The sequence below is a fragment of the Lissotriton helveticus genome, chromosome 7 (genome assembly GCF_964261635.1).
Source record: "Lissotriton helveticus chromosome 7, aLisHel1.1, whole genome shotgun sequence".
NCBI classification, from domain to species: Eukaryota; Metazoa; Chordata; class Amphibia; order Caudata; family Salamandridae; genus Lissotriton; species Lissotriton helveticus.
In genome coordinates, this window is record NC_136068.1 from 142,646,597 (window position 1) to 143,767,907 (window position 1,121,311).

Sequence of the window (1,121,311 nt, forward strand, 5' to 3'; positions counted from 1 at the left end):
AAGAGGATACAACGGAACTGACTTGGGCATGCATGGTAAGGTCATGGCTGACCTTGATTCCCAAGGTCCGAACAGAGGGGACCGGAGAAGGGGGGGAGCCAAAGGAGGGGGGCCAGTGAATCGAGGACCAAGGGTTGGAGGGACCACCCGTGAGGACAAGCTCCGTTTTGTCGGGATTGAGCTTTAAATGATTGGTGCTCATCCAATCAGAAATAAAGACTAAAGTGGAGCAGAATTTGGGAAGAGAGATCAAAGGAGAAGAAAGATCAAAGACGAGCTGGAGGTCATCCGCGTAATTGTACACAGAGACCCCCAGCTCGCGAAGGGAAATAATGAGAGGGTGGATATGAAGGTTGAAAAGAAGAGGGGAGAGGGAAGAGCCTTGAGGGACCCCACAGGTGACTGGACGAGGGGGAGCGGAGAAACCCGAGAGGTGAACCGCTTGAGACCTGCCCGAAAGAAAGGACGCCAGCCAGGAAAAGGCTACGCCACAAATGCCCGCTGCGCTGACACGGTCGAGAAGGGTGGCATGGTCGACCGTGTCAAACGCAGCGGACAGGTCGAGGATACCCGTGAGGGCCTCATTGAACGGCAGCAGGGGCTCTGAAGAGGCTGCTGCCTACTGAAGCACCTCAGTCAGGAGGTTAGTCCTGACTGTCACCGTAGGAAGCTCAAGGTTTAAGGCCTTGGCCGCCCTACACAACACCATTGCGTAAGATGCACCCTCCTCCGTAGCAACGGTAGGGGGAGAAAGCATGCCAAGGTCTGCGGAGGTGTCCAGACTACTGGCATCACCAAACTCCTCTCTCCAGTCCGGTTCCTCTAAATGGTCTGATAGAGGGTCCACAGACCCTCCCAGTCCTCCTCACCCTCCTCTGGTAGCCACTCAGGGCGATAGGAAACACCAAGGGAGAACAGTGGTACAAAAGTACAGGTCAGCGCCGGTCCGGGTCCGTGTCTAAATTGAGGGAGAGGCTGGGGACGACGTCGGCTGGGGACACAACCGGCGTCAGAGTGGGTAGAGGTGTCGTCACTGGATTCGGCACTGGTGGAGATGTCACAAGTTCTACCGGCGCCGATCCGGATCCAGGCCTGGATCCTTGGGAGCCCTGCGGCATCGAAGGCCTAGAGCCCCCAACGAAGTCTCCGGGGCTTGAGGGTGCGCCGGTGGAGTCGTGCAGCCCACAGATGGAATGTAAGGCTTCGTAAAAGTTGCGAAGCTGGGCAGGGGTCGCTCTGGCTCCCGGAAAGGGAGGGAAGGCCGGAGTAGACCCAACAGGCTCCGTGGGCAGAGCTGAGCGACTACTTTCCACTTCCCGTGTCGCGTCGGCCGACGGACGGGTAGAACGCGAAGAGCGACGATGCTTCTTCGCCTTCTCCTTGACTTACCCGAAGATGAAGTCTTCGATGATGAGTAGTGGTGGTGGCTCCGCGACCGGTCTGGACTTCCCTCTCAACCGGGACCTCAACCGGCACAAAGCGGACTGCCGGTCCTCGAGAAGATTTCAGGACCGCTTCCGCAAAGACTTCTGGTTAATGGCCCAGCAGTCAGAGCATGACTTCGGGTCGTAGTCGCACTCCATGCACCTAAAGTACACGAGGTGCGGGTCCGTGAGCAACATCAACTTACGACAGTAGTCGCAAGCCTTGAAGCGAATCAGACGTGACATCCCTCTGTACACCAGGAGTCGAACAACTCAAAAAAGATGTAAAAAAAAGTCACAAAAACGGAGACAAAAAGTGACTCGAGGTACCGCTCTCTAAGGATCTGCGCTGGCTGGTGTGGAAAAAGAAAGATCTGACGTCAGCGCATGAGGGCGACGTCCAAGTAGATACTGGAACGTCATTCCAGCGACCACGATATCAACGCCGAACGCTGAGTCGACCGATTTTTTGTAACACAATTTTTATTGCAATGAGAGCACAGAATTACAGGGCATGTGAATTATAGCATAAGCATGTGCCTCAGCCTACCCCCAGACCATTACACATTTCATGTCCATGGGCATCAGTGAAATTTGCATATACATATCTCTTGTACTCTGGGCCAATAAAAATGGCAGTGCAATCAATGACAACAGCTTGAACTAAAACCCCCCGGAAGTCCTCCCCCCCCCAACACCCATTACCTATTCCACCTAAAGTTTCTCCCCACCTTCCCCCCTTCCCCCTCTCCCCCTCTCCTACCTGCAACCCTCCCCCCCCAGGCGTGTCGTGGTGCAGCCCCCATCGGGCTGGAAAAGGGATGGCTGCCGTAGTCCTGTCTCGCTACTGGGTCCGTGGATATTATGTGGTAAGAGGTGCCTCCGTGCTCAGTATGGGGCATCTGTGTGCAATCAATTAGTGCTAGGCGACATACTTCCATCGTGGCCTGCTATGGCGGGTGCATCCCATGGCTATGTGCAGGGGACCCTCCATCCTAGTCTTCGGGCAGTGTGAGTTCCATTACCAATCTCTTCCAAGCCCTTGCCCTCTCTATTGCCAGTTCATTTCCTGTTCTATGCGCCACTTGTAGTCTGACCTCCCCCTCGCAACGGGCCCACTTACTAAATTCCTGCCTCCATTTATCAACGCTGAGTCGACCAATGCCACCTATTGTAGGGCAGGGGTACTGCTGAGGAAAATAATTTCCGGATCCATTCGAACACCTAAGGGTAATTCTAAGGTGAGGAATCCATAACTAAGTGTCTTTTTCAGATAGAGCGGATTCCTCGCACAGAGAGTCCTCACAAAAGGGCTTCTCCCTGGACCTTGCTCCTTCCAAGGCTCTCCTCTTTCTCATAGGGCACAGAGGGCAGGCAGGCACTGGTGCTTCAGTCTCCAGGACAGGTGGTCTTGGTTTCCCTGGGTGATGGCCCCTCACCCAGCACGGAGACTAGTGTGCTGCTTTTCCCCCTGGACCCACTTTGGTTCCCCTCTTAGTTATACATTTAAGACATTTTAGGCTAACGTCATTTTGTCGTGTATTTCTATAGGTTCTGATTCGATCCCCCTATTCCTGACCCTATTCTGGTTAAACTTACTAGCTAGTTAACTAACAGTCAGCCCATGAGGCAAGAAAACCCCCATGATGCAGATACCGTTATCTGACGCAGTCACACTACGGCACAGGAACGTGTTATCTGATTAGGTCATAACGCTTGAGATCTAATTAGACAAGCGACATTCCTCCAGCCCCTGATAAGGCATACGACGTTCTCATAACAAATCAAACCTATGACAACCTGGATAATCCGTGCGGCCATTGTTTTGATTTCACAGAGAACTTTAGTAAAGAATGTGCTAACGAGCAAGTCGTATGACATCTTTATTGACGTACCTATGTCCATCCTTACGTCAATCCCGGCACCTTTAAGGTATAAATATTGCCGACCTTGCCCTATGCAAAACACACGCGTGGTGACAAGACGGAGCAGCCATACTTGCCGAAGCCGAGAGCAGAAGCAGACCCCGCAGGCAGCAGCCCCGCCTTCCTGACGCGCTGAGAGACGCGCTGCTATCTCAAGCCGAGAGACCCAGCACCGGCGCTTCTGGGCAGCCCTCGCAGGCAGCCTGGAATATCGAGAGCAGAGAAAGAGATACCATTCCTCATTCATCCTAAATTCCAGGTACAGAACTGAATAACCCCTCCTAGAGAATTCTTTAGTTATTCACTTGGCAAAAACAAACTTAAACTAAACTGTAACTTTCTATTCCCGCCCACGCATTAGACTTAGGTCAGGTACACGGGGTAGGCGTATTTAGAAACACCAGTTGAGTACGTTTAGTCAAATGTATATGTGTATGTAAATATATTTTAATCATTTTAAACATCATATGGCTCAGAAACCATATCAATGTTTTTACAGTATTATTTTATACTATTGCTTCTAATGTATGCACTTTACTTAACTATAAGTATTGCAATAATATCGATCCATTTCTCTTGTACGAGAAAAGAGACTGATCAATAAATAACATCTTTTATTGAACACGCCCGTCTCTTCCTTTTCTCTACATTCTGATGAGACTAAGAATGCACGTACTGACTGAGTAAAATAATTGCCTTGTGCTCACACGACTCTCGAGATTGACTCTTGATTAGGGGAGAGCAAAGTTGTCATGTTCTATGGTTGTCAGAAACTAAATCCCTTCTTGTCTAATCAGGGGAGTTAATCCTTCCTTGAACATTCGAGAAAGTTTCTAGCGAACTCTGAGCTTAGCTGGCAAACCCAAAAATTAAGTCTAGTATCGACAGTAGTAGACCTAGTTAACGTCTGGCCTAGGCCTTTACTGCTGTAGGCACTATTCCAATGCGCAGAGCCTATTGGGAAAATAGGAGCTACACTACAATTTTAGCAAGGTTATATTTTACATGTTTTGCTTGCACAATATTATTATATGCAGTCCTTCATTTTCCAGTGGGAACCATATAGCCCAATCTGGCCTGGGTCCCCAGTCCTGGTCACAGGCAGAAGTCTTGCAGAGCTTCCCCTCCTCACGCAGCCCATCTTGCTGCTGATCGGTAGATGACAAAGTTTGGTGTCTGAAGCTACCCTACTTATAGTCCTTTTCCAGACACAAAATGTAATTTAGTATATGTCTTTCAAGTTTTATGTTGTGGTTTTTTAGGTCTCGCGACCTATCGATGCGCGCATGCGCATCGAGCGGAGCGAGAATTCAAGCGGCGAAAACATCATGAAACCACCAGCTTTTTGCTGGCGTTTTCATGGCGTTTTCCTGCAGTTCATGTGAACCACGTGTTCAAACATGAACGCGCATCAGCCTCCCTCCATTTGCCGCAGAGCACATCAAAGGGCTTCGCCCAGCGTGCGCTCTGCGGCTTCTCGGCTTCTCCTCCCCTAATTACGCCGCACACAGCCTTCCTTGCATTTCTCCTCCCCCTCCCCAGCCAGCTTCCCCCAGGCCGTGTTCCCTCATCCCTAGCACCCCCTCGGCTCCCTTTCTCCGATTCCTCTCCATTTGTTCTTCCTTCCTCTACCTTTTCACATCCTCTCTCTTTGCCTGTCCTACTTCCTCTTCATACCGCTACACCTAAATCCTTTTTTTTCTAAAGTTCATTCATCTTATATCTCTCACGTGCACAGAACAACTTCTCTCACAAACACGCTAACTTTTCCTTTATCTCGCACATATACACATGTGCACTTCATTAGTTAATTCCCGTCCCATAACCTTTGTACTCTCTCGGAGGCAAGCTCGCCCACCCCCTCTCATGAAAACCCACTCACTCTCGTGCACACATGCACACTGATTTGTCGTGCCATGATGTTTGTACGAATCCACTCACTGCCTCTCTCGCTCCCAAGTCTCCGACACACTCTCCCTCCCGGCATTGATGACCCTGACATTCCAATTAGCAGACTGTGAAATGCAGGGTTTCCTAATTAACACAGCCCTCCAACTACGCACTAGTCGTTAATAAAGGGCCATTAACAAGCTCGGATTCTGGCCGTCCTGGAACTACACTCGGGCTCCTGGTTTTAAATACTACCTGCCCGCAGTGGAGCTTGTTTGTTGAAGATGCATGCTGCTGTAACCGCCATCTGCACTGGCGCGCGACGCAGATCGATGCAATAGGCTCATCCCAGGGACCAGAGGCGCGAGCTCCCCTCGCACTCAATGGTGGGACAGAACAGCAGCAAGAGAGAGTAAGCACCGGTGGGAAGCAGAACTGGAAACTACCCACACACACCGAGCAGGGGCTCTCACGGGGGCAGCAGTGAACCACCACACACAAAGGATAGGGAGGGACATGTTGGGCGCCAGCAGGGAAAACGCGCCTCACACAAACAGGGAAAGAGGAGTCGGCAGCAGTGAAAACATACTTCACACAAACACGAATAAGGAAAGAAGAGTTAGCCACAGAGAAAACACCCCTCACACAAACAAGAACGGGATAGGAAGAGTTAGCATCTCTGAAAACGCCCCTAACTCAAACAGAATAGAGAAAGAAGAGTTACAAGCAGCGAAAAACCTCCTTACACAAACAGAATAGGGAAGGAAGAGTTAGAAGCAGTGAAAACGCCTTCACACAAAGGGAATATGGAAGGAAGAGTTAACAGCAGTGAAAAACGCCCCTCACACAAACACGAACAGGGAAGGAAATATGTTGGCAGCAATGAAAACACCCCTTACACAAACAACAATAAGGAAAGAAGAGATAGCAACAGTAAGTATTTAGTTTTGCAGCACAATATCCGATTATGCAACAAGGATATTGTGCTGCAAAACTAAATACTTATAAGGTCCCCAAGCGAGACCTATTGGCAATGCCAATGCTTGTCTTCTTTGAAATGGACATCTTTCTACTTTCTTCATCCTCCTCAAGGATTTCTGTCACAGCAGGCAGGTCTCTGAAACTGATAAACCTACAACAAGATTCTTGGGAGTGACCATAGGTCACTCCTGGATGTCAGCCACAGTGATATGTCCATCAAAAGTCTAATCCTGGGCTCCCAGCCCTACTCTTTATGATTCCCTTATCACCCACATCTCTCTCTTCCTGAGATGTGTCCAGCCCCCTTCCTTGTGATCTATCCTTGAATCAAAGAGACATTTGAAATGCATAGAGAGAGCCTGGCTCTCCTATCCCCCAGTGCATGTCCCTCCCAGCTTACAGGAATACACAAATCTGTTTGGGGGATTCCTCCATTCCTCATGTTTTCAGACAAGTGGGCCTGTGCGTCCCAAAATGCAACCCAAGGTCCTCCATTTAATGTACCAGTGCAGGCACACATGCACTCAGTGTACATTCACAGCACACTTACTGCACAGCACTGTTATACTCATGTATTATGCCGTCACAAGCATAACTACATGCAGCAAACGTATTCAAGCTGCATGCACTGTTCAGTACTGCAGCCTTTCTATATTGTACCAGTGTGTCATTTTAAAAACACACACTGCCAACATACAAACATTTACCATGTGCACACTGTACCACACTTCACCCCTTCTGTAGTGTACTTCTTGTAAGCACACATGCACTCAGCACGTTTCCACATCTACCTGATGTAGGCCAGGGATGTGTTAAGCAAACAGCAGCGGAACTTGTAAAAAGGGGAGTGAACCTGTAGGCCTCACTCCAGTGACACAGGGCAACAAGGGCCTGTTTGCTACTACTTATCACTACTTGATATGCTGCCACCACTACCACCCATGCGCTGCTTAGCTCCTGGTGAAGGCTTTAGCCTTCCACCACTATGAGTACAGCGCTTTGGGCACCCCTATTGGTCCAACAAGACTGCAGCGTGTGAGACAGGCCTGTGTCGTGGTACACACGCATGATACGTGTTCGCCTATGACAAAAGAATCTGCATTAGGGATCCAGTCAACAATGCAGTTGGGCACTCAGGGCAGGGTACACATCTCTATCCATGCAGAGGACTTTTCCGTCACAACAATATCTAGATACATATTGAGCACTGGCCCTTTGTGAGAAGCTTCATCATTACTAGCAGTGCACTCCTTAAACACAGATGGCACACTCTGGAACATTAGACAGGAGGCTCAGGAATAACAGAACTTGTTTTCTTAGATGGTTGCAGTTGTAGATTACTTTCTCCCTGCAGAAGTTGAAGAAACTACAAGAGAAAAGTAACGCATTTCATAAAGGGATTTTATAATAAAATATAGCGTCAATACTCCTGAAAAATCAAGGCTAAAACTAGAGCACATGTATGATTGAACGGATGTGTAATAAACAGACCAGAGAATGGACAGAGAAGGTAGAACTATTGATATTTTGGTGGGAAAAGGAATGAGCAATAGTAGGAAGAGAGCAAATGTAAAGCTTGAGACCATCTAAATGTTGTGTAGGTCCTTAATATACAAGTGATTAGAAAATATATTTTCTTCGTTTACCTTGGATGCATTTAAACAGCAGACATGAGGCTGACAGTTACTTAATAGAGAAATAGTACACATTTGCATTTTGCTGCTTTCAAAACAACTAAATGGTTTTGAGGTCTGCAACAAAGTAAAATAAAAAAACAAATCCTTCTTTTGCTGTGCTTGCCCACCCCTACTTTAATTTGGTTGTGTTCGGGTTTTGCTCTTGAAGAAAAGTATTCTTATGCCATACGTCTTTGTAAGGAACGTGATGGATGGAAGCATACTATAACATGCAGGGCAATTTTTTGGGGCTTTTGTACTGAAAGTATTGTGACAGAACTTGGCTTATACTAGTGCCACATATATGAAAACAGCAAAATCTATTTGACTGGATTCTGAGGCTTAACTCTATTCCTAAAGCATGGCATTTGTCAACCTGTAGCAGAGCCAGTTATTGCACACAGCACACAGAGTCCCCTTCTCCTCTATCTTCTCTATGGTTGAATGTATATATGGACTCCTTTGGCAATATCCATAAAGCCAGCCTTTCAAAAAGCAACATCTAAGAGCCTGGAAAGACATCGGACACACTTGTAGGTTTTGTATCATCTAATACACCGCATATCCATAATGTGACAATGCTTGTCTAACTTGTCATGCCCAAAAATGATTTTTGTATCACACTATTCTGTGTTGGTAGATCATGTGCAAACATGCTAGGGCTCCAAAGGATCTCAGGGAAAATTATGGACCAAAGGTTCAGAAATATATATAAAACAATACAATAACAGAGTTATACTCTAATAAAATGGGAAAATGGCGCTGGCCTACCTGCCATGAAGCCCCATGTCAGGTGTGAACGTTCTGTAACCATTCCCACCAACCTTCTTCGCACACTCTTGGCTCCATTTACAACAGGAAAAACAACGGGCCCGATTCACAGAACTAACTTAAGACAAAATCCCAAACTTACTACCATTTTGGTATTCACAGAAGGCACTTACTCATTTTGGTATTCAAAGAAGGCACTTACTCATTTCGGTATTCACAGAAGTTAGGAGTCCTAACTTTAGGACTCCTAAATGCCTTCTGTCAATACTGAAAGTCTTAAAATTAGGATTTTTCTCAGTTTAGGAGTAGTAAAGTTAGGACTCCTAACTTTAGGACTCCTAAATGCCTTCTGTGAATACCGAAAGTCTTAAAATTAGGATTTTTCTCACTTTAGTAGTAATAAAGTTAGGACTCCTAACTTTAGGACTCCTAAATGCCTTCTGTGAATTCCTAATGTCGTATAGTTAGGATTTTTCTCAGTTTAGGAGTAGTAAAGTTAGCTTTACTACTCCTAAACTGAGCAAACTCCTAATTTTAAGACTTTCGGTATTCACAGAAGGCATTTAGGAGTTCTAAAGTTAGGAGTCCTAACTTTACTACTAAACTGAGAAAAATCCTAATTTTAAGACTTTCGGTATTCACAGAAGGCATTTAGGAGTCCTAAAGTTAGGACTCCTAACTTTACTACTACTAAACTGAGATGGCGCCGGCCTGAATGGTCGCTATCAGAGGTGCTCCCTGAACCCTCCCTGCACGATGAGGACCAGCCCTTTGTAGCCCTGTTTATGCCCTGTGTAGCCCTGTTCAGCGTGACTAGATTAACGGAGCAAACGGAATCATTAAATGCCAGGTGAAAAAAGAGAAAATATAATATAATCTACTGAAGGGGACCCCTGGATCTCTGGACCCCTGGAAGGTCGGATTGGAACTCCACTAGCTCGTGAAGAAAAAACCCCGCTGCAACCCAGAGATCCATGACAGGCTGCAGTCTACTCTCTTCCCCTCTCGCTGACCCTGCAAGCAAAGCAAAGCAAAAGCAAAGCAAGCTGACATCCAGCATTCGACGACGATCTACTGTCTGCTCGAAGAGTGAGGTGAGGTGAAGTGAGGGGGGCAGAGAGCGAGGTGGATGGATGAGCGCAGCAAAAAGCACAGCATGCACAATGATTGAGGGGGAAAAAAAAGGGACTCCGAAAGTGCTTATTTATCTTTCTCGTGTTTTTCTCCGAGCTCCGTCCGGCAACTCTCTTCTACCTTTTACCTTGCTTTCAATTGCTCGGGACTGTCTGAAAACATAAAAAACATCAAACTACCGGCTCTTCGTGTATCTAAGACATCTGAGACATCTGAGCCGTCTGTGTTTGTATCATATGAGTCACTGACATTGACACTGAAGCCAGAGAGGAGCGGGGCACAGTATACATATGCACTCACAGCCTCTCATCTCTCCAGCCTCGAGGCATACAAACGTGTGGAAGAGAAAGCTTGGAAGCTCGGTGACTCTATGTCTACTGCTGCATTGAACTGTGAATGGTAAATCATGAACGTTTTACCAACTAACTAGCTAGATAAGCAATTTAGCAGAACGCTGAGAAAGTCTTTCTCTCACCTACACGTGGCAGTCTGCATCACGAATTAACTGCTCTCTCTACTCCCTCAACGTTCCGGGTCTGCTAGAAAGGTCTTGATCCCTTCGCCTCTCGGTCATCAATCACTCGCTCTTGGATCACAGAGGATATTTAAGACTGTCCTGGCAACTTCGTCTGCTCGGCTACTCGATGGCTTGACTCGGTCGGGTGGAAAAAAAACGGAGTTCTTCCTTAGAGCAGCAAAGTAAAAGTAACAGAGTATAATGAGAGTGGGGCCTTTATGGAAAGCCAGAGAGAGGTTTTTGCAGAAATTAAACAGGGGCTCAAGAAAGCTACTAGTGGTGGCCACGATTGAAATATATCTCTCATGTAACACATGTCTAACCACGTGTTCTACAAACATATCTACAAACATATCCAAGGCATCTAAAACCTCTAAGGCTGCAAGCAAGTGTCCAGACACGTGGCAGGAGGATACGGAGGAGACGGTGGCAAAAGGAGCTTTGGAAGGTGGTTTATATAATCCCATATATAGTCCCAAAGCATATGTACAAGCGCATGACCAACATACTGCATGGAATATAACTAAAGTAGCTTATCTAGGGAGCTACGCAGCCGCGCTACCACCAATACAGTTGATAATAGCAGAACAGAACGAGCAGAATAAACGACGAGAGGAGAAACAGAAGATGGATGAGAAGGATAACATGGATGACATGGGTACAGGGGGGGGGGCAGATTGATCAGATCGATCAGAATGGCCAAAATGAACTAATAGAGCAAAGTCAGGCACATGCCTTACTATTCCCCCAGCCAGACACCATGGACTCCATGGACTCCATGAATACCCTGAATGCAAAAAGTATCCAAGAAACCGGAATTAATGAAAGTGTACAAGACGCACAAGCAGTGTACAATGCTCAGAAAGTGAAACCAGCGCAACGGAAGCCGGAGACTAGAGGAGCCAAAGCCAAGGAAGAAAAAGGTAAAATTCAAGAACAAGAACCAGAACAAGAGCAAGTTAAAGAAAAAGGTAGAGAGAAAGACAAGGTGAAAGAGAAGGAGAAGGAGAAAAGCAACAAAAGGGATCAAGCAGGTATTATACAGGATCTTCTGACAAAGGTAGAGGACCAGGAGAACAGAGCGAGGAGGAACAACCTGCGCTTCCTGGGGCTCCCGGAAGGCGCCGAGGGCAATGACCCAAGGGGATACGTGACTAAACTCCTTAAATCAGCCCTCCCCGAATTGCAATCATGGGAACTAGATAGAGAAGTTCAGCGAGCCCACCGCTTTCCCCTAATGCAACCTAAACGAACACAGAACCAACCTAAATACCCTAGGGCAATGCTGGTGTATTTTGGGAACTTTCTACTGCGGGAAACTATCTACGATCTTGCCAGAAAAAGAAAAAGGGGAAAAAATTAAACGTAAAAATAAAGATAAAGATAAAATCATGAGTAATTGTGATAAAATTGAAGTCTATGAAAAAAGTAAGAAGGATTCACAAAAATACAAAAATATAGTAAAAGTTAAAGGTATGGCACAAGAGAAAAGGAAGGAAAAAGGCAAGGAGACGGAGAAGGATTTTGAAGATACCGAAGAGATGGAATTAATGTTAAAAAAAGCAAAACGGCTACAAACCATCAAAAACTTGAAAGCAAATGTAAAAGCAACAGGTCCGATATCTACATTACAGCCTAGTATCTGCAATATTTTTAGCCCACTACCCAAAGAGCCCAAAGAACAGGTGTATGAAGATACAAACAGTCTGGGGGCTGTACAGGACCTAATGACACAGACACAGAGTGAGGCTGACATAGGACTAGGACTAGGAGGTCCTGAAACCAGCGCCCATGTAAGTCAAAACCCCATACAGGGAAAAACACCACAGTGGGGAAATGACTCACGCTCTGAGGAATCAGATGCAGACATATACGAAACTGGCATCTCAACTTCTAGCGAGTCAAGCAATGCTAGCAAAAGCCAAGACCAAGTTGCATCTGCCCCGGAAATATCAGACCCTTCAGATGTAAGGAAGACTAGCAACCCCGGACAAGGGATTACCCCAAAGAAAAGACTTGAGAAAAGAAGGATAAGGAATAAAAGGATAAACAAATTAGCATTTGAAGAAACCACTGATCAAGGGAGTAACTCAGAAGGAATTAGCACAAGAAAAAACTCAACCACCCAAAAAACTAAGGTAACAGAACCTGATCAGGAAAGTGATGAAAGTGAAGAGGAGTTAAGGGGGGACGGCTCTCAACAAGAAGGAACAGGAAAATCAGCCGAGCCATCTCTGAAGGATATACTAAGCTCCATAAGTCAATTCCATAAAGATGTTAAATTGGATAGCCACAAGAACCACATCGCAATACAAAAATTACAAGGCGCGATTAATAAAGTGGGCAGCACTTGTCTGGAGATTTCAGAAAGGATGGTGTCAGTAGAAACAAGAACTGACCATCTAGAGAAAGATGTCACATGTCTTCAAAATAAAGAAAAAACTCAAGCAGGTATTATACAGGATCTTCTGACAAAGGTAGAGGACCAGGAGAACAGAGCGAGGAGGAACAACCTGCGCTTCCTGGGGCTCCCGGAAGGCGCCGAGGGCAATGACCCAAGGGGATACGTGACTAAACTCCTTAAATCAGCCCTCCCCGAATTGCAATCATGGGAACTAGATAGAGAAGTTCAGCGAGCCCACCGCTTTCCCCTAATGCAACCTAAACGAACACAGAACCAACCTAAATACCCTAGGGCAATGCTGGTGTATTTTGGGAACTTTCTACTGCGGGAAACTATCTACGATCTTGCCCGACCTACAAGCAAGAGAGAATATAACGGATCCATATTTTTTGTTAGACCAGACTTTGCCCACACGACCGTAGAAAGGAGGTGGAGAATGCGGCAGCTGTTTACTCCCTTTGAACAAATTGGCGCAAAAGTTTTTCTACAAAATCCTGCGCGATTGAAAATAATTTTTAGGGGAAATACCCGCAGCTTCACAAGTGAAATTCAGGCGGAAAATTATCTGAAAGAAATCACAGGGACGGAAAAAAGAAATACATGAGAATGATCGAGTAACTGCAGATAAAACTTTGACCACGATGGGGATCGGACAATAAGTATATATTAAAAAACGTTATGGGGCTATAAAACATAGAAGGGGAAAAAAAAAAAAACATTGGATAAACACAAAGAAAAAGACTAAAGATGGGGGGAATATTCACAATTATATATCACATATAATGTAATATATGATAATCTGTATAACTGTATGAAACTACTCGTTTTCATAGACTTTCTCCTTACTCAGATTCAATACTCACGCAGGGATGGGGAGGGGGGTTACACTGAGGGGCACTAATCAGGCGGACGCCCACACCTGGATCTCACAGGACCCAGGATGCCTCATTGGGTGGTAAGGGGGGGTTTGGGGGGGGGGGGGTGCAGGGCGGTGGAACAGGACGCATTACCTCTACGAAGGATACATTAATTTTATAGAGAGTGGAAAGAAGGAAAAAATTAGAAGGACAGGGTGTTTTTGGAGATGGAACATAACTCACCTAGAGGATACGAGAAATCTTGATGGCTAAGATTAATATACTGTCAATGAATATTTGTGGCCTCAATGACTTAAAAAAGAGACAGAAAGTTGCGGAGGGACTTAAGGTATCTGGAGCAAACATTGTTTGCCTTCAGGAGACGCACATTGAGGGGTCTGAGCAATACCTACTAAAAACATTAGGATACCGACTCATAGTGGCCTCAACGCAAGGGACACGTACCAGGGGAGTTGCTATCTTAACAAAGGGTGGGGGGCTACAATTTCCAAGGGCTATAGCGGATAAAACAGGACGATTTGCAATAGCAGAATGCCATTACAACAATGGGGAAGGCAAGTTAACATTATGCACTATATATGGTAATGTTAGTGATGATCCCGATGTTTTGAACAAAGTTTCTAACGAATTAACACATTGGCCTCTTCCCTTGATTTTATGTGGAGACTTAAATATACATCTGCCTAGCGAATGGTCCATAGATCCAGGGTTTACATATCAGGGTAGAAAACGAAAAGTTTTCCAAGCTTTAAAAGATATATGTATGCTACATGGTTTAATTGACGGCTGGTCAATGAAACATCCAGGGGATCCTGGTTACACCTATTATTCACACCCACACTCAAGGCACGTAAGATTAGATTATATGTTAATGTCTAACTCCCTGAGAACAACATGTCAAATTGACAGACTCCCTAGAATTTTATCAGACCATAACCCGTTGGAGCTTAGCCTCATGGCTGGCCCAGAGAAACCCAACATAAACACCTGGACATTTGAAAGGGCATTATTGAACAATGAAGTATATTGTCAACATATGAGAACCTGGATCTCGGCCTTTTTAGAGGTTAATGTGGGATCTACCACGATCGACATGGTGTGGGATGCACTGAAGGCCTGTGTCAGAGGTGAAACAATGAAATTCTCCTTTAAATATAATAAAGCAGAAAAACAAAAAATGGCACTATTAGAACAAGACTTAAGACGAGCAGAGGTGGAACTCATTAAAGCGGTACAGGAAGGAAGGCCGACAGACAACGAGGTATGTAGGGTAGCAGTCGCTAAAAACTACATTTCTGAAATATTAATTGGAAGAGCCGTTGCTAGAGCCCGCATTCACAGGGAAAAAACATATGAGCTAAGTGAAAAAGTGGGACACCAATTAGCCATTAGAACTCGAGAAGAGATATCATTTGCATTAATAAAAGAAATTAGAGATCCAGACTTGGGTTTAAGATTTGAACCCGCAGAAATAAGATTGGCCTTCCAAGGGTTTTATAGGAAACTATATCACGAAGAAGCTATAGAATGTGGAGAACCCCAAACATATCTGGTTCCACTCACTCCCGACCACCTGGGAATAGAAGATCAAGAGCTCTTGGATGGTCCAATCTCCTGGGAGGAAATATTACTAGCATTAAAATCCCTGGCTAACGGGAAAGCAGCGGGTATGGATGGGATCCCCACCGAATTTTATATTAAATTTGCTCCCCAACTTAGAACCATCATGACAGCATTGTTTCAGTATATTTTTCAAGGGGGGACCCCTCCAAGGTCCTGGTCACTGGCTAAAATAATTGTTTTCCCTAAAAAAAACAAGGATGTCAAGGAATTGGGTTCTTATCGTCCCATTACCTTGATCAATGGGGACTCGAAAGTCTACTCAAAACTACTGGCAGCACGGCTGGCACCCATTATACATAAAATAATTTCGGAACGACAACATGGGTTCGTTCCCGGACGATCAACAATCGATCACATACAAAGAGTTATTTCTCTTTTTGATTACACGGGAGTGACAGGAGACCCTATGGCGCTTATATTGCTAGATGCAGAGAAGGCGTTCGATAGGGTCTCCTGGAAATTTCTGTGGGCAGCCATGTCAAATTGTGGGATTGGAGAGAAATATATAACAGCAATCAAACAGCTTTATGTAAAACCCAGTGCCTGTGTTTTGATCAATGGGGTACTCTCTGAAAGCTTCGCCATCACTAGGGGTACAAGACAGGGGTGTCCCTGTTCACCCCTATTGTTTGCAATTTACATTGACACATTTATACATAGAAAATAATGCCTTAATCCCCCCAATCCAAGTACGAGATTTAGAAACAAAATGCCTGGCATATGCGGATGATATAGCCATTATTACAGGAGACCCTAACAATGCTATAAAATGGATAGAAAGAGAAGCCCATGACTTTGGTAGAGTGTCAGGTTATAAACTGAACTCTAACAAAACTCAGATAGTGCTCAATAATAAAATCACAATGAGGGATCCAAGGGTAACTGACAAGGCAACATACTTAGGCGTGAGTATTAGCGCTAAAATTGAAAATATCGTTGATGACAATATTGAGCCCCTCATACAACATACCAAGAAAGAACTGCTTCGGCTACATAATTTACATCTGACTATTGGGGGTAGAACCAATGTTGTAAAGATGCTATTTTTTCCTAAATTTTTATATTTCTTCCGCTCAATATGATTAGAATTTTCCCCACTAGTTTTTAAAAAAATTGACACTATGTTTTCACGTTTTGTGTGGGGATATAATAGACCACGTAGAGCACTTAGATGGATCACATTACCTAGAGAACGAGGTGGATGGTCTCTCCCCAATTTTAAACTATATTATTGGGCTACAGTGCTAAAATATAGTGTAAATTTATTAATCAACAACTCGGATGGCCGCAACATACCCTCTCCTCAAGAACTGATCCTGGGGGATGGGAGCGCTGGCTGTCTGTGGCGACATGTAAATGATGACTATTTAAAAAAGGTGAAATTCAAGACCATTTGTAATGTTGTTAAAGTATGGGGTAACGTTAAAAAACTAGTAGGCTTAGGCCGGTATTCCTTCTACACCCCAGTGTCACAAAATATGGACCTCCCAGAAATATTCCGGGACGCATGTATGCAGAGATGGATTGAATCAGGGGTTAGACAACTCAGGTGTTTCTTTACAGTAAACAGATTTAAATCATTTGATGAATTAAAATCAGATTTTAGCATGACGAATAGGGATTTCTTTAAATTTCTTCAGGTATGAGACTTTGTATTAAGGAAAGCGGGTGGTCGTATCAGATTTCAACCTTGCCTAATTATAGATAAATTAATTTTAGCAAAAACACCAAGAATTGGTGAAATATATGCAGGGCTGAACTCATGTTTACCAGATGATATGGACAAACATGTGGCGGCATGGCAGATTAGGCTTAATGTGATTCCCCAAACAGCGTTCGATGCCTACGAAATGTCACGCACCTACTTAATGTCGATGAAATTGCAGGCACAGTTCTATAAGACATTTTTTTCACTCTACTATACCCCTTACAAAATATCAAAATGGGGGCCTGGGAAAGGTAGAATCTGTCCACGTTGCGCACACCCCGCGGCGGACTTAGTTCATATGTTCGCCTCATGCCCTATATTAGCAAATGTATTAGCAGAAATTTCTGACTTTCTCTCGGATATTGTACAGTATAGGGTTTCCATTACAACTGAAGAAGTCATGCTGGGTACATCTAACATCACTCGACCAATACAAAGTCAAGGACTGATTTTTGTAGCAATGGCCGTCTTTAGGCTATGCGTAGCATCAGCATGGATAGACCCGATACCACCGTCATTCCTACAATGGAGAGCAAGGCTGCTGGCGACCTGCAGCTTGGAGGTTGCAATCTATAGAAATAAAGGGAGGGATAAGAGGATCCAGGGTATGAAGATATGGGCGCCATTGCTAGCCTGGATTCAAAAAGAATGACTGTAGGGGGTATAGAGGCAGGCTGTTTGATGTAAGCAAGATATATCTTTACCGGTTCGCTTCCTCTTTCCTGAAATTGAATATGTTAACAAATATTCTCTCCATACCTTAAATGATGAGTACATGTTCTTCTTTCTTTAAACTGAGTATGCTCAGAAATATTTTTTTCCATATTGAAAATGATGGGTACCTGTTCACCGGGGGAAGGGTGGGGTTGGGGATGTGTGTAATAAATGTGAAACTCAAATAAAAACTGTTAAAAAAAAAAACTAAACTGAGAAAAATCCTAATTTTAAGACTTTCGGTATTCACAGAAGGCATTTAGGAGCCCTAAAGTTAGGACTCCTAACTTCTGTGAATACCGAAATGAGTAAGTGTCTTCTGTGAATACCAGAATGAGTAAGTGCCTTCTGTGACTACCAAAATGAGTAAGTGCCTTCTGTGAATACCAAAATGGTAGTAAGTTTAGGATTTCGTCTTAAGTTAGTTCTGTGAATTGGGCCCAACATGCCCAGAAAGAAAAAAACACTCACAACTGAAAAGCCTGGCTGGCTGATCGTGTGTAGCGTCAGGTAGGCTCCATTTCTAGTATGATAAAGCATATAAGGGAACATTTGCAACTTCAAACAAAAGTGCATACATGTGTACATACTTAATCATCTGAGTTCTGAGACAGAGTGGTAGAGTTGGCATGACACATCACCCCTCCCTGATAGCCTTTGTTCCATACCTCTTTAACCACCATATTGTTTAGTGACAGGTCTAGTTATTGTTGCATCATCTAGGGTACTTTATTTGTGAAAATATAATTTAATAGTAGTAGAAGGAAGTGATCTCTTGGATCGAGAGGATCACTTTAAAGAACCTGCCACTGAAGTCTGTCATCTACTAAAACTGGGCTATCTACTGCCCAAGGGTGTAAATCCTTGTATCACTCATTGGCTACTTACAGGTTGTGGAAAAAAGGATTGTACTTCTTTAATTAAAAATATAAAGACGCCTCAAGAGATACTATGACTAAGTGGCCTCAATGTGCAACAAAAAAGCTAATTTCTTTTCAAAGGGAAAAGTCTTCAATGCATGATAATCTGGTACCCCAATCTAAGAAAACAGTGGCTCCAAGTCAGTTCAAGACTCTCTGATCTCTTAATTGATGTAAATAAAAGATGTAATTGTATTTATATAGCTCTTACTACAACTGACGAGGCATTGAAGCGCTTTACAGCAAGTAGCACACTACTCCGGAATCCAAGGTTAGCGGTTAATCTAGTGGTTATTGCAATTAGTCATTTGCTCTCAAGAAAAAAATGGCATGTATTTACTCTAGTTATTTAGTGATAGGTTATATTAAAACAAGTTAGTTGTGATCATTAGTGGGGGCTAAGTGGTTTCAGGTGAATGGCTGGTGAGATGGATAGACTGGTGCAGATTAGGTAATCTTAGATTACAGGGACCGCGTTTTAAAGAGGAGAGGTGTGATATATGAAATGAGGTATCAGCCAATTGCAGAACTACAATAAGAAGGATTAAGGCAGTCAGGCATGAACTGAGATGGGGCTATACTCATAAATAGAAGGCATGCATAAAATGGAAGGTAAGAAAAGGGTCATTCTGGAAAAAGAAAGGAGGGAAATCTAGCAGATGTAGGTCAACCTCAATTTTTCATGCAGTGTTTTAGGAGTATAGTAGAAGAATGATTTTTGAGATAGCAAGCAATTGGAGGACATAAGCTGTAGAAAGAAACACCATAATACATAATGCTCCATACCTAGGGCAGACAACTTAAACATTCAGTCGTGCACATCATTCAATCATTAAGAGCCCGAACCTGGTGTGTGCCAATACTAGTGCAGCACTTTTAAACATGGTCTGGAGTACCCCAATCTTGGTACAGGGTCTGTGCGCTGCGCAATTGGAGTTGGCGCTGAAAAAAGGGAAGTGTTCATTTAAAGATTTACCCTCTCAATTTGGTAATTTAAGTTTTTTTTTACTCACCCACAAAAATGAGTTACTTGCACTGGCTGAGAGCCTCTCGCCGATGCACAGTCAAATTTATTCTCTGTCACCGAATCTCATCGAGCTGTATGTTGTGCATGTTTGTGTATGTGGCCATTGTAGTATACGCATTGTACGTATAAGTGGAGCAGAGTGATGCAGGCACATGGGTTCCATTTTGAAAGCCCCAGGCCCATTCCTGTGCACAAGATGGCAAAGATGTTATTTTCCCTGACAGTGGAAGTGTATCACAAGTGACGGAAGAGGGAGGAGACCTAGACAGAGGAGTGAGGGCAAAAGAGACAAGGCTCTTATAGACATTCGCTTAGGTCCTTTTTGCCTTATTTTTTTCTTAACAGTTTTATTGTAGCACTGCCACTTTGTGGATGGTGAGGGTAAAGGGGACTGCAGTCCACTGTTCAGAGTGAGAAGGGCCTTTTAGCTATAACTATCCTTTTGTCTCGTTTCCCGATCACTGTCTTTGTGGCTGTTGATAGCCAGGTGCAGACAATTCCTCTGTTAAGAGTGCTCCAGGCTGGAGACTACCCGGCTATGAGAAGCATCACCCCACACAAAGGTTGTGTCTGCAGAACAGGGTAGAGAGGCAACTATACTCAGTCTAAGAAATAGCATGGGTAACAATTTTAAGTCATGCACTTTAAAGTACCAGTAATTATTCCTTTGACTTTTATCACCGTTTTATATTGTTGCCACTTAAAGAGGCGAAATAACCAGGCGCATGATTCCACTCATAATCTCTGAGAAGAAAGCAGAAAAATATGAAAGAGAATCTCAAAAGCATACAAAGCTAAGCTCATAACGTATCATAAAAATACTGTCAGTGCCTAATAGAAATATTAGCAAGATTAATATTGTCATTACCAACGTAGATCCCTGTATTATGTGTGAAGATGAGTTTAATGTGTAAGGTGGTTACTTTTCAGCGTATTTAAACAATTCCACTTTGTTTCATGCTCTCTTTAAGACTTTTCTTAGACCATGCTCTTTGTCAGTCTGTTAAAATGTATAATCTCATCCTCTCATTTTTTGATTAAGCTATGCCTCATCCATTTTTCACCCCTGCCATACTTCCAGCCCGGCACTATCCTTGACACAGCATTTGCATAAACATGAGTAAAGAATCTAGATTGGGGCATTGGAGGCTGTGTATACATGCAGAGTCAGCGCAAAAGAACAGCTGGCGTCTGCTCTGGGTTTTTCAGACAATGGTAAAGCATCAAGTAACATTTACTCAGATAGCATATCTTGTTGTGCAGCCTTAGGACGTGACAATTGCACAAGACACCAAGGCTGCCAATTCTTACCATTACCTCATTTGCGTGTTCGTCCCAAAGCTCTATTTACCTCTGGGCGTCCCCTGTTTGTGATCTTTTGTTATAAAAACCCATGTAACCATTGTTCGGTGTGCTTCCTCCTAGAGTATCTCAATGGTGCTTGTCGGCTGAGCCCCCATTCATGAATGCTAATAAATGACCCTTAGTTTGTACTTCACTCCAGTGTTCATTCCTCCTTACTTGTTAAGAACCCGTGGACTAAGGGTGACCCTGCACCAGTGGGTTCTCAATAATCCGCTCCCACAAACCGGGGACCAACGTGGGGCCCTATCAAAGGCTTGCAGTCGGACCGGGGAAGGAGATCGTGTCGGTAAGACGAACTTCACTAAGGAGCGCGCCACCTGAAGAGACTAGTTCTCGTGTCCAAGGTGATTTTTCAGCTCTCCGACTCTGATCTTCCTGGCGGCTGCTAACCTTGACTGGGGCCATCGGACGGTCATTCTTTTGGATCAGGGAGGATCAACACGTGGGAGTTGAAGACTACGAATAAGGTAGATTTGTATTGAACATGTTCTTGTTGTTACTTGGTATTTGTCTGGAATTTGTTTGGAATTGTGTTTGGAATCTGTTTGGAATTTGCTTGGAATTTGTTTTTAACCTTCTTTGGAACTTGCTATTTGATATTGATTAACATTTTTTTTACTGGTAATGTGAGAATATTTTTTTTCATTTCTCTCTGTTTATAAGTTTGTATATCTTATATAACATGCCTATATTTAGCACACTTTGAAAGTTTTGTTGCCGCTGCTGCAATAAGCAGAGCATCTTGGAAGCAAGTCAGCCGGCGCCACCAGAAGGTATGCCGAATTTTGAGATGTACATTAAATATGGTATTTGTCCCATCATGTATAATGCATTGTGGAACAGATATACAAAAGGGGATTCTCAGTTGCAATGGCCATTAGAGGGGGCAATCGACCCTCACAAACTCGAGTATTTAGAGAAACAATTGTTTTTAAAGAAAGTTAGGCCAGCTATGTTTGACAGTTTAAGTATGTGGAGGAAAGAAGGAAAGAAGTAAAGAAGCGGCAGCTCAAGGCGGAGAAAGTACAAAGGAAACAAGAAAGGAAGACTGAGTATCAGAAGTATAAGGAATTGAAGGATAAGGAAGTTCAGGAGAAGAAGGAATGTTTAGATCAAGAGCATAGATTGCTAATATCTAAGGAATATATAGTCAGACCGACAGTAACAGCACAAATCCACCAAGAAGATGTGGATTCAGATATTGATGGATTATTGATTGAACGACCCCCACCCCCATATGTACCTTTAACACCTCTTCCCCATGGACCACCAAATGTCGTCCCCCCTGTACCTCCGGTTCCACCTCCTTTGCCCGCGGTTTTCCAACTCCCTATTTTCCAACCAGTACCGGGACATCCCTTACCCCCTCCATCCCAGGCCACTGCGCCCCATCCCAGGCCACTGCACCTGAAAGGACTGATGATCCCGTACTTTCTGTATCTGTCTCGACCCCTCAAATTCTTTGTTCTACTGTACCTCAGATGCGTCAGGACGCAATGAGGTTGATGGTATTAAAATGGTTAAGTAATTATAAAATGGAGGTAGGAGAAATGATAGATCAGATACAGGATTTTACAGAGGGCGAGCTTCTTTGTCTGGTAAATAAGTGTTCTGATCAACTTATAGTTCAATGGGAGATGACTACAGGACAAAATGGTCCTGATGAAGTTAGAGCTTTAAATCGACAGTGTCAGAAAGGAGCCTTGCCTGTAACTAGAGTTAACACTGCCATAGCAACAATAATTGGATATCGTAATGAATTTTCTTCCTCTCCTTGAATAAGACCCATGAGGGAAGCCGTGCCACAGTTCATTCCTGGAAGAGGGAACATAGATAATGATTATTATTATTATTATTAAGTAGGATTTGCACATGCGCGACTTAGCCCAATGGGCGTCAAGGCGCCTGATGACCCTAATAGTCCCAAAGCTAAACCCCATATTTTGTACAATTGGATATATACGGCCAGGAAAAGGACGGATGTCCTCACTTTAAAAGCCTCGTTACCAGACATACAGAAAAACCCTAGAGGATTTTAATGATGATGTACAGGCAGCCATTGATTCCTGTGTCATGACCTTAGCTGATATTGATATGTTTTTTGGTATGATCCTGCCACCCGATATGTGGCGACTTACTCGGAAACAGGATCATGCTGCTGATATAAGAGGAGACTGGACAGCCGTCATAGCAGCCAACAGGGATATAAACCTGGTCAGAAAGCTAGTCAGTTCATACTGGATCTTCCTGGTAACATAGTTATTTATATAAAAACAATGGTTCCGGCAAAGAAAATAGATTGGGCACTTCTCACTGCTTGTAAACAAAAACAGAGAGAGGCCGTCCCTGATTTCTTTTCTCGCTTTGAGGAAGTGTTCCACGATTTTAGTGGGCAAGATACTTCTACACCTACGGGTGCACATTTATTTGTAGATCGATGTGTGGGAAAGTTACTTCCCGAGATATGAGTTTGCTTAAAAAATTCTGAGAGTACCTGGGCTTTAGTAACCCCAAAAGCTATATTAGATATGGCTCAGTATTATCAGAATCAGGTGACCGCTGAACAAGAATGGAAAAAAGGAAAACTAAAAGAATTGAAAACTAAGGTAATGATGGTCCAGGCCTATGGACACCAAGGTCGAGGTTGTAGTCAAACCTATGGTCAGAATTTCAGACAAACACCTCCAGTGGGACCACCTCGTAGATAAACTCCACCAGGGCCAGATCAATGTGTTTATTGTAAGGAGAAACGACATTGGCGTTCCGAATGTCCTGTTTTAGCTGCTGGTGGGAGAGGAAGGGGACAAGTGAATGGTAGCCGGGGGACTCCAGTTCCTCGACTGCAGCTACAAGCTCAAGCTCCAGAGTAAAATAGGTCAGAAAATTATTTTGATCAACAAAATAATCAATATTCTATGGAGGATTGGGAATCAGAGGAAACTGTGGAAACGCACTTTGCCTAGGATAGCGTAGGACAAGGAGGACCAGTTGAGATACCTGTAAACCAGTCAGGACCCTTTATAACAGCCCCCATACTTTGGCAGGATCAGAAATCTTTAGTGGATACAGGGGCGACACGCAGTGCAATATCTCAAAAACTGGTCCCTGGGACATCCTTGTCTGGCCAAGTAATTACATGGATAGGGTTTGATGGAACACCAACTCCTAGCCCTGTGTCCCAAAAATTGCCTTTAAAGGATGAGAATTTTATTGCTTCAGTCCCCTTTTTACTTCCCCCACAAGCTCCTGATAATTTGATGGGACTTGATTTTTGGAAATATTTCCATGCTACTATAAATTGTTCCCCGTCTCGAGTGCGTGTCATTTTTGGGAAAAAGACATTGCCTAAACAATACAATTTCCCTTTATGTTCGGATCTTGATTCTGTTCCTCCATGTGTTTGGGCTACTGCTGACACAGATGTGGGACATTTCCCCAGCACACATACAGGTTCAGGAGGAGGGTGCTTCCTTACCCAAGGTCCCGCAATATAAAATATCGAAAGAAGGTGAGGATGCGCTAATATCTATCATTGACGACATGATACGTACAGTAGTTGTTGAAGACGTTTCCTCTAATGTATACAATAGCCCCATTCTCCCCATCCTAAAACGGGGCGATGGAACAGGGGACAAGATTTACAGATTTGTGATCGATTTAAGAGAAGTAAACAAAATAGTGATTCCTCAATATTCTGTTGTCTCCGATATTACGACCTTGTTGACGTTAATCCCACCTACAGCCACTGTATTTTCTGTCATTGACCTCAAGAACACTTTTTTCTCTATTCCTATACATGAGGATAGTAGATATTTGTTTGGATTCTCATTAAGGGGCCGTTCATTTAGATTTTGTAGAGCTCCACAAGGTTATACAGAAAGTCCTAGCATTTACTGTCAGGCACTTAAACAACAGTTGGATGAACTTCTTTTGCCATCAGGAGTTACACTTGTGCAATATCTCGATTACATTTTGCTGGGAGCAGACACAGTTAAGCATTATAAAGAGGCCACTCTTTCCCTGTTGCATCATCTTGCTGTTAAGGGACATAAAGTCTCTAAGAATAAGTTGCAATATTGTCAGTCTGATGTCACTTATTTGGGTCACCTCTTGTCTAAGGAAGGCCGCACTCTGACCAAAGGCAGGATTCAAACCATCCTCAAAAAATTCCCATTCCAAGTACTCAAAAAGAAGTCAGGCCACTTATTGGTATTACTTCCTATTGCAAACAGTGGATCCCCAACGTTTCACTTATCATCAACCTTTTTTGTCCCTTGTTACTAAAGACACTCCCTTTCCTCTACCATGGACATCTGAATGTCAACAAGCATATCAGCAGCTTCGTGCATCCCTTAGTTCTGCTTCAGTATTATGCACTCCAGACTATGCTAAGCCTTTCATATTATATGTACACAAGAGAGAAGGATGTGCATTGTCAGTTTTGACACAACGATATGGTAGTAAGCATCGTCCATGTGCTTATTTTTCGGCTGTATTAGACCAAGTGGCCAGAGGACTTCCAGGCTGTCTTAGAGCGGTTGCTGCCATAGCCAACTGCATACGACAATCGGAGGGGATAGTGTTGAGTAGCAAGCTTATGGTTATGGTACCACATTCTGTAGATGCACTCCTTAATCAGACCAAGACACAACACCTGACTAGCGCTAGACTCACAGGATTGGAACTTACGCTCTTGCCACCTCATATCACACTCAAGAGATGTTTGACATTAAACCCAGCTACATTGTTACCTTTGCCAGCTGAACAAACTCATGATTTGCACGACTGTATTTTTTTGACAGAAGAGAAAAGTAAGGGAAGAATAGTTCTTAAAGATATACCTTTGTTAGATCCTGAGGGGGGAATTATGGATGGATAGTTCCTTCTTAAAGATACCTGATGGCACCACCTCTGCATCATATGCCATAACCACATTACAAACCGTGGTTAGAAACAGCCTGTATTCTGCAAAAATCTGCCCAAGCAGCTGAACTCATTGCGCTTTTAAGGGTCTGTGAACTTAGTGAAGGATTATCAATGAACATTTACACAGACTGTCTATATGCATTTGGTGTGGCACACAATTTTGGCAAGCTTTGAAAGGAAAGGGGATTCCTAACCTCCCATAGTTCAAAAATACAGCACAGTGAATTTGTAAATAGTATTCTTACCGCCTTGACATTGCCAAAGAGTGTAGCCATTATCAAATGTAGTGCCCACAAGAGAATCACAGACAAAGTGGGACAAGGAAATGCCTTCGCAGATGAAGTCACAAGAAATACTGCAAGTATACACACGAGTAGGATGTATATATTACGATCCCAAGCTGAAAGATGGGAAAATAGGTTTACGGAGATCAAAGAAATACAGCAGTTAGCTACGGAACAAGAAAAGGCAGAATGGAAAAAGGAAGGAGAATTGGATGATGAGGGATGTTGGAGGTCCAAAGATATGCTGAAATGGAAGGTTGCCTTATACTTATTTACTGCCCTTTGTAACCATGGCTCATGGACCTGCACACGTTAGTGCCAAAAACACTATCTCCCAACTAAAACAGGTTTGGGAAAATCAGCACATTCGGAAAACAGCTAAGTATTTGGTTAAACATTGCATGATATGTCTACAGCACAATCCCGGGAAGGGAGTATCAACCCCTACTGGTGGATTTTCTCCACCCCAGGCTCCCTTCGAAGCACTTCAAATGAATTATATTCAGTTAGAGCGTTGTAATAAATTGAAGTATGTATTAGTAGTGGTTTGTTCCTTTAGTAAGTGGGTAGAAGCTTATCCAACCAAAGACAACACAGCCTTGATAACAGCTAAAATTCTGTTAAAGGTGTTCTTCCCCCGTTTTGGGATTTGTAGAGTCCTATGGAGTGACAATGGCCCCCACTTTGCTGGCCAGATATTAGAGTACCTAATGAAGGGTTTAGGGGTAAAACAAAAGTTTCATGCTGCTAATTACCCCGAGGCAGGGGCCTGCTAATCGAGAGGTACAATGCCAAACTGAAGTTGAAACTAGCAAAGATGCAGGCAACAACGGGCCTTAATTGGCCAGACGATTTGCCCCTAACATTGTTATCTGTTTGCTCCATCCCACAAAGTAAGTTTGGACTTTCTCCCTACAAAATAGTTTTTGGCTGGCCTATGATTGTAGGGGGACCCCCAAGGCCAAATGTGATAAAGGAAATACAGTACCCTATTTTGAGTGATTACCTGAAAAATATGACTGAAAACTTGTCTCTGATTTACCAGCAGGTGCATGAAGGTATACCAGACAAATCAGAGGCTGCGGCTCATGGTCTCCAACCTGGTGAATTTGTCCTGATAAAGAATTTTCAATGCTCTAAGAATCTGGAAGCTCGTTGGAAGAACGCAGAGCAAGTCTTGCTGGCAACCCGAACTGCTGTCCGTGTCACTAACAGATGCAATTGGTTCAACACTGCACACGGTAAACAAATCCCAGCAACTGTTCTCCAACCTGTGTTCTTAGCACCTGCATCCTATCACAGAGACCAAAAACTATTTAATGACATTTTCTTGAATAGATTTAAAAGAACTATAAATAATGAAGTAGATCAAACTGATACAGCATAAAAGCAATACGTTGATTTTAACTTGGGGATTCTTTTTCTTTGTTGGTGCAGCCTTAATAGTAGAAAGATTAGACCCCTGACCCGAGTGGTAGAAGCAGTAAATAATCAAACAGCAATGGCTCTTGGAAATATTATGGAAGAGCTCCAAATTACGAAAATTGTAACATTACAAAATAGGATGGTATTAGACATGATACTAGCTGATCGTGGTGGAGCATGTCGCATTATCGGTAGTAGCTGTTGCGTATTTATCCCTGACCACGCCCCATCTGTTTATGACGCCATTTCCAAATTGCATAAAATAGCTGCGGAAATACACCAAGACCGAGGAACATGGACTTGGTCTGAGTGGTTATGGGGAATCATTTCTACTTGGGGCTGGAAATTGTTAATGGGAATAGCAACCATAGGAATCATCTTTCTCACCTGCTGTTGCTGCATTCAATGTGCCCCCACAAGATGTACAGTTTGTATAGCCACTTGTAATAATATTAAACCACCTTAATGTTCATGAATCAAATCAAGAAATGATGATGCAAACTGAAATTTACGAACTTATGAACATCGATATATGAGATTAATATATGTACTTTTAAAATGGATTCAGCATAGGCTGAAAAGGAAGTACTGTTAAAATGTAAAATCTGATTCTCTCGTTTTTAGGTCTCGCCTGGCGTTAGCAGCGCACAGCGCTGCTCTCGCCATGTGAGGGCTTTTTGTGATTGATTCTACATGTGCACGCCTACGGAGGGACAAATATGGCGTCAGACTGTCCACATGGATGTGCATTTTTAGGTCTCGCTTGGCGTTAGCAGCACGCAGGGAGAAAAAAATGCACGCGCATGTGGACAGTCCGACGCCATCTTTGTTTTACTTTAAATGGACTTGCGCGCTCTCGTCCACTTTTCCGACAGCTTTTGTTTTGTAGACGGGTTATTTTTTTGTTGTTGTAGGAAGCGAGTCAGCTTGCTCCTTATTGCCGTCGCCATTTTTCCTTCAACGCTACACCTTCCACAGACCATAATAACTTAATTAACAATCTAGAATGTTCAGAATTGAAACGTTTCCAATTCAAATTTTTCACTACAATCTTGTGGATATTCATTTACCTGATACAGCTACCAAGCATCGGCAAAGCCAATACACAGGTCTGGCTTGTATACGTGCTGAGTGCTGTAACATGTCTGGATGAGGTGACAAAAAAAACAATAACAGGCACACTAAAACTAGTCAGGGGGTATATGTAATGGGAAGGACAGGTTTTTAGTTTACATATATTATCGCACGCCCTTCATTACATAGGCCACACCTTTTGGCCAGGATACCGAATTGCACCTCTTTGGCCATGCCACTACAAGCCACCTTTTTATCCCACTCAAAGCAATTACTATAGCTCACGCACACTGGTGTGCGAGACCTCAAAATAAATTAGCTCACTGATTATAACCTTTCACATACTGATCGAAGGTCAAATAACTAAAAAAAATGCTTGATCCTAAAGAATATGCATTTAATTAAAGAAATATCAGCATTGTTCAGGTTACCGTACATGAGAGGCCGCTTAACTAATATTGAATAGGAGAGATGGCATCATATTTTGACTTTAAAACATTAGGGGCAATTCACTGTTTCAAAACAACTATACATTGCAAAACCTCCATTTAAAAGTTGTCTGAAAAGAATAACCAATAAACACAGAAACGGGCAGAAGGTTCAACAAAGCTAAACACACGTATGCTAAAAAGAGGGTGCAGTCGACATGCCATTGCCCAGTTTTCTCAGTAGTGCGGCATGGAAAGCTTATAGAATCTGAAACAGAATGAAAGAACAGATGAGGGCAGCAGCTAGAACAATTCAAAGTTGCGGAGAAAGAGCTGACACTACACATTAATCTGGTATTCACACATGGCACACCCCTTTCAATCTCACTGGCTAAGAGCAGATTGTTGGAGCAATTTCGCCGATCTTTGGGTTTGGTTCTCACCGTTCCACTAACAGCTGCTGATGAGACAGCGAGCGACACGGGTGCAGAAAAAAGTAACATTTTCATACAGTGGCTTTAAGTTTTTCGTGCCACAAATCATGGGCATGCCATTTAACAACTAGAACGAGTGCTTGCTTAGATAGCGACAGACTGCCAGGAAAGTACAAGCTAATCCACCTTTAGCAGCGGGCCCCGACTCTCCAGTGCCATATGCACACAATTACACCAAAATCAACAAGCATTTGCAATGCAATAGGTCTCGCATTTACACGAGTTTCAGTTATTGACCTTGCTAATAACAATGCCTTTTATTTTTGTTTTAGTTTTTAAAACACAAATGAAAGGCATTGTAATTTACAATGCCAATACCTTAAACTCACGTAAATGCGAGACCTATCGCATTGCAAATGCTTGTGTGATTAATCAATCAATCAATCAGATTTATAAAGCGCGCTACTCACCCGCTAGGGTCTCAAGGCGCTGGGAGGGGAGGGGCCCGTTACTGCTCGAAAAGCCAGGTCTTGAGTTGCTTCCTGAAGGAGAGATGGTCTTGGGTCAGCCGTAGGTGGGAGGGGAGGGAGTTCCAAGTCTTGGCCACCAGGTAGGAGAAGGATCGTCCTCCGGTGGTGGTTCTGCGAATGCGTGGGACGGTGGCGAGGGCGAGGCTGGTCGAGCGGAGCTGGCGGGTGGGCGTGTAGAAAGAGAGGCGGCCGTTGAGGTACTTGGGGCCCAGGTCGTGGAGAGCCTTGTGTGCGTAGGTGAGGAGTCTGTACGTGATCCTCTTGCTGACGGGGAGCCAGTGCAGGGACAGCAACGGGCAGGACCATGTCTTATGTGGCGGGGGATGTCCAGGATGAGTCGTGCGGAGGCGTTCTGTATGCGTTGGAGTCTTTTCTGTAGTTTGGCTGTGGTTCCCGCGTAGAGGGTGTTCCCGTAGTCCAGTCGGCTGGTGACGAGTGCCTGGGTGACCGTCTTCCTGGTTTCGGTGGGGATCCATCGGAAGATCTTTCGGAGCATGCGCAGGGTGTTGAAACAGGATGATGAGACGGCGTTGGCTTGTTTGGTTAAGCTATGCCTCATCCATTTTTCACCCCTGCCCTACTTCCAGCCCGGCTCTATCCTTGACACCGCATATGTATAAACACGAGTAAAGAATCTAGATTGGGGCATTGTAGGCTGTGCATACATGCAGAGTCAGAGCAAAAGAACAGCTGGAGTCTGCTCAGGATTTTCCAGACAATGGTAAAGCCTCAAGTAAAGTTAACTCAGATAGCATATCTTGTTGTGCAGCCTTAAGACGCGACAATTGCACAAGACACCATGGCAGTCAATTCTTACCGTTACCTCATTTGTGTGTTCTTCCCAAAGCTCTATTTACCTGTGGGCGTCCCTTGTTAGTGATATTTTGCTATAAACACCCATGTAACCATTCTTCGCTGTGCTTCCTCCTAGAGTATCTCTATGGTGCTTGTCGGATGAGCCCCCATTCATGAATGCTAATAAATGACCCTTGGTTTGTACTTCACTCCAGTGTTGATTCCTCCTTACTTGTTAAGAACCCGTGGACCAAGGGTGACCCTGCACCAGTGGGTTTTCAATAATCCACTTCCACATATCTGGCTTGGTAGCTCATTGTGGTCAACCCTTTTTCCACTAATGTATACACATACAGCTGGCCTATGAGGAGTAAACATCTCTCACGTCATACTTTTTTTTTGTTTTACTTGTTTTTATTAATCACTGCTTCCAGCGTATCCAGAACAAGGACATACATTTACATTTTCATGATCTATAGCCAATATACATCCAGTGCTATTAACATGACATCCCATGGTTGTGCACGGACTCCCTACTCGTGAGCCATTACTCTCATTCATAGCAGCAGTACAATTTTGTTAACGATAGGACCAGCATCCTAAACGACATAGGAACAACAATAATCACAACAGGGAATTTAGATTCCCCCCCTGAATCCACCCCCTACCCTCCTCCCTCCACCTTCACGGCAGCGACAGACAGGTGGCATGGTACCTCTGACCTAGGTAGAAAACTAGCGGTGCACTCATAACTTGTTTGTGAGTCAATCGTTCATGGTGTAAGAGGGTGCATGTGACAGCATTGCTTCTCACCTCATACTTATGGCTGGTTAATGTCTCACTCCCCTCCTTCAAATAGCTTCCACTGTAAGGTTTGAGGGACTAATTTACATCTAAAAACTAAAGAATCGTTATACTTTTATTACAATCAAGTATTTGTGCACATGGATTCTAAACACAAAACGTGTTTTACATTAGACACCAAACAAATGCACTTTTAATGATTTTGTCAGGATCGAGTTCAAATTGTTTTTTTTCTTTCCACATTGAGATGGCCAAGATGGCTGTTAGACCTGGCCCTCTCTGCAGGGCCACCCCCAAATGTTTTGCTTTAGAGCCTCCTGTTTTGTAGAGTTCACTTTAGTTGGCTGTAGGACTCTGTGCAATTTACCACTGCTGACCAGTCCTAAAGTGTGTGCACTTTCGCCTTTTTAAACATCGTAAAATTAGCTTACACCCAATTGGCACACTTAATTTACTTGTAAGACTCTAGTAAAGTGGTATTACATCTACCCAGGGCTTGTAAATTAAATCTTACTGGTGGGCTTGTAGCACTCATTTCGCCACCCACTAAAGTAGCCATTTTAGTATTAAATCTGTTTTTGAGGAACGACAGCAGTGATACAACCGCTAACTGCCTACAACCCTGTGGGCCGGCGTGGTGCGCAATAGATATAACAGAATTGTGCCACTAGACCAACAGCTAAGCAGGTATAGCCTATTTAACACAGCATGCCGCCTACAACCCAGTTGGGATGGCCGCGTCTGAAAAGGGAGAAGGCAGGAATGGGAACTATGACTCGAGTCAAGGGTAAGTATGCGCACAAGCTGGATAGAGAGAGTCTAGCCCCTGGGAGAGAGGCCTACTATGGTCCATAGGCTCTGAGATATAACCCATATTAAAACAGTAAACAGAAGAATGACAAAAACCAAGGAAACCCCACAAAAATCCCAACCCCCCTCCACCCCTTCCCCTTGGTGAGTGTTGATATAAGGAGTTGAAAGGCGCGACAGCCCCTGAGTTATAGTACTGAAGGAGGGGCCCGCAAAGTAAGAAGGGACAGCAACGGGCAGGACCATGTCTTATGTGGTGAGTGCAGCAGTGTCGGGCACCAACCTCAAGAGGCATATATATTGTGGGCATGTCAACTCACGAAATTCCGCAGAGAGGATAGTTAGGAAAGGCGCCCAAAGTTTAGAATAGTCCTTGTCCTTCCCCACCGCTACCACGGAGAGCCTATCCATCGCTAACAAATTCCACAGTTGATGGAGCCAACGTGTGTGGTCAGGGACTTTATCGGTTTTCCACCGTGCTAAGAGCACTCTGTGCGCAGCATTCAATGCTAATGCCATCTGCCGTCCCTTAAGCGAGCGCAGGGGGAAAGTAAGCGCATTGGGAAGGCTAAGGAGTGTGTATGCAGGGAGCCGGGGTATGGAAGTGTTGAAAGCTGAGTCAATGTCATCCAAGATGCGTTCCCAGTATCGGGTAAGTTTGGGGCAATGCCAAAGTAGGTGAACCAGTGACCCGGGATTCCCACACCCATGCCAGCAGAGACCCATGCATTTAGACTACCACTTAGCAAGCCGTTCAGGGGTATAGTACCAGTAAGTAGCAATTTTATAAGCTGTCTGGGTGTGACTGGAGGAGTATGTTGTGTTGTGCGCACGGTAGAACATGTCTTCCCTTTCCTTGTCCTACAATGCGTGCCCCAGCTCAAGGTCCCAATGTTTCTGGCCAGCTGTGCGCGCCCTCGGGGTTGCGACGTTAAGGAAGGAGTAGAGATCAGAGATACGGCTCTTATCATCTTTCTTAGTTAGTAACCACTTCTCAAATGGTTTCATGGGCCAATGAGCTACGGGGCGCGTCTCGGAGGCCGTGAGCCAATGGATCATCTGGGAGTTTAAATAAATGTCCGAGTCAGGTAGATTGTAATCCTTCGGCAGTTCCTTGAAGGGAATTAGGCCCTTAATGTCTTATAAGTGGCCTATGCGCTTACAACATTCCGCCACCCAATGTGTCGCCGCTTTACTGCTCATCCTTGGAGGTAAAGCAGGGTTCGAAAATATCGGAGTTAGGGGAGAGGGGAAAGTGGTCAAGTCTGCTCCCCTTGCGACCCTGTCCCATGCTAGCATCGTGGATCGTGTGTCCGTAGAGGAATAAAGCCCCCAGGCGCGAGCTGACCTCAGCAGCCAGGCGTCACTCCAGATATGGTGACCAGCCACAGTTTGGTCCATGAAGACCCAGTATTTCTCCGTCAAGGAACGGTTCCATTTGTCGATATAGCGGATGAGGGATGCAAGGTAGTATCAGATAATATTAGGGAGAGCTAAGCCTCCATGTTTCTTTGCCCTGTAGAGTTGGGAGCGTGACAGTCGCGGAGAAATCGGGCCCCAAACAAAGCTCTCAATCGCCTTCTGTATTTGACAAAGGTCAGTCAGCGTGGGCACCAACAGCAGAATGGAACAGGAAGAGCGCACACAGTACAAGATTCATTTAGATCGCGGCTAACCTGCCGAACCACGTCAGGGGCAAGCGCCCTCACAGTTGTAGGTCCGCACGGATGCGGGAAAGCAGGGTAGAGTAATTCACCTCCGCCGTTTTCAACAGACTCTTGTGGAGAGTCAGGCCTAGGTAGGGAAGCCCTTCAGCCACCCACTCAAAAGGAAAACGAGCCCGGAGAGCCTCCGCCGTGTGACGGCTGGCAGTGACGTTGAGGACCTGGGACTTTTGCGTGTTGATTTTAAAGCCTGAGAAACGACTGAACGTCTGCAGATCCTACATGATAGCCAGAAGGGTGGTTAGGGGATGAGCAATTGAAAAAATAATGTCATCTGCGTACAGACTAATGAGATGGTGATCCCGACCGAAAGGAATACCCTGCGCAAGAGGGTTGTCCCGGAGGCGCTAGGCCAGAGGATCCTTGTATAACGCGAGGAGCAGGGGGGAGCGGGGGCACCCCTGCCTCGTCCCCCGCCCTACTTCAAAGTACTCCAAGAGCGTACCATTGACTCACACCGCGGCTTGCGGGGGATTGTATATACTCATTATCCAACTTTGGAATCTAGGCCCCAGTCCGAAACGTTCTAGAGCGGCAAAGAGATACGCCCAATGCACGCGATCGTAGGCCTTTTCTGCGTCGATCACCATCAAAAGGCCCTCCTCTTTAGATCGTTGGACCTTATCAATCAGGTGACAAAGGTGCTTAGTATTATCTCCGCATTGCCTCCCCGGAATAAAGCCGGACTGCCCGGATCAACCAAGCCAGGCATATGGGGTTTTAGTCGGTGTGCTAAGATACTAGAGAACAGCATCGCATCGACATTCAATAACAAAATCGACCGGTAAGAGCTGCATGATTCCGGGTCTTTGCCTGGCATGTGAATGATGGTGATAGTCGCTTGTAGCATGGAGGGGGCGAGGGATCCCATGTCCGAAAAAGAATAAAAAAGTCGGGTGAGCAGGTGGGCGAGTTTTGCGCAAAAAGTTTTGTAAAAAAGGGCGCCGAAGCCATCTGGCCCTGGAGCCTTTTGCAACTTCAGCCTAGAAATCGCGGAGATGACTTCCTCGACACGTACAGGCGCGTCTAGAGCTGAGGCTTCATCCTTGGGCAGTGCGTCACGGCAACATCACCCAAATACTCAGAAGGATCAGGGCTCAGGGAGGGATCCACCGCATACTGTGTTAGATAAAAAGAAAGGAAGGACGATACTATCCGAGCGTCGTCCACAGCGAGACATCCAGCCTCATACCGATCCGATTTCACAGCATGCGCTTCCTGCTGGCTGCGCAGACAGTACGCCAACATGCGGCCCCCTTTGTTGGAACCGACAAAATATTGGTGTTTGAGGCGAATCACAGAGTGCTCAGCTCGGTCAAGGTCCTCCCGACGCAGCTGAAGGCTTGCTTTCTCCAACTGCTTCCAGACGTGATGCGCACCAGTCAGCTTATGTATGGCCTCCAGTTCCTGGACGGTTGCCTCGAGTTCTGCACGCTTCGCTCGTCGAGTTTTGCTATCAAAAGCAGCCTTAGTGATGAAGGCGCCGTGCACCACCAATTTCAATGCTTCCCATACTGAGGAAAGTAGGGCATCTACACCCTCATTATTCGCTATGTAGTCTGTGATACACCGCTTAATATCCGCAACCACACTCGGGGAGCGGAGCAGGGAATCTCGCAGGCGCCAGCGCAGGGCAGGGGAGGATGCCGCAGGGGGGAAGCGTAATGCTAAGGTAATGTGTGCGTGATCCGAGAGGGACCTAATTTCAATCGTGGAGTCTGTGACCATGGCCCATGCAGCTGGGGTGACAAGGAAGTGGTCAAGGTGAGCATATGTCTTGTGGGTGGCTAAGAAGTAGGAGTAGTCGGTCTCATTAGGGTGCAAGCAGTGCCAGGTGTCCTTCATCTCAACCTCCCGGAGCCATTCCCCACCCGCTGCAGTTAGGGCGCCGGTATTACTAATGCGCGAGTCAGATCGGTTGAGGTCCCCATTCATCACAAGGTTGAGGTCACCCCCAAAGACAACTGCATGATCCAGGGAGTGCAGTACTGCCGCGCAAGCCTCCAACAAAAACTTCTCAGGGCAATCATTAGGGGAGTAGATGGAAGCCACAGTACAAGATGCGGTCCCGACCCGCAATTGTAGCGCAAGAAGTAGCCCATTAATTTCAGAAACCGTCCCCACCACAGTACCCCTGAAGTGTTTGGCCACAAAAGATGGCTACTCCTCCCTTCTTGCTAAAGGCCGAGGATCAACATTGGTGTGGGAAGTGCCTGTGCCGCATACAGTGTGTTTCTGTTTGCAAGAGGTGAGTCTCCTGGATAAGACATACATCGCCCCCCGAGTGCTCCAATAGGGACAGAACTGCCCTCCGCTTGACTTGGTTATTTAGGCCCTGGGCATTAAGACTGACTATTTTAAGATCCAGAGGGAAAGGTGGAACGCCGGGAAGAAAAGCAAGGGCACGCGCCGGGTGCTACTAGAGAAAGGGACAAGGGAGCCCAAGTGCGCAGACAGCGGGTGCAGCAGCAGTGGAAGAGCTCACCGAGGAGAAAACCCACCAAACCCAACAAGTACGAAAAATAATAGAAAAAGAACATGACGAAAGTCCGTCAGCATGTAACAGAAAGAACAGGGCCAAGGCCGCAAACATAACTAACGTATGCCCCAGCAGTCCACGTTCAGGGGGGCGTGGTAAGAAAGTCGCCCACACAGCAGGGTAGATCCCACCTACTCACTGCGCCACAGGGAGAAAGACAATAATCCAGGTAGAGCCGGCCATTCCGCCTCTCCGGCGACCAGCGTTAAGTACACTTGGGAGCCATCACCAAGGAATGTCACGGAGTGACTGGGCCGTCCGTGACCTGTGACAGTGAGGCAAGGACCGCCTCTCGCTACTGGATGCCTACAGCCCAGTCAGGGTTCGGGTTTGGTGAAGACTTGCCTACTCGTTGCCACTCCAAAGTGCGGGGGCGACGCCTGGTGTCTGGTTGGTCCGCCCCTGGCGCAGATGGGGTAGTGTCAATGCCTAAGGTCCTCAGTGCCTCCTCCAGTGCTCTAAGCTGTAGGAGCTTCCCTTGGTGTTTGAATATCAGGCGGAATGGGTGACCCCAAGAGTAAGGAATGCTCTTGTCCCGCAGGTAGTTGGTGACAGGCTTAAATGCTCTACGTTTATGAAGAGTGGAGACTGCAAGGTCCTGAAATAGCGCTGGGCGATGGCCTCTGAACTGTACGGGATGCTGCTCTCTGGCCTTCCAGAGGATGCTTTCCTTTGTTTGGAAGTCGTGGACACACACGAGAATATCGGGAGGAGGGGCTTTATTACCGCGGGGAAGACCCACCCGATGAACACGGTCCATTTGGATGGCTGAGCCCAAAGATCGTCACCTTCCTCCTTCCATGGGACGGCCCGATCTGGAACGGTTCTCCAGATCCTCCGCTTGGGTCTGAAGATCAAGATTTTGGTCACGGAGGCTCAGCATCTCCTGTTGCAGGTGGTGGAGTTCTTCTTCCCTGTCAACATCATGCTCCTCTAAAGTTGCTACCCGCTCGCCGATGTCATCCACTTCACGTCTAACCTCCTTGAGATCAGCAGCCAACTAGGATTTGAGCTCCTGAATGTCCTCCTTGATAGCCGTAAATAGCTCCACCATAAACGCTTTGGTCGCTGGAGCATCCCCAACTTCCAGTTGCTCAGCATTCTTCCCACCTTGAGAGGGCGACGGACCAGCCTGTTTCTGGAGGAGTTCTTTCAGCGACTTTTCCCTGCGGGCTCTAGCCTTAGCCATGGCGAGCCCTCCGCGCCGCAGGGCTCCCAGGGCCTGCCCCCTCCCTAGGCCCTAGCGTTGGGACAGCCCCCTTAAGCCTCCGTCTGGGTCGCCGCCGTCTACTCGTAGGCGAGCACCACCAGCCATTGTGCAGCCTGCTCTATGCGCCGCCCGGGGACCGGCCGCTACCAGGATCCACGGGGGCTAAGGCCGCCACGTATGCTACATCAGACTGCCGCCACCACCGGGCGCTGCTCTAACTTGCACCGTCCGCCGACTTGTAGACCGAGCGTGGCCACCATAGGCCCTCTGCTCTGTAAGGTCCCCTGCCGCGCTGCTCCCCATCGAGGGTCCCAGTAGGGCGCGCACAACACGGGACCTCAACACATTCCTAGCACTCAGGCCGACCAGAGGTCCTCAAAGCGCTGCCCATGAAGGCGCGCTGTCAGCACTGAAGGGGGAGGAGGGAGGGGGGACCTAGGGCTATATACCTCATGGGCCTGCGGAGATGCCACACTATGCTACCAGCCTCATAGCGCTATCACCCCTGCCGGCCTGCAAACAGTCCTCCGGACGGGAGGGCAGGGCATCCCCCAGGGCGTCGACAGACCCAGCGAACAGACGGGCACTTCACGGCCCTCCAAACCCCAAACACAGCTGGAGGGCCTCGCCAGGGGAGATCCGCTCTATTCACCGCCCACAGGGGGTAAAGGCAGGCCTGGCCCTTCACACACGCCGTCATCTGATCTGCGGACCGGGGTTGGCTCCCAGCGTCGTCCCTGAGAGCCTCGGCCAGCAACAGCGCCTGGATCTTTCGCCCTGCACAGTGGATGGGCCGGGCCCAGACAACCACACTGCACCGTCCGGCCAGAGCCCCGCAGGTAAGCCGGTCTTTTCCACCAGTGTACCAGGCCTCAGCAAGGGAGACGCGAAACAGCGCCGGAGCAGACCCCCACTCCAATGCAGCCACACCTGCAGACTCGCCCTCTCCTTACGCCCGGGCCCTGCTCCGGAGGGCGCTGCTATGAGTCTCGCCACATCTCCCAGCTACTGGATTGCTCCCAAGGGCCGCGCGTTGCACCAGGCCCGACAGGCCGCGATCCCAGTAGTGAGGCTCAAACACTGCAAGCAGGAGACTGCGGTCGGTCAGAAGCGTGTCACCGGTACCGGACCGCTTGCAAAGAGCTCCCTGCCTGCGTGGGAATGTTGATGGCCGCCGAGCTTACACTTCAAGAGAGCTGCCTCAGCAAACAGACGACAAACTTCACTCTAGCCTTTTGTGACTCCAGACATCCTTGGGCCAGTGTTGGGGAAGGAAGGAAATTCCAAAAACAGATGTGGGGATGGAGTCTATATGGTTCTCCCACTTCAATCCTGGCACCAAGTATAAATACTGGCCCTTCAGATCAACTATTCAAATCCATTCTGGGCCAGGGGAAGACTCAGATGAAGGACTGCTCTGCTGATGGAAAGACTGCCTTGCTGCCTAAGGAAGGAAGACTGGGCCTGCTCCTTGAACATAGAACAATCAGAGTGACTTCAGGGGCTAGCTGACTGGCCTTCATTTCTGAGCTACAGATGGCCTCTGCTGGAATGAGTCCTGATCCCCAAGTGGGAAATCCTGTTCCTATACCCTTTGGTGGCATCATAGTGTACCAATCCTTGCCCAACTGTGGGTGGTCTCAGAACTAACACAGCGTGATGCGACTCGATGCAGCATGGCTCAGTACCTCGCATCACAGCACCTGATCGGCAGCCGCATTGATACCGACGTAGCATGACTCATTTCAACACAGGACCTCACATTGTAGCACCTCACAACTCCTGATCGGCAGCCTTATCAGAACCTACGCAGCTTGATGAAACTCGACACAACAACTCGCAGATCATGATGAGCTTTCCCATATGAACAAACACAACTTAAAGTAGCAGACGCATGACCTCGCATCTCTGTCCAAGTACAACCACGTACATTGCCCAGCGGGACAAACTCAGTCCTGTACCCGGCCTGTGCACCATCACAATCGGCTTGAACTTGTGACTTTGTCCCGGTTTGGCACGACCAGATAAACCCAGTTGTCGCTTTGTGCTTCTTGGCGCTACTTATACCTAAGACTTTGAAATTGCTTATCCTCACTTATACTGATTGGATTTTTGTTATGCTATCATTTATTTACTAAATTGTTGTGGAATTTTTCTTGTGTTGTATTTTTTACTTTATTACTGTTTGAGTGCTGCGTAAATACTTTACACATTGCCTCTAAGGTAAACCTGACTGCTTTTTTCTGCCATTCTACCAGAGACTAAAGCACAGGTTCATTTAGTGACTTTTTGTACTTCACCTTGATGAAGATTGTGGTTGTTGCCTGAGAAGGGGTTCACCCCCTTTCCCCAACTAATAACCCCATTTTGTCACATTGGCTGTCTTGTAGTCATGTGAAATTGAAGTTTAGTTTTTTTTCAAATCCTGGCAGCTTCTCTTCACTGCCACCGAGGTCTAATACTTTTTTTTTTAGATTATGCTCCTTGTGGCTTCGCTACACCATATCCGGGGCGGAGTATTTTTTAGGCACTATCTTTTAAAATGTGGCAGACCGGTTCAGGAGAAAAAGAGCAGTGATGCCATTCCTTTCCACTGTGGTCTTCTGATTGTCCTAGTTAGAGATCAGGGACGATTCAGTCATCTACCAGGGCATTACCCAGTTTATGAGTGGTTGCTTGCATACCATGAATTCCTTGGGGAAGGTATCTAATCATAGGGAGTTGTTGACTGTCCTCATTGCTGAAATTACGGCAGCCATTGACAGGGGGTGTTCTTTTAGGTTTGTTGTGGACAGGAGTCTTAAGATGAACATGCATGTCAACCATCCTTGTCCAGATTGTGGAATTATGAGGTTGAGAGTTGCTTGAATGGGGCAATTGTTAGATGTCTTTTGTCTTGGCCTCAGATTGCTGCGAGCCTGCTGCCTTGTTAGCATGATAAAGCTCTAGTGTCTTAGCTTTGGCTATGAAGGCATCTGTGATGGAGTTACAGAGGACTTGAGGCTGAGGAATCTTGGAGGTGGTGCTCACTGTATTAAAGAAATCTGTGAGGACCCTGTGAATTCCCTTGTGTGGCACTTGGCTTTGGAGATCTGGTTTGAATAGTGAGCATTTTCTTCTTTCTTGATAGAAAACTTGTAGGTCCTGTTGAGTCTCTGGATTCAGATTTTGTCGAGTTGAGGGTGGAAGAGATGAGGTAGAAGTCAGAAAGTAGGTTCATTCCCTGTGATGACTTCAGGCAGGATGAAGACTGAGTAGGGTGTGTTGATGACTGTGTTCATAGGCCCAGAGACTAGAGGAGAGAAATTGGAAGCTTCTAGGTTTATTGTAATAGTTCTTGGCTGTGGCATGGAAAGATGGTCAAGCATAATTTTCAGGATGCATGGATCAGTATTGTGTCATAAGATTCCCAAGATAATGTTGAAGGAGGCATATGTGAAAGCGCTGTTGTTCGGCTGTGTTCTGTAGGTAACCACATGAAAAAGTAGGGTATGGCTGGGTGAAATGGCAGAGATTCACAATATGTGAAGATTATGCTTTCAATATTAGTGCGTTGTAATTATTCTTCGAGGTTCATCGTAAAACCTCTTTCAGCCTTTCCACAGTGATGATGGATAACAATTTGGCATCATACTTAAGTAATGAAGACTAGTTCTGATTTCTAGACTGATACCAGGTCGAAAATGTATTGTTGGTTCTTGTTTATTGTACGACCATTGTTCACCAGGCAGCACAGGTGAGTAGGTAGGCAGAAGGTGGAGAGAAAAAAGGCATTATTAGAAGAAATGTCTGTAGAAGGGAAGAGGAAAAATATGGGCCAAGATTCACAAAGGTAACTTACACTTTTGAGTAAGTTGATTACTTTTTGGCTATTGACAAAATTAGAGTACATTTACTCCAAAAGTGTTACTTACATGTCTCCGCCAAAATGAAGGGTCTGAGGGCTATTCAAAAACTGATGGGCTTATTCACAATGGTAAATTCCACTTGTAAGTAAATCTACATGTGTCATTTACTCTGACACTTTTGAGTGACTTTAGTTCTTTTGATATTTTCAAAATCGGAGTGCAAATTACTCAAAAGAGTAGAATCAGTCCCAATATTTGTGATTAGGCACCAGGCTCTTTAATTTGGTGGAGATATTTAAGTTACACTTCTGGAGTGTAAATTACTCAAAAGTGTACGTTATCTTTGTGAGTCAGGCCCATGAAGAGGATGGCGAGATGGGAGTTGTTAGAGGTAGGAGAATTGTTATATCACATATCCCTGAAAAGTAGGCCAGACGTCAGGGAAAAGGCACGCTCAGCATGGGAACGAGATTTGGAGGCACCATTGACAGACACACTATAGGCATATTGCTCCGCGCAGACACGCTATGTATCAGGTAACCATCGCCATAAACTGCTGCACTTTAAATACCTCCACCGTGCATATATTACGCTATATTTATTAGCCAAAATTTACCCCAACACTTCTCATGTATGTGCTAGATGCGCTGCAGACCGTGCTGACTTCCCACACTTAGCCTGGAGTTGCAGACCAATACTGGCATATTGAGGGGAGGTTTTCAGACATTTATCATTAATGGTAGAACACACGATACTCCCCAACACCACTAATGGTTCTACTGGGGTATGTGAAACCCCTAAAGAAGAACATCTGATGCTTCACTGCAATAGCTCTGCTGACAGCAAAGCGACAGGTTTCCCTACACTGGGGTAGAACGCAGACCCCAAAGGTGACAGCCTGGATAAGAGATCTAGTATATAGCGATACCATGAGTGAAAAATATGACTCACTACAACCCTCCACCTCACGTCCCAGAGACATCTGTCAGGCACTAAAAACCTACTTACAGATGCACCCCTAGATGAACACTGAAATGTCCACCATTGATATTGCATCATACAAACAGAATACTATGTCTAGAGCAGACTGGCGCTGAGGACGATTGCATATGGAAAATGTATTACAGTGGGCGGAATATAACCCCCGATCGAATCTGCTATCATGTCTTCATACTGTTTAGTAGAAACTGTGCATTACTATACATAAAGAACTGTGGAATGAGAAGATTGGCCAATTTAGGCCGCAATGCCATTTATTACAAAACGATGGACTCATGCTCTGTACCAGTTGTTGGGGTTTCGAGTTGAACTTTAAAAATATTAGTGCATATTTTTTGAAAGATTGAAAGAATATTTATCAATGATTGTTTCATATAGCCTTATATACTGCAAATCTCAATAAAGAAATGCTTTAAAAAAAAAAGGTTGGAGAATTGAACGTTAAAGACAAATAGGAGGAGATGGGTGGCTGCGGTTCTTCCTGCTCAGAGGTTGAGTAGAGACGTAACCATTTGGTGAGACCTGCAAGGGTAAAGTTGGTTATTGGGTGAAAATGTAGTATGTGAATTAACTGGTGTAGTAAGCACAGGTTGTCCAGGGTCAGGAAGAAGAATGGGGGAAGAACATGTTGGTAAGAAACAGCTTATGGGCATTGGCGTTGTTATTGGTGCAGCAGGTGCAGTGGCACCAAGACCCAGAGCCCTAACATTTATTTATTTTTATTTATTTTATTTATTTATAGAGCGCTTCAAATACCTATAAATGTGTCTTGGTGCTAAGAACGGACTGAAGTGCACTAGACCCAATAGCATTACTGAGGGAACTGGTTGTAAATTAGCCGGATGCAAGTTGGCAATGAATTCCAGAGACAACTAGCTGGAAATGAAAAAGGTCTTCTTCCAACATAAATTTGTTTGAATTTGGGGACAGTAACCTTGAGTTGGTAGAGCATAACAGACAAGTGGGTTGGTAGTGAATACATTTCTGTCAGAGGAAAAGAGGGCCCTTCTTGTGAAATACCCTTTGAGCAAAGAGACTTGAAAATGATTCACTTATTTGGGCCAATGCTACGGCATCCAAGAAGATGAATGAAAGCTTTGCAGCTGCATATTGAATGTGAGAAAGTGGTTGTATGGTATAGTTAGGAGCACCCAGATACAGCGAGTTGCAATAGTTCTGTGGACTCATAATTGTCAACTGAACAGTTTAGTCTTCTTGACTCCAAGGGTAGCAGTGGGAGATTTTCCTTAAGCAAGGAAAGGCAAGAAGCTGAGCAAGGAAAAGCAAGAAGCCAAAAGTGTATTAACTTTTGGCTAGTTAAAGAGTAATTACTCTCGAATTGAAAGCCCAGATTTCGGACAGCAGTCGTTGGTGGGAGGTCCGGTTGGTAGCAGAGTACCTGACGTCTACCGGAAGGCAGTAATGTGCTGGTCCGGTAAAGCAGCATAGAATTTCTGTTTTATTTGCATTCAATTTTAATGCATTCTTACTGAGCCAGATCTTAATCTCCCTTATGCCTGGATGGAATCTTTCAAACAGGGATGACAAGTTAATATCAGCCGAGATGATATGCTGTGTGTCATCTGCATAGTTCTTGAAGGATAGGTCATGGCTGCAGATGAGTTGAGCAAGCGGTTTTAGGTTAATATTGAAGAGAGTGGGACTCAGTGACCAACCTTGAAAAACTTCTTGTCCCATCTCTCTGAAGTCAGACTGGAAAGGGAGCAGCCAGACTGCTTGCTGCCTACCGGAGAGATAGGAGGTGCACCACTCCAATGCAGATACTTTTATTCCAATTTCCTGTAACCTTCTCAACAAAATGTAGTTGGTCACACTATCAAATGCGGCAGATAGATCAGGGAGGATCAAGGCCACAAAATTACCCCGGCTAACTGCTATCCGCAGAACATCCATCAGTATACCCAGAGTGGATTTGGTACCCTGAACTGGCCAAAACCCGGACTGTCTTTTACATCTGCAACCAGTGCTTTCAACATTAAACACATATGTTTAGTTACATTTGTGACGGGTCAACTATATTCTTTAGGGGTATTTTGTTCCAGGTTTTGTCTCCCAACCCTTCTACTTCTCCTTTTTCTGGGGGTGGGGTTACACTGTATATCGTCTGGTGGTTGTAATATGCTCTTATTAATTCTTATATGTTAATGTATGACTTTCATCAAACAAATGAGTTTTTATGATATTTAATCATGTGTATATTTTTTTGATTTTGGATAAAACTCTTTGATCATATAACAAATGAAGCAATAAAATAAAAAGATAAAATATTTCTTCAATATATATATGTTATACAGGTCTTCTTTACTATTTGTGGTCCAAATATATGAGTGTGTGTAGTGTTTTATATGTGTACTGAACCCGGTACAAAACTTTTTCCCAATTAAGTTATTTCCCTGTGAGGGTTTTATCCAATTATACAGGGGCCCCTTTTTTTCCCAAAAACAAAAATCAAAACCCGGACTAGGCAAGATGAAGTAGGTGGTAGTCTTCTAAATTGTCAGATATGAAACAGTTGACATATTTTCCCAAGATTTTTGTGGCGTAAGGTAGCAGGGAAATTAGTCGAAAATTACCAAGAACTTCTGGGTCAGCAGATGTTTTCTTGAGCAAGGGCACCACCAGCGCATTTTCTACTCAGTGGGTACCTTCCCCATAGAAAGTGACAGATTACACAATGATGGCTTAAATACTAAATCAGCTGCCTGCCTCCAGACCTTAGGTGGTAAAGGGTCCAGTAGGGAGCTGAGCTTACAGCCAGCATAAGTACCGCAAAATTCTCATTGTTAAAGGGTGGAAATATGGTTATTTCAGGATTGCTGCTTGATGGTCTCATAGCAGGATCGGATGCAGCCATGCTGCCTGGCGTTCCTACAGAACGTTCCTTTGGAACGTTCCTATGGAATTCAGAAGATATGGTCCTACATGCTGTCTGGCGTTCTTACGAATTCAGAATATCCGAGATTTTGTCTTCAAAAATTTGAGACAAAGCCACACAAAGTTTGTGAGTAGGGGTAATTGATTGAGATATACAAACCAGTTTGGCTAAGTTACAAGCAATGGAAAATACAGTCCTTGCCGGGTTGGAACTATCCAGGATATTGGCAGCAAAAAAAAGTGTTGTTAGCAGACTGGGCTGTCTTTTTGTAATTTCTAAGAGCACATTTTAGAGCTAATTCTATCCAATTATTGTACTTAGCTATGTGGGCCTTTGTTGAGGAATTGGGTAGAGGAGCCGGGCAAGGTCTGGCTGAGTAATGAAAGGTTTGAGCATTAAATGTATTCCAGGGTCTTACTGGCCTTTTAGACTGTCCAGATGTCAGGTGGGACCCTATAGGCTAGGGTATATAGACGGGAAATATGATTAAATGGTGATCACTCCAACTCTGAGGTAAGACAGTGGGAAAGGTCACCAGGCTAGCTTGCCTGAAAATGAGATCCAACCTATGGCCATTCTCATGGGTAATTTCTTGCACCGATTGGTTAAGGCTGATTACGTCCAGTGAATCGACAGGATTGACTGCATTAGAACAGAACACAACTCTCATGAAACATTAAAATCTCCAAGAACAAAAAGATGAGAGTGTGATAGTGTTAATGCAGAAACAAAATTAACAAATAGTCCACAAAACAAGTGGCTGGGCCCTGGTGGCTGATAACATGCCACACCAAAAAGTATATTTGCTCCTGCCTTTTTGAGTGAGAACTCCAAAGGTTCAGCCACCTCATATACCTGAAAGTGTAGCTGCAGTCATAGGGCCCATTTTATTGATTGCCGTAGGGCTCATGGCATTCTTGCTAGGCTACTGCTTGAGGGGGAAAAGTGAGGAGGGAGATGCGACGATGTATCATTGTCTGTTCCATTTCTGTTGTGTCTCAATAGCTGGTGTGCATTTTAGAGTGGGAAGAAAGGGGTTAGAAGGGGGCTTCGAAGTGGCGGCCGGGCAAGCACCCAGGCTCCCCTGACCTATCACAATGCTGCAGTGCAAGCGTTGTGATTGGTCTGAGCGACCTGGTTGGACCCTCAGCCAGGGAATGGGGGCCTGGGCATGTTCTCCATGCAGGCTGTATTGCAGCCTGTATGGAGAACAGGGAAAGTGCGCATGACTGTTTTGGACGACACGAGAGGGCCGACCAAACAGTCATTGCGCACTTAGGAGTGGGCAAACCACTCCTCCCCTGCCCTGCTTCGAGAGCAAAGCAGCCCTGCCCACCCACCTACTCGCAAAGCAGCACGAAGCATAAAATGATAATAACTCAAAGTTAATATCATTTTATGTTTCTTCTTCGCACTGCTTAAAAGCAGTGGGGCGACGCCAGGGGCTTTGGAGCCCGAAAGGCAGCAATGTGTGTGATGCTTGAGCTGAGCATTTTGCTGATGGCGCAAATAAATGATCATTCATGAAGAGCGAACAATAATTTCATCACAGTTTCCTGACGCAAGATAATTCTACTGATGAGGCAAGAGCTAAGATGAGTGGAAAGAAAAACCCAGAGGGACCAAGATTTGTCAGAAATGCTGAGAAGCCAAGTGTTAAGGCTTTTCTAAATGTAATCTCTGATGGAATAAGCATAATAGGTCAGGTAAGCTATTCGAGGATTTAGCAGCAAGGTAAGATAAGAGCGTGTGCTGCATATGCAATGTTTAATGCTGGGATGAAGAAGAAGTTTGGAGGAGGACCAAAGCGCTTCCACTGGGCAGTGGCGGCTGCTAGCGAACGAGGGTGGTGAGGTGGGGGGAGGAATGAAAACATATTATAATTACCTGGGTACTGCCGCCGCTGCTCCTCCAGCCTTCTTACAAAGATGCAGGAAGCACAGAGGCTTCCAGACTCCCCTAGCCAATCACAACACTACTGTCACCAGCATGACAACAGTGTTGTCATTGGTTTAAGTGCTGCGTTTCGGCACTCAAGACAGGGACTGGGAGCCTGTACATATTCTCGAACCAGGCTGTGCAACACAGCCGGGTGGAGAACATGCTAACTGCCCATGACGGTTTCGCTGGCCCAAGACTGCAGGCCAAACTGTCATGTGCACTTAAGAGAGGGCCCACTACTCCTCCCCATGCTCTGGAGAACACAGGCCTGCCCCATCCCTTGAACTGAGCCAGTACTGAAAAATAAAATGATAACATTGCGTTATCATTTTATTTATTTTTCCTTTTTTAATTGCTCTGAGAGCAGTGGGGTGACGCTCCTCCACCTATGGGGAGGAGCCGCAGCTGCCACTGGGAGTAAGTTTTGAAAAGTGAGGTGTAACAGATTTGTGAACAACACAGAGGGATTTGAACTGAATATGAACATGTACTGGAAGCTAGTGCAGAACTTTTGGATTCGAAATTATTTCACGGCCTTTAAAGACCTAGTAAAAGAAGATCTGCAAGATTTTAGAGATGGTCAATGCGATTAAGCCTGAACTTGGGGAGAACTAGGTAGGCAGCACTGCCGTAGTCAAGTTTTAAAGAGATTAAAGTTTGAACAAGGGAGTCTCAGATGAGTGGGTAGGTGGGAGGAACATATTGGTCTGAGGTATCTACAGTTGTGCAGTGTTTCAGTCAGTGCCTGGCACATCCAAGTGCTTCCAGCAGAGCCTGTAAGGAAGCCTCCATGACATCACCTTGAAGGGGCTGTACTTGCTTGAAACAAAGTACATTAGTGGAAGGTACTGGTTTTATGTTAACATCATGAATTACCCATTGGTCACCAGACATAAATTAGAGACCCCACATTGGCTTCTCCTGTTCTCTACTGTTGGGGGGGTCTTCACTGTGTGTTGTAGGACTGATATGCGTTCCTCCACATGTTGAAGTATGACAGTGAGTAATATCTGGACAAGATTGTAGAGAAGTAGTAACATGGTATTGGAGAGTTAATCTTTTAGAACACTACTAGTGTAATGAAAGCCGTCAGGCCATCATAAGCGTGATCCGGTTAGTCTTGGGTTAATGCTGAAGACCAGTCCGATGTTGTGAAAACAGCACTGGTGAGACAGCGGCGCTTTTGACGATGTCTTCGCAAACTGAATACAACAGGAAGTGCTGCGCTACATCATGCACAATCGAGTGGACCAGTACTCCTCTGCTGGTGAGTCACTTGTTTGAGCAAGAAGCACCCTGAGCCTCTCAAGGCATCAAGCATGTGCCGGGAACAGTGAAACCTGAGCAGACTACACTTTTGGTGTGGTGAGGACCAGAGCTGGCCTTTGCTAAGATAGCGCCCTGGACAAGGACAGGGCTGGAGCAAGATGAGAAGGGCGCAGCTGTTGGCATAACCTTACTGCACACATGCACAGCCCCATGCGCCCCTCAGAAAATGGGTACCCAGGGCCACGGCCCAGCTCGCCCATGCTAAAGGCCTGCCCTGGTAAGGACAAACAGGTACACTGCCCTCCCAATGGACACATACCATAGTTCTACTTTGCCACTGGTAAGAGCACAGACATAAGTGTAGCAATGTTCTCTCGGAAATGGTGCGTCCACGCAAATAACTACATTCACTCAGTTTCAACAGCTTCTACATACCCAAGACTTGGCCTGAAGGCTGGACTTCTGGCCACCAAATGACAGCCAGGACTCCAGTAGTTCTTGAACCTCCATTGGCAAAAAAACTCACCCATTGCAACATTACCTCTTGTATTGTAGAAATTATATAACGTGTAGAACACCTGACAAGGTCACAAAGCGCTCGTCATCGAGTAACTAACGTCCTTTCGGAAGGCATGATTGGTTGAATCTGAATTGCAAGTTTATCAGTATGCAGGTGTTTGGGTGACGTACACAAACAGTCGCAGGTGTGCTCGACGCATGGAACAGCTAGTAGCAGAAAAGTATGATAAGCAGTTGTGAATGCGGGGTTTGAAAGGACCTGATGGAATGAAAGTCCGTGTGCTGATGCCTCTGAAAAACCAGGAGGGCTGGGGTAGCGCTGGTCACAGGCAGTAAGTAGTTCTTCTGAAAGGGCAAATGCACACCCATGGCAAGCACCACAAGTGTCTCTCAAGAGCAGAGAAAGACACATCAGGTGCCAGTGCCTCTAAACGAATTGCTAAGACTGCTGTGAGACTTGGCAAGAATACCACGGGCCCTGGTACAAACAAGGTAAATGCCCCCCTGTCTTGTCTGGTGGCTGGGTAGTAAAATACGGCCATCATGGAGATTCAGTGGAGCTCTAATATCTCTGTGCCTCTGCACCTGCATCGCTATTTACTGCTAGGCCCCAGAATAACCGTTGCTGAGCCCTTTACGTCAGCTGTTATTAAATTTAAAAATACATCTGTGAACGAGAGAAAATGGGTAGTGAAAAAACATAGTACCCGCGATAAAATCTTCGCGAGGCTGAGGAGTCGTGAGTAAAGACCGTGAGGGTTGCAGTCTTCTCCGACTGGACAGCGGTTGATGCACAATGAGACACCCGGCCGCTGAAACGGCCGCTGAAACCGCCGCTAGGCCCCAGCAGTGAGGGCCTTCTTCCTCCGAGCCTGCTGTCCTGTGGAGATTAGCGCGGCGTCGGCTGCCTCTGACTGGCAAACCGGAAGCGCGGGCCCCCACAGCCGGAAGTGAGCTGACAGCGGTGCAAAGAAGGATGACCACCACATAGGGGTGCAAGACATTCTTTACTGCCACAGTCCACCGGGCTCGACCGCGTCCGGCAGCAGAGACGCCCCATCTCCTGGCCACCGAGGCCTTGAGTCTGCACCCCGCTTCGAGTGGCAGCGCCGCCGCCAAGCTGAGCACTCCGTGTGATATGTAACACAGGGTAAATGTATTATTATTAATGATCTCACACACAGGCCGCGATTCCGCCTTACAGAGTTAAGGGTTTCATTTTTCTCGGAGTCACGGGGTACACAGAGGAAGATCTCAATGACACAATTACAGAAGAGGAAGTAAGAATATTCCATCGAGGCCATGTAGTAGGATCTGTGGTGCTCAGGAGTAACAGTATAAATACATTTTTGGTCTGGCAGTATGCGCTGAGGCTGGATTATCAGATTTGTTTGTGCAACTGAACATTAACTGAAGCATGAACAAGAAGACAGAGCCTAAAGGTAGTTCCACTAGAATTTATTCAGCAACGGAGGGCCAAATGAAACTGAAGGGATAAATTAATTAAGCTGCAAGAAAGTCAAATTGTCCTGCCTACAGAAGAACATTTTGAGACCGTATTATTTCACCATTATGACATTGTAACACGCTAAGAGTATCTGGGCAAAATTTCCACTTCATTAGTACTAGTATAATCTTTGACTAGAGCAATCAGCAACTGAAAGATGACCAGTTAACCTTTGCACAGGGCTAGCACTTTATTTAAAATCTGCAAATTATGCTGCAGATGATGGTTTACGCGGCAAGTACATTAAAATCATATTAATGCCAAAAACACAGTCTAATCCTTACACATAATTCAAGTGGCCTTGCTTGAGTGTGTCCAATACCATAATGTGACTACAAATTGTGACTAGACAGAGATGGATTTGAATTGTAAATAATGAACAGTTTCAACTTCGCTTTCAGAATGCCCTATAGTAAAATTGCCATAGCGAAACAGGAGTATGCTGTATCATGGCATTCCAAACAACACATTTACTGCATTATATCTCTCAAATTAATGTATAGCGGTCTTCACCATTAAAAAAAATTTAAAAAATTGACCTAGTAGTGAGCAGCTCACTTACTGGTACAACAGAAAACAGATTAAAAATAAAATAAAAACTAAAGCTAATTTGATGCAACTTGTACAAATACAAATGTTGACCTTTCAATTTATTCTGAGCAGCTTACATGGTTTACTTATTGGTACAACAGGAAATGGAGTAAAAAAATAGACTAAAAAAAATGAAAGCAAAATGGATGCAACTTGTGCATGTGGAGATGCTCTCTTCTTGTTCGCTTCACAGGGAGGAGTGGCAGGAACATGTAGCTTTGGAATGTTTTCTGTTTTTGAGGAAACAGGTGCTGGACTGAGGTGAGATTTCTTTCTTGCGCCTCCAGAACAGGGAAGCATCACTCGAGTTGTATTTTTCTTCATGCGCGAAAGGACCAGCAACACAGCTGCTAGGCCTGAAATCCGTAGAGCAGTAAATAGCCCTTGGACATTCCTCTCCTTGCCTCAACCTTTATGGTGCATCTGGCACCGGATACTCAGGTCCTCGGTTCCCGGGCAGGTGCTGAAGATATTTTAGAGCGAGCAAGAGGACAGAACTCTGGTTGATAAATGTCCTCACTTCCATGCCATTACAGGAATCCTTTGTGACAACTGATTAATAGTCTTGGGGTTCAGGTCTGATTAATTACCTGCCTCCCCCTCCCCCCCCCCCGGTTGGAGAGGCTGTATGCTGCCTTCCTTGGTAATTATTATTACAAGAAGCGACAAGCCCCAATATGGGGGAGCGGGCAGGAAAGGCTAACTTGCCAACTAAGGAGAATTAATCCAACATACTGTACTGTCCATAACAATGACAACAGCTACTCTTGGGGAACGACCCATGGCCCTGCTCCAGGCAGGTCGCTCCCCATGCCACACAGCTCCACCTGCCTGTGCCCGTGTCCCACACCTCGCTGCTGCCGCAAGTTCGAGGCCCTCCATAGGTACCTGTGGTTCGCTCTGCCCCGTTTTGCATACTAACTTGTCTGAGGGTGTATCTCACCCTGTTGTAATCTTGCTGCTGTAGTCTGCTCCACTGTTGATTTTCATTTCTCTTTTGTTTTCTGCTTTTATATTCTGTGGTTTGTATTCTGTTCTTTTATTCAGTTTTTTGTATTCTGGTTTCCGCCAGTTTTTTTGCGCTGTAAATTCTTCCAGCGTTCCGGCCTTCCTTCCCTGCCGCTGCGCCCCACCCCCGCTCGCCCATTCGTTCACGCTCCCCGCCTCCCAGCTGCTTCTCCCTCCCACCTCCCCTTCTTATGGCGGCAGATGCGCGGTGAAGAGAGCGACCCTTGACCCTGCTCCAGGCAGGTCGCTCCCCACGCCGCACAGCTCCACCTGCCTGTGCCATATCCCTGACCTCGCTGCTGCCACGAGTTTGAGGCCCTCCGCACGTATCTGTTGTTCGCTCTGCCCCGTTTCGCACATTAACTTGACTGAGGGTGTATCTCACCCTTTTGTAATCTTGCTGCTGTATTCTGCTCCACTGTTGATTGTCAACCAGGCTGAGACCAAGATAGTGGATATACTGCCTCAAAGTTGGTCTGATCACTCTCTAATCCACTTCAATATATTAATACCACGGCTAGAGGATAATAACAATCGCTCGACAACTTACCGAAAGGGAAGAGAGTGGGCTAAGTTAGTAAAAAATAAGATACACCTGACACTCCCGAATCGGAACCTTTTTTTCCCTTCTGACTCCGTTGGGCAAAACTATCAAACATATTGCAATTATATAGTCAGTTCCTTGGACAATTTAGTTCCAGTAAAAAGAAACAAAGCCTCAGCTCTTTGGTATAATGAGGAGCTGAAATCATTGCGATCAATTTGTAAGAAGGCTGAGAGAAAATGGAGAAGGGCCTATTCGGAGACGGACAGGAAGGAATTTAAACTATCACAGGCCAGATATAAGGAGTCTATTGCCAGGTCAAAAGCAGGCTTTTATGCTAAATCTATTCTGCATGCCCGAACAGTACGAAAACACTTTTTAATATTGTTAGGGATCTCTCTCGCCCAGCTTGCACAAGCAGCAAGGTGGTTGCATCGCAGAAACTTTGTGATGAGATTGCTTCACGTTTTGAAGAAAAAAATCACTAAAATTGTCGGTGATCTTCATCCCAATAAAATCAATGATCAAGATGACTTGCCTGGGAAGCCAGGGGAAGAGCCAGGGTAGATACTTCTCTGGAATATTTTCAAACTCCCACAGAGGATTTCTTTAACAACCTAGCCCAAAGCATCACCTCGGGCTCTCCTCTGGACCCTCTTCCACACACAATCTGGAAAGAATTTGGGCAAGAAACCCTTCCTTGGCTGCGGTAAATTTGCTGCCAGTCCTTGGAAGAAGGGGTGGTTCCGGAGGCATGGAAGCAGGCAGTAGTGACTCCTCTGCTTAAAAAAATCTTCCTTGAACCCCACAATCCCGGCATATTTCAGACCCATCTCTCTCTTGCCATATCCGATTAAAATCCTACAAAAAGTAGTTAGCAAGACTCTGTCATGCTACCTGGAAAATAACCATCTGCTAGATAGGGATCAATTTGGCTTCCGTCCAGGCCACAGTACTGAGACTGCCCTTGCAACCTTAATGGCCAATCTACGAATGCCTGCCGACAATGGAGATTCTACTGTCCTAGTGTTACTGGACATGTCGGCCGCATTCGATATGGTGAGCCACACAGTACTGGTGGAAAGACTGAAAAATATGGGGGTGACAGGACGGGCCTGGCAGGGGTTACACTCCTATTTATCAGGGAGGAAACAGGCTGTGACTATGATGCTGTTCACATCCAGTAAGTCTCCAGTACACCACGGGGTACCGCAGAGGTCTATGATAATCCCCATACTTTTTAATATCTATTTGCGCCACCTGCTCCCCATAATTAAGTCCTATGGAATTGACCTGGTCAACTATGCGGGCGACACCCAATTGGTGTTCTCCATGGAAGGGAAACAAGCGGTGTCTTAAATACGTTCCAGGAGCCTAGCTGTTTGTGTTTGTGAGTCCCTCCTGAGGCGGAAGCCGGGAGGTTGTGGTTGTGGTGCATTATTTTACTTTTTCTGCTTGAATTTCGAAGCACTTTGATTTCCTGCTGCTAATTTTTTAATATTCATTTAAAAAAATCGGAAATCGTTTTTTACTTGAAACGAGTCAATCAGTGACTCTTGCTCACTTACCCCCGCACTGCCCTGCTTCCTAATTCCATTGCAGCCGATTTTGGGGCTGGGGAGATCCTCTCCCGGGCAGGCAGAAGTGCGGCGGCCATCTTGGGTGGGGAAAGCATCTCCACTCATTCGAGTGGCCAGTACATAAGGGGATGGACTCTTCTCCGCATAGCGGACGCACCGGACCTGCGCCGGAGTCGCGCCAGAGTCCTGCCCGTCTGCGCCCGTCCGCGACCTGAACGCGACCGCGGCTGCACACTTTGATGGACTTTCTTCTCCTGAGGTCATCATTCTTAGTAAGGAGACTTTACTTTCATTGAAGCCTACCTTCTGTGCCCTCTCCCTCCCTATGCAAGCAGATCTCTCTGCCTTTCCCAACCTTTGCAGTCCGTGTTGTCAGGATCATGATATTGTTAATCAGCAAACTCCCTGCCCCTTCCTACACTCCCGTCCTCGGCCTCGACAAAGTTTAAGAAATCCTAATAATTTAACTCTCAAAGCGGGCCTAATTAATTGCCGCTCTTTGGTGAAACATTCTTTAGATATTTTTCAATCACTGGTGGATAATAAATGGGACCTCCTTTTTTTGACGGAAACGTGGCTGGGAGATGAATCTAATCCTGCTATATCTTTAGCCATTCCTCCAAATTATAAAATTTTATGTGTTAATAGACAGAGCCTTAATCCCGGTGGTGGCATTGCGATTATTTTTAGGTCACACTGGACCATTTTCTCTTACCCTTATTCACAAATTGAACTTATTGAAGGACTCCCCTTTTGCATCCAGCTTTCGGCGAATACATAGTTTTCAGGATTCCTAGTTTATCGCCCCCCTAAGTCGAAGGTCTCTTATTTATCTACTTTCCTGGACTTTATTCTTCAGGCTAGCCTCCGCTATGCAAATTTGACTTTATTGGGGGATCTTAACCTCCATGCGGAGGACGCATTAGACACTACCTGCCTTAATTTCCTTGCTATGCTCAAGGACGGAGGGTTAAGTCAGCTGATTTCTCATCCCACCCATAGAGCTGGCCACACTTTGGACCTCATTTGCTCAAACCTTAATGAAATTATCATAGGGGATTCTTATCCGGTAGTTTGGTCGGACCATTTTTTTATTCCTTTTACTTTTTCCTTTGACCGCCAGGATAAACCTCCCGTTCCGGCCAAGACTACGGGCCGTAACTGGAGTAAGGTCACCGTTGACAGTATGTCCGCATGCCTTTCGGCTGCTGCCCCATGGGATGCCCCGGATTTAGATTCCCGATTAACTTCTTTTAACAATTGGGTATCCTCCGCTATTGACTCCCTCGCCCCTATCAGGCCCATAAAAACACACCGAGCTGCCCCCTCATCACCCTGGTATTCGGATGAGCTACGCAAATGTAAATCTGCCTGCAAAATTTTAGAGCGGCGCTGGAGATTGTCCTACTCTCCTGACTGTAAGCTGAAATATAACACATCCCTTAAGGACTACCGTAAGAACATTATAAATCATAAAAGAATCTTCTTAGAAGAAAAAATTAATGAGGCCCATGGATCATCTAGAGAGATTTTCAATACAGTTAAGTCTTTTTCAGACCCAGTAGCCCTTAAACGTGTTCAGCAGGCATCTCAGGCCCTCTGTCATCGCCTCTCTGACTATTTTGAGGAAAAAATTGCTACAATCTACGACTCTTTCCCGAGTAGCTCTAACTCTGTCACTGTTGAAAAATCAGATATCCCCTCAGACCTTACACCGGTCTTTTCAGCCTTTGAGGAACTTTCCTTAGATCGTTCTTTAACAGAGTTGTCTAAATGCAGATCAGGCTCTCCACTCGATCCGTGGCCTGCTAAACAATACAAAAAATTGGCTCCCCTTTTAAACCCTCTACTTAATGATATTTGGAACGAGTCCCTGAGATCCGGACTCTTTCCGGATGCGTGGAAACATGCCCTTCTCGTCCCCATCCTCAAAACGTCAATGCAGACCTTGATGAACCTGCTAACTACAGGCCTATATCATTACTACCTGCCCCTGCCAAGGTGCTAGAAAAACTCGCACACCAACAACTTGCTGGTTTTCTTGAGACCCATGGCCTTCTCCATACTTCCCAGCATGGATTCAGGACGGGCCATAGTACCAAGTCGGCACTGATTGAAATGGCCGATTCCGTACGGTGGAAACTGGACGGGGGTTCTAGAGCGGTGTTGGTGCTGCTCGATTTATCGGCAGCTTTTGACACCGTCTCTCACCCCGTCCTGATTGACCGCCTTAGGTCTAAGGGCATTCAAGGAAAGGCTCTGGATTGGTTGTCTTCCTTTCTTACCAATCGGACACAGGCAGTGTCTACACCCCCTTTTATGTCCAATCATCGCCCATTAAAATGGGGAGTCCCCCAGGGCTCGGCACTGAGTCCTTTATTATTTAACGTGTACTTTTCCCCACTTGCAGAACTTATCTCGGAGCTGGGAATTAAGGTAATCTCATATGCAGACGATATTCAACTCCCGTTTGCCTATGATGATATCCCTATTGCAACCACCTTTGACCCATTAAAAAACTGTCTCCGTAAGATTGCTCAGTGGATGGATGATAATTTCCTCCGACTTAATGCGGGAAAAACTGAGGTCTTATTCTTTCATCAGCCATCACCATTGGATTCTAACCTCTGGTGGCCACTCGATCTAAGCTCTGCCCCCCTCCCGAAGGAATCAGTTAGAAACTTGGGGGTTAGATGGGACACCACCCTTTCTTTTTAAAATCAAGTTCAATCAGTGTCCTTCTCCTGCTTTTTGAAGATTAGGATGATTAAGAAATGTATTAATTTTCTCCCCTCCAACACCAGGAAAACGATTGTTCAGGCCCTTATCACCTCGCATTTGGATTATGCGAATGGTCTTTACTTGGGGCTGGCTTCTGGCCTCTTAGATAGGCTTCAGATAGTCCAAAACGCAGCAGTTCGGTTAGTTTGTGGTATCTCTCTGCGAGAGCACATTTCTTCCCACCGACGGGCACTGCATTGGCTACCGATTCAAAGAAGAGCCAAATTTAAGGCTCTTACCCTAGCCCATCGTTCACTCAGGGGTAAAGGATGCGTCTATCTATCCTCCTGTCTCCAGCCCTATAGCAATGCTAGGAGTCTCCGTTCTAGCTCTCAACACTTGCTGTCTACTCCTAGATACAAAAGAGCTCGTTCAGGGGGCAAAACTTTTCAGGTCAACGCTTCTGCCCTATGGAACAAACTGCCTGTTTCTGTTCGTATAATAAAAGATGAAATACCCTTCCGTAGAGCTCTAAAAACTCTCCTCTTCTGTTAACGTTCCCCTCAATCGAGTAAGATCCTGCACAGCTGCTGAAGCGCCGGGACACCCCGCTGGTGTAGCTGCACGCTATATAAAACACACTAAATAAATAAATAAATAAATATGCACCAGACTGTGGGCTGGCTTATGAAAAATTCCCTGCAATTTAATGGGGGAAAAACAGAGGTGGTATTCTGCTCGCACACCAGCCTGTCTCAACATCCAACGCTGGAGTTTAAGCTCACCCCAGAGGATGATCCCCTGACCCACGCTAAAACGGTGCGTAATTTGGGAGTTCTGGTGGATGATAACCTCCAAATGGAGTCCCAGGCCAACAAAACTGCCAGCGTCTGCTTTTCCCTACTCAGTATGGTACGGCAGATCCTCCCGTTGCTGCCCAAGGATACCCGCTCTCTCGTAGTAAGGAGAGTAATTCTAAGCAGACTGGACTACTGCAACGCCCTGTATTTGAAATATTTGAAATATTCAATGAGTCTCCTTATTTTCTGTTCTGATAATGTTTGTTGCATATCCATTCTAATTGTCTTTCAATAATACCAGTTGGGATACTTTATGTTTATTCTGATTATCTACCCCAATCCCAACGTGGTTGACGGATTTTTGCTCCTGTGTTTTTTACAAGATTATGAGCAGCTGCCGAGCTGCGAGAGTTAGTGCCCACTCGGGCCTTACTTTCGGATCAGCTTTGTGATCCTTTTCTCTTAGTGACACTCTCAGGTCACTTAGAATGTCTAAGGAGACTCTATCCTATTCCGAAGAATACATTCAAAACCTTATGGGTGGCCCATCTCTCCTTTCTGGACCATCCATCACTCCTTCTACCAATCCGACCCCTAACACCTCCCGTGCACTTCTTGATAAACTCAAGAAACTAAAGAAAAAACAAATTAGAACCGAACTCCACGCCCGCATGCTGACAGATTATTTGAAATCAGGCGTCATTCCTGTTGGCCTCCAAATCCGTAATACCCCGGCTATTTTCACTCAAGACCCCAAATTTCGAACTGGCTTTAGTCATCTAGCCACAACCTGCTCTTGCCATTGGATGGTGCTTGGAATCGACACAGCTATCGAACACAGCTACCAAGAACTCGAGGAAATTGCCAAAATGGAGAAACTGATTCTGGCAGACTCCACCATCCCGGATGCTAAAAACCTTCTAGAGAAAGTCAACGCCACCATCTCAACATTCAATACCTTTGAATAGAACAAAAAGGTTACCAAAATTCAGAAGGACATCAAATACTACAAGGTTGAACAAACCTACCTAAACCTTTGTGACAAGTTCTATAACACCCCATACATTCTGCCCAGAACAAGAAATTTGGGCAGATACCGTAACAACCAGAGAATCACCTTCACGGACTCTTCAAATACCTCAGTGGAGGACACCGATCCTGCTGAAGGACCAAGTACATCACGAGCTATCAACAGACCGCAACCATTACTACCGCAAGGTTTTTTAGGAGGAGGCCGCGGAAGCGGCCAACCACAAACACGACCAATAAGAAACCGTCAATACCAACCGCAATTTGCGGGCAAGAGACAAACACGCAACATATTTTATCAACGGGGCCCTAAACAGTAAATCCTGGAGACATCAACTCTATCCACTCCACCACGCCTACTTCCCCCACTCTTGATGACAATACCATACCCATCGTCAACCTTTCTGATCACACCCTGACCCACGATGAAACTAAAATCCTGTCACGTGGACTCAGTTTTGTTCCTACGGAACGAACAAACTTCTTGGAACTGCAATCTAGTTTACTGGGGTTCTTCCGACGAATACGACTCAAACAATTCTTCATCAATAAACCAGAACCTACTGAACCTGTTACACAATGGTTCCAACCAGCTTCTACTTCTACTTTCAATCCCCCTTCGGCTACCATGCCCCCAGAAATCCTGGCCTTCGAACGTTTGGTGCTGCAGGACATTGCCGGCCTTAAAACACAATTCCAATACATACCTTGCAATATCTCTCACGTGGAAAAACAAGCCTTGTTGACTCTAAAAAAACAATCCAGGCATCATAATAAAACCGGCTAACAAGGGGGGTGGTATAGTGGTCATGGGTATTATCAGGAGATCAAACGCGAGCTTAACAACGCTAACCATTACCGCCCCCTGACTAAAGACCCACTTCAGGATATTAGGCAGAAATTCAATATGTCACAGAACAAGGCAAAGACATCAACATCATATCACAAAAGGAATATCTTTTTCTCAACAATCCACACCCTCGTACACCAGTACTGTACATACTTCCGAAGATCCGTAAGGACAACACCAACCCACCAGGCCGTCCCATAATTTCTGGTTGTGGGTCCATCTTGGAACCACTTGGCAAATATATCGATGCCATCATCAAGAGGTTTGCACCCATTACAGACACATTCATCCGGGACACTACCGATCTGATTAACACCATCGAGGACAGACCTTTCAACACAGAGACTGACCTTATGGTTGAACTGGACATAGAATCAGTATACACGAACATCCCACACCATGAAGGCCTTGAGGTGATCAAATCCCTTCTTCTTACCAGACCCAGACTAACCCTGATCCCTACTGACTTCATCATGGACCTTCTACGGATTGCCCTTGAGAATAACTACTTTCTGTACCGAGATGCATTCTATCTACAAGTCAAAGGGGTCTCCATGGGCGCTTATTTTGCCCCAAATTTTGCTATTCTTTTTGTAGATCATATGGAGAAAGCACATATCCTTCATACCAACAACCCCTTTTGGTACAACATCAATCTATGGCGTCACTACATAGATGACATCCTTGTACTCTGGAATGGAACAAGAGACACTTTGACTCCTTTCATTGATTGGCTAAACCAATCCCCAAAACATCTGAGATTTACTAGTGACTGTAAAAACAACGATCTGCCTTTCCTGGATGTAATCATACACGCAGAAGATGGGAAACTAGGTACTTGCTTATTCCTTAAACCTACGGAGAGAAACACCCTCCTACAATACTCGAGCTACCATCCACGAGGGTTGAGAGATGGCCTCCCCTACGGCCAATTCTTATGGATCAGAAGAAATTGTAAATGGTGCAAAGATTACTTTTGAGAATCCGATATCCTAGTCAACAAACTTATCACGAGAGGATATCCTAAATGCCTTGTCTCAAGAGCTCGCAAAAGGGCATGGTATTGCCACAGAGAACATCTCCTAACCCCCTCAACTCAAACAAAACGATGAAAAGAATTTTTTGTATCCAAGTTTAGCCCTAGCAGTAACCAAGTCTCCAAGATCATAAAGAAAAACTGGACAATACTACGCCCTTTCGAACCCTTCAAAGAATAACCGCTCTTCTCTTACCCACGAAGAGATAACCTAGCTTCACACCTGGTACATGCCATCACATGGCCCGAGGAACCTACGGACAAACACACCATCACTGCTTCTTGGGGGCACTCACCAGTAATTGGAAATTACAAATGCCAGAACTGTTGTGTGTGTGACCTCACCATAAACACCAAAGACTTTATCTACAACAACAGAACATACAAGCTGAGACACCACACAACTGTAGATCACAAAATGTTGTCTACACATTCCAATGTCCCTGCAATTTCATCTATGTCGGCCAGATGATCAAGAACAGAATTATCCAACATAAGAGTCGCATCAATTGCAAAGTCGTCACTGCTCCACTAGTCTCGCACTATTTGGAGAAGAACCCTCAAGACATTGACATCATCTGGCAGGTGATAGAACAAGTCACACTACCCACAAGAGGCGGAGACACCAAAAACCCTCCTGAACAGATGCAAGTGCAAATGGATGACGTTATGTGACTCAGTCAATCAGGGCCTTAACACCATAGATGAATGGAACAGCACCATCACCATCTAACCTGCCCCGGATCACATAGACTCTGTCTACCTTGCAATTATGCTTTTGAACTCAGTCTGCCTTTCTCTCACGATATTTCTATCTATGCTCGCCTCAATGATACATGTCTAATTCTTTTCTCCCCTATATACATGCCTCTTAATACGTCTCGTTCCATTCCAATGTATTGTATTACCATACATGCCTATTTCTGTCAATATATGAGTATGCATACATACATGTCTTTTGTCCCTCCCCCGAAACTATTTGAATATAAGTCACCGCTCCTTTCATTCTACTTATTCACAGTATTTACATGTTCCCTGTACCACTGTAATTACTTGCCCCTGTTGTGCCTTTGGCAATTCATTTCCACATGGGCTCGCTATATTAAATGTCTATTACTCTGGTTGATGTCTACCTTAGATAGCACTACATCAAATTCCTTTGGCACCTCTATAAACTTCAACCAGTTTAATTATCTGCCCGTGGCTATCTTATCAACTAACAATCCTAAACAGTCACGCGTTTCATGACTAGCATTACTCTACTTGTGATAGGGACACATCGCAATACCCTTACATACTTGCGATTAAGTAAAAATTGATTGCCCATTTATTGCTCACTTTGCCTTGTGTTAATTATTGGTACTGTATTGTTATTTACTCCTTTGTTTTTCCGTTGTCAACCCTCTTCACGCCACTTCACGTCTGGTACCTCCGCCCTCTCACCGCGCTAATTGACGCACTACCATGATTCAGCCCTTGCCCCTCCCATCCAAGGCTTTCGCCCAATCCGGCCTAGCCACCTCATTAGACACTCATCCTTGCCTCCCACGTGACGCTGCCACTCCCCCTCCATTCTTATTTTCACTTCCCGAGTCCGAGGAGTCTCCTTGACTACGCCTGATTTGATCGGACCCGTACTCGCTGCTTGCTTCAGCAAGAGGTATGTTCTCTTCATCCCCTTGCCCCACGCCAATTCTATCACTCAGGATATTCCTCGTAATTGACCCTTTCCTTGTTCCATCCAGATTGACTCTCCATTCCCCGATCACTTAACGGAGCGGATGTCTCATCGTGACCCACGGGCCCCCGGTTCTGAACTACCCAGCGTACAGGTCAGTCCGGGCCTTTGCTTATTCCTGCCGCGTTTTCTCACTCGCCAGCCCCCGTTACCAACCACCCCTTTCTTCTTATTACGGGCCTGCTTGACTCACACCCTCGGGATTTAGTTTTGTTCTCTCCCCCCGGATGACCGCTGACTTTATAAGTTCCTACAGGTACTCCCTCTGCTGCTTCAATTGGTGCCCGCTTTGTCACTTGCTCTAGAACCACGCGCCGCGCTTGGTCCCTTGCCGCAGGCCCCTTCCTCCACCCAGGCCTTTCCGACAGCACGCCTCTCCTTCCTCATTTAGTGCCTTCTCTATCATCGGCTCTGGACACACGCGCCACGCTCTGCCCCTAGTCTCAGGCCCCTTCCTCCACCTAGCTGCTTCGGACAGCTCGCCAGCCGCCACCACCTACAGTGCGCCAATGGTCATCTTTACGTATCGTCCTACGCAAGTTTGCCCAATACGCCTTATCCTCCACATTGGTCCATACTGGCTCCAATTCGTTTACCTCCCATTACTCTGTATCAGACCGGCTTTGCTCCGCATGAGATCCTCAAATGCCCCCATGTCAGGCTCCACCCTGACTTCTAATTAGAGCTACTCCCTCACCGCGCTCCACCACCTCCCCTGAGCGCTTGCGCTTTTCCTTCCCCTTTCTCCACCCCTTACCATCTTTCTCCCCCCTGTACAGCACCGTTTCCCCTTCAACCCAGTCCTGAAGATGATCCCAAATAATGAGGATCGAAACGTCGTCGACCGCTCAGCGCAATTAGAGGCGCAGCCCACAATGTGGTTCAACCTTACTACAATCAGCCTAATTTAGAACTCAAGCTTCACGATTCAGCTGGAGCCACATTGTGTTTCATTTCCTCACTGTATATATCCAAGCACCATTCACTATGCGCCGTTTATGCTGATCACAATTGTCACTTGCGTCGCCACCCTGTTCATCACTTGCACACCTTGAGCACCAAGTACAATTTGGGTTGTATTGTTATTTGTTTACCTACAGTGATGCTACAACTGTATTTTGCCCAACCACTTCTAGATAAATATGATGCCATGAGCACATTTGAAATATTCAATGAGTCTCCTTATTTTCTGTTCTGATAATGTTAGTTGGATATCCATTCTAATTGTCTTTAAATATTACCAGTTGGGATACTATATGTTTATTCTGTATTTGGGAGCACCACAATATATTTTGCAGGGGTTGCAGAGAGTCCAGTCCATGGCAGCAAAACTGGCACTGAATAGGCAACGCAGGTCTTCTGCGAACCTAGCCCTGCGAGAATTACACTGGTTGCCTATCAAGGAGAGAATTTGTTTTAAATCTCTCTGTATCGTGTACAGAGCAGCACATAACTAGGGCCCAGTCCCATTGCAGGAGAAGTTTATCTGGTATAACCCTAGAAGGCAGCTTCGCTCTTCCAATGCAAATCTGATGACTACCAGATTCAAGTAAACCAGTATGGGGAGCAGAGCTTTTGGCGTGGCCGCCACACGTCTATGGAATGAGTTGCCCCAGGCCATTAGACAGGCCAACTCTTTGACCTGTTTCAGAAAGAATCTGAAAACTTGGTTGTTCCCAAGGGCGGAAAACTAGACCCTCCACGGTTACCTTAGGTCTGCTCATGTGACGACTACTCTTAAGTCTAAGCGCCAGGATACCCGTAAGGTGACAGTCTGCGCTATATAGATCTTCAATACAATACAATTTCTCTTTTGTATTCTGCTTTTATCTTCTGAGGTTTGTATTCTGTTCTTTTATTCTGGTTTCTGCCCGTTTTTTCATGCCGTAAACCCTTCCAGCGTTCCAGCCTTCCTTCCCCGCCCCTGCGGCCCCGCCCCGCTTGCCCATACGTTCACGCTCCCCACCTCCCAGCTGCTCCTCCCTCCCACCTCCCCTTCTTATGGCGGCCGCTGCACGGCCGCACCGCTGGCACGCCAAAGGCAAGCCCATCTGCGCCCGTCCGCACCCTGCGCCAGACCCCCTGGCCCCAGCGAACACCCGATGCTGCTACAACACCAACTTCGTCCACGCACTTAACACCGACTGTTCATCCTCCTGCTTCCAGGCCACCCCAAAGCGCACTCACAGACCCTTCTCCTGCCGGCCTCCAAGCCACCGCTGCACCCACAAGGGCAGGACGCAATCCCCTCAGATGCATACCTCTCAACACCGGCTCCGCACACAAGCACTCTATCAAACTCTGGGACCTACTCGACTCATCCTCCCCTGACGTCGCCTTCTTGACAGAGACCTCGATGAACCCCTCCTCGGCGCCCGCCATCGCTATCGCCATCCCGGATGGTTACAAAATCACCCCCTGGGACTGCACCAACTGAGGAGGAATCACCATCGTCCACAGGAACACCCTCAGAATCTCGACCAGCCCCGAAGACACCCTCAGCGCCGCCGAACACCTGCACTTCCAGATCCACACCAATCCCAACACCACCCTCAGAGGAACCCTCATCTACAGACCTTCCGGGCCCTGGTCACATTTCTGCGACTCCATCGCCAACCTAGTAAGCACGCACGCCCTTGCATCCACGGACTACATTCTCCCCGGAGACCTGAACTTTCACCGTGAGAACACCAACAGCAACTCCACCACCCTGGTCGCCAACCTTGGGCTCAAAACAGCTCGTCACGACTCCCACCCACTCCGCCGGACACACGCTCGACCCAATCTTTTCCACCAGCAACGACGTCACCTTCAGCCACACCACCGAACTCCACTGGGCCGACCACCGCTGCGTCCACTTCAGCTTCGAGAAACCCACCACGCATCACCACACACAAAGGACCCCCCACCACAGCTGGAACAAGGTCACCGAAGACCAGCTAATCGCCACCCTCGCCCGAAACCCATCACCGACACTGCCGCCCGCAACCTCAGGCAATGGATCAACGACTGAGCCAACACTCTCGCCCTGATCAAGAAACCCTCAAACAGACGCACTGACAGAAAAGCCACCTGGTTCACCGCCGACCTCCAGGCATCCAAACAGACCTGACGAAGACTTGAGAAGAAGTGGCACCACAAACAGACACCAGATAACACAGCCCACAAGAACGCCATCCGCAGGCACCAACAACTCATCCAAACCGCCAAAAGGACCTCCTTCAAGGAACGTATTGACAACAAAGCACACAACAGCAAAGAGCTCTTCAACATCGTGAAGGAACTCTCCAACCCCAGCTCCAACTCCAACGACATCCCGCCATCGCAAGACATCTGCAACTCCCTAGCAACCTTCTTCCACTGCAGGATCGCAGACATCAACGACAGCTTCAACAACCAGACCCCCACCGCCCCCCCCCCCCCCCCGACAGCCACCGACACCGACCTCCTGCTCTCCTGGATCCACGTCAACAATGACAACACCATAAAAATCATGAACACCATCCACTCCGGCTCACCGTCTGACCCCTGCGCCTGCACCACATCTTCAACAAAGCAAGCTCCATCATCGCACCCCACCTACGGAAGATAGTCAACACCTCCTTCGAGACCGCCACCTTCCTGGAGAGCTGGAAGCAAGCAGAGATCAATGCCTTAGTCAAGAAACCCAAGACGGACCTTAATGACCTCGAGAACTTCAGGCCCATCTCCCTGCTACCGTTCCCGGCAAAAGTCATCGAGAAGATTGTTAACAGGCAAATGACACGCTTCCTTAAAGAGAACAATGCTCTGGACTCGTCCCAATCTGAATTCCGCACCAAATACAGCACCGAAACTGCCCTCATCGCCGCCACCGACGACATCAGGACCCTGTTGGACAACGGCAAAACCGCAGCCCTCATCCTCCTGGAACTGTCGGCCGCCTTCGACACCGTCTACCACCACACCCTAACCACACGCCTCTACAACGCAGGGATCAGAGACAAAGCCCTGGACTGGACCACCCCCTTCCTCGCCGGCAGAACACAGAGTGTCTGCCTCCCCCCCTTCCGCTCGGAAGCCACCAAGATCATCTGTGGTGTATCCCAAGGAGCATCCACACTCTTCAACGTCTACATGGCACAGCTCGCCAACATCGTCCGATTGCACGACCTTAACATCATCTTTACACCGACGACACCTAACTGATCCTCTTCATCACCAAATACAAATGGATGAAGAACAGCAGTCTGAAACGGAACTCAGACAAGACAGAGGTCCACATCCTTGGCCCCACCCCCTCCGCCTGGCTTGACTCCTGGTGGCCGGCCCCCTGGGAGCCGCACCGACCACGCACGCAACCTGTGATTCATCCTAGACCCACAGCTATCAATGACCCAGCAAGTAAACGCCATCTCATCCTCCTGCTTCAACACCCTCCGCATGCTCCGCAAGATCTACAGATGGATCCCCACCGGAACCAGAAGGACGGTCACCCAGACCCTCGTCAGCAGCAGACTGGACTATGGCAACGCCCTCTATGCGGGAACCACGGCCAAACTCCACTAACGAGTCCAACACATACAGAACGCCTCTGCACGCCTCATCCTAGACATCCCTCGCCACAGCCACATCACAGATTACCTGAGAGACCTGCACTGGCTCCCCGTCAACAAGAGGATCACCTTCAAGCTCCTCACCCACGCTCGTAAGGCACTCCACAACACCGGACCTGCATACCTCAACAAACGACTCACCTTCTACACCCCGAACCGCCAGCTCCACTGACCTTGCCCTCGCCACTGTCCCACGCATCCAGAGAACGACCGCTGGCGGCAGATCATTCTCCCACCTCACCGCCAAGACCTCAACTCTCTCCCCATCCACCTACGGCAGACCCAAGACCTGCTGACCTTCAGGAGACACCTCAAGACCTGGCTGTTCGAGCAGTAGCAGCCTCCCCCTTCCCAGCGCCTCGAGACCCTCACGGGTAAGTAGTGCGCTTTACAAATGTTTTGATTGATTGATTACTCTGGCTGCATAAGCAGACCACACCTGGTAAATCCTGGGGAATGGGCCCGCCAGTGGCGTGTGCCACTTTAAAGTTGTCCTGTTCAACCCTAGGTTCACGAGGGTCATGTCCCATCCACTAGAAAGGCCCTTAGAGGCCTCGCAACAAATACTCTTGCACCACCGCTGACTCTACCCTTGTGGGTACATGTGCAGGGCCCAGCACCCTAGCTCTTCTTAACAAAACCATTCTCTCTGTACACTCGGCCACTACCTGTAGGCTCATAAGGAGACTGTCACCAGGGGGCGCTTTCAGACTTACTAGGCAGTGCTCTTACACATTAAAGATGCTCCATGTCATTCAGCAATGACCACTGCCCCACCCCCCCACCCAGTGTCAGGTCTAAAGGGCTACCAGGAGCATAATTTTATATATATATATATATATATATATATATATATATATATGTATATATATATATATATATATATAAATATGTATGTATGTATATATATATATATATATATATATATATATATATATTATTCACAGCTCCTTGTCGCGTACAAACCTGAGCCTCTTGCAGCGGTGGGCTGCGGCGGGGTCGCGGACACCTATTATCCACCACAATCGTCCCTTCGTCGTTAGTAAAAAACTACGCGTTTTGGAGGAAACTCGTGAGAAAGGAGGGTTCCTCCGAAACGCGTCGAGTGATTTGGCTAAAACCAACTTGAATAAACATGCTGTGTAAAAGGATTCAGTGGCTGTGGCATAGTTTTTTTACTAACGACGAAGGAATGATTGTGGTGGATATATATGTGATCAAGACCGGGTTTACCCAGTTGAAACGCGTCATGCTGCTATCAATGGAGGAATAAAGCACAACTATTTTTCACCTCACTCAAGTGGTCTGTACCCGATTTGCGTGATCTGCATTTCTTCAGGATCTTTGTTTTTATATATATATATATATATATTTCAAAACCCTCTCCAAGGCGTAAAGCACGAGTCGCACACGTCATATATATTATATATATATATATATATATATATATATATACACATATACATATACACACACACACACACACACGTTTTGACTTAAACTGGGTGCTTCCTTGTGTCTGGACAAAGCGATGCCTCTCTGAAAAGCTGTAATGAGAGCGAAACACGTGTCAGGAGTTGCTTTTATTCATTTCAGGTTGGCTTGGATGGTATTTTACCAATCCAAATCTGTAATACTGTGTCTGGAGTGGTAAAAGGCTTTGGTTATTTTACAGCTCTGCATGGATAGCACTGTGCTAATCCTATGCTTAAAGACTTCGCTGTAGCAATGGCAAATACTTTGTCCCTTTCTATCTCTGCGTGGATGGCGCTTTTCTAATCCTATGCTTAAAGACTTTTGTTGGAGAGTAGGATTTGCTTCCTATGGTTACCCCCACTTTTTGCTGTGTTTCACTGGTTTATCAACTTTAGTCTGGCTGTGGCCCTGCTAATCAGGACCAGAGCCTAGCTGTTCTGATTGGTTACTGGGTTACCCTTGTGAGTCCCTAGTATATGGTAACTTAGGTACCAAGGGCATAGGTACCCAGAGGCCTACCAGGGGCTGAAGCATGTATTATGCCACCTGGGAAGCCTTCCAAAATGGCACCACAGGTCTGCATTTGCAGCCTGGGTAAGATGGTGTAAGCACCCTTTACTTAGATATAGTATACCTTTATCTACCTATAAATATAGACACATATAAACCTATAAGTCACACCTATGGTAGGCCTTGACGATCCTGAAGGCAAAGTGCTTGGTTTTGTGTGAGAGGGTGTCCTAGCATGAGCTGAGCCCCTCTGCAGATTTCGGAATCCCTTCCTTATAGCTGTTCTATGATATAGCCATACCATATACTCTTAAGTGCATTATAATCCTCGCAAAAATGCTAACTTTGGAATGGCTTTATCAAAACATGTTTGGTATCAAACGCTTTGGAATCCTACCCCCCTACCCCGGCCAGTTTTGGCGGCGTGGGTAGAATTCCACCCTTCTAGCGAGAGAAGACATGTACACACTTACATACCCGGTAAATGTTTAAAAGAGCCTCAGCATCACAAAATGGATGCTGCTGCCCCTCCTGCTGCTGGACGAAACTCCGGCAGGGGAGGCCTGGACAATAGGTTTCCTGTCCAGGGAGGTGCCAGCACCTCCCCAGACAGGCTTTAGTGTATTGGGGCAGGGTGGGTTGCATTCAGTGAATGCTTTTCAGACACTGCCTGGGGCACATAAGGTGTCCCATGCATTTCCCAGTTCAAACTGGTTGCTGGGGCACCCAGCCCCAGCTCTGGCATGAAACTGGACAAAGGGGAAGGGGTGTAACCACCCACTCCCCAGGTCCTCCCATAGGTGGGACCCTAGAGTAAGTCCAACCCCTAAACTTAGTATAAGTATAGGAACCCAGTCACTGAGACTTTAGATTACCCTGGACGAAACTCTGATACAGAAATCTTGGACCTTCGACATTCCATATCGACTGGAAGACAGAAGAAATCTCCCTTGGGGTCAAGGAGTGACTTCCCTATTCAAACAGGCACCAAAGAAGCATCTTGCCGGTCTGCATTTTCAAGGCTCCCGACGGATCCCGAAGAATCTGCTACACAGGACACGGACTTCCAGACATCTCTGATGCTGACACGAGTCCCCAACAAAGCTGAGACCTGTAGCGATCACGAGAGACGTGGGACCGGAACTCCTGGACATCCTGCATATTTGCTAGTGCACCAACTGCCTGAGCTTTCCAGAAGTTGTGTATTGGGCTTCTTGTAGTCCAAGCCCTGAGCACCTTTTGCCTCGAAGTTCGTGGGCCTACACTCCACGAGTGTTCCGTGGGCCCGCTGTCAGCATTTCCGTTCAAGGCGCCTTCGCGATCCCTAGTCCATCGACTGGTGGGTCCCCACGAAGGACAATTCTTTGTTTCTAGGGCTTCCCTGGTTGCTCCAGACGGGCCCTGACTCCCCTCCAAAGGGTAAGTCCCTTAGACCTTGCTGGTCGGCACCAAAGCCAATCTTGTAATCTTGCGTGGGTTGCTGTTGGCAAGGCTTGTTGGGTCAAATCTGGATACTTACGCTGCAGCACTCGACATCCGACGTGGGACAGCTCGAATCCAGCTCCTGGTTGTCGTCGACGCCTCCTGGACCTCGTGGCTGAAGTCAAGTTTCACCTACTTCACTTGAAAGCAGCAGACATCGGCTGGCATCTTCTTGTCGCCATTCTGGTCACTGGCTAGTGACCCAGACTCTGTCCCCTCTGCTTTTAGGTTCTTCAGATCTCCGATCCACCCTTGGATTCATCCGGACACCCTTCACCTGGACGCCTGCAGCACTTCTTTGCAGCTCTCCATTGGAATCGACGACGAAACCCGACACGAAAAGACATCTGTGCACCAGGCTTCCCTGGGTGAGGTAACACAAGTACTTTGGTGCTCCCGTGGGTCTTGACTCTCGAAGTGTCCAATACTGAAAGGATTGCACGTGTCTTACTCCTTAGGCTACAATCATGGATGGAAGAGAGGGGGGTACTGTCCTCCATGCAGGCGGGGTTCAGGGAAAAGTTGTCGACCCTGGATTAAGTACTAAGATTGCAATTGCTGTACTGGAAGACCGTAAGCCTGGAGGGGGGCAGTCTCTACTTAATCTTTGTAGACCTTAGGTCTGCATTTGATTTAGTTCCTAGGGAGAAATTGTGGCTGGTTGTTGGTGAGATGGGGGTTCCTGAATATTTAATCCGACTTTTTAAACAATTACATGAGTGTAACTATGCGCAAATTAGGCATGGTAAGGATGGTAATCTCACACTATATCCATTAAACGTGGCGTACGCCAGGGTTGTGTGCTTGCGCCAACCTTATTTAGCCTCTATATTAATGGCTTGATCGATGCCCTGCAAGGAGAAAAAGATCTAGATGCCCCTAAGTTAGCTTCCCGTAAAAGATCGGCAATGATGTTTGCGGACGACACTCTATTGGTAGCTAAATCGCCCATGGGGTTACAAAGGGTCTTGGATAAATTTGAGATTTTCTGTAGGGAAAGAGGTCTAGAAATAAATCTACAGAAAACCAAATTTATGGCGTTCAATTGCCGAAAAAGTACACACCCAAACCCGTCTTTAAATGGTAAACCTCTTGAGAGAGTGTCATCTTTTGTGTATTTAGGTATCACAATTTCCGAGTCTATGAAATGGGGTGCCCATATTACGAAATCTACGCTAAAACTAGCGCAATCTTCAGGTGGCATCATGAAGGTTTTTAATAAGTCTAGCAAAAGAGTAGTTAGCCCGGCGTTAGAAATCTATAGGGCACAGGCTAGAGTCGGGGCTCTATATGGTGCAGAGTTATGGGGACATTTAAAGCTTGAGAATCTAACGCAGGTGAACAACCAATACTTAAGACAGCTATTTAGATTGCCACGCGGCACTCCTTTAATCCCACTACGACTGGATATGGGAATAACATCGATTGCCGAAGTGGCGAGCCTTAAACCTATAATGTATTGGCGCCGCCTGTGGACCACTCCCGAACTTTTACCCTATAGGGAAGAATTGTCAGAGGTGATAAGGGCACGGGGTGCTGCAAAGTTCCCGTGGTTCGATCACATCAAAAACTTGCCGATTAGCATGGGTTTAGGGGATTGTTGGTCTGAACCTGAGTTAGCCTGTTCTTTAACATCTAGGAATCAAATGAAGGTACTCTAACAAAGAGCATAGACTGGCTCAACTCCATACTTCTTCCAGAACAGGGAAACTCACTAGAGCCTTTTTTGAAATAAAAGACATTCCTTGCTTTGAGACGGTAATAGATCTCATTAACCCGCCGGCGTCAAGGAAGCTCTATTTACAGTTTAGATATGGGGTGCTTCCTCTCCGCTGCTTTACATCTAAGTGGAGAGACCAGCAAATGATTCAGTGCCCGGCGTGCGACCACCCCGAAGAAACAGAGCTTCATGTTTTCTTTAGCTGCCCAGGCTATTATAAAGCAAGAAAATGCTGGCTGGTCCAGATTTGCAGAAATCTCGGTAATAGGCACTGTCTTGAAGTATTCAGGATACTGAAGTCTGATTCCAGTATCCCAATAGTCTATTCAGTGCCATGATTCCTGTTCTCCGTGTGGTGCACCAGAAGGGTTTTTTGGAAATCATGAAATGCTGTATCGATCTTCCCATAGTGAATGTATAGTGTTAGCAGAGTAACTTGGCTCAATCATTTTGTATGGTTTTGTATAGTTTTATATGTAAGTGCTCCCGTTTTTTTTAATAAGTACCTTTTTAGCTAATTTATGTATTTATTACTGCACTATGCACTTTCCGAAATTAATTGTGTAACCTTCGCCTAGAAACAACACACTAAAAATTGAATGTATTTTAATATGAATAACGTGTATATTTAATTCCATTGTTTTTAATTTTGATTGTTTGTATGATGCAATTCTAGAAATGATTGACTGCAGTGTCTCGTACTTTTTAGGTCATTCTGACCAAAATAATGTCTTTTTGAACTGAACTGAAAGAGTTTTACCGTAGTCCACTCCTAAGTGTCCTTATTCTTTAAAATGGTAACTCTAACTTTCTCCATAGAAGTCAATGGTGATTCGCGGCTGTGTTGAGTTACTGCACGAGTCCCCCTTGGGTCTCCTGCGTCCCTACCTTGGGTGGTTCCTGGTTGCCCCAGCGGTTCTACAGGCTCTAGGCCTGGTCTCTGTGTGGAGAGCGCTAATTATACCACTTTCTTAGAATATGGCTTGTGAGGCCCCTAGGGCAAAACGTATACTGTGCTAATTTACTGTGTGCTATTTAAGTTCTTGTATTGTACTTTTGCCTCTAGCCTCATAAAGAGACTAGAGGGGTTGTGTTTAGAATAAATAAATATATTTTAGGTTTAAAGCATTTTATTGAGACATTTACCAAAACAAGAAACAATAGTCGCAAAAAGGTTCGTGGAATGTTATCACCATGCTGGGGTGCATTGGTGCATAAAGTCTTTGCAAACGAAGTAATCAGCCGGCTCCGTCTTTGATACTCATACAGCGACAACAATACATTTATAAACAATCCCCATTACCAACTCCCCTCCTCCCTCCTCCCACTTCCGTTCCCTCCCTTCCCTCCCCCGTCCAGTGCCTAGTATGCGTCTCTGTTGCACTCCTCTCCCGCCGCCCTCTCCTTTCATCCACCCAACCTACACTCCATCAATCAGTTGCATCTGCAGGTGACGTTAGTCTCAACAGTCTTAGATATCGTGGACACGTGAGTTCCTTAAATTCCGTAACCAACAGTGAATGGAACGGTTGCCACAGTTAGTTAAATTGCTCCACATCACCTGCCACTGTAAGCGACACCTTCTCCATGCCCTGGACATGCCATAACCTATGTAGCCAGCCCGTGATAGAGGGGAGTGTGGTTGTGCGCCAGAGTATTAGAATGTTTTGAACGGCTGACCCCAGCGCAATTGCAATCTGTCTGCCTCTGCGGGACTTTAGGGGGTACATCAACCGGTTGGGCAGACCTAGCAGTACATACGCAGGGAAGCGCGGCAATTCAATACTAAAGTGCGTGTCTATCTCGTCTAAGATCTCTTTCCAGTAAGGGCGTAGTAAAGGGCAATCCCATAACACGTGTCAGTGTGCCTACCTGCCCACAAGCCCGCCAGCATGTGTCCTAAATACTATGATTCATCTCGTGCAATCTCTCTGGGGTGTAGTACCAGTAGGTGGTCACCTTAGTGAATGTTTCGGTAAGTCTGGTGTGGTATGCAGAGTGTCGTGCCCGGTATGAGATCTGGTCCCACTCTGCAGGACTCAATGTCCTCCCTAGCTCCCGCTCCCAACGCTCCCTGCTCGGATTATAAAAGTGAGAGGAAGGGGGCTGCAAAAGTTGGTAAAGATCCGAGATCAACTTCGCATCTGAAGTGCGTGTCACAAGACACTTCTCGTAAGATGAAAGCCTCCTGTTCGCCGAATCACGCACCTGTGGTTGAAGCGCCCAGTGTAGCACCTGCAAATATCGCATTCTCCCCGTTTCGGGTAAGTGATATTCGCGTTTGAAATCATGAAATGAGATAACGCCCTCTGGAGCATGCATGTGGAACAGCCCTCTGAGATAACGCCCTCTGGAGCATACATGTGGAACAGCGCCCTGCACCCCGCGGTCCGCCAACTCTGAAAGGCACCCTGTTCCATCCCAGGGGTAAAATCCGGGTTCTCAACCAGTGGTGTAAACGGTGAGGGGAACGTGGTGAGGTCATGAACAAGATTAGTGGCATCCCATACCTGCAGTGGGACTAGTGTGACGAAAGACGCGTATAGATTGGGGGGGCGGTGTGTTCTGCGCAAGAAGGGCACCTCCTGTAGAGGCCTACCCGCTACCGCTTGGTCCTGGAAGAGCCAGTGTTTATCCGACTCTCATCTGCTCCACTCAACGAGATAGCGCAGTTGTGCCGCTTGAAAATACTTGCGCAGATCCGGCATACCCAGACCCCCTGCTTCCGGGGCCAGCGTGGTTCGGGCACTCTTCAGCCTGGGCTTGCGGCCCTGCCATATAAAGCGCGCGAGGTCCGCCTGCGTCTGTTGAATCCACCCCTTGGGGGGCCTGAGCGGCAGGGTGCCTTTGTCCCAGCGTCCCAGTTCCTTCCTAATTTTCTTCCAGAGGGCTGTATAATTGGCGGTCACCATAGCGGGCAAGGTGGGCGCCAATAGGATGCCCAAATAGGGTATCAGATCCGAAGACCAACGCATGGGGAAGAGGTTCTGAAGCTCAGTTCTCGTGTCCGCGTTCAGTGAGACATCAAGAGCTGCGGATTTCCCCATATTCATTTTGAATCCCGCAACCGCTGAGAAAGCTTCCAGCTCTGCAATACACGCCGGAAGCGCTCCCCTCGGGTTAGCTAGTGTCAGTATAACGTCATCCGCGTAGAGGCTAATCGTGTGTGTATATCTCCCCATCCTCACTCCCGTCGCAGTCGGGTTCTGACGTATCCTTTGAGCCAGAGGCTCCATGTATAGGGCAAAGAGCAGCGGTGATAATGGGCACCCCTGCCTGGTGCCCCTTTCTATGGTAAACCGTCGGGAGCTGCAGCCATTCACCCGCACCACTGCTGATGGGAGTCGGTAGCAGTTGAACACGGGGCGCGGAACTTCTCCCCGATCCCCACCTTTGCCAGAACCCGCTCTAGATAAGGCCAGTGGACCCGGTCGAACGCCTTCTCTGCGTCCACGGCTAACAGCATTCTTTCCCCAGGAATCCGGGAGGCTTTCGACAGGAGGTGAACTACTCTCTTGGTGTTGTCCACTGTCTGTCGTCCCGGAATAAATCCTGCCTAGTCCGGTTCATTCAGTCCAGGCAGGTGAAGTGCCAGCCGAGCTGCAAGGATCCCGGTGTATAGCTTGAGGTCGACATTCAGGAGGGAGATTGGTCTATACGAGCCGCAGTGAGTTCGGTCCTTCCCCGGTTTGGAGATAACCGACACAGTCGCCTGAAGTAAATCCGGCGGAAGAGCTCCAGGAGCGGAAAATGAGTTGAAAAGCCGGGTGAGGACAGGGGCCAGCACAGAGCAGAACGTTTTATAAAAAAGCGAAGTATATCCGTCCGGACCCGGGGCTTTCCCGTGCCTGAGTTTAGAGATGGCTGTGACCACCTCTTCAATCCGAATGTCCCTTTCGAGGTACTCCGCCTGCTCCGGAGCCAAGGAAGGGAGAGCAACCGAGTCCAGATAGTTCGCTTCCGCATATGGGGACGGGGGTTCACCGGCGTATAGGTCTGCGTAGTATCGGCGGAAAGTCTCCGCTATCTGGTCGCTTTCTGTGACCGTCTCGTCGTCTGAGACCCGGAGCTCCTTCACCAAGTGCCGTTGGTGCACCACGCAGAGCCTGTTCGCCAGCAGCCGGCCATACCTGTCTCCCCCGGTGTAGTACGCATGCTTCAAACGCAGCGCCGCATACTCCGCTCTGTCCATGTCCAAAGCCGATAGGAGTTTCCTCGCTGCCTTAAGTTGCTTCCACACCCTAGGGGCTCCCGTGCGCTGATGTACCTGTTCCAGCTCGCGTACTTTGTTCGTGAGTTCGTCCCGCTTGAGCTGTCGTTCCCTATTCTCCGCTGACGAAATTGCTATAAATTCGCCTCTGAGCACTGCCTTCAAGGCCGCCCATTGCGTTGCTGATGAAGTGTCGGCATTATCATTGTGGGTCTGATAATCACGGATTGAATCCGTGATATGCTTCACTACTGTCGTTGTATGCAGCAGTGTATCTCTGAGGCGCCAAACCCCGCGTGATGACGACACCGGTGGAAAGCGAAAGGTGCCCGTGACGGGCGCATGATCTGATAAGGAGAGAACCCCTATTTCAGATGCCATAGCTAGGTCACGTAACCAAGAGGTGATCCAACCTCGCATATGTCTTATGCGCATGTGAGTAATAGTAGTAGTCCCCGTCGGTGGGGTGTAGGCGGCGCCAGAGATCGTGGAGATCTAGGTCCTCTAATTGGGACTTGCCCCCTTGTGAAATCTCACCCGTTTGGGGGTGCCTCTGGGCCGACCTATCTAGAGATGAATCGAATACCATGTTTAGGTCCCCTCCTATGATGATGTGTTTATCTGCGGTGGCTGTGACATCCACTAAGGCTGAACGAAAAAAACGTTCTTGATGCTCGTTTGGGCTATATATCGACCCTATGGTAAACACTAGACCTCCTGACTTAACCCTGTACACCAGAAGCCTCCCTTTCTGTTCTGCAAACTTATGTAAAACCTCCCCCCGAATGATCGGGAAAGTAGGATTGCCAACCCCGCTGTCTTGGTGGTGTTGGATGAAAAAAATTGTGTAGGAAACTTGTGAGAACGCATCCTATGGCAATCACGGGCTAGCAAATGGGTCTCTTGTAAGAGACAAATATCCGCCTGGGTGTTTTCAAGCAAAGACAAGACCGCCCTTCTCTTTACTGGATTGTTCATCCCTTTTACATTAAGGGTCACTACCTTAAGGGCTGCCATGACTGTAGGGGCAACTGTTGTGCAAGCAGTGAATCGGGGCCCAGGCGGGCGGCTCAGTGCCGAATAGCGTACGGAAGCTCTGTCTGGCCAGAGTAGGTGCCACAAAAGCACTGGACGATCCCCACCCCTTCCCCCCCAACCTCTACTGAACTCCCCTTGCATAGTCCCCACCCGTCCTCCCCTCCATCCGTCCGTTAACAACCCCTAAACTCCAGAGCAACAGAAACATCCCCAACATGTCCCACCTCCCTCCTCCCCTTCCCCGCAACAAGTCCCAAGTTTTCATAGTCCCAGTCCGGTCCCTCAAGGACAAGACAGTGGTCGGTTACTGTAGTGGACGTCCGGCCACTGCACTCCCGTCCGCCCCCCTCCCCCCCGTACCTCCAAACCTGCATCATAGAAAGGCTGTGTCACTCTCCCCCCCAGAGGCATCTTAAGCTGTAAGCGCTGCGGCAATGGTAGCTGTGCCCCTGGCTGCTTCCTGTACCGCTCTGTCCATACCGGACCGGATAGTAGGTGAATCTGGGCGGGTGGATGAGGCAGAAGACCAGCGGTTCGGGACCCGCTGCCAGCCGTCTCTGGTGTTGCGTCTGCGACGCGGTGTAGGTGGGTCCTCGTCAGATGCGGTGATGCCCAGTACCTCGCACGTGTCCTGGAGGGAGCGTAGTTGGTGCAGGGTCCCGTTCCATCGGAAGATAAGCCGGAAAGGGTGCCCCCATGAGTACTGCGTCTCATGGCTTCTCAGAAAGTCAGTCGCAATCTTAAATGTCCTGCGTTTTTGAAGCGTAATCGCTGACAAGTCCTGGAAGAGTGTGATCGAGTGTCCCCGGAAGCAGAACGACTGTTGCTTCCTAGCTTCACAGAGGATTCGCTCCTTAAGCGGGTAGTCCGGCAGGAAGGCCAGGATGTCCGGCGGAGGCGCAGAAGTCCGCCTCGCCAGGCCCACTCTGTGCGCCCTGTCTATTCTGATGAGAAAGTCCTCCAATTCTCCCAGTACTTCCCTGAACATGCACTGTAGATAAGTGGCAACGTCCTCTCCTTCCTCCTTGGATGGCACTCCCCGGACCCGAATGTTGTTCCGACGGGACCGGTTCTCAAGGTCTTCATTGTGTGCTTGGAGGTCCAGTTGCTGGTCCCTGAGACGGAGCACTTCCTGCTGCAAGTGTTCGATCTCCTCGTCTCTGGAGTGACCCGCTCCCTCCATGGTAGCCACCCTTTCACCCAGGCTATCCACTTCTCTCCACACTTCTCTGACTTCCCCGGCCACCTCCTGTTTCAGCGTCTGGAAGTCGTCCCGCAGGGAGCTGAATGGAGATTCCAGGAAAGATCTGGTGACCGGCGGCTCTTTGTCTTCCGCGTCTAGCGGGTTTCTCGAGGGGCCTGGTGAGTGTTGTACTTTGTCCGGTTTCGAAGATCCCCTGTTCAACATCTCGGGCAGTGTTCGGTCCCCCTTCTTAGGCCCTCTGTTGCCCGCCGTTCGTGGAGGGTGGTGGTGCGCGGGTGAGGCCGCCCGGACAGCAGGACCAGGACGAGGGGCAGCCGCGTGTTGGGATGAGCTCGATCCTCGTGCTGCCGGCCACCTCTCTCGTTCGGGGTGGAAGACCGACTCCTTACTCTGCAGGGTCACCAATCCCCTTCGGTTGCCGTCTGCCGTTCGGAGAGACTATGTCGTCGTAGTTGGTACCCTCGAGTTCTCCTTCCCCACAGACCGAGGCTTCTGATCGATGCCTCGTGTCCCCCCCACGTCTCAGCAGCACCCTCTCAGCAATGCGCAGTGAGTCCCTCCACTTCGTCGAGGTCGTTGGTCCCTGCTCGCTAAGCCCTTTCTGAGGCCCGCGTCGGGGCCAGCCCAGAGCCCCGGTAGGCCCCCCCGGGGCGCAGACAATGTTTTCCCAGGCGCTCGTTGTGTCTCTTCCCCACTGATTCGCCGATCGGTCACACTTCCAGCTGCATCCCAGCGCTCCGGGCAGGCCCGGACCCGGACCCACTCCCTCGTCGTTCGCTGCGGGTCAATGCTCCGGGGAGCCCGGTCCCAGTAGCTCTCCCCGCTGCTGCAGGCCCTCCACCTGTCCTCCTCCGGGGCGGTGTCCGCTCAGGTCAGGGTGGGGGTTCGTCCCGCTCCAGATGTAGGCCGCGTCCCCGGCCTCGCGTGAGAGCCCCACACCGGCTGCGTCGGGTCGCACCTCCGCCGGCCCTCTCCGGTCGTCTCTCGGGCCCAGGGACCCTCAATTCGCTTATTCCCCCACCACTGCCACCGGGGTCGAGCTGGGGCCGCTGTGTCCTGCCTTCCATTGGCTCTCAGGTCGATTAAGCGCCCTGGCACATCACTGCGAGGCCCCGGACTCTGTGCGGGTCGGATCCCGGGCCCACTTCGTCCGCCAGTCGCTGCCGCTGGGCAACCCACCGTGTCCTTCTCGAGGGACACCCACTGCGTTGCTTCACACCTCCTCCGGTGTTGCGCTGTGTGGCCGCTCCGTGACAGCCTGGTCCGCGGTAGTGGGCTGGGATGCTCCGGCAGTAGGCCGCGTCCCCGGCCTCGCGTGAGGGTTTCCGGTCAGGCGGGACCCCTCGTCGTCGTCGCTGCCAATCGCCCCCGGGCGTCAGTCCTCCCCCGGCCCAGCTCGGGAGTCCGCCGGTGCCTGTTACCAGGTGTCGGGCTGCGTGGGGCGGCTGTTGCCTCTCTGTGCCGGACTCAGCTCCGCCCGCTCCTCCGGGAGTCGCCGCTCCGCCGGGTCCTCTGGTCGCAAATCGCCTGTAGGATAGCCGTCCAGCGATGGACCGTCGGTGGTTGTGTAATGCTGCCTCCGCACCGCCACTAACCGGGGGGAGATTAGTGCGATTTTACGGCTGAGGGGCCTGGGGTCGGAGGAGCTCGCGGAGAGTGCGTCCGCTCACCTCGCCATCTTGGCCACGCCCCCTCATAAATATATTTTATATATATATACCTGGTGTGGTGCTCTTTCATTTGATCATTGAAAAGATTATAGACTGGTAAAACAAGCTGCTTTACATTCCTTCAAGACTTAGCCTGAAGGCTGCTCTCCACAGCTACCACTAGGATAGCTTTCTATAAAGATCTTCTTAAACCTACCATCAATAAGGGTCGTTTGGACTGGTGTAAGGTGCCAACTAGAATAGTGGACATCATATGCCAGGCCAACTTCTCACAACTTTGATAAAAAAGCAGACATTTGTGGTGAGCAAATTTAGAGTGTCACTGGTGTTGAGAATAGCTTTCATTGGGGAGTCATCGCCCGTATCTCCAAGGAGGACCAAAAAAGGATCACGTGGCAATGAGATACTAGTGATGGAGTGTATCATGTGGAGGACCTCATACCAAAATGCTTGAATCTTTGGGCATGTCCATCATGTGTGTAGAAAGGTGCCACTTTCCCGACACCCTTTTCCGGTACAGCTCGGAACCACAAAATATCTTGTGAAGTTGCACGAGTGTGAGGTACCATCATGTTAGTATTTTATACGATTTCTCTTTATAGAGGAGGCAGATAGAGGACATTATTGATTTGAATAAAAAATAAATAAATACAGAAATTCACCAATTACAGTTAGCAGCGCTAACTATAACTTGCACCCCAGCCATGCACTGCTTATGACCTCACATATGGCATCCTTCATGACATGTTTTATTACATCATTGATACCATCACTGACTACATCATCCAAGGAGTGTGCTTTTTAATTTTTTTTATTGTTTACATGGGGGTAGGCAGTTAAGTACCATATTACTTGCCTACCTAATTTTGTACAGCCTGTGTCCAGCTAATTGGTGTAAGTGTTTTCAAAACGCATGTGCTCCTAATGCACCACAGAAGTGTAGAGGTGTTGGACACAATCTAAATCTTTGTACTGAAGACTAACTCTGTGTACCGGTAACAGTTGACCTGCGTTCATTATATTCCACACAAGGTTTTCACACTGCAAAAAAATTTCCAACAGGGGAAAGATTCTATATACTACATACAAAGTATTGTAAGCAGCCTTAAGTTATTGGACAGAATTGTCTCAGCATGACAATTTCTATTGCAACGGTTTTAGTTAACAATGCAAATAAAGATTTACTTACTTACTACTTAACATAGAAGACTGGGTACACTAGGTACTAACCTATGTACATGAGTGTGTGTTGCTTCAGAAGATGGGCTATCTGTAAAGTTTTCATCACAGTATGAAGGCTGCAGGTAGTATGATCGTTAGCACCTTCAGAACTTGGTTATTTTAAGTGAATAGTCACTCTTTGGTCAAGATTTGCATAGAGTGTACACAGTTCTTAGTATATACTTTTTAAGACTCTGTGGGGTATTTCTCATGAGAGTTTCACTGTCTGCATACCGTGTGGTACAGAGTAAACTATCCATAGAGTAAAGAGTGTTAACAGGCAGGGTCTGATACAGGTAAAGACTGTACATCGTAGGGCAGTAACTATGTTGCACGGCTTGAATATCTGTGGTTGTCCCTTACCAGTTATATACAGATTGAATACTGTGTGCAGGATAGGTTACTCTTTCATCTATGGTTAATAGTCAACATGAACTCGCCTACCCATGAAATGTATGGTATAGGGTTAATGTTGCAAATAACACAAGCTTGCTTTACCTAAGTTGTATGTATGATAGCAGTTTAGACGCTTCATTTTCTTCTAAGCAATTTTGTACTTACCATAATTATGTGGTAACTGCTGCATTTATAGAATCTCAAAAATCTACAGACTTCACACCTGGCCACTGGTTTAACAATTTATTCAAGTACGGTAAAAAAAAGAAAAAAGAAATATCGAATACCAAGCTCTGTTCATTGTTAGTTGCACTTAGAAGAAAACAGTTCTCTCAAACTACTACCCCAAAATAAACATGAAATACAAAAGTACATAAAAGATAGCTTGTATCGTGATCCTATATTGCCAGCTTGGGGTCCTGGCGATATTTACAAACACTGAGTCTTACATCTCACCAGAAACAGTTCTTGGCAATATTGGACCATATAACACAGTTATCCATCAAGTATCTCTGTCTCTCTCACACACACGCACGCACAGTCTGCTGACAATATCTCATCATATTAAAAAAAAATGTAATCTACAGGAAGTTAGTAGAATTGATTAAACAACTAACTTTAATGAATAAAATAACACTGATTCAGAACGGAGCAGCACAGACGATTAGATCGGTTGTCATGGCCCGACATCACAAATGGTGGCCCTTTTTCAGCTGAGGCACTCCATACTGGTCTTCACACGCTCCATCTCATGCAGAAAGTTGTAGAACTGGGGCAAAGTTAGCTCTAAGGAAGAGGAAAACTTGCAGTTAAGTTACATGGCCAAAAAGTACAAAACCACACACAATCTAAACGTGGATCCAACCTCCTGCCCCACAATTTATCCACACCACCCGCTCTGGAAAAGGATGCCATTTAGCGCTTTCCTTTCTTACATCAAAGCCATCAGCATGGCTTAAAATGTTCACCCTATAAACTTTCAATGGCAGGTTTCAAGGATGGGGTATGGCTATCAAGTCTAAAAGAAAGGAGAAGCTGTTCTCCTGCTACTGGCACTCTGTCTGGGTCCTGGAACACATTAGTGGCAAAGCTGTAGTTTACATTCATTTGCACTCTCTTACACTAGCTGGTTGATGATGAGATCCAGTCTGTGTATTTTAATACCCTTCAGGTCCTCCACCTCGGTGATGCTGAGGTGAATTGCTCCTCCTAGAAGAAGCCCTTAAACAGAGGCCCATGCTGGCATAGATTAAATATTAGACACCTGTCGTAGAGACAGCATTCCTATGTTATTTGTGGATGGGTAGGCCTGAAAAAGGATCTCCCCTTTATCCTGTTCCTATAAGTCCATTCATTGACTTCACCCAGAACCCTCAAGATCTGAGGCACTGTCACCATCCCCCGCCCCAAAACATTGACTCATACACAGGGACCTCTACTCACCAATGTACACGTTTTCATTTTTGTTTCCTTTTTTAACCACCAACTTCAACTGCAAAGAAATCACAAAGTTATAGAGAGGGCTATGGGGACTTTTAGGTATTCTTGTACAGGGCACTTTTCAATGGGGCCCAGACTCCAGAGTCATTTTAGGTCATCGAGTTAAAAAGGCATTTATCTGCTGCTGCATTTTTACTATAAACTTGCCATGGTTTTTAATTTACAGTATTGTTATATTTTACCTTGAACAATGTACTGCACAACAGTTCTTTTTGGAAAGTTTACACTCTAATAACTACCCTTAAAATAAAATAAATAATAAACAACATCAATGACTTACAATGAAACTGTGCATGTGGGCCAGTACTCTTGCAACCATGGAAAGGCTGGGTGCTGGATTTCTTTATACATTCCTCAGATCCCCCAAAATTAAGCAGTTTCTTACTTGCTATCTTCGTCACCACTGGGAAATACGCTGCAGGTCCAACAATGGTTGAATTATAAAAAAAAAAACATGTTCCCTCCTCTCTTTTCTTCCTTTTTCCTGTACCAATCTCCTCCAATAATTGTACCACACAGTATCCTCTGCAAATGCACCGCAAGATATTCAAATGGCTTCATACTAACACCAGACGCAAGTTCACCCAGGCCCTCATCACCAGCAGACTGGACTACGGCAAAGCACTCTACGTTGGTATTTCGGACCAACTCATTCAAAGACTTCAGATTACCCAGAACGCTGGTGCCAAACTCAGCCTCGACATCCCGCAGCGCACACACCATGCCCCACCTCAGAGAACTATATTTGTTGACCATCCAGAAGCACTGCCAATTCAAAATGCTCATCGACGCTTACAAAGCCCATCATAACACCGGACCTGCCTACCTAAGCCACCGCCTTAACTTCCACCATCAGAGACAACTGCGCTCAGCCACACTCTGCCTCGCACAGATACCAAGCATCCCCAAAAGCAAAACAGGACAACGCTCTATTTACTACATTGCTGCCAAAACCTGAAACAACCTTTCCCACCACATCAGGACCTCCCCATCTCTACTTGAGTTCCGCAATGAAACTGAAGACCTGACTGTTCAACTAGGAGCTTCGATTGGCTACACATCTGCTCTAAGGCCTGGATACCCCCTTGGGAGATAATTGCGCTATAGAAATCCTCATAACATACCAAGCAAAAACATGGCACAGTATCAAGACTGCCCTACTGTATTATGTCCTACTCCAGCCTATCTTCCAAAACCATTACAAAGGCTCAAAACCCATATGCCTGACATATAATGAAAATCTGAACAGGCCACCTTTACACTTCTTACCACTGCCGGTTATATGCAAAACAGTGGCTACAACCCATGATCCTGTGCATCACCCACCAGGCATTGAACAGGAGAGCCCTAATCTACATAACTAAAATCATCCAAAGTTACCACTCAAGGCCGGCGTCCATCAACCTGCCTACCATTAAATGCACCAATTACAAACAGTTTAGGGGAAGACTTCTTCATTGCCAAGGTTCTACTCCCTGGCTTGTAAGCGACTTCCTTAAATTTAGGAAACGTCTGAAAACCTACCTCCTGAAATTTTTTTACAGCCTCAACAAATCTTGACGGATATAAACACGGCTCACGCTTTATAAGGAAAATGTTACCTACCTAATAGGCATCTGTTCGTAGCGAGTGTCGTAGATTCACATGTTGTCCATAAACTTGCCATCTAGTGTTGGGCTCTGTGGGTGCAAGTTGTTTTTCTTTGAAGAAAGTCTTTTGGGTCAGGAGGTACTGTGACTCCTCCTCTTGCAGGTAATGTGCATGGTCATCAACTCCATTAATTGTTTTCCCGTACAGAGGGTGAGGATGAAATGTGGAGTGAAGCATTGTAAAGAGAGATGTCCATGCAAAGAAAGAGGAAAGGTGACTGCAACATTTACAGGCATCCACGGAGGAGGGTGGGCACATGTGAATCTACAGCACTACATGTCACAAACAGATGCTTACTGGGTAAGTAACATTTTCCGTTCAAAGCATTTATGGCTGTAGATAGATATGCTGTACACAGACTGTAAGTGGTACAAAAGGGGGTGGTGATGGACGGAGCATCTGAACCAATCAAACACTCACACCCAGTCAAAAGATCTGGGTTTGATCCATCACCGTTCTTTAGCCCACTCTGCCACCCCAGTTCAGACATGGCTATATGCAAATCAGTCTGACCCTGTGCCTCATGGGAACAGTCCAGCCCGAACTGCTAAGCCATGCCTTCCCTGGACCAGAAACAAGCTTCCGAGGACCGGTTTCTGGCATTACAGCCGTCTTCAGCCCGGCTTGCTTGAATCCAGTGTCAAAGTGAGCAAGGGACTCACGTCTGAGCATACCCTGCCACACTTATGGCGGCCAAAGTGGTACAAAAGAAACCGGTCCTCGGAAGCTTGTTTCCGGTCCAGGGAAGGCATGGCTTGGCAGTTCGGGGTGGCAGAGTGGGCTAAAGAACGGTGATGGAACAAACCCAGATCTTTTGACTGGGTGTGAGTGTTTGATTGGTTCAGATGCTCCGTCCATCCCCACCCCCTTTTGTACACAGACTGTAAAGCAGTCCCCCAGAAAAAGTGATGGGTACCCTGTGGAAGTTGCAGTGGTTCGAAAAAGTGTACGTAGAATTGCCTGGCCAATAATGGCTTGTTGGTGGGCTAGTGTATCTATAAAATAATGCTTTGTAAAAGCCTGTGGTGTGGACCATGAAGCTGCTTTACAGAAGTCAGCTATAGGAATGTTCCTCATGAAAGCCACAGAGGGCCCCCCCCACCCCAGTGGAGGGGGCTCTAGGAGGAATGGGCAGGGTCCTTTAAGCTTTAACATAGCATGTCTGGATGCATTTAACAATCTATCTTGTAATGCCTGCCATGGTTTTGCTTGAGAAGGAATCCAGCCTTTTGGAGAGTCTCTTGTGCTGAACCACTGAGTTCAAGGAGAGTGGTGAACCATGGTTGGTGTGCCCAGGTGGGAGGCACTGAAAGGAGGGTGAGCAGTGTCCGCTGAAGTCTCTGAACGGAAGTAGTGATAGAGGAGGACAAGTGTAAGCAAATATCCCTGACCAACTCATCCATAGTTCATTGCTCCTGGACTCTGGATGTGGGAACCTGGAGTTGAAGCCTGGGCATGTGGCATGTTCCGTTGTGGTGAAGAGGTCTATCTCTGGTAGACCTCAACGCTGGAAGTGCTGGAGGAGGTGGAGTTCCGGCTCGTGAACATGTTGCTGCATCCTGCTGAGGATGCCTGCAAAGTCATTGTCCACTCCCGGCACATAATCCACTAACAGATGAATCTTGTGTCAGAGGGCCCACCTCCAGATGCTCCGGGCAAAGTGAGAAAGCTGAAGGGATCTGCTGCCCCCTTGCTCCTGAAGAAAATACATGGCTGTTATGTCGCCGTCTTGATGAGGACCGCTTTGCCAATCAAGTGGGGAAGGAAAGCTTCCAATACTTTATGTGGAGACCTTGTTGTCTGGGTTCCCACTGGCCTTGGACAGTTAGATGCTGTAAAAGCACACCACAACCCGTAAGGGAACCGTCTATGGTTTTCTGCAGAACTGTGTCGCGAAAAGGCCACCCCTGTAACAGATTGTTGGTGTTCCACCACTGCGGAGAGCGATATGTAGGGCAGCTGTTCAACAATAGATCGTCCCAATGACCCTCCACTTGAGACCACTGATGCGCCAAGCACTCCTGCAGTGGAAGCATGTGTTATCTGGCATGGGGTACTATGGCAGTACAAGAGAACATCATTCTAAAGAGGCCCATAACTGTCCTGACTGTGACTTGGTGGCTAGGTTGAAAAAGAGGGATTAGTGCCTGAAAGGACTATATCCTGGCATCATTTGGATAAACTATGCCAACTTCTGAGTTGAGTATTGCCCCCAGAAAGAGTTGTATCTGGGGGGGTTGGAGGTGGGATTTTGTAGCGTTGATGGTAAACCCTAGTTGGTGAAGGTTTATTGTGACCCGAGTGTGTTCACGACAAGTTTGATGGGTGGCACTTTTGACAAGACAGGCGTACTGATAGGGGAACCCATGAACGCTGTGGGCAGATGAGCAGCTACCACCGCGAGGCACTTGGTGAATATCCTGGGTGCAGTGGTGATCCTGAAATAGAGTATCTTGAACTAGAAATGTTTTCCACTGACTAAGAGCCTGAGATAGCGGCGATGTGCCTGGTGTATTGTTAAGTGGAAATAAGCATCTTTCAGGTCAAGAGCAGCCATGAAGTCACTTTGCTGTAGGAGCTGGATGAATTCCTGAAGAGTAACCATATGGAAGTGCCCTGAAAGGATGGGTTTGTTTAGGGGCCTGGGGTCCGGAATGGGCTGGAGATAATCGTCCTTTTTGGGAAAGTACAGAGAAAATACTCATGTGCTCTGCTGATGGTAGGGGACGAGTTCTATGGCTCCGTTGAGAAGGAGCACTTGGACCTCTTGTGTGAGAAGCCTTTGATGTTAAGGGGCAATTTGTGTTTGCGAGGTAGGATGGTGGGAGGCATGGAAGTGAGCTCCAGAAAATAACCATTTTGGATACTATCCAACACCTACTGGTCAGAGGTGATGTGCTGCCAAATGGGAAAGAACCTTTAAAGACACCCCAGCAGGTGTTATTTGATAGGGAGCGGTGAGGCACGTCAGAGTTTCATAGTGGTAGCAGCTCTTTTTAGGTCGAGCCTGTCCCATTCCGCAGGAATGGATAGGATCGAATTCATGTCGGCAAAATCCTCTTCAAACTAAGGGGTTTCAGCCCGGCGTTTTCTTGCAGTTCACGTGAACATGCACGAGCATTCACGGCCAGGGCTTCTCCTCCCCTAGCAGCACTCCTCCCACACCAGCAACTCCCCACTCCCACACCAGCACCTCCCCTCTCTCTCCCCGCAAACACAGCCTTGCCGTAGCAGCACTCCTCCCACACCAGCACCTCCCCCCGCCCACACCAGCACCTCCCCTCTCTCTCCCCGCAAACACAGCCTTCCTTTCATTTCTCCTCCCCCTCCCCAGCCAGCTTCCCCCAGGCCGTGTTCCCTCTGATATGCTATTGCATATCGTTTGCTACCTCTTGTATTTTGTTGCTCTTGATACTTGCACAACTGTCACTATTGTCTCATGTAACGTAACGTTTGCTTTTGTAACATGCTCACTTGTAATTTTGGCTTCATGTATCTAAAAACGCCTCCCTCGCGCTCCTTTCTCCCTCTCTCCCGCTGCCTAGTCCTCCCACCCCCTCCCTCTCCAGCGCGCGCTCCACTCGCATCTGCCTGCTGCTCCCCCGCCCACCCACCCCACTCCCCAACCAGCAATGCCGAGAAGCTTGTTTCCTCTAAGAACATATCGTTTGCTACCTCCAGGCCGTGTTCCCTCAGATATGCTATTGCATATCGTTTGCTACCTCTTGTATTTTGTTGCTCTTGATACTTGCACAACTGTCACTATTGTCTCATGTAACGTAACGTTTGCTTTTGTAACATGCTCACTTGTAATTTTGGCTTCATGTATCTAAAAACGCCTCCCTCGCGCTCCTTTCTCCCTCTCTCCCGCTGCCTAGTCCTCCCACCCCCTCCCTCTCCAGCGCGCGCTCCACTGGCATCTGCCTGCTGCTCCCCCGCCCACCCCCCCACTCCCCCAACCAGCAATTCACACACAGCAACGCCACTCACACACGCAACGCAACTCATCCACGCAACGCAACTCATCCACGCAACCCCACTCATCGACGCAACCCCACTCACCCACGCAACGCCACTCACACACGCAACGCCACTCACACACGCAACGCCACTCACACACGCAACCCCACTCACCCACGCAACCCCACTCACCCACGCAACCCCACTCACCCACGCAACGCCACTCACACACGCAACGCCACGCAACGCCACTCACCCACGCAACGCCACTCACACACGCAACGCCACTCACACACGCAACGCCACTCACACACGCAACGCCACTCACACGCAACGCCACTCACACGCAACGCCACTCACACGCAACGCCACTCACACACGCAACCCCACTCACACACGCAACCCCACTCACACACGCAACCCCACTCACACACGCAACGCCATTCACCCACGCAACGCCACTCACCCACGCAACGCCACTCACCCACGCAACGCCACTCACCCACGCAACGCCACTCACACACGCAACGCCACTCACACACGCAACGCCACTCACACAGGCAACGCCACTCACACACGCAACCCCACTCACCCACCCAACCCCACTCACACACGCAACGCCACTCACACACGCAACGCCACTCACACACGCAACGCCACTCACACACGCAACGCCACTCACACACGCACCACCACTCACACACGCACCGCCACTCACACACACAACGCCACTCACACATGCAACGCCACTCACACACGCAACGCCACTCATCATATTGTGCTGCAAAACTAAATACTTATAAGGTCCCACAAGCGAGACCTATTGGCAATGCCAATGCTTGTTGGGCAAGCCACTTTTACCTCTACTTTTTGAGTGGTTGCCTTTGTGGACCATCAAAAATTGCCTCAAAGTGAGTACTATAGGGCATGTGGCCATCGGTACGAGGGGGAGGCAGTCTTTGAACCTCCATGTTTATGGACAATCAGCTCAATGGTCCCCAAGCCGTGTCCAGACTTACTGGTGAGTGCAGATGGTCTGTCGTCAGGGAAGAACGCCAACTCATCCTCATCCACAGACAACAGTGGTGGATGGTGTTCCCTCTCAATGTCCTTGGGCCGAAAAGGTCTGGTGTGCTACAGCCGCTCCTACGTGACATCTCAAAACCAGCCAGGTGGTTATGGAGTGTTTTTTCTTTAGAATGGAAGGAGCGTCAACAGTTGCATGCAACGTTGTTGTGTTCAGGAGACTGATACAAATTACAGACATGATGAAGATCAGTACATGGATATTTTGCGTGGCAGTGAAGACAATAGCAACAACTGCGTCCGTTCCATCACCGCGAGGATATGATGGGGGAATGCTGTTGGCGATGGTAGAAAGCTCAGAAGGGCGAAGGCCCACATGGGCCCATGGTCGAAGGAGAGCCACCCGGTCGAAACAGGAATCTTCGACCCGAAATGAAGGGAAAAGAGAACGCAATCGAAAACAATACTGAAGGAAGGAGCCCTGTCTAAACTAAAACAGTGCACCACAACGGTGTTGAATCGTAACACACGTCCAATCCCAATGGCGGAAAGAAAACAAACTAACAATTTAGTCGATGACCATGCACATTACCAGCAAGTGGAGGAGGCACAGTAGCTCGTGACTCAAAATACTTTTTTCAAAGATCAACTCACACAGATCTGGGACCAACACTAGATAGCAGGATTAAGCAAAGCATTTGTATCTACAGCCACACATGCCTTGAACCCAATGTTACTAATGGGCTCTAATACTCCTTCCTGCTGGAATAACCCCACTTTCAGCACTTCGAAAAGACTGCAAATTGATATTAAGTGTTTTACAAATAACATCTCAAAGTGCATGTTTCCTGCTCTGTGCCCTCCTTCATTTTTTTCCTTGCCTTCCTTTCCACTTCTCTTCCCTATCAGTGCCTTGAGGAAGCCTAAGCGGCAGGAATGCTGAAGAAGCAAGGACATAAAGCCTGCATTGCCATCCAACAGCCGTCTAATCGCTTTGTTCACTAAATGAGGCTCAATGAAGTGGAAACAAAAGGCAGCGGACAGAAGACGGCCGTCTTAGATACGGCCACCAGCATGCAAGCGTATGTTCACTATTGATAAATATGACAGAGGGTATAGGACATTCCCTCCCTCACCTTCCTATCACTTCCTGATGAGAATCAAAAGCGGAAATGAGGTATATTACGTTATGAGGGAGGGTATGGTGACCCCTTTACAAGGTTAATTGAATATGAATCCCTTCCTCAGATTTGCAGTGGTCAGTCCTAACAGAATAAGCCACACCTACCACCACAGTCAGAAGGTAATAGAGAATGTAAAAAACGGGGGTCCCTTCATTATGGTGGGGAGTCGAAAAGAACCTGAATGTGGTCCAACAGTATATGCACAGTTGAAGGACACAGAACAACTACAGGACTAGCTAAGAAACAAAGTGCATATTAGCTAAGGAAGTAAAGGCAGACCCAGAAGGGACTATGTAAAATTCAAGGTAATTTGACATGGAAGGATTTGGAACGGTATGGGATGTCTTCCACCCTGAAAGAATGAAGTTCTGTGGAACTATTCAATTTTAATTTGAGCTTTAAATGCTAATGGGTGGATCACTGGAAGAACTCAAACTGTGTAATAAACATGCAGCCATACATGTAAGTGTGTGTGGTGTGCTCCTTACGGACAACCAGACAGTGATCTAGCTTTGGATGTTGACAAAAGTTGGTATTTGTCAGAAACTATTTGTTTTATAATCCTAACTCTATTCTAAACCATTAAGACTTCTCAGTGAGTTAAATGTTCACTCTTGATAGCTCCTGCAGTCTGTGTATCACAGCATTTCGACTTTGGGCAAGCCACATTAGGCTCGCTATCTTCCCAAGGTTAATAAATTCAATGCCATTAAATTGGTTAATCATAACATCTGTTGATTTTAGCAATTAGAAATGGCAAGATGCCTTATGAAGCACTACATAAAAAGTTGTTAATATTATTGTCGAAAAAAATAGTAGTAATCTGTGGTAGCTGAAATAGAAAAAAATCTTGAAAAGTTTTTTTCAAAATAATTTTCATCTAGAGATTAACAATAGAATAGAGTTTTCACAGGATTTATATTCCACGGTAATGGGTCCAGTGACTTCCAAGCATCCCTAATGTGTTGTAATAGCCAGAACACTCTATGGCCGGCAAGAGTACAGGACCTTACGGGAAGAGGTACATCAGGGCTCGAGTCGGGGTACCACTTATTTTACCGGGTGGACGCAGTCCCCCCTGCAAAGATGCCCTTGCTGAGGAATAAAGTGTATTCTTGCCATTAACTGCATGCAAAAAGATACCCAGAGTAGCAGAGCTCTCTGCTAAAACATCCGGTGCCAAATTACAGTGCTTAAGCAGAAATAAAGCAGACGCGCACAAGCGTGTGCATGGACTCAGGCATCCCACCAGGGCCGGCTCTAGGCTCACGGATGCCCTGAGCAGGGAGTGTAGGTAGGGGGCCCGAGGCCGCCAAATCCCTGCCAGGGGCCGCCACGCAAATATGTATCTAAGGATATATATTGGCGTGGCGGCCCCTGGGGTTTGGCGGCCCTGTGCAGGTGCATAGCTTGCACATGCCTTAGGCCGGCCCTGATCCCACACACATAAACACATCCTCCCCACTCTTAAAAAGCGTACGTCGCAAATGTCTTGGCCAGGAACTACCAGCCCCAATGCACCTCCATTAATAGAAGACTATATTTTTTTACCTCTCGTGACGTCACTTCTGGTCGTGACCTCACTCCATGCCTTTGAGCGTCGCCCCACTTCAATGTTTTTACCTTTCGTGACGTCACTTCCTGTCGTGATGTCACTTCCTGTCTTTAAGCGTCCCCCCACTTCTTTATTTAGAACTTGTGCCCTGAGGTACACGCCTGTGATGCAGTACCTCCTTTGAGGACCCCAATGCAAGGCAAATGCCAAGGCTGCGCCGTTAGGTTTGTGTGACTGGCACTCTACTTGAACCTTTATGCATAAAGTATAAGGGAGAGGAATGAGAGATGGAACACAAACATTCTACATCAACTGACTCAGGTTTCTCCAAAGTCAGTCCTGGAGGGTGGGATCCATGCCAGATTTTTAAGATAACTACATTTATCTAAATGGGTATATGCTAAAAATCTGCCATGGATCCGGCCCTCCAGGACCGAATTTGGAGAACCCCGATGAATGAACAGGCCCCTTAGGATTTTGCGGCCTGGGAAGGCAAACTTCACAGCAATAAGAAAAACAAAATGGCTCGCAGCATTGTGCCTAAGCACCCCCCATTCCAAAAGTGCATAGGGCAGCAGCGGGGTGAGATTGAAGGAAACAGGGGTGCTGCAGGGCGAGTCACGTGCCCTTGGATGGAGGCACGGGGCGGTGGGTTTCGTCTACATGAGTCATGGGAGCAGAACAAGAACAAGAGGCTGTGGTGGCGAGTGCACGAGTCAAAGGGCAGCAGGGGATGGTGGGGGCAGGGGAGACACTAGGCGGTGTGTCCCATATGACAAATGACCATGGGGAGGGAGAGTACCTAGGGAGACAGTGAGTAAAGCTGCAGCCTTTTAGCACAGGAGGAGGGCTCTGTGCATTTTCAAACTGTTGACAGGCATTTAGCACCTCTGCCGCAATGTGGCCCGTTGCTCACCCTCCTTTTATCGGCTCAGCAGCAGGTTTTGCGGGCACTTTTGTAAAAATTGTAGGATTTTCACATAAATGCTGCCTTTGTGTTTTTTTTGCAAATCGCAAAACTGCGAACTCCTGGAGAGTCTGACTGAAGTGGATGAATGAGCTGGGACTGCATTGAACCAGACTATGGCCTAGACTGAATACATGCAATCATGGCATAAGCTCTATATAATCCCCAGTCACAGGTGCAGACACGGACTGGGCTGTACACAGCCGACTATGGCAAAAGATTTCCAGATATCATCTAGGAACGATGAGGGTAGTAACACAAGAGAATCCCAGACACAGTAAAGGTGCTTTAGGAACTACCCAGGAACCAACTGAGAACCAAGGGAGTGCATTAGTTATAGGCATACAGAGAAAAAGCTATATAGGGTCCACCAGGAGCACCCAGAGTTTCACCCACAGGAATGAACAGGATACAGACATCTGAAGTGCCCTTGCGGGTTCAGCACATGAGCAGCCCACGGCATACACACAATTCAGGCTATCGTATATTATCTGAAGAGTCAGTTCAGAATGAAAGATGAGCGACTTACAGGATAGCACAAGAGAAATGCATTGCATAGTTAATGCTCTTTAGAGTTGACTCGATAGTGATATAGAGCAATTTACAAGCATGCACTCATTACAAGCAGCCAGAGGCACAAGGTCCCCACTGGGCCAGCAGACCAGCAACAAAGAATACTCACTGATTTAAAGGAACTGGTCCAGACAGCAGACTGTAATTACAGGTCTAACCTCACATAACCTAACCAACATAACCTCACTCATCTGCATCATAGACAGATCCAACTTAATACAGCCCACACAATGTAGTTCATTGAATGTAACAGACTACGACCAGGGTGACAAAACCAATTCACTGGTTGTGACTCACTGGTTGGCCAACAGAGTAGACAAGGCTAGCAACATCCTACAAATAATGGGTGATGACAGAACCCTCCACATGCTCCCTTAAGATTTAAAGAACACCTCTGCCCAATATTTCATGACTTTATACCGAGCCCCTGCTTTGGGACAGTCCCCTAACCTGTCAAAATATATAACTCATATAGAGCGGACAAACTTATGTGGCCCAGTAACTACCAATTAATTAAATGAAGCGATCCAACAACCGGCCTTCGGCAGGACTCCATGTCCAATTGGCCTTCCTATCGAATTTTATAAATGTCTTAGTTCCCTCTTGACACAAGCACTCTCAGACATATTTGAGGAGGCTAGAACTTGAGCAGCCCTCCCCCTAGAGATGTATGAAAGTCATGACCAGACAGTCACAGTCCCATTCACAGTCTCTCTCTCTCGCGAATGCTTGCAATAACTAACCACTGGCAATCGCTCTGGGCAACCCATTGTTCTTTTGCCCAGCACCCCACGTCATATCAGAAGGCCTTCGACAGAGTCTTATGAGGGTTATCTCTTTGAATCCTACGATATATAGGTTTCGGAACAAACTTTGTAGCTTATACTGAATAGCTTTAACGTGGACTCACAACAGAGTTTGATGGGAGAGGAGACGTCCAGCCTTTTTTACTTTAGAGTGGTTGAGAGAGGGTTGTCTGCTGTTGTCTTACAGGCGCAGACAAATGTAATCTCTAGTACCAATATCGTAAAAAGTAGATACATTTCTACTACAGTGCTAATAAGATGAATAAAAGCATATTACATAAAACAATCGCATTGCGTACTCCTACGATGCGTAGCCTACCTAGCAGTGCATAGCCTAGATGTGTGGGTGAAGCATGTATGTGTAAGTGCTAGGATAAGTCCTAATGAAACCTAATGCAGCCAATAATCCCCAGGGGAAATGCTAACCCCTCACCTGATGGTTCTGAATGAAGGACCCAGTCTCTGCGTAGAGGATGGCACCCCGCAAGGGATGTCGGATCTCTGCTTGTCGAAGGATCAGCTTGAAGGGTCTCGGTCCAGCTTGGAAGGAATTTCTCCTCTGCTTGGTAGGGTGGAGGGAGAGTCTTTTATACTAAAGTGGTCACTCCAGGGTTTTTCTACAATCGATACATTTTGAAAAACATTCGCTAATCCCCTGCGAATCCTTTTCTAAATGAACATGAGCATATGCAGTTGGCCATGCATGAAAAAAGTGGTGACCCTTGTACAGAATAAATCTACATGCCTGGGGACATGTTTTGTGTACGTCAGGTACAGGGATTAAGATATGGTACCAAGAGCCTAATGTAGGAGAGACAGAAGTCAGCTACTGGGTAAAAGGTCCCCTATGTAAGACTGTTATGTTGTGTGGATGGGACGCAATGTACGTAATCTGTATGTACATGATGGAACTAACCTAAGGGACATGACAAAACTCTGCCATGCTCTTAATCCATGCATGGCAACACTGTAGAATCTACTTGAATTTGCTCCTCTTGAAGAAAAACTGACCATTTCTCAGCTCCCTAACAGGGGGAAAGTATCTACCTTGTAGAGGACTCTAGTTTTGAACTCTCCAAACACCTCACTTGGACTACTTGAGGATTAGAAGGGGTATTATTGCTCAGCTTGACAAAGATGACCAGACATCGGTGCTCATGGTCCCTAGAGAGGGAGCCATCTTAAACAGATGCAGACTGATCTAATGGAAATATCTTCATCGAGTTACCTAACCCCGGCCAGACTCTGGTGTATGCATCAAGGCCAGGGGCTGGTGTATGCATCAAGGCCAGGGGCTGGAGTGTCTCAGGTGTCGAGAGACGGTGGGTGACCTTCCTTCATTTGGTCTTGTCCAGTTAATAGACTGTTCTAGGAGGGCATGGCTCGCACGATCCAATGGGTGCTCGGCCACCCAACAGACTTGAATCCCAAATGCACACTTTTAAGTATACTTGACAAGAGATTCAAAAGAGCTGGAAAAATCTTCAATACTATGGAGTCTCAAGCTGGATAAATGAGACATTGCTCATGACAGGAGGAAACAAATATCTCATGGCGTGACTCATTGGAAAATAGGCATGGATAAAAGCGGAATACTAGAAATCCCTATATATGAATCTAGAGGTTGTCCCAATAAACGTAATGGTGATGGTGACAGTTGATGCAGATAACCTAGTTATAGGTATATGCATACGAGTATCTGCATTCTGAAGAAGGGGCTTCCTATGAAGTGATTTACTTGTGGGACTGGGGGTGTATAAATTCAATAACCACTCTGATTTTGTTTGGTTAGGAATCAATGGTGGGAATCTCTGGGTACCTGGGCCAGTGAACTGTAGTGAATGACTGTGTTCATAAAGTGTCGCCTAAAGAAGCAGTCAGGATGACACACTGACACGCAACCTTAGTTCCTGCACCCGAAGGCAACATTTTCTTCTTGTCATAACACTGATTCCAATACAAACAAGCTCCTTTCTCTCTCAGCCCAAACCAAATCAAAGCCACAATCAGTGAACATGACTTCTTAACCAAGCATTTCCATTAAGAAGTCCACATTCATTCTAATTCCACTCATCTGGTTATCTTTGTTGGCTTCAACAATTTCTTCCTAATTGTATTTAAAAAATAGGGAAGAGTCTTTTCTCTTAATATATGCGGCCAGCTTTTTGCATAAAATACTGCAATAAGCTATGTATACTTTTTGAGCTGGCTTGACACCTCTGCTATCCCCAGACCTATTGTTTGCAATATACACACAGTGGACTATGGTCGAGATCCAGTCCACCGATGGCTGGTTTCGTCAGCCCCCACCAGTAATTGCTTTGGGACCAGCTTGGGAGATCTTTTTTCCTGTTGGCTGTGATTGTGCTAAACGAAGCAGGGCTCTTGAAGCAGCAGAGCGAGCCGAGAAGAAAAAGCGCCGAAGCCGCCCCAGCGCTTTTCATCTGTTAGCGCATTTGGCAGCGCTTGATTGAGACTACTGCTCGCGTTTCCCGCTTCGCGGGAAACACTCGCCAGGAACTGCCTACTGACCGCTGGGTCTAAAGAGACCACATTGACCAGAAGCCTCTGGTAACACGAACTGTACCGGACACGCCCCCCCTCACCTGCCTTCATTAGCGCCTGAGGTGCGCTGAGGTGTGGAGATCTTTTTTCCTGTTGGCTGTGATTGTGCTAAACGAAGCAGGGCTCTTGAAGCAGCAGAGCGAGCCGAGAAGAAAAAGCGCCGAAGCCGCCCCAGCGCTTTTCATCTGTTAGCGCATTTGGCAGCGCTTGATTGAGACTACTGCTCGCGTTTCCCGCTTCGCGGGAAACACTCGCCAGGAACTGCCTACTGACCGCTGGGTCTAAAGAGACCACATTGACCAGAAGCCTCTGGTAACACGAACTGTACCGGACACGCCCCCCCTCACCTGCCTTCATTAGCGCCTGAGGTGCGCTGAGGTGTGGAGATCTTTTTTCCTGTTGGCTGTGATTGTGCTAAACGAAGCAGGGCTCTTGAAGCAGCAGAGCGAGCCGAGAAGAAAAAGCGCCGAAGCCGCCCCAGCGCTTTTCATCTGTTAGCGCATTTGGCAGCGCTTGATTGAGACTACTGCTCGCGTTTCCCGCTTCGCGGGAAACACTCGCCAGGAACTGCCTACTGACCGCTGGGTCTAAAGAGACCACATTGACCAGAAGCCTCTGGTAACACGAACTGTACCGGACACACCCCCCCTCACCTGCCTTCATTAGCGCCTGAGGTGCGCGCACCGCGGAACGCGCGCGGGCGGCGCCGGGCTAAGCCCGGGCAAAGGGCGGGCCCTCTGTGGCCCTCAGTGGCCGAGGTAGGCCGGGCTGGGCCACGTTATTTGGATTTTGTGTTTTCTTAGTGATTTTGCGTGCCGTACCATATATATTTATTTAAGGTATGTAAATACGCCGATAGGACCTTTGTCACAAAATTCTCTTCTGCAGGTTTGTCTCACGCCCTCATCTCCTGTGGCTATTTATTATTTTAAATTTTCGCTCTAGTTTTATGTTGGGAATTTTGTTGTAGGACCTGATACTTTTACCTCTAATAGCTTTATGGAGGCAAAGAAATTACGCTCTGGGAAAGTCGTAATGGAGAAACCTGGTACATTACCGGGTTCTACTCATTTGAGGAAAAAACAAGCTACTATTGATCTCATGAAGGGCCAGAAGCAATTGGTTCAAATTTGGGAGAAAAGTATGAATAAATCCTTAGAAAGTTCTAGGATAAGTGTTAAAGATAAATCTTTTAAACTAGATCTTTGTCCAAATGTGGAGGGAGTTTGTTTGTTGGAACCTATGGTAGAAATAAAAGGGTCCGTGAGTCAGACAAATGAGGGAAATCTCCCCCTATGTCCAGTATATGTGGCTGACGTTGATCCTTTGATGATATCTCAAACTTTGGGCCATAATGATCTTAAGGGAAATGATATCTTGGATGAAGCTAAGGGTGATGTCTCAATAGCTACTAGCATTGACTTAGAACTCTGTGGCCGATATGTAGATAAGACATCTTTATCACATATAGCGGCTAACAAAACACCCTGTGGAGAAACACCCTCTGGTCTGCTATTATATAGCAGTACCCCCTCTGTTAAATCTAGCGATAATCTGTCTACACAGAGTGGTATGCAATCCCCGCATCTTAATCTATCGGGGATTTGTGCTTTAACATCATCCAGCTATCCAAACAATGACAAACCTATCTCTGAGTCACTTATTGCCCTAGAGCAAATTCTGTCTTCAATACTACTTTTAATGGGTAAATTTGCTGTAAATTCTGATTGTATTTTGTCTTCGGTTACTGAGATATTGCAGGCATTATTGGCACAAAATGTGAAAACTGTTGAAAATGTGATTAATCCTTTGATTAAATCTGCTAACCTTGATCTTTCTGTACAAAAAGATTCCGTTAAAAATACTGAGGTGAGGGGAAATGTCCCATCGGGAGGTATCATAGAGGCAGATATTCATAAGGCCCTCGATCAATCCTCCTCATCCCTCTTGCTCCAGAGTACAGAACCAATACTGGCTGCTCAGGAAGAAAATGTGACTGAAGAGCTACATATGGGGGCTCATGATCTTTTTCCTATTTTTGTGCTGGATAAAAAGGAGCCTGAGGGACCCACTGGGACTCCTCGGGCTGCTAAAACAAAATCAAGAGGGAAAAATAGGAAACAGATACGTAAATATAAAAAGAAAAGACCTAGACAAATTATCTTTCAAAAACAAATAATAACGGAAACACCTGTTCACATAGAAAGAGAGTATACCCCTCCTCCAGACATTTCTGATAAGGTGGAAGTTGAAAGTACTATTAAGGAAGAATGTGGGAATACCCCGGTTGAACCAACTATGAAGAGGGAGGCCCCATGCCCAATGGTAAATGTTCTGGCTCATCATCACTCAACAAGTACCGATGATAATATACACGTGCTGTCAACAACAACAGTATTTAATCCAGCTGCCCCCACCTTTTGCTCTCAGAAGGAGGTAGTCAGGAATGTAATACCTCAGATTGCAAAAAGCCCTATTTTATATGTGGATACTCTAACACTGGATTTTCTCCCATTATTTGACTTTGATCTAAAAATGAATAGATCCTGGCTACTTAATTGTTTTAAAGAAATAGATAGCTTAAAGTTGATTTCAACAAACGATATTGATTTAGTTCTCCCAATAAGATCTATAAATGGGCAAAGAACAAGGGTAAAATTTTACTCGAAAATAATTGCTAACTTAGTTCTTCAGCAAGCCGAAGCCTTTCAATGTAGAGGAATTGACGTGCTACCCATTGTTAATAACAATTTGTGTTCATCCTCGATTGAACGAAACACAAAATTGACCTCTGGACATGATGATTTTTCACTGGGTAATAATGACCTAAAGATCTGGCTTTCCAGGGGTAAACGAATGGTCTCCCAGGTACTTCCCGTACCTGGTAGCACAGATAATCCCCTAAAGGAAGACATTTCGATGTGGAACTGGTTACCCGGAGTTCTTTCAAATTCCTCTTCGGGAATTCAAAAACCAGCTTCGCATCTTTAACACTGGTATAAAAATTGTCTCTTGGAATGCCGCCGGTTTGTCTAATTGCCCCGAGAAATTTGATTTTCTTCTTTCCTTGAATGCAGATGTGGTATGTATTCAAGAGACATGGTGTAAAAATCTTCCATATGGAGGGAATGATTACTTCGTCTTAGAGGCCCCTGCCACTCCTTCAAAAAAAGGTCATGCTAAAGGTGGAATTGCTTGCCTATTATCAAATGCATTGCAATGGCACTTCTCACATTACAAAGACGAGAGTAACCTATTCCAAGCCATAACCATTACCAATTTAGACTCCATTGCTCAACGGTCCTCGCTTATAATATTAAATGCTTATATTCCCCCTGAAGATAATTTTACCATAATTTTAAAACGTATGTTTTCCTATGTACAACAACAAATAGAGGTCGATCACCCTCCATACTTATTATTGGTGGGGGACTTAAATTGTAAAGTGTCTAATACCTCTTTAGATGTGTTTAGAAATAAAGTAAAAGAAGAAGTATATAACATACCCCAAGCTCTTCTGCCCACTAAAATAAAAACTAATAAAAGAGGCAAGATTCTACTTGGGGAACTAAGCTCTGTGGAGGGAATTATTATAAATGGCAGAATGCCATCAGATACTCCAGCTAATTATACACATGGCTCCACTAAGGGAGAATCCATTTTAGACTATGTAATAACAGACTTCGATATGTTCTCTTTTCTTAAAGATTTAGTGATCTCGCATACCCCCCTGAGTGACCATAAAGTCATCAACTTAACTGTCTCTCTAACTCCCCCTGTATCCAGCCTCTGGTCTTTAAAGAATAGAGGTTTTTCTATTAATTATAAGAAAGATAGATGCTATTGGGGATCTACTAACAATAAGAACGTACAAAGCATCCTCACCCAATTACTAATGGAGCTTGACCACTGGCAAGGAAGGGAATTCCTGTTTCTCGAATTTCTCATTAAAAAAGTCACTGCAATGGCTAGAATAACAGGAAATCACAAAAAGAAATATTATTCTCCTAGCCCCTTACTAAAATTAAATATTGAGATTAATAAACTTGTCAGAAAGCAATATCTTAATAGATCAGGGGAAAATGAGTCTCAGCTAGCTACACTAAAAAGAAGGAGGGTAAGATTGAGATCCAAGTTAAAAAGAGAAAAAGAAGACAATTTATGGATCAAGTTAAGAGAGGTATCAATCCGCAAAAACTCTAGAGAGTTTTGGTCCGTAATAAGGCAAGGATGTGGATCTGTAAAAACGTCCACTCCTATAGCTATTTCGGAAGATGCCTGGACCCAATTCGTAACCACCTTATACGCGCCAAATGGGGCAGGGGTGGACCTATGGGATCCAAGGCTTAATAGTGATCTTAAAATGGAACTCCCTACTGAGTTCTCCATTGCTTCCGTAATAAAGAGCATGCGCTCTTCTGGGGCTATGGGACCCGATGAATTACCCATGTCTATAATTAAGCAGGATATAATTTCTTGGAGCAGGATTCTCCTCCCAGTATTTTTAGCGTGTTTTAAGACACAAACAGTCCCCGAATCGTGGCGGGGGAGTATCCTAATCCCAATTTTTAAAAAAGGTGACCGGGATAATCCCTCTAATTATCGTCTAATAGCCTTATTAGACTCAATAGGGAAAATTTTTGCTAAACTCTTATTGGTTTTAATAACAGATTGGGCAAATTTAAACAATATTATACCTATGGAACAGACAGGTTTTCGAAAAGAACATGGAACGTTAGATAATTTAACATCGTTACAGGTAATAATGGATAAATATGCTCGTGTACGGGGGGGAGGCGTATACGTAGCATTTATAGATTTCTCCACAGCGTTTGACAAGGTGGATCGTCCTACGTTGTGGAGAAAGTTGGCGGCATTGGGTATGCCGGAATATTTATTGAATTTAATCAAGGCTCTACATTCGAACACATGGTGTAAGGTGTTACAAGGCGGTGAAAGGGGTCTTTCCCAATCGATCCCTTCCCGGAATGGATTAAAACAAGGCTGTATTTTGGCACCCACTTTGTTTTCCTTGTATATGGCTGATTTACCAACAACAGTTGCAGATTGTGAGGGAATAGCTCCGAAAATCGGAGGAACAGGTATATCGATTCTAATGTATGCGGACGACATACTGGTTTTAGACCTGACCCCTAAAGGTCTCGCTAATCGTCTTCATGCATTGAATCAATTCGCTGATGCACACTTTATGAAAATTAATAGCTCTAAAAGTAAAATTATGTGCATCTTTGGAAAGAAGAAGTGCAGATCTAGTAGCTATAACTGGTTAATTAACGGAGAAAAACTTGAGGTAGTTAAATCCTACATGTTTTTAGGCAAATTAATCTCTGCTAATCTTAGTGAGAAGCCTCACATTGAACATAGCTCACGAAAAGCAATGGCCCATGGAAGGGGACTATGTTCTCTGTATAAAGCTACTGGGAAGAGGCATTTCTCTTTATGCCTGGATGTGTTTAGAGCGAAAATTCCTGCAACCCTCCTTTATGGAATAGAATTAGTGGATTTGAAACAATGGGGTTTCATGCATAAAATGGAAGGAAAGGTACTAAGGAAAATCTCCTCATTTAATTCTGCCTGCTCTACCACATCATGCAGGCTGGAATTCGGACTTCGAAGCTGTTGGGCTCAGGGGTTGGCTGCCCTTGTAAGATGGGTAGCCTGTTTAGCTAGAGGTAAACCAGGCACCTTACGAGCAATCTTAAAAAAGGAATTATTGGGCAACTTTAATGAGTTCTCGCAGCTGGTAAAGAATTTTAGAAAAGCGATCTTGCTGCTTGAATTGGATGAAAGCACGTTATTCTTGCTCTCTCCATTAGAGTTAAAGCTAAAGTTAAAAAGTATGTCCTGGGAACTTTGTTATAAGTCGGATATACTTGCCCAAAGAAAGCTTAAAGAAAAGGAAACCCTGGTTACAACCTACACACCAAAATTAGCCCAACAATACTTAACTTGGAATATTCCGCATGGAGTCCGTAGAATGTGGTACCTTTTACGTCATAATTTACTTCCACTTAATCCACTTTTAGCAAAATGGTATGGAGTTTCTCCCATATGCAATCATTGTAATAATGCTATTCAAGATCTTAACCATGTTTTGTTCATTTGTCCGGTATTGTTCCCTTTGCGTCAAAAATGGATAAAACCAATTTGTTTACAATTGGGAATTGTAAATGTAAACATGTTTTTCCTTGCACTTTATTGTCCCCCTAACGAAATGTTCTGTTCCAGAATTTTTAAGTATTTTAAAGAGTTCTTAGATATTTATTAATGAATTTACAGGAGATGCTGATGTTTGGATTACTTGTAGATAATTTGTGCCTGGTCCTGTTGGCGTGTGATGTTTTTAACTCTTATTAATATACTAATGTGTATGTATTTTTATGTGGCCCTCATTGAGAGCCAAATCATAATAAACTTTGAACTTGAACTTGACCAGCTTGCTTCAATTTTGAACCAGTTCTGAGAAGTATAAATCTCTCACTGCTTAATAGCGGACTGGTACATCAGTCCACCTGCAAAAAAGTGCTTCCATTACAATATATGGGGGACTATTTTACATAAAAAAGTAACCTCAATCACACTTTTCAACATATTCAGCTCAAGCACTCTAACATCCCAAGCAACTACATTCACCTATTGGGTCACAGAGTTTTCAGTCCAGGAAGTATACATCTCTCGCCTTTCATTGGCTGATTGGTGCAGCACTTCACCCCCTAGGAGTGGTTCTATTAGAATGCATGAAGGGCTTTTTTAAATATAAGAAAGTACTCTCAATACACGTTTTGTCACATTCAATTCTTTATCTGATACACTTTTTGTCCTCTAATGGTTGACAGTAGAAGAGAACGCTCGGACATCCCTAGCATCTACATATAATTACTGGGCACTATTGAGTTTTAACACACCCAGTAGCTATACTACTTCTGCTACTGGGCTGTAGCTTCAGTACAATTTCAGCATACCAAAAGCATATTAATCTGGCTTATAACTGAAAAACAATACTTGTATTTATTTGTGTCCTACATTTTCTTGCAATAAGAAAGTAAAGAAGGGCATACCAAGTGTAAAATGACTGTATTAACGGAAAATCAAACTGTTATCTACTATGTTCAATCAAATATTATTGGGCCTCACCCCTCCTCTATGGTTCTTCTGCAATTCAGGCGGTGGACCAGGAAAAGGAGCAGGAGCCATTATATTACCCACACTGATGTGCCTACCAGGTAAGCTTTCTATGCCAGTGATGGTAAGTCCATCTGCTCGGAGCAACAGAATCCAACCACAAGTGTGGTGTCCCCAGCCTCTTCTGGTGGTTCTAGCAAGCCCTATTGGGATGGTGGGAGTGGGACAGGGGAACAGAGTGCTACGTCCTTCTGCACGTAAGTCAGGTGTTCGTGCATGGTGCACTCACCCAACTGGCTACACCATCTTACAAGCATGAAATGCTGGTTTGCAGAAAGAAGGCACTTCTTGCCTGGCTCTCCTAGACCATAATACGAAATCAGGGGTGCAGGGCACCTACTTCCATCTCCTGGGGCATTTCTGTTTCAGGGGCACGGTATGACAGGCTTGCAAGAACGTTAAGCAACATGAGGATTTGGAATTAAAATTCTTCAATGTCTGGAGAAAACATTACATAAAGAGTAGAATCCAGCTACCTATGTCCTCCAGAAAACTATGCCTATGATGAGGGACATATGGTTGGTTACAATCAAATCCTTAATCAAGCTCTTAGTGCCAAACATTTGGGCGGTATTTGCCAATCCCAACCAGCTGTCTGAAGCCTAGTAGGAAAACTTTGCACCTAAAGTACTGACTAACTCAACAAGTTATTTCTTCCAATTTACCTTGTACATAGGTATAATAAAAAGCAATAAGTTACGGCAAGCACAAGGCTTGCATGGTGCCTATGTAATCTGTTTTCAGTCTTTGAAAGGATAGGATAGGATACTTGGATGCAGACATAACCTATAAAGCATTGGAAAATTATGAGAAAAAGATAAGCTCATATGTTCAGAAGATAGAACATGCTGCCTGGCAAAAGACAGATTGGAAAAATGACTTACTTGCAAAAAAATGCTTCCAACTTTCTGCAGTTCACTGCTCCCTGCAGTCACTATAAAAGAAAGACAAACGTTCATGAATAGCTTTGCAGCAGTACAGGACAGAACAAACCCCAGCTGCAGTGTACAAGGACAGAAGTAATCTTGAATTGGTCTCTTGCAGCGTACTATTGATATCTGTCCTGGACCACCCTGCGTCAACATGTCATATTACTCTCTGTAACACGGCGATGTGAGCATCCTTTAAGTGATGAATATTGGGGTAATGTAGCCCCTATTCCCTGCATGTGCCAAAAATCTGTAAACTAGCCATAGTACAATTGGCGAACTGCCAGATATGATAGGCTCTACCTCCAGCATTCGCTAAGTTCACGTGTACAATCTGCTTGATGGATTGTAAGAGTATGAACGCTATTCGTCCCTTCAAAATTCAGCAAGTCTGCATGATGTAACTGGGGGATTGTGGGATACTGCCTGGCCAACAATCAGTATATCCTGAACAGTCTCTTAATGTAAAACTGTGGGACTGTGGAGCAACCAAGCCCGTCTTCCATGCACATTTAGCAGATCTGTATGGCATACCTGATGTCACCGGCCCACCTCCCTGCACATGCAGCACGCCTTCTGCATTGTACGATACCACAAGCCCAACTTGCAGCAAATCCCAATAGGTCTGTATGGTATCACTTGTGAGATAGTGCAGACAACTCACCATGCACACTGCAATAGGTTCACCCAGAATAATCACAAAAAGTTACCTCCAAACTTCCATTCCATATCCACCAGCTGATTAATCATCAATGTTTGTCCAAGTGCCAGGCGAGTGAGGGCAGGAGTGTTTATTTTCCACTGTTAAAAGAAAAGTTTAATTGGGTAACTTAAAAAAACACATTAATAAAGAGCTTGGTAGAAAATGTGAATAATAAAAAGAGAAAGAATACAAGAACCTGAAAGCAATGGAAGTCGTTATGTATGCAACTATGTGACATGGCTGCAAAATCATCATAAATGACCTTCTGTATAGTGCACTTGTAAAAAATACAGTAGTGAAAAAATGTCTAAAAAGTAGTAAAGATACAAGTCATGTGATCAGAAAAAATGATAACGCATGTTTAGGAAGTATTTGCAGCCCAATATGCATCCCATGGAAATTAGATAAAGTTGCACTGTTTTGGATGGACTGTAGAGAGAATGCTAACGAGATGTGAAAGAGTAGCAAGACTAGGAAACTACCAATGACCACGAATGGAGTGTCTCTCCCCAGCCAGCTGCTGTACGTTCTGAGGTTGTTTCGCCTGTCAGACCACAGGCAACTTTCAGAAGGTACCTATGCTTCCTGAGCAGGAGTATATTTCCAGAATCCATGCATGCTCTATAAGGCGAAGACACGTTTCGGTACACACACGCTCAAGCTGGCTTTGGTTTCAGGTGTACAGCCATCATGGCAGACTGAAAGGGAGGACACGTTTAGCCGCGCAAATCAGTCAGCGGAATGGTTTCAGGCGTGAGCAGTGCAGGGCTCTTCTCTCCATACATGAAAGCCACCTACATGAATTGTGAGGAGGTCCATCTTTCTGGAGTCTTGCCCCATCTTCTTCCTTCTCGCCATCAGATTTTCACACTTCTCGGTGGCTAAAGACCACTAACTAGGTTTCGGGCACAAGTACTCAACAAGAATGTTATACATTCTATTTCCCGGTTGCCGTAACTGGCCCTCTTGGAAGACATCTCTTTTTGTTCGTGCTCTGGTATAGCCACTAAAAGGTAGATATGTAAAACGCGTGGTAACAGGTAAACCCTCCCACCCGCCTTTAAAACATGTCATGTAGCTTAAAAGCTGCATGTATTATAACAGCTCTGCTGCAGGACGCATGTACTGTCGTAAATAAACGTGACATTTACTTTGTAAGTTTTGATTTACTAGTGAGTGTAGAACCAAATTCACAGTGTATATGTAACCTGGGATAAAAGTCAGATTTTATTTACCCATACAGTAGTTTTCAGATATGGCATTTTGTCTACCTAACCTCAGACATGGAGTATTTATATGGGATACACATTCTGGGTGTTGACCATTTCACACTTCCAAATCATTCTGCCCTCCCGAAGTCCAAAAGGATGTTCACTCAATATAAAGAATGTTAGGGAAGGGCTGATTTTAGCCTATATGTGGAATAATTGATCCCCAATAGGACCAGTAACAAGGTGAACGGTGTGATGGAGGCCATAAAAAATTGCACTGTGAAGAGAAAATAAATGTTCTCTTAACCGAGTTCTGCATCAGTTTAAATCACCAACAAATAGCATTCTGTAAAGTTCCTTTGTCTGATGATGTCTGCTTGGTGAGAGACATAATGTCACACTGTTTGCGGGATGGCCCCTTTAAGGGGCTGAATTAGAAGGGATGGAAGTAAAAGGAGCGTTCCATATGGACCACTCCATGTTGGACCATTAGAGCAGATGGTTCTGCTGAATGTTTTGTACCACAAGGCTGATGCCCAGAGGAGAGAACACCCCACTGCATCAAAACACAGAACTGGGAAGTGTGAGAGAATTACCAGGATTAGTTAATGCATGATAATGACCAATTATAAAATAAATCTACCATTTAAAAACACATGTTTCAACCACCGGAAGAAGAAAAACTACTTTATAAAAGAAATCGTCCCTGTTTTGAGAAGTAGAATGGACGAGAAAGATTTCTGGAAAGAGAAAGATGACATGAAAAAGAGAATGAAATATGAAGAAACAAGAGAAAGAAATCAAGACATGGGACATTAGAATAAGAATTACATTGTGAAGAATAGTTTGACTAGGAGAAAGAAAAAAGAAAATAGAACCAAAAATGAATGGTTAACTGAAAAAAAATTGAAAAGAAAGAGGACTCTCAGAAAAAGGAAGGAGGAAAAACATCTAAAAGAAAAGCTTACAGAACAAAAGAGTTCCAGAAAAAAAGGCTTCACATAGAAGAAATACTTCCAAGAGTAAAATGAGGGGGAAGATTCCACTGTGCCTATTACAGACCCTTCAAAGAAGTATCCCGCTACTGTGACTTGAGTTTCTTCCTCTAGCACGCTACTACAGAGTTGAGAGGGACGATAACCGTGGGATTCATACTCACATTTGGAGGATCCTGAATAATGACCACTGAGGGGTCTCGCTCTTGTATTCTACCACTCCCTGCATCCAGGTGGAGGTATCTGTCTATATTTATAAGAGACAGTTTACCACCCTGGATCCACATGGATAGTCGGTGATGGTGTGACTATCATGTGAGATCATGCACAGGAGGCAAGTGAATAGAGACTCAGTGTGCAAATAGAGAGTCAGTGAGTCAATAGATGATTGAGACTGTACGAGGGAGAGCTGACTGGTGGCGAGATGGAGGAGGGGCTCAAGAGGAGGTGCTGAGAGCAAAGAAGTCGGTCTTTATGTTTAATTGTCTGAAAGTCAGCTGAGCCGATTGCAAATGAATGCATCAAAAATGCATGCAGGCTCATTTTGGTTGGTGTGCAATAGTTAAAGTAGTTTGCTTGATTTCACAAGTTATTTATACTCCTAGCGCCTTATACTGATGCCTATTGGGTTCCTCCAGCAAACATATTGCTGGGGCCATCCAAACTCCATTTCTCTACCCGAGAATTAGTGAACAGTGCTCCGGCACCCATCACAACTTGCCAGTTCTTCCATTCTGCCCAATTCTCACTCCGGTGTCTGGAAATGAAAGAAACTTTGTGGAAATATTAGAAACTTTAACAGCCGTAAACCAAGAGCATCATGTCGGAATGGTAATTTATTCTTGACTAGATAGCTGATCACATACAAAGTGGTGGGTGGGTCATGCTCAGAGTACACCACCTACCACAGACTGCTGGAGTGACCTAAAGATATAGAGGTGACATGCAACTCTCACCTTCAATGTGGTAAGGTGTGGTGCAGCGGCCAGGGCAACTGACTTCGGAGCACAGGGCTCACGGTTCGATCCCCAGCTCCGGAGGTAGATCAGCTCAGCACCATGTGACTCTGGGCAATAGCTCACTTAATTACCACAACGGCCCCCAGCGTCTTGAGACCCGTAAGGGTGAGTAGTTTGCGCTTTACAAATACAGATTTACATTTAATGTCCCTCTCAGAGTAAAAACTTATATGAAATGAAGCACTGTGGGACATTTAGAAAGATGAAAATAATTTACCATTTACTCTGCCTTCAATCATACTTTTCACCAAGACCCTCAGTAAGGTCAAGACACACTCTGTTTGTGATACTAATTACAAACAGAGTTTGAGCCAAAGGTTGAGTACAGTCTAAAAGCAGAGACTTAAAGTGTTGACAAGATTATTCACTTGAGGTTTGCAGACAAAATTAAATGTAAGAGTGCCAATCAATATCTAAAAAGGCCATCATCTATCTTCCATCTAGCAGATGGTCTAGTGTTTGACATTATCGAACAATAAGCCTCTTCTTTGGTCAGCCTTTGTCAAAAATTAGCTCTAATTATAAAAAAGGTATTACCTGCTCTGCAAAATAACTTGCTTTCTCTCCGCTGAGTCCTAAAAACAGGAATACAGTATTCAATTCACTTTTAATATATCAGATGCAATTCAACACTAAACGCGAAAGATTTAATTAAAAAAAATCTTAACTTAATTAGGCGTTATTAAACAAGTAGACCAGATACATAAGAGACAATCCACTATTTTATTTGTAAATTTCACTGCCACAACGTACAGCGTAATTTTACAAAATGGTAGCCAGGGTACAATCTAAGGAGGCGAAGTACTGCAGTCATTATTTCACATTGCTGTGTGGGACTTCTTTCGTGTTACCGCGATGACTGGATACTACCGATCTTGGGGCCTTGTGCCTGGACATCACGGCTCAGCCCCGGGCTCCCCTTATAAATCCCACTGTCCTTTTCAACCTACATCCAGACTTACCCAATGTAATAAAATCTGCCTTCACTTGTTCGCTAGTCAGATTCCTCTTCATGGCACCTGCAAGAAACAGCACATCGTGTGACGGTGCAGTGAGAAACAACAATTCTACTGTGCCTTTGGAAATGGTGGCTTGCGCTTTCTCAACCCCCCTGCAATTCCCTGCCTCTTTACAATTAAGGCGAGTGCTTTTAAAGCTATGATGCTCCTATCTCCATAGCAACAGCAGGCCTTGGCCTCTCTCGCACTCAGTAAAAACAGGTTCCACAGCAGCATAATTGCCTGTTCCACTATTCCAGGGCAGATGGTGGGTCATCTCTAAAGTTACACCTGCCCTAGAAGGACCCATGTGATGTGATGGAACAGTTCAATACAAAAGTCTTACAATACATGTGCTGCACCTGGGTGGGAGGGGGCACATTATTTATGGCACCCAGTTGCTATGCTGGTATTTTATAAATGAATCATATATAAAGTTGTCTCTCGAAAAAAAAAAACAAGTATCAAAGAAATTGAATTTTTCCTTCATGCTGTGTAACGTGTAGGATTAATTTTACTTATTACCAATAGGATTTGCAATCAAATCAGAGCAGTGGGACCCCAACATTGCATATTTATGTGGGTCAGTTTGCAAACCGCAGATTTTTATAAAAAATGTGCTTGGTGGTATTGTTGTATGCAGGAAATACTATTGGAAATTAATTATTTGAAGACACCTACATTTGGGTTGGCACCCATTGTGGTATACGCTATATCTAACACCAAGGATTAACCAAAAGGCAGACGGGTGAGACAACTTTTTTTAAGGATCCATACCATTGTGGATGTAAATAAGGAAGGAATGAGACTTCAGTTTATTTTGAAGCACCAGGTCAAGTGGTTGACATTTTGCATATTTTCACGATATGAAGGTTCCTGAGATAAAACAAGACTGGACACCGGCTCAGTACAATATAAATGACTAAGGAGGCTGGTAAAGTTTATACATGATGTCATATTACAATAATTGTTAAATGGGATGAGAAAGCTGACCAATGAGAAAGTAGTAGGCAACTGGAAGCAGGAGAGTGGGAGAGAAATCTGAGATCTATTTTGGGGAAGTTACATAAACTAGTAATTGTCTCAAATTTGAAAAAGACAACAACTTTTATTTTAGGATACACTACTGTTTGGTGTGGATAAGGTTTAAGGAATCAGGAAATAGTCAATGGTCAGGACACATTAGTACAAATGTAACAGACTAGCAATGTCCCAGGGGGCTGTTGCTAAGCCATTTTTGCATCACATGCGGGGAAATACAGTAGATGAACAGGAGAATGTAATTTATGCAATGAAAAATACTTTTGTCTCCTTTTACCTTATTTATAGTTAGATAGAGATAACCCACATTGGATCATAAAGATTAAGGAAGAGAGGGAAGACAAGGGAAATTTTGTAATTGACACTTACCATTCTGTACGGGAAACATCCTTTACAACGCAACTTTTACCACGCAGTGCCTTTACGATGCAACTTTTACAACGCAAACCATTACAACGCATTGCGCTGGGGGGCGCTCTAGGATAGGGAATAGATTTAATTTACTATCCAACACCTTCCCTAGTGTCCACGGGGACTGGAGTTGGAATAGTAAATTAAACTATTCACTATCCAGCACCCCAAAGAGCTATGCGTTGTAATGGTATGCGTTGTAAAAACTGCGATGTAAAAACTGCGATGTAAAAGCATGCGATGTAAAAGCATGCGATGTAATGTCATACATCTTTCTGTACTGGTCAGTAATTGCCATTTAACAATAGAAAATGATTGGAAAGCAATGATTTTATGTTTTCTCTTCACAAGCGACAGTTCTAAATGAAAGCAGAAATCGTTATTTAAGGGTCTTTCTTACCCAATGAAGTTGTCTCTTCACTAGTGCAAACAAGAAAAAACAATACAAAACAGGATTGAGGATGTGAAACATACAAACATGGGAGAAATATACCTGAAAGCCACATATTCCAGCTTATCAAAAGTTTTGCATTTGTAACACGTATTCAGGAATGCAATCAAAATATCACGCAAGGCTACATTTTAGTGGTATCAGACGATTGGCCCATAGGAAGAGGCACTGAACAGGAATGTGGCCTTTGTTCTTTGCACTCCAGATGAAACCACTACATGGTAGATAAAAGCAAAAGAGGTGTGCAAGGGAATTACAATTAACAGTGATAGCCATAAGAAATTTCTGAATGGCGATGACATACGTGCATACTTGTCGGAGCCCTTGTCAAAATGGAAATAATCATTACGCTTTTGGACCATTCAAGGCAACACAAGAGTCTGGCCTTTAAGGAAATAAATCACACCTTTCCACCTGCATAATAAGTGGAAAAGAAAAAAGTGGAAACAGGATGGGGAGTAGAATGGAATTCGGATACTATCAAGTATCTCGGTTTCAGAGTTTACAAATCGCACAGTGACTGACGCACAGTGACCCCATTGACAGTAACTGTACCCGAATTATGTCAGAGTTGCAAAACTGCATATCCTTTGGGTACCACCTCCTGTGATGGGATGAGTAGCCATAAAGAAAACAGTGACACAGAAACTTTTTAGGGAGCTGAATTCCTGGACTACAGAACTAGTAGGGAATAACAGCAGATGGAGGGTAGCCATGGAACAGCTTAAGCTTCCAATGGAAGGAGGACTTTGCCGTCCCAGATCTAGCGCTGTATCATGTAGCAGCACATTTCTAATCCGCGACAAGGTGATTCACGGAGCTTAAAATACCCGAGGCCACCCTGGATGACTAACATGAAGTCCAGCCTCAATGACATTTGTCTCGTGGGCACTAAAGAGTATGAAAAACAATCTACCCATCGATAGATTTGTACTGACCCACCTTAGATTGGACATATTACATCGCTTGGTAAGCTTTCCGACAATGAATGATTGGGCAAAAATGCTACCTAATTGCCCTTGCGATGCAGTATCACCCCAAACATCAATGCATGTTTTACTGTTCTGTAAGTTTTACAAAGAGCATAGGAAAAAGTGGATTTTACCTATTTTGAAATTACGGGGGTTAAGACAATGCCGCTCAGCTTACCTCGCTTTGCAGTATATGGACTCAGATTGTGTTACAAGAAATATTGCACACTTTTTGAAAAGCTCTTTTAGACACAGAAAGCACCCTTGAATAATGTCCTATACAAGAGTGTACTTTTAGGCCTACGCGTAGTAACAATTTTTCTGGCTGTAATAACTTTGTTTTTATCCTGTAAATAGTTTTATCAATTTTAGTCTATAATTGTGATGAATTAGAATAATCATGTGTATTGGTGCTTAAAATTAACTGTTTTATGATTATTGAATACGTTTTAAAGGATGATTTAAACTGTGCTTTTATGCTTTTTAAAGTGTCAAATGAAACCCGAATAAAGCAGACTTGATTGATTGATCTACCCATCCTTGTTGACATGACATGGCCAGAAAATGTTGGCTTATGTACATTAAAAGAGCGAAAAAATACATTGGTCTGTGCACAGGAGATTCTCTCTGGGATGTGGGAGAATTGAGTAAAATCAAAGAGAATTCCTCATGAAGGAGATGTTCTCCTTTGGGGTGTTAAGGTCATTTGAAGAACCGGATAGCAAATTTTGACTACCAGCGGGTCGATCGATTTCGTACCACAGAATTGTACAGACAATGAGACAACTACGGGGGTGAACAAGGAGGAACTCATAGTGGATAAAACACTACAACTGCTCCTCACACGGAGCACAGGCCACAAAGTAATGAACTAAATGTGTCCGACAATCAGAGCAAATTCAATGACAGACAATGGCCACACAAGACTTTAACCTCATCGATGCGGCGGCTATTCCGCCGCAGCGCTAAGGGGGTGGGGGGACCGCGTGGCACGTCCATGCTGGTGACGGAACCGCTCAGTCACCAGCCGCTGTTGAGCTGTGCTCATGACGGAGCGGTTCCGTCATGGCCCCGCCCGCTTAATAGAACGCGCCGCGCAGGCGCGAAATCAGCGCCGCGCAGGCCATGACAGAACCGCTCCGTCATCAGCACAGCGCCACCGCGGCTGATGACTGAGCGGTTCCGTCATCAGCACGGAAAGGGTTAATAGTAGGAGTGTTATATATATCATTCACAGAAGCAAAATGGGATAGAATAAGACAATTCCCGAAGAGTATGAATGAATGTTAATTTCAGGTACATACAGTTTATTATCCTCGACCAAGCTTACATGACACCTGTGAAACTACACCGCCTTCAGCCGGACACCCGTGCTTCAACACCCCATCAGGGGTAACATGCGGTATATAAATGCAAACCTTTTTTCCTCCTCTATCCTTCTGCTATCATTCCAAATCCAAATAACTGACTAACCTATCCACCACTTAAAATGTACTTGCATGTTTCACTATACTATTTCAACACTAATCCTCTATGGGTCCCGGTGTAGCGTGCTACTCGCCGAAAAAGCGCTTTGACGCCTCGTATAGGGTAGTAAGCGCTATATAAATGCAATTACAGTAAAATACAATACTCCAGCTCCGGCGAAGCAGAGGCAACCTTCCATCATATGGTATGGCCATGCAGTAAGTTGGAAAAATACCGGACCCCTTTATCTCCCCAGACAAAACTCCCAATCTTACTCTGTACCTTCATTAAACTTTTTTTCGAGAATGTCAATGGTATGGAAGAAAAAAGGTAAGACAGCTTGGGGAGAATGACCATCTTTACCAAGTTGGTTTTTCCGTAAATAGTTAAGGGGAGGTTCCTCCATCTACTGAAGAGGCCATCGATTTCCTTTATGACCCTGTTAAGATTAAGCTCAGGTATCTTTTCCAAATCCTTTACTACGTAAATCCCCAGATATCTCAGCTCAATGCTGACTCTCCCCGACCACTCCAGATTCCAACACATCACCTCTGTCTTGGTTTTATTGACTAGATACCCGGATAGGGACCCAAACTCGCACATAAGCTCCTCCACCCTCGGGATTGCTGCCTCTGGGTCACTTGTATACAGTATTAAATAATCGGCGTAGAGAGCTATTTTGGAACTGTATTGATCAGATCTAAAAGGATAGATTGAATCACCCAGTCTCAACGCCTGTGCCAATGGTTCCATATATATATTAAATAAGAGGGGCGAGATCGGGCACCCCTGCCTGGTTCCTCTCTGGATGTTAAAACTCGGCGTAAGGAGTCCATTTAGCAGGATTCGGGCAGATGCACCCTGATAGCAGTTCTGTAAGGTTCGAATAAAAATTTAACCAAACCCCACTGCCCTCAGGACCTCCCAGAGGTACACCCAGCAGACTCTGTCAAAAGCCTTAGCCGCGTCTAAAGCGACCACGGCCAAGGGTTCTGTCCTCTGGATGGCCAGATATATGTTGCCAATTAAGAGCTGCGACTGCTCCTGAATGTGTCTCCCTGCGACAAACCCTTTCTGATCCGGGTGTATTAACTTCGGGATCAGTTTTGCCAGTCTCCCTGCCAAAATACCCATAAAGATCTTGTAATCGGCATTCAGCAGGGAGATTGGACGATAGGAGTCCGCCTTTTTCGGGTCCTTGCCAGTTTTTAAGATCAGGACTATTGTTGCCTCCTACCAGGTCTTAGGGACCTTCCCAGTTAGACTGTAAACGGAGTTGAAGGTGACTCCCAGGGTCCATCTGGCGTGGAAAAAACGTAGGCGTAGACTAAAGAAAGGCGGGCTTGCCCTTCCCGACGTGAGGCTGTATGCTGCAGCATTCCAGTTTAAAAGCATACGGATGCTACTTGTGAAACCAGGGGAGTCAGCTTGGGGAAGGCTGTTAGGAGAAATGGCGAGAGTAGAGGGAGGAGGCGACGGTGAGGCTTTTCTATATAAGTTTGGGTCACCAAAATTCTTCAGGCGGGTACGCCTGAAGGTTCGGAGGGCGGCCTTGGAACTATGGTATAGGCTCAGACGTACCTGGGGCATGGGATACTATTCGGACAGTGCCCCTGTGTGGGATACACCGGGAATACCGGATTGCCTAAAGGACAGTTTGGCGTTGCCCATGAGAAGGGCAGGCATTACCATCTGGGCCGAACTTGTAGACTCCGGGGGGATATATCCATGGGAGTACCGGAGGGCAAAGATCGGGCCAGGGCTCTCCAGATTCAAACATCTACAGTTAGTATCATGGTATGATGCAGAAAAGGGGGAGGTCAGTGGGAATAGAGAGATTGAAGAGTTGTGGCAATCTATCCTCCCATTCAATAAGAAAATCTCGACATGGTATAACAGCTTGTTGGAAACTGAGGATCACGAGACCCCGCCTTTAGCTACAGTATGGATGGAAACTCCCCTCGGGCCATTAATAAAGTCCCTGTATGAGCCCTCTTTAAAGATTTTGTATAAATATGTTAAGCCCGCTTGTCTAAAAAAAAAAAAATCACCTTTTTATCATTAATAGGCTCTATTACACTCCCGCAAAAATCGCCAAGTTCGCCCCTGAACCAGCCCCTAAATGCCCCAGATGTTCACTGCCTCTAGCGTATGACTTACATATCTTCCTTGAGTGTCCAGCACTTGAAAAGTTTTGGACTGAGGTGAGTGACAACATTCGAGATATCTTTAACACCACAATAGAGATTAACATGTCATTAGTGTTTTTGGGAGATGATGGCTGTTTGAGTCAGACCCTCTCTCAGAAGGATAGAGGCCTATTAATTTATTTGATTTTGCTGGCCAGAAGGGAAATTTGCAGGAGGTGGAAAGATCCCTTACCCCACAAAGGGAAGATTGGCTTAAAGCCTCTTTTTCTATGGCTTGTCTAGACTATGAGGGTGTAGAAGATAAGACAATAAACATCTGGCACCCTTTTATGAGATGGGGCCAAAATGTAAGCTTAATATAACTGGTCTAATGATTACACCAGGTCCCCTCACAAATAAGGGACCGATCGGACGACCCAAGCGAGTGCGGTAAGCCGTAGGGGCCACAGATCACAAAGGCGGCTTCATAAGACCCGCAGAGGCTTGACAGGTGAGATGAGGACCAAAAAAAAAGGAAAAAAAGGAAAAATACCGGAGACAGTGACAACAATATTGACCGAGACGACAAGCAGACCTGGCCTGTGCCATCCCAAAATATCCTTATTAGCGGGCATGTCTAGACCCAAGAAAGGCCAAGACAGACGCTAATTCATAGATCGAGAACTACTAATGGCCAAGAGGGAAATCTCTAGGAACTGGATATAAATAAGACCCCCCTCACAATAGAAGGGTGGGAAATCGAAACAAGAAAAGGGTGGAAGCTGAGAAACGCCTTGTGAAACATAAATCGCAAGAGTGGCACCATGTGAGGAACCCTAGCATGGGATAAAATGTTAGTACAGTTTCCCAAAGGGATTAATGCCCACCTAGATGATGAATAATTTAACTATAAACAGAAATAAAGGCGGAGAATCGGGAAGCACTCACTGATGCGAGGAAATTATGTAAGTGAGAAGCAGTAGAGGGCAGAACAAGTTCATATGACGCACTACCACTTGTCTTGCCCTCCCATCCTATGAGATGTGGGTAAAATATGCACGAGTTGGACACTAAAAATTAACAAAAGGAAAAAATATAAACTAGAAAGAATGAAGTGTGTAACGTAGAAGAGAAAGGTGGTGGCACAGTTAAATATAAAGTTGGTAAAGCGCGCTAACTCTGGAGCAATGACACAAGTTCGTTTATTTTTGTCAGTCAAGATATGCATCGATACTATGCAAGGATGCGTCACGTACGCTGGTTGAAATGTTAAGAAAGAAATGATGTTTAAAAGCCTGAATTTTGCTAAGCATGCTCACATTTTAAGCGGCCCGAAAGGCATGCAATCAGATTTGCCTAATGAAATCCTACAGTCTTGCTCTAATTTTAACCGCCTGGGAACTATCGCCACCAAGTGGCCAAGACTGGTACCACATAACAGCAACAATGCCTATCTACCAAGTGCTATAAATTAAACTAAGCAGCTCCACACTTTTATTTTTCTAAGCCAGAATCCACCGTCCACATACTTTCAAATGTTTAATTGTACTTTATTATAATTGCATTTATATCGCCATGACGAGGCGCTAGAGAGCTTTGCGGAAAGGAGCATACAACTCCAGACCTTGGGTGAAACAGTGTGTGTGACTCTAAAATGGCCAATCTAAGTAGTGTAGATGTCAAGCCTGAGGACCAGAGTTGTGCTCTTATTTTGCATCATCGCTGCGCTTGTGCATGAGCTTGAAGTAAAAAGGAGTGAGAGATGACACACAGGCATTTATCTGGGAACAGTGGTACAACACAGTACTATGCAGCGGTTGACGTGTATAAAGCAAGCATGGGCACTGTGATCCGGAGTACAATGGGGTTGGGTTTAGGATGATTCTAAAAAGAACAAAATATTTCTGCAAATACTTTGTTGCCTTTCACCAGCAGACAACTGCACATATACTCTAAATATTCACATCTTAAATGAAAAATAATTTTAAGTTAATCAAATCTCTGGGAAATGATTGCTCTGGTAGGAAAGCTCAGTTGGTTAATGAGGTCACTTCAGATGTCTGTGGGTGTAACTAGAGGGTCACGGATTTAAAACCCTGGTTAGTGCACTGGACAATAGTGCCAAGGGCATATATGGTGCGATGGGGCCCAGCCTCTAATAAAAAAGCACTGCCAATATGCAAGTCATTACATGCACTATACGATACACTAATGCAGTTTAAAAAACATATACACAGTCTAAGACAGGCTTCTCCAGCTAGTAGCTCATGATCTACTGGTAGTTCTCCAGCTACTTGTAAGTAGCTCTCCTGCGTGCAGCCAGAGAACTAAATTAGAAGCTTTTGCTTAGCCGAATGTATTCCAGAATTTAAAAGCATGTATTTGAGACGAAAATGTGTGTATTTTCAGAACTCATAAATTGATGTGTTGGGAAAATGGTGGAATTTCTAAAATATATATTTAAAGCGGATATTTGAGTGATTAAAATCAAATTGTGATGGAGAGATGTATTACTTCTATCATTAACTTGGTGCTAAGGGGATTGCAGCTATGGTTGTTGTGTTATCCTTGCAGAGGGATTCCGAATTGACAAAGTATTTTTTCATTTACTGCTGGCAACCATGCAGGATGCATGGATATAATGACCGATGGTAACCTTGCATATGGTGGCCACTAACCTAATCTTGTTTTATGTGGTTATCATTTAATCTCTAATAATATCAGTAGTTGAGGAGGATTTTCACTGAACATAAGAAACTCTTATTAGGGAAAAGGTTGAAGTCGCCTCATCTAAGATATGCTGTCGTAGTTCACAAAATTTCGATCTGACCGCCCTTCGGGCAGAGGTGGTGGGACTGCGGTTGTCTTTAGAGAACTGTGGACTTTTTCTTATGATTCCCAAGTACAGCTGGCGGAAGCAGAGATGCTCCACTTTTCTCTAATATTCAATGCTCATTCCTCCATAGGTGGCACGCTGGTTTACCGCCCCCCAGGTTATATCGGCAACTTTGTGCAGGTCTTAGAAGAGACCATAGTCCCCCGGATTCTACGTCATTCCCGGTATCTTCTCCTGGGTGACTTCAATATCCATGTAGATAGCTCGGACCTTCCAGAGGCGGTTCGCCTTGACGAAGCTCTTTCCATGGCCCAGCTAGAACAATGGGTGGTTGCCCCAACCCATCAAGGAGGTCATATTTTAGACCTGGTATGTTCGAACTTTGATATCAGTATGGCCTATCCAGAGACAGTGAGCTGGTCGGACCATAAGCTTATTAGATTTTCCTGGCCTTTATTGACTTCTGCTGTGCCCCATCCTCATAGCGCCCATACGCAGAAGATTAACCTAGATACTCTCTCTGACGGCCTTGCTGCTTCTCGTCCAGTGTTTCCACCTGATATTGAGGCCGCAGCCAGCACATTCAATCAATGGGTGGAAGGTGCGACGGCGGCAGCAATCAAAAATAGCCGAGTCTGTAGACTTCGTGCTACCCCCTCCAAACCATGGTTTTCCCAAGCCCTCCGTACCCTTAAATCAGGCTGTAAAAAGCTGGAGCGGGTGTGGAGACAAGCGTATCTTCCTGAAGCAAAGAAAGATCTGCGGACTGCGCAAAAAAAGTACTACGCAGCCATCAGATCGGCCAAAAGTAGCTATTTTGCTGGTCGCATTAATAAAGCAAACAACAACAGTAGAGAAGTTTTTGCGATTGTAAAAAGTTTTGTATCTCCTTGTGCGTCACAACCTCTGCTGCGTGCATCAGAGGAATGGTGTGAAGAACTATCTGAATTTTTTGTTGACAAAATTGTTAGAATTCAGGTGGATTTGCAAAACGTTTGCAACGGCCTTTCACCCTCCCTAATAACTCCACTTCCTTTAATGCCCCCTCGCACTGAGAAATTGGCCACCTTCACCCCTCAATCTAATTCTGACATCATTGCTATTGTTGCTGCCTTAAAATCCGGATCTCCTTCTGATCCATGCCCGGCTAGAGTTCTTGCGGGCTTAGCGGAAAGAGTGGGAAATGAGGTTACCCAGATTATTAACCTCTCGCTTCTCACGGCTACTGTTCCCGCCTGCTGGAAACGAGCTAAACTGCTCCCATTATTAAAAAAAAATGGATTAGATCCAGCCACTCCGTCTAATTTCCGCCCAATATCTTTGCTTCCTGCGCTAGCAAAAATATGCGAAAAGACTGTCTTCAATCAGCTAGATAAATTTGTTGAATCCACGGAAGCACTACATCCAGCTCAGTCCGGTTTTAGGGCCGCTTACAGTACCGAGACGGCCTTAGTCGAAATATCGGAGGCTATTCGGGAGTGTTTGGACGAGGGCGGCAGAGCGGCTCTGATTTTACTAGACCTCTCTGCTGCCTTCGATACGGTGCCTCACTCCCTTCTACTCTCCAGGCTGGCCGACATAGGTGTTGTGGGACCTGCTTTTGACTGGCTGACCTCATTTTTGAGTCATCGCACTCAACAAGTCTGGTTGCCTCCTTTTGCTTCCACCCCCAAATTACTTTCCACTGGTGTTCCGCAGGGGTCTACCTTAAGCCCTCTGCTTTTTAATATTTATCTCACCCCTTTGATTTATCTCGCAGAACAGTTGGGGGCTAAAATTATGGCATACGCCGATGATACACAACTTTTGTTTACCTGGTCCAAAGATGATTCAGATACGTCGGCGGCCCAACTCTGTCTGTCCTCTATTTTTCAATGGCTAGCAAGTGCCCAGCTAAAATGTAACGAAAGCAAATCCGAGATTTTGCTGTATGGCTCTTTTCCCGAGGATTTTAGCGAACGTCTCTGGCCTGCGGACTTTCCCCCACCAAAAGCATCATCTGGCCCGGTGAAAAACTTAGGGGTTTGGTTCGGTCAGAACCTTAAGTTTGAGGACCATCTAAAGAAACTCACTGGCGTCTGTTTTTCTACCTTAAAAACTTTACGCAGGTTCTTTCCCCTCCTTACAAAAGAAGCTAAAGAGACTGTTATCCGTGCCTTAATACTTTCTAGGCTAGACTACGCGAATGGACTATTCTGCGGATTGCCGGCATATCTGATCCATCGCCTTCAGGTTATTCAGAATGCCGCCGTTAGACTTCTGTTTAATGTCCCCAGGCGTTCTAGTGCTCGCCCTCTTCTCCGTGCTCTTCACTGGTTACCAGTTGCTCAGAGGATTCTATTCAAAATTTTAGTGCTTGCCTACCGAGCTATTCATCAAACTGGCCCTGTTTACTTGAGAAAAAGATTTTCCTTGTATGTCCCTAACCGCCCACTACGATCGGCTAATCTGTGCCAAATGTCCATCCCCAAATTTAAATACTGTAGACTTGGCGGCCAATCTATTTCAGTAAGAGCAGCTAAATCTTGGAATACTCTACCCCTCCATTTGAAAACTGCATCCACTCTTAGTGCATTTAAGAAGGGTCTAAAAACCCATCTCTTCAATACTATAGTTTAAACCTCCCCCATGCAGTGTCTGCAGGTATCTGCTCTCTCCCAATCTGCTCCGCCCTCAACGCGCCAGGATACTATTTTTTTAGTAATAGAGCGCGCTATAAAAGCCTTTAATAATAATAATAATAAAATGTATTGGACACAGCATTAAGAGAGGCCACCACAAAATGTGCAAAAAGAGTCAGTGTTACAGTGTTTATGGTGCTTTCAAAAATATTATTTTTAGTAATACACAATCATACTGTAGCTAATGCAAACCTTTTTTTCATAACAGTTACACTACCTCTCAAAAAGAATAACTCAAGTTTCATAGGATTCTATAAATTAAAGGTTGGACTGCCTCCCAAACAGCCTTTAGTGCTATTGATTAATCAATTTGACATATTTACATTTCTTGCAGGCAATACGCACACTGGGTAGAAGAGAAAGAAAGAGAGAGAGAGAAGAGAGAGAGAGAGAGAAAGAGAGAGAGAAAGAAAGAAAGAAAGAAAGAGAAAGGGAGAGAAAGGGAGAGAAAGGGAGAGAAAGAGAGAGAGAGAGAGAGAGAGAGAAAGAGAGAGAGAAAGAGAGAGAAAGAGAGAAAGAAAGAGAGAGAAAGAGAGAGAGAGAGAGAGAAAGAGAGAGAAAGAGAGAGAAAGAGAGAGAAAGAGAGAGAAAGAGAGAGAGAGAAAGAGAGAAAAAGAGAGAAAGAAAGAGAGAGAAAGAGAGAGAGAGAGAGAGAAAGAGAGAGAGAGAGAAAGAGAGAGAGAGAGGGAGGTGTCACTTAAGAGTGCTTGTAGAAAGAAGTTAAAACAAGAGAAAAGAGATTAAGAGGTGAAAGGACAGGGGTCAGAGTACAAGGGCAGCTATTCTGGCCAAGGCCCTTTCCAGGTGCTAACAGGTCCAAACAGTTCATTGTGCTGCTTCTCATCACCTTCCTGCCACCCAGTTTAATTTTACAGCTATGGTGCAGCTTCTATGTTCATATTGTGCCAGGGGCCTAGGAAGGGGGGTGCGGTGGATGCCAGCCGCCCCTGGTCTCATCACTGAGTGGGGTGACAAAATGGCAAAAATATGTTTTTTAAACACATATTTTTGTCATTCTGTCACCCCCTCAGTGATGACACTGGTCACCCCCGGCTTGACAAAATGGCAAAAATATGTGTTTTAAACACATTTTTGACATTTTGTCAAGCCGGGGGAGACAAGAAATTTTCCGCACCGGGTACCACCTAACCTTGCTACGCCACTGTATTGTGCCGTATGAGGTGAGATAAAACGTTTATCAGCACCTTATCAAAACTCAAACAGCACAATGAGACCCACCCTCAAAGTGTCATAGCTAAATTAGCATGAATATGGGTTCTTTTTTACAGCACGAGCTATAAAATAATGAATAGGCTTCTGGACAGACTGCAGAATTTAAAGTGGGACCTTAGGGTCGTTGTACAAAGAATTGGAAGGGAGGATGACCAGCGCTCTCCCCTCCAGTCTCCACCAGCCGAGATAGCTTCATGGCCCATCTGTGGGCTTGCCCCTCTGCAGAGGTAGCCAATAGAAATGCGACCACAAAGACACCCGAGGGAAATTAAACGATAGCAAGGGGCTCTTTCAACCTAAATGAAATGGTTTACTGTGAAAACATAACTAAAACAAGTATTGGCAAAGCCAATACATCTACCCTTTCAGATCAATAGCGTTGATTCTGGCCATGCTGTATAGCGCCCAATGCTGTAAAGTAAATTGTAAATTGATACTTGTATAGAGCACTACTCACCCGCAAGGGTCTCAAGGCGCTTGTACGAATACCGCTGTGGAACCCATCCTGGCTTTCCCTGTGAGGTGTCCACTCCTGGGCACCCCCAAGGTGGAGGTCAGGCATCCTTAGCGTTGTGGGGGCCGTTGTGGAGATTAAGCAAGCTAAACAGAAACAAGCTGTACAGCAGGGCTTTTAAAAAAGAAAAAAAAGGTCATGCACGGCCAGCTGCATCATCTTGTAGGCGCCCGCACCAAACATGTTTTGCCATTTCACGAACCAAGTTGGATTGGTGAACAGAAAAACAAGCATTTGCAATGCAATAGGTCGGACAGTTGCACGATTTTGAGCTATTGTGAATGACAATGCCTTCTATTTGTGTTTAAAAAACCTGCAATAATAAAAGGCATTGTCATTTACAATACCAATAGGTTAAAGTTTCTAAAATCGAGACCTATTGCATTGCAAATGTTTGTTGTTTACAAGCACCCCATGCTGCCATTCCATGTTAAAAGAGGCCAGCTCCTTTCTTTAGACGAGCTGTGTCTAAAGAAAGGTCAGCGGCCACCGTTAAAGGGAAAACATGGTATGGGGTGCTTTTATCAAACAAAGCATTGGTTTGTTAAGTTGACAAACAAATACTTTTTTTTGTAAAAGCAGCTCGTGAAAGTGTGCATGGCGCGCTGAATATTGCAGGAAAGCATTTTCTGTCTGCAGTAGGAAAAACTCATTAAAAAAATAGTGCTTACAGACTATATACGACGTATGGTGTAACAACCGAAGTAAAAGGGCTAGTCCTCATGGGAGGTTACAAATGAAGACAAGGGAGTACTAAGGAGGGACTAACAAGCCTATTAACGAGTCAGAAGTCAGCTTTTACGAAGGACAATGACACAAGCCAATGACAAATATGGACAGAGCGTGGGCAGTGCTTCAAGTCCATACTCCAATACAGCATGCCTTGCAGAGCAGCGCATGCGCTGCCCAGGCTCGACCTAAAAAGCAGTGCTAGGGAAAGCAACTGCGGAGGAAGCAACAAGGGTTACTGGGAAACAACAACGGTGAGGAACCACACCAAGAGGGATAAGCTAAATGGAGGGGTGGGAAGCAATTGGAAGGGATGTGTGAAGCTACGCTGGGGTAGTGGGGTGGAAGCAACATATAGTGCGTAGGAAGAAATACAGAGGGGGAGCAAATAATTAGAGGGGAATCTAGGAGGAGCAAACATGCAAGCAAACGTGCAACACAAAGGGGGGGAAGCACACAAAAGAAAAAGCAAAACATGGTTGCTTAAATATACGAGGGAAGGGGCAAGCACAAGGGCAGTGAGTGTAGAAGAGGGGAGATATACAGGAGGGAAACAGCAGGAAAACATATTCACTCTCGTAGAGTAATAAAACAAAAAGAAAAACCAGTAGCGCCTGAAAACAGAGCAGTGGAAGGACACACGTAATGTGCCCATGCTCCTGAGGAGGCACAAACCTAAGAGTACGTGAAGCCCACAAGTGCTGGCGAATTAGAAGCAAGCAAATGTGAGTGACAAGGAAGCAAACCACAGGTAAATAATGGGCGGGCTTCAAGCCCATTTCAACTTAACAATATGTCTAGCAAAAGAGATGTTGCAAAGTACTAGGGGGAAAGTACGACACCACAGATCGAGGAATGGAGTAGGGGTATGGACCTATATATGACGGCAGAAGGGGTCACAGATAAGGCGAGAGGCTGCCCTAAGAAATTTGGAAGAGTCTGGAATAAATGGAGGAAGTACCATGGCCTTGATGGGGGACTGTAGAGGGTACCGGGGATAGGACACTCCTGGTGCACAGAAGTGTTGTGGAGACACAAGACACTGCAATGTGGACAGTGATGGAGTTTGAAGCATTGAGCTGGACAAAAGATTGGACTGCATTATTGCTGTTTTTTTACAGGCATAAGGCGGGGGGTGGAGGTGTGGGGGAAGGGAGATGTTGATGGATGATGACGTAATTGTACCATTGTTTCTGAAAAAAACTGCGAATAAAAATATTTATAAAAAAAAAAAAACAATATGTCTAGCAACAGATGGTGCATGAGCTAACCTAGTAGACGAGACCTAAAAATAGACAGCAAAAATAGCATATCAACCATATATAAATATTCTTATGCTACTACTGAAAACAAGTGAGCCACAAGGATGCATCATGAATGTACTGCAACTGCCCTACAGTAAGGTGCCACTCCATCAAAGACTTCTTTCATATGCTTATCGCTTATCGTACAGACGTGATGGCAGATATCCCTCATCAAGGCCCTCAAAAGCCGTGGCATTTTTTTTAAACCAAAGAAACACTACCTGTTCGTACTTCCCATTCTATGCAAGTCTGGTCGCTCATGTATGGGCTGTTAGCAAAAGTTCTTTATCCCAAAATAGATCTTCTTTCAAGAATTGCGCCTCTCAAACACCTGACAGATTAAGACCACTTCCTTCTCTTAGTCTTCATGTTCATTTACACATCTGGTTAGGGAAACACAGGGGCACAGGCCCAAACAGCAGCCAAGAGGCTACTTCTAGGTCTTACAAGCAGACATCACATTTCTGATGTCATTCTAAAAAGCCACATTGCACATGTATCTCAACGCTGCATGACTGATAACTAAAACTTAATGTCTTGACCCTTCCACTCCACCTCTAGTGCGTGGCTCTCGGGTTCTCAGAGCCTGAACTGGTAGACCTAACCAGAGTCGATTCATCATACAGAGTTTGTGAGTGTTTCATTATTAGGAACAACAATAGCCTGATATTATATCAACAACAGAATGACCTTCTTCTAGGAGGAGACAACTTGTTAGAGCTTCTTTTATTATTCCAAATAACTAACGTGTTTCTTCAGAAAGGTTTCAAGGCTTGTTGCTAAAGGAAAAGGAAGGCTTTGGGCCTTCATAACTGTGCAGATAGAGGTCTTTCTCAGACTGCTCCTCTACCCTGTTCTGCAGAACCCCTTGATACTGCTGCCTCATGACCACAAGCTGCCAGCCGGCACGGTGGCCGTGGGAGACCACTCAAACAACGCGTTAGCTTGTAGCTAAATTTCCCCAGAAAGCTGGGTTCCTTTTATTAACTCTATGACATTATAGGACTCTCCCATAATTGCTCCTCAATTGGGGTATGCAAAAAGAACAAATGGACAGAATGCAGAACAAGGTCATACATTCACCCCAGTACAGAGCTCTGGGCCTAAATCCATAGTTTTTTTGCTCACCATGCCATTCCAGTTTGGACCCAGCCATAAGCAAATCAGTCTTGACCCTGCGCCCAATGGGAATAGTCCAGCCCGAACTGCCAGGCGGCAACAAGCATCCTAGGACCGGTTTCGGGCTTTCCGCCCTTATCAGCCAGGATAGCTTGACTCCAGTGGCATGGAGAGCACGGGACTCACGTCTGAGCATACCTGTCCCACTCGGGGTGACAAATACAAAAAGAACCGGTCCTAGGATGCTTGTTTCCGGTCCAGGAAAGACATGGCTTGGCAGTTCGGGCTGGACTGTTCCCATGAGGCAAAGGGTCAGAATGATTTGCATATGGCCATGTCTGAATTGGGGTGGCGGAGTGAGCTAAAATTATGATGGTGGATTCAACCCAGATCTGTTGACTTGGGGTGAGTGCTTGCATTGTTCACCAACCACAGAGCTGCATAGGCTTGCACCAGAAGCCACCAAGACACACGGAGTTATCTAACTGGAATGCAACTGCACTGGAGAACACAGGACACTAGTGGTAAACAACAGAATCAACATGGGCTTCCACCAAAAATCAATGCCTGCTCCAGGACTCCAAGAAAAAACTTCACGCCAACTTTACCCTTCCCTGAACTTCTTAGAGTATTGCTTCAAACCACTCATTGGAATTGCCCTTTACCTAAACCATGTGCACCTACTCAAACGCACACATTCACTGAACTGGTTCAGAGTCATAAGACTAATTCCAAAGGCACACACAGTTAGAGACAGTTACCTTGTTGCCAAGCCGTTTGCTGCAGCTTCATGGAATACCTTCCATTGCTTTTTATCTTCTTATAGCCACACAGTTTTTAATGCACACAAAATACAAAGCAAATTATTATATGATAGTGTTAAGCTACTACGGCTTTACATATTATGAATAAGGTGTATGCATTCTTCCAAGAAGAGTAGACAGGCATTCAAGGCAAAATAGCCCTACAATGGTAATTAATATCATTTATAGATCAGTCAATATCACAATTCCCTGTAACGCACCCCAAACCCCATTACTTAGTACCTCTATCTAAACCTCATCCGGTTACTAGGTAGGAAAATATGTATTCCAGAAGGCTTGAAAAAACAGCTGCAGCTTGTGTCTACTAATGCCCACATGCCTCAATTTGAATGGAAATATATACAAATATGTGGTCACAGAGCAAGGGTGTCCAGCATTGACTCAAAGGGGCCTGAATTACACCAGGTATTCAAAATAACAATAAGAGATAGAGCCTCAATGGTCGTTTTGCAACTCTGTGGACGAGGTTTAAACCGCTGGATTATAGTGTGAATCGGAGTAACTCCTGCACAACTTATCTAAACACCTGCATGCCACCTGTTTGCTAAAACAGAGCCACTGAAATTATGCAATTTTGTGGCCGCTGTGATTTCACTGCAAGAGTGTTTTTACCGCATTTCGCACATAATCCCTTATTTTCTTCATAAATTCCATATTTTAACAAACCAAATTTTTTTTCCAGTTATAACGAATCAAAAGTTACTACAAAAGTGGTGACCGGTTGCTGCACAGTGGAAGGTCATTCACAACGGTTGACTTGTCACCTTTCTGTTACTTATTTGTGCATTTAGGTGTCAAACTGCGACGAATGTGGTAATAATGGACCATATGTATCATTCCAAATTGCAATCACAAACGCTGAAATTCGCAGAATTTCAGCGTTTGCCATCGCAATTGGGCTAAGTGGGATGTATGAATGGAAAACAGCCTTGCAAAATAAGGAATCGCAAAATTTGCGATTCCCTATTTTGCGATTGCATTTAAGGAATCGCAAATCGCGATTCCTGAAATGCAATGTAGGAAGCACAGAAAAAGTGCAATTTGGCCATAAGGAATCGCAAATTACCACCAACTTCAAGTTGGTGGCAATTTGCCATTTATTTGAAAAATGCACCTTTTTGCATTTTTAAGAGTGCCATGTGGCGTACATACATGCCCTTAGGGCATGTATGTGTGCCACATCTGCACACATGCACATTTCAGGGGTGCAGCTTGTGTCTACTAATGCCCACATGCCTCAATTTGAATGGAAATATATACAAATATGTGGTCACAGAGCAAGGGTGTCCAGCATTGACTCAAAGGGGCCTGAATTACACCAGGTATTCAAAATAACAATAAGAGATAGAGCCTCAATGGTCGTTTTGCAACTCTGTGGACGAGGTTTAAACCGCTGATTATAGTGTGAATCGGAGTAACTCCTGCACAACTTATCTAAACACCTGCATGCCACCTGTTTGCTAAAACAGAGCCACTGAAATTATGCAATTTTGTGGCCGCTGTGATTTCACTGCAAGAGTGTTTTTACCGCATTTCGCACATAATCCCTTATTTTCTTCATAAATTCCATATTTTAACAAACCAAATTTTTTTTCCAGTTATAACGAATCAAAAGTTACTACAAAAGTGGTGACCGGTTGCTGCACAGTGGAAGGTCATTCACAACGGTTGACTTGTCACCTTTCTGTTACTTATTTGTGCATTTAGGTGTCAAACTGCGACGAATGTGGTAATAATGGACCATATGTATCATTCCAAATTGCAATCACAAACGCTGAAATTCGCAGAATTTCAGCGTTTGCCATCGCAATTGGGCTAAGTGGGATGTATGAATGGAAAACAGCCTTGCAAAATAAGGAATCGCAAAATTTGCGATTCCCTATTTTGCGATTGCATTTAAGGAATCGCAAATCGCGATTCCTGAAATGCAATGTAGGAAGCACAGAAAAAGTGCAATTTGGCCATAAGGAATCGCAAATTACCACCAACTTCAAGTTGGTGGCAATTTGCCATTTATTTGAAAAATGCACCTTTTTGCATTTTTAAGAGTGCCATGTGGCGTACATACATGCCCTTAGGGCATGTATGTGTGCCACATCTGCACACATGCACATTTCAGGGGTGCAACAGGGTGTCCTTTTGACACTCTGACACCCTTGAAATTGCATTCTCGGCCTTTAGGCCCGTAGGAATGAATGGGGAGGTATTTCTTAATTGCGAATATGTAGGATTCGCAAAATTATTTACAAATCCTGCATTCATAGCGTTTTGCAATTCTCAAATAGCGATTCGCAAAAAAACGCTACTTGAGAATCGCAAAATAACTTTTTGATACATATGGCCCAATATCACAAAATGTGCTGCAGAATTTGCCTTTTCTTGCGACATAATTTAAACCCTGCAGCATAATTTGGTCCGCCACTCCTGAATAATTCCAGTGACCTCGAGTAAACGTTATGATGTGGCTTTTACTAAAAGTGACTTTTTCTATGTAGCTGATGTGAGACTCTCGCATTAACCGAATGGACCAGGCGGCAAATAAAGAATGACCTTTGTGCACGAAGGATGCTTCCTTCTTAGAACACTGGCGGGCACAGCTGTGAAACAGGATGCGCGCGCTCACCTGCCATCCGCAGCAGACACTCACCATTGGGCACCAACAGGACACTTTTCACGATGTTCTTCAAAGGACCCAAGCTGATTCCATTAGCCGTGGCAAATTCTGCAAGCTGAGCCAGAAGCCGTTCCCCCTGCAGGGGAGAAAACAAAGGGCGTCCTAAGAGGAGCACTAAAAGCCTCCATTTTAAACCTCCGTCTGTTATAACACGTTATTTACCGCTTTCGGCTCGGTCAGAAACTGGAAGATTACTTCTGTCAGCGCGGAGAACTGCTGCAGAGAAAAATGGACACATTTCAGCAAGCTGGCTGTCTCGATTCTAGTTAATTTTTTTTGTGATTTTGATTATTTTAAGAATGATTATTTAGAACAGTGGTATTCATTCTTATTTTTCACTATATTTTGCCATTTAATTCAGAATTTAGTTTTTTGATTTTACCATTGATAATACCAGAATTAATTTTATGCTGGTTACATTACACCGTATATTAGTTTTAGCGAAATAATTTTGAGGTTTGACTCATCCCAAGCATCATTATATTACCATGTTCTCCAAAATAACCCTTTCTAGGCTATTCACTCCTCTATCCCTCATTGGATCACCCCAAACCTCATTTTAATACTATGATCTCCCAAACAACACTTCTTAATTCTTCCCTCACGTATCCCTCCTTTGAGGCACCCCAAAACTCATTTTACTACTATGATCTCCCTAATCCATTTCAAGAGATTCTTCCCTCCTCCATCTTTCCTTATACTTATCCCAAACCTCATCTACTATGATCTCCCAATCAACACTTTCTAGACTCTTCTCTCTTCTATCCCCCCATTATCCTTTTCAATATAACTGACTGACTCCCATATCCACCACTCAAATTAACTCAAATTTCACTATACTAATCCACCACTAATCCTTTTTGGAGTCAGAGTAGCGTGCAACTCGCTGAAAAGCGCTTCAACGCCTCGTAAGGGGTAGTAAGCGCTATATAAATACAATTACAATTATTGAATTCTTTATCATATACGTAGAATCAGAGAACTATGTATCAGATAACAGACCTATTAACATTAAAGGGTTTGGTTAGGGCCATATCAAATGGGATAACAATGGAAACCACATCAGAAAAGGACGAATGAGGAGAAGGTTGTCTTGGCTAGGCATGAAGATATAGCTACTGGGACTGTGTTGGTTATGTATGTATCCATGTTCAATGAATGGTTGAAATGTATCGCTATGTTTCTGGCCGAAGATGTTTTAGTCATGATGTCAGGGAGGAAATACATAGGGGAGAAAGGCAAGTGCCAAGTTGGCAGAAAAGTAATTCTTTCCTTTTTGCGTGGCCAGCATTCTTTAACTACCGAAAAGCAGATTTGGATGGCAGACCCACTTAATGGGCTAATTTCTCTGCTGACTGCGGCGCCATGGACTCTACACCATTTATATTCCCTCTCTCACTCCTTAAACAATTTCAGTTCTGTTACCTCCAGAAGTGACTGCATTGCACTTACCACAGTTTTTGGGGAAGATCAGCTTTATTCAGGAGCATGGCCAGCATTTCATCAGAGGCGATATCACTCTTCTGATGCCCTTTTCCCCAGAACCTCCAATCCTACATCCACAGACATTGTTAAAGGCAATAGGTCTCGCCTAAACGAGATCTATTGGCTTAGTCAATTTTTTCTAGCCATGTTGTACAACTTTTGTACAAAAGGATTATGATAATATATCATAACAGAATATGTACACACACACACATTATATATATATGTTGGCATCTGACGAAGGCATTGTGCCGAAATGCATAGTGCCTTGCAGCAAAGTCCTTAAAGAAGCTCCCAATGGTTCCCCGCTGTGTCCCCTGGGTTTCTTTTATGGAGGAATCGTTTTGGTGATATTTTCACGCGGCTTGCCTGCAACGCGTGTAAGGGGACCCGCTCTACAATAGAGTCCTGCGGATTGCAAGCAACGTGGCAAACTCTCTATGTCCGAGGTATCGGAACTGCAGGATAGCCTCTTGATCAGGCCAAGCTAACGGCTGTTGTCCATGACAATTCGTGACTGCACGAAGGAGTAGGATGTATGAAACACCTCTCCATGGCCCGGTTTGAACTGCTAATTGAGGAAGAGCGTAAGGGGACCCAAGGGGGTTCGTACTTTTATTCAAGAAGCCTTTGAAATACAAACACCCTCCTTTGCATGGTATAACAGCGCGCAATTGAGCAAAGAATTTGTGCCCCACACAGTACTCACCGCAACACGGGATGCTGGGAGCTGCAGTCCTAGACATTGGCAAGCAGCGGATATTGTTTTGGGTGGAGTCTGCTGACCTCCTACTACTGGGAGGGCCTAAGGAGTACAAAGGAGGGTGGAGAAGGAACTTCATTTTGGGTGGCGGCATCTGACGAAGGCATTGCGCCGAAATGCATTGTGCCTTGCAGCAAAGTAACTAAAGAAGCTCCCAATGGTTCCCCGCTGTGTCCCCTGGGTTTCTTTTACGGAGGAATCGTTTCGGTGATATTTTCACGCCGCTTGCCTGCAACGCGTGTAAGGGGACCCGCTCTACAATAGAGTCCTGCGGATTGCAAGCAACGTGGCAAACTCACTATGTCCGAGGTATCGGAACTGCAGGATCGCCTCTTGATCAGGCCAAGCTAACGGCTGTTGTCCATGACAATTCGTGACTGCACGAAGGAGTAGGATGTATGAAACCCCTCTCCATGGCCCGGTTTGAACTGCTAATTGAGGAAGAGCGTAAGGAGACCCAGGGGGGTTCATACTTTTATTCAAGAAGCCTTTGAAATACAAACACCCTCCTTTGCATGGTATAACAGCGCGCAATTGAGCAAAGAATTTGTGCCCCACACAGTACTCACCGCAACACGGGATGCTGGGAGCTGTAGTCCTGGACATTGGCAAGCAGCTGATATTGTTTTGGGTGGAGCCTGCTGACCTCCTACTACTGAGAGGGCCTAAGGAGTACAAAGGAGGGTGGAGAAGGAACTTCATTTTGGCTGGCGGCATCTGACGAAGGCATTGCGCCGAAATGCATTGTGCCTTGCAGCAAAGTAATTAAAGAAGCTCCCAATGGTTCCCCGCTGTGTCCCCTGGGTTTCTTTTACGGAGGAATCGTTTTGGTGATATTTTCACGCGGCTTGCCTGCAACGCGTGTAAGGGGACCCGCTCTACAATAGAGTCCTGCGGATTGCAAGCAACGTGGCAAACTCTCTATGTCCGAGGTATCGGAACCGCAGGATCGCCTCTTGATCAGGCCAAGCTAACAGCTGTTGTCCATGACAATTCGTGACTGCACGAAGGAGTAGGATGTATGAAACCCCTCTCCATGGCCCGGTTTGAACTGCTAATTGAGGAAGAGCGTAAGGGGACCAAAGGGGGTTCGTACTTTTATTCAAGAAGCCTTTGAAATACAAACACCCTCCTTTGCATGGTATAACAGCGCGCAATTGAGCAAAGAATTTGTGCCTCACAGAGTACTCACCGCAACACGGGATGCTGGGAGCTGTAGTCCTGAACATTGGCAAGCAGCTGATATTGTTTTGGGTGGAGCCTGCTGACCTCCTACTACTGGGAGGGCCTAAGGAGTACAAAGGAGGGTGGAGAAGGAACTTCATTTTGGCTGGCGGCATCTGACGAAGGCATTGCGCCGAAATGCATTGTGCCTTGCAGCAAAGTAATTAAAGAAGCTCCCAATGGTTCCCCGCTGTGTCCCCTGGGTTTCTTTTACGGAGGAATCGTTTTGGTGATATATAGATATATATATTATGGCTGACTGGTGTTGGGCATTGAAATAAAATAATTCACACCGAATAATTGGGTCTCGCTTCTTCCTTCTGCTCGGCTGAGTTTGGACGACTACGTACCATATATATATATATATGTAATTATGTAATCTTCCGGTGGTTTTCCTCTTTTGGTGCATCCTGAAGTGTTGGATATATATATATATATATATATATATATATATATCCCAACACTAAAGTTGAGCCCTCTGTGGGAAAAAGCAACAAGGTCGGAAATTTGGATCCATTTCATTCAGGATCAGATGCAGCATGAGACCACTCCGGCACAGGCATCTCTCTTGTTCCTTGCCAAACCGGTTTCGGGATCGTCCTTCCTTTGTCAATGGCAGCTGTTCACTCAGAGAGCCTAGCGTGCACTTTCATACTCAAGAGCCCGCCCATGTGGGCGTGTCCAAACTGAATTGTGGTTCTTGTAGTGCTTGCGATATGCCTCAAGTGAGTAGGTTCTGCATGGCAGCAAAGTCGAATAAAAGTTATAAAACCCCTGTGGGCTGATGCTTTGTGGCGTTGGGCATCCTGCTGTGTTTTATCATCTGGTCACAGGACTCTGACCTCCCGCAGAGATGACACCGCTTGGCGCCATCACAGGTCCGCCCTCGAGCGGCATACTTCATTCCCGCGGCTGGACTCAGGCCGCAAAACATCCCAACACTAAAGTTGAGCCCTCTGTGGGAAAAAGCAACAAGGTCGGAAATTTGGATCCATTTCATTCAGGATCAGATGCAGCATGAGACCACTCCGGCACAGGCATCTCTCTTGTTCCTTGCCAAACCGGTTTCGGGATCATCCTCCCTTTGTCAATGGCAGCTGTTCACTCAGAGAGCCTAGCGTGCACTTTCATACTCAAGAGCCCGCCCATGTGGGCGTGTCCAAACTGAATTGTGGTTCTTGTAGTGCTTGCGATATGCCTCAAGTGAGTAGGTTCTGCATGGCAGCAAAGTCGAATAAAAGTTATAAAACCCCTGTGGGCTGATGCTTTGTGGCGTTGGGCATCCTGCTGTGTTTTATCATCTGGTCACAGGACTCTGACCTCCCGCAGAGATGACACCGCTTGGCGCCATCACAGGTCCGCCCTCGAGCGGCATACTTCATTCCCGCGGCTGGACTCAGGCCGCAAAACATCCCAACACTAAAGTTGAGCCCTCTGTGGGAAAAAGCAACAAGGTCGGAAATTTTGATCCATTTCATTCAGGATCAGATGCAGCATGAGACCACTCCGGCACAGGCATCTCTCTTGTTCCTTGCCAAACCGGTTTCGGGATCGTCCTCCCTTTGTCAATGGCAGCTGTTCACTCTGAGAGCCTAGCGTGCACTTTCATACTCAAGAGCCCGCCCATGTGGGCGTGTCCAAACTGAATTGTGGTTCTTGTAGTGCTTGCGATATGCCTCAAGTGAGTAGGTTCTGCGTGGCAGCAAAGTCGACTGTGTTGCTGCTTCCCACAGAGGGCTCAACTAGAGTGTTGGGATGTTTGCGGCTCGAGTCCAGCCGCGGGAATCAAGCATGCCGCTTCAGGGCGGACCCGTGATGGCGCCACCCGGTGTCACCTTGACGGGAGGTCGGAGTCCTGTGATAAGATGACTAAACACAGCAGGATGCCCAACGCCACAGTGCATCAGCCCACAGGGGTTTTACTAACTTTTAATTTTGCTGCCACTCTGAACCTACTCACTTGAGGTATTATCATAAGCACTACAAGAACCAGAATGCCGTTTGGACACGCCCACAGGGGCAGGCTCTTTAATAAGGAAGTGCAGGCAAGGTTCCCAGAGTGAACAGCTGCCATTGATGAAGGGATGATGATCCCGAAACCGGTCTGGCAAGATGAAGGAGAGATGTCTGTGCCCGAGTGCGTCTCCTGCTGCATCTGATCCTGAATGAAATGGATGCAAATTTTCGACTTGTGTTGCTGCTTCCCACAAAGGGCTCAACTAGAGTGTTGGGATATATATAGATATATATATATATATATATATATAACTTTGCTATGGTATGTTATGTCAATGTATAGTATTGAATGGCCTGTCATTATATGGTTTAGCATGGCCTGCCGTATAGTATGGTATGATATGGCCAGTTATTGTATATGGCATGGTATGGACAGTCATTGTTTGGTAGGTAATTTTTGTTACAAGGTACACATTAAGCTACAACAGTAAAAGCAATAGGAGTGGCCAAACAAGCGCTTTACCATATAACGTTATTATCACATTACAATGTTCTATTCAATTCGTAATTGTGCAAACATAAAACATACACTGTTTTTTGCAAAAAACATTGTAATCATGCCCAAGACATTCTATAACTCATATAATACATACCCAAAAAGTACTTTTTAATTTTTTACAAACGAATCGAGTGATTACTTAATAGTGATGGCGCAAAGCCATTACTGCAGCAAGACCCAAAAATGCACTAGCTCACATGAGCTACTCCGAACTCGTGCTAAAGTAAGCACAGGTCTGAGCGAGAATTGGCTGTAACAGAAGATTATATCTAAACATCCATGTTTAAGACCTTGCCGACTGCTGAGTAAACCACACACAGACATACTGTATTGTAATTGCATTTGTATAGCGCTTACTGCCCCTGACGAGGCGTAGAAGTGCTTTTTCGGCGAGTATCACGCTACACCGCGACACATAGAGGATTAGTGTTGAATTAGTATAGTGAAACATGCATGTACATTTCAAGTGGTGGATAGGTTAGTCAGTTATTTGGATTCGGAAGGATAGAAGATGAAATAAGGTTTGTATTTATATAGCGCTGGTTACCCCTGATGGGGTGTTGAAGCACGCAACTCCGGAAACCCATAAAGGATTAGTGGTGAATTAGTATTGTGAAATATGAAAGTAATTAGAGTGGTGGATATTAGTCAGTTATTTGGAGTGAGAAGGATGGCGGAGGGATAGAAGGGGAAGAAATGTTTGCATTCATATAGCACCTGTTACCCCTGATGGGTGTTGAAGCGCTTTTCTGGCGAGTAGCACGCTACTACGGAACCCATAAAGGATTAGTGTTGAAAATTAGTATAGTGAAATATGAAGTAATTTGAGTGGTGGATATGTTATTCAGTTATTTGGATAGGGTAGGTGATGAGATAGAAGAGATATAGCGCTTGCTACCCCTGAAGGGGTTTTGATGCGCTTTTTTGGCGAGTAGCACGCTACTCTGGAACCCATAAGGATTAGTATGGTGAAACATGAAATTAATTTGAGTGGTGGATATGTTAGTCAGTTATTTAGACTGAGAAGGGTTGGGGAGGGGTAGAAAAGGGAAAACGGTTTGCATTTATATAGCGCTTGTAACTCTGATGGGATGTTGAAACACTTTATTGGAGAGTAGCATGCTACTCTGGAACCCTTAAAGGATCAGTGGTGAATTAGTATAGTGGAATATGGAATTTGAGAATTGAACAGGTTAGTCTGTTATTTTGATTGAAAAGGATAGTGGAGGGATAGAAGAGTGAAGGATTGGGTTTTTTTCTTATTTTTTTAGATCATAGCAGTAGGAGGAGGCTTTTGGATGAGTAAAGAGGGTTTTTGGAGGGGAAGAGTCAGAGGAGGAGTTTAGAAATCTCTGTTTTGGAGGCTTGGTATAGTAAAAGAGGGGTCAGATGATGCAAGGAGGGGTAGAGTAGGAGAGAGTCTAGAAAAGGGTTATTTTGGGAGTCATAGAGGTGGTATGGGGTTTGGGATAAAAGAGAGTGGATGTAGAGGATATATGGATAGATGTATAGGGTAGGAGATAGGGTACTACATTGGAAAGAGTAGTAGAAAGAAGTTTGAGATGAGTCAGAAAGTTGGGTTAGAAGATATATTGAGATAAGTATAGGCTGAGAAATAGGGTAGGGCATTGGAAATGCTATATTAGAAGAAAGTGATAAATACATAGATCCAAAAGTACACTGAAAGCATGTAGATGCATAAAGGAGGTAAGTATAAGTAGATTAAAGATATTGATAGAGGAACAGGATGAGAAATAGGGTAGTGCATTGAATATGGTTTTTCAGGAGAAAGGCAACAGACAACAGATCCAAATAGATGGAGGTACATAGATGCACAATGGAAGCAAGTACATGTAGACCAAAGTTTTTTTTTTTTTTTTTTTAACAACATAATTATTCTACATGTTTCTACAACGCAATACATAAAGATAGACACATATCTATAGTGAAAATAATAATGCTTATATACAGAGGGGTATGCTGTAAATTTCTGTTTGCATATGGTGCTTATGTGGGGAAGAGACAATTCTTGATTAGTTATCTGAAGATACGGTGGATCTTATGTTGGGGGGGTAAAGAGTTCATTAGCTTGTACAGAGAAGGATGTGCCACCCATGTTTTTTTTTCATGTATCTTGGGATTTTGAGGCCAGATGCCCCTTTAGAGCTGCGGTTCCTTTGTTGAAAGTGTTTGGTGATTTTATTCCTGATGAAGAGCGGTCCCATTCCATGTATTGCTTTGTGGGTGATACAAAGTAGCTTGAAAATGGATCTTCTGGCAACCGGTAACCAACGCAGGTGAGATGTGGTTTCGCGGTTTGATATGCAAGAGTAGTCTGGCAACCGAGTTCTGAATCCGTTGTAGTCTTTTCATGGTTGTTAAAGGTGATTCGGCCCGAACAGCCGATCCAGGTCCCCTATGAACAGGAACACTAGCAACCCCAGGTCAGTTTCTGCCTATTTGGGTCTCGTTCAATAGGGAACGGCTTGGTTCTAATGGTACTGTAAGCACAGGACCACGTCTGGACATACCGTCACACTTAAGACATCACAATGAGGAATATGAAAAAGAGATGTGTAGAATGTTTCAATTAATCTCAGCCATTGGTAAGCATTCCATCATCAACGTTTGGTTTTCAGTCTAGGGTTGCTTTTCATCCTGTTCAGAGAGGACCTAGTCTAGCAGTCTGGACTGGACTGTTCATAATGAAACAGCACAGGGGTGGTTCACAAATGGATGATTTCTGCAGCATGGTGTGTCTTGGTAGGCAATAAACTGATGGACGGGGTGCTGTCTCAAATAACTATCAGTGAGTGGCTGGAATCAATGCTGGCGTTCCACCCATCACATTTCTGTTTTAGTCAGTGTGACCCCGTAGGTTTGATGTGTATGGCCTAAGATGGGCACCCTGCTCACTGTGCCACACATCTCAAGCTACACTCTACTAGAGAGGACTAGATAGGGCAAAATCTGACTAGGATTGCTAGTGTTTCTATTCAGAGGGGACCCAATCTGGCAGTTTAGGCTGGACTGTTCCTTTTGGGGCAGGACCTAGGCTATATGGCTATTCGTATCTGAGGTGGCATGATGGGCACAAAAAGAAATGGACGGAGATGCTGGCTCGTGTAATTATCAGTGACTGAGATTAATTCAAGTAATCCATCCATCACTTTTTTGTTTTCTTCCTAAGAATTTGCGTGACCAATATTCAACAGCACAGTCCCTGTGTGTGGCCCTCTCTGCCCGCTTGAAACACTCCAGACTGTCATGCAGTTAACTGTGCAAAATAACATTATTTTCACTGTCATTCACACCCCTCTGCTTTATTTGGTAATTACAAGGGCCTCAATTTTCTTAAATATAACCGATTCAAACACGACTCAATTGAATCACAAGGACTGCGTTAAGGCGTCTCCCTTTCCAACACTTAATGGTATCTACCTGCTGACCAACTGACTAAATAAAGAACAAGAAACAAATGGAAAAATATCCTTCTGCTTTAGCTAACATCACTACTGACAACACTCCTATACTCACACACAGGGATCACTCAAGAGTGACTCCTACCCTCTCAATAGTCAAGGCATTAACTACCCTCATTCTTTACCCTGGAAGAAAACGTTTAAAACCCAACTCCTCAGTGAACACCCTAAAACCGTAATAATAGACATTGACTCCTGTGCCATTAAGGGCACCATCACTGCAGATCTTACTTTTCATATCATGACTCTCATACCTCATTATTCTGTCAGCTCTATATTTTTTTTATTTGTTTCTTGATTACTTTAGTATAACATAGGTCATATATTCTTCTGACATACAGGAATGCAATACCTAAGGGCAGGAACCCTTGGAGAGGTCTACCAGCCACAATGCTCATGACCATAAAATCAAATGAAAACATAGAAAATAGAAGAAGAAGCAACGCAACTTCAGCGTCATCATGCGTCCGCAGCAGGTGCGGGTAAAAGCACAGCAATGATAATAGTGGTCATTACATTCCCTATGTGTGGGGTACAAAGCAGAGGGAGGGGACGAAGAAAGGAGAAATAGGTCCGCATCCACTGAGAGGAGGAGGGGAGTCACATGAACCATTCAAATGTTAAATGTACAGTCTTTGCAGGTGTGTCATAGCTCATGAGCCACGGACCCCGGCACTTCCCACTTGGTCCTTCCAGTCATATACGACCACAGGGCAAGGGGGAACCAGTAGGCTCCATGAACTGATCAAGGGTCAGTTGAGTAGCAACCAGCATGGGCAGGTTCTCCCTCCGATAATCTGTCTTCGGAGCCAGTCTCCCTTTCAGTTACATGATTGTGTAATTTAGTAATCATACAGCCCCAGATCTCAAGGTCTCACTCTGCATGGTTATCAGCACAAACTCTCTGGGGTCTGCGTTCTTCAGCCACTGTCCACTCCAGAAGATCAGATACCCATTTGGTCGACATTAGAGGAGTTGGGCTCGCCCAATGTATAGATATGCGCCTAAGGGCTAATACCAACCCCAACTGGGCAAATTTGTACTGCATTTTTGTCCCCATCTTGGTAAGAGGTAACAACGCCAACAGACAATGACGATTGTCAAGTTTGCATTCAAATGTGTTACACTGCACACCTGGGTGGGGAGGGAGTTCCATGACTTGGCTGCCAGGTAGGAGAAGGATCTTCCTCCGATGGTGGATTTGCGAATTCGTGGGACGGAGGCGAGGGCGAGGCTGGCGGAACGGAGCTGGCAGGTGGGTGTGTAGAATGTGAGTCTGCTGTTGAGGTACTTCGGGCCCGTGTCGTGGAGAGCCTTGTGTGGGTGAGTGAGGAGTCTGAGCGTGATTCTATTGTTGACGGGGAGCCAGTGCAGGTCTTTCAGGTGGGCAGAGATGTGGCTGTGGCGAGGGATGTCCAGGATGAGTCGTGCTGAGGCGTTCTGAATCCGCTGGAGTCTTTTCTGAACTGTGGCTGTGGTTCCAGCATAGAGGGTGTTCCCGTAGTCCAGACGGCTAGTGACGAGGGCCTGGGTGACCGTCTTCCTGGTTTCGGTGGGGATCCATCGGAAGATCTTTCGGAGCATGCGCAGGGTGTTGAAGCAGGATGACGAGACGGCGTTGACTTGCTTGGTCATCATGAGGGAGGAGTCCAGGATGAATCCCAGGTTGCGTGCGTGGTCCCTTGGCCTGGGTGCGGTGCCCAGGTCAGGGGGCCACCAGGAGTCGTCGCAGGCGGAAGGAGATGGTCTGAGGATGAGGACTTCCACCTTGTCTGAGTTCAGTTTCAGATGGCTGATCTTCATCCATTCTGCAACGTCTTTCATTCCTTCTTGGAGGTTGACTTTGGCGGAGGCGGGGTCGTTGATGAGGGAGAGGATCAGCTGGGTGTCGTCGGCGTAGGAGATGATGTTGAGGTTGTTTTGGCGTGCGATGGCTGCGAGAGGGCTCATGTAGACGTTGAAGAGGGTGGGGCTGAGTGAGGATCCTTGCAAAACGCCGCAGATGACTTCGGTGGCCGAGGAGCGGAACAGGGGGAGGCGGACTCTCTGGGTTCTTCCATCGAGGAACGAGATGATCCACTCCAGGGCCGCTCCTTGGATTCCGGTGTTGCTGAGGCGCTGTATCAGGGTGCGGTGGCATACGGTGTCGAAGGCTGCTGAGAGGTCCAGGAGGATGAGGGCAGCAGTTTCTCCGTTGTCGAGCAGGGACCTGATGTCGTCGGTGGCTGCGATGAGGGCGGTCTCGGTGCTGTGGTTTGCTCGGAACCCGGACTGTGAGGGGTCGAGGGATCCGTTGGTCTCGAGGAAGGCGGAGAGTTGTCTGTTGACGGTCTTCTCGATGACTTTGGCTGGAAAGGGGAGGAGCGACATGGGGCGGAAGTTCTTGAGGTCCGTGGGGTCCGCGGTGGGTTCCCACAGGAGGGCGCTCAGCTCGGCATGTTTCCAACTCTCCGGAAAGGTGGCGGATGCGAAGGAGCTGTTGATGATGTTCTGGAGTTGGGGTGCGATGATGGAGTCGGCTTTGTTGAAGCTGTGGTGTGGGCAAGGGTCAGTAGGGGAGCCGGAGTGGATGGTGTTCATCAGGCGGGTGGTGTCTTCAGTGCTGACCGGGGTCCAGGTGCAGAGGGTGGTGGTGGGTGGCGTAGGTTCGGTGGTTGGGTCCGTGGTCTGCGCACCGAAGCTGTTATGTATGTCGGCGATCTTGCGGTGGGAGAACGAGGCGAGTGAGTCACAGAGGTCTTGCGAGGGTGTGATGTCGTTGTTGCAGGTGCTGGGGTTGGAGAGCTCTTTAACGATGCTGAAGAGTTCCTTGCTATTGTGGGTGTTGTTGTCCAGTCGTTCTTTGAATGTTGTCTTCTTGGTGGTGCGGATCAGCTGGTGGTGTTTGCGGGTGGCGTTCTTGAGGGCGGTCATGTTTTCTTCTGTCTGGTCGTGGCGCCAGGCTTTCTCGAGGGTGCGGCAGGTTTTCTTGGAGTTTTTGAGTTCGTTGGTAAACCACAAGGCTTTCCTGCTGCCGGTTCTGCTGGGAGGATTCTTCAGTGGTGCGAGTTCGTCGGCGCAGTTGATGAGCCACTGCGTGAGGTTGCGGGCTGCTTCGTTGGGGTCCGTCTTGATGGTGGGCGGGTTCCGGCTGAGGGTGGTGGTGAGCTGGTCGTGGTGATCTTGCTCCAGCTTCTGCGGGGAACCTGTTGTGGGTCGTGGTTTTCCTGAAGCTGAAGTGGACGCAGCTGTGGTCTGTCCAGTGTAGTCCGGTTGCGTGGCTGAAGGAGATGTGCTTGCTGGAGGAGAAGATGGGGTCGAGCGTGTGGCCGGCGTAGTGGGTGGGGGTGTTCACCAGTTGCTTGAGTCCGAGGTTGGCGAGATTATCCAGCAGGGCGGCGGTGTTGCGGTCCTTGCTGTTCTCCAGGTGGAAGTTGAGGTCCCCTAAGAGAATGTAGTCTGTGGAGGTGAGGGCGTGCGGACTGACGAAGTCAGCGATGGCTTCGCTGAATTGTGTGCGTGGTCCCGGGGGTCTGTAGATGAGGGTGCCTTTGAGGGTGGTCTTGGGGTCGGTGTGTATCTGGAAGTGAAGGTGCTCGGCGGCGGTGAGGGTGTCGTCGGAGTTGGTCGTGATGCGGATGGTGTTTCTGTGGACGATGGCGATGCCTCCTCCGGTTTGGTTGACGCGGTCCCTCCGGGTGATCTTGTAGCCATCCGGGATGGCTATGGCGATGTTGGGGGCTGATGAGGCGTTCATCCATGTTTCTGTGAGGAAGGCGACGTCTGGTGATGTTGAGTCGAGGAGGTTCCAGAGTTCGACGGCGTGCCTGTGGACGGAGCGGGTGTTGAGCAGGATGCACTTGAGGTGGTTGTTGCTGGGGTTCGGCTTGGCGGGTGCAGGTGAATTGGCAGGCTTGGCAGGTGAAGGGTCCGTGGGTGCGTTTCGGGGTGGCTCGGTAACAGGTGGGGTTCCGGCCGGCATTGAGTGCGTGGAGGGTTGCGGCTTCGTAAGTTTGTCGGGTGCGCTGGCATCGGCGAGGACCAGGGGTTCTGGCGCTGGGCGCGGTCCAGGCGCAGACGGGCTTGCCTTCGGCGCACAATCGACGCGCCCGCTGCGCGTATGCGCGGACTCTGCCATAAATGGCGAGTGGGAGGGAGGAGGAGGGAGGGAGGAGCAGCTGGGAGGCGGGAGCGGGGTGGCGAATGGGAAGGGGAGAGGGGACAAAAGAGAAAAGGGGGCAGGGCCGCAGGGGAGCAGCGGCAGGGAGCGGGGTGCAACAGCGGGAAAAGCGGAAAAACGACAATCACAAGTCAGGGACACCACACAGGGGAGAAACAATACACGAGCTGGCACAGAAATGCGAGAAAAACCGGAGAACCAGGAGTCACAGCCTATGGGGCGGCGGCAAGCAGGCGGCGGTAGCAGGGGAGACCGGGCGCACTCAGGAGGAGCCACGCGGCGGGTGGAGCGACCGGCTCTGATGAGGTCAGGTTAGGTCACCGCTCTCCGTCGCGTGGAAGCACCTTAAATGGCCAGTGGGAGGGAGGAGCAGCTGGGAGGCGGGAGCGGGGTGGCGAATGGGAAGCGGAGAGGGGACAAAAGAGAAAAGGGGCGGGCCGCAGGGGAGCTGCGGCAGGGAGCGGGGTGCAACAGCTGGAAAAGCGGAAAAACGACAATCACAAGTCAGGGGCACCACACAGGGGAGAAACAATACACGAGCTGGCACAGAAATGCGAGAAAAACCGGAGAACCAGGAGTCACAGCCTCAGGGGCGGCGGGGAGCAGGCGGCGGTAGCAGGGGAGACCGGGCGCACTCCGGAGGAGCCACGCGGCGGGTGGAGCAACCGGCTCTGACGAGGTCAGGTTAGGTCACCCTGGGTCTCCTGCTCACGTACATTCCCCGGTCAGTCACCACGAGACATTGACGTGTTAAGTTGCTGCTAAATTTGAAGTGTATGGGCCATTTTCTTTGTACTCTACTTCTCACCGGGCACCCTTCTGGAGCCGCAGCATGTGGACAAGAAACTGTACACAGTTCCGGCCGGTAACACTGTGCACCTGGAGGCAGTAAATTTCACATTGTGCAGCATATAAGTGTCTACAATACATGTTATCTATGTTGTGAACATATACTCTTGTAAAACGCTCCAACTCAGACACTCTGTATAGCCTTGTTATCTTTGATGTGATCATTTACTATTGTAAAGCGCTCAGATACCTTCTGGTCTAGCCTGCGTTATATAAAACTATCAAATAAATGAATCTATATCTTCCTTCCATATCATCAACCTCATTAAAACCTACTTTAGGCGATGTCACCCACAAACTCAAACAGATCCTCATTAGACCACTCTTAAAAAAAGAAATTCAGACTCTGAAATTCATTGTAACTACCACCCAACTCGATCTTTCCTGATTTGTAAGGGCATTTGAAACAGTGGTGCCTGATAAACGTTCACTGCATTTGAATACTAATACCTCTTAAGTGTCTACCAATGAGGTTTACGAACTCAATGGGAAAGCACTCCTTAACATCAGAGGGGAACTCCCTACAACTCTTGAACAGGGCCTTGAACTTTAGTTTTCTTGGTTTTATCAGCGTCTTTGGGCACCATTTTCTACAATGATCTGAAGAATCGGGCCGCACAGGACAAGCTTGGCTCCCAGTTTCTGAAATTAGGAATATTAACTGTGGGATCCTACAGGGGTTAACACTGTCAACCATCCTAATCATGAATTACCTTATCCAGTTAAGCCATATATTAAAATGACAATGACAACAGCCACATGTACGCAGACAATACCCAGATTTTTTCTGAAACTTGAATAAGAATCTGGCAATCTTTAAAGAGCTTTCCACTGCCATAGGGATGACTAATGAAAGTCATCTTTATTTGCCTTAGTGATCACAACACTGAGATTCTGATTTAGGGTAAAGTGAGTACTTCTCCCTTAACTAGTTTCATAGTGGTTACCTCACAGTTCGATTACTGCAACAAAATTCATCAATAGCATCAAAATAGATCTAATAAAATTACTCAGAGTCCAAAACCCCGAAGCCCATCTTTTCTTTAATCTAAAAATCATGATCATATGATGCCCTCCCTAAAATCATTTCACTGTTTGCCGATCGAAGAAAGGAATCCAATTCAAGTCATTGGGCATGTTGACAAACTTTGAAAATACCACATTTATGTCTGATAAGAATTCACAAAAGGACTCCTAGCAGGCATAAATTGATTTACTACAGCAGATTTCTCCACCACGAGTCCATTGCCATTACAAGACAAGGTTAGTCTTGAAAGTATGTGAACACCTACAAACATATACATTTGTGGGCATTCACAAAATCTGATCTAACCCTGCCCACCCCTGTAGTGTACAGAAGGTTTCTCCATCTAAGACAGGGGTCTCCAAACTGGGCGGCAGTTCCACCTAAGGGGCCTCAAGTGATCCCAGGGGGGCCCCAGGCTCTGGCCAAAAGAAGCATTATGCTGATAAAAGTACTTTGTTTTCAGCAGGGGGAAAAGGAGTAGCAATACGCTGCTCTGTAATATGCTATCCCTAACATCTTTTGGCATTTATATCTTGGCTGGGAGAAGCTGTCAAAAGGGAAGGGACTCCAAATATTCTTCAAATCCCTACCCCCATTTCTAATAATCACACTGTGGATTTTACTTGTTAGTAAGTCTTACCTGACCAGAATAGCATGTTTGGCAATCAAGTATTTGATTGCATTTTTAAAAGGGTACAGAACTTAACTGCAATGTTTAAATAAGTGTAGACATATTTAAACATTGGCAGGTTAATAGAATAATTGTGAAAAACGAGGGGGCCCAATGATTATTTTTTTCCACAGGACGCGGCATTAAAATGTTTAAAGACCACTGATCTAAGGACTAGAGTAATTCCCATTCCCTGATGGGAAGAGTACCCCCCACATTTGGTAGTAGTGTAGAGGAAGAACTTTTCTCACAAAAATAACATCCCTTTTTGGTGTGACCTAAAGACCTTCCCTTTCTTTTCAGCCTATGGCTGCCTTAAACATCCTATTGAGGCGTCTTGTCACTGCCCAAGACACCTTACCCCAGCCATATTCCTAAACCCAGACATTCCACTCTGGCTTTGAACTCTGTGGGTCAGATTCAAAGTCTTTCTTATGATGACAACTTTTGGAGAACACAATCTCAGGGCTGTGACTTCCACCACCGCAGTCAACTCTTTTTTATCAAATAGTGTTCAGATACAGATTATAATTTGTTCGACAGTCTGAAAAATATCCCCCGTGAACACAGAAATACAGTCACTCACGCCCTAGTCACCAGCAGACTCGACTACGGCAACTCACTCTGCGCCGGAATAAACAAAAACCTCACCCGCGAGCTACAGAACATCCAGAACGCCGCCGTAAGACTGGTCCTCAATCTGCCAAAACACTGCTACATCTCCCAGCACCTGCTTACACTGCACTGGCTCCCCATCGAGGCAAGAGTCACCTTCAAGATGCTCACCCACGCTCACAAGGCACTCCACGAAACTGGACCAGCATACCTGAACAGGCAACTCAATTTCCACGCACCCCAAAGGACCCTACGATCAGCCCAGCTCCCCTATGCCGTGGTCCCACGTACCAGAAAACCCAGATCGGGAGGCCGCTCCTTCAACTTCCCCGCGGCCAAGGCCTGGAACGCCCTTCCGCTCCACCTCAGACAGACATCGCTTCCCATCTTTATAAGAGACCTCAAGACATGGCTCTTCGACAGACCCCCTCATTGATGGACCAAAAATTGCACCCCTCACTGCCTTGAGTCCCTTACGTGTGAGTAGTCGCGCTCAACAACCGCCTTGATTGATTGAATCACACCATAACAAACTGCATCACAAAATTCTATTCCAAGACACAACATACAATCAAACACCATATATGACACGCTACTACATCGACACATCAGATAAGACCACAATATCAGACTTCATTACTACACACCACACTGAATCTCACATCATTACTGGACCCCATGAACAAGAGAATTAGTAAAAAAACTGATCAATTACAATTTAGTCACTTCAGGTTAACAAGTATAGTATTCTTCTTGAGGTGGACTTATAATTCTAGAAAGTCAAGATTTGTCCAGTGATTTGTTTAATCGTGCATGCTATTAGATCAGAATGACTAGTACCAACAACCTAACCTTATTTTTTTTGCAGATTATCACATCACACCTTAACTCACCCTACCACAAAATTACATTAAACTCCGCCCCTCTTCGCGCTGATTTGTCTTCCGTATTTCCCACGCCCACTTTGCTCCAAACCATCAATATTACACCCCTTGATTATTCTTCGCCCATATTTACACACGTCCCCCCACACCCTCACGCCCTCTCTTCCAGGGCCCTTTCCGGATGCCTCCTGCGCCTCACCTCGGCGGTGAGGAGGTTTAGATTCTGCATATCGGTGTTGACAGACTCGGGCACCGGGTCCCGGGTGTAGTTGAGATGCACCATGTCTGCAGACAGCGGGGCAACCCACTTCCGGACTCAGCCCTGCAAGAGGCACTGCACGAGCCACTGCACGAGCCTGCTCCTTCCTCGAGACTCTAGGGTAGCTCCTCCCACAAACCCTCCCTCTCTACCATCAGCAGCCCCCGCCCCGCCTGTCAACACTCCTCATTCGTTGTCACCGGCCTTGGCTCCTCCCCCTCCACTTTCATTGGTGCGTCATCTCACTACTGTGTTTTTCCCTCTCTCTTTACTGCCAGTCACTCCTGTTGAGGCCCACAGACTGCCTCTTCCCGGTCCCTCCTCTCTGTCTCTTTTCTTGCTCTTTTCTCTCCCCTTGTGGTCTTTTAACCGTCAACGAGTCCCCTCAGCTGCAGTTCTCTCTCCTGAGCCACAAAAACCGGTCTCAAGACCACGAGCCTGGGCCCAGTACCTTCAGCCAGAGCCTGGAGTCAAAGGGTAGTTAAGGATCAGACAGTGGTTTTGTGCAAGAGATGTCACAGAGAGAGAGAACATGAGTTCATAGGACGTAAGTAAGTTAAAGGTAGGCACGAGAAGGTTACACATTTAGACAGTTCTACTGTTAACTAGCAGCTCAGTGCATTCTGGAAGTTGTAGTTTTGCTCTTACTAATATATGGGTTTAAAAGTCCTCCCATGTAAAGTGCACTGCACTTGGATTAAAAAAAGAAACTGCGGAGAACGTCACAAATGGCGGCTATTTGGTTCGGGAATGTTTGGCAGAGGAACTGTTACGTATTGTTTACTTTATGGCCTCAGGTAGGGTTGCCATTTGCTAAAGGGACTGACTGCTCCATGCTCCTTTGAAAATATGATCTTTTTTCCTCATTATTTTATGTCCTGATGACTCTAAATCTTGATTATATTAAGCGTTTTCAAGGGACCTGAGAAGTGATATTGAGTGCGTGTGCATCTGTTATACTTATTTCCAGCTACAACTGTTGCGGAAAGTATACACAGTTTGTACATATTTCGGAAATGTACTGGATTTTACCAACGGCTGTGGTGCACATGGAGGTATCATGGGTCCAAGTCTTCACAGACATCTTGATATATCTGTTATGTTCAAGTTCAAGTTCAGAAATTTATATAGCGCTCTACTCACCCAGAGGGTCTCAAGGCGCTTGGGAGAGAGGGGTGCATTTACTTATCGAATATCCAAGTTTTAAGTTGTTTTCTGAAGGAGAGGTGGTTCTGAGTGAGGCGGATGTGGGTGGGGAGAGAGTTCCAGGTCTTGGCCGCTAGGTAGGAGAAGGATCTGCCTCCCATGGGGGATTTACGGATGCGTGGGATGGCGGCGAGGGCTTGATTGGATGATCGTAGTTGGCGGGTGGGGGTGTAGAAGGCTAGTCGTGTGTTGAGGCTTTCGGGTCCAAGGTTGTAGAGGGCTTTGTGTGCGTGGGTGAGGAGACGAAACGTTATTCTCTTGTTGACGGGGAGCCAGTGGAGGTCTTTCAGGTGACCGGAAATGTGAGCTTGACGAGGAATGTCTAGTATGAGTCTGGCTGAAGCATTTTGGATGCGTTGGAGTTTTTTCTGTAGTTTGGCTGTGGTTCCGGCGTAAAGGGTGTTTCCGTAATCTAGACGGCTGGTGACCAGGGCGTGGGTGACCGTCTTTCTTGTTTCGGTGGGGATCCAACGGAAGACTGTTTTGAGCATGCGTAGGATGTTGAAGCAGGATGATGAGACGGCGTTGACTTGTCTGGACATCGAGAGAGAGGAGTCCAGGATGAAGCCCAGGTTGCGTGCGTGATCCGTAGGTGTGGGTGCTGTTCCCAGGGCAGGTGGCCACCAAGAGTTGTCCCAGGCAGAGGGGGATGAACCTTAGATGAGGACTTCCGTTTTGTCCGAGTTTAGTTTTAAACAGCTGTTCTTCATCCACTCGGCTACATCTTTCATTCCTTCGTGTAGGTTGGTTTTGGCGGTGGTTGGGTCTTTGGTGAGAGAAAGGATCAGCTGGGTGTCGTCTGCGTAGGAGATGATGATGATGATGAGGTTGTGTTGACGCGCGATGGATGCGAGGGGACTCATGTATACGTTGAAGAGGGTGGGACTGAGTGAAGATCCTTGTGGTACGCCGCAGATGACTTTGGTGGCCTCTGATTTGAAGGGGGGGAGGCGGACTCTTTGTGTTCTTCCGGCGAGGAACGAGATGATCCAGTCTAATGCTTTTCCTTGTATTCCGACGTTGTTGAGGCGTTGTATGAGGGTGCTGTGACAGACTGTGCCGAAGGCTGCGGAGAGGTCAAGTAGGATGAGGGCAACCGTTTCTCCATTGTCCAGTAGTGTTCGAATGTCGTCTGTTGCTGTGATGAGGGCTGTTTCGGTGCTGTGTTTGGCTCGGAAGCCGGATTGTGAGGGGTCGAGGGATTTGTTGGAGTCAAGGAAGGCGGCGAGTTGACTGTTGACGGCTTTCTCTATGACTTTGGCGGGGAATGGCAGGAGCGAGATGGGGCGGTAGTTCTTAAGTTCAGTGGGGTCAGCTGTGGGTTTTTAGGTCTCGGCAACGAGAACTATTGTCACCGAGTAAGCGCGCAAGGGAGTACAGAGCGGTGCACGAGCCGACCAGGGTCTATGGACGCGCACACACAAAGGCAGGCAGGCAGGCAGGCACACACCAGACACACACAGACAGACACACGCACGCACACACACACACACACCCTCCCTCTCTGCCCACTCCCTCTCTGCCGCCCCCCCCCTCTACCCCCACTCACCGGGCTCTTTCCCTCTGCAGCGGGTCAGTCACGGCAGCAGGCAGACTCGGTGTCTTCTCCGGCGATCTTCAGCTGATGTGCACGCTCACGCTGCGTCTCCTGCGCGCCCACCACGCTGTTTCGCGCCCGTTGATCCTCAGCTTGTGATTACTACTCCTTCTAACCCGGATTCTAAATTACTATTTCTTGGTTCTCTAACTCCACTCTGTTGATTCGTAACAAACTGATATTCAGCTCATTTCACAGTCTCGCTTTTGCTTCTCATAAATACAATAAGATTATTTTAAGCAATGTCTACCCTTCTTTTGGTTCTGTGCCTATTATGCTTCGGACTATAGAGTTTTAGAAAGTGTGGTGGAAAATTCCATGATATCAGTGGTGTGCACAGTGCAGAGTGAGTGTGCAGAGTAGTGAGTGCAGAGTAGTGAGTGCAGAGTAGTGAGTGCAGAGTAGTGAGTGCAGAGTAGTGAGTGGGCAGAGTGAGTGGGCAGAGAGAGTGTGCAGAGAGTGTGCAGAGTAGTGAGTGCAGAGGAGTGAGTGCAGAGGAGTGAGTGCAGAGGAGTGAGTGCGCAGAGTAGTGAGTGCGCAGGGTAGTGAGTGCGCAGAGTAGTGAGTGCAGAGTAGTGAGTAGTGAGTGCAGAGTAGTGAGTAGTGAGTGCAGTGTAGTGAGTAGTGAGTGCAGAGTAGTGAGTAGTGAGTGCAGAGTAGTGAGTAGTGAGTGCAGAGTAGTGAGTGCAGAGTAGTGAGTAGTGAGTGCAGAGTAGTGAGTAGTGAGTGCAGAGTAGTGAGTGCAGAGTAGTGAGTAGTGAGTGCAGAGTGCAGAGTAGTGAGTGCAGAGTGCAGAGTAGTGAGTGCAGAGTGCAGAGTAGTGAGTGCAGAGTGCAGAGTAGTGAGTGCAGAGTGCAGAGTAGTGAGTGCAGAGTAGTGAGTGCGCAGAGTAGTGAGTGCAGAGTAGTGAGTAGTGAGTGCAGAGTAGTGAGTAGTGAGTGCAGAGTAGTGAGTAGTGAGTGCAGAGTAGTGAGTGCAGAGTGCAGAGTAGTGAGTGCAGAGTAGTGAGTAGTGAGTGCAGAGTAGTGAGTGCAGAGTAGTGAGTAGTGAGTAGTGAGTGCAGAGTGCAGAGTAGTGAGTGCAGAGTAGTGAGTGCAGAGTAGTGAGTAGTGAGTAGTGAGTGCAGAGTAGTGAGTGCAGAGTAGTGAGTAGTGAGTGCAGAGTAGTGAGTGCAGAGTAGTGAGTGCAGAGTAGTGAGTGCAGAGTAGTGAGTGCAGAGTAGTGAGTAGTGAGTAGTGAGTGCAGAGTGCAGAGTAGTGAGTGCAGAGTAGTGAGTAGTGAGTGCAGAGTAGTGAGTAGTGAGTAGTGAGTGCAGAGTAGTGAGTGCAGAGTAGTGAGTAGTGAGTGCAGAGTGCAGAGTAGTGAGTGCAGAGTAGTGAGTGCAGAGTGCAGAGTAGTGAGTGCAGAGTGCAGAGTAGTGAGTGCAGAGTGCAGAGTAGTGAGTGCAGAGTAGTGAGTGCAGAGTGGTGAGTAGTGAGTAGTGAGTGCAGAGTAGTGAGTGCAGAGTAGTGAGTAGTGAGTGCAGAGTAGTGAGTGCAGAGTAGTGAGTAGTGAGTGCAGAGTGCAGAGTAGTGAGTGCAGAGTAGTGAGTAGTGAGTGCAGAGTAGTGAGTGCAGAGTAGTGAGTAGTGAGTAGTGAGTGCAGAGTAGTGAGTAGTGAGTGCAGAGTGCAGAGTAGTGAGTGCAGAGTAGTGAGTGCAGAGTGCAGAGTAGTGAGTGCAGAGTGCAGAGTAGTGAGTGCAGAGTGCAGAGTAGTGAGTGCAGAGTAGTGAGTGCAGAGTAGTGAGTGCAGAGTAGTGAGTGCAGAGTAGTGAGTGCAGAGTGCAGTGCAGTGCAGGTATCTGCAGTGCAGTGCAGGTATCTGCAGTGCAGTGCAGGTATGTGGAGTGCAGGTGAGTGCAGTGCAGGTGAGTGCAGTGCAGTGCAGGTGAGTGCAGTGCAGTGCAGGTGAGTGCAGTGCAGTGCAGGTGAGTGCAGTGCAGTGCAGGTGAGTGCAGTGCAGGTGAGTGCAGTGGAGTGCAGGCGAGTGCAGTGCAGGTGAGTGCAATGCAGTGCAGGTGAGTGCAGTGCGTGCAGTGCAGGTGAGTGCAGTGCGTGCAGTGCAGGTGAGTGCAGTGAAGGTGAGTGCAGTGCAGGTGAGTGCAGTGCAGGTGAGTGCAGTGCAGGTGAGTGCAGTGCAGTGCAGGTGAGTGCAGTGCAGGTGAGTGCAGTGCAGTGCAGGTGACTGCAGTGCAGTGCAGGCGAGTGCAGTGCAGGCGAGTGCAGTGCGTGCAGTGCAGGCGAGTGCAATGCAGTGCAGGTGAGTGCAGGTGAGTGCAGTGCAGGTGAGTGCAGTGCAGTGCAGGTGAGTGCAGTGCAGTGCAGGTGAGTGCAGTGCAGTGCAGGTGAGTGCAGTGCAGGTCAGTGCAGTGCAGTGCAGGTGAGTGCAGTGCAGTGCAGTGCAGGTGAGTGCAGTGCAGTGCAGTGCAGGTGAGTGCAGTGCAGTGCAGTGCAGGTGAGTGCAGTGCAGGTGAGTGCAGTGCAGTGCAGGTGAGTGCAGTGGAGTGCAGGTGAGTGCAGTGGAGTGCAGGTGAGTGCAGTGCAGTGCAGGTGAGTGCAGTGCAGTGCAGGTGAGTGCAGTGCAGTGCAGGTGAGTGCAGTGCAGGTGAGTGCAGTGCAGGTGAGTGCAGTGCAGGTGAGTGCAGTGCAGTGCAGGTGAGTGCAGTGCAGGTGAGTGCAGTGCAGTGCAGGTGAGTGCAGTGCAGTGGAGTGCAGGCGAGTGCAGTGCAGGTGAGTGCAGTGCAGGTGAGTGCAGTGCAGTGCAGGTGAGTGCATGTGAGTGCATTGGAGTGCAGGTGAGTGCAGTGCAGGTGAGTGCAGGTGAGTGCAGTGCAGTGCAGGTGAGTGCAGTGCAGTGCAGTGCAGGTGAGTGCAGTGCAGGCGAGTGCAGTGCAGGTGAGTGCAGTGGAGTGCAGTGGAGTGCAGGTGAGTGCAGTGCAGGTGAGTGCAGTGCAGTGCAGGTGAGTGCAGTGCAGGTGAGTGCAGTGCAGTGCAGGTGAGTGCAGTTCAGGTGAGTGCAGTGCAGTGCAGGTGAGTGCAGTGCAGGTGAGTGCAGTGCAGGTGAGTGCAGTGCAGGTGTGTGCAGTGCAGGTGTGTGCAATGCAGTGCAGGTGAGTGCAGTGCAGTGCAGGTGAGTGTAGTGCAGTGCAGGTGAGTGTAGTGCAGGTGAGTGCAGTGCAGTGCAGTGCAGGTGAGTGCAGTGCAGGTGAGTGCAGTGCAGGTGAGTGCAGTGCAGGTGAGTGCAGTGCAGGTGAGTGCAGTGCAGGTGAGTGCAGTGCAGTGCGTGCAGTGCAGGCGAGTGCAGTGCAGGCGAGTGCAGTGCAGTGCAGTGCAGGTGAGTGCAGTGCAGGTGAGTGCAGTGCAGGTGAGTGCAGTGCAGTGCAGGTGAGTGCAGTGCAGGTGATTGCAGTGCAGGTGAGTGCAGTGCAGTGCAGTGCAGGTGAGTGCAGTGCAGTGCAGGTGAGTGCAGTGCAGTGCAGGTGAGTGCAGTGCAGTGCAGGTGAGTGCAGTGCAGGTGAGTGCAGGTGAGTGCAGTGCAGGTGAGTGCAGTGCAGTGCAGGTGAGTGCAGTGCAGGTGAGTGCAGGTGAGTGCAGTGCAGGTGAGTGCAGTGCAGGTGAGTGCAGTGCAGGTGAGTGCAGTGCAGGTGAGTGTAGTGCAGGTGAGTGCAGTGCAGGTGAGTGCAGTGCAGTGCAGGTGAGTGCAGTGCAGGTGAGTGCAGTTGAGTGCAGTGCAGTGCAGGTGAGTGCAGTAGAGTGCAGTGCAGGTGAGTGCAGTGCAGTGCTGGTGAGTGCAGTTGAGTGCAGTGCAGGTGAGTGCAGTTGAGTGCAGAGTGGTGTGTATTGACAATGTAAATGACAATGCCATTTATTTATGATTTAAAGAAAAAAAAAAATTCATGAGCAATGCCAATAGCTCTACCTTTAATGATGCCGAGACCATTGCATTGTAAATGCTTGTTTCAGAAGGGCGCTGAGTTCGGCATGTTTCCAGCTATCCGGGAAGGTGGCGGAGTTGAGGGAGCAGTTGATGACATCGCGGAGATGGGGTGCGATGATAGAGAAGGCTTTGTTGAAAATGTGGTGGGGGCAAGGGTCGGTAGGCGATCCTGAGTGGATGGAGTTCATCAGGCGGATGGTGTCTTCGGTGGTGATTGGGTTCCAGGCGTAGAGGTTGTTAGAGTGCGGTTTTGGTTCGGGGGTGGGTGAGGAGGGCTGGTGTTCGGATTGGTTTTTGAAGCTGTTATGTATGTCGGCAATTTTGTTGTGGAAGAATGAGGATAGAGAGTCGCAGAGGTCTTGGGAGGGGGTGATGTCGTTGGAGCCGGCGGTGGGGTTGGTAAATTCTTTGACGATGTTGAATAGTTCCTTGCTGTTTTGGGCGTTGTTGTCGAGTCGATTCTTGAATGCTGATTTCTTGGTGGATCGAATGAGTTGGTGGTGTTTGCGGGTGGCGTTCTTGAAGGAGGCTAGGTTGTCAGAGGTTGGGTTCTTTCTCCAGGCTTTCTCGAGGGTACGAAAGAGCTTCTTGGATTTCTTAATGTCGTCGTTGAACCAGGGGGCTTTATTGCTGCCTTGCTTGATTTGATGGTTTTTCAGGGGTGCTAGTTCGTTGGCGCTGTGGGTGATCCATTGTGTGAGGTTAGTGGTTGCTTGGTTTGGGTCCAATGATTTGGTAGGGGGGTTTTGGTGAAGCGATGTGAAGAGTTGGTCGGTGGTAATTTTGTTCCAGTTTCTTCGGGGAATAGGTTGTGGGGGGTTGTGGGTAGAGGTCTTTTTGTAGTTGAAGTGAACGCAGCTGTGGTCCGTCCAATGGAGAGAGTTGGTGTGATCGAAGGAGATGTGCTTGCTGGAGGTGAAGACTGGGTCGAGCGTGTGTCCGGCAAGGTGGGTGGGGGTGTCACAAGTTGTTTGAGTCCGAGATTGGCTAGGTTGTCTAGAAGGTTGGTGGTATTGCTGTCGTTCTTCTTTTCCAGGTGGAAGTTCAGGTCTCCCAGTAGGATGTAGTTTTCGGAGGGGAGGGCATGTGGGCTGATAAAGTCAGTGATGTCTTCGCTAAATTGTGTACGGGGTCCTGGTGGTCTGTAGATGAGGGTGCCTCTGAGTGTGGTCTTGGGGTCGGTGTGGATCTGGAAGTGAAGGTGTTCGGCGGCTGCGAGGTGATCGTCGGAACTGGTCGTGATGCGGATGGTGTTCTTATGGACGATGGCGATGCCTCCTCCTGTTTGGTTGGTGCGGTCCTTCCGGATGATCTTGTAGCCGTCCGGGATGGCTATGGCGATGTCGGGAGCTGAAGAGGCATTCATCCAGGTTTCTGTAAGGAAGGCGACGTCCGGAGATGTGGTGTCGAGTAGGTTCCAGAGTTCAATGGAGTGTTTGTGGATCGAGCGGGTGTTGAGGAGGATGCACTTCAGGTAGTTGTTATCGGGGCACTGTTTGGAGTTTGTGCGTGTGGTGTGGGTCCAGATGCAGTCGAACTTGCAGGAGTGGCAGATGAAGGGTCCATGGGTGTGTCCCGGGGCGGCCTGGTAGCATTGTGGTGAGCGGCCGGGCTTCAGGGCTGAGAGGGTTGCGGCGTCGTATGTAATGCGGGCGGAGTGGGAGTTGCGGGGGGCAGGGGGTCTGGCGCTGGGCGCGGTCCAGGCGCGGACGGGCGTAGACATATATGTGGATGTATATATGTAGTATTTCTATAGCACGAGCAGAACGCTGTACAGAGTCAAAGCGTGATAGTTGAGGTAGCTGGGCTGTGGACAGTTAAGTCATTATGATGTAGTATTCCTTAAAGAAGTGAGTATTAAACTCTTTCCTAAATTGGAGCCGCATTGCGGCAGTCATGATGTGTACGAGGATGTTGTTTCAGATCCGGGATGCATAGATGAAAAAGGCCTCGTGCCTTTCTTTTTTTCTATTTTAATTGTTTACACTTCTTAGTCTGCAGCTTGATGATGTCCTTCCTGCAGCTGTGCCTAGAATCACCAGAGACTGTGAGCTTGCTAACAGGATAGTTAGTGGTACTGGTCACAATGGCTTTATAAATGGCACAGGTGATTTTGAAGATGCAGCCTACTGGCAATGAAGTTTCGTTAGGATGGGGGTGATGTCATATTTCTTCAGGCCCTGAACGAGACATGCTGCTGCATATGGGATGCCCTTAGGGGTGAAGTCTGCAAAGCCGTGGAGCTGGGACCATCTAGATGCAAGAGTAATGAGGCTTGAACAGCAGTTCTGAAGTCACCTCTGGGAAGAAATGGTTTCACTTTTTATTTTAGAAGAGAAAGGGTACCAAGAAGTGTTTGTCATTTTTGGCAATTTGTTCCTTGAGGGTAAAGTTGGTGTTCAGGGTGAATAGAAGTGAGTTTGAAGCCGCCAGGATTCATGTCATTGAGCAAGGTTTGTTTTGTTTCTTGTTCTTGGCAAACAAAAATAATTCTGTCTTGGTTGGGTTGAGCTTCAGGTGGGCACCGGACATCCAGATCTGAATGATATGCAGGCAGTGTTTGAAGCATTGGATGTCAGAAGCAGTGGACACATTCAAGTAGACTTGTGTATCATCGGCATAATAGTGAGTCTAACTGCTGTTACCTATGAGTAGAGTACCAATAGGCTCAACGGAGAGGCTAAAGATGACACAAGGCAGTATGGAATCCTGGAGGTTTGCAATCCCGTTTCAATATTGGTAGCTTTCTGTACCATCCATTGCAGGCATAGAGGTCCTACAGAACAGTGACAGCTGTAAAATCTGCTATTTCAGCACATGATGCCAGTATTATTGTGCGGCGTTAGATTAATTCAGCTCCCAGGGGTCATATAGTCAAAACTTTAGATTATAAATAGGGCTCCCGGTTTTCCGTTTAAACAGAATTTTACATATAAATACAGACAGAAAACAAGTTTTCCTTTGTCTGTATTTATATGTAAAAACGGGAAAGTACTAGCACATTTGGCGGCGCTGCTGTGCTCCAGCAGAGAGTTACAAAACAATAGGATGGTATGGTGATTGCTCACCACAGAGTAAGTATCGCCTCTGGCGTTGTCACAACAAAGCCTGGTAAACAAGTGAATGGTCTTTTAAAGACCTGTGAAGTACTCGGGTGCGGCTGGCAGCACAAAAACTGTGTGCGCAGGGGAGGCTCACTCAGCCCGGACTTGGACTTTTGCATTAATTTAAGGCAAGGAGTGCATCCTCAACAATGTTTCATGCTTAGCAGTTTCTCTGTCCCGAAGTAGGGTTGCATGCAGTTGAAGACTTTCACAGGTGTTATTTCAATCAAGATTAACATATCAGTACGGAGACAGTGAAGAGTTGGATTGAACTCTCTGCAGTTACAAGTGCACATGTGACATCTTAAGGACCGTGGCTGATACAAGACTAGTTGAACTGATAGATGGGGTAGATGGGAGCTCGACACACAGATTGGAGGCATACGGGGAGAGATGAGAGGGGCACGATCGTGTCAGTTTGCATTGAGGAGGTGGCAAACTCATTAAGTATTATCAGGAGATGGGTAACATTTGAGATTTGTAGTCGGATGTCAGTGACTTGGAGAGAGAAAGGGGGGAACAAGTGGTGGAATGGGTTTGATTCACGAGGATAGCTAGAAAGCAGAACGGCATTGCGTAGTGCATTGTGGGAGTTGTGGTTTCCATGAAAGGACTGGAGTATGGGGTATAGTAGAGGGGTGAAAGGCTGAAAGCGTCATTAGTAAAATGAGAAGATGGACAAGATGAGAGTTTGGGAGGGAGATTGAAGTTATATGGAGAGATATGGGAGAGGTATGAGCGGCAGAATGGGTTTGATGCACGAGGATATATGGTGATTTTTGTTTTTTTGTTTTTTGGAATTATAAGGAAACAGTAAAGTGCAAGCCACCCTCACTGTGCAATCTGTGTCAGTTAGGGTATGGAAAATCCCAATATTTTTCCCAATTAAAAAATGATAACATGCAATTTAGAAAGCAGTGTTGGGCACAGATAGGCATGCTTTTTCAGGCCGCATATTACTCTTGTCTACTGCATAATTTGAATTGAGTTGCTTCCATGTGTTTATAGCTGGGCACAATTGGGTTGTAGCTGAAGGCAGTGTGACTTTTTCTCAGTGGGGCCCTATGGTGATCAGTGTGGGAGACGATGTGGCACTCTGTGCCGATGACAGGAACTGCAAGGCTCTGAGACAAATGGCTTTTGATAGCACTTTTAGGCGTATTTGGGACATTCTGCGAATGGCAAAGTTTTCAGATGAATGTATTGTGTTCACCAATAACAAACAAGTGCATGTGTGCATTGTCAATTTAAATAAATGTGGAAAAATACAAGCTGCAGCGTCGTCTTTTACTTATGGGAAAAATAAATATGGATAAATACAGATAAAATGCCCTAAAAATAAATATGGATAAATACAGATGGAAATTGCAAAAAAATAAATACCATAAAACCGGGAGCCCTAATTATAAATAAGGTCTTCAATCGGTTCTTGTTTTAGCCTGCAATGATGTTCTTTCAGGGAAGAAGGTTCAAGAAAGTTTTTAAAGCTCTTATGGATACTCTCTTGCCAGAGGGTTTCGTATGGCAAGTCACTGGACTTGGATGGTAGATTGTTTGCCTAATCGCGGTTTTATTCAACATCTCCAAGAGAACGAAGGCAAACACTGAGATGGAGGTTTTTCCAAGTTTTCCAGGAAATCTAATTATTTGTGTGGTCTTTTTCCTCAAGGCAATGCCTAGAGATGTCACATCTGAGAATTGCTTGAAAACTTGATCTCACTTATAAAAACATTTTCATTAGTTGCACTACCTTCAGATAGGAAAAATGGATAATTCAGCAGGCAGGTACAGACACATTCAAATTCGGAACTCGCTTCATAATGCCACAGGACTTTAAAGCTTTTTTGGCAGTGTTAAAATGGAAGATATTTGCAAGATTTCCAGTTAGCCAGGACGCTAAGCTACGGGCTTTGTATTCCCTACCTGGCAGCTTGAGGACTCTGGGTAATAGCAGGACGGCTGTGTCTCCCTCCAGCCGCCGCATCAGCCATCTCACCGCGGCCGCTGTGTGGAGGGAGTCTTGAACTACATATCCCGGCTTCCCCTGCTGGGACAGACTTTACCACCATCGCGCCATGCGACGCATAAAAGAGGCGTAGCCCCGGTGGAGCGGGCGACGCTAACCTACGGGCTTTGTATTCCCTACCTGGCAGCTTGAGGACTCTCTGGGCATAGCAGGACGGCTTTGTCTCCCTCTCGCAGCCGCATCAGCCATCTCACCGCGGCCGCTGTGTGGAGGGAGTCTTGAACTACATATCCCGGCTTCCCCTGCCGGGACAGACGTTACCACCATCGCGCCAGGTGGCGCATAAAAGAGGCGTAGCCCCCGCTTCGCGGGACGCGAGCGAATGCCGGGCAAAGGGTGGACCCTCTGTAGCCCTCAGGAGCCGAAGGGGGCCGGGCTTGGCCTATACTCTGTCACCTCACCCAGGACAGACTGTGCTGTACGATAGTAAGTTTATGTTTTTCACTCCGTGATCAGAGGTCTGTTAGAAACACTGGTCGTGCTCCTATTAGCCTGAAAATCACTTCTACGCTCAGGTGTGCCCAAATACTGCTGTAGATAAAATTGTCACGCACTATGAGCTCGAGCAGCACGAAAGGACCATTACCACCGGTAGGTGGTGCTAATAAAGGAACATTGGACAGCTATGTAATTAGGATTACTTCTGATACCGAAAGGGAAAGCATACTCTCAGAACGACGGGCTGAGCGACGACGCTCTGTCGAATCGATCAAAAATAAACGCTCTTCCCTGGGTCGGTCACAGCTAGACATCTCGCTACACACTAGTTGTCCAGCTGATAATGAGGACCTTGATATAACAAGCAGTAACAGCATTCCAATACTCTTGCGAGACATAACTTCTACTCCTGACACAGTGAATGTACTGCATAGAACAGTCTCATCTTCCCCTTGCAACTCGTTACCAGAAATAGAAGTTATACCTGATACGCTTCCACCAGTTGTAGCGGCTATGCAAAAAAAGTCTAAAAATTCAAAGCAAACTCGAGTACAAGGTTCACCGCCAAGAAAAAGAAGGAAAAGGGGAAGTGAATTACAGAGAAAAAAGATTAGCCACACTGACTTTGGTAAATCTTCCAAAGGCCTCTTACCAAATACAGCCACATTACCAGCCCCAGTAACTTTACCACAATGTCCGATATTAGAAACACCTGGTATGGACCTAATGGGAACTATGGAACAACTAATCAGATCCTTGACATTGTCGTTAATAGAGAGACTGAAAAGAATAGAACATCGGCTTGGAACTTTAGAGCAGACACTAGCTACAAACACAGGGCTAATTAAGAATATTGCGACGCCTGTACTGGCAATTCCATCCACCGTATCACCTTTAAATGTAACTGCTTAAAAAGAACCAAAAACTAATAAGTTACTAAATCCAAAATCCCCAAGGACAGTATCTTACAAGCCAACACACCAAATCGCACAAAACACTGCTAGAGAGGCCCAGATGGGAGAGAAATTACCCGACTCAGTAAACGCACAAAATAAGCAGGGCAAGAAAAGTCCAGTTAGGACCATAAAGCCTAAGGGGTGTCAAGTGGAACTGCCACCGGAAGCGGTTCCGTTGGTGGTTGTTCTCACGGGAGTCCCAACACTTGAGGATTGTAAGAGGGAAAACTATTCCCAGTTAAAAAATAAACTATGCACTGGCTTAGGCAGAACCGTCCACTTCCTCCAAATATAAACGGTTAGATTTTATATGTTCGCCGTCTTCCCTGGCTAGGAAGCAGAATAAAGGATAAAAAGGGAGACCTAATTGTCATTAACTTTAGAGACCACAGAGCAGTTAGTTATATCCTAAACTGGTTTCCAGAAAATGGTAACAATTCCATCACAGCTTGTGACTTGACCTACTTTTATCCTAGATCTTTATTGGTTCCTATAGCCAACCCCAGGGCTAAAATTCACTCTCAGGCTAATCATCATCTTATACCCCTCAAAAACCGTTATGCGGCTCTTTCGGGTCTGGAGGGAGTGGATTGACTTCACCACAAGACCATATTAAATGACACTGTCGACAGATTGTCAGACGTGTCTTCTAAAAATACAGAGTCAAATTTCATCCACAATTCCCTCGAGCCCCAGCTAAAACATACACAGCCCCAGGTTATACTCACTGATTTGGTGGCTAGAACTACTGGGCCTAATCAACCCCTTTCCGTTTTTGTTCCTGAACAGGATTCAAATTTTACACCAGCTATCACAAGCAATATAGGGACTGGGGGATCCAAAGAGAGGGGAATCAAGCCTTCTATTTCGGCTTTATTTTGGAACACAGCAGGGCAACGTTCAAAGGTAACAATTGAAGAGTGGATGGCCTTTATCCCTAACTTTGATGTTATAGCGCTTCAGGAGACATGGCTACTTGACGCAATACACATAGAAGGGTTTAAAACCTACTTTTCATCAGCCCAACCGTCGACCTCGGGCAGAGCTAAGGGAGGTCTAACCATCTATGTCTCTAACCTTCTGAAAGCAATGGAAGTAGTCACAATAAAACTAGACCCTAATTTCCAGATTCTTGGTCTAACTCTAAATAAAAGGGACAAGTTCCTTATAGTGAACTATTATAACAATCTCCCGGAGAAAGAGGCAGTAAACTTGGTATCTTCAATCCGCTCCATCCTTTTATCATACACAAGGAAGTCTACCAAAGAAGAAGTAATAATTTGGGGGGGGACATTCATTTGGGACCTTGCCTAGCTGGTAACAATAACATCTGCGGTATCCTCGATGAGAGGGATAATACAATCTCTCATTTTAGACATTCTACTCTTGGAAGCCATCTAAACGAAACCCTGTTTGAGTTAAATCTGGTCCAAGCAAATAACCTGGAAAATAAGGTGTCATCATTGGCCCCCATATTTCATGGACAAGGTCACCAAACAACAATAGATTACATCTTGGTTTCAAGCGGGGAGAGGATAAAGGAAACATCATTCTCTAGGCATACAATCGCGCTGAGTGACCACTATTCACTCAGCATTTCTTTTCCATTATCTTATAATCCAAAAAGTAATCTTGGTTCTATTTTAGATCAAAATAATTTGATGTTGAATAGATTAAACGGATATGCGCTGAAATGGGGGAAAGTCGATCCAACTGCAATAACAAAGGCAGTGATAACAGGGGCTCTCCCTTCTATCATGAAATGCCTCGACCTTGACACGCCAGAAGAGGAACTTATCTCTAATTTTGGCATGATCATTAAAACTATAAATGAAGCCCTGTGGATAGAAATTAAACACAAACACAAACCGAAGAAGTGATGGTTTAATCATGAATGTACGACTGCTTACCTAAATCTAAAATCTGCATTAAGGAAAGCGGTCAGGATTCCATTCAAAATCAGAACTCTTAGTAAAAAATATAATACTGCCTTAAAGAACAGGAAAAAAGAGTTAAAGACCTACCTTTGGGCCCAACTCCATGAAAGCTGTGCTTATAAAAACTCTGCCGCTTTCTGGCAAGTGGTCAAGTCTCCTTTTCTAGCAAATAACATCGACCACCCAAAATTAGACGTAGCGATTGAGGAAAAGGACTGGGTCCATCACTTTTCTAAGATCTTTATGGCCACCTCAGAGGATCCTATCTCTCATGACTATAACCCCCAGAATTCCACTTCCAGTGATCGATCTGAGGGCCATTTCCCCATTGACCTTCAGTTCTCACTGAAGCAAGTGGACCTGGCCCTGCGTGCAAGCAAAAGTGGTAAGGCACCGGGCCCAGACGGTGTCCCCATTGATCTTTTTAAAGCACAGATGGACATTTGGACTCCTCTTTTAACTAGAGTATTAAATGCAACATGCAATATAGGCCTACTGGATTCATGGTCCAAATCCATACTAGTACCAATCTTTAAAAAGGGGGACAGGGGGTCGGTAACCTGCTATCGCCCAATCTCACTCTTGGACTCGCTGGGAAAGGTGGCGGGTCGACTTATTCTTGAGCAACTGCAGGACTGGGTGGACGATGGCAGGATTATCTCAGATCTCCAGTGTGGGTTTCGTCAAGGGTTGGGGACCATTGAGCAGGCTTTATATTTGTCACTTTTAATAGACAAGTATGTGCACATTAAAAGAGGTGATTTGTATATGGTTTACGTGGACCTTTCGTCCGCATTAGATTGTGTCTCCCACTCAAAACTTTGGACCCTATTGGGGGACATGGGAGCACCATCGAATCTGGTTAAGTTTCTGAGGGAACTCTACTCCAATGCCACAGCCAGGGTTCGCTATGGGGTGGGGGGGGGGGGGGGGTAGCCGACGGGTGAATTTGCAGTGAAAAAAGGGGTTAGGCAAGGTTGTGTCCTGGCTCCCTTGCTCTTCACTCGATATACCAACGGTCTGGAGAAAGTGATGATCAAGGGATGCCAGGACCTCCCAATAGTAAACAATCAGCCAATACCCGCGCTGCTCTACGCAGATGACGCCGTCATACTAGCTCGTACCTCCCTAGAACTCCAAAAGAGTCTGAACAGATACTCCACATTTATGGCAGGTCTTGACCTGAAAATTAACACCAGTAAAACTTTTGTTATGAGGGCAGGCACTGGCCATAAACGAAGAATGAGGGATATCTATTTAGACGAGCAAAAATTAGCGACCACACAAAACTATTCTTATCTGGGCATAATGATAGACCATAAACTATCCTGGATACCGGCTGTAGAAATTAGAAAACTTCTTTTTATAAGAACTACTGCAGCTCTTGTTAATTTTTCCAGGAAGTTGGGTAAGAGAGCTCCCCTTGAACTTGTCAGGATTTATAATGCCAAATGTCTATCTGTGGCCCTGTATGGGGCAGGGCTTTGGGGTTTTGTGCCCACAGATGAAATACAGACAGTGGAAAATTCCTTTCTGAGGTACCTCCTGGCGGTCCCTAGGAGTACGGGTACCTTGGCCTGCCATACGGAGTTGGGTCTCCCATATGTAATGGATTTAGCGAAGGTTGAACCCATTTTATTATGGCGCAGAATTTAGAATTTGGACTTCGGATAAAGCTACTCTCACCCAGTCCATCCTTTCCGATTGCCTAGCTTTGGATAATGTTTACAATTCTAGGTGGTTGTGTTACATCAAAAAGTTTTTGTATGATCTGGGTTGGGAGAGATACTAATATGATCCCTCCCTAATTTGCGAAGTATCAAGGAAGGCACTAAAACTGAAATGCCTAGCCCATCTTGAGGAACTGAGACTAACGAACGAGGCTATGAAACCAACTGTAGTTCATAGTCTGTTAACACAGACGGTAGCTACTATCCAAACCTACCTTACATTTAACATCACAAGCTATGAGAGCTATCTCTTGGTAAGGTTTAGGATGAATTTTTTCCATCGTCTGGTCACATTCCCCACCCGAAACAATTGGGCTAAAGATCTTCCGTTCTGTCCTTGAGATGACTCTTCTTCGCAATCTACCCTACACACCATTCTTTTTTGTAAATTTTACCATGATTTTAGGAAAAAGTGGTTAGTTCCATTGTTACGGCAAACTGGATATAGACAATGTCGTCCAGCTTTTCTCTTCTTGCAGCTATTGGGGGAGAGAAGATAGTTTATCTAATAGCGAACTTTCTCAAATGCATTGTCCGACATCGAATGAATTTAGATTAAATATCCCATAAAAGGTAGCGATATTTTACATTTTATATTAAAATAATTATAGATAAACTCTGTTCAGCGTTCCTTATAATTTTATAAAAATGTTTTAACTAAGTAATATCAAGATGTAATAGGAAAGGTTTTCATGCCGATTTTAAAAGAAAAAAGAACTGTTTTCTATTTACAATTGAGCTAATACTTGTGAGGTTCGGTCCGCTATTTTTAATCTGTATATATCTTGACTTTTATCATAATGCAAGTTTGATGTAATTGATTTTTGTATGCTTTTTATGATTTATATTCTAAATCGAAATAAAGCTCAATTGACTTGACTCAGTTAGCCAGGAGAATCAACATGTACGATCATTAATGTGATGTCATTAATAGTAATTAAGTTTAAAATAAGCATAGTGCTTGCCTCTGGGTCCTGACGTAGAATGTTTTTTTTCATAGGTATCATGACAGAAGCATTTCATTCTGTCAGTGACATCGGGATAAGGAGTATTCCTTCTAATCACACATAGACATTGGTGCATTTTTGTACAATATGTAATGATAGGATAAATGTTTACGCTTTTATATGAGATGTTTAGGGAGCACTATAGCTATGTATTACCCTTGTGAGCCCCTGTATAGTGTACCATAGGTACCCAGGGCATAGGTGTACCTTGGGCCTACCAGGGACTGCAGCATGTATTGTGCCACCCCTGGTTTACCTTCCAAACTGACACCACAGGTCTGTTCACACAGCCTGGGTAAGGTGGTGTAATCACCCCTTACTTCGATATAGTATCCCTATATCTACCTATACATATATACACCTATAAGTCACTCCTATGGCAGGACTAGACAATCCTGGAGGCAGAGTGCTTGGTTTTATGTGAGAGGGTGCCCTAGCATGAGCTGAGCCCCTCTGCAGATTTCAGAACCATCTCCTTATAGCTGTTCTATGATATAGCCATACCATATACTCTTAAGTGCATTATAATCCTCGCGGTTAATGCTAACTTTAGTTTGGCTTTATCAAAACATGTTGTGTAAGGTGTCAAACACTTTGGAATACTACCCCCCCCCCCCCCCGCCAGTCCTGTTGGCGGGGTTAGCATTCCACCCTTCTAGAGGGAGAAGACATGTAGTTACTGCTTTACCCGGTTAAAGTTAAACAGAGCCTCAGCATCACAAAATGGATGCTGCTGCCACAGACATGAGTCTGACCTCCTGTTGCTGGATGAAACTGTGGCAGGGGAGGCCTGGATAATTGGTTTCCTGTCCAGGGAGGTGCGGGCACCTCCCCAGACAGGGTTTTGTGTATTGGGGCAGGGAGGGCTGCATTCAGTGAATGCTTTACAGACACTGAGTGGGGCACACAAGGTGCTCCATGCATAGCCCAGTTCAAACCGGTTGCTGGGGCACACCGCCCCAGCTCTGGCGCAAAACTAGACAAAGGGAAAGGGGTGTAACCACCCCCTTCTCAGGTCCACCCATCAGAGGGACCTAGCCAGGTAGTCCAGCCCCATCCTTAGTATAAGTAAAGGGGATCTGTGTCCCTAGGACTTTAGATTACCCTGGATGAATCTTTGAAAGACATATCCTGGACCTTCAACGTTCCATTCTGACTGGAAGACGGAAGATATCTCCCTTGTGGTCAAGGAGTGACCACCCTGTTCAAATAGGCACCAACAACAACTTTGCCGGTCTGCATTTTCGAGGCTCCCGCCGTATCCCGAAGAATCTGCGACACAGGACCTGGACTTCCAGACATCTCGGACCCCGACCCACATCCACAGCAAGGCTGAGGCACGTGGCGGACACGAGAGACGTGGGACTGGAACTCCTGGACATCCTGCATTTTGCAAGCTGTACTCCTTCAACAAGGTATCTCAAAGTTGTGCTTTGGGGTGCTTGAAGCCCCAGCCCCGAGCACCATTTGCACTGAAGCCCAGGCCCCCACACTCCGCGAGTGTTCCGTGGGCCCCGCTTTTGCATTTGAGCATGACGTGTCTTCCCTGTTCCTAGTTCGTTGGCTAGTGAGCCCCCCTGAAGACTCCATTTTTAAACTAACTCGCTTTCCTTGTTGCTCCAGCTTCCCTGCTAAGGAGAAGCGCCACAGACCTTGCTGGTCTGCAACAGAGCCAATCTCGACACGCTGCGTGGGTTGCGATTGCCAAGGCTTGTTGGGTCCAATCCGGATACCAACACCGCAGTCAACTAGATCCATCGTGGGACAGCTCGAATCCAGCGCCTGGTCATCGTCGATGCATCCTGGACCTCGTGGCTGAAGAGACAAGTTCGACTACTTCACCTGAAATCCCCGACATCGCCTGGTTCCTTCCTGGTCACTGGCTAGTGACCCAGACTCTTTCCTTTCTGCTTTCAGGTTCTTCAGATCTTTGATCCACCCTTGGATCCACCCGGACACTTGTCCTCTGGTCGCCTGCAGCACTTCTTTGCAGCTCTCCATAGAAAACGACGATGAAACCCGACACGAAAAGACACCTACGCACCCGGCTTCCCTGGGTGAGGTAACACGAGTACTTCGGTGCTCCCGTGGGTCTTGACTCTCGAAGTGTCGTAGTTTAAAAGGGTTCCATCCTAGTACATCCGGAAGTGTCCTTAAATTGTATATTTGTAACTTTTACGATCTCCATAGAAAGTCAATGGTAACCCGCGCCAGTGTTTAGACATTGCACGCGGCTCCCGTGGGCCTTCTACTTCCTAACCTTTGGTCGATTAGAGGAGCCCCAGCGATCCCAAAGGCCCCAGGCCTGCTTTCTAATTCTTTTGTGGTTCTTATACCACTTCCTTAGTATATAGTTTGTGAGACCCCTATGGCATAACGTATACTGTGCAACTTATCGTATATTAATTGTGTGACTTGTATTGTATTTTTACCTCTGACCTCATAAAGAGTGCAGAGGGGTTGTGTTTAGATTAAATACATATATATTTGATATATACCTTGTGTGGTGTCCTTTCATTTGGTACTCAAGGGATTATAATTGGTAAAAGAACTTGCTTAACTCGCCTACTGAATTCTTAGCCTGATGACTGCTGGCCATTGCTACCCCTATGATAGCGTTCTATAAGGTTGACTTTACAACCACCATCAATAAGGGTCGATTAGACTGGTACAAGGTGCCACTAGAACTAGTGGACATCATATGCCAGGCTAACTTCTCACATTGGTGTGTAGCGGATGGGATAAGAGCTTGCATTGTTTTACCAAATAATTTCGAGATATCATCTGAAAGATCATATCATGGTACCTGTAGGTACATATAAATCAAGTCTTATATACATAAGTTCTACTGAACTTAGCAGTTGTAGGTGGTAAGGGCTTAGCACACCCTGACTACAACTCCTAGAGAGGTTCTAGTAGGAAAACAAGCTGTGTAGGTAGGTGCACACACCACATCACACTAGCCATGTCCTTGGAAGCAGGGTCAAGTGGACCTCTGCAAGAAGACAACCAAAGGTTGCCTTCTAAGTATGACACATTCTCTTTTCAGGAACTGAGAAGGCTGTGTGTGGTCAGAAAGTTAAGACCAGGACAGAGTCCAACCTTTAACCACCTGGTAGATATCTTAGCGGCTCATGATGTAGAGAGTGCATCAGACCCAGGTAGCCAAGGTAGTAGAGAGGGGGCCATCCCTCAACAGAAGAGAATGCTACTGGGGAGGATCCAGTGGTCTCTGTAGATGTGGATGCTGAACAGGATGAGGTTGATGAACCTGACCTGGGCAACTCAGGACTATCTGGAGGTGGAAAGGGCCAAGATAGGCCCCCTCTAACCTTCCAAATAGGCCTAATGGTGGGAACAGAAGACACAGATCACTTTCCAGTGGTTCTGAGCATTCTGACTCGTCAGTAGGGTCCAATACCTCTGCTCAGAGGAGGATGACTTCCCCTCAGAGGAGAGAGCATACAGCTAGAATGAACGAGGTCAAGCTGAGGATCAAGAGGCAAGAAGTTACCCTTGCAAAAGAGACCCTAGCTCTTGAAAGAGAGGTGAAATTGTGTGGGCTAGAGCCCACTGGTGGCAGCAACAACCCAAGTGGTAGGGAACGGTCTCATGACCATAGAAACCTGAACAAGGTTGTCCCTCCTTATCAGATCGGGGTTGACATCCACAACTGGATAACTGCTTTGGAGAGGGCTTGCAAAGTACAACAAGTACCCCAATGTCAGTGGGCAGCAATCTTGTGGCTCTCCTTTGCAGACAAAGTAAGAGAGAAGCTCCTCAACGTAAGAGAAGAGGATGCGGACAACTACTATGTCCTGAAGGGTGCTCTGATAAATGGGTTTGGCCTAACCACTAAGCAGTACAGGTTGCGGTTTAGAGATACCCAAAAGAAACAGACTCAGGATTGGACTGATTTAGTAGATTGTGCTACTAAGGCTCTGGAAGGCTGGTTGCTGGGCAGTAAAGTAAGTGACTACACAGGATTGTATAACCTGATTATGAGAGAACAAATTCTTAACAACTGTCAAAACCAGTTATTGCATCAGCACTTGGTTGACTCTGATCTGACCTCTCCCCGAGAATTGGGAAAGAAGGCAGAGAAATGGGTGAGAACCAGGGTGAAGCAGAAGGTACAGAACCAAGGTGGTGACCAGAAGAAGCAAGACCAAAAGGGTGGGTAGAAAGCAAAAGACCAGAAGTCTTCTCAAAGTCCCCAAAAAGCTTCTAATGGTGGGGTTCCCAACAATCTAAGAAGAAATAAGGTCCAAAGAAACCATGGTGCAAGTTTTGTAAAGTAAATACTCACTGGACCAGTGATTGCACCAAAAAGGAGGCAGCTCCAGCCACCATTGCCCCTAAGGCAACTGTTCCCCCTAGTTCAGCTCCAAGTGGTGGTTTTCAACAGAAGGGTGTAGTAGGGTTAACCCTGGGAACTGAGATTGATTCTGGCCTAGTCAGAATACCAACTCAAGCTGTTTTGATCTGTGATGGGGACATAATTATGTCCTCTACTGTGAGTCCCAATAACTTGGGCAAGTACATTCAAACTCCTTTAATTATAAAGTGGCTCAGGCCTACAGGGACACATGTGCTAGTGTCACAATGGTGACACCCAGCTTTGTGGATCCTGGACAGATCATACTAGGTGAAAATTACCTAGTGACCAATGCTAGCAATGTCACTACCACTCACAGTATGGCAATTGTTAATTTCTCCTGGGGAGGGGTAACTGGTCTCAAGAAGGTTGTGGTTAGCTCAGACCTCCCTGTAGAATGTTTGCTTGGAAATGGAGACTTCAGCTTGGGCTGAAGTGGAGTATAGGACCCATGCAGAAATGTTAGGGATATCAGCACTTTTCCTTGCTGTGACTAGGTCACAGGTCAGAAATTGCAACACTGAACAGGCACTGGATTCTGGAACAATGGACCAGTTGACTACCAGGAGGAGAAGCAGTAGGGTTAAGGCAGTGCCTTCCTCCGTGCCTCAGGAAGAGGATCAGCCTTCTGAGGAAGCGGATTGTGAGACCCAGGAAGGAACTGTCCTGGAAGAACTTGAGCCTGATCAGGTTGAGTTTCTTGGGACAGGGGGACCTTCCAGGGCAGATCTGAGGCAGGCGCAGTTGGACTGCCCTTCTCTTGAACCCCTCAGACAGCAAGCTGCAGCTGAGGCTGCAGGGAATGCTAGTGGGACCCATAAGACTTCTTGAGATGAAGGGCTCCTGTATTCAGAGGCCAGGGACCCCAAGCCTAGTGCTACCAGGAGGTTGGTCATACCTTTTGCATTCAGGGGCTTCCTTCTCACACTAGCCCATGATATTCCCCTTGCTGGACATCTTGGACAGAACAAGACTTGGGACAGGCGTGTCCCTCACTTTCACTGGCCTCATATGTCAGAGGATACCAAGGAGTTTTGTCGCTCCTGTGTCACCTGCCAAGCCAGTGGCAAATCAGGTGGCACCACAAAGGCCCCCCTTATACTTCTACCTGTGGTGGGGGTTCCCTTTGAACGTGTAGGGATTGACATTGTTGGACCAATTGTTCCCCAAACAGCCTCTGGGCACATATTTATTCTGGTGGTAGTGGATCATGCCACCAGATACCCAGAAGCCATTTCCCTTAGGACCACAACAGCACCTGTTGTGGCAAGAGCCCTCCTGGGAGTTTTATCAAGAGTGGGCTTTCCGAAGGAGGTTGTCCTAGACAGAGGTGCAAACTTTATGTCTGGATACCTGACTGCAATGTGGAAGGAGTGTGGAGTGAACTACAAGTTCACCACACCCTATCATCCATGGTGCAATGGTTTAGTTGAGAGATTCAACAAGACCTTAAAGAGCATGATTAAGGGTCTTCCTGAAAAGCTCAGGCGGAGATGGGATATCCTGCTGCCCTGCCTTTTGTTTGCTTACAGAGAGGTCCCACAGAAGGGGGTTGGCTACAGCCCTTTTGAACTTCTGTTTGGGCATCCTGTAAGAGGACCCCTTTGTCTGGTGAAGGAGGGATGGGAGTTACCTCTCAAACCCCCCAAACAAGACATTGTGGACTGTTCTTGGTCTCCGCTCCAGGATGGCCGAGTACATGAAAAAGGCATCCAAAAACCTTGAGGCTAGTCAGGAATTGCAAAAGGCCTGGCATGACCAAAAGGCTATGCCAACTGTTTACCAGCCAGGACAGAAAGTGTGGGTGTTTGAGCCTGTGGCCCCAGCAGCTCTCCAAGACAAGTGGAGTGGACCCCACACTATTGTTGAACAGATGGGAGACGTCACCTATTTGGTTGACCTTGGAACTCCCAGGAGCCCCCACAGGGCGCTTCATGTCAACAGACTGAAACCATATGTTGACAAGGCAGACATGGGCTGGCTCATGGCTACTGATGAGGGACAGGAGGAAGAGAGTGACCCTCTCCCAGACCTGCTCTCTCAGAACCCTGATGATGGTTCAGTTGATGGTGTAGCCTTGGCAGGCAGCCTCACTGACCAACAGAAGCAGGACTGCAGACAAGTTCTACAGTCCTACAGACATATATTTTCATTGACTCCAAGTCGGACTACCTGGTGCACTCATGAAGTAGACACTGAGGACAGTCTGCCTGTTAAAAGTAAGATTTACAGGCAACCTGATCATGTCAGGGACTGTATCAAGACAGAGGTCCAAAAGATGTTGGAATTGGGAATCATTGAACCCTCATTGAGCCCTTGGGCCAGTCCAGTAGTCCTGGTGCCTAAACCTCACACCCAAGATGGTAAGAGAGAGATGAGGTTTTGCGTGGATTACAGCGGTCTCAATGCTGTCACTAGGACAGATGCCCATCCAATACCCAGGGCAGATGAACTCATTGACAGATTGGCATCTGCCAAGTTTGTGAGTACATTTGACCTGACAGCTGGCTACTGGCAGATCAGACTAGCTGATGATGCAAAGCCAAAGACAGAATTTTCAACCCCTGGTGGGCATTATCAGTTTGTGGTGATGCCCTTTCGTCTGGAAAATGCACCTGCCACTTTCCAAAGGTTGGTGAACCAAGTCCTCTCAGGTCTGGATGACTACTGTGCAGCTTATCTAGATGATATTGCTGTCTTTAGCTCCACTTGGGAAGATCACCTGATCCACCTGAGGAATGTTTTGGAGGCCCTGCAAAAGGCAGGCCTAACTATCAAGGCTACCAAGTGCCAGATAGGGCAGAGTCAGGTTGTATACCTGGGCCACCTTGTGGGTGGAGACAAGGTTCAACCATTGCAGAGCAAGATCCAGACCATAATGGACTGGACTGCTCTAACCACCCAGACTCAGGTCAGGGCTTTCTTGGGCCTCACTGGGTACTACAGGAAATGTATCAAGGGGTATGGTTCCATAGTGACACCCCTTAATGACTTAACTTCCAAGAAAATGCCTAAGAAAGTTCAGCGGACAGTCAGCTGTCAAAAGGCATTTGATGACCTGAAGCAGGCCAATGTGCACTGCACCAATTCTGCAAAGTCCAGACTACTCCAAATAATTCATTGTTCAAACAGATGCTTCGGAGTTGGGGGTAGGTGCTGTGCTTTCACAACTGAATAAAGATGGTCAAGAGCAGTCAGTGGCTATTATAAGCAGAAGGCTGACCCCTAGAGAGAAACGTTGGTCAGCTATTGAGAGGGAGGCCTTTGCTGTGGTTTGGGCACTGAAGAAGCTGAGGCCATACTTGTTTGGTACTCACTTCAAGGTTCAGACAGACCATAAGCCCCTCCTATGGCTAAAACAGTTGAAGGGTGAAAATCCCAAATTGCTCAGGTGGTCCATTTCCCTACAGGGTATGGACTTTACAGTGGAACATAGACCTGGGAGTAACCATGCCAATGCAGATGGACTCTCCAGATATTTCCACTTAGAACATGAAGACTCAACTGGTCAAGGTTAGTTTAATGTCCCTGCGTTTGGGGGGGTGGGTTGTGTAGGAGAGTATGGTCTGCTTCCTATGGTTAACCCCACTTTTCGCTGTTATTCTCTGGTTTTTCGACTTTAGTGTGGCTGTGGGCCTGCCAATCAGACCCACAGCCCAGCTGTTCTCTCTAAATTGATACCATGTACTTTAGGTACATACCAGATTGGTTACTGGGTCACCCTTGTGAGCCCCTGTATAGTGTACATAGGTACCCAGGACATAGGTGCACCTTAGGCCTACCAGGGGCTGCAGCATGTAGTGTGCCACCCCTGGTTTACCTTCCAAACTGACACCACAGGTCTGTTCACACAGCCGGGGTAAGGTGTGCAGTCACCCCTTACTTAGATATAGTATCCCTATATCTACCTATACATATAGACACATATACACCTATAAGTCACTCCTATGGCAGGACTAGACAATCCTGGAGGCAGAGTGCTTGGTTTTATGTGAGAGGGTGCCCTAGCATGAGCTGAGCCCCTCTGCAGCTTTCGGAACCATCTCCTTATAGCTGTTCTATGATATAGCCATACCATATACTCTTAAGTCCATTATAATCCTCACGGTTAATGCTAACTTTGGTTTGGCTTTATCAAAACATGTCGTGTATGGTGTCAAACACTTTGGAATACTCGCCCCCCCCGGTGGGGGTAGCATTCCACTCTTCAGGAGGGAGAAGACTTGTAGTTACTGCTTTACCCGGTTAAAGTTAAACAGAGCCTCAGCATCACAAAATGGATGGTGCTGCCACAGACACGAGTCTGACCTCCTGCTGCTAGACGAAACTCTGGCAGGGGAGGCCTAGACAATAGGTTTCCTGTCCAGGGAGGTTTTGGCACCTCCCCAGACAGGGTTTTGTGTATTGGGGCAGGGAGGGCTGCATTCAGTGAATGCTTTACAGACACTGCCTGGGGCACACAAGGTGCTCCATGCATAGACCAGTTCAAACCGGTTGCTGGGCACACAGTCCCAGCTCTGGCGCGAAACTGGACAAGGGGAAAGGGGAGTAACCACCCCCTTCTCAGGTCCACCCATAGGAAGGACCTAGCCATGTAGTCCAGCCCCCATCCTTAGTATAAGTATATTAGCTGTGTCCCTAGGACTTTAGATTACCCTGGACGAATCTTTCAAGGACATATCCTGGACCTTCGACGTTCCATTCTGACTGGAAGATGGAAGATATCTCCCTTGTGGTCAAGTAGTGATCACCCTGTTCAAACAGGCACCAACAGCAACTTTGCCGGTCTGCATTTTCGAGGCTCCCGCCGTATCCCGAAGAATCTGCAACACAGGACCTGGACTTCCAGACATCTCTGAACCCGACCCATATCCACAGCAAAGCTGAGACACGCGGCGGACACGAGAGACGTGGGATCTGAACTCCTGGACATCCTGCATTTTGCAAGCTGTACTCCTTCATTGAGGTATCTCAAAGTTGTGCTTTGGGGTGCTTGAAGCCCCAGCCCCGAGCACCATTTGCAGCGAAGCCCAGGCCCCCACACTCCGCGAGTGTTCCGTGGGCCCCGCTTTTGCATTTGAGCATGACGCGTCTTCCCAGTTCCTAGTCCGTTGGCTACTGAGCCCCCTGAAGACTCCATTTTGAAACTAACTCGCTTTCCTTGCTGTTACAGGCTTGCTCCAGCTTCCCTGCAAAGGAGAAGGGCCATAGACCTTGCTGGTCTGCAACAGAGCCAATCTAGACACCCTGCGTGGGTTGCGGTTGCCAAGGCTTGTTGGGTCCAATCCGGATACCGACACCGCAGTCAACTAGATCCATCGTGGGACAGCTCTAATCCAGCGCCTGATCATCGTCGATGCCTCCTGGACCTTGTGGCTGAAGAGACAAGTTCGACTACTTTACCTGAAATCACCCAACATCGCCTGGTTCCTTCCTGGTCACTGGCTAGTGACCCAGACTCTGTCCTTTCTGCTTTCAGGTTCTTCAGATCTTCAATCCACCCGGACACTTTTCCTCTGGTCGCCTGCAGCACTTCTTTGCAGCTCTCCATACTAAACGACGACGAAACCCGACACGAAGAGACACCTACGCACCCGGCTTCCCTGGGTGAGGTAACACGAGTACTTCGGTGCTCCCGTGGGTCTTGACTCTCGAAGTGTCCTAGTTTAAAAGGGTTCCATCCTAGTCCATCCGGAAGTGTCCTTAAATTGTATATTTGTAACTTTTACGATCTCCATAGAAAGTCAATGTTAACCCGCGCCTGTGTTTAGACACTGCACGGGGCTCCCGTGGGCCTCCTACCTCCAAACCTTTGGTCGATTAGAGTAGCCCCAGCGATGCCCCAGGCCTGCTTTCTAATTCTCTTGTGATTCTTATACCATTTCCTTAGTATATGGTTTGTGAGGCCCCTAGGGCATAACATATTCTGTGCAACTTATCGTATATTAATTGTGTGACTTGTATTGTATTTTTACCTCTGACCTCATAAAGAGTGCAGAGGGGTTGTGTTTAGATTACATACACATATATTTGATATATACCTTGTGTGGTGCCCTTTCGTTTGGTACTCAAGGGATTATAATCGGTAAAACAACTTGCTTAACTCGCCTACTGTAGTCTTAGCCTGATGACTGCTGGCCATTGCTACCCCTAGGATAGCTTTCTATAAGGTTGGCTTTACAACCACCATCAATAAGGGTCGATTAGACTGGTACAAGGTGCCCACTAGAACTAGTGGACATCATATGTAAATGTAGTTGAGCTTATATAGCGCACAGCTACCCGCAGTGGGTTTCCCGGCGCTTGCTTAGGGAACCCTTCCTGGTATTCCCCTGTGAGATAGCAGGGTATCCACAAGGTGAAAGTCAGGCATCCCGCCGCGAGGGGCCGTTGTGGAGATTAAGCAAGCTATTGCCCAGAGTTGCAGAGTGTGAACCCGTGAGTCGAGGAGGCACCGGGGCGAGAATTATCGAGTCCGTGGAATTTTTAGCCCATTGAACCCTAGTCCAGGACCGATCTCAGCTTCCGGGTCTGCTGCCTCTAACCCCTGAGCCACACTTCTCCACAACATATGCCAGGCTAACTTCTCACATTGGTGTGCAGTGGATGGGATAAGAGCTTGCATTGTTTTACCAAATAATCTCGAGATATCATCTGAAAGATCATGTCAAGGTACCTGTAGGTACATATAAATCAAGTCTTATATACATATACTCTAGGGGCAAACTCTACCCACTTTGGACATTTTGAAGATGGCAAAAGTCTTCGGCCACAAAAAACGTAGGCTCTGTGGGCTGGCGGTGTGTGTGGGTAGTTTACTATTTTAACCCTAGTGTCCTCCCACATCTATCACTAAAGTCCAGTTTGGGAAAGTCTCTGTACTCCCAAAAACACAGAGATAGAAGTCTGGTAGAATAAAACAGGGTTTTATTGCATCCTGAAATGTAGATGAGGGCTGTTTTCTAGAGGAGGTGTACTCAATGGTGGGTCTCAATAGCAGAACATTGTCCAGTATATAGTGAAGCCTGGAAGTATCAGGGGACTAGCAGGGTTAGTTTGGGACAAGACTGGATTATAGGGAGTGTGTGCTATCTGTAGAGGAAAAGGATGTCTAAAGAAGGGGTAAAACATATATGAAACATATACTAAAGTACATTAATGCTGGACAAGAAGGAAGGACAGAAGCTGAGAACTGGAGTAGGCAGGACAGGCTGTGATCAGGAAACAGTCTGTAAAGGAAAACTATAAGATAATACAAGCACTACAACGAGTAGGGTTGTAGGAGGTACAGGGGATACAACAGACAAACTATCGTAAATGATAGTTTCTATGCTCTTTGGATAGTGACCTCTGTGAAGTGAAAATATTTTACAAAAAAGCAAGGAGCAGATTCACCTCACAGAGTTTGGGAGACACCCAGCAGCTACTATGAAAAATAGTACAGAGTCACAAGCCTTGGCATCTACCCTCGGTAGCAAAGTCAAGATTCTAATATAAACAGACAGGAGGGCAACGTTAAATAGTAGAAGGAGCACAAACAGGAACTGAGCTCATGAAAAAGCAAGACTAGAATAAAGGTTAGGATTGGGGCTGGAATACATTGAACACAAGGCAAGGAGTTTACATGTAACCAGACTGATCTGGCAGAGTGCAGACAAGGCTAAAACAATGACTATCACAGAAACAGGGAGGCACAAAAACAAGAGATGGAAATAGAATCAAAAGGCAGGCAGCAGCAGAGTTGTGACAGAGCAAGTGGAGACATAACAAAGTCAGTTGCAAGCCACAGAAAAAGCTGCAAGCCCTGGAGAGGATCGCAGGTGTGGGGAGAGAGCCAGGTGTAAGGAATCAAAGAACCACCATTAAAGAGAAGGGTGAACTGAATATGTAAAGGGGAAGTCCAGCAAAACCAAAAGGCACAATACAGGAAAGCTTGAAACATAGTAACACATTGGAGACAAGAGAGTGAAAGGTCCAGAAGGCAGGTATAAATGGGTCAAATATGCCATCGGATCCTGCAATCAACAGAGACAGAGAATAGATCAGGACGTAATTAGGGAAGGCTTTGGAGACAGAAAAGACTACAAGGACTATGATGCATCACAAAGATGGTGCAGAAGCCTAGACTAGGATGTGATGTGAGGCTGGGAATGCCAGGCGTTGTAAAGAGTTCTTTTTATATTCTGGTCTAACATCTGAACTCTTAAGGAGCCTTGTCAGCGCCACCATATGACAGAACCTCACAGAGTGCATATACCATAAGTTCCACTTTTATGGTGTGAATGTGAGTTATGGAATGCATAATGTAACAGGCCACAAGTGGGGGCATGCATTAGAAGGGTGAGAGCAAGGAAGATTTTATTGGACTTGGAGGCACTTTTATGCAGTGATATTTATATCACTGCATGATTTTAAACCTTTCTGTTCATGGCTTACCACTATATACCGATTGAGCAGAATGTATTTTTATTTTACAGTAAACCTTTGATGAGAGTGCTCTGTATCCTTATTCACAGCCTGTACACAGGCTAGAAGGGGTCGGGATAAGTGCAGAATTATCACATAACAGCAGGGTGTCCGCGTGGGTGTGTCTGGCTGTCAGTATGTGTGAAGTATTTAAGTGATTGTCTGGGTAAATGGATGGAACAACCTGTAAACTGCCTGAAGAAACAGCATTTTAACTGGATGTCTTTGGTGCTGTTAAAAATTAGAGGCTACAGGAGAACGCAGAAGGGCACAGCAGCTCCTTTGGCATACCTACAGGGGTGTTCCCCAGGGTATCCTTCTTCGTAGGGAACTCTCCAAGGTGAGGCAGGTTCCATTGTATGTAGAGTAGGATAAGATAATAATAACAACTTAATATCAATCTTATGTAGAAACATTATGCTAAATGTTACACATTTGCAGTTACTAAGCACTGTAAATGTCAGGTGCTATGAATACCTAATTTATGGTACCTAATTTACCCTCCTCTGAATGAAGAAAGACTGAGGGCCTAATTTAGGTTTCAGCAGACTGGTTACTCTGTCACAGCGGTGAGGGATATTCCATCCGCCAAAATATAAATCCTACAGAATGTTACGGAATTTATATTTTGGAAGACGGGATATCTTTCACCTTTGTGAAGGAGTAACGCGTCCGCCAAAATCTAAATCAGGCCCTGAGTCTTGCTGGGCTTCAAAAACATGACTCCCAATATTGAGCATTACTGAGCATTACTGTGCTCCTGACAGATTAGCCCAGTGAAGGTTTATCTAATTGCCCCCTCTTCTGGTTGGAGTAAAGAGGCCCTGGATGAGAGCGTTGGACCAGGAAAGTGGACAGAAGTAGGCAGTACATCTGGTCCAACATATAGCCACTGACTCTCTGCATTGGATAGCGGCATTCATGGTAGCAATTACCTAGTTCTGTGATGATTGCTGGTCCTTAGCGATGGAGCTCACATCTGTATGAGTGCCTAGTGTCCTCGTGGCTGAGGTTCTTGCAGCCCACATTAGTTTAGGTAACCACATCTCTCAAACCATATTGCCTGAGAGCTTCATTCAGTTCACAATGACAAGACTTTGTTCATGTAGCTGGTTGGTCACTCTTCAGTAACATAGAATTTTGCACGTAGGATACACACGGGCAGATGTCCATATATTCGCTTAGTGAAATACACCCTGAAGCCCAGCTGTTTTTTGCCCCTGGAGCGGCCACTCATATAAAACGTATGTAAGATCTGGTATTTGAATATGTTATGTCATGTGGAAGGGTCTGTAATCTTCAAAAGGAACAAAGTCAAATGCCTCTCCGAAGAAAGCGATTCCTTGTATACAGGTCCGGATAATCCGTGTCAATAAATGTCACAGTATTAAGAAGAGTCTGTGCCTACTCAACTTAGGAGAAATTCTTTGCTTTCTAAAACAGCAGAAGCACTATGTACGAAACACGTTTGTTTGTTTAAAGGAGACATGGGTGGTTGTATGACGATCCATCGTATTCAAACTCCTCGCGGCCGTTCGCATCGCGGCCAATACATCGCAATGCCACTTACATCGGCCATTTTGTCATCGCACGTCGTTGCGACGCAAATGCGGCCGTGGCCTAGGATCGCGCATCACATCGGCGACATTACATCGGCGACATGACAACGCGATGTAAGGGGTGCTTCCTGCATGTCCTGGACACCCTCCACCCATGTAGCTACAGCTGGGAGGAGCTTCAGCTATGCCCCCTTGGTGTCATGCCCCAGCAGGAATTCTCTCACCTAAGAACATGGACAGGGCAACTGTTTTGCTCCTCCGAAAGCATTATGTTTTAATCTGGGTTATACTTTTCTATTCCAAATGCAGCAATCTCACTAATATTAAAAATGTTGAAACTCCGAACTCTCGAGTAGACATGGCAGTACAACAATCAAACATGGAGGAGATCGGAGTACCCTTAATCTTGCCGTACCAAGCTGCTTGTTTGTTACTTAGGAATTTTGGACCGTTAGAGGGACAGGGAGGGCGGGATGAATAGTACATTGCATGTTGGGGAAGCCGATGTAAGGGGCAACAAGCTTCACAATGAACACCGAGTAGAGCAGCATTTGAATTGAGATACACACTCAGACCAAGGAAAACCAGCCCCTGGTGGGGCAAGGACCCAGCTTGCATTAGTAGATCGTGAACAGATGAAAGGTAACAGGCAACAGACGGGCCTGAATTTGGTGACATGGAACGTACGGGGCTGAAAGGTTAGCGCAAGAGAAGAGATCTCTTGGCCTACTTAGCCAGGCATCACATAAACATACCACATACCCCAAGACGCCAGTTCTTTAAGAGCCTGAGTACCCAACTGATACATCTGGCTTGTGGGGGCAAGCAACCAGAAGCAAGTGGGATACCCTCAAAAAACCCTCTGGAGCCAGAACTATATTATTTAAGTGCCAATAACATTACGCAACATATTGGTACAATCCTCATCCCTTCTTGCCACACCTGGCAGTGGACCTGGGGTACATGGCACCTGTGCCACTTTCTGGTTTTCTCAGGAAGGAACGACAGACAGCTGTAGGGAGGGAATCAACCATTGTTTGTACGAAGGAGGCCTGAAAAAGCATTGCAAAAAAGCTACAGCCACCTTATGGTGTATTCACCGGCCTTGCCATTGAAATACCAATACAATCTTCGGGTAACGCATGAAGCGTAATGCCGTCGTATGCTATAACGCCACAATCTGCGCACCTGGTGGGCTCTGTATGTAGAGGGGAGATTCCAAATTAGGGAAGAATTTTTCACTGAAAATAACTCCACTCCCCTTGAGATCATTATGTACCTACGGCTAAGACAGGACTTTAAGACGACTACCCCTAGCTTCCCCGAGGAGCCACCAGTACTAATTCCATTGCATAATATGCTTCAAACTGAAGGCCCATCACACGTGGTTTTAAGACTACAGCGGATTAATTATAAAATATCTATGCTCTTGCTATGAGTGGATGGTAGGAGGTTTGAACCTTGTCTGACAGCACCAAAGTCTGTCTATGTTTCCGTCAGACTACATGTTGTTGCAGTGATTGACGCTGATGTTTCGCTGCTTTATATTGCGTTTTTAATTCAATTTTAAATTCCCATTTTCATTCCCATTTTATTACTTAAATAATGCTCGCATATGCGCTGCTTCCCATTTTATCTAAATTGTCATAAACACAATGTCAAAGAAACACAATTCCCATTTTATGACTTAAATACTTAAATAAACATATGCGCTTCCCATCTTATGTAAATTGTCATAAACACAGTAAAGGCAACGTGCTTTAGTTGAAGTCGCATATGCGCTAATGTACAATTCGCTGCTTTATAAACATACTTCCAAATTCGAATTGTGCTCGCATATGCGCTGCTTCCCATTTTATGTAAATTGTCATGTGCTCGCATATTGCAATACTTCAATAATGTCACGATGTCATCGTTTGCGCTGCTTTGCTTGTTTAGTTAAAGAAACACAATTTCCATTTTATGACGTAAATAAACATTGTGCGCTGCTTCCCATTTAATGTAAATTGTCATAAACACAGTAAAGGCAACGCGCTTTAGTTGAATATGCGCTACTTCAATAATTGTGCTCGCTGTCACGATGTCATTGTCATAAACACATTAAAGGCAACGCGCTGTAGTTTGAATGCTGTCAAGATGTCATCGTTAGCAAATGCGATGCACTTGCATGCGATGTAAATGTAAATGCGATGCACTTGCATGCGTTCTGATGACATGCGATGTGATGACGGCCATGATGTAATCGCCGCGTTGCAATGTCAGCGCGATGCGATGTATCCGATGTAAGGGGTGCTTCCCGACATGGGTGGGCACTTGCACACGATACGTCTTAACACATCCAAGGGAAAGAGAGGAAACCGTGCCTGTTGTAACATCCTTCTGATTTTATCACATCACAAAAAGTATAGTGAACCCTCTAGAGCAGAGGTCTTGAAACTGGAGGGGGGGCTTAATTGGGGGGGTGCAAGCCACTGCCTAAGAGAAGCATCACCCTGACAACAGTGCTTTGTTTTCAGTGGAAAAAAATGGGGCCACTAATCCACTCTGTAATGGGCCATCACTAGCATCTTTTTACACTCATATCCTGGTTGAAGTAGGCGTCAAAGGGGGAGGGTATCTAAATAATCCTCAACCTCGAGACCACTGCTCTAGAGACACTTATGGATCTCAGATAAATAAGGAATCAATTTTCTTGGGGCATTCTTCTTCATTGGGTCTTATCTTATTTAGCGAGTATCTCTCCAACATGGGCTCACCATTTAAAGGTTTAAAGGGAAGCTCTTGATATCACAGATAGGGAATTAAACAGAAAGCTAAATCTAAAAATGTGTAGAGGAATCGCCCATAAATTTAATTTGGGTTCTTCTGACAAAATTAAAAAACAAAGTGGATTTGTGGGGTTCTCCTTCATCCTATTCTCGTCAATATGTTTCAGCCAATCAGTAATCTAGTCAGTGGCTTTCGTCAGAACATCTTTATCCCTACTTTCAAGTCCCTACCATACGTTTAACATTGGGTCGGTTTGGGAGACACACAACAAAAATTTAAGAAATTGAATGAAGTGTGGAGGGCAACTATCACCTCTACGAATATTCACAACTCTTGTCAGGGTGATCTCTCAAAGTCACTAAATTAACCTGAGCTCAACCCAGGGGTTGCTATGGTACAGTGCAGACAGGTTTAATTGAGGGTATGTGTAAAATATAATGCAGTGCCAAAACAGTAATAAACTTGAAATGCAACACAAGAAACATGCAAAACCGAATAAGAATTGTAAGGTAACATTTAATAAACATAATGATACCAAAATGACAAACAAATCCAATACGGGAACCAGAGTGATGACTTTTTTACATTTTAAGTAGAAATAGTGCTAAGAAGCACAAAGTCACAAAGTACTAATGATAGTCAATGGTCGCGGTAGACCAGGACCGAGGCGCATTGTGACACTGACCTCTGTAGAGTGTCGGTCAGATACACCAACTAGGTTGGTCCTGGTCAAAGATTTTACTTTCTGACTTTAGTCTTTTAAGTCACAATCCACCGCACAAGTACTCTGCTAAAGTCACTTAGGACCTATGGGGAGGCTCTTGGAGACTCACAGGATGTCAGGCAGAGGCTAAACCGCTGGAGCCAGTCCAACTCCAGTTGCCACTGGTAAGTTGGGCAGTTAAATGCAAAGGCCTCTTGTAGCTTGTTGTGCCCCTGTAACCTTAACAGGAGGTCAGCCGTATGATCCATAGAGTGCACTTCTTTTTCCAAGGGTACACGAATAGGCAGGTTCAGTCCTTCTGGGCTCTTTTCTGGTCACATACATCAGTTCAATCCTCTTATGATCTTCCTCAGGACCAGGAGAGTTTTGTAGTGGATGCTTGGAGATGTCACTTTTATGCCTGGCACATGCTAGTGGGTAGGATTGACTCCTGGTCGCGCCCTAATCAATGAGGTAAAAGTTCCCGGTGAAAACTATACCCACTTTGGACATTTTGTAGATGGCAAAATTACTCAGCCACAAGAAACATAGGCTCTGTAGGCCGACGGTGTGTGTGGGTAATTTACTATGGTAACCCTAGTGTCCTCCCACATCTATCATCAAAGTCCAGTTTGGGGAAGTCTCTGTACTCCCAAAAAACACAGAGATAGAAGTCCAGTAGGGTTTTCCAGCAACTAGACAGTAGATATACAAGAATTGCTTTGGCATTCCGTTTCTCTTGCTTTCAAGGGTATCCCCCAGTGTTCTATGTAAACCCCAGCACTGTAAGGAAACAACATTAAATTCTTACATGACCTACTTTTAAATACCATGTGCCCTTCTTTATGGGTGACATACATATTTAAAAGGAAGGTTTTGTCTTGTCAAATGTGATTTTTTTTTTACATGTCGAATTTACAGTTGAAGACTGGAACAGTCAGGCTACAAATGGTGGGCCTGCAGTCACGTCATATTTTCTCTGTTACTGAAGTGGGTGGCACAATGGGTGCTGCAATCCACTGGTGACATTTAACTTTGTTGTAAATTGATGCCTGGAGCCTGGTATAATTTAGGTTGTTTTATTCAAGATAGATTTCAGGTCTTGTCATCAAGATGGTAATAATAAAAGACTCACTCCTGGTGGGTAAAAGAGGTGGGAAAAGAGACAGGCTAAATACAACAAACTTACAGGCCGAGGGTACACTTTGTACCATATACTAGAGTGGAATAGAGTGTTTCCCTTGGCACAGTTTAATCGTTAAGCCCACATGTTAACTTTGGATATTTAAACATTTAAACACTATAAAACAAACCAATACATATATAAAAAGGCTGGTATAAATGTATTATTCTTAAAAACAATGACAGTCACAAATTTAAAAAATATGGTGTTACCATATTACAACTGATAAAAACAGAGGGAAGAAAGCAAAAAACCTTTTCTTAAAAGGTTTTTTGCTTTCTTCCCTCTGTTTTTATCAGTTGTAATATGGTAACACCATATTTTTTAAATTTGTGACTGTCATTGTTTTTAAGAATAATACATTTATACCAGCCTTTTTATATATGTATTGGTTTGTTTTATAGTGTTTAAATGTTTAAATATCCAAAGTTAACATGTGGGCTTAACGATTAAACTGTGCCAAGGGAAACACTCTATTCCACTTTGAACAAGTACCTTATTCCCCTGGTGTAAGGGGTCTCTCTCTTTGAAATTAAAAACCATATACTAGAGACCTACAGGTAAATCAATTATGCCAATAAGGGTAGGTTAGTTTCTCCAGATTGAAAGGAGGAGCACAGGCAATGTATCACTGATTAGCAGTAGTAAAGTGCAGAGTGTTAAATCCAGCAAAAATATAGGCAGAAGTGAACATCACCAACATGCAGCACAAAGAGCCATCAGTAACTGACCCACTCTAGAATGCTTCACAGTGTACGCTCTTTATGGCATGTAAAAGTTCAATTGCACTCTTTCAGGAGCAGCAGTGTTCCATCAAGGGAAGGAAAAATAGTCTAAAAAATAAGGCGAACAGACAGCAACATTGTCTCCTATTTACATGTCTATGTTGCACCACCCTATGTTCTGCTTACAGGCATAGGTATCAAGTCGCATGTGCTTGAATGTGCATGGCCAACAACCTGAGCTGCTTTGCACCACTCCCCTTAATACTCTCCTCCCAGACTCAGTGACTCGCAGTCTTTAGATCTCGAAGGAGGCAACTAATATCATCTGCAAGAAATTATGGTAAGTGGTGTGCTAATCTTGGAGTATATAAAGTATGACATTTGACAAGTTTGATGAAGTGCTTCAGCATGGAAGTGTTAAGGAGTGTATGAGGGATACAGATTTGCAGTTTTATACTGACCGCTCCAGCGGATTCGGGTTAGCTGGATGTTTTTCAGATTGTGTGTATATACTAGGTGTATATACTAGGTTAGTTGAGTCGAGCTCTACTGCAGCGGAAATGCGCCGAGATGTGGCCAACGGCGACAGGTGCAGTTTTACACCATAAGAAACTGCTAGATAGTTCCTTGATGAGTGTTTACTAGAAAATAAGAATTGGAAAATGTCAAAAACACAGAAGGAAGCCCAGAGAATCGGAGATGCTATTAAATTGTGGCTTCAGCGAAGCTCACCTGGAAGCACAGGTTTAATACTCCAAAGTCTCCATTGTCTGTTGATTGAAATGACTAGCTATCCAAAACGAATCACCACCTTTGGTTTTGTTTTAGCTATCCAAGATTGACATGTGCTTTACCTCATAGCCATCTAATTCCTAAAGTCTACGGGCCAGATAGAAGTGTCATATGGAATAGATACATTTAAGGATTATGTGAGAACAAATATAGAGGCTTGTGCATTTTTGTTGCCACACCCAAGTTGGTCGGTGAGACAGACTTGTTTTAATATTATGTTTTGAAGGGGTGGTTAGTACTCAATTGCAAAGGGGAAGGCAGTAAGATCCAATATCAAGCAAAGACATGCCAGATTATTGGCGGAGTCAGTTATCCATATGGGCCTTTATGTTAGATGTCAGATAACAGCGCACACGTACTCAGAAACAGTGAGATATTACCAGGTAATGTGCTATTATTGATTGAGCACATCAACCCCTTATCAGTATGACCATTATTAGCAATTCAGATTAAAGCTCGAACTAGTGTGAGATAATAACAGGCCTAAGCTTGAACACACTTTTAACTTGTCTATTGTTTAGTTTGGTAGGCAAGGCTTCATCAGGTACATGATCTGCATCCCTAGTTTGTACATGCTAGATTGATTGATGCCAGAAAGATGCTCTATAAATAAAACCATTAGCCAGATGGTCAAGAATATTTTTTTCAAAATAATACTTTGAGTAATCCCTAAATAACTAACATTTTATTAACATACCTGGTCTTGCTTTTTATTTAGAAAAGTTCATAAACCAATGTTAAATGTAGATATATTTCTATAAGAACATCGTAAAGAACTGACCAGGAGAATGAGACACATGGGCTGATGTGTCTATATTGGATACTCCTGAGATAGCTTTAGGTTGGAAGGTGGTCTCAATGTATTTTCAATAGTGTACTTGGTCTCCCACCTGTAGCTGCAGCCTCCTTTTTTACCGTTGCATCCTTTCTGGTGCGGGAATGTGGGTCGTACCTTTTCTCCCTGATTTCTTCCATCTGTCTCTTTGTGACACCTACAGAATTAATCCCTTGTTGGATCCAGGACAGAGATGTTTTGCCAAAAAGCATGTCCTGTTGAAAAACGCATTCCTCTACTGGTATTGACGGCTCCTGATTGCTGAATTTGTGTTTTCTCTTTCTCGCCACCTGTGCATCCTGGCTTGACATAGTGCTTAGAGGTAGCCCTCTGTTGGTACAGAAGTTCTTTTCTGCTATGCAGCTGAAAGCAAATGTACTTACTGAAATAGGTGAGGTTGTCATTCGCTGACGGTGTAACAGTCACAATTAACAACCCATAACGATTTGCAAATTCTGAATAGGCATGTAAAAATAATGAAAACTTATGAATCGCTGTTTGCCAACAAGAAATGTACAGAAATCATATTTAGACATTCCTAATTTGCTATTCGGTATTTGCTACAATTTAGGAATCATTAAACATACTTTTCATAAATCAGGCCCTAAGGGGCACATGCATCAAGGTATGATTTTGCGAGTCCTTAATTGCAATTATTAAGAAATCGCAATTAAGGACTCGCAAAAGCCAATGCATGTAGGAATCGCTATAAAAATTGCGATTCCTAAACATTCCTTAATTGCAACCTCATTCCTTCCTATGGACCATTGCAATTTCAATAAAACTGGTTACTATATCATCAGGAATTTTTTTTTTCATTCATTAAAAGCAGGGAAAGTCTTTTCCAAAGCTATTGTCTCCCCCAACTTTGCATACTGCATATCCACTTTGGGGTCGGAAAAACTATTTTCCAATTTCTACCCATTACCATTCTCACTGCTAGTACCAACTGGAATATTAGTGTATAGATCCTACAGTTAATTTATTTCACAGCATCAGCCCGGATGCCCACCAATACTGTGTTTGGATCAGTCAGGGTATGAGCCAGGCTTTAATGATACATCAGAAGGCCTAATGGTCTGTTATCTAGCAGATGTGTACAAGTATTGATTTTCATATTGTAGATATTAGAATGAAGAATGAAATCCGTACCTGACATCGTTTTCTGTAGTTAGGAATAACAATTTTCCTAATTGATTTAGATCTGAGGTTTCTTATGGAGTGGTAAACATGGAATGTATTCGGCCGAAGGGAGGACCAGTGCCATTTATGGAATTTTGGGTGATACGAAAAGTTTTTTTTTAAATGTGAATCCATCTTGAGTATGCAAAACGATATGCATGTGGTTGCAGGAATATAGATATTTTTGAAATCTTGCAGCAGTACTTTGTGTTTTTTTAATTCTGTAGAAGGTGTGCAGGTGGCTCACGGTATAGTCGGTTTGCATAACATTGTTTAGATTTTGCAGTACCAATGGTAGCCTTTAAACATCTGAGAAATTCGATAAATGGGAATATGCTCCATAATAGTTTTAACTTAGAAGAAGGAATGTTGCTATGGTACCATGAGGGGTTGATGGCCAGTATAACTACCTGGTAATTTGAACTGTTACCTGGAGCATTGCTCTTCTCCAGTGGCAATAGCAAGCAATTTGGATATATAGTTTCTACATATGTGGGAATTTTAGTTTCAGGAGTGTTATGATCTACAAAAAGTGTAGCACAGTGGAAACTACATGCGGAAGGGTAGAAAATATAAAATTCTACAGATGAGGTGCAAGTATTTGTTTATTCAATTTATAAAGCACAATATCTCCCTTCCAGGGGTGCCTTGGTGCTGGGAGTTTCAAGGCATAAACACTAGCAGAGCACATTAAGCCAACCCTCAGACACTATAGACTTCTAACTAAAAACGTCTAGCTGCTTTTTGGAAAGGGCAAAGTCTTCATTCAGGCCCTTCTTGAATCTAAGAAGGTTGGTTTCCATCCTAAGGTACCCGGGAAGAGAGTGTTATCCTTTTGCAGTGGCTACTGAGAAGACTCCGCCACCCAGATATACCTGTTGAATGCAAGGGGCTACAAAGAGTGATTTATCATTACATCTCAGAGAGCATTACAGCTGGTACCACTCGAAACGGCTCTTCTCTGCAGCTTGTGTTGGGGAATAGACAGTTTTATGTATTAAAAATAAAAATAAATTAAAACAATATGATCTCTAACTGGAAGCCAGTGCAAGGTAATAAAAGCTTGTGAGACATAATAAATTGCCTTTAAACCAAGGACAGTCTTGGTGCATAATTGTGTATTACTTGCAGTTGCTGAAATAGAGGATGATCTAGGTAGATTGCATTACACTAATGTAATCTGGTGGAAATAAATACACTGTGAATCTGGTTTTTATGTGGAAAAGCAAAGAGACCGAACAGTCTTTTTCGTATTCGTAACTGAAATAAACAGGAATATATCACAGACTTATTCTGTTTCATCAAGAGAGTTCAATCTCAGACATTTTACCCAGGAGATTGGCGGTGGCTTAATAACGGGTGGACTAGGCCTAAAAGGCATATATTTGGGAATGAGGTAGGGTTTCAGGAACAGAGAAACTCAGTTATTTTCCCACAAAGTTTCAGGTGATGCTCCTTTGTGCATTTATTGACCTGGGATGGAAAATTGGAAAATTGCAAGGCCCTGGATTCAGGATCCTATGAGGTTTTTTGTATGTCCTTTGCAGACATGTACATTTTCAGACCATTAATGCAAGTCCACTCAGCCGATTGGGCTGTATAAAGGTTAAATAGAAGAGTAGACAATACCGATCCATTAAGAACTCCACTGCTTTTTGGCTGGGGTGAAGATGTAAACTCTTGTTTACCACCAAAGACCTGAGAAAAAAAAATCATGGATCCATTCTCAATACAAGACTTTGTTGCCATTGATACTTAAGTGATCTACTGAATCTGATGATTCGTGGTATCGAAGGCCACAGAAATATTTATTTAGCACTATGGTTGCGGCTGGTATATTGTCATCTGCATGCCCATACAGATCACTTAGAATGGCCACCATCACTGTGTCAGCAAATTCACCTGCTCTAAAATATGACTGACTGTGATTCCAAGAAAGTATTCCTATTTGTTTTTGCCTAGTGTTACAGACAGCACTTCTCTCTTTGGCAAGAGCTGTAATTAACGGATATTAATAGTGTCCATTTATGAGGTGGATTTTTGTATAGACGATAAAAGATCTAAACAGGAGAAACAAAAAAAGTGGAGCTTTCATAAGGCAGTATGGAAAAGTGTAACCAAGGGTATACCAGTGCAGGGTGTAGAAGAGGGTGGTCGACAACGGCCTCTATTTGTTCAGGGACAACTTTCATTCAGTACAGTCTTTCTAGCAAACTGTGTACTTGCAGGTTCTCTTTTCCTCGTATGTATGGTCTCTGGATCTCAGAAACCAAAGCGTTCTCGGCTGAAAAGCTGTGGGTTGCTGAAGGGGACCACTAGCATTGAGTCATTTGGTGGCTATGGTAAGACATTACAGCATGTGGTGTAAGAGAGTACCAGCCACGGAGAGGAAGATTCCAGATTCTACCAAGAGGTACTTGGAGAGCCTGGACTCAACAGAGAGCACAGAAGAGTCGAGATTCGCTCAGGAAACACAGTGTCGGCTATAGGGGAGAGGGCCGCAGCCAAATATCAACAGGAGTTCAGCTTCAGCCGGGGAGGGGCGGCGTCCAACAGGAAGTGTAGAACAGCCCGGTGCATATTTACATGGGGAGGTTCACATTCCAACCGGAAGGTGTCTGTAGAAGAGACCTACGCAGTTTCACTCGCGGCTGTTCGGAGTCGAACCGGAAACGTGGAGAACAAACCAGATTCACAGGGGGAGGGCAGCTGTGAACCGGAAACGTAGAACAGACCAGTACAGATTTATTTGGGAGTTCGAAGGCCAACCGGAAGTGCCGCCCTGATCTATACAGCTGAGGAAAAGGCAACTTCTATTCGGTACCTTTTAGGAGGAGGTGCACCGCGACCCTGCAGAGATAGCTGAATGCGCCAGAAGAAAGTTGCTGACTGCATGGGAAACAACCCGGCTCAGTCGAGCACGGCGCGTGTTTTCTTTTTCTAGAAGGACCGAAGCTCTTGAGTATGTTTTGATGCTAATGAAACTCTTAGGTGTTATACCTTTACCATTTCTTACAATACCCGACTGCGATGTACTGCTAGCAACATACTCCGGAAGTTGGTGTACAGATAGGCCTCTCGAGATACTGGCTCGATCAGTGCTTTAAATGGAAAAAAATAAGTGCAGGTACTCATCAAATTGAGTTAATGGTGTGGCTAGTGGGGTGGGGGGGGGGCTATGGGCGGGCTGTAGTACAACCTATGCCCATGTTACAAGTATACAAAATACAAAATAATGGCGTAATACAATCAAGAACTATTCTGCATACGCAGCATAAGTTGCCTTTTCTTGCGGCATAAATGAATCAACCCTGATGCATAATTACAGTGGCTCTGATTATTATTATTTGTTTGCGTTGTGCTTAGTACTCACATTCTCATGTGCAGACACACTCACAAAGGCCTGAGCACGCACTCACAAAGGCCTGAGCACACATGCATGTACAAAGCAGTCTGCACACATTCTTTAACCCCTTCGCTGCGGCGGCTATTCCGCCGCAGCGCTAAGGGGGCGGGGCAGCGGCGCGGCGGTCCCGTGCTCGTGACGGAACCGCTCCGTCACGGCACGTGGGTGAGCTGTGCTTGTGACGGAACGGTTCCGTCACGGCCCCGCCCGCTCAATAGAACGCGCCGCGCAGGTGCGGCGGCGGGGCCGTGACGGAACCGTTCCATCACCAGCACAGCCCACCCGAGGCTCGTGACGGAATGGTTCCGTCACGAGCATGGGAGGGGTTAAAACACATTGGACTACCCAGTTTCTATATCTCCCTCTTTCCCTTACACCTAAAGGCACACACACGCAGTTAAACACTCCGTCACACACTCGCACAAAAGGCTCACAGGATAAAGGACCCTTTTACCTCCTCACCTCCCGTGGCTTCCTTCATTGTCGCTCTCGGTGGGTCTCCTGGATTCCAGGGTGTGCACCAATGCACACCATAGTGTAAATGTGATTGACAGAGCAGTGTCTGAATGGTACAGACACTGCTCTGTCAAGCGCAGTGTGAAGGTGAAATTATCGACACCTACAAGACATAATGCAACTGAGCTGCTGATAAACGCTTTCGATTCCGCAGCTCAGCACAGGGCTACAGGGGCACTTTGGCTGTCAGAATATTAGAGGCTGGCGCCACCCTGCCTCCGCAGAATTAGCAGTGAGAAATGCATCAGACTATAGTACCGGTACTCTCCTTGGCGGGGGGAGAAGTGCCGGTAGTTGAAGGGATTAAAATAAGAAGTGCCGGTACTCAGTACCGGTGAGTACCGGCCCATTTAAAGCACTGGCTCGATAGAAAAAGTTGTAGGCCTCATGCTGTCGTAATTACTCGTTTCTTCGCACCTATATCCCTTGTTCAAAAAATGAAGTGTCTGTGACAGGTAATGTGTGTGCTTAAAGGTGCCTCCTAACTCCATGAGTGGAGCCAGTCATGAATATGTCCTTCGATTTATGATTGATCCCAAAACATTTAGGGTTTAGATTATAATTCAATGGCCCCATCAGGGCTAGAAGCTCATATTACATGTATTAATTAATGCACGTACGCAGCGCTATCCTCTTGCTACACGCCAACAGGAAATGGTGTTTCCAACTCAGGGCTTTCTTTATACAAATCATTTTCGGGAGTGTTACTCTTTAAATGGGTAAGTACTGATCCAGCGCCCCTAAGGAAAAACTGTCTCACCAACGCTACCCAACACCACAATACTCCCCATTAATCATAAATCACTCATGAAGGCCCATATATACCAACGAGACAATTTTTTGGGGCAACTGAATCATGTGTCCTAATTAAACAGAACTATTCACAATCTATTTACAACTTTTATATACACCTGCAGTTTATCATTTTTCTCCATGGTTTTAATCATTTATCATTTTAATTAAGTCACTTAGGTAAATGGATCAGCTAATGGTAACTAGACCATGAATAAACAAGACCAGCTTGTCATTTCAAAATCTAATTTTATTAACTTTATTATTCAAAGAAAGAGCATTTTCAATTAGTTATCTTTATTTTATTAGCAATAATGAAAGCAGCATTTATTAAGGGGAAAACATATTAGACCGACACCTCAAAGGCAAATCAATTAGCATGAATTAAAGAATGTAACAGTTTCCATTCCCTAAATTCTATTTCCCTGTTTAAAACTCGCTCCACCTAAAAAGAATAATCATTAAAGACTGCTATCCTTACGTGCGCCAAAGAGTCCAACAGCACGACACACCCTTCAGGAATCGGAAAGCGAGAAGCGCCCTCCTGCCCATGGGGCCAAGTTTTATACCTTTCTGACTAGCTAATCTTCTCAAAATTGTACACATTTCTTTGCCATCCAGTGTTTTCATTGGCTGACTTATGTCTGTTCATATTGTGTCATCACCGTTCTCCAAGCCTGGATCGGGCTTTTCTTAGAGTCCATTGTCCTTTACTTTCGAGTCGCGCAGCTTCCTTAAAAATTTTACTTTACTCTCGAGTTACAGTACATGACTTCCTTGGCTTGGCTATCTTGCCGCTTCCTGTCCTTGAATCTTTCTCTCCAAGAGCACGTTTAGCACAATTTATTAAATTTGCTTTCACTGACAAAACTTGTCAACATGGTAAAAGTTTCCACTTCCATGCTAGGCTCTTTTTGGACAGGATTCGAAAACACCATCTTTTCATAGGCCTTAAGCCTCTTTCAGAAACTATTATTCAAACAAACACAAAACATTAATTAATTAAAGAATTGAAACCCATTCTGTTACCCACCCCCTTTGCTAATTATTAACCCATTAATTTATGTTACCCAGCTGTGCACACAAAGCTGCATTTTATATCTACCTTCTTCTTTTAGGCCGTAGGATCCTCCACGAGCTTTTGCCACAGAAAAGACGTAAAGACATAACATAAGCACACAAATAAGCACATGTCATTAGTCAAACAGCCGTATTTAATACTGACAAAGACAATAGACAAGGTTAGTTTATTATTTTCTACGCACTTGCATTTGCAACATAGAGCACATAAGTTAGTCCCTCGTGTTTCTTGTAAATGCATTTTTAAAAACTAAGTTGATTAATACTTTTCATCACATACTAGTTAATACGGTTACAGTTTTTATGGAAGTTTAACTTTGCGAGTTTGAACGAAATTTCATTCAGCACCTCCCTCCATCAACTCCCTCATCTGGTGATTTCAAAATCACCAAACTACACCCAAAATTTTTTAGCACAAATTTAAACCTTTGCACATGTTTTGGACATTCACAGTATTAGTGTTTCTAAACTTTCGATTCAGCTGTTTGTAACTCTCATATTGTGACCTACGAAACTCTTCTAATTCTATTTCTTTTTCTTGTTCTTTTCTGAGCTTGTAAATTCTTTTCTTTTCCCTTAAATATTTCTTTCTTTTGTGTAACATGCAACTAATTTTTAACAAAGACTATAACTAATAAAGGACACAGTATTTTGCCTAAAATTGAACTACCAATCTCTTGAAACCAGTTTTTGATTGCTGCAAATCTTTTGCTCAAGCGTTCTGAAAAATCTTTATCTTCTAAAGGTTCAACTTCAGTATGTAATTCTGTAATATTCTTGATATACATCTCTATGTTTTGACTCATGTCTGGAATATATGTGCAGCAATGCTGGACATGTAAAATTCTACAAACTCCTCCTTCTTTAGCTAATAGAATGTCTAGAGCAAGACGGTACTGCATAACCATCGTTCTCATAGCAATAAGTTCCGTATTGACTAATTGGAATCCACTAGCAGTATCAGTAGACAATCTGTCAACAATTGTAGAAATTTTTCAGATTTTAACTGCATTCAGGGTTATACCCACCAAATGTATTACTGCACCAAAAATATCTCCCAAAATTTCTGAAAAACTTTCCCTTCTGAATCTACTCAGATGATTGCTAATTTCAAATGAACCCTTGACATTTCTATCTACATGAATAATCTTTGGAAAAACTGATCCGATATAGCAAGTACCATACCAGTGATCGGGAAGATTATAATAGGCTTTGTCTCCACATACAAAATAAATTCCAGGAAAAATTGAGTCTTTACCACCTTTAAATCCCCACCCACCTAAAATTTGATAAGTATCTTCACACTGACTAGCACCAACAAAATAATTATCAAATAGAGTATTATCCCTTCTAATACAAAGCTTTCAACTAACAGGTTTATCTATATGAATTGCAACATTCTCAGTTCTACCATTGAGCTTCTCATCCTCAATCTGCCAAAACTTAGATTTGGTTTGTTTCAGCATTTCATTTCGTTTATAAATTGCCCTTCTCTCTTCAACCATATTTAAGAAAGAGTTTTCTTCCGTCCTCAACTTACATGTTAAATTGTTTCTAAAAGCATACTCATAAGTAAGTTCATTAGTTACAATGAAAAATTCCCTCATCTGTTTAGCATGTTTATGTTTATTTAAGCTTATATCAACCTTTAAATTAGAGTAATAATACTCCAGATGACCTGTCTGATAAAATAAACTAGCTATTACGCTGCAAGTAATTCCATATGTAAGGGTAAGCATATTATAGGTGACCCCCTCAGAAACAGAAGCAGGTAATTTCCCACAAATATAACAATCTTTCAAATCCATTACTTTAACATATTCAGATAAAAGTCTTAAAAAGTATTACTAGAAAAATCACCAATCGATCTATCTTGGTGGATCTCTGGTTTGTGCTCAATAACTCTGTTAGACCTGCCTACAACATCATGGTTATCTTGTTTAGCCACAATTTTACTAGTCATATTAGTCTTATACTCTTCCTTGTCAATACCAAGAGGAAAAATGACAGCTAAAATTAACCAAACCAAAATTATTAGAATCACACATATAGAAGACATTTTACAACATCTTCTTATGATAGAACATCTCGAATTATTATTAGTAGAAAGCATCTTTTCTCTGAAACAAGAGCCTTACAAAAAAAATCAAAAATCAAAAATTATAATATACACCCCCTGTTTTTACTTTTTTTTTTAAAGAAAACCCTACTTTCTAACAACTTTTCTTCGACCTTGCGTCTTACATCAATGTGTTTTTACAGCTAGCACAATTTCTTCGACCTTGTGTCACCTAACACAATTTCTTCAGCCTTATGCCAAATACAGAATTCAATTTTATATGGAAACAAAATCAATCATTATCATCTAAATACTCCTGACTGCTGCTATTCACTTCCACTACTGGTGGGATAATGATGTATGTCCATTCAGGGGACTTGTACTTTTGATTAGGCCTAATCACCTTCTTTGCCCTGCTGCTAATCACTTCTATTTTCTTTCCTGCTTGATTTTTCTTATCTGAGTCTCCTTTTTGACTTGAGGCTTCATTAACCTGCTCCTTTGATCTGTTTACTAATTTGAATTTTAAACTTTCATTTTCATTTGGCCAATTATCTCCTTTTCTTGATAATTTCTTCTTTGGTTCAGTTAGATTACACTCTGCTCTCCAAGCTCTTTTCCTTGAACTTCTCTCTTTGGATTCATCGTCACTTTCATCTGTTTCGCTTTCTGAGATGTCAATTCTAGATTCAGGCACTTCTTTACTCGGCAGTTTCACTCTGTTAGGAACATCATCCTTACAGCTGGTACTCGGAATTTCGTCTTCTTCTTCTTCAATTACTTTCAACTTCCCAGTTTCAGAACTTCCGTTCCTGCCTTCAGAGCTTCCAATCTGCTTTTCAATACTCTCCTGATCTTGAAACACCACTTGATTAGACTCTTTTTCTGCTTCTTTTTCTAGAAGATCTTCATCATTTTCAGAGTCTTGTATCACAATTTCTTCAGTATCTTCATTCAATGCCTCATTCGCATTTGAATTTTCCAGATGTCGACCTTCTTGTCGATCTTCAGAATCTGGATCTCTTTCAGGTTCTTTTTCAGAATCTGAATCAGCTGTAGTATCACCTTCGTCCGGATTATCAGGTGGTGATACACGAATGGTGTGACTAGCATGAATCCATCTCTTCAATCCTCTACACTTTACTGCATTTGTTGTGCCAAGTATCACCTGTCTTGCCTTTTGCCACCTGGGTACTAGGCAGTTTCTTCTCCGGTGAACTTTTGTTCTCACCCAGTCTCCGGGTAACAGATCATGAGCTTGTTCCTTCTCTTTGGTTATCACTTCAGTTCCCACCTGATGGAACACAGAAGTCACCACGTCAGAAAGGTTCTTGCAGTATTCCAATATGACGCTATCATTAATGCTCATAAGTTTACCAACTGGTACAAATGCTTGTCTCATGACTCTGCCCATGAGAATCTCGTGAGGGCTTAATCCTGTCTTTTTATCTGGAGTACTTCTCAAAGACATCAAAACAAGTGGAAGTGCATCTGTCCACTTCATTCCTGTAGCTAAACACATTTTGGCTATCCTATTTTTGATAGTACCATTCACTTGCTCAATAACACCTGATTCTTCTGGTCTGTAAGCACAGTGCAGCTTCTGCTTTATGTTCAGTGCTTCACAAATCAATTTTAGCAATCTGTTTTCAAAATGTGTTCCACGATCAGTCTCGACCGTCACCGGAAATCCATACCTAGGTATGATTTCTCTTAAAATCAATTTTGACACAGTAACTGAATCATTGTGACGAGTTGGGAACGTTTCCACCCATCTTGAAAACAGACAGATTATCACCAGGACGTATCTCAATTTAATATGAGGTGGCATGTCAATAAAATCCATCTGCAACCTGGTAAAAGGACCACCCTCCCGTCCTATGGTTCCCAAGCTCACAACTGTTTTCCTGTTTGGGTTGATCTGCTGGCAGATCAGGCATCTCTGACAAAAAGATTCTGCAATCAATCTGAACTTTGGATTGTACCATGTTTGTCTAAATAATCTGATCATTGAATCCCTTCCAATATGTCCTGGACCATGATACATTCGAGCCATGTCAGCAATCATGCAATCTGGCATAACTGGTCTGTCATCTTTGTAAACCCAAATCTCATCTTCCTCTCGCTGTCTGCAACCTTCTTTTAACCATGTGTCTTTTTCTTCATTATCTGCCTCATCTTGTAAATCTTTAACTCCTTGCCATGTCTCAACTACAGATGTTAGTATAAGTGAGTTCAAAACATGTTCATTGTCTTTTTCCCGATTAATGGACATATTATTCTTTGCACAAAATCTTGCGATTTCATCAGCATAGGCATTTCCTTTTGTCATGTAATCGTCACCTTTTTTATGCGCTGTACATTTCACGACAGCAATTTTCTCTGGTAGCTGTATACCATCGATTAATCTTTTTATCAATTTTGCGTTCCTGATAGGAGTTCCCGCAGAAGTTAAATAACCTCTTTGAGCCCAGAGCTGGCCATAGTCATGGACTACGCCATATCCATACTGACTATCAGTCACTATGGTAACCTTTGATTCTTTTGCTCTTTCACATGCACGAATCAAAGCAATCAATTCTGCTACTTGAGCTGAACGAATTCCTTTGAGACAGGAAGCTTTAACTACATCAGCAACTGTACAGACAGAATATGCTGCACTCAGAACACCTTCATCTGTTCTTAAGCATGAACCATCAACAAAATAAACAAAATCTGATTCAGTTAACGGGACATCTTTTATATCCTGTCTAGGTTTAGTGCAATATTCTAAAACATCCAAGCATTCATGATCAATATCATTTTCATTTCTGTTACAGTACCATCAGGCAACAATGTGGAAGGATTTAAATTCACACATCTTGCAATCGAAACGTTATCTGATCCCAGAATAACGTTTTATTTATTTATTTATTTATTTTAAGGTTTTGTAGAGCGCGTAGTAACCCTAGAGCATCCCAGCGCTTGAACCTGAACTCAGGAGGGGTCAGCATCGGAAGGGGTTAAGGGTCAAGGAAAAAGAAGGGTCTTCAGTGCCTTCCTGAACTGAAAGAGATTAGGTTCAGTTCTCAGTCTCCGGGGGAGGTTGTTCCAGTGTTTGGCCGTGTGGACCGAGAAGCGGCGTCCTCCGGACCGGGCTTTTTTAACTCTGGGGACAGTGATGAAGTTCTCTCCGCTTGAACGGAGGGCCCTACTCTCTTTGTAAGGGATGATGAATTCCTTGAGGAGGGGTGGGCCTTTATTATGGAGAGTCTTATGGGCCAGACAAAGGGCCTTGAAAGCAACCCTTTCTCTGACTGGGAGCCAATGAAGGAGCTTCAAGGCTGGCTTTGCCGAGGATCTGGCGGGGGTGTCGGTAAGTAGGCGGGCCGCGGCGTTTTGAATTTTCTGCAGGGTATTGAGTGTAGCTTCAGGGGCACCCAGGTAGATTGCCTTGCTGTAGTCAAGCCTCGCCAGGATGAGGCCCTGAATAAGGAGTTTCTTGGAGGTGGCGGGAAGCAGGGGGAAGACCTTTCTGCAGGCCCTGAGAAGTCCGAAGCAGATTCCTGCCGTCTTTTTGGCCTGTGTTCTAAAGCTCAGGTCCTTTTCGAGCCATACGCCCAGGCTCTTGACCTCCTCCTTGGGTGCAGGGGGGTCACCTAGGCAGTCGGGCCAGATGTTAGGCGGCAGGGAGGGCCCTTTATGTCCGAGCAGCAGCATCTCGGTCTTGGACCCATTCAATTTCAGTGCTGAGGAGTTCATCCAGCTGTGGATTTCAGTGAGACAGCTGTGAAGGTCAGAGTGAGATTGGTGCGGATGTGAGAGGGTTACCACCAGCTGGGTATCGTCGGCGTAATTGATGATCGAGACGCCGAACGGGTTGACCAGTTTCTCCAGCGGGGACATATACACGTTGAATAACGTAGGGCTAAGAGATGAGCCCTGCGGTACTCCACAACGGAGGGGGATCGCGGGGGAGTGGCGGTCATTCTCCCAGACTTGAAAGGAGCGACCATCTAGGAAAGATTTCAGCCACTTCAAGGCCGTGCCCCTTACTCCGATGTCTCCCAGTCGTTGGATTAGGGTATGGTGGCTCACAGTGTCGAAGGCCGCACTGAGGTCCAGGAGGATCACTGCCACTGATCCTCCTGTGTCCAGAATGCTTCTGGCCTTCTCCACTGCTGCCAGGAGGGCGGTGTCGGTGCCCTGGCCTGGACGAAACCCTGTCTGGGAGACCCCGAGTAAGTTGTTGCTCTCAAGGAATAGTGATAGTTTTTTATTCACTAGCTTCTCCGTGATCTTACTGTTTCCTGGGAGGAGGGAGATAGGTCTATAGTTGGCTAGGTCCTGGGGGTCTAGAGAGGGTTTCTTTAGAAGGCCTTTAACCACTGCCGCTTTCCAGCTAGGAGGGACTAGACCCTGCGAAAGGGAGGAGTTAATGAGGGACGTAAGGGGGGGGATGATGGTGCTGGACACTTTTTCATATTTAGTCAACCTGTTACTTGTCAAATGCTGTGTTTTGCTTCTGGTAAGAAAAATTTCAACTGAATGGGGTACATATACTTTTAAAGCAAATCCAATTATTATTCCTTCACTTTGTTCAAGGCTTACACTTGTTGCAGCTACTGCTTTTAAACAGGCTGGTAATGCTTTTGCAACAGGATCTAGAACTGCTGAGAAATAAGCTATTGGCTTTCTCAGTCTTCCATGTCTTTGAATCAGAACTGATAATGCACATCCTTCCATTTCACTGCAATACAGCTCCAATTCCTTCTCGTAGTCTGGCATACCTAAAGCTGGTGCTTCACACAAACTTTTCTTCAATTGCTCAAAAGCTTCTAACTCAGTATCTGTTAGGGTAATCTGATCTTTTATGTCTGCTTTTGTCAGTCTCTGTAGTGGTTTTGCAATTACTGAAAATCCACTAATCAATTGGCGACAATAACCTACCATCCCTAGAAACATTCTGACTTGTCTCTGTGTTTTTGGAGGTTGCATTGCCTGAATCATTTTAATTCTCTCAATTGTCACTTGCCTGATTCCTTTTGCAATTCTGTGACCAAGATATTTTACTTCTTGTTTGCAAAACTGTAATTTTGCAGGAGACACTTTATGTCCCTCATCTGCCAGATGATTTAAGAGAGTAATGGTATCTGTTACACAGTTATCTCGTGTTTTTGCAGCCACAAGGAGATCATCAATATACTGCACTAATGTCGATTTTCCAGGTAAATCTAGATTTTCCAAGGATTTCTTTAGCAATTGATTAAAAATAGATGGACTTTCTGTATACCCTTGAGGGATACAACACCATGCTAGAATACGGTCTTGGAACCTGAACGCAAAAATTTGTTGGCTTTCTGGATGCAATGGAACAGTAAAGAATGCGTTACAAAGGTCTATAACTGTGTACCATTCTGCATCATGCGGAATCTGATATAAAATTACCGCTGGGTTTGTACAACTGGGCAACATGGAACAACTATTTGACTAACCTTTCTCAGGTCTTGAACTATCCTGAAAGTTCCGTTTGGCTTTTTAGTTCCCTTAATTGGTGAATTACATGGACTACTCTCAATTTCTTTTAGAACACCTTGTTTTATGAATTTGTTAATTACAGGTATAACACCTTTAATAGTTTCTGTCTTCATTTTATACTGAGGAATGTTTGGAAAATCTACTCCTTGCTTTACTGTTATTTTTACTGGGTCTACATTTTTCATCAAACCCATTTCGTCTCCAGTTAAATCCCAAATTTTAGCATTGACTGTCTCTTTTAATTCTTCAGGTAGATTATTTTTTATCAAATGCAGGAAATAATTTACATTCCTATGCTTCAACCATTAACATCGTTAATCTGTAAAGCCCATCTTCTTCTTGAGTTTGGAGCTCTATACCATCCGGTGAGCAATATATTTTACTATTCATCTTACAAAGTATGTCCCTTCCTAACAGATTTACAGGACTGCTGTTACAAACTACAAATCTATGCTTGTCTTTAAATTTGCCAATTTCAACTTTAACTGGTTCTGTTAAATCTGTTTTAATTTGTTGATTAGCTACACCAACTACTTGGATTTTCTCACCTGAGAGAGGCAGGTTTTCTATTTCCACTGATCTAACAGTAAAACGGGTAGCACCTGTGTCCACAAGAAAAGTGATTTCTACATCATTCACTTTACCATTTACAAATGGACCAGACTGATCTACCTCAAGAGTGGCTCCAAGCACACACTCTTCCTCCTCTCTCAGGCACCGTCATAAGTAATCCTCAGAATCACTCCCTCCATTTTCATTCAACAAATACTGTTGAGAAACATTTGACACATTCACTCTTGGCGATCTGTTTACCTGTTCACCTCCGCAGAATCCCGTTTCTGAATTGTACCTCTACACATTCACACAATTTAGAAGTGGCGGTTGTGGAATCTGACTCTGCTGATTCACTACCTGTCGCTGTACCTGTTGCTGCAGATTTATCTCATTCTGCATCTGTGGATTTAATGATGCATTTTTACAATTTCTGGGCGGATTCTTACACTCGCGCTTCCAGTGTCCAATTTCGCCACAATTAAAACATGGGAGTTTCTGCTTTAACAATTCAACATTTCCCATCAATTTTGGTTTATTAAAATTACCTTTAAATTTCCCTTGATTCTGATTAACATTTTTATTTTCTAGAGTTGCTATTTGCTGTTCAGCTATCTTCACCTGTGCCCACATAGCTTTTTCTTTTAGCTTTTTCTGTTTTGCATCTATTTCTTCACTACAGTATTTTGCTTTTCTCAAAATGTCATCAACCGAAAGTGATTGCCAGCCAACTATTCCAGATCTTATAATTTCACCAATTTCAGGTCTTAAGCCATAAACAAATCTGTAAATAAAGTGGCTCATATCTTTCTCACTCAATTTTTCATAACCACTGTATTGTTTAAATACCAGTAGTAATCTTTCATAAAATGAATGTACTGATTCTTTCGGCTCTTGATTTGTTCTATCTATTTTAACCCAATCAACTTTTTTTGGGGGAATCTTATTTTTCAACCATACAATTACCTTATCATACAGATTCATAACATCTGCTGAAGGAGCACCTGTTACTCTATCTCGGGTTGGTTCTTCTTTAGGCCAATCTATAGAAATTTTACATTCTGTCCAAAGATCCGATGGGACAACAATGTCAAAGAATCCATCAAGATCAATCCACAGAACTTTTGAAACCTTAACAAATCTGTCCACCTGTCGATACCATTCCACAGGTATTTCTCTCAGCCGAGGAAAATCATTTGTAAACAGTCAAATGTCCTGTCTTGACCAAGGAACATGCACATATCCACCTCCTGCTATTTCTCTCAAGGGAAATTCATTTGCTACGTCTCCTCTTTCTCGTCTGTCTTCCTCTCGTTTCTTTGTCCATTTTACTCTCCACTTACTTAATTCACCTAATCTTTTTAGAAACACAATTAATTCTTTTATATGAATAATTCTTCCTGTGGTATTCATGTTCTCAATGTCTTTTTCAGAGAAATCCACTCTGTAATGTTTCTGCAAATTTTTCTGCCTGCTTAAATCTATTTCTAATTCAGAAGCCATTTCTTCTAATTGATCATACTTGGTTTTTGTTTTCCATTGTATACTTTTGCAAATGAACAATAATTCATCATCCTGATATAGCTTTAAGCTGTCAGGTCCAATTGTGCCAATAATCAATTCCTCCAAATCTGCTTTCAATTTTGCAACATCAAGTAATTTAAATTCTAAGCTTTGTGGGGTATGCGTTAAATCTATTTTATTAGTGCTCTTTTCCGGTGTTCCAGAATCAGAATCTGCACCAGATGGAGTTTTATTCAAGAAGCTTTGATTAAAAGTTAAGTCAGGCATCATTGTTTTCTCTCGGTGAATTTCTGATAAATCTGAATAAAATTTTTCAGCCACTTTTTGAATTTCTGCATTTAATGGAACAGTTAAAGCTGAATGTCTAGCTTCCCTTTGATCAAATACTGGAAGAACAGGTCCAATCGTTACTGGTACAGTTACTGCTTCCATGCTTTTAGTTAACTGCTGTATTAATTCATCTTTTGATCGGAAATATTCTGAGGTATTTGGCATTTCCTCACATCTTTCTGTTCTCATTACATCTCTTGGGCTTTCATTCCTGTGAACTGGGGTTTCAGCATAATTTCTGTTTTCACCAGATATACTAGAATTAGATCTTGTTTCTATTCTTTCAGGAGTTTTTACATTATTTGGATTTAATCTGGGTGATGTCTCATCAATAATTTCTCTAGGAGGAGCACTTGGGGAAGTTCCTGGAGGAACTCTCTGGGAAGACCATGAACAAACTGGTTGATAAGGAGGAGGCCGTTTCGGTTTTGTAATATAAATCTCTTCTAAAACTGCATCTTCTAATTCACTTTCTTCAGCATTATTATTTTTCTTTTGGGCATTGTTTTGACTAGTTGCCTCACTAATTCTTGCTGGATACAGACCATCACACACATTACGTCTCCATCGACTCATTCTATCCTCATGAGTTTCCCTATTTATGTCCAATCTGGTACCTCTTGTTATACCTCTATTCTCTCGTTCCAATTCAAACATCTTATCCTCCCATTCAGCTAAAGCCTCAAATTGTGTAGGTCTAGGCTTTGGTTCAAGAGTCATAATTTTTTCTCTTAAGTTTTTCATAACCTTAAAGTTAAATGATCCATCTTCCGGCCATGCTAATACACCATCATTCTTTGTATATTCCATCCAATTCTCAATCCAAAGACAAGTATGATAACCATATTCACCTAACATATAAGCTGCAGGTGTTTTGTACTTATGAAGTAATCTTCCACCTCGCGTTTCAATTTTCTTGTCAGGTTTCAATTTATTTTTCAATTTCTGAAACCAAGAAAGCTTCTTTTTCTCTTTTATGTAATAATAATCCATGTTTTAAAACAATTCCGCTTACTTCGGAATGGATCGTAATTATTTCCTTGTTCCGTAAAATCAACCAATCCGTGCGCGAAATCACCAACAAGTCAATCAGGTTAAGCTACGTCACTACTTTGTTCAACCAATAGAATTACTGCTTTTCGGGATAAGCCAATCAGCTGCAAGCCTGCTTAGTCACATGAGCCAATCAGTGCTAACCAATCACAGCGTGACACTAGTGACGTATACTGCTGCTGCAGCTTCTCTGTCCTCGCTCCGCTGTGACACTGACACCTCCTTTACAAAATATTTTCACAGCGCCATTTTTAACAAAACTTTTAGATAGAATTCAGTTAGTAACTCCACAAAAACAAACCATTTGTCTATTTCCCTAAAATAAAGTGATAGCTTTCCCAATCATTCAGGTATTCTTTGCGAGGAATAGACAACGCTATTCTCACAGAATATTTATATTCGTTGATAAAGTAAGGCTACTCTACCCTTCTAGCAGGTAATAACAACTAGTTTCTCTCTGAATGTACATATAGTAACAATTCAAAGTTTCACTCGATCGTATATTACAAAATCATTTACGCACATTCAAACAGAAAAATCCCTAACCATACATACATGAATCTTAGTAGGACTTTAACCCACGCTAGAAAACCCAATACGTCAGTAAGATAGAAGACGCTTCCTTACCCTTCACTCAAGCTTGCATAAATCTACTACTCTTTTCACAGTTAGTTTTAAAACAGGCTCCAAATCCCTATACTCAAAAGCTACAATTTCATAGGCAATCCTCACTATACATTCTACCTTACACACCTAAAATCCCTAAACTTGTGCTGTACGTCCACAACACTAGTGATATATGACAATACCACTATTTTCAAACAGAACAAATGCACTGTGCAACTTCACCTGTTAGACTACTCTTGCCGGCACATCTAGGAATTTTCACACTGCTGGAAAAAATCTTTCAACTACATATAACAACTGAACAAAATCAACACATGTTACACATCGATCCTATGTAATTATCATGTAGCTTGACAGTTACCATAGCAACCGTAACTCTGCTACCAAGAAATTGATCCAGCGCCCCTAAGGAAAAACTGTCTCACCAACGCTACCCAACACCACAATACTCACCATTAATCATAAATCACTCATAAAGACCCATATATACCAACGAGACAATTTTTTTGGGCAACTGAATCATGTGACCTAATTAAACAGAACTATTCACAATCTATTTACAACTTTTATATACAACTGCAGTTTATCATTTCTCACCATGGTTTTAATCATTTATCATTTTAATTAAGTCACTTAGGATCAGCTAATGGTAACTAGACCATGAATAAACAAGACCAGCTTGTCATTTCAAAATCTAATTTTATTAACTTTATTATTCAAAGAAAGAGCATTTTCAATTAGTTATCTTTATTTTATTAGCAATAATGAAAGCAGCATTTATTAAGGGGAAAACATATTAGACCGACACCTCAAAGGCAAATCAATTAGCATGAATTAAAGAATTTAACAGTTTCTATTCCCTGAATTCTATTTCCCTGTCTAAAACTCGCTCCACCTAAAAAGAATAATCATTAAAGACTACTATCCTTACGTGCGCCAAAGAGTCCAACAGCACGACACGCCCTTCAGGAATCGGAAAGTGAGAAGCGCCCTCCTGCCCATGGGGCCAAGTTTTATACCTTTCTGACTAGCTAATCTTCTCAAAATTGTACACATTTCTTTGCCATCCAGTGTTTTCATTGGCTGACTTATGTCTGTTCATATTGTGTCATCACCGTTGTCCAAGCCTGGATTGGACTTTTCTTAGAGTCCATTGTCCTTTACTTTCGAGTCGCGCAGCTTCCTTAAAAATGTTACTTTACTCTCGAGTTACAGTACATGACTTCCTTGGCTTGGCTATCTTGCCGCTTCCTGTCCTTGAATCTTTCTCTCCAAGAGCACGTTTAGCACAATTTATTAAATTCGCTTTCACTGACAAAACTTGTCAACGTGCTAAAAGTTTCCACTTCCATGCAAGGCTCTTTCTGGACAGGATTCGAAAACGCCATCTTTTCACAGGCCTTAAGCCTCTTTCAGAAACTATTATTCAAATAAACACAAAACATTAATTAATTAAAGAATTGAAACCCATTCTGTTACCCACCCCCTTTGCTAATTATTAACCCATTAATTTATGTTACCTAGCTGTGCACACAAAGCTGCATTTTATATCTACCTTCTTCTTTTAGGCTGTAGGATCCTCCACAAGCTTTTGCCACAGAAAAGACGTAAAGACATAACATAAGCACACAAATAAGCACATGCCATAAGTTAAACAGCCGCATTTAATACTCACAAAGACAATAGACAAGGTTAGTTTATTATTTTCTGCGCACTTGCATTTGCAACATAGAGCACATAAGTTAGTCCCTCGTGTTTCTTGTAAATATGCATTTTTAAAAACTAAGTTGATTAATACTTTTCATCACATACTAGTTAATACGGTTACAGTTTTTATGGCACACTTGCATTTGCAACATAGAGCACATAAGTTAGTCCCTCGTGTTTCTTGTAAATATGCATTTTTAAAAACTAAGTTGATTAATACTTTTCATCACATACTAGTTAATACGGTTACAGTTTTTATGGAAGTTTAACTTTGCGTGTTTGAACGAAATTTCATTCAGCACCTCGCTCCATCAGTACTAAGGACGTTCACTTATTTAATTTGAATGTGAGAGTAACCGCACTTCTCAGCACGTTTACAGTACTTACGCAAGAGTCAGTATGGCGATTAACGAGGGCAGATTAGTACTCCTGCAATAAAGTTTATTCATGAACATAAAGCGAGCAGTGATGACTGAAGAATCTTCATCAAGGTTTGGAACAAGCCCAGATCGTGGAACAGGAAACCAAGCACTGTTCTGCTGTTCCATAACGATGTAACATATCTATCCGATTTCTCATTGTAAACGTTAACAAAACAAAAAAAATACCTCAATGTAAACAGATATCAGATAGAAAGCTAAACCAAGAAACGTGACAACCTTAAACGTTTTGTGAGACTTTGCAGATGGGAACCACACCCCATGCAACCTCTGACGTAATGGCCCGAGTACGTAATAGTAATCTTCATTACTAGGGGTGGGCGGAATTTGCGGAATCGCGTCACGTAAATCTCTGCAAAACGGTAAAAAATCTCCGCGAACATGCAGAAATTCCACGAACACGCGGAATTGCATGTTTGGGATGCTTATTTACTGTTCGCAATCGCGGTTTGTGTGCTCGCGGGGAAATATCTCGAGAACACTCATTTGAGAACACGAATAAGCAAAACATTTTGCGAAGTCGCGGAACGCAGAATTTTGGGCAATTTCGCGTTCTCCGCGGAACGCGAAATTACCCAAATTCCGCAAACGGAACGAATTCACCGCCCAGGTCTATTCATTACTCTTAGTACAACTCATCCTCATCCTTTTTTAGGTCAAGGCTGGGCAGCTCATGCGCTGCTGTGCGAGGCATGCCGTTTTGAGGTATGGCATAGAAGCCTCACCCATTTCCTGCCCATCTTTTCAATTGGCACCTGTTATTGTCCTTGAAAAATTGTTGCTTTTCATTTGTGAATAGGCTTAGTAGTCCTTCCTTGGTACTACCTTGTCTGCATTTGTAACCTCCCATAACAACTGGACTTTTTACTTGTGTTGGTACACTTTCTGCGTTATGTAGTCGATGAGCACTATTTTCTTTAAGTGGCCACCATTTATTTGCGGTCGCCGAATTTGCGTCACGTTTTTTTTTTTTTACTATTCACTTTTTGCTTGTTTTCTAGCGCCCCATGCTGCATTTTCACATTTATTAGAGGCCACAGCCCTTTCTTTAGAGGAGCATGTCTAAAGAGAGATCCAAACCTGCTATTAAAGTAAAATAGCCTCATGGGGCGCTTTTACCAAATAAAGCATTTGTTTGTCAACTTGGCAAACAAATCCTTTAGTTGGTAAAAGCGCCCCATGCCGTGCTTTAATTTTAATAGTGGCCACGGACCTTTCTTTAGACCCGGCTCGTCTAAATAAAGGGGCGTGGCGTCTACTAATGTGAAAGCGTGGCATTGGGTGCTTGTAAACCACAAGCATTTGCAATGTAATAGGTCTTGCATTTTCAAAACTTTAAACTATTGGTATTGTAAATGGCAATGCCTTTTATTATTGCAGGTTTTTAAGTCACATAAATAAACAGCATTATCATTTACAATAGCTCAAAATCTTGTAATTGCGAGACCTGTTGTATTGCAAATGCTTGTTTAGAACTGGACGCAAAACAGAAAATACTATTCTTAATTCCACGCACCCTCAGCTGGATGCTTTCAGTGGATTAGCCTCACAAAACACTACTGTAATCTAGAGCTCTGTCAAAGGCCTAGCCAGGGAAGGTGGTCTGTTTGTAATGACCCGAACGAGGACAAGTTGGACTCAAAGTAATGAAGATAACCAGTAAGTAATTGGGCCACTACCTTTACGCCCCTCATCCTAGTCATTACTTAGCGAGGTATACCAAAGCCATAAGGAATAGGCCTTGCATGAAAACCAAAGAACACAAAATAACCAGAAATATGCAACATCCCATGTATTTAATTGCTACTAAATTACATTGCATTGATTATATCCTAATCGACTGTAAGACCTCTACAACAAATTCTTCTGTACGTATTCAGGAATTCTATATTGTGTAATAAATGTATTGTCTAAGTCCCATGTTCTGGCCCGACATATATCTTCCACTGAAACTCCCTGAACCTCTGGTGAGGGTGCTGCCAAAGAACAGGTGGAATTACTTTGGAGAATCACAGGTATGATTTGTATAAGCAAATTGTATTGTCTCTTTAATCCATTTGCCTACTGTTCATTTTTCTGGTCTTTTTGCCCTCTCCAGAAGGGCCAAAGGTAACAAAAAGAGAGCCTGTCTTCCTGAAGGTACTGGATCTCTCAAGATATTGATTACAGCCTGGTAGCATTCCAGGGAAGTTAGCATTGTGGCTTGACAGAACCCAATTTAATTAGGCATATTTACCACTTTCCTCTTTCTGTAAGCCAATCACGCATTAGACTTTAATTTAACATCCAGTAGCCGTGACTAAAGTTGATGCTTCAATTTTTTGTTAATTGCCACAGGCTGACGAATGCCAGGGCATGCCTCTTAAGGCCACTATCTGGTCTGCTTTATCAACAACTCCAGCAAACTTTGCGTCCAGGTCAGGGTATTTTAACACAGCAAAGGACACACTGCAACTTGAATTCCTGTGGAACATGCAGCCTTCTACAGAGTGCTTTAACAAGTGCTCTAAAAGCAACTGAAAATGATATATTTTATAACGGATTAGGAAACTTTTAACCTAAAAAAACATTTAGCCAATAAAGCAAACACTTTTTTAGAAAATACTCCCCAAGCTACCTCATAGTCCCAATGTCTAAGACTGTTACATCACTTTCTTCACCGTCCCACTTTTGGAATTTTGACACACCCGGCAAGCATATAAACATCAAACAACAAGTTGTTTCAAGAGAAATCGCATTGGGATGGGCAACGCGGCAGGGATGCCCGCTGTCTCCGCTCCTTTTTGCGTTATTATTAGAACCCCTGGCAACGTGGATACGCACGACGCAGTTACTCCGTGGAATAACATGGGACGCAAACTGGGAGGACCGGATCTCCCTTTATGTGGACGATGTGCTAATATATCTAACGTCCCCGACAGAGTCCTTAACGGCCCTGCTAGACATCCTCATGACATATGGTAAAATGTCCAGATACACCATAAATTGGGCAAAGTCGTTGCTTTATTTGCTGCACGGCCCAGTGCCCACACTCCCACCTGACTGTCCCCTATAAATAGTGACCAGAGGGTTTAAATACTTAGGGATCTATATTACCCCACAAGCTAACGTGTTTATGGAAGAAAATCTGCTGAAACCCCTAAGGCGACTAAAATCCGACGTTACACACTGGAGAGCCCTCCCGTTTACGCTCCTGGGAAGGGCAGCTCTCTTTAAAATGCTTGCACTTCCTAGGTTCCTATATGCACTCCAGAATACTCCCTTCCCGGTCCCGACGTCCTATTTTAAGGCCATTGAAGCAGAAATTACCTCCTTGCTGTGGGATGGGAAACCAGCACGCATAGCACAATCTAAATTGACATGTAGCTGGTATGACGGGGGGATAGCCTTACCCAGTGTTCGATTATATTACAGGGCAGCACACCTGGCAATCATTAATCAATGGCTCCACACACCACAAGACGGACCGGCCTACAGACTAGACCGGAAGGTGCTACCGACAGAACGTGTGATGAAGGCCCTTTATACGAACAAACGACGGCATGCACTGACAGGCCCCACGGCCCACACGATAAAAATTTGGCACACAGCACAGAGGGCTCTGGGATGGGAAGGAGTACTAACACTGGCCACTCCACTATGGGAAACACGCAGCCTAGGCACCCTGGCAAACACTAAGGGATTCAGGCAATGGGACCTAATAGGTATTAAAAAAATTGGCGATCGGTGGGTGAAGGGGGAAATTATTACATTTGCAACCCTTAAAGAAAAATACGGCCTAGCAGACATGGAAGCCTACCGCTACGCCCAGATCAGACATGCCCTTCAAAGTATCATCCCCCTAGACACCGCACTAGTAGAATCATCGCCTCTTGAAGACAGAATCCTTACAGACCACATGGATAAAAAAGCCATATCACAAACATACCGTAAATTAATTAATAATCTCCCGGACCCGATGGTTGTATTGCATAGCAAATGGGAAGTAGAGTTAGGAGACATAGAGGACTCGGATTGGATGGACGTGCTAGCTTCAACCAGGGAGGCAGCGATCCCATTGCGCTTAAAACTAGTGCAACTGAAAGTGCTGCATCGTATATACTACCCCCGCACCACGATACATAAGCTCGGGCACGCGGCAGATTCGCTCTGCCTTAGAGGATGCGGTCAGATAGGAACATATTTCCAGATAATATGGGACTGTCCAAAAATACAACTCTACTGGGAACACGACCTAAATGGAAATTTCGGACGCGAGTGGGGTGGAGGTCCAGCGAGATCCTAGGTGTTGCCTATTAAATATATGGCCACCAACGGACCTAAATCTGGGGCTACAAACGGGCTACGCTTGGGCTGGCGACGGCAAAAAGGAATATAGCCAGGAACTGGGGATCCGAGGAGGTACCCACACGAACGCAATGGGAGAACGATATGGACGCAGGGATGGTAGCTAAAAAAGCAGTCTATGCACACCGGGGATGCCCCAAAAAATGGTCCAGAATATGGGGAAAATGGAACGAGTCAAGAGGGAACATTTGTGAATCGCCAGGTACATCATCTACCCCTGCAGACAGTCCATAACATCCAGTGAGGCCCACTGTCTCAACTGGAACAAGCATGCACGGAGGAGTGGGGGGGTGATATGGGGGAAGGCTGTCCTCGACACATGCCTAGAATGTGCTGATAACTTGTGAACCATGTATACTGAAATATGTACAGCATTGACTCGTCACTAATGGACATGATAGTTGTTTGTAAATGTATGTAAACTCCTGACACTGCAATGAAAATAAAAAAGTTTAATTAACAAAAAACCAACAAAAAAAAAACCAACAAGTTGTTGCCTAGAAGTTCAAATCACGAACTCACGTTGTATGTCAATTCCCCAACATATTAACGGGAAGAAGAAAATGGTTAAGACCATGTTTTCTTGAAAGAGGCTGTTGTCAAGGGAAAGAGAACTTGGGCTATGTACTAAGTGGCGAAAACACGCTAATGTCACACAACTCGGTTAAGTACAAGCTTGAAACTATTCATATGTTGGGAACTAAGGATGAGGGGCTCACCAAGATAGGTTTATCAGAGTGAATTGCTGTTTTGTATGTAAAGAAAGTTTCTAATGATATATTTGCATTTCTCATAATTTTTGTCCCATAATCAATAGAGTTTACAATATAAATTGTATGATATTAGTTAAGTGACATTAAAAAATATTTGATTATGTCAAGATAAACTTATGTAGCTCTTTTGACATACATAAACTCAAAAGCTTTTATTCTTCAGAGTTAGGGAAAATTAGAGTAATCTCTTGAGGAGAATGGAATTTAGACCTTTTAGAACGAAAAGAAAAATCGAGCCTCAGAATGACCGTATCACCCAGAAAACTAAGGGCCCGATTCACAGAACTAACTTAAGACAAAATCTTAAACGTACTACCATGTTGGTATTCACAGAAGGCACTTTCTTGGTCTTCACAGAAGGCACTTACTCATTTTGGTATTCACAGAAGGCACTTGCTCATTGATGAGTAAGTGCCTTCTGTGAATATCAAAATGAGTTAGTGTACCTACTCATTTTGGTATTCACAGAAGGCACTTACTCATCAATGAGCAAGTGCCTTCTGTGAATACCAAAATTAGTAAGTGCCTTCTGTGAATACCAAAATGAGTAAATGTTAGTAAGTTTAGGATTTTGTCTTAAGTTAGTTCTGTGAATCGGGCCCTAAGAAAAGGATGATGGCATAGCAAATCATAAAGTCACCCAATCTGTGTGTTGAAGTGATTGCTACCAATAAGCCGACTTTATAAGAAACAAAGTTCAGATCAGCAGTTTCCAGTGGTTCGAAAGTAAAGAATTGCAAAGACCTTAATACCAATGGAATATTCAAAGGAGGGGCAGAAGAACAACACAGCGGATGTGTGAAGCAAAACTCTTAAACATCCTTGATAACAAAGCCACATCCTCAAGAATAGAAGCATTGTCTTCATAAAAAGCCGTAATCGTAAACCATTATAACTTCAAAGTGTAAAGGCCACATTTTTGTTAAACTCATTTAATAAGAATTGCAGACTAGCAGATACAGGACAACAAGTAGAGGATAAATTACGTGAATAGAGAGTCAAAAACATGCCAGTGTCTTGAATAAGACTTCAAAGCTGATGACTTCCTTGAAGACTGAATCACTTCCACAAAATGAGGGGATACATCTTGGGTTGGAGTTAACTTCTCAACTTCCAAACTGGAGGGGTGAAACTTAAGGGAAGTTGGGGGCTGTAGGTTTTCAGTCCAGTCATGAAGCAAGGAAGGATCCAAGGAAGAAGTACTCCCATTTCCTTGACCCATGTTTTTCTTGGCCAGTATGGTGACACTAACACCACTTAAGCCTTTTGTTGTTTGATCATCAACAGCAACCTCTGAATCAGTGAAAACAGTGGGAAGGCATACAGTAAATCATTTGGTCAAGTCAAAAGAAGGGCAAGCTCACTCTTCTGGGAAACTCAAACAGACCTTCGGGAAGAGGGTTTTTCTTGAATGCAAAAAGGTCCATGAACGTCAAACTTTCAAGATTATCCATTGATACATTGTTCAGGACAGATTTTTTTTTAAAATCTGTTTTATTATTTTTTGTCAAAACATCGGCATGTATTTCAGAATACATACATTCACATGTTATGAGTACACTATAAAACCACTCAAGCAATTCTGCAGTAGATCGCACACTAGATTGGTTGACAGTATTCATAACATTGGGGAGTTCCTTTGGCACAACGCCCCTAGAGCTCCCGGAGTTCATCATCAGTGCTGTCATCGTCAATATCTGATCTTGGCTCACAGATTTCCCCTCGATATGCGTTCCATGCCGCCCATATTTTGGTCCATTTCTGGGGGCACTTCCGGCCTATATACACTGTTCTCTCCGTTGACATAATGAGGTCCATATCTTTACACCAGTTTGTTAGTGACGGTACATCTATCGCCCCCCATTTTGTCCAATGTTGCGTTTCGCTACTATGAGTCCCAGTGTGACCCAAGTCTGCCCGTGTCTTGTGCGGTTATTGGGCTCCCACACGTTCAGGAGACACCTGCGTGGCTCTGGTGTAAGCGATACATTCATTGCCTGTGATATCGTACGTAGTACCGTACGCCAGTAGTCTGCTATTCTGTTGCAGTCCCACAGTGTATGAAAGAATGACCCCTCCTCCCCGCATCCTCTAAGGCAATACGGGTGTTGTGCTCTTCCCATTTTGAATAATGTGCTTCTAGTGTAATATGTGCGGTGGAGGATTTTAAGTTGCACAAGCCGGAACCGTGAGGGTATACCTATTTCTTGGGGGGAAGCAGAGGCCTCCTGCCACTCTGTCGTCCATGTCGCCCACCTCGGCCGCCCATTTCTCTCAACGTGCCCATGGGGTCTGGTAGGTTATTGATGATTTTGCGGTAAGTGAGGGATGTGGCGCGTTTTGGCATGTATTCTGTAAGTAGGCGATCCTCTAGTGGAGAGGCCGCCGGCATGTCCGAGTCCAGTGTTAGTATCGTCAATAGCGCGTGTCTTATTTGAGTATACCGAAAAACCTCAGTGGGGGCCAGACCATACTGCTGCTGCAGTTAAGCAAACGGTATCACAGTCCCTTTGTCCCATATGTCTCCCACCGTAGAAATACCTATATCATCCTACTGATCAAATCCCGTGCTGTTCCTTAAGTGCCCCAACCGCTTTGTGTCCCAGAGTGGGGTAAGTCCAGTGATTACACCCCTCCATCCAAATCGCGTCTGTGCCGCGTGCCAGAGCAGGACTGTATGTTTTGTTGGGCCCACCAAGTTCGTGATCTGTCCCCTGTTGTACAGAACTGCCAGTATGTTTCCTGCCCCTAACTGTACCCTGTCCGCCCTGTATGCTGGGTCTGCCTGAGCGGCGTGTATCCATTGGTTAATGACCTTGAGATGTGCAGCCCAATAATACATGTGGATGTTAGGGAGTGCAATGCCTCCGTCGTACCATCCGCGGTGCAGTTTCGCCTGTGCTATGCGGGCCGTTTTCCCGCTCCAGAGTAATGTGAATACCTGAGCAGCTATCTGTTTAAAGTATTTTAGCGGTACAGGGAATGGGGTATTTTCCAGGGCGTATAAGAACCGCGGTAAAGCCATCATCTTAAACAAGGCGGCTTTCCCCAGTAGCGTGAGGGGAAGGGAATCCCAATGTGTCACGTCCCTTTTCAAACGTTCTAAGGGAGGCACTAAGGGCCCGATGTAGGTCGGTCGGTAACGGCCGAAAATCGGTATTTTCGGCCGTTACCGACCGGTATTCAGTAAATGGTATGTAGGGCCACAAATTTCACAGAATCGGTAAATTTACCGATCGGTAAATTTACCGATTCTGTGAAATACCGAATCGGTATTTATACCTATTCGGTAATTTTGTTATATAGGTGGGACTCTTCTGAGTCCCACAACCCTTACCGAAACTGTATTTTACCATCAAATATATTTGATGGTAAAATACCGATTCCGGTGTGCATGCACATGTGTGCATGCACACCTGTGCCATATGACAGGCAGACCTGCCCTTAGGGCAGGTATGCCTGCCACATTTACATGGCCCCCGACTCTTTTTTGGGGGTGCTAGAGGGTGTCAAAGTGACACCCCCTGCACCCTTGTCAAAATCTGTATTTACCGATTCGGTAAATACCGACCGGTAATGCCCCATTCATTCCTATGGGCTTCAAAGCCCATAGGAATGAATGGGGCTTTCCCGGTCGGTATTTACCGAATCGGTAAATACAGATATTTACCGATACATATCCACCCCTTAGATTTACCGATTTTTAATTACCGAATCGGTAAAATTCGGTAATTAAAAATCGGTAAATCTATTTTACCTACATCGGGGCCTAAATTCTTGGAGAAGAATGTTGCTGGATCCGCTGTAATGTGGATACCTAGGTATTTAAAGGAGTCCTGCGCAATCACCAGTGGGCAAGTCTCGGGGAGTCGCGGCGGGGGACCCTTCGGTACATATAACACCAATTTAGTCCAATTGATCGTATACCCTGATAATGTACCGAAGTTGTTACATATCTCACTGGAATGGAGTTTTCAGGGTCTGTCAGGTACACCAAAATGTTGTCGGCGTAGAGGGAGACGCGGTCCTCCCACCCCTCTACCCATTGAATGCCTCTGAGCAATGGATGTCCTCTAATTCGCATCGCAAAGGGTTCCAATACTAATGCAAAAAGGAGTGGCGACAGGGGGCATCCCAGGCGCGTCCCTCTCGCCAGAGGGATAGTATCTGAAATATGGCTATTTGCAGTCACACACGAGAGCGGGCTGGTGTACAGTAGACGACCCCCAGGAACAAAATTTTGGGCCAAAACCCAGGCTAGTAAGGACTGCAAAGAGGTAATTCCATTCCACCATGTCAAAGGCCATCCTCTCGTCTAGGGAGAGGACAACCGCTGGTTCAGACAGGGTCGACGCCTTTGCCAACGCGCCATGTAGGCGCCTAAGATTCAGAGCGGTGTTTCTGTTGGGCATGAAGCTGGATTGATCTAGGTGGATTAACTGTGGAAGGTGTGCCAGCAGCCTAGTTGCCAGAGCCTTGGCAAGAATTTTTGCCTCTGCATTGAGCAGGGAGATAGTGCGGTATGAGGTACATTCGGACGGAGGATTACCGGGTTTCGGTATAGCCACTATTGTAGCCAATCTCTGATCAGGAGGTAGCTCGCCTCTATCTAAACTATCAATGTAACATTCTCAGAAGGTGTGGGCTAATACTGTCCGCCAGCTGCTTATACAATTATATCGGGATCCCGTTGGGTCCGAACGCCTTACCCGACTGTAATGAGCGGATCGCAGCTTAAACCTCTTCCTCTGTGATATCCGTCTCAAGCTCTAAGGATGCCTCCCGCGTGAGTTTGGGCATGTCTGTAGCTTGTATGGAGGCCCCCCGTCTCCGCTTCCGACACGTCTGACGCTGAGGTATAAACCTCTCGGAAATAGCCCGCCAGTTCCTGCACTATAGCCCGTGGATCCGCCGTGAGCTGTCCCTCCGCCGTGCGCAATTGCGTTATTCCCCTAGCGCCCCGCTCTCGCCTGTCCAGCCACGCCAGGAGCCTTCCCGCCTTGTCCCCCACATCATATATCTTATGTCTAGTCGCTGTGATGTGGGATACCGTCTCCTGTCGTAAATAGTCCCTATATTGTTGTTGCCTGAGGTGTAAAGCATGTGCTGATTCGGGGGTGGGATTTGCTGAGTGTCCTGTGTCCGCTGAGTGTAATTCTAGCTCCAGCTCCGTAAGTTCTCTCTGTTTCTCTCGCTTGTGCCCCCTGATGGAGTCTATGGCTTGCCCCCTAATAACCGCCTTGTAAGCCTCCCCCAGGACTGATGGGGAGTCCACTGATGTAGCGTTTTCCGCAAAGACGTTTTTTGTGGCTTTGCGAATTTCCCTTCGAATGGCCGGGACTTGTAAATATCCAGGGTAGATTGGGTAAAGCCTCCTACGGGACCTATGATTGTAGGAGAAAGTTAGCACGGGTGAGTGGTCCGATATGCCCCTGGGTTTAATGGTAATGTTAGTAACATTCTGTAGGTTGGCCTCTGACGTCATGAAGTAGTCTATTCGAGAAAGACTGTTGTGAACATTAGAATGAAAAGTGTATTGTCTTTCTGTGTGGTGGATGTGTCTCCATACGTCTACCAGCCCCAGTGCCTCCGTGAAGCCCTGCAAGCGGGAAACCCCGCTGCCCACCCCTTCTCTGGATATCTGTCCAGGCCTGCATCCATTGTAGCATTAAAATCCCCTCCCATAATTAGGTCACCCTCTGGCAGAGTAAGTAAAAATTCACCAAGGGCTGGGAGCGCCACTGTGTGGAGCGCCGGGGGAATGTATACCGAAACTACATTGATAAGTTTACCTTCCCATTGTCCCTGTAGTGCTGCAAATCTACCCTAATCATCCGTACGACTCTGGAGTACTATGAAGGAAGAGTGTTTTCGCACTAGGATACCCGTTCCTCTAGAACCGGTCGAGAACTCAGAATGTACCATCATCTTGTACCCCCATCTATCTAATGCCTTACATTCTGTGCCCGTGAGGTGTGTTTCCTGCAGAAGTACTAATGTTGGAGCCTGACGTTTTAATGCTCGGAGTACCAAACCTCTCTTGATTTTGTCTCCCAATCCGTGCACATTCCAAGTAAGTAGTGTGAGAGGGGTCACTGTGGCCTCAGAGGCTGTGTCTCAGGTATGATCTGCCATAGCGTGTGTCGCCATAGTAGTGGTGATCAGTGGGCGTGTGCCCCAATCCAACTGTGTCATGTGAGATCCTGCCAATTTGAGTGTATTTCCTCGTGTTTCCACTGCCGTTGCAAACTAAAACAAAGAAACTCCGAACCCATGAACCCCAACTTCCCGCCCCATCCCCCCACCCTGCCTCCCTGTCCGACGGACTCTGAACTGCCCGCCACCCCAACTCAGCAGAGTGCTTCATCCCCACCTGAACCATTGTACTTGCGTGAAGGGGTTAGGAAATCCAAGGAGAAACGCAGACCCCTCCGTCCTTCCAGAGCCCACTCTGGCCCAGTGTCCTAAGTCGGAGCCGCCGCCGTCTTGATTCTGTGTGAAAGTCTCATGGTGAACCAGATTCCTGTGGTCATGATTTAGCCTTGTCCGAGGTCTTCTGTGTCAGGTCGCTGTTCGTCGTCCCCGTCCGTGTGTAGCCGATCCTGGCCGCCTTCGATCCCGTTTTCGGTTTGATTACGAAGTCCTGTGTGTCCGCGACGTGGTCCATCTACTCTTCGCCATCCTTCAAGCCAGTCATGGGCTTGCTCAGGAGTTTCGAAAAACCAAGTTTTTCCATCGGCTACAACTCGGAGCCTTGCTGGGAAGATCATCAAATAAGGCAGGTCCTTATCCCGCAGTGCTTTTTTAACTTCCAGGAAGGACCACTGCCTCCGTAAGACTGCTGCCGTGTAATCGGGGAAGAAGGATACCGCCGAGTTCAAAATGCGAATTGGGGGAGATATCCTTGCTGCTTGTAATATCGCATCTCGGTCTCGGAAATTGAATAGCCGTGCAAGCACTGGTCTTGGGGTTGCTCCCGGCTTCGGCCTACCTCCCGGGACTCTATGCGCCCGCTCTACGGAGAAGAAGTTGGAGAGGCCCTTCGGCTGCAACCTGGTCTTAATAAGGTACTCAACGTAGAGATCCATGGCCGGAGAGCCTTCACTCTCCGGAATTCTGATAATTCGGAAGTTGTTGCTGCGAGAGCGTCCTTCTTGGTCATCCAGTTTGTCCATTAGCAACTTGTTTTCCATTTTGAGCCTTGACACCGTCTTCTGCAGTGCTGCCGAATCCGCCACCAATGTTTTAGTGACCTGTTCAACCTCCGCAACTTTGCCCGTTATTTTTTTTAAATCAGCCCTCAATAACGACACGTCAGTTGATATTGTGCCTACTGTAGTCTGGACTTTTGTGAGGGCCGCCATTATGTCCTCCAGAGTCAATTTTCTGGCGCCATCGCCATCTGCGGCTTTGCCAGGGGGTTCTTGCCCTCGGGAAGCAGCGGAAAATCTTTTCCGTAGGCATATTCGTCGAGCTTGGCCTGGGTGTTCTGCGTTCGTGGGGCTCTGCCCGCCATGTTGACCTCCCGGGCCGGTAGTGAAGGGCCCCGTGTAGCAGCGTCTTTATCTCCGGAGTAGTTAGTCCTCGGGGCCCTCAGTTCAGTGAGGCGCTCCCCACAAGCGTGGTGGTCTAGGAGGTATGGCGGGGGGTGAAACACTCCAGTCCGGCACCCCCACTGTCTTGTCTCGATCTCAGCTACGGGGGCCCGGCACACTCCCGCCTTCTGGCACTTGCCCCCCCCCCGTCCTCCACTTCAGGCTGCTGGTTTCGGGAACCCCCTGTAGGGCGTGAGGTGGTCTATGTGGGCGCGACCCCCCCTCAACTCGGCATCAGCTCTACCAGACACTTCTCAGTCAGGACCCCCGAAAATCGAGTCCCCGGCTTCACTCCGGCGACTAGGCCTCACCCCTCTGCTACGTCGCCTCCGGAGCTCCTTCAGGCAGCTGCCATCTTTCACGGCCGCTAGCCACGCCCCGTTCAGGACAGATTTAATCCTGAGATGAAGCAAACACCCTACTGAACCGGTCTACTTTCATGTTTGTCCGAGATATATATATATATATATATATATATATATATATATATATATATATATATATATATATATATATATATATATATATATATATATATATATATATATCCAGGTATTCCGCTTCAATTGCGCTGAGTTTCACAAGCAAACGGACGTATACAGACCACAGTTTGGTGCTTAATTTTATTTCGTGCAAGAGGTCGCCATGATGCATTTCAGCCCTTCCCAAGGGCCTTGATCACATAACACAGTGTAATCTTATACTTTGGTTTAATTAGCATAAACATGCGGACGTTGTCATTGGACACAGAGGCATACAAATTCAATAGGCATAGAAAAAGGTGCTCATTTGAACTACGAGTTTGTTTTTCCATTTTCTTTTCTTTACATTAGAAGAACAAATGTGCAAAATATAGCAATAAAGCCTCTGTGTGAAACCAACTTTGTGTACAAATTGATAAATAAATAACAATCAATATTTTGGTTCAATCTAAAACCATAAATAATGTTTTTTTCAAGGAACGTCACCACAATTAAACCAATGTAAAAATGAGTAGTTAAAATTGTGCAAAGTTGTGCAAAATAGTGCAAAATAGAATTTAAAATATATTCAGAGAATATCTTTAGGCAGCAGATACACCAACGAGAACATTAATCTGGGTTAGATTTGACCAAATATACCTTTATGACTATATCGGATCATTGCTAGCCGAAAAAAGCGTGAGTAAAATTAAAGGTTGAATCAAACACTGGAGCCCCAATGAAATATGCTCAATGATCTAGTTAACTCACGAACTATATTAAAGTGTAAGTGCAGCCAATATATGGCGACTTAGCAAATGGTGGTCGTCTATTACAAATAAAGATGGAACTTCAAAAGATACCGTATGAATACCAGGGAGCTAAATATGAGACCCATTGTGTAATATAAATATTGATCATCACATATCAGGCTGGGGATAAAATATCCCTCTATTGGCCATGAGTAGACAGAGAAACCTACACATATATACAGCTAGATAAATACACAATAAATATTAAATAAGCAAACGTACTACAATCTATAATAGATGAGATAAGCTTAAATATTCACATGTGTAAACATTGTGTATAAAATGGATTAAAAGGTTACTAAAACACTCGTAAATATTCAATAAATATGTCTGTAAAATCCACAGATTTGTGGATAACATATCAATAACTCTCTAGGAGATGTAAAACAATCCTGATTAAAATCCTACAATAAAATCTGTTAGCAATTTGGAAAGTGCTCTTATAGCTTATACACATGTAAAAAGATCCTCGGTAACATTGAGACCAAAGGGCTGTTTTGTATTCAATTCTAGAATATATCTGGTCTCCAATTGACGCAATTTTTCTTCTGTTACCACCTCTTCTACTAGCAGAAATAGAATCGATAACAAAATATCTCAAGTCTCCGCTTTTGGAATCATGCTTAGACTTAAAATGCCTTGCCACTGGGTAAGTATTGTCTTGGTTACTTATTGCCCTAAGATGTTGCAATATTTTTTGGGGTACTTGGAGCTTTGTGCTCCTTACATAAAGTAGATTGCATGGGCAAGACAGTAGCATACTCTGTTTTGCATGTGAGTAATCTGCTGATCTTATGTTCTTTTTGGTCAAACGGGGTGAAGTATGTCGTTTTGTTCTCACCCTGCTGACATGCTTTGCATGATTTGCAATTGAAAAGCCAGTGTGGGTTTGTAACCAATTTACAGATTCAATGGCTTCAGGACTAGTTCTAACGAGTTCATCTCGCATAGAACGTCCTCTGCTGTAGGTTATAGAGGGCCTTTTGGGTAGTCTGGGGCCAATTATACGATCACTCAAGATCAAATGCCAATTCCCCATTATAATGGATTCGACCTTCTTACGTTGCTGACTATACTGAACAATAATTCTGAATTCCTTTTTGGTTTCCTCCCTGTTAGCCTCAGTTTCAGTTATATCAGTGTCAGTCATGTTACCTGCTTCACCCAGTAGCTCCAACCTGTTCCTACGCATGGAATTTTCAATGGCATTATCAATGATGTTGCCAGAGTATCCCCTTTCCTTAAATCTCTGCTTACTTTCTTGTTGGGCTGTTAGTAGATCACACTCTTTACTGTGGATCCGTCTGAGCCTCAACATCTCAACATAGGGGATACTATTCACCAGGTGCTTTACGTGGGAACTACTAGCGTGGAGTGTAGAATTGCCAGCAGTTAATTTGCGATGGAGTTTGGTTTCTAGTCTATTACTTTCAACATAGACCTCCATGTCCAAGAAGCTCACTGAAGTAGCACTAATATTGGCAGTGAAGTGCAGGTTTAAGTTACTTACATTGATTGCCTGCACAAATTCCTGAGCTGTATCCAAACTACCATCCCAAACAATAAACAGGTAGTCGATGAAGCGCAACCATGACTTAATATTGGTAGTCATAACCTTCTTGTGTTCAGTCATGAGGACCAGCTCCTCCCACCAGCCCACGTGTAAACATGCATAGCTTGGGGAGAAGCTGGCCCCCATTGCAACACGTCTTAACTGCCTGTAAAAAAGGTTATTGTACATAAAGATGTTATTTAAACAGAAATTGACCATTTCAAGTAACATATTTTTGTGGTTCACCATATTGCCCATAGATTTTTACCGAAAGAAATCAAGTGCCCTCAACCCATCTTCATGTTGAATACTCGTATAAAGTGAGCTGACATGAAGGGCAATATTTAAAAAGCTTAGTTCCCATACAAGATTCCTAATTTTGAGTAAAAAGTCACTTGTGTCACTCACATAGAGTGGAGGCGAAGGTGGCTTTTAAGAACATGGTCAAGGAGTATCACCGAGACATCCGCCTAGGTAAGAAAACCTACCTGGCACGGAGGATTGATGCTGCCTCCAACTCCTGCAAGGAGATCTTCTCTATAGTGAGGGAGTTTACATCGCCCCGGATAAACACTGCTGAGGAGAGGCCCTCTGATGCGTGGGCTGCGGATCTTGCTGATTTTTTTACCAGCAAGATCCAACTGATACAGGCTTCTTTCCCGGCGATTATCCCCGAGGAGCGGACTGTCAGTGAGGCCATTCGATCGCCCCTGGCGCTGCCGGGCCCCACATTAGGCGCATTTCCACCTATCTTGGCGCCCGTCTCCTTAGCACTTTTGAGTAACCTGAAGTCCGGCTCGCCCCTGGACCCCTGCCCTGCTAAGACTCTGGCGAAACTGGCTGAGGTTATTAATCCATTGGCCAATCCGTTGCTGAATCTCTCGTTGAGCCAGGGAGTGGTTCCGCAGGCTTGGAAGCAGGCAATGGTCATCCCGCTGCTTAAGAAGCCTGGCCTGGACCCTAAGGCCCCAGTTAACTATCGGCCTATCTCTCTGCTGCCGGCTCTTACGAAGGTTGTTGAGAAGCACGTGCAGACAGTGCTCTCCAACTTTCTAGAGTCGAATGAGATTCTGCATGCCACCCAGTCAGGTTTTCGTCCGGGTCTCAGCACGGAGACTGCGCTCCTTGAGGTCTCCGAAACAATCAAGGGGATCTTGGATTCAGGGGGCAAAGCCATGCTGGTGATGTTGGACTTGTCGGCGGCTTTTGACACCGTTCCCCATGAGGGTCTTCTCATAAGACTCCATGAGATAGGACTTCGGGGAACGGTGTTCAGCTGGTTTTCTTCTTTTCTAGCTGGCCGCCGGCAAACGGTCTGGGCCGCTCCAGATTCCGCCGTGATGCCGCCTTTGGGAGTCGGGGTCCCTCAGGGCTCTATCCTGAGCCCGACCCTCTTTAATATCTTTATGACCCCTTTGGCGGCATTGGCGGAGTCGGTCGGGGCCCGGATCGTATCTTATGCCGACGATACCCAGCTCCTCTTCTCTTGTAAGAGAGGAGAAGACTTTGAGGGGGAGAGTATCCGGGATTGCCTTGGGCCTGTGTTTCAATGGTTCCATCTACACAGCCTCAAGTGCAATCCCGATAAGTCTGAGGTACTCTTCTTCGGGTGCGATGTGGAACCAGAGTGGCAGGCCTGGTGGCCCATTAATATGTCCCCCCCTTTGTGTTCATCCCAACTGGCTAAGAACTTGGGTGTTAAGATGGACACGGGGTTAACAATGAAGGCCCAGATTCTCGGAGTGTCGGGTATGTGTTTCGGCCTCCTGAGGATGTTACGGAGGTTTCTTCCCCTACTATCGGAGGAGCACAGGAGGTTGACTGTGCAGGCCCTGATAGGCTCCAGGTTGGATTATTCTAACGTTCTATACCTGGGCCTGCCAGAGTACCTGCTACAGCGGCTGCAAGTTGTGCAGAACGCTGCGGCGCGAGCTATCTACGGATTGAACAGACGGGCCAGTGCCACGGCTCTGCTCCAGACCTTGCACTGGCTTCCAAACCGTAAGCGGATCGCCTTTAAGACCTTGACTCTGACTTACAAAGCTCTTCATGCGACGGGAGCTAAGTATCTCCAGAGGAGACTCGCCTTCTACCAACCGGCGCGTTCTCTGAGGTCAGAATCCTTACTTCTGGCGACCGTTCCACGAGTGAAGCGAGCACGCCTGGGAGGTCGCTCCTTTGGATTGCTGGCGCCCCAACTGTGGAACTCTCTGCCCCTGTCACTTCGGGGAGCCACTAGTTTATTAGCCTTCAGAAAGGACCTTAAAACGTGGTTATTCTCCCAGTAGGCCCCCTATGTGTGTTGTTTTTCTCTGTATCTGCAATTCTCTCTTTTTTAATGTGTTATGTTAGTTTTACTGCAGCCTTCGTTAATTAAAAGCGCCGGGACACTCTTTTTGAGTAGCCGTGCGCTCTACAAAAGCCATTTTAACATAACATAACATAACATAACATATGATGGAAGGGCTTTCACCAGACTCTGAAGGAAAAAGTCCACATATGTAAATGTAAATGCACCGGTATTTATAGAGCGCACAGCTACTTCCCTGAGGTAGTGTCCCGGCGCTGTCGTATACCGCTTAGGAACCCTTCCTGGTTTTCCCTGTGAGTGTCCACTCCTGGGCACCCCCCAGGGTGAAACCAGGCATCCCAGCGCTTTTGGGGCCGTTGTGGAGATTAAGCAAGCTATTGCCCAGAGTCGCAGAGTGGGACCCATGATTAGAATAGGCACCGAGGCGGGAAATGTCAGGTCCGAGGAAATTGAGCCCAACCCTTGTCCCAGGCCAGACCTCTGCATCAGGGTCTGCCGCTCTAACCATTTGAGCCACACTTCTCCACATATTGCAATGTGTGCAAGACACCCAGTCCTCGCCGAGATAATGGGTCTCCCTGGTGGATTTTCCGGGTCTTTGTGTATCTTGGGCAAGAAATAAATGGTTGGTACCACAGGAAAATTGTTCTTTAAAAATTTGAATTCCTGTCCAGTAATCAAATTGTCCGATTTTCAAGTTGACAGTTTCTTATGAAAGATTGTATACATAGCTTTCAAATCAGTTCCATTGCATCTAGTGTAGCACGCTCTGTCATTTAGCTGGTTGTAGGCTTCTTTATTATACTTGTCTTTAGTCATTAGAACAATGTTCCCACCCTTGTCAGAGGCCCGGATTATAATTTTCTTGTTTTTCTTCAATTTAGACATTAAAGCAATATAATCCGCTTTTTCTTTATTGTATTTGGGTTTGCCTCGGTGTGTCTTTATGTTAAGCTCCTTCAACTGCGCTGTTACCTGGTCATGGAACAAAACAATCGAGTCCTTTAACATGATCGGATTGAAGGTCGACTTGGGTTTAAAGTGGGTCAAAGGATATCCAGTTGGTATTGGCGTGGCATTAGATTCAGTAGTGGATTCATTTAGTTGTTGATGCGGCAGGCAGGACAGATTTATCTTTGACTTGTTGTGGGTCCCATAATTCCTTCATCTCGTTCAGGAAAGATTACTCGGTTTGTGAAATTTCCGTAGTGTTAGTACCTTCCGAATTTGCTGTTGAGACCGGGTCACTCTTACCAGTAGTACAGTTGAGTAGATGGTATTTTTGTAAGTTTAATTTTCGAGTACTTTTAAATATATCCACCCTTGTTCTTACATAGTTGAAGTTATTGGCAGAACAGTAGGTTAGGCCCAGATTCAATATTCTGATTTCATTATCGCTTAGTGCCATATCAGATAGGTTTACAATTGTTTTATTAGTCGCTGGTGGTGTGTCTACTTCCCTTTCCTCCACTCTCCTCTTTTCTTGCCATTTGTTCCTGTTGCGGTTTGCCTTCCAACGGTGTCCTCGCTTCCATTCTTATTTGGCCAGAATTTGTTTTCTGCGTGCGAGGACTGACAGTTAGGCATCTATCCTCGCATAAAAAAGATAACTCCTCATCTAGGGTGCGCTTTGGCATGCCTTGCAAGGACGCTGCTTCCCGATCCGAGTCACTATCTGGGGCCGAGCTCAAATCAGATTGCGATGTAGCTGATGAAATTCCATCTGTCCTGCCTGCTTTAGCCTTGATAATTCCTGTTTTTCTATTGTCTTTATTGGATCTGAATGCCTCATATTTTTGGGAGAAGGTAAAGATATATATATATTCCCCCCCAATAGTGAAGCAATTTCAGATGAATAGTTCTTATAAAAATTTACTAATTAATGCAGTGACCTATACACATTTTTAACATAGAAAAATATAACCATAAGTAATATGTACATTTGTTCAGCAGAATTAATGAAAATCTATATCTTTATAAATAAGATTATTAGAACACATTTATACAAAGGAATATACATATCTAGGTACACTTCTATAATCCAAATAACTGCTTATATATTCAGGGATATGCTTTATAATTATGTTTGAGCATGGTGGTTATGTGGGGAAGAGCCAACTCTTGAGTAGTCTTCTGAAGATAAAGTAGTTATCTGTGGATCTTATGTTTGGGGGTAAAGAGTTCCGAAGTTTGACTGCTTGAACAGAGAAGGATGCGCCACTTGTCCTTGTATAGTGGGATTTGGAGGTGAGGTGCCAATCTAGAGTGGAGGTATCTTTGTTGAATGTATTTGGTGATTTTATTCCTGATGATAAGTGGCCGTGTTCCATGTATCGCTTTGTGGGTGATGCAAAGCTGCTTGAATGTGGATCTTCTGCCAACTAGTAACCAATGTAGGGCCTTCAAAGCAGAAGACATGTGGGCTTGTGGCTTTATATGTAAGCGTAATCTGGCAGCAGAGTTCTGAATCTGTTGTAGTCTTTTCATCGTTACAGATGATCCATGGGAGAGGCTATTGGCATAATGAAGTTTTGACAGAAAAAGAGAGATAGTTGCCTGGACCGTGTGTGGAAATTCCAGGCGGGGGTAAAGGCATTGCAGAGTGTTTATAGTAATGAAGCTGAATCTTGCTAGTTTGTCCACTTGGGCATTCGTTGATAGCTTGGAGTCCAAGGTAATTCCGAGGTTTCTTACTTCCTTAGATACTTTAGGCGGTGTTCCCAGATCGTCAGGTTAGGCGACGAGTGGGTCCTCATTTTTCCAATCGCCACATGAGAGTATTTCCGTTTTGGAAGCATTCAATTTGAGTTGGCTTCATGTTATCCACTGATCAATCTTCTGAGGCAACTGAAACTTTGTGAGTTTCCAATGTCTTTGATGCTTTCCAGTTTAAGGAGTATTTGTGTGTCATCTGCATAGATCGAGCAGGTAAGGTGAATTTTTTTGATCAGTGCTGGTAATGACACTATGCAGATGTTGAAAAATATGGGTGCGAGGAAAGAGACTTGAAGGACTTCTGCTTTTATGAAGTACAGTTTGGATGAGAAAGCGGAGTATGGATGACGTTAGCTCTGCATTGAAGCGGTCCCCTCTATTCCAACTTCGTAGAGTCTTTGGATTAGAGTGTCATGGTCAACCTGTCAAAGGTGGCTGAGAGGTCCAAGAGAAGTAGTGCAGCAACCCTGTTCTGATCTACTGTGTTCCTAAGGTTCTCCCAGATGGCAGTGAGGGTAGCTTTAGTGCCTCTTCCTGGACAGAATCCTGTTTGGAAGTCTGAAAGTATGGAATTATATTCAATGAACTGTGACATCCGGGCGAATACTGCTCTTTCTGTCAGCCCAGGAAAGGTCCATTGTAATTGGTCTGTAGTTGTCGGGTTTAAGTGAGTCTAATTTTATTTTCTTTTGTAATGTGCTTATGTATGACTTTTTAGGTCTTCTGGAAATTTTCCTGTAGATAAGAAATTGTTGATGATTCATCTTACTGGTGTGGCAACAGAGGTAGTCAGAAGCATTTTCTTGAAGGTTTGTGGTGGACATGGGTCAGAAGGACTGCCAATGGGCCTGCTTGCTTTGACCAGGTCCAAAAATTCATTGTGTGATATTTGTTGTAAGGAATGCAGAGCCTGGGTTAGTCTACTCTAGGAGGGTTGTTTTGGAAAAAAGTCGGGCTGTTGGTTTTTCTTTGTTTTAAATAGGAGTCCAACATGTCTTCTTTGGTTGTGTAATAATTTGCCAGTTTGTCTGTGAAATCTTGAGTAATGAATTGAACTCCTTCTAGGCAATTTGGTTTACGAAATACTGTGAGAATTTTATAGAATTCTTTACTAGCATATTTTGCATTTTTAAGGTTGTGTGAATAGTATCTTTTTGTTTAAATCTTTTTATTGGCATTTATATTTCCACCATACATTACATCATAACGATCAAAAGATCAGTACAAGTGACTGGTTGATATGTATTAGTCTAACAAAAGCATTGTCAATAACCATTATGGCGAAAGCAGAATGAGGCTAATATGACATTGCATGGATAAAACCAGGTAAAACCACAAAGGTAAAAGAGTAGATGGTAGTGATACTGATGCGTTGTGGATGTGGCTGTTAATATGTGCTATATGAAGTAACAATGAACAGTGGGAGGAGGGTACAACAAAATATGGACAAAATAACTTGAATGAAGGATAGGGAGATTGCCCATGACCTAAGGCCCAGAAATGTGACTACAGATAAGTACCTGCTAGTGACGCGGGATAGGGTACTATGAACTGCCAGAACGGATGGGGTTTCAATTTGCTATCTCGCTTGTAGCAATCCATTAGTGGTAATGTATTGTCAATTTGGAGTTACTGAGATCATTGCCCCTTCCTGGGTGTCTTCGGTGTGCACAGCCAGTTTTTGTAATTCTTCCACTATAGCCCCCTAATCGCTAGCTAGGAGGAAATTACGAAGCCCCAGCAGATCCTCCCTCCGCAAGGCCATGCCCTCTGCCCTGGCCCAGTTGAGCGGCGCCAGGCTATTATGTGGGGTGCCGTGGGGATCTTCCACCTTTTAGTAATCCGGCGTTTCCTGCTCCCCGTGAAGAGATGCAAGATGTACACCACCCATTGAAAGAGGAATTCACGTTTAGTGCAGCAGGACAGAGTGGCTGCTACGCCCATCCAGTACTCCCCCAAGACAGGGCAATGCCATAACATATGTAGGAAGTTCGCATTGGGCGAGTGGCATCTAATGCATTCAGAATCATTTCGGTGGAAAAACGTATTTGTCAGTGCAGGAGAGAGATAGACGCAATGGAAAATAAAATATTGTATCTGTCTGACGCGCCGATTGCGAGGGATATGTGTCAGGCTTTCTAGTATTGTCACCCATTCCTTCTCTGACAGAGCCCTTCCTATGTCCTCTTCCCAGTGATGTCTCAGGGAAGTCAGTGGACTCGCTGTGCTCTGACGAAGGGAGGGGGAGGAACAGCGTATCAAGTGCCCTCCTGTGCCCATTATGTGAAGATATTGCAACAGGTGATGTGTGGGAGGCTTCTCTGTTAGATTACCGCACTTCGATGAAAGCGAGGCTATGAGTGCACGGTGTAGTAGGAAGTGTCCTGGGGGTAGGCCATCTTCTGAGATTAAATCTGTATAGGAGATCAGTGCTCCGTCTCTGAATAGGTCGCCTGTGTCATGAATGTCCGCCGCTTCCCAACCCCGCTACTCTGCTGCTGTGATGGATGAACCACCTTTTGGTGACCCTAGTAGTGGAATTACAGGGGCATATGGTGTGATAGTGCGAGTGATATACATAGTTCTACGGTACCACTTATATGCAATGGAGAGCTGCAAGGAATCTACTCTACTGGGCTTAAAACAGGGGTGGAACATACGAAGCAAAGCATGAAGGGTCAGGGGAGGTGTCTGGTAAGTGCCGCGAGGCCAACCATCTGGCAACCAATTGTAATTGGGCCGATAAGTAGTAATGTTCAAGATTAGGCACTGCTAATCCGTCCTGCCCCGCTGGCAGATACAGCTTCCTGAGGGATACCCTGTGTCTAGACGTGCCCCAGATGACATCCTTAACCTTAATTTCTAGTTTGCTGAAATAGGAGGGGGGAACGTAAATTGGCAGGGTGGCGAAATAGTAAAGCAGACGTGGAAGAACCACCATCTTCACCAGAGCCACTCTGCCCGAGATAGACAGAGAGAGAGCCCTCCAGAACGTCATCTGCGAGTAGATTGAGGAGGTGGTTCTAGTGACGTTGTCGTTAAATAGGTCGGTTTTGGTGCAATATATGTGGATACCCAAATAACGAAAGGTACCTGTGCACATAGACATAGTGTGAATAGTACCTTTTCTTAGCTATTTATATTGCTGACTTGTATAATCTGTGAAGTTTCTGTAGATGAAGTCTTGATTGGCGTTTGTTTTGAGCCAGGTGCGTTGCAGCTTTAATTTTTGCTGTTCAATCTCTTTTAGCTCTGTATTTCTCCTAGGTATTTGTTTTCTTTTGTTCTTTTGTGTTGTTCTGGATGTATTAAGATATCAAAAGCTTCCTGTAGCCATGCATACAGTTCTTGAACGGAATTTATTGTACCTAGATCTGTAGGAGGCAAGGTTAAACAATGTTCCTGCCCACTGGCAAGTAATGGCTGCAAAGCGGCCCTGGTCATCTACCCTCGTCTGGTGTATTATAAGTGGAAAGTTCCTTTTTATTAGGACACCTAACCCTCTAGACCCGGAGGAGAATTTAGCATGCCACCATTTTGTAACCCCATCTGTCCATGGCCTTGCAAGTGGATCCCATCAGGTGCATCTCCTGCAAAAGGGCTACCGCAGGTGTGCATCTTTTTAAATATTGCAGTACCAGACTTATTTTCACCTTGTCCCCCAACCCCCGCACATTCCAGGTCAACACGGTCAACGGGGTCCCCGGGGCTAGTTGAGTCAATGGGCGATTAGTGTCCTGTTGAGTGTGTGCAGATATAATTCACAAAAACAAAGCTCATCATTGCAAAATAACATCCAGTCATACAACTGCAGATCGGCCATAGCTATTAGTTTGACCATGTGTGCCCTGAAGAACTGCGTGAACCAAACAAGAAAAATGAAGCATACAATAGTTCGAACAGTCCCTCTCCACCTACCCACCCCCCACCCTGCCTCCCTGCCTAACGGACTCTGAACTGCCCGCCACCCCAACTCAGCAGACCGCTTAAACCCCGTTCCCATGTACAGTACTTGCGTGTAAGGGGGGAGAAGTTCAGAGGAGTCCGCATCATTCCCCTCCGCAAAGGCACAAATGAGTCAAGGGTTCAATGTTTTTGTTTTCCTGCGCTTGTGTGCTCAGGTGCACAGCTCCAATATAGGTATCAAGTCGGCCGCAGACCGCCTCACAGTCCCTCATTCTCCAGCCTCCTCTGTGAAGTTTCCGACGTCTTTTAGTTCGACCAGCGCCCTCCGCTCTCTGCCAGCCTTCCAACCAGTCATGTGCCTCCTCAGGCGTCTCAAACAAATTGGGTTTTTCCATCCGCCACCACCCGAAGTCTTGCCGGAAAGAGCATGGAGTAGGGCAAGTTTCTGGCTCGAAATTCCTTCTTGACCTCCATGAAACTCCTGCGCTGTGCCGACACCATCGCTGTGTAGTCCGGGAAGAAGGACACAGTTGAGTTTTGGATCCGCAATGGCGACGCAACCTGCGCCGTCTGTCAGATAGCGTCCCCGTCTCGATAATTAAAAATTTGGCAAGGATTGGTCATGGGGGAGCCCCGGGTCTGGGCCTTCCTCCCGGCACCCTGTGCACCCTTTCAACCGATAAGAATGTGGAAAGACCCCTGGGCTGGAGTCTTGTTTTTATTAGGTCCTCAACATACAAGTCCATTGCCGGGCCCCCTTCACTTTCCGTAACACCCGTGATCCTCACGTTGTTACAGCGGGTGTGCCCTTCCTGATCGTCCAGCCATGCCGCCAGTCGTTTGTTGTACAGTTCAAGTTGCAACACCTTTTTAAGTAATGTGGAAGTATCCTTTGTCAGAGATTGGGTTACGTGCTCTACCTCCGTGACCCTGGCGGTCATTTTCTGAAAATCAGCCCTTAGGAGACCAACGTCCGTAGATATAGATCCAACAGTGGACTGAACACTGGTGAGGGCCGCCATGATATCCTCCAGCGTTACCTTGGGAGCTTCGCCACTGTTCGGGGCCTTGTCTGTGAGGTCCTTACGCTGAGATAGCAGAGGGAAGTCTTTGTTGTGGGTGTATTTCTCCAGACTACTGTGCGAGGTTGTACGAGGGCCCCTGCCTCCCATGTTGCGCCTGGTGATGCACCTACCCCGATGAATATTAGAGCACCCGGCTCACCGTCAAGCCGCCTGCCACTCAGTTCGCCCAGGGGGGGGGGGGTCCCTTCGCTGAGACGTTCGTTGTATGTGCCGCACTCTGCAGTATGGTCGCTGTTCCGTTTACGTCTGCCCAGCATTAGAGGACGGTCCATAAGGCCCCAGCAGCAACAGTCCGGTCTCAAGTTTATATCCAGAGGGCCGCCTACAGTACCCGGGGACCCAGCAGCCGCGCTCCCACCTTGCGCCAATACAGATTTGCAGATTCTGGGGTTCTCCAGGCCCTCACGATATGGCACCTCGCCTCCACAAGTCCCGCGCTCCTCACCTTCTGCGCGCCATAACCAGCACGTCCACCGGGTCCGTGCGCTCCGCAATCTTCTACACTCCGGCGGCAATGTGGCCCCCCGCAGCACCAAATCCGGGCTCCGGCGACCAGAACAGGCCGCCCGCACTACCAGGCCAATGTCCAGACCATTAGTAGAGGTCTGTAATCAGCCGGCTGCGCCGCCACAGGGGGGAAGAGAGGGCGGTGGGGGGGTTATCGTTCCCACCTCACCGGGGGCCCCAGCAGTCTCAAGCCGTTGCTGCCTCGTCACTCTGCATCAACACAGCCCGGAGTCGCGCTGTCCTGCGGAGTGTTGCAGAGCACCGCAACTCGGTAGTCGGCGTGCGCCAAAATTGAGTCCCCGGCTCGAGCATGGACTGCAGGACGCCGGTGTCTCCGCTCTTCCACGCCTCACACCGACCCTGGAGCAGCACCGGACTTGTCTCGGAGGGTAGCGCTAGGGTTCCGCTACAAGTGTGTGCCTTTGGGCATACTGGGCTTGCGGATTTATGTGCAGATTAAGGGGGAAACAGGGCTCGTCCCGGAGCTCCTCTAAGCTGCGGCCATTTTGCTCGGCTGCAGGCCACCTACTCAGCAGTTTTGATGTATGAGAATGTGTAGCATAAAATATATTCACTAACATGGCTTACATCTCCATTCAGATTTCAAAGAGACACATTTGCCATAAAGTTCACAGCCACAAAATGTGTTGATAAAGTATGTGTACCTGGACATGATGCGCTGTGTCAGGCTGTGCATATCATGCGGAATGTGTGCCATCTTGTTGTAACAGCTGTCCAAGGGATGGTGTTTTCAACAAGCGCCTTAATGCTACATCTGTACTAACAAGGCGTTACCGGTCTGGTTATAAGTGCCCGTTAAATTGTGATCACTAAGCTAGCACCTATTTGCACAGGGATTGTAATTAGAATAGGAAGGATGATTATCGCACCAGGTAATTACCAGGTGCAGTAAAGTTTGCAACCCTGCTAACCGTGCTGTTAAATGTCAGTAGGTCAAACCTGCCGGACTGCATTAGGTAAAAATGTTCTACAAATAACAGAACATGGTGCTGTTGGTGCCATAAGCGGCAAAATCTGCATGGTATGCCCCATTTTCACAGCAAAACTCGGAATAGGTAAATAATGTGCGCGCCCTAAAAATAACGAACATCTCAGCTTTTTATCAGTTGCCGTATTTATTGCATTCGACGCCAGGGCACGTGTAATAAAGTCCTGTGTGTGAATGAAGAACTAAACCCTATTCATCAGTGATTACCACAGGGGAAGTCTTGAGTGGGATAGACAAAGGTGGTGCGCAACAGATATTTGTATCCGGATCCAAGCATTACATGTTTGCCCGCCGGAATGGAGAATAACATGTAGCCCTAGTAATACTGAGTCCAGTTGCACTTGCTTATCCCACCCCATTCAGTGAAAAAAATGACGGTCCGCCCCAAATCTGTAAACACTTGCTTGGAGCAGGGTGAGGTATCGCTCACCACAACTCGCAGTGAAGGAAGAGCTCGTAGCGACGGTCCAGAGCAGTGATTACTTCCTGTTCTGTCTCTGCCTTCATGACCTCTGAGACCAGGGTGAGCAAGGACCAAGCCAGGGTTTAAAAGGGCAAGCGAGTGGTGGCATGCACTGCCTTTCGTTATCCCTATATGACGCGCCTGTTTTTCATCCTCTCGAGTGTTAAAAAATACATGCCATTTGGCTGCTAGCAATAGCTTCCTTTCCGAGAGCATAGAGACACATTCAGTTTGTGGCAGTGAGAAAAAGCACAAATACTTTCAGTTGCGGCTCACTGAGGCGAGAACATCAAAGCGGCCGAAAGGGGAGAAAGGAGGGGTGAGTGCACGCCGCGGTGACGAGGACTGAGCGAGAAGGGAGGGGGGGAATGCCAGCAGGGAAAAGCAATCGCGGGGGGAAGCACGCGAGTGGTGCGCGCGCCCGCTCACATGCACTGCAAGCTGTAGACCGCGCATCTTTTGGGTAGCATTTCTTGAAGCCCTTCTTACTTAAGGTCTGGCCAGACTATCGCAAGTGATGGGTCAGGCGAGACCTAAAAAGTAGCATTATACACCACTGTAGCGAAAGAACATGTTCATTGACAAGTAGATACAAGGCCATCACCGGAAGTGATCCAACAATAGATACTGGCTATCTCATAGTGCATACAAAACATCAGTCCATATCTCAATACCACTTTCATTTAACTCTGCAGACATTGCACTTTCAATTCGAACCTGCTCCCATTTTAATGGGAATTCCGAGGTCACCGCCCTGGTGTTGTCGGTTAAGGGGAAGATCACGGATTTTGCTCAATTTATGTTCACCCCAGATAGCCCGCCGAATTTGATGAACTCCCGCAACACAATGTCAAGATTATGCTCAGGGTTGAGAATATATAATGTTATGTCGTCCGCATACAGAGAAATCAACAGACTACACGCGCTGAATCCTATCCCCTTATCAGTGTGGTGTTGCCGGATGCGTGCAGCCAACGGCTCCATCGCGATAGCAAACAACAAGGGCGACAGCGGGCAGCCCTGTCTCGTGCCATGCGTTATCCGGAAGGGGTCAGATACAATATTATTCACCCGCACCCTGGCCATTGGTTCAGTATATAATTTGATCCATTGAAGAAACATGGGGCGGAAACCCATCCGTTCCAAAATTGTTAATAAGTATGGCCACTCGAGCGAATCGAAGGCTTTTGTCGCATCTAGGAACACCACCGCCGCCTGCACATTGGGGTGTAAATAATGCAAGGCAGAAAATACCGTTCTGACGTTATGCAAGGTTGATCTCCCGGGAATGAATCCCGATTAATCTGGCAAAGCTATAATGGGAAGTAAAGGCTGCAATCTGTTCGCTATCAATTTAGCCAGAATCGTCACATCCACATTGATGAGCGATGAGGCCTATAAGAGTCTAGATCGGTTTCCAACTTATCAGGCTTTAGCAAGGTGACAATGATTGCTTCGCGCATGGAGCTTGGTAATATATCAGTATCATGCCCTTCCCCATATACCGCTAAAAGTCTGGGGGCCAGTTCCTCCACATATGTTTTATAAAAGGCGGTCGTCAGACCCAGGGGACCTTATCAAGGGGTAGGCTATTAATAACATCCGTGACATCCGCAACCGTGAAGGGTAAGTGCATGTATTCTCTATGGCAATCATTAAACCATACGAGAGCCAGGGAATCTAAAAACTCCTGCATGCCTTCCGGGCATTCAGTTTGTGTAGCTGTGTATAAGTGAGCATAAAAAGAAGAGAACTCCTGAAGTATAGCTAAGGGCCTCCTAACCATTTGTCCATCCTTACCCACTAGTTCAGGTACATATACCATAGAGCGCGAGGTCCAGAGCATGCCGGAGAGAGTACACCCAGGTCTGTCACCCTCGCCATACCTATGTGCCTCCGCGTACTTCCCCAAGAATTTCACCTCCCTCTGAGCCTCCTCTTCGTATTCTAGCAGTTTAACCTTCAGGTCAGCCAGTAGATCTGACTCGCCATCAATATTAATTCTCCCTTCCAGTTCTTTAATCTGTGCCTCCAAGTTAGAAAGGGTGTTTCTAATAGCTTTGAGTACGCCCGCCTGCCTGGATATGCACTGCCCCCTGATGACCACCTTAAACGCCTCCCACAACGAGGCCTCAGTGTCAACAGAGCCCGTGTTAAGCATGAAGTAATCCACTATATCAGAGCGTATCTCCTCCTTAAATGCCTCATCGAGAAGCGCATGCTGAGAGAGTCTCCAGGAGAATTGTCCGCTTGTGGTGCCAGGGAGAGACATTGTCAATAGACATGGCGAATGGTCAGAGATGGTCCTTGACAAATGCCTAGATTCCACCACCCAATTAGCCACGTCTCTAGACATTAGCCAATAATCTAAATGGGACCAGGCGCAATGGTGTTCAGAGATGCCTGTGCCTTCTTTGATCAGCGGGTTACGAAGGCGCCAGATGTCAACCATGTCCCCGTCGTCAAGGAAAGAGTTCAACACCTTGCTGAACGCTGGGGTGGTGCGTCCTCGCTGTGCCTTGTCTATCCAAGTCGTCATCAAGATGGCATTGAAGTCGCCCCCCCCCCCACAAAACCGTGGTGCAGCCAGTAGCCCTAACCTTGGCCCAGAGTTCCTGAAAAAAATCGGGGAAATCAGTGTTCGGTCCATATAACACCACAATGGTCATCAAGATACCACCCAGCTGACCCAACAAGATAATGTAACGCCGGTCTGGGTCCTTGTGAAGTTCCCTTTCCCTCCAATCTAGACCTCTTTTTATCAGCACCGCCACTCCTCTAGAGTAGTTCGAATAGGCGGATGCATATGCTGCACCCCAGCGTCTATGTTGGAGTTTTGCAGAGGACTGGGACCGAAGGTGCGTCTCCTGCAATAAGCAGAGATCAATATTTAGCTTTCCTACTGTCATTCAGACCACGTATGTTCCATGTCAGGCAGTTCACTTTTCTCGTGGATGACGGTAGTGTCACATATAAAACAGTGCTACAGCTAGGCCAGCGTACGTATGTCTTCGTCTCTACTGCAATCAGCACTTCTTTACTTGGCAATGCACAAAAAAAATAATAACCCCCCCCCCCCCCTTCCCACCCCTACCCACATCAACCCCCCAATCAGGTTGAAGCATGACCCCCCCCATAGAACACAACATAGCATCTTACAGGGAAATTTCCCATGGGGACGAGAGAGAACCGGCCTACTTCCCTACCGTAGCAGGGTGGCCAAGATACTGCAAGGGACAAAACCTGCAACATAGCAAAACTGGAGGATGGCGCAGCATACAAACCAGGGACCAGAGCATCATTACTTAACCTGCAGTTACAATCAAACAGATCACCCCCGCCACCGCAGGACCAACCTTAACAGATACATTACACAAACTGCGAACATGTAGTATCAGCAGTGCTTGTTTAGAAAAAGAACATCACCATTGACTGACATTCCGAAGCACCAGAAAGCATTATCATCAGTCATTATCACTTAGCTGTAGAGAGGTGGCAGCATGGGATCTGGGGCTGGATTTTACGTGCCTACTGCCAACATGCTTAGCGAATTTCAGGGCAGATTTGGCGTCCGTTAAGAAATGTGCGGAGCCATCATATGACACTTTACGTTTGGCTGGATAGAGAAGGGAATATTGGACCTGCGCCTGGATGAGGATCTTTTTCGCTGGTATAAATTCACAGCTGGCCGCTTGGACCACTGGGGTGAGGTTCCGTACATTGTAAGAGGGTCCCTTTGCCTCTGCCGCACGACCGGTGGGTCCAGGAGGGCATTCCTGATTCGGAAACTGACACTGTGCCTCGTTTTCTGCCTTTTAGCGATGCACGTTTAAATGGGATAAGTTCTGAGCGAGAAAGCGACGATCTTCTGCAAGAAGCTGTGCCACCGTCAGTTTGATTGGACACTGCTGAGCCTGAACTTTTATTCCACGACCAGACATTGCCTGATAAAGGCCGTTATAATTTGCGACCAAGAGTCATGGGACAAATAAATTAAAATTTTCCTTTTCCTTTTGCTATTTTTGAAATTCAGCTCTCCCATCTGAGAAACTGTTTTGACCGATTTTTTGTTTTTCGAACCGCCATCCGGGTTCAGCTGTAGGGTCGCGGTGCAAAGACTTGGGAGTGCAAGCCGAAGACACAAGGTCGACGGTTCTGGTTGGTCCTAGGGCGTTCCCTGAACTGACAGGCGCATTCCTTAGCACGGAACACCCAACCGCCGCGAGCAGCACGATTAGAGGATGGAGTTTTTCGAGATGGAGAGACCTGTTGAAGAAGCGAGTTTTAAAAGCAAAATCTGTAAAGTTATGAGCAGAAAATGTTTTTTAATATTGTGTCTTTTCATGTTGCTTAGCTTGATGATGTTTTTAACGGGATATATTATATTCTCTTTCTTCGCATTCTTTTCATCCTCTGCCTGAACATGAATACATTAGAAGATTGGAATTCGTTAATAACTGCTTTGTTCAGCTTCTGCACCAACACCAATTAGTAGTGAACACGACTAACTGTTGGGTGTGTGGCCTTATGCCTCATACTACTGATAAAGGTATTCCTTACCTGGTCCTGCCATTCAGCTGTAATGGTTCTGTGTGGGCATACAGAACGATGTTCATATATGCTCGTGAAGTCTACCCCCTACGTTCTATGAAGGACAATCCAAAGAATATTGCTCTAGTCAAGGGTATAGTCGATATGATTAGAGGAGTTAGTTCCTATGAGAGAATCCCGAGAGATGAGACACTAGCGTATATTGGATGGAACGTGACTGGATATGGATTTAGTCTGAGTGAGCACCAGCGAGCGAAAAGATCTTCTCCGATTTGGATCGTACCCCATCAGGGTCATCTTTGTCTGCAAGGTAATGGCAAGAATACGAGAGCTCAGTTAGGGAAGAGTATCTGCACTGAGACGTATGTTTTTGCATCCCAGACTTCCCCACCATTTCTAGCAGCTAAGGGTACCTATTTTGTCTGCCACCATAGAGCGTACACATGGTTGCCCCCTGATTTCTCTGGCACATGTTTTGTCTCGTTCCTGTTGCCTCCCACCTACACAGCTGCGGCAGATTACCACAAGACGAGAGTCGTTAGAGGTGTCTTCAGTGAGGAAGATACTGCAGGACAAGAATTAGGAGATTTCTTGAAGGGTTTTCTGCCATTTTGGGCACCGATGGTTAACAGCAGGAACATACGGCAATTGACGAGAGTGGTTGAGGCCACCGTGGTTGAAACTGCCGGTGCCCTTAGTAACTTGACTGCTGAGCTCCAGTCGGATCGCCTTATGATTCTCCAGAACAGAGTTGCTTTAGATGTCATACTTGCAGATAGAGGAGGGGTATGTAAATTGATTCAATCGAGCTGCTGCGTTTTCATTCCAGACAATGCTCCGACAGTATACCAGGCCATTTCCAAGTTACATAATATCTCTGAAACTATACATGTAGATAAAGGAGATTGGTCGTTGATGGGATGGTTCTGGGAACTGTTATCCACCTGGGGATGGAAGATTCTGATGGTCATTGGGATGGCTTTAGCGATTCTTTTCCTGTTCTGTCTTTGTGTGCAGTGTGCTCCTGCTATATGTGGCCTCTGTGCTACTACGTGTGCAAGGAGACCTGTCCCGAGAGAGGTACTAAGTAATAGGAGTATGCTTCAGCAACATCTTGATGATCTGATGAATATAGACCTGGACTCAGATTGACGTGAGTGTAGGTTATTGCCTATGTAAGGGCAAAAGGAGGGTCTGAGGTTCCGTGAATTCTGAACCCGTTTCATAAAGGTCATGGTTTCGTCACAAATTTGGTACTAGCGAACCGTAACCAGTTAGTACGGCAAGCATGAGTGTTTTCGTCACGTTACACCGATGAATTCACTACGTATTTAGGGATTCGTTCTGAACCCTTGGGTTCCATTTTGTGTATGACAGCCATTTTGTGGTTGCCCTCACATAGGCCGATGACTACGGCCGAACGGGTCTTTAGCACACGTACACTTTAGCTGACTTCTGAATGACCTGAGCGAGCGACCCTCTTGCCTGGAGCCAAACTTGTTAGACCAGTTCCTTTCCCAGTAGCTGATCAAGATTGAGGATCAAGGCACAAGACATCATAAACCCTTTATTGCACACAACTATGTCTTATCTTACTCACACCTGTCTCTGCTCCTTTCTTTATGTCCTGTTTACGATGGGGATGTGCCCGTTTTTATTATGGGTTCGATCGACCTGTCTGATGAAGAATGTTGGGTTTGACCAATGACCGATCATGGGCTGGGCAACTGAAAAGTGGGTTTTACCGTCATGTGATACCTCTGATCTGGATGCATGTGAATGGCCAGTTTGTAAATGTAAAGTATTTGCCTGGTATGTGATTTTTGGCATAAAAAGGATGGTTTGCTTTGTAAAAGAGAGCAGTCTCCTGAGAACTCATACCGTGTTGACTTCTAGGACTTCTGTTACTGGCTGCAGCCAATTAAATTCATTCTTTGACGTCACCAAGAAGATTCCATGTCTCTGTGTTTGAAGACAGGTGATACCCGAAGACTTTGGCCGTGTCCCCTGACACCGCTGGGTCTTAAATAACCCGGTTCTTCAGGGGTGAAGTCCGGATAGAAGGCGACCTGGTTTCCTTGGTGTGTTATTTGCCCTATAGTGCGGGCTTGACGTAATACCACATCTCGGTCTTGGTAATTTAGTAATCTGGCCGGTATAGGCCGTGGAGGGGCTCCGACAGGCGGTTTAGCTCCCAAAGTACGATGGGCCCTCTCCACCGCAAATACCGGCGAAAGGTGTGCAGCAAAGAGATCACGTAGTAAGTCCACTACAAATGCCTCCATCTTAGTAATCGCCGTCGTCTCCGGGATGCCTGTGATGCGTAGTTTGCTTCTACGTGATCTGGCCTCCAAATCCTTGTTTTTAGCCCTAATCACACATAAGAGACAATCCATTTGCGACAGCTGGTCTTTAGTTTCCACCTGGAAATCGTGGAAGTCGGACTGTTTATTCTCAAGGACATCCAGCCTGTGCTCGTGGACCCCTACTTGAGTTTCCACTGATTCCATCTGGGACGTCGAGGTATCTAACTTAGCATCAATGGTACACAGGCTTGACCTCATTTCTAACATGAGCGTACGGATGTCCTTTCCCTGATCGCCCTGGTGACATCCACCTGTCCCACCGGTGGACAATTCAGAGTCAGATTCCATATGCCTGGAGGATCGGTGCTGCTCAAAACTGATTTTAGGTTGTTTGGCGTCTGGATTGCCCATGACTAGGCATCTCTGCTGCTACACCCACAGACACTCAAGAGGGCCCGGCTGAACCATTACCACAGCAGGCAAACAGTTCCAAGCCTCTTCAGTTGCGCAGCCAACGCGTTCCTACTGCAGGTGTCAGCAGGACCGCCATGTGGCCAGTGGGTGCTTTAATGAGCGACACACAATCGCACCGACTGCTCTCCTGTCAAATCTTTGCCCCAACTGAGGCGGTGGGTGCTAGGGGAAACAACCAGATAATGTCACTCCACAGGGCACAATACAGGGATGTTGGTAAAGCAAGGCACCATCGCCGGTCACTCACGACCCTCCAACAATGCCACCGCAATGCACCAACATGAGCCAAGAAAGCATGGGTGGGCAGATCTATAATCGAGCGCGACACGGCCCCCAGGGTCAACCAGGCCTCCAAGACGTAGTGTGCCACACAAGCATATCTATGCCACTAAAATGGCGGACGGCCAGCAGTATAGGATGGTTTATAGGGCGCCATTGGGACACGCAGACCTCCGCGCCACGCCTGCACCCCGTCGCTACCTGGATAGCCAGTACTCACAGTTCAGGCGGTTGTGCAGCGGCGTAGAACGAGGCGGCCCAGGGACTTCAATTCAGCGGCGCAAGGCACAGGCCTCTGCAAAATGGCGGCCGACGGGCCGGAGCACACTCCCGCTCCACTAGGACCCTAAGGATCTTCACGGGGCCAGTCCTGAGTGATTCTCAAGACAGCCTTCCTTGCGCTGCAACCCCGCCTCACCTCCCAGTGCAGCCGATGCTTCAGGCTTCCGCGTCGGGTCTCCCATCCAGAACTGGACTAACACGGTCGCGGCAGCCCTGTCTGGCCGTCTAACCCCGGCCCCCTCCGCACCAACAGTGCCTCGATACAGCCCGTCCAGCGAACAGGCGATGGGTCCTCCCACGAGAGGCAAGGTCGGCGGCAGTTCCCAGACTCAGCAGACAACCACAGTTCAATGCTGCCGATAATGCAGGCAGCGGACCAAGGCCCCGAACGGAGCACCGCCCTCAAGTGAAGGGGGCAGCCTCGCCCGAGCTCGATGGCACAACCCCAGCAAACGATCGTGGTATGTCGGAGCAGATGGCTCGGCAGGTAGGCGATGGAAATGGCCAGGATTCTCTCTGCTGATGACCACAACTGTGGTGCACACTGGGCAGTGTAGATTGCAGCGTTTCGTCCCTTTAGAATGTATGGATCACGGCAGGATAGTGTCTCGGCCGGCGGAGCTCGCTCACAGAGCGACCATTCTGCAGAACGGCAAGCCACGCCCCCCAGATCTGTATTGGATGTTAGTTGGGTATCTAAGTATTCAAAATTGAGTTTGGTCCACGGTCGGGTGATAAAGAGCCATCTCTTCTCTTGACAATGACAATAGTGGTGCATTGTTATAAGGTTGGGCTACTACAAAGAAGATGGGAATGTAGATGGAAAGTCACAACTTAATGTTTCTTGCTCAGTAAACTGTATAAGCACCCTGCCAAGCTTTCTTAACATTTTTGTTTGGTGCCATTGCTGTGTGAATGGGGCACATTGTGTTCTGTCTGTTTTTAAAGGGCAAATATTTTCCGATTGGAGTGTTTTTTTTTTTACTCTGCATTGAAGAGTTCCATATATTTGATGTTCTTTCCACTGTACTGAGTCGCCTACTATTTAATCACATGTTCTAGACAATCAAGAAATTTCTTCGGGCCTCACAAGATGCAGATGACTCGGCTCCTAGCCTTTGTCATAGGCATAGCTTTACTACCATCAGTATTCCACACTTAAATATCCATTAGGCATTACCAAAAATTAAACAGGCTTTCTAAACAATTTAGAAGCAAACATTATCATAACTTAAAACTTTTCCTTTCACCTTGGGTATTTTTTTCCTGTTGGTTCTTTCCACAGTCTGTCGCTATTCAAGGCCAAAAAGAACCTCAGAAATAATCTTCTGAAGGCTTAATTATTTATATGCCTAATTGAAGGCTGGTTTGAACAGGCAAATCTATTGTTGATCTCGCCACCAATCACTAAAAATCCCACTGTGAATTATACGAAACATGTCAAATCCTCACTGCTTTATACCTCTCGTAATATGTGTGTTAAGTTCATTCATCCAAAATGTTTCTTTGTGCAACAAAAGCACATTAAGACACTTATCTCTCGGGTGTTTGCCTTCACTTTCAAGACCAGAAAATGTGATTGTGCCACATTGTGTGTGACAGTATTTCCCAGGTCCATGTATTAAATTGAGAACTGTGTGTTCGAGACGTATGAGCTGCAGATCACACACTATGCATAGATGGCCAACTGGTGTTGGGCCCGGATATTTGCAGTTTATTATTGTCTTGGAACAAGTCTTTGGAAGTCACGAGATAGGGGACACCTCCTTTGGACAATAGTGCACATGGGCACTGACTCCAACTTCAGATTGTTTTTTTCCGCCATCGGCTTGAATGTGTTCCACGCGTTTCAGTTTGGTATCATTACTGAGTTAACTTTCGGCGCGCAATCCTTACCCTCTCTTCGGTATTGTTTTCGATCGCATTTTTCCCTTTCGACGCGCATCTCTACAAAACTTCTACTTCGGTTTCGGTCGTCAAAGCAGACCTTCGGGCCTAGCGGTGCCATCAGGCCTTCTTGAGGACTCCCTTCAAAAAGTGTCCTCAATGTGGATCCAAGTTTCCACACGCCGATCTTCATGAGGTGTGTAAGCTCTGTCTTTCTCCTGAGCACCTTGCCAAAGACTGTCCGGCTTGTGCCTCTTTCCGCTCCAAGAAAACCAGCAGAGAACGTCGAGCTCGAAGAAGCATTGCTCGATCATCGACATCAATACTGGACGACATCTTCCAAGAAGGCATCGATGTGCCGGAGCAGGAGCGAATGGAAAAAGGAACCTTCAGTGTCTCCGAAGCCGATGAATCCGACGTCGAAGACATCACCCCCGGGGTAACGAGTCGTAAGTACTTACGTTGACCCCTCCCCCCACCCACCCATTCAAAGGCTTTGGTAACACCTTCAGGCCTAGGTGCACACCGGGATAAAACTTCCCACGCCCGCCTTAGGGCCCGGCAAAGAAGTCTACACATAAGCCTTCAGGCCACTCTGGATCGAACCAGCCTACTGTCGGTGCCAAAAACCCATCTTCGGCACCGACAAAAGAGAAACCGAAAGAGAAACCATTGTCTTCGTCCGCGCCGAATCCTGGTTCCACATCGACGCATTGAGCACCAAAATCAATGAACACTGAACCTTCCGATCCGAAAAAATCCTCGGAACCAAGGAAGCCATCGGTTCCGAAACCCACTAATCAACCTTTGGAGCCCAAAAAACCATTGGTACCGAAAAAACAACCGGTTCCAAAAACATCTAGCACACACACATCTGATCCGAAAAAGTCATCAGAGCCGACCAAGAAACCGGTTCCAAAGACTCCAACCAAACCTACGGAATCCACCAAAGCTCCTGATTCCAAACTAAAGGAGCATAAAACAACTCCAAAGACTGTGCCACACAAGCATTTGGACCTGAAAAAATCGGCACAAAACACCATACTTCAGAGGAGAAGCTTTTTCAACCCGATCCTACACAAAATAAATCTGGAAATAGACCCAGAAACAGGTCATTTTAGGATTAGTTCCTCCAAAAAAAGGAAAATGGACAAACCTACACCACCTCCAGTTCCTTCTAAAATAAGACATTGCTACTTCCCCTTAAAGGGTCCCTTCTACACCTCCTCCTCCACAATACATTTCTCCTGTTCCATCTCCAGTACCAACAGAATCTCCTCCACCTCCAGATGATGATAATACTACTGGGAACAAAGGGGATAATGAAGCTCCAGGGGAGCCTTTTCATTACATCCCAAATGATCCATGGGAAAATTATGGCACACCAGATGTCCCTAATGTACCACAAGAGGATGTCTACCCATCTAGACCATCCCCTCCAGAGGACACTACAGGTTTCTCTCAGCTAATACACAGGGCTGCAGAATACCATGGAGTAAATATACATACAGAACCCATAGAAGAAGAATTCCTCATGGACACTTTGGCAACATCCCTAAGGTCCACCTCCATTCTACCAATGTTAAAAGGGGTCATTAAACACGCTCCTGAAGTCTTTAAAGACCCAGTAAGGGCTAGAGTCATTGACCATAGAATAGAAAAAAGTACAAGGCAGTCACAACTGACCCTGCATACATTAAGGGAAGCTTCCCTTAGATTCCTTTGTTGATTCAAACGCCAGAAAAAGGGCCAACTCTCAAACCTCAGGCGATGCTCCACCACCTGACAAATAATCAAAACTCATGGACGAATCTGCCAAAAGAACGGCGTCACAAGCAGCCAACATATGGAGGATTGCCAACACACAGGCTTTACTGGCTAGGTACGATTGGGCACACTATGACGAGCTAGAGGCCCTACTACAACACCTTCCAGATCGAAACGAGACTAGAGCCCGTGATCTCATACAAGAAGGTAAACTGGTAACCAATACTTCCATTTGGTGTGCTCTAGATGCCGCAGATTCAGCCTCCCGAGCCATAAATACCAGTGTTCTTTTACGCAGACATTCCTGGCTAAGGATATCAGGGTTTAAACCTGAGGTTCAGACTACCATACTGAACCAACCCTTTGACCAAGAACACTTATTTGGACCTACGGTGGATTAATCTTTAGAGAAGATGAAAAAAGACACTGATACCGCCAAATCAATGGGAGCCTTGCAATCGCAAGCTCCCAGAAGTTCCTTTTGTTGCTCATCTTACAGGGGCGCCTCTAGAGGCTTTAACACCAATAAAGCCTCCACGTCCTATAAAAGTCCCACACAAACCTCCTCTACCAGTTATTACAGAGGAGGCTACAGAGGCAATAAAAGCATAAATAGAGGCAAAACTCCCAATACTCGTACTGCCACCACCTACAAACGCCGCTCCCCCTGGACTATCATACTACAGTTGGGGGAAGAGTAACCCAGTTCCTACCTGTCTGGAACAATATCACCACGGACAGGTGGGTGAGACAAATCATCCAATCCGGTTATTGCCTGGAGCTCACTGCCACTCCCCCCAACATACTACCCAAACAGCATCTAATGTCAACAGAACATTTAACGCTTCTAAAACAAGAGGTGCTTTCCCTACTGCACAAACATGCAATAGAACCAGTTCCCCTTCACCATCAAAACACAGGAGTTTACTCCCTGTACTTTCTGATCCCAAAGAAGGATGGAACCCTAAGGCCCATCTTAGACCTCAGATCATTAAACCTAAACATACAATCAGACCATTTTCACATGGTCACTCTTCAACAGGTCCTTCCTCTACTGAAACAAGGCGATTTCCTTGCCACTTTAGAGCTCAAGGACGCCTACTTCCACATTCCCATTCACCCTGCTCATAGGAAATATCTTCGGTTTGTAGTGGACAGTCAGCATTATCAATTCAAGGTTCTCCCGTTCGGAGTTACCAGAGCACCCAGAGTATTCACAAAATGTCTGGCAGTGGTAGTAGCCCACTTAAGAAGACAACAAGTTCATGTCTTCCCATACTTGGACGACTGGCTCATAAAAGCCAAGTCACATACCTAGTGTGTAAATCACACACACACCACAATCCAACTACTTCACGACTTAGGGTTTACATTAAATTTCCCAAAGTCTCACCTTCAACCATCCCGCATCCAACAAAATCTAGGTGCCACAATAGACACCTCAAAAGGGGCCTTGCATATCCCAATCCAGCCAAGATAGCAAGTATGGAGGCCCTGATAACAAAATTCCAACTGCAACACTTGCTGCCAGCTCGAGTGTTTATGCAACTAATAGGGATGATGGTCTCTTGCATATTCATAGTACCTCACGCAAGACTCTAGAAGTGCCCCTTACAGGAATGCCAAGCTCAAGGTCAGGTAACAGATCTGGTGTTGGTGGATGGCTGCACACATCGCTCTCTGCAGTGGTGGAATACCCAAACCTTTCCAAGGGGCGACCGTTTCTAGAGCTGGTTCCACAAATCGTGTTAACAGCAGACGCATCGCTCACCGGCTGTGGAGCTAATCTACAACATCACACCATACAGGGCAGGTGGACACCACAGCAAAAGCTACTCCACATCAATCATTTGGAGTTCAAATCAAATCAAATTCATTAAGCTTTATTCGATTTGTAAAAACAGAATCATAAAAGCATACATTTTAAAAACAACATGATAAAATGCCGTGGGCATATAAAAATTAATACTTTAAAAAGTAACTAAAAAATGATACAGTACTTGGGACACTTACTCACAAGAACAAAATAAATTGATGTAAAAACAGGTAATGACATTTGCTAATCTAGTTATTTACCAGTTGTTCTAAGATTACATCGAGGTCCTGAGCCTAACAACCGCTTTTAGGTAAGTAGATACGACTTTGATGACGTGTGCGTTTTCTAGGGTTTTCAATTTATTATAGGCCACTCTGCAGGTTCGTATGCCCCGAATCTACAGTAGACGTTTCAGGAAGCTTTCCCTCGGGAGCAAATAGAACCTGCAGAATAATATACAGTGAATGTTGGACTGGGGTGAGATGTTATCACGTGGACAGGTTTCTATATTTCTGATCCAATCGTTACATTGTGGGAAAGTAATTAATCTAAAAAAAGTATCAGTGCAAAAGCGGGTCAAGAGCATACGAGTGAAGGGGGATGGTTCTAAAATTAAATACTGTTGTACCCCTTCAACATTTATAGTCAATTGGTGCTCTACGACCGTGCGCTTACCCTTTTCTACAGACCATCTTTTACTATCTAGGTACTGTAAACCAGTTTTTTAAGAGTAGCTCTGGGCACGGTCTTCATGCTTACCGGGTTAGAAAAATATTCCGGGTGCCCAATATCATTGAACATTTTTCTCACATATTTAAACAATTTGATGTTATCAGCACCGGCCAAGCTGAGACAATCTTTTATAACTTCTCTGTTCAAACTTGTCTCCTGCTTTTCCCCAGACATTGTGCCACAGTAGAATAGGTGAGGATTTTATAGTGTCCGTGATGTGTGAAAGACCTAATTCACTTTGGACCACATATGTTGCTGTGCCCCTGGGGGCTGCCAGTAAATAACGAAGGAAAAAAAATTCAGAGCGTTGGAGAGTATCTACATGCTCAATCCCCCAGATCCCAGCTCTGTATGTGCCGGTTGATATGCATTTGGCTTTATAGATCTGTAAGAGGGCCCTAACCGGCCTTCCTCCCAGTTTTTTAGCAAAGTTAATCAGTGCACCCCTGGCCCTAGAGAATGCTAGGCCCCTTGCCGTTACAGCTGCCTGCCAAGTGCCCCTTCTATCAAGGTATGAGAACCTATCTGTATTCTCCACTTTTCTCCTGTCCAGGAAAATTGGGCGTTGTTTCATTCTAGTCCCAGTTCCACAGGACATGGTGAAGGTTTTGGAGACATTTACGTGTAGACCTCTATTTTTCATGAACTCGGTGAACTTCCCTACTGCCCTTTTCAGTCCTATCCTTGTTTGTGACATTATAGCGGCATCATCCGCATATAAAAGTATAGGTATTGGAATCCCGTTAATTGTGGAGTAGTCTTGGTATGCTTCATTGAGATGTTGACCAACTGAATATATGTATAGGGTAATGAGCAGAGGTGCTAAAATGCACCCCTGTCTTACTCCTCTGCGAATCTGGAACTTATCGGAGCACACACCCCCCTTCCATATCTGACTCGTGCTCCTGCCCCCATATAAAGTTCTTTTATGAACAAGAGGATTTGTTTATCTAAGCAGATCTCAGGGAGTATCGCCCAGAGCAGCTCATGGTCTACGCAATCAAATGCGGAACTTAAGTCCACGAAGGTCACAAAGAGGTTTCCTTTTTTTGCCTGGGTATATTTAGCTATTATTAGGGCTAGGTTTAAACCTTGTTCTATGGTGCCTTTGCCTGCTCTAAAACCATATTGTAAATTTGAGATAACATCGTGCTCTTCTGTCCACTCCTGAATTCTGTTTAAAATAATCCTCCCGGCAACCTTCATCAGGGCGTCGAGTAGTGAGATTGGGCGGTAACAGGAGGGGTCATTCCTGACACCTTTCTTGAAATTCGGCACTACAATAGCCTCAGGCCAGGTTGAAATAAATCCAGAGGTATTTAAAGAGTTGAGCACGTTGGTGAGCAGGGGTGCCCATAGATCAATCTCTGATTTGTATACGTCTATGGGGACAGAGTCCGGGCCGGGAGCCTTCCCCGAAGGGCTTTCCTTCAATGCCCTGAGGACTTCCTCGCATTCAAATATAATACCTAACGGGAATGCACTAGATATTTTATGCCCCACAGATGCACCGTAATCAGTTCTCTGTGTATGTCCAGAATCCACAGGTTCAGCTTTGTCATATAAGCTACTAAAGTGTATGACCCAAGTATCACCCGGAATTGCTACTTCTATTTGGGTAGCCTGCTTACTTCGCAGGAAAGGGGCATTTACTGCCTTCCAAAAAGCTATGTTGTCCCTCCTCTCGGATGCTTCCTGAAGGGCCAGCCATGCATCCTTCTTTAGTAGTTTTTTCCTGCTTGATAAAGCAGCACGATAAGAATGCCTAGCTATCTGGATTTTGTCCTGTGATCTTGGGATGATATGTAAGGCCTCTTTTAATGCAGCAAGTGCCTTAGTGGAGCTCTCGTTGAACCAGCCTTGTCTATTTTGTGGAGCGTGTCTAGGCACGTTTGTTAAAAGTCTTTTTATTTCTAATAAGATTTTAGGAAACGAGTCAATAACTCTCTGGTGCTCGTCATTATTCGAGAGGCATGTCTGGATGTTCTCATAGGTATTTGTAACTAGAGTTTGTAGAAAGTCCGCAGGCACCACTTTATCCCATTGAATGCAGTACCCATTGGTACTGGCTAGTTTTAGTGGTGGATTATGTAGAATGTTATTCATTTTATTTGATGCTGTGTCAGTAGATTTTAAGGTGACAAAAATAGGATAGTGGTCACTTAGGACGATATCTAGTGTATCCCAGTTAAGTATTGTCCCTGAGTACCTAGATGATAAAAGTATAAAATCAATAGTTGAATTACATCCTCTCCCATTAAAGGTGGGTCGGAAGGGCTTAATTGGAGAGCACAATTCATTGACATATGACAGAATAAAATGGGAGGTCAGAGTGTTCAGGAGATCCCCTAATTTGGAATGACAAAAATGGGTAGGAGCATCTTCCTTATTGTCTCCCAAACCACAAATGCCCGCCTCACCCCGGGGGCACAGAAGGCAGTTGAAATCCCCTGCCCATAAGAGGGCCATATCTCCGTCCATCTGCTCCTCTATTTTTAATAGGTTTAACCTAAGGTTATTAACAACTGTTTCAGTTAATGAGGTTGGAATATTATTATAAAAGTTTACCAGTGTCACATTTTTTAGAGCTCCCCAGGAGGTGACAATAATTTGGTAGAACTCTGTGGATGTGAACTTTACGTATGTGGGCCCTACATTGGTTGAAATCTATGTACTTAATCCCCCCTTGTTTCTGCCATGCGAAATAGGCGTGGCTGGTGTATGAAAAGTCTTGTAACCCAAGAGGTGTGACTCATTGACGGTCCACGTTTCTTGTATGCATACAATACTATATTTGGTCAGTTTCCAGCCATAGGGGATTAGAGATTTTGTCAGAGAGACCCGCCACATTCCAACATAAGATGTTGTTAATGGATTGAGCCTCTGTGATGGACACAAGACTATCAGCCCTTACTCTTGGACCCTCCAAGGTGCCCGGGGCTGATGTGGAGCTTAGGTGCAGTTGGTGCTCCTTGTGGTGTGTTAAGAGCTTGATTATGGGTGTATTAACTGGCTGTAATGTATTCGGATTGATAGACTCACAAATTATAGGGGAGATGTTAGTGACCATATTTATGTGCTGGGTATTTACAAAATCCTTTCCCTGTAACTTATGTGATTTATTCAGTGTTGGGTTAAGCTGTTTGTATTGTTGTTCCCTCTTACTGGTCTCCCTCAAATTGGTTTTTACCACAAGTTCGTCATGAGCGCCTAAAGTCACTGCCAAGTTGATGTTGGGCAATATGGCCTTATCTTTATGGCTTATGTGTTCTTCCCTAACCTGGCGCCCTCTCTTTAAGCAATCCTGTTCAATGGATTTTGTTTCCGCATGGGATTTGCTATGATCCATTGATTTGATCTGTTCACCTTCGTGCACTCCCTTAGGGGCCGCTAATGTTTCTGTATGTTTAGGTGCGTAGTGGTCCCTGGGCGCCTCATTAATAAGTCTGTCTACCCCTTCCAATCCAGAGAGCATGGCGAAACGATTAAAGGTAGGAATGTTAAAACTAGGGCCTGCTGTATTACACATATATGGATTCCGAGGTCTTAGAGGATTAGTCAGTAAGGATTGGGGATAGAAGTAACTTAAGTCACGTGTCGATATTCCTCCCCCACCTCGCTCAAGGTACCAGTCTCTAATATGGGCAGTTACCCTGCGATCCCTAAAGTTAATAATAATAACATCCCCCTGTATGTCTTTTGGTCTGTGTCCCACCCAACCTAATCTTCTTGCGTGCAAGATTTCACCATCTATATTAGGGGGTAATGGCCTGTTCTTTCTCAGCCAAAGGACTACTTTGTTTTTAAGTTCTAGGTATCCTTCTGTTTTCTCGGCTACCTGTTCCGGGACCCCGGTAAGTACTACAACGTAAGGTGCCGCCTCAGGTGACAGATCTATTTGTTGTGGGGTTCCTCTTAAGTTCTTATCAGAGGGGTGCACCCTAACAGTATTTCCATGAGTGTTGTCAGGTTTGCTGTCTTGTCCTCCAGCTCTTTCTCCCCTGGGTATCATATGGCCAGTATCTATTTTCGAGGGGGCCAGTGTATTCTCATGGGATGAGGGTAGTAGATCCACACTATTAAGTAAGTTAGTTGGTTTCAACCCTGTAGATATTAAACATGTGGTCTGGTTCTGCCTGTGGGCTATCAGTTCCCTGATTAATTCAGTGTTGTTTGCAGTTGCTTCCTCTATAGACCCCAATTGATCGGCCATTCTTTTCACCCTCTCCACAAGTGGTAATAGTAGAGATTTGACTAAATGTTCAATGTTTCCCATTAGATCTTGGGTAGAATAGGAATGTGGTGGAAAATGATTGGGCAAGGTCTTCCTTACAGCTATTCTTGGGCCTTTAAGGGGCTCAAGAGTATTTTAGGTGTTTTTGCGCGCCTACCTGTTTGGCTATTCCCCCCCCCCACGCTTTCTTTTTTTACAAGCCCTGACCCCAATGGTTTATTTTGTATATTCTTCTTGGGGGTGGGCTTAAGAGATGTTAGTGGTATAAGCTCCTCAGAAATAATTTCTAATGGTAGTTCTATGTTTGAGTCATTGATATTATGCTCCCTGCTTATCTCAGATGATACTATTAGGTCTTGTAACTGTAAAGGAATACTAGTGTCACTAGTTAAATCTTTTTCCGTACCTTGTTTTGGTGGGGTGATCGCTAGCTGGATGGGACCCAGGGACGAGCGTTTATTATACAGGATTTCTGAGGGCAGACGACGCTCAGTAATAGCTATCTCGCGTTCTAACACTGAGGCAGCCCTGGTTATAAACTGATCTAATGTCCCTCTAACAGTCCCTCCCACCAAGAATTTCCTACCTTTGCTGAGATGTGAATTCTTCTTTCTGTGACGTATATTTACAGGGCTAGAATCAGATACAAAAATAATAACGGGATCACGGGGAGTTTATAATGACAATATTGTTACACAGTTCAAACTGTTACAAGTCCAGTCATTGATGCCACTAATGAAGTGCTACGATCTTACTTTAAATGTCCCGAAGAGCAGATGTAAAGGGGGTGGCCCAGCCCGGCCCCCTCTGGCCCCGGACGGCCACAGACAGTCCCGCCCTTGTCCCAGGCTTAGCCCGGCGCAGCCCGCACACGTCCCGCGACGCGGAGGGAGCGCCGGTCTTTTGAGCGCCATCCGGGTGCGGAAGTGGGCGGGGTGGGCGGGGTAATGTGGCAAAGGTTTCTGGGGGCTGTAGTCCCCCCGCTCGGCGGCCGTGTGGTATTCCTGGGGCGGCAGCGGGGGGGACCAACAGCCGGAGATGACTTCAAGCGCTAACATCGCGATGCGGCAGGTAGGCTTTCCAAAAGCGAAGATTATGTCGCAAAGCGAGTGTCTGACAGAGTTACTAGCAATATTTTTGGCATTAAAAGCATTCCAGAAACACGTATCAAACAAAGCTGTTTTAGTCCGGACAGACAATATAACAGCGATGTATTATCTACAAAAACAAGGGGGGACGCACTCTCTGCAGCTCTCTCAACTAGCACAGAGCATATGGAGATGGACAATTCTTCAAAACATATTCCTTTTAGCCCAACATCTTCCAGGAATGAAGAATCTGATGGCAGATCTGTTAAGTCATCAGACCCAACAGATTCACGAGTGGGAACTTCATCCAGAAGTCCTCCAACCGTTTTTCCAAATGTGGGGACATCCAGAGATAGATCTCTTTGTCACACATTTAAACACAAAATGCACAAGCTTCGCCGCCAGATATCCACACCCATTGTCCAAAGGCAATGCAATATGGATGAATTGGTCAGGCAGATTTGCAAACGCTTTTCCGCCTCTCCCACTCATTCCACTAGTGGTACGTAAGCTGCAACAATAGTCACTAACACTGATCCTAGTTGCTCCAACATGGGCCAGACAACCCTGGTACACAACCTTGCTGGAACTATCAGTAGTCTTGCACCAAAAACTGCATCTCTCCCCACAACTATTAACAAAGAACCATGGAGCGATCAGACATCGAGATGCAGCACAGCTCAACCTGGTGATCTGGCTCCTGATGTCCTAGAATTTATTTATCTAAATCTTCCACCTGATTGTATGAATGTTATCAAAGAAGCTAGACATCCCACCACTAGAGCCTTCTATGCAGCCAAGTGGAAAAGGTTTGTAATATACTGTACCAATAACACAATCAATCCTCTAGATGCGTCTATTCAACACATCATATGTTGCCTACTACATCTTCAAAGATGTAATCTAGCATACACATCAATCAGATTACATCTTGCTGCCATAGCAGCCTATCTGCAAAATAGACAACATCTATAACTATTCAGGGTACCTGCCATTAAAGCATTTATGGAAGGCCTCATAAGATTAATTCCTCCCAGAGTACCGCCCTCTCCAGTGTGGAATCTAAACATCGTCCTCACTAGGTTAATGGGCCCTCCATTTGAACCTCTGCATAAATGTGAGCTACAATTTCTTACATGGAAAGTCGCTTTCCTTGTCACTATCGCATCTCTCAGAAAGTCAGTGAGCTACGGGCACTAACTATTCAAGAACCATTTTTAGAGCTTCATTAAAACAAAGCGGTTCACAGAACAAATCCCAAATTCCTTTCAAAAGTTATTACTCCCTTCCATCTCAACCAGTCTGTAGAGTAGCCAGTATTCTTCTTGCAACCACAAACAGTTGCAGATAGAGCTCTTCATACACTAGACGTAAAAAGAGCACTTCTCTACTACATTGATAGAACAAAACCTTTTTGCAAAACAACGTTTTGTTTCCTTCTCACCACCACATAAAGGCAATCCCATATCAAAGTCTAGAATTGCAAGGTGGATCGTTGAATGTATACAGATTTGCTATCACAAATCAAAACGTACACTTTCTATTCCCCCTAAAGCTCATTCCACTCGCAAAATAGGGGCTTCCATGGCTTTTCTAGGAAACATTCCTTTAGATGATATCTGCAAAGCAGCTACATGGTCTACACCGCACACATTCACAAAACACTATTGTATAGAAGTGCAAGCAAAACAACAAGCTAGTGTGGGCCAGGTTGTACTCAAAACACTATTTCAGACTACTGCAACAGATACTTGTGGTCGCTGCTAAAGGGACAGTACTGCTATGCAATCTATGCATAGTGTGTGATCTGTAGCTCATATCCCTCAAACGGAAAATGCTACTTACCAGTATGCATCTGTTCTTGGCATGTAGAGCTGCAGATTCACACACGCTCACCCACCTCCTTATCTGTTCCAGTATTATCTTAATTAGATACAACATACATGGACATCTCTTTCTGTTCTCACAAAACACCATCATTTTCCTTCTTGGCGAAAAAACAATCTGAAGGTGGAGTCGATGCCCATGTGCACTATTGTCCAAAGGAGGAGTCGCCTATCTTGTTACTTCCAAAGACTTGTTCCAATACAATAACAAACTGCAAACATCCGGGCCCAACACCAGATGGCGATCTATGCATAGTGTGTGAATCTGCAGCTCTACATGCCACGAACAGATGCATACTTGTAAGTAGCATTTTCCTTTGGCCTGCATACACTGTCTTGTTAATAGTATCTTATGTTGTGTAATTGCATGTTGCGTTAAATTTAATAATATATCTTTCTGGATTATTTCTCCTGATTTTGTTTTTCCGCAGGGACATTTTAATATGTATTGCATTCTTTGTGTCGTAGGTTGCAAAGTGGTTTATGCATATCTCTCAATCGTGGTATGCCACCGTAAGGTTGCCTTAAAGTGCTGATGGCAGGCTGACAGAGGAAAATAAGGAAACAGGATACAGAGAATGATGGAGGAACCCTTTGAAAAGAGTGGTATTCAACACACTAGTATATCTCCGTTCTGGATTAAGATTGCCACAAGAAGCTGGAGACTGGACAGAATGGAGCATGATACTGAGAAAGATGAGACAAACTTTTTAGATAGAGTGGTCTTCATCACAATACTAGTAGCTCTCCTGACGGGCCGTAAGGATTAGTCTATCCTTTGGATAGAGGTAAGTGTAGCTTGGGTTAAACGTATCTGGAATGGTGTTCTGGTAGCAAGCACCTCAGTTTACTGTTTTGGGACCTGATGTCTTGCTAGTTCCACTTTTATTTCTCCATATTTATCATTTTCTCTACATGCACTATTTCTGACATAACCTAATCTCAATAGTATGTTCTTCTCTGCTTTTTTCTATATGCCACTTATTGAATCCCTGTTTTTCAATATAATATTTCAGTACCTGAAACGTTATAACAATTTTAATTTTATTGCTCTGAAAAATCAGTTTTTGTTTTAAAAATCAGCAATAACTTCACTTTTTTCAAATTGCTATTTTAGGTTTCAGAAGTGATATTGCAATATACAGTAGGCTTTGTTTTTGTTATTTCTGAATGCATTTCAAGGTCTGACACAAAAGATGACAAAGTAAATCTTTTTTTGTAATTAAAATTCAGGATAATTAATTTTAAAATGTTTAGGTGCATTTGAGAAGAGGGATCCCCCTACGGAAACATTCAAATTACGAAAATTATTCAGAGAAAACGGCATACTGATATCTTTTCTGCACTTGTCTTATTTATAAAATATTTATTTGGAGGGTTTTGTTGTTTGCTTAATTTACATCGCGATATTGTGTTGCTAATTTGATTTTTTATATATGTTTAATAATATGAGGTGACACATTTTGTATATTTTCAATATCTGTTCATGATAACATTTTACGTATGCAGTTTGGTACAGTGAGTGGTTAAAGGGAAGAGGACTTTATTTTTATTAAAAATTCTACAATGCAAAAGTAACTTTTTTGATAGAAGCAATCCAGATGGGGAATTGATGAAGGAGAAAATTGTGAGATTATATTAAAACATGCAACTTTTATTTGTTTGTGTGAAAGTGTGGAGGCAATCCCATCAAGTTTTGAGAAAGCCTATTCATTCAGAAGCTCCTGCTGGCTGTAAGGGCTCGATATCAGTATCCATAAAATGTATTTAAGTCCCCTTAAGAGAGTCCTAAATGGCCAACATGAAGCTTTTAATCATTTTAAATATGTTTATATTGCCTCCATTCTAATCTTTGCATTGGGGGAATTAAAGAAACTCAGATAACAAATATCAGAAGCCATAATTCCAATCACAGAATTTCAAAAAGTGGTTACAATAAATAGTGCCCCTGCGCAATGGGTTTTTAACAAAGTGATACTCAAAGTACGGCCTTTACATGTGGCCCCCTGGTCAAAAGCAGCACTGGGCTGCTGTTTACTAGGGGTGGGCAGAATTTGCGTAAGTGCGTTACGCAAATCTCCACGAAACGGTAAAAAATGTCTGCGAACATGCAGAAATTCCGCAAACTCGCGAACACGCATTTTGAGAACGCGAACAAGCAAAAAATTTCGCGAAGTCGCGGAACGCAGAATTTTGGTCAATTTCGCGTTCTCCGCGGAACGCAAAATTACCCAAATTCGGTGAACGGAATTTACTGCCCAGGCCTACTGTTTACTCGACTTAGCACTAACAATAAAAAAAGTTAAATAAACAGGCAAGGATTTAGTCAATGGTTATTTGAAGTTAAAGAAAGTTAACACTTTAGGAACGCCATTTTTAAAGACATCTTACAGCAAAAGAGTAAAAATGTGATTGTCAGATCCCGTTTTTCCAAAGTCTACAGGATCGTGCTGATGCTCAAAGGATGAGTGAACCTCTCGACTGCCCCAAGTCCGGAATGATATAAACACGGACTAGTGAGATAGTCAAGCGAGGGAAGGAAAGGATAGGAACTGCATGGAGGGAGATCTGAGGATGACACACGTCCCCTATACCTGAATACATAAAACACACAGTTCCTTTACTATCGGTACACTGGATGGGAAGACTGACTGAATGAAACATGCTACCTGTAAAGGAAGAGAAGGAGCAGCACCAGGAGAGAGAAGAGAATGTCTAATTCAGTCTTCTAACGCAGGCATTATCATAAGCAATAACATTTGCACATGTAACTAGAATCACTAAGGCAGAGGAAGAAAAGAGAAAGGGTTATGAAAGACATCCACCTACCTCCACTTTTTTGTGGAATAGTTTGATATGCAAGAGGCTGAAATCCACTAGTACACCCTCTCTCTACCTCTCCTAGAAATTAAATGAACAACAAAACCATGTCAAGGGTAAATCCGCAGTACAATAACAAACTTGTACTATCCCTTAGGTGAAATGCCAAATCGTTGCACACAATACCAAAGAACACCTTTGCACAGGAAATGGGTTTTCTTTCAAGTGTTCAACCAACACAGCCTTGAAGGAAGCATGAGCAATACGATAAAGTTCTTTGTGTCATAACCCTTTATCATCAAGCATGCCGGGCAAGCTGTATCCTGGTTTATCCAAAAACATCGAAATGCAAAACAGAAAACGTATCCCTCATTACTCTAAAGGATACACACCAAATGTTTCAAGGAATTAATAAGGGTTCCTGTGAACAGAGTCTCATGCTTTTACTACAGGAAATGAGCATGCACCTACACCAGGCTGCTCGCTAACAAGTGTCTTGAGAATGTGGTTCCCACTAAATGTTTCCCCGCATGAGACCACTAGACACCGGTCCCACCAACAGGGAAACTAAACCTCCGATGCCCCAAAACAGCTCAAAAGTCCTCCTCCGCAAGAGACCACCGAAAACTCGGTCTTGCCAACGGAGAGACGAGAAAAGGAGCTTCCGCTGCAGGCACAAGGGAGGACAACGACTGAATCAAAGGAACGTGAATGTTGGTGCCATGGGCACCTTACGGCCTTCAGGAAATACAGGAACGCCACCAGCGCCTTGTTATCAGAATAATCGGAAGCTTGTAACAGCGCTGCATGTCCTGTATCTGGTTACCAGCAGTGGCTTCCAATCAAGTGGGGTGTCACTGCCGTCAGTTGTGGTTTTACAACTGTTTCCTGTAGCTCTCGACAAGTGGCAGTCAGTGTGCGCGAGTGCAATGCGCCCTGACAGTGATAAAGTCTCTTCAAACTTTAAAAACATTTATTTCATTAACATGCAGAACTGTTTGACCTTAGTTCATCAGATATCAGTACATAGAGAAGTATATTTATTTTTTTAAAAGATGGTTTAACAAAAATTATTTTAGAAACATTCATTCTCCCCACCCCCCAACCCTTCTGTGGGGTTACATACATAGGGGCATATTCTCAAGGGGCTATCGCCGAGTTATACGCACTTTAACGCAGCCAAAGTCTCGATAAATGTATCTCCCCATTCACAAGCAGGTGCTAACAGCCCATATCACCAGTTTACCTGTGATAGCAGCCGCAAAAGACATCGCCACAGATTACCCCAGCAACTATTGCTAATGAGATGCAGAGTAGACGTTCCCGTGCAAAAAGCTGCGACAACACCACGTCACAACATTCTCAACGACCAGCCAGATCTGCAATAAGATCACAAAACAGGCGATAAGGCACATTAGCAGCAGGAAATTAACACCTGCTCTGACCTGTTGTAAAGTTGTATTATTCAGATCAAGGAGAGAGAGAGGACTAGATATGCTAGCCCGTATCCCCTGGGTTTATATGTAAGTATCAATGGGGGCTAGCTAACTTTAAGGGGAAGGGAAGAAGTGACTCAGGTACGTCAGACAATACAAGGAAAGCGCGATGTTTTCCTTTGAAAGCCCTCACCCACCGACCTAGTCGGTGGCATGCTTCATCATCGGGCCCACCACAGTGGCACCGAATGTGCCCCGGGTGTGCTGCAACGCCAGGAGACTGCGGAGCTGGTATATTGCTGAGTGTGCAGTGTAGGGGTGAGAAGTGAAAGTTTAAAAAGCCATACGAGTGGTCCCAGCACCCGAGGGTTAACAAATGTTTAATAAACTGGGCCTCCGTTGGTTGTTTAAAAAGGCAAGAGGACAAAGTGGAGTGGTTAATGGTCTCCCATGTCCTGTGTGGTCTACATGTTTCTGCCAGTGCCTTTTCTATTATAAGCTGGCTTTCCTCAGGACCAAAGAGTTAAGTGAAAAAGTGCAATTAAATAATAAGCAAAAAAACTATATTAAGTGATTGTGTTTTTGTTGGCTATGTGTTGCGCTCGCTAAGGCGCTGTAGCTGTTAGAGGGGGATTCCCTCAGACTTGTCTACATAAAACACATAGGACAAAGACAGGACGTACAGGGGAGAGTCATGTTAGGTTGGCAGTTTTTAGAACTCATGGTGGCCGGCTCATAGGGTGGTGTTCGACATAAAACCGGCTAGGGTGAGCTCATAGCAATTGTATGAGGCTAGTGAGACTGTAAAAACAACCGTAGGTGGGTAGTGGTGGGCTAAAAGACGAAATTACAAGGTGAGGTACAGGAAAGTACTAGTTCTAGGTCCTCACTCTGTTATTTCACTGTAAAAAGCCTCGTGGGTCGCCTGGCAGAGAAAGAGACCCTGTGGAAATAAGTGAGATTCACAAGGCTGTCTAACCTGTTGGAAAGAAGAGTTTTGGCTTACCCCATGGTGTTGGACAAGCGGTATTACTCACGAGTAGTTCGGTCTGGTTCCTCCTTGGACCTATTCGTCCTTCCGCGGCGCCCGGTATGAGCTGGGTGGGCTGCCTCGTTTTCTATTTATGTGGTTTTGTAAACTCGGTACACCTGTTCAGGTTAGAAAGAGGGAGGGGTGCGCGGTAAACGCTGTCTCATGCCGAGACTTGTTGCGCATGTGCGCAGGAGTGGTGCGCGTTGGCAGCGCATGCGCGATGGACTGTTTTTGGCGCATGCGCGGTGAACTGCTATAGCGCATGCGCGGTGGACCGCGGTAGCGGTTTAGTATTTGGACATGCGCGATAGCGAGTAGTTCAGTGGTGCTAGGTCAATGATTTGCCAGTATTCTCTGAAAAGGCAAGATTAACTTATTAAGTTAAATTCGTATGACTCAGTCAGCAAAGGTCTGTTGCTGTCGGTTGAGACAGGCATTTGGGGAGAAGAATGGGATAGGGAGGGGGACGTTCATATGGGAATACTGGTACAACATGGGTTTTTTGCAAGAGTGTCTAAGAGGCCGGGCTATTCCACGGGATGGAATCATTGAGGCCTATGGTATGGGTGGAAAGACGATAAATCCAACGTTGTTCCTTATTTAGTAAGAGTTTCTCGTCCCTGAGGTTGTCAAATTTCTCAATGACAGTCCACGTGAAGTCATTTGGTGTGTGATTGTGGGTCAGAAAGTGGTCTGTAAGCTTACTGATGTTTTTCCCACACCTTATAGTGCTTCTGTGTTCTGTCATCCTGGTGCGCACTTTCCTGGTCGTCATGCCAACGTACCGGAGGCCACATCTGCAGGTAATGAGGTAAACTAGATTTGAAGAGTTACAGTTCGTAAACTGTCGCTGTGTCCAGGTCTTTCCTGGTTCCAAAGCCAATGTTTTAGAAGAGGATGTCAGGTGGCATACACTGCAGTTGTTGCAGGGTTGGTGACCAGTGATCTTAGGTAAACCCCATGCATTAGTGATGGTGTTGTCTTTATCTTGAAGTTTTGGGCGCGGTCTTGTACTCACAAGTTGGTCTCTCAGGTTGGTTGCTCTTTTATAAGCAAAACGAGGCTTTTCCCACTGCCTAGTGCCAGAGTTTATAATTTTCCAATTGCGGTGGATGATGTTAGACACTTGGTTAGATGCTGTATTGTACGTTGTTACACAGGTAAGTACAGGATCTTCTTCGGGTTTCTGGACGGTTTCTAGGAGAGCGTCCCTGTTTTGATTTCTTGCCCTTTTGCAAGTTCTGTTGATTATCCTAGACGGATAGCCGCGGTCCCTGAGTTTGTGTACTAAGTCACTGGATTGTTGCTTGTAGTCAGTTATGTTGCTGCAGTTGCGCCTGATGCGCAAAAACTGCCCATAAGGCAGGTTTTCCCTCAGGTGTCGGGGGTGAAAACTATCAAACCTGAGCAGGGAGTTTCTTGCTGTGGGCTTGTAGAAGGTGGTGGTTGAGAGTCCTCCATTCTCTGGTCTGATATTGAGGTCTAGGAAGGGTAACTCCAAGGGGCTACTAGTGCAAGTGAAGCGTAGGTACGGGTCTAGTTGGTTGACCCATAGCATGAATCTGTCAAGTGACTCCTGGTTGCCATTCCATATTATGAGGATGTCGTCAATGTAGCGACGCCATACTCTAATGTTGGTGGAAAAAGGGTTGGCTGGGTGTTGTATGTGTGTCTCCTCGAAGTGGGCCACGTACAGTCCGGCCACACTGGGAGCAAAGACACTGCCCATCGATGTACCATTCGTTTGGAGGTAGAAAGTGCCCTCATATTCAAAATAGTTCTCTTTGAGAGCTAGTGCTGCGCAGTCTAGAATGAAGCTGCGGGGCGTGTTGTAAGTCCAGGTAGTGTTCATGAGGACATCGTGCAGGACCTTGAGCGTTTCGTCCTGTGGGAGGCTGGTATATAGGGACTCTATATCTAATCCCACGAGTAGTTCAGTGCTGGGGTCAAAGCTGATCTCATTAATTACATTTAGTAGATGTTTAGTGTCCTTAAGGTAGGTAGGAGTCTTTTGAACTAGGGGGTTAAGGAAGAAGTCACAGAAGCGTGATAGCGGTTCTAGCAAAGACTTGATTCCGGACACAATGGGTCTCCCTGGTGGTGGTATGGTGCCTTTGTGCACCTTGGGGACCGTGTAGAAGTACGGAGTCCTGATGTCTTTAGGGCATAAGTAGTCCGACTCTTGTTGTGAGATGTGATCATGGTCTTTAGCATGTTTCACCATTTGCGTGATCGTGGTCTGTAGTTGCTCAGTGGGATCTCTTAGGAGACGCTTGTAATTCCTAGCATCGCTGAGAAGCCTCTTGCATTCCAGGTCATAGTCTGTCTTATTCATCAGGACTATCCCTCCACCTTTGTCCGCTGGTTTTATGACAAGGTTGGGATCTTGCTGGAGGCGTTGGATAGTACTTCTGTCTTTGTTGGACAGATTGTTGAAGGTGTCCCTCTGATGGAGATGTTCTACTTCTGTGTAGACTGCCTGTTCGAAGGTCAGGATTTCTACCGGGATACTGCCTGGTGGGGGGGTGAAGGTAGATTTTGTCCTCATACCCGTCTCATTAGGTGTGCCTTCCGCTCGTGTGGTTGTGTTGTCCTTCTTCTCAAAGAAGGCCTTTAGCTTGAGCTTTCTAAAGAATTCAGCCAATTCTACATGTAATTTAAACATGTCCAGTCTTGGCGTGGGGACAAATGAGAGGCCCTTGTTCAGTACCTCCACTTCATCTGGTGTGAGTTGTGTGTTGGATAGGTTAAACACCAGGGGGGTGGATGGTATCACCTGCTGGTTCCTGCTGTTGTAAAGTTGGACAACAACCTGCACCAGAAAAGGGAGCCCAGCCCAGAGCCACACTTGAAGATCAACAGATGCCATGCCCCCCCCCGGGCCCTACCCTGGTCACCCCCCACCTCCCCCGGACCAAGATATTGCACATCAACGTCACTAAATCATGAACAAAAGGAGTCGCCTGATGTCGCACCTTTACAACAATTAACATACATGCGAGTACAGAAAATCTGAATCATTCATTCACCATTGAAAGTCCAAACAAAATATCACAATCAAATTTGTCTGAAAACAACTATTTTGAAGAGTCATGGCGGGGCATCCTTGGACAATCTGAAAGACAATATCCAAGATAAGAAGGTGTGTCAGGCACCCATCAAAGGAGAGAGAGAAAGAAAGGGAGAGAGAGAGAGAGAGAGAGTGAAAGGAAGAGAGGGCGAGAGAGAAAGAGAGACTGAACAAGGAGAGCAAGGCCAATCGGGCCCTTGGCTCATTCATACATGCCAACTGGTGCGTGTGTTTCGCAATTGGTGCACCCCAAATCTAAGGCCTGGCATCAATGTCAGCGCGAAGGCCACATCACATTCAAGAAATGCAAGCAGTAGTCAGACTAAAATTAGGTATGAAAGCTCCTTTGTCTCAATACACATGGCAGAAGTACAACATAACCTCCGACCTTGGTCTTGAATGCGGTTGGCACACCCTGCTTGAGATACCATACCAGACTCCAACGACTCACACACCACAAACTATGCTAATGAAAGACCAACGTGTCCACACCCCACACATACTTGTCCCTGCTCGAGGTACACCTGCCAGGGCTGCCCTTGACACATTGGTAAAAAAACAACCCACACGTCCAAACGTTGCACACACATTCAACTAATTGCCCAGAGCTGTGGCATATCGTCCCCCGAACTGCCGCCGGTCTGAGGATTGCCTATGCTACGAGACCTAGAAACGCAATGGCAGGCCATCCCGGGTACATGCACAACCCCTGTCACGTGGAACTGTACCGTGCACGAATGCTGCATCTGTTGGGATCACTGCCAATGGCAGTGTTGCGAATCAGTTTCCGTCTGAGTTTCCGACTTGCCTACGTCACCTGCGTCCTGTCCTGGTTCCACTCTCGATCATTCACATTTGAGTGGCCCATGGAGGTCTGCCTTTCCAACGCAACAGTAGCTCAATTGGATTATTACTTGACGGTGCGCCCCCTGTTGGCCCACGAACAAGAGTGTCACCGGGATACCCGTGCATGGGATGCCTTTTTCTCGTATGTGCTGGCATTTGAGCAAGGGAGATTGCACAACTCCTGATATGCAGTGACCACATCGAGGCGCTCCCCTATTGGTCTGTGTTGCGGATTTGTGAAACGGCTTGGACGGAGCACATCTGCCCGGACCAGTTAATGGATTGGCTCTCCCTCGTGTTCCTTGAACTCGACAATGACGTACTCTTGGAACAGATTGCCCATGAAGCTGCGCTCGCATTCCTGGACGAGTAACTACGTTCCTGCTGCCACAACTGATTGTCACCCACAGCACAGGTCCCCACACCTTGTTGCATCTTGGGGAATGTTCACATAACCCACAACAATGGACATTTCTGCCTTCTCCTGGACTCAGAATATATGTGTGTGGAACTGCGCGTGTGTACACACACCAGTGCAAGGTGATGCAGTCCCATGGGTGTAGCTGCACAGTGTCGTTTGGCAACATTCCTAATTCGGACATACTGCTGGGGGGAGAGTATACACATGGCAATGTAGTACGACATATGACCTTGTAGGACCCTTTCACCTGCTCACTGTCAGCAGAGCCGACAGTCGGCGCAGTCCGGTGGTACAGCACCATGCAGATCCCATGGGCTGTGAGTCGTGTCCCTTGACATGGGGTACTAAGCATACGCCAAACAGCACATGACTCATCCAGCAAGGCATGGTGGGCTGAGCGCGTTGCCATCCGTAATGATTTGTGTTCATTTTTGCCTCCCCATTTCTTGCACCTCAACATGTTTCTTTGCTGCCTCTAAGTGTCTTAAGCATTGGTCTGCATGTTGTGGCCCTTGCCTTGCCCGTACTGACACGCACATGCTAATAAAGTCTACGCAACTTCACTAGTGTTCTACTGTGATGAGTGTTGATTAGAATGACAAATCGTGAGCCTCAATGAGCATTGTCCGTACACAGGGAGGGACTGACTGACGCCTTTACAATGTGGGTGAGTCCCTATTGACAGCTCCACCTCTATGAGCCAGATATTGTAGTTGGGAAAGTTGCTGGTAGACCTGTGCACTTACGTGTCTTCAGCAACGTGAGTATGGTGTCCAACTTCTGGCCAAGTAGAGCAATGTTATCCATCAAAACAGACTGTGTCCACACAGATGTGTGTGAGTAGGTATGCGAAGAGCTGTTCTGTTGTAACATGTGATGGGGGACACCACTTCTGGCCTGCTACAGAGTTTGTCATTACTCCAGTATTGGAACTTTCATAGATTCCCATGCTTGAAATATTCCCCGTCATCGAGATGGGAGTCCCCGGTAAATATAAAAATAGTAGTAAATATCACTACCAATCAGAAACTAGACCTAGGCCCATCCTAGGTTTGCAACATATCCACCTATTTTTGTTAAAGAGACCAAATAAAATCAGGAACCAATCAGATTAGCCTCACCCTGTAGAATTTTCCTGAGAGAGCCTCAGACCCTCAGATTTTCTACCGCACGTTGTGCTAGGGAGTCTCCACTGAGCTCTGCTCAGTTTTTTCTGTTACTTCTTTTACTAGAGTTTTCTAGATTTCTTTTTTCATTCTTGATCTTTAATCAACATGTCTGGCAAGGAGAAGAAAGGTCTTTTTAGAGCTTGTGCCACCTGCTCTAAAAAAAGGCTTTATGTATATGAACCTCTCAAGGACTGCATCTATTGCCTGTATACAGATCATAAGGCCAAGGATTGCAAGATATGCTGTACATTTTCAACGAAGACCTTGAGGGACCGTAAAGGTCGTCTTCTGACTTGGCTCCAGAAGTTGAAATCCAGGAGGGAGCCTGTTTCCAGTGACGACAGTGACGGATCATCTGCTGCGTCTTCTAGAAGATGTCAAAAGGGTGAGATAAGACCCCTCTTCTTCTGAAGACCACCCTGGGAAAGCCTCTAAAAAACCTCTCTGGGGTCGGACAGGCAAAGTCCAGTCAAATCTCCTCACCAAGGTGTAAAGGAGAGGGAAGGACTTCCTACTGGGGAAACTGCAGTGAGGAAATCGAGCTCTGTTCCTCCTTCTTCCCCTACTCACAGATAAAAGGATTTTAAAAAGCCCTCTTCTGTTCCATCTGAGGAAAAAGGTGTGATGAAAATTCCACCGTCGTCGACGCAGCAGACAACAGCGTCGACAAAGAAATCATCATCATCTTCATCGACACGTAATGAGAAGGTGCAGCCTCCTTCTTTGACTCCGACGATGGGATCGTCGATGGGAGTCTCTGTATCTTCATCGTCGAGGATATTGAAGTCTGATGCGGCAGCATCAGTCATGGGAAAAATGTCGTTGACAGTATCGTCGATGACTTTGACGAGGATGTCGACGATTGTGATTACGACGACGACGACGGCTTCGACGTCTACGGTCATGACTATAGTATCGTCGACGAGACCGTCGATGATTGCTTCTACATTGCCGGTGACACCGTCAACAACCCCGTCGATGGATATAATTTCTACTATTAACATCGGAAGGTGGCACATTACTCCGGAGATCACGTGTCCAAGCAAAGTGACTCCTCTTCTGCCTACCCACCTTCTAGAGGAGGAAGATTTGGAGGATGAAGGTTCGTATGGCTATGCTCATAGCACTTCTGATCTACACGTTAAGTGCCAGGACTTGGACTCTGAGGAAGGCTACGATGGCCAACAGGAGTAAGATCCTCCTCAAGACTATCATGGGGGTTATCAGGAGGAAATGATCTGTATGCCATCCTCCTTGATCTTGGACCTGCAGTGCATGCTTTCTGACTATAGAAAGAGATTTCCAACACCATCTCCGGTTCAGGAGCCTGTTTCAGTTCCTGCTCCTCCACCAGAGGACCCTTCCACGCCTCAGCTACCACCACCTCCACTGCAGTTAATAGTGGATCCACCACCTTCAGTTCCTCTGGTCCAGGATGACACCTCGGATGAGGACCAGGGTCAGGCTGACATTCCAGATCTGGATAGAGAATGGGATGACTACATTATCCCTACTCCTGCTTCCCCTTCACCGAAGCCAGTCGATTCTCCACCAGGGGATATTGGTGGTTTCCATAATTTGTTGGAAAGAGCGGCTAAAAGGTTCAAGTTACCTATGCCATTGGTACAGTTGGAATGTTTCCTGTACTATTTTAAAGAGCCTTTTAGGAGGTCAGTGAGGTCGATCCCTATTATTGGTCACGTTTGGGAAGAGGGGCTCAAGGTGATGAAGACCTACAGTAGTCCCAGTGCTTCCTTGTTTGGAAAAGAAATACAAGGCCCTGGAGGACAGCCCGGCTTGCCTGGTGAGTCAACCAAAACCGGACTCTGTTATTTCCCAGGCGGCACAGAGGAAATCAAGAAATCCTGCGGCACGTTTAACAACGCCTCCAGATAAAGAAAGCAGACGCTTGGACAATGCTGGCAAAAGGTTCTCTTCAATGTCCAGTCTGCTACGACCGCCAGATGTGGTGTGACCTTTCTCCCTATTTAGACCAACTGCCTGAAGACCGCAAGGCCGCAGCTCAGAAGATTCTCCAAGAGGGAGAGAAAGCCTCATCCTAGGTAATCGACTGTGCAGTGGATATTGCAACTACTGCGTTCCATTCCTTGGCTGGAGCGGCAGTACTGCCATGCCAAGGATGGCTCCGTGCCACCTCGTTCAGACCGGAAGTGCAAAACAAGATTTTACATCTTCCCTTTGATGGTGAGGCAGGCACTCTTCGGTAAACATATAGACGATGCGCTGCAGGACATTAGAAAAGACACAGACACTGCTCGTTAGTTAGGGACGCTGCAGTACCGCAAAGTCCCCTTTCGGGGTGGAAGAAGTAGAGGTCTTCCCTCGTATAGAGAAGGGTACCAGCATTACCGGTACTCCTTGTATACGCCTGCCTCGCTGTCCTATTGTCCGCAATATAACCAGCGGCAGGGTCAGTCCTCGTCTTACTCAAGATCCACAAATCGAGTAAGAGCAGGACGCCAGGGGAATGATTCCTCTAGATGCCAATAGCGGCTGCCTGGCTCTGTCTACTGTTCCTCCCGCTCATGTAACACCTGTGGGGGGCAGGATATCACAATACTTTCAGGAATGGCAACGAATAACATCGGATCGTTGGCTTCTCAGTGTCATCCAATTTGCCCACACATTGGAGTCTGTCCATCCTCCTCCAACCAAGCCCTGTTGCTCCACAACAACACAAAATCTCCATGTTCTACAGTTGGAAGTCCAACAGATGCTCCAGAAGGAGACAATAGAACCGGTTCCTATCTCGCAGAGGGGAAAGAGATTCTACTCCCGGTTATTACTGGTTCACAAGACTGTGGAAAAATGATGCCCTATTTTAGATCTTAGGGAGCTCAACACATATCTCATCAAACAATTGTTTTGAATGGTCTCCTTACAGGACATTCTTCATCTTTTAAATTCGGGAGATTTCATGGCCGCTTTAGATCTAGAGGATGGATATTTCCATTTTCCCATTCATCCATTCCACAGAAAGTGCCTTCGCTTCACAGTAGCCAAGAGCCACTTTCAATTCAAGGTCATTCCCTTCGGCCTCAGGTCGGCACCAAGGGTCTTTACAAAGATGCTAGCCCCGGTGGCAGCTTTTCTGAGAAAACAGAAGTACCAGGTTTTACCTTACCTGGACGACTGGCTGCTAAAGGCTCCTACCAGAGAAGCAGCAGAGGAGTCGGTCACAGCTTGTACGCAACTGTTCAAGAGCCTGGGTATTTCACTCAATGCAGACAAATCAAATTTGTACCCTTTAAGGAACGCCAAATTGTTAGGAGCCATATTGGACACGTCTCAGAACAAAGCTTTCCCTACAGTGGAAAGGCAAGCAAAGCTAAGATCAATTGCCCACCTGCTTCTAAAAAGGTCACTTTCAGTTCGCCTCTACAAGTCCCTCCTGGGCTCCATTTTATCCTGCATTCCTCTGATTCCTCACTGCAGGTTACGAATGCGCCCTCTTCAAGAACAGCTGGACTTACAGTGGCGGCAGGTGGATGAGGATGTGATCACGGTGACAGCTCCAATGAGAGAAGCCACCTCATGGTGGACTCGCGAGGAGAACATTTCCCAAGGTCTAGCATTTATGGTCTCCCCAGCTCCTCAAATTATAACAACGGACGCATTGCTAGAGGGCTGGGGAGCGTTCCTACAGGACCTCCAGATAAATGGGAGGTGGTTGGACCACCAACGTCATCTGCACACCAATTTGCTGGAACTCAGGGCGATTCGCCTGGCTTTGCAGGCTTTCCTCCCAAGGATAACGAATTCATCAGTCTTACTAAGGACAGAAAATACTACGGCCATGCATTACATCAACAAGCAGGGCGGCACAAGATCTCATCTGCGATCAAGGGAGGCCCTAGCTGTCTGGGAATGGGTGATCGTGCATGGGGTCGCACTGAAGGCGGAGCATCTCCCAGGGACACAAAACGAGACAGCAGACTCACTAAGCAGACTGAAATCAAGTCAGCCACGAGTGGAAATTGGACCAGCAGACTCTAGAGGAAATTTTTCATCTGTGGGGCAGACCAGCCATCGAAACAAGAAATGCTGGTTCTACACAAGCTGGCATCACCATCGGGGATCCTTGGGGAATGCATTTTCGATGGCTTGGTCAGGCGCCTTTGTTTACGCTTTTCACCCCATCCCACTGATCCCAAGACTGCTCAAGAAATTGAAGACGGAGCCGTGCAAGATGATTCTAATAGCACCGGCTTGGCCTCGCCAGTACTGGTTCACCGAGTTTCTTCTTCTATCCAGGGAGCATCCAGTGCCTTTGGAGCCGATACCAGCTCTATTGACAATATCCCAAGGCCAAGTGTTGCATCCGAATCCCTGATCCCTGCAATTATCGGCGTGGCTCCTGAGCACAGAGAATTTCTCGATGTAAGGCTCCCTCCGGAATGTAGAGACATTCTCTCTCTAGCTCGTGCTCCGAGTACAAACAAAACTTACAGGCTGAAATGGAAGAGGTTTTGCCACTGGTGCCATGTCTCGGGAATTCACACATTTTCTTCCTCGGCTCATGAGATCCTTCCATACATTCTTTATTTGGCTAAAGCAGGTCTGGCTCATTTATCTATTAAAGTTTATCTCGCAGTCATTTCTCGATTCAGGAGGACATCCTCTGGCCCTACGCTCTGGTCGGCAAAGATTGTTAAACAATTTATGAAAGACCTTTTTCGAGCTTTCACTCCAGTGAAACCTCCTCCACCACTATGGCACCTAAATCTGGTTTTGTCCCAGCTCATGAAGCATCCATTCGAACCGGGAAACATCCTTTACAACGCAACTTTTACCACGCAGTGCCTTTACGACGCAACTTTTACAACGCAAACCATTACAACGCATTGCGCTGGGGGGCGCTCTAGGATAGGGAATAGATTTAATTTACTATCCAACACCTTCCCTACTATCCACGGGGACTGGAGTTGGAATAGTAAATTAAACTATTAACTATCCAGCACCCCAAAGCGCTATGCGTTGTAATGGTATGCGTTGTAAAAACCGCGTTGTAAAGGCATGCGATGTAAAAGCATGCGTTGTAATGTCATACATTCATTCGAACCTATACATAAATCGGACTTGAAATTCCTCTCTGGAAGGTGGATCTTCTTCTAGCGTTGACTTCTGCAAGAAGGGTCAGCGAGTTACAGGCACTCACTATTCAAGTTCCCTTTCTTCAATTCTGGAATGAAATGGTCATATTGTGTACCAACCCCAAGTTTATCCCAAAGGTACCTTTGGACTTTCACTTAAATGAACCAGTAATTCTTAAGTCTTTTTTTTTCCCTCAGCCTACTACTCCGGCTGAAAGATCTCTTCGTTCGTTGGATATTCATCGTTGTCTGAAATTCTATCTTCAAAGAACTGACGACTTCAGAAAATCACCTCAACTCTTTGTAGCTTATAGTGCTCCTCGTAAAGGATTTCCCCTTTCCAAGCAGGGGATTTCACATTGGATTTTAAGCGCTATCAAATATTGTCATCAATCAGCAGGGAAGCCCCTTGAGGGTAAAGTCCAGGCTCACTCCACGAGGGCGATCTCTTCCTCTACGACCCTCTTTGCGGGGGTGCCTATCCGGGACATCTGCAGAGCAGCAACCTGGAAGAGACCTCATAGCTTTACAAAGCATTACTGCTTGGATTCTTCGATGCGCAGCGATGCAGCAGTGGGCCAAGCAATCTTGAGGAATCTATTTCAATAACGGTGAGCTTTCCCTTTCATCCCTCCTTCCTTTCTTTGCACATTCTTTGTTGAATTTTAATGAGTCCTTATTTATGAATTCATACAAATATGTTATTTACTCTTATTTTGAGACTATCTAAGACAATAGATAAAGTTTAACTGATATTTACTGGATATTTATTTGTTGTTTTACTCTTATTAATGTATTGTTGGCTCATGCTGAATTGTTTTTACACACAAAGAATTGTGCTAATGACTGCTAGCTACTCTGAGTCAAGCATGGGAATCTATGAAAGTTCCAATACTGGAGTAAGAAAACAAGTTACTTATTGGAATCTTTCATAGATTCACATGTGACCCACCCTCTGCCCCATGGAAATCTCGACCTTCTGCATTTTATAATTATAATGTGGCACTACGGCTACGAAAATCTGAAGATCTGAGGCTCTCTCAGGAAGGTTCTACAGGGGGAGGCTAATCTGATTCGTTGTTGATTTTATTTGGTCTCGAGGTGGATATGTTACAAAACTAGGATGGGCCTAGGCCTAGTTTCTGTTTGGTAGTGATTTGTACTACTATCTTTATATTTACTGGGGACTCCCATCTTGACGACGGGGAATGATTCAAGCATGGGAATCTATGGAAATTTCCAATACTGGAGAACTAAAGTTACAGGTAAGTAACTTGTTTTCTTTCTACACACAGCCCTATTTAATACATGGACGTGGGGCTACGTTGGGGGTTGCGAGATTGTTGTTCATGTGCAATGAGGCCACAGCTAGTTCACACCTTCACAGTCCTCTAATTGGCCATGTGGCTCAGCCTCAAACATGCGCATTGATATCATTTACCAGGGTGTACCTTTCAGTGCAATCAATGTTCCTACATTCATCCATACTTTTATACTTGAGTGAACATAAATGTAGGAGAGTAGGATCTGCTTCCTATGGTTGCCCCCACTTTTTGCTGTGTTTCACTTTTTTTTTTACTTTAGTCTGGCTGTGACCCTGCTAATCCGGACCACAGCCTAGCAGTTCTCTCTCTAAATTGATTGCATGTACTTTAGGTACACACAGGATTGGTTACTGGGTCACCCCTATGAGTCCCTAGTATATGGTACCTTAGGTACCAAGGGCATAGGTACCCAAGAGGCCTACCAGGGGCTGCAGCATGTATTATGCCACCCCTCGGAAGCCTTCCAAAATGGCACCACAGGTCTGCACTTGCAGCCTGGGTAAGGTGGTGTAAGCACCCCTTACTTAGATAAGATATATATATATATATATATATCTATACCTATACCTATACCTATACCTATACCTATACCTATAAGTCACTGCTATGGCAGGCCTTGACAATCCTGAAGGCAGAGTGCTTGGTTTTGTGTGAGAGGGTGCCCTAGCATGAGCTGAGCCCCTCTGCAGCTTTCGGAATCCATTCCTTATAGCTGTTCTATGATATAGCCATACCATATACTCTTAAGTGCATTATAATCCTCGCGGTTAATGCTAACTTTGGTTTGGCTTTATCAAAACATGTCGTGTTTGGTGTCAAACACTTTGGAATACTACACCCCTTCCCCCCTGCCAGTTCTGGCGGCGGGGATAGCATTCCACCCTTCCAGAGGGAGAAGACCTGTACACACTGGTATACCCAGTTGAAGTTTTTAAGAGTTTCAGCATCACAAAATGGATGCTGCTGCCACAGACACGAGTCTGACCTCCTGCTGCTGGACGAAACCCTGGCAGGGGAGGCCTGGACAATAGGTTTCCTGTCCAGGGAGGTGCCAGCACCTCCCCAGACAGGCTTTAGTGTATTGGGGCAGGGTGGGTTGCATTCAGTGAATGCTTTTCAGAGACTGCATGGGGCACACAAGGTGCTCCATGCATTTCCCAGTTCAAACCGGTTGCTGGGGCACTCAGCCCCAGCTCTGGCGCGAAACTGGACAAAGGGGAAGGGGTCTAACCACCCCCTCCCCTGGTCCTCCCATAGGTGGGACCCTAGAGTTAGTCCAACCCCTAAACTTGGAATAAGTATAGGAACCCAGTCACTAGGACTTTAGATTACCCTGGATGAAACTCTGATACAGAAATCTTGGACCTTCGACATTCCATATCGACTGGAAGATGGAAGAAATCTCCCTTGGGGTCAAGGAGTGACCTCCCTTTTCAAACAGGTACCAAAGAAGCATCTTACCGGTCTGCATTTTCGAGGCTCCCGTCGGATCCCGAAGAATCTACCACACGGGACAACGACTTCCAGACATCTCTGAGGCCGACACGAGATCCCAGCAAAGCTGAGACCCGCAGCCAACACGAGAGACGTGGGACTCCTGGACATCCTGCAATTTTGCAACTGCACCTACTTCCTGAAGTTGTGCATTGGGCTATTCGTTGCCCTCGCCCTCGCACCTTTTGCACCAAAGCTTAGAGGCCTACACTCCACGAGTGTTCCGTGGGCCCGCTTTTTGCATCGCAGCTCGAGGCTCCTTCGCGATCTCTAGTCCGTTGGCTAGTGGGTCCCCACGAACGACAATCCTTTGTTTCTTGGGCTTTCCTGGTTGCTCCAAACGTGCCCTGACTCGCCTCCAAAGGGTGAGTTTCTCAGACCTTGCTGGTCTGCACCGAAGCCAATCTTGTCATCTTGCATGGGTTGCTGTTACCAAGGCTTGTTGGGTCCAATCCGGATACCGATGCTGCAGCACACGACATCCGACGTGGGCCAGCTCGAATCCAGCTCCTGGTTGTCGTCGACGCCTCCTGGACCACGTGGCTGAAGAGTCAAGCTTCACCTGCATCACTTGAAAGCACCCGACATCGGCTGGCATCTTCCTGTCTCCATCCTGGTCACTGGCCATTGACCCAGACTCTGTTCCCTTTGCCTTCAGGTTCTTCTGATCTCCGATCTACCCTTGGATCCATCCGAACACTTTGCTCCTGGTCACCTGCAGCACTTCTTTGCAGCTCTCCATAGGAATCGACGACGAAACCCGACACGAAAAGACACCTATGCACCCGGCTTCCCTGGGTGAGGTAACACGAGTACTTCGGTGCTCCCGTGGGTCTTGACTCTCGAAGTGTCCAGTACTGAAGGGGTTCCCTCGCATTCCACTTCTAAGTGTCCTAAATCTTTAACTCTGTAACTTTAACTTTCGCTATAGAAGTCAATGGTGATTCACCGCTGTGTTTAGACACTGCACGCGTCCCCCGCGGGTCTCCTGCGTCCCTACCTTGGGTGGTTCCTGGTTGCCCCAGCGGTTCTACAGGCCCTAGGCCTAACTTCTATCCCGCACGCGGTTCTTATTCCACTATTTTAGTATATGGTTTGTGAGGCCCCTAGGGCAAAACGTATACTGTGCTAGTTTACTGTGTGCTATTTAAGTTCTTGTATTGTTCTTTTGCCTCTAGCCTCATAAAGAGACTAGAGGGGTTGTGTTTAGAATAAATACATATATTTTATATATATACCTTGTGTGGTGTACTTTCATTTGGTCATTCAAGAGATTATAGACTGGTAAAACAAGCTGCTTTACATTCCTTCAAGACTTAGCCTGAAGGCTGCTCTCCACAGCTACCACTAGGATAGCTTTCTATAAAGGTTGTCTTAAACCTACCATCAATAAGGGTCGTTTGGACTGGTGCAAGGTGCCCACTAGATTAGTGGACATCATATGCCAGGCCAACTTCTCACAATCGACATGACACGTCTGTGTGATTCTGAATGTTTAATTCACATTCTGGGGAATTCCGGAGCTGGAGCAGTACATGGCCATTCCAAGCCCACATTACATGGTTGCCCAGTGGTGGGCCAACCTGAGTCCTTTGGGGAATGAAAAGTGAATTGGAAGAGGAAGTGTTCAGTCCGCAGGCGGATTGCTGTGTCATTGGTAACCAGAGCACATATGGTAGTTCATGTCGGGGTCCAGGTGAATGTCGCAGAGTGTTCTGAGGGACAGTGGGAGGTGTTGTCCCAGGGCATGATGCATAGGCCTGAACCAGGCAGGGACAGGCCATATGGCGGGGATTGATGCTACTACCTCCTTCCTCACACAGTCATTACCATCCACATCTTACTCCTCTGATACGTCTTCTGTGTCCGGTGTGTCAGGTGTATGTGGTGGTGTTGCGGCTGCATCACTGTGTGCCTCTGGCATATCAGGGGGTGGAGGTGATAGGGCTACATCACTGTGTGCTACTGACACATCAGGGGTCGGAGATGTGTGTGTCGAAGTTCCCGCAGCACTTATCTGGGACAGGCTAAGTGGCAGCAATGGCAAGATGAGGAACTGCAAGGCATGGAAGATCCCAGCTACATCTCGCTGGTGTTCAGCCGTGGCAGCCATACTTCCAGCCTGCATCGGCTCCATTGTCTCCATTGTCCTGCGCATCTGTGCCAACTCTGTATTATCATCGCTGGTGCCTGTCTGACTAGACAGTTCTTGTATCCGAGTAATGGACCCAGCGATGTCAGTCAAGTGCATGGTGCGAACAGTGGGTGTCCGTTAGGGAATGTAAGTGGTCCCTGATGGGACTCAGATACCCACGTATGGCATCGAGTTTGGCTGCCACTAGGTCGAAACCCACCCGCAGCTGATCAGCCATCTCCTCCTGGCAATCCAACACACGGCGTTGAAATTCCATGTGTTAGTTGTGGGGGTCCTGAGAGACTGCTGTGTTGGTGTGTGCTTCCTCCTGTGTGGGCCGTGCAGGAGGTGGAGTCACCTCGAGGCAGCTGGGCTACCCTGCTCCTGGGGGTGGGGTGCGGAGGGTGTCCATTAGCTGTTGGAGGGTATCTGAGCATATGTGCAGGGTGTCCTCTTCATCACCACTGATGAGATGTGTGGTCTGCTCTGCAGGAGGTGTTGATTGTCCCTCTGCAATGTAAAGGGGAGATGCAGGTTAACAGAGTGTCCCTTGTATGTTGACGCTTTGTAGATGTTTACATACAGACTGCATGACAATGTACATTGTGACTGTTTTGGTGGAGCTGGCTATTTGACGGGAGACAGTGTATATTTCGACTACATGACTGATGTGTGGTTGTACTCGTACCTTATCATCTCACATTGTCATGTAATGCCAGATGTGAGTGTCCAGTTACTACGCACAAGCGGCACCAGATGGGTCCTCTGTCGTGTAAGTGTTGCACTTTGTACCACATTGCCGTCAATGTTGATGTGCTGTGATTGCTAGGTGTGTGTGCTGCATTGTGGGAGAGTCGCCCCTGCAGGTCTGATTTAGAGGACTCTTATCCCTTTGAGGCGGTGTGCCTTTGACTTATTTGTTTATAAAATTTTATATATCGCACTTTTCGGGTACTGGGGTACTGGGATGTTTGCAACTGGGCCAACTCAATGTCAGCTTGTGCACCATGTCCATTATTTTGACTAAAGCCATGTTATCGGTCATGCAGTGTCACTTGCATTGTCAGTGTGGCTCACGGAGCCGCTGCTTTTCTGGATTCTGCACATGTGCTTGGGTAGGTTGTGGCATTGGTGATATGGAGGGGGCCCATTTGTGCACATTGTGGACGGGGCCTACTTGGTGTTTCTATGTGTGCTGCAGTGTGCCATGGGTATCGGGGACATGTTCCACTATCATTGGGCGTGTGCAGTGTGCTACACATGATAGTGCATGTGTGTCATTGTGCCCATCTCCCTCCGACCACCCAGTCCCTGGTGGTTACTCATCCTATTGCTGTTGGGTCAGGTAATTTCGAGCTGTGTCCAGGCCCCCAACTCCTTGCACCTTCTCCACACTGATGACTGTGGCCACCATTTCCTCCATCTCATCCAGCTCCTCCTGTGGCACTGGACTCTGTAATAATCCAAGTAGAGAGGCGGATACCAATGTAATTGTAGTAAATTGTATTTATTCAATGCTACAGAGAAGAACTGGTGTTCCCACCAGAAAGCCAGGGAGCTAACTGACAAGCCAGAATCAAGACAGTCCAAAGCACTATATGACATCAGCTATTATGGAATGTACATCTTAAAGAGATAGGATAAAATACAAGTAAAGGGAATACAACATATCCTCTCCCTTTCCCATAAAAAAACAAAAAATAAACAAATTATGTCCATGCTCACTGCTGCTGAGATTACTGTCCAGCAGAATTTTAGATGTCTGTCCTGTCTATTACACTCACTCACAAACGAAATCTTGCAAGTATCTCGGTGGTCTCCTTTCTCTCTGTTCTCTACCTGCTCTAATTCCACTTCCACCACTCTCTCTCAATTCTACCTTGCGGTTAGATTGAGGACAAATAACGTCTTCTTCTGCTTTCTTGTATAGAGCCACCCGCCTCAAATTCCAATGCTCCCCATTAAACAAGGTTACAAACCTCTTATGCACAGCTTTGACCTTAAACTGGCCCCTGAACTTAGTTAACCCTACACCAACACGTCCTGGTTTCACTTTCACCCAATCATTCACCGCAAAACTACACTTACTCTTCGCCTCCCCATCGTCCTCTTTCTTCTTCAAAACACCAGAACTTAAACATTCCTTCATCCATGCTGTAACAAGTTTGGTACCAGCCGAACGCCCCCTCATCACACGAAAAGGAATCATCCCAGTCACACCATTCTCAGTGGTTCTATAAGCCCAAACTAAATCATTAACCAACTCTTTCACATTCTCTCTAGATGACAGGGCCATCTGGATAGCGCCTTTAACCATACGGTTCGCCCTCTCAACCATGCCATTACCCTGTGGGTTGTACAGCGACGTCCTTGAATGCACAATCCCACATTTCTCTAAGAAACTGACCATCTCCGCTGAGGTTAATTGCGTCCCATTATCAGTGATGATCTTTACAGGAAATCCTTCCTCCCTAAAAATGTCTTTCAATATCTCAATCGTGCATCTGGTAGTGATCTCTTTCATAAACTTGACCACCAACCACTTTGATGAGACGTCTACAACCACCAAACCAAACCTCATATTATGCTCCAGTTGGTAAAAGGGACCAATGAAATCAAGGCATATAGTGTGCCATGGTACTCCAGGGTCTTCAATTGTTCCACATCCTCCCTGAACACCAACTTTAAGTCTCTTCTCACTCTCCAAACAGTCCGTACATCTCTCCACCCACTCAGAGATCTCCCGATCCATACTTGGCCACCAGAAATGCTCTCGTACTCTCCTCTTAGTAAGAGACTGTCCCAGGTGACCTTCGTGAGCTATTTTGAATAGAGTGAACCTCACTTCTTGTGGAGGGATAAACTTGTCTTCTTTTAAAATGATAAAACCTTCCTTGTCCAATATCGATAAATGTTCCAAAACTTTCAGATATGGGCGAAGAGCAGGAGATACACAACTCTCTCTCCTCGAACCTCTCACAATCATTTCCTTTACCTCTCTCAGTACTACATCGTTTCCCATACAACTATTCCACCAACTCTTACTCACTGCCCCTGTGCACATATCCACCACTTCATCCACAGCCGCCACAGACCCCTCAGAATTGAGTGATTCCACTCCCGACTTATCTACCAACTCCCAAGGTAGTGGTAGTCTAGAAAGACCATCAGCTTGGTTGTTCTTCCATCCAGGAATGTATTCCACACAATACAAATACTCCTGAATCCTCGCAGCCAGTCTGGCTAATCTCGCCGACCCCTTTCCAGCCCCACCAGGTGACAGAATCTTTACCAATGGCTTGTGGTCCGTTAACAGTCTAAACTTGAACCCCCACAAATACATCCTATAGTATTCACACCCCCACGCTGCAGCTAAAGCCTCCCGTTCAATTATAGAATAATTCCTCTCCGCAGCTGTGAGAGTTCTCGATGCAAAGGCCACTGTCTTCAGCTCAGAATCATGTACCTGAGCTAACACCGCACCAATCCCCACAGCGCTCGCATCCACTGTCAAAACAGATTTGCGTTTTGTATCAAAAGGCGTTAATATACTAGCTTCACATATTTCCACCTTAATCTTCTGAAAGCAATCTTCCTGTTCTGCATCCCACACAAACTTGCATCCTTTCCTCAACAGCACCTTGATTTTCTCCGTCTTCCTTGCAAAATTCCTTACGAACTTTGCATAGTATTCTATGAGACCGAGGAAAGACCGCAACTGGTCCTTGTCGCATGGAGCTGGTGCGTTTCTAATGGACTCTAACAGATCCCTCTTTGGTTTCACCCCATTTACTGACAACGTGTAACCAAGGTACTCCACCTCCTCCACCGCAAACCTACATTTCTCTTTCTTCAACGTCAACCCAGCCTGTTCCATCCTCTCCAAAACAGTCTTCAAAATTACATTGTGTTCTTCCACAGTTTCTCCAAAAATCAAAACATCGTCTTGGAAATATACTACATTGCCCACCCCTTTCAATACTGCACTCATCATTCGTTGAAAGACTCCCGCCGCAGATGCAAGCCCAAAGGGCATGCGTGTGAACTGATAGATCCCCTCAGTTGTTATGAACGCAGTCAATGCCTTGGAGTCTTTGTGCAGTTTAATTTGGTGATGTGCACTACGGAGGTCGAGCTTCGAAAAATACTTCCCACCCTTCAGTGACAACACCAACTCATTGATATTCGGAAGTGGGAAGTTGTCTACCACAATGTTCTGATTTAAGGTGCGAAGGTCCACACAAAACCTAAACTTTCCGTCAGATTTGGTCGTGATGACGACTGGCGAAATCCATGGTGATGTCTCGATCTGTTCAATCACCCCCTGATCTAACATCTCTTTCAGCATCTTCTTGACCTCTTCTCTTGCAATAAACGGAACCTTCCTGACCCTGTGTTGCACAGGTACAGCATCCTCACGTAACATGATCTTATGAACATATCCTCTCAACTCCCCGATATGCTCTTCAAACAGACTTGTCATTCCTTCAACTATTGACTCCACAGTTATACTGTCTACCACCATCACTTGTTGTTCAGCTCTCGGGTTGATGATGATATGAAGGTCATATTGTTGTTCCCATCCCAAGATGGCAGGTCCTGACTTTGCTACGTAGACCTTCCCTATAGTAGAGCGACCCTTAAACAAAATTTCACAGGACATGTAGCCAATCAACTCTATGCTGCCTCCCTGATAACCACATGGACTAATGTCACTGGGTAACAAGCGCACTTCTTTCCAATTATCCATGTACATTTCATTTGGAATTATTGTCCAAAATGACCCGGGATCAACCATTAACTCTACTTCTTTCTTGTCAATAACAAACTTTGCTTTAGGTCTTTCCCTCCTACCTTGTTCACTTTGACAGGTACTATCGCTACCCACACTCAATACTTTACTAGAACCTTCAACACTAACCTCACTTTTGCATATTTCTTTTCTTCCTACAACTGCCACTTTCTCACTATTCACTCCTTTGCACATTCTGAAGAAATGACCTTTCCTCCCACATTTTCTACACATCTTGTCCAAAGCAAAGCATTTTTTATATTCTGAAGTATGAAATGTACTCCCACATCTAGTACACATCCTTCCTTGATGTCTACTCCTCTCTCCACTGGCATATCCGGGACTAAACCTTTTCACATCCTTCTCCCCAGAATCCACACCTTTCTTACTTACAGCAGCGACTTCTTCTTGTTCTATACAAGAGACTCCATTCCTATGACTACCCTCTTTTATACCATCTTTTTTTTCCATCTCTCTCATGCACGCATTTGACTCTTCTACTACTTTCGCTATATCTATGGCTGTTTGTAAGGTGGGATTTTTTGCTGCCCATAGTTTCTCCTGCATTTTCTTATCTCTACATTGTACTATTAACTGGTCTCTTATCATTTCTTCTCTTATTTCCCCGAAACTGCATTTTATGGACAATTCACGTAATCTCGTTACAAACTGGTCAATAGATTCCTCTGCTCTTTGCGGTTGGGTATAAAATTTATGCCTTGCCATAACAATGTTTACTTCTTTCGAATATTGTTTCTTCATTCGTGCTTTTGCCTCTGTGTAAACATTTGTTATCGTTCTCCCATCTTGACTCAACCCCACCGGTAAATACTTGAAAGAGTGCTGACCCTCTTTCCCAAGTGCACTCAATAGTAGAGCTTTCTTCCTATTGGCACTAAAGTCTTTCCCATCCAGTGCCTCGATGTAGTTCTCAAAAATGTCTATCCACTCATCCCACGCGATGGGTGGATCTCCGCTCATTTGTAAAAACATGGGCGGCATGATAACATTTTGGTTTTCCATCATTTTTTCTTCTCTTTTCGACTTGTTCACTTTTCTTATCTCTCTTCAAGAAATCCCTGTGCACTTCACTCAGTATCTCATATGCTACCATTCATTTGGTTGTACACACAATAAAACTTCTAATTAATAAATGGTATTGTCCCTCTGTTGTCTCTCTTTTTTGTAAGTATATGGTACCACATAAAGTACAGGTCAATCCTTCCTCTTCACTGCTACTACGCTTTTTTTTTTTTTTTAAGTCTCTTCTTTCTTCTCTTTAAGTTTACAAAACGGCACTTACTCTTTTTACGAGATACTTCCCTTCTTTTACCGCTTGTGTGCCTCGCTTCGACTCTTCTCCGCTCTATTCCCCTTGCTCAGCAACGTTGAATTCCTAATTCTCTCTCGTTTCAGTCACGGAAGAGGTTGCTTAGTAACCCAATGTTATTTTCAAAATGGCCGTCACGCTTTTTCCTTACGTGGCTACGTCACTACCGTTTCCGCAGTGACACACTCTGAAGGCGGCTGTGTTACTCTCCGCGTCGTTCTCCGGGTTCGAACACAGCGCTGAGATTCCAGGTGAGACTGTAGCTTGCTCGCGCTTGACTGACTGCTCGAGCCCTGGTACTTTCAAATAATGCCACTGCTCACCGTGTATGTCTGTGTCTCAATTCCTTTCCAGACCACGAGGGTTATTCCTCTCGCGTAATCCTTACGCAGTACACAAACTGGATAATGTTTTCTCGTCTTGTTTCTCACGCATTGCACACTTTTGATAGCGTTCGCTGTCTTCCACACCAAATATATCGTTGTCTCACTGTTCTCACACGCAGAGTCTCTTTTCTTTTCTTTTGTTTCTTCACAGACTCACCAGCTATACATCTCGTTAGTTGCTGGATCTTGTAATGTGGTTTCTGTTCCTGCTTCTTCTTCAAGCAGATTTCTTCTTCCTCTTGCGTGGTTCTTCTTACACCAGTGGGGTTCTCCTCCCTCTGTAGCTGTTTAGCTCCACTAGCTCCTCGTCGCCATGTGTAATAATCCATGTAGAGAGGCGGATACCAATGTAATTGTAGTAAATTGTATTTATTCAATGCTACAGAGAAGAACTGGTGTTCCCATCAGAAAGCCAGGGAGCTAACTGACAAGCCAGAATCAAGACAGTCCAAAGCACTATATGACATCAGCTATTATGGAATGTACATCTTAAAGAGATAGGATAAAATACAAGTAAAGGGAATACAACAGACTCCCACCTCCAGTCGCCTTTGCTGCCTTCCTGTTGGCAGCGAGTTTCTGTTTGGTCTGGCTTTGCACATCATGCTAGCGCCTCTTGACCTCCTCCAATGACCACCTCAACACTCCGACTGCAATAACGTTGTGATGATGGACTGCCCTATTTCCGTTTGTGTTGCCAATGATGCAGTGGAGGTTACGAACAGTTGTTTATTTTTTTTTTTTAATTTTTTTTTTTTGAAAACCTTTATTGTACAGAAAGAGCTCACAAATACGGGCCTACAACCCACCGGGCTGGCCACCACAGAGCTGAATGTCAGGAGCAATGCACAGAGTATCACAACATACAAAGGCAAAGAAACAGGAGAAAAAACAAGCATCTTAGAGCAATCACAGGAGATAAGAATTAGAAAGGTAGTTTTCTCATTTTTAAAGGACGGGTTAGGGAGTACAGGAGCATGACGGGCCGGGAGACAAACCAAAGGGGCGGGGCCGCGGCGGGCAGCAATACAATGATCATAAAAAACACAGGAGAAACAAATACGAAATAGGCAGAACAATAAGCACCGGTCAAAACAACAGACATGAGGAAAGGCCATCGCACACATCGTCCAATGCCCGCCCACCGCAGCCACCACCTGTACCACCGAACAACACAGAAAAAGACCCAAATACAAAAACAATACGAAACGGACCCCCAATAAAAGAAAAGAACCCCGCATAAGGGGGGGGGGGGGAAGGAAGGGGGAAGAAGGAAAGGAAGGGACTCTTATTCAAACACCCGCCCCCGGGCGACGAAACAGGAAAACAATAACCCGGTACAAAATAGACATTGAAAATACAGAAAACACACCCAACAAATCAGAATCAACGTGGTACCGGAAAAATACCCCAGAAAGACACCAGGGGGACAGACGACGAGACAGAGCCCCGAAAGAAGGGATACACAAGGGCCATAGAACCAAAAAGGGAGAAGAAAGGAGGAAAAAGATCCCCCAAAAACAGCAACAGACCCCCCCACCCACCCCACAAGCCCACCCTACACCCCTGCAGAAGGCTACGGCCAACCCCCCAGCAGCGTGCCTGTCGCCCTAAATAGAACCCGAAATATAGGAGAAAGAAACAAGGTAGAAACAAAGGCAAAAAAGAAGGGCCAGGGAAAGGAAGGAACATTACACACGGGAGAGGGCAAAAAACAGGATAATCCGCAACCATCCCACCACCTGTGAAAAGAGGAGAGGCAGAGCCCACGGGAAGTTAAACGACATCAGGATAAGTTTCAGGAGTCCCACGAAGTTACGCAACATCACAACAGCACATGTCGGTTATAGATCAAAAACAGGACTACCGCATAAAATAAGTCATTTCAGCCCTGTCCGCTTTTGTCCAAGGTTGTAATCATCCAAACAAACAAAGTCCAAACGACGAGGGACACAGGGTTCAGGAGGAAATCCAGCGGCAATCCTGAGGAGAAACGTGAAAGAAAATACGGAGAATATAAAAAAGTTACGGTACAATCTTCGCACCGCAGGCACAGTTCTATGGACAAGTCCAACGAGGCAAGCCCAGCTGGGTCGGCACAGGCGCCCCGGCCGGGGAGCCGACGCGATGAGAAACAGAAAGGATCATCGAGGCCTGGACAGGATGCAGACGGACCGCAGACCAGCGGCCGAGGCAACAGAGCAGGACGACGAAGGGCGTCGGAGAGTCTCCAATTCAAGGATGCGGTCTCCGCCGGAGGCACAGAGATCAGGAGCACACCAGCCGTACCCTGCAACAAGGAAGCAAAATCCAACGATGGGGGCCCGCCTAAATCAAAAAGTGGGTCCGCCTCCACAGGGGAAACAGGCACAGCCACGGAAGTCCGCCAGGAGTATAGTGCATCCAGGACAACTTGAAGTGCAGGAAACCCTTCACAAGATCCGACATCCGGGCCGTGTGGCGGGCCCCCAGTGCTCGCCCAGGCCCGGCAGAGACTCCCAGGGTCGGCCGCCATCTTAGGAGCCCAGCAAGCCCTCGGTCGTCGGGGGCCCCGGCCGGAGCAACACCAAAGCAAAAGGAGGTCAGCCGAACTGCGGCGGGGCGCCCCAAGGCAGGAAGGAGACCCACCAGAAGAAGGATGTTCGGCGGCCCCCTCGTGCCGCCGGCCCCGTTCTCCGAGCCCGGGCGGAAAATCCAAAATGGCCGGGCCGGGGAACAAAGGGGGGAACCAAGCCGGATAAATGAGGAGGCTCTCCCGCAGGAGGCAGTGTCCGCACCCCTAGGCTCAGGTCAGTCGGGTCCGCCAACGGGCACAGCCGGCTTATTCGCACATCAGCCCCCGCAACCAGATCCACAGCGCCAGCAAGGGCCGACCATCGCGCTCCGTCACGTCCCGTCGCTGCCAGGAGGTCCAGGCCAGTCCGCCCCGAAGGCTCCGAGCGGGACCACCGCACAGGATCGACAGCACCCAGGATCACCGGAGCAACGGGTAAGTGTCCGCAAAGTGCCCGCGGTACCGAAACACCGCAAGGAGGGCTTCCCGGGGCAGGAGAAGTACAGGATAATCGAAGAAAACAGGTGGTTGAACGGAGCCGAGCTAAAACGCGGCCATCTCGGTCGCGAGCTAGGCTCCTCCCCCCTACGAACAGTTGTTGGTAGTGTTCTATCACCTCTGTGACGGTGAACTGGTCTTCCTGCGGACTGAACCCTGTCTTCCTCTTCTCCTTGCCCTTCCCCGTTCACGGGGCTCCTGGCTGGTTCTCCGTGGGGCTTGTGGGGTTCAGGTTGTCCTCTGCACTCGGTCCGGGTGCATCCATGGTGCTACGCAGTTAGCTTTGGTTTTGGTGTGTTTTTTTGTTGTTGCTTTTATAGTGCATTTTCCCGCATGACGTGTGGGAATTGCAGGCCTGATTTTTGTATCGCGATTTGGGGCATCGCATCTTTTTTTGCGTTTCACATTTTTTCGGGGTCGTGTTCATTTTTAGGCGGTCATTTGGCGCGTTATCCTGCTACTATCGCATGGTGCCGCCGGGTTGGTAATAAAACGTTATCACTGTGTTATTTTGTCGTGATAGACTGCAATGTGAAGAGTTGCGTTAAGTTAATTTGGCGATGATTATCACACGTTCTTGAGAATATCCCCCAAATTCTCCTAATTTCTTGTTTCATGTTGAAGGTTACCTTGGACCTTTCTCTAGTTTCCTCTACTTCATCTGATATTAACTTCCTCCCTGTTACTGATTTATAGGCTAGTCAGAGTGTTTGTGAACTGTCTACTTAGCCTGTATTGTCAGCAAATAAATTCTTGAATAGAACTTATGAGATCCTGAAGAATAGAAACATTGTTCATTCTATGTCTGGACCGGAGGCGAGGATTATGCCTTCTCTCTTCACTTTATTGACAGCAGCCTATTTTAAAACAACAAGACTACATTTCCCATAAACCCTTGGGAAAATTTCCAGTTAGGAACAGTCCTGGATCCTCCAATCAGGTCACTCCATCTTCAACATAGTGTGTCCTCACTGGCCCGTCAACCTCTCTCTTCGCTGCTGCCCAGCCGAGATAAGTGTCTTTTTCTACTCTGTGTAATTCTAACCATATTCTTTGTGAAGTTTTCATTAATTGCCCTTAATGGATCTTATCACGTGTGCTTCTCGACGTGTGTTAATGCTTTAATTGCTTCGTTGCTTATGACTGTTCAGGGCTCGAAAAATCCACTCGCCCGCTCACATTTGCGAGCCAGATTTAATTAGGGCAAGCTATTTTTAGGTCCTACTCGCCCTTTCTGGTGAGTAGGAATAGAAACTGCCTTTTGACCTCTGTCTCTGAAAGCAGAGCAAATGTGACAAGATAGCTAGATTTAAAGGCATCTTTATGCTCACAAAGTGAATGAGCAATAAAAATGTCTTTAAATCTTGTTAACTTGTCACATTGGCTTACAGAGGTCAAGTGCATTACAGTTAGGTCAAGAATTTTTTTTTAAGTTACTAGTCCTGCCGGTATAGTAACAATTTTTACATTTTTCGAGCCCTGCTGTTGTTTTTGCATGGTGATAAGATTGTTACTTTTACTTCTGTTACCAGTTGGGACTTCACCGCCGCCTTTGCTTAGCTTATTTAGCTGGGTTTTCTGTTTTAGGACGGAGTGCCACGTCCTTAATTGAGAAGAGCCGCTGGAACGTTTTTTGTCCCTATGCGGCTGTTTCTGGTGCGCTCGCGGTCCTCCCGCCGCCAGGGGGCGTGTGAGGCATAGAATACAATAGAATAACTTTATTATACAGTTAATTAAAACTCACAATATTAAAAACTTCCATAATTAAAAATCATTTAAGCCTTGTTTTACATTTATGTTGTAAGAATAAGAAGAAAAAGGTATTTTATACTCTATAAAAATCATAAAAGTCTCAATTACAATATTGGTATAGTCCTTTTCTAAGTTTGTAAAGTGAATGTGCCTCAGTATGCCAAGGCGTAATTGTGACTTGACAAGTGTCTTAGCGGACTGTTCCTTTATTAGATTGAAATGCTGTTGCTTGCTGTACTTCAGATTAACCGTATGGCTAGCTCATGAGTCTTCTGGCCACTATATCAAAATACTATTTTAGTCTGCAATTTAGCTGGATCTCTTCAGGTTTAGAGCACAGCATCACAGCCTGCCTACAACTTGTTATGCCCTTTTGGTTCCATAATTCTCAGAGTAAGGAGCGCCTTATGTCCAACAGGTTTGGGCAGATGCAGATTATATGTATTAGGTCCTCTTTCCCTGTTCTGCAAAGATGGCAAAGGTGTTCTTCTGCTCCCCTTTTCTAGGTGCCAAGTGGGGTAGTATTGGTAGGATGCCGAAGCGCAGATTTAAATATGTGTTTTTTGTCATCTGCGTGAGACCCGTTTTCAGGTATTCCTGCGGCTTAAGAGCTTTATAATCTCTCAGGTTGACAGTTCGGTCCAGAGGTGGGCATTTAAAGATCCTTGCTCAGTGCCTCTGATTTTGCGCCAGCTTTTTATGTTGGCACCTCTTCTCTCCATGTTTGTCTCTGGAGACCAAATTTGAGGCGGATTTGGGCAGGGGAGACGTAGTTCGGCAGATGGAAGATTGCGCTATATGCTCTACTGATTATTTTGTCTAGAGCCGTAGCGTCTTTCCCTTGCATGGGTTCACAGCCATATGTGAGCATTGGCTGTAAACGTGCTCTGATGACATGTAAGAGGGGATCCAATGACCGGTCGGGGATAACTTTCTTCAGGGGTTTCATTGAGAAGTAGAATGTTGTGCCCTTTCGACGGATTGCCTCTAGTTAAGGTTTAAACAAAGCTCTGCTGTCTAAAAGAACACCTAGATATTTGTAAGTGGCTTTGTGGTCTAGCCTCTGTCCGTCCAGGAACCATGCAAGTTTCTTGTTTTTATTGTAATTCACTGACATAACCTTTGATTTGTTTAAGTTAATCTTTAATGCATAGTTTATTGAGAATTTGTTGGTGGTGTCCAGGAGATGTTGTAGTCCAATAGGGGACCGACTAATTAAGATCAGGTCATCTGCATAGAGAAGATTTGATAGCGAGATGTCTCCCAGCCGCGGGGCATGTGATTTGGTGTTGTCCAGTTCTCCAGGAAGATCTGCGAGAAAAAGGTTAAACCGCATGGGGGCTAGAACGCATCCTTGTTTTAGACCTTCAGTGGTATTGATTTGCCTTGAAAGGTGCGTTCCAGATCCCAGTTTGATCTTGACCCAAGTGATGGTATGTAGTAGTATCAGCTGTTTTAGAAGTGGCCCGGGTGTCCCCCATTTTTCCAGCTTCTGCCAGAGTTTGCTGCGGTCTACATGGTCAAACGAAGCACTGTAATTTATGAAGCATAGAAATAGCGAGCTCTTGGCTGTCTTTACCGCGTCTATCAGTAGAGTTAGCACCATGATATTAGTTATTGTGCCCTGACCTCTACTGAATCCGGTTTGGTTTGCTGGGATGATGTGTTTTAAGGTTGCTCAGGATGTTAATTCCTCCAAGAGGAGTCCCGCATAGTACTTTGCCTCTGTGTCAATTAGGGCAATAAGTCGATGGTTACTTGGATTGCTCCTTTCACCCTGTTTATAGATCTGACTTATTATTGATCCTCTCCAGGATGATGGACATATCGCTGTTTCCCTAATTTCCTGGAAGACTGGCGCCAGTGTGTCGCTCCAGAAGTCTGCGCCCTGCTTGTACATTATTGGCTGGATTCCGTTGGGGCCAGGAGCACCTTCTAGTTTCCCTTTTGATATTAGTGGCTTGATCCTAACCGCTGTTGCTTCGTCATTTTTTCCCTTCCTGTTTGAGGTTAGTTTGGAGCGTGTTGCTACTTCCTCCTCCAGATTTGCAGTCTTGCGCGGGGGCTCGGTCTTGTTGGAGTCGTCATATACTTCATGCTTATGTATTCCTGTTTTATTAGTGCTTGGATACATCTTATTTGTCCGAGTTTTTCCTCTGGGGATTCCCCCTCTGGGTTTTTATCATTGAAGTATGTTGTAATGTGGTATTTCCCTCTCCCTGTTCCGCCTCCCTTTTCCCCACCTATTGGTACACTCTGTGATAGAACGTTGGTGTGAAGCTCACCTTAGAATGTTGATGAGCCCACTCTGGTAGTTGGCACTGAAGGATCTGGATGCTAATAAACTTCTTTGTGCCTCACTCTCTGTGTACGTTACATCTTTACAAATTGGCGACGATTACCGTGCTGGGGACGGTCGGATCCTTTCCCCAGTTTATATTGCCTTCTACAGCGGCGGACAGTGGTGCTTCATTAATGGTGCTTATTGAAATTTTCGTCGGAAGTTTCCTTGCCTGAACTCTCTGTTTCAGAGTACGGCACTGTTGTGTCTTGCCTTCTCCTCGGAAAAGCATTGTGTCTCCCGACTCCTGTGCCACACGCAGCCGATTTACTGGTTCTTGAAGTGCGGCCGGAGTAGCGGTTGACATGATTCGAGCACCGCCTGTCCGACCTCTTCACTGAAGCGGCGTCAGCGTGGTAGGAGTGCCTGATTCATTTTCCGCCCCCCTCGTAACGTCAGTTTCCTTCTGAGGAGTTTCCACGTTTCCTCAACTCCGGTGTTAATTCCTGACTGACATTTGTTTATTTAACTCTGTTCCTCAACACCGGCGTCAGTTCCCGACTGACATTTACCAATTAATTCTGTGAAACTTGTAACTGTCGTCCTTCGCACGACCTAACCTCACTATCCTTCCGCGTTATCACTTCACTTTCAGCTCTCATCTGCGGAATTAGTGGTGAAGCGAAGTGCTTACTTCAAGCTAGAGGAAACACCGTTTTTACTTCAGGTGACATTTGTTGTTCTTGTCGTCTTTCGCTGACAGGCACAGCATTATTTTGGTGCTTACTTCAAGCTACGGGGAAACACCATTTTTTTTCTTCAGGTGACATTATTATGCTTGTCGCTTTTCGCTGACAGGCACAGCATTATTTTGGTTCAGTCTGTAACAATTATTCTGTGGGATATTTACCTCCTGACCCTTCGTTATTTCATGTTATTTTCTCTGCCATCTCCTTGGGTTTATTGATGAAGATTATTTCAACCGCTGCATACAGTTTTTCCTTCGCTTATTGGCACATTTGGACTTTGTTCCATCTACTCTCAGTAACACTACTATCTTGGTAATATCTACACTGCCAATTTCCTCATTGATTTTTTATTTTTATTTTTGCCAGCAGATTAATTCTTCGCTGATTGGCACAGCTATTGACATTTTTTTTTTTAGGTGCAAATTTAGATTTTTTTTTTTTACAAAGTAATTTTCGTATTTAGTATACTGGCCATTTCATTTGGACTGTTTCATGTATGGTCGTGTTTCAACTGTTGCCAACAGCTCATTCCTGCACGAATCTGCATAGCTTTTATTTCTCTTGATTGTATCTTTCTATTCGATATTTTTTTTTCTGCTCCCTATGTTCTTTTTCTTTCTTCCTCTCTCTCGTATTTTTTTATCTTCATTATTCTCCTTCTGCACTCCTTTTCTTTCTCATTTTCCGCTGAAATGTTCATATCTTCTGGTTATTCTTTCTTTCTATCATGTCTGCATGTTCCATGTCCCAACCACCACCATTTCTTGATGATGCAGGTGACCCCCTTATCCCCTGGAAGAAATGGTTGCAATTATTTGAATCCTACTTGATTGCAATTGGCGGAGACAGATTCTCTGCAGTACGCAAACAACACATTTTACTTCACAATCTTGGTAAACAAGGGAGAAATGTGTTTGAAGATTTGCCTGAGGTGGTTGAAGGTGTTGTAAATCCTGATGCGGGTGGTGAGGGACCTGTTCAACTTGATGTATATGAAAAGACTGTAAAGAAATTGGAAGAACAATTTGGAGAAAGAATTAATATAGTTCTTGAACGCCATAAGTTTTTTTTACGCACTCAAGGAAAGAATGAAAAAGTAAAAAATTATATTGCTGTGTTAAGAGGGTTAGCGTCTACCTGTGAATTTGGTTTACTTACTGAATCTTTTATCAGGGATCAATTAGTCAGGTGTATGTGTGAAAAGAAAATTCAAGAGAGGCTTTTAGCTGAAGCTCCTGACTTGCAGAAGGCTATTGATATTGCTATTAGTATAGAGCACACAAACTACTGTATGAATGAAATTAAGGAAGCAACAGATGTTAAGCAGGTTTCTGTTAGTGGTGTGTATAAAGTAATTAACAAAGACACCAGACCTAAACCATTTCCACTAGACTCAGACAGGCAGGGTGCTCAAAATAGCAAACGGAAATGTTTTAGATGTGGCAACCCAAACCACCTAGCCAACAATGTCAAGTGTCCTGCAAGGTCGTCATTTGCAGCAACTGTAAAAAAAAGGGGCCATTTTTCAAAGGTTTGCCTTGAAAAGAGAAACACTACTCACATGGTAATCCAAGATCCTATACCACAACAGAGAGAAGACATTGTTTTCCAAGTTCTGAATGTAGGGGAGAATGACACTAATTCTTATCCTAGTTGTGAAATTTTTATGGACAATGTTTCTTATGAAGTTTTTGCTGACTCATGTTCCCCCTACATCCTTATAAATGAGGCCTCTTTTCATGCCAATTCCGGTCACAAAGATTACAATCTTTTACCTCCTGATGTTAAACCAGGTGGATACAATCGGGGTTTAATACCCCTAGTAGGCATGTTATTGATGCATATCAACTTTAAAGACAGGTCTACTCTGGGGAAAGTATATATTACTAAATCAGGGTCTAACCTGTTAGGGTGGAAACACCAAAAAGACCTTGGTATTAAATTAGACCCCAATGCTCCTGAACCTGTACTCGTGTGTGGGTAAAGAAGTGTGTGAAAAATTTCCCGAGGTATTCACAGATAAGTTGGGGAAGCTTAATGGGTGTTCTTCCATAAAATCAAACTAAAATCCAATTGCAAACCGGTTGTACACAAGGCTAGATCGGTTCCCTTACTGTTAAGAGAACCTCTACAAAAAGAATTGGACAATCTGGAAATCAATAAGATTATAGAGCGCATTGAAAAATCAGAATGGTTGGCCCCCATTGTGATAGCTGCAAAAGGGGGGGAAGAGGCATCCGTCTCTGTGTTGACCTCAGGGATTTAAACGCGAATATATGGGTGGATAGACACCCCCTCCCAAACATCAACGAATTGCTGACGGTCATTCAAGGAGCCAAATATTTCACGGTTTTAGACCTATCCTCGGCTTACCACCAGGTGGTCCTCCATCCTGATTCAAAGCACCTGACTTCTTTTATAACTCCTTTTAGGGTGTATCAATTCTCAAGACTACCTTTCGGACTTGCTTCTGCAGCCGCTGTGTTTCAGCGTGTAATGCAACACATTCTTCAAGGTCTTGAAAAAGTAATTTGTTTCCAAGACGATATACTTTTGTATGGAGCATCGGAAGATGAACACAACATGATCCTGGAAAAGGTGTTGACTAAACTCAGCAACGCTGGTTTCACGACCCAAAAAGAGAAGTGTAAAGTAGGTGTGGAGTCCGTGGTATATCTAGGACACATGATATCCAGTGAAGGCATTAGACCCAAAGAAAGTTTAGTGGATGCTGTCAAATTGGCGCCACCTCCTGCAAATAAAGATGAATTGAAATCCTTTTTGGGCTTGGTGGAGTATATGTCGAAATTTGTTAAGAACTTCGCAGATCAAGTCCAACCCCTCAGGGAGCCACTCAAGTTAGGATCTAAATTTGAATGGAACTCAGAACATCAACAGGCATTCCAACATGTCAAAGATGCCATCTGTGATGCCCCGATCTTGCACACTTTTGATCCCAATGCCAAGACGACTCTCTCAACTGAAGCCAGTAACAAAGGACTAGGCGCTTCTTTAACCCAAATTGTGAATGGTGAAGAAAAGGTGATAGCTTTTGCCTCCAGGACCCTGAAAGCTGCGGAGATCAATTAATCCACGATTGAGATAGAAGCCCTAGCCTGTTATTGGGCTGTTCGTCATTTCAAGTATTTCCTATGGGGGATTCCTTTTCATTTGATAACGGATCACAAACCTCTACTCCCCTCATTTTCCTCCAAGCTTCTTGAAAATACCACGCCACGCATTGCTAAATGGATTCTAGGGCTCCAAGGATTCAATTACTCCATGGTGCATATCCCTGGTTAAAAAAATTCAGTGGCAGATTGCCTGTCGAGATTGCCTTTGGTGGATGTTGATCCCAGTATGGATTCTTTGGAAGAAACCATTCTCTCGATTGAAATTCCTGCTATCAAAAAAGACGAGTGGGAAAAGTCACTGTTGGAAGATAACACACTCGCCAAGTTAAAAGAGGTTATATCCAGTGGTTGGCCTAAAACCAGAAATGAGGTACCTGAAGACATCCAGAATTTTTGGATTGTGAAGGATGAATTATCAGTGGTAGATGACCTGGTTTGCAGAGGCAACAAAATAGTTCCCCCTGTGGGAATGAGAGATCGTATCATCCAAATCGGCCATGAAGGTCACCCAGGGCGAAACCTGACTAAGAGCAAGATCCGGCAAAGTTATTGGTTCCCAAATATGGATTCTATGATTGAAAACCAAGTCAAGAATTGTTTGGCATGTGGAGCTAGTAATAAATCCAAGGTTGTCCGCAAGGCCCCTCTCATTCCTGTCTCCATACCCTCCAAACCTTGGGACAAACTTGGGATGGATATAATAGGGCCATTAAATCACTTACAGTTTTCCCAAAGATTTATGTTTGTTCTCATCGATTACCACTCGCGTTGGATAACAACGAAAATGGTTTCCACCATCACCACCACTTCTTTGATTGAATTCCTTAAAGAGATTTTTTCTAGAGAAGGTATTCCCAGCGAATTTATTACAGACAATGGGGTACAATTCATTTCTGATGAGATGAGAGAATTACTGACTGAATTGTCCATTGTTCACATCAAATCTCCACTTTACTCCCCGAAATCCAATGGGTTAGTTGAAAGAGCAAACAGAATGCTTAAAGAGACTATCCAACTTGCACGGTCGGCTCAAGAGCCGGTTGAAGAGAGCATCAGGAAAATGTTGTGGTCATATCACATTACCCCTAATTCAGTGTCTGGAGTTTCCCCGTTCATTTCACTCAAGGGGAGGAACCCTGGTTCTAAACTTACGCCCAATTGGTTGAATGGAGGATCCCCGGTTTGGGTAGACAGGAACGCTGTGTCAGAAAAGGTAGAAGAACATCAAGTGAAATACAAAGACAGCTATGATGCGAAATGGGGCACTTCTGACAGAGATTGGAGGGTAGGGGATTGGGTGGTAGTCAAAAAACCCACACTGCTCAAGTCCAAAGCTTCATCCTTCTCGAGACCCCTTAGAATTAGGAAGGTTCATAATAACTCTCTGGTGTTGGAAGATGGAAATTTATGGAGCATGGATAACTTGGCTTGCTGCACTAAGGTTCATGCCTCAAAGCCACTTGACAACAGTGACTTTGGGGACATGCCCAGAGCCCAATGTAAAGAGAGATGCACACGCCAACGCAGATGCCCTGTATGGCAAGCCGATTACAGTATGTAATGTAATTATTGTAACTCCTCTCTTCGCTTTTTTCCTACAGGTTCTGGGACATTTGTAATCACTGTATTTTTTTCTCTTTGCTCCCCTATAAAGGGAGGTGTGTTGTAATGTGGTATTTCCCTCTCCCTGTTCCCCCTCCCTTTTCCCCACCTATTGGTACACTCTGTGATAGAACGTTGGTGTGAAGCTCACCTTAGAATGTTGGTGAGCCCACTCTGGTAGTTGGCACTGAAGGATCTGGATGCTAATAAACTTCTTCGTGCCTCACTCTCTGTGTACGTAGCATCTTTACAAAGTGATTTCATAAATAGTGTGCCCATTCGGATTCAGATATATGTTAATTCCTTTGTGACCTGGCCGTTGGAGGCTATGAATTGTTTTCCAGAATCTCGCGCTGTTCTTCTGTTTTAAGTCATACACGATTGTCACCCAGAGTTCCTCATTCATTTGCCTTTTCCTTTCCCAGGTCTTCTTCTTTTGCTGAGCCTTTAGGGTTCGCAACTCTTTTTGCAGGACTTCATTGTTCGATTGTTTACGGAGCTGCTTTAGGATCTGGTTTATTTTCTGTTTTAGTTTTTTTTATCTCTGGTGTAATTACCTTACCAAATATGTTACATGATGTGTTCGCTTTGCGGGTTGTTTGCTCTGTGGCATATGTTGTTACAAGTTCCATTACAAATTCTTCCCAAGCCTCTAATGGATTCTTTGTCAAATTTGTTATCTGGTGGAAGATTATTTTTGCGTTGATTGTTAATTCTTCTGCTTTATTGTTCTTGCACCTTATCCGTCTAAAGTTGGAGGTATACTCTGTCCCGATGCTTTTCCTTGCTTCCATGTCGTTCCTACTAGTGACACCTAGTTTCACTTCTAGTGGCAGGTGGTCGCTTTGACCCTTTTATCCAATCTTGAACAAACTTATTATTTCAAACAGTGGTAGTGTTGCAAGGGTGAAGTCGAGGTGAGAAGAAGTGTTTGAGGAAAAATATGTTAATGCTGGTGGTGTGTCCTCTTTGAATCAACCATTTAGTACTCTCAGGTTTAACTGCTCCAGATCTTTCAGTAGTTGATTTGAGCATCTTGTTTGCTTGTTTGGAGAGGCTGGGGATTGGTTTGGTATTCCCCGCGCAATGTTCAGTACCTGTACTATTTTATCACCTGATTTCTTTCCAAAAAGGTGAATATTGAAGTCGCTTGCCAGAAGTAAGTTCTCCATTTCCCTTTCTTCCATGAGTCTTACCAATTCGCTAACAAGTTCTCTTGCCCCTTTTAGTCTGTGCTTCGGGTGTATGTTTGTGTTTATTATATATAGTGGTTGAGCCACCTGATTTTTTTCAATTGTTATTACTATTGCCTGTATGGCACTAGGGGGATTTATTTTTACGTTGATTTCTTCCATTGTTCCTATTGTTAGTATTGAGGCGAGTGACGCCAAGCCTCCTGAGCTGTGACCATAGGAAGAACCTCTAATTGCTGGGTGGATTTGAGTTGTATATCCTTGTAGGGGTATCTCTTTCTCTTCCCAGGTTTCTTGGAGTAAAATCAGATCGAATGAGTTTAAGTAGTTAGATGTTTCTGGGTCTTCCAGTTTGCTTGACAGACCGTTAATGTTCCAAACGCATATTTTAATATTAGAGGTGTCAGCTTTCGTGAAAGTCTGGCCTGTTGCCCTTTGTCACTTTGTATCTTCTGTGATTATTGTCCGCCGGATGGTTGCCCAGTTTAAATCAGGTTGCTGAGTTGTTAAATGTTTTAAGTGTGGTAGATTACTGTCGGGTCCTGGGGAGTAACTACGTGCTCCTTTTAAAATTGATTTGACTATTTGTAGAAATTCTTTTTTACTTTCTTCTAGGAGCGGGTGGGGTAGGCTGGTCTTTTTCCTGCTTCAAGCTTTATTCCCTATTGAGAGAATCTGAGCGTTTCCCCCAGGATTTGATCTGCTAAGTTGTTTGTTTTCCATGTTGACTTTGTCTTTTCGTGTCCATGTTGATCTGGGGAAGAATGAAGTTCAATTGCGAGCAGGTCTGTTGTGTTAATGGGTTTTAAATTTTCAATTGAGTGGATGAGTCTTAGTATATTACCCCTATTTAGGGTGTCCACTCTTCCTCTGGATTTGAATTCTGGGATAAATAGGATATTGTCTGTCTCTTTTTTTCCAGGGGTCGGTATTCGCTGATGTGTAGTTAGCTCGTATTGTTTGACCCCGTATGGGGGTGGTATTTTATTTGTTATGTTGTTGCTTTCTGAGCTGACTCCGTGGTGGTCTTCTTTTACCTGTTCAATGGCTAGCTTATTCGTGCTTTGTGTGCTTACCTTCGTCTTTTGTTCCTGGATGGTGATTTCCTTGCAATAATTAACACTGTTTGTGGGTGGGTCAGTGTTTATTACTTCTGTGTTGATTTGGACGAACTCCTCTAGGGCCTGCTCTGTGACTTGTGTACCGGGTTGTATTTTTACTATTGGCAGATTTTCTGCGATAGTCCTTCCATTGCTTCGTGTGTCATTTGCCGGTTCAGGTATGTTACTAGGTTGCTTGTGTTTGGCTTGGCCGATGTGCTTCTGCTCTATCTGTTCGCTTGTTTTCTCTTTGGAAAATATCGGTATAGGGGTCTTTGCTGCTTTTAATATCTTTGTGTCTAATGAATTTTTATCTTGAGGTGATTACTTTTTTTCTTCGATGTACTTCATGATTTCTCCTGTTTGCTCCTTATCCGTAGATGTGGTCAATTGCTGGTTCTCGTCAATGTAATCTACTCCTGTTGTCTTTCTATTCCTACCCTTCCTTTTTTGTTTTGGCAGGCTAGCGCATTCGTAGATGTCTCTGCGCCGGCCCTTTCATTGATTGAGATGTTCGAAAAGGACACTTCTAGTGTGCATTTGGATTTTGGAGATGAGTCCCCTTGCTTGATAGTAATGTGATAGTCGTTGCTGGTTCCTGATGGTTTTTCACAGAGGCTAGTTCTTTCGGACCTGACCTCCGTTGTAGGGTGCGTTATTGTGTTTAGTTTTAAACCCCCCAGGAGGTTCCCTAACATCGTGGGTAGTGTAGATAGCTTGTCGACTATTGGAGAACAGACGCAGTCAGTTCTTACTGTTTGAGATAGTTTTGCTGCTTCTTGTCCTCTTTTTATGAGGCCATTAAGATTCGCAAGTTTTCTTTCTATCCCGGAAGTAGCTTCTGCTAGCATTTGCAGGACGATCAACTGCATGTCTAGTTTATCGCATTGGTACTCCAGTGCTGTTGCCGACAGCTGGATTGTAATAAGTAAAGTTGCCTAAAATGTATCGGTAGGGCCTCTACTCCCCTCGATGTGCGGGTTAGTGCGCTCATCAGTGGAGCTATTAAAGGTTGGTTTAACATTATATGATGTCACTAGGTTCTCCCATTCTTGTGACGCCAGAAAGGTCATATCGCTATCTGTGGTACACGAGTCCTCGTATAACAAGTGTGGGGGGAGATTTGCAGGATCAATATTCCTTTGCTGTTTCTCAACTGTTCGAGTGTCGCCTTGTATGGTCAATTGCTTATATGGGGAGCTATTTTTTGCATGAGATGTTGCAATCGTTCCATCATGTTTGCTCAATGTGTTCTGATGGGATGGAGAGATGTAGATGGAGGATGACTGTCCTCTTGAGTCATTGGGACTCTGGTGCTCCGTGAGCCCTTCTAGTTATGCGGCTCATTTGCTCTCATTCTCCTTATCGGGCACGAGCCCCCTAGAGTTTTTTTTCCTGGTCACCTGAGTCTTTTGGTGAGTTGTTTTGGCTGATGGCCCCTCAGTTGCTTCAGTGGTGTCGTCAACGTACCCCCATTGAGCTCCATCCCCCATTATACTTCTCAAGTGGGCTGTGGTCTCCATATGGCTTGTGAACGTATGTATTTCTACGGCTGTAGTTTTTGATGTTTGAGGCAAGGAACTATATACTCTGGCGTGTCGCAGTGGGGATTGTAGACCGATTATGGTGTCATTGTTTGAGTAGATTGCTTTGCCTGGATCTTTTAGAAAAGTGAATTTCGTATGGATTTTTGGCTGGTAGTAGTTTGTAATCTTCCTTGGAGGTTGTCCTTCTATGTTTACAAGTTTGTGCGGGTTTTTTCTTTTGTCACTTTTGAGTGTAACATTTAGCTGATTTACATTTTTTAGCTCTCATGGATGATGAACTGTTTTCTTTGTTAGTTATCGGACATTCAGTTGAGCAGGTTTTTGTGTCCTTGGTGTTCCCTTTGCTGGTGCTTTTGCTGCTGTTTTCACTTGAATCATCATTTTCTGGAGTCATTTTACATCCGTGGTTCTCACGTACGACTTCCTTTCTTTTTCGTTTGGGTGAAGGCTTTGTTATAGATTGATTTGATTTGATTGATTTGAATATAATTTATATTGCGCGACTAAAACCCTAAGGTGTCTATTGAAAAGATGAAGGTGGGGTTAATATTTTCGTGTATCCTTGATTCCATTGATTCCTTGTTTCAACGCTCAGATTTATATTGTGATTGTAATTACAATGCCTGGTGGTGTCGTCCTGAATGTGGGATGCCACTCTGATTCATATGCTCATCTTTATCAATAAAATTGTTGTGAAAAAAACCCTAAGGTGTCAAGGCGCCTAGCAAAATAGATCGAAAAGGCAGATCACAACTACAGATATGCGCGCACAAAAAGACGGGTCTTCAGGGCCTTTCTGAATAGCTGCAGGGTGGGAAGGGACCTTAATTCCATAGGGGGAGTATTCCACCACTTGGGTGCCAAATTGGAAAAGGCTTTGCCACCCCATCTGGTTCTTCGGATACGCGGGACTGATAAAAGGAATCTGTTTGAGGAACGTAAGTTCCTACAAGGGCTGTAACGGGACAAAATAGATCCAATTCCAGTAGGGCTACTTTTTGCTAAGGCCCTATAGATCAGGCACATGGTTTTAAATAGGATACGATCCTCTATAGGAAGCCAGTGAAGCCGTTTTCTGGCCGAGGTAGCCGAAGTGCGCCGGGGTAAATCCAAAGCAAACCTAGCCGCTGCATTCTGGACTACCTGCAAGCGCTGCAGCAGACTTTTATTCAGTCCCGCATACAGCGCATTGCAGTAGTCCAGGCGAGAGCCAATGAGGCAACTGCCAGTTGTTTCCTAGCCTGCTGTGTAAGATAGTGCCTGATCTTCCTCAGTATGTGAATGATGCCCCAACATGTAGAGATAGTCCTGTTTACCTGTTGACGCATACTGAGGTTGGGATCGATCACGACCCCAAGGTTTTTGGCAGACGAAGCAGGGGCAGGACAGGCTCCCAGTGAGTCTGGCCACCAATCGGCTGACCATACCTCCTCCTTTCCTCCAAACACCATCACCTCAGTCTTCTCCCCATTCAGTTTCAATGAATTGTGAATCATCCATTGTCCGACTGCCTCCATACAAGATCTAAAATTGGAGGCAGTCGAAATAACTGAATGGGAGAGAGAGACGAGGATCTGTGTGTCATCCGCATAGGAAACTACCTCCATCCCAAAAGATCTAATTAGTCTGGCAAGTGGAGTCACGTAAATGTTAAAAAGGGTCGGACTTAACGCCGACCCCTGAGGGACCCCCACATTGCACAGACAGGGATGGAGATAGAAATTTAGCCAGCTTCACTCTTTGCTCTCGTTGATCGAGGAAAGAGGTAAGTAGAGCCAGTGCCTCCCCCTGAACCCCGATCTCCCTCAGGCGAGATGTTAGGACTGAGGGAGAAAGGGTATCGAAGGCGGCTGTAAGGTCTAAGAGGATCAGGAGGGAGGTCTGTCCCCCATCCACACACGTGCGGATATTATCTAGTACTATGGTGAGGGCAGACTCGGTGCTATGGTCCCTCCTAAATCCATGCTGGGAGAGATCCAAACAGCCCGAGTTTTCCACGAAGGCAGCGAGATGTTTATTCAGATGTGTTTCTAACATCTTCGGCGGGGCTGGAAGCAGTGAGATGGGGCGGAAATTCTTTAGTACCCCAGGGTCAAGAGAGGGTTTCTTGAGTAAAGGTTTTACTACTGCATTTTTCCACTGCTGTGGAAAAGTACCCTCCCTCATGGCCCTATTCATGATGTCTACAAGAGGGGGCAGGAGGGAATTCCTACACTGCTTAAGGATCCTAAGCGGGCAGACATCTAAAGGGGAACCAGATTTAGTTTTATTAAGGAGCAGCTCTGCATCCTGTAGAGAAAGAGGAGGGAAGGAATCCAGACATCCCGCCGATGGTTTCTCCGAAAGAGCAAGGTCCAGGTCAACAGGGACAGCGGGCTTGGTGGTAACGGGTCTCTGTAACTCCAAGGCGGTATAGATGTCCGAGATCTTAGTCTGAAAGAAGGAAGCTATATTATCACAGAGCTCCTGTGACGCAATAACCGGATCCGGGGTCTGAAGGGTAGTAAGGGAATCTACTATCCTAAAGAGCTCTTTAGGGGAGGAGAGTGAGGTGGTAAGGGCCGTAAAGTATTCTTGTTTTATCCTAATTACTTCCAGCTTGTACTTCCTTATCAGGTTCTTATGGGCTTCCTTGTCCCTTAGATCCCAGCTGGTGTGCCATAAACGCTCCTGTCTCCTAGCTTCCTGTCGAAGTAGTCTTAAGTGCTCCGAAAACCACGGGGCTGATGGTCTTTTTCTGGCTGAATAGCACAACCGTGTGGGAGCCAGTACATCCAGAGCCTCTATAACGGTCTTTTCATAATGTAGGACCGCCGACTGGACATTGTCCCCCTGGAAAGTAGACATGCTGGATATCCAGGGTATAAAGGAACTTTCCGTAATGTTGTTCAGGTTCCTACGTAATTCCCTTTTACTCGGGACATTTCTAAATCCATCCAAGGTCGGACGGGACACTTTGAATGGTACGGCCAGGTGATCTGACCATGAAAGAAAAAAGGGGTCTTTTACCGTCAGCCTCCGATCGTTGGAAAAGATCCCATCGAGCGTATGACCTGCTCGATGGGTGGCCCCTTTCACCAGTTGAGAGAGTCCACAAGCTGACATAACATCCAACAGGGAAAGAGTATCATGGGTCTCCAGCAACTCCAGATGGAAATTAAAATCTCCCAGAACAGTTAAATTTTCACAACCAAAATAAGGTTCTAGGATATGGAGCAGCTGCTGTCCAAAGTCGGCTCTAGGGCCTGGTGGACGGTAGACCAAAATCCCATTGAATGCAAATTTATGGAGGCCTGTCAGAGAGAAATACAGTACTTGAAAGGTGTCCTTGGGGTCAGTGACTGGTGTAATAAGGCAATGGAAGCAATCCTTATAGAGAATCGCTAACCCACCTCCTACACGGCCTATTCTGTCCTGCCGTGCCAAGCAGTACCCTTCAGGGACTGCTTCAACAAGGTCAGGACCAGAGGAGTCCTTTGCCCATGTCTCCGTAACAAAGACCAACAAAGGTTTCCTGTCGAGTACAAGCTCCTTGAACGCAATGTTGTTTTTAATAAGTGAGTGAGCATTGATGAGAATGCAATCTTCTTGCAATGCATTGACTCCTGAATCAGCCAGAGATTCTGATAAAAGAGTAAAAGGAGGTAGACTAGAGCCTCCAGAGCCTGCCAAAAAACAGCCGCAACATGGAAATGAAAGGAGGTCGTCCGGGGAACTTTTATGAAGACACGAAAGTCCCAAAGGCTTAAGCCTTAGCATCTCCTGTAACGAGTACCTGCAGGGCGGGGGGTCAGCCTTATCGTGACCGGCCGTCCACCCGTCCTGCCCGTCCTCGGCGCAGACGGGCTGGACTCTGGCGTGACTCCGGCGTGGTTACGGCGCACACGCTGCGCGCACACGCTGCGCGCCATGGGTCCGGTTTATGTAGGGCTCTAGCGAGTCCACCTGACTGCTAGAGCGCGGAGTAGTGCAGCGCTTCTCCAAACCCACCCAAGATGGCGCCCATCAATTTCCAAACGCGAGGGTCAGGGCCGCCTGAATAGCGGTGAAGGCACAATTACAGTGCGGCAATGCGGACGGTGAGTAAAACCAGGGGATAACTGTGCGCTAAAATAATACTAAAAGAAAAGACAAAAACGGGAAGTTAAAAAGCGCTAATGCGTCTTAGTGCGAGCGCAAAGCAAAGTTGTACAAAGCCACAAGATACGCTCCTACCTCAAGCCTGTTTTATAGAAGATGCCAGGAACTGCCTCTAGCCAGTCCACCTGACTGCTAGAGCGCGGAGTAGTGCAGCGCTTCCCCAAACCCACCCAAGATGGCGCCCACCAATTTCCAAACGCGAGGGTCAGGGCCGCCTGAATAGCGGTGAAGGCACAATTACAGTGCGGCAATGCGGACGGTGAGTAAAACCAGGGGATAACTGTGCGCTAAAATAATACTAAAAGAAAAGACAAAAACGGGAAGTTAAAAAGCACTAATGCATCTTAGTGCGAGCGCAAAGCAAAGTTGTACAAAGCCACAAGATACGCTCCTACCTCAAGCCTGTTTTATAGAAGATGCCAGGAACTGCCTCTAGCCAGTCCACCTGACTGCTAGAGCGCGGAGTAGTGCAGCGCTTCCCCAAACCCACCCAAGATGGCGCCCACCAATTTCCAAACGCGATGGTCAGGGCCGCCTGAATAGCGGTGAAGGCACAATTACAGTGCGGCAATGCGGACGGTGAGTAAAACCAGGGGATAACTGTGCGCTAAAATAATACTAAAGGAAAAGACAAAAACGGGAAGTTAAAAAGCGCTAATGCGTCTTAGTGCGAGCGCAAAGCAAAGTTGTACAAAGCCACCTAGATCTTCTTACTCTTCCAGACCTCATAACGATCCCCCTTGCCGCTTTTCCTGACACACTCCAAGGAGATCCGCAGGGGGCCACAAGGGTGGGAGAGGAAGTTGATAGTTGAGTGTACTGGCTGTTGGCTGCTGACTGTCGGCTGTTGGTTGCTTGCCTATGTTACCTTAATTAGGTGCTGGGGTGGGTAGATTCAGAATCAGCAGAGTGGTGTGAGCAGCTGTTGCAGGGTGAGTACAGAAAGAGGAACACCTCCTCTCTCGGCCCCCGAGGTGAGGGCGAGGCACAATAGACGAAGTCCTCTGGCTCTCATGGTCTCGGGGTCTCTGTCCGGCAAGGCGTAGCAAGGCTAAGCAGGCAAACAGAGCAGAGCAGGCCGTGTCCGCCTTGTTTGCCTCACCTGATTGCCTGTGTTCATCTGCCAATTCCTCTTATCACCCTGTGCCTCCCTTAATGGTAAAGTGCTGAGATCTGGGGAGTAGGGCTGACTCGGCGTTGGAAAAGTTGATATACAGCTCCTGCTGTGTTTAGAGCCAACTCGGTTGAGTGGCTGAGTACTGACTCTAGAGGAGGCCAGGGGGAGAGCCGGGGGAGACCAGATTGAGGACTGGGCTAGTCCCTGTTGTTGCTTTCCTTGGGCAGCCGGCGGCCGCTGACAACCCTCTCTCCCCCGCACAACACGCTCCTTACAGATGAGCAAACGTGCGTGTGTGCTCTAACCGCTGCGGTGCAGCTAGACCAAGGGCTTACCACTGATGCTGGTGCTGCTAAAGGGGGCCCGGTCCCTGGCTCTCCGGAATAGCGGCTGATGTGTGACTGGGGGTCGGCGGCTTTTGGCGGCTTCTACGGTTACAGCTTCAGCTTCAGCTCGGTAGATTTTCCAGCCGGATTACAGCCGCTTAGCCGCTCTCCTCACGCCGCTCGCACACTTCCTCCGCCTCGCTGCTGCGGCTGCTGGAAAAACATGGACTGGATCGAGCACAACAATTCGTGTGAGGCAGAGAGAAACAGCGCGCATTCAAATCCTGAGGGGTTTGAACGGCGTGCCGTAGTTCCCCGTGAGCACCTGCCTGAAGAGCACGCCTCGCTGAGGTTGTATCAGATCGAACCGCTTCAGCTTAATTAACGGCTGATCCTTGTAGTACATGCTGTGCTGCCTTCAGGCACATTTAGTTAGCATGGCAGAGTCTGTATTAGGTTTTCAGTCACCACGCCCCCTGTGGGTCTGTATTAGGGCATCTTAATGCCTGTTGGGCACTTACCCAGGCCGGCAACCTTATTGTACCCTTTGCACCAGACTCTTCGCGCCCAGGGCTTGACCCTTACTTATCAGTGCGCTTTCTCACGCATGAGTATAGGCTGACACCCAGTCCCCCAAAATAATAACGCCTGACGCTTAAGGTGCACAAGTCTGATTCCCAGACCCTGACAAGCCCCACCTGCGCTGTTTGCTCCTCTCTTTGTCCAAACATGGAAATGGACTACGAGGAAGACTTCCAGGGAGGGGAAAACACCATGGCTGACCTCCCTTGGGACGATGACTTCTGTGATGCTGTTGACGCTTCAATTTACAAGGCAGTGGGTGAGACCATGTCACCCCATGAAGAGAGGTTATCGCGCAAGATTGACCAGGCGCTAGCACGACTGACTAATCTTCCTATGGCCACCTTGCCCCAAACTGGGCCCCCAGCACCTCCCCTGATGACAAACCCTGCACCCCCCACTTACAAACGCGCACGCGATACAGAGGCGGACCTCTTTGCCTTTGAGAGGCTGAAACAGGCTTTCGTAGCTACACAACCAAGTTTGCCACCTGCAGGGGACAATTTGTCAAATCAACATAACGATGCAGGAGACGCTAGCGCTGCGCCCGGCCCTTCCAGACCCTGGCCCCCGGCCCAACCTCAGGACTCCTCTGACATGTTCGACCCTGACGGGATTATCCATCCTCGCTCTTCAGCCTGGGCCCCAGCGGAAAAAGTGGCCAGTTATGTGGCAGTGTACATCAGGAAGCCCTTAGAAAAAGAGGCCCGTAACTGCCTCCAGGCAGAATGCCCGCGACCTTCCCTAGACGACAGTCGCACTCACCCCAGAAATTAATGCACGCATGGCTACATTTTTGCAAAAATTCATGAGGGATCCCAAAAAAGGGATCGATAGGTCCTGGCGTATGTGCCAGGATAGACGTTTTAGGGCCACTCACCAAGATCTTGGACGTGGCCAAAGAGGCCAAGACATCTGGCTCCTTAATATCCCCAGAGTCCCTTTCCAGGTGAGCACGGAGAGCTATTGTGTTCTTGGGCAACGCTAATTGTGCCCTTTCCAGGGAGTGTCGCCGCTCCTTGTTCATCAAAGTTGATCCCAACCTCAGAGATCTTGCAGATTCATAAGCCGGGGCAGTGGCACAAGGAGGTCTCTTTGGGGAACCTTTTATCAAGGAGTTAGGCAAATTTGTCAACACCTTTACCTCCCTTGACAAGGCGCAATCAAATATTAAAAAGGTTTTTCCCTGGGTTTTCCGAGGGGCAGGTCGAGGTAGGGGCAGCCCGAACGGCTGCGCTTCTAACCAATACCCAAGAGGGCAAGGCTCCAGACAGGGACAGTACCAAGACCAGTCCCGTTTCTGCAACTTCTACCCTGCAAGAAGCCGATGTGGCAAGGGCAGAGGGTTTTGAGGAGTTGCAGCCTCGTCCAGTGTTGATGAGTGTTCTCCCTTCTTCCTGGTTAAAAGTAAGGGGGAGACTGGAGAATTTTTTCCAGACCTGGGTTTCTATCACCGGGGATCCATTAGTATTGCAGACAGTTCAGGGTTTCCACATAGAAGTACGTGGGCGAACCCATCCAGCAGAGCAGACCCCACCCCATCCAGTTCTCCTTTCAGGAATCCCTCTCTGCTCTCGAACGCAGGCATTACGTCAGCAACATCTTTCTGGTGGACAAAACAGACGGAGGCAAGCGACCTGTCATCAATCTCAGCGGGTTCAACAAGTGGCTAGTCTACCGCCACTTCAAGATGGAGGGAAACCATCTTCTCCCCACTGGCGCTTCCTTCACTTCATATGGCAGGAGCAGACGTACACGTTTGTGTTCCTCCCTTTTGGTCTATCTTCGGCCCCTTAGTGCTTCACCAAGGTCCTCAAGTCGGTAGGGCAATGTTTGAGAGCCCAGGGCATTCAAATGATTGTTTACCTGATTGATCTGCTCTTGATGGTGGCGTGCCCTCTTCAGCTTCTACGTCGTCTTCGGATGGCAGTGGATCTTCCCCAGAGTCTGGGGTTTGTTGTCAACGAGACAAAGTTGATTTTCACGCCCTCCCAATCTTTACGTTTCTGGGATTCGTGATAGACTCCACGCCCTCCACGCTCAGTTTACCGGCCAGAAAGGTCTCAAAGATCAGTCACGCATTGAGACGGGCCCTAGCCAAAGTGGCAGGTGTCTCTCAGAGATTTATCCTGGATAGTAGGTCTACTCTCAGCTTCCATCCAGGCTTTCCTCCCGGGGCCCCTCCACTACTGTGCCCTGCAGCATCTCAAAGCGTTGCATTTGCACAGAGGGTGTCCCTACTCGCAAAAGGTAAGCCTCTCCTAGGAAGCCCGGCAAGAGATCCAGTGGTGGTTACAACCCAAGGAAGCCTGGAACGGGCAAGCAATCTTCTGGTCCGCTCCAGATTTGATAATAGAATCCGACGCCAGCACAAAAGGCTGGGGAGCCAGGTGCGGCGATTTTCCTACAGGGAGGTTATGGTCGCCAGAAGAACGGAGGTTACATATCAACTGTCTGGCACTACTGGCAGGTTCCTTCGCCATTCCCTGTTGGATGAGAGAGTCTATTCAGTCTTCGGTTCTGCTGAAAATGGACAACATATCGGCAGTCCGATATCTATCAACCATTTAGGGGGCACGAGGTCCAAAGCCCTCTCCGACCTAGCCGCCGGTTTTGGCTGTACTGTTTGGACAACCAAGTATCAGTCATGGCACAATATCCTCCCGGGCGGGAGAACCTGGTGGTGAATATTGGATGTACGTTGTTACAACGCATGCTTTTACCACACATGCTGTTACAACGCAAGTTTTACAACGCAAGCCTTTACAACGCATTGCTTTGGGGGGTGCTGGATAGTGAATAGTTTAATTTACTATTCCAACTCCAGTCCCCGTGGATAGTAGGGAAAGTGTTGGATACTAAATTAAAACTATTCCCTATCCTAGAGCGCTCCCCAGTGCAATGCATTGTAATGGTTTTCGTTGTAAAACCTGCGTTGTAAAGACACTGCGTGGTAAAAGTTGCGTGGTAAAGGATGTTTCCCGTGAATATTCAATCCTGCAATTTCAATAATTCCAGTCTGAGGAAACTGGACCCAGACGTTTTTCAGAGGTTCAATGAACTTTGGGCTGCTTTTTTGATAGACCTTTTTGCCTCAACCCCAATCTTATTCAGCTGGAGACCGGACCCTTGGCCAGTGTCCACGGATGCCTTCCTCCAGGATTGGATTCAGGAGAAGGGATATACATTTCCCCCCTTTGCAATTATCATGAGGGTGACAGCCGAGATCAGAAGGCAGAGAGCGGAAGTGGTAATTCTCACCCCCTCTTGGAGACCTCAAGTCTGGTGTCTGGTTCTTCTGGAGCTTGCTTGGGATTCTCCAATCCTACTCCCCCTTTTTCCGAATCTTCTTCTGGACACCGACCGAGTTCCGCACCCACTGGTTCTGAGGAACTCATTGTGACTCATGGCGTGGAGGATTCCCGGGGACGATGGGAAGTCCCAGGACTTTCGGCAAAGGCTTAGGAACTCATGTTTAAGGCTTGGGCGGACAGCACAATCAAACACTATAGGTCTGCTTGGGGCAGATGCTCCTGCATGTGTGTGCGATAGGGTCTCAATCACCTGGAGGCATCAAACGCTACAGATCTGCTTGGGACAGATGGTCCCGCTGGTGTGTGCGACGGGGTCTCAATCCCCTGGAGGGAGATGTATTTCACATCCTAAATTTTTTGGCTCACCTAGCCTCTACCGGTTTGGCTTACAGGTCTATAAACACCTTTCGGTCAGTGGCCTGCCCATTTCGGCAGGCCACCTTTCGATTAAATACTGCAGTCGGAGAACACCCAATCGTGTGTACGCTGCTCCGAGGTGTTAGACTATCTCTGCCTCCGGAACCTCGGTACTCAGCGTTATTGGATGTGAACTAGGTTTTTAACTTGTTCTTTTTTTTTTTCACAACAGAATTTTATTGTTGACCACCAAAGCAAAAGGAATGCCTCACACGGCATCCACAGTACATGTATGTAGTAAGAAAGATGGACATCAACATTTTCAAAGTGATCATGACAATGGTCACACAAAGAAATAGTTACAAAAAAATAATAACAAAAGAACAAAGAACTGCGTCACGTTGTTTCCACCAGACAAAGAGAATTGTTGCATACATATGGAAAGTCCATGCCACTTGGAATCACATCTAACAGGTATATAGCACATAGACCAGTGTGCTGGATTCCCAGCAATAGGTTAGCGATGTCAGGCAGTGGGGGGGGGAGGCTCCATATATAGACCTCTATAGTCGGCCCACCGGTCCCAGACCTTATAATGTTTCTTGGGGCACCCCCTCGCTTCAAAGACAGGGATTTCTAGGACCATACAGAAGTCCAAACCCTTTTTCCATATCCCAAGTAAAGGCGTGTATTCCTCCTTCCTGGCTCGGGCAATGTCTCTCTTTGCCAATGTAAGGCCTAAAAATAGAAGGTGACGCTTGTACCTGTTGCTACCCAGGTCCTCTGTAATATGGAGCATGGCCAGCTTCGGGGAGGAGGGAACTTCCCACCCCAATACTTAAGACAGGCATGTAAGCACCCCCCTCCAGAACCTCGACAGGGTAGGGCAGAACCACACAGTGTGTAGGAAGGTACCCTCTAACGACCCACAGCGCAGATAATGTGGAGATACAATTTGCCCAGCACGCCATAATCTGTGTCTTGTAAAGTAAGCTCTATAGGGTTATTTAAACTGGATAAGGTGCAGGCAGGCAGCAATAATCTCACCACGCGGGGACTCCTGCGCTTCCACCCAGTCATCCTCTAAGGGGGCCAAATCTTGCTGCCACGCCTCTCTGGTTCTATGTAGGGTGGTAGGTGTATTGTTAATGATTGTACGGTATATTTTTGTGATCTTATGGTCTTCCAACTCCCCCATAAATACCTTGGCCTCAACAAATTCGGGTAGTTTCGTAAGACGGGATATATAGGGGGTGAAGGCATGTCTGAATTGTAAATAGAGGTAGATTTGTGTGCGGGGCATATCATATTCCGTTTGCATATCAAGGAAGGACTTGAAGGTACAGCCACTCATAACCGCCCCCACTGTGTCTATTCCAATGGCCCTCCAACCCCGAAAACCAGGCAGCCGTGCCATCTCTGGTAATTGCCCATTATTCCATAAGGGAGTTTCCCTGGTGAGCCTCCCCCACCAACCCATCTGGCGGAGCACAGATTTCCAGGTTCTGAATATGGCGACGGTGGCAGGCGGCAGTTCTTTCAGCAGTGCCGTCGAATAAAGTGCCATGTGCAACGCAGTATCTCCCAGCAGCCAGCGCTCCACTGCATACGCTGGTTCCCCACCATCACCATACCACCATTCATTAACCGCTTCAGCGCTACCGCGAATTCCCGCCGTGCGCTGAAATTTCAAAAATGGCTTGTTTGTGACAAAGCCAGCTCGTCATGCGCGCAGCGCAGGTAACGCCCATGACGAGCTGGCTTTGTCACCCGCGCTGAAGGGGTTAAGGACTAGAAGGTGCGAGGCCAGGTAATACGCATAAACATCCGGAATAGCCACTCCACCGGTATAGGTAGACTGGAAGCAGGTCCTCAGCGCAACTAGCAATGCACCACCCCTCCAAAGAAACCGGGCAAGAATAGCGTTCAGTTGGCAGAACCATGTCTGCTTGATCGGGTAGGGGTGGTTCTGCAACTGATAAAGAAGGTGGGGGATGGAAACCATTTTAAAAATAGCTGATCTGCCAAAAAGAGACAGGGGCATATGAGACCATACACGCGTCTGGGCGCCCCCCTGCATCCACAGGGGGGCGAGGTTTTTGGTCCATGCCACAGACTGGGAACCAGAGAGGAAGATAACTAGGTATTTGAAGCCATCTGGAACCGCAACGACTTCCTGCGACCAGCTGCCCAGCCAATCCCCGCCCCGCAGCGGCCAAGGAATGATTTCTCCTGATTCATGTACAAGCCCGAGGTCTCGCCAAATATTTGCATAATGCGAAGGAGGTGTGGGCCAGTCCGGTCAAGGTTTGTGAGAAAAAATAAAACATCATCTGCATACAATGCTATGCAATCAAAAAACCCCGTGCCCATTCAAACCCGCGCATCTGGGTGTCGACTCGAATCCAGGCCGCTAGTGGCTCCATAGCACGAAAAGGTACGGGGAAAGTGGACAGCCCTGGTGTGTCCACCATCTAAGGGAAGTGTCTGGAGGCCGAGTCAGCCACCCTAACCGAAGCAGTTATATCTGTATATAGTAGACGAGTAAGCTTCAAGAGCCAGGGGCCAAGATTTAGACGGCTATGTAGGGCAAAAGGATAGGTCCAACTAAGGGAGTCAAAGACTTTATTCATGTCTGCCAGAAGAAGCACAGCGGGGCACCCGAGTTTGGCAACCGGGGCTATAGCACTGTTCGCACATCTGATATTGTGTCGTGTGGCATGACCCGGCATAAAGCATGGATGGTCTGGATGAACCATCTCCATGATGTATGGGACCAAGCGATTGGAAATCACCTTGGCCAAAAGTTTGGCCTCCACATTGACCAATGAGATCGGTCGGTAGGACGAGAATTGTTCAGGTGGCGTCCAGGCTTCAAGAACACAACAATTTCGGCATGCTGCCAGTCAGGAGGGAGACTACCACTCTCTGCAGAAGCCTCAAGAGCTGCTAAGTATGGTTGTAGAAGTTGCGAATGGTGTTTCTGAAAGAATTCACAGGGAAAGCCACTCGGGCCTTGCGCCGTACCTGTTTGCATACTGGTCAGTGCAGTCAGCAGTTCCTCTAGTGACACAGGACCATCTAGCATGTCTCGCACCTCATTGGACAGGGCCGAGGTGGAAAGTCATCTATAAATATTTGGACAAGTGCCACAGGGAGGGCCTCATGGGGGGCATATAGATCCGTGAAATAATTAGCGAAGCAATCTGCAATAGCAGACGGGTCTGTAAGAGTGGTTTCATCAGGGCCACGTAAACACGGGAGCGTCTGAAGGCGCAGCGTCTGTTGACATAGACGATGCAACCAGGCACTAGACTTTTCTCCCAACTGATACATCCGGCTACGAGTAGTGAGCCAATCTAAACGGGCTTCATCAAGGAATTCTTTGGCGTACGTCTGCTGTATATTTACCAGGTATCTGTGTGCAACACTTCCCTCTGGGCCCCCACTTGCACGTAACTAGTTGAGCAACTGGACCTCAAGTCGTATTCAATTGTTGCGGCGCTGTCTGCGCCGCGCGGTACAAAAGGCAATATCAGCCCCCCTGAGGGTGGATTTTAACGCCTCCCTAGAATAACAGGGGAGGCTACCGAGCCCGTATTCAGGGAGAGGTATTCTGTAGTAGATGTATGGATATGTGCTCTATATTCAGCGTCTCGTAGCCGACAGTTGACACCGAAATTTGGAGCACCTGGGAACTAGGGAGGGAAGAAGGGAAACCGGAGAATGATCCAATAGACCCCGAGGGAGAATATCGGCTGCGAGCAATCTATGAGTGTACACCCCTGAGAGAAAAAGATAATCTAACCACGAGAAAAACTTGTGTGCGCCACAGAAAAATGTGTACCCACACTTAGTGGGGTGTAAGGTTCTTCATGAGTCAATCCATCCCAAGCTCTGCCCCAGGGGTAACAATTTAGAATCTTGGGCCCCGTCATGCGAGCAGTGGCTCGCCACCTATCCTGTGAGGGAGAGAGAACATTGTTCCAGTCTCCGCCCACCGTAGTCAACCCCGATGGGAGTTCAGTCCAGAGTGTCGTTAGCCTTTCAACAAAGGACCATGATAGGTGGGGCATAGATACTGCCCAAAACAATGGGTTCCCCATAAAGAGTCCCTTAGATCACAGCAAATCTGCCCTGGGAGTCTGACCACGTCTTATGATGAATAAAGGGGACACAACAGTGTAGAAGAATTGCAACCCCCCGGGAGCCTCTAGTAAATCCCGCCTGATAAATATGTGTGAAGCCAAACCTCCCCAAAGCAAGGTGTCTTGGTTCCCACTAAAATAGTCTCCTGGAGAAGGAGAATGCCCGCCCTATGGCGCTTAGCTTGGCGCAGTACAGCTCCTCGCCTGATCTTATCAAGTAGGCCATTTATGTTCCAGCTAAGGACCCGGAGCTCTCTACTCCCGCCCCTATCTAAACCTGTTGGCATGACTGGTAATAATGTAGAGGCACAGGAAGAGCGAAGTGAATGGCAATAACAACTAAGTCACACATGGCAGAGAGCATAGTGGCAGAAACAGAAAGCAGTAACAAAACCCACATAGAATTCCCAACCACCCCCAACCCCGATTTGCTGGAAGCCTTGGATCTTTTCCTAGATTGTGATCGACGTCGCTGTCCACCACCATCTCCCTGGGGGCCAAGCCAGGGGCCACTAGATGATGAGTCGGAGTCAATCCTTGGTGGAGTGTGGGGCTTAAGCCGAACCTTCTCCTCAAGCCACTGGAATACCTCCCCCGGGGACTCGAAGAAATGGGTGCGCAATTCATATATCTCCTGTAGGCGGGCCGGGTAGAGAAGGGAGTATGGGAGTTTAAGACCCCGAAGGCGAGCCTTAGCCTCCAAGAAGGACTGTTTGCGCTGCTGTATGAGTCTGGTGTAGTCTGGGAATATGAGAATGCACTGCGAATCATAGAGAAGAGAGTCCAGTGCCCTCGCCTGTTGAAGGATGACATCCCTGTCTCTATAGTTAAGCAGACGGGTTAAGCAGGTGGATCCCCACCCGAACAAGTAGAACGGTCACCCAGGCCCTCGTCAGTAGCAGGTTGGACTACGGAAACTCCCTCTACGCAGGAGCCCCGGCCAAACTACTGAAACGCCTACGACGCATTTAGAACGCCTCTGCAAGCCACAGCCACATCACACTCCACCTGAGAGACCTGCACTGGCTTCCTGTGAACAAGAGGATCACCTTCAAACTCCTCACCCACGCACACAAGGCACGCCACACCACCGGACCGGCATACCTCAACAGACGACTCACCCTCTACACCCCCAACCGCCAGCTCCGCTCCGCCAACTTCGCCCTCGCCACCGTCCCCCGCATCCGAAGTGCGACCTCCGGCGGCAATCGTTCTCCCACCTTGCCACCAAGACCTGGAACTCCCTCCCCATCCTTCTAAGGCAGACCCAGGACCTTCTGACCTTCAGAAGACTACTCAAGACTTGGCTATTCGACCAGTAGCAGCATACCTCCCCCCTCAGCACCTTGAGACCCTCACTGATATGTAGTGCGCTTTACAAATGTTCTGATTGATTGATTGATTGACGGGCGATGATAGGGCAGGGCGGGCGCCCGGGCGTGGTCTCTGCAGCAGCGCACGATGAACGTGCTCCAGGATGAAAAATGGAAAAAGTGATTTGAGCACGAGCCAGCCCCTGAACCACATGGTAAGAAAATCCACTGCATCTTTCCCTTTGCACCCTTCCAGGAATCCAATAAAGCGAAGATTATTACAACTGGCACGCCCCTCTGCATCTACAACTCGCGTAGACATCTTCGTCAGTGTGCCCACTGTGTCCTCCACATCTGATATGCGGGATTCTGCCTCCGTAACCTGCTGCACCGCATTGCGGAGTTCCTGCCGGAGCAGCATGACATCTGCGCCCATCGCACCTATCTTGGACTCCAATGTTTCCTGCAACTGTGTGATAGCCGCCAGCAGGGTTGCGTTGTCCGGCATTTGGGTCTCTTCGCCTCCCAACGACGGCACAGAGGCTGCAGCCCCAGCAAACTTGTCCATGGTACATTGCTTAGAGGATACGCCAGGCTGTTTGATCTTGGCCATTATGGTGACTCACAGTGCGGACCAGCCATCCGGGTGTTGCTATTTCTCCCAATATGCGCCAGGGATCATGGGCGTTGCGAGCCCAGCGTTCAGCCACGATGGAAGCAAAGGAGAGCCATACCAGGCAGGGCAACTGTACTCACGGGTCGCACCAGGCCTATGCCTGGCCGCTTCCACTTCACGCTGTAGCAGGAGCGTCAAAAGTGCGTGGTGACTCCCAATCACCGGTGCCAACTAACACATCTAGGAGAGGGCAGAGCAGCAGCGCAGTACATTAGGCAGTGATGAGGGGTACCAGGAAGAACAGCGTCTGTGGCCGGTACCACCAGCCGGGTAACTCTTCACGGGGGTGTCTGAGGTGGGCAGCAGCAGCAGCCTATGCAAATGGCAGCAACACAAAAGTTCCAGACAAGCGCGGATCTCGGCAGAAAGCCCTGATGACTCAGGGTTTGAAGTAGGTAGTAATTCCTCCGAAGCACAGACCTCAACAGTCCCAAGTGTACACATCCTCAGCATGAGGGCCGAGGTCAGCCCTGACCCCAGAGCTCGCAGCCTGAGCCCCCATTAACTCTTCGCCCGCCCTGCACCCCAGCAGGCCACCAGGCGAGAGCGCCACGCAGGCACTGCCGCAGGGCCAAAAAACGGCTATACCGCTACAGCACCCAACCGCCACCTACCGGGTCAGCTGCTTTGTCACAGCAGGACCGGACTCCACAGGCGCGAGTTGCTCACCAGGGCGGATCTCCCAGCACAACATCCGCAACACCGGCTCAGCAGGCGTCGGCCGTCTCAGGGCATCTCTAGTAGGTAGGCCCTTAGGCAGGGAGGCTAGCGCCTGTCCGCATCCGGATTCAACCCGGAGGTGGCCCGATGCCTCAGTTTCAACCCCGCAGCGTCCAACATTGTTTGTTAGACCACAGCCGCCCACCTCCACAGCTGCGGCGTCGCCGTCCCAGGCTTTGTGTAGGGTGTAGTGGCAGAAACCCACGGGGCAAGGGCGTAGTCTGTCGCTGTCGAGGCACCTTCTGGTCTGTCCCCGCCTCAAATCACCGGCCAGACGGGCGCAAGGGAGCGCCACTCTCCGCCAGTTCAGCGCAGTCACAGGCCTCGCGGGGAAGGGCACACAGGATAAGGAAGCGGTGTCGGCAGGCAGCAGCGCAGCCCGTATGCACTAGGCCACCACGCCGCCGCCACACAGCAATCCGGGGAGAACGGACCTGAAAATTGCATCACAGCTGTAGCAGGTACTCCTCGACCTCATGTGCGCTCCGAGATGGTAGATTAGGCACTTAAAGGCAGGATACATAGAGGATTAATGTCAGGTTGCCAGAGCTATGCCACAGCATGTCCGCCATGCTAGATGACTGAGCCACGCCCCCCTTTTAACTTGTTCTTATTTTGGCAACCTGTGTTTGATGTGAGAGCCTTGGACGTCACATCCAGGATGTTTACTCCTAGTGGAGTGACCTTTACTTTTCATCGAAGGACTAAATGGCACACAAAAGTGATCTCATACCCGGAATTTTCAGATTCACCTAAATTGGGCATAGTTCGTGAAGAAATTACCGAGGAATACCGTCCGCCAGGAGAACGCCAACTCCTTATTGCATTACGGAAACCGTTTATGGCGGTGTCTTCTCCCACCATAGCCAGATGGGTTAGGTGGGCGATGCAAGAGGCAGGTATAAGCCTCAGAGACTTTGGAGCTCACTCAGCTCGAGGAGCTATGGCCTCAAAAGCATTTGGCTTGGGTGCACTTTCAGAGGATATCCTCAACGTGGCGGATTGGTCTTCGGACTGTACCTTTAAAAGGTTCTACTTCAAGCAAGTGCTGGACATGGCTCACCTCGTGGTGAGTAGGCTTTAAACTAGCATAAGCCTCGCCTTCGGTCCTGACATAGAATGAAAAATTACCTAGCTATTGTAATGGAAAGTTTTAATTCTATTAAGGACTCAGAGAGGAAGATTATCCTGTCCTCGGGTTTTTGGATGAAGATTTCCCACCCCGTATTGGAGTAAGTAGCTCAGTTTGAGTATACACTGGTGAGAATTCTGATTGGTGTGCCTCACTGCTTTTGGTTTATAGGTTTGACTTATACCTGTTCGTTGAATGACCGTGTACCTTTGTCCTCATAGGTTCTGATGCGAATAAACAGGACACATGAATGTAATCTAACGGCTGACTTCACGCGACGAAAGCGGATGAAGGGCCAGTGAGGACAAACTATGTCGAAGATAGAGTGACTTGATTGGAGGATCCAGGACTGTTCCGAATTGGACATTTTCTTTAACTACAATTTTCCCAAGGGTCTATGGGAAATGTAGTCTTGTTTTAAACTTGGGTGCTAATAATAAAAGTGAAGGGAGAAGGCATAATCCTCGCCTCCGAGTTCTTAATAGAATTGAAACTTTCTGTTACGATAGCTAGGACATTTTTCATTATTGTGCATTTACTGCCATATATATCAGACCCAAAGCTTTTGTAAAGTGTACCTAATTTGGTATATATATTTTCTGGTGTTTGTTGAGTCTTAAGTGTATCGTGTTTCAGGTCCATAAATAAGTCAAAGTCGCCTCCTGGTATTGTTAATGCATGTGGAAATTTCACAAACAGTTGTCCTACTGCTTGTATTGTATAATTCTGTAAGCCTGGTGACAGATATACGTTTATTAGAAGTATTTCTTCCTCCTCATACTCTGTGCATTGTCCTGCATTATCTGCCCATTTTTGTTTCTGCTAAACTGAGTGTGTTTTTCTTACTGACATCAAATCACACAGGGACTTTTAGTTTTTTTGTACCCATTTATACTTACGCTCTTACAATTACAAGCATGCATAATGTTTTAGCTAAAGAAATCAGTATAGGGTAAAGGTGTGACACATGGCACGGGCAATGACAGCTATGTGATGGTGTGACAGCACCACATCATGGACATTTACAAGCACATACATTGTTAGCATCTTGCTTCTTTGAAAATGCCTGATGTGTGTTCTTTTTAATTGTGCCATGCATTGACAAGGGAGGAATTGAAAGCAGTATTCACTACTTGGCTGCACTATCAAAGAGGCCTTTTTATTGTCAAAGGAAGTGTATAGCCAGAGTGCACTCACATAAATTCAGCTGGTCACTGCTGGTGCGTGGGCTCCTTGAAATGCCTATGTACACCCCTATGAGTGCAAGCAGGGAGCTAAACTGATCCCTGGCAGAAATTCACGCGTGTGGCTGGATGAGCTGAAACCAGTATCTGCAGCATCTCAATGAAGTGCAGTCAGAAGTCCAAATGGAGGTAGGCTTGTCAAACCTAACGTGGCCATCCTCCAAAAGTGTCTGACAACAAGACCAGAGAGAGAACAACTAAGTATATTTAAGCTTTAGCACGTAATCAGTTGTCCCATTTCTATTATGCTGTTCCCAGGATGTGGTTCAGCGATCAGAGCTGCCGACTCGGGAGCTGGGGACAAGTGTTCGAGCCTCGGCATCGTCTCAGCATTCTGTAGTTATTAGCAAATCACTTAATCTCCTACCCGGGATCTAGCAATTTAAATTCAAAATAAATAAATAAACAGCGATCTCGGAGTGGCACATTTTTTAAAAAACACAAGGTTGGGGCTGGCAAGCAGTGAAGGATCTGAAACAAATGGTGCCGGAGCAATGTAAAGTAATCAAGCTGGCCACAAAGTAAACATAACACAGGATGGGGAAGTGCACGAACAGACGCCCTTGGAAGGCGTCTGATGAGTAGGAAAAGAAGAAATGCAAATGCCAATTCTGTTAGGAGGGAAGCGGCACCCATTGCTGAAGCTGTCATCCCATGAGTGCTGTGTACCTTAATTAAGTAAATAGTTCTCCAAACTGCTAATAAAATAAGCCTATAACAAATCAGAAGCCAACATTTACAAAGGACATTAACACAAGCCAATAAAAAATATGGGCGAAGAGTGGGTGGAGCTTCAAGTCCATACCTGAATACACCATGTCTCGAAGAGACAGCGCATGCGCTGCCTAGGCAAGACCTAAAAAGTGCTACACATAGTATCACGGAGTGGCAGACAATTTACAAAACTTAATTGGTCACCTTTCAGTGGCAGAGTTCGTTCTATGTTTGAGTATTAAACTGATACGGAGTTGAAACGTTTGCTCGGACTAAGGTCTGTTAAAGTGTCACAATAGAGAAGTAATACATCCACAGAATGACACATCATTTGCCTTTTCTTGCTGCATAGTTGAGTCAACCTTGCCGCAAATTTAGGTCCTAGCTTGTTGCATAATTTCAGTGACACTGAGGTTAATTTTAGGACTGCCATGAACCGTTTTTCTGCACAGAACGTTTGGGAGTTTTCTACTTTTATTTCCTATTACAGCCCCTCCCCTCCCCCATGTCGAATACCTGCTACCTGCTTTCTGCCAATGGTCCCAATTGATTTACTTGCCTTTGGGTAAAATAATACCTTTTAGGAGGTTGGATGTCAACTGTATGGTACAATTTCTCGAGCCCATAGTGCTCAACTGCGTAGGCATTTGGTATGCTTTTTATTTTAACCCTAGATACTAATCATGATAATCTTGCTTGTGCATAGAGGTCTATAAGTCCTGTTTTTTGTAAAGTGCGAACACATAACCCTTTTTTGGGGGGTAATCAGTTTTATTGTTTTTTTAAAACGACATCACAATTAGACAAATAGACCCGCTTATTCTCCTGAGTCGGAAGCCGGGGGATGCACACTCTACATTCAAATCTGAACATTAATTCTGTATTACAGCACTGTTTTTAAAAGTTGTTTAATTTGTGTTAAATCGTTACTTTGGCCTTTGTGGCATCTTTTTAAAAACTCATTCCTCACTCGCGTGACTTAGCCGATTCAGGGCTCAGTCCGGCCTCGATCTTAGGAGGCGAAGTGGAAGGAACGCAGCCATCTTAGGGAGGTATCTCCCAGGTTGGGTGCAGTCTAGCTGCTCATGCACAAGGCACTCGGCGCTAGTACTTAAGCAGGGAATTACAGCTATTTGCGAGACTCGCTTATTCTCCTGAGGCAAAAGCCGGGAGATGCACACACACTCTGCATTCAAATCTGCACATTAATTCTGTATTACAGCACTGTTGTTAAAAGTTGTTTAATTTGTGTTAAATCGTTACTTTGGCCTTTGTGGCATCTTTTTAAAAACTCATTCCTCACGCGCGTGACTTAGCCGATTCAGGGCTCAGTCCGGCCTCGATCTTAGGAGGCGAAGTGGAAGGAACGCGGCCATCTTAGGGAGGTATCTCCCAGGTTGGGTGCAGTCTAGCTGCTCAGGCGCAACGCACTCAGCGCTAGTACTTAAGCAGGGAAGTAAAGCTATTCGCGAGACCCGCTTATTCTCCTGAGGCAAAAGCCGGGAGATGCACACACACTCTGCATTCAAATCTGCACATTAATTCTGTATTACAGCACTGTTGTTAAAAGTTGTTTAATTTGTGTTAAATCGTTACTTTGGCCTTTGTGGCATCTTTTTAAAAACTCATTCCTCACGCGCGTGACTTAGCCGATTCAGGGCTCAGTCCGGCCTCGATCTTAGGAGGCGAAGTGGAAGGAACGCGGCCATCTTAGGGAGGTATCTCCCAGGTTGGGTGCAGTCTAGCTGCTCAGGCGCAACGCACTCAGCGCTAGTACTTAAGCAGGGAAGTAAAGCTATTCGCGAGACCCGCTTATTCTCCTGAGGCGGAAGCCGGGAGATGCACACACACTCTGCATTTAAATCTGCACATTAATTCTGTATTATGTGGAAAAGTAAATTTTGCCATGTTCTGTGTCCCTACGTGTCATCCATCATATGTTATGTGTGCATGATTAATATGCATATGTTATTTCCCATGTTCGATTAAAAGACGCAATTACAGTTGTGTCCACCTCTAGTATGTCAGTTTCCAGTTCTCGTGAATAATACGAGTATTAGGCCTATGTAAAGTTATGTTGCCACGTTTCTCAGTGTGCACGTTATTTCATTGAAAGTCCCCGTTTCCAGGCCTCAAAAGGGCCCGGACACCAGATTCAGCTCCTGTCTCCTGAAGCCCTCGCTGAGGAGCGACACGGCCCCCACCTGTATCCTCGACCCTTCACTTACTTCCTGCCTCGCAGTGCCCGGTGCAGCCTGGCTCTGCCTCTGAGTCTGCCAAGACTATGTTATGATTCCAGTTATCAGTTCAGCCCTCCTTCCCTGCATTCCTAAAGCTACTGAATCGCATCAATAGTTTCCGTCATTGTCTAGCCTTCAGGGCTCCATGTTAGAGAATACTGTATTTAATGGTCATTTAATATTCTTCATCACGCACTACATGTAGAATAATGCATGCTCCAGTCTTAGAGTCTGTTAGCCTTTCCCCTCTTGACTTCTAGTTTATATCAACATGTTCCCTAAACATCAGATACTAGATAGGGTTTAGGTACATGTCGCTCCGACCCTCCAGACTTCAGTCTCTGCTCCTAGCACAGAGTTCATAGCCCCCAGCTTCTCCTAGTAATACGTCATTGCCAGTTTGCGCGCACCACTAGGTTAGAGGTCCCGGCTCCTCAGGTAGCCCCCTCCATGGTTTCCGCCCCATTCATGACATATTCTGTTACGTTTGCATCACATGTCTATGTATACGCCCTGTTACACCTTCTTCTCACCCTTATCTTTCGCGACTGCTACGCGTCACACCTACTGCTCCACCCACTGTTACGCCTATTGCAATGTAATGCTATGTGTTTGCGTTATGTATATATGCTCATGTTTTGTTATTAAAAGTTATCCTCCTTCCCTTGTCCAGATCCTGCCCCCGGCAGCGCTGCCATCCTATTCCTGTGCAGGTTGTCCTGATCCTGTCCTTATGCTATAATAAACCTGCAAAACTCCCACTACCTCGAATCTTGACTCTTATTTTATTGAGCTATCTGTTATTCATTCATGCACTCAAAAATAGGGTATTATTTATTTATTTACCACATAATGGCGCCCGAATAGGGACTTGCCCTTTCCCCACGCGTCGGTGAAGCCACGCCGACCCCCTGACCCTCTGCAGTCGTGACGGAACTCTTCTGCGCAGTGGCAGATATTTCTGCTCAAGTATCCCTCAGGCCCACGGAGGAGACGGAGGAGGCGGTCCAGCATCCAGACGAGACGGTGGAGGAACGCGGCGAGTCCCGACCAGAGCCCAAGCCAAGAGTCCGAGGTATCCGGAGGTCCACCCGTAACTGAAGTCCGAAGTTCGTCGTCCGTCGTCGTAGCAGTCCAGTCCAGTCTGAGGCTTTCCGTTCTTGCTGCCCGGTGAGTACCGTTACTGGGGTGGTATCTAGACAGGGTCAATTTAATTGACTCTGGTCTGTGGGTTGGTGGTACACAGTCCCACAAACGAAGTGTCCACTTCGGTGGATGCGGGTCCTGACGTGTCTCTTTACGAGACCGGTAAGTATCGTACTGTTCCAGCAGTGCATCTAGTTTCTGTTCTAGTCAGTTTCTGTTCTCGAGAAAATTCATGTGTTCTGTTCTCAGTATTTCCAGGTAGTATTCTGTTCGAACTGTTATTTTAAATGTTTTTCATGTATTTCAATGTCGTGGTATGAATGGGGAATAAGTATCGTGTTCATTGTGTATTGTATTGTGTCTAGATTACAGTTCAGTCATGCCCATATTTTCCAAGTTACGTCAGTTAAAAACTAGAAAGGGTCTGCTGGAAGCAGCAGTTCCCGTCCCGCCCAGGGACAGTCCAGGTCACTTTATGTATCAGAAACATGGCATAAGCGCCATATTGTATCTAGATTTATGGGTAGAGTATACCAAACAGTTAGAAGAAAAGTATAGATGGCCCGTATCGGGTACATGGGATGCTGAGTGCATCATGAGAGTAGAAGAGGCATTATGGAAAAAGAAAGCCAGACAGTCACAGAAAGATGCCATCGAGTTATGGCGCAAAGAAGCTCATAAAAGAACCGAAAAAGAAATCAGAAAATCAGAATTAAGTAGAGAATCCCAAGAGCGAGCCCAAGAAAAAGAATTAATCGAGATAGGTGAACAAGTCAAAACTGAACAGAGAGACAGACAGAGGAATGCCCTTATTAAGGGTATGTACCCTCTTCTTGCCGAGGGCTTGCCAAAAGCGACCCCGGAGGCATCCAGTAATTTTCCGTCACCATTAGTTCCGACCAAGCTACGTCACAAACCGACCGCAGCTGATATTTTTATTTCGTCCTATCTGGACGACACAGTCCCTGAATATGCAAATCCTGTTCGCGCTCCGCCAGTCCCAGTAAATCAGGCACATCCTGCTTCTCCAGACACCGGGGCACCCCATGCAGTACCTGCTACGGTACCCCCGGTCCAGCCAGCATTTCAATTTCCCGCTCCGCCACGAAGAATATCAGTCGACGATTCTAGTCTAGGGGCCGCAGGAGGAGGTCCTCCTCAAACCCCGCCGCCACGCAAGCGTTTATCAGCACTCGAATTACATGCTCAAGCATCACAGCGTACTCCCAAGAGTAATAAGTCTGTCGCAGAAATCAGGCAAGCCCTTGGCGAATGTGCCTATGACCCAGTCCCAGGCGAGAATAATATGGTTTTATATTCAGTACGCGTAAGGAGGGTGACCGAGTATCTAGTCACCCTACCCAATATGAAAGAAGATCTAGACAGAATATATCGTTTCATCCGTACAGGGGATGATCCAGAAAGTATTAGTGATGCCATGTCTCAAAGGAAAGCTGAGATCCAGCGTATGATATTAAAGTTTTTAATTAACTGTCTAATAAGAGAACAAGATTACCCGTCTAAAGATCAGGCCGAAATGAAAATCCTGACAAAGTGGAGTGATAATATAGCCGAGGGTAAGCACAATACCATTAGTGCCATGGAGAGTATGTACAAGAAAATCCGTAGAGAAATAATAAAGATACACGAACAACGTAAAGCAGCACAAGTAAGCGAGAAAGAAAGTAACTCTGATCCTGAAGAGGAAGACGACGAGAATACCGCCAGGATAGCGTATGTAGGAAAATCTAGATTTCCAGATCGCCATTTACGCCTAGAACACAAGTCAATTTTCCATCATTCAGCACCAGAACAAGGTTCCCTAGAACAAGTGTTCCAAGCTACCGATCACATTCTGAAATCACGAATCGGTTACAGTGAATTAAGTACCATGCATGAGCAGGAACTAGCCCGATCAGCAGTCCGATGGATTACTGATTCTACCACTTTTCCAGACGAAATAGTGGCACAAATGTTTCTGAAATTGCCCCCAGCCGAGCAACGACTGGTGGGTATGTATATGATCCAGCACCTCATTACTTTGTATGAGGGTCAGCACTCTGATCCAGGTCCGTTACATGATGTCCTGAACGAGTTACTCCAGTATAGATGGAGAGGTTTAGGTACCGATTTAATTAGTGTCATTCTAGAACAGCGTCACAAATATAGAACGTTTCTGAACCCGCATTTTGTTCATGTCTCACCCCCAGAAAGTAAACCATTTTACATGGAAAGACAGAACCCGTTACGAGAAGTGCATCCAGTTAAGACAGAGGACGGTGAAATGCAACGAGTGTTTGTTTACACCCCGATTACAAAGATGGAACTCCTCGAAATGAAGAAATGAATTCCCTGTCATGACAAAGATCCAGCAGGGTTCCATAGAGAATTAAAAGACATGCTCCGTATGGGAGAATACACTTACCCAGATATCATTAAAATGTTAAAGGTCCTGTTGCCCGCAGGGGTGTATGAAAAGCTAAAGGAAAAAGAATGGGAGGTGGGAGAGAAAAAGATAGATTGGACAGTTCTAGAAGCAGAAGATAAGTCACGTGTACCAGGTACCGGTCTAGGAGAGAAATGTAAAGAATTACCAGAATTATTGATTCAAGTTTTACCCAGATTATTAACAACGAAAAAGGAAGACTGGGATGCAATCTCAGCCTGTAAACAGAAACAAGAAGAAGACATTAGTGATTTTTATTCTAGGTTTGAAAAATGCTTTAGCATCAATAGTGGCCTCAAGACAAGTAGCGAGTCATACCCTCATCTCTTTGTTACTAAATTAGTCGAGAATTCAAGTCCACAAGTTAAAAATCGAGTTTTGAAAGTCGAAAGTACCTGGCAAGCTAATACCCCGTCCCAGATGCTCCAGATGCTCCAGTACCACCAGAATAGAATCAGGGAAGAGCAAGAACACGAGAGAAAACGTATGAAAGACACGAAAATGAAAGTATTAGTTGCACAATCCGTTCCTCAAGACAGTCAGAAGAGGGGTCCGAATCAAGTCAATCATCCTGCGGCTCCCGTTAAAGGGAACTGCAACTATTGTAAACAGCCAGGTCATTTTATAAACGAGTGTGCAGTTCTGAAACACAACATAGCTACCGGTAAAACAAAAGAAAGACCACGTCCGCCTAGACAAGAGCAAGTTTCACAGACTCCTCTGCCACAGAATGCACAACAGACAGTTACAGTACCGCAGCCTATTGCTGCAACCCAGCATGTCACACAGCAGATGTACCAGTATGCACAGTCTGAGTATCCAGAGTACCAGCAGTATTCATGAAACAGCCTGGAGAGGGAGGTAGGCTTGCCTCTCATCGAGATACCTGTAGATCAAGAAGGTCCCTATGTTCATAGTCAAGTATTAGGGAAAGACAGAAAGTTCTTAATTGATACAGGGGCAAGTAGGACCACAATTAGTCACGCCGAAGTTCCAGGGGCTCCGCTCTCAGGCTCAAGAAATGTTTCCCTTGGATTTTCAGGAAAACCTATCGTAAATGAGATTTCAAAGCCAGTTACTCTAGAAGTAGGTCCATTGTCCCGTACTACTGATCTGTTACTTACTAAGTCATGTCCAGAAAATCTATTAGGCATTAAAACACTGAAAGAGTTAGGTGCAGTTATATGTTGTTCCCCAGAGGGAATACGTCTGTTCCTACGTGACTTTAAGGGTCACTATGTTTTACGTGATTTTGATCCCAGATTGTCTAATGTTCCGCAGCATTTATGGGCGCAAGGTCCAACTGATGTAGGGTACATGCAAATCACACCCCATCGTGTGACCCTGAAACCAGGTGTAGTGTTACCACGAATCAGACAGTACAGATTGCCACCTGAGGCTGTAGCAGCCTTATCCAAAATTATTGACGAGCTCATCGCTCAAGGAGTAGTTGTAGAAACTGACTCCAATGTATGTAATTCTCCGATCATTCCAGTCATGAAACGTACTGATCCAAATGCACCCCCAGTATATCGATTAGTGATCGACCTACGAGAACTTAATAAATGTATTATTCCTCAGTACCCAGTTGTCCCAGACATCTCTTCCCTATTGACAGCCATTGATTCCGAAGCCACGTTCTTTACAGTAATCGACCTCAAGAATGCATTTTTTAGTGTTCCAATTCATCCAGACAGCCAGTTTCTTTTCGGATTCTGTTTAAATGGAAGGAGCTATATGTTCACACGCGCTCCTCAAGGTTTCACAGAAAGTCCTAGTATTTACAGTCAAGCACTTAAGAGACAACTTGATAATGTTCACATGCCAACTGACACTGCCCTGCTCCAGTATGTCGATGATCTACTGATCACAGCCCGTTCCGAACGTGACTGCGAGCGAGCGTCACTGACGGTTCTGTATTTCCTAGCCGAGATGGGGCACAAGGTGTCCCCTTCGAAGCTTCAATTCTGTGTCCAGCAAGTGGTCTACTTAGGACACTTACTGTCCAAGAGGGGTAGGCAGTTGACACCAGACCGTATCCAGTTAATAGCGAGTCTTCCTCAGCCCAAGACCCAGAAGGAGGTACGTGCCTTTATCGGCCTTACTTCTTATTGTAGACAATGGATTCCTCAGTATGCATTTCTAGCCAAACCACTGATACAGTTAAAGACACAGGAGGCAGCCGCATCGACGGTTCTCCCTTGGACATCTGAACATACACTGAGTCTCAACGAGTTAAAGAAAGCTTTATGCCAAGCTCCAGTTCTAGCCACACCGAACTACAGTAAGCCTTTTACACTTTTCGTCACAGAACGTGAAGGTACAGCATTATCTGTTCTCACACAAGATCAAGCAGGACAAAACAAGCCCTGTGCTTATTTTTCGAGCACATTAGATCCAGTCGCCCAGGCGTTGCCTGCGTGCCTCAAGTCAGTTGCAGCCACAGCACTAGCTATTAGGCAAAGTGATTCCATAGTTTTAGGACACTCCCTGACAGTACAAGTTCCACACTCCGTAGAAGTTCTTCTGAACCGAACACAGACTCAGCACTTGACAATTGCACGTCTAACAGGTTATGAATTGACACTGTTCCAGCCACACATAGAAATCAGACGCTGCAACGTCCTGAACCCTGCTACACTGTTACCATCAGCTAAATCAAATCCTGACCCACATGACTGTGTGGAAGTAGTTAACATTACGACAAAGCCAAGACAAGATCTGACAGATATTCCATTACCAGACCCTGACCTGACACTTTATGTGGATGGTTCATGTATGAGAACTAGTACAGGAGAACTAGTCGCCGCGTATGCAGTGACTACTGACACTGACGTTATTAAAACACACCGTATTGACACTCTGTCCGCTCAAGCAGCAGAGCTAGTTGCTCTGACACAAGCCTGCATACACGCCAAGAACCTGAAAGTTAATATTTACACAGATTCACACTACGCATTTGGAGTCGTACACGACTTTGGAGTGCTCTGGCAGGAGAGAGGTTTCATGACTTCTCATGGAACCAAGATTCAGCATGGTCTCCTTATCCAAGCTCTATTAGATGCAATACATTTACCGACATCCATTGCCATCATGAAGTGCAAGGCACACACGAAAGTCACTGACATTATTTCCCAGGGTAACGATCTAGCAGATCGCACAGCCAAGCTTACAGCCCAGACTCCAGACATTCCAGTTAACATGACACATACTCCAGATCCGATTACATGTATGACAGTTAAGGACCCTACTCAAGATGTCATAGATATCCAGTTACATGCTACTCCCGATGAAATCAAGAAATGGTCCGAACAAGGAGGGGTCCAGACAGATCAAGGATGGGTAACGAAGGGTAGAACCACATGGTTTCTCCCCGACTCTATGGTTCAAGTCATTATTAATACCGCACATAGTCCAGCACATTTAGGAGAAAAAGCTATGTTAGATAGTATCCAGAACATTTGGTTCAACAAGCATTTACGAGCTGCAGCTAAGCAGAAAGTCCGTACCTGTATGATATGTTGTCAGTTCAATCCAGGTAAAAGTGTCCCGGTGGAACAAGGTGGTTTCCAGCCCCCTGACCACCCTTTTGAAGTCCTCCAGATGGATTATATTCAGATGGAGCGATGTCGAGGTTTCACAGAAAGTCCTTGTAGTTGTATGCGCTTTGTCCAGGTGGACAGAAGCATATCCAGTCCCAGATTACACAGCCGCGACCACTGCCAAGCAGTTGGTTCGTGAATTCTTCCCTCGTTATGGACTCCCTAGAGTCGTATATTCTGATAACGGCCAGCCATTCTCCTCAGAGTTAATGAAGCACGTTTCCCTTTTGTTAGGGTACCAGTGGAAGTTCCATTGTGTACGCCATCCTGAAGCAGCCGGTCTCGTTGAGAGACATAATCAAACCCTGAAAATCCGCATCGCCAAAGTCTGTCAAGAAAAAGGTGTGGACTGGCTAGTAGCTCTGCCAGTTGCTCTATTTTACATGCGCATGGTCGCACATTCCAGATCAGGCCTGTCCCCGTACGAGGTCGTATTCGGCCGCCCCCCAAATATGTGGGGTACTCCTAGACCCCGAAGTATTACCGATGTTTCAAGTAATATGCTGACAGATTACCTAGCTTCCTTGATGTCTGCCCTCAACTCATGTCGTTCACAGGTTGCCGCCGCATTTCCAGACAATACCGAGGTGGCACCGCATGAAATCGTTCCAGGATCCATGGTGATGGTCCGCAACTTTGACAGATCAAGTCCGCTGGAGCCTCGCTGGAAGGAGCCCCGACAAGTCCTCCTCACCACCCGTACAGCCGTGAAGTTGGAAGGACGCAAAGGCTGGGTGCACCTTTCTCATATAAAACAATTTAATGGACTGAAACCCGTCTTTAAGAACATTTCCCAGGATGTGAAGGATTGCCAAAGCATTGTTCTCAAGGACTGTCCCGCAAATGACATTGATTCAAAACCCCCCCTGTTAGAGAAAACTCCGCAGCAGGAGTATAAACAGAAACTCCGGTCTAGTAAATTAAGTCAGCCAGTTTGATTGTCTAAGTCCTCCCCTAGGTGAAACGGTTAGACTGTTTCTGACATGTATAAAATAGACCCCCATAGTGAGAGAGTCAGTCAAAACTCAATCCGATGTATCGTTTTTCTATGTTTCATATTGTTTCTCAGCATTATGATTTCCTGCACCAGTTATGCATTTTATCTGTGTTTCCCAGTTCTTCATGTAAATAAGTCTTCTAATGTTACAGCAGAGCACACGTTTAGTGATCTGCCCCCTCATGAACTCTCTTACCGCCTCGCTATGCGTAATAACTCCTTTATCCGCATGTTACATTACTCACACCAGACCAGCAATGCCACTAATTGTTGGGTATGTGGTCGACTCCCCCCTTTCCAGACACCGAAGGGAGTTCTGCCACTCTTTCCTTATCCTTTTTCACATAATGGTTCGTGTGGGGCATGGTCCACGTTAACGTCATCCTCAACAGATATGTCTTTTCTTAACAGTACATGTTTCCCAGACAAGCAAGGTCTTCCCCACAGAACCGGGTTAGATCTAGAGAATGAAGTTTACAATTTAGGTAATTATTCTTCGAATTTTATGGTCCTGAATGTTCAGTCTGATACTACTCCAGACTTACCTGCTATTTCAGTACTACCAGTCAAAGGCGAATTATGTGTCCGAAATAATGGTTCCATACATGTAGGACATAGTGATTGTACTACTGTTGTCAAGTATAGTGACAGTGGGAAATCTATTTTCAAAGCTTCACGTCATTCATATTTTATTTGTGGTCAGACCGCATATGTTCGTCTGCCCCTCGATTGGGAGGGAACCTGTTACATTGCCTTCCTACTGCCACCAGTTTTTCTAGCCCCATCTGATTATCATAGAAACACACGTCTAGTACACATTAGACATAGAAGGGAGTCCCCGATTGTCGATTACACTGAAACTACTCTAGAACAATATACCGATTTCAATAAAGGTTTCTTCTTCTTTATAGGCCCTGTCCAGAATAGTAAGTTAATCCGTAGATTAACAAGAACCCTTGAAGCTGTAGTAAATGAGACTGCCTCTGCTCTAGGTAACCTAACCGAAGAGCAATCTGCTATGAGATTTGTCGTTTTGCAAAATCGTCTCGTCCTTGACGTCATACTGGCCGATAGGGGCGGGGCCTGTAGAGTCATCGGATCTAGTTGCTGCATTTTCATTCCAAATAACGCGCCGTCTGTTTATTCAGCTATAACCAGACTCCATAAAAGTGCCCATCTGTTACACCAAGATCCAGGCACCTGGACATGGTCCGGTTGGTTCTGGAATATAATTTCCGCATGGGGATGGAAAGTCTTGTCCTTTCTAGGTATAGCAGTAGCGATCATATTCAGCTGCTGCCTCTGTATACAATGTGGCCCTGCGATTTGCGGCATGTGTGCTACATCCTGTATTCCTAGTATAACTCCTAGTCCCAAGTCCTGTTCTAAATCCCGTTCTAAGAGAATTCGAGATGAGCAAATGATACTGTATGAAATGATAGATGGTATCATGAATATTGATGTTTCCTGATGGAAACGTAGTGACAAGGAGGGAATGTGGAAAAGTAAATTTTGCCATGTTCTGTGTCCCTACGTGTCATCCATCATATGTTATGTGTGCATGATTAATATGCATATGTTATTTCCCATGTTCGATTAAAAGACGCAATTACAGTTGTGTCCACCTCTAGTATGTCAGTTTCCAGTTCTCGTGAATAATACGAGTATTAGGCCTATGTAAAGTTATGTTGCCACGTTTCTCAGTGTGCACGTTATTTCATTGAAAGTCCCCGTTTCCAGGCCTCAAAAGGGCCCGGACACCAGATTCAGCTCCTGTCTCCTGAAGCCCTCGCTGAGGAGCGACACGGCCCCCACCTGTATCCTCGACCCTTCACTTACTTCCTGCCTCGCAGTGCCCGGTGCAGCCTGGCTCTGCCTCTGAGTCTGCCAAGACTATGTTATGATTCCAGTTATCAGTTCAGCCCTCCTTCCCTGCATTCCTAAAGCTACTGAATCGCATCAATAGTTTCCGTCATTGTCTAGCCTTCAGGGCTCCATGTTAGAGAATACTGTATTTAATGGTCATTTAATATTCTTCATCACGCACTACATGTAGAATAATGCATGCTCCAGTCTTAGAGTCTGTTAGCCTTTCCCCTCTTGACTTCTAGTTTATATCAACATGTTCCCTAAACATCAGATACTAGATAGGGTTTAGGTACATGTCGCTCCGACCCTCCAGACTTCAGTCTCTGCTCCTAGCACAGAGTTCATAGCCCCCAGCTTCTCCTAGTAATACGTCATTGCCAGTTTGCGCGCACCACTAGGTTAAAGGTCCCGGCTCCTCAGGTAGCCCCCTCCATGGTTTCCGCCCCATTCATGACATATTCTGTTACGTTTGCATCACATGTCTATGTATACGCCCTGTTACACCTTCTTCTCACCCTTATCTTTCGCGACTGCTACGCGTCACACCTACTGCTCCACCCACTGTTACGCCTATTGCAATGTAATGCTATGTGTTTGCGTTATGTATATATGCTCATGTTTTGTTATTAAAAGTTATCCTCCTTCCCTTGTCCAGATCCTGCCCCCGGCAGCGCTGCCATCCTATTCCTGTGCAGGTTGTCCTGATCCTGTCCTTATGCTATAATAAACCTGCAAAACTCCCACTACCTCGAATCTTGACTCTTATTTTATTGAGCTATCTGTTATTCATTCATGCACTCAAAAATAGGGTATTATTTATTTATTTACCACAATTACAGCACTGTTTTTAAAAGTTGTTTAATTTGTGTTAAATCGTTATTTCTGCCTTTGTGGCCTCTTTTATAAAACTCATTCCTCACTCGCGTGACTTAGCCGATTCAGGGCTCAGTCCGGCCTCGATCTTAGGAGGCGAAGTGGAAGGAACGCGGCCATCTTAGGGAGGTATCTCCCAGGTTGGGTGCAGTCTAGCTGCTCAGGCGCAAAGCACTCGGCGCTAGTACTTAAACATAGGGTCATGCCTCCGCGTAGCGGACGCGCTCTGCGGACGCGCCAAAGGAGCGCCTAAGGTAAGCCCGTCTGGGCCTGTCCGGGCCAGGCCGGGCCCAGGGACCATGGACCATATCATTTTAGATCAAGTTAGCCCCGTGATAAGGTACAGTCGTGATGACATACTTAAGCTAAGAAGGGGGGAAAGCTCCCACTGTATCAAATTGGGTATTCATACGAGCACCTCCAAATCCTGTACTGGCTGCAACTATAAACTTACCCCGGACAAGCTTAGTGGCGCAGGAGATACAATCTGTCTGTTTCGGCTCGCACTACTCAATTGTCGATCACTGCCAAAACACGCCATTGATCTCTCCTTGCTCCTTGAGGAACGAGACCTAGATGTACTCTTCCTGACAGAGAGAAGGACGAATGATAGCTCCCAGCCGGATATTGTCCATGCCTTACCCATCAATGATGCCATACTGAGACAAGACCGCTCTGACGGCCGGGGGGAGGGATTGCTATCATATATCAAAAAAACTTAGGATGCAGAACAGAAAAAACTTCAATAGCAGGGGCTGAAAGCCTTATGTTTGCTATCTCCTTCTCTTCAACTTGCACCCTCTCTGGACTCTTGCTCTGTAGACCCCCAGGCCCTTATGGCCAATTCTGTGAAGATCTCCCGATTAATGCAATAAACTATTCAAGTAATGCCCCCACCTTTACCATCTTAGGCGACTTTAACATCCACTTAGATGAGCCAGACTCTCCGGCCTGCCTCAATTTGACCGCCGGTCTGGAGGTCCTTCATTTGAAGCAGATAGTCACTGATCCAACACACATAGCGGGACATATTTTTGACCACTGTTATACCAATGTAAACACCCTTAGCTATGACAATGCTATTAGGGTTCCTTGGTCCGATCAATCACTACTGCTATTCTTACTGGCCCCACAGGAACAGGTCGGACCTGCTAACTTTACTAGGAGAGTAACCCGAGTCTGGTCCAAACTTTCAACGGAAACTTGGAACACTAACCTCAAAAATACTTTACCTAAGATCACCAATGACCCTCTGGAAGCTGGCGCGCGCTTTAACCAGTGGGTGGAGGCTTCTCTGGATCTCACCCTCCCAAAGACAGAATTATCCCATAGGAGTGGTGAGAACAAGAAAGCCTGGTATACGGCCGAGCTGAAAGCTCTTAAATTAGTGTGCAAACAACATGAGAGACAGTGGAGAAAAAACTACTCCGAAGCTGCCAAGGTCAGCTACAGGCTTGCCTTAAGGAAGTACAAACAGGAAATTAAATCCACCCAATCCAACTACTTTCAGGATAAAATTAGCTCGGCGGCTAATTCCCCTAGGGACATTTTTAACATTTTTAAATTCCTTGTCACTCCCCCTGCTCCTATTGGCAACCCCGGCCTAGCACATGTTCGGTGTGAGGAACTTGCAAAATTCTTCGCCACAAAGGTGGCTAATATATTCTTATCCTTCCAACATACACCCACTGAACTAAGCCTACCCCTCATATGGATGCAATTGGGCTTGAGGAATTCGTCCCACTAGACGTCCCGACAACCCAGGCTCTTTTAAAGAACCTAAAGACAGGTTCCCCAGCTGACCCTGCACCCCCTGCCATACTGAATCTGGTATCAGACACTGTGGCCCCAGTGATCCAGGAGGTGTGACAGGAGGCAGACACTGTGGCCTTAGGCATGGTCCCCTCTACGTGGAAGCAAGCAAGAGTTAAGGCATTGTTGAAGAAACCCAACCTCAACCCGGAAGACTGGGCAAATTATCGCCCCATCTACCTTTTGCCTACCATCAGCAAACTCGTGGAGAAACATGTAAATTCCCTACTTGCCGCCTTTCTGGAAGATAATAATTCCTTACATCCCACACAGACAGGCTTCAGAAGCAACCCGGGCACTGAAACTGCCCTTATCACAGTGGTTGAGGAAACAAGGAAGATCGTGGACAGTGGAAATTGTGCGGCCATACTACTTTTAGATCTTAGCGCGGCCTTTGACACCGTGAATCATTCCATTGTGATCCATAGGCTAAGAGAAGTTGGTGTCTCGGGCCGCGCACTAAGGTGGCTGCACTCTTTCCTGTCCGGCAGGATTTTTGTGGTCTTTGAGGACGATGCTTCTTCCTCCCAAATGTGTCTACATTGTGGTGTTCCCCAGGGCTCATCCCTCAGCCCAACCTTATTTAACATTTACATGAGGCCTTTGGCTGAGGTGGTGCTTCCCTGGGGAGTACAACTGGTAACGTACGCTGATGGCACATAGCTCATCATTTACCTGACTACTCAGGATGCCCCCTACGAAAACCTCTCTACCTGTCTCAATAAAGTACGTGAATGGATGGATGAATCTTTTTTAAAACTTAACGGAGCAAAAACAGAGGTGATGATGCTGGGATACAAGGCACCCACCACTGTGGAGGACTGGTGGCCGGACAGTCTTGGCCATCCGCCTAAGCCTAAGGAGCAAATCAAGAGTCTGGGGGTCTGGATGGACCCAGCTCTTAACTTTTCGGTGCAGGCCCGGAAGGTAGCAGCTACATGCTATGCTCTCATTAGACTACTTAGGAAAATTATTAGGCTCCTTCCATTCGAAGCTAGGAGTATCTTAGTGCAGGCGCTGATCTTGTCGCGCTTGGATTATTCTAACGCACTATATTTGGGCACTCCTCAGGGAACAATTAAGATCCTTCAGACCGTGCAGAACTGTGCAGCACGGATGCTGTTGAATGTCTCACGGAGGACCTCTGCCAAACCTGCACTTCGTCAGCTTCACTGGCTACCAGTGCAACAGAGAATTGAGTTCAAAGCCTTGATCACTGCCCATAAGGCAGTTAATAAAACAGAACCGACATTGATTCAATCAATGTTCTGCCCTTATCATACCGGTCGGAAGTTAAGATCTAACAATAAGAACTTTCTGGCAGTCCCCAAAACAAGGAGAGTGCGCATGGGTGGCCGACGCTTCTCCTTACAGGCCACAAAACTCTTGAATAATCTCCCAGACTCTGTCAGAATGGAAGTAAACCATCTTAGGTTCAGGAAGATGTTGAAAGCCCTCCTGTTTGCCTAGTTTCTGAGAATGAACGTGGTCCAAGCGCTGGGATGCCTCCGGGTAGCCATGCACTATACAAATACGTAATCATTAATTCAAAGGTGGTCAGTAGGTCCCTGTCAGGATATCTGGAAGACAACTGCCTATTCGACAGGGACCAATTTGGCTTCCGCCCAGGCCACGGAACAGAAACTGCATTGGCAACCATGCTGGACACCCTTCGAATGCGAGCCGACCATGGCAACTCCTCAGTCTTGGTGCTGTTGGACATGTCGGCCGCATTCGACACGGTTTGCCATGCAGTTCTGCTAAGTAGGCTGGAAAAACTAGGAGTGAAGGGTAGGGCCCTGAGGTGGATACAATCCTACCTGACAGGCAGACAACAGGTGGTGACCCTAGCACCCTTTTCATCTCCCAAGTCCCTGGTCTGTCATGGAGTACCTCAGGGCTCCTCGATTAGCCCTATTCTTTTTAATCTCTATCTGCAGCCTCTGATCCCCATGATTAAATCCTATGGAATAGATTTGATAAATTACGCCGACGACACCCAACTGGTGTTCTCCTTAGAAGGAAGACAGGCGGTGACCATGGAGACCTTTCAGAACTGCATGAGCAGGGTCTCCAGGTGGCTGAAAATAAACTCCCTCCAATTTAACGAGGGGAAGACAGAGGTAGTCTACTGCTCGTCGGCTAAACTGAGTCAGCAACCCTCCTACGAGATCAGGCTTGCGCCAGGAGCTGATCCTTGCATCCCAGTTAAGACCGTGCGCAATCTAGGGGTACTGTTTGATGCGGATCTCCAAATGACCTCTCAGACTAATAAAACCATCAGTATCTGCTTTGGACTGCTGAAAGCGCTCAGACAGATTTTGCCCCTTCTGCCTGATGAGTCTAGACCGCTAGTGGTTAGGAGTGTGATCCTGGCCAGACTGGATTACTGTAACTCTCTATATTTAGGGGCCCCCTTATACATCTTACAGGGGCTCCAGAGGGTCCAGTCTATAGCGGCCAAGCTGGCACTTAAAAGACCTCGCAGTTCCTCCACTACGTTGGCGCTTAGAGACCTACACTGGCTGCCAATCGGGAGTAGAGTCGCTTTTAAGTCACTATGTATTGTGTACAGAGCCCTGCACAACACGGGACCTATTCCTTTACAGGAAAGGCTCACCTGGTATACGATAGAGCTTAGAGGGACGACCGGTGCACCGACGGAGAGTGCGGTGCATCCATTTACCTGAGCTCGTGCCAGGTGAGGTGGAGTGGTTCCTTCTCATCAAGTGGGATGAGAAGATGTTTATACATACACTTTCAGGTGATATGGTTCTTGTTATTTAATATTTTTTCTAGCAGTAGCACTAATGGTCCCGAGGAAGCAGCAGGAGATCACTAGACTCCGGGTGTCTGCAGAAACATGTCGACCTTTCATCTTTAGTGGCTATTTGTTAAACCACTATTGCACTGTTTTTATTGATTTAGGAGTGTGAGGGTGTTTATTAAATTGTTTTCCCGACCACTACCTAATTTTAGAGCATTTTTTCTTTCTTTTCACAAACACACATCTTTTTCACGCACTGCTATTTAGTTCCCATTTAGATACGCCTTTCTGTTTCACATCTGTAAATATCACTGTGGTTTTTCCTGTGCCTGGTGTAGTCATCTACCAGCACAGGTTTTTTACCCGCTAATGTGACAGAAATTATGCACCAGAGATCCCAGATGATGAAGGGCGGTCTCGATGGTGGACTGATGGGAACTCGCATAGTTTAATAACTATTTCCTGTGTAACTTTATTTGGGTACATTGTTGGCTTGTTTTTTGACTCTCTGTTAATTTTAGGTTGGTGTCACTTCTATACAGGGGGCTTAACAGTAGGGTCTATAAACTTTCCCCTGGGACCTTCTCTGTGTGTAATTGTCACCTGGTATAAGCCCACCAGGTCCCTGCGCTCCTCTAGCCTGGGTTTGGCAGTAACTACCAGGATCAGGAGATCGAGGATGGGAGGCAGAGCCTTCTGCACTTCTGCACCTAGGCTGTGGAACGAGCTTCCCCAGAACGTCAGGCAAATTGACACCCTGTTGGGATTCAGAAAGAGCCTGAAAACATGGCTGTTCGCCAAAGTCTAATCCCCCTGATTCCATCTAAAAGTTCCGGCGGCTGTTTTATATGACATGACAGCTAGTGTATTGTTGTTCCACCTGACTACTTTCCTGTTTGGGCGCCAGGATACCCGTAGGGTGACAGTTGCGCGTTATAAATAATAAATACAATACAATACAATACAATTAATCATTACACTGAGTCATGTAATACAATCTCAGTCTTTTCCTGGTTTGGTGCCCTATGTTTACACATCTTAAGTCCTGAGGTTTACCCATGCTCTGCTGGGGTCCGTTTAGTTTGCCAGTCCCAGCCTTTTGCCCCATACATGATCGTATTTGGCAGGAGATCCTCTCGCCTCATGCACTGGCTTTTCTTGCATGGTGCACCAATCCAGTCTTTTGTGCCATCGAGCGATAGCAAGGGGACAGGGTCTTTCCTGGTGGCCTCTATGTCCCTTTTGGCCACCATGGTGGCTGTCCACAAGAATGTGTAGATGGCACGAGAACGTTTAGTCAGCACGAGAACCGTCCAGTCCCTTCATGACTTTTAGGATAAGGACTAAGGGATTATTTGGTTGGATTCAGGCACAGGCCTGACGTGACTTCAAATTGCTGGAGGATATGGAGGCATCGGGGACCAGAGTGTGTGCCGGGTCTGCAAGGAAGACTAGAACGTCATCTGCAAATAGGGCGATGCGGTCTTTGTCGGATCCCGGCCATTGCCATCCTTGTTTTTGTGCAATAGCGTGGATAAGTTGAGCGAGTGTCTCTATTGCAAGAGCGTTGGGGAGATAGAGGGCATCCCTGCCTAATTCCGTCGGATATGGAAGACTTTTCGAGAGTGCCCCGTTTATGAAGACCCTAGCCGATGGATTGGAGTAGAGTTCTCGTATCAGTTTCCGGAAGTGTGGGCCAAATCCCGGGTTCTTCAGCACACTCTCAAAGTACAGCAAATCGACCGTATCGAATGCTTTTTTGAAGTTGGTCTGTAATAAAGCCAGGTATGAGGAGAGGAGGTGTCTATGAGCCAGTGCCACATGCAGGCGTCGCAGGCAATACCTTGTGCTGCGATGTGGCATAAAGACACATTGGTCAGGGTGTATGAGACTGCTGAATATCTGTGTAAGGCGTGTGGCGAGAATAGTAGGGTAGATTTTGACTTCAGTATTGATGAGAGAGATCGGATGGTATTCCGAGCAGGAGTCTGATGGGGGGTGCGTTTTAGGGATGACCACGACAGTAGCCATATCAATTTCTGGTGGGAAGGCGCCTTTCTCTAACACTTCTTCCTAAAGGGTGTGAAGGCGTGGTTCCAAGATTTCCCTAAATGCAGCGTAATATTCAGCTCGGAATCTGACTGGGCCAGGCGTCTTCCCAGACGCGATTAGTGAGATCGCCTCCTCGATCACGTCTTGCGTGATGAGTTGTTTCAATTTTTGTGTTTCTGGACCCGACAGTCGTGGGAGGGGGACATCATGTAGAAAATGATGGTTGGACTCTGGTTCCCGAGAATGGTTTGCTGAAACATGCAGTCGTTTGCAAAGGCCTGCGCGACAGCTGCAGGGGTGTGGTGTGTGCACCCTTGCTTGTCTAGCATCTACGGAACTATCAGGTTAGCAAGGAGACACAAGGCCAACCAGTGGAGCAGCTTACTGTTTTTATCGCCCCATCCATAGACTTGGGTCTATCAGTTTAGCAGATTCGAGTGATATATGGCGTATTTCTTCCTGCCACATTTTTAGTTGTCGGCGCTCAGCGTCACAAGTGTTATGCTCCAGGCGAAGGGCCTGGGTTACCAACTGGGAAAGGTGGTTCTCTTGTGTCAGACGTTTGTGTTTCAGATACCCTTTGGTGTAGCCTCTGATCGTGGCCTTGCCTGCCGCCCACAGTGTACCATGGGAGTCTACTGTGCCCTCATTTAATTGGAAATACTGTTTGAGTTCCTCTCCAATGGCCTGCCTGTAGTCTCTGTTCTAGAGGAACCAGGCGATAAGTTTCCAGATGAGGTGTGGGGCACCAGTAGGACCTTCTATGTGGAGGAGGAGCGGAGAGTGATCGGATATACCACGAGCTAGGATTTGGATATTGGTGACCGTGCAGCATTGGGAGGCGGGCATAAAAATTAGGTCAGTGCAGGAGTGGGTATGGTGTGTAGCGGAGGTGTGTGTGTATTGGAGTGTCCTGGGATTCCATGTTTGCCACACATCGCATAGGCCTAGTCTGGATGCCCAATCTATAAGTCGTTTGACGCTCAGTTTTCTGTTGGGTGGAGGGTATCCCGATAGCATTGTTAGTGGGTTCCAAGACTGTGTGAAAGCCCCCCCGACCACTGTCAGGCCCTGGGGAAGGGAGGATATTAAGTCAGTGGTAGCATGGAGGGTGGGCTCGAGGGCTGCTGGAGGCACGTAGAACCGAGACCAGGTTGAGAGTGATCCCTCCCAGGCTCCCTGTGAGAGCCATGAAGTAGCTATGGGGATCCCTGACCTCTCAGACAGTGGTGAAGGGAAAGGAACAGTGCAGGAGAATTACCACACCCTGAGAGCCTCCCGAGAAGCCCGAGTGACAAACTCTGTCGTAACCCTGGCATGTAAGGAAGGGACAATGGTTTCCCATGAGGTGTGTTTCTTGCAGCAAGAGGACATCCGGGTTGGATCTCTGTGAGTAATTTAGTACCGCTGTGCGTTTCACCTAATCTAGGAGCCCATTTACGTTCCAGAAGAGGACCTGTATGGGTTCTCCCTCATAGTGGGGTTTAGCCATGTCGATCAGGTGTGTGGGGGCGTCTGTGTGGATTACCTATTGGACTTGAGTTTTCGGGGCCTGGGGGTTTCTCTGGGTACTTTGCCCTATCTCGAGGGCGGTGCATGTGTGTACCAAGAGTGGCATGCCAAGTGCCGCAACTGAGAAGAAGAACTACAGCAAGAACAGGGACCATGGTCCCTACACACGTCCCCAACCAACCCCCACCCTATACTTCTTTGGAGGAAGCATCTGTTGCTCAGGTAACAAGAACTCAAAACAAAATTAAACTACAACGCTTGATTCAGGAGCAGAGTGGTGTACCCCTCCACTTGACAGGATTTTTCATGCCTCCGGAGCAGGAGCATTGACGACGCTGGATTTATTGTTGGTTTCATGAACACATTCAATACAAAATATTGATGAAATTTTTCACAAGGAAAAGCTGAGAATTTACCATGTTTCATTGTTTACTACGAAGAAAGAAAAAGAAAAGGAAGAAAGAGGAGAGGTTGGAAATACAGAGGGCAGTTCATATGTGTACCCTGCACATGCATAGCTTGGGGTCGTGCATGGACCTTGGCTCACTTCTCTTAGAAGGAAATGTTGGCGATGCAAATGGCATATAGGCCGCTAAATATATATATCAGATGCAATGGAGGTATAGGATCCTAGTGGATCAGTGCTAAAGTTGGCTTGAGGGGGCCGTGTTTAGGGGCCCATCCAAGTTGGACAGGCGTGATGAAGACTGAGTTAATGGAATTTGATGCGTTGGTTGCAGATACTGGCGATGGATGTGCCAGCTGTCTTTGGGTCGCAAGGTGGGGGCGTTGAAGTGTGGCGTATGTATCGGTCTGCATATCGCAGTAAGTCATGCTGCAAAGCCATTCTTCCTTCTTGGGGTACCGTCTGGTGCCCCAGTGTAGTGCGATTTCTCTTTTTGCCAATAATAGTGCTAAAGCGAGGAATCTACGGTAGCATAACTGTATACTGTTGACTATTCCCAGCAGTGCGAGTTTAGGGGAGGGAGAAAGTGGACTGGCGATTACATCGGACAGTGTTTGAAACACTTCTGCCCAGTAGGTAGTAATGGGCGGGCATGACCAGGTCATGTGCGTGAAATCAGCGTCCAGGGCTTGGCATTTGGGACAGTTTGAGGATTTAGTGGGGTCGTATTTGGACAGCTGCCATGGCGTGAGGTAGATCCGACGGAAAAACTTGAAATGGAGTAATTGGTGCCAGTGATTGGGGGATACCCTCCTTATTTGCTTGTGGCTATGAGCCCATTCCTTATCGGTTAATTGCTGACCCAGGTCTTCTTCCCAGTGATGCCGTGCCCCTCTATCCAGGACCTGCTTGAGCATCATGCATGCCTGATATAGCTTGGTAATCAGATAGGCCCCACCCTGATCAGTTATAAGCATCATGAGAGGTGTAAACTCCTCCGGGGGACGCAGAAACGAAGGAGTGGCCAAACGGAGAGCACTGAGCAGTCTAGTTGCTATAAATATATCCATATAGGACATCTCGGACCGCTTGGCTAAACCTGCCATGGTTATCGCAAGTCCATAGGGGAATAGGGAACCGAAGGTGTGTAATTGTAACGACAACGCTGTATTCCTAATTAAATCTTTGAGTTCGCGAGAGGTCAGTGTCATCTGATTACGTTGCTGGAGATGTGGGGGATTTCTTGCTGAATAACTCAATAGCATTGTTAGGGCTCCACGGAAGGTTTGACGACCCCCTAGGTCCTGGTGACCCATTTAACCTTTTTGCTGTGCTGGTGGGCGGGGTGAAAACAACTCAACGGGCATTGCGCCCCCTACAGGAGCAGGTGCGTTGTCTGTAAGGTCTAGTGTCTTTAGTTGTTGCAGGCTGTGTCAGGGGGGCAGATAGAGAAGTGGTTGCCCGCTGATGGAGTGGACGCTCCTCGTCGCCCAGGTCCATGCCACTTCTGGGGTTTCGAAGAAGTGGGTTTTGTTCTGGAAGACCACCCGGAGGCAGGCCGGAAACAAGAGTCTATATTGGAGGTTGATGGCCCGTAGTTTCTGTTTGACAGGGTAATATGATCGCTTCTGCTCCTGCACTTCTCTGCTGTATTCCGGGAAGTTCATCACTTTATTGCTCTGATAGGTCAAGATGGGATCGGAGCTGGCTTCCTGCAGGATGGCATCCCTGTCTTAAAAGTTAAGGATTTTGACAATGATCGGCTGGTGCTAGGCTCCAGGTGATGGCCTGGGCGTAAGAGCACAGTGGGCAGCATAGAACCATGCCAAAAGAGCGTCTGATGGCATCCAGGATTTGAGCCAGGCCTTTACGAAAGTTGTTACCTGCACAGGTTCTGCCCCCCTGGGATGCCCACCAAGCAGAGATTGTTTTGGTGTGGGCGATTTTCAACATCTTCTGCCCACTTGTGAAGGTCATTTGTATGGGACAACAGCTGCGCAACCTGCTCTTTCAGATGTAGGGCATCATCTTCCGGGATTCGGCTTCTGTTATACGGGCAGTGGTGTTGTGGACGTCTTGCCATATAAGGGCCATGTCTGCACGCACCTCCCCAATTTTGATTTCAACAGAGTCTTGTGAAGATCTTATAGCCTGTAGAACCATTGCGAGGTCTCCTTCTGGGAGGGGGTCCTTGGTCGGAGCGGCTTCCCCCGGGGCTAGTCCCGCATGTAGTGTGTTTTTCCATGCTAGTTTGGGACGGGGTGGCTTCACCTCTTTATCTTTTCCCATTGTGAGACTACATTGGAGGGAGTGGTATGCCGGAGTTGTAGTATTTGGTTGCAGTCAGAGGCTAGCTGTGCCCGTGTCGTCTCAACAGTTCCCACTTGGGCTGCAGAAGCTGTCTCACGCCTTCTCTCACGGTTTCAGCTGCATCCTCGCTCAAATCCTTGGATCGCGCAGGGAGCACCCAGGAGCCTCGCAGACAGCGACACACCCATGGTCTGCTGGAGTGGTGGGCAGTCCAGCAACAGGCTTGGTAGGTTCGTGTGGCCCTTGGGGTCAGGTCTCATCCGTATGTTGCCTGCTGCTGGCACTCGCTTGGACTAGATCTGCCACTGTCAGGAGCGGGAGACCGATGGTGGTGCGGTTGACCCAGGTCCCCGGTCCAGATGTCTCCGTAAGGTGTCGACAGGGGAGCATTGATTTACTTCAGGGGGTCCATATGGCACCGCCTCAGCCCTCTTGGGGTCTCTCCTCAGACACAAGGTCAACTCCATGTTCCGCCTGCCGGGGTACATAAGGCAGGCGTTGCTGTTTCCCTGGTCTCTGATGGAGCTAAGCAGCATTTACCTGAGAGGCCGAGGCGAAGCCACCAGGGTCCGTGGGGTTCTCGGAGTCCCCCTCCAGGCCCCCCGGACCGATCTCCGCTCAATCACGGAAGGCGCTAGTCTCGCCACAGCTGTCACTGCTGTTTCGTTTCAAGATTCCGGTGGCCCTTCTCTCTTTGAGTCTAGAGACGCCCTGGGGATCGGTGGTCTAAGCTGGCTCCCCTCTGCTCCGTTAAGTCTGGGGAATCCTCCCTGGGGGATCCACTGTGCTGTCAAACCGCCAGCTGGTGGCCTGGTTCCCTTATGACTGCGGCCCGGGTGTTGACATGGCTTAGGGCAGGGCGGTGCTAAATCATGGCAGCCAGTCCGGCTGGGCCAGGCCTTCAGATTGGAATCCGTCTTTGGGAGGAGTCAAGGGTGTTGTGTTGTGACAGAGGAGTCCCCAGGGACCGAGGGCACTTCTGGTGCGTCCTTGAGGTCCAAAAGTCTCAGGGCACCCCTGCTCTGTCAGCAAAGATCTGGCCTTCAAGGTGTTGGGGGCGGGGAATTCAGCCTCGCCATGGGATTGTGTCAGGTGTCAGCAGGGTCTGTCACCGCCAAGGGCCCGTCTGACTGCCTGGTAATCCCTTTAGGCCACCCTTCGCTGCAACACAGTCAGTGAAGAGATCCTGCCAGGCGCCGCCCCTACCACCCTAGAGCTGCCGCGGGCTGTGTTGAAAACCCCAGGGAGTCTGCTGTTGTTGCTGCTGCACTTTTGATCAGCAGGCCGAGTGCATGCTCCTCTCCCCGCGCCACGACGAGCAGTCCAAACTGCGGTGTCACTAACCTTCTCGTGTCAAGTCTGCGGGGAAGGTCGCCAGGGTCCCGGTTTGTCCCCACTGCCTCCAGGGGTTGCAGCTTGCAGCGGGTGAACCTCGTGGGTCCCTGCTAGGTTGCCACCATCGGGTGAACCTCGTGGGTCCTTGCTAGGTTTCCACCATCTTGTCTCCTCCCCATCAGGGTTCGCTTCAGGGGCAACCTCCTTAGTGTATCGGAGTGCGTTACGGGCACAGTTTGAATCTCAGCAGGTCGCCCTTTACTTGACATCTGTTGGTAACGTTTCCTGCTCCTGGAGGGTTACTGAATTGTGAGCAAATGAGGGAGGGGTCTGGAGCACTCCTAGTGTGCGACCGCCATCTTGATGCTCATAGTCACGCCCCCCAACATATCACCCCTTAAGGTTTCAAGGCGCTGGGGGCCGTCGGGGAGATTAAGTGAGCTATTGCCCTGAGTAACATGATGCTGACCTGGCGCCGGTGTCGGCGATCGAACAATGGGCCCCTCGCTCCGGAGTTAGCAGCTCTGTCAGGTACGCCACACCTTTAGACCTGTCCCTGACTATGTAAGGTCCTGGACCTGTCCATGACCTGGAGGGGTACACCAAGTGTGCCCTCATTGTGGGCAGAGGACTACTGTCCCTGTCTTGAGTAGTGCATAAAGCAGTGGTGACAGCTTATTGTCTTTTAGAAGGATCAATAGTTTGACAAGATCTTTTTGACTGGATCTTTCTACCTGACTCACTGAAGTGAGGGCACCAGCCCCACTCCTATGGAGTTCCACTGTTAGATGTGTAACCAGAACATTGCGCTTGCATTGCTTATGTATGTAAGAATGCATACACTTGTGTAATGTGTGCAGCACATGTGTAGTTGTAAGGCACAATTACACAATTATTTAATTTAATTAATTTATACCTCAGCTGAGGTCAACAATTAAAATACACAGTAATATAGTTACATATTTACAATACATTTATACAAGTATATCTAAAACAATGGTATAAAAGATTTAAAAAATGTATATAGGTTATTCAGACAAATTTACTTGGACAAGAATTTATGATAGCCATAAGGTCATTCTTAGTAGATACCTTGTGTCTTGAACATATGGGGTTTAAAAATCGGAGATGGGCTTCTACTACCTCTTTATTTAGACAAATATATAGCATATGGAATAGGTCTTGATCCCTACCACCACTACACAGCTTACAGAATCCTGTGTTATCTATTGTTTTATCCCTATGTTTAGTAGAGTTCAAAGGCTAGATCCCCAATCAGGGCATGATAATACAGCGTCATATGCTGTGTGCAAGTGTAAATCTTAAATACTACTGGTAAATCTTATATTCGAGAGAGGCTGAGTAAGACCTGTAATGGGAAAACTGTGAGCAGTTGTCCGAGTCTAGGTCAAAACTGAGGTGCGGTGTCATATTTAAAAAAGTTAGCTTTAAATGGGCACATGTAAGAGTGGAATTGTACACTTGAAGTATGATAGAGCTACTTAAAGATTATTAATTATTGTTAGAGTGTTCGACCTTACCTCAAATGTCTTGAGCTTTAAAAGAAATCTCACAGTGTCTTTATCTGCATGTAGCATATTATGTGCCCATCTAATTAGGTTTGCCAGGCAATTGTGTAGGTGCTTGTAAGTGACAATTCTAATCGAAGCTCCTCGACTGGCGTAGCCTGGCTAGTGTTAGTTACTTTCCGCAGGAGTTTCCCTTCACACTTGTGCAGAAAGCGCCATTTATTTATTGGGATATATTCTAGGGCACACGTCCGAGTAGATTGGATTTTTATTTGATATGTTTTTCTAGAGTGATGAAAAGGCCTTTTTTCTCAAGTAAACCTAGAAGTTCTTTATAGCATTTGTGTGGGCCATAGCTTTTGATTCTAAGTGCAGAAGGTGCCAATTTTTTTCAAGTATCTGGGTAAATATTTTTCCTAAATATGTGTACTCCTTTACCACCTCTACGGGTTTCCCTCCCAGTTTCCAGTTAAAGTGGATATAACACTTCCTTCCTCTGAAGGGAAGTACTTTTGTCCTCAAGATATTTTTTTTCAGCAATTTGTTTTCAGTTTAGTTAAAAAGACCGTCTAAATTAAGTTGTAGGCCGGTCAGTAATAAGTCAAGTATGACAACATCATCAGCATACATTAAGATATGAATACCCTGAGAAGCTATTTTTGGAGGGAAGTTCTTTATACCTACTAGGCACTTTGGTAAATCACTTACAAACAGGGAGAACAGTAAGGGGGCTAGCCAATAGCCTTGCTTTAGGCTGTTCGAAGTAGGTATCCTGTGGGTTAAACCCTTTTCACCCCCCATCTGCACTCTACACCATATTGCAGAGTGTACGGCCATGAGTAACCTTAATAGGGCGCAAGGAATCCGATCATGATATACAATTGGATTTGATTCTCCGACTGGCCACTTATCCCTTGGTCTACTTCTAGACCTAACCTCGTTGTACAGGGAGATCTTTGATCCTGTTCATCTAGGTTTTCTTTATAGAGCTCTAGGAGATATTTTCCCCAGTCATTCTGAGAAACCGGGGATGCCTTTGGAGGTTTCCGGGCTCCGGTTGCTATTGTGATTAGATGCCAAAACTGTTGCTTTTTTTGTGAAATTGCCAGCTGGAGATCAATCCAAATTTTAATCCATGGTTTCTTTTTTCTTAATCAGTCTCATTCTCTTTCGTTTCTTCTGTATGATAGAAATTGTTGTCTGATTAAGCAGTTTATCCATCTTGAGATATCGTCTATAGGCTTACTTAAATTACTTAGCGATTTTAAATTACTACAGAGGGCAGCTGGTTTCTGGATAGCTTGAACTACCACCAGAAGGATCTGTTTGGAATTTAGGACTGGGTTATTTTCCTTTTTAGTTTGAAGCAGCTGTTGGGTGGTAATCAAAGTATTCAGCTTATTAAGACTGTAAGTATTCCATATTACTCTTCCCGCCTTATGGGATATAAGAGTGACTCCTTTCATATGGGATAGGAACCAAGAGTAGGGTGGTAGGATGTTTAACTCAATTTTTAGTTTCAGTAATAAGTTATCGCTACTTTGAGTTTAGTGAACACTTGGATACTGTGAATTTTTATATAGCCCGTGGCTACAAATAATGTAGTCTAGAATGGACAGACCAGTAGCTCCCCTCCTTGTGAATTATGCAGGAACATCTCCTTCTGTTTTGCCATTCAGGATTACTCCATTTATCCATCTGACCATTTGGAGAATCAATTCCCCTCGTTTATTTCCTTTTATGGACTTCGGAAAAATAAGATTTGGAAGAGACCAAAATTCTTCTAGGTCATTCCTCCTAGTTGCTGTCATCCTATTGTTGGAAATGTTCGCATCGAAGTCTCCCAATAGAAGGAAATACTGATTAATTTCAGAATCTAAGGGAGATTCGACCAACGCAAAGATGTGCACCAATATTGAGGTGTGCTCTTCACCGGGCAATATATATTGAACAGAAAGAGTGTCTGCTGAGGAGAGGTTTTCCTTCGGGGTTTTTAATTTAAGACATTGAATGTTTTTGCTGGGTAAGTAAACTATTTCGAAGTCCCACTTTATTTTCTCAGATAATAAGATGGCTACACCTCCTTTTGCATGTCCCCGTCTTACTCTTGCTGCCGGTATTTCAAAGACAAAGTAGTCTTTTGGTAAAATGTATTGCAGACCCAAGTTTCTTGAAGACAGGCAATTGCAGGGGATGATTCTAACAATTTAGATAGTTTAGATTTACCTGATTTACTAGGGGGAGGACAGTACCTTGGGAAGTTGGGGAAGCCTGGGCTCGATTTTCACTTCTGCCCGCCCTGGTCCGACGAGGTAGTTAGTACCTTTGTGCGGAGGGCGGGTCAGGGAGAGCCAGGCACTTCCTGTTGGTCGCTGGAGCGGTTAGCGCTCTAGTGCTTGCTTTTGCTGGTCTATTTAGGCTGAGCCTTCTCATCTGCGAGCTGCGGTAGGGTGACTGTGGCAGAGTCGTCCCAAGCCGCTTGCTCGCCAGAGGTGCCTGAATCGCGCTTCGCGCTGTGTGTAAACGCTGTGCTCAAATTATACAAAAGCTATTGTTAATCACTGCTGAATTTTAAAATTGATATAAGAATTTTAAAAATATTAGATTTACAAGCCCCTCTGCGCCAGTAAATATCTCGCGCTTCCTTGTTCCTTTTCACCTGATTTACTGGGGGGAGGACAGTACCTTGGGAAGTTGTGGAAGCCTGGGCTCGATTTTCACTCCCGCCCGCCCCGGTCCGACGAGGTAGCTAGTACCCTTAAGGGCGGGTCAGGGAGAGCCAGGCACTTCCTGTTGGTCGCTGGAGCGGTTAGCGCTCTAGTGCTTGCTTTTGCTGGGCTATTTAGCCCTCGCCCCCCCCTGAGCGCGCAGCGGTCGCACGCAGGGGAGCCGAAGACACGCCAAAGAGCAGCCAAAGAGTAGCCTGTCTGCGCCCGTCCGCGACTGGACGAGGCTAGGGGCTATGGACTCTGACCGATTCAATATGGATGCCACGAGGGACTGCCGCATCAGGTATTCAGCCCAGACTCTAAAAAGTTTCCAACTAAAGCCACTAGTAGGTTGTGCCGCGGCTCCTGGCCATGCCCAGAAGGCCCTTTCTCATGCATTCATTGTAGGCTCCAGGCCTCTTACACCGGCACATCAAGTGGATATAACAAGGTGGGGACTCCAGAATCAAAGGGTCTGAAATGTTTTCTTCTAAACATCCGCTCCTTACCAAAGCACCACTCCGAACTTTGGGATCTGATTAACACAGTCAAACCTGATATATGTTTCTTAACTGAAACTTTGCTAAAACCACACACCATCCCTACTATCACTTTAGGGATTCCCGCAGGATATAAAATCCTAAGACTCGATCGCCCAATTAAAATCGGAGGGGGCATTGCCATAATTTATGAAGAAGGGCTGAAGGTGTCCATAAAAGAAGAAAGATGTAGCCCCCTTATGGAAGCTATGATCTTCAGGATCAGCGCAGGCTCCAAAGATCACTGGAAGGGAGCACTAGTATACCGTCCGCGGGGTCTGATACAGGCTTTACTTTAACCCTAATCGAGCTACTGGCCCAATATTTTAAAGCCAAGGAAAACTTTCTTCTTCTAGGAGATTTTAACTTTCAAGTAGATTGCCCCAATCTTCCTGAAACGGTGTCCCTGCTGTCTGACCTCTCCTCACTAGGGTTGAAATTGCAGAATAGTGGCCCCACTCATATAGGAGGTCACATCTTGGACTTAATCTTTTCTAACTTCCCCAAGATACGGTGTCGTCCCTCTTCTCGAATAAGTTGGTCTGACCATCTTATGATTGAATTCTCCCTCCTTGGCCTGGAAAGACCTACTAAATGGCCCCCCTTGTGGCGCAGACAATGGCACAAGGTGACACTGAATGAACTACAGGAAGTATGGAGAGAACCCTCCATTCTAGACACAGATAGTACTGAGTCCGCCCTATCTAAGTTCAATACTGCCCTTTTGGAGGCGGTTGATCTACTGGCCCCCATGAAACTCCTTAAACAGTACCCCACGTCCAAACAGGAAGTTTGGTACACAGAACAACTCAGACTGGAAAAACAGGGATACAGGAAACGGGAAAAAACATGGAGGAAAAACCACTCAGAGGAAAGTAGGTAAGAATATCATAAAGCCTTGTCCTTCTATCATAAAAGCATCAGGTTGGCCAGGAACACCAGCCTCGCTTCACAACTAGTTGAGACAGGCAATTCTTCAAAGGAACTATATAAGATCTTGCAGACCTTTGTGAAACCTACTGCCTGCTAAAGCCCAGATGATTTCTCTGTCTCTTTGCAATGACATCTCCCTGTTTTTCGAAAAATAAAATAGAGGCTATTTACGAAAAAATTACCATAGCCACCAATCTAAAGGGTAATACTCTTAACCCCCCCTAAGCCCCCCTACCTGCAATAATGATACGTTAATTGCCTTTCCAGAAGCTAATCAGGGAGATATAATTTCTCTAATGAACCACATTAAAACAGGGTCCCCTCTGGATTTTCTTCCGGCCAAAATGGCTGCCTCTTTAAGCAGCCTACTCTGTCCTGTGGTGCAAACTATCATGAACCTCTCCCTTAAGGAGGGCCAGGTACCCCAAGAATGGAAAAGAGCGATAGTAAATCCAATCCGTAAAAGCTCGGCCATGCCATGGACAGACCTATCCAACCTCCGCCCCATCTCTCTTCTGCCGTATTTGAGTAAACTGACCGAGAAACATGTGAACACCCACTTGTCTAAATTCATCGAGGCTTCGGGAGGTCTTGACCACACTCAATCTGGGTTTAGACCCAACTACAGCACCGAATCGGCGCTCCTCTCTGTGTCAGATAACATCGGGATGGCACAGGACAGAGGGAGCTCCATGATTCTGGTGCTGTTGGACCTGTCCGCAGCCTTCGACGCGGTGTCACATGATATTCTACTGGGTCGTCTGCAGAAGGTGAGGATTGGAGGTTTGGCGCTGTCCTGGATTGAGAGCTTCCTCTATGGCCGCTCACAGAGCGTCAGCTTGGGCCCCTATTGTTCGACATCTAGGGAGCTCACTAAGGGGGTTCCACAGGGCTCATGCCTAAGCCCAACATTATTTAATGTGTATGTGGCCCCCCTAGCAGACATCTTGAGAACATATGGATTTACGCCAGTGTAGTATGCTGACGACACTCAGCTCTAGTTTCCATTCCATACCCTCACTCCAGCAATTAAACACTCTTTTGCTGAGGGTATGAGAGCGGTATCCAGCTGGATGGCCTCCAATTGCCTACAATGCATGTAGGCAAGACCGAGGTCATGCTCTTTGGAGAGGCCCCCCTCCTGTGGTCGCCGGACTGGTGGCCTTTGGATTTGGGACCCGTTCCCATCCCCAAACACACAGTAAAGAACTTCGGCGTACGAATGGATCAGGGACTGCTACTGAAGGAACATGCGAACCAGGTGACTGGTTCTTGCTTTCGGACAATCGGACTTCTGAGACGTGTATTTCCATTCCTGCCGGGCGACCATAGAAAAACCCTTGTCCAGGCCCTTGTAGTTAGTAGGTTGGATTATTGTAACGGCCTTTTTATACCTGCCAATGAAGAAGTACTTAGCAAACTACAAGTGGCTCAGAATACCGCAGCAAGACTGGTCCTAAATGTCCCGCCCAGAACACCCGCCCGTCCGCTCCTGGAGACGCTTCACTGGCTGCCTATCCGCCAGCGGACGAGATTCAAGATCTGTTGCACTATACACAAATGCCTTTATGGCTTAGGGCCACAATATCTGACTGAAAAATTCAAGTTCTACAAACCTGCGCGCGCTCTGCGCTCTAGCAACCAAGCTCTGTTAAAAATTCCATCTATCAGAAGAGCAAGGCAAGGTGGCCGAGCACTTTCTTACATAGGCCCCACTCTATGGAACAATCTCCCCCTCAATCTGAGACAAAACTCGAATCATTCCATTTTTAGGAAGACATTAAAAACACATCTGTTTCTTACAGCATAATCCTTCTTTCACACCACTAAGAGCTCTGTTCTAGATACCTATGGCGAACTAAGCGCAGAGATACCCCTACGGGGGTCGAGTCTGGCGCTATATAAGCATATAAATAAAATAAATAAATTAGAGTATTCTAACCCTGCCATATTTCAGGAAACGATATTGATAGTCTTGCTAAAAGGGGAAGTTTAGATCCTCTTTCCTGCCTGTTGCCATTTAAAGAACTTGCAATCCAAGACAAAGAATGATTTCTTAGTGCATTCCCAGACGGCAAATGATTATTGTTTCTGATTTTCCTATCCTCATCCTCGGGGAAGATTATTAGATTATCTGCTGGTGCAGAGCATGAAAATAGCATTGTTCCAGTGTGATTAGGAGTTAAATCAGTAAAAGTGGTTATTGTTGAATCGTGTTCCCATCAAGTGTGTGGCATGCATTAGCAAATCCTTGTTTTTCGAGCAGTTTTTGTTCGACTATCATTAGGAATTTTACTAGTCGGCAGTTTAACTGGATGTTTTCAGGGTTTAGACAAGCTAACACAGCTTGCCTCCTAGTGCGAATGCCCTTCAGATTGAACGTTTTTTTTAGGAATTGCCACCGTGCTTGAAGCATGCTTGAAGCATTTCTTTGCATAGGCAGATTAGATGTAGTATATCGCCTTGCTTTGCGTTGCACAGTCTGCAAGTGACTTGGACTGATGGCCTTTGCCATGGTGGAAGGTGCTGAACACAAGGCAGAATTCCCAATCTATGCCTCATGAATCTCATTTTTATTGCTTTAGGATACCCCTGGTTAAAGTATGTTTGGGGAACAAGGGTTTTGTATGTGTTAAGGGTCATCCATGCATTAGCTCTATTTGAGAAGGTTGCCTTGTCTTCTACCAGTGAGATTTGTTTAATAGCCTTCCAGACCAGTTTTTTGAAGTTATGATAGCCAATTTGGGCATCCCATAGCTCCTTGAGTTTGGTGTATTCCAAGGCTGACTGGAGATAAACTCTGGCTTGGGAGTTCTCCCTGTGCTGTAAATCATGCCACAGCAGATGGTTAAGCGTGTGAATGGGGGCGGTTCTAATCTTAAACCAGCAAATGATGTATACCCCATACCTTGCAAGGTCTTGTTGTAGGAGCCCAAACTCCAGCCTTATTTGTGCTGGAGAAGTGTAGTTCAGAAGACAAAACATGTAGGCTTTGACCTGTATGTTGTCCAGTTCCTTAGCGTCTCTGCCAGCATAGCTTTGCTGCCGTATGCAATTGATGGAAGTAGTTTGGCCTGAGCTACCTTTAATAGTGGGGTCAAAATCGGCCCCGTCAGTTTGTTAGCGAGGTTTTTCATTGTTAGCGCCATTAGCAGACCCTTTCTTCTTGATTCCTCCATCTGGGACTTAAACGACCCTCCTAGGTACTTGTATTCGTCAGCTGACTCAATTTTTGGATCCCCGAGGAACCATTTTCTCTGGCGCTTCTTTTTGTTGTTAAGTATTGACATCGTCCGGGTCTTTTGCAAGTTTATTCTTAAATTGTTTTCTGTGGCGTAGTTCTGCATTGCCGTCAGTAGATGCTGTAGGCCGACATAGGTATGACTAAGCAGAACTACGTCATCGGCGTACATAAGATTGGTCAGTGTATTCCCGCCTATCCTCGGTGAGTGTGAGTTGCAGGCATCGAGTGCTTTTGGCAGATCGGCCATGTACAGGTTAAACAGGGTTGGTGCAAGCACACAACCCTGTTTCAAGCCTTTTGTTGTAAGAATTTTCGTAGAGACATGGGTGCCACCTCCTAGTTTCACCTGCACCCAGGTATCTGTGTGTAGGAGCTTCAGCATGTTTAGGGTGGACTGTGGTATGCCCCATTGTGCCAGTTTCCCCCACAATCTGCTTCTCTCCACATTATCGAAAGCAGCACTAAAGTCAATATAGCATAGGTGTAAAGGTAGCTTAGAGGCTTTAGCTGCATCGATCATTAGGGACATTGTGAGGATGTTGGTAGTTGTACTGGTCGATTTGCGGAACCCAGTCTGGTTCCATGGTATAATAGAACTTGCCTCAGCCCAAGTTGTAAGATCTTCAAGTATGGTGACTGCAAAGTATTTTGCCTCGTTATCTATCAGAGCTATGAGGCGGTAGTTGTTGGGATCAGCTTTGTCCCCTTTTTTGTGGATTGGTGCTATTATTGACCCTTTCCAATACTCTGGTATTATGTTCAACCGCCTAACATCCATGAATAATGAGTGCAAAATTTCCGCCCAGTCTTCACTCTTTGCCTTATATAGTGCGGGAGGTATTCCATTTGGTCCCGGGGCCCCTTCGTTCCTCCCTTTTGCAATCTGTTTTTGACTGTTTTGGGCAAAAGGTGACTGGCGACGCCCAATGAACTGTTTTTGTTTGATAGAGGTTCCTAATCGCTCTTCTCAACTAGGCTTTGTCTGGCTTTTTCTTGCGGCGTTTGAGTACTGGCCTGTTGTAGGCCATGGCATCCGGTGTAATTGTTAAAATGATTTGAGAGGTATTTCACCCAGGTTGATTCTGAGATATTTGACCCAATTCCCGAGTGATGTGGACGGATGATCCTGTTGATTGTTTTCCAGAAACTACTGCTGTTATTGCTTTTTATGTCGATAAGCAATTTTGCCCAATGATCATTCGCAGATTCGCTGGTGATGTGCCATTTCAGTCTTTTTAATTTTGCCCTTTGCTCTTTCAAGGTTGCTTGCACGATGGCGTTCCCAGGGGAACCTCTTAGGTTGCGGAGAGCTAAATGTATTGTTTTTTTGAGAGACCTAATCTGTGCTCGATGTCCTTTCGAGATGTTGTTCTTTTTCCATGTTTTCTGTACCTTCTGTTTTTTGCCAATGATGACTGCATATTAGTGTGTCAGTGAATTTTTCCCAGATTTCGATGTTGTTTTCTAGGCTATCAGCCAAATTATAGAATAGTTGAATCGCGGCTTCAGCTCTAGTAGTTGTATTGTTTGGCGTGCATTTGATTCTCCTGAGATTTAGAGTGTAAGTAGTCCCCAGAGTTACGTCAGGCATGATCGTTCTGGCTGCCTTGGCTGTTATATGAAATTCTTGGGGACGGTGATCGCTGTCTCCTTTGTCCCCCATTTTATATCGGCCTATACATTGGAAGAGGCCAAGACTTACAAAGGTATAGTCCAAAATTGAGCTGGTTGTGGCAGAGTAGTGTGAGTCAACTGGTGGAATATCGTCCGGGAATCTTCCGTTCAGTGCTCGGAGATTTAGGTGTTCCAGTTCTTCTAGTAGTTGGTTGTTGCGGCATTTCTTCTTCCTGTGCTGTGGGGCATGCTGTGTGGGGATGTTGTAAATTCCCGTTTGGGCCGCTGCCTCTTCTCCTTGGGCCGAGCCTATGAGGTATTGGTTTAGGTCCCCTGTCAAAATTAACAGCGGGTTTTCCAACTCCATAGCTGTATTTGACACATAGTTGACAAGCTCTGTTGCATCTTTTATTTTTCGTTTGGGATGAATGTATGAGTTGAACAAGGATACCTCCGTTTCTTCGTCCTCGATAAAAATAGAGATTTTGACTGCTATTGATACATTTGATTTTGGGCCCATCAAAGTTGCTGCCGATATGCTTGTGATTGAAACGTAGGTAGCCAACCCCCCAGAACTATGGCCAAATCTACCAGTCCTTGAAGCCGATGTGGCGAAGCACGTGTATCCCTCAATTTGTATCGGAGCCGTGAGCCAGGTTTCCTGCAGAATGATTATGTCGTAGGCCGTGACGTAGTTTATGAAGTGTGGGTCGTCTATTTTGGCTGCTAGACCATTTATGTTCCATGAACAGACTCTAAGGAGGGGCTTTTTTGGTCTACCTTCAAATCTATTTGGTGGATCGGGTCAATCCTGCTCTATGCATCTGGTTATGGTAACGTGATATTGCTTCCTTGTTACATCCTTGATTTGTTATAACAGGTGGCCGGGCTGTTGATTCTTGTTGTTCCCAGTAGTTGTCAAGACTCCTTTGACGAGATCTCCCACGGGCTCCTTTAAGGACACAATTTAGAGGTATATGGTGCACTTTTTGTCCGATGTTTTCGTTAGTTAGTAATGGAGCTGGGTAAGCTGGATTTTGAAATGGGGATATTTCAATACCCCATTTTTGAAAAGTGCTCAGTTCTGCCAGGATTGTTTTTGCAATTCTACTAGAGCTCCATGTTGTTTTTGTAGCCTTTGGGGATTATTGGTGCATTTAAACTCTATAGATATGAGTTCCGTTGATCTTATCTCGGCGAGGTTTGGGATGGCTTTCAACAGTTTTAGGATGTTACCACGATTTAGTATATCCTGGGGGCCCCGGGAAACATATATTGGATGAAATTCCAGGACCGATGACTCTTGCTTTGTTATTTGTGTTCCCAAATGCCGTTGGTTTGTTGTGTCTGTTGGTTCTGTTGAGAACAGACCACTTGTTATTTCTTTGTGCTGTATATCCCTTTTGTAGCTTAGTGCGCTTCCTTGTGGTTTACTATAGTGGACTTAGGAGTTCTTTGCATAAGTGTGGTAAATAAATAATTAATTACCGGTACTATTTTTGAATACATTAATAAAACAGATAGCTCAATAAATAAGAGGCAAGATCCGATGTATCTGAGTCGAACGGGCTTTATTCAGGCATAAGGGAAGGGACAGGATCGGGACAGCCTGAAATAGAATGGCATAGAAGGCAGCTGCAACGTTTCATCAACAGTACATGATATATATAGTAAAACATCACAATTACATTACATACAGTAGGCGTAACTAGTGACAAGCGTACGATAAGAACACATGGGCGTGAAAAGAAGGCGTGCACAGGGCGTGCACGTAGACATGTGATGAAAACGTCACAGAAGTGTCATAAAGTGGGTGGATACATAGAGGGGGCTACCTGAGCAGCTGGAACCTTTAACCTAGTGGTGCGCGCAAACGGGCCATGACGTGTTACCGGGGAGAACTGGGGGCTATGACTTCTGCACTAGAAGAGGAGACGAAAGTCTGCGATGTCAGGACGACATGTACCTATAGCATATCTGGTATCTGGTGTTTTGGAGTACATGTCGATAGAATCTAAAAGTTATCAGGGCAAAGGCTACTTGACACTAAGGCTGGTGCATGCATATATTCTTCGTGTATTGTGTGTGCTATGAATCTTCTATGAATATTAATACAGTAATTCACTTGCATGGAGACAGAAAGACTAGACCATAGCTGAAGCTGTTTATGTGGTTCAGTAGCTTAGGAATGTGAAGACGGAGAGCTGAACTGATAACTAGAGGCATAACATATTCTTGGCAGACAGGCAGGCAGAGCCAGGCCGGGCACCGCGCTGCGCGGCAGGAAGTAAGTGAAGGGTCAGGGATGCAGGTGGGGGCTGCATCGCTCCTCGGAGTGGGTTCAGGAGACTGGAGCTTGAATCTGGTGTCCGGGCCCTTTTGAGGCCTAGAAACGGGGACAATTCAATGAATTAACGTGCATAATGTAAAACGTGGGCAACATAGGCCTAATACTCGTTGCTTTCACGAGAACTGGAAACTGGCATACTAACGTTGGACACAACTATATTTGCGTCTTTAATCGATCATAGGGGGATATATGCATATCGATCATGCACATATATCATAGGATGGGGAACACGTAGGCACACATGACAAGGCAAAATTCAATTTTCCTCATTCCCTCCTTGTGCCCTACGTTTCCATCAGGAAACATCAATATTCATGATACCATCTATCTGTTCATATAGCATCATTTGCTCGTCTCGAATTGTCTTGGAACGGGACTTAGGACTATGAATACAAGAGGTAGCACACAAGCCGCAAATCGCAGGGCCACATTGAAAACAGAGACAGCAACTGAATATGATCATTACTGCTATACCCAGGAATGACAATACTTTCCATCCCCAGGCAGATATGATACTCCAGAGCCAACCGGACCATGTCCAGGTGCCTGGATTCTGGTGTAACTGATGGGCTATTTTATGAAGTCTGGTTATAGCTGAATAAACAGACGGTGCGTTATTAGGAATGAAAATGCAGCAACTAGATCCGATGACTCTACAAGCTCCTCCCCTATCGGCCAGTATGACGTCAAGGACGAGACGATTTTGGAGCACGACAAATCTCATAGCAGATTGCTCTTCAGTTAAGTTACCTAGAGCGGAAGTAGTCTCATTCACTACTGCTTCAAGGGTTCTGGTTAGCCTACGTATTAACTTACTATTCTGAACAGGACCTATGAAGAAAAAGAAACCTTTATTGAAGTCTTGATACTGTTCTAAGGTAGTTTCAGTTTGATCGACAATTGGGGACTCAGTCTCCCTTCTATGTCTAACGTGTACTAGATGTGTGTTTCTGTGATAATCGGATGGTGCTAGAAAAACGGGTGGCAGTAGGAAGGCAATGTAACATGTTCCATCCCAATCGAGGGGCAGACGAACATATGCGGTCTGGCCACATACAAAATAAGAATGACGTGAGGCTTTGAAAATAGATTTCCCACTGTCACTATACTCGACCACAGTAGTACAATCACTATGACCTACATGTGCGGAACCATTCTTTCTGACACATAATTCACCTTTAACGGGTAGAACTGAAATAGCAGGCAAATCTGGAGTAGTCTCGGACTGAACATTCAAAACCATGAAATTCGAGGAATAATTACCTAGATCATATACTTCATTTTCTAGATCTAACCCTGTTCTATGGGAAGGACCTTCCTTGTCTGGGAAACATGTCTGATTCAGGAGAAACATATCATTTGAGGATGACGTTAACGTGGACCATGCTCCACACGAACCATTATGTGAAAATGGATAGGGAAAGAGTGGCAGAACTCCCTTCGGTGTCTGGAAAGGGGGGAGTCGACCACACACCCAACAATTAGTGGCATTGCTGGTCTGGTGTGAATAGTGTAACATTCGGATAAACGTATTATTGCGCATGGCAAGACGATAGGATAACTCGTGAGGAGGCAGGTCACTAAAAGTGTGCTCTACTGTAACATTAGAAAACATATGTACATGTGAATTAATAGGAAAACATAAATGTAAGGCATAACTTATGCAGGTAACCATAAGACTCAGAAATAGCATAAAAAATAAAGTAACAATACATCTACTTCGAAGATTCTTTTGATAACGTATTCTCTTAGAGTTTTGACTAACTCTCTCACTGTGTGGGTCTATCTCATACATGTCAGGAACCTGTCTAACCGTTTCACCCGAGAGGGACTTAGACAATTAAACTGGCTGACTTACTAGACCTTAATTTCTCTTTATACTCCTGCTGCGGAGTTTTCTCTAACAGGGGAAGTTTAGATTCAGTGTCTGGGCAGTCCTTGAGAACGGGGCAGTCCTTGAAAACAGTCTTTGGTTTGAGTCCATGGAATCTCTTTACATGACTGGAGTGCAACCACCCCTTCCTGCCTTCGATCTTCACGGCGGTCCTTGTTGTTAGTAGGACAAGTCGGGGCTCCGTCCAGCGGGGCTCCAGCGGACTTGAACGATCAAAATTACGAATCAAAACGAGGTCGCCTGGTATGACCTCATGCGGTTTCACTTCGGTGTTGTCTGGAAAAGCAGCGGCAACCTGTGAACGACAAGAGTGTAGTGCAGACATCAAGGAGGCCAGGTAATCTGTCAGCATATTACTGTCAACATCTGTAATTGTACGTGGTCTAGGTGTACCCCACATGTTTGGGGGACGACCGAACACTACCTCGAAAGGGGACAGACCTGAACGGGAGTGAGCGACCATTCTCATATAGAAAAGGGCGACTGGCAGTGCTACTATCCAATCTACGCCTTTCTCTGCGCATACTTTGGCAATGCGGATTTTCAGAGTCTGATTATGTCTCTCTACGAGACCGGCTGCTTCAGGATGTCGTACACAATGGAACTTCCACTGGTACCCTAACAGAAGGGATACTTGTTTCATGAGTTCGGATGAGAACGGCTGGCCGTTATCTGAATACACGACCCTAGGCAATCCATAGCGGGGGAAAAACTCACGAACCAACTGCCTGGCAGTGGTCGCAGCTGTGTAATCTGGGACTGGATATGCTTCTGTCCACCTGGACAAAGCGCATACAACTACGAGGACATACTTGAAACCTCGACATCGCTCCATCTGAATATAATCCATCTGGAGGACTTCAAAAGGGTGGTCAGGAGGATGGAATCCACCTTGTTCCACCGGGACACCTTTACCTGGATTGAACTGACAACAGATCATGCAGGTACGCACTTTCTGCTTGGCTGCTGCTCGTAAATGCTTGTTAAACCAAAGGTTCTGAATACTGTCTAACATGGCCTTTTCTCCTAAGTGTGCTGGACTATGTGCGGTGTTAATAATGACTTGAACCATAGAGTCGGGGAGAAACCATGTGGCTTTTCCCTTCGTCAACCATCCTTGATCTGTCTGGACCCCTCCTTGTTCGGACCATTTCTTGATTTCATCTGGGGTAGCATGTAACTGTATATCTAGTACGTCTTGTGTAGGGTCCTTAACTGTCATACAAGTAGTCTGATCTGGAATGTCTGTCTGTGTCATGTTAACTGGAATGTCTGGAGTCTGAGCTGTAAGCTTGGCTGTTCGATCTGCCAGGTCGTTACCCTGGGAAATGATGTCAGTGACTTTCGTATGTGCTTTGCACTTCATGATAGCGATAGCTGTCGGTAAATGTATTGCATCTAACAGAGCTTGAATGAGGGGGCCATGCTGAATCTTGGTTCCATGAGAAGTCATAAAACCTCTTTCTTGCCAGAGCACTCCAAAGTCGTGTACGACTCCGAATGCATAACGTGAATCTGTGTATATGTTTACTTTCAGGTTCTTCGCTCGTATGCAGGCTTGGGTCAGAGCGACAAGCTCTGCTGCTTGAGCAGACAGGGTGTCAATACGATGTGTTTCTATAACTTCAGTTTCAGTAGTCACTGCATACGCGGCTACTAGTTCTCCTGTACTTGTTCTCATACATGAACCATCCACATAAAGTGTCAGGTCGGGATTAGGTAATGCAATGTCTGTCAAGTCTTGTCTTGGTTTTGTCATGGTGTTAACAACTTCCACACAGTCATGTGTGGCAGGATTTGGGGTAACTGACGGTAACAGTGTGGCTGGATTTAAAATGTTGCAGCGTCTGATTTCTATATGTGGCTGAAACAGTGTCAGTTCATAACCTGTTAAACGTGCAATTGTCAAATGCTGAGTCTGTGTTCGGTTTAAAAGAACTTCCACGGAGTGTGGAACTTGTACTGTCAGGGAATGTCCTAACACTATGGAATCACTTTGTCTGATAGCTAGAGCTGTTGAGGCACGCAGGCAGCGCCTGGGCCACTGGATCTAATGTGCTAGAGAAACGGCTGCCTCCTGTGTCGTTAACTGTATCAGTGGCTTAGCTAGAAATGCATACTGAGGAATCCATTGTCTGCAATAAGAAGTGAGGCCGATAAAAGCTCGTACCTCCTTCTGAGTCTTGGGCTGTGGAAGATGTGCTATTAACTGGATACGGTCAGGTGTCAACTGCCTACCCCTCTTGGACAGTAAGTGTCCTAGGTAGACCACTTGCTGGACACAGAATTGCAATTTAGACGGGGACACCTTGTGCCCCATCTCGGCCAGGGAATACAAGACTGTAAGTGACGCACGCTCGCAGTCACGTTCAGAACGGGCTGTGATCAATAGATCATCGACATACTGGAGCAGGGCAGTGTCAGTTGGCATGTGAATATTGTCTAGTTGTCTTTTAAGCGCTTGACTGTAAATACTAGGACTTTCTGTGAAACCTTGAGGAGCTCGTGTGAATTTATAGCTCCTTCCATTTAAACAGAATCCGAAAAGGAATTGGCTGTCTGGATGAATGGGGACACTAAAGAATGTGTTCTTGAGATCAATAACAGTGAAGAACGTAGCTTCTGAATCAATAGCAGTTAATAGGGAAGAAATATCTGGAACCACTGGGTACTGGGGTATGATACATTTATTAAGTTCTCGAAGGTCAATCACTAATCGATAAACTGGAGGTGCATTTGGATCAGTACGTTTCAGAATCGGAATGATAGGAGAATTACATACATTGGAGTCAGTTTCTACAACTACTCCTTGAGCAATAAGCTCGTCAATAATTTTGGATAAGGCTGCTACAGCCTCAGGTGGCAATTTGTACTGTCGGATTCGTGGTAATACAACACCTTTCTTCAGAGTAACACGATGGGGTGTGATGTGCATACAGCCTACATCAGTTGGACCATGCGCCCATAAATGCTGTGGTACATTCAATAATCTTGGATCAAAATCACGTAATACATAATGACCTTTAAAATCTCGCAGAAACAGTCGCACCCCTTCTGGGGAGCAGCATATAACTGCTCCTAATTCTTTCAGAGTCTTTATACCAAGTAAGTTCTCTGGACAGGATTTCGTTAGTAACAAGTCTGTAGTTCGGGACAATGGACCAACTTCTAGAGTAACTGGTTTCGATATTTCATTAACAATAGGCTTTCCTGAAAATCCAAGGGAAACATTTCTAGAGCCTGAGAGCGGAGCCCCTGGAACCTCGTCATGACTGATGGTAGTCCTACTTGCCCCTGTATCAATCAGAAACTTTCTGTCTTTCCCTAATACTTGACTATGCACATAGGGACCCTCTTGATCTACAGGAATCTCGATGAGAGGCAAGCCAACCTCCCTCTCTAGGCTGTTTCATGAATACGGCTGATAATCTGGATACTCTGACTGTGCGTACTGGTACATCTGCTGTGTAACGTGCTGTGTGGCAGCTATAGGCTGCGGTACTGTAACTGTCTGTTGTGCATTCTGCGGTGGCTGGGAAGTCTGTGAAACTTGTTCTTGTCTAGGAGGACGTGGTCTCTCTTTTGTCTTACCAGTAGCTATGTTGTGTTTCAGAACTGCACATTCGTTTATATAATGACCTGGCTGTTTACAGTAATTGCATGTCCCTTTAACGGGAGCTGCAGGATGACTAGCTTGATTCGTACCCCTCTTCTGACTGTCTTGCGGAACAGACTGTGCAACTAGTACTTTCATTTTCGTGTCTTTCATACGTCTCCTTTCATGTTCCTGCTCCTCCCTAATTCTGTTCTGGTGATACTGTAACATCTGGAGCATCTGTGACGGAGTATTAGCTTGCCAGGTACTTTCGAATTTCAGTACTCGATTTTTAACTTGTGGACTTGAATTCTCGACTAGCTTGGTAACAAAAAGATGTGGATACGATTCACTACTTGTTTTCAGACCACTATTAATAATGAAACATTTCTCAAATCTAGAATAAAAATCACTAGTGTCTTCATCTTGTTTCTGTTTACAGGCTGAGATGGCATCCCAGTCTTCCTTTTTCGTGGCTAGTAATCTTGGCAAGACTTGTATCAATAACTCGGGCAATGCTTTAGCTTTTTCCCCAAGACCGGTACCTGGAACTCGTGTATTATCTTCAGTCTCTAATGCGGTCCAATCTATCTTTTTCTCTCCCACCTCCCATTCTTTTTCTTTAAGTTTTTCATATATGCCCGCAGGCAACAGGACCTTTAACATTTTAATGATATCAGGATACGTGTATTCTCCCATACGGAGCATGTTCTTTAATTCACGGTGGAACCCTGCTGGATCTTTATCGTGACAAGGTATTAACTTTTTCAATTCCAGAAGTTCTATTTTCGTGATAGGGGTGTAAACAAATACTCGTTCTAGACTACCCCCCTCTCCCTTAACTGGATGTACTTCTCGTAACGGATTCTGTCTGTCTATGTAGAATGATTTTCTTACTGGAGGTGGGACAGGAACAAAATGTGGATTCAAGAACTTTCTGTATTTGTGGCGTTGTTCTAGTATGACACTAATTAAATCGGTACCTAGACCTTTCCATCTGTATTGGAGTAACTCGTTCAGCACATCATGTAAAGGACCTGGATCAGAATGCTGACCCTCATACAATGTAATTAGGTGTTGGATCATATACGTACCCACCAGACGCTGCTCGGCTGGGGGCAGTTTCAGAAACATTTGGGCCACTATTTCATCTGGAAACGTGGTGGAATCACTAGTCCATCGTACTGCTGATCGGGCTAGTTCTTGTTCATGCATGGTACTAAGCTCGCTATAACCTATTCGTGATTTCAGAATTTGATCGGTGGCCTGGAATACTTGTTCAAGAGAACACTGTTCTGGTACTGGAGGAGGAAAAACTTTCTTGTAATCTAGACATGAATGTCGGTCGGAAAGTCTAGTTCTACCTACATACGCTATTCTGGAGGGATTCTCGCTGTCTACCTCTTCACTGGAAGAGTCATTCTCTTTCTCGGTTGCTCTTTTTGCTTCCTCCTTCTGGTGTATACTTATAATTTCCTTACGAATTTTCTTGTACATACTTTCTATACTACCTAGTGTCTTGTGTTTTCCCTCGGCTATATTGTCACTCCACCTAGTTAGGCCTTTCATCTCGTCTTGATCTTTATCAGGATAATCTTGTTCTCTTATTAAACAGTTAATCAAGAACTGTAAAATCATATGTTGAATCTCGGCTTTTCTGTGTCCCATAGCTTCGTGAATACTTCCTGGATTCTCTCCTGTACAGACAAAACGATATATTCTGTCTAGATGATCCTTCATGTCGGGCAGGGTGACCAAAAAGTTGGCAACCCGTCTTAAACGTACTGAATATAATACCATGTGATCTTCGCCTGGGACTGGATCATATATACAGTCGGTAAGAAGTCTCTTGAGGTCTGCGTATGTAGCCACTTTTGGCGTACGCTGTAACGCTGCGTCTCGCGGCGTCAGTCGTCTTACTTGAGGCGGGGTGATAGGAGCACCTCCCCCCGCACCTCCTGAACTGGAATCGTCAGTTAATACTGTACGTGCTGGTAGAGTGGCTGGCAAAACGGGTACACCTAATGTGGGCTGGTCCGGGGGCACTGGCACATTAATAGAGTCCCCGGGACCAGTGGCTGGAGGAACAGGAATTACATTATTTACAGGATGCTGAGCGTGAGCAGGCGGAATACGATTTACATATTCCGGGACTGTGTCGTCCAAATAGGACGAAAGAAAAATTTCAGCTGCGGTCGGTTTATGACGTAGCTTAATCGGGACCAATGGTGGCGGTAGATTACAGGGTGCCTCCGGGGTTGCCTTCGGCAAGCCCTCGGCAAGAAGAGGATACATGCCTTTAATAAGGGCATTTCTCTGTCTGTCTGACTGTTCTGCTCTAACTCGTTCACCTTCTTCAATGAATTCCCTTTCTTGGGCTTTTTCTGCGGATTCCCTACTTAACTCTGCTTTTCTGAATTCTTTTTCGGTTCTTTTATGAGATTCTTTGCGCCATAACTCGATGGCATCTTTCTGGGACTGTCTGGCTTTCTTTTTCCATAATGCTTCTTCTACTCGCATGATGCACTCGGCATCCCATGTACCTGATACAGGCCATCTATATTTCTCTTCAAGATGTTTGGTGTAATCCACCCATAAGTCTAGATATAATATGGCATTTAAACCATGCTTGTGATACATAAAATGTCCAGGACTGTCCCTAGGAGGGACAGGAACTGATTCTTCGAGTAACCCCTTTCTGGTTCTGATCTGACGTAATTTCGAGAACAGAGGCATGGCTGAATTATACTTGCGAACACAATACACAATAATCACAGTAATGAAATGGCAAACAAATCACTCATACCACGACATAGAAATACATTAATAACAGTTCGAACAGAATTCTACCTGATACGCTGAAAACATAACACTTGAATTTCTCGAGAACGGACTTACTAGAATTACTGGATGCACTGCTAAAACAGTACAGAACATACCGGTCTCATAAAGAGACACGTCATACCGTATCCACCTAGGTGGACACGTCAGACTGGATCTGTGTACCCAAACCCATCGGACCAGGAACAAACTAATGAACCTGTCTAGATACTTCCCCTGCAACGGTACTCACCGGGAAGCAGAAACTGAAGGCCTCGGACTGGACTGGACTGCTACGACGTCTGGTTACTACGCATGCGCTTCGGACCTCTGTCTTCGGTTACAGGTGGGCCTCCGGATACCGCGGACCTTGCTCTCTCGGCTTGGGCTCTAGTCGGGACGAACCGCATTCCACACCGCCTCGTCTGGATGCCGGACCGCAGTTTCCGTCTCCTCCGTGGGCCTGAGGGAGACTTGAAGCAGAAATATCTGCACGTGCACGGTAGAGTTCCGTCACGGCTGTAGATGGGTCAGGGGGCCTGCGTTACATCGCCGGCGCGTGGGGAAAGGGCTCGTCCCTGTTCGGGCGCCATTATGTGGTAAATAAATAATTAATTACCGGTACTATTTTTTAATACATTAATAAAACAGATAGCTCAATAAATAAGAGGCAAGATCCGATGTATCTGAGTCGAACGGGCTTTATTCAGGCATAAGGGAAGGGACAGGATCGGGACAGCCTGAAATAGAATGGCATAGAAGGCAGCTGCAACGTTTCATCAACAGTACATGATATATATAGTAAAACATCACAATTACATTACATACAGTAGGCGTAACTAGTGACAAGCGTACGATAAGAACACATGGGCGTGAAAAGAAGGCGTGCACAGGGCGTGCACGTAGACATGTGATGAAAACGTCACAGAAGTGTCATAAAGTGGGTGGATACATAGAGGGGGCTACCTGAGCAGCTGGAACCTTTAACCTAGTGGTGCGCGCAAACGGGCCATGACGTGTTACCGGGGAGAACTGGGGGCTATGACTTCTGCACTAGAAGAGGAGACGAAAGTCTGTGATGTCAGGACGACATGTACCTATAGCATATCTGGTATCTGGTGTTTTGGAGTACATGTCGATAGAATCTAAAAGTTATCAGGGCAAAGGCTACTTGACACTAAGGCTGGTGCATGCATATATTCTTTGTGTATTGCGTGTGCTATGAATCTTCTATGAATATTAATACAGTAATTCACTTGCATGGAGACAGAAAGACTAGACCATAGCTGAAGCTGTTTATGTGGTTCAGTAGCTTAGGAATGTGAAGACGGAGAGCTGAACTGATAACTAGAGGCATAACATATTCTTGGCAGACAGGCAGGCAGAGCCAGGCCGGGCACCGCGCTGCGCGGCAGGAAGTAAGTGAAGGGTCAGGGATGCAGGTGGGGGCTGCATCGCTCCTTGGAGTGGGTTCAGGAGACTGGAGCTTGAATCTGGTGTCCGGGCCCTTTTGAGGCCTAGAAACGGGGACAATTCAATGAATTAACGTGCATAATGTAAAACGTGGGCAACATAGGCCTAATACTCGTTGCTTTCACGAGAACTGGAAACTGGCATACTAACGTTGGACACAACTATAATTGCGTCTTTAATCGATCATAGGGGGATATATGCATATCGATCATGCACATATATCATAGGATGGGGAACACGTAGGCACACATGACAAGGCAAAATTCCATTTTCCTCATAAGGGTGGTCTGAATTGGTACTTGCCCCCCATGCTGTACCTTATTGTCCGGAGGCCTAGGGCTGATACTGTCGTTTGTTGGTGTATCAGAGCAATTAGGTTCTCTGGATGGTGACTCCTGGGTTGGCCTAACTGGCCTATCTACGGTTTCCCTTGCTTCCTTACTTTGCCCGTGATTTGGAGTTGTATTAGGGGTTTTTTGATTTGTGTTATCCTGCTTGTGTGCCCCAAAAGTGCATGTGTGTCCTTTCATATTGTTTGCATGGATAGATTTATTTAGTAGAGCCCGGGTTTTTTCCTTTGTTCATGGCTCAGTGTTTTTTATTGGTTTTGAGTAGTCACAAGATTTGTTGTTGTTGGTGTATCCGTTGTTTGTCTTTTCCCTTCTTCCTGTTGTGGTTTTGACATGGTTGAGTGTTTGTTTCGGTTTGTCTCTTCTTTCTCCTCGTGTGCCCTAGTTGGTGATATCTTGTTTTGGGCATGTTCTAGGTCCAGGCAGTATTTCGAAATTTTTGGTGGAGAGAGTTCTTGAATTGATGGAGAGCTTGCGTTGTCTGAGTTGATTTTCGCGTTTATTGTGAAAATCTGAGAAGATAGGGAAGTAAGACGTTGTGTTAATGTAAGGCTTTTGGTTGCGGCCTTTCCTTTTTTGTTGCCGGCGTTGCTTTGCATTTAATTTTAATGTTTCGCCGTTGCCGGGGACTCTCATATTCACTGTATCCTCGTTAGCACTGCCCATCTGAGGAATGAGTACAGGGAGATTATTTGCTGTTCCCTCAGCGGTGTATGGGTTGTCCTGCCTTTTTATTGTTGTAGCTGTTTTAGTCGTTACACTTTTTATCTCCTTGAGGGCAAGGTGGACAGTTTATCAACGACCTGATCGCAATTGCATTTAAGGTTAAAATTTGTTTGGGCTCTTGATATCAGGCCGTTCAAATTTCCCAGTTTTTCATCTATACCAGCAGTGAAAACTGCCAGAGTGTTCAATAATGTTAGCTGAATCTCCATCTTTTCAGATTGGAATTGCAGTGCGTTAACGGCCAGTTGGATTGTATTGAGGAGCGAGGACCAAACACCAGTGCTTTCTTCCTTTGTTGGCTCACTGTTATTAGAGCGATTGTTGGTCTGGTCTGTGAGGTTCGGTTTGTTGTAGGGTACTTGGTGGCTAGGCACCCTATGTTCTTGCGCCACTTTGAGATCTGTGTCTTGATCTTGTGGGTAGACTCTCAAATATAAAGAGAGGGGTCCAACACACCAAAAGGATAGGACACCACACAAGACATTGAAGTCTAGAAATAATCCCCTTTGGGGTTTTCTTTAAGCATACCAACTCTGCAACCAGCATCCAAACTTCACTCACACCTTGCTTGTATTCAATTCACAGTGGGTCAATCTATTAAGTTGCTAGAAAAAATATTCTCAATATAATTTTATAAAAAATTATTTCCTAAAGGAATTTATTAGATTGGTTTGCATCAGACGCAAGTATATCATTAAAAGAATGTCACATAAATATTGCACATTAAAAACAGTCAGCATAAAAATTACAATGTAAACAAAATCAGTTAATATCGCTGAATAACAAAACATTAGTCCATCATCAATAACATAACGTGATTGATTGTGGGTTTGATTGATTGTGGGTTTCTAAAGCGCTAGAATTGACTCCCGAAGGAGTATCTCTGCGCTGTAGACCGCTGGGGAACCCGTCCTGGCTTTCCCTGTGAGATGGTCCCTACTGGGTATCTCCAAGGTGAAACCAGCATCCCCGGCGTATGTGGGGGGCCGTTGTGGAGATGAGGCAAGCTAATGCCCAGAGTTGCCGAATGTGATCCCTAGTTAGAGTAGGTACCGAGGCGAGAATTATCGAGTCCGTTGACCCTGGTCCAAGACCAATACAATGAACAATAGATTTCATAGTAACATATTTGCTAAATGTAGGCCAAGGAGCAACGTGTTTCGGAGGGTTAACACAGGTCCAACCTCCTTCTTCAGGGTTGTTATAGTTGTGTTCCAACAATCATGATTTATACAGGTCAGTAACCTTGTGTAGAACTGTTTTTATGATTCTGGTAGTGACTCAACAGGTGTTCCAATCTTCCCAAACACAAAGTTAAAAAAATCCTTATTGTTATTGGTATGGTTCACAACTCTTTTATTTCCTTTTATTTATAATTGTATTATTTGCGGCATTTGAGTAACGTAGCCGGGATTAAGCAATCTCCTGCCAAGTATGCCGAAATCGTGGAGTTGTGAACCATACCAATAACAATAAGGATTTTTTTAACTTTGTGTTTGGGAAGATTGGAAAACGTGTTGAGTCGCTACCAGAATCATAAAAACAGTTCTGGACATGCAGTAATTCAAACTGTGCCATCACCGTAATCTCTGCAATAGCAGTGGTCCATGCGATCTAGCATTGAGAAGATTTCAAGATAATTCCCATACAAGGTTACTGACCTGTATAAATCATGATTGTTGGAACACACCTATAACAAGCCTGAAGAAGGAGGTTGGACCTGTGTTAACCCTCCGAAACGCGTCGCTCTTTGGCCTACGTTTAACAAATTTGTTCCTATGAAATATATTGTTCACTGTATCACTTTGTTATTGATGATGGACTAATGTTTTGTTATTCAGCGATATTAACTGATTTTGTTTACATTGTAATTTTTATGCTGACTGTTTTTAATGTGCAATATTTATATGATATTCTTTTAATTATATAATTGCGTCTGATGCAAACCAATCTAATAAATTTCTTTAAGAAATAATTTTTTATAAAATTATATTGAGAATATTTTTTCTGGCAACTTAATAGATTGACCCACTGTGAATTGAATACAAGCAAGGTGTGAGTGAAGTTTGGATGCTGGTTGCAGAGTTGGTATGCTAAAAGAAAACCCCAATGGGAATTATTTCTAGACTTCAACGTCTTGTAGGTAGACTTCCATCATGTCACCCCAATCTTGAGTGTCTAATTGAGATGTAGTCACCCTCCTTTCTCCTTTTTGGTCTACCTCTGTTGTCCCTGGGACCACTGGTTCAGCTCTTTGATGGGAGGGAAGGCTCCCTTGAGTATTTAATGAGAGGTTTTCTGTTGAATGTTTGTTTCTTAATTTGTTTCCCTTTTTGAGGTTGTTATTGTGGTTGTTATAATTGCCACTGTACTTACTATTGTTTGTACTGATGATATTGTCTGCACTGGTTGGTTCTTCGGCTGGAGACCTTACGTGTTCTTTGATAACGCTCTCTACCGTGCTATTATTGTTAAGGTGACCTCCATCGCTAGCATCATGTTGTAGTATTGATTCTAAGGTTTCTGAGAATTCTGAGGGTTCTTGTGACATGTGATCTGCGGGCGGGCTCCCTTGAGGCCTGCCTTGTTGACTGGTTTTCATCAAAGGGGATACTAAGTTCCCATGCGTAGCTGGAGTAGTTGTTCCGGTGGAGCCTGTCATAAAGCCACCTCGTAGTTGAGGCTTGGTTAGGGATTGGTGGTTCTCCTGATTCTCCTGGGGTTGGGCCCTTTTGGTGTCTCCAGATTCTGCAGTTAAAGTTGTTAAAGCTGATGCATGTGGCTGTAAAGGCAGCATTGGAGATTGTAGGCCTGTAAGGGCAGCTTTGCTTGAGTGAAGAGCCGACCCGATGTCCTTTAGAAAGTGGAACTTTGTGTATATCTTAGGATGGTTGGAACACATGGCGCCTACTGGTCCCGCCCGCACTACAGTCTCGCTTAGGCCCTGATCTGAAGTGATGAGTTCTAGTTCCTGGCTGTGCTGAGCACAAGGGGTTTGCTTTTTCGCTTTTCTCCGCTTTGGCCTCAGCGGCATGGGCGGCATTACTTCTCTTATTCTCCCTGATCTCATTCAGGTCTTTTGCCACTCTTGTGTGCTATCGGGTCGAGTCTATTAAGGGACTGAGGCACACTGGTAGCCTTGTTGTAAGCCGGAAGCTGCAACGTCACCTATTAAGTACACTCTTTGCTGCAGCTGAGACCATGTTGAACTCTGGTGGGAGGGGCGGTCCGATCCTGCCCTTAGCTTCAACATCCTGCTCCTATTCTTTATTTTGTAGGAAGTTCGCGGCTCCCACAAATAGTGTAGCTCGTCTCCTCTGGGTCCAGCACTCGCCCTCTGCTCACTCGCCGCCTCCTGGCGTCCGCTGCTGACCGCTGCCAAGAGACGACGAGGGTGAGCGTGGCTGTCAAGCCACCACGGCAGGAGCGGCAAGGGCAAAGAGTCCGGCAGTTATGTAATACAACCGGGCTATAGGAGACTGTGAGAGGCTAGAGGTGGAGGCCAAGGGAAAACAAAGTTATTGGAGATCTCTTGGAAGCTGCTGGGTCCAGTCGTGCCTCAGCCCACAGGCTCCGCTGCTCCTCCACCACTGCTGTAAACCCCAATGGGACAAGGGAGCAAGGGGGCAAAGGCAGGGCAAGGTCGCTCGGAGCTGTGCTCACCTCACCGACTCCTCTAACACCCCGCCCCAGCCGCTCCGGCAACGTCTCCTGCCAAGTCCACTGGTGTGGGAGGCACAGACACCCAGGCTCGACCGCGGCTCGACATCGGTGTCTCTCAGCGTCTCCTGACGCCCCTCAGCAGCGTCTCTCAGTAGCGGTAGCGTTTCCTTTTGCTCCGCTGGCGCTCTGCTCTGCACTGTGGCTGCGAAAATGCAAACCCGGACTGGAGTGAACATTATTTATTGGGTCTTGGGTAAAGTTAGTATTTTACTAGCCCACCTCCTGAATAATGTTATCAGGACAGGTTACTTCCCTGCTGCCTGGAAGAAAGCCTGTATTAGACCCATCCTAAAGCAACTTTACCTTTCCGCGAGCAGGGAACAAGCAGGGAACAAGAAACCTGCTTGTGGCCGCTTAAATAGGGGCAGGATCAACATACACTGCCTCGGAAGCACTAAAGTGCTTCCGGGGCAGCCGCCGTCTATAGCCAATTAGGTAAATCCCTCGCTGGCAGGGCAGGATGGCCAACTCTGTTCGTGCTGCTCCCCGCCATATCGATGGCTCTCCCGAGGAGAGAAGAGCCTCTGTTAAATGTAGAATCTTTCTGCATGTTTCTACACATTCTGAGTTACTGCAGCTTTTTATTTTTTAAACTGACTTGTATTGAACTGTTTCTAATATCTTTTTGCAACAAATATCTAAAAGTTTTTTGATGTGTTTTAATTTTGCACTAGAGGTTCTATTTTTATTCTTCATGTTTGCAAACATGCTCACTCTTTCTAAAAAATCTACGCACACAGGTTTTAAATGGTTTGTGGGAAAGGTGATGGTGTAACCATGTATTGTATGGGATAAAATACCCCATGCCATACATGATTAGGACATTGCAAGTCACTTTGGTGTTCCACTATATGGCAATGGAACTCCGCAGTGACTTGCAATATCCTTAAAATGTATGCCGGGGGTACTTTATCCCTTATATAATGTTGCTCTCTAATAATCTAGGTTACGTACAGTGTTTACATGACAATTGTCTTGCCTCTCAGTGCACATGGTTCAAACACTATCACTTTTAATAGGTACTTTTCAGTGTATGGCTATAATGTGATTTATTAATGTCAAAGCTTCACAGGTTAAGGAAATACATTTTTTTTATTTTGAAGCAGCTTTATCATATTTTATGTTATGTTTGTTTTGTGATGTACATAGCAAGCCTTTTTAGGGCTCGTCACATGCAGGGGCTCTAAGATCCGAGCCAGACCCTTGGCTCTGCTCTCCCTGTAAATCTGTTGACTCGACCTCCTCTAGTGAGCATACTCAGTGTTCTGGACTCAAAGGAGGAATTATGTCATTCATCTTGACGCAAATCAGTGTGTCCCATTTATCAGCAACAATGGTGCAAAAACGAATTTAGACACATTGTAATTTTAATATACTGGATAATTACGTCATACGCTGCAAGATATTCCAAAGTATATGCAGTAGACCTTTGTACTCTCTACCATTCCTATGTGACTCTTAGAGTATATCCATTTGTATCCCTTCCTTATGTAAATAGACATAACTCTAATGACTAGTATATGCATTAGACCTTTGTACTATCTACCATTTTTATGTGACTCTTAGAGTATATCCATTTGTATCCCTTCCTTATGTATATAGAGATAACTCTAATCACTAGTATATGCAGTAGACCTTTGTACTATCTACCATTCCTATGTGACTCTTAGAGTATATCCATTTGTATCCCTTCCCTATGTATATAGAGATAACTCTAATCACTAGTATATGCAGTAGACCTTTGTACTATCTACCATTCCTATGTGACTCTTAGAGTATATCCATTTGTATCCCTTCCCTATGTATATAGAGATAATTCTAATCACTAGTATATGCAGTAGACCTTTGTACTCGCTACCATTCCTATGTGACTCTTAGAGTATATCCATTTGTATCCCTTCCTTATGTATATAGAGATAACTCTAATCACTAGTATATGCAGTAGACCTTTGTACTATCTACCATTCCTATGTGACTCTTAGAGTATATCCATTTGTATCCCTTCCCTATGTATATAGAGATAACTCTAATCACTAGTATATGCAGTAGACCTTTGTACTCGCTACCATTCCTATGTGACTCTTAGAGTATATCCATTTGTATCCCTTCCTTATGTATATAGAGATAACTCTAATCACTAGTATATGCAGTAGACCTTTGTACTATCTACCATTCCTATGTGACTCTTAGAGTATATCCATTTGTATCCCTTCCCTATGTATACAGAGATAATTCTAATCACTAGTATATGCAGTAGACCTTTGTACTCGCTACCATTCCTATGTGACTCTTAGAGTATATCCATTTGTATCCCTTCCTTATGTATATAGACATAACTCTAATCACTAGTATATGCAGTAGACCTTTGTACTATCTACCATTTTTATGTGACTCTTAGAGTATATCCATTTGTATCCCTTCCTTATGTATATAGAGATAACTCTAATCACTAGTATATGCAGTAGACCTTTGTACTATCTACCATTCCTATGTGACTCTTAGAGCATATCCATTCGTATCTCTTCCTTGAGTGACTTTACTACTTGTACATTTGCAATTTTCCTTTCTGTTTGTATCTCCTCCTTGTGACTTTACATCTTGTACATTTGCAATTTTTTCTGTTTGTATCTTTTATGTAACGCATGTAATTCTAAGTCCTTATGTTTTGCAACTGGATCTTATGTAAAGCGCTCTGACACCTTCGGGTAAAGTTCGCGCTATAGAAAATCGCATTAAATAAAATAAATAAAAATAAATAAATGTCAAACTTCTAAGTTGCCCCATGTCGAGCATGCGTAGCTCACCCAGTCCCACATTGTTTTCATTGTATTTGTACTTTCCTTTGAAAGAATGAGCAATCAGCGTACAAACATAAAAGACATGATGATTAGGAATTTAGACAGCTAAAAACCTGTGACCTGTCACACCAGCGACCTAAAGGTGAAAGGCTCTGTAACCCTGTGCCAAGTCTGAGAGACACCCACTCCTCCCTAGAGCTAAGTAACCCTGCCCTGCCGTCCGAAAGACATCCACCCCCTCCCTCGGCTCGAGCGAACTCTGCCCTACCGCCCCCTCCCCCTCCTTTGCTGGTCTCTGATCCCACTGCAGGCAGGCCCTGCAGGCCCGGCTCCTTGCTCATCGAGCACTGGCAGGACCGGCAGCGCAAGAGTTAATCTCTCGGGTAAAGTCAGCCTTCTGCTTCCGAGACTGCGATTCGATACCCGGGAAAGACTTGCCCGGGAAGCCCGAGATCAGCGCAGCTTTTCGGAGGCAGCCCCGCAGGACACCTTCAATCTGGAGCACCCCGAACGCAGGAGAGGAGGTGAGTGAGTGGGTGTGTGAGTGACTGATTAACAACTTGTAAAAGTACATAGCACACAGGTAGGGAATGTGGAGGGAAACGGCAAGTTTCGAAGTACAAACAAAGACACAGGACCCAAAACATTTAGAGAGTTGGAGACGGTCAGGCTAGGAAATGCAGGGACGAACCAGGGAAGCGAAGAGACAGAGGTAGGAAAAGACAGAGGTAGAAAGAGACAGAGGTAGATAGGTAAAGAGCGAACAGCCAAAACTGGTGAGAGTGCACAAGCCAAACTGTAGAATAAACAGCGGGGACCGAAAAGTAAGGGTGAGACTAGCAGGGCTAGCGAGAGTACAGACAGTAGCACAGAGATAGCGAAACACTTGACAGCTGTCAGCTGGGTTTCCGTCTCTTTAAGCACTGCCAGAATAAGAGAGAATACACCTAGAATTAGTGTTTCAGAAGAGCAGAATCAGCCAGGAAAGAGGACATCCTGGATCAGTGCTTGAATTGTTATATAGGAGTGCTGGTACTCTGTACCTGAGTTCCTGCTTGTTTCTGAGAAGTGCCACCACTCTCCAATTAAAAGTATTACGTCTCTCTTGAGAAGTGCATGTGCTCCCCCTCTCAAAATAAAAAAGTGGCGGTACTCAGTACCGATCCATTTAAAGCACTGTCCTGGATCAGAGAGGGTAAGAACATCCAGGGCGAGAAGGCCCATGCAGGACCAGAGAAAGAACAAACAGAAGAGAGAGAACAGCAGGAACAGAAAGAGATAGCACAGTCCGGGTCAGAGACATACAGCGACACAGATCTTAGTGAGGACTGGAAATACTTAGAGAGATTTGACAGGCAGGACCAAAGAGACAGAGCGCAGCCTGAATAAGAACCATATAGAGAACACAGCAATTCTAAGAACATTAAAGAGACATCTTAAAGGCACATCCACAGACACCCAGAGAGAGACTGATGAGTGAGGGGAAAGCCCAACTATAGACAGTGAAACCACAACTAGACAGCCTTAGAGAGAGCACATTCAGGACAAGAGACACGTTGAGAAAGAAATAACGGGAGGACTAAAAAACTCCCAGTGCCGTCTTAACATATGGGCACACTGAGCTGCTGGCCAGGGGCCCCAAGAGCATAGGGGCCCCATTTTTTAATGTCAAAACACTTTTTTGTTGGAGGTACCAATAAATATGTTTCTTTTATCAATAACTTACATTTTATTCCTGTGAGCAGGGCCCAGTGCACCGCTTTGCCCGGGGCCCTATAATGCGGTTAAGATGGCCCGGGAAACTCCAAGCGAGCAAACAAAGCAAAGGCCAGCAAAAGAGAGAAAGAGTGCCCAAACAGAACTAGGGATACTGAGTGCAGACAGGATCAGTGCTACAGATGAAAGACTACACAGCTACAGATGAAACAACGATGACACAGATAGAATTAGAGTCCAAGGGAGATCCCTGCCAGAATTTTAAACACCTAGTTAAAGTAAGAGAGCCCGTTCAGAACAAGAGACATTGAGAAAGAGAACATCCAGAACCAGTAAAACAAAAAGTGTGACTTTGCACGACTACCGCACGAAAGTGAGAGGAGGAAATTGTATAATTAGGGCCAGAGTCAGTCGGAGAGAGCACAATCCAGGTCAGTCACCCTGTGATACAGAGGGGGCACTGCCAGAATCAGGGGTTTAAATAGTGAGAGAGTTAAAACACCATCTAGTCAAGGGATACCCACAGTTAGACTGCACAGAATGGGTCAGAATTGGAGATTTCAAAGAAAGCATGGCCATACCAAGACAAATAGACAGGACATATCCAACTAGTGATACTCAGAGGCAACACAGACAGATCCAGAGAGACAATAAATGCAGGACTTGCGTAAGGAACACAGGCAGGAGGACACTCCCCAGAGGGAGCACATAACAAATATGAGACCCAAAGAAAGAACATGAACGATCAGAGACGTAGAGCAAGAGATGGAACTCCCAGGATTAGTCGCCTAAAGAGACGCAGCAAAATATGGACCAGATACATGGAACAAACCAGACCAGAGCCAGAGAGAAAAAGGAAAAGATAACAGCCAAGGATAGACACACCCTTAGGTAGCACGGATGATACCAGTAGACTACATCACAGTCAGGATCAAAAACAGACAGCTAGAGGAAAACCTGGAATTGAACCAGACAGCGTACCAAAAGGAAGGGAGGGTGCAGGGCGGGAAACCGAGAGGGCACGGCACGTCCCTAGCCATATCACAAATATCCAGAGACCACGGATAGGACCAAAAAGTGCTGAGGACAGACTAGAGTACAGAGAAAGGCATGAGTATAAGCAAGCACAGACAGACTAATGCATCAGGAGAGCAAATGAGCACCAGCAGAATCAACAAGCATTGTCAAATCCAATATGTCTGGGTTTAATATCCTAATGCTTACAGTGTTAGCACATTAGAGCAAGACCCATGTAAGGGAGCCAACAGAACTCAGGAGAACTTAAGCTGTGAAGTAGTCCCTCATGCAGTTCAATGCAAGCTCTTGATTGGAGGTGGAAAGATACACCCAAACATTGGCATACGTTGAAAGAGAAGTACTTCACTGGGCTAAAAAATGATTAACAAAGTCTCAAGCTATTGACTGAAAGAAGCAGGTTGAAGAAAACCAATAGTTGAACGGGACTGACCCAAAACCCACTGTGTATATTATTTTCAGTACATCTGAGAGAAAGCTTCTCTGCAAAAAACAGACATAAGCCATCACCCATTGAGATAGAGCACTGACAGGTCCAGAGAGAATATGGGAACCCAGTGAGGGAGAACAAACTATGTACCAGCATAGACATGATAAGACACACCTAGGGAATGAGCCCCAGTAGGATGGAAGACAAAAATAGCATGAACAAATAGGACCTGAGAAACCCAAGCAGCACTGACTGGTCCATGAAGTGCACAGTGAGACCGCCAGAGAAAGAGAATGGAAAGTTGACGTGAGAGAGAGAGAGAGAGAGAGAGAGACAGCACAGAATCAAATCAGTGTGACATCACAGCTAGGAGAACAGGTAGAATAGGCGAGACCAGAAAAAGAGTTAAAGTGCAGACCAGATAGAGCGTGAGCTCCGCCAGGATAAAAAAAAAAGAGTACAACCAGGGCAAAATAAACTAAGAGAAAGAATTTACACTCAAGAGCTGAGACTCAAAAAGAAACAGCCAACATGGCATGCATAAAGAGAAAGGTAGAATTGAGAAAAGACACTAAGTGCGACAGCACCGGCAAGAGCAGAGACATCCAGAGAGTTGCAGCCCAGGCAAGACTAGATGCAGCCTGGCTAGAACCCAAGGCATCTAGAGACCTCATGGACAGGAGGTAATCAGTGATGGCTAGAGTAAGCCCAGAGCGAACTAGGACCTTAAACACCAAGACATCGATGTGGAGAATACACTGCCAGGCAAATATACAACAGACACCTGGGGCAGACACTGAGAGAAGTAAATGCGAGTGCCAGACACAACCTCTGCCCTTTCTGTGCCATGATGATGCCGGTCCTGGGTGTACTAGAGTTTTGTGGATGTCTTCTTTCCAAGGGCATGGGTGTACAGACCCTTCTTGCGTATCTACTGCTGGGTTCGTTTCCCATGTTGTGTGTGTCTCAGGTGTTAACAAGTGATTACAACCATGACAAGGAGCGCCTGGAGGAAGACTGTAATGAGAGAGGCTTCCCACAACACTTGAGTACGCCCACCACCACCAGGAATATACTGGGCACAGGAAGAACATAAGGCATCTAGACAGTGGGCGAGACCATGGCCAGGGCCGGAGAGAGGGCAATCGGATGGATTTAGCCAGGACCAGGCACATCCAGAAAGATACTGCTTGTCCAAATCATGAGCCATCCAAACAAACTGGATTAGATCAGAGAAAGGGATATGAAAGATGCAAATATCCAGAAACAATATTGTATTGCAATTGTATCTATATATTGCTTACTACCTCTGACGAGGCGTCTGAGCGCTTTACGCATGGCAGGAAGCTGCCCCAGAACCCAAGATTAATGGTTAGTTCAGAGTTATTGGTTACTGTTTATTGGGATTAGCTTTGTGCGCTCAAAGCAAACCATTCCATGCAGTCACTTTGTTTTTTCTGGTGGACTAAAGTAATAGTGGTTGGTTGCAATCATTAGGGGGGAGGTGAGCTCAAGCACATGGCTGTACACTCACAACGAGAGAGATGCAGAAAAAATGATAGCCAGGCCAAGAGAGCAGACTCAACAAACGAGATTACGGTACAGCCAGACCTAAAGACTGCATGGACAGAACAAGACAAGTGGGCCAGACATAACCAGACTCAAAACAAGAGATAGCCCAAAGGAAAGAAAGAGCTGAGAGTTGAGACAGAGAGCGCAGCCACTGTCACCATCATCCAGGCACTAGGAGAACGGTGTGACACCGAGGGAGAGACTAAACATATTGCACGAAAGACACCCAGAGGAACAGCACTGCCTGGTCCTGAGGCACCCGGCCAGCAGAGACCCGTAGCTCCCCAAGCCCGTGCGCAAGTAACTCAGCCAGTTCATGGTATTCATTGGCATTCTGGGACTTGTAGGCCTGGCTTTATATTCATAATGGGATCAAATAGACTACAAGTCCCAGAATGCAAAGAAAAAACCTGGACTGTCCAAGCTACTCACGCCGGGACCTGGGAAACGTGATAGTTCTGGATGTTAATCAATCAAAGAGAGGAGGCTAAAGGAAGAGCACAGCTCAATTAACTAACCAAGAGAAGAGGCGCAGAGTGAAAGTGTGTATATCCGGGACCAGAGACAGATAGAACTCGACAGAGTACGACCAGAGCCCGAGGTATCCAAAGAGACTGGGTCAGAGCATTGACAGTGACACCCAGAACGGCTGTAAAGGAAGGAGCTTAGAAAGGCTGAGAGAGAATAGGGCAGGGCCTAGATCAAAGACTCCCAGACACAGACCCACATCAACGCCGCAGAGAGGACCAGAGACACTAATATAGTGCAGCCAGGGGCAGAGGCATTCAGTTGAGATAAAGTACAGAGAGATACAACTTCGCTAGAGACGGCAGGGCCAAGATCAGAGACGCACATTGACGCTGCAGAGAGGACCAGAGACATCCATGATCCTAATGTGGGGCAGCCAGGGTCAGGGGGACCAGGGGTTCTCTGCATTGGCGCCCCAGGCGGGGGTGGCATGCGTGTTATTTGAATGAGGCCTCGTATCCCCTCCTCTTCTCCGGGGGGTTCGATCCTGCCGTATCCCCCCCGGGGCTGTTTGCAAGTAGAAACACCGCGAGCTGCCGCGCACACGCTGTCACTCCTGAGTGCCTGTTCACGCCCTGGCTGCGCTCGCCTTATCTCTGAGAATGGCTCAGGAGGGGGTGGGGGGTTTACTGGGAGCTCCTAATCGTATGCACGCCGCCCCTCCCCCATCTACCTTTGATTGCCCTGTTCAGGCCTTAACGAGCTGACAATACCTGGCTAGTGACCCGTATCTTTCATTGGAGGCCCCTGCTGGTTAACTGGTTAAGATGAGGACACCTACTGCGATGGGCGGTGCGAGGAGCTAATGCCTTGTCACAAATAAAACAATAAAAACATTCCAGCAGCAAACACAAACATCTCACGTTCACACCGCAGACAGCGAGGTACTCTTGAACCTCAATTTAAATTAGACTGTTACCAGATCGAGTCATACAGAAGTGTGCATATATGCTATTATTTTTGCCTAGTTAGCATTGCTAGTTTTTGTTATATAATTTTTTTTACCATGGAACGAGGAAGGCTCGTTGCCCAAACCATGATGTGCATGTCTGCATAAAATTGGTAGAGATTTGTGATTGGGTAATTTGTAGAGACTTATGATTGTGTAATAGATGGAGATTTGTGATTAGGCGACTTGCTCTCTCGCTGCTGAGATTGCAGGTTATCCAAATAATGTACACGCTGATGTCCACTCCCGGTCTTTTCTAAACTGAACCTTGATCTGTTGCGATCAGATACCGCACGGAACACCACGTTCCCGGACTTTGCTTTTACAGATCAGTGCATTCTGGGATTTGTAGTCTTTGTTCATTCTAAGTTGACCAACACACCTGATAACGATGTCATGTAAAATCAAAGTATAGCAATGGAAAAGTGGAGTCACAGTGACATACAGCTATCTGGCACCATGGTTGAGAAAGTACGTTGGCTACTAAATAGAATGGCCACCTCAAACCAATATCCTCATCAAGGGGTCTCTGTTTCCACTCCTTGGCTTTTCTTTGGTAACCTAATGCTTTCTGGGTGTTGTAGTCGTGTTTTGCTTCAGTTGAGCTAGTGTAATTAAAACATAAAGCCCCATACTAATAATGTGGTCTCCGTGACAACATTATTTATGCTGAATTTCCTATTTAGCACCAACTAGGCCCGAGAAGAGTGTGTTACATTAATTAAGAGAAATAAACCCTTATTATTTTGACTAGGGAAACTCCCTACATGTTTATCTCGTTTGATGGCGAGAAAGTGGCATCTATAGAAGGATTAGCAGATTTGGGTATGGTGAAGTTGTCACCCCACTGGTTAGTAGCCATAGTTGCTCAAGTAGAGTAGGGGCTGGGAATCAGGTTTATTTATGAGCACATGTCTACACTTTCAATAAGTACTAAGTAAGTACTGTTGTGGTGCAGGAAGCCATCAAATATGCTACAGACTGTAGAACCTCTGCCACTATATTTAATAAATCCGGGTTTGACTGGGAACAATGGAAAGAACGTTTTGAAGCATATCTATATGCTATTGAGCAGTTGGATTTCTTCAGGTAACTGATATTTGTGATTAAAAGCTATTGACAACGGAAGGAGTCCTTACCCTGTCAAATATGGCACCAAGACGTTTGAACAATTTCTTGGCTTGCTTGCAGGCAGGTCACCCCCATACCGCTACTCGTCACCTGTTGGCCGGATTGCCTGGTTCTTGCCTCCTTGTTCCTGGGCTCTTTTTCCCTCCCCTTCGCCCTGCGTGCCACTTCCCCCCGCCTCCCCACCGCTCAACCCAGCCCTTCCCGCCGCTGCCTCCCTGCGGCCCCGCACCCCTGCACACCCATTGGCCTCCCCAATCCCGCCTCCCAGCTGCTCCTCCCTCCCAAGCCTCCTTAAATGCAGGCCGAGAAGCGGTCGCGCCGAAGGCAAGCCCGTCTGCGCCCGTCCGCGCCTGGATCGCGCCCAGCGCCAGATTCCCTGAACACCGCGAACGCCCGACACCAGAATCCACTACGACGCCAGCACCCTCCACGCACTCAAGCCGCCCAAAAACACACTTGCTTCCAGGCCACCCCGAAACGGACCCACGGACCCTTCTCCTGCCACACCTGCAACTTCACCTGCGACAGAACCACCAAACCCCCAAGGACTGGACTCAACCACCTCCGCTGCATACTCCTGAACACCCGCTTCGCTACGCAAACACGCCGTCGAGCTCTGGGATCTGCTCGACACCTCCGCCCCAGATGTGGCCTTCCTGACCGAGACCTGTTGGAACGACTCCTCGGCGCCTGACATCGCCATAGCCATTCCGGATGGCTACAAGATCACCCGCAGGGATCGCGCCAACGAAATCGGAGGAGGAATAGCCATCGTCCACAAGTCCCCCCTCAAAGTCGCCACCCGCGCAGACAACACCCTTAACACCGCCGAACACCTGCACTTCCGGATACACACCGACCCCAACACCACCCTCAGAGGAACACTCATCTACAGACCCCCCCCTGGACCCTGGGCTCAGTTCAGCGACTCCATCGCCGACCTCGCCAGCACCCATGCACTCGCCTTCATGGACTACATCCTCCTCGGGGACCTGAACTTCCGCCTCGAGAACAACAATGACGCCAACACCGCAACCCTGATCGACAACCTCGCCTCAGACAACTCGTCACCGCACCCACCCACGCCGCCGGCCACATGCTGGACCCCATCTTCTCCACAGGCTCCCACGTCGCCTTCGACCACACCACCGAACTCCACTGGACCGACCACCGCTGCATCCTTTTCACCTTCAAGAAACCAACCACGCACCACCGCACCCAACAGCTGCCTCGTCGCTGCTGGAGCAAAGTCACCGAAGACCAGCTGATCACCTCCCTCGCCAAGAACCCACCCACCAACTCAGACGCCGCAGCCCGCAACCTCATGAAGTGGATCGACGAATGCGCCAACACCCTCGCCCCGCTCAAGAAACCCTCCAACAGCCACGCCAACAAGAGAGCCTCCTGGTTTACCAACGAGCTCCAGGCCTCCAAACGCGCTTGCCGGAAACTGGAGAAGACATGGCTCCACAAACGCACACCGGACAACCACGCAGCGCACAAGGACGCCACCCGCAGACACCACCACCTCATCAGACTAGCCAAGAGATCCTCCTTCAAAGACCACTTGGCCAACAACGCACACGACAGCAAAGAGCTCTTCAGCATCGTAAAGGAACTCTCCAACCCCAGCGCCAACGACATCCCGCCCTCACAAGAACTGTGCGACTCCCTAGTCATCTTCTTCCACCGCAAGATCGCTGACATCCACGACAGCTTCAACACCACGACCGCCCAGACTACGCCAGACTCCACCCCCCCTGTGAACACCACCAGTGCCAACTGCCTGACTTCCTGGTCCAACGTCAACGGCGACGAGACAGGCAAGGTCATGAACTCCATCCACTCAGGATCTTCGTCTGACCCGTGCCCTCACCACGTATTCAACAAAGCCGACGCAGCCACCGCACCCCAACTACGAAAGGTCATCAACATCTCCTTAGAAACAGTGACATTCCCGTAAAGCTGGAAGCACGCAGAAATCAACGCTCTTCTCAAGAAGCCCAAAGTGGACCATAAGGACCTCAAGAACTTCCGGCCCATCTCCCTGCTCCTCTTCCTGGCAAAGGTCATCGAGTAAATTGTCAACATGCAATTGGCCCTCCACCTGGAAGACAACAACATCTTGGACCCATCCCAGTCCGGATTCAGACAAAACCACAGCACCGAGACAGCCCTCATCACCACCACAGACGACATCAGGCGCCAACTAGACAACGGCGAAACGTCAGCCCTCATCCTCCTGGACCTGTCAGCCGCCTTCGACACGGTCTGCCATCGCACTCTAAAGACACACCTCCTAGAAGCCGGAATCCAAGAGAAGGCTCTCGACTGGACAACGTCCTTCCTCACCGGCAGAACCCAGAGCGTCCGCCTCCCACCCTTCCGATTCGAAGCCACCAACATCATCTGCGGCATTCCCCAGGGCTCATCCCTCAACCCGACGCTGTTCAACGTCTACAAGGCCCCCCTCGCACAAGTGGCCCGCCATCACAACCTCAACATCATCTCCTACGCCGACGACACCCAGCTCATCCTCTCCCTCACCAAGGACCCACACATCGCCAAAACCAACCTCCACGAGGGAATGAAGGCTGTCGCCGACTGGATGAGGAGCAGCCGCCTGAAGCTGAACTCGGACAAGACGGAGGTTCTCATCCTCGGACCCACTCCCTCAGCCTGGGACGACTCCTGGTGGCCAACCACACTGGGAACAGCACCAACACCCACCGACCACGCACGCAACCTAGGTTTCATCCTCGACTCCTCCCTCTCCATGTCTAAACAGGTCAACGCAGTATCCTCCTCCTGCTACAACACCCTCCGCATGCTCCGCAGGATCTACAAGTGTATCTCGACCGAAACAAGAAGAACGGTGACACAGGCCCTCGTCAGCAGCAGACTGGACGACGGCAATGCACTCTACGCAGTAATCCCAGCCAAACACCTACGACGACTACAACGCATCCAAAATGCCTCCGCCCAACTGATCGTCAACGTCCCTCGCCGCAACCATAACATCCCCCACCTGAGAGACCTACACTGGCTCCCCGTCGACAAGAGGATCACCTTCAAGCTCCTCACCCACGCACACAAAGCACTCCACAACGCCGGACCAGCCTACCTGAACAGCAGACTCCGCTTCCACACCCCCACCCGCCAGCTCCGCTCTGCCAGCCTCGCCCTCGCCACTGTCCCCCGCATCTAACGGACGACCTCCGGCGGCAGATCCTTCTCCTACCTCGCCGCCAAGACCTGGTACACCCTCCCTACCCACATACGGCTGACCCAAGACCTACTCACCTTCTGAAGGCTCCTCAAGACCTGGCTCTTCGAGCAGTAGCAGCACCCCCCCCCTCCCTTCAGCGCCTTGGGACCCTCACGGGTAAGTAGCGTGCTTTACAAGTACTCTGATTGATTGGCTCAGGAGCCATGCATCAGCGCTGTTTGTTGTATTGTGGGGGTGTCTTGAGAATATTTGCTGCACAGCCATTGTGAGATCCAGTGCCCCTCTTCGTGCCAGTTTATTCCTAAACTAGTAACTTTCAGCCTACCTACTTCTGCGCTGAGATGTGCCGGATGCAAGGTGAGACTGAGGTTATGGTTTTGTGAAGTTAATTTGTGTGTGTCTGGAAAGGTGGCTGCATATTTGTGTAACTAGACGTCATATCCTGCCTACAATTGGGGATGTGCAATGTGGTTGATAGTAGGTTATTGGTATAGATCAGACCAACAGTAGTGAAGTGTGAGCAGCAGGAGTAAAATTCTGGTATGTTGATCTAGACCTGGCCAAGAGTAATGTCTCAGAAAACTGTGATTGGGAGAAGTGTGAGTGACAGGTGGGGAATTTTTGTATGCCTGAAAGTGAGGCTGTGTATTTGTGTAGGTGGATGCTAGCTCCTGCCTACAAGTAGGATGTTAGATGAGGTTGTTGATTTAGACCTGGCCAGGCCAAGAGTAGTGTCTCTAAACGGTGTGAGTTAGAGTAGTCTGAGCATCAGGTGTTGAAGCCTTCTATGTCTGTAAGGGGGGCTGTGCATTTGTGTAGTTGGATAATTTCGCCTGCCTGCGAATAGGATGTGAGATGTGGTTATAAGTTATTGTGATTAGAACTGACCATGAGTTGTGTCTCTGAAAGCTGTGGTTGAGAATAGTGTGAGCAGCAGGTGTAAAAGTATTGTATGCCTCAAAGTAAGGCTGTTTATTAGTGTAGCTGGGCACAGCTCCTGTCTGCCCGTAGGGTGTGAGATGTGGGTATATATATGAAAGAAACAGGTTAGTGTTAGATTCCTTACCTTAGAATATCCCCAGGCGTCAGACTGGATCCGGAAAGTTTTGCGTAGCAGTACCTCTGCGCGTCGGTAGGCGTCGTCTGCGGCTCTGCGTCGGTCGTCGGCATTGTGGTCGCCGGAATGACGTAGTCGGAGTACTTAGACGCCGCCCTCGCGCGCTGACGTCAGTTCTTCTTTTTTCCGCGCCAGCATGTGCAGATCTGGGAAGAGCAGTACTCCTTAATCACTTTTTTGATCTGTTTTGGATCTTCTCGAGTCCTTTATCGACTCCGGTGCCGATTGGAATGGACGGGTTCAAAGTTACTGACCCCCACCGTTAGTGCCTTTATTGCCTTGGGGCCGACCATGATGACAAGTCGTGCCCTGACTGCCGGGCCTTGGCGTCGAAAGCTAGGCGGGAGCTGTCCCGTAAGCGTCACGAGATCCGGCAGTCGGCCCCGCGCCGCTCGAGGTCCCGGTCCAGGAGGAGGTCGAGGGACCGGTCACGGGGCCACAGTCCTCACAACTCAGCGAGTCGACACCACTCGTCGGGCTCGAAGTCCTCAGGTAAGTCGAGGCATGAGAAGTCGAAGACGTGACATCGCTCTTCTGACTCCCCCCCGAGGCTCGCGCGACGCGTCCGGGGGTTGGGCGACACCGCCCACGCGGCTCCGCCGGAGCCTCCAGCACCGCGTCCAGCTCCACACTCGCCAGTCCCTGGGCTGAATGCGGCGCCGGAGGGGATCAGCGCCTTCCTCATGGCCATGAGGTCGCGCTTCCCTCCGTCGTGTCCCGCCGAGGTGCCTACGGGCCCCGCGGACCCCACTGGGAGTTTCGGCCCCGATGCCGGCGGCGACTTCGGTCCCGATGCCACAGGGCTCCTCCGGATCCAGGCCTGGATCCGGGTCAATGCCGGTCGACCTCACAACCCCTCCGCCGGCGTCGTCACCAAGGGTGTCGCCCCCGACGCCGTCTTCGTCCCTGATCCCCTCCCCCTCCCGGATCCGGCATCGAACCGGCGCCGCACGGCGCCGTCTTTGATGCCGATAGGTGAGCCTTTCACCGACGATCCGGCTCCATCATTTCTTCCTGACCTCCAGCAGATGGATGACGAGGGGGATTGGGAGGGGTCTGAGGACCCTCTGGCACTGCAGTGTCAGTTGAGTCAGGACTGGGCGGACGAACTTAGGGATACCAGTGGTCTGGACACTTCGCCCAACACTGGTTTTGTCTCCCCTCCTACCGTGGCTACGGAGGAGGGGGCTGCGTACAGTGTGGTGTTGATTCGGGCAGCCAAGACCTTGGCTCTTGAACTCCCAGTCGCGGCCGTGAGGACTAACCTCCTCACTGAGGTCCTCAAACCGCAGGCCTGCCGTTCGACGAGGCCCTCACTGACGTTCTGTTGGGCACCTGGTCCAAGCCCTCCACAGGCCTCCCTGTGGATCTGAACGTGGCCCGACGCCACCGCCCAGCTCCGGGCGACCCGAGTTTCCTGTTCGTTCACCCCACCCCTGAGAGTCTGGTGATCCAGGCCTCAACTTCTCAGACCGCATTCCCGACCGACCCTCCGGATGGGGAATCCAAAAGGTATGACCAGTTCGGTAAGAAGCTGTTCTCATTAAGTTTGGGGTTGCGGTCTGTCAACACCGCCTCCGTTTTGGGCAGTTATTCCCACTCCTTGTGGGGTACGGTTGCGGAAGTGCTGCCGCAGTGCCCGGCGGAGTTCCAGGCAAAGCTAACCCAGGCCCTCGCGGAGGGAAGGGACGCAGCACGATACTCCATTCGGTGGGAACTGGATACCACGGACTCGCTAGGCAGGGCGATTGCAACGATGGTGGCGGTTCACCACCATGCCTGGCTGAGGTCCGCCAACTTTTCGGGCGATGTCCAAGCATCCCTTATGGACATGCCCTTTGATGGCCGTTGCCTTTTTGGCGACAAGGCGGATAGCGCACTGGAACGTTTTAAGGACTCCAGGGCCACGGCCAAGTCCTTAGGCCTCGGCAAACGCCAACAGACTTCCGCCTTTCGTCCCTTTCGTGGCCAAGGAAGGGGCGCCCCCTCACGTCCAGCCAGCCATAGGCCGCAGAATCCTCCTCAACGCGGTCGCGGACGTGGTAACCACCGTGGCGGTGCCGGGGGACACAGGCAAGGATAGTCCGCACCCACCCCCGCAGCATCTGCCTCAAAATCCTTCTAGTCCGAGCTTTCCGGCCCATTCAACGCCAGTGGGGGGCAGGGTTCGCCATCACCTCCTCCACTGGCGCTCTATCACGTCGGACAGGTGGGTGCTGCAAATCGTCCTAAGGGGCTGGTCCCTCCCCTTCGAGGCGACTCCTCCAGCCATGCCACCGCAGTACCACCGCATGTCGGGGGATCACTTGCAACTCCTGCAGGAGGAAGTTACAGCCCTCTTGGCCAAAGGGGCCATCGAGCGCGTTCCTGGGCCAGAAGTAGGGCGTGGTTGTTATTCCCACTACTTTCTGGTACCCAAGCAGGGCAAAGGGGGCCTACGCCCTATCTTGGATCTAAGGAGCGTCAACGGCTTCCTCCGGAAGGAGAAGTTCAAGATGCTGATTTTGGCTCAGGTCCTAGCTGCCCTGAACCCAGAAGACTGGATGGTAGGGTTGGACTTGCAGGACGCGTATTTTCACATCCCCGTCCTGCCTGCCCACCGGCGTTACCTGCGCTTCACGGTAGGTCACAAGCACTTTCAGTTTACCGTGCTCCCCTTCGGCCTTACCAGCGCCCCATGGGTGTTCACGAAAGGGATGGCGGTAGTTGCAGCTCATCTGCACAGATTAGGGATTTCAGTCTTCCCCTATCTCGACGATTGTTTCTTGAAGGCGGGCTCGCCCCAAACAGTCGTCTCCCACCTCCAGACTACGGCCGACCTCCTGCACTTGCTGGGGTTCTCCATCAACGTGCCGAAGTCACACCTGTGCCCCTCCCAGAAGCTCCTCTTCATCGGAGCGGTTCTGGACTCAGCGCAGTTTCGGACTTATCCCCCCGAACAGCGGGTTCGGGATATTCAGGCTCTGATTCCGGTCTTTCAGCCTTTATCCCGAGTTTCGGTCAGGTTGACGCTGCGGCTCCTGGGGCTGATGGCCTCCTGCATCCTTCTGGTGCATCACGCCCTGTGGCGGATGCGGGCTCTGCAGTGGGACCTGAAGTTTCAGTGGACACAGCATCAGGGCAACCTGTCCGACTACGTCCGGATCTCGGAGGGCACTCCGAAACAGTTGCAGTGGTGGTTCACGAACCGCGATTGGGTCAGCGGCAGATCTCTCTCCCCCTTTCCCCAACCGGAGCACGTGGTAGTGACAGATGCGTCCCTCTTGGGTTGGGGGGGCCACATGGGAGAGAAGGAGATCAGAGACCTCTGGTCTCCGGCGGAGTCCCGGCTCCACATCAACCTTCTGGAGCTGCGGGCGATCCGGCTTGCACTGAAGGCATTCCTTCTCTCTGTCTGGGGAAGTGTAGGGCAGTTGTTCACGGACAACACCACCGCCATGTGGTACTGCAACAAACAGGGCGGGGTGGGGTCGTGGACCCTTTTTCAGGAGGCTCTGCACCTCTGGACATGGCTGGAACACCAGGGCGTCACCCTGGTGGTTCAACACCTGGCAGGTTCCTTGAACGCCAGGGCGGACGAACTCAGCCGCCGGTGCATGATGGATCACGAATGGCGTCTGAATTCGAACGTGGCGCAAGGCCTCTTTTGGCTGTGGGGAGAGCCTTGGTTAGATCTATTCGTCACCGAAGAGAACGCGCAATGTCATCAGTTCTGCGTGTTGGAATTTTCAAGGCGGCACTTGCTCAGAGACGCTTTTCGTCGCCAGTGGAGTTGCGGTCTGTTGTACGACTTTCTGCCTATACCACTTCTGCCCACGGTGCTGAAGAAGATCAGGAAAGACCGGGCCCAAGTCATCCTTGTGGCTCCGGACTGGGCACGAAGATACTGGTATCCTGAGCTGCTCAGCATGTCAGTTGATCCTCCGATTCGTCTGCCTTTTCAAGAGGACCTTCTGTCGCAGCAGCAGGGGACGGTCCTCCACACGAACCTGTCCAGCCTCCACCTCTATGCGTGGAGATTGAGCGGCGACAGTTGAGGCCATTTGACTTGCCTCCTGAATTATGTGATGTGATTCTGGCAGCCAGGCGTCCCTCCACAAAAACGGTATACGCCTGCAGGTGGAACAAATTTGTGGCATGGTGCACAGCAAAGGCTATTGATCCTCTTTCTGCCCCTCTTTCAGAGGTTCTCCTCTTCCTTCTTTTTCTTGCCCAGCAGGGCTCTGCTCTGGGCACTCTTAAGGGCTACCTCTCTGCCATTTCCGCCGTCTTGAGGCTTCCTTATCAGCCTTCTCTTTTCAAGTCCCTATTGTAAATAGATTCTTGAAGGGCATCACGCACATGTTCCCTCCTGTTCCTTTCGTGATGCCTCAGTGGGACTTGAACCTTGTTCTTACTTATCTGATGTGCGCTCCTTTTGAGCCACTTCACAATTGTCCTCTCCGTCTTCTGACTCTTAAGACTGCATTCCTGGTGGCTATCACCTCTGCCAGGAGAGTGAGTGAGGTCCAGGCTCTTTCTTCTAAACCTCCTTTCCTTTCTGTCCATCCGGACAAAGTTGTGTTGAAAACACGTCCTTCTTTCCTGCCCAAGGTAGTTACAGCCTTTCACATTGGGCAGTCTATCACGTTGCCCACCTTCTTTCTAACTCCTTCTAAGGAGGAAGAGAGGCTCCACCGTCTGGACCCAAAACGTGCGCTCTCCTTCTACCTTGATCGGACACGCCAGTTCCGGGTGGATGACCAGCTCTTTGTTGGTTACGGGAGCGCTAATAAGGGACGGGCGGTACACAAACGGACCATCTCTCGGTGGGTCGTATTGTGTATCAAAGTATGATACTCTTTGGCTCGGAAGGAGCCCCCTGTTGGGCTGAGGGCCCATTCCACTCGGGCCACGGCGGCTACTACTGCCCTGGCTCGGGGAGTCCCCTTTGCAGGACATCTGTCAGGCAGCTATGAGGGCCTCGCTGCACACGTTTGCTAGACACTACTGCCTGGACAGCCAAGTCCGGAGAGATGGCTTTTTCGGCCGTTCCGTTCTCCAGGACTTTCTGGTGTGATCTTGGTCCGCAGACCCACCACCAGGGTTGGTATTGCTGGGGTATCTATTCTAAGGTAAGGAATCTAACACTAACCTGTTTCTTTCAGATGCACAAGTTACTTACCTTCGGTAACGATATATCTGTAAGAAACAGTAGTTAGTGTTAGATTTCTTACCGCCCCACCCATCCTCCCCGTTCTGTGGACCGATATCTAGGGTTAAGGTTTTTCCTTTTGAGGGGCCCTAGTTTTATGGCACCAGTGTCGGTCTCTGGCATGACTCTGCATTCCTGGCGCGGAAAGCTATGGTCAAGAACTGACGTCAGCGTGCGAGGGCGGCGTCTACGTACGCCGCCGACGTCATCCCGGCAACCACGACACCGACGTCTGACGCCGAGCCGCAGACGCTATCGACGCGCAGGGGTACTGTTACGCAAAACTTTCCGGATCCAGTCTGACGCCTGGGGATATTCTAAGGTAAGGAATCTAACACTAACTACTGTTTCTTACAGATATATCGTTACCGAAGGTAAGTAACTTGTGCGTTAGGTTGATTTAGACCTGACCAAGAGTAGTGTCTCCGATAGCTATGACTGTGAGTAGTATGAGCAGCAGGTGTGAACTGTTTGTATGTCTGAAAGCAAGTCTGTGTATTTATGTAGTTGGATGCCATCTCCTGCCTACGAGCAGGGTGTGAGATGTGGCTGGAGATTGTTGATCTAGACCTGATCAAGAGTAGTGTCTCTAAATGGCGTGAATGAGAGTAGTGTGAGCAGCAGGTGTTAAATTCTTGTATGCCTCAAAGTAAGGCTGTTTATTTGTGCAGATGGACACATCTCCTGTATGCCAGTAGGGTGTGAAATGTGGGTATATGTTAAATGTGGGTATATGTTATATTGATCTAAACCTGACCAAGAGTAGCTCTCTGATACCTGTGATTGTGAGTAGTGTGAGTGGCAGGTGTGAATTGTTTGAATGTCTGAAAGCAAGGCTGTGTATTTGTGTAGTTAGAAGCCATCTCCTGCCTACGAACAGGGTGTGAGATGTGGCTTAGGGTTGTTGATCTAGACCTGATCAAGAGTAGCTTCTCGAAAAGGTGGGAATGACAGTAGTGTGAGCAGAAAGTGTAGAATTCTTGTATGTATGAAAGTGAGGCTATGGATTAGTTTAGCGGGATGCCATCTACTGCTTGCTACTAGGATGTGACATTTGGTTGGAGGTTGTTGATCTAGACCAGTAGCAGTAGAGTGAAAGGCAAGCTCCTATCTTTGAGTAGGTCTTGGACCTGTTGCTCCAGATATGACTGAAAGGGTCGACAGTGGAGGCTTTATCAAGATTCTCTGCGCGGTAATAACGACTGGACAGCTGCCAGCGTTCCTTTTTGGCATGTTTGGCAGCTTCTACCGAGGTCCAGCTTTTTAACAAACACGTTGCATTATGGGACTTGTATTTTCAATTATAACTTTGCTAATATGGGCTAAACAATTCGGAGAATGTAAAGCGCTGCTTGGATAAAAGAAAGTACTTGAGAGTGATACGTGACAGAAAGCTGCTTGGCAGCTATGCATTGAGAGACTGGTACTTACAGCTGGATGTCAACTTTTAGCACACCTGTGTAAACATGGAAGACTTCCAGGGGTAGCTCGCAGTACTGGGTATCAACACAGACATTTCTGTTGGTGTCAGTTCTTAAAACGGCCAAAATGAATATTAGACTTTAATATCAAAGAATGCATTCCAGCTGCCCACTTCTGGCTGCTCAAAAACTAGCAGCCCTTCTCACCTCAGCACCCCCTCCCTCCCCGTTAAGCAACTCAGATATGCAGACATTTAACAGATCCCTTCATTCACAGCCCCGAGCCCCATCCCTACACAGCTGGAACCTCGCCCACACGGGAAAGTAAGAGTACCCTCCCTTGTTTGGGGCAGAAGTCACTTATTTAAGAGGCATGGAGTGACTTGAAAACTTTAAGCTCACTGCCTGTTGGAGTTTTTTTTTGCTTACCTTAAACATTTGCAAAAACTTCCAAAAATAAGAAGCAAACAGACTCATTTGGAAAAATGTTAAGTGAAGATGACAGGCTTGTAAGTGCTGAAGGGTAGGTGGTAAGTTGTGCAGTACGAGTACTGTCAAAAAGACTGCTCGCCCGGAAAGGCAGGGATGGCTGTGGCAGTCAGTCATTCACCTGCCAGATTCACCTCTGGAAAGCTGGTCACCTCTGGAAGGACAGGGATGGCTGGCAGTCAGTCATTCACATGCCAGATTCACCTCTGGAAGGCTGTTCACCTCTGGAAGGACAGGGATGGCTCTGGCAGTCAGTCATTCACATGCCAGATTCACCTCTGGAAGGCTGTTCACCTCTGGAAGGACAGGGATGGCATGTGCCAGTCTGTCATTCACATGCCAAACTCACCTCGGGAAGGCTGTTCACCTCTGGAAGGACAGGGATGGCTGTGGCAGCCAGTCATTCACATGCCAGATTCACCTCTGAAAGGATGTAATTCCTGGAAGAGCAGAGGTGGCTGTGGTAGAGCCAGTCACCTGCCAAACACTCCCCGGAAAGGCTCGTCGCCCTGAAAGCGTGTTCCAGCTGTGGCAGTCAGTCAGTCACATGTCAGACTCGCCTCTGAAAGGCTGCTCGCCTGGAGAGGCAGGGATGGCTGTGGCAGAGTCAGTCACATGCCAAACTTTACTCTTAAGGGCTGCTTTCGCTGTGACATAACCAGTCACAAGTCTGACTGGCTGACTATGCCCCAACCCTGTCTGATTCACCGACCTGTAGCAGAGTAAGCAGACATCCCAGAGTATCCTGACAGGGAAATGGATCCATGCTAGACCCATTGTTGAGACTTTCCATGGGGTATTATGCTTACCCCTGATTTTTCCTAGGAATTCGGGACACTTAAACCCACGAAATATTGACCCTTGCTTTTTTAAACCAGTAAATAACTTTAGTTAGAAATTTGGTGCTATTGAATTTATTTCGAGTCCCACAGGGACATTCTCATAGGACCCATATGAAAGTTTTATTTTGCAACCAATTCTCAGAGTTTCATGGACACTGCCTTTATGCACTGTCCAGGTTTTTGTTTCTCAAGTTTGTCTTATACACAGGGAACAGGAAAGGCTGCATTCTGCAAGCAGGTCTGTCAAGAACAGCGATCAGAGTAACAGCAGGGCTAGGGGTTTGGGGGATGGAGGGAGGCACTGGGAAAAGCGTGCTGGGAAAGATATGTTCCATGGGGAGCCCCGGTATCTGGAGAAATGAAATAAAAGGTTCAGAGTGATGGGGATTTAATGAAATGAGAAAGGGGGAAGAAGGTTGAAGGAAAGCATGATGTGGGGTACAGCAGTCATCACCCATGCAATAAATCATATTCCCCTACTCTAACTGCTGAGATTTCGAATTTAGGGAGTCCATATAGTACGGGGAAGAGAGTCTGCTACCTCCACCAAGGAATCTTGTGTAAAAATAAAACGTTACACATATATTACAACATTAATGTATAAAGCAAAGTGAGCCATTAAAAGCCTAGCATAAAATATTCTATAATTGAGGTTACACAAACAGAAAGAGGGGATAAGTAAAACATTTGAGACCTAAGGCACTGTAGCCCTCTGGAGACACATATTTTGGGAGGGTGTGCGTAAGTACATGCTATTGAGGTTATAGACTCAGCTGTGTTTTGTCATACATTAATTGATCATTTTCTGGAGGAGTGCTCTTATTTTAGTAGGGCTTTATTCTAGAATTTAGACTTTTTAATAGGGCTTCGAAAGTTGGCAGGTATGGGAGGTAAGGCACAGAGCCATGCAGTTACTTGCCCAGTATCACACACTGTGTGGGTGCTGGGATAACAACCAGAATGTCATGGATTCGAAACTGATGATTTAGTCACTGGGCCATATCTCTTCACATATGAACGTATGTGTATTTCTAAGCGAGAGATCGAGATATTATTTTCTGGTCAGGAGTGAGAGAACTTTTTTACCAATGTGATGTGCATGATTTACGTAGGAATCCCCCTGATTCCTGCAAGCCCATCAATACCTGCTCCCCATGCACACATTTCCAAGCTGAGTATTTGAGAGCTAAAGACATCACACATGTATCACTAGGTCAAAAACATCACAGACACGAGGGCAACTCCCAACAGGATTAATAAAATAGTATACAGCAGAGCCCTTCATTATTCCACCCTCAAAAACATCCCCTTCACAGTCACCACCCTTGACCTTTAATGAAATCCTGCAACCCGCACACAGAATCACCACAATGTAAAATAAACGACACTGATTGCTCTTTTAAACCCTGCTGTCTAGCAAAATCTCCTCTCCTTCCGACCACACCACCAATAAACTAATACACTGAAGGTCATCCTCTTGAAATTCCACAGATTTGATGATGGTGGCCCATTCATTAGGAACCAAGTGGCAAGACTGCCTCCGTCACTTCACTGACACTGGAACACAGAAGGACTGAATCAGTATAAAGAAAGTCGTAAAATCCAGGAAAGCTCCAGTACTACAGAGCAGTCGCCTCCGAATTCCACAGACAACTTTCATAGGGAAGTTCACCTCACCTCTAAAGTTACCAAGGTAAACATCCAGTTTTTTTAATTGTAACAGTAGTTTCTCAGCTGATTAATCTCACTTGTTTTATGTTCATGAAAATTGTTGATCACATTGTATGTCATCTAAGTGATCTCTTGACTTTAAAACCAGTCAGAAACATAGAATGGATCAATCGTGGGTCTTTGAGTAGCCCAGTGGAACATAAGAAGATCATTAATACTTTTAATCAAAAGTTGGAACGCTTCCCATAATTTAATTGCATGAAGAGCAGAGTAAGAGGCACAGCTGTATTCTGGATGAACCGAATTTTAGGAAGAAGAAGAATGCATACAGATTTGCATAATCCAGTCTAAAGGCAGTCATGGCACCCATTATTTAGTGTTGATGATTGGACATAAGAAACAGCAGACGTTCTTTTCTCTTTAACCGAAAAAGAAGACCGTGACATGGCTTTAGTCTATTGCTAAACCTAGCTTCACTGCTAAAGCAGAAGGCCAAAGACTGTTTAAGAACAGATCAGGATAGGCACTAAAGACACTTGACCTCACTTGTATGTGGTTCAAATTGATGCTACTGGCTTTGTAGTCAAGTGTGATGTGGCTGCAAACACAACTGAGCATCAGAAGAGTGGCCGGTAGCACGAAGTATATCGGAACAGATCGTCAGCAGCAGAGTTTGTGAAAATGAAGCCCAAATGATTTGATCAGAACAGGAAAGGGATCATAGATGGTACTAAACGTAAACTGGAAAATGCTATATCCTACAACCAATAAATTGAAAGTATCTGCTGATAAACCATCTGACCTCTTGATCAGCATAATTAGCCAATTACACAACAACATAGCACAGCTTCTCAGAACCACCTCTCCTGACGCCTGCACTGCAGAAACAGACAGGACTGGCAAATCGCCTGTCACTCGATTCTTACATATTTCTACTAAATACATATGAACCCCTTCATTACACCACCTTGTTGACACCAAGCTAATCAGAGAATTGTGCACTTCTTTGTAAACCACCATTTCCCATTAAATCTAAGCCACACTTAACTGATTGTCTAAAAAAAATCTACCATGAACAATAAAACCACCAGTGATGACATATTTGTGCAGATATCATTGAAACAGTGGATGATGAAGAGCCATGCCGCTTGGTACTTCTCGGATTAAGTGCAGCTTTTCAGTCATTTGGTATCAGGACCTTGCTGGTCATCTTTCTGAATTCTCTAGACTACATTTTGCCTAATTGTTTACAGGAAATTAAATAGGACTTGGTTTGTCTCTGGCCAGGTAAAAGTCCCTGGTTCGCAAAACCACACCTCTGTTCAGTGTCTACCTGCTCGTATTTCCTCCCTCCTCAGGATTCTCAGCAGCTGCTACCTCACTCCTACACAGACACCGCTCAATTGTATCTGCTCATCAACTGCAATTGGAACCAGTACCAAACTCAAAAAAACGGACAACGATCAAAGCATAAATGGCTTTGAGCTCCTTCAAACTCGGTTGCTCCAAAGCAGAACAGCTGTTACTTAGCGTAGGCTATCCTTCCATTCTTTCGGCCCACCAGACATTTTTCACTCTGACACCATCAGGATATCATTCCAAGATCCAGAGTCTAAACTAAAGGATTGTGGGTAGCATTGGTTCAGAAATGACTCTACAGCAAATCTGTTACTTTCATTATGTATTATGCTTCCTTGAATGCTGGATCCATTTCTTCTTTCGTGAACAGAAAAGTACTGTCAAAACTGCTTGAAACATTGCCTTGGCTATCAAAAAGGACCATTCATTGGTTTGCTGAAATACTACATGTCCCGTATTCAGGTAGGTTCAGAACTCTTTCGCAATGACAATGGGGAAATACGTCTCATGGATTCCATTATCCAACAGTAAGGCTTTTCATTCACTCTTTTCTCTTAAACACTTGATATTCTTCAAGATCTTTTGCCTCACCCTCAAATGCATATACAGGAGAGCTTAACATCTCACCGTGTCAAATACCACACCATGTTCCTTGATTGCTTCTTCTGCTGTGCATACCTAGGTCATGGGTCCAAAACCATGGAAGTAGCTCTCTGTAGATCTGTACATCAAACTCAGGTTTTACTAAAAGCTGAGAACATCTCCTACCCACCAGGCTTCCTCTTCTTGATTAAGAGGATAGTGCCTATGTGTGAAAAAGCTTGGTTTGCTGTGTTATTCAAGTCTCCTTATGCGTTCACTTCAGTCTTTGCTGGCACCAATGCCTCACACTTAACAGTGATTTCATGTGATAACATTGTTTTTCCCAACAATCTCCTGCAAAAATAACATCTTTTTATAATCAAAAGATTTTTCTATGTAGTACATTGTTTTGACCAACTTGAGAGTTGCTTCCTGCCCGTGGCTCTGCAAGGTGCGCCTTTTTGTACCAGCAAATATATAGGGTTTCAACTTCTTACCATAATCAGTATAATTTTCTTACTGCCGACGAGTACCAGTGGATCCACTGCATTGGAACCCATGTTCTTCTGGTTAACAGCTGACAAAAGCAGCCAGCTTTTTGAGTGGAATCTTTGTGAGAGGCTCTTGCATCCAGGATGGCAAGAAGAAATGGACTGACCTCCGGATACTGAGAAGCTAAGCATCCAATGCTGCCAAAAAGATACAGAAAACCCATCGCATGATGAGATTCTTGGAGGCAGAGTGCACTTCCTAGAGCTGCCTTGGTGTTCACTGTTGGTGTGATGTCTCAGCGCCATTTTGCCTTATTGGAGGTGCTTTCCAATGTTCATACGCAGAATCCTTCATGTGTACATATCCAATCATCCATGCGCAGCTCTCATTGGGGCTTGAGACAGCCTGTCAGCTAAGTGTGTGTGTAATCGGTCACATGCACACCTCACTGGTTTCCTGTTAACTAAATAAAACAATTGCTTTATCCTGATGATGCAGCATGTGTTTCAATAGTGATTCGCACGTCCCTTCCATTAATTGATCAGACTATCAGCCAAACAGTATGACAGTGATATATTCACTTTTCAGCCAATTTCTTTGACAACATGAAACATCACATTTTTTTTATGTGACACTGTCTGTGCATTACAAGTGATTTAAGTATACTTTAATATACGTACACGTTAAGATCAGTTTGGGAAAGTTCAGAAGACGCGATATCTGGGAATCTATATTAAACATCCACTATTTTTCACTGATTAATCATTCCAAAGGATTTTTGAAGGTTGTCATCAAATTTTTATTTATGAATCTGTTCGCACATTTCTACATAGGCTACAAATAGTAAGGGCCCGATTACGATGTGGTAAGGAATGTTGCGATGCAGTAAACAACTAAATATGCAACAGAGTCTAGTACCTTTGTGATAATTTTTCATAAATCCAGATCTTCCTGATGTGGACTGGGAAAAATGGAAAGAGTTATGAAGCATATCTAGATGCTATTGAAGGAGAAACTTTCACATAAAAGAAGAACTTCGCTCTGTAATGCCATTGCTTAGAGCCTGAAGGAAGAAAAATCTTCCTACTGAAACTGTGATGGGGAGGGAGACACTATAGATGAACATGCTTCAGCAATAAACTTTAGATGTTTGTTTCAAACCCCACAGGAATGTGAAGATGGAAAGACAAATTTTACAAGCGATATCAAGTTCCTGCAGAGTCTATAAAACATTTTGTTGCGTCACCAAGGGTTCTGGCTGTCACGTGTGATTTTAAGTAATGTGAAGATGAAATTACCTGAGATCGAATAGTTGAAAACACCAACAAGAAGATGATTCAGAAGACCCTATTGACACATCTAAATTAACATTAGATAAAGTAATTGAAATAGCGTCTGAGATTGAAACCACAATGTTTCTTATGGAAGAAATGTCGCTTTCATCTCAAATTATTGAAGTTCATTCAACAACGGCGCATGACAAAACATGTAAAATGAGAAATGTTAATGTTAACAACCATATTTGGAGGAATTTAAAAGGTATGGAGCGTATCGTTGTGGTAGTAATACTGATCTTGGTAATGAAGTATATTGTCCAGCTGTGGATCTTTTTTGGCTAAGTGCAGGGAAAAGGGACATTTTGTTAAAGTTGTAGACTTCCCTCGAACTCTCCTCTTCGAAAAGCCTGGAATATGGTTGATGCACTAGGTACATCTTCCAAAGTTTCATATTCATGTGAAGAAAACCTAATTTTATGTGTGAACTCGGACAACTGTGTCAGTTATGTGGAGGTATATTTGGAGGAGTTTATTAAAAAATATTTTTTTATCAAGTAGGATTCAGCAGGGTGAGAGTAGTTATAGTCCTAGTCAATTTTATTGTACGATTATTTAAGCCTTTACAAGCAAGCAAAGCAATTGAGAGTATTCAACATACATAGTTAAAAAACACATTGCAAGAACAAACAGAGCCAAGTTCAGGACATAAAAGAATCAGCTGAGCTATATTTTAAGAAGCTAAAACAGGTCAAAAAGCAAAGTGAAGGACAGCTCTTTGTTTTTCTTCGATCGATGCACTTAAAACAGGACGAACCTTTGACACAATATAAGGAACAATGTGCAAAACGCTCAAAGCAAGGTCCCATTGTAGGGCAGACAGATCTGTAATCAGCACTAGGAAGAGACAAGGCACATAATTATCTTGCTCTCAAACTGACCCAGTCCAGGACCAAGCAGTGCAATTTAGAGAGTACCAGAGCAAAGAGTGGTTGTGAATATTGGCATATTGTAAAACACTAGGCAGCGCCCAGTGCCAAGAAATGGAGCAGCACATTTGTTAGTTTAAGACAATGTGCAAAAACGCAATTATGGCAATGCAAACCAGGTAGTTATCAGCATGAATAGTCGCTAAAGTGCAATGTGCAAAATGTGCTGGAAGCATGACTAAACCCAGTCCGTTTGCAGTGAACTGTGCTGACAGTGATGTAATTAAACTTAGAACTGTAGCGTAAAGGGCGTTACATTTTTGGCGGGCTCAGCCACAATAGAAAACAAATACACAGAAAAATATAAACACAGCATTTAGCAGCATGTTACAAGGGCACTAGTAGAATTGACTTTGCTCAGTTTGGTCGCAACCATCCGGAGATACTTGACAGTTTTGACATTTAGTAATGAGTTCAAAGGATTCAGACTAGCAGGGCGTGGTCGAGCTGGCGACCGTAATGGTTGCCTGACTTTGGAGCCCCGGAGCCATCATGCCTGTTTCCCCCCTCACCATGTCCATCCGTGACCCCACCTGCCCCAGTGCACCTTATCGAGCATCAGAGCCTCTGGGGAACCGTCGGCGATGAGTGTGGGGTCCAGTGTTTTCCTAACCGCCCAATAATGCCCCGGGCCGAGCCTGGACCTGATATGGCCTCCGGAGGCCCCAAGTCGACAGGGGACTCTGGTGAGCCTGGAGGCGGGGTCCCGGGCTTGAGTGCTGGAAACGCCATGCCTGCTGACTGCCGCAGTGGGGGACTGGGGCCCCCCTGTCGCACTCCCCGCCTCAAGTCGGGCCAAGGCACCAATGTCGCCCGCCAAGGAGTGAGCCTCCAATGCGCACTGACCGAAGGGAGTGGCTGTCTACCCACATCCCCGATCCTAACTTGATGGGCTGCCTGAGTCAATGACGAGCTGACAGAAAGCCTACATACCACAAACCTGCTCTTTCAGAACTGCGAGTACAGTCCCCCTGATGACATAAGCAACGAGTCATCATCACGCATGCTTCCCCTGCCAACCACGGCCTACTCCCCGCACCACTGGCCGCCATCTTAGCACGGGGCACTCCCGGCGTCTGGTGCGCCTCGTGATCCTTCCTGGCTGAGTCCCTTAACCAGGTTACGAACTAAAGGGGTCTGATTTACCTCCCGAACACAAACATCACATCTGTATCGCTGCTTTCCTGCAATACAAGCAAGTTCAACTGCCCAACGTTCAGCGCGAGGTACATTGGTTGGAGGCTGTTGCCCTGGTCCCCCTATCAGTCATAGTGAACATACCACTCATCACAAGTGGCCCTTCTTTGAGGCGAATCTCCCACCGGGCCAGTACTGGCGACCTGTGTTTATTACCTACGAACCAACACCAGCAGTTTAAAAATGGGGCGCTCAGATCCCAAACAACGCCCATTGAGTTTAGAAGGGGGCAAACCCTCCAGAAGGGAAGAATCTGGAGGAGCTGCTGCAGAAGAGGGGACCCAACTAGTGGGCACCGCTGCCATAATGGCTGAACTCCGAGCGGGTTTCCGTGCCATCGACATACGCTTGGACACTTTAACCAGCAGACTAGATGACATTCACAGTCGCATGGAGGCCCAGGACACATGCATAGGAGGAGCAGAGCAGCGCATCTCGGACCTGTAGGATGCACAACCGTCTCTGCAACGATGTCTCGAACGATCGGAATCCCTCCTCAAAGAACTTGCCGCGTAAACCGACGATTTGGAGGCACGTTCACGCCGCAGTAATATCCGTGTCGCAGGAATTGCAGAATCCACAAACACCGGGCCTATGGCGAAGTTTCTCGAGACAGTCCTGATGGATCTATTTGGGAGGGACACCTTTTCTACAGCGGTTTCAGTCAAACGAGCCCATCGGACTTAGGGGACCAAACCCGCCCCCGGTGCTCCCCCGAGGATAATACTTGCGAAACTCCTCAACTACAGCGATCATGATGTGGCCCTTAAACTAGCCAGGGAACGAGCAACACTCCATTACCAGGGATCCACTATTTCCATGTTCCCAGATTTCACACCAATGGTGCAGGAAGCCAGGCGCAAGTACATAAATGTCAAACGTTCTCTCCAAAAGGCGAACATCAAATATGCAATGCTCTATCCTGCTAGACTTCGCATTCAGTTTGATAGCAGGACTCATGTGTTTGATTCACCAGACGACGCAGCGAAGTTCTGGAAGAAGCATGAACCATCCACATTGCGGCACCGACGAGAGAACGACACAATACCTGGCCCATGATCTTCGACTTCAAGATGACCTTGTTATCTCTGTGCAGGACTCGCGTATCAAATAATACAATGTACTTTTCATTTGCTTGATGCAGGGAGCCTACAGGTTTGTAAGTGCCATGCAACACTGTAGGTCTGCCCAATATCCGTAATGCTCTTTACACACACTGATGGGGCTGATGGACAACCTTACAATTACTCTTGGTTAAGTGGGAATTACTGTTTGTGTTTACTATATCATCTGATGGCTCCACGGAACTTCGCCATCCCCCGAAGGATGACTATCCGTTTTCTTCGTTTCCTTTATTTTTCTTTTTGATTATGCACTCCTTTTTGGGCATGTTCTATTGGGATTCGCCGGGTGCCTTGTTGTGTATCTGATGGGGGTGGGGGGGTGGGAAGGGGTTGAACGGGTGTTTTTGATGTATGACTAAGTTTGCCATGTTAAATGCAGGTATGGAGCACCTTCTTTTTTTATACTGCAGATTGTGAACACCGTTTTCCTCTGGTGCGTGACAATGCTTGTAAAAGAAGACTAATATTAGCATATTTGACTCGACACACTATCCAAATCGCATTCCTGCAAGAGACCCATTTTGACCCACTACCCGCTCACAGTTTTGCATCCACTTGGGGTGGGAATTGTTTCTTCTCCTGCTACAGCACTTACTCATGGGCAGTGTGCATTTTAGTGCATCACTCACTCCCTTTTTGATCCGTTGAGGTAATTACGGGCCTCGAGGGTGGGTATGTGCTCGCAAAGGGTATTCTGGGAGGTGAAGCTATATCCCTTGTAAATGTTTATGCTCCAAATACCGATTCTGTCGACTTCTTCCCTACTCAGTCCTCGTGCATTAACAAGTTAGGTGCTTACATTATTTTGATGGGTGGGGATTTCAATCTCACACTTGACCCAGCTGCTGACACCACTGGCCCCAGACGAATTATGAAACCACACTCCACCTCAGGCCTTTTGAACCTCCTACGTGCGTCATTACTGGAAGATCCCTGGCGTATACACCACTCTACAACCTATACGCATTCTTTTTATTGCGCCCCACGTGGGTCCTGGTCTTGTATAGACCACTGGTACCTTGCACCGCAGCTGATGCTAGATGTGCATGACATTGAATATCTACTTCGCACGATCTCAGATCATTCCCTGATTCTCCTGGTATTGGACTTCTCATTACTTCCCAAACAGGGCCCATTGTGGCGGTTCCCTTCATCTTCTCTTTTGGATCCAGTATGTAGCACGGAAATAGGAAAAGCCATTGAGGAATATTTCGAGCTTAACGATGGCACAGTTGACTCCCAACTTATACTTTGGGACGCCTTCAAAGCTGTAATATGTGGGGGTAGTATCTCTAAACGGGCAGGGGTGCTTTGTTCAATCTGCACTAGGTTGAGGGCAATCAAAGAAAAACTAAAAGATGTGGATAGCAGCTCCCTCGCAATCCCTCTGCAGCCTCTTTTCATACCCGTTCTGGACTGATGGTTGAATTTAATGACGCAGCTGCCCAGGAAGACAAATACCTAGGGAAGTATGAAAAGGCCAGGGTTTATGGAGGGGGCGAAAGACCAGGCAGGACGCTTGCAAGAAAGCTGCACCCACAATACCAGTCGACATACATTACACAATTGGACTCGGAAGACGAGAGCCCGTTATTGTCTAACACTGACATCACACAGGCCCTATTAACATATTCTACGTGACTGTACGAAACACGGTCCCCACCTGGCGACTAAGCCCTGAGGGACTATTTGCAAGAAATTGCCATGGTCTGGATTGAAGACAGGCAATGTGAGTTCTTGGCTTCCCCCATCGAGGCCGATGAAGTGCAGCAGGCAATAAAGGACTTAACTAGTAACCGGGCCCCGGGGTCCGACGGCCTCACTGCAGATTTTTACAAAGCGTATCAGGACGTACTCGCCACTCGGCTGGTTGAGGTATATGCAGAGACCTTGGAAAGCGGTTTCTTCTCTCCAACTATGCGAGAAGCCATAGTCACACTTCTTCTTAAACTGGGCAAAACTCCTACCCAATGCCAATCGTACAGACCACTATCACTGCTAAATCATGACTATAAAATTCTCACTAAATTCCTAGGAACGCGCCTCTCACTGCTAGTGGATACTATCTTATGTCCCTTCCAGGCGGGATTTGTTCCCGTGCGATCCACGACCATTAACCTGCGTACAGTATTCTCAGTAATAAACCAGATGGAAACTGCGTTTCCAGCGGCTGTCGTGCTGCTAGATGCAGAGAAGGCATTTGATTCCCTGGAATGGTCCTTCTTTTATGCAGCAATGCAGAAATTAGGTATCCTCATAGGTTTTTTTAAGCCTGATTCGCCTTCTATATTCTAATCCGGTTGCTCGGCTGCGAGTGAACGGAATTCTCATAGCTCTTTTTTCTCTGTCACAGGGTACTCGCCAGGGGTGCTCGCTAACACCCCTATTGTTTATTATAGCAATGGACCCTCTAGCCCGCCATATGCAGGAGCGTCATCTCCACAAGGGCTTGCAACTACACACTGGCCCGCTCATAGCCTCCTTCTACGTGGATGATGTACTGTTATTTGTTCGCCACCCTTCAGAAAACCTTCCTCCATTATTAAGAGAGATAGTCCGAGTTGGCGTACACTAGGGTCTTGTCATAAACTGGTCAAAGTTGGATATTTTCCCGCTGACGCCTGCAACCACCCAAGTGGACGGTAAGTTCCCTTTGCGCTGGTGTACCTTTCCTCCTAAATACCTTGGTATTTATTTACATTGCAGTGCCGACGACGTCATCCGAATCAACTACGGGCTGGCTATTGATCACCTCACGTCGCAGGTTGATCGCTGGATTAAACTACCCCTCTCCATGGACGGCCGGATAGCCATCATTAAAATGGTGGCACTCCAGCGCCTGCTATATCTATTCACAAATATCCCAATTGCATTGACAACTGCTTTTTTTGCAACGTTGCGCCCGGTATTAATCCGACTGGTATGGGCGAGTAAACAACCAAGAATCGGATGGGACACTCTCACCATGCCATACGAGCGAGGAGGATTCGGGGTTCCTGATCTCTACCTCTACTATCTGGTAGCTCAGATCCATTTCACATACTTTTGGTATCACCCCGATGCTCACATTCAGTATCTCAGACCTGAACTATCCCAAATACACCAGAATGCACTCTCGTCACTTCTCCCCCAGGGGCTCCCGCGTTGCCCCATGGAAATCCAGACAGTATCCACGACATGTAGGGCCTGGACCAAACTGCGTCGATGTTTGCAACATGACATCTTATATTCCCACCCACACACCGCTACCCGACAGTCTGTGGTTACCCCCTACCACTGAATCTCTTACTAAACGGACGTTGCAAGAGTTAAGATTCCATACTGTGGGGGATGTGTTTAAGGACTCTCGACTGTGTTCCATTACTGAACTGGCAGCGAGAGGCGCCGCTACCTACATTGATCTTTTTTTTAATACATAGAGTGCATGGAGCCTCGAGGAGTGTCTTGCCTGACGCTACTACTGAACCAGCAGACTTCCCCCCTCTCGCTCTAGTCATTAAATCTACGGATAGCACACACCTCCCACCTCTAACACGCATCTCAATCCATGCGACCACTAGTGGGACTCAAATCTAGGAAGGCTTGGGAACTTGACTTGGGTGAGACTCTAACAGATGAAATATGGTCCTTTTGCTGTGCCCAAACCTGATACGTATCGAATAACTATAGACATACATTGACACATTATAAATACCTCCATAGAGCATATATTACTCATAAATTAATGGTAGAATCAACCCCACTGTCTCTAATGCATGTGCTAGCTGCACAATGCCGGACGCAGACTTTGCACTCCTCGCCTGGAATTGCACACCCCTCCGGGAATACTGGGGGACTATTTTTTGCAACTTATCACTCATAATTGAAGTCACACTAAAACCCTCCTCCTTGATGGCATTGTTAGGATAGGTCAAACCCCTCAAGAGAAGTGTGAGAAGATTCTCTGTATTTGCGCTCCTCCTGGCTAAGCGCCAGGTCTCCTTACAGTGGGGTAGCGCTCGAACACCAACAACCAAAGACTGGGTTCGGGACCCCATTTATTGTAATACAACAAGTGATACATATGCTACACTGCTACCCCTTACTTCCAGTCCTCAGGATATTTAGCAACCACTTAAAGACTACCTGCAGATGCATTCTTTAGATGGAACATTGGGGGAGCTGGACGAAATGTAAAATGACACATGGGTTTGCATATCCCTGCTCAATTGGGCATCTAGAGCCCGGTATATTGCTACAAATGTGAACCCTATTCACTAGTTGTCGCGAACTGGAAAGTGATCCTCTGCGAGGTACTTTGTGCACTATATTGTACTGTAAATCACACATGCTCCTTTATTGCAATGTTAGTTATGTTTCTTTGCTCGTTGTTTGTTAGTACTGATCTTGGGAATGGGAAGACAAGACAATGACATGTTATGAAATAGTACATAGCGCTGATCTCCTTACTTCTGTAATATCATGTATCCTCTCTGTTAATGCTTGGAAAAACCAATAAATAAATTTGCACCAAAAAAAAAAGGATTTAGGCTAGCAATAACTGCCTATCGGCAGGTGCAAATTCCAAGTCGGATGAAGTCTGGACGGAGAAGGATTCTCCTTTGCTGTAGCAATGAAGGCCAGATACATAGGATGTGGATTAGAGTTAATTTTCCTTGGCCACAAATACGGCACCTTGTATCGTGGGGTACTGAGCGACACCATGCCGGAAGGTGAGCATGCAGGTTCCACTCGCCCAGTCTTAACGCCACAAACCTAGCCTTCACCCACAAAGGGTTAGTACAGGTGATATCATTCTGCTGCTTGCTGGAGGAATAGGAATTAATAACTGATCATGCGTGAGAGCGCTTACTTAGTGCTGCCAAATCCTCCAGTTTTAAAAGTTTTTGAGCCATAGATTTTGTTAGTTTCTTGAAAACCTGATGAGAAATATGTTTGCTCCAAACCTCAGTCAATGAGAATTTAGGCAGTGTGCCATCAAGATGTTGCCTGTATGATGATGTTTGACCGGCGCTTTCTAATTTGCACCAGATTAGACCGTGCATGGACTCTAGCAGTGCCGATCTGAGCCTGTGGCAGAAATTAAGGAATCTGCAGCCACTAGCCCAGTGCTGTGTAGTTATGCTGTACTCGAGTCTCACTTGCGCTAGTAACGCTCTCTTTGGAAGGCAGCTTTGTACATTCTGGTAATCAGTTTGTCTACTGTCCTAGCCTTCCTGCCCGGGGTAATTTCACTCCCGTAGGTTAGTGCAGGGATAACCTTTGCTTTCCTCACCTGGAGAAGGGGGTCAAGGCTTGGTCTTCGTAGCTTCAGGGCAACAGCTGAAAGAGCAAACATTAAGCTAGAGCCTTTGTTGTGTATAGAACGCAGGTAAGATGTGAATGATACTTTACTGTCTAGGAGGATGCCCAGATATTTGTAATCCTTGCTGTGATGGAACCATATGCCTTTGGGCTGCCACCTGCTATTTGAAAATCAAAAAGAACTAGCTATTGATTAGAAGTTTAATGTGTGTTTCAGAGGTAAGGAAAAAACATTTGTTTTTTACGAGGTAAGGAAAAAACATTTGTTTTTTTTATGAAGGCCCTCACCCACCAACCTAGTTGGTGGCATGCTTCATCATCGGGCCCCACCCAGGGCACCGAATGTGCCTCGGGTGTGCTGCGACGTCTGCTTACAGTGGAGCGTATTTTGTTAAGTGAGTGTGTGGTGATGGTGTTAAGGGTAAAAGTTTAAAATCTGTCCTAAGGGTCCCAGTGTTCACAAGGGTTATTTTATTAATGGGCCCTTAGCAGTGTTAAAAGCAAGGAGGCGGACGTGAGTGGAGGTAACTATGAGCTCCCACATCCAGTGTGGTCAACATGTTTCAGCCAGGCCTTATGTTAAATCTGGCTTTTGTCAGACCTTATGTGCAGAGTGAAATAAAAGGTTGGTCTACAAAATGTGTGTGACCAGCTAAGTGACGCACTCGCTAAGATGCAATATGTGTAAAAGGATGATTTCCTCTAGTTTCCTACTCTTGTACTGTTAGAGAGAAACTTCATGAGTCCCAGGAGGAGGTCGGACTTTTAGTCACACATTCGTCAAAGCTCGAGGCCCGCAAATCAAACCTACTTGGCCTGCATCGGGACTCCGTCGGTAACGGTCCCTGGTTCTGGCGGGGTTTAAGTATTCTCCTTTTTCCACAGGTGGAGGCACTTTCCTGCCAGGTGCGAGCAGCTTTCTTTTACTGTTAGAGAGAAACTTCATGAGTCCCGGGAGAGGGTCAGACTTTTAGTCACACATTCGTCAATGCTCGAGGCCCGCAAATCAAACCTACTTGGCCTGCATTAGGACTCCACTATGACTGAATGTGACCGTCATGGTTTTTGTTTAATTGATTTTCAGCCCGTTTCTAACAGTATAGGCGTGTAGGGTGGAAAGTTGCCGCTTTAAGCCTATCTTTCTCTGGCTGAGAAGCACAAGATTATCTGCATATACCAAGTGGGTCTTGTGTTGGCCTTCCTGTTTGGGCGGGTGGCAATTTACATCATCAAGGGGCTTCGATCTGTCAGCATGCAGGCAGCCTTGCTTCAGCCCAAAATTTGTAGGGATCTTCCTTGAGATAAAAGAGCTGTCTCCTAATTTGACTCGCACCCAGGTGTTAGTATACATCTGTTCAATTGCTCACGAAAAGGTACCTGGCAGTCCCCAGTTTCGCAATTTGCACCAAAGGGGGCCTCTTGGTATGATGTCAAAAGCAGATTTGAAGTCCACAAAGCAGGAGCAAAGCACCCTTTTATTTCTGATTTCTTTGTCACACATTAGGGCCAATGCATTCAGGTTTGAGGTGGTGTCGCATTTAGCTCTGAAGCCGCTTTGATTTATTGGAATGATCTGCCATTCCTCTGCCCAGGTTCTAAGATCGTCGAGTATCAGGCTGGTGTAAAGTTTTTCATCATTGTCGATTAGGGCCATGAGTCGTAATGGCGGGGTCGTATTTCATGCCCTCTTTAAATATTAATTGGATGATAGTTCTTCTCCAGGTGTGTGGGATGCTGTTAGTTGCCAGGCAGTGTTTAAACAGGGGTGTTAGGTGCTTGGTCCAGAATGTAGGGTTGGGTGTAAAGAAAGCAGTAGCGAGCCTGTGGGGGCCCCATCTTGCCCCAACCGTGCCAGCTTTAGTAGGTAACATTCCTCTACTTGACTGGATGTATTGAGGATTGTTGGAGAGTCTGCTTTGGCCGGGTCCGTTATGGGCGTTTTTGTAACTTTCAGAGTGGCAGGGAAATCACTTGGCGAACTGCAAGAGGGTACGGTGGGTAGGCATTCGGCATGCAATATAAAATGCACCATCAGAAATGAGACCCAGGCAGTTTCAGTGATATTCGCATTCTTGCACTCTCTTACTTCCCATCGTAATTTGATTGATCAACAACCAGAATCTCTTTGTGTTCTTTTCCTTACTTGCGACCAACAGTCGGGTCCAAAAATCCTAAGTTCTTTCCTTTTTAGCATGCCATATTTCTTTCCTGATAGGAGCCTTGATTTACTTAAATTGAGTTTTCACAATTAGTGAAGAGGGCTGCAATACAAGTATTCGCAGTTTGCGGTTATCTTCACTTTTCAAGGCCTTCAGAGATTCAGTCAGTTTGAATTTAGAAGAAGGAAGCTTGTGTAGCTTGGTGCATAGCAGAAGATTAACTTGAAGTTTCTGATGTATTTGGCCAGTGAAGAGCGCGCACTGTTTGATGGGAGAGTTACATTGGGCTGTGGATGCATTAAATTGGGCTCTTATCCATGGCAATGCTTCCCGGCTAATTTAATTGTCCCTTTTTAGCCGTTTTAGGTTTTCCGTCTGCACACTGATGCTGTTGGAAGGAGCAGCTTCCACTTTTGATGGTCAGATGGAGAGATTAATGTACTGCGGTCTACTGTCACTGTCAGAACGAAATCCTAAGGAGAAGTCTTCAATGTATTTGAAGAGTCCCATAGTGCAGAGGGTGAAGTAAATATAGGAGATTGAGTTTCCCACGGCCCTTGTCCAGCCAGGAGGTATGTCGCCACTGAGGCGCCCGTTGAGGAGCCGAAGACCTTGGGAATCGCACTCTGTCAGGAAAAACTCTGCTAATTTATTCCGATGATTAGCCGTTGGTAAATTATGAGCGGGAAGGTCGTACTCGTTGTCTAGGCTGTTAACCTATAGACCTATTGCTCCCCCGATTACATTGGTATTAAAGTCTCCAGATAGCAGAATGTTGCTGACGGAAACTTTAGTTTAAGGTCTGTTAGAATTGATACTAAGTTTCTCAGTTTCTCTTTCTTCCCGGACTTGGTGGGGTGGGCGTAAGAATGATGTCTGATTCAGGTTCTTTTACCTAAATTAGGATAGATGAATGGAAGTAATTTTCTGGAATAACACTTCACGGACAGTTTACATTGCAAATGATAGGTCCTGTGTTTTGGAGCGGTTGGAACAAAAGAATGCAGAGATTATTTTGGATCCAAATAATCCTGAACAAGTGATGTTAAGAAATAATTATTAAGGGAGAGAGATGCATGGAAATGTGTTCTGTGAATGTTTCTGAATGGGAAAGCACATTTCCTGTATTTTTGTTCTGACTAGTTCAGAAACTAAAAGGGTTTACTCATAAAATGCAACTTAAATCTGGTCGCAGGTTGTGGTGCACAAAGTTTGCAGGATACCATTGATGATTCTTCCAGGGTTCAAGAAGTGATTGAACCAGTTGAGAGTTTCATTTGATTATCTCTAGTGGTTTTTGGCATTAATCTAGAAGAACTCTTTTAGGATGCTTGTAAACCAATGTGATTTAAATTCCAGGATTTTGATTGACCGACCTCTTCTCCCAAAAATTAGTGAAATATTGATCATTCTGAAGGATGCCAAGGTCTTCACAACGTTCGGTATGTCATTCTCATATTACCAAGTAGTCTTGTGCAAGGAATCTTGGTATCTTACATCGCTCATTACCCTTGAAAGGGGCCTTTTGTTTTTAATGTTATCCTTTTGGATTAGCCTCCTCCACTTCTGTTTTTCAAAGAATCACCGATTGTCAATTCAAAACAGTTACAGGAGTACTTTTTCCCATGTTGATGTGATTATGGTGCAACGAAAGGGGAGCTTAATAGAAGGCTGTCATGTGTTTTTCAATTTTATAAGAAAAATATGTTATGTTGTGAACCTGCAAATGTAAGTTTGGGGTAGATTAAGTTGAGTACTTAGGTTATTTGTTGTCATGTGAGCTTGTAAAACCAAAAGATAGCTTAGTAGGTAAATTTTCTGAGTCTCCAACGTCTAATCATAAAGACCAAGTCCGGTGTTCTTTAGACTTCTACTCAAGATTTATTCCTGGATGTGCTAAGAAGACATATCTTATGAGTAAACTTCTTAAGAAGAATGAGAAGTTTGCATGAGATAAAGATTGTGAAATGAGTTTTCCCTATTTGAGAAGTAGATGTCACATGCCATACCTTTGAAACATTTAGATACTCATGATCCCAGCATAGTGGTTACTGATACCATTCAATATGGTCTGGGTGCGGTCTTAATGCAGATATATCAAGGAAAGGAGGAGGTGGTGCATTTTTCATCCCAGAGTTTAAGATACCTATTCCGTAGTAGAACGCAAAGTCTTGGCCTATCGCTAGGGTGTTGATCATTTTCAAAGTTATCTTTCGGGGACCGAATTTGGAATGGGTGTGGATCACAAACCTTTGGTAGCTGGGTTCCCCTCCAAAGGAATGAGGAAGGCATTTCCTATGATTACCAATTGTCAGTCTAGATTTCAAGAATTGCCAAATTATTCCAGTAGACTCCTCTGTGTGTGACAAGGAGTTACGAAATGACGATGAAGTTAAAGTATGTAGTGTGTCCTAAGGAGCTGTATTTGAATCCAAGTGGTTGGAAACACAGGAATAAGAGCTTATACCTTAGAAAGTTTCTCTACTCTTCGGATCAAGTTTGCTTGTTTCTAAGATTTTTGACTAGAAATTAGGGGCATTCTGTCAAATGAGTGAAGAGTTGCCGTTGGTTACTGCTTTAGTAAGAAGAGGTGATCTTTTAGTGATTTCTTACGGCTTCCACGGGAAGGTAGTATACCCTGTTCCTGAAGGTCACATAGAGATGAGAGCTATGAAATGAAGGCTTCAGAAGTCCTTCTAGTGGGCATGTTTGAATAAAAGCATTGAATCAAATGTAAGAGAATGTTAAGTCACAAATGACTGTGCCCATCCTACTGGAATTAGTACCAGTTCCTGACAAGGCATGGTCAAAATTGGGGCTTGACATCATTGGCATATTGACTATGATTTATAGTACATACATGTTAAGTACTGTGGTTGTGGATTATCATTCTTGGTGGCCAGAGGTGTTATTGTGTTTTTGGAATCTTTTTTCTCCAGAGAAGGTGTTCCGGATGAAATTGTCACAGATAATGTCTCGCAATTTATATCAGACACAGTTTCAAACTTTTTATTGAATCCAAATATTAAACATGTGAGCACTTCCCTCTGTCATCCATGTAATAATGGTTTGATAGATAGGTGTAATAGCGCAATTGAGGATATTGTGCACTTCTTGTTTGCAAATGGTTTAAAATTGTTATTAGAACTGAAAAGATTATTTTGGGCCATACACACCCCACCTAATGCTGACACTGGTGTATCACCATTTGTTTTACTGAGGGGAATGCTTCCAGGTTCCAAACTCAATAGGTTAGGGATGAATTATACGTTTCCTGCAAAATTAAATGTGTGGAAGAAGTGATGGATAAAAGATATGGTGCTCGAGAAAAACATGTGGATGGTCATGCTAAGAGCTTGTTTGTTTAGTTGGCTGATATGGTTCGCATGAAACTTCCTGGTCTTCAACCAAAGTGTCAGAGTAGATTTTCTTTTTTGAAGAAAGTGTTGGTGGTGAAGGGTTCTGTGGTCAAATTGGAGGACAGCAAATTGTAGAACAAGCAGTGATTGTGGGTAATAGCTCATGAAAGTTGTGTTGCGAAGTTACCATCTAAGGTTACCTGCAGGAGCTGAAACTCAGATTCAGACTCAGCAGAGCAAGTTGATGGTCGATTGAGTCCCTCTGATTTCAGTTTTAGAAATCTTAGTTCCAAAAGGGTTCATTAGGTACCTGTTAAATGGAAAGTTTACTGGTGTGGTCATGTGTTGGGACAGCATATTTGTTTTAGTGGCTCAGGACTGCCTGTGAAAATGAAAGGGTGTCTAGTTGTTTTTGCAGTTTGGTTCATGTGGGTTCATGTATAGTGTGGAGTGTTTGTGTGTTGGATGTAGTTTGTGCGTGAGTAATGTGTGCAACGTTTTGTTATTAAATGTCTTAGTGTGTGATTTTTGTGGTGTTATATTGTGGGGATTAGATGTTTCAGGATTTGCTTTAATGGCATCTGTGATGCATTTGTCAAGTACTAAATGTAGAATGTGCCTAGGGTTGCAGTGTTATAAGAGTTATCTCAGGAGTTGCGTACTGCCTGTGGCTACGCAGGGTGCACCTTACTGTACCTGTAAATAAATACGGTTACAACCACTTACAGAGAATGGTTATATCATCGTTTTAATACTCCCAATCTGTATGTTCGTCTGTATGTATAATTATTCTTATTTTTTGGTTTTAATTGGTGGGTAACCAAACCCTATTTTTTGTTTTATGAATGCCTTTCCCTGAATTGTGTTTCTGTATATAACTTAATAGCTCTACATTCAATTTTTTGGTGGTATATCCTCAAAGCCCCTATCAATATATGTTTTAGATGTGCCTTTCCTGTATGCCCACCCTCTCTCTCTACAAATATATAAAGCCCAAACTGCTGAACGGAATTGCACCAAATTTGACAGAAAGGTAGCTGTTAATCCAGAAAGCCCCCTTTTTGTAGTCTGATGTAAATCCAGTTAGCATTTTTGGAAATATTAAGGAAAATCCCAATTTATATATTTAGGAATGCAGATCCTCTGAGGATCCGACAGTCACCATGCTCAAATATGATTGGCTGCCAAAACTTCCAACCAGGAATTGTTGGCAGCCATTTTGGGACTTGGCCTAGTCCCAGAAAAAAACATTAATAAAAAAGAAAAGGGGGCAAGTAAAAATACCTGGACACCCTAGGCCTCTTGGGGGAGTCCCACAGGAATCCTGCAGGGGCAAAATAGCATTTAAAAAAAAGATTTTGGCGGGAGTCATGCTGGATCCACGACTCGCACCGAAATGTTTTAAAAAGCGAAGCACGGCCTCCCGTGTTTCGTTAGTAATTGTTCCCCGGTTGGGCCAGGTCCCGGGGGCATTTTGATAATTAAGGCCGGGAATACACATAGCCCCCCTCACCCCACCCCTTCTGGGGCTTATTAATGCCCCAGGGACTACCACCTCCCTGGGGGTTATTTATTTTACTTTGAAATCTGTTTATTAAGATTTTTATGACGAGAACAAGGATCATCACAGGCAGAATAAAACACAGAATAACATCATAGCATAGCGAGGGTCCAATGAAATCAGTTGGACTATGAAGAAGGGCAGAGAGTCAACAAGTACCTTGAAGTCAGAGACAGGCAACATACCATAGCTATAACATATGCAAGACTTAGGTGTCATCAAACATAACGCATGTTTAAATAGGAAGTTCAGCCTTCCACTCGTGAAAGCGAGCAGAACGTGTATGCCGAATGATGGAAATTTGTTGATGATGACCAAGTAGAAAAAAACTTTTGGGTTAGTCAAACACTCAAGGGAGCCATAAGAACAGGGGATAGAGGATGGGGGGGAGGAAGGAGCAAGTCTAGAGTGCAGTCAGTGGGACCAGGTCAGAGGTTTAGGGAGAAGGAGAGTTCCCATCAGGGCCCTTTGCCTGGGAGTCAGGTTGGAGTGCTTCCCTAGTGTATGGCAGGAGGGAGTCATCAAACAATTGCAGGACTCAGCCGAGGGGTGGGGTGGGGGGTGGGGGTGTAAGGCGAGAGTTCTCCAGTGAAGTGTTGAATAAGTGGCTGCCACGTTTGGGAGAATTTAGTGTCCGTGTGATTAGGACAGGCAATTAATAGTTTCAGAGCCATGACATGCCAGAGGCGAGGGAACCTTGCTAAGAGGGGTGGGGAAGAGGGTTATTTCCAGTAGAGGGCTATAGATTGTCTTGCTGCCCCCAGCATCTGTGCTATGAGGCGCCAGTCAGAATGGGTCATGGCAACAAGTCGAGGTGGGTCTAATGCCAAGTAGTGTCACCGTGGGGAGCTGGGTATGGGGAAGCCCACTGTGTCCTTAATGTGACTGAGGATCTCTTTCCAGAATATTACTAGGAGAGGCCAAGTCCACCAGATATGGATAAAGCCGCCTACTGTGGCTTGACATCTCCAGTAGATCGGGGAGAGATTTGGACATATTTTCTGGAGGCGCGCAGGGCTATAGTACCATTGCGTCATCAATTTATAGGCTGATTCGCGTAGAGGAATGCTTTTGTAGAGTTTTGGAATATCACGCTCAAGCTGTTCCCAGCTTTCAGGCGTCACCTCTTCTCCAGCGTCCATCTTCCACTGCTTCTGGTATGTATGAGCTGGGATCTGGTATGAGTGTTGTAGAATGTTGTATGTGCCAGAAATTAAGCCCCGGTAGCCCTCAAAGGCCCGGACCAGGGTTTCAAAGAGAGTAAGCGATCTAGTTGCCCCCTGCATATAAATTGGACTGAGCAACCATTTGGAATTTGATAGTACCTGTAATCTCGAGGAGTCTGAAAGGGGAAAGGATTTTTTGCATTGTTCAAAAGTTTTAAAAGAGTTTCCCACAAAGAGAAAATGTATTATGTATCATTCGCCCTCTGACCATGAGAGGAAGGCGTGAGGTTGCAAAACCTGTGGAAATAGGGGATTGCGTGATAAGGTGGTAGTGGAAGATGGGAACGATGTAAGGCCTCCAAAGACCACAAGTTTGTCCCAAATGTCAAGTACTGTTTTCATAGGGGTGGCAATGTAGGCGCTGCGGGGCGCGCTGATCGAGAGGGCCAGGCAAGATCCGATAGAGGCCTGCAGGAGACTGCACGATCCATGTGAAACCAATGTTTTTCGCTTTTGCGAACAACCCATTCAGATATTTAGCGAAGGTGACATGACCAGTAATATCATAGAAGATTGGGGCGGTCTCGAGGGAACATTAGTAATTTATTTGAGAATCGTGGGCGACCCTTGCCCCAGATAAAAGTGTTTCGGTCTCGCTGGAGGGCCTGGATATCTACCTGTGGTATTGGGGTGGGAAGAGATTGGAATAGGTAGAGTACTTTTGGAAGAAGGGACATTTTAAACGCATTGAGGTGCCCAGGCCAGGATAGATGGAGTTTCTTACACTGGCGTATGCCTTTGTGTATGTCGTGCTTGCAGGCAGGCCAGTTGGCTTGAGTCCAGGAGGGCAGTGAGGGGTTCAGGTTGAGGTGCAACTAACGTATTGAGTGGTCAGTCCAGTGTAAAGGGACCAGGGCTTGTAGTTGATGCATCTCAGGAGTTGTGAGGGTAAGATGTAGGGTGTCGGATTTGGCTATATTGAATTTAAAGCCTGAGGCTCTTTCAAAAGACCAAAGAAGCAAGGCCAGCGCCGGTAGGAAAGAGTCATGGGTCGTTAATGAAAGGAGAAGGTAATCTACAAAAAGAGATACCTTGTGCTCATAGCATCCAAAGGGAATGCCCGATATATCTGGCGATTGGCGTATTGCAATCGCCTGGGGTTCTACTGCCAAGACAAAGAGAAGGGAGAGAGCGGGCATCCTTGCTTGATACCCCAGTGCACGGAGATGGGTGGTGTGAACCTGCCATTGTAGCAGATCTGCATAGTCGGGTGGACATAAGGAGCCATTAGTTTAGAGATCATGGCCGAGCCCAATCCTAATTTACATAACACTGGAAGAAGAAAGCGCCAGTCCACCCGATCGAACGCCTTCTCCGCATCCAGGGACACCAGGCAGGCCGGGATGTTTCTATAATATATAACAAAGGGACCCCCTGATACTGCTAGATAGTTCCTAGGTCAGGGCACAAATATTATACAAATAACTTTATCCTAGGCAACTATTAGGTCCTGAGAGAATAGCAGGTACTATGAAACATCAATTGTTGTAGCCAAGAAGTAAATCAACTAATGTAGTGCACATATTCATATCAACAATAAGAAAAATAATTATTCATGATTAATTTATTGAAAGTACAAAAATTCTTAAGTAAATCATTGACATAATTAAAAAATCACACAATTAATACATCATGGATGCACAGTTTTACATATAACATCAATTTAAATTTATACATATATATTAAAAAACAAATTAAAAACCAGACAAGTGGAGTATTTGATTTGTCTCTACGCGCGTTTCGGCGTATTCACGCCTTCTTCTGGAGAACCACTTGGTATTTCTAAAAAGGAATAAAATATATTTACATCTGTGCAGAGTACATGTGATTACAATGTATGTGCACTACATTTACAAACTAGAGGCTACTTTTGTTACTATTTGAGGCTCTGATATACATATATCAGATAGCTGGCTGCGTATTATTTAGAAACAGAATATGCATATACACTTAATGTGTGGACTACATATTTCCTAAGGATAAGTATATCTTCAATGGAAGAATGGTTAATTAATCTCAATAAATTCCTAAATCATAACAAGTCAGAGTTGAAAGGGCACTGAAGGGGATGTGAATCTAGGCCTTAACTTTTATATCAGTCTTTATTAAGTTCTTACCTAAATTGGTTATGTTTGCAGCTAGTTCAGATTCTGAGTTCTGTTTCTGTATAGGGGTGCTTTAAAAGATATAGTACCCTTTGATAGAGAATAAAACGAGGAGAGACAGATGTAAATATTAATTTAAAGATGTATAAGTTATACATATTTGTAGATGGATGAATGCTTTTAATGGTTACCTTTAGGCTGGCAGTCCTGTCCTTTCATTTGCTCCCCTTTACTTATTGGGTTGCAAGTCGTGATGTGCCAAAATATGGGGTTGCTTCTTTTGTTTATAATTTCAAAAAATACACACTGCAGGGAACAATTTACTATTATTAGACCGACTGACTAATGTAGTTTAGATCTTATATTATAGTTGATAGTCTGTTTGTTATTACCTTAGTTAGCACTGTCCACTGGGTGACTAATATTTTGACATATATAACTTTGCATCAGTAGGAAACCGTGATTGGAATTTAGGAAGTAGCACTTATCGTCGCTTTGGACTGGGCCTGAAAAAATGGGATAAGGCTAATGTCATAAAATGATTCAAACCTGAATTGAAAACTCTTATGTTACATTTCGGAGACAATGGATGACTGATTACTGGTTATACCTTGCAATATGATGGTTCTAGAGTCCCAATGTGATTTATTAGGGGCATAGATGGCCTCCTAGTCTTTATCTTGATGCCTGAAAGAGACAGATAAGGCCAGAGAACCGTTTATGAGATTGAAAATATGTTGCAGGTTGATAAAATTGAAAACTTATTGTAGGCTTTTTATATTTAATTTGGTCTGTGGTCTGTAATAGCATGAAAATATAGTTTTATAAATAGCTTTCCATGCTCGGTCCACCTGGTTAATGTAGGTAAGGACCGTTTATTATTTACTGCCCAGATTAATATATTATGATACTTGTATCATAGTTGCCCGTTAAGTCACAGCCTCATTAGATAGTTACAGCTCCTTAGTTTTGTAGATTAAGAAAACTCTCCATAATACAACACTGCTGAATGTGCAGGTTCGTATTTTTTACTCTTTCATTATTTATCGATTTAGTCACTTACTTGATAGCGTTAGCGCGCGTGCCTTCAGATGGGAATCTGCTGCGGTATTCTGTTTGTTCTAATGCTCCGTATTTTTATGTTGAAAAAGGGCGCGAGTTTTTAGTTTAGCTTATCGCCACGCCTCTCTATTCTTACGTCATGCAGCTACGGTGGCTCATGGGTGCCGATACTTCACTCGAGGGGGACGGGTCAAGTCCACACTAACGATATAGTTGATGGACTACGTCTGTGGCCATATTAGAAGGAGTGCCGGTCCCCTTATGTAGATACAGAATAAAGACCGTACATTCTATTTGCACTGAACACAGATGTTATATATAAGACGAGCCTTTATGAGTGATGTTGGTAACTTTAATAAGAACTAACAAGCCATTTTTATTATTTATATTTTCTCGATTAATTTGAATTTGCGCACTGATTCTGCCATATATACCTAATTTTTTGGGGTTATTATCAGAATCGTATATTTGATGTTTTACTCACTAACTAGATTTTTTACAAATTATTTAGTACCTATTCTGACTACAAGTTTGCTATTAAGGGTTATTGTGTTTACATAGTTATAGATTACTTCTAATCTTACTGCCTAAGGGTTTAAAGGTTTTTAAAGGGGGATTCAAATGATATTCCTTAAATATGCAATTTGATTTAGCAACCTTATTTAGGTATTGTATTTGATGGCATTTTCCCATGGTATTTCATTGTTCAAACCATTGGGGGGGTCAATCACAGCGAGGAGCTTACCGGCCAGTACACCAACGCCGACAGCAGCTCCAGCGCCAGCTCCTGGGTGGGGAACGCTGTGGTCTCGCCGCCTTAGCGCCAACAACGCGGCTGGAGACTACAGCTCCCAGCGAGCTTTGCGGGCACTTCCTGCCTCCCGCACTCTTCACGCCCGGAGGCGCTACAAAGAGCAGACGCTCCCTCGGTGGAGCGGGGGGTCAATCACAGCGAGGAGCTTACCGGCCAGTACACCAACGCCGACAGCAGCTCCAGCGCCAGCTCCTGGGTGGGGAACTCTGTGGTCTCGCCGCCTTAGCTCCAACAACGCGGCTGGAGACTACAGCTCCCAGCGAGCTTTGCGGGCACTTCCTGCCTCCCGCACTCTTCGCGCCCGGAGGCGCTACAAAGAGCAGACGCTCCCTCGGTGGAGCGGGGGGTCAATCACAGCGAGGAGCTTACCGGCCAGTACACCAACGCCGACAGCAGCTCCAGCGCCAGCTCCTGGGTGGGGAACGCTGTGGTCTCGCCGCCTTAGCTCCAACAACGCGGCTGGAGACTACAGCTCCCAGCGAGCTTTGCGGGCACTTCCTGCCTCCCGCTCTCTTCGCGCCCGGAGGCGCTACAAAGAGCAGACGCTCCCTCGGTGGAGCGGGGGGTCAATCACAGCGAGGAGCTTACCGGCCAGTACACCAACGCCGACAGCAGCTCCAGCGCCAGCTCCTGGGTGGGGAACGCTGTGGTCTCGCCGCCTTAGCTCCAACAACGCGGCTGGAGACTACAGCTCCCAGCGAGCTTTGCGGGCACTTCCTGCCTCCCGCACTCTTCGCGCCCGGAGGCGCTACAAAGAGCAGACGCTCCCTCGGTGGAGCGGGGGGTCAATCACAGCGAGGAGCTTACCGGCCAGTACACCAACGCCGACGACAGCTCCAGCGCCAGCTCGTGGGTGGGGAACGCTGTGGTCTCGCCGCCTTAGCTCCAACAACGCGGCTGGAGACTACAGCTCCCAGCGAGCTTTGCGGGCACTTCCTGCCTCCCGCACTCTTCGCGCCCGGAGGCGCTACAAAGAGCAGACGCTCCCTCCGCGTCGCGGGACGCGCGCGGGCGACGCCGGGCGGAGCCCGGGCAGAGGGCGGGCCGTCTAAGGCCGTCCAAGGACGATCAGGGACGGGACGGGCCACATCCCTTTCATCATGGGTAAGCGTAAACTTGTAACATCGGCGGTAGGCGAAGCGAAAGCTAAGGTGCCTAAGTACACCACCAGCATTATTACGTACCTGACAACGAAAGTGGGTGAACTATCTACACAGATTGCAGAGTCAGAGCGTGAGCTGGGTCTTGAAACTACCCCAGTGGGCGCTGATACACCTAATACTTCCATCATTAACTGTATCCCGCTGGAACCTAGGGTCATTATCGAGTCCTGCAGACACATCCTGCCACAATCTCCTACTGTTCTCCCGTTCCCGGCACTGTCTGAAACAGTGATACCATCAATACCGGTGGCCACGGGTGATTTAGGAAGTATAGCAAGCAGCCAGCCTGGGGCTCAACGTGCAATGTATGTTACTGAGGAGGGCATCTCGTCTTTATTAGAAAAACTTTTTTCGGATAGGCTTGAATCCGCCCTAATCCAGATTGCCACTGACATTACTGAAACTCTGAAGGATTGTGTCAAGGACCTTGTGGCGAAATGTGAGCGCATCAATGATGTTTTAAATACCCGGGCCCCTTCTTCTTCTATACCTATGGCGCAATGTCCAACAGTTGTGCAGGTTTCTGCCCCCAAGGTTGGCGGTCTTCTAACTAACATAGCCACCATGGCTACTAAAGTGGCCATTGATAACCCTGCCCAAAACAAAGGGAAAGTTGACAAGGGTATATAAATTCCTATGCAGGAGGCTGTACCTAGTGTAACTCCCACAGTAAGGCCCAGAGGTACACAGGGGGGTCGGGTGGGAAGGGTGCCCCCAGTGAATTTACCTCCTGATGCAACATCATTTGTAGCAATTCTGGTTAATGTGCCCAAACTAGCTGATGGGGAGGTAGAACATCACGAAACCCTTCTTAAGCATATTAAAAAATGGTGTAATGCGAACTGTACGGGAGAAAGCAACATCGCAGACAACATTTTGACAGGAAGAAGGGTTAACTGGGTGGGCACGACCAAGAAAGATGTAGCAGGAGACTGTGTAATAGTTAATTTTAAATCTAGAAATGTCTCCAGCCGTCTCTTTTGGGATGGTTCCCCAGTGGACCCAGTATGTAAGGGTGTTCGCGCGATGCCCCTCGGCTTTTTCTATCCCCGAGTACATAAGCCAGGTGGTGGAGAGAATACCATGTCACATCATATTGAAAAAGTTTGGGCTGAAGACAAACTTATCTCACCTTTACATGTTAATCAATGGGTGACAAAGCAACCCAGGGCTGGTGGCTCAGCTAATTCTGTAAGGAACATCCCTACCAACGACCTATTCCTGTCCAATAGGTTTTCGGCTCTAGCTAATCATATAGATATTGATTGACTAGAGCATAAGCATAAAAGCCTGAATGCCCCTTGTAGCGATAATGTTTTTATTGATTTATCATGTAACAAAGTAAGCGCAGCCGTAATTGATCCTTTAGACCTGGGCAGGGGGAACATCAGGCTACTTTCATGGAATATTGCGGGCCTACGGGCTAAGCAGGAGGACCTGATTTGGTTACAAAAGTTAAAAGAACATGATATAGTTGCCTTACAGGAAACCTGGGCAAGAGACAATGCTTTCTGGGTGGATGGCTATACATCGTTCTTTGTCAAAGCTCAGAGTTCCACGGCGGGAAGGGATAGAGGGGGTCTGTTGTTTTTAGTTTCAGTTAAAGTAGCAGGCACTGTTAAGGAAATCCCCAGCTCCTCATATTATTTTCAGTTGGTGGAAATCCTCCTGGCAGATAAGAACAAGATTGTACTAATAAACTGTTATAATTCTATGCAGGGGGGCCCCCCAAATTTTGTCTTAGAAGGTTTATCTTCCTTTTTAACTAATTACATGTCAAAACAAACCACTTTTGTTCAACTCATTCTGATGGGAGATTTTAATGTTCATTTGTGTGGGCTACATTGTCAGACTGAGGATGATACTGGCCCAGATCATACGTCTCTGCCACATTTTGAGCACAGCCCTAAGGGTGTGGCATTGGAAAATTTGCTAGCATCTAACGATTTATTTGAACCAGGGTTTTCAGACTTAAAGGATCGTGTGGTCACATACAACGCAAGGGGAAGTGAATCGATCATTGATTATATTTTTATGTCCCCGGGTCTTCTCCGCTATGGACCAGGGAAGGCGTCTTAAATGGTGTAAAGATTGCCCTGAGGACTTTCTAGGACTAATTGAGCAAGAACTGGCAGTAGAACTTGTGAAATGTAGGGATTTAGATAGGGGGGGGGAAGAGGTAGTCAGTGCTTTTGAGGCTATCTGTGCCAGAGTGGAAGAAGAGCTTACAGCTAGACCCAAGAGGGGTCCTGCCCCAGCTTTTGGTTGGTTTGATCACACATGCTCCAAGGCACACTCCGCTCTCCTGAAAGCCCTTAAACATTCCCCCAGAGACAAGCCACAGGTGGCACAATTGAGGAAGAAATATGCTATGGCGGTCAAGAATCAGAAAAAGGTCATTAAAGAGGAAGCCTGGGACTCTTTAATGGATTCCACCACCCTTAAACAAAGTTCCAAATTCTGGTCCATTATTAACAATCCTTTATTTGCTCAATCAAATAACATAGATCTAGAAGTAAATATCCCTGAAGCAGAGTGGCTCAAACATTTCTCTAATATATATGGGTCAAATGAAATGGTTGAGACATCCGCCATGCCTTGTTTCCCAACTTCTCTTCCCAAGCTCAAATTCAGTAAAACCGAAGTGGAGGTTGCGATAAAAGGCTCAGCTGTAAATAAAGCCCCCGGCCCAGACGGGGTCCCTTTGGATCTCTATAAACTAAACCCAGGGATGTGGGCTGAGTTATTAGCCAATGTTTTTAATTGCGTACTTGAGGGGGGTTTGCCAAAAACTTGGGCATGCTCAATCATAGTCCCTATTTTTAAAAAGGGCCAAAGAAGCGACCCTAAGTGTTTCCGACCTATATCCTTGTTGGATTCTTCTATGAAGGTCCTGGGCAAAGTCTTGTTGGCAAGAATTAACAATTGGTCTTTGGAAAATGACATTTTAACAGATGCACAGTACGGGTTCCGTTCAGGTAGAGGTACAGAGACCCAATGTTTAAATCTTCATTTGATAATTTCAAAATATTCAACGGCAACAAAGGGGTCAATTTTTGTTGCTTTTATGGACCTATCCACGGCCTTTGATTTAGTCAACCGAGCTCGGCTGTGGTCCTTGTTGTTAAATTTGGGACTCGATCCTCCTCTTGTGCACTTTCTGGCCGAACTCCACAAGGACTTAAAAGCATCGATTAGAATGGACCAAGAAGGAAATCGTACAGCCTGGTTTAAATCGTGCAGGGGTGTACGGCAGGGCTGCATCCTTGCTCCCATGCTGTTCACTCTTTACATAAATTCATTAGAGAAAAACCTTTTAACTGCTACCTTGGACACACCGCGTGCAGGGGATACTCGCATTCCCGTTCTCCTGTACGCGGATGACGCTGCTCTGATAGCTCGGACACACTTAGGCTTGCAGAGACTTTTAAATGCTTTTAGCGATTTTATATCTTCACTTGACTTAGTGGTAAACAATTCCAAATCTCATGTTATGGCATTCGGGGATGTTAAAAACAATACCAAACAGTTTTATTGTAATGGTGAAGTGATCACTAATGTCAAAATATTTACTTACCTTGGAGTAATTTATGATACTAAGGGCAGCTGGGCCTCCCAAATTACAGTCAAACAACAACAAGATCCCTATACCTGGGGTGATTAATACATTTCACAGACATGAGTAAACATCACTTCAGATTTTATTTTTAACATACCGAAGTGGACCCCTGCTATCTATCGCAGTGTGGTCAATCCTCTAATGTCTAATTATCCCCACTTAATCTATTGTTCCAGAAAATTAAATACTAAGGTCTCTATACAACCAGTGTCCAGGGTGATGTCCAACAAATGTCTGCCTTCTTTACTGGCAGTACATCTATCCACACTTCACCACATGTGCACAAACCTAAAAAGGAAAAATGTGTGGTGGAGAGGAAGGCACCTCACGGGCGAACAACCCTCGGGGATGTTGGCAGATGTTGCCAACTCAAAGCCCCTTTCTCATCATCGGTTGCCTTTCAATCCAAACAAAAAGCAAAATGAATACAACACATAAACTGAAATGCGTGTGCAGGTGCAAAATAAAGAGTATCACAACATTAACTCATAACGGACAGAGTGACATAAAATCGACAGCCACACCCACTCAATTACTTTATTCTTAGATTCAGTGTGAGCTGAAGAGTTAAAAGAGAGGTTGGTAGCTTAATATCGCCTACCAGTACCTGATACCGACATGTTTCACTGCCCCAAACATTTCGGCAGATTCATCAGGGTATTCAACACTCGGTCACTGCACCCATTTTTTGAACATCCTTTCTGGACACTGTTGGATCGAGACATAAATAAAAACCAGAGACATGCCCACGAGTCAATATGGATTCATAGGTTTCCACATTAAAGTAAAGGTTGCAAATATCCTTATAGTGATGTAACTGTACAGTAATCATTATAATTACCCCAGGCCAGCATGGGCAACTCATACCGGCTGACCAAATCACACTTAGAATCGTCTAAAATCGATTGCACTGTCAATCTATAGGAAATGAGAAAAGATAGTATGAAACATTCAGACCCTATACAATGAAACTGCACAACAGCGCTAATTTCACTCGTGTTTTATATCAAAGCCTTGAAAATACTGGGGCCCGTGGCAACCTTAACTGCGCATTATGACCACCAAGCGCGGGCAGATTGGATCCGCACAGTCTCATACAACGCGCCGCCACAGTCATCTTTTATCAACGTGAGGGGCGCGGTGCATCAGAACATACAAACACAAAAACACGAAGCGCCTCGTTATATAGCTTCAGCCCTAGCTCCGCAGTAACACTACATGAACTGACTATTCGTTTGTCACAGAAGCTGAATATGTCCATCTACCAGCCCCCACTCCTCACCGTACGTTATGGTAACAGGACCGTATCTCATCCCAGGAACCCCGCGTACTTGCCGGCATCTGTTTTTAAAGGTTACCGGCAAAGTCCGGTCACGTGCTAAATCGCGCATGCGCACAAGGGGACGCTACGGTGTGGAATTGTAGCGCCATTTTGGAATGGCTAAATCCAGCATTAGTCGCCCTAATGTCTGCAAGCCCCTATCCTCGGCCAGACCATTTACTTGTTAGTATTTTCATATTTAAATCTATGTAGGCTATCGCGGCACCCAACTGCCTGCAAGTATATGTAGATGACTTGATTTCCAAGTTCTCCATACAGTGAACATCAATTCATAGCGCCATCTTAGAGTGGGGCCACTCACCATTTCTATTTATTATACAATCTGAGATGTTGCGCTATCTCATTACTGGGTACTTTAAATGGTCCTCAATTACAATCGCTACCACGACAGACATTAGTACTAGGCACACCGCGCAAAACATCAAGAAATTAGACTGGGAAACGGTCGAGGGCGGGGGTGTCTCTTCATAACCAAACTGAATCAGGATTCCTCCCTGGTTACTACTAGTCAATTCGAAGAGCAGTGTCTAGAACACAGGTAATAGCCCAATGGCTGGTTATATGTTATAACAATAGTGCCAGGGATGGGTTTATCATGAGGCAGGGATTAAATGGTATCCCGCTCTCTCTCATTAACCCATACCATAATCCATTAACATGCAGGTCCACTCATGACAGAACCCACCAGACGTCTTTCTAGGCAGGCACCAACACCCTTAGAGGTGACGGTTGGTCAACAAGGAGCGCATAACAAAAAATCGGTGAGGGGTCTTTTCGGGTGTTTAGGGGGACACACCCAAAAACAGGTGTTTCTTCTCAACTGGCCCTTAGAGGTCTATTTCACTCGATTCCACTCAAGGATTTCGTTCAGGCCTACACTGTCAGTGCGTTCTCTATATATCCATCTAGCTTCCTTGCTAAGCAACGCTGTTTCCATGTTCTGTGGGTTGCCTTTAATAACCTCTAGCACAGTCCATGTGAAATCATGTTTTTCTTTGTGGCAGTGCTGTACCAACTTAGTGGTCAGTTTGCCCGCCTTGATTGTGCTAAGGTGTTCCTGAATGCGCACCTTGATTTTTCTCGTGGTGAGGCCGATGTATTGGAGGCCACAGCAACATAGCAGTCTATACACCACATTCGTGGTGTTGCAGTTGCTAAAGTGGTTAAAAAACCACACTTTACCTGTACTCAAGGTCACACTATTGCTTTTTTTAGTGAGAGGGCAGACCGAACATGTCCCACAGGGATAGTGTCCCTTGGGCAAGGTAGTAGAATCACTCTTCTGTGGTGCCAGGGTACGAGTATGGACTAGTTTGTCTTTAAGGTTAGTTGCTCTCTTAAAGGCAAATCTAGGTGGTGGCATACGGAAGTCTTTTGTGGATAGTAAGTCCCAGTGTTTCCTGATCGACTGCCTGATTTTTGTTGCCATAGGATCGAACGTCATAACCACCGGAAGGCAGTCTCTTTTTTCTTTGCTTGTGTGTTCCAGTAGGACACTCCTAGGTGTATTGAGAGCCCTTTTTCTAGCGTTCTTCACTACTTTACTGTGATAATTGCGCTGCACGAGTCTAGTAGTAAGATCTTGTGCTTGCTCCAGGAAGCCACTCGTACTGGAGCAGTTCCTCCTGTACCTCAGGAATTGGCCCACAGGGAGGTTGTCGCGGAGGGCTCTGGGGTGATATGAATTGTACAGGAGGAGGGAATTCCTGTCTGTTGGCTTTTGGTGTACTCTGGTATTCAGACCACCCTCCAACCCTGTCTCAATAACTAGGTCCAGATAAACCGCACTAGTGCGGCTGTAGGTCCACGTGAATTTTAGGCTCTCATCCTGCGAGTTGAGCCATCTCAGGAACTCCCCTCAGGATAAACGATGTGCTCCTCAAATCTACCTACATAAATACATGCCAAGCTGGGGGCCATTGTCGCCCCCATCGATGTTCCAGAGGTTTGCAGGTAGATCTGGTCCTTGTATTTATGTAGGTAGATTTGAGGAGCACATCGTTTATCCTGATACCAACCCCTTCCAGCGGCACATTTGCCTCTGGAAGCGATATATAGACAATGTGCTCTGTATCTGGGAGGGCACTGAAGAATCCCTAGGGGAGTTCCTGAGATGGCTCAACTCGCAGGATGAGACCCTAAAATTCACGTGGACCTACAGCCGCACTAGTGCGGTTTATCTGGACCTAGTTATTGAGACAGGGTTGGAGGGTGGTCTGAATACCAGAGTACACCAAAAGCCAACAGACAGGAATTCCCTCCTCCTGTACAATTCATATCACCCCAGAGCCCTCCGCGACAACCTCCCTGTGGGCCAATTCCTGGGGTACAGGAGGAACTGCTCCAGTACGAGTGGCTTCCTGGAGCAAGCACAAGATCTTACTACTAGACTCGTGCAGCGCAATTATCCCAGTAAAGTAGTGAAGAACGCTAGAAAAAGGGCTCTCAATACACCTAGGAGTGTCCTACTGGAACACACAAGCAAAGAAAAAAGAGACTGCCTTCCGGTGGTTATGACGTTCGATCCTATGGCAACAAAAATCAGGCAGTCGATCAGGAAACACTGGGACTTACTATCCACAAAAGACTTCCGTATGCCACCACCTAGATTTGCCTTTAAGAGAGCAACTAACCTTAAAGACAAACTAGTCCATACTCGTACCCTGGCACCACAGAAGAGTGATTCTACTACCTTGCCCAAGGGACACTATCCCTGTGGGACATGTTCGGTCTGCCCCCTCACTAAAAAAAGCAATAGTGTGACCTTGAGTACAGGTAAAGTGTGGTTTTTTAACCACTTTAGCAACTGCAACACCACGAATGTGGTGTATAGACTGCTATGTTGCTGTGGCCTCCAATACATCGGCCTCACCACGAGAAAAATCAAGGTGCGCATTCAGGAACACCTTAGCACAATCAAGGCGGGCAAACTGACCACTAAGTTGGTACAGCACTGCCACAAAGAAAAACATGATTTCACATGGACTGTGCTAGAGGTTATTAAAGGCAACCCACAGAACATGGAAACAGCGTTGCTTAGCAAGGAAGCTAGATGGATATATAGAGAACGCACTGACAGTGTAGGCCTGAACGAAATCCTTGAGTGGAATCGAGTGAAATAGACCTCTAAGGGCCAGTTGAGAAGAAACACCTGTTTTTGGGTGTGTCCCCCTAAACACCCGAAAAGACCCCTCACCGATTTTTTGTTATGCGCTCCTTGTTGACCAACCGTCACCTCTAAGGGTGTTGGTGCCTGCCTAGAAAGACGTCTGGTGGGTTCTGTCATGAGTGGACCTGCATGTTAATGGATTATGGTATGGGTTAATGAGAGAGAGCGGGATACCATTTAATCCCTGCCTCATGATAAACCCATCCCTGGCTCTATTGTTATAACATATAACCAGCCATTGGGCTATTACCTGTGTTCTAGACACTGCTCTTCGAATTGACTAGTAGTAACCAGGGAGGAATCCTGATTCAGTTTGGTTATGAAGAGACACCCCCGCCCTCGACCGTTTCCCAGTCTAATTTCTTGATGTTTTGCGCGGTGTGCCTAGTACTAATGTCTGTCGTGGTAGCGATTGTAATTGAGGACCATTTAAAGTACCCAGTAATGAGATAGCGCAACATCTCAGATTGTATAATAAATAGAAATGGTGAGTGGCCCCACTCTAAGATGGCGCTATGAATTGATGTTCACTGTATGGAGAACTTGGAAATCAAGTCATCTACATAAACTTGCAGGCAGTTGGGTGCCGCGATAGCCTACATAGATTTAAATATGAAAATACTAACAAGTAAATGGTCTGGCCGAGGATAGGGGCTTGCAGACATTAGGGCGACTAATGCTGGAGTTAGCCATTCCAAAATGGCGCTACAATTCCACACCGTAGCGTCCCCTTGTGCGCATGCGCGATTTAGCACGTGACCGGACTTTGCCGGTAACCTTTAAAAACAGATGCCGGCAAGTACGCGGGGTTCCTGGGATGAGATACGGTCCTGTTACCATAACGTACGGTGAGGAGTGGGGGCTGGTAGATGGACATATTCAGCTTCTGTGACAAACGAATAGTCAGTTCATGTAGTGTTACTGCGGAGCTAGGGCTGAAGCTATATAACGAGGCGCTTCGTGTTTTTGTGTTTGTATGTTCTGATGCACCGCGCCCCTCACGTTGTTAAAAGATGACTGTGGCGGCGCGTTGTATGAGACTGTGCGGATCCAATCTGCCCGCGCTTGGTGGTCATAATGCGCAGTTAAGGTTGCCACGGGCCCCAGTATTTTCAAGGCTTTGATATAAAACACGAGTGAAATTAGCGCTGTTGTGCAGTTTCATTGTATAGGGTCTGAATGTTTCATACTATCTTTTCTCATTTCCTATAGATTGACAGTGCAATCGATTTTAGACGATTCTAAGTGTGATTTGGTCAGCCGGTATGAGTTGCCCATGCTGGCCTGGGCTAATTATAATGATTACTGTACAGTTACATCACTATAAGGATATTTGCAACCTTTACTTTAATGTGGAAACCTATGAATCCATATTGACTCGTGGGCATGTCTCTGGTTTTTATTTATGTCTCGATCCAACAGTGTCCAGAAAGGATGTTCAAAAAATTGGTGCAGTGACCGAGTGTTGAATACACTGATGAATCTGCCGAAATGTTTGGGGCAGTGAAACATGTCGGTATCAGGTACTGGTAGGCGATATTAAGCTACCAACCTCTCTTTTAACTCTTCAGCTCACACTGAATCTAAGAATAAAGTAATTGAGTGGGTGTGGCTGTCGATTTTATGTCACTCTGTCCGTTATGAGTTAATGTTGTGATACTCTTTATTTTGCACCTGCACACGCATTTCAGTTTATGTGTTGTATTCATTTTGCTTTTTGTTTGGATTGAAAGGCAACCGATGATGAGAAAGGGGCTTTGAGTTGGCAACATCTGCCAACATCCCCGAGGGTTGTTCGCCCGTGAGGTGCCTTCCTCTCCACCACACATTTTTCCTTTTTAGGTTTGTGCACATGTGGTGAAGTGTGGATAGATGTACTGCCAGTAAAGAAGGCAGACATTTGTTGGACATCACCCTGGACACTGGTTGTATAGAGACCTTCGTATTTAATTTTCTGGAACAATAGATTAAGTGGGGATAATTAGACATTAGAGGATTGACCACACTGCGATAGATAGCAGGGGTCCACTTCGGTATGTTAAAAATAAAATCTGAAGTGATGTTTACTCATGTCTGTGAAATGTATTAATCACCCCAGGTATAGGGATCTTGTTGTTGTTTGACTGTTTAGAGTGGCGGGCGATCCCTTATATACCTTTCCAGACCCCTCTTGGCTCCTTTGTGTTATTGCTCCCCAAATTACAGCCAAAACTAAAGCGGTTAGGAGCTCGGCAAATGCAATTTTAAGTTTTTCTAGGAGACTTGGTGGGAAGCCGACTGGTGCTTTATTAAGCTTGTACAGGGCAAAAACTGTGGCAATAGCTAGGTACGGTTCAGGTCTGTGGGGATATGTGAACAGTGAAACCATTCAAAGGGAAGAAAATAAGTTCCTTCGATCTATACTAGGGCTCCCCCAATCGACAGCCACGTTCTCAGTTCATCAGGAGCTGGGTCTAGGGTATATTACCGATATCCTTTCAATGGCACCTATTCTTTTATGGATTAGGACTTGGACCAATAACAACCTTGGTTTAAATCATAAAATACTGAGGGACTGTTTAAAACTGGACAAATTCAAAGAAATTGCTTGGCTGTCATACATTCAAAAGTGTTCTTTGGAACTTGGTCGTCCCGAGATTTTTTCCGCCCCTCTGGGTTTAAAGAAATCTGATTTAGATTGGGTTAAGCTTAATTTCTCTAAATTGAAAACCTTGGAGAGAGAGGAATGCCAACTTACAAAGCCCACGGTTAGAGCCCATTTTTTGACTATTACCTGCCTAGCTATACAACCGTATCTTGCCATAGTTACCATCCCTTTTCATAGGTGGCTTCTGGTAAAACTCCGGTTCAACCAGATTTATACGGTTCTTTGTGACAGCCAAGGCTGGTACAAGCAGGAGGATGCACCTGTGTGTAACTGTGACAATTTTTCACTGCAAGATAATATGCACCTTATGCTGTTCTGCCATTTTTACATTATGCCCAGACAGAAATATCTGGTGCCTCTATTGAAGGTCAAAGCTTTTCATCAGGCAAAACCAGCCCTCCTGTATCTCCAAATGTTGGACTCACCTTTAGTTATGTTTAGCGTGGCTAACTATCTTGTTGCTGCTGTTAGGATTAGGAGGAGGCGAATGCAAATGTAACATAGGGGTTTGCTCTGGAGGATGAAATGTGTTTTTTTTTTTTGTACCTGTAATTTTTAGCTAATAATTACCTCTTTTTTAGCTGTTTTTAAACTGTGTATAAAATTGTTATTGCTGTATGTAACTTTTCATGAAATCGATTTGCCCTATTTAAATTGATTGTAGAATGCTTTTATGATTTTTAACTAAATCGAATAAAGTGGTTTTTGAATTGAATTGAATTGTTCAAACCATTGGGGTATGATGCCAAACGGAAAATCCAATAGACTTCGCGTTTCTTGCGAAATTGCTCTGTATTCACAATGTTTGCGTGGTTGCAGTTTTCTATGATGTACCAACGTATGTCTGTATGTTTGTGTTTAAAATCTGAATAATGCTTGACTAGAGGTGCGTTCATTTTTAATGTTCGGATTGCGGAACGGTGTTCAGTCAATCTTGTTGCAAGGGATCTGGATGTCTCTCCTACGTATCCTAGCCCACATGGGCACAGGAGCAAGTAGATTATGTTTTTACTTTTACAGTTGGACATTTTTGTTGGTTTAATGGTAAATCCTTGATAGTCAATGCTAGGGCCCACTATGGCCGAGGTGCATGCTACACATGAATTACATGTGTAGGTGCCTGTCACTGGGGTACTTCCGTCTATCGTCCTCTGGCTAGACGGATGACTTTCTGTGAATCTGGAATGTGTTACTATATCTTTGATATTTCTGTTTCTTCTCTGGGCAAACATGGGTTTCGGCAATTTAGCGTTGTTTTCTGAGCTACTGTTTAGGATGTGCCAGTTCGTCATCACTATATGTCTAACGGTGTTATTTAAAGTAGAATGCCTAGTTATACATACCAATTGGCCGGGATGTTTCTGCATTGGTTCTTCTCATTTAGGTGAGCTGTGCAGTGTATGTTGTACGCCCCTTGGCGATGGCGGATAAATCTGACTTGATCAGGGTCTAGCAAGACAGTGAGGTAAGATTCAAGGCGATTTGCCAGAATCTTGGTGTATATCTTTGCGTCTGTGTTTAAAAGAGCACTAGTCCAGTATAATGTGCAAAGCAAAGGATCCTTCCCGGGCTTTGGTATGAGTACTACATCGGCCTCCAACATTGTTTGAGTGAGTCCCGAGATTTCAGAGAAGCTATTAAAAAGGTGCAAGAGGTGACATTGAAGCTGAGGGAGAAAACAACGGTAACAAAGGATCGGAAGGCCGTCCGGGCCGGGAGTTTTGCCCACCGGAAGCTGTTGTAGTGCACTTTTTAGTTTGTCCAAGATGATGGGTTCATCTAGGAGTCGCGTTTGTTGATGGCTGATGGGCTCCTAAGGATAAGTGCTGAGGAAAGAAGCAATCTGCCCTGGGGGATGAGGGATATCGGCAAAAAGATTCTCATAAAATTCACAGAAAGCTAAGCCTTTGTCGCGCTTGAAGGTAGCCCAGGAGTCATCATCCCTTTTGATATGTGGGCTTTCAGTGTCTGGGCGCGCAAGCGGTGCACCAAACAAGTACCCACTTTATCTCCCTCAACGTATAATTTCTGTTTAAGAGGCAAGAGTGAGCACTCCGCCTTGTTAGTGCGATGAAGACGCTGCTGACCCCGGAGCAGAGCTAACCGCTTCTTGTTTTGAGAGGAGAGTAGTCTGTAGTCTCTGCGTTCTAAGGTCTTAATCTCTTTGGACACGTTTGTTTCAACAAGGTGTGCTTCCCGAGACCAGGCAATGGAAATAGAGGAGATAACTCCCGGAATGGTCGCTTTGAAGGCGTCCCATCTAATGGGTTCATGCGGGTCCGGGGAGTCGTTTGCATTGAAAAAGGCCTCAATCTCTCTCTGGATGTCCGCTAGATCTACCGGGTCACGTAAAACATGGGGTTGAAGCCGCCAGCGGGTGGGAATGTTGTGATGTCTACCCGGGACGCGAAAGGTTACAGCGACATGTGCGGGGCCTGATATGGAAATGTCAGATATCTCCGCTGATTCCAGAGAGTGGATCAGGGAAAGAGAGAGAAAGCAATAGTCAATCCGAGAATATGAGCGGTGGACGTTAGAGAAAAAGTAGTAGTCTATGGTGTCGGGGAATAGATATCTTCAAGCATCAGTGAGGCCCAGGTCAGAGAAGACACCCCTGAGGGCTGCCGACATAGCCCCAGAGCTTTGACATGAGGATGCGCTGTGGTCTAGGTCAGAGTCCCAGACCAGATTCAAGTTCCCCCCAAGAATGATCGCTCCCTCCGGGGTGCAGAACAGCTCACCGAGGAGTGATCTCAAGAAGGTGTCCAGCGTTTGATTAGGTGCGTACATATTGGGGAGTGTCGGGGTTGGCTGCCAAGATCTCTTTGGATCTTTAAGTAGCGACCTTCAATGTCTCGGACCACACAGGCCACATTTCCCAGCAGGGGTTTTGTTAGTATCGCAAGATTTAGAGGTAGAACAAGCCCAGTAGTGACATGGGTATTTGGGGTGCGTCATGAGGTGCGTGCCGGGTGAAGTCAGATGAGTTTTCTGTAAGAATATAATGTTGGGGTCAAGTAGGAGTAGATAGCGTCAGACCTGGCGCCTCTCATTAGGGAAATTGAGTCCCTTTACATTGGGAGAGAGAAGTTTAATAGTTGGAGCCGTAGTCATCATGGTGTGTGTTATGGTGGAGAGTGTCAGTGGGCTTAGGCGGGATGAGGCTGTGCCACGTACGGGGCACAAATGTTAGGGGCAGGCTTGTAGGAACAAGTCCTATGTGTGTGGCTAGCTGAGGTGTCTCCAAGATGTGTAAAGGTATGGGAGAGTTATGAAGGGTCCCCCAAGAAATACTCGCTCCAGGGTATGTGCGAGGAAGAGGGAAGGGCGAGGGGCAACAGCAATACCAGCAAAGAGTGGCAAACAGGGCCTACATAGTTCAAAGACATCTAGGAACAGCTCATAAGTTGAAAAAAGAGCCATTCTGAAGAAGTCACTCTTCCAGAAGACACTGTAAGTGTGGGGGGTGTAGCAGTCAATAGTGGCCGACGGACGGTCTCCGCCCCCAACGGCCAGACTCTATGGAAGCGGTGAAAGTCACCAGTCGTCAAACCGCCTTCATATTGTAGAGGAGGACATTTCATGTGTAGCGGGTTTCAGGTAGAGCTACAGTGATTAAGGAGGCCCCAGGAGGGTGAAAGTGTGCGGGGCGAAGAGAATGCTGTGGATCAATATGACCCAGGGCGTGGTATATGCATAAGCCTCCAAGGGTTTCAGAAGCCAGGTCTCGTGTGCGGGGGAAGTGATGCAGAGACATCGCCAGGCCCTGTTAAGTTCAGTCTGAATCCACAGGGAAACAGGCCAACGAGTGAGGGTCTCCCATGGTGCGGAGATGTTTGATGATCTCTTGTCTCGCCTGGGAATAGTCCAGTTCATTAGCTCATGATTTGTGCTTCGGGGGGGGGCAAGTGACGGTGGACCACTCCGGTCGAATCGCCTTTCTATGCTGGGCCTGCATGGAATGAGGTTCCGCATTATCAGTTTCTGGTGAGATTGAAGGAGCTGCTTCGCGTCTCTCAGTGAGCGGAGAACCTGACGTTTGCCATCCCATGCAAAGATCAGTGTGAAGGGGTGGCCCCATTGGTATTTAATTTGAAGTTTGTGCAATTTGTCTGTGACTGGCTTGAACTCTTTGCGCCTTCGAAGGGTAACTGGCGTGATGTCCTGAAATACCTGAATTGGGTAGCCCTTGTATGTTAAATCTGTGACTCCGCATACCTTCTGTAAAATGACCTCCGTCTCGCCAAAAAAGTGGCCACGTGTGAGAATGTCCAAAGTAAAGTCTGGGCGTCCCCGGGGTCCAGGGACTCTGTGATCTCTATCCAGAGCCGACGGGGAGGCATCATCATCTGCCCTGATCATCTGCAGGAGATCCGCTGTGAAGGACATAATGTCTTGCCCCTCTTGTCCACAAGGGACTCCCCTGATACGAATGTTGTTGCGCCGGCTTCTGTTTTCCAGGTCCTCCTGGTTCAGTTGGAGATTGATTAGCTGGTCTTTGAGCTCCGTCATCCTGCGCCAGAGGTTCTTGTGATTTTCCGTTTGCAAATCCATCATGCGTTCAAGGTCATCCACACTGCCCCTGATCTCCGTGACATCTCAGTGGATTTCCCGCAGGCAGGCTTTGAACTCGTTTTTGAGAGACCCAATTTCTGACTTGATTTCCTGCAAGAATTAGTTCATAAAAGCCTGTGTAATCTGGGCTGATGCCTAGTGCTCAGCCGCCATAGCTCCCGGAGCGTCAGTTGTAGACGGTGAAGGGTTGGATTTCAACCATAGAGGGGGTCACAGGATTGCCCTTGGCCGGGGTAGGGACCGGATCCTTGTCAATGTCTGAACGCGGCATGGCCAAGGGTACGGTCTCAGCAGCAGAGGGGCTGGGCAGGAGGGGCTCGGCGCGGTGGGAGAATTATGCAACTCTTGCAGGTCCAGCGTCAGCTAGTGATGAGGGGACAGTAGATCCTCGGGGAGCCAGCGCACAGAAGGTTAATTCACTCTCCGGGTACTCCCAGCCGGGCCCGTCGGTCACCTTGGGCGATAGAGCCACCTAGAGGCAGTATGCACCAGAGTAGGGGAGGGTTCACCAGATCCTAGGGGGCAGCGCCTGGTGGCAGTAGTCAGGGCCAGAGCTGCAACGTGGCTGAAAGAAGGGGCGCCCACCGTGACACTAAGCTAATGCAATTAAAGACCTAGGCCGACTCTCCACCCCGTCTTATTGATAACGCAGGGGTCAATCTTCCAATGACAGTGAGCGGGCCAGCACGGGTTCCAGCGATGCAGCCAAGGCCACCGTCTCTCCTCTAGCTGTCAAAATCTCTCCAGATGCAGAGCTCAGGAGGCCGCTTCACACCGTCCTATTGATAACACGGGGGTCAATCTTCCAGAGACAGTGACCGGGCCAGCACGGGTTCCAGCGACGCAGCCAAGGCCACCGTCTCTCCTCTAGCTGTCAATATCTCTCCAGATCCAGAGCTTAGGGGGCCGCTTCACAACTGCGTTCCTCGGGCCCCCTCGTACAGCAGCAATGTATCCTGGGTCCAGTCGCCCTATGGGAGCTCACTAGGACATCTCGAGGCAGCACACGCCAGTGTCAAATCAGGCCCAGACTGTCCTCCAGGTGCATTGCGTAGGACGGCTCCACGCGATGCAGATCGCCACATGTGCCCCTGCAGCAGCAGGGAGGACAGAGGGGTCCAGCTGAGAGGCTTTTAGATCAAGCAGGGGCGGGGGGAGCGATTGACCTCGCTGTGCAAACCTCGCAGCTGGTGCCCCCCTTCTCCAAGTCTGAGAAGCAGGACCACTGCTCCGTGGCCCGAGCACAGCAGCGTCCCGGCAGAAGGGCAACCCCAGTCTCTGCGGTACCTTCCTTGCAGGCAGGGAGATCTAGCCCCAGAACTCCAGACAGGCATCAGCGCAGACCTATGAGAAAGGGAGAGAGGGGGCAGGGGAACCTGCCGCGCAAACCTCGCAGCCAATCACTCTCACCTCTCCATGCAGGCCAATGTTCGCAGTCAGGGCGGGGGCGACTTCAGGAAGGACGGAGAGTGGCTATGCCCAGAGCCGTGCGGCTGATGAGAGTTTCAGTCCGACTCCTGAGGCTTCTCTGACTGGTGCCGTCCCACGCCGCCAGAATCGGAGCGCGTGTGGAATCTCAAGCAGGCAGGCCCACTCTCATGGCCGCAGCTCAAACAATGCGGTTGGATCCAGAGAAGCCCCCAAGGGCAGCAATGGCCCCCCATGCCAGGGGAAGCTTGCTGTTGCTAGGCAAGGGAAGGAGGAGAGCTGCTTCACCTGCAAGGCCTAAAATGGTGGTCACGAGTGACGAAGTAGTCCGTCCTTAGGGCACAAAAAGAGACTCAGGAGGCTCTGCGATCTGCTTTCGAGGTAGCTACAGATCCCAGGTGGGCTCCAACGATCAGGCCCTAGGGCTTATCCCCACAGTTGCGCTCAAAATCTGGCAGGCAAGCTTTGGCAGATCTTGGTAAAGCGGAGACTCGACAAGACACGTCTTACTCCATTTGCAACTTGACCATGCCCCCGCTTATTTATTTTAAAACACGGGGCCTCCACCCGGGCCACGGGGACTACCACCTTCATAGGCCACATGACAAAAACAAATCGGGGGGCCTCTTGAAACCCCCTCCATCCCCCCCGGACCACCACCTCCCCAGGGCTAATGCATTATTATGGGGGGGGCTCTCGCAGCACCTCGGGGCAATACCACATTTGTTTTGGGGCAGCCTGAGAGAAAAATGCCACCTCCCCAAATCCTGGGAACCACCACTAGGGTCCATTTGCTTTTTAAAAATTGGGAGGGCAGCCGTGCGGATCCCCTCCTGGGCCGTTCTTGGCCCCAGGGAGGCCACCTTTCCGGGTCAGGCCCTACACGCAAGAAAGTAGGTGGGCCGCGCGGCACCCCCTTCCTAGAGCCATAGATGGCCTTGGGAACTGCCACTCCCAGGGCCGACTCCTGCTATGTTCTGGAGTGCCCAAACCCTGGGACTTCGCTGTTTGCTGTGGCCACAGCAAGCACTCCGCTTCCAGCATGTGCTAGCATTAAAAATGCTCTTGCTTGCTGGAAGTGGAGCAGAATTGCTTTTAGACAGAGGAAGCTGCATATGTAGCATCGCCCTATGTCTAAAAGCAATTCTGGTCCCAGCAGGAAGCGAGGAGCTAATAGGGACTACGGGGACATTCAGGCTTCCCACGTGGTCCCAGTGGAGACTGGGTGCCCAGGGGGCTCACAGCAGACATGGCCGGCCACCGGGGGTGGTATCCCCGTGGCTAAAATTGGCCCTGGGAGAGGGGCACCCTCCCCTATTACAGGTAGGCCAGGACACGGGGATGGGTTCCCCTGGCCGGGGCCTGTGCGGCCCCCCTTCCCTAAATATTTTTTTTAAAAGACCTGGGGAAGGGGTCCCAAGGGCCAAATTCAGCCCAGGGAAGGGGGGCCATGCGGCCCCACTCCTCTAATAAAAGACTTCTTTTTGTTGTAAAAGACCTGCTCGGCAAGTCTCCAGATGCCCCGTCCCCTTTCACCAATACTCTGCAAAAGCACCTCCTGGTACACAGCTAGTTGCGGGATGAAGTCCCCTTGGCTCTTGAGGGACCTTGGAGGCCAACTACACCTCCTGTTACCTCCAGTAAGTCCCACACAGTGGGATTACTGAGAGGTCATAGGAGGCTCCACCCCCTTTCTCCACCAGTCTGCAATCGCTCCTACTGGCGCACTAGTGGTTGGGGGATGAGGTCCCCTTGGCTGCTGAGGGTCCTTGGGGTCCGACAAGCTCTCCGTCTACCTCTAGATAGTCCCACACAGCGGGATTGCTGAGTAATCTTCCGAGGCACACCCCCGTTCTCCACCACTGTACAAGCGTGCCTCCTGGTACACTATGGTTGTGGAATGAAGTCCCTTGGATGCTGAAGGTCCTTGGGGGTCAATAACTCTCATGATACCTCCTCTAAGTTCCACACCTCGGAATTGTCGTGAGCTGCTCAGAGGCCCCGCCCCTCTCGCCACGACTCTGCAAATGCGCCTCTTCGCACACAGCTGGTTGGGGGATTAAGTCCCCTTGGATGATGAGGGTCATTGGCGGCCAAGAACCCCTCCTGTTACCTCCAGTAAGCCTGGCACAGCGGGATTCCTGAGGGCTGGTCGGAGGCCCGTTCTCTTTCTCTACTCTTTCACTCTGCAAACACGACTACTACCTAAAAAACCTTAGAAATTTACTTTAAAAAAACAAAGGTTACAGGGATGTTATAGTTCGGAAATAGATTTTTTTTTTAAACCGTAGGAATTTACTGAAAAATCAAACAGGAACGTTATAGTTAGGCTCAGATTTAACTCGTACAAAACCATAGAAATTCTGCTGTTATAGTTACCTGAACTAACTATAACTTGCCCCTTCGCAGTGCACTGCTTATGACCTCACATATTACATCGCTCATGACATGGCCAGTGACATCACTGATGACATCTCAAATGACATCACTGATGATTTCATCTGCAGAACCTCTCACACACACCCCCACACCTCCATACAATCTCTCATATGCCCACTCACGCACCCACAGTCACTCACATATCCATATCAGTACTCACACACTCACTCACTACTCTATAGAGCCACTCACACACACACACTCGTACAGCCACTCACACAACCATTCACTCACCTACACAGTCACTCATACAACCAGTCACTCACCCATAGAGCCAGTCACATAGCCCCACACTCACCCATACAGCTACTCACACACCCATTTATTTACCTACACAGTCACTCACACACCCTTACAGCCTCTGAACACAGCCTCTCACTCACCCATACAAGCACTCACATACCGACAAAACCACTTATATACCCATTCCCACATCCATACAAGCACTCACACATCCACTCACTCCCCCATACAGTTATTCACACAGACACTTACTCTCCAATACAGCCACTCACACACCAACTACTTAACTAAGCACCCAAACAGCCACTTCCTCGCCCACACAGCCACTTACACACCCAGTCTCACTCACTCATACAGCCATTCAGACACCCACTCGCCAATTCAGTAACTACACACCCACCCATAGAGCCACTCACACCACTGCTCACTCACCCATACAGCCACTGACATACACACTTACTCACCAATACAGCCACTCACATAGCATCTTATTTACCCACACAGCTACTCATATACCCACTTATACACCCATACAGCCACTCACACACCCATACACAAAAGGATACATAGTTACACAGCCACTCACGTAATATATGTTAGAAGTAGCATCACTCAATAGTAGTGCAACTAGTATACTAATCTAACTTTTGTAGTAGGTTAGTATATATGTTTAACATCCATAAACTCTTAAGAACACTTTCACTCACTTGATGTCATCAGTGAGGTCATCAGAAATGTCATTCAAGATGTAATCAGTGATGTCATGTGTGATGTAACTGACCATGTCATGAGTGATGTAATATGTGAGGTTATAAGCAGTGCATCGCAGGGGCGTAAGTTATAGTTAGCTCAGGTTACTATAACTGCTGAATTTCTATGGTTTTGTATACGTGAAATCTGAGCCTAACTATAACGTCCCTGTAACCTTTGTTTTTTTCAGTACATATATATATATATATGTACACAACCATATACATATTCCTCTTTACCTACATTGTTACCCCTATTATTTTGTCTTTTTAACCCTAAGTGCAGTTAACTTTACAAAATGTTTAATATATTTTTTTAATTCTTTGCAAAACATCCTTCAGTGAAAGCTAACAAATCTTACTTTTGGAACAGTGTTGCCAGATTACAGAATTTTTTAAGCCATTTTTTGTGCCATAGAACGCAGTAATTAATTTAGTCAAAGATGATTTGGAAAAACCATATGATTGAAAAAAAATGTGAAAGTAATTTTACAAACGTTGTTTTGGAAAACGATTTTATTACATACACACCTGAACAATGTCTCAAATGTATTAACCATACAGTGAATGAACTTAGTCCCAGCTCACAACTACTGCAGAAAATAGCAGCAAGTAAAACTCAAGGAATGACTGCAGAGTTGTTCAACACGTTTTTCCAGGCAGTACAGTGACATTCCTTTTTTTACAAGGTCCCAAAAACCAGGTGTATAACACTCAAATTGGTCCAATACACCAAGCGAACTCCTGTCTAAGCACATCTCTTGGCCTAAAACCATTGCATTTGCTTTTCTTTGTAGAAGCTTGCTCTATCTTCTAAACATCTTTAATAATATTCAAAGCGGTCTGCCAAAAATTATCTATGCTCCCATTTGATGAAGCATGCATGAGTTGCCTGCAAAAATCTGCAGTGTATGAAAGCTCCAGTGATTAGAAAGAAACACTGTTACTCAGTCTTTTTCCACAGAAGCTACTAATATGTAGAACTCTTTCTCTTCATCCAGTTCTAAATTGTTTTCAGAGTTTACATATCAGAGGAACAAGATCAAAATATTCCTGTTAAAGTACTGTTATGTCCAGCCTCCCTACCCCTTTTTAAAGAAAGAAAGAAATTATTTTATTGTATATTTAATAAAAACCATTACAAAAAGTTAAAATACAATAATATTTAGAAAACAGGTCAAGGAATATAGACATTAAAAAAAAACTAGGGTAGAAATGTCCTTACCCCTTTTTAAAGGTTTGGAAATGCCATGTCCATGTGAAATGTTTGTTTGGGACCTCAGGCCCATAGTACCTGGAAGCTGTGGTATTTTTAAGCATCTGCTGGTCTCTCACCTCTGTCCTTTTCTTCTGCTTCATCACCTGGATGTCTTTCTGCACAGAGTGCATGTGATACTAGACATATAATGGTCTCCCTGACTTCCTCCTCAACTCCTACCTTCTCTAATAATCAGCTCCAAGAGATGACACATGTTCTATTCCCAGACCTCTGAAGCTGTCCCACAAGCTGTCCCACACTACCTTTGTGAAGACTTCAGCACCCATCACTGTAATGTGCCCTTTGTAACTATGTTTCTGTAGTAGGGGATCTCTGTGTATAGTCATAATCTAGTGAATAGTCCCGCCCATGTGCGAGGACCCCGGCAATCAAAAATAATCTCTTAAGTTGTCAGAAAATTGCAGAACTGCAAAGACACTTAAGAGAAAATTTAAAGACAAATAATGCAGCCTATATCCACAGGCTACACTGTCCAGTACTTCAACTAGAAATTCCACCAAAAATCCACAAACAGCAAAGCCTGTCCAGATTGACAAGCCCCATAGGCTGCCATTATGTGGCTTAAATAGGATACTGTGCCTTTAAGAGAACCTTCCAGAACTTTCTCTCAGTATCCCAGAATGCATAGCAGGTCCAACTTACTTTCAGTTCTTTTTTCCGGCTCCTGCTTACAGGACCCTGTGCATTGAGCTCTCCCTTTTTCAAGGGTTTATTGGAGTTTCTTACACTTTTTGGATTTAAAAGTGTTCTCATTTGATTCTTGGTGTTTCCTTTTCACTTCTGTGTGTTTGTTCAGGCTTTTAGGGATCTAAAATGCCTGCTTTATTCGACAAGTGCCCAGCATGTGGAAGGAAGAAGACCAAGACTGATCCACACGACGTCTGCATTCTTTGCCTCCCTGATGAGCATGTCCCTGAAGATTGTGACATCTGCCAGACCTTTTCTACAAGGACCCTGAGGGAAAGGCTGAAAATTAGGCTCCAAGGCCTGGAAGAGAGGCGACTGCAGGCTGCAGGTGGGTCTGGGCAGGCTGGGAAGGCTCCCTCTGCCCCTGCTGAGGCCTCTGGGGGGCTCCCCAGAGGCAGGAAGACCAGCAAAAGGTCCCGGTCTCCGTCGACGTCGATAGCATCGACGACGACGTCGAGAGGGATGACTACGGTGTGTTCCCCTTCTCCCCGGGGCTCCGGGTCGAGACAGCGTGGAAGATCGACGTCGAAAGGCCTGGCTAGGCCGCCGTCGAAGTCACCGCCGACGGCGTCGGCGTCGTCGAGGCATCGCCGTCGACGAAGGCACCGGCGCTCGCCGGCGAAGCGACACCGCCGGTCGCCGTCGACCAGTTCGACGTCGAGGGGATCCTCGGCGTCGAGGACCGTGAGGAAACGGTCATCGAGGAGAAAGAGTCGACGCTCGCCGTCGAGGTCTGACCGCTCGTCGTCGAGGGGGCGACGATCGTCGTCGAGGAAGAAACACGCGACGTCGAGGAGACGGCGTTCGACGCCAGAGTCGAGGGATCGCCGTTCCACTCCTGAAAAACGACGCTCGACGTCGAGCAGGAAGAGATCAGCGTCACCGAGGATCTCAACCTCCTCTAAGAGGCGCAGGAGGGATTCTGGTGCCAAAAGTCACGCTGGATCTGGTGAAGGACGTCGGAGGCGTCGCTCACGCTCTGGAGGGTCTGGATCACAGGCCCCTCCCTCGAAGAAGTCAACGGGCACGGTGTACTCGGTGGTATGTACACCGCCAAGGCCTACGACCCCTCCTCCTCTACCGAAGGAGGCTCCTCCGGCTAATCCGCCGCTCCCCTCCCTGCCTCCGCCTCCTCCTGCGGGGCAGCCTCATAGGCCACCGAGGTCGGTGTCGCTGCCTCTGCTTCCGACACCTCCTAAGGGTACACCTACTCCGAAGTCCCGGGATAGGCCTCGGAAGACGCCTCCACGGAAACCGGTGGAGCGCCCACGTGCTGGGAGGTCGCGCTCCCGCTCCAGGAGAAGGGAACGTTCGCGTCACAGGTCTTCCACACGATCTAGACGGCGCCACAGGAGACACAGGTCTCGTTCACGGACCCGGTCGTCTGGGACCAGAGACTACTCCCCGACCTTGTCAGATTCGCCGGACACGAGGGTTTCACCGATCGACGATCTGGTGTCCTTCCAGGACGTGCTGATGCGGGGTGCGGCGAAATTGGGCATCACTTTGACGGTTCCCACTCCAAAGACAGCGGTCATCTTCGAGACGCTCCATCAGAAGCATTTGTCTCGGCCGTTACTGCCACTGGTGCCGGGCCTGGAAGAACCGGCCCTGGATCTTTTCCTTACTCCAGCGGTGACTAAGGCGGCACCTTCCAGACTGCAGAAGAAGTACCGGGCTCCGGACTCGGACCCGGCCTTTCTAAGGCTGGAGCCCCCTCCAGACTCGGTGATTGTGACGGCGGCGCGCAAACAGAACGCCACCACGCCTTCCTCCACAGTTCCGCCAGATAAGGAATCTAGGTGGTTGGATTCATCTGGGAGAAGAGTTTGTGGGACCTCGGCGACCTCGATGAAGGCAGCTAGTGCCACTGCCTTGTTGGGTCGGTATGACAGAGCCCTCTGGGAATCCCTTCAATTCATGGAGCTCCTTCCGCGGGACAAGCGGGAAGACTTTCAAGAGGTGCTAAACGAAGGAATGTTGGTGGCGAATCAAGTCATCAGCGCTGCAGCCGACTCTTCTCTTCTGGCGGCGCATGGTTTCTGCCACGGAATAAACCAGCGACGACATGCATGGCTCCGCCTTACGTCTCTGCCACCGGACGCTCAGCAAAGGGTTGCCAATCTGCCATTCTCGGGCGAAACCCTGTTCGGGAAGCACGCTGATGATGAAATGGCCCGCATGAAGGCGGAAGCTGAAACGCTCACAGCGGTGGGTTTGGAGAAGCCCAAGGAGACCAAGAAGACGTACCGTCCGTTCCAACGCCGGTTCGGTGGTCAAGGCAGAGGGCGTGGCCAGTCCTCTGGACAACAGCAGCAACAACAACAGTAGCAGTTCAGAAGACCATTCCAGAAACGCCAGAGGGGCAGAGGCGGCCATCAGTCGGCACCAGCGACTAAGGGCCAGGCCGGGTCTAGGCCCTGAGCACTTACTTCCCCGACAACTGTTACCCGCTCCGGTGGGGGGAAGCATTCAATCTTTTCTGGCAGAGTGGAGAAAAATTACTCAGGACAAGTGGGTGCTGAATATTGTTTGCAATGGATACAGTCTTCGGTTCACCAGCCCTCCTCCATCGATTCCTCCGGTCGGCTCGCAGTATCAGCTGCGCGAGCTCCAGGCGGAGGCCGATATCCTGTTAAGGAAAAGGGCGATAGAAGTCGTACCTCTGTCTCAAAGAGGAAGAGGTCTGTACTCCCGGTTCTTTCTGGTTCGAAAAAAGGACAAGAACGAGTTCAGGCCCATTCTGGATTTGTGACAAGCAAACAAGTGGATTCGCAGAGAAAAGTTTTGCATGCTGTCGTTGCATCAGATTTATCCTCAGCTGCAACGGGGAGACTGGCTGTGTGCCATAGACCTCCAGGATGCTTACTTCCATGTGCCCATTGCACACAAACACAGGAAGTTCCTGCGGTTCCAAGTATGCGCCGATCACTATCAATACACAGTGCTGCCATTCGGACTGAAGTCTGCACCGAGGACATTCTCAAAGTGCATGGCGGTGGTAGCCGCACACCTACGGAGGAACAAGGTGTTTGTCTACCCATACCTGGACGACTGGTTGATCAAGGCCTCCTCCTTTACGGAAGCGCAAGCGCACTTCCAGAAGACGTGCGTTCTCTTGAACAAGCTGGGGTTGCACATCAACATGTCCAAGTCGGTTCCGACTCCAGTCCAGTGCATTCAGTACTTGGGAGCCTCCATCGATACGCTGTCAGCAAGCGTGTCTCCTTCGGAGGAGCGACGATTATCACTGCTTCGGAAGGCTCGGGCTCTCATGACCGCTCCATCCACGACAGTGAGGACGGTGTCTTCTCTACTGGGATCGATGGCCTCCTGTATCTTCCTGACGCCACATGCACGGCTGCACATGAGACCGTTGCAAGAGTGCTTGGAGGATCAGTGGGACCAGAGGAGAGGATCTTGGGACGACAAGATACGTCTATCTCTGCATGGTCTTCAGTCTCTGAAGTGGTGGTGTTCAGCGGAGAATCTCCTCAGAGGGGTTCCCTTCCACAAGGACATTCCCACTCAGGTTATCGTGACGGATGCTTCTCTCCAGGGCTGGGGAGCGCATTCCGGAGACCTACAGATTCAGGGGACGTGGTCCCCGACGGAGTCCACGTACCATATCAATTTCCTGGAACTCAGAGCTGTTCACTTGGCACTGAAGGCCTTTCACCCATCCTTCCAGACCGACTCTCTACTTGTGCAAACGGACAATACGACCACAATGTATTACCTCAACAAGCAGGGAGGATCGAGGTCACGCACCCTGTCGCAGGAGGCGCAGGCGATCTGGCGCTGGCTTCTGGCTCGAGGACTGACGATAACGGCTACCCATCTGCCAGGTGTGCAGAATGTTCAGGCAGACGCACTGAGCAGACTGATTCAGGAAAACCACGAATGGTTCATAAACGACGAAGTGCTAGGAGAAGTCTTCGCAAGGTGGGGGATTCCAGACGTAGATCTGTTCGCCACCGCCGAAAACAGCAAATGCCGAGGCTTCGCCTCCAGGTACTACCAGCCGGGGACGCTGGGGAACGCGTTATGGATCGACTGGTCGAACAGCTTTCTGTACGCTTTTCCGCCCATTCCCCTGATTCCGACGGTTCTCATCAAGCTGTCCCAGTCCAGGGCGCGGATGATACTGATTGCCCCGGAATGGCCCAGACAGTGGTGGTTCACGGACCTGCTTCACCGGTCTCTCCTTCCTCACATTCGGCTGCCGTGCAGGCCGGACCTTCTCACGAAGTTCGGGGGGCTGATGTTGCACCCCAACCTGTCGTCTTTGAGTTTGGCAGCATGGCTCCTGAGTTAGTGCAATATGGTCATCTGAATCTCCCTGCAGATTGTATGGACATACTGAAGGAGTCTAAGAGACCTTCCACTAGGACTTCCTATGCTTACAAGTGGAAGAGATTTTGTATCTGGTGCAAGTCTAAGAACCATGATCCGATGACTTGTAAGGAAGATGTCATCCTTCCTTATCTTCTACAGTTGGCGCAATCTGGCCTTAATGTCCATTCTATTAAGGTTCATCTTGCGGCTTTGACTGCCTACAGGAAATGCCCTTCACAGACTTCCTTCTTCCAGATCCCTGTGATCAAAGATTTTTTGGAAGGCTTGAAGAAAGTGTTCCCTCCTGTCAGGCTTCCTTCGCCTTCATGGGAATTGAATGTGGTGCTGTCCAGGTTGATGAAGGAGCCTTTTGAACCTATTCATAAGGCTTCGTTGCAGCACCTGTCCTGGAAGGCGGCGTTCCTCGTGGCCATTACATCGGCCCGCAGGGTGAGTAAAATTCAGGCGTTGTGTTGGCAAGAACCTTATACTGTATTTCATGCTGCTAAGGTTGTTATGCGTACTCACCCTAAATTTCTTCCCAAGGTTATTTCTGATTTTCATGTCAACCAGACCATAACTTTGCCTACGTTTTTTCAGAATCCTTCATCTCCAGCGGAAAGGTCGCTACATTCCCTGGATGTTAGGAGGGTCTTGAAATTTTATCTGGATAAGACCAAAGATATTCGTAGGTCTGACCAATTGTTTATCAATTATGGATCTGTCAGGACGGGTCTTGCGACCTCTAAGCAGTCTATCTCTAGGTGGATTGTGTCCTGCATACAGTTATGTTACCAAAAAACTAATAAGACCTTAGGAGGTAAGCCTAAGGCTCATTCCACCAGGGGCAAAGCTGCCACGACAGCCTTGCTCCGTAATGTTCCGATTGCAGAAATCTGCAAGGCGGCCACTTGGAAGTCGGTTCATACCCTTGCTAAGCATTACTGCCTGGACACTGATGCCAGGGCAGACGCTCAGGTTGGGCAGGCTTCGCTGCGAAATCTGTTCGCACAATAGTGGCGTTAATTCTCTTTTCTCCACCGCCGCTTTGGTGTGGGGATGGGCTTGCCATTCTATTCACTAGATTATGACTATACACAGAGATCCCCTACTACAGAAGGAGTAGTTTCTGTCCTGTAACTCCAGTTCTGTAGTAGGGGTATCTCTGTTATAGTCATAAGCGCCCTCCCTCCTCCCCGGTGGAGAGAAAAATATGTTCCTTTTAGGAATGCGACAGGTCTGGCGTGTTACGCCTTCAAAAAGAACTGAAAGTAAGTTGGACCTGCTATGCATTCTGGGATACTGAGAGAAAGTTCTGGAAGGTTCTCTTAAAGGCACAGTATCCTATTTAAGCCACATAATGGCAGCCTATGGGGCTTGTCTGTCCAGGTCTTCCTCTCTATCATTTCTGAGGGGTTTTGCAGTAAAAGCAAGGGAAATCTGGACAGGCTTTGCTGTTTGTGGATTTTTGGTGGAATTTCTAGTTGAAGTACTGGACAGTGTAGCCTGTGGATATAGGCTGCATTATTTGTCTTTAAATTTTCTCTTAAGTGTCTTTGCAGTTCTGCAATTTTCTGACAATTTAAGAGATTATTTTTGATTGCCGGGGTCCTCGCACATGGGCGGGACTATTCACTAGATTATGACTATAACAGAGATACCCCTACTACAGAACTGGAGTTACAGGACAGAAACTACTCCCTCCTATTGGTCTTGGAACAATAGGTCCCTCTACTCCAAGACATGAGTTTTTAAACTGGATGGAGGTGAGACTTTACACATTCTGTGTAAGTTATCATTTATTTTTGCAGGTCCCCATTACGGTTATCCATTTTCTGACTTGTAATCACAATTGCATCACCTTTTTGAGATATAAGCCAATCGGTATTGGCTCTCCTACCGCAGAAAACTCTCAAGCATATTATGCCTAACATCAGGACGTTCTATTTGGTGAAAGTAAGGGTTAAATCTGCAAATGCCAAGGTACCTCCTAGGCCAAAAATCTACCAGGATCCTGCATTCCAACATACAATCAAGACAGAATTTAATATTACAAGAATAACGGAAACAGCTCAAATAGGCATCAAGCCCCTAATTCTACCATAACCAGTTCGAAAGTCCTCATGATTGATCCAACAGAATTCCACCCCTCAGCAGAGGTGCTGCCATGGCCTATGGCTACCTGGAAAAGTCCAAAGGTGCCAATCAAAAATAAGTCGTCTTGGTCACTTTTTAAGATTACCACACTCTCAATCTCCACCTGATCCATCCTGGATAATCGAGGTGTCAAAGTTTCTGACATGGGTGCCGAGTCTGGCAAAAGCTCCAGGCTTGATTCAAAGCTTTGGCAACATAAACACAAGCCTGAGTCCAAGTTCGAAAGTGTGGTTCCTCTGCTTTGTCGGGTCATGGGGTGGAGATTATGGATACAGGGACGTATGTTTTGTGGAGTAGCCACTCTTGGGGGGATTCGATTGCGCCATGCAGTGGCATGGTCGATACAGTCTACTTCAAAAGGACCCCTGCTTAAGACTTTAAAGGTGTTTCATCGTATCTGGTGTTCTCTCAAAAAGTTTTTTCTGATACCGCTTCTTTTAAATGTTAAACGTATTTAGGATTTAAACCTAACTTACCTCTCTCTATCCATCATAGCTTTCTGAAGAGTTGGGAGGCAGCTAAACTTCTTACTTAAGGACAAATGTTCTAGGGGGAGGTCATTCTTCCCTTCTAGACTATGCAGTACTCTCTCTTCCCCGTATTGGCTTTTTTAGGCACCTGCAAATCTGGCATTTCATAACTGCCACTAGCAGAGCTGAGATTACCTGCTCCCAGAACATCCTTTTTAATTTTCTTCCAGCTAAGGGGCTGACATGTGGAGCAGGCTCATTGGTTCCTTAAAAACGGATGATGATATGAGGATCAGCAACTTTCTTACTGTGTTCTCAATGTCTCACAAATTAGGGTAAATAACTTCAAATGCATTCATGACTTTTATCATACTCCTCACCGTTTGTGGGTAATGCTGTTGGAGGAGATGATCATTGTTTCCAATGTGGGGCGGAGGGTGGCGATGCAGTTAATGTTTTTGTGGCCTGTCCAGCCTTACGCAGCTATTGGTCCTTTTGTTTTCTGGAAAATGAATATTATTTCACATTTGGCTGTTGTGTGGGATTTGAAATTAATTATGCTGGGATATTCATTTGCTCTTCCTTAAAGTGCTGCGCGGTTGTATTTTTTCTCTATCTCTTGGCCAGGCTTGTTCTGGCACTGTTCAGGCTCCCAAGTCCATGGGTTTTGTGTCGCATATTTTTGAATGTATTCTTCCTGTAGATGTCTTTGTTAGATAATGATGCAGGCAGAAGGGGATTGAGGAGGATTTAGGAACCAGAAAGACTTTAGATGGCTGAACCATTGACTGGCCAAGATGATGGTTATCATTTTTTATTATTTTTCTTCCCATGACGTTTCCTTTTATTTTTTATTATTAATAGGAATGCTTTTGTTATTTCATCTTCTGCTTGTCCTTGATCTTTGAAGATTGGTTGTTTCTGTGATGTTATGTTATTTTGTTCTCTTGTATTGATTATGTTCTCAAATAAAACTTTTTTTTTAAAGTGTGGTTCCTGTAGGAACATTGGCACCTGGCCCCAGTATAGTTCTAACTAATTTTGCTGCCCGTCAGTGTAGTTCCATTCTGTGATATAATGTTAAGAACTTCACGCTGGAGACTGTGAAAGCAAAGCAGAGGACCGCCTAATTCCCAGTGGTTGCTGGAGGCTCTAAGGTCAATTGGCCACGGACAAGAACCAAAATCTGTTTTTACAGTTGTCCATTGACCCAACCACCATCCTTGTGCCTGGGTTATTCTGAAGTAGTATTAGCCTAATCATGTGGTAAATATTCGAGGTAGGCCCATCATTCATTCTTACAGGGCCTCATATCCCCCACATTTACTCCCTACAGTATTTCTTGGGCCTGTATTATCTCAGTTTGTGGGCCTGTGTAGGAATGCAGCACTGTTGGGATCGGGTACCATGTTCTCACTGGAATATTGTTCTTTACTTGGCCATCTGGTCCAGCAAAAAAGTGGAGAGCTCTGTGAACTATGAGAATGAGTACCATGGCTTCACTCAAGACTTCGTAGCCCCGGGGATTTTTTTCAAAAATCTCTTTCAATCGATGCTTCATGTCCCTTGTACCAATTATGCTAGTACTTTTGGCCCTAATTTCACTGCTTCTTCCTGAAAATCATTCTTCTCCACAGGCTCTAGGCAGTGCCATCACTTTCACCACCATCAACTGGCACTCACCACTGAAGACATTCATGTTTATGTTATGTTATGTTAAATTGCTTATATAAGGCGTGCATTTACCCAAAAAGGGTTTCCTAGCCTCAGCCAGAGGATGAAACAGAGCATGGAATTATTGGTTAAATAGCCAGGTTTTTAAATTCTTGCGAAAACTTAGGAAATTTGTTTATAGGGGAAGAGATACAGGCAAAGTATTCCACAAGGTGGGACCGAGAAAGGCAAAGGAGCCGCCTCCCATCCGAGAGAGTCTAATCCTGGGAACTAAAAAATTTCCCTGAGCGGCGGAACGCAGTTGTCGTGAAGGATAGTAAGGTTGGGCCAGGGCCTGCAGATACAAGGGAGCAGTGCCGGCTTTGATCTTAAATAAAAGGCTCAACGTTTTAAACTTAACACGACTTTCCACTTTCAACCAATGGAGATCACGTAAGTAGCTGGTGGTTGAGGTGAATTCGGGAATTCGGCATATTAATCTTGCTGCTGCGTTTTGCACTACCAGTAGCTTCCGCTCTATATCTTTGTTGGCCCCTAGATAGAGAATGTTGCCATAGTCCATTCTCGTGGTCACAAGTGCCTGGACCACTGTTTTTTGGGTGGAGAAGACAACTTTTCTCAGCCACTTCAAATTGTGAATCAGGTAGCTGCCACTTTTACTACTTGCTGTCTCATGGACAGCCGATCATCAACAATGAAGCCCAAATTACGGACTTGTTGAGTGGGCTGAGGTGCAATACCCAATTCAGTGGGCCAGTGACGGGGGCCCCATAGTTCTTTGTTATTCCCAAAGACAAGGACCTCGGTCTTGTCGCCATTAAGTTTAAGCATGTTTGTTTGCATCCATGCTGCCACTTTCCTTAAGCCGTCTTAAAGAGCTGACGGACCGGCCATCCTCTCAGAAGAAAGAGGAAAGATGATCTGGGAATCATCTGCGTAAGAGAAGAGAGATAGCCCAGCCTCTTCTACAATAGTCACCAATGCTTTAACATAAATATTAAAAAGTAGAGGACTAAGAATAGCGCCCTGAGTGACTCCACAATCAGATGAGTAAAGTTTCGATGTGGCGTCAACAGAAAAAATTTGAAAAGTGCGGTTGGTCAAAAAAGATATCAACCATTTCAGAGCTAGACCAGGGATGCCGAGAGATTGAAGGGACCGTATTAACACGGTGTGGGACACCGTGTCAAAGCAGCACTCAGATCGAGTAATATGAGGGCTACTGTGTCCCCCGTATCCAAGCGGTGTCTCAGCCTCTCCGTCACGCCTAACAGAGTTGTCTCTGTTGAAAAACCGGCTCTAAAACCGGACTGAGAATCATGTAAACATGTGGAAGATTCGACGAACTGTGTAAGTTGGTAATTTATATGGTTTTCCATAACATTTGAGTAAATCGGAAGAAGAGAAATAGGTTTGAAATTGGAAAATTGGGCAGGGTCAGCGTTGGCTTTCTTCAAGAGCGGAAGAATCATTGCATGCTTCCACTCTGGTGGGACAGTTGCTTCCTGTATAGAGGCGTTAAGAAGATTCATAATTAGTTCAAGGAAACGTGTATCAAGTTGTTTCATCACCCTAGAGGGTAAAAGATCCTGAGGTGAGCCTGAATTTATGCTGCCCAGGATTTTAGTGAATGAGTTCATATCTAGTAATGACCAGAATTGCAGTTTATTAGTGGGTTCTATCCTGTCGGTAGATTCGGGATTCAGACTCTGTTGCATAGTCATAGCTGTCGAAGAGCCACTCAACGTGGAGTGAATGTTTTTGACTTTGTTCACAAAGAAATTGGCAAGATCATTACATTGTGAATCATCTAAAGCCGGGGGCATTGGTTGAGTGTCAGAACCTGAAAGTTTTTTAACCATTGAAAACAATGTTCGCGAACAGTTCTGAGCATTGGAAATAGTAAGTGCAACGTAGCTTGCACGTGTTTCTTTGCAAAGCGACTGATATTTTTTAAGGCATTTTTGTATTTTATTTTGGACTCAGTGGTATAATTTCTCCTCCAGTGTCTTTCTAAGTTTTTACATTTGCTCTTTTCTTCTTTTAATTGCTCCGTGAACCAAGGGGCAGGGGAACGGTGGTTATATGATTTTTTTATTAGAAATCGGAAGGCAATTCTCGATTGCTTTAAGAATCCAGCTTTGAATTGCGTCTAAAGAAGAGGTCGAGACATGGGGAATAGCAGGAAAACTGTTAGAAAGAAGCTTATTAAAGGCGTTCATATCCAATTTACTCCAGTTTCTAGATGCCTGCTGTAAGCCAGAAATCGTTATGGGCAGATTGATTGGATCAGTGCAATGAAATTTGATTGCATAATGATCTGACCAACATAAAGGAAGAGATGGTGAGCATTGGATATCAGACAAGTTGGAAAAAATAGGGTCCAATAAGTGACCTGCCTTGTGAGGAGGGCCTGTGTTACACAGCGGCAAGTTCATTGCTGCGAGATCAGAAATCCGCATGCAGCTGGTAGGGCATGAAGAGTTATCCAAATGCATGTTAAGGTCGCCCACAATGGTGAAGTTAGCCGCCTTAAGCAGATGTGAAGAAATTAATTTTGGAAATGAAGCCACCCAAGAAGTAGGAGAGCCAGGGGGCGATAAACAAGCATGCCGGATAAAGTAAACTGAGGGGTCAACACGAGTTTAAAAAGGCCTACTTCATAGCCCTTGAAAGCGTGTGCATCTAGTTTGCATGAGTATGATTTTTTTTAAACTATAGCAATATCACCCCCTGTCTTAAGTTCCCTATCAACCCTAACTATAGCATAGTTGGGAGGGAGGGAAGAGGCTACATCTGGGCCTGAACTCGCATGCAGCCATGTGACCCGTCTTAGATTGCTTCGAAGCGGTCGCTCCCCACGCTCCCTGACCATCCTGAATCTGTACCGCTGGTATCGTAACGCTTGCTGCTAAATTGCAATTTTCATTTGAGCCCTCCCCACCCACCTCCGCCTCACACAGAACCACCTCTCCTTCAGAAAACAACTTAAAACTTGGATATTTGATAAATAAAGGTCCCCCCCCTCCCTCAAGCGCCTTGAGACCCTCTGGGTGAGTAGTGCGCTATACAAATTTAAACTTGACTTGACTTGACTTTCTGTTAGAAACATAGCACCAGGTAGTTCGCTACTTACTAGGTCAAATATATCCAGTTTGTGTTTAGGAAAGGAGTGGCAATTAATATTCCAGGAAGTAAAAGTCCTGTTAATAGATTCGCCGCCGGTGGGGGAACAGTTATTGTGTAGAAGGGGACCATTTGCGATGTGCTCCCCATTAGGACATGATTTATCAAATCTAAAGTTGCAACAATTGCATTTCGCAGACTCATTCAAAGGATCAAGGCACTCCCATTTAGATTGAGGAAGGCCACTATAGTTTAGTAGCTGCGCAGGTGTATATCTTATTGGGACACAGTCTTTTAATACATTTTGAACAGGGATTGGTCCCGAAGGGCCCGGACGGGTGCAGACAGGCTTGCCTTTGGTGCGCCCCCTTCGCGCGTCCGCTGCACGTTCTGTGGTGCATCCGGTTTTATCGTGGGAGGTAGGGGCCGCTCGAACGCCGACCTCCTTGCGACCGGAAGTGGTGTGACGTGACGAAAGTCCCTCCACAACAATCGGGATATACCCGGGGTGGACCGGGGACTGACAGTCAGGTAAGTGCAAGTTACAATAGTTTTAAAAGCAATGCGGCGAAAAAGCAGTCATTCATTCAAAATAAAATAAGAAACTCAGGCAAGATATTGCAAGAAGATTTTAAAAAGTATGTTAACCCCCTCTGGCTAGGAGCAGCGAGCACCTTAGTCTTTTTGTGCGCGTCCGCTGCGCGTTCTGTGGTGCATCCGGTTTTATCGCGGGAGGTAGGGGCCGCTCGAACGCCAACCTCCTCGCGACCGGAAGTGGTGTGACGTGAAGAAAATCCCTCCACAACAATCGGGATATACCCGCGGTGGACCAGGGACCGACACTCAGGTAAGTGCAAGTGACAATAGTTTTAAAAGCAATGCGGCGAAAAAGTAGTCATTCATTTTAAAATAAAATAAGCAACTCAGGCAAGATATCGCTAAAAGATTTTAAAAAGTATGTTAACCCCCTCTGGCTAGGAGCAGCGAGCACCTTAGTCTTTGGATTTCCAGTGTTTTTTTCAAGCGCCGTGTGTCAGAATATCAAGGACCAACATACTGATCTGTCAGAGTGGCAAAAATATCAACTATTGCATTGTTATGAAGGTAGGTAGGCAATATGAGGTGCAAGCTGCAGTGGCCTCTTACGCGAGGCCTGGCATTTAATGTTTTTTACAAATTAAGCACTGCCTGTACATACTTACCTTCACAGTGTTGTTAGTAGTTGATGTTTTTCTCAAAATATTATGGCAGGTCCGTATTAAAGTCTTGAAATTTTGATAGAAAGGCAATGTGTGTGCAAAAGATGTCTGTGGAAGACTGTGACAAAGTGAGGAGGTTTGGATAGAAACTATCCAGCCTTATTTGTTTACTTGTTGTGATCATGGGCTGTTCTAGGCAAAGCTGTTTGCAGATCCCAGAATTCTCGGACATGGTAGTGCCTGATGTTATGTTGGTGGTGCGTTGGCCTGGGCCAACGAACCCTGCATCTATGTGTGGCAGAGTATCTTACATTTTTTGCGGGCTCTGTAAGGAAGCTGATACGGTTTCTGTAGCACTGAAATGACCTAGATGTGGTAGGTGGCAACATTCAGTCCAGCCATTTATTTGGTATTCAGGGAGGCAATACAGAGATTGTTACTGTATTCAGGGTTGGAGTTGACTTTTAGACCAGATGCAGGACAGTGGAGTTATGAGGCTTATAAAAGAGGTTTTCTGAGTTGGTAGATGTGGAAGAGTGTTCTGTTTCTGATAGATTTAAGTGAGCTCTGTTAAGGTCGTCATTTAAGGTAGACCGTGAAGTATTTGTTGGAGGATTGTGGGGCGCATGTGCATTGATGAAAGTGGAGTAGGTGATGTTAGGGAAGTGGAAAATATGCCTTTATTCCACTTCTTCACTTTATAGGAGCTAGGCACTTGGCTTTTTGAGTGGAGTAGTCTTGGGACTGGCGTCTTTGAGGTATATATTATAATATGGTTGACACACATGTGGAAGTTTGGCCCAAATTGCTAAGAAGGTCAAGAACATTTGCATGTAAATTTTGAAAAATAAGTGGAATACGGGGGCACCCTAAGTGACTGGTGTAAATTTCAGGATGTAGGTAAAATTGTTAGTTCTGTCAAGGGGGAGCAAATCAGGCTAGAATGTCCTAATTTTAGCATTAGCATTGTAGAGGTTCATATCTCATCAGTGTCCTTAGAATGAAGGGTGGAAATGTTTTTTCAGGTACGGTATTGGGTGAGGATTGGATGAAAGAAGAGATGGTGTTGAAGCATTGACCTCGATCAATCTTAAAATAGCTTTGTTTTGGCTGTTTTTTTGCCAACTGAGTAGCTGGGGTATTCCAGGAAGGATGAGTTACAGTTGTGGGGGGACGGAGGGGTGGTCGCAGGAAAACTCTGATGACCTGGTGTATACAGCTTTTATTCAAGTGGATGATAGCTGTCGAGACCAGAAATTCTGAGGGAGTGTGGGTTCTTGATTGGGCAAACAAGACCTCTACCATCTGAGTGTGGTGGGGTGAGGGGGCATTACTTTAAACAGACTGAGAAGATGTGAGGGGGTCTTATAGGGTTGTTGGGAGTGATAGCACAGCATGGTTTTGATAGAGGAGTTGAGTGAGTTGTTGAATTTGAGAAACAGGGTGTGATAGTTACTAGTAAAGGAAGGGTGGTGATGTTGTGCGATGCTTTATTTATGTCTGCTATCTGTCTTCAGCAATGTCACACAGTTGTGTGCTTTGAAGCAATATATACGTTGTTGATCTGTACTGTAGGGGAAGAGTTGCTGTTGGGATTGAGTCAGGTTTTGTCCACTTGCAATCCAAATCGACATCTGTGATGGCTTTGCAGGCAAGTGGCATGTGAGTGTGGGTTTCCAAATGGGACAGATATGAGTAGTGTGAATGAAAGGAATGGGGAAGCTGCGGGCTTTGAGGCCCAAAGCTGATGTGGCGCTGAGCTTTGCTAGAGCGTAAGAGGTTCATTCTAGCTTTTTGAAGTGCAGGGGTGGGGCTGTGCTGTATAGATGTCCCTGTTGGTGTCAATGAGTACTATGTACATATTAAGGAAGCTGGTGGTGGTGCGTACAAGGTGATAATAGGACAGCGTCAAAAGACAGTTAGGGGTGGCCCTCACAATGGACCTTCTTAGAGGGTTGCTGCTGGTGTTCTTTATTGAGGTTTCTAATGGCCAGTTACATTTGGGCAAGGCCTATTCCCTAAATGGATCAAGACGGTAGCCCACTTTGCGTACTTCTCACCACTCCATTGTTGCAGCGGCTACATTGCTCTTGAAAGGGAATCTACGGCCTAGCTGGTGACTATGGGTTGCATTAAAGAACAATGTTCGCTTCCGGGTTGTCCTACACTGCCCCATGTTTTTAGTAGTTACAGGGCGGGTGGATTAATTTCTATATTTTCCAAGAATGGCGTCATTTCCTAGCCTACAACAATCTTTTTTTTTTACTCGACCAAACGTGCAGGGAAACATCATTTACTACGAAGCAAATAACACGCATAACGTTTACCACGCGTCACTCACCACGCAAAGGTCTTTCCCACGCGTAAGACTTCAACGACCGTCTTTACCACGCGAGTGGTATTCCTTCCTGTCGTCGTTCTGCAAGTACGATCTGCGTTGGCTTTGGGGGGCTGGGGGGAGGGGGGGATTAAGGGGCTGGGGGGGGGACTGGGGGGAGGCTAGGGGGGGTTGGGGGGGGTTCCCCCCCCAAAAAAAAAAACCAAGCGGATATTAATAAATAAATAAGAAGAACATTTCAAAAACGTAAAAAAAAACGCTCTACAATGCCTCAAAACGCTGAAGGAAAAGAGCACGTCATAATAGAAGTCCGTTATCAGTTTTGATAGACGTGTTTTGACGCTTGTTTCCGTGGTCGGTGGAAGAAAGGGCTGATGGTGAAAGACGTACAGGGGTAAGATATAAATCAAAACTTTGTAAATTAGGGTATTAATTAAGCGCATTATGAAAAAAATAAAAATATAATGTAAGGGAATCTGTTTATTATTGTTTAAAACATCGATCTTTTCCTTCGTACTGCATGTAGCCTATCAGTATCATTATGTAAATGTAAATGGGACGTCAGATGTTTCGTAACGTTATGATTGCGGAGTAAAAACATGCGTTGTCAAATGCTGCGTGCAAAAGACACATGCGAAGTAAAATTCGCGTGGTAAAGGCATGCGTGGAACTTGAAATCGTTGAATAATCATATATTCACATACATCGATTAGATTTTTTGTTGTACGGTATTGTCATCTCGGGCGTCTCTGGTGACTTTAACAACCCTCTCGGCTTTTTTCTTGGTTTGTTATTACGTGACCTAAAAACTCCATAGCATCGTAGGACCAGAATACACGGTTCCCCGTTATGTATCCTGAATCGTTTTAAATCTAGCTAGGCCATTTGCACAGGCCATTTAGTCGCTGTACCTGCCTCATTGTTCAGCTGGTTTATAGTTGGTTAACGAGTTGTAACCATTAACCAAGTGTCTACATTTCTTGCCTTTCTGGGCGCTCAAGTGACCTGTGTGGCGCCCTCTCAAGGCTAAGTATTACTGACATTGTGCAGAGCCCTGCGCCTGAACCGGCCTAGTCGGCGCACGGCAAAAAAAAATCATTAATAAATAAATAAACCCGTGGTGGGGGCAGCCAGCCAGCCCTCCCCGTCCCCACCCCCCGAGGCTTGCACCGTTGTACGGAGAGGGGGATGAGGCGCCTGGCTGGAAACCTGTGCGGGTTGTATAGGCTGTGGGTGTAACGCGCTGAGCAGAAAGAAAACCGAGCCCAGAGTGCGGGGAGGAGGGATGGTGAGGGGGGGAGAGGAAGGGGTTGGGGGAGGGGAAGAGAGAAAGGAGAGAGAGGGGCTCTGGAAGGAAACTGCACAGTGAGGAAGTGAGAGGAGGTTCACCCGCACACAAAGACAAGCCCCTCTCGGCTGCCGCCCCCCTAAACAGGTGCCCCCGTGGACATGCCCCTGAGAACAGAGCAGCACTGTGAGACCCCGCAGCCGGGACTGCAGGTACGGGAGCCCCCTGCGGCCTAACGCCGGGTTGTATGTTGCGCCAGCTGGAGCATCTGTGCGGCTTTTGTTTATGCTGTCTCTTCACGCAAGCGGGTTGATTGTTGTCGTTTCGGAGCGCTTCTGCCGGTTCGGGACTCCCTTTGCCGGCAGAAGTAACTTCCTCGCTTTCGCTTTCCTTTGCTTTTTTTTTGTTACTCTTTCTGCAGCCGTTTGTGGTTTTTCTGCGTTGCGCCCTGAGCATTTTAGATTCAACCGAGAGGCTGGCAGCGCTCAGTGTGTTCAGCTTCTGCAGCTGTGCTCTGTGTTCAGCCGGCAGGTCACAGGTTCGAACCCAGCCTTCCCTGTTAAGTCTTCAGTGGTCACATTTGACAGGTCTTTCTTTGACGTGCAGCAAGAGGGTGCCCGGCACATAGCATATTCCATCCCGTGGCAGTCTGTGTGGGGTGTCGGGTAGGAGAGTGGATCTTAACTTTCATTATTTTGTACATTTCAATTTTGCGGTTCACTTCAGTGTGACTTGGGATGTACGTTGGCAAAAAGGCGCCTCTGGTATCTGGAGTGAAGCCAGCACCCCCTCGCACTCTTTTTAAGTACCTTTGTGGTAAATTACAATATGGTTCTGGTGAGGATCCAAGTCAGGGCTGTCTCTTCTGGTGCGGGAAACCACTGCTATTTTGTAGAGGTTTTATAATGGGGGTAGGGTAGGCAATCCTTTTTTGGCAGCCCTATGACTGCACTATCCATTCCCTACCTCATACACAAACAATAACGTGTCACTAAGTAACCAAAAGGTTCAATAGTAAAGGTGAAACTAGTAAGAGCTGAAGCCGGCACTGTATAGGAAAGAAACATGCAGTGGAGTGTTCTGTTTTTTCACTTCTGCCACGCAGGTGGCATTCAGAAAGTTTACTTGGGTGTTTAATCCTTTCATACCCACCATTCCCCACTGACTTGGAATCTGTCTCATGCTTTCTCTCCCCATTAAACTCAGTCTCCACATTATGATAGCCTTGCAATGCATCCAGGCTACTCTCGTGTGAGGTTGAGCTTTAACTAGTGGTGACAGATGGAGTTGCCGCTCTGCAACATTTGTTATAAGTAGGCTGGTGGCTGACTCATAGGCAGGCGTACAGCATGCTGGCTGCCAGCAACAATAGTGCTGGACAGTGTGGCGTGGGCCCCTTTTGTACCGAGTACTCTACATACTTGCAGAAGCAGCACAAGTATGTTGCCATGCAGTTTCACAGGGGAAGCCTAGCTCACGTTGGGGGAACATCTCTCCTCACCCAGTGATCCTCGTAGGCTTGCTGTCTCTCTATCTGATTTATTCTTGTACGCTAACTTGATTGTTCTGTTGTGTCTCCATCAACATGTAAAGATCCTTCAGTCTACTCTTTCATTCCCTTACCAACGTGGGCCCGGGATCCTTTTGTTCTCTTTCCCCATAAGCTGCCGCCCGCACGTTACCTACTCCTATTTGAATCCCTGGGATTCCCTTTGCCTTGCCCCTACCACTTCTCTATACTTTATCTCGATTGGTTAACACTGTCCAGGCTCACAAGTCCGAATAGTTTGCTTATTGGTGGTCTAACTTCTAGAAAACAAGTGCTGTCCGGTGCTGTGTTCTATGTACTCCTCTACCTTATATACTCCATGTCATCCTCGGTCCCTCTTACAACTCTTCATCCACCTTACCTCCACCTTCTATATTGCTAGGTTGCCGAAGTTCCACATTCTGACAACTTCATAGTTTATCTCATAAGTGATATCTGAACTTTTTATGTGAAAACAATGGTTAGTGAAGTCTCATGTATCTGGAGAGCTATCATATAAGGTCCACTCAAGTAGTTTAGGAATTCTGCAGTTATTTAATTATCAATAAAGACACAACCAGCCAATACGTGTTTTGTCACTATGGGAAGTATCCTGTGACTTCTTCAGGGCTGTATGGGCAAGCGTGAAAGTCTCTGAGAAATCGCTTCGCCAGTGAACCAGGGCCTACAGCTCGCTTAGCACACACGCTACAGTATTGTTGAAGTGGCGGACCCGCCACTCAACTTGACTGCAGGTACTTACTTTTAGCTGCAGGAACTTACTTTCGGGGATCTCCGTCACATCGGAGCGTCCGCTTTACTTTTTAACACTGCCAAGGATTAATCCGTTATCTTTACCAGACCGTCCGGGTCGGAATTATCACTGGCGGAGCGATTTCTCAGAGACTCTCACGCTTGTCCATGCAGCCCTGAAGAAGTCACGGGATACTTCCCATAGTGACAAAACACGTGTTGGCGGGTTGTGTCTTTAACTATAATAATTAAATAACTGTAGAATTCCTAAACTACTTGAGTGGACCTTATAGGATAACTCTACAGATACATGAGACTTCACTAACCATTGTTTTCACCCTGTAACGCGTGCCCAGGACTTTTGCTTTTCTGAAACTTGTGCGGGTTCTACCCACACACATAAAGGCGTTATAGGGTAACTCCCCTTACCTGGTTGCACTGTGTTACAATATAACACACATACATTACGCACACACAGCAAGGCGCTGAACTTTTTATGTAATAAACTGAAATAGATTTTATGAATGTTTCGGGTTCCTCATTTTAATGGCAATACTTGTGAGAATAATCCAGCCTGATCCCGGGAGCAGCCTGCAGCAGTCCTTTATAGAGAATTACTCCAGTGAACACATTTAACACACTAGAGATAGTTCTTTTTGTTGTTACCAGAAATTACTCTGTTCTAAAACAACTTGTGGGATAAAATTGAGAAGTATTCACATATTGTTCCAACTGTTAATCAGCTATACATATTTCCATATGATAAACAAGACAGTCATTGGACATCCATTGTGTCTTGATTCTATTCTTTTTCAATTGTGTAATGTACAAAATCACAGCCAAGACATGTTTTACAGATTTAACCCAGTTTTTTTATAGGCTGTTTCTTATTTCCCAGAAATACAGTAGCTTGTGATAAAACCCTTTTGTTTAGTAAACTCTGGTAACTCTCCATGTCCCAGTTGTTGAACTCTTGGTTACTGATTCCTATGCAAGTAGTAATTGAATATCTCTACCTGTCCAAGTAGTATGAACAGGATTTTCATCCAGATATAGTTAATGGGAAATGCAAATGTTACGGCCTAATCTATTTTTACAGCATCCGAATAACTCACATTTTTGTTGAAGTCAAAACTTTTCATATTCAATGTTTGAGTGTTTAAAGGGTGATTTGGTAGGGTTAAGAATCTCAGATTTTTGGGAGGGATGAGTCGTGCTTGAATGTGGGTTGACCAGAACCTTGCTCACTTCAGCTGCTGTGTTCTTCACTGGTGCTTGTGCGTCGAGGGGAAGTTGATATTGTCGCTGAAGTGGTGACAATTTAAGGAATGTTGTCTTGGTGCTCTTTCTGATCAGAAATTAGGGTATTAGTCTGCTCCATTTGGGAGATGTGGGCTGTGGTTTCTGTGATTGGAAAGCATCCTGGTTCCAGGTCTTAGAACTTAGCGTGGATTCCTGGTGTAGAGGCCCAGTAGGCCTTGTCTGAATATGTTCTGTATGGCATCCAAGTCCTTGGGCGTTTATGCAATCCAGATGATGCACTACATAAAACAGTGCAAGTAGATATCCTTTAAAAGGCTCTAAGAGCTGATAGATGATGTTGCTGCCATACTTACATTTAAATCAAAGCATCCCATGACCTGCTTTGTTGGTCTAGTTCTTTGCTACAGCTGTTTGTTTTGCTCAATCGAGGGTGAAGATGAATATGAGGCTCAGGTATGTGTATGTGTATTTGCTTTTATTCAAAATATTTATTCAGTTTTGAAGTAAAACCATAAATGTACACATAATAAATCCATAATGTATAAAAAATATCTCATCATAACAATATTATGTCTGACATATTAAAACACTAACAATAAATTTAGAGTATAACACAGTTCATTTAAACCTTTCAAAGCTCATCATAGATAAGGTGTATAAAGAAAACAGTATAATTTTGATTTGATTTGATTTTATATATATATATAGCGCAGCATTCACCCCAAGACATCAAGGTGCTAAGAGAAAGGCCATACATACCTACATACCACGGAATCTAGAAAAAAAGCGAAAGAACTCCAGCTCACCGTTCGACTGTGAACAGCCAGGTTTTAAGGGCATTTCTGAATGGGAGCAGAAGGGGGATAGATCTAAGAGCAAGGGGTTCCCTCTTGCTAAAGTGCGCTATGCTATGTGTATTAGGCTTGGGTGATGAACTCTGCTCCGTAAAGAACGCGGAGTTCGCGGAGCAGTGTTTCCTCGTTTGCGCACATCAACTTTAAGTTGGCGAGGGCGAGCGCAGAAAACCTAAACCTAGACCACCTCCCAGAGAGATTTCTCAATGTCGGCGGTCGTGGATGATCATGACCGCTTGCTTTGAGAAATCGTACTTGTGTTGCGGAAGCTACTGCTAGAGTAGAAAATCTACACAAGCGGCAGAAATAAGCAGCTCCCTTTTGCTCCCCATGGTGCCTTTTGCGCAAATTTTCCAGTGCGGGAAAAACACCCAGTGCTAAAAAAAATCAGCGCGAAGAGCACAACCTAACGCACTCCGCCGCATTCGGAACTCCTAGCACGGCAGAGATTTTAGTCACTTTGCTGAGGCCCAGGCCTAAATTGTGTATTCAGTTTGTGAATGCTTATGTCTGGCTGAACTTTGTAGTTGAATTTTAGTTGGTCTTGAAGTAGTTGGGCATTGCATCCAGGGGACCTTTTCAGCCATTGTAGATCGGAAGCTGAACAAGGAGTATAGTTTTGTCAGCGTTCATACAGGAGAGGGCAAAGGACATGACAATATGGGGGTAATTGTGGGATGGCCTCTTAACAGCATTATTTTGGTCAGCTAGTCTTGGTTGACGAGTGTGAGGTCTCAAGATGCATTCATGGTGCACCAGTCTTACTTCTATCAGCTATCTAACACTGTCACTATTTCCAAGCTTTTTAGTTGCCTTTTGATCCTTCCAGACACAATGACATTAGAATCACTGACTGGAGTAGTAGGTGCTATTTTCAAAGCATGAGAGCTGCAACCCATGGCTATAATTCCTGCATGAATGTTCTTTACTCATCATTACATGATGCTGGTCTGTGCCACAGGTGGCCACATAGTTCTACTCTCTTGGGGAGTTACAGGTCTGGACCTGATTAGGATGGGTTCTGTGCCATCTGGACAGGGTGCCAAACTGCAGATGTTTAACCCGCTTAGTTATAGGTACTGTATATTCTTATTTTGGTAATTGTGTAGTGATTTCCTACCTGAATGGTGCTTTCTGTATTGTTGAATAAGTAACTACTCCATTTATATTATTTATATATGGCTTCATTCTCCTATTACTTGGATTCAACAGCACTTCACCATAGGCATACTCCGGAACAAGCACCAGCCTTTTATAGCTGATGCCCACCTGAGGCCTGACAGAACCCCAGAGCAACAACTCAGACCTTTTTAAAGGATCATCTCTGGAGGCTTTGCAGATCAGTGTCTCCCGAGTCCTGGCAGGATCTTCTAATGAGGCCTGCCAGTAGAACATCTCTTTGCCTGCCAGCGAGTTGTCTCCTGAAGTCTGTGAAAAGGGTGTCTCCTGTGCCTCCACAGAGGAATGCTTCCATCTCCGAGTTTATTCTGAGGCCTGGAAGAACATTTACCGATCTATGCCAGAAGGGTGCCTCAACTCCTGCCAGAGCACCTCCCAAAATCTGCATTAACATTTTCCTGAGGCCTACCAAAAAGCATCACTATACTCTAAGCAAAATAATTTCTAGCGGCTGCAATAGGCAGAAAGCTTCTTGCAGGTGGGACCTTGTTGTACCCCAAGGAGACTAGCCAAGTCTGAAAGTGTTTCTAAGGAGGTTATTAAAGGGCTAGCTAAATTGGGTATGGTTAGTAACTTAGCTGTATTTGTACGTCTTTGACTAATAGATTACAGTAATGTAATGTGGCAGATTTAGGGTGCTTGCAATTGGTAATGAAAAGCCACTAATATCATCCTGCCTCAAAAAGAGTGCCGATGTTAAGCATAGAACTGAGTGGTAGACCTTCCTGTCATCGACTTGTCTTGAGCATTTTTGTTGTAAGTCTTTGTGCGAAGGGCACCACCAAAGGAGGGAGGGGTGATCTACCTCTCAGTAAGAATGGTAATCTCAATTGGAATATTAATACTAGAGCAATCTGGTATGGAACTTGCAGAAAGACATAGCACTGACGAAAACCTTGCCAGAGGGAGGAAACAGAAAGGGTTGCAACGCAAAAAACCAGATCCTGAGGTCTGAATATATGCCAAACAAGCAAGAAGAACCTCATCCGAATGGGTAAAAAGCAGTCATAATGGTTTTGCTCAAAAACCAATGAATTGTCATTCATAATGGAACTATAAGTAGGTAATATTCTCTGGGGCATATACCCATATACCTGCTACTGCATGGCAGCTACCATCTTGGTGCCCCCTACATAGTCCCCTAATAATTTTTCAAGCACCAGGGCTTTAACCGAGAAGCATTCGGACATCTTGCAGAGAAAGATAATCCACATATAGCACAAGTGGTCTGTGCACTTGCAGAAGAGCTCTTTACACAATGAGGTGCATGAGTGTATGTAGAAAAATACAAGGACTTTGGGCTGAAGTATATGGGGCACTGAAGAATAGGAGAAATGAGGATGAGCAGGATTTATCAAGCAACTTTGTAATGGAAAAAGTGACTTGTAAATTAATCCAATGTGTACATGTGTCTAATCAATGGAATGTCTTAAACTCTTTTACTACTTTTATCTTTGGTATTCAAGCTGATTGCTATGTTCCTTGCATTCCCTATACTTTTCAGGAAAAATATTACTTCTAATCCCTTTTCGCTATTCTCCTATTTAAGTCGCAAATCATCACTTGTACTTCTAGAGTAATAAGTCAGTGAGGAAGGGCCCCTGCACATGTGGATGTTAGCGCAGAGCTTATACTATATTTTCGGTTTCTGAACTCCAAAGCTGAATCAGCCTTTTTAGCTGTAGCTTCTTTCTGTAGGTGTCAAATAGATATTAGAGGATAGAACAGTCGGAGTGTGTAGGACCATAGTTTTTAGTTTTATTGTTGGAAGTTTGGGGCAATATATAGGTTTTTATTGAGGATGTGGCATTTCTATCACTTTCAAGAAGTCAGTGTTGTGTCCTGAGCGTAGGGATTCAGACCCTAGAATTCTTCTCAATTACCTGTGGCACCATTATGGATGACTTATCTGATCTAGTGCGAATTTAGCAGGACACCTGTGTTTTGTTTTGACACGATGCACATCAGTGCTGCTTTAGAGCCATTGAGATTGAGGAAGCACATAATGCTTTGCATTCTATTAACAGCTTATCAGGGCATTGTGTTGGTTATAGCTTATTTGTATTAAGTAGGGTTTTACAGAGTAGATTCAAAGTGGTTTTGAAGGTTGTGTCTGAGGTAGATTTTATTGAGGGTTGTGTAGCCTAGGAGATACACAATAGATTTATGCATGTGACCTGGCGGGATTGAAATAGTAGGCCTCTTATGTATCAGACCTGATTTCCTCGTTTATTCAATGCTGGATAAAAGCATGGGTTAAGTTCATCATCTCATTCTTTGAAATCACAGTGAAGATCTAATTCTCTACCCTGATTGCTGTTGTCCTGAGAGGATAGAAATAAACATGAGGATTAAGGCACTCAAGCCAAGCGTCCGCAACTGCCAAATACAATTTTCAAAGAAGATGATCCAGAGGCTTTTAAGTATCACCTAGATGCCCTTTTGGTAGGTTTAGTCAGGCTAAGGGTGTAACACTACAGAAGGTATTGATGTATGCAAAACGCTGCAAGTTAATGCAATACAGTCTTTTTTTGTAAACAAATGTTATTGTCATTTTATGAAAACATAATCATTCCACATTAGGAATGGTAATATCTTGCAATAACCATACAGAGTATGTTAATCTGCTAAGTAGTGAAATACATTAGTGAAAAGTATCATCTCTCGTATTAACAATGTGAAGTTCAATTACCAGCCCAACCTCAGGACCTTGGTTCTAGGTAACTGTTGCTCAACACCCACAACAGGCAGCCCCCTTCCTTACATCCAGCCCTTACCATGGTCATGCCCTGTCATATACTGACCCCAATAGAGATGCCAACTCTCAGTTCTATCTTGGGTAGTGTATTACACCAAGTCAGTTGTATATCGTGGTTCTCTGTAAAGTCCCAGCCTCTTAACATGTTGGAATTTACATCTAATGAGGATGCGAGATCCCTTCAGAGGTAAAACAGTTAGGGGGTCTCCGACAATCTCCCAGGTGAAGGTGGATCAGGATTCTGAAAGGCATCTACCAGTGACTCCCAAGCTCGGGCCAGATACAGTGATCCACGGCCCCACTGAGCCTCCCTCAACAACACTGCACACTCATAACTCACCCATCTCTCCAGTTCCCGCTTCCAAACCTCCACTCGAGGGCCCCTCAGAGATTTCCAGTTACGCATAATCTCACTCATTGCTAAAATGAAGGCTAATTCCTGCAACTCGCTTGTCGCCGTATCCCTAGCAGTGTGTGGGTACCAGTTTAGAAGGCAATAGTCAATGTACTGGACTTCTCGCTCAGTGTCTATTGATACATCTCTAGTGATTTCCTCACAATAATGTCCCAGCTCCGGACATGTCCAAAACATATGGTGGAACTCGGTCCCCACCTCTCAACATCTTGGGCATTTTGCACCCTCCACAGCAAAGTGTCTTGCAATCCATCCAAGCATAAGATATGCCCTAAGAGCAATGCAATACAGTCTTGAGGTAACTCAGTCAAGATGAAACAATACATACAAAATTAAGTACTTAATGCCGTTAAAGATGTGAGCAGTTGAGATAAACATAGACCTTTAAAACACAAACTGGTAAAAATCAAAACCATTAAAGTTCTCCATTTGAGAGTAGAACCTAAACACTGTCAAAGAGTAAACCTATAACATAATATCCTTAGAAGAAGTCAGAGTGTTCTCCAGAGGGCACAGGGAGAAAGGGTCTCAATTAGAGCAACTCGAGTGTGCAAGGTCACCTAGCAGTAGAGTCCAGGTAGGCTACTAAGGTATGGAAATGAAAGTGAAAATGTACATTTTATCTGCGTGGGGGAGCTCTGTAAATCCAGGCCTTCACATGTCGGTATGTGCTGTGTCCAGGTCATCCAGCAGTAGAAGCAAGAAATATTTCAGTCACTTTCCTGGAACAAAGCCAATGCTACTCTGAATTCTTTATCCTTTTGGCAAGTTCTCATCGCTGAATCAGTGAGTTGGTGTACAGTTTAACATGTTTATTAAAAACCTATACCTTCATTGGTTGGATTTATGAATACTTGAACCAATGGCAAAATCTCCCTGTCACCATTCCACTTTTACCACAGAGTAGGAGTTAGTCATTCTCACGGGACTGTATAACAACACAGTAGTCTTCAGACCCTATTCCCTACTGACCCATAACGGCTACTTTATTTTATTAAGAATAGCTCTCTTCTCTTCATGTTGGATAGGCAAAGAAACTGACACCTTAGTGGTTGATAGCTGGCAGTAAATCTTATGTAGGATGGGCGACAATGCCTTACCACGTCTGTTGGTGCAGCTGCACATGCAAAAGACTGCACTATCCATATTGATCCAGCTGTAAATAATTGTAAATAATTATCCTTTCTTTAAAGTAACAAAGCCCTTGACTCCTGCAGAATTAAAGGCATGTACCCCTACATAACAGAGCCATTGACTCTTGCAGAATTAAAGGCATGCACCCCTACATCTCATAAGGGTGAGCCAAATTCACATAAGTTATAATAAGTCTAGGAATGGTGTCAAATGTAGTATTTCTTCAAACCTTAGTTTAAAAATAGTTTATAAAATAACAATTGAAGTTTATAGATTCATTAAAGTTCTGTGCAATTTTCACACGTATTTGCAATCACCAATAATTATTTAGTGTTAAATATTGTGGCAACAAGTTAGCATGACCCGGTGGTTCTAATATGGGAATGTTTATAAATAGTCCTTTCATTAGCTCGGAATGTTCATGTAGCTACACACGTAGGACACTTTTACTTGATAGGGTCCTCCTTTATACATTTAGTAGGCAAACTTCGCCTTCAGCAGATTTAGAAATAAGGTACAGACCAAGTGGTGTATTAAATAGGGTTTTTGCTTCTGAAATATAGTAACATTTTGCTAAGTGTACGCAAAATTGCAACTGTAGAGTGTAACCTGCTTTACTGGTATTTAGCTCAACTTTTTTCTGTTGAAGACGTAGTACAGTTACATGGGATACTGGCAGAAGACTGGTTCGAGCAGAAAATATCTTTTCACTAGACATTCTGCATGAACCCGTCTCATGCTAGCAACAATCCCACAAACTCACGTAATGTGAAATGTAATGGAATTGCACATAACACCAAACCCTGGGGTTTTATCAATTTTGCCAGTGAAATTTAAATCTATCCCAAGCCTAGAACGGACGAGTCAAAAAAACAAAAATACTTCTCACTAGATATTTTTAATTCACAAATAATCTGCGAAATTTCAGTAACTGCTCCATGTCTCAGTCCCCTATGTGTAATTAGATACATTTGACTGATTGATCTGAAACAGTTGATGGGTTTCCACTATGAACATAAAATGGACGTTGATGTTACAGGATGTACATGCCTTTACCATGCGGGTATTACAATGCCTTGACCTTTAGAACACATTGTCATACCAGACATGATTTTAAAATGCATGCCTTTACCACACAGATTAGTGGTCAACCACCTCCGTTTTTTCTCTTTAAACCTTACCTCCTCCACCTCTAACCACCGTTAAACCCTAAATTAACCCTTGCGTCCTTTTACATCTACCTTCCACTAGACCCTAAATTCACTGTTATCTCTCTTTTCTTCTACCCAACCATAATCCCTAAACTCATGTTTACTTCCCTATTCTTCCACCCTGGCCATAACCCTATAATTGCCCTTTTTTTCTTTTAGAAGGGTACCTTCCGTAAAGGAAAGTACCCTTCTCATAACCTTAAAAATCAGCCTTATGTTCCAATACATCTACATTCCCTAAACCCTTTAATTATCCTTAACCTCCCTTTACCACCCATTACCGGCCCTGATCCGCTTTTTTTAAATTAAAAAAAATGTTATTTAAAAAAAAATAACAGTGTGGTAAAGTATCATGCTGTGAAGGATGCGTGGTTAAGGTCAAAGCCTATACTATGCACTTAACTGTGTGATAATTGCGTAGGAAAGGTGATGAGTGGTAAAGGCTGCTTCCCCTACCCCCTCCTCTCCTTAATGTCTGTCCTCTGCCTCAACACTGTAAATTCCGTAATGAGGTGACAGGACCCTTTATTGACAGGGTCCTTATGTTTTTTCGAAAGAGGGAGTACTTACCTTGGAAAACAGACCTTTGGTTTTATCTCATTATAGAGAGATAAATCAATACCTCTCAGCCAAATCAAACCTGTCTGACCTACCTCCCACTGAGCCTACAGTCCAGCATTGGTTGCTATATAGAGCCAATATGACCGATCAGACATCAGAGAATATTGTGATCCACTTTGTACCCAGGATATCCTAAAGTTCCCAAAGTGATTGCGTTAGAGCTGGTGCTTCAGGCTGCATAGATAGCCAGCCAGGTTCTAAAATATTTTTTGCATCAGCATGTGTCGTACTTCTCAGAGTGGGAACCCTGACTCCCAATATGATCAACTCTGGGGAGGTAGGAATTGGGTGACTCAAGTACTGTTCTCATTACTTCTTTCTTGGATATTGGTCTCACAGCGCTCCTCTACCTTATGTTCATAGTCTCTCCCAACGTCCACATCCCCCCCAGCTTTTGAACACTTTATTTTTAGTTCAGCTCTAGAACAGTACCAATCGGATATCAATCTAAAGTAGCTTTCCATAAATTGGCCACATTGTTTTCTTTTTTGTCCATGTCTTCTCAAAGTTTCACCCAGCTCTCACTTTCAATTTCATGAGTGAACTTGCGTTCCCAATGTCGAAATGGACTGCTTCTCTTTAGTTTGCAAAACTCTCAGAATTTATACGGCTGATTTCCGACTCCTGAAGTCACTTATAAAACAACAAGCTTTTAATTGTCTGTCGGGGATGTTGTGGCATCTGGCATCTTCCTGACTTAATGAAAGTTAAAATGTTCGTATTACTTAATATTCATATTAATGTTTTTAATATTAAAGGGATTATAGAATTTATTAAGAAATGTTTTGAATAGTGAAACATTTTTTTGACTACACTAAATGGGTCATTTTTACAGATCAGGCGTACTTTCTGCAAAAAATTAGGTCTCACAGGGAGGAAAAGGCTAATATGCATTTCTTAGTTGTGATGCTATTCCCGATGTTGGGTGAGGGTCTGTGGTCATGCTAAAGTTTGTGTTTCTAGTCCATGGATTCACTTGCTAATTGGTGCCCCACATGGCCTTTATTGTGACTGTGTTGGCCATGTGCCTCCAGATTTCACCCCAGTGGCCTACTATCTTCCATTCTGTTGGCTGATAATATGATTTGACATCCAGGGAATATAGAGCTAATTTAATGTTATACTAGCTCTCATAGTTTAATTGATAACCTAGCTTTTCCTCACTCTCATATAAAGTTTGTTGGTTGCACTTGCAGCCTAGTAAGAATCTCTGTTTTAAAGAGCCTAAAGAAGGTGGCGGAAGTGGAGTTGAGAAAGGAAGGAGGGACATTCAGTTTGAGTGTTTTCATCCTACCAAACCCGGATTGTTCATTTGCTGCACCTTAATAATGTTTGTCCATATATATGTAGTGGTGTGGGAATGTTTTCTTTTTTCAGTATAGACTGACTTCTGGGTATTTTGACCCCTAAGTTGTCATGTGTTTGTAGGGCATTTAAATGGGCAGCCAATGATTGAGCTTTCTGTAGCACAGGATAATGTTTGTGTATCTACAAGGTGTTTCCGACTAACACGTTTATTAAACCTAATCATATTGCAAAGCAGTTAACTCATTCAACCTTGTTATCACATATAAAAGGATAGTTAAACATGTAGTAATAGTAAAAGCAACAAAACGGCAAGATCATTAAACCAGAAACTTAAAAACATTTCTTTATCAACCATTTATTCAAAAGTAGGGCCACCAAATTCGAGAATAGATAGTCAAGTGCCTCCAAAACAGAGCAAATGCCAGATCTAATAAATATTGCCTTTAAACATCTCTTCCTCATGTAAAGTGTACCAGGGCATAACAGGATATGTAAAATGTTAGCAGGGCCTTTCTGCAGGCACTTACAAAGATGGGGTGGAAACATATTTGTATTTCTGTATTTTGATCCATTTTCCCAAAGCGGACTAGCAAGAGGTTTTTACATAGAATAGGGATTGGCACACACCGCAGTTAGATATTCCAAATGCATTTTCACTTATGACAAAGGTGTTTCAGTTATTATTTACCGCTAATCAGAATTGAGCAGTAGGCGCGCAGGAGCGAGGTGAATGCCGCTGTAATCGCTGTTACTCTGTGCTCCGTTCTGCTGTGTGTGGAGACAGAGCCCGTGTTGGTGAAAAGGATATTGTTAGCGCTTTTTTCTTGGAGGCGCTACTGAGCTGGGCTGTAATTCAAACTCCAGAGCAGCGTTTGCATCATTACTGCTCGCGTTTCCCGCTTCGCGGGAAACACTCGCATTTCTTTGCTGGTCGGCGGACTGTGATCTACAACAGGACTTCAGGAACCACAAATCATCTGGCCCTGGAGCACCGCCCTGACACGCCCCCCTCACCTGGCGATAATTGAGCAGTAGGCGCGCAGGAGCGAGGTGAATGCCGCTGTAATCGCTGTTACTCTGTGCTCCGTTCTGCTGTGTGTGGAGACAGAGCCCGTGTTGGTGAAAAGGATATTGTTAGCGCTTTTTTCTTGGAGGCGCTACTGAGCTGGGCTGTAATTCAAACTCCAGAGCAGCGTTTGCATCATTACTGCTCGCGTTTCCCGCTTCGCGGGAAACACTCGCATTTCTTTGCTGGTCGGCGGACAGTGATCTACAACAGGACTTCAGGAACCACAAATCATCTGGCCCTGGAGCACCGCCCTGACACGCCCCCCTCACCTGGCGATAATTGAGCAGTAGGAACGCGCATCGCGGGACGCGCACGAGCGACGCCGGGCTAAGCCCGGGCAAAGGGCGGGCCCTCTGTGGCCGAGGTAGGCCGGGCTGGGCCCCGGTATTTTTCATTTCACCTTCCTGCATAACCTTGTCGGTGTTCATTGCAGTAAATATTTGATTGAAAACACGCGGATTGATTTTTCAGACTGTAATTTGTTATCCGCTATTGTAAACTTATTTGCTTCTCCCTGTGGATCTATATTTATAATTTTCTTAATCTGTCTGTGTTTCTATCCGGGACTATTTATCCTGCTTAAGGTCTGGTGTACTCACTGGCATCATGTCAACAAAGAAATTACGTTCTGGGAAAGTTTTAGGGGAAAAAGTATGTTCAACATCTGAACCCATTCTCCTGAGGAAAAAGTCTGAAAATAGTGCACTATTGAAAGGTCAGATGCAGTTGGAACACATTTGGGAAAAATCTGTGAATAAACCTTCAAAAGACCCAATAATTTTAGATGTTGATTCATTACCACAACCGCAATTGCAAACTAACGTGGAAATGGACTTTAACACTGACTTACTGACTGAAATAAATAAGTCTCCTCAGTCTCAATTAAATGAAGTAAATTTCTCAACTCATCATCATAACACTACTAAGGAAAGAGAAAAGGTGGAGGAAGATATGTCTGATGTATCTATTTCCACCAGTATTGATTTTGATCTTTGTGGTCGGTATATGGACAGGAAACTTTTGACCCAGGTTGGGGACAGTAAATCTCCAATTAGAGCAACTCCATCCGGAATGCTGCTATATAGCAGCACTCCTTCAATCAAATCCAAAGACAATTTATCAACTCATAGTGATTTGAAGTCTCCTCAATTCAATTTATCGGGGATCTGCTCTTTTGTTCCATCTAGCTATCCAAAAAATGAGAAGCCAATTTCTGAGTCTCTGATAGCTCTTGAACAAATCTTGTCCTCTATACTGCTTCTTCTTGGTAAATTTGCTGTGAGCTCTGATTGTATTCTGTCTTCTGTGACTGAGATATTGAAGGAAATGTTGGCTAAAAAAGCTGCGAATGTAATAATACCTCCTACTGAACCTGCTGTTCAAAATGTGGTAGATTGTATCAATCCTTTGGAGGTTAATACCCCTTTGAGAATGTCTGTAAAGGCAGACATTCATAAGCCTCTTAAGAGCCCTATCTTATCTTCCCTTGAACAGAGTAAAGATTTAAAACATATTGTCAAGGAAGATAGTTTGGTAGAGATAGTACAAACGGTTGAAAATGAACTTTTCCCCATCTTTACTCATGAAAAAAAGGGCCCGGAAGGATTGTTGACAGGGACTAAAATCACAAAAGTAAAATTAAAAGGGAAAAATAGGAAGTTACTACGCAAATATAAGAAAAAAAGGCCAAGGCAAATCATCTTTCAAAAACACATAATATCTGAAGTGCGAGATGAATCAGGAAATGGGGAGAATTCACTGCTGAATATTTCCATTAAAGAGGTGGAGGAGGACTCGGCTAATAATGTACTGGAGGGTACCTCCGCTGTGGGTTTTACAAACGAGGTAATCCCATGCCCTGTGTTAAATGCGCCTGAACCTCTATCATTGATGGTTGATGCTACGGGAAATTCCCCATTTGTGGCAAAAGTACTAAATCCAACGGCACCAATTTTCCGGCCCCAGCCGGATATAGCTAGAGGTTTAAATATTCAGCCTGTAAAAAGCGCTATGACATTTGTGGACACACTGACACTCGATTTTTTTCCGTTGTTTGATCAGGACGTAAAAATGAATAGGTCTTGGCTGCTTAATTGTTTTAAAGAGATTGATAGTCTAAAACTAATTTTATCAAATGATATTGATTTAGTCCTACCGATAAGATTGGTTACTGGGCAACGAACAAGGGTAACATTTTATTCAAAAATAATTACTAATCTTGTTCTTCAACAGGCGGAATTTTTCCAACGTAGAGGAATTGACGTGTTACCTTACTATAATAATGCTTTACGTATTTCCTCTAGAGATAGTATTACAAAGCCAGTATTCACACAGGATGATTATCAATCCTGTAATAAAGACCTAAAAATCTGGGTCTCTAGAGGTAAACGAATGGTATCCCAGGTCCTCCCATTACCTGATAACACAGATATTCCTCTAACAGAAGACAATCAGATGTGGAATTGGTTACCTGGGGTTTTATCTACTAATACCGCGAGTAACCCACGACTCTTCCAACATCTTTAACAATAATTTAAAAATTGTCTCTTGGAACGCAGCTGGTCTGTATAACTGCCCTGAGAAATTTGACTTTTTATCCTCTTTAAACGCCGATGTAATATGTCTCCAGGAGACATGGTGTAAAAATCTCCCCTATGTAGGGAAAGAGTATTTCGTCCTGGAGGCTCCTGCAAAACCTTCTAAAAAAGGCCATGCAAAAGGTGGAATTGCTTGTCTTTTATCCACCTCTTTACAATGGCAATTTACTCATTTCTCAGACTCTAGCAATCTTTTTCAGTCTATAACTATTTGTAACCTAGACAAAGTGGGTACTCGGTCCTCGCTTGTTATTGTAAATGTATATATTCCTCCCGAGGAAATTTTTAATCTAGTTCTAAAGCGAATGTTTTCCTATGTTAAACAACTATTGGAGGTTGAACACCCCCCCTATATACTGTTGGTTGGCGATTTAAATAGCAAATTATCCAACTCTACTTTAGACATGTTTAGAAATATACTTAAGGAAGAAGCATATAATATACCCCAAGCACTTTGGCCTATTAGAATAAAAACTAATAAAAGAGGTAAGATCCTCTTGGAGGAACTTAGCCTCGTAGAAGGGCTTATTATTAATGGCAGAATGCCCTCAGATACTCCTGCTAATTATACACATGGATCTTTCAGGGGTGAGTCTATTTTGGACTACGCCATTACGGACTATGATACGTTCTCCTTTATTAAAGACATGGTGATCTCTCACTCTCCTCTGAGCGATCATAAACTAATTAATGTAACTATCTCATTAAACCCCCCTGAAACTAATTCTTGGTCTCTAAAGAATAGAGATCTTTCCATTGATCGAAAGTCAGGTAGATGTTTTTGGGGCTCTACTGATATGAAGGACGTACAAAACCTCCTTGCCCAAGCCTTACTTGAACTTGATCAGTGGGAGGGTATAGAATTTTTAGAACTCGAAAATTTCATTAAAAAAATTACTGGGTTAGCCAAGAAAAAGGGAAATCCCAAAAGACCTCATTTTTCTCCTAGTTCATTATTTTTACTGAATAGGGAGATAAATGAACTTATCAGGAAACAATATCTTAATAGATCTGGGGAAAATGAGCGTCAGTTAGCATTATTAAAACGTAGGAGAGTTAGATTGAGATCTAAGTTAAAAAGAGAAAAAGAAGACTCTCTCTGGATTAGATTAAGAGAGGCTTTAACCTATAATAAATCTAGAGAATTTTGGTCCATAATAAGGAAAGGCTGTGGTTCCATAGTAACTCCCAGTCCAATATCCATTGCCGAAGATGTCTGGACACTATTTGTGACTACATTATATGCTCCGAACGGTGTGATGGAGGATATATGTAACTTGGGTCCAAATAGTGAGCAAAAAATAATACTCCCTACTGAAAAAACCATAGCTTCCGTGATAATGAGTATGCGCTCTACCGGAGCTATGGGCCCAGATGAACTCCCCATGTCAATAATTAAGCAGGATGTCACTACTTGGAGTAGGATTCTTCTCCCAATATTTCAGGCTTGCTTTTTATCAAGAACTGTCCCCGATTCCTGGAGGGGAAGTATATTAATTCCGATATTTAAAAAGGGTGATCGGGGGATGCCATCTAATTATCGTCTAATAGCTTTATTAGATGCAATAGGGAAAATTTTCGCTAAATGTCTTTTAATGTTAATCGTGGAATGGGCAGAAACTAATATGATTTTACCAATGGAACAAACAGGTTTCCGTGAAGAACATGGAACGTTAGATAACCTGACATTACTGCAGGTGATTACTGACAAATATGTATGTGTCCGTGGTGGTGGCATATATGCCGCATTTATTGATTTCTCCACAGCGTTTGACAAAGTGGATCGTCCATCGCTGTGGAGAAAGCTGGCCGTGTTGGGTATGCCAGGATACCTACTTGAACTGGTTAGGTCTCTGCATTCGAACACATGGTGTAAGGTGCTACAAGGTGGGGAAAGGGGTCTCACTTCATCTATCCCCTCCCAGAATGGGCTTAAACAAGGGTGTATACTGGCGCCCATATTGTTCTCTTTATATATGGCCGACCTACCAACCTCTATTTCCGCTTGTGAGGGACTCGCACCGAAAATTGGAGGGTCTGCTATATCTATTTTAATGTATGCAGACGATATACTTGTTTTAGATTTGACCCCGAAGGGTTTATCTAATCGTCTGCTTGCATTGAACCAATTTGCTGTAGCACATCATATGAAAATTAATACATCGAAAAGTAAAATCATGTGTATTTTTGGTAAGAGAAAATGTAGGTTAGGAAGTTATAAGTGGTTTATTGGGGGACAAAAACTCGACGTGGTTAAAACTTATACCTTTTTAGGCAAAATAATATCAGCGAATCTTAGTGAGAACCCCCACATCGAACATAACTCTCGCAAAGCACTGGCCCATGGAATGGGGTTATGTTCGTTATACAATGCTACCGGGAAGAGGCATTTCTCACTCTTGTTGGATGTTTTTAGAGCAAAAGTTCCAGCTACTCTACTATATGGAATCGAATTAGTAGAGCTGAAACATTGGGGATTTCTTCAAAAAATGGAAGGAAGGGTACTGCGAAAAGTTTCATCTTTTAATAATGCATGTTCTACTTCTTCATGTAGGTTGGAATTCGGACTTCGAAGTTGTTGGGCACAGGGGCTGGTTGCTCTTGTAAGATGGGTAGCTTGTCTGGCTAGAGGTAAACCTGGTACCCTAAGAGAAGTCATTAAAAAGGAACTATTGGGCAATTTTAATGAATTCTCGTCATTAGTAAAAAACTTTAGGAATGCAGTAGCCCTATTAGAGTTGGATGAGAATACCTTATTTTTACTCTCTCCCCTAGAACTAAAAGCTAAATTAAAAAGTGCCTCGTGGGATCTATGTTATAAGTTGGATACCCTTGCCCAACCCAGATTATATGACAGGGAATCCCTTCTAAAAACATATATCCCCAAGCAGACCCAACAATATATTAACTGGAATATTCCCCACGGAGTTCGTAGACTATGGTACCTTTTACGACATGATTTGCTTCCTCTCAATTCACTACTAGCAAAGTGGTATGGGGGATCCCCATTATGCAATTTTTGTAATAACGCTGTACAAGATCGTAATCACGTCTTGTTTATTTGTCCTGTACTACGCTCTTTGCGCCATAAATGGTTAAAACCTATTTGTTTACAATTGGGAATTGTAAATGCTAAATTGTTCTTACATGCACTTTACTGCCCTCCAAATGAATTGTTTTGTTTTAGAATTTTTAAATTTTTTAAAGGGTTCTTAAATATTTATTAATGATGACAGGGTGTTGTTTGATGTTTGCTTTAATCGCTGATAATTGTAGTGTTTTCTTCTTGTTGTATGTTTGTTACTTCTTTATTATTTTTACTGTATAATGGTGTGTATAATTTTATGTGGCCCTCATTGAGAGCCAAAACATAATAAACTTTGAACTACCGCTAATCAGGTTTTTATCTGGCAAAAATGAGGGCTTAATTGCCTTTTAATGGGAAGCCCTTTTTGAGACAATAGGAGTCACCCCTAATTATTCTTTCTTGATAGAACTCGAACCCACCACAAAAAGCCTAGAAACTTTACCTTTTCGATCTTTTTGTTAATTGGGTTTCATTTAAGCTAACATCTTTGAAATAATCTCCAGGAACTGAGTTTGAAATTTTTTGAGTTAGTGAGGTTAAAAATGTAAGGCATAAAAGTTTGCTTTCCGAGATACCCAAATTAACTAGCTCTAATTATAAAACCTCCACTCCAACATCTGATGGGGTAGAAAATGCACTCCCAAGCGCCCAAACAAATGAAAATGTCTATGTTTACTAGAATTTAACCTGGAGCACCGTAGTTAAACAGTGGGTCAAACATATCCAAATATAGTTTAAACATATGGGTAACTGGAACATACCCCCGCCCACATTTCATTGAAAGGAACTAGGCCCCTCAATAACTGAGAGATCTTAAGGGAATGGCATTTATGTAGCTGGCCCCAGGAAATTGCTAGTGGCTAAGGCTTTTGCTGACCTTCCACCCATTACACTTTGGTGTTTTAATGTGATGACCTAAGTGGAAAGGTTTTGCCCAGACATGCTTCTGGGCTCGCTGGACCCTAGAATCTAAGCTGTATCTAATTGATGAGCCCCACCGGGCTTAAATAGGTCTATGGATGTTTGTGTTCCTGTTAAGAGGGACATGACCTGGCAGTTATGGCTAGACTGTACACGGGCGGCTCCCCCGCTAAGATGGAGGAGCGTCGCCCCACTAAGTACAAAAAGAAAAAGAAAATGATAATAACATAACTTTAAAAACGTAACGTTATTATCATTTTCTTTTTTAAACCAGCCAGGTTGGGGCCAGCTGGGCTTGTCTGGGAGAGGGAGGAGGAGTGCTTCCAACTGCACCAGGGCAAGACGGTTTGGCCAGCCCTCTTGGACCGGCCGAACCGTATTGCTCACTTTGCATGTTCTCCAACTGGGTGGAGAACATGCTTAGCCTCCCAGTACCCGTCTGAGCGCCGAACCATGGTGCTCAGACCAATCACAACGCTGTCTTCACAACGCTGTCTTAGCAGCGCTGTGATTGGTCAGGGGATTTTGGGAGGCTGTCTGCTTCCGGTTCCTCCTGGGAGGAGGAGAGGCAGCAGCTGGCGATCTGTGACGATGAGGTACGTTTTGTTTTCTTTCTAAACCCCCCCTTCCCTCACCTGCCTCTACGCCACTGTTCCCAACCAGCAGCCACTGAGACTGTAATAGAGCAGGACCAAGATTGATTTGCATATTAGTACTACCTATCTGCAGTTGTGCAGTGAGTAAAAACCTTGCTAACAATTGCTCCTGGTTTAGTATTGAGACTCTTGCAAGCTTTTTAGTTTTCCGCCTCTTGATGGTTTCAACCGTGGTTCTCAGAAAGCACAAAGGAGAAGTATCTGCACAATTCCAGCTTTTCCCCCACCTCCATAAAATACTTTTACATTTACAATTGTGTTCCGCAAACTTGCCAGGAATGAATTCTACTATAAGGGCTGCGAAAATGAGTGTTCGGAAGGGAGAGGGCTGGAAGGTGGTCACTGGGAAGGGAGGAAGTGAACACCTATAACGTCAGACCATTTTGAGTATTCACAGATATTTCCAACAGCTTTAATACCAAAACAAGCACCTTATTTGCCAGTAAAGGAGAGATGGCAGACTGTTTTTTCAACTGGAAAAAAATATTCCCCTATGGGAAAAAATAGCAGGTTAATGGGCATTTGTGTCTTAATGACAACCACCTGGCCAATTTTCCACGGATGAAAAAAAAATCTAATTTAGTGTTAAGCTAGTATATAAACGTTTGATTTGTTTTGATTTCCATTTGCACTCCTTAGAGTATTGGGTAGTTCAAGTTCAAGTTCAAATGATCTTTATTCGGAGTTTGGTACATCCATAAAAGAAGCATACAATTTAAAACACATTAAAAACACTTTAAAAACATGCTTAAAAATATTAGGTAAAACAGAACATCCCCAGTAGGTTTAAAGCAGCATATATAGCATAAAGTGCATAGTACATAATAAGAAAGATCTTTGATCTACAGGTAAATTTAATCATAGGTTTCAGTTTATCCTTTAATCATTCCATTTACATCCAAGCGAGCATACAATTAAATCTATGTGCAAGATATATCATAAAAGTGCAATGTGCATTTCAAGGCAAAAATACCGTAGTCCATCAGGGATGTTCCATGCTTGCCCTTGATCTCACACATGCTTTTAAAAAGCAGCTTACAGTGAATATTACCTCGTCTGTGGACAGAGTTTGTAAAATTCTCAATGCCACAATGAAATCCCTTTGATTTTGTTTACGGAGAATTGGCATTAGATATTGGCGGGTATACAATTTGTAATGACCACAAAAGAAAAAGTAGTGTAACAAGCTTTGTTTCCCACCTTCAGAGCAGGGACAGTCCAACTGTTCTAAATTTTTGTTATAGCCGAGAGGGAAGCTTAATAAGTTAACAATGCTTCCATCCCGGAGTCGGAACAGAAGACTCCGATTCCATCTTCCTATCGGGATTGACAGATATCTGCATCGCTTAATTAAGTTATCATTGTCTGAGTCGGCATAAGGCAAATATTTAATAACAGCAGTTTTGGCAAATTCAGATCTCATCCGTTCCTCCCTATAAAGGTCAAGCAATGCTCGTTTAACAATATTCTTATGAGCATGGACAATGGTATTAGGGGAGCTAAACAAAGAGCCCTGTCCCACACTCAACAGGCTTTTCTCAACAGCATTTAACCAAGGTACACGGTGGGATCTTTCACAAAGTAAACAATCAGATATTATGCTACGTGTTAGGGTAGCCGCTGGGTTTAGCCATATTTTTATCCAAAAAAGCGCAGGCCTGGATCTAATAAAATCCAGGATATATGGCAACCTAAGTTCACTGTGGCAGATAAATGTAGGCGCACATGGGACTCCCCCCAACACCTTCCTGCAAAATCTATTTTCCTCCAACTGGACAGATATGCTGTTGCAATAGCCCCACACTTCTGCACCATATGTCCCTGTTGGTTGACACTGGGTACGGTAAATGTTGAGGAGTGGAGTGATAATATCTGCCTGTTTAGGTTGTCGGAGAGATAAGATCGAATTGATTGATTTGGCAATTTTGTTTCTTGCATAGGCTGCATGAGGCTGCCATGAGCCTGTATTAGAAAATAATAATCCTAAATAAGGGAAAGTACTAGTGCATTTTAAGATGTTATCTCCTGATTTGATTGAGGTAATATTATATTTTTAGGTCCACAGTTCATAATAAATAATTTATTAAAATTAGTAAGTAAACCCAACTTGGACATAAAAGCAACAAACCCAGTGATTAAAATACGTAGAGCATTAGGTGTACGCCCCATTAAAACTGCGTCATCCGCATAGAGTAATACAGTAATGGGGGAACCATTTACAATAGGTACATCCTTGGTGATCTTGCCCAAAGTGCTGCTCAACTCGTTAATATCTAAAATAAAAAGCAGTGGGGCGAGTACGCAGCCCTGCCTGACTCCCCTGCTAATAAAAATATCATCAGATAATTCGCCGTCATTATTAATACGTACTCTTGCTTTTAGATCCCTATGTAAATAAGAAAGGAAGTATACTAATGAGTCATCCAAACCATATTTAAGTAATAGTGACCACAAACTAGAGCGATTAACAAAATCAAACGCAGAACTTAAATCCATAAATCCCAAATAAAGCGGTGACTTCTTTACAATAATATATTTGGCCATGATCAAATTCAAATTAAGACATTGTTCAATAGTGCCCACGTGACTCCTAAATCCTAATTGACTACAGTTTAAAACATTATTGTCCTCAGCCCAGTTTCTGATCCTATTAAAAATTACCCTTCCAAGGACTTTTAACGTATTATCGATCAGTGAAATCGGCCGGTAACAGGCAGGGTCCATCCTGTCACCCTTTTTAAATATCGGTACGATGACACTATTCGACCATGATTCAGGAATTGAGCTGTCAGTTAAATTGTTAAATAAGTTGCATAATAAGGGGGCCCAAAAATTAATCTCAGATTTGATCTGATCGATTGAAAGACCATCAGGGCCGGGGGCTTTATTACCGGCACTCTCTGTTATAGCATCTTCGACCTCGGATAATAAAATATACAAAGATCCAGCAATATTAGGTAGGGGGACAGTATCTAGAGGTGTACCAGGTGTAGCATAAATTTTGGAAAAGTGCTCCACCCAAACCTCGCCAGTTATATTACAATTGATTGGTCTGATGTTTGTACCAAGGGATCTAAGGGACTTAACTTCTTTCCAAAAGCCTGTCGTATCTTTTAATGTAGCAGTACGACTGAGAGATTCCCAATTATCTATCACTAAGCCCTCAGATCGAGTGCGTAGCGTGGATTTATATTTTGATCTTAGGTCTCTCACAAGTAGGCCATCCCTAGGCTTAGTTGTTAGGGCCACCCTTAGGTCCCTATTAGCCTTAGAGCAGGAGGAATCAAACCAGCGGGGACCATGATCTTTATTAGGCCTAGCTGGTTTAGAAGATTCGCTTTTAATCGCCCTGCATAGACTACTAAAGGCGACTACCATATCATTGCCTGGACTATTATGCACCAGACAAGTCTCAACTAGCGTTGGATATTTTTTAACAACTCTGGCTAAGATATCTTTATTGTCCACCCCTTTCCATATTAATCTTAATTTATCAGTGGATAATGCAAGATTTTGTGCCCCTATCTCTGCTCTTGGTGCATCCTTTGAGGACTGCAGATTTTTTAAATAAATTCTCAGTGGATAGTGGTCACTATAAACAGAACAGACAACTTCTGCTCTCAAAATTATATCACTTATTGTCGAAGAAATAAACATATAATCTATTGTCGAAGCACAGCCTTGGCCAATATATGTGGGAGTTAATATATTACTAACACTTGTTCCTGCAATTTCCATCGCATTCAATAAGTCGCGGGGGGCTAAATAGTCTTTCAGCTCCTCTCCATTTCTACAAATTGGACTGTTGCGGTACATATGGGCATTGAAATCCCCTCCGATACAAATACCATCAAAGGTCCCATACTTCTGCCCCTCCATAATATCATCAATAAAATTAAATAATTTCAGGAAATTATTATTAGGGTGGGTAACAAAATCATTATTGTAAAAATTGATTATGCATAGTTTCGTCCTATTGGTATATTTCATAGCCATGAAACTTTTACCCTCTGTAGGGATCTGTTTAGTTTGTACCCCCGTTTTTATTTTAGTCCAAATAGATAGGCCCCCACTGGGGCGACCCATTGATGAAGGGGATGCCATTAGATTGTAGCAGCTAAAACCCTCCATTGTAGACAAAGTTGTGCTCCAAGTCTCTTGTAACAACAGTATGTCACAGTTGTCATTTACCCATTCTGACCATTCTTTAATTTTCAATTTAGAAGTAAGACCCGCTATATTCCAACTGACGAGAGATAGTTCACAATCCTGGACAGACATTGTATGTTTTAAAGGTTCTTGTCTATCAACAGACCGTAGCAGGGGTTGTGGATCTTCCGAAGGTTCAGAGATGGGTAAATAAGATAGTTCAACTAGATTGATCTCTGACGGTCAATCCAACATGTCCAAATCCGACAAAGGTGCATATCTGTTAAACATCGTACATGGGAATGGGGCTGGCTGAAGTTGCATAGGAGATGGCTGAAAATACATTGGATGAAATTGAGGTTGTGTTAAAGGAGGCCGAAATTGCATTGGAGGTGGTCTGTAGAAATAACTCAGAGGCAGCATGGTTGCAACAGTGGAAATAGCAGAGCAATTATTAGTTCTATTGAGTAAATATCTAACAGTACCAGGATTTTTGAAATTAAGAACTATACAATCGCCTTCCTTATCTTTTAGTAAAGGACCAACCCAAGACACCCTACGAGCTGATAGAATCTCACTCGAGATATCATATCCGACACCTTTGTGCTTGGTTAGCCAGTCTATACTTTTATTTCGTAGTTATACCCACGATTCCCCCTGTTCATCCCTCAGCGGTGGGACCCCCGCAAGGACCAAGACAAAAGGGCAAGCATCCGGAGGCAAATGTAGGGCGGACCCTTTGCGTCTGGGGGTTCTACCTTTCCCAGATTGCCCGGTACCTTTGTTGTTATCAACGGTTAACCTTGCTCCTATTGTTGGTAGGGTGGAGCCGTTGTTATCCTTGATGACATTTGCATTGGTGGTAACGGGGGGGGACTGTTTTTCGTGGTACCGGTGTTGGTGTAGATTTGGAAGGTAAGTTGGATGTCACCATGTTCTTCCCGCCATTAGCAGGGCGGGGTTGGATTGTTGGTGGTACTATAGGTGGTTGTACAATAGGAGGTGCTAGTAATCCAGGGTTGCTGGAGCCCCCACCCAATAAGTTGGAGGCTTCCTGCTTCCTCTGTGACAGACTGTTATTTACAGATTCAAGCTCTTTTAGAAGACGGTCAGCTCTAATTTGATCTAGTATGACAGAACCCTTTCTTTTTACGTCTTCATTTTTGACCAAATTATCTAATCTATAAAGTCTTTTAAAAACGTTATTAAACTGTAAGATCATTTGCTTCTGTAGTCGATTAAAAATAGTATCCACTATAGTTTCTATAAGATTTCCATTTTGTTTTGAGAGATTATAATTATCTCCCATTAGTGTGGTTTGTGTCCATATTGTATTCGAGTTCCCACCTGCGTTACTGGTGGTTTCGCTAATAATATCATCCACATCTGCTGAGACTGTATCGGCCACATAGTTTGTTGTTTGTGCCTCATAGGATTTTTGTTTATTCCATAGGCTCTGTGGTGTAGGCTGGCTCTTATTAATTGGTAGTTGTTTCCTTTTATTGGCACTTGGCTTAGCGGTACCTCTTTTGCGTTTTTCACCTCCCTGTTTATTTTTGGCTTCCATGGATCCAGAGGTGTTGGCAACTTCCTGTGAATCAATTGTAATGGTGGTGACAACTTCTGTCAATGGCGGTGCAGGGGATATAGAGACCGATGCCGGTTTCGTGATTACAACAGATGGTGATAATGGGACTCTTGGACAAGTTGACAATGGTATTGGCTGTGTGATATTGTTAGTACAGCTCAGGGACATTCTTCTTTCAGTGTCAGCAATTTCATTAGAAACCAAGTTAAGAGCGTTTTCGAATAGAGACTCAAATGTGGAAGGGGGAAAAGGGAAATCATCCTGTATAACAGCTATATCAGCAGACTCCATGATAAACGATATGAACTCACCACAGCGAGAAGGAAATGATAGAGGGGTGGCCCGCCCGCCCACTGCTGACCACTGATGGCCACAGACGGCCCGCCCTCTGCCCGGGCTCAGCCCGGCGCCGCCCGCGCACGTCCCGCGACGCGGAGGGAGCCTCTGCCCTATGAGCGCCTCCGGGCGCGAGCGTGGGCGGAAGTGGGCGGTGCAACCGCTCTGCTACCTGGGAGCTGTAGTTTCCCCTCTCGGCGGCCGCGTGATGGAACCAGCAGCGGCGGCAGGGGAGACCAACAGCGTGGGGTCCCAAGTGCGGCGGTGAAGTCTCTGGCAGGTAAGCGGTGCAAAGAGGTTCCCTGCTCCTCTCCAGCAAAGCGTTCAAAACCCCCGCTCCACCGAGGGAGCCTCTGCCCTATAAGCGCCTCCGGGCGCGAGCGTGGGCGGAAGTGGGCGGTGCAACCGCTCTGCTACCTGGGAGCTGTAGTTTCCCCTCTCGGCGGCCGCGTGATGGAACCAGCAGCGGCGGCAGGGGAGACCAACAGCGTGGGGTCCCAAGTGCGGCGGTGAAGTCTCTGGCAGGTAAGCGGTGCAAAGAGGTTCCCTGCTCCTCTCCAGCAAAGCGTTCAAAACCCCCGCTCCACCGAGGGAGCCTCTGCCCTATGAGCGCCTCCGGGCGCGAGCGTGGGCGGAAGTGGGCGGTGCAACCGCTCTGCTACCTGGGAGCTGTAGTTTCCCCTCTCGGCGGCCGCGTGATGGAACCAGCAGCGGCGGCAGGGGAGACCAACAGCGTGGGGTCCCAAGTGCGGCGGTGAAGTCTCTGGCAGGTAAGCGGTGCAAAGAGGTTCCCTGCTCCTCTCCAGCAAAGCGTTCAAAACCCCCCAGGTAATTCCCTGACAAATGGTAATCTAAGCAAAACATTGAGGGAAATCTAAGCAAACTGATGTGGAAACCTCAGCAAATTGTACCTGTAAATCTAACTTGTAGGTTTCTGCTTGTCAGCCTGACTGACTGTATCTCAATCGAGCCAGTAGTAAAATTGTGCTAATAGAATTTTTTTGATGTAACTAGTGTTTAGTGGAAAAGCAAAACCAAAAGTGGTAAAATACCTTTCTGACATGACTCTGCTGTGTGAAATCCTTATTGACTTGTGGTTAACAAAAAAGCTGGATGGGAGGCTTAGGACTCAGGTGAGGTTTCATTAATGTCCATTGGCTGACAACCAAGGTAAATGTGTAGAAAGGCTGCACATGAGTGTGTGTGTGCTTTTGCTATGACATAATAGGGGAATCTCCAGAGCATATCCTGGTCTTAATATTCCAGTTCAAGGAGGTTTATTAAAGACCTGTAAGGCGGCCTGCTAATCCTGGGAGTTGTTTTATAACCATCCTTTTGAAATGCCCTTTACATACAGGCCTTTTACATTCAGTAAGCTTCCATTTTTTGTTGAAGCAGTACATTTTTTGAATGGAGAGAGATCTAAGGATTCATGTTTTTTTAAATGATTTTACAGATTTTTATTTAAGTAAGAAAATCAAATACAGTATAGTCAGCCATGAATTACAATAAACACCATATTACAACTGAAATATACAAGTATCACTTTTGCAAATAAACAGTGTGGTTCCAGAAACTACCCAAAACACACATTTACAATATAGCACGTGAGAATAGTCTAATGAAATTAAAACCTCACCAGCAGTGAACTATTGAATCTAGATCCCCAGCATAATAGAATCATACCTGATATTGACTGGGTCTTCACATCATATCACATCACTCTGTACCAAGTGCATTTATCCCTGGGCCTAGTCAAGGAGGGGGTCAGGGAAGTGCACAGATCTGCAGTGTTGCAGAATATGAAGTCCTTAAGCCGGTCTTTCACTCTTGAGGTAATTCCCCCACAGCACATTGTGATTCTTCATTATTAATGGAGCTCTTGGCTAAACTTCTGTGAAAAGCCCATTTCCCTGACACAGCATTTTTTTTAATCGCACTGTGATTTCAGTTACTTATCTTGTTTATAATCTTACGGTATTTGTACCACCTACCTCCTGTATTACTACCCCAATCTTTTCAAAATTCCTCTAGATTCATGGAATGATGGTTCTGGACCTGCTGGAAAGACTGACATTCTAACTATCAGCCATTATATTAGTAAGCAAGAGTCCAATTGGCCAGTGTGCTTAGGTACACTGTTACCCTGAATTTTGGCTAATTTTGTCGCCATGCACATTTTTGTAGATCAAGGTGTATCCAAGTCACCATTCTGATGACTACTCAATTGTAATCAGCCTTTAAGTCAACAATATCTGACAATTGGACTGCCATTTTTCTGAATAAAATCTACCTGGGTGGAAGTTTACCTTTGAAATTCACCCTAATTTACTTAAATATTTTTTAGCCAGCCATCCTTGATGTCAATTGTATCTGAGTTGTCATTGTTTATTCTTGTTTCATTTGTTCGTAATTCACGAGCACTGCACCGTTCCTACGCAGTTGTTTTTTAGAGCACTTCGTTACTTGTGGCCTATTCTGTATACATCTCTTTGACAATGAGACCAGCATGATGTATTACAAATTATTTTTCACACAAATGTTGGACTACTTCTTGTTCGTCTGGAGGCAACCACTGTTTGTGAGGAGGTTATGCCACTCTCCTGGTAAGTGTTATTAGTGTATCTAAAATATTTTTCTTAAGAAGAACCATTGTATCAATTAACAGAGCAAATTAGATGTGTATACTGAAGCAGACATGTCGTCCACGCATCCTAGTAGTGCCAGAGGAGGGGAAGAACGCAACACCAATTGGACCAGTGTATTGACAGACTAGATTTACCACCAAATCAAATAACTATTGATAATCTATTTATTTATTATGGAGTTTTATATAGCGCTAGCGAGACCCGGAGGTATCGGAGCGCTTTACAACCGTTCAAATGCAAAGACCAAACAGACATTCACAGTAAGTACAGTGCAGATATCAGCACAAGTGTCAAGAGTCTCGAGACAATATCAGGTATACATTTTGCGTATTGGAGGGAAAGTCAACAGTGTCAATACGTACTCGTAGTACCTTATCAGGATGACCGTACTTTGGATATCCCACCCCCATCGGTGGGTATTGTCAATAGCTCTTCTGTGTCTCCTGCCCTTTTGCTAGGGACTGGTCAAGGAAAAGATTTTTGAGTTGCTCTTTGAATTTTGCGAAGGAGGAGATAGTTCGTATATGAGGGGGAATAGCGTTCCAGATTTTGGGCGCGTTTCCCGCGAAGGATCGGGCTGCGGTTTTATTGTTTGCGTGTTTTCATTGGGATGAGTAGTAGTGTGTTTGAGCTTCGGAAGGACCTGGTTTGTCCGGCTTTTTTAGGTTTAGAGGCCAGGTATTCAGGTTTGCCTGTGTGAAGGGCTTTGTGGGTGAGGCAGGCTGTTCTGAAACTGGCACGCATTTCAACTGGGAACCATTTTAGTTCTCTGAGTGTGGGTGAGATATGGTCAAATTTCTTCACTCCTGTGACCATTCTAGCTGCTGCGTTTAGTGTTGTTTTAAGCGTAGCCAGGTGCGCCTTTGCTGAGCCTGACAGTGTTGCGATCCCATAGTCTAATCTGGATAACACCAGTGATTGGGTAACTTGTTTAAGGTCCTTGGCTGGGATGAAAGATTTTATTTTGTTCAATAGCTTTAAGTTCAGGAAGGCGCTCTTTGCCGAGATCTTAATGTGTTTGGTCATGTTCAGTTTCGGGTCTAAAGTGATGCCTAATGATTTTACAGAATCCGGCAGGGTGATGTTTCCGTCGAGTGTATCGATTGCAGATAACCATTCTTTAATTTGAGGGTTCTCTTCTTTGTTTGAGATGAGGAGTATTTCAGCCTTTTCTTGATTGAGTTTTAGGTGGTTCCTTTATAGCCAGTGTTGGACTTCTCTGAGCGTGTCATTGAGTCTCTGAATGTCGTCAATGGATGTGGTTTCCAGGTAGATCTGTGTGTCATCGTCATAAAGGTGAAAGGGGATGTTAGCTTTTCTGAGTAAGGTTGTGAGTGGTTCCATGTAAATGTTAAAAAGTTGTGGGGAGAGCACTGATCCTTGGGGGACTCCCTTGCTAACTTGATGTAGGTCAGACAAGCAGTTTTTGATTTTTATTCTTTGAGTGCGGTTGTGGAGGAAGGAGGAGAACCATTGTAAGACCACCTCATCTAGACCGGCCCTTTCTTGAAGAGCCTTAATGAGGAGGATGTGATCAACCGTGTCAAAAGCTGCTGATAAATCTAGGAGGATGAGAAGGCAGCATTTGTCCGCATCCAATGATTTGTTCATGTCATCAATGACGTTGAGGATCGCGGTTTCCGTGCTACATCCCTTTCTAAAGCCCGATTGGTTGGTGTCGAGTAGGTTGATGCTATCCAGGTGTTGGGTAAGTTGCAAGAGCATGCATCTTCCTAGGATTTTATCTAGAAGAGGAAGTTTGAGACTGGTCTGTAGTTGTTCAGATCTTTTTTGTCTAGGTCTGTTTTTTTTTAGCAGTGGCGTGACTTGCCCCTGTTTGAGGCATTCCGGGATGATGCCGGATTGTAGTGAACTGTTAATGATCTTGCACCATAGCGGGGCAAGGGAAAGTTTAAGCTTTTTGGTCAATTGAGGCGGCAGAGGATCAAGAGTGTGTGAGGTAGGCTTAGATGTGGAGATCAGGTTGACTATCTCCTCTTCATGTATAGGGCTGAAAGATTTCCACGATTTTGAAGGAGGTTTGTATGGGGGGTCCTTGATCTCGGGCTGGGGGATCTTGCTGAGGGTATTGATGTTGATCTCAAGTGAAAGTTCGATCTTGTTGATTTTTTCCTCAAAGAAGATTGCAAAGTTATCACATAATTCTTTGGAAGCTTGCACTGCGGAGGTAGCAGGCTTGGAGGTTTGTTGTCTAATGATGCTAAAGAGGTCTCTAGGCCTGTTTTTTGCGTTATCTAGTGCAGTGCAAAAAAATGAGGATTTTTTGTTCTCAATGTGTTTTTTGTACTGAGGGGTTGTGTCTCCATAGTCTCTCTGTAGGTCTTAGTTGTCTCCTTTCTGAGTTAATGTCGGAGTTAAACCAAGATCTGGATGGAGTACTCCTGCTTTTTTTTTAATTTTAGAGGAGCTATTTGATCGAGGATGGATGTCATCTTTGAGGTGTAGTGCGAGGTAAGTTCTGTTGTTGAAAGGTAATCAGAGAAGCTAGGGAGGAGTGCACATATCTTTGTATCTAGGTCTGTTAAAGGAATCTGAGTTAGATTTCTGGACCATTTGGGGGGGGTCTAGCAAGGAGGGCTGGAGAAGAGTTTTTTGTTTGATGTGAAATAGGATGTTGTGATGGTCGGACCAGTCTACGGGGAGGACGTGGTCAATCGTCACGGTGTCATTTTGAGCGATATTGGCCTCCAAGGTTGCCTCATTCTTGTGCTTTTCTTCGGAGCAGAATTGAGTCAAATTGTTGTCCAGAAGAAGATTGTTGAGGGTCAGAATTAGTGGATTGTTTGCCTCGTTCCAGTGTACGTTGAGGTCACCGAGAATTAGGTTATTTGCATCGCCGAGTGAGCAGTGGGCAATCATATCTGACAGGTGTTCCCCGAAAGTGGACGTGTTGCCTGGGGGATGGTATAGGAGATGGCAGAGAATTGTTCTATTGTCATTAGTCTTGATGTTGGTGGTGAGACGTTCGATGGAGCTTTACTTTAAGGAGTCCTTTTCTGAGATGGCAGTGGTATTCTTATGTATGATTGCTATGCCTCCGCCTCTTTGGTCATTTCTGTCCTTGTCATTTCTGTCCTTGCTGATGATAGTAAAGCCTGGGGGCACCAACATGTCTAGGATTGGTGTGGAGAATTTGTTTAGCCAAGTCTCAGTTATAAACGCAATGTCTATGTCATGCGAGAGGATGGTTTCCGCAAGTTCTGTTGCGTGTTTGACTGCTGATCTACAATTTATGAGCATGCATTTAGTAGTGCGTTCCCCTTTGGTGTGCTTCTTTGTGGGGGAGGCTCTGGGAATGGGAGTGATCATTATTGATCATAGCTAACACATTTATCCTGGTACTCTTAACAAAGTTTAGGGTATTGTAAGCATATGGAGAGGAGAATATGGCAGCTAGGAAAACAGAAACCTCAATTAGAGGGAAATTCCGGTAGTAAATTGGTCGCTGGTTTAAGGGCCAGTTCAAATAAGATTGGTGATGGCAGACATACATGCTGCGTGCACCAGGAAACCACTATGTGTGTAGGGTCAAGCCCATTTACCCTAATGTGAACAATCGGTTGTGAATACAGTAGCTTTACCGATTTCCGAAAAGGCTTTCCGATTCCCACATTCTCAAGAGCCGTGAAGAAGAACTTCTATTCTTGCTCTCTCAGACTGATCCTTACATTCTGAAAACCTGAAATGTATTACAAAAGAACAGACTCATCACCAGATGATACATATTGCTTCTTGAGATCTTGAAGAGTATTTTCAACTTTGTTGAGGGAGGCAATTTCAAGATTCCAGCGTATTTGGACCAGCAGACACCACTGATAAGCGCTTCCCATATCACAGAAAAGCTTGCAACAGACCTTATTCTGGATCTATTTCTCAATTGTTTCCCCGAGTTCCTCCTGAAATACTGCTTCCAACTTGGCTGTGGACGGAAATCTCCCTTGTAGTCCAGGGGTGGAATGCTTGTGAATTTCATCAGTCATAACCATGTGAGAATGATCCAAATGTGTCCTGATGGCGGTCTGTCCTGTCACACAACTGCACACAAGCCAGAGGTCAATCCTAGATGACATATGCTCAGAGGAGTAGAAAGTGAAGACCTTGTCATTTACATTCCTAGAATGCTTTATGTGTATTAATTAATGTTGGTACATTATTTATGAAAGCATTTTGCTAGCAGCTGTTTGAAGCAGAGGCACCTTACTCGAGCTATCCAATATGGTGTCTAGAATCAAACAGTAGTCACTCCCTTTATGACAGAAAGGGGTTCCAACCAAAGCATTCAGCACTATTTGTGTTTGAGCCATACCTGATACCAAATTGGCTTCTATCTTTGAATGGGCTGGCTCAAGTTTTTCTTAACCCCAATTCGCAGCACCTCCCTAAACTAAATGCACTAATACTCATTAGTTGAGAGCTCACCCCTTACCTACCCTTGCAGCCATCCACCCAAAATATACATTGGGCCTACTGAAGGCAGGAAATGCCTGTGTCCTGTCTCTTATATGATCTACAATTTTCCCCTAACAGGGCTTGTGATGCAGGCCTCCACACAACCCTCCATCCCTGCACCATCCTCCCTCTTAAAACCCCACAGTCCAAAATCCTTCTCCACCCTCCTCCCCCCACCCTCTCCTCCACAGCGGAAAAAAATCCCAGACACAAATTGATCAAACAACACCCGAACTGCTCATCGTTGATATCTATTACAATGTATCTAAAGGCCTAAGGAGAACTAATCTCTTCTTTTAAAGTACACGCCCTGTGAAATGGAACACATTCTTAACTAATACCTTCTCATTACCAAATCCACCAAAATTCCATACAGACGCAAACCTACAATTTCCAACTCTCCCACGTTCAAAGGCAATGCTACCACTACCATGCCTTTCTTTCAACCTGAAACTTCTGAACAAAATTAAACCTTACCTGCTGCCAAATAATTTTAAAACTGCCACGCAAGCATTGGTGCTATTCGTATTAGACCATGGGAATGCCACCCTCACAGGCATGGCGAAATCCCAACTTGCACCCCTGAGATCTACTCTCAACGCAGCAGCCAGAATTGTCACAGGAATCAAACAATTTGACCACATCTTCTCTGCCCTAAAAGAACTGAATTGGCTCCCAATTGAAGCTCGCTGTAGCTTCAGAACTGCTTGTCTAAAGTCACAAAGCACTTTACACTGGCAAAGCAGCCTACCTTGCCTCTCAACTCGAAAAGGCAGGCCAGACAAGAAAACTAAGAAGCTCAAACTCCCCACTCCACATTCCATCTAAACCCACAAACAAACAACCCTGACATGCTCCTTTTCGAGTAATGCCCCTAAAATCTGATTCCATTTTAGCACATATCAGGACAAACCCCTCCTTCTTGAAGTTCAGGAGACAACTAAATGACCTCCTCCTCAACCAACATATCATCTAACGGGACATCCACAAGTCCTATTCCCCTCCATTGTTATTTTTTTCCTAACTCTTGCTTATACTCTGATATGTTATGATTCACTTCAGCTGTACAGAATATATGAGTGAGCCGTTATGAAAATGTATTGATGTCGAGCACTCTCATACTCTGTCTTGCCAGCACTATATAAAACTCTTAAATAAATAAAAAAATAACAGTAACATGTTTATTCTGGAGGACACCCTGTACTAGTATATAGCGGCCCTTTGTATAAGCTACGGTTCTTAATTTGCAAATGTCAGGCCCTTTTTAGGTCTCGCCTACACAGTGCACATGCGCTGCATAGGAGGGTCTCTAGCCGTCGCTCTGCTTATTTTCAAGCACACACTTGTGCTTGTGGCAGCATCCACCTGGCGGGAGCGAGAAGAGGCGCGCCACAAGCACGAGTGCAGTGCTTGAAAAGTGAAGCTTGCGCTCACGCGAGCACCACTCCCGTGCTTGTTTTCTGTAGGCAGCTTGCTCCTCATTGGCTGCAATACGCCGCTGTAGTGCCCCTATCGGTGGTTCTCCCTCTCCTCCACTCTCCCTGATCCACTCTCTCCTCCTCCTTTCGCTCTCTAGTCTGTCTGCCTTCCTGTCTATCTGTCTAATCCCCTCTTTCGTTTTCTCTCTGTTCCTCTCTATCGGCCTCATTCCTTCTCACTATATTATCTTCCATATTGTACATTCACTCTATCGGCTCCTGTCCGTTCCCATTCCTCTCCCCCTTCTCTCAACACGTCTTTCTCTGTCTTTTTGTTTGTTGTCTTTTTGTTTGTCTTGCTCCCCTCTTTCTGTCCCTCTCTTTCCCAAAGTATCTTTCCTCGATTCCTTTCATTCTCTCTTTCAGTATCATTTTATATCACTCACTCCCTATCTCTTTCACTCAGATGTTTCTCCCTTAATCTCCATTTTACCGGTGTATGTTGGTCTCGCTCACTCCTCTTCCCCATGTGCTGTCTCATTCCCATCTCTCTCGAACTCTTCCTATCTTGCCTCGTCTTCTTTACTCGTTCTTGCTCCACGTTTTCCATCCGTCCTCTATACTTCTATTTCTCCTCACCTTTCTCCCAATCACACTCCTTCTCGACACTTCCTCACTTCCGGTTCCCATCCATGTACTTTCTCCTTTTCTCGCCTACTTTCCCTTCTGCATGGTTCCCGCTCCTTTCTCATTCCCCATTCTCTCCCCCACCCTGCTTTCCGCTTTGGCTGACAAGTTCCAGAACGAGTGAGAATTGGAAATTGCAAGCGTGAAAAAAGTGAGACTTTGCGGCTTGTTGCTGTGGTGTGAGATCCATGAATAAAAAACACCTTATAAAATCCTAAAACGAGTGAGACATACGCCGAAAGAGCAGGCCTTTTCACAGTGCTACACCCACCACCTCACACCCCTTCGTCCCTACTCCCCCCCACACCTTGGCCTCCACCATCACCTTCCCTTCTATGTCACTCTTTGACCATCTGTGACTTTTCAGTAAATTAAGCTATCCTTGTCACCCAATCCGAATCCTCTTGCCCCGGAACAGGATACCACACAGATGTGCCCAGCCGAGGCAGGCGATTAAGACATGGCATAAAGTGTTCCTGGGGGAAATGGCTTGGAAGGCACTCAGCGCTTGTTCCAGGCCCTGTGTACTTATTGTTTGCATGTTCATGGTGTATATATATCTGACGGCCCGGAGCCTCGGGCACCAAATGATATATATTTCCTCCCGTCCCGAGGGATGCCCAGCATCCTGTGGAGAGGATGGCCCCCGTGTCGCGCGCACATTGCTCTGACTGAAAAACAACAAGGTTACAGAGGCAGTTTCTCAGTTTTACGGGCCCTCGGCTGTTTAATATCAAGCCTCGCAAGTTCATAAGATGGAGCTGGCACTTTCTCACTCTTCCCATTCTGGCTCCTTGTTCAAGACTGGGGCGGAGCCTCGGCTCTCTCTCCCTTTTTGGGTGCACCCTGCGCCACCAGGGTTCTCGCCTACTCGTGTTCCTCTGGAGCTTGAGTTGACACGAGGCTACTTCACCCCCGACCCTCACTCGTTTGTGATGTCACTCCTTGAATCGGGAGATCAGTGTCTGATGTGTTGTCTCGTGACGTGCTACCTTTCTTTTAAAGTATTCGTGAAGTGAGACCTCGTTCATCCCCCCGCAAATAAATGACTTGGTATCTCCAGTGCTTGAAGTGGAAAAATAGTAGTGCAGGTACTCTGTAACAGGGTACCTGCTTATTTCTGAGAAGTGCCGGTACTCTCCAGTAAAAAATATCAATTCAGTCTTGAGAAGAGCTGGTACTATCTCTCTCGAAATAAAATAGTTTGGGACTCAAGCGGCAGCCTCAATTAAAATTTGTAAGTGATATTGACTTGTGTGGGCCCTTCTGTTGTGGGTAACTTTGCGGTGTGAGATTGAACGTCTAGCCTGAGCCGTGGATGGTGCCCCGCTGCATGTTGAGCAGACCCGCGGTGCCGTCAACCGGCGGAACCAATATGCGGGTTTGTGTTTTTGTTGCGGGGAGCACGGCAACTCACTGTAGTAATACTGATGCACTACAGATACCAGCAGGCCGTGTAAGCGGCCAAGCCCACTGGGGCAGGTATCAAGATGTTAATTAGGTGCATTTAAATTTCCGGTGCACGCCCGTACTATCAAGCCCATGAAGAAGTACAGGAGTACGAAACGCTCCGGCTGGACTTATTATTCTGTGTTGTGGCATCCTATTTGGGACTCAAGCGTCAGCCTCAATTAAAATTTGAAAGCGATATTGACTTGTGTGAGCCTTTTGGTTGTGGGTAACTTTGCGGTGTGATATATATGTGTGTGTGTGTATATGCATATATATATATATATATATAATCTCGAATAGACTCCTTCAATGAAAGAGGAAAGGCCACACTTGAGGAGGTTAACGGAAGCGCTTTTAATAAACTGCCCACACAGAGTAAAATTCTGACACCCATGATGGCGGATGCATTTCGGCGGTGTCTGCCTCTTCAGCGCCGGGTGAAAGTGTTGTAAGAAGGGGTGTGAGCGAAGGTTAAAATGTCCAGCCTTCCCCTCATCCACGGACTGCAGCCACTCCCACCTCGATAATGTCACACTGCATATACTTCCTGTGGTCAGCTAGAGCCCCAGCGCCTACAGGTACCAGCATGCAGCAGCAAGATTCTGGTAAGTACCGCACACGAAGTCGGGAATCCAATGGTGCTGCTATGTCCGAGAATTGCCCCCAAAGTTTAACAAACACACTTGGGCAGCGGCGCTTCCTTCAGTCCCCAATCCGCTTCAACCACTTAGCATCGGAATCCTTTCTGGCGGGGACATGGCAAAATCCAAGCCCGACGTGTTGCTCAATGGCATCATCACCGTCATACTTCTTCCAATGATCTGTGGTGGACCCTGTAAATTCCGGTATCCCGGAGTAGAAACAACTGCGAACAGTAATCCAGCAGAAACAGAGCCTCTTGAAAAAGCGGGAGCCTTTAATGCGCGTCGCTGGTGACCACGCGGATATGTATCTCGAACAGACTCCTTCAATGAAAGAGGAAAGGCCACACTTGAGGAGGTTAACTGAAGCGCTTTTAATAAACTGCCCACACAGAGTAAAATTCTGACACCCATGATGGCGGATGCATTTCGGCGGTGTCTGCCTCTTCAGCGCCGGGTGAAAGTGTTGTAAGAAGGGGTGTGAGCGAAGGTTAAAATGTCCAGCCTTCCCCTCATCCACGGACTGCTGCCACTCCCACCTCGATAATGTCACACTGCATATACTTCCTGTGGTCAGCTAGAGCCCCAGCGCCTACAGGTACCAGCATGCAGCAGCAAGATTCTGGTAAGTACCGCACACGAAGTCGGGAATCCAATGGTGCTGCTATGTCCGAGAATTGCCCCCAAAGTTTAACAAACACACTTGGGCAGCGGCGCTTCCTTCAGTCCCCAATCCGCTTCAACCACTTAGCATCGGAATCCTTTCTGGCGGGGACATGGCAAAATCCAAGCCCGACGTGTTGCTCAATGGCATCATCACCGTCATACTTCTTCCAATGATCTGTGGTGGACCCTGTAAATTCCGGTATCCCGGAGTAGAAACAACTGCGAACAGTAATCCAGCAGAAACAGAGCCTCTTGAAAAAGCGGGAGCCTTTAATGCGCGTCGCTGGTGACCACGTGGATATGTATCTCGAACAGACTCCTTCAATGAAAGAGGAAAGGCCACACTTGAGGAGGTTAACCGAAGCGCTTTTAATAAACTGCCCACACAGAGTAAAATTCTGACACCCATGATGGCGGATGCATTTCGGCGGTGTCTGCCTCTTCAGCGCCGGGTGAAAGTGTTGTAAGAAGGGGTGTGAGCGAAGGTTAAAATGTCCAGCCTTCCCCTCATCCACGGACTGCAGCCACTCCCACCTCGATAATGTCACACTGCATATACTTCCTGTGGTCAGCTAGAGCCCCAGCGCCTACAGGTACCAGCATGCAGCAGCAAGATTCTGGTAAGTACCGCAAACGAAGTCGGGAATCCAATGGTGCTGCTATGTCCGAGAATGGCCCCCAAAGTTTAACAAACACACTTGGGCAGCGGCGCTTCCTTCAGTCCCCAATCCGCTTCAACTACTTAGCATCGGAATCCTTTCTGGCGGGGACATGGCAAAATCCAAGCCCGACGTGTTGCTCAATGGCATCATCACCGTCATACTTCTTCCAATGATCTGTGGTGGACCCTGTAAATTCCGGTATCCCGGAGTAGAAACAACTGCGAACAGTAATCCAGCAGAAACAGAGCCTCTTGAAAAAGCGGGAGCCTTTAATGCGCGTCGCTGGTGACCACGCGGATATGTATCTCGAACAGACTCCTTATATATATCTACCGACCTACCTACCGGTGGTCACCAGGAGGTATTTGATGGTTCATTTTTATGTTCGTTATTTTGTAGCTATGAGGGTAACATATTTTCGTATTATGTTTTCAAGATGTGTTATGGAAAGCCTCTAGAGTAAAATTAACAATAATGATGATGAAAGGGAACCCATCTCGGTTTCTGATGTTAAATAGCCAGAGTGGAGATTGGTGGAGATTGGTGGAGGGAAAAATCCAATATGTCTTCTACTTCTTGAGAAGCATCTTGTGAAAGATTGGTATGTCAAAATATTCTAAGGATGCATGAGTCAGTTGTAGAGGGCATCATCGTAGGGTTTTAGATTTTTAAGAAGTGTAGTTTCACTTCATGGGTGTTGGTGAAGCCAGATAATCGGTGGCAAGGTAGGTCACTCTTCGCAACTACATTTTTTTCTCTTGGATTTTCAATACAGTTGCTGGTTGGAGATGTGTCTGTTGTTGCTGGCGATTATGTGTTGAGTGTTACTTTTTTTACAAAGTGGTCTTTGATGCGAGGCATCATAATTAGTTCTGTGAGCGGTTAAAAAATTGCATTCCAAAATGAGAAGGGACTAAATGCATGAACACTCTTAAAGGAGTTCGGTGTGAGGTGTTCATGCTAGTACGGTAAATAATATTCTGCCAGAAATATATGATTTTATTTATCATACCCCTATTCTTCTTTTCCGTCTAAACATGTTTACATTATTTAGCCTCTTCTTGTGCTAGTTGTTAAAACCATTCACCGTTCTGGCCACCTGTATCTGGATCTATCTTTCAAAGTCCTGTTTTAAAAATAATTTAATATTTATGTTCATAAACTTCTAGGCATTTTCAGTAAAGCTCTGTACCATAACATATTTATATGGTGCAATACGTTTGACGGTAAGTTAAAAATAAATGCCATATATATGTATGTACTTTTATTGCCAAATATGAATGGGTAGCTGTAGTAGGAGCATTGATTATCTCCTTCTTGGACTATGGCAATGCAGTTTAGTTGTGACTTCATGGAAAACAAATCAAGAAACGTAAGCGTGTTCGAAAGATGGTGCTCCATTTAGCCACTGGCATACCAAAGTCAACCACATTCCCGATGGCCGGAGATCATTACGTTGGATACCACTCAAGGAAAGAATCCTGCACAGGGTACTCTGTCTCATTAAGAGAACTGTTTATTGGACTGGATCCTAGTTTTCTTTTGCATCAGATTATTTCAAATTGTTGAGCGCCAGCCCTTACAACCTAGTGAAGATGGTGCGGTTCAAGAAGGCTTGCTTTGGTGGTATATTGTTCTATGTAATGGCCCCCCAACTCTGGAACACCCTACCCTTGCGCCCTTTTAACTATGAAAAATCATGATGTGTTTCGGGAAGCATTGAAATCTTTCTCTTCTGTTAAACTGCTCTTAGTCCAGTGGTGTTTCTCTGCTTGAATTTGTGTCTTTTATTTCTATTGATCGTCTGTGTTCTTTCAGCGCCAAATTGCCGCTGGTGACTGCGCGCTTTACAAAAATTAATAAATGAGACCCCATAATTGGGCACACATTCTCAGAAGAGGACTTCAGCACGTAAAACCGGTCCACACATGCAGTCTCCAGACAGACACATACGCAATGCTTCAAATAAGCAATCTCAAACCAGGCGCAATTCTCAAAATGAGGGATCTATAAAACATTCTGCACGACATACTAGCGGGATGACATCTTCATTCATAAGCCACATCACACTTGGTCCATTATTTCTCATATTCTTCATGTCTATCAAAGTCATTTCACCCTTCTGTACTTTTGCACTCGCTCCGAAACTCTTGATCTTCTGTACTTTAATCTCTGCAGCCTCCCTTGATCATACTGGCACTCGGGGCTTACTCTGAGGCCCACTATCCAATCCAAATAGTTTCAACTTTCTTCATGCCTGGTGATTGTGATTATGTTCAAGGAAATTACCGAATCACAACAGAGTACAAACGAGCTGTCCTATATTACTAGACCAAAGTAAACCCATTACAGTGTGAATTACTGAATCACCAGTGTGGACAAATACTTATCCCTTGCACCATAGGTAATCTGTTTACATAAATGAAAACTGGACTATAAGGGTAATCCATTACCCATTACTGATAATTTGCTCAGCACATATCCCCTTCAAGAATACTGCTTATTGAGCCACACACGTAATCAGTTAGTTATTACTGGCCCTAGAAAGTAGTTGTTAATTACTTACTGAAAATAGGACTGTAAAGGTAATGTGTTACTGAGACTGACAGCTAAGAAGGAACCTATTGCTTATTACAGATTCATGCATCTTGTTTTCTGTTTTTGGAGGTTTCAGACCAGGTATTACGGCTTCTGCAGTTCATGTGTGTTGCCTGCCCTCTAGGTTTTGTGGGAGGTGAGTGCCGGATCAGTTAGAAATCCATAATGTCCTGGGGGCGGCGGTTTGCTTAATTTTGCACCCTTTGTTCCTTTCACCTGTTTTGCTCGGGGCTCAGTATCTGCATGCGCGAATCACCTGATTCTTGCATTATGTGGTTTTGAAGGCTATAAATATTCCCCAGACTAGACAAAGGGAAATATTATGCTAATATACATTTACCTTCTGTAGTAATAAGAATGAACTGTACCCAAGTAATCTAGCTAAACCGTTTGAAACTTGTAGTTCTAAATATACATTTGAAACATTCATGAAGAAGTATTTTGTTCAAAGGGGTAAAATATGCGTTTTAGTATTAGTTTGAGAATGTTTAGTATCTTTTCATGAAGTAAATGAATTATAAATAATATTCAAACCTACATGCTTTGCAAAGTAAATATTTTAAACTATCTGCATAATTCATACAAAACAGTCTTGCAAATGCAAAGAGAAAGTATTGTACATATGAGCGTGTTAACTTATGTTTAAATTAGCCAATATAAGACAAACGTTTGCTTTTCTGGTGTCTGGGCAGCCAGCTAAGAAAAGTTTGAGTTTGTGAGCTTATTAGAGGCCTCTTTTTGTACGCCTCACCCCCGTTTCCCTGGCCCACTCAATTCCTCTTTCCTCTGCCTTTCTCTTCTGATCTCAGTTTATAGAAAGCATTGGCAAAGACTGATTGTGCTACATTTTGGCACGACCTGTGCAGACAAGTTGACTTTGCCAGCGCTTTTTTGTGGATGCTATTGAGCATGAGCAAAAACAAAAAAAATGGCTATTGCCATGGTCAAACACCATCAGCATAGAAAAGGCACAATGAACAGGGCCACGTAAGTGGAGCATATTTTATTATACCGAACAGGCTCTGTAGATTTAAGGAGGTAGACTGATCCGGTACAAAACTTTTCTGATCCTCATGGATCAGCTGGGGCAATACTTCTGCCAGTCTCGTGGCTAAGATTATGCACAGAACTGTATTACTTGTTTGATACCGCTGCATATTTGCATTACTTGTATTATTGATTTACTGATTTACATGATTGTCTTTGACCTCATTTATTGGTACTGTAAGCTCCTCTGTTTTATTGGTTTGACTATGTTCCCTAATGTACCCCTCTATGTAAAGCGCTCTGATATCTGCAAAGATCTTGTTCGCGCTATATAAAACTTTCAAAATAAATAAATAAATAAATGATGTATGTGCATGCACACATCGTATCGCTAGAGTGGCCTCAACGTGATGACGATTTTTACGCATACGTCACCACACGTGTCGTGTCGAGATGGCCATTTTTAAAATTTTAATTACTATTCACAAAGTGCATTTTTTTGTAAAGAAGTTGCTCTGCAGCAAACTGCAGGTGCTGGACCCTCCAGAAAACAACAAAAAAGTTAAAAGGAAAAAAGACAATGGAAGAGGGAGCAGTGTTAGAACTAGTGGGGCGGGGAGGTGGAAGACAAAAGTAAGTGTTGATGGGAGCAGATGGAGGGGGAGCCACAGAGAAAAGTTGATTGGTTTGTGGAACAGCTGGGGGAAAGAGGGACAAGCTTGGTCAGGGGAGCTACCTGGAGAGTGCAGGCAGTGAGGATGTGAGGGGGAAGCAGCACTAGGAGGAGAGAGCTAAAAAACGTGCGAGTGCTGGAAGCAAAAATGAAGTTTCCCGATGGAAAGATACGAGCCATCCAATCAAAAGAATAGTAAAGAAGGGCTCCAGGGTAAGGGCAAACACAAGAAGAGAAAAGAAAGCCAATGAATATTATGCAAGCAAATGAGAAAGCCAACAATTGTTAATCAGTCGGTTGACCTTAAACTCAATTGTAAGTATTGGTATTGTCCACATTAGGTTTTGACATAAGTACACAACACTAAAGAGTTCCTTAAGAGCTCGCTGTGCAACTGATGAAGACCATGGTAGCTGAATACCATGGCTGTTTAGTTTAGATTTTACCCCCTTTCCTTTTCTTCCACTACCTACAATTCTTGTTTCTTTGTCACTCTTGTAGATTTCTTTTTCATCTGCAGTTTCTCTCTATCTTTCTCTTCCTCCTTTCTTCCTTCCTTTCCTGGCTTCTCTCTCTTGCTCTGAGTCACAGTCGACTAATGGGGAAAAAGCATTGTGGTCTTCAAAAATGAGTGCAGGCACTCAGCACCCACCACCGGAAACCACAGATTTGAGTTAAGTGCTGCTTCTCAACCCCTCTCCCCATCCAGCTCTGCACCAGAGCTCCTCAGGATACTCCTGTTCATTGCACTGTTACGTGTCCTCCATTTCGGCCTTGAGAAACAGAGTGCAGATTGTATCTCCATTACTAGTTAACTTTACACTTTGTCGTGAGTGAAAACAAATGTATTATTGCATGATGAGGCATGGTGATTGAATCAAAATGTAAAATGTCACTTGAATCCTATTGAGTATTTGCATGACACCCACTTGAGAATGCCCTCCTGCACTCATCAGGGCAGGGCTCTAAAGACCACAGCCGTGTGGCCAAAAGGAGGGAGTTTGTTCTTGCCTGCAGTTTCACACAGTGAACCCAAAGAGCTGTCATTGAGTAAGAAACAATGTGATGAGGGTTTTGGAAGGGTGCCCAGAAGGTTTGCAGTAGTCTGCAGATTATAGTCTCATACATATGTAAACGTTTAACAACTTGTAGAAAACCATACCATGTGGAGAAAAACCTGAAGAGTTGTGGATGGCTTTCACATTTGTGCACAAAGATCCAGCAAAGCACCATAGTTGGGGCTGTGGGAATTATGCAGCAAGGGATGTAAAGGCAAATTATGCTGCATAATGCGGCACATTTTGTGATAGTATTTGTTCATTATTTTATCATTTTCACACATGTTAAAGCTGTCTGGGCAAAGGTTCCCCCTCATTAATACCAGTTTAACACCTATGTATAGCAATGAGCAACTGAAGGGAGTCAGGTTAAACTTTGCAAAGAGCCTCCAAGACATGTTCCTGCATTTTTAGTAACTTTTCATCTGTTTGAGCTAGATACAATTTTTTGGGTAAAATCTGTAAATTTTGCTTCAGGTGATGGATTGTGTGACCCTTGCGGAAAATCCATAATTATGCGAAAAGTGCAGCAGACACAGAATTGCATAAAGCCATTGTCCCTGACCATAGCATAGAAGAATGCTGATTCAGAGAAAGATGTGTTGACAGAACCCAATATTAACCACATGGTCCGTCATCTCCTAAGGAGAAACCGCTGCCACCATGAAGTCAGTAAGTGCATCCTTATTTTGGCAAGTTGCCATAAAAAGCTTATAACACATAACATGAATACATTTCAATATAAAAGACAGTAATGGTCATTAAAACAAATAAAATATTACTTTAAATGAGATCCCTAAAGTTAAAAAAAGAGCATAATTCTCGTTTACTACCAGGCCCCAAAAGCTCATAGCAGTTTCTAATCTGGATCGCACTCCTAATAAAATTTACCACTGCATGACACTTGTCTATCGTGATTAGTTTTTGCAACAATTCCATTGCTGACCAGTATTGCATATTCTCTACCTGGCGCAACAAAGCAATCAGAAAGGTGCTTCACCCTGAATAAAGTGGACAAAATAAGATAAAGTGACATGCTTTGTTTGGTGCGGCAATTGCAAAAACAACAAGTGATGGACTGAATGTGGATCAATGTCACACACTCCCCCAGTCAAAAGATCTGGGCCCAAATCCATCGTTTTTTTGCACTCCACACCACCCTGGGTTAGACAATGGCGATATGCAAATCAGCTCTGACCCTGTTGCCCCATGGGAACAGTCCAGTCCGAACTACAAAAGCCATGTCCTTCCCAGAACGGAATCAAGCATCCGAGGACCGGACCGGTTTCGAGGTAACACCTCTCTTCAGCCCGGCTAGCTTGACTCCAAGTGGTGTGGAGTGCCTGGGACCCACGTCTGGGCATCCCCAGCGCACTTAGGGCGGCAATTGCAAAAACAACAAGTGATGGACTGAATGTGGATCAATGTCACACACTCCCCCAGTCAAAAGATCTGGGCCCAAATCCATCGTTTTTTTGCACTCCACACCACCCTGGGTTAGACAATGGCGATATGCAAATCAGCTCTGACCCTGTTGCCCCATGGGAACAGTCCAGTCCGAACTACAAAAGCCATGTCCTTCCCAGAACGGAATCAAGCATCCGAGGACCGGACCGGTTTCGAGGTAACACCTCTCTTCAGCCCGGCTAGCTTGACTCCAAGTGGTGTGGAGTGCCTGGGACCCACGTCTGGGCATCCCCAGCGCACTTAGGGCGGCAATTGCAAAAACAACAAGTGATGGACTGAATGTGGATCAATGTCACACACTCCCCCAGTCAAAAGATCTGGGCCCAAATCCATCGTTTTTTTGCACTCCACACCACCCTGGGTTAGACAATGGCGATATGCAAATCAGCTCTGACCCTGTTGCCCCATGGGAACAGTCCAGTCCGAACTACAAAAGCCATGTCCTTCCCAGAACGGAATCAAGCATGGGGATGCTTTGTTTGGTGGCATTATCACAATGACACGGGGGTAATTCCCGCTGCCAGGCACATTGTAACAGAAAAGCAGCTTTAAAGTGAATTAAGTAAATCTGAAGTATATTAAAAGGAACCAATGATTTACATTCTCAGTCCATCCCAGATATGGTTCAATTAATTGAACAGTAGAGATTTGAAGTGATTTTTTTATGGTTCTCATATCCAAAGTGCCTTGTATCCTTTCCTCCAAACAGTGGTTGGCATACTTGGCTTTCACGATCATCTTAGCAGTCAGAGTAAGATGATTAGGGGATTTGAACATTTTTATTAGGCCCAATTTGTGAAGACGTGATTTTACATACATCAACCAAGGTTTCTTATTCCCATTATCTAAGGCTAGACAGTCTAACATGCAAGCTGTAACCAAATCTGCCTCTGGGTTTTGCCAACATTTAATTCACAAGAAGAGTGGTGCAAATTTTATCTGGTCATCTGGGAAAGCCCAACTCCTTATGAGATATCAAATTTGCAGTATTGGTTGGAACTGCAAGCATCATGCTTGTAACCCAATTTTCAAAATATTGAAGTTTGTCTGTTTTTAATACCCTCATACCCTCGCCCCATATATGGTGGCAGCGATGCATTTGGGTTTATACAGGGCTGCCAGAGGTTTATGTTTTAATGACCTTACAAAGCAAAAAATAGTCTCCACCCAAACCAGTGGCTCCATTGTACCCCAGCACGCCTACTCCACAGGACTGCAACCCATCAGTGCCATGCTCACACCCATTCTGAGATGCTTAGAAACACACAAATGTCCTCCCATTCCTGAAGAAACCCTCTGCGGTCCCTTCAGTGCTCGCTAACTACACACAGATGTCCTTGCTACCATTCCCAGCAAAGGTCTTAGAGAAAAACATTAACAGACACCTCATTGAATACCTCAACGACCACCAACTCATTAACACCACTCAGGCCCCCATCACCTTGGACCTCTCTGCATTATTTGATACAGTCTCCCACCCTATCCTTATCCAACGCCTATACAACATCCAAGGACATGCACTCTAATAGATCTGCTCATTCCTGAGTGGAAGGACCAAGTCGCTCAGACTGGCACCATACTCCTCAGCGACCTCATCTTTGCAGTTCCGAAAGGATCCTCCCTGAGCCCGACTGTCTTTACACTAGCCAGCATCATCTGCTCTCACATCATCAATGTTCTGTCCTACGCTGACAAAATGCAACTCATTCTCTCCCATACGGACAAGACGCCCAGTCCCCAGATCAGGCTCAGGGCTTGCATGACTGAAATCGCCCGCTGAATGAAGACTGTCTAAAGCTGAACATCAACAAGACCGCAATTGTGATCTTTGGGAAGAGCACATCACTGTGGTACTCCACCGGATAGCCAACAGAGCTGGGACCGACCACCACCCCCACCACCCACACCAAGAACCTCAGGATCATCATCGACCGCAAACTCTACATCACCCAAGTCAGTGTTGTCGCTCATGCTTAAATACCCTGAAGATGTTGAAAAGATCTTCAAATGGCTGCAAATCAGCACCTGGAAAACCACTCACTAGAAGGCTGCAGACCATTTAGAACTCAGCAGCCAGAATCACTCTGATCCTTCCACGCCACACTCACATCACACCTGAAGGAGCTCCACTTGCTCCCTATTCACAAACAAGCGCAATTCAAACTCCTCACCCACATTTTCAAGGCACTATATAACACTGCCCAGGATACCTCAGCAATCGTATCTGCTTTCACAAATCCTCCAGATACCGCTGCTTAGCTGTCTCCTACTTGCACAAATACCACACATAGATAAAACCATATCTAGTGGTCGAGATTTCTCATACATCACTCCTAAAGCGTGAAACGAACTACTGCTACACATAAGAGCCTCCTCCTCACTCTTGAATTCCTCATGAAGCTGAAGACCTGGCTTTTCAAGGCCCTAGGTGTGCCTAGACTCTACAGATCTCAATAACATATTGTTTGCACTATATAAAACCTTCAAAATAAAATACATAACATAATGCATGCTGTTTCCGTTCTCTACAGTTTTTCAAACTTCTTACTTGCTATCTTTAACTAAATTTCCAAGAAAAATTGAAATCCCTTCTTCAGGTGTTAACAGAACAGTTGACTTTACCCAGAAGGCCAACTGTGTATTTTGCCACGGTTTGAATGGCACTCGGGACCATTTATTTAAGAGCTGCAGCTCTCAGTTTTTTCATTGTCTAGGTGGTAGTTGTAGCACAGCTTAAATGTTTAGCCCTTTTGAAGGAAAGCTTCAAGGCATATCTCAGGTAAAGTTTTAAAATAAGCGATAGTCAAAGGAATGGGAGGCTCATTAACCCCTTCCGCGCTCATGACGAGCTCAGTTCGTCATGAGTTACGACGCTCGTACGCTCATGACGAGCTGAGCTCGTCATGTAACGCGGCTTTTTTTTAAAAGCAGCGCGCAGCGGGAAAACCGCTAGCGCTCATGCGGTTAAGTACAGATTCTTCTTCATACTGTGCCTAAGGAGGTAACTCTGCAGGCTCTTTGCTTTTACCATTGATTAGGGTTTACAGTAGCTGCTATTTAGGGTCCTCGCGGCGGGATGCCTGGTTTTCACCTTGCGGATACCCTGCTGGGGTTATCTCACAGGGGAATACCAGGACGGGTTCCCTAAGCAAGCGCTTAGAAACCGCTTGGTGATTTGCGCTATATAAATTCCTGTACATTCACATTTACATTAGGGTCAGAGCTTCTTGCACTGGTCCTTTGAACGTGTGCGTCTTCAGGGGAAGGGTGCAGAGTAGCTTGTAATCTCCAGCTGCTCACTGACTCACTGTAACCAAAAAAAAAAGTAAACGCTACCGCTGGACTCTCCTTGTGTATGTCATTGTCCCCATCCAGCCCCCATGACTCAGCCTTCTGCCCTCCACAGGTGCAAAAAAGGGCTGCAGAGGATGTGCAGGACATGCCTCGCTTGAATGAGGGACTTGTTAAGAGAGTGTTGGGTTCGGGTCAGGAAAAAAGGCCCAGTGTTGCATATTGATGAAGCATGTCCTTGTAAATGTAGGAGCATGTGAGACTACCTGAAAAAATATGTACATGTCCAACATTGCCAGCGCGAAACAGATCGAGGTTTAATAATTTGGTTGCTGCATTGCATCTTTAGGTTGCTGATGACATTCTTTCCAAAGACCTGCTATTCCTAGCTTCTTATTTACTACTTCTACAGTGGTTTCTAAGCTAGCCTTCACAGGTTCTCAAAAACCTTTTATTGTCCATCAAAGTTGATAGTTAAAGTGCTATGTATTTTTTGGTGGCATTGCAGCAGATTTCATAGGCATATTAAGATCAGGAATGAGTGAGCAGAAAATGACTGTAACAGTTCCTGTCTTTTTCTTTTTGTATTTCATCTCAAGGAAAGGTACATTTCCCGGGTGTTTACCGACAAATGCTTCAACAAGCTAAAATAAAGGGCGTTAACAGAGCCAATACGGTTTTGAATGTATGCTGTGTGCTATTGACTTTGCCAGTGCTTGTTTGTGTACTGGGGAGTGCACACAGACAAAATCTTCTGGCGAGTGGCACACCCGCACTGTGGAATGAGCGCTGATAAAAGCACCTGGAAAATTGATGCTACAGAAAGCGTAGCATACATTTTTCTGGTTCTTTTGTCTATACTCACTCCCAAGTGCTACCAGACCAGTTACAGACTGTAAAACAGAGTCTCATGCAATAAATGGAAAGTGGTAGGGCACGCCAAAATAGGAAACGGAAGATTGCAAAATTAAAACACTCGTAGGTGTTGATCCACAATGCGATAGACAATAATGTGAGTCTGCAGGTGTAGGTTCCAGGCTAAAGAAGCCCTTTGAAGAAAGTATAGAATACTGTGAGTTTGTCATTAATGGCACATGTGGCATACATGTCAGACCTGAAAAAAGATACTAGTTATACCACCAGTATTCGTAAAAAAATTCAGACACACTGAATAAAAGTGTTTACTGGAGGTGGAACATCTGAGAAAGTTGAGTATTTACCTTTCTTGAAGAGTTTATTCTCTGCTTCCTGTCCTATTTGCACTATAAATATGGTATTGCCATTAGATATTGTCATTTAGGTCTCTTCTACACACAGCTTTAGCGGTCTCTTGGCCAGACCTATTGTTTTCAAAACGTTGCACATAGATAAAGTTGACCTTGGGTCAGCTCTTTGGTCATGATTAGTCGGCTTTGTTGTCATTTGAGTCATCTGAGATTTTTGTGTTTGTCCCACCAGGGACATTTCATTTTAACAGCATCATAATAAAATGAGTTGTATACTTGAGGAAACTCTTTTTTGTTTATTTTAAATCTAACTCTCCATTAGAGTGCATATTTCCAGGCTCTCTTTCCTACTTTTTGATAGATACTTCCAACTGCAGATTATTGACATTAAATATTCCCCACATGCCAGATTGGATCGCAAAACTTTCTCCTTAGTAGGGCTCCTGCATGCCATTTAGCTTCTCCTTGACTTTGCATCTCCTCAGTAGTGATGGAGCTGAGCTGGTATTTGCTACTCCTATTCTTTCTTTCTTTCTGCATCTTTTGATGCGAATTCTAGAGGTCCACTCCCAACTCTGTTAGTTTTCTAACAACTTCTCAAATGATTTGACCAGTAGCCTAGGAAACACTGTCACCACCCTAAACAAAAGGTTTCAAGCCATGACTGCTGGAAACAGATGTCAGTCATGGAACCGCATCTGGGTGTGTCTTTGGAGTCGGGCTCTGGTCGTGACTTTAATTTGTGCTCCCTCATGCACCCGAAGGCGATACAAGACCGGGAGGTGAAGCTGAGTGACTAATTTGCGGTAGTGGTCAAGAAGAGAGCTCTGCCACTAGAATTACAGCTACCCTCCATTGAGACCAAAACAAATGTTTAACAGAGACTTTACAGCCTTGCTCCCCTTTAACAATGCCCCCATTGACAATTTGATGGCTACTTGATGGCCACCGGTTCAATCCGCAAGAACACTAGAGCTACTGCGCGTTCTTTGTGACTGTTGACCCCTGCTAAACAGTCTCTACATCAATTCAAAAAGTTTAGAGGCTATTTCAGGGGCAGCGTATAGACAGAGACAGCTTGCCCAACCTGGGCAGCATGCATCCCAGTTTGTGCATCTGGCAGGCAGTGTTTGAGCCAGCAGGGGAATCCGTTTTCCAAATCCCCTTCCCGTGCTACAACAGCAAAGTAACCACTTACGTTTTTCCTTAGTGATGCATGCCCAATCTGTGCATTCCACCCAGGCTGCAGATTTATCACATCCAATAGGTGGGTCTTGCATCATTAAAAATGGCTATACCCTACCTTTTCTTTCTGCCCCACCCAATATTTATCCCCCACCAGAGAGGATTTCAGACAAGTACCTCTCCATTCTGTTACAGTGGATGCTTTTGTTGCACTCCAAAGGTATCATTGAGACAGCTCTGGACTCAGAAAGAGGAGGGGTTATTACTCTTGCTGTTTCCATGTCTGAGGAAGGCTTCTGAATGCATTCCTGTGGAATTGCAAGTTCCAAATGGTCACTCTAGACCATATTCTGTCTGCTCTGGACCTGGGCGACTAAATGCCGTCCTTGGACCTGCAGGATGCTTACCTTTCTATACCAGTCCTGCAGTCTCACAGGGTATGCCAGGAGCATTTTCAGTTTGCTGTTCTTGTTTCTGGCATCACCAATGCCCTTTGTGTGTTCACAAAAGTGATGGCGATGTTTGCAGCCCATCTTCGATGGTCGGGTACACCAGTATTCCTGTACTTTGTTGACTGTTTGTTGAAGGTGGGTTTGCCACAGTCTGATATGGCTCTACTCTAGACTTCTGACCTTGACATTGTTGGGGTTACTATCAATGAGCCAGAAATCCCACTTAGCTCTTTCTTAGAAGCTTCTTTTCATTATAGCAGCCATGTACACAGTGGATTTTGGGTATTTTCTTCTGCCACAACAATTCCAAGGCATATAGGCTATGATCCGATGTTTGATGCTTGATCCTGGATTATGGTGAGAACAGCTTTGAGGCTTCTTAGCCTCCTACACCCTCTCGTCAGGTATGCCAGGTGTCACTTCAGAGCTCTGCAATGGAAGTTGAACTTCCCATGGGCTCAGTATAAAGGCACTCTTTTTATTTTTTTATTTGTTTATTGGTTGTCAAATAGGCAAAGCATCCACCCCCAACTTAGCCATTAGTGAAGACAATTCACATTTCCATCATTCCCATAGTATACAATATAATCTGTTACATGTATAACTGTTCGGAGATGTAGATATAAGAAATCATTAACTCTCATTTTGTTCTTCCCCTCTCACTGTCAGCCATAGCAGGACCGTTTTGTGGCTTTGAGGGTCCCCTGTTCATTAAATGCACCATGCTCTTATCAGGCTATGTAGTAGTTGTGTTGGGACCTAGTGTGGTTATCCCCTCTGTATCGGTCTGTCTCCTTTATAAATAAATAAATAAAGGTAGGGCACAAAAGGTTCCCAGATGCCTTTGGGTCACGTCGTTAGGGGCATCAGTTCCCAGTGCTATTTTAGAACAGGCCCAAGCTAAGTACAAAAAAGTGGCTTGCGAGCTATGGCATCGTACACAGTGCGAGTCAACCGCCAGACCGATTCTATGTAGTTGTGTTGGTGTACGATTCATCCTGTGTAAGTAGTTAAAGTGTATCTGTCTCAATCTATAATTGGGGGATAACTGTTAAATTTGGGAGCAGCTATAGCCCCACTGCTTTTCCGATATCTCAGAGTATAGGTCCCCTACTAAGCCATCCGGGCCTTCGTGGTGTCTGTTGTCGAGGCGGTATGTGTTAGTGTGTAGAGTCGCATTATGAGTTTGCTCGGTGAGGTAGTTGTGTGAACATATTCCAGAGCTGCGAAGATGGGAGGGAGGCAGGGAAGGAATCATGTAGTATGCGGAAAGTGGCTCTAATTTGATAATATAGTAGCATGTCCGAGGGTGTCGACTTTCCTGTGCCGGAGTTTAGTAAACTTTGGAGAAAGTCGCCATCTAGAAATAGGTCAGCAAACATTTTGATACTGCGTGCGCCCGCGCGTCTGGCTGCTCCCTTATCTTGTAGAGATGGGAATGCGGGGTTGTCTACTAGGGAAGCAGTGGATGCGTATCGCGCTGTGAGACCCGCTCACGGAGGCAGTCCCATGCCCAGCATACACATTCCACAGTGCTGATTTCAGCGTTGGGGGGCCTTGTATTGTTGGAGCACGCAATTTTTAGTGGCCACGGCATTACCTGGTCATGTTCAATCACTAAATGCAGCTGGAAAGGGGTGGGATGTAACCAGTGATGTAAAAAGTGTGCTTGGGCACACAGTGCATATAGCTGCCTGTCAGGGGTGCCCAATCCACCGCATGTAGGCGGTAGTGTTAGCTTTTTGTATGACACTCTAGGTCACAGGTCTTCAAACTGTGGGGCGCCCCCCTGGGGGGGCGTGGATGGGTTCCCTGGAGAGCGCAAAGGCCTCTGCAAGCACATGTAAATGAAGATGCCTGGAAGTGCAAGTGATGTTTATTTGCTGAATTTCCAGGCTATCCTCATTTACAACGAAGCCTTACTCCAGTATTGGAACTTTCATAGATTCCCATAGCTTGTATCATTCCCCGTCGTCGGAATGGGAGTCTCGGTAACCAAAATAACATAGCAGTAGATACAAAAGAGAAAGAAAAAAGGCCTAGGCCTCATCTCCTTTTGTAGCATATCCACCTCTTTTTGAAAAAGAGACCAAAATAATGCAAAAACCAATCAGATTAGCCTCACCCCATAGAACCCTCCTGAGAGAACCTCAGAGCCTCAGATTTTCTACCGCACTTTGTGCAAGGGAGTCTCCTTCGAGCTCTGCTCACTTCAACTCTTTTCTACTGTTTTTTTCAGCAGTTTTTTCTTAAGGATTGTTGGGTATTTCTTCCAGGAAGGTCTGACAAAGAGAAAAAAGCCCTTTTTACGGCTTGTTCCACCTGTGGCAAGAAAAGGTTGTTTGTGGAGGACAGACATAAAGACTGCATCTACTGCCTGTATCCTGACCACAAGGCAGTGGACTGCAAAATCTGCTGCACCTTTTCAACGAAGACTCTCTGGGACCGTGAGGGTCGCCTCCTCACCTGGGTCCAAAAGCTGATGTCTAGGAAGGAAACACTGTCAAGTGACAGTGAGGATTCATCATCTGCCACTTCGTCCAGAAGGTCAGTGAAGAAGGGTAGGACTTCCTCATCACCATCTACAGAGTGTCACGCTAAGGCCTCAAAAAAGACCCCCCGTGAGTCTGGGAGCCTGAGTCCTAACATATCTCTTCACCATGGTGCAAAGGAGAGGGAAGGACTGCCTTCAACAGCAGCAGTCGTGGAGTCTGCTTTACATTTCAAGAAGCCTTCTTCTCTAACATCTGAGAAGTCTGACAAAGACGACGGTACCGTCGACGACGTGTTCGTCGACGGAAAGAATCACAATTTCTTTCAAGAAAATCGCGCTGGACATGACTTCGCCAAGGAGGGTGGCCCCCCCTGCCTCCCGCACTTTTCCTGGAAGAGGAACAGGATTCTGAGGGAGAGGATGATTCTTTTGGCTATGCCAATAGCCTCTCACAGCTTCTTGTCAAGTGCCACGACACCAATTCTGAAGGTAAATACCTTCATGGACATTCGTATCATCAATCTTTTCATCGTCAGAAAGACACTAGCCAGGAGATGGTTTCTGTTCCTACTTCCCTCTTGGCGGAACTTCAGGGCATGTTGCTGGACCATAGGAGGAGATTCTCCCAGCCTCCTTCTTCGCTTCCTTTGACGCAAGATATGTCTGCTTCGTCAGCTTCTTCTGTGGCCTCGCCAAGGTCACCATCCCAGATGGTATTGCAACCTCAAGTCACCAGCCCTGTTATACCTACAATGGTTCCAGAGGTGCAGGATGATTCCTCGGATGAAGATCAAGGTGATGTCAGCAGGCCAGACCAGTGTGTGGAATGGGATCATTATGTGATACCGGACTCAGCTTCTCCTACACCAGAAGCAGTTGATTCTCCCTCGGCAGACATTGGGGGGTTTCACAAATTGATGGAGAGAGCCTCACACAGATTCAAACTTCCCATGCCTTCAGTTCAATCTGAGTGTTTTCTTTATGATTTTAAAGAACCTTATAGGAAGACGGTCCGTTCCATTCCTATTGTCAATCACGTCTGGGAGGAAGGAATAGGGGCAATGAAGAATCCAGCTACTGTCATTCCAGTCTTGCCGCGCCTGGACAAGAAATACAAGGCCCCTGACGACAGTCCAACATCTTTAATAGATCAACCGAAGCCGGATTTGGTGATATCGCAGGCGGTTCAGAAGAAATCACGCAACCCTTCTGCGCCCCTTACTACGCCTCCTGATAAAGAAGGCAGACGCCTAGATAATGCTGGGAAAAGATTTTCTTCCATGGCTAGTCTTTTGATTAGAGCGGCGAATGCTTTGGCGATTCTTGGCAGATATGATCATCAGATGTGCTGTGACCTCTCACCATATCTAGACCAGCTGCCTCAGGAGTCTAAGGTGGAAGCAAAGAAAATCTTGCAAGTGGGAGCGGTTACATCAGCTGAGATTATTGACTGCGCAATGGACATTGCCACAACGGCTTTCCACTCGCTGGCAGGCGCAGCTGTTCTTCGTCGCCAAGGCTGGCTCAGAGCGACATGGTTCCGGCCGGAGGTCCAAAACAAAATCTTATACCTTCCCTTTGATGGGGAAGCATTATTTGGTAAACATATTGATGATGCCCTCCAAGACATAAAAAAGGATACAGAGACAGCGAGATTCTTGGGAACCCTACAATATCGAAAGATTCCTTTCCGTGGAGGCAGAGGAATGAGTACTACCACCTACAGGGGTTCATACCAGCAGGTTCATACCAGCAGCAACGATATTCTACTTATAGTTCGATGCCTCAGTCTTATCGTCCATCTTACCACCAAAGACAAGGCCAGACCTCTTGTTTCTCTAGGTCTAGCTCTAGAGGAAAACTGAATCGCCAGGGAAGTGACACCACTAAACGACAGTAGCAGCATTCTGGCTCTTCCTGCTGTACCCCCTCCCTGACAACATCTATGGGGGGCAGGGTATATCAATACCTCCACAACTGGCAACGGATAACATCAGACCTTTGGGTACTCAACATCATTCATTGTGGCCATATTCTGGAGTTTGTTCGTCTTCCACCTTCCAAGCTCCCTGCCGCCATGCCTTCAAAACATCTGCGTGTTCTGTGGCTCAAAGTGCATCAGATGCTCCTCAAGGAGCTGTAGAACCGGTCCCCTTTTCTCAGCAGGGAGAGGGTTTCTACTCCAGATTTTTTCTGGTCAAGAAGACACTGGAGAAGTGGTGCCCCATATTAGATCTCGGGGAGCTAAACACCTATCTCAATTCTTTCGGATGGTGTCTCTCCAGGACATTTTACTTCTCCTCAACCCTGGGGACTTTATGGTCACTCTCGATCTCGAGGATGCGTATTTTCACATATCCATTTATCCAGCCCACAGGAGGTTTCTACGGTTTACAGTAGCCAAGAGCCATTTCCAATTCAAAGTTCTTCCATTTGGACTTCGGTCTGCTCCGAGAATCTTTACCAAGGTGCTGGCGCCGGTGACAGCCTTCCTCAGGAAGCAGCATTTCCAGATCTTCACCTACCTGAACGATTGGTTGCTGAAGGCCCCGACCAAACGTGCAGCAGAAGATACAGTTGACGCATGTACGCATCTGTTCTGCAATCTGGGCCTGACTCTCAGCAGGCAGAAGTTGTCTCCGTCCGTCCCCGGAAGCACGATTCCTAGGGGCCATCCTTGACACGTCTCTCAGCAAGCCTTCATCTGGACCTTCTCTCTGGTCAGCCGGGATTGTCAAACAGTTTCTCAAAGGCCTCCTTAGAGTTTTACCTCCAGTGAGGCCTCCGCCCTCTACATGGCATTTGAATTTGGTACTCACCCAGCTGATAAAGCATCCCTTTTAACCGATTCATCAAGCAGGTCCGAAATTCCTCTCTTGGAAGGTGGCGCTCCTTCTAGCGCTCACTTCTGCAAGAAGAATTGGTGAGCTTCAAGCTCTGACGATCCAGGAGCCCTTCCTTCAGTTCAAGAGAAATACAGTGATCCTAAGGACTAATCCAAGGTTCAAACCTAAGGTGCCTTCGGACTTTCATTTAAATGAGCCTGTGATTCTTAAGGCTTTCTTCCCTCAGCCCTCTACGCCTGCGGAAAGAGCACTCCACTCCCTGGATGTGCAGAGATGTTTGAAATTCTATCTGGACTCTACTAAAGAATTCCGAAAATCTTCTCAACTGTTTGTTTCGTTCAGCGCTCCCCGCAAGGGCTTGCCCCTGTCCAAGCAGGATCTTGCTCGTTGGGTGACCAGTGCTATACGTTTTTGTCATTCAGCAGGGGGCAAACCCCTGGAGGGTAGAGTCCGAGCACATTCTACAAGGTCCATGGCTTCTTCTACGGCCCTCTTTGCTGGGGTCCAGATCAAAGATATCTGCAGGGCTGCAACTTGAAGCAGCGTGCACACCTTCACAAGACATTACTGCCTGGAGGCCTCAACACAGGAAGACACGGCTGTAGGCCAGGCGGTCCTGAGGAACCTCTTCCATTGAAGGGTGAGCTTTCCTTTCTTCCCTCCTCCTTTATTTCTTGTTATTGGCACATTTTGATTTTGGGGTGTATGTGCATTTGCTATTTATTCTTATGTTATTGCACTGTTTGTTAATGTTTTTGGCTTGATGCATTCTTTAAAATAAATAAATAAATAATTAAATAGTGACGAGAGGGTGAAACAACGATGAGAGAGCAAAATGTGCTTCTGACTGCTAGCTACTCTGATTGAAGCTATGGGAATCTATGAAAGTTCCAATACTGGAGTAAGAAAACAAGTTACTTACCTGTAACTTTGGTTCTCCAGTATTGGTAACTTTCATAGATTCCCATGCGCCCACCCTCCTCCCCTGGGAAAGCTCAGCCTTTAGCAGGTTTTGTTATACTGTTACACAACGGCTACAGAAATCTGAAGCTCTGAGGTTCTCTCAGGAGGGTTCTATGGGGTGAGGCTAATCTGATGGTTGTTGCATTATTTTGGTCTCTTTTTCAAAAAGAGGTGGATATGCTACAAAAGGAGATGAGGCCTAGGCCTTTTTTCTTTCTCTTTTGTATCTACTGCTATGTTATTTTGGTTACCGAGACTCCCAATCCGACGACGGGGAATGATCCAAGCTATGGGAATCTATGAAAGTTACCAATACTGGAGAACCAAAGTTACAGGTAAGTAACTTGTTTTCTTCAGAGAGCCCTGGGGCCAGAGGTCTGTGGGTGTGCTGCTGGGGGTTCCACTGGGCATAGTCTGAAGTCTTATTAAGACTCCAGCACACCTGAGTGTTTCACAGGTCTTTAAGGACCATTTGCATACCTTTGGAAACTGGTTAGCGAGGCTTATATTTTTTCTTTTTCCAGTAACCCCTGGTCCCGACTCTGCCTATTCCTTACATTTGTATTTTAAATTTACTGCTGTAGTGTGAAAATGCATTTCATGAAAAGGAATATAACGAGCATTTTCAATGCAATAGGGCTCGCATGTGGGAGAGTTAGAGCTAATGGCATTGTAGACGATAATGTGCACACACACACTGATTGGGAGGTGCACTGTAGACGGAGTATTGCTTAAATAATGGAGCTGACGAAGTGTGCTCAGTGTACGAAGATAGATGCCCCTTCTGAAAGCTGCTGTAAAGCCTGCAATACTACGGCTGGTCCCTAGATGGAGTGTTAGGTGGAAAATAGCAGCCGCAATTTTCTTTATTAATTTCTCCATCGGACCATAAACTCTATGTAAAGGGGTAGAAATAGAGTTGGAGTCACGACGATTGGGAGGTGCACTGTAGCCGGAGTATTGCTTAAATACTGGAGCTGACGAAGTGTGCTCAGTGTACAAAGATAGATGCCCCTTATAGCAGCCGCAATTTTCTTTATTAATTTCTCCATCGGACCATAAACTCTTTGTAAAGGGGTAGAAATAGAGTTGGAGTCACGACGATTGGGAGGTGCACTGTAGCCGGAGTATTGATTAAATACTGGAGCTGAAGGAGTGTGCTCAGTGTAGGAATATAGATGCCCCTTCTGAAAGCTGCTGTAAGGCCTGCAATACTACTGCTGGTCCCTAGATGGAGTGTTTGTGGAAAATAGCAGCCGCAATTAAACAAGCTCTTGGCATTGCTGTAGGGAGGAGAAATGCGGCACGGCCTGGTGGCCGTGAAAAGTGCGAAATGAAAGCCCTTGATGCAGCCGGGGGCGGAGCGGATCCCTTTCAAGTGAAGCTGCTGGCGGCAGATGGCTGGCTTTCATGTGCACGCGCTTTTTAGGTCAATGCGCTTGCGCATTGAGCTTGCTTTTCACGGGCACAGCATCAAATCGCTCGATGGTTAAGCTCTCGTTAAGCCCCTATATTCTCGCAAGCGCATTGACAGGCGAGACCTAAAAAAGGGTTGTCAATAGAAAAAATGCCAGCCATGTATGTTTAAAGAGCCTGCAAAGACCTTGCTTTGACACTAAATAGAGTCTTAAATAAAAAAGTATGTTTTCATTTGTAATTTGAATTTCTGTCTGTTCCTTTAATTTTCCGTCATGAAACATTCAGACAGCCCTAGAACACATTTATTAGCGCTTTATATTTGCGTTTAGAAGTATGCACAGATAAGTGCTGAAAATAGGGCTTTAGGTGACTGTTTATTTTTGTACTGCCTGCAACATCAGAATAATGAGCTGGCAACCCTAATCATAAGACTGGAAGTTTGTTGCAGGATCAGCACATTATTCATTTCCTTCACCCTCGATTCCCTGATTAATTCTATAATAGCAAGAAGTTTAACTTATATCTGAACCCCTACGCCCCGTCAATAACACGTTTCCTCACAGTGGAAGGCCCTCTCTAAAGGTTGACTGGTCACCTTTCTGTTGCTTATTGCTATATGTGGGTGTTAATGTGGTACTTATGAAGGGCAATAAAGGCCAGGACAATGTTAATAAGTGTAAAAATGCTATCACAAAATATGCAGCATAATTCACCTTTGCTTGCTGCAGAATTTAGTCAACCATGCTGCAGAATTTAGCCTTCTCCTGCCGCATAATTTCAATGGCGCTGTTTACAGTGCTATGAGGTCCCAGCCTGTGGCAGAAAGCACTGTGAATATGTAAGTAATTATTTTAAAACAGTATTTACATACTTCAAGTTGGGCTGCTGCAAAATGATGCAGTTATTGAGATAAAACAAGTTCTTACAAAACATACTTTTTAATAATAAGTAATCAAACTGTATCTAATGCAGACATTTTCGAAAGTGTCTCCACTAATCCAGATCTCAGCTGATATCTCCATTACATTACATCTTAAAGAGAATAGATCTTTGCCACAATAAAGCTTTAAGCAGATCCACTGGAATTATCCAGCAGAAGAGGGCAACATTATGCGGGAGGTTTGACTAAATTATGCAGCAAGAAAAGGTAAATTATGCGGCACTATGAGCCACATTTTGTGGTTAGCATTACTTCATTATTTTGTCATTTTAACTCACGGTAACGCTGTCAGGGGAAATATTTCACCTTATTAGTACCAGTGTAGCACCCAAATACAGCAGTAAGCAACTACAAGATTACCAGTCAATTTGTGCAAAGGGCCTTCCACTGCTCAGGAACACTTTGTCACGCTTTAAGTAACTTTTGTTCAGTTTGAGCTAGAATCTAGTTTTTTTGGTTGAAATCTGCAGATTATGTAGCAAATGCAGTAAACTGATAATTATGTGGAAAATGCTGCTGCTGCAGAAACTCATAATTCCATGGTTTCTTTTTTAACTTTCTGCACAACCACCACACACTTCGATTTCAGGCAGAGGCATCTTAAAGTCAGTATTAACCATTATGGGGCAGTTTTTTGTGAAAGCTGAGTCCATGGGGTGGCTGTTAAAAGGCCAGGAGGGTTGCATTCATATGCAGATCCCTAATCCTCTCGATCCCTGGGGCCTCACAGAAATGGTCTAGGAGACAGAGGAAAGGAGCGAGATTCATAGATACTGTCAAAGAGAAGGCCCAGAAGAGGGAGCACTGTACGTGGACTCATTTTTATGTTTACAAACATCCAGAGACCGCTTCTTCAGAGAGATACCCCAAAGAAGGGGACAATATCAGTGTTTTTTTTTTTTTTAAAGGGACATTCATTAGTGAAGCTAGTACTGCTGTCAAGTGTGTAAGTGCCCATTGCTGGTTATCATAAAGGAGCAGATACAACAGGACTGTGACCCAGGGATTTGGGGTTCGACTGCATCACAATTATGACTGTCTACCTTTAAAAAAAGGGGCATCAGAGCTTATTGTCCTTTCAAGCATTAGGACAGAGGTGATGATCCATCATGGTGGGGAAGAGGTAAAAGAGGCAGAGGAGATATCCTGCTACTCAGGACTTCAGTTATCATTAGTGCCGCATGTATAGTTGCATTGGGGTCAAAGAGTGTGAGGGGCTCACAACACCCCAATTATGGGGATCAGTTTGTTTGGGATATCTGTTTTTGTTTGATGCATTTACTGTTTTACAAGTCTCATATTTGATGCAGTTCATAAGCTAGAGAAAAAGTATTCCTGAAATCATCTCATAAGCCCTGATCCCTGCACATAGCCATGTCCCACCCGCTCCCCATTCTTTGCCATAAAGTTTTGGAGGGGGGCCCGACCTCAAAACATTTTGCTTAGGGGGGGGCTCAGAGTAAAAAAGTTTGAAGACATCTGCTCTAGGTTGTCGTCCCGCCCATGTGAGTGTGATAAAGTTTAACTGCAGTTGTTTAAAGAATTGTGTAGTGAGTGGGAAAGGAATATTTACAAAGAGGTACAGAAACTTTGGGAGCACCACAATCTTAGCAATGGCTATGCGACCAGTTAGTGACAGCAGAAGTTTGATCCACAGTGGGAATCGGGTCTCCAGCCATTCCATGGCGCAGCCAAAGTTCGTTCTCCATAGTTCGCCATGGTCTTTGCTCAGCCATATGCCTAGATATTTGACAGGGTCCTCCGCCCAATTCAATGGATATTCGCCTACATAGGGCGTTACGAATTCCGTCAGTTGGAAAAGGATCAAATTGGACCAGCTTCCCGAATAGCTGCCACTGGTTCCAAATTTGTTTCAGGGTTCCTCACACATAGTGCCACATCATCGACGTACATGGATATAATGAGACCGCTAGTGTTAAAGCCAGTACTTTGTTCCGCATGGTGTTGTCGTAATCTGGCCGCTAGTGTCTCCGTAGCTATAGCAAATAAGATTGGGGAAAGGGGCAGACTTGCCTAGTGCTGCAGTTAATGTTTATGGGATCCGAGATGAAACCGTTTAGTCTGATGTGCGCCATGGGAAAGGTATACAATATTTGTATTTTCAGAATGAAGTTATGGCTCAGTCCCAGCCGTCACAGTAGGAGAAAGAGAAAGTGACATTCCAAAGTGTCGAAGACTTTGGTGGCGTCCAACAGGGCAGCCACCGCCGGGATATCGAGGTGTATATGGTGCATGATCGTTAAAATGGTACAGAGATTGTGTGATGTCGCTCGGCATGGGACGAAGCCTGACTGGTTCGGCCGTACAATCAATGGCAGAAGGGGCAAAAACCGGTTTGCCAGCATAGATTTTATTGTTAATTTTATATTTAGGAAAGAATAGTCACAATTACCACCTCTCTCAGCAAGGGGGGGGAGTCTTCTCAGTGTTAGTGTCTCGCGGTACTTCTCAAGGAGATGTGGAATAAGTATGGGGATATATTCTTTGTAAAAAGCTGGTGTCAGTCCATCCAGGCCGGGGCTTTTTCTGACGGCATACTCGCGATTACCTGTGAAACCTCTTCAGGTGTGATCGGAGTATATAAGTAGTATCTGTGTCCTTGGTCAAGCCATAGGAGTTGAATGGAGTCGAAAAATTCTCGTAGTGACTCAGGTTCTTTATCTAATACAGCAGTGTACAATCGGTCGTAAAAAGAGGACATTACTTCTGGTAGTTGTGACGGCGAAGAGATCAGTTGGGAGTCTTCTCTCCTTAATTCCGTCACATATGTAGCGGCGTGAGGTTTGCGTAGTAATCCAGCTAGTGTCTTACCTGGGCGATCTTCCTCTCCATACCTACGCACCTGGACCTCTTTACCTAGTTAGTGGGTTTCTCTATCTGCCTCTTCCTTATATGCTGAGATTCTTTCTCTGATGGCGGTGAGCACAGCGGGATCAGGAGTTCTGCAATAGTCTCTCTCTAGTTCCCGAATTTCCGCTTCTAGCTTATCCAGTGGCCCGCACAGCACTCGTAATACCCCGGAATGTTTCGAAATGCAGGCTCACCATATGATTACTTTGAACGCTTCCCATAGCGTGAAGGGCGATTCCACCGTCCCGGCGTAATGCGAAAAGTAGTCTGTTATTGCTGTGTGGATCACCTCTTTGGAAGCAGTATGGCGCAGCGCATTCGGGAGGAGTCTCCATGAAAGGGCACGGGGTACGCTCTGCGGAATCTATAGTGTTAATAGTACTGGTGCGTGATCAGAGAGCATGTGTGAGAGGTGTGTAGTCTGTGTAGTTCTGGAAAGCCTGTCTTTTGTAATCCAATAGTCTAATCGACCCACGTGTTGTGGAAGGAGGAGAGACATGTGCCTTCCCATGTGTTCGGGTCAGCATGTCGCCATGTGTCTGTTAGTTGATTGATTGTCTGCATTTAATGTATTAGGTACTCCGGCAGAGCGCGAATGTTGTTTCTGCGTCCCGTAGCAGTCTAGTGTCTCCTCTAGTGCCACATTAAAGTCCCTGCTCCATAGCACCGTCTCTGGCCCCTGGTTAGACAGCCATCTCCATATGTCAATCAATCAATCAATCAATCAGAGTACTTGTAAAGCGCGCTACTTACCCGTGAGGGTCCGCTGAGGGGAAGGGGTGCCGCTACTGCTCGAAGAGCCAAGTCTTGAGGAGTCTTCTGAAGGCGAGTAGGTCTTGGGTCTGCCGTAGGTGGGTAGGGAGGGTGTTCCAGGTCTTGGCGGCGAGGTACGAGAAGGATCTGCCACCGGAGGTTGTTCGTTGGATGCGGAGGACAGCGGCGAGGGCGAGGATGGCGGAGCGGAGCTGGCGGGTGGGGGTGTAGAAGCTGAGTCTGCTGTTCAGGTAGGCTGGTCCGGTGTTGTGGAGTTCTTTGTGTACGTGGGTGAGGAGCTTGAAGGTGATCCTCTTGTCGACAGGGAGCCAGTGTAGGTCTCTCAGGTGGGGGGTGATGTGGCTGCGGCGGGTGACGTTGACGATCAGTCGGGCGGAAGCGTTTTGGATGCGTTGTAGTCGTCGTAGGTGTTTGGTTGGGATTCCTGCATAGAGTGCGTTGCCGTAGTCCAGTCTGCTGCTGACGAGGGCCTGTGTCACCGTTCTTCTTGTTTCGGTCGGTATCCACTTGTAGATCCTGACGAGCATGCGGAGGGTATTGTAGCAGGAGGAGGAGACGGCGTTGACCTGTTTAGACATGGAGAGGGAGGAGTCGAGGATGAATCCTAGGTTGCGTGCATGGTCGGTGGGTGTCGGTGCTGTTCCCAGTGTGGTCGCCCACCAGGAGTCGACCCAGGCTGAGGGGGTGGGTCCGAGGATGAGTACATCCGTCTTTCCGAGTTCAGCTTCAGATGGCTGTTCTTCATCCAGTCGACGACGGCCTTCATTCCCTCGTGGAGGTTGGTTTTGGCGGTGTGCGGGTCTTTGGTGAGGGAGAGGATGAGCTGGGTGTTGTCGGCGTAGGAGATGATGTTGAGGTCGTGTTGGCGGGCCACTTGTGCGAGGGGGGGCCATGTAGACGTTGAACAGCATCGGGCTGAGCCCTGGGGGACGCTGCAGATGATGTCGGTGGCCTCGGATCGGAAGGGCGGGAGGCGGACGCTCTGGGTTCTGCCGGAGAGGAAGGACGTGGTCCAGTCAAGGGCCTTCTCCTGGATTCTGGCTTCTAGGAGGCGTGTCTTTAGAGTGCGATGGCAGATCGTGTCGAAGGCGGCTGACAGGTCCAGGAGGATAAGGGCTGATGTTTCGCGTTGTCTAGTTGGCGCCTGATGTTGTCTGTGGCGGCGATGAGGGCTGTCTCGGTGCTGTGGTTTCGTCTAAACACGGACTGGGACGGGTCCAAGATGTTGTTGTCTTCCAGGTGGCGGGCCAGTTGCATGTTGACGATTTTCTCGATGACCTTCGCCGGGAACGGGAGCAGGGAGATGGACCGGAAGTTCTTGAGGTCCTTGGGGTCCGCCTTGGGATTCTTGAGGAGGGCGTTGATTTCAGCGTGTTTCGAGCTTTCCGAGAATGTCGCTGTTTCGAAGGAGATGTTGATGACCTTCCGTTGTTGAAGTGCGATGGCAGCGTCTGCTTTGTTGAATACGTGGTGTGGGCACGGGTCTGATGGAGATCCTGAGTGGATGGAGTTCATGACCTTGCGTGTCTCGTCGTCGTTAAAGAAGTCCGGGTCGTCAACATTTGGGCCATACACTGCTACTAGTGTCATACGTTGCTTATATAGTGTGCCAGTCGCAATTACATACCTGCCCTCTTTGTCTATTTGGGAGCTTGTAGTGTCCCATGGCCGTCCCCTTCTGAACAGCATCGAGACGCCCCGGCTATAGTTTGAGTATATTGCGGAGTGTGTTTCGCCCCACCGGCGGGTCTGCAGTATGGAAAGAGTGCTACGAGTCAGGTGCGTCTCCTGCAAGAAGCATATGTCTATCTTGTGTCGCGCTAGGTATGAGTGCACCAGTCGGGATTTACTGTGATCATGGAGGCCTCTGACATTCCAGGTTAGGCATTTAATGCTAACCATTGTGATAGGGTACAAATATGTTTGTCTGTATTGGTCCGTCAGTGTTACGAGGGGTCGCCAATGTCAGTGGCTTGTGGAGATCAACCAAATGTGCGAGTGAGAAGTGCGATTCCTGGAGAAAGCTCAGAGTCTGTGCGTCTCCGCGAATGGCCATCCATAAGTAAATGCATTTCTAAATCGTAAAAACAAACTGGTGTGCAATCCCCCACCCTCCCACTTCAACCCCCAAACAGATTGAGAAAACATACCTTCCCTCATCCCACTATCCCATTAATAGACCAACATAGCATATATGAGAATCATCCTGTGGGGCCATGGGTTCACCGGCGGACTGCCCTGTCACTAGGACCAGGGTGGCCGAGCAGGAATTGGAAGGACTATAATGTATAGATGGATATGCTGTCGGCTGTAAAGATCTATATCTTGGCATCGTTGATCCTCCCAAGTGGGGCTCCAACACCGCCCCAGTTCTTAGTCGCTTTGAATGGAGGTGAGCTGTTAGTGCCTGAGTACTGATGCAATTAATCATTGTCACTTGTGCGACCTTCTTCAGATGATCGTATAGATTTGGATGTGGCTCATCCGTTTCTGCTTAATTGTTTTGCATGTTTCATTGCAGCTACAGAATCCGTAAAGTAGTTTGTGGTGCCATTTTCGAGAGTTGCATTTGTGCCTGGTATAGGAGGCCATACTTTACTCCCAGTTGTTGGAGCGCACGCTTGACTGGCAGAAATTCTCGTCTCGCAGCCGGCACAGCCAGGGTGCAATCCGGATAAAAGGAGAGAACACTACCCTGAAGGCGCACCTCCCCGCACACTCTGGCCCTGCGGAGAATCGTGTCTCGGTCTCAATAGTTCAAAATCCTGAGAGTGCGGTGTGCTCTTTCCACCTCCAAGATGGCGGATAGGTCGGTGCCAAAAAGTTCTTGTAGTAGGTCTTCAATATAGTCCTCCATTTTAGTCATATTTGTGAATTCCGTAATTCTGAGGTTGTTTCTTTGGGAGCGTGATTCTAAATCCTCGATCTTGGCTTTTATGATCTCTAGTACTTTGTCTATGTTCAGCATCTTCTTTTGGTCATCTGTTCTTTAGTCTTCGATATCCGATATTCTCGTTTCCATGTGCTCTAAGCAGTTGTCATGTGCGTCTACCTTGTGCTTAAACTGGTCCAGACGGGCTGTGAGGAGATACAACTTGGAAATCTATTGTTTTCAGGCTTGACTTAACGTTCCTTAAAAGCGAGCAAATATCTTTGTCTTGTGGTTCATGGTCAGCCCGTCCGGGTCCTGGGCAGGTTCGCCCTGTCTGGTATGATGGTACTCCTCAAACATGAGTTTGGACTGTTTAGTGTCAGACATATCCATTATCTTAGGTAGTGGTCCAGCAGCCCTCCCTTTAGCTTCCTTCTGTGAGCTTGTATGCATGGTGCGGGGGGGACCGCAATGACCACAACGTCGTCTGTAGGTTCTGACAATGGCTTGTTATAAGGAGTGGGGCAAGCGGTGAGGTGTAGGTTTCGCTTCGGCTTGCGTTTCTCTGTGCAGGCGGTGTTGTTCTTTCCTCAGACATTTAGCTGCAGCGTGCTATTTGCTGAGCGGAATCCTAGTGACAAGGTCCCATTGAAGGCCTGATTTGGTGAGTCTAGGGGGGGTCACAGGATCCTAATCCAAGCCTTCTTTATCCCAGAGGCGAAGACCCACAGATATTAGGCGTCAGCAGGGGCCCCCATGTCGCAGAGCAGCTAAGGTAGGGAAGGGCTACTACAGCTTGTGGGGCAGTCTGCCAGGGCTCCCGCGCTTCTTCAGCCTTCTCGTCAGTTAGTTGTCATCACTGTGATTATGTCAGCTCATTCCTTGAGTGAACTTCAAGCACTTTTAATGTAACCGCCTTATGCCACCTTTTTCCCGAGCAATTTGTTGCTGAGGACATGAGTAACATTCTTACCAAATGTTAGGACTCACTTCCATGTTCGGCTATTCATCAATCTACCAGTGTTCTTTGCTCCCCCTCATCACATCGGCAGTACCCCAAAAGGGCTTTAAGCTTTTACATTGATCAAACCAAGGACCATTGAATGGACTATCAGCGTTTTATGGGGCTCTCCAGAGGAAAGAAAGGGAAAACTTTGCAGAAAAGGACCCTGTCAAGATAGATAGTCCTCTTAAGATTTGATCTGTACTGGCCAACAACCAGTCCCCAGAAGGTCTGAGAGGCCATTCCAGTAGGGCTAAGGCTGCCACAACTGTGTTGGCACGCATAATGCTTGTCTATGACATCTTCCAGGATGCTAGATGCGTGTCAGTGCACACGTTCACTAAGCAGTACTACCTTGACAGCCAGGTTCAGCAAGAAGGCAATTTCACCCACTCTGTCCTGCAAAATGTTTTCGTCTGGGTCCACGCCACAGAACTGCCACCTAGGGAGGACTTTGCTGTTAGAAAACTACTCTTTTTCTGTAATGCTCTTGTCGATGGATATGATTATCTAACTGTAGATTTCTCACTGCCCTCCCACCTTTCCATTCTGCAGGATGGACTCATTTTAATATTTAAAAAGGTCCCAAGTTAGCTGTTGTATTCTAATAATGGAACTTATGGAATCACAGCAATGATGGAATGTGGTTGGAAAGAGAATACAAATGTAATGTTATGAATAGCAGAGAAGTTTGAACTGAACTGTGATCTGAGAGTTCTTGGTTTGTACTTATAATTAAATAAGAAATAAGAAATTCAATGAAGGGAGCGTTTGGACTTCTTTACTGGTGAAAAACGTGGAGGAGTGGCTTGGGGCGTCAATATGGCAGTCGCACTTTAAGAGTGTTCTGGACCCCTTGATCATCTGCCACCATCCACTGTTCTCTACCAAAGACTCCAGTGTACAGACCCGGTAGCGCAAAACCCCTGTTTTTTATCCTGCCGCTGATGCAGCCTGATACGCAGAGACTTGCTCCTCGAAGCCGGAAAATACTGGGGCTGCTGCGCCTGATCCCAAGAAGGTGACCTAGAGGGCTCTATAGTCCAGAGGTGCCCTTGCGCCACGAGCCCTAAAAAAACGTTGAGCCATCTGCTCATCTGTGGCTGAAATACATACAACCCTGGAGACCCCCTGGTAGCCACGTCGTGCATGGCAGAGGTAGAAAATAACCCCACCTGGCGCGGATGCTTGGGAGAGCAGGTGAGCCCATGCGGAATGGAAAGAACACATCGATTAGGACGGAAAAAACACATCAGTTAGGAGTGCAGGTTGATAACCCCTTTTTTCAGGAGCCTGTGCATCTGCCATTTGCTAGCGGACGGATACCCTGCATGTAGTTCCAGCCTGGTGCGACACCCTAATCCACCCCAAACAGTATGAAGATAAAGTGGTATGCTTATGGGGATATAGACTGAGAGTGTGGTGTCTGGCTGAAGGGGAGACTCACTGGGACCACGGCTGGGTTGATTAGCCGCCTCTGCATCGGGTCTCCACACCCCTGATTCAGGTTAAAGACGCCTTTCTCCCATCGGTCGACGGGGGGCACTGAGGCAACCATGTGAGAGCTACATAGTTGGGGGCTTTGACACGAGGGGCCCTCATGGGTAGAGGAGTGGCAGGGCCCGGGAGGAGGCTTATTTGTCCCCCCTCTGAGTAACTAAGAACTGTGAGACCCTGCATGAGCGAGAGGGGGCAGGAAGACGCAGCTGCTCCATATATGGCTCATCGCCTGTCCATCCATCAGAATTTGAGATGCCCTGCTCATGCTGGCTAAACCTTAAAGAATCACCCTCTTTGCTCCTGAAAATACTACTGCTGGGGCCCCTACGCATCTTGGTGCAAGTGCTTGGGCCCTGATCACCGGGGAACACTTACACACTGGGGCCACACCTTCTTCTGTTGGAACGAGTCTGCTGCACCATTGCCTTGCCTTGTAAAAGGACCTGTGCTTACGATCAAGGGGCGATCTCGTGACCCCCTAGACACAAGAGCGGGAGTGTCGGCTGGCTCCCCCTTGCACAGGCCTGTGAACAATACCCCTGCTCATACTGTCACGCTGCGGCAAGCCGGCCACACCTGGATTTCTCTCAGGAGAAGATTCCTGCATAGACATGGGGAAAGATAATACCCTTTAGCCCCATTCTTCACAGCGGCGCATTGATCAATACACGACAGGGCAGGGAGAGACTGGTGGTAGAACATTGGACAAAGAAGCGCCTCCTGATGTCGATCTGGCCACGATCTTACAAGCCATCCAAACATCGCAAATGGCGGTCAAAACCAAAATAGGAGAGGTGCACATTGATGCGGCTCTCGTCCGTCAGAACTTAGGGAATGCTACCAGCAAGATTACTGAGGCAGAGGGATGCCTTTCCATAGTTGAAGATGAGGTGTCAGATCTTAAACTAAAAGTTGCACGCCTGCTGTCTTGGATGGCTGAACTGAACCATCGTGCCGAAGATGCTGAAAATTGCTCCTGGCAGAACAACTTCAGATTTGTTTGTTTTCCTGAGGATGCAGAATCTATGTTGCCAGCCAACTTTCTCAAACACTAGATCAAAACCTACCTGATTAACTCACCCTCAGGTTTACAGTAGAGCATGCTCAGAGATAGATCTCTCACAGCAAGACCACTTCCAGGAGCGCCTCATCGACCTATAATTGCCCGCTTGTTTAACTTCAAATGCAAAAACAACAGTTGATGGACAGAATGCCGAACAATGGCATGCATTCACCCCAGTACAGAGATCTGGGCCTAAATCCATTGTTTTTTTGCTCACCATGCCATTCCAGTTTGAACCCAGCCATATGCAAATCAATCTTGACCCTGTGCCTCATGGGAACAGTCTAGCCCGAACTGCCAAGCCAGGTCCTCCCTGGACTGGAAACAAGCATCCAAGGACCTGTTTCGGAGTTTCACCGCTCTTCAGCCAGCATAGCTTGATTCCAGTGGCATGGAGGGCACAGGACCCACGTCTGGGCATACCCGTCCCACTCAGGGTGACAAATGCAAAAACAACAGTTGATGGACAGAATGCAGAACAATGTCATGCACCATAGCACAGAGATCTGGGCCTACATCCATTATTTTTTTTGCTCGCCATTCCAGTTTGAACCCAGCCTAATGCAAATCAGACTTGACCCTGTGCCTCATGGGAACAGTCCAGCCCGAACTGTCAAGCCAGGTGCTCCCTGGACTGGAAACAAGCATCCTAGGACCGGTTACGGGGTTTCACCCCTTTTCAGCCAGGATAGCTTGAGTCCAGTGGCATGGAAGCACGGGACCCACGTCTGGGCATACCTGTCCCACTCAGGGTGACAAATGCAAAAGCAACAGTTGATGGACAGAATGCAGAACAATGTCATGCATTCACCCCACAATTGTGTGTCTTTTGCTTTCTCGCCCTAAGTGTGCCAGGTATGCCCAGACGTGGGTCCTGGGCTCACTGTGCCACTGGAATCAAGCTATCCTGGCTGAAGAGGGGTGAAAGATATGAAGCATGAGCCTCCTCACCCTCCTCCAGCGGCGGCTCATGAAGCAACCAACTCAGGACTTGGCCCATCTGGCCCACATGGACAAAGGGGGAAATAGCCTGGCTCCACTGAGGGATAGTCAATGAGATCCACCCCTCCTCTTTTCGACTTGCTGAGAACCTATAGTTACTATGTTTCGTTGCAGATTTTGGGGCGACAGATGCTTCTTGGTGGAAGTATAGGGGGTGTTGGGGGAGATTATGTTACACTTGTGATTTCTAAGTTAGCGTGTGTTGTCTCATATTCTGCACTCTTGACCCGAGTCACCGGTAAACCCGCTCCATGGAAAGTGGTGCCTCCATACAGGCTGCCACTTTTGTCCATGACAGATTATCTTACCTGTCTCTTCAACTATGCCTAATACCTACTTGACATCCACTCACATTATGGCATAGAATGTGGATGGTCTCCTAGGCCGTATCAAGCACACCACAGTGCTATGCTACGCCCGTTAATACCTGCCCTCGGTCCTGATGCTGCAAGAGTCACACCTGCTGGGTACGAATTGTCCATTTCTGCTGCACCAGAGCTATGACATGGTATACTACACGGGTTACACCAGGGTTCCTATGGTGTAGCGTTCCTGCTGTACCGTGCCTCCCCTATGGCGGTTATCCAAACATAGTTGGATCCCCAGGGAAGATATCTTGTCTTACCGGACTGTTGAAGGGGCGTCCACTGAACCTCCTCTGCTAATATGCTCCCCCCAGCGCATTGGATTCCTTCCTGACCACATTCACCACAATCATAACAAACCTACCTGATGGGCCCACATTTATAGGAGGTGACTGTAATGCAGTCCTAGACCCTGTAGCCGACTCCACTGAGCCTCATCAGAACATTGGTGCGCTAGTGCCCATCAACTACTTAACTGGGTGAACACAGTGAGCCTCTGTGATATCTGGTGAGTATGGAATCTAAGATCAAACCAATATGCACACACTTCAGCTGCTCATCATACCCATGTGTGTATTGACATGATCTTAGTGCCCGTTGCCAAATGCCTGTCAGTTACCCAAGAACAAATTCTCCCACGGAGAATATCCGCCCTGGCGCTTCTACAGGTGGGAGAAACGGCAGGGCCTTACGTCCCATGCGGAGACTTAACGCCTGGCATCTCCAGAATACAATGTATGCTAGTGAGGTATACCAAGAAATTAAGACGTATTTTCACACCAATGAAGGCACTGGGAGGACTCTCTGGGAGGGGGGCAAGGCTACCATTAGAGGTTTCGCTAGTAGTCTCCTTCGCACTAAGGGAAAAGCCAGATCCCACCACATTACCCAGCTTGATGCAAAGGCCCTCCTTCTGAAAACGCAACTCGCTGCGGACCTTCAGGGCACTGTTTCTTGACAGCTAGCGTGGGGTCGAGAGGAGATACGACTCACCTTCTTAAAGCAGCAAAAAAAATTGGCGAGCTGCTCTGCCTGCATCTATGGATGGGGAGATAAGAATGGCAAGTTGCTGTACTGGCTGCCCTCCCATCCCTTGACTGAGATGGTCATATCGGAGATTAGAGACCGCACGGGCACTCTCCACCACTCTGCGCCCGCCAACGTTCAGACATTTGTGGACTATTATGCCCGCTTGTAAGACTTGGTTCCCTGCCCTCCTGGAGAAACGGCCTCCCCTCTTCTGGATGAGGTGCCCCTTCCCCAGCTCTCCCCCTCCGAGAGGCAGGACCTCGACCAACCTCGCACACTTGAAGAGATTGGAGAGGCTATCTTGGTGGTGGCGTCTGGGAATGCGCCGGGCCCTGATGGCTACCCCACGGAGCTCTATGCTAAATACAGGGAACTTCTTGCCCCCCTTTACTGAACCTCTATAAGGAGGCAGTTCTGGTGGTCTTTTGCCTGAGCGATATTAATCAAGCTACCATTGTGGTTATTCCAAAGCCTCCATCGATCTCATGTGCAGATTACCGACCCATTTCTCTCATCGTCTCATGCGTGTTCGCCAGACCCTAATGCACCCTGACCAATGCAGCTTCATGCCTGCTAGGAGCACGAGATGCTGTCTGCGATGCCTCTATGTGGCTCTGGCTCATCACCATCTTGTTCCAACTCTGTTGGCCATACTCCTTATTGACTTTGAGAAGGCCTTTGACACAGTGATTTGGGGTACCTTACTCATGTCTTACAGAGGGCCGGCTTCTGGCCCCTCTTCCGCACCTTCCTCACCTTCATCCATATTCTATTCTAACCCTACTGCCTGTGTACAAATGAATGGAGTGGCCTCAAACGCATTCCCCATATGCCCCTGGATCAGGCAGGGCTGCCCCTGTCCTCCCTGCTATTCATGCTCTCGATTTAACCTCTTGCCCGTCTCATTCGGCTTGATGCACAGATTAGCAGATGGTAGTGGTATACCAACCACAAAGATCATATTGAGTCATACGCTGTCGATGTCCTCTTGTACCTTTCAAATCCTCAACCCAACGGTTCTCACTGTCTTCAAATTCTGCAATTATACGCCGAGGCCTCTGGACTACATATTAATCTTGCCAAGTCGATCCTAGCACCTTTATTGTCCTCCCGATGTTGTGTGAAGTGGCATACCTCTATCCCTATAGGTCAATTGAGTTTTCGGTGTCTAGGCATTCAAGTGGCGTTGCACCCTGAGCTGACTTGTTCATTTAACATTACTCTGCTAACTCGCAGAGTCAAAACGGACCAGCGGAGATGACAGCCTCTCCTATTGAACGTCATGGTTAGAATAGCCCTTTACAAAAAGATACTGCCTAGGTTCTTATATCTCTTTCGAAATATCCCCTTGGTGCTACCCCGCCACCTGTTTCTTGAACAATTCTCCATGGCTGCTGCCTTCCTGTGGCACAACTCTGGGCCGCGCTTGGCCTATGCTAAGTGTCAATACGCCCCCTGGGATGGTGGTCTTGGCATGACCAACCTATATTTTAACTTTATGGCGACCAAGATTCTAGTAATACATAACTGGCTTAATGGAGGTTAGTCTGACCCAGCCTTTAGAGTTAACTTGCTATGATGGGATTCCCATGACTAATGGATACGCTTTATGGTGGCACTGTCCCTACTACCATGCCGAAGGTGACCCGGATGTTTTTCTGGGTTGGAGGGTGGCACTGCATCACACAGGGAGAGCAATATACTCACCCAGCAAACTCCGTTGTTGCAGGGCACATGGCTGAGGGAGGTGGCATCGTTGGAGGGCTTTGGTTGCTGGGGCGCTATCTGCATTACACAGCTGGGTGATGTTTGATCCAGTACACTAAAGCACTCCTTCCAAGATCTTCAGAACATATACGCACTGTCAACTACCCAGTTCCACAAATAGTTACAGCTACACCATGCTCTGAGTACACACTTACCACAGGGCACGTCGCTCGCGGAGTTCAGCCCTTTCGAGGCAAAGGCAGTGCTGGGTGTTCTTGGTAAAGGAGCAGTTTCCCAGATTTATTGCATGCTTTTCATTATTGCCCCTGACACAATGCAACATCTCAGACTTAGGTGGGAGGGCTTGCTGGGCCCTCTAGAGGATGGCGACTGGAGAAAAGCACTGATGGCCCCAAGAACTATTGCAATATTCTCCAAACTTCGATTAATACAAAAATATTACCTCTAATGTGCTTATCTTGCTCCAGACTGGCTATTCAAGGCAGGACTCCTAACCCGTCCGAAATGCTTTCGATGCTCTCATGAACCTGCAGATTGTTTCCACATAGTCTGATCCTGTCCTGTCAAACATCAGTACTGGGAAGCAGTGATCGCAGAACTTATGATGGTCCTGGGCTGGGAAATGGACGTGTCCTCCTCATTTCTTCTGCTGGGAGGAGTGCTCAAGGGTGCTGGTTGTACTTGGGCAGATCGGATCCTGTTGCGGATGGCGGTTATGGTGGTGAAGAGAGATATTGCATCCTGCTGGAAAAATTCTGAGCCCCTTAACGATAGCTCAGTGGTGCAGTGGAGCGGCTGGTGTGCCCTACAAGGGAAGCCGGTGTTTGAGGCTCTGGGATGTCCAGCCAAATATGGTAAAATATGGAACAAGGGGTGGGGAGACACTCATGTGGCTCCGTGATACTTTCTTTATTATAGTGTTGTCTGGTTGGAGGTCCCATGGGCCCACCCTTGGTGCAATATTGAATATCGCATTCTCTGTATAACACAGTGGTAGGGACTGTGACATAGATGTGACTGTGAACTATTGTATTGTTATAAAATCAATAAAAATTATTTATAAAAAAAAAAACAAGGAGACGACCCCATAAATGTTATATTAGCGTACATCAATTGCTACGACCCCAAGACCTGCACTGAGTGCAAGTCCATGCACGGTACCGCTGAAGAAGGCTCACCCCGTTCCTGTGGGAGATCTACCTGCGAACGCTCGTCTTCCCGCTGCGAGATGTCCTTTTCAAAGTCGACTAAGTTGAAGAAGCATAAAAAGAAGTCAAAGCATCCTTCTGCTTCCCCCTCCTCACCTCATGCTTCAAGATACCACTCCCGACTCCACCTGTGAAGCGGCATCCGACCACGATCCGCGTTTTCCAGAGTTTCCTAGAGCCAGAGTGAATCCTGCTCAGTTGAAGGAGTTCTTCAATGCTGTGCATGCTATCTTTGGTCCACCTACTTCCTCTGGTGCTCCTTGCATGCTCCCCCATAGCATAGCATCGGAGGGGTTCTGGCGGGTGACGAGGTGGACTCCTCTAGCATCCCGATCCTCATGTGATTTTTACTAGCAGGATTTTCTGGCTGGTAAAATCAAACCCAGTGTTTCTATACCTGGAAATTCCTGTTGCGGAAACAGGGGTCATTCGTGATAGGGCACAGCAGCGGTATCCCACCCAGAGATCCCGCTCCAATACCATGGGGCTATTGCAAATATAAAAATCAACATGCATAAGTTATGCCTATACATGACGTATTTTGAACGCCGTTTGACTGTTTTTCAAAACTTAATGTGCTCGTGTGTGATGGATTAATTTATGTTCCCTGTAAGTAGTCTGGAATTCACTGAAAAAGCTTAACGATGCATCTTTTCCCCAGTCATACTTGATTATATTTCACGTTGAAAACCAGAGTAGGAGATAGGAAATTTAAGGGATTTCTCATTTTTATTTATTTATTTATTTATTTATTTATTTATTTTGACCCCCTAGTGAACATTTTCTCTGCATGTGTCCTCTCAGAACGCACACCTTTATAAAAGCTGGAAAATCCTAGAAATCCTTCTACTTTCTGCAGCACTTATCTTCTGGCTCATTCTGAGGTAACATAGATTGGCGGAATGCCTTGACAGATGCGTGTGATTCACCACAGACTATTCAGACTGACTGCAGGACTGTTCACTGCATATGCATAATCTGTGCATTCGCTTGTTTGTGTGCTCCTGTTTGGCACTTTGTGAGTCCGGCGTAAACTGTTAATTCATAAATTACCATTTTTCCAGGCTTGCGCTTAGAATAAAGCTTTATGAACTAACAGATTTCTTTATCAATTGTGGTAATTGCATGGGTGCTTCCTAGCAGTCAAGTGTGCTTAGAACCGGTTGAGCAAACCTTTTTAGTTTTGATGCATTTTACAGAAAATATGATTCTTATTGGTTTAAAGAAAATGCACTGTTAGTTTTAAATCACTAGAACCCGAAGAAGATGTAAACCACACATGGATGAACAAAAATATAAGTATTGGCAAAGGCAATAGGTTTGGCCTATGTGAAATGTATTAGCTTTGTCAGTGTTGTTTTACATGTTGCACAGCAGTTTAGCTGATGTGCTACATGGCCTAAAGATAGAGATAAGCGCAATGACACAGTCAATGCTGGCTGCGTCATGGTGCTTTTTTAAAACTTTTTTTTTACTTTGCCGCCCTGTTGCACAGCAAAAAAAAACATTGACAAATACAATACATTTTGCAAAGGCGAAACCTATTAGCTTCGCCAATGCTTGTTTCATACTAGTTTTAATGCCACCTGTTTTCTCAGACCTTCGTTGTCTGTCAAAGATCTACTAACCCAATGCTTCATCCAGGTGTAAATACAGAGTAAAACAAAGTTAAATTAAATGCAGCCTGTTGCATTATCAATACGATTCGATGATGGTGGCTGTGGCCAAGAGAAGCCAGGGGGATGTTGGGGTGTCCGTAGGACTTTCAGCTGGAAAGGAGTCACATTTAATTTCCACCCAGCGTCGCCGTCGTAAAATAACTGATCCGGCACTTGTAGAGGTTTGTTTAGTTTTCCTATAAACAATTTCTGAACTATCAAGTATTGATTCCTTAGTATACATTATTAAGCTGTCCCTAAAGGAAAATAGTGTTCTTACATTTAAAAATATATCAAACGTAATTGACGTTTGTGTGGGCCAACTAAACAAGGGTTCTTGTTAAGAGTTTATCACAATTTACAGCAATTCTTAATTTGACCCCCATACATACATACATCACATGAGGGCGTTCTGGTAGTTCCGTTATAAAATAATACCAGATAAACCTCACACGAACACATTACTCTCTACAAGTAACAGCCCGCAGATCGGCCCTTCCACTGCATTAGATAGATAGGCCCGTGTAACTTGCTTTGAGTTAAGAAAATCCATTAAAAAGCCATACAAGCGAACCCATTCGTAAAGGAGGAAGGGAACACAGGTTCAAACAGGCTGAAGAAAACCCCCAGTTGTCTGGGGTCAGATAGGCCAGTCCGCGTAATGCCCCTTAGCAGTATAAGGAGACGAAGCACCATACAACTTGCACCTTTACAGCTCCCCGAGTGGGTTCTTCGGTGGATGGGTTAGTAGCATTGCCCGCTCTGCACCCTTAAATAGATGCGTAAGGCTGTTAAATTAGTGTTGATAGATTGAAAGGTTTCACAATCCAGTCCTTAGAATCGGTAATGAGCACACAAACATTCACGTATTATTTTCCAAGCAAAGGCTTAGACTTGAGAGGATTGTACACATTTAGTCATTCCAATAAATATTGCTCCAGTGAGCAAATACAACCGCCACTGCCTGCTGCCAGCACAACATTTTCCCTTAAACTATCAAATGCATGTGTGACCTCTGCCACATATAACAACCTTGCAATGCAACGAGGGAAGCGTGTTTCCAAACAGACCCTAAAAGTTCCTCTATGACACCATGCATAAGCTGTTGGAATGGACGGACACAGGCCAGCAGAAACAGTACTTGGTCCAAGCTCCACTGCAAGATGAAGACTCAAAAACCAGGAGGAAGAGTGAGACAAGGAGGAGGAGTTCCCCAATATGAAGCAAGGAAACTAGAGTGACTTGGGAAAACCATATCAGAGCCAGCCAATGGTGAGTAAAGTGACGGAGACGCGTGAGTGCCAGCCAGTGGTATGTAAAGGTAAGTAATGGGCGGGCTCTAAGCCCCTTTTAAAAGATTTTTTTTTTTTTAAAGCAAGAGATTTCGCAAGCACGGCTGTAGCGATGTGCCGGCGAAACCTACAAAATACGAAAAACAAGGGAAAGAAAAAAAAGCAGGGAAAGAAAAAAAAGCATTGGCAAAGTAAAATTTTGGCCAACTTGTCTTGGCACTGGAGTACTCTACTTTAAGGCGGATGTGTACATGTGATTTGGTGAAAAAGCCATCACTCAAAGTAAAAGAGAGCTAATGTCTGAAGCAGGATAACACATTGCTCGTGCTGCATGATTTGGTGACTACATGCAAAATTGCAAATTTCAGTTGAAAATTCCTATTGATCTGTGTATGTAAATATGTATGCATTTACATTTTTTTATTTTTTTATTATGAAAGTTTTATGTGAATGCTGTCTCTAGGCAAGACCGAAAGAGACCTGGTCAAAAATTTATATAGAGAACATGCAAGAAAGCGTACGAGAGTTTAAAGAAGTTACAGTATTTTACGAAGCTCTGAGTAGGTAATTTATTTATTTAAACTTTCTAATAGGTTTCTGAACATTGTGTGTGAATTTCAGAGCAGATACCCGCATCATGGTAGGAGTTATGATAATGCTTGTCTAAGACGTCATCATTTTAGTGTTCTCTGCTCACGAGTCTCTTTCATATTTTTCTACTTTTGTCTCAGAAAATATGAAGTTATTAAATGCGTAAAATCAACAAAACATTCGAGAGCGGTGAATTGGTCGAGAGTCAGGGTCATGCTTGGAAAAGGTTACAATGTTCCCATTAATTCCGGATTTGTCTATTGGAAAAGAAATACGCATAAGCATGTATTTGGAAAATATATGTTACTTTCTATGTAGCCACGGTCTCCTTGAGGCTTATTTAAAGATAAGAGAGGTTCACTCTTTCTTTCCGCAACTAGCAAGTACATATCTTGTTGGTGATATAGGTGATTTGACAGGTGATATATTTGATGGCAGGTTTGTGTGTTACAGAATGTGTCTTGCTGCCTACAATTCCTCTGACATCTGTTCTGCACTGATCATGTAATTGCATTCCTTATCACGCATGCACGATTATGCATGCAGGCATTTCCAGAGTACTGAGCCAATAAATAGAGCCTGAAATATTCTCAATAATGACGTTTCATTCAACAGCAGAAATTTTTTAAACCACCCAATCCACCATAAGCGCATCTGGCCATCAGCAATAAAGACTCTTCCTTCATAACTCTGTGGCATGATAATTTAAATGCATTTGACTAAGTACGTGCTAAAACATTATTACAGGTATAATCTCTCTGAGTTTAAAATGTACCAAATCTTCCTGTCTCACATTAATGCTACGGTTTTGATGCCTCGGTTTGTCCATTGATACTGAGATTAACAACGCAACTGTGGCTGACCAGGGTTTCGCACTATAAATTTCAATATTTGGGAAGTCAGTATGACGTTGTGCACATTAACATCCGGAGCTGGCCACAAAAAGCTCCACTGTCGAGACAGAAATCAAATTTTTAAAACAAGGGATGGTGCACCAAAATTCAGTAGTCCAAACAGGCTGTTGAATTTTTCAAAAAAGTCCTTTATTATTTTCAATCTTTAAAAAGGCCATCAGCCAACGCGTTTCGTTCCGTACGAACTTAGTCAGGGCTAGAGAGACAGACCTGGTGACAAATGAGGCTACCAAGCGTAGTTTGTATTGATTAAGACCTTCACATCAAGATCAATTCAAGTAGCAAATGTGGGCCAAGTTCCAATATTGTGCCGGGTGTGGATCAGTGGAACTGCTAGTTGAGTACGGATGTCATCCCTCATCAACTTTTAGAAAAGCATATAAAGAGCTGGCATAAATAGGGGGTAGAAACTGTCGCTTTTAAGCACTCGCAGTGGTCAGAGACATGTGTAAAGACCTGAACCACTAATAATAATCTCCCCAAAAAAACAGATCGTAATCTCCGTGAACACAGAGTCCGTATCTCCAAACCCGTTTTCTTCAAACAGTATATTGATACTGACATGCAATATAAATTACAGATGCAGAAAGGAGTCGCTTTTATTCCATTTAGTGGTAGCAGTGGAATGATTTGGAATTCTTTACCTGCAATTTAAAATTTGCCACTGCATGTGTCGCATAGTGAGTACAAAGATGGCTGTGTTTAATATATTCGCAAAAAACACAGTTGATGGACAGAATGTAGAACAATGTCATACATTCACCCCAGTACAAGGATCTGGGCCTAAATCCATCGTTTTTTTGCACTCCACACCACCCTGGGTTAGACACTGGCTATATGCAAATCAGCTCTGACCCTGTGCCTCATGGGAACAGTCCAGTCCGAACTACCAAGCCATGTCTTTCCCAGACCAGAATCAAGCATCCAAGGACCGGTTTCTGGCTATCAGCCTTCATTCAGCCTGGATAGCTTGACTCCAGTGGTGTGGAGAGCCTGGGACTCACGTCTGAGCATACCCAGCCCACTCGGGGTGAAAATTGCAAAAAACACAGTTGATGGACAGAATGTAGAACAATGTCATACATTCACCCCAGTACAAGGATCTGGGCCTAAATCCATCGTTTTTTTGCACTCCACACCACCCTGGGTTAGACACTGGCTATATGCAAATCAGCTCTGACCCTGTGCCTCATGGGAACAGTCCAGTCCGAACTACCAAGCCATGTCTTTCCCAGACCAGAATCAAGCATCCAAGGACCGGTTTCTGGCTATCAGCCTTCATTCAGCCTGGATAGCTTGACTCCAGTGGTGTGGAGAGCCTGGGACTCACGTCTGAGCATACCCAGCCCACTCGGGGTGAAAATTGCAAAAAACACAGTTGATGGACAGAATGTAGAACAATGTCATACATTCACCCCAGTACAAGGATCTGGGCCTAAATCCATCGTTTTTTTGCACTCCACACCACCCTGGGTTAGACACTGGCTATATGCAAATCAGCTCTGACCCTGTGCCTCATGGGAACAGTCCAGTCCGAACTACCAAGCCATGTCTTTCCCAGACCAGAATCAAGCATCCAAGGACCGGTTTCTGGCTATCAGCCTTCATTCAGCCTGGATAGCTTGACTCCAGGGGTGTGGAGAGCCTGGGACTCACGTCTGAGCATACCCAGCCCACTCGGGGTGAAAATTGCAAAAAACACAGTTGATGGACAGAATGTAGAACAATGTCATACATTCACCCCAGTACAAGGATCTGGGCCTAAATCCATCGTTTTTTGCACTCCACACCACCCTGGGTTAGACACTGGCTATATGCAAATCAGCTCTGACCCTGTGCCTCATGGGAACAGTCCAGTCCGAACTACCAAGCCATGTCTTTCCCAGACCAGAATCAAGCATCCAAGGACCGGTTTCTGGCTATCAGCCTTCATTCAGCCTGGATAGCTTGACTCCAGTGGTGTGGAGAGCCTGGGACTCACGTCTGAGCATACCCAGCCCACTCGGGGTGAAAATTGCAAAAAACACAGTTGATGGACAGAATGTAGAACAATGTCATACATTCACCCCAGTACAAGGATCTGGGCCTAAATCCATCGTTTTTTTGCACTCCACACCACCCTGGGTTAGACACTGGCTATATGCAAATCAGCTCTGACCCTGTGCCTCATGGGAACAGTCCAGTCCGAACTACCAAGCCAGGCAGTTCGGGCTGCACTGTTCCCATGAGGCAACAGGGTCAGACTGATTTGCATATAGCCATGTCTGAACTGGGGTGGCTGAGTGAACTAAAGAATGGTGATGGATTAAACCCAGATCAGTTGACTGGGGGTGAGTGTTTGATTTGTTCAAACGCTCTGTCCATCATCCCCTTTTGTATCGCTTTGTTCGCCCTAAGTGTGGCAGGGTATGCTCAGACGTGAGTCCCTTGTTCACTTGGCCACTGGATTCAAGATAGCCTGGCTGATGAGGATTATGAATCCGAAACCGGTCCCAGGATGCTTGTTTCCGGTCCAGGGAAGACATGGCTTGGCAGTTCGGGCTGCACTGTTCCCATGAGGCAACAGGGTCAGACTGATTTGCATATAGCCATGTCTGAACTGGGGTGGCTGAGTGAACTAAAGAATGGTGATGGATTAAACCCAGATCAGTTGACTGGGGGTGAGTGTTTGATTTGTTCAAACGCTCCGTCCATCATCCCCTTTTGTATCGCTGTGTTTAATATATTCAACAGCTATGTTCTTAAAAACATTTTTATGTAGTGAACTAATGTAGCTCTGATTTCTAGCCAGCTCATGTCTGATTTTTTCTTGGGTGAATTCTGCTAATATTCGCAGTTAAGGCAACATAATAATAGTTTCCAGAATGAGAAAACCATTATCTCCCTGATCCTCAGGTAGTATCAAAGTCTTCTTTTAAGTCTTTAGTTTGTTCCCAACAAATTACTGTTAGCTTTAATATAACTCAAGAACATTGTGGCATTGATTATTGTAGAGCATTCTGAACATCCAATCAATATTCTATTTAATTCTGTTGCAACTCCAGGAATTAGTTGAGGGGCCATTTTCTTAAATCCGTTTTGAAAGTTGGAAATAATGGTGGAGCGATACATTAATAAATTGGTCATGTTTGCAATTAAAGGCATTCAGGTGTTCATTTACTCTCTGAAATAGCGATGAACCAAAACCCTGTTTCTTAATGTGATCATCATGAATTTTTCTAAATTGCCCTTATACCTGGAAAATCTAGTTTCAGTTGATGTATTTAATGGGTTATTCTTAGTGATTGATGGAAATCACGACATTATAAAAATTGGATTCTACAAGAGCAAACCACCCCTGCTTCATTGAAATTCATATAATGCTGTCCTATTGACAATCATTGAGGCAACTGAGCTGTCTTGTTGAACTTTGTCCTACTCTCTAACCTGGGGTGCAAAACCAAATGTTTTCTGAATAGGAAGGGCTGTTTTGTGCTATTGGACTAATTTTTGCCATTTAGTGGGAATATTGAAGATACCATGTCCTCTTCTGTCATGCTATGTGGATCACTTGCTGGTTTGATCTGCTCCCCGTATGGTGTTAATGAAATCCCATGTTGGATTGGTATTTGTTTCATGGCGATGTTCACAGGGTAGAGGGCGACTCTTTTGCTAGGAATTTTGCTTTTCTTTGTTTAATTTACCACATAGGCTCCATGATGAGCTAATGTGTTCAATTATTTTTGCTTTAAATCAAACTAATTTTCTTTTGCCCGGAGTACAATCAAAGGATTTATTTTCAATACTTGAATGCAGTCTAATTCAGGGTTGTTGTTTTTTTTAATGTAATATTCAAGAAAATTTGCCTGATAATATTAGGAGCATGGTCATAATAACATAAAGGTTTAACTTTATGCCTACATGGGTGACCTGTTTCTGTGGTTTAGAGTGTGAAGGAATAAAATAGTTCGTTATATCTTTATTTGTTTAAAAGAAGAGGTTATTTCTGATAAACAATGAGCAGGGTAATACTATTCGAAAGAGTGCTATATTTTCCAGTTGAATCTGTATATGTCCTTGACAAACTTCCATTTAGACATGGCTTTCTCTTTCCTCTAGCCTTCATGTTCAAGGGCTTTAACTATATCTGCACTATCAAACTAGTTGTATTTCAGTATAACAAAACATAACCTCTCCTTTCTCAAAATTGGTTTTCTGAAAGGGTGTTAGTTGTCTGTCTGTGCCTGATGTCAAGTGTATTTAAGACTTGCTTTTTTCTCAAATAATTGATCAGAAATCCTTTAAGGTGTATCTGGCACCGGAGTACTCATTTCTTGAAAAAGTAGTCTTTTTCTTGAAACTGATATCCTTTTTAGGTCTTGCGACCTGCGTTGCACTGCGCAGCAGTTCTCGCGCAGGTCGCGAGAACTTTAGTAAGTGAAAAACGGGGACATCAAGCTGACCTAGGAATCGCACACGCTCGTGCGTGTGCGTTTCCTTTTCAGCTCCCCCATTGGCCTTTGGTGCGTCTTATTCTAAAAGATTTCACGCAATTGGCCCGAGGCGAGCGCATAGCTCCTCCCATGACCTATTGGTGTCTGTTACGCGCACCAAATGCGTAATAGACACCAATAGGCCGTGGGAGGAGCTATGATCTTGCCCAGACACAGGCGTGACGCTCGCGTCACTTGTATTTCTTTACTTTTGGTATAAGCGCGGCACCCGCGCTTTACTTTTGATGTTATAAGTAAAGCGGATTATACCTAAGGTAAAGAAATAGATATTTTTTTCTATTTCTTTACTTTTGGTATAATGCCGGCACCCGCGCTTTACTTTTTTTTTTGTTTTTTTAAATATTTTTATTGGCATTTTGAAAACAGTGCGATACTTGGTTACATGAGAATACAAAATACGTTAGGCATTGCATTGTGGGACCAGACAATCGTGTAATTACATCATTAACACTAGAGCTTACTATTATACATGTTAAAGCAAGGGTTGCTGGGTTCATCCTGGGTGGAGCTGCATTAATCAGAATCAGAGCTGGCGCTGTCTGTATCAGACGGTGGGTCGCAAATGTCCCCTCGGTATTTGTTCCACGCCCCCCAGACCCTTTTCCATTTCTTGGGGCACCTTCTGTTCCGATACACAGCCCGTTCTGCCATCATTGCAGCATCCATGTCTCGTCTCCAGGTCGATATGGAAGGTGGCAACCCCCCTCCCCACCTCTGTGCTATATTCCTCTTCCGCGCTTTACTTTTAATGTTATAAGTAAAGCGCAGGTGCCGCGATTATACCAAAAGTAAAGGAATCGAAAACACATCTATTTCTTTACGTTTGGTATAATCGCGGCACCCGCACTTTACTTATAACATTAAAAGTAAGGAGCTGGTGCCGTGATTATACCAAAGGTAAAGAAATAGATTTTTTTTTTCTATTTCTTTACTTTTGGTATAATCGCGTCACACGCGCTTTACTTATAACATTAAAAGTAAAGCGCGGGTGCCGCGATTATACCAAAGGTAAATCATTTGCAATGCAATAAGTCTCGCATTACTGAAAGTTTGAGCTTTGCAAATAATTATGCAACACCAATAACTCAAACTTTTAGTAATGCGAGACCTATTGCATTACAAATGCTTGTGGTAGAATGTTGCAGAGGCTATAATTTCTCCTTTATTTTGCATCTTGTCAGTATACAGTCTGATTCAGTGGTGTAGCAGGAAATCTGACTGTTAACTGTTCGGTTAGGGACTGCTAACTGTTCAGTTAGTTCATTCACCATTAGTGCACAATCTATTCCTGTGCTTCACTTTAATGGCTGTGAGTAAAAAGTAGATTATAGAGTGTTAAGGGATTCATGTTCCCGTTATAATTGAGTGTATGTTTAAACGTATCCACACTAGTGTTCTGTCTGAGAAGGGATCTTTCCTTATTTGTCTTATCTATCGCACCTAATTATTGTGTGAATTCTGGACCAGAGTGTCTTCTCCATAAAGGTGGATGGCTCAGTGAAGGGTCTCTCTGTTGTGGAGGGCCTACAAAATGCTACATTGCCTAGGGAAGAAAAATAAAACTCGAACTGGTCCTGGATTTAATTTACTGAGTCTTTGAGAAAACATTCTAATGGTTCATTCTACGTTGAGGAGTGCAAGCCCCTATAAAATATATGGGTCTTTCCTTCTGTTGTACAAAAAACTTGTAATCCACTGAGAGAAATTACCAGGTATTTGAAGAGCACAAAGGTAGACCTTGAATCAGATCACCACATAATTTCCTGTTGAAGTGGGGAAGTTTGAGTCTCCTACGTTTGAGACTTTTCAACCGCCCCTAAAGAGGAATCCTCAGATCTGTCAGCAACTGAAAATAACACAGCGATAACAGCAAGAGCTGATCTACTGACCAGCTCAGTTACAACTGAAACCGTGTTTTACAAGATAGTGGCTGCAGATTGGGTAGTGGGGCAAAGGTCTCACGCCAGTTTAATGCAGTTGATCCTGCCTTTGTTCCGTCCAGTTAGTGGAACTGCTTTCTCCAAGTTCTTCTTTAGTATAAGGTTATCTTTGACATGAGCACATACGGTTCAGGAAGGTGAAGGCAAACGGTTTCATGTGCAGTAAAGAGCATTGCTTGTCATTATCACATTCACGTGTATATGCAACACCACCTACTGTGAGGAAGATACATTTAACTAGATGTAACGCGTGACTAAGCTACAGCCCACAAAAGGTACTCAGAACAATTTATGATGCAGTGCATATTCACACGCTTTCTCCTATCTAGTGCATTCCTTGCAGTACCAAGCACCTATTCTAGCCAGTTGGCAAACACATTAAGGTTACTTTAACCTGATTCAAGTATGGTTAGTCCCTGTTTTTAATGTACAGAAAAGATAATAATGATGGAATGGAATTCGCTAGAGTACTTGGCATTGATGCAGATTTATTCAGGTATTTCTAACCATCATGGTTGCGGTTTGTGAGTCCTCAAAATGGTAAAGGCATGCCCTGGTGTTCTCTTCGCTGTCCAGGAGCTCTCTGTGCTGCCAATGGTTCTAATAGGTGCAAGCAGTGCATTTCATCCTTTATGGTCCTTTTAGTTAATCGTGGACTTAAGCATAGCATGCAGCAAATGTCTGTTGGTGGATAAAAGCTCTATTGCAAATACTCTTATTACACAACCAAGCTTACCTTCTTCAGGAACTCCAGGCACCATCAAAGGTCTTGAAATTGTAAAACACTGACCCATGCAAGAAGCACAGACCCGATAGCTAAATCGATAGATACATTGAATTATGGGGTCAAACCTTTAATAATGGAAGGGAGACCCAAGCACGTCCACTGAAACTGCCAATAGGTGTGTTTCTGGGGTCAACCCACAAACGTTAACTCAATAGGCCTAAGCCACAACCAGTAGATAGGTCTGTAACTTCCACCCAAAAGCATTACCTCAATAAAACCAAAGACACCATCAGCAGATGAGACTGCGATGTCAGAAGCATTACCCGAATAAACCACAGACACCATGAGTAGACGGGTTTATGGGGGCATCCCAGAAGCGTTACCATGGTAAACCACAGACAACACCAGTAGATTTGTGTATGTGATCCACCTGTAAGATTGAATTAGAGATTAAAAAAAAGAGGGTGCTTCTATTGTCGAATGTGATTATGTTGCAGGAGATCAGAATGGAGCAAAGGCAGAATATTCAGATAGGAGATAGTGGTTATCAACCATTGGTTCTAGCTTGAGACCTTAGCAAGCCCAAACAGGGAAGTTGGCACAGAGACGATCTTAACCTCTCCACCCTGGCAGAAGATAACTGAGATGGGCAGACTGAGTAAGGAGGAGGATCAGAACACAAAGGAGCGGGCATTGGTAGGAAGCAGAAGCGGGGGGGCGTGAGGAGGGGGGGCCAGTTTGACCAGGGTGACAAAGAGGCTGACATGGCTAGTTTTTCTGAAACAAATGATTTGGTTTTTACAATTGATTGAGTGTTTAGTCATATTGTTGTTTTCCAGTTCATGAATCTGACTTTACAGTTTTTCTGCAAATACTTCAGTTTTTGTTATCTTTCTGTACCAATGGGTGAGTGGCACATAGTTTTTAGATCCGAATACTTAGAACAGTTTGCTTGCTATGAGCTACTTTTTAGGTCTCGCCTGTCGATGCGCATGCGCATCGAGCTTGCGAGCCTATTGCGGCCTAACCACGCTTTAACTAACAAGCAAGGAATCGTGGCGATTCCTTGCAGTGCCCGTGACTTTTAAGCTCAATGCGCATGTGCATTGAGCTTAAAAGCGCGTGCACAGCCGCCCGCATTCCTCCGACACCTTTGAAGTGAAGCTTAGCTTCACTTCAAAGGCCCGGCTTCTTCACACCCACATGCCGCTCTCGCTCTCCCCGCTCCGCCCCCTCCCCTGCCCGCCGTGTGACCTCGGCTTACACTCACCCCTCCTTTCTCCCCTTTAGGCTGCTTTCGGATGCTTTGTTCGCAGCTTGTTCTCGATCTTATTCGTTTTGCACTTTTCACGCATCCACTTGCAGTAGGAATTCAACACTGTATGTCAATCTCTTAAGTACTGCCCACTCTTCAAATACAGCTGCAAGCGCATTTGTCTTTTTGTGTTTTTGTTGCCATCATTTTTCATATGAGCTGATCTGGTGTAGCTAATTTTGTTTTCGTATCCCTCCTGCAAGCATGAAGGACATTGGGAACCACCTTAAAGTCTATCTGATTACATTTCATGAAAATCTCCACTTAACAAATCTGTTCTTTCCTCGAGGACATTCTTCAGAAGAAAACCCTCCCGTTTTTAATTGTATTTTATTTCGGAGCAGGTGACAATTTTTTCAATGCTTTACTTTGTGAAACTTGAAAATGTTTGTTTAATGTTTTTTTGTAAACACATCAATGACTCCTCTTCGTCCATATCCCTGGCCCAGCTCACAAAGGTATACAGAATTTCATAGTTCACTTTCACAATAAAGATTGCTTCCTTTTAAAAGTTAAAACTTTAAAAAGCTTTTGTAGCATGCTGTATCGTAATTGATTTTTTGGCCCGGCTTCTTCACACCCACATGCCGCTCTCGCTCTCCCCGCTCCGCCCCCTCCCCTGCCCGCCGTGTGACCTCGGCTTACACTCACCCCTCCTTTCTCCCCTTTAGGCTGCTTTCGGATGCTTTGTTCGCAGCTTGTTCTCGATCTTATTCGTTTTGCACTTTTCACGCATCCACTTGCAGTAGGAATTCAACACTGTATGTCAATCTCTTAAGTACTGCCCATTCTTCAAATACAGCTGCAAGCGCATTTGTCTTTTTGTGTTTTTGTTGCCATCATTTTTCATATGAGCTGATCTGGTGTAGCTAATTTTGTTTTCGTATCCCTCCTGCAAGCATGAAGGACATTGGGAACCACCTTAAAGTCTATCTGATTACATTTCATGAAAATCTCCACTTAACAAATCTGTTCTTTCCTCGAGGACATTCTTCAGAAGAAAACCCTCCCGTTTTTAATTGTATTTTATTTCGGAGCAGGTGACAATTTTTTCAATGCTTTACTTTGTGAAACTTGAAAATGTTTGTTTAATGTTTTTTTGTAAACACATCAATGACTCCTCTTCGTCCATATCCCTGGCCCAGCTCACAAAGGTATACAGAATTTCATAGTTCACTTTCACAATAAAGATTGCTTCCTTTTAAAAGTTAAAACTTTAAAAAGCTTTTGTAGCATGCTGTATCGTAATTGATTTTTTATGTCTAAAACTTGTAAGTGTTGTGTGTATTCTTGGTAAATGTCACGGCTGTGCTTTGACTTTCCTGTAAAGAGAAGCTAATGTTACTGGGAAGATGAGTGGGGAGTGCCTTGTCAGCCTGAACACGTTGGCCTTAACAGGTGCCCTTCAACACACGTGCTTCATGCTCTCGTAGTGGGGAAAGTGCGCTCGTTTCATGTGCATTAGACATTTTCTTACTTGGGAAGTGAAGAGGGCCTTTTAAAACTGCTTCCAGATGAACATAGCTTAACTACTCAATATGAATTGAATCACCTTTGGAATGAGTCGACTTCACACAGGAAATGTCATTGCAGGTGGGGTCAAGTTAATGTTTAAAAACCATTACTTTGGGCCGCTTCCGTGTACTGCATGAGCAGTCCCTGTAACTTCTGCAGGCCAGCTGCTGCTGAGACGCTGACACTCTCCCGCTTTCTGCTTGGCGCCACCAGCCCTTCCTCCCCTCCTCCCCGGACGACCACCGTCTCACACCCCATCCCCATATGCTCCTTCCCTCCCACTCGCTGGCTCCCCCCCCCCCCCCCCCCCCCCCCCCACCAGGCTCTCAATGCTTGTTTTAAACCAAGGCAGCGGGGGCTCTTCAGCGTGTCCGACTCAACATTTATCCAGTGACTCAACAAAACAACATTTAATCAAGAAAACTGCACTCAAATCATCGTAGGTTCCCAGCTTGACAAAATGTGTGATCGTTGTCAAATGACTTTGCTTCACCGTGCATCGGTTTACTCGAGAGTCGAATCCGAGACCTCTTGTGGACACTACGTTTAGAATGTGTGCAATATAATAAATAACACCCACCAGGCTCTCAATGCTTGTTTTAAACCAAGGCAGCGGGGGCTCTTCAGCGTCTCCTTTGCCTAAAACTCACATGGTCGCTCTTGGATTTATTTTTATTGGCCATTAACTCTGTGGTTTGCGCACTCTGTCAATTTTTTACAAACAATTTTTTATATTCTCCCACTTGTGGAAAAGTAAATTTTGCCATGTTCTGTGTCCCTACGCCTCATCCATCATATGTTATGTGTGCATGACCAATATGCATATGTTATTCCCCATTTCTGATTAAAGACGCAATTACAGTTGTGTCCACCTCTAGTATGTTAGTTTCTAGTCCTCGTGAATACTACGAATATCAGGCCTATGTAAAGTAATGTTGCCACGTTTCTCAGTGTGCACGTTATTCAATTATAAAGTCCCCGTTTCTAGGCCTCAAAAGGGCCCGGACCACAGATTCAACTCCTGTCTCCTGAAAGCCTCGCTGAGGAGCGACACAGCCCCCACCTGTATCCTCGACCCTTCACTCACTTCCTGCCTTGCAGTGCCCGGTGCAGCCCGGCTCTGCCTCCGAGTCTACCAAAAGTATGTTATAGTTCCTGCTATCAGTTCAGTCCTCCTCCTCTGCATTCCTAAGCTACTGAACTGCATCAATAGTTTCCATCATTGTCTAGCCTTCTCGTCTCCACGTTAGAGAAATACTGTATTTAATAGTCATTTAATATTCTTCACGCACTACATGTAGAATAATGCATGGTCCAGTCTTAGAATCAGGTTAGCTTTTCCCCTCATGACTTCTAGTTTATATCAACATGTTCCCTAAACATTAGATACCAGATAGGGTTTAGGTACATGTCGCTCCGACCCTCTAGACTCTAGTCTCTGCTCCTAGAACAGAGTTCATAGCCCCCAGCTTCTCCTAGTAACACGTCATTGCTAGTTTTCGCGCACCATTAGGTTAGAGGTCCCGGCTCCTTAGGTAGCCCCCTCCAATGTTTCCGCCCATTCATGACATATTCTGTTACGTTTGCATCACATGTCTAAGTAAACTCCCAGTTACACCTCTTTTTACTGTTATCTCTCGAGACTGTTACATGTCACGCCTTCTGCTCCACCCACTGTTACGCCTACTGCAATGTAATGCTATGTGTTTGCGCTATGTATATAAATCAATGTTATGTTATTAAATGTTAGCGCGCTCATCCCAGACCTAGCCCCAGCAGCTGCTGGGTCACCCTATGCAGGTTGTCCTGATCCTGTCCTTATGCTGTAATAAACCTGCAGAAACTCCTACTACCTCGAATCTTGACTCTTATTTATTGAGCTATCTGTTATTCATTTATACATCCAAAAATAGGGTATTATTTATTTATTTACCACATAATGGCGCCCGAATAGGGACTTGCCCTTTCCCCACGCGTCGGTGAAGCCACGCCGACCCCCTGACCCTCTGCAGTCGTGACGGAACCATATTGGCCAAGTGCAGATATTTCTGCTTCAAGTATCCCTCAGGCCCACGGAGGAGACGGAGGAGGCGGTCCAGCATCCGAACGAGACGGTGGAGGAACGCGGCGAGTCCCGACCAGAGCCCAAGCCGAGAGTCCAAGGTCCGAGGTATCCGGAGGTCCACCCGTAACTGAAGTCCGAAGTTCGTCGTCGTAGTCCAGTCCCGTCCGAGGCCTTCCGTTCCGTGCTGCCCGGTGAGTACCATTGCTGGGGTAGTGTCTAGACAGGGTCAGTCTAAATTGACTCCTGGTCCGTGGGTTGGTGGTACCCAAGCCCACAAACGAAGTGTTCACCTAGGTGGATACGGGTCTTGATGTGTTCCTTTATGGGACCGGTATGTTCCGTACTGTTACAGCAGTGCATCCAGTAACTCTAGTCTGTTCCGTTCTCGAGAATTCTGTTCTGTTTCTGTTTTCAGTTTTTTCAGGTAGTATTCTGTTCGAACTGTTATTTATAATGTTGTTTAATGTATTTCCAATGTCGTGGTATGCCTGAATTGTTTTCCCAATTGTTATTGTTTTTCGTGTATTGTATTGTGTTCCGATTCAAGTTTAGAATGCCGCTCTTTTCCAAGTTACGTCAGTTAAAAACTAGAAAGGGTCTGCTGGAAGCAGCAGTTCCTGTTCCGCCTAGGGACAGTCCAGGTCACTTTATGTATCAGAAACATGGCATAAGCGCCATATTGTATCTAGATTTATGGGTAGAGTATACCAAACAGTTAGAAGAAAAGTATAGATGGCCCGTATCGGGTACATGGGATGCCGAATGTATCATGCGAGTAGAAGAAGCATTATGGAAAAAGAAAGCCAGACAGTCACAGAAAGATGCCATCGAGTTATGGCGTAAGGAAGCGCATAGAAGAACGGAAAAGGAAGTCAGAAAGTCAGAGTTAAGTAGAGAATCCCAAGAACGAGCCCAAGAAAGAGAATTAATCGAGATAGGTGAACAAGTCAAAGCCGAACAGTCAGACAGACAGAGGCATGCCCTTATTAAGGGTATGTATCCTCTCCTTGCCGAAGGCTTGCCAAAAGCGACCCCAGAGGCACCCAGTAATTTCCCGCCACCGTTAGTTCCGACCAAGCTACGTCACAAACCGACCGCAGCTGATATTTTTATTTCGTCCTATTTGGACGACACAGTTCCAGAATATGCAAATCCTGTTCGCGCTCCGCCAGTCCCTGTAAATCAGGCACTTCCCGTTCCTCCTGACACCGGAGTACCTGTTACGGTACCCCCGGGTCAGCCCGCCGTACAAGTTCAGCCCACGTTACAATTACCGACTCTGCAAGCACGAAGAATGTCAGTCGACGATTCTAGTCTAGGGGCCGCAGGAGGAGGTCCTCCTCAAACCCCGCCGCCACACAAGCGTTTAACAGCACTCGAATTACATGCTCAAGCATCACAGCGTACTCCTAAAAGTAATAAGTCTGTTGCAGAAATCAGACAAGCCCTTGCCGAATGTGTCTATGATCCAGTTCCAGGCGAATATACTATGGTTTTATATTCCTTACGTGTAAGGAGAGTGACCGAGTATCTAGTCACCCTACCGAATATGAAAGAAGATCTAGACAGAATATATCGTTTCATCCGTACAGGGGATGATCCAGAAAGTATTGGCGAGATTATGTCTCAAAGGAAAGCCGAGATTCAGCTCATGATATTAAAGTTCCTGATCAATTGTCTAATAAGGGAACAAGATTACCCGTCTAAAGATCCCGCCGAGATGAGAATCCTAACAAGGTGGAGTGATAATATAGCCGAGGGTAAGCACAAGACCGTCGGTGCCATGGAGAGTATGTACAAGAAAATTCGTAAAGAAATAATAAGGTTACACGAACAGCGTAAAGCAGCACAAGTAAGTGAGAAAGAAAGTATCTCTGATCCTGAAGAGGAAGACGAGAATCCCGTCAGAATAGCGTATGTAGGAAAATCCAGATTTCCAGATCGCCATTTACGTCCAGAACCTAAGTCTATTTTTCATCATCCAGCACCAGAACGAGAGCCTTGCTCTCTAGAACAAGTATTTCAAGCTATCGATCACATTCTGAAATCACGAGTCGGTTATAGCGAATTAAGTACCATGCACGAACAAGAACTAGCCCGATCAGCAGTCCGATGGATTACTGATTCTACCACTTTTCCAGACGAAATAGTGGCACAAATGTTTCTGAAACTGCCCCCAGCCGAGCAGCGACTGGTGGGTATGTATATGATCCAGCACCTCATTACTCTGTATGAGGGTCAACATTCTGATCCAGGCCCGTTACATGATATCCTGAACGAGTTACTCCAGTACAGATGGAGAGGTCTAGGTACCGATTTAATTAGTGTCATTCTAGAACAGCGCCACAAGTATAGAACGTTCTTGAACCCGCATTTTGTTCATGTCTCACCCCCAGAAAGTAAACCCTTCTACATAGACAGACAGCATCCGTTACGAGAAGTCCACCCAGTCCAAGGGGCGGGTGGCGAAATGCAACGAGTGTTTGTATACACTCCAATCACAAAGATGGAACTCCTCGAAATGAAAAAGTTAATTCCCTGTCATGACAAAGATCCAGCAGGGTTCCATAGAGAATTAAAAGACATACTCCGTATGGGAGAATACACTTACCCAGATATCATTAAAATGTTAAAGGTTCTGCTACCCGCAGGGGTGTATGAAAAGTTAAAGGAAAAAGAATGGGAGGTGGGAGAGAAAAAGATCGATTGGGCAGCTCTAGAAGCTGAAGACAAGGCACGAGTACCAGGTACCGGTCTTGGAGATAAATGTAAAGAATTACCAGAATTATTGATTCAAGTTTTACCCAGATTATTGACAACTAGGAAAGAAGACTGGGATGCAATCTCAGCCTGTAAACAGAAACAAGATGAAGACATTAGTGATTTTTATTCTAGATTCGAGAAATGTTTCAGTATTAACAGTGGTCTCAGGACAAGTAGTGAGTCATACCCTCATCTTTTCGTTACCAAATTAGTCGAGAATTCAAGCCCACAAATTAAAAATCGAGTTTTGAAAGTCGAAAGCACCTGGCAAGCAAATACTCCGTCCCAGATGCTCCAGATGCTCCAGTATCACCAGAATAGAATCAGAGAAGAGCAAGAACACGAAAGAAAACGTATGAAAGACACGAAAATGAAAGTGCTAGTTGCACAATCTATTCCTCAAGATAGTCAGAAGAGGGGTCCGAATCAAGCCAGTCATCCTGCGGCTCCCGTTAAAGGGAACTGCAATTATTGTAAACAGCCAGGTCATTTTATAAACGAGTGTGCAGTTCTGAAACACAACATAGCTACTGGTAAGACCAAAGAAAGACCACGTCCGCCAAGACAAGAACAAGTTTCACAGACTCCTCAGTCACAGAATGCACAACAGACAGTTACAGTACCGCAGCCTATTGCTGCAACACAGCACGTTACATCACAGATGTACCAGTATGCACAGTCCGAGTATCCAGAGTACCAGTCATATTCATGAAACAGCCTAGAGAGGGAGGTAGGCTTGCCTCTCATCGAGATTCCTGTAGATCAAGAAGGTCCCTATGTTCATAGTCAAGTATTAGGGAAAGACAGAAAGTTTTTGATCGATACAGGGGCAAGTAGGACCACAATTAGTCACGCCGAAGTTCCAGGGGCTCCGCTCTCAGGCTCAAGAAATGTTTCCCTTGGATTTTCAGGAAAACCCATAGTTAATGAAATATCTAAGCCAGTTACTCTAGAAGTAGGTCCATTGTCCCGTACTACTGATCTGTTACTTACTAAGTCATGTCCAGAAAATCTATTAGGTATTAAGACACTGAAAGAATTAGGTGCAGTTATTTGCTGTTCCCCAGAGGGAATACGTCTGTTCCTACGTGACTTTAAGGGTCACTATGTATTACGAGATTTTGATTCAAGATTGTCTAATGTTCCGCAGCACTTATGGGCGCAAGGTCCAACTGATGTAGGTTACATGCAAATCACACCCTATCGTGTGACTCTCAAACCAGGTGTAGTGTTACCACGAATCAGGCAGTACAGATTGCCACCTGAGGCTGTAGCAGCCTTATCCAAAATTATTGACGAGCTCATGGCTCAAGGAGTAGTTGTAGAAACTGACTCCAATGTATGCAATTCTCCGATCATTCCAGTCATGAAACGTACTGATCCAAATGCACCCCCAGTATATCGATTAGTGATTGATTTGCGAGAGCTTAATAAATGTATTATTCCTCAGTATCCAGTTGTCCCAGATATTTCTTCCCTGTTAACAGCCATTGATTCCGAAGCCATGTTTTTCACTGTCATTGACCTCAAGAATGCATTTTTTAGTGTTCCCATTCATCCGGACAGCCAGTTTCTTTTCGGATTTTGTTTAAATGGAAGGAGCTATATGTTTACACGCGCTCCTCAAGGTTTCACAGAAAGCCCTAGTATTTACAGTCAAGCACTCAAGAGACAACTAGACAACATTCACATGCCAACTGACACTGCCCTGCTCCAGTATGTCGATGATCTACTGATCACAGCCCGTTCTGAACGTGCTTGCGAGCGAGCATCACTTACAGTTCTGTATTTTCTAGCCGAGATGGGGCACAAGGTGTCACCTTCGAAGCTTCAATTCTGTGTCCAGCAAGTGGTATACTTAGGACACTTGCTGTCCAAGAGGGGTAGGCAGTTGACACCCGACCGTATCCAGTTAATAGCGAGTCTTCCCCAGCCCAGAACCCAGAAGGAGGTACGTGCTTTTATCGGCCTTACTTCTTATTGTAGACAATGGATTCCCCAGTATGCGTTTCTAGCCAAGCCACTGATACAGTTAACGACACAGGAGGTAGCCGTATCGACTGTCCTCCCTTGGACATCTGAACATACACTTAGTTTTAATGAGTTAAAGAAAGCCCTATGTCAAGCCCCAGTTCTAGCTACACCGAACTACAGTAAGCCTTTTACACTTTTCGTTACTGAACGCGAAGGTACAGCATTATCTGTCCTCACACAAGATCAAGCAGGTCAATACAAGCCCTGTGCTTATTTTTCGAGCACATTAGATCCAGTCGCCCAGGCGTTGCCTGCGTGCCTTAAGTCAGTTGCAGCCACAGCACTGGCTATCAGACAAAGTGATTCCATAGTTTTAGGACATTCCCTGACAGTACAAGTTCCACATTCAGTAGAAGTTCTTTTAAACCGAACACAAACTCAGCACTTGACCATTGCACGTTTAACAGGTTATGAATTGACACTGTTCCAACCACACATAGAAATTAGACGCTGCAACGTCCTGAATCCTGCTACACTGTTACCATCAGTTAGTTCAAATCCAGACCCACATGATTGTGTGGAATTAGTTAATATTACGACTAAGCCAAGACAAGACCTGACAGATATTCCGTTATCAGATCCTGACCTGACACTTTATGTGGACGGTTCATGTATGAGAACTAGTACAGGAGAACTAGTCGCCGCGTATGCAGTGACTACTGACACTGAAGTTATTGAAACACACCGTATTGATACTCTGTCCGCTCAAGCAGCAGAGCTAGTTGCTCTGACACAAGCCTGCATACACGCCAAGAACCTGAAAGTTAATGTTTACACAGATTCACGTTACGCATTCGGAGTTGTACACGACTTCGGAGTGCTCTGGCAGGAGAGAGGTTTCATGACTTCTCATGGAACCAAGATTCAGCATGGTCTCCTTATTCAAGCCCTGTTAGATGCCATACATTTACCGACATCTATTGCTATCATGAAGTGCAAAGCACATACGAAAGTTACTGACATTATTTCCCAAGGTAATGATTTAGCAGACCGCACAGCCAAGCTTACAGCACAGACTCCAGACATTCCAGTTAATCAGACACATATTCCAGATCCGACTACATGCATGACAGTTAAGGACCCTACTCAAGATGTCATAGATATTCAGTCACATGCTACTCCCGATGAAATCAAGAAATGGTCTGTACAAGGAGGGGTCCAGACAGATCAAGGATGGTTAACGAAGGGTAGAGCCACATGGTTTCTCCCCGATTCTATGGTTCAAGTCATTATCAATACCGCACATAGTCCAGCACATTTAGGAGAAAAAGCTATGTTAGACAGTATCCAGAACATTTGGTTCAATAAGCATTTACGAGCTGCAGCCAAGCAGAAAGTCCGTACCTGTATGATATGTTGTCAGTTTAATCCAGGTAAAAGTGTCCCGGTGGAACAAGGTGGTTTCCAGCCCCCTGACCACCCTTTTGAGGTCCTCCAGATGGATTATATTCAAATGGAGCGATGTCGAGGTTTCAAGTATGTCCTTGTAGTTGTATGCGCTTTGTCCAGATGGACAGAAGCATATCCAGTCCCAGATTACACAGCCGCGACCACTGCCAAACAGTTGGTTCGTGAATTCTTCCCTAGATATGGACTCCCTAGAGTCGTATATTCTGATAACGGTCAGCCATTCTCCTCAGAGTTAATGAAACACGTTTCCCTGTTGTTAGGGTACCAGTGGAGGTTCCATTGTGTACGCCATCCAGAAGCAGCTGGACTAGTCGAAAGGCATAATCAGACTCTGAAAATCCGTATAGCAAAAGTATGTAAAGACAAGGGTGTGGATTGGTTAGTAGCTTTGCCAGTCGCTCTGTTTTACATGCGTATGGTCGCACATTCCAGATCAGGTCTGTCCCCGTATGAGGTCGTTTTCGGCCGCCCCCCTAATATGTGGGGTACTCCTAGACCCCGAAGTATTACCGATGTTTCATGTAATATGCTGACAGATTACCTAGCTTCCTTGATGTCTGCCCTCAACTCATGTCGTTCACAGGTTGCCGCCGCATTTCCAGACAATACCGAGGTGGCACCGCACGAGATCGTTCCAGGATCCTTGGTGATGATCAGAAATTTTGACAGATCAAGTCCGCTGGAACCACGTTGGAAGGAGCCACGTCAGGTCCTCTTGACCACCCGAACTGCCGTCAAGTTGGAAGGCAGGAAGGGGTGGGTCCACCTTTCTCATGTAAAACTTTTCAAAGGACCAAAGCCAGACTTCAAAGACATTGCCAAGAACATTTCCCAGGATTCGAAGGATTGCCAGAACATTGTTTTAAAGGACTGTCCCGCACCAGACTTTATTACAACCCCTCCCTTGTTAGAGAAAACTCCGCAACAGGAGTATAAGTTAAAGCTCAGGTCTAATAAGTCAGCCAGTTTGATTGTATAAGTCCTCCCCTAGGTGAAACGGTTAGATTGTTTCTGACATGTATAAAATAGACCCCCATAGTGAGAGAGTCAGTCGAAGTTCACTTCAATGCATCGTTTTTCTGAGTTTCATATTATTCATCAGCATAATGATTTCTTGCACCAGTTATGCTTTCTATCTGTGTTTTCCAGTTCCTCATGTAAATATGTCTGCTCATGCTACAGTAGAGCACACGTTTAGTGATCTGCCTCCTCACGAATATTCATACCGCCTCGCCATGCGTAATAACACATTCATCCGTATGTTACATTACTCACACCAGACCAGCAATGCCACTAATTGTTGGGTGTGTGGTCGACTCCCCCCTTTCCAGACATCGAAGGGAGTTCTGCCACTCTTTCCTTATCCATTCTCACACAATGGTTCGTGTGGAGCATGGTCCACGTTAACGTCATCTTCAACAGATATGTCTTTTCTTAACAGTACATGTTTTCCAGACAAGCAAGGTTTCCCCCACAGAACAGGTTTAGATTTAGAAAATGAAGTATATAATTTAGGAAATTATTCGTCGAATTTCATGGTTCTGAATGTTCAGTCTGATACTACTCCAGACTCACCCGCTATTTCAGTACTACCAGTCAAAGGCGAATTATGTGTCCGTAGTTATGGTTCTGTACATATAGGTCATAGTGAATGTACTACTGTTATCCAGTATAGTGACAGTGGGAAATCTATTTTTAAAGCTTCACGTCATTCTTATTTTGTTTGTGGTCAAACTGCATATGTTCGTCTGCCCCTCGATTGGGAGGGAACCTGTTACATTGCTTTCCTACTGCCACCTGTTTTTCTAGCCCCACCTGACTATCATAGGAATTCTTTCTTAGTACACACTAGACACAAGAGAAATCTCCCGATTGTCGATTATACTGAAACCGCCGCAGAGCAATTCATTGATATAGATAAAGGAGTTTTCCCTTATTTAGGTACAGTTGTAAATAGTAAGCTAATCCGTAGGTTAACAAGAACCCTTGAAGCAGTAGTAGATGAGACTGCCTCGGCTCTAGGTAACTTAACTGAAGAGCAGTCCTTTATGAGAATTGTCGTTTTACAGAATCGTCTCGTCCTTGACGTCATACTGGCCGATAGGGGCGGGGCCTGTAGAATTCTCGGATCCAGTTGTTGCATTTTCATTCCAAATAACGCGCCGTCTGTTTATTCCGCTATAACCAGACTCCATAAAATTGCCCATCTGTTACACCAAGATCCAGGCACCTGGACATGGTCCGGTTGGTTCTGGAATATAATTTCCGCATGGGGATGGAAAGTCCTGTCCTTTCTAGGTATTGCAGTAGCGATCATATTTAGCTGCTGCCTCTGTATACAATGTGGCCCTGCGATTTGCAGCATGTGTGCTACCTCTTGTATTCCTAGTCCCAAGCCCCGTTCTAAATCTCGTTCCAAGACAATTCGAGACGAGCAAATGGTACTGTATGAAATGATAGACGGTATCATGAATATTGATGTTTCCTGATGGAAACGTAGTGACAAGGAGGGAATGTGGAAAAGTAAATTTTGCCATGTTCTGTGTCCCTACGCCTCATCCATCATATGTTATGTGTGCATGACCAATATGCATATGTTATTCCCCATTTCTGATTAAAGACGCAATTACAGTTGTGTCCACCTCTAGTATGTTAGTTTCTAGTCCTCGTGAATACTACGAATATCAGGCCTATGTAAAGTAATGTTGCCACGTTTCTCAGTGTGCACGTTATTCAATTATAAAGTCCCCGTTTCTAGGCCTCAAAAGGGCCCGGACCACAGATTCAACTCCTGTCTCCTGAAAGCCTCGCTGAGGAGCGACACAGCCCCCACCTGTATCCTCGACCCTTCACTCACTTCCTGCCTTGCAGTGCCCGGTGCAGCCCGGCTCTGCCTCCGAGTCTACCAAAAGTATGTTATAGTTCCTGCTATCAGTTCAGTCCTCCTCCTCTGCATTCCTAAGCTACTGAACTGCATCAATAGTTTCCATCATTGTCTAGCCTTCTCGTCTCCACGTTAGAGAAATACTGTATTTAATAGTCATTTAATATTCTTCACGCACTACATGTAGAATAATGCATGGTCCAGTCTTAGAATCAGGTTAGCTTTTCCCCTCATGACTTCTAGTTTATATCAACATGTTCCCTAAACATTAGATACCAGATAGGGTTTAGGTACATGTCGCTCCGACCCTCTAGACTCTAGTCTCTGCTCCTAGAACAGAGTTCATAGCCCCCAGCTTCTCCTAGTAACACGTCATTGCTAGTTTTCGCGCACCATTAGGTTAGAGGTCCCGGCTCCTTAGGTAGCCCCCTCCAATGTTTCCGCCCATTCATGACATATTCTGTTACGTTTGCATCACATGTCTAAGTAAACTCCCAGTTACACCTCTTTTTACTGTTATCTCTCGAGACTGTTACATGTCACGCCTTCTGCTCCACCCACTGTTACGCCTACTGCAATGTAATGCTATGTGTTTGCGCTATGTATATAAATCAATGTTATGTTATTAAATGTTAGCGCGCTCATCCCAGACCTAGCCCCAGCAGCTGCTGGGTCACCCTATGCAGGTTGTCCTGATCCTGTCCTTATGCTGTAATAAACCTGCAGAAACTCCTACTACCTCGAATCTTGACTCTTATTTATTGAGCTATCTGTTATTCATTTATACATCCAAAAATAGGGTATTATTTATTTATTTACCACACACTGGGCAAAGTAACATTTGCTGTGGGCTTAAAAATATCAGCATTCGTTAATCACTCGTGCATGGCTTACTTTTTTTGGTATCACTTGTTCTCTCTCTCTCTCTCTCCCTCCCATAACTCTCTCTCTCTCTCTCTCCCATAACTCTCTCTCTCTCTCCCTCCCTTCTCTCTCTTTCTCTCTCTCTCTCTCCCCCTTCTCTTTCTTTCTCTCTCTCTCTCCCTCCCATAACTCTCTCTCTCTCTCTCTCTCCCTCCCATAACTCTCTCTCTCTCTCCCTCCCATAACTCTCTCTCTCTCCCTTCTCTCTTTCTCTCTCTCTCTCTCCCTCCCTTAACTCTCTCTCTCTCTTTCGCTTCCCTTCATTTACTCGCCCACGCAACGCCACTCGCCCACGCAACGCCACTCGCCCACGCAACGCCACTCGCCCACGCAACGCCACTCGCCCACGCAACGCCACTCGCCCACGCAACGCCACTCGCCCACGCAACGCCACTCGCCCACGCAACGCCACTCATCCATGCAACGCCACTCATCCATTTGCAAAACGGAAAATGTTAAACTCTTCTATTGCGAGACCTATTGCATTTTCAATGCTTGTTTACTCTTGTGCTTTCTAGGAGTTGGTATGTGGACTTTTTCTAAAATGCGTTTCCTTTCCTTTACAAACACACCTAAATGTCCAGGTGTTATGCCAGGGGATATTGAATGTATGTTATACTGTGGGCTTTGGGGTGTTTGGGTTTAAATCATCAGTGGTCTGAAGTCTGCTGTCCTGCCATTAGGCCCGTTACAGAACCTTGAAATGTTTCTCCATGAATGATCCACCTATACCGGTGTTAGAGGTTGTGAGTAGGAAGGAGGCGGTTGCTAAATAGGCTGGTTGGCTTTACAGCTCTGTGGTGACTTGAATACATTTAGTTTATTTAGACTACTTTCACTCAAATATCTTAACCACACCATGCATCAGTTTCCAAGCAGCATTAAAAAAGATGAAACAAACTCCTTTCTTTCTAGACACCCTCAGTCCCTTTGTCCGACTTTGTATTCTCAGAGATAAGTAATTGTTATTTTTTTATCATCTAGGAGTCAATATTTCATTCAACACTGAACTCCTTGTTACCTTATTGTTTCACCACTTGCCCAAAATTGTCATATCCCTTTATAGTGGATCTACTTTAAGGAAACACCAAGCTTTTGAAGCATCCCTTTCCGAATATTCTTTAAGGGGGTGATCTCAAATGATCATTTCCTAGTTCTGTCTTTGAAGGGCTATCTATCACTGTCAGCACCTCCAAGAATTCTTTTTGTGCTTTGCCATGTCTGATTTCCAATGGCGCAGTCGTGCACAGGCCTGTTATGCTTACAAAGGCCCTACCCAATTATTTGTGAATCGTTTGTATACTTAAGCCACATTGAAAGGCCACACAGCATAACTCCAGGTACTCGCTTAATCTTAAGTGACAACACCTCCTCTATCTGCATGAAAATGCGAATCAATAGACGTCCACGTTTCTTCTCTTTGTAGACAACAGGAAGGAAGGAACCAGTTTTCCATAACCCCTCCAGCATAGGTGGGACTCGAGAGGAGCCAGGCACATCTCTTTTTCAGGTCCCGATTAGGATGTTTTAAAATGCCATAGAAATGTGTTTAGAGGAAAGCGTCTAACACTCGTCTTCCAGCTACTCTTTACCACCTCCTACTCTGATTCTTTCATCGTCAGGTCCTGGCCTTTCTACAGTAGGCTGTTTGAGTTGACAAGTATCATCCTCTTGCTAAGAAGCACACTTCTGTGTCTCTGCTTCCTCCTACTGTCCTCACATTTTCAAGTGCCTTACTTTACTAAACAGTGCCAGATGTCCTGGTTTCTAGTGAAAAATGCTCTTTTTAGCTGTACAACGAATTTCCAATATCATTCGTCCTACATGGCCAGTCCTTAATTTCCATTTCATTAATTTCTATTAGTTACGAAAATAGAACAACTACCTTGCTTCTCATTACCACCACACGTGTCTATCCAAATATAAGCATCAACACTGACACCTTTAAAAGTAGGCTTTTGCGAAAGTGCAACATTTTGTTTCCTGAAAATTCACAAAAAATACTTGAAATTACGGGACTTTTTTTATCAGAATTTACAATGTGCCATGTAAAAATAGAGCGCAGTATTTCTCACCAATTCAGTACGCATAATAAAATCAGAGGCCTAAGTAAAAGTCGCAGTGTAATTTTAGGGTCTGATTATGAAAGCCCATGTAAATTGTGTTCCGTGCACAAACTGGTTGCAATTATAAGTGATGTGATATTTATGACACACGGTAATTTTTGTACCCAGTAAATGCCTCACGTTTCTTACTTCATATTGAAAGAATTACTCCATTTCATAGTGTTGTAAAAAGTTTTATTTTCGTTCCTTAATTATGCATTTAGTTGATGCATATAAAATAGTGTTATTACATCATAAGACATTGGAAGGCTCCAGTAGATAACCAACACATGTTTCACCCACTGCAGGAGGAGACGGGGTATGCAAGAAGATGGGGGTCAGTAAAGAATTATGCAAAGAAGAGGTTATAAAGGGAGATGGGTCTCAAAAATAGAAGATGCAGAGAAGTGGGATATGCAGAGAAGAGGGTCTCGACAAGCGATGGAATGTGCAGAGAGCTGGGAGTCCGTAAAAGAGGACCTAAGAGATGGAGCGTGTAGAGAGATGAGTCTCAGACGCGTGTGGCACATGCAGCGAATGTCCTCAGTTGGAGGTGGTCCGTCGGTGTAGGCCAAAAAGCGAGATGTGGCTCATTAAGAGATGGTGCAGAGAGACAGTCTCAGTAACAGATAGTGTATAGAGCAGGGACTCACTGCGAAGTGGCGCAAAGAGCTGGGGCATGTGGGAAGTGGGGCTCATTAAGATAAAGGTCATGCAGAGATGAGCTCAGAAAGATGGTGCAGAGAGACTGGCGTAAGCACATGGTGCATGCGGAGAGGTGAGGGAGCGAGAAAGATGAGGCAAAATAAGAGACGGTGATAGGAGTAATGGGGCATGTAATGATCAGATGCTCAGAGTTTAGAAACTGATTTCAAAGTTTGGCTCGGGGAATCTGTGTTACGCAGGTTCACTTTAGAGGTATGTATGCCTGCTGAGTAAAATGTGCTTGTCTGCTTAGATGCACATGTCCTTCCCTGACGTCCTTATTGTGCTGTCACTTTGTAATACAGGTCAACAACACCGCAAGAGTGATCTTGCAGAGGCCATCCATTAGATGTCTTTGTCCTTCAAATTAATGCAAGCGAAGGATTGATGGGTAAAGTGCAAATGTTGTAGCTTATTTGTGAAATTTGTATTTGTAGCTCATTTCATTCTTTGTGCACAGTGCACACCTGCTATAAGGCAAAGGTGTTAGGATGTGCAGTGCATTAGAAGCCTCCATATTAATGCTGCAGTAGTTTATGCCTAAAAGAGAGCGGATGCCTAGCCACCAAAGTTATTCTGTTGACAGTAGATTTAAGAGGTGCTTTACCTATGACTTTGTATTTGAAACCCTAGTGACATTTTTAAATGGACCATGCATCAGCTGCTATTGCTCAATTCACTTAGAAAAACAAAAACGTAATGCGTGGAATACTTGAATTAACCGCAGCCACTGGTTGTTGCATAATTTGTTTGCCCACTAGACGCTCTAGACAGAGGCTAGTCATATGCAACTCAGTCTTGATCCTGATCCAATAGGAACAGTCCAGTCCGAACTGTCCATGCCAGGCCCCTCCCTCTGAGCAGGAATGTGAGCAACTCCAGACCGGTTTCAGCCTTATACACCTCATCAGGGAGGTGCAAATGAATCCAGTGGTACCGTGATCATGGGGCCTACTTCTGAATACACCCATAACACTAAGGGTGTCTTGCTCAGATTAAAAAAAAAGTGGTAAATGGAATGCTTAAATGAATGTCAGCCACTGGTATTTACGCGCACCTTATTCCAGTCTATTGTATTTGGTTGTGCCCTCTATGCCACTCTAGACAGAGCCCAGCCACATGCGAATAGGTCTTGCTCCTGCTCCAATAGAAACAGTGCCATGTGAACAGCCAGGCCATGGCCCCTCCAGATGGGAACACGAGCAAGGCTTAAGTCACAAAAAATAGAGAGAGAAAAAAGAGACTGGCCGACTCGACTGTCAGTATCAATACTTGACCAAACATGCCCTTACTGAAAGTATTAAAGACCGATTGTAAGTATGTTTGCAGAAGGTCTGTGGGTCAATAGTAGGAAGCGACAAACTTCAATGTGGACTGTACAGATGAAGACACAAGAATTTAATATTAATAACAGAATGATGTTATAGTAATGAGATTGATGTTGATTATTTACATTTTATTTTATTTTTTATTGTTTGATATGAATTGAATACATAGACATGAACATTCCAAGAAATTGTGGTTGAAAATTATGTAAAAGCATTGAAAAAGTGCGGTTCCAGCTGTTTGTATGATGTTAAATACATACAGCAGGGCACACAGGTCTTTCAGGTTAATTTTGACTTGAATACCTCTACATTCACATAATAGGGAGAAAGGTAGTTTCCTGACCCTGTGTTGCGCGGATACATTTGATAACACTGTCAAACTTAGGTTGAGAAGAAATATAAGGTGTGCGCCACCCTCAATATATTTATTCAATAGTAGGCACTCCATATATGTAGAATGACTGTCCTAATTTAAGGGAAAGCCTTGCCTCTGTTCTATCAGAAGGCGAATGCAGCCCACTCATTAACACTTTTCCCCACAATATCTGCATCGCTCATGCTGACATTGTCTTTTTGTTCTTGCAGGTTGACATGAAGGGAGGTGGGACTGCAGACAAGGAGGTGACTAAAGGCAGCAAAGAACTTAGCTTCAGCAATGGTGACTGCACCCCTCCTTTGTCCGACGCCCACGAGTGCTCCCCTCCTCTCACGGGTAACAGGAGGTACCCACGTACAGGTCAGTGTGTCCAGTGGGTGCCTTTCTTGCATGCTTTTTCTCTATGGAGTCTCACTTGCTTGTTTCTCTGTTCTTCCACCTTGACTCTGACTTAATGTTTATTTTTGTTTGCTCAATTCCCTATGCTTTACATTTTCATCTGTTATTTGCTCCATCTCCTATTCAAGTTCTGCTGCTGCCTTTTTCATGTCCTCAGAATCTCGCACGCCCTCTCACTTGTAAGTCCTATTTCTCTACCCTCCATACCCAAGTCCCCATCCCTTCTAGCTGTATTGGAAGGGGATATTCGAGATTCTCTCCCCTGGGCTTTCTTGCTGCTTTCTTTGCTCCCTGCCACCATATTCTTGCTCTCATCTATCGCAGTTTTTATATCTGTACGTGTGGGGGACACCCTACCTTCCAGTGCGAGGTCTGCTTACCACCCATAATTGTGGTCCTTAGCATTCATGTTTTTTGGAACATGTATGAAGGATGCCTGTAATGTGTCTTTTTGTATCAGAACTGTTGACTGCTGCATTTCATTGGACTCAAAATGTGCGTACTGCTTGACTTGTCAACACCCTTGTGCTTTGCTGCCAATATCTATCTCTGGCATTGCATCGTGCCTTAGACTTACCTGTTCCTCGTCCACAAAACTAGTGTATCTAGTGGGTAGGAGTGGCAAGCAGCCCATATCCTTTGTGTAACCCAGGTTTCCACATTACAGTGATACTCATTCCTTCCTAGTTTCTTTTGTGGTGGTAGTTTTTCTATTTTTGTGTACATTTCTTTATTTAAATTTTGATTTTACATGAAAAACAACCATAATGAAATACAAAGTACTGCCACAAATGTCTCCACTCCAACATACATATTATACTAAGTTGAGACAAAAAAGAAGTTTGGAAAGAAAGAAACAAATCCAATAAGGAACAAAAGAGCCATCTCGCTTAACAACTACAGTTTAAGCAGTGCCTAAGGTAACCTATCCCCACACATAACAAAACAATAAACCAAGCCACCAACCTCAAACATTTCATCCCAGAATTAGATCATAGATGAAAGCACTCCAATCGCTATCACAGTTGAGTGGATGAAAGAAGTATACCACACACAAGAGGAAGATAATTACAATTCACATAAGCTTAAAAATGGACCCCACTCTCCGCAAATACCTGGATTTGATCTTGAACCGTATAAATCCGGCGCTCATGCGTAACTAACCGGTAAAGTTCAGCTAGCCATGCTTGATGCGTGTTCACCTGAGCTGTACGCCAATGCCTTAAGATGCAGCTCTTAGCCACTATGAGGGCTGTCGACATCCATCTTCTAAACGGAAACATCCACACGGGGATGAATGTCTCCACCTGAGTCAACTAAACTGGTCTCAAAGTGATCACCAGGACTGGAAGCGTGTTCATCTTCTGGATAACCTCTGATAGGAGAATTGCATAGGCTTTTCAAAACTGCTACCTCGCTGGTGAGTTGAAGCATGTCACTTTTGCCAACAGAGCAATAAAAGTACTAGACTCAACATTGGGGAAGCCTGTGCAACAGCTTGGAGAAACAACAACATGAACCTGGAGTGGAACTTCTGCTTGAATATCATTTCCCTTTTTCCTCCGGACCTGGCCTAAGTCTGGAAAGTATGCAGAAACTCCTTGCGGCTTGCCTTGCAGAGAGGAGGAACTCTCTTCTTGGGAGAGGAGCTAGACTCCACCTGTCAAGGGGAGTGCTTTAATAAAGGAAGACCTGTGCAAATCCAGCTGACAGAATGTACCTGTGCAGGGACATCTTGACAGATTAAGACTACCCTAGAGTCCTCAGGGTTCTCTGGTTTCCTGCCCAGCAGAAGCACATTGACATCTGGGTTAAGGAGCTGCTCTATCTTCTTTATGAATCAAGCAAAGTTTCCCTACTCTGGTGCCAACCTGCCTCGTACCTATAAGGTACGTGTACTTATCTCCTTCGACACCCATTGGAAACACCCAGCAAGAGGTCCCGTCCCATCGGATGGCAGAGGTCGCCCTAATTACGGAACCATGGGAACCATTCCTCCTGCTGTTATGGTTCACGAGATATCACTGGTTGAAGCTGCTTTGCTGAAGATCTCTTTCATGAACAATTACAGTTAGCTCCTCTTCTCTCCAGTGCATTTTTAGTGTGTGCCTGCCGCATGTGGGTGCTGTCAAAAATCTTGGCGGCATCTTGTGGGCATTGATCATCTGGCCAGTCATTGTCCACAGTAGCGAGTTCATTTAATGACTGGTCTCAAAACTTCTGCCCATATCCTTTTCTGGGGCACTGGCTCACCCAAAGGGTTGCTTGACATTCTCCCTGTTAGCAATAGATCCATAAAACAAGCATAAACCTGTGGATTTACTGGACCACCATTTTTTTCGTAGTCTTGGAAAGTGGCAGCCAAGGCAGGTGATTCATCTTGTTTCCTTTCTGCCACCGCAGCGATTCAACACTCCCATGTTCTATTCTGTCAGCAATTACCTACACAGAAAATAATTTGAAAATACATTGTTTTTTGGGTAATATGGGCTAAGGTATTACCACTACTACTGTCTAGGTCTATTTTGTTAGCTTGTGCGATTAAAGATTAAAACAGCATTGGGCTTGTGAGTGCTTGAGCGATTGGTACTGTTGTTGTCGGTCATCCTCAAAAGCATGACCGGTGTGGGTCAGTCCGGTAACTGTGGGTGATACAAAGGTCTCTACAGCAGGCACTTGTGGTCACTGTGCTTTCTTAACCACAGTGGTCCGATAATAAGCGGTGAGGTGAGCATAACACAGAGTCAAAAGGTACACTGCTTCACAAGTGCATTTACGAATTGGTTTTAAGAATTGAACCCATGGGGGGGCGTGGCCAGGCTCCAAAGAAGATGGGCGCTTAACTCGGGAGCTCTGCCGGAGCCGAGCCCTAACCCCTACTAATCCGACCATAAACCGCCTATTCCACATTCCTCTCTCTGCCCCAGCCTGGCGCTTCATACCGGTGTCGGAGGCTTCAACCCCGGGGCTCCTACTCGCCCGCAACGTTGTTGGAGCACCTCGGACTGCTGGGTCCTGACGGCCGCCGGGTGACTTGGCGCCACACCTCCGTCCCAGGAGTCTACCCGAGGCCCCGGCTTGGCGGCCTGCGCGGCGTACAGAAAGCGTGCGCCGGAGTCTACGTTGGGGCCCGTGCTGGACAGCTGAACCGAGAGGGAGTGCCGACGGGGACGCACGGCCCCTGAGGGGCCCCAACCACAGCGGAGGGAATAACGACGGCGCCGGGGACCTTCAGATTAGTAAGTGCATGGACCGGCCTACTGTCTGTCGGGGGCCTGCGGCGGCCGTAAGCTGTGCCGATCCTGACCTGGGTGCCCGGCAGCTCCGCCCAACACAGAGCAGCGGAGCGGGTCAGCGACGGCGTCCACCGGGCTGGAGGGGGTCTCGTGCACAGCACCTGAGCCGCTGGGGGTGCCTCTGGCCGCATAAAGGAGAAGGGAAGATCACACGGAACCCTCAACAAAGACTCTGTCGAGCCTCGTGTGCCATACTATTGCCTGGTCCTGGGGCCCATTATATCGGACAGAGGTGAGTGTGGAAGCGCCACGGGAACCCGGCCTGGGTGCGCAGTTGGATTGAGGGAGTGAGGCCAAGGGTACGAATGGGATCCGAGAGGCCACCACGCGGGAAGGCGAAGCACCTTGCGGGGGGTATATGGACTGTTATGTGGAGTAATCTGGAGCACGCACCGTGCATGGGAGCAGGCGGGTGAGCCCAAAGACTTGCTGAAGAGGTCTGCACCTATTGACGCCGACTGAGCGATTGATGGGTAGGGGAGCTAAGAGCTACAGCCACCGGCCGGAGTGAAAGAACCCCTGGAACGGGTCCGGTGTCCAACCGCTGTCGCCTGGGAGGCTCTTCGGTGGGCTAGAGAGCGACACTTGAAAGTTGCGGGCTGGGTGAGTGGGCCGTCACCATGAGACCGAAAAATACTGTTGCCGAACAAACTAACAAGCTGGACAAACACGCAGTCCAGATGGGGACCCCCTCAGACTGGCGGTGCATCGGGAGATCAAACTGCATCTAAGAAACCGTCCCTGGCTTCAATTATGACGGCGATACAGACACTGGGCACTAACCTTGAGACGAAAATTGACAAAATCTCCATTGAAGTCAACCTCCTCCGTACAGACCTCAGGGAAACATCGGAGAAGGCTAAGGCAAATGAATCTGACATAAGGGAGCTCCAGGCCTCCTCGAAGAAACTCGAGCAGCGAGTAAACAAATTGGTGCATCAGCACCGCCAGGTGGCCCTGAAGCTGGAGGATCAAGAAGGGAGAGCCCGCAGAAACAACATTCGCGTGGTAGGCGTACCGGAGGATTCAAAGGGGCCTAGTGTGGAACTTTTTCTGGAAGACCTGATCCTCACCCACCTGAAACCTAAGCGCCTATCCAATATCTTCACCATTGAACGTGCTCACCATGCGCCAATCCCTAAGCCCAAGCCTGGAGCGCCACCCAGGACAATCATAGCGAAAATCGTGAACTACAGGGATAGGGACACTATCCTCCAGACTGCCCGGCAGTCAGGTGACCTGCAATACGAAAACGCCACAATCCGATTCTTCCCAGACTTCACGCTCCAGGTGCAATGCGAAAGGCGCTCATTTACTGGAGTGAAGGCGGCGGTGCGAGACAGAGGACTCAAATATATGTAGTTCTTTCCCGCCAAGCTCAAGGTCATTGCAGGGGGCAAATCTTTGTTCTTTACTGCACCATCGGACGTTTAGGACTGGCTCGACAGGGAGTCGTCACGAGCTCCTGACCGGATGGAGGGGGATGTCTGGAGAGACAATCAGGCTGCCTCGCCGAGATCTAAGGACGAAAGATCGGATGTGGACAGAACAAGTCAGCGCTCCTGGCGGTCGAGGTCTGTAAGCCCAAAATGAGGGACACTTCGAGATGCGGCTGGACCCTAGAGGAGGTGGAACTGACGGCATGGGCCCCTACGAACTGTAACGTATTGTGTGCTCCTGTGCAAGAATATGGGACCCACCTTTCCTTGTGGGTCCTTTGTATGGGGGGGATGTTATTTAATCATATAAGTACTTGTGGCCTTACATAGAGTTAGGCTGAGATTGTTATAGACCTCCCCCCCCTTTACAAACATGTGGTCCCTGCTGACCTTGGAGGGGCCGGAGCAGTAACTGGCAAGTGAAGGGCCCAAACATATGTGACTGTGATCCAATCCTTGAGGAATGTATGCATCTATAGCATTTGTTATGTTATGGGGGGTGGGCACGTGCAGCGGTTGGAGCTGGAGCCGATGCACTTTCCCCCTTAAGCAGGTTCTTCGGGAGGGGGAGGTTTCCTCACTCCTGGGTTGGGTTGGGCGAAAGGCGCTCTGCTAATTGGGGATGTGGGTAGTTCAAAGCCTATGGAGCAGGGAAGCAGGGAGGGGGTGTAGGGGGGGACACCAGTTTCAGGGAGAAGGATTGGGGGGACGTAATTGTGGGATGGGGGTGGGGGGGGGAAGTTTGGTAAGGTCACACCGAGGTCATGCAAATGTTCTAGAAAATTGTTTTGGGAAGCGCAGGAACAGATTTACAGTCATTTGTGTGGATGGCTATGAAGTGGGATAAAAGTCTAAAGGTGATTAGCTGGAACGTCAGTGAGATGAGGACAAACTTAAAAGAAGTATTGTGCTACAGTTTGTTAAGTGACACCTCCCTGATGTAGTTTTATTACAGGAGACCAACCTGATGGGAAACACGTGCTACGCACTAAACAGATGGAGGTACACTCTAACGGCGCACGCTGGTTTTACATCCGGGTCCTGGGGGGGTTGGGATACTTCTGCGACGAAATTTTCCAGTTGTCATTGATCATACAGACGTGGACACTGTGGGGCACATTGCTGCTATGTCAGGGAAATGGGAAGGACGCAGGCTCAACTTGGTAACAACTTACATTCCACCGGGCCTCCAGACGCAATCATATCACGATCTGGGAAGGTTACTGCTTTCCCTCCCAAAGGGGCAGCTCCTAATGGGTGGGGACTTCAATGCCGTGGTCGCAGGCGACTTGGACAGACACCCAGCCAGGGATATTGGAGCGGGGCAGATGTGGCTCCCCAACCTCATGGAGACATTTGGACTCATTGACCTCTGGTGCTTCAGACATCCGACACAAAGACAGTACACTTTCTTCTCTGGCCCACACCACACTTTTTCACGCCTAGACTATATTCTGGCACCAATGCACCAAGATGCTATGATCCTTGAAGTTGCCCATCTGACACGAGGTATCTCGGACCATTCTCCTCTGTGGGCCCACGTGACAATTGGAGACCGGAGGGAGGGTTGTGTTGCGCCGATCAACGGCTGGTACATCCGGGTGAGGACACTAAAAAGAAACTCTCTCATTCAATTGACAGATACTTCGGGAGAATGTTGGGACTGTAGAATCATCAGTAGTCTTGTGGGAGGCTTTTAAGATGGTGCTGAGGGGTAGGGCCTCTCGGCGATTGCTGGCTGCCGTAAAGAACGGGAAGTACAGATAATCGCCATAGAAATTTATCTTCTGGCACTTGAGGGCGTAGCACAGAGTGGTGGGGACCCAGACATGCTCCATCAGATTCAAATAAAAGCTGTGGAATACAAGGCCCTGGCCACTGACACCGCAAAGACCTTGGCGAGAGACAGGGAGGGCAGACTATATGACCAGGGAGACAAGGCGGGCAAATTAATAGCATGGCTGGACAGGAAGCAGCAGGCTCAGAAAGTTGTGGCCGAGCTCAAGGTGGACTCTGGTGCCGTCATTACGGACCACGCAAGATTGTCAGGGAGTTCGCGACACACTTTAGAAGGGTATTCACTAGGAGATCGGAGCGATCGGAAGAGGATTCTTTGGCCTTACTGATCGACATTACTTTGCCCACCCTCTCTGACGTGGAACAAGAGGTTCTGGTGGCGCCCCTCACCACTGACGAACTGGTCAAAGCCATCCATGACCTTCGACCTGGGAAGGCTCTCGGACACAACGATCTTCCGATTGAGCTTTACAAGCTCAAGCCTGACAGCATTGGCATACACCTGAAACATATGTTCGAGGACAGTAGAGAGCAGGGCATACTGCTGAAGGACCAGCGAATAGCCATGATCGTGGCTCTCTCAAAGGAGGGGAAAGCTAGAGAGTTGACTACCTCTTATAGGCCAATATAACTTCTAAATGCCGAGCCGAAAATCCTGGCTAAAGTGCTGGCCGACAGGCTTAAACCGGTCCTAAATACATTGGTACACCTGGACCAGTCTGGCTTTGTGCCCCACCGTAACACGGCACTGAACCTGCGCCGTCTCCATGGAGTATTGGGATGCTGCCACTTGCTGCCGTGGTCGTGTTATTGGATGCAGCAATGGCGTTTGACACGTTAGAGTGGCCTTACATAATGGCTGTTCTCCGAAAGCTGGGATTTGGTCCGAACTTTATCGGCTGGGTGTGCCTCCTTTATACCGAACCTTTAGCCCAGGTGGTGGTCAATAACAAAATCTCGGAGGTTTTCACACTAGAAAGAGGGACACGACAGGGGTGCCCTCTCTCACCTCTACTTTTCGCTCTCTCCCTAGAACTGCTTGCCGCCTGGATTAGACAGACTCCCTCCCTGAAAGGGCTCCGATGGGAGGACAGGATCTCACTCTATGCGGACGACATCCTCCTATACCTTACAAAACCCCATGAGTCCATTCCAGCGGCATTAGATATTTTTAATAGTTTCGGAGAGTACTCAGTCTATAGCATTAACTGGGGAAAGTCACTCTTTTATGTTCTTTATGGCGCCCCCTCTGATCCCGTGCGGCTGCCCGATTCAGATAGCCACAGATGGCTTCACATACCTTGGGATCTTCATCTCCAAGGAGCGGGCCACCAGGTACGAGCGAAATCTCTTGCAGCCCTTACAGAGGCTCAAGCAGGACACTGCCACCTGTAAGAAGCTCCCGCTGTTCCTGCTGGGCCGGGCAGCTCTATTTAAAATGATGGCGCTGCCACGGTTTCTCTACGCCCTCCAAAACTACCCGGACTTAGTCCCGCAAAGGTACATTGCTGCAATCGAGGCCACCCAGAGAGACCTCCTCTAGACCGGAATGCCCCGGATCTCCTTACAAAAACTCAACGCTTGGGTGGTTTGATGGGGGGATAGCGCTCCTGGACTTCCGGAAATACTACTGGGCGGCACATCTCTCGGCCATTAACCAGGGCACACACTGTGCTGTGAATGACCAGGGGTACGGGATGGATAAATGGCTCCTCCCGGGCGGGAACTTTGAGGCTGCCCTTTACTCCAGACCGGGTAGGTACCTTCTCACGGGGCCTCCAAAGCACTCTGTACAGTTATGGCACATAGTTCAAAAGAAACTGGGTTGGGCTGACAAACTTACACTAGCAACTCCACTTTGGGCCTCCGAAAAACTGGGAACACTCAGCCGCACTAAAGGATTCCGCAACTGGGACCTGATAGGAATATCTCGGCTCAAAGATCTGTGGGGCCCGGACAGGATAATACCATTTGATACTCTCCAACACACCTACAACCTAGCCCAGACAGAACACTTCCGCTACATGCAGGTCAGGCACGCACTTCAAGCCAATATCCCCCCTGGGACCCAACTCCCGGAGTCCTCCCCACTCGAGGACAGACTGCTTGATGGCCACCTCCAGGAGAGGGCTATCCCTCTCACATATAAAAAACTCATTAATCACACCCCGGACCCGCTACTAGCTCTTAAGTGGAAATGGGAGGCAGATGGACTCGAAATCGATGAGGAAGAATGGCGAGAGGCGCTTGCATCCCCCAGGGAAATAGCAATCACGGCAAAACTAAGACGGATCCAGTTGAAGATCCTGCACCAAGTTTATATCTCAGGCACAAGGCTGGTCCAGATGGGCCGCACCGAAGACGGACTCTGTCGCAGGGGGTGTGCGGAGGTTGGTACCTTCCTACACATAATATGGGAGTGCCAAGTGATACAGGTCTATTGGACACGAGTACTCAGGTGCAAGCGTGAGGTGTGGGGGGTGGAATTATGCCCAGAGGCTAAGAGATGCCTTCTTAATATCTGGGAGCCCTCCGACCTACCATCGACAGCCAAATTATGGGTAACGCTAGGGCTCGCTATTGCAAAGAGAAACATAGCGAGATTGTGGGGGGCAGTCACGCCACCAACACTCAGTTCCTGGAAGAAGGATATGGATTGGTGTATGGTCCAGGAGAAGACAGTATATGTGGCCCGGGGATGTCCCCGAAAGTGGGTTGCGGTGTGGTCTAACTGGAACGATTATCGTGGCAACATATGTGAACCCCCAAACATTACCCCCATTGACGAGCTAACTGAACTGTGATTTCCGTTGTATTTGATGTAATCCTGAGATTGACTGTAATAGTAGAGATCTGTAAAACCTGTGATTTTCCTGCAGACGCTATGTAACAAATGTATTCCTTGTATGTGATGACCACTTTACCTAGTTCTTTTTGCAAATAAAAAATGTAATAAAAAAAAAAAGAATTGAACCCTTAAATATTCCCTTCCGGCTTGGATAACTTAGAAAGCCAGTTTTTCATGTTATTTGGTATTTGTTTAGCGCACAAGCTGCCATTGCACCCTCCAAACGTGCAGCAATGGTCGCCCCCATCTTAAAGAACATCTTGACCGGTAATCGCAGTAAAGAAGTGGTGTCGAATGTGTAAAATCTGCCCCAAAGGCAGCAATGCTGTGCACCCAGAGAGCGAATGGGAAGAGCTCTACCACTTCTGGCCTTGTTCGGACATCAGACAATGCACAATAAGAACTTGAAATCTTGTTGGTTATAAATAGAGCAGCGTCCCTCCATATCCCCCCTCCCTATCTTCCAGGACAATGCAGTAAATAGAGTCCCACGTGGATTCTGCGTTAATAGGGCACTGAATCACATGGTGTCAATCCGCTGCCATTGTTGTGATGTTTTTGTGTTTAATCCCAGATGCAATGCATATGTGCTTTTCTATAATGCAAATGAGAGCGTCCGTGTGTGATGTCACAAGCGCTATTTTCTATAACATCGTAACCCCAGTGGTCTGCAATCAAGTGACTAGGAGGTGAGCAATGAGATAGTTGCTTCATCACCTCCAAGTAAGCAATTATAAAGGTGTGGTGGGGTAGAAGGAACTAAGTGGAGACCAGGTCGAGGTAGGTAGGGCTTTATTTTTTTAATCACACACTTGTGGCGACTCGTCAGTCTTTCAGCTGCAAACGTGGCCGGATCCGTGGTGCTGTCAGGGTCTAGGGCAGAGGTCTTCAAACTTTTGGATGCCAAGACCACCCTGTCAACATTTTCAAGCGTAAGGACCCCCTCCTGACAAACATTTCTAAACCTCTAGGTTATGAGGAAGGTGAGGACCAAATTATGCGACAGGCTTGACTAAATTGTGTGAGTAGAAAATGTAAATAATGTTCTGTGATGCTGCGTATTTTGGGGTAGCATTGCTTTATTATTGAGAATTTTTTTAAACACAGTAATACTGAGGAATGATTTCACCCCATCAGTACCAGTTTATAACCAAAATACAGCAATTAACATCAGAAAGAAGTTTAGTCAACCTCTGTGAAGGGCCTCCCAATCTGCGCTGCCACATTAGAAGCTCACCTGGCCATGGCCGGGAGCAGCATTGTGATCACTGTGAGTACATTATGATCACTGTGAGTGCAGGGTGAGTGGGTGAATGTTGTGAGTGCATGGTGATCAGTGTGAGTGCATTGTGATCAGTGCGAGTGCATTGTGATCAGTGTGAGTGCATTATGATCACTGTGAGTGCAGGGTGAGCGGGTGAATGGTTTGAGTGCATGGTGATCAGTGTGAGTGCATTATGATCACTGTGAGTGCAGGGTGAGCGGGTGAATGGTGTGAGTGCATGGTGATCAGTGTGAGTGCATTGTGATTACGGTAAGTGTAGGGTGAGCGGGTGAATGGTGTGAGTGCATGATGATCAGTGTGAGTGCAGGGTGAGCGGGTGAATGATGTGAGTGCATTGTGATCAGTGTGAGTGCATTGTGATCATGGTAGGTGCAGGGTGAGTGGGTGAATGTTGTGAGTGCATGGTGATCAGTGTGAGTGCACTGTGATCAGTGTGAGTGCATTGTGAGCACTATGAGTGCAGGGTGAGCGGGTGAATGGTGTGAGTGCATTGTGATCACTGTGATTGCAGGGTGAGTGGGTGAATGTTGTGAGTGCATGGTGATCAGTGTGAGTGCACTGTGATCAGTGTGAGTGCATTGTGATCACTGAGTGCAGGGTGAGCGGGTGAATGGTGTGAGTGCATGGTGATTGGTGTGAGTGCATGGTGATTGGTGTGAGTGCATGGTGATTGATGTGAGTGCAGGGTGAGTGGGTGAATGATGTGAGTGCATTGTGATCACTGTGATTGCAGGGTGAGTGGGTGAATGTTGTGAGTGCATGGTGATCAGTGTGAGTGCATTGTGATCACTGAGTGCAGGGTGAGCGGGTGAATGGTGTGAGTGCATGGTGATTGGTGTGAGTGCATGGTGATTGGTGTGAGTGCATGGTGATTGGTGTGAGTGCATGGTGATTGGTGTGAGTGCATGGTGATCAGTGTGAGTGCATTGTGATCACTGTGAGTACATTATGATCACTGTGAGTGCAGGGTGAGTGGGTGAATGTTGTGAGTGCATGGTGATCAGTGTGAGTGCATTGTGATCAGTGTGAGTGCATTGTGATCAGTGTGAGTGCATTATGATCACTGTGAGTGCAGGGTGAGCGGGTGAATGGTTTGAGTGCATGGTGATCAGTGTGAGTGCATTATGATCACTGTGAGTGAAGGGTGAGCGGGTGAATGGTGTGAGTGCATGGTGATCAGTGTGAGTGCATTGTGATTACGGTAAGTGTAGGGTGAGCGGGTGAATGGTGTGAGTGCATGGTGATCAGTGTGAGTGCAGGGTGAGCGGGTGAATGATGTGAGTGCATTGTGATCAGTGTGAGTGCAGGGTGAGCGGGTGAATGATGTGAGTGCATTGTGATCAGTGTGAGTGCATTGTGATCACGGTAGGTGCAGGGTGAGTGGGTGAATGTTGTGAGTGCATGGTGATCAGTGTGAGTGCACTGTGATCAGTGTGAGTGCATTGTGATCACTATGAGTGCAGGGTGAGCGGGTGAATGGTGTGAGTGCATGGTGATTGGTGTGAGTGCAGGGTGAGCGGGTGAATGATGTGAGTGCATTGTGATCACTGTGATTGCAGGGTGAGTGGGTGAATGTTGTGAGTGCATGGTGATCAGTGTGAGTGCACTGTGATCAGTGTGAGTGCATTGTGATCACTGAGTGCAGGGTGAGCGGGTGAATGGTGTGAGTGCATGGTGATTGGTGTGAGTGCATGGTGATTGGTGTGAGTGCATGGTGATTGGTGTGAGTGCATGGTGATCGGTGTGAGTGCATGGTGATCGGTATGAGTGCATGGTGATCGGTGTGAGTGCATGGTGATCGGTGTGAGTGCATGGTGATCAGTGTGAGTGCATGGTGATCAGTGTGAGTGCATGGTGATCAGTGTGAGTGCATGGTGATCAGTGTGAGTGCATGGTGATCAGAGTGAGTGCATGGTGATCAGTGTGAGTGCATGGTGATCAGTGTGAGTGCAGGGTGAGCGGGTGAATAGTGTGAGTGCAGGGTGAGCGGGTGAATAGTGTGAGTGCATTGTGATCAGTGTGAGTGCATTGTGATCAGTGTGAGTGCATGGTGATCAGTGTGAGTGCATGGTGATCGCTATGAGTGCATGGTGATCAGTGTGAGTGCATTGTGATCGCTGGGAGTGCAGGGTGAACGTGAAAGTGAAGGCGAGAATGAGAAGTGAGTAGTCTGAAAGCAGGGTGCATTCCCAGAAACTTGAAGCGTAGGGTTTCAGATATAAGTTAAACTATTGCTATAATGGCATTAATCAGGGTTCGAGGGTGGAGGAAATAAATAATGTGATGATCCTGCAACAAACTTCCAGTCTAATGATTAGGGTTACCAGCTCATTATTTTGATGGCCCAGAAATAAGCAGTCACCTACAGCTGTATTTTTTGCACTTATCTGTGAATACTTAGAACAGCAAATATAAATAGGAAGCACTTTTAATTACTCTCCTCCGTCCTCTTTTTCCGCACCTCTCGATCCTTCTCATCCCCTCCCTGCTCTCCCCCAACAAGATTCCTTTCCGAAAATAAGCCCCCCTGCTAAAAACAATGCCTCATGGAGTGATTTTAGTCCAGTTTCAGAATCTACAATCATTAATATCATTGCCCAAACGAAAACCTTCCTCCCACTCCAAAGATCCTCTTCCCGCCCTTTTGGTTAAAGAACTTAAATTTATCATTGCCCCTACATGGACCAAAATCATCAACTCCTCTCTTTCCACTGGCTGTGTCCCCACCTCCCCTTCAGCTTGGTCATATCTCACCCATTCTCAAAAACACCACTGCTGACCCCAATGACCTTAACAACCTTCGCCCTATCTCTAACCTTCCATTCCTCTCTAAAGCCCTCGAAAAATGTGTCCTATTGCAATTAGAGAAACATATCGCCTCCTTAAACCTCCTTGATGTTTTCCAATCCGGCTTTAGAAAGGAATGCAGTACAGAAACTGCTATGCTAAATATCACTGACTACATTCATCGCTCCCTAGACAAAGGGGAATCCTCAATACTAATCCTCCTCGACCTCTCAGCTGCATTTGATACCGTCCACCACCCCACCCTTCTCTACACTCGCAAAGACCGGTTCGGATTAGATGGCAACGTATTCAAATGGTTCTCCTCATTCCTTCAAAACTGATCACAGCAAATCAAGCTCAGCCACTTTCTCTCTAAACCTCAACCTGTATCACTCGGCGTCCCTCAAGGATCCATCCTCTCCCCAACCCTATTCAATCTGTTCATGGAACCACTCACCCTCTTCCTCAAACAAGCTAATATCAATTACCACCTCTATGCCGATGACACCCAATTATACTACAAGATCAAATCCCACAAAGACATTCTCCACCTCAATGAAACCCTGACCAGAATTCAAACCTGGGTCCATGGGAACCATCTCAAACTGAACCCGAAAAAAACTGAAATCATCCTTTTCTCCCCCCAAAACAACTCCCTTCCCATTCAACTCTGGATAAATGACATCAAAGCTCTTAACTGCACACTCTCCACCTCTAATTCTGTCAAATCCCTAGGCATCAGTATCGACCAGAATCTAAATCTTATCCCCCACATTACAAAATGCGTCCAAAAGTGCGCTTTTCACCCTTCTCCACCTCAAGAAACTTAAACCATTTATTCCAGCAGACGATTTCAAACTTGTTGTTCAATCGCTTGTCCTTTCCAGGATTGACTATGGCAACGCCACTTTGGCTGGCACCCCTAAAAGCCATCTTGCACCGATTAAATCTGTCCTCAATCTAGCTGCGAGACTCATCTCTGATTGTAAAAAATTTGATCACATCTCCCCCGTCCTCAAAAATCTCAATTGGCTCCCAATAGAAGGAAGATCCACCTACAAGATTGCCTGCTTCACTCACAAAGCTCTTCACCAAAACACCCCTTCTTACCTTACAACAAAACTACACAAAGTTGGTTGCTCCAGGTCCCTGAGGAGCACAAACTCCCTTGTCTTGATCCCACCCAGACTCAAATGTCAAAAGACCCAATCCTGTGCGTTCTCTGGTAACGCTCCTACAATTTGGTACTCTCTCCCTAAGGATCTTCGCTGCAACCCCTCTTACCCTCTCTTTAAAAAGGAACTCAAAGTACTTCTTCTAAACAAGTATTGGGGTAGCTAATGTTAATGACTCTGAACATGTTCACTCCTTTCTCTTCCCTTGTCCACTCCTCTTCCCACCCCCTCTCAACCCCTTCATTTTCTCACTCCCCCTCTCTTCACCCCCTCTCTCTCCTAACTTTTAATTGTCATTTTCCACTTAATTTTATCTCTCTGTTTTCTTTGCCCCCTTACCCCTGGGGGTCGCGCCCCACAGTTTGAAGACCCCTGGTCTAGGGTCTGCCGTGCTGCCTGGTCTTCTCTTCGTGTCACTCCTCAACAGTCTCGCCGATGTAGGGGGAATGAGGAAGCAGAAGAGAAAAGAGGCCGTCAGGGGGTTGTCCTCCAAAAAACAACAAATACAGGGGCCGGGTGTGAGGAAGCACCATTTTCACTCGTGATACACGCCACAGCAAATTCGTAAGCTAAACAAAACGAGTGGTGATGGCGAGGGAGTGAGAAGTGCAAGGAAAAGTGAATTTGGGGAGTAACTGCGTGCGGTCTCAATAAAAGAAGAGTCCGTCTTAGGTCTACCGGCGTCACCGCCTCCCAACCCAGTCTGAGAGTTGTCCCGTACCTGTAGAAGCCACGCTCCTCCAGGAACGTGGCTCGGGGATAAGCCAGAACGTTGGCCTCCTGGCACTGGTCCTGGTGAACTCGACCCGCCGTCTTCCCCGTACTCCATGCTATCTCCGGGGCACTTCTGATTCCAACTCGCTACCGCTGCTGCTACTCTGTCCTCCTCCTTCGCGTTGATGACGACACACACCTCTCTGTGTATTTCCTGCCTTTTATCCAATGGAAACACGCTGTCTTCTAAAGGGGGCGGGGCCTCGTCAAATAGAAGGCCCAGTTAAAGGCACCGGGCTCCTTTTCTTCGTCTTGTGTGTGTACCAGAGGTGCCGATTCCCAAGTCCAATCATCCTGTTGGGGATTATAGAGAGGGTGATGGGGGTATAACAGACCACCAGTCCGAGTTATGTTCTTGTGACGATGTCAGCCGACCCGCCTGGTCGCAGAAGGCCTACATACAGCTTCAGCAGTGTTGCCGGCCTCAGGCTTTTTATGAAAAATAAAAAAGCACACACACCTATATACAGATGGACTTTTGGTCAGCCGTCTTCATCCAGTGGCCAGTTCAGGTGTCATACACGTTTTTCTTCTGCCCAATGTACCGGTCATGCTTTTGAGAATAGGGCAATGGCCCAGCTCACTTCAGCAATTGGCACCTGAAAAAACTCGACTTCACTGCCTGGCTGGTAGGCCAATCTTAGCTTTTATTAAATTTTTTTAAATGCATTTTTGCAGACATATTCACACCACTTTTTGTTGGCACCAATTTAGTTTTTATTGCATTTTACATATACATTTTTTATTGCAAATGCTTGTAAACAAATAATTAATGTTTATTATATATGCTTGCAAAAAAGTAAAATCAAAAAAACACAAGTTTGCCAAGATCATACACTTGGGCTTTGCAAAAGCTTGTTTACTCTGTGTTTGACAGTGCAGTTATCTAGCCAGAACTATTGTTTCCAATATACATACGGTGATCTTTAGGCCTGACCATTTTAACCATGAACATTTGTATAAGTCTGATCTGTTTTTCAAGAAAAGTTACAACAGAGGCGGTAGGCTTCCCTTATTTTCTGAAAAGCATATGTTAAAGCCAATAGGCCTTTAAGCATGAATTGTTTTGACTCTATGTGAAAGCCTGGTAAGAGGTGTTTTTGTTACAGTGATTCTCACAAATTACTATAAAAGGTAAGCTGATTGTCACCCCCTCTGAAAAATTCTGGGAGTAGAAGATTTGCTCTTTGATAATTCTTGTTGGGAGTGACGGTTCCAGTGGACGCTAAATGGCTTCTCCTGATGATTCGAGGAGATTCCGAAAGGCCCAGACACATAGGAATATGGTCGGCCCTTGCAGCAGGGATTGCCAAACGAAACCTTGCCAGAGGGTGGGGTGCGCCTCTACCGCCATCGCTGGGAGAGTGGGAAAAAAACCTTGACTGGTGCCAGGGAGCTGAAGAAACAGTGTATAAAAGCAGGGGGTGTTGTAAAAAAATGGGAGTAAATATGGGCACCATGGCAACGATATAAAGCGACGTTGGGGGAAGAGTGAGATATATCAGTGACACCTAAGTGGAGTTGGGGAGGTGACTGCTCGAGCAGCATGTTGGTTGGGAATTTGCCCTCCTGTAGACTTTTGCATTTGACGCCGCTGGCGGATTACTGCCTTGTCTCTCTCTCTCTTGCATATCATTACTGCGATGTTAAAACCCTACCATGTACGAACATCAGTGATTCATGTACACTATGGTCTCTTGAGCAAAGTTAATAAAAAGATTTAAAAAAAGAAAAATATATAATTCTTGTTATCTGCTCTTTGGAGGAACTGTATATTGTTTCAACAGCTACAATTTTGTAAGTTATTTTTTGGGGAAGTAAAAGCAAATAATATTTCTTACAAAACCTGAAAAGCAACGTCACAGATGTAATTCACACTCAACACATAGGCAGATCTAGAACACATTTTAATTTAAAGGACAGGTATCTTCTAACTGTATTGTCCTATCCGAAGTCCCTGCCACACCATGAATTCTACACTACATACCTTTCAGCACTAGAAGGAGTGGAAACATGAACTTCAGAAAACAGACCATTAAAACCAGAGGCCAGCTGTGCCTTCTGGGGCAGGTGGCTGTGGCTTTCGAGGCTCAGAGTTAAAAAATTAGGCTAAATTCAACTTTTTAAAAGAACTTTATTTTGCAATTTTGTAAAAAAACAAAGGTACCGCACAGTGATTGCAATTAACAAATAAGAGGTAAGCGATACATTTCATCCCCCATTACATGCAGAAATACGTGATTTCCAGGTAGATGCAGTCATATATACAATACAGGAGGTCGGGTTTTACAGTGTACCGACAAGGGGAGTGCACTAGGTGCTTCCGCTACTCAGAGCAAATCTTAGTGTTGTGACTGTGGGCATAGGGAGGGGATGGCCTTGCTGAGATTGGGAGCTGGGTGTGTCTTCAAGCGTAAGAAGATAATCTTGCAATGGCTGCCATATGCCGCAAAGTCGAGTTGTGAGTGGTTGTAGACTGGCGTACAATTCGCTATTAGTGTTACAGTGTATTAAGCTGTTGATACATGCTTTTTGTGTAGGAGGGTGCCTGCTGCCCCATTGTATGTCAATTTCCCGTTGAGCGAGCATTAGAGAGACAGCAATGAAATGGCTGAGGACTTGGGGATAATATATATATATATATATATATATATATATCTCCCAGGAGCGCTAGCAGTGGTGAGGGTGTGAGTGTAATTTGAGTCATGCTCGACAATTCATCAAATGTGGCCAATCAGTACCAGGCAATCTTGTCATAGGTCCATGTCATGTGGGCAAAGTCCGCTGATGATGAGTGACATTTTGGGCATGCGTGAGAGCGAGAGGTATCCTCAGATGTACTTTAGCCGGTGTGGGTGACCAAGATCCCGCTCCCAGGCTGCACAGACTTTAGCGTCTCTGGTTAGGAGCAGAGCCAGGCTCGACTTATAAAGTTTAGATATTAAATGATCCCCACCCATATCTGTAATAAGTAGTGTCAGAGTGGAAAAATCATCCAGTTCCAGGGGATAGCTGAGAATCTGAGCCCTAAGTACCACATGCATCCGCCCCAACACAAAAACTGGTCCATCAGGAAAGCCGCCTGGAAACGAGTATTCTCCATAACCGAGAATACATGTCCATCCTGGTGGAGGTCACCTATGGTGGTCAAAGAATATTTAGTAAGTGTTTGGCGAACCTGGGCCTTTTGTAAGATAGGCAGCAGGGATTGGCGGCCAGGGGGAGGGCCGATGAGTATAGTAAATGGCCACCTGTCATCTGGATCAAGTGCTTTCAGGCCCACCTAGTTGTGGACACCATCTGGATGTCTTGGGGATCTGGTGGCAGTTCCACCTGCAGCAATGCAGCCAGCGGTACTAGGTCAGCGAGATCAGCTTCCGGCTTAGTGTATGGTATCCGAGCATCTGGGTGGAATCAGTACACGCAAAACAACTCTATTTTGTACATATTTAAATTTTTTAATTCTGTATGCTTGATGGTTGTCTTCTTAGAAAGTGTATGCACATTTTATTAGGTCTGAGTTGGTTATGATAACAAGCCAATGATGAAATCTATATAGGAGACCTGTGGTGGGTCATGTCATGATGAATAACACTGAATTAGAACAAACTAATGTCATGACCTATCTGGGGATTGTTCTAGAGAGACAAATGAGTTGGAAACCCCAGATCGATACCCTATCTCTCAAGTTTGCCCAGCTCTCAGGGTGCCTGGTCAAAGAACAGAGATCGTCGCAGACGAAAAGGATAGGTCCAGGTATGAAAATCTATAACTCCAGGATAGGTTCAGCGATCTTGTACGGAGCGGACCATTGGCGTTTTGCGGACCTTTCCCCCTTGGTCAGAGTTCAAAATACATTTCTATGGAACCTAACCGGCCTTCCCTGTTCTAGTCCCATGAAGCCGCTTTTAATGGACTTGGGCAGTCATTCTATAGATGATATTGCTCGTTTCAAGCCAGTGGCCCTATGGAGGATGATCTGGACCACCACCGAATTGGCTCTTTTCGCAAAATCAATCTTGGATGTTAGATCTATAATGGGCTCGGGTAATATCTCCTGGTTCAAACAAGTTAAACTCCTCTTAGCGACCATGGACTTGGGCAATCTATGGACTGAGCCCGTTAACGGCTGCTTCCCTTAAAAAAAAAAAATTTAAAAGTTTATATTGGTCGGCTGTTCGCCAAATACCAGCCACATCTTTGCTTGGCCCCTCGAAGATACATCTCAATTGTTGTCTTGAAGAATTGGCTGGAGCCCTTAAAATCCTTACATATATCTTTATGATCTCCCCCTGGCACATCAAGTCTGGCCTCGCCAGACCTAGCTCCAATCTTAGCCTTAATTTCCTCGCTGACCCCGGAATGAGGAGCACTGATTTATATACTTTGGCTTGGGCTGAGTTGAGGAGGGCGTCCTGTGACCCAGGGACGGCCAGGTGGCCATAGCTAATGGCTGGCAGCAATTTCGCTTTTAAGACTGTCAATATTGTCTGCTCTGGCGATCCGTCTCTATCCAGCAGTGCACCAGAAACAATACACTGTCCACAGAGACTCCAGTAGATGTGGAACATTGTATCTTGGAGCAGCCTATTGCTTCACACATTTAGAACTTCTGCTGCTAGTGCGCAAGGAATCAGTACCAGAGAAAAGCTGAGACTCCTTTGTGTAGTCAGGCCATCTGATTATGGTTTGCCCTGGGTATACATAGGTTGGAGGCTCGTGTTTTTTTGTTCCGTCTGCTTCCCACAACCATTAATTGTACTGCACTTGGCTCACCAACTGTACTAGTGGTGGAAGCTGTTTAAAAAACTAACTTGGGCAATGGGGGGATGGTGGCGCCCTCTCAACCAGTCACTAATGGGCAACAGGAAAGATCTTTTGTGTTTCAACCACAGCTGGGTCTTCCTCAAAACATCTTACTTGACCCAGTAATGCTCTACCACTACATTATTTTGTAAACAAGCAACAACAATGCTAATAGGTCTAGATTATACCTGAAAGTGCCTCTGCGTTCACTGGTGAGTTTAAGCACTCAATAAGTTATCATACATGCACTGTCATTAATAAAAAAAAAAAAATGGTTTACATTTTTTTTATTGAAGTTCACAGGTCGATACAAACACATATTGTTCAAGGCTTCGTGGGTAGCAACATACAAAAGAAAGAGCAATGGTACGACCATGAATAACAGTGTTGTGGATAGCTTCCTATGCATGATATTGCCCCTTCCTCCTGCCCTCTAAAATTAGTAGAAAAAGGTAAAGAGAACAAATCTGACATTGTGTCGGAATCGCCCAGCACTCGTTCCAGTTTGCACTCTGTCATTCATTGCTGCACTTGTGCATTCATTCATTATCCAGTATTAGGGGTGTCTTTCATAGATTCACATGCCTGAATCATTCCCCGTCGTCGAGACGGGAGCCTCCGGTACATAGAAAAGTAATGTCCTATAGACATACATAGAGAAAAATAGGACTAAGGGCCTCACCTTAGTAGCCTATCCTTGTCCTTATGTAAAAAGGACCAAACTATTAGAGCCAGCCAATCAGCTATCACCTCCCTCTAGAACCTTCCTGACAGGAGCCTCAGTCTCTCAGATTTTCTACCGCACGTTGGGCTAGGGAGTCTCCAACCTGAGCTCTCCTCAGGATCTCTTCAAAACCTACTTATTCACTTGTGACAAGGAATTCTTTCTCAAAATCTTGAACAGGGATACTTCAGACTCTTCTCTTGCAGTAAGTGATTTGTTTCCTCACAATTATAAGGAATGTCTGGATCCCAGAAGAAAGCCCTTTTCAGGGCCTGCTCTTCATGTGGGAAGAAAAGGCTCCATGTGGAGGACAAGCATGACCTATGCTTATATTGCCTTTATCCTGACCACGTCCCTAAAGACTGCAAGATATGTCGCTCTTTCCCTAACAAGACCTTGAGGGATAGAGAAGGTCGACTTCTAATTTGGCTGGACAGGCTTAAACAAAGGGATAATGTGGAGTCCTCAGAGGGAAGCTTCTCCATGACCTCAGACGTCTCCCACAAGAGGCCTAGGGGGGAGTCCCCTGGCCCCTCAGACACTCCTCCTATGAAGGTACAAAAGAAATCTTCAGAGGCAAGGTCGACGACATCTTCAGTGTCTGACAAAGGCTCTCATGCCTTTAAGAAGCCTACGCACTCATCCTCTAAGCCTGCGTCATCTTCATCGCAAAAAAGAGTTATGACGCCACTCGCCGTCTCCACAACGACGACGACTGTGTCGACGACGACAGCGTCGTCTGTTCTCGCCTCGACGACGACCACCCTATCATCGTCGTCAGCGGGTAAACCTATACCATCTATCATGCTGCCAAAGCAGTCGTCGACGAAAACACCGTCGACGAAGAACCCATCGACGACGAAGTTGGGCCCGTCGACGACGACACCGTCGACGAAGAACCCATCGACGATGAAAGTGGGCCCGTCGACGACGACACGGTCGACGAAGAACTCAACGACGGTGAAGATAGGCCCGTCGACGTCGACAACGTCGACGAGAAGTCCGCCGTCGACGGGAGAATCGACGTCGAGAACGTCGACGAAGAAAACGTCGACGAGGAATGAATCGACCCCCCCCGTCGACGGTATTGTCGTCGACGGCATGATGTCCGTCGTCGGTGCGTCTACAGACGAGATTTTCTTCGGCGACGATGTCCTCGTCGACGATGTCCTCGTCGACGATGCGCTCGTCGACGACGTGCTCGTCGACGATTCGTTCCTCGTCGACGAAGAAAATCTCGTCTGTAGACGCACCGACGACGGACATCATGCCGTCGACGACGATACCGTCGACGGGGGGGTCGTCGACGGATCGGAACATCATTGAACCATGGAAGAAGTCCCAACTAGTAGAAACGTCGTCATGGACCCTACCACCACCGACAACACCGGAGAGAACAGGGGCTCTTGTTAAAGGTCCTGTGTCTGGCAAAGTGGCTAAAAAACTTATAACACCTGAAACGACATCACCAAGCAAGGTGCAAAGCCATTTACCATCAGAGATTCTCCAGAGCGAAGAATCTGAAGAGGAACCTACGAATTAGGCTACGTCCATTTCAGACCTTCATGTGAAATGCCAAAGCACTGACGAAGAACAAGAGGAACTGGGCTACCAGGAGCAGGAACTGGGCTACCAGGAGCACTCTTTCCAAGCTCATGTAAGAACGGAGGTGACCCCGATGGTGTGCCTTCCTGCTTCCATTGTGGATGACCTTAAACACCTCATCCGGGACTACAAACAACGTTTCCCGGAAGCACCGACAACTGAGGCTGGGGGCCCGACGCCTGCTACAGATGCACCAGCGGCAGCCCCAAGACAGACGCGGCCAACTTCGCAGACCTACCAGGAGGCAGTTTCACCTCAGGTGGTAGACTCCTCAGATGAGGACGCTGAGGAACTGGAAGAGGGTGAAGTCCATGAGGATCGAACGGATCAGGAAGATGACGAAGAATATGTGGCACCTTCCCCAGCTTCACCCCAACCGCGCCAGTCAGACTCTCGGCCAGTGGACATTGGCGGTTTCCATAAAATAATGGAACGGGCAGCGAAGCGTTTTCACATGGAGATGGAAACGACTGAAACAGAATGCTTCTTATACGACTTTAAGGAGCAAACTAAGAAGATCACGAAATCGATTCCCATTATAGACTTTCTCTGGGACCAGGGAAAGAAACTGATGACGACGCCGGCCTCTATACCGGCGGTGGTTCCACGCCTGGATAAGAAATACAAAGCTCCCACTAAGGCGGCAGCTTGTTTTAATGGACACCCGAAGCCAGATTCGGTGGTAACCCAGGCAGCCCAGAAGAATTCTCGCAACCCTTCCTCTCCCTTGTCAGCCCCTCCGGACAAAGAAGGAAGGAAGTTGGACACCATCGGGAAGAGGTTCACGACGACGTCAGCCATGACAATCAAGGTGGCCAACTCCATAGCCCTGTTAGGACGTTATAACCGCCAGCTGTGGGAGGATATAGCCCCTTATGTAGCGGAACTGCCAGATACAGTTCAGGAGGAAGTCAAGGCGCTGCTCTTGGAAGGACAAAATTCGGCAGCTGAGATCATCGATTGTGCCATAGATGGGGCCATGACAGGCTTTCGCCAATTAGCTGGGGCAGCAGTCCTGCGCCGCCAAGGTTGGCTTAAGGCGACTTCATTCAGGCAAGAAGTACAGACAAGGGTGCTTGACATGCCCTTCGACGGGCAACATCTTTTCGGAGCCACAATTGCTGAAGCGCTCCAGACCATCAAGAAAGACACCGATACGGCTAGAGCACTGGGTACGCTGCAGGCAAGAAACCAGTCCTTTCGGGGTAACAGATCCAGGGGCCAGTCCTCCTACAGGGGGTCCTTCCAGAATAGATCCTCATATTCCTACCAAAATAAATCGCAATACCAGCAGAAGCAGCAACAGGGTCGCCAAACTTCGTATGGAAGATCGAACTTCCGAGGAAAGAACCAGAGGAGGGGCACTGGCGGACGCCAGTGACCGATTACTCCAGCCAGTCCAGCCACAATATCCCTCATTAAAAATTGGAGGAAAGTTGACCCATTTCCTACAAAATTGGCATCTCATAACCACAGATCGATGGGTGCTACAATTAATAAGATTCGGCCATTCCCTGGAATTCACCACTATCCCGCCTCCAACACCGCCACGCAAACTGCCGCACAAACATCTACGGCTGTTGCTCCAGGAAATATCTGCGATGTTGAAGAAAGGAGCGATCGAGACGGTTCCATCGTCTCAAAGAGGAAGGGGATTCTATTCCCGCTTCTTTCTTGTACGCAAGAAGGAGAAAAAGTGGAGGCCCATATTAGATCTCAGAGCCCTCAACTCTTTCCTGAAGAGTCAGTCGTTCAGGATGGTGACTATCCAAGAAATACTAGGCATTCTAGAAAAAGGAGATTTCATGACATCCTTAGATCTCCAGGATGCCTACTACCACATCCCGATACTCAAAGGGCACAGAAAATACCTAAGGTTCGAGGTGGCAGGACACCACTACCAATTCAAAGTCCTACCGTTTGGCCTCAAATCCGCACCGCGGATTTTCACGAAGTGCCTTTCCCCTGTGGCAGCCTTTCTACGTCAAATGGGTCACCAGGTTTTCCCCTACCTCGACGACTGGCTGGTGAAAGCACCCTCGGCGACAGGCGCAACCGATTCCTCCAACACCTGCACCACTCTCTTTCTGCAGCTAGGATTGACCCTCAATCTCGAGAAATCCTGCATGACCCCAACCAGAAGCATCTCCTTCCTTGGGGCAACCTTGAACACGGAATGCGCAAAAGCATTTCCTTCAAAGGAACGGAAACACAAGATCATATCTCTGGCCACAGCGGTGGCATCAAGAAAGTCCATAAGAGTTCGAACTTTCAAATCACTGCTAGGCATGATGTCGTCCTGTATACTCCTCATCCCGCACTGCAGACTCAGGATGCGCCCATTGCAAGAAGCCCTCGCAAGCCAATGGACTCAGAGTACAGGTTCTTTCGAGGACATAGTGAGAATAACACCACAAATATCCAAGACCCTGCAATGGTGGATGAACCACAGGAATCTGTTGGCCGGCCTACCATTCCTACTTCCGGCAGCGCCTTTAGTGGTCACCACGTATGCATCCCTGGAAGGCTGGGGAGCTGTCCTCCAGGACCTCCAAGTAAGCGGCAAATGGACAGAGCAGGAGAAGCAATTCCATATAAACCTTCTGGAACTGCGAGCTGTGTACCTGGCACTGAAGGCCTTTTTACCACGTATCCAGAACTCCCAGGTGCTCGTCAGAATGGACAACACCACGACGATGCACTACCTGAACAAACAGGGAGGAACGCGTTCGCTCACTCTATCACGCGAGTCGCAGAAAATCTGGAACTGGCTAGTGCTCCAGGGGATCACGCTCAAAGCGGACTATGTTCCGGGCAAGGACAATACCATCGCGGACGCCCTCAGCAGACAGGTGTCTCTCTCTCTCACGAATGGGAGCTCGACCAGAGTACGTTGGATCAGGTATTCTCGGAATGGGGAGTCCCAAGGATCGACCTGTTTGCCACCAGGGAGAACGTCAAATGCCCAAACTATGCAAGCTGGCGTCCCCAACCAAGGTCACTCGGAAATGCTCTTTCCATCGGTTGGTTCAGCGTATTTGCGTACGCTTTTCCACCATTTCCGATGATTCCCAGGGTTCTCAGGAAGATGAAGGCAGAGCCTTGTACCCTGATCCTAATTGCCCCGTCTGGCCGAGGCAGCACTGGTTCTCGGATCTTCATCGCCTCTCCATCAGGGCACCGATTCGTCTGAAGCAGCACCCAACCCTGCTGACAATGTCCAACGGGCAGATCCAACATCCGAACCTACAATCGCTCAGATTATCAGCCTGGCTCCTGAGCACAGAGAATTCTGTCATCTAGACATTCCGCAGGAATGCAGGGATGTACTGGCGAAAGCGAGAGCGGACAGTACCAACAGAACGTACTCTCTAAAGTGGAAACGTTTCTGCATGTGGTGTGTTGAGAACGGACTGTCGCCTCTCCATGTTACACCTGTACAGATCTTACCATACCTTCTGCACTTGGCACAGTCAGGGTTGGCGCATGCATCTATAAAAGTGCATTTGGCATCAATTTCACGATTCACCAGGTCCTCAAAGGCTCCTTCGCTTTGGTCCAGTAGGCTTATTAAGCAGTTCCTCAAAGGATTATATAGGTCCTTCCCGAGACCTAGAAGGATCCCACCTACATGGCACCTCAATTTGGTCCTCACCCAACTCATGAAGCACCCTTTTGAGCCCATTCATCGAGCACCCATCAAGTACATCTCATGGAAGGTGGCTCTTCTGCTCGCCCTAACATCGGCCAGGAGAGTCAGCGAGTTACAAGCTCTATCCATTCAGGAGCCATTCATGCAGTTTAAACAAGACAGAGTGGTGCTGAGGATGAATCCCAAATTCATACCGAAAGTGCCTTCAGACTTTCACCTTAATGAACCGGTGGTTCTACGTTCCTTCTTTGCAAACCCTACCACTGCAGCAGAAAGAACGTTACACTCCTTAGACCTCAAAAGGTGTATAAAGTTTTACCTGGACAAGACGAAAAGCTTCAGGAGGTCGTCACAGCTTTTTGTGGCCTACAGTAGACCACGGTTGGGTCTGCCTCTAACGAAACAGAGCATCTCCAGGTGGATCTCTTCAGCAATAGCATTCTGCCATGAGAAGGCCGGACGGCCGTTGAATGCTACTGTTCATGCACATTCCACCAGAGCAATGTCCACATCAGCAGCGCTGTTCGCTGGAGTGCCGATTCTGGACATTTGCAGAGCGGCGACATGGAAGTCACCGCACACATTCTCCAGACACTACTGCCTGGATGTTGAGCTTCTGCAGGATGCTGCAGTGGGACAGGCGGTGCTTCGACATCTATTCCAGTGAGGTGAGCCTTCCAACATCCCGCCATCCTGGTATGCACATCTCTTGTTGTTATGATATATGTATTGATGTATGCTGATGAGTCGCATGATAATAGATGTATTATCGGAAATGACTATATTTATAACATGCTTACATCAGAAATGTGCATAATATATTGCTGACTACTCTGATTCAGGCATGTGAATCTATGAAAGACACCCCTAATACTGGATAAGAAACGCGTTACTTACCTGTAACAGCAGTTATCCAGTATTGGTGTCTTTCATAGATTCACATGCAACCCTCCCGCCTCCCCTGGAAGGACTCACGCTCTCTCTAACTATATTGCGCCTACCTAGCTTGGTGCGTACGAAAATCTGAGAGACTGAGGCTCCTGTCAGGAAGGTTCTAGAGGGAGGTGATAGCTGATTGGCTGGCTCTAATAGTTTGGTCCTTTTTACATAAGGACAAGGATAGGCTACTAAGGTGAGGCCCTTAGGCCTATTTTTCTCTATGTATGTCTATAGGACATTACTTTTCTATGTACCGGAGGCTCCCGTCTCGACGACGGGGAATGATTCAGGCATGTGAATCTATGAAAGACACCAATACTGGATAACTGCTGTTACAGGTAAGTAACGCGTTTCTTCACCCTCTGCCTCACTTTTTCATACACCCACTTACTCATCCACAGTAAAACACACACAGACACACATACAACCTCATCAAATGTATACAAGATAAAAGCTTACAATAAAACATTAATTTCAACCGTGCAATGGCTGTCTTGCAATGGTGCCATACATAGTGTATTGTTGTCTTAAAGTTCCAACATGGCTGCCATGAGTAAAAACACCACTACAGCCATCTTGAAGTGGTAAAACAATGATACACTATAAACAGTACAATGCAACACTGGCCATTCAGTAAGCATTGCACTTGGTAACTATCATGGAATAAAACTGGGCATTGTGTATTGTTGTACCAAACCAAGATAGTGAAATTAATGGTTCGAAACATGGTTGCCATTGTGTAATGGTGAAACGGTGATAGACTATGGACAATACTGTTCAAAGATGGCTGCCCAATTTAAATGCAGTGGCTATATGAGATATGGAAGGCTACAGATGAAATAACTATCAAGTGTCCCCGAAACACTGTCTGCGGAAGTGCAAGATGCTCTAAAAAACATAAACAGAATGAAACAAGCATTTGCAATGCAATAGGTCTCCCATTTGTGAGAGTTAGAGCTATTGGCGTTGTAAATGACAATGTCTTTTATGCATTTGTTTTCGTTTTGAGTGGATGTATGTGGTGGGCAGTGGAATTATGAAGTTGTAGTGGAACTGTTAGCTGTGTACTTGTGTGTGGTGGAATTGTGTGGGGTGGGGTGGATTTGTGGAGTGGAATTGTGTGGTATTGAGTGTACTGGAATTATGTGGAGTGGGATGATGTGTCATGGAGTGTAATTATGTGCATTGGTATTTTGTACTGTGGAATGGTATGTAGTGGAGTTTATGTGGTGTGCTGCTTAATTTTGTGGCATGATGTTGAATTCTGCGGTGTGGATTGGATGTTTGTGGTGTGTTGTGTAATTGTGTTGTTGAGTTGAGAAAAGTAGTTTGTTGCCAAATTAAGTGGTGTGGAATGGAAATTTGTAGAGTTAAATTGTGTGGCGTGAAGGGTGTGCAGGCAGACAAACTATGAACTAAAACGCAATCCTCAGCCAGAACACCTTACATATAGGCATGCCCAACACAGGGCTATCAGCTTCCCAATTTTTGAGGCCTACCACAGGCCTGTCTTTGAGCTAAAACTGCATGAAAGTGTTACTCTGATAAATGCGTTAGGGATAGATGGGCATTATGATTATTCTTTTTGACACACGCATAAAGTCAATGTAATTACCAATTTAGGTTATTACCATGAACATGCCAGTCAACTGTAAAAATATCTTTAAGTATTTTTGCTTCATGGTATTTGAAGCAAATCTAAACATTTTCTTCCCGCAGTAGTGCAACCCTATAATGCAAATTCTCTGGCAGATGGCATGTGAACTTCTGCCAGCAGCTAATGGCAGGATGCAAAGTTACACATATGGTTTATTTTTGAATGTTGACATCATCTTGCTGCTGTTTCTAAGAAGCAAGTAGGTTTCATGCAGTGGCGAGGGACTCCCTTTAGGTAATGTGACAGGCACTAATCTTCTGAAACACACTTTTTCCATTCTTCTCATTCGGTGAATGATGCACCTGAGCATGTTTCATGTTTCTCAAGCACAATTGCTAGATGCCCTCATGTCATGTGTGACAACTTCAACCGGTTCAGTGTCTTCAGGTAAAGGCATGTTGCATTCTGGGGTTTGTAGTTTCACTTTTGAAAATTATAAGTATGGGGTTCAGAATTCACAGGATGTAAAGTGACAAACATGACATGGGGCTCCTTGTCTCCTGTGAGAACCATGTCTGTATGCATGGGTCAGACAAAATGGCGCCACTGTAAAGGATACATTTTTGGAAGTAATAAGTTCAAGTTCAATATTTGTATAGCGCACTACTCACCCAGAGGGTCTCAAGGCGCTTAAGGGAGGGTGGTACTTTACTTATCGAATATCCAGGTTTTTAGTTGTTTTCTGAAGGAGAGGTGGTTCTGTGTAAGGCGGAGGTGGGTGGGGAGAGAATTCCAAGTTTTGGCCGCTAAGTAGGAGAAGGATCTTCCCCCCATGGTGGATCTATGGATGCGCGGAATTGCGGCGAGGGCTTGATTGGACGATCGTAGTTGGCGGGTGGGGGTGTAAAAGGACAGGCGCGTGTTGAGGCATTCGGGTCCTAGGTCGTAGAGGGCTTTGTGTTCGTGGGTGAGGAGACGGAACGTTATTCTTTTGTTGACGGGGAGCCAGTGGAGGTCTTTCAGGTGACCGGAAATGTGAGCTTGGCGGGGGATGTCGAGTATGAGTCTGGCTGAGGCGTTTTGGATGCGTTGGAGTTTTTTCTGTAGTTTGGCTGTGGTTCCAGCGTAAAGGGTATTTCCGTAATCCAGTCGGCTTGTGACCAGTGCGTGGGTGACTGTCTTTTTTGTTTCGGTGGGGATCCAACGGAAGATTTTTTTGAGCATGGGTAGGATGTTGAAGCATGATGATGAGACGGCGTTGATTTGTCTGGTCATCGAGAGGGAGGAGTCCAGGATGAAGCCCAGGTTATGTGCGTGGTCTGTAGGTATGGGTGCGGTTCCCAGGGCCGGTGGCCACCATGAGTCGTCCCAGGCAGAGGGGGATGAACCTAAGATGAGGACTTCCGTTTTGTCCGAGTTCAGTTTTAAACGGCTGTTCTTCATCCACTCGGCTACTTCTTTCATTCCTTCGCGTAAGTTGGTTTTGGCGGTGTTTGGGTCTTTGGTGAGGGAGAGGATTAGCTGGGTGTCGTCTGCGTATGAGATGATGTTGAGGTTGTGTTGGCGCGCGATGGATGCGAGGGGGCTCATGTACACGTTGACGAGGGTGGGACTGAGTGATGATCCTTGTGGTACGCCGCAGATGACTTTGGTGGCCTCTGATCTAAAAGGGGGAGGCGGACTCTCTGGGTTCTTCCGGCGAGGAACGAGATGATCCAGTCCAGTGCTTTTCCTTGTATTCCGATGTTGCTGAGGCGTTGTATGAGGGTGCTATGACATACTGTGTCGAAGGCTGCGGAGAGGTCAAGTAGGATGAGGGCAACTGTTTCTCCGTTGTCCAGTAGTGTTCGAATGTCGTCTGTTGCTGCGATGAGGGCGGTTTCGGTGCTGTGTTTGGCTCGGAAGCCGGACTGTGAGGGGTCGAGAGATTTGTTGGATTCGAGGAAGGCGGCGAGCTGTCTGTTGACGGCTTTTTCAATGACTTTGGCAGGGAATGGGAGGAGCGAGATGGGGCGGTAGTTCTTCAGTTCAGTGAGGTCTGCTGTGGGTTTCTTCAGAAGGGCGCTGAGTTCAGCATGTTTCCAGCTTTCCGGGAAGGTAGCGGAGTTGAGGGAGCAGTTGATGACGTCTCGGAGATGGGGTGCGATAGTGGAGTCTGCTTTGTTGAAGATGTGGTGGGTACAAGGGTCGGTTGGTGATCCTGAGTGGATGGAGTTCATCAGGCGGATGGTGTCTTCAGTGGTGATCGTGTTCCAGGCGCAGAGGTTGTAGGAAGGCGGTTTTGGTACGGAGGTGGGTGGAGTGGACTGGTCTCCGGACTGGTTTTCAAAGCTGTTATGTATGTCGGCGATTTTGTTGTGGAAGAATGAGGCGAGGGAGTCGCAGAGTTCTTGGGAGGGAGTGATGTCGTTGGTGCCGGCGGGGGGTTGGTAAATTCTTTGACGATGTTGAATAGTTCCTTGCTGTTGTGGGAGTTGTTGTTAAGTCGATCCTTGAATGCTGATTTCTTGGTGGATCGGATCAGTTGGTGGTGTTTGCGGGTGGCGTTCTTGAAGGTGGTCAAGTTGTCAGTGGTTGGGTTTTTTCTCCAGGCTTTTTCGAGGGTGCGACAGAGCTTCTTGGATTTCTTAAGGTCATCGTTGAACCAGGGTTTTTTTTGTTACCTCGCTTGATTTGATGGTTTTTCAAGGGTGCTAGTACGTCGGCGCTGTGGGTGATCCATTGTGTGAGGTTGGTGGCTGCTTGGTTTGGGTCCGATGATTTGGCAGGAGGGTTTTGGTGAAGCGATGTGAGGAGCCGGTCGGTGGTAATTTTGTTCCAGTTTCTTCGGGGAATTGGTTGTGGGTGGTTGTGGGTCGTGGTCTTTTTGTAGTTGAAGTGAACGCAGCTGTGGTCCGTCCAATGGAGAGCTGTGGTGTGATTGAAGGAAATGTGCTTGCTGGAGGTGAAGATTGGGTCGAGCGTGTGTCCGGCATAGTGGGTGGGGGTGTTTACCAGTTGTTTGAGTCCGAGATTGGCGAGGTTGTCCAGAAGGATGGTGGTGTTACTGTCGTTGTTCTTTTCCAGGTGGAAGTTGAGGTCTCCCAGTAGAATGTAGTCCTCGGAGGGGAGAGCGTGTAGGCTGATGAATTCAGTGATGTCTTCGCTGAATTGTGTGCGGGGTCCTGGTGGCCTGTAGATGAGGGTGCCTCTGAGTGTGGTCTTGGGGTTGGTGTGGATCTGGAAGTGAATGTGTTCGGCGACTGCGAGGTCATCGTCGGAACTGGTTGTGATGCGGATGGTATTCTTATGGACGATGGCGATGCCTCCTCCTGTTTGGTTGATGCGGTCTTTTCGGATGATTTTGTAGCCGTCAGGGATGGCTATGGCGATGGCGGGTGCTGATGAGGCGTTCATCCAGGTTTCTGTAAGAAAGGCGACGTCCGGCGAAGTGATGTCAAGTAGGTTCCAAAGTTCAGTGGCGTGTCTGTGGACCGAGCGGGTGTTGAGCAGGATGCACTTCAGGTGGTTAGTGTCGGAGCTCTGTTTGGGGTTTGTGGATTTGGTGCGGGTCCTGATGCAGTCGAACTTGCAGGGGTGGCAGGTGAAGGGTCCATGTGTGTGTCCTGGGGCGGCTTGGTAGCAGTCAGGGAGACGGCCGGGGTTGAGTGCTGAGAGGGTGGCGGCGTTGTACGTTATGCGGGAGGAGTGGGTATTGCGGGGGCCAGGGGGTCTGACGCTGGGCGCGGACCAGGCGCGGATGGGCGTAGACGGGCTTACCTTTGGCGCGCCTTCGGCGCGCATGGGGCGCGTCAGCTGTTCTGACATAAGTGGATAGTGAGGGGGGCGGGGCGAGGGAGGGTCAGCTGGGAGGCGGGAGCGGGGTGGAGAGGCGGGCTGGGAGGCACAACAACAAAATGGCAGCAAAGCAAAAGTGAAACAGGACGAGATAGGCACAAGCAGGGAATATCGCAAAGATGTGGGCAGAGGCACCGGCACAATCAGGCACAAATTGAATCAGCAGCAGGCAATTAAAACTTTGTAAATAGCGCTACAGGAATAAACAAGCACTCGCGCAATGTGGAGTCAATGCAATATAGCGCTACGCTATTAATCAGGCGCTACAATAGTTACAGTGAATGAAATCAGAGCGCAATGTGGAATCAATGCAATATAGCGCTACGCTATAATCAGGCGCTACAATAGTTACAGTGAATGAAATCAGAGCGCAATGTGGAATCAATGCAATATAGCGCTACGCTATTAATCAGGCGCTACAATAGTTACAGTGAATGAAATCAGAGCGCAAGGTAATGGCAGCAATTAGCAGTCAAGCGCTATGATACCCGGTGGCCAGGGAGCGTGGGGAGCGACCGCTTCTGCACGAGTCATGACGGTCACAGCGTTGGCTCGGACGGGTCAGGCCTTTACTTTCAGTGGGAGGGAGGGTCAGCTGGGAGGCGAGAGCGGGGTGGAGAGGCGGGCTGGGAGGCACAACAACAAAATGGCAACAAAGCAAAAGTGAAACAGGACGAGATAGGCACAAGCAGGGAATATCGCAAAGATGTGGGCAGAGGCACCGGCACAATCAGGCACAAATTGAATCAGCAGCAGGCAATTTGAACTTTGTAAATAGCGCAGCAGGTAATTCGAACTTTGTAAATAGCGCTACAGGAATAAACAAGCACTCGCGCAATGTGGAGTCAATGCAATATAGCGCTACGCTATTAATCAGGCGCTACAATAGTTACAGTGAATGAAATCAGAGCGCAATGTGGAATCAATGCAATATAGCGCTACGCTATAATCAGGCGCTACAATAGTCACAGTGAATGAAATCAGAGCGCAATGTGGAATCAATGCAATATAGCGCTACGCTATTAATCAGGCGCTACAATAGTTACAGTGAATGAAATCAGAGCACAGGTAATGGCAGCAATTGGCAGTCAAGCGCTACGATACCCGGTGGCCAGGGAGCGTGGGGAGCGACCGCTTCTGCACGAGTCAGGACGGTCACCAGCTGCATGTGTCTCGAAATTGGAAAATGGGAAGCATCAACAAAGCAACATTTCTTCACAAATGCAGATGTTAATTCAAAGACCTAAAAAAGATCAGACCAAGCTGCCTCAGGCAATAAGTCAATTACTGCAACATTTATGACCCTCCTCCTCCTTTCCCGCCGGAGCCTGCCGAAAGCGAAACCGAGGACAGCAGAGTTAGTGCACACACATCACATCAATAGGGCTGAGATTAACTAAGCAGCGTCACTTGAATGAGGCACAATTTTTTTTCTTATGATACTGCTGTCTCATAAAAGGCACTCTCCCTATGTGAACTGCTGCAGCATGTCACATGCAGTAAGTGGTGGACAGACTCCTGCTCGAAGAAAAATATCCCAATCTGATAGGCTGGGTCCAGTGCTTGTGACATGGCGTCTACTGTTTAAAGCAGCAGCGCTTTTTGACCATTCATTCGCTGTGGGCCAAGTGGGAAAAGAACGATGGCGGAAAGCATGAATTAAAAAAAATCATGAAAGCGGGCGCTGTGCTAAAACATGTAGCGCTGCACCCGTGCATATTAAAGTTATACGCATGGCAGCCCATGAAGCGAGCGTCATGGAGGTAAGAAAAAAGCATGAAAGCAGGCACTGTGCTGAAACAATATCACAAACGCAGCACTAGTACACCCAATGTGGATGAAATCAGTGAATCTCAGCATCCTGTATAAAAGAAAAATGTTCAAGAAAGAGGCAGATGTTATTCAGTTCGTTGACCAATGATCACAGAATAATTATACTAGCATGCCTTGTGCTTTTTGTCCCACACAAGCACCGTCATCGTCCACAACCCTGGCACTGAAACACTTGCAGCCAGTTCACCCATGTGGCCAGCGGGCTCTACCCTTCAATAACGCCCCTTACCTGGCCATGCTCGCTGCTCCAGCCCCTGGGAGTGTCCTTGGGCAGAAAGTACGGCCTGGAGCTCGACAAGAGCTACCCACTGGTCCTCTCCTCCCACAGCAGCTGCAGTTCCAGTATGCAAACCGGGTGCCCTCCGGGCTGGTACCATACATGGAAGAAGATTCTGGCATTCTGGCTCTGCTCTCCAAGCGGCACTGGAAAGCCTTGTAAAAGTAGTAGGATCCGGGTGAGCCGCAAGTGGAACTGACCCACTGCAAAAGGGCCAGAAATAAAGCAGGATCAGGTGCTAAGAGATGTTAAAGACACCCATACGTGTTAATGGCACTTTGCCCAGGCAGTGGGGTGCTCCTGGGGCAGCCGTGCCCCTGAAGCCTCAGGTATGCAGCTGGCTGCCCATCCTGCTGGGGTAAGGGGTGAGCGGCAGGGCATGGGATGTGTGTCAAGGAATTCTTCCTGGCACAGATCAAGTTCCCTTGCCGCCCTCCGGCCTGGAAGTTGTTACCGGTCCTGACTGCAAGCTCTTGTCCCGGACCCTCCATCCCAGCCCTTGATGTGAGTGGAGCCTCCCCTCCCTCTTACTTGCAGCACGGAGCCCCAGGAAAGAGTGACGGCAGAAAGCAGCAATTTAAAAAAAAGTACTGACTGTCTCGTCGACACTGTGTCCTGGCGACCATGGGCCGCTCTGGTGACTCCGCAGGGGTCGCGTCCGCACGGGACTGCACACTGCTGCATGCAGCCACTGCCTCTCCCTCCCGCATCTGATGCGTGGCGGCCATCCAATGCTGAGAGTGTGGGTCCCATGATGCTTGCTTCACCTCTGGCCCGGTTCCAACCACTCCCGCCGATTTTATGCACAGGCAGCAGCGCACGCCGCACAGTCTGTGCACTCAGATTCGAGTCCCCGCGCTGCTTCTCTGTATGCCGCAATAAAACAAGACTTCAGAAACATGATCCTGCAGTGTGAAAAACTCATTAGTCTCAGTACACTCCTCCTAAAGATAAGAAATAGCTTCACGCTAACCGTGAAGCTAACAACCCAGTCCGGATGGGCCGTCCAAAAGGGAGACAGGGCGGTGACCAAGAAGCATCCTTTTAAATGGGAAGCCAGTGTTTAGCATAAATGCTGACGCGACACAACGAAAATGATGGGCGGGGCTTCAAGTCCCCTTCTGAAATCTCGATCACAATAGCCCTCGCAGAGCGAGCATGCGCATGCGCGCTGCAACGCTAGGCGAGACCTAAAACTGAGTTCAAAAGAAATATAAGGATACCTATAAAAGGAGAAAGGGAAAATGAAACGACTAGCTCAGCAACTCTGGTACTGAAGTGCAATCATTTTCAGGTAGATGGACGTATGTGATCCAGCAACATGCCGCCACTCATAGGGCAATAGTACCCAAGGCTGAAGTGGGCTGATCAACTGTTCCATGCTGTGTGCATTTATGGGTGGGTGGGTAAACTCGAACAGACCAGTGACAGAAAGAGCTGACCCAAAACCTCTCTTAGGTAGTATATGTACATATGTGTATAAATATATTTTATGATTTTGTTTTATTACAAGAGCCTAGTAGACGCCTTAGTCTGTCAGGCCCTCTTAGAACAGTCTAGCAATGATTATCAGTGTACAAATCTCCTTTTCATGGAGTTAACACTGCGTACCGTTTCAAGGGGATTCATATAGAGGTTGAAGATGATGGGCAACATGATATAACCCTGTGGTACTCCACAGGTAAATAGGGTTCTTCTGGGACTTTAAGGTGCCCACATGAATGAACTGGTGTTGTTTGGGAAAGAAGTAGGAGAACCTGTGAAGGATGTTGCCAGTGAATCCCATTCAGAACTTCAGAGTGTGGAAGGAGTTTGTATGGTCAGTGGGGTTTAAGGTGGCTGAGAGATCCAGCAATATCAGGTGGCAGGGGTCATCTTTATCTGTGGATAGGAGTGTTTCAATTACAATTTGTAAAATAGCTGTATACATGCTGCTGCATGATCTAAAGTCAGATTGGTAGTCATGCATGGGATGATTGGTGTTAATGTGATCTTGGGATTGAGCATTGGTAGCTTTTTCAATCATCTTGCAGATGAAGGGTAGATGAATGATAGGCCTGTAATTGATGATGTTGTCAGGAGCTAGGGTATAAACAGGGTCTATAGTATATGTTGTCTTTGTAGAAATCCCTTCGGTGATACAAATCAAGGACTTTTATGGAAGAGTATCTTCTTCACAGCTTTTTTTAGGATACAATTTTATTTGCTGAAATTTTGTATCCCAAATCAGCATCAATATAATAATGCTAATTATAAAAGGGTTGTTTTAAATGCATTCTTTTTTGGCTCACATCAGGCTCACCGAGAAAAAATCTAATAAATAAAAGAAGAGCTTGAACAAGAGATGCCTTTCTAACACTTAATGTGTATGTATCTTCACGCTCTCCACTCCTTAGTTTTAATGTTTTGGAGGCTAGTCTACTACATGTGTTTGAATATATATATATATATATGTTACTTCGGCAATAGATGCATTAAGTATATGATTCATTTGCAAGCCCCCTTGATAGCTAGTAGATATTGTATTTATAGCCTACACTCCTGATTCTTTCTTTCTTTTGGATTTGAAAGAAATTCCCAAGTAAGTGTATTCAATTAAATCTTTACATCTATTAATATAACAAGAACGTCCTATCTGTTTTCCTAAGGCATAGGACTTCAGTCTTTAAATGCTTGTAATCAGCCAAGCAAAGCAAGGCAAGGCTCGTTGAAGCTTCAGTGAGTTTTGCCTCTTACTTTACTTTGTGTCTCTGCAGTTTGGCCAATTAAGGGCAAAAAGAAACAGTCAGCTGTGTGCTCACTAAATTCTATAGAGAGTTTGCGGCATTTCTGCTCATAAAATGGATAAATCAGTACAGTTTTCATCTTCCCTTTATATGAAATGAGACTCAAAAATGTACACAAATTAAATTAAGTTTATAAAAGCTCAAATTATAAAAAAGCAGATGGATTGTATCCTCAATGTGATATGCAGTAAAGACCTCAAAAACTCCTGGAGATCGGTTGTCACAATCTTCCCCAACAAGGCTTCAAGCTTTTACCTTTTTGGGTGAGATGGCTTGAGTGTCTACATTACCTGGAAAAAAAAAACTTTATTTCCACCCTTTCACGCAAAATATGTAGGGCATGTATATATAGGTTACGCTACGCAGACGATTTCTGTGCATGACACAACCCTAGGGACCAGCACCTTGGGGACATTGTGTGGTTTCAGATAAGGATCGTGCACCACCACCTTCCTCTGAAAGATCAGTCTTTCATGCAGTGAGCAGGGCTAGTCTTTTCTGTCAAGCAACAGCTTCACTATAATTGTTATTTCTACCATTTTCAACCCAATCAACATCCCTTTGGCCCACTCAGTGTAGGAATGTTGTTTTGTATGGTTGAGATGTCCGTTGGTGAGATGATATCCATGTACTGTTGTGGTGGAAGCTAACTATACATGGTTTTAGAGGCGTGCTGTACAAATGATGGCACACATTGGAGTGTAAATTGTATTTTTTTTAGTGGTGACAAAAAATAAATGCATCTAGGTATGGAAGCGTTATTGAAAGTGGCAGTGCCTTGCCCACTTTGTGACTGGTGATGTGTTGTGCACATGATGGTGTTGAAGCAGGGTTTGGGTTGATGTAGGGCGAAGAACTATATCTGATTGCGATCTGTAGCTCTCATTGATTAGAGTAATTGAGTAGAGTCATGATAGACTAGTTTTACTTTTTCTGATGAATTCTTCTAACCATATATTCCTCACCTTAGAACAGTGTCCAGGCGCGAGACTAGAAACCTTTCTCCAGCAATGCTCCTGCACACTTGTATTGCTTGTGATCAGTACTTCTAACCATAGAGTGTTCAACTTAGAATACTCTCCATGGGTCAGATTGGAAACTTTTTTTTCCAGCAAGGTGCCTGGACACTGCTTGGTGAAACTGTGTGGCTCCACATTTACTCTTTAGTGCCCCGGTAGCGAACAAGCGGAGCTGGTTATAAGTGCCACCCGCGTGTGCTGAGGTCAGCTCCTGTGCTCATAATTTCGTTGGTCTTCTCACAACTCCCAGACTTAATCCAGTGCCTTAGAAAATTATGTCTCCTCTGAAAATGACAGAGTTTGGGCTTGGGACACGACTCAAAGTTGTGTGATTTATGCTCACTCATGCAGCCGACGGCAATCTGAGACCAAGAAGCGAAGCTGTGTCTCCATAGTAATGATGTTTTGCATAAGTATTGTCTTTGAGCCAATGCAACGCTGCTATCTGCGCCTTCTGACTTTAAATACTGTAATTACATTCAGTCTTAGCACAAGCGAGCCTCAGGCATTGTCAATGCAAAAGACCTGTACCACCCTTTCCAGAACAAACTGATTCAACTGGCCAAGAAGCAGCTGCCGAAAAGTTTGAGTGCCCCTTCCACTAGCTAAGGCTGCTACCACTGTCTTGGCATGTGGCATACTTTTCCTTAATGCATGCCAGGCTGTAACGCGGGTGTCAGTTCATATGTTCTCGAAACACTACTGCCTTGACAGCCACGTCTAACAGGAAGGGCATTTCGCCCACCGAGTCCTACAGGACCTTTTGATCAGAACCCACTTCACGAACCTTTCAACTGACAAATATTGCTTTGTGTCTAGTCCAGTATGAGGGAACTGCGGTTAAAAGTATCCCTTTGAGGAAAAAGTTATTTACCTTTGGCAATGCTCTTTCTGGTTGATACCCTAACTAACCTTAGATTCTCCACCGCCATTCCTCCTCCCCATTCTGTGCAGTGGCCTCTTTTTTCCATAGAAAAATATCCTAAATTAAAGGGTACCGACAGGGGAAAAAATAAGGAACTTATATTGTCTTTCAGGGGTGACGCTTATATGCAGCTCCATTCCGTCACTCCCAGGACGGTATGGAGCCAGCAAGGAGCCCCCACGGCATCACCTGGCGGCACAATGCGGTACTGCTGGAGAAAAGTTTCTGGATCCTGTCTGGCATCTGAGGAGTATTCCAAAAAGAGTGTGTGAAATTCGCATGATTTGATTTTGTGTCAGTCACAAAATTTAGGCAAAATTAAAGGAATTGACATATAAATGCGCAAAATGCAAATCTTAATTTGTTTGCTATATTTTCCCCATAAATGGTGTCCTGGCATCCATTTTTGATGCAAGGATGATTCTAATGCTGAACAAGTGTGCAAAAAAAAACAACGGCAAAAAACAGCGAATGGTGTTCTGTTGTTGTTTTTACCATGAATGGCCCATTTTAGCTAAAATTCCCTTAATTGTGCAAATTATTCTGGCATAAGTAAAATTTTACCCAGAGTCTAATTATAAGGTGCGGAATCTACGGTTAGATACAGTATCCACTGTAGGAAGGTGGATATCTGACTATGGTTACCCCCAAACTTTTTGCCTGGTGTTTAGCTGGTTTTTGACATAGTTGGCCTGGGATCCTGCTATTCAGGGCCCCAGGCTAATTGCTCTCTCCTTAAAATGGACTCCATGTACCTTAGGTACATACCCAATTGGAATTGGCTCACCTTATTGGCCCCTGTAACAGTGTACCCAGGTACCCAGGGCATAGGTGCTTCCAAGGCCTACCAGGGGCTGCAGCATGTATTGTGCCACCCCTGGCCTGGCCTCCATATTTGACACAACTGGCTGATCACTCAGCTGGGGTAAGTCAGTGTAACCACCCCTTACTTAGGTATAGTCTGCCTATACCTAACCTAAAATGGACACATATGTTCCTATCAGTCACTCCTATGGAAGGCCTCATCAATCCTGGAGGCAGAGCGCTTGGAAATATGTGAGATAATGCTCTGGCATGAGCTGAGCCTGTCTGCAGCTTTCGGAACCATGTCCTTTAGCTGTTTCATGATATTGCCATACCATATACTCTTAAGTGCATTATGAACCTCGCGGTTAAATGCTATCTTGGGTTTGGCTTTATCAAAACATGTCGAGTAAGGTGTCATACGAATTGGAATACTACCCCCTCGCCAGTTCTGGCGACGGGGGTAGCATTCCACCCTTCTAGAGGGGCACGACATGTACCTAGCCTGAACCCCGGTTAAAGTTAAACAGAGCCTTAGCATCCCAAAATGGATGCTGCCACCACAGACACAAGTCTGACCTCCTGCTGCTGGGAGTCCTTCCAGCGAGGGCAGCTTGGACAAAGGGTTTCCTGCCTGGGGAGGTGCTAGCACCACTCCAGACAGGATTTTGTGTATTGGGTAGGAAAGGGCTGAAAAGAATCAGACATGCCTGGGGCACACAAGGTGTCCCTGTGCATAGGCCAGTTCAAACCGGTGCTGGGGCTTTCCAGCCCCAGTCCTGGCACGAAACTGGACAAAGGAAAGGGGGTGTAACCACCCCCCTTCCTGGTCCCACCCAGAGGAGGGACCTAGTAGGTGATCCGGCCCCCCAGATTCGAATAAGAGTGGGAGCTGTGTCCTGAGACTTCAGATCATCCTGAATCAACTTGAAATACAGAAGAAGACTGGACTTCGACATTCTGCTGCACAGAAGACGGAAGAGAATCTCCCTTGTGGCCAAGGAGTGACCACCCTGTGAACACAGGCACCAACCAGCAACTCGACGTCTGCTTGGCCGCCGCCTCCCGCCGGAGCCCGAGCCCAGAGCCTGACAAGACCCAGACTCCCAGACTTCTCACCGCCCGATCCACAGTCCCTGCAAAGAAGGGACCCGTGGAGGCACCGAGAGACGTGGGACCGGACATCTTGGAAGACCCCCGAAACGCTGACTGCGCAGCATCAGAGGCACCCTCGACGCTGTGCTTTGGGGTTTGAGAAGCCCTAACCTCGAGCAGCCCTTGCACCGAAGATCAGCCCCCCAGCATCTCCACGATCTGCGTGGGGCCCTTTTGCACCGTGCCACTCGACGCGCCATCTCGGCCACTTGCCACGTGGCTAGCGGCCATCTTGGCGACGAAACCTACAACTTTCACTGCGGGTCTGGTTGCTCCAGACTTGCCCTCGCTCCTGGAAAAAGGAGTACCTGCTCTGACCTTGCTGGTCCGAGTAACAAGCCTTTTTCGATTCCTGCGTGGCTTGCATTAGCCAAGGCCTGTTTGCTTCTATCAAGTCGCCGACACCGCCAACAGCGAGAAGCCTGCGTGGGACAGCTCGTGACCGACTCCTGGACGTCTTCGACCCCTCGGGTCCACGTGGCTGCAGAGAGAAGCTACACCTCGACGCCTGTTTGCACCCGACATCGCCTGGTTCCACTCTGGTTCCACGGTAGTCACTGGCTAGTGACTTTGAACATTGTCCCCTCTGCTTTCAGGTCTTCACCTCTTCAGATCCACCCTTGGATCCACCGGAACTCTTCACATCGAGCCGCCTGCAGCATCTTCAGCTCCAAGCACCATCGACCTGCGTGACGAAACCCGACACTACTTCGACCCTATGCACCCGCTTCCTGTGGGTGAGGTAACTCAGCTCCGCCGGTGTTCCCACACTGGTACACACCTCTAGTGTCTGTGTCTCAAGTTTCAGCTTTCTAGGTCACTCGGAAGGTTCCTTTCTAACTAACTTTGTACTTTTTACGCACCATTGACATTGCATTGGTAAAGTGTGCACTTTCTGCACTGCTCCCGAGTCCCGCGGGCCTTTCCCGACTTCTTCACTGCTAGCCCCGAACAGCTCCAGCGATTCCCCAGGCCCTAGGCCTCTTCACTTTCCCCATAGTGGTTCTTATACCACTATTTTAGTATATGGTTTAGGTGGCCCCTAGGGCTCATCCATATTGTGCAACTTTTGTGTATTTAAACTGTGTTTTGTTTTAACGCATTTGCTTCTGTGCTCATAAAGAGTATCAGGGATATTTGTAGTAATAAATCTATATATATTTTCAATATATATCTGTGTGGTGTCCTTTCGTTTGGTATTCAAGGGATTGTGTATGGTAAAACAGCTTGCTTCACATGCCTTTACAGAGTTTAGCCTAAGACTGCTTAGTCCATGCTACCCCTAGGATAGCTTGTCTATAAGGTTGACTTTACAACCTGCACCATAAGGGTTGCTTGGCATGATACAAGGTGATCACTAGAATTAGTGAGCATCATATATCAGGCCAACTTCTCACATCCACCATATCAAGATTTTTCTGTTCTGTGAAATGTTTCTTTCAGGACACCTGTCATGTGGATGATTACATTCCATCACCTTATTCCCAGTCTACAGTCTCTGCCAGCTACCTCACTCCTGTCAATTTACCCACAACTGTCTGATTACTCTCAGATATAATGTAAATACCTGAGGGGAAGAAAAGAACATTTTCCTGAGAAATATAACCAAAAGTTGTCCTGTTTCTTAAACCAGTGACATCGTAATCATTCACGTGTTGCCAGAATGTCCCCGTTTCAAGAGAAAGAGATAATAGGACCAGCTAAATACCAGACACAAAGTTACACTAACCCATTAATATACATTTATCACAACTCAATAGGGAGATGCAGAGGTTGTGTGAGTTGGGATCAGATTGGATTTACTTCACTCCCCTGCAACGAAGTACCCTGTCCAGCAACTAAAAATACTTGCCCGTGAACCCCCAGTGACTCCCAAGAAAACGTGAAGCCGCCCTTGTGAAGAGGCAACATATAGAACCTGGGAGAAAAGCCCATACAGCTTCAGACCAGTCTGGCCCGGTGTGCTGATAGTCCCGAGAGGAAGTACTTCGGAGGGACATCCTAAACTCCTATAATAATTAGAACCACAGGCTGAGGCAATCTGGGTGATACCATCTCTGCCTTGACTCATCTACGATTGGATGGGGGGTAGAAGGCCAGTACACCTCGGGTGCCCTCATACAACCTGAGGCAATAATACTTTGTTCAGCCCCTGTGCTGTGATACTCTCCAGCGTGTCAATGATGGTCTGACTGCATGTGACACTGAGCCAGGGCAACAGAGCCTAGCCTGACTCCTAATTTGTACTTGGTGATAGAGAACCACAGATATGACAGGCGGGAGGACAAAGAAAAAACAGTCCATTAAGCACTTGTTGGACAGACCAAAGCACTAGGGACAGGCATGGGCAAATGAAGTACCTCAGAGGCAGACCCCTGGGGTGGGGGAGATTCTGATCATGGGGCAAACCTCGTTCAAGTTGTCGATTTTATCTTACAGGCATTCCTCAAGATTAAGAAAGACATCTAGGCTGTCAAAAGAGACCTACTCAAGGACTGACAAGACATGTGAAGTGACATAGTTTAACTGGGAAACTGATTGAAGGAGGCGGAAAAGACCCTGCAGAAGCAAGTTGATGACTGCAATAGTCTCCAGCAACACATAATCACACACGAGGAACAGCACATCAGCCTTCAGGAAAAATGCGAAGACCTCAAGAAACGATCATGGAGAAACAACAACTTTATCTGCAGAATACCTATGAAATACAGGGTGGAGACCTAACAATCTACATCCAGAGCCTATTTGACATTATATTAGAGCAGAACTGGACACAGTAAATCTAGATTGAATACAGATGGTCTCCTAATGACTGGATACACGAGGTTCCCCTCCTGACATTGTGACTGGAGCCCACGTCTACAAGGAATAGGAAACCATCATGTCTAAATCCTTTAGGCTCGTTGCTGAACTGCTGAAAACAAGAGACATCAAATAAAGATGGTGTCACCTATTTTCGATTATCTTCCACAGGAAGACAAGCAGCGTACTCCAGCCTCCTTAGAAGAATCATGTTCCCTGTTGAGCGAGCACTGCAAATTCCGGTCCCCAGCGGGCATCCTGGACATAGAGAAGGTTGGAGAAACCTGGAGAACAGATAGAGATTGAAGCCTGATGGATAAAAGACCGCTGCATGCAAAGAAAGTGTGCTGGCCTACCTGTGACATGTCCAGAGTCTCTACAGACCAGCCAAGACCCTGATGAACTATAATGCCTGATAGCAACACTATTGTTTTGATGCTTTATATGATGCCCAACGAAAGAAAAAAACAAGAATACAGGGCTGGGGAGAAAGCGCTAGGTGGGGACATACTGGTGAGAGTTGACAGGGCCGTTATACCTGACTGTCATGCAGGTCAGTTAATGTACCAGCGAGAGATGAGGATGGAAAATGTACATTTCAAGATCCAGAGCCTTCCAGCATTGACTCCACACATGTTCGTCCCTAACCGGTCAGTTTTTATTTCAGCAATTACTGAGTAATGCTTTATTCGTTTCAAACTTTATTCGGGAGGGAAGTGATGCCATTACCAAAACCCACACATGTCAGGACAAGCATGTGCGTCCGAACTCAGACCGGCTTAATGGCAGTATCACACGTCAACGCCTGTGAAGGATAGAACCTTGATGCAGAAGATAACTACATGTCATGTCCACGGTTTGAATAGCTCCACAAAGCAAAGTTTTATATCAATGGCACTACAACCCCTTTCAACAGCATATGATAGGTGTTGTTGGAGACAGTGTGGAGAATCGGGGGAATCATTCATATACTACGGACTTGTCCCAAGCGCAAGGATTTCTATTGAAACGTTCTAGATAGTGTTTCCCAAATTGAGGTTAGAAAGGTAGAAGGAGACCAAGTACTAATTATTTTAGGGGTTCTGGTGGAAGACACATTTCCATTACACTCAATCATTGGGAAAAGAATCTCTTAACTAATATGCACCACTAAACAGACTATCCTGAGTATGAAGGGATTCTTATTGGCACCAACTTTGGAACTGTGGCTCCAGAAGCTCTGACAATTACTTGCTCAGGGAAAAAATAGCCTAAGATCGCAAAGGAGAGACCTGTAAATTTAACAGAATGGTGGATCCTGTCCAGACATACCTGAGCAATGATAACAGGGGCTTGAAAAACTCGATCCCTGCGGTCTATTCAACAATGAGAAGTATATGCTAGCAGGGGTCAAAGGGGAGGGCAAGGTGCAATCTGGGCTAGCTTTATCACAGCAATTGTGTCACTACAGAGAATTGTGTGTGGGGATATTTTCTTTACATTTACACATGTATGACTGTCTAAAGTTGTGTATTATGGAAAGTCAATAAGAATAATTAAAACCTAAAAAGGTACCTTGAGTGTGTGATGCACTTCTGTTTTCAGTCCGTAGCCGACACCTTGGTAACAGCTTTGAATAATTGTTTTTTCTCACAATGAATACACTTTTGAACTTCTTTCATCCTTCATCTACAGGTGAAAAAGAGAAGATGTCCTACTCAAAGAAGAAGGTAGAAGAATTTTTTGAGGATGACCTTTCCTGGCCTTTGAGCTTCAGCGAGGTACTTGTTGTTATATTTGAATTTCTGAAGAATTTATGCTTGTGGAAGGTGAGGTTCTGAATCGCCTTATGCACTGCTACTGCCTTCCCTCTCTTTGCTGCAAACAGCCCTTGTGATTTTGCTGTTTATCTACTCATGATCATACGGTCTCTAGTCCAGCTATTACAAAACCTACACCCTTTTGGAACCCTCAAAGGAATCTAGGTACAGATCTGCATTAACAATAGCAAAGTCAGAATAAGAAGTATCTACCTTACCTGGTAAATAACTCCCATCGGGTAACAGTACTGACCTGCTGAGGTCCACACATCTAGAAATGAGTCCCCTGTGTACATAGCAGTTAGGGACTTCAGGAGTGCTTGATGGGTCCGGGTTGCTACGTCACCAACATCTTCATAAATATGCTTCTTTTTTGGGTTGATACCTGCTTAACTCCCATAAATGTTATGTTTCAGTACAGGTGGAAAAGAGACTTAGCCTGCTATTTGTTATGTTTTAAACATATTCAGTGTACCAGGAACTGAGACATTTACTTTTCAAAAAATTGCATAACCGCTCCTCTTGTTGGATGCCGAAACTTGTGCAGCGGCACCATTTCTGAGAAGCAGGCCCTCTCAATGAGTGTAATGTCTGAGTGGGCTCTCACTCTCAGATTTGTAGTCAGAGAGGAAGTCCCAGTTTTAAATATGACAGTGCTCAGGGTTGAGGAGCAAGACATTTGTAATGGACATTTCTAATTCCCAGGCTTCAAAATACAAAGCTAAAATTGCAGTTTTTAGTTGCATCTGTGTATTCATGTATTTGCAATTTCTTCTAGTAAAGTATGGTGTCACAAATCTTTTATAGGATAAAGTCAGTCATAATGATGGTCCTCTTGTTGTTGCAATTAAAATCAGAATCTCATTTTCCTAGGAAATCAAACACTTGTTCAAGGGCGCACTAAAATATATTTCTTTTTAAACAAGCACAATTCAGAATATGGATATTACACACACACACAGTTCAAGTGTTGTGTACATTTAAAACATACACAAATATAACTTTTGTGTTGCACCATTATATTTTTTATGAGTTCTGTTGAAAATGCCTAGCATGATGATTAAGTACTGTGCTATGCTCCCAAAGAACACAGTTTTGCTTTTCATTTTACTACAGCAAGTGAAGAGTCTAGACAGTCATTCCACTTTAAACTAGTAAATACAATGGAATGTACAGGACATGCCCCGGTTTCTCTAGTGCAAGATGATTATCACCAGGTGCCTTGCAGCGGTGATTGTTCATTGACATATAGATCTCTTGATATAACCACTCAACAAAACACAAGAATTACCTTGTTCTTTTTTTTTGGCAGATCAGAGTACGGGGAGTTGCAGGTGTTGAGGGCAACCTGCGCCGAAAGCCTTCTCCTCGCAATATATTTCAGGCCGGTCTAACATTCCACACCAAGAAACGTCGATCAGAGAATGGCTCTGGAAGCCCTAAAGACGGTGTGGCTCAGAAGGTTGGTTTATTTTGAAGATATTCTGACAGCCTTTGTTCCACTCATATATTCTTTCCTTCATCTTTATTTTTACTTTCTGTTCTGATTTCTTCCTCTCTTCCTGTCCCTGTTTGCCCATTGATTACTTTCTTTTTGATTATTCTCACACTTTCTTCTCTATTTTGGTAGTTGGATATGCCTTAATTTCTATGCAGCTGCTGGATCTTCTTTGACTACTCTTACCTCAGTCCCTTTTGTATTGTGTTGCTAATTTTTTCCTTGTCTATCAGCTCTTCATTCCACTTTTCTTAATCCATCTTTGTTCCCAAATTCTAGAATTTTCCAAAAGTACTCGAAAGTTGAAGTCACTAACTGGAGTTTAATAGGGGGATGGCTGAAGTTCTAGCGGTCTGTACACACCTTGGCTTAATCCCTTTGTGTAGTATACCCTGACAATCTAGGTGTGTGCTGACTGATGCCTCTGCTGTATGGCCAAGAAAGAAGTAGGTCCATGTGATGCAACGGAGTGGGAGGTTCCCAGCAACTTAGCCACTCCACATAATGCTGGCACCATCCGAGCCAGTTAAGGGAATGAGGACATCACCAGTTTCCTACAACAATGCACTCTGACTGCGAGTAAGAGACACCATTTTCCTCTGATGACGCACAGCTGTGCAGCCATGTGGGAGTGCATAGAGACGCTCCTTGTTCTGATATTGTCTGGCTCAGCAGCCAACAAGAATGCAGCTTGGTGGATTTGAAGGACTGAACGATACGAAAATGTGCAATTTTCTATATAGTTTATTCATTGGTTCATCTTTGTACATGGCTTGAAAAAGATATCTAACAAAAACTGTGATCAAAATACCATAACCTGAATTAGACAGAAGGCTATGACCTTCCACAAGCTGAAACCATGAAAAAGTGAGATGGGAGACAGCGATGCTACAAAGAAAGCGATTGCTAGAAGGGACTACACTAACATTAAAAGGTGGCAAACACAAGGAGATGATGGACTTAGCGCTGAAACTTTTCAGACACTCACCCCCAGTCACAGATCTATGTTGAATCCATCATCAATCTTTAGCTCACCTTGCCACCTCAGTTCAGACCCAGCTATATGCAAATCAGTCTTGACCCTGGAAGCTAACATCAAGCTTGGGATAGGACATAACACCTCTAATGGAATACAAACTGTAGAATTAGAGAGAAAAGACCATCCTTCCTGGATCCCTTAGCTGTGATTTTGTCACGTTTGCGGGAGGGAAAGATCATTCATGCTATGAGAGATGGATATAAGAACCATGGACCTTACCTTGTCAAACATAAAACATCACCTCGGAAGACTCTCCTAACCACCAACGACAGAGAGACACATTTGGACATCTACAATTTTTAGTGTTTCTCTTAAAGTCATTTTTGTCTAACATTTCCAAATCTTAGGACCCTCTGGAGAAAAAATGATGATTTGGAATCCTTCCCTGTTAAGTCTTAGAGACAAGAGGAATCGGAGTGAACTGTTGCTGATGAATCAATGCTCCATTTTGACACCTTTTTCTTATCCTCCTCTTCCTTATTCTCTTTATCTTTTCTTCCCATCTCCCGTCCACCACACTGCATGTTGTGGTATATGGCTTCCATTCGGTGGCAGCTCTGTGAGGTGTAGCTGGGGATGTAATTCATGTACAGCACCTACATTCTGATCTGGGTGCTGACTTAGCATGTTATGGTACCTCCTTTATCTCATGTATTGCTGCTCTCAGCTGGTCTTTGGCTGGTTTCATTATTACCAATCTAATAACACCCAGCTACATGAATAGGTTATGTGTCATAGCATTGCTCCAGCTTGCGTGGTTTTCCATGTACATCCCCTATCAATCAGAGTCTTATTAAAAGCTATTGGCTGTGCCTAAACACTTGAAAATAAAAGGGTAATTGACAGGTCACTAGGACTATTAAGCCCAAAGCAGTGACCCCACTTGATCGCCTTTTGTCCATAAAGTATTCCAGATTTAAAGCTTGTTTTAGCTGAGTCCTCTCTTGGCATCTGTGAAAGTGTTCCTTTGCTCTCTTCCATTACCTGCATTTTGCGTTTAGAAGATGTCACCCTGCCTTTACTTATTATTTCCCCCTTTTAGTGTTTTCTCTCTTGCTTAATGGAATCTCAGTCTTTCCCTCTGTAGAGTGTAAGTCCAGGAGTTTGCCTCTGAATCCCATCCACTTGTACTAGTAAGATGCCCACTAACCTTAGCTTCTCTCCTTCCTTGTCTGATTTCCACTTGCCCTAGTTGTCAATTGTTTCATGATCATGTGCTTTCTCTCTGTCTGCCACCATTCTGTCCCTATTCAAATGCTCATTTAGTTTTATGTCTTCATGTCCCAAAGAAGAAGACAGCGGCTGCTGAAGGTGCCCATCTCAATGGCCGACCTGCAATAGACCTGACTGAGGAAGATTCCAAAGAGTCTTCTGGGAGCAGTAGTTCAATGACCAGTGGCATGACTGAATTTCCCAATGGGTCTGCAGATGTCAAAGAGCTCGAGGCCTACGAATCTGCAGACACAGCCGAGTACCAGGTATCAGAACGCAATAAGGTTGCATTCTTTTATGGACTGTTGGCAGATATGGATTTCTCCCATATCTTGTACCTGATTTTTAAGTCTTGTGGGTTTTATGGCCACGAGTGATGTACATGGATCTGATGTAATTACACATCATGTCTTTTTATGTCTGGCTGAAGATAGCCTTTACTATGTGAAGGTGGAGCCTTTCATGGAAGTGAAAGCAGGAAAAAGAAATCCATTATTCATCAAGTAGGACCTTAGATGAGGGGACTAGATTTTATTATTGGTTGAGAGTCTATCCGTTGTGACAGTGCAAGCCATGTGAATCCTGTCCCACGATTGCGCTACAATATCCACACCACGATTGCGCAACAATATCCACACCTGTGGTCATACATTGCCAGCCAAGGGGGTGAGGGGCGGGCAAGGAGTAATAGCTAGTGTTGAACATAGGTGCACCTGTCCATAAATTGTGGGTGCAATTGTGTAATATGCGTTGAAACGGCCCCCAATTGTGGGTGAAGATGTGCAATATTCGTTAGAATGGCCCCCTTTTCATGAGCTGTGTTATGCATCATGCATATGAGCTGTGAATGAGAATGTAAAAAGGCCTGAAATGACCGTAGACATCTCTAGCTGTCCTAGAAATAGCTGCAAGTTTTGATTACGAGTGCATGGTAGTACGTTCAGTATAAGAGGTAGGGCGAGGATGCTTCACAAAGCCCAGCTTGGTGCTGCTGGGCTGCCTGGTGGGCTACCTCAGTCTACTTTGTAAGTCTGACTTTCTTTGTGTGCGTCTGTATACTGTTTTTGTGTGTGTGCATCCCTACAGCATGTGTGCGCGTATGCACGTGTCTGCTTGTGTGATATGATGTTACTTTCGGTGCATGTATGTACGTGTGTATGTCGGTGTACATGTTTCTCATTACCCATATGTACTTACTGTGGATGTGCATTTGTTTCTTAGCATGTTTGTGTGCATGCGCCCCTTGTCAAAACATTTGTCGCTAAATGTCAGTGCGTTCTTCCTTTGGGTTGCCATTTTTTGGTTTTATTTTTCGGATGTGTACGTTCGTGGGTTGCAACCCTTGCCTTATTAATTCTTTCAAAATACATTGCCCGTAACGTGTCTGTTTTCCTTTTGTTCACTGGCCTCTACAGTTATATATATTCCATTTGTTTTATCGCCATTGTTTAGCATTTCTTGTACTCTAAACCCCTATCTTCCAGCACTGTTCAGCATCACAACACTGTTTTTGCATTGATAATACTTGGCATTTAGTGTGAGTATTACAACAACATTAAAACACTGATTGATGTTCAGGAAGTTATCTATTTTTTATTTTATTATGTGCCCAAATTAACATTGTCTCCTGCTTTGTCAATGATGTCATTTCACATGTCATGACTGATATATTATGTGAAGTCATAAGCAGTGCATGGTGGGTGTGCTAGTTACAGTTAGCTCAGTGAACTATATTTGGCTAATTTCAGTGGTCTTTTCTTTTTTTAAACACTAGTTTTTATCTCATTTCAACACCTAACTATAAGGTTAATTTAATCTTGGGTCTTTTTCTTTATCATATTCAAACTTGAGGATGTGCCTAACCCTTTCTGGCAATCTGCAACTAAAGTCTTTGTGCATAGCAAGGGTTGGCTGCAGGGACTTGTATTTGATTAGACCCCGCACACATCCCTCTGTTTTCAGCCAAAATGACTGTTCTCACCGTACCCTCCACTCAAGCTTCGACACCATGGTGCAACAATACCATTGAATTTGAAGGTTGTAAGCTTCAAACTCAGTGATACTGTCCACTTCGGCAGGATTACGCCTGTGCCTCATGGGGGCTGCACCTTGTCCTGCAAGTGTACTGCAGTAACCATGGCTTGATTTTTTTTCTATAATCTGCGGGGGGTTCAGAGTGCCCTACCTTTTCCAGGACACAGGTGGCTCTATCCGTTTATATACGTACATAGCTGCACATAGCTGCACATATATATCTACATTCATATATGTATGTACATATATACATACATATAGACATACACACACACACACACGAACACATATATATATATATATATATATATATATATATATATATATGATATACTCGCAAATACACATATCGGGACCCTATCTCACCGTCAAGAATGAAAGAGGCAGCTCGTGGGAGAGTGCAAGAAAGCTGTTTATAGGGGCTAACCATTGAAAAGTAAGGAACAGTTCTCTTACAGAGTCCTGCATCACATACATTCTAAAATGTTCCCTTGTTTGATGGTGTCAGCTTGGGTTAAGACATTATGACATCATGCACCAAATTATGCCATCAATTTTCCAATTTTCTTACAGATGCCAAAACATTTTGATCTTTCTGATCTTGATCACACCTGTCTTACTTTTTAGTTCTATTAATACTTTCACCATTGTGATTGTTCATAGTCCATTTTGTTATGACTTCTAGCTTGTTATACCTTAGTTTTTTATTACTTTTAAATCTTTCTTCAAAAATCAGATTTATTTACGGTTACATTGCTGATACCAAGTTTTGTTGATTGGAGTGTCTGTAATGTTTTATGCATTTCTATTAATGATTGCATTTTCATTTAATAGTGTCACATTTATTACATGAATCCATTGCCCATAGTTGGCAGATTCCTCCTAGTGGCTTATAATATGTTTAATCATTCACTGTCCCTAATTTTAACCTCCAGGTTTTTGTTACTATATATCCTGTTGGGAATGTACCAGTGGTTTTAGATACACAACGATTTCCACCTTAGACATAAAGTTTTTCACGTGCATTGGATCCATGGGGAAACATTGTTTTTAATTTTATGGGGCATTTTGATATTATCCAGTATTATGGGTGTCTTTCATAGATTCACATGCCTGAATCATTCCCCGTCGTCGAGACGGGTGTCTCCGGTACATAGAAAAGTAATGTCTTATAGACATACATAGAGAATAGTAGGCCTAAAGGCCTCACCTTAGTAACATATCCATGTCCTTTTGTAAAAAGGACCAAACTCTAGAGAAGAGCCAATCAGCTATCACCTCCCTCTAGAACCTTCCTGGCAGGAGCCTCAGTTCCTCAGATTTTCTACCGCACGTTGTGCTAAGGGAGTCTCCTCTGAGCTCTGCTCAGATTCTGTGTTTTTTCACTCCATTAAATGACTTTGTTGTCAAGGATTCTTTTCTACTATGGATTATCTTCAAATACATTCTTTAACCACTTGGCTGCTAAGGCACCTGATGATCTTCCATTGACTTTCCATTGAAATCAATGGAAAGTCCATGACGAGTTACCCTTGTCATTAGCGCTGAAGTGGTTAAAGAAGGTCTGGTACAGGCCAAATACTACAAGGTATGTCGCACTTTCTCAAGTAAGTTTTTGAGAGGTTGTGAAGGGTGATTTTTAATATGGTGTCAAACACTAAGACCAGAAAGGAGGTTTTTTATTTTCTCCAGTGACCGTGATGAGGCGTTATCCTCAACGTCTAGGAGACCTCAAAAGAGAAGAGAATCTCCTCAGACTCATTCCTCAGGGGAACATCCTGAGAAGGCCTTCAAAAAGACCACTCATGGGTCTTCTGGGCGCAGTTCTTAAAAATCTCCTCACTCTGTGGATAAGGAGAGTAAATGACTTGCTTTTGGAGAAAAATCATGTAAAAAAGGCGACTTCTGAGCCGTCAAAATCACCTCCTCTGGTCATAGGACCCTTCAGGAAGGCGTCTTCTATTCCTCCTGAGGTAAAGACTAAGAAGCCAACATCGTCAACAGGATCGTCGACAAAGAAACCATCATCATTGCCTATTACAGCCTCTTTGTCTACGATGGCTTCGTCTACGATGGCCTCATCTACGATGGCCTCGTCTACGATGGCTCATCTACAATGGCTCGTCTACGACGGCTCGTCTACGATGGCTCGTCTACGATGGCTCGTCTACGATGGCTCGTCTACGACGGCTCGTCGACGATGGCTCGTCGACGACGGCTCGTCGACGATGGCCTGTTTACAGCGTCGACGACAGCCTGTTTACAGCGTCGACGACGGCCTCATCTACGATGGCTCATCTACAATGGCTCATCTACAATGGCTCGTCTACGACGGCTCGTCTACGACTGCTCCTCGATGACGATGGCCTCGTCTATGACTGCTCGTCTATGACGGCCTGTTTACGGCGTCGGCGATGGCCTAGTCTACGATGGCCTCGTCTACGATGGCCTCGTCTACGATGGCCTAGTCTACGATGGCCTCGTCTATGACTGCGTCGTCGACGACGGCCTCGTCTATGACTGCTCGTCTACGACGGCCTGTCTATGGCGTCGACGATGGCCTCGTCTACGATGGCCTCATCTACGATGGCCTCATCTACGAGGGCTTGTCTTCGATGGCTCATCTACGACGGCATCGTCATCGACGGCCTCGTCTATGACTGCTCGTCTACGACGGCCTGTCTACGGCGTCGATGATGGCCTAGTCTACCATGGCCTCGTCTACCATGGCCTCGTCTACCATGGCCTCGTCTACCATGGCCTCGTCTACCATGGCCTCGTCTACGATGGCCTCATCTACGATTGCTCCTCTACGATGGCTCCTCATCGACGGCCTCGTCTACGACGGATCGTCTATGATGTCGCCTACGACGGCGTCGTCTATGACTGCTCGTCTACGACGGCATAGTCTATGACGCCGATCTCATCGGCGGACCCGTCGACGAGGGAAATTCTGACAATTTGGGAATCTCTTATAATGTGGTAGAGAGGGCTGCTCAACGTTTTAAGATCTCAATGGTCTCTCAAGAACCGGTCTGCTTCTTGTATGACTTCACAGAACCTCTCAAGAAGGCAGTAAGGTCAATACCGATTATTGATTACCTATAGTCAGAAGGGGTAAAGGTCATGCAGAACCCCTCCTCTGTATCACCAGTGATCCCTCAGTTGGATAAGAAGTATAGGGCGCCAGATACAGCACCCGCGTGTTTAACAGGGCATCCTATGCCGGACTCCGTGGTGACACAGGCGGCCTAGAAGACCTCCAGGAATCCTTCGGCCCCTTTGTCGCTTCCTCCTGGTAAGGAGGTAAGAAGAGTGGACAACATTGGGAACAGGTTTTCCTCAATATCGGCAATGACTGTAAAGGCCGCGAACGCCCTAGCGCTCTTGGGACGCTATAATAGGCAATTGTGGGCACACATAGCCCTTAGCTGTCGGAATTGCCAGATTCATCCAAAGAGGAAGTAAAGAGGATTCTGCTAGATGATGAAGCATCGACGTCAGAAACTATAGACTGCGTGATGGATATCGCTATGACAGGGTTCCGCCAGTTGGCTGGAGCAGCAGTCTTGTGGCTCCAAGGATGGCTAAAGGCAACCTCTTTCCTTCCTGAGGTGCAAAGAAAGATTTTGGGCATGCCATATGTTAGCCAGTTACTATTTGGCACGAAAAATTGATGAAGCAGACACTGCGAGACCTTTGGGCACTCTACAGTATAAGAACCAGTCCTGTTGTAGAAATAGAGGAAGAGGACAGTCTTCCTACAGAGGAAATTATTAATACAGGTCTTCCTGCTCTTCAGGCCAGAGTAGACCGCAATATCAACAGCGCCAACAACAGCAAAACAAGCAATCCTCTTTTGGGAGGTCGTCCTTTCAAGGTACAGGACAGCGGAAATAACAAAAATCTATGGCTGCTTCTATGAGAGATCTCGATTATGCTGCAGAAAGGAGCAATAGAGAGAGTACCTCCATCTCAGAAGGGAAAAGGGTTTTATTCTTGCTTCTTTTGATCCAGAAAAAAGACAAGAAGTGGAGACCAATCTTGGACCTTAGGGCCCTCAACAAATTCCTAAGAAGTAGTCGTTTCGCATGGTAACGATCCAGGAGGTCTTGCAACTACTGTAACAGCAGGATTTTAGGGCGTCCTTAGACATACAGGACGCTTACTTCCATATCCCAATTCACAGGAATCACAAAAGGTACTTGCGATTTGCAATAGCGGGCAGACACATGCAGTTTTGCGTTCTGCCCTTCGGGCTCAAGTCTGCACCGCGTATATTCACGAAATGTCGTACCCCGGTGGTGGCATATCTCAGACAGTGCCATCACCAAGTCTTTCCGTATCTGGATGACTGGCTGGTCAGGACTCCATCCTTAGAAGACGCGTCCAGGTCTTCCAACGCCTGTTTAAAGCTTTTCGATTGCTAGGGTCTCACCCTCAATCAGGAAAATCGGTCCTACAACCTTCTCAGTGCATCAGTTTCCTAGGTGCAACCCTGGACACACAGTCAGCAAAAGCTTTCCCATCCAGAGAGAGGATGTACAAGCCCCTTGCACTAGCTGCTATAGTAGCCTCGAAGAAAGTCTTGACAGTCCGTCACTTCAAATCCCTCCTGGGGATGTCAGCGTGTATCCTCCTGATTCCTCACTGTCGACTACGAATGAGGAATCTACAGGAGGCGCTCTTGAAGCAGTGGGTCCAATGCACAGGGTCATTCGACGACCACATAAAAGTGAATCCTCAGATGGTCGGAGCCCTGCAATGGTGGATGTCATCTCAAAACCTCTCTCAAGGCTTGTCATTCCTGCTTCCGGCTGCTCCTCATGTTGTCACAACAGGCGCCTCCTTGGAAGGCTGGGGAGCTTTTCTGCAAGAGCTACAGATAAGCGGGTAGTGGTCTCCTATGGAGAAGAAACTACATATCAATCTGCTCGAACTGCGGGCAGTCTTCCTGGCCCTTCAAGCTTTCCTGCCAAGAATGAAACATTCCCTGGTGCTCATCCGGACAGACAACACCACGACTAAGCACTACCTCAACAAAGAGGGAGGGACACGCTCGCTGACACACTATCGCGAGTTGCAAAAAATAATCTGGAATTGGCTCATACTCCACAATATAACCCTAAGAGCGGAATATGTCCCAGACACGGACAATGTGCTCTCCGACTTGTTGAGCAGGCAGAAAACATCGTCACACGAGTGAGAGCTAGATCAACAAATTATCGACCAGATCTTCTCCAGATGGGGCTCGCCGCAAATTGATCTATTTGCGACGACAATGGACACCAAATGCCCACACTTCGCAAGTTGGTATCCCCAGTCAGGGTCTCTAGGGAATGCATCTTCCATCGCATGGCGCAACGTCCTTGCGTACGCCTTTCCGCCATTCCCGATGCTTCCCAGAGTCCTCAGGAAAATTTAGGTGGAGCCTTGTACTCTAATTTTAATAGCCCCAACTTGGCCGAGGCAACATTGGTTCACAGAGCTCCACCGTCTATCCCTGGAGCCGCCGGTCCACCTGCGGCAGTATCTATCTCTGCTTACAATGAACAACAATAAAGTTCAACATCTGGATCTGATGTCTCTCAGGTTAGTCGCCTGGCTCCTGAGTTCAGAAAGTTCCACAATCTGAATATTCCACAAGACTGTAGACATTCTTGCCAGAGCAAGGGTGGATAGCACGACCAAGACGTATTCCCTGAAATGGAAGCGCTTTTGTGTTTGGTGTGCAGATCACGGGATTCGGCCTTTCTCCACATCACCGGAGCAAATATTACCTTATCTATTACATCTGGCACAGTCGGGCCTAGCCCACTCCTCCATTAAAGTACACTTAGCAGCACTATCTCGTTATAAAGAACTTCAACGAGTCCATCGCTCTGGTCAAGCGGGTTGATTAAGCAATTTCTAAAACTATTATACAGATCTTTCCCGCCAGTAAGGATGTTGCCACCTGCCTGGCATCTCAATGTGGTTCTTAACCAGCTCATGAAACATCCGTTCAAACCAGTACACAGAGCTGACCTAAAGTATGCCTCGTGGAAATCAGCACTCCTCCTGACGCTCACATCTGCAAGGGGGGTCAGTGAGCTACAGGCGTTTTCAATCCAGGATCTTTTTCTACAGTTTAATAACGACAGAGCAATCCTGAGAACCAATCCTAGGTTTATCTCAAATGTCCCGTTGGACTTCCACCTAAATGAACCTGTGGTTCTGCGTTCCTTCTTTCCGAACCCAAGCACGGCAGCTGAGAGATCGCTGCTTTCTTTGGATCTCAAGCGATGCTTGAAGTTTACACTGACAAAACGAAAACATTCAGGAAATCTAACCAGCTATTCATAGCTTACAGCAGACCTAGAAAATGTCTACCGCTTGCCAAGCAGAGCATCTCTAGATGGATTTCTGCAGCCATTGCTTTCTGTCATGACCAAGCTGGACAGCCATTGCATTCCAAAGTGAGAGCGCACTCCACGAGAGCCATGTCCACTTCTTTAGCTCTCTTTGCAGGGGTGCCAGTCATTGACATTTGCAGGGCGGCAACATGGAAGTCGCCGCATACCTTCACTAGGCACTACTGCCTGGATATGGAGCTGATGAATGATGCAGCAGTGAGACAATCAGTGTTACGCCATCTTTTCAGTAAGGTGAGCCTTCCTCCGTCCCTCCATCCTACTCTGGTGTGCACATTTCTTTAGTAATACTTATTGTGGAGGTCTAATGATGGTTCATGCTCGCATGATGTGTCTTATCTAAGGACTTGTATATGCTGTTCCATCAGAAATGTGCAGTCTGCATTGCTTGCTACTCTGATTCAGGCATGTGAATCTATGAAAGACACCCATAATACTGGATAAGAAATGCGTTACTTACCTGTAACTGCAGTTATCCAGTATTGGTGTCTTTCATAGATTCACATGCAACCCTCCCGCCTCCCCTGGAAGGACTCACATAACTCTCTCAGTGTCACGCCTACTTAGCTTAGTGCGTACGAAAATCTGAGGAACTGAGGCTCCTGCCAGGAAGGTTCTAGAGGGAGGTGATAGCTGATTGGCTCTTCTCTAGAGTTTGGTCCTTTTTACAAAAGGACATGGATATGTTACTAAGGTGAGGCCTTTAGGCCTACTATTCTCTATGTATGTCTATAAGACATTACTTTTCTATGTACCGGAGACTCCCGTCTCGACGACGGGGAATGATTCAGGCATGTGAATCTATGAAAGACACCAATACTGGATAACTGCAGTTACAGGTAAGTAACGCATTTCCTATTTGTCTTATTTATTGACTTTATCTCTTTAACTTTTCAGAACTATATATTTATATGAAGGAGATAATTAAAAATATTTCTCTAATAAAATTAACAAAAACATCAATATTAAAAAATAATGATTAAAGAGATGCACAAATAAGCGTGGGAGGGTTGGGTGAATTATCCCAAAAGCATGCATATAGGAAAAAAGTTACTTACATTTGCTAATGCATTTTCTGGTAGAGACTCTGTCTAACTGCTGTTTCCTCACCTTTTGAATACCTCCAGGCGTCAGACTACATCCAGAATGTTTTTGTGTTGCAAGGTCTTCCAGTGCTGACAGCTGTAACATCATTACTCTGCTTACAACTCTGTCTTGTGCACTCGTGACATTCGCTTCTGTAGATATACCTCACTTGCTGGCACTGTTGTCCGTTTTTTTCTGTGCTTCATCTGTACCAACAGATGTGGAGCCTTAAGAAACCTAATATTAATCGTTTTTTTATTTGCAAATGTCTAGTATTGGAATTGTTTTATCAACAGATTTCTATTAGACCACTCCACAGAATGGGGAGGTAAGAGGGTAGGTGAGGAATCTACGATAAGTCTCTACCAGAAAAGGCGTTACTGACGGTAATTAACGTGTTCTCCTTATAAAGACTTCTAACCGCAGATTCCTCACATTTGTAATAGATACCAGAGCAGTATCTCCTTGTGGTGGGTCTGGTGAATGGTTCAGACTAAGAATTCTGCAGAACTGACTGGGCGAAAATGCCCTTACCTCCACACCTGTCTTAATTTTTTGTTTGATTAATACCTTCACCGTTGTGATTGTGCATAGCCCATTTTCTTTTGACAATAATGTTTGGTGAATGTGTGCAAGGATGCCCATGTCATAGCCTGACACATGTCCAAAACCTTTGCACACCGAGCTAATGCCATAGTAGCAGCTTTTGCCCTATTAGAGTTTGCACACACCCCTTCTGGTTGTTGTTTCCGAGTTAGTCATAACCAATCTTAATACATAAGACAGTCCATCTAGATATAGTCCTCTTTTACACCCACTTACCAGTTTTAGCTTCTGTAAATGTCAGAATTCACTAGTTCTCTCCAGATAACAACTGAGAGCTCTCTTAAGATCTAGACAATGTAATCACACTTCATCTTTTGAGGGATAAGGCTGTGCATAAAAAGATGACAAAGTGATGGACTGTCCTACATGAAAAGGCATACCTACTTTAGGAAGCAATGCTGCACATGTTAAGATGACCAACTTATCAGGAAAAAATTAAGGAGCCACTGATGACAAAGCCTGAAGCTCACTTAATTGCTTAGCAGATGTATTTGCTATAAGGAACACAGTTGTCAGTGTCATCAACCTTAAAGAACAACCTTGCATAGGCTTAAAAGGCAAACAGATTAAATAAGTCAAAACTAAATTTAAATCCCACACTGGCATCATAAATGGAACAAGAGGAAACATATTATAGATCAACACTTCAAAATAAAAGTATCACAACAGGTGATTTAAAAAATGGTGGTTGGTCCAGCAAATGCTAGAAAGCCAAAAGGGCTTCTAGATAACCTTTAAACATGGACACAGCAAGGCTTGCTGTACCAGAGAGAAAAAAAAGAATATTAGAGAGAGAAGCTTGAAAGGGTAGGATCTGACATGAGGAACACCACACCACACGCTTCTTCCAGCGAACATCATAAACAGTTTTTCCATTCAATCCCTCCCTGAGGTTAATAGTGAGACTGTTGCTGCTATAGGGAAGGCCGACAGTAAGCAATCCAGGCTGCCCATAGGACGTCACGCACCATGGAGTTCTTGCTGGAAGAACCCTCGCAGTGCTGGCAGACTGGCGGTGACTTGACCCCTGAGCCCGACATCCGCTCTATGTTTATGGACCTTAAACAAAGCCTGCACACTATTGACTCCAAAATTGACATGCTGGCTGATTGATTTGACTGTCTGAAGAAAAAAAGTGAATTGGCATGAGGAGCGACGGGACCAACTCGAACATTGTACCTCTGTGGTGGAGGATTCGCACTCCTCGGCAGGGGAATGCCTAATCCAGATGGAGAAAGTTCTTGAAGTAATTCAGAATAAGAATGAGGACTTAGAGGCCTCAGTCCCGGGGTCGGTCCTGGCAGAACAATCTGCGTATTTTGGGCATCCGGAAATAGACCGCATTGGGCCAGGCAAAAATCACATCTTCACTGACCCTGCAGGCGGTCAGGCCGCCCTCGCCTGCGGATTCGGGTCATGCGCAGCTTAGTGAAAATGATTGAAAGCTTTGAAACCCCCTGGCAATGAGAGATGAGAACCTTGGCTCTGGCTGGGGCCAGGCGACGCCGTCATGCGGTCCGCTGTAACATGGCAATTTAACCCTACAGCCCTATACCTGAGTGCCTGAAAATGATAACTGTTATCCCTGTATGGATGCCCTCATCCCTGGCCGTTCCAGTTCCTTCTTCTGGCTACTCAATGTCATGACACTATTTTGTGTTTGTTTGGTTTCCTTCTCGTTTTGCCACTCAGCATTGCTCTACTATCCACTTTACATTCCTAGCACCCGCCTCTACGGGAGCGCCTACCGTACTCTTTATGCGACCTAATGGCATCATGTAAATGTTTGACTTGGAATATTAGGAGCATGATTGACAGACTATTTGCTGCGCCATAAAATTGACATATGCCTGTTGCAGGAGCTCCACCTGATGAACACGACACTGACCTGCTTGAGGCCCCATTGGTTGGGTGAGAAGCCTGTGTCTTGCTACTCAAATTATGCAAGTTGGGTGGCCGTGGTCCTCCGGAGAGGCTTACAATGGCATACCCTTTCAGCGCTTTATGACCCAGAGGGTTATACTGACTGGGACTTTATGGGACCACCTGCTGATACTGGTATTGGTACACAACCCCAACACTGACAACCTTGCCTTCTTCGCTAAGGTGTGGAGATTAGTGGGCACTGTGGGCCCAGGGGCGATATTATGGGGCAGAGACTTCAATGTGGTACTGGATGCCACTGTAGAGACATCTAGTGCAACACACCACCTGCATCCAATACCTGCTGCACAACCCCATGCTATTATAGCTGACAATAATAGCCTGACAGATGTTTGGCGTGCTCCTAACTTACACAGCACGAAGAGGACATGCATCACCTCTACTCACAACACTTGGTGTAGCATAGACTTTTGGCTTGCTACCAGAGATGTGGTTTCTTGGACCCTTCATTTCTGGCACCTTCCTCATACGCTGTATGACCATGTCCCAGTGTTCCTGGAGATTCGCCCACCTGGCGCTGTTCAGCATGCTTGATTTGATTTTGATTTTAAAATATTTATAGAGCGCAACATTCACCTGGCGGTTTCTTGGCGCTGTGAAGGGAGGGTACCAGAGGAAAAAGATGACAACCACAAACTCAAGAAAGTGGAAGCAGTTTTACAGAGAGAAAGCCTGTTTAAAAAGAAAAGTTTTAAGGTCTTTCCGGAAGGGAAGATAATGCGTGGCCGATCTTAGATGGTCGGGGTGAGAGTTCCAGAAGGTGGGTGCCAAGGTAGAAAATATGGTTGTTGTTCTGCCATGAAGTTCCGGAAGCAATTGTGGAATATTTTACCCTGAACTCACAGTCTGTGGACTCCCCGGCCACCTTCTGGTAAGGCTTCAAGGTGGTATTTGCAGGGTCTGCATTGCCAAACAGGCTGGAGTGGTGAGGATGATCCTGGTGACTCTGAAGGTGGATATGCGTGCTTTGGAACTTCAGTAATTCGACACTGGGGAGACAGACCTGCTTGCGTCCATTTGCAGTAAACTTGCAGGGTATGAAGAGGAGGAGGCACTCCATTGACCCATTGCCTAGGAAGGAAAAATTGGAGCCAGGAGCTATGGTGAAAGAGAGCGGGCAGGCAAGACCTTGGCTGGGCTGTTATGTAAACCCTGAACGAGTGACTGTGGTAGACTTGTTAGAATACCACCAAAACATTCAGGTTGGGGTATGAAGTTGTTCAATGCAACATGGTTTATTTCTATGCCAATTTGTATTCCACCTTCCAACCCCCCCAGACTTGACCTCCTTCCTAGACTCAGTGCAGCTTCACTGGCTGGAGGAGGGCCACCGCCTTTTTCTGAATGAGCCATTCACTGCGGAGGAGATCGCTCAGGTTATTGTGGGATTGCCTGGAAATTAGGCCCCCGGTCGTGAAGGCCTCACATCAGCCTTTTATAAAGAATTTGCATCCCTGCTAGCCCCCCCATCTTCTAAATATGTATGAGGAGTCTGTGCAAACTGGTGTCTTCCCTTCTTCCTTGCGGGAGGCTCTTATTGTGACCATCCTGAAACCTGACAAAGACCTTAAACGATGCAAGTCCAAAGACCCCTCTCTATGATAAATATTGACAATAAGATCCTAGGAAAATCCATTGCCTTGCGACTTGCCTCTTTCTCATATGATCTGCCTGAATCAATCCAGCTTGGTGCCACAACCTACATACCTACATGGTATGGCCCACAACCTACATACTTTCTTTGCCTTCATACACTAGACCTGAACCTACAGGCTGCTGCTGCATTTCTTGACGCTTTAAAGGCTATTGACTTGCTCAAATGGCCCTATCTTTTCTATCTTATTGAGCGCCTTGGTGTGGATCGCAAATTAAATAATTTAATCTGCCTGCTTTTTTACCTTGCCTGTTGCACATCGGCGGATCAATAGCACAATCTCAGTTGCCCGGGGCATGCACCAAGGGTGCCCACTGTCCCCCATTCTCTTCGCTATTGCGATGGAGCTTCTTGAGGTCTGACTGTGGCAACACCATTCGCACCGTGGCTTTACCTTCTGACCTAGGCGGGTCCTTGTCTCCATGTATGCAGATGATTTTACTTTATATATCTGGAATCCATTAGAAAACTTGGACCTGCTCCTCCGGGAGTTATTCGATGCAGTGGTATAACGGGCACCACCATCAACTGGGTGAAGTCCATTTTATTTCCGCTCACTGACACTGCACAAACCTTTGTTCCTAACTTCCCCCTAACCTGGGCCACTGATTCTGTTCGTATCTGGGGATATGGCTTAACCGAAACAGAGAAGAGCTGTGGCTAGACAATTATGGCAGACTGATGTCTTCGGTTGAAGACCGGGTGCCTGTGTAGTCGAAACTCCTGCTGTCTCTAACCAGAAGATTGGTAATTGCTAAAATGGTGGTCCTCCCCAAATTCCTTTATCTCTTTATTAATTTGTCCCTTCCTCTTATGACCTGCTTCCACCAACTACTCCGGTCCCATCTAGTTTTGGAAACTTGGGCTGACAAGCAGCCTCGAGTGTCATGGTAAATTTTCACACTTCCTTTTGAAGAGGGCAGCCTTGGTACATCTGATATGGACCTTTGTACATTTTACGCAGCCCCAGAGGCGGACCACGTAGGTCCGTGCCCACTTCAGACTATGCTTTATGGCCTTCTCCGTAGAGTGCGACAACAAGTGGACACATTGGCATGCAAGGTTTGGGTGTGGAATGACCTTCAATAAAGAGCCTGCTTGAATCACCTATATGCCCAATCCACTCCGATTCTGGGACAGCCGTTGCTCCCTCCAGTTTCTAAGGCTGGAATGCGGGCTCTACTCTACCGGCTAATGCTTACCTCCTTTGGGATGGTATATCCTGATAACACCTTCGTTACCTATCACAACTCTTCGGGCCCCTTCTGGATGCCATTACTTATTATCAGCTCCGAGCATCTATGGACAACCTTCATGACACTTTCCCATGTGCCCCTCCTGCATTTATAGTACTTAAGGAAATGCTCACTAACCCCTTGCAGCAAAGACTGATCATGCGCATTTACACAAGTATGCAGAGGATAGCGCCGATCAAGGTCCCCCCTGCTCGACAGATCTGGTCGGACGATATCAACGTGGAGATCAGCGAGGAACAGTGGTCATTCTGCTGTACTCAATCTAAGGCCCTATCTCCGAATAACAGGCTGCGGCTGATCCACTTCAAGTTTTTACACAGAATTTATCATACACCGGCGCGACTACAGCCAATGGGTCTAGAAAAGGATTTGTGCTGCTGTGCACCACATGCAGACTTCCTGCATTTGGTGTGGGAATGTCCTGAGATCTGTGACTTCTGGACAGTGGCATATAGGAATATCACTAGCATTACTGGCCAAGCTCTAGACTATGGTCCCTGTGTCCCCCTACTGGGCTTCATAAAGGAGACTCCCCTGGAGACCCGATGACTAATGGCAATGCTGCCACTGTTGATGTTACTTTGAGTGGCGATGCACTACAGCAGGCGATGAGCTTCCACGAGGAACAACTGGTTGCACTATGCAGCCCTCTGCCAAAAGCTGATGGACACATACTGGAAGCTGATGTCAATCCTCTCCCGACCCTAAGGGCATTTGAGCCCTCTTGACAAGTTATCTTAGGTTTCTTGATGAATTGCCGGAGGATCTACTACATCATGACAGCCCCATCAATCTGTGCCCACATTCACACACCCCATCATAATGATGTCTTTCTTGCCTACATGCCCAGCTACGTCTGACGGATGCCCTAACCAACCGAGCTGTTAGGTGTGCTTAATCCAGATTTCGTCATCTAACAAGAGGTTGACTATGTGATTAGTTACTCCTTGGCTACCATCCCTCTCATTCCTTACTTCCCTCTCTTCTTTTTTCCTCTTCCCTCCCCTTCTTCCCTATCATGTCACTTGTTGCATTTTTGTGCAATGGTGATAACAGAATGACTATGTAATGTGTCAGCTTAAAGATGCAGTCCGTACTGATGTACTTGCATTTTACAAAACTCAATAAATACAATATATATATATATAAAACAAGCATTTGCAATGCAATAGGTCTCGTATTAGGAAAGTTAGAGCTATTGGTATTGTAAATGACACATTTTTTATTTAGGTTTTGTTTTTGAAAATAACGAAATTAATAGCTTTGTCATTTACAATGCCAATAGTTATAACTCTCGCAAATGTGACACCTATAGCATTTGTAATGCAATATGTGTTGTATTTACGTGACTTACATGTATTGATATTACAAATAACAATGTTTTTTAATTTTTTTTAATAATTAATACTTAAATAAAAGTTATTGTAATGTATAATGGCAATAGCTTAAACTTTTGTAAATAACATTTGTGAAGATTATGTTCAGTGTATTTTATTGTGACGAAAATCCAAGAACATATGTCAAATATTAACATCTTTTTGTTACATTTGTAATAAAGCTTGAAACATTGAGATAACATATTTGAACCAGTTGTTGTTGAATGGTTGCACAGATTGATGCTGTGGTGGAGCTCAGTGATGTGGTGCCACTGAGTGATGCTGTGGTGGTGCTGAGTGATGCTGTATGCTATTCTATGTTTTGTTTTGCTATCCTATGTTTTGTTTTGTTATGCTATGCTATGCTGTTTTGTTATGCTATGCTATGTTTTGCTATGCTATGCTATGTTTTGCTATGCTATGCTATGCTATGCTATGTTATGCTATGCTATGTTTTGCTCTGCTTTGTTATGCTATGCTATGTTTTGTTGTGTTTTATTATGCTATGCTTTGTTTTGCTATGCTATGCTATGTTTGTTGTGTTGGTATGCTATGGTGTGTTTTGCTATGCTATTATGTTTTGTTATGTTTTTTGTTCAGCCATGCTATGTTTTGTTTTGTTAAGCTATGCTGTTTTGTTGTGTTTTGTTATGCTATGTTATGCTATGTTTTGTTATGTTATGCTATGTTTTGTTATGCTATGCTATGTTTTGTTTTGCTATCCTATGCTTTGTTTTGTTATGTTATGTTTAGTTTTGCTATCCTATGCTTTGTTTTGTTATGCTATGTTTTGTTATGCTATGCTATGTTTTGTTGTGTTTTGCTAGGCTATGCTTTGTTATGCTATGCTATGTTTTGTTATGCTATGCTATGTTTTGCTCTGCTATGCTTTGTTATGCTATTTTTATGCTATGCTTTGTTGTGTTTTATTATGCTATGCTTTGTTTTGCTATGCTATGTTTTGTTATGCTATGCTATGTTTTGCTGTGTTTCGTATGCTATGCTGTGTTTTGCTATGCTATTATATGTTTTGTTATGTTTTGTTAAGCCATGCTATGTTTTGTTAAGCTATGCTGTTTTGTTGTGTTTTGTTATGCTATGTGTTGTTGTATTTTGTTATGCTATGTTTTGTTATTTTATGCTATGTTTTGTTATGCTATGTTTTGTTATGCTATGCTATGTTTTGTTATGCTATGCTATGCTTTGTTTTGTTATGCTTTGTTTTGTTATGCTATATTATGTTTTGTTGTGTTTTGCTATGCTATGTTTTTTATGCTATGCTGTTTTGCTCTGCTATGCTTTGTTATGCTCTGCTATGTTTTGTTGTGTTTTATTATGCTATGGAGAAGTGTGGCTCACTGGTTAGAGGCGGCAGACCTGTAAGCAGAGAACGGCCCGGGACCAGGGTTCGATTCCCGATGCCGCAGGGTCGTGGACCAGGGTCAGCGGACTCGATAATTCTCGCCTCGGTGCCTACTCTAGTCAGAAACCACACTCGGCAACTCTGGGCATCAGCTTGCCTCATCTTCACAACGGCCCCCCCAGACCGCCGGGGATGCTTGGTTGCACCTTAGAGATACCCATCAGGGACCATCTCTCAGGGTGAGCCAGGACGGGTTCCCCAGCGGTCGAAGCGTGGAGATACTCCTCCGGGAGTCGATTCCTAGCGCTATATAAACCCACAATTATTTTAATTTAATTATGCTATGTTTTGTTATGCTATGTTATGTTATGCTATGCTAAGCTTTGTTTTGTTATGCTATGTTGTGTTTTGTTATGCTATGTTGTGTTTTGTTATGCTATGCTAAGCTTTGTTTTGTTATGCTATGTTGTGTTGTGTTTTGTTATGCTATGTTATGTTTTGCTATGCTATATTTTGTTATGTATGCTATGTTTTGTTATGCTATGGTTTGTTGTGTTTTGCTATGTTTTGTTATGCTATGTTTTGTTATGCTATGCTATGTTTTCCTATCCTATGCTTTGTTTTGTTATGCTATGCTATGTTTTGTTATGCTATGCGGGTGAGTGAGGGTGGGTGGATGAGGGTGGGTGAGTGAGGGTGGGTGGGTGAGTGAGGATGAGTGTGTTAGAGCGTGGGTGAGGGTGAGAGGGTTGTGAGGTTGTGTATCCTATGCTTTTTTTGTTATGCCATGCTATGTTTTGTTATGCTATGCTGATGAGGGTGTATGAGGGTGAGTGAGTGAGGGTGAGTGAGGGGGTGTGAGGGTGAGGGCGAGGGTGTGATGGTGTGTGAAGGTGAGAGGGTTGGGAGGGTGAGGGGGTGTGAGGGTGATATTCTCCCAAACCCTGATGTGCTGACCTCCTGATTAACACTCAACAATGAGTGGCGGAAAAGTGAATCAACCAATATGTGCACCATGTGCAGGAAACAAAATTGTAGAAGTGTCAATATAAGAACGGTAAACAACAGTCCTAGTGCTACAATATGGCAGTGAACCATATCAAATCAGTCAACTCAACATGGCCTTGTATGTAATAATGTGACCAAAACCCAGTGTCACAATAAACAAAAAAAGTGCCATCCATTAAGCCATCATTAACAACCGAAAATGTGGGAAAAGTAAAAACGTGTTGCAGTGCTTCCACGTGGTAATATAGGGCTCAAGCATGCATAATCGTGAAACTAAAAAGAAACGGGTGCATAGGCACCCATTACAATGTCAAACGGTAAACGCGAACTGCGCTGGTCATGCGAAAGTGTTTCCAAGTCGGAGCGTTAATGCTGCAAAGAAACAATGATAAATGAAACGTCACACTCTGTATTGCAAAGTGAGAGTTCTAACTCATGGATATGCCAATTACGTCAAGAAGCGCACGGCTGACAAATGTGCGGAGCACCTTTTCAGTACTGAAACAACATTTGTAACGTCAGGCGGGTCAGCTGCGGTAGCTCGCCCCTGTTCCTGCACACTCGCCCCAAAGGGGGTGTTGTTTTAGGGACATCTACCAAGGGTTGACCCTGTCACTCAGGGGGCGGCATTAGCGGTGCATTACCCAGAGATCTGAAGGAAGCGGGGACAGGAAGGGCTCAGATGCACTCTGATCGAGAAAAGCAGGTTCCACTTAGGACAATAATAGTTGCCGCTCGAGAGTATTTCGTGCGTGTTTGTAGAGCTAGGCGCGGTGAGGAAATCCATGTTTGTAGAAGCGAGGCGCGGCCTGCGGCCGTGAATAAGTGACGGCGGGGGGCGGGGCAGCTGAAGCCTTTGATGTGGCAAATGCTGCTGGCAGGGGGAAGCCTGAAGCGAGGCACGGCCGGCGGCTGTGAATAAGTGACGGCGGGGGGGCGGGCAGCTGAAGCCTTTGATGTGGCAAATGCTGCTCGAAGGGGGAAGCCTGTGGGGAAATGCAAGCTCGTGCACGAGGAGCTTGTGGTCACGTGATTTCACGTGAACTGTTGAAAATCCGGATCGTAAAAAGTCAGCTTTGTGGATGGACGGCAAAAGGTCTCTCTACGAGACCTAAAAAAGGGCCCAGTAGGTGTCGGATGATCAGAGATATGCCATGATCACTCAGCCACTTCTAAAGACGAAGAGCTTTAAGCACAGAACCCATGACCCTACTCCGCCTTGTTTGTTGCAATACCAGAAGGCAGTCGTATTGTCTGTGAGTACCTGTACTTGCTCCCCTTGATCCTTGGAAGAAAAGTTTTTAAAGCCAAATGGATCGCTTGAAGCTCCAAGAAATGTATGTAAAGTCGCACCTCCCCCAGAGGCCAGAGTCCTCTGAATTTCATGTCTTCCAAATGACCTCCCCAACCCCAGTAATGACGCATCCGTCACAACGATCAGCTCTGGTTGGGCATGGAGAGGGGTCTTCCGCAGTATGAATTGCCGTCGAGTAGTCCCCACTGCAGGTATTTTGATTTTGAGCCCACTGAGACATAAAAATTCCACTGCAGAGCCCACTTGTGCCGCCTCGCATGGTCCGCCAGCAAGGTTCAGGAGGCCCAGACCTACTCTCACTGAGATCAAGGGTGCAGGCTGAAACATTGGGATCGCAGCCGGAATATCCTGGACACATTGAGTTGGAAGTATAGCTTGAAACTACCCAGTGTCTAGGATAGCCTTGATGAAAGACTGCTTCTGTGAAGTAGTCAGGTGTGACTACGGTACATTGATGGTAAAACCCAGTGATACCAACAAGTCGGCCTTTGTCTGGAGATCGTTGACAACCGAAGGAAGTGCGTTCGCCTTCAACAGCCAGTGGGGGTACGGAAATATTGGTATTTCCAACCTCCTAAGATAGGCCACAACCACCTCCATCACCTTTGTGAACACCCAGTGTGCACTGGTCGGCCCAAAGGGACGGACGGGTAACTGAAAATGTTCCTGTCCCACCTGAAAACAAGATAAGGTCTGAGATTGCAGGATGGGAATATGAAAATGCACATTGTGCAAATCTAACGCTAAATCCAGTCTCCTGGATCCAGAGCGGATAGAACTTGAGCCAAAGTGAGCATAATGAATTTGTCTTTCCTCACAAAGAAGTTCAGGGGATGAAGATCTAAATTAGGGCAAAGACCCATGTCCTTTTTCGGTTTTAGAAAATAGTGAGAGTTACAACTAGTCCCAATTTTTTTGAACTGGGACCCTCTCTATCGCCCCCCTTTGCCAAGAGAGCCTGAACCTCTTCTAGAAGAATTGACAAGTCCTTTGACAGATTTTGTGATTGTAGAGGAAGGTCTGAAGGGAACGACTGAAAAGGAAGGGAATAACCTTGTGCCACGATCTGGAGCTCCCATTGATCTGGTTATGCTCCTCCATGTAAATAGGCAAAGTGACTTCCAACTGCTGATAGTGAGGCACCAAAATCAACTTGCGTGTTGATTTGCTGCAAACGGTGGGAGGCTGGAGTTTGGGCGGATCCCTGTGCTTGGTTAGCTGTTCTTTGTCTAACTGCTCTACGACCACAATGCCTAAAAACCTGGGTAGTCTCATGCCCTGGATGCTACTGTCTCTGAATATAGCCTCTTCGAAAGCCTCAAAAGGTGCGCTGTTGCTGTGATTGCCGGCGAGCCGAAGGTGCCAAACCTAAGGAGCGGGCAGTGACTCTGCTCCCCTTAATTTTCCCAAGGGCTGTAAATGCTTTTCCCCCAAATAACCTGGAACTATGAAATGGCATGTCCATCAAAGAATATTGCACGTCTGTATTAAAAACAGTTGTGTTCATCACAATACTGGACCCCACAGCTCTACCTATACAGTCTGTAGTATCCAAGCCAGATTTTATTGAAAAGTTTGCTGCATCTTGCCCATCTGCAACCAAACTTTGGACGATGTTTCACGTATCCTCTGGTATTGCAGGTAAATCACAAGTCACACTGTCCCACAAAGCATGGGAATATCTCCTTAAGTCAGGAAGCATTCACCGATCTTAAAACCAAACTGGTTGAAGAAAGCACCTTTTTGCCATAAGCCTCCATCTTTTTATACTCCCTAATAGGGAAAGTGGTAAGAAAAGCGTTAGTATTAGTATGGCTAGTTGAAGCCTAAACTATTAGACCTTCCAGAGTTGGATGTTATAGTAAAAAAAAGTTACCTGGGGTCAAACGGTTTCACAATTTTGCAATTTACTGGAGGGCTAGATCATGGCTTAGTCCAGGTGCCCATTAGAACATCTGTCAAGGCCTCATTAAATGGTAACAATGTCTCATGTGAAGCACATGCTGGATCAAGAATTTCTGCCAGTAAAGTTGTTTTGACCGCTTGTGGGGGGAACCGAGATCCTGCTGCCCTACTTATGACAGTGACAAAAGATGCTGCCTCCTCAGTAGCAATAACGTCTGTAGGGGTTGATAAACGCCCATTCGGAGAAGTATCAAGGCCACTAGCATCGTGCAAATCTTGTAAAATATCATCCTGGGGATATTGACATCAAAAGGTTACTCCTCTCTTGATAGATCAGGTTCTGACCTAGCATACACTAAAATAGATAGTAAATTGCCCTTCAAGTTCAAAAGAAGGATCAGATCTGTTGCTGGCATCAGCAACGTCGATCCCGTCGTCGTCTGCATCCTCAAAATTAATAATCTGCAGCATCATGTGCGGCGCCGAAAGTAACGATGTAGAAGGTTCCATTGTCATCATTGAAACCCAACTAAGAGGCACAGCAGGCATAGAGGATGGAAGTGTTGACTTTTGATCAGCTGGAGGCCTTCTCTGAGCCACAGAGCATGAATGCACACCAGATGGAACTGAAAGAGTGCCAAAGATCGAGTCTATAGGTTTTTTAAGCAGTTGGAGCTGATGTGGCGTCGCTACCTTATCGGATGGGAGTAGAAAAGGCAATGGTGTCAAAAGTTGTTCCAACACAGGGAACGACTCCTTCCCGAAGTCACAGGTACCTCAAACATGATGAGAGTGGCTCGATGTAGAAGAGCCATGCTTAGCCTTCTTATGTTTCTTATTGCTCTTCCTAGAGTTGCTTGACTTCAGTGAAGTTCTGTCTTTTGAACGACCGCTAGATGGTGAAAAAGATCATCTTCTTGACCTCGACTGAGTCACCTTTGACACAAATGAGTTTTAGACTTCCTAGCAACCCGCGAGTGCGTGCTTCGTCTCTCGATCCTGGATCGCCTTCTTGTTCATCTTGCCACACGATAAACATAACTTTGAATTGTGGTCCCGAACCGAAACACCATAACAATACATCGTGTGGATCCGTGACAGACATCTATCGGTTACAGGTCATACACAGCTTAAAACCGGAATGTTTAGGTGACATTTGCTCAAAAAAAGTATTTTCTAGTAGAAAATACAAGATAACTGTCGAATGACAGTTGAAGCTCTGGATCAGTTGGCATTGAAACAAAGGAACTGATGCCAGCACGAGCATGTGACGTATATATACAGAGGCTGATGTCATTAATTCATGAGATGGAGTGTTAAGCGGAGCCATGACATCGCACAACACCAACTGTCACATCTGTAGGACATTGCTATACAAAAGTTTTCCGGATCCATTCTGAAGCATGAAGGTATTCAAAAGGTGAGGAATCTGCAGTTGGAAGTCTCTGTCAGAAATATATATATATATATATATATATATATATATATATATATATACATGTAGACATATACATGTAGATATATATGTAGATATATAGACAGAATAGATATTATTCCCAGTTTAACCAGGCTCTTGAACCTCTCACTACTACACTCCGCAGTACCCACTAGGTGGAAGGAGGCCATAGTCAGACACATTCTAAAGAAACCCACCTCAGATCCTGAACAGCCAAACAATTTTCGACCAATCTCCCTTCTTCGGGAAAATCCAGGAGTCACTGATAAATGGTCAATTAATTAAACATCTGGAAAAAAACAAAGTGCTAGACTCTTCTCAGTCGGGGTTTCGAGCTTTTCATAGTACCGAAACAGCCCTACTAGAAGTAGTGGATAGCATTAGACTCTCTCTGGACAATCGAAGATCGGCCATTTTGGTACTTTTAGATCTGTCGGCTGCCTTCAACACCATCTCCCATTCCATCCTTTTGGAGCGCCTGAGAGAGGCGGGTGTTGGATGCCCAGCATTTATGGTTCAGGTGTTATCTGAGTGACCATTCTTACAGAGTCCACATTGGTGCTTTCACTTCCAAGAGTCAATCCATCAACAGGGGTGTCCCTCCGGGATCTGTCTTGAGCCCTACTCTCTTTAATTTATATGTATCCCCCCTGGCTAAAGTTATCAAGGATCACGGCTTCGACACACACACTGTCGTATGCCGACGATACACAGCTGTTAATTACTCTTGGATCTGATGTTGCCAACATTAAACAAAGATTTGGGAATTGCATGCTGGATATAAACAACTGGATGTCAACAAACAACCTCCAGCTAAATGTAAGTGAAACGGACGAAGTTCTTTTTTTTTTTTTTTTTTTTTTTGGTTCAAAAACCTTTATTGGAGCAAGCATAGAAAAGTACAAGAATGGGCCTACAACCTCACGGGCTGGCCGCTAATAACAAGGCACAATGCATGAAATAGAAATGTACACCCGTGGTCAGGCACAGCTCGAGCACAAAGCATTACTCTACATATATCACAGAGCAATTTGAATTTTTTATTTTACAAAAAGAAAAACAAACACTAAAAGGCGAATGCACGATAATTAAGGTCAGCCCAAAGAACGGAGGGGACGGTCCACGATCAGGAGAACACACCCAGAGCCCAGAGGCTCCAATCAAGTCGGGAGGGGGGGAGGGGAGCAGCGGGGAGAACCGGAAATATAGAAAAAAAAAAACCCGTATGGAAAGGTTCCGGGAACGCTCGTCTAGGGAGATAGGACAATCTCAGCAGTGCCTACAAGGGGAGGGGTGCAAATATCCCCACGATAATCATTCCACTGGCCCCAAACCCTCGTCCACGCCCCGGGTCTGCCCCTGGCCACATAAACCGTCTTCTCACGAAACATGGACCAGTCCATGTTGTCTTCCCACTTCGAGACCTCAGGGGGCCTGGAAGCGCCCCAGAGTTGCGCAACATCCCGCTTCGCAATCATGTAACCCAGGGTAGCCCATCTGGTCTGGGCCACAGAGTAGTCAGTGGGCTCCCACACATTCAACAGACATCGTCGAGGCTCCGGCCGCAGGGCCACACCCGTCACAGCAGTCATCACCTCAAGCACAGCAGTCCAGTAAGCCGCTACAACCAGGCACTCCCAAAGGATATGTAAAAAGGTCGCACTCAAACCACAACCACGCTTACATAGCCCATCCGAAGAAAAGCCCATCGTCACCAGACGCGGACCCGTGACATAAACTCGATGAAGAATCTTAAGTTGAACCAAATGGAGACGGGCAGGAATGGCCACCTCCTTGGGAGAGGAGAGTGCCGACTGCCAATCCTCGTCGTCCAGTTCCAACCCATCGCCAACCCAAGCCTCCCGAAGTCGGACCAATAAGTCCGCCCGATTATTGATCAATTTCTTGTAAATCAGAGTAATAGTACTATCGGGAAGGTGCCCATCAAGGACACGGTCCTCGAGGGGGGAAGATTCAGGCAGGGCCTCATCAGGAACCAAGACTGAGGCGAGGGCGTGTCGGACCTGCAGGTAGCGAAAAAATTCCCTACCACTCAAACCATATTCCACCTGGAGGGCCTGGAACGACTTCACACAACCGTTCGAGCACACATCACCCACCTTACAAATCCCAATCACATCCCAGCGGTCGAAACCCTTGGTAGACCAAAGTCCGCCCAAACGTTCCGAGGCATAAAGCGGCGTCGCCAACGTCAAGCGATCCTCCCACCCCAAACTCACATTCGCAGCTCGCCATACAGTTACTGCGATCTTGGATGGGCCCACAAGATGGCGCCCGGCCGATCGAGAATAAAGCGCTCTAGTAAAGTCCCCACCCGGAAGCTGGAGTCTATCCATCTTGAATGCAGGATTACGACCCGGGGAAAACATCACGTGATTAATGGCAGACAACTGGGAAGCCCAGTAATATCGCTTGATATCGGGGAGCGCCATGCCCCCGTCATACCAAGGGATGGTGAGCTTTGCGAGTACGATACGCGGACGCCCATCCCATATCAATTGCCGTTGAAGACTCTCAATCTCTTGGAAATAGGTCTTAGGAATAGCGTCATAGGAGTTTTGGAGCGCGTAAAGGAATCGTGGCAAGGACATCATTTTAAACAGGGCCGCCCTGCCCAGAGGAGACAAAGGAAGCTTACGCCAACGGGCCACATCCAAGCGCAATCTAAGCAACGGTGGTAGGAGATTACGCTCAAAGCGGAGCGTCGGGTCCAACGTAATAAAAATCCCTAAATACTTGAAACCCGATTGGACCACCTGAATAGGAAGTCTGCTCGGCAAGGGGGGCAAAACACCCGAAAGAACATATACACAGGACTTGGTCCAGTTAATAACAAGGCCCGAGTTGGCTCCAAAGGAAGCAAGAACGTCAAACAGAACAGACAGAGATTTACGCGGGGAGGTGAGATATAAAAGGATATCGTCCGCGTAAAGCGAAACGCGGTCCTCAAAGTCCGGAGACCAGCGGATCCCCTTGAGGGAAGGTTCCCACCGAAGCCAAGCAGCCAATGGTTCCAAGGCGAGAGCAAACAGTAACGGAGACAAGGGGCATCCCTGACGGGTACCCCTACCAAGGGTGAAAGGAGCCGAGACCCTACCATTCACCACAACTTGCGCCAGAGGTTCCGCGTACAGTAACTGGACCCAACCAATAAACTCAGGCCCAAAACCAAATTTCTCAAGAGCTGCCCAAAGATAAGGCCACTCCACCGTTTCGAAGGCCATGGAAGCATCCAACGATGCCAAAATGGCCGGCTCCGTCAGAAGCCCCGCCCTCGCGACCGCGCCGTGAAGACGACGTAGGTTCAGAGCCGTGTTGCGATGCGGGATAAATCCAGATTGATCCGGATGGACCAAGTCACTAATGACCGTCAAGAGACGGGATGCCAGGAGTTTCGCCAATACCTTGGGTTCAACATTTAGCAGGGATATGGGCCTATAGGAGGAACAAAGATCACGTGGTTTACCCTCCTTGGGGATGACAACTATTGTGGCCAGTCTCTGATCATAAGGGAGAATACCCCGTTCCCGGGACTCCAGAAACATAGCGCGAAGATACGGAGCCACCCTATCGGGACGCAACTTGTACAATTCGATTGGCAACCCGTTCGGGCCCAATGCTTTGCCCGAACTGAGGGAACGGATGGCAGTAGCTATCTCATCAACCGTAAAGGGGGAGTCCAACGCCACACGGTCTAAATCGGAAACAATGGGCAGGGCTATATCACGCAACAGAAGGCGAGAGTCAACCACATCCCTCACAGACACAGGGGTATACACCACACGGAAGTAATCGGCAAACCGGTCAACTATTCCAATCGGGTCCGTTACACTCACACCACACGCAGACTGAATCACGGGTACCACACGATTAGCTCTCTCCTTCTTATCCAGCCATGCCAGCAATTTACCCGCTTTGTCACCCACATCATACAAACGTCCCTGTTGCTCCCGAAACATCACTTTGGCGGCATCTGTGACCATGGACTTATAAGCAAATTGTTTCAGACCCAGGGCATGGAGCTTCTCAGGCGTGACACCAGATTCCAAACCCTCCTCCAATGCAGAAATCTCCCCCTCAAGATCAACCACCTCTCTATTCCTCGCTCTCTTAGCCTCAACAATAAGGGAGAGGGCCTGCCCACGAATCACGGTCTTAAAGGCCTCCCATAGGGACACCGCAGAGGAAACCGACCCCTCGTTATCCTGGAAATACGAGTCCAAGGACTTAAGCAAAAGGGTGCGGGTCTCGGGGGAGGTAAGGTACCACGGATTAATGGGGGCCACCCGGCCCACTGCCTCCACCCCAACCTCAAAACGAAGCCAGAGCGGAGAGTGGTCAGAGATACCCCTGGGCAGGTGCACAATCTCACGCACCGCTGGGGACTGAGCCGCAGGCATCAGGAAATAATCCAGCCGAGACAGACTCCCATGGGCCCCAGAGTGAAAGGTGTACTGAAGTTGCGTAGGATGCAAAAGCCTCCAGCAATCCACCAGGCCAAAGGTATCCAAAAATCCACCCAACCACTGCTGAGCCGCCGGGGTATCCCTAGGGGGGTGGCGATCGTGGAGGCCGGAGACCACCGAATTAAAATCACCAGCCAGAAAGAGAGTACTATCAGGGAGGTCCAACAAGACACGGCCCAAATCTGAAAAGGTAGAAGTCTGCAAGCCGGGGGGCACATAAACAGTTAATAAGGAGAGGGCACGGCCTTCATATCGACCCACAAGAACAGCATACCGCCCCCGGTCATCCTGAATAACATCATCAATAGCCAGGGGGAGGGAAGCCCGGATAAGTATACCCACACCCCTGGAACCCGAGGTAAACCCCGAATGTGCTACGAGGCGATAGCCCCACCTATTCATTGCATGACAAACATTGCCTATCAAATGAGTCTCCTGCAGGAAAACAATGTCAGGAGATAAACGTCGTATACATTTCAACACCACACTTCGTTTGATACGATCTCCCAGACCGTTAACGTTCCACGAAACAAATCTCAACCCGCTACCCCCCATCCCACCCGAAAAAGCCCAAACCCCCCATCAATGAGCATGACCATAAAAAGCAGTCCAAATACAGAATAAAGTCGCCTTGAACACAGAACACACAAACAACGAACTTCCCAACCACCCACCCCCCAAGTAACAAGAAAACACCCCCCACCCTGCACCCCTGCAAAAAGCTAAAAAGCCACCCCAACCTGCAGTGTGCCTGTCGCCCAAGAACCCCTATTCTACACAAAGACCCCGGAGGAGGAAAGGCTCCGTCCCACCCGCCCCCGATCAAACCAATGACGAGAAAAAGATCATACATCAAAACACATGTGAGGTAGAGGAACATAGGCTTACATCCCTGGAGAAGTTATACAAAACAAGGCATCAGTCAAAGATGAAATGTTCAGCTCTCTACACCACCTTCAGCACCGCCCGGGTGGGCTTCGGACTCAGTCTCAGGAGGTCGATGAGGCAGGGAGTCTAGCCAGTCATTCACAGCATCTGGCCGATCAAAGAAGAAAGTTCGATCATTATACTCCACCCGCAGCCTGGTCGGAAAGAGCATTGCGTAACGCATCCCCATGTCCCTAAGACGCTTCTTGGCACCACGAAATCCCATACGCTGCTTCTGGACCTGTTGGGAAAAGTCCGGATAAAAGTTCACCGTGGCATTCTCAAAGGCCACCGGGCCCTTCACCCGCGAGGCCTGCAGGATAGCGTCCCGATCTCTATAGTGGAAAAGCTTTGCAACAATAGGTCTCGGCGGGGCGCCTGGCTTGCCCTGGCCCCCCGGAACACGATGTGCGCGCTCCACTGTGAAAAATTTACTAAGGCCAGACGGAGAAAGGTGGTTCTGGATGAGGTCTTCAACCAGGAGATCAACCGAGTGGGGTTCTGGATTCTCCGGCACACCAACCACGCGAACATTACAGCGACGTGCCCTGTTCTCAAAATCCTCCAAGCGCCGGGTCATGAAATCGTTCACCCTACGGAGATTGCCAATCTCCGTCTGAATATCAGAGACGTCCGTCGTGAGGCTGGATGATTTGATATCCAACGACTTCACCTTTTCGTTCGTCTTGGAGAGATCGGCTCGAATCAAATTCACCTCAATTGCCACAGTGTCAAGTTTGTGGGCCAAGGTTTCGTACTGTTGGCCTATGGATTCCCTCATGCCAGAAATGGCGCCCATGATGTCCTGCAAAGAGGGCTCCGTCGACGCATCCACTACTTGGTCGGACGCAATGGGACCGGGCAGGGCAGCTCCGGGGGACCCTTTAGAGTGGGTATAACGATCCATGACATTAGATTGAACCGGACCCCCGCGCAGAGGTGTCTTCGTCTTGCGCGTCTCTCGGTCCCCTCTGCCCGCCATTTTGAAGATGCGTCACGAGTAAAGTCACCAGGGTCGACGGACCGGGCACCAGAAATGGAGGCCCCGGGACCAAAGGACTACAAGAGGGGTATCACCAGGATAGAGGCAGCCCACTCCAGGAACAGTGCAGCCAAGGGCCAGACAACCTACTCGCGTCCCGGCCGCAGCTCTGGCCCGACCCTCTCACCAATGTCCCAGTCTGAGGCAGAAACGAAACCGAAACTTAAGAAGGGGACCCACAAGACCAATCCCCCTGCCGTTGTTGTTCAACTCCAAGACGGCCACCGAACCTCACCCAGTCCCGGGCGCACTTCGAGGGCGGAGCCCAAAAGTTCAATTGAACATAATTCAGGCACCCGATGTCCAAATCAGTTTCTGAAAGGTCCAGGTAGATCAGCCCAACGTCCTCTATATGAATCCTCGCAAAAAATCAGGATTAAAGCAGGATATTAAGCCGGGAGCGGCGGGGGTCCGGGGAGCGCTGTGCTCACGCGGCCATCTCGAATGCCCGCCAAGCTCCTCCCCCCGACGTAGTTCTTTTTGATAATGCTCAGACGCTGTGGACAAATGATTGGTGGCCTCCTACCTTAGGTACCTGTCCCCTTCTGAAAGTAACAGCCCGGAACCTTGGCGTAATGATCGACAACCAACTTTTCATGTGTGAACATGTCAATCAAGTAATGCGTACCTGTTACGGCCTAATGCATGCCCTTCGTAAAATCTTCAAATGGGTCTCACTGCCTACCATTGATTCAAGGTCTAATTATCAGTCGCCTGGATTATGGGAATGCTCTATTGGCATCCATAAATGAAGAACTCTTAAATAAGCTCCAGCTTTTACAGAACACAGCAGCTAGATTGGTTTTGAACCTTCCTGCTCTCTCCCCTTCTGCACTTAGCCTGAGGATCCACCACTGGCTGCCAATCAAGAAGAGGATACATTTTAAAATCTGCTGTCTTGTTTATAAAACTCTAAATGGACAGGGTCCCTACTACTTGGCAAATAAACTGAAAAAGTATCAGCCAACACGGACTCTCCGCTCTGCAAAAAACATTTATTAACAATTCCTAAACAGTTAAACACGGCGGCAGATCTTTCTCGAAACTAGCCCCCACTCTCTGGAACTCCCTGCCACTGCGCTTGCGAACCGAGTTAGATTACAAGAAGTTTCGTAAGTCCATCAAGACCTGGCTATTTTAAAGCCACCTCTTTCGCAGACCTCTCTCCTGTCTGTTCCTAAGTCTCGGCAAAGCGCTTTGAGACCCTAGGGTGATATATGCGCTCAACAAGAACCAGTACATAGACATAGAGAACTAGATATAGATCAATATAAAGATAGATATAAATGTATAAAGCCTAGGAGCAGAAATACTAATATGGGGAATAGAGAGCAAGTCAGCATGCATCCATGACATGATTTCCAGGAAGGGCTTTAAAGATGGTTTTGACTCATCGGTTAAAGAGAAGCGAGAACATTGCATATCCCTATGGATCATAACATGTGATTGATGCAGGCAATTGTATGTGGTAATCATTTAATGAGAGTGCTGAGCTGTTTGTACAGGAAGAGTAGAAGTAATCCTCATTTTAGTTCTTTGAAGAATTGAAAATTCAACTATTTTTGTCAAGGTTCCCGCATGCCATACTTTCACAAATGTTGCCACTCTTCTGTTGTGCCAGCACAGGCATCCTCTATAAATTGATAGTGGATTGCCTGCACTGCCAAGATTGATGATAACCACGTGGTTTGGAACTTGAGAACAGTGCAGTGAAAATCAGTGGGATAGCCAAGACACATCTTTCCACACCGTCATTATCACACATTTCCTTTTCTTTCCCCTTACATCCATGCTGTTTTTGTAAGTACTCACTATAGATAGGTATGTTGTCCCCTGTCTCACCCAAAGGACCACTTCAATGTCTTTCTTTAGCTTGAGAGGTCAATTTGAGGCGTAAGGAGTTGCCCATTATACCGGTTTGAACAAACTTCCTTTGCAAGGCTTGGTAAAACTGTCCTGCCCTGCCTTTGATATTTTTAATCAGATAACTCTACCATTATGTGGGCCAGTGTAAGTGATCCATGTTTTTTTGTTTGAGAGCATCAGACCTGTTCTATAATGTCAAAGGGACTTCAAATGTGTTACCACATCAATACGGTAAGGGCTACTTACTGAGGCTATGTGGTAACTCGAAGTGGTGACTATAATCAAATTTTAGACTGTGTCTAAGCCCAATAAATATCACACTTGGCATTTTGCTAGGTAGTATGGCCAGCAACAAGAAAGTATTCTCCTTCTAGACTGACTATGCCTGAGAACTTCTGAAAATTACATAATCCTTAGTTGACTCTGGCACCAAGAAAGCATGCCCACTAATGTAGGTGAGAAGACACCGGTTTAGGAATGCAATTTTTGCATAATTGCCTTTCTTCTTCCAGAATGGTCTTGTGTGTGGAAAGACAGCACCGTTACTTTACTGCTGTGACCTGTGGAGAGAATGAAAGCTTACCAGCCTACAAGGAAAGAAATGCTATTCCAGGAGGAGCCGATCTGACCCACAGCCATATATGTGCATTGCAGAGCCTACCTGCGTGGACCCACCTCGACTGACAGATTGTCAATTAGCCATTTGGTTGCCACTGTCTAGCTGGCCAGAAGTGACTACACTCACCTTATGTTTAGTGGGGCCGGAAAACAGTCAGCCTTCACACCTCTAGCTTGGAATATGACTAGAGGTCGCTCTGATTCCAAAGCTATTGGAATTTTCTTCCCCCCCCTTGCCATTCGTGAAATATTATCATTTTAGTTGTGGTGGGTATCTAACCCTGGAAAATTAGGTTGTGGTTGGTCTAGACTCAGGTGACACCTCCGGAGGGCCTCTGTCCCTTTGATGTCCCTGCCACTGAACAAAATTGACAGCAACCATTGAATTTGTGTATAGTACACTACTTTAAAGAGGCAATCTCGGGCCATCCTTGTGCATGCTAGCTCTATAGTTCATCAGTTAATAATGAAAATCAGAACTACCAATTGAGTCCTGAACTGATACCTGCACTCAAATGACATAGACTGTGTTCCTAGCCGGAAACCGATGATAAGACACTGGACTCTGTCGCCCTTGAATCTCGACCAGCACACCAGTAGAGTATTCAGTGAATTTACTGGGTGGGGTCTTAATTACTTGAGTGGTGAGTCTTTGGGTTTACTGAGTTTATAAGAGGATTCCTTTTATATTTAGCCTTTGTAAATTAAAAACTCCAGCACTTTGTGTTTCGTAAGGTTGGCCCAAGAATGGAGCAGTTTCTGAAGTCCTTGTATCTGCATCCTCTACCCACCCTGTAGGTCTTTTAAAAGATGAAAATCTTTCACAAACTATTTTAGATTCAAGAGCTCCTGAAGATCCTTGAGCCAAACTGAACCCAGCTGTAGGCCTTATATTATCTGAAGTGTATCGCCCAGTGTTAGGATTATATAAAAATCATCCTGAAGCCTCTGGTTCTTTTTTTAGACATCTTAGTTTTAACTGATTTATTTTTCGTACCACATGATTACAGACTTCTTCTTTTTCTAAAACTGATAGGACATTAATGTTGTTGAGTGGTATTTACGGTGTCTTGCTGCATCTGAGATTCTCCCTGATCCACTTTCTTCAGTAAGCCATAATAGCTTGCCCCACAGAGTCAAGTACACAAATAGGGTGATTTAGATATTCAAAGTACCTTACTTAGTATTGTGGCCCTGGAAGACCAGTGGTAAAAAATACTACCTAAGGAGGATACTGCGCAGTTAACTGCTGACTGCTCAGGACCTCTACAAAAGGTCTGACTCTTAGCAAACAAAGGCCTCTCATCTGCTGTTTATTCTCAGTCACAGTATTTGTCAGATCCTTAATATTTACTGTCCAAAATACCAAATGGTCACTCCATGATAAGGTGAGTTCATTGGCACCACACAGTAATTTTCAGACAAAGCCTGCCAATCACTGGAGGAAAAGTGGAATCTGTTTTAGAGAGGGGGTACAACTTCTTTGTATGGTCATTCTGCATAACATTCCTAACTTTCCGGAAGTTAATTTTTCCTAAAGGCACCAAACGTTAAGGTTTACTTTTCTTTTCTGTCTGCTTTCAGGATGGGAAAGGGTCTGCTATTGGTGAACTTGTCTGGGGGAAGATTAAGGGCTTCTCGTGGTGGCCTGCGCTTGTTGTATCTTGGAAGGATACAGGCAGACGCCCAGCCAGCTTGGGAACGCGATGGCTTCAGTGGTTTGGCGATGGCAAGATCTCAGAGGTGAGTGTGACTGCTAAAGCCCTCAGACTAAGCCTCAGGATTCTATTCAGCAACTTGCTAGTATGTCTAGGTTGGTGTTTAGTCCAGTGGAGGAACAGAAAAAGGCTGGATATTTTTTAAGAAAGTATCACACTCAGCAGATGACATAGTGTGGCCAGCTCTCATATTGCACATTATTTCTTTTCATTTGTATAAGTCAATATTCAAACTAAAAACCATTCTCATTTCAGGTATCTGCAGATAAATTGGTGGCCTTGAAAGACTTTAGTCAGTATTTTAATCCTGCCACTTTTACGAAGCTGATCTCCTACAGGCAAGCCATTCACCATGCTTTGGAGGTAAACATTACAGTTTAAAATTCTTCTTGTAGTTCTTTACATGAAAGTTCATTATGAAAGGCTGTAGGTGCCCCAGACAGAAACCTTTTGAAAAGATGTAAAAATATTTTGTATATTTTATATTGTATTTTAGAATTCCTGCCCCCAAGAGACCCAGCTTTGTCTAGTGTTGTAAGAAGCCAAGTGTGAATTTTGCATAAAACCAATTTCTTTCCATCATCTATCCTATCTGCAGGTCTTAATGCTTACATATATTTGTAACAAAAATTGTGTATAAGTCAAAAACAAAGGTCCAGGAGCGATACATCTATATCCAGGTTACATGGTAACTGATGACTTGTTAAATTAGTTTCAGTAGATTAATAACATTGTGACAATCTTAACAAGAATCCGGGTTTCCTGGACCCGCGGTGAGCACTTCTGACCCAGCCAGTTAAGTACTGAAAACTATAATCAATTACTTTGATGTCAGGGATCCTTCTTTGTCCTAATCATTATTTTAGCTGTTCCCATTAAAATATTGTCCTATTATGACTACATAATCAAACACACACCATTAGTTCCTATTTGGTGTTGTTACAAAATGGTTTTTTAAGCATAAACAATTTCAATTTATTACAAAAGTCATAGTAAAAATGGTCAGTCAATGTCTAGGTCATTGTTTTCATATTATTCCTTTGTCAAAAAGAAGAAAGTAGTAAAAGTAAAGTGCATGGTTGTGTATAATAGGTGCCCACCAAAGAATGTTGGACCAACTTCCTTATCTGCTAGCACTAAATCCAATGTAATCATAATGTCTTCTCATAAAACTATAATAATTAGAATAGTAATTTTAGGCTTTAACATATTATAATTGATTACAATTTTTTCTTTTTGACATGTTTCAGTTTTTATCAAACACAATCTCAGAAAAGAACATTCATCAGAACAGGCAGCAGTATCAGTCTATTCTTGTTCATAACTACAGTTCAGTTCATAATATAGTTGTCTGTCAATATTCAACGGAATACATGGCTTTAGAAACTTGAATTGTAGTCTTTTTACACATTCTCTGTATGCTTTTAACCATCATCAAATAGTAATAGACAAAGAACATTGCTGAAAAAGGTCACAAAAACATAATATTTTTGGAATAAGTAATAGTGTTATTATTATTTTTAGGTTGCTGTTGTTTGCAACTGCGAACAGCTCCTGACTTTATTATACTATTATTTAAATTCCAACTTAACATCTTTAATTCATTAAACAGGGAGTAGGGAGGGGATGCCCGAGAGCAGCAGCTCACACTAGGTAGGCTGTGCTGGCCATACCTTTAATCCTTCTCTGATTGACCTGAAGCAATAATCATTGCCACTTCACTGGATGAGCATATGCACACAGTCCATATTGGCGGGCATTCAGGGGTCGTGGCGCAGTTGAAAAGAAATTAGCGAACCAGATGGCCGTCCCATGGTGAGGCTGCCAGGTCGCACAATACACGATGGTGCTGAGTGGCACGTTCCCCTGTGGATGTAGTCTTGGTGGACTGTAGCGGTAGCTGTGGGAACTGTGTGGTCCTCTTCATGGTTGTTGGCTGGGACTTGGCCATCCCTCGCAGTGTGGGGCATCTTCTGGGGAGGGAATGGGGGTGGGGGGTAGATGCTTGTCCTACCTGAGCGGATCACATTGGATGGGCATGGGACGGACCTGCCTGTGCGGTGTCTTACTGCTACATTGCAGTCGGCTGCAGTGTCAGTACCGATCCATGGGGTTGCCGGTCCTCTTTGGAGGTCCATCATGAATCAGAAATGATACCTGAACACCCCTTGGGGGACTGGAGATCAGGTGTGGCATGTTTTTGGTGCTCTGGAGATTGTAGCTTGCCTGGAAATGATAATGTAAAGCTATCTGTAACATTACTCTGATATTTCAAAACAAGACTAACGCATCAAGCAGCACCACTTGAGCACCATGCCACGTTTACCATAACTTATCACACAGCACTGCATGACGTGTATGGCCAGGTAAATACTATGTTCGAGGCATATGAGCTGTAGATTCTACACTTTGCATTAGATCGCCACCTGGTGTTGGGCTCGGATGATTGCATGTTGTTGTCGTCTTGGAAGAAGTCTTTTGTAGTCACGAGATAGGTAAGTCCTCCCTTGGATGATAGTGCGCATGGTCATCGGCTCCATCCTTAGATTGTTTTTTTCCGCCACTGGGCTCGGATGAAAATTTTCCGCTCCGGTTCGAAATCTACTTTTCAAGTACTTCGACGCGTAAAAACGTATTCAAACTTTACCAAACTACTTTCGATATCGATAAACGTCAACTCGACTCCATCAGCTCGATTCCGCTCATCGACGGGGGCCGTTGAGCCTATCCACGTCGTGAGGCCTACACCTCATGGAAAGGACGCCATTCAAAAGATGCCCCGAGTGTGGAGCAAAGTTTCCACACAGTGACCAACACCAGGTCTGTAACCTGTGCTTATCGCCAGAACACGACGAATCCAGCTGTACAGCCTGTGTGTCGTTTCGATCCAAGAAAACCATCCGAGATCGGAGGGCCCGGCGACACGACATGCAGAGATCAGCTCCGGAACCGGTGGATATCTTCGATGAGAAGGTTCCGCTCATTCCCGAAGAAGATTCCGATGGTCTCCAAATTGTCGTATCAGAGGCAGTCGACTCAGATGACTACATACCATCCGATCAGCACGTGAGTACTACTGCCCCTGCCCCATACACAGCACCCAAATCAAAGGCACAGGTCAACACTGCGCCTCCGTGGCCCATTCGCGACCGAAAAACAACTTCAAAAGCCCCGCCATCGAGCCCGGCTTCGAAGAAAATAATCAAGCCTTCTGGTAGCTCCTTACCGAGCAAGCCGCACATGCCGATCCCACCACCTCCCTCGGCTCCGAAACCATTGACTTCTAAGGACAAACCTATGAAGCCAGCGTCCGACGCCTCAAAGCCGACAACACCAGCTTCCACTCCGAAGCCATCATCTTCGGTACCGCCTGATTCCGATGCTCCCAAGCCCTCGAAACAGCCTACGACTCCGAAAACAACACCTTCAGTGCCAAAATCTACACCAAAGGACACAGTAAAAACTCCTAAGGATAAAGACGAACAGCAACCACGCCCGGAACCGAAAAAATCGGCGCCGGCAAAGGTTCCGCAAGGAGAAGAACTTTTTCAACCAGATCCTCTACAAAAGAAGATCTACATTGACCCAAAAACAGATGCTGTATCCACTGGAGGGGTAGACCCAGATGAGCCTTTCCCATACACTATTGATGATCCAGACTGGGAGTACCCAAACCCATAAGTTGTGCCAGATATTCCCGACCCACAGTCATATTTATCAAAGCCTTCTCCCCCAGAAGATAATATTAGTTTTGGGCACTTGTTAAACAGAGCTGCCATTTACCATGGGGTCACTATGCATTCAGATGAGGCAGAGGAAGATTTCTTGTTAGATACATTTGAACAATCTCAAAGGTCTGTTCAAATTCTTCCTATGATTAAAGGGTCATCAAACATGCTCCAGAGGTATTTAAAGATCATGTACGTGCTAGGATACTAAACCCTAGAATTGAGAAAAAATACAGGCCTGCTCCTGGGGATCCAGCCTATATTAAAGGACAACTACCCTCTAGATTCACTCGTTGTTTCAAATGCTAGAAAGAGGGCAAACTCACAGAAGTCAGGTGAAGCACCTCCACCTGATAAAGAATCTAAGGTGATAAATGCTTCAGGCAAGAGAATAGCTGCACAAGCTACCAATACATGGCGTATAGCTAACACACAAGCCCTCCTTGCAAGATACGACAGGGCTCATTATGACCAGTTAGAAAAACTACTACAAAATCTATCTGAACAATATAAGGCGCAGGCAAACAACCTTATACAAGAAGGCAAGTTAGTTTCAAATGTCTCAATCAAATGTGCGCTTGATGTAGCAGACTTTGCATCTAGAGCTGTAAACACTAGTGTCCTACTTAGACGTCATGCGTGGCTACGCATTTCAGGATTTAAGCAGGAAGTACAAACTACCACCTTAAATCAGCCATTTAACCAAAATCAATTGTTTGGACCAGAGTTAGACTCAGCACTTGAGCAAATGAAAAAAGATACAGACACAGCCAAATCTATGGGAGCTTTGCAGTCCACACAAACTAGAGGCTCCTTTCATCGCTCCTTCTATAGAGGAGGCTCCAAGCAAGCTGGAGCAGACAATACAGCTTCCTTCAAGTACCAATACACAAACATCCTCAAGCAAAGCATATTTTAGAGGAGGATATAGAGGTAACAACAACAAAGAAAGAGGTCGGGGTAACAACAGTAATCGAACCTCTTCCACCACAAAACAGTGACTTCCCTCTGCTCCCCCAACAGCATTCCACTCCTGTGGGGGGCAGATTAACACAGTTCCTACCGGTCTGGAATTCCATCACAACAGACAAGTGGGTAAGACAAATTATCCAGTATGGCTACTGCCTCGAACCTACAGCTACCCCTCCACACATACCACCCAGGCATGTCAACGTCTTCAGAACGCCTTACTCTGCTCACACAAGAAGTCCTATCACTTCTTCAAAAGGACGCAATAGAAATAGTTCCTTTATAACATCAAGGAACAGGGATTTACTCGCTGTATTTTCTAATACCCAAAAAGGACGGGACACTAAGACCAATTCTCGACCTCATGCCCATCAATCATTATATACAATCAGATCATTTTCATATGATCACTTTACAACAAGTGCTCCCATTGCTGCAACAGGGCGATTTCCTTACGACACTAGATCTAAAGGACGCCTACTTCCACAATCCTATACATCCTTCTCACAGGAGGTATCTAAGGTTTGTATTGGAAGGACAGCATTATCAATTCAAAGTCCTTCCATTCGGGGTCACAACTGCACCAAGAGTATTCACAAAGTGCCTAGCAGTAGTAGCAGCACATCTCAGAAGACAACAAAAACATGTCTTCCCTTATCTAGACGATTGGCTCATAAAAGCCAAGTCATTCAATCAGTGTGTCTAACACACACATCAGACAATTCAAACATTGCACGACTTAGGGTTCGCAATCAACTACACCAAGTCACACCTACAGCCCTTGCATGTACATCAGTACTTAGGGGCTACAATAAACACGTCTACAGCTCTAGGGTATCCCAGTCCAGCAAGGATACAGAGCTTCAAACCTTAGTCACAAACTTCCAACATCAACACTCTCTCAAAGCCAGAGTGTTCATGAGACTAATAGGCATGATGGCATCTTGCATCTTCATTATACCATATGCAAGACTGCAGATGCGTCCGTTACAGGAATGTCTAGCACAACAGTGGAATCAGGCTTAAGGGCAAATAACAGACCTGGTGTTGGTAGACAGCCGCACACATCGCTCTCTGCAGTGGTGGAACACCAAAAACGTGACAAAGGGGCGGCCGTTCCTCGAACCTATTCCACAAATAGTACTAACAGCAGATGCATCTCTCACAGGATGGGGAGCCCATCTCCCACATCATACAACTCAAGGGCAATGGACCATTCAGCAAAGGTTGTTCCATATCAATCATCTAGAGCTGCTAGCAATATTCTTAGCACTCAAAACATTCCAAGTACAAGTACAAAACAAAGCTGTCTTAATCCGGATGGACACATGACAGCTATGTACTATATACAAAAACAGGGGGGGGGGACACTCTCTACAACTGTCCCAGCTTGCACAGAACATTTGGAGATGGGCCATTCCACAAAACATATATCTGCTAGCAGAGCACCTTCCAGGAGTTCACAATCAGATAGTAGATCTGTTGAGTCGGCAGACACAACAAATTCACGAATGGGAACTACATCTGCAAGTTCTTCAACCATTCTTTCACAGGTGGGGTCATCCAGACATAGATCTGTTCGCCACACACGAATAAGGATTGTGATAGTAATGCTGTATTACTTAACCTCATGCTTAACAACACTGGGGAACTGTAATATTGAAAAGTGGAGACTGAATGCAAAGCAGGCCAAACTCAATTTGTTATAATAATAATACGATAATGACCACTACAGAAGCGGCACACTGTGGTGAATGCCTGCATGTGGGAGGTGTCTAATGAAGCTCTGCACTAACAAATAGAATCATAATGTAAGCCAGTTTAATTGGTGATTTACATGCTCAATATTATCAGCTATTGGGGGTCAGAAACAAGACACACGTTAAACACGGAATACAGTCTGGCCGTATCCACGTAAGAAGTTCAAAGTGGGGTTAACAGCAGCTACCTCGTTTCCCCCAAGCATAGTGCAATGTAGAACAAGCATTTTTACCTATTTTATACAAAGATAATATGCATGTGGTACTTGTGATTATATTGCTTCACACAATATTAGCTAATGTGTTGATATCCAAGGGAAGTTCATGCATAGGGAGAATTCACTGAGAGTTGTGTAATTCAGCGTTGAAGATGGGAGGGATCCATCTGGAATACGAAACGCGTCGTCTTGGTGTACATTACAATTATTGTGCCGCTTGCTTTTCTCGTCTGAAGTTCTGGAGGAGAAGCCTTGTTGAATATACAAATTACGGCGGCTGCCGGCAGAGCAGGCACCGACATTGTTGGATGGTGAACTGCGATAGCAGCAATTGAAGTGGTGTGTGTGTGTATATGTATATATATATATATATATATATATATATATATATTTATATATATATATATATATACATATATACATATACATATATATATATATATATATATATTATATATATGTATGTGTATATATATATATATATATATATATATATATATATATATATATATATATATACTGTACCATTTTGTATTGCACTATGGTTTAATAAAATATCACATACTTGAACCTTCTGAGCGTGGTGCTGTGATCCTTCACTGAGTTTAACTGGAACTGAGGAATTTGGAGCATCTCTCTCTCTCTCTCGCTCTCTCTTGCTCCCTCTCTCGCTCTCTCTCTCTCTCTCTCCTTCTCTCTCTCCCTCTCTCTCTCCAAACCAATCATGGCACACCACAGCTGATACTGCTGCCAAACAGGTACGAACCACTCCACACTGATGGATTACAAAAGTGCTTTATTCAGGCATAGTTTCACAGATGAAACAAACTATTGAGGCAACTGCCATATGCCCATGATGCGTTTTGACCGCTGTGTTGCAGTCTTGTTCATACATATATATATTCTTATAGCCATATCCCGTAACTCACTGTTTTTTTTTTTATAAATCACAAAGTGCCAATGTGCTGTCCTTGACTGAATCTGATGCGTTTCAGATCTCCCTCGAGCCATGGTCACAGGTGTTGGTGATTGCTGGAATGCACAACCACCCGTTTTAAATGCCAGTCAATGTATGCCTCCGTAGCAAGGCTCGAGTCGGGGTACCACGCGGGTGGACGGCATCACCCCACTTATTTTACCGGGTGGACCACGTCCCCTCTGCCAAACAGCTGGACTTCACTCTTTGGCCTCTCTGGGACGAGGAGCTCGGAGCTTGGAGCTCACAGCACGCTGCTCATGCGCTGAAGAATCACCGTCCCGAGTCTGCAGCTTTTGTTCCCTTTTTCCCTTTCCCATTGAATAACATTGAGCGCCCGACGGCTCAAAAGCACCCTGCACCCAGCTGCCCGAGTTCGTTGGCAGTGCAACCTTTGCCCTATCCTACTTCCCCATTTGCCCTGAGCAAGTGACCAGGAACCCAGCTCCCACAGCCGCGTGGCCTGCTAGCCAGCAGCCACCAACCGAAGCCCCCCTGCCCCTCATTGGTTAACATTGGGCCTAACTACCTCTGCACCCGGCTGCCCCTGTGCCGCTGAGGGTGAACCAACTGTACCTACCTGACCCTGGGGGACCCCTGAGTGTATGCCCAGAACCTTAACTTCACCAATCGAGTACTCACCTGGAAACCGGTAACTCACTTACCTGCCATTGGATAACATTGACTGGTTTGACTCGAAAAATCTTCCAAGTGTGAAATTTGAAAACTTAAGATATTCCTATAAAATCAGCCGAATTCCGAAGTACTCACCTGTGATCAGGAGGGAAGCCAGTGCTGTATCTTGTAGTCTAGTACTGAACCGCAAAAGTAATCCTAACCGGGTTTACTAGTAACCTGAATTTTCTCCATAGGAATCCATTGTCTACTTTTGAAAACTTGAAATATTCTTTAAAAATCGTATCAACTACTGAAACGTAATTACTTACCTGTCTTAAGTAGAGATCCCAGTGTTGGACCTAGGAGCCCAGTACTGGATTACAAAAGTAACTAGAACATACTTTACCTGTAACCTGAATTTTCTCCCACTGGATAACATTGCCAGATTTTCACTGAAAAGTTTCTAAGTGTGAACTTTTAAAATACCTTTTTATTCCTTAAAAATCATCGCAATAACCAAAACATTTTTACTAAACTGTTTCCAGCTTAGACCCCAGGACTGAATCTAGGATCCAGTCCTGGACTTACGAAAGTAATCTACAAAGTAATCAACTGTAATTGTGTAGAAAAACCCATTGAGCTCAATGCTAAATTGTGTTTAGAATTGTGTTGCCTATTGCAACCCCTGTACCTATTGTGTTTACGAAGTCATTGCCTTTCGGCAAAGCAATAACCTGAGATCACTCATCACTGAGAAAAGTATATTTTTTAATGCCTGTTGGTTCTAAAAATAAAACAACTATATCTTTTGATATAAAAACAATTGGCCTGGAGTTCAGTCCTTAAGTGTGTGAAACCTTTTGCTGACTGAGTGTGTACAACAAATGCTTTACACTGTCCCCTGGTACTGCCTTACTGCTCGACCAAGCTACCACTTTTGAGAGTAAGGTCAGCCCTGACTTTAACCTCTGTTATACCTCTGGGGTTGGTGGACTCTTTACACACTGTACCTTACTTTGGCCCAGTATATATAGAGCCACTTTCTCACAGAGATGATGAAGAAACTTTTCATATCCCCCCACTGGAGGTCCCATAGGGATACATATGACACTGAGCCACCTGCTAACACAGAATCTTATCGCTATCCTGCCAAACCATCTCCCCTTGACAACACTACTTCCTACCATGATTTAATAGGTAGAGCTGCCATCTATCATAAGGTGCAGTTACATACGGAGCCCTTAGAGGATGATTTTGTATTTGAAACACTCTCCTCGTCACAATGCTCCTTCAAAATGTTTGAGGGCATGCTCTGCTACACCACTGAAATTTTCAATGACGCAGTCAAATGGAGGGTCATAGTGCCAGGCGTCGATAAAAAATCGAAAGCATCACCTAATGACCCTCTATATATATCAAAGATCAACATCCACCAGACTCTTTGGTTATGGCAACAGCACCTAAAAGGGACAATTCGCAAACATCTGGCTAAGCCACTCCTCCAGATAAGAAAAGTAAAAAAGTTGGCGCAGTGGGATAGAGGGGTGCCAGCTAAATTTGCTAATCATTGGCGCATCGCAAATTCTATCAACCTCCTTTCCAGATATGATAGAGCTCACTGAGATGGATGAGATACTCCAATATCCAGGAAATCAAAAAGAGGGAAGGAAGAGGTGGTGCTGGTTGGCACCGAGGTGGGCACATCCTCCTCTTGTCAAGGTACTGGTAATCAAAAAGGTCCACCTCCGAGAAGGTTAGTGTGTATCCTGTTGTTGTTGGAATACACTAGATGTGTTAAAATACCCCTCACACACCAAAAGGGCCCTTGGTGTCATGCTTCATCATCGGGGTCTTCCCGCTCGGCTGCCGGACAGGGCAGTGCTGCAACAAGCGACTACGCCGGAGCACCTTTTTAATGTGGGTGCTATGTGAGTGAGTGGGAGTGAGTGTCAGTAGGGTCAGGGGTGATAGAGTGATGTTTAAAAAATACCTGGCCTAGTGAAAAGAAAAAATTATTTAATAGGCACTGGCTGGTATTGTTAAAAAAGGTGATGTCGGAAAGATTAAGCTGGTTAGTGGGCTCACTTTCCTGTGTGGGTCAACATGTTTCGGGGCGTCATGCCCCTTCGTCAGGACCGGGGTCAGATCCCCCTGTCACTCACTAAATGCTCTTCTACAGTGCGTGTGTGTACCCTACAATGTAAAGTACTTATTTTTATCAATGTGTATTTGACATATATTTTATATAAATACACTGCCCTTGCTAATGCTAGTATACTTGGTTGTATGCCTGAAAAACAAGAGCCAGGAATTACAAGTGCGCGGATCCCAAAGCGCTTCGCTCTAAGGTACCTGTGAAAAAAAGTGGAAAAGGACTAACACATATGACACATACAGATGTTGCAGGATGTCCTGTGAGAGGTACGAAATTCATCATTGACTCATTAGCCAAATATTCACAATCAATCACACACTACAACGGTACATCTAAGGAAAGTTTGTACAAGGTAGTAGATACATACTTGGCAAGGAGGGGTGCAATGCCCCATGAGCCAAAACTGGACAGACGGGTAATTGAGGGTCCAGCTGTAAATTGGGAGTAAATGGGGAGAAGACAAAAAGACAAAAGGGGAAGAAAATGTTTGTTGGTTTTCAATAGCTGTTTGGTGATGGGGGAGAAAAGGTATAAAAAGCACAAAAATCTGATGCTTGTCCTTAACCGGCTATGCCGTACTTACTAAACCCACAGCCTCGCGGTGCTTCCTCCTCTGTCCGTGGCTTCCGTGATTGTGAGGAAGGAAGCTGGGGCGGAGGCTTATATAGTGAGATTAATTGCTCTGCTTAATTGGTTAATGACTCTCTGGTAGGGACACGTGTGTTCGCAAACACGGGTCGCCCAGGAGGGTGAGCGCGGTGGCCATTGCTAACTAGTCAAGTATGGTGTGGGCTGGCTGAGGTATTTAGTTTTGGCGAATGCCTGCGTCCATTAGCCCCGCTCGTTCATACACATAAATGATAACGGGACCGGTAGGAGAGGGGACAGCTGCGGCTCCGGTGAAGCCGTTTGCTATCGGGTAATACGCATGTGCAGTATACCAAACGCTGATCGCGCAGGCGCTGTGGAAGTGTTCCGTGGTCGCGCATGCGTGATAGGCGTATTGGCAATCTGTGAGGTGGATGGGGACCCTGACTATTGCGAAAGGGACAAACAGATAAGCCCTGGTGGGCAGGATGTGTTATGAGACAAAAAGACTCCTCAATCATGATAAAAAAAATTAGGGATGTGATTAGAGGTGTAGGGTTTTGGGCAAATTGAAGGTATTGCTGGGGCTTTTAACAAGTGGTACAGGAGGTTTTGCTCACGGTGTTATTGCAAATATGGCTAGATGTGGTATCAGGAGATGGTCCACTTACTGCTCATTAAGTTCAGTTACTAGTTAAGTTGGGACCAGGGTATGTCATCATTCAGGCCTGTGTGATGAGTGCCCAGCCGGTGCACCCAGCGTTGTTCCTTTATCAGAAGGTTTTTATCACTGTTGAAGGCCTCAATGATTGTCCATTTTAGGTCTTGGACACTGTGTCCCATGGTCAGGTAATGTGTAGACATTTTTGTGGTGTTTTTTTTGCAGCGTATATTGCTGCGGTGTTCCCCCATTCGAATTTTTACTGGTCTGCTGGTCATTCCTACATACTCTTTCCCACATGGGCAAGTGATTAAATAGACAACGTTGCAACTATTACAATTAGTGAACGAGCGTTGTTCCCACGTGGTCTGATTAGAGAATGTGATGGCATGGCTTTTCCGCGTGTACTTGCAGGATATACAAGAGCCACACGGATGGTGGCCTCCAACTGACGTAAGTCTGGTAGGTGCAGCAAGTCCTACACTTTTGGGTCTAGTGTGGACCAACAAATCTTTAAGATTTTTACCTCTCCTATGTGAAAACATTGGTTTTGGGAGGTCAAGTTTTCCGCAGTTTAGAATGCTCCAATGTTTATTTACAATTTTAGTAATGCGGTTGGAGTTAATGTTATATGTTGTTACACAGATCGGTCTTTTGTCCGGTTCTTTTTTCTCTGTGTCTTCGAGTAGGGCCTCGCGGTTGTTATTGCGGGCTCTCTTTTTGCCTTTCATTACAACTGTTCTCGGGTAGTTCCTATTTAGTAGTTTTTGTTCCAAATCCCCTGCCTGGGATTTAAAGTCATCAATGTTACTGCAATTGCGTCGCAGCCTCAAGAATTGCCCGTAGGGTAAATTCTCCCGGAGGTGGCGCGGGTGGAAGCTGTCGAACAGTAACAGACTGTTTTTTGCCGTGGGTTTGAAATGGGTGCTGGTCTCAAGTTTCCCATCCACTGGATAGATATTGAGATCCAGAAACACAAGGTTCTCGTTGGAAACAGTGTGAGTAAACTTGAGGAACTGATCTTGTTGGTTTAGCCATGACATGAACTGGTTCACCGAGTCCTGATTGCCCCTCCAGATGACCAGTACATCGTCGATGTACCTCTTCCACGTTACTACGTGGTTTTTAAAGGGATTGTGAAGGGATTTTTAAACATCACTCTATCACCCCTGACCCTACTGACACTCACTCCCACTCACTCACATAGCACCCACATTAAAAAGGTGCTCCGGCGTAGTCGCTTGTTGCAGCACTGCCCCGTCCGGCAGCCGAGCGGGAAGACCCCGATGATGAAGCATGACACCAAGGGCCCTTTTGGTGTGTGAGGGGTATTTTAACACATCTAGTGTATTCCAACAACAACAGGATACACACTAACCTTCTCGGAGGTGGACCTTTTTGATTACCAATACTCCAATATCCCCCAGATGATCATGAAAAAGGGCATACCAAATTGCCTCAAAGGCTTAATTAATATCCAGTACTACAATTCGATGTGCACTTGATGCTGCCGATACTGCAGCTAGAGGAATACATTTGAGCGTACTATTACGTAGACAAGCTTGGCTTTGAATCTCTGTTTTTAAGCCTGAAGTGCAACAAAACCTACTGGCCCTGCCATTTAATGGGGATTATCTTTTTGGTCCTCAAGGGGATGTCATCCATGAGAAGATTAAAAAAGATAATGAGACAGCTAAGGGCATGGGCGCATTGCAGAGACCACCTCACTGTGGCTGCGATTGCCGCTCCTCTTACCATGGAGTTTCCAAGACCACCTCCCTGAAACCTCAGCTTCATATCAGCGGACTCGAACACAAACCATCTCATCTAGGGGTTACTACCAAGGCTCATACAGGAGTAACAACTCCAGAGGTAGAGGCAGGGCCGTATTTACAAAATCATCTTCCACAACCACAAAGCCCTGACTCCCCAAAAAACATGACACCTGTAGGGGTCAGCTACAAGGGTTTCTTTCTACCTGGCGTATTTTTATCACCTACGACTAGTGGGTGTTGGATATTATCCAACATGGTTATTGTCTGGAGCACATTTCCCAACATTCCATCTCGCAAATACAAACTTTCCCCACAACATCGGCAGTTGCTGAGGAAAGAAGTACAAGCTCTCCTAAAAAAAGGAGCTATAGAACCTTTTGCACTCTACCAACAGGGCACAGGGTCTATTCACTATACTTCATTATTCCGAAAAAGGATGAGTCCCGCTGACCAATCTTGTACTTCAGACCTCTAAACAAATACATCCTCTCGGAGCACTTTCACATAGTCACTATTCAAGATATCATCCAATTGTTACAACAAGGCATCATCATGGCAGCACTAGACCTCAAGGACATTTGCTTTCATATTCCTAGTCATATGACACATCGCCAATATCTAAGGTTTCTGCTAAACGGCCAGTATTTCCAATTTAAAGTGCTTCCTTTCAGGATGACTACTGCGCCCAGGGTCTTTACCAAGTATTTTGTGGTAGTAGCTGCTCACCTGCGCATGCAAAGTATACATATCTTTCCATATGTGGATGATTGGCTCGTCAAAAGCTCAACTCACCAAAGGTGCTATCAACACATGCAAGCCACCATAAACCTACTTCATCAACTAGGTTTTGCAATCAACGCCTCAAAGTCACATGTTCAACCCCTTCAAGTGCAACCTTACCTAGGGGCAATGCTCATTTCATAACTAGGGATAGCTTACTCAAATACTGCCAGGGTACAAGCATTCCAGGCACTAGTTTCCTAATTTCAAACAGGTCAGTAGGTGACAATAAGAACATTCATGCATTTCCTTGGGATGATGGCTTCCTGTATAGCCATAGTACCCCATGCAAGAATAAACATGCTTTTCTGCAGCAGCGGACTCAAGCAGAGGGTCAATTAGAAGATCAATTGTTGATCAGCTGTCAAACTTGCCACTCTCTGCATTGGTGGAACGCCAACAACCTGTTATTGGGACTACCTTCCCTAAACTCAGTTCCGCAGAGGACAGTGACAACAGACACCTCCCTTGCAAGATGGGGGCCATATTACCATCATCTCACTGCTCAGGTATACTGGACTCCCAATCAACGGAATCTCCACATAAATCACCGGGAGTAACTCAGCAGCTCACTTAATGCTAAAAGCCTTCCTTCCTCACCTAATTGGCAAGGTAGTCCTCATCATGACGAACAACATGACAGCCATGTATCCTCTCCAAATGCAGGGGGGCACACAGTCCCTACAGCTTTCCCACTTAGCTTAGACCATTTGGATATACAATATTCACCTGTTGGTGGAGTATATCTCGGGAGTGGATAACAACATTGTGGATCTCCTCAGCAGGAGGCACCAACAAGTCCACGAGTGGGAACTCCACCCACGAGCTCTCCTCCAATACTTCCAGTGTTGGGGACAACCACAAATTGACCTCTTCCCCACAGTAGAAAACACTAAAAGCCCAAACTTTGCCTCCAGGTCCCCTCACCCACAGTCCAAGGGCAATGCACTATGGATGAGTTGGTCTGAGATATGTACTTATGCTTTTCCACCTCTCCCACTTCTTCCATCTCTAGTTCGCAAGCTCAGCAGACCTCTCTCACCCTCATACTGGTGGCTCCGACATGGGCACTGCAACCTTGGTTCACAACACTTCTAGAAATGTTGGTAGTTCCACACGAACCATTACTGAACAGGCAGGATCTTCTCGCACAGAACCGAGGAGAAATCAGACATCCGGATCCCAGATCGCTCAACTTTACAATCTGGCTCCTGAAGTCTTAGAATGTGGCTACCTCTATCTCCCACAATAATATGTGGATATTCTTAAAGAGGCATGAAGGTCTACCACTCTGACCTGTTATGTTGCCAAACAGAAAAGATGTATTCACTATGGTCTGTACAAACACATTGATCTCTTAGCAGCTAAAGTTCAGGACATTGTGTGCTACTTATTTCATTTACATGCATCAGGTTTAGCTTTTCATCTATAACGCTACACTTCACAGCAGTAACTGCCTAACTTCAACATAGGCAACACACTTCCCTATTCAGAATTCCCATTGTTAAAGCCTTCCTATAGGGGCTTAAAAGAGTCATTCCACCAGCTTCCACATGGGATCTCAATATTGTATTGACAAGATTAATGTCCCCTCCATTTGAAACCCTCTATACCTGTCCCCTCCAGTTTTTATCTTGGAAGGTAATATTCCTAATTGCTATCACTTCACGTTGACATGTCAGTAAGCTTCAGGCATTCACTTTGGAAGAAACTTTCTTCCAAATAAATAAGGATAGGCTTGTACTTCGCCCCAGCCCCAAATTTCTTCCTACGCTGGTCTCACAATTCCATCTTAATCAATCTATTGAACTACCTATCCTTTTTCCACAACCTGACTCAGGTGCGGAAAGGGCTCTCTATGCCTTAGATGTAAAAAGAGCTGTCGTGTATTACACTGACAGGGCTAAATCAGTTTGGGCAATTTCTAAATCAGGCGTTGCGCGATGGAATGTTGTATGCATTAAAACGTGCTATGCTAAAGCTAAAAGAACTTTACCCATTCCTCCTAGAGCTCACCTGACTCGTAAAAAAGAGCTTCAGTTGCCTTCCTTGGCAGCATACCTATAGCTGACATATGTAAAGCACCTACATGGTCTACCCCGCATACATTTAGAAAACATTACTTAGTAGATAAATTGGCCTGCCAACATGGGCCAAGCAGTCCTACAGATACTATTTCAAACAACTGTACCTCCCACAGGTTAACCACTGCTTATGGAGGAGTACTTCTTTACCTTCTACGCTAAGCATGTGTATCTACAGCCACACATGCCTCAAATGGAAAATGTTACTTACCCATTAAGCATCTGTAGATTCACATTCGCCCACCCTCCTCCCTGGATACTTATGCTTGTTAGTTATTTTCACAAGTGCGTCACAAAACTCCTTTTGCATGGACATCGCCTTATCCTACACTTTACTTCACGTTCTATCCTCACCCATCATGCTGGAAAACAATCTAACAATGGAGTCAATGACCATGTGCATTACCAGCAATCGGAGGATTCACACTATCTCATGACTCAGAAGAGTTCATCGAAGAAAAACAACTTGCACACATCTGAGCCCAAAACTAGATGGCAGGCTTATGATAAGTATGTGAATTTAAAGCCCTACATACCATAACCCTACAGAATGCCATAAAAGATAAATGCCTTTAGCACATACAATGATCAAAAAGGACTAAAAGTAAATACAAAACTGTAAAAATAGGGAACAAAGAGATTAGAAAACAGAACAGAGAAACGTAAGATGGGAAGGACAAGGGTGAAAAGGGTATTCGAGCCTACTATAACAAAAAGAAGGAAAAGCAAACTCGAGGAGATATGAGTGGACTTGGTGAAGTAAAAAGCAAATTAAAAAGGGGATTGCTGAGAGGAACTTTAAGTGATAAAGGGGCAAAAACATAAATAATGGAGAAGTATAAATTCAGAGCAATACTGTTGAGAAGAAATAAATATTTAAATAAACAAGGACCAACTTCCATAAAGGTTTGTAAAAAAAAGAAAGGTTGGGAGAGGGGTTTGATAATGATTACTGCATAATTTAGTCTTTTTTTTTTAAAGAAGTAATTTACTGCACACTTGCTTGTTTAATCCAATAGGTTACAACAGGGAATGATTCAGTGTTGTGTGTGCATCTTTTCACATTGTCACAGTCAAGTAAGTTAGCTAGTCTGACACAATGTTATGCCTAAGCTGTACAATTGCCTCAGACTTGTGTGAGTTCTTAGCTGTAGGTATGATTACCCTTACTGTTCCATGAGTTCCAAAAAGGTGAGAACCACACATTAACATATAAAATCTCCTTATGACCTGTTTATTCTGAAATATTAGTTTTAAGGTATTTAAAATCAAAATGCAATATAGGCTTGGCTAATAGTTAAAGGAGTTTGAGCCGGAAGCTTTTAAAAAATTAGGCTTTAAAGATGGAAACAAACTCCTGTGTGCTTTGATGTGGTGAATTGGGTATTTTGTGACCTAAAGTTTCAAGTAGTAGCTACACAGACCCCTTTTTACCATCTCTTTAACATTTTCCTCCTTGACTGCCTTCTGTGTCATTCCAAGAGGTTGATCTTGATTGATAACCCTACCAACTGCAAAGGAGGAGCTATATGGGGATGCCCCGCAGTTAGACTTTGGCGGCAGGTGGGCTCCCCCCGGAATTCTTTCAAACATATATAGAATTGTTCCCTGAGAGATTGCTGGGTGTCTACAGTGAACACTGGGTAAACTCCCTCAAACCACGAGAGAGGCAGTAATTGTGATGTTGCCAAAACCTAATTGTGATCATTCACTGCTGGGATCATATAGACTTTAGACCTCTATAATCAGCGTTTATGCTAAGATTTTTATTTAAAACACTGGCAAACAGATCACAAAGGATGGTAGTTCTTCTAGTGCATAATGAACAATGGAGTTTCATCCTGGCGAGAAGTACCCTCATGAGTATCCGGCACTCCACACATGTTATCCTCACTATGCAGAATTCCAAACTGGAGTGAGTGTTGGTGTCAGTAGATTAAGAGAAAGCATTCCATATACATACCAGAGACTGAAGATACATGTAGGCGTTTCTGAGCAGGATGGGCTACGGACCCAATTTCTTGAGATGGATATCGGTGTTGAATTCAAGCCCCACAGCTAAGGGACTAAGTAGAAGGCCATATCTCGAGTGTATGGGAGTTGGAGAGGAAGACTAGACAATGTTGTCCCCTGTCTCCTCTCTTTTCATACTGGCAGTGGAGCCACTTGGCATTCAAATATGAGCAGTTCTACGTGAATGGGACATTGAGGTTGGGGACAGCATACATATGGTGTTATTGAATGCTGACAACACCTTGACATGTCTGCAAAGACCACAGGCCTCGATTACCAGACTGTTCTCCGAACTGCAAGCATTCGGAGGCACACCAGGCTTGCAGGGCTAAATCTGTGATGTTCCCACTGGCGGAGTTGATCGGTTGAAGCTCAGATGATCTCCCTAATGTGGGATTGAGATGAGAGCTGGATAAGTTCCGGTACCTAAGGATCCAAGTGGTACTTACAGCGAAGAAACAAAATGCCTAGATTATGGGCAGTGTTGTCAGGACTGAGATCCTCCATACATTTTTGAAATATGCTCCCAGTGTTGGCTATCGACAGGATTACCTTTGCTAATATGGTGTTTCTCCCTTGTTGTTTATATATTCTTCAGAACACCATGTGCATTAGAACACCTTCAGGGAGATCGACAATTATTTGCTCTATTTGATATCGGCCAGTAGCAGAAGTAGTAAAAAGTGGAAAGGGAGGTCTTGGGATTCCCGACATGGAGTTATATGGCTGTACTTTTGCAGCATGCTGCGAGGTGAAGTGCAGAGGTGGATAACTGAAGAAAAAGATTTTTAGCGTGACTCCCTGAGGCCTTATGGCAGGCAATAGACGAGTCAAAGAAAGCTAATCTGTGGTGCAACAGGTGGCTAGGATATGGGTGACTGGAACAAAGATTATGCTGAAGCCCTCATCCTTTGGACCACTGCCTATTTTAGTGGTTACAACTGTTTTTGAACATTTGTCAGGAAATGACCTTCACCATATGGATAGAGGGTGGATGCAAGACCCTGAGTGTTGTTGCTTCACGTTCGTAGAGGCACAGGAGACGTTTGCAGTGGGACCTGGTCAATTCCTGCATTTTACTAAGTTGACTAGGATTATCAAATGCATCTGGACATGTTTCCCGGTGACCCCTGAGGTGAAAAGTACGTTGGAGGTCCTGTTGGAAATGGGATTGACCAGAAGACTAGTCTCTTGCCTATACAACACCCCGAAAAGAGACAGGGTGAAAGTAGTCCTAAAGGCAAGAGCTGAGTGGGAGAATGACCTGCAGGAACCCTTGATGTATAGTGAATGGGACAGGGTATCTGCACAGGTACAAGATATATGTAGTAATATCTGGTTCAAACTTGTATACTTTTAAATCCTGCACATCACATGCCTCACACCTACAATACTTCAGAAAATCTGCCCAGTTAAGCCAGATGTGTGTCGAAAATACAGAAGGGGAGCTGCAGGATTCCTACACATGACTTGAAGCGATACAGTAATAGACTCTTACTTGAGGCATTTAGCTAAAAACCGAAAGAGGTGACAAATATTAGCTTGTTCTGCCAGTTAAACAATGCCTTTTGGGTGTCATTCTATCTCCAAAAACAGAAAAGTAAATACTAGATGTACAGCTCTGAGATTTCTGCTGGTGAAAAGGAGAATGGCTATAAAATGGTTATCCACAAGGGGACCCACAGGGCAAGCTTTGGTCAAGGATATGACGGATGGGGCCCTAGCATTGGAGTGGTGCATGTGAGAATTAAGGACTGAGGAAAAAGTAGATGACGACCTGGCAGCGTGTGCTGAAATGTTGCAAGAGTTAAACCTGGGTCTGGCAGAGACCTCACTGGGGAACATGGAAGTTGATTGCCAAACACAAGGAGAAAATGAACGTTGAACATCCCAAATGGATGAATAATCCAGTGTCTTGGGAAGTGGTGTATACCCTAAAAATTTGAATTAATATCTTGTTGGTTTAGATTTGAATATGGGTTTGACTTGTGCGTCAATATTGACAATCTAGGTAAAGAGCCCCAGGGATTTTACTGCAGTTTTTAATGTATGTACGAAAGCTATGAATGGTATTAATGCAAATGAGGTTTATAAACCATGTAATTGTTCTTGTATTCTTCAGACAATCGTTGAATTCGATTTGAAAGTGTTATTTGATAAATGAAAATATAGGTTTTAAAAACAAAACCCTACCAACCACCATTTAACAAGGACCGAATCACTGATGTTTTGGAATAGAGAGTTTTTTCTGAATGGTGAGGACACCCACCTACCTTAAATTCATTGGCAACCCAGTCCATGAGATCTTTGAAAATAGGGTTGAATGCGATGGGCCATGAAGGATTTGCCGGTGCCAGGATATATAATTGTCACTGCCACCTATTGTGTATCATCTGCTTGCTCCAGTATTGGAACTTTCATAGATTCCCATAGCTTGTATCATTCCCCGTCGTCAGAATGGGAGTCTCGGTAACAAAAATAACATAGCAGTAGTTACAAAAGAGAAAGAAAAAGACCTAGGCCTCATTCCCTTTTGTAGCATACCCACCTCTTTTTGCAAAAGAGACCAAAACTAAGCACCAGCCAATCAGAAGAGCCTCACCCCATAGAACCTTCCTGAAGGAACCACAGAGCCTCAGATTTTCTACCGCACGTTGTGCTAAGGGAGTCTCCTTTGATCTCTGCTCATTTCTACTCTATTTGAGGATTTTTTTTCAACTTATTTCTTCAGGATTGTTAGGTATTTCTTCTGAGATGGGTGACAAGGAGAGAAAACCCCTTTTCAAGTTGTGTTCCACCTGTGGCAAGAAAAGGCTGTATGTGGAAGACAGGCATAAGGACTGTATTTATTGCCTGTATCCAGATCATAAGGCTGCAGACTGCAAGATCTGCCGCACCTTCTCTTCAAAGACCCTCCGGGACCGCGACGGTCGCCTCCTCACTTGGCTCCAGAAATTAAAGTCAAGGAAGGAAACTATGTCAAGCGACTGCAACATCTAGAAGGTCAGTCAAAAGGGGTAGGGCTTCCCCTTCACCTTCTGTGGAGCGTCCAGTTAAGGCCTCAAAAAAGACCCCCCGTGAGTCTGAGAGCCAAAGTCCTGTTAAATCTCCTCACCACGGTGTAAAGGAGAGGGAAGGACCATCTTCGCCTTCAGTAGTGGTGGAAACTGCTACAACTTTTAAGAAACCATCTTCTCTGTCATCTGAGAAGTCAGAGAAAAGTTCCATGTCGTCAACGACGCAGCAGAAGACTCCGTCGACGAAGGCGACTAAATCTAAGGTGACGAAAGTTATACCGTTGACGGGCTCGTCGACGGTACAGTCGGCGTCGACGGGATCGTCGACGACAGTGACAGCGGCGTCGACGAGGATATCGACGGGGATATTGACGACAGCAACGACGACGAGGATTTCGTCGACGACGGTATCGTCGACGACCATGACCACGGCGGGAGCGTCGACGGTCTCGTCTACAGCAGTGTCGACGACGCCCATCTCGTCGTCGACAGTGACTCTTCCCCCGACGGCCTCGTCTACGAGTTTTTCCTCTAACTACTCCATCGCCCACAGTACCGTCGACGATGCAGTCGTCGACGGAGAAAATTACTATTTCCTTGAAAAGGATAACACCGGATATGACGTCTCCAAGGAGGGTTACCCCCTTGCCTCCCGCTTTGTTACTGGAAGAAGAAGAAGATGATTCTGATGAGGATGATCAGGACTCTTTTGGGTATGCTCACAGTCCCTCTCAGATGTTGGTAAATTGCCAGGAAATGGACTCTGAGGGCGAGTTTCTTCACGAATGTTATTACCAACACTCTTATCAACGTCAGGAGACTGCAGGCCATGAGATGGTGTCTGTTCCTTCCTCACTCTAGGCGGATCTCCATAGCATGCTGCAGGCTTATAAAACCAGGTTTTCTCAGGCTCCAACTCAGATTGCCTCGGTCCCGGCAGTTCAGACCACACCTGCCCCCACGACTCCGATGATGGTTTTCCGGAAATGCCGACCCAAGTGTTCTCTCAGCCACAAACACCTGTTCCAAATATACCTCCAGTACTACCAGACGTTCAGGATGATTCCTCGGATGAGGATCCAGGATGTCGATAACAGGCCTAATCAGGGCTTAGAATGGGATGAGTATGTGATCCCTGATCCAGCGTCACCTAGTCCGGACCCAGTGGATTCTCCCCCAGCAGATATTGGGGGTTTTCATAAGTTGATGGAGAGAGCATCTAGTAGATTCAAGCTGCCTAGAGCTTCCGTACAGACGGAGTGTTTCCTCTATGACTTTAAAGAGCCCTATAGGAAGGTGACCCAATCTATACCCATTGTGAGCCATGTGTGGGAAGAAGGTTTAAAAGCAATGAAAAACCCAGCTACGGTAATTCCAGTCTTACCACGCCTGGAAAAGAAATATAAGGCTCCTGAAGATGGTCCGGCGTCCTTGACTGGGCAGCCAAAACCGGACTCTGTGATATCGCAGGCGGCACAGAGGAAGTCCCGCAACCCTTCGGCACCCCTTACAACTCCTCCTGATAAGGAGGGCAGGTGACTTGATAACGCAGGGAAGTGGTTCTCTTCTATGGCAAGTCTTCTGGTGCGAGCGGCAAATGCGTTGGCGATACTGGGCAGGTATGATCGCCAATTATGGTGTGACCTATCACCTTATTTGCAACAACTTCCCCAGGAGTCAAGAGGCGAGGCCAAGAAGATACTACAAGAAGGGGAAGGGACATCGGCAGAGGTGATAGATTGTGCCATGGACATTGCCACTACGGCTTTTCGTTCATTGGCTGCTGCAGCGGTCCTAAGTCACCAAGGATGGCTCAGAGCGACATGGTTCAGACCGGAGGTCCAGAACAAGATCTTGGACCTCCCTTTTGATGGTGAGGAATTATTCGGTAAACACATTGATGATGCCCTCCAAGAAATAAAGAAGGATACAGAGACGGCTAGGTCCCTCGGTACACTTCAGTATCGGAAAGCTCCATTCTGGGGTGCCAGAGGGAGGAGTACTACATCATACAGAGACTCGTACCAGCAGCAAAGATACTCTTCATATGGATCAACGTCACAATCGTATCGGCAACCCTACCACCAAACGCAAGGTCAAGCCTCGTCTTTCTCTAGGTCGAATACTAGAGGGAAGCAGAATCGCCAGGGACATGATACCTCCAAGAGGCAATAGCGGCGTTCTGGTTCTGCCTGCTGTACCCACCTCCACAGCAACATCTGTAGGAGGCAGGGTATCTCAATACCTCCACAACTGGAAACGGATAACATCAGACCGTTGGGTGCTCAACATCATTCGAAAGGGCCATACTTTGGAGTTTACACAGATACCACCTTCCAAGCCCCCTGCTGCCATTCCTTCATCTGCGTCTCTTGCAGCTCGAAGTTCATCAGATGCTCCTCAAGGGAGCGGTGGAGCTGGTCCCCTCAGAGGGGAGAAGGATTCTATTCCAGGTTCTTCATGGTAAATGAAAACGCTGGAGAAATGGCGCCCTATTTTAGATCTCAGGGAGCTAAACACCTATCTAATTTCCCAATCCTTTCGGATGGTTTCACTCCAGGATATCTTACGTCTCCTCAATCCAGGGGATTTCATGGCCACTCTCGATCTCGAAGATGCGTATTTTCACATACCCATTCACCCAGCGCACAGGAGGTTTCTTCGATTCACAGTAGCCAAGAGCCACTTTCAATTCAGGGTTTTACCCTTCGGACTTCGCTCTGCCCCAAGGATCTTTACCAAGGTGCTGGCGCCGGTGGCAGCTTTCCTACGGAAACATAATTTTCAGGTCTTCCTATACCTGGACAACTGGTTGCTGAAGGCCCCGTCCAAGGAGGCTGCGAAAGAAGCAGTCAACGCATGTACAAACCTATTCCAGAATTTGGGACTTACTCTCAACAGAGAGAAGTCATCTCTATTCCCGTCCAGGACGGCGCGTTCCCTGGGAGCCATCTTGAACACAACAAAGCCTTTCCATCCCTGGAAAGGCAGGAAAAACTGAAATCCTTGGCGCTGTTAAGAAAAAGAACGTGTCTTTCAGTACGCCGTTACAAATCCCTTCTGGGAGTGATCTCTTCATGCATTCCTCTGATACCTAACTGCAGATTGCGGATGCGATCTCTTCAGGAACAGCTAGACAAACAATGGAGGCAAGTTCACGGCTCATTCGACGACAAGGTGATGATTACTGTGGCAATGAAAAGAGCAGCCTTGTGGTGGACGAAGCAAGAAAACCTTTCCCTAGGTCTATCCTTCGTAAGCAATCCGGCTCCTCAAGTGGTAACGACGGATGCTTCACTGGAGGGCTGGGGTGCGGTGCTTCAGGATCTTCATGTCTGCTGGCATTGGTTGCCTCAGCACCGTCATTTTCATATCAACCTCCTGGAACTCAGGGCAATCAGGCTGGCACTACAGGCTTTTCTCCCATGACTGCAAGGGTCGGCGGTTCTCGTCTGCACGGACAACACCACGACCATGCACTACATAAACAAGGAAGGGGGTACCAGATCTCTTCTGTTATCTCAAGAGGCCCAGAAGATTTGGGAGTGGGCTATTCTACACGGAATATCGCTGCAGGCAGAACATCTACCAGGAGTACTAAACGAATAGGCAGACAGACTCAGCAGGCTGTCGTCGGTCAGCCACGAATGGGAACTGAACCAGACGATATTGGACGACATTTTTCATCGGTGGGGCAAACCCTCAATAAATCTCTTTGCCACCCCGATCAACAAAAAATGCCAGTTTTACGCAAGCAGGCTTCACCATTGAGGATCATTAGGGAACGCGCTTTCAATAGCTTGGTCAAGAGCATTTGTGTACACCTTTCCCCCCATTCCGGTGATTCCGAGGTTACTCAGGAAGATCAAGGCGGAACCGTGCAAGATGATCTTAATAGCTCCTGCTTGGCCGAGGCAGTTCTGGTCCACGGAGCTACACCGTCTGTTCCTGGTTCCTCTACTTCCTTTGCGGGCGATTCCGGATCTACTCACGATGTCCCACGGGCAGATTTGTCATCCGGATCCACGTTCTTAACACCTGACAGCATGGCTCCTGAGCAGCGAGAATTCATAAACCTTCCCAACTCAAATGAGATAAGAGAAGTTCTGTCTCAAGATAGAGCCCCTTCCACTAACAAAACTTACAGTTTGAAATGGAAAAGATTTTGCATTTGGTGCCGGAAGGAGAGTGTGGACCCTTTCTCTTCTCAGCCTCATCAACTTCTACCTTATCTCTTGTCCTTGGCTTAGGCAGGATTGGCTCATTCATCCATAAAAGTTCACTTGGCAGCAATCTCTCGCTACAGACGCACTGCATCTGGACCTTCTCTCTGGTCATCCAGGATTATTAAGCAGTTTTTCAAGGGCTTATTTCGAGTTTTTTCCCCGGTGAGGCCTCCGCCTCCCACATGACATTTGAATTTGGTTCTCGCACAGCTCATGAAACATCCCTTTGAACCGATTCATCGGGCAGACATGACATTTCTTTCTTGGAAATTGGCTCTTCTTCTTGCTCTCACATCGGCAAGACGCATTGGGGAATTACAGGCTCTCACGATACAGGAACGTTTTCAAGAGAACTACTGTGATTTTAAGAACTAATCCGAGGTTCATACCAAAAGTGTCTTCAGACTTTCATCTCAATGACCCTGTGATTCTCAAGTCTTTCTTTCCTCATCCACACCAGCGGAGAGGTCACTCCATTCTCTGGATGTGCAGCGGTGCTTGAAATTTTATTTAGATCGCACCAAAGGGTTTCGTAAATCTTCTCAATTATTCATCGCTTTTGTTGGACCTCGCAAGGGCCTTCCACTGTCAAAGCAGAGTATTGCGAGATGGATCTCCAGTGCCATTCTATACTGCCACTCTACAGCGGGTAAGCCGCTGGACAGCAGGATCAGAGCACACTCCACAAGATCCGTGGCTTCCTCTACAGCTCTCTTCACGGGATTACACATCAGAGACATTTGCAGAGCTGCGACTTGGAGCAGTGCGCACACCTTTACGAAGCATTACTGCTTGGAATCCTTGACACAGGAAGACACGGCTGTGGACCAGGCAGTCCTGAGGAACCTATTCCACTGATTGGTGAGCTTTCCCTACTATCCCTCCTTCCTATTTCTGCACATTTTGTATTTACTGTTAGTACGGATTGCTATTTCAATATGTGGTTTACTTATTCTCTTATGAAAGTACGGATACTGACATGTTTCTTTATTTATGTCACAAAATGTGCTTTATTGCTTACTGCTAGCTACTCTGATACAAGCTATGGGAATCTATGAAAGTTCCAATACTGGGGCAAGAAAACAAGTTACCTACCTCTAACTTTGGTTCCCCAGTATTGGTAACTTTCATAGATTCCCATGCGCCCACCCTCCTCCCCTGGGAAAGCTCAGCCTTCAGCAGATGGGGTTACTGTTACACAACGGCTACGAAAATCTGAGGCACTGAGGTTCCTTCAGGAGGGTTCTATGGGGTGAGGCTCTTCTTATTGGCTGGTGCTTAGTTTTGGGCTCTTTTGCAAAAAGAGGTGGATATGCTACAAAAGGGAATGAGGCCTAGGCCTTTTTCTTTCTCTTTTGTATCTACTGCTATGTTATTTTTGTTTCCGAGACTCCCATTCCGACGACGGGGAATGATACAAGCTATGGGAATCTATGAAAGTTACCAATACTGGGGAACCAATGTTACAGGTACGTTTTGTTTTCTTGTTTTCTTCTCCATTACATCTTTGGAGTTCCTTCTGTATCAAAGTGTCTCTTCTACTTTTCTACCAACAACATGTAATTAATTAGTTGGGTGCAACACTTGACAATTGCCAGTGTGGAAATGGGAAGGGAGACACATTTGAGTCTTCGAGATGTTTTCATGGTCTTCCCATTACTACCAACAGCAATTTTGTGTAGATTAAAGATAGCAGATTAGCTGTTTTACCTTTACAGCACTGTGATAAAATAATTGTTAATATGAAGTGTTCACATCCTTCAAAGATAAAAGTCATGGAACTGTTATGTTCCAGTATATTATTTTAGCCTATATTAGCACATATTAGGGTTTTACATATTATGTAAAATAATTATTTATTATTGAATAGCTTGTCCAGGAAACATTTTGTTTTTTGTTTTTTCAATGTGCAGGTTGCCAGCATTCGAGCAGGGAAGGTATTTTCCAGGAACTCTGGCGAGTCATTGGAAGACCAGCTGAAGCCGATGCTGGATTGGGCATTTGGAGGCTTTAAGCCTTCGGGGTACTCTGGATTAAAGCCGTCACGAAAAACAGGTTTGAAGAATACCATCCTATGCAAGGAAAACAAATGTGACAAATGTTCTAGTATTATTTTCAAGCTACACTTATAAGATAATGGGCTACATTCTCCAGCACTGGATCTTTCATACATTCTCATTTTTAAATCATTCCATGTCGTCAGCCTGGGAAATCCCTGTAACATTAAATAGCACATTAAACAGTGTTAAAATGGCCATCAGTCTTAACAACAGTGTTTGTTTAGTAGTATATCCACCTTATTTGAAGCAACCTGAAATTCAGCCACCGAGGTGGAAGTGTCAGCTCTACCACTCCTTGAAGCCACCATAGTTCAGATTTCTACTACACGTCATTGTGAGGGAGTCCCCATACAGAGCTCTCCTCTAAATTCTCAGTTACCTTATATATTGCCTCCTTTCTGGTCTACTGTTGGACTGAGCCAGCCCTATCTTCAGCTCTCAGCCTACTATAAGTTGTTTTAGGGTAAATTCTTTATTCGCTGTACCATGGAGACCACCTCAGCTTTCAACTATCACTATGACAGACAGAGAGAAAAAAATCTCTTTTTAAGGCTTCACTACCTTTGGCCAGAAAAAGGTCTATTCTAATGACCCACATGACAAACGTCTTTATTGCCTTTATTCTAAGCACAAGCCTTCATGCTAGGATATTTGTAATACTTTTCCTACAAAAAACTCTGAAAGACAAAGAAAGGAGATTAGCCTTTTATTTGTTAGAGAATAAATACTTTCCTTTTAAAGGTGATGCCCACTCACCAGGGGATGATTCAGTGAAAAGTGATTCTCCGAGCACTTTAATAAAGGTGGTGCAAAAAAGAAACATTTGGACTTTCCTGAGCTAGATCTGCAACCTTAAGCACCTGCTGTCATCTGCTCACACAAAGGCACTAGAGTTGCCTTAGAGAAATGGTCCAAACATCATGAGCTCAATCCTGCTCAACAAATGACCTCTCTGAGCCTTCAATTTGAATTTCTGTTTCCACTGGTGACTTCAGAATTGACGATGAAAAAAGATCCACCGTCAACAACGGTTCATTGTTGTCAATTACACCTTCATTGACAAAGAGGACTCTGATTACTCAGTCGACACTGCCGTTCACAACGTCATAGACCTGACTATCTTTGTCAATGGCAACATCTTTGACATCAGGGACACTGTCAGTGGTCAAACCATCGTCGACAACAGCCTTGACTGAATCATCGTCAACAGCAAAACCAAGGATGTCCCTGTTACCGACATCGATCCCATCAATGTTGGCAACAGTACCATCGACAGCCGTTTTCTGCACGCTTACCACTTATCATCTATTTAAGGGATGGCAAGTCTTTCACTACAAAGTCTGGACGCTGAATTTAAAGGTGAATGCAGTGACCAGGATGCTTCGGACCTTGCTTAAAGTCCCAAGTGGTCAGATGTCCACTATATTAAACTTGATGCCCTAGATGAGTATTCTCCTTACTACGAGTATAATTATAAGTCACATGATTTTGAACCATGCCATTCTCACCAGCCTTATAACAGAACTTGTCCATATTCGGACACAGAAATGTTTCAGGTGCCTGCTGCTTTTTTATTTTTTTACTACAGTGCAACAGATGATAACAGAGACACTAACTTAGTGCCACAAACTCCACAAGGTATGGGAGAAGGAGATTCTTCTGAGTCACTTTATTCTGACATGGAAGAATGCAGGGAATTGCTCCATAAAGAGGGTGCTGACGATTTGGTTGATTTCTTGGCACCCAAAGAGGGTGACAAGTTGCCCACTCAACCGAAGGATCCTCCGAATGACAACCCGATTCCATTTTTTATTGGAAAGAGCTGCTTTAAACTTCAACTTGCCTATGTCCTCTGTGGACCAACATATCTTGTATGATTTTAAAGAGCAACCATAAAAAGCTATACAATCTCTTCATAAACTTGATTTCATCTGTTGGGGTACCTTAAGTCTATGAAGACACCAGCCAGAATTCCAGATGGGCTGCCTCATTTGGAGAAGAAATACAGGGCTACTGACACAGTCCGGCCTGTCTTATGGGCCACCCTGAGCTAGATTATGTGCTAGCCTGCATTCTCTGCACCTCCAGATAGAAATGGAAAACATATCGATAATTGGGGCCTCAGAGTAGGTTCAAATTGCAGCTACTTCTTTCAAGGCCATTTTTCTTTCAAGACTTCAGACACCTTAGCGATTCTGGGTCGTTATGATCGGCAGATGTGGCATGACATCTCACTGCTAAATGATCTCATTCCGGAAGATAAGAGGGAGATAGCCAGGAACATCGTTAAAGATGATGCATCAACTTCAGCAGCTATAATTGATGTAGGCATGGACAATTCCAATACAGGTTTTTTGTCAGTTGGGAGGAGCAGGTGTTCTGCAATGGCAACGTTGGCTGTGGTCTACTTCTTTCTGGCCTGAAGTCCAAGTGAAAATACTAGAAAGGCCATTTGATGGAGGTACTTTATTTGGCAAACATGTTGATGAGGCTCTGCAAAGTATTACAATGGATACTTGTGAGAAAGTGCCATCTTTCTTGCATTGGTATGCCCCCACTTTTTGCTGAACTGCTGATGTGCTTTGACTGAGTGTGCCCTGAGCTCGTGCCAACCATGTGCTCAGGGCCTGTGTTCCTTCCCTAAAAGCTGTGTTGAAACAAAACCCAATTGGCCTCTCTGGCCAACTATCAGCCCCTAGTAATTGGTACCCTAGGTACCCAGGGCATGGTGACCAGAGAAGACCCCTGAGGGCTGCAGCACTTATTGTGCCACCCTTAGGGGCCCTGTACCCTGACACCCACACACTGCCTTTGCAGGCTGCGTATCTAAGTACAGAACTAAACATAGAATCCACATGTCACCCATCGCTGTGTACCATGCCCACAATCCCACTGCCCTGGCATACATCAGTCATCCCTCTAGCTGGGTGCCCTATGCCAGTGGTGTGGGCACAGGTGCATGAGCCCTTTGCCCCTACAGTACCCAGGGCCATTCCTGGGCACTGTAAGTGCAGTGCTGCCATGTAAAAGTATATGGTGCTGGGAGGTCGTCATTACAAACTCCACAGCACCATGATGGCTTCACTGAAGGCTGAGACGTTTGGTATCAAACTGCTCAGCACATTACACTCGCACTGATGCCAGTGTGAGGTGTAATGTAAGATGCACCAGAGGGCATCTTAGAGATGCCCCCTGGAAACTAACCTACAATCCACGTCTGGACTGAGAGGCTGCCTAGGCTGCCACACAGCAGACATGTTGCTGGACCCCTGGTTGGAGAGCCCTCCGCTCTCCTGGGCCTGAAACAATGCACATCCTGGGCGAGGTGCTAGGTCTCCTCCCCCACGATGGGCAGGGGGAAGCTTCAAAGGCCTGCCGCCTCTGTGAGCTTCTCCAGACCATTTGCTGTACCCAGAAACTGGCCCCCACCAGTTCTGACCCCCACTCTGGCGGGAAACCCTACGTCAGGAAGGGAGGTGTGCCAGCCTGTGCCAACCCCACCCCTCAGGTGGGAGAGGCGAGGTGAAGCACGACCCCGGTCTCCAGCCATCTTGAAGATGGGGATTTCTGCCCAATCACAGATAGGTTCCTGCCCCCCTCCCACAGGAGAGGAGAAGACTAGGGGGTGTGTCCACCGTAGGACAGGGACCTATTGGTCCCTGCCCTTGCCCTACCTGTAACGCCCCTAAAATCAGTATTTAGGGGCTCCCTGAACCTTCCTTCCTCAGATCTCGTTTTGAAAAACAAGAAAAAGAACAAGAAGAAGGACGACCCGCCGTGCAGCTGCTAACAAAAGGACGACAACAACTGACTTGGCCCCAGCCCTACAGGCCTGTGTATCCTTGAACCTGCTCCTGCCTAACCCCAGCGTCTCCTGCGGGCAGCAACCTCGAGAACCCCGGAGGACCTGCCTGCCTTGACCCTCTTAGAGACTGGGACTCCCATGAGCAGAGGCTCTGCTCCAACAGCAACACCCCTGGTGCCAGCCAGGAACCGCCAATCCAGCCCACTCTGCACCTGCCTGTCCAGCCTGTGCCCGAGTGTACCAAGACCACGAGGACGTCCCCCCGGCGACTGGGACCCGAAGTCCAGTGCCCAAAGACCCTCCTCGACGAACCAGATGACGCCTGCAGCCTCAGAACCAGAGACCTTCCCAACTGCGACCAGCGGAGGGTAAGATTCCCGACACCAAAAGACACCCCTGCACCCGGCTCCCTGCAGCCCCCTGTGCCTTCCTTTGGGGTACCTACCTCTTCTCCAAGATCCCAACTTACCTCTTGAAGTGGTGGTCGCACCTGAACAATCACCGTCCCCGAGTCTGCAGCCTTTGTTCCCTTTTAACGTTTTCCATTGAATAACATTGGGCGCCCGTCGGCTCAAAAGCACCCTGCACCCAGCTGCCCGAATGCGCTGGAAGTGCAACTACTACCCTACTCTACTTCCCCACTTGCCCTGAGTGACCAGGAGCTCAGCTCCCACAGCCACGTGGCTTGCTTGCTTGCAGCCACCAACCGAAGGCCCCCTCCCCTCCATTGGATAATATTGGACCTACTACCTCTGCACCCGGCTGCCCCTGTGCCGCTGAGGGTGTACCAACTGTACCTACCTGACCCTGGGGGACCCCTGAGTCTATGCCCAGAACCTTAACTCCACCAGTCGAGTACTCACCTGGAAACCGATAGCTCAATTTCCTGCCATAGGATAACATTGACTGGTTTGACTGGAAAAATCTTGTGAAGTTTTGAAACTCTAAAATATTCCTATAAAATCAGCCGAATACCGAATTCCGAAATACTCACCTGTGGTCAGGAGAGAAGCCAGAACTGTACCTTGTAGCCCAGTACTGAACCGCAAAAGTAATCCTAACCGGGTTTACTAGTAACCTGTATTTTCTCCATAGGAATCCATTGTCTGCTTTTCTATGAAATTTCTTGTGTCTACTTTTGAAAACTTGAAATATTCCTAGAAAATCGTACCTACTACTGAAACGTAATTACTTACCTGTCTTAAATAGAGACCCCATTGCTGGACCTAGGAGCCAAGTACTGGATTACAAAAATAACGAGAACGTGCTTTACGTGTAAATTGAATTTTCTCCCATTGGCTAACATTGCTAGATTTTCACTGAAAAGTTTCTAAATGTGAACTTTTAAAAGACCTTTTTATTCTTTAAAAAATCATTGCAATAACTAAAACGTTTTTTCTAAACTGTTTACAGCTTAGACCCCAGGACTGAATCTAGTATACAGTCCTGGAGTTACAAAAGTAATCAATAAAGTAATCAGCTGCATTTATGTAGAAAAACCCATTGAGCTCAATGCTAGATTGTGTTTAGAATTGTGTTGCCTACTGCAACCCCTGTACCTGTTGTGTTTACAAAGTTATTTCCTTTCTGCAAAGTAATTACTTGAGATCACTCATAATTGAGAAAAGTATATTTCTGATACCTGTTGGTTCTAAAAATAAAACAACTATATATTTTGATATAAAAACAATTGGCCTGGAGTTCAGTCCTTGAGTGTGTGAAACCTTTTGCTGACTGAGTGTGTACAACAAATGCTTTACACTGTCCTCTGGTACTGCCTTTCTGCTCGACCAAGCTACCACTTTTGAGAGTAAGGTCAACCCTGACTTTAACCTCTGTTATTCCTCTGGGGTTGGTGGTCTCTATACACACTGTACCTTACTTTGGTCCAGTATATACAGAGCCACTTTCTCACTTTTTTTTTTCTTTTTTTTGCAGAGTTTTATATAGCGCGAACTAGAACCGAACCGAATCAGTTATCAGAGCGCTTTACATAGCACCAGTTACGTTACATGAGGACACACTTTCATTTTAGGCACGGGGAGATTAAGTGATTTGCCCAGAATCACAGGGGGTGTTTGGCGTCGTTACCGAGACTCGAACCAAGTTCCCCAGGTCCGAGGTCGAGCGCCTTAGCCGTTAGGCCAACCCCTCTCCAATACTCCTCACTATACTGATATGGCAAAATCCCTGGATGCTCTACAGTTTTGCACCTTTTAGTGGCTCAAGAACCATATGGGACCATAATGCTGTTCTGAGCCAACTCATGTTGCCTCCCTTTCAACCAATCCTTGCAGCACATCTGAAATTCCTTTAATGGAAGACATCACTTCTCTTGGCACCCACCTCAGCACAAAGAATTGGAGAAATCTATGCATTTTGTGTAAGCACTACTGCCTTTATATGAATACAGAAGCCGACTCGACAGTGGGACAGACTGCTCTTCATAACCTGTTCCAGTAAACGTGTGCCTGCTTCCCACTTTCTTTTATTTATTATTTTTGTCATGTACTGCTTACTAATCTGATTCAAGCAGGTGCATATATTTGAAATGCTGGAAACAAAATTAGTTAATTACCTGTAACTCCAGTTCTCTGACATTGGTATCTTCCCTCTATTCACACGTGAGTCTCTCTCCTCCCCAGTCAAAGGCTCATTGACTATATGCTCTTCTCACACTTGTGCTATGAAATGTGAGCTGGTGGCCTCTATTGGCAGTGGAAGAGCTGGCACATCCACTTCACTGGCTGAAGTTCAGGTTGCTTCAAATGAGGTGGATGCTCTACTAAACAAACACTATTTCTGGGGCCTGTAGCCATTTTTATACTGTTTACTGCTATTTAATGTTACCTGGAAATCACCAGCCTGACGACAGGGAATGATTCAAGCATGCAAATGTATGAAAGATACCATCCTGGAAAACTGAAGTTGCAGGTACATAACTAATTTCTTCTCCGTCCTTGACGCTGTATGTCTCTTGGCTTTTGTTTTCCTCTTATCTTGTAACTTCTTCTACCCTGCCTGTTCACTTACCCTTGTCTTCAGTATTACACCTCTTCTTGAGTTTCCTGTTTTTTTCTTTGTTCCCTTTCCTTCAGTCCTTCCCTTCACTTCCCTTTCATGGTCTTTTCTCTCTTCCCTTCACTATCTTAAATTCCTCTTCCTTTGCGGCTTCTCCACTTCACCACCCCTTTCTTGTCTCCTCTGTTCTTTCCTTTATTCATCTTCCATTTTTTTCCTCTCCCCCCTTTCCACTTTTGCTCACCTCTCTGGTCCCACATGCACACAGCAAAAAAAGTGATAGATTAAATTGCTTGAAATTAGAGCCACTGATGATTAGTCTAGGTACATTCCATTCCTCCATTTTAGGTTGTCTGTGCCATTACAGCCAGGGGTCTACCTTATGCAAATCAGCTTGATCTCACCCAAAAGGGACATTTTTCCCTTTCAAAGGGAAAAAAGCAACAGCCGACTGGTTTCAAACGTGAGTTGTATGGCACAGTAAGCCTTGGATTTACATCTGGGCGTGCCCATGCTACTCAGAGGGAAAAAGTGATGTATGAAAATGCTTGAATCAGTTGAAATCACTTGTAAAGCCTCTGGGCGTGTTCTATTATATCATGTTTTAGTTCACTAGCATAACAGATGCAGATCATCTATATGCAACTTAATGTCGGCCACAATGCACGAATGGACAGTCGAATCTGCATTCAAGTGGCTGGACTGTTCTTTTTAGGATGGAGTTCACAGTCTCTTCCTTTTCCACTTCTTTAGTTTTCTTTCTCTTCTACCTTTCTTCTCATCTCCTTCCTTCCTTTTTTACTGCCCTTTGTCTTACTTCATCTTGTCTTCCTTTGCCTTCTTCTCCACTTGTATGTTTGTCTCTTTTCCTATTTTCATTAGTGCTTCTGCATTTCTTTCCTTTTGTCCCATTCTCTTCTTTCTTTTATTTTATTGTGACAAGTGTCCATCTGACACTTAAGAAAATACATGCAACTTCCTCCTCCAGAAAGTAGGAGTTTGTTGCCTGTGTGGCTGTAGTTACACATGCTATGCATACACCTGTCATCTACTGCTGGGCTCAGATGTGTACAGCTTGTTTGTGTTTGAAGAAATTTTTCTGAGTCATGAAGTGTAGTGACTCCTCCCATAGGCAGTATTGGGCATGAACATCAACTCCATCTTTAGATCGTTTTTTCCGTCATTGGGTTACGACGTGGTTCGTCGAGGCTCTGAGTCGACGCTGCGTGGCAACATTTGCAGAGGCCTCTCTTTTCTCCACTTCCAATAGCTGAAAAACTATCCCCTCATTCGTTTTTCTTCCATCAACAATTCAACAGCCAACAGCTTCTGCATCGAGGGACACCTCTTCGGGCAGAGGCAAAGCCTGGCCAAGCCTTTCTTCAGCCTTGTTCGCCTTCTGATACTGTCCACAGTACCACACCAAGTACTCGTGGACAGACCAACACACAGTCTGTAACCTGTATTTCCCCACAACACGACGAGTTTTCCTGCTCCGCCAGCCTTACCTTCAGGTTCAAGAAGACCATTTGCAACTTACAGGATTGACGCCTTGCAAGACGTGCGATGGAGCTGCAAAGGGACGAGGACATCCCCGATATCTTTATTGAAGTTTTGTATAGCGCTGGCTTCACCCAAAGGGTATCAGTGCGCTTAACATTGTAGGTCTGATAGTCACAAGAATAACAGGACAAGTGTATCAAAACAAGCAATCAACGAAAATATACAGAGATAACAAAATGAACATGAAAGTTATTGGAGAGATCTGTTAAGGGATGATCATCAGGAAGATATAACATTAAGAGGATGTTGTAACATAAACATTATACTATGAGCATTCAACAAGGTTAGTTTAAACAGGCTAAGGTATGGTTCATGGATAGGGTGAGATGCAAGTTGAATGGAGTTGTAAAGATAAGGGTAAAGGGTTATGAGGGGGTGGAGTTGAAGGTTGAAGAGAGGTTGAGGTGTGGAGAGTGGATTGGGTTTGGAGGGGTTTACTCAAAGATTAAATTAGCCGGGCATAAATGGTTTGGGGAGAGGTTTAAGGTAGGAGGTAGAAAATGGGAGGAGAATGGGGGATTTAGTGAGTGGGGGAAAGGAAGATAGAGAAGAGGGAGGGTGTAGAATGTGCAGTACATGGGGGATTAAGAGCCCCAGTATTTGTTGAGCATGTGTGTTTTAAGGTCTTTTTTTGAAATTGAAATAGGAGGGGTTTTCTCGTAGATTTTTAGGCAGGGCATTCCAGATGTTGGGGGCCTTTCCAGAGAAGGAGCAGGATTTTGAGTTTTTTTTTTTAGAAGCGGGGGGATGAGGAGAAGAGAGTTTGTGCTTCTCAGCTGTTGGGCGCAACCTGCTTTCTTGAGTTTATTTGAGAGGTAAGGTGTTTTTTTTTGGTAGAGGGCTTTATGTGTAATGCAGGCTATTTTATAGGAGGAAGGTCCTTCAATAGGGGGCCATTTAAGGGTCTTGAGGGCCGGTGATATGTGATCGAAGTGTTTGCAGTCTGTTGTGAGCCTAGCCGCTAAGTTGACGACAGATTTGAGGGGGGTAAGGTGAATTTTGGGAGATCCGGCGATCAAAGCATTTCCGTAGTCAATTTTCGAGAGGACTAAAGATTGGACAATCAATTTGAAATCTTCAGCAGGTATAAATGGTTTGATTTTTTTAAGATGCCGGAGTGTGAGAAGTGCTCCCTTTGCCGAGTTTTTTATATGGGAATTGAGCGTTAACTCTCTGTTGATGGTGATGCCAAGAGATTTAACTGATTCAGCTAGGGAAAGAGAGCAGTTGAGGGCATTAAGGCCAGAGATCCAAGATTGAATGGGGAGAGAATTGTTTTTAGGAGTGAAGAGGATTATTTCGGTCTTGCTGGGGTTGAGTTTAAGGTGATTGGAGTAGAACCAAGCTTGAATTTTGATTAGGGCGGAGTTGAGGTGGAGAATATCGGCGTGCGATTTATTTTTATAGTACAGTTGGGTGTCATCCGCATATAGGTGGTAATTTATTCCGGTTTGTTTGAGTATGAGTGTCAGGGGTTCCATGAAGAGGTTGAAAAGTGCGGGAGAGATAATTGATCCAGACAGGTGTGGGGCAGGAGAGGTGGTTTTGTATTTTAACTAGTTGGGTTCTGTGTTGGAAGTAGGAGCTAAACCAATTAAGGACAGCACCATTGAAGCCAAACCGGTCTTGAAGTACCTTAAGAAGGGTTGAGTGGTTTACTGTGTCAAAAGCAGCGGAAAGATCAAGAAGAATGAGTATGCAGGACTTTTCCTTATTTAGGGCGAGGTGGATATCATCAACTATATTAAGCAATGCTGTTTCTGTGCTGCACCCTTTGCGGAAGCCAGATTGAAGAGTGCCGAGTAGGTTGAAGGAGTCAATGTGTGAATCTAATTGGAGAAGGGCCATTTTTGGAGAGAAAGGGGAGGTTAGAGATGGGGCGGAGGTTATTGGGGTCATTAGGGTCGGCTTTGGGGTTTTGAAGGATGGGTGTGATTTGGCCAAGTTGGAGGAAAACTGGGACGCACCCTGTGGAAAATGAGGAATTGGTGATATTGGTCCAGTAAGGGGCTATGATGTGCTTAACTTCGTGGACGAGGGGGGATGGAAGTGGGTCTTTTGTATGAGAAGATGGTTTTAGTTTGGATATGATGTTAAAGACTTCTAGTTCTGAGACGGGTTTGAAATTATGCCAAGAGGCATTGTTTTTAAGCCGAGGTTCAGTGGTGCTATCTCCCGTTAGGGTGTGTGAGGAGAGGGAAAGGAACGGAGTGGGGGGTAGGAGGTAGGAGGGAAAGTGGGATTAGGGACACGTCAGGAGGACAGTGGGGTGGTGGGGGGGGGATTTATCAATTTTAGCAATTTTTTTCACTAAAGAAGTTTGCAATTTCAACGCATTTATCGGTGCAGGCCAGGAGGCTTGGGAGGGGCGTGGAAGTTTGGTTTCTGACAATGTTGAATAATTCTCTGGGACGGTTCTTTGCCCGGTAGAGCTGTGTTCGGAAGAAGAAAGTCTTTTCAGAGAAGATGTATTTTTTGTATGTAGTTCTAGCGTTTCTAAGGAGGATAAGATGGGCAGGGGAGGGGTGATGTCTCAACATTCTTTCAGCGAGTCTGAGTGAGCGTCTTTCATTGTTGAGGTCCGAGGTAAACCAGGATTTGGAGGGAGTATTTTTCAGTGTTTTTGTTGTGAGAGGGGCGAGTTGGTCTAAGACCTCAGAGGCTGATCTGTTGTAGTGCTCTGTGAGTTCATTTGCATTGAGATAGGGCGGGGTGAAAGGGAGTTGTGCTTGGAGTTTAGATTCAAGTGTACCTGGAGGGATTTGCTTAAGATTTCTAGTTGTGATCATGATTTTGTTGTTTCTAGTCGGGGCGGGTGGGGTAGGTGGGGAATTTTTGAACAGTATGAGGTGGTGGTCAGACCAGTCAGTGGGGATGATATTGGCTAGGGAGGCTAAGTCTTCATTTGCGATGATAGCGTCAAGAGTAGCCCCTTTGTTGTGTGTCACGGAGTGGCAGAGTTGCTTGAGTTTACTAATCACCAGAAGATTAGAGAGAAGGTTGATTGTGGGATCACCTGGTTCATTCCAATGAAGGTTAAAGTCACCAAGAAATAGATTTTCTGAGTTAGAAAGTAATGATTGCGTAAGGAGGTCGGATATTTCTTCAGCGAAGGGCAGAGGTTCACCAGGTGGGTGGTGTATATTGTGTAGTCGTATTGAAGGTGAACCCTTTAAATTAAGTTCAGCTCCGAGATATTTAAAGGTTGTATCATCCGTGATCTTGGATTGGGAGATTTGGAGTTCTTTTTTGAAAATGATTGCTAGACCACCTCCTATTCTCTTAGGTCTGTCTTTCCTAATAATGGAGTAACCAGGGGGGGTTAGTAAGTCAAGGATGGGGGTTGAGTGATCCTTGAGCCAAGTTTCTGTGAGGAAGGCGATGTCAATATCTTCACTAAGGATGGTTTCAGATATTTCATTTGCGTGTCTAACAGCTGAGCGGCAGTTTATGAGCATGCAGGCCAGGGGATTAGGGTTAGGGTTGGGGGAGAGCACGGCGGATTGATGGTGAGTTGGGTGGGGGGTCTAGGAGATTCAGGGGCTGAGTGGGTTCTGCTGATCCCCATAATAACAGGGATGTTAGATTGAGGGAAGGTAGGTTCCTTGCGAGAGGGCTTATTATGGTAGGGGATACAGATGCCAGCTAGGTTGGATACGGGAGGAGAATGGATTCTGCTGATCCCTATAATAACAGGGATGTCTGAGGGAAGTAAGAATCCTTAAGGGTGGGCTTATTGTTGTATGAGTCACAGATGTCAGCAAGGTCAGAGGTGGAGTAGTCATTTAAGGTGCGAACAGGTCTGTGTGAGCGGTTGAGAAGGGGGGTGGATTTCCATCGTTTGGGATATAGGTATTTGCTAGGTCCATAGAATAAAGAGGCCCATGAGGGGGTTCTATGTTTATGGGACTTGAGGTTTTTGAAATCTTCCCTAAGCCTGATAAATACAGTAGTCAAGGCAGAGATATTGCGTTTAATGTTACAAAGAGTCTGAGTTAATAAAGAGAGATGGGATGAGGTAGAGGCAGAGTGAGGGCAGGGTGTGTGGTTATAATGAGCTGGGGTGGTAGGTTTGGGGTCAGGGGAGGGTGAGTGGACAGGGGGGGTGGAGTAGGGGCAAGAGAAGGGGAAGGGGTGGGGTGAGAGATGTCTGTAGGAGGCGGAATGGAGGACAGCGAGGTCGAAGGGCGGGGGTGTGGGATAGGGGAGAAACTGGGCTTGAGGAGGAGGGGGTCTGTCGAGGGGGAGTGGAGGATGGAGAGTGGGGAGAGATAGAAAGAGGGTTGGGGTCAGGCATGGGATTTTGTGCGGAAGGAGAAGGGGAAGGAGGGGGTGTAGTAGCTTTGGGGAGTGTGCGAGAAGGTGTATGTTGGAATGGAGGAAGGACTGAGATGGGGATCTCTGTTGGGGGTAGGGGTGGGGTAGTGGGGAGAGTGAGAGGTTGTGTGTGTTGTGATGGAGGAACGGTTGAGGTGGGGGTAAGGTTGAAGCTATGGGCAGCGTTAGGGGGAGGGGGGAGGCTGGGATATGAAAAGGGGTTAGGGAGAGACAAGCATTAGAGGCTAGGGTGATATGATGTGTGTTGTCTGATTTAGGAGTGAAGTGGGGGTTGAGGGCAGGAGAGTGTGGTAGCATGGTGCTCATGGCGAGGGGAATATCATTGAGGTTAGGAGTCATCCTGAGGTGCGGTGTTGGCTTTGGAGAGTCACGGGAGAGCCATGGGGGGTCTTGGGGCTGATCAGGTGTGGGGAGAGGAGTTGGTGTGGATCAGGTGGGAGAGGGTGTTGAAATGTTGTTCAAAGATAGTGAGGTGATATTCGGAGGCTTTTATCAAGATGTTACCTATTTTGAAAATGGAAATGTCAATTTCACCAGGGAAAAGAGGAGAAGGGGTGGTGGAAAGTTTAAAACCATAGGGAATTTTGCAAGATTTAGATTTAGGGTGGTGGTGTAGGAAGGTGCTTTTCCACTTGGAGGGGCGTTTGGAGTAGAAGATATAATTAGTGCTAATGGGGGAAGTGAGGCTGTAGTAATTGTCAACAATAAGGGTTTCAGGGTGCTGGATAAGTAGTTTGTGTTTGAGCTTTTTCTTGGCATTTTTGGTAAGTTTGGGGGGGGTAAGGAATGGTCCAGGAGTTGGGCCGTGTTTGGTGAGGGAGGGGTGTTTAGAGGGGAGAGAGGGAATGAGGAGAGAAGTAGGAGCATGATTGAGGGCGGACATGATAGGTCAAATTAGTAGGAGGAATAATCGAAGTAAAGAGGGGTGAAGTGGTGTAGTGAGAGGATATTGCAAGGAATGGGGTGGGTGGGAAGGGAGATAGGGGAGGGAGGGGATTAGGTCTGAGTAGGGAGAGGGTTGGTTGATGTGGAGTAGAATGGGGAGTGCAATAAAGAAAAGGAGAAATAATTACAGTGGGGGTTAGCATAAAAGGAAAGTATGAGTGTTATGAAGTAAGAAAATGGGTGAGCTAGGGCGCATGTGGGTGTGGTGGAAGAGGTCAGAAGGGGGCGATTTTGAGGAAAGTATAAATAGAAGGCTTAGGTGTGGGAGCAGTGAAGTTAGAGTATAGATGATAGTGAAAGCATTCAAGCAAACAGAACGAAACAGTATAGGAATATACAAAGTGTATACAATCAAAAATTAAATAGCGTTTAGGAGGCAAACATAAACAATAATTGTGGCGTATATTAGGCTAGAGGGGTTGAGGCCTAGTGGTGAGAGCAGTAAGTATATAATATGAACAAAGTGCAAGCAGGTCAAATTAAACATTCAAGCAAAAAGTATTTAGGCAACATAAACGAGACATTACAGGATTATAGCAGTTGGAGTCAGAAGAAGCAAATCCACAGCCGGCTTCGACACAAAGATATGGTGCCCACTCAGCGAGTAACCGTCTCAGAACATAGCATTCACTTTATCATTATCAATTCAAAGTTCTATCCTTTGAGGTCACCACAGCTCTCACCTCACTATCTGCAGCGGTGGAACAATAGAAATTTAAAGCTGAGCAGGCCTTTTGTGGACCTGATTCTTCTAAGTGACCCTTACCACAGATGCATTCTTTACAGGCTGGGGAGCACACATACAGAACATATGTTCAAGTGTTGTGGATTTCCCTGCAGCAAACACTCCACATGAACTACCTGGAGTTGTTAGCGATTCAAAGTGTTTTTCTGTCACATTCATCATCAAAACAGATAACATGACTGCAGTGTACCACCTTCAGAAATAGGGAGGCACGCATTTTCCGCAGATGTCCATATTAGCACAGAGCATTTGTACACTTTTTGACGGAATATATACTGGCTGTGAACAATGACTTTGAAGACCTGCTCAGCAGAATGTTGCAACAAGTCCCGGAGTGGGAACTCCACCCGCAAGTCCTACTCCCTTACTTCCAATGTTGACAGTTCTTCCCAGACACGCACCTGTTCGCAACCTCCAGAAATGCAAACTGCCCAAACTTCACCACCAGATTCCCACACCCACAGTCCAAAGACTATGTGCTATGAATGAACTGGCCAGGGACATTTGCCTACGCTTTTCTACCTCTTCCACTACTTCCGTATGGGGTCAGAAAACTACGGCAAACTTCCCTTACCTTAATTCTAGTGGCTCTCACACGGGCTAGACGGCCCTGGTTCACAACCCTCCTTGAGCTCTCTCTAGAACCTCATCATTAGCTCCCCAACAGGCGGGACCTTCTCATTCAACACCAGAGAACTCTAAGGCATCCCAATCCAAAGCAACTCAACCTAGCGATGTGGCTCCTGAAATCGTCAATTTACCTACTGAGTGTATGGATATCCTCAGGTAAGCTCGTCGTCCTACCACTAGGGCTCATTATGCCGCAAAATGGAAAAGGTTTCTACATTACTGCATTCCAAAACACATAAATCCTTTACAAGCACAGGTACAAGACATTGTTAATTTTTCCATTTTTAATGCTCAGGACTAGCTTAAACATTGACTTGCTTGCCTTTCGCTGCAGTAGTAGCATATCTAAAAAAACAAAAACACTCCTCACTGTTCAGATTCCATGTAATTAAAGCTTTCATGGAGGGACTCAAAAGAGTCATCCCTCCCAGACTACCTCCAATCCCATCCTGGAATCTTAATATAGTTTTCACAAGGTTAATGGGACCCATTTGTAACCCCTTCTTCTCCAGTATTGGGGTGTCTTTCATTGATTCACATGCCTGAATCATTCCCCGTCGTCAGAGTGGGAGTCCCACAGTACATAAAAAAGCAATAATATGCATATAATAACCAAAAAACCTTGGTAACAACCAACCAGAAAGTAAAGTAGCCCTAAGCCATAGGAGCAAAAACTTCCACACTCATGACTATCCTAGTCATTTTGTATAGACCAAACTGCAGCCAATCAGGCGACAGCACCCACCAGCATGTTCTCCCCAGAGACTCAGGCTCTCAGATCTTCTGCCGCATGTCGTGTGAAGGGAGTCTCTCTGAGCTCTGCTCAGGACTTCTCAACTTGGCTGGTTTTTTACCTACTTTAAAGATGTCATCTTCTAAATCTCCCTTCAGGCCTTGTGAATCTTATGGAAAGCTTAGGCTTTTGTAAAGAAGATCCCCACAAGAAATGCATGTATTGCCTGTATCCAGACCATGAGGTAAAGGATTGTAAGATCTGCAGAACCTTTCCTCAGAAGACCCTCAGAGACTGGGAAGGTCATCTTCTCCTGTGGCTGCTGAAGATCAAGGACCAGGGCAACCCTCTATCTGAGGTAGGAAGTGTGGCTTCGAGGTCAACTATGTCCTCTAGAAAGAGGAAAATTGAGGAAGAGGTATCTTCTCCTGGGGCTAAGGTGTCGAGAAAAGCTCAAGCCACCAAGGATTCTAGCTTGCCTTCCTCCTCTACCGCAAAAAAGGCTTCTCCACCTTCAAGATCTGGACATAGCACGCCCCCGAGAAAGTCTGCAAAGTCTTTGCCTTCAAAAAGACTGTCACAGAAAGTTTTACCTCAGAAAATGACCTCGTCGACGACGGCGTCGTAGACAGCTCCTCCCATCGACGATCACCATCTCTGATGCTTCCTCAACGTCGACGGTCACCTTTTCATCGCAGAGACCTAAAATGATATTGTCTTCGGCTTCTTCCCCGTCGACGCTGGTCTCAGTTTCAATTCAACCCATCTCGTTGACGAAGATAATGCCTTTAATCGTCGACGCGCCTTCGTCGACGAAGTGTAAAAAGGTCCCGTAGACGAGCGCATCGTGGACGAAGAACACATCGACGATGCCTAGCCGTCGACGAAGATCACTTTGCCGTCGACGACCTCACTGTCGACGAGATTTCCATCGTCGTCGAAGACTGCCTCGTCGTCGAAGACATCGGCGACGAAGATTGCCTCATCGTTGAAAGCATCGTCGACGATGATTGCCCCGTCGACGAAATTCACTGTTTTGTCGGTGGCCACAGTCCATGCACCATCTCCGTCGACGGCACCGTCGACGGTTCGTCCGTCGACCCCTCTTCTGTCTACGTGTAGAGAACTACAGGTTTGGTCTGCTGCACCATCTGCTGCCTCCTTTGCCTCGCCGTCTACGGCGGCTTTTTTATTGGAAAGACGGGGCTCTTCCTTAACGGCTCTCTCCCCATTGAAGTTGCCTGAACAACTTTTAGACTCAGAAGAGGATGAAGAACAGTCTGATATGGATGAGAGGTTCCGCGCAGCCAGAAGTCCATCTGAGCTGCTTATAAAGTTTCAAGATGAAGAGCAGATTCCTGAGCCTACAGGTCAGGCTCCTGCCATGGTACCTACAGCACAGATGCCGTTAGCTCCCCATAACAACTTGCAGTATATGTTGGACGACTACTATCGCCGGTTTCCTCCATCTGAATCGGCAGAGTCGCTCCCTTCAACGCTCACGCCTTGAGCACCTGCATCAACGTTGAGACCCCCAAGGCAATCTTCTCCAATATCAGCACCTGAAATACATTCCACAGTTCCACCTTCTCGGGCACAATCCCACCATACTCAGGAGGCTGTAACCACTGATGACGACAGAGAAGAAGGAGAAGTGGATGATAAATCTGTACTGTCAGAGTGGGATGACTACCAGACGCAAACCCCATCACCTACTGCTCCTCATACCGCGGACTCTCCGTCTGTAGATATTGGAGGATTCCATCTCATAATGGAAAGAGCAACAAAAAGGTTCCTAATCTCTATGGAAACGAAACAGGATGACTGTTTCTTATATGATTTTAAAGATCAGCCACAAAGACAGGTGAAGATGATTCCAATAATAGACTTTATCTGGAAGGAGGAACTTAAAATCATGTCAACTCCAAATTCTTTACCTGCAGTCTTACCATGCCTGTGATGTCTTCAATTTCATGTCCTTTAATACACTTTTCGAGCCCCTTTTCTCAATATTACAGATAATAATATTCCTATATTTTGCAATGATTTAAAGGCCTTCTCTTCTGAAGATGTAATATTTTTAAGTGTCTTATTCTTGTTTGTGCTGAATAAATCCTATGAAAAACATTCTTGAAATGTGTTTGTATTGTCCAGGTTCGGTATATTAGTCATGAATATAGTTTTTAATTTCAGTTCACTTTCTTTTGCGTGGCCTATGTGTGTAGCCAACTCCTGTACAACTTCCATCAGATCCCGCTCTTCTTCCAATGTATTTACATCCGTAACATCCTGTGCAGTCATAAGTAATTTTGTTAAGTATGCCATGTTCTTGTCCTGTTTTCTATGGGATAATTTAAAAAAAAAATCTTCAAGTTCAGAAGACAAACACATTTTAATAAATAAATGTTGGTTTTAAAGATATTGCTATGTTTTGTAGGGGGAAAGAAAGAACTTTAATAATGATCTGTAGCCCTGTGTTCATTAGTGTTCACTCTAAAAAGTTAATCACCAAATTTACAGTTTTGAGATCTCTTCCCTTATGTTTACTCATGTTTGATGAATCAGTACTTCTTCTAGTGTTTCTCCATCATTTGTATATGAGCTTCTTCTTTACTCAACTCTGAGATGATTTCTATAGTCACCAGCTTTTTTCTTCTCCTGATTTTTTCAAGCAGTGTTCTATATCAGTTCTGTAACCATGTTAAAATAAATAAGTGTTAGCACCAAGATAAAATAAACAGGAATTAAGTACAACTTTAAGATTGATGGAAGTTTGATTCCCATTTCAAAACATTTTCTTCCCACAAAGGTCATAGTTTTTCCTATATTTTTTTGTAAAAGTGATAGTTAATATACATATTAAAAAATACACTAATATTATGATATGTTTGCTTGGTTACATGTATTAAATATGTTGTCACCGTGTAATAACAAAAGTCTGTGCACCTCTCTGATTATAGAGTGTATCAGAACCAGTTGCTGATCATAGAGGCAGTTTAAGAACACCAGTGCTGTGTGGCGGAAGCCACCATTACATAGAGGAAGTATATAAACAGTTACCTTGGGTAGATCTGGTTGTTACTAAAAAAACAAGCACTGGCGTTGCCAATAGGTCTCGCATTAGGAAAGTGTGGGCTATTGGTATTGTAAACGACAATTATTTTTTTAATATGTGTTGGCACTGAAAATATATAAATTAATAGCATTGTTATTTACAAAGCCAATAGCTTACACTTTCCTAATGAATTATTCAGATTATAAACATGAGCCATGTGGCAAGAGCGCCTCCTGCCGGTAGATTTAAGACTGGTGTTAGTCTCTAAAATGTCCTCTTCTTAATCTACAAATGTAAAACTTGAAAAGAAATAAGTAAACAAAATAGAGAAGAACTACCTGAAGGACGGAGCACATAAAACAAAATAATGAAGACATGAATTATAATGGACTAACCCTGCACCACGAAGAAACTCAAGGCTCGTTTTGATATTTCATTACGTAGCTTCATTTTTTTTTTTATTAATTGTTGATACAAAACTCCAGCCACAAGGAAAATATAGCATTGCCCAAAGTAGGAGTGAAAGTTAACAGTGAAAACGAGAGATTGTTGATAAGCAGAGTGCTAAACACATGTAGAGAGCATGGAAAACTAGATGTGCGGGCCGGCCAGCAGTGAATAATTAGGGGAGAGAGAGGGGAGGTGCTGGGGAACAGATGGCCGTGAAGCAGGGGGCACCCTTTGAAGTCACGGCCTGCGGCCGTGAATAAGTGAGGGCGGGTGGCGGGGCAGCGGAAGCCTTTGATGAGGCAAATGCTGCTGGCAAAGCTGGCTGGGGAGGGGGAAAGTTTATGGCCCAAAAGCGCATGCCTGTGGCCACGTGAACTCGAAGAAAACCGCATGGAAAAACCCGTGGTTTCACGAGTATTTTGAGCACTTGAATTCTCGCTCCCTCAATGCGCTTGCGCGCATTGATAGGTCGCGAGACCTAAAAAGGGGGTGACTGACACACCCAGATCATTGCCACTACAATGGTAAGAACAAACCCATGGATTTAGGAATATCATATAGCTTACAGGTTAGTTAGTACCCAACCAGTTCCCATCTTTCAGTATTTTATTTTTTATAGGCAGAAACGGTATGAATAGATTATCCTCAAAATTGAATTGGTCCACATAGTGGTATATTTGACATAAGGTGGGAATACAATACAAACCTGGAAACAGGTATTATAATGAAAAATAAGGCTCTGGACAAGGAGTGCATTGTGACATTGAAATAAAATGTACATTGAAAAAATAGTTGTAGTGTAATATAAAATTTGGAATAAAATGGAAATGGAAAACACATATGACTTAATGTTTATGAGGAGTGAGACTCATGAAATGTGAGAGCAATCTCACTTTGAGAAGACGTGCTTTTAAATAAGAATACTAGAATTTCAATTTTAGTACTGGTATTGTATTGGGAAGTATGGAGTATGTTAATACTAATAATATGAGGTTGAAATTATTTAAGTATGATATGGCAAAAATCTGTGCTACGTACCTTTACAGTAAATGTTTGAAGTGAATAAGAAATAGGAATTGATATTTACAGTGTATATCTTTGAATGGTTTAACTCGTGGAAGATTTAGTCAATGGGAATATGGGTACATCAAAACCATGTTGGATACAGAAATAGTGACTGTTATAGATTTTTATGAATAAAAATTTCAAATCTTAACTAATAATCTGATGTAAGTGTGATTCATCTTTACAGAATTCTTTTGGTTAATGGATTTTAATTGATTGATTTGCATTGATGAAGCATGAGGATTACTTCTAAAACATGTGTTGCCATGAATAAGGGTATTATGTTACACTGGATAATGATGCATGAAGAATAATACACTTTACTTTAGTCATCTTCAAGGAATTCTGGTCTGTTGATTTTCAAGGAGCTTTTGAATAGTTTGTTGTATCTTTAACGTACTTGTTAATTAAAATATCTAGCAAATATTTTTTAGGGTAGATTAGCCTAATAGGTGACCCACATAGTGAATTGTAGACCTAAATCTGTCTTGAAACATTGGAGAATGGGAAGTGGCACAGCAGAGAACTATTGGCTCAGTACAGGGAAGGTAAGGGTGTTAACTTGCAATGGGAAAACCACAGAGTGGCTAATCGTTGGGACAAAAACATTCAAAGGCCTGTCTTCGATGTTAACGGTCTCGTGATATTATGATTAAAGAGCAAGTTATTGATTTAGCTTAGCTTCTTATTTTGGGTGAAAGTAGACAACTGTGCATAAAACAGAGCAATGTGCACTTAAACTGATTCTGCTCTGAAAAATGAAATGTTGCAGTGAAGTGTGATGGCCATAGGTCCTCTGCATGGCTTTGTACAGCTTTTCTGCCAAACCACTTTGTGTTTTTCCTCCAGTGGACTTAAAAATCTGAAAGCCTATTGGAGAATGGAAAATTAATTGAGAAATATTCGACAGCATCGAAAGGTGGTATACCCATGCATACCAGCAACCCTAGTGAGGGTGGAACAGCCCCTACTTAGGTGACAGTGATATGTATAGCTGTGGTAGCAGTGCATTATAGTTTAGGGAAGCAACCCTTTTACCGGCACCCTGGTGAGGGAGATATGGGGCCTTTTCAATGGGTGCTAAGGCATCCTGGGATTTCTGGTCAATATCCCTTATGAGTGCTGTTGTTTAGCACAGATGTCTCAGGGACACCAATGCTATTGCATTCTAATTGGATAACCAGTTTACCATGTTTAGGGACTTTTCTCTCCAGGAATAATGAAGTCAAGCAGCCAAGGTATACTCTAGAAGCTGAAGCTTAGATATGTCATTACTTCGTAACCTCACTGCCCAACCACACTACTATGTCTTCAAAGAAGAGTACTTCTTTTATGTACAGGTAAGGAAAAAGGAGCAGTTAAAAAGAAAGAGCATTGAGGCCCTAGTACCCTCTGTTTCTGCTCAGTGACCCTTAAAGTTTATCATCAGGCGATAGTCGGCACATGAAATAGACGGAGGTTGTGGTTTAGGGATCGCTATGAAAGTGGCAGTATCTGTTTCTGCAGGAAAGGTACCAAATTCTCCACCTCCTAGTAGATGGCAAGCAGTTGCAGGGTCAGAGTATCTCAGAATGCCAGATAATATTCTTCAGGGAAACTGTCACGACTAGGGGTCTTGCCAGGGGCCACCGCCGATAAAGCTGTCCATACCTCCTCAATCGTGAAGGGCTCATCCTGGGCCCGAACCTCATCCTAGGAGAGGGGAGAGGGGAACATCTTCGAGGAACTGAGTGGAGAACACTGTAGCCCTTTCGTACGGGGCAGTGCATAATTGGTGGTAGTAATGGACAAATGCCTGCGTTATCTCAAGGAGAGATTGGAGGGAAGCACTGTGTTCGTCGACAGTCTCTGACACAATCCTGATCACTTGGTGGTGGGAGACCAGCCAGTATAGCAGCTTCCCATTTCTGTCCCTCCACCCTTACACTCTGGCTATCGTGGTTTGCCATAAATGCCTGGCGGCCTCTATGGATTGAGGGTAAATCTCCTCACGGAGGAAGGTCAGGTGTCGGAAGGCATCTCCATTCGGGTCGGTCTCGAGCTTAGTCTCAAAGCGGATGGCACGGGCCTCTAGCTGAGTGATTTGCAGAGAGCTGGCGCTCTCTTGTGCACAGATGCACCCCATGGCAAATCCTTGCATCATAGCTTTACTGGCAGCCCAGAGAGCACCGACAGTGACTACCGAGCTTTCATTATCGTGAAAGCATGTTTACAGTTCACCACTCAGGGCTTGGACGTAATCTTTGACCTGCAAATACCAGGCATTGAGAAGGTGAAGAAGGATAGGAGCATGATCAGATATGCCTCGAGCAAGAATCTGGACGTGGGAGATTGCACGACAATCTGAGGCTGGCAGAAACATAAGGTCGAAGCCGCAATGGTAGTGATGTGTAGCTGAAGCATGTGTGTACTGGCGACATCTCGGGTGCCAGGTTCTCCACACATCACAGAGTCCCGGTGTAGTAGCTCAGTCAGAAAGGCTACGGGCCCGGAACGCCCGAATACTGAGGGAGGTCAAGTAGCATCTGCTTCAGGAGTGGGGCCGCAGGAAAATCCCTGCCTACAATTTCTAAATCCTGGGGGAGGTCCATGAGGGTTTTTGATAGATATCGAAAAAAAGTAGTGTGAGCCATGGGTGGAGCATAAACACTCACCCGGTTGATAGGTTGGCCTTCAAGCGTCTCTGTGAGTGCATGGGAGCGGCCCTGTGAGTCACAAATTTCCTGAGGCCTTGAGGGGAAAAGATCGGCAAAGCAATATGGCAACCCTGCAGATCCAGTGGAATACCCTGCATGGAAGACCCTATCATATCCTTTACGTGCGAGGAAGGGGCAAGGATTCCCCAAAGATGTGTCTCTTGGAGCATGAGAACTGCAAGGAAATAACGGTGAGCAAAGGTCAGGACTGTAGTGCGCTTCACCCAATACAGGAGTCTACTATCGTTCCAGGACAAAGTGTGAAAAGATGTCATCATGGGGGCAAATACTGGTAAAGTGCAAAGGAAAAGGGAGGCGAAGGAAGACACCTCATTTTGTTTGAGAACTTGAGCACTGACATACTGCGTAGGAAAACGGAGCTAGACCATGATGCGTATCGTAGAGCATAGGATGTTAATGTGTGTCGGTTAGTACCTGTAAACGTAAAACAAGCGTTAAAGCAAATGAATGGTAACAATCGAAACAACACAATAACTTTATACCAAAATCCCACCACCCAACTCGCACCCCATACTTCCACCCCAGAAGCATCTGTCGCCCTGAAAAGGAAAACTAGAAGAGAAAATAACATTTAAGGAAGGAAATCGTGCCTGGTGGCCCCCTTCTAACAGGAACGGATTGATGGTTGCCATCGGGTTAAATGATATAGTGCACGTAAGAAAACATGACGAATTCCCAGCAATTTTAGACAGTGAACGCATCACAGTGAGGGACTTTGGGAAAGATCTGACGCTGGCAGGTTCTCAGTGGGCATGAAGGGCGTTGTATCCAGAAAAGTTTAACCATCCGTCACCCACTCCCCTCCTCCAGAGGACAGAGGGTGAGGCAACCAGGAGGGAGAGGGCTCCCGCATTGGAGGAGACCTGGAGGCTGATGTGGAGCGGTTGGGAAGGCATCCCTTGCGGGTGCAGGTGTAGTATCTTCGTGGTTTGAGTGGCAGTGCTTGTCCATGTGACCCGCATTCCCGGCTCCTCGAGGCGAAGCCCCTGCCTGACCGCAAAGAAGTTGTTCCTCTGTGAGCCATAGCCAAGCTGACTCTGGAGTCTTAAAAAATATGACTATACTGGAGCTTGGCTGAAAACAGGAGATGATATTGGAGACCCATCACCCTGAGTTTTTGTTTGACCTTGGTGTACAAATGGTGCCGCTGTGGCACTTTCTGAGTGTAGTCGAAAAAGAGGAGGGCTTTGGCATCTCCCAGCTAAGGTCTGAACGGAAGCGGGCTTCCTACAGAATCGCGTGGCTGTCTCTGAAGTTTAGAATCTGTGGAATCGCTGTCTCTGAAGTTTAGAATTTGTGCAATCATCAGTCTCGGAGTGGTGCCGGGAGGAGGTTTTGTAGTCAGAGCGCGGTGGGCCCTCGCTATTGCAAACCAGGAGGATAGTTGTTCCTTCGGCTTCCAGGACTCAATCCATGTCTCCAGGAAGTCTGCAACTTGTTGATGCTCAGCCCCTTCAGGGATGCCAATCACGCGTACATTGTTGCACCGGAATCTGAACTCAGCATCTTTGGCACAATGGTTCAACTTTGATGTGCGAGTAAGAAGGCCAGTGACCTGGACATTAAGGAATGCAACCTCATCCTCTACACCGGAAATTTGTGATTAGACCTCTGTGATTAAGGCCGTAGAATTTCTGAGGTCTTGACTTAGCAGTGCTACATCCATGCGCACCTCGCTAATTTTGGTTTTGACAGCGGTTTGCGGGGTTTTAATGGCTTGAAGGATCGTGGCTAGGGTAGTGGTTGAAGGAGAGCCAACTGCTCCGTCTCCAGCGCCGCCTGAGATGACCCTCTACAGGTCCAGTGGTAAATTGCTCGATGCGAGTCTAGGAGGTGGATGGGCAAGTTGCTTTATCTTTATCCATGGTAGTGATGTGGCGAGCCCGTAGGGTGCTTCTAGTGGTGGAGATTTAACCTGCTTGTGCCAACCACGCTGCAGCACAAGCAGCCAATCTTGTATTGAGCGAGGGAGTTCGCAGAAGGGGCCCCAGAGGTATCGTGTTAAATGCTCAGTATGCAGTATGAACCGCTAAGGTAGTGTGAAAGTCTCTTGTTCATATCCCCCACGATGCAGGGCAGAAGGTAGGCAAGGAGGAAGGCAGTCCGCAAGTCCAATCGGGGGTGGGGGGGCAATATGGACACAAGCAGTAGGGCCAAAGAGTTCCACAGAGAGAGTCCCGGACCTTCAGGGTCAGTCCGGGGGGCCAGGCACCACCCCGGTTCGGCAAAAGACGCCAAGGAGGATGGCCCCCCGGGAAGTACCACACCAGATCTCGGGGGCAGTCCTAGGGCAGCCAGGGCCAACCTCTAAATGCGGTAGCTGCTATAAAGGAGGGGGGTAGGGGAGCATGCCAAGCAGCACAGAAGAGGGCCTCCGACCACTTGGCCCAGGTCGTGAGGGACGAACCCGGAGGCAGCAGCGGGCTCTCTCGCTCACCTCCTCTCCGTCACTCCTGTGGGCCAAAAGGTCATGGGAGGAGCCACACACAGCGGCAGCAACTGCCAGTTTTCCCCGCAGCACAGGCGGCCTCCATCTCCGCAAGACCCCAAACGTCAGGCAGCCTCCCCGCTCAGCGCATGCGGGTCAGCGGCACACAGCCGGTAAAGTGGCATTCTGGGGTGCTCCCTCACCGTAAAATGCCTCCGCTGTCGTGTCTCAGTACCGATTTCACCAGGGTTGCACAATAAAGGCCTTATGGCAATCATTTAATCAGATTGGGGCCAGATTAAAAGGGAATCCATGCGGCGCTCCATTAGTTAGCGTTCGCATTGTTGGTTATCCAAGCCATGCCTCAATCGTTTACAAAAGTTAAAGTCCTTCTCCAGTCATGTGGATGTGCATCTTCCTCTTTTTACATTGAATTCCAGAGCAGCGCATTGTTAAACCAGTTTGAACTGGTGAAGGTGTTGATATGGGTGGCTGTCAGACAAAGTCCCTCAACAAGTCGCATTTTCTATGTCACATCTGGTAAGACAGGAAGAGGGGAAAGCAGTGGATTTCGCCATGGTGGGAAACCTGCACAAAACAAAGGAAGAAGATTACAAAGCTCGCCAGCCAACAAGCAATGCTGGTGTCAGGGATAGAACACTGCGTCTTTTCAACCATGGACAAAGGATAGTCTGCATTGAGACCACCATTCATTTGCAGCATGCACCAAGCATCTAAAATGTATAGTACCATAAACTTTTAAATTGTGAAATACAAAGAATGCCCGTGATATGTCATGAGGCATTTGAAGATGGCAGACACACTCCTTTCCCAGAGGTAATCATGCCCATGGTATGCCCTGAGGCTTTTTGATGACAGCACGCTCATTCCTTCTCCAGAGTCATGAGGATCATTGCGTAACATTATGATATATACGGGCGACCAAAGTTAAGGCAAAATCACTTGGAGAGAAAAATATTACATCATGGTTGGCCATCTAAGCCAAGCCACCAGGTGATTGCTTTCTTTGTGGTCTGAAAGACCACTGGAAGAAAAGATTGTCCAGAGCTGAAATCCCCTAAAACCTAGGTAGCCTGTGACCATTCCAAATGTGAAAGCGTCTCAAGGCCTCAATGAAACTAAGATTGGTGAGCGTGATTATTGGGGAGACGGAATTGAATGTTGGCGCCCAGCTACCACTGAACAGCCTACCTGTGAGAAAGTGGCTCTATATGTACTGGACCAAAGTAAGGTACAGTGTGTATAGAGTCTTCAATCCCCAGAGGTATAACAGAGATTAAAGTCAGGTCTGACCTTACTCTCTAAAGTGGTAGCTTGGTCGAGCAGTGAGTGAGTACCAGAGGACAGTGTAAAGCATTTTTTGTACACACTCAGTCAGCAAAAGGTTTCACACACTCAAGAACTGAACTCCAGGCCAATTGTTTTTATAAAGAAAAACCAAAGGAGGTGATGGACGGAGCGTTGACAATACAAACACTCACCCCCAGTCAACTGATCTGGGTTTAATCCATCACCATTCTTTAGCTCACTCCGCCACCCCAGTTCAGACATGGCCATATGCAAATCAGTCTGACCCTGTGCCTCATGGGAACACTCCAGCCCGAACTGCCAAGCCATGTCTTCCCTGGACCGGAAACAAGCATCCTGGGACCGGTATCGGATTCATAATCCTCATCAGCCAGGCTATCTTGAATCCAGTTGGCAGTTCGGGCTGGACTGTTCCCATGAGGCACAGGGTCAGACTGATTTGCATATGGCCATGTCTGAACTGGGGTGGCGGAGTGAGCTAAAGAACGGTGATGGATTAAACCCAGATCAGTTGACTGGGGGTGAGTATTTGCATTGTCAACGCTCCGTCCATCACCTCCTTTGGTTTTTCTTTCTTCGCCCTAAGTTGGCAGGGTATGCTCAGACGTGAGTCCCTTGCTCACTTTGCCACTGGATTCAAGCAAGCCCGGCTGAAGACGGCTGTAATGCCAGAAACCGGTCCTGGGAAACTTGATTCCGGTCCAGGGAAGACATGGCTTGGCAGTTCGGGCTGGACTGTTCCCATGAGGCACAGGGTCAGACTGATTTGCATATGGCCATGTCTGAACTGGGGAGGCGGAGTGAGCTAAAGAACGGTGATGGATTAAAGCCAGATCAGTTGACTGGGGGTGAGTGTTTGTATTGTCAACGCTCCGTTTCGCTTTCTTTGTCAACGCTTTCTTATGGACGAAACTTTGGTTACTAGTAACCACGGTTGTGATTACTTTTGCAGTTCAGTACTGGGCTAAAATATACAGCACTGGCTTCTCTCCTGATTACAGGTGAGTACTTCGGATTTCGATATTCGGCTGATTTAAGATGAATATTTTAGCATTTCAAAACTTTACACAAAAAACAGCCAGTGGTTTCCTATGGCAGAAATTTAGATTACTAGCAAACACGGTTGTGATTACTTTTGCGGTTAGTACTGGGCTACAAGATACAGTACTGGCTTCCCTCCTGATCACAGGTGAGTAATTCGAAATTCGTTATTCGGCTGATTTTAGATGAATATTTTAAAGTTTCAAAACTTCACACTTAGAAGAAATTTCGAGTCAAACCAGTCAATGTTATCCTATGGCAGGAAAGTGAGTCATCGGTTTACAGGTGAGTACTCGACTGGTGAAGTTAAGGTTCCGGGCATAGACTCAGGGGTCCCCCAGGGTCAGGTAGGTACAGTTGGTACACCCTCAGCAGCACAGGGGCGGCCGGGTGCAGAAGTAGTTCGGCCCAATGTTATCCAATGAGAGGCAGGGGGCCTTCGGTTGGTGGCCGCTGGCTAGCAGGCCACACGGCTGTGGGAGCTGGGCTCCTGGTCACTTGCTCAGGGCAAATGGGGAAGTAGGATAGGACAAAGGTTGCACTCCCAGGGGCACTCGGCTGGGCGCATAGTGCTTTTGAGCCGTCGGGCGCTCAATGCTATTCAATGAGGATCTTGAAAAGGGAACAAAGGATGCAGGCTCAGGGACGGTGGATCTTCTGGAGCAACCAACACTTCGAGGGGTAAGTTGGGATCATGGAGGATAGGTATACACCCAGGAGTTGGGCACAGGGGTCCGTGGGGCGCCGGGTGCAGGGGTGTCTTTTGAGGTCGGGAAATCTTACACCCTGCTGGTCGCGGTCGGAGGGGTCCTTTGTCCTGAGGCTGCAGGCGTTGTCGGAGTCGTCGAGGAGGGTCCTTGGGCACTGGATTCCAGGTCAGAATCGCCGAGGGAAACTGTCCTCAGGGTCTTGATTCACTCCGGCACAGACCAGGCTTGGCGGGTGCAGAGTGGGCAGGGTTCGCAGTTTCGAGGTTATGACAGGGCTTGTTACTTGCTTTGAGCAGTACCACTGCTCGTGGGAGACCCAGGTAGTCGGAGTCACAAGGCAGTCAGGTCCTCTGGAGTTTTTGAGGTTGCTGACCACTGGAGACGCCGGGGTTTGGCAGGAGCAGGTTCGAGGGTCGACAGGCTGGTAGGGCTGGGGCCAAGTCAGTTGGTGTCTTCCTCTTTTTAGCAGCTGCACGGCATGTCTTCGTGTTCCTAGTTCTTCTTTCTTGTTTCGGAATCTGGATCTGTGGAAGAAGGTTCAGGGTGCCCCTAAATACTAAATTTAGGGGTGTTACAGGTAGGGCAAGGGCAGGGACCAATTGGTCCCTGTCCTGGGGTGGGTACACCCCCTAGCCTGCTCCTCTCCTGTGGGAGGGGGCAGGAGCCTATCTGGAATTGGGCAGGGCTCCCCATCTTCAAGATGGCCGGAGCCCGGGGTCGTGCATCACTTTGCCTCTCCCACCTGAGGGGTGGAGTTGGCACAGGCTGGCATACCCCTCTTTCTGACGTAGGGTTTTCCGCCAGTCTTCCCGCCCGAGTGGGGTTCAGAACTGGTGGGAGCCAGTTGCTGAGTACAGCAAGTGGTCTGGAGAAGCTCACAAAGGCGTAATGCCTTTGAAGCTTCGCCTGCCCATCCTGGGGGAGGAGGCTTAGCACCTCGTCCCAGGATGTGCATTGTTGCAGGCCCAGGAGAGCGGGAGCTCTCCACCCAGGGGTCCAGCAACATGTCTGTTGTGTGGCAGCCTAGGCAGCCTCTCAGACAAGACGTGGATTGTAGGTTAGGTTTCAGGTGGCATCTCTAAGATGCCCTCTGTAGTGCATTTTACATTAAATCTCACACTGGCATCAGTGTTGGTTTAATGTGCTGAGAAGTTTGATATCAAACTTGTCAGCCTTCAGTGTAGCCATTATGGTGCTGGGGAGTTCGTAATGACAACCTCCCAGCACCATATACTACTAATGGCATCACTGCACTTACAGTGCCCAGGAATGGCCCTGGGTAATGTAGGGGCACAGGGCTCATGCACCTGTGCCCACACCACCGGCATAGGGCACCCAGCTAGAGGGGTGGCTGATGTATGCCAGGGCAGTGGGTTTGTGGGTATGGCACTCAGGGATGTGTGCCATGTCGACTCTTTGTTTAGTTCTGCACCAGGACACTCAGCCTGCAAGGCAGTGTGTGTGTGTCAGGGTACAGGGCCCCTAAGGGTGGCACAATAAGTGCTGCAGCCCTTAGGGGTCTTCACTTGTCACAATGCACTGGGTACCTAGGGTACCATTTACTAGGGGCTGACATGTGGCCAGAGATGCCAATTGGGTTTAGGCTTTGTACAGTTTTTAGGGAAGGGACCCAGACCCTGGGTACCTGTTTGGCAGGGACCCAGGGCACACCAAGGAAAAGTGCATCAGGTATCAGGCAAAAAGTGTGTGTGTGTGTATGTGTGGGGGGGGGGGTACTGCAACAGAAACTCACTTTCTCACACTACCTTAAAAAAAATGCACATTATGAAACCAGTTTGGCTTGTGCATGAAACAATACCTCAACCTTTGGTTTTCAACACAGCAAACACTGGCAAAACAATGTGCAGAAAGACCACAATATTTTGAGTTTTGCAACTTGGATTGGGTTAATGGATATGGTTGTATCAATAATTTCCTATTCTGAGCTGCAAAACTTGAAATGATGTGATATGAGAATACCACACCCCCTAATTACCTCACCGTGGGGAGTCGGTAGTTTCTAGGTGACAGATTTCACACTCAAAATCAGGGGCATTTATAATGAGGGTTAACGTGTTTTTGTAAAGGGGCAGCTCCAATATAGTGGAGTCAGAAGGGCAGTGGTCATTGAAGGAGATATGTCCACTTACAGACTCACGAACTCGCCTCCATACCCATAAAGGAGCGCATATTACGTGTGGACCCTCCGGAGCCTACCCTGAAAGGTCTACCAGCTCAAACCAGGTGGTAAATTACTGAATGCTCAGTAAATGAGAAAGTCTGAAATATCCTTAGGGTGGCTTTAGATGGTGCAGACCCTCCTGAGTTGCAGTGATCCCTTGTACTTGAAGATGAGAAAAATCACTAACAAGAAAGAGCCTGGCACAGTCTCCTCTGAGAGACCAATTTCCAGTTGGAAGGTCCAAGATCCCCATCTCAAGAGAAGACCTCTAAGAGGGAGGAGGTGTGCCTTGAATGCTGTATCTACGTTTCTGACACCTACCGGGTCCTAGAGTAGGCCTTTACTACTAGACTTCACAAACCTTGGAGAGTCAAGTCCCCAAAGAGAGTAACTCCTTTCTATATTTAGAGTGCAGTAGTATTGGTACACATGGGACACCAATCTTTTCAACAGTTCCCGCATTGGATGTTGCCCGGAAGCTAGTGCCTGGCCCGATACCTAAGAAAAAAAGCCTCACGGGAAATATTACTGTTCAGTTTTGATTAGATGAGACCAGATGAGGTTTAGTCTCTCTGTCAATTAATCATTTCCCGTTGCTGTGGCTGGTAGCTCTGTGCAGAGTAATTCATACATGGCGGTCACACTTGGAAGGCCTCTAGAGTAATGGGAGCAGGAGGGAGCACAGATCTAGGACCACAAGTACCAAATGAGAGCCGCCACTGGGAAGCAGCATTTTCAATTCAGATGAAAAGCAATTTTTTCATCACATGCCTAGTATTGATTGAAAACAACTTAAACAATGTGATTGTTCCTCCTAAATTATTTCTTGTACTCAAAAGAATTCTCTCTTTTCTAGAAAATGGGCCGCTTAGGCCTAGTATCCTGGAAGTGCCTATCCCAGAGCCCTGCCCTCCCCCCAAACGACAAAAAGCTACCGTTCAGAATCACAAGGAGCGATCCGATGCTGATCAGACTCGAGGTAAATCAGCAGATTTCCGCAGAAGTGTGAAGAAAAAGACTTGAGTGAATAACAAGAGAACTGTGTCATGTATTGCATTGTATTGTAATTGTATTTTTATTTATATAGCGCTTACTACCCCTGACGAGGCATCAAAGCTCTTTTCAGCGAGTAGCACGCTACTCAGGAACCCAAAAAGGATTAGTGGTGAATTAGTATAGGGAAACATGAGTTAATTTGAGCGATGAATTGAATAGGGTAATGGAGGGATAGAAAAGGGAAGAGTCTGGGAAGGGTTATTTGGGAGTTCATAGTATTAAGAGGAGGTTTGGGATGAGTAAAAGGAGAGATGGAGGAGAGAAGAGTCTCTATAAAGGAATTAGAGAGATCATATTAGTAAAGGGAGGTTTGGGATGAGGTAAAGGAGGAATGCATGACGGAGGAATTTAGAAAGGGTTGTTTTTGAGATCATAGTAGTAAAATGAGGTTTGGGGTGAGCCACGAAGGGATAGAGGGAAATATTTTTTTTTTATTTAATTCTCCAGGAGGAGCTAGTTGGCAGTGCTCTTCAGCATTTACTCCCAGTTGTTTGCTGCCATTGATGCTTGTGTCTTCCTACAGCTGATATGCAGTGGAACAATGGCGTCAGCGCTGTCCGTGAGTGGGTATCCTCTGTTCACTGATGTTGTGCACATGTGGCTCTGAAGATGGCTGCGGCAGCATGCGCTCCACTGTTGATGCATTTGTATAGCATTGCCAGTGTCTTATGTTGCCTTGAAGTACTTTGATGTTATATCCTATTCCCAACATATTTTACAATGCCTATTGACACTGACATTTTATTTCACTGCATGGATTTACGTGCCCCCCCCCCCCACCTCTTGTTGTCAGATATTACTGTCAGGTTCACATTATATTTCCCCCTTATCAGGCATATTATTCCCAGTCTCGACTTATACTTGAGGCATTGGTAACTACGTGAATTGCAAGGGTTTACACTGAGAGTAATTACATGGGGAGAAATTAGTTATTCCGCAACTGAATAGCTATATAATTCCTCATGGCTCCCAAGAGATTAATGCAGGCTAAATGTCCAGGTGACACACAAGGGAGCTGTGTACTTTACTCAGATCTTATAATTCCTATTACTTCCATTACTTGACCCATCCGAATTGGAAGTGTACTCAAAATGAGCCCAAAATGATCACCCATAAGCTGGGTAGGTGGTATCTGCAGTACTTAATTTGTTAAAAAAAAATAAGTGTCAAGCCCTAAGGCTTGCTTAGAAATCCACAGCCGGCACTTTGAATGTTAGCTTTGCTGAATACCAAGGCTGCCTAGTCTTGATTCTACCTTATGCCTCTTTCATCTACCACCAGGCACTCCCTGACACTTTATCTTCATAGTGCAGGTTCGTTTTCTTCCTTGCTTTCTGTCTTTTGGGTGGAAAGAGCCATCACTGTTTTGGGAGAAACTCTCAGGTTACTGAAAGCATGGTAACAGTGCTCACATCTGTGTTGAAGATGCTGTAAAAGGTTGGATAACTTGCAGGGATTGAAGATAGCTGGGCATAAATTGATTGCAGGAGGCATAGTTAAAAAGACCTTCTGACCCCACCAGGTAATAGAGTTCTTGAACCCTGAGTGCTGACACACTATTATACGAAGGTAAAAAATAAGTGAAAACCAATGGGGAATGAAGCACAGCACAAGTGTGCTGTGATAAATAGGCACCCTAACAAGGTGATAAGAAGTAGTAATTTATGCCAGGAATGGTGGGACAAATGCTAGCAGGAGAGGGAACGAACCACCACTGTCGGCTCCTCAGAATTGTAGAGGAATACTTGTGAACAGGGGCTTTGCACGTCTATGCAGAAGGGCAAAGCAAGCAAACCTATGCAATCTAACAAGATCCTTTAGTATGCAGACATGCAAACAGGAGACAAAACAAACGAGGTCGGCAAAATGGGCCCCAAGGCTCCTGAGATGTAGAGACAACAACAAAGGATATCATGGTAATGATCCAGGACAGCACTGGAGGCTAAGATTAACACTGTCACATTTGAAGTCGACCTGATATTCACAGATATAAGAACAATTGTGGATAGGGTGGCATCAGCCAATGAAAGTGTGGGGATGCTATACTATGAGTTGAAAAGACTGAAGAATACAGTTAACGACCAACTTGACCGTACCCACAAGCTGTGGGCGGGGGGAAGGAGAGGGGGCAGAGGAAGTGAGCTAAGACGGAAGATGCAGAGGGTAGCTCTAGGTGAAACAATCTGTGAATTATTGGGTTTCATGAAAAAGCTGAGACAAAATAGGTGCAATTATTTCTGGGAAACTGAATAGTGAATGATCTATCACCTAAAGGTCTGTCTGCTTTCTTCACCTTTGAAAGGGCACATAGGGTGCTGGGGCTGATGTCTGGAGCGCCACCTTGGATATAAATCCAAGTATAAATCCAAGTATTCACCTTTTGAGATGGGGACAGCATACTACATATTGGCAGAAGAATGGATCATCTTCCTATAAAAAGTTCACCAATACAGTAATCCCAGGCTACACAGGAAAAGTGCAAGATATGTGAAAGTCAATCTTAGAAGTAAAGCAAAAACCAAGGGCTCTAGGCAGTCAGTACAGACTCCTTTGAAGAGTAGACTCATCCAAGATGGCAAGTCACACTTTTTCCTGAACCCTGAGGGTGCCTGGGAATAAGTTGAGATGTGGGACAGTGCCTCCACTGGAAAGCGACAAAGGTAAGGGAAGAAATTGGAGACCATGCAGATCAGCAGGAGGTACAGCGGCATCAGGGGTGCAGAACAGGTAGGATTTTAGTCCAGAATGATGAAACATTGATGATTGCCCCTAATCGGAGCTGTGAGAAGTTTTATAGGTATACAAAGGATGGATGGCAAAGAAGACAGCCGCAAGGCAGAAACTTTCAGCTGGGACGAGGCAAGAGAGGAATGGCCACAGTGAACACACAGAAAGATAAAAGTGGTGATACATCCTACAATGAAAACTGAACGTATGGCTAAGATGGGTTTGGTGGGAGCGGAACTCGTAAAATATAGAGTATACTTGTAAGTTACTTCAGCGTATTCTTAAATTTAAAACACACGACATCAGAGGGTTAGGTTGTAAGAACAGAATGTAAAGTTGTTGACACTGCGACCAGATATGCACTATAACACAAAGGGGGGCCCATGGGGGTTAATAGAAACAAGGGAGCAGGTAACCAGAGTGGGCAGGGAGTGCCATCGGATTCTCTTGCAAGGAAGGAGAAAGTTTGTTTTGACAGCTGATTTTTTATTGATTTTGTTATATAAAGTGTGTTGGAGGCTTTATAGGCTGAGGTGCAAGTGATGGGACCTTGGTGGAGACCTTATTGCTGTCATACTGTCCATATAGAGAAGGTTTGTGGGTGGATGTCCTGTTTGAAATGTTGTGAGTTATTAGTTTGGATGTCTACTGGAGGGAGGATGAAGGAGACGTTCTATCACAGTCTGTCATTACATGCATAGCTGTTTGGCAGGTACAGATGCAGCTGATGCACATCAAAGATGATTTGCAAGGCTTAAGAACTGAAGGGACTGAAAACTCAAAAATGCACATTACAAGATTCCTAGACCGGGGCAGTGGGAGGGATGATAGGCTAAAGAAATTGTGATGGAAGGAACAAGGAAATTACTAATACAGAATGTTAGAGGCCTCAATGCCTACCCCAAGAGGTATATAATCCACATTATTCAAAGAGTCATGGTTTTGCTGCGACACTGCTTCAGGAGACACACTTGACCCTAGATAGATTATTAAAGTGTTTAAGGAATAGCATTGTTAGCTTTTGTGGCTGTCTGCTTGAGTTATGCATGAGGGATTATTATTATTATTATTATATTTAATCTTGTAAAGCGCGCAGCTACCCGATGGTTTCCCGGCGCTGAACCAAAGACAAAGGGAGTGTGCTTGCAGACTCGATTATTGATTAAAAAGCCAGGTTTTAAGATCTCTGCGGAACGTAAGATGATTAGATTCCGTAGGAAGAGGAAGAGAGTTCCACAGGGACGGGGCCAAGAAGGCAAATGAACGACCGCCCGGATTTTGATGTGGGTGGCAGCTGGAGTACCATTCCAGGGTGACAGCATATCCGGATTAAAGATGTATAGTGGTCTGCGGGTAACTGGTTAGAGTTGACAAAATCGGGTACACTACACAGACAATTATCACAGATCCAGAGAGCTCTCAAGGCGCCTCAGTTCGGAGGCACTAATGGACTGGACTTTTGTTGAATAGACTAGAGAAGTATTTCAACATTCTTTTAACTTAAACTGAAACTGGATGGAGAGCAGGGCTGAACAGTGGGAAATGTTCAGGGTGGTTACACAGAGAAAGTACTTGACTAAAACGTAGGATATTAAACTGCAGCAAGAATTTACATTGACAGAAAAACTCTACAAGAGCTAGGAAGGGTAGTAATAAGAAATCAAAGGAAATTAACACAAATAAAAGACAGTTGAAGGACACATGGACTGTGCTCAATAAATTCATGCCCATGTCCTACTGCCAGCTTTTGCACAGGGAGGGGTAGAAAGCTGGCTGCCTTTTTGCATGGCTGGTATAAAGGGTCAGATCTGACACTCATTTGCTCCACCTAAAGGCCAGAAGGTGAAACCAAGTGGTCACACAGCAGGGGATAAATGCAGACTGTCTTATGCCCTTCAAACAGGCTTATAAATCATGACGAAGGATGCCTCATGTGGCACATTCATGGAAGAGTTGGAGCTACCAGGACTAAACAAGAAGACATGCTAGAATCCCCAGTCACATGGAATGAACTTATTGAGACACTCCATTGCTTGCAAAAAGGGAACATGCCTGGAGGAGATAGCCCCACAGTGGAATTTTATCAAACCTATTAGGGGATACACTGTGAGAAAATACTGGAAGTATTTATAGAGGCACACTATGTGGGCTATTTACCTTAGTTGATGGGGGAAGCCTTGATAATATTCATTACCAAACCAGATTGAGATCATGGTTATATTAAGGCCTACAAGCCTTTAACAATGATGAACACCTGATGCAAAAATCCTGAGTAAAATATTGGGAAACAGCCTCATGTGAATCATGGATTGCATAGTTCATGTTGACCATTGTAGGTGTCTGCACCTGACGCACATTGTGTACATGCTCTTGACTGCACGTCGGAAATGCACACTGGCTGTGCTGGATATTGATCATGCTTTTGAAGCTGGTTTCCAACAGAACCTGTCGATGATGCTGAGACCGATGGGCCGTGACCCATATTTCATTGGATCGGTCTGACCACTGTATATGGTACCTAGCGCTAGAATTAGGATGGCATCAGGTAATATCAGGATATTGAAAGCTGGAAAGAAGAACCAGACATAGGTGTTAACCATGGCAGTGGAACCTCTGGGGTGTAGGGTGAGGAGTAGCAGGTGTGAATGAGAATCACAGAGGGAGAAGTGATACACAGGATATCCATATAAGCTGATGAAGCTCTCTTACATTTGACTGACCTATAAATGCCTCTGCCGAGACTCCTAACAGAGTTGGAACGCTTGAGCAAAAACTCTGGCCTCCTTGTAAAGACGGATCAATCCAAGCTGTTCCCACTGAGCGAGGTGTGCATGATAGGTGGAGAGACATGGCCAGATGAAGGAACTCAATGGGAACTTGTACGTTTTCGCAATTGGAGCATAAAGTTAATCCATGAAACAACTGCACAATACAAATCAAATATGGGAAAAACACTGAACAGCTTAAAGAAGTTAGTAGACTTCTGGAACACACTATCTCTATCAGCAACGTGCAAGATCTCTCTGTCAAAGATGTTGCTTTTACCAAGGACTCTGTATAGCCTGCAGTGCTAAATGAGCCTTGTACTGAAAACTTTTAAAGCAACTGGATCCATTGCTGCTGGTTCCACTAGTCTGGACGAGTACGCGAAGTAAAGTGAAACTGGAGACATTGATGCTACTGTGGGATCACAGACTACTGGGATTGCATGATAGAAAATTATATTGCATGGTGACACGACTAGGGGCATGCAGTCCAATGGTTGAAAGAGGGCGAAAATACTATTGCGGGTAAAATACCCACAGGAGACATTGCAGGATGTGTTAACAATGGTAGTTAAATTGTTACTGAAAAGACCAGCATTTGCAACAAACATGTCATTGAGGAGCATACTCCCATTTACACACTGGAAATGTCAATTGGATGCTGGAAGTGGTAGGGGTGTTTGATACAGTGGAAGATCTAAACTCCAGTTATAAATTTAGTCACCTTTGGAATAGTACAAGGACAGTTCCTGCAGCATGCACGACAAACAGCTACAGATCGTTGGAGAATGTTTCCAGGAAGAAGAAGCAGACTAGTAACCAAAACATCTAATACAGTACAAGGGACGTAATACTCCCCTAGCCAGAGAAAAGTGACTGCAGATAGTGTGGACAATTATCAGATAAAGTTTGGGAAAAGCATGCATACAAAAATAATATCTAGTAATGCTTGGAATAAATGGATGTGGTTAAATTCCAGGTCGGTCCACTGCATCCCTAGAGTTGGTATGAATTGATTGGCACGTGCCATGTGGAAACAAGCATTGACAAAACAAATCGGTATCACCTACGTGAGAGCTTTTGGCTCTGTCACTGTTTTCTTAGCCATGTTGTACAATAGTGCAGCTGCTATGCGGCATGGCTGAAATTAAAAAAAAGTGTCAAGGCATGGTCTACACTGAAGCTGGCACGCGCTGACCAAATAGAATCAAGGAAATTAGAGGGATGATGAAGTCAACTAATGGTAAGCAATGTATGTCTCTCAAGCCCCTGTAATTCTGCTGGCAACATGCACTGTCTCAGGGAGACCTAACAGTTAAAAATTCCATGACACTTTAGAACACTCAGGATCGTCCTCGCTAAGAGGCGAGTTGACTGACTGACCCAGAGGGAGACGAAAATAGAGAAATAGGGATCAGATTGAGTTGGCTATAACTGAGGAAAGTTAGATGAAAAGCACTAGACAAGATGACAGATTAGGAAAATACCTGGACCGACATAAATCAGAGGTTGTCGTTAGAGCCCTGGAAACTAGTCCACCATGAAAAGGTTTGCTTTACATGCAAGAAACAGGCAAAGACACAAAGCCACAACTTGTGACACGTTACATGCGACAAAAGTTAAATAGGAATGTTTGGAAACAGAGAGATGCGCATGGCAATATCTTGCATAGAAGAGACAGGAGGGCTGTGGAACAAGTTGGAGGAGGGGTGGTCAAGAAATGGTACTTAACATGTGTTAGAGAGAGTCAAACCAGAAACAGATATAGCTGCCAGATTGTGTGGCGGAGGAAAATATACAGTGACCTCTGGAGGATAGTTGTGAAGATGAGCTGTCATCACATTATTCGGAAACCTCTCTTTTGCTGTAAATGTGGCTGCTAATAGTGCCAATACATGATCAGCCAATGTTTGTTCTGTGATCAATGTTTTGTTTCTATATTAAACAGGAAAGATATATATATATTTTAAAAGGTCTAGGAAAATTGGGCTGGGGACATGCATAGGAATCTCTGGTACCTGAAAATCAGGTTTTATTTTCAAAATGAAAAAGCACTTTAATTCACACAACTAAATATTAAATATTAAATTATAAATGTATGCAATAAAATCGAGACCGCCCTAGCACCGCCTCACCTTGAAATCTGTGTCAGAAGGTCTATTAGTGTTAAACAGTCTATAGCCCCTTCCTATGGTAATCATGAAGCAGTTCACAACGAACAGTTCTTCCTGCTGTAGTTGACACAAAGTTCTCAATGTAAAACTGTTTTCTCTTGCATTTGTCATAGAGCTCATAATTTAAGCCCTCTTCCTAAATCATTATCAATGAGTTCACAATGTAAAGCCTGACTCTCAGCGTATTGAGGCAGAGTAGTCTAAGGCTGACTTAGGGAGGTGTTGTAGCGTAGAAACTTAAAACAGAGCAACAAACCAAAACGAACAAACTATAAATAAGTGCTCACCCAGTGCCTTAAACACAACTAAATTTTCCCAAAATGACAAATAGTTGCAAGATTTCTGGTGAATTTACAAGTTGGAAACTCTCCTTTAGGGCTCTCATAGATGAACCAGGATACAGTTCACGAATCCTGAAGAAATATCACAAGGGCCAACTAACCCTGCAAATGTAGTCTGCTCCCACTATCTGTGTGGTACTATGTTGTGATTGGCACACGAGCAGAGTTTAATCCTAAAAAACAGTGCTCTTGTATGGGCTTAAAGCAAGGAATCACCACCAGATTGAGGTCTCCCGATCTTAGCACCTTAGCGGGACCACTGTACAGCTCAAGCAGAGAAAACAAGCTTGGCGCACCCACTTTGTCATGGACCCAATGAGTCATACTTAGCACCTTAAAGTGAATATTCTTCTCCACTGGCAACCAATATAGTTTGCGGAGCAAATGCGACCCTGAATGAGTTCTCGGAAAGTGACATAGCAGCCTTGCTGCCGCATTCTAAATAATTTGCAATCTATTTTTAGCAAACCCAGTGGAGCCCAGATACAGAATGTTACTATAATCTTGGCGCAAAATGATTAAGGTCTATTGAACTGATGGGAAAAAGAAGCAGACATTTTTTTCGGAGTTCCTAATAGCCTAAAGCAGCAGGTTGTCAGTGCTTTGATTTATGGCTCAAAAGACAACGTATTGTCCATCAAGTCTCCTAAGTTCTTAAATACTGGTTTGGGGTGAAGGGGTTGGCCCAGCAGGTTAGGCCAGCAATGCAGACCCCATTCCAGTGAGTAGTTGCCCATTATTATTACACGCTATATCCAAATCAGTCTTGACCCTGAGTCTCATGGGAACAGTCCAGCCTGAACTGCCAAGCCTGGTCTTCCCTGGACCGGAAACAAGCATCCTGGGACCGGTTTCGGGGTAACACCCCATATCAGCCGGGCGAGCTTGAATCCAGTGCAAATGAGGCACAGGCTCAAGACTAATTTGCATATAGCTTGGTCTTAACTGGGGTGGCGAAGTGAGCTAAAGAACGATGATGGAATCAACCCAGAACTGTGACTGGGGTGAGTGTCTGAAACATTTCAGCACTCCGTCCATCACCTCCTTGTGTCTGCTTTGTTTGCCCTATGTTGGCAGGGGATGCCCAGACGTGAGTCCCTTGCTCACTTTGCCACTGGTTTAAACCTAGACTGGCTGAGGAGGGGTGTTACCTCAAGACCGGTCTCAGGATGCTTGTTTCCGGTCCAGGGAAGACCAGGCTTGGCAGTTCGGGTTGGGCTGTTCCCATGAGGCACAGGGCCAAGACTTATTTGCATATAGCTTGGTCTGAACTGGGGTGGGGGAGTGAGCTAAAGAATTATGATGAATTCAACCCATATCTGTGACTTGGGGTGAGTGTCTGAAAAGTTTTAGCACTTCGTCCATCATCTCCTAGTGTTTGCTTCATTAACTTAGAGTCTCCCCCAGGAGACACCCAAGCAGTTTCTTCGGCCAGACATAAAAGGTAGCTCTTTACTAAACCCCTTCCTAATGCATTTGTCATAGAGGTCACAGTATAAACCCCCTACCTACTAAATTTGACACATAGTTCACAACGTAAAGACCCTTCCATAATGTTTGTGATAGGATTCACAATATACGACTCCTCCTTGTTGCATTTGACAGAGAGTTAACCTTGTAAAACCTCTTGTTGTTACTTTTGTAAGAGAATTTATGATGTAATGCCCCTTCCTATGATGCTCGGCAAGGAGTTCCCAATATAAACTCCCTTTCTATTGTTTTTGTCAGATAGCTCACAATGTCAAACCCTTTCATGTTGTATCTGTCAGAGTATTCACAATGTAAATCCCTTTCTGATTGTATTTGAGAAATCCAGTTAAGGAGGTCCTAAGGGCCTCAGTGCCCCAGGCCCTCAAACTGGAGGCCAAGTGCTCCTTTTGCACATATATGTAAGGATAACTAGCAAGAGCAGGTCAGGCAAGCACTGTTGTGTAGAAACTCAGAATTCAGCAATTCACAACATTAACACTCCAAAAACAAATGCTTAGCTAGTGCGTTTTCTATAAAAATGGAAGGTATTTTAATGCTTACACAGCCACATACTATATTCAAAGTGACAAATATTTACAAGATGCAGTTACAAATTGGAAGACCTCTTACAGGGGGCTTGCAAATTAACCTTGCAAATTAACCAGAGTGCAATTCAGGTACCCTAAAGAGCTATTACAAGCCAACTAACCCTGTATACGTAGTCTTCGCCCAATATCTCTATATCAAGATATGTATATAAATAGGTTTTGATTGCAAAAAACAGCTTGGTCCTACAAAGGCCTGTTGAAAAATTAGCAACTTAACCAGGGGCGGCTCCTCCGCTAAGGCTGAGGAGCGTCACTCCACTGCTCTCGGAGCAGAAACAAATTAAAATAAAATGATAATAACCTAGTTATTATCATTTTCCTTTTCTTTCCTACAGGGCTGGGTTAGGGCGGGGGGCTGGTGGCACAGGAGGAGCAGTGGTGTGCCGTCTTGGCCCAGCCAAACAGTCATGCGCACTTTGCCTGTTCCCCACCAGGCTGTAATAAACAGCCTGGTGAGGTACATGCACAGGCTCCCTGTCTCCAGCTGAGCACCGATACATGGTTCTCAGACCAAGCACAACACTGCATTGCAGCGTTGTGATTGGCTTAGCGGAGGGAACCCCGGGGCTTCCTGGTTCTGGGACTGCCAGGAAGCAAAGCAACGATGTGAGACGACGGCAGTGAAAAGGTAAGTGTTTTTTTCAAACACCACCCCGCCGCCTCCTCCATTTCCTTCTAGCCACCACTGGACTTAACAAACCAAAAGGTCAAGTCTACAGGCTATGTCAAGTTGTTCTCAGTGTAAAAGGAGATGGCTTTTGAACTGGTCACCTTATTTAATAATTAATAAAGCAGGCCTGCTGACTGTAACTTGAACATCAACATGACCATTCCATCAAACAATTTAGGTGGACCCAAAGATTACATTGACATGAATAAACTTTAATTCTGTAGACCACAAGCATTTTCTGTGCCTGGCCTAAAAAAGGAAAATATTTACTAAACCACTACCTATTGCATTTGTCAGAGTTCACAATGAAAACCCCATTCATAGTGTGTTTGTCATATTCTTCAACAATGTAAAGCTTCTTGCTATGGTGTTTATCATGGAGCTCACAATATAAACCCTCTTTTTATTGCATTTGTTTGCGAGTCCAAAATGAAAAACCCCTTCCTACTCTATTTGTCAGAGATGACAATGTGAAACCCTTACCTATTGCATTTGTCAGAGGGTTCACAATGTAAAGGCCCTGCCTGTGGTGTTTGTCAGAGAGTTCACAACTTAAATCCAATTTGTATTTTTTTTGGGCCAGAGGTTCTATGTATAACCCCTTCCTATAGTATTTGTCGTGAGGTTCAACCCCTTCCTACTGCATTGGTCACAAGGTTACACCATGCAAAGCCCCTACTACTGTATTTGCCCTTGATCTATGGTAACAATAAGCAATGGACTACTACATAGACAGTTCAACACAACCGTTTTTCAGTTAAATGCTTGTAGAGAAGATACACATGTAGATGGAGCCGGCACCCATTTCTTAGAACTTCTACTTTCAGCTGTCTTTCTGGTTATTGCGATGTTTATTGCGAGTGTGCCATCAAGTCAGGCCTAAAAAACAATCATATTCCAAAAAATAGGGTTTGTTAGCAGGTGTTACTTAAAACCCTGGCCTACTAAATGTATCTGTGGGAATCCATGTTACTTGGTTACAGGCTAACATGGTGCAATAGCAATTCACCCATAAAGGCTTTCTGGTTTTAACATATGCTTTTGACAATAAATAATTCAGTTTTTTTTGCCTTTTTCATACCTCTTCGCAATTAACAGATCAGACCCATGACATTTGACATAACTTGTCCCAATGAACGAACAATCAGGCCTGCAGCCATGATCATTGATTTGTTACCATACCTCAACTAAGACTTATTATATTGAACATAATCTGTGTATTACGAAAATGCTTTTTTTTTTTTAGCAGAAGCACACAAGTTCTGCTCAATCAATCCAGTAGGTTGGTAAAGATTAAACCACTCTCTCAGTCATACTTCCTAATGCTTTTTTCTGTTGATCACAGATCTTGGGACAGCTGTGCTGTCCAACCAGACCTAAACAAAAAGTTTCATATGGGGTGGGATGGTAGTGTACATTACAAAGGCTGATTTGTCTTTCTGTTTCTAGAGCTCCTTGTCAATGAAGTTCTGAACAAGAGCCGGAATCTGACAGGTGATGTATTTTCTTTTTACTTCTAAGCTATGTTTGCTGCACTAAAAACACCACAGCTTGAAGTATGCAGTTGCAAGACATTCCCTACATGATAATATGCAAATGTTTACAGACTCTACATCAATAATGCTTACATTGTCCATGCTCTGATGCTTCCACACCTGCCATCTGATGTATACTGCTAACCACAGATTCCTCAACTTGTCAATTTCCGCAAGTGCCAGACTGAATCCAGAAATCGCAAAAGTAGTGCTCATGTGCCCTGGTAGATGGCGCCATGCATCTCCGCGTTGGCACCGTTGTGATCCGAAAGTGGCAAACAGAGCCGCATATAAATACCACCCATGCGTCTGATGTCAAGTCACTTATTTCCGTGCTTTTATACATGTATCCAGAGCTCCGCTCTTACTTTCTTCACTCAAAAAAGTATTAATAGGCAAGGGTTGTCACTCCCTAAAACAGTAGGATTCAGACCTCGAAGTGACTGTTGCAAACAGATGTCTCTGACAGATGCCCATGAGGTGTGCCTTATGTGCTTAGGTTCTTCACATGACTCCAAGGCCTGTGATGACTGTGCTCAGAGGAACCCGAAGGCCACCTGAGAGCTTGAGGCCAAGCTCTATGTGGCGAAACACCAGAATACACAGCTCTAATCAAGCTAAGGGTTGAGAACAATCTTGCTCCCGAAGTCCTTGCTTTGGAAGATCTTCCTTGTGGTCAAAGTCTTCAGGTAGGCCGAAGAAGAAACATAAGACCAGGAGGGATTCTGCCCCTTTGTTATCCAGAGAAGGTGCACCATTGCTCCAGGTCTCACTCCTGTTCCACGAGGAGTCAATTCCATCTCTGGTCCTCATGCACTCCGAGGTTCTGAGTCTATCGGCGATGTTGCAGCATGTCAAGGCCTTTTGAGAGGACATTCAGTGTATCTTTGGCTCGCTTACAGCTCCCTCTGAATCACCTTTGAACCCCAAGGATCTGCAGAGATTCCCAGTCGAGCTCCCACTGACAGGTTTTCCCTCGCCACCATCTGTGTCCCTTGAACCCAATGCAGGTTCCATACTGGTGCTGGTTCTTCGAGCATCAACACCAGCACCGGAGTAAGACCTGCAACCCATCATGGTGTCTGATTGAAAGTCGGTGTCATTTCGACATCGACAGAAACAAGGTCCAGATCTCGATGTGCAACAGCCCCTACTGAATCCATCTGACTCAGACACTATTTCATTGTTGTGCATTTGCACACTGACATTACACCAAGTTTTTGGCTCAGACTCTGACCAAAGCCAGCTGTATAGAGACAACAATGGTGGGGGTGGGGAAGAGTTTGCGAATCCTATGATTATGACACCTGGCACATACACATAGACCTACAGGATGTCCTTCCCACTATGGAGATAAAAACACACTTAATGACAGAGGTTGTCCAGCCTGGCCAGCCACTGACCGAACCTTTGTTGCCATTTATTGAAACCTTCACTGACACACTGCTGGGCACATGGGCTAAATCATGTTCAGGTCCCCAAGTACAGGCGTACACCAGCAGAGTTAACCCCAACCCTTTTCCACCTATGCCACTAAAAATGAGTGTACACATTCGGAAATCAGATATTCTCCTCATCCAGCCTCACCTTGAGGTCGGTCAACGCAAGCTGTTTGCCAGGTCACTATACCCACACACTATTGGAAATGGTGGGTTAGACCTTGTCTGCCGTCCCTGAAGACTAATGGGCTTCTTGGTCATCCAGACCGTCCGGCAACTCCAGCCTGTATGGTGAGAAGAATTTGGCCCCTAAGCTTTTTAAGGAGAGTTGGGCCATGGAATGCTCCATGGACCTCCAGATACAATCAAGCAATCCCCTTAAAGATTTTGTCCTTTTTGGGGATATGCCAGGGGCTTGGTGTATCAGCAATGTCAGGCTTCACTGCCCGTGCAGCACACATCCCAGTTCTTTCTAGGTCGGGCCATGTGACCAACAGACAACGACCTAGCAATCAGGGGCAACGCTCTTCTCAGTCTTCTGTCCCTCCGGCCACAACCTTCAAGGTCCTTTGGTGCACCCTTACCGGCGCACAGCCATCCAGTAGGAGGCTGGATCAGCTGTAAGGGGTCCTGCAGATTGTAAAAATGGGGCCACAGCCTGCTATTCCTTTTCGACCCACCACACCTTTTACCTGCTTTACACAACTTCTCAGAGGATATGTCTGTTTTATTCTAGAAAGTGCTGGATCTTTTGGCCAAAAAAACCATAGACAGGGTACTGTCCTTGGATATAGGGACTGGGTGCTATTCCTGCTACTGAAGAATTATGGAGGCCCTTGTCCTATCCTAGATCTTTGCCCTCTCAATGTCTTTCTGGGCGAGGAGAAATTTAAAATGGTCACCTTGGCCCTGGTTCTCTTTGGTCTGGTTCTCAAAGAGTGGATGGTGGTGTTGGTCCTGCAGTATGCATAATCTCACATCCAAGTCCTCCTGGCCCACAGATGCTACCTGTGGTTCACAGAGCACCATGATCACTTTCAGTTTGTTGTGCTCCCTTTTGGACTACTAGTGCCCCTCGGGTGATGGCTGTGGTCCCTACCCATCTTCAGCGGTCTGGAGTACCAGTCTGCATCTACCTCAATGACTGGCTGTTGAAGGCAGGCTTGCCACAGTTAGCCACGGACAACCTCCAAGTGACGTCAAACCTATTGACATCTTTGGGGATTTTGAATCAACCTGCCGAAATCACACCTGGCTGTTTCGCAGTTCCCCCTTTATCAGAGCCATCCCTGATTTGATGCTCTTTCAACATTTTCCTCCTTACCAGTGAGTCCAGGTCAATCGGGCTATGATTCCAATGTTTCAGCCTCCCTCCTGGGTCTTAGTGAGGATGACTCTGAAGCTTCTGGTGCTAATAGCCTCATGTATCTTGTTTGACACCACGCCAGGCTGCACATGTGAGCTTTGTAGTGAGACCTGAAGTCTCAGTGGGCCAATCCCTCTGTCAGATTCCACCCAGGTGTCGTAGGGCACTGGAAGAGACCTGCAGTGGTGGCTGCTTGACTGCAGTTGTACCAGTGGCAGAACCCTATCCCTGCCACATCCAGAGTTGACGGTGGTGATGGATGCTTCACTACAAGTTTATTGAAGTCATCTGGGAAAGGTGGAGATCAGAGGACTTGCGTTTCCAGCCAGGTTTCATCTCCATATCAACTTGCTATAGTTGAGGGTGATTCACTTGACATTGAATGCCTTCCTGCCCTCTATCAAAAGATGGCTTGTGCAGGTTCTCCCGGACAACACCACCACCATGTGGTAGTGCATCAAGCAGGCCGCAGTGAGACCCTGGGCCCTGTGATGAAGATACCCAAACTTAAACTTACATGTGCAATATCTGATCATCCAACAGAATTTCTCTCGCTGTTACAATATGCCATGTTCCCTGGAAGAGGTGGCAAACCCGCCTCTGTAGTTCACTGTTCCTGAAATACTCTTTTTTCCACTGCCACAAGCAAAAAACAGTTTTTTCAAAGCCCACTTCATCCTTTGGTTTGTTGTTGTGTCATTCGCATTTTTCTTCAGTCCACTACAACCATTGGTTACTCACTCCTAGTGACAGCATTCTGATCTTTAGTAAGGAGCACTAATGCACACAAAGTAGTTCCCTTCAGTACCTGGGACTAATAGGGCAATGGGTACTTTTAGAGATCAAAAGTAGTTTTGCTTTTGCCACAACAATGTATTTTTTATAAAAGCAATGACAAAACAATATTTGACACAACCCGACCAATTATTTTGCCTGTGCTTATTTTTCTTACTACCAAGAAATTGTCTTATTCTAAACCCCTATACTGCTGTCCTAGAGACTCCTCGCCACCTTCTCCCCTCCCTCCTTGTCAGGGTTACACAATGTTTTTGGTGCAAGGACACAATGGCATTCCATCCCCAGAAAACACTAAAAGTGATGTTTCTGTACTATTCCAGTATATACACGTAATTTTAATTTTGGAGCATAGGCCCCCTGACATTTTGTTTAGGTGTCACCTACTAGGCAGCGAAGGATGTCTTATTGCAAAAGACGTTTAGTGAACGTAAGAGGTTTACAGCCACCACTTACTGCCAATTGGTTGATTTTATTGTCACTCTCTTTTGCTAGCTTCTTATTCAATGGCATGGCTTTCTTTTCTTCTGTTTGCCCTTCTTTTGGTACATAACTTCCTCACAATCTTTTTGTTTGGCAAACATGTATGCTTCCACTGCTCACAATTTAGTGAACTACTTCTTTATTTTACATTTAGCACTTTGTGTGAGTGCATGTCATTTTTCTAGCTCTCTCCCTTGTGTGCTGCCTCCCCCTCACATACCAACCCCCCTTGACTGTCTGTAAAAGCACTGCAACAGGGATATTTTTGATGGGGTATGATTGGAGAATAATTTTCAATGTTTGTTTTTGTTTTATTTGCTTCATTCTGTATACTGCATGACAGCATAAGCTTTGGCGCACAAAAGATTTGGGGAAAGGGCCAACTGCTGCACTCAGCAGTCATCTGAGACAAAAGGTGTGCTTAGCATGTCACTTCTCTTGAAAGCCTATAAATGTGCTCCCTTATTTAAGGCATAGGCCCACATGGCTGAATCATGTAAATTAGACTTTGACAAGCATTTCCCTTAACATTATGACACTCCTTAATTATTTTTAAATTCTGTCAGTTTACAAAATGAAAAGTATTTGAAAAATAAACAATGGCATTCAAAAAAATTCAAAACCTTGAATTCAAATGTACGGTTTTGAAATACCACGAGATATGTTTGCTTTTCCTCCAGTATTATGAAATGTTTTTGTGTAACTGTTATTAACAATAATTTACAGACAAATATTGGCAAAGTCAACAGCTCAGCACTTGCATTATAAAGGGGATACCTATTGACAAGGCTAATACTTGTTCTCCTTGAGCTTAAATTCTTTTCAGTGCAAGGACATGAGATGCCTTCTGAATATGGTCTGATACAGAGAGGCTTGAAAATCTTCTTATGGTCTGCTCTTTGAACCAAAATGCTCCTGCTTTTACCCACTGATGTTGGTGGCAACAGCTTTATTATAACCATTGTCCATTCTGTTTCTTGACAGACTTTTGTTTGGCCTGTGGGAGCACAAATCCTGCAACGTTTCACCCGCTGTTTGAAGGAAGTCTTTGCCAGACGTGCAAAGTAAGTGCGACATAGCAGATAACCATCATATTCAAGGAATTTTGATTTTGTTGCCCTAGGGTAATGTTAGTTAGTATGGTATAGCGAGTAACAGTGATTACAAGGAGGTGCAGAGACTGGCAGTAGATTAAGCATGTGAATAAAGAAAAAGGAATTACCCCACTTGCCAAGAGACAGGGTACCACAGGTAGGAAAAAGGAAACTCCCTTGGGACTACTACAAATCTATCTTCAGCTATGTATATATTTATATATATTCCGCACACATTCAAACATTCATGGAATACACATAAACCACAACTATATGAACCCAACAAACAACTATAATGCACATAAGGATAAGGAACTCAAATCAATACAAAAAAACATGAATTTATTTAAACATTTTTTTCCAATTAAAAAATTTGTATAAAAATATAGCAAATATGCAATACATACCAATTATAATCAACAATAAAAAGGCATGAGAGACAAAGGAAGTGTAAAAAAATCAAAACATCAAAGTAGGGCTACTCCAAAGGGAATCACTCAATAAAAATTCATCAGTCCATCAATTCATAATGTGATTGGACATGAAAAAGTTCCTTGGATATAACCATATACACAACAGAATCTTGACGCGTTTTGGTGGTGATGAATTATTGAGACACCACCTTCATCAGTACATAAACAATATTTGTTTCTCCTATAGGTGACATGTAATTCATGAAACCTTGTCGTGAAAGTGATGGCAGTAGTTGCAGCTCGTATTCGGAGGTCAGTGGTGCCAGTCTTCCCCACCATCGCCGACTGTCTATTGAAGGCGGGCTTGACCCAGGCAGTCGTCACCAACCTCCAGACTATGGTGAACCTCCTCACATTGATAGGGTTCACTGTCAACATTTCAAAGTCACACCTGACTCCTTCACAGAAGCTCCCCTTCATCGGAGCCGTTCTGGACATGGTGTGATTTCTTTCACTCCTATCCTCCAGAACTGAGAGTCCAGGATATTTGGGCTACAATTCCGATGTCTCAAAGTCTGTCCTGGATCTAAGTGGGGATGACCCTGAGGCTTCTGGGGCTGATATCCTCCTGCATCTTGCTGGTCAAGTACACCAGGTGGGATATGCAGGCTCTGCAGTGATATCTGAAGTCCCAGTGGCAACAACACCAGGTGGACTTCTTCAAGCAAGTCCAGATTTTTCTTCCGCGAATGGGGACAAATTTAGCTCGATCTGGTTGCCAGTGACGAGAAAGTGTCAGCATTTAGAGTTGGAGTTTTCAAAGCGACTCTCGCTCGCAGACGCATTCTGATGAGAGTCACTTTGGACTCCTGTACAACTTTCCACCAATACCACTCCCGCCATGAGTTTTGAAGAAAATGAGGAACAATTGGACCCTAGTCCTCCTAATGACTTCGAATTGGACACAGAGTATGGTATATCGAACTTCTGGGCTTGCGCCACTGTCCTTTGATCAGACTGCCCCTTAGTCCCTCATTAAACTCTGTATACACCTGCAATTAGGATAACATTTCAGCTACGTACTCTCAAAAAAACCTTTCTAATCACCATAACATTGGCGAGTTGGGATAACGAATTACAGGCCCTGTCTGTCAAGCCGCCTTAACCATTTTCTACCCAGACAAACTGGTTTTGCGAACTATAGCCTTCTTCCTTCCGCAGGTTGTGGCTCCTTTTCATATCAGTCAGACCATCATGCTTCTGGCATTCGGTGATCCACCTCATCCCTCTAAGGAGGAGGAGAGACTCGACTGGCTGGATCAGACAAGCATTCCCAGCTTCTATATTGATTTTACCAGAGAGCACCGGGTGGACAATCAGGTTGTTCCTTAATGTAATCCAATTTCTTACATGAGGCTACAAAAGTATGTTTTCAGCACTATATAAATATTCACATGATGGCTCAGCATCCGAATGGGAATGCTATACATAAGAAACCAGAAACATATTGGAAGAGGCAGTGGTTTAAGACTTGGAAAAAAAAGAGTTTTGAGATTGCAGAAAACGTTGTGGCATACTGTAAGAGTTGGGCCACAACCCTGGCACCGAAAGAAGGCTAGAGAGAGTCTGCATGGAAAGTACAGTGAGCCCCGATAGAGTAAGCATAGAGCACAAATAAAGAAATAATGGAGCCTGAATGCATGAAGAAGAAAGAACAAAAGGAGGAAGCCAGAATGTTGAGCCGAGTGAACCTGAATGGGAAGAGTGCTAAATGGCAAATAGAGTACCGGAATGCTCTAAAGTAGAGAGTGCCGAGAGAAAGAGAATGGTGAGGGAGCTTGAAGGCTCAAACTACATTGATCTTGCATGGAGAAAGTTGGGGGGAGGTGGGGGGCAACCAAAAAGTGTAGAAGCTTCTATTGTAAAATAAAGAGCCTCAGTTGATAAAGGAGAGATGGTGTGAATGGGATAGAACAGAGCTTACATGAAGAAAGGGTACAGAATATGAATGGAATGAGAAAGTTTCATGTTGGCAAAAGCCATTATTGAATGAGAGGTGACTACGGTAACGTTATGTGCCTGGAGCTCTTTAAAAAGCTGCTTTATAGAATTTACAAAAGAGAGCAGCAGTTGTACTTTCTTTAGGTACCACACTCTAACCTGTCCATCAAACTCCAAATCTGGCCCTTTGCCTTCGAAATAGTTATCACAATCAACAAAATCCTTTAGCCCAAATCACTAGGCTAACCCTCCTGGATTTTTGCTATATACAGGATGCAAGAAACTGGTAATCCATACTACTGAAAATCCGTGAGGTTGGGAAATGCCTTAATACTGCAAAGACCCAGAACTTAGAATTCCTTACCTTGTGAGTCGTGAACTTTTGGAGGACTTCATGAATTTTAAACTTAATGTGAAAACAAAGCTCTTTATTTTATAGAATTACAAATCGTGAGCTTATTATGGATTCAGTTCACCGATTTAAAGTTTACAGATTCTGGGTATCCACGTGTTGGTTAAAGCCGCTACTTAAACTCTTACGGTGAAAGGCGAGAGGAGAGAGCCTAAATAGAAAACAAGCAGTGACAAAGCCAATAATTCTCACCTATGAAACTATTGGCTTTGGCAATGTTATGTAGGTATGCTGTACAGCAGCGCGGATGCTTTGCAGTGTGGCTAAAACTCATTTTAAAAAGTGCTATGACGCAGTTAGGGCTAATGTGCTGGGTGCATCATAATTCTTTTTTTATAACTTTTAACCATGCCCCACAGCCGCCACACAGCCATACAGCATGGCTACAAATCATTTCCATAGTCAGCAATGCCCATGCTGTACGGCAAGAACAAAAGGCAATGATAGAGCCAATAATCTAAAAGGCGAGGCCTGTTGGCTTTGCCATTGCTTGTTTGGTCTCAGCACAACACTGCTGTGATTCTGAGCAAATCAGTTAATCTCCCCATGTGTGAAAAAAACCAAATATGACATTTTGCAAACAATCCTATCACATTTCAATTGTGTCCACGTCTTGTTGAAAATACATTTGGAAAAAGATAACAACTGTTATCACAGTTAAATCAGATAAAATCTGTTGTAACAATAAACATCCATTTCAAAGGAAGAAAGGGTTTGTTTTAAGTGCGTGTGGCATAGTAAAACATGCCTACAAATGGCAAGAGGTTCAACAAGGACGACAGTGAAGAAGAAAAACAAGCATTTGCAATGCAATAGGTCTCGCATTTGTGAGAGTTTCAGCTATTGGTATTGACATGACTGCCTTTTATTTATCTGTTTTGATAATGAATACATAAATAAAATGCAATGTCATTTACAATGGCAATAGCGCAAACTCTTGTAAATACGAGACCTATTTTATTTTAAAGGAGCGGCCGCCATTGTCCCGGGCTGCTTGGAAAGTGAAAGTGCGCCTGGCGCTCTAAATGTTGTAGGAAAGCATGTCGTGCCTGCAGTAGGAGAAACTCATAAAAAAAAACAGTGCTTACAGACTAAATAAGACACACCGTGTGACAACAGAAGAAAAAGGGCCAGTGCTCATGGGGGGTTACAAATGACATTAACTAAAACTGAGTCGGTTGAACATTCTGACAGTAAAAGAGTAGGACTATGATAAACTAATCCCATGTATGCTCATCCCAATTGTTAATGCACCACATGAAGGGGGGGGGGTGAACACAATGATTCAAGGAAGAGCTCTCTCCTTCTACCTTTTGAACACTTTGAGCATACCCGAGTTCTTCTTGGCTACTCTGATGTTTTGTTGGAGCACAGTCTTCCCTTGGCAGCAGCAAGTTTCAGCATACTGGATAACCTTTGGCTAAGACCATGATTCTGGTAAATCATTGTTTTTTGCTTGTTTGCAAGAGTTAATGCTGTCAAATGTCACATTTTTACTAAACTTTTCTTCCTTCTTTGTTAGGAGCGATTCCTGGAGTACTGCTTCATGTATGATGAGGACGGGTATCAATCGTACTGTTCAGTTTGCTGTGAGGGAATAGAGCTTCTTCTTTGCAGCAATGCCAGCTGCCACAGGTAGGTGTATCCCTTTAACATTGGCCATAAGAGTCTTTGTAACAGTAAAAGCTGCCTCATAGGAGGCACATTCTTTTCATCTATGACAATTGCACCAGATATGTGAGTCTTCTCGAGAGGCCTGGTGATACAAGTAGATGCGCTTCCATAATAATTGCAGCTGCAACCAACACGAGTAAGTTAGATATCCTGGTGTGGTGGCAAGAGTTCTCCTTTCTAGCTTCAAGAGCTAACCTTAATTTCAAGGATAGTAACAACTTGGTGACATTTTCCATCATTTAGAATGATTTCCCGAACGCCATTGATACAACATGGTTGTAAAACTAATTCTACTAGACCAAAAATGCGTTTCCATTCCTTCTAGACGACATAAATATCACTTTTAGTAAATACAAGCAAGTCCTTTATTGTCAATGCTTTTCCATTTATTACTCTCTTAAATCAGTATTATTTGAGTAAGTGTATTCTTGTTTAGGACATATACCATTATTAATAACAAAATAAAATAAATAAAAAACAATGGTAACTACCACAGACGTGCATGCATTTCAAAATATTGTTGTTGTTTCTACAGTAAGCATGGATTCTGCTTATTAACAGGAGATTATGTGCCACATGTTCGTAGCTTTTTTTGGTCGCAAACTGCCTGATTCTGTGAATTGGGCTGTTTGCAACCAAAATAAAGCATTTCCCTATGTACAAAACACTATTTTGCGATTAGGTAACCTATTACCGAATCACAAAATGAGTTAGCGACTTGATATTAGGAAGGGGCGTGTTAAGGGCGTCCCTTCCTAATAGAGACTCGCAATGCTATGTACAAATGTTTTGTGACCGAAATGCGGTCACAAAACATTCACTTTTCAACACCGATTTTAGTTTGGTGCTAACACATTCTCAAACAGTAAGGGGTCCCCAAGGAAGCCCTTCCTCTTTGTGAATGCATGATATCTGATAGAGACTACTAGCTGCAGATTCCGACACGTAGAATTATCCCCAGGTGTGAGACAGGATCCGGAAACTTTTTTGCAACAGCATCCCTGCGCGCCGGGGGCGGAGCGACACCACGCGACTCCGCCCTGGCGACATCTGCGTACGTGACGTCAGCAAGGTCACATAAGACCCACCCCGGCGCGCCTGCGTCAATTTATTCCTTTTCGGCGTGCAATGAGGATCCGGTCCTTGCTACGGGCCTGTTTGGGGCCCTTTTTTCTCCCCATTGTCTCTTCTTTGGTGGAACAGTGTGCGAATGCCTTTGGGCTTCAAGACTTGCACGTCGTCTGGGCGTCTTATGTCGGCGACAGACCCTCACCTCATTTGTATGTGGTGTTTGGGGAGGATCACAGCACCACTGACTGTGAGGCGTGCCAACAGTTGAAGCCGAAGTTGCAACGAGAGCGCCGAATGAAACTACTCATGGCCGTGGTCGTCCTCCTCGCCCTTCTCCGATGTCACGTGAGCGTCGCTCCCCGTGGGTAAGTGTTGCAGCCTGCCGGGGGCGTGGGCTCTCTGCCGGGGATGCGGCCCCGCGTGTCGTCCTATCCACCGTTTCCCGGTGCTTGGGCGTCAAGAGTCCAGATGGAGACATACGCAGCAGCTTTGCAGGCCTCGTTGGCGTCTCCTCCTCCTTCCCCTCCTGGGGCGGCAGCGGATCCTTTGCCTTGCGCGGGGCCTTCCGCGGCGCTGGCGGCGGCCCCGGCACTTTGCTGGTTTGGATCCAGGCTTGGAGGATCTGGTACTGTTGGGGTGTGGCCCCTCGCGGGTCCCTCCATCAGACCACAGCGCCTCTGCCTCGCCGCAAACTCCAGCGGGAGTCCATGTGGTGTCGCAGGAGGTCACCATGGCTCGGGTCGCATCCCAGAGCCCCTCTCGGTCCTTTGACAAGGTGGTCCTGTCTAAGGCCAAGGTGACGCCGCTACGGCCCCGGCTGCGGCTGGACCATGCAGAGCCACAGGGGTCGGTGGACCCTCCTCGTCCCGTTCCGGGTCGAGGCTGGGTGGGGATCCCTCGTCCCTCTCCGGGACCCTCTCGTCCCTCCCCACGGGTGGCTGCCTCGTCGGAGGGCGAGTCGGAGGTTGAATCCTCCTTGGCGCCGCCACATGGGTTGCCGGGCGACCTCCGCTACATTTTGGGCCGTGGCTGGCGGAGGGCTTTGTGACACTCCCCAGGCCCTTATCGTTCCTCCACACAGACGGCTGCCTCGGCGGATGTCGAGTCGGCATCGTTCCGGCGCCACCCCGAGGCCTCTTCGGCTCCGGTTCCACTCCGGTCCCTGGTGCGGTCTGACTTGGAGGAACGCTGTCTGGCAACGCCAGATGGTGTCGACGTCCTGCCTCAGGGTTCTGGTGGGAGGGAGATCTTACTTCCCTTTGAGTGTTCGGTGCTGTCTTCCCTGACGGGGGCTTGGAGGCGTTCCGCCTCAGGGGATCCTGTGCCTCAGCACCTTTTGCACCGACATCTTCCGGCGCCGCGTGACCCGGCGTGCCTTTCCCTCCACCTCTCTGCGGCCAGTCCACTTTTGCGGACCGCCTTTCCCTCCCTGCCGCCACTGTTGACTCCGCCGTCCCGGGAGGCCCGCTGGCTGAACTCTTGGGGGCGCAACATGTTCGCCTCGACCATCGCTGCTCTGCCGGCTCTTAACACCTTGTGTGTGTTGTCTAGGGCCTCCTCTTGTTTGTGGGACTTGGCTGAGTCTCTGAGATCCGCAGCCTCCCAGGAGACGGTCCAGGTGGACTTACAGCATCATGCTGTGGATGGCCGGGAGCTAGCGGCATTTATTCTCCACTCCGCTCTGGACATCTCAGAGGTGCTGGCCGGGCCATGGCTTCCTCAGTCGCTCTCTGTCGCCATGATTGGCTTCGGGACGGAGTTTTCCCCGAGAATATTCGGGAGCAACTCGTTGATCTTCTGTTTGATGGCAGCCTGTTGCTCCATGCCCCGGCTGATTCCGCCATCCAGAGGTTCTTTGCGGGGCTCCGTCCTCCTCCTCCTCCGCCTTATCCTCCTCCTCCTTCTCCTGGCTGGGTCTTGGCCTTCTTAGGTCGGTTGTTCTGGCTGGTGGGGTGTGTTTTCTGGCCATTGAGTCCTCCCTTAGGACTTTGGCGTTGTTGGCTGCCGGACGGCCCTTTGTTGTACATGTGTGTGTGTTTCGCTGGAGTTGTTGTGCAGACTTGGCCCTGAGATTAGGCCTTCTGCTCTGCTTGGGCTGCATGTCAAGCCTTCCGCGGGGACTTTTTTTCCCGTGGCTCTTTTGTTTTTCCTCTGCTGCAGAAGTTCCCATGTCTTGGGACTTAACGTACCCTATGTGCGGTAGTGGTAGCTGTTATATAACTTGCACTCTGCTAGGGAGTTCAGGTCGCCTTCAGGTGCCGGTTCTCCATGGCGTTTCTGTATGTTGCTTTTGCTTCTTGAGGTCTTGTGCGCGGCCCCTCGTAGTGGTGTGGCCGGGCATTTTCTCACCTTCCTGCCCCTGTCCTGAGGGCTGGGGTGATTCTGAGTGCTCCCTTGTCAGGCGTAGACTGCCCGGTCTTTCGGGGGCCCCGGGCTTTTCTTCTTGCTTCTGGCAGCTTATGACTGTTGGCGCTGTTCTGGCTGGCCTGTTGTGTTCCATCTGGAGGGCTCGCCTTCCTTTCCATCATTTCATTGGGCCCTCTGGGCTTCTTCTTCTTCCTCCTCTTCCTGTCTTGGCATTGGATGGAAGCTCTGTTGCCTTGTAAGGGAGTGAGGGGCTTCGGCCTCTCTAGCCTTGCCCTTGGTTCCTCTGCTGTTAGGGTACAGGCCTCTTCAGTCTTCTTTTCTTCCTCCTACACGCTCTGGAGTCGGTGGTGTTCTCCTTGTGGGGGTTACTCTTGCCTGGCGGGGGTGAAGTTTCTTATCTGGCCCGCAGATCTGGTCCCCTGTGGGACCTTCTGTTCTGTCCAGACTGGTGGGGTCCTTTCGCAGACCATCCTTCCCCGTGAGTATCGCTAGGGTATCTATTCTACGTGAAGGAATCTGCGGCTAGTAATCTATCAGATGTACGAATTACTTACCTTCGGTAACGATGTATCTGGTAGAGACGATTCTAGCTGCAGATTCCTTCACAGCCCGCCCTTCCTCCCCGTTCTGCGAGGAACCTTGGGTTGGTCTTCGGTACTCGCCTCCCGGTGGGCGCTGTGTCTCCTGTAAGTGCCTTCTTTTGCTCTTGATGGGTGGCTCGGTCTGGTTGCGGAGTATGTGAATAACAAGGACCCCCTGAACCACGTATACAATGATTCCTAGGACAGGGATATATCAATAGTGTATTATCATTCCTAGGCAATCTGCAATTTAGACATTTATAAGTTGCACCATACCAAATTTTTGAGAAAGTATCTACAATCTATCAAATAAAAAGGACAATAATAATAAAAATAATTTTCATAGAGAAGGAAGGAAAAGATTTACAGTTTTTTAATTCTTGCATTTAAAAATCATAAAAAAGGATACATGAAAGTACATTCATCAATACATATTGCATTTAAAAAGAAATATACATTTATTTCTAGACAAGATTTTTGAATTTAAAAAGTGGCAACAATCAAATGTTAATGTTCTTTCGACACGCGTTTTGGCGTTTTGACACGCCTTCTTCAGGAAAAGCCACGAAAATGTATGTTAAACACAAATTGCATAAAACACAAATATTAACATTCTGTACAAGATACATAATCTCATAGAGACCATTTATAAACAACTTTTTAGGTTCCACTTAACATTCTGATTATATACTTATTCACAATTAAAATTCATCACAACTTTCTCTATATTTTAACTAATAAAAGAGATTTTATTCTCTTTTATATGGTGCTTCTAGATCAAAGAATTCTCCATGTCAGACTTAAATCTATTAAAACTTTCCCATAACATTGATTAGATTATAGATTGTTTCTCTCATTTAATCACCCTAACAGGTTGCAAGCAATATTTCTGATGTGATAACATTCCTATGTCTCGCAGAATTCATACATTTATGTCATGGATGTAAAGATAAAATACCTTTAAAAAGGTTTGAACAGGATCCTCAATTTATAACGGCACACGATAAGTGCTAATAATCCTGGAATGATTGCGAGAGTGTAGACTTATTTCCTGATAAGAAGTCCTATTTATAAATAAAAACATATCTGTCAGCATATTGTATTCTGGTTATCATTAAAAAAACTTCTTAGTTAGAGAATTAAACAATTACCTATTTTTTATTCTTAGTGCGATTTCTTATCTCCTTGAAGTTATATGTTGACTGGCATTTGAAATTCTTGATTTCGATACATTCAGTGTGTATCACTATAAGAGTGAAGATGGAAAAACACTTTTATTTACATTCTCTTCGCTACCTAATTTTTACATATCATATTAACCCCTTTAGAGCTTGTAAATAAACCTCCCCAGTGCTGCGCTGTCCATTGGAACTAGTGCTGAATGGACGTCCAACGGTCGTGCGCAGCACTGGGGAGGTAGTGGCCGTGACGACCGTTGGCCGACGGCAGCAATTAAGGGGTTAATCTAGACTTCTTATTATACCTATTCGTCGTTTTAATTTTTGACACGCGTATTTTGATGTATCACGTGTTCAGAATCTATTGTTCAGTACGGTCTTTAAATCCTTTTTACCTCAGTTAGCAGTGAACTGAAACATAAAGGACAGGAAGGCCCGACGGATTAGCACTTAAGTAAATAGATATTTACTGAGTTACACTAACAAATTTGGATTCCCTTTATTTATACATTATATGGATTACCTGGGTTTTCGTCTTTAGCCGCCGCAATTAAATGATAACCGGCGATGGTTTAAGTTCCAACCTCATTTATTTGATATAAGATAAAACGTCCGGCAATTTCTGTCGATAAAGAGGTCAACAGACTCGATCAGTTATTGCTCACATTCTGACTTAATCATAATTGATCTAATCAGTTATTTAGCGACCGGACGGATAAATACCTGATGGATATGCCGAGTTTCATGGATAACCGCCACGTCTATGCCAATCGGGAAAACAGATTTTTCCTGTTTGTGGTACATTCCTCCTCTTGGTTCCTTAGAGGATGGGGTTACTGTGCTCCTGTGCCCCGCTGCTCTGGCTACTCCAGGTTTGGGGGGGTTTGCCTTCAATCACTGTCCTTCCCGCCCCTGCCTTCCCTTCCCTTCCTCTTGCTGCTGAGAGTCCTTGCCCCTCTGCTAACCTCCGAATAGGGGTCATCTGGCCATGCCTTGCCCTTGTTCATAGGGGGTGGTTGCCCTCTATGCTGGGGTGGCTTGGAGTTTTGTTGTTCCTGTCTGTCTTGGGGCTGGCTCCCCTTCCTTGTTTCTGGATGCAGTGGTGGGCCTGTTACATGTATCATGACTTTTTACCCATGTTCCTTGTCTCCGGAGCAAGGCTGTCTATGTACTGGCAGGGTGGCTGCTCAGGGCTCTCTTCTGTTCTTTCTTCTGCCCCTGTCTTTGGACACTGCAGTGTTGCACTGTTCCTTATGGTGTTGTTTGTCTCCACTCTCTTTTTTAGGTTTCGACTGCAAAAAGCTGCGCAAGCAGCTTTTGCGCAGGAGAAATCTTATGAGAACTGTAGTGTGGCTTTGGGTCGGCCCTCGTCATTCATTGGCTGGCTCCATAAATGGAGCCTAGCCATTGGACGAGGGGCCTGTCCGTCAATGCCGGACCAGATTCGGAGGCGTTCCCGAGATTCTTTGGCTTTTGCCGACGTCACGCGACGTCAGCCGAAAGCCGGGAACGCCCCCGAATCTGGTCCGGCCGGGCCGTGCTTGTTTAAAATCTTTTGTTCACGAATATTGTCCATGCGGTGCCTAGTTTATTCTGCTGGTCTGTGGTGAGTGTTCCCTGCACTCTGCCAGGTCCGTGAAACCTCGCTGCGCCATGTTACCCCCGAGCTTCTCGCCTCTCGCCCCTCCCCCACACTACCATCACGCAGCCTAGCAGTGTGCCATGCAGCTTACTGTGTTGAGTTTTCTTTCTTTATGTCCTCGCTGGGGGCCTCCGTCCGATCCCACCAGGAGGTCCCGCCTCGCCTGGGGTAGCGGTCTCAGGACTCTTGCAGTTGGCGCCGCCTTATCAAGCAGGAATCCACCGCTCCACGATTACCCCCCTGGGCCGTGCACCTTTACCCGCAGCAACAGGGCGGTCTGTCCTTAGCGGCGCCCTTCGCAGGCCTCCCTGCATGACTCTATTACTTCCAAGCTGTTTGCTGATGGTGATTATCACAAAATCCTTCAATGTGTACAAAGTGCTTGCAGACATCCTCCCTTTCCCTGAGCCTCATCCGCGCTCGTGCCCGTTGAGTGCACATCTCTGTGTGATCCTGGGCGTGCGCAGCGGGGGTAGCTGATGAGCCCTTCGTGCCTTGGTCTGGAGATCTGTGTGTGGGGGGTGGGGGAGGTGAATCCCCACACTGCCTCCACATAGCGCCTCCCAGGTGAAAACATGCCTTCTAGCCGCTCTGCATTCTGTTCGGCTGTTTGCTGATGGTGATTATCACAAAATCCTTCAATGTGTACAAAGTGCTTGCAGACATCCTCCCTTTCCCTGAGCCTCGTCCGCGCTCGTGCCCGTTGAGTGCACATCTCTGTGTGATCCTGGGCGTGCGCAGCGGGGGTAGCTGATGAGCCCTTCGTGCCTTGGTCTGGAGATCTGTGTGTGGGGGGTGGGGGAGGTGAATCCCCACACTGCCTCCACATAGCGCCTCCCAGGTGAAAACATGCCTTCTAGCCGCTCTGCATTCTGTTCGGCTGTTTGCTGATGGTGATTATCACAAAATCCTTCAATGTGTACAAAGTGCTTGCAGACATCCTCCCTTTCCCTGAGCCTCGTCCGCGCTCGTGCCCGTTGAGTGCACATCTCTGTGTGATCCTGGGCGTGCGCAGCGGGGGTAGCTGATGAGCCCTTCGTGCCTTGGTCTGGAGATCTGTGTGTGGGGGGTGGGGGAGGTGAATCCCCACACTGCCTCCACATAGCGCCTCCCAGGTGAAAACATGCCTTCTAGCCGCTCTGCATTCTGTTCTGCGTAGACATGTGACTGCCGGGCTTACAGGCTCAGACATTCCTGCTCTAGAGTTCATTACACCCTCTGGGACTCTGGGCCTCTTGAAGCCTCACACTCCCTCCTCATAGCGCCTCCTCGTTGAACACTGGACTTCTAGGGCTCTGAGTTCTGTGTAGACAGACTCAGACATTACTGTTCTGGAGCTCATTACACCCCCCCTCTCTCTTGACGCCCCACACTGCCTCCTCATAGCGCCTCCCGGTTGAACACTGGACTTCTAGCCGTTCTGGGTAAACATGTGACTGCCAGGGCGGACAGGCTCAGACGTTCCTACCCGGCTCTGGAGCCCATTACACAACCCCCACGGGACTGCGTGCCTCTTGAAGCCCCACACCACTGCCTCCTCATAGCGCCTCCAGGTTGAACGCTGGACTTCTAGCCGCTGTAGGTACTGTGTAGACATGTGTCTGCCGGGGGCTCAGCCATTTCTGCTCGGTTCTGGAGCTCATTACACACACCCCCTTGCCCCCCACCCCTTGATGCCCTCACTGCCTCCTCACAGTGCCTCCTGGTTTGACACTGGACGTTTTACGAAATAGTACTATTAAAGTACCACCACATAATCGGTTCACGTAAGTACAATGGCGAAGGAACCGGATGTTTAAATTTGTATCTTATAATGGTGCACCCTTCATTTGCAGTTCCGCTATTGCGAAAAGGACATGCGTGTTTTCGTCTTCAAAGGACTTCATTTCTTGCTAGTTTAGCAGCCAATTAGAGGGCCTTCTAACGTGCTGCTCAGCCATTTTTGAAGTCTACTCGAGTGATTAAGAGCCTTGCGAATATTGGCATATCTCCCTTCGATTCTGGTTACAGTTGCGTAGTTAATTTAGTTATTGGGGTGTTTATCTCACATATACATAACTGAAACTGACCGTGCTAAATATCCTATCTGAAAACACACGTTTTGCAGACAATGAAATGAAAAGAAAGCAAGAAATATTAAATATATTAAATTTTCTGTTTTTATTACAAAATGCCAGCAGGTTAAAAATACATTAGGAATGCTTCGGTTGTGTTATTTCATGAGTCTCTCTAGTACAAGTCGCAGGTAAACACACCGGTTTGACACTAAACTTTAAAGGCACCGTAGGTGTTCCTTTATTAGTTGTGCCTGTATTTGGTGTATTTATTTCTAACTTTTCTGAAAACTGGCTTTTTGAAATATATAGCTTGCTTGTCGACCTATAGGGACTACACACAGCTGCAGTTTCTGGTTCGTGAATATTAGTACTTCGGTCTGCCCCCTACGTCTCCACCCCAGCAGTCATTTCACAGCAGCCATTGTCTGCTGGAGCGTCATCCCATACATTGCGCAGCATCGGCCCACCTTGGAGGCAGCATGGCGGAAGGTAACATCAGGGAATGGGTTGGCTCGGACACTTCTGCTGTTTATGGATTGTAGCCTGCAATATCGGGAAAGGAGTATTTGTGATGTGGAGTACCTGCTTGCACAAGCCCCTGCGTTCGAACTCTGGTAGGGCCTAGCCAGACTTTCATCATTAGGAGGACGATAAAATAAGTAATCTGGGATGTGAACTAATGCGTTAAGACAATTCCGTTTCTACCATACACTGTAAATAATCACCACTATTGTCAGTTCAGTGCACTGGTCCAGCCTGCCTGAACACTTACTGTGCCAGGGCAAAGCCTACTTAAGACACTACATGGAGCAGTGGAAAGGTGCAATTCTATAGCAGTGCGCGTGCACCCGGAAGTTGTGATCTCAGGGGCGGGCTTAATCTCAGATGCGGGGGTTCGCGCTAACACTAGCTGCTGTAGCGTCATCCCACGCATTGCGCAGCATCGGCCCACCTCAGAGACAGCATGGCGGAAGGTAACATCAGGGAATGGGTTGGCTCGGACACTTCTGCTGTTTATGGATTGTAGCCTGCAATAATGGTGGTAAAGTTCTTCAAGAAGAGCAAATAAGAACGAGAGGCTCCCATGGATTGGTGAAGGGGGAGTAGGGGCAAAAGGCTGGGGTATCTGTTCTTCCCAACATTGGATTTTAACATCTGACATGTTGCCTACTCCTCAAATAATTAGCTGGCAATGTTTCTTACTAGTTTCTGCGAGTAATACTTGCCTGGGTGTATAAGCTGTCAAACCAATCATTACGTTTGCCGTAGCATTTACATTAGTAGGGACTGCTAGCTCCTGTTTACTGCACCGCAAGTGTACGTGGACGGGCTCATCTTTGATTAATACTCCCAGGCGCTCGCTTGACCTGCTGACTTAGCCAATGCTTGCTTTTCTTTCTCCCCGCAGCCATGTATACTTTGCCCCGTCTGTTTTATCATCTATACCATCTGTTTCCCTCCCCCCAGTTTTTACATGGCTGACTGGGGAAACTAAGCAAACAAGTTCTGCCACACGGCTCGCCCTACTCTATTTCAACATCCCAGCTTTTATATTGACAACACAGGCACCGCTCTTTAGGTTGCAGTACAGCACCCACTTTCACACTCTGCTGGCGGATCCTCATCGCTGTCCCGTAATCCCCCCCCCCCCACCCCTCCCCACCGGCGCCGCAATAACCTCAGCATTACCAACAATGCACAAACCACGCTTTAAGTTGCAGCATAGCGCCCGCCTTTTCACCCTACTGACTGCTCCTCATCTCTGTCCTGTCCCCGGGTGCTGCGCTGAACTTTCAGCATTAACAACAACACGGGCTCCACTCTTAATTATTTAGCAGGCGCTCGCTTGACCTGCTGACTTAGCCAATGCTTGCTTTTCTTTCTCCCCGCAGCCATGTATACTTTGCCCTGTCTGTTTTCTTATCTATACCATCTGTTTCCCTCCCCCCAGTTTTTACTCTTTACGTTCCCATTTTACTCTCCCATATCCTCAGTGCACCTTCTGTGTCTGTTCTCTAAACTCCCTCCACCGCTTCATCCGTGTTCCTCGCACTATCACTCACCTATTTCCCATACCGCTGTCACTGCCTTCTGTTCTCCCCCCCCACTGCTTTACTACTACTCCTGTTCTTTCAACTTCCTCTGAGCTCTGCCATTCACTCCTTTCTTAGCTCGTTTCATCTCCTCTTCCCTTCTTTTCTACTTCCCCTGCTCCTCCTATTTTCTTGCCATCGCTGTTTGCACTCTCTCCTCTGTGCTGCTAGTAATACTCGATGCCTGCTGTCCCTGCCCCGTCCATTTACCTCCCACCTTGACTGCTGTGGTTCATGTGTGGGTGCAAATGCAATAGGTCTCACATTTGCGAGAGATTAAGCTAATGGCAATGTAAATGACAATGCCATTTATTTATCTGTTTTCAAAACCAACACATAAATACAAATTTTGTCATTTACAATGCCAATAGCTCTAACTTTTCCAAAGGCGAAACCATTGCATTGTAAATGCTTGTTCTACTCTTTCGCACACTGTTCCCATGCTCCCACAGTTTTTTGTCTGGTGCTTCTGCGTTGTGGTGCAGAAAAGTTCTACGAAGAAAACTGACGTAAGCGCGCCGGGGTGGGTCTCATGTGACCTCGCTGACGTCACGTACGCGGATGACGTCTGGGCGGAGTCGCGTTGTGTCGCCCCGCCCCCGGCGCGCAGGGATGCTGTGGCAAAAGGTTTCCACGTCCAGTCTCAAGCCTGGGGGTAATTCTACGTGAAGGAATCTGCGGCTAGATTCGTCTCTATCAGATACATCGTTACCGAAGGTAAGTAACTCGTACTTTAAGAGCAGGGAGTGGTCCCACGAACTACTGCCTACTCTTAAAAAAATAAAAGAATACTTTTCATTTTTATTTTTGAAATGCATCCGGTTTTCCTTGAAACCCATCCGGTTTTCCTTTAAGGAAAACAGGCTGAATTTAAAAAATAGTTGCTTTATTTAAAAGCAAATACAGACATAGTGGTCTGCTGTTCCCAGCAGGCCACAATCCCGGTGTTTTTTAGCGATTCCTAATGGTTTGCATATTGCGACCTACCTCATAAATATTAATGAGTTAGGTCGATTGCGAACCACTGGGAATGGCTAACAGTGTAAAAAACACTGCTGTATGTTAAGTTAAAGAATTTTTAAAGTATGCTTATACCAAAGTAGGGGTCTTAGCGAAAGTGGCATGGACCCTAGGCATTGTCAATAATCAAATACAACAGCAGTCCAGACTTTTAATGAGTACATGCCTGTTAGTCTAAAGAAAAAAGCCAGGTTTTTAAATCCTTCCTAAATTTCAAAAGGTTCGATTGAGGTCGTAGATATTTTGGCAGTAAAATCCACCATTTTGCTGCCGTATAGGTAAAGCTTCTCCCACCCCAGTAGGCTTTTCTTATTTTGGGTACTTGTACTTTGTTGGCAGTACTAGTACTGCAGGAAAATTGGACCATCTTGATGTAGCCCTTTGTGAAATGAATACGAGCCCTAAATGGAAGCCTGTAAAGTTCCCTAAGGGAATTGGAAACTGGGCAGAATTTTGGTAGATTCAACAGAACTCCCGCTGCAGAATTTAAGGTTTATTGTGAAGAAGTACTGGCACCCTACAAATAGTGCAATGCAGTAATCAATTTTTGATATTACCAAGGCAATGATTACTGCTTTTCTGTGCTCTAATGGTAAAAATGGTAACTCTTTTTTAAGGTTTTCAACATAAAGAAGCAGGAAGAGGTCACCTGATTTGAATGTTCTATGAAGGTGAATCTGTTGTCAAAAATGACACCCAGATTTCTTGCCTTCTGTACTGGAATTGATAGCATACCAAGATTCGATGGCCACCAGGTGGAGTTCCATAAGGTATTGCTGTTATCAAACATTAGCACCTCCATTTTATCGGAGTTAAGCGTAAGAGAGTTCAGTTGTATCCACTGCGTAATACTGTTCATGCATGTGCTGAACTGCAGGGCTACTCTTTCTGGATTAGATGAGTATACAAAGCTGTTTGAGATTTTCTAATATCGAATCGCAAAAATTAGATAGCAGGAAATTGCAAATCTAAAGCTGCGTACATGTGGCCCCATATTTCTTAACGTATCCCTCTGTTTTTTTGCGGGAGGATTTGCTACATTTTAATAGTTGATGGCTTTATCGCTTTACAATACAGTTCACTTTCCTCTGCTGATATTGAGCTCTGTCTTTGTGAGGGTTAGCAAGCTTTTTTTCAGGCTCATATTCATCAGCAGAACTTCTCATAAATATGGGGCCTACGGGCTTTTGCTTGAGAAAAAAAGAAACTTGATAATGCCTATGAGCTAGGCAGCTCTTGTAATTATAGACCACGGCTCACTCGAGTCAAACCTTTAATGGAAGATCAACACTTTCTGTTTTGCAGGTGTTTTTGTGTGGAATGTTTGGAGAGCATTGTTGGGCCCGGCACATCAGAACATGCCAAAGAACAAGAGCCATGGAACTGCTACATGTGTGTGTCCCAGAGGTGCCATGGGGCACTGCACCGCCATAGAGACTGGAATGTAAAATTGCAGGAGTTCTTCACGAGTGACCGAAGACAAGAATATGTGAGGATACTGTTGAAAAGGAGGAACTAGGGAAGCATGGTGTTTGGGCAGATGGTGGGAACAGTAGGAAACACACATTTTAGACAAAACAAAAGATGAATAGTTCAAGGAGTAATCCTTTGAAGGTAAAGTGTAAGGCATATCTGACTATGTAAGTTTACTTTTTCATATCTATCGACTATGACAACATTTAGTCGCTCCTTACAGTAGGTCAGAGGGATATAAATGCATAGTTTTCAGTGGTAATACCATTTGTCACATTTACAAATCACACTAAATGGTATTACCGCACCCGGTATTACCACACCCAGTACTACCACGCTCTGTACTACCACTATCTTTTCTGATCATAAATTGCACATGCTCAAAGCAGTGAGGGTTTGTGAACAAAAAAGTGCCCAACATCCAGTTAAAATGTGCAGTCATTGACAGCACTATTGGGTCCCCCAGAATATTCCTAATTACAGCCCTCACACTTATACTTGCTGGTAAATGTGCTAGTAATACAACCTGGTAACAGTAGCACAAAATATGGTGCTACCACCTCATTTTATTAACTCGTAATGGAGCACTATGTGGATGATATGCAATCTGATTTTAGCAAAACGTTGTAATTGCAAGATTTTAAATGACAACTGGGAACTCCCCTACTCCAAATCTCTGAAATTGCCAAAGGATGTGCTACATATCTCGGCACAAATATCTTCTCACAATTGATTCAAGGTCTTCAGTTCATTTGGGCCATGGTGACCTTGTTCAGTTAACTTAAAAAAGGTTAGAATAGGTTTGGCAGGCATGAAAAGCTGGTGTTTCTACACGTCCTTATTCTTGTCATGATGTCTCGTGGTCTGGCTGGTCAATGGGAACTAAAAGAATACAAGGAAAATGCCAAGAGCATACTTGGTACATCAAAGTAAAAGAGTGGCTATTGCCCTATTTTGTTGTCTGGCTGAAGCTAAACTACTTCCTGTGTATATAGACAATTCCCTCTTTGAAGTATCCAAACAAGTTTCATGTTAGGGTAAAGGCAGATTACCCTTTAATACCCCAGCATTTTCCTTGTTGCTCCTCGTCTCAGGGGGCATGAAGACAGTGGCAGAATTGGAAAGCAAATAGGGTTCTACTAATGCTCTAAGTAGTTTCCACACTTTACCCTAGCACCTCAGCAGCAAATATGAGACTTGGTAATCTCTGGGTGTTTAAGGCCACATGATGTCACTCCTCTGTCATTGGTATTTTGGTTAATTGGCAGCCATTGCAGGATTGTTCTGAAACAGACTAACGAGAGAAGTGGCGAGAATTTCACTCTCTGTTTGGCAATGATATAACTTTTTTGCTTTCCTCTACGGCTTGTCCTCCTGCTGTTTTTTCGGCTTCACTTTGCTTATTTGCTATATAAAAGCCGTAAAAGGACCTTCTCAGTCAGTACTCCCTGGGATTAACCATGCGACTACTCTTCATATTTTCTGCTCGCTGCTGATAGACTAGCACTACTACAGTCAATGAAACACCTATATAATTCAGCCACCTCCCTACTTCTTTGTTTATCTCCTGTCAGATTGTCCCAGTAGGGCTTTGTATGCATGTAATTGTTCAGACGACTATTGTAAGAAATCTGCCTTCTTCACATTTGCACAAGCTTCCTCACTAGTGCCTAATTTACTAGCATTGCTGCCCTTGTTTCATCGCTACCATATGTTTAGGGCATACTTCCAGGCTAACCGTGTTTTGCTTGATTCCTCTTCCTATCTGTCTATGTAGGTGGCCTCGTTATTTCTCTATTCTCACTATTTCTACACTTAGCTTCTCCAAGCCCAGTCCCTGAAATCAGTGGATGCATTGCTTCCTGTGTAGGTTCTTAGAGCATCAGATGATAATATGCACATTTTCTGATAGCTTGTCAATGTGGCGTTGGGAAGAGATGGAGGAACTAAACTGAAGATATTTTAGAAGCTACCCGTTCCTTTGCTTTTCTACCTTTTGTTTTGCATGTTTTATTAGACATGTTCCAATGAATGCTTTGAAAGTTCATTTTTATGTTTTCTGTAGGAAGCTCTCCAGAGTTATCCAGTAGTCCCAGTTGAAAAACGTCAGCCAATACGTGTCTTATCCCTTTTTGATGGAATAGCAACTGGTGAGTCCTTCAGTTTTTTGTAAAAAACATTTTTTAAAGCAAGGAGCAGATGGAGAGATTTGAGACTTACTTCTGCAGTAGTTATTATCATATAGCTGTCTGCGCAATAAGACATAACCAGGAAGCAGCTGAGGGTGAAGGACAGAAAAGTTTAGAGAGACATAAAGTCATGAAGAGCAGAGGGAAGCATGAAATGGTGGTATGGAAAAGTTTACAGGTAATATCATGAGAGGAGGGACAAAGAAAGGTAAAAGCATGAGAGCAAGGGCTAAGGACAAGTTTGCAGAAAAAATATGAGAGCATGGGAGGGAAGTATGGAGAGAATAACTGATTGATCTGAGCAGGACCAGATGTGCAGAGAATGCAGGGAAAAGGCATTGGTTTCTGATGATATTTGAAACAACGTATATCATCTTGTCTTCTGTTTCAGGCTATTTAGTTTTAAAGGATCTTGGATTTAAAGTGGACACCTATGTTGCTTCAGAGGTTTGTGGAGACTCTGTTGCTGTTGCGACTACCAGGCATGAAGGAAACGTCAAGCACGTGCATGATGTCAGGAAAATATCCCGGAAAAATGTAAGGAAGCACTTGGGAAACAAGACTACATATAAACCAATATGTCAAAATGACATTTCCAGGGATCAGTTAGCTCTGACATTGGATTCCATCTTGGTAACTTGCATTGTTGTTGACATGATTTTCTTCCCTGTGACATACATTGGTGCTGGGACCAATATCCCTTAAATAACATGCATTAATACTCACATCAGTAACTGTTGAGACATTCATTGGCACAGACATATGTACTTATGGTGTGACTTGTGCCGGTGATGAAATCAGTATCAGTCCTATAACTTGAATTGATTTTGACACCAATATAATTCTCTGACGTGCACTGGTTTGACTATCACTTGTAAAGGTCAGATTATACCATCAAAGTGGGTGATTGTTGATGAAGACAGACCAGTGCAAGTACAGATAAGATAGGCTTATTGGGTAAAGATTCAAGTCTAGGTTTTTTTTCTAGAATCTGCATAAAGTTCAGTATTATGTATTTTCCGAGGAAGGTAGCTTCGGATAAGCTATCATGTTGAAGAGGAAGAGAATATGATTCTAGTGGGAGAAAGAGAAGTCAGTGAACTTATGTATGAAAAAGGAGCACCCTGTTAATTGAAGGGACAGTATGCATTTTTTGTATTTTGCTTATTTATTAAAAGTCAGCTGTAGAGAAATTACAAATTTAGGGAGATGTTGTTGAGCTTTCATAGTCTCAGTAGAATTTTGGTATCATTCTTGATTCTGTGATGTCTGCATAGGCAACCGAGGTTTTATGACAGTTACAGCTAGCTGACAGTGCAAAGACAAAAATAGCCTGTGCTGATGATGTGGGGAAACGGGATTCCAATCAAAGGATAACATGTATGTGGAAGCTAGATTTTTTTTTTATTTCACTGGAAGGGGTGGAAATTGGACCAAGGCTGGTCGAACAGAAGATTTCCAGAGCTTAAACTGGCTGTTAAAGGCAAATACCTATGTTTTGTGCCCATTTAGTTTCAACCCATACTTGGAATAGCTTCCAGATAACAGCAGTAAGGCTGACAGATGAAATGATGGCTCTCCTGGGCTCTGAGACAAGTACAGTGTCTTATCATCATCGTAAAGCTGAAAAATAAATCAAAAGAAATTTATCGTGGAAAGCCATGGGCAAGAAAATGTGAATCTTGGAGATGGTACAAGTTAGAGTTAGACGTGTGACGAGCAGGCATAGTAGTTGTGATAAGTTAAACAGGAAGGAAGAAACTCAAAATGCAAACTCCATAAGACTCCTACGGCCTTGAGGCCTGCAAGAAGGAAGTGCTGGTTGATGGTATTGGGCGCTCAGGGATGTCAAGAACTAGTGCACCAAATATTGTTGTAAAGCAGCATGTGAAGGTAGTTCAATGAGTTGTTTTGATCCAGACATCATTCTTCTGATGGTGTTTATTGCTACAGCTGTCAGAATTCCTCTCTGACTTCCATTGAATTTAGTATTTATATCACTGCCTGACATGGGTGTCCTTTATGAAAGGAAATGCATAACATTTACATCAGCTGTTTCTTTATTTCTTGTTTTAGCATGGTATGGAGGAGATTGCTATGGACTGTGTCTTAAAGGCACATTTGAAATGATGTTCAGTAGAAATATGTCACACTTAATCATTGCTTTCTTTTACTGTATTAGTAGTCTATCCCAATAGGCAAGGTGTTCATGTGTTCCATGTGCCACGAGTTTCCCTTTTACATTTAGTTCAAGTCTCTCATTGTGCCTGTACTTCATGACATTGATGTTTCAGAGTACTGCAAGCACTGTCCCCTAATAATAGTTAATGTCCTAGCTATTGTAACATAAAGTTTCAATTCTTTCTTCACTTTATTAACACATCCATTTAGACAAACAACAAAAATACTTCATTTCCCAAAACCCTTAGGGGAAAAGTCAACATTTCCAACAGTATGCAATGTCCAATCAGAGGAGGCCAGGACCCCTTGATAGCCCTATGTTGCTGTTGTTATATCTTCTTTCTTCGTGCGGCTTCAGCTGGATAGTGACCTCCTTACTCTTGTTTCGACTCATCAGAGGAGAAATGAACGGAGGTGTATGAAGCTTGAAGCTAAAGTTGACTACGTAACAACTCCAGACATCCGCATAATCAATAATCCACAAAAAGTAATACATTTATAAACTTCAAAGAAGGTCAGGTATACCCACCTTAACATGAATCCTTCTTATTGTAGTGAGGAAGAGTACAATGACGGGTGGGTTAATCATCGCCTTTGTATCCTTAATAGAATTTAAGGTTTCTGTTACGATAACTAGGACATTTTCTCATTCTATGTCAGGACCGAAGGCGAGAATTGTGCTGTTTCAAAGCTTATCCATAGCCAGTGAATAAATACTAGGGATTGGTTTGAAATACAACCTCTTAAAGATTAAATCTGAAGCACAGTCCCCTGCATTAAGGATATCCTTGAGGAGGGCCCCAATGTAGAACACCTTCAATGCCATAGCTCCTCTCGCCGAGTGGGCCCCAAACACTTTGGCATCAATGCCAGCTTCCTTCCCTCCAAGGGGGCGGAGATCCGCCATCATAGCCTCGTAACTCTGTATACACTTCACACCACACAGTTTTGGGGAATCTGGAAAAGAAGGATAATTAACCAGTCAAGAATTGCATTTCGTACATTTCGAGATATGGAAAGTAGCCCCCTCCGGGGTGAATACTCTACCAGTTATGTCCAGCTGACAACTTCTTCCGGGAGAAGTATTTATTGGACTGCCAAGACAAAAACAGGTTAAGGACCTTGTTGACACCCAGTAAAACAAAGTACTTGGGTTACAGGGGCAGTAGATCAGGTAGCCAACCGCCACTCATGACACCTACAGGACGCGAGCCTCCGGAGTTTACATCCATCGGTGTTCCAAGTCTGAGACAGATGGGGCTCATTCATGGTGGGCCTCTCTGCATTCCACCTGGATCACCAGCTACTGAAGTACTTCAGCTGGCAGATACACTCGGAGGAGGCGCCACAGACGCTTTCCTCCAGGAATGGCAATCAGAATGGGAATTATCCTGAAGTGAAAGGCAAATACATCGCAAAAACCTGCTCACTTAGGTGTGTTCCCCCACTGGATTACCACTGACCGGCCAATGCCCAGCTGAGATCTCCAATCTGAAGGTATTGATGGTTCTATAAGTGAGCCCATCCGATGCCAAAGAGCCAAGGTAGTTCAAGATGTGGACAATGTCTGTCCCAACGTGGTCTCTGATGACACCAGCCCAGCCATTGAGCCCATGCTGATCTATAACGCTTGACGATGCTATCTATCCATGCCTTGGAGCGGAGGGATGCAGCCTGTCTCGAAAGGCCCAGGACTTTCATTGTTCCCTGTAATCCTCCATGCCATAAGAGACAGAGACCCCTCCAGCTAGTGCTGGATTCCCCTCCAGATCCTTAAGGAGATCCGGAAATAAGGGTAGAAGGATTCGAAAATCCCAAGAAAGATCCAGAAGAACTGGATACCAGGCTTGTGATTTCCAGGTCGGTGTCACTAAGACTATGGCCACCACCTGCCGTCGTACCTAGGCTGAGAGGCGCATGATCATCACAAACGGAGGAAAGGATAATTGCCATTCCTGGAGGAAAGCGTCTGTGGCCGCCTCCTCCGAGTGTATCTGCCAGCTGAAGTACTTCAGTAGCTGGTGATCCAGGTGGAATGCAGAGAGGCCCACCATGAATGAGCCCCATCTGTCTCAGACTTGGAACACCGATGGGTGTAAACTCCGGAGGCTCGTGTCCTGTAGGTCTCATGAGTGGCGGTTGGCTACCTGATCTACTGCCCCTGGGAGATGTTTCGCCAACACAGAAATCAGGTTCTCTAGGCAGTAGTCCCAGAAATTGCAGGCCAGATCTGCCAAATTCTTGGATTGAGTACCTCCGAGATGGTTTATGTAGCAGACTGCTGCTATGTTGTCCATCTTGAGGAGGACTCTGCATTGAGCTCGATCCTTGGTCCAGCACCAGACCGCAAACAGTCCTGCCAAGAGTTTGAGGCAATTGATGTGCTTAGACCATTCTCGAGAAGACCATCATCCTCCTGTGGAGAAGTCCTACATTTGCCCTCCCAGCCCGAGCCACTGACGTCGGACTCTATGACCAGATCCAGAAGGAAGCCGAAAATCGTCTGGTTAGTCCATTCTTCCATATGAGCCAGCCACCATAGGATCTCCTCTCGACCTTCCTCCGACAGGGGAGCCATTTGAAGTTATGTGAGACTATTCCGGAAATGAATGGCTTTCAACCGTTGGAGGGTCTGAAAGTATTGGGGCCTCTGTAAAATAGCCTGGCTTGAGGATGACAGAAGCCCCACCACCCTTGCTATCTGTTGTAGGGAGGTGGAAGGTCTGGCTGCCAGACATCAGAGTTTGTGTTAGATCTTGGCCATCTAGCGGGAGGGAAGACTGACGGTGGCTCTGATTAAGTCAGAACAAACCCCAGGAACACCAGTGACTGAGAGGGAGTAAAAACGGACTTCTGTTGATTTTTGATGATACCAAGGGACTCCAGGAGAGAGACAGCCATCTGTAAATACAAAAAGAGGTTCAGAGTGCACTGAACCATAAGGAGGGTGTAATCTAAGTAGATGATGAGACAAACGCTTTGAGCCCTGAGGAATTTCACCACCAGGCGCATTACCTTGATGAAGCAGTACGGGGCCGACGACAGACCAAAGGGGAGAGTGGCGAACTCGAACGTATCCTCCTCCATCGAAACTGAGAGAAGCGGCGGTGGGGAGGGAAGATTGGGATGGTTAAGTAAGCTTCCTTGAGATCTAGACACACCAGCCAATCGCTGGGGAGGAAGAGATCCCATAACAGATGGATACCTTCCATCTTGACGTGGTGGTATTCCAACCACATGTTGAACTCCTTCAGGTTGATCACCAGTGTTTGGATGCAATCCTTTTTGTCCACTACAAAGAAATTGCTTAAAAAGCCCCTTGGATGAGGGAAGATTCGCATTATTGTTCCTATGCGGAGTAGTTCCGATGCTTCCATATCCACCAGCTTAGCATGAGCGGAACAGAAAACCAAGGGAATGGGGGACCTTCCCTGGACAGGGTAGCCGTAGAACTCTATGTGGAATCACTGTACTGTCTGAAGGACCCATGCATCCCAGGTAAGGGCCTCCCAATTGTGAACAAAACCCCGAAGTCTGCCCCCCAGATGTTGGTGCGGAAAAAGCTGAACACTCACCTTGATTAGCTCCATGGTTGCCACCACCTTGGTGCCCTCCATTTGCACCAGAGTGACAGGGATAGCCTCTGGTGGGGTAAAAGTTTCCAAATTTTTTAGGCATCCTGATATTGTCCCCCTTTTAGCACCATATCCTCTGCCGTAGGCTGGGTGATGTGCACGGGTGGCCAAACGTGCCCTGCTTTGGCCAGACCCAGTGAAATTCCGGAGTGTAAAGATGCATTTTATGGATGTCTGGGATTTGTCCAGTGAATTAAAGGTTTGCACAAACTTTCCCTAGTTCCCAGATAAACGGGTCGCCGAACAACCCTCCTTGGGCAATGGGGCCCGCCTCAGATGTTGTGAGGTCCCCCAGTTTAGTTTCAATCTTGATGAGGAGCTGCTCTGTAGAGATGGCACCATTCGCATTCCCCAAGAAGATAATGGCCCTTTGGGCCCATTCTGACAGGACCTCAGGGGAAATTCAGAGTTCCAGACGGCTTGGCGTCATCCCCAATATCTAGGATGCGAGTTAAGGGTCCTGAGACATCCAGGAGCTTTTCCTGGCAAGCCCACCAGGACCAGTCGATCCCCTTCTTGGGATCGCGCGTGTCCTCCCACAAGAAGGTTGCCATGCGCTCTTCGATGTCGCCACCTTGCCCTCAGGAATGGACGTGGGCACTCCGTCCGCAGGCCTTTGCAGATCTCCTTATCTAGTGGCGTAAGAAGCCGCCCCACAACAAAGGCCACAACCTTGTCTGCGGGGGCCCATTCTGAGGTGCAGGGATGCATCAAGTGATCCAGGGCCAGCATATCGGACATAGCCTGGCTGGCACATCCTGTGCATTATGGGGTGATGGGCAAGACCCCGTATAATGCTCTGCATCAGAGCCGGAGGGTGATGTGAGCGGGCAGGAATGGAAAGAGATCCCTGCTGGTTGTAAGCCTGATGGCCCAAGTTCCAGGGGCAGAGGGGGGGCCACAGCCTGCTGTATGGCTTTGGAAATAGAAGCGTCCATGACCTCACAGAATTGATCATCAATGGGAAGGTAGGTCATATTGTCTTCCTCCTGATAACTCTTCTCAACATCACTCATTCTTGAGCAAACAGTTTCCTAGACACAAGGGCATAGTAAGGCAAGCAAGGTACCATTGCTGCAGTTTCCAGCCGGTCGATGAGTGATTCAGCAAGGTGGGGGTCACCCAGCCCAGTAGTGCAGCCCAGGGGGCCAATAACAGGGTTGCTAGGCCCTGCAGGACACTACACACCAACAACAGTTCACTGGGTAAATAGACTCGCCTGGGCAGGTGTCCGGTCACTGACACCCACAGACTCGCGATAAGCGCTTTAAATACAGACCCTTCGTGAGAGAGTAATTGTTTCAGGCATATGGGGCATCAAAGCTCATCGCCCTGCCGGATGTGCTGTTCCTTTGGGTAGTTGAAGTTGCACCCCTGCGCAGGGCAGCGAGATGCACTGAGCGTGTAACAGAAATGCGTCTCTCTCTAGTGGTCAGTGGGCCATGCCGCAAAGGCCCCAGGCACTGCAGCGCATATACAATAATCACAGCGGCTGTGGAGGAGTGACTAGTGTTCCTTCAGCTGCGCAGTATTATCCGATTAATAAACAATGGAAAAGTCACAAATATCAGAGTTTAACACGCAGTAAAGAAGAAATAATAAGGTTGGAGGTACTTAACTCAGCTGCTGGAGCTGCGAAGATAGAGGAGACAGCAACAGCAACATAGGTCTATCAAGGGGTCCTGGCCTCATCTGATTGGACAGTGCATACTGTTGAAATGTTGTCTTTCCCCCTAAGAGTAATGGGAAATGAAGTCTTTTTGTTGTTTGTCTAAATGGCTGCTATTAATAAAGTGAAGAAAGAACAGCGTAATCCTCGCCTCCGGTCCTGATATTGAATTAATTCTCTTCCTATCAACCTCTAACCCTATTTTGTTTTGTGCTTCTTTCAGCAGTTCACATTTTAACTCTTTTGTTATTGCAGAAGGTCTTGGGCTTTGTAGTGCAATCCAGTTATAGATTCCCATCTGGCCTTGTTACATACAGTGTCCTGGGGCACAACACGTGTGCGCCCGTTTTCTGCACCCTGGGGCACTATAGCATTACAGAAGGGGCCGCAGATGCTTGTGCAGTCTTTTCTTTAATACGTCTAGTGCCAGGGCACACACAGCACTGGTACTATCTTAGGGGGGCATTTGCATAGGGGTGAGGCCCATGTAAATGAGAAAAACGCTTTGCCATTGAACCAACATCATATTATGGGTTCAGGAGCAGAGGGAAAGAGGCCTTCAGTAGGTGCACTGACAGTGGAACACTAAGCGGTGTCACATTGTCAGTGAGCCCACTGAGGGCAGCCCTCTGGAGTGGGGCGACACGGTCCCAGAGACCACCCCAGACTTCCCCCTGCAGGCAGGTGCAGTCTCACACTGCAACCGCCTGCAGTGGAATTTCTTCCACCCTTTTGAAGAGCAGGCAGGTGTCGCCTGCATTGTGAAAGTCAAACCATCATTTTACGTGTCTTTTAGAAATGCTCTTTCCCCAGGGCAGGTAAAACTTTGCTGCTGCCCTGGGGGCAGTGTGTCGATCATAATAGGGTACACTGTCACTGTTTTCACATGGTGCACCTGTTTAAAGGAGCGCTGTGGCGCAAAAAGAACAAATGATGGACAGAATGCTGAACAAATCAAACATTCATCCCCCAGTCACAGATCTGGGTTTAATTCATCTTTTTTTGCTCACCATACCACACTAGTTTGGACCCAGCCATATGCAAATCAGTCTTGCCCCTGCTCTCCCTGGGAACAGTTCAGCCCGAACTGCCAGGCTAGGTCCTTGCTGGCCTGGAAACAAGCATCCTGGGACCGGTTTCGGGATATCGCCCTTCATCAGCCAGGCAATTTTGAAAACAGTGGCACAGTGAGCACGGGTCGCCCATCTGGGCATCCCTCTCTTACTTAGGGCAACAAAAACTAAAAGAACAAATGATTGATGGAATGCTGAACAAATCAAACATTAATTCCCCAGTCACAGATATGGGTTTAATCCATCGTTTCTTTTGCTCACCACGCCACCCCAGTTTTGGCCCAGCCATATGCAAATCAGTCTTAACAGTGCTCCTTATGGGAACAGTTCAGCCCGAACTGCCATGCTGGCCCGGAAACGAGCATCCTGAGACCGGTTTCGGGATATCACCCTTCATCAGCCAGGCTAGCTTGAATCCAGTGGCAAAGTGAGCAAGGGACCCACGTCTGGGCATACCTTGCCAACTTAGAGCGAACAGAGCAAAACCAAAGGGGATGTTGGACGGAGTGTTGAACATTGCAAGCATTCACCCCCAGTCAACTGATCAGGGTTTAATCCATCATCATTCTTTAGCTCACTCCGCCACCCCAGTACAGACATGGCCATATGCAAATCAGTCTGACCCTGTGCCTCATGGGAACAATCCAGTCCAAACTGCCAAGCCATGTCTTCCCTGGACTGGAAACAAGCATCCTGGGACCGGTTTCTGGCTAATCAGCCGTCATCGGCCAGGCTAGCTGGAATCCAGTGGCAAAGTGAGCAAGGGACCAAGGGACCCACGTCTGGGCATACCCTGCCAACTTAGGGCGAACAAAGCAAACTCAAGGAAATGATGAACGGAGCACTGAAACTTTTCAGACACTCTTCCCCAGTCACAGTTCTGGATTGAATCTATCATTGTTGTTTAGCTCACTTCGCCACCCCAGTTTAGACACAATTATATGCAAATCAGTTTTGAATCGGTGCCTCATGGGAACAGTCCACCCCGAGCTGCCAACCCATGTCTTCCCTGCATCGGCAACAACCATCCTGGAACCGGTTACGGGTAACACCCCTCATCAGCCAGGCTAGCTTGAATCCAGTGGCAAAGTGAGCAAGGGACAACGTCTGGGCATACCCTGCCAACCTGGGGCGAACAAAGCAAACACAAGGAGATGATGGACAGAGTACTGAAGAGCCTTTCTGTCCTAGTAAGCATTGGTGGGAAAAATCTCTATGGGGTGTTAGGCATGGAACCAGAGTCCTCTGATAGCCAGAACATTAAAAACAAGCATTGGAAATGCAATAGGTCTCGCATTAGAAAAGTTGGAGTTATTGGTCTTGTAAATGACATAAATTTGCTAAATTGATGGCTTTGTCATTTACAATGCCAATAGTTATAACTTTCGCGAATGTGACACCTATAGCATTTGGAATGCAACATGTTTTGTATTTACGTCACTTAGATGGCAGCTCTGGTCGTTAGGCCACATCTCTAGAGAGCAGGAGAGTGCAGCAGGGGAGAGAAGCACAGCAATGCAATAGGTCTCGCATTAGGAAAGTTTGAGCTATTGGTATTGTAAAGGACACATTTTTTATTTATGTGCTTGTTTTGAAAATAGCGAAATTAATAGCTTTGTTATTTACAATGCCAATAGTTTTATCTTTCGCAAATGTGACACCTATTGTAACACAATATGTGTTGTGAGGGTGAGTGAGGGTGAGGGGTTGAGGGTGAGTGAGGGTGAGGGGTTGAGGGTGAGTGGTTGAGGGTGAGGGGTTGAGGGTGAGTGAGGGGTTGAGGGTGAGTGAGGGTGAGGGGTTGAGGGTGAGGGTGAGTGAGGGTGAGGGGTTGAGGGTGAGTGGTTGAGGGGTTGAGGGTGAGGGGTTGAGGGTGGGTGAGGGTGAGGGGTTGAGGGAGGGTGAGTGAGGGTGAGGGGTTGAGGGTGAGTGAGGGTGAGGGGTTGAGGGTGAGTGAGGGTGAGTGAGAGTGAGGGTGAGTGAGGGTGAGTGAGGGTGAGGGTGAGGGGTTGAGGGTGAGTGAGGGTGAGGGGTTGAGGGTGAGTGAGGGTGAGGGGTTGAGGGTGAGTGAGGGTGAGGGGTTGAGGGTGAGTGAGGGTGAGGGTGGGTGGGTGAGGGTGAGTGAGTGAGGGTGAGTGAGTGAGGGTGAGTGAGAGTGAGGGTGAGTGAGAGTGAGGGTGAGTGAGGGGTTGAGGGTGAGTGAGGGTGAGGGGTTGAGGGTGAGTTAGGGTGAGGGGTTGAGGGTGAGTGAGGGTGAGGGGTTGAGGGTGAGTGAGGGTGAGGGTGAGGGGTTGAGGGTGAGGGTGGGTGAGGGTGAGTGAGGGTGAGTGAGGGTGGGTGAGGGTGAGGGTGAGTGAGGGTGAGTGAGTGAGGGTGAGGGTGGGTGAGGGTGAGTGAGGGGTTGAGGGTGAGTGAGGGTGAGTGAGGGTGAGGGTGAGTGAGGGTGAGGGGTTGAGGGTGAGTGAGGGTGAGGGGTTGAGGGTGAGTGAGGGTGAGTGAGGGGTTGAGGGTGAGGGGTTGAGGGTGAGTGAGGGGTTGAGGGTGAGTGAGGGTGAGGGGTTGAGGGTGAGTGAGAGTGAGGGTGGGTGAGGGTGGGTGAGGGTGAGTGAGGGTGGGTGAGGGTGAATGAGGGTGAGGGGGTGAGGGTGTGTGAGGGTGAGGGGTTGAGGGTGAGGGGTTGAGAGTGAGGGTGAGTGAGGGTGAGGGGTTGAGGGTGAGTGAGGGTGAGGGGTTGAGGGTGAGTGAGGGGTTGAGGGTGAGTGAGAGTGAGGGTGGGTGAGGGTGGGTGAGTGAGGGTGAGTGAGGGTGAGTGAGGGTGAGGGGTTGAGGGTGAGTGAGGGGTTGAGGGTGAGTGAGGGTGAGGGGTTGAGGGTGAGTGAGGGTGAGGGGTTGAGGGTGAGGGGGAGTGAGGGTGAGGGGTTGAGGGTGAGGGGTTGAGGGTGAGTGAGGTAACCTGGCATGGTAACCTGAAAAAAATGTGGGTGTGAGCCATGTGAAGGGGTCTGCGGTGAGTGTGAGACCCGAAAAGGCAGAAGTCGGGAAGGAGAGGCTGCGGGTAAGGGTGTGCACGAAAGTGAATGTGCACAAATGGGGCCATGCGGTGGGCGACCAAAGCAGAAGCGGCTGGCAGAATAAGCGGGCCAAGGCCGAGAGTCCACTGGGTGCACGCGTCCTACCCGGAAATGACTGGGGGATAGGTGGGGAATGGCATGGTAACCTGAAAAAAAGGTGGGTGTGAGCCATGTGAAGGGGTCTGCGGTGAGCGCGAGACCCGAAAAGGCAGAAGTGGGGAAGGAGAGGCTGCGGGTAAGGGTATGCACGAAAGTAAAATGTGCACAAATAGGGCCATGCGGTGGGCGAACAAAGCAGAAGCGTCTGGCAGGATGGTGGTGCCGGAATAAGCTGTGCACATGTCAGGCCATGCTTCGAGTAACTTATAGAGATGCGGCTGACAGGATAGTAGGGTTGAGAGCAAAAGCGCCGAAGGGGCGCCTGTGTATATGCTGCTAATAATTAAAAAATGCATATGAGAACTGTATTATCGCAAATGATGGAAAAGATATCTCACCTGAAAGAAAAACAAGAAAGGAAACAAGACGGAGGGCATTGCTGTGGGGAGGGGGGGGGGGGGGAGGAGAAATGCACACGGCGGGCAGGGGAGGGGGCGGAGCGGGGAGAGCGGCATGAGGGTGTGAAGCAGCCGGGGGCTTTGAAGTGAAGCTAAGCTTCACTTCAAAGGTGTGGGAGGAGTGCGGCTGAGGGAACAGACGGCGATTTGGTGATGTGCACGCGCATTTTAGGTCAATGCGCTTGCGCATTGACCTAAAAGCCACGGGCACAGCACCAAATCGCCACAGTTAGGTAAACTTTGTTTAAAGCCCTATAGTCTCGCTTCTCTCAATGCGCATGCGCATTGATAGGTCACGAGACCTAATTAGTAATGCTCTCAGGAATCTTATTTTTTAATTCTGGAACTGGGCACAGCTATTTTAGTTTTCTTCTGTATAGTGACAAAAAATGCCACTGCTGATTATCACCAGGCCCAGGAAAGTTGTGTCACAAACCCTGAAAAAGTCCAGCCACAGCAGCATCAGCCTGAAACACACCACTTAAATTCTACATCATCAGATTCAACATTAGCTAAACATTTGAGTTCATGTTCAATTCTACTTCCACCCAAAACGGACCACCAGGAGTAGAAGCCTTTGCCAAGAAGGACCCATCACTTTCAAAAGAATTTTCACCACAAAGACTACATTCCAAACAGGTTTTGATGCTGAAACCTACCTTTACCAAAAACAATTTTGACACTAAGAGGAGCACCACGTATAGGAATATCCAAGTAACATGATATTTAAATGGAACCTATTTACATGATTGGAGGAACTGGGGTTAGATGTAGATGAAGAGAAACATGCATACCTTGACCCAATGACAACACAGGAATTGGATCTCTCAGTCCGTGGAATACCAGGGCTGCAGATTGTGATTGAAGTTGCAGTGCAACTCATAAAGTTAGACTTTGTTACTTTCATTCAGGGGCCATTCACTCACAAGCAGAACATATAACTTTCTTTTGAGATGAGAAATGATGACAAGGGATAAAAGAAGTCTCACAGAGACAAAATACCATGTAAATATGTTAGATACAAAAGTGGTAATATATGCACTTTAGAGTTTCATGTCTGGAGTATCCAGCAAGGTGGTCCATATTTGGACAGGCTACATGGTCATCAGGCAAAACATTCAGAAACAATTTAAAATTTGATCAGAGTAGCTTATCAAAGGAAGCAAAGCAACACGGTCCTTATTTTGTCCGACAGTGCAGTACTGTCTGAAACAAGATGGAACTTTATGGGACCATCATACTTTGTGATATTAGGCTCTTTAGATGAAGCAGAGAAAATCTCGAGAGGAAAACTGTCCAGCAAACATTCTAATCTATTCCCCACATGACAGGAGAGTAAAATAGAATAAATGCTTGTGTAAGGATTTATGAAAGTAAAGTACCCTATCAATGGTATGTTTACCACCTTCAAGCAGGCTCCCTGAACGTTTTCACTTTAAAAAAAGTTTTTCTCATTCTAAACAGGGATATATGACGGAACCATGCAAGCATTTCCCACATATGACTTTATTCCACAGTCACTACCACGACTGCGACTTTACAGTGTGTTCCTTTACCATACAAGTCATTACAACGACTTGCCTTAAGGGGGGTCCTGGACTTTGGAATAGTATAAATTACTGGTTCGAGGCATATGAGCTGCAGATTACACACTGTGCATAGATGGCCACCTAGTGTTGGGCCCGGATGTTTGCAGGTTGTTTTGTTGTAGAAAAGTCTTTGGAAGTCACGGGATAGGGGACTCCTCCTTTGGATGATACTGCGCATGGGCATCGGCTTCATCCCCAGATTGTTTTTTTCCGCCACCGGGCTCGGATGTGTTTCCAGGGCTCTGTGTTGGAACCGATTTCCTTCGGCGCGCAATCCTCACCAACTTACAGAAAATCAGTTTTGAACGCTTTCCCAGTCGACTTTTCTCTTCGACACCGAAGATTTTGATTCCGGTCATCGTCGACGGCCTTCGGGCCTAACTAGGCCTCGACTCCAGCTAATGGAAAGGACGCCATTTAAAAAGTGTCCTCAATGTGGGTCGAAGTTTCCCCACACCGACCTTCATGAAGTGTGTAACCTTTGCCTCTCCCCTGAGTGACTCTTTCCGCTCCAAAATGACTATCCGGGACCGAAGAGCTAGGAGAACAATGTCTCGATGTTCAGCTCCAATTCCGGACAACATCTTTGAAGAAGGCGTTGACGTCCCAGAACAACACGACGTCGACAGCAACTCCGAGGCAAAAGATTCAGAAGTCGAGGACGTCACTCCAGCACAGCGGGTCGTAAGTAAGACCGTCGACCCTGACCCTTCCTCGACACACCCAAAGAAGGCCCCAGTCACACCCTCACCCTAGGGCTCGGGTGCACACCGACACACTGCCATTACTGCTCCACCTTCGGGCCCGGCTAAGAAGCTAACTAAGCCTTCAGGCGACTCAGGCTCGAGTCGGCCTTCCCGCGGTGCCGGCACACACCTACCGGCACCGAAAAAGACAACTTCACCGGCCCCGCCGACATCCAAACCACCGGCCCGAAGCCTACCGCTACTCCCTCAGCACCGAAACCCAGGTCGGAACCAAGCAAACCCGCTTCGGATTCAAAAAGACCACCGGACCCGAAAAAACCATCGGATTTAAAAAATATACCAAAGCCGAAAAATCATCGGAGCCGAAAAAATCTTCAGAGCCGAAAAAGACTCCTGCTTCTCCGGTTAAGGACATTGCCAAAAGAACAAAAGAAACCGCTTCGGTGCCGAAACCTCCCTCTGCACCAAAAGACCAGCCTCCTGCAGAGGACTTATTTCATCCAGACCCTGCACAAAAGACTCTAGCTAGAGACCCAATCACTGGGCAGTTGACTTTAGCTTCAAAAAAGCGACCACTGGATACACCAGCACCAGATCCTCATTCAAAGAAAAAGGACATGGCTACCTCGCCTTTAAGACTTCCTTCCCCTTCTCCTCCACCTATACCATCACCACCTGCTCCCCTAACACAACACTCCCCTACATCCTCAATCATACCAGACGATGACAATAGGTATGATAGCTCTGATGATATAGGGGCTAACATAGATGATCCATCTGTTCCTCCACGCTCACCTGACCCGTGGGACGATTATAACACCCCACACGTCCCAAATGTCCCTCAAGATAACATATACCCCTCAAGGCCTTCCCCACCAGAAGACACTATGGGTTTTGATCAGTTGATACACAGAGCCGTGCAATATCATGGAGTAGATATGCATACAGACCCTGTAGATGAAGGCTTTCTAATGGATACCTTTGATAATGCACAAAGGTCCTCATCCATTTTACCAATGCTTAAAGGAGTGATTAAGCATGCTCCTGAAGTCTTCAAGGACCCAGTCAGAACTCGGGTCATTAATCCTCGAATAGAGAAAAAATATAAAGCTGCCCCTTCAGACCCAGCGTATATTAAAGTTCCAGTACCACTAGACTCACTTGTAGTGTCCAACGCGCGCAAGAGAGCAAACTCACAAACATCAGGTGAAGCTCCCCCACCAGATAAAGAGTCTTAGCTACTTGACGCATCAGGGAAAAGAACTGCATCTCAAGCAGCAAACATGTGGCGTATTGCCAATACACAAGCATTATTGGCCAGATATGACAGGGCACATTATGATGAATTAGAATCACTAATGCGGCACCTCCCTGATAAATACAAAGATAGAGCAAATCAGCTTATCCAAGAAGGGAAAAATATTACAAACACCTCTATTCGGTGTGCACTTGATGCAGCAGACACTGCCTCCAGGGCAGTTAACACCAGTGTTTTATTACGTAGACATGCCTGGCTACGCATATCAGGGTTCAAACCTGAAGTCCAAAGTGCTATACTTAATCAACCCTTCGATGAGCAACACTAATTCGGACCCAATGTAGATGTATCACTTGAAAAAATGAAAAAGGATACAGATACAGCCAAATCTATGGGAGCCCTGCAGTCGCAGGCTCCCAGACGTTCATTTCGCCGCTCATCTTATAGAGGCGCCACCAGGGGATACTCTTCAGACACACCTTCTACCTCATACAAAGCCCCTACACAATCCACCTATAGTAAGGGCTACCAAAGGGGAGGTTACAGGGTTAACAATAATAAAGGCAGAGGTAAAAACAACAACTCCCGCTCTGCATCTACCCCTGCCCAATGACTCCCCTTCCCTTCTCCCGTCCCATTCCACTCCTGTCGGGGGAAGACTACAACAATACCTACCAGCCTGGGAAAATATCACATCAGACAGGTGGGTGCTTCAAATAATTCAATCAGGTTACTGTGTAGAACTAACATCCACATCCCCAAACATACCACCCAAGCAGCGTCCAATGTCACAAGAACATTTAACACTGCTCAGACAGGAAGTAATATCCCTCCTGCAGAAGAATGCAATAGAAATAGTCCCAAAGCATCAGCAAAACAAAATAGTATACTCCCTATATTTTCTAATCCCAAAAAAGGACGGATCTCTAAGACCTATCCTAGACCTCAGACCTCTAAACATTTACATACAGTCTGATTATTTTCATATGGTCACACTCCAACAAATCCTTCCACTCCTGTTACAAAACGACTTCCTTGTCACTCTAGATCTCAAGGACGCCTACTTCAACATTCCCATCCACACAGCGCACAGAAAATATCTCAGATTTGTACTAGACGGGCAGCACTACCAGTTCAAAGTGCTTCCATTCGGAGTCACAACAGCGCCAAGGGTGTTTACCAAATGCCTAGCAGTAATAGCAGCACACTTAAGAAGAAAACATATTCACGTCTTCCCATACCTAGATGACTGGCTCATAAAAGCCAGCTCATACAGCCAGTGTGTACAGCACACTCACGCTACTATTCAACTGCTTCACGACTTGGGATTCACAGTAAATCACACCATGTCACATCTGCAACATTCACACATACAACAATATCAAGGTGCTACAATAAACACCCAACTAACACTAGCCTATCCCTCTCCAAACGGGATAACAGGTGTACAAACTCTCCTAGAAAATTCAAACTGCAACACTCACTTCCAGCTCGAGTGTTCATGCAGCTCATAGGAATGATGGCATCTTGCATATTTATAGTACCTCACGCAAGACTGCAAATGCGTCCACTTCAAGAGTGCCTAGCACGCCAATGGAACCAGGCTCGTGGTCAATAAACAGACCTAGTGTTGGTAGACAATCGGGTTCATCGCTCTCTGCAATGGTGGAGCACCAAAATCCTTTCAAAGGGCCGACCGTTCCTACAGCCAGTTCCTCAGATAATCCTGACAGCGGGCGCATCGCTCTCCGGCTGGGGAGCTCACCTACTGCATCACACCATGCAAGACGGACACCGCAACAAAAGTTACTCCACATCAACCACTTGGTGTTACTAGCTGTTTTTCATGCCCTAAAAGCATTCCAAAAACAAGTATCAGGCAGAGCTGTCTTAGTCCGCACAGACATATGACAGCCATGTACTACATAAACAAACAAGGGGGAACACACTCTCTGCAGCTCAGTTAGCACAGCAGATATGGAGATGGGCTATACCACTAACAATCTTCCTCTTAGCCCAACACGTTCCAGGAGTACAAAACACCATGGCAGATCTGCTAAGTCGACAGACACAGCAGATCCACGAGTGGGAACTTCATCCACAAGTTCTTCAACCGTTCTTTCAAATGTGGGGACAACCTCAGATAGACCTCTTCGCCACGCACGAAAACGCAAAATGCCCAAACTTCGCCGCCAGATATCCACACCCGCTGTCCAAAGGCAATGCAATATGGATGAACTGATCCGGAAAATTTGCGTACACTTTTCCTCCTCTCCCACTACTTCCGTTAGTGATACGCAAGCTACAGCAACATTCCCTAACACTCATTCATTCTAGTAGCTCCAACTTGGGCCAGACAACCGTGGTACACCACACTGCTACAACTATCTGTGGTACCACACCAAAAACTAAGCCTATCTCCATACCTCTTAACACAGAACCATGGAGAGATCAGGCACCCGGACCCAGCTCAGCTTAACCTAGCGATCTGGCTCCTGAAGTTATAGAGTTTGGTTACCTCAACCTTCCTCCAGAATGCATGAACATTATTAAAGAAGCCAGTCGTCCTTCTACTAGAGCATGTTATGCTGCTAAGTGGAAATGATTTGTAATATACTATCAAAACAAACACATAAATCCTTTTGATGTGTCTATTCAACACATCATAGGATTCCTATTACACCTTCAAAAGTGTAATTTAGCTTACACGTCTATCAGACTACACCTTGCTGCCATTGTAGCATATTTACAAAATAGACAACATCTATCTTTGTTTAGAGTACCTTCTATAAAAACTTTCATGGAAGGACTCAAAAGAATAATCCCTCCCAGAACGCCACCTTCACCAGTGTGGAACTTAAACATTATTCTTACACGGTTAATGGGACCTCCCTTTGAATTGCAATTCCTAACTTGGAAAGTAGCTTTCTTAGTAGCTATTACTTCTCTCAGAAGAGTCTGTGAACTACAAGCATTTACCATTCAAGAACCCTTTTTAGAAATGCATCATAGCAAAGTGGTTCTACGCACTAATCCTAAATTCCTTCCAAAAGTAATTTCACCATTTCATCTAAATCAATATGTTGAACTGCCCGTTTTTTTCACGCAGCCACAAACAGTCGCAGAATGAGCTCTACACACCTTAGACGTCAAAAGAGCATTACTGTACTACATCGGAAGGACACAAACTTTTCGTAAAACTAAACAACTTTTTGTGTCTTTTTCACCACCACATAAAGGCAACCCCATATCAAAATTGGGGATAGTTGGGTGGATTGTTAAATGCATACAAATATGTTACCAGAAAGCCAAAAGTACGCTTACAATTGCTCAAAAAGCCCATTCTACAAGGAAAATAGGGCTTCAATGGCATTCTTAGGGAACATTCCCCTAGACGATATATGCAAAGCAGCTACATGGTCTACACCGCACACATTCACAAAACATTATTGTGTAGATGTGCAAACTAAACAACAAGCCACTGTGGGCCATGCTGTACCAAAAACTGTGTTTCAAACTACTGCAACAGATACTGGTGGTCGCCGCTAGGTGTGGGTACTGCTATACAATCTATGCACAGTATGTAATCTGAAGCTCATATGCCTTGAACGGAAAATGCTACTTACCAGTATGCATCTGTTCTTGGCATGTAGAGCTGCAGAGTTACACACGCCCACCCGCCTCCCCGGCTACCTTTATCTGTTCCAGTATTATCTTAATTAGATACAAATCACATGGACATCACTACTTCTTGTACAGCTCCATCACTTCCCTAATGGCGAAAAACAATCTGGGGATGGAGCCGATGCCCATGCGCAGTATCGTCCAAAGGAGAAGTCACCTATCCTGTGACTTCCAAGACTTTTCTACAACAAAACAAACTGCAAACATCCGGGCCCAACACTAGGTGGCCATCTATGCACAGTGTGTAACTCTGCAGCTCTACATGCCAAGAACAGATGCATACTGGCAAGTAGCATTTTCCTTCCAACTCCAGTCAGTGTATCAGTAGGGAAGGTGTCCAACAACGTGCCCCCGAAAGCAAGTCACTGTAATAACCTGCGTGGTAAAGGAACATGTGGTAGCGTCACAGTCGACGTAGCGACTGAGGATTCAAGGCAGGTCGTGGTTCTGCCTGCAGGGCAAATAATGTTCCCCTTTAAAGAGGCTTAAGAGGCCGCTTCCTCCAACAGAAAATCCTGTTAAATAACAAGCAAAGTAAAACAACATCAAAGCCCCACCAATTCCTAGGGGTGTGGCAAGGAAGACTAGGACAAGGAAGAGTAGGATTCGGTGTAACAAAGATGAGTAGTGAATAATTTGAGCATTACCCGGCCGCCCTTTTTCAACGCCTTTTCCTAACTTACGAAGATATAAAAAAGCAACAAAAAGGGCATCAAGATAGACTTAAACATGATAAAAGTTTAAATACTGCGAATGGGAATACTTATACTCGAGGTATGTGTGATTGTAGATACACATGCCTTGCATACTTCTGACATCTAGTGTTGAGAGTCTGGATGTGTGCAAGTTGTTTTCCTTAGAAGAAGTCTTTCGAGTCACGAGGTAGAGTGACTCCTTCTTTTGGTGATAATGCGCATGGGCATTAACTCCATTGTTAGATTAGTTTCTTTCCTCTGTCAGGATCGGCCATGCGTGCCTGTGCTCTGGCTCGAGACCATTACAGTGCTCTGTTCAGTTCGTGCTCACCTTTACCGGTATTGTTTTCTATCGAGTATTCCATCTTGCGTTTCGAGTAATAGAAAACGTTATCACTCTTTGAATCCTTGTTCTTCAGCCCTGGTTCGAACAGCCTAAACCGAAGAAAAGGCTCTCAGATCACCACTGCCTCCGGGCCATGGTCAGCACCGAATGACTGATTTGGTCACCCCACCCTCAGGCCTAGCACCGAAACACCATCCGAAGCCATCGACATCATCTACCTCGTGCCGAGTCGACACTCATTACTGAGCCGAAAAGCCCGATCTTAGGCTCAAACTGGACCATCAGTGCTGAAACAGAAACACTCCTGGGCTTCAAAACCTTCTAATGCAGCTCTGAAATCTGATTCTGGCAAGCCTGTAGAACCTATTCTCCACAAGTTACAACAGAACCTGGATGCTTGTCAAAAGCAAATACACATCCATCCAGCCCCACACAGAGCGTTTTCTTGCCAAACTTTCAGTTCCGGCTCCACCACCATCAAAGAGACAAGTCTCTTTAGAAGAAGCTATTGATATAGTGGTCCCTGCCAAACAGAAGAAGGCTGTGGACAAGGCCACCAGTCCTTTGCCATTTCCACCACCATCTTTACCTCCACCTCTCCACCACATCGACATCGTCTACCTCGTGCCGGGTCGGCACTCATTACTGAGCCGAAAATCCCGATCTTAGGCTCAGACTGGACCATCAGTGCTGAAACAGAAACACTCCTGGGCTTCAAAACCTCCTAATGCAGCTCTGAAATCTGATTCTGGCAAGCCTGTAGAACCTATTCTCCACAAGTTACAACAGAACCTGGATGCTTGTCAAAAGCAAATACACATCCATCCAGCCCCACACAGAGCGTTTTCTTGCCAAACTTTCAGTTCCGGCTCCACCACCATCAAAGAGACAAGTCTCTTTCGAAGAAGCTATTGATATAGTGGTCCCTGCCAAACAGAAGAAGGCGGTGGACAAGGCCACCAGTCCTTTGCCATTTCCACCACCATCTTTACCTCCACCTCTCCACCACATTCACTGTCTCCAACACACTCTGCTGGAGATCCCTTGGCTGTAAAACCTTAGACAGGTGGACATTGGGCATGGGATGATACTTTTGATACACCACAACCTCCAACTGACCCCTGAACAGCATATGATATAGACCCTCCAGGGAACACAGACCCAGATCTATACCTCGGTTGTCCATCTTTTCCTGATGACTTCACATTGTACCAGGAGCTTATTGATAGAGCCACTACATTTCATGAAGTTGTGCTGCACAAGGAAACTCTGGAAGAGGACTTCCTTCTTGAAACACTCTCTTCTACACATAATGTCACTTAATACCTCCCTATGCTTAAGGGTATGTTGCATTATGCAAATAAGATCTTTAAAGACCTTGCTAGATCCAGAATCATCACGCCCAGGGTGGATAAAAAATATAGATCTATTCAATCCAATGCCATTTACATTAGGGGTCAGAGTCCTCCTGACTCGCTTGTTACTAACGCTCGCAAGCAAGATAATTCCCAAGCTGCCAGTGATGCACCATCTCCTGACAGGGAAGGTAAACTCATTGACGCATCTGGTAAAAGGGTCACAGCTCCATTCACCAACCATTGGCGTATTGCCAATTCAGTGGGTTTGCTTGCAAGGTATGACCGTGCCCACTGGTATGAAATGGAGGAAGTCCTCCAATATTTCCCAGAGGAGCACAAGATAAGAGGCAAGGAGCTTGTATCTGAAGGAAAGCTCAGCTCCAGCACATCTCTCTGCTGTGCCTTAGATTTAGCAGAAACAGCTGTTAGGGGGATCAATACCAGTATCTTGCCTTGCCATGTCTGGCTCTGCATATCTGACTTTAAGCCAGAAGTCCAGTAAAGTCTATTAAATGTCCCCTTTGACAAAAAACATCTTTTCGGCCCCAGGTTAACCTGCCCTAGAAAAAATGAAAAAGGATACAGATACTGCCAAATCTATGGGTGCACTTCAAACACCTAGTCCTCGTGCCTCCTTTTGCCGCTCTACCTATCAAGCGGGTTCCACCTCTTCAGATGCTCAGGAAACATCAAGCAGAAACTACCTCTTTAACACTACACATGCTACATTCCTCAATGGAGGCACTCGTAATTTAATCCGATAAATTAAATATTCAGATTGGCCTAATGAACATCATAGTCACCTACATCGCAGGAATCTACACCAAGCTAGAAAAAATAACAGACCTAATAATAAGAGTTCAATCCATTTACTCGCCACCACAAGAAACTTGCCCATGTGGTTCTATAATTGATAAACTATGCTTCCTCCCAGCGTTTCTACAGCAGATAATACTCTTCAAAAAAGAAAATCATGCAAATAGCTTGTCCACTACTATCAAGCCAGATGATCAATCAAGCACCAACACAAAACAACAAGGAACTCTTACTAATCCTATCCAATCTATGGAAGATAACAGAACTCCATAAAAAGCAAGACCAAGGAGCTGTTACAGTGGATCGAATCCAGCAGCTTCTAAAAGAAAACCCCACTGCAGAACAGCCTTAAGTACTCTTGCATTCAAGGAGACAAACAAAACGTGAAACAAAAGCAAGAAACAAAATGTCACAACAAGTAAAACAACAAACACCAAAAGTATATCGTATATTTGGATCGACACTGGCGGTAAAGGAAAGCTTGGTTCGGCCAACACTCCCCAATGCACCGACAATGAGATAAATACACTGGAAGAATCCTGCCAATCTCAAGTATCAAGAAGAGGTCCCTCACCTTCAGAAGACTTGATCAATCAAACAAAAGATAACACACTAGCAAGCATCTCCTATGCAGTAAGAAAGGAAACTAATGAAAAAGCCCTTGACAAAGAAAATTCCACAGGAAACACAAAAACATTCTCTACTCAAAACAAGATGTGTAAAAGGAAAAAAGGATCAACTGACCAAAACCATCAAACTAGAGAATATTCAACAATCAATCGATAAGAAAGTACCTCTATTATCACTCAAGACACTCAGACCGCAGGACTTATCCATCGGGATTACCTTCTAAAAAGCCCCAAGACTAGCGCCCAGAAGCCCGAACCCCCAAACCAGGCAAGTTGAGAAGCCCGAAGATCCTAGGACCCTGGCCAATGAGGTAAAGGACTGCATAAAGCCAGAAAAGTGCCTTTGGTTCACTATTTAAAAACACAAAAAAGACGACTTATACAAGAGACACTTTGCAATCACTCAATAGGCAATATCAATCTACATCACAACAAATAATTCTATTACCAGAATACGAATCGCAGGGTCGGTGCGACACACTAAACAGTGGGAATATTCTAAAATAAACAGCCTCAATTCCAGTGTTAAAAAACATACAATCCTCAAATCTTTTATCAGTAGAATTCCTTCCAATGGAAGATCAAAAATACAAGGAATACACCCGCACAACCTGGAAAACAGAAGAAATAGCGCTACGCATCTTGGAATGCGTGAAACAATTAGAAACATGGGGCATACAATTAATTAAACCAACAGAACTACGCTACCCCAGACCCTTTACCACGAAACAGTCTTACAAACCAAAACCATCTCCTGAGACAAGCTTGGCATACTCAATGCTGCAGAACACCCAAGGAGACAACCTGCAAACAGTGACAAGGAGCAACGACCATAATGGCCAGCACACCACTCCTGACACATGTAAAAAGCAGTGGGCCTGGTTGCCAGCAACCCTTAATGATAATAGAGGAGACTGGCTAAGGGGGAACTCACCAAACAATGTGTGAGCGGGTTAAAGGAGTGAGGTCCACAACAATAGGCGTTTGAGAGGTTTTTATTCTATAAACACATCGGGTCGGTGTTGCCAGGGTTTACTTAGGGATAATACTTCTTATCCCAGTATTCACTTCTTCGTGATTTCTGCTTGTTCTGGCACTCCATGGAGGATCCTTGGGACTCAGGCCTCCCTCGAGAGAAAGAAAAACAAACAAAGCATTGGCAAAAGGTTCTGCTCCTTACCTTCACCATAGGAAAAAAGCAGTCAGGAGACACCCGGTGGTCACAAAAGAAAGGGGGTTTGTCATGGGCATGTACGTGAGAGAGGAGGGTGGTCGGAACGCTCAGGGACGTGGAGAATTCTTGGCTCGGTATCACCGACCTTCTCCCACCTCCTGGCCCACCACGCAAACTGTGCACGCACCTGTGAGAGCCACGCTCCTCCTGGAGCGTGGCTGGGCGAAGCTTGGGGCATTCTGACACTTCTGGATACTCGTCCTTGGCTGCCAGCACCAGTAACGGAGCGTCTTCTCTCGGCTTTCGGCGTCTGCTCTCTCGCGGCGTCTTCCAGAGCTCGCCTTTTCTTCCTCTCGTCCTCCCTCTTCATTTGGATCCGGCAGATGGCGCATTACCTGGGGGCGGGTCTTTCTGAGAGTAGTTCCCAATTAAAGGGACCTTGCGTGGATGTGGGCGGGTATGTTTCCCGACGGGGATTAAGTGAAACAAACCAGTCCGGGGATTCCTCTGGCTGTGGAGAGAGGAGAGGATCCCCACTATCAGGAATATGCCACCATTAGTCGGCCCTCATAGTATTGGTACAAGGTAGGGGGGGGGCCTCGTGACACAATGCCAAGAATGTTCATGTCCATCTGCTATCGTGGAACATTGCAGGAACAAAAAAATGGCTTGAAGAAGGCACCCTACCTCAGGACTGGAAAAGCTATGATATAATAACCTTCCATGAAAACTGAGCTCAGGAAAACCTACCCATAAAGGCTTTTACTCATTTCAGCGTGTCTGCCGATAAAAAATTGTAATATGGGCGTCCAAAAGGAAGGTTGGCAGTTTATGTGTCCACAGCGTTACACATTAAATCTGAACAGCTAGCATCCCCAGACCCACAAATACAACTAGTTGTACTTACCCTTTGGAGTACTAACAAATCAAACCCTGTGCTCTTAATTAACATGTATGCCCATCCCAACGGAAGGAAAAAAAACATTAATTGCAATACTCATCACAACGATTTCAGACATAAGACTTTTCCTACCTGGGACATAGTCCTGACAGGAGAATTCAACTCCAACCTAATCCACACTCCAGTTGAGGATGAAAAATTATCAGAAGATAATATCCACTTGAACATTCATCCCCAGCATCAATCAACAACTGCTCAACCACACTGCACAGGCCATTCCTTATTTACAGCCTTAGAATACTTTTAAAAAATATATATTTTAAAAGACCTTTATTGTACAATTCTGCAAAAACACAGCATCAAGCCTACAACCCCAAGGGCCAGCAGCGTTGTTCACATTTTCCTCTCATCACCTTCGGATTAACACAGCCCTTCAGCCGACAACCCTGGGGCCCGGCAGCGGGGCAAATGGAGGTGTACACAGATCAATCAGTTCTCGTAACGGATAATCTGTTGGCCTGTGATTTTAAATAAGTTGTGAATCTACATACAGTCCCCCCTACCCCTCCTTCCGACCCCAGGCCAACGCCGTCAGGGCAGGTCAATAAACTTCAGGACACCTGAATCCAACCAAATATACAAACAACCCCCTCCCCCTCCCCAGTGCACACACGTATGTCAGAAGTTTGTCCACACAATACCTGAGACTCATTTAGAATTCTGCACTCATACAAATATTCGTGTCCACCCATCTAATAAATTTGAGGTCATCACAGTGCGTTCAATACTTGTTTGCTGGCCGTACCTCCAGAGTCCCCATGGACTCATGAGGTGCAATATGATCCAGCGCATCTGCCACAACTCCCTTCCCCTCTCAATGCACTCCCACTCCCCTTAGTAGTGTATGGGGGTGCCTTGTTCTAGTGCTTATTACTCCTGTCCCTCTGCAAGGAGCCCCGGCTCATCCGCAGTGTCGGCGTGCTGCCCAGCAGTCCCGTCCTCCGAGTCCGAGGCCCCCTCCCGCGCCACGCCACTCAGATATGATTGGTATAGAGCCCAGAAATTTTTGGGGCGACTTTTGGGGGCCAGCAGTTCGCTATAGTGCTCAGTTTGAGTACTGCAGTACAACATGTCACGTGTCCAACGGGCTATGGTGGGAAGGGGCCCCCTCTTCCAGCAGTGCGCCACTACCCTTCTTGCAATTAGCATGCCCATGTCTGCAAGCCTTCGGATCGCAACTCGTAGTGTTCTAGAGTGGCCTATAAGTGCGAGGCCAGAATCAGGAGCTAGCACCACCTCCAAAATCTTGCTCATTTCAGAAAAAAATGTATTTCAATAAGTATGTATCCCCGGGCAGTTCCAAGCCAGATGTAGAAAGTCAGCGTTAGGTGCTCGACATCTCCCACATTCCGCTGTCTGGCGGAGGCCATATCTGTGTAGCCTCTCTGGGGTGTAATATACCCTTTGTAGAAATTTATAATGTATCAATCTATGTCGTCCATTAAGGGAAATCCGCTTCGTGTTGGTGCAGCAGTAGCGCCACATGTCATCATCTATAGTGGTTTGTAAGTCCCTTTGCCACGCCACTCTGGCCTTCATAAGCTGGTGCTTTCCTTGGGACCTTGCTAGTCTATATAAATTGGTCAGTAGTTTGCGGGGTGATTTAGTTTTTATTACGTAAGTAAGTTCCGGTACTTCGGGTGGTTCCGCCAAGTCCGGTCCCAGTAGCTCCAAGAAGGCGCTGCAAACTCTGTGAAACTGGAAGCGGAGCAGCATTGAGACACCGCCTCTATCGCCTACCACCTGTTCCCAGGTTTTCACTACTCCTTCCTTGAAGAGATCTCCTGCCTGTAGTATGCCGAGTTGTAATAGTGCTCGAGATACTCCCTTCTCCCCAATGGGGGGGAGCCATAGCAGCCACTCTATCGGCATGGCCGGCGAATAGAGCAACGCTCCACCTTGCCTCTGTAGTAGCGAGTGCCATGCATGGTTGGTGGCCGAGATTGAGTCCAGGATCCCCGTTCTACGATCTACCGGCAGGCACACCGTGGCTGGGAGCAAGAGCGGGGGTACAAACAGTTGTTCCATTCGTACGTGCGGTATCAGCTTATGTACCCAAGTGTGCAAATGGGATGCCTGTGCAATCCTATAATAAAGTTCTAGATCCGGCGCTCCCAGTCCGCCCTGGTTGTATGGCAGAGTGAGTGAGTAGCGTCCACCTAACTCTGGGCTGCTTACAGCCTTAGAATACTTGGGGGTGAGAATAATAAATGGTAGAACAACCGATGACACTCCTCCAAAATACACATATCATGGAGCTCAGGCACGATCAATTTTGGACTTTAAAGTAGTCACATTAACATTAATGCCATTATTATCACAGTACTCAATTAAATGCACTACCAAGAGGGATCTTTCCTATTGACACATCCAGTTTAACCTAAGTCTTAAAAAACACAAAAAAATAACTGTATTGGCTGGCAGTACAAACACTGTCAACCTAAAGCGACTTAAATGGATAAGCGACTCCATACAGGATCTGCAAAATACAGTCAAACAACTGATACCGGCCAGTTGCTCTGAGCAACTGAATATAACAAGCGCCTGGACGGAATGCACCTCAAAATTAACATCACTGATGCCGACGGTTCAAAGCCAAAGCATAAAAAAGGCACACCATACAATCTCATACACATTTTACTCCTTGAAACAAGAGTTAAGGAAAGCGGTCAGGCGGTTAAAATTAACAACTACTGACGAAACAGCTTGGGAAAAAGTATGGTTACTGTGGAAAGAATACAAAAAAAATTATGGGACAACAACAAAAACAAAAAATTAATATTTTAGGCCAAATTATTGTTTAGTGCAAGGCAAACCAACTCAAGCACTTTTTGGGGCACAATAAATAATCTAAATAGGCCAAAAAACATGTTGACCTCTAATGTTCAGGAATAAGACTGGGACGACTTTCTGACCAGCAGGTTCATGGGGGAATCATCATCTACTCTGCAACGTGATAGCATGGAGCACCAAGGAAGGCGCACCGGGACTTAACATTATCCCTGTGTCATCTTCACATACAACTTAGCTTTCTGGAGTAACCAACTATCCACTTTATTTCAAGAAATAGAGCTATTAAATCAAATTCCACAAAGCTGGCAAAGTGGAATCATCAGTCCAATTTACAAGGATGGTGACAGACCGAGCACAGCCAAGTATTATGCCTCTCTGATCGTAGAAGATTTGTCGACTGGTCGAAACTAACAGCATGATTCCAGCCAACCAAACTGGTTTCAGAAAAGGGATTGGAAATATGGCAAACATACTAGCGCTATCCCTTGTAGCAAAAAAGAGCAAACGTTACAAGCAAAAACTATACCCTTCTTTATTGCTCTGAAAGCGGCCTTTGATAGCATGATTCGAAATAGTCTGGAGAAAACTAAGAGTATGGAATATCCCATACAGAATTCTGAAAGGAAAAATGCTATTTTATTCAAACACCTGGATAAGAGTCAAGCTGGGGGATGGGTCCAGAATCTCAAGAAAAGTGTTCACTAACAAGGGTCTTAAGCAGGGGTGTGTGCTGGTGCCACACGTCTTTAACTTGTTTATGTCCAACCTAACACCTCTGCTTAACCAATCAGCTCCCATCCGTCGCATCTGGGAAATCTAACTCTTTCGCATCTGTCCTATGCAGACGATGTAGTACTAATGAGCCAAACAAAAGTTGGACTCCGGAGGTCCCTAAATGAAACTACGAATATGTCACAGCCAATAATCTTGAAATCAATACATCAGAAACCAAGACTTTGCAGATCAGCAATCGATCAAGCCCACCATTGACTATCTGGCTAAATGGTAAATTTCTTGAAGAAGGCCAAGCTTCCTTGAGAAATCTGTTCAAAAACTAAAAATATGGTTGTCTGTTGGGTCATTCCGTCTCATTTGCCCGCAGGTGAAAGATGAGCTCACTATTCTATTCAGTGCTTATGACTATTGATGAGGATCCCCTTGAAGAGAAGGATAAGTTACTTACCTGTAATCCTAGTTCTCTTCCAGGGGTTTCCTCATCAAAGTGATAAGCAACCCACCCGCCTCCCCAGGCAAATAAGACTGGTTTCCCTCGCTTGGTTAAGCTTTATCTTTGTGTCATAATCTTTGGGCTCCGCAAAGAACAACTGACCTAACTGTCACCCCTGAGGCATGATGAGAAGCTAGGGGTCATGGCTGCCTTAAAGGCACGGTGCCAGTTTTTGTACAATTGCTTTCATTTTCTATGCTATTGGCTTACAATGCAGCCTGTAGGCTAATAATGCCTACTCTTTGCAGTTTCATTGAGTTGTACTCATTAAAATGAGTTCAAGTAATACTTGCCCTACTGTGGTTCATATATTCATTATGTGTTTGCCCAATTATTTATTATATTATTGCATTGTTTAGCCTCCTGTATGTGGGCTGCATTGGTATGAGAAAAAATGATATATGTATATGTATGTATGCATGGGTGGGAATATTCAGTGCTTATGACTTTGATGAGGATACCCCTGGAAGAGAACTAGGATTACAGGTGGTATGAGGATATAATAAGACAACTGGTAGAATGCCTCAGGATAAAAATCAAACGGGGAAAGCATAGTTCAGTAAGTAAAGCAACACTACATTTAAGTAACAAACCATGGTTTGACAAATACTGCCGAAAAGCAAAGGCCGCCATTAGGCAATATGAAAGAAGCCTTAGGCGTAGCTACAATGAAGCAGCAGTATTAGCACTTAAGAAACTAAGGATAAACTATAAGGCAACTATTAGAGAGAAAAAAAGAACCTTTAAAGAAAAATGCTGGATGAACTTACTAGAGGCAATTGAAGAAAAAAATGTCAAAGGCTTCTGGAAAATGATACAGGAATGTACGGGGAAAGTAGCAGGAACCATGCAATGTTCTAACCCAGAGGATAAGTGGGTAAGCTATTTAGAGGAAATTTACGGCAAATGGCCAAGGGGGGGGAAATATTACCATCTAGCTGGCCAGGAGTTAGGGAAGAAGTAATGGGGCAGTTCTCCCAAGGCCATATTAAAACCATAATAGCTAACCTAAATCTGACGCGTGCTGCTGGCCCAGACAATCTACCCGCCATCATAATAAAAACTAATATAGATTGGTGGGCGGACTTGTTCTCAAAGATGTTTTCGAGAATACTAAACAATGGAATCTTACCAGACAGCCGGAAAGGGGCTATTATTAGACCGATACATAAAAAAGGCGATGTAAAGTCCCCTAAAAATGATCGCCTAATAAACCTCTTGGATATTGGGGAAAAAGTGTTCTCTAAAGTAATCCTAGGTCTGCTAAAAGACTGGGCTGAAGATAACTGTAGAGTACCCCCAGAACAGGGGGGATTTAAAGAAGGGCATTCAACGGTTGACCATTGTTTTGCCCTCTGGGCGGTAGCGCGGAAGTCGATAGAGCAGAGGGGTAACTTGTTCTGCTGCTTTGTAGACTTCCGCGCGGCATTTGACCTTGTAGGCAGGGAGCAGCTATGGTCAACCTTGATAGGCTATAAAATACACGATGACCTGTTAGCCCTTATTCAGGCCTTACATACAAATAACTGGGCCCAGGTAATCCTGGGCGAGGAGGGTGGGTTGTCTGGGAGGATCCAGATTGGAAATGGCCTGAGGCAGGGGTGCGTACTAGCCCCATTGCTTTTTTCCGTGTTCATAGCGGACCTATCCCGGAATTTAAGAGAGGTCCGAGGGGCTAGCCCAAAGCTAGGAGGTAATCACATATCTTGTCTGCTATATGCAGATGATTTGGTGATTATGGACCAGACAGAGATAGGTCTGCAGGGGAAATTAAACATGTTCCATAAATACTGCTTAAATAAAAAATTAGTAGTGAACATGGAGAAGACCAAAATATTATGCTTCGGTAGAAGTAAGACCCGGTTTCCTTGGTGTCTTGGTACGGAATTACTCGAGAAGGTAACAGATTATAGATACGTGGGAATATGGTTAACGAGTAATCTGAATTGGACCACCCATCTGGAAGCATTACAAATGAGGGCAACAGCTTCTATGAAGGGTTTAAAAAGATTTAATAGCTTCTATGGAGAAATGTCAGACGGGCCGGTTATAAAGGCCTACCTAGCTATGGTCCCGCGCAATTTCTATACAGGGCAGAGGTTCTCTTTTTAAGCGGGAAAAAATGTTGGGATAAAGAGGAGGGTATGATCCTGAAAAGCTTGTTCTCGCTGCCAAAATCATCAATGGTACAAGCAGCAAGATTAGAGTTGGGATTTACCTCTTGGGCAATAACCACAAGTATGGCCCTAATACGTTTTTGGCAGCGCCTAGGAACTGGGGAGCACCCCAAAAAAATCTCACAGTGGTGTAGAGAAGAAATTGCCTCTAGTGAGTTATCCTGGGTGAAAGAAACAAGAGCCTCATTAAGAGAAGCATATGGAGTGCTGGGATTAGAACTAGGCACGCAGTTAGGACACGCCATAATAGGCAAAAAAGAACTACGGTCTTTGGGAGACGACGTGTCCCGTACATGTGATCGAGAGTACCTCCTGCAGAAAACTTCGGTGTCCCATATGACCCAAACATGGGCTTCAGAAGATCAACTGTATCCTTATTTAGACAGGTTACCGAATCACTGTCTAAGACGAGAGGTACTAAAAGTGAGAATGGGAATAAATCCATGTTACGTAAATAATAGGATTAAAAACCTCATGACAAATAATGATGGTAACTGCACTTGTATGTTAGGTACCCCCTGTGACATTATACATATTTTATTAGACTGTAGGATGGTTCTTGATATACGAAAGGCGATTTTATGCCCGATATTTAAAAAATATAGTATTATGAATAGGAAGCAAGCTGCCAACCTCTTAGTGGAAATGACAAATTTGGATATAGCCTGTGCCTTGGGGAAATACATGAGTAGAGTTAGGGTGTTTCTCCAGTGTACAGAGTTATAGGTGCAAGTAACCCCCTAATATAAAATTAGATTGTATTTTAATAGTAATATATGTATTGTGTTTGGAAGGTTTTGGTTATATATGTCTAATTTATTGTGATTTTAATAATTCAGGAGGTTATTGATTATCAACAAAAGGAGCTGTGTTATCCTCCAGGAAATGACCATGTGTTGCATTTTTATAATTGTTTTATACTATGTGTTTTTATAAAGTTTATAAAATGTAAAGTGTACACTTTTATGGTTGTAACAAACCAAATAAAGTTTTAATGACAAAAAAAAGGTAAGTAACGTATCCTTCCCATCTCTGGGAGGTGTAAAGGCTGTGAAGATCCAACTTATCCCATACAGAGATCTGAAAAAGGGGAAGTTTAGGGGCTGTTTGGATTTCATTTGATATTTTCTAAGGGAGGCTACAACAAATGCAATTTTATTTTTACAACAGCATTCTGAGACACATAAAAAACGAACAATAAATCATAGGATTGCTACCTGTGTGAAGTTATAACAGACAAAACATTGTAAAACAAATGTTGAATGCTAAGAAATGTATTGACCTTTTCTCTACACAATGCCCCTCTTCTAGTCTCTATACTGTGCCTTCCTTCTAACCCTACTGTCCCCCCACTGACACTGTGTTCCTTCGGTTAACCTGTCCAATTCCTTTTGAGTCTACATTCTTTCTTCTGATCCCGAGTCCTGCCCTGTCACACTGTTCTCCTCCCTCTGACCTCACATTCTTCCCACTTAACCTTCCTGCCTCTCTTTGACTCTTCCTCCCTCCTTTTGACCCTTCCTTCCTCTCTCTGACCTTTTCCTTCTTCGAATGCTTTCTTTTTTCCCCTGACCCTTCCTTCCTCCCTCTGGCACTGCGTTCTTCCCTCTGCCACTGCCCTCCCTCCGTTTCTTTGTTCCTCCCTCTAGTACTGTAGTCATTGCTCTAGACCCTCACTCCCACCTCTGGCCCCATCTACCTTGTTTGGGCCAACTTTCCTACCTCTAGCACCATGTTTTTGTTGATGGCCCATATCTCTTTGGCCCTGTGTCCCTTTCTCTGTCCTCGCATACATCCCTCTAGCGCGTATTCTTCCAAGTATCCCTGTGTTCTCTCCTGGCCCCACTTAAATTCCTCTGTACCTTACCTTCCTTGGCCTTAGGTCTCTCTCCCTCTAGCCCTGCTTTCCTCATTCACGTTCTTCCTCACTGATCCAAAGCCATTCACTTTGACTTTCTTTTCCAAAACCCTACCTTCTAGTCCTATCCTGATTCTCTTGTCTCCAATCAGACCACACATTCCACTCCCTGACCACGTATTTCTGACTGTTGCAGGTTGAAGAATGGGGTCCCTTCGACCTGGTCATCGGAGGGAGTCCCTGCAACGAACTCTCCAGAGCCAATCCCACCAGGAAAGGTCTTTATGGTGAGTACTCCTCCTTTTGAATACACATTGTTTGATTGAGAGTATGGAGGCTAAATGAAGCGCATGAGAGTCCTAAATCTAAGTGTTCTTGGCACCCTGGGATCTGCAGGTACTCGAGTCCGTCAGACACAAGGCATAGCCTCCTTTAACCAGAGTAATGGAGCAAAAGTCTCATTCCCAAAAGGCGGTCCAAGCTTATGTGTGGAATCAGGCTTACATAAGCTGAGCTCCAAATAAGCTTTCGCACTACTAGAACCTTTTGTTCTCTCTCCTTAAGTCATAGATGCACAGAGCTAGTTTTCCTTGAACACAAACTCCAGGAGATAACATGGGTTTAAATATGAATACCAAAACTGATAGACTATCCCTGTCTTCGTTCTCTTTATATGCGTAGCTCCATGCAGTTTTTAAAACTGTTCAGTATGTAGGGTCTGGAGACCAAGGAGCCTGACTGTCCAAACATAAATAAATATTTTTCAGACTAGTGACTTCAGAAAGTTTGTGAGCGAAAGAAATGCAGGAGTTCCATTGGGTTCTCAAGTGCTAATGTTGTCCCCTCTCATTAGTTGCTAGCGGACTTTGATGGACTGCTTTTAGCTGTGAGCACTAGAGAAGAGGACTCATAGCAGGTGCCTCTTGGTAAGGTTTAGTCACTGGGAAATTCCCGGAGTAGACAGCTATGTGACAAGTCACACTGTACTCCTGCCACTTCTGTGTCATGCAGGTGATCACCGGTCAGAGGGACACAAAAGAACAACCCATTGCTGAATGTAACAAGTTTACGGCTGTTGGTCTTTCAAGTCCACCTCATTCTACGACGTTGCATTGGTAAGCACTAAGTCAAACTGCCTTTCCTGAAAAGAGAAGTAAAATATAGCCATTTGTTGAGCACGTCTGCAGGTTCAGACCTGTAGTCCGCATGACTCATTGGCAACAAAGAATGTAGAAAGAATCTGAACAGTTGTCCCCCTATACTCCATCTCTGGCACTTTATTTATCCTCTCCCTGCATCCCAAAGTTATGAGGACACAGTGGCTCAGCAAGTTGAGATGAGAGGGTGTTGGCGAGTGCAATGACAGGCACTACTTAACGTCAGTCAAGTCAGACTATGTACCTGAGCCTGGCCCTGAACAACTTCACTCTTCAAGCAGCTACTTTGAGCAAGGAAAGACAGGCAGTTTTAGGTACAAGGCAATACCTTAAGAGACAGGAGACTTGAAGGCAAATTTTTGAAAACGCAGTACCTCGCCATCACTTTCTCCAGCCCCCGGAGTGTGTCACAGCAGAAGACAAAGGTCTTGTGTTGCATTGATTATAGCTCATCCTGCAGCTAAGAACTCTTTAACAATCAAGTGGGAGGTGTAAGCTACATGAACCACGGCCCTAACAAAGCATCTTCCATCCCCTTTATCAAAGCTCTGCAGCACTAATGAGGGATACAGCAGTGCATCACCATGTTAACACTATATGTAGACAAGGCGTCTACCTCGTCATTTTGCCTCAGTCTTGACATTTTCCTTCTACCTCAACTCATCATCTAAATCCTCATCATGAGCTGGCCATATTCTCACCTCAAGCCTTTCTCACTTCATGCACCCAGCACCCACCGTCAAGCGCACCCCACCTCGCCTTCGCGTTCTCACCCCTCATCACATGACATCAATCTCACCTTTGCTGAACGTCCTTCTAGTCTTGGCTCAACCTGACTGCTGACTCACTAAACGTTACCTCAGCCTCATCTAATGTCATTCTTACCTGAGTCTAAACTTAATTTTATTTCAATTTCTTAAGAAACCAATTGAGTATTAAAAAGCATGAAAATTCAATATCAGTTCGTTCATAGGGGATTATGCATTATTATAGAAAAATATAACTCAACGTCTTAACAGCAGTGAAATAATAATGTTATTTTGCAGCGAGCCACTTAATTATCTACTAGGTTTTCCATATATAATGGCAAGCTGTATCAAGCTGAATTGTACTCAGTTTTAAGACACTATTCATATATTTGTAATGTAATGTTCAACAAAAAAGATACTTTTCCCATGAACATCTGTGCCCCACTTTAACTTCAAACTCGAATCCTGTATCTCCCTTCACATGTGATATAGGTTGGTCTACAAGAAAAGGCAGCTTACATCCGATTTGCAGGCATATCACTGTAAGGGCAAACACCAACTTACTCTCGAAGCTTCTGTTTGCCTAGCGGTGATTGCTGCTCTTTAGGTCTCGCCTACGCAGCGCTCATGCGCTGCATAGGAGAGACCTAATGCCATTGGCACCGCTTTTTCAGCAAAGAAGTGCACGCGTTGCATTGCTTGCAATGCAAACGTGTGCACGTCTGGAGATTTCCTTGTGGGAGCGCACGGCCCCATCTGGTGGCACCATATGGTCGCAAGGACATCGCGCATTTCCCCTCCCCCTCCCGTGCTGCTGAGGTGCGCGCTTGTTCTCCACTGCGGTCGGGCTGTCAGTTCCCCCAGGGTACAAGCAGGCATCCACTTCTGTCTTTTTGCTGCGATCAGCTGCCCTGACAGAAGTGGATGCCTGCTTGTGCCCAGGGGGAACTGCAGTACTGCTCATCGGCACCGAGTCTCGTGTTAGGTCTCGCCTTGGCGAGACCTATAGTCGCCGCTTTCTCTGCCAAAGGGAGACAGGAGTTGGCACGCGCGCACAGGAGATGTGCACTCCGTACACCTGCACATCTCAAGTCCGCGCTTGCCAACTCCTGTCTCCCTTCAGCAGAGAAACCGGCTGGCGTTACACAGCGCGCGCCGTTGCGCTTTCACTTTCCCTCCCCCGCACTGCTGCACTTTCACCAGCTTGTTTGTTCACAATTACAGTGACATGGTAATGCGAGCCGAGTGTACGCATATATAAAATGGTGGAGTTCGAAAAGTACATCATATACGTCATAGCTTTTGAGTGGTACACCTTCAAATCTTACCTTGGTCCTGCCCGGTTTCCTTGACACCAAAGTCGTGTGGGACCTCTTCCAGGTTCGGCCGCCACTGGCACACCTCTGCCCTGCGGATTGTTGAGGGCGCGACACGGAGTGACAGATATGCCGACATTACGCCTCCCACTCCTTTTTATCAGGCTCGAGCTAACGTAAATCCTTCATCGTATCAGGGCAATCGAACCGAGTTAGCAACTGTGTTAAAACCAATCTCATTCCAGGAACTTTGCAGCATACTGTCCGGGGTGACGCCGATAGGCCATCCCAGCAGGCGGCGTTCCCACGTTGGAGCAGGTAGCGGAGACGCCACGACTTGGCACGCACAGATGGTATTCTTTCAATTACACATGAACCTGGCTTGATACCCCTCGCACGCAGCACCAAGGCCTCGCTCTGTGAAGCCGCGCTGGAATGGGCCCCGGAATGATGTGTCAAATCACACATGGGGCTCGGGTTACAGGGTGAATGCTGGAAATATGTTGTTGTTCAGAGCTGCTAATCCTGGGTGCATGCTTGATAATGACACACCGCCAAGTGCTCCTCCGCACAGGACAATGGCGGCAGAAATAGTCTGTGAAAGTAATGTGTGCCGGCAGTAGGAACATAGAGAGGAATGATTTAATAGCAGCATTTATGCACAGTGTATTTTCACATATATAGCATACATGCACCTGTGGCACTGCAGTGGTTAAATTGTGGCTGCGCTGGTGTTTCTGCTCACGCAGTCCCTAGCCTGCAACATTATTGTCATATCTATCATATGTATTAAGCCTTCCATCTGCCATCGTTTTGGGCTGATGGGTGTTTTCAATAGTTGAAGAACTGGAGCAGCAATATTTTACTACCTTGGTCACACTGTTATTGGAACAATTTTCAAAGTGAGGGTGCTGATTGCCACCTGATTGGTTTTCTAATGGCAGCACCGGTATTTTGGTGTCCCAGCCGATACAGAAATAATGAAAAATCACCTAAAGGTGCAATTTTAGCCCATATTTGTACATTCTTCAAATAGGAACCCCTCAATATCAAAGGCTTCTTCTCCGCATCAGCTGCCACTTAATCTCAAATGGCACACCCTTGAGTTGAATTGCCTTTAACAGCACCCCCCAAGCAGCAGCATCTTACTAGGCAATATCCTCAGCGGTTGCTTCACTGACTAAGAGCATGTAACATTGCTCTACACAGCCAGTTACAAACAGCTCCTGCGGGACGCACGTGATGCACCGTCGATCTACCTATATTAAACCTGCAATGAAAATAATGCAAGCTATATCTGTAACTGGATACTAGTGTTTATCGGTTTTAGATGGCACTGGTCAACATTCACCCATATTATTTTTTCTACTACCCAAGCAAATGCCAAACTCTCAAACCTAATTTTCCACTACTGGGCTGAGTATAAACTACATGCAATAAAAATAACTAGATGTTCCACAGGCAATGCTTCGTATTCATTGTTTATTTCTTGTTTACTGCATTGATCATTCATGTTGTGTTTAAATACAATTGTCAACAAACACCTCAACTCCTGTCACCCGCTCCCTTCCTTCCCCGGAGTTCTCTTGGCTCCACTGTGCCAAAACATCCTCTGCTTCGTTCCCTCAACATCCCTGCGCTTCCTGGTCGCTGTGCAGGTCCCTTGCTTCGTGCCCTTGATAGCTGCAACCCTTGCCTTGCAGCTCAAGCACCACCTCAATTATTACCCTCGGGAGCAGAAGCAGATATGGATGGGCATGACCTCCCAAAATGAAAGAGGAAGCTGTGTCTCTTTGAACAGTGTGTCCATACCAGGCCACCATCACCCAGCCCACGGGGCAGCGCGCCCGATGGGAAATATAGTACAGCGAGGCTACGTGACCGTCTATACTCCCTTGAGTGCAGGAGGAGCAAGGAATGCGGTTTCACAGGAAGTGTAGTTCCGAATGAAGGCATAAAGCAACGGACATCCTGGAAGTGTCAGATTACGTTTTGATGAATCACGCAAGTGGTAATTGTGATGCTTTCTTTCGCACGGACCAAGATATTGCGGGCTTCAGAGTGCACTGAAGAGCAGATAATAACAAAGTAACAATGAGATATTTTACAGGGTGTAAAAAGTAAAACACCACCAGATTACAGTTAGCATCACGATGTCTCATTGTGTAGACATTTTTCAGTTAAGTCTGGAGGAGGATGGATACACTTGACCCCACGTTTCAGTCTGCTGGCTTTATTTGCAAATGGAATACCTCAAGTGCTAGGGATACATTGCCATAAATGCCCACAGTGCCCACCATTTACAACAAGCATTTGCAATGCAATAGGTCTCGCATTTGCGAGAGTTTAAGCTATTGACATTGTAAATGACAATGCCTTTTATTTTGTTTTAAAAACCAACACAAATAAAAGGTATTGTAATGCCAATAGCACAAACTCTCGCAAATGCGAGACTTATTGCATTGCAAATGCTTGTTTTATGGGGCTGTCTCATTGTGCCCCCACTTCCCTTCACACCATGCCTAAGGGCATTTCACCACCTACATCTGCAGCATGGTGAAATTAGGCACTGCAGTGCATGCGGCAAAATGCCAGTCGGGAAGAATGGCTTTGCATAAAGTCGACATACCCTTCCACCTGTTGCCCATATGCAAGTTTTCACAAATGTGTTTTTTAGGTCAAAAGACCTCTTGAGGACCACACTAAAACTTAAAGTGTGCTTAGAGTTAGCCCATGGCTAACCATTGGCTAGTTTTCTTGTCACTCTCATATCTGGGCTTCTTACTCAATAGCTTTCCTTCCTCTCATGTTTGTCTCTCTCTTAGAGCATAGCTTCTTTACCGTCCTTCTAAGTGGATGATTGGATCCTCCAGTTGCTCACATTCAGAAAACTACTTTTCTCTTTTTCTTTCCGTTAGTCTATCTAATCTAGTGGTTATGCACAGAGGGCCAAAGTATCTTGCTTTTTACAGATTTCAAGCTGCTTTTCATCGTTTTGCTGTTACTTTTCTGTCAGATTGAGTGCACTCAATCATTTCTGTTTATCTTAACTTTTGTCATTTAATTTAGTAGTGCCCACCTAGTTGAAACTATCTCCTTCTTTTCTGTTTTCAAAAGAACCCTTCTGTCATAGGCATGATTGTCAGTGTATATGTCAACTGTACATTTTAGGTCTGGCCCAGAGACATCCTTTAATTATCTCGACAGCTGCATGTTTTCTTCAAAAATATATGAAATAATAATATGTTCGAGGCATGCGGGCTGCTGAATTCATATCTGTTCATAGATCGCCGCCTAGTGTTGGGTCCGGATGATTGCACATTGTTGTCCTGGAAGAGTGTTCGAAGTATCACGAGATAGGTGGCTCCTCCCTTGGACTACAGTGCGCATGGGCATCCTCTCCATCCCCAGATTGTTTTTCTCCGCCATTGGGTTCGGATGTACTTTCCTACTCTCCAAGTTCGGAATCAAAAAAACTTCTCAAAAGGCCAAAAGGCCTTCGGATAACGTCGGTATTGTTAAGCGCTCGGTGCCGATACACTTTTTATAACTCGGTTGCACTCCAGTCGTCGAATCGGGCCGTGAGGCCTTCTCGACACCACGTGGACCGACCGTCGATGGAACGAAGTCCATTCAAGTTCTGCCCTCAGTGCAACTCAAAGTTTCCGCACACAGACAAACATCCAGTGTGCAACAAATGCCTATCTCCAGATCACAACGAAGATAGTTGCCTGGCCTGTGCCCAATTCCGATCAAAAAAGACTATTCGGAATAGACGGGCGGCGAGGCAAGAAATGCAACGATCGGCGCTGGAGCCCGATAACATCTTCGGGGACGAAGACGATCTAGCAAGCGCCGACGACTCAGACCGAGACGACGGACAATACTTGGAGCCCGGCTCCGAATATTTCCCCGAAGAGGGAGAACTAATCGTCGATCTCGAAGAATATGATCAAGACATCGTAGCAGTTGAAGACGACTCCGATGACGGCGAGGGGCGAACCGTGAGTACGCCGCCCCATATAGGCACTACACCTCTATCATAGACTCAGGTCAAGGAATCGCCAGCAGGCCTTAGCCGAGACCAACAACCTCTTTCTACAGCTCCGCCATACCGCCCGGCTAAGAACTTATCGAAAGAGCCCTCTGAGACACGTCACACAACATCGGTTCCATCAAAACCGAAACTTGTCGACAATACAGTCTTCGGACCAAATTACGTCGACCCGAAGGTATCGAAGCCTAAAGGCGTCGACCCGAAGGCCACAGTACCCTCGAAATCAAAACCCATCGAGTCGACATCGAAGACAAAAGCAGTCGAGTCGAGCTCCAAACAAAAGGCCGTCGAGTCGAGTTCCAAACAAAAGGCCGTCGAGTCGACCTCAAAGGCAAAACACGTCGAATCGACGCAAAAACAAAAGCACGTCAAATCGACCCCCAAAAAAGCACGTCGAATCGAGCAAATCAGCCTCGGGTATCGACAAGGGGAACAAACCAGTCGACGACAAAACAAGGCCCACGCCCAAAACTACCGTCCAACCGAAACCGAAGGTGGACGAAAGGAAAACGGTTGAGCCGAAATCCACTGAACCGAAAGACGGCGTCAAACCGAAACAGCAGGCTCCAAAACAACATAAAGGGTCTCTCGAACCGACGACACCGCTCGGTTCGAAAACAGTTGTGAAGCCAGCAAAGGTCGTTCAACCAACAAAACCCGTTGAAAAACAACCGAAGGCGATACAACCACCTAAAACGGTCGCGGTACCAAAAACCATCGACCCAAAGAAACAAAAACCAAAGGTTGTAACCCCAAAACCAAGAACTGTTGAAGAGGAGCTTCTTCACCCAGATCCCTCTGCAGAGAACCAGTCAAAAATCTACATTGATCCAATAACTGGTAAAGTGACTGTGTATACTAAAAAGAAAAGGTCTCTACCAACAGAAGACATTGCCAAAATCCCCTTAAAGAAAAAGAGGGACTGTGCTACCTCTCCTATCCTCTTTGAACCTATCACTCCTGCTATGCCTACTACTCCTTATACCCCAACCTCACCAACACGCTCTGACTACAATCCTGATGAAGATCAGGACGGAGATGTAGGTTTTGGGTATCCACAAAACCCAAATACAAACCCAGACACACAGCCATGGGGTACAGGAGGGGAACCAGACAATGAAGTGACTCTAACCATCACAGACCCTGCAGTATACCCTACTAAGCCATCACCCACAGAGGATACAGTTGCATTTAATTCTCTGTTAGATAGAGCAGCAACCTACCACAATGTAGATGTGCACTCTGATGCTATTGAGGAAGATTTCCTCTTTGATACACTCACAACATCTGAAAGACATGTTAAAACACTCCCAATGCTAAAAGGAGTGTTAAAACACACAGGTGACATTTTTAAGGACACTGCTAGGGCTCGGGTCATAAACCCAAGAATTGAGAAAAAACACAGAGCTGCACCTATAGATCCTACATACATCAAAGGACAGCTACCCCTAGATTCCTTAGTGGTATCAAACGCACGTAAGCGTGCAAACTCACAGACTACTGGTGAGGCTGCACCTCCAGACAAGGAATCTAAGATATTTGAGGCATCAGGCAAAAGAGTGGCGGCTCAGGCAGCAAACTCCTGGAGAATAGCCAATACACAGGCCTTGCTGGCCAGATATGATAGGGCGCACTATGACAGTTTGGAAGAAATCCTCCAACACTTACCTGATCCCTACAAACAGCAGGCAGATGAACTTATACATGAGGGAAAGCTCATCACCAATGCATCCATTAAGTGTGCACTAGACGCGGCAGACACAGCTGCCAGATCCATCAGTACCAGCTTGCTAATAAGGCGACACGCATGGCTTCGCATATCAGGCTTTAAGAATGAGGTCCAATCTACAATTCTTAATCAGCCAATTAACCCAGACTTTTTATTTGGGACAGCAGTTGATTCAATTCTGGACAAAATGAAAAAGGATGCAGAAACTGCAAAATCTATGGGAGCACTCCAGTCCCAACAACACCGGGGCTCCTTTCGTGGCTCCAATTATAGAGGAGGAGCGCGAGGAACATCACAGCAATCCTCCAACTACAAAACTAACACACAATCCACGTATAACAAAAATACAGGCCTGGGCGGTTATAGAGGAAACAATACCAAAGGCAGAGGTCGTGGAGGCATTGCAAATAGATCCTCCACTAACACAAAGCAGTGACTTCCTGACACTCCCCCCAGACCACATAACACCAGTCGGGGGAAGAATACAACAATTTCAACAAGTCTGGTTAAATATCACCACAGACAAGTGGGTCAGGCAAATTATCCAACATGGCTATTGCCTAGAGCTCACCTCAACTCCACCCAACATACCACCCGTGCACCGTCCTATGTCACAGGAACATATACCCTTACTTCAGCAAGAGGTCATCAGCATGCTACAAAAGGGGGCCATAGAACCAGTCCCACTGCAACATCAGGGAACAGGAGTATACTCCCTATACTTCCTAATTCCAAAGAAGGACGGGTCTCTCAGACCAATATTAGACCTCAGGCCCCTCAACCTCTACATTCTGTCAGAGCATTTTCACATGCTCACTCTCCAGCAAGTCTTACCATTGCTTCAACAGGGAGACTTCCTAGCAACTTTAGACCTCAAAGATGCATACTTTCATATACCAATACACCCTGCTCACAGAAAGTATTTGAGGTTCACCATTCAAGGGCAACACTACCAATTCAAAGTCCTGCCCTTTGGGGTGACAACAGCTCCAAGAGTGTTCACCAAATGTCTAGCTACAGTGGCGGCACATCTCAGAAGGCAACACATACACGTGTACCCTTATCTGGACGACTGGCTAATACACGCGCCAACAGCCCAGCAATGTGCCGACAACATGTCAAAGACCATACACCTACTGCACAGTTTAGGATTTTCACTAAACTACCCAAAGTCACACCTACAACCCTCCCACGTCCTACAGTACCTGGGAGCGACAATAGATACACTGTCAGCCAAAGCATATCCCAACACAGCACGGGTCCAGGGAATGCAGACGCTAATACAAAAGTTCAGACCCCAACACTCACTACCAGCTTGAGTGTTTATGCAGCTAATAGGCATGATGGCCTCGTGCATATTCATAGTCCCTCACGCAAGACTACATATGCGTCCGCTACAAGAATGCCTAGCAAGGCAGTGGAACCAGGCTCACGGGCAACTAAAAGACCTAGTGCTGGTGACCAGTCGTGCATACAACTCTCTGCATTGGTGGAATCCACAAAACCTTTTCAAAGGTCGACTGTTCCAAGAGCCTGTCCCACCAATAGTGTTAACAGCGGACGCATCCCTACTAGGATGGGGAGCCCATGTCCTACACTACACAGTGCAGGGACTCTGGACTGTACAGCAAAAGAAAATGCATATCAATCTCCTAGAATTGATGGCCATCTTTCTAGCCCTAAAAGCTTTTACGAAACACTTACGCAACAAAGCTGTGTTGATCCGGACGGACAACATGGCAGCTATGTATTACATTCTGAAACAGGGAGGAACACACTCACCACAGCTGTCGCACCTAGCTCAAGCAATGTGGAAATGGGCCATTCAGAGGAACATCTTTCTCATGGCAGAACACCTCCCAGGCAAGGACAACCAAGTAGCGGACCTCTTAAGCAGGCACAGCCAACAGATGCACGAATGGGAAATTCACCCCAAAGTGCTCCAACCATTTTTCCGGAAGTGGGGACACCCGGAAATAGATCTGTTTGCCACAAGCGAAAACGTAAAATGCCAGTACTTTGCCGCCAGGTTCCCACATCCGCAGTCGCAAGGCAATGCGATATGGATGAACTGGTCAGGCAAATTTGCGTACGCTTTTCCCCCCAGCTCCACTAATACCGCTGGTGGCACGCAAAATGCGCCAACCTTCGCTGACGCTAATCCTAGTTGCTCCCACTTGGGCTAGACAACCATGGTACACAACGTTCCTAGAACTGTCAGTGGTGCCTCATCAAAGACTACAACTAACACCCAGTCTTTTAACGCAGAACCATGGCGAAATCTAACACCCAGATCCCCAACAGCTGAACCTAGCGATCTGGCTCCTGAAATCCTAGAATTTGGATACCTCAACTTGCCCCCAGACTGCATGAATATTATCAAAGAGGCAAGGAAACCCACTACCAGAGCATGCTATGCAGCAAAGTGGAAACGTTTCGTCATTTACTGTAATACCAATGACATTAACCCGCCTGATGCTTCCACTCAAAACATCATTTGCTACCTATTGCACCTCCAACGGTGCAATTTAGCTTTCTCGTCCATCAGAATACATCTAGCTGCGTTAGCAGCATATTTGCAAAACAGGCAACACCTTTCACTAGTCAGGGTGCCAGCAATTAAAGCGTTTATGGAAGGACTTAAACGCGTAATTCCTCCAAGACACCCACCATCACCAGTCTGGAATCTAAACGTTGTTTTAACCAGACTAATGGGACCACCCTTTGAACCACTGCACTCATGCGAACTACAATTTCTTACTTGGAAAGTGGCTTTCCTTATTGCCATTACTTCGCTTCGAAGAGTTAGTGAGCTGCAAGTCCTAACTATTCAAGAGCCATTCATTCAGGTACATGCAAATAGAGTAGTTCTCAGAACAAACCCTAAGTTCATGCCAAAGGTGGTATCCCATTTCCATTTAAACCAAACTATTGAGCTGCCAGTGTTCTTTCAGAACCCACAAACAGTAGCTGAAAGGGCCTTGCATACCCTTGATGTCAAAAGAGCTCTGCTATATTACATAGACAGAACAAAAACATTTCGCAAGACAAAACAATTGTTTGTTGCCTTCTCACCACAACACAAGGGTAACCCTATCTCAAAATCAGGCATAGCCAGATGGATAGTTAAGTGCATACAAATATGTTATATAAAGGCAAAACGCACCTTAACAGTCCCCCCTAGAGCGCATTCCACACGTAAGCTAGGGGCATCCATGGCTTTCCTAGGAAATATTCCTTTACACGAAATTTGCAGAGCAGCCACATGGTCAACCACACATACATTTACAAAACACTATTGTGTAGATGTACATTCAAAACAGCAAGCTGCTGTAGGACAGGCTGTTCTCAAAACTCTTTTCCAAACTGCTGCAGCTAACACAGGTAGCCACCGCTAAGGGAGATACTGCTATACATTCTATGCACAGATATGAATTCAGCAGCCCACGTGCCTCGAACGGAATATGCTACTTACCAGTATGCATCTGTTCTTGGCATGTAGGGCTGCTGATATTCATATCGCCCACCCGCCTCCCCGTGCCTGTCGCAGCTGCAGCATTCACTCTTTGCATGGACATCTCTTACTGTACTATACTCCATCTCTGCCACAATGGCGAAAAATAATCTGGGGATGGAGAGGATGCCCATGCGCACTGTAGTCCAAGGGAGGAGCCACCTATCTCGTGATACTTCGAACACTCTTCCAGGACAACAATGTGCAATCATCCGGACCCAACACTAGGCGGCGATCTATGCACAGATATGAATATCAGCAGCCCTACATGCCAAGAACAGATGCATACTGGTAAGTAGCATATTCCTACATGCACATAGAAGGGCTTTGTGACAGAGCTGTCCAGTTATTGGTCATATAGAGGAGCTTTGGGTCAGCACCTTCACTAATTGGTCAGTTGTGGTGTTATTCACATATTGAATTTACACAGGAGTGTCATAGGGTGGTTCAGTTGTCAGTCATTGTGAGTAACATTTTGCCTTTTTTATTTTAACGTCCACAGAGGAAGTGTGAACTTTTACTGACACAAAGAGTCCGTTCCGTTAGGTGCTGTGCATCATCTGCAGGTCATCGAGCTGCTTGGCAGGCAATAACAGGCAGCATTTGCAAGTCCATTTATTGGTGATGTGAACTTAGTAGCACAGTCTTGTGACAGCCATTTCCGCTGTCTGCTGATGATCTGCAAAATAAACTGTCTGCATCAATACTGATTCCCAAGCCTTTCCAATGCAGCCAAGATTGAGCTTAAGTGTTCCGTGATAGAAATAAACAGCTCATAGCACCTTGCCAGGGTAGCTGTGGGTGCACATAAGCGCTGTGCTCCTCCCTGCCAGCAAAGCTGCTATTCCTAGCAGCTTCACAAACCTTACATCCTCATTGGAGAATCTGACATTTCTGATCTTGGATTCTGTTCACATCAAAGCAATTAAATATCAAGTATCCGCATCTGTTCAGCATGCTTAGCAACATAATATAGTGGATTATTTAATTTTACGTTGAATCAATGTAATGATGATGTACGATGATACTTTCAAGATAGACACTGAATTTGAAGTCTACAAATGTTACTTTCTCCTTGGGTCCTTCTTCCATTTTCAGTTTTTTCAGGGAAGTAGTGGGTCTTGCAGTCTTTCCACCCACCACTAACACAAAGTTACCTGGAAACCCTTTCATAGAATAGGTTTCCAGCTCAGGTATGAATGCTTTGCACTGTGGTGCTCCATGTTAAACATCCCCAGGATTTGGGATGTGGCTCCAGATCAGTTCATTCTTGCTTTAAGGGGATGGGGTAGCTCATTGGGACTGTTTAGGCAGTGAAGGGAATCCAAAGATCCTATTATGGTGCCCATGCCCACTTGCCAAGGCCACGACACCTTCTCTGTGTGATCACACAGTGAAAATGATCATAAGGTTGGTAGCTCTGCTTTAGTTTTAGGTTAAGTCTTGTAGTATGGCATGTTCAGTAAGGCTGCTGCCTTTACCCACCACTACCTGGTTGGTACTGAGTTATGGATGGCAACCGAGAGCAGCCACCCTGAAGAATGAAAAAATTTCCTAGCTATCGTAAAGGGAAGTTTCAATTCTTTTAAGGACACTGAGGCGAGGTTTAGGCTGTTCTTTCTCCACTTTATTCATTCAAGCAGCCATCATTAACCAGGAACATAAACAAAACTAAATTTCCCATGCTGCCCAGGGAAAAATGGAGAGAGAAAAAGTCCAACAAAAGCATTCTCCAATCCTGAGCCAGGATCATCAATGACCTTGCCTTGAGGACGCTCTACCGTCCACTTTCTTCGTGCGACCGCAGCTTGCAAGTCTTCGAGTCACTCTTGTTTACTGGCGTCCGAACGTAGGTTCCGGAATATGGAACAACCTGAACATCCTCAACAACAGTGACTTTACAACCAGCACAGACTCCGAAAACCACCATGTTGTAGCAACAATCCAAAAGAAATCGTAAAGGATTTACTCTCCATGCGTACAAAGCTGTTCTGGGAGGGCTCCTCAACCAGGTGGGCTAATCCTCGCCTCCTCGTCCTTAATAGAACTGAAACTTTCCTTTATGATAGCTAGGAAATGTTTCATTCATTGTCAGGACCGGAAGCTTCGGATTTGGCTAGTTTAAAGCTTATTCACCACCAGAGAGGCCAGTGATGACACTGGCTTGAAATAGAATCTCTTAAAGGTGGAGTCTGAGGACACTTGAAGGAGTGTCAGAACTGGATGGCAACAGAGCGCCCATTAGAGGGGTAATGGAAGATAACCCTCTACATATTTGAGAAACCAATGGGAAAGACAGTACGCTTTTTGTTCAAGAGGAGCGCTAGATCAGCACAAGACCTCAAAGTAAGAGCCGGGATCCTCGAGGTCAAACATATGGGAGGGAAGACACATTTTACACGCTCCATACAAGACTTTTAAAATATCAATCCTGGCAGTGAGAGAAACTTGTTGAGACTCACACCTATGTCATTATATAGCGGTAGAGACCATATAGAAGACACCAAACTCCAGAAGACCCTGATCCCCCAAACTTCTTACCCGTCACAGACATTTATACGTAAATCTTAAGGTCCTGATGAAGATGGAGACCACTGATTTTGTCGATTGTCCATGAAACATACGTCGGCCAGAGAGTGTGACACCCCACACTCACATTTCGCCACCCTCCCACCTCGCTCTTTATCCATCTGTGCATGCAGCGTTGGTCTGGGGAGTAGTATGCTAGTGTTAGTATGCTAGTGATATTGTTGTGGAATATTTGAATGTGGTATGAGTGCAGGGGATTATTGTTGTTGCTTTTCTGTGTGTATTTAATCTGTATAGCAACAGTTTGCATAGTTTGAACATAAAATTGAAATGGTATTGCAATTGGTGCACAAAATGAAATGTCGATGAAATTAACTTTCAGATTTGATCAATGTGCTTTTGAAAAATGTAAAAATAACAAAAAGATAAAACTTAATAAAAAATGAAAGAATAAATATCAAAGTTGGTGTGTGGAGAATAATATTTGAGTATGCCCCAAGTTTAGAGCTGTAGTAAGCCCTTGGTTAAAGCAATAGAGGTCAGGTGGGAGATTGTTCCTGTAACTATATTCTCTTGGTTTTTTTCCCCCTCCTCCCAGACCTAACAAATAATGGGTCACCTTTCCTATATACAGGAGTCTGAGGACCACTCTGTGGTATTAAGGATATCCTCCAACCGTGCCTCCAAAGAAAAAGATTTCGATGCCATTGCACCTCGAACAGAATGAGCCCTGAAATGAGAGGTGTCTATCCCTGCTTCTTGCATAACCCAGTCAACCCATCATACAATCATAGGGGAGGAAGCCGCTCGTGTTGTTTAGTAAGAGCTATAAACAATTGTCTGACGCCCTGAGGACATATATCTATTGTCGCCACTTCATAGTCCTTTAGTGCCTTGACCACACATAATTTTGGGACATCCGGGAAAGCGGGATAAGACACTGACTTTGAATTACATTTGGTTATTCTGAAGATATGAAAGGTAACTCCCTCCGCAGTGAATACTCGACTCGTTAGGTCCAAAGCCCGCACATCTGAAAACCTGCGACAGGATATTAAACAAAGAAGGATCGCCAGTTTCGCCGACATCTGTTTCATGGAGAGATATTCATTCGATGGCCATGATCGGATCAGATTTAAGACCCCAAAGGGTAGAATACCGAGGCTCCGCGGGGTGTAGAGAGCCCGATACCTTTCAATAATTTGCACACTAGTGGGTGTTCCCGGGTTGGGTGACCGTCCACAGGCATATGGCCCGCTGATATAGCTGATCGGAAAGTGTTGATTGACCTGTAGGCCAGGCCCTCTTTTGCCAGGGAGGCTAAGAAGTTAAGGACATAGACACCCTCTGCCCCCATCAGATCAGCCTGTTGTCGAAGACACCAACTCCCCCATCTAGACCAAGTGGAGCGGTATCTCTTGTTAGTGCTCTCTGCCCAAGATTTTGCGAGTAACGAGGCATCGTCCTCCGAAAGGCCCGGCACCTTCTAATGTTGCCTGTAACCCGCCAGGCCATCAGTTGAAGGCTGCCTGAGAGGAGTAGGTGATGGGCGTTCCCCTGTGGATCTCTGAGGAGATATCAAAACTGGGGTAGACAGATTGGAAAATCCCAAGAAAGTTCCATCAGAACCACTTGGGGAGACATGTACCACGAAAGCAAATTTCGTGCCCTTGACCATATGTAACCAGTGGAGCATCAGACTCCGCTAGATATCTTTTTATATATAAGATTACCACAGAGTATAAAAACACTAACCCTGAAGTTCCCTGAGGAACCGGAGGTACTAACACCGCTACAGCTCATATTGGGTATGACCAAACCCATGAGAATAGTGTCCCTGATATACAAAGCAGTACATACACAGAAACAGAGACCTGCTGCGCACTCAAGGGCGAAATGGGGGGAAGAACTGGGGAGACCTCTGACAGATGAACAATGGGAAACCTGCTCCCTGCAAACAGAAAGACTATCAGCGAGTAGTAGACTCAGAATTATTCATTACAAGTTTTTACACAGATTATACTACACACCAGCCAAGATGTACAGGTTTAAGCTGAGAGAGGAGGACAACTGTGTTAGGTGTCGAACAGCAGGAGCTGATTTCCTACATTTAGTGTGGGAATGCCCGAGTGTTAAAGACTATTGGAGTCAAGTGTTTGGAGCACTGCAAAAAATGATAGCTACACCGTTGAATCCAGACCACCTTTTGGCGCTATTAGGATATGTTAAGCCTGTAAGAGCAGAACATAGGAGATTCATTGCCTTGGCACTTCTCTTAGCCAAGAGACGGGTGGCCTGCAGATGGGGAAGGGGACGGGCGCCTAAATTTAATGCATGGATGGATGACCTAGTAACATGTCAGGACAAACTTGCCACATATGCAGATCTATTGCCAGTGTCATCTAGACCTAATGATATATGGGCCCCGCTAACGTGCTACCTGCTTAAAAACGCGGGAGATTAACCTTAAAAGTGAGCACCAGCCGCACAAGAGATTGAGATGGGCATGGAAATGGGTAGACGGAGGAAGTACAGTATGGTGTATGTATAGAAGTAGATAGCGGGAAAACGCAGGTGTTAACCTCAGAACAGTACAATGGCAAAATGTTGGACTTGTGCGGAACTCTACTTCAAGGACGAAGGAAGATAGGATATTTCAGATATGTATAATATGTAAGGAGGGATGGAACTCTCAACCTGCAACTATAGTGATGTTAACGATGATGTTGTTTGATGCATGTAACATGCTGAGAGGTGAATTTAAATATATGTGCCGAAAGAGACGGACCCATGACTAATTGTATTATGCAGACATAGTGAAATGTACTTGTTTGTTACTTGAAAACAATAAACAGAATGTTAAAAAAAGTTCCATCAGAACTGGAAACCTAGCTTGCGACCTCCAAATTGGAGAGATGATCACCAGATCCGCTTGTTGTCTTCTCACCTGGGTGGACACCCTCATTATAATCGCGAAAGGGAGAAAGGCGTAACCCTGTCCCACACTCCAGTTGTGCAGGAACGCATCCGCCGCCAAGGCTTCTGGGTCCAGGCGCCAGCTGTAGTACCTCTGCAACTGGGTATCCAGCCGGTAGGCAAAAAGATCTATCGAGAAGGGGCCCCATAGGGATTGAAGTTCCCTGAATACCCCCAGATGTAGCTTCCATAGGCTGGTATCCTTCCAGTGGCTGGAGCACCAATCCGCAACCTAATTGGAAGTTCCCAGAAGGTGTTCTCCAAAAGTGAAATGTGGCTGGATAGGCAGTATATCTAGAGATCCCGTGCAAGGTCCGGTAAGGCTCTGGACCTCGTCTCCTCTAAGTGGTTGATATAACGTATCGCTGCCACATTGTCCATTTTGAGAAGGACACAACACTGGGCCCTGTTCTTTGTCCAGCATTTCACTACTACCATCAGCTCCAAACAATTTATGTGAAGGCCTTGTTCCATGGAGCACCATTTTCCTCCGATAGAAATAGCCCCGCACCCGGCACCCCAGCCTGAACCACTTGCATCGGACTCCATCACTAGGTCCGGTTGTGATCCGAAAATCGCCCAACCGTTCCATGCTTCCATGTGGTCGATCCACCATACCATAGCAGCTCTGTTTTAGCCTCCTCCGGTAGGGGACCGAGCTGGGAGTAAGTAAGGCCCTTGCGAAGATGAGAGCTTTTGAGATGCTGAAGGGCCCTGTAATGCAGGGGACCCAGGAATATGGCCTGAATGGAAGACAATAGCAGGCCCACTACTCTTGCGAGTTGGCGAAGAGATATCATGGATTTGGCTAGAGTTCGTCTCAGTTTGTGCCTGGTTTTTGCCAGCTTGCGAGACGGAAGGCTTAGAGTTGCCTCGACTGAGTCCACCAAGAAACCCAAGTATTGCATCTTCTGAGAGGGATTGAGATCTGACTTGGAATTGTTGATCACAAAACCTAGGGACTCCAACAAGTTTACTGTCTGCTGTAATTGGGTCATCAAGTGTTGGTGACACTGACTCATTATAAGGATATTGTCCAGATAAACAATCATCACGACTCCCTCCGATCTGAGGTGCTCCACCACCGTTTTCATCACTTTAGTGAAACACCACGGAGCGGAGGATAGACCAAAAGGAAGGGATGTAAATTCGAATATCTGTGAGTTCCAATGACACTGAAGAAAACGCCTGTGAGGTGGGAATATCTGGATCGTTTGATACGCATCCTTAAGGTCCAGGCGGAACATCCAGTCCTGTCTTTGGAGAAGGTATCTGAGGAGGTGGATACCCTCCATCTTGAAGTGACAATAAACGAGCCACTCGTTGAATTCCTTGAGATTTATTACAGGCCAATCGCCCCCATCCCGCTTCTCTACTAAAAAGATGTTGCTGAGGAAACCCACCGGGTGGAGGGTCGAGGCTACGATAGCCTTTTTCTGCAAGTAGTCGGAGGCTTCCCTGTCTATCAACTCCCTCTGTTCCTCTCGAGAATGAGAGCAGTCTTGGGTGAGCTAACCGGGCGGGGTATTCGAAACACTCTATTTGGAAACCATGCACTGTCTGCAACACCCAAGAATCTGAGTTTAAAGAGGCCCAATTGTGGAAAAAACATTGCAATCTGCCTCCTATCACCACATCTTCCTATCTCTGAACTCTTACCTCGTTGGTTATTGTAGGTTCCTTTTCGTCTTCCTCTACCACCTCTGGGGCGTGGATGCGACCTGGTAGGGTAGAAGTTGCCAAACTTGTTGGGGTCCTGCCATTGTCCTCTATGGGATTCTGCGGACTTGAAGGAGGCTTGGTTGTAGGGACGGCCGGTCGATCGCCCCCTGACACGACCGGCTGTGCCAAAAACACGCAGGGTAACATACGTTTTATAGAGGCTTGGGCTTTGTCAAGGGAGTTGAATGTATTGACAAATTTTCCTAACTCACTGACGAAAGGGTCCCCAAAAAGATTGCCTTCCGCTACCGGCCCAGCCTCCGAGGTGGCTAGCTCCCATAGCGTAGGGTCAATTTTAATCAACAAAGAGGTGCAGGGTTCTGTGGAAATTGCTACAATGGCATTTCCCAGGAAAATAACTGCCCTCTGGGCCCAGCTGGAGAGAGTCTCTGGGGAGATAAGCGTACCCAAGGCTTTGGCGTCTTCCGTCATATCTAAGATTTTTTGCTAAGGGGCCTGCCGCGTCCAGGAGTTTATCCTGGCACGCCCTCCCGGAACGATCAATGACCTTCTTAGGGTCCCTAATAAATTTGGCCAGGAACGTGGCCATCTTAGACTCCACCTCAGGGGTGAGGCAACTTTTCCATCTAAGGTTGGTCTCAGACATTCTGCTCTTAGGCAACTTCTAAACTCCTTATCGAGGGGTTTATGAAGCCTGGATGCCATGTACGCTGCCACTTTAGGAGCCGGAACCAATTCCGCTGACCGAGGGTGAAGTAGGTCATCAGGGTTTAGCATATCACTGCCTGCGTCAGGTTCTGAGGGTTGGTCTAACTTCGCCGGGCGCCATGGCCTGCCTGAGTCACCATCGCCATCAGAGGTCTGGGGGTAGAGTATCGGGGAAACCTGAGTGTCCCGCCAGATCATCTGAGGGGCGATTAGGTGTTGGGGCGGGGGCTGGATGTCCATAAAAGCCATTTTTAGACGGGCAAACACATCAATATCCACTCCTGCGTCCTCTACGCCCTTCCTTTTGGGGTCTAGGGCGGAGGTGTAGGGCTGCCCTGGAGGTAGGGGGTTCTGTGCCCCCGACTGGTCTTCCCTTGAATCCAGGGGTTGCAGACACTGGGCCTGAAGTTGTGTAATTTTCCTCTCCAAGGACTCCACCACCATTGAAACCGCCTTGAGGATGGAGGAGTCCATAACCAGACAAATATTATCAATAGGCAGGTATGTAACTTCCTCCTCCTCATAACATTGTTAATCAAAGACCTCCATAATGCTTAACGTGAGGACTATAGTCAAAAAGGGGCTAATATAGGGAATTTCCCTGCAGATTTGGAGACCCTTCGGGTGTATCTTATACAATGTGGGACCTTACTCCATACTGTTATTGAGGGTGTTGATCTGCCTGGGCTGGTCCTCTGAACACAGAGTTCGAGGCATGTGGGCTGCTGAATTCATATCTATAGCATAGATCGCCGCCTAGTGTTGGGTCCGGATGATTGCACATTGTTGTCCTGGAAGAGTCTTCGAAGTATCACGAGATAGGTGGCTCCTCCCCTGGACTACAGTGCGCATGGGCATCGACTCCATCCCCAGATTGTTTTTTTCCGCCATTGGGTTCGAATGTATATTCAATATCTCCAGTTCGGAATCGATATAGACTTTTCTTAAGGCCCGAAGCCTTTTCCTATACCGTCGGTATTGTCTTGCGTTCGGTGCCCAGCTCTGTTCCGGCTCAGTTCCCGAGTCGGACATCCAGAGGAGTCGCGTGGCTCTTCGGTGCTCGAGGCCCAGTCAACGCAACCAGACTTTAGACGACATCATGGAACGGAGCCCGTTCAAGAAATGTCCCGTGTGCGGATCGAAGTATCCCCACATCGACGTCCACCCGGTGTGCAACAAGTGCCTCTCGCCGGATCACGATGAAGCCAACTGTATGGCTTGTTCCCGTTTTCGATCCAAGAAGACGATTCGACTTCGGCGCGTGGTGCGCCTGGAGGCCCAGCAGTCGGCCCCGGCACCGGTGGACATCTTCGAGAGGGAAGAAGCAGACGAGCCAGAAGATCAAGAGCCGATTTCAACTCCAGCGGAGGAGATCGACTACAACTACGACGCAGACGTCGAAGTGCTTGATACAGAAGAAGTCGTCGACGAGGTAGGAGACGACAATGAGGCCTATGGGGCCACGGAAGATAGCTCAGGCGACGAGCTATGCCCCGTTCGAACAATAACTAAGGCTCAGGTCGAGGGATCGCCACATGGCCTTACCCAAGACCTTACACCCAGATCCACGGCCTCGCCTACGGGCCCGGCTACGGACACTTCTACGGAGCCGCCGTTGGTCAAACCGAAACCGAAAGTGAAAGCTTCGGTGTCGACGAAAACGAAAGTGATGGAGACGCCCTCGAAACAGAAGACGTCTGTCCCTCTGGCCGCCTCCTCGTCTTCCGACATGTCGGGGCAGCCGAAGCCGAAGAAGGCTGTTGACCCGGTGAAGTCGACCAAGGGCGTCGAGCCGAAGTCGGTCAAGGGCGTCGAGCCCAAATCGCTCAAGGGCGTCGAGCCGAAGACTGGGGCGCCGAAACCAATTGTCGAAGCCGTCGGCGCCGAAGGCCGTCGACACAGTTGAAGAACACGGCACACCTAAGAGGGCTGATCCCGCGCATCGGCCGGAGAAAGCCAAGACATCGACGCTCGAGTCTGCACACGCTGGTGGACCGAGGTCGACGAAACCGTCCGCATCCTTCAAAAAGCAGGTGTCGGACTCATTGCAACGCATCAGGAACAAGGCTTCTGCGGTCGATCCGAAGGATGCTTCCACCCCGAAGCAAGTTGCCAAAACGCCAAAGTCCTCGGCGCCACACCTGTTCACGTTACCGCCGAAGGTGGCACCGAAGGCGTTCGCACCAAAGCCGGTCGACGAGGCGCCCATGCAGGTGTCTGCGGGGTCGAAGCCTTCTCAGCCACTTGGGAGCTCGAAGCATCGACAACCCCTGATGGAGGAGCAGTCGGAACACTTTATCGACGCCGACACCGGTAAACTTACCCTCTACAAGAGAAAGATCAAGGCGGGACAGCCTATGGAGTCCTGCACAATTCCTTTGAAGCGCAAAAAGCCTTCTACGGATTCCCCGGTTCTGGTTGAGCCAATTGCTCCACGTACTCGAACAGTTGCTACACCCTCACCCACTTATTCAGATGTGGAGACTGGGGAAGGTGATGATGAGGAGTATAACTTCCCTGCCAACACTGATCCTGAGGATCACCAGGACTCTTGGGCAGATGCAGGGGACACAGGGGATCAGCAAACTGCCCTGGACACTCAGGTGTACAATGTCAAAACCTCTCCTACTGAGGATTCTGCAGCATTTAATGCTCTAATTGAGAGGGCGGCTAAAAACCACGACGTCCAGCTGCATGCTGACCCTATTGAAGTGGACTTCCTCTTTGATACCTTTTCCACAGCAGAAACGACTGTCAAAACTCTCCCAATGTTAAAAGGGGTTCTAAAACATGCTGCAGACATTTTTAAAGAACCCACACGTGCCAGTGTTATCAACCCTAGGATTGAAAAAAAGTATAAGCCGGCACCTGGCGACCCTACCTACATCAAGGGCCAGTTGCCATAGGACTCTCTGGTTGTTTCTAATGCCCGGAAGAGGGCAAATTCACAGACCACTGGTGATGCTCCTCCCCCTGACAAGGAATCTAAAGTGCTAGAAGCATCAAGGAAGAGGGTGGCGGCTCAAGCGGCCAATATCTGGCGTATTTCAAACACTCAGGCACTCTTGGCCAGATATGACAGGGAACACTATGATACACTAGAGACCATGTTACAACATCTACCAGATCAGTATAAAGAGGCAGCGGAGATGCTCATTCAAGAAGGGAAGCTCATCTCCAACGCTTCTATTAAATGTGGCGGACACCGCAGCAAGGGCCATTAACACTAGTGTCATGTTGCGACGTCAGGCCTGGCTCAGAATCTCCGGGTTCAAGCCGGAGATACAAACCACCATCAGCCTGTAAACCCTGATAGATTATTTGGTCCTGAGGTGGATACCACCCTGGAAAAAATAAAGAAGGATACCGAAACTGCAAAGACCATGGGGGCTCTCCAGTCCCAACAGTTTCGGGGCAATACTTTTTGTCGCTCAAGCAATAGAGGTGTTTCCAGAGGCCGGATGTCCCAGCAAACGCAATACACTAAAGGTGGGGAGCAGTCCTCTTACACCAAGCAGAGTAGAGGCGGCTCTCGGGGCAACAGCACCAAGGGCAGAGGTCGTGGAAACAACAACTCCCGCTCCTCCGCCCCCAACAAACAGTGACGCCCTGTCACTGCCCCCGACCATACAACACCTGTCAGGGGGAGACTCCAGCAGTTCCTACCGGTCTGGAAATCCATCACCACAGACAGGTGGGTCAGAAAACTTATCCAGTACGGTTATTGTCTGGAGTTAACATCCACTCCACCCAACTTGCCACCAAAACACCGTCCTATGTCCACAGAGCATTTGCACTTATTGCAGCAGGAGGTACTCGTCATGCTGCAAAAAGGGGCAATCGATCTCGTGCCGGTGGAGGAAGAAGGCACAGGAGTGTACTCCCTGTACTTCTTAATCCCGAAGAAGGACGGGTCCCTCAGACCCCTAAACCAGTATTGTTGGACAGGCCGCATGTTCGAGCTGTCCCCCCTCCCCGCAATGGGACCAGGACCCTGGCTCTCCCTGCATCCCCAGCCAGAGTCCACCAACGACCACCCGAAGTACCCTGCAATCCCTCCACTACAAGACACCAGCTCCGGACCCAGCTGGCCCGGGTCACCATCTACCCCACGACATCGACCCGGCCGCCATCTTGGGGCACTGCAGCACGAGGCCGCGTGGCCTCAACTCGACCCTAACCCCGGGCCCGGCCGGCCCCGACATCGAGGCCCCACCATCCTCCCAGGAGGCAGAGTGACCACTTGGCGAGTCAATGGGAGAAGGAATCGTCAACGGCTCTCCTCCGCCAGGTGTCGATCACCCCAGGCCGCCTGGGCGCTGGCTCCACCCCCCTGCTGGGTGTCTGGACTCCCTCATCCCGGACCTCCCGGCCCCCAGGCGCGAGGGTCCGGACATCAAAGGGGACCAGACCTATAACTGGGGCAGGACCAGACCAGGAAGGCAGTTGTATCCTGGAGTCGAGAGACCCGAGAAGAACTCATCCGTGACTTGGCCTGCTGGCGCTGCCGCGGCCCTCTGCCCCGTGAAACCATCGACTTGGCCTGCTGGCGCTGCCGCGGCCCTCTGCCCCGTGAAACCATCGACTTGGCCTGCTGGCGCTGCCGCGGCCCTCTGCCCCGTGAAACCATCGACTTGGCCTGCTGGCGCTGCCGCGGCCCTCTGCCTCGTGAAACCATCGTCTTGGCCTGCTGGCGCTGCCGCGGCCCTCTGCCTCGTGAAACCATCGTCTTGGCCTGCTGGCGCTGCCGCGGCCCTCTGCCTCGTGAAACCATCGTCTTGGCCTGCTGGCGCTGCCGCGGCCCTCTGCCTCGTGAAACCATCGTCTTGGCCGGCTGGCGCTGCCGCGGCCCTCTGCTTTATGAGACTATCACCTTGGCCTGCTGGCGCTGCCGCGGCCCGATCCACAGACACTCCAGCTCGAGGATTGTGAGCTCGCCTTTTTACCCCTACCTGTACCGATCCGGTACCAAGACTGTCCCGCTACCCCCTTTCCCTACAGAGACTAGAAGTGAGAGGACCCCCGGGTCCAAGATATCCTGTATCGCTGATATCCTTGCCTTAAGAACCTTATATAAAGCCTTGAACTCGACTTGGTGTGGTGCCTGTTTGTGGGGAGGGAGGTAACTTGTCTGTACGATCGCCGGAGACGGTCCCCCCCCCCCCCCCCCCCGGGGATCTCTCCCTCGGTATCCGGCCGACCCTCAGGGTCCCCGTCTAACATTGGTGGCCAGCGACGGGATCCGAACCTACGCATAATCGTACAGAAAGTCACTCGCCCCACCACACACAACAACCATGTCAATAGAGAGCGGAACAACGGAAAAATTTCAGATGGAAAAATTGGAAGACTACAACCACCGGGAACTGAAGCAATATTGCATAGAACTTGGACTTCCAACCACAGGTCTTAGCACAAAGGAAGACTTCAAACGAGCCCTAGAAGCTTGGGCAGAAACGGGTACGGCCGTACCCCGAACACAAACAACCGAAACGAGCCCCGCACCAACTAAAGAAAGAGCGGATCTCTCCCTGGAAGAGATCCGAGAAAGAGAAAAAACCAGACTCCACGAATTAGAACTTGCCCGACTTCGCTTGGATGGGGAACTCAAGCTGGCAGAACAAAAAATAACCCTGGAACACTTACGGCTCAGGGAAGAGCGGGAAGACAAGCAAAGACAGAGGGAGCTAGAGGAAAAGAGACTAGAGTACGAACATGAGCGCAATCTCAAAGCACTGGAGATCCAGAAACAGAATAAAGACCTCGGGCTCCCCGAACGACCGACCCCGTCTGCCTCGACCGAACCCAAGGTTCACATCCCCAAAGATGTCATCCGGGAATACCACAAGAACGATGATATCCAGCAGTGGTTTAAAGCCTATGAGGTGGCAATGACCTCCCACCGGATTCCCCGAAGCGATTGGGGAGCCGGATTATGGGGGAGGTTTGTCAACGAAGGGCGGGACGCCCTGCTGCAACTCCCGGACCAGCTGATGACCTCCTACGACCACATGAAGGCCGCCCTCCTCACTCGATACGGGCTCACACCTGAGATGTACCGCCAACGGTTCCGCGACTGCAAACGGATTCCGGGTACAACTTGGGTGGAGTACGTGAACTTTTTTAGCCGAGCCTTCGAGGGGTGGATCAAGGGCAACAAAGTAACCACCTACGAACAACTCTTTGACCTTATCGTATGGGAACACCTGTCGAACAACTGCTTCGTGGAGCTCCGGCAACACCTCCTGGACAGCAAGCTAACCGACCCTCGACAACTCGCCGCCGAAGCCGACCGGTGGGAAAGCACCCGAGTTGGCCGGAGCGCACCCAGCGAAGTATCCAGATCGTATCGCCCCCGAGGGGGAGGAGGAGGTCGGGGGAGAGACCCCGGCCCCTCGTCACCCCCCAGAAACCCCTCGACCCCGGTTGGCCGGGGAAGCCCTGCCGTCCGGGCCGGTTTCCGGGCCAACATTACGTGCCACAGGTGCCAGCGACCCGGCCACTACGCCAGTGATCCCAACTGCCCAAAGAATCCGAACACTACTCCCCGCCAAGTTGCAGCGGCGGCCCTAGGGGAAGAAATAATCCCGGAAGACCAAGAGGAGTACGAGACCGATCCCTCTGAATGGGCACCCGCCGCCATGGCACTGGTCTGCTTAGGGGAGAGAGACATGATTCCGCGGGCCCCCCTTCCCGCCAACACACAGAAGTACGGTCAATGGGTCAACATCAATGGCCGCCGGGCGGAAGCCCTCCGCGACACCGGGGCCAGTGTAACGGCGGTCCGACGCCACCTCGTCACTCCAGACCAAATCTTGCCGAACATTCTTTGCCCTGTTCGATCAGCCGACAACTCCGAAAGCCTATGCCACATGGCCTGCGTCCCCTTCGAGTGGGGAGGAGTAACAGGGATGTTAAAAGTGACTGTCCGCGATGATGCCCCCGTGGACTGCCTCCTAGGAAACGACCTTGAAAGTTCTCCCTGGGCAGCTGTCGAACGGAGGGAGCACCTGGGGATGCTTGGCCTCCCCGAATGGGTCTGCGTCACGACCCGGTCCATGACCGCCCGCGCGGTCCCCAGCCCAGAAGAGCCCGAGTGGCCAGAACCTCCTCCCGCGCTCATCCCAGAGGAGGCCGCCCCAGAAGCCATTCCCTTGACCCAAACCGAAGAAGGACCCGACCAGCTTCGGGACGTCCCTGACCTGGCACAATGGCGGCAGGAGGGAGGCCCCACGCAGGAACAATTCCGGGCCGAGCAAAAAACCTGTCCTTCTCTCGAAGGACTCCGGCAGCAAGCCCTGGCCCAGAGCACCGGGGATACCTCGGGGGCCCACTGGATCTACTGGGACCAAGACCTGCTCTACAGCGAGCAGAAAATTGCAGAACTAGGGGCCAGTCGGGTGCTGGTGGTGCCCCTTCGCTTCCGAGACTTCCTCCTGAACTTAGCCCACGATGTCCCCCTTGCCGGACACCTGGGGCAGGATAAAACCTACGACCGCCTGGTGACCCATTTTTTCTGGCCCCACATGCGGAAGGATGTCACCAACCACTGCAAGGCCTGCCCCACCTGCCAGGCCAGCGGAAAAAGTGGCCGAAAAATCAAAGCACCATTACAACCCTTTCCTGTCGTCACCACCCCGTTTGAACGAGTGGGAATAGACATTGTGGGGCCCCTCGACCCTCGAACAGCCCAAGGACACCGGTTCATCCTGGTCCTTGTAGACCACGCCACCCGCTATCCCGAGGCCATCCCTCTTCGGACTGTGACGGCCCCCGTGGTGGGCCGGGCCCTGATGGGGATCTTCTCCCGGGTGGGGTTCCCCCGGGATGTCGTCAGTGACAGGGGCACGAACTTTATCTCCAGATATATGAAGTCCCTCTGGCAGCAATGCGGGGTCACCTACAAATTCACGACCCCCTATCACCCGCAAGGAAACGGACTGGTCGAGAGATTCAACCGCACCCTCAAGGGGATGATTATGGGTCTAGAAGAACCCCTTCGACGCCAGTGGGACGTACTGCTGCCATGCCTCCTGTTTGCCTATCGGGAGGTCCCGCAGAAGTCCCTCGGCTTCAGCCCCTTTGAACTACTGTACGGACACCCCGTCCGGGGCCCCCTCAGCCTAGTCAAGGAAGGTTGGGAGCAGCCTCCCCAGAAAACTCCCCCGGACATCTACCGGTATCTCCTGGCTCTCCGCAACCAGACCCGGCGGTTCCGAGACACCGCCAAAGCCAACCTCGAGGCCAGTCAGGAGGACATGAAGAGGTGGTACGATCAGCACACGTCCTCCATTGAGTTCGAACCTGGACAACAGGTCTGGGTGATGTCCCCGGTTGAGCCCTGTGCCCTCCAAGACAGATGGTCCGGGCCCTTCAAGGTAATCGAACGCAAGGGGCCCGTCACCTATTTAATCGACATGGAGACTGCCCGGAACCCCCTACGGGTCCTCCATGCCAACAGGCTCAAACCCCATTTTGTGCGATCCGAACTCAGCCTCCTAATGGCTACCGATACTGGGACAGAAGAAGACTCCGAACCCCTTCCGGACTTACTGAGGGCCCTCGAGCAGGATGGCTCAGTGGAAGGGGTCCAGCTCTCCGAGGCCCTGTCCCCGGAGCAACGCCAAGACTGCCAAACGCTCCTGAGGCAGTTCGCCTCCCTGTTCTCCCTCACCCCCGGAGTCACCCCCTGGTGCCTCCACGATGTGGACACCGGGGACAGCCCTCCTATTCGACACCGAGCATACCGCGTACCAGACCGGGTACGAGCCTGCATCCAGACCGAGGTGTCCAAGATGCTGACCCTAGGAGTGATCGAACCCTCAGACAGTCCCTGGGCGAGCCCAGTCGTCCTGGTTCCCAAGGCAGCTGCCCCGGGCGTTGCCCCTGAGCTCCGGTTCTGCGTGGACTATCGAGGGCTGAATGCAGTTACCCGGACCGACGCTCATCCCATCCCCCGGGCAGACGAGCTAATTGACCGGATGGGGGCCGCCCGCTACCTGAGCATCTTCGACCTAACAGCGGGCTACTGGCAGATCGGCCTCACCCCTAGGGCCCAAGAACGATCCGCCTTCTCTACCCCAGACGGGCACTACCACTTTAAAGTCATGCCCTTCGGCATGAAAAACGCCCCGGCAACGTTCCAACGGCTGGTAAACCAGGTACTGGCGGGCCTGGAAGACTTCAGCGCCGCCTACCTGGACGACATTGCTGTGTACAGCCACCAGTGGACCGACCACCTCCGCCACCTGCGGGAGGTTCTACACGCCCTCCAGCAAGCCGGGCTCACCATCAAGGCCAGCAAGTGCCAAGTTGGCCAAGGGTCCGTGACCTACCTGGGACACCAAGTGGGAAGCGGGCTGGTGGCCCCTCTCCAACTCAAGATTGCTGCCATCCAGGCCTGGCAACCCCCTACGAGCCAAACGGAGGTCCGGGCCTTCCTGGGGCTCACCGGATACTACCGGCGGTTCGTGAAGGACTATGGCAGCATCGTGGGGCCCCTCACAGAGCTCACCTCCAAAAAGAGCCGCAAAACCGTCAACTGGACCCCGGACTGCCAATCAGCCTTCGAGAAGCTAAAGACCGCCATGTGCACGGCCCCCGTGCTCCAGGCTCCCGACTACAGCCGGGAATTCATTGTGCAGACGGACGCCTCCGATCATGGTGTGGGGGCCGTCCTCTCCCAACTCAACGCCGAAGGGGTCGACCATCCGGTGGTCTTCATCAGCAGACGCCTCTTGCCCCGAGAACAGCGCTGGAGCACCATTGAGAGGGAGGCCTTCGCCGTAGTCTGGGCACTCAAGAAGCTCCGGCCATACCTCTTCGGCACCCACTTCCGGGTGCAAACAGACCACCGACCCCTGCAATGGCTGATGCAAATGCGGGGGGAGAACCCGAAGCTGTTGCGCTGGTCCATCTCCCTGCAGGGGATGGACTTCACGGTGGAACATCGTCCAGGCCAGGACCACGCCAACGCCGACGGCCTGTCACGCTTTTTCCGCCTCAGCGAGGAGAGTCCCCAGGAAGATGGCTGACTCTCCCCGCCTTCAGCTGGGGGGGACGCATGTTGGACAGGCCGCATGTTCGAGCTGTCCCCCCTCCCCGCAATGGGAACAGGACCCTGGCTCTCCCTGCATCCCCAGCCAGAGTCCACCAACGACCACCCGAAGTACCCTGTAATCCCTCCACTACAAGACACCAGCTCCGGACCCAGCTGGCCCGGGTCACCATCTACCCCACGACATCGACCCGGCCGCCATCTTGGGGCACTGCAGCACGAGGCCGCGTGGCCTCAACTCGACCCTAACCCCGGGCCCGGCCGGCCCCGACATCGAGGCCCCACCATCCTCCCAGGAGGCAGAGTGACCACTTGGCGAGTCAATGGGAGAAGGAATCGTCAACGGCTCTCCTCCGCCAGGTGTCGATCACCCCAGGCCGCCTGGGCGCTGGCTCCACCCCCCTGCTGGGTGTCTGGACTCCCTCATCCCGGACCTCCCGGCCCCCAGGCGCGAGGGTCCGGACATCAAAGGGGACCAGACCTATAACTGGGGCAGGACCAGACCAGGAAGGCAGTTGTATCCTGGAGTCGAGAGACCCGAGAAGAACTCATCCGTGACTTGGCCTGCTGGCGCTGCCGCGGCCCTCTGCCCCGTGAAACCATCGACTTGGCCTGCTGGCGCTGCCGCGGCCCTCTGCCCCGTGAAACCATCGACTTGGCCTGCTGGCGCTGCCGCGGCCCTCTGCCCGTGAAACCATCGACTTGGCCTGCTGGCGCTGCCGCGGCCCTCTGCCTCGTGAAACCATCGTCTTGGCCTGCTGGCGCTGCCGCGGCCCTCTGCCTCGTGAAACCATCGTCTTGGCCTGCTGGCGCTGCCGCGGCCCTCTGCCTCGTGAAACCATCGTCTTGGCCTGCTGGCGCTGCCGCGGCCCTCTGCCTCGTGAAACCATCGTCTTGGCCGGCTGGCGCTGCCGCGGCCCTCTGCTTTATGAGACTATCACCTTGGCCTGCTGGCGCTGCCGCGGCCCGATCCACAGACACTCCAGCTCGAGGATTGTGAGCTCGCCTTTTTACCCCTACCTGTACCGATCCGGTACCAAGACTGTCCCGCTACCCCCTTTCCCTACAGAGACTAGAAGTGAGAGGACCCCCGGGTCCAAGATATCCTGTATCGCTGATATCCTTGCCTTAAGAACCTTATATAAAGCCTTGAACTCGACTTGGTGTGGTGCCTGTTTGTGGGGAGGGAGGTAACTTGTCTGTACGATCGCCGGAGACGGTCCCCCCCCCCCCCCCCCCCCCCGGGGATCTCTCCCTCGGTATCCGGCCGACCCTCAGGGTCCCCGTCTAACAAGTATATTCTCTCAGAACATTTTCTCATGCTGACGCTGCAGCAGGTTCTTCCGTTGCTCAATCAGGGAGACTTCCTCGCAACCTTGGATCTCAAGGATGCATATTTTCACATCCCACTACATCCATCACACAGAAAATACCTCAGATTCACCATTCAGAATCAGCATTATCAATTCAAGGTCCTCCCTTTCGGGGTGACCACAGCGCCCAGGGTGTTCACGAAATGCCTGGCGACAGTGGCTGCGCACCTCAGGAGGCAGAACGTTCACGTCTACCCTTATCTGGACGACTGGCTTGTCCAAGCAAAGTCGGCACAGCAGTGCGCCGCCAACATGTCCCACACCATTCACCTTCTTCACAATCTGGGATTCTCACTGAATTATCCGAAGTCGCACCTTCAGCCAGCCCATGTGCGGCAGTATCTGGGCGCGACGATAGATACTCTGGCAGCCACAGCTCAGCCAAATTCTGTGAGGATCAACAGCATTCAGTCACTGATCCAGAAGTTCAGACCGCAACACTCGCTTCCAGCAAGAGTGTTCATGCAGTTGATAGGCATGATGGCCTCCTGCATCTTCATAGTCCCGCACGCGAGGCTACATATGCGTCCGCTCCAAGAATGCTTGGCTCATCAGTGGACTCAGGCTCAAGGACAGTTGAACGACCTAGTGTTGGTGACCGGTCGGGCATACAGCTCTCTGCATTGGTGGAATCCACACAACCTTTGCAAGAGCCGACCGTTCCAGGAGCCTGTGCCACAGATTATCCTGACGACGGACGCATCTCTCCAGGGATGGGGAGCTCATGTACTCCACTACACGGTGCGGGGACTATGGACAACGCAGCAAAAGAAGATGCACATCAACTACCTAGAACTGATGGCAATCTTCATGGCACTTAAGGCATTCATGGTACATCTGTGCAACAAAGTCGTGTTGATCCGGACGGACAACATGACGGCCATGTACTACATTCAAAAGCAGGGAGGTACACACTCTCCACAGTTGTCTCATCTGGCTCAGAGCATGTGGAAGTGGGCCATTCAGAGGAACATCTTCCTCATGGCGGAACACCTCCCGGGCAAGGACAATCAGATGGCGGATCTGCTCAGCAGGTACAGCCACCAGATGCACGAGTGGGAGTTACATCCATCAGTACTCCGCCCGTACTTGCAGCAGTGGGGTCATCCAGAGATAGACTTGTTCGCCACAAGGGAAAACGCAAAATGCCAAAGCTTTGCCGCCAGGTTCCCGCACCCACAGTCGCAGGGCAATGCGATATGGATGAACTGGTCAGGCAGATTTGCGTACGCTTTTTTCCCCCAGCACCTCTCCGCTGGTGGCACGAAAGCTAAAGCAACACTCGATGACACTCATCCTGGTTGCTCCAACGTGGGCACGCCAACCATGGTACACCACGTTTCTAGAACTCTCCGTGGTACCGCATCAAAGGCTACACCTCACACCCAGGCTTTTGACGCAGAGCCATGGCGACATTCAGCATCCAGATCCGCAACAGCTCAACCTGGCGATCTGGCTCCTGAAGTCTTAGAATTTGGCTACCTTAACTTGCCTCCCGACTGCATGGATATCATACGGGAGGCGAGGAAACCCACCACCAGAGCTTGCCATGCAGCAAAATGGAAGCGGTTTGTCATTTACTGTGCAGAACACAACATCAACCCGCTAGATGCATCTACTCACTACATCATTTGTTATTTGTTACATCTTTACAAATGCAATCTAGCATATGCTTCCATTCGGATACACTTATCCGCCATAGCGGCTTATCTCCAAAACAGGCAGCGTCTCTCGGTTTTCAGAGTGCCTGCCGTTAAGGCTTTTCTGGAAGGGTTGAAACAAGTCATTCCTCCCAGGACCCCACCAGCTCCTGTATGGAACCTTAATGTGGTCCTCACCAGGCTGATGGGCCCAACTTTTGAGCCTCTGCATTCTTGCGAGGTTCAGTTCTTAACATGGAAAGTGGCTTTCCTAATAGCCATCATGTCGCTGCGACGTGTAAGTGAACTCCAGGCGCTCACTGTACAGGAGCCATTCATACAGATTCACTCAAACAGGGTGGTGCTGCGCACTAACCCTAAATTTCTTCCTAAGGTAGTTTCACAGTTCCACGTCAATCAGACTATTGAACTACCTGTGTTCTTTCAAAACCCAGAGACAGTGGCCGAAAGAATGCTCCACACTCTTGACGTCAAACGAGCTTTGATGTACTACATTGATAGGACCAAAGATTTTAGGAAGACGAAACAACTCTTTGTTGCCTTTTCTGCCCAACACAAGGGCAATCCCATTTCCAAAGCAGGTATAGCCAGGTGGATCGTTAAGTGTATTCAGATTTGTTATCAAAAAGCTAAGCGCACTTTAACGGTCCCCCCGAGAGCCCACTCCACCCGCAAGTTGGGGGCCTCCATGGCTTTCCTTGGTAATATCCCTTTGGAAGACATTTGTAGAGCAGCCACATGGTCTACCCCACACACATTTACTAAACACTACTGTGTAGATGTGCACTCCAAGCAGCAAGCAGCTGTAGGGCAGACTGTTCTAAAGACACTTTTTCAAACATCTGCAGCTGGCACAGGCGGCCGCCGATAATGGAGGGACTGCTATGTATTCTATGCTATAGATATGAATTCAGCAGCCCACATGCCTCAAACTGAATATCCTACTTACCAGTATGCATCTGTTCTTGGCATGTAGGGCTGCTGACATTCATATCGCCCGCCCTCCTCCCCGGCGCCTGTAGCGGCTGCAGAATTTACACTTACTCTTAGCATGGTCATCGCTCACACTGTTACACTCCATCTTCGCCACAATGGCTAAAAACAATCTGGGGATGGAGTCGATGCCCATGCGCACTGTAGTCCAGGGGAGGAGCCACCTATCTCGTGATACTTCGAAGACTCTTCCAGGACAACAATGTGCAATCATCCGGACCCAACACTAAGCGGCGATCTATGCTATAGATATGAATGTCAGCAGCCCTACATGCCAAGAACAGATGCATACTGGTAAGTAGCATATTCAATTTGCCTTACCCGAGATACCGGTGTCAAGCTCCAGGCAGGGGCTCTTTGTTCTTTTACCAGCTGATAACTTTAAAGGAAAAACAGGCTTATCCTCATACTCGCACTTAGGCACAGCACGTAACAATACAAACATTACATATTATAAAAGCCAACCTTTTAGTCGGAGAGGTAAAACACTTAACTTGATGCTGCTGCTGCAGCAGCGAAAAAAGAGGAGGGTAGAGCGTCCTCAAGTGAAGGTCATCGATGATCCTGGCTCAGGATTGGAGAATGCTGTTGTTGGACCTTTTCTCTCCATTCTCCCTGGGCAGCATGGGAAATGTAGTTTTGTTTATGTTCTTGGTTAATGATGGCTGCTGTGATCAATAAAGTGGAGAAAGAACAGCCTAATCCGCACCCTCCGGTCCGGACATAGAATTTCAGCTTGACGCGCTTCTTTGACAGAGCAAACCCCTTAGTGATAATAGCTATTAAGGTTAGCACCCTTCATATTAAATCATTCATCTTTACGCGGTGGCCCCCATGAATAAATTCATCTTGCTGCACAGTAATGGCCCTCCTACGGTCAGATCTTAAATAGGAATTTTATTGCCTTTGAGATTAATGTTTTTTGTTTTAGTTACACTTTTCAGGACGCATGGGTAGCAAGCAGAAGAGTGAACCACTTTTTCAGTTACTATTTCACGAAAGTGGATTTTGTTTTTTCCGAGTTAAAACAGATTGTGTGGATTAGAGACTAAGAAGTGTTTATAGAAATGGAAGGTGAAAGCACTGCTCTCATCTTCTATCAACAGTATGCCTGTACCAGAAAACAATTGATGGTAGATGTTAGCTAGTATGAACCATGCCGTAGGGGCCAGCACAGGGGCAATAAGATTCACGGTGTCAAAACATCTCCTTCCAAGCATCTCCCTGCCACAAGCAGTTGGTAACACTAAAAATGTGGTTTACCCCACAACTGATCAGCCATATTTGGAGACAAAGCCTCTATCCAGACAGAGTGCTCACAGCATTTATTGCTTCAGTTGCCCACTCACTGTTATGTACACCGACTGATGCAATCGTACACTCACTTATCCATTCATTCCTGTATTCACTCATTCACTGCTGCGCTAATTATCAACTCCTAAACACACTCAGTCATTCACTGTCCCATTCATTTAATTGTATACACTCATTCATTCCATCCTGTTTCCTGTGCTGCATTCATTAACTTCTGCACACATTCACATCTCTTCACTCACATTATTATACTCATTCATTCACTACTAAACTAATTTGCTTATGTGAGCTACTGCTTCCTCTCTATAATAACTCATTTTTTTCACATTCACCTAAACACACACCAAACTCAATGCAGAAACAAGTATATGCTCAGAATGCCAAACATATTGCTTTTGCCAATGCTTGTAAACTGTGTATTTGATTTAACCCATTGTAACCTTACAAAGCTGATCAACTGTTTGGTGCCCCATTTTCACATTACTGTATTAAACTCTACCTTCTTTTCAAGTACTATGTCATACCTAAAATAAAATAAGTTTCTTTCACAAGATATTTCTCTCTATAAAACTATTTCATTTTTTGTAATTGTGCTGCTTGTTGTCCTAATTTTAGAGGGTACTGGAAGGCTGTTCTTTGAGTATTATCGGCTCCTGAACTACGCACGCCCCAAAGATGGGGAAGATCGACCCTTCTTCTGGATGTTTGAGAATGTCGTTAACATGAAGGCCGAAGACAAGAGAGACATTTCCCATTTTCTGGAAGTAAGTATCTGGATGTGTTGACTTTACTGAGTGCTTTTCACAAAGCCTGAATTTTCAACAAGCATAGTGCTTTAAATGGGCAGGTATTGCCAGGTGCTGGTACCTGCATTAGTCTTGTAGATGATTTCCATGTATAGTCATAAGCACTTGAATAGTCCTGTCCACGCGCGGGGACCGTGGAGCACTTCATTAGATAGATCTTTTTAAGTGGGTATTTTTCACCTTTCTTCAGGAAGATAGAGAGACAATTATGCAGCCTAAATACTTAGGCTACACTGGCCACATCTTCATCTTGAAGTGAAAAAAAGGTAGCCAGTATACTATATTTTGAGCAATTTTTTGTAGTGTTTAACACACAGAAGAATCCCCTTCACAAAACTCATTTTTAGGTCTCAGCCTGCGTAGGCTGAGCTTGCGCAGTCTCGCCGGCGAGGTCTTATGTCTCTTAGTGTGGGGCTTGAACCCGCCCCTCTTCTCCATTGGCTGGCTTCCTAAACGGAGGCCAGCCATTGGAGAAGAGGGGCGTCTGTCCGTTTAAGCCCCGTTATTTTGGGATTCGGGCCGTGTTTTTTCATGTTCTTTCTCTCCTCTTCCCATTGGCTGGAATTTTACATTCCAGCCAATGGGAAGAGGAGAGAAAGAAAACACGCCCCTGAATCCGAAAATGACCCTGCGTTTCTCCGAGGCATTTCTGCATGACCTCGGAGAAACATGGTGGTGTCATGGCGGAGCTAGCTTGTTGCTTGAGATGTCGAGGCAAAATAGGCTGATGTTCAGCATGCGTTTTTTGGGGTAAAATGGTGTAGTTCTTGTTTTTATATGCATCTCTCACTCACTCTGATTTCAGCGCTTTTCCTTACTCACTCATGCATGCTCCCGCTCACTGTCTAAACCACTCCGTTTCCTTTTCGCTTCCACCCACTTTCTCCATCTTTCATTCATTCCGTCTGTCTATTTTGACCCCCCTCTCTTGTTCCCCCCTTACTCCTTCCCTCCTCTCGCTTTCCCTCGCCTCCCCATTTTCTAGTTCTATCCTTTCCCCTACCCCGCATTGCCGAGGCACCGACAGGCCAGCGGAAGCCGTAGCCTTCCTTCCATTTCTCTATAGCCGTCAGTGTCAGAGGTCAACCCTGTCTACTGGGTATTAGCCACTCTACGTCGAAGTATTGTTTCTTACCGGAACAGGATGCGGCGCAGACATGTCCAGTAGGTTCCTCCCCCAGCAGCAATGGCGGGGATGTCTGAGCTGCGTGATGAGGGACAAACCTCCCCTCCCTTAAATACAGCTTCCCTTCTCTATTCACGGGACTCACGGGTTGTAGATCAGGGCTGTACGGCCTCATGCAACGCTCACAAAATGGCCCCTAACTTTCCCTGAAATGGTAATTCGACCAGTGCCCCTCAATGACAAGGCGTCCGCGTTATATCTACCATGGGGCCGGCTGCGTTCTGTTCTGTACTGACTATTCTACTTCAGGATAAACCGGAAGCGACTCCTTTCTCTCACTGACAGGGATCCAGGAGTGCTCTGGGGTTGGCGAACCACTCGCTTCCCCTACAAATATGGCCACTTGATTTAATTTTCCGTACTATAACCTGCACTGGAGAATCTGCCACGCTTCCTATGTAGAGGAAGTTATTTTACTCCAATTGCGTGCCATGCCGTGACGAGGACAGCAGTCGATGTATTATTCTACCCAAGAAAATGTAGAAGAAAGTATAACATTTCCCTTTCGTTATAAATGTAGCACTGACATTGAACTATTGTGGTAGTGACTTAGATACCCACAAATGTTCATCCGCCGTGTTGGTCTGAGGAACACCCTACCAGTAGAAGCCAAGCCAGACCTGATATTGCGCGACTCCCGCGGCGGAGCACGCCCCATGCATTGAGTTCTAAAAACAATTTTACCGATATTTTAAAATCGGCTGTATTTTAACCTGTTATATTTCTGTGTGGCTCCTACAACTATTTTAATTGCACTACTCTTTGCTCTTTCTCTCCTGAGGCGGAAAGCCGGGAGATCTCTCTCTGCTCTGACTGCTTTCGGATTGGGGGACTGCATGCCACATCCTTACCTCGGGGGCAGTCGAGCATCCTCCTCTCGCCCTTGATTCGCGCTGCTCTCCCCTGTCTCCCTTTCGCCGTCCTAAGATCTGGGCGCCCCCTACTCAGCTGATTACGAGCTGAGGGGCACGGTGGGACGGGGAGGCTGTGCATTGGTCCGGCGGCCATCTTGGGTGAGGCTGGCTTGCAAGTGGCTGACTAGGCTTGCTGCCTCACGGGCGGGACTATAAATCTAGACGGGGATGGCTCCGCGCAGCGGACGCGTGCAGCGGGCGCGCCTGTCCCGCGCTAAAGGAGCGCCTAAGGAGAGCCCGTCTGCGCCCGTCAGCGTCCCGGAGGTGGCCGGGGGCGGACGGGGGGACAACTGTCAGCTACAGTCAATTAGGTATTCTGCATTGCAGCTGTTGAGTTTGAGAGGGGGTAGAAATTGCGCCTGTTCGGTGCAGGGCCGTGGTTTTAGAGGGCATTTTCTCTGCAAAGGGTGTGGATGGTCTCTGCATGAGGCCCGGGGTGGGCGGGCCCCGGAAAACGTAGGAAACTTGTGTACACCCAGGTTGGGTCAGGGTTTGTCTGTGTGTAACTTTTCCTGTGCTCTTCTGAATACGAGATCCGTAAGCAAACATGCGCAGGACCTTTTTGACCTTCTTTCGGACTCTAAACCTGCCTGTCTTTTCCTAACAGAAACATGGTTGGGCGAGATATCCGGCCCGGATATCGCCAATGCTCTGCCCCCTGATTACTTCATGCTGCGGAAGGATCGGGGCTCGGGCAAAGGGGGGGGGTGTGGCTCTGGTGATTGACCGTCGCTTCGAGTGCTCTATTGTCCCCACAGATGACATCCCTGGGGCCGAAACTCTTGGTTTCTGCCTGACGATTTCACCAGCCCAATCCTGCGCTGGCTTGTTAGTGTACAGGCCCCCTGGGCCTATTGGGTCCTTTCACGAGGGGCTTCACACTGTGATATCGGCTATGAGTGTGCATTTTAAGCACTGCATACTTCTAGGTGATTTCAATATGCACATGGACTTGCCATGCGCACCCGACACCATAAAGTTGCTAGACACCACCAAACCTCTTGGCTTGCTACCTTATGTGGCCTCCCCTACTCACAACAAGGGGCATATGCTTGATCAGATCTTCTCCACATCTCCCATCACAGTTGCGCTTCCGCGACCTGTACTGTGGTCTGACCATTTCTTGGTCAATTTTGATATACAATTTAAATCAAGCCTTTCATCCAGAGGGACTGGTCCTATCTCCCCAGCTTTGTGTGCTTTTCACAAAGTCTCTCCTGATATGGTCACGCAGTATCTACTGTCCCATCCGTGCCAGTCTACTGGCGACTTGGAACAGGACCTGGACTTCTTTCAAACGTGGTTAGCGCAGTACCTTAAGGAGCTGGCCCCTCCTCAGCGGAAGCTCAGGAACTCTCAGCGCGCCTCGGCGCCTTGGTTCACGCCCATGCTTAATGCTAGTCGTAGGCTTTGTAAGAAGGCCGAACGAGCTTGGTGCTTAAATTATGACGAGCCCCTCAAGGAGGCTTATAGACAGTGCGTTAAGGGCTACCACAAGGCAATTTTTGTGGAAAAGAAATCGTACTTCGCCAGGAGGATTGAGGAGGCCTCTAATACCAGCAAAGAGATCTTTCTGATTGTAAAAGAATTTACCTCTCCAGCCTCTATCACTCCTAAACGTTCCTTTTCGAAGACCCTGGGTTACTCAATTGGCAAGCTTTTTTGCTAATAAGATCATCAGTATCCAGGCAACTTTCCCTCCAGTTGCTGGGGCAGCGTCTTCCATCCTGGCTCTACCCGTCCCCCAAACTGTGTCGGGGCAGCCCATGCTTGCTAATTTCCCTCCTATTGCTCTACAAGACTCGTTCGAGATTCTATCCCAGATGCGATCGGGATCACCTCTTGATCCCTGTCCGGCCAAGCATCTTGCCAAATTGGCACATGTGATTAACCCTATGGTCAATCCAATCTTGAATCTCTCCCTTGAGACAGGAGTCGTGCCCTCATCGTGGAAGGAAGCCTTGGTCCTTCCCCTTTTAAAGAAGCCGGCATTAGATCCAGCCATTCATGCCAACTACCGTCCTATTTCGCTGCTTCCGGTTCTGGATAAGGTGACCGAGAAGCATGTAGAGGCGGTCCTGGCGGATTTTGTGGAATCTCACGGCATCCTCCATTCTACCCAGTCCGGTTTTCGTGCTAACATGAGCACGGAGACGGCACTGCTTGAGGTGTCGGAAGCGATTAAGGAGGTCCAGGATAAGGGAGGAAAGGCACTGCTGGTGTTATTAGATCTGTCGGCGGCCTTTGACACCAGTCCTCATGGCCGCCTCTTGGCTAGACTCTTGGAGATTGGGTTAAGGGGAACGGTGTTCAGTTGGTTCGAGTCTTTTCTTTCGAATCGACAACAGACAGTCTGGGCCCCGCCTTTCTCAGCCGCAGTACCGCCATTGGAGGTTGGAGTCGATTCTCAGTCCCACCCTCTTTAACATCTATATGTCCCCTTTGGCGGTGCTGGCGGAGGCTTGTGGTGCCCAGATTGTCTCTTACGCCGATGACACCCAGCTTCTCTTCACCTGTGATAAGAACAGGGACTTTGATGGAGAGCTTATTAAGAACTGCTTGGGTGCGGTGTTCGGCTGGTTTCATATAAACCAGCTGAAATGCAACCCAGATAAATCTGAGGTCCTTTTTTTTGGGTGTCCTCCTGATCCCTGTTGGAGATCCTGGTGGCCGGCCGATATTCATCCCCCTTCTGCGGAGACGGGGATGGCAAAGAATCTGGGAGTCAAGTTGGACACCGGTCTGTCCCTTAAACCACAGATCCTGGGCCTGGTAGGACAATGCTTTGGGATACTGAGAATGCTCAGGAAATTCCTTCCTCTTCTATCCATTGCCCACAGGAAAAGCACAGTGCAGGCTTTGGTAGGTTCCAGGCTTGACTACGCTAACGTACTCTACCTTGGCCTCCCTGATTATCTTCTCTCACGCCTGCAGGTGGTGCAGAACTCGGCCGCTCGTGCCATCTTCGGCCTCGGCCGGAGGTCTCACGTTGCGGGCCTTCTGAAATCTCTCCACTGGCTTCCGATACGGAAACGCATCGAGTTCAAGACGCTGACCTTGGCATTTAAGGCACTCCATGGCTCTGGTGCAGGTTACCTAAGGAAGCGGTTGGGATTTCACATCCCATCCAGAGCACTTCGCTCGGCGTCCCTTTCACTGGCTACTGTCCCGGCAGTCAGGCGCGCTCGCATCGGGGGTCGCTCTTTTGGATACCTTGCTCCCCGAGCCTGGAATGCACTGCCATTGTCACTTAGGAAATGCGTGACCCTTTTGTCCTTTAGGAAGGAGTTGAAGACGTGGTTGTTCTGCAATTAACTCCCCTCGGCCGTGATGGTTGTGTTGTGTTGGGTCTGATAGCGCCGGGACACTCGGTCCGAGTAGCTGAGCTCTCAATAAAACTTTTATAACATAACATAACATAACATAACTATGTGTGGTGGCGACGTAGAGAAAACGCTGCCATCTCTGTAAAGGCAATAACAATATATAATGTTCCGTGACCATGAACAGGAAGGGCAGCTGTCACTTTAGGAGGGGTGAACTACAGTTGAAAATCAGACCGTGAATCTTTCCCATGATGTCCAACTCCTTATGTAAAGTCCTTATAAATATGTCATTCGTTTTACTGCACACCTTGCTTTGCTTGCCAAATTCTGTACTCTAACTTGTTGGGCGATCGCAGACGTTTCTCTTCCTTTATGGGCCATCCTTTCGAATAAAAGTAGTATTGAAATTGACATACATAGTTTCCGCAAAGAGGAAGGGTATGTTGATTGTTCGAGCAGATGATTGGTTTGCAAGCGAGTTAACCAAACTGCACTTGATTTAACTGGTTGGGCCCCACCATACTATCCAAATGGCAAAAAAGGGGGAAAGCCACTATTGACAGCTGAGTAATGTTTCTTCACGGTTCAAATCGGTAACCTGTAGCAAGTTTCTTGGATCTTTGGCAGGTCGTGAATGTTATGCCTAGCTCGTGATTGGAAGCTAAGTTTCGACAGTTACATTCTGTTTCTCATTTGATTGGTTTTGAGGCTATTTTGGCTATGTTACTGGTTGCTATGTAGTTGTTCTCCCCTGCGGTTGGTTACCATGGCCGTTCCCAGCACCGGGATTGGTTAAGGGGAGGGATATTGACTTTCCTGTTTTGTGGGCTGATCTCGGTAACCGTAAGTAGGTTTCAGCTATAGGTTCAGCCGTGCCCCTGCTGCGGAACTGCATGTGCGCCTTGGGGACCTGCGTGTTTGTTGTGGCTAAGGGAGTGCTGGCTATGTCCTCTTCCCAAGAGCCAGGGGATTCTGTAGGTAATAGGAAGATGGCGGGAAAGAGGCCAAGGAAGCCGAACTACACCTACGAGGAGCTGCAGCTGCTGATCCACACGGTGCACCACAACTACGACTTGTTGTACACGGAGGGTCAGAGGAAGAACGACCAGCGGCGCAAGGAGGTCTGGCACCCAGATCAGTTGACTGGGGGTGAGTGCTTGTATTGTCAACGCTCCGTCCATCACCACCTTTGGTTTTGCTTTGTTCGCCATAAGTTGGCAGGGTATGCTCAGACGTGAGTCCCTTGCTCACTTTGCCACTGGATTCAAGCAAGCCGGGCTGAAGACGGCTGTAATGCCAGAAACCGGTCCTCGGAAGCTTGTTTCCGGTCCAGGGAAGGCATGGCTTGGCAGTTCGGGCTGGACTGTTCCCATGAGGCACAGGGTCAGACTGATTTGCATATGGCCATGTCTGAACTGGGGTGGCAGAGTGGGCTAAAGAACGGTGATGGATTAAACCCACATCAGTCGACTGGGGGTGAGTGCTTGTATTGTCAACGCTCCGTCCATCACCACCTTTGGTTTTGCTTTGTTCGCCATAAGTTGGCAGGGTATGCTCAGACGTAAGTCCCTTGCTCACGTTGCCACTGGATTCATGCAAGCCGGGCTGAAGACGGCTGTAATGCCAGAAACCGGTCCTCGGAAGCTTGTTTCCGGTCCAGGGAAGGCATGGCTTGGCAGTTCGTGCTGGACTGTTCCCATGAGGCACAGTGTCAGACTGATTTGCATATGGCCATGTCTGAACTGGGGTGGCAGAGTGGGCTAAAGAACGGTGATGGATTAAACCCAGATCAGTTGACTGGGGGTGAGTGCTTGTATTGTCAACGCTCCGTCCATCACCACCTTTGGTTTTGCTTTGACCGCCTGGTGGAGTCCATCAATGGCCAGGGCGTGGTGGTGCGCACCAAGGACGAGCTGCAGCACAAGTACTGTGACTTGCGGGCCAAGGTGAAGAAGAAGCTGCACGAGATTCAACGGCAGTCGCAGGGTGGTGGAGATGGCATGCCAGTCTCAGTTTCCCTGGCATGGCTGGAGAAGCTGATTGCTGCCAACATCAACTGTGGCTTCTAGCAGCTACACTGCGCCCTTCCCGGTAAGCGTGCTTCTCTAGCCCCGTATAATAATTAATTTGATGTTATAAACATAAAGCAGCGATTGACAAAGCAACAAAATGTAGCAGTGCAAGCAGAAAGTAGATACGGTGGGAGTCCACGGTGACAAGAAACTAAAAGAACCTATAGAAACTGTGTAACATATGCAACTGTCAAAATATTAAAAATATTCAGTTTTCAAACACTACATTGCAGGAAAAATCTTCTGATTCTCCTAATCAAGCAACGGGAGGTAGATACGTATCCTCGAAAGAGAAAGAGAGGAAAATGCAGTTGAACTTTGTAGAATATCATAAAAGATTAAAATCCATTGTTTTAGTCCATGTACGTACATACATAACCTCTGAGGCATCCTAAAAGCAAAAGTAGTGACAGGTCACCTCAGATAAAAAATGAGACACAAGGTGCTGTTTTAGTGCTTGTCTTGCCTCTGTTCCTTGCTTGTCGTCGTTTTTTCTTGCCTCTGTTCCTTGCTGTTCATCGTTTTTTCTTGCCTCTGTTCTCTGCTTGTCTTCGTTTTTTCTTGCCTTTGTTCATTGCTCTGTCTCTGTGTGTGTGTGTGTGGGGGGGGGGGCTGTGTGTGTGTGTGTGTGTGTTGGGCTGTGTGTGTGTGGCTCTGTGTGTGTGTGTGGCTCTGTCTGTGTGTGTGTGTGTGTGTGTGGCTCTGTGTGTGTGTGGCTCTGTATATAGCTCTGTGTGTGTGTGTGTGGCTCTGTGTGTGTGTGTGTGTGGCTCTGTGTCCGCTAATGCTGTCTAATACTCTCTAATGCTCACCTATTGCCAATGTAAATGACAATACCATTTATTTATGTTAAAAAAAAAATGCCATTTGCAATGCCAATAGCTCTAACTTTAACAAAGCCGAGACCATTGCATTGTAAATGCTTGTTTCATGATAGAGATGAAAGGATAGGACAGAAAAGCCCAATAGGCTGCCCTTTTATATCTTAAAAATAGAAGCTGTGGAGTTGAAGTTGAAAGGATGAGGTAAGTACACGTTGACCAGGCGGTTTCTTGGCGCTGAGGACAAATGTAAAAGGAGAACTGCTCACTCAGCGAAGGCTTGTGAAAACAGCCAGGTCTTTAGCCGTTTGCGGAACTCCATGTAATGGGCCGTTGTTCTGATAGTAAGAGGTAAAGAATTTCAAAAGGAAGGGGCCAGATAAAAGAAGCTCAGGCCACCATGTTTCTTCCTTTTGAAGCGATGGATATGCAGGAGGTTTTTGGTGGAGGATTGAAGGTCACGAGTAGGGACATAGGACTTGAGTTTGGCAGATACAAACACAGGGGCAGAACCGGCTAAGGCCTTAAAGATCAGGCAGCCCAGTTTAAACACAGAACGTTCAGTGAGGGGTAGCCAGTGAAGGGATTTTAGAAGAGGGGTAGTGTGATGATATTTGGGAAGTTTGTAAACTAACCTTGCCGCTTGGTTTTGGATAAGTTGGAGACGGCAAAGCTCGTAGGCGGGTATACCGACATACAGAGCATTCGCGTAATCCAAACGCGAAATAACCATGGCTAGCAAGATTAGTTTAAGCGCCTCGATGGAAAAAAAGCGGGAAATTTTGCGTATGATGCGCAAATTAAGAAAACATGAGGATACCACAGCGCTAACTTGGTGATGCATAGAAAGGTCACTGCTGACCATAATGCCTAGGCTTTTAACAGTTTTGGAGGGAGAGGGGGAAGAACCAAGAGAAGGGGGCCAGAAGATGGAAGACTGGGAGCGCCACCGGTGAGTACCAGCTCGGTCTTTTCTGGGTTGAGCTTAAGAGGGTTCGAGCTCATCCAGTCACTGATAAAAGTCATGACAGATTGAAAATTGTGGATAGAAGAAGGAGAGGAAGAAATATTAAAGATAAGCTGGAGATAATCGGCATAGTTAAATACCGTGACATCCAGTTTGTGAAGGGCCAAGATAAGAGGGAGGATATAAAGATTGAAAAGGAGGGAAGAAAGAGAAGAACCCTGGGGGACACCACATGTGATGGAAAAAGCAGTGGCTGAAAAGCCAGCTAACTGAACGGCCTGCTGACGGTTCTCCAAGAATGAGGAGATCCAAGCCAGAGAGGATCCCCTTAGGCCTGCACTCTTGACACGGTTGACCAAAATAGCGTGGTCGACCATGTCAAATGCAGCCGAGAGATCCAGGAGAACCAAAGCCTGAGAAGAGTTAGCATCGGAGCCGCATCTAAGTTCGTCAAGAACAGTGGGGATAACAGACTCCGTTGAGTGCGCAGGATGGAAGCCCGCTTGATGGGGGTCCAAAAAAGTTGAAGTCTCAACAAAATAACTTAAACAGGATGTGACATGGCTCTCTAAAAGCTTCCCCAGGAAGGGGAGCATAGAGATAGGGCGGAAATTACTTGGAAAGGAGGGGTAGGCCCCTGTCTTCTTCAGGATGGGTATAACTTTAGCGGACTTGAAAAGGTCGGGGACCGTCCCCAGGGTGAGAGAATTATTAAGAAGTGAAAGAGGGGGGTCAGGACAAGCAGAAAAGACCTCTTTCATTAGGTGGACAGGGCAGCTGTCGGTGGGGGAACCCGATTTGACTTTGGAAAGCAAGATGAGAACATTTTCCCTAGAAATGTGAGTAAACTGTTCCAGATGATGGATATTGGGCTGGGGAGCAGGGCAAGAAAATTTGGGAGGAGAGGGAATATTCACTTTGATAGTGTTGATTTTCTCAATAAAGTACTCATTGAGGGAGTTACAGAGGGCTTGTGAAGGGGAGGGTTTAAGGTTAACCCTTGCAGATGTAGCGAGGTCGTGAACAATGGAGAAAATATCCTTAGGTTTATTAGAGGAGAGAAGAATTTTAGATGTAAAATAGTCCGATTTGGCAGAAAGAATAGATTTTTTGTAATCATGCAGTAAGGTGAGAGACACAGATCTTAAGGTAGGGCAGTATCTGAGCCTCCATTGACGCTCCGCTTGCCTAAGGGCCAGTTTTTTAAAACTTTAGCTCGGGTGAAAACCATCTGTTGGAATCGTGAAGGTGTCGAGTCTTAAGTAGTTTTAGGGGTACCAACTGGTCGCAGGCAGAAGAAAGCCAGTTGTTGATGGCCGTAGCCTGGTCGTGGAGAGAAAAGCCAGATAGGTCAGGGCAAGAAGATAGGAGAGAGGAGCAAAGAGCTGTGCCTTCAAGAATCCAGAGACCACCAGTATCTCTTCATGCACAGCTAGTGGCAGTTACTTCAGTTCTTTTATCCGACTCCTGCTATCAGGACCCTAAAGCATTGAGCTTTACCAAATTAGGTTTTTTCTTCAAAATTCACTTCTGAATTTAACAAAAAGCTACTTCACTGGACCTCTTTGGTCAGAGCTAGGAGAGGGTCAGTCCTCTACCAGGGCTGTGTCTCCCCAGCAGAAGAAGGGCTGAAAAACGGCACCGGTCCTGGTCGTCGTTGAGGACGATGATGTCGAGAGGGGGTACATCACCGACCTGTTCGCTGTCGACCCAGAGCTCTGGGTCTAAACGCGTCAATGTTCCACGTCAAGAAAAAGATCATCGACACCGAATACGAAGCCGACGAGAACCCCTCGGTTGGCGTCAGGAAGTCCACCGCAGACATTGACACTTTGCAGGTCGCCGTCAAGGACATTATCCCACCGCCACAGTCACTTGATGTGAAGATACCTCCGTTGATCGATGTCAAGTCACCACCGTCGATCTATGTCGAGTCACCACCGTCGATCACTGACGCACTTCCACCATCGGTCGATGCCGAGAGGCTGGCGCTCGACGTCGAGACGCGATCCTCCTTCGATGCGACATTGAAGGTCGCCATCGACGTCAAGAGGGACGGAAAGATCTTCCTCAGGGACTTTGTCAGCCTCCTTAAGGCTTCAGGAGGCGCGAAAAAGGAGAAGACTTATTTACACTTCGCGCCTCCAGCTCCTCCACTGACACCACTACCATCACAAAGAACAAGGTCTAGGTCTTAGACGAGGCATCGGTTTCACAGTCATAGATGGTCCTCTACTCATTCACATTGTCACGGTCACAGAAAAGGATCTCATTCCAGACATACCAGGGACTCCTCCTCTTCAAGCATACTCTCCTGCACTGTTAGATTCGCCTCCCCTGCAGATTTCACCAGTTGATGATATTTCAACCTTTCAAGAGGTTCTGGTGCCGGTTACTTAAAAATTAAACATTCCAGTCCTACACCAATTACTTCCGGCCTATTTGAAACTCTTCAACAAAAACAAGCTTCATGTCCCTTGCTTCCTCTGGTGCCAGGCCTCTTAGAACCGGCAATGGAAGTTTTTTTGGCACCCTGTTCAATTAAGTCAGCTCCATCCAGGCTGCAGAAGAAATACCGGCCTCCGGAGCAGGATCCTGCTTTCCTACAGACGTATTCAACTCCGGATTCTGTTATTGTGATGGCGGCGAAAAAAAGCAACATGCCACAGCTCCAACCTCAACAGTGCCACCAGATAAAGAGAGTAGAGAAATAGTCTCAGTGGGGAGTAATGTTTGCAACACAGCAGAGACTACCATGAAAGCTTCTAGTGCCACAGCCTTATTAGGCATATCTGACTGGGCACTGTGGGAATTGCACCAACAGTTTACAGACTACCCACCTAGAGACAAAAGCTAGGACTTTAATGAGATCTTGACAGAGAGTCTTATGGTCTCTAATCAAGTTATAAGTGCTGCAGCAGCACATCCCTTCTTGCTGCGCATGGGTATTTCCACAGTGTGGCACTGCGGTAGCACTCATGGCTACTTCTTACGTCGCTTAAGCCTGAATCACAGCAGCGCATCCTGAATCTCCCGTTTTCAGTTACGACTCTTTTCGGCACTCATTCAGGCGAGGAGATGGCCAGAATGAAGGCAGAAATGGAGATGCTAAAAGCTGTTAGCTGTTAGACCTAAGGACCAGCGTAAATCTTTAAGACCTTTTCAACGCCGCTATTCTACACAGAGGGTTCAAACCCCTCGTTATTATCAGGGCCGCCAGTCAGGTACGCAACAACAGTACCAATACTCCTACCAGCCTTATCTGAAAAGACAGGCAAGAGGAAGATCAGGCAAGCAACCTGCTCAAGGAGGCAAGATGCCAGCTCGGTCAAAACCCTGAATCCTGTCTTCCCCCTCTTCCGTTACCCGCTCCGGTAGGGGGAAGCATCCAACATTACCTGACAGAGTGGCACAAAATCACACAATATAATTGGGTGCTGAATATTGTTCGCAATGTACATTCTCTCAGATTTATCATCCCTCCACCGTTAATACCTCCGAAATAATCCAGATTCCGCTGCAACGATTACAACTGGATGCGAACATTCTCTTACAGAAACACGTGGCGGAACCCGTTCCTCCTTTACAACGAGGCACAGGGCTGTACTCAAGATTCTTTCTAAAAGAAAGACAAGCTTGAGTACAGACCCATTCTGGACCTAAGGACGGCCAACAAGTGGATTCGGAGAGAGAGATTCCGGATGCTAGCTTTGCACCAAATTTAACCTCAGCTACATCGAGGAGATTGGTTATGCACAATTGACCTTCAAGACTCATACTTCCACATTCCCATCATAAGGAAGCATCGCAAGTTCTTGAGGTTTGCAGTAGGTAGCAACCACTATCAATACTGTGTACTTCCATTTGGCTTAAAGTCAGCACCCAGGACTTTCTCCAAATGTATGGCGGTGGTAGCGGTTCATCTGAGGAAACACAAAGTGTTTGTCTACCCCTATCTAGACAATTGGCTAATCAAGGCATCCACGGCTCAGGAGGCTCAGCTACACTTCAATTGGACCTCTGATCTTCTTCTTCAGTTGGGTCTTCATGTCAACCAAGCAAAGTCACCCCTGATTCCTGTGCAGTGCCTGCAATATCTGTGAGCATCTATCGATACTCGCTTGGCAAACTTGTGTCCTTCGGAGGAGAGACGCTTATCGATCCTTCGGCAGGCTCAGGCTCTCATGGCAATGTCTCCCTCAACCATGAGGAAGGTCTCCTTACTCCTGGGCTTGATGGCATCCTGTATATTCCTCACACCAAATGCACATCTCCACATGAGACCCCTGCAGGAATGCCTTGAAGACCAATGGGACCAGCGAATAGGAGATTAGGGAGACCAGATTCAATTGTTTCAGCATGCCCTCCAGTCCATCAAATGGTGGTGCTATTCCACAAATCCCTTTCCACAAGAAGATACCTGTTCAGACCATAGTCATGGATGCCTCTCTCCTGGAATAGGGAGCCCATACAGGTCAACTTCAAATTCAGGGCAAATGGTCACACAGAGATTCCACTTACCACATCATTCTGCTAGAGCTACAAGCAATTCATATGGCACTGAAAGCCTTTCGGCCATCACTCCACTCCAACTTCCTGCTTGTCCAGACAGACAATACAACAATAGTGTACTAACCTCAACAAGCAGGGAGGCTCGAGGTCCAGACCATTATCTCTGGAAGCCCAGACGATCTGGAAGTGGCTTCTGGCCAGAAACTTGACCATAACAGCAACTCACCTACCAGATGTTCAGAATGCTCCTCCAGGAAAACCACGAGTGGGTCTTAAACTATGACGTGGTCCACGATATCTTCAGGAGATTGGGTACTCCGGAGGTCGACTTGTTAGCCACCGCAGGAAACAGCAAATGCCAAAGCTTCGCGTTGAGGTACTACCAACCGGGAACCCTGGGAAATGCCCTATGGATCAACTGGTAAGGCAGATTTCTCTACGCCTTTCCTCGAGTTCCCCTAATCCCAGCAGTCCTCATCAAGGTGTCGCTGTCATGGGCCAAAATGATACTCAGCCCCAGAGTAGCCACGTCAGTGGTGGTTCATAAACCTCCTTCACCGGTCTGTCTGTCCACATCTCAGGCTTCCATGCAGATCAGGCCTACTAACGAAGTTCAGAGACCAGATGGTGCACCCCATCCTCTCCTCTTTGAATTTGGCAGTTGGCAGTATGACTCCTGAGCTAGTACAGTATGGACACTTGAACTTACAGCAGAGCTGCATGGACATCCTCAAGGAAACAAAGTGGCCATCCATACATTCCGCTTATGTGCATACATGGAAGGGATTCTGTATTTGGTGCTCATCGAAGAATGAGGATCCTACTTCTAGCCAGGAAGATGTCATCCTGTCATATTTGATCCATCTGGCATCATCTGGCCTTCAATCTTCTTCTATTAGGGTTCACCTTGCAGCCCTAACTGCCTACAGGAAATTCCCTTTACAAACTTCCTTTTTCAGAATTCCTGTTATCAGATTTCCTGGAAGGTTTGAAGAAGGTTTTTCCTCCCATTAGAAGTCCTCTCCTCTTTGGGAGCTTAATGTGGTCCTCTCTCGTCTTAAGCAAGAACCTTTTGAACCCATACATAAGGCGTCTCTTCAGCATCTGTCTTGGAAGACAGCTTTCCTTATGGCTATTACTTCCGCCCGCAGGGTTAGCGAAATCCAGGCACTTTGCTGTCAGGAGCCATACACAGATTTTCATGCATCTGAAGTAGTTATGAGAACTCATCAGATATTCCTCCCTAATGTGGTTTCGGAATTTCATGTGAACCAGACGATTTCCTTACCTACCTTTTTCCAGCGTCAATCTACTCCAGAGGAGAGATCTCTTCTTCCCTGGATGTTAGAAGGGTTTTAAATCAATCTGGATAAAACAAAGGATCTACGGAGATCTGACCAGTTATTTGTAAATTATGGCTCCCTCCGTACAGGTCTAGCGACTTCCAAGCAGTCCCTCTCCAGAGGGATTGTTTCCTGCATCTTACTCTGTTACCAAAAAGCTAATATATCTCTGTCCAGAAAGCCTAAGCTCACTCAACCAGAGGGTAGACAGCTACTGCGGCCTTGCTTCGTAATATACATATTGCAGAGATATGGCAGGCTGCTAACTGGAAATAAGTTCATACATTCACTAAACACTACTACCTAGACTCGGATACCAAGGCAGATCCTCAAGTAGGGCAGGCTTCCCTTCGGAACCTATTTGCTTAAATCTGCATATAATTCTTCTCTGTCTCTTCCAGCGCGTTCTATAGGGATGAGCTTGTTAGTCTATTTAAGTGCTAATGACTATACATGGAAATCCCCTACTAGAGAAGCAACAGTTTCTTACCTGTAACTTCAGTTCTCTTGTGGGGGTATTTCCATGATAAATCATAAGCAACCCTCCCTCCTCCCTGGTGGATTAGACAGAAGAATCCATAACATAGAACATGCATTCACTTATCATCGCCCTGAAAAAGAACTGAAGTAACTGCCACTAGCTGTGCATGATGGGATATTGGTGGTATCTGGATTCTAAAAGGCACAGCTTCTATTTGTAAGACATATAATGGCAGCCTATGGGGTTATTCCAGTGGTTCCCAAACTTTTTCGACATGTGGCTCCCTTGACCTAATTGGCCGTTGGCTGCGACTCCCCATCATGCCACTTTTTTTTCGGGTGGGTGGATGTTAACCCAACCTCAGGAGTACTAGCATTTTTGTCCCTGAAATTAATTTGGATGAAGCCGATTAAGGTATTATAACCAATTGTGTAACAAAAGAAAAATATAGCAGTTGTTTAATAAACAAGCATTTGCAATGCAACAAGTCTCGCATTTGTGAGAGTTTAAGCTATTGGCATGGTAAATCACAATGCCTTTTATTTTATGTTTTGATAATTAACACATAAATAAAAAAGCATTTTTATTTACAATGCCAATAGCTTGACCAACATCTCACGTACCGGGGCAAATTTGCGTGTATCTTGTATGATTTTGTCATTTACCAGCGTTGGATTTTCTAAATGTACCAAATTATTTTTTATTAGTATCTTGGCTAGCAGCAGCAGGTAATCTATGCATGGCAAGTGGCAGCGTACAAATAAAATTCATTTGCAGAAACCTTCAAAAAGCACCAGCTTCTGGGAGTCCGTTTTTTAAACTTAAAAAAATAATAAAAATACTGCCTGCTCCGTGGTGCAGCTGTGACGTAGTGGGTTACTCTGAGAACCTGGTGTTATTAGGACAGTACTCAATGTTATTCATTGTATCTACTAGGGAACCATGGAAGGCTGAGAAGAGCTTGAAGCTATGAACAGTAAGCAGAGACTTCCACAGTCAGTGCATTAACCTACTGAGCAATGTTACAGCAGTTCTTGGGAGAGCACCCCTGGTTTTTCTTGCTGCTTTAATATCCTAAAGTCACGAAAAGTGATGCCATTTGCTCAATATATCTGTGCAATTTCCTGTTCTAGTTGCTGGTTCTCTCTCCAGCACCACCTCTACAGAAACCATTGTGCTTCCTCCCGTAGAACAGCCGCCACCCGCTAGGTCTAACAGAACAAGATTCCCCAGGTGTGCTCCAGAGGCACTCTGGGTCACAAGTATCACACCATGCCCTTCCTAGTAGTGTCTCACGGTGTCACCTTTCCTATGTCCAGAAGAGCCCCGCCGGCCTCGGGTTGTAAAGCCCAACAGGGTTATATTGTGCCAGCTGTTGAAAGCTGTGAAGAGCTCGGCAGTCCCCAACAGAGTGGCGTCTGACCCATCCATCCACTTCCCCGAGGTACTGGGGTATTGTGTCCATCTCGGCTCCTTTGTTAGACAGATGTACTACGGCCAACAATGCTCGACAGTCAGGGGGTGCCCACTGCACGCAGTCCTGCGGCCAGCAGGACAGTCGAGGGGGGCACTGCACGCAGCCTTACGACCAGCTAGCGCCAAGGCAGACAGAAAGGGGAGAACCAAGGGGCATGCACCAAAGGGCTAGTGACGGGGGAAGCGACCCCCCGGTAAGAATGCACAGGGGTGCAGATAAAGCATGCTTGTGCCACCTAGAGGAACATGGCAAGGGAGGCGGCATGCTCCAAAGGACTGGTGCCCGGCGCAGGTGGGGGCGAGAAACACCCACTTAGGCATGCCCCCCCCCCATGAAAAACAAGGAGCTAGGAAATATTAACAGAGCCAATCCATAGCCCCGAGAACGGCGCCCTATCCATACATTGCGGTTTTATGGATATTATGCTACTGCTGTTACATTTATATTGGGCGTACTGCCCCATACAAGGTGCTGAACTTTTATACAAACACAAAGATTATCTGTATAGGCAGAGGGCGGTGTTTTAACTCTGTGCTCAGTGTGGCATGTCACGGATGGACTTCCGGACCGGGAGCACTTGGCCTTTGTTTCAGCCATGTCTTTAACACACAGCAGCGGGCTCACACTGTCGAGGTGCGCCACCAGCGCCTTGGGGATCACCTGGAAGCAGTCAGAGAAAGCCAGAATGGAGGCCAGTGAGTGGCAGAAAGTCCAGGGAGAAGACACAATGGCCTGGAGGTGCCCCATAACACACGGGCATCAGATGACTATCTGTTCCAAGCTGACCGTATTCCGCACGCCTCACTCTAAGCATGGATTTCCTGGGAGTTTTCCATCACATACCGCAGTGACAAAAGAGGCCTCTGGGCCAAGCAGAGCAGCTCTTACTGTAAATCAAACTTCAGGGGCTCGCACACTGATAAAACCTAATCCCCCACTAAGATTTCTGTACCAGCCAGGAAGACGTAAAGGAAGAAAAAAAGAGAAAGAATGAGAAAAAGGAAAAGAGATGGAGACTGAAAAAAAGAACTAGTATGGGTGTCATGCCAAGGGTTTTTTCAAGGCAAAAGATACTAAACGATATGTTCAATGATCGTCCTGTAAAATGTTCAAGCAGATTAGCAAAGAGTCCCTGCGATATGGGCAAAACACGTGTTGGCTGTTTCTATTACTTTCATTTGACTTAAATAAATGCAGAACTAAGAAAACCCTACAAGCATATCTGGATATTGGGACATTTATTCCAAGAATCTAACCATATAAACTCGGCATAACCGGTCTTTCCTACAATCATTTACCACATGGGCCCTGATTCAAAGTTCGTAAGAATCCCGGAGCTATTTATCACACCCCATAAATAACAATACCCCAGGGTTCGTTATTTATTGGGTGTAGTAAATAGCACATATTTCTAATTTTTATGGACTAGCCTAGTCCGAATTATTATAGACTAACATGGGGATTATGAGTGGGTCAGTGCATTCTGACCAATGCAAAAACACCTCAGTGCACGAATCAGAATTAAAAGTTGGAAGTTATTTAATACATATGATAATTATTTAACGTGTACGTAGAAAACCTAAACCTTTGTTACATTTAATAAGGGCTAAAGAACCTGCAAAAATGTTTTTGGTATTTAGGGTACCACGGGGAAGTTTTGGTGCGTTAAACACCAAAATCCCAATTATTCCCTGCAAACTCGTAATAGCCATTATTACCTCTCCTGATAAATAACATACCATGGGGTACCGTTATTTATGAGATGAGATAAATAGCACCTTGTTTCCCACCCCACGTAGTAATCAGGCCAATGTTGGTAAAAAAGCGCTGCTACAACTCTTACATTACTGAAGACAACAACCATCCTAGAATGGCAAAAACTTTGTGTTGAAGTGATACAGAGCCATGTCGTTATTAATTCGCACTTGCAAAGCAAATAAACCACACTGGTTGACTTGACCATTTCATGAGGAGGATCTGCAGCCAGTTTCGTTTTTGTTTTGTTTATTTATTAATCATTAACTATTAACGCGCCAGGGTTTGTAGGTTCACTAAATGCATACATACAAAGCCGGAGTGCTTCAGTGCCATTCATTGAAAAATAGGACAACTAGCACTGGGCGGAAAGAGGAGCTATTACACCGCTACTCATACACTGGCAGGGAAGATAAACATATATAACCATAGAACGCCCAATTATTTTCTCAATGATAAGAAGCGAGGCATATAATTATGACAGCACATTTGACGTGATAAATTCAAGTACACTGCACGCAGTGGGCACAATACGACCAAGCCTGCACCTCAAAACCGGCGTGCAGCCTTGTACTGACTCAAGTGGTTTAAGTAGACCGCTACTACTAACACAGAAAATGGACTAAAGAGGTCTGTCACCGATTGTTTTCAGTCGTGACTAGACGCTCTGTCCAATGCCGAGTCCTCCCAGTTCTCTATGGTGTTATTGTTCGCGCAATGCACCGGAATGGTCCGTGTTACATCTAATAATGGGTAGGGGAGCTTTCCTCCCTCCACTACATCTTAAACCAGGTGACTCGCGCAGCCCCTGACGCTGCAGAGCTGAGAGCTCCCGGGGCTACGGAAGGTGGGAGGGTCCACCCCCAGACGCGGCCACGTCGGTGTCCAATCACCGCAGACACCAGCGGGAAGGCTGGTTTAAAGAGAAGGAATGGTGTTTTTCGGGTTTATTGGGAAACCGGAGAGCCGTACCAGCACAGACATAAGGTAGGGTTTTTTTTGTGGGTGTAATATGGCATTTTAAAATACTTGTGAGCTCAGTGAAGCGTGGGGTGCAACTGGCAAGAAAGTAATGTAATAGAAGTGCTTTCATCGGAATAAGAGGAAGATTTTTGAAAATCCGACTCCGGTGTTGACACATGCTTGTAGACTACTGGAGTGGAAGAGCGGCTTATCTGGGAATCGAATTTTGGATGTTGAAGTGCCGGGTGGCTCCGGCAGTGATTGTACTGATTGTAACTACTACGGAACACAATGTACAATTGGCATAGTGAAACTGTATATCCTTATTGAGTTTAGCGCCTTTTTGTGGTTCTACTTTTAACAAGGGGGTATAACAAGCCCCAGTATGATGGATACGTGGTCTGAATAAGGAGTGTTGGTAAGTGGTGTGTAAGTGACTTAGCCAAAATTCCTTCATAATAGACATATTAGGAGTCACCAAGGAGACACCTTTGTTTTACTACTGCGGAAAGTGCACGTGTGGCTAGTAAAAGTTGTGCTGAAGATAACAACAACAAAAAACACGCCCGCGAGTGGTGCGCGCGCGCGCCACTGCGAACCGTATGTCTTCAATTATCGCGCCCGTGTCTGGGCACGATAATTGAAAACATATGGGCTTTGGTGCGCATAACAGACACCAATAGGCCATGGGCGGAGCAATGCACCTGCCTTTGGCCTATTGCATGCTCTGTTAACAAAATACATGCACTCAAAGCCCAATGACAGAAGAGCAGACAAAAAACACACGCACAAGTGTGTGCGATTCCATGGTCCATTTCTGAACCCCGGACAAAAGGACTCTCGCCTGCGCGTGCACTGCTGCGCAGTGCAACGCAGGTCGCGAGACCTAAAAACTTGCATTGGTCCGTATAGGTTTGCTGTTTGCGACCTGTGCCTTTACCTTGCAAGTTCTTGTCCTGAGGAGTAGCTCTCCTGCCTGAAACCTGCACCTGGAGGTTCTGAGTTACCTATAGAGAAGTACAGGAAAGACGCTCAATGTTAACAGTGCCAGCCGAGAGGCCCATGAGTGGATGGACAGGGAAGCTACTGCAGCCTTTGACATTCATAGCAGATTTGACATGTACTGTATGGCGTCAGAAGCTTGGACAGCATTATAAGACATTAAATAGGTGCCTGCACTATTTATGTGGAGCCCTTACGATATCCCCAACTTTTAAACCTTAATTACCCAGAGCTATTGCATTTGCCACACATACAGTTCAAAGAAGCATGCTCACTGCTGATCAGCATTCCATCCTCAAGGTAACTAAAATGATTTGGAAGCTGTACCCTCCTGTTCGTGTCAGTGCTTATAAATTATAGAAGCGCTGCTACACAAAAACAAGTTATGACTCCAATAATATTTATTAATATTGTCCTTAATGTTCTTAACGGAAAAGGAATAGAGACATGGTTAAGAAAATACTCTTTGTAAGCGTGGCAACTTGGAACACGTCACTGTGACCCAAGACCACTCGACTTCCTCCCTACAACCCTCAAAGTGTCAGTAAGTGCCCTGTAGGTGGGAGCTATGCGTGCAAGAAAACAGAGGTGTACAGTTCTCTTTCCTCTGCCATGTTGCGAGGGACTTCCAGCTTTAATGTGTCTGCAAGCAGCCTTCTCATTCTTCGTGGCACGCTCAGTGCAACACAGAATTTGTTACTACCAGGGGAAGAAGATTAGACTAAGAGCTTTGGTTTGCTAATAATGAGACCCACCTTGGTCACAAACGCCAACCAACTGCCTGAGAATGGAAGGAAAAAGACAGCAAGGGCCTGTCAGATACTTCACACCATCCACTGCGTTCATTTCTGAGGCACACCGTCCCTGGTGCTGCTCTGTGAGTATGCATTTCTGGGAATATTTTAGGGGTTACTTGGGGCCACAAAAGATTCTAAGTTTTTAAACTCTGCACCTTACAAAACTCTTCTTCAGCAGAAATACCTTTCCCACGTTCCAAAGACGTGCACGGCGCCCCTGGCTAGTTGTAAAGGCACACCTGGGTGCCATGGCGCACAGTTTGGGAACCACTGGGCTATTCTGTCCTCTCCTTTCATCTCTGTCATGAACAAGCATTTGCAATGCAATAGGTCTCGCATTTACGCAAGTTTAAGCTATTGCCATTGTAAATGACAACGCCTTTTATTTATGTTTTAAAAACCAAAATAAAAGGCATAGCCATTTAGAATGCCAATAGCTCGAACTTGTGTAACTGCGAAACCTATTGCATTGCAAATGCTTGTTTTTTAATGCACTTCGACCACGGCTTCAAATCATTGCACAATATGACCACGACATGACTTAAACCACACCCTCTGCAAACAAACCAAACCTTTCGATACAGTAGCACACATACTGCACCACCGAGCACACAAGTGATGCTCGGTCCTCTATGAGCACAAGAATGTCAGCAGCTCCTAGTGACGGACACACAGGGCAGTGAAACGCCAGCCATACTTACAGCCTCCCATCGGCCCGCTCTGATCTCACATGCCCCAGGTGGTGAAGTCGGCTTTGGCCTTCAGAGCTGTCCGCCGCCCGCTGGGGTCACCCTCCCAGCCGCCGCTTCCTCCATCACACGCCGGCGCACATCTAAAGCACTTGTAAGATCTGCTGCACCCAGAAAGGAAGGCTTCTAATATGAGAAATAGTGCTAGAGTGCAAGGCACGCCGCAGGGATTGGGCAAGCCAGAGGTTTCAAAAGGCAGTGTGGCGTGGCCGGTGTTGCACCGCTTCTGGAAGGAAGGGCCGCTTCGGCTGCAGGGGTTTAAATGGGGGGGCATGTTTTGTTGCGGCATGGTGGGGTATTACAAAAGCAGAAGGGGACTGATAGAGGGAGAAAAAAAAAACGAGTGAAGAAAAGCGAAAGTAAATACCATGCGGCAACAAAAGCAAAGCACGTGCATGTTTTTTCCTTAACAACTAAAGCAGACTGCGTGCATATGTTTTGTCCTTAACAACGGAAGCAGAGCGTGTACTTATGTTTTGTCCTGCGTGCACACAGACACAGAAGGAGAGAGTGAGCAACCGAGCAGAGCTGTACGCGCGCACATCTCCTGTCACCCGTACGCGCACATCTGCTGTCTTCAGCTTAGCTGTTATATAAACGTTCACATGTCCTGTCCCCTTCGCCCACCAAAGTGACAACAATAGGTCTCGCCAAGGCGTGCAGCTCATGCGTTGCGTCGCTAGGCGAGACCTAAATAGCAGTTTTGTGAAGGGGATTCTTCTTTGTGTTAAACACTACAAAAATTGCACAAAATATAGTAAACTGGCTACCTTTTTTCACTTCAAGATGAAGATGCGGCCAGTGCAGCCTATGTATTTAGGCTGCATTATTGTCTCCCTACCTCTGAAGTGTCATTGCAGGCCTTCCTTAAGAAAGGCGGAAAATACCCGCTTAAGAAGATCTATCTAAAGAAGTGCTCCGGGGTCCCTGCACTTGGGCGGGACTTATCAAGCGCTTATGGCTTATCATGGAAATAGCTACTACAACAACAAATAGCAAGGGGTCAAATGCAAGCGCAAACTAAGTTACATCCCTACGTAGTGAATAGAAAGCAAAAGGAAATGAACTAATAGTGTGTTGTGCAAATCACACATAGGGTCTCTTATCTCTTGTGAGAAGATTCCCATCAGTCACCACTCGGATCCGCCCTTCATCATCTGGGATCCTTCACCCTCGAAGGTAGATTGTGAGACCCACAGTGGATTGGCAGATGGTGGAAGCCTAATCCTACATGTGGTGTCCAGTGTGAGGGGAACACTTAATATATATTGTGGTGACTGAAAGCAGTGCTAAAAAGTGAAGTGCAAAGTGAAGTTGTGAAACAAACTATAAAATTAGGTAGAGAGGAGAAAAAATATTTATTAGGGTTCTCTTCAATCCTAAATTAAAATGAGTGCGTAGTGGTCTAAACAAATAACCACTGTTAGAGATGGAAGGTCGACATGTTTCTGCAGACTAATTAGATCCACGTGGTATCTAGCTGCTTCCTCAGGACCATTACCGCTACTGCTTTAAAAGAAATCAATGGAAAAAGGAAAAAATATCACCTGAGATATAGTGATACCGTCCTTCTCCTGACTGTGTAGTTCAAAACAGGGAGTGAATCCATTCACAACGAGACACACATAAAGGGAAGAAACAAAGTACATACAAAATTAGATATAGAACACTGTGTTGAAACACATCTTTCTAACACAAATTGATCTCATTTTATAACAGAAGTGTAGTATCCTACATGTACATATCGTACACCTCTGTCCACAGCATCAAGCTAATGGCTGCTCACTTACCAATTGGGCAGGAGAGAAAAGTCCCACCTCACCTGGCTTCAGTGCAGGTAAAACAGGGCACCGCTCTAAAGTAGCGAAAAAGTAAATGAAAAGAAAGTTAGGACACACACGGTGTCACTCTATTCCAGCAAAAATCATTAAGTCTAAAATCCATTTCAGGAGAATGCACCGACAGTTATTTGTCAAGTACTGCCATATCATAATCAAGCATATACTGATGTTTTTGACATCATTACTCTAGTTATAACAAAGAACTAGTCGTTACATGGGTATTCTAAATAAGCCCTGAAGCGCACGGATTTTCGTGCAACTGTTTCGCGAAATGCATGTTCTATGTTATGGATTCTTCTGTCTAATCCACCAGGGAGGAGGGAGGGTTGCTTATGATTTATCATGGAAATACCCCTACGAGAGAACAGGAGTTACAGGTAAGAAACTGTTCCTGCTTCAGTTTGAAAGGGAGAGTACATGCCCTTCTCAGCATTGGTTCAATTCGGATTTGTAAAATGCGGCTTATCAACCCGGGGGGTATCCAGGTGCTGGGGACAGGCAGATCCGACGAACAGCCAGGTCTTAAAGTGCTCTTCCGAAATCTGCAAGGATGATGGAGGTCCAGAGGTAGAGGGGAAGGTCCTTTCCAGGACTTGGCAACGATGTAGGAGAAGGAACAGCCCCCTCCTTGGGCTTGACGGATGCGTGGGACATGTGCAAGGGCTAGATGGGCTGAGGGAAGTTGTCTGGTGGGCTGGTGAAGGGTCAGTTGGTGGTTGATGTGGGCTGGTCCTATGTTGTGGGGTGGTCCTATGTTGTGGAGGGCCTTGAACGCGTGGGTGAGTACTTTGAAGTGGCATCTCTTCTTGATGGGGAGCCAGTGTAGGCCTCTGAGGTGGGGGTTATGCTTGAACGTTTTGGGACATGCAGTATAAGTCTTGCTGCTGGGTTTTGGGTGGTCTGGAGTCATGTCAGAAGTTGGTTTGTGATTTCACTGTAGAGTGTGTTGCCGTAATCAGTCGAATGGTGATGAGGGCCTGTATTACTGTTTTCCTGGTGCCGGTTGGAATCCATCTGAAGATCTTGCGGAGCATTGGAAGGATGTGGAAGCTTGAGGAGGTAACTGCGCTTACCTGTCGCTTCATGGAGAGTTCGCTGTCCAGTATGATGCCTGGGTTATTGGCATGGGTGGTGGGGGTTGGTGCGGGTCCGAGGACAGAAGACCACCAGGAGTCTTCCCAGGCGGAGGGGGTTCGGGCAAAGATGGGCACTTCCGTCTTGTCCATGTTCAGTTTCAGGCAGTTGGACTTCATCCCGTCTGCAACATTGGTCATGGTGTTCTGCGAGTTTGTTCTGGTGGGGGAGGGGTCTTCGGATGAGAGAGATGCTGAGTTTGGTGTTGTCGGCCTATGAGATGAGGTTGAGTCCGTGGCTGCAGACGGATGTTGGTCAACGGAGTCACATAGATGTTGAAGAAGGTGGGGGCTGAGTGAGTAGTTTTGGGGTACGCTGCAGATGGTAGTTTTGGGTTTGAAGGTGAACGGTGGGAGACGTATTTTTTTGAGTGTGTCCTAAGAGAAACAAGATGATGAGTTTGAGTGAGTTGCCGCTGATGCCAATGTGATGTAGTCTTTTGACCAGGATGTGATGAGTTACAGTGTCGAAGGCTGCAGAGAGGTCGAGAAGGATGAGGGCATCTGAATCTCCGCGGTCAAGGATGGTCTTGATGTCGTCCGTTACGGCTATGAGGAGTGCTTCGGTGCTGTGATTCGTGCGGAAGGCTGATTGGGAGGTGTCCATCAGGTTGTTTCTCTCAAGGTGGTCTGTGAGCTGGTGGTTGATGGCTTTCTCAAGGATCTTCACTGGGAATGGGAGGAGAGAAATGGAGCAGTAGTTTTTAATGTCGTTGAGGTCTGCGGTGGGTTTCTTTAGTAGGGGTCTTACTTCTGCATGTTTCCGGGAAACCACCACTCCCTTTTGTACCTGTTTCCGGGAAGGTGGCAGAGTGGATGGCCGGATTGAGGATGTGTGTCAGTGGAAGGCAGATCTCCTCTCGTCCTAGGTTGAAGGTGTTGTATGGGCAGGGATCCGTCGGTGCGCAAGAGTGTACGGAGGTCAAGATGATCGCTGTGGGCTCAGTGGTGAGGGGTAGGTGAAGTGGTTGTGCAGGGTTTCAGTGGGGGATATGGGTGGTGTGAGCTCCGTGGGTTGAGAGTCAAAATTGCCGTAGATGGCTGCTATCTTGTTGTGGAAGTAATTAGAAAGGGAGTCACAGAGGTCTTGGGAGGGAGGGGTTGTGTTTTCGACGGCCGTTGGTCGTGGAGAAATCTCTGATGATTATAAAAAGTTATTCGCGTGGTTGCTGCTGTTCTCGAGGCGAGTGGCAAGGGTGGGTTTTTGGCTTCTTTGAGGAAGTGGTGATAAATCCTTGAGGGCGGAAATTAGCGCTGACTAGTCTGTAGGGTTTCTGCTGGAGCGCCATTGTCTTTCTAGTCGTTTGCATTCTCTTTTTGATGCCAGGAGTTCTGGGGTGAACCAGGGGATGTGTTTGTTGGACCTCTTGGTGTTGGGTTGTTTGATGGGGGTGATGCTGTCAGCGCTGGCTGTGATCCAGTCGCAGAAATGTTAGGCGGTCGGGTTCACGTCGTCCGTGGTATAGAGGGTTGTGGTGCTGAGGGCATTTTCTTTTGGTCAAGCGCAACCTTCTTCCAGCTGCGTTGCGCAGGGGCTTGTGGTGTGGCTGTGTGTTGGAGTGTTTCGGCGATTGTGAAATGGACGATGATGTGGTCTGACCAGGTGACTTCAGCTCTATAGCTGAAACGGATACTATCGCTGGTGGTGAAGATGGTTTTCGGGGGGGGGGGGTCAGATTGCTTTGGTGCAATACTTTCAATAGAGGTTACTGGTGCTGAGTACCTGCAGGTCTATATTTGCATGAAGGTTTGAACAAGCAGTTATACTATCTACAACACAGTAGTCTGCTTGTCATTGAAGCCAATTGTTACTTCTGAGACCTCAATTACAGTTAAAGTGTAAAACTGACTCATGCCTTTAGTTCTTTACCTCCATAATACTCACAATAAAAGTGTTCACTCTGCTTTCTTAGGGAGCTGCTGGGTGCAGAGCTTCCTTGACTCTCTGGCTTGTAGAATAATTTGGTGGTAGTGACCTGAAGGTAACTGTAATAGGCAAATCTGTGGGTTTCCATGTTCATACGCACACACAAGGCCTCCTGTGGACACCCAAAGCTTTAAGAAGGTGGGGAGTTAGATAATGGTTACCCACAGTGCACCGTGGAGCTACTCGTGATGGCACTGAGAAGACAGCCTTCCAAATTATCAGTGTTAAGAGTGCATAAGAAAGGATGTTTTTAAAAACAAACTTGTATATTTCCGGTACGCTAAGAATTTTCGCCCAATAGGGGCAGAATTGCGTGGGCATTATAGTTACCTTGTAAGAGTGCACAATTGTAGCCAGGGCAAGAGAAGAGACCATGCCTCTCTTTTTTCAAACCAGAATCGTGACTTTACATTTTAGGTCAAAACCTACCAGACAGCGCAGCTGTATGGCTGGGAAAAAACTTCTTGAGGGCCTCCTGAAAGCTTTCCTGGGAATGCATTCCACCCATTGCTTACCATTGGGTTTGTGGATTGTAACTCACATTTTCTGACCTTCTGATTGCCAGCTTTATTTCTGGCTCCTTGTGTTCTTCCACAAGGCCTTGCTTTCTGTAAACAGGCCTTTAAATCTTTATTCTTGTTACATTTGCTGTGCGTTTCAGAGACAGAGATTAAATGTCTGTCTGTGTTTTCCGAGGGAGCTTGGTGTTTGCTTTCTCTTCTTTCTCTGACTTCAAATTGAGAGAATTTATGTGACAATCTTAAGCACTGGGGAAAAAAAATCTTTTTCTGGCGTAAACAAAATCTCAATGTCTGTAAGTGAACTGTGAAAATATTTCAGAATATATCCGTATTAGGCAGGCACAAATTAAGTAACATTTTTGTAATTCTGAAGTGTGATGGAAACAAATACTTGAATATGATCAAAAGAAATTAATACACACGGTGATGCCGTTTTCCATTCATTATCGTTTGTGCGCAATATAGATTTATCAATAAAACTGTATGCACGAATGTAATAGTCAATTCAATTGAAAATGTGTTGTGTGTAATGGCAATGCGCTAACCTAGCATGCATACTCCACTGTAAGCCAGTCCACTTTACCCCAATCCACTTTATGCCACTCCACGTTACTCCACTTTATGAAACACTACAACAGGACTCTCCACTGCACTTCCAATCCACCACTCTCCACTCTACCCCACTCTACCCCACTCTATGCCACTTCGCTAGGTGACTCTACGCCACTCCACTCTGTGCCACTCCACTCTACTGCACTCCATTACACACTATGCCACTCTACGCCACTCCATGCCACTTTACCCCACGATACACCCCTCCATTCTATACTAATTTACCCCACTCTATGCTACACCACTCCACACCACTTCACTTCTTTCCACTCTACGCCCCTCTACTCCACTCCACCTACTCCACTTCATTCTACTACATCCTACTTCTTTCTACGTCACTGTACGCCACTTCTCTCTAGACCACTGTACTTGACTCTACTACACTCCACAACTCTGCTCCATTCAACTGACCTGCTATTATTTAGCAACTCCTGAGGCGGATGCCGGGAGCTGCGAGCTGCACGAACGGAGTTTTAAAAATTGACATTGTATTTTCATTTGTGCTTTCTTGTTTTTAACTGCACTGCTCCTGTGCCTTCGTTCCTTTCTCTAACCCTGTAGCACTCTTTGCTCTTTTCCCACTTCTCTCCTGAGGCGGAAAGCCGGGAGATCTTGCCCTGTGCTATTGTTAAGAACTGCTATCAGGATTGTGTAATGTTTTACCTGGGGCACCTTACCAACTCGCGCCACCTACCTGATAGCCGCGCCGCTCCTTCCTGCCACCCCATCGCCGCATTTGGCCTTGCTGCCCCTCTCAGCCGATTAGGAGCTGAGGGGCTTTGTGGGACTGGGAGGCAGTGTACTAGTCTGGCGGACATCTTGGAGAGGCAGGCTTGCTAGTCAGCGGACTAGGCTTGCTGCTTCCCGAGGGCGGGCACTATAAATCCAGACGGGGATGCCTACGCGTAGCGGACGCGAGCAGCGGGCGCGCCTACCCCGCGCCGAAGGAGCGCCTAAGGAAAGCCCGTCCGTGTCCCGGAGGCGGACGGTGGCAGTCGAGCTGACGCTCCTTGGGTACATTCCTCGGGGAATATACTCCGGTATTCCTCAGCTTGCCTCTTAGGCTTAAGAGGAAATTTTAAGGGAGGGTGTTTAAGTAGATACCACTGCTCCAAGAGCAACTTTCACTGCCCTAAATGTGGGTGGACTCCAAATAAGGGTTTAATTTATAGCACCCCTATGGAACATAGGAACATAGGAACATATCCAGTGTGCAATGGAGAGTGGTAGGGGATCCCCTGACAGCAACTTTACATGCGCGCTGCTGAATACGCGGTCCGTGAGCAAACATTCCCTGAACCTTTTCAACCTTTTATCAGACTGTCAACCCGTATGCCTTTTTCTGACGGAGACTTGGTTGGGTGAGCTTTCCGGCCCGGACATTGCCAACGCCCTTCCCCCGAATTATTTTATGATTAGGAGAGATAGGGAAGTTGGCAGAGGTGGAGGAGTGGCCCTGGTGATAGATAGGCGATACAAATGCTCCGCGGTCCCGACGGATGATATTTATGGGGCAGAGGCTTTGGGCTTCTGCCTGACTCTCTCACCTTACCAATCCTGTGCGGGACTGCTCGTTTACAGGACCCCCAGGTCCTATCGGGGCCTTTCATGAGGAGCTGCATACTGCAATATCATCTCTGAGTGTAAAGTTTAAACACTGCCTACTGTTGGGCGACTTTAACATTCATATGGATCAGGCAGATGCAGCTGATACCATGAAATTATTTGACACTACCAAACCATTGGGCTTATTGCCCTATCTTGTGTCCCCCACCCACCACAAGGGCCACACCCTTGATCAAATATTCTCTACTGTCCCTATTGTAACAGCAGTGCCTAAACCAGTGCTGTGGTCTGATCACATGCTGATGTGTTTTGACATTTTGGGTAAATCCAGGAACACGATGAGGGGTCCTGGCCGTCAATCTCAACCCCGCGGGCTTTGGGTCAGATATCGGTTGATATGGTGACGCAGCACCTAAAAGCACATCCGTGTGAGCTCAGGGGCAACCTAGAGGATGATTTAGAGCGCTTTCGAACATGGCTGGTGCAATGTCTCGATGAATTAACACCTCCCCTAGCGGTGCATAAGAACTCATCAAGGGCCTCGGCGCCGTGGTTTACGCCGGCACTTAACATCAGTCGGAGGCATTGCAAGAAGGCTGAAAGAGCATGGCGATCGAATTATGAAGAGCCTTTCAAAGTAGCTTACTGACAGTGTGTTAAGGCCTATCATAAAGATATCTACCCGGAAAAGAAGGCTTACTTTGCCAGAAGGATTGATGAGACAACTAATACTAGCAAAGAAATCTTCACGATCATGAAGGAATTTACTTCTCCGGCCTCGATGACAACCAAGTGCTCCTTTTCGGAGCCAATGGTCTCTGAATTAGACAGCTTTTTCGTCAATAAAATTCGTATCATTCAGACCTCGTTTCTGCCGGCTGCTCCGGGGGAGGTCAATAATGTCGCCCCTTTCTCTTTTCCAACTGGAGTGGATAGACCCATGCTGTCTGAGTTTCCGCCTATCGATCCTAAGACTTCGCTGGATTTCGTATCTAAAATGAAATCTGGTTCCCCGTTGGACCTCTGTCCCGCTAAGTTCTTAGCCAAAATTGCGCAGGCCATTAACCCCATCATTAATCCTATTTTAAATCGCTCACTTGAGGCGGGGGTGGTGCCGCAGGCATGGAAACAGGCACTGGTTTTACCGCTACTGAAAAAACCGACTCTTGACCCGAAGAGCCATGCTAATTACCGACCCATCTCCCTGCTCCCAGTCTTGGCCAAGGTCGTGGAAAAGCATGTTCATGCTGTTCTTTCGGACTTTGTCGAGACTCATGGTGTCCTTCACCAGACTCACTCGGGTTTCAGGGCCAATATGAGCACTGAAACGGCACTGTTGGAGGTATCGGAGGCCATCAAGGAGGTTCTTGACGGTGGGGGAAAGGCACTGCTGGTGATGCTAGACCTCTCGGCGGCGTTTGCACCGTCCTCCACAACCGTCTCCTAGCAAGACTCTCGGAGATTGGGGTGGAGGGGACGGTGTTCAGATGGTTTGAGTCCTTTCTTTCGGACCGCCAACAGAAAGTCTGGGCCCCTCCGTACTCAGCCGCGGTGCCGCCTCTGGAGGTGGGAGTTCCTCAGGGATCTATTCTGAGCCCCACTCTTTTTAATATCTATATGTCCCCTTTGGCGGCGCTGGCTGAGTCTTGTGGTGCCCAGATTGTCTCTTATGCGATGACACACAGCTCCTCTTCACCTGTGGAAAGAACATAGATTTTAATGGAGAGCGGATTAAGAACTGCCTGGATACCGTCTTTGCTTGGTTCCAACTAAACCAATTGAAGTGTAACTCCGATAAATCGGAGGTCCTTTTTTTTTGGCTGTCTTCCGGACCACGGCTGGAAATCGTGGTGGCCGGCAGATATGTTTCCTCCGGCCACGAACACTTCAGTTGCGAAAAATCTGGGAGTGAAGATGGATGATGGGCTCACCTCCAAACCTCAGATTCTGGGCTTGGTTGGGCAATGTTTTGGCTTGCTCAAAATGTTGAAGAAATTTCTTCCACTCCTCTCTATTTCTCATAGGAGGACGATTGTTCAAGCCCTGATAGGATCCATATTGGATTACGCGAACGTGCTCTACCTCGGCCTCCCTGACAATCTTCTATTCCGCCTGCAGGTGGTGCAGAACTCTGCGGCGTGGGCAATATTCGGTCTCGGCCGGAGATGCCACGCCACGGGGCTCCTGAAATCCCTTCACTGGTTGCCCATTCGAAAGTGTATCTTTTTTTAAAACCCTTACTCTCTCGTTCAAAGCATTGCATGGCAAGGGCGCTCGTTATCTGAGAAACAGGATTGGCTTTCACTATCCTGCCAGAGCCCTACGCTCAGCTTCATTGGCGCTGGTCACGACCCCGGCCATCCGACGTGCCCGAACCGGAGGTCGCTCCTTCAAATATCTGGCGCCTAAGGCCTGGAATGCCTTACCAGTGTCACTAAGGAAGATGGCCAATCTATTGTCATTTAGAAAAGAGCTCAAGACCTGGCTGTTTTGCCAGTAATTCCATCTGCGTCTCTCGTTCTGTGCCTCTTTGGGTCTGACAGCGCCGGGACACTCTGTTTGAGTAGCTGAGCGCTCTACAAAACCCCATTTAACATAACATAACATAACATAACTATACTCCACTCTACACCACTTTACTTTAAGCCACTCTACGACACTCCACTCTTCTACCATTTATTCCTCTCTGTCATTCCACTCCACAACACTCCACTCTTCGGCACGCTATTCCACTCTTCGCCACTCCAATCTGTGACATTCACTTTACACCACTCTCATCTCTGCCACTAACAACACAGCTAAAACACATTGGCAAAGTCAAAAGCTTTTGCGTAGGCGAGACCTATTGGTATTGCCAATGCGTGTTATGTGTGTTTCTGGGTATCCTGTTCTGAGGTGTAGACTTTGTTTTTCTTTAAGCCACGCCACAAAAATTCAGGAAAATAGCTTTGGTTCATCCAGGCGGATGCATGACTAGTACTACCGTCGTTGCATAGTATATATTCCCATTGATGTTCTTGACTCCGTGCTTTGAGTTTCCTTCAGGCTTCATTTTGAAATAAATCTTTCAGGACATTTAGCTGTTATGGATTCAGACGATGTGCACAGTCCCGCCATCTAGTTGCTGGTGTGTAAAACTGATTTCTCAGTTGGGAAAAATAAAAAAAAGCTCTGGCAAAGCCATTAAGTCTGTCTTATTTATTAGTGGAAGTGTTGGATAATAGGCGACTGACCTAGAAAGAAAATCACAGAATGACTCAACAACTTGGACTACAATAGCAAGGAAGCAGCTGTAGGTATGGCCCCTTTGCTGAACAGACTGCTTTAGGAGAGGAAAGCTGTATCCTCAAAGAAGAGTGTTAGAAGATATTTCTGATAATGGGACAGTATTTTTGTTGTATCTTTAGCAAAACCCTTTGGGCATACACGGTTTTACTTGGTGTGAAAAAACATGAATCAAACAACTCGTAGTCATCACAGCAAAATAAATCAAATGAACTTGCAAGGACTATTGGTGAACAGCACTGCCATACTAAGGCATCAAAATAGCATGGTATCACTAAAAAAACACCTTAACTCAGCAATTGAAATGCCATGTTAGCAAATTAAATACATCAAACAACAATTACAAGCTACACTTGTGTCATATCTCCAGTCTAACAAAAGGACTATTTATACCACTTCACCAAAACCTAATAGGAACAAAAATGGAACAATGTAACCATTCTCAAAGTTCCATGGTCATGACGCATAGCCGATCACGTAAAAGAACAATGGTTAACCCAATAGACCCTTGTAGGCTTGGGCAATGAACACTAGAAGGTAAAGAATAGCTACAAGGGATTTTGTTTATCTGCTTACTTAGGTTGATTTGCTAATATATATCTTCAGAGTTAGTTGTAAAAATCTAACTCAAATGTATCCATAGGATAACAACACAATTCTTCAATAAATGACACATTAAATGACAAAAACAAGAAAAAGAAGGGAAAAACACACGAAAAGTAATTTTGTCTGAAAAAGTATTGTATTGAGTTATGGTCCATATCATCATCTCCAAAGCAATCCATCTTCACCAAGAGTTAACCTTTGTACATTTCCAGACTTGGTTATCTTTTATCTATCAAAGGAGCTGATGAGCTGTTATGAACTGATTTGTTGATTTATGTATACATCTGTTCATGACTTTTTTTGCTTACATTGATTTGTTCACTATATCCCCGTAAACTATTTTGCTGATTAACTCAATACAATACTTTTTCAGACAAAATTATTTTTCCGTGTGTTTTTCCCTTCTTTTTCTTGTTTTTGTCATTTAATGTGTCATTTATTGAAGAATTGTGTTGTTATCCTATGGATACATTTGAGTTAGATTTTTACAACTAACTCTGAAGATATATATTAGCAAATCAACCCAAGTAAGCAGATAAACAAAATCCCTTGTAGCATAGCCGATCAAGCAATAGCAAATCATGAGAAACAGATAAAAATTAATGGCTGAAGGGGACGAACCAAAGCCCAGTGTATTTCACTAATTCTTACTGTACTTTTTTAAAAGAAATAATGACTTACGGTCTTCGAAGCAACTGAAGCTGTATGCAGCCATAATTAAAGACTGTCTCGTGCCTTCTCGAGGGCAAGTCAGTAGTTGAACTTCCTAGTAAAGATGGCAAAAACGCCTCATTGCTCGTCGTTCTGCTCAACCCTCAGATTGTTTAAGTCACCCTCGTGCTGCAATAAAATTAGAGTGATATGCTTCACTTTTAACTGTATCCTGTGTTGGGCCGCTGTCTGTGTTCGGGGTAAGACCCCCATTAGTTGTTTTGTGTGAGCCATCATCGCCAGGAGTTATGGGCAAGGAATAACACTGGAGCAAACCAGTACTGACAATTTCAACTACGGGGCAAAGGGAGGTATTGGTGATGCCTCAAACAATTCTACCTTTCCCTCTAGGAGGAATGTACAGTGCTGTGATCGCAGAACACCCCATGATTGTACCCTGCCCATACCCCCAATTATACCTCATCTAATACTCAGATTCAACCCACCAGCTTCCAGCTGATTGTCATCGATAAAAAACATCTTGGCATAAGGTAAAAGGTTTATGGAGTAACCGGTTGGTGGGCCAAGTCATTTGTCACAAGCTCCCAATTATTAACCTACCACCAGTGTCCTGTTTATCCGTGAAAATCATGTCAGGTGTTCAGAACTATGTGAGGGATAGAGGGAAACTCAGGAGGAACTGGGCAATAAATGCCTGAATTGGCTTATGAGGAATAAGGATTTTCCGGCCTCACTGGCGCAAAACATATTGCTTACGTGTAGAGTCAGGTGGATTGGGAAGGGTCGGGTAGATCGCCTCGGCAATTTGTATTATCATTAACTTCAGAGACCCTAACTTGGTCCGAAGACTCTTAGTAAAATGATGGTTATAGTCAGGACCGGGGTTCGAATATTTTCCTTCTGCCCCTGGCCTGCTTTTATAAACCCTTGGTCCACGAAAGAAGGGACTTTTTGATCCCACCAACTCAGTGGCTGCCTCTTGTAATGACATCTTCTAATGTCCAACACTAGCATAACAGATCCTGTAGTATCCCTGTCTCTAACAGGTTTGACACACTGGAGGGAGTTGATTAACTTAGCAACAAAATGGGTATACAGAGTATTACCATCCAGCGGGGATATTGAAGTAACTCATAAGGTCAGGTCTACAGTTATAGGGATTGAGAGTAAGGCTTTTTCCACCTGCCAACAAGACAAAGTTGCAACCCAAATCCAGCATCATTGCTTGTCAACCGCTAACCTTCCTAATAGTTTATATGCCACAACCACATTACATCTTTCATCTCACACTGTAGGTACTCAATCTGGTTTAATGGCAAATGGTATGGCCAATATATTTGCAACGCACTACTCGGCTGATGAACTAGAAATAGGTAGGGCTAGCATTGATAATAGTATTAAAAAAAATTAGAAAACATGATTCCCCTTTTAGAGGGAAGCACCCAAGAAATGGTACCAATTAAAAAAACAAACGGAGGAGATCCTGCGAGTAGCTCAAGCTAATCTTGCATTTAGAGTGATATCATGGAACATTGCTGGCCTTGGTTCTAAAATTATCTGTAGAGACTAAGGCTGCTTTATTGACCAATTCAACATCTGCTATTTTGAAGAATCATAGCTAACTAAGAAAGTGCAGCAAGCTGGTTTCTGCATGTATAATAAAGAGGCAACAGTTAGGGCCGGGGCAGACCTTCGGGAGGCCTGACCACTTGGATAGGTTCCCATCTTGGGTGTTCAGTGAAGATAGTAGAGACACCATCAGACAATATTCATGTCTATTTAAGACCTACAGGTAATGGGCAAGAATCTCCACCTGTGAACATGCTTGTTGCACATATGACAGCCTTACCGGGGTAGGCACGTAAAATAGTGGGCAACGATTTCAACTGCCAATTTGAGCCCCTAGATGTTACCCTAAGCAACCTTTCACAAGTGGAGGATGGGTCTGAAATGTCCCGGATGTGACTCTACACCCCATTAGGAAATGGCCTCAATTGGCTGGACAAATAAATTCCCTAACACTAAATCAGTCCTTCAGTGCCTGTAATGAGAGAACCCCATCTGATAGGGAAAAAAAGCACACCTTCAACGAATAAAGAGTACCGGCTTAATTGATTACATATTAGTTGATCTTGAATATTTAACAAGGACCCCCTGAGGATTCGGATACAGCAAAGTTCCTAGGCCAGGGAAAAAGAACCAATTGACAAAAAACAACCTAGGCAACCTATAGAATATAATCACAGACAAATGGCTACAAGAGGTTAAGAAAATGTATATTGCTTTATTCTCAGATTATATATTAAAAAAATGCATAACATATAGTACAATCGACAATGGACATGAATTAAAATTTACTCTCACATAAGTAAAGGTTGAACAAATTTATACATTAGTGGCAAAGAAATATATATACACGAATTCTTGGATTAAAAGGGAAAACATAGAAAAGTGGCCGATAGGATCTCTACGCGCGTTTCGGCGAACCAGCGCCTTCTTCTGGAGTAGCCACACAAAGCTCTAGAACAAAATATTTTTTAAAAACAGAACAACATTGCATTAATAATACATCTTTAAAACTGTATGTATAAAAACATGTAGCAATCTACATCTTAACACTGTAGCCAACAAGTCTTGTATCTAGATAATCTAATATATATCTTTTCATTTCCTAGTGTGAGTCATGAGTCCAATCAGACACAGGTCTTTATTTTAAGCACAATTGAAATGGATCAGTACATGGGTACAAAGATATTCATGGGATATAGTGCTTTCCTAATACTAGTTATTTCAAAAAGAGCTTAAAGCCAGAGGCTCAAATGGATATACATGGTATATAAACATATCAACTTTATTATCTTTGGACATATAGATTTAATGATTATTGGTGTTCCTATTCTATTTTTAACATCGCTCGTATAATTCAGATGTATAGCTCACTCTTTCAAGCGATGTTATGTACTAGATATTATATAAGGTGATCATAAAAAGTTGGTACTCACAAGTAGTTTTCAAGTTTTACATCACTGATTATTGAGACGTATAGCCAATGTTTTTTTTGGAAATTTTCAACCAATAGGTCTTTTTCTTGATGCTATTGTTAAAAAAAGGGGGGAGGACAAAGATAGCATTCTTTTTTAGTTTATTTTGTCCCTATCATTCAATTGGATGTATTCGAAAATTAAGAATAAAATTACCTTATTTCGGATATCAAAAGTTAAGTCCCGCCTGCCAGATATGTGTTAAAGATGTATTTCTAGTATCTGGTTTGTTTCAAATATCAAGTTAGTTAAAAGATCTCCCTGCCTATTGATTGTGAAACAAAAGGGGAGAATTTGAAAAAATTAGAGAGATAAGCCTGACTATATTTTTTAATCATAATCCTGTTACGTTAAAAATAAAAACTGAGGTTTCCCATCTTACCCGAGGTAATACGGCAGAGCTCCTTAAAATTGTAGATATATTTGTGTTTGAGATGAAATTCTTCCTGTCAAGATAGATCATTGTCCACTATAAATATTAAAGTTGTCTATTAGATTACCTATAACGAATTCTATTATTCTAATGTTTAAGTAGCTTACCTTATAAAGAGAATTCTTCCTGTATATTCTGGATTTTGATACACATCTTGGATAATGGGTGTTTTTTTGGTTAAAAGATCTCCCTGCCTAAAACGGGGGAATGATTAAAAAAAGATATATCAAGATCCTAGCCTATTGCTATTTTACAACATTAGTATATCAAACTGATTGCAAGGTCTTACCCGAATAATACGGCAAGGCTCTTTGCAGTATAACAGGTAGTATTCTCGCTTGCATGGATTTATAAAGACATCTAAGGTCTCAAGTGGTTTTTTGGAACAAAGATCTCCCTGCCTAAAACGGGAAGTGATTAAAAGGAGGAATGTCAATTTTATGCCTTTTCGAAAATATATCATTATTTGGCATATAGATCAAAAGTCTTACCCGAATAGATCGGCAAGGCTCTTTGAAGGTAGAAAAAATGGGGGGGACGCCCTTTCTATAAAACAAAGTAACATATAAGTGCGAGTTAGTTATTTTTAAGTTGAGAGTTTAGTTTAAACTAAAAGTTATGTAGAGGGAAGAATCCTCAAAAGCATTCCCGGTGGTGGCATTCTTTACCTTTGATTAGCAGCAGGGCAGCAGTGAATCTGGCGGCGGGAGTCCTGGGTGTTCAGCCGTGACGGATGACGTCTAGGATAGATCGGTGAAACTGATGGGATTCCACTTGATATATAAGGGCGATTCTGATTGGTTTAAAGTCGGCTCACCTGTGCTGGCCATCTTTTTGTGAGAAACAGTCGTAGGACTTTCTGTTTGATGGACATAGAAGACCCATTCAACAAAGGGCAGTTGGTTTTGAGATTTCTCTTAAACCTTGTATATTTAAAGGTTGCGTTTTACCTGCAATGTATTTTAGAATTATCTTTCCAATTCTAAAGGATGGGATAATTTATTAAATGACACTTTATCTAGAATTATAATGAAAGTCAGACTATCCGTTTGATGGACATAGAAGACCCATTCAACAAGAGGCAGTTGGTTTTGAGATTTCTCTTAAACCTTGTATATTTAAAGGTTGCGTTTTACCTGCAATGTATTTTAGAATTATCTTTCAAATTCTAAAGGATGGGATAATTTATTAAGTGACACTTTATCTAGAATTATAATGAACTTCATGTATGCTGAGGTTAGGACTGTTTAACGCATAGGTTCACTTAATAAATAGCCAACTGAGTTTTAAGTAAAAATCATTCCATTCGAGTCAAACTGAAATTTATATAATAGCATGCTCCCAAGGGATTTCACTGTTGAGTCCTTGGTTATATGTATTAAAAACAAAAATCCAAAAAACTTCCCTTTTTTTACGAATTGCAGTTCCTCCTTTAGAGTCAGGGGTATGGATTTTCTCAAGGATTCTCCAAGTGAAGTCATTTTCGCTGTGGTTTTTCTCTATGAAGTGCTTCACCATCGGGGAAGCTAACTTCTTTGTCCTGATTGCCGAGCGATGCTCGCTAAGACGTGTCTGTATCATGCGGGATGTTTCTCCCACATACCCTAACGGACATGGGCACTGTATGTAGTAGATCACATTAGATGATCTGCAGTTACTCATCTCTTGGGCTCTCGTTTTGTGGCCATTATGAGAAAATTCTTCTCCTCCTATAATATTGCTACAAGAGGAGCAAGAAGAGCAGGGAAAGGTGCCTTTGAGGGGCTTGTTTGACAATATAGACCTTTGTGATAAGCATTCTGAATTAGAGTTGTTGAATCTGGAATGGACTATATACTCCTTGATGTTTTTATTTCGTTTATGGGCGAACAGGGGTTTGATTAATTTTTGTTCAGTGGTACAGTTACTGTTTAGGATATGCCAATTAGAGTTGATAATTTGTTTGACTTTGTTGTTTAATGTCGAATGTTTAGTGATGCATACTAATTGATTATTGGGGTTGGGGGTTTTTTTCCCGAGTAGGCTGTCACGGTCATAATATCTTGCTCGTTTATACGAGCTTCTGATTAATCTATGAGGATAGCCTCTTTCTAAGAATTTACTTCTCATTATCAGGGCCTGTTTATCAAAGTCAGCTAATTCTGTGCAATTTCTTCTTACTCTCAGAAATTGTGAGAATGGGATACTATCTTTTTGTGTTGTAGGATGGAAGCTGTGATAATGTAAAAGGGTATTCCTTGCGGTAGGTTTTACGTGGAGGTCTACTTTCAAGATACCTGTATCATTTCTTATTTCGATATCAAGAAATTCCACATGTTCACTGCTAATGTTAGAGGTGAAGCGTAGATTTGTATTGGCTTCATTAATCCATTTGATAAACTCATCTAGAGATTCCCTCCCATCGGTCCAGATAAAAAAGATGTCATCAATATATCTGGACCAATGGGAGATAGATTCAAAAAATGGGGCGATCTCATTGTGGACAAATTCATCTTCAAAGGCGGCCATAAAGATGTTGGCTATAGATGGTGCCACGGAAGCGCCCATACTAACACCTTTAATTTGGCGGTATAGATGGTCACCAAATTCGAAGATGTTTTCTGTCAATACAATCTCCAAACATTGCAGTAAAAATGTTTTTGGGCAGGGAATATTGTGTAAGTCAATGAACCATTCTGTTGTTCGTATTGCATCTGTTAAGGGAATATTGCTATATAAGGACTCTACGTCCATTGTCACTAACAGATCTGTGTTACATTTAAAAGCTAGTCCTTCTGTTTTGCTAATCATATCTCCTGTATCGCGTATGTAAGATGGAATTTTCGGAACATAGGGGCGTAGATAATTATCCACATACTTAGATAGTGGTTCTGTTGCTGTGCCGATTGTCGAAACAATTGGCCGGTATGGAGGGTTATTTGGGTTCTTATGGATCTTCGGAAGTCCATATATACAAGCAGTTTTAGCATCATTGTGGTTAAGAAAGTCATATTCTTTTTTGTTAATGAAGCCGTTCTCTAGGGCAGCAGTAGTCAGAGATGAAATTTTTTTGGACAAGTTAGTAGTGGAATAAGAATTGATTTGTTTATAGAAGGTTGTGTCATCTAGCATATTTAGCATATTTTTCTTATATTCATTTGTATCGATGATGACTATTCCACCTCCTTTGTCGCAACCTTTGAAAGTGAGGTCTTTGTTGGATGAAAGGGATAGTAGTGCTTTATGCTCATCCTTTTCAAGATTGTATATTGGTTTGGGGACAAATTTGAGGGTTTGGTGTAATTTCTTCAGGACCACAAATTCAAAAGTAGCTACTTCAGGTCCTACTTGGTCTAGGGACGGGCTAAAGGTAGATGGTAGACTAAGTGGTTGGATTAAGGACTGTTCCTCTTCTGAAACTATGTTGGAGAAGAATTTTTTTAAACGAATTTTACGGAAGAAAGAAATTATATCGCAGTATAATTCAAACAAATTTGCATAGGAGTGAGGGACATATGATAACCCTTTGGAAAGTAGTTTAATACTGTGACTGTCTAAATTATGTTTGGAGAGATTAAAAATTGGAATCACATTCCGGGTTTCCAATATTGTCTGCTCCGTGTTTCGCGGATGAATTGTGGTTCTACCTGATGTTGATGATGTTGGGGCTGGTAGTTGCCCCTCGGTTGGCCCTGGAAATGAACTCTGGGGCGTCCCCGGTTGCCCCCGCGCGTCCCTAAAAAAGGGGGCTGTCTTCGGTTACCTCTATTTTGATTTTGGTTGTAACTGGGATCTGGGTCATAATATCCTTCAACACTTTCATTCTCTGAGTCAGATGTTTCTGAGAATGTGTTGACCCGTTGTTGTTGTGGTTGTTGATCTCTTATTTCTGTAGTATAATGGTTTTGCTGGTAAAAGTCAGGTTTGAGGTATGGATATGTGTTTTCAATTGTTGCAAAATGTTTATCTTTGAGTAATTTGTCATTCTTTCTCTTATCTAGATAGTTTTTGAAGGACTCAAGCTCCTTATTGCATTCTTCGATCTTTTTGATGGCATCATCTAAATTCCCCATCTTTTTAATTTTATCCTCTAGATTTTCTACTTCTGTTCTGACTTCTGCGGCTAGTTCTTTTGCTGTTTCCACTATTAGCATCATTAAGTCTCTTGAACAACGGCTCGCAATTCTGCTCCATTTGTCCAAAAAAGCTTTAGAATGGGTGAAGAGGCCAGGAATATTTCTAACCCTTAATCCCATCGGAATGATGCCGAGCCGTAAATACGCTAGCATAAATTCGCCATGGGCTTCAATTCTTGTTAATTTCTTTTTTAGTTCTATTAGTTTCTTGGTGTCATCATTATGGGGATTAGAATTTGTAGCAGCACCACTAAAAGGAGTTGATATTCCCACTAGTGTTTCAAACTCTTCATCCGTGAATCCAAAAGTTTGTTTCAGAGCCATGGTGTTGGTCAGAAAGGGAGAAGAGTGTCTAAATGGAGGCTCAATAACACGAGGAAATGAAAAGACGATCTGATGGTAATTATATAGTAATGATGTGATAAAGAGAGACAAACAGCCCTGCACAGACAAGCTGTGGGAAAATCTTGAATATTTAACAAGGACCCCATATTAGTTGATGTCAGGCTTTGGACTTTTGTCTCTCATATGATAATAGTTGAAAGGCACAATAGTGCTAACAATACCTTGGCCCTCGACTTAAATCTCTCAGTTTGTAAATTTGAGTTAAATTGCACGTACACAAGAAATGCTAAAATTCATTTATCAGTTGGTAGGGAGAAGTCTGGAAGATCTGTATAACCTAACCTCCCCTTTGGGTAATGTAGACTCAGTTGTGAGGATTGATGAGGTCCATACCCACTTATTCGATGAACTTAAAAAATATTCTATTTGGAAGTCACTAAAGGGGCGTTAGAAGTAATATCACTTCGTGGTTTAACAAGCATTGTCGAATGGCCAAACACGCACTAATCAATTCAATCAAGTCTCAGGTTAGAACTCAGATCACAGCTATGAGAGCTGCCTACAAAGAAAACTGCCACTATTGCCAAAAAGGAGTGGGACCAGGGCAGATCGAAGGCTCTGCATAGTCCCACGGAGTGCAATAATCACACCTCATTCTGAAATACTGTGTCCAAAGGGAATGCAGAGGGTATGTTCACTATAGAAAATAACATTGCTCCTGACATCTGGAATGAACATGTTGCAAGCTTGTATATAGAGCCGCAAGGTGTTTCCGCATCTCCAACAGTTGCTAAGAGCTATGCACATTTAGGCGTGGAGGTGCCAAGTGTCGAAGACAGTTATCTAGTGATTACACTTCAAGAAGTAAGCGGCGCCATAAGAAAGATTGTATGACAATCCTGAAAGAAGCAAAGAAAACCCACCACTAGAGCATGTTAAGCAGCAAAGTGGAAAAGGTTTGTGATATATTGTCATAATAACACAATTGATCCGCTAGATGCATCTATACAAGATATCATTTGTTATCTTTTCCATCTACAGTGAGTTGGCTTAGCTTACACCTCTTTTCGATTACATCTTGCAGCAGTAGCTGCATAGCTGCAAAACAGACATTTGTCCTATTCAAAATTCCAGTAATTAAAGCTTTAATGGAAGGTCTTAAAAGAATAATACCACAAAGGGTCCACCTGCACCTATCTGGAACAGTAACATTGTTCTCACAAGGCTTATGAGTCCACCTCTTGAACCATTACACAATTGTCCATTACAGGTTCTCTCATGGAAGGTTGCATTTCTAATTGCTATCACTTCCCTGAGACGTGTTGGTGAGTTACAGGCATTGACCTTAGGAGAACGCTTCTTTCAACTTCATGAAGATAGAGTGGTTCTTCTTACAAAACCTAAATTCCTTATAAAAGTAGTTTCTGCTTTTCATATTAACCAATCAGTTGTTACATGTATTTTTCCCTCAACCTAAATCAGTAGCAGAAAGAGCTCTACACACACTTAATGTAAAAAGAGCATTATTATACTATATTGATAGGACAAAACATTTTCATAAAATAACTTTTTGTTGCATTTGCTCCACCTCATAAAGGAAATCCTATTTCTATATCTGATATTTCTAGGTGGATTGTCAAATGTATTCAAACATGCTGTGTTAAAGCTAAACAAACTTTAACTATACCTCCTAGAGCACACTCTCCTCGCAAAATAGGAGCTTCTATGGCCTTTTACGGTATCATTCCCATAGCTGACATATGTAAGGCAGCTACATGGTCTACACCACACACATTTACCAAACATTATTGTGTGGAGGTTTTAGCACGTCAACAAGCTAATGTAGGGCAAGCAGTGTAAACATACTTTTTCAAACAACTGCAAAACCCACTGGTTAGCCACTGCTTTGGGAGAATACTGCTATACAATCTATGCAAAGCATGCGTATCTACAGCACACATGCCTCGAACAAAATATGTTACTTAACCCTGTAAGCATCTGTTCTTGACATGTAGAGCTGTAGATTCACATGCGCCCTCCCTCCTCCCCATACACCTATGGTTGTTGCAGTACTTATTATTTACAGTACATACTCATGGAAATCTCTGTACTACACTAACTTAGCCAATTCTCACCCTCTTGCGGGAAAACAATCTAACAATGGAGTCCATGCCCATGTGCATTATTACCTAAAGGAGGAGTCATCTTACCTCATGACTGGAAAAGACTTCTTCGAAGAAAAACAACTTGCAAACATCCGGACCCAACACTAGATGGCAGTAGTATGCAAATCATGTGAATCTGCTACTCTACATGCCAAGAACAGATGCTTACAGGGTAAGTAACACAATCCTTATAGTATTTAATCCATGTTGCTCAACATGACCAAACCCTACACTAAATGGGAGTACCTTGGGATTACACTTAGTGAGCGGATGGATTAGGCAGCCCATATCACCAAATGTAGACTCAAATTGGAGCAACATACTGAAGGGGGTCTGTTAAATGTATTCCTGGGGACATTATTTGAACCAACCACCCCGGTAATTCAGATCTACACACATCATGCTTTGGGTACTGCCTTCTATAGGTGGAGCTCTGGGGACACAAGGCCGTTAATGCCTTATTCTTGGCAGAGAATCGTTTCTTGAGGCAGCTGATCAATCTTCCAGCTGCACACCATTAGTACCATTAAGACTAGACACTGGGGTTAGCTGTATTTCAGAGGGGATTGCTGTTAGTCGCATACTCTATTGGAGAAGAGTCTGGGTAACCACTGGAGCTGATCTCCTATACACAAGGTTTAGAAGAGATACTTGGATTACTGTGGGCGGGCAATCTCGCATGGATTAGATATGTTAGAGAAAATCTAAGAAGTGAAAGATAGGCTCAGGGATTACCCGGGGGAACATGTACCCAAACTTCTAAAGCTGTACTCAAATTGAGTTATGAGAATTTTAAACTGGACTCCCTCCTAGCTAGTTCAATATTGGGTGCACTGACATGCAGATTCTTGCAATTAAAGTACTTTTGCATTTCTGAAGATTTTTTAGACAAAATCGAACCCAACTTGGCCAGAAACCTTCATGTGCAATTTAGATACGGGACCATACAACTAAGCACAAACACTCTTAAATGGGCTAGTACAGGCTCCAATGAGGAGCTGGCCTGCCCTTCTTGTGGATTGGCCGGTGAAACGGAGGTTGATGCCCTCTTTCTCTGCCCAAAGTATAATAGGACCAGGGCCAAATGAATAATTCACATGTGTAGAAACTTAGGGACTGTACAGCACATGGAGGCTTACAGAATCCTTAAACCAGATATTAGGAGAAGCATAGTGTTTGCCGTTGCCAAGTATTTATTTGCAATGTGATGTATTAAGCTCAAATAAGTTCACCCAGATGCTGATAGATAAACCTTTAAACCATCAATTGCTGTGTACGGTACTATGGTGTATTTTTATTTTTTATTGTCTTTACTGGATTTTTAGTTAACAACGAACATTTAGATACTATGGTGTAGCTTGAGTCCCGGATATTGTTATATGACTGCGAGAAATTAGATGGCATTTTCAGTGCCTCAAAGTTTTTTCCTAGAGCAATGGTCTAACGACAATAATAGTGTCCAGTGTTTTTACATATTTTCAGAGTAAGTCATTGGATGGGCTGAGAGTGGTACTCTCATTCTGAATGTTTTTCCCAGCCTCGTAGCAACTGTTTTTAATCAGACTCTTGCATGTTTTATCATGTATTTTGTATAATGTTTAGATATTTATTTGTCTATCTTTTATGGCGTAATGCCGAAATTAAGAGTATTGATTGATTGAATAATTTTCTGGCTACATAGGCTGCTGCCAAGTAATAAAGTTTCAGGGTTTTTGAATTAAGTAATGACTTCATGTTTAATGGTATTGGTTATTATAGGGACGCTTTCCTGTTAAACGTCTTAAATTTCCTGGTGTTCTTTTTTTACCCATCATGCTGTTTGTCTTGTTTTCAGTGCAATCCGATAATGATAGATGCTGTCAGGGTATCAGCCGCTCACAGGGCTCGCTATTATTGGGGAAACCTGCCTGGAATGGACAAGTAAGTTACCTCTATTATATTACATTACAGTTATACATGTTCGTATGTTCACCTTGCAATTAATGATTATATATCACAGGTTAAGTTTTACAAAACACTACATTTTCAAATTGTTTAATGTAGTTAACAGACAGTACAACAACATTATGAGAAGATGTGTGTATTCACACTTTGGATGTCTTTAAACAATTTGATAATCAAACAAGAACTATACATCAAGCCAAGCACCGCTCTCTTTCACTGTAAAAACTGAATTCTGTCTGGCATTTCACTGATGCCCACCAAAGTGGCATTACCAAGGATCAGTTCACACCCTTAAATCCCCACCTTGGCTGATAAAAATGAGAGCCTGCATAGCATAGGCCTACCTTGGTAATGTGTTCAGTCAGATGTTTTCAGGTGAAGCTGTGAAACCACTTAAAACGTATGTCTCCACTGTGATGAAATGGGGTGTATTATATGGAGTGGTTTTGCGACCTCACCATCTAATAGACTTACCAACCCCTTTAGAACCCGTAGGTTTTATTTGTCAAACCTTCAGCTCAACCCGGGGTAGCTGAAGGTTACACCTTTGTCATTTTCCATATTGAATGTTACAACGGAACAGAAAAGAACAGCCAACACGTGTTTCGCCCTGTTCGGCAAGTAAAGCCAGGGCTTTCTCAAGGCTAGTTGGGATCATCCAATTATACAGTCTGTCAGCATAACTTTCTTGCATTTTCACATGTTTGATCGAGTTATTATCGACATACATCCAAATTTGAAATTCGGTCAAGGAAGGATCGCATTTCGTAATTACGGGTAAATCCGCTGCGCTTTTTTCCTTCTTTTTTTTTTTTGTTTCACTAAAAATAACGGAAAAATGACAAATGAGTGAAATGGATACGATGAAGTGTAAAACATAAATAAAAAGAACTATCCACACTCCAACGAATCTGTGCTGTGCTGTTTTCAAAATAATGAAACTGAAGATTAAACCATTGATGGGGAGAATATATATATTTGAAACGGAGGAACACTTGCTCAAAAACCCTTTCAACAAAATGTTTTCTTCTGAGGCTGGACAGGTCCAGAGCCTTGAGCATAACCCCTCCAAAATTCTAGGGATTCATATCCAGACCCAGGATCTCTGGACCACGTTTTCTTTCTACAAACAATTAGAAATATGTTCACTAAAACATTGATCTAGTTGTAATGTAGTTACTTTAGACAACCAACTCCACTAGGGAGCCTGTCGGGAGGACCTTGAGGAAAGAGTTTCCTCAGGGGTAAAAGCAATCCTCCGTCAGTTCAAGGCACTTTTGTCTGTTGCAGTGGTCCTAATGCATTGGGTTGAAGGATGCTGAAGATGCTCAAGGATGCTGTGAATACAGTGCGGTCAACGGGGTCTTCCTGCGGCTACTCCTCTGTCCATGAATCGGGGAGAGGCAGTCCTGGTCACAAGGTTGGCGTCCCTCAAAGTCCTCTCGGTGCTGGTAGAAGTCCAGTCGCCACTGAGATAATAGTTGCCTGATATAGCGGTCACAGTCAGATCCTTCCCTGGGTGATAACTTGGCTCCTGAGCAAACAAGCTGCACACCAAAATCTCTCTTGGGTTCAGCAAACTCGGGTGCGACTTTGAGCATCAGGTCCTGGTCTATGTTGCTGCACAGCGGCAGTTGGTGGCGACTTGAAGATTTTGGGTTACCAACTTTCCCCAGCATGCTCAACTGCTGTGGCCCTGTACTGTGAACAGGAGATCTGAAAGAGACACGTTAGTGATAGATTCCTTACCTTAGAATATCCCCAGGCGTCAGACTGGATCCGGAAAGTTTTGCTTAACAGTACCCCTGCGCGTCAGTAGGTGGAGTCCTACGGCTCCGCGTCTGTCACTGGCGTCGTCAGCGCCGAGATGATGTCACGGAGACTACTTAGGTGCCACCCATGCGCGCTGATGTCCGTTCTTTCTTTTTCCGCGCCAGTAAGTGCAGATCCGGATTGAGCACGTACCTTGGTCGTTTTTTGACCACTATTTTGAGACTTTGTCTCCCCTCTTTTTTCTCCTGGTGCACGTAGGGATGCCCGGCTTTAAGTCTTGTGGGACCTGTCGCCGTAATATGTCGGTGGTGGATCCCCACAAGGTTTGCTTCTACTGCCTGGAGACCGATCAGGACTCCCGGGACTGCCGTGACTGTCGTGCTATGGACCCCAAGGCCTTAAGGGAGCGGCGCCGGAAGTTGCTGGAGGTCCGGCATTCGCTCGGGACCGTTCGCGGAACCAGCACCGTCGCTACTCGGACTCCAAGTCTTCACCTTCGGATTCCAGTAAGCGCCACCATAAAAATAAGTCAAATAAGCGAGTTCGCTCTCCGACGTCCCCCGTCGCTCCTTGGAGATGGACGTGGGGGATAGGGACCTCGCCCCTGCGGCTCCTCTGGAGCCTGGGAGTCCCGTGGCCTACCTGCCATACCCGGGTCCGTCGGCGACTCCCGAACAGATGCATGATTTCCTTGCTGCTTTGGACCGTCTTGACAGGCCTCGGGCTCCCACCGGCGCGCCTTCAGGCCCCACGATCCCGTGTCCAGATCCTGGCACCGCTTGCTCCGACCCCAGCGCCACGAGGTGCGGCGTTGCCGGCTCCAGCACCACCCTCAACTCCACCCAAAGCACCGCACTGTGTGCCGTTTATCCCACCTTTGCCCCGGTTCCCGTACCATTTTGTTCCGGCCTGGGATCCGCTTTGGGAGCCATCGCCAGCCCAGACCCGGCCAGCGCCGTTCTTGGTGCCGTTCCCATCGCCGTTCGTCCCCTCTCCGGCTCTATTGCCGCGACCAGCCCCCTCTACGCCAGAGGTGGACGACAGCTGGGAATGGTCAGAGGACCCGCTTGCTTGGCAGTGTGACTCCGAGCTGGATTGGGTGGATAACTTGGCGGTTGCTGGTGACCTTGATGTCTCCGCTGCCCCGGGGTTCGCCTCTCCCCCGCCTACGATGGAGGAGGGTGCCTACTACAGGATGGTGCTCCCTCAGGCTGCTGAGGCCCTCAACCATGACCTCCCTACAGTGGCCCTCAAGACCAACCTCCTCACCAAGGTGTTCCAAACAGCGTCTACTTCGTCGGAGCCACTGCTCCCCTTTAATGACGCCCTTACAGAGGTCCTCTTGGGCACCTGGTCGAGGCCAGCCACGGGGGCCCCGATGGACAAAAACGTCACCAGACGCCGGCGCCCGGTGACCCCGTTTTCTTGACCACTCACCCTACGCCTGAGAGCCTGGTCATTCAGGCCTCGACGTCGCAGAGTGCCTTTCCCACGGCCCCGCTGGATAAAGACTTTAAGAGGCTGGACCAGTTTGGGAAGCGGTTTTTCTCTTCAGCCAGCCTGGGGCTGCGGTCAGTGAACACCACCTGCTTGTTGGGCGGCTACTGCCACGCGGTGTGGAATGCCTTCGCTCAGGTGTTGCCTCAGTGTCCTGAGGAGGTGCAGGCTGCCCTTTCTCAGGTCATTGCTGATGGTAAAGATGCGGCTAAGTTTGCCATTCGGTGTGAGCTGGACACCGCCGACTCATTGGGCAGGGCGATTTCTATGACTGTGGCGTTGCGGCGCCACGCCTGGTTGCTTTCGACTGGGTTCTCGCCCGATGTTCAGAGCTCCCTCATTGACATGCCTTTTGATGGCACCCGCCTGTTTGGCGACAAGGCTGTGCAGATCTAGCCTCAGGGGTGGGTCAGGGAACCAGCGTGCGGGTCCGTCCACCTCCACCCCCGCTGCTTCCGCCTCCAAGCCTTCCTAATCTGAGCTTCAGGGAGCACCCCACGCCGGTGGGTGGCAGGATCCACTACCACCTCCCCCGCTGGCGCGAGATCACTTCGGACAAGTGGGTGCTGCAGATAATCTGTCAAGGTTACTCTCTTCCCTTTCAGTCCTCCCCTCCAGCCATGCCACCTCGGTGCCATCGCATGTCGGGAGATCATTTGGTTCTTCTCGAACAGGAAGTCGTGGCCCTCCTGGTCAAGGGGGCCATCGAGTATGTTCCTGGGCCAGAAGTAGGGAGTGGTTGCTATTCCCACTACTTTCTGGTCTCCAAGAAGGACAAAGGGGGGTCTGCTTCCTATCTTGGACCTCCGGGACGTCCAGAGCTCTGCTCTACTTTTTCTTAATTTGCAAAGAGAATTTTCTTCAGAAAATATTTTCATTGTGGAAGGGATGTCACCCCCTAAGACTACAGAGTTTAAGACTTCTATGGACTGTCACAAACATGTCTTTGACTGTTCCCCATGAGGTCATTGGTGCTCAAGATTTTCGAATGACTCCAAGGCCTGCAATGACTGGACTCAAATGAATCAGAAAGACAATCCGAGACTGCGAGCTGAAGCACTGGAAGGCTCTGCGCATGTCCCTCACTAAGTCAAGAGCACGGATTTGCTCCAGTTGCCACTCCTTCAGTTGTATTCGCGAGGCCGAACTTCCTCAAGGTCAATGTCTTCAGGTAAGTCAAAGTTAAAACAGAAGAAGTCCAAGCGTGACTTAGCCCCTTCTTGTCACTCTCCTGAGATGGCGTGAGAGCATCACCATGCCTCTCGGTCTTGCTCCTGTTTCACCGAGGAGCAGATTCCATCCCTCGTCCCATTGCCCCCTGAGTTCACAGGATTATCAGGGATGCACAGCAAGTCAGAGGCTTTCAAGAGTCTTTGCTGTGCATTCTTGAAACACTTCCAGTTACCACTGGCACACCTTCAGCACCCAAAAATCTGCATGGCATCCCAGTCGGGTTACCACCGGCGGTTTTGGCCTCTGCACTGTCTGGGCCCCGTGAACCAACCTTGGTACTGGCGTGAGCACTGACAACACCAGCGCCGGAGGAGATCTGGCAGCCTATTGTGTTGTCCAACTCCGAGGCAGCTTTGACTAGACCTTGGCACCTTAGCCATGTCCAGATTTTGATATGTTGCAGCCTTTTGTGAACCCATCAGACTCTGTGATGCGATTCTACTGCTGTGCAGCCATGTACACATATTACATGAGCTTTTTAGGCTTGGACTATGATCAGAGCAGCCATGTGGAGATGACAATGGTGGAAATGGGTTCAAATTTGCCCCAAGAGCTTGGCATACAGTCAGCGCCAGCCCCTACTTTCTGCACAACAGTTTTCACAGCCCTGTCAAGGTCAGGGGACAGGCACGACAGATAACGGCCTGGACATTGGGGCCAGCGCTCCTTACAGTTTTCCACCCCTCCTGCAACAACAGTAAACCCCATTAGTGAGCCCTTAGCAGCGCACAGCCACCTGACAAGCGGCAGGATCAGCCACTTCCAATTCTTGCAGGGGTAGCTAAACATCAGATCCAACAAATGAGTCCTGCAAACTGTCCAGTGGGTTACACCCTACCATTCCTTTTGGTTCCACCTCACCTGCCACCTATGGTGGAACGCCTGTCGGAAGACCATTTACCTGTCTTAACTCGTTCGGCGCTTATGACGAGCTCAGCTCGTCATGAGGCACAGTGGAGCTGTGCTCATGACGAGCTGAGCTCGTCATAACTGCCTTGGAACGCCCACGCGGGGATAATTCCCCTCCTGTGCGGAGCGTTCCATTGAGTGGGCAGAGTCATGACGAGCTCAGCTTGTCATGAGCACAGCTCCACTGTACCTCATGACGAGCTGAGCTCGTCATGAGTACCGCGGCGCCGCACTCGGCCCCCCTGCGCCGCGGGGGAATTAGCCCCGCGGCAAAGGGGTTAAGTGTAGAATTGTTTGGCTAAAGGAGATTGGGTATTATTCCTGTAATTTTCAGTGCAGAAGAAAGGCAGAGACTTCCGTACTATTCTAGACCTTCGAACTCTCAATGCCTTCCTGCCCAAAAACAAATTCATGCTGCTCACTTTGGAACAGGTTCTTCCTACTCTGTATTCCGGAGACTGGATGGTGACATTGGACCTCCAGGGCACTTACTTTCACATCCCTGTCCAGCAGTCCCACAGGCACTACCTGCGGTCTAAGGTGGGTCACAAGTATTTTCATTGTGGAAGGGATGTCACCCCCTAAGACTACAGAGTTTAAGACTTCTATGGACTGTCACAAACATGTCTTTGACTGTTCCCCATGAGGACATTGGTGCTCAAGATTTTCGAATGACTCCAAGGGCTGCAATGACTGGACTCAAATGAACCAGAAAGCCAATCCGAGACTGCGAGCTGAAGCACTGGAAGACTCTGCGCATGTCCCTCACTAAGTCAAGAGCACGGATTTGCTCCAGTTGCCACTCCTTCAGTTGTATTCGCGAGGCCGAACTTCCTCAAGGTCAATGTCTTCAGGTAAGTCAAAGTTAAAACATAAGAAGTCCAAGCGTGACTTAGCCCCTTCTTGTCACTCTCCTGAGATGGCGTGAGAGCATCACCATGCCTCTCGGTCTTGCTCCTGTTTCACCGAGGAGCAGATTCCATCCCTCGTCCCATTGCACCCTGAGTTCACAGGATTATCAGGGATGCACAGCAAGTCAGAGGCTTTCAAGAGTCTTTGCTGTGCATTCTTGAAACACTTCCAGTTACCACTCGCACACCTTCAGCACCCAAAAATCTGCATGGCATCCTAGTCGGGTTACCACCGGCGGTTTTGGCCTCTGCACTGTCTGGGCCCCGTGAACCAACCTTGGTACTGGCGTGAGCACTGACAACACCAGCGCCGGAGGAGATCTGGCAGCCTATTGTGTTGTCCAACTCCGAGGCAGCTTTGACTCGACCTTGGCACCTTAGCCATGTCCAGATTTTGATATGCTGCAGCCTTTTTTGAACCCATCAGACTCTGTGATGCGATTCTACTGCTGTGCAGCCATGTACACATATTACATGAGCTTTTTAGGCTTGGACTATATTCAGAGCAGCCATGTGGAGATGACAATGGTGGAAATGGGTTCAAATTTGCCCCAAGAGCTTGGCATACAGTCAGCGCCAGCCCCTACTTTCTGCACAACAGTTTTCACAGCCCTGTCAAGGTCAGGGGACAGGCACGACAGATAACGGCCTGGACATTGGGGCCAGCACTCCTTACAGTTTTCCACCCCTCCTGCAACAACAGTAAACCCCATTAGTGAGCCCTTAGCAGCGCACAGCCACCTGACAAGCGGCAGGATCAGCCACTTCCAATTCTTGCAGGGGTAGCTAAACATCAGATCCAACAAATGAGTCCTGCAAACTGTCCAGTGGGTTACACCCTACCATTCCTTTTGGTTCCACCTCACCTGCCACCTATGGTGGAACGCCTGTCGGAAGACCATTTACCTGTCTTAACTCGTTCGGCACTTATGACGAGCTCAGCTCGTCATGAGGCACAGTGGAGCTGTGCTCATTACGAGCTGAGCTTGTCATAACTGCCTTGGAACGCCCACGCGTGGATAATTCCCCTCCTGTGCGGAGCGTTCCATTGAGTGGGCAGAGTCATGACGAGCTCAGCTTGTCATGAGCACAGCTCCACTGTACCTCATGACGAGCTGAGCTCGTCATGAGTACCGCGGCGCCGCTCTCGGCCCCCCTGCGCCGCGGGGGAATTAGCCCCGCAGCAAAGGGGTTAAGTGTAGAATTGTTTGGCTAAAGGAGATTGGGTATTATTCCTGTAATTTTCAGTGCAGAAGAAAGGCAGAGACTTCCGTACTATTCTAGACCTTCAAACTCTCAATGCCTTCCTGCCCAAAAACAAATTCATGATGCTCACTTTGGAACAGGTTCTTCCTACTCTGTATTCTGGAGACTGGATGGTGACATTGGACCTCCATGGCACTTACTTTCACATCCCTGTCCAGCAGTCCCACAGGCACTACCTGCGGTCTAAGGTGGGTCACAAGTATTTTCATTGTGGAAGGGATGTCACCCCCTAAGACTACAGAGTTTAAGACTTCTATGGACTGTCACAAACATGTCTTTGACTGTCCCCCATGAGGACATTGGTGCTCAAGATTTTCGAGTGACTCCAAGGCCTGCAATGACTGGACTCAAATGAACCAGAAAGCCAATCCGAGACTGCGAGCTGAAGCACTGGAAGGCTCTGCGCATGTCCCTCACTAAGTCAAGAGCACGGATTTGCTCCAGTTGCCACTCCTTCAGTTGTATTCGCGAGGCCGAACTTCCTCAAGGTCAATGTCTTCAGGTAAGTCAAAGTTAAAACATAAGAAGTCCAAGCGTGACTTAGCCCCTTCTTGTCACTCTCCTGAGATGGCGTGAGAGCATCACCATGCCTCTCGGTCTTGCTCCTGTTTCACCGAGGAGCAGATTCCATCCCTCGTCCCATTGCACCCTGAGTTCACAGGATTATCAGGGATGCACAGCAAGTCAGAGGCTTTCAAGAGTCTTTGCTGTGCATTCTTGAAACACTTCCAGTTACCACTGGCACACCTTCAGCACCCAAAAATCTGCATGGCATCCTAGTCGGGTTACCACCGGCGGTTTTGGCCTCTGCACTGTCTGGGCCCCGTGAACCAACCTTGGTACTGGCGTGAGCACTGACAACACCAGCGCCGGAGGAGATCTGGCAGCCTATTGTGTTGTCCAACTCCGAGGCAGCTTTGACTCGACCTTGGCACCTTAGCCATGTCCAGATTTTGATATGCTGCAGCCTTTTTTGAACCCATCAGACTCTGTGATGCGATTCTACTGCTGTGCAGCCATGTACACATATTACATGAGCTTTTTAGGCTTGGACTATGATCAGAGCAGCCATGTGGAGATGACAATGGTGGAAATGGGTTCAAATTTGCCCCAAGAGCTTGGCATACAGTCAGCGCCAGCCCCTACTTTCTGCACAACAGTTTTCACAGCCCTGTCAAGGTCAGGGGACAGGCACGACAGATAACGGCCTGGACATTGGGGCCAGCGCTCCTTACAGTTTTCCACCCCTCCTGCAACAACAGTAAACCCCATTAGTGAGCCCTTAGCAGCGCACAGCCACCTGACAAGCGGCAGGATCAGCCACTTCCAATTCTTGCAGGGGTAGCTAAACATCAGATCCAACAAATGAGTCCTGCAAACTGTCCAGTGGGTTACACCCTACCATTCCTTTTGGTTCCACCTCACCTGCCACCTATGGTGGAACGCCTGTCGGAAGACCATTTACCTGTCTTAACTCGTTCGGCGCTTATGACGAGCTCAGCTCGTCATGAGGCACAGTGGAGCTGTGCTCATGACGAGCTGAGCTTGTCATAACTGCCTTGGAACGCCCACGCGTGGATAATTCCCCTCCTGTGCGGAGCGTTCCATTGAGTGGGCAGAGTCATGACGAGCTCAGCTTGTCATGAGCACAGCTCCACTGTACCTCATGACGAGCTGAGCTCGTCATGAGTACCGCGGCGCCGCACTCGGCCCCCCTGCGCCGCGGGGGAATTAGCCCCGCAGCAAAGGGGTTAAGTGTAGAATTGTTTGGCTAAAGGAGATTGGGTGTTATTCCTGTAATTTTCAGTGCAGAAGAAAGGCAGAGACTTCCGTACTATTCTAGACCTTCGAACTCTCAATGCCTTCCTGCCCAAAAACAAATTCATGATGCTCACTTTGGAACAGGTTCTTCCTACTCTGTATTCTGGAGACTGGATGGTGACATTGGACCTCCAGGGCACTTACTTTCACATCCCTGTCCAGCAGTCCCACAGGCACTACCTGCGGTCTAAGGTAGGTCACAAGTATTTTCATTGTGGAAGGGATGTCACCCCCTAAGACAACAGAGTTTAAGACTTGTATGGACTGTCACAAACATGTCTTTGACTGTCCCCCATGAGGACATTGGTGCTCAAGATTTTCGAATGACTCCAAGGCCTGCAATGACTGGACTCAAATGAACCAGAAAGCCAATCCGAGACTGCGAGCTGAAGCACTGGAAGGCTCTGCGCATGTCCCTCACTAAGTCAAGAGCACGGATTTGCTCCAGTTGCCACTCCTTCAGTTGTATTCGCGAGGCCGAACTTCCTCAAGGTCAATGTCTTCAGGTAAGTCAAAGTTAAAACAGAAGAAGTCCAAGCGTGACTTAGCCCCTTCTTGTCACTCTCCTGAGATGGCGTGAGAGCATCACCATGCCTCTCGGTCTTGCTCCTGTTTCACCGAGGAGCAGATTCCATCCCTCGTCCCATTGCACCCTGAGTTCACAGAATTATCAGGGATGCACAGCAAGTCAGAGGCTTTCAAGAGTCTTTGCTGTGCATTCTTGAAACACTTCCAGTTACCACTGGCACACCTTCAGCACCCAAAAATCTGCATGGCATCCCAGTCGGGTTACCACCGGCGGTTTTGGCCTCTGCACTGTCTGGGCCGCGTGAACCAACCTTGGTACTGGCGTGAGCACTGACAACACCAGCGCCGGAGGAGATCTGGCAGCCTATTGTGTTGTCCAACTCCGAGGCAGCTTTGACTCGACCTTGGCACCTTAGCCATGTCCAGATTTTGATATGCTGCAGCCTTTTTTGAACCCATCAGACTCTGTGATGCGATACTACTGCTGTGCAGCCATGTACACATATTACATGAGCTTTTTAGGCTTGGACTATGATCAGAGCAGCCATGTGGAGATGACAATGGTGGAAATGGGTTCAAATTTGCCCCAAGAGCTTGGCATACAGTCAGCGCCAGCCCCTACTTTCTGCACAACAGTTTTCACAGCCCTGTCAATGTCAGGGGACAGGCAAGACAGATAACGGCCTGGACATTGGGGCCAGCGCTCCTTACAGTTTTCCACCCCTCCTGCAACAACAGTAAACCCCATTAGTGAGCCCTTAGCAGCGCACAGCCACCTGACAAGCGGCAGGATCAGCCACTTCCAATTCTTGCAGGGGTAGCTAAACATCAGGTTCGAGGCATGTGGGCTGCTAAATTCATATCTTAGCATTAGATCGCCGCCTAGTGTTGGGCTCGGATGATTGCACATTGTTGTCCTGGAAGAGTCTTCGAAGTATCCTGAGATAGGTGGCTCCTCCCCTGGACTACAGTGCGCATGGGCATCGGCTCCATCCCCAGATTGTTTTTTTCCGCCATTGGGTTCGGATGTGGTCTCGACGTCTTACTGTCGGAACCAAGTAAAACTATCTTTTACCGGCCAAAAGGCCTCGATTTTCTTGCGTCGGTATTGTCTGCGCTCGGTCTCGAGTCTTCCGTCTCTTGAAGCCGGAATAAGCGGAGTTTTCTTCGCTTTCTAAACTTTGAGGCCTTCTCATCGCGACACGACAGCAAGCCTTTACGGACATGGAGCGGAGCCCGTTCAAGTACTGCCCGCTCTGTGGGTCTAAGTACCCACACATCGATCTACACCCTGTGTGTAACAAGTGCCTTTCACCGGACCACGACGACGGCAAGTGCAAGGCCTGTGCACAGTTCCGCTCCAAGAAAACTCTCAAGCTTCGGCGCGCGGTGCGCTTGGAAGCTAGGCAAGCGGCCCCAGATCCGGAGAACATCTTCGGCGACCCGGAGGAAGAGGTCCAGGGTCACCTTCTACAAATCTCCCCATCACAGACGGAGGTCGAGGCGGATCCGGGAGACGACGACGGAGTCGCGGGTCAGGTCCTCGAATACGTCGAAGAGGTAGGAGACGACGATGAGATTTATGGGGCCGCGGCGGACAGCTCTGCGGACGAGCTCTGCCCCGAAAGTTTCGAGGACGACCGGGACACGGGATCGCCTGTCGGCCTTACCCTGGACCCGTGGCCGCAAGCCACAGCCCCGCCTTCGGGCCCGGCTACGGACTCACTTGCTGGGCACAATGTTTCGAAACCGAAACTGAAACCGTCGGGGTCGTCAACACCTAAAATGGCCGACCCGAAATCGAAACTGAAACCAAAGGACTCGAGTGTCCCTAAGATGGCTGCCGTGCCTGTGAAGAAGTCGGTGCCCGTCACCCCGTCGGCTCCGTCGACCTCCGGTCCGCAGAAGCCGAGGAAGTCTGTCGATTCCGATGCTCCGAAATCGAAGCCGACGCCCGAGGAAGGGGCCCCCAAGAAAGATGGTCGGCACGGATCAGCGGCTCCGGCGCCGTCCAAGCCCGCCAAGGTCGGCTCCAAAGAGGCTACGCCCAAGAAGTCGGCGCCCCGGCCTCAAGATTCGGAGGAGCCGAAGAAGGTTTCCGCGCCCAAACCGCACAAGGCCCGCGAGGACGTCGGATCCGAGGGACCGCTCAAAGCATCCTTGTCGGCGACGAAACCCACTGGCAGTGTACCGTCCCCCATTGCGGAGTCACTGCAGAGAATCAGGGAGAAAGCCTTTGCTCCATCGGCTCCGATGCCATCACCGCAGCCGCAAAAGGACGCTCCGGCTAAGCCTTCTGGGAAACTCCTTTTTCTCTTGCCACCTAAGGAGGCGCCGAAAGCGTTTTCGACGAAATCGGCTCCGAAACAGGGTTCCTCGCTGCCTGACCCTCTTCCACGTCGTGTACTCGAATCGGAAGACGATTCAGAGCACTTCATCGATGCTGCCACCGGCAAGCTGACCCTCTATAAACGGAAGATCACTTCGGAGCCGGTGGACCCCTACGTCATCCCGTTGAAGAAGAAGAGGGTGCCCCTTGACGCCTTAGGCCTCACGGAACCGATACAGCCTCCTCCTAGACGGAGCCCTACTCCCTCCCCAGAACACTCTGTGGGTGAGGAAGTTGATGAGGATGAACAGTACAATTTCCCCATCGATGAACCTGATGTACAACCAGATTCATACGACGACACTGGTGACCAGGACACCCAAGGTGCGGGACAAGACCCACAGACCTTTAATGCACGTGCATCCCCGACTGAGGACTCAGCAGGATTTCATGCACTAATTGAACGGGCGGCGGCCAATCATGATGTGGACATGCATGCCGACCCGGTTGAGGAAGACTTCCTTTTTGACACCTTTGCCATCTCCGAAAGGACAGTAAAGACACTTCCTATGCTGAAAGGTGTTCTCAAACATGCTGGGGACATTTTTAAGGAGCCTACGAGGGCTAGAGTGGTCAACCCTCGCATTGAAAAGAAGTACAGGCCTGCTCCTGCGGACCCCGTCTACATCCGGGGACAATTGCCACTGGACTCTCTTGTGGTTGCCAATGCCAGGAAACGTGCCAACTCCCAGACAACGGGTGAAGCTCCTCCCCCGGATAAGGAGTCCAAAGTGCTTGAGGCAGGAGGCAAAAGAGTGGCTGCACAAGCGGCAAACTTTTGGCGCATCGCAAATACACAAGCGCTCCTGGCGCGTTATGATAGGGCGCACTACGACACCCTAGAACAGATTATACAACACCTGCCCCCACAGTTCCAAGAAGGCACCAAGATGCTTATTGAGGAAGGAAAGCTAATATCAAACGCAGCTATCAAGTGTGCACTTGACGCTGCGGACACAGCTGCTAGGGCTATCAACACTAGCGTTATGCTGAGAAGACAAGCCTGGCTCCGCATCTCAGGGTTCAAGCAGGACATTCAGACAACAATTCTGAATCAGCCAGTCAATCCTGATAGTCTGTTTGGTCCGGAGGTTGACACCACCCTAGAGAAGATAAAGAAGGACACGGAAACTGCTAAGTCTATGGGGGCCCTGCAGTCCCAACAGTTTCGTGGCAGCAATTTTCGTCGCTCAGGTGCACGTGGAGTCACCAGAGGACAGATGGGTCAACAATCCCAGTTCTCCAAAGGTGGGGCGCAATCCTCGTTCACTAAGCAGAACAAGGGAGGTTATAGGAATAACAGCAACAGAGGTCGCGGCAGAGGAAACAACAGCTCCCGCACCTCGACTCCAAGCAAACAGTGACTTTCTGTCACTGCCCCCCGACCACCTAACACCTGTCGGGGGGAGACTGCAGCAGTTCCTGCCCGTCTGGAGAAACATCACCACAGACAGGTGGGTGCGTCAACTGATCCAAAATGGTTATTGTCTAGAGCTGAAATCCACTCCACCCAACATCCCACCGAGGCAAAGGCCTATGTCCGCAGAGCATTTGCTCTTATTGCAGCAGGAAGTAGTGGCGATGCTGCAAAAAGGCGCAATCGAGCTCGTGCCGGTGGGGGAGGAAGGCACAGGGGTATACTCCCTGTACTTCCTTATTCCAAAGAAGGACGGTTCTCTCAGGCCCATTCTCGATCTACGTCCCCTCAACCTGTACATACTGTCAGAGCATTTCCATATGCTTACACTGCAGCAGATTCTTCCCTTGCTAAACCAGGGAGACTTCTTAGCGACCTTAGATCTCAAGGACGCTTATTTCCACATTCCACTACACCCGTCACACAGGAAATACCTAAGATTCACTATTCAAGGCAGGCACTACCAGTTCAAGGTCCTACCCTTCGGAGTCACTACGGCCCCGAGGGTGTTCACCAAGTGTCTAGCGACAGTGGCGGCGCACCTCAGGAGGCAGAATATCCATGTCTACCCCTACCTAGACGACTGGCTCGTACAAGCCAAGTCAGAGCAACAGTGCGCCGCAGACATGTCAACTACAATTCACCTTCTTCACGATCTGGGTTTCTCCCTAAATTACCCAAAATCGCATCTTCAGCCGGCACATGTCCGGCAGTTCCTGGGTGCTACGATCAACACCCTAACAGCCATGGCTCAGCCAAACCAAGTCAGAATCGACAGCATTCAGTCACTGATCCAACGATTCCGACCGAGACACTCCCTGCCAGCGAGAGTGTTCATGCAGTTGATCGGCATGATGGCCTCCTGCATCTTCATAGTCCCTCACGCACGGTTGCATATGCGCCCACTTCAGGAGTGCTTAGCGAATCAGTGGACACAGGCTCGTGGGCAATTGACAGACCTAGTGTTGGTTACCAGTCGGGCATACGACTCTCTGCATTGGTGGACTCCACACAACCTTTGCAAGGGCCGACTGTTCCACGAGCCCGTGCCGCAGATTGTCCTGACGACGGACGCATCCCTCCAGGGATGGGGAGCACATGTGCTCACTTACACGGTGCAGGGACTATGGACGACGCAGCAACAGAAGATGCACATCAACTATCTGGAACTGATGGCAATCTTCATGGCGCTCAAGTCCTTCATTGTACATCTGAGCAACAAGGTCGTGCTAGTCCGGACGGACAACATGACCGCGATGTACTACATTCAGAAACAGGGGGGCACCCACTCGCCACAGCTGTCTCATCTAGCTCAGAGCATGTGGAAGTGGGCCATTCAGAGGAACATTTTCCTCATGGCAGAACACCTCCCGGGCAAGGACAATCAGATGGCGGATCTGCTCAGCAGATACAGCCATCAGATGCACGAGTGGGAGATACACCCTTCTGTTCTCCACCCGTACTTCCAGCAGTGGGGTCATCCGGAGATAGACCTGTTCGCAACAAAGGAGAACGCAAAATGCCGACTCTTTGCCGCCAGGTTCCCTCACCCACAGTCGCAGGGGAATGCGATATGGATGAACTGGTCAGGCAAATTTGCATACGCTTTTCCGCCAGCCCCTCTAATACCGCTGGTCGCAAGAAAGCTAAGGCAGCACTCCATGACTCTCGTCCTGGTTGCTCCAACGTGGGCACGTCAAGCTTGGTACACCACGTTCCTCGAACTTTCAGTGGTGCCGCATCAAAGACTGCGCCTCACACCCAGTCTTTTGACGCAGAACCATGGAGACATTCAGCATCCAGATCCGCGACAGCTCAACCTGGCGATCTGGCTCCTGAAGTCCTAGAGTTTGGATACCTTAACCTGCCTCCAGAATGCATGAGTATCATCAAGGAGGCGAGGAAACCTACTACTAGAGCATGCTATGCTGCTAAGTGGAAGCGTTTTGTCATCTATTGTACGTCCAATGACATCAACCCGCTAGATGCATCTATTCCCAACATCATCTGCTATCTGTTACATCTCTACAAGTGCAATCTGGCGTACACTTCCATTAGGATACATCTCTCAGCCATAGCGGCTTATCTTCAGAACAGGCAGCACCTCTCTGTCTTCAGAGTGCCCGCCATTAAAGCCTTCCTTGAAGGTCTGAAGAGAGTCATTCCCCCAAGAACTCCACCAGCTCCGGTGTGGAACCTCAACGTCGTTCTCACCAGACTGATGGGGCCACCATTTGAGCCACTCCACTCGTGTGAGCTCCAATTCCTTACGTGGAAAGTGGCCTTTCTGATAGCTATTACGTCTCTGAGGCGTGTCAGTGAGTTGCAAGCGCTCACCATACAAGAGCCGTTCATTCAAATTCACCCAAATAGGGTAGTGCTACGCACTAACCCTAAATTCCTCCCTAAGGTGGTGTCACAGTTTCATCTTAACCAAACTATCGACTTACCAGCATTCTTTCAAAACCCGCAAACGGTGGCGGAAAGAATGCTCCATACCTTAGATGTACGGAGGGCGTTGATGTACTACATAGACAGAACACAACCCTTTAGAAAAACAAAACAACTCTTTGTTGCCTTCGCACCACAACACAAAGGCAACCCGATTTCCAAAGCAGGCATAGCCAGATGGATTGTTAAGTGCATCCAGATATGTTATCAAAAAGCCAAGCGCACTTTAACAGTACCCCCCAGAGCACACTCCACACGCAAACTGGGGGCATCCATGGCTTTCCTAGGGAACATTCCTTTAGAGGATATTTGCAGAGCAGCCACGTGGGTCACACCACATACCTTCACGAAACACTACTGTGTTGATGTGCATTCCAAACAGCAAGCAGCTGTAGGACAGGCTGTTCTCAAGACACTTTTTCAGGTTTCTGCAGCTGGCACGGGCAACCGCCGCTGATGGAGGGAATGCTATGTATTCTATGCTAAGATATGAATTTAGCAGCCCACATGCCTCGAACTGAATATGCTACTTACCAGTATGCATCTGTTCTTGGCATGTAGGGCTGCTAACATTCATATCGCCCGCCCTCCTCCCCGGTGCCTGTCGCAGCTGCAGATATACTATTGTATTTATTTCATTAGCATGGACATCCTTTCCACTTTCACTCCATCTCCTGCCACAATGGCGAAAAACAATCTGGGGATGGAGCCGATGCCCATGCGCACTGTAGTCCAGGGGAGGAGCCACCTATCTCAGGATACTTCGAAGACTCTTCCAGGACAACAATGTGCAATCATCCGAGCCCAACACTAGGCGGCGATCTAATGCTAAGATATGAATGTTAGCAGCCCTACATGCCAAGAACAGATGCATACTGGTAAGTAGCATATTCAATCCAACAAATGAGTCCTGCAAACTGTCCAGTGGGTTACACCCTACCATTCCTTTTGGTTCCACCTCACCTGCCACCTATGGTGGATCGCCTGTCGGAAGACCATTTACCTGTCTTAACTCGTTCGGCGCTTATGACGAGCTCAGCTCGTCATGAGGCACAGTGGAGCTGTGCTCATGACGAGCTGAGCTTGTCATAACTGCCTTGGAACGCCCACGCGTGGATAATTCCCCTCCTGTGCGGAGCGTTCCATTGAGTGGGCAGAGTCATGACGAGCTCAGCTTGTCATGAGCACAGCTCCACTGTACCTCATGACGAGCTGAGCTCGTCATGAGTACCGTGGCGCCGCACTCGGCCCCCCTGCGCTTCGGGGGAATTAGCCCCGCGGCAAAGGGGTTAAGTGTAGAATTGTTTGGCTAACGGAGATTGGGTATTATTCCTGTAATTTTCAGTGCAGAAGAAAGGCAGAGACTTCCGTACTATTCTAGACCTTCGAACTCTCAATGCCTTCCTGCCCAAAAACAAATTCATGATGCTCACTTTGGAACAGGTTCTTCCTACTCTGTATTCTGGAGACTGGATGGTGACATTGGACCTCCAGGGCACTTACTTTCACATCCCTGTCCAGCAGTCCCACAGGCACTACCTGCGGTCTAAGGTGGGTCACAAGTATTTTCATTTTGCAACACTCACTTTTTACCTCTCCTGTGCCCCTTGTGTGTTTATAAGGGTGATGGCAGTGTTTGCTACCCATCTGAGGTGGTTCCCACTGTTGGTAACAGATCACCTCCAGACGATGGCGAACCTTTTGAAATTGTTGGGGTTCTCGATCAACCAGCTGAAGTCACATCTGACCTCTTCGCAGAGGCTCCTTTTTATCTAAGCCAAGCTGGATATGGAGCGTTTTCGAGCTTTTCCTCCGCTCCAGTGAGCTGAGGATATTTGGGCTAAGAACCTGATGTTTCAACCTCTGTCCTGGGTCTTAATGAGGATGACGCCAAGGCTTCTGGATCTGTTAGCTTCCTGCATCCTCCTCGCCGATCATTCCAGATGGCACAAGCAAGTGTTGCAGTGGTACCTAAAGTCTCATTGATTTCAGCACTAATGGACCTTGTCAGATTCCATCCAGGTGTCAGAGGGGACTGCAAAAGCCTGAGCAATGTGCACCTCCAAGCATGGAAATTAAGCGGCTGCAATTGAGTTATTTTGATCTCCCTTCCATGGTCATTGGCGCACTTCCATTAAAGTCTGTATATGAAGTGTTCTGGGACAAGTTAGTGGTGTAGTGTGATACCCAGAAGTTACACCCCCTGCAATCAAAACTGTTGGATTTGTTGTGTGCTTTGTTATTGACTCTTCAAGATCTTGCTCTCGCCCCAGGTAAAGGTTACCTGTCATCTGTTCCGGCCTGTTTACATTTGCCGGACCAGACATCCTTTTCAAATCACCAGTTGTGATGCATTATAGAAAAGGTTTGCTACATATGTTTTCACCGACATTCTTTATAATGCCACAGTGGGGCTTGAATTTAGTCCTAATCTTTCTTATTTGTACCCCTTTCAAAGTAATACACAGTTGTTCATTGCGTCTACTAACATTAAACCAATCTTCCTGGTGGTGGCATCATCTGCACGCGGGGTTACTGAACTTTAGGCACTTTCAGTTCAGTATTCATACACCATCTTTTTCCCATTCAAACTGGTGCTTAGGACTCGAGCGACGTTCCTGCCGAAGTCGGTGACGCCTTTTCATGTTGGAAAAGTCATTGCTCTTCCAACCTTCTTTCCTCCGCCTGACCCTTCAAAAGAGGAAGAGAGACTCCTTTGCTTGGACCCCAAGAGAAATTCAGCTTTTACATCAATTGTATAAAAGAAATTGATTGGACGATAAGCTCTTTGTGGAGTCCTTAGGGGCAAAGAAGGGCAGAGCACTGCAGAACTGGCCATCTCTTGATGGATAGTCCTCTGCATTAAGCTCTGCTACACACTGGCTAAGAAGCACTCTCCAGAAGGCCTATGCGCCATATTTCACCAGTGCCATATCTGCTAACACTGTATTTTCACTGGATATCGGTCAGGCAGCTACATAGACATCAGTGCACACATGTACTAAGCGCTACTGCTACGAAAGGCAGGTCTGTAGAGATGGACATTTTGCCCATTTGGCCCGCCAAGACTTTCTAGACTGAGGCATTCCACATGCCCACCACCTTGGGAGCTACTTCTTTGGTATCTATTCACAAGGTGAGGAATCTGCAGTTATATAGAGCATCCACCAGAAAGAGCTTACTGAAGGTAAGCAACTTGTTCTTCAAGTAGATATACATGAGTGGCATGCATGTAAGGTGTAGGTTCCAGTGGTCACATTTAGATTGTCTGGTCTCATGGATCTTCTCAGAGTGACATTCTCAATGTGTTTGTTCAGGGGTCTTTTGAAAGGTTGTATCTAAATGCTCCTTTGAATGGACCTGACGTGTTTGTTAGCATTGGCAGTCTCAGAGAAAATATCAAAATGGAAATACTCCAGGTTCTAGCACTTCAAGCGGTATTTATGAAAAGCACCAACTAGAGAACTCTTTAAAATGGGCATACACACGTGGCACTTCTGAAAGGACATTTTATGGAAGGCACCTTTGGATGGAATGCATTAGGATGCATTGACTTAGGTTTGGGCTGGTTTACGGGACTGTATAAAGACATACTTGGGGACAAGGTGGTACATCATAATGGACAAGCTCAGAAGGCACTACTGCATGAGTTTATTTGGTACTCCCCCAGAATGAATATAGTGGGAAGGGTGCATAGTTAAGGAGGTAGTTCTGACTGGGTGTGTGTGAGGGAGGGAGTGACGGAGCAGTCCAGACTAGACACCATGCAGATGCTTCTAGATGACCATATTAGGTGTCACTTTTTTGTGAACATGCATGATCAATGGGCTCTCCAAACAAGCATTTTACGATACACCTTCTCACTGGGACACTTGATGCAAATACTCAAAAGACATTTCTAAGTGGGGCTTCCAGATGGAAATATTGAGGCACACGAATAATGGGTGTACCTAGATCCCACCTCTATCTAGCATACACGATTACGGGGCATTTCTGCATTGATACGCTCTGGGACATTGAAGAGTAATGTGCTGCCCACTCTTCTCAATGGTAATTTTGAGCCGATATTTCTATAGGTGCACATTCAGGCAGCTGCTCTGGATGGCAGTGTGCAGGGTTCTCTTGAATGAGCATTTTCGAGGGTCACTTTTGAATTGGAATGTTTGAGGTGACACTTTTAACTTGGTATGTGCTACAGAGGCTTCTGTGTATTTATCTGTTTGGGGGAGTGGGCTAAACCACACCCCTATTAGAAATTCAGTGGCAACATTTGAATAGTCTATTTAAAAGGAACACTGGAATATTCAGAAGTAAATTCTAATAGCCAGTGTACACAGCACCCCTTTCAGTAGACATGTATGGAGTACCCACCCATGACAGACTCTAGGGGAAATGTCCTGATATGCATCACCATGTACTTCAGATAACTATGCGTTTTATAGACTGAAACAGTGAATTGTAGTTGCAATATGTAGACATGTTTCGGTGTGCATGTTCAGATGGTATGCTCTGAGGGAGATTGTTTGTGGCACAGGCCCTGATTGGAATATTCCTTGGTATAGCTCATCATGTTTAGGGTACAGGTCTTCGTAACCATTTGTTTTATGAAGTGCTGTGCAAGTGTGATGTATCTAATTAGCTACACGTTAAAAGGTAGGTTAACCAGGCATGGCATACAGGGCACACACTGAACTTACTTGAGATGGGGAGAGGGCAAGGATGTTATGTTTGTTCTCCGGTGGAAAATTAGCAATGACGTTGTCAGTTGGGTATAGCTAGTGGGCATGTCCCAGTAGCATCTTCATGTGTGCATAAGCCTGCTAGTATGAGCATATACTGATAAGCATGTTGGGCTAGGAATATCCCAATGGCATGTTCAGGTGGGCTTTTCCGTTTGGCCTGTTTAGGTGGGCATATCCTTGGGGCATGTCCAGATTAGCTTATTTCATTGGCATATTCAGATGGTCTTAGCTCATTGGTATGTTCAGGTAAGAATATTTCAATATCATTATCAGATGCCTCTCTCTCCAGGGGCATGTTCAAGTTGGCATATTCTGATAGACTTGTAAAAATAGACATGCACCATGTGGCATTTACATAGGAATATCCAACAGTATGTTAGAAGTGCAGCATCCCAATGACCTATTCGTCTTTTCTTTGAACTTATTAAACCTGCTGTGTCCATAAAACAGAAAGTATTCCTGTCTTCTTAACCTATGTGAACCAATATGTATTTGTTCATCTGTAGGTAAGTTGTCAGTACTCCTCCTAAAAGCTGTTTTTTCCTTTAGGGGCCATTATTTATTAGAATGTATTGTACAAATTGTGTGCAGAGAAAATAAAATCATGTTCGAGGCATATGGCCTGTAGGTCATATGATATGCATAGATCGATATCTAGTGTTGGCTCCGGATGTTTGCACTTTGTTTTTTCCCGAAGAAGTCTTACCAGGCACGAGGTAGGTGACTCCTCCTTTCGGTGATTGTACGCATGGGCATTGACTCCATTGTTAGATAGTTTTTTTCCACCATCAGATTCGGGTGTTACTCGCTGCGCTCCAGTTCGACACCGTTCCTTCGGTTTCCCTTGGTGCACAAGACACTCAACCTCAATGGTATTGTTTCCGATCTCGTATAGTATTCTATGCGTGTTGGATTTTCTGGTTAAAACTCTCTTTTGATTGGGAAAGTTCGTGGTGGGCCGTCGGGCCTACCTTCATCGGTTCGACTAGCGGTCGATGGAACGAACTCCCTTTAAACTCTGCCCTCGGTGCCACGCAAAATACCCGCGCACCGACTCACACAGAGTGTGAAACTTATGCTTGTCGCCTGAGCACAGAGAACAGAACTGCGATGCGTGCAAAGCATTCCACTGCAAGAAGACACTTCGCGACAGTCGGGCTCGACATCGCGACATGCAAAGTAAACTCACAGCCTCCATTCCGGACGTCTTCAGACCTCAATCAGATGAAGAAGCCAAAGACGCTATCGGGGCTGAAGAAGAGCAGGAACCGATCTCCGTTTCCGAGTACGACTCCAACCAGGATGATGACATCCCACAGGGACAACGTACTGTGAGTACAGAAACTACCTCGCCCATACATCCACCTCAACCCAAAAAGAAGGCTCAGGACAAGCTCGCGCACTTAGGCCCCGGTCAGCCCCAAGATCCCGCTTCTGACACCCAGCCTTTGGGCTCGGTGCCGGAGCCTACCAAAAAGCCTTCCGGCTCCGAAAAGCCCCAATCCTAAAGGCGAACTGAGCGAAACCTTCGTGATCGAAATCTAAGTCCGGCTCCGACCCTCAACCATCGGCACAGAAACACACTTCGGATCCGAAAACACCAGCCCTATAACCATCGGCACTGAAACCTTCGGCGCCAAAACAATTGAAGGCACCAAAGTCACCAAAAAAACACTGTTTCGACGATCCGCGTGAAAAACCGGACCAGAAACAGAAAGTGTTTTGTACATTCATCCAAAAACTGGGCATGTCGCCACCACAGTGACACTAAAGAGAAGGACTGATGCTGAAGAGGAATATCACATTTGTGTGCCTACTTCACCTCAGCATTCACCACATACACCTGACAACCAGGATGAGGTGGATGATAATGGGATTGACCGTGGTCAGCCAATACCTGCAGATCCAATGGACCACTACCACTTTAACTCGCCCACAGGCAATAATCCTGACCTGTTGTGAGAAGGTGGCTCTATATATACTGGACTAGAAGGAAGTACAGTGTGTATAGAGTCCACCAACCCCAGAGGTATAACAGAGGTTAAAGTCAGAACTGACCTTACTCTTCAAAGTGGTAGCTTGGACGAGCAGTAAGGCAGTACCAGAGGACAGTGTAAAGCATTTGATGTACACACTCAGTCAGCAAAAGGTTTCACACACTCAAGGACTGAACTCCAGGCCAATTGTTTGTATATCCAAAGATATGGTTGTTTTATTTTTAGAACCAACAGTTATAAAAATACACTTTTCACATTACGAGTACTTTCATGTAAATACTTTGCAGAGGAGCAATAAGTTTGTACACACAATAATCACAGGTTAGCTAATAAGCAATACAGTTCTGAAACACACTCTAGCATTGAGCTCAATGGGTTTTCATAGGAAAGTACAGTTGATTACTTTATGGTTACTTTGCTAGTTCCAGGACTAGATCTTGGATTCAGTCCTGGGGTCTAAGCTGAAACCAGATTAGCAAAAACGTTTTAGTTACAGTGATGATTTTTCCTGAATATAAAGCTGTTTTGAAGTTCACACTTAGAAACTTTTCGAGGTGATTCTCACAATGCTATTCAAATGGGAGGAAATTCAAGTTACAGGTAAAGTACGCGTTACTTTTGTAACCCAGCACCAGTCTCCTCGGGCCAGCACTGGGGGCTTAACTCAAAACAGGTAGGCAATTGCGTTTCAGTATTTCGTACAATTTTTAAAGAATATTTGCAGTTTTCAAAAGTAGACACTTAGTAGAAATTTCATTGAAAAGCAGACAATGGGTTCCTATGAAGAAAATACAGGTTACTAGTAAACCCGCTAGGGATTACTTTTGTGGTTCAGTACTGGGCTGAAAGGTACAGTACTGACTTCTCTCCTGATCACAGGTGAGTGTTTTCGAATTCAGACTTTGGCTGATTTTATAGGGATTTTTTCAGTTTTCAAAACTTCACACTTAGAAAATGTTCGAGTCAAAAATGGGTCAATGTTATCCAATGGCAGGTAAGTGAATTACCGGTTTCCAGGTGAGTACTTGGTTGGTGAAGTTGGGGTTCTGGGCATAGACTATGGGGTCCCCCGAGGGTCAGGTGAGTACAGTTAGTTCAGTCCCAGCAGCGCAGGGGCGGCCGGGTGCAGAGGTAGGTAGGCCCAATGTTATCCAATGAGGGAAAGGGGGCCTTTCGGTTGGTGGCTGCTGGCCAGCAGGCCAAGCGGCTCTGGGAGCTGGCTCCTGGTCACTTGCTCAGGGCAAGAGGGGAAGTAGAATAGGGCAAAGAGGTCACAGCCAGCGGCACTCGGCGGCTGGGTGCAGGGTGCTTTTGAGCCGTTAGGCGCTCAATGTTATCCAATGAGGATCTTGAAAAAGGAACAAAGGCTGCAGTCTTGGGGACGGTGACTCTCCAGGGGCGACCAGCACTTCGAGAGGTAAGTTGGGATGATGGAGCACAGGTAGGTACCCCAAAGGGTGGCACAGGGGGACGCGAGGCACCGGGTGCAGGGGTGTCTTTGGGGGTCGGAAAAGCTTACCCTCGACTGGTCGCGGTTGGGGTGGCCCCTGGTTCTGAGTCTGCAGGCGTCGGCTGGTTCGTCGAGGAGGGTCTTTGGGCACTGGACTTCGGGTCCCAGTCACCGGGGGGACGTCCTCGTGGTCTTGGTTCGGGTTGGCCCGGCCCGGGCTCGGCTGGTGCAGAGTGGGCTGGTCCAGAGCTTCCTGGTGGGCACCAGGTGGGTTGTTGCAGCAGAGCCTCTGCTGGTGGGAGCCCCAATCTTCGAGAGGGTCAAGGCAGGCAGGTCCTCTGGGTGTCCCAAGGTTGCTGTCCGCGGAGGTCGCCGGGTTTAGGCAGGAGCAGGTTCCAGGATCAACAGGCCGGTAGGGCTGGGGCCAAGTTTGTTGTTGTTGTCCTGTTGTTAGCAGCTGCACAGCAGGTCTTATTCTTCTTGATCTTCTTTCTTCTTTTTGATATCGGGATCTGAGGAAGGAAGGTTCAGGAAGTCCCTAAATTCTAAATTTAGGTGCGTTACAGGTAGGGCAAGGGCAGGGACCAATGGGTCCCTGTCCTGGGGTGAGTACACCCCCTAGCCTGCTCCTCTCCTGTGGGAGGGGGGCAGGAGCCTAGCTGGGATTGGGCAGGACTCCCCATCTACAAGATGGCCGGAGCCCGGGGTCGTGCTTCACCTCGCCTCCTCCACCTGAGGGGTGGAGTTGGCAAAGGTTGGCACACCCCCCTTCCTGACGTAGTTTTTCCCGCCAGAGTGGGGGTAGGACTGGTGGGGGGCTGGTTGCTGGGTACAGCAAATGGTCTGGAGAAGCTCTCAGAGGCGGTATGGTATGCCTTTGAAGCTTCCCCCTGTCCATCCTGGGGGAGGAGACATAGTGTGCTTTGTTGCAGACCCAGGAGAGCGGGGGGCTCTCCACCCAGGGGTCCAGCAACATGTCTGCTGTGTGGCAGCCACTCAGCCAAGACATGGATTGTAGGTTTGGGCTTTTGGAGGGCATCTCTAAGATGCCCTCTCGTGCATTTTACATTAAATCCCACACTGGCATCAGTGCAGGTTTAATGTACTGAGAAGTTTGGTACCAAACTCGTCAGTCTTCAGTGAAGCCATTATGGTGCTGTGGAGTTCGTGAATGACAACCTCCCAGCACCATATACTCTTAAATAGCAACACTGCACTTACAGTGCCCAGGAATGGCCCTGGGTACTGTAGGGGCACAGGGCTCATGCACCTGGGCCCTCACCTCTGGCATAGGGCACCCAGCTAGAGGGGTGACTGAAGTATGCCAGGGCAGTGGGTTCTGTGGGCATGGCACACAGGGATGTGTGCCATGTCGACTGTTGCTTTAGTTTTGTACTTAGGCACTCAGCCTGCAAAAGGCAGTGTGTGGGAGCTAGGGTATAGGGCCCCTGAGGGTGGCTGCAGCCCTCAAGGGTCTTCTCTGGTCACCATGCCCTGGGTACCTAGGGTACCATCTACTAGGGGCTGACAGGGGCCAGAGATGCCAATTGGGTATTTTGTTTCAGCATAGCTTTTCTTTGTAGGGAAGGAACACAGGCCCTGGGTACTTGATTGGCAGGGACCCAGGGCACACTCAGTCAAAGTACATCAGCAGTTCAGAAAAAAGTGGGGGCATACCAAGGCAAGAAAGATGGCACTTTCTCACACCTGTACCCTACCAAACCCTCTCCACCAGACGACAGTGTAGGCTACATTGAATTGCTGTGTAGGCCTGCTAATTACCATGGGGTGCAGCTCCACAAAGATTCCCTCCAAGAGGTTTTCCTTTTCAAGACCCTTACCACTACTCAAAAGTCATCACACACTTTACCAATGCTCAAAGGTATGATCAGACACATGGACGATACCTTTAGTGATCCTGTCAGGGTACGTACCATTACCCCTAGGCTCAGCACCATCTGACCCAGCATACATTAGGGGACAATTACCGTTGGACTCGCTAGCAGTGTCTAACGCACGCAAGAGGGCTAACTCCCAAGCCCCAGGAGATTCTCCACCCCCAGATAAGGAATCTAAACTTCTTGATGCTTCGTGGAAGATAATCACATCTCAGGCAGCAAACATCTGGTGCATATCCAACACACAAGCGTTGCTAGCTAGCTATGACCGTGCGCATTAGGACTAGATGGAACAATTGCTCCAGTATCTATCCCAAGAACATTAATCCAAAGCTGTAGACCTGATAAGGGAGGGACAACTAATTTCCAATAATCAAATCAGGTGCTCCCTCGATGCTGCAGACACAGCTAACAGAGCAGTCAATACCAGTGTCCTTTTAAGAAGGCACGCCTGGCTACGTATCTCTGGTTCAAACCTGAGGTTCAAACCTCTACATTAAACACACCTTTTGATAAGGAACACCTTTTTGGCCCAATGGTAGACTCTTCACTGGAAAAGATGAAGAAAGACACTGAAGTGGCCAAATCAATGGGGGCACTTCAGTCACCACAAGGCTGTGGTTCCTTTCTGCACTCTTTCTATCGAGCGGGGTCCAATATTTCTTCTTCAGAAAATACCTCCACCTACAAGGGTAATAAATAACCCTTTTGCTCTAAGAACTATTTCTGAGGGGGTTACAGAGGAAATAACGGTAAGGGAAGAGGTAGAGCTTCAAACACAAGCACCTCCCCCTCCAATACAAAACAGTGACTCACCTATCCTTCCCCCGGACCACCTAACGCCTGTCGGGGGAAGACTGTCAACTTTCTTAACAGCTTGGCAGTCAATATCGTTACGACATCAATGGTCGGGCGTGTACTCTTTTTACTTCCTAATACCAAAAAAGCACGGGTCCCTCAGACCAATCTTAGATCTCAGAGAACTCAATTTTTACATACAATCAGACCATTTTCAACATGGTTACACATCAACAGTTACTCCCTCTTGCAAAAGGGTGACTTTCTGTCTACGCTAGACTTAAAGGACGCCTACTTTCATATTCCAATCCACCCTGCTCAACGCAAATTTCTCAGGTTTCTGTTAGCGCACCAACATTACCAGTTCAAGTTACTCCCATTCGGAGTCACCACTGCCCCCAGTCTTCACAAAATGTATGGCGGTAGTAGCCGCTCATCTCAGGTGACAGAATGTAGAACAATGTCTTACATTCACCCCAGTACAATGATCTGGGCCTAAATCCATCGTTTTTTTGCACTCCACACCACCCTAGGTCAGACAATGGCTATATGCAAATCAGCCTTGACCCTGTGCCTCATGGGAACAGTCCAGCCCGAACTACTAAGCCATGTCTTTCCTAGACCGGAATCAAGCATCCAAGGACCGGTTTCTGGCTATCAGCCTTCTTCAGCCTGGATAGCTTGACTCCAGTGATGTGGAGAGCCTGGGACTCACATCTGAGCATACCCAGCCCACTCGGGGTGAAAATTGCAAAAACCACAGTTGATGGACAGAATGCAGAACAATGTCATACATTCACCCCAGTACAATGATCTGGGCCTAAATCCATCGTTTTTGTTGCACTCCACACCACCCTAGGTCAGACAATGGCTATATGCAAATCAGCCTTGACCCTGTGCCTCATGGGAACAGTCCAGCCCGAACTGCCAAGCCATGTCTTTCCTGGACCGGAATCAAGCATCCAAGGACCGGTTTCTGGCTATCAGTAGTCATCAGCCTGGATAGCTTGACTCCAGTGGTGTGGAGAGCATGGGACTCATGTCTGAGCATACCCATCCCACTCGGGGTGACAAATGCAAAAACAACAATTGATGGACAGAATGCAGAACAATGTCATACATTCACCCCAGTACAGAGATCTGGGCCTAAATCCATCCTCATGGGAACAGTCCAGCCCGAACTGCCAAGCCATTTTGTATTTTCCATTGTTGCTTTTGCATTTGTCACCCCGAGTGGGATGGGTATGCTCAGACGTGAGTCCCATGCTCTCCACACCACTGGAGTCAAGCTATCCAGGCTGATGACGGCTGATAGACAGAAACCGGTCCTTGGATGCTTGATTCCGGTCCAGGATAGACATGGCTTGGCAGTTCGGGCTGGACTGTTCCCATGAGGCACAGGGTCAAGGCTGATTTGCATATGGCCATGTCTGACCTGGGGTGGTGTGGAGTGCAAAAACACAATGGATTTAGGCCCAGATCTCTGTACTGGGGTGAATGTATGACATTGTTCTGCATTCTGTCCATCAATTGTTGTTTTTGAGCTTCAGGCATTACCTGTAGAGGAACCTTTTTTACAAATGCACCAAAATAAAGTGGTTTTTCAGACTACAGTCATTTCTGCTTTTCACATCAATCAATCTGTTGAGTTACCTGTGTTCTTCCCTCAACCAGATTCAGTAGCAGAATGTACCCTATACACATTAGATGTAAAGAGAGCATTGCTGTATTACATAGAAAGGACAAAACCTTTCCGTAACACAAATCAAGTTTTTGTTGCTTTTGCTCCACCACAAAAAGGCAATCCCATATCAAAATCAGGAATTGCAAGGTGGATAGTCAAGTGCATTCAAATCTGCTACACAAAAGCAAAACGAACATTGACCGTTCCCCCAAGAGCACACTCTATATGCAAACTGGGGGCTTCTATGGCATTCTTTGGAAATATGCCCATAGAAGACATTTGCAAAGCTGCAACATGGTCTACACCTCACACATTCACAAAACACAATTGTGTAGATGTGTTGGCAAGACAACAAGCTAGAGTAGGCCAGAGAGTTTTACTTACACTATTTCAGACCACCGCAACAGATACAGGTTAGCCACCGCTTTGGGAGCTAACTGTTGCATAGTCTATGCATAGCATATGATCTACAGCTTATATGCTTCAAACGGAAAATGCTACTTACCCAGTCTGAATCTCCATTATCACCCTCTGCGGGAAAATAATCTAACAATGGAGTCGATGCCCATGCGCACTATCACCGAAAGGAGGAGTCACCTACCTCGTGGCTGGAAAGACTTCTAAGAAAAACAAAGTGCAAACATCTGGACCCATCACTAGATAGTGATCTATGTATAGCATATGACTCTACAGCTCTATATGCCAAGAACAAATGCATACTGGGTAAGTAGCATTTTCCTTCCTAGACTTGGCAGTTAACCACATTTACAGATGGAAGTTGCATAGAAATATATTATAGTGCTTTAGCATGCTTAAGGATTTAATCAGTTTGCCTGTCTTCAGACCTTTGCTACCTGCACAGACAGATACAGTTCGTCTCCAGGATTGCCTAGAATACGGTAGACTAGCAAAGGTAAGATTTATTTTAATGATTGCTGCTCTCCACGTCTTTTTCCATGGAAGGTAATTACAGGTGCTCAGACTGCTATGGGTGGGTTCTGTGCTAGGTATTGCTGTGGCCAGTCTTAATTAACAGGTCTGTGTCAAAACAGATTTTCATCTCAGATAAGCATGGCTTTTGCATCCGAGTGATGGCCTATGGAGCTACATGGGTAGGTAAGTCCCACCGAGCCAGCACAGTGCAGTGGATCCCATTGCTGCACTATGGAGAGCCGAATGCCACAGGAGCACCATGGCAGCTGTGACTGAGGATAGCACTGTGGACGCAGTCACCCACTGGGCCCGAAGAGAGCACTTTGAAAGGGTTGGTCCCAGTGACAGAACAAGGAAGCAAGAGGGGCACTATTAGGCACCACGTCTCAGTCGGACACTATTTGGAGCCCTGTCCCTCTACTAAACAGAGATCCAGTTTTTGTTGACTTTATTCAACAGGAGCAGTTTTTAGATGTGTCACCCTCTGGGGATCTATTGGGAGTTTGTCCCAGTGGGAGACTACTGAGGACCAGGCTAATCTGGGCAAGAGGGGAGATTAGTCCAGACTGGGGAAGTATGTGTCCTGTAAACCCACTAGACCACAAATGAGAGCTGTCGTACTAGTCACTTTTGGGAACTGTGTCCCAATGGAGCACTGTTAGAAGCAGTGACACATGAGGGCACTGTAGTGAACAATGTTGCACTAAGCCCATTTTGGGAACTATGTGTCAGATGTATCAAAGGGTTTTACACCGTGTTGTGTCTATGGGAAAAATCTTTAGTACATATGGGCCAATGTCCTTTTGGAAATGCTGTGTGCCACCATATACTATGGTGCTCTGTGTCCTGTGAAACATAGCACAACAGAATAGTATGTTCGAGGCATGTGAGCTGCTGAATTCATATCTGTGCATAGATCGCCGCCTAGTGTTGAGTCCGGATGATTGCACATTGTTTTCCTGGAAGAGTCTTCGAAGTATCACGAGATAGGTGGCTCCTCCCCTGGACTACAGTGCGCATGGGCATCCTCTCCATCCTCGGATTGTTTTTTTCCGCCATTGGGTTCGGATGTACTTTCCTTTACTCGAAGTTCGGAATCTAAACTACACTTCTAAAGGCCAAAGGGCCTTCGGTATCGTCGGTATTGTTTCGAATCGGTGCCGACAGCTTCTTTACAAACTTTATTCTACTTGGGACGTCGAATCGGGCCGCGGGCCTTCTCGGCGCCACGTGACCAGTCGTCGATGTAACGGAGCTCATTTAAAAGATGCCCTCTTTGTAACTCAAAATACCCACATATCGATAAACACCCTGTATGTAACAAGTGTTTATCTCCTGAACATAATGAATCCGACTGCCTAGCCTGTGCCCCATTTCGTTCCAAAAAGACACTTCGGACTCGACGAGCCGCTAGGCTAATCATGCAGAAACCAGCGCCAAAGCCGGAAAACATCTTCGAAGATGAAGAAGATCTCGTCGAAGCTGAAGAATATGAACAACAGTCGGATCAAGATTCAGATCATGACTCCAACTACTATATCGACGACGAAGAAGACATCGTCGAGGTAGGGGACGACGAACAAGGGATCGGAGCCGTAGAGGACGACTCCAGTGATGAAACGGGGCCAACCGTGAGTACCACGCCCTATACCGATACCTCCATGGTTCCACAGGCTCAGGTCGAGGCATCGCCACAAGGCCTTAGCCAAGATCAAGAAACACATTCTATAGCCCCGCAATACAGCTCGGCTAAGAATATTACAAAAGAGCCATCGGGTCAACGTACTCCGAAATTGGTAATATTGAAACCAAAAGTTGTGGAACCAAAAACTAAACTAATCGACTACACGGTCTTCGGACCACACTACGTCGATCCATCGGAGTCGAGACCGAAGAAACTCATCAACAATACGGTCTTTGGGCCAAACTATGTCGAACCATCGGAGTCGAACACAAGGGTCGTCGAGCCGAAAACCAGCGCCCCTATATCTACTCCAAAACAAAAGGTCGTCGAACCGAAAAAATCGGTGTCGACAGCCGCAAACACAAAAAAGGAACTCGATCCGAAGAAGGTTGTCGAACTCAAGCAGAAAGTCGACAAACCAATGGCTCTGCAACAGAAAACAATCGAGCCGAAGAAAATCGACCCGAAGAAGGACATGGAGCCAAGACCAAAGAGCGTCGATCCGAAACCACAGGTTCCAAAATCGACACAAGGTCACAAATCCGCAATCGAACCGACAAGGACCGTCGAAGCGGGAAAAACTTCAGCTCCAAAGAAACAGGCACTACCTAAAGAAACTGTAGTACCACAGAGGGACCTCTGACCAATTAAGTTTGGCCTACCACCTTCCTCAAAAACAAAGGCGGTCGACCCAAAAAGCGGCATCAAACCGAAACAGACAAAACAAAAGAACTTGGCAAAAACACCCAGAACTGCTGAACAGGAGGTCTTATATCCAGACCCTGCATCAGAGGAACAATCAAAACTTTACATTGACCCTAATTCTGGGAAACTCACTCTCTACAAAAGAAAAATCAGACCAGAGACTGAGAAAGAGACTTACACTATACCACTCAAAAAGAAAAGGGACTGTTCTACTTCACCTATTCTATTTGAGCCTATTCAGCCAACTAGGCCTAACCCATACTCATATACACCCACACACACAGATGAAGAGGTGGCTGAGGAATATAATCAGGAATACAATTACCCACTAGACACTGACCAAGACAGTCAAACTCAACCATGGGTTGACCCAGTACATCCTGGTGACTCTCAACCCATTCCTGATACATCTGCATACCCTGCTAGGCCTTCTCCTACAGAGGACACAGCTGCTTTTAATTCACTAATCGAAAGGGCAGCCCTCCATCACAATGTGGACATGCATGCAGACCCTGTGGAGGAAGATTTCCTCTTTGACACTTTTGCCACATCAGAAAGAACTGTTAAGACACTACCTATGTTAAAAGGGGTACTTAAACATGCAGGAGACATATTTAAGGATACAACTAGGGCACGGGTCATTAACCCAAGTATAGAGAGGAAATACAGGCCAGCGCCACTAGACCCTACATATATTAAGGGACAACTGCCTTTGGATTCTTTAGTGGTATCCAATGCACGTAAACGTGCAAACTCTCAAACAACTGGAGAAACTCTACCTCCTGACAAAGAATCAAAGATCTTTGAGGCATCAGGGAAAAGGGTAGCCGCACAAGCAGCTAACATATGGAGAATATCTAACACGCAAGCCCTGTTAGCTAGGTACGACAGGGCACCCTATGACACCTTAGAGACACTTCTCCAGTATTTACCTGAACCTTACAAAGAACAGGCTGAACAACTAGTACAGGAGGGAAAGCTAATCACTAACGCCTCCATTAAATGTGCCTTAGATGTGGCAGACACAGCGGCCAGATCTATTAAAACCAGTGTTATGATCAGGAGACATGCGTGGCTACGCATTTCTGGTTTTAAAAATGAATTCCAGTCCACTTTATTAAACCAGCCAGTCAATCCTGACTACTTATTTGGTCCAGCGGTAGATACAATCCTGGACAAAATGAAAAAAGACACTGAGACAGCTAAATCTATGGGAGCCCTACAATCACAACAACATAGAGGCTCCTTTCGTCGCTCAAATTACAGAGGTGCTGCATGAGGTAACTCATCACAGCAGACCACAAACTACAAGGGAAATACACAAACCACCTACAATAAAAACAATAGAGGTGGATACCGCGGCAACAACAACAAAGGCAGAGGACGAGAGAATAATACCACCAGATCCTCTACCAACACAAAACAGTGACTTCTTAGCGCTACCCCTAGACCATATAACACCGGTCGGGGGACGTTTACAGCAGTTCCTTCCAGTCTGGCAAAACATCACTACAGACAAGTGAGTAAGGCAAATTATCCAAGATGGCTATTGCCTAGAGCTGACCTCCACACCACCCAACATACCACCAAAACACCGTCCTATGTCTGTAGAACACCTCAACTTATTGCAGCAAGAAGTCATCAGCATGCTGCAAAAAGGGGCCATAGAACTAGTACCATTAGAACATCAAGGTACAGGGGTATATTCACCATACTTCCTCATCCCCAAAAAGGACAGGTCTCTTAGACCAATATTGGACCTCAGGCCCCTAAATCAATACATCTTATCAGAACATTTTCATATGCTCACTCTACAACAAGTGTTACAACTGTTGCAGCAAGGAGACTTCCTCGCAACCTTGGACCTCAAAGACGCATATTTCCATATCCCGATACATCCTGCTCACAGGAAATATCTCAGGTTCACCCTCCTAAATCAACATTACCAATTCAAAGTCCTTCCATTTGATGTAACAACAGCTCCAAGGGTGTTCACAAAATGCCTAGCGACAGTGGCTGCACATTTAAGAAGACAACATATTCATGTCTATCCGTACCTGGACGACTGGCTGATACAAGCAAAGTCAGCCCAGCAGTGTGCCAGCCACATGTCAAAAACAATTCACCTCCTACACAGTCTCGGCTTCATGCTAAACTACCCAAAATTCACCTTCAACCGTTCCATGTACAGCAGTACCTGGGAGCAACAATAGATACTCTAACAGCGACAGCATACCCGAACACAGCAAGAATACGCAGTATGCAGTTGCTAATCCAAAAGTTCAAGCCCCAACACTCGCTCTCTGCCCGAGTGTTTATGCAACTCATAGGCATGATGGCTTCGTGAATCTTCATAGTCCCTCACGCGAGACTACACATGCGTCCGCTACAAGAGTGCTTAGCACAACAGTGGAACCAGGCTCAAGGACAATTAAAAGACCTAGTGTTGGTAACCAGTCGTGCACACAACTCTCTGCATTGGTGGAATCCACAAAACCTTTGCAAAGGCGACTGTTCCAAGAGCCTGTACCACAAATAGTGTTGACAACGGACGCATCCCTGATAGGATGGGGAGCCCATGTCCTTCAGTACACAGTGCAGGGACGATGGACAACACAACAAAAGAAAATGCACATCAACTTGTTAGAGATTATGGCAATTTTTCTGTCAATGAAAGCGTTCAAAGTACATTTATGCAACAAGACTGTGTTGATCCGGACGGACAACATGACAGCAATGTACTACATACAAAAACAGGGAGGAACACACTCTCCACAGCTATCACATCTAGCCCAAAGCATGTGGAAGTGGGCCATTCAGAGAAACATTTTTCTCATGGCGGAACACCTCCCAGGCAAGGACAACCAAATAGCGGATCTGCTCAGCAGACACAGCCAACAGATGCACGAGTGGGAGCTTCATCCCACAGTGCTCCAACCATACTTCCAGCTGTGGGGACAACCAGAGATAGACCTGTCCGCCACAAGAGAAAACGCAAAATGCCAGTACTTTGCCGCCAGGTTTCCACATCCGGAGTCGCAGGGCAATGCGATATGGATGAACTGGTCAGGCAAATTTGCGTACGCTTTTCCCCCAGCACCATTAATACCGCTAGTGGCACGCAAACTACGTCAGAATTCACTAACACTAATCCTGGTTGCTCCAACCTGGGCCAGGCAACCGTGGTACACGACTTTCCTAGAACTTTCCGTGGTACCTCCCCAAAAACTGCAGCTAACCCCCACTCTTCTCACTCAGAGCCATGGAGACATACTGCACCCAGATCCGCAACAACTGAACCTTGCAATCTGGCTCCTGAAGTCTTAGAGTTTGGGTACCTAAACTTGCCTCCTGACTGTATGAACATTATCAAAGAGGCAAGAAAACCTACTACCAGAGCTTGTTACGCTGCAAAGTGGAAGCGTTTTGTCATTTACTGCAATAACAATGACATTAACCCACTAGATGCTTCAACGCAAAATATCATTTGCTATCTTTTGCACCTACATCGTTGCAATCTATCTTACTCATCCATAAGGATACATTTAGCAGCCATTGCAGCTTATCTTCAAAACAGGCAGCATCTTTCGCTGTTTAGGGTACCTGCAATTAAAGCATTCATGGAGGGACACAAGCGAATTATTCCTCCAAAACACCCACCTTCACCTGTCTGGAATCTAAACATTGTTTTAACCAGACTAATGGGACCACATTTTGTACCGTTGCATTCATGTGAATTGCAATTTCTTACCTGGAAAGTGGCTTTCCTTGTAGCAATTACATCGCTTAGAAGAGTTAGCGAGCTGCAAGCCCTAACTATTCAAGAGCCATTCATCCAAGTACATGCAAATAGGGTAGTTCTTGAAACAAACACTAAATTTATGCCTAAGGTGGTATCCCATTTTCATATCAATCAGACAATAGAACTGCCAGTGTTCTTTCCAAATCCACAGTCAGTACCTGAAAGGGCTCTACACACACTAGATGTCAAAAGAGCACTTCTATACTACATTGATAGAACTAAGGATTTTAGAAAAACTAAACAGTTGTTTGTTGCCTTTTCACCACAACACAAAGGCAACCCCATTTCAAAGTCTGAGTTAGCCAGGTGGATTGTTAAGTGTATTCAAATATTATTTAAAAGCAAAACGCACTTTAACAGTTCCCCCAAGAGCGCATTCTACACGCAAACTAGGGGCATCCATGGCTTTCCTAGGGAACATTCATCTAGAGGAAATATGTAGAGCAGCCACTTGGTCTACCATACATACCTTCACAAAACACTATTGTGTAGATGTACATTCAAAACAGCAAGCTGCTGTAGGTCAGGCTGTTCTAAAAACTCTTTTTCAGACTGCTGCAGCTGGCACAGGTAGCCACCGCTAAGGGAGAGACTGCTATACATTCTATGTACAGATATGAATTCAGCAGCCCACATGCCTCGAATGGAATATGCTACTTACCAGTATGCATCTGTTCTTGGCATGTAGGGCTGCTGACATTCATATCGCCCACCCTCCTCCCCGGTGCCTGTCGCAGCTGTAGCATTCATTCTTACTTTCATGCATGGACATCTCTTACTGTACCATACTCCATCTCTGCCACAATGGCGAAAAACAATCTGAGGATGGAGAGGAAGCCCATGCGCACTGTAGTCCAGGGGAGGAGCCACCTATCTCGTGATACTTCGAAGACTCTTCCAGGACAACAATGTGCAATCATCCGGACCCAACACTAGGCGGCGATCTATGCACAGATATGAATGTCAGCAGCCCTACATGCCAAAAACAGATGCATACTGGTAAGTAGCATATTCCTTCCCACTAGATAACTCTAAACAGATGGTTTTTTTTATATTGGGTCTCTGTTGCAACTAGCTCTCTATGGCATTGTGTGTTGCTGTGTCCCCCTAGGGGCTGATGGCCCTTTGTACTTTGCATTAATTCTTTAAAAATATGAGGTCTGTTTTCTGCACACTGCTTTTTATACAATTTGACTACAACCAGCAAAATGTGTCCAAGGTGTGAAATGTGACAGTTAGTACCCCGAGGGTTACATATCTAAAGGCTATTAGCCATGTGATACCTTATCTACATTTATTGGGAATGGGTAAAAGAGAAGCAGATGGAGAAATTGGAGACGCCTGGGTAGTGTCATTTTCCAGTAGGCAATTAATAAAAAGTAAGTTTGATTTTTCAAGTATTGTTATAGAGAAAGAAAGAGCATTGGAGATGAGCTCCGTGTGTTTCTCAGCCCGTGTGTGATGAGGGAGAGGGCCTTTTTTCTTATCTGTTCCTTTTTAAAGCAGAGCCCATTATAGATGGAGTCTTTTACTGTGTTCTTTTGAGATTGGTAGCTCAGAATATCATGCTGTAAGCCTTATATTTACTGCAGACTGGCATAGGGGAAAGTTCAGTTTCCTGAGGTTAGAGATATTTGATCATATTCTGATGAATGATTATAAAACAGACCCATTCTTCTGGGACAGTTTACAGTGATTCAGGGTTGAAATAGGAAGAGCGCAAAGCAGAGCCTTGCTGCCATCTATGGCAGAAAGAACACAGGCTTTGATGGTGGAACGAGAATCTTGGATGAGGAATCGTTGGCCCTAGGCTGTTTAAGATTTCTTTTTCACAATGTTCTTAAAAGAAAGGATGGTGTCTATGTAGAAGCCAAGTGACTTGTAGTGAATGGGTGGGAGGGAAGCTAATGAGGGTCATGGGGCAGAGCAAACCCTTCATCTGGGGATGGCACATGCCAGTGTTGATTAGTGCAGTGCAGAGTCTGATTTGTTTGGCTTTACCATAAGGTTTGTGTAGGCTCTGATACATTCATTGTCATTATGTCATATAGGTGTGATGGTGTGTTCTATAGACAGACTGTCATAGGTGCAAGTGTTGAATAACGAGGGGTGTCTGAATAGATTAGGTGGGAAGGAGAGTATGTCTTATCAATTCAGGCAGTCCAAAAGGAATAAGCTGCCCCAATCATATACTGTGAGGCAGGCCTGGTGGTCTTTGGTATCCACAGTCGCTGACCAATATAGGAGAGGTAGGATGCAGGGATCGCCAGTATTCTTATCCCAACATTGATTACTGGTATTATCAGTGTTGCACTGGGTCAGAACTCATGCTGGTAACCTTGAAGTTGTTGGCTGCAGTCAGTGTATTATCAGGCTTGTGGGTAAAAGATAGCAGCTCGTTCAATGATTTATTATAAGAATGGAAGTTGGTTGATTCTTTTGTAATGATAGAGATTGTTGGGATTTTGGTAGGATTCATCAAAGAAAGGGGATGGTCATACTTGTGCTTCGTGATAATAGGAAGTCTTTAGATGAGAGGGGTTATGATGGCGATCTCCTGGCTTTTAGTTTTTAGAAAGATTATGCAGTTAACCAGAGTTCAGCAGTATGCGGCTTGAATTAATGCCCAAGAGGATATATGAGCCAGTATCTGAGGTTTGTATGAGTGAGATTTGAGTAGGTGGTGTTTTGTAGATGCAGTGATTATCTCTGTGGAATTTTGGGATGAGTGGAGGATTTTAGGACTTTACTTTCCTTCTTGGTTTCTTGCAATGCTCTAAGGGATATACCACTTTTGTGTTTGCTGTTATTTAACTTCCATGCTTTGCAGGCTGCCTAGCATGATGTGAGGTTTTGTGATGTCTGAGATGTGCACATTTACTTTGGATATATACATATATTCATAGCAGGTGTTGGCTGCAGATACACATACTATGCATACTCCTGCCATCTAGTTTTGGGCCTGGACTCTGCAAGTTGTTTTTCCTCAAGGAAGTTTTGTGATCAGCATCATGGTCATCTCTTCTCTTCCTCGAGGTATTGTGCATGTTCAACGGCTCCTTTGTTAGAAAGTTTTTTTCCGCAATTGGGCTCGACTCCTGAAGATTTAACGACTGCGATAAAGAAAAATCAACCGGAGATCCAGTGAACGACATCCATCGGGTCCGAGACGCCAGGAAGCAAGTACCCGGCAAACCACAAGCACACTCCTGCCAAGAATGCCCGTCTCCGGATGATAAAGACGAAGAAAGACCTTTTCCAACACTTTTTTTTTTTTGCAGGCCCAAGTATCCACACTCCGACACTCAAGAAGTGTGTAATATGTGCTTATCCCCAGAGCACAAAGGAGACGTGTGCGCAGCCTGGGCATTGTTTAAAAGCAAAGAAACGCTTCGGACCGAAGGGATCGTCATTTGGCACACACCATGAAGCTGGCAGCCAAGGCGGAATTCCAGCATGATAGCGAGAAAGAATTCTAGGCTGGTGTACTAACAGGAGGAGGAAGGTCATCACCAGCCGCCACTGTGTTGCCTCGTATTAGTCCTCCGGTGCCAGGATCGAGGACCAAGATGACGCCACGTACCGTGAGTACTGTGGACCCACCACATGCCAAGAAAATTTGCACACACCTTTCCCACTACGGCACGGTGCGGCACAGCCCTCGCACTCGGGCCAACACTGCAAGCATGCCTCCCGAGCTGAGAAGGCACTAGACCATTCTCTTTTTTTTTTAAACATTTTTATTGCAGATACACAAGGAGCCATTGCGCGGTCTTTCTGTGGACCTCAGTATACATCAGCTGTTGTCGCATTACACCCTAGAATATACACAGCCGTTTAGCCCACACCCCTTCAGGTCGGGCGGCGATCGTTTCCGGTGTAATATGTTCATCCACAAGTACCAATTACAATGAGACTCTGGCCATCCCAGTTTCTGCGTTTTTGTTTTGGTTATTTAACATACCTCCCTCCTCCCCCCTCCCTCCCTCTAGGTGTTCGAACATGAAAAACTCAAATTAGGATTCTACGGTACACAAGTATATTGCAAGACAGCTTCAATGGCTCATTCCCACCCCTCCCTCCTCCTCCCCATCATCATCACGGTATACACAGTCGTTCAAATGCGGCTTTGCCCAGTGGCTCACCAATCCACCAACATTCGATAGTCCATCTGTACAGTCCCTCCGTATCCCCTCTAGGCGCTGCGGCACCTCCACTCTACCTTCTCACCTCCCCCTATAGCCCCCCATCCAGCCCATGGTAGTGCCTCCATTCAGACCAGACTTTCCTGAATTTTTGGGGACAACCTCTGGCCCTATACGTGACCCTCTCCGCTGCCATATACAGGTCTAAGCCCCTTCTCCACTCCTCTATGTCCGGGGGTGTGGGTGCTCCCCAGTGTTTTGCAATATCTCGTTTGGCCACTACCAATGCTAGGACTAAGAAGGTGAGTAGTGGGCGGGTTAGGTCTACCTCTGTCGTCATCCCAAGTAGTGCCAATTTGGGGTCTATGGGGATGGGGGCCCCGAGAATCTTCTCCAATTACCGGAAGATCTGCGTCCAGTACCTCTGTATAACAGTACAGGTCCATACAGTGTGGAAGAAATCACCCTCTGCCTGCGGCACTAGACCATTCTCAATCCCGGTCTTGCGCAAGGCCACATCACGGGGACGGCTCCAGCACCACACGGCACCAAAGCACAAGTCGGCACTGACAAACACGTCGGCACAGAAAGCAGCCAAACAAACTTTAACGAACTCCACGTAAAACATTGGATCCGAAGAAGCGCTTCGGATCGACATCTCGTAATTGAAGCAGCCCTCGGCTCCAAGGACAGAAAAACAATTTGGCCACATTTCTAAATAGAAGAACATCCATACATCTGGGGTTACAAAGACCTACACAGTTTCTTAGGTCGCTCCACCGGCTCCAAAGAAACAAAGAACGCACTCTCATATGCCCACTGAGGGACAGGGCATAGTTTTTAAGGACTGCAACTATTCATGCAGCAAAAACGTAAAGAGACTGCCAAAACACAGCTACAAGAGCAGGATCTGATATTGCCTACATCAAAGAAGGTGCCACTAGAGCACAGGGCCACAGGCCCAATGACTTAGCCAACCAGGCTTCCCACAAACACCATCACCCTCTCCACAAAAAGAGGAAGAGGGGGAGATCCAATACATGGATGCATAGGGCACAAAAGACACCCACCACATCCCAGGCCCATGGCATGACTACAACAGTAGTTCGCCCTGACATGGACATGGACCCACCAGTACTGACAAAGGCATCACCACCAGATGAGACCTCCTCATATTACAGTGTCATTCAGAAAGCGGCGGGGTACCACAAGCTCCCAATGCACACCACTGAGGAGCAAACAGATCTCTTAATTGAGACACTTTTGCGCACAGTGCAATACCTGTCCATGATAGGATCCATACTAAATGTATCCAAATACAACGCAAGCAACAACAGTACCACCAGCCGAACTATGATTACAATAGAGACAGATACAAAAACAGGGCCAAAGGTAGAGGCGCCAAAGGTAGAGGACCTATACACCCAAACAGTGACTTGACCAATCTTCCCACCAATCACAAAACACCAGTCTGGAGAAAGCTGCTACAATTCCACCAGGTGCTGGCCAGACATAACATTAGACCAATGGGTACTACAAATGATCATTATTTCAAACAAACACACACTCTCATGCCTAAAGCCACCGCAAGAGGGGTACTGCTTTACCTTTTACTTACCCTGAAAGCATCTATACGTAGCATGAGGTGCTGCAGATTCACATGCACCCTCCCGCCTCACCTGCAGGTTTTAGATGACAGATATACACATATGCAGCATGTTCAACAGCAAAGCTTACGTAGTAGACTATATCCTTACTCCCTATATGGCAAGGGGAAAAAACATTATCTAACAAAGGAGCCATTGAACATGAGCAGTACCAAGAGGAGGAGGAGCGACAACGCAGATCATAAAACTTTCTCGAGATAAAACAACTTGTAGAGTCTGGGCCCAACACTATATGGCAGAGGTATGCAAAGCATGGGAGCCTGCAGCACTACACGCCACGAATAGATGCTTGCAGGGTAAGTAACCTACTCAATTTCTAGGTTTGTATTGATTTGGACCCCTCTCTGTACTGTAGTATAGGTTATTTAGGTTTAAGGCTTTTTAATGTAGATAGGCAGACCATGGCTTGTTACAGTGATGCACAGTGCTTTGTTGGGTTTGTCCAGGGGAGTTGGGTGCAGTGTCCATGGATGTATATTTAGGTCTTCTCTCCTGGAAGATTCCCTGAAAACTGTGACAGCTTCTTTTGTAGAGCTGACTCGCCTTAGTATGTTGGAGAGGAGAAGCTGTGGGCCGATGGTCAGTCCAAAGTAGGGAATTGGTCTCAAAATCTGTGTGATAGTATGGCAGAAACGATGAGTGAGGTTGTGTTTGAAGCAAGTTCTATCAAGGTGATTAGATCTATAAAGTAGTCTTTAATTGTTTCCTTGTCGAAACTGGGAGGCCAACTAATACTGGTTTAATTAAAGACATTATATTTCATTTGATTAACAGTACAATTAAGGATTTGGTGGATATTTGTTATTTAGTTTTAGTAAAGATACTTCGATTAAGTTGTATTCAGTGAAAGTAGTTTCCCAGGATATTTTTTCCTTCACCTTCAGAAATGCACGCAATAGAATGATTTCTACCTTGTCCAGAAATGAAGCCTTTACTCTAGGACTGTGTTGAATGCTGGAAAAGTTTGGAATATCGTAGCTCATGTTAGATAGGAGTGATAGAACAGAAGGGAGCTTTCTGGCATTCTCGTTTCTAATTTCTACCAATCTCAATTTTGACTGTTAAAAAATTTGATCAAATAAAATTGAAGAGGTGGAGTGGATGTGATTGCACTTTGGTGGTAAGGAATAGCACTTCTAAATTGGCATGGGTTAGAGGGTTGGCCACAACGGAGATGAGAGGGGCATAGGAAAGAGAAGAACCAGTCCTGGAATAAGCGGTACCAAGTAATATACTGGGCTTCTCTGATGATTGACACATACAGGTTGTGAGTGATGATTCCTTCCTGTAGCAGGGGTCGACTGAAAAGTGTGAGGGACTTTCCCCTCTAATTAGGAACAGTCAGTCAGTATGAGAAGTCCTCTTCTGTCATAGGATAGGGAAAGTTTAGAACGACCTGCATCTCTGTGTAATGGAAAGTGATCTGAGCAATTTTCTTTATTGAAAGGAAATTGGAATTATCACATACCTTCTTTAATGAGTGATATTAAGAAATGTTAGGTAGCCTACTCTATTGTAGGCTACCTAAGTTAAGGGAGTTAAGATATATGAGGCACCACATTCACTATAAAAGGTGAAACAGAGAGGTGTGAGACACCTACCTCTCATTGAACCAGAGGTGTGAGACACTTACCTCTCTATGAAACAGAGATGTGTGAGACACCTACCTTTTTAGTAAGTGATAGTAAGAGGTATGTGGTATTCCCTGTACTAAGATGGAAGTAAGTTGTTGAGGCATACTCTTCTCCAGGGCCGGCTTTAGCGCAGGTGGCACCCCATTTGACAATCTTTTTTTAGCCCCTCCCCCCCACATTACCTCCTCTTCAGATTCCCTCACTACCACCTTGCAAAAAGGCCTTTCAAATCTCCAAAGCCTCTTTCTTGCATACATTTAATTTGTTTTAAAGCGCTGGTAAAGGCTTGCGTTACTAATCCACTCAGCTATCCACTTTAAATACAGATCTGTTCTTTGCAGCAGGCATATTAACCCTCGACTCTCCTTTATTGTTAGTCAAAACTGCCAGTAGACAAATAAACACAGCGCCCCCATCTGAGGTCAGCGCCTTGTGCAGCAGCACCAGTTGCACCGCCCTAAAGCCGGCCCTGCTCTTCTCTTTTCAGTCTTAGCGTTGCGAAAATCGCTTTATCTACTATGGGGTAGTTGGGAGACAGGATTTGCCCTTTACTGTAATGTGTGGCATTGATGAGAGGCTCCCCTGGACACATTAAAGATGAGATGTTTTGACTCTGATATTTTGTTCTGCAGTGGACGAAAATGCTAACGATAACCACCAAAGCCAACTCAACAAGGCATGGAAAAAACCAGCTGCTCCCAGTCCTCGTGAATGGGAGGGAAGATGATTTGTGGTGCAGTGAGTTAGAAAGGTGAGCTCAAACGAGGAAGAAAGGGAACATTTTATTGGATGGAAGAGTGCAGAGAGATCAAACTGTGACTAGGGCAAGGCGAGAATATGACAGGACAGAGAAGCATTTATGACATAAAAAAGGCTTTCTATATGTATATAGGAGAAACGAGCTGATACAGTAAAACTACATGTGGTTGGGAAGGGCAGTATAATACCTTAAAGGGGCTGACCATAAGGTCATTTGTATTGGAGGATCATTATAGGATCATGTAAGATGCGTGACACCAAAGAACCTTGTGAGACAGACACACCCATGGGGCCATATACAACACAAAAGGGACATCGTAGATATACAGCAGAACTTCTGGCAATCCACTTTTTGAAATGTGTTTGCTCACAGACATTGCCAGCGCAGTTTATTTCTCAGCTAAGAAACGTTCAAGAATTTGGCAATCTTTTCTGCCCAAGGAACCACAGAACCACTAAGTAACAGTCAGACTGCAGCTTGCCTGTACACTTAAGTACACTTTTGACTGTCTCTATTCTACTTCGACAGTAGGATTTTTTTTGCTGTTTTCAGAGAATTGAGCCAGAATAATTGGAACATTAGTTAGAACTTCTTCAAAGTCCGTTTTTGAAGGTTAGGCCATTGTTCAGTAGTTTTTAGCCTGTACACTGGGTCTTGTTCGTGTTTTATCATGGAAGTTCCTCCATGACATTCAATTTACTATGGTTTTAGCTCCCCCTATGGTTGGAAAGATACCTTCCCATTCATTTATTGTAGTGGTGGTCATTTTATCCATATCTTGTTACTGATTTGTAGCATGCCAACAGTCAGTTTTTGAAGTAATAGCAAATCCGCAATGAGCTGTTGAGAATTTCCCTTTACCTAGCCTTTTGTTTTGGTGAGTATCAAGCACCCTTAAGTGTACCATAGAAGACTGTGATTTAATATCCCTGTGGCTGTATGCAAGACTTGTGGCAAAACATTAGCAACTTGCTCCACAGTGGGTTCTTTGCTTGCCCCGTACTGTTTTTAATAAGAACAAGTTGGCACTTACACATATCTTCCAAGGTTCCTTTTTAGCGCCCTATTGGATTTTCATGGCAACCAATGAATTGTGCTCCTTTTTCTAATACATCGTCTGATGCAGAGAGGGTGTCTCATGCTCTGATCATTAGGCTTTGCCTTATATTTTACTTCGAAGGAAGATCATTAAGGGCCTAATTACGATCTTGGGGGATAGGGTTACATGACGGATATCCAGTCCGCCAAATTACAATTCCATTATCACCTATGGAACTTGTAATATGGCGGACGGAATACCCATCACGTTTGTGACGGAGTATCCCATCCGCCAAGATGATAATCAGTCCCTAATACCTTCAAGAGACTGGTTTGTCTTATATGATGGCTACACCGCTTGAGAATCAGGCCACCAAGGCATTCATTGGTCATTTAGTAGTATCATGCATTTTGAATGCTACAAGGTCTTTGCTCTTTCTTCCCCAGAGGGCATCTTTAAACATACAGTTAGGGCCACAGAGCATGTGTTGCTTATCAATACAGTAGCCTGTTGGATGTCGTCTGTAAGACAGCCACTTTGGCTATGTCACATGCATTTTGTCTACAATAGGGCACTGATTATTTTTAACTTGCTGATGCTCAGCTTGGCTAAGCTCAGTTGAAAACACTGTGTGGTTGAGCAGTGGCTATTAATATGTTTGATACGTTTGATCCTTTTCCTTGAACCTCCCCTCCCCCACAACAAGCCTCTGTTTAAAAATTCTCGTTCTTTAATCTTGTAGTGAGTCTACAGAAAAGTAGACTTGGGCACACAATAACCTACAGACCATCCACTCATCAGCCCCTGACAGGTGTAGGATAGAAAAGGGCTGTGAAGTGGGAGCAAGTGGACACCTAAATGAGTTGAGTATATGTTGTGTATCGCAGGCATGAGCTTGTCTTCTAAACTCTTTACTCTCAGCGTGCAAGTGTTGATCCAGTACTTGGCCTGTGGCTTGGAAATTCTATGATCTGTTTAATGGGTGGATTATGGACTATCAGTGCAAGAGTCACTCTGGTAAGCAACTTGTATTAGCCCCTACTTCTTCTTCAACCTTACACCAGCTTTTACTCTGCTCATTTTTTTTTTTTTTTTTATTTACATTATTTGTATTTTTGTGCCCTCAGTGGTACATCACTGGTGATAGTGTATCTCCTAAAAGGGATCATAGATTAGGGGTGGTTCAAACAATGGCTATCAAAATTTGCATCAGAAATCTTATGAAGGAATGTACGAGCACTTTGTGTAAAATATGGAATAACAAAGACAGTGACTGTACATTACACCTACATACTATACAGATCCTTATAGATTTAGTGATTTAAATACAGAACACAAGCGGAGCTTCATTCCAGTTGAGAAGTGATTCTAGAACAAGGGTTATGTGGCTTCTCATAGAGTGCCCTGAGGTAATATTCGGAACTTCCTCATAGAAAGAAAGGTAATTTACAGCTGGAGAGATGGGATGAATAAGTGACAGATCAAAGTGATCCTAGACGTAGAGTAGGAGCAATGATGCTGGTGGATACGTAGTAGAGTTTTGGCTGTTGTAACAGACTGAGAAGTGTGAAGAACAGATGGGGTTTGGCGATCTTGATCTGTTGCCAAAATCTATTTTTACTCCAGTATTGGAGCTTTCATAGATTCACATACCTGAATCATTCCCCGTCGTCGAGACGGGAATCTCCGGTATATAAAAAGCAATGCTTAGCAGTATAGCCAACTGAAAAGATGCCTAGGCCCATTTCCCTTTTGCAACCCATAACCTTTGTTATGTAAAAAGGACCAAACTTTTCCCTTAGCCAATCAGAGCTCCTCACCCTCTAGAACACTCCTGAGAGAACCTCTTGCCCCTCAGATTTTCTACCGGCACGTTGTGCTAGGGAGTCTCCTTGGAGCTCTGCTCAAACTCTAGCTATTCAGCTTTTCAGGAACTTGATTTCTTTCTATTTTCTCTTGGGTTTGAGAATATTGTGACCTGTTCTCAACTACATTCTGAAGAATGTCTGGGAAAGAGACGAAGGGTCTACTTAGAGCCTGTGCTACCTGCTCTAAGAAGAGACTCTACACTGATGACCCACATGAAGACTGCATTTATTGTCTTTACCCGGACCACCAAGCCAAGGACTGCAAGGTATGTCACACTTTCTCTAGCAAGACCCTTAGAGATCGTGAGGGACGCCTTTTGATATGGCTTCAGAAAATTAGGGCCAGAAAGGAGGTGATCTCTAGTGATAGTGGTCAGGAGTCCTCCTCTACATCTAGGAGATCTCAGAAAAGATCAAGATCTCCTCAGGGGAACGCCCTGAGAAGGTCCTAAAAAAGAGCAGTCATGGGTCTTCAGGGCGTAGTCCTTCAAAATCTCCTCAGCCAAAAGAAAAGGAAAGCAAAGGACACACTTCTGGAGAGAAAGTTACAAAGAGAGCCTCTTCTGAGCCTTTAAAGTACCCACCTCTGGTCAAGAATCCTTCAGGAAACCATCTTCTATTACTCCTGAGGAGAAAAGCAAAAAATCTATATTGTGGACGGGATCGTCGACAAGAGCGTCGACGAAGAAATCATTGTCTACAGCAACGAAAACAGAGGTACAGAAATTGCCATTAGCTGTTATGGTGTCGACGTCGTCGGTGTCAACGGGAGCGTCGACGACGACATCGACGACTATGGCAGTGACGACGACGACCATGTCGACGATGGAATCGACGGTGATGACGACGGGGTCGTCGACGGTAACGTCAACGACGATTACTATGTCGTCGGCGAGGAATGGTTTTGGTGCAGTGTCGACGACGACAACATAATCGTCGGCGGTAGTGTCGACAGCGATCTCGTCAACGGGCTCGTCGATGAGAGAAACTCCAGAAAAACAAAGAAAAAAGATTACGCCGGCGGTTACTTCCCCGAGTAAGATTACTCCTCTGGTTCCATCACACCTTTTAGAGGAGGAAGAGTCTGATGAAGACGAGGGGCCCTTTGGATATGCCAGTAGCCCATCGCAACTCCATGTGAAATGTCAAGAGGATGAGGATGAAGGGGGTTATGAAGAGTATCACAGCCCCTCACAGCATTGTTACCAACAGGGTCTTCAGGAGGAGATGGTCGCTATGCCATCCTCCATGATGATGGACTTACAGTTCATGTTAGCAGATTATAAGAAGAGGTTTCCTCCCTCAGTAGTCCCTCAGGAAGGTCCTCTTTCACGTCCCCGATCTATTCCGGCTACTCCAGTCAGAAGCAGAGAATCGCTACTGGACACTACACGACTAACACCTCAAGTCCAACATCACCAGGATCCGGTTACCACGGACGATGAGGACCACGAAGAAGGGGAGCTAATGGAGCCCCACAAGGAATGGGACGACTATCTAATCCCATCTCCGGCATCACCCACACAAGGCCCGGCGGATTCTCCACCAGTGGATATTGGTGGATTCCACAACTTGATGGAGAGAGATGCGAAAAGATTTCAGCTTCCAATGAAGACAACTCAGACAGAATGCTTCCTCTATGACTTTAAAGAGCCTTATCATAAATCAGTTTGATCCATACCAATCATCACCCATGTATGGGAGGAAGGCTTGAAGGTGATGACAACTCCAGCGACGGTTACACCTGTGCTCGCTAGGTTGGACAAAAAGTATAAGGCACCCTCGAACCCACCAGCGTGTTTGCTGGGCCATCCTAAACCGGATTCTATAATTTCACAGGCAGCACAACAGAAATCAAAGAACCCATCAGCGCCTATTTCTGCACCTCCGGAGAGGGAGGGACGGCGTGTGTACAATGCAGAAAAAAGATTCTCCTCCATGTCAGCTCTTCTAGTCAGAGCTGCTAATGCGCTTGCCATTCTGGGCAGATATGACAGGCAGATGTGGTACGACATGGCACCATATGTCGACCTCCTTCCGGAAGACAGCAAACAGGAGGCGAAGAAGGTTCTGCAAGAAGGTGAGAGGACTTCGGCTGAAGTCATCGACTGTGCGATGGACATCGCTACCACAGCCTTTCGCTCTCTAGGAGGGGCGGCAGTTTTACGGCTCCAGGGTTGGCTGAGGGCCACTGCCTTTAGACCGGAGGTCCAAAATAAGATTCTGGATCTGCCATTTGATGGGGAGAATTTGTTTGGACGTCTGGTAAATGAAACCCTTCAAGGTATTAAGAAGGACACGGATACGGCGAAGGCCTTGGGTATGTTGCAATATCGGAAGGTGCCCTTTCGAGGTGCCTGAGGGAGAGGACGGCAATTTTATAGAGGTGGATACCAACAAGGCAGATACCCCTCTTATTCTTCCTCATCGCAGCAATACGGACAGAGACAATCAGGAAGCTATTCTAAATCTGCTCCCAAAGGACGAGGAGGTCGGCCAGATAAAGACAGCAATAAAAGGCAATGACAACCTTCGGTGTCCGGCTTCTTATACTCCTACCCCTCCAAATGTTCCCCTGGGTGGAAGAGTAACCTACTATTTACATCAGTGGTGAAGAATAATATCGGACGAATGGGTCCTCCAGATAATAAGATTCTGCAATTCCCTCCTCCCACCCCACCTACGTATCAAGAAGTCAAACATCTATCTCAAATGCGTCGGGAGATTCAGGCAATACTCCGAAAGGGAACAATAGAACCGGTACTGAACTCCCAAAGGGGGAAAGGATTTTATTCCCGTTTCTTCTTGATCCGAAAGAATGCTCTCCAATGGCGTCCAATTCTGGACCTACGGTCTCTAAATGCCTATCTCAAAAAACAGTCATTCAGGATGGTGACCCTCCAGGATATTCTGCTACTCCTTAACCCAGGAGATCAAATGACCTCCCTAGATTTACAAGATGCATATTTTCATATCCTCATTCATCCTTCCCACTGAAAGTACCTTCGATTTACAGCGGCCGGAGACAGTTACCAGTTCAGAGTGCTGCAGTTCGGCCTAAAGTCTGCCCCGAGAATTTTTTACAAAATGTCTGGCGCCACTGGCAGCTTATCTCTGAAGACACAAACACCAAATATCCCCATACCTGGACGATTGGTTGATAAAGGCACCATCAGAGAAGTCGGCCCAAACTTCAACTTCGGTATGCATGCAGTTGTTTGCAGATATGGGTCTGACTTTAAATGTGGAGAAGTCGTCTCTTCAACCATCCAGAAGGATCACTTATTTAGGTGAAATCCTAGACACTTCACAAAATAAGGCATTCCCATAAACAAGAAGACAATTGGGACTCGTATCTCTAGCCAAAGAGTTCAGTAGAAAAAAGTGTCTTTCAGTCCGAAAGTACAAATCGCTTCTGGGGACAGTCTTTGTGCATACCACTCATCCCCCTTTGTCGATTGAGAATGCGTCCATTGCAAGAGGCGTTAGATCTACAGTGGTGCCAAGCAAAGGGATCCTTCTAGGACAAAATAAACATCACGCAATCGATGTTGCAGGCTGTAACGTGGTGGACTCGCAGAAGCAACATCTCGTGGGTCTTTCCTTCCTTACCGAACCAGCCCTATTAGTGGTTACCACAGAGGCCTCTCTGGAAGGATGGGGAGCAGTCCTCCAGGATTTACAGGTCAGCGGCCGATGGAAGCAGAAGGAGCAGCAACTTCACATAAACCTATTGGAATTGAGGACAATAGGTTTGGCATTGTTAGCCTTCCTGCCAAGAGTCGAAGGAAGATCGGTGTTAGTGCGGACAGACAACACAACCGCGATGCACTATATAAACAAGCAGGGGGGCACAAGATCACTCTCTCTGTCGAGAGAAGCTCAGAAGATATGGAAATGGGTTATAAGACACAAAGTAGCTCTAAAAGCAGTACATCTTCCAGGGGATCAAAACAAGACAGCGGACACTCTCAGCAGGCAGAGGACGACCTGTCACGAGTGGGAACTCAACCAGGACATACTGCTGGCAATCTTTGGCAAATGGGGAATGCCGACAGTGGATCTATTTGCCACAGCCCAGAACAAGAAATGCCAGTTCTTTGCAAGCTGGCATCACCAACGGGGATTGTGGGGGAATGCGTTTTCGATGGCATGGTCAGGCGTCTTTGCCTACGCTTTTCCACCAATTCCCCTTCTGCCGCAAGTGCTCACAAAGATGAAGACTGAACCGTGCAGCATAATACTGATAGCCCCTTGGTGGCCCAGGCAGCACTGGTTCACAGAACTGCTCCTTTTATTGGAAACAGAACCAATATGTCTACAGCCAATACCAGCACTGTTGACTATGGCTCAGGGACAGGTGCGGCACCCAGACCCGACATCTCTGCAATTAGCGGCCTGGCTCCTGAATACCGTGAATTTCATCAATTAAACATTCCGGCAGAATGCAGAGAGATCCTGGCAAAAGCAAGGGCTGAGAGCACTAATAAAACATATCAAATGAAATGGAAAAGATTCTGCTTGTGGTGTCAAGAGAACGACCTACATCCTCTGCGGGCAGAGGCACATCAGATCATCCCATATTTACTAAGGCTGGCACAGTCAGGATTGGCACATGCCTCTATTAAAGTGCATCTAGCATCAATCTCTAGATACAGGAGAAGCTTATTGGGTCCGTCTCTATGGTCAGAAAAGGATTATAAAACAATTTATGAAGGGGTTGTTTAGAGTTTACCCACCTATCAGGCCTCCACCTCCACTATGGCAACTGAACTATGGCCCAGATGCATCAAGCTAAAATCCGCTCGCAAAGGGGCAGATTCTCAGATTCTGCCCCTTTGTGACCGGTATTTTTGCATTTGGGATGCATCATCCCAAATGCAAAAATCGCAATTTAAGAAATCGCAAAATTGCGATTACTTGAATTGCTATTGCATTTAAGGAATCTCAAATTGAGATTCCTTAAATGCAATGCATTAAAGTAAAAAAAATTAGCGATTTCGCTAATAGGGGGCGCACACTACCATGAAGTTGAACTTTATGGTAATTTGCAAACAATTTGAAAAATGCACTAAAGTGCATTTTTCAAAGTTCCATTGTACACACAAACATGCCCTTAGGGCATGTGTGTGTGCAAGATGTACCCATATGCAGATTTCAGGGGTGCAACAGGGTGTCCTTTTTACACCCTGGCACCCTTGAAATTGCAATCTCAATTTGCGATTCTCTAATTGAGAATCGCAAATTGAGATTGTCTTCCCATTCATTCCTATGGGCTTTAGGCCCATAGGAATGAATGGGGAGGTATTCCTTAATTGCGACTCGCAATTTGCGTGTCGCAATTAAGGAATTTTAAGAAATCACTATTTTTTAAGCGAGATATTCATGCATAGCATTTTGCAATTCCTTATTAGCTAATCTTTATTTTTGGGTAATAAGGAATCGCAAAATGGGTGCTTGATGCATCTGGGGGATTGTTTTATCACAGTTGATGAAACCATCATCTGAACCAATTCACAGAACTGATCTAAAATTCCTATCCTGGAAGGTGGTTCTATTACAAGCTCTGACTTCAGCCAGGAGAGTAGGAGTGATACAGGCACTTACAACTCGAGAACCTTTTCTGCAATTCAGGGAGGACAGAATGCTGCTCAGAACGAATCCAAAATGTATACCAAAGGTACCAACGGATTTCCACTTGAATGAGCCATTGATCCTTAAAAGATTCTTCCCTCAACCATCTACAGCTGCAGAGAGGACTCTCCATACTCTGGATGTTCAGCGTTGTCTGAAATTTTACTTGCAAAGAACAAAATCTTTCAGGAAATCTACACAATTATTTGTAGCTTTTAGTGCCCCTATGAAGGGGTTCCCGTTGTCGAAACGGGGAATCGCAAGGTGGATTTCAAACGCCATTCAATACTGTCATCAGGCGGCGGGGAAGCCGTTGAATGCACGTATTCGTGCACATTCAACAAGAGCGGTGTCAACCTCTACTGCTCTGTTTTCAGGCGTACCTATCCAGGATATCTGCAGGGCGGCTACCTGGAGGAGTACGCATACGTTCACCAGACATTATTGCTTAGACGCTCATGCAAGAGGCGATGTAGCAGTGGGACAAGCTGTACTGAGAAACATTTTCCAGTAACGATGAGCCTTCTTTGTCATCCCTCCTTCCTTGGTTGGTAAGATAAGCACATTTTATTATTGTATGCTCTCTTGTATGTAATTTATGAACAATCTGTCTATGGATGTTTATATACTGCTTTGGGGGAAGGACATATGTTGCCTATTTGAGAGAAGTAGGTGACAAAACAAAATGTGCTATGATTTACTTCTCACTATTCTGATTCAGGTATGTGAATCTATGACAGCTCCAATACTGGAGTAACAAAACAAGTTACTCACCTGTAGCTGTAGTTCTACAGTATTGGAAGCTTTCATAGATTCACATACACCCACCCTCCTCCCCTGAGAGGCTCACCTCGGTTTAGGCACAAAAGGTGTTTATGGCACAAGTGCCCGAAAATCTGAGGGGCAAAAGGTTCTCTCAGGAGTGTTCTAGAGGGTGAGGAGCTCTGATTGGCTAAGGGAAAAGTTTGGTCCTTTTTTACATAACAACGGTTATGGGTTGCAAAAGGGAAATGGGCCTAGGCCTCTTTTCAGTTGGCTATACTACTAAGCATTGCTTTTTATATACCGGAGACTCCCTTCTCGACGACGGGGAATGATTCAGGTATGTGAATCTATGAAAGCTTCCAATACTGCAGAACTACAGTTACAGGTAAGTAACTTTTTTTCATCCATCTCACAGTTGTTTGTTACAATATTATCTTGGCACATATGCAGAGTTCTTGTGTTTCAGCAATACATTCAGATGGAGTCAGCTCTGCCTTCACTTCATAAAGCCCGTAGACAGTGTTGAAATTTCTAGAGATTGAAATAATTATGTAAAGTAAGTGGTAGTAAGAGACACAGAAACCTGATGGCACCCGTCCTCAGTAGCAGATAAATCAGTGGTTATTCTCCAGACTGCACTGAAGTTCCATGAACTATTTTACATAATCCTGATTGATAGTAAATGCTTTGGAGGAATTTCAAAATAGAAATGAAGAGATGGATGTTGCTGTGATCTGACACATCTTGTGCCCCCTTTCTGTTGCTTGAGGCTTATCGTTCTTTCCATTGCCCAAGAGAAACCTGACATGTTCCTCTTTTTTTAAATGATCTTCATCCAATGCTCTGACTACTGGCTTCTTAGCTCTACTTTGGGCCTCTGCATATGCCATTGATGAAAGGCTTCATGCAGTATCTATTGTATTGGTCCCAGATCGCCAAAGCTGAAAAGGTACGCCTCTCTTGTTGGCTCTTGCGCATGACCAATTCAACTCATTCTGTGACTTTTCTTTCTTTTATCAACGGGATCCTACACTGACTTTCTATCTTTGAATCTGGTCTATGTGAGATCTCCTCGTTTTGCAACATGCCTCATTTATGGATTAAATGCTATGCATTATCCTGACGTTTAGTAATGGGGTTTGATATGTTATTTGTTTTTCACAATATTAGTTGAATTATGGTATCTGCCAAGGACACCACTGAAATGTGACGTTGGAGTGTGCTCCACAACAAAGCAGTACAAAAGGGGGTGGTGATGGACGGAGCATCTGAACCAATCAAACACTCACACCCATTCAACAGATCTGGGTTTAATCCATCACGTTCTTTAGCCCACTCTGCCACCCCAGTTCTGACATGGACATATACAAATCAGTCTGACCCTGTGCCTCATGGGAACAGTCCAGCCCGAACTGCCAAGCCATGCCTTCCCTGGACCGGAAACAAGCTTCCTAGGACTGGTTTCTGGCATTTCAGACGTCTTCAGCCAGGCTTGCTTGAATCCAGTGGCAAAGTGAGCAAGGGACTCACGTCTGAGCATACCCTGCCAACTTATGGCGTGTGAAGTGCATAAAAATGATGGATTTAGGCCCAGATCTCTGTACTGGGGTGAATGTATGACATTGTCCTGCATTCTGTCCATCAACTGTTGTTTTTCCACAACAAACCACACCCCTGTGGAATTCTATGATTATTTTTCTCTTCTACTGAATTATGTCCATAGAAGGCTGACTGGGCAGAATGCACAAAAAAGGAATCACAAGCATCCACAAAAACGGACTGAAACTGATTGTAGGAAGCTGGCTCAGTATATTTTATTTAAAAAAGACAACTACTCTTGGCGATAGTCTAATAAATTCCTATATGCACTTAATTGACATAAACAATCACACCATAATACATCACCAGTCTGGAAAAGGAAAAGACAGAAATGTGTTTATATATATATATCACGCATTAATTTGCATCTGGTAGTGGTTGTTAGTCCATTTTGAATGTAGTTTGAAAAACATACATGAATCTAATCACGAAAGTCTTTGCTGTTTACATTATGGCCGCCATGTTCCACCAAGCGTTTTAAATGAACATCTTTACATGTAAATCAAGTCCGCTCTCACTTTCAGTGAGGGTGTGTACTAAAATGAGCCGCGCGCAGCATGTCACTGACACTGAGGAAGGACTTTGTGTTTGAAACGCGTCTGTCACCTTTTTCGCAACTGTAACGCCAATAAAGAATCTTTGCTATACCCGGAGTGCTTAAGTTTTCCTTGTACTTGGGAGAACCACGGAGCTTCAATATATATATATATATATATATATATATATATATATATATATATATAAAACACATTTTTAGTTAATTAAAACATCATCAGCATATACATTGCATAATTATTCACAGTAATAAAAATATATCAGACAATAATACAAAATGTAAAAAGAATACAGAGAAGGAGATAAAATTATAGACATACAAATTGGTCATCAGCAATGGTTAGTCCAAGAGAATTAATAACAGTATTGGCAACATTTCATTTTTTACAATGAATACTATTTGTTTCTTGGATGTAAGTCCACAAGGATAAGCGTTGACGCGTATCGGTGGTACCCTAGTCGAAAAAAACCACCTTCTTCAGGACAATGTGTATATTACCCCTCTTTCTTACGAGCAACCTCTAGTTTTAAGGTGACACTCACTTGGGGACTCCGATCGTGTTAGGATACTTGACGAATCGGGCATCTTCAAGCAGCAGGTAGAGTAAATGGGCACCTTACCTGCGGTGACTACGCCCTCAATTAATCCATCCTTCTGTGAGAGGGGGCATAGTCCTAGCCCTGATTAGAGAAATCTCCTCACCTCAAGATGGCAGGGACTGAAAGAGGTTTTTACTTCGCCTCCCCCACCTTACGGGGAGAGTTGGCAGAGGTGGGAACACCTCCTATTCTTCTAGGTTTTCCCACCAGTTTTCCTGTTTTAAGTGGGAGTGTAAACCAGGGGCTGCCATCTGCTACTAGCTGCAGAGGCTATGGGGCACATTACAAAGGCGGCAGGCCCCTCCTGGGGGAGAAGGTGTGACACGTCCACCCAGGATGTGCATTGTTTCTGGTCCTACAGAGCAGAGGCTCTCGACCCACCAGTCCAGAAACATGTCTGGTTGTGGCAGGCAGCCTAAAGCCAGTGTGTGACCACACCAGGGTTAGTAGGTTTTCAAGGAGCACCTCTAAGGTGCCGTCTTCAATAAATCCCACACTGGCATCAGTGTGGGTTTAATTAGATGAGTAGTTTGGTACCTAACACTCCTGGGTTCAGAGAAGCCATAATGGTGCTGGGGAACTCGAGTTGTCGAGTTTCCAGCTCATGTGCTCTCTGTGGCTTCCATGGCACTTGAACTATCTAAGAATAGATTTAAATATTGTAGGGGCACATCTGCTCATGCAGTTATGCTCACACCTGAGATATAGTGCACCCTGCCTTAGGGCTGTTAAGGCCTGCTAGAGGGGTGACTTACCTGTATCTTAGGCAGTGCTAGTTGGCATGGCACACAGGAAGTGTGTCATGTTGACTTTGTCGTTTTGTCTGCACCAGGCCACACATGCTGCAGTAGCAGTCTGCATGGCCTAGGTGAGGGGTCCCAGAGACACTCTTCAGTCCCACTGCCCTAGGTACCTAGGTTCCATTTACTGGAGACTTAAGGGGGCCTGAAGGGCCAATTGTGGAACAGTTTTAGGGAAAGAACACTGGTACTGGGAACCTGGACAGCAGGGAGCCAGAACCCTACAGTCAAAGTTGCATCAAAAGCTAAGCAAAGTGTTTGGGGGCGGGTGGGTACTGCAACATAACACAGTTTTCTCACACCGATGATAAGTGATAAGACTGGTGACTAAAAAAACTTTCAAGGTTTGTAAAGACAAGTTGTTTTTATACATTTAGAGTTCTAGTACAATTAACCCGTTCCGTGCTCGCGTCTGAGCACTACCTTCCGGGTGCTGCGCACGACCGTTGGCCGACGCAGCCCCGCCCACTCCGTGGAACGCCCGCACCGCGGCGCAATGTCTGCTGCGGTAAACGGGTTAAGGGTATTAGGACATGAATATTGACATTTTGTCCCTGGTGCAACCAACGGATGCCATAGATTGACATGCACACGATGTGTAACCTGTGTTTGCCGTAGAACCACAACGAGGCACCATGTTGGGACAGTAGCAGCTCTCAGGAAACAATTACAAGTCAGTAAACAAATAATGGATTAAATGCATCTTGAGGTCCAGCCACTTACTATAGAGTGACCTCCTCATAAAAAGGTTGGCAAAAGAGGCTCGACCTGGGATGTACACAAGTGATTTGCACTTAATTTATAGGAACTTGAGTCACTCACTAAAAATCCCAGGATGCAGCCATCGGAGTTTGCTACTCCACAATTGTAGGGTAATTTGGCAGTACAGATTGTAGCTATGAACAAATTTCACAAAGTGGTCACAAAGTCACACATGACGTAAACAGACCTCATCCATGTCAAGTTCAAAACTATGCCTTGTGGTTCAAACAGTAGACAGTATTCGTCCCCTTTTAAAGACAAAGCTTTAACACACTTGGCGCAGAAGATAAACGTGACTTTTATGTCATCAACCCAGAATAAATATGTTAAGAAATACAGATGCTTGGTCTCGCAGACATAGCCATAGCCGAAAACGACCAGGCCCATCACTGTCGTGGGGTACATATGTGAATTTGATGATACGTACAAGCTCTTAAGAGCATCATGCTTTGGATTAAAAAAACTCTAAAGTTCCAACAACAGGAAAATATATTCAGGAGCCCTATCCTTTTGTCTTTAAGGCAATATTTTTCAAAGAACACAAATGGACGCTGTGTAAAATGTTCTGCCCCCTAGGCTGGATACAACTGTACCTCATTCCTTATAGTCACCATGGAATGGTGTTACTCATGTGCCCTACTCCATTCTAATGGCATGTCACTACTTTCTCTTGTGCTGTGCATTTGAAATTGTGGTGTCCAATCTTGCCAACGCTCAATAGATTACAGTGATTCTCTATTGAACAGGCAGCTCTCTCCTCCAACCAACTTCACTGTTGCTCCAACTGCTGTATTCGCTATGTCAGCAGGGTTCCTGCTTACTAATTGGAGCAGTCTCTAACTCCGAGCTGCCTTCCATGCAACAGGAGATATACTGGCTAAATTGATGCCAAAGAGACACACCAGCAGCCATCTGAAATCCATCAGGGACAGTAAGAAGACTGACCTTGCCACAGGGACCTGTAAAGACTGATTCAATTATTGCCACTACAGGCAAAAAATATCCAAATAATAAGCATCTAGGCAATCTCCAGAGAAGATGGAAGATTGTAGGTTTTAAGAAGGTGGGTGTTCATTTATGAGTGCACTGACTCTGGGAGTTGCCAAATCAGCTGTATTCTTGGTCAGTGTGAGTGTGACCATCAGGGAGAGGTGGGAATTCAGTACCTTCCATGTAAATACGAGGTAAGTGCAGATAAATGTACTCAATAAGAAAGAATAGCCGCGATAGGGAGCATCTTTTAAGCACAAACTTATGAGGCATCAGCAAAGATAACTGCCTCTGTGAAGCTGAGGGGATCGTTCCAAAGGTCACCCTTATAATATAGTACATTAAAGCTCTCAACATCAACTAGCCAGCGGCAGTCGGTTCAGAGCTATAGATCCCTCTAAGACTCCGCTTGGGAAAGTACTTATGTCCAGAAAGATAACTCGCAACAGTACTTCACACTTCTACTTTTTTTTTTAAACAAACTTTATTGCCTTTTATGTTTCTTACATCATATATCTTTAAATGAACAGTGCACGTTAGCCTTGAGCGGGCAATCCAGTCATTGGACCTGCGGATGTTGTCAATGTCCTCTTTGTGCCTCATCTGTGCTTGGTGGCGCGTAAGTGCACCGTCGTCCTTTTAATTACATGTTATGCACCCCAAAAAAATAAGGCCTCAAGCAACAACTATGACTCCCTCCCCGCACTGCTGTGTCCCCCTGAGTATCGTTCCGATTGGGTGATATGCTCCCTGGAATTCCAGGCGTGTGGTGCGCCGAAGCCTTCTGTTGTGACTACCTACCGCCTCCGTTGGTGCCGATGCCAGTCCCATTCTCGCTTTTCTATTGGGGTATCCCATCTTGCCCTTGTCCCGGGGGGTGCTCTGCCTGTTGGATTCTCTCTGGTGTGGAAGCCTCCGAGCCCCTGTCCAGCTTCATTAAGTCTGCCACTAGACTATGGGTACTCACAAACTGTCTCTCGGGGGCCAAATTTACAGTGTGGTTTGTGTCCGAGGGCCGCACCGGCGGGAGTGGGGTCAGTAGGGGAGGGGGCGGGGCTAGAGCAACAAAAAAAACTGGTACCATGAGGTTGATCACTGGTACCTGCAGCGGACGCCTTCGTCCACTGAGCCACCAGACCCGGCATACACACATCTCTCTCTCTCTCTCGTTCTTTTTCAGTCTCTTTCTCCGCTTCCCTCCCTCTCTCTACCTCTCTCTCCCTCTGTCTCTCTGTCTTATACTGTCTCAGTCACTCTGACTGTCTCACTCCCTCTCTCCCTCTATCTCACTCACTCTGTCTCACTCCCTCTCTCTCACTCACTCTGACTGTCTCACTCTCTCTCTGTCTCCTTCTCTCTCTGTTTCCCTCTCCCTGTTACCCTCTCCCTCTCTCTGTTTCCCTCTCCCTCACTCTGTTTCCCTCTCCCTCACTCTATTTCCCTCTCCCTCTCTCTCCTTCCCTCTCTCTTTACTTCTCTCTCCCTCCTTCCCTCTGTCTCCCTCTCTCTCCTTCCCCCTCCCTCACTCTGAGGTCTCCCTCCTTCACTCTGTCTCCCTCCCTCGCTCTGTCTCCCTCCCTCCATCGCTCTGTCTCCCTCCCTCGGTCTCCCTCCCTCGCTCTGTCTCCCTCCCTCCGTCGCTCTGTCTCCTCCCTCGGTCTCCCTCCCTCGCTCCTCTATCTCACTCCTCTTCCCTCGCTCTCCCTCGCTCCTCTGTCTCCCTCCCTCTCCTTCGCTCTCCCTTGCTCTCCCTCTGTCTCCCTTCCTCGCTCTCCCTCTGTCCGCTTCGGTCTCTCTCCTTCGCTCTGCCTCTGTCTGCCTCCCTTGCTCTCCCTCACTCTCCCTCTGTCTGCCTCTGTCTCCCTCCCTCGCTCTCCCTCTGTCTCCCTCACTCTCCCTCTGTCTGCCTCTCCCTCGCTCTCTCTCTGTCTCCCTCCCTCGCTCTCCCTCGGTCTCCCTCCCTGGCTCTCCCTCTGTCTCTCTCCCCCTCTACCTCCTCCCTCTTCCCCTGTCACCCTCTTCATCTCACCCTGCCTGTGTGTGCCCTGGCTGAGACAGCATCCGGGCACACACACACACAGCCGCACCCGAGCACTTCACAGGTCTTTACATGTTAAAGAGGCTTGGTTCACCTCTTAGGCCCCTGCAGCTCCACTCTGACTATGGCGGGAATCGCCCGCCTCCACAGAGCAGCAGAGTCTCTTGAGTTGCGCTGCCGCAGGGGTGTTTGCTGACACACTTTAAAAATATATATACATATTAAAACACGGGTACAATGTTTGGAAGGTCCGCGGGCCGCCAGGGAAGGCTTGCCGGGCCGCTGTTGGCCCGCGGGCCGTACTATGAGTACCCGTGCACTAGACCCTCCCATGCCTGGGCTCTCTCCGGCTTGCCCACTCCCTGCCGTGCATTCCTAAGCAGGACCCTGCTCTCACAACCCACCCACTTCTCCATCTCACGTCTCCACCTGAGGACGTCGGGCCCCCGACTTCTTACAGCTACTAGTGATTTCTCGCTTCGCCGGAATAAATGCCAAATCCTGAAATCTGGATGTGGTTTTGGTTTTAGCAGAGTGCGGAAATAAATGAAGCAGTATGTGGCCCGGTGTGCATGGGACCACCCTTTCCGTCACCCTCGCTGTCACTTGTGTCACTTCTTGCCAGTATTGGGTTAAGGAGGGACAACTCCAAACCATGTGTATAAACGTCGCCCCCTGTTCCTGACACCTCGGGCATCTAGCATCCGCACCAGCAAAGTACCTGTTAATACGTTCTGCGGTTAAATAGGCCTGGTGGAGTATATAAAAGCTGATTAAACTAAACCGGGCATTTCGAGAAACTTTGGTAGTTCGCTCCAACACATTGTCCCAGTCATTATCCTCTAGGGGCCTGACAGTGTCGGTCTCCCATTTGTGTATCAGTCTATCTAGTGGTTGCTCGGAGTCTCGGCCAATAGCTCTGTACAAGCAAGCCACCGCCTTGATAGTGCCACCCTCTAAGCTCATATATTTACACGTGTAATGCTGTGGAGGTTCTGTCGTCCCCGCCCCCCAGTGGCGCCGTATTGCTCCTGTGATCGCCCCATGTAGAAGGAAGTGCCCTGGTGGTATGCCCCAGTCTGCTCTGAAGTCCTCGAAGGGAAGAAGCTCCCCATCCCTGAACAGCTCCCCGACCTTTGTTGCCCCCGCTTCACTCCATTTGTGCAGGCCTTGCCACTGTCTTCCGTAAGGGAGAGCCTCCAGTAACTGCAACGCCATCTCTCTGGAGTATGGGCACTTTGATTTATTTTTCTGCAGGCATCTGCCCCAGCAGCGATATATCACCCTATGCTCATTACTACCAATTTGTTGGGGTCTAATCGTCCTCAGCAGACTTCGAAACACCGCAGCCACTCCGGGGCTAATGGAGGCATCCCCCTATCTGGGTCCCTGGCTCCCGCAACCCATTGTGTAAATCGCTGCATCTGTCATGCCAAGTAGTAAGCTTCCATATCAGGCATTGCCATCCCACCCCCCAGTCTGGGTCACTTTAATGTAGTAAGGGCTACCCTTCTGCGCCCCGTCTCCCATACAAAAGCCGACATGCAGGAGTCCAGCTCCCTGAACCAGGCCGCTGATATCCAAATTGGCAATGTTACGAAAAAGTAGAGTAGCCGGGGCAGTGCCCCCATTTTAAGTAGAGAGGTGCGCCCCATCCCCGAGAGTGGGAGCTTCCCCCAGAAGGCCATAGTGTCCTTAAGTGAGCCCTCCTTATATTGCCCTTCTTCACGTCTTCCATCGTGTGGAATATATGGACCCCTGAGTAGCGAAAGCAACGTGGCTCTCATCTCAAATTCCCCAGATTCAGAGGGGGCCTCGCGTCCCTCACCAGGGGGAACAGTTTGGACTTCAGACTTCAGCCAGTTCACTCGTAACCCAGATAAGGAGCCAAAGTGCTCCATCTTTGCCTTAGCCCCTGGTAGGTTACCCTCAGCATCATTGAGGAATAGAAGGAGGTCATCCGCGTATAACGCCACCTGATGTCGTATCCCTCCCACCTGAATCCCCTGGCACTCCCTTCCGGACCGTACCACACATGCCAATGGCTCCACTGCTAAAGCTAACAGCAGCGGAGACAGGGGACATCCCTGGCGTGTCCCCCTCTCCACTCGATATTGTGCGACCCCTGCGGACCCTTGCCACTGGATCAGTATATAGTAGCTTCACCCAGCTTATAAAGCCCTCTCCCAGGCCCATTGTGAACAAACCTGGATATAGGAACCCCCATTCGAGGCTATGAAATGCCTTTTCCATGTCTATGGTGAACACCGCCCCCCTCTGCTCCGCTGCCGTTCCTAATTCAATAATAGACAATAGCCTGCGTATATTTAGGGTTGTATTTTGACGAGGTATGAATCCTGCCTGGTCCTGATGTACCAGAGGCACCATATAGGGGAGTAATCGCGTTGCCAGGATTTTACTTAGAATTTTAAAGTCGAGATTGAGCATTGACAATGGGCGATATTATTCGCACTCCGGCTTTAGGAGCGGGACTACCACCGCCTCTCTAGTCGTACCCGGTAGGCGGCACCTCTCCCTGGCCTCCGCATACATCTCCACCAGCCATGGGGTCAGTACATCTAAGTATGTGGCATAGAACTCTTTAGGGCGCCCATCTTGCCCGCTGTTTTCCCTCTCGCCAGTGCCTTGATAGCTACTCGAATTTCTCTATCTGAGATTGCAGCCCCCAGGGGGTCCGCCTCCTCGACCGTCAGGACGTGCATCGGAAGGTCCGCCAGGTAGTCCTCCACATCCCCCTCCCCACTGGGCCCAATGCTCGTATACAGGTGCTCATAGTACCCACGGAAACTCTCATTAATGGCGTCCTCGCCCTCCTGGTCCCGTCAATTCTAGAATGGCGTGATCCCTACGGGTAGGGGAGGCGAGCCGCACCAGTAATCTGCCCGCCTTATCTCTCTCTGCGCGCGTTCTATCCATGTAGGCCCGGTAATAGAAACACCTCAATCGCTCCTCCTGTACTGCCACCTCCTGATGTAGGTCCGGAGCATTCGGACACCTGCACTCCACTTCCCTCAACACCCGGTCTGCCCTTTCCACGTCCGTCTATAGCGTACGTCTCACCCCTATGGACAATGTCATGCAACGGACACTAATCACTGCCTTAAAGGCCTCCCATTCAGTCACCCTAGAGTCCGTAGTGTGTGCATTGTCCATGAAATATGTGATGATGTGCTCTTAAATCTCATTATGGAACACTTGGTCCTCCAGTTCCTCCGGCTTGAGGCGCCAGGTGGGGATGGGTTGACGTTTATGCCCCCATTGTAGCCGGGCTAACAGAGGATTGTGGTCGGACACCGTTCAGGTGAGGTATTCCGTCTTGTGGAGTCGGGTGTGCATATCTGGCGAACATAGGAAGGTATCTAAGTGGACGTGTAAGTCATGAACATGGGAGAGGTGGGAGTATTCCCTGTCCCCTGGATGCGTCTTTCGCCACGTGTCTACTAGTCCCCAATGGGATTGCCAGTCCCTAAACATCTTAGCTATCCTATGTACTGGGGCATCATTAAGTGGTGGGTGCGAGCGATCCAGGACTGGGTCTGCTATACAGTTAAAGTCGCCCCCCATGATAACTGCCCCAGTCAGGTATGGAGCCAGTGTCCCCGACTGTTGTTCCAAGAACGCCCACTGATCAGTGTTCGGGCCATAGACATTGATGAGTGTAATGTCCTGACCGTCGAAGCGTCCAGTGACCACTACTTATCGGCCCTCCGGGTCCACTTTGTAAGCAGTTTGTTGGAAGGGGATCCCCGCCCTGATCCAAATCAAGACCCCCTAGCAAATGCGGAGTACGTGGTTTAGTACGCCGGCACCACCGCTCTGCCCCTGGTCCGCTGTGCTATATTGGTGCATTAGTTCCCCCTCCTAAAGAATCCAGATCCATTGCGCTGGCGGCGACGGAGCTCCACCTCCGCCTCTGATTCTACTGCCTTTGGGCCCTTCACCTCCAGAACAGGCTGTGCCGCATTCGCGCCAAGCTTGGAGTTCCAGCCGCCACTGCGGTTCCTCTACTGTCTCAGTGGGTCCGTAATCAGCTGTACTGTCTGAGGCCGTATCCCGGCCCCTAGATTCTCTGTTGGTCGTTGAGGCAGTGCTACCACCTGCGGAGGCTTATTGTGAGTCTCCCCACCGGCATGGCGCGTCTCCGCCCCTCCATGTCTGCTGCCCTCCACGCTGTCCGTCGTGCGCCACAATGTGTTGTAAATCCTGGGACCTCCCAGGGGCACTGATCGCTCCCTGCAGTGTCCCTCCTTGTGCCTTACAGTGCCCGCAGCGGGGGCCTGTAGTTTCTGCTTCTGCAGTGCAGTCCCCGCTCTGCGTGCCTTACGCGACCATCATTTCACCACGCTGTCATGCCGCCATGAGGGGTACTGGTCGCCGTGTGCACCAGGCCGTACCAGCCTCGCAGATATTCTGTTCCTCCCTACGTCAGCCCCAGCCTACTGGGCCCCCTGCAGGGCCAGGAGGTTAACTGTCGTGCTTGCGGGCTGTTATGCGCCAGGCCCCGGGCTCCGCTTTATCCTCTCCTAGCGCTGCCTTCTTACTTGTATTATTCCCGGCACCCGCCTCCGCCGGCGTCCCCTTTCCTTTTTCCCGAGGTGGCAAATCCGGGTGGGCAACAGTCAGCCACACTCCTCCGTATGCACTGCGTCCGACCAGGGGTTGGTATCGCCGCGGGGCTGCCATTTTGCGTGGTCCGCGGCCTCACAGGTCCGTCGGCTATATTTCTCCAGGGGAGGGCAGCCAATCATCCGCAACATGTGCTCCCGACGCCCCGTGGTTCCGACACCCCCAGGGCCGGTCACTGTGCTTGGGGCCCCTCTATAGCGGGCATCCTAGGATGGTGCTGGAGAGGGGATCACCGGCAGGAGCTCTGATTCAGGCTCCCGTCTCCATCGGCGTCAGGCCACGCCCCCCACATCACTCTTCTACATTCATGATCTTAGCCAAATGCGTTATGAATTCCCTTTTTATCAGTGAGCTTTCATTATACCGGGTGAATTAAAAAAATGATTGAGCTGTCTTTAAAATTAAAGTAAGAAGGACCAAATTACCAGAAGTGGACCAAGCTGAATTAGAGAACTCACACTTTATGAATGCTGCTTGAACTTAGATCTGGTTCACAGTGGTATCTCTATGATAGCATGACATGCTATCTACCTGTCTAGACACAGTACTAGTCTGACGTGTTATGTTCTTATATGACAAGTAGCATGCTAAATAATGCAAAAAGACACCAATGTTTGGGCTGTTGTGGGGTTCTCGTTGATGTTGTAGGGTGCTCACATTTCTGGCATGTCCCTCATCGATGGCCAACATTTCAAGCTTTCACAGCATAGGAATGTACAGTGTATATCTAAACGCAAGTATATTCTTATAGGTAAGCAACCTTTTTCGAAAGTAAGAAGTGAGAGAGATAAGCGAATCAAAATATAAGTAGATCTTTGTTGTTGCAGACTCCCAGACTGGTTGCGTATTTTGTTTTTAATTACTCGCAAGGTCCAGTTAGCATTGGCTGTCCATCAGAAATTTCCTTTGCATTCATCAACACTACAATATCTCAGGATGTGTGCGGCATTCAGGAACTAATTTTAACAGGTTAAAAATGTCGTTCTTAAAAGCCCATTTTTATTTTCTAATGAGGTAAAACACAGAAATTTTGCCAGAACGCTTTCCACTGCAAATGTAAGGATTTTTAAACTGCTACATTAATGATTCCATAATCTCAGTTGCACATGAATTCCCCACAGTGTCACTTATGCTATTCTATTTTTCCACTCTGAGGAGCAGTTATCACTGATTACAGCTCTGCATGTTTTATTTTTCACTCAGGATATCTTTATCGGTGGGTCTTTGTCTTCTTTTAACATTGCAGGATGCCGGCCAACTGATTAATCTTTTTTCTTGAAAGAAGAGTTTTTGTGTTATTTGTCTCCACATTTGTATACCTTGACGGTTATGATGTATGTCAGAAAAGGCTATGTAGGAAACTAAAGGACTAGAGTGTAGCTCACCCAAGGGGAAAGGGACCTTCTAGATATAAACATAGAAATTTCTACCCTGGGGTTCCACCATAACAAAGGGAGTAGACCAGGTGATTTCACTCCATCAGAATTTGGTGATGTTTAGGTTAACATCCAGCGTGGTTTGTCGTTGCAGTAATTACTGCTCAGTGGTGAGACGTTCTGCCTTAAGAGGCAGACAAGGAACCCTTTCAACCTCTAGGCTTTGTTAGGTGCTGATATCCATTGATCTTTTCAGAGCTTTGCCATCAACTCAGGCAATGAGGGCTTAAACGTCAAGTCACAAGTTGAGATCAAGCAAGCAATTTACCCCCAGATTAGCTTCCAGATCCAGACCTGAAATATCTGAGTTCACAGTTGATGAAAACGAGGAAGATGTTGGTCACTGCTGGTGGGTATTGGAGAGGGCCTAGTTCTTCAACCAGAGAAACTAGATCCAAGATCCCTATCTTTAAAGCTTGGTGATGGCCTATCTACACTATAGACACTGCAGGGTATTGTAGTTCCCTCCTCTCTGGTTCCACTTTTTAGGATACCTCCATTGCAAGGCAGACAAAGGATGGGGACCCCAAGAAAGGACATGGGTCAGGTCCCATGCTGTAAAAAATGTGTCAAATGTTTGTAGATGTTGTAATTGCTAAACTTTAAAGAGAGAGATATTTGTTACTGATATGTAATCAGAGTAGATATTTAAGTAATGATATTCTGCATGGATTTTGTAAATTTATTAACACATGAATGTTCCTTGGATTTACCAATACAAAGATTATTGATAAACTGAGCATTTTGTTTTAATGTGAGAGTTTGTATTATCTGATCAATAATTCTACAGCATCCTTAACCTAAATTAATAGTTCTGCAGCTTGAACTTGTATAATGTCACGCACCAACCAACTCTTGAAGCGAGGATGTCAATCAGTCATAAAGTATAACTCACAAGCCCTAACTGCAATGCCCAAAATCCATAATCTAAAGGTGGCAGCAATATGCTTGTTACAGATACTGCAAAGAGTAGTATTAACAATAAGAGCTTAGAGAAAAACAAGTTGAACATTTCAGGCTCAGTACTGGCAGGATAGCCACAATATATAATGTTTTAACCTGAAAAACTACTGACACAGGTAAGTAGCTGTTTAATTTTTGTAATCTCTCTCTTCGAAGCATGCCGAGTTTCAAGTCATCTGGCTTCCAATATAGATATGTTTGCCTTAAATTGGAACATCAGGTTCAGTCAGTTTATCGCTCTCATTGAGACATGTTTTTCTTTGGAATTTCAATAGGGTATTTATTTACACCCCCCTCTTAGTTTTACTCCGAATATAGTGGTGAAGTTTAGACATAGGTCTCCAGTGTTTTTCCACCAGTTTGGGATGGGTAGATATTTCCCAGTCGGTGGGATAGTGTTTCTCCCTTATCCATATTTGCTGAACTTAGCCTCCCAATTCCGTATTATATCCTTTGTACATCTGGTCCCTTATCCCGTCAAATGTTTTCTATAGGGCAGCCTTTTATAGGATTTAATAGCGCCTCTGCCGCAGATAGTATCTATACATTGTTTGTTGCTAAGTTTATTCAAATCCTTCTCATTTGTATTTCTTGCTAAAATTAGTTTTTATCAGTGGGCTGTCCTCTCGTTGCCAGAACACTCAGACTTTAAAATCATAATAGGAGTTTTGACAAAGTGGGCTGGATTTACCAGTACTTGAAGCCCTTAGTCTACCTCCTGCAGAAATAAACTCCTACCCCCTTTTACCTCTTTGTTTTTGTCACATTCTATAGAATGAGAGAAGGCCCATAGATGTGTGGAGCAGAAGTGTGCAGATGGGGTCACAGCCTGTGGCCACGAGTTAGAATCATGTTCTCCCCTAGCCTTTTTTTTTTTTTTTTTTTTTTTTGTACCACAAAGAATTTTCGGGTAGGCCGTCCTTCATCCAGGACTTCATAGAGTTAAGAACTTTCTTTACCAATGTGAGTAACTTTTAACATTGCTAGTCTGATTCTGGGTTAATGCGACAACTGATCGAATCTGCTCCAAATGTTTACTTGTGTTCTCTCTGTTTCCTGTAGGATCTTGGGATTCCCAGCTCACTATACTGATGTATCAAACATGGGACGTACTGGTCGCCAGAAGCTCCTGGGTAAATCATGGAGTGTCCCTGTGATCCGACATCTATTTGCACCATTGAAGGATTACTTTGCCTGTGAATAACACTCAGGAACTCCTCTCAAACATGCTTCCTTGAGCCCCCTAAATTGGAGAACAGTGTAACGTACAGCAGGAGGCTTTGGAAAAGTGAACCTTTGCTTGTCCGACCGTGTCCAGTGGTCGATTGGTTGGTATAGGAGTACTGCTCTGTAGGACAAAATGCAGAAACATCTCTAACCAAAGACCCAGGCAGCGCACCTAGCTCATGAGGAACACAAACCTGAGCAACATGAGCCATGTTCATCTTTCAATGCAATGACCTCTGCACAATGAATGTTTCTTACCACACTGCTGAGATCAGCAACCCAGAGCAGTGGAGGCGCCTGGGTTGACTGTTCATCAGGCCAGCAGAATGCAAAACAGTTCTGTTCACTCATGACGGCTTCTGGACAATTATTTTTGAGTGATTATTTCTTGTTAAGGACTGCTATCCTTGGTTCTCATCTCTAAGCCAACTCCAAGAGTTTTTCCAGCTGTGTCACATGGCAAAGGTTCAGGCAGGCATTAGTTTTGAGATTGCCAAAGTGTGACCGATACACTAGTTTTTAGCAAACGCTGCCACTGCATCAGTGTTAACGTGTTAGGGTTTGTTGTAATGTCTGAAATCTTTGGGTATGATTTAGCTCAGATAGGCTGTTTGTAAAGGAGAGCAGAGCCTCTCTCAGTGACCCAGCAGCCAGTTTATTATATAATAATGTCACTGGGTGCTTTACCATTTGTTTTAGTGTTTGCTGGTTAAGAGAACAGCAAAATGTCTGTGCTCTTCTGCACATCCTCTCAATCATCACCCTCAATGTTTTGCATACTGCTGTCTCACACCATATCATTTGTTGTCTCTGATCTGAGTAACTATGTTGCTTTATACCTGGTGCATGGCATGCCTCTGAATTGCATGGTGCCTTCTCACGTGATATCAGGACATGTTCTTTTTTACTGTGTACTGTTTTGTCACTCTTTTCTAGGTTCCTCGATTACCATCTCTCTGATCTGTGATGCTTTCTCGTTCTATCCCTGAGGGAATATATGTTTTCTACTCTTTCATTCTGTCAAAGGGCGCCCTCTCTTTCTGATATTCTTCCTGCACCTTCACATTATCCCAAAGCACACACTTTCACTAATGTGTGTTCGCTCTCTTACTCTATCCCTGGGCCACAACCTGGCCCTGTTCTGTGTACTGCGTTCTCAGTCTCTAACCTGTGTACTACTCCCTCATGTACTCCTTATGAGCACCCAAGTCTACAATCCGTGCTGTTCCTGCTATCCCAAAGGCACCTCCCGTCTCCACTCTTTGTGTTGCTCCTTCATACTATCCCCAGGTCACATTTTCCCTAATGGATGAGCTCCTCCCTCACATCAAGGCTCTAATCTGTTTATTCCTGCCCATGCACTATCCCAGGTATGCCCCTTATCTCTGAACTGTGTCCTGTTCCCTAGGTTTACTTTGTCTCTGATCTTTGCACTCCTCCCTCACTGTGTGCTAGGCGCTCATCCTATCTCTGATCCTGGTTCGCCTCCCTCAGGGGCTCATATGCTCCTCCTTCACTCTACACCTGGGGCTTATCCTTTTAAAAAAAAATCTATATGCAGATCCAGCACTCTGTCACAGGGCATTCCCTGGGTCCTATCCGTGCTGTTCCATCGAGCTCAGAAGTGTGTCTTGTTTCTGATCCGTGTCCTCTTTCTATCCCAGGGGCATGTACTGTCTGATATGTACATATGATCTGTGCTGAATCACATACTATTGTCTTTTTGATTTTGAAAATGAATGATATTATTTAAATATTGACATTTCCTCGTCCTGAAATGTAATTTGTAACTTTAACAAACAAGGGCTTGGTGATGACTGAATGAATGTGACAGTGTGTTTTTTACTTGAAAGTAGACTACAGTATCACTGGTCCCATCCTTCCATTTTGTGACATTTCAGTTTTATTCCTGAAGTCATGGTTGATTTTGATAAATCAGGCAAGTTTCATATTTACATCACCTCATAGTCAAACCACTGTCACAAAATAATGCGATCTGCCTTGTCAACTGCCTTGAAAGAAACACAGTGGACAGTCACAAAGTACTGTATAACTCACCGCCTCTTACAACCAGTTTTACCTCTCTTGATACTCGTTTGTTTGCTCTGAAGGCAAGGAGCTCCTTCCCTTTTGCCATGGTGCCATTTACAAACCCAATACACCTTAATGTACAAAACCAATACCAATGTTTGGCTGTTATGGACAGGTCAGTACTTGTGAGGAGGGTGGAGGGTGGGTTTAGTTGTCAGTGATTTTGGGCACTGGGAGTGAGACGATGAATGTGTCACATTCCCAATGAATATTTTAAACTATTTTGACTGATCTTTTACAGAGCATATGCATTCAGTCAAATTTTATTTGATTTTATTTAAAAGAAATTTGTCAAAAACGTGTGTTAGTTTTCTTAGCTTCAACTCTTCTATTCTTACTGGTGCTATTTTTTAAGATTCTTATATTAATGCCAGCCAGTGGCTGGCTTTTTATACAGGCTCTTTTTTAATATTGTTAGACTTTTATTAAGCTTTTTATTCTACATGAATGCTAAATAAGGTAAAAAAGTAATGTAAACTGTGCTGCCTTTTTTAATAATGTTAGATCTTTGTAAATGTAGGTGTGTTGTATTGTGTGGATGGTGATACATGAAAGCTGTTTCTTGTGAATGTTGTTAATGTGAAAAGCAGTCAAGATGCATTGTTTTTCCAGATGTTTGTAATAGGTTCATTAAAATACATATTTCTCTGAAACGTTTTCATGTTTTTTCCACAATATCTCTCTTTTGTGATCATGCATAATGTAACTGTTTATCTGTTACAATCATCAACCACAACAGCAAGCTGCATGAGCGGAAATTACAGGACATGCAGGGAGCTAGAGATTAATAACTTGTCTATCTATAAGGATGGGTATACAACAGTAGAAGGCAGTCATTTGGGAAATGAGGTGCAAGTACATACCAGCATTACTGTGAATCTAGAGGTGTGGCCAAGGCAGCAAAGATGGCATACACACCTTTGGCAGGCTCCTTGCTTAGTGCTCCTGTAATCCACCTCCGTCCTGTGGCATCCACCGTCATCGAACATGGCAAGGGTGGCAGTGGACGGAGAGGGGCCCTAGAGAAGTGCAGTGAATCCGGGTGAGGAGATGAACCTGACAATGCTACGATTTGCGGGAGAAGCAGCATGGGCCTAACGGTCCTCGTGCCTGCCCGCCGGGCCACATTGTCAGATGGGCCCAACTCCCCGCACCTGCTCATGCAACCTCATAGGGGGCATTCGACTGGCACATCGGAGGCAGACGCCTTATGCTTAAAATAAGGAGGGTATTGGATTGGATAACTCCTAGGCAGAGCCCTCTAGTGTGCTTGATTGATATGGAAATGCCTCACTTTCTCCAGCTTCATTGTCGCTTCCAGACCTCCTGTCTTGAGTCCGGTGCCTCTCTTCTCCAATAGGTCGCTGTGCATCCAGAAACCAAACTGTACCCACATAGCTGAGAGGGGTAAGGGATCCCCACTGGCTCCCTTGCTGTCGATAGTGGCTGCTGAAAGGACCATGTAAAGGACAGAAGATATCACACTGTCACACATGGCCTAGCAGCATAGAGCTGGGAGGGTATGCAGCGTTTAGAACGCAAGCATTACCACGGAATACCTTTACAACGCGGGCGTAACAACGAAAGTTGTTACCACGCATTGCGCTGGGGGGCGCTCAAGGATAGTAAATGATTTAATTTACTATCCCAACACCTTCCCTACTATCCACGGGGACTGGTGTTGGAATAGTAAATTAAATTAATCAATTTTGCGCCCCCCAGCGCAATGCGTGGTAACAACTTTCGTTGTTACGAACGCGTTGTTATGTTATGTTATGTTATGTTATGTTAGTGCTATTTGTATTGCGCACAGCTGCTCCAGCGAAGGAGCGTCCCGGCGCACCGACAAGGTGGCGAACACAACACAACAAGAGACAGAAAATATTAAAAAAGGAGTTTAAAATTTAACAAAGCTGGGAAAACAGAAAAGTTTTAACGGCCTTGCGGAAGGAGAGCAAGTCGCCAAGAGTCCGGATTTTCAAGGGGAGAGTGTTCCAAAGTGCGGCTGCCCGCACCCTAAAGGAGCGACCCCCCGCCCGACTGAGTTTGAAACGAGAGGTTACTGCCAATTCTTGATCCAGAGAGCGCAGAGTGCGGCCCGGGATGTAAGGGCACAAGAGTTGACGCAATAAGGGAGGTGACAGACCCTTCAGAATCTTAAAAGACATGCACAGCACTTTAAAGTGGATCCGCTGCCTAACGGGTAACCAGTGCAAGGCTCGCAGAGTTGGAGTGGCCGAGCAAAACCTAGGAAGACCTACGATCGCTCTGGCCGCTGCGTTCTGCACTCTTTGAAGACGGGTCAGCTCGGCCTGGTTTAGCCCTATAAAAAGGGAGCTGGCATAGTCCAGCCGAGCCAGAACCGTTGCTTGTACCACGAGTTGACGGGTTGCGGCATCGAAGTACTTAAGAGCAGGTCTCAAATTGCGCAAGATGCCGAAGCAGCACGCCGCCGTCCTTTTGGTGTGGCCCACAAAATTGAGGGAGGGGTCCAGCCAAACCCCCAGATTCTTGATCTCCACAACCGGAGTGGGGGTGGGACCAAGCTCAGGAGGCCACCAAGTATCTCCCCATAGTTCCGTCCGCTTACCAAAGACCATCACCTCAGTTTTTTTGGCATTTAGTTGGAGACAGTTGGTCGTCATCCAACCAGCCACCGCCCGAAGTCCTTCTCTGAATCTTGGGGCATCCACCCCGGAGTCCCCGCTGATCGTGACCGCTAGCTGGGTATCATCTGCGTACGACACCATGGTCATACCACAGAGCTTCACAACCTCAGCCAGCGGCCTCACGTAGATGTTAAACAACGTGGGACTCAGCGAGGAACCCTGTGGGACCCCAAGAGACAGAGGATGAAGTTTGGACTGATAGGGCGGGGCAGCCACACAGAAGGAACGGTCCATGAGAAACAAACGAAACCACTGGTGTGCAGTGCCGGTCACCCCTATCTCCACAAGACGCTGCAGGAGAATTTCATGGGAGACCGTGTCAAAGGCGGCGCTTAGATCTAACAAAACAAGCGCCGCCGTTTGACCTGCATCCAGAACTGCCCGCAGGTGCTCGACCATGAATAACAATGCTGTCTCCGTGCTGTGGCCAGCCCGAAAACCGTTCTGGGTACCGTCCAGAATGTTGGTACGCGACAGATGATCAGTGAGGGCGGTGTTAACGTGCACCTCCGCGAGTTTGGCTGGCCACGGGAGAAGCGAGATCGGGCGGTAGTTCTCCGATTTTGTAGGGTCGAGAGATGGTTTTTTCAAAATGGGCATCACTACCGCATGCTTCCATTTCAGAGGCACCTGGCCAGATGATAATGACATGTTGATTAAGTCACAGACCGGGCGAGCAAAGGTCTGGTCTCTGAACATTAGTGGCTTGAGCGGGTCAGCCGGCGACCCAGACTTGACTCGAAGAGCCAAGGCCGTGTAAGACTCCGAGGAGAGACAGGGGAAAGAGTCTAATACCACCAGATCCGGCAGGATGGATGACCCCGCGCTGGTTTGTGCAGCAGTGGGGAAGGCCCTATAGATGGTCTGGACCTTCTCCAGGAAGAAAGCCGCCAGCGCTTCACAATGGGTATTGGAGCTGTTGGAATTACCGGCAGGCTTCCTTGCCATAAGGTCCTTAAGAGCTTTAAAGATGGTTTTAACCGGATTCCCACTGCTGCGAAACTCCAGAGCGTAATATGCAGCCCGAGCTCTACAAACCGCACGGTGGTAAGACTTGACAGCAGCGGTGTACAGGATTTTTTTGCTGCTGTCATACCTCTTCCTCCAGTCTCTCTCCGCCCGTTGTAAAGGTACGCGTTGTCAATGTATGCGTTCTAACGTCATACATCCGCTGGGAGACTGAAGGCGCCACTGAAGGAAACAGGACTCTGAGATACTTACCGCCTTGCTCTACCTGTTGCTCTCCATTGTGAATAAAACGCTGCCTTGAGTAACTGGGCCTTCTCTGCTGGCACCTCTTACCCGTCACTCACTATACCATGACAGGTTGAACCCTCTGCAAGGCGGGCTGCTCGTTCTGTAGTCGCTGGCTGCTCTCTTTCTTGGAGCAGCCAGAGATGGCAGAGAGGCCTGGAAGCAACTATCCACAACCCATCTCTTAGGCTGAACATCGCTCTCCTACTGCCTCACCATGTTTGGTCAACTGAAGCACCTCACAACAAACGTTCAATGTAGTTCCTAGATGTCACAGGGATGCTGGAGTCAGCCAAACACAGCACCCAAAGGTCAGAAAAGTGTCAGGATTAGCAAGCAGTGGACTTCCTTGCAGCTGGGCCAGACAAACTCAACATTATCCTGGAGGCAATAAGAACATCTTGGAATCTCTCCAGTGGTGAATTCTCATATTGCAGACGACCTTTCGCAATAGAGGATCCATCCTCCAAAAATACCTAATCTCAAACACTTCGGAGCTCACCTTAGCAATGTTCCATACTCCTGTGTGCTTTCTTGATTGTTTTTTTTGTTCTGGATAATAAGTGCTTGTCCCCAATTATGTAGGCTGTCATCTCTGTAGATTGAGCCCGTATAATTGTAGTCTGGTATATTGATTGTGAAATCTTGAGTTACTAGACTATCTAAGTGCCTGATTTAGATCTTGGTGGATACGGATACCCCGTCCGCCGAAATATAAATCCTGTTATATCCTTTGGGATTTATATTTCTGCAGATGGGATAGCCATCACCGTTGTGACGGATTAATCCATCCACCAAGATCAAAATCAGGTCCTAAGACAAATTATCGAGGTCGTAAGGGCATATAGGTAAGTATAGATTTACTAGTCTTATCTCCACATCTGTGTACCTTGACAATAAATATATATATATATCTGAAAGAGACATGTTAGTGATAGATTCCTTACCTTAGAATATGCCCAGGCGTCAGACTGGATCCAGAAAGCTTTCGTCAGCAGTACTCCTGCGCATCGATAGGCGTCATCGTACGGCTCCGCATGCGTTGTTGGCATCGTATTCGCCGTGATGACGTCACTGGAGCTACTTAGACATGCGCTGACGTCAGTTCTTTTTTTCCGCGCTAGAAGCGCAGATCCGGAGAGAGTGGTACCCTTGTTGACTAAAGTATTTGTTTGATATAAATTGTAAGTAAACTTACTCCTGGTGCATAGGGATGCCCGGTTTTAAGCTTTGAGAGGCCTGTCCGCGCACAATGTCGCTGACGGACTCGCACCGTGAGTGTCTCTTCTGCCTGGGGCGTGACCACGACACCGAGTCATATTCCCACTGCCGGGCCATGGCCCCGAAAGTGGCTGGAGGCCCGGGAATTGGCCCCATGTCGTTCTAGGCCCCGGTCCATTAGGAGGTCGAGGGCCCGGTCATAGAGCAAGCACCGTCATTCGAAGTCTTCGCACTCGGAGTCAGGTAAGGCGAAGCACAAAAAGTCGAAGAAGCGTCGCCGGCGTAACCTGCGATTCACGGTGGGCCAGGAGCATTTTCAATTCCCCGTGCTCCCCTTTGGCTTTACCAGCGGCCCTCGGGTGATGGCGGTGGTCGCAGCTCATCTGCGCAGATCAAGGGTTTCAGTCTTCCCCTATTTCGATGGTTGTTCAAGGCGGGCTCGCCCCAGGCAGTCGTCTCCCACCTCTAGAATACGGCCGACCTCCTGCATTTGTTGGGGTTTTCCATCAACGTGCCGAAGTCGCACCTGATTCCCTCCCAGAAGCTCCTCTTCATCGGAGCGGTTCTGGACATTGCTCAGTTTCGAGTTTATCCTCCTGAACAGCGAGCCCAGGACATTCGGGCTATGATTCTGATCTTTCAGCCCTAGATTTTGGTCAAGAAGACCTTGAGGCTGCTGGGACTCATGGCCTCCTGCATCTTGCTGACAAGCGATGCCAGATAGCAAATGCGGGCTCTGCAGTGGGACCTACAGTTTCAGTGGGCGCAGCATCAGGGAAACCTGTCCGACTACGTCCTGATCTCGGAGGGCACTGCACTACAATTGCAGTGTCGGCTCACAAATCAGCATTAGGTCAGCAGCAGATCCCTCTTCCTTCCCCAACCCGGAGCACACAGTGGTGACGGATGCGTCCCTCCTGGGATGGGGCCGGCCACAAGGGCGTAGGAAGTGTGGGAGACACAGGGGACATATGCCCCCCAGAGTTTGGAGTGGGGGTACACGGGGGACAAGGGTGGAGGGGAGAGGAAACAAAATAATTTCCCCTCTCCCTTCCGAGATTAGCAGGGCCATTAGCACGTAAAAGTGCTTCCTATAATGGCCCTGCATTTGCCTGTGACCTTCCTCCAGTCACAGAGGCCTCCTGCCCTTTGTTATGCTGCACCCTCCAAGGAAATAGTCAATGCCTATGGATAAGGCTCGGACTCTCTGAGATGGGCAGAGAAGGAAAAAAAACACTGTGAAATGGATCCAAAAAAAGAACAAAACACTTTGGCTGGAAATGTTGTCATTTTCTGGCCTTATTCAATTCCAAAGTGCAACCTCCAGACCAAGAGAAAAAAAAGGATCAAAAGACGAAAAATAAATAACTAAATAAAGTAATACAGAGTGCTCCCAGTCAGGCCAGATTGGTGTGATTCACACCCACACACATTAGCGCCACTTTACATAGTTTGCCAGTGAAGCGCTACTTTGTTTTTATCATCTTTCTTTCACTAACATTGTTTTCAGAGGGTGGGGAAGTGCACCATTCCTAGAGGGACTGCAATACCTGGTTGATGGGTGAGTGGAAAACGTTTAAGGTGATCATTTTCAACTGTTTGAATTATTTTTGCTTATAAAATGTGTATTGTGGCTCTGTGTTCAGGGATGTAGTCTTTTTAAACCAAACTCCTTACGTTTTGTAAGGATATATGCAATGGACATTGGAACAGGTCCCTTCCGGGCCCTGTAGTAGTCATGTCCTGAACTTTTGAGGTAAAAAGCACTCACTGATTTCTGAATAATGAGTGTAAAAGCGTTAAGGTAACCATGTTGGTCCTGCTTAGATTTCACATGCTTTACTTATTCTTTTTCCTGTTATTACTTTTTTTCTTCAAGCAGGATATTACTCTTGTCTAGTACATAATTTGAATTGAGTCACGGCACAATTGGGTTGTAGTTGAAGGCAGTGCAAGTTTCTTTCAGTGGGGCAGTATGATGTTCAGTGGGGGAGAGGATGTGGCACAGAGCTGCCAAATTTGGAACTGGAGAACCAGGTTCAGCCTTCATGACCAGTCCACCAGACCACTCTCCTGAGGGAGCACATTCCCACGCTAGATCTTAGAAGGCACCGCAAGACCCTAGAAGCACACCAAACTAAGTTTGCAAACTTCACGGGTTTCTCTGCTTCATGCATAAGCACTTTAACCAGCTGCTGCCTGCTCTGGGGCCACTGGAATTATGCAGTACTGGAGACAAAATTATGTCACAGTGTTGACTACAATATGCATCAAAAAAGAGACTGCAGCGTAATGCCGTACATTATTTTTTTTCAATGATTTTGTCCTCATACGCCATTAGACCTTTCCAGAGCTATATTTATTTCCTCTGCTGTACTCCTTCTTGTTGGCACCAGCAAGAGAACTCTGCTCTTAATGGTTTGCACTTTACATAGAACCTCTCGAAATTGGTCTGTTCCGTTCTTCTATCTATGAGGAACCGGAACTGACCCGAGTGGTGAAGTAATTCCATGTAGAGGCATAATCATTGGACTTGTATATCCCCAGTTTAATATAAGATGGACATTAGATCGAGGCATCTTGACAGAGGAAGAAACAATAGAAAGATTATTGGTAGAAACCGAGGTCTATTTTTTAACTAATATCGACAGCGCTTCCATAGAAATAGTATGGGACTCTTATAAAGCTTTCCTAGGAGGATGTATAACCTCCATTCAAATTGCCAGACAGAAGAAATACAAAAAAATGCTAAAAGAAATAGAGGATAAAATTCAAGAGTTAGAACATGACCCCATGGTGCAAAAAGATAACACAGAAGAGAATATCACTGAGAGATTACTATCTCTTCGAATGGATCTGGCAGCGATTTAAGATGCAATGTTGCAAAAGGGGGGAGATGAGCAAGATGGCGCATTTTGAATATGGGGAAGGTTCTGGCAAGCTCCTTGCCTGGAAAACTAAACAAGAATTAGCAAGAAGTAACATAAAGGAAGTAGCATGTAACTTTACAGGGAAAATGTGTCTGACTTCTGTAGACATTGAAGAAGCTTTTGGAAAACATTTTGAAGCAGTCTACAGAGAAGAATTTAACCCAAAGGAAAGCACAATAGAATTTTGGCTTCCGCGTTATCCCTCAAAAAAAGTTAGTAATGAGGCCTCTAGTAACTTGAATAGATAGACCTATATCTCAGTATGAGATTAAGAAAGCAATAGAATCTGTCAAGAAAGGCAAAGCACCAGGACCAGTCGGTCTACCGGCCGAGCTATATAAATCTTTAGCTGAAATTTTGATCCCAGTAATGGATAAACTGTTTTCCCATATTCTAGAAAAAGGTACACTTTATGATACTTAATTATTTTGACATTTTTATGTATACTAACAGCCTCTGCAAAGATTTTGCCTCATTAGTACCTGTGTAATATACAAATGCAGCAGTGACAAAGGTGACCAGTCAACCTTTGCAAAGGGCCCTCCACTTCGCAGCAACATAAGTCACAATTATTTTTGTACTTTTTGATCCGTTTGTTATTTTGTTAAAATTGTTATATTATGCCGCAGATGATGTATTTTGAGGCAAATATGGTACAGCCATAATTAAGTGGAAAATAGTTGTAAACTAGGATATTTTGCCATTTATGTTTGAGCTGCTCTTGTGGAAAAAGGGAGAAGTGCAGGTGACAAAAGTGCATGGCTCGGAGACCGATGGCTTGTGATTCCACTTTTATGCATATTTCTCATATTTTGTGATCAGAAGTATATCCCACTTTGTTAATGTATTTAAATGCCAATAACTCATATTAAACCTTAAGTAAACATGTGTATTGGTGGAATTAAATAACGTAATACACTGTAACTAGTCAGTGAAGTTTCAAATACTAAAAATGCGCCCACAGACCCAAATCTCAGGTTATTCTAGCCCCCTGAGTCTCCGCCCAGAGTTTTCCTACTTTTTTCCCCACTTCGACCACTGCTTCCTGTTTATTGTGTTTTGAATGTCGAGGCCTCATGAACTGAACTATTATCGTAGCCTGACTATGGGGTTAATCACAACTTGAAATTAGGAATCACGGACTGCATAGGGCACTTTCCCAGTGCCTTCTTACTTCACTAATGAAGCCTAGTAAAGGTACCAGATGACATTGTTTTATGTTAGGATTTTAACTTATAAACTGCAAGTAACAAAAGAATCTCTCAGACAAAAGCAGTAACCCATTGACCTCTTTACATTATATGTACTTTGCGACCTGCATGGTACATGTTCTTTGCAGCAGTGATTTTAACTCACAGTGGCTATCTTACTATGAGTCAAAACTTCCACTACACAAACCTCCGATCTCTCTCAATGAAGAACATTAACCACTGGAGTTATCTTGACATTTTTATTGTTGCCTGAAAATTGCTGGACAGCAGGAATGCAGAAGCAGGTACTTTTCAAATCATAATGCAGTTGCAAACACCACACCCCCAACCGAAGTCAGCGACCTTTGTTTGCTTGGTACATGAACTAGCAAGATTCATTTGCATTGTTTCACATTTGGGCTAATTACTATGAATCAAATAACAATAAAACATACTTGCAAACTGTGACTACATGCCTGCTTTTCTCAATATTTCACTTCAAAACTGTGCAATTGTATTTTTTTAATAGGTTTATGTCTCACACAACGGGCGATTTGTATAGGGCCACTGGAATGTCCACAAGGTTGTCCCTGTCACCCCCAGAATTTTAGTGTCTCCTACGCCCCTGGGCGGCCACATGGGAGAGGCGGAGATCAGAGGTCTCTGGTCTCCGACGGAGTACCGGCTCCATATCAACCTTCTGGAGCTTCGGGCGATCCTTCTTGCACTGAAGGCTTTCCTTCCCACTGTCAGGGGCAAGGTAGTGCAGGTGTTCACGGACAACACCACCGCCATGTGGTATTGCAACAAACAGGGCGGGGTAGGGTCATGGACCCTATGTCAGGAGGCTCAGTGCCTCTGGACATGGCTGGAACGTCATGGCATTTCCTTGACAGTTCAACTCCTGACGGGCTCTTTAAACGCCAGGGCAGACGAACTCAGCTGCCGGTGTCTGAGGGATCACGCATAGCGTCTTCACTCGGAGGTGGCGCAAGGTCTCTTTCAACAGTGGAGAGAGCCTTGGTTAGATCTATTCGCCACCGACGAGAACTCGAAATGTCATCAGTTCTGCGCGTTGAAATTTCCACGGCGGCAGTCGCTCGGCAATGCTTTTCGTCGCGAGTGGACTTGCGGTCTATTTTACGCCTTTCCGCCTATACCACTTCTGCCCAGAGTGCTGAAGAAGATAAGGCGCGACTGGGCTCAAGTCATCCTTGTGGTACCAGACTGAGCTCGAAGAGTTTGGTATCCCGAGCTACTCAGTATGAGCCTGGATCCCCCGATCCGACTGCCGCTGCGGGAGGATTTTCTGTCGCAGCAGCAGGGGACGGTTCTCCACCCAAACCTGCCCAGCTTCCTCCTACATGTGTGGAGATTGAGCTGTGACAGTTGATTCCATTTGATTTGCCTCCCAAAGTCTGTGATGCCATTCTGGCAGCCAGGCGTCCCTCCACTAAATCGGTATACGCCTGCAGGTGGAACAAATTTGTGGCATGGTGCACAGCCAAGACTGTGGATCCCCTTTCTGTCCCTCTTTCTGAGGTTGCTTTTGTTTCTTCTTTCTCTGGCCCGGCAGGGCTCTGCTCTGGGCACTATCAAGGGCTACCTTTCGGCCATTTCAACCTTTCTGAGGCTTTCAGATCAGCCTTTTCTTTTCAAGTCCCCTGTTGTACAGAGATTCTTAAAAGGCATTACGCATATGTTCCCTCCTGTTCCCTTCATAATGCCTCAGTGGGACTTGAATCTTGTTTTGACTTATCTCATGTGCGCTCACTTTGAGCTGCTTCAAAATTGTCCTTTATGTCTTTTGACTTAGAAAACTGCCTTCCTGGTGGCTATCACCTCGGCCAGGAGAGTGAGTGAGCTTCAGGCTCTTTCTTGTAAGCCTCCTTTTCTGTCGGTTCATCCGGACAAGGTTGTGCTTCGCACTCGTCCTTCCTTCTTGCCAAAGGTTGTCACTGCCTTCCACATCGGGCAGACTATCACCTTGCCCACTTTCTTTCCGCCTCCGCATCCTTCCAGAGAGGAAGAGAGGCTCCACCGTCTGGACCCAAATGTGCGCTCTCCTTTTACCTGAATCGCACACAAGCATTCTGGGTGGATGACCAGCACTTTGTTTGCCACGCAGGCGCCAAGAAAGGCCAGGCTGTTCACAAGAGGACTATCTCCCGCTGGTTTGTCTTGTGTATCAAGGCCTGTTATTCTATGGCTAAAAAGGAACCTCTGGTGGGGATGCATGCCCAATCTACCAGGGCAACAGCAGCCACTACGGCATTGGGACGTGGTGTCCCCCTGCAAGACATCTGTCAGGCTGCCACGTGGGCTTCACTGCACACTTTTACAAAGCTTTGTTGCCTTGACAGTCCGGTCCGGAGGGACGGCTTATTTGGCCATTCTGTTCTTCATGACTTTCTGGTGTAATCTTATTTGCAGACCCAGCACCGTGGCTGATATTGCTGGGGTATCTATTCTAAGGTACGGAATCTATCACTAGCTTGTCTCTTTCAGATGCAAAAGTTACTACTTGTGTAACGATATATCTGTAAGAGCCATTAGTTAGTGATAGATTCCTTACCGCCCCCACCCATCCTCCCCGTTCTGCGAACTGATTTCTAGGGTTAAGGTCATTCTTTCGAGCCCTCGTTTCTATGCACCAGTGGTCAGTATCTTACATGGCTCTGCGTTCCTGTCGCGGAAAGTTGTGTGCAGAACTGACGCCAGCGCGTGTGGGCGCGTCTAAGTAGCTCCAGTGACATCATCTTGGCGAATACGACACCAACAGCGCACGTGGAGCCGTACGATGATGCCTATTGACGCTCAGGGGTACTGCTGACAAAAGCTTTCCAGATCCAGTCTGACGCCTGGGGATATTGTGAGGTAAGGACTCTATCACTAACTAATGTCTCTTACAGATGTATCATTACATAAGTGGTAACTTGTGCATCATCAAGGTAAAAATATGTGGAGTTAAATTTAGTAAATCTATCCATATTTATCCGTTGATAGTTTGGTTCCTGATATTTTTGCTTCAATATTACAAGTATTATAGGGCTCTGAGAAGGTAAAGCCAGGAGTACTGATGCAGTCAAGGAGGGCTTTTTTAAAGAGCTGCCTTTGCCTATGGTTACCCACGAGTTGATGAATTAAATAGACACTCTTGTTGCCATCCACAATATTAGATCGGTCATATGGGATCTGGCTAGAGGTAAGACGCTAGGAATTGGCTGGTTCCCATTAGGATTTGATAAGATCTATGCCAGTCTTCTTGTGCCAATGGTGGCCCTCATGTACGAGACAGAAGCTGGTAAAGAATTGCTTCCGCCATCACTCTTGTAGGCTCTGGTAGCCTTGTTACTTAAACCGGTGTGCTGCTTAGCCTTTCTTCATACGGACCAGTGCTTAATTTGAGCCAGTGAATGAATGAATGAATGAAATTATTTATAGAGCGCACGATGGCCAAACGGCTTCCTGGCGCTGAGAGGTCTAGGGAGCAGAACAAACGAGACCAGGGAGGGTTTAACAGGGGTAGGCCAAGGCAAACAAAAATGTTTTGAGCGCTTTGCGGAAGTGTGAAAAGATAGGAATAGAACGCATAGAGAGAGGGAGGGAATTCCAAAACCGGGGTGCCAGAACAGAAAATCTAGACCCACCAGTGCGAGTTTTGCGGAAACGGGGGACCGTGAGAAAGGCAGGAGAAGATGAGCGGAGAGTGCGGACAGGGGTGTGGGAGGAGATAAGAGAGTTGATGAACGCCGGTGCAGAGCGATCGAGGGCCCGATAAACAAGGCAACCTAGTTTGAACAAGGATCTCTGCAGAATGGGTAACCAGTGACGGGATTTGAGGACAGGAGTGATGTGATGAGTTTTGGGCAAGTGAAAGATGAGACGGGCAGCCTGGTTTTGGATTGCTTGGAGGCAGCGGGTTTCGTAGGCCGGGATGCCCACGAACAAGCTGTTTCCATAATCCAGGCGGGAAGTGATGAGGGCAGAAATTATAATTTTAAGAGATTCAAGAGAAAAGAAACGAGAGATTTTCCGGATCAACCGAAGAGAAAGAAAACAGGAAGATACTACAGCACTGACCTGGCCATGCATGGACAGGTCCTGGCTGACCTTAATGCCCAATGTTTTGACGGAGGCAACCGGGGTGGGAGGGGGGCCAAGGGAGGGGGGCCAGAAAGCAGAGGACCAAGGGCTGGATGAGCCGCCAATCAGGACAAGCTCAGTCTTATCTGGGTTGAGCTTGAGGTGATTGGTGCCCATCCACCCAGAAATAAAGACCATAGTGGAGCTAAAAAAGGATAGGGAGTGAGAAGAAGAAGAAAGGTCAAAGACAAGCTGGAGGTCATCTGCGTAATTAAACACCGAGACCCCCAGCTGGAGAAGAGAAGAGATAAGTGGGTGAATATAAAGATTGAAGAGAAGGGGAGAAAGGGAAGAGCCTTGGGGAACTCCACAGGGCACCGGGAGGGGGAGGGCAGAAAAACCGGGGAAGTGAACAGCTTGTGAACGTCCTGTTAGAAAGGACGTGATCCAGGAAAGGGCAGCGCCTCTAATGCCCGCTGCGCTGACACGGTCCAGAAGAATGTTATGGTCGACCGTGTCAAACGCAGCGGACAGGTCGAGGAGGACCAAAGCTTGGGGAGAATTGGTGTCAGCCTTGGCTTTCAGTTCGTCAAGAACGGCAAGCACCACAGATTCGGTCGAATGACCCGAGCGAAAACCCGCTTGGTGAGAAGCGAGAAGTTGGCTCTGCTCAACATAAGTGGAAAGACAAGAAGTGATGTAAGATTCCAGAATTTTAGCAAGATAGGGAAGGAGAGAGATGGGCCTGAAATTGGAAGGGAGGGAGGAATCAAGACCAGGTTTTTTAAGTATGGGGGAAACAATAGCAGATTTAAATGAAGAGGGGACCGATCCAGTGGAGAGGGAAGCATTAAGGAGGGAAAGAGGGGTAGCAGGGCAGGAGGAAAAGAGAGTTTTAAGAATGCGAGCAGGGGCACAGTCAGTAGGAGAGCCGGACTTGATTTTTGTGAGCAGAACTAAAAAGGAATCCAGAGAAAGGGGTGGGAAAAAGGAAAAGGAAGAATTAGACACAGAGGGGACAGAGTGAAGTGGAGTAAAAGGAGTGATAGAAATGTTGGATTTAATTTTAACGATCTTCTCAATGAAGAAGTCGTTTAAAGAGGTACAGAGGGCCTGAGAGGGAATAAAGTTAGGGAAAGCACGATCGGAAGTAGCCAAATTGTTGACCAAGGAGAAAATCTCTTTAGATTTGTTGGCCGAAAGGATTACTTGTTCGGAGAAGTACTTAGACTTAGTCACAAGGATGGTTTTCTTGTACTCTTTAAGAAGAGATTTATATTTCTCCTTGAGGTCAGGGCAGTAGCTACGGCGCCAAAGGCGCTCAGAGCGTCTGAGTTCCAATTTGAGGGTCTTGAGCTCAGAGTTAAACCAACGATGAGCCTCGTGTGGGCGAATGGACTTAACTAGCTTGAGGGGGGCTACTAGGTCGCAGGCCGACGAAAGCCAGTTGCCAACAGCAGCAGCCTGTGAGTCAAGGGAAATGCCATTGAGGTCAGGGGGAGAGGAAGCAAGGGAGTGAGAGAGGGAAGACAGGTCAGCACGATTCCAGCTGCGCGCAAAGACGTTCTTGGGGCGGGGGTGTTTGTGAGGGGAACCAATGTTAATAGTGAAGGAAATGAGAGAATGATCGGACCAGGTACAAGGGAGGATGCTGGGGGGAGAAACTATGTCCGGGGATGACCAAACTTGGTCCAGAGTGTGTCCGAGATTATGTGTAGGGGTCAATACGTGAGACTTGAAATTGAGACATAAAAGAGTGGCCTTGAAGTCCTTGGACGCTAGATCCTCCCTGGGGTCACCTGGCCAGTAATTAAAGTCACCTAGCAGGAGCACAGAAGAGTTGTTAACTACGAGAGTAGCGAGAAGTTCCTGCAGGGAGGCCACAAACAAAGGCATACTCAGGGGGGGGCGATAAACAAGGACGACAGTGAGAGGTGCGGAAAGATTAGTGGAGCGGGCGACCAGAAAGTCCACCCCAGCTATGGAAGGTTGAGAGAGGAGCTGGAATTGAAGGGTGGATCGGGCAATCATAGTGACACCCCCCCCGGTCTTGCCGTCGGGGCGGTCAGCCCGGAGGGCATAATAGGAGTCGGGGAGGATGGCTAGAATGTCAGGGACAGAGGCCTCAGTGAACCATGTTTCCGTTAAAAACAGAATATCAGGGGAGTCAGTGGTGAGAAGGTTAAACAATTCCAGATGATGCTTGCCTGCCGAGCGAGTGTTGAGGAGGTAGGCAGAGGCAGTGTGAGAAGGCAATGAGGTTGTAATGGAGGGAAGTCTGGTGTCCGGAATAGGCAAAGGAGGTGTAGAGCGCGGAGAAGTGGCACGGTCTAAGTGAGGGACATAGATGCCTAGTGTAACGAGGTGCTGCATGAGAAAAGGGGGGAGGGGTACAGCGGCAGTGCAGGAAAGGAGTTGTCCAGATGTGTATATCAGTGAAGAAGCAGGGGTTATGGCCCCTGGGCCCGTCCGGCCGCGGACGGGCGCAGACGGGCTTAACTCTGGCGCAACTCCGGCGCGTTTACGGCGTGCCCGCTGCGCTCGTCCGCTGCGCTGACGCATGGAGGAGGTATAAATAGGCTGTGACGAGGGAGGTGGGAGGAGTCAGCAGGGCGGGATGGGAGGGGTGTTATTAAAAAAGTTACCGTCCAGCGCTCGTGTTCAGCGCGACGAGGAAGCAGTGGGGCTGCTATTAAATCAGCAGAGAAGAGGAGAGAAGGTATTTAAAAATTGTTTCCAACGCCCAGCGCGCAAGCCCTCTGCCACCGGGCTGCTTGTCTGCGCGCGGGGGGGGGGGGGGGGGGGGGAGTGGGCGGAGCCTAAATAGGCTGTGACGAGGGAGGTGGGAGGAGTCAGCAGGGCGGGATGGGAGGGGTGTTATTAAACCAGTGGTTTCTGGTGCTTGGCATGAACACTTAATTGTCAACACCTGCACTTATGGCAGCCCGCCACATGATGGCAGTGTTGATCTGGTTTGTGATAAGGACAACAGTTGTTCAATAATTCAATATACATTAAAACACCTGCCACCCAAAGAGCTAAGAATAGCCTGAGCGGCTGGCATTAGTCAATTTTAATGTGTATTAAAAGTCTAAATCCTCAAATTTGTAGGAGTGTGATGGTGGTAGTTGAGTTGGTACTGTCATTGAAAACACTGACAGGGACAGTAGGGGGTGCAAGCTGCAGTGGCCTCTTGACAAGGGCCCTGGCAGTTGTTGTTTTTTACAATTTAAGCACTGATACAGACCGATATCTATCTTGAACTCTGACTACAAAATTGTCAGCAAGACTTTAGCAGGTATTATATTGCAAGTGCTTCCTAATTTGATGCACCTGGATCAGAATGGTTTTGTGCCAGGAAGAGGACATCATCGCTGGACATTAGCAGATTGTATAGAATTACGTAAGCAGCTCCATTGTAGTGTCCTCTCTTAGCCTACCTGGTCCTAGACCCGGAAAAGACGTTCGATACTCTGAACTGGGAGTACCTGTTCAATTTGTGGGAAACGTACCATATGGTCGGTCAGGCTACTCTATACAAGCTTTACAGCCTGGATCCGTTAAGCTTGTTGATCTCTGCTCCCAAATTCGTAGGTGTACCCCATTTGCTTTTTGTGCTTGCTACATAGACACTGGTCATCGGACTGTGTTTGGAGGGGGGATCCTGGGGTATCTCATGTGCTAACAGAACTCATGCTGTGCCCTTAAACACCGATGAGATCATGGTCAATATCAGAGTCATGGGGGTGATCACACAGATATAGCTTGGGCCCTTAAGATGTTTGGTACTACTTCCAGGTTACAAGTTAATGGATCTGAAACGTGTTTAGTCCCACTGTACCCCAGTGCCACGTTGGGGGCCTTCTGAATCTGGGTGGCGGCACAATCAAATTTGAGAGTGTTTCCTTCCGTTACTTGGGGATTAAGATCTACTACACAGACCGGGGCCTCCTTGACAGGAATCTCACCAACACAGTGTTAACCCTTAGGGCTCAAATAACTTTTTTGAGGACTCTTTTGCTCTTCGTCATGGGTCACATTGCCTTATCCAAAATGCTGATGATATCTTGCTTCCTCTGCTAGTTTGCTAATCTCTCTATCCCCTTCACGAGAAAGTTCCTCCATGAGTTAGTTACATTGTTCAAGAGCCTTACATGGCGCAATGGCCGGCGCAGGGTTGTATTGGCTAAACTACTCCGCACAGTTGAGCAGCTTGGGCTGGGGTCTCTGAATTTTGAGCACCACTAGTGGCCCTGTTCCAGTGGACATGCTGCTGACTCTCAAGGCTTTCGCTGGAAGCAATTTTTAACAGCGGACACCCCTTGCGCCTCAAGAGTATATATACTCTGGGCATCTCTCAGGCATCAAAATTGAGCAAGGCTAGCCTCGGTTACTGCACAAGGCAATGAGGTGTTTCTCAAGAAGTCTGCTAATCACCAAACACGTCACACCTTATGTCCCGGCCATCCCCTTGTTTGGTTTGCCTAAATATTTTGGCTGCCACACACCTAGTGATCCGAAGTATTGGGAGGATGCAGAAACACAACACGAGGGGATCTATTTTAGGATGATAGTGAACTATTTCAGGACTATAGCTCTTCTCTTTTGACTTACTTAGGGAACAGTTTGACATAGATAGGGTACAGTTCCTGACGTATTGCTTCCTGGTTCAGCCCTTTCGGGTTAAATGGTACACTACTAACTCGGAATTTATTTGTGATGGTCAATGCTAGGGGAGTGAAACAGTTTTTTTTAAAAGGCCTCCAAACATCACTGCTGTCTCTGCTCTACATACGGGAGACCGAAATAACCAATGCCTTCTGCCCTCGCTGTGCTACGTCCTCAGCCGGTGTCCAACATTTTATAGGACTATCATTGGTGGCTTACTGGTCCGAGGTTGTGGATGGACTGACTGCTACTACTGGCCTAGCCATATTTAAAAAACTGTGGCTTATGCACGGTGGGACTAATCAAACGACCAAAAATCGACTGCACTACTCTATCTTCAATTTGGTTAGGCAGGACAACCATTCATGGCGAGTGAAAGTCTTTTTTTGGCCTAAAACTAATGTACACTGTAGTAACTGCATGATAACTGTCTCTTCTGTTAATCCTATATGCTTTACAGTGAAGCTGGTGATATGCTGCTTTCTATCATTGAAGAATGGACTGCTTGGGCCCGAATCACAAAAGTAATCTGAGACTAAATCCTAACTTTACTACTTTCGGTATTCACAAAAGGCATTTAGTAGTAGTAAAGTTAGGATTCCTAACTTTACTACTACTAAACTGAGACAAAATCCTCACTTTACGACTTTCGGTATTCACAAAAGGCATTTAGTAGTAGTAAAGATGGATTCCTAACTTTACTACGACTAAACTGAGAAAAATCCTAACTTTATGACTTTCAGTATTCACAAAAGGTATTCAGTAGTAGTAAAGTTAGGCATCCGAACTTTACTACTACTTAAAGGCCTTTTGTGAATAATACCGAAAGTCGTAAAGTTAGGATTTTGTCTCAGTTTAGTAGTAGTAAAGTTAGCAATCCTAACTTTACTACTACTAGATGCCTTTTGTGAATATCTAAAGTCGTTAAGTGAGGATTTTGTCTCAGATTACTTTTGTGAATCGGGCCCCATGCATTGATGTCTAAAAATGCCAATAAAAGATGGTTTTAAAAAAGCATTACTGAGGATCCAAAAATGCAGTCTAATTGTAGCATTCACAATGTGTCCCCCTGAAAACCAGTGGATTAAAGGACGTTGTGAAGACAATGCTAAGATGTTGCTCCCTTATGAAGAGGAACTAATGCGCCATTCTCAATTGTTGATGAACAAGTTTTGTTTCCTCTCCCTGGCAAGTGAAGACCATCTGATTATGTCTTTCTTGCTGTGACTGCTGTCTGGACCGTGCCCAGATGTGGTAGAAAAAGATACAAAGCAAAACAGTTGCTAAAGGGCATGGATTGGGGAAAATAGAGATTTATTGTTGTCTTTGAAGTTATTCCTGTCTGTATAACCATTCCAAAAGACATATTTCGCATGCTTTTCAATTCTTGAACAAATTTCCTTCGGTCTGTAGAACCTAGAAGTAATTTCACCATGATACTTAATTACATAATTCAAATTAATAGCATGAATACTTTTTTATTTCTGCCTTAAAGTTTTTAAAAGGCTGTGTCTTTTGACATTGTTAGATGTTTGATGTTTGTTTTGTGGTTTTTGTATAGCGCTCTGTCACTCCGGGGAGCATCCTGGCGCTTTATCTTCATTGCTGACCCGTAGTATGATGTTTCGACTGTGTTTGGAACATTTGAGTATAATCAGACCAAAGTTTTACATTTGGATTCTGGGAGTCCGTATATCCAAGTTTTTAAAGATTTTTTGAAAGTCTGTTCTGATGTTATTAGACGAAGGTCTGTAGGGAGTGTGTTCTAGGCCTTGGCCCCAAGAACTGCCAATGATTTTCCTCCCTTGGTGGTGAGTTTAAACTTGGGGACAATAATCAAATTGGCTGTGGCTGATCTAAGTTCTCTTGAGGAATAATACCTGTGGAATCTATCATTTAGGTATTTTGGGCCCCGTTTGTGAAAACACCTAAATGTGATCACAATGATTTTAAATAAGATCCGCTTCTGAATAGGAAGCCAATGCAGCTTATTCAGGGCAGCTGATGCTGATGATCTTCTGGGCAACCTTAGGACCAATCTCACTGCCGCATTTTGAATAGTCTGTAGTTTATGTAAGGTAGATTTTGTTACTCCAGCATACAGACTATTACAGTAGTCAATTTTGGGTGTTATTAAGGCAACTGCTACTGTTCGGCGGGCGGGCAATGGTAGATAGTCAAAGAATTTGCGTAGCCCTTTCATGATGTTAAAGCAGGCAGCTGCTATTTCTTTGGATTGTTGCTTAAAAGAAAGCAAGTTATCAAATTTTATGCCCAAATTACGAGTGGCATTGATGGTGTCTGGGGGAGCTTCCGCATCGGGTGGCCAACAGGTGAGTGGGGAAAATAAGTTATTTTTTCCAAATGGTATGATCTCTGTCTTTGCAGAGTTGCATTTCAGATGGTTTTCGTGCATCCACTTAAAGGTTGCCGTCAGACACTCTTTTAGGTCTCGTTCTGCTTTGGCTATATCTTTGTCCAGAATCAGGACCAATTGGGTGTCGTCGGCGTATGCGACCGTATTCACATTGAAGGACGCAATAAGACTGATCAGGGGGGCCATGTACAAATTAAATAAGGTAGGGCTCAGACTGGAGCCCTGAGGTACCCCTGAGCCAATCTCCTTCTCCTTTGAATAGAATTGTCCTAACCTGACGATTTGTTTTCTGTTTAACAAAAAGTTTGTAAACCAGTTCAACACGGTGCCCCCTATACCTGCCTCTGCTAGGCGATGTAATAATATGGTATGGGACACCGTGTCGAATGCTGCCGATAAGTCGAGGAGGACAAGAACAGCCCTGCCCCCCTGGTCTAGTGCAGTTCTTATGGTTTCTGTTGTAAATAACAGAGCTGATTCAGTAGAGTGTTTAGCTCTGAAACCGGCCTGGTTTGGATGTAGGATGTTATTTGTTTCCAGGAACGTTGTTAACTGTCTGTTGACCAGGGTTTCAGTGCATTTGCACAATGCAGGGAGTTGGGAGATCTGTCGTAAGTTAGTTAAGACAGATGGGTTATGTAAAGTCTTTTTTGTAATGGCTTTACAATGGCTGTTTTCCACGCATTGGGGACTTCACCAGATTGAAGTGAGGCGTTGATGATGTCATTTATCATGGGGCTTACGTCCTCTTTAATAACCTGGATTAGTGAGGGAGGGCAGGGGTCAAGTGGCGATCCAGATTTGATTTTTGATAGAACTTTCAAAGTGTCTGCTTTCTCAATCGGGTCAAAAGTATTCCATCTAGCTGTTATCCCATGGTTATTTTCCTGCACATTATGTTCTTTGTTATCCATAATTGCAGGGAAATTTTTGGTAATGTTTACATTTTTTTGTTCAAAGTAGTCTGCAATATCATTGCAGAAACTTTGTGATGGTGGTATCTCGTGAGATAGTATTTTTGGGTTTCTAAAACTTGTGACTATACGGAAAATTTCTTTTTGATCATTCTGTGAAGTTTCTATTTTGTTGGTAAAATACGTTGTTTTAGTTTTTTTTATAAGTGCGTGGTAGTTCTGCCTGGCAGTTTTAAAGTTGACCTGATCTTCCTCGTCATATTTTTTGCGCCATTTGCGTTCGAGTCTACGAACAGTGCGTCGTATGTCTTTTAGTTCTTCTGTGAACCAGGGAGCTGATGTTTTCCCCTGTTTCGATGTGGATTTTTTATTGTTTCTTCCTGACGTTAATTTCTCACCTATGGTTATCATCCATTTATCATAATTCAGATTGTCAATGGTAACATTTCCTACTGTCTCTGGTTTATTTTCTCTAACCCAGTCTTGTAAGTTCGGGTGTTCAATGATTTTGGTCCAGCACGGGGTTGGCGTCTCATCTCTGCATTTATCTGGTTTTGACATTTTCATTTCTTCCGTTTTGAGATAAAAAGTAATAAAATTATGATCTGTCCACGTTTGGGGTAGGGGGGTAGAGACATGTATTGACTTCAAATTTGTACAGATACAATCCAACACATGGCCCGCTTTATGTGTGGGCTCCTTTGTAAGAATTGTGAGCCCCAACACATGCATGATCTCTTTAAAATATAGTGCGTTTGTATCATTTGCGCAGTCGAGATGGAGATTTAAGTCTCCCATTAAGGTGAAGTTAGCGGCCTTGAGTGTCATATTTGTAAGTGCTTCTCCTAGACTTTCTAAAAAGTGGCTGCCTTGTCCTGGTGGGCGGTAGATTAGTGCCCCTGAAAAGGTAAAAGAGTCGTGTGCTTTTACATTAAAAGCTAAACATTCCGCATCTTTTATTTCCGGTAATTCTTGAATATTGCATGAGAGGGTTTCTCTATGAATAATAGCGATCCCTCCCCCCCTTTGTATAGTTCTATCCATTCTCTGTATCGTGTATCCAAGTGGGAGTGCACATACAATATCGGGGTTTGACCAGTTTTTTAACCATGTTTCCGTGACCATAAGACAGTCCAAATTGTTATCTATAATCAGATCGTAAATATGTAGGGCATTTTTACACATAGAGCGTGCATTGATTAGTCCTCCCTTAATAGATTTATAAGTAATTTTGGGAGTATATTTTACATAGGTTTGTAATGTTTGTTTACACGTGATACATGACATTGGTCCTAGCCAGCTGTCTACTGATATTGCATGGTGACATTGTTTGTTGTCGGGTTTTAAAGATAATAGTTTTTCTCTGGTTAACTGACCTGTATACATTTTATGGTGAGTGGCGCAAGGCCCACAGCCCCTCAGCCCGTCCTTAGCGCGGACGGGCGCAGACGGACTGACTCTGGCGTGACTCCGGCGCTGGCGAGGCGCGTCCACTGCACGCGTCCGCTGTCGCGGAGAATATCCGTATTCTTTTATAGGGATGGCTAGAGCGCTGACCCAGCTGCCGCCTCCCACTCAAGATGTCTGCCGTGGATTTTCTTCTCTTCTGCTCGGTAAACAGCCCTGAGATCGGCTGTAACCGACGAAAGTGCAGGGGGAGTGATTATAGGGGCGGGGTGAGTGCAGTTACTATCGCAGTGCTTTTCACGAAATAAATGCTAATTTTAAAATATCGGCGTCTAAAAATAACAAGTAGTGTTCATGTGCACTCCGCTATCAATCAGCGTCAAATGCACACAATTTAGCACAACAGTTCGGCTTTTCTACTGCTACCTCCCGGCTCAAGCCTCAGGAGGGGTCCAAAAGTTACACAGGTAAAGATAGTATCAGCGCAATGGAATCTAGATTCCTCATTAACTTGCTACAAATGTAATATGTTAAGAGTATAAGTTATTCATTCTGGGGTGGTTACAAACGGCCTTCTTTCATTTGACTGATACTGCAACTACCCATTTCTATGCCAGCTTTCACTTAGACATAAATCTGAAAGAATGACAAGTCGAAGAGTTCCGAAGTTTTTAGCATTCTGCAAAAAGCAGCAGCCCGACCATTCCTCATCAATATATTCCAGCCTGTCTGAGGTAGTTTACTTCATGTTTTGCTTCTTGGCTATTTTCTCCTGCCAGATATCTCAAAAGCATAACTGATATCACTCACAGAATTTACCTCATCGTGTATCTCAGGTTGTGCACAGGTTAATTTTGGATTATCTTAATCTACTCTTTGGTCCCTCCTCTTCTAGCTGGGCTGAAGCCAGTCTCAGGATGACTCCTAATTGAAGTCACATTGCTAAGTCTCAAGAAGGGGTGGAGCAACTGATATGATGTCCCTTAAGGTGACTTGGTTACTCCCAGATGTTTGTAATGCTGAGAGCACACATAATGCCTCATCATTTGGCTGAGGTTTTCGTCTTGAATGGATGTTTTGCTTGTTACAGTTCGGTGCATCCCTGTCTTTAGCTGTTGGTTTATGTACTTTACAATGTTATGCTTATCATTCATACATAATTGACTAATTATGTTTTTAAGCAAATAAAATGTGAAGTGTTGACTAGACTCCCACAGTGCCTTGTATTTGTATATTGCGGTATTTATAAAGCGCATCAATCGTCCCGAGGGACATAGCAAGACGTAGACGTTAAACCGATTACGGAACTTCTCGACAAAACGGGGACTTTTCAACATTCGCAAGTAGAGATTCTGCACATTTTCTACGACTACTACTCAAGTATTTACCGGGCCCCTGCACAAACAATGATCACTCAGTTCCTTCGCCCATTGCATATTTCCCATATACCATCCACCGACAAAAAAGTGTTAGAGACAAAGATCATAGCCCCAGACATCACCCATGCCATTAGAGCGTTGGCACGAAACAAAGCCCCAGGAATGGACGGCTTCCCACTCGAATATTACAGTACCTTTTCTGCTCACCTGATTCCCAGGGTGGTAACCATGTATGAGGATGCGCTAGACAGAGGGGAACTCCCATGCTCACTCCGAGAATCCATTCTGGTTACATTTCCCAAACCCCACAGGGACCCCACCCTCCCTGTCTCGTACAGACCAATAACGCTGCTAAATGCAGACTGTAAAATATTAGGCTAAATCCTCGAGGACCAGTACTCCAAGATTATTGTGCTGCTGGTTCACCCCGACCAAAACGGATTTGTTCCGAGGCGTAACACCTCGCAGAACATACGCGTTTTTGTTTCATGTCCAAGACAGGGCGAAAATACATTTTCCTAACACGGCGTGTCTGATACTAGATCTCGAAAAAGCCTTTGATACCCTGCTGTGGCCGTACTTGTTTGCTGTCCTTCGTAGCTTTAGTGTGGGACCTATCCTGATGAAGTACACAAAACTTCTCACGAGTGAGGATTGGTAAATATATCTCCGCTCCCTTCCCGGTCGAAAGAGGGACTCGACAGGGGTGGCCCTTGTCCCCCCTCTTATTCGCTGTAGAACCCCTAGCAATAAGGCTACGACAGGAGGGTGACGCTTGGGGTATAGCAATAGCCGATACTCTGCACTGTGTGTTACTATATCCAGATGATCTCCTGATCTATGTCAGGGATGTCACAAGTGACCTCACCCTCATATGGATGGCACTGAGCGACTTTGCGGCGGCCTCAGGTCTCAAGGTCAATTGGGCCAAATCCACGATATTCCCACTGAGCCCGCACCTGGCCCCACTCGACATATCGGTGGGAACCCACACACACGCCTGGAGCACTGCCGCACCTAGATACCTGGGGGTGAGACTGTTTCATTCTTCCCCCCACAGACTTGTACGACGGAAACCACCACAAGGCACTAGCAGGATTATCTTCAGCTGTGGGCTTCTGGAAGACATTACCTCTCGCCCCCATCGGATGAGTAGCTCTTGCAAAAAAGATTTTTTTTTTAAACGTATTTTATTAGTTTTTTAAACATACAGCAATCATATATCATCATTCCCCCTCTACTTCTACAGGCCTGCATAGCATTGTCTTAACACCCCGTTTCATCCCCTACCCTCCATCATTAATGCTGTTCCACATGGTGAAGAAAAACAGTGCTCAGCCTGCTGTCACACTATTATGCTAATTCCAACTCCTTTTCAGTCGATCCCCCACCCCCCCAAAAGCTCTTGCAAAAATGATAATGTCCCTTACCATTTCGCCAAACTTGTGATACCACCACGTCCATTTTTTCGAGAGTTAGATATGCTCCTGACCACATTGATCTGAATGAAGGTAGACATAGGGTGGCCTTAACCACGCTTTACTTACCTACAACTCAGGGAGGACTGGGAGCCCCTTCATTCGAAGCACACTTTCTGGCGGTGCAACTCCAGTGGTTATTGCAATGGACAGCGGAACGTTAAATAGGAGAAACAATCACGGAAGAGGGGTGATACCCCTCCCAGCCATTAGGGAGACTGCTGATGCCAGGTACCAAACCCATCTGCACTTACCCCTTGTGGGAAGATCAAGTGGGTCGGGTATTCAATGATAAAGAGTGGGAAAAAGCCCTTGCAAGTGACCATAGCTCGTACGTGTATGCTGAAAATACATCTTATGTCCAGGGGAAAGCCCCCCTACTCACCCTTACTCCCACTAGTGGGATTCCCCTGCAATGACAAGTATTATACAGCTCATGCCCTCCAGGTATGGACTGATAACTCAGTTACGGAGATGGAGTCCCTGTTCGAGGATGGACAGCTAATGACATATGCCAAATTGACCGCTCAATATGACCTTCCCCCAGGTCAGTTCCTACTACATCGGCAACTACTAGACAGCGGCCGACCCTACTGGGACCCAAACGCGGGGGAGCCCCCGACACAGAATTGATCAGCTCTTTGCTTGAAGAAAGATAGTGATCTAAAACCAATTCTGCACGTGTGACTGCTGAAGGGGTCAAAACACAAAAATGTGAATGGCCACACTATAGAATGAACAACTTGCGATGATAGAAGGCAACCTCATAAACTACGCTGAATTGATTGCCGCAAGCCTACTTACGCATTCTGAGTGTCTCCATTTGACAGTAGTTGGAAAGCATTACCAACTCAGAATGTAACCCTTTAGCATAAAGTCAACTGTATTTGTATTCACAAAATGTTGCTATTCCTTAGCCCGTAAGACTGGTTGATAAAAGGGAAATCTCTCCTCAGGTGTCAATAGGACATTTCAACTGCAATACTATATACTTCACAGAAAATGTAAAGGAACTTACATTTCCTTCGAAGTTGGGAAAATCCCCACAAAGTAGTTGGAGGCACAGCTGCACCAGCCATCCTGTTGCTGAAGATGACCAGCAGCGAGGCGGTAAAGTGCTCAATGGGCACACGTATCAAAAGAGGAATGGTAGGTGCCCCCTTGAAGCATGGGTACCCTAATATAAGCCAATGTGGTTCTGCTTCAGTGGTTGAATGCTACAATAATGAGTACAAAATATTGTCCTACCAAAATATAATAGCCAACAGATTGACAACTAAAATACTGTGAAGTTAACTATGTACAGATAAGCATATATTAGGTTAGGATCGGGTTTCCATAGGCCAATTTAGGCGCGGATAGAGGGGCTGCACAGCCCCCCTCCCCTTTATAATCGCATGCAGCCCTGGGGGTGAGGTACCCAGGACCTAATAATAAAACTCCGGGATGGGGCCTTGCTGCTCCCCTCCCCATTTTAATGTCATGTTGGGGTCATGTGGCCAACCACCTGCCGCGCACTGCCAAAGGCCATGCGCAGTGTAGGGTTGGCTGACTCCATTGGGTTGAAAGCAGGACCTGGCCACAAGCGAGCCATGACAACGTGAGGTTAGCTGCCTACAAGGGGGTTCGCCACAGGCCTGGCCAAATACGAGCACACTGGAATTGACTGTAATGGGATAGTGATCCATTTAGCCAGACCCACATACAGAGATGCACAATAATAAAGATGAGAAAACACCTGCATTGGAAGTGATAGTTTCAAAGTTGAAGAAGGAAGAAAGGGTTACATTTTTCAAATGTTTGGCAAATGCCAAGTTTTACCACTGAAGCAATTGAAGAGCAAATGAAACCCCAGGTTTCAGGAGTAAGGAATGGAAATAGGTAGGAAGGAAACAGACATGGGTTTGGGGGACGTCGAATAGGCCTGGAAGAAAATGATCTCAATTATATTAGGATTTTGAAAAGATCCAATATCCAGTCAATTTGATGAAAATAAATTGCTTTATTGGAGAGTAAGGGTAGATACCTCCAGCACAGCTTCACAGCTCACAGATCAACTCCTATAATCAAAAGCGAACATTCCATCCTAGCAACATAACTAACATTCTAATGATGACATGCAGAAGTACACAACTCTACATATTAAGCTTGAGATAGCGAGAAGTCCTCCATATTCAGTTACCAATAAACATGGAACAGCATCTTCTTTAAGAGAAACAGAAATAGAAGAAAAGAAAAAGAAACTTTTGCAATCTTCAGCACAGAAGTAAGGAACCAGACCAAGGGCAGAAACAATCGGAAACAAGGATTTGTAAAGCCAATAGGTCTCGCCTATGTGCGATTCATTGGCTTTATTAGAGTAGAGTGACATTGTGTGGCGTGGAGCGGCATTATGAGGAGTGGAGGGGAGGGAAGTGTGGTGTTGAGAGGAGCGGCACTGTGAGGTTTAGAGTGGAATTACATGTTTTGGTGTGGAGTTGGACTATGAAATGGAGTAAAGTAACATGGTATGGCGAAGAGTGAAGTGGAGTGGAATTGTGTGGCATGGAGCGGAGTGAAATTGTGTGTCATGGAGTGGAATTTCCTGGCATTGTGTGGCTTGGAGTGAAGTGGAAATGTGTGGCATGGAGTGTAGTTGAATTTTTGTGGAGTGGAATTGTGTGGTGTGGAGTGGAATTTTGTGGCATGGAGTGGAATGGTGTGATGTACAGTGAAATTGTGTGAAGAGGAGGTCATGGAGTGGAATTATGTGGAGTGGAATTGTGTGGCAAGGAGTAGAATTGTTTGAAGTGGAGTGGAATTGTGTGGTATGGAGTTGTACTGCGTGGAGTAGAGTGGAATTATGTGGCATAGAGTGGAATAGTGTGGTATGGAGTTGAATTGTGTGATGTGGTGTGGAATTGTGTGGCATGTAGTGGAATTGTGTGGAGTGGAATTTTGTGGAGTGAAGTGGAGTTGTGTGGTGTGGAGTGGGGTAGCACTTAGTGGCATTGTGTGGTGTGGAGTGGCATTGCGTGGCGTGGCGTGGTGTGTAGTGAATTGGCATTTTGTGGTATGGAAAGTTGCCCAAGTTGCCATATCGCTTGTAAGCCTTGTTCTATATAAAAGTAATTAGAATCCAATATGTTACCAGTTATCTCAATCTACCACCTATGTAAACAGTTGATGTGGAAACATGTTATTATGTACAACGCTTCTTTAAGAACCCGTTTGTTTACAAATAAAATAATTTTAGACCTGGAGAGGCTAATTTGCGAGAGAGCAACATATATTGTGCCACTTGAGAATAAAGAAGATGGGCAGTGTTATTTAACTACAAATGTTAAAAACCTTTACCAAACAGGAGTAGCAGATATGATAAATGCTCAATTATGATAGATAATCATAATGAGTAACAATCACCTTGTTTGAGATGAGGTGAACAGCACAGACTGTTGGAGGTTTAATGATAAGATATTCCTCAGTTGAAAATCGAAAAGCTCGATGATGACTCTCAGAAGTTTGGGTGGGGTGACATTAGGGTAAGAAGCAACTCAGAGAGGTAGTGAGTCGGATGGAGTAGAAGCACCACGGATAAGGTGATAATGTATGACGTTACTACGCATACATTTACAATGCGGTACTTTACATCGCGGGCATTACAACGCAAGTTGTTACAACGACTTGCGCTGGATTTAGGAATAGTATGATTTATTATTCCAACTCCAGTCTACATACAGTAGGGAAGGTGTTGGAATAGTAAATCATACTATTCGTTAGGTTAGAGCGCCATCCAGCGCAAGTCGTTTTAACGACTTGCATTGTAATGCCCGCGATGTAAAGGCATTGCTATGCAATGCCCGCGTTTTGAAGGATGTTTCCCACAAGGTGAGTGGGAGGGAAATAATAAATAGTACCTCAATCACAGCACGAGCAGCAGATTGACACTAATTAAGATGAATGAATCTGTGCGCTGGTCAATAAGGAGGCAGCAAAGAAGAGTGATAATTATGCCAAAGAATGGTAAACGATGGGCAGACTCCAAGCTCTTTATATTAAACAACACCTCTTGTAGAGGACAGTGCATATGCTGTAGGAATGCAATACCTAAAGAAGAATATTTTACAAAGAAAAAAGGAGGGGCCTAGAACTGATCCTTAAATGTAGGTCTGACAACCACAACTCCAATGTCGAGGATGTTAAGGATTGGGGAGATGATTTGCCTTCTGGTATTCTTCATCAGACATGGAATGTACCCCTTTGTACACATAGTTTGCTTCTGGGAAGGCATACCAGTTATTCCAATTTCTCAGTTTTATTTTGCAGCATAACATTTCAAAAGTAAATGTTTCATAACAATACAGTACATAGAAACTTGGCAGGATGGATAGTTAACAGAAGCTTAGGTGTTACCCCTCTGAAGTCCAACGCTTTTTCTACTGTTGCACAGATTGGCGTCATAATAGTAAATTCTACTCTTTCGAAGTTCAGCGCTTTACCTACTGAACAGACTGAAGTGGGAATACTGTAGGTTTTCTTTTATGATTTAAATACTTCTTTTTAAAAAATTTGAAATGTATATATTGGTATTATTTGTTTGTTCCAATTTAAATTATTTGTTTATATAGAGATATTTTTAAAATATTCTTAATAAAACATATTTTAATTTTATACATTTTTATTTTTAATTAATTTGATAATTTCGTTTAATGCTGTGTACTTGTGTTTTCATATTTTTATGTTTATTTAAATATATCAATATATATACATCTAGAAGACTGGCCAACCATCTGACCCTAACCCCATCATATGTGAATGCACAGTACCAAAGATGTTAGGAAAAGGACCCCATTGCGGGACCATGTGACATTCAGACTGTTACCCAGAAGCGGCTGCAACTCAAGGTGGGAGGGAGAGGGGGGTGTAGCAGTATCAAATTGTTTTAGAAGAGAACCAGAAATGTATAGATAACCTCACATGTACTGTATTGCACGAGTGAAGTTTGAGATGCAACTACCTGAAAACTCAATAAAATCTGGTAAAAAAAAATCTATATATAGATCCATAGATTTATTCTTTTTATAATAGTATACTAAAAAGAATAATGAAAAACTTAACATTTATTAAACTACATATTTTTATTAATACTGTTTTTATATATATATATATATATATATATATATATATATATATATATATATATATATATATATATATATGTATATATAAACATTTAAATATAAATATGTATGTGTGTTTTATATGAGTATTTGTTTATATATTTTTTTAATATTTAACGTTATTTATTTTACATTATATTAAAGTTATATGTTACCATATTTTAGATTTACTATGCTATATTTAATGAAAATCAATATTTTTTTATTATTTTGAACAATGTTAGTGTCAACGAGATTTCTGTTCCAATATTTATCTTTATAAATATAGGTAAATTATATTTTTATCATCGACATTTTTGACTCAATATTTGTGAAGCATGATATTTGTTGTTCCGATATTCTGTCAGACATCTGGGTGATTACCCTTCTCTTTTTAGAGTTTGGGTAACCTCTACATTACTGTTGGTAGGGCCTCCACTGGTTCTGGTGACGGTATACCCACGACCTAGAGGTCCGTCTGCCACAGGGTTATGGAGCACAGTGGCAGTCGTTGCCATACTGAGGATAGGGCAACTGTCACTCATTGCCCCTTCTTGTGTACAGCGTGCCACGCATGGTGGACACAGTCAGGCAAAACATGTTTCTGTATCCCTCACACACGACAATGTGAAAACATAATTTTTCTTTTTCTTAAGAGAAAACAATCTCCCACTTTGAAAATGTGTTTTCCCTGAATAAAAAGTTTGTACACAATGCTGTAAAGTGAGTTGCTGTGGCGGTAGATCCCTTTACAGCGCAGAGATCCCTCTCAGACAGGCACAGATCTCTAAATATGGTACTCAATCACTGTGGCAAAGGTCATGACCTCCGCCCCTCTGGCAGAGCAGCAGACCATCAGCCAGGGTCTAAATAAGGCCCTACTTTTTTATTTCCAACCAAGACAAAGGTATTGACGTCTAGGTATCTGCCCATACGTTTGTCATTGTAGGATTTGTCCATCTGTTCAAGAAGCGCAATGCAACAGTGTTACAGCTGTACCCTTTTAAGCAACCAACGTGTGGGTTAACCCCTTCGGCGCTCATGACGAGCTCAGCTCGTCATGAGCATAACCTGCCCTAGGGGCGTGGCTAAGCACGCAATGGCGGTAGACGTGCCTGGGTAGAGCTCCGTGTGAGACTCCCCTGCCACAGGCCATTTCTCCGCATTTTATTGCCCACAGCACTCTGTGATTACCATCGGGTGACTACTGCATACTCTGCTGCTGAAAGCTGGAGTTTGAGAGAGCTGACTCACTCCTGGCCGCTCCGGTCACAGCGAATGCTCCCTGCCTGGTCGGAGCCCCTCACGGACCGGCGCGAGAAAACAGGCGAGGCCGGGGATTCAACGGGCCTTCTGGGCCCTCCGGAACCGACAGCTTCCTGCACCCCCTGACGGCATCTGGGCACTGTCGGAACCGCTCACCGCCTTCCCTGGGGGGACCGACCCAGCGACCGGAGTAGCGGTGCAGGACCGGCCCCTGCTGCCCTGCGTGGCGGTGGACTCTGAGTGCCCGGGTCGGAGTAGAGGTGCTCCCCCCGCCGCGGCAGCCAAGAGGTACGTCCAGCGGCCTGCCTGGGTGTACTCGGAGCGCCTTCTCCGCCGCCCTGGCACGGGCAGTCCCGGGGATCCGTATGTGGACTTGCTGACCGGGGCCCCGGCGCCAGCCCATTGCATTCACCTGAGCCCGGGGATGAGGCCTACAGCCCAGGCCCGAAACTGAGAGACGTGGTCGCTTACTGCAGGAGGGGTGAGTAGCGAGGCGGGGCATACTCACACAGCCCCCCCTCCCACCCCGCACACCTACCAGCGCCGAGGCGGAGGACCTAATACCTGGGGCTGCCAACACTGCGAGGGGGGACTGCCTGTGACAATCAGCGCGGCCTACACGTCAGGCCTGGTGGCGGTGTGAGCCACTGGGGACAGCCGAGACCAGCGCAGCCGCGGAGACGAGAGCGGAGGTGGCGAGTAGCGATCACTGGCGACACGGAGGTGCCCCGGGGCCACGTGCGGCAGAAGGGAGTGGAGTGGGTAGACCAGTGCATTGGAACATCGCGGCGCTCCCCCCCTCCCCCCATTGCCGCCCTGCCGGGGCGTTTGTGAGACCACCATTGTGGAGGGGGCAGAGAATAAGCGCTGCCTTGACGACACTGGAAGGCTTGCCCTGCGCTGGGGGTACCCCTGAATGCGCCACTAACCCTGAGCTGTCACAGCTGTGTGTGCGGCGCTCCTTCCCCCCCGTTGCCTTGCCACGCGGAGACGACAGCGGAATCTGGCCGCATCTTGCCCTGGCGACGGCGCTTCCTCACGCGCGGAGCGTCCCACCTAGGCATCACACCGCTTGAGACTGGCAGCGGTATCCCTGTGGCACGTGAGGGAGCTCGAAAGACCTACTAGACCTGCTTGGACCTGCACTAACTCTCCCCCTTCCTACGAGGCCCCGACTTACTTGTGCCACGGCGGGACTCTTGGCACTATTCCTCTGACCAGCCACGTCGCAACTGCTCATGTCGGGGGGTCCTAAAACGAGAGCTGTAACTGGCAGCGCGCAGGTGAAGGGTAAAATGGCGAAGCAGACGGAGATAGATCACACTGCCTCCAAACTAGACACGATGCTGGCGGCCATGGAAAGACTCGAGGAATCAATGCAGCTGACCGTGCCTCTTTAGAGTCTAAAATTGACAGCGTGGCTATAGACATGACGCATCTCCGAGCGGATCACAAAAAACTATCTCAAAGGACGACGACGCTGGAGACCACAGTGGCGGACCTGACCCCCAAAATAACCCAGATGGATAAATATGTGCAGAGTCTCCTTAACAGGGTGGATTTCCTGGAGGATCGTGCGGAAGATGCGGAAGGACGGGCGAGACGGAACAACATCCGCATTGTTGGTCTGCCGGAACGGTGGGAGCCTCGGGAGGCATCAGAGCATGTGGAACAGTGGATCAGGGGCATCCTCCCGGAAGGTTCCCTCTCACAGCACTTTGTGGTGGAGCGAGCTCATCGCGTGCCGTCCAAACCCCCCCCTGAGGGCTCCAACCCTCGGCCCATGCTCATTCGAGTGCTGAACTATCGAGATCGGGACACTGTTCTGCGGGAAGTCAGAAAGCTGGAGGAGGTCAGAGTGGACAATGCCACAATTATGTTCTTCCCGGACTACACGATCCAGGTACAGCGGCAGCGGCATTCCTTCCTGGACGTCAAACAGCGACTCCGCCGCATGGCACTTAAATACTCACTGCTATTCCCTGCCCGCCTGCGGGTTGTAGCACAGGACAGAACATATTTCTTTAACACCCCGGAGGCTGCCGAGACCTGGCTTGACTCGGGAATTGTCCCCGACCCGGGTGGCCCAGCCCCGAGTGTCATGATTCCCTCATCCGAGGTTCTTCAGGCTGAGGCCTAAATTTGACTTCTTGAAAAACCCACCCCTTTCCCGTGTACCAGCACTCCAGTATGTATGTGTGTATGTTTTTGGTAATCTGTGCTTTAAGTGATACGTTTTGGGAATGTGAGGTTTTTCATGATGACAGACTCGTAATGGGGAGATTTCATGTCTGGGCCTGTACTTGAGATTGTTTTTAATTCATGTGTTCTTCCATCGTTATAACGTTTGTTTTTGGGGAGATAATTCCAGGAGTTAAGTGACAAGCAAAGCATTTGATAAGGCCGCTTCAAGTCTTCTGTACGTTTAAGCCGCCTTGAGCCCTTCACTCGCAGCAGCTAAACGTGACGTGCGCACGTTATCTCCTGGGTGCGGTCGACTATTTAAACCGCACCCAGGTTTCCAGAAGTTGCTTTGCCTTCCCACCAGCTAGGAGAGAGGTCGCGTCTGGAGGCTGCTCGGCTGAATTGCCTGATTTGAAGAAATCCAGCTCCTGGGAAACATCTTTTGACTCGTCCTGCAACACGGAAACCTGTAGAGTCAAAATGAAAGAACAGAGCTAAGTACTTAAATCTTTTGACAACACAGGCGCCCTACGCAAGAAAGCCTAATTTAATTTTTGGAACAATTTTCGTTTTTTCTTCAGTTAAGGGAAAAAACGATTTGGAACTAGAGAAAGCCTTTGTGAAAACGAATCTTTCAGGACATTTTAAAAGAAAACAAGGAACTAAATGAAAGAGATGTTATGTTGTATTTTTAGGATAAATCATTACAAGAATGTATTATAATGGGAATGTTATTTTAAGTTCATTTCTGTAAATCAGTCATACTTCAAGGGGTCACTGAATTGGTGTTCTTTTGGGAAGAGTCTTTTGTTTCCTCTTCGTGTTTTACTACAGGTTTCTGGGAAAACAAGAAACTTCTTAGAATTCACTAAAATCATCTTTTGAAAACATTTGCAAGTAAGTTTAGGTGTCAAGGGGGAATAAAACGATTCTTGTAAGAATTTTGGTTAAAGGAATATTTCTTGTTTTTAGATAAAAGCAAAGAACATAAATCCAAATCTAAATCTAAGAACTTCAGACCAGAACATCAGATGACTTCACGACTTCACAAGACAAAGAAATACTGGACTTAGGACTGAACAGCTCTGATCGCAGGTAGGAGTCGTTTTAGTTGTAAATCAGCTCTTATCTTTAGGAGGAGAAAGGCACTAGATTTAAGAGTAAGAAAAGTAAGGAGGACTTAAGGTGCAGGTTAACTAAATCATTCCCACTTGTTGTTTCGCAGGTCGACAGCAAGTCAAATCCACACATCAACGTCCAGTACCGGCCCTCCTCCCAAATTTCTAGTTTTAACCTTAGCTGTTATTTAGAGTCAGCCAAGTTTATAGTTAGTTACTTGGGAAGTTGGTCACTTGCGTCTCTGCGAAATCTACTACGTCATCCTCAAGATAAGGTAAGGGACGACGTAGTGTGAACTTGACAGAAGGCAAAGCCCACGAGTATTATTTCGCCCAGACGCAATGGACCAAGTTACCTTACAAGACATAGCAGCAGTTTTGAAAGACTTAAAAGATGAGAATGCATCAATTCGTAGGGACATGTCAGCGTTACAAACAGCCTTCCAACAAAAGCCAATCGTAAAACCAGCACTCTTTCAAGGTTCATCTTCTGATTCTGGAACTCAATCTCAAATTCAAGTAATTACTCCGATACCTACTCCCTTAGCTCAGCCTGAAAGGTTTTATGGAGACGTAAACAAGTTTTCCATATTTTTGCAACAGTGTCATTTACACTTCTTAGCTAAAAAATCTGCTTTTCCTGATGATTCTTCCAAGGTGGCTTTTATGTTATCTTATTTTGGCGGTGATGCTGCTCTCTGGTCTGTTCCCTTGGTAGAAAAAGATGATCCTATTTTATACAATTTAAAAGATTTTGAACGTGCTTTAAAAAAGATTTTCGCTAAACACGTGTTTGTACAATCTGCTGATAACGAGCTGCTAAACTTAAAGCAGGGAACTTCTGATTTATTGCATTATATTTCTCAGTTTAATCGTTTGGTTTTAGAAGCAAGATGGCCTTACGAAAAGAGAATTTCTATTTTTTATAGAGGTTTAAAAGACGATTTAAAGGATATGGTGACGCAAATTTTGGAACCACCTGAAGATATCAATGATTTCATTGATTTAGTGGTAAAATTAAATCATCGCTTAGGAGAGAAAAAAGGTGAAAGATGGAAGGGTTATCACAAATTTCTTTTTGTAAAGGAAAGAAGTTCAACTTCTCGAGACGTACCTCCCAAGCTAGACCCAGTAGAACCAATGCAGATAGGTTCAATTCGAGGTCCTTTATCCAAGGACGAAAAAGACAAGAGATGAAAGTTGAACCATTGTCTTTATTGTGGTAAGACAGGTCATTTTGTTAGGGACTGTCCTGCTCGACCCAATAAAGCTAAAACAAGATCCTCTGATGTTGCTTTAATTCAAGAGCATTCGGAAAACTAGAATACTCGATGAAGGATGAGGTCAGTTCATCGAGTGCAATTTCCAGTTTGGCCTCTACTGTTCCACCTATTGGATGTAAACATTTCTGTATTATGGTAGAATTAAAAAGTTTACTTCCTTCATCTCAACCTAAGAAAGTCGAAGCAGTAATTGATTCTGGAGCTACTGGCAATTTTATAGACACACATTACTTTTCTCAATTAGGTTTTAAATCAATTCAAAAAGATCATCCTGAAATAGTAAGAGCAGTAGATGGTAAAGAACTGACTGCTGGACCTATTAATAGACAATCTGAGTTATTGGAAATGGACTGTTCACCCATTCACAGAGAAGAAATACATTTTGACATAATAGATGCCCCTCAGTTCAAACTAATTTTGGGAATTCCTTGGCTAGTTCAACACAATCCAATCATAGATTGGGTCTCAAAGACTGTAACTTTTAATTCCAATTATTGCTCAAAACAATGTTTCCTTTTGGAAAAGAATAAAGATGTTATTCAGGGTTTTGACTTTAGTGCAGACTCCACCAGCGTTTTGGCTTTAGAGGGAGTTCCATCCATTTACTCTGATCTTCTTGACGTTTTTGACAAAAAAAAAGCTAATACTTTACCACCACACCGGGATTTTGACTGTCGAATAGATTTAGTTCCAGGTGCAACTCTTCCCTGTAGCAGAATTTACGCCCTTACAGAAAAGGAGAATGTTCATCTCAGGGAATATCTAGACGAGTATCTTGCAAATGGTTTCATCAGACATTCTAGATCCCCAGTGTCATCTTCTCTTTTTTTATTCCAAAGAAAGGAGGTGAATTGCGCACGTGTATAGACTATAGAGCTTTAAATAATGTAACCATAAAAAATAGGTACCCTTTGCCTTTGATTCCTACCTTACTAGACCAGGTCAAAAACGCAACCATTTTTAGGAAATTGGACCTACGCAGAGCCTACCATCTTGTGAGAGTCCGAAGTGGCGATGAATGGAAGACGGCATTCCGCACAAAATTCGGCCTCTTTGAATATCAAGTCATGCCATTCGGACTCTGCAATGCTCCTGCTGCATTCCAATTTTTTATAAATGAAGTTCTGCACAAATTCATCGATGTTTGCTGCGTAGTTTATATCGATGATATTTTGATTTTTTCCAACTCTGAAGAAGAACATGTACAGCAAGTTCGTGCCATTCTTAAAAAACTGCTGACAAATTCACTTTTTGTAAAATTGGAAAAAAGTTTATTCCATGTTACTAAAGTGGAATTCCTAGGTTATGTCATCAGCCCTAAGGGAATAGAAATGGATCCAAAGAAGATTGTAGCAGTAGATTCCTGGCCCAGTCCCACTACTGTAAAGCAGGTACAAAGCTTTTTAGGCTTTGCAAATTTTTATCGCCGTTTTATTCAAAACTTTTCCCAAATAATCACTCCCATCACAAAATTGCTTCGAAAAGGAGCAAAGTTTATCTGGTCAGATCAGGCAGAAACAGCTTTTCAGATTTTAAAGAAAAAATTAACTTCTGCTCCTATTTTGAGTCATCCAGATCCCAATCAACCTTTTATTGTGGAAGCCGATGTTTCTCAATTGGCTCTTGGAGGCATTTTATCTCAAAGAAATAAAGACACTGGCCAAATGCATCCTATAGCTTTTTATTCCAGGAAATTATCTGAAGCTGAATTGAATTATGCTATTGCGGACAAGGAACTTTTGGCAATAAAGGCAGTTTTTGAAGAATGGCGTCACTACTTGCTAGGCGCTCGTCATCCTGTAACAATTTATACTGATCACAGAAATCTGCAAGCTTTAAGATCATTAAAAGCGCTATCAGCTAGACAGTTGAGATGGTCAATGTTTTTTAATGACTACAACTTTGTTATCACATATAGACCAGGAAAAGAAAATTTAAAAGCTGATGCTTTATCCAGAGTGGGCTATAATATTCCAGAACCTTCTGTAGAGAGTGCGCCCCTTTTACCTTCCTCTCGATTTCAAGCCAGTTTATCCTCTTGTGATTTAATTGCTGAAATCAAGAAAGAATTTGACAAGAGAGGTCTAGACCATTGGAAAAAAGAATTTCCTTATTTACAGGAAAGGGAGAATCTGATTTTTATGCATGATCTAATTTTTGTACCTACGGATTCTATTAGAAAGGATATACTTCATTTCCATCATGACACTTCTCTTTCAGCCCATCCCAGCGTTGTGAAGACTTACGAGTTAATTAAGAGAACCTTTTGGTGGCCTGCTATGTTTAAAGACGTACAGCTTTTTGTAGAAACCTGTAGTGTCTGTATTCAAAATAAACCTACTCATCAGGCACCTAGTGGTTTACTAACTCCGCTTCCAGTTCCACCTCATCCATGGCACACCATCTCCTTAGATTTTATTGTGGAACTTCCAGAAACCAAAAAAGGCTATTCTACCATTTTAACAATAGTTGATCAGTTTTCTCGAATGGCTCATTTCATTCCTCTTAAGAAGTTACCAACAGCAATGGAATTAGCTCATCTTTTAATGATTAATATTGTTCGTCTACACAGAATTCCTTCTGTAGTTATTTCTGATAGAGGTTCTCAATTCATTTCTCGTGTCTGGCAAAATTTGAGTTCTCTATTAAACATGGAAATGCGATCATCATCAAGTTATCACCCTCAAACCGATGGTTTAACTGAACGTACCAATCAGACGATTGAACAGTTTATCCGTTGTATGTTAACTACTGAAGAGGGGGATTGGTCTGAGTTGTTGAGTCAATTGGAGTTTGCTTACAACAATGTGAATCATACTTCCTTAGGAATGTCTCCATTCTTTTGTAACTTTGGTTTTCATCCTAAAAGTTTTCCTAGTGACGTAAAAAAGGTTTGTTCAGTACCAACAATTTCAGATTATGTTTCCAAATTATCTTCCATCCAAGAACAAGCCACCTTCAATTTAGCACAAGCTAAAGAAGATCAAAAGAAATCCGCAGACAAGCATAGAACTAAACAACCTGATTATGTTCCGGGAGACAAGGTTTGGTTAAGTACTAAGAATTTAAGGATAAAGGGGCATCGTAAATTCAACCCAAGGTTTATTGGTCCTTTTCCTATTGAAAAGATAATTAACCCTGTCTGCGTTAAATTGACCCTTCCCCAAAAATACCAAATTCATCCAGTTTTCCATGTATCACTAGTCAAACCTTTTCACCCTCAGACTCGTTTCATTCAACCTCCTTCATCTGTATTTATAGATGGAAATCAAGAATACGAGGTAAAGACAATCTTGGATTCAAAAAGAGTACTTTTCTATCTAGTGGATTGGAAGGGTTTTGGTCCCGAAGAAAGATCTTGGGAACCTCTGGAACATTTAAAGAATGCTCCAAAACTGGTAAGATCCTTTCTTGTAAGATATCCGGACAAACCGAAACCTATTTCACCAGTTTTAGGGGGGATCTTGAGGAGGGAGTACTGTCATGATTCCCTCATCCGAGGTTCTTCAGGCTGAGGCCTAAATTTGACTTCTTGAAAAACCCACCCCTTTCCCGTGCACCAGCACTCCAGTATGTATGTGTGTATGTTTTTGGTAATCTGTGCTTTAAGTGATACGTTTTGGGAATGTGACGTTTTTCATGATGACAGACTCGTAATGGGGAGATTTCATGTCTGGGCCTGTACTTGAGAATTGTTTTTAATTCATGTGTTCTTCCATCGTTATAACGTTTGTTTTTGGGGAGATAATTCCAGGAGTTAAGTGACAAGCAAAGCATTTGATAAGGCCGGTTCAAGTCTTCTGTACGTTTAAGCCGCCTTGAGCCCTTCACTCGCAGCAGCTAAACGTGACGTGCGCACGTTATCTCCTGGGTGCGGTCGACTATTTAAACCGCACCCAGGTTTCCAGAAGTTGCTTTGCCTTCCCACCAGCTAGGAGAGAGGTCGCGTCTGATGGCTGCTCGGCTGAATTGCCTGATTTGAAGAAATCCAGCTCCTGGGAAACATCTTTTGACTCGTCCTGCAAAACGGAACCCTGTAGAGTCAAAATGAAAGAACAGAGCTAAGTACTTAAATCTTTTGACAACACAGGCGCCCTACGCAAGAAAGCCTAATTTAATTTTTGGAACAATTTTCGTTTTTTCTTCAGTTAAGGGAAAAACTATTTGGAACTAGAGAAAGCCTTTGTAAAAACGAATCTTTCAGGACATTTTAAAAGAAAACAAGGAACTAAATGAAAGAGATGTTATATTGTATTTTTAGGATAAATCATTACAAGAATGTATTATAATGGGAATGTTATTTTAAGTTCATTTCTGTAAATCAGTCATACTTCAAGGGGGTCACTGAATTGGTGTTCTTTTGGGAAGAGTCTTTTGTTTCCTCTTCGTGTTTTACTACAGGTTTCTGGGAAAACAAGAAACTTCTTAGAATTCACTAAAATCATCTTTTGAAAACATTTGCAAGTAAGTTTAGGTGTCAAGGGGGAATAAAACGATTCTTGTAAGAATTTTGGTTAAAGGAATATTTCTTGTTTTTAGATAAAAGCAAAGACCATAAATCCAAATCTAAATCTAAGAACTTCAGACCAGAACATCAGATGACTTCACGACTTCACAAGACAAAGAAATACTGGACTTAGGACTGAACAGCTCTGATCGCAGGTAGGAGTCGTTTTAGTTGTAAATCAGCTCTTATCTTTAGGAGGAGAAAGGCACTAGATTTAAGAGTAAGAAAAGTAAGGAGGACTAAAGGTGCAGGTTAACTAAATCATTCCCACTTGTTGTTTTGCAGGTCGACAGCAAGTCAAATCCACACATCAACGTCCAGTACCGGCCCTCCTCCCAAATTTCTAGTTGTAACCTTAGCTGTTATTTAGAGTCAGACAAGTTTATAGTTAGTTACTTGGGAAGTTGGTCACTTGCGTCTCTGCGAAATCTACTACGTCATCCTCAAGATAAGGTAAGGGACGACGTAGTGTGAACTTGACACCGAGATCCCGTCGTGGAGGAGGTGCTCGACGGCGCCGGCGCAGGAGACACTCAACGGCAAGCTCGGTACACCCGGAGGCAAACATTGGCCCTACCCCTGAACACCGCGTTGAGGAGCAACAAGAGGCTATCCGCAAAGTGGCGGAAATCAGTGGAACGCAACCGGATGCCCCTGCCGCGGGTGCAAGTCCAGGCGTCGTGGGGAGTGATGATGAATACATGTATGGCCTGCCGGACTCACAGGTATCGGTGGAACTCCCTGATGTCACACCACAGACAGCTGATTTGCTTCATTAACACTGTTGCGACCTCGCTGGCTGCTGCGGAGTAGAGTGCGGCGCCTCTCTGCGACCCAGGTGCCCCTACATTTTTTTTGAGACTCGAGGGGACGGCTGCTTGGGCCCAGCGGGCACTGGAGAGAGACCTGATCTTGGACACGCAAGCCCTGCAGGCTGCTGGCCCCCTACTACAGAGGGCCCTGACTCTGGTGGGTCTCGGAGGGGGATGCGGGTGTGCTGCCCCCCACTGGTAAGTCCTTACATGTGAACTGACTGTAGTGGCTGCGAGACCGCTGCCGTCTTGATAGCCCCTGGGACAGTGTGCCTCTACTGACATTGGGCTGTACGACTTTGGACGCCTGTGGCATGGGAGGAATGCCCATGTCATTACTGCATGTATCATGAGTGCATTTAACATACGAGCTTAGTGAACCCCCCCTTCTGTTATTTGAACTTACGAACAGTTAGTGCTCATAGGAGCGTTTGGACAACGGCATGTTTTGCAGTCGACCTTTTGGCATTGTTATTAAGTGTTTTATGGTTACAGGATTGGTGCGAATTACCCTCCCCCCTAATGTGTGTAAGAGTGCTGATGCGAATCAATGGACAACATGCAAGACATTATGTGATGATCTGAACTGGTGGGATGTGGACTGTGGTGCGGTGGGTGGGGGGAGGCGCAGGGTGGTGGAAGTGCACTGTTACAATGGCAGTGGTTAAATTCTGCACTTGGAATGTCCGTGGTATGCATACCCCCTCGCGTCGCTATCAGGTGTACTCGTACCTCAAGCGACACCAGGTACAGATAGCGCTATTGCAGGAGACGCACCTGAATGAATCAGAGACACACACACTGCGCAGCCGCTGGAGGGGGCAGATATATGCGACAGGCTACTCGGCTTTTGCGCGTGGGGCTCTCATTTGGATTCGCCCGGGGGTCCCTTTCGCCATGACACATAGCACCATAGATATGGAAGGCAGATATGTGTTGCTTCGGGGCAACCTAGACGGCCAACACATAGCACTAGCATCTATTTACGCTCCCAATGTCGACCATGGACGTTTCCTCACACACCTGGCGACGTCACTTGCAGCATGGCCAGGGACACCGCTTCTGCTGGGTGGCGACTATAATTGTGTCCTTGATGTTGTGTTGGATAGGTCCACCCCTCCTTTGGCGAATGCGACGATGCACGGTACGTCGCGCGCGTTTGCTGACTGGGCGACACAGTGGGATCTCACTGACGCTTGGCGCAGCCGCAACCCTACCACACGGACATATTCGTACTATTCGGGCGCTCACGCACTGCATGTCAGGCTCGATAGGTTCATACTGACCAGCAATCTCCTACCCCTAGTCACTGACTCCCAGTACCTGGGCCGCACTCATTCGGACCACAATCCGCACACACTTGACTTTGCCTGGGTGCACCCGCACCCGCCGGTACCCACGTGGCGCCTCCAGCCCGATGTATTGCTGGACGCCCCCTTTCGGGAATTACTCTCGAACCGTGTCCTGCAGTACTTTGAAGACAACACCGACACCGCCTCTACCCTGCAGGTTGAATGGGATGCATTCAAAGTGGTCGTGAGAGGTCATTGTTTGGGAGCACAGGCAGGTTTAAGGCGCCAGGTGGACAGGGAGCTGACACAACTAGAGACGACACTACTGTCGGGCGAACAGGAGGCAGTGGAGGGGGACGACTCGACATTACTAGATAATCGTGGAAAACACGCGCGGCTCCTTGACAGGCTGAAGAACTTAAATTATGCAGCACACTCCGCGCGCATGCATCATGCGGGAGATGAGGCTGGCAAACTTTTGACTTGGCTGGTCCGGAGGGACACCCAAACGATGCCGGTAATGTCGATCCGCAATGCGCAGGGTGAAGTGGTTTACACCCAGGGGGCCATCCATGAGGCATTTGCGAGCCACTACGGGACCTTGTACTGCACCCGCCTACGAGCTACCGCAGTAGAGTTTACTGAGTATTTATCAGGCCTCCCATTGCCGACGATCACTAATGCGCAATGTGAGGAACTAGGTGCACCGTTCACTGCAGAAGAACTCCGTGATGTGATATACTCTCTCTCGAACGGCAAGTCCCCCGGACCCGATGGTCTGCCGGCGGAGTTTTATAAGGCGTATTCCACTATTCTCATTCCCGAATTGCTGCGAGTCTACGCGGCGGCGATACGGGATGCAGCGCTTCCTTCGTCCCTTAATGAGGCCAATGTAATCTCACTCTTGAAACCTGGTAAGGATGCACTGAATGTGGGGTCCTACAGGCCACTTACCCTCCTCAACACAGACTACAAGATTCTGGCATCTGCTTTGGCCCAGAGGTTGGCGCCTCTAGTCCCTGCACTAGTGCACGCAGACCAAAACGGGTTTGTCCCTACCCGCAACACTTTATACAACATTAGACGGTTGTTCCGAGTGCAGAGCCTGGCAGTGACCCGGTGGCCCCACTCGGGCTGCGTGGTTCTTGACCTTGAAAAGGCGTTAGACTCGGTGGAGTGGCCCTACCTAGCGCGGGTGCTGGAGAAATTTGGGCTGGGTGAGGCTTACCTCCGTATGGTGGAACTCCTCTATTCTGAGCCCGTGGTGCGGGTTCGAACGAACAAGCTTTTCTCGGATCCGATTCGTGTCCGAAGGGGCACGAGGCAGGGATGTCCCCTCTCCCCCCTGATTTTTGCGCTTATGATGGAGCCACAGGCGGCGCAACTACGCGCCTCTGGCGAGAATTGGGGGATCCCGTTGATGGATGGGATGCATTCGGTGTCGCTCTATGCCGACGACTTATTGCTCTATGTTAGGGACCTGACCTGCTTTCCCCGCGCACTCACAGACATTTTTAGTAGCTTTGGCGAAATGTCGGGGTTGCGTGTCAATTGGGCCAAGTCAGGGGTGTACTCATTTGCGGCAGACATCCCTGAGTGCGACGTCACGGTAATGGGCGAGCGGCTCCTCTGGTACCCCACAGTGTTCCGGTACCTGGGAATCCGTGTGTACCGCGACCCCACGGACCTACTGGAAGGCAACCTCACCAGAGCGATTTCCTCTCTTACAGCGCAAGTTTCCTTCTGGAACACTCTCCCGCTGAATGTGCCCAGCCGTATAGCTTTGGCTAAATTGATCGTTTTGCCTAGGCTACTTTATTTTTACACCAACCTGCCAGTATATGTCCCGGTTCGCACCTTTCGCGAGCTCGAAACTATGCATCGGCGGCTGATTTGGAACAAAGGCCGTCCCAGAGTGGCTTTGAAAACCCTCCATGCTGCGACGGATAGTGGTGGGCTGTCGGTCCCTAATTACGAGCTGAACTACCTAGCAGCACAGCTGCAATGGGTGGCTTACTGGCTGAGTGGGCGCAACTTGAGTGACACGGCCACGACAGAGGCGATCATGTCGGTCCCGCAGGTACATGCGCTGTTCCATCCCTTGACTAAGTCCCATGTGCAGAACCAGCTCCATCTGGAGGTGGCGTGGAAGTGCTTCTTGAGAAGGCTGAAACTCACCGCAGCGGTGAAACCATACGCACCTAACCTACCGCTACTGGGCACGCCCTGGGGATCCGGGATGCTCACGGCGTCCCTACTGGAAAGTTGGGGTGCGGCGGACTTAGAAAGCTTGGGTGACCTGTACGAGGAGGGCGCACTACTTCCTTTCGAGACACTTGCAGATAACACTGGGTTACCGGCAGGGCAATTCCTGACACATGCGAAACTGATGCACACACTGACGGGAGCCTGGGGACCGCTTGCGGTGGAGCCGCCGACGCACCTACTTATTCAGTACTTACATGTGATGGGACACGGCTCTCACCTCATACATTGGATTGCCCAGGCACTGCACACACACACACAATTCTCCCCTCAGCGCTTACGGGACAAATGGACGGCTGATAGAGGACGGGACTGGTCTGACAAGGAGTGGGCGAGGGTGCTAGCTGGAGCTCTACATGTGCCACGCAATGCCCGTTTTAAGATCATACAGTACTACGTGATCCACCGAGCGTATCTGTCCCCAGACAAAATTAATCGTTACTTTGGACTCACCACAACGAAATGCCCTAAATGTGGACTTGTGGACGCACGGTTTCTGCATGTCCTCTGGTCCTGCATTATACTGCAGCCTTATTGGACCGCGGTGTCCACTGCCTTGGCGACAGCGACAGGGGGCACCTTACCTCATACTTGAGAAGCTTGCCTGTTGGGGTTATTTCAAAGGACGAAGCAGACGAAAGTCCAGGCGAGGTTCTGGGACCTAGGACTGATTACGGCGAAGCGTCTCATTACTAAGCGGTGGAAGCATGGTCTCCCCCCCCAATCGGTGCAGTGGCGACGCTCACTGGATAATTGGGCGAGAGCTGCGAGTGTAGCACTGCACCGGGAGTAGACAGCGGGGCTCCGGCTGTACCCTATTGCGCTAGAGTGGGATGGTATCCTGGCGGCCTAGCACCAGGTGTGTCTACAGAATAGTATTACGTGAGTGCTTACCCCATATTCTCTAACGACACCCCTGCCATTCCTCTCGCTCCCAGCCTCCCCCCTCTCCCCCGCACCCCTCCCCCCTCTCCTCCTGCCATCAATCCCCCCTTTCCCCCCCCCCCCTCGGCGGCGCTTCCCCTACACCCTACTGCACACGTGACAGCTCCTACGATTACTACATTGCCGACGACATGTCACATTCGGATCACGCTCCCCACCGCACCACCGGCTCCACACATACACACATGAACACGGTTAGACACCACCTGGTTTATGGTTTTACCTATTTCTGGAATTGTTCTTTATAGTTAGTAGTAGTAGTTTTATTTTGGTTTAATAATGCAAATTGAATGTGTACTATATTGCCCATGTGAACAACTGAACTGTTTCTCCGGTCATGGTATACTATGGGGAATGATTCTAGGATATACAGTTGCGATATAGAAGTTATTTGCACCACCATTGGGCACTGCCACTGCTGAACATGAATGTATCACGCAACAGCGGGTGCTATACAAAATTATAATGCTGTTTAATTGTGTGCTTGTTTAGCTTGCTCTCTCCTGCCATACCTCTATGAGGGTGAGATAGTCCACGAAGACTGGGACTCCATATCTCAAATAACAGCGCCTTTTATTTGCTATCGCTGCATATGTGTACTGTTGTATAATGATAAAATGCAATAAACATATTCAAACAAAAAAAAATGAGCATAACCTGCCCTACGCTGATGACGAGCTGAGCTCGTCATGTAACGCGGGTTTTTGCGAATCGCAGCGCGCAGCGGGAAAACCGCTAGCGCGCATGCGGTTAAGGAGTGGGAGGGGGAGAATGGTGGCTTTGTGATCTAGCAGAGGGATTGGTCTCACTGGGATGGATTGTAGGCAGAGTTGCTTCTAATTATTTTTCTCTGTGTGCAGTGATGGAATATTTCAGTGTGCACTCATTTCACTATGTGCGGAGCAAATTTTGGGGGTGAGTCTAGGTGAGCTAACAACAATCTTCTTCTAGACGGAGGTTCCACACCTTTATAATATTCCCTAGATGTCAGACTACACCCAGAAGATTTTTCAGTAGTACCTCAGCTGTGGCTCCTTGTGGCTTTGCACCAACGCTGTTCCTCCTTCTGAATTGATGTGTGCATCCTATATAGGCACCACTGATATGCACTGACCTCAGTTCCTCACTTTCACTCCACTAGACATTGATCCAGAGCTCCTCGTCTCTCTGAGACTTACCTTGATTTTTTCAAAATTTCTCAGTGTGCAAGGGGTATCACCCCCTAAAACGAAAGCTTTCAAGCCTTGTAGGTGCTGTTGCAAACAAATATATGTGACAGATCCCCATCAGGTGTGCCTGTGGTCAAGCCATAACTCCAAAGCCTGGGGAGACTGCATGTTGAGGAACCTGAGGAATCGCGAGTTGAAACTCTATGTCGCCAAGCACAAGAAAACGTCTTGTTGGGGCTGTTGCAAGTCACGCTTCACATCCAAGGTTCGTTCTCATCCTTGCTCCTGTTTCTGGAGTCGACCGAGCTTCTCCAGAGGTCGGTCTTCATCACACTTCAAGTCTTCAGATAAGCATAAAATACATAGGAAGTCCATTCGGGGCTAGACAGAGCTCCAAATGTACATTTTCAGTAAAATGTGGAAAAGTACTAGTTGCAACCTAATTTTGTTTGAATAAAAAATAAATATGGATAAATACAAAACGCAAATGTCAAAAAAATGAATAGCATAAAACCAATAGTCTGAATTATAGGTTTCACTAGCCTATTCCTGATCCATCAGTTAATGTGCAACAGAATGCTTGTCCTTCACTTACTGTGCCCTAAAATGCCTGTCCTCTTTCCCTTTTACCACTTGTTCATGTCTCCTTTATCCACGCTGCCTTTCATGCTGCCCGTTTACGTCCCTTCTCTGGTTTCCTTAACGTCTTATCTCCATTCCTCGACCTGTTAAGTCTAACACTCAGTCTGTTACACTGATTTTTGCTTGCATTCTGTCTCTATCACTCTATCTCATTCTCACACTCCAAGACAGTTGCATTCTCACATATTGTTTCTTGTTTCCGATTGATTTGATAGGTAATCAGCTGTTTGTGACAATACTTATTGCCACAGATTCCTCACCTTTTGAATTGCCACCAGAAGCCAGACTATATCCAGAACTTTCTATGAAACAATTCCTATGCTCTTATAGATGGTGCTATAGAACTCCGTGGTGGCTTCACCCTGTCTCCACAAATAACTTTAATTCCTTTTTCTCTGCCCTTCAAAACTTATCCAGAGCTCCACTTCCAAACCTTTCAGCAGTGTTCACAGACTTCCAAAAATCTTATAATAAATGACAGTGTGCTTGGGAAAATGACCCCTGCAAAGACTACGGGCAGATTTACAAGCCCCTTGCGCCTCGTTTACGCCCCCGTTGCGTCACTTTTGTGACGCAGCGGTGGCGCAAAAGATGCACCATGGTGCGGGGTAATTACAACGTGACACTTCTGGGAGATGCGTCACGTTGTAAAGCCCTGCGCCACATGAAACCTGCCTCAGGTTTCATGTGGGTGTTTACACGCAGGGGGGCGTTCCGTCACAGGAACGCCCCTGAAAAATGACTCAGTGAAATCTACAAGATTTCACTGAGTCACTTTACCAACGCTGATGCGTCAAAACCCTGCGCCTGCTTGAAGCAGGCGTAAGGCTTGACGCACCACGTTACAGATAGGGCAAGTTGGAAAAGTGCTGGAGTTGCGTGCCGCATGCAACACAACTTCAGCACTGCACCAACTTCACGCCCTAGATGCGACACGCATCTGTTTATTCCTGCGCCATAGTGCGCCGCATTGTAAATGCGGCGCATCATGGGTGGCGCAAGGATAATCTTGCGTGCCGCATCTTTCCTGGCGCATCTCTGTTGATTTGCAGAGATGCGTCAGGCAACATAAATCTGCCCCTGGATGCTTTAACTGTCCTGCTCCCGCACTGCAGGAAGCAGAAGTCGGTCACAGATACGCATAAATTCTGCTTTTAGTGTGCAGGTTGCAAGCATGATTCAGACTCCTGCAAAATGCTGAAAGGGAATATGAAGCAAAACGGTGCAATGCCAAAAACAAGAAGAGAGGTCATTCCTTTTCAAAGTCCCATGCCTGCTCCCCATCCAGATCTTGGACCAGGTTATAGTTAACAGGTAAGTAGTACTAGATGAAGTCAAAAGACATCTCTCACTGCAAGCATGAAAAATCTAAGCAAGAGACCAGCCCTCTCCACTACTCCTACTCCAGGGAGAGACAGTACAGTCGGTGTTTCAAGGACCCAAATCTACCGCCATCTTCCAACTCCGATCCTATTCCACTCTTAACGCCATCCGCCGAACTTTTTCCGGGTAAGGGCCGTATATGTTCCCTTACACCATAGGTTTGTTGTGCCACAGCCATCTCTTTTTTGTGGCCTTTGGTAGATATCACACCTTCTTGCAGTTGGGAAAGAAAAAAGCAGAGCTGCAGGCAGGAGCAGCTCCTGGCCAATGGTGAAAAGGTACAGGCATGCAAAGGGTTGAGGAACCTTATGCAAAAGCTTACTAGAAAGGATCAAGCTGCCGTTGTCTGATTAGCAATTTCTAATGTCACCATGGTTGAATACACCAAAATATTCATACACACATGATCAAGCCACTATAAATGAATTATAAAAAAATTTAGAATCTGTATCTGGTGTTAACGTGCACAAACGAATGACAATTAAAATATATGACAAATGTACTGATTTTTGGAAATGTATTAACTTAAATATATTAAATTAAATAAAATTAAATATATTAACTTAAATAAAATAACAACAGTTCTCATCCAAATTGGAAAATAAAACATATAAACTTTACCTGGATAACTGTTGCAGGTTAGGAACTGAAAACATCTACACTCTTAACAATCACTGTTTTCACTAAATAGTTTTATACAGTTTTTGTTCACTGGTTGGTGATCTTGAAAACGAACTGTAAACATCTGTAGTCTTGTGCAAATGTATCAATTACTTTTTCAATAAGCTGTTGTTTGTTTTCATTAACTTTTGCCCGATGTATACTCATCACGCACACAAACCCGATAAACGATCATCTGCCCTTGTCGACCTCAACCAGGTTTTCTCCCTTCTCATTGTGCTGAAAGACCTTCCCACTGTGCAAGTGGTCACTGGTAATGTGAGAGCAATATGAATTGCTTGTTGGACTGATGGAAATAAATCTGTGTGGTTTAGCAAATCTAGAAATCCATTGTCTAACTGCTCATCCTTCGTTGACCAGATCTCAAACCATGTGACTGCTTCTGCTTCCAGGTTTTCAATGTCGTAAATTTCTCTGACGTTTGCAATATGGCATTTCTATTGCTCAAGTGTCATTTTTGCCATGTGTTTTGGGTAAAGTGAGAACAGACTCAAATTTTTCTTGTTTTCTTTGCCAAACCGGCTTTCTAATTATGCGATGAGATTGCGCAGGTATGGCACATACATAGACTGGCGATAGTATTCTTCCACAGAAGAGGAACCAAAATTAGAACGAAATACTTTTTGGTCACACTGTCTGGGAAGACAAAGTTAAAATTTTCTGCCATTGTTTGAACATTTGAAAAAAATTCCTTAAATTAGTCTCCTGCTTTTTGTCTGTGATCACAGAACACAGTCAGAAGGTCTTGCACGTGATTACTCACCTTGAGGATATCAAGCTGAACAGCTTGGAGAGCTTGGCTTATAGATTCCAATCTTGATGAGTAATCTGAAATTATGGTCAAGCAAAAGTTCACTGTGCTTGAGGAACATTTCAATTGATATGTATCCTGATATGTTTTCCCTGATGCGGTAGTAACCTGTAAGCTTAACTGCTTACAAATCTCTTCAAAGTTTGAGCTAAAAATTCTAATGCTCTTATATTTTGCTGTCCACCGTGTTTCACTCAGCAATGGCACATTGGGAATAAGAGATCTTCTTTTTGGATTCTCACAAAAACGATGATGGCTTTCACTGTGCCAATAGAATTCCGTATATCAGGAACAGCATAATTAAAAATCAAATTAAGTTTATGTGCAGCACTGTGAGCAAAAGCAGCTTTATGATATTTTCTCTTTATTATAGTTCGAACGCCACCTTCCTTTCCTGCCATTGTAAAACATCGATCATATCCTTGGCCATGGAGTTTTTCTAAATTTAATCCAAATTTAGAACATGTATCCATAATAATATTTGCAATTGACCGAGCATCCATTTCTTTTAAGGTTACAAATCCAAGGAATTGTTCTCTAATGACCGCTACGGTGCTACTTGTGTCTACAAAACATATTCCAAATGACATTTGTTCTTTTCCGGATTTGTCAGCACTTTCATTAGCAATGATTGAAAATCCATTTGACATATTTGACTAAGGATACTAGATCTTCTCTTAATGTTCCTTCTCATAATCTAATTGTGAGAAAGTTCTTATCTTTCTTGCCTTGGTATGCCCCCACTTTTTTCTGAACTGCTGATGTGCTTTGACGGAGTGTGCCCTGGGTTCCTGCCAACCAGGTACCCAGGGCCTGTGCTCCTTCCCTAAAACTGCATTGAAACTAAAACCCAATTGGCATCTATGGCCACCTGTCAGCCCCTAGTAAATGGTACCCTAGGTACCCAGGGCATGGTGACCAGAGAAGACCCCTGAGGACTGCAGCACTTATTGTGCCACCCTCAGGGGCCCTGTACCCTGACACCCACACACTGCCTTTGCAGGCTGAGTGTCTAAGTACAGAACTAAACAAAGAGTCAACATGGCACACATCCCTGTGTGCCATGCCCACAGAACCCACTGCCCTGGCATACTTCAGTCACCCCTCTAGCTGGGTGCCCTATGCCAGAGGTGTGGGCACTGGTGCATAAGCCCTGTGCCCCTACAGTACCCAGGGCCATTCCTGGGCACTGTAAGTGCAGTGATGCCATTAAGAGTATATGGTGTTAGGAGGTTGTCATTACGAACTCCACAGCACCATAATGGCTACACTGAAGACTGACAAGTTTGGTACCAAACTTCTCAGCACATTAAACCCGCACTGATTCCAGTGTGGGATTTAATGTAAAATGCACCAGAGAGCATCTTAGAGATACCCCCTGAAATCCTAACCTACAATCCACGTCTGGGCTGAGTGGCTGAAGAGGCTGCCACACAGCAGACATGTTGCTGGACCCCTGGGTGGGGATTTCCCCGCTCTCGTGGGCCTGCAACAATGCACATCCTGGGTGAGGTGCTAGGTCTCCTCCCCCAGGATGGGCAGTGGGAAGCTTCAAAGGCATCTCCAGACCATTTGCTGTACCCAGCAACTGGCCCCCACCAGTTCTGACCCCCCACTCTGGCGGTAAGACTGGCGAAAAAAACTACATCAGGAAGGGGGCGGTGCCAGCCTATGCCAACCCCACCCCTCAGGTGGGGGCGACGAGGTGAAGCACGACCCTGGGCTCCGGCCATCTTGAAGATCGGGAGTCCTGCCCAATCACAGCTAGGCTCCTGCCCCCTCCCACAGGAGAGGAGCAGGCTAGGGGTGTACCCACCCCAGGACAGGGACCTATTGGTCCCTGCCCTTGCCCTACCTGTAACGCCCCTAAATTCAGTATTTAGGGGCTCCCTGAACCTTCCTTCCTCAGGTCCCGATACCAAAAGAAGAAAGAAGATCAAGAAGAAGAAGACCCACCACACAGCTGCTAACTACAGGACGACAACAACTGACTTGGCCCCAGCCCTACCGGCCTGTCGATCCTGGAACCTGCTCCTGCCTAAAGCCCAGCGACCCCCGCGGACAGCAACCTTGGGACACCCAGAGAACCTGCCTCCCTTGACCCTCCTAAAGACTGGGACTCCCATCAGCAGAGGCTCTGTTGCAACAACCCCCCTGGTGCCAGCAAGGAAGCCCCGGACCAGCCTACTCTGCACCCTGCGAGCCCGGTCCGGGCCCGCGAGATCCAAGACCATGAGGACGTCCCCCCGGCGACTGGGACCCGAGGTCCAGTGCCCAAAAACCCTCCTCGACGAACCAGACGATGCCTGCAGACTCAGAACCAGAGGCCCCCCCAACCGCGACCAGCTGAGGGTAAGCTTTTCCGACACCCAAAGACACCCCAGCGCCCTACAGCCCCCTATGCCTCCCTTTGGGGTACCTGCCTGTGCTCCAAGATCCCAACTTACCTCTCGACATGCTGGTCGCCCCTGGAGAGTCTCCGCCCCCGAGACTCTAGCATTTGTTCCCTTTTTACCTTTTCCATTGGATAACATTGAGCGCCCAACGGCTCAAAAGCACCCTGCACCCAGCCGCCCGAGTACCGCTGGCTGTGCCACCTTTGTCCTATCCTGCTTCCCCCTTTGTCCTAAGCAAGTGACCGGGAGCCCAGCTCCCACAGCAGCGTGGCCTGCTAGCCAGCAGCCACCAACCGGAGGCCCCCTGTCCCCTATTGGATAACATTGGGCCTAACTACCTCTGCACCCGGCCGCCCCTGCGCCGCTGATGGTGAACCAACTGTACCTACCTGACACTGGGGGACTCCTGAGTCTATGCCCAGAACCACAACTTCACCAATCGAGTACTCACCAGGAAACCGGTAACTCACTTACCTGCCATTGAATAACATTGACTGGTTTAACTCGAATAATCTTCTGTCTACTTTTGAAAACGTAAAATATTCATATAAAACCATCCGAATTCCGAAATACTCACCTGTGATCAGGAGAGGAGCCAGTACTGTACCCAGTAGCCCAGTACTGAACCGCAAAAGTAATCCCTAGCGGGTTTACTAGTAACTTGTATTTTCTCCATAGGAATCCATTGTCTGCATTTCTATGAAATTTCTTCTAAGTGTCTACTTTTGAAAACTAGAAATATTCTTTAAAAATCATACGAAATACTGAAACGTAATTGCTTACCTGTTTTGAGCTGAGACTCCAGTGCTGGCTCCAGGAGGCCAGTAATGGATTACAAAAGTAACAAGATCGTACTTTACCTGCAACCTGAATTTTCTCCCATTGGATAACATTGCCAGATTTCTGTTGAAAAGTTTCTAAGTGTGAACTTTTAAAATAGCTTTTTATTCCTGAAAAATCACTACAATACCTAAAACGTTTTTGCTAAACTGTTTCCAGCTTAAACCCCAGGACTGAACCTAGGAGCCAGTCCTGGAATTACCCAAGTAATCTACAAAGTAATCAACTGTGTTTATACAAGGAAATCCATTGAGCTCAATGCTAAATTGTGTGTAGAATTGTGTTGCCTACTGCAACCCCTGTACCTATTGTATTTACAAAGTTTATTGCCTTTCTGCAAAGTATTCATCTGAGACCTCTCATATTGAGAACAGTATATTATTTTTGATACCTGTTGGTTCTAGAAATAACCATATAAACAAAAGGAATCCTACTGGGGTAGGGAGAGAGTGTTCGCCATTGATGTGGGAGCACTCAGTGTTTGATAAAATATCCCTCACACACCAAAAGGCCCTTTGGTGTCATGCTTCATCATCGGGGTCTTCGCACCCCTCTAGCGGGATGCGGCGTGCTACGACCTACGACTACGTGGGAGCACTTATAGAAAAGACTATATGTGGTGCAAGTGAGTGAGTATATTATATGTGAGTGGTGGGTTGAGGTAAAAAAATTAAAAAGCACCTGGCTCATGGGTTGACTAGAAAAAAGTTTATTCAAGACCCCGGGCTGGTACTATTAAAAGAGGTGCAGTGCGAGGTAAATCTGTCGTGATTATGGACAGTACCTCAGGTGTGTGTCAACATGTTTCGGAGGCAAAAGCTCCTTCTTCAGGACGGGAGCACAACTTTCCCACCTTACTCACGTTTCACTAAGTTTATAGAAAAAGTGTTTTATATGTTAATTTAAACAAAAGTGAAAAAAAACTATATATACATGTGTATGTAATTACAGGCTACCATGTGCCTACAGCGGATTAGATCAAGTAAATGCGATTTGCATCACCTGAGAAAACAAAAGAAAAAACTGGTCACCCAAGATATGGGTAGTTCAAGACAGGTGCAGTCACCTGGAACCAACCAGACGCTTATCAACCTATTGGGAAGGAAAAAGGACATACAACATAGAAACATATATAGCACCCTAAAAAAGTAATAGAAGCTGTGGCCATACTTGTCAAGTAATCTTTGCTTGCTTCATGAGCATTTCAAAAAACGTCTGGGGGGTGATTGCTGTGTGCAATCTAAAGTAGAGAAAGGTTTGTAGTCTTTAATGCAGGTTTTTTACATGTTATTTTACTCACTTTTGTTGCCTTTGTAAATGGTTGTTTTTTAGGCCCATACTCACGGACTCAGGATTACTCGTCCTCCGTCTTACCCCACACGCTGCTCCGCTGAACTGAGTCAGGAGCCCATGGAGTTAGTTATTTATACTCGGAAAATGAGTTAATTGTTAGCCTTGTTATCAGGGCGGATGTCAAAGTCTGCCCCTATATGGGTAATCCGGCACTAGCAGGGTAATTAACTTAATTGTAAGCCCTTTTAAGGAAAGTGCGGTCAGTTCCGGTTGAGTATTTGTCGCATCGGCGAGTTATGTGCGATTATCGCATGCGCACGGGAAACTTCCTGTTCGCGCATGCTCTTGACGGGTGTTACCAACGCGCATGCGTTGGATGTAGACGCCTGTCACCCGCGCATGCGCGCGTGTAATGTATCATGTTTAGGTCGTCTGAAACAGCGTATCGGCCACAGAGCACCAAATAATAAGGTCCCATGTGCTATAAATCAATGGGAACATAACGTTATGGGAATAAGTATAGTTACTGGATTGCATCCATACATGTCTGTCGTTCTAGTTGTGGTTTACAAAAAAAGACATGGTGTTTGGTGATACACTTGAGGGCTCAGTATTAAGTTTGCATTACTTCAAAGTACTGTATAGGCATTATTGATGTAAGTTTCCTTGTAGGTGAAGTTGATAACTGACCCCATGCCACTTCATCGTTCAATCCATTAATGTTCGTGCCCAGTCTAAACACCCATCTCTGTTCCTTTTCGAACAGGCCTTTGTCCGATGGTAATTGTTCAATCACTGTCCACTTCAGGTCGTTGACGCAGTGTTGAGCATTGAGATAATGTGTAGCCATCTTTGTCGTGCTTTTCTTACAACGAACGTTGCTTTTGTGCTCTCCAATCCGTGTTTTGATGGCCCTTGTGGTCATACCCACATATTCCATGCCACATGGGCAAGTTATCAGGTACACCACATTCTTGCTGTTACAATTGGTCATCCTTTGTTGTTCCCACGTGGTTCCATTGTTGAATGTTAACTTTGTGCTTTTTTGTGTCAGATGACAACTGCTGCAATTGCCGCAGGGAAAATGGCCCTGAACTCCTAAGGCGGGTTGTCTGGCTTCGTTATTGGTTTTGGGTCGTGTGTGTACCAGTATATCCTTGAGGTTCCTTCCCCTGCGGTGTGCAAACATCGGTTTTTCCAGTGTTAAGGTGCCACATGTTAGTATGCCCTAGTGTTTATTTACCAGTTTGGAAACTTCATTGGACATGGTATTATACGTTGTGATGCATATTGGTCGTCTGGTCTCTGGGGTTGTTTGCTGTTTGTCTTCCAATAGAGCCTCTCTTTTGTTATTTTTTGCTCTTTTCATGGCTTTATCAATGATCTTGACCGGATATCGTCTCTGTTTCAGCTTTTCTTTTAGATCACGGGCCTGGGTTTTGAAATCAGAAAACTCAGTGCAGTTGCGTCTCAGGCGCAGAAATTGGCCATAGGGTAAGTTCTCCCTGAGGTGTCTGGGGTGGAAACTGTCATACCTCAGTAAGCAGTTCCTGGCCGTTGGTTTGAAGTGGGTAGTTGTTTTCAACTTACCCCCTTCTGCATAGATGTTCAAGTCCAGAAACACTAGAGATTGATTAGAGAGTGAGATGGTGAATTTCAAAAAAGGGTTCTGGTTGTTAAGCCACGAGAGGAATTCTTCCGCCAGTGGTTGGTCACCCTCCCATATGACCAAGACATCGTCTATATATCTCTTCCAGGTTTTGATGTTATTCCTATAAGGGTTCTCTGGATGGAGGATTTTGTTAGACTCCAAATGGTGCACATATAGTCCTGCCAGGCTGGGAGCAAAAGTACTGCCCATACTGGTACCATGGCTCTGCAGGTAGATGGTTGACTTATACTGGAAAAAATTCTTCTGTAGTGCTAGGGAAATGCACTCAAGAACGAGGCTTCGAGGTGTCTGGTATTTCCACGGGGTGGTGAAAAGGACCTCTTCAATAATCATGAGTGTTTCGTCGTGTGGCAAGCTGGTATACAGACTTTCAACGTCCAAGCTCATCAGGAGTTGGTTGGTTGGGTGGTTGGGTCAAAAGTTTGGTCTTGTAGGAGTTGCAAGACAGCTTTCGTGTCCTTCAGGTATGTATCTGTGGATTGTACCAAAGGTCGCAAAAAAGCGTCTGCAAATTTTGATAGGGGCTCCAAAATCGAGCCAATGCCCGATACTATGGGTCTCCCTGGTGGCTTTGTGATGTTCTTATGGATTTTGGGAATGCAGTAGAAGTATGGGATGCGTGGTGCAGTCTGTGCCAAGAAAGCTGCTTCTTTTTTGCTCAGCCAATCATGCGTTAGACCCTCTTCTATCATGCCTCCTATTCTGATGCGGAGATTGTCAGTGGGGGTCTTCTCGTAGAATAGTATAATTACGTCTATCTGCCAACAGTCTTAAGCACTCTGTTTCATATGCCTCATTGGTTTGAAGGACTATGGCACCGCCCTTGTCGGCTGGTTTTATGACCATTTCTTCATTGTCTGCCAGTTCCTTTATTGCTTGGTGTTCCAATTTACTGGTATTGTGGAAGGTTTTTGTCAACTCTGGGTTCTGTTTGTTGACATCCGTCATGATCGCTTTCTCAAAAGTTAATAGTTCTATAGGTAACATTGTGTCAGGGGGAGTGAAGGACGACTTTGGTCGGAGTCCTGTGTCTGTAGGTTCCAAAGTTGGTGTTTTGTCTTGAAAGAAGACTTGTAACTTCAATTTTCTAATGAAGTCTTTCATCTCCAAATTTAACTTGAATATATCAGGTTTGTGGGTTGGTACAAACCCTAACCCCTTGTTTAGTACACTTCTCTGTGTCTCGGTAAGGGGCCATGGGGTTAGGTTAACCACTAGGTCCCTCTCTTGTTGGTTGAGGTCGAGGGTTGGTTCGGGAGGGACCCTGTCATGCTCCTGGTCATTCGGGAGTTGCTTTGATCCTGGTCTTCCCACGTGACATTTGTGCCCTTTCTGTTCCTCCCCCGTGATCCTGGGCGGGTACCTAAAAAAGGCTGTGGACCATAGAAACCACCATCATATTCAGGGTTCCATTGTGGAAATCCGACAGGTGGGGGGTCAAATTGAAAAGGGGTGAATGGTGGGGGACCCATATATTGTGGGTATTGGGGCAGGGCCTGATATCCTCGCCATCCTCGTTGTCTCGGGAATTGCTGTCGTTTTCTCCAATTACCTCTTTGGGGTCTGTATCTTTGGTTGCCGCTTGAGTTGGAGCCTGAAGAACCATTATCTGATCCATCGCTGTCAATGTCACTGTTAGTGTTCTTAGAGACATAATCGATCTTAGTGTACGGGTATGCCCCCTCTGGAGTGAATTTGTCCTTATCCTTCCGTAGTTTGTTAAATTTACTCTGTTTCAAAGTGTACTCAAAATCAGTCATCTGCTGATTCTGCTCATCCAATCTGGTTTTCAATTCGGAAGGGGTTATGTAGGTACTCAATTGCACCTCTATTTTTTGGATTTCTATTTTGAGTTCTTGTGTGATTCTTGCTGCGGTTTTTACTATCAGGACCAACCAATCCCTTGTGCAGTGCCAAGAGATCAGCGACCATTCTTTTTTAAATTGCATATCAGACTGAAAAATAAATGGTTCTGTCTTGACAATCAGACCAGGTGGTGCCATCTTGTTCCTCAAATACTCTTTCATGAGTAGTCCGTGAAGAGCTGCTTTTATCTGGTTGCGCCTCAGATTCACTATTTCATTCCAGTCTGTGATGTTAGGACCAGTCTCAGGGTTACTCAGGCCTTCAAAAGGGTTGACGGCCCTGAGAATCTCGTCTATCTAATCTGCCCCAAAGGTGAGGCCATGTTCATCCTCCATAGTTCCGTGACCGCTGGCTTCTTGTATAAGGTGTATGTATCTATGTGTATGAGTAAGTGTATGGAAGGAAAATCCCGCAGCTGTGCGCTGCCTAGAATATACAACTTACCAAAGTGATTGAACAATTACCATCGGACAAGGGCCTGTTCGAAAAGGAACAGAGAAGGGTGTTTAGACTGGGCACGAACATTAATGGATTGAACGATGAAGTGGCATGGGGTCAGTTATCAACTTGACCTACAAGGAACCTTACATCAATAATGCATATACAGTACTTTGAAGTAATGCAAACTTAATACTGAGGCCCTCGAGTGTATCACCAAACACCATGTCTTTTTTTGTAAACCACAACTAGAACGACAGACATGTATGGATGCAATCCAGTAACTATACTTATTCCCATAACGTTATGTTCCCATTGATTTATAGCACATGAGACCTTATTATTTGGTGCTCTGTGGCCGATACGCTGTTTCAGACGACCTAAACATGATACATTGCACGCGTGCATGCGTGGGTGACAGGCGTCTACATCCAACGCATGCGCGTTGGTAACACCTGTCAAGAGCATGCGCGAACAGGAAGTGTCCCGCATGCATGCGATAATCGCACATAACTCGCCGATGCGACAAATACTCAACCGGAACTGACCGCACTTTCCTTAAAAGGGCTTACAATTAAGTTAATTACCCTGCTAGTGCCGGATTACCCATATAGGGGCAGACTTTGACATCCGCCCCGATAACGAGGCTAACAATTAACTCTTTTTCCGAGTATAAATAACTAACTCCATGGGCTCCTGACTCAGTTCAGCGGAGCAGCGTGTGGGGTAAGACGGAGGACGAGTAATCCTGAGTCCGTGAGTATGGGCCTAAAAAACAACCATTTACAAAGGCAACAAAAGTGAGTAAAATAACATGTAAAAAACCTGCATTAAAGACTACAAACCTTTCTCTACTTTAGATTGCACACAGCAATCACCCCCCAGACGTTTTTTGAAATGCTCATGAAGCAAGCAAAGAATACTTGACAAGTATGGCCACAGCTTCTATTACTTTTATAGGGGGCTATATATGTTTCTATGTTGTATATGTCTGTGTATGTCCTTTTTCCTTCCCAATAGGTTGATAAGCGTCTGGTTGGTTCCAGGTGACTGCACCTGTCTTGAACTACCCATATCTTGGGTGACCAGTTTTTTCTTTTGTTTTCTCAGGTGATGCAAATCGCATTTACTTGAGCTAATCCGCTGTAGGCACATGGTAGCCTGTAATTACATACACATGTATATATAGTTTTTTTTTCACTTTTGTTTAAATTAACATATAAAACACTTTTTCTATAAACTTAGTGAAACGTGAGTAAGGTGGGAAAGTTGTGCTCCCGTCCTGAAGAAGAAGCTTTTGCCTCCGAAACATGTTGACGCACACCTGAGGTACTGTCCATAATCACGACAGCTTTACCTCGCACTGCACCTCTTTTAATAGTACCAGCCCGGGGTCTTGAATAAACTTTTTTCTAGTCAACCCACGAGCCAGGTTTTTTAATTTTTTCACCTCAACCCACCACTCACATATAATATACTCACTCACTTGCACCACATATAGTCTTTTCTATAAGTTCTCCCGCGTAGTCGTAGGTCGTAGCACACCGCATCCCGCTAGAGGGGTGCGAAGACCCCGATGATGAAGCATGACACCAAGGGGCCTTTTGGTGTGTGAGGGGTATTTTATCAAACACTGAGTGCTCCCACATCAATGGCGAACACTCTCTCCCTACCCCAGTAGGATTCCTTTTGTTTATATGAATAAGTCTGTGGAGTAAGAATCCTTCTGTGTTACTCTACCTCCCTCCTTTAGTAAGTTGTAGGTTCTAGAAATAAAACAACTATATCTTTTGATATAAAAACAATTGGCCTGGAGTTCAGTCTTTGAGTGTGTGAAACCTTTTGCTGACTGAGTGTGTACACCAAATGCTTTACACTGTCCTCTGGTACTGCCTTACTGCTCGGCCAAGCTACCACTTTAGAGAGTAAGGTCACACCTGGCTTTAACCTCTGTTATACCTCTGGGGTTTGTGGACTCTATACACACTCTACCTTATTCTGGTCCAGTATATATAGAGCCACTTTCTCACAGTAATCAATTCATGTTCAACTCGAACGGATGTATAACATGCATTAACTGGTGCATTTTTCAGATGGTTCTTTAGGATCACATCTGCTTCAATGCAAAATTGGTACAGACTTTGCACGTTTCTGGTTGTAGTTTTTTTCACACGTAAAGCACTGTCATGTGTGCCACAAAATAAGATAGAGGACAAATTGGAAATAACTTTTTCCGATTTTCTTCAACATGCCTTTTCACGCCGCTGTCCATTTGGCAAACAATACTTGTTTCCGGTTTCTTTCTGATTGCCAAAAAGTAAGTTGCATTCACTTGTGCGTTTTTATGCCAAGGCGATAAAACATGGTTGTGTGCACTTTCATGGAAGTCTTTATATTTAGTGAAAGGTGTAGTTATGAATACTCCTTGTGTCCCACGATGAAGTAGCTGTGGAAAAATTGTGCAATACTTGCCATTCTCACCTTTCAGTTGTGGAGAGTAGCTAAACCATGATGAATATTTTATAATGCACACATGACAGAAACAGAGCGGTCCACCTGAATCCTTCTTGGAGTCATACTTTTCCGGTAGGGTATTTGTATTTATTACAAGATTGTATTTAAAATCATCTGTTGTTTTTTTTGATGAATTAAAATATAATCCAATATTATTTACAGGAGCATCAACATCATGGCTACATTCTGTTGGAGCTGAAACTGGTCCTGCAGAACTGCTTGTGCTTGTTTCTTCTGCCTCCTGTTCACCATGTCTAGATTATTTTCCTGCTTCCTAAATATCAGATTCTAAATCATCCAATTTTCGTTCTGAATTTGTTTTGCGGATGTCCATTTCTAAAAAGAAATGGGGATCATTAAATACTCTGCTCATCACCAGGCTGGCTGTATTTAATAAACTGTGAGTTGTAGATGAGCTGCAGGGTGTTGAAAAATCCCTTTAAATTTCTCCTGCAAGGAGAACCAAGCTTCCCTTGCATAATGCATAGTTATATTGGTAAAATGAGGTTTGTGAACGTCAAATAACTCACCCTGAATGCACTTTTTATTGAATACAGCCCTGTATGAGTAATATAACCTTGAAAAAGGAAAAGTGCATGTGGGTGGGTATATGTACACAAACACACACACATATATATGTATATGTATATATATATATATATATACATATATATATATATATGTATATATATATATATATATACACTGTAGTACCAGATTTCACCTGCCACAGCACCAGACTGCACGCACAGCAGTTGCCACAGCACTAGATTGCACCCACAGCACCAGATAGCACCCAAAATACTTGCCACAGTACCAGTTTAAACCCACAACACTTGCCTTGGCACTGGATGGCATCCACATCATTCACAAGATATAATCTTACATCACCATGTATGACCCTACCACACCAGATAGTTACAACACCTCATGGTGGCACAAAATATAATCCCACTGCTTTCTCCTACTCTTACTTTTGCTTCTTTTTTTCTACTTTTTCCTTCCTCTCCCCTAATTTTCTGAGTGCTTTCGCATGCTTTGGCCTCGTTTTTTTCCTGCTCTCTCTCCGTCCATACCCCGTTTTTAGGTCGAGCTGACGTTAGCATTCATGCGAAGCATGAATGCTGTCAGCTCGACAACTAATGTGATCCGTTTTCAGGAGAGTGGACACCAAAGTGTTACGAGCGTTTTCAGGGTCGGATTTGACCTCGGGAGCGAGCGTCTGGTATCTGCGCATGCGCAAAGCCGCTGCGCATGCGCAAAGCCCTTGCTCACACACAGGCAGCCCCCACCTCTCTGCATGCACGCACGCACACACACACACAGGCGCGCGCATGCACACGCAGGCATACAGCACCCATACAGGCACACTATCCGCTACCTCGCATTCTCTCTCAATCACACACAGTCACGCATGTGCACACACGTTCCCTCGCGCACACACGCACACACTCCCCCCCCCACGCATACAAACAGGCACGCACGCACTTTACATCAGCCCTGGGCCCCACTCACCAACTGCGCTCTTCCGGCGGGGCTCCTCACGGCGCGTCTCCATCTAAATCGGGGCTCCCTCAGGTCAGAGGAGCCCCGCAACAGGCGCCACACTCCTCCTTCTCCCCGGCCCCCTCCTGGGGACCCGGGCTACACCGGACGGCAGGGCGCTCCATGCGCCGGCAGCTCGCGGACCTGGGGAGGCGGGACTTCCGGTCGGCCGCGAGCGGATTGGCCGGCCGGCCAAGAGCTTCCAAGAGCTTCCGGGTCGCCGCGGGCAGCGTGGCGGCACTCTCCCGATCACTGGGTTGTGACACGGCCAATGCAATCAGGGAAGAAAGGCTTGTTTTTTGTAGCAGCAGCATCAGCCTCAAATGAATGGATTATAAATGATAGCCATGAGCAAAGGGTAGCCCGGCTCTTGCCAGCTTTGTGTCATCTCTTTTCGTCAGCTCCCAGCCTCCTCCTGGTTAGCCTATCGGTATTCAAGTTCTCAGCGACTCCCGCTGGTTTTGCCCCAAGCCCGCCGCCCATTATTGTGCCGACGTCCCTCCTGCTTTTATTTGAGTTGACTCGCGTGCCCTTAACTCTCTTTCGCTGTGTTTTTTTCTGAGGCCCTTTAAATTCCCACCTTGGGGATAAAGATACTACTCCCATCTTTTAATTAGACACACATTTAAATGTTCGATAGCTCCGCTGTTGTGTCCCTGTTGGTGATGATGAGGGTGAGAGGCACCTGCGGTTTGACGAAGAGTTATACACATTACGAATGACTACGTGTTGGCTATGCTTAAAAAAAAATGCGCTTTATTATATCCTGAGGCCGCTTTCAACTAATCCCCTTTCCAGGGATTGCACTGAGGCTCAGAATTGTGTGATGATGTAGCGCCACGTCAGCCCTAACTCTTCGTGGCGCTCGCGAGTGGCGCATCTCTCATCACAGGGCACATCTGCTGATTGTTTTATTCATCTCATCTTCACACGGTGCATCGGGCCCGGTCTGTTCTGAGTCCAACTTGGCACCGGAGTCCACGCGAATATGCTTTTATCAAGCATTAAGGACTGGCGAGCCAGCTGTGAGCCGGCTCGCGCTTCAAGCTGGATCCTATCAGCGCACAAAACATGAAGAGACAGGACTGCGCGCGCTGGCCCCCCGGGCGGGTGTGCAAGCCCTGCTTTCCTGCTTCCACCTGAGGTGTCAGCACGCTTCCAAAGCCTTGGCATGGACCTACCGGGTGCAGTGGTAGAGTGGCTGAGATCCTCCAGGCCTTTCCCATCAGGTTTGCACTATTTGTCTATGAGAGCCAGAGTTGTACAAAGCAGAGATGCACAGTGCTATCCAGCGGAGGGTTCTAGTTTTTGAGAGGAGACCCCTCTCTTCCTAGTGCAGTCTATAAATATGGAAGAAAAGCCAGTGTAAAAGTCCAGGAAGTTGTGGTTGGAATGGGCTTAACTAGAATTCTGCCCATATCTAGCTGTGATGTATGTTGAAACACATAGTATGCAAAAAGTACATTAGCTAAACACAAACACTAATAGTTTTATATACATACATATGTATGTATGCATATATAGATAGATAGAGATAGATATACATGTCTATTTCACTAAAAAAACAAAGGTTAAAGTGGCGTTATAGTTCAGTGAAAATGTCAGTTGTAATGGTGATCATTTAACACCGCTTCCTGCTGCTCTTCTCTTCAAACGATTGAATGAATGAAGATTTTCTACTTAGGACATTAGATACATTTTGTGTGTGTTTGATGCTGCTATTCCAAGTATGTCACACTATCATATTTGAATGCAGTGGGTGACTGGTCATGCCAGGCATAAGTAAGAGTTGCCGACGGCACTTTACCTTTGTGTTCTGTGCAGCAGTTCCGTTTTCTAGTGCATTTTCCATTAAATATGGTCACTGTGGTTTATACAGGTGAATTTGCCAAATGTCTGGCCTTGTTTTAGTGTCATAGTTACCAAACTTCATTTTGACATGGAGTCAATGAAATTAAATTGAACTTTTGTATGCTGCCCCAGAATGGATACATGTAATTGTTTTTGCTCAAATCATGCTACCTGCACATCCTAAGAAACTAAAACAGGGCTGCTTCTTCATGTTTTGAGCTGCACTGTCTGCAACTCATACACTATCTTGTAGATTTTCTAATTTAGTGTATGTACTGCAGTCCGCACCATTACAGCAAAACAAGCATGTGCATCCTTTCTGGAGCTGTGAATGGTTGCTGAAAATGTTCATGATATGGTCTTCATATTTGTGCATGCAGGTCCTATAGGCAGGCTTTTCAGACCATCACAGTATAAAAGCATGAACACAGTTGTTGGATACACTATACTGAATTGAGGGACATTGATGTTTATAGAAGTCTATAGGTACAGTGACAGTTGTTGCCACAATCCTGGTACCTAAACTTACATAAAGCAAAGATTCATCACACTGTCAGGGAGAAGAATGACATCAAGGCGGTGCCTGGACTGAGACCCTTGTCATAGTTCAGCTGTGAACCTGCTTGCCACTATGCAGCAATTTGCAGAGCACTGTGAGCCAAATCCTTATGAGGTGAGTTGTGCACCGAAAATAGGAGTGGAAGTTGGTCCAGGGAATTCAGGGTGAATAGATAGAGACTTTGAGAATGGACATAAGGGCATATTATGCAGTTTACCATAGGAAGAGTGGGACTTAATGGGAGCATTCAGCTCAAAAACGTGCTTAGAGATACAGGCTGCACTTATACTGATTTGCCTTTAGAAGTACTAACTCACTAAAACTGCAGTAAAATAAAGTGTTTTCCTATTTCTAATAAAAAGCTAATTTTCCATTTGGTGGAGCTGTATCAGTTATATTTGGTTTTAACTGAAACCAAAAACACTAATTATATATTTATTTTGTGATGCTGTTATCTAGACCTCAGACTGCAAGATTTTAAGTTTTAAGTATTAATTATTTAAAAAAATTAAAAGCCATTGTTATTTGTAATATCAATACATCTAAGTCACGTAAATACAATACTTACTGCATTAGAAATGCTATAGGAGTCACATTTGCGAAAGTTAAAACTATTGGAATTGTAAATGACAAAGCTATTAATTTAGCTATTTTCAAAACCAACACATAAATACAAAATTTGTAATTTACAATAGCAATAGCTCAAACTTTCCTAATGCGAGACCTATTGCATTGCAAATGCTTGTTCTAACTGCTTTCACCTACTTTTGCCTTGTTTTTTCCTTCCACTCCCCCATTTTTTTTATTGCTTTCTCATGCTGTTGCCTCTTTTTTCTGCTCTTTCCTTTCACTCCCCAGTTTTCTGAGTGCTTTCTCCTGCTTTTGCCCCCTTTTTTACTGGTTTCTCCTTCCTCTCCCCCATTTTTCTGAGGGCTTTCTCGTGCTTTTGCCTCGTTTTTTCTGGTGTTTTTTTCTTCTCCCATTTTTATGAGTGCTTGCTTTAATTGTTTCCCTTGTTTCTGCTTCTTGTTTTTTACAGCGCTGGTCAGAACTGCCCAACAAATACCTGAGGCAGCAAACTATGACTTACAGGCTACACAGCTGCCTGTCAGGATTTGAATGCAGGTTGGTCCGGTAAGGAGCCAAAAAGCGCTATGAGCGAGGAGGCTAGCCAGTAAGGGAAGGGCCTGTTAACTTAGTGCTGCTGCTGCAGCGCACAACAGGCGCTGCTAATCTCTGAAAGTCCTCCATCTGATGTGCGACTCGAGCATGTGGCTGCGCAGTGTGCTCTGCTGGGGCAGATTGGACCATGATTGGTCTAACTCCAAGGCGGCTCTCGTTGGTAGCACTCAGCTACCAATGACAGTGCTGCTTGTGGACTGAGGTCGCACTGACATTGGTAGCTGAGCGCTTCGCTATTATCAATGAGAGTCTCAATTGGTAGCATAGTAGCGTTCAGCTACCAATGACAGTAGGGCCTACAGCTACTTGCCGCCAGGAGGACGGACCCCACCCACCTGATGTGAGTTGAGCCAGCCCCGGGGCAATAAGACCAGCTGTTCTGTCCGCAAAACTAGTGCAGGTGCAGCATAACACTACAGCAGGCGGAGGCTGTAGAGTTATGCTGCCGCTTCACAGCACTGTGGAATCCGCACCAGGCCCCCAAGTTATCTGTGGTGCAAGCACCCCCATTTTTTAGAAGGATCTGGGTCTTCTGACTTGAAGAAGAATCTGCACCTAAGCTGAGAAGCTCCTTTATTGCTGGAGTCACTGCTATCACTGGGACAACTGGAGAGTCCTCATTCTTCATTTGGCATTTAGTTCTTACAGAATGCATGAGGATAAGCAGATGTATGATGTCCAGGATGGTGAACAACCTTTACAACGAAACCCTAACAACGCGGTACCATTACTAAGCAGGTTTTAGAACGAAAGTCGTTACAACGACTTTCGCTGGAGGGCGCTCTACGATAGAGAATAGTTTAATTTACTATCCAACACCTTCCCTACTATCCACGGAGACTAGAGTTGGAATAGTAAATTAAACTATTCACTATCCAGCACCCCCCAACGCAAGTCGTTGTAACGACTTGCGTTGAAAAACCTGCGTTGTAACAGTACGCGTGGTAATACCACGCGTTGTACCGTCATACATCCGTCCAGGTCATGGAGTTGTGTCTGAGTCAGAAATCTCAGAATCATCTCCCGTATATCCTCGAAGGAGGATCGTGGAGGTTGTCTTCACACCACTCCCTTGAAGGCTAACCTCTATGTTTGACTAAGGTGAAACTTAAGGTAACCAACTTGTGGAGGTGAGATATCATGTTGTGAAGGTGTTTCCTTTACCAGTGCCAGGGACATGAAAATACGGGAAACATCCTTTATCCCGCATGCGTTACTCCGCATGCCATTACCCCACATTTTTTACACCGCAAAATCTTTTACAACGCATTCCCCAAAGTAACGCCCTGTGGAGTTAGAATAGTAAATTGCATTGTAATGGGGAATAGGTTGTAATGCATTGGGTTATAAAGCTCTGCATTGTAAAAGATTTTGCGGTGTAAAAACTGTGGGATAACGGAGTAAAAGTGTGCGGGGTAAAGTATCCTATTATGAAAATACATGAACTTCTGATTGTCACTGCAGTGCACCCACTACAACTGTCATGATGACACACATTGCATGATCATGAAATGATAGTGCTTGGAACCCACAGTGAACCCCAGATAATGTATGTGGTCAGTGAGGGTTGGAAGGTGAAAGTAGGTGTGCTGGATAACAAGTCTCATATTCAGGGCTGACAAGCCTTGGATCTGGGTACGCTTTTTGAGCTTGTCCTTCCAAATTGACAAGTTCAAAAGGAGGAGATCTAGAATGGGTCTCTGACCTCTGTCATTCTTCGGGACCAAGATGTAAATAGAGTAGAATTCCGTGCCTCTTTCTTCCTGAGGCATAACCTCAATGGCCCACTTCATTCAACAGTACAAGAACTTCTAACTTCAAAATTGCAGAATGTACCAGACAGCATGTCCTGGTGGAAAAAAGGTGGTCTAGAGGGAATACATTAAGTGTTGGGCCTATCCCTTGTGGATTAGCTGCATGGCCTAGTGATCAGTTGTAATTGTCTACCTGTTGATGGAAAAATGGGTAACTGCACCGGGAGATGGTGGAGTAAGTGAGGGCAGAGATGATCTGGGGCAGCAGAGCCAGTAGAAGATGGCAGAAACTGGATTGGCTGCCGGTGATGTCATTAACTAGCTCCACCCCTGCACCAAAAGATGCTGTACATTTTTGGTGTGTCTGGATCAGCCAAGAAGGTTGTCTCTGTCAGGGCTGCATCGCCCAGGAATGGCATCAAAACACTCTGTACTGTTGATGAACTTTATTACTGGCAAGGCAAACTCCAGTGAGCCAACCACAAATTACTCTCCTGGTCTTATAGTGTTCCAGGGAGGAGTGGGTTTAACAACTGCTCACCATCAAAGGGCATGTTGTTGATTGTTGCCTGGATTTATCCTGAGAAGCCAGTGGAAGGCATCCAGGTGTGTCACCACAGCATAACAGCCATGTCTGGGGATTGAGCCATGCTGTCTGCAGAGTCCGAGCTGCAATGCAGGATATGTTTATAGCATCCTGACTGTTGTTGACTAAATCAGACAGTGTCTTTTTCATGTGGCCCAATAGGCTGATCACAGGGGGAGCAATTCACAAAGGCATTTAGAAGTATGTAAAGTAGTAATCCTGCGGTACTACTTCACAACCTAAATGCCTTTGTTAGTTGGCCCCAAAACAATTAAAATAGGAATAAATTGAAATATTCTGAGAATATTCATATATAATTAGTACAAAGCGAGAGGACTGTCCTTTCTTTGCAATTTTAGTAATAGGGTGTTGGAGGTTTCGGGGCCAATTTACAAAGGTGTTTATTCGCACATAAAGTTGTAGTCCGGTTGTACTACTTCACATACTCATAAATGCCCTTGTAAATTGTCCCTTGTGTTTTCACAATTCCCACAGGGCATGCGCACATTGGCCCAGGAGGCAAGTGGTATTAACTGTGTAGAGGGCGTGACTGCCACAAGGAAAGACTAACGGCTCATATAGTCAAGATTTTTTGACTCTCTATCAGGAGGTGTCGTCTTAAAGGCGTTAGGATTCTTCTTAGAAGAAGATGCTTTGACTTCCAAACTTTCTGGTGAGAGGACAAATAGTTTGGATCACCCGGAACAGGCCCATGAATTCTGGGTATCTATCTGTGGACTACTGGCCCAAAAAAAGGTTTCTCTCATTCTGCCATGACAAGGTCTAAAAGAGCATCATTAAATAGAAGCGGGGGCTCCGCAACCGAGTAGGTGGTTTGTAACATCTCCGTCAAAATTTTAGACTTCACCTCCGCTGAAGGCAAAGACAATTTCAAGGCTTCAGCTTTTCCTACACCACTGGGGAATAAAGCAATCGGGTGGTGTCTGCGTCAGTGTTCTTTGTGCATTTACATATTTGATCATATTTATTGTATTTGATCGTTTTATTTGGTGCACAAGCAACAAGAAGGCAGCATTAAGAATGTTTTTTTTTTTGTTTTGTCCTCATTTGCCTTAACCCTCAAATATAGGAAACACCGACCACCTTTACGTGTCTGCGTAAGCATGAGCCAAGGACCTAGGTTCATATCTCTTGCTCCAAGACACTAATATCTTTTTGGCGGAAGAGGTTACCATCAATTTGAGGGCTAGCTGGGTAACTCCATCAGGGTGTTTTACCACCTACTGGACCGCAATATTAACCGATGGGAACCAAACCGAAGGGTCCGAGGAGCAGAGCAGGCATAATCATAGGACCCGGGGGGAAAAAAACACGGAAATCCTATCTCCACTGTACCAACAAATCCCAAAAAGCTACTTTTTGTTTACTGCACGATCTGGCCATATCCACCCTGGAGACTTCATATAGGGACGTCAACCAACCAGAGTGTGTTGGAGAGGCTGAGTCAACCCAAAACTTACAAATTTGTCTCCTTGCCAAAAGGATTGCGTAAAAGAGGAAAGATCTTGTGTGGCCTCGGATATTGTAATCAATACCAAAGATAATTAGTGGGAGGGTGAAATTAAAGGAAATTTTAAGAATAGAGTCCAAGGAGGCCTTCACTTTCTCCCAGAAGCAAGCAATAGATGGACAGTCCTTAAACATATGGACATCAGGTGCTTCTGGCAGGCCGCATTTGTTGCATTTTTTCCCTGGCTGGTACTTGGATAATTTTAAAGGAGACAGATATGCACGGTGTGCAGTGAAGAGGTGATTTCGCCTCAGCCATGCTGGTTTCACTGTTTTATACAGCAGATTAAAAGAATCCATCCACAGCTGCTCACACTGGGTCTCAATCTCTCCACCCCATAGTTCCTCCGGAAGTTTAAAATCCCCATCTATCTCCTCCAGAATCATCCAGTACCAGAGTGAGACCTCCTTGCAGCCCCCCGGCTTTATCACCAGCTGGTGTTCCAAATTGCTGATTTTACCCAGGGGGACCCCCTTCCTACACAATGCTTGGGCCCAACTATTCAACTGCATATGCTTAAACCTTGAAAGGCCCGACGCAACTCTCTCCCGCAACTCATCCCATGGCAACATAGAGCCCCCTATCAGCAAGTCTCCCCAAGTCGCAATCCCGGCATCCCTTAAGGGCGTCGCCAGACCGTCGTTAAGACAGGGTGGAATACCCGGTGAATCCCACATAGGTGCGTGGTTCGAAAAATAGCTAAGCCCAATTTTATTTCGGATTGTTGACCAACTTTTGGCCAAAGATTGTAGGCTTTTTAGTTTTACCTTCTTGAAAAATGTTTGGTTCCCAAACTTAAAAATAAACCCGTCAGCTGGTAGATCGGCACCTTCTAGTATAGCCCTGAACATTTCACCTCTAGATGAATTTGGGGGTGTTTTTAAAAGCATTCTAGAAAATGAGAGTTGAAAGGCCCATGCGTAATATTGGAGATCAGGTAGTGCCAACCCTCCCTTCTCCCTTCTTCTCCTTAACTTCTTCCACGCCAATCTAGTGGCTCTGTATTTCCAGATAAAGGAGTTTATCTCACATTGACACTTGTCTAGATGTGTAGTGTCAAAAGCCAGGGGGATGGAATTAAAAAGAAATGTATATTTAGGAAGGATAGACATCTTTACTAAATTTGTCCTCCCCAAGATGGATAAGGGGAGGTGGGCCCAAGATTTTAGCTGTTTCTGGCATTCTTTAGAGACCCGGTCTAAGTTGTGTTCTGCAATTTTGCCGACCTCCTGAATAATTCTTACTCCAAGATATCGCATGGAGGTGGTCACAGCAAGATGTGAAGTAGTGATGTTCCATGCCATGATATCGGTTTTATTGGCATTCACTTCGTACCCCAAAATTCTACCGAACTCCTCCGCCCTCTTAATAACTGTGGCAAACGCGAGGTCGGGGTCAGATGTCATAATAAGAATGTCATCTGCATAAAGAGCTACCCGCCTTTCCCACCCGCCAAATCTAAAAGAGGGGATATTGGGCTCCTCTCTTAAAACCTGAGCAAAGGGCTCGATGTAGAGGTTAAAAAGGAGGGGGGAGAGCGGGCAGCCCTGCCTTGTACCCCTCGTTATATTGAAAGCCTCTGTCAAAGACTTATTGACGAGTAGTCTCGCCGTTGGAGCTTTATAAAGGAGTGCTATCACTCGGCGAAACCTCTCACCTAAATTGAATTTTTCCATAACCACAGCCAGGTAAGCCCAATAGACCCTATCAAAGGCTTTGGTTGCATCTAACGTAAGGTTGGCCAGAGGAAGAGAAAAGGTGGATGCTATATCAATGGCCCCTACCAGATCCTGTGTCAGATTTGCCAGTTGACGCCCTTTTATGAAGCCTTTTTGGTCTTGCTGAATGATAGTCAACTACGCCCCCCAACCTGTTGGACAAGATAGCAGCGAAGATCTTATAGTCTATATTAAGAAGTGATATCGGGCGGTAAGACCCACACTCCGTCGGATCTTTCCCAGGTTTAGGAATCAAGACTACCGTTGCGTCTCTCCAAGACTTTGGAGGGTCCATTCCCTTCAACAAAATGCTGTTGAAGACAGTAGCCAGGAATGGGGTGACAACCCCACAGAGAGCCCGGTAGAGTCCTCCCAGAAGGCCAACAGGGCCAGCCGCCTTCCCTCGCTTCAAGTGGCTGATGGCTCTATTCACTTCTTCCTCCGAAGTCTCTACCTCCAACCGCCTGCTATGATCAAGTGTAAGTCTAGGTAAAGAGATTGTTTTGAGCCAGGCGTTTCTCGCTTCGTGGTCTTCCCTGATATCTTCTTTATAGATTTTCTGGAAGAAATCCTGAAATGCCCTCCCGATATCTGGGTTAGAGATCCGGGGAGCTGCTTCACCCTCCACCCTTATCTGCCTGATATAGTTTCGTGCTTGGTCTGCTTTTATTTTCCAAGCGAGGACCTTGCCTGCTGCCTCTCCAAATTCAAATTGGGAGAGTTTACTCGCTTCCCATCTCCTGGCAACCCTAGCTTGTAAAACATTTCCTAGTTGGTTTTTCAGTGAGGTCAGCTTTTCTTGATCCCCTCTTGAGCCTATGTGGTTACCTAGATTTTGATTGATATTCTTCATTTCGGCCTCCAGATTATTAATACTTTCCCTATATATTCTTCTTATGTGGGAGGCCCTGCTGGTAACATAGCCCCTCCAAAAGGCCTTCAGGGCATCCCACACAAAGGAAATGCTCCCAAAGTCTATATTAGACTCGAGAAAACATTGGGTCTCTACCTGGAGGAACGATATTTCATCCTCCTCTAATAGTATTGTCCGATCGAAGGACCAGGAAGAATGTCCAGGCTGCTGGCCGGAATGTAGGCTGAATAAAATAGCCGAATGGTCGGAGAGATGGGAGGGGAGATATACTATGTCCTCCAACAGGTCCTTGAGACTATAGCTGAACAATGCATAGTTTATTCTAGACAGATGCTTATATTTTAAGTTCCGAAAAGAGACCCCCAATTTGTCCCCTACCCTTTCCCTCCAAAAATCTGCAACCCCCAACTGTGCCATAATTGTCACCAGGGCTTGCCTGGATTTTGAAAGGACGTAGGCTCTTAAGTTAGGTGATTTGTCAAGTTTAGGATTTAAAACAACATTGAAGTCCCAGACCCAAATTACAGGGTCTTGAAAGGCTAGTAGATTACCCTGGATGATATCTAGATATGTAGGATCGTCCTGGTTTGGACCATAGTATCCTACCAATTAATACATCCGACCTCCCAACAAAACCCTCAATAGAAGCCATCTCCCACTATGGCCCTCCTTGTACTCCATAATTTGGGCCTTTGCTTGTTTTTTAAAAATAAACAGAACCCCTCTAATATTAGCCGATTAGTCTGTGCACGCAAAGGTGTCTATCCATTTCTGTTTCTTTAAAATCGCGATGATCTCAGCTTTAAGGAGATGTGTTTCCTGTATGGCAATGACATGTGCTGGGGAGTCTCTCAGATATTGGAGTATTTTTTCTCTTCTACCCCTCATGCGCATGCCATTGACATTCCAGGTTAAATAGCATGTTATCGTCATCTTGCCTTCACACCCCCACACGTAATTCCATCCTTATCTGAGCTAAGTGCCTAGAGCCCTGGCAGTGACCCCAACATGGCATTAAAAGAAACTGCACGAGCGCTGGCATATGAGGACATTTTATGCTTTCACCCCCACCACCCCCACGTGGCTCCCCCTCCCCCTCCACCCCCTGGAAAACCCTTCCCTACTTACACTGGCCTGATGTATGACCAGTTTTACGCCCTCTAACCGGCCCCCTCTCCTCTACCCCCAAATTCTGACTGTGTTAGTGCTAGGAAGTCATGTGTGTCTAGATTATAGCCTTCCTTTATATATGTTTTATGAACAATAAAAAGATTTTTTTTTTTACCCTCCTTTTTTTTTCCTTATGGTGTTTAAACCACCCTTACTAGCCCCTTTTTTAAAAAAAATAATTCATATGTTTTCGATTTACCCCCGTACAGGACTAACGGAGATTTAGTAGTTTTTGTAATTTATTTATTTATTTATTTATTTATTTATTTTTACCCGTCTCTAGAATCTGTACTGAACCCAGCCGCTAGATTCGATTAGAGATTAGGTTAGGGCTGGTATCATAAGGACACCATGGGAGAGCTTTAATCTACCTACTGGGTAAGATGCACTCTCTATCCCGGGTTATCTCCCCTTCAGCTTCCTGCTCCCCCCGTGAGAAGTCCCTTATGGACTCCAACATCTCATCAGCCTCAAGAGGGGTTCTGATATTGTGCATCTTATTATTGAACATAACCCGTAAGAAGGCGGGGAATCTCATTTGTACCGTGGCCCCCAGGACCCTAAACTTCTCTATCCTCTGGCCAAGTTCCCATTGCCTGTCCAGCGTGGTCTTAGAGAGGTCAGAACGAATCTCAAACCCTGCGAAGGGAGGGGGATGCAATTCGAGAGAGAGTGGAATCCCTAGAAAATTATTCAAGGAGGCTTGAACATCCAACATGGCTGACGCACGTCCACGCCACAAATCCTGCATAATCTGCATTAAATCTTGCTTAGTGTTGCCCATCGGACATCAGCGTTATCACACCAACGCCCGGAACAACGTCTGCGGGTTGGAGGAGTGGAGCGGCAGTCATCGGCCGGCGTATCGCTCGCCAGAGCCTCCCGGGGTGCGGCGCTGGCCTGGGCCTGATGTGGCCCGTCTATTCTCCGGCCCCCGACTTGGTGCTCTGCTGTGGTTTACGGGGCCGGATCGGGGCCCAGAGGGGAAGTGGGGTGCCCCCAACACGGGGGAGGCAGCGGTGGGCCGGCGGCGACCCCTGGACATCACTGCGGGCCTGCTGTGGGGGAGGGTCCATCGGGTGGCTGCCACCGGACTCCCTGCAGCATGTTGGCTGCTCGTGTGCCCGAGTTGGTCCACTTCAGCGGCAGAGATTGCTTGGGTTTGGCGCCGGCCAAGGCAGATAATCCCGGTGCACTTTGAAGAGCGGGCGGCGCTGCACTCCGGCCCCGCGGGACCTCTTCAAGTTGGTTTTCCCCCGACGGCGGAGCGCACCTCAGCCCAGACACCAGCCGGAGGGTGCATTGTATCCGGTTTCTGGCAAAGATTGGCGGGCTGCAAACCGGGCAGGCGCAGACCCATGAGGCCCTACACATTGAGGATCCTGAGTGCCCTGGGTTTTCCCCTCTCTCATTATGTGCGCGGGTGAGGCTTCAGTGGGCCTGGCTCGCTGCTGCGGTGGAGGCCGCCCTCCTACTTGGTGGACTCTTGAACTTTCTCCACACCTTGCTGGGCATAATTGGCGGGCCTAGCTTGTGCCCTTGAGCCAGGCGTGTTGAACATCCTGTGCTGGTGCTACAGGTGGATGGAGTGACCCGCTATCGTGGCCAGGAACAAGAGATTGGGCCCGACACTGGGCAGCTTGGTGGAGACACGTGGCAGGCTGGTGGTCCGGCGAGTCTGCTCCCGGTAGGGGGGGGCCTACTTGGCGGGTTGCGGAGGCAGCTGAGCAAGGCTCAGTGCAGCTTGCCGCCTGGGACGTGCTAGATTCTGTGAGGACCAGCCCCATGGTGTCCCCCGTGGGACTGCCGGCGGGAGAAATCTTTGACGCCCGAGACCCATTGTAATCCTCCATATAGAAAGGAGCGCCCCCCCGGCTGCGAGCTCCCCGGGACCTTTGGTCAGCCATTCCATGGCGTGGAATTATAGGCAAAGATAAGCCAGGAGGGGCAGGAGCCAAACAAAGCATCCTCGACCATTATACCATGACCCAGGTGGGCGGGTCACAAGCAGAGCCATGCCGGACAATCCAGCACTCTTGGCAGCTATCACGGAGGCTAGGGACACGCTCAATGCCAAAATCAGGGCAGTAGGATCCGAGGTCTTCTTCTTGCGCCAGGCTCTTAGAAAGGTGGTGGATCACATCATGGAGGCGGAGGCGCGGGACTCATCCATGGAGGACACTGTGACTTCCCTGCAGAAGAAAGTTAATAAGCTGACTGTGGTGTCGCAGGAGCTGGCATCTCGGGTGGATGATGCAGATGGCCGTGCCATGTGAAACAACCTCCGCTTTGTGGGCTTCGCTTTGTGGGCTTCCCGGAGGGCTGCGAATGCGCCTCCATGAACCGCTTTCTCACCAGTTGCTCAGAGATCTCCTACCGGAGGACATGCTATCCACCTGCTTTGTGGTAGAGAGAGCCCATTAATGAAGAAACCGCTCCCTGGGGAAAGCCCACGGCCTGTCATCAACTGTCAAGGACAAACTCATATTCGAGTCCCGGCCTATAATGATCTTTCTGGATTACATCCGCTTAGTGCAGCAACAACGCCAATCCTTTACGGTGGCAAAGCGGAAGCTGCAGGATCTTAATAACCAATATATGCTCCTCTATCCCGCCAGACTGCGCGTCATTTTTAATTCCAAGTCCCACTTTTTTGGCATGCCAGAGGCTGTCTTCGCTTGGACAGACGAACAGACTCATCTGAAGCCTTATTCTCTGCCGCCGCTGTAGTCAGATTCCTCCTGAGGCTCGGGGGCAGAACAGACCTATAAGGACAAAATCAAAACGGCGACACAGGTCTGGCTCCAACCGACATTCCTCCAGTCCTGAACGAGCATCTTTAACTGAATCAGCTGACGGGGTTCCTTGGTTCTAGTTTCCTACCGATGGTCCGTCAACTGGAATATCCTGTTCTTACTAAGCACTGAGTTGACGTGGACAACAGGCCACGAGGCTGCCCAGCCCCAGACATTAGTACTCCATGTTAAAGTTTTATGGGAAGGTTGGTAACCATTGGCAGAGGGACTCTGGGCTCCCCTGATGGGGGCTTGGGGTGTCCTTCACCGGGACAGATGCTCCTTGTTTATGGCAGTATCGGGGGGAAGTAGTAAGGTTCACTGGGTTTTCTGTTAGGATAGTTCTAGTTCTAGTTTTTGCATGAGCGCAGACACACAGCCCAAATCCCGATATGCTAAGTACTCAGAGCGCGTATATAGACGCTAGATGACTGCACAGGCTCACATTACCCCACTTGGGGATCTGACTTTTGTATCTTGGAATGTCATGGAGTTTTCTCAACAAAATCAAGAGGGGTGCCATTCTTCGTCAGGCCAAGCGTGACGAAGCCAACATCCTTCTCTTACAGGAGACTCATTTATTGGGCACTAAGGCTCCCTGCTTGGCTGGGTTTGGATACCACTTGATATATCATGCGGGGTTCACCCTGGGATCCTGGGGGACTTCTCATTCATCGTCGTGCCCCTTTCGTTCACACGAAGCACTGGGCAGATCTGGGGGCCGATGCATCATATTATCAGGCACACTATACAGGTAACACGTTAACATTGGTAGTATCTATGCTCCCCCTCCCTTAGGGAATACTTTCGTAGACAAAATTTCCCATCTCTGTAGTGAACTCCCACATGGTTTTACCCTCTTGGGAGGAGACTGGAACAACGTCATGTCACCACTAGATAGAAGGTGTGACACAGGCCCTTCAACTGATGCATCTAAATTGGGCCCCCTTGCCACCACACTGGGTTGGTCGGACATATGGCGCAAGTATCACTCCGCCGAGCTGAGCTACACTTATATGTCCACCGTCCATGGTTCCCTTTCTCGGTTGAACTACATGTTCACGCCACATAGCTACATTCATAGGTTCTCTCAAGTCTCCCTCCTCCCTAGGGGGTTGTCGGATCACTCCCCGGTTACTGTTAAACTCCATTCACGCTCCCAAAAGCCTCCCTTTAGGTGGCGTGTGTCCCCATGGCACCTCTCTGATCCTGATTACCAGGAAACTCTCACTATGGCAATTCAGGAATATCTTGAGATAAATGTTGCATTGGGCCCATCCAAGGTTACCCTATGGGAAGCCCTAAAGCCCACTGTTCGAGGGGTTGACATTAGCTATTGTGCGAATGAGAAACGTAAACACTCCGCCCAACAGGCCGAATTGGAAGCCCACCATGCATCCCTAGAGGCACAATATATTCATGAACCCAGCCCCCCCCCTTCATCGCAACTAACTCCAAACACAACAACAGATACAACAACACCTCATCGGCGAAGGAAATCTGGCTGGCGTCGCAACACCATATTTATCAATGGGGGGACAAATCAAGCAAAATGCTTCGTAGGCTATGTCAGGCGGGGTGTTCCCTGGCCGCCATCCCAATTATTTAAGGCACAGACGGTGTTCTGCATTCGTCTCCTGGGGCAGTGACCGAGGAATTTGTGCATTACTTCCCTGCATTATACTCACGACAAGAACAGTTATCAGAGGCTCTCATTGCGGTGTTCCTTAGAGATATCCCCCCAAGAACTTACAGACCAGATACGAGACCACCTAGACGCCCCTATCCTTACGGATGAACTAAACGCAGCACTAGTGGCAACGCGCCAGGGGCGGCCCCCTGGCCCCAATGGATTCCCCATGTAATTTCTTCGGCCACACATGTCCACATTAGGCCCTCGCTTATTAGAGGCAATGTATGACACCCTTGAACAATGCCTGTTACCCCGGGATTTAAAGAACAACACAACTGCCAGTACTGGACATGACTTGACTATTTTATGGTGACCTATATGAAGTAAACATAACGGTCCGTTTTTTTGATTTGCGTCACTAGTTTATTCATTAATTTTTGCACTAGTGGAGCAAAGGTTTTTTCATAAACGAACAAACAATTTTTATGTGCATGTACAAATATACAATATAGCATTACAACTGGATCGTAATATACAATACAATTTACAAATTTACAACACATCCACACTTTCACTCTGGCCAAAACTTTCATCCATCTACTAACATACCACAAAGAAAAATACTTAGGACCTAATGTCAAAATATAAGTTCTTTATACATATAAATGGTTTCACATCCTAAGAATGAAATCAATGTGATGAATACAGTGTCAGAGGTATTAATCCTACTTAATGAACACTATTCATGATATGTTTCAGATTTGACAGAAGGAACGGAAAACCGGTCGACGCGTTTCGAACTCCCAAATGCCGAGTTCTCCTCAGGACCAACAATCTTATTATTGTGAACAAAGCAATCCTCGAGTAGATGGCGTTTCAGACGATAGACAACTCTATTTAAGTGCTGTTGTCACCTTTTCGCATATTTGCAAGTTTTGTACTTTGAAACGTGATTAGATGTTCGGGAAGCCGCCAGACCATGTGACAGACCTCGCTGCCAATAATATAGCGCGTTACACATTGGAGCGTTAATGAGGTTCCCGGACGTTTGTTACTGACGAGAGCATACGTGCTTGACTGACGCCAGCGAAAACAAACACGCGGCCTCCTGAACATCTAATCACGTTTCAAAGTACAAAACCTGCAAATATGCGAAAAGGTGACAACAGCACTTAAATAGAAAGTTGTGTTGTTCTTTAGATAGTTTAGGCTCAGCCTTACTGGTTCAGAGTCACGACCCTGTGTCGTTTTTCTTTGTTGCCCCGGGATTGGCAGCATGCCGAGATTGTCCTCTTCCTAAAGGCAGGTCGCCCACCGGAAGATCCATCCTCATACCGTTCCATCTCCCTTATTAACTTTGAGCCCAAACTCTTGGGTAAGGTCCTAGCCGACCGCCTACTGCCTTGTGTACAAGACCTGATCCATCCAGATCAATCTGGCTTCATGACACACACGGCCACCCGCCACAATATTCGTTGGGTCCACAACGCCATGGCAGTGGCCCCAGAGCTAGCGCGCCCTGCTGCCATATTATTAGCCGATATTGCCAAGGCATTTGATTCCCTCAGCTGTGTGTACCTTTTCCAACTTCTGGAAGCCATCAATTTCGGCCCGCGCTTTCTAGCATATGTCCGCCTGCTTTATACAAATCTCACTGCCTCGGTTCGCATAGCTGGACACTGTTCAGCCCCCTTCCCTATCCATCGCAGTACACAACAGGGCTGCCCCCTGTCTCCACTCCTATTCGCCGTGGCTGTGGAACTTCTGGCAGCGTGGGTATGCAGCAACCCAGTGCTCTGGGGCTTTGAGTGGCCACGGTCGCGTCGCGACCCGACCGCATTGCGCTATATGCAGATAATGTCCTTTTCTTTATGACCGACCCATGGATCCCGGGCCCACGAATCCTGCAGATCCTCCAAGTATTTGGTCAGACCATTGGGCTCCATACTAACCCCTCTAAATCTCTGCTGTTCCCGGTATGCGGAGACCAGGGACGATGCACTTGGGCTGCCCAGTTAACCCACGCGACCGAGGGCTCACAATACTTGGGTATCTGCCAAAAGATTTCATAGGCACACAATATAAATCCACTTGTCGCTAGTCTTCAAGATGCTACACCAATATGGTCCCCCGCTCTCGCTGTATGGTCGTTCAGCGATTTTTAAAATGGTCTCTCTACCTAGAGTACTATACCGGCTGCAGAACTTACTTTATCACATACCATGATCCTGGTTTGCACAAATAAACGCCATCCATAATAAATTCCTATGGAATGATGGGGTGGTTCGGGTGGCACTACAAACTTGCACCCAATCAACATATTGCTGTGGCATTGCAGCAGCAGATGTATATTCCTATTACACAGCCTCCCATTTATGAATCACAAATGAATGGTGGTATAGCTCACCAACGGACCCGGTGTTCGCACTGGAGCATGCAGTGATGGAGGGTGTCCCTCTCCTTTGGCTGTTATATAGTGCACAGAACCTAGACTTCCTACCTCATGCCATCAGAACAGTGGTTCGGCTCTGGAGGTACACGGTTTGGCAAATGGGTTGGCGTGGCCTCTGACCCAAGCAACTCCCCCGTGGCAAAGCACCCATCTGCACCAGGTGGCGGCTCTAACAGGATTACACAAATTGGACCTAGGGGCATATTCACACTGGGGGATGTTATGCAGGGAAATGCTGTAAGAAAGTAGCTCGATATATACTGCACCAAAGTAAGGTACAGTGTGCACAGAGGCCACAGTCCCCAGAGGTTTGGCAGAGGTTAAAGTTAGATATAACCTTACTCTCTAATGTGGTAGCTTGGTCGAGCAGTAAGGCAGTATCAGAGGACAGTGTAAAGCATTTGTGTACACACTCAGTCAACAAATGGTCTCACACATAAAGAACTGAACTTTAGGCCAATTGTTTTGTATATAAAAATATATTGTTGTTTCATTTTAGAACCACAAGTAGGTATCAAAGTACTTTCTCAGAATGAGTTGTTGCAATTGAATACTTTCAATGAGCAATAGACTTTAGAATGCAATAGATACAGTTGTTGCAATATGCAACATAAATTTAACACAATAATAACATTGAGCCCAATGGGAATTTTAAGTAAAAGGCAATATCAAATACTTTACATAGGTTTTTCTTACTCAGGGCTGGATCCTGGATTCAGCCCTGGTGCATCTCCTGTAAACGGTTGAAAGAAATCATTTTTGTACACAGGCGATTTTTAAGGAATACTTGTATGTTTCAAAAATCGAAACAGAAGAATTTCTGGTAAAAACCAGGCAATATTATCCAATGGGAGAAAATCAGGTTATCGGAAAATCACAGTTTTAATTACTTTTTTGGGTCAGTGCTAGGCACAAAGATCCAGCACTGGGATCTCTCCTGGTAACAGGTGAGTAATTTCATTTTAGTTGATCGTATGATTTTTAAAGAATATTTCAAAGTTTCAAAACTCGACACTTAAAAGAATTTCCAAGTGAAACCCAGCCAATGTAACCCTATGTAGAAAATCAAGTTATTGGTCTTTGGGTAAGTACTCGACTGGCAGAGTTAAGGTTCTGGGGTAAGACTCAGGGGTCTCTCAGGTTCAGGTAGGGACATTCGTTACACCCTCAGCGGCACAGGGGCAGCTGGGTGCAGAGTGAGTAGGCACAGTGTTAGCCTTTGGCGGGCAGGGGGCCTTTGGTTGATGGCTGCTAGCAGACAGGCCAGGGGCTGTGGGAGCTGAGCTCCTGGTCACTTACACAGGGCAAGTGGGAAAGTAGAATAGGACAGATGCTACACTACCAGTGGCACTCAGGCGGCTGGGTGCAGGGTGCTTTTGGGCCTTCGGGCGCCCAATGTATTTCAATAGGAAAGCTGCAAGACGAACAAAGGCTGCAAGCTCGGGGACACGGATTCTTCAGGTGCGACCACCACTTTGAGAGGTAATTTGGGAAGCTGTAGAATGGGTAGACACCCAAGAGTTGGGCACAGGGTGCCGTGGGGTGCCGGGTGCAGGGGTATCTTTTGGTGTCGGGAAATCTTGCCCTCAGCTGGTCGCGGTTGGAGGGGTCCCTTGTTGTGAGGCTGGAGGCGTCGCTTGGAGCATTGAGGAGGGTCCTTAGGTGCTGGATTCTGGGTCACAATCTCCGGGGAACGTCCTTGTGGTCTTTGTCCACTCAGGCACGGGCCGGTCTCGGCATGCGCAGAGTGTGCTGTATTCGCGGTTCCTAGCTGGCCCCAGGGGTTGTTGATCTTTGAGCAGAACCACTGCTTGTGGGAGTCCCATTCTTTGGATGAGCAAGGCAGTTTGGTCCTCCGGGTTTTTTGAGGTTGCTGACCACAGAAGACGCTAGGGTTTAGCAGGAGCAGGTTCAAGGGTCGACAGGCCGGTAGGGCTGGGGCCAAGTCAGTTGGTGTCGTCCTCTGGTCAGCAGCTGCACGGCGGGTCTTCTATCTTCTTGTTCTTCTTCTTGTTTCGGAATCGGGATCTGAGGAAGGAAGGTTCAGGGAGCCCCTAAATACTAAATTTAGGGGCGTTACAGGTAGGGTAAGGTCAGGGACCAATGGGTCCCTTTCCTGGGGTGAGTACATCCCCTATCCTGCCACTCTCCGGTGGGAGGGGAGCAGGAGCCTAGCCCTGATTGGGTAGGGCTCCCCATTCTCAAGATGGCAAGAGCCTGGAGTTGCGCTGCACCTCACCTCCCCCACCTGAAGGGTGGGATTGGCAGAGGCTGGCCCACCCCCTTTCCTCACTCTGGTTTTCCCGCCTGTCTTCCCGCTAGAGTGGGGGTCAGAACCGGTCGGACCAGTTGCTGAGTACAGCAAGTGGCCTGGAGAAGCTCACAAAGACGGCATGCTTTTGAAGCTTCCCCTGCCCATCCTGGGGGAGGAGGCCTAGCACCTTGCCCCAGGATGTGCATTGTTTCAGGCCCACAAGAGCGGATGGCTCTCTGCCCAACGGTCCAGCAACATGTCTGCTGGGTGGCAGCCTAGGCAGCCTCTCAGTCAGGACACAGGTTGTGGGTTATTTTCAGGGGGCAACTCTAAGTTGCCCTCTGTCGTGCATTTTACATTAACTCCCACACTGGCATCAGTGTGGATTTAATGTGCTGAGAAGTTTGATACCAAACTTCTCAGTCTTCAGTGTAGCCATCATGGTGCTTTGGAGTTCATGATGACGACCTCCCAGCACCATATACTCTTAATGGCAGCACTGGACTTTTAGTGCCCAGAAATGGACCTGGGTACTGTAGGGGTACAAGGCTCATGCACCTGTACGCACAACACCGGCATAGGGCACCCAGCTAGAGGGGTGACTGAGGTATGCCAGGGCAGTGGTTTGTGAGCATGGCACACAGGGATGTGTGCCATGTCGACTCTTTGTTTTGTTCTGCACCCAGACACTCAGCCTGCAAAGGCAGTGTGTGTGTGTCAGGGCACAGGGCCTCTAAGGGTGGCCCAATAAGTGCTGCAGCCCTTAGGGGCCTTCTCTGGCCACAGTGCCCAGGGTACCTAGGGTACCATTTACCAGGGGCTGACATGTGGTCAGAGATACTAATTGGGTTTAGGCTTCAATACAGTTTTAGAGAAGGAACACAGGCCCTGGGTACCTGATTGGCAGGAGCCCAGGGTACACTCAGTCAAAGTACATCAGCAATTCAGCAAAAAGTGGGGGCATACCATGCAAGAAAGATGCCACTTTCTCATAACTGCTCTAAAGTCCTTCTACCAGTTACAGGTAGAATTTCAGTTGCATAAGACACAATTTTATAAATTCCGCCAATTGCGTCATGCTCTTACCCTCTCAATTCTCTCCCTAGACACCCTGCCGGAATTTCACCCCCTCGAGGGCCACCTCCTCATGGGAGCCCTGGGTGCCCATAAAATTCGTCAGCTCCACCAGACCTTAACGACACACCAGAACAACATTACATAAGACTAGAAAGGCGTGGCAGGATGACATACCAGACTTACCAGATGACGACAGGGCTGAAGCCTTAACTAGCCCCCGGGGAGAGGCAGTGTCTTCTCGATACTGCCTCATCCAATATAAATATATACATCGTGTGTACTATACACGACTCCGTCTCTGGAAGATGGGGGTCAGCCAATCCCCCATTGTTTACGTTGCGGAAGGGAAGAGGGAACATTTATACATACAGTTTAGAGCTACACTACATCCCTTCCGACTCAGTCTCAACCTGCCTGGGCAAGGTATTATCCTGGGATCTCCCATTTGACCCAAAATTAATTCTGCTGCATAGCACTGATGGGATAGGCGGAACCGGTATGAACAGCTCCTGCTCTTCCTGGCCCTCACCATTGCCAAGCGCGACATTGCCCAGTTACGGAAGAGGGCTTCTCCCCCGACATTGGGGAAATGGAGAAAAGACCTAGACAGTTAAATGGGAGCAGAAATTGCAGTGTTCCAAGCATGAGGATGCCCCCAGAAACAGAGGAAATTATGGTCCCGATGGGCAACATATCAGGGTATTGACTTACCTCCTCTTCCCTCTCAGACCCCCTGATGGGAGATCCTGTCCGCGTTCCCATGACCACAACACTACATACATTATACTTCATCATTGCCTATACATGTACTCAGCTAAACTTCCTAAGATGCATGGGTATTGGATGCATGGGTATTGGATGCATGGGTATTTGATCTATCTACGCCAAGTTCTTTTTTTTTTATAAATACATGTTTTGCATTTAATAAGGTATACATGCTTGGTACAGCCGAATCATTTTTGTTTTCAATATGTATATGCTGGGCTGCGGCCCAGTCTGTACCATGGAAATTCAATAAAATGTGTTATGAAAAAATCACATCGGAAATCCCATTGAACAGGTCATATGTGTTTTTTAATGTGTACCAGGGATTAACTGGAGCTTTATATGTAAGTGATAACAATATAAGAGTGTGAAACTTCTTAAAGCTATCTCTTCGTTTCTCAATTTGTGATTTGTCATTACGTGTAAGAAATTCCCAGAGGCACGGGAAAGCTGCTCTCCGGGCTGCAGAGATATTTTACCAGTAAAGAGCTATGAAGCCTGCATGTACTTTTCAAAATGCATTATTACACATTAATCTAGTTAAAGGCGCAATAGGGGCGTTCCGGCGCAGGAACGCCTCCTAAAAGTGGCTGAGTGAAATCTACAAAATTTCACTCAGTCCCTTTTAAGGCTATGCTGCGTCAAAACCCTGCGCCTGCTTGAAGCAGGCGTATGGATTGGCGCAGCATTTTAAGGATAGGGCATCCCCGAGCCTTGCTGGAGCTGCGTCACGCTTGCGACGCAACTCCAGCAATGCGCCACCTTTACTGCAGCAGATGCGTCACGCATCTGTCCATTTTTGCCCCGTGGTGCGCTGCATTGTAAATGCGGTGCATCCATGGTGGCGCAGCCGTGACGCACAATAACTGGCGCATCCCTGTTAATATGCAGAGATGCGCCAGTTATTGTAAATCTGCCCCATGGTGTATAATATAACGTTCACTTGCTTGTGGCTGGGTGTGGGTGGATTTAGGAAAGAGGGAAGTGGGACAAGACACAACTGGGTATTTTTAGTTAGGACAACAATAACCCTAGGTTCAGACCTGGGTGTTAGGGCAACAAGTCTGGGGGTATCAGATCGGTAAGAGACCCTTCAAAGTTATGTGTGGTCGTTCTCTAGTTCTTTGTAGTATAAAATGTGTTCCAATTCGCTTTTCACACAGCTGTCCTCATATAAAACTGGGATTTGATTTTTAATAAAAAACATCTAGTGTCCACTCATTCACCAGCGTGCCGGAAAGAATAGTTTGTTTCGCTCTCTGGCTGAACTTGCACTGTGACCACGGCCTTGGCAGTGCACCTGTTTGTAAGCGTTTAGTGCCGCCGGAAATAGCGGGAACCCCATGGGCCGCATGTTTTCTTCATGGCGGCGCGTGGAGGTCAGTCGGTGTACATTCGAACCTCTCTCTCTCTCTTAACGTAGAAGCAGCCGGAAGTCATATCTTACTGCGTGTTTCTCCCTAAGAGTCCTGCTCTAGAACTTCTGCATAGGTTAAAGATGCTTAAATGCTGCGCTTGCTGGCACGCACACATACTTTGTGCACATACAAAACAGATGAGCAATTCCAGTGCCATGTTCTCTAGTTGTAAACCACATTTGTCTCTGTCACGCCTAAGAGAGAGCTTACAATTCAAAGTGCAAACGTTTTAAAACAAATTATAGTTTCCCTTAGTAACACACATAAAAATATACACTGTTAGCTCTATCCTGAGTTAATAAAATGTGATGCTTGTTTTTGTTTTTAAAAGTGATTATATTTGTGTGTTACGAGAAGCGACTCAAAACCATTACATTTTAAATAATCGACGAACTATACTTACTCAGTGACAGTGCAGAAGGCTGACTAATTACCATCTTTTACATATATTACTTTAGAAATTGACAAACCGGGAAACAAAACAGTCAAGCTGAGGTTAAATAATTTCTTTGGATGAAAAGATTTTACAGGTCCGCATCTTCCTGCTGCCCAAGGCAGACATCGAGGCGTGCTATGTTTCTGGGCCTGCAAAAAACACACTAACATTTGCCCCAGTCAAGAGATCTTGGTTGAATCCATCATTCTTTTGTTCGCTACTCCACCCCAGTTTACACCCAGCCATATGTAAATCAGCATTGACCCTGACTGGAACAGTCCAGCCCGACCTGCCAAGCCAGGTCCTCCCTGGACCGGAAACAAGCATCCTGGGATCGGTTTTGGGGTTTCATCCCTCATCAGCCAGGCTAGCTTGATTCCAGTAGCACAGTGGGCCAAGGGCCCACTTCTGGACATACCCGGTGCACTTAGGGCGAGAAAGCAAAAGACACACAAATGATGGACGGAATAAGGAACAAATCAAACACCCACCTCCTTCAAGAGAACTGGGTTGAATCCATTGTTCTTTTGCTCAGTACACTACCCCAGTTTAGACCCTGCCATATGCAAATAAGTCTTGACCCTGCTCCTCAGGGCCAGTCCTGGGATCTGGAGATGCCTACCTTGCAGCACAGCTAGGAACATCCCTAAAAGATTCCAGCCAACCCGGCACCTCGCATATAAAATTATGTACTCTCTACCAAGCTCTCTCGGAAAGTAACTACTGCCCTCCTTCTAAATAATTCACTTTTCGCAAATTCCAGTGGAACAATAGTGTAAAGTCCACGGTCTGTGACCCAATAATCATACAGTTTCCCCAGACACACACTTTCTTCACTCATGCTCCGACTGACGGATACAAGTTCTCCTAATACATACTCAGCTTCCGGTTGGTAGCTTGCAAATCACCTGTCACTCAATGCCAAATCTGGACTCCACTTTTACTGAGCTGTGGTGACAGCTCACAAGCATGGTGAAAGAAATGCAAGTTAGTTATACTGTGGAGGTGAATTAGACCCTGATGAGCTGCCCGCCAGAAAGCTGCAGCGGCACAGACACCGCTGGGCCTCATTTATGAGGCTGTGCGTCACTTTTACGCCGCCGGTGCGTCACTTTTTGTGACGCACCAGTGGCGTAAAAAATGCGCCTTGTTGCGCCATATTTACAAAGTGACGCATCTAGGTAGATGCGTCACTTTGTAACCCCCTGCGCAACATTATACCTGCGCCGGGTATAATGCATGGAAGGGGGGCGTATTGACGCAAGAAAGGGTCCTGGAAGTGACGCAGTGAAATCTATGAGATTTCACTGCACCACTTCTAGGACGCAAATGCATCAATATCTTAAGACTAGGCGTAAGACTGATGCTGGCCCTTTCACATGAGGCTTGCCCCATGTGAAAGGACGCATTGCTGGAGTTGCGTCACTTTTGTGACACACTCCAGCAATGCGTCACTTTTGCGCCTATAGATACGTCAGCAATACTGAAGTATCTGTAACTCCTTGCGACATGATGCGTCATACTGTAAATATGACGCATCATTGGTGTCGCAAGGAGGGCGGAATGAAAAGTGACGCATCGCTGTTTTCACGCAGCGACGCGTCACTTTTCATAAATGAGGCCCCGCTATATTTAAAGTTTGTATTTGTGAATATAGCGCACCCATGCTTTTTTCAAAACGTCGGTGCGTGGCGCTACCAAATTTGGCGCAGCTCTGCGCTCTGACATTTTTTTGTAAATATGCCATTATGTTTGCACGTTTTTTTTTCTCTATTTCCAGTTGTGGGATATCGAATGATGTGGCCCAGCGATTTGCAGCAGAGTCTGTAGGAAGGAAGCTGGCTCATATTTCATTCCTTCGTGAATGAAGACCTCCGATTTTGGAATGTCAGAGCAGCTGGGTACTGCTGAGGAGGAAAGAGGCGTGCTGCCTGCAGCCTCATAGACTTGTAATGCTCGGAACGAAGGACTGCAGAATGTGGAGGCAGGTGGTGGGAAAATATTCACACTGTAATCCCCTGCACTTTACAGGACTTGGATGATTTATCACTACATGATATTGATCATTTAGAAGTTAAAGACCAGTTAAACGAGTCACTGCTGCTGATGACTGGAGGCTTGTATAAGTTTCAGAAGAGGGTAAAATAATGGAGGGAGTGGGGGCGGCCAATACATATTTTCATTTCCTGAATAACTACAAGGAGGTTGCAGTTGGTGTGGGTGTCAATGGTGGCTCCAAACCAAAACCAAAAAAAGATATGACATTCAAAAGTTTTAGTCCTACCATAATTTAATATCCCACTCTGGCACCCCAACTTTAACTTATCTGCCACCACTTGTGAAATATGGAAATGAGATGCCAGTGAGTCACTATGTCGATGAGTGTACAGGAGTGTGTATGAGTGTGTGATTAACTAGCTGGTCCAGTCATCTTGAAACAATCGCCCCCGTGGGACTCATGCAAACGTGGAATCCGCATGACTACCTTGGAGAAGTACAGTCTTAACGCATGGGGACGCTGGGCCCCACGAGCATAGAGGCCCCATTTATTTAGAAAGTTTTATATAGCGTGAACATGATGCTTGCGGGTATCAGTGCACTTTACAAGTGAACAGAGAGCAGAGTCGAAGTATAACTGAATTTAACACAAATTTTCTGTTAAACATGTTTATTCCTGTGAGTGGTTGTGTAGGTAGGGCCCATTGCAATGCTTTGCATGGGGGCCTATAATGCTGTTAAGACGGCCCTGTCTTCGAGGATCCAAAGACTAATTCCATTCTGATTGCCTCAGCGCTGAAATAACCCAAATAGGACGCACAGGACGAGCTTGGTTTCCATTGAAAATTACATTGTACCAATTCATATGCAAGAAATATTTTTGTGTGACAAAAGTGACTGTAGTGCAGACGACGCAGTGCTCAGACTGTGGGTACTCGCAAACATTTTCTCAGGGGCCAAAAAGTATGGTCTGTGATGTGACAGAGGACTGCATTGATGCCAGCGGGGTGGTGGTGGTCGGGTGGGGCAGAGATTTGTGGTAAGATGAGTGTAGGGGAAGCGAAGCATATACATCCAGTAGCTAACTGGCCATAGCGGGCATCAGGAGTTTTCCCGGGAGGCTGGAAGGGTGGGTGCCGTTTGTTTAGTGGTGGGCGCTGCTTTGCTACTGGGCCGGTTCTGCAGCGCTGCTGCAATATCGGCCCTCTGTAATAAAAGCAGCAGTGCACACTTGTGCTCTCCCCCCAGCCCCCTGCGGGGGCGGGGGCTGGTCTAACAAAATTGCCAGGGCTCCTTTGGGTTCCCAGTCTAGCCCTAGTAGCTAAAGTGCACTATATGAAACTAGAAACCTGATTTTAATCCTGGCTTCCCCATTTTATCAAATGGTGTGATCCCAAGCATTTTTTTAAATTTCACTTTCCCTCCTTTTTCTACATTATCATATAGAAGATGACCTCGGAATACAAGAATTCCGGGTGTGCGCTGTACAACACCTTCTCCTGTGTTTGATTTAATTAACTATATTGTTGTTCATGTGTAAAAGGAACCAAGGCCACCCAAGGAGTGCACATGCCAACTGACTTGCCTCTTTAGTTCACTATTGGCATTGTTGTCAGGGTGGGGGGCAAGAACGAATGTGTCTAAATTCATGCTTGAAAATTATCACTTTAAAAAAAATACTTTTAAATGCATTGAAAAGAAAATTCAGCAAATCAGGTAGATCTAGCACTATCCAGTAATAGGCGCAGAATTAAATGGGCAAAACTACAGGAAAATCCGTCCAACATTCAAAGGCTATATGCGCTAGTCGTTCCTGCCTTAGAAAAGGTTGAGGTTTGCCTGCACCATCTAGCCAATGACATGGAGCCCTCTGCTCTGGAACGGGCCGAGGCACCTATGCCAATGCCACCTAATCCCGTACAGCTTTATGCGATTGGTGCTATCCACTCTGACCTATGTACCAACCTGGCAGAAGTGTTGAACCCTGTGGCCAGGCCGAAGAAGCCTAAGCAGAAAAGAGTTACATGGTTCAACGCCTCCTGTAGGAGAGCGAAAGCTACATTATTAGAATCCCTCAAAAATCGAGACATCTCAAGTAAGATAAGGGAAAAGCGATTGGCTTACAAGTCAATCCTTCGCAGTGCTAAAGTGGAATGGGATGAGGGAAACTGGACAGAAATGTCAGCTGCCCTAGCATCACGAGACGCCCGAACTTTCTGGCAAATTGTCAAGCATGGTTCAGTTGAACCCCTTGCTGCAGTAGAGGCTAACATAGCACCCTCTGTTTGGGAGGAACATTTTAGAGATCTATATAAAGTATATAACAGTGACCAACTGGTCTCCCCATCAGAAGACATAATGCACCAACCCATCGAAAGTGTAACTCCCATGGATGGATTTACTGTACTGGAAGTCACTGCGGCAATCACGTCCCTGGCTGCTGGAAAGGCGCCAGGCCTTGATAGGCTGCCTGGGGATCTGGGCACCGTACCTCAGGGTGCTGTTTAATTCAATCCTGAATGGCATGCCAATCCCCCCAACTTGGCTGGGGGCAGAGATAGTCCCAATCTATAAGAAGGGATCACCTCTGGTCCCAGTCAATTACAGGCCTATAAACCTGATAGACGTGTCACAAAAACTCTTTGCAAGGCTGTTGCTGAACCGCCTGCTGGATTGGATGAGGGAATGTAACATCCTGAGCCCTTTCCAAGCTGGCTTTAGGGAGAAGGTTTCAACAACAGACCAGGTCTTTCGGCTCGTCCTCATTGTCTGGAAAACGGTGCAGCTGGAGGGTGGCAGCCTCTACACTGTATTCGTGGACCTGAGGGCGGCCTTTGACCTGGTACCCCGGAAAAAGCTTTGGGAGGTGCTGGCCAAATTGGGCGTCCCTGAGGGTCTCCTGAAGATGATTGTTTGTCTTCACAGTGCTAATTTTGCACAGGTGAGGTGTGGCAAGATGGGGGCACTGTCTAGTAGGTTCCCCGTTGGCAGGGGGGTAAGACAGGGTTGTGTGCTTGCACCGACCCTGTTCTGTCTCTATGTCAACGGGGTTATCTCTCACCTAAACGTGGTTGTTAACTCGCTCCTAAATTGGCTGGTGTAAGGGTGCCGGCTGTCATGTTCGCCGATGACACCCTGCTGCTCTCGAAGTCTGCATCGGGTATACAACGGGTCCTTGATGGTTTTGCGGGCTTTTGTGAGGACCATGGTCTAGAAATTAACACCCTAAAGACCAAATTCATGGTCTTTAATCCACCACAGAAACTCCACTTCAGCCCCAAAATTGGACACAGTAGGCTTGAGAGGGTGAAAACCTTCGAGTACCTTGGTGTCATGTTAAATGACAGACAGTCCTGGAATACGCATCAGGAGAAAGCTCTCCTCAAATTGACCCAACACTCGGGGGGCATTATGAATCTTCTGGCGAATAACAAATCATCGATCAGGCCCATAGGTCCTCCAATACAGATCTACAAGATACAGGCAAGGGGGGCTGCCATGTACGGGTGTGAACTCTGGGGCCATGTAGGTACACTAGATCTACAGAAAGAGGAGAACAAACTTATTCGAAGGGTTGTAGGACTCCCTCCTAGCACGCCCCTTTTCCCTCTCAGGCTGGATCTTGGGTTACGATCGCTAGATGAAGAACTGGCTTTTCGCCCTCTGGCTTACTGGCGAAGGCTGTGGGCAACCCCAGAATTGGCCACTTACAGACAGGGATTACAGGAGGTGCTTGCCATGCCCAATGCGGGGGAAATTAAGTGGATTAAATTTGTTAAATCCGAATTGGAGAGTCTGGGATTTTCGAAGATGTGGTCTGATCCCTTGGCTACCTGTCCACTTATCCCCAAAAAGGAATTGGCTAAGGCATATCACGACAGTAAATTAATGGATCTTTTTAACCACCAAAAAGCTGGTTCATTGACTGATTCGTTCGTATGCTTTAAGGACACTTACAACTTTGAACCAACTCTAGATAAATTGCACCCTCCTTTGCTCAGGAAATTATATTTGCAGTGGAGATATGGGTCTCTCCCCATTCGATCATTTACAAGCAAATGGAGCGAACATTCAACCAGTATCTGCCCAGCGTGTAGAACGTCTGATGAATCTGAACTCCACATACTCTTTTTTTGTCCGGTTTACCGAGAGGTTCGCAAGAAATGGATAGTTCCCCTGTGCAGAAATCTGGGATTTGTGGAGTGTTTGGTTGCTCATAGAGTACTGAAATCCAATCTGTCTGACCAAATTGTGTTTGCAGTGGCTAAATATTTGGGTGCTATCTGGTCTTTGAGAAGGAAATGCATTAGGGCTGGCAACTGACCCTAAGGCACCAAGGACTTGATAGTGTAATATGGAACCTTGTTTTTAAACGACAATGTTTGACCCCATACTGTACAAATTTTTATTTTTAAACAAAGTTTTAATGGATGTTTTAAATGTCTTTTATGGTAAAAACTGTTACCGAAATAAAGATTTTTTTGAATTGAATTGAATTGATATAATCTGATGTTCTCATGAGAAAAGGTTCTGCATGTTAATTAAATTCACTATTTGAAATATGAAGAGACTTTATCATATTTTCACATTATTGCTGCAAGATGTCTTGAAAAATTAATGTGTTCCTAAAGTTAAACAGTGCAGGATTCCCTAGTTAAATACCTTCTTTAACATCAATTAACCTTTAAATAAGTGCTTGCCTGTTTATTTAAAATCGTTTTGCTAGCTCTGAGTCGAGTAAACAGCAGCCCAGTCCTGCTGTTGACAGGGGGGCCGCATGTAAAGGTCAAGAGGGACGTATGTGGCCCCTGGGCCGTACTTTGAGTTGCAATGATTTACAGTATATAACTTAAGACTCTATCCAAGTCCCAATGGTTGTATACAAAGTTCGAAACAGCTCTTATTAGGGTAGTGAGAACTTCTACACGGCCCCTTATATATTCTTCAAATCTATTAACCAAATGGGAGGGTTTGTCAACGTTTGTACCCTGTCTGATTATAAGCATCTCTTCAGGATCCTTGAGATAAGCATCTCTTCAGGATGTAGTTATCTGACTATCATACCTGCATATGAGAGAGACAACTTAATTGGTAGGACACTAAGAAGGCTAATGTCCTTCCCTGGGTCACCAGTCATCTCAGGAAAACTCAAATTGGCCCTAGTGTTACAGTAAAACTCCTAATCATAGCCATCATCAATCGAAGGCAAGACAACTGCAAATGTGTGCCACCAGTGTACTTCTACAGCTGGTGGGATCCAATACATTGTTAGAGGGAAATGCTCACGATCCCCGGGCACAAACCCATTATGTGTGGTGAGTAATCTTTAGTCAAAATTATCCAAAGGTATAGAAACTCAAGAATTATCAAGTGCTTACTGTGGTGATACAATCAACGTAAATCTATCACCCGCCAATGTGTGCCATCATGCCATGCCAATTAGTCCATGTCAAAACATTCACACCATATTTAGTTAGTTCCTAACATAGCAACTGTGAGAAGTTTGCCTTGTATATGCTGTCCACTATTCTTTTTTTTAAAACAAATTTTATTTATCAAATGACAAATATACCTCAGGGCTCTGTACTCCAGAGGCCTCTGCACAATCAATAATCAACATAATGACTTTAACTTTTTTTTTGGTAAGGAGAGAAATATAGCAAGGATTCAGAGATGCAATACGTCTGAAAGAACCCTCCCCTCCTTTTAAGAGGAGAAAAAGAACAAAAACTCCCCCACGACTACCTCCCAACCCCCTGTCACACATACCATCCCTTAATTGTAATTGAAGCGAGCCCCTACACCCCAGCCACCACCCCCACCCATTCATGTATACAAGCTAATGCCCTGTGTGCCCATGGGGTCAAACTAAGAAAGGAGAAGCCCACTCCACAGTCGGCTCCAGCGTCAGGCCGCGATAGTATGCCCACCACTTCCAGATTTGATGATGTTTCTGCGGGCAGCCTCTCGCTATAAAAATCAGGCGTTCCAGTCCCATACAAAAGTCTAGACTCCTCTTCCACGCGGAAACCAATGGTTAAGCCGGAGCCTTCCAAGCCCTGGCAATAGCCCTCTTTGCTAATGTGAAGCCTAACATCATTAGATGACGCTTATAGATGTTGCCCCCAATCCCTTCCATGACATGTATCATTACCAACTTTGGCGACCAGGGCAGGTCCCAGCCCAGCATCTCCGAAAGACCGGACAGCACTCCTCTCCAAAAGCGCACCAGGGAAGAGCAAAGCCAGACCGTGTGTAGCAGGGTCCCCTCCTCCTGTTCACATTTAAGGGCATCGGGGAAGCTATCATGGCCGCCCTCCACAGCTGGACACTTGTAAAGTAGACCCTGTGTAAATATTTAAATTGGATAAGGCGTAGACGTACCGCTATGGCCGCCCCTCACGGGGAGGCCAGAGCCTCCATCCAATCCTCCTCATCCATAGGGCCCAGGTCCTCCTCCCAAGTCCTCCTGAGATTCTGCAAGGTAGGGGCGCTATGTGTCACCAATGTCTGATATATCTTGGAGGGGAGAGGGCATGACGGAATTGAAGGTATCTAAAAAATTGAGTCTTAGGCATCTGATAGTTGCTGTGCAGTGCTGGAAAAGATTTCAAGCTGGTCCCCCTCATGAAGTCTCCTAGAGTGGAGATGCCAATATTGTCCCATCCCCAAAACCCTGATAGAGTCGCCAATTGCGGTAGTCGCCCATTATTCCACAATGGGGCCTCCCGGGTCAGTGTGTTCCACCACCCCATCCGCCACAATGCCTGCCGATGTATATTATGTTGGGTCGCCCGCTGGGGCATAAACCCGGATTGATCTGGGTGGACAAGTGTAGTGATGTGTGCCTACAAACAGTTAGCCAGTGCTTGAAAAACTCACAAAACTCGTTGGGCCCTGGTGCCTTGCCAGAATTAAGGTTGCCCAAGGCGGCGCCCAATTCCTCCTCCGTGAGCAGGAGATCCAGCTCCAAGCTCACGTCATCTGGCAGAGCCCACGGGGGCACATCATCTAGGAACCAGCCAATCTCTTACTAATATATTTTTTGGGGGCATACAGCTCCTCGAAATATGAAGAGAAGCTTTCAGCGATATCTATGGAGTCCGTGAGGTGTCGCCCATCCATGCCCACCAATCCAGGGAGTGGCTCAGCATGGAACAGCCCCTCGCAAAGCCTATGAAGCATCTTACCGGATTTATCTCCCCATTGATATATGCGACTGCGGGTGGCCAACCAGGCGAGACGAGCCTCATTGAAGAGAATAGCGGAGTAGTTTTGCTGCGCCTGTACTACCTGCCGTCGCACAACATGTCCCTCCTCGCTCCGACTGCGACGTTCCAAGTCACCCACAATAGTTTCCGCCTGTATAAGAGCCTCTCTCCGGGTCTTACGAGCTGTCGCACAGTAGGAAATACCACCCCCCGCAGGATGGGATTTATCGCCTCCCACAAAGGTTCAGCTTCCGAGACCGACTCCACATTAACCGACAAATATTGTTCCAGCGCATTTCCAAGGCTCTCCCTATAGTCTGCCTTCTGTAAATTCCATGTCATAAGACGCCAGCGGAAGGGCCTCCCCGCCCAACCCATTCGCAGATGGTAACTGGCGAGTGATCCGAGAGGCCCCGCAGAAGGATATCCGCCTCCACCACTCGGACCACCAGTGCGCACGGGACAAACAGATAATCGAGGCGAGAGAAGGAGTTGTGGAGCACGGATAAACAGGTGTAGTCCTTGGCCTGGCCATGCATTTGACGCCAGGGATCCGCCCAATCCAGCCCGACACCAACGTGGAGAGCTTCGTACTCTGACAAACCGGTGCGCCCCCTCCGGGTCTCCAGCAAACCAAGGCAACATCCCGAACATCATTCCAATTCCCTCCGACTACAGCCAAACCATCCGGCATATCCGCCTATATGGCTATAAGTCGCTCAACCAATGCCCAGGACAGCGGGGGGGGCATAGACACATCCCAACACCACCAGCTCCTCCCTGATCGTACCTCGTAGAAACAGATATCTCCCCTGGGGATCCACCCACGTCTTAGTGTGTGTATATAGGACATGACGGTGAACCAAAATGGCTACCCCCGCGACCGCCTTGTGAAGCCAGCATGAAACACCAGGGTAAACCCGTATCTCTGTAAACAGAGTGCTTTTGAACCCATTAGATATGTTTCCTGTAACATGAGGATATCAACATGGGCCCTCTTGGCATATTGAAGAATTGCCCCCCTGTTTAATCTTGTCTAGGGCACCGCTAACATTCCAGCTTACTACCCTAAGGCCAGTGCCTGTTCAGGTAACCCCGCCGTGGGCTATGACAGAGTAAAAGGAAAATGCAGAGATAGGTGCGTGGCGCATGTCCAGTAATCCAGCAACATAATAAAGCAGTGCGACATGAAAACCATAACCCAACACAACCCAACAATCCCCTCACCCTACACTTCAAGAACAATGAAGCATCTGTCGCAGCAGGTGACGCCTGCAGACCTCAACAGGGAGTCCCGGCACATCCCAGCCAATGGATCCCCAGTGTACAGCACACCGTCAGCGGGCAGTCCCTCCGCTGGACCCCCAAGAGAGAAGCCGGCCTTCAAATGAACTCCTCCGATCCTTCCAACAGCAGCGATATTATCAGGGGTCTGAAGTTCTCCTCCAGCTTAAGTGCCTGAGGAGGCCTGTCAGGAGGCCTAGCCAGCTTGTGCAGAGGCGCTACAGGAGCGGGACCGGTGATAGGATCTGGACCGCCTACGATCTTTTGGGTTCAGTTGAGACTGCTTATGAGCATTTTGTGATGCTAGGGTTCTTTTAAACTATTACCGGTTAGGTCAGTGTGTACATGTCTCTCCCTCTAGAAGGGTGGAATTCTACCCACCGCCGCCAGGACTGGCGGAGGGCGGTAGGATTCCAAAGTGTTTGACACCAAACACAATATGTTTCCATGCAGCCATTCCAAAGTTAGCATTAACCGCGAGGTTATAATGCACTTAAGAGTATATGGTCTGGCTGCGTCACAGAACAGCCTCAGAGAATAGGCTCCGAAAGCTGCAGAGGGGCTCTGCTCATGCATGAGCACCCTCTCACACAAAACCAAGCACTCTGCCTTCAGGATTGGAAAGGCCTGCCATAGGAGTGACTTATATGTTTGTATGTGTCGGTGATTAAAGGTAGGTATAGGTAACCTATATCTTAGTAAGGGGTGCATGCACCACCATACCCAGCCTGCAATAGCAGACCTGTGGTGCCACTTTGGAAGGCTTCCCAGGGGTGGCATAATACATGCTTCAGCCCCTGGTAGGACTCTAGGGTACCTAGGCTCTTAGTACCTAAGGTACCATATACTAGGGACTCACAAGGGTACCTCAGTAACCAATCCGGAGTGTACCTAAAGTACATGCAATCATTTTAGAGAGGAAGCAGCTAGGCGGGGTCCTGGATAGCAGGATCCCAGCCAAACTAAGTCAAACCCCCTATAAAACCACCATGTAAAAAGTGGGGGCAACCATGTAGTCAGATTCCACCTTCCTACAGCAACCATGAGTGAATTCCATGGTTTTGGCTGATATAGTCAAATTTTCCGACTTCAAACCGTGTGATTTGTATGAATGACTTTATCCTAAATATCATAAGCAGAAAAGTGTCTCCTGAGTTGGCTATAGGTTCAAAAACCATTGAAAATCAAACTGCGATATAAAAGGAAGAAATCCCACCAACAGGAGATCATATCTGCCAACTAAAACTACGATTTAATCGTGTGAGAAGGGGGCAAGGTCTTGGAGGGGTGGGTCCTCGTGCAGAGAAGTACTTAATGGGCACTTTTGCACCCACCGTGACCAAAGCCCCCTCTTCCATAAAGAAGACCAGTATTAGCAAAGCCAATGGGTCTCGGAAATCCAAGAGCTTCTGCTGTTGTCAATGTCAATGTCTTTTAGGCATGCTGAATAGCAGCACATCTGCTGTTCAGCATGGCTGAAAGTCATGGAAAAAAGCGCTATGACGCAGTCAGCACTGTCCATGTCATAGTGCTTATTTTACAGGCCTGGAGAGGCAGGCCAAGCAATGCGCAATAATGACGAAAAAAAGTTTGGGTGAAATAAAATATTTGGCCAAGAGCGCACATTTTAATTTGGGAAGCCGTGATTTATCCAGGTTTTCTGGTTTCACTCTGTACAACTCAGCCAACTCTATTTGTCTTTCTTTATGCTAATGCTTTGTTTTTAACTGTTAGTTCATTTTCTGTAGTTTTAAATACAGCAAATTTGATTGAAGGCCAAGCGCTTTACATATGTACTAGTTACATTACACAAGCTCACAAGCATTGTTTATAGGTATGGGGAGAGTAAGTGATGTGGCCAGAGTCACAGGATGTTGAGCAGATGCCAAGAGGATTGGTGGGGGGATTGTAGACGGGTGCACAAAGCAGATCATTTTTCTGCACAAGAAGACATTCCATGGGGAGACCAATACATTTTAAGTGCCCTCGAGAGACCTCTGGGACCATTTGTTTTCATTCACAGCTGAAGTAGAGGCCAGCTTCGGGGTGAAACCCAGCAGTCAAGGAGCAAATATACACAAAATTGAAAGTAATTCAGGAGCTGCTGCTCACTGCTGTACACAAAGGAGCCACCACCCAAACAGCACTCCACCCACTCTTCTCCTTGGCTGAGAGGGGATGCTTGCAAAACACACCAAAGATGCCTCAAGAAAAATAAATAAAACAAAAATCATAAAGCACGATTGCACCAAACAGCTCCTGGAGATTGCAGGAGCACATTGCTTTTCTACCAGAAGCCGCTTCTAGATTCACAGGCACAACACAAACTAGGGTGGATGGGAGGGGTTGAGGGGGAGGGTGGTGACGCTTGAGAACCAGGGAGTGGGTGGGTGGTGGGGTGGAGAAGAAATGGAGTGTGGCAAAAGGGAAAACACAAACACTCATGAGGAAAGCTAGAACACAAAAGAAACGGATTGCGTGGAGTGCTGGAAAGTAGGAAGTAGCTCCAAAAACAGGAGCAGCGGATGGAGACAAGTACATAGACCCTGTTCCAGGGGAGGGCTAAGCACAAGGAGGGGACATGACGTCGGCATACCTGAACACCGGAATGAAGGAAAAGAGAGGGACTCTGCAGCAAACCAATGAAAAGCTGTGGGCAGGCTGTCAGCCCACAGCGTGTAAACATGTCTTAAAGAGACAGTGCATGGGCTGTCTAGCCGAGACGTAAAAAAATAATGGAAGAATTCGGGAAACAATTCCAGTGGCTGATCCTTAAAAGGGTCAGGATACGTGTTTCACTCACTTATGGACTGATATAGTGCGATATGGCTACTCCCTTGTAAGATGAAATACCTGATTAAAAATATAATGAACTATGTGGACTACATTTTAGCTGGGACTTTGCAGCACTTACATTACTGTTGTGTCTGAAGTTATGGAGTTTTCCCACTAACTGAATGAAGCATTTATTAAATTCATTAATGCGAAATAAAAACATACCTCTCAGTGCTTAATTTGTAAATAAATAAGTACCAGGGCCCTCGCCAGGAGGCCGCCGCACCTTGCACCACCCATTGCACCTGGTTGCGCTGCCAATAACAGTACCAACACAACCACTAACCACCATACACCTATAAGTGTGCCATTTTAGACTATTTCAGACCCCCAAAGCTATAAGAACAGCTTGGTAGGCAGGTATTAGTAATTTTTTAAGTGTATTGAATTAATAAACAACTGTTGTTGTGCTGACCTATAAAGTAGACCCCATGTGGCTGACTGTGTATAAGTGCTGGTGTTGACCATTAAGTGCTGGTGCTGAGCAACAGAAATCACCGGCTCAAATTCAGTACTGATATCTCTAAAAAGAGCAATTTAAGAAAAGCAAGGAAAACTAAAATTGTACTTTCAAGTTTAAAAGTGAAAGAAAGTTATAGAACACTACAACACACACAGAGAAGTGTTACTGTATGTTTTGTGAAAAAATTAGAGTTTCAGATTTTACAAAATCGACAAATATGGTAAGTAATTAGGAGAAGCTAACAGCGAAAGCAGAAACTCACAGGCTAGTGGATCCGTATCCATAGGCTTATCTCCAGGACCAAACAGCATAGCTTATGTACTGCCCTTTCCATTCAACAGAAAAAATCACTATCATCAACCTTTTATCTGGCACACCCCACAGACTGAATCGGTTCTTGGTGCTTTGAGCTGTTATCACACATTTCATTTTAGTGACCACACATAAGTAGAATTATTGAGACTCCTTGTTCGTGTCTGTTCCCTGCAACCTCTGGGTTACCAAGGTCCCTGCAACGGGTGCTCAAACCCCTTAGCTTTATGACAGATTTCGAGATTGGTTTTTTTTTTTGTCAAACTTACTTTCACTGAGGAACTATCCAGAAGTGTCAAGGTGAAATGTGAAGAACACCCGCACTCAGAGAAAAAAAAACACACATATCGTTCAGTATAGTTGTAACTCAGCCTGTGAGATACCTCAAACACATGAAACGCAACACAGCGTAGTAAGGGTGTCATGGACTCTGAAGGTGGCGTGGTCAATGAACTGCCAAAAACCCTTGACATGACGCATCTAGGGAGATGTGTCAAGTTGTAAAGCCCTGCATCACATTATACCCACGTCAGGTATAATGTATGCAGGGTGGGCGTTCCCACACAAAAAGCCATGTAAAACTGACGCAGGGAAATCTACAAAATTTCACTGCGTCACTCTACTTCTTCACTGCATTAAAATCCCTACGCCTGCTCAGACCAGGCATAAGGAATGATGAAAGGCTTTTTGAATGGGACTCACCCATCTGTTGTGGCACTTTGTTGGAGTTGCGTCACTTTCATGAGCAACTCCAGAAATGTGTCACTTTTGCGCCAACAGATGCGTCAGAATTTCTGACTCATCTGCTAATCCTTGCGCCATGGAGCACTGTATTGTAAATACAGCGCATCCATGGTGGTGCAAGCACATTCTGCGCTGACGCAAATAAACTGATGCATCTATGCAGATGCGTCAGTTCCTTGTAAATCTGCCCCTAAAACTTTACATTAAAGACTCTTAGCGGTTGCTAAAATTAAAAACGTATTAGGAGATAATTTGCAGGGGAGGCCCCGAAATGTCCACTATCTATGACCCTCCACAGGGTTTAATCCGACACTGCTCACAGGCCAGCAGTTACACCCTCAAAGAGGCCTGACTCAGATAGGCATAAAGGGTGCAGTTCAGCAGACTACTAGTGGCAGACAGACTGATCTTGCAATTAAGTGCTTTTAACTGCTTCTCTGAAAATTATGGTTGTAAAGACGCTCCTTTCCTACTCACCGTAGGAACGGCAGACACGGAAAGTGTTCTGATGTGCTAAAATGGTATATGCATCAGAATAAAAAATTTGCTAGCATTCGCGCCAAGAATTTTTTATTCTTTTAAGGACACGGAGGCGAGGATTATGCTTCTCTTATCTTTACTGCAAAACACAGCAGCCAATGAAAACACATATTTTTTGTATAAACAATATAAGCAACTACATTGCCCATGATGCATACATATAAGCCACTGGATTTATGACGTTACAACGCATACTTTTACCACGCATACCTTTACAACGCGGTTTTTACCACGCATACCATTACAACGCATAGCGCTTAGAGGTGCTGGATAGTGGTAAGTATAATTTTCTATTCCAACTCCAGTCCCCGTGGACACTAGGGAAGGTGTTGGATAGAAAATTAAACTTATTCCCTATCCTAGAGCGCCCCCCAGCGCAATGCGTTGTAATGGTATGTGTGGTAATGCCTGCGTTGTAATGGTAGTGCGTTGTAAATTTTTTGTTGTAAACGTTACATACCAAGCCACTCCTCCATAGTCCATAAGTATCCTCTGCGTGGTCCCATCATCCTCTTTCTTTGCAGAGAACGCAAGTCCAAACATTAAAATGAATAATTCCAAGAATAAGTCCAAGAATCTCCTCCAACGTGGAAGAATAACAAGTCTTCAAGCATAAACTCGTGGTATCCATCTTCTTCTATTCAGACTTCTTGTCTGATCCTGAAATAAAGGAAATGAGACAACAGTAACCACTGTATAAACCAATATGTCAAAACAGTGAACATGGGCGGGTAAGCTTTTTACTGTTAACAAAGCCGGGTGGGATAATCCTCGCCTCCGTGTCCTTGATAGAATTGAAAATTCTTGGCGCGAATGCTAGCAAATTTATGATTCTATTACAGGACCGGAGGCTTCAGATTATGCTAGTTTAACGCTCATTAAAAACCACAGTAGTAATATCATCCACCGGCTTATAATAAAACGTTTTAAAAGTTGACTCAGAAGACCAGTCTGCACAACGCATAATGTCCTGAATGTTAGAACCCAACATGTATGATTTTGACGCCATAGCGCCCCTTACCGAATGAGCACCAAACATTGGGATATCAATACCAGCTTCCTGCATTACAAAGCGAAGCCATCTCCAAATGGAGGCAGCTGTTACCGGTTTAAACGGTTTCTGCAGTGCAATCAACAGCTGAGAGCAACCTTGTGGTCTCAAGACTTTTGTACAGTCCTCATATGTTTTTAAACATTGTACCACACTTAACTTTTCATTTTCTGGGAAAGCATTTGTGAGGTGGCGCCCCCGCGGCCCCCCCAGGAGGGCTGTACTTCCCCGCACCTACCTCAATCTTCTCCGCCACCGGGACTACAACAGCGCACCCCCTATCATAGGGCGAAGACAGAACTCGGCAATCCGGCCATAACACACGGGGCTCCGCCCTTCTTTCTTCCCCAGGGACCAACCAGAACCACGGGCCCGGAGGAAGTATATCCCGCCGACCCCGGAATTCCCGCCCTGGCGGCAGAGTCAGCACAGGATAAAAGCGGGATCCGAGTAGAACACCCCGTCGGAGTTTTGTGGCAGGAGATTCAGACCGGAGCTGGAGTAGGAGAGCAGACGTGTGACGAAGAGGTGTGGACCGAAGAGTGGTGGAGCCCACAGGAGGTGGCTGAAGAGCGGCCGTAACTCACTTGGAGAGTTACGGTGGACCGGGTGAGTGTCTTAAGCCTTCCTTACCCCAACTCATTAGGAGTCCTAGTAACGCCCTGTAAATATACCCTTCTCTTTAGCATCACGTCCTTTGCACTGTAGCATATTTTGTATAGCACTCGCACTGTTTGTAGTGGCCCCCCTGTCCCCGTTCCCGCACCTCCCTTCCCGACACCCTTTTCTACAACCCCCCTTGTGTTCCGACCTCCCTCCGCCCTCCTTTCCTCACGGTATCTTTTCTCTTCCCGCCCCTCACGACCCGGGTGACGGTGTTCGGTATAGCATTGGAGCATAAGGATAAGACTAACGGTCCTTTGTTTCTTTCTCTTACTGCCCTCCGTGGACCCCCCCTACATCGGAGCTGTCGTCGGAGAGTCCCCGCCCCAGGACTGCACCCAAGACCCGGAGCGGACTGCGAACCCGGAACTCTCCTTGCTTTCCTTTTTGTTGGGACATTGATTCTGGCTCATTGTATAAATAAACCTACAGAATAGCACACTACATACGGCCTCCTCACCTGCTTTTCCGGCCCGCAGATAGCCCAGCCTTACATTTGGTGTCAGAAGTGGGATCTGCTGGAGGCATGGAGGCCGTGGTGAAACAGATGGCGGAATCCCAGGAACAGTTCGGGAAACTTATGGAACAATTCCTCAAGACCGCTGAGACCGACAGGGGACAGCTCCATGACGTCCTGAAGGGACAGGGGGTTGCCCACGAGCAAACCATGGACAAGCTAACTACCGCCCTGGGACAACCTAGGCCGGTCTCGTCTTTTCCGTCAGTCGTCTTGCAGAAGTATGTCCCAGGTGAGGATCCGGACTACTTCTTCACTAACTTTGAAAGGCTGGCCCAAGCGGCCAACTGGCCTGTGGATCGATGGGGTCAATACCTGGGTCCCCTTCTGACCGGCGACCTACAGGCGGCCTACCAGCAGGCCAACATCCAAGGCACCACCCCGTATGCAGATATAAAACGGTGCATATTAGAACGCTTGGGTATCGACGATGACACCTACAGGGTACAACTGCGACAAGCAAAGGAGAGACCCCAGGAGAATCCAAGAGCTCTCTCCTTCCGAATCCAAGATCTCGCCAACAGATGGCTCCGACCCGAGACATTCACCAAAGACAATATCCTTGAAAAGATATATCTGGAACAGTTCCTGAACTCCTTGCACCCGGCCACCCAGCGATGGGTGAGACAACACTCTAGGCTCACTCTTGAAACCGCCATAGAGATAGCCTCTGCCTATAGTCGGGCTCAAGAGCTCCAACGGGGAAGGGAGGAACATACCCACAGGAATACGCACACTATGGTTCCCCGTCCCCCTCGTCCACAACCGGGACGGAGACCGGAACCTTCTCCTCTTCTGCCCTCTCCGGTCCTGTTCCGACCCCCCAACCCCGGACCCCAGTGCTACTCCTGTGGTGGGTTTGGACACATCGCTCGGATGTGCCCACAGAAGGAAGAGCCAATGGAGATAGGCCTAGTACGGAACTACCTGTGTCACCCTCCAGGGGCCGCTCCCCCGCCGTTCCACTGTCCTGTTGCTGTGGATGGACAACGACTGATGGCCCTGGCTGACACAGGGTGCCGTCAGAGTGTAGTAAGACCCCAAGATCTGGCCCATCCAGTCCAGCACACTACGGGAGTAGTGGCCATCCAATGCATCCACGGGGACACCAAGCACTACCCTACCACACAAGTGCGAATCCAGCATCAGAAGGATCCAGGAACCAACCTCACCGTAGGTCTCGTGCCTGCTCTCCCTGAACAAGCCATTCTGGGGAGTGATTATCCGGGATTACCCACACTACTGCAGGAGACCTCTGACTCTCTAGCCCAATGGTGGAAGGATGCGCCTTATCCGGGACAGTCTCCCCCGGAGTCTACACCTAAACCACATAAACCCAAAAGTCAGCGGAGAAAAGAAAAGAAAGAGTACATCGGCGCATATCCTGTGGTACCCGAAGAACATCCCTGGCAGACTGATAGAGAGTTCAGGGCGGCACAACAGGAGGATCCCCTCCTGCAGGAAGCGTGGGGAAGGGCCCTTGACCACGAAGACCCCTTACAAGTAGGTCCCTACTTTTTCAAGAGAAACGGGTTACTGTACCGGGGAGGGGGTACTCCCCAGCATGCACAATTACTTATCCCAGGCCCCTTTCAGGACAAAGTCCTCTTCCTCGCTCACAGCCACCTTCTAGGGGGCCACTTTGGGGATGAGAAAACCAGCCAAGCTGTTCTAGAGAAATTCTATTGGCCGGGCGTACACCAAATGATCAAAACCTACTGTAGAGAGTGCGTGGTCTGTCAGAAAAACAGTCGTTACCGACCCCCCAGAGTCCCTTTACAACCCCTGCCTCTCATAGACGTCCCATTCAGTAGGATAGGAATGGACATCATAGGCCCCCTCCTTCCTTCCCGCAGCGGGTGTCGTTATGCGTTAGTCATAGTCGACTACGCCACCCGCTTCCCAGAAGCCATACCCCTGCGCCAACCCACCACCCAGGCGATAGCAAAAGCCCTGATCACCCTGTTCTCTCGGGTAGGGTTTCCCAGAGAGATCCTGACTGATCAGGGTACCCCTTTTGTATCAGCCCTTATGAAACGGGTCTGTGCTGAGCTGGGGATCAAGCAAATCCGTACCTCAGCCTACCATCCGCAAACGGATGGTTTGGTGGAACGGTACAACGCCACCCTCAAACAAACTCTCAAGAAGCTTTTGGGTCTGGAAGCCAAAAGATGGGAGGATATGTTGCCACTGGCTCTGTTCGCCATACGCTGTAAAGCGCAGAGCAGCACAGGCTACTCCCCTTACGAGTTGCTATATGGACGACCTCCCCGCACCCTGCTAGACATGGCACAGGAGGCCTGGGAAGCAGAGCCGGATCGCACACGGCCGCTTCCGGAATATATGGATAACCTTAAAACCCACCTAGGCATGATACGGGACATTGTCCGACAGAACCTCGAAAGCGCCCAAACCAGCCAGAAGAAGCAATATGACAGGGGCACGCGTCCCAGGGTATTTGCTGTCAACGATTTGGTCCTTCTCATGATGCCCTCGTCCGACCAGAAACTCCTGGGTCAGTGGCAAGGCCCTTACACCATTCTCCAGCAGGTGACGCCGGTTACCTATGAGGTAGAACTGGACGCCACACGCGGCACTTCCCAGATATTTCACGTAAATCTGCTGAAAAAATGGGAAGGACCCCGGCCGGTGTTAACCGGAACCAGCCAAACCCTGCCCTTTCCTTTTGACCCTTGTGTAGACACCGAACTACCTCCTACTCTAGTCCAGGAACTCCGCAACGCCCTAGGACCCCTTCAGCGAGTCTTTTCCTCTTCCCCAGGTCGAACCACTATTACTGAGCATGCCATCGAAATCGAACCAGGAAGGGTGGTCCGGTTGCGACCCTATAGAGTACCCGAGGCCCGTCGGGCGGTTATAAGGCAGGAGATAGAAGACATGCAAAAGATGGGGATAATAGAGCCCTCAGTTAGCGACTGGAACTCCCCTATCGTCCTTGTCCCAAAACCAGACGGGTCGGTCCGCTTCTGCATAGACTTTCGGGAGGTCAACAAAATATCCACATTCGATACCTATCCCTTGCCCCGGGTGGACGAAATGATAGAGAGGATAGGAAAGGCGCAGTATATCTCCACCCTTGACCTCTGTAAAGGGTACTGGCAGATACCCCTCAGGGAGCAAGACAAGAGAAAGACAGCCTTCTCTACCCCTGAGGGGTTATACCAGTTCCTAGTTATGCCCTTTGGTCTTCACGGGGCACCCGCCACCTTTCAGCGGGCAATGAACCATGTTCTAAGACCCCATGCACAGTACGCAGGAGCCTACCTAGACGATATTGTCATATTCAGCGACAACTGGCCACAACATGTGAAACATCTATGCAGTGTTGTCTCTTCCCTGGGCTCTTATGGATTCGCCATTAATCCCGCCAAAACCACTCTGGCCGCGAAGACTGTCAAATACCTGGGGTATCTTCTGGGGGAGGGACTTATAAGACCTCAGGAAAGCAAAACCGTGGCTATCAGGTCCCTATCCTTTCCACAGACAAAAAAAGACCTTCGTGCCTTTTTAGGGCTTCTTGGATATTATCGGCGGTTCGTGCCCAACTTCTCCCAGAGAGCCGCCGCCCTGACGGATCTTCTAAAGAAGACTAACCGCTCCGATGAGTTATTACGAAACCCCTCTCCCGAAGCCTGGCACGCGTTTACAGATCTAAAAAACGCCTTGACCTCAAGCCCTGTTTTAATGCCCCCTGACTTCTCCTTGCCCTTTATCCTTCAAACAGATGCTTCCGAACAGGGGCTGGGGGCGGTGCTGTCCCAGAAAGACTCATCAGGAAATGAAAGACCCATTCTCTATGCTAGTCGTAAACTGTTTCCCAGGGAAAAACACTACTCAGTGGTGGAAAAAGAAGCCCTGGCCATAAAATGGGCGATTGACAATCTACGATACTACTTGGAGGGCAGGGACTTTGTCCTCTATACTGATCACGCTCCCTTGGAGTGGATGGCCCGGAACAAAGGTCAGAACGACCAGGTCCTCCGCTGGTTTCTCTCCCTTCAGCCGTTCCACTTCAAGACTCTACACAGGAAAGGGTCAGACCAGGGCAATGCCGATTATCTGTCACGCTACCCTCATACCCCATCCCGTACAAGAAGGACAGCTAGGGGAAGGGTATGTGAGGTGGCGCCCCCGCGGCCCCCCCAGGAGGGCTGTACTTCCCCGCACCTACCTCAATCTTCTCCGCCACCGGGACTACAACAGCGCACCCCCTATCATAGGGCGAAGACAGAACTCGGCAATCCGGCCATAACACACGGGGCTCCGCCCTTCTTTCTTCCCCAGGGACCAACCAGAACCACGGGCCCGGAGGAAGTATATCCCGCCGACCCCGGAAGTCCCGCCCTGGCGGCAGAGTCAGCACAGGATAAAAGCGGGATCCGAGTAGAACACCCCGTCGGAGTTTTGTGGCAGGAGATTCAGACCCCAGATTCAGCTGGAGTAGGAGAGCAGACGTGTGACGAAGAGGTGTGGACCGAAGAGTGGTGGAGCCCACAGGAGGTGGCTGAAGAGCGGCCGTAACTCACTTGGAGAGTTACGGCGGACCGGGTGAGTGTCTTAAGCCTTCCTTACCCCAACTCATTAGGAGTCCTAGTAACGCCCTGTAAATATACCCTTCTCTTTAGCATCACGTCCTTTGCACTGTAGCATATTTTGTATAGCACTCGCACTGTTTGTAGTGGCCCCCCTGTCCCCGTTCCCGCACCTCCCTTCCCGACACCCTTTTCTACAACCCCCCTTGTGTTCCGACCTCCCTCCGCCCTCCTTTCCTCACGGTATCTTTTCTCTTCCCGCCCCTCACGACCCGGGTGACGGTGTTCGGTATAGCATTGGAGCATAAGGATAAGACTAACGGTCCTTTGTTTCTTTCTCTTACTGCCCTCCGTGGACCCCCCCTACATCGGAGCTGTCGTCGGAGAGTCCCCGCCCCAGGACTGCACCCAAGACCCGGAGCGGACTGCGAACCCGGAACTCTCCTTGCTTTCCTTTTTGTTGGGACATTGATTCTGGCTCATTGTATAAATAAACCTACAGAATAGCACACTACATACGGCCTCCTCGCCTGCTTTTCCGGCCCGCAGATAGCCCAGCCTTACAGCATTGTAATCAATATGATGAGACAATGTTTTGGTACGTCCAGTAATAGTGAAAGAAACCCCTTCAGGGGTAAATACTCTACCTGTAACGTCGAGGGCTCTCACATCCGAGGAACGTCGGCACGACGACAGGCATAGCGACATAGCCAACTTGGCCGAGAGTTGTTTCCTAGATAGGAGGGCATTAGAAGACCAACGATTGAACAAGGATATAACTAAGGAGACGTCCCACAGTCACGAATACTTGGGCTTAGGTGGGTTAGCGACCCTAATTCTTTTGAGGAGTTTGCATACAACCGGGTGCATACTCACCGGCTTACCATCCACCAGTGCATGCCCCGATGAAATGGCCGACCGAAAATTGTTGACTGATCGGTAAGCTAGACCTTCCACCGCTTTGTCTGACAAGAAATTTAACACGTGGGGTAGTTCTGCCCCCACGTGATCCAAATGTCGTTCCAGGCACCAATCCACCCAGCTCTTCCAGGCTGAGGAATATCGCTTCCTGGTGGAAGGTGCCCAGGCTTGCTTGATAAACCCGGAAGCCTTGTCTGAAACCCCTGGCAAGTGCCACTGTTCCCTGAAAGCCGCCATGCCATCAGCGTGAGCCGCCCTTCCAGAATCATGGGGTGCCGCTCTTGAAGAGGGCCCAGCAACAACGATTTCAACTCCGGGAGCAACCTGGGAAGGTCGCAACTCCATTGTAACAACTTCGGAAACCACGGCTGAGATGTCCACCACGGTGTCACCAGGACTATCTCTGCCCCTTGCCTGATCACCTGTGTCATTACTCTGGGTATCAGCAAGAATGGGGGAAATGCATATTGAGTCACGCCCGACCAATCCTGGAGAAATGCATCGGTCGCCTGTGCCATTGGATCCGGCCTCCAGCTGAAAAACTGAGGGATCTGGCACGTGAGTCTGGAAGCAGAGAGGTCCGTCTGGAAGGGACCCCAAATTGTCTGAAGCCACTGAAAAACCTCGGGAAGCAACTTTCAGTCGCTGTAGTCCCTGAGGTGTCTGGAATTCCAGTCCGCCACCTGATTGGACTGGCCCGGAATGTATTCCGCAATCACTGAAATCTGATGCATGAGGCAGTAATGCCAAAAGTCTTTGGCTATTTCTACAAGAAGCGATGATCTCGTGCCGCCCAACTTTTTGATATACCTCACCGCGGACACATTGTCCATGCGAAGGAGGATACAACAAGAGGTCTGCCTCGGGGACAGTGTCTGAATCGGGAAAGACCCGGCGAGCAGTTCTAAGCAATTTATGTGCAAGGAAAACTCTTGTGGAGACCATCTTCCGCCCGTGGAGATGTCTCCACAGCGTGCGCCCCAGCCCCAACGGCTGGCGTCGGACTCGATGACCACTTCGGGTTTGGAACCGAAAATTGCTCTGCCATTCCAGGCATCTATGTGACCCAGCCACCACTGTAATTCGGTCCGGACTTCCTGAGACAGTGGGATGGTGTCCGCATAGGATAGTCCTTTCTGAATGTGTCTGATCTTCAGGCGCTGTAGAGCCCTGTAGTGAAGAGGACCCGGGAAAATTGCCTGAATCGATGAGGCCAAAATCGCTACCACTCTAGCAATGGCCCTGAGCGTGACTGTCTGCCTGTTCAACAGCGCCAGGATCTCTTTCTTGAGATCTCTCAACTTTGCCTTGGGATGACACAGTTGAGCCGACCGTGAATCGATCATGAACCCGAGAAACTCTATCAACTGAGTCGGAGAAATTACCGACTTCTTCAGGTTGATCACAAACCCTAAGCTCTGAAGCAGCGTTGTCGTGAGACTCAGATGCTGCAGGAGTGTGGCCGGACTCTGCGCCATGATCAGGATGTCGTCCAAATATATTATTAGTCGTATCCCTCGCTCCCGTAGATGACGACCACGGGTTTCATCACCTTGGTGAAACACCAAGGAACTGAGGAGAGCCCGAAAGGAAGAGCCAAATATTCGTACTACCGGCCGTTCCACCTGAACTGGAGGAATCTCCGATGTGGCGGGAAGATGGGAATGGAGAGGTAGGCGTCTTTGAGGTCCAGCCTGACCAGCCAATCTCCTTCCTGCAACAAGTCCGCTAGAAGATGGATCCCCTCCATCTTGAAGTGATTGTATGTGAGAAACTGATTGAACTCCTTGAGGTTTAGACCAAGCCTGTTCCCACCCCCTTTCTTCTGTACAATAAAAATGTTGCTGCAGAAGCCGTGAGGCCCCTCATTGCATGGTGCTATCGCGTGTTTCTGCAGCAACCCTGCAATTTCCTCGTCTATAAAATTGCGATCTTGTAGGGAAAAATGGAGATCTGCAGGGAGATTTGACTGAAACGGAGGAGAATAAAACTCTAACTGAAAACCCTTGACGGTTTGCAACACCCATGCGTCCTGAGTCAGGTTCTGCCACTGTCGCAGACAGTGCCGAGTACGACCCCCCAAAGGAAGAATGGAACGGTCTACAACACTCACCTGGAGACTGCTGGGCTTTGAAGTTCGCCCTGTTGTTGCTGGTCTGGAAACGCCCTCTGTTAAATCTTCTTCGGGAAGGATAGAAGGTACCTCCACGTGTGGAGTCCCAGTCGCCTCTTCCGCGACCAAAGTCGCCTCTCTGGGAGCCTTGCTGGAATCTGCGGCCTGACGAGCGGCCCCTGCCTCGTCCAGCCCGATTAAAAACACCTTGCTGAAAGACTCTCTTTATGCCAGTCTGCGCCTTATCGAGAGATGTAAAGGTGCCTACATACTTTGAGACGTCCTTAACAAAGTGCTCTCCGAAGAGCTGTCCACCTGCTAAGGGACCAGGCTCGGCGTCCGCCAGCTCCGTGAGATTGCTGTCCATCCTAATTAGCAGTGATTTGCGTCTCTCCGATGAGATCGCACAATTAGTGTTGCCAATGAGGCATATGGCCCATTGGGTCCAGCCCGCAATAATATCCGGGTCTATCGGGGTAGCGCTCTCCTTGGCCGCTAGGGCCATCTCCAATATTTTGCCTAAGGGGCCCACAACGTCCAGCATCTTATCTTGGCAGCCGCGCCAAGCGCGGTCGATGCCACGTTTGGGATCCTTGGAGAATTTCCTTAGGGATGAGAGTAAACTCGCGTCGATTTCAGGCGTCTCAGCCACCTTGTCCGGCAGCTCCGGGCGTGGGCATTCTGACCTTAGGGGATTGCGCACCTCTCTGGAGAACCCTTTCCTCAGATTCTCGTGCAAATAGTCGGAAACCGCGGGGGGCGGTGTCCAGTCGGACGACCGGGGGTGCATGATCTCGGCAGGGTCGAACGTGAACGGGGTGTTCAGAGTCTCCTCCGCTGACGGCAGTGTAATCTTCGCCTTTTTCGGGGGAGGAGGCTCCTCCGAGGTGTCGGTATCGGTGTCTGTGTTGGTCGTGGTGGTGTCTGTGTCAGTATGGGCTTTTAGCTTAGCCTTGGCCTTACCACCTGCGTAAGAATGGTCACCTGCCCCACTGCCGGGCAGTGATGACAGAGCCTGGGCATGTGGCCATTGTTTAGCTGTACCCGTGCCCTCACCAGAAGTGGAAGCTTCTTACTTTCTCTTTTGCTGACGCTTGTCATAGCCATGTTGCTTGGCGAAGCCCTCCAGCTGCTTTCTGATAGGACGCAGGGCCGCCGCCAGGGCTTGCTGGAAAGTTTGCGGAACCGTGGTCTCCATTGCCCTATTAACAGAGGACTGGACCGAAGCGTCCAATGCCTCTATCCTCTAAGACAGCCTCCTGGCGTCCGTCATGCACCTCCTCCTCATCGTCGTGCTCATCGGGGTATCTAACCCAGTCTTCCATGACCAAAGGTGGAGTGGAGAATAATATATATGAGATTGTATATGAAATTCTGAAACAGCTATTTATCACAGCCACCAGGAGGGGTAATGGGGGGGGGTCAGCCCACCAGCACACAGGTATCAAAATTCACAGTATTCTACAACCCCCTCAGCAAAGATGTAGTCCAAAGGGTCAGAGACCCAGGCCAAACACCAGGTAAATACAGAGAGCATGTTCACACTCTTTTGGCCAGAATTTTACAACCTAAATCAGGCGATCAAGAGGCAGAGCGGTAACCGATCGTGGAAGCAAGTTCAAAATGTCGGGGAATTCGCGCTGCAGCGCGCCGCCCAAAAGGCGTCTCAAAACAACCCAAATCCAGCCCAATGGAGCACGTTTCAGGAGCGCGCGGCAGCCGAGAGCCACCCGGCGCTTGCGGCGTCAACAAGGGCGATTAGGGAAGCCCATGCGCCTGCGCGTTAAGCGCGCGTACCTATGGAAGCCGGGAATAAAGGCTCCGTGAGGGGAAAACTGTACCGGTCTGCCCCCGGTCAAGGACCGTGAAATGTACGCAACCTGTAGCGTCGCGGGTCCAGTAAAGCGGGCACAATAAAATATATGCAGCGCAAATGAAAGCAACACGGGCTGGTGCAACGCGCCCAAGGTGGAGCGCTCGCCCCACAAAGGCACAATTCCCTCGCAACCAAACAACCAAGATTATAAGAACAACACAGTAAGTGGATTATATCAATCGTTCTAGTAAGGCAAATTCAATTAACATTCGATAAAGCAGAGTGAGGGAACATGAAAGTGCACTTATCTCTTGCTGTGAGCAGCAAAGAAAGAGGATGATGGGACCACGCAGAGGGTTCTTATGGACTATGAAGGCGTGGCTTATATGTATGCATCATGGGCAATGTAGTTGTTTATATTGTTTATACAAAAAATATGTGTTTCCATTGGCTGCTGTGTTTTGCAGTAAAGATAAGAGAAGCATAATCTGAAGCCTCCGGTCCTGTAATAGAATCTACAACAAGGAACAGATAAAGGAACCGGACCGGAAGGGAGAACACCCGCTCTTCCGGGTCACGCTATTGTTTGCTGGCTGCTCGCGGTTGCTAAGGTATCTCAGTTGACCATTTTATGCAAACTGAAATTATATAAAACTTTTGGGTAATGCTCTAGGTGGGAACACGCATTCAATGGATTGATTGCCATGAAAATTCGGTTTTTTTCAAACCAGTGTGTGGTGCTTTTCAGTTTAGTAAGAACACATCTTATTCACAATTTAGTGTTCTATTTTATTTAGTTCATTACTTTTACTTTAGCTTTTATCCATCCTCTTTTAAATTTTAATAAATGTATTGTTGCCTTGTTTTGCGTCTCACTCCGGCTATTTAAATTCGGAATGCTTTTATATATTTATTATTCCAATATTCAAAAGCCTGTAATTGGCAGCAAGAGCTGTGCTTTCAACTTTTAAAATGATTTAGTCTTAATTTGACTTAAGAGCAAAGTGCCTTTACAGCCCATCATGGAGCCATGGAACATGTTAAAACAGCAGTCAAAATACATCCAAAATGTACGAGCCAAGATAAAACAAGATTTATAGGCATGTTTGTCAACTCTTAGCATTATCTGACATTTGCGATCATCCAGAACAATGAATCATGACAGACCCGTGAAAGGTAGCACCTTCAGAAATGGCAACGTTTTGTCTAACGTCACTGCGCCTAAATTGTACCTCAATATTATACAAGCAATGATGAACGGAGGGGGCAAGCAGCGATGAGTGAGGGGGTGGGTCAAGCAGCGAAGCGGGAAAGGGTTGGGGATGTGCAAGCAACACTGGGACATTAACAAAGAAAATCCTGTCACTTTGAAGTCAGAGAAAGAAAAATAAACAGGTGCCTTCAGAAAACAGCATCTGACAGTCGATCTTGGTCATTGAATGCACATCAAATGCGACGAGATAAGAACAAGATTTGGAGGCATGTTTAAAGAAACGGAGCTAGGAGCGAGCGAAAACACGAGCACTCCTGAAGGAGTGTTCAGAAACAAAGAAAACAGTTGTTCCTAAAACACTTCCTGAAATGGGATCAGTGGATGGATAGTAGTAATTAATCCATGCTCTGGGGCTGGGGGGGGGGGGGCTTCATGGTTAATCTCCTGCAGTTATCTGTGAATTTTATTCTCATAATCTAGCGTGTCTTGGATTATAATGGCTGCCCCGTTATCTGCTGGTTTGATTGTTATGTCCATATAGCATGCAAGTGTATTCAATGCCTCGCTTTAATTTTTTGAAACATTATAAGGGATGAATCTCTTATGTTTCTCCAACTCATTGACTTGTTTCAATACAATTTTTTAGAATTCTAAGATTTCTGCATTCATTCGATGACTCGGAGGGTTACATTGAGAAGGCATATTAAGGTCTGAACCTGTCTCAGACTGTGATTGTGGTTGGTCTTTAAAGAAGTATTTTATTCTGATAGTCACTGAATAATAATAGAGCTCGCCCCTTAGTTTGAAGAAATCAGGTTTGTTGGTTAACACAAAACCTAGGCCCTTACTCAGGACCATGATTTCATCTTGTGTGAGTACATATTTAGATATGTTGAAAATGGGAGATGTCGGGGTATCTGGAGTATTTACCAACTGTAATACTGGTACTGCATCTGTGTCTTCCCGGGGTGTTAGTTGTTGCCTTGCCATCCCCCACTTTACTAGCTGGTGTCACACTGAGCTGAAAGGTTGACTGTGGGGAGGTGTCAGGGGCATTGACATCATTAGAGCAAAAGGTATAGTGGCACAAGGGCCCAAATATTTGAAGGGGTGCACTGTTTCATAATTATGGCTGTCTTTTACAACCAAATGGGGGCGAGTAGGGGCAGGACTTTTGCTTTTTCTTGCTTGTGTTAGGGACCAAAACACCCTTGCTGTGCCACTCAAGGTTTTGATATTTTGTGAAAGCTTTTTGCACCACTGACACAATTGGTCAGTTTGTTGTTATGATTATGAAGTGTTATGGTATGTTATAACAAGCCCCTTATATGTCAGTTTCTGATATTACACTGAGAATAGTATCCTGATGTTTATGTCCTAGAAAATATTAATTCCATCCATACATAGTTATAGATGTAATTCTTGATACTTTAGCGTGTGTAGTATAGCATACTATAGGTGGAAAGATGATTGAAGTTGGTAAGAGAGAATAGCATGAGAGGGAGCTACGCTTAAGTTATTAGAGAGGGTGTGGCATTTAAGGTTAAGGAAGTACCTACAATTTTACATTTAATTGTAGGAAACTGAGTTTTTGTTGCAGTACACCTTCACTTTTTACCTAGTTTTTGATGCAACTTTGAATAAAGTGTACTGGGTTCTTGCTAACCAGGTTCCCAGTGCCAGTGTTCTTTCCCTAAAAATGTTCAATTGTTTTACCCAAATGGAAAAACCTTTAGCATCCTCTGTAAGTCCCTAGTAAATGATACCCCTGGTACCTAGGGCCTGAGGTACTAAAGAGGGCCCGTAAAGGTTGAGCATGAATTGTGGCACCCTAAGGGACCCCTAACCAAGCACATGCCAGACTGCTGTTGCAGGCTGCGTGTCTTGATGCAGACAAAAGTGAAACCACAACATGTCACACATCTCTGTGTGCCATGTCCTCTACCCCTCTACCACTGCATGTAATATTTGTAAGGCACCCCTACAGCAGGCCTAACAACCCTAAGGCAGGGTGCTGAATATTATATGTGAGGGCCTACCTGCATGAGCAGATATGCCCCAGTGCTGGTCAATCCTATTACTGCTAGTACAAGTAACCAGGAAAGCCAATTTAAGACATATGCTGGACACTGGTGAAATTTAGTTCCCCAGCTACATGATGACTTCACTGAAAATAGGGATGTTGATATCAAACATCTCATACTGATAAATCCACACAGATGCCAGTGTTGGATTTACCAATACTTGCATCCAGGAGGCACCTTAGAGGTGCCCCCTGAAAACCTACCGGCCTCTGGTGTCCCTGCTGATGGGATTCTGCCAGCCTGCCACCCGAGACGCTGTTCTGATCTCCAAAGGTGAGAGTCTTTTGCTCCCAGGAGACCCAGAACAAAAGCCTGTCCGGGAAGAGAGTATAACACCCCCTCCCACAGCATGATCTGCTGATTAGCCTTACCTGTGCAGCAAGCCTTAGTTTTCTGCTGCCTTTGAAATTCAAATCAGTCTCCCCCTCACAGGAGAGGAGCCCGACCCCTTTGTCCAGTGGTAAGTGGACATGTTAGTCTGTTATTTTGATTTAAAAGGAAAGTGAAGAGATAGAAGAGTGAAGGATGTAGAGATTTTTTTTTGTACATCATTGCAGTAGTAGGAGGCTTGGGATGAGTAAAAAGGCATGTGGAGGGGAAGAGTCAGAAGGAAGAGTTTAGAAAGGCTTGTTTTGGGGGATCAGTATAGTAAAAAAGGTGTCATATGGTGCAAGGAGGGGTAGAGTAAGGGAGAGTCTAGAAAGGGCTATTTTGGAGGTCATAAGTGGTATGGGCTTTGAGATGAATGAGAGAGTGGATGTAGAAGATATATTGATAGAGGTATAGGGTGAGGAATAGGGTAGTGCATTGGAAAGAGTAGTAGAAAGAGGTTGGGGAGGAGTCAGAGAGTTGTGGTACAAGATATATTGAGGGAGGTATAGGATGAGAAATAGTGCATTGGATATGCTGAATTAGAAGAAAGTAATAAATATATAGATCCATAAGTACATGGAAAGTTTATAGATGCATAAAGGAATTAAGTATATCTAGATTAAAGTTATTGATAGAGGTATAGGGTGAGAAATAGGGTATAGCATTTTTATTTTTATTTTTAGGAAAGTAATAAATACATAGATCCACGGACATGGAAGGTAGATAGATGCATGAAGGAAGTAAGTATAAGTAGATTAAAGATGCATTCAATGAACTCTGGTTTTCAAGTGTTGTACTTAAAAATGTTTTTTTTTTAACATAATTATTTGACATGTTTATACAAAGCAATACACATGCATAGGTACATATCTATAGCACAAATAAATGCTATATACAGAGAGATATGCTGTATATTTCTGTTTGCGTATGGTCCTTATGTGGGGAAGAGCCATTTCTTGAGTAGTTTTCCTCCTTTAATCTATTTATACTTTGTTTTTCACTGCTGCAAGGCTACCTGTTCTCCATAGGTTAGAATGGGCAGTCTGGCTATTACATCTTATAGTCCTAACTGTCCCAGGGAACATGGTAGAAATTCGAGTTTAATATGCCTGAGCTCAGAATAATAAAATACACCTTTTAGCCAAGTTGGTTTTAATATTCTGTGTTTGAAAATACCACTTTTAAAAAGTAGGTATTTTCTTGCCTAAGCCTTCCGGTGTGCTCTGCTGTTATGTGTATTGGCTGTCTGGGTTTAGAGGGGCAAGGCAGGCTGAGTAAGACCTGGGTTGAATAGAGAGATCTGCATTGAGTAATGGGGAGGGGTATCTCCTTGACCTGAATAGGGCTGTGCCTGGCAAGGTGAATGCTGGCTCCACCTCCTACTGTGCGTCTAATGGCAGACCCCCTCTTTCTGAAAGGAAGGATGCAGCCTGGTAAACAAAGGGCTCCAGGCCTGAGCAGAACGGGTTCTGGCTGGGTTCAGTGACTAAAGACATTTGAGAACAAAGACTTTTGAGGTATAAATATCTGTGCCCAAACCCCTGATTTTTGTATTGCTCCTGGATTTGAAGAAGAACCTCTGTCCGTTTCACTGAAGGAATCTGCAGGAGAGGACTGTCCTTGTGCTTGTGTGCTATTTCTTTGATTGGCCTGCAGTCGTTCCCCTTGGACTTGCAAGAAGAGGGAAAAGGACTTTTGAGAAACTTTTTTTTTTTAAAGATTTTTATTTTTCATACCTGTAATGCATTGTAACATCTTCATAAAGAGAAAAACAATATCGCACAACACGTCATCACAGTCGAGCACACATAACACCACAAAGTCCCAGTTCTGCATTCTAGCATCATTAGAGGTCGGACCACTCCCACACACCCTCTGAGTTTCATTGCCCATCGGAGTCTGTATCTTCCTCATCTCGGTCAGGTGGTGGATCACATATGTTCCCCCTATATTTGTTCTAGGCCCCCCAGATTCTACTCCACTTTTTAGGGCATCCCCGGGTACTGAACACTGTTCTTTCGGCTATCATGGCCGCGTCCATGTCCCTTCCCCACGCAGCCAGCGACGGCACCTCCACCCCTCCCCATTTCTGGGCAATGTTCCTTTTTGCAATCATGATCCCTAATGTGGCCCAGCCTTGAGCCGGTCTAGTGAGGTCATTCAGTTCCCAGATGTTCAGTAAACACCGTCTAGGCTCCGGCAGTAGTAACGTGTCCCCTGACTGTGACAGTGTTCTCATCACTTGCGTCCAATACTCCATTACCTTAGGACAGTCCCATATGGTATGGAAAAAGGTGCCCACCTCCCCACACCCACGCAGACAGAAGGGGTGTTCTATTTTTCCCATTTTGTGTAGGGTGTGTCTGGTGTGGTAAGAACGGTGTAGGATACGGAGCTACACCAGCCTGAGGTGAGAAGGTATACCCACCTCCCGTGGGGAAGCCATCGCCTCCCGCCATTCCGGATCGTCAAAGTTGCCCACATCACAGGACCACTTATCTCGCAAGGGGCCCAACAGGTCAGGGAGATTATTGACTAATTTTCGATATGTGAGGGAGGTGGCCTTCTTCGGCATGTATACAGTCAACAACCTATCATCCAATGGTGATGCCTCAGGGACCTCAGTACCAGGCGGTAGTACCGTCATCAGTGTGTGTCTGACCACGGCGTTACCACATGGGGGTGATTGGACACCATTGCAGGGCTGGGAGCAAGAAGGGATCCAAGTAATAGGAGACCTCTATGAGAACGGGGAAATGCTGTCCTATCAGGCGCTACAAGAGAGATATGACCTGCCTAGAGGAGGGTTCCTACTACATGCGGACTGACAGGGGCGATGCAAGCGCACTGGAGAGAAGGGCTTACTGAACCTAAAACGACAATGGCGTGTCAGTATACAATGATGGCAGCTGGCACCTTTAAGGCGGTCACTTGTTTGTACGGTACGATGTTAAACGAGGGACTGGCACCCTTGGCAACCTAAAAGCAAAGTGGGAAGCGGGCATAGAAAAACACATACCGGAAGCGGCCTGGGCACAGATACTGCGGAGAGCTTGGAAGAGCACGAGAAATGCAAGGTTTCATATGGTGCATTTTTATATTCTTCACAGAGCGTATCTGACTCCTGGGAAAATTAGGAAATATTTTAGTGTGGAAGGAGCGGCGTGCCCCCGATGTGCGCATGAAGGCGCAGAATTGGAACATATGTTGTGGTCATGCACTAAATTAGGGGAATATTGGGAAGAAGTAGGTGATACGTTGAACACAATTACAGAGCGACAGCTGACTTTTGATACTGCAACTTGCATATTGCACTGGTTTCCACACACTTCTAAAACAAAAATAACAAGCAAATTTGTAGACATGGGGCTAATCCTAGCAAAAAGGGAAATAACGAGGAGTTGGAAGGCAAGAGAAGGTCCTAAGGGGGGGAAATGGAGAACCGAGTTCTTAAAGTGGGCAAGTAGCGAGAGTGAGATCAGATATCAGCAGTTGAGACGACTGAACAATGAAAAGGCGCTGGATTCGGCGAAAGCATGGGAGGCATTGGTACAGTCTCTGTCGGAGATCCAGCGGGGGGGTACTGAAACTGAGGAAGCGGAGGTGGAGGGGGTCCCCCAGGTACAATAGATACACAGAGGAATGTCACAGAATATGGCCGTAAAGCAATGTAAGATAGATGCCGCAGGGAGCAATTACACACACCGGTGCAGAGGGAGGGGGAGTTGGTGGGGGGGCGGTTGAAATAGGGGCTGGACTTAGCATTTTGGCGCATCAGCGGGGCTGGGCATTGTCTTTCTTCACCATAAGGAACAGCATTAATAAGGAAGAGAGTGTAAGATGAAACGGGAAGTGGAGATGATGCTAAGATGGGCCAAATTGTAGATGTGAGACGATGATATATGATTGATGTATGTCTAAAGCCAATAAAATACGTTTTCAAAAATAAAAATCAGTGCCTGTCTGATCTGTGTGTAGCGAAACAGCTCGGAGGACGCCAAGTCATATTGTTGTTGTAGACTCTCAAAGGGAACTACGTCGCCATCATGCCACAAGTCTCCTATCGTTGAGATGCCTATGTCGTCCCAGTTATCAAAGCCCTTACTGTTTCTGAGTCTGCCTAGGCGCTTCGTGTCCCACAATAGGGTAAGTTTGGTTAGAACCCCACGCCATCCTAATTTGGCCTGGGCCACATGCTATAGGACAATGGTGTGTCGGAGTGGGACGATCATTGCTGGGGTCAGGGTCCTGTCATAGAGGGGAGCGAGCATACCTCTCGTTCCCAATATTGCTCTATCTGCTTGAAATGCTGGGACTGACTGCGGGGCATGTAGCCATTGATTAATTACCTTCAGTTGCGCCACCCAATAATAAAGTTGTATATTCGGGAGCGCTATCCCTCCGTCATACCAGCCGCGCATCAGTTTGGATTGCGCAATGTGCGCTGGGTTGCTACCCCACAGAAGGGTGGAGACCAGCGTTGTGACAGTCTGAAAGTAAGTTAGGGACACCGGGTATGGCGTGTTCTCTAGTATATATAAAAAACAGGGCAGGGCCATCATTTTGAATAGCGCCGCTTTCCCCAACAGGGTCAGCGGCAGCGTCTCCCAGTGACGTACATCTCTTTTGAGACGATCCAGTGGTGGTTGCAAATTCCTGAGAGCAAACTCCGCTCAACTGTAACGTAGATGCCTAAATATTTAAATGTACTCTCCGCAATCTGGAGTGGGCAGCTTCCCGGAAGATGCGGCGGGGGGGACATGCAACACATACAGTATGGACTTGGACCAGTTTATGGTGTACCCAGACGCCCTGCCGTAAATCTCGCAAATGTTTAGAAGAGTCAGTATGGAGCGTCTAGGAGAGGTCAGATAGAGCAGGATGTCATCTGCATATAAGGAGACACGATCTTCCCAACTGCCTGTCCATTTGAGTCCTTGTATCATAGGCTCCCACCGTGTCCACGCTGCCAGGGGTTCCAGCACCAGCGCAAAAGGCAGCAGCGACAGGGGACATCCCTGGCGCGTGCCTCTCGCTAGGGTAAAGTCGTTAGAGATGTGACCATTAGCCGTGACATGGGCCATTGGTTTAGTCTATAAAAGTCGCACCCATGTACAGAAGTTTGGCCCAAATCCTAAATGGTGAAGTACTGCAAACATAAAGGGCCATTTGACCATGTCAAAGGCCATTTGCGCATCTAAGGATAGCACCACCGCTGGTTCCTGGAGATAAGTTGCTCGAGCAAGCACTCCATGTAACCTCCTCAGGTTGAAAGCCGTGCCTCTACCCGGCATAAAACCCGATTGGTCTGGGTGTATGAGCGCCGATAAATGAGGTGTAAGCCTAATGGCCAGTAGTTTTGCGAGTATCTTGGCCTCTGCATTTATTAAAGAAATGGGGCGATATGAGGTGCATTTATCAGCTGGTTTACCCGGCTTCAGTATAGCCATTATGGTGGCCGTGCGTTAATCCAATGGGAGTTCGCCTACCTGCAAACTGTCATTAAACATATTTAGTAAGTGAGGTGCCATGGTCTCTGCCGTCCTCTTGTAGAGTTCGACATGTGTACCATTTGGACCCACAGCCTTACACGACTGCAGCGCTCCGATTGCGATTCGCAGCTCATCTGTTGTGATGTCTGCCTCTAGGTCTTTTGCCGCCTCCGGGGTTAATTTGGGCATAACAAGGTCTTTCACGTAAGTCAGTGCCTCCTCCAGTGACATCTCAGAGTCTGATGAATAGACCTTCTGAAAGTGTCGCGCCAGTGTGCGCACTATCGCCGGTGGGTCGGTCATCACCTGTCCCTCGTCTGAACAAATCCGCGCCACCCATCTGCTACCGTTGTCCCGTCTATCTAACCAAGCCAGCAACTTCCCGGCTTTATCACCGACGCCATATATCTTGTGTCGCGTGGCTTCTAACTGTTGCCTGGTCAGCTCTGTAAGGTGTTCTTTATGTTGCCGCTGCGTGCGGTGTAAGTCATGGTAAGTGTCGGGGTTCGAGTCATTGGTATGTTGGGTCTCTGCGGCGTGTAATGCTAACTCTAGATTCTGCAGCTCCAGCTGTCCCTCCCATTTATGCGCTGTAATGGAGGCAATAGCCTGGCCCCTGAGGACTGTCTTAAACGCCTCCCATAGGATGGTCGGAGAGGCAACCAATCCCTCATTTTCATGAAAGTAGTGGCGCACTGTTTTTTGAAGTGCCCGCCTAATCTTGGGGACTTGCAAATAGCCGGGACGGATCGGGTAGACACGGCGTCTTTTCTGGTGGTAATGGGTGTATGTTAACAACAGTGGGGAATGATCAGGATTGCCTCGTGGCCAGATCTCTATACTTTCTATATTTTTAAGGCTGTCCGCCGACCCCAGGAAATAATCTATTCTTGTCAGGCTATTGTGTACCCCTGAGTGGTATGTGAATTGGTGGGTGGTGCTGCCTCCACACATCCGTGAGCCCCAGTGCGTCCACAAAACTCCTCAAACGTGACACCCTTAAGTTGCCTGCCTGCCGTGGATGTTTGTCTATGGTTTCATCCATAATGACTTTACGGCCCCCCCCAATGATCAGTTCTCCCTCCGGCAGAGCAAGGAGGAATTTACTGAGATCCGTGAGCGCCACTGTATGTAATGCAGGGGCAATGTAGACGCACATTATATTGAGGGGCCGCCCCGCCCATTGAGTCATTATGGCTGCGAACCTCGCCGACCCATCAGTTTTGACTGTGTGTATTACTAACGGGAATTGCTTGCGCACCAGTATCCCAACCTCTCTGGACCCCGAAGTGAACTCTGAATGGGCCACCATTTTATACCCCCATCTGTCCATCACCTTGCCTGCGGTGCCAGTGAGGTGTGTTTCTTGCAGTAACACTACCGCTGGTATGCCTCTCTTAATACACTGCAGGACCAAACCCCACTTTATTTTATGCCCCAGGACTCGTACATTCCACGTAAGCAAGGAAAGGGATGGCACCGGGGTTAATAAGCTTGTGGCAGATTCCAAATGTGCTGTGCCGTTCACTCCCCTGTGCGACAGGGCCTGCAATGAATGTGACTGCATCTCATAATGAAGTTGTGCGTTTTACAGTGTGTGCTAATACTGCATAATCCAGCGTTGTGCCAAAGAACAAAATGAGAACTTAGATAAGAACATTGAAACCATCCCAACCCCCCTCCCTGCCATGCAGACCCAAAACTGCCCGCCACCCCAACTCAGCAGAGTGCTTAGAACCCAGTCCCCAAAATATTACTTGCGTGTATGGGAGTGGGAGGTCCGAGGAAGGCCGTAACCTCCCCTTGCCCCAGAGTCCATAGTCACTGATCAGTCTAGCGTTAGTACTTAGCCGAGGGAGTCACAAGGAAACGTCTGTCCCCATCTGTTCCACTCAGTGGGAAGTTGGCATACAGAGTCTTACTCTCCGGATTCTTTCCGCAACTGCTCAGCCTCTTCTTCCTCGTGCCCGAGGTCATTGAGATCCGCTTCTTGTCCACGACGCCGTCGCTGCTTGTTCGCTCGTCCAGAGTTCTCCACCCTCCTCCAGCCTTCGAGCCAGTCGTGAGCCTCCTCCGGTGTCTCGAAGAACCAAGTCTTTCCATCTGCCACTACTCGGAGCATCGTTGGAAACAGCATGGAGTAGGGCAGCTCACGCGCTTTCAGCTTCTTCTTGACTTCCAAGAAACTTCTGCGGTGTGCCGAAACCGCCGCACTGTAGTCCGGAAAAAAGGAGATCACAGAGTTTTGCACACGTAAGGAAGCGCCACCCTGGCCGTTTGTAAAATGGCATCCCTATCCCGGAAATTAAAGATTCGCGACAGCACCGGTCGTGGGGGGCCCCAGGTCTGGGCCTTACCCCTGGCCCCCTCTGTGCTCGCTCTACTGAGAAGAAAGTTGAAAGACCCCTAGGCTGCAATCTTGTCTTAATTAGTTTCTCGATGTAGAGGTCCATGGCAGGGCCCCCTTCACTTTCTGGAAGGGCCGTAATTCTTACATTATTGCGCCGGGAGCACCCTTCCTGGTCGTCGAGTTTCGCCACCATGCGTTTGTTTTCGGCTTCTAACTGAGACACCTTCTTAATTAGTAAAGTAATGTCTTTAATGAGGGATGTGGTCGTCTGCTCTACCTCTGTGACTCCAGCAGACATTTTCTGAAAATCTGCCCTTAAGAACGTTACATCCGCAGAGATAGAGCCCACTGTAGACTGCACGTTGTGGAGGGCCGCCATGATATCTTCCAATGTTACTTTGGGGGACGCCCCTCTCTCCACGGCTTTGTCCACATTCCCAGTACGGTCTGGCAATGGGGGAAAATCCTTTGTGTACGCACATTTATCCAGCTTCCCCTGCTGTGACGCACGCGTATCCCTGCCACTCATTTTCAGCCGGGCAGTCACTCTCTTTCACTATTGTGCGTCTTTGTAAATCGTGCAACTGTTGAGGGGCCACCAGCAGCCCCGGGCAAAAGACTCTCTCTCAGCTCGCCGCAGTGTGGTCAGCTAGATGTTCCTCACGTGTCTCATAGGCAGTCACTAGGGGCCAATTGTCGTGTATTATGCACAGTTCTCATTCCCCGCCACCTATCTTCAAGCGGGACGACTGCCAGAGGTCCAATACGTGAGCCACTATCGCCCGTCAGGCAGACACCCCAAGCCTTCAACAATGCCTATTCACGTTGCAGCAATCACCAACCTTGCTGCTGGCTCACAGCTGGCCTCCGATATATGATGCTCGCATGGCTTCCAGGCCCCTCCAACACGGGCAGTCAGATTCTGGGCAGGCAGGTTCCCCCCACGTCAGCTCCACAGCCCCGGTCGGGCCCGCCGTTCTGGGCTCTCAGTAAGGCACCTCAGCGGGAGCGCCACGCGTGTCCCAGGGCACGGTCCGCGCCTTCTCTGCACAGGCCCAGGCAGCAGACGCGGGCCGAGGTGTCAGTCCCGATATCCTTCAACAATACCCGGCAGACTCCAGTTACGAGCCGCGACCCGCCCCCTCCCAGGGCCGCTACGTCACGCAGCTCCGGGTCTGAGAAGTGCCTCTGGTGCCGGTTCAGTCCGACAGCACCCGCGCTCACCGCCGCTCACTTCGCGGTGCTCCCGCAGCTGCCGACTCAGGTCGTGTACCCAGCTACCAGGCTGCAGACCGAATTTAGTCCCCAGCTTCAAGCACCCGCTCAGGCCTCTAGCAGCAATGCCGTCCACACGATGTTATATACGGCGGAATCACACTGGAGGCAGGTTAGTCCGGTCCGCTCCTTCTCGGCGACTTGTAGATAGGCTCTGGGTATAATTTTCACTGCGGATAATTGAGCGGATTAAAGGGGAAACAGCCTCACCCTCTGAGCTCCTTTAGGCTGCGGCCATCTTGCTTGGCAGCTAGCCACGCCCCCCCTTTTGAGAGACTGTTATTTTGCTAAGCAATCACCCAAGGACTAGAAGAGAGCAAGCCTCCTGCTGGAGTCACAGGCACATCTGACTTCCCCACCAGCCTCCTGATTCCTCTCAGCGAGGATTTCTATCTGCAGGTGAGGCCCCTGTGAGTTCCAGGGCCTCTAGTTCTACTACAGAGAAGAGAAGGCTGAAATCGTCGCAAACGCCTGTTTGCGAGCCGCCGCAGCTGAAGAGCGTAAGAAAAATCATCGCGCTGCTGCCACCGAGCGCTCGCATACCAAAGATCATCGCATAGCACGCTTGCGGGCCACAAAGTGCTCGCTAACCTTAGAGATCATCGCATAGCACGTTTGCGGGCTTCTCGAAGGCTCGCTAACCCCGGATCATCGAGATCATCACGACATCGCAGAGCGGACGCCGCACGTCCGCAATTTTTCTCGCATCGCACCCGGATCGTCGCTCCCTCGCCGGGCACCATTTTCTTTCATCGCAACAAGATCGCACACGCAACAGGGTAAGCGCATCATCCTCCCTTGCAGCAAGAATTCAACGCATTGCTAGCCTAGTGTGAAGAAGTCTGACGCTTTGTCCCGCACACACCCACAGACCGGCACATCATCCTCCCTTGCAGCAAAGATTCAACGCATCGCTGGCCCAGCGTGGGGAAAATCATTGCTACAGCTTGTTTGCAACATTTTGCTTGTTTTGCTATGAAATCCAGGTACTTTGTAAGTAAAAGGGTCGCAGAGACCCCTGCTTTGAACTGAACCCCTATTTGAACACTTTGTACTCTTTTTCCAGCTTTTCAAGAGTACCCCCATTTTTAGGGCTCGCCTGCTGATGCGCTTCAGCGCATAGCTGGCGAAGCTCTATAGGGGCTTATCCAGTGTTTATCCACTGGCGATTCCACTGGCGATTTCTTCAAGTGCATGTGCTTTTTAGGTCATTGCGCTTGCGCAAGCCCTAAAAAGCGCGTGCACAATGCCACCAGCCGCCTGCCTGCCTGCCTCGCATTACCACATCAAAGGCAGCCCTCCGAGCGCATTTCTCACCCCCTAATTATTCACGGCCGGCCGGCAGGCACATCAAAGGCTGCTGCTGCCGTGACTCGCATTTCTCCTCCCTCCTCCCCTATCACTGCCCAGGCCGGCCGTACTTTCTCTTTACAAGGGCGCCCATTCCTGAATCACTTGAAATCTCTCCACATTATTTGCATTTTGTTAATTAAAAAAATTAACTTCAACACAGCGTTGCACATTTTTCTCGACTTCGGAAGGATGAGTCCCAATCTCATTTGTACAAAGTGTTGTAATGGGATTATTGGAGAGTTAGAGAAACGTGCTCACAAGTTACATTTTTATGCAAATCATCTGAGTAAATAAACAATAGCATGGTGCCGTTTGCGTCCTTGACTTGATCTGGTTTTTATTTTTATTTTGCTATTATTCTCACAAAGGCTAAGAAGGTCTGCCTACTTTAGTATTAAGTGCTATACGTCGCATAAGCAACAGCTAACCATTCACTCACCCACGCAACGCCACTCACCCATGCAACGCCACTCACCCACGCAACGCCACTCACCCACGCAACGCCACTCACCCACGCAACGCCACTCACCCACGCAACGCCACTCACCCACGCAACGCCACTCACACACGCAACGCCACTCACACACGCAACGCCACTCACACACGCAACGCCACTCACACACGCAACGCCACTCACACACGCAACACCACACACGCAACGCCACACACGCAACGCCACACACACACGCAACGCCACACACACATGCAACGCCACACACACATGCAACGCCACTCACACATGCAACGCCACTCACACATGCAACGCCACTCAACCACGCAACGCCACTCAACCACGCAACGCCACTCAACCACGCAACGCCACTCACCCACGCAACGCCACTCACCCACGCAACGCCACTCAGCCACGCAACGCCACTCAGCCACGCAACGCCACTCAGCCACGCAACGCCACTCAGCCACGCAACGCCACTCACACACGCAACGCCACTCACACACGCAACGCCACACACACACGCAACGCCACACACGCAACGCCACACACACACGCAACGCCACACACACATGCAACGCCACTCACACATGCAACGCCACTCACACATGCAACGCCACTCACACATGCAACGCCACTCACACATGCAACGCCACTCACACACGCAACGCCACTCAACCACGCAACGACACTCACCCACGCAACGCCACTCACCCATGCAACGCCACTCACCCACGCAACGCCACTCACCCACGCAACGCCACTCACCCACGCAACGCCACTCACCCACGCAACGCCACTCACCCACGCAACGCCACTCACCCACGCAACGCCACTCACCCACGCAACGCCACACACACACGCAACGCCACACACACACGCAACGCCACTCACACACGCAACGCCACTCACACACGCAACGCCACTCACACACGCAACGCCACTCACACACGCAACGCCACTCACACACGCAACGCCACTCACACACGCAACGCCACTCACCCACGCAACGCCACTCACCCACGCAACGCCACTCACCCACGCAACGCCACTCACCCACGCAACGCCACTCACCCACGCAACGCCACACACCCACGCAACGCCACACACACACGCAACGCCACACACACACGCAACGCCACACACACACGCAACGCCACTCACCCACGCAACGCCACTCACCCACGCAACGCCACTCACCCACGCAACGCCACTCACCCACGCAACGCCACTCACCCACGCAACGCCACTCACCCACGCAACGCCACTCAGCCACGCAACGCCACTCAGCCACGCAACGCCACTCAGCCACGCAACGCCGCTCACCCACGCAACGCCGCTCACCCACGCAACGCCACTCACCCACGCAACGCCACTCACCCACGCAACGCCACTCATCCACGCAACGCCACTCATCCACGCAACGCCACTCATCTATATGCAAAACGAAAAATGTCAAACTCTTCTATTGCGAGACCTATTGCATTTTCAATGCTTGTTCAGTATTGTGGCTTTTTACCGTTATTGGTCTTGTGTTAAGTCTATATATAAAGATACTTCTTTTTTATAACTACTTGTGTGGTGTCCCTTTGTAGTGTCCTTCACTGTGTTACTGTGTATGATCATAAATGCTTTACACACTGCCTCTGAGATAAGCCTAGCTGCTCGTGCTACATTACCACAGGGTTGAGCAGGGGTTATCAAAGGGTGTAGCCCCCTTACTCTGACTTAGGAAGAAGGGTCTCTACTTGGACTGTGGACAGCCACTGCCAACTAGAGACCCCCATTTCTAACATTGGTGGTCAGCGGTGAGGGTCTGGCCTTGCATTTGTGTTCGCATACAGTAATTATAGTGTACACTACTAGTGAGTGCAGACCATAACGCAACCACAGATATTTTTAAGATATTTGATTCTATTTTTGATTAATATCGCTAGTTATTTCTACAATGGGCAAGCCCAGATCCAATGCCTCGGAGGATCTCTCCTAGAAAGAAGAGAGATTAGATACCTACAATGCAAAGCAGCTCGAGTATTTTTGCAAAAGATTCACAGTCCCTATCACATTTAGCACTAAGAGGGAGGAATTTTACAAACCACTGAAGGCCTGGCTAGAAGCCAGGGATGACCCTAAGAATGTGAGAAAGCCTGGGGAGGAGGGAGAGAATACAGGAGAGCAGCAGGTGGAAGTAGTAGATTTGGTAGGTGGTAAAGCGCTTTCCAGCCCGGGCACTAGTGTGTCCTCAAGGGGCCTGTCTCCAGAAGAGATGGAGGACAGGGAAAGAGGTAGGAGGCATAATATGGGGATGGCTAAGCTCAAGATGGAGGGTCAGAGGGACCTAGAGAACAAGAAGTTAGAGGTTGAGATAATGAAGATGAAATTTGAACATGAGAGAGTATTGAGGAAGTTGGAGATTAAGGCAAAGAGTGTAGAGATCTCCCCCTCTGGTGGCAGCATACCTGTAGTGCATACTGAGAGTAGAGTGTATATACCCATAGATGTTATTAAGGATTTCCACAAAAGTGAAGATATTGGACAGTGGTTTGCAGCATACGAATTAGCCATGGTGTCCCAAGGGGGCCCTGAGAAGGTTTGGGGAGCTGGGTTGTGGAGGCGCTTTGTTAGTGAGGGGAGGGATACCTTGTTGTTGGACATACCCCATGAAAGTAGAATGGTTTATGCCCACATGAAAGAAGCTTTGATGGAGGACACTGTATTTCGCAGTGACCTTATCCAAACAATAGAGCATTACTTCACGGAAAATAGTAATACAGCGACAAATAGATTGGTAGAGTGGGACGCCTTCAAGGCAGTTATACGAGGTGAAGCAATCAGTGCAACTGTGGGTGTGCGACAGGAAATTCATAGATCACTGGTGGAGGTAGAGGAGTCAATGGGAAGGTTGGAGCAAGAGGCCGTGTCAGATGTAGAGAAGAAGTGCTTACTACAAGACGCGCGAATTAAACATGCTGAACTCCTAGAGACGCTCCGGATTATAGATTTCCAGGCATATACTAGAAGTGTGCATGCGGAAGCGGATAAGGCAGGTACTCTATTGGCTAGATTGATCTGCGATACCCCTGCTACAGTAGTCATTAGTGAAATTACCACGGAGACTGGGACAAAGGTTTCCAGTCAAGGGGAAATCAATGAGGCCTTTAGGAAATACTATGAGACACTATATGGAGCGGAGATAGATGTTGCACATGACCAACTGGAGACTTTTCTATCCTCTCTAACTTTCCCAACACTACCGAACACGGCACAGAAGGAATTGCAGGGGCCCATTACAGCGCATGAAATTAAAGTTGCCTTGAAGGGCCATCTACGTAATAAGACCCCTAGTATGGATGGGCTCCCCATTGAATTTTATGCGACGTTTGCGGACATCTTAGTACCCCAACTAGTGTCAATATACACAGAAGCTTGGGATAAGGAGTTTTTGCCCCTCACCACTGCGCAGGCATTGGTGATTTTGCTGCCAAAACCCGGTAGGGATCATGCAGATATGGCTAACTACCGCTCTCTTTCGTTATTGTCCACTGAGTATAAAATTTTAAGTAAAATACTGGCTAACAGCTGCTACCATACCTATCGCTGTTGATCCATATAGAGCAGACTAGGTTCCTACCGGCACGGAGCACATCCTTAAATATTAGGAAAATACATTATCTGCTGACGGAAGCGACTAAGCGGTTTCCTCATGCAGGCTGTCTCTTCTTGGACCTTAGACAGGCATTCGATTCCATAAACTGGTCATACATGTTCCGGGTGTTACTGAAATTCGGTATTCCAAAAGGGTATGTGGCCTGGCTGTGCCTGCTATATACAGCCCCAACAGCGCGAACCAGAACGGGTGGACACATATCGGATGAGTATAGGATGAACGTATCTGGAGGAAGGAAAAAACCATGGAACAAAAAGAGTCATTCCGTTCCTCTATAAAAACTTATAAAAAAGAGCTCCGTAACACCAAAACCAGTTTCTATGAGAACAGAATTAAAAACGCCGCTTGTTCAGCCCACGAAACTTATTCGGTTCTTAAAGAACTCATCCACGCCCCTGACCCCCCACTCAAATACCTTGACCCCAAAGAAGCTGAAACTAAATGTAACAACTTAGCCACCTTCTTTGACGAAAAGATTCAAAAAATTCTTCTCACCATACCTCCCCCCGATCAAACCCACACAGAGCAGGATCTCACTGCCACCTCTACCCATCCTCCTTTGTCACTAGATCACCTTCAACCCTTCCTGGATGCCTTCGGCCCCGTTACAACGGAAGAAGTAGGAGCAACGTTGGCTTCAATTAAAAGTGGTTCCCCCCTCGACCCTGTACCCCTCCGTTTCCTAAAAAAGGTGGCGAGCACCATCATCCCCACCCTTACGGCCCTGATCAACTCCTCTTTTATGGAGGGCATAGTCCCCTCCAGCTGGAAAACGGCAGCTGTTAAAGGTCTATTAAAAAAACCTTCCTTAGACCCGCTGGACCTCACCAACTACAGGCCCATATCCCTCCTTCCTGGAAACAGCAAGATCGCAGAGAAGCTGGTAAACAAACAATTGTCATCTTACCTAGAAAGCAACAACCTCTTAGCGGTCTCCCAGACAGGGTTCCGCCCAGGTCAGGGCACGGACATCGCCCTCCTGGCAGCGGTAGAGAAGGCCAGAAGCATTCTGGACACAGGAGGATCAGTGGCAGTGATCCTCCTGGACCTCAGTGCGGCCTTCGACACTGTAGACCACCCAACCCTAATCCATCGACTGGGAGAGATCGGACTAAAGGGTACAGCCCTGAAATGGTTAGAATCCTTTTTATCAGGACGCTCCTTTCAGGTGCGGGAAAATGACAGCTGCTCATCCATCTTCCCCCTCCGGTGCAGAGTACCACAGGGCTCATCCTTGAGCCCCACGTTGTTTAACGTGTACATGGCCCCACTGGAGAAGAGGGTCAGTTCGTTCGGCGTGTCAATTATCAACTACGCCGACGATACTCAGCTGGTCGTAACCCTCTCACATCCCCACCACGCCCCATCGGACCTCCACAGCTGCCTCTCCGAGGTCCACCGATGGATGAACCTCTCTTCACTCAAACTGAATGGGTCCAAGACCGAGATCCTCTTGATGGGCCACAAGGGGCTCTCTTTACCATCTCACCTTTGGCCTAGCTGCCTAGGTGATCCTCCATCACCCAAGGAAGAGGTCAAGAGCCTTGGTGTATGGATTGAGAAGGATATGAGCTTTAAAACCCAGGCAAAAAAAACGGCCGGGACATGTTTTGGGCTACTCAGAGCCTGCAGGAAGGTCTTCCCCCTGCTCCCTGAGACTGCAAGGAGGCTCCTCATTCAGGGTCTAATCCTGGCAAGGTTAGACTACTGTAACCCCATTTACTTGGGAGCCCCTGAAGCCACCTTGAACTCACTACAAAAAGTCCAAAACGCTGCTGCCCGTCTACTCACGGGCACACCAGGAAGATCTTCCGCTAGGCCGGCTCTCAAATCCCTCCACTGGCTCCCAGTCAGAGAAAGGGTCGTCTTCAAGGCCCTCTGCCTGGCCCACAAAACCATCAATAATAACGGTCCCCCCCTTCTTAAAGAATTTCTAATCCCATACAAAGCGGAGAGAGACCTCCGGTCCGGTGCAGAAAATCTTATCATAGTCCCGAGAGTCAGAAAAGCCAAGACCGGTGGCCGTCGCTTTTCGGTTCACACGGCAAAACATTGGAACCAGTTACCACGAAAACTTAGGACAGAACTGAACTACCTCCAGTTCAGAAAAACCTTAAAAACCCTCCCTTTCCCGCAGACATAAGCTCACCATACAGCTGAAATCCTTGGAGAAACAGGTCAGCGCTGGGATGCTCTCTGAGTTACTACGCGCTTTACAAAACCATTAAATAAATAAATAAATAAATAAATAAATAGGAAACATAAGGGAACTAGACCGGGCTGTCCGTTTTCGCCTCTCATTTTTATTGTAGCACTAGAACCCTTAGCAATTAAAATGAGACCGGATTTTCTAAGATGGGGTATCCCGACACATCTCTTCTCGGCATACGCCGATGATATCATCGTATACGAATCTCTGACAGAATATCGAGGCTGAAAATATCGACAGACAAAATATCGACGCTGGAATATCGAAGGCAAGTATATCGACACCCTATCTACAACATGGTAAGTACAAAAATATCGAAACAAAAATATCGATGTTAAAAATATCGTAATTAAAAATATTGTTTTTTTTAAAAAAAGGTAAAATTAAGTAAATAGTACTTATATATATTTTAAACTTATGTTAAAATGTGTTATAATGTTTAAAATGAATAAATAATACATATTTACTATTAAACATTTAATTAAAATTAATAATTAAATATATAATATATACCTAATTAATTATAATATATACATTATTTTTTAAATAATTATAAAATATTAACAAATACTACAATTTAAAAATACATCAACACTCATAAAATAATAACATAAATAATAATAAATACTTATATTTAATAAATAACAACAATTAAATATACTTTCAATATTTTTAAAATTAATTAAATACAACATTATGTAACATCTTAAATACATAAATAAATATAAATAATATTGAATAGCATAAGGGTAAAAATTACTATTCAAACTCCAAAGGGTGCAACAGTAGATAAAGCGTTGGATAGCGTAAGGGTAAAAATTACTATTCCAACTCCAGTGAGTGCAACAGTAGGGAAAGCGTTGGATCGCAGGTATGTAAAAATGACTATTTCCACTCCAATGAGTACAACATTAGTGAAAGCGTTGGATAGCGTAAGAGTAAAAATTACTATTCCCACTCCAGAGAGTGCAACAGTAGGGAAAGCATTGGATAGCGGGTGGTTAAAAATTACTATTCCAACTCCAGTGAGTGGAACAGTAGGGAAAGCATTGGATAGCAGGTATGTAAAAATGACTAATCCCACTCCAATGAGTGCAACATTAGGGAAAGCGTTGGATAGCGTAAGAGTAAAAATTACTATTCCCACTCCAGAGAGTGCAACAGTAGGGAAAACGTTGGATAGCGGGTGGGTAAAAATTACTATTCCAACTCCAGTGAGTGGAACAGTAGGGAAAGCGTTGGATAGCGGGCATGTACAAATGACTATTCCCACTCCAATGAGTGCAACATTAGGGAAAACGTTGGATAGCGTAAGAGTAAAAATTACTAATCCCACTCCAGAGAGTGCAACAGTAGGGAAAGCGTTCGATAGCGTATGGGTATAATTTACTATGCCAACTCCAAAGGGTGCAACAGTAACAAAAGCGTTGGATAGCGTAAACATATTATTTAATATTCCAACTCCAAAGGGTGCAACAGTATGGAAAGCGTTGGATAGCGTAGATTGGCTAATTACTATTCCAACTCCAGAGGGTGCAACAGTCGGAAAAACATTGGATAGCGTAGGGGGGGAAATTACTATTCCCACTCCAGAGAGTGCAACAGTAGGGAAAGTGTTGGATAGCGTAGGGAGAAAAATTACTATCCCCACTCCAATGAGTGCAACATTAGGGAAAGTGTTGGATAGCGTAAGGGTAAAAATTACTATTCCAACTCCAGTGAGTGGAACAGTAGGGAAAGCGTTGGATAGCGTATGGGTAAAAAATAATATTCCAACTCCAAAGGGTGCAACAGTATTGAAAGCATTCGATAGCATAGGTGGGAAAATTACTATTCCAACTCCAGAGGGTGCAAAAGTAGGGAAAACATTGGATAGCGTAGGGGGAAAAATTACTATTCCCACTCCAGAGAGTGCAACATTAGAGAAAGCGTTGGATAGCGTAAAAGTAAAAATTACTATTCCCACTCCAGAGAGTGCAACAGTAGAGAAAACGTTGGATAGCGGGTGGGTAAAAATTACTATTCCAACTCCAGTGAGTGGAACAGTAGGGAAAGCGTTGGATAGCGGGTATGTAAAAATGACTATTCCCACTCCAATGAGTGCAACATTAGGGAAAACGTTGGATAGCGTAAGAGTAACAATTACTATTCCCACTCCAGAGAGTGCAACAGTAGGGAAAACGTTGGATAACGGGTGGGTAAAAATGACTATTCCCACTCCAGTGAGTGGAACAGTAGGGAAAGCGTTGGATAGCGTATGGGTAAAAATTACTATGCCAACTCCAAAGGGTGCAACAGTAAGAAAAGCGTTGGATAGCGTAAAAATATTATTTAATATTCCAACTCCAAAGGGTGCAACAGTATGGAAAACGTTGGATAGCGTAGATTGGCTAATTACTATTCCAACTCCAGAGGGTGCAACAGTAGGGAAAACGTTGGATAGCGTAGGGGGAAAAATTACTATTCCCACTCCAGAGAGTGCAACAGTAGGGAAAGTGTTGGATAGCGTAGGGAGAAAAATTACTATTCCCACTCCAATGAGTGCAACATTAGGGAAAGTGTTGGATAGCGTAAGGGTAACAATTACTATTCCAACTCCAGTGAGTGGAACAGTAGGGAAAGCGTTGGATAGCGTATGGGTAAAAATTACTATTCCAACTCCAGAGGGTGCAACAGTAGGGAAAGCGTTGGATAGCGTAGGGAGAACAATTACTATTCCAACTCCAAAGGGTTCAACAGTAGGGAATGCCAATTAATAAATATTTACAAAATATATTACACATAATAAAATGTAATTATTTACAATTAAATTACTTCCCACCCTATTCCCCTATAAACCCACAACCCACTCTGGTACTAAAACATAACATTTAATAATAATTAACATTAATTACCAATTAAATAAATAATTTATCAATTAAAATAATTAATTGCCAATTAATAATTAAATAAAAAATTAATTAATTACAATTAAATTACTTCCCACCCTTTTCCCCTATAAACCCACAATCCGCTCTGGTACGAAAACATTTAATAAAAATTAACATTAATTTCCAATTAAATAATTAATTTATCAAATAAAATAATTAATTGCCAATTAATAATTAGAATTAAATTACTTCCCACCCTATTCCCCTATAAATCCACAACCCACTCTGGTACTAAAACATAACATTTAATAAAAATTAACATTAATTACCAATTAAATAATTAATTTATCAATTAAAATAATTAATTGCCAATTAATTATTACAAATAAATTACTTACTACCCTATTCCCCTATAAACCAACAACCCGCTCCGGTACTAAAACATATAATTTACTTAAAAATACATTTATTATTATATAAAAAAATACACATATAATATAAATTAGTTTAAATACTTAACAAAAACATATAACACATACATAATAAAAATCAAAAAAATAATACAAATATCGATATTAATAACATCGAAATTAGTTACATCGATATATATGCTATCGATATTACTAACTTCGATATTACTTACATCGATATAAATGAATTCGATATTACTTACCTCAGGGTCGATATTCTGTCCTACGATGTTCTTGACATCGATATTCTGTACCTTCGAAATTTTAAACACGATATTTTGGTAGGTCGAAATTTTCAACTCGATATTTTGACTGTGTACCATCGTATACATCAGAGATCTCCGATTGCCTCTAACCCCTAAAGCTGATTTGTATACACAGTTTGAAGAGCTGTCTGGTCTGGCTCTCAACATTGCAAAATCGCATGCTTTTTTCTTCACAGACCATGCAGATGAGGTGGAAATAGATTTTGGTGTCGCAAAACTTCAGATAGCTCATTCAACATTTAAGTATTTGGGGATCCAGATCTATAGGACTAATGCGGACATGCTGGATGGCAATCTTAACAGAGCGATTAGGGCCCTAAGATCTAGCGTTACATTCTGGACTGCATTGCCATTGTCTGTAATGGGGAGAATTGCGATATCGAAAATGGTGGTATTGCCCCGTTTACTGTATTATTTTACTAATTTGCCAATAATGGTGCCACAGGCCACTTTCAACTTGCTAAACACTCTATTAATAGATCTGAAATGGGGGAACGGTAGAAGGCGCATTAGCTTAAAAAACTGCAAGTAAGTACCCATACAGGTGGGCTGGGAGTTCCGGACCTCCGCGCCTATTACTACGCTTGTCAACTGCAGTGGTTGTCATACTGGGTGGCAGGCCGTAACCTGCAGGAAATAGGGTATACACAGAAGGAGATAGAAGAAGGGAGGCTGCATGCTTTGTTATTACCTGGATATATAATGCCAAGAGACCTACCCCCCCTATTGACACGGCGCTTAAATGCTGAAAAGCGACACTACGATACACACATACACCAGTTACATATTCCAGTAATATTCCACTGTTGGGAATACCGTTGGCTAGCGGTACACTCACTAAACGGAGATTAACACCTTGGGAGGAAGCAGGGGTCAGCACGGTGGGAGACTTATTCAATAACGTGACGCTATTAGATCACGATACCTTTGTACATGAAACGGGTGCACCAGCTCAATTATACTTGCTACACGCTGCACTGTTTCAGTATGTGAAAAAACACTGGGCGCCGCAGAGGAAGGAACCGCCCAGCAATGAACTAATTAAGATGGTGCACTATATGGGGAGAGGTAGACACTTGATTGGCTGGTTGTACACGGGTATCAGCGCCCACACAAGGGATCCCTTTGTAAACATTAAAAATTGCTTGGGTGGCAGATATAGGTAGAAACATTACAGACAGGGAATGGACGGCCATAATAGAGCACCCCAGAAAGGTATCGAGAAACTCAAAATTCAAATGTATTCAAACAATGGTACTGCATTGTGCTACTTGTCCCCAAGTAGGTTGGATAAGATGTTCCCGCAAACACAATATGTCTGCCCGCGATGTAAGAAGCGAGGAGTAGACCTGTTGCACATGATATGGGCATGCCCGGTTATAAAAGGATATTGGAATACGGTTAGGAACGTAACTGGGGCGGTAACAAAAAGCAAGCTACAAGATACCGTGGAAGAATGCATTTGGGGCTGCACAAACATGTCTCTAAACATAAGGTACAATATTGTTTCATAGACCTTGCATTAATATTAGCTATTAGAACACTAACTATGCGGTGGATGTCGAATAAGCCCCCCAATATTTTGCATTGGAGTACAGAAATGATAAGATGGAGCAGTGCAGAGGGTGCAATGTTGTGTAGGGAAGACATGAGAGGATTACGTAAGATACCGATATTGTTAGAATTTGGAAGTCATACTAGCTGCGCTGAAGGAAACTGATATGGACCGGAATGATTAAAGAGCATCCTCCAGTGGTTTAATGTATCGCCCATACCTTGTGATTGAATGTAAATGCAATAAATGTGTAGTAGTATACAAACCTATATGATCAGAGACGCAACTGTAAATAATGGTAATGGTTCTGCCAATGTGTCATAGAATGTAACTGCAATCAAAAGTTTGGGGTGGGGGGAGTTAAAGGGGATTGGAAAAATGGGTAAATATTACTTCAACTAAGTATAATCATTCACATGCTGTGTAATATGTATGGAGATTGATATGTCAGATAGATTACTGCCGCTACAAATATGTTTAATATGCAATGTCAAACATAAGGGAACAAATGTAATACGTGCATGCACCAATGTTAAAACCTGATTATGTAACTGTGGCGCATGATATACAATTCAAAACCAAAAACCCAATAAAATCTGTCTAAAAAACAATAATGAAAGAAGCTTTGATGACAAACTATGGTTTGACCGCTGAGATGTATAGGCAGAGGTTTAGGACATGCAAGAAGTTAGAGTGGGTTGAATATGTGTCTTTTTTTGCAGAGCAATGGAGCGCTGGGTAAAAGGTAGCAAAGTAGAAACTTTTGAGCAACTGTATGATTTGATTGCATGAGAGCATTTATCTAGTAACTGTTTTCCTGAGCTACGCCAGCACCTGATTGATTGCAAGCTAACTAACCCTAGGAAGCTTGCTGAGGAGGCGGACCGCTGGGTGAGCACCCGGGTTCGCAAGGGACCAATGGGAGACTTCGCCAAAGGTGGGCAGAGTTCCCAGCGGAGAAGTGGGGGGACAGGGGTAAACCAAGGGAGTTTCCAAGAGGGCCCCAAAGTAATTACCAAGGGAACCAAGCAGTGGTGTCCCAGCCTCCCCAAGAACAGAGGTCAATGCCCCTGACAGGTAGGCCTGTTCAGAGGGGGACCCTTACTTGCTATAAGTGTGGCCAAGCGGGCCACCGGTATTTTGATCCCCAGTGTCCCCTGAGGGACCACCCTGCATCAACCCGTGCACCACTCCACCAGCTTGCTAATGTAGCCCTGGGGGAGGAAGAGATGGGACCCCCAGAGGGGTGGGACCCCGTAGAATTAACCCTTGTTTCATTATGAGACTTTGAGAGGGTCCCTAAACCTGCACGGCCTGAAAACACTAAGAAGTACAGGCAGTGGGTGACCATTAATGGTCATAGAGTGGAGGCTCTAAGGGACACAGGAGCCAGTGTAACTGCTGTCAGCTCCCGGTTGGTGTCCAAAGAGCAGGTTGTCCCTCATGCATTCTACCCTGTAGTGTCAGCAGACAACTCAGAGAGCCAATGTGAGGTGGCTCAGGTTCCCTTTGAGTGGGGGTCTCAGGAACTCTTCAGGTAGCTGTGAGGCCCGCCATGCCTGTAGATTGTCTGTTGGGCAATGATTTAGAGAACTCCCCGTGGGCTACAGTGGAGAGGAGAGCTCACTTACAAATGTTGGGTCTGCCTGAGTGGGCGTGTGCTACCACTAGGTCCATGGCAGCCAAGGAGGGTGTTGAGAAGGATCTGGGACCTGAGAGTATGGCCAGATCCCTGCCTTAGAGAGAATGGGCAGGATGCACGGGAAGCCGGCCCCCTTGGTTCCCACGGCCCAGGAAGGAGCAGACCCAGAGGGGGATGTCCTGGAGCCTACCCGGGAGCAGAGTGCCAACCTGGGGGACCTGCCTGAGCTGAAGGAAGGAGGACCCACCAGGGAGGAGTTTTGTGAGCAGCAAAGAGTTTGCCCTTCTCTTGAGGGTATGCTGCAACAAGCTGCAGCACAGACAGCAGGTGACCAGTCTGGCTCACATCTGATTTATTGGGAGAACGGTTGTGAGAAAGGGCCATCTTTCTTGCATTGGTATACCCCCACTTTTTTCTGAACTGCTGATGTGCTTTGACTGAGTGTGCCCTGGGCTCCTGCCAACCAGGTACCCAGGGCCTGTGTTCCTTCCCTAAAACTGTGTTGAAACTAAAACCCATTTGGCATCTCTGGCCACCTGTCAGCCCCTAGTAAATGGTACCCTAGGTACCCAGGGCATGGTGACCAGAGAAGACCCCTGAGTGCTGCAGCACTTATTGTACCACCCTCAGGGGCCCTGTACCCTGACACCCACACACTGCCTTTGCTGGCTGAGTGTCTAAGTGCAGAACTAAACAAAGAGTCGACATGGCACACATCCCTGTGTGCCATGCCCACAGAACCCACTGCCCTGGCATACTTCAGTCATCCCTCTAGCTGGGTGCCCTATGCCAAAGGTGTGGGCACAGGTGCATGAGCTCTGTGCTCCTACAGTACACATGGCCATTCCTGGGCATTGTAATTGCAGTGATACCATTAACAGTATATGGTGCTGGGAGGTTGTCATTACGAACTCCACAGCACCATAATGGCTACACTGAAGACTGACAAGTTTAGTACTAAACTTCTCAGCACATTAAACCAGCACTGATGCCAGTGTGGGATTTAATGTAAAATGCACCAGAGGGCATCTTAGAGATGCCCCCTGCAAACCTAACCTACAATCCAAGTCTGGGCTGAGTTGCTGCAGAGGCTGCCACACAGCAGACATGTTGCTGGACCCCTGCGTGGAGAGCCCCCCGCTCTCCTGGGCCTGCAACAATGCACATCCTGGGCGAGGTGCTAGGTCTCCTCCCCCAGGATGGGCAGGGGATGCTTCAAAGGCATGCCGCCTTTGTGAGCTTCTCCAGACCATTTGCTGCGCTCAGAAACTGGCCCCCACCGGTTCTAGCCCCCACGCTGGCCGGAAGACTGGCAGGAAACCCTATGTCAGGAAGGGGGCGTGCCAGCCTGTTCCAACCGTACCACTCAGGTGGGAGAGGCAAGGTGAAGCATGACCCCGGGCTCCGGCCATCTTGAAGATGGGGAGCCCTGCCCAATCACAGCTAGGCTCCTGCCCCCCTCCCACAAGAGAGGAGCAGGCTGGGGGTGTACCCACCCCAGGATAGAGACCTATTGGTCCCTGCCCTTGCTCTACCTGTAACGCCCCTAAATTTAGTATTTAGGGGCACCCTGAACCTTCCTCTCTCAGATCCCGATAGGAAAAGAAGAAAGAAGGTCAAGAGGAAGAAGACCCACCGTGCAGCTGCTAACAACAGGAGGACCACAACTGACTTGGCCCCAGCCTTACCGGCCTGTCGATCCTGGAACCTGCTCCTGCCTAAGCCCCGGCGACTCCAGCGGACAACAACCTTGTGACACCCAGAGGACCTGCCTGCCTTGACCCTCTTAAAGACTGGGACTCCCATCAGCAGAGGCTCTGTTGCAACAACACCCCTGGTGCCAGCCAGGAAGGTCCGGACCAGCCCACTCTGCACCCGCTGAGCCCAGCCCGTGCCCAAGTGATCCAAGACCACGAGGACGTCCCCCCAGTGACTGGGACCCGAAGTCCAGTGCCCAAAGACCCTCCTCGATGACCCAGACGACGCCTGCAGACTCAGAACCAGAGGCCCCACCAACCGCAACCAGCTGAGGGTAAGCTTTACCCGCAGCTAAAGACACCCCTGTACCCAGTGCTCTACAGCCCCCTGTGCCTTCCTTTGGTGTTCCTACCTGTGCACCAAGATCCCAACTTACCTCTCAACGTGGTGGTCGCCCCTGAGCCTGCAGCCTTTGTTTGTTTGTTACCTTTCCCATTGAATAACATTGAGCGCCCGATGGCTCAAAAGCACCCTGCATCCAGCCGCCCGAGTGCCGCTGGCCGTGCCACCGTTGCCCTATCCTACTTCCCCATTTGTCCTGAGCAAGTGACCAGGAGCCCCGCTCCCTCAGCCGTGTGGCCTGTTAGCCAGCAGCCACCAACCGGAGGCCCCCTGACCCCGATTGGATAACAATGGGCCTAACTACCTCTGCACCCTGCAGCCCCTGTGCCGCTGAGGGTGAACCAACTGTACCTACCTGACCCTGGTGGACCCCTGAGTCTATGCCCAGAACCTTATCTTCACCAGCCGAGTACTCACCTGGAAACCGGTAACTCACTTACCTGCCATTGGATAACATTGACTGGTTTGACTGGAAAAATCTTCTAAGTGCCTACTTTTGAAAACTTAAAATATTCCTATAAAATCAGCCGAGTAACGAATTCTGAAGTACTCACCTGTGATTAGGAGAGAAGCCAGTACTGTACTTTGTAGCCCAGTATTGAACCACAAAAGTAATCCAAACCGGGTTTACCCTTAACCTGTATTTTTTCCATAGGAATCCATTGTCTGCTTTACCATGAAATTTCTTCTGTCTACTTTTGAAAACTTGAAATATTCTTATATATGAAATACGGAAATGTAATTACTTACCTGTTTTAAGTTGAGACCCCAGTGCTGGACCTAGGAGCCCAGTACTGGATTACAAAAGTAACAAGATCGTACTTTACCTGCAACCTGAATTTTCCCTATTGGATAACATTGCCAGATTTCTGTTGAAAAGTTTCTAAGTGGGAACTTTTAAAATAGCTTTATATTCCTGAAAAATCACTGCAATAACTAAAACGTTTTATCTAAATTGTTTTCAGCTTAAACCCCAGGACTGAATCTAGGATCCAGTCCTGGAACTACCAAATTAATCTACAAAGTAATCAACTGTGTTTACATAGAAAAACCCATTGAGCTCAATGCTAAATTATGTGCAGAAATGTGTTGCCTACTGCAACCCTTGTACCTATTGTGTTTACCAAGTGTATTGCCTTTCTGCAAAGTACTCATCTGAGACCTCTCATATTGAGAACAGTATATTTTGATACCTGTTGGTTCTAAAAAGAAAACAATTATATCTTTGATATAAAAACAATTGGCCTGGAGTTCAGTCTCTGAGTGTGTGAAACCTTTTGCTGACTGAGTGTGTACAACAAATGCTTTACACTGTCCTCTGGTACTGCCTTACTGCTCGACCAAGCTACCACTTTAGAGAGTAAGGTCACACCTGGCTTTAACCTCTGTAATACCTATGGGGTTTGTGGACTCTATACACACTATACCTTATTCTGGTCCAGTATATATAGAGCCACTTTCTCACATAGGAGGATCAGGGGTGGGATACAATCTGGCATTTGTTGGACTACTTGGTTACCATCTGATCACACAACAGAACTCATAAATTGCCTTTAGAATTCTGAAATTGTTTTTTTCTAAAATACTAAAGGTCTGGTAGGGCCTTGCTTAAGTCCCATTGGAATTTCTGAAAAATAGAAGTCACTATAGTTATGGTAGAGAGTTAGAACCGCCAGGTTATAATGCCTCAACTGAACCCAGCTATTAGTGGAGATAACATGGACCTGGTTGAGGAGCTCGACCTCACACCTTACTTGCACTTGAATTTCAAGGAATTGAGGTCCCTATGCAAACTTAAAAATATAGTTATGGGCCTGCATTCAACCAAACAAGGGCTCCAGGAACTCCTGGCTGAGTATGCAAAAGGCTACCCCTCTGAACAGGGTGACACCCAGTCAGAGGAAGAAGAGGAGGAGGAGGAGGAGTGTGATACCAATCCCTCCCATCTATAGGGAAGTAAGGGTCTCTACACCCTTAAATCCAAGAGTCAGCTTCTGGGAGCCTGGGAACCACACAGGTGGATTGGGCCCCAGAGAACACATTGGGGGGAGCCCCAATGAAGAGGACAACTTCTTAGCAAAGTTGGCCAAGAGATTAGAGCTAGAGTCCAGACTCCTGGCTCTAGAAAAAGAAAGGAAAGAGATGGGTTTGCTCCCATTTCTGGTGGCAGCAATACCAATAATAAGGATAAAGAGCAATCTTATGATCCTAAGATCCCCAAAGGGATTGTCCCTAAATTTGAGGAAGGTGATGATATCACCAAGTGGTTCACAGCCTTTTCAGAGGGCTTGTGATATTCGAAGATTAAAGAAACCTCTCTGGGGGCACTCCTGTGGGAACTGTTCTCTTGTAACTGCAGAGACAGGCTTCTGACCCTCTCTGGGCCAGATGCAGGGTCCTATGACCTCATGAAGAAAACTCTGATTCAGATGGGTTCGTTGGGATGGCTCCGGAGTTCCACGCCTCCGGATAGCCGTCGTGACTCGTGGCCCCGCCCTTCCTCGACAGCGGCAGTCATCGCGGTAATGGCGTGGAGTGAAGCGGCACGAGACGAGCGGCGTGCTGGAGCTACCGCTCAGTAATTCGAGGGAATTGAGTTTGCGGTTTTAGGCTGTGAGCTTTTTGGTGCAACTGCAAGTTTTGACGTCCGGAGATCTGTGGTGCAGGGATTCTCGAGCGAGTGTGCCTCTCGCCCCTTGCCGCCCTTGATGTGCTGTTTTTGCAGCGTTTTCATGCAGTGAAGGCTCGTGGCTGCAGGAGCGGGAGCAGGAGCAGCATTTAAGTTTCGTCCCTTTCTGGAAATCCATGTGAGTCCACAAGAGCCCTTCTTGAGAGATAGGTGGTCCAGACACTCAGAAAGGAGAAAGGTGAGGCGAGGGGGAGAGAAAGGGGGCATATGGACTGTTTTGCTGATCGACGGTATTATTGACATACAGAGCTTTTTTATTACTGCCCTTAAGTTCAAAATCTCGAGCCCGCTGCTGGGACAATGGGGAGACAACTGAAAGATAGTGAAGATAGTGAAACAAGTAAAACTGCCAGGATGGAACGAGTAAAACTCGCCTAGCTCTAGCTAGAAAAGCTGCACAGATAGCTGCCAAATAAAGAGATAAGGGCAAAAAGGGAGAAGGAAACTCGGTATCTCCCGCTCCGGGGAAGGATATAACGCTAGAGAGCTCAGAAGATGAACTTCATGTCACTTTAACCTCTCCACCAAATGAAGGGGCAGGAGAAGCAACTACGGGGGGGGGCCACATAGAAGATGTAACGGAAAATACCTCAGCTTTATTAGAAAATGTGATAGAGGCTGAGCCATCTCCGGGCGAGAAAAGTATGAGCGGGGTGAAAGAGATGAGAAACTTTCCCCTGTTTGGAAAAAAGATTGCTTGCATTCCTCAAACACCAGCGGTCCCGCTCGAAAAGAACCCCGTAATTCTAGCTTCATCCCCAGTAGCAGTGGTAGTGCATGAACAAATAGATTCTCCCCTGAAATCGCCTGAGAATACAACACATGCTATATCAAAAGTGTAGGAACTGGGGTCACCAGTTCCCCGGGGGTAGCCTGGCACGAGCAGGTAGGCACCCGAAAACTTAGGTGTTAAGTGACTACACAGCACACGCATCCACCGAGACAATAAAATGCACGCAATGACTGATGCCACTCCAGTGAGTTTTGATTAAAACGATAAACTTTTATCTAAGATCGAGGTTCAGGAGTGGAAAATCACAGCATCAATTCATTTCATCAGCGGGGAGTAAAGGGAGCAGTTCAATATCCAGTTTAACACGTCGCAATAAACATTTCATTGAAGGATTAGCATGGACAACCAGCTCATCAGGCAAGGATGAGCATATCATGTAGCAATGGTCCACATGTCATCAGGTAAGTAACCTGTTCAGTAGGAAAATCAATTAACATCTCGCCAAGCAAGGGTGAACATTACATCAAACTCTATAGCAGGAATAAACTTTCCGAATAAGCACAAGTAATTAATTCATCGGCAACATCTCATTATAAGAGAACAAGCATCTCATTAGATAAGAATAAAGCTACTTATGCAAGAGTCAAACATTTCCTTCAGCAGGAATAAGCAGTGCATTAAATGAGGATAAAATATTTCATTAAATGTAAAACATTTCATTAGGCATTAAATACCATCACATTACCTGATGCTTGAATAAGCAGTGCATTTCCCCTATTAATCAGGCCTAACATTTCCTGAGGTAAACGAAAACATTCATTAGGCAGGAAGAAATCACCCTTTCATGGTAAACCCCTGCAGTCTTCTGGAGAATGCAGGCATGAACTTTTCATGAGGAAATAACGATTTGAGCAGGAAATCATAACCATTCCATTACTCAGCATTAAACATTTCCTGGAGTAGCTAAAGGTACTTAGGGAACACTGCATTAGGCAGGAACATATAACACTTCCCTATGCAGGAGTAAAACAGTTCCTTGAAGATCAGGCAGGAATAATAACATTTCCTTACTCAGGAGTCATCAGGGCATTAAGCTGACTCATTCAGCAGAGGTAGACCTCCCATGAGCAATATTACACATTTAGCACTTTGGGCCAGGGGGCCGTTAAACTAGCCCAATAGCGGTACTTTCCAAGGACCGGCCTAGGGGCAGGTTAGCACAACTCGTCCCCCAACGTGGGGTTAATTTCAGAAGAATTCAGGCCCCAACCGGCTTACAGGATCCCGGCCCCGTCTCATTAGGGAGGTAACAGAAGCATTTCAGCAGGAACTCATATTTATTTCCTCAAACAGCCCTAGATATTCCCTGAGGCACTAATTAACAATGCATCCAAGCCAAATGAGCTTTTCCTTAGGCACTAGCAAACACTGGAGTAGCCGGGGTAGAAACCACTTGCCTGAGCAGTAGGAAAACAGTACCTTACACAAGAGTATCCATCTCCTTAATCAGGAATAACCATTTCATTACTCCAGAATAAACATTTCCTTTAACCCGAATGAGCAGGCGTAAACACCTCATGAAGCAGGAATGACGTTTCATTGATCAGGGCTACCCATTTCATTAAATGTAAAACATTTGATTTAATTAGCACAAGTAAAACCGTTCATTAGGTATGCATCACCATTTCATGAAAGATGGGGCCACAGTTCATAAGGAGGAAGAGCTAACAGTTCATAAACCCAGGTCCCTTTGGCAATTACTCTTATGAAGCAGGTTTTAGCAACATTTCAAACCACAGTAACATACACCTAGCCTGGGGTTAACTCAAGCCCAACTGTCCCTAATGGGCTTAGTCCCTGTTCTGGCCCAGCTCAGGGGTCTTCTGTGGGGCTAATGGGGGCCACTGGGGCCCAGTCCCCAGTTTTCCCCCAGGGAGGGGCGAACTCAGAGCCTCCCGGGGCCTTCCGCCCTCCTCCCTGGGGGTTTGCTGACTCTTCTGCCTTTAATTAGGGCCCACGGGGCCCAGCAACAGTTTCCCCCAGGGGAGGGGCAAACTCGGAGGCCTTCTCCGGCCTTCCGCCCTCCTCCCCGGGGTTACCTGACTCTTCGGGCCTCCATGGCCCCTTTCGAGGGGTTCTGGCTGCTGGGGGAAGGCTCCTACTCCTCACAGAGCCCTCCGGTCGTAGTTCTTCCTGTTCCCGGGCCTGTGGTGATGTCAGGTGCCCGGGAACCAATCAGGAGGTGGTTGCGAAGGGGGCTTGACCCCTGCGGCCAATCGCGTAGCGATCTACGGGGGCAGAGGCTGAGGCCCAATGAGCGCGTGGCGGGGGTGGGGTTGTGACGCGCCCCCGTCACGTGATGCTGGATTCTGGCTTCAGGTCTCTTGCGGCCTGACAGGATTTCGCGTCGGCCTACCTCGGCACCGGGGGCCGCCGTGGGGATTCTTTACTCCTGGGCCGGATGACGGTGCCTTTGACTCACTCTCCCGAGCCTGGCGCGGCCCACGGCACACGGCGGCGGCCCTCTCCTTGCATCGAGGGCTGCTGTGTCAACACTCCCTCGCGGGAGGGGTCTCCTCACTCCTGGTGCGGCGCTTGGATGATGCAGGCTTCTGAGGACCCGGGCTGCAGCGGTGAGTGGGGTAGGCAGCGCTTAATCAGCACAGCGCTGGGAACCGGCCAGGGCTCCACGTGGCAACAGCGTCTTCCCAGGCAAGGTGGAGCTCTGCGATTCTAGCGCTCAGGGTTTCTCGGCGCTTTGGGGCACAGCAGGAGAGCGCTTTCGAGTGATAGCGCTTAGGGGGGCAGACAGCAATTCAGGCACAACGTGGCCCAGCGCACAGCAGGGGGACACTTTACAGACAAGTTCTGGCAGGGCAGGCCACACGACCGTGGCAGAAGAGCAAAGGGGCACAGGTTGAGGCAAGGGGCACAGAGATGACACTGCGCCGGTACCTGGTTGATCCCCAGTAGTCCTTTGTAGCACAGGCAAGTAGTCTTCTCGCGCTAGATGGGTCCTGCGCCCTTGATGGGTTGTTTCTTGTTTCTTGAAGGGGGGTTGAGTTGAGGGCTGCTGACAGGATTCCTCAGCAGGTCACTGTAGATGGTCCCTGGGTTCCCCTCCCACCGGGCCAGATCAGTGGGCTAGTTCAGGGTACCTCACTCAACTTGGAAGGCAGCACCTAAGCCCTGTCACTCTCAGTGGCATAGGTCCCTGACTAGGTCCTACCGCCTAAATCTCCTGCGTGGGTCCCCCAGGTCAGTGATGCCCTAACTGACTGGAAAGTTTCCCTCCCTTTCCTTTTATAGGCCCAGGTCAGGTGACCACCCTCTAAGGCGGCAAAACTAGGCTCCGCCCCTATTCTAGAAGGTGCCAGGAGCTTCCCTACTCTAACTGTGGGCAGGCAAGGCAGGCTGGAATGGCAACAATGTATGGGGTCCCAGCCAGCTCCTTGCAACTAGAATGCGCATAAACAAGACCAGGCAGCAGTAACAGGGGTCAGTGGCAGCCATGTTGGGGGTAGAGAGCACCTGCACCTAGCATTGATTTTAATAATACACAGGGCATTTCAACCTCACAGGGCCTATACAACTTTGTTACAATTAGGGGACATCCTGGATTAGGGGAAGCAAAAAGCAAAAAAATTCCGGGAAAAGGGCCAAGTCCAACACAACTCCCCCCCAGCCAAAAGCCAGGGTAGACCAATCATCACCTTGATGGACTTCCCTGCTTGGGGCGGAAAAAGGTGGACGCAGGTCCGTTACTTCAATGGCATCTGCCAGCTCTTCACCAATCAAACCACCCCACTGGTGTTCCCTAGTGGGATGTGGCCAGGACTGGCCTCTAGACAGTCCAAAAGTCTCTGACCCTAGCTCTCTCACAGAGTGGGGGGCAGTAGCCCCAGGCCCGTAGTACCATTTGACCACTCTCCTTCTCCTCCTTGCAGCTCCAAATGGCCACTGGTCATCCCACCTGGAATCCGAACCCTCAGGCTGACCAGCCACCAGGGGCGAGGCTCTCCTCCCCCTACCTCTCCTTCCGGGGTTCCGCCTATTCTTCCTAAGCGGGACACCCTAAGCACACCACTCTCTCCCCAACCTAGGGTCTAGACCCTTAGGTTGAACTGGTGACAGGGGCGAGTCCTCCCTCCCCCTGCACTCCCTCCCAGAGTTCCGCACCCTCCTAACCGGAGTAGTACCCCTGAGAGTCAAATCCGGGGGGACTCTGATTACAGATGTCCCACCCGCCAGGTCCGGCAAACCCTCAACCTGGCCACCCAACCCAGGATCTGTGCCCTGTGGCTGAGCCGGTGACAGAGGAGAGTCCTTCCTCCCTCCGCACCCCCTCCCAGAGTTCCGCACCCTCCCACCGGGAGAAGTACCCCTGGAAGTCAAGCTGGGAGGGACCTTGGTTACAGGTACCCCACCCTCCAGGTCAGGCAACTCCTGAACCTGAAACCCCAGTCCAGGATCTAAACCCTGCGACTGGTCAGAACCCCGAACCACTGGAGCTCCGATTACTGATGCTTCGGGTTCTCCTGACACGAGGGGATCCTCTTTACTGGAAGGCACATCAGGACTGCCTAGGCTCCAAACCTGGGGTCCCCTTAGGGAACTCTCCTGGCCCTGTGACTGCGGTTGGGGCACCTCGGGACACCTCCCCGTCTCACTCCCTCCTGTAGATGGGATAAGAGGCCCTACAACACTATCACTATCCTGGGACCTAGCTGGGCTACTCCTCACCTCTCCCGCCTCGCTGGGTCGGAAGATCCCTGCACCATTTCCTTCAGGATCACTCCCCCGAACCTCGGGTATGCTGCCACCATTAGAATTTCTTGGCGCACCTAATTGTAAGGCTCTCAGCTCCAACTCCTTAAGATGAAGCTTGTGCGCCAGCTTCTTCTCTTCCAATGCTAATTTCTCTTTTTCCATTGCGAACTCCCTATCTTCCCTTTCTCTCTCCCTCTTGTGCTTTAGCTTGGCAAACTCCAATCTCAATCGCCTCTCCTCCCTCCTGTCCTCATACACCTTTGACGATGCACTCCTCCTAGATACACTACTGCCTGTCCCGGAACGTCTTCCCGGCAACACATTTCCACTCATCACATTGTTCAGTAGATCTAGTCCTTCTGGAGCGCCCGCCTCCCCTTGTGTAACCTGTCCCTCCTGTTCCCCATCCCCTCTCCCCTCTGGGTGGGCCCTTATCCCTGCCCTCAATGCGGTACGGAGATCCTCCTTTGCGGCTCTCCGCCCAACCGGCACCCCCATCCCCTGACAAAATTCCCAAGGTTGTGCCCCTGTGTACTCTTCCAGGTTGGCCAGCTGGAACTCGATTTTGCCAGGTGGGGACACAGATAAAATCAAGGAAAGCACTAGGACGTAGGTAACAATTCTGGGTCAAACAGGTCTCTACACACTCTACAGGCTAGACAGTGGGGGGCAATTAATTATGCTTGCAGGCACGATAGGTGGCCAGTCTAATTGAGGCGCACTCCGTCTCACTGGAGGGTGCTGTATAGTCACATGTCCTGAATCCCACCGCTTGGCACCAATGTAGGAACTGGGGTCACCAGTTCCCCGGGGGTCGCCTGGCACGAGCAGGTAGGCACCCGAAAGCTTAGGTGTTAAGTAACTACACAGCACACGCATCCACCGAGACAATAAAATGCACGCAATGACTGACGCCACTCCAGTGAGTTTTGATTAAAACGATAAATTTTTATCTAAGATCGAGGTTCAGGAGTGGAAAATCACAGCATCAGCGGGGAATAAAGGGAGCAGTTCAATATCCAGTTTAACACGTCGCAATAATCATTTCATTGAAGGATTAGCATGGACAACCAGCTCATCAGGCAAGGATGAGCATATCATGTAGCAAAGGTCCACATGTCATCAGGTAAGTAACCTGTTCAGTAGGCAAATCAATTAACGTCTCACCAAGCAAGGGTGAACATTACATAAAACTCTATAGCAGGAATAAACTTTCCGAATAAGCACAAGTAATTAATTCATCGGCAACATCTCATTATAAGAGAACAAGCATCTCATTAGATAAGAATAAAGCTACTTATGCAAGAGTCAAATATTTCCTTCAGCAGGAATAAGCAGTGCATTAAATGAGGATAAAACATTTCATTAAATGTAAAACATTTCATTAGGCATTAAATACCATCACATTACCTGATGCCTGAATAAGCAGTGCATTTCCCCTATTAATCAGGCCTAATATTTCCGGAGGTAAACGAAAACATTCATTAGGCAGGAAGAAATCACCCTTTCATGGTGAACCCCTACAGTCTGCTGGAGAATGCAGGAATGAACTTTTCATGAGGAAATAACCATTTGAGCAAGAAATCATAACCATTCCATTACTCAGCATTAAACATTTCCTGGAGTAGCTAAAGGTACTTAGGGAACACTACATTAGGCAGGAACATATAACACTTCCCTATGCAGGAGTAAAACAGTTCCTTGAAGATCAGGCAGGAATAATAACATTTGCTTACTCAGGAGTCATCAGGGCACTAAGCTGACTCATTCAGCAGAGGTAGACCTCCCATTAGCAATATTACACATTTAGCACTTTGGGCCAGGGGGCCGTTAAACTAGCCCAATAGCGGTACTTTCCAAGGACCGGCCTAGGGGCAGGTTAGCACAACTCGTCACCCAATGTGGGGTTAACTTCAGAAGAATTCAGGCCACAACCGGCTTACAGGATCCTGGCCCCATCTCATTAGGGAGGTAACGGAAGCATTTCAGCAGGAACTCATATTTATTTCCTTACACAGCACTAGATATTCCCTGAGGCACTAATTAACAATGCATCCAAGCCAAATGAGCTTTTCCTTAGGCACTAGCAAACACTGGATTAGCCGGGGTAGAAACCACTTGCCTGAGCAGTAGGAAAACAGTACCTTACACAAGAGTATCCATCTCCTTAATCAGGAATAACCATTTCATTACTCCAGAATAAACATTTCCTTTAACCCGAATGAGCAGGCATAAACACCTCATGAAGCAGGAATGACGTTTCATTGATCAGGGCTACCCATTTCATTAAATGTAAAACATTTGATTTAATTAGCACAAGTAACACCGTTCATTAGGTATGCATCACCATTTCATGAAAGATGGGGCCACAGTTCATAAGGAGGAAGGGCTAACAGTTCATAAACCCAGGTCCCTTGGGCAATTACTCTTATGAAGCAGGTTTCAGCAACATTTCAAACCACAGTAACAGACCCCTAGCCAGGGGTTATCTCAAGCCCAACTGTCCCTAATGGGCTTAGTGCCTGTTCTGGCCCAGCTCAGGGGCCTTCTATGGGGCTAATGGGGGCCACTGGGGCCCAGTCCCCAGTTTTATCCCAGGGAGGGGCGAACTCAGGGCCTCCCGGGGCCTTCCGCCCTCCTCCCTGGGGGTTTGCTGACTCTTCTGCCTTTAATTAGGGCCCACGGGACCCAGCAACAGTTTCCACCAGGGGAGGGGCAAACTCGGAGGCCTTCTACGGCCTTCCGCCCTCCTCCCCGGGGTTACCTGACCTTTCGATGGGTTCTGGCTGCCGGGGGAGGGCTCCTACTCCTCACGGAGCCCTCCGGTCATAGTTCTTCCTGTTCCCGGGCCTGTGGTGATGCCAGGGGCCCGGGAACCAATCAGGAGGCGGTCGCGAAGGGGGCTTGACCCCTGCGGCCAATCGCGTAGCGATCTACGGGGGCAGAGGCTGAGGCCCAATGAGCGCGTGGCGGGGGCGGGGGTTGTGACGAGCCCTTGTCACGTGATGCTGGATTCTGGCTTCAGGCCTCTTGCGGCCTGCCAGGATTTCGCGGCGGCCTACCTCGGCACCGGGGGCCGCCGCGGGGATTCTTTACTCCTGGGCCAGATGACGGCGCCGCTTTGACTCACTCTGCCGAGCCTGGCGCGGCCCACGGCACATGGCAGCGGCCCTCTCCTTGCATCGAGGGCCGCTGCGACAACACTCCCTCGCGGGGGGGGGTCTTCTCACTCCTGGTGCGGTGCTTGGATGATGCAGGCCTCTGAGGACCCGAGCTGCAGCGGTGAGTGGGGCAGGCAGCGCTTAATCAGCACAGCGCTGGGAACCGGCCAAGGCTCCACGGGGCAACAGCGTCTTCCCAGGCAAGGTGGAGCTCGGCGATTCTAGCGCTCAGGGTTTCTCGGCGCTTTGGGGCACAGCAGGAGAGCGCTTTAGAGTGATAGCGCTTAGGGGGGCAGACAGCAATTCAGGCACAGCGCGGCCCAGCGCACAGCAGGGGGACACTTTACAGACAAGTTCTGGCAGGGCAGGCCACACAACCATGGCAGGACAGCAAAGGGGCACAGGTTGAGGCAAGGGGCACAGAGATGACACCGCGCCGGTACCTGGTTGATCCCCAGTAGTCCTTTGTAGCACAGGCAAGTAGTCTTCTCGGCGCTAGATGGGTCCTGCACCCTTGATGGGTTGTTTCTTGTTTCTTGAAGGGGGGTTGAGTTGAGGGCTGCTGACAGGATTCCTCAGCAGGTCACTGTAGATGGTCCCTGGGTTCCCCTCCCACCGGGCCGGATCAGTGGGCTAGTTCAGGGTACCTCACTCAACTTGGAAGGCAGCACCTAAGCCCTGTCACTCTCAGTGGCATAGGTCCCTGACTAGGCCCTACCGCCTAAATCTCCTGCGTGGGTCCCCCAGGTCAGTGATGCCCTAACTGACTGGAAAGTTTCCCTCCCTTTCCTTTTATAGGCCCAGGTCAGGTGACCACCCTCTAAGGTGGCAAAACTAGGCCCCACCCCTATTCTAGAAGGTGCCAGGAGCTCCCCTACTCTAACTGTGGGCAGGCAAGGCAGGCTGGAATGGCAACAATGTATGGGGTCCCAGCCAGCTCCTTGCAACTAGAATGCGCCTTAACAAGACCAGGCTGCAGTAACAGGGGTCAGTGGCAGCCATGTTGGGGGTAGAGAGCACCTGCACCTAGCATTGAATTTAATAATTCACAGGGCATTTCAACCTCACAGGGCCTATACAACTTTATTACAATGGGGGGACATCCTGGATTAGGGGAAGCAAAAAGCAAACAAATTCTGGGAAAAGGGCCAAGTCCAACAAAAAGCTCCTCAACTAACTTCGACAAATTGCTCTGAGGTGGCAGCCAGGTCTGATTCAAGTAGTGCAGTTTCTGGAGCAGAGGCGAGTTTGAGCATAATCAGCGAAGAACCAAGGATAGAGATACTATCTAAGCAGATTCCATCATCAGTGGCAGTACTACAATCTCCCTCTCGTCCACCTGCTATATTATTTCAAGAAGGGGCTTTAGTGGGCTCAACATCTGCAATATCAACACCTATAACTCTTTTATCTCAAAAGGGGAAAGGTGACAGCTCCGAAAAGGAAATGAGCTACCAAATCGACATTCGCGAGATATTGAACCTAATTCTCAATGAGATTTGTGAAATAAAGGTGAACCAGCAAGTCGAGATAGCCGCCCTGCATTCCAGGCTGGAAAAATTCAAAGAGTCGATGTCAGGACTCCCTATCAGATTACATGAGGCGGAGGAAAGAATCTCGGCTCTCGAAGATCACATAAATCAAGCAAGAGTAGACGCTAAAGAGGCAGCAAGTAAAAAGAGCCTCCTGGAGAGTAAACTCGAAAACAAGCTTGAGGAACTTGAAAATCATTCCCAAAGATCCAACTTAAGGATAGTAGGGGTTCCCGAGGGCCTTGAAGGTTCAAACACGCTTCAGTGGGTCAACTCTTTTATCCATCAAAATGTACCGTATTACCAGAGTTTGAGGGGGACTTAACTATTATGAGAGCACATCGGGTTCCGGCACAGAGATTCGCAAACTCAACATTCCCCAGAACTATCCTGATGAACTTTGCGGATTACAGGATCAAGGAAAAAATTCTATCTAAGGCATTCCAGTAGAGACAATTTTCAGTTACTGAGACAATCAAATGTAGATTTTTTTCTGACATGACTGCCACAGCAGCGCGTTGCAGGAAAGAATTCGTTAAAATCCTCCACCTCTTCAAATTGAATGGCGCACAAGCTACAATTGCTCAACAATCTAAATTAAAAGTCCTTGTGAAGGGAACGTTTTATATGTTTTCCGACCTTGAGGAAGCACAGTCTCTCCTCACGGAGATCTCTTCAGAGGCAAATGTTTGAGCAGTATGTAGCAGTGTGTTGAATAGTGGTTGAGCTTGAGGAAAGTGTGGAAATAGGTTGCTTTCCTATTTGCTGAGGGCAAGTTCACTAGCTGTCTGAAATATGGGACACTATAGAAACTAGTGGGCCCTTTGGGTCGTGATAAGGCTCTACTTATGTATGTGTTATGCGATTTGCTTGCTCTGCTTTGCTATCATAATGGTATTAGAATAGTATCAATTTCACTTTTTTGTCGGGGGCTGGGGGCCTACAGGGTCACACAGGGTATGACAAGAAGACACCCAGGTTAGTAGGAAGGGGGGAAATGTGGTTTGCGTGGGGGGGGTGGCTCTACTTATGTATGTGTTATGCGATTTGCTTGCTCTGCTTTGCTATCATAATGGTATTAGAATAGTATCAATTTCACTTATTTGTCGGGGGGCTGGGGGCCTACAGGGCCTACAGGGTCACACATAGCAGGCCGTTCAATGGCTTCCAATACTGAATTTTTAATTCAGGCACGGGATTATTTTAATATCAATTCAACCCCAGCGTGTATTTTAATGGTCGACGCGGAAAAAGCGTTCGACTTGGTAAATTGGGCAACCCTGTTTTATTCCCTTGCCCAATTCGGGTTTCCAGAGCAAGTGATCAAGATGCTGCGGAACATCTATCAAGGTGCTTCGGCGCAGGTTATAATAAACTCGAATAAGGCTGGTTCAATTAAAGTTAATCAAGGGATTAGGCAGGGGTGCCCTTTGTCTCCTTTACTTTTTACTTTCTTTATCGAGCCCCTAGTGATCAAAAATAGACACAATCCTGCAATTTTTCCCCCTATCCCCGGGATGGCGAAGCTTAAGCTTTTCGCGGATTACATCATTCTTTATTTGAAGCCAAATAAAGAGAATATAGAAATCATATTGAGGCGGCTATAGGGAAAACACTTCTGCCCTCGGCCGAATTGGCCCTCTTTGGTATATCTAATGACAGAGGGTTGTTTAGAGATGCTGAGGAAATGTTTGTATTTATTTCTTGCGCTGTTGCCCGTTCCCTAACACTCCAAAATTGGAAATCAAAGGAAGTTCCATCCCATTTGAAATGGCTTAACAAAATGAGGAGGTCATGGAATTTCGAAAAAGCTTATGCTGGTAGAGTGGGAGCAGTTAGGAGATTTGATAAGAACTGGAAGTATTTTGAGAATCTGGAGGAAATAAGGGGGAGCTCAGCTAGAACTTAGATTGAATACTGATAATAGGTCTAAATCATTCTTAAGCAGTCTTGAAGTGTTGGTAGGTTCTATTAATAAGTCACAAGCGCACTTTTTTTCTGTGGTATTTGCACTATTAGTAATTTTTAAGCACTAGCACTTTGTTTCTGGTTGGATTGTACTGTATTGCATTTGCACTTTATGATCGAATTTTGCGGATGTTGCACATTGCTTGTATTTGAAAATGTATATATATAGTTTTATTAACATTGACTGCTTATGGCTTTAAAGTATTCAAAAATCCTCCCTTTCATTCAGCTTTTAATAGAAGAAGCTTTTAAATATTCTGTATTCGTCTCCATTGTTCAATTGTCCATATATGTTTTGTACCTTAACTATGCTCTGCGCAATAAAAAAAAAAAGAAAACTCTGATTGAGGGATTTGGGCTCACTACTGAGGAGTATAGAATCAGGTTTAGGGGGGTTCACAAAACCCAGAACCAATCCTGGATAGATTTTGTGGACTACTCAGTAAAGACACTGGATGGTTGGTTAACTGGACACTATGTCCATGATTTTACTGGACTTTATAATTTGTTTATGAAGGAACACATTTAGAGTAATTGCACAAATGAAAAAAATCATCAGCATGTGGTAGACCTAGGTCTAATTTCTCCCCAAGAATTGGGAAAGAAGGCGGACCATTGGGTCAAGACAAGGGTGACAAGGACAGCCACTGGGGGTGACCAAAAGAAGGTGGTTACAAAACCTCCCCAGGGGAAAGGCGGTGAGAATCCCCAAGATAAAAAGTCTGAGTCTTCCAAAGGGCCCCAAAAACCTGTACAGGTGGGTGGGTCCCAAACTACTCCCTATGTGCCTCAGCCCTATAGGAGGAATAACTTTGATCCTAACAAGGTCTATTGTAACAACTGTAAAAAGTTGGGACATGTAACTGTAGACAAAAACTGCCCCTACAATAAAGACCCTAAGGCACCGAATACAGCTGCTCCAGGGACGGTAAATCTACAGATGGGATCAGAGGAGTGCCCAGAGCAAATATCGGAATACACTCAAGCTAGTCTAGTCTCCCTGGGGGAAATTGAGTTTGCCACTGTAGCTGGTTGGCCACCCAACTTTAAAAAGTATTTGCAATACCCCTCCATTAATGGAACTAGAGTAGAAGCCCTGAGGGATACAGGTGCCAGTATCACTATGGTGAAGGAAATGCTGGATTGCCCAGAGCAATATTTGAGTGGGAAAACGTACCCAGTCACCAATGCTGACAGCATTACCACCCAACGCCCTATGGCTATGGTGACATTAGGTTAGGGGGAGGTTACTGACCTGAAACTGGTAGTGGTCTCTCCACAATTGCCAACGGACTGTCTGCTTGGAAATGACCTGGAAACCTCAACCTGGGCTGAGATTGAGCAAGTAACCCATGCAGCCATGCTGGGTATCCCTAGACTGGTGTGTGTACAAACCAGAGCACAGAGAAAAAAAAGGGTGAACAAGTAGGTTTGGAGCCTGAAAGTATGGCCCAACCAACCAAGAGAAAAAGCAAAAAGACTGGGGGACCAGCTTCTACGCAGCAAGCCTCTCAGAACCCCACTCCTCAGGGAGAGGACTTGGAAACCCTAGAGGGAACTGAGCCCATGGAGCTTGAGCCTTACCAGGTTGGACTCTTGGGCCCAGGGGGACCCACTAGGGAAGAGCTGTGCCAGGGTCAGCGAGACTGCCCGACTCTTGAAAGCCTGAGGCAGCAAGCTGTTTCAGAAGCCCAGGGAGATGTCAGTGGTACCCACAGAGCTTATTGGGAAAAGGGATTACTGTATGCTGAGGCAAGAAACCCCACTCCTGGAGCTACCGGGAGGGTGGTAGTGCCACAGAAGTACAGAGAGTTCCTCCTAACTTTAGCTCATGACATCCCCCTAGCTGGACATCTGGGGCAGAACAAAACTTGAGAAAGGCTAGTTAGCCACTTCTACTGGCCCCAGATGAACCAAAAGGTGAAGGAGTTTGTGAGCTCCTGTGTTACCTGTCAGGCCAGTGGCAAGACAGGTGGCAAACCAAAGGGACCCCTGATACCACTGCCAGTGGTGGGGGTACCCTTTGAAAGGGTAGGTGTGGACATTGTGAGTCCACTTGAACCCCCCACAGCCTCAGGGAACAAATTCATTCTAGTAGTAGTGGATCATGCTACTAGGTACCCTGACGCAATTCCCCTTGGGGTTATTACAGCTCCTGCAGTAGCCAAGGCCCTCCTGGATGTCTTCACCAGGGTAGGGTTTCTTAAGGAGGTGGTTTCAGACAGAGGTTCCAATTTCATGTCTGCTTACCTGAAACACATCTGGAAGGGGTGTGGTGTGCAGTACAAGTTTACTACCCCATAACACCCACAAACCAATGGTCTTGTTGAAAGATTAAACAAGACATTGAAGGGTATGATCATGGGACTCCCTGAAAAACTCGGAAGGAGGTGGGATATCCTGTTGCCATGCATACTTTTCGCTTATAGGGAAGTGCCTCAGAAAGGAGTGGGGTTTTCACCCTTTGAGCTTCTGTTTGGTCATCCTGTAAGGGGACCACTTTGTCTTATGAAAGAAGGATGGGAGAGGCCTCTCCACGAACCCAAACAAGACATTGTGGACTTTGTGCTTGGCCTAAGGTCCAGAATGGCTGAGTACATGGACAAGGCATCCAATAATCTTGAGGCCAGCCAGGAGCTGCAGAAGCACTGGTATGACCAAAAAGCTGCGATGGTTGAATTTCAACCTGGACAACAGGTGTGGGTTTTGGAGCCAGTGGCACCAAGGGCTCTCCAAGACAGATGGAGTGGTCCTTACCCTATCCTGGAGAAAAAGAGTGAGGTCACTTACTCAGTGGACCTGGGCACCAGCAGGACACCCAAAAGGGTTATCCATATGAACTGCCTTAAACTTTACCATGACAGGGCTGACCTCACCATGATGATGGGAACTGATGAGGAACAGGAAGCAGAGAGTGAACCTCTCCCTGATCTCCTCTCTTCCAGCCGAAAAGATGGGTCAGTGGATGGAGTGGTCTTTTCAGACACCCTCTCTCCCCAGCAGCAGACTGACTGCAAGCAAGTCTTGCAACAGTTTGCTAGTCTCTTTTCCTTGACCGCTTGTCTGACCAGCTGGTTTACCCATGATGTGGACACTGGTGACAGTAACCCTGTCATAAACAAAATCTATCGACAATCAGACCAAGTCAAGGAAAGCATCAAAGCTGAAGTCAGCAAGATGCTGGAGCTAGGGGTGATTGAACCCTCTGAGAGCCCCTGAGCTAGCTCAGTGGTTCTGGTCCCCAAGCCTCATCAGCAGGGTGGAAAGCGAGAGTTGAGGCTCTGTGTAAACTATAGAGGACTCAGCTATGTTGCCAAGACAGATGCTCACCCCATTCCAAGAGCAGATGAGTTGATAGACAAGCTTGGGGCAGCCAGATTTCTCAGTACCTTTGACTTAACTGCAGGGTACTGGCAGATTGGCATGGCCCCAGGAGCCAAAGAGAAAACAGCATTCTCCACCCCTGATGGGCACTATCAGTTTACTGTAATGCCCTTTGGGTTAAAGAATGCCCCTTCCACCTTCCAGAGGTTGGTGAACCAAGTCCTGGCTGGATTGGAGTCCTTTAGTGCAGCTTATCTGGATGATATTGTTGTCTTTAGCTCCACCTGGCAGGATCACCTGATCCACCTTGGGAAGGTTCTTCAAGCCCTGCAATCTGCAGGATTGACTATCAAGGCATCCAAATGCCAGATAGGGCAGGGCACTGTGGTGTACTTGGGCCATCTTGTTGGTGGAGGCCAGGTCCAACCCTTACAGCCCAAGATCCAGAGTATCATGGACTGGGCAGCTCCAACAACCCAGACCCAAGTCAGTGCATTCCTTGGCTTGACTGGATACTACAGGAAGTTTGTGAAGGGATATGGGTCCATTGTGACTCCCCTCACAGAACTCACATTCAATAAAATTCCCAAGAAAGTAAACTGGACTGTTAGCTGCCAAAAGGCTTTTGGCACCCTGAAAGAAGCAATGTGCTCAGCACCCATTCTAAAAGCACCAGACTACTCCAAGAAGTTCATAGTGCAGACTGATGCCTCAGAGCTGGGGATAGGAGCGGTCCTCTCCCAGATCAATGAGGAAGGCCAAGACTAACCTGTTGCCTTTATAAGCAGGAGGCTACTCCCCAGAGAACAGCGTTGGAGTGCCATTGAGAGGGAGGCCTTTGCTGCGGTTTGGTCCCTGAAGAAGTTGAGGCCCTACTTGTTTGGAACTCACTTCCTGGTTCAAACTGGCCACAGACCTCTCAGATGGCTAATGCAGATGAAAGGGGAAAATCCTAAACTATTGAGATGGTCCATCTTCCTACAGGGTATGGACTTTGAAGTGGAACACCGACCAGGGACTGCCCATGCCAGTGCAGATGGACTTTCCAGGTTCTTCCACTTAGACAATGAAGACTCCCTAGGGCAAGGTTAGTCTCATCACCTTTCGTTTGGGGGGGGGTGTTGTGTGAGAAAGTGCCATCTTCCTTGCATTGGTATGCCCCCACTTTTTTCTGAACTACTGATGTGCTTTGACTGAGTGCGCTCTGGGCTCCTGCCAACCAGGTACCCAGGGCCTATGTTCCTTCCCTAAAACTGTGTTGAAACTAAAACCCAATTGACATCTCTGGCCACCTGTCAGCCCCTAGTATTTGGTACCCTAGGTACCCAGGGCATGGTGACCAGAGAGAAGACCCCTGAGGGCTGCAGCACGTATTGTGCCGCCCTCAGGGGCCCTGTACCCTGACACCCACACACTGCCTGTGCAGGCTGAGTGTCTAAGTGCAGAACTAAACAAAGAGTCGACATGGCACACATCCATGTGTGCCATGCCCACAGAACCCACTGCCCTGGCATACTTCAGTCACCTCTCTAGGTGGGTGCCCTATGCCAGAGGTGTGGGCACAGGTGCATGGGTCCTGTGCCCCTACAGTACCCAGGGCCATTCCTGGGCACTGTAAGTGCAGTGATGCCATTAAGAGTATATGGTGCTGGGAGGTTGTCACTACTCCACAGCACCATAATGGCTACACTGAAGACTGACAAGTTTGGTACCAAACTTTTCAGCACATTGAACCCGCACTGATGCCAGTGTGGGATTTAATGTAAAATACACCAGAGGGCATCTTAGAGATGCCCCCTGAAAACCTAACCTACAATCCACGTCTGGGCTGAGTGGCTGCAGAGGCTGCCACACATCAGACATGTTGCTGGACCCCTGGTTGGGGAGCCCCCCACTCTCCTGGGCCTGCAACAATGCACATCCTGGGCGAAGTGCTAGGTCTCCTCCCCCAGGATGGGCAGGGGGAAGCTTCAAAGGCATGCCGCCTCTGTGAGCTTCTCGAGACCATTTGCTGTACTCAGCAACTGGCACCCACCGGTTTTAACCCCCATTCTGGCAGGAAGACTGGCGGGAAACCCTACGTCAGGAAGGGGGGTGTGCCAGCTTGTGCCAACCCCACCCCTCAGGTGGGAGAGGAGAGGTGAAGCACGACCCCGGGCTCCGGCCATCTTGAAGATGGGAAGCCCTGCCCAATCACAACTAGGCTCCTGCCCACCCTCCCACAGGAGAGGAGCAGGCTAGGGGGTGTACCCACCCCAGGACCAGCACTTGCCCTACCTGTAACGCCCCTGAATTTAGTATTTAGGGGCACCCTGAACCTTCCTTCCTCAGATCTCAATACGAAAAGAAGAAAGAAGGTCAAGAGGAAGAAGACTCGCCGTGCAGCTACTAACAACAGGATGGCCACAACTGACTTGGCCCTAGCCCTACCGGCCTGTCGATCCTGGAACCTGCTCCTGCCTAAGCCCCGGCGACTCCAGAGGACCTGCCTGCCTTGACCCTCTTAAAGACTGGGACTCCCATCAGCAGAGGCTCTGCTGCAACAACACCCCTGGTGCCAGCCAGGAAGCCCCGGACCAGCCAACTCTGCACCCGCTGAGCCCGGCCCGTGCCCAAGTGATCCAAGACCACGAGGAAGTCCCCCCGGCGACTGGGACCTGAAGTATAGTGCCCAAAGACCCTCCTTGACGAACCAGATGACACCTGCAGACTCAGAACCAGGGGCCCCTCCAACCGCGACCAGCTGAGGGTACACCCCTGCACCCGGTACCCTACAGCCCCCTGTGCCTTACTTTGGGGTACCTACCTGTGCACCAAGATCCCAACTTACCTCTCGATGTTGTGGTCACCCCTGAAGTGTCTACGTCCCTGAGCCTGCAGCCATTGTTCGTTTGTTACCTTTCCCATTGAATAACATTGAGCGCACGACGGCTCAAAAGCACCCTGCACCCAGCCGCCCGAGTGCCGCTGGCCGTGCCACCTTTGCCCTATCCTACTTCCCCATTTGTCCTGAGCAAGTGACCAGGAGCCCCGCTCCCACAGCCACGTGGCCTGTTAGCCTGTTAGCCAGCAGCCACCAACCGGAGGCCCCATGCCCACCATTGGATAACATTGGCCCCAACTACCTCTGCACCCGGCCGCCCCTGTGCCGCTGAGGGTGAACCAACTGTACCTACCTGACCCTGGGGGACCCCTGAGTCTATGCCCAGAACCTTATCTTCACCAGCCGAGAACTCACCTGGAAACCGGTAACTCACTTACCTGCCATTGGATAATATTGACTGGTTTGACTCGAAAAATCTTCCAAGTGCCTACTTTTGAAAACTTAAAATATTCCTATCAAATCAGCCGAGTAACGAATTCCGAAGTACTCACCTGTGATCAGGAGAGAAGCCAGTACTGTAACTTGTAGCCCAGTATTGAACCACAAAAGTAATCCGAACTGGGTTTACCCTTAACCTGTATTTTCTCCATAAGAATCCATTGTGTGCTTTTCTATGAAATTTCTTCTGTCTACTTTTGAAAACTTGAAATATTCTTTAAAAATCATACGAAATACGGAAACGTAATTACTTACCTGTTTTAAGGTGAGACCCCAGTGCTGGACCTAGGAGCCCAGTACTGGATTACAAAAGTAACGAGATCGTACTTTACCTGCAACCTGAATTTTCTCCCATTGGATAACATTGCCAGATTTCTGTTGAAAATGTTCTAAGTGTGAACTTTTAAAATAGCTTTATATTCCTGAAAAGTCACTGCAATAACTAAAACGTTTTTACTAAATTGTTTTCAGCTTAGACCCCAGGACTGAATCTAGGATCCAGCCCTGGAACTACCAAATTAATCTACAACGTAATCAACTGTGTTTACATAGAAAACCCATTGAGCTCAATGCTAAATTGTGTGTAGAATTGTGTTGCCTACTGCAACCCCTGTACTATTGTGTTTACCAAGTTTATTGCCTTTCTGCAAAGTACTCATCTGAGACCTCTCATATTGAGAACAGTATATTTTGATACATGTTGGTTCTAAAAATAAAATAACTATATCTTTGATATAAAAACAATTGGCCTGGAGTTCAGTCTTTGAGTGTATGAAACCTTTTGCTGACTGAGTGTGTACAACAAATGCATTACACTGTCCTCTGGTACTGCCTTACAGCTCGACCAAGCTACCATTTTAGAGAGTAAGGTCACACCTGGCTTTAACCTCTGTTATACATCTGGGGTTTGTGGACTCTATACACACTGTACCTTATTCTGGTCCAGTATATAGAGAGCCACTTTCTCACAACGGTCTCCTGTATAGCGAGCCTAAGGCTGCTGAGCTGGGGTCAGCCCGTGTGCTGGTGGTGCCCGCATGCTTCAGAGCCTTCCTACTGGGGTTGGCTCATGACATTCCATTGGCAGGACATCTGGGGCAGACCAAGACTTTTGAAAGGCTGGTAACCCACTTTTATTGGCCCCAGATGCACAAGAGTTCAGACACTCATTGCAGGACATGTGAGACTTGCCAGGAGAGTGGGAAGAGTGGGGGGAAGATCAAGGCCCCACTCCAACCCTTTCCAGTTGTTAGTACCCCATTCAAGCGAGTGGGCATTGACATTGTGGGGCCTCTGGATCCCAGGACAGCCATTGGCAAGAGGTTTATCCTGGTCCTGGTGGACCATGCCACCCTGTACCCTAAAGCCATCCCACTCAGGACGGTGCTGGCCCCCATGGTGGGAAGTGCACTGATGGGGATTTTCTCCTGTGTGGGGTTCCCCAGAGAGGTGGTGAAGGGCATGATTATGGGCCTAGAAGAGCTCCTGAGGCATACGTGGGACGTCCTCTTGCCATGCTAGTTGTTTGCCCACCGCGAGGTGCCACAGAAGTCCTTAGGGTTCAGTCCCTTTGAACTGCTCTATGGCCATCCGGTAAGAGGGCCTCTGAGTCTGGTCAAGGAAGGCTGGGAGCAATCTCTGAGGAAACCTCCCCAAGATGTATTCACCTGCATCTTGGCCTTCAGGAACCAGACTCGGCGTTTCAGAAAAATTGCTGAGGCAAATCTGGAAGCCAGCAAGGAGGAAAGGAAAAGCTGGCACGACCAGAACACCACTCTGGTCGAGTTTCAACCTGGTCAGAAGGTTTGGGTACTGGCTCCAGCGGAGCCTGGTGTGCTCCAAGATAAGTGGACCGGTCCCTTTCAGGTGGTGGAGCGCAAAAGTCCAGTTACCTACTTGGTGGACTTTCAGTCTCCCAGGAACCCCTTGCGGGTCCTGCATGTGAACCGCCTGAAGCCCCACTTTGCGAGGTCAGAAGTGGGCATGCTTCTTGCCACAGATGCTGGAATGGAGGAGGAAAGTGAGCCTCTTCCTGACCTCCTGTGTGCCGGAGAGAAGGATGGGCCAGTGGAGGGTGGGGTCCTCTCCACCACACTGACCCCTCAGCAGCAGAGAGATTGTTATCAGCTGTTGGAGACATTTTCTGAATTGTTTTCCCTGGTGCTTGGTGTCACTGAGTGGTGTGTCCATGATGTGGACACCGGAGACAGTCCTCCTGTCAAGCACAAGGCTTACCGAGTGACTGACCGGGTCAGAAACTACATTAAAGAGGAGGTCTCCAGAATTTTTGCCATAGGGGTGATTGAGTCCTCTAGCAGCCCATGGTCCAGCCCCGTGGTCTTGGTACCAAAAGCTTCCGCGCCTGGTGCCACCCCTGAATTCAGATTCTGTGTGGACTACCGAGGTCTCAATTCGGTCACGAAGACAGACTCGCACCCCATCCCCAGAGCTGATGAGCTCATAGATCGGTTGGGGGCTGCCCGGTACCTCAGCACGTGTGATCTAACGTCTGGGTACTGGCAGATCACCTTAACTGATGGGGCCAAGGTGAGGTCAGCATTCTCCACACCAGATGGGCACAACCAGTTCCGTGTGATGCCGTTTGGAATGAAGAATGCCCCTGCCACCTTTCAGAGGTTGGTCAACCCGGTGTTGGCTGGGCTGGAGGATTTCAGTGCCGCCTACCTTTGACATTGCAGTGTTTAGTTCCTCCTGGGAGGACCACTTGCGCCACCTCTGGGAAGTGTTGATGGCGCTGCGCAGAGCAGGCGCCACAATCAAGGCCAGTAAGTGCCAGATTGGGCAGGGTTCTGTGGTGTATTTGGGACACCAGGTTGGGAGTTGCCAGGTGGCACCCCTACAGCCTAAGATTGAAACCATCCTGGCATGGGAGCCCCCCAGGACCCAGACCCAGGTGAGAGCCTTCCTAGGTCTCACAGGTTATTATAGGAGGTTTGTCAAGGAGTATATCAATATTGTTGCCCCCTTGATTGAGCTGACTTCCAAGAAGCAGCCAAAGATTGTGAATTGGACTGACACCTGTCAGAAAGCTTTTGATGCCCTCAAGACTGCCAAGTGTACAGCACCCGTCCTCCAGGCGCCCAATTTTGCTAAGGAATTTCTTGTCCAGACAGACGCTTCAGAGCATGGGGTGGGGGCTATTCTGTAACAGATCAATGAGGAGGGACTAGACCAACCTATAGTCTTCATCGGTAGGAGGTTACTTCCCCGGGAACAGAGGTGGAGTGCAAATGAGCGTGAGGCATTTGCTGTGGTATGGGCACAGAAGAAGCTGAGACCATACCTGTTTGGGACTCACTTCTGAATTCAGACAGACCACATGCCCCTGAGATGGCTGATGCAGATGAGGGGTGAGAATCCCAAGTTGTTGAGGTGTTCCATTTCCCTACAGGGTATGGATTTCACGGTAGAACACCGCCCTGGTACAGAACACGCCAATGCTGATGGTCTGTCCAGATTTTTCCGCCTTAGTGAAGAGAACCCCCAAGGAGATGGGTAGATCTCCCCACATTTCAGCTGGGGAGGTCACGTGTTAGACCTGGCACCATTGGCGTGGGTCTCCCTTCCATATTTTGCTGTTGTCTCCTCTGTTTTTGCTGGTATTAGATGCTCTGGGCACTGTGCCACTGCCATTCAGTGCCACAGCGCGAATGCTCCCTGTGTAAATGTAACTGTGAATTGGTATATCCCTGATTGGCTTATTTGGGTTACCTGTTAGTCCCTAGTAGTGTGGCCTATGTGTGCCCTGGGCTGGTAACCCAAATGCAGCGCTGGTTTGCGCCACCCACAGAAGCAGCTTGTAAATGGTACCTCAGTCCTGCCACTGCAGTGTCTGTATGCAGTCCAGAACTGCCATCTTGGCTGTGAAGTGCCCACACTTCCCAGCCCCTGAACCTCCCCTTAGCATCATGTCAGTTACCCCTATGGTAGGTGCATTGTATGTGTAAGGCAGGAAATGGCTTGATAGGTGTAGCATGTCCTGGTAGTGAATTACCCTCCATTGTGTTTGTCACTGCTGCAAGGCTATCTGTTCTCCATAGGTTAGAATGGGCAGTCTGGCTATTACATCTTATAGTCCTAACTGTCCCAGGGAACATGGTAGAAATTCGAGTTTAATATGCCTGAGTTCAGAATAATAAAATACATCTTTTAGCAAAGTTGGTTTTAATATTCTGAGTTTGAAAATACTACTTTTAGAAAGTAGGTATTTTCTTGCCTAAGCCTTCCAGTGTGCTCTGCTGTTATGTGTATTGGCTGTTTGGGTTTAGAGGTGCAAGGCAGGCTGAGTCAGACCTGGGTTGAATAGAAAGATCTGCATTAAGTAGTGGGGAGGGGTAGCTCCTTGACCTGAATAGGGCTGTGCCTGACAACGTGAATGCTGGCTACACCTCCTACTGTGCGTCTGATGGCAGACCCCCTCTTTCTGAAAGGATGGATGCAGCCTGGTAAACAAAGTGCTCCAGGCCTGAGCAGAACTGGTTCTGGCTGGGTTCAGTGACTAGAGACTTTTGAGAACAAAGACTTTTGGGGTATAAATATCTTGCCCCAAACCCCTGATTTTTGTATTGCTCCTGGATGTCAAGAAGAACCTCTGTCCGTTTCACTGAAGGAATCTGCAGGAGAGGACTGCCCTTGTGCTTGTGTGCTATTTTTTGGATTGGCCTGCAGTAGTTCCCCTTGGACTTGGAAGAAGAGGGAAAAGGACTTTTGAGAGACATTTTTATTTTGCTAAGCAATCACCCAAGGGCTAGAAGAGAGCTAGCCTCCTGCTGAAGTCACAGGCACATCTGATTACCCCAACAGCCTCATGAATCCTCCCAGCTAGGATTTCTATCTGCAGGTGAGGCCCCTATGAATTCCAGGGCCTCTAGTTTTACTACAGAGAAGAGAGTGCTGAAATCGTCACTAGCGCCTGTTTGTGAGCTGCAGCAGCTGAAGAGGGAAGAAAAATCATTGCACTGCTGCGGCAAGCGCTCGCAAACCAAAGATCATCGCATCGCACGCTTGCGGGCCACAAAGTGCTTGCTATCCCCAGAGATCATCGCATCGCACGTTTGCGGGCTTCTCTAAGGCTCGCTAACCCCGGATCATCGCATCGTGACATCGCAGAGCAGACGCCGCGCGTCCACCATTTTACTCGCATCGCATCCGGATCGTCGCTCCCTCGCGGGGCGCCATTTTCTTTCATTGCAACAACATCGCACAATCGACTGGATCAGCGCATCATCTTCCCTTGCGGCAAGGATTCTACGCATCGCTGGCCTAGCGTGAAGAAGTCTGTCGCTTTGTCCCGAACGCACCCGCAGACCGGTGCATCATCCTCCCTTGCGGCAAGGATTCAACGCATCACCGGCCCAGCGTGGCGAAAATCATCGCTATACCACGTTTGCGACATTTTGCTTGTTTTGCTACAAAATCCAGGTACTTTGTCCATAAAAGGGTCACAGCGACCCCTGCTTTGAACTGAACCCCTATTTGAACACTTTGAGCACTCTTTTTCCATCTTTTCAAGAGTACCCCCATTTTTCAGTATTGTGGCTTTTTGCCGTTATTAGTCTTGTGTTAAGTCTATATATAAAGATACTTATTTTTTATAACTACTTGTGTGGAGTCCCTTTGTAGTGTCCTTCACTGTGTTACTGTGTATGGTCATAAATGCTTTACACACTGCCTCTGAGATAAGCCTAGCTGCTCGTGCTACGTTACCACAGGGTTGAGCAGGGGTTATCAAAGGGTGTAGCCCCCTTACTCTGACTTAGTGACTTAGGAAGAAGGGTCCCTACTTGGACTGTGGCCAGCCACTGCCACTTAGACACCCTCATTTCTAACAATGGCAATGAGAAAAGCCGCCTTCAATGTCAAGAATTTGAGTCCCACTTTATGCATGAGTTTGAATGGTGGCCTCTTGTATAAGGCCCACATTGGTGAAGGTGTTGATCTTGGCCACACCATTCTTTTTGCTCTCTATAGGAAACTTTTTATGAATGGTGTGATGAAGAAGCTTCTATCTAAGATGCCTCTTATATATGCCATTGTGATTGACAGGTGCACTTTTACGGAAATGATGAAATGATGAATGATTTTCAGCCAAAAGGTTCATTAGGTATCTGACAACAGTAGGGTCTTCCGCCATGTTGTGTATCAGTCTGTAGGGGGGGGGAAGGGGTTGTTTGGTAGAAGAAGACACCAGACACAGCAGGGGTATTTACTATCCTTTCAATTCCTTTATTTTTTTAATCTGTTTGGTGGAGATGCCAGGGATTGAAAACGAAACAATAATTCGTCCGGAAAGTCTTTTCCTTGGATTCCCTTCTTGTCCCACAATGCTATACTCAGAGACTTCCCCTAGGATGTTTTTACATCTTGGGGTCCAGGGAAAAAAGGCTGGTCTCTTCAGCCACGATGTGGGGACATAGGGAAAAGAAACAGAAACAAAAGTCTTGTTTTAATGAGGGATTCTCTACCTTATAATCGTAGTGCTACCTCGACCGTTTTTCAGTATGTGAGGGGGGGAACGTGAGGATAATGCCTGCAGTACAGAACAAACAATTACACTGGTCCTCTAGCTCCTCATGCCTCCCCACCACCCCACCAGAATGACCCCCTCAAAGGCACTTGCCTTGAGCCATGACCTGTGTCTAGGGTCGTGGCGTTGGGACCCGGGGCATCTGCTCCTCTCTGTTGGCCGCCGGACTCAATCACCGTATATACTGGTCTCAACTCGGTTTCCTCTCTTCCGCGATGTTCAGCTCCCTCTTCCTTCCCCAATCGATCTCTCTTGCTCTCTGTCTCATCCTTCTCTCTCGCTACGCTCCTCTCCACGTACCACTGCACGCTTTGCCACTCTGCACCACTCCACTCTATGACACTGCACTCTGGTCTAAAGAAATGTAGGAAATGCGAGCAAACAATGCTTGCATAGATCTAGTTATAGTAAGTAATAATTTCCCCCTGAAAATAGTCGCGATAAAGTTAAAAGATTTGGTAATGTTAACGGGAAAGGGGTCGCTGCCAGTACTAAAGAATGAGAAATTTCCTAGTTAGCACAAAGGAAAGTTTCAATTCTATAAAGGATGCGGAGGCGAGGATTATGCATATCCTTTCTCCATTTATTAGACAGCAAGTTAAAAGTACACGTAAAAACACATCCAAGAACTACATAGCCCATGAGGCTCAGCGGTAGTCACGGTAGCCAATCAACCAATAACAGTCCAGCCAAGTGTATAAAGGGAATCCAACGTCGTAGTCCTTCCTCTTTCTCTGCTGCTGCTGGAAGTGAAGGCCTGTATCCTCTATTCCGTTTCCTGATCGGAACCTAGGGTAAGAGAGAACATAATAATATCTTGTCCAGAATAATTTGGGAAGAACAAGTCAAACATGGCAAGATTAAACCATGGCAAAACAGCAAGAAATAAGGCGTAAGTCAAAGAAGACAATGAGAGTATTCAACCATGATGAAACATCAGAGAGAATCAAAAAATCAATACTTCTCTGAAACGAAGACACTGGCCCAAATATGAAGAATCCCAAGGGAGGGAGGCTAGATGAAGCCAGGGAGGGATAATCCTCGCCTCCGCGTCCTTAATAGAATTGAAACTTTCCTTTGTGCTAACTAGGAAATTTCTCATTCTATGTCAGGAAGCGGAGGTGAGGATTATGCAAGTTCAAAGCTTACTCACAACGAGAGAAGCGGCCTTGTGGATTGGCTTGAAATAATACTTTTTAAAAGTAGAATCAGAAGACCAATCAGCCGCATTCATAATGTCTTCCAACCTCCCTCCAACATGGACAGCCTTGGAAACCATAGCCCCTCTAGTGGAGTGAGCTCCAAAGTTTCTGATATCAATGCCAGCCTCAGACATAATCCATGTTACCCATCGAGCAAAGGTGGGAGATGAGACCGCTCGAATAGGTTTCTTGATGGCAATGAGTAGTTGTCTTTCACCAGGAGGGCGAACCTCCCGAGTCATGTTCTCATAAGCCTTGAGGCATCGCACAACACACAATTTAGGTGAATCTGGAAAAGCAGGGTAAGATACTGACTTGGTATTACATTTTGTTCTCCTGGAAACTGTAAAGGTAACACCTTCAGGTGTAAAGACTCTGGCAGAAATGTCTAGAGCCCGAACATCAGAAGCCCTCTTACAAGAGATAAGGCAAAGGAGAATTGCCAGTTTAGCAGAAATTTCCTTGCGAGACAGGTAGTCATTGTCTTGCCAAGATAAGAGATGGCGCAGAACGATATTGACGTCCCAAAGTCCCGAGTAGCGAGGCTCAGGGGGACGGGAGAGGCGAATGCCTTTCAAAAGTTTGCAAACCCAAGGGTGTTCCCCAACCGGAGAACCATCCACAAGAGAATGACTGGCAGAGATGGCAGACCGGAAAGAATTAATGGTGCAGTACGCCAACTTCTTGTGGAAAAGATCAGCAAGAAAATTAACTACGTCAGTGACTGGGGAGCCCACGGGATCCAGGTGTTTCGCCACACACCAACGAACCCAACGGTTCCAAGCTGAACGGTATCGCTTAGTGTAGCCCGGGGCCCAGGCCTGCTGGATGAGGAGTTCAGCCTCTCTCGAAAGCGAGACGTTAAACCATAGTCCCCTGGAATCCTCCAGGCCATGAGATGTAGATGGCCTTGGAGAATCAGAGGGTGAGGATGACCCAAGGGATCCGTCAGAATGTTCGTGAAAGATGGCAACCGAAGAGGACTGTCCCACGACAGTTCCAGAAGGGACGGGAACCAAATCTGAGCTTTCCAGATCGGGGTGATCAAGATCAGAGCGGCCCGTTGTCTGCGGACCTGGGCTGCTACTCTCTGAATGAAAAGAAACGGGGGAAATGCATAAGCTGGGAACCCCGACCAATCCTGGAGGAAGGCGTCCACCGCTTCCGCACCCAGATCCGGTTTCCAACTGAAGAACCGAGGAAGCTGGGCATTCCACCTGGAAGCAAACAGATCCACCAGAGGACTGCCCCAGATATCTGAAATCTGTCGGAACACAGCTGGATCCAGCCTCCAGTTGCTGGCATCCCGAAAGTTCCTGGAGTTCCAATCCGCAACACTGTTCAGTACCCCCGGAAGATATTCCGCCGTCACAGATATTTGACGTTGAAGGCAGTAATTCCAAAAGTCCTTGGTGAGATCCGCCAGTACTTTGGAATGAGTGCCCCCCAGGCGATTGATATAACGAACAGCCGTCGTGTTGTCCATCCGAAGAAGGACACAACAAGAGACCCTGGTCGAGGTGAAAGAGCGAATAGCGAAGGAACCCGCTAGAAGTTCCCGGCAGTTGATGTGGAGATGCAACTCCTCCTCCGTCCACCTGCCCCCCACAGAGAGGGAGCCGCAATTGGCTCCCCAGCCCTGGCGACTGGCATCCGACTCCATCACCAGATCCGGACGGGAGTCGAAAATCGCCCGTCCGTTCCAAGCATCCATGTAGGCCAGCCACCAAAGGAGTTCCGAATTGGCCTCCGGGGAGAGGGAGATCAGTTCCGAGTAAGTGAGACCTTTGCGGAGGAGGGCCCTGTAATGAAGGGGCCCTGGAAAAATGGCCTGAATCGATGAAGACAGTAAACCCACAATTCTGGCCAATTGCCGAAGGGAAATCCTGTCCGGAGAAGGACTTTGCGGATTTCCTTCTTGATATTGGAAATCTTCTGAGGAGGGAGATGTAAGGTAGCGTCACTCGAGTTGATAAGAAAACCGAGGAAAGTCATGGACTGAAGGCGTATGAGATCCGACTTCTGGGCATTGATGGTGAACCCCAGAGATTGAAGGAGAGAAATCGTGACCTGAAGATGAAGGAGAAGAACATCCCTGGACTGGTCCATAATGAGGATGTTGTCCAGATAAATGATCAGTCGAATCCCCTTGGTGCGGAGATGTTCGACTACAGGTCGCAGGAGTTTTGTGAAGCACCAGGGTGCTGAGGACAGTCCAATGGGAAGAGTCCGGAACTCGTAAACCTGATCCCTCCAAAGAAATTGGAGGAAACAGCAATGAGGAGGAAAAATTGGCACCGATAGATAAGCATCTTTGAGGTCAAACCGAACCATCCAATCGTAATGAAGCAGAAGGTCCCGGAGAAGATGGATGCCCTCCATCTTGAAATGACGATAAACCAACCATTCGTTGAAGGAGCGGAGGTTGATAACTGGTCTGAAGCCTTTGTTCTTCTTCTTGACCAGGAAGATGTTGCTGAGAAAACCTCTCGGATGAAGGTGGGACGGAATGATGTCGCCTTTTAAGAGCATGTCTTGAACCTCTACGTCTATGAGCGCCTGATCTGAGGCAGAAAAAACCAAGGGTCGAGGACGAGAGTGCTGAACGGGGGACTCGTAGAATTCTATGTGATATCCCTGAACAGTCTCTAGAACCCAGGAATCTGTAGTGATATCTGCCCATGCTGGTAGAAACAGAGCAATCCTGCCCCCTAGACGGACCGGGGAGAGGAGAGAAATGCTTACCGGAGAATCCTCTGGAATTGGACTGGTATCCGCCACAACATTTGCCCTGGCCTCTGCCACCACTGGATGGGTAGAAGGAGCCTTGTCTTCCGTCATTCCATCCATTGTTCCTCTTGCCTTTGCCTCTATTGGAGCCTTGTTGGTACTGTCGGCCGGAAGAGCGACCCCTGCCTCTGCCGGCCCCAGCAAAAACCTTCTTTGGAAAAATCTTTTTCATTGAGGCTTGCGCTTTATCAAGTGCTGAGAAAGTGGCCACAAACTTGCCCAATTCCTTTACAAAGGGATCACCAAAAAAAGTGCCCTGAGCCACAGAACCTGCCTCAGATGAGGACAACTCCCCTAACTTAGGGTCAATTTTGAGGAGGAGGGAGCGGCGACGCTCGGCAGAGAGTGCACAGTTGGCATTGCCTAAAAGGCACATGGCCCTCTGCGCCCACCCCACTACGTCGTCCGTGGGGAGGGGTTGACCTGACTCCCTAGAGCGCTGTGCCAGTTCAATAATTTTAGTAAGGGGGCCTACCACATCCAGGAGTTTATCCTGGCATGCTCTCCAAGATCTATCAATGCCTTTCTTTGGATCTTTTATGTATTTAGCAAAGAAGGAACACAATTTAGGGTCAATTTCTGGTGTCACCGCAACACCATTAGGGAGGGTGGGGCGAGGACACTCAGAACGCAGGCGAGAGCGCACGTCTTGAGATAGGGGTTGGCGAACCTTAGCGGCAACATAGTCCGCAGTCATTTTGTCAGGCACCCACTCAGAGGAACGAGGGCGGAAAATACAATTTGGATCAAACATTTCCGGATGAACCGGCTCGCCCTCACCAACCTCCGAGCTAGAGGACCTAGGGTGCCAGGACCTTCCAGAGTCACCAAAGTCCTCTGAGGACTCATCATCATCATCATCAAATACCTCATCATCGTCACCTTCTCCCTCTTCGGGAAACCCTTCCTCCGGGTCGAGGTCCTGTGTGACAGTGCCACCAGAAAAGCCGGGTGAGTCGTCCTCCCGGTAGGGTGCGCTCCTAAGCGTGCGCGCACTCTTATGAAAAACTTCAGCAAGCCTGCTGAAGCCTTCCAGGTGCCCCACGTCACGCTTTTTGGCCGTACGTGGTGCCACCTTGTGAACACCACTAGGCCCCGCCCCACTGTCTCCCAGTATGCCTGAAGAATTAAAAACATGGGCAGACAGCTTATTCACAGTGTCCTGCAGAGGGGCAAGCGCCTGGGCAATTGCCGAAGTGAGGAGTTTGCTGACCTCTGCAGGAGGCTGACTTTGGGGGGGGGGGGTCAACAACATCAGCATTGGATGTGTAGCCATGGTCTTGTCGAGACTGCATGGTGACAGAGGGGTGGGCACCCATAAACTAACACCCTGTAAGATAAGAGAGGGTTCCCCCCAACACAGGCACCCAAAGCCTATAGAATAGACACAATGTCAATGAACGTCCAAGAAAATGACACTCCTGGGTCTAGCCCGTCAATCCTACCGCTAAACGCAGTGTCAGTGCTGGGGGAAGCAGGCTAAACACAATTAAAATGAAGCGCAATGCCTCCTGCGCATTTCTTCCACAAGCGCGCACAGGGCGCTGTGGAAAACGAAGCGCCGGTGGAGCGTCTGAGGACACCGCACCGCGCACGCGCGCAGCACAGACACTCAGGCAAAAAGCCTACTGCGTCAGAAAGGAAGCGGGAGACCCGCTAACAATATTTCAATACCAGAAAAACCAACTGTCACAATAAACACAAGCTGCCCACGCCACAAGCCCCAGAAAATGCGTAGTTAAGTAAGCAGGGACTTAACTGACAGGGCAGCAATGGAGAAAGAGGAAGGACTACGACGTTGGATTCCCTTTATACACTTGGCTGGACTGTTATTGGTTGATTGGCTACCATGACTACCGCTGAGCCTCATGGGCTATGTAGTTCATGGATGTGTTTTTTCTTGTACTTTTAACTTGCTGTCTAATAAATGGAGAAAGGATATGCATAATCCTCACCTCCGCTTCCTGACATAGAATCAGGTATGGGCATGTGCAGAATCTTACACAGTGAGCAGGAGCATAGCTGCCAAGGTTCCAAATTGCTATGTGTGACATTTTCATAATTTCAGTGTAAATATGAGTGACATTTCAACGACTATGAGTGACACTTTCTCGTGAGCAATATCAGGCAATGAAGACAAGAGTAAAATATAAATAGCAGAAATTACTCCCATTTCAGCAACAAAAAACTCTAAGATCTTAACACCACTGAAATGCACAAGAAATGGAAGGGCACTAACCATGGCTGCCATTCTCACTTAAAGAGGACAGGCAGGCACTGCAGCTGGTCTGAAGATGAACTCAATAATCTGATGATTCATGACTGTGCGCTAGCCTAAAAAAAGCACATTTTATAGCATAGCAAGTACATAGCAAGAACAACTAGGAGATTATACCATCACACAGGTACTTACACATAACTGCAAGTTTTCAGACTTCTTATGTATCACATTTTATGATTTCGGTGTACTTAGAAGTGGTATTCAATGACACGTGTAACACTTAGATTGCCACTTTTTCGCAAGTCAAACCAAGCAATGAGTGCATTCACTGAAATACATATCAGAAATTACACACTTAGGAACAATGAGACGCTCTAAAAAGATACTGAAACTGCTACAAAATACCTGAAAAAGAAGTTCACTAACCTCCTGCACCATTCTAGGATGATCATACTGTCATCTGTCAGGGGCTCAGTGTTGCAAAGTTGTGGCATACATTGCACTCCTGCTGTCCTTTAACTTTGGCATCAGTGCTCCTGCTCACTGTACCGGACAGGCTGAGGCAGGAAATAGAACATCGGACCTGCGCTAGTTTGACACATGTTGCCTGCGGGCCCGGCAGAAAAACAATGATACCATCCTTCCTTCTAGCCAGCCTTGGCCGACTGGGGGCCCTGGCTCCTACCCTGGCATTGGCAATAAATAATATTCGCATGATGCATTACAGCCCTTTGAATTCCAGGCCGCTCTGTGTCCCAGGTAGGACACGGGCAGGGGGGGCCAGGCTGCCACTCGAGTTTCCAGGAGGATGTGAAAGGCCCAAACACGTCGGATCTCCTCATCAGCTGCTGCCTAGAGAGTCAGACTAAGTCAGCGGACTCACTCGAGCTGCCCGGTGCCACAGACGACACCGGACATTAAGTTGACGATCAATAATAAAGGCTAATCCACTCGTCAGTCACATTATAGGTCACAGCCAGGCAACCTCAGGCTGACTGTATTTCAAAAACACCAAAGTTGTTTAATGTTTACAGCTCACGGCTGCACTGCGCAGGCAGCCAGCCTGTCACACAGGCCCAGCCGCAACTGCACCAGATGATAACACAAGCCGCGTGCACGGTGCCTCCAGCAGCCTGCCACTCGCTCACCGAGCTGCCGGGGCATCTCTGCTCAACTATAGTAACAGGAGCAAATTCATTTATAGAACAAGCAGCAACTTAGTGTTAATAAAATAAAGTCATTGATTCTCACACGTGAGGCACTTACTTCTTAGCACCGGGCGAGACAAGAAGAGTGTTGTAACTAGATTTATCTCCTTTAGGTTGCTCAGCCAGAATGAGTGAGATGTCTACGTAGAATGTTGGTGTGCGTGATGTCAGAGTGAATAGAATGTGTGTGTGCCTGGTGTGTGTGGAGAATGTCAGTTGGTGAGTGAGGGCTGAGCAACATCCATCAAGCTCCTGGTGGGACGTAATACTTATCTTATTGAAACCAACTAATAAACATCTTACTTAGATTATTTATCTGGCTACCATCTACTTTATATCTTCATTTACCCACAACAAAGAGCAATTCGGTGAGGCCCATTAGACCCTCCGGCCGGCCGATGTGACACTGAATGGAAATACCCGGCCATTGATTCTGGCAGCTGGTCATGTGAACTTAGCTCTGGGCTCCGTCACTTGCGGCAGCCTCAAACGGCACATAGTTACCGCCAACCCGGCCCGCCTTTAATTGCCCAGTCTAGGTTGAGGCAGTCATCGATGACTCCATGACGTGAGCTCGCCTCTGTAATCATGATAATTCACTGTGGGCTCACAAGATGAAGTCCGTCCGATGAGCAGGCAGAGTCGCAGACAGTGCTGCGAGTGCCATAATTGCGACGATGGTGCCCGCAAACCAGAAGGAAAGATCGAAAAAGTACTGCTGCCGCAGACAGCTTCAAAATTAATGTAAAAATTGCTTAGTACGCATGCGTACAATAACACGCATGCGCACTAAAGCGGAAAAACAAGGGGATCTTAAATTCCATAGGCATGCATTCGATGACACACATGCGCAAAAGCGAGGGGAGAGCGCATACAGTCGGGGAGTGGAAAATGATGGAACACCGGCGTGCGCTAGGAGTCTGGTTAGCGCGGCTGGTACAGCAGAGAGACAGTGCCATTTAAAAATGCGTGACGATGCATTTCAGTGCGGTGATGCAGACCACCACACTGAAATGCGTTAGAGT

The 1,121,311-nt window shown here is 46.3% G+C and overlaps 2 protein-coding genes and 1 pseudogene across 13 annotated transcripts; 2 read left to right on the forward strand and 1 right to left on the reverse strand.

Annotated features, from left to right (window-relative positions):
• Positions 1-82,566: 82,566 nt before the first annotated feature.
• COMMD7 (COMM domain containing 7) lies at positions 82,567-149,640 on the reverse strand. The gene is made up of 9 exons (XM_078651790.1): positions 149,439-149,640; positions 131,729-131,782; positions 131,540-131,642; positions 111,147-111,203; positions 110,722-110,759; positions 106,967-107,057; positions 106,212-106,261; positions 83,782-83,830; positions 82,567-83,124 (listed from the first exon to the last, which is right to left on the reverse strand). Exons 1-9 carry the CDS (start codon positions 149,520-149,522, stop codon positions 83,048-83,050), a joined length of 603 nt encoding a protein of 200 aa, XP_078507916.1. The 5' UTR covers positions 149,523-149,640; the 3' UTR covers positions 82,567-83,047.
• A 111-nt stretch (positions 149,641-149,751) lies between these two features.
• DNMT3B (DNA methyltransferase 3 beta) lies at positions 149,752-941,394 on the forward strand. 12 transcript variants are annotated; one of them, XM_078651794.1, is made up of 23 exons: positions 149,752-150,060; positions 258,976-259,295; positions 398,878-399,079; positions 571,929-572,079; positions 617,955-618,040; positions 619,392-619,541; positions 621,906-622,094; positions 655,769-655,927; positions 656,158-656,265; positions 683,384-683,525; positions 715,144-715,266; positions 727,548-727,592; positions 732,701-732,780; positions 737,159-737,271; positions 750,625-750,808; positions 752,858-752,942; positions 753,373-753,518; positions 786,637-786,727; positions 822,872-823,020; positions 869,524-869,609; positions 899,241-899,310; positions 913,600-913,718; positions 938,486-941,394. In XM_078651794.1, the coding sequence occupies exons 4-23, from the start codon at positions 571,935-571,937 to the stop codon at positions 938,625-938,627; spliced, it is 2,412 nt and encodes an 803-aa protein (XP_078507920.1). In that variant the 5' UTR covers positions 149,752-150,060; positions 258,976-259,295; positions 398,878-399,079; positions 571,929-571,934; the 3' UTR covers positions 938,628-941,394. The 12 variants fall into 12 exon arrangements, with proteins under 12 accessions (XP_078507920.1, XP_078507924.1, XP_078507919.1 ...); XM_078651798.1 differs by having other exon boundaries at positions 149,752-150,045; XM_078651793.1 differs by lacking the exon at positions 149,752-150,060 and adding an exon at positions 192,718-193,193.
• Positions 767,273-781,588, forward strand: LOC144766965 (uncharacterized; annotated as a pseudogene).
• Positions 941,395-1,121,311: the final 179,917 nt, after the last annotated feature.

What these genes read in the sequence shown, in the direction of transcription:
- DNMT3B (XM_078651791.1), top strand. Translation starts at nt 463,756, where the DNA reads ATGCCCCTGAGAACAGAGCAGCACTGTGAGACCCCGCAGCCGGGACTG. An exon ending in CAGGAGGTACCCACGTACAG is followed by an intron (nt 572,080 to 617,954) that starts GTCAGTGTGTCC and finishes CTTCATCTACAG; the next exon opens with GTGAAAAAGAGAAGATGTCC. An exon ending in TGGTGCAGTGAGTTAGAAAG is followed by an intron (nt 913,719 to 938,485) that starts GTGAGCTCAAAC and finishes TGTTTCCTGTAG; the next exon opens with GATCTTGGGATTCCCAGCTC.
- COMMD7 (XM_078651790.1), bottom strand. Translation starts at nt 149,522, where the DNA reads ATGGTGCATCTCAACTACACCCGGGACCCGGTGCCCGAGTCTGTCAAC. An exon ending in TGTCCTGTTGGTGCCCAATG is followed by an intron (nt 111,204 to 131,539) that starts GTGAGTGTCTGC and finishes TGTTTCTTGCAG; the next exon opens with GTGCCATGAAGAGGAATCTG. An exon ending in TATGGAATGGAAGTTTGGAG is followed by an intron (nt 106,262 to 106,966) that starts GTAACTTTTTGT and finishes TTTCTTTTATAG; the next exon opens with TGACTGCAGGGAGCAGTGAA.